At 43.2% G+C, this 1153433-nt stretch overlaps 6 protein-coding genes and 1 long non-coding RNA gene across 14 annotated transcripts; 4 read left to right on the top strand and 3 right to left on the bottom strand.

The window, feature by feature from the left end:
* Positions 1 to 49292: 49292 nt before the first annotated feature.
* On the top strand, positions 49293 to 504982 carry LOC122543063 (netrin receptor UNC5D-like). Of its 2 annotated transcripts, none has more exons than XM_043681271.2 (17): positions 49293 to 49522; positions 281190 to 281402; positions 338009 to 338152; positions 344493 to 344596; positions 391818 to 391998; positions 397268 to 397435; positions 404052 to 404216; positions 408806 to 408838; positions 412325 to 412510; positions 417744 to 418118; positions 442185 to 442269; positions 461285 to 461453; positions 478710 to 478937; positions 486658 to 486807; positions 495048 to 495215; positions 503152 to 503330; positions 504315 to 504982. In XM_043681271.2, exons 1-17 carry the CDS (start codon positions 49450 to 49452, stop codon positions 504505 to 504507), a joined length of 2814 nt encoding a protein of 937 aa, XP_043537206.1. In that variant the 5' UTR covers positions 49293 to 49449; the 3' UTR covers positions 504508 to 504982. The 2 variants fall into 2 exon arrangements, with proteins under 2 accessions (XP_043537206.1, XP_043537207.1); XM_043681272.2 differs by having other exon boundaries at positions 49294 to 49522; positions 495051 to 495215.
* Positions 504983 to 529734: 24752 nt separating this feature from the next.
* On the bottom strand, positions 529735 to 580160 carry LOC122543064 (cytoplasmic polyadenylation element-binding protein 2-like). 2 transcript variants are annotated; one of them, XM_043681274.2, is made up of 9 exons: positions 580044 to 580160; positions 578795 to 579760; positions 562272 to 562362; positions 558305 to 558472; positions 551238 to 551327; positions 545764 to 545882; positions 542467 to 542581; positions 538412 to 538593; positions 529735 to 530167 (listed from the first exon to the last, which is right to left on the bottom strand). In XM_043681274.2, the coding sequence occupies exons 2-9, from the start codon at positions 579518 to 579520 to the stop codon at positions 529940 to 529942; spliced, it is 1719 nt and encodes a 572-aa protein (XP_043537209.1). In that variant the 5' UTR covers positions 579521 to 579760; positions 580044 to 580160; the 3' UTR covers positions 529735 to 529939. The 2 variants fall into 2 exon arrangements, with proteins under 2 accessions (XP_043537209.1, XP_043537208.1); XM_043681273.2 differs by lacking the exon at positions 580044 to 580160 and having other exon boundaries at positions 578795 to 580037.
* Positions 580161 to 594978: 14818 nt separating this feature from the next.
* Positions 594979 to 608377, bottom strand: LOC122543066 (E3 ubiquitin-protein ligase MARCHF5-like). Its single transcript, XM_043681277.2, has 6 exons — positions 608224 to 608377; positions 602559 to 602761; positions 601430 to 601560; positions 599485 to 599668; positions 597991 to 598157; positions 594979 to 596108 (listed from the first exon to the last, which is right to left on the bottom strand). Exons 1-6 carry the CDS (start codon positions 608262 to 608264, stop codon positions 595950 to 595952), a joined length of 885 nt encoding a protein of 294 aa, XP_043537212.1. The 5' UTR covers positions 608265 to 608377; the 3' UTR covers positions 594979 to 595949.
* Positions 608378 to 608716: 339 nt separating this feature from the next.
* LOC122543065 (beta-centractin) lies at positions 608717 to 630077 on the top strand. The gene is made up of 11 exons (XM_043681276.2): positions 608717 to 608910; positions 612266 to 612330; positions 613805 to 613880; positions 615246 to 615371; positions 618414 to 618538; positions 618747 to 618963; positions 620007 to 620099; positions 622258 to 622432; positions 623536 to 623597; positions 623683 to 623723; positions 624870 to 630077. The coding sequence occupies exons 1-11, from the start codon at positions 608863 to 608865 to the stop codon at positions 624970 to 624972; spliced, it is 1131 nt and encodes a 376-aa protein (XP_043537211.1). The 5' UTR covers positions 608717 to 608862; the 3' UTR covers positions 624973 to 630077.
* Positions 630078 to 671088: 41011 nt separating this feature from the next.
* LOC122543068 (uncharacterized) lies at positions 671089 to 713926 on the top strand. The gene is made up of 4 exons (XR_015754823.1): positions 671089 to 671251; positions 672028 to 672134; positions 681493 to 681577; positions 712508 to 713926. It is a non-coding gene; the product is annotated as an uncharacterized LOC122543068 (long non-coding RNA).
* A 12100-nt stretch (positions 713927 to 726026) lies between these two features.
* sema4c (sema domain, immunoglobulin domain (Ig), transmembrane domain (TM) and short cytoplasmic domain, (semaphorin) 4C) lies at positions 726027 to 850310 on the top strand. 3 transcript variants are annotated; one of them, XM_087984256.1, is made up of 16 exons: positions 726027 to 726091; positions 769822 to 769941; positions 792578 to 792748; positions 814138 to 814289; positions 819842 to 819904; positions 820349 to 820447; positions 823609 to 823705; positions 825458 to 825574; positions 832277 to 832428; positions 836532 to 836707; positions 840035 to 840179; positions 842647 to 842869; positions 844516 to 844631; positions 845419 to 845570; positions 846211 to 846272; positions 847187 to 850310. In XM_087984256.1, exons 3-16 carry the CDS (start codon positions 792625 to 792627, stop codon positions 848026 to 848028), a joined length of 2520 nt encoding a protein of 839 aa, XP_087840382.1. In that variant the 5' UTR covers positions 726027 to 726091; positions 769822 to 769941; positions 792578 to 792624; the 3' UTR covers positions 848029 to 850310. The 3 variants fall into 3 exon arrangements, with proteins under 3 accessions (XP_087840382.1, XP_087840381.1, XP_043537218.1); XM_087984255.1 differs by lacking the exon at positions 726027 to 726091 and having other exon boundaries at positions 847187 to 848367; positions 848917 to 850310; XM_043681283.2 differs by lacking the exons at positions 726027 to 726091; positions 769822 to 769941 and adding an exon at positions 788174 to 792243.
* A 10827-nt stretch (positions 850311 to 861137) lies between these two features.
* LOC122543069 (receptor expression-enhancing protein 1-like) lies at positions 861138 to 891976 on the bottom strand. Of its 4 annotated transcripts, none has more exons than XM_087984449.1 (8): positions 891915 to 891976; positions 877396 to 877468; positions 871142 to 871218; positions 870545 to 870665; positions 867666 to 867779; positions 866281 to 866434; positions 864726 to 864913; positions 861138 to 863532 (listed from the first exon to the last, which is right to left on the bottom strand). In XM_087984449.1, exons 3-8 carry the CDS (start codon positions 871207 to 871209, stop codon positions 863464 to 863466), a joined length of 714 nt encoding a protein of 237 aa, XP_087840575.1. In that variant the 5' UTR covers positions 871210 to 871218; positions 877396 to 877468; positions 891915 to 891976; the 3' UTR covers positions 861138 to 863463. The 4 variants fall into 4 exon arrangements, with proteins under 4 accessions (XP_087840575.1, XP_043537226.1, XP_043537225.1 ...); XM_043681291.2 differs by lacking the exon at positions 891915 to 891976 and adding an exon at positions 891438 to 891618 and having other exon boundaries at positions 864726 to 864892; XM_043681290.2 differs by lacking the exon at positions 891915 to 891976 and adding an exon at positions 891438 to 891618.
* Positions 891977 to 1153433: the final 261457 nt, after the last annotated feature.

Genomic DNA, 1153433 nt, shown 5'->3' on the forward strand with positions numbered 1-1153433 from the left:
TTTCAAATGTGGGATTTGGTGAAGCTTTTGTGTATTTTTGGAAGGAGAAAGGAATTTGTAGCCCAATGTGGTCTGATTTGTCAACAAATTTATTGACAAAAATGTATTTTTAAACATTGTTTTCTGATTTTCATGTTGTTGCACAAAAAAATTATTTCAGCGGTAGATTCAAGGGTGGGGGCTATTCTGTCCATAATGCTCGTACAGACCTTTTGGTTGACTTGTCCAGTTGACCTAACATCCCAGCACTGCCTGTACAGCTCCATCAATGTTTCCTTTCAAATAATTTTCCAGTTTACTTTTGAATACCATGAATGAATATACTACATCACACCTTTGGTAAGTGCATTCCAGATTACAAATGCTAAAGCAACACCTGTTTAAGAAGGACGGTAAATAGACCAGTGAGCCTGGCCTCGGTGGTGGGCAAGTTGTTGGAGGGAATCCCGAGGGACAGGATGTACATGTATTTGGAAAGGCAAGGACTGATTAGGGATAGTCAACATGGCTTTGTGCATGGGAAATCATGTCTCACAAACTCGATTGAGTTTTTAGAGAAGTAACAAAGAGGATTGATGAGGGCAGAGCAGTAGATATGATCTATATGGACTTCAGTAAGGTGTTCGACAAGGTTCCCCATGGGAGACTGATTAGCAAAGTTAGATCTCATGGAATACAGGGAGAACTAGCCATTTGGATACAGAACTGGCTCAAAGGTAGAAGACAGAGGGGAGTGGTGGAGGGTTGTTTTTCAGACTGGAGGCCTGTGACCAGTGGAGTGCCACAAGGATCGGTGCTGGGTCCTCTACTTTTGGTCATTTACATAAATGATTTGGATGCAAGCATAAGAGGTACAGTTAGTAAGTTTGCAGATGACACCAAAATTGGAGGTGTAGTGGACAGTGAAGAGGGTTACCTCAGATTACAACGGGATCTTGATCAGATGGGCCAATGGGCCGAGAAGTGGCAGATGGAGTTTAATTCAGATAAATGCAAGGTGCTGCATTTTGGGAAAGCAAATCTTAGCAGGACTTGTACACTTAATGGTAAAGTCTTAGGGAGTGATGCTGTTCAAAGAGACCTTGGAGTGCAGGTTCATAGCTCCTTGAAAGTGGAGTCGCAGGTAGATAGGATAGTGAAGAAGGCATTTGGTATGCTTTCCTTTATTGGTCAGAGTATTGAGTACAGGAGTTGGGAGGTCATGTTGCAGCTGTACAAGACATTGGTTAGGCCACTGTTGGAATATTGCATGCAATTCTGGCCTCCTTCCTATCGGAAAGATGTTGTGAAACTTGAAGGGGTTCAGAAAAGATTTACAAGGATGTTGCCAGGGTTGGAGGATTTGAGCTGTAGGGAGAGGCTGAACAGGCTGGGGCTGTTTTCCCTGGAGTGTCGGAGGCTGAGGGGTGACCTTATGGAGGTTTACAAAATTATGAGGGGCATGGATAGGATAAATAGACAAAGTCTTTTCCCTGGGGTTGGGGAGTCCAGAACTAGAGGGCATAGGTTTAGGGTGAGAGGGGAAAGATATAAAAGAGACCAAAGGGGCAACATTTTCACGCAGAGGGTGGTACGTGTATGGAATGAGCTGCCAGAGGATGTGGTGGAGGCTGGTACAATTGCAACATTTAAGAGGCATTTGGATGGGTATATGAACAGGAAGGGTTTGGAGGGATATGGGCCGGGTTCTGGCAGGTGGGACTAGATTGGGTTGGGATATCTGGTCGGCATGGAAGGTTGGATCGAAGGGTCTGTTTCCATGTTATACGTCTCTATGACTCTTTAACACCTCATGTCACCTTTGACTCTTTTGTCAATCAACAAAATCTCTACTCTGGTTCCTGAACCTTTTTATATACCTTATAAAAACTATTGAAGTGTTTGGACACCTATATTATATCTGTCTTGAACATTCCCTGTTCTAAGTAAAATTCCAGCTTGAGTTTTTGAAGAAGAATCAAAGAGGATTGATGAGGGCAGAGCAGCGAACATGATCTATATGGACTTCAGTTAGCCATTCAACAAGGTTCCTCACGGTAGACTGGTTAGCAAGGTTAAATCACATGGAGTACAGGGAAACCTAGCCATTTCGATAGAGAGCTGTCTTGAAGATAGAAGACAGAGGGTGATGATGGAGGGTTGGTTTTCAGACTGGAGGCCTGTGACCAGCGGTGTGCCAAAAGGATTGGTACTGGGTCCACTGCTTTTCATCATTTACATAAATGATTTGCAAGTGAACATAGGAGGTATAGTTAGTAAGCTTGCAGTTGACACTAAAATTAGAGGTGTAGTGAACAGTGAAGAAGGTTATCTCAGAGTACAACAGGATCTTGATCAAATGGGCTAATGGGCTGAGGAGTGGCAGATGGAGTCTAATTTAGATAAATGTGAAGTGCTGCATTTTGGAAAAGTAAATCAGGGCAGGATTTAAGCACTTAATGGTAAGGTCCTAGGGGTTGTTGCTGAACAAACTGACCTCAGAGTTTATAGTTCCTTGAAAGTGGAGTCTCAGGTAGATAGGATAGTGAAGAAAGCATTTAGTATGCTTTCCTTTATTCGTCAGAGCATAGAGTATAGGAGTTAGGAGGTCATGTTGCAGCTGTACAGGACATTGGTTAGGCCACTTTTGGAATATTGAATGTAATTGTGGTCTCCTTCCTGTAGGAAAGATGTTGTGAAACTTGGAAGGTTCATCAAAGATTTACAAGGATATTGCCCGGGCTTGAGGGTTTGAGCTATAGGGCGAGGCTGAATAGGCTGGGGCTATTTTCCCTGGAACGTCGGAGGCTGAGGTATGACCTTAGAGAAGTTTATAAAATCATAAGGGGCATGGATAGGGTAAATAAACAAGGTCTTTTCCCTTGGTTGGGGGGGGTCCAGAACTGGAGGTCATAGATTTAGGGTGAGAGGTGAATGATTTAAAAGGGACCTAAGGAGCAACATATTCATGCAGAGTGTGGTATGTATATGGAATGAGCTGCCAGAGGAAGTGGTGGAGACGAGTACAGTTACAATATTTAAAAGGCATCTGGTTGGGTACATGAATAGGAAAAGTTTAGAGGGATATAGGCCATGTGCTGGCAAATGGGACAAGATTAATTTGGGATATCTGGTCAACATGGACAAGTTGGACTGAAGGGTCTGTTTCTGCGCTGTACATCTCTATGAATCTACGACTCTATCTGTCCAGTTAACCAAAGTCCCCTTATAGTAGTACCACAACAGTAAACAGTCTCTACTTTTCTCTTGCATAATCAAGCCAAAAAGCCCACATTGTATTTTAAAAATCATCTTCTTGTCTTACCACTGTGAAAACTGGACAAGTTAGAACTCAAAACAAAAGCTTACTCATTCGATTTTTTTTGTTCATTTAATTAAAGTGATGGTTAATCACTGAGCCACAATCTGCAGCCTTGTGTGACTTGCTTTCACAACAGAACCAAAGTTTATTACATCAAAAAGAACAATTTATCTAAATATCAAAGACAGCTATCAAGATCTAAAATGCACAGCCATACAGTTTTTCCAACACCCCACTCTCAACTCTGATCTCCAACATCTGCAGTCCTCACTTTCTCCCATACAAAGGGTCAACCTGCTCTCCACGTTATCCATTTCAGAGGCTCGAGACCAGAGAAATGACACCTGATATCTCAAACTCTTTAGTCTTCTACTGACTCCTGACAGTTTATTGGCCTAAAACTGTCAAGACATGCGTATGATGTAAGGAATACCATTCATCACAATAGATCCTTGTGTTTTCTGTTCCTGCAACTCCTTTAAAATTGTACCACTTAGTTCAAATTCTCCCTTCTCGTGCAGCAATTTGTACAACCTTGCACTAAATTATCGGCCATGTGCTCATTTCAGTCAATCTGCCAATGTTTTGCTGAAGTGTGATATTCTCCTCCTTGTTGCTTAGAGCATTTCAAAGTTTTGTACTATTTGCAGTCTTTTATGCCCTATATCCCTTGGTCCAGGCTATTAAAACTCATCAAAAAAATACTTGCTGTCCCAATACTAACCTCTGAGTTAATGCCAGTGAATACCTCCTGCTATCCGAAAACAACCAATTCTTTGATCAATCCTTCACCATGCCGATCTGCTTTCAGTCAGTAACTATAAATTTTATCCTGTGATGACTGTTCTTTTGATCTCGTGGATTATAATTTTCCTAAGAAGTCAACAATATTTCTCACCGAGAAGAATGCCATTCAGTGTCCATATGCAGTTGGCTGGTAAGGTCATGATAGGCATTGTTCCTGAACAGTTGCAATACCCCTTCCAGCAATTTCATGCAACAGTGTAGTTTGTGGGGTCACTGCGTTGGTGTCGGACTAGTATCATCTTTTGGCCAGATGGAAAAAGGATGGGGCGCAGAGGGGGGGGGGGGGGTGTGCAGTTTCTACTGCTTACTGACATTTGGGAACCAAATTGAGTATTACAAGTGAGAAATTACAATAATTTAAACCTCACTTCTTTGTATTATGCATCTTACTCTTCGAATTACTCATCCAATAATATTATCACAATACAAACATATCCCTAAATTTCTCTCTTCTTCCAAATCCCAGTGTTGCATCAGATATCACTTCTCAGCCATCTGTTAGGACATGACTGCTCCCTTGTAACATAACGACTTAACATTGCAGGAATGTTGTTGCTGGGATAATAGCACAGTCACATTCCAAAATCCCAATGTGCACTCACCCTCTTTATTTTGCCTCGTAATTTCCTCCAGCTCTGCAATTGGCCTTCCCAAGAACTATGAATTCCTCTGACTCCAGCTTGTGTAACGTTTTTGCCCTTTATCCAACCATTTGCTATTGAAGTGTAAACATTTCATGTGAATATGTAAGTAAGATAGGCAGCATCAACATTGGGAAACAATATCACATCACATGGTTATGTAGAGGAGGTAAAGGTGAGGTCATGATCAGTATTAGTATTTGCTGCACTGAAATAAAAGCTGATGTTTGTCATTATCAAAGGAATTTTGCATTCATCACTGACCCCTCTCCTGGGCACAATCAAATCAGAACAGCTGACATTTGCCTCCAGCAGTCAAAAGGTGTGATGCAGGAAAAGTACAGCCCTGGAGATCAGAGCCAAAAAGTGGGGCTGTGCTTTTCCAGCGCCATGCTTTTTGACTCTGATCTCCAGCATCTGTGTTCCTCACTTTCACCTATTTGTCTCTCGCAGCTTCGACTCCATCCTTTGGAATTCCTTCTGCCAACCTCTCTACCAACCCCTGACTTTCTTGAAACCTTTCTCAAGCATTTGCTCACTCCCCTCCTCATATCTCATTTTGGTTGACATCCATTTTTTCAGATTGCATGAGTAAAGCAGAAGATTTTCCCACAGGATACGTGCATGTATCTGTTTGAAGGTTGTGATAGATGGCCTAGAATGTTTCTCAGTTTTATTTCCAAGTTTTCAAAAAATTTAGGAACATCAGAACATGAGCAAACTGAAAGATGACAGCAGCAAGTGCCACATTGTTGGCACTGAGAAGTGTCTCTTCCCATAATTATCTACTTTTGCATTGATACTGCATTTAAACTCCAGTTAAAATCCACAATTACTTTCCATTGTCGGGTACTTTTAGATGCATGCTGATGAAAATCATATTGCAAATTGCAATTAACAATCTGTTCTTCTGAAGACAAGCTTGTAATTATTTACAGCTCATGTCCTGCCTGGAACTGACAATTTGATTGGTTAATGAGCTAATGTGAGAGACAGGGGATCAGTGAATGTATTGGGTCAAGGTCTGGCGTGACAAAGCTGCTCCTTTTACGATGTTATGCGGTTCTTGGCTTTTTTTTTCAGAGAAGTCGTAAACAACACAGACTCCAAAAAGTCTGTGGTTGTCAGCTTTTTGGGCCAATTTGATTCCAGCTCACAGATACTGCCTCAGGCAAAGGTTTTCAAGTTGAAAATAAAAACACTTGTACAATGAAAGGGGATTGACCAGTTCACCATGCTCAGCTTTTCTCTGGTTTGGTTTTGGTTTTAGGACTTGTTTAGGAAAAAAGCTACTGGATCCAAAGAAGCAGGTCCAGGCTGGTACCTTCTCTCTCTGACTTCTCTCCTGTAAGAATGTGCGGTTGATTTTACCTTTCCTGCCAAGGGTTGTTCGGAATTGTTTCAAGTATTTGGAACAGTATCAGTAAGTTGGGATAGTCTGTTGGGTATTTGGTTAGGGTAGATTATTCGGTATTCTGTACTGCTTTGTTTGTGTTTCATTTGTTAATCTTGTAAATAAATTTTGTTTTGTTTAAAACTAAGTGGGCTGACCAGCAGCATCACTCCTGGAATATCTGTGTTACACCTGCTTAAAACAACTAACAAAGGTAGAGTCTGGGCCACTTCCCTGAAATGTTTTGAGAGGGTTTAGCCTTGTCCATAACACTGGCAAGATTATGGAAAATTGTCACATTGCAGTCAGTCATTTTGCCAAAGAAGAATCGAAAATATGTATGAGGTTACACTCCTCTACATGCTAAATGGCTCATTCAGCTCAACAGTCAACTCTTTGGATGGCATTTGTGGCATTGCGCCAGCACCTCTTAAGGACAGAGGGGGAGGAAAACTGATGATAAAATCCTCTGTAGCCCCAAAGCATGAGTCAAGAAATTTGCATATTTGGCTTGCAGTTGTCGGGACAACAAATTCAAAGCTGTCATATGACAAGACCAAAGCAAATTTTGTATTGCATCCAGTTGGAGTGTCTGGCTCGTATCACATGTTTCACTCATGAATCTAATTGCCTTTGTATCAGGAGGGTGATGGATTTGTGACAACCCTGTGCTATTTTTTGTTTGAGCACATTTCACTGATGGATCCTGATCTTGCAGACTTGTTTGCGACCTGCCATACTGTTCAGATTTTGGGCAGTGTTCCCAGTCTTCACTGGCAATTAATTTTGAGCAGCTCAAGCTCAAGTGAGCTCTTTTTAAAATGTACATGGTTGCAGAGTAGGATCTGCTCCAATGGCAGCAGACCATAATTGTGTCAGAGCATTTTGCCTTATCTGACAGTGGTTCCCTCTCTGCCAACAGCTCATCTGTCTGCTGAGTCAAATGGTCCCCTGCAGAAAATCTGTCTTGATATTACTGCAGTACGAACCTGTGTGATTAATGCAGATACCAGAAACTGGGTACCTAATGGTGTGTTGCTGCACAGACATGCATTCATGAACACTGTTTCATAAGACTCAAACTTCAATCATACTACAGTATCTATCGCAGCACAATAAACTAATGAATGACTTTGCAGCCCTGAGAGTTGTGCCTGTTAAACACACAACATAGAGGGCAGCTATGCAGCAAACACTGGAGAACCATTGTCTGTCAAAGAGTCACCAACAGGCAAGAGACAGAAGGGGCTTCCGTCAGACAGAGAACCATTGGTATCATTGCTGTCTGGCTGGAAGCTGGTAAAAGCAGAGGGAGGACCTTCCCTCATTATTGATGTCAACACAAATCAAAGCTTCTTGGTAAAGTATAATTCAATACTTCTTTTCCTTGTTGATAGTGCTTCGATGACTGATTGTTCAATTTCAAAAGCCTGCGCCACGGTCAATGCCACCTGTTCCTCATTTATATTTACCAAGGTACTTGGTTAATCATTTAACCTCGGTCAGCAGCTTAACTCTTGCTCTGCTGATAAGGGAGTGAATGTGAAGCAGAGGAACAAGCCATTCAGCCCAATGGGACCATAGCAGTCTTTATGCTCCACATGAATTTACTCCCATTTTATCTCAACTAACAATATCAACATAATCACCCATTCTTTTTTCCCTCATGTGCTTTTCTAGTTCCCTTTTAAATGCATCTATACTGTTTTGCTTGAGGACTTAGTTTGGCAGTATGGTCCACATTCCAACCAAATACTCAACTTACTGGCTTCCTTCATGAATACCTTAGAGGTTGTGAAACCCCGCTTCATTTCCCTGCTAACACCCTGACCAACTGGAATCTACCTGCCTGGTCTTTTTTTGTTTTTCAGGTGAGGTTGACAGGTTCCTGTTGCACTTACACGTCAACTATGGTTCATCTGATCAGCACCTTCTTTTCATGTTGTGTAAATTGTTGTTCCACTTCCAAGTTTGGTTTTTTGTGCATCAGCGATGATGAGGGCAAAAAATTGATTGTGCTTAAGTGTATGCATATTGCAATGAACCGAGCTGATAGTAATCCTGGACAAGTTGGATCTCAGGTGAAATCTGGCCTGATATATCATCAGTTTTATTTTCGCAGTTTTTTTGTCAACCATCATTGTCAGCTACTAAACATGTTCACACATGATTGTCAATGTTCTTTAAGCAAGTTTACTGCAGAAAACAAGAGTGCAAATATATATTCATCTGCATATTTTGTAATCTACAAAGACCTTAACAACAGCAAAAAAGAAACATTCAACCCTTTTCCCCAGTAATATTCTTTACAGACACTCAACTCCAGTGAAGTAACAATCATCTCTGAACTCTGTAACGTCTGACTCAAATGATTCCTTCTGGCCATTCTCCTTGGACTGCAAAAGCAACTTTAGACTTGGTTTCAGTTCTGATGGCCTGGATGTCTTTTGTCAAATCTGATAGCCTGGATATTTCTGTCAACTCTCACAGACTGGAGACATCTACAAACAGAGGTCCTCTTCTTCTGGGATGAAGTTGCTATTCTCAAGTGGAAACTGATTGTGACCCCTGGTCTGTCTTTCTGCATTTCATGAAACTTCATCGATTAACTCACCAGATCATTTAGTGAACTTTAAGTCACATGGTTTCTTGGAAAGTATGTTTGAACTCACTGTTCAAAAATTATATCCTCAGTTCTTCAGACAAACAAGTCACTATCGCAGAAGTAACACCAAAAACCCATTTACTTCCATGTGACAACAATATATTATAAACTTTCATGACAAAGCAAACTATTTTTGAGCAATGAAATCCCACTGTAACATTTTGTAATATTCAGGTTGAAAGTTTTGCTCTCTGAGCTGGAAGATTTGTTTTCAGACATTTTGTTATCATGCATGGTAACATCATCAGTGAGCCTCCATTGAAGTGCTGGCATTCTGTCCGGCTTTCTATTTATGTGTCTTGGTCTGTTGTGGTGGGTGATATTACTTGCAGTTTTTTTTTCTGAGAGGTTGGTAAATGGAGTCCAAATTGATGTGTTTGTTGATGGAGGTACAGTTTGAATACCACGCCTCTAGGAATTCCTGTGCGTGACCTTTTTTCACCTGTCCCAGGATGGATGTACTGTCTCAGTCAAACTGGTGTCCCTGATCACCCGTGTCAAAGAATACCAGTGATAGTTGGTTGTGTCTTTTGGTGGCTAATTGGTACTCATGTATGCTGGTGGCTAGTTCCCTGCCCATCTGTCCAGTATAATGTTTGTTGCAGTCTTTAGAGGGTATGTTGTATATGACGTTCATTCTGCTGGTTGTTGGTACAGGATCCTTTAGATTCATCAGGAGCTGTTTCAGTGTGTTAGTAGGTTTGTGGGCTACAGTGATGCCCAGGAGCCAGAGTAGTCTGGTCGTCATCTCTGAGATGTCTTTAATGTATGGTAGTGTGGCTCGAGTCTCTCGGCGTGTTGTGTCTACTTGTTTAGATTTGTTGTGTAGGAATCGGCGGACTGTGCTTATCGGGTACCTGTTGTTCTTGAATACGTTGCAGAGGTGTTTTTCTTTGGCATCTCATAGTTCCTGGGTGTTGCAGTGTGTTGTGGCTCATTTAAATAATGTCCTGATGCAGCTCTGTTTGCGGATGTTGGGATGAGTATCTGGTCTGCGGATGTCACTTTCCTGTCGATGCTGGTCTGCAGCTTTCCATTGGCATTTTGTTCTATTGTGACATCTAGGAAGGGAAGTCTGTTGTTCTCTTCTTCCTTGGTGAACTTTATACCAGTAAAGATGTTGTTTATGTGTTTGTGGGCTTCTTCTAATTTGTTCCCTTGTAAATGGGGTCCAAGTCAATGTGTTTGTTGATGGAGTTCTGGTTTAAATGCCAAGTCTCTATGAATTTCCATGCGTGTCTTTGTTTCACCTGTCCCAAGATGGATGTATTGTCCCAGTTGAACTGGTGTCCCGCATCGTCTGTGTGTAAGGATACAAGTGATAGTTGGGGCACCCAATGAGAGGGACACCATAACTCCAATAACAAACATGTTGATTTGAACCCCATTTACCAACTTCTCAGAAAGAGAATAAGAAGTAATGTCACCCACCACAACAGACCAAGAAAGTGGGACAGAACACAAGCACCACAACAGAGGCTCACTGATGATTTTACCTAACATGGTGACAAAACATCTGAGAACAAATCTTCCAGCTCAGTGAGCAAATGTACAACCTGAACCATAGCATGAGCTACAAATCCTCACAAAAATCACAAATGTTGTAATGTTTTAAGAATGAATTTTATGATTTTTGCTGCATCCTCTGGCATTTTTGAACTGAATACTTTTTATAACTGACTAAGAACTCATTTTCTCTTTGCAAAAACAAATTCACATGTATGTCATCAATTCTTACAATGTACTTTGGGAATTTGAATAGTTATCTTGTGTACATATTGAACTCCCTCCAAGAAGAAATATCTTTCAGACGTCTTCCAGGTTACCCCTTTCTAAGGCGAAAGACCCCCGTCATGTAAAGCCTTTCCTGAGTGGTATACCATCCGACCTTCAGTATCATGGGCTTTTTCTCACATGTTTCCTTGTGCATTTGCATATTTTATAATATAGGGACTGGAATTGAACACAGTATTCCAAGTTCAAATCCAACCTAATTCAAATCCAACCTAATTTGCCCGTACTTTTCTATTTACTTTGCGAGAAATGAATCTCATGCTTAGTTTGCCTTTTTTCCCCCGGCCTTATTAATCTGTGTTGCTATTTTTGATGTTTAGCTCATTTGCACCAATTCAGACCTCTTTCCCATTTGGACTCACTCACAAAAAAAATAACTATGCGACCTCTCCACTCTTATATAAAACACAGGCAGAAGGGATTACCAGGTGTCTGTTCAGGTTAGGAACTAGTTTATATTTGTGCTTTGTCCAATTATTTATTGAAAATCAAATAATTGCATAATTTATTTGTGCTTATACCTTCTCAATGTTGCTTTATTTAGCTTTGTGATGTCAGAAAAATATGCTTTGCCAAAAGACATTGCAAGAATTCAGTATGACAGCACGATAAAAGTGTAATGCTAAGATCAACTTTGTGAAAATCATCAATTAAGATGAATCTCATCAACTGTTAGCCTCAGCTATAATACAAAGCAAGTTACTGTATTAAACAATAAATTCTTTGTGGTGTTACAAATAGTAAGAAGTCTGTTCAGTTTAGTCATTTTTCCTTCATATTCAAGGCTTATACTTCTGTATTGAAAATTGATTCATACAAATCATGTGACCACAATATTAAAGAAAGTAGCTTTTAAGCGGTTCGTGTTTCAAGTGCATTGTTGGCTTTACATGTAAAGAAATGGCGAGGATGTGGATTTGAACTGTGGTACTTCTTGCAGTGAAGCACATAAACATGACCTCTACCATTCAGTGAGCGCCACCTTCACCTCTGCATCAGAAAACCCTGGGTATGAGTCTGACTCCAGAGACTGGAACAGAAAAATCTTGGCTGATATTCCAGTATAACACTGAGGGAGTGTTGCACTAGAATAAGAGGCAAGATATGGATGTCATTGAGTGACTTATAAGGTAGATGGAAAAGATTCCAGGGCACTATTTTGATTAAGAAGAGGTGGTTTATTCCCAGTGTCCTGGCCAGCAGTTATCCTTCAGTCAACATCTGTGAAAAGAAAATGAGCTGGTCATTATCATTATGTTGTTCATGGAAGATGGATGTGTACAAATTGTCTGCTGTGTTTCTGCATTACAATGACTGCCCAAAATCATTTTTTAAAAAATGCTTTGGAATAAACACTGAGGATGTGAAAGGTGCTACCTAAATACGCGTCTTTTTCTGTCAGAAATTTAACACTGGTCCTCAGTAGTGAGTTTCAGGCCAGCACTAACTGTTTGGCAATAAATCGTGTCCAATCTTTACATAGTGAGCTGCACATTAGGAAAGAAAATGTTAATCACTGCACTGGTGGCTCAGGAAGATACCTGTGAGTGATGGCAGTGAATCAAGAGATGCTATGAATCTCTCAGTACGCCATCAGCAGCCCCCTCCCCCCCCTACTGTGCCACAGATGGGCAAGACTGAGAAAAAGCTGGGGAAGATCATTTAAACGGAATTTGGAAAACAAGTATCAGGTAATAGCAATGCTAATAGAGATATCATTCAATTGATAATCCGAAGGGGTTCAGCAAACCACCAGCTTATCAATTATTGAAAACACAATAGAATTAAATTGCATGAATTTGTCATATTTTGAATCTGTTTGAATGCATTTAACAGCTTCGCACTTTTATTTCTATTTTCAATAAAATGTGCAGAGCTTAGGAGGATGGGACTGAGCTGATGAAATTCTCCATGGGATGCAAAATTTTGCTGAGCCGTGGGTTGATTTGGAAGGACTGTAGTCTAGAAGTGAACATGCCAGGTCTGAATCATGTAGATATGAGGGGAGTGGAACGTTCTACAGTTTCACACGAGTGCCTTTGTAGACATGGGAGAGTTTATGCAGATTCTCTTTCCTCAGCGGGTTACATATGTACATTTTAATGGCTCCATTAAAGGTTGACTTCTACTGATGTTTTTTCTTCACAGTTTTCCAATTCAAAACCATGTGCAGTGAATATGTCACTCAAGAAAATGCAGTCATCAGACTTCTTCCGAAATGGGGTTCTCATGGAATCAACCATAAACTCTGCTGTCCTTGTTCAACCCTTGCACCAAGACTTTTTTGCCTATCTCAATTGTGCTTCTTGGCATCCAATCAAAAGGCACCTCATTTTATAAAATTCTTTTTCTTGTTCTGAAATCCCTCCACATGGCCTCATCTCTTGCTAACTCAGTAATCTCCTGCAAGATGTCTGCACTGCTCTAATTCGTATCCCTTTTGCATCCCTGATCACAATTACTGTACCATTGATGGCCATTATTTCAGCAGCTATGTCTCCAACCTTTGAGAATTTTCTCCCCACACCTCACTGCTTCATTGCATCCTACCTCTTTGACCACCATTTTGAATATACGCTGTAATCTATCTTGATATGGCTTGGTTTTAAACTGTTTGCTAATGCTCCTTTGAAGTGCTTTGGGCTGTTTTAACACTGCTAAAAGTGCAGGTTGTTTTCTCTTGTTTTAGATCAACCCTTACCCTGCTGAGAAAACTCAGCACTCAGAACATCACTCCAATAAAATTTACAAAGAGCACCTTGAGGGCAAAAAGGACTTTTTTCCTTTGCAGTGGGCTGTTTGGGAAGCCTGCAGGGCTGTTTTTGAAGACATTTACAATTGACTTTTTTTTATCGATTCTGTGTGTGCTAGCAGCGGGCAAAAATCATTGCCCTTGAATCTTTTCTGTGTGAGAACTTCTGTGCAAAATGCTCTTCGGAGGTCTCTAATCTGCAAATATTGGCATGTCTGAAGATGCCACAAGTACTTAGTTTCCTAAAGTTTTAGTTTTGAAGTCAGTAGAAAGTATTCAAGAAGTTCTGTTTGTTTTAAATGATATAAATGGGAATATGATATTTATTTGTCACGCATGTGATGAAAATATTGAAACAAAAACTTGCCAGGCAATCATTGCTAAGGATATTGCACTTTTAAATGATACTGGACATAATAATGATGAGCGATTTGAACACTCATTTTAAAGAGTTCCAATAAGATCTGACTGTCCACCATTGCAAAGTATTTTCATGGATCATAAATAAGTACATCAACATGTCGATAAGATAGCATTACTATTTTGAATACAGTTGGGAAGTGTGCACACAAAATGTTTTGAATGTTGCACTGCTATAGGTTACAATTAATGTTACTGGTAAAATTAGTTTGCGGAATAGCAAATGTAAAATCTTCCATGAACCAGTGCAATCAGTCAGCATCATTAACAGTATTTTTTTAATAACAAAATATTTAGAGGCATAGAGCTGCATGGCACAGAAACAGACTCTTCGGTCCAGTTCGTCCATGCTGGCCAGATATCCTAAGTTAATCTAGTCCGATTTGCCAGCATTTGGCCCATATCCCTCCAAACCCTTCCTATTTATGTACCTATCCAGATGCTACTTAAATGTTGTAATTGTACCAGCCTCCACCACTTCCTCTGGCAGCTCATTCCATACATGCACCACCCTCTGTGTGAAAAAGTTGCTCTTTAGGAGCCTTTTATGTCTTTCTTCTCTCACTTTAAACCAATGCTTTCCAGAATTGCACTCCCCTACCTGGGTAAAAGAGCTTGGCTATTCACCCTATCCATGCCCCTCATAAACGTCTTCTTGGCAATACTGTGCAGCTGTAACAATTCAGCAGAATCTCATAAATAGGCATTTTTAAGAAGAAATCTGTTCTCCAAATTTATGTTATCTGATATAAGTGAAATCTGTCCTGAACTATTTAATAGTTTTATGAGTGTGCACCTCTCAGATCTTTCATAAAATCAACATTTTTGGTGGGAGGGCAAAATGTAGATGTGGTATTGATTAACAGTTGTTTTAAGAAATGCCTCCTCAAAGGTCACATCACAACATATAAAGCATATGCTTCAGCAATGAGTAGCATATGAAAGTTACTGCCATCTTATTAAGATAAAATTGTTAACTGTATTCAGAAGCAATAAAGTAGTTCACAATAAATTACCAAATCACAGACGCCCGTATGGAACCTCTGCCGCAGCAGCTGTTTGTCAGCTGATTGCTCTAGAAATTGTCAGGAACTGTTGATTTCTCAGACGAGAATATTTTCCTATCAGAAAAATGGCACATTGTTCAATTCAGCGCGGCTGTGCAGAGTAGGTTGAGCTTGGGCTTGCTCACAACATTACCTGATGGATTGCTGCTTTTCGAATCCTCCACGGCAACATCACATCCTGTCTCTAGATCCTTCTCTTTCAAATTATAGCAACTTTCACACCTTCAATTTTCATGTCTCTGCCATTGTTAGCCGGGCCCTCAATTGCCCAAGCCCTGAGCTCTGGAATTTCCTTTAATGATAAATCCATCCGAGGACAGGCTAAATAAAGACATGCATGGGAATTCAAACCAGAACTCCATGAACAAACATTTCAATTTAGACCCCATTTACCAACCTTTCTGAAAAAGAACTGGAAATTATATCACCTGCCACAACAGACCAAGACACATAAATAGCAAGCGAGACAGAACACCAGTGCTTCATTAGAGGCTCACTGGTAATGTTACGGAGCATGGTGATGAAACGTCTGAGAACAAATCTTCCAGCTCAGTGAGCAAACTTACAACCTAATTTCCTTCCTAGATCTCTCCACTTTTCTGCCTCAGTCTATTTGAGTCAACCCTCAAAATGGAGCTCTTTAGCCAACCTTTTGGTACAATATGAAACAAACTTTGACACTGAGCCCACATGAGGTGATCTAAAGACTGTTGACTAAAATCAACTTGCTATCTCCTTCATTGGATCTATTGTGCTTGTTATTGTACCTATGAAGAACATGGTCAATGTTACTATCATAACTAGCTATATAGATGCAGGTTGTGTTGTTCATGGACAGATATGAATGAAGACCAAATCACAGGTAGCTCATTATTCTGACTCCCTTGGGCCAGATGCGTCATTCATAAAATAATTGAAAAAAAAAATTCCCCTTGGCTTTTTTTTTGTGAAATTTTTAATAACAAAACAGTCAAAGAGTGTCATGCTGGAAAAGCATAGCTGGTCAGGCAGCATCCAAGGACCAGGAGGATCAACGTTTCGAGCATAAGCCTTTCATCAGGAATGAGGTGGTGGCCCAAGGGGACTGAGAGATAAATGGGACGGGGGTTGGGGTTTAGGGGGAGGTAGCTGGGAGCGCAATAGGTAGATGAAGTTGGGGGTGAAAGTGGTAGATTGAAGAAGAGGGTGGAACGGAGAGGTGGGAAGGAAGATGGACAGGTAGGACAGATCGAGAGGGCAGTGCCATGATACAGGGTTGGATCTGGGATAAGGTGGGGGCAGGGAAAATGAAGAAACTGATGAAATCCCGTGTAGTTGGAGGGTCCCAAGGCAGAAGATGAGGCTTACTTCCTTCAGACGTCAGGTGGCTGGAGTTTGGCGGTCGAGGAGGCCCTGGTCTTGCATGTCCTTGGCGGAGAGGGAAGGGGAGTTAAAGTATTCACCACAGGGCAGTGGCATTGCTTAGTGCATGTGTCCCAGAGATGTTCTTGGAAACGTTCCGTGAGTTGACGTCCTGTCTCCCCAGTGTAGAAGAGACCACATTGAGAGCAATGGACACAGTAGATGACGTGTGTGGAAGTATAGGTGACTGTTTGTCGGATGTGGAAGAATCTTTTGGCCCCTTGGACGGCGGTGAAAGGGGTGGTGTGGGCGCAGGTTTCGCAATTCTTGTGGTGGCAGGGGAAGGTGCCGGGAATGGAGGGTGGTTTGGTGTGGTCGTGGACCGAACACGGGAGTCGCGGAGGGAATGATCTCTCCAGAATGCAGATAGGGGTGGGGAGGGGAGCACATTCCTGGTGGTGGGATCTGTTTGTAGAGGCATAAATGGTGAAGGATGATGCGTTGTATCCGGAAGTTGGTGGGATGGAAAGTGAGGACTGGGGGGGGGGGGGGGGGGCGGGGGGCGGTTCTGTCCTTACTGCGATTGGAGGGGTGGGGTTCAAAGGCAGAGGTGCAGGAAATGGAGGAGATACTCTGGAGGGCATCATCGACCATGTGGCAGGGGAAATTGCGGTCTTTGAAAAACAGGTCATCTGGGATGTTCTCAGATGGAATTGGTCCTCCTGGGAGCAGATGCGGTGGAGGCAGAAGAACTCGGAATAAGGAATAGCATTGTTGCAGGAGGCAGAGTGGGAGGAGGTGTAGTCCAGGTAGCTGAAGGAGTCGATGGGTTTGAAGTAGATGTCTGTGTTGAGTCAGTCACCGGAAATGGAGATGGCGAGGTCCAGGAAGGGGAGAGGGGTGTCCAAGATGGTCCAGGTGAACTTGAGGTGAGGGTGGAAGGTGCTCGTGAAATAATGAATTGTTCAACCTCCTTGTGGGAGCACGAGGTGGCGCCAATACAGTCATCGATGTAGTGGAGGAAAAGGTGGGGAATGGCGCCTCTGTAGCTGCGGAATATGGACTGTTCCATGTACCCAAAGAAGAGGCAGGCATAGCTGGGGTCTATGCCGGTGCCCTTGGCTACCCCTTGGTCTGGAGGAAGTGGGGGGATTTGAAGGAGAAATTGGTTGAGTTTAAAGACCATTTTAGCCAATCGAATGAGTGTATCAGTGGAAGGGTACTGGTTGCATTGGCCGGAGAGGAAGAAACACAGGGCTTGGGGGGCCTTTATCATGGCAGAAGGATGTGTACAGGATTGGAAGTCCATAGTGAAGATGAGGCGTTGAAAGCCTGGGAAACGAAAGTCATGGAGGAGATGGAGGGCATGGGTGGTGTCCCGAAAGTATGTGGGGAGATCCTGGACCAAGGAGGACAGGATGGTGTCAAGGTACGCAGAGTTAAGTTCAGTGGGGCAAGAGCAGGCTGACACGATGGGTTGACCGGGGCACTCAGGTTTGTGAATTTTGGGTAGGAGGTAGAACCAGGTGGTACGGGATTCCCAGACTATGAGGTTGGAGGCAGTTGGAGGAAGATCCCCTGAGGTAATGAGATTGTGGATGGTCTGGGAGATGATAGTTTGGTGATGGGAGGTGAGGAGGCAGTAGGAGGAAGTGTCCGTGAGTTGGCGCCTGTGGAGGTCGGTGCACCAAACCTACCACTTTGGTGCCCTTGTCTGCTGGTTTGATGGTGAGGTTGGGGTTGGAGTGGAGGGAGTGGAGGGCTGCGCATTGTGAGGGTGAGAGGTTGGAGTGGGTGAGAGAGGTGGACAGGTTGAGACGGTCAATGTCACGGCAGGAGTTGAAGATGAAGAGATCGAGGGTGGGTAACAGACCAGCACGGGGTGTCCAGGTGAATGAGGTGTATTGGAGAAGAGGTCCTCAGAGGGTGGGTGGAAGTCCTGATGGAAAAAGTAAGCACGGAGGCGGAGGCTGTGGAAGAAAAGTTCAAGGTTGCAAAGCATGTTGATTTCATTGATCCGAGGTCGTAGGGTAATCAAGGTGATGCCTTTACTGAGGACTGATTGTTCATCCTCGGTGAGTGGGAGGTTTGGGGGGGATGGTTAAAACAGCAGGGTTGGAAGCTAGGATCTGGTGTGGGGCTGGAATTGGAGTGGGGGCAGAGGCTGTCTCTGGAATGGGTGTTGTTATGGGATTGGGGGGTGACGTCATCACCAGAAATGACATTCATCCTGGGGCTCAGGGTGGGGGAGGGTGGTGGGAAGCGGTGCCTTCAGTGGCACCCGTGGGGCGGAAGTGACGTAACATGTCATGTATGCGATGTCATCGGCGATGTCCTGATGAGTGACATTAATGGGGGCGGAACTGGCTGAGGCACCATTTCATAACAGTAAAAGAAATAGTCACGAGTTGACCACAAAGCTTCAAAGCCTTTGCAATTGTTCTCTGAAAAGTAATAAATATTTCAACCAGCCATAACCACAGTTAGTTCACAATCCTCTCAGAGATTTCGCCTCGTCTCAATCCGATTGGATTGACACCTGTGCTGAGGGCTATTTTCCTGTGTTCCAGATTCCCCAGTCAGGGAAAATAAGTGCCTTCAGAATCTTCAAGTGTTCACTTTTCCAAATTTGAAGTTAGCTTCACTCTTAAACTCCTCTGCAGGAATCAATATTCCAACCACAATATTCACAGCTCTTAAAACTCATGTCCTTTTAATGTTTTTTATAGAGTGTTTTCTAAGCTCATATGAGTAACAAATTCTTCAGACTTAAATCAAATGTCATATTTCACAACACGACAAGTGACTCACAGCTATTAATCATTTCCTTTCCTTTGAAAATTAGCACTCTGGATAAGTGTCAAAAACTACTGAAATGTAACTTGAAAGATATGTTTCCTCTGCTGTTTTTCAATATCCCTCTGGTTTGTTTACTAAATGAATACAACCAGCCATATATGTGCCTCAATGTAGTTCTCTTGAAATGATAATGCTGACAAGATTGTGGGTTTTTTTAAACTCAGAGAGGAAAGAAATACTGAAAATACACACCACGCACCTGCCATGTTGCGACACAATCATTTACAGGTGTTGTTCCCTCAGAAAGGACCTGGACTGATGGAATGCCATTCGGTTCCAATACCAGCTACAATGAATTCGTTCCATAAGGATTTATAATAGATGAACAGCAAGTTAAAACTAAGGTCACATTACACATTTGTAATTCAGGTCAATAAAGCAATTGTGGAAATCTTCAGATTAACCAATGGACCTTCATGTGAAGACTCCTTAGTTTGTCAATACATAAATAAATGATACCTATACTGCTTCCCATAAAAAGGATCGGAACACAATACAGAAATAACTATTGGTATTAGCTAAACAAGACTATTCATAAAGGTGTAGAATTTTGTCAATCACGTATGCGATGGGGAAATAAGGGCAAGACAATTAAACAGCCTCTCTCTTTACAAACTCTGGAATGCTTCTTACTGCAGATATTATCAGTAAAACTTCCAGGAAAGCTTTATGTCATTCAGTTTGCATCAAAGGATAACACACTGCTGATTGTGCTGTTCAGCTCAGTGTCCTTTGTAATCACCAGTCTGTGATTCACAAAATGTCAAAGAACTCTATGCCGAAATACATTCAAGTGTTTTAGCTCATGAAGCAAATCAATAAGTTGAAAGCTGGCAAGTTTGTTGAGCGAAATTGGGAACAAGTAACCAATAGTCATGATTCCTATCATGACAATCCACGTGAGACATGAACACATGGCACAATTTATTCTCCTTTTGAGCTGTACGTTAACAAAATAAATTGTTGCCAATCATTGCGAATGCAGAAACCATAAAATATTCTAAGAAGTGAGACAGTCTGTGAACAGAGATCACCACCAAATGATAAAGCACTGATTCAGAATCTGAACCAAATGTTTGTGATTAGGAAAGCAGCTCAGGCTAGAGGTTAAATGTGAGTACAAGACAGAATGCATTTGATCTCTACCAGAGAATCATGTCCATGGAATGCTTTGGGGTTTAATAATGTTGTGATAGCCCCTGGTAGAGATCAGAAGAGTTCAGAAGAGTTGGCACAAGGACATGCTAAAGGGGCTCATTTTAACTGTTAGTAATGCCTCCAAGTTGATTGTATTGAATCTATCATCATTCATTTTACACGAGAGCTGACTATTAAAATCAAGCCTAAAATGAGTTCCTGGTGGAGGATAATCATGACTATTTTTGTCAAAAATGATCGAACAATGAAAATGGTTGCGACATTCAGACAAGGTGAAGGTATTTTGGTGGTAAAACGGCAATCTCATGCAGCAAAGCCAAACAGCAATCTGCATGGAAAATGAAAAATTTCACTTTGACTCAACTACTGCATAGGCACAACAGTGGGGCAAAGTAGACGTGAGTCTGAAATGTGAGTGTACTGCCCCCAATGTTGGACATGGTTCATTTCCCAGTATCACATGGATTTCTTTTGGCTGAATGGTTAGGATTTGGTACTTCCGCCACAACAACCTTGGCTTGATTTTTGATCAGGAATTGAAACATCCAAACTTTCAAAATGATCAGACAGAATAGAGTGACAGGAATTTGTTCCCAATGGTAGCAGGGGACAGGACATTGATTGAAGAGGATGATAGAAGAACCAACACTGATGGGAGGAAATATTTTGTTTTAAATAGACGGTGGTTTGTAGATTAAACAAACTGACTGAGATTTGGGGGGGGGCGGGGGGGGGTCATATTTATTAATCGCTTTTAAAAGGAAATCAGAACAGCTAATTGCCTGAAAAGAATGAAATTGCAATAGGTCTGGGAAAAGATGGTTGAATTGGACTTGCTGAATTGCGGTCAGCTGACACTGACAGAACAGATTGAAAGGTCACTTTCTGTGCCAAAACCGTTGCACTATTTTACGATCCTGCAATGCACACAATCGCATCTTCAAAGGAACAGTATGAAAAGAAACCTCATTTATCATTTCCTTGGCTGTCCCTCAACCAATTAAATCTTTCTGGAGTATTGTTCTATTGCATGCAGTCAGATCCGGTTGACATGTTCCAGAATTCTGACTCAACAACAAGAAAGAGAAAGTGTTGGACTTCAAAGTCAAAATGGATGATAACTTGAAGGCCATGGTATATGCAAGGAACTGTGACTATGTTTCTTCCAGGTGATCATGATTGTGAGTTTGGTCATAAGAGTCGTAGAGTCATACAGGATGGAAGGAGAACCTTCAATCCAACCACTCCATGCCAACCATAAACTTAAACTAGTCCCTCCAAACATTTCTTATTCATGTACTTATAGATAAGTCTTGTAAACGCATCCACCACTTTCTCTGGAAGTTCATTCCACATGTGAACATGTGTTGGAAAAAGTTGCCCCTCATGTCTTATTTAAATCTTTCTCCTCTCAACTTAAAAATATGCTCCCCTCATCTTGAAATCCCCCACCCTCGGGAAAAGACGTGCTATTCACCTTATGCATACCCTTCATGATTTTATAAAGCTTTCTCAGATCATACTCAAACTCCTACGCTCAAATGAAAAATGTTCCAGCCTGTCCCCATAACTCAACCTCTCCATTCTCAGCAACATCCTGGTAAATCTTTTCTGTACACTTTCCAGTTCAATAAAAGCCATCCCTCCAACAGCATGGCTAGAACTGGACACAGTATTCCAGAAGAGGCCTCACCAACATCTGCTGCTGTGCCCGTACCAGTCTTTTTGGTCACTTCCTCAAAAAACTCAGCCAAGTTTGTGAGGCACAATTTCCCCCGCAAAGAAACATGTTGACTATCTCTAATCATTCCTTGCCTCTCCAAATGCATGTAAATCCTATCTTTCATAATCATTTCCAACAACTTACCCACCACCAAAGTCAGGCTCACAGGTATATAGTTCCCAGGCTTCTACTTCCATCCTTTCTTAAACAAAGGCACAACATGATCCACTCTCCAGTGGACCGGTGTCTTACCCATAGTTATAGCTGATACAAATTTTTCTGCAGGTGGCCCTGCAATTTCCTCCATAACGTCCACTTCTATATTTTTTAAGACATCCATCACTTTCTCTTATGTGATGTGAATTGTTTTCAAAACATCAATATTTGTTTCCTGGAGTTCTCCAGCCTCCATTTCTTTCTCCACAGTAAAAACTGATGCAAAATATTCATATAATATCTCTTCCATCTCCTGAAATTCAACACAAAGATGATCTCTTTGACCTTTAAGGGGCCCTACTCTCTCTCTAGTTGCTGTCTTGCTCTTAATGTTCTTGTAGGATCTCTCTGGATTATCCATGACCTTACTTGTCAAAGCCGTCTTATATCCTGTCTGTGCCCTCCTGATCTCTCTTGCTTAAAAGTGTTTCTGCACTCTTTAGGCTGTTCATGAGATTCAGTTGAACCCAGTTGTCTGCATCTGTATATGATTTGTTTTATTCTTGACTAGGACCCAATATCTTTTATTCATCTACTGTACTCTCATTTACCAGCCTTACCTTCCACTCTCACAGGAGCAGAATGACTCTGAACTTTCATTATCACACTTTCGAAAGCCTCCCACTTATCAGACTTCCCTTTACTAGCGATGTCTACTCTAATCAATTTAAGAACGTTCTTTCTCATACTATTAAAATTTGCCTTACTCCAATTAAAAATTTAAATTTTTACGCAAGTCATAACTTTTTCCACAACTTTTGTTGTTATTCATTTGTGAGGTGTGCAAGCTGGCCAGCATTTATTGCCCATCACTAGTTGCCCTTGAGAAGGTGGTGGTGACCTTTCTTCTTGAACTGCTGCAGCCCACATGCTGTGGGTTGACCTACAAAGCACGCAGGGATGGAATTCCAGGATCTTGAACCAGCGACAATGAAGGAGTGGAGATAAAATTTCCAAGTCAGGATGGTGAGTGGCTTGGAGGGGATCTTGAAGGTGGTGTCATTCCCATGTATCTGCTGCTTTTGTCTTTCTAGATAGAAGTGGTTGTGGATATAGAAGATGCTGCCTGAGGATCTCTTGTGAATTTCTGCAATGCATCTTGTAAGAGTTTTGGTGGTGGAGGCAGTGGACGTTTGTGGATATAGTGCCAATCAAGCGTGCTGCTTTGTCCAAGATGGTGTCAAACTGCTTGAGTGTAATTGAAGCTGCACCCATCCAGGCAAGTGAGAAATATTCCATCACACTCCTGACTTGTGCCTTGTGAATGATAGACAGGCTTTGAGGAGTCAAGAGTAGAGATTTTTTTCAAATTATCGCTAGCCTCTGACCTGCTCTTGTTGCTACTGTGTTTATATGGTGAGTCCAGTTGAGTTTCTAGTTAGTGTTAACCCTCAGGATGTTTTTTGTGGGGGATTAAGGGCTACGGGGAGAATGTGGGTAGTGGAGTTGAAATGCCCATCAGCCATGATTGAATGGCGGAGTGGACTCGATGGGCCGAATGGCCTTACTTCCGCTCCTATGTCTTATGGTCTTATGGATTTAGTGATGGTAACACCGTTGAGTGTCAAAGGACAATGGTTACATTGTCACTTATTGGTTTTGATCATCGCCTGGCATTTGTGTGGCACCAACATTACTTGCCACTTGTCAGCCCAAGCCTGGATATTGTACCGATCTCATTGCATTTGAACATGGATTGCTTCAGTATCTGAGGAGTCATGAATGGTGCTGAGTATTCTCCAATCATTGGTGAACATCTCCACTTCTGATCTTATGCTGGAAAGACGTCATTGGTGGAGAACTGAAATTGGTTGCACTTCGGAAACTACCCTGAGGAGATGTCCTGGAGCTGAGATGACTGACCTCCTACAACCTCAGCCATCTTCCTCTGTGCTTGGTATGATTCCAACTGCCAAAGAGTTTTCCCCCGATACTTATTGATTTCAATTTTGCTCGGGCTCCTTGATGCCACGTTGGTTGAATGCAGCCTTGATGCCAAAGTCTGTCACTCTCCTCTCACCTCTGGAATTCAGTTCTTTTTTCCATGTTTGAACCAAGAGCTGAGTTGTCCTGGCAGAACCCAAACTGGGTGTCAGTCACTGAGCAGGGTTATTGCTGAGCAGGTGCTGCTTGATAGCTCTGCTGACGACACCTTCCATCACTTTACTGATGATCAAGAAAGGACTGATGGGGAGGAAATTGGCTGGGTTGGATTTATCATGCTTTTTATGTTCAGGACATGCCTGGGCAATTTTCCACATTGTCGGGTTGATCTCAGTGTTGTAACTGTACTGGAAACGATTGTCTCGGTAAGCACAAACCTTCTGTGCTATTGCTAGAATGTTGTCAGGGCTTGTAGCCTTTGCAGTATCCAGTATCTCCAATTGTTTCTTGTGGAGTGAATCAAAGTGGCTGAAGACTGGCATCTGTAATGCTGGGGACCACTCGAAGAGGCTGATATGGATCATCCACTTGGCATTTCTGGCTGAAGTTTGCTGCAAAAGTTTCAGCCTTACCTTTTGCACTGATGTGCTATTTTAAAACAAATAGAATTATAATCACTGGACCCAAAGTCCCCTGATGAAGGGCTTTTGCCCGAAACGTCAATTTCGAAGCTCCTTGGATGCTGCCTGAACTGCTGTGCTCTTCCAGCACCACTGATCCAGAACCAAAGTCCTCCCCTGCTATCACTTCAGTCACCCGTCCTGTCTTATTACTAAAAGAAGGTCAAGTTTTGCTCTTTTACATATTGACAAAAGAAAATTTTCTTGAACACATGTAACAAATTGTTCACCATCCAAATCTTTAACAGTATGGTAGACCTGGTCAAGGCTTGGAAAATAAAAGTCACCGACAATTACAAAGAACACCAATTCATATTGTTGGCCATAACTAAAATAAGTCTGCATTGTTTTAGCCCCATTTTATGACAAGATTGGTTTGATTTGTTTGTGTCGATTTCAGGTCCTTTCATTATCTATGATCTAATTTAAATTGAGAGGAATCAAAGCAGTAAAGTGGCATTAAGCTCCTTGATAAATCTTGCACCAAATTTTAAAAACTCTTTCAGAAAAATGTTCTTCCACCGGCGCCTTCTCAGCAGGTAAAATGCAAAGCAAAGCAACAAGGAAGATTTCTGGTGTGAGAAAGATTAGCTCTGAGGAATTAATAGGTCAAGTTAGATTAGTCAGCTTCAAAAAGAAATATGATAGATGGAATGGGTTTGTTAATGACACAGATCAGAGTACCAAGGTATTTACAAACATTGTTTGCTTTTAATTCTAAAATCTGATATTTTACTTCTTATACAAGAGGACTGCATTAGGAAAACAAAACTAGATGTAAATTCAGTGACCATAAGACAATGAAATAAATGAGCATAATTAGGCCATTGACCCATCATATCTGTTCCAGTATTCATCATGGCTGATATGTTAATCAAACCATTCTCCTGGGCTGTCTCCATGTAACTTCTGATTCCCTCAATAATCAAGAACCCATCCCTTCTGAAATACACTCAATGACTTGGCCTCCACAGCCTTCTGTGGCGATGAGTTGCACAGATTCACCACTCTCTGCCTGAAGAAATTGCTCCTCGTCTCCATTCTAAAGGGCCGTCCCATCACTCTGAGGCTGTGCCCTCAAGTCCTAGTCTCTCCCATGAGTAGAAACAGCTTCTCCATAACCACTTTATCCAAGCCTCTCAGTGTTCTATTTGTTTCAATGAGATTCCCCCACGTTCTGCGACAGCTCCATCAAGGACAGACCCAGAGATCACTACTGTTCCTTATATGACAGGTCTTTCATCCGCAGGATCATTCTTGTGTTACATGAAAGACTACTTCAACCTTCTCCCAGGTGTTCTTCTCTTGTATGACAGACAAAAGATCATACTTAATTAATTAAAAATTTGTTAACTCTTTAGATATCAATATAAAACATATTTATTGCGACATTTCCTTCTTACGTCATCTGACTTAATTTCAACTTATTTCACTAAATGTCATCACTTTAACTTAGTTCAATAGACAATAGATGCAGGAGTAGGCCATTCTGCCCTTCGAGCCTGCACCACCATTCAACATGATCATGGCTGATCATCCTTAATCAGTATCCTGTTCCTGCCTTATCTCCATAACTCTTGATTCCACTATCCTTGAGAGCTCTATCCAACTCTTTCTTAAATGAATCCAAAGACTGGGCCTCCACTGCCCTCTGGGGCAGAACATTCCACACAGCCACCACTCTTTGGTGAAGAAGTTTCTCCTCATCTCTGTCCTAAATGGACTACCCCGTATTTTTAAGCTGTGTCCTCTGGTTCAGCACTCACTCAGTGGAAACATGTTTCCTGCCTCCAGAGTGTCCAATCCTTTAATAATCTTATATGTCTCAATCAGATCCCCTCTCAGTCTTCTAAACTCAAGGGTATACAAGCCCAGTCGCTCCAGTCTTTCAGTGTAAGGTAGTCCTGCCATCCAGGAATTGACCTCGTGAACCTACGCTGCACTCCCTCAATAGCCAAAATGTCTTTCCTCAAATTTGGAGACCAGAACTGCACACAATACTCCAGGTGTGGTCTCACCAGGGCCCTGTGCAGCTGCAGAAGAACCTCTTTGCTTCTATACTCAATCCCTCTTGTTATGAAGGCCAGCATGTTATTAGCCTTCTTCACTACCTGCTGTACCTGCATGCTTATCTTCATTGACTGGTGTACAAGAACACCCAGATCTCTTTGTACTGCCCCTTTACCCAAATTGATTCCATTTAGGTAGTAATCTGCCTTCCTGTTTTTGCCACCAAAGTGGATAACCATACATTTATCCACATCAAACTGCATCTGCCATGCATCTGACCACTCACCTAACCTGTCCAGGTCACCCTGTAATCTCCGAACATCCTCCTCACATTTCACACTGCCACCCAGCTTAGTATCATCAGCAAATTTGCTAATGTTATGACTAATACCATCTTCTATATCAATAATATATATTGTAAAAAGCTGCGGTCCCAGCACTGATCCCTGCGGTACACCACTGGTCACTGCCTGCCATTCCGAAATGGAGCCGTTTATCACTACTCTTTGTTTCCTGTCAGCCAACCAATTTTCAATCCAAGTTAGTACTTTGCCCCCAATACCATGCACCCTAATTTTGCTCACTAACCTCCTATGTGGGACTTTATCAAAAGCTTTCTAAAAGTCCAGGTACACTACACCTACTGGATCTCCCTCGTCCATCTTCAGAGTTACATCCTCAAAAAATTCCAGAAGATTAGTCAAGCATGATTTCCCCTTCATAAATCCATGCTGACTCTGACCTATCCTGTTACTACTATCCAGATGTGTCGTAATTTCATCCTTCATAATAGACTCCAGCATCTTTCCCACCACTGAGGTCAGACTAATTGGTCTATAATTTCCTGCTTTCTTTGTCCCACCTTTCTTAAAAAGTGGTACAACATTAGCCACCCTCCAATCCGCAGGAACTGATCCCGAATCTATCGAACTCTGGAAAATAATCACCAACGCATCCACAATTCCTTGAGCCACCTCCTTCAGTACCCTGGGATGTAGACCATCAGGCCCTGGGGACTTATCAACCTTCAGGCCTAACAGTCTCTCCAACACCAATTCCTGGCAAATATAAATTCCCTTCAGTTCAGTTCACATTTAACTCCAACTCTGACTTTAGTTCTCTAAGTTTGGCTTAAAACAAGTATCACCCGATTTGAGTGAAACAGCCCAATTTGGCTTTCTGTATTGATTTTACCTCGTGATTCTTTATCTCTCTGAAGATAACTTCAGGGTGCGTCCATCGCAAATGTGGATCTTGAGTACTGGCTCAGGAAAAAAACCTTTGTGCTGTTAACTTTATCCCAAAGCTCAGTCTTCCAGAAACTTCAATCAATTGACCAAAACCTGATCACAATGTTCAGTCCCAGTGAATGGAGTTTACTAATAAACAACTCCTAAATGTTTATATCAAGTTGCAATCAATCGCATATCATGCTCCATATAAGGTAACAGTGGTGCCACTAAGTCGAGCAGACCACAACAACATCTCCCTTATTTGGTCAACACAGGAAACTGCAGGAAAGGTCACAACATACTCTGGATGTAGTTTTAACTGAGGTCAGAGTTTAAACTAGCTTGAACCAGTATGCTCGATTGCAGCTCTTCCATTTCTGCTACTGGCCACCTGACCACACTTGCAAACCTCTTCTGGACTCCCCTCCAAAGCTACCACATCTTTCCTAAAATAAAGAAGGCCCAAACCTGCTTACAGTATTCCAGGTGCAGTCTGACCAGAGCCTTAGGCAGCCTCTCAACATCTCTGCTCTTGTATTCCAGCCCTCTTAAAATGAATACTAACAGTGCATTTGCATTCCTAGCTGCCAACTGATCGTGCATGTTAACCTTAAGTGAACCTTGAAGTGGGACTCGTAAGTCCCTTTGTGCTTCAGGTTTCCGAAGTCTTTCCCCACTTAGAAAACAGTCTACACCTCTACTCTTCCTACCGAAGCACATAACCTCACACTTTCCCATATTGTATTCCAAGTGCCATTTTTTGCCAGTCCCTTAAGCCTGTCCAAGTCCTACAACCTCTCCTGCTAAATACTACCTGTCCCTCCATCTACCTTTATGCAATCTGAAAACTGAGCTCTCTGCATTTTGCCATTCAGCGAATCCTCTATCCATGTTCATACCTTGTCCCTAATACCACGGGCTCTTACGTTATTTCGCAGTCTTCTGTGTAGCAACTTGACAAAGGCCTTCTGGTAATCCAAGTAGATCATGTCCACTTGCTTTACTTTGTCTAACTTGCTCATTACCTTCACAAAGAACTAGAACAGGTTTGTCAGGGATGACCTCCCATTGATGAAGCCATGCTGACTCAACCCTGCTTTACCATGCACTTCCAAGTACTCTGCAATCTCATCCAAAATAATAGATCCTAAAATCTCATCCATGACTGAGGTCAGGCTATCTGGCTTATAGTTTCCTGCCTCTGCCTCTCTCCCTTCTTAAACAGGGGTATTACATTTGTCATTTTCCAGTCCTTTCGGATCCTGCATGACTACAGTGATTCCTGAAAGGTCACCATCAACGCCTAACAATATTCTCAGCTAGCTCTTTCGGAACACTGGACTACAAACCATCTGGTTTGGGTGATTTATCCAGCTTCATACTTCTGGTCTGCCCCACACCTTCTCCTTCGTGATGACCACTCTATTTACCTCTGCCCTCTGACTTGTTTGAAGTTGCGGTATGCTACTGGTGTCTTCCACTATGCAGACTGACACAAAGCACCTATTCTATTGTGGTGTAATGGGGAGCACAGTGGCTTAGTGTTTAGAACTGCTGCCTCATAGCGCCAGGACCCAGGTTCGATTCCACGTTCGAGTGCAAGTTAGGTGGATTGGTCATGGTAAATTGCCCATAATATCCAGGGATATGCAGGCTTGGTGGATTAACCATGACAAATGCAGGGTTATGGCGATGTTCTGGGTGGGATGCTCTTCAGAGGGTCAGTGTGGTCTTGATAGGTCAAACGGCCTGCTTCCACACTGCATGGATTCTATGATTCCTCCATCATTTCTTTATTCCCCATTACGAATACTCCTGTTTCATTTTTCAGCTGTCCAATGTCCACTCTTACCTCTGTATTTGCTTTGAGACATCAAAATAAAAATTCTTAAACTTTTATAAGAAAGCTGCTGTTACACTTGAGAGGGTGCAGAAAAGATTTACAAGCATGTTGCCAGGACTGGAAGGTTTGATCTATAGTGTTTCAATATGGGGTAAACGCCTCTGTTAATTTTAAACCAGCAACACTGAAAAGTTTTATCTGTGCAGTAATCTGAGAAAATTTGAGAGGCCAAGAACTGTTAAAGTAAAAAGTAGCACCTTTATTTCTTAAAGTATAACAGAGAACAATTAGCTAACAACTATTTACAACTCCTTCCTCTAACCTATCTTTTACCTTTCCCTCTACAATAGTAGCCCGATAAACCCCCAATTAAGATTTACTGAAAAATTCAAGTTTCAAAACTAACCAGCTGTTGAATCTTCTCTTGGTGTCTTCCTCTGTAGATTTTCTTCTTCTTCGGGATTTCTGTTTCACAGGTCACTGATCAATAAAGGTACCTTTAAGAGAGCTATTCTGCAGGCAGTCTGTATATGTTGGTGGCTTGGCAGTTATCCTCCAACTGCTCTATTTTTCCTGGTCTTATACCCCAAAGCATCAGATTGTTTCATTGGTGTTAATGTTGCCAAATACCAAATTCAAACTTGATTGGAGTTTGGTATTTTGGGGCATAATTTAAAATGATTGGCTGAATTTGAAATTTTTTTTGTCTCAAGGAAACCCAGCCAATCTCGCTGTTCGACAAAGTGTTACATTGTATCTAGTTCAGAACACTTTGTACGATGTCAGATAGTTTTGCTAGCTTTTAATTCTCTTTAAGTTACAGTACACCTTACACCTTCATAACAATAGTGATGGGCTGAATCGGCTGGGACTTTTTTCCCTGGAGTGTCAGAGACTTGAGGGTTGACCTTTCAGAAGTTTATAAAATCTTGAGGAGCATGCTTAGGGTGAATAGTGTTATGGGGCGAAAGTGAGGTCTGCAGATGCTGGAGTGAAGGGCTTTTGCTCGAAATGTCCATTTTCCTACTCCTCGGATGCTGCCTGACCTGTTGTGCTTTTCCAGCACCACTCTAATCTTGATTCTGAATAGTGTTAAGCCAGACCCATCAAAACATGTCAAAGATGGGCCAGACCCTAACTTTTCTAGCTGTTTTAAGTGGGTGTAGAAGTGGATATTCCAGGAGTAATGCACCTGGTCAAACCACTCAGTTTTAAACAAAATGGAATTTATTTACAGACTACTGAATGTAACATGAACAAAAGAACCAAATTTAGAACAACCTAACCTATCTGAAAACCCAACCGACACAAAATCACAACTTAACAAAGAGCTGTTCCAAATACCTGAAACATCCCATAATACACCCCTTGGCAAAAAGATAAATTTAAACACAGGTTCTTATAGGGGAGAGATTGTCGTGAGAGAGAGTTCTCCCCGTGTCTGCGTGGGTTTCCTCCGGGTGCTCCGGTTTCCTCCCACCATCCAAAGATGTGCAGGGTCAGGTGAATTGGCCATACTAAATTGCCTGTAGTGTTAGCTAAGGGGTAAATGTAGGGGTATGGGTGGGTTTCGCTTCGGCGGGTCGGTGTGGACTTGTTGGGCCGAAGGGCCTGTTTCCACACTGTAATCTAATCTAATCAGGATCAGCATGGAATGCTTCTTTAGGCCCCCAGCTAAAACTTGACCAGCAGCTTCAACTAGACTAGCCTGCTAAAATCCAAGACAAACCAAATCAGAAAAAAAATCCTTGAACTGGGAGAACTGGCCACTCCCCTTTCATTGTACAAGTGTTTATTTGAAAAAAACACTTAAATGCATTTTCAAGTAAATATTTCTAGACATATCGGAACCCCTGCCTTTACGATCCCTCTGAGAAAGAAACAAAGACAACATTACCTTGTTAAAGGAGCATCATCATCGCAATAGTGAAGGTCTTCTTCCAAGATTGGGGATTCCAAAACTAGAGGGCATAGGTTTACAGTGAGAGGGTGAAACACTCTAAGGCAGGAGGTATCACATCACCAAGTCACCTTTTATTTACATGTACACAGTATATTAACACTGACTAACTTGCTTAGAGTCCCGAGACGGAGGAGGCTCTCTGAATTTTCTGTTATATCTGTGATCCAGGTTCTGATAGGCCCAGGTTAACAACCCCAGTCAGGGAACTCGTTGTCCACCATGCCCTCATTCTAAGCACTACAAAGGGAAAAGATTTAAAAGGGACCTAAGAGTCAACTTTTTCACACAGAGGGTAGTGCTTGTATGGAATAAGCTGCCAGAGGCAGTGGTGGAGGCTGTATAATTACAAATTTAAAAGGCATCTAGATGGGTCCATGAATATGAAGGATTCAGAGGGATATGGGCCAAGTGTTGGCAAATGGGTCGAGATCAGATTGGTACATTTGGTCAATGCGGATGATTTGGACTGAAGGGTCTGTTTCCATGCTGTATGACTCTTTGACTCTAAATATTCTTTTATCATACTTACTCACTTATTCTCACATTTCATCTTCTCTCCTGCTTACTGTGTTTTTATTATCTCTTGCTGGTCTTTAAAAGCTTCCTAATCCTCTGGTTTCCCACAAAACCTCACCAGATTGTATACTTTTCATTTTGCTTTGATGCTGTTCTGACTTCCCTTCTCCACCATGGTTGCCTCATCCATCCCTTCATATATTTCTTCTTCTTTGGGATGAATTTTTTCTCTGCTTCTCATATTAGCCCCAGAAACTCCTCCAATTGCTGCTCCACTGTTGATCCTGCTAGCTTGCTCCCCCCCGCCCTCCTCCACCTCTTCCAATCAACTTCCAGTTCCTCCCTCATGTCTCTGTAGTTACCTATGTTCACGGTGATTGACAAGATCTTGTCAAGTCCGTGGAATTTCAGACTTATGAAATGTCAGAGAAATGTGATATATAGAGAGTGTAAACAGAGAAATAAGAAGAAACTGAGAAAAATTTGCTCATCAGAAAGCCACTCCTTGCACACTTCTCTGTGTTACCCTCCAGGAATATCCAAAATAGGGATGAGAAACTGATTGTAACACTAACATGTGTGCTTTCAGCCAAATGTCCTGGAGTATTGATGAGACTGCTATGAGGGCGCAGTTTTGAGAAAAGCAGTTTTAAAAACCCCTGCATTGCAGGTAAAACAAAAGACCATGCATCACCCTGAATCCTATAATTTATGCTTGAAAGGAACCAGAACAACAGAATTCACACCAACCTATGAAATGAAGAATGGTGAAATCAATTGCTCAGCTGCCAACTCTGTTGTTGCCAATAGAGCTACAATGTTTTTGTGTACTTTATGAACAATTCAGTAGCTGATTGATTTGCTTTTTCCCCTTTATGACTTACCACTCATTCCATTTTGTGTATGTGTGTTATGTTGCTATTTACTCTTGTGTTGAGTACTTAATAGATTCTTTTTTGTTGTTAATTTAAGAAAATCTGGTTAATTTGGCTCCTTTTTTTTAATAGATATTTTTATTAGAAATTTAACATTTTTACAAGTTTACAAAAATAAACAAAACTCTCAGATATCAACATTGATATACAATTAGCTCAAATATACAATAGCCAAAATTTGACAAAAAAAAACAAAACAATAAAAAAAAACCGAAAAGAAAAAAAAACAAACAAATAAAACTCAACTATCTACTAATCTAACCTACAACTAACCAGGGTGTATATTTAAGTCTCTTACATGCTCGGGATGTGTTAGCATCAGATATAATAAAACCCGTATTCGTGCAAGATTCCTCCCCCGAGGGGCCGCGGACCAGCCAGGTTTGTAATCTCAATTAAATAAAAGCCCTTGTTAGGATAGCCGAAATATCTGTATTTATGTAATTCAAAAAGGGCTGCCATATTTTATAAAATAATTCGGTCTTTCGGTGCACCATATTTGTAAGGAAGTCAAGGGAAATACATTCCATAATTAGTCTGTGCCAATTTGAAAGCCCAGGGGGGCCCTCCGCTGCCCAGTTCACCAAAATATTTTTCCTTGCACAGAAAGAAAGAATAGAAAATAGTCTCTGCCGAGAGGGGACATCCCTGACGGCAGCCCCTACCCACACTGAAGCTATCCGAGCCTAATCCATTGGTAACCACAACTGCTTTGGGATCACTATACAATGTTGAGACCCATTTGGTAAACACCTGTCCAACACCAAACCTCTCCAATGTGTAAAACAAATATGACCATTCGACCCTATCAAATGCCTTTTCCGCGTCTAATGAAACCACTACTCCTGGTATCTTTCCCTGATGACAAGCTTGAATCATATTCAGAGCCCTTCTAACATTATTGGATGATCTACGGCCCTTAATAAACCCCGTCTGATCCTCCTTTATAATATGTGGCAGTATCCTTTCTAGTCTCAGTGCTAACGTTTTAGAGAGGATTTTAAAATCTACATTTAGCAAGGATATTGGTCTGTATGATGTACAATCTTCTGGGTCCTTTCCTTTTTTAAGGATAAGAGAGATATTTGCCTCTTTCAGCGAAGGCGGGAGACAGCCCTGACTATATGCATAGTTATACATGTCCATAAGTGGACCAGCCAGTATTTCTGTAAATTCTTTGTAGAATTCAGCTTGAAAGCCATCTGGGCCCAGCGCCTTACCATTTTGAAGGTGCCTAATTGCATCAACTATTTCTTGGGGTGTAAGAGGAGCATTTAGGACCGATACTTGTTCCGGAGTTAGGTCTGGAAAAGTCAAATTTTTAAAAAATGACTGCATCCTCTTCGTCCTATCTTCACAATCCTGTGATTTATATAACTCAGAATAGAATTCTCTAAAGGTCGCATTAATCTTTTTATGATCATGAGTCAAAATACCCGTACTTTCCTTGATAGACATAATAGTCTGAGGGGCCTTTTTTTTCTTTGCAAGAAATGCTAAGTATCTACCCGGTTTGTCGCCATATTCATATAACCTTTGCTTTGCAAATAATATTTCCCTCTTAGCCGTTTGAGTAAGAGTAGTGTTTAGAGCTGTCCTAAAAGCTGTAATCCTTTGCAATTTAATAATAGAAGGTCTATCAGTGTATGCTGTTTCAGCCGGTTTTAAGCGGGCTTCAAGCAGACGCTGTTGTTCTCCCTTTAATTTCTTCTGGGTCGCTGAGTAGGAGATGATCAAGCCTCGCGTGTAAGCTTTGATGGTCTCCCACATCATTGACGGGTTGCTAGCTGTACCTGAATTAATTTCTAAAAAAGTTTTAAATTCTTGAGAGAAGTACTTTACAAATTTACTATCTTTCATTAAGAAGGGGTCCATACGCCAATGCCGAGGGGATGTCCCACTGTTCCTCGCCTTAGTTTCCATATATACAGCAGCGTGGTCAGAAATTGCTATATTACCTATTTTACAGGATGATATGGAATTTTAAAAAATCGAGGGGGCAAAAAACATATCAATTCTGGTATGACATTTATGTGGATTAGAGTAGAAAGAAAAATCTCTACCCTGTGGATGAAGACATCTCCATACATCTACTAATCCTAATTCTTTGTTCAGATCCATCAATTGTCTAGATCTGGGAGATACTCCTGCAGTACTCTTGGGAATCCTGTCTATTTCCGGATCCATAATACAATTAAAGTCTCCCCCTATAATTATATGACGGGCATCAAAAGCCATCAATTTTGAAAAGGCTTCCGTTATAAATTTAAAGGGGTGTGCCGGGGGGCAGTACAAATTTAAAATCCCATATTCCTCTCCATTTATGAGGGCTTTAGTCAAGATATATCGTCCAGATTCGTCTTTTATCTGCTTTAGGATTTTGAAAGGGAAATTCTTCCGAACAAGAATAACAAATTCTCTGCTTTTTGAGCTAAAAGAAGAAAAAAAGGCCTGATCAAATCCGCCCTGTCGTAATTTCAAGTGTTCTTTATCTGACAGGTGTGTCTCCTGTAGGAGAGCTATATCAACTCTTTCCTTCTTAAGATTTGATAATATTTTCTTCCTTCTGAGTGGCGAATTACTCCCCTTGACATTCCAGGTGCACCACTTAACCGACTGATCAACCATAATCCTCTGGGCCAATCCGAGACCCCTCGGGAGGGGGAACCCTATCCAGAACATCCCGAGCGTGGAACATGTAAAATTTACAAAAATAAAGCCTCTTTAATACACCCATAACAATACAGTAAAAAACTATTTCTAAATAAAAAAAATATAAAACGTATCTAAGTGGAGACTTTCCCCCTTGTTCCCAGGGGGCGTCACTTCCTCTCCAAAAGTCCCTCATATCCTCTCCCAACCAATGCCCCACCCTTGACCCAGGCACTCCTCAATAAAATGAGGAGAATTCAAATATAATACAAAGCTAGAGTTAACAGTGAGCACCCCACCCCCACCCATACCAACACCTGGGTATATTTGGTAATGTTAATACCATATATAAACATATATCTATAAAATTACCACTTCAACAAATAATAATTAAATATGATAATACAAAATAACGAAGGGAAAACAACCCCGCTCCTAAAGACAGAGGTAAAATCGAATAAGGTAACCACCTCCCCCCACCAACATTAACCAAATCCCCCAGCTTATATATATATACATACACATACACACACATATATATATATATATACATACACATATACATACATCCCTCATATATACATAAAATAATAACAGAAAACAACTCCAAGGTGGGGGGGGGGGGAGAAAATCAAATCCCTCTCCCCACCCCCCATGATAATAGAGAGAAAAAAAAAGGGAGGGGATATAAACCAAAGCGGGGTGGGGGGGGGAAAGGCAGACCAACATCCATTATGTCCTACAGTTTATCTAAGAGAGTCCAAGAATTCCTTAGCCTTTTCTGATGATCCAAAGTTATATACGGATCCTTCATGGTTAAAGCGTAACATCGCTGGGTAGCGTAAGGAGTACTGAACATTTAAGTCCCTTAAACGCTTCTTCACCTCGTCGAATGCCTTCCTCTTTCGAACCAGAGCCGGGGAAAAGTCCTGAAATAGCATGATCTTGGATTCTTTGTAGATCATAGCTTGGGGGTCTTTTCCGAGATTTCTAGAGGCTTCTAGGAGTATCTGCCTCTCCCTGTAGCTCTGCAGCCGGAACAGGACCGGGCGTGGGCGCTGGTTCGAGCCGGGCCCGCGTATTGCTACCCGGTAGGCCCATTCCACCCTTACCTGGCCTGATCCAGCTTGCAGATTTAAAAGTTGTGGCAGCCACTGCTCCAGGAATGCTGTAAGCTGGCCTTCCTCTTCCCGTTCGGGAAGGCCCAGCAAACGAATATTTTTTCGGCGACCTCGATTATCGAGGTCGTCAATATGATTTTCCAAGGTCCGAACTCGCTGCTCGTGAGTCCGGACCTGATCCACGGCCGATTGAGCGGTTGTCTCGGAGGTCGCGGCCTTTAGCTCCGCCCCTCCGACTCGGCGTTGAATTTCTTCAATCTCACGGTCGTGCTTCTGCAGCACGGCCGAGAGCGACTCCCAACGATTTCTGGATTCTGCAATAAAGGCATCGATCTTCGAGTCAAGCTTTGAAATCATTTCTGCAAGGCTTGTTACTGTTGGTAAGTCCCCTGGGGCGGCTGTGGACGCCTCTGCTGCAGCTGGAGAGTGTGGGGGAGGGGTTCCTGCTTGCTGAGAGCTGCGGGCTCCCTTCCCTTTAGTCATTTTAACTTAGGATTAAGTTGTTTAAATGTAATATTACACAACTAATTGAATTACAAAACTATTATAAATGATTTGGTGAGCTTGGTAGGGGGTAGGTGACCCACTGTGCCCAAGTCTTGGGAGGAGCACTATAGACTCAGTCTTACTGGGTCGCCGCCATCTTGGATCCCCCAATTTGGCTCCTTTTAAACTAATAATTAATTTGGGTCTGGGATGCAAGTATTTACAAGGGAGCTCGTTGGTCCGTTCTCAACCAAGATTTTAACGATTTGTGTACCCTCTCTGGAACTGTAACAAATTTAAGAAGCTCGCCAAATGGGTACTGCTCTTGCCTCTGGCTTTGAACACCACTACAAGTTTGGTTATGGACCTTCGGCTGGCAGTACGGTATGTTAGCATTCCTTATACCTACTGGAATATAAACTGAAAATGGAGGCGAGTTTGGATATTGCTATGTTGCAGAGAATGAAATTGATTTTTTTCTCTTCAAAAGTAAAAGTGGAACTGTGTGTTGTTCACTTACTGGTTATGCAAGGTCAATGAACTTTGGAGAAGCTGGATTTTATATACTTGGGAGATAAGCAAGCAGAAAGCGCCTTTGGATTAAGAAACTGCCTTGTGACAGCTTTCAGATGGTTAATTTGCAGTTTGTCACAGGTATGAGAGAAGGCAGTTCTGCTTCAACTTCTGAAAAACCTATAAACCAGATCAAATCACATTCTCCCTCTTACCCTCTGTAATGGAAGAAAATCATTTTGAGTGGAAACACTAAAATACATTGAGCAGAAATATCTCAGTCAAAGACCTATCTCCAACTTTGTTGTTTCTTTTCATGCGATGTGGATGTCATTGGCTAGGCCAGTATTCATTGTCCAGAGAGGAGTTCAAAGCTACGATACGATTTTTATTGTATGACAATGAGCAATGGTTATATATTTGTCATTAGATAATCTATTTCTATTAATTCCTGAAACAACGGCATTTGAACTCAAATCCTGAGACATTACCACCATGCCACCACCTCCCCAACTAACCAACTATTGATTGAGAATCTTCAGTAGTTGACAACAGTGAGATGTCAAAAACCAAAAACAAATGTGAAAAATCATCTCATTCCACCCTTATGGTTTGGACTCATGATTGATGGAATTTGCTCCCTCTTACCTATCTTTTCCACCCATCATATTTCTGCAATCGTATTTGTGAATGAACGTTTATGTCTCTGTACTTGTGTTTCAAAGGGACATTATTGAACTCTGCAAACCAATAATGAAAAATCCATTTTGCCATTTGTCAAAGGACAACTTTATTTCTAACAATTATTTTGTTTTCTAGTTTATCAATTAAACATGCTTTGAAGTTTCTTTTATTTTAGATAGTAGTCAAAGTCAGGTAAATTAACTGTGTTGGTGATTAGTTTGGTCACTTATACAATTGTGCTGGCTCATGGAATTGTCGTGCTTAAGTACCAGCACTTTTTTTTAATGTTCAGGGCTATATCAAGTGCTTTACTGAGTTGCTGTGGCATTGTGTGAGATGTTTTATACATCCATCTGCTTGTCTTGGTGTGTTTCAGAAGCACAATCATAACACGTGAGGAATATTCTCTTCAACCTTGTCTAGATCAGACCATGACATGATTCCTGAAAATATATGAACTTTTAAAAAAATTTACTCTTCGTAAGATTCTGTAGGGATACTACAACATTTCTTTTTCTCTGTTTGTTGGTAAAATACTTAGTTGAAAATAGGAATTTTGAAAGTGTTTCTTGCTCCTATTCTTGTTTCTGAACAGTGGTAGTGCGGGGTTCTGGTTTACATCAGTTATTTCCTGATGTTTAAGTGGTTTGAATTGCTCCCAGACCCCTGTTTCTGGACACTGGACTTCTTTTGGGAATATGAAATGAAGACACAATGAACAGATGTTTCAGGGCAAAAGAATCTCTGCGTTTATTTCAAATGCAAAAAGTAATTATAATATAATGAAATAGATAATGCAATAAATTAAAGAAATTAATACAACATATGTACTGGAGAACAACAGCACTTAAAAATACACTATTAATTAGATCACCATTGTTAGACACTACCTTACTGACACACCGACAACAACAGTGTTTAATTTCAGACTCTTTAATTAGAATTCCTACCCTTGGGGTCACAATGCATTCTCACCACCCACTTTCCCTTCCATGCTAGCGAGATTTGAACTTGAGGATCTCGGGAGTTTAGTTCATTTTGAAACACCATTTTGAAGTGCACCTGGCTGTTCTGACTTGCTGTACCTGGAGCCTGGATAAAGATTTCGGATTGCGTAGGTTTTTCAGTTTTGGTTGAGTCTGCCAATGTGGTAAGGCGCAAATTGGATCTATTGGGTAAGTGTTACGACACGGGGTGGGTGGGGGGGGGATCCCCTCTGTGTTCTGTTCATTATCCCAAATACCCAGAAAAGCTCACCTTGCCTCGTAATCTGTTAAAATTTGAGTGACAGAGAACTCCCAAATTCCATTATTCAAAGAAAATAACATCAATTTATTTTTAACTCCAAAAGTGAATATTATAACAACAACTATTCACAACTCTAGGTGCCCCCCTTTCTCTTAATTGCTTATTACCTGCCTCTAACTCGATAACAATATGCTGTTCCAATAAGACACTTATTGAAATTATATCAACTGAATTTCCAAACCACACAGCTGCTGTTGTCTTCTATAACTTCACTCTTCTGGCTGCTGAATTCCCTGGGTCACCTTCTTTATTTTTACTGTGAGTATATTTCGTATGAAAAGATACCTTTGATTGAGAGCGTTTCCTAATTTTTTGTGTCTCTTTCTGTCTCCAATTTTCAAAATACTGTCATTTTTATATCCCCAACATTGGATTGTCTCATTGGTTCGATGTTAGTAAAAAATAAATTCAAACTTGATTGAGTTTTAGTATCCTGGGTATAATATAAACTGATTGCTTAAATTTGAATTGTTGTCAAAACAGCAACCAAAACTTACGTATCCATTTCACAGCCAAATGTTGTACATTTTCAATGTTCCAGTCCACTCTGGGACTGCCATCTAGTCATATCACAGGTGCTTGTAAGTTCTCAGTTCAGAACAGGATTCACTCTCTCATAAAGATACAGTGCACGCCTTCAACTTGTGAACAGTAAGTACCTGGTTTTCTTTACTTTCTGCTGGATTTGCGGGCCTAGTTTTCACCTCAGGTTGTGTCTGAGGACTTGTGTGTTGGTGGATCAGTTGTTTCTCAGAGTTGTCAGTCTTTAGTTCTGCTGGTCATGGTTGATTGCTGAGGTTCTTGCTATTGGTCCCCTTGGTTCGAACAGGCCAAATCTGGAGGCTGTTGCTCGGACAGCAGCCCCAGGTGAGATCAGGGCCAGCAGTTACACTGCTGGTGGACCCTTCCTCACCTTGCCAAATCTGTGATTTTCATTGTGCTCTGGTGTTTTCTTATAATTGGCTTTCCGACTGTGAGTACACGTGTGAATGGATATCGATTGAAGTTAGATACCTGGTATCTCTGTCAGCCCCATACTATCTGCACTGTGTAGCCCAAGGTGTTGAAGCTGTCTTGGACTAGAGAGAGTTGGTATTGGTTGAATGTTCCGTTTGCGATGAGGTGTAAATTAAGATTCTAAGCTGGACACTGATTCCAGACAGCAGTCTCTGTTCTGCGGGTTGTGTTTGTCTCTTTTCCACAGGGCTCAGTTCAACTGTCCCCTTTTCTTTTAAAAGTTTTGACAAGTCCAGGGTTTTTGTAAAGTCCAGTATTTTAAATATTGGGGATTTTTGCTCCACCTATAACAGATAATTGTTAAGAAAGAAGAACATTGACCTTATTGTATGATTTTATGGTAAGGTGCCCTCGATTATGATCACTGCATATTGCTATCATGTGTTCTGAGCAGACCCTGGATGACAAAAAGTGCCTGCTGTTTGATCAGGAGATCATCAGCTCTGAAAATGTGTTGCTGGAACAGCGCAGCAGGTCAGGCAGCATCCAGGGAACAGGAGAATCGACGTTTTGGGCATAAGCCCTTCTTCAGGGCCTACGGTCATGACACATGATGTCATGATTAGCAATACCAGTGGCTGGTCAATGATCTCTACTGGTCTACATTGGCCCAAAAGGATTGGTGCTTTAAAATCTGTTCCAGAAGAGTTAATGTTTACTGAAGAGACAAGGTAGAAAAGAAGGAAGATGAATGAGAAGAAAAAGATTCATTTTCAAATCTTTGCAAATGCTGAGATTCTCAATATAAAAAGCATTGAAGACTAGTTTTACAAATTGCTTTAAAATCAGTGACTGTAATGCTTAATTTGCCAGTTCTGCTTCTCTTCAATTTCACTGAATGCCAATTTTGTGGTTTAATTTTAACAAGCCTCAGTTGGCCTGTATTAAAAAGCCCCTGAGCTCTGCTGGTTACAGACACGTGCTGGGTTTGTATCAAATTTCACATGTAAGCGTGTCATACACAGCGACATCTAGCTGGATGATTTACGGATAATAGTTTACAATGTCTTTAAATTATTGCTGCAGAGACACTTCAGTGACAAAAGGGAAAACAAATAGCAGCTGCAAAAAAGCACTGAGTGTTCCTTTTGATCGGAAGAGAAGAGTGCTCATCTGTGACATGCTGGCGCCACAATGGCATTGCCAGTTAGTCAAAAGCCTAATTTACATGGTGTCAGGTGGAATGAGTGTGAAAATTCAAAGCACCTATTGTTCTTCAACTCAGAACACAAGCCGAGAGAGAAATGAGGCAGGTTACTCATCAAATTAGAACAGTACGTGATTTCAGCTAGATTTACTTTAGCAAAAGACTGTTCTTTTCTTCTGACTGACAATAAATACACAAATCGCAGCAAGATTATGACAAATTCTACATTTAGAACATTTAGACACATGCGATGTTTTTAACATAAATGACTTACTCTCAAAGTAGCCAACAAGGAAGTACTGAATAAATGTCTAAGCATCAAGTGACTGCTTATTGTCATTTCTATTTGTTGTGTTAAAATGTCTGTCTTTGAGCCTGTATTCATTACAATAGCTGGTCATTTAAAATAAAATCTAATCAATACAATATCATCTTTTGAGATCCGATGTGAGTCAATGATGACTCTACTAAACAGAAAGTCAAAAGAAAGTTGCACTTATTAAAAAAGACAAAATAACATTTTAACATGATCTTATGTAGGAAAACAGAAACTTGTCAAATTAGCAGTTCCTGGACTGATAATACACTCCAACCCCTGTGGCTTCCACTGGTCTCTAAAGGCCTGTATCATGCTAATAAGTACCGAGAAAAACAATGAAATGACAGGGAACTGCTTATTCTCCTGAAACTCAGGAGTGAACCAGGGACCTTCAGATCTTCAATCCAATGCTTTCCCAAGGTTTGGGCTTTGCAAATGACAGTTTTGTTCTTAGGCTCATTGAATTAGGGAGCACCAGTTATGGGGAGAGACGATTGAAGAACTGTTGTCGGGAAAGTGAAGGTTGGTGGTAGTCATGTGTTTCTGGCAGTGAAAGACCCAGAGTGTATGTCACTTCTGATTGTGCAGTCTTGATGAAATTGTCAACTTAATGGGACTGAAAAACAGCCTTGGAAGTAAAATTGCATATGGCTGCCCCCTGAATAGGAAACTTCATTGAACTATGCTTTCTTAGTTAACCGTGCAGCCTGTAAGCCCATTCACTCAGACTGTAAAGATCCGGGATTATTTTGTTCATTTGATTATTGTGAGGTATATTGAACTCTACCATAAATAAGGGACACATTTCTAACTTGGGAGGAAAAGATGACTGAAGATTTCTCGTTCCCAAAACTCTCCGAGGCAGGGGATTTAGGAGATAGTGAAGACTGCAGATGCTGGAGAGTCAGAGTGGATAAAGAATGGAACTGGAAAAAGCACAGCAGGTCAAGCAGCATCAAAGGAGAAGGGGAGTCAATGTTTCAGGTTGGAACCTTTCATCAGGAGTCATTTCTGTCATGGTTGTGGAATTATTGTTCAAGATTTATTATGATTAATCAAGAAAGTAAATGATCACTGTCGATACCCAACTTAGTGTCACAAACATAAATTTATCATGCCCTCCCCTTCATAGACCTCTGCAAAACACCTCTGGGACTGAAATAATCACAATGTATCATTAACACTGATGACCTGAAGTGAGACCTGCATTGTTCCAAAATGCTCACCGCCTTTACGGCTCACTTCCATGGATAAGGGTGAGTGCTAAACCAGAGACTTTTAGTGATGACTTTGTGAAAAGTTTGGCAGGTCTTTTGCACATGGGGATTGATCCTTAAGAGGAACCATTTGAGAAGCTGGAGCTTCACAGTCTAGAAAGACAATGTCCTTAGTGGCATTCATAACATATTAAAAGGTGTAAATAAATTGATTTTTTTTTAAGTAAGCCTGGAAGATTGGATCAGCAGATATGAAAGTATTTGAGTGAAAAGTGAATTTAAAATACGTATGAGGATTCCTTCCTCACTGAGGCATGTTTGGAATTTGATTTTGAATTACAGAAAAGAATATATGGGTTCTTCAAAGTACATTTGAATGGGGGGGAAAAGTAAAATTCAATGAGCTGAATAGTGGCCTTACGTGTCCATTTTCCATATTAAGCACCCTGATTTCCTTCTCGCCATTCAAATGCTAACATTTGGAAGGGGGCTGTTTGCTCTCTTCATCATTGCTTTCAGGATAATTTTGTAGGTAATTGCATGAACACAACACATGATTTTGTGTTTTCATGGAGTGAGTGCTGGTTTGATGTGGCCCATTTCAGATTAGTTTCCCCACTGTGCTGAGCATCATGTCCAACATTATAACATCTTACATTGCCTGGTGTATTTGGCTCTGAAAAGGGTTTTTAATTGAGATGCCACCCCAAACCCCCACCCACCTCCCCCAACCCCGCATCTCTTCTTTATACATTCACGTGGAATATGGGCCACACAGTGCCTGTTCTCGGATATCACTTGCCCTAGAATTGCAAGCGCAGATTAAGCACATTCTTCAGGAAGTAACATCACCTGCAGTATTAGGTATGGATAAACAAAAGGTATTCTGTGCCCATTCTTGAAGCAAATGTTTGGCTTTCTGCAGAATTAGTACAGGGTTGGCTCGAGTTCAGCATAAAGCACCAGCATGGATTGAATGGGTCAAAAGAGCTTTGCCTTCGATCCTATGTAATTGTACACGTACAAAAAAATGGAAAAAAAAAGGCAAAAACTAATCAATGATTGAGTGCTCATGTTTTTCACATGATCGACTTTCACTTCAAAAGAGTGTGAGAGTCGTGGAATAACCTACTCCGTCCACTCTCATTGAATGGAGAATAGGAAGGACAATGGCAGAGTTATATGTACACATTTTTATACAGTTAATTCCTTCTTGTTTTGTCAAATAGCAAATAGCAGAGCAGAGCCTCTCAGCCTAGCAGAGAAGTGTATCTCTGAAAGGATAGCGTCTTTTTGTGTCTGTGTCTTTGTACATAATGAAAATAACAGGAGTAAATCATTATGTGAATATACAACAGCTGGATTTCATGAGCAGCCTGTGTGGCAGTGTACTTGTTTGTTTTGAAGCGGAGAAGACTAGCATGTTTGCAGTATCGATGTAAATGCTTTACATCACAAAAAAAACCCAACAGACTGCTTTTCAACAGGACATGTGGGAGGAAAGGTCTCACTCCATATTACAGTGATCTGGGGAAGTATTCTGAAATAAGGTAGAGCCCAAAACAGGAAAACAATTTAGCTTTGCAGAACAACAGGAGGGGGTGACTGAAGATTGCAAAACATATCTCTGAAACTTCTGACTGCAAGTCTGAGAATACTTGGACAAGATGCATCCAAAGCTAGCACCACTTTATTTACACTGGTTGTCTGTGAAGGTGACTGCTGTCGTCAGGAGAAAGAGATTTACGCACATAATGTACATACTCACAGATTTCTATCCCGGATGGCGGATTTTAAGCATTGTGAGAGTGCGAATGAGAAAGTTCACACCATTGAGTAAGAAGGAAGAAAGGAAGCAGGAAAGATAGTCTTGCCTTTATAAAATGCTTTTCACAAGCTCAGGATGTCCCAACTTGTTTTTTTACCTCCAAGTGTGCTCATTAGTGCTGTGGAGAATACACGGCAGCCTACGTGTGCACAACCAGCTCCTACAAACAGCAATGTCGAAATAATTTGTTTGTTTTCTTGATGCCTAACACTACAGATGGCGTTTCATTTTTACGTCTTATCTGAAACAGAGCACCTTCTGATCGTGTTAGACTGATTCAGCACTGTGCTTCAGTGTCAGACTAAGTCTTGCGTTCAATTCACAAGAGTGAAACGAATTCTGAAAACAGAGACTTCTGAATCAAAGACAAGAGTGCTGAGACAGACAACAACCCACTGAGCCAAGGATGATACACACTCAATGTAAGTTTAGAAAATATGCAAGAAATCCAGTTGATTCTCTCAGAATCTTTTTTGAATTTTTTGCAATATGCACTCCATTTCATATTCAAATTCAAGTAAGGCAAGACCTTGAAGCAATTACAGACAGCGTAATCTGGAGACATGTTGCCACAGTGTCACAAGTGAACAATTTTCAAGGATCTGCCCTTGCCCCCCAACTCCCGTTTCTCATCCATATGTTGTTCCTCAGCAATATTATCTATAGACCAGTCATTTTCTAAATACAGACTGACAGTTGCCAGCTCTGCCACACCACCACTTTTCTCAACACCCTCAGTACCTCCATGTTTTCATGCCTGTCTTTGGTGAAGCAAAATTTCCTCTGCGTTCATAATGGCAAGAATCACAACACAGTGGCAGGAATTGAAGACAAACTGCATTTTTCACCTGTCAATTCCATCTCTCTGCAACATCACCCTGGCCACTCTCAGGATAAACCAGAACGTTTTCAAATGAGACATCCCCAATTAGCACTGTAAAGGTGATGGTGACTTGCATTCTTGAAAATATGATATCCATTTGGTGCTGGTAAACCCACATCACTGTTAGAAATGGAGTTCTAGGATTTTGCAGGTGAAGGAATGCTGATAAAGATCCAAATCAGGATAGTGTGTGACTTGGAGGGGAACTTGTAGGTGGTGATTTTCCCATGTATGTGTTGTCTTTGACCTTAGTAGTGATCATGGCCTTGGAAGATGTGGCCTGAAGAGCCTTGGTGAATTTCTGCACCTCCTCCTGGAGATGGTATGCGCAGTTATTACTGTGTGTTGGTGATGAAAAGAATTAATGTTGTGGATATGATATCAGTCAAGTAGGCTGTTTGTCCTTGATGGTTTCAAGCTTCTTGAATGTTCTCAGAGCTGTACTCAGCCAGACAAGCAAGAGAGGTTTATAAAATCATGAGAGGTGTAGATAAGGTGAATAGCAAACATCTTTATCCTCGGATGGGGGTGTTCAAAACTAGGAGGAGTTTTTTAGCATGAGAGGAGGAAGATTTAAAAATGACATGAGGGGAAACTTTCTTACACAAAGAGTGGTTTGGATGTTGAATAAACAGCCAGAGGAAGTGGTGGATGTAGGTACAGTTATAATGTTTAAAAGACACTGGGATAAGTACATGAATAGGAAACAAGTGTAGAGACTTGGGCCAAATGCAGGCAAGTGTTACTAGTTTGGTTTCAGAACATGGTCAGTGTGGACGGGTTGGATCAAAGGATCTGTTTCCATGCTTTGTGACTCTCTGGCTCCACAAGTACTCCATCACACTCTGATTTGTGCCTTGTTTGAACATGCTTTGGAGAGTCAGGTGAGTTACTTGCTGCATGATTCTGAACCTCTGATCTGCTTGTCACAGTAGTTTTATGTGGCTGGTCCAATTGAGTTTTTGGTCAATTGTAATCCAGAATATTCATATTGGGAGGGTTATAGGAGATATTTGGGAGGAGTGGTGAGATGCAGGGTGGGGAGGGGGGTTCAATGACATTAATGGCATTGCTTGTCAAGTGTCATGGTTCAGTTCTCTTTGCCTCCTGCAGCCTGTTTTCTCAGTTTTTGAAGGGATGGAGATTGAAGGAACTTCAGGCCGTGACACTTAAATAAATATTGTATGACCTTCAAGGGATTTGTATAGTCCCTCAAGTTTTGTGTATCCCACAACCCAGGTTGAGGCCTTTATTTGGACCCCAACTGGTCCTGCTGAATTTGGGTTCTCCACCTGTATGAATCATGCCCATCTCTTTCCTGGTCACCAAAAATGGGATTGACGAGTAATGAGGATAGTATGCCTTTTTGGGATGGAAATAGCCATCCTAGCCTGATCAGATCTGCATGTGACTCTACATCCACAGCAAGGTGGTTGATCCTCAACTACACTGTAGGATAAATGTTGGCACAGCCAGTAATGCTCACATCCTGTGAAGTATTTGTGGTGGCTTGTGATCATGAAAGGCAGTTTAAAAATGCAAGCACTTCCTTCTCGGTGTTGATTGAAGAAGGTGTGTTGGTTAGTTAACTTGGAGCATTTTCCTGTAGCACATGCCACAACATCTATCTGAAGGGCTCAGTTTAACATCTCATTTGTTCGTCAAAGAGACAGCACTTGCAGCAAAGCAGCTTGAGTTATGTGATTGATCCTCCTACCTCCTGACTCAGAGGTGAGAGTGCTACCAACTGAGACAAACTGTCACTATGTAATACACACTGTCTAACATTAATTATCAATTTAAGACTGTGATGTGAGTTGGACTTAACTCATGCAGTACATCATGTTAATTATGAACTAACTGTTTGTACCATGATGGTGACATAATCTGGCTTGTGATCAAGCCGATGCAATAATCTAATTGTGTCTGTTTAATTTGGGGATTCGTCAATATTAAATGACACTTCAAGCAATGCAGCACTTACTATCATCGGTGTCTTATTTCAAATTAGTGTTATAATTTCATCTGGATCAGGTTTATGTCACACTGTGGAGTTTAAAATCTGACACTTGCACATCTGTCAACCTCATGTAAATTCTCTCAGCAATATGCATTTTTAAAATAATTACCGATTTCCGCTTGTCATGAGCGACAATGTCACTTTGTTTCATCTGACATCCTGCGAGGTCTGGAAAGAGTGAGGATCAATTCTCGATGCTGGGGTTATGCAACAGGTTTTTCAGGAGGAAGCATAAATCACGGAGAACAAACTTTGATAAATCTCTGACGCTTGGGCTTCAAGGGTTAACGTGGATACATGTTTTTTGCGGCAGTCCAGGTGCAATGCTCTGAGGTCCCTGGATCAACATATTACCTCGAATTCGCACGGTGCCTGCACACCGGGAGCAAAGCATTGCAGAGGGCAGGCAAACGCGCCGGTTCACTTGGCCGTCTGAGAGCAGCAAAGGCCAGCGAGGAGGGAGGGGAGAGAAGAGTGTTTCGCCTCTGCCCGTTGTTGGCATAAGGTCTGCTTTGCTTGCGGCCGGGGTCGGAGTGGAGGGGGAGGCTAAATCTTGGTCAGCCCTGTCCCTCTCCGAGTGGACGTGTATGTATGCGTGTGCCGGAGAAGAGGAGATCTCAAGCAGCATTTTTTCCCTCCAGCCGCAGACCCCGCTTGTGCTGCAGAACGACACGCGTCTCAGCCCAGGCGGGGAAAGGGGAGCACGCGCTGGCCCCGCGCCCTCCCATTGGCCGCCTGTTGTCTGTAACATTCCATCTTTGGAACGCGGAGACCTGCGGCACGGTGCCGATTGGAGGAGCCTGACTGTCAATCAAAGCGCCCGCGCTCAATCAGGTCCGCCTGAGCGCAGCAGGTTGCAACATACACACACACACACACTAAACAGGGACCCTCATCGCAGAGCCGGAGTTTGGTTAAAGTGAAAGGATCAGCCGCTCGACCGCAGTCCGACTCTCCCGCCTCGAGATGACCCGCCCTCGTTAGAGTTAAAGAAGTCGCAGGGCTTGAGGAGGTTTGCGCGCATCCAGGATCCCTCCCGCCCAGTCAAGGGACCATGAAGAAACTGCTACTGGGATGTTGCTGGCTGCTTCCTTGGGCTCTCCTCGCCGCAGGTGGAGGGGAAAAGGGTAAGGGGGTTGGGGGCGGGGGTAAGGCGCGGAGGGAGTAAAGTGCTGTACGTTGTCATTGCCCATCTTTGTATTGCAGCCGGTCGATGAAAGAAATGAGATGTGAAGGGGCGCTGCTGGGACCTGGGTCCCTTCCAAAGAGAGTGACAGCCAGTTAAGTTCACGACAAGAGCAAAGCGTGGCAGTCTGAACCTGCCACTTGGGCAGGGTTGTTAAAATCGTGCTTGGACCAGTATGCGTGAAATGGTCAAACTCCGGGCATAATTGAATAGGAGGTGGTTTGATTTGAGGAGAGAACGTATGATGGCCAAGGCAACGGTTTCAAATTCCATCTGTCAGGCTGAAAGTGCCTTCTGGAAAATGAATTGCACGTTGAGGCTGTAAACCGTGGAAAGGTGAACAGAGCGTCAATTCTTCACTCCGGTATCTCACTGACTGCAGGACACTGCATCGATTTCTCAATTACAGTATCGGAATGACCGAGAGGATCTGTTAAAAACAGCTCCTCTCACCTTCTTCCCGTGTTCTCGCTTCTGTTTGCGAGCAACAGTCCCGGAGAGAGACTCGACCCGGTGACCCTCTCAAGTCGCCAGCGGTTCAACAACTACCTCCCCACCACCACCTCTCGCCCCTCCACCTCCCCCAACCCCATCATGTAAAATACTCCTAGACTTCAAAGTTGTCCTCCACCGAGAGATTGCAGTACAACAATTTGATACTTCTAAAATGTAACAAACGACAAGGTGAAATCGTTCCGAACTAATGATGAGCAAACGTTGTTGGGGGTGGGGAGCGGGGAGACTTCCGAGAGGTTTCTTTTCCCCCGTTTAGTTTGTTGAGATATTTTGGATCCAGCTCGCTGTAATCACACAAACGCCGGGCAATCATGCAAAACAACAAAATACCGTACGCTTTTCTGTATTTCGAAGTTTATGTCTGAAGCAGGCTTTTAACGAACTGTCTTAGAACTGTTTGTCCAGTAAGTTTCGGAGGGAGAATTTGAGCTGTTAAACTGCAATTTTCCATGTCCTGTATGTATACGGCAGGACCTTGGAGAGCTAATTCTGTGCATGGGCTGCCTGGCATGTCTCGGCAGATGCACCGAAATAAAACAAAAACTCCTCTGCAGATTAGTTGGGTGGACTCAATTGCACACGTGTACTTACTCTACACTTTTCTGAGTGCGAGGAAAAATGCTAGAATTGAATTTCCTGTGAACTTGTTTCGTTCAAAACTTGGGCTTAAATATTTTTTGAACGCAAATTCATTTTTTCCTCATATGTGCAATGGGGCCTGCAGTCTTCCATTTAGAAACCATATAAATCTTGCCTATGTGTTTGAGTTATGGTTGGTCAGGGTCTGTTGGCTGGTCATAGATCAGGTTGGAAAAAAACTTACTGCATTAGAACAGTGGCAGTAAAATGCTGTAAATTTAACGAGCCTGCCGTAGGGACAGGTGCTTAAATGCATTTTTGCTTAGAAACGAAGCTTGAAATCTGCAGCAAACAAGGAAGTCTGGGATGGGGGAGTTTATTGACACACAGGAACAGTCCTCTGAATTATTTTAGCATCTCTGTGGAAAGTAAGTTTGTGTTATGCGTGTGATAGATTCTATGTGCGTCAAAGTTTTTTATTTTAAATTTGTACCAAATTTAAGTCATTATGCCACTCTGCTTGATTGATAGTTTTCAACCTGTACAAGTGTGCCTCCTTCTGGAAGTCCCAGCCACTGCATCTGTCTGGGAAGCCCTCAAGACAAGTGATGCAGTCTGACCTTCTCAAGGACAGTTGGATGTATTTTCAGAAGAGTCAAATGTTCCATCAACAATCTCAGTTCTGTTAATCTGAACGTTAATGGAATAAATTGTATTCTTTTCAGACCAATCTCCTGATGCAAAAAATAATTTCAATTGTATTACAGTCAAAGAGCAAGGCAAATTTCATGTTCATTAAACTCCCTTTCCAGCCATTCCAATTGTTTCAATTCAGAGTTGCTGATCTGTACAGAAGAAGCAGAGGTTGGTTACTATTGAGTGACAAGTGCCTATCATATTCACTGCGGGTTTAACCACAAGTTCTTTTCCCTCCAGTAATACCTTAGTGTGTACACCAGATGAAGACTTCGGACTGATTATCTTTGATAAACCCCAATAGTTCATCATTCTTTGGGAGGGAGAGAAGAAAATAAATTGAAGAGTTTGGTTTAAATGAAAATTTAAAGCATGTACCTTTAGAGATCACCCCAGGGAGCAGCATTCGCATGGCTGAATGTTTGACTATCATTTGCTCCCAACTTCGATTTTTTTTTTAAGGTGCAGGAACTTGATTAGCTGGAATGAAATGTTGAAAAAGCATTTTTACTTTCCCCAACTTGTTGGTTTTGGTTTTGAAGAAAGAGCCTGAAAACATCTGAATTGATATTTGTGTGCATAGTGTAGCTGCAATTGAGCTTTTTGCCAGAATTGGATAACTGTTAGGTGAAAACAAATTGTTGGCAGCATTGTGCACCACCATCTTAACACGGATGATGTGAGAGAATGCAGATACACAGAATTTATCAGACTGATGTGAAATTGGCATAATTCATATCTCGATCGATGTGCCAGAATATCCTCACTCACATCCATATACTTCTTGTCTTCCATGTCTTTCTCCTTTCCTCTTTGTTAAACAAATGTACCGGAAAAGACTTGTCTTTTTCATCTCAAAGAAAGCCGAGACATGAAAGAGATAATTTAGATTTAATGCAAATTTAATGCTATGCTGCTTCAATGACTTTATAATTACAATATTGCAATTATAGTTAGATATATGAGCTGCTAATATACTCCCCAGCCCTAAACTACTGTAAAGGTACAACAAAATTTTTAAACTGAGGAGAAACTCTTTTTCTTCAAGGATCCTGCTGTTCCTCCAGTTATTGTGAATCCAATTGTCATTTGATGTTGATTGAATCATTCATTATGATTTTGGGAACCAGGGGCAGAATAGCAGAGGAGTTAAGCTTCAGAGGTTTATCATCCAGTACTTCATGTAAAATGTATTTCCCGTCATCCTATGAAAGTGGGATGTCTGGCACAGTCGTTATAAGATCAAGTGTGAATTTGGCTCTTGAGATCCAGTTGTTGTTTACCAGTCTTATAATCCATTACTGAACTGCAACCTCCTTTGGGGGATGCTATTTGTCATGTGTAATAAAAGCTTTGTGCAGTGTGTATCACATTTTAATGTGTGCATGTAAGGGGTCTTTCATTCTTCTGACTGGCTCATTTTGTCATTCTATTTACTTCATTGTCATCACAACTCATCATTACCAGTTGACAGGCCCTGCACCCCACCCTGGGCAAGGACCACGAGAAGACACCCTACAAAATTGGTAGAATTGAGAGTGATGATATTTCAACTCAAGGTGTGTTCCTATTGATGAGGAACCAGGTGAAGCAGTTGTATAGAAATCCATAGCCTTAATGTGAGCCTTCTCAATTCCTACATAAAACCTTCTGAATTTGTGAGTATTCTTCCTGATTGAAAACAAAGATGAGAATCATCACTTTACTCCTTTCTTATTGCTCCATTGCTACAGAACTCTGTGCGTCAGGCAGCATCTGTGGAGAGGTAAATAAAGTTCATGTTTCGGTTGAATGATCATTCTCATTTAAGATCATTGACTGAAAACAAAGGGGTTCTTGTTTGCTCTCAACAAATGTTCTGCTGAGCAGTTCCAACATTTTCTCTTTTGTATTCCATAATCTCCTAAACTGCGCAATGTTTTATTCCGTAACCTTTACTTTGTGGGCATTCTTTTTTCTTCTGGGAAATAGTGTAAGTTATACATCTCCAGGGCACAGTTGCAGTCAGTTTAGTCAAACTCACTAAGCTGTTGATAAAGAGTTGTGACTGCCATTGGGAATACCTGTTGGGTATCAGTCTATCCCTAATCAAGTGGTTGGCTTCTCAGGAGAGCATTATTTGTCTTCTACCTATGAAGTGTTTAATATTGTATAAAGTGATTAAGTAGCTACATTAGTGGATGTACAATAATCAACCCATTCTTGCCTTCTGTTTTCTGCCCCACCTCTCTATTCTTAAAATAGTTCCTTCTACAGGGACCATTCACATCCACATTGTACAAACTTCCAAATTAGTCAAGTGGGAACAATGTCCTCTGTTTAATTCCCTGATTGTCAAGAGCTGATCTGTGAAGGACTCTCTAGGGTGTCTCTGTCATACCCTTTAGTCATTGATTGACACAGATCATGTGAAAAATCCTGTCCTTTCCCAGTTAGATTCCAGCTTTGCGAGCTTCTCATTTTAACGTAAATCTTAAATTCTTTGACAGCAGTTTGATTCAGAGGTGACTGTGAGCTGGAATAAATAAAATAGCTGCAGATTCAGCTGATTACATTGTCCCTGATCTTGTGGATGGGAAACAGTGATAAGAGGTTGGGCAGTGGGACAGGATTTTATCGCTGATGAAAGGATATAGACTGGTCTCAAATGTCACTGTCGCCTTAGCATAAAAATGCAGTTTGCATATTTGTCAACTCAGTTAGGTTCAATTTTCTTGAATGCACAGAATAAATTAGGCACATTAAAAATTAATTAATTTACGATTAACCTGACTCATATCCATGAAGGTGGGTAAATCGATATAACTTTTAAAATTGTCATTTTTGATTTTTTAAAAACAAATGCAGGACACTGCTCTGGTTATTTAAACAAGATATTTACAGTATTTATGATTAGTTCATTTTTACGTTGTACAGAAAAATGTGCATCATGTCACCAGTCTTAAACATACAAATGATTTTATTGTGATTTTATGTTTATGTTTATAATGGAAAGTTGGTTTCCAATATTAGACAATTTAAGCCTAATTTCTTGATTGCACCCTCAATGTAAACTGTAATTATGCAAGTGCAGACCAGGTAAAGAAGTGTTGAGTTATTGTGAGTACTACTGAAGAAGTCAGCTGAAATCATTGGATATAATGGGGAAAGAGAGTTTGACCCATTTAGTGTTGTCTCTTTCAATTAGTCATTCCAGTGACTGAGGGGGAAGGTTAATCTTAATTGTCACATCAGTCATTCTCTTCTCTCTCTGAAATTCGCAAGTGAAAAAGAAAACAAAGCATGAGTATAAATTCTCTCTGGACCCTCTTAGCAAAAACAGTAGCCGACGATATTTGACAATTCAGTGAATCAGCCATATCCCAGTAGGGATCATGTTCTGGGCTTCCTTTGGCTCTGCTGGCAATACTTCTGCTTTTCATGCCATTAAACTTTGAGTTGAAAGCATACTCCAGTATTTGATTTCGTCTCACTTAACAGGCTGTGGATGTGCTTCATTGTCAAAAGTTTTGTGTTCTTGGCAGGCTTGAAAACTCCGGACCCATTGTTGATCTGCTTCTGTCTTACATTACAATAAAACAAAGAACTATGGTTGCATCTCAGTGACACCTGTACCCATGATGCCATCTTCTGCGCTGATGCCTTGGAACTGTCCACTTTTTTCCTCAAACGAAGATTCTCCATCACCTTTATTGAAAGGGTGACTGATTGATTTTCCACACTTTGCTCACTCTTCCTGTTTCTCTCCCCCATCATCGATCGAGTACCCCAGTCCTCACTTCAAATCTCACCAGCATCCCCATATCCAGAGGACTGTAAGCCATCATTCCCATCACCTCCAGCAGGATGACATGACCAGACACATCTGCTCCTTCCATCCCTTGTCAACCTTTTACAGGGACCCTCTGGGACAGCCTGGTCCTTTCCTGCTTGCAAAACTTCCCCACACTCCCAGGGCACCTTCCCATGCAACCGGAGAAGGTGCAACAGCTGCCCGTTTACTTCCTCCCTCCTCACTATCCAAGACCCCAGACAGACCTTCCAAGTGAAGCAGCAATTCACTTGCACTTGACTCAATCTATTCTACTGCGCTCACTGCTTATAATCTGGTCTCCTCCACGTGAGGGAAGACAAAACGAAGACTGGATAACTGTTTTTCGAAACATTTACCTTCTGTTCATAAAAATGAACCTCAGCTCCCACTTAAACACACCACTGTGTTCCCCGACCAACATTTCTGTCTTGGGCTTGGTGCAGTGCTGCACTGCAAACTGGAAGAACAGCATCTTTTTCTCTGCATGGGGACTCTGCAGCCTTCAGGATTCATTATTGAATTCAATACTATTAGAATCTATACACCTTCTATGTCCTTTACCCACCCCTACACCACAGACTCTCTCATGACAAGGGCAACCTTCAGCACAGCCAACCCATTTTCACCTATTTACGGTTCTCATTATCAGCTTTTCTTTCTCCCTGACAAATCTAATAAAAACACAAGGTTTAAGTCCTTGGTGGTGTTTACAGAACATGTAACTCATTTCTCTCTAAGTAGAGGTGATGTACGGTTTAGGGGGATGCAGGTGTCAAAACTGTAATAGTACCTCCTTAGGTTAGATTCCCTACAGTGCAGAAATGGGCCTTTCGACCAAACATGTCCACACCGACCCTCTGAAGAGTAACCCACCCAGACCCATTCCCCAACATTTACCCCTGACTAATGCACCTAACACTATGAGGAATTTAGTGTGGCCAATTCACCTAACCTGCACATCTTTGGATTGTGGGAGGAAACCAGAGCACCCGGAAGAAACCCATGCAGATACGGGGAGAATGTGCAAACTCCACACAGACAATTGCCCAAGGCTAGAATCAAATGTGGGTCCCTGGTGCTTTGAGGCCACAGTGCTAACCACTGAGCCACCGTGCCATCCCTATAGTGTGGGATGAGGCCTATCGACTCTGCACCGACACTTCAAACAGCATGCCACCCAACAATAACCCTCTCCTCCCAAACACAAACTGTCTCTCCATAATCCTGCAGTTACCATGACTAATCCACCTGCTCTACAATTCCCTGAACACTACTAGGGCGATTTAGCATGGCCACTGCACCTAACCTGCACAGCTTTGGACTATGGGATGAAACCAGACCACCCAGAGGAATCCCATCCAGACGGGGAGAATGTGCAAACTCTACACAATCAAACTTGGAACCCTGGCACTGTGAGACAGCAGTGCAAACCATTGAGCCCCTCTGCTGCCACAGTGTCCGTCAAGAGTTGTCCCTCAAATGACATCTTGCTTCGTGTTCAGTTGTTGAATACTAGAAGTTAAATGCTTTTCAATGAAGCCGAGGCAGACACTTTCTAGTTTAATTTACATTTCAATCAACAAGCCAAATGGATAACTTTTTAATATGCATTTAATACAATTAACTAACGAGTTTATAACAGCTTGTTACCATTAACTCCTAGATATAATGTATCCTACCAACAGAAATAGTTATTAACATATTGTATGGTATTTTAGTGGGAAGTTTCATATTTTCAGAAAGAGCCTGAGTACAGAAAAACATCATTCAACTAATTTTGTATCTACTAAGTAACTTCAATCCGAAAAGGAAATTGCTTGTATCAAATCATTATAATTGGTAGAAAAGTATTGGATTTTTATTTTATGGATTGTGTTCAGTGGAATTTATTATAATTCTCTTGTGTGAACAAAGACTGTCCTGCCAAGCATCTCATTCTTATTGATCGATTATTGCAATTTGAAAGATACATCCGTGCCAATCCTTGTTCTTTTCCACGAATTTTCTTCAGCACATTGTGTTCTGAAATCCAAATTCTTTGTTGATCTTTCTCTGTTTTAGTTCTCTAACCTACTCACTCTGTGTCCCTTTCCATACTAACAGGTGCTCTTGTGATGAACCACCCCAACTCCCTAATGCTTCCACTCATGGTCATTGCCACACTGGTTACCAACTGGATTTCCCAGTCTAATCCTCTCCAACTTGTTCCATCACTTCCCACTTATAAAAAACACATTAAAGATGCTTATGCCACATTCTCCAGTCATCTGAAACATGTCAAGATTGTGCTCAAATAAGTCCCTTCCCTTCCCACAGTTCCTGAGTTAACTGCTCAGTGTAAATATTCAAATCTCTGTAATATAGTCATAAAGCTCATCACTTCTTTTCTCTGTTATTTTAACAAATGCATCAGTAGTCTGTATTGGTTAATGCATTATTAAATCCTGAGCGATTTGATCAGATTATCCTAAATTTTAACTTGCTTAAACTTGTTCAATTACATTAATTTAAACTCAGGCTCCAGTAGACTTTATACAATAATATCAAAGCACAATTTCCAGGCCGAAGGCAGCTTTTTCCTATCAAGGTAAGTCTTTAATCAAAGCAGTTTTACTGAAGCTTCAAACCATATAAAAGTGATCCAATCCCAAACTATCTCAGCATATGTCTAAACACAAAACACAGAAATACTAATGATTAACGTAAAGATTATAATCAATATAGAGGTGCATGAGCTGCGTACAGCAATGCAATTTTCAAATAGCATTAGTTAGACCAAAAGGCAAACTAAAGATCTTTGAATGACGCGAGAACATAGCACAAGAGACCTACTTTATTGATTTAAAAATCACACAACACCAGATTATAGTCCAACAGGTTTAATTGGAAGCATACTAGCTTTTGGAGCGACACTCCTGACAGTCACCTGATGAAGGAGCGTCGCTCCGAAAGCTAGTGTGCTTCCAATTAAACCTGTTGGACTATAACCTGGTGTTGTGTGATTTTTAACTTTGTACACCCCAGTCCAACACCGGCATCTCCGAATCATTACTCTATTTATGTCTGCTTTACCAGAGAAAGTTTTTGATAATCTTTCTGTCACCTCGAGTGTAATATAGATCACATGTTTTCTGCAATTAGGAGCCATCCCACTTCAATGACCCGAACATGACTTTTACCAGCGATGTGCGACAATTGAGCTTGTTCTTGCTCCATTCACTAGATCCCAACCAATGTATAGCGAGGTGGAGGTTCTGAGACACATATTTGATCTTCTTGCTTTTGAGTAAGAAAAATTCAGAATGACCCTGAGGCCCAATTACCTCAAAGTAGTGATGCGATAATGTGTGGCTAGTCCATCTGAGATTTATACTTGCAACTTTTATTTTCATTTGTGTTCAGAAACGTTGATTCTTTCTCCATTGTGAATATCCCTTACCCCTCTTGACATATTTGTAGTCATTGCCTGTTGTTTTTGTGTTTTTATTCCTTTCACTTTTATTCTGCCTTGCCTTGAAACACAATCTGTAATAAGTGCAAGTTGCTGGTGCAGAGCCATTGAAACATGAAGCACAGGAGGTCATTTGACCAGTTGTTCCTGTCTCTTCAGAAACGGTAGTTACTGTTGGACTCTCAGTCATGCTGTTCATTGTAATCCTTGAAGTTCCTCATCCTCATGTACGAGCTCGAGTCGATGGGAAAAGAGCACAGGCATTTTATTGTGCGTTTCTGGACATTCCAGTTTAAGAACTTTGCTCAAGGCAGCAGGGAATTTAGGTCTGAAGTGACAACTCGGTCGAGTCAGCTCAATTGCATGAATGTCCATGATCAGAATAAACATCAGTGGAAAGGATAATGTCCTTTCATAATCCATACATTGATTATATTCACTCAGTGACTGACAAGACTGTTGGTGACGAACCTGCAATTATAAGATCGTAAAATGAAGTGAACTAGGTTCACAAGTCAGCAGGAATAAATATAGCCAATCATTTTTCTTAAGGTCATCTTAAAATGAAGTCTTTGTAACTGAAGCCTCACCTTGTACCAAGGATTCGCATGGGCCATTTTTTATTTAAACAAGAGTACTACCACGAGTGTTCATTTTCTTCCACAAATCTTCTGCTTTAAGTTGAAGTTGACGAAAATTAGGCTGCTACAAGACCTGTAAGGAGAATGATTCGCAGAATCAGATTACAGGTGATCTCACAACAGGGTTTCCTAATGATGGGTATTCATCCCAAAGTTGCTTTGTCAATCGTCCAGCTTGGCAATCCCAATCAATCATAGCAAGGCTTTATTGGAACATTAGTGAAAACAATCAAGTACAAAGTATTAAAGCAACAATATTAAGGGCCTGTCTTGTGGCACAGTGGTCGTGTCCCTCCCCCTGGACGGAGAGATCCAGTTCAAGACCCACCTGCTCCAGACATCTCTGAACAAGTTGATTGGCAAAAAAGGCAAAACAACAAAGTCCATCTGACCAGTTTTGAGCCTTGAGACAACAGCAGGTAGGTCTCTTTGAGATCTGCGATGTTTTTTCCTGGCTCCTGTTTAGTTCAGAACCCCCTCCAGGCTGTTTAGGCTCATTCTGGATTAGTGGTGCTGGAAGAGCACAGCAGTTCAGGCAGCATCCAAGGAGCTTCGAAATCGACGTTTTGAGCAAAAGCCCTTCATCAGGAATAAAGGCAGTGAGCCTGAAGCATGGAGAGATAAGCTAGAGGAGAGTGGGGGTGGGGAGAAAGTAGCATAGAGTACAATGGGTGAGTGGGGGAGGGGATGAAGGTGATAGGTCAGGGAGGAGAGGGTGGAGTGGATAGGTGGAAAAGGAGATAGGCAGGTAGGACAAGTCCGGACAAGTCATGGGGACAGTGCTGAGCTGGAAGTTTAGAACTAGGGTGAGGTGGGGGAAGGGGAAATGAGGAAACTGTTGAAGTCCAAATTTTTGCCCTGGGGTTGAAGTGTTTCGAGGCAGAAGATGAGGCGTTCTTCCTCCAGGCGTCTGGTGGTGAGGGAGCGGCGGTGAAGGAGGCCCAGGACCTCCATGTCCTCGGCAGAGTGGGAGGGGGAGTTGAAATGTTGGGCCACGGGGCGGTGTGGTTGATTGGTGCTGGTGTCCCAGAGATGTTCCCTAAAGCGCTCTGCTAGGAGGCGCCCAGTCTCCACAATGTAGAGGAGACCGCATCGGGAGCAATGGATACAATAAATGATATTAGTGAATGTGCAAGTAAAACTTTGATGGATGTGGAAGGCTTCTTTAGGGCCTTGGATAGAGATGAGGGAGGAGGTGTGGGCGCAGGTTTTACAGTTCCTGCGGTGGCAGGGGAAAGTGCCAGGATGGGTGAGTGGGTTGTAGGGTGGGCATGGACCTGACCAGGCGGTCACGGAGGGAACGGTCTTTGCGGAAGGTGGAAAGGGGTGGTGAGGGAAATATATCCCTGGTGGCAGGGTCTGTTTGGAGGTGGCGGAAATGTCGGCGGATGATTTGGTTTATGCGAAGGTTGGTTGGGTGGAAGGTGAGCACCAGGGGCGTTCTGTCCTTGTTACGGTTGGAGGGGTGGGGTCTGAGGGCGGAGGTGCGGGATGTAAACGAGATGCGTTGGAGGGCATCTTTAACCACGTGGAAAGGGAAATTGTGGTCTCTAAAGAAGGAGGCCATCTGGTGTGTTCTGTGGTGGAACTGGTCCTCCTGGGAGCAGATCCGGCGGAGGCGGAGGAATTGGGAATACAGGATGGCATTTTTGCAAGAGGTAGGGTGGGAAGAGGTGTAATCCAGGTAGCTGTGGGAGTCGGTGGGTTTGTAAAAAATGTCAGTGTCAAGTTGGTCGTCATTAATGGCAATGGAGAGGTCCAGGAAGGGGAGGGAGGTGTCAGAGATGGTCCAGGTAAATTTAAGGTGAGGGTGGAATGTGTTGGTGAAGTTGAAGAATTGCTCAATCTCCTCGCGGGAGCAGGAGGTGGCGCCAGTGCAGTCATCAGTGTAGCGGAGGAAGAGGTGGGGAGTGGTGCCGGTGTAATTACGGAAGATCGACTGCTCTACGTAGCCAACAAAGAGACAGGCATAGCTGTGGCCCATTCGTGCGCCCATGGCTACCCCTGTGGTCTGGAGGAAGTGGGAGGATTCAAAGGAGAAATAGTTAAGGGTGAGGACCAGTTCGGCCAAATGAATGAGAGTGTCGGTGGAAGGGTACTGTTGGGGATGTCTGGAGAGGAAAAAACGGAGGGCTTGGAGGTCCTGGTCATGGCGGATGGAGGTGTAGAGGGATTGGATATCCATGGTGAAGATGAGGCGTTGGGGGCCGGGGAAACGGAAGTCTTGGAGGAGGTGGAGGGCGTGGGTGGTGTCTCGAACGTATGTGGGGAGTTCCTGGACTAGGATGTTCACCTTTGTGACACCGAACTGTGAGCAGTGGCACTCTGTCTACCTTCAACCAGTCAATGTAATTTATTTGTTTGCTTGGAGTCAATTGTGACTTCTACGCATTAATTGTCAAAAGCATACAGTTGATAATACAAACAGAAAATTGTGGAAATATTCAGCAAGTGTGCAAGCATCTGTGCAGCGAGACACAACAGTGAACATTTATGCCTGTGGCCTATTCTTTCAGCATAATGGGGAAAAGTTGGAAATGTACAGGTGAAAGGGAAGAGATTTGTGAAGAACAACTAAAGGAGACAAGTTCTCTTCAAGGGTCAAGGGCAAGAGAGATTCAGTAATGAAATGTTTTTCATGCTACATGACCAAATGGAATATAACAGGACAAGCAAAGATGTGACTGGAGGAAATGCAAATGATGGGCTAGCTGCTGTCTGACTGAAAAGTGAAGGAAATAAGGAGGGAATTGCAAGGGGAGAAGGAGCCAAACTTGCAAAGGAAGACAAACTGAAATTGGAGAGACGTGTAATCTAACACTGTTCAACTCAGTGTTGAGCCTGTTAGGCTGTGATGAGTCCAGGTGAAAGATGAGACACTTTCCCTGAATCTGTGCGAAAAAGTTTTTTTTAAATTCAACCAATTTTTCTAATCAACCCATTCAGAGATGTTTTGCTCTGGTGCAGGTAGGATTTGAATCCAGGCCACCTTGTCTAGGGTAGGGCCACTACCACTGTGCCACAGAGCTTCTGGAAAAGTTGATATTTTCTAATAAACCTGTTCAGAGATGTTATTACGCACCTTTGGAGCAGGTGGGACTTAAACACAGGTCTCCTGGCGCAGAGGTAGAGACATTCCCACTGCACCACAAGAGGGCCCCCTCAAGGAAAATTGATAACTTGTGCAGTTAATTAAGTTTAGGTGCTCTGACAATTAACAGGGGTGTCATTCTGCCTGACTCCATCCTGTGTCCAACTGTGGAACAGTTAACAAGTTTGTTTAATAATTCATTCATTATTATTAATAGAAATGGTTACTTCATCAACTTCCATACTGCTCTCACACAATTAACTTCTAATGTATCACTATTATCAGTCAGTGAATAGAAGTGCCGTTTGAAGTCTCCCTGCTTTGTTTTATAACAGTTCTCAAATAACAAACTTGAGTACTATAATTTGAACAATTAATGAATCAGTTAAAAAGCTGGTAGTCTGTATATTACCTTGCATTACACCGAGTGTTTTCTGACATGCTAACTTTGTTTTTTAAGCTTGCTTCTTTCTCCTGAAGCACACACTGGCATTCTCAAATTTAGATTACAATGCACTGAAGGTGAAAGCTTTCCTCTTGGCAGTCTGAATTTCAATCATTGTGGCTTTTCTGGGTCAAAAATATCAACAAAATACACAGTACACAAACAATGTCTTTTAAAAACCTGGCATGTTTCTTTTTCACATCATCATTGATTGGACTCAGTGAATTCAGTTGTTAAATGAACAATGCTATCACAGGAGCTGAGAACGTAACCTTATAACCTTGCTTCAGTTTCCCACTGACATGAAGGTAACTGCAGTGGAAAGAGAGTTTTAGCGAACCGTAAATTTGTGCCACACAATGCTGGATGCACACCTCAGAAGAATGCTTCCAGACAAGTCAGCTGCCTCAATTCACTTTGAGAAGTGAGGCTTGGGCAACTGTCAAGTTTACATTCCACAATTCTTTCAAGCTGCTGTCCGGAGAGGAATAAGGACCAATTCTGGAAAGTGGTCTTGTGGCCAGGTCTTATCCGACTGGAGATCAAGTTGTGGGAAATTTGAAACTTGGTTGCCTAAGTGTTGTTCTCCTCCGATCAATAAATGCATAGAAGGGGCAGCAAATGACAATATTTATAACCATATTGCAGCAAGAACCTGTTGTAGGCTGTCTTCTGATAAATCATCTCTGTGTACTACTGAAAGGTTTTTGGAATTCATATCAGTGAGGCTGCAAAAAAATCCTATTATCGAGCTGCCATTCCGTTACTGCTGGAGACTGCACTCGTTTTTTCAGGACAAACCTTCACTGGTGTTATGACACCAGTTTTGCATTCTCTTGACTCCAATATATCATGGCAAAAATGAACAATATTCCAAGGTGGTTGCATCTCGATGTATAGGCATGTCCAATTTCTCAGGTTCATTATAAGTAATGGAAAACTGCATTTTGACTTAGAATTTTAAGGGATCCAACATGATTCACATGATGATACAGTATAAAGGAGGCCGTTTGGCCCATTGAGCCCATGCTCACTCTTTGAAAGAGCAATTCACAGTGTCTCCTTCCACAACCCTTCAAATTCTTACCCTCAAACAATTTCTCCAATGTTCTTTTTAAAATTACTCGATATGCTTTGGAGTACACTCCAGGGTGTAAAACCTCATTGCATAAAATTATATTTATATCCTCATATCACTTGGGTTTCTTTCGTGTATTATCTGATGTGTGTGTGCTCTTGCCCTCTTGCCAATGAGAGCAGTTTCTACTTATTTGCTTCATCAAAATTATTCATGATTATGAACACCTCTTTCAAATACACCATTAACCTTGCCTGCTCCAAGGAGAGCGACTGCAGCTTCTCTCGTCTCTTATCAAAACTGAAGATGCATATCCCTGGTAACGTTCTGGCAAGTCATCTTTGCACTCTGTCTAAGACCTTGAAATTTCAGTTGTTAAATACTGAACATCTGAGATTCTTATGATTTGGCACTAACATGATCATGGTCTTCATTTCCAGAAGAGATTAACTCAAATGGCAAGCTCGAAATGAGCAGTCAGTTTGGAATGTAAACGTGCCCCATCAGTTGCTCTTGAACCTGTCAAACTTATTTTCAGAAAAGCATAGACTACAAGGGTATGCAATTGTGGCAGTCAGGTTGTCATTGAAACTGTGAATGACTTTTTATCCAAAGGGAAGAAATTTAAATTATAGAGTCATTTGCACAAACAACATGGAAACAGACCCTTTGGTCAAACTTGTGCACACCAACTATGTTCCCAAACTAAAATAGTCCCACCTGCCTGTGTTCGGTCCATATTCCTCCAAAACTTTACTGTTTCATGTGCTTATCCAAATATGTTTTAAATGTTTTAAGTGTATCTGCATCCACCACTTCCTCTGGCAGCTCATTATACATGCTAATCACTCTTTGTGTAAGAAAGTTGCCTCTCATGTTCTTTTTAAATCTTTCTCCTCTCACCTTAAAAATATGGCCCCTGGTTTTGAACTCCCCCACCTTAGGGTAAAAGACCTTTGCTATTCACCTTATCTATGCCTCTTGTGATTTTATAAACTTCCATAATGTGTTATTGACTCCTAAGAAGTCACAGTGGTATTACTGAATATGCCATGCAGGCAACTGAAACGTCACCAGCCAGTCTTGGCCAAGATCATGATTAGTGGTAATGCCGAGACTGTGGCTGCTGAAGGAAACACACCCACACACAGCCCAGATCCTTTTTGGATGACTGGACTTGGACGAGTGTTGATGGAAAGGGTTTAATAGAAGCAGAACAATAGGGTGATATAGCTTAGCAGCAAGTGGAGGGAGGGGGCTCTCAACCCCCTTTGATGCCCACAAAAGTAGGAAGGCTAGGAACAGGCCTTCTCACAACAGACTCGAGTGTGGAGGAGGGAAGGTGTTGGGATCTTGATCCATCACAACGCACCTGATCAGATGCCCTCTCCATGGAGGGAGGGCATGGAACACTACCCGGTGTTATAATATAGGTTGGCAGAAACCTCATGAAGTGATGAGCAGGAAATTTGTTTTAGTGGCTCGTTGAGCGCTACGTCTTGGCCAGGATTGGTTTCTCAGGTCTTCTTCAAAATAGTGTGATAGGATCTTTTGTGTTCACCCCAGAAGACAATGGGGCATCACTTGAAGTCACATCTGAAATACAACACTCCCTCATACAGCATTGGAGTGTAAGCACAGATATTTCGTGCACAAATCCTGTCTTTAAGCCCACGACCTTCAGAGACTCAAGTGTTACCAGCTGAGCCGCAGCTGAAGACAAATAGTGGATTTTGCCTGGCCTTTGCAGCAGTCCATATTCTTTTATTCTTTCTGCAAAAAACACACATAATGGAATTTTAAACCTGCCAGAGTTGGATAGCTCTATCTGGAGCTGTGGGAGTCTGAGAATTGGTATCATTGCCTGAAATGCAGGTTTTCCAGATGGCAACATCGACTTCCTGTGTTCACTGGCACCAAATCATCATCTGTGCTGGTTGAAAGTTGCAGCACAGCTGTTGAATGTACAAACTCTCTGGATTATACACTGGGCGGATTCAATCCGTTGACAATATCACTGCACTGCAAAAAAGAGTGACAAAGAGATGACTGGGGTATCCACACTTGCTACAACCATGGTCTGCTACGACAAAAATATCAAATATAATGGAAGAGAGACTTTTCTTCATAAAATGCAGAGCATGTTGAATAACAAAACAGTTGTCATTGTCTTTTTTTCAATCCTTCCATTGTGCTTGAACTTAGTTTCCCATCTACTGCTGAAGCATTCTGGTCTTCCCTCTGGTTCATTCAAAGTTGTGTCTTCCAGCCTCAGGCTGCAACCACAATCATGTCTTGGCTCACAATTAGCAATTTTGACAGTCCTTGAACCTGAGAGTGACAAACAAGGGGATCGAAGGCAAATGTTATGGACCAGGCCAGACCCCCTCAAAATATGTCAAGAAGGTAGCCGAATTCCTAACGCTTTCTTATTTTAAATGCAAATATGAAGTGGATATTCCATGTTTGATGCAGCTGGTCAAATCAATCGGCTTTAAGCAAAACAGAATTTATTTAAACACTACAATTGAAACACAAACTAAAGAAAACAGCATTTAGAACAACTTAACTATTTGAAAATCCATTCGACTCTATATAGCAATTTAACTAAGGAGCTGTTCCAAGTTGCGTAACATCCCATAAATACACCCCTTGGTAACAGATTCTTACGAACAGGAGAGACTTCACGCAGCAAAAACAGTCAAGAATCAACTGCTGCTGGAACCTTTTTCTGGTCATCCACAGTTTCTCACTGTTACAACTAAAAGAAACTGGAAAAATCCTGAACTGGGAGAACTGGCCAGTTGTTAAAGTAGACATTTCAGCACCTCTGCTTTTACGACCTCACTTAAAAAAACTCAAGGACAAAATAACCTTTTTAAAGTGACAGCATCATCACACAAGTGATAGAGAAAGAGACAACTTGTCAACAAGCAAACAACTAAGGGACGAAGAGATAAAGGACAAGCAGGAGCAACATTACTTGTTGTAGTCAGATGAAGAAATCACACCGATTTACCAGTTGCAGAACTCTTTTGGGGAAAGGATGCCATTTGACCCAATGAATCTATGCAACATATTTCAAAGTGCAGTCCTGAAGGCCATATGACGTGGGAGCAGAAATCAGCCATTCAGCCTGCTTAGTCTGCTCATCCATACAATGAGGTCATGGCTGATCTGATCATCCTTCACATTTCTGTCTTATGTCCATAACGTTTGTCTCTTTTAATGATTAGAAATCTGTCTATCTCAGCCTTGAATATACAAAACAATGCAGCTTCAGCAGCCCTGTGACTTGAAGAATTCCACACGTTGATCATTCCCCATGAGAAACGAAGTGTTTCCTCATCTCTGTCGTGCAACTCCTTACTGTGGGATTAAAGGAACCAACTTCTCCATATCAACTCTTCCATGCCCTCCAAGAATCCTAAACGTTTCAATAAGGTCTCATCTCATTTTTAAACTCCAACTAGCTCAACCTACCAAGTCTCTCCTCATAAGAAAATCCCTCCATATTTGCCATCAGCCAAGTGAAACTTCTTTGGACTGCCTCCAATGCCAGGAAATCTTTCATTAGACAGGGGGCCAAAACTCAACCCGAACAGTGGCCTAGATCTGTGCATGCTGGGAATCTTAAATAAACACAGAGAATGCTGGAGAAATATGGCAAGTCTGGCGCCATCTGTGGAGAGAGAAAAACAGAATTAATGTTTGAAGTCTGGTATAGCTCTTCTTCAAGAACTCAAAGGTATTGGATATATCTTTTCTTACATTTTTGACAGAGGCAGAGGCTCAAAACAAAAGCCTAAAAGCTGTTGTTAATGGTGGATAATGAAAAAAATTGTAAAATGGATGTAAATTGATGCCTGAAAGGAAGGGAATGGGTTTGCAACATAATAGCCAGAGCACTCAAGACAGAAACAAGACGAAAGTAAAATGATTTTCTGAAAATTTGAAACATTAACTTGGTTTCTTTCTCCACAGATGGTGCCACACCTGTTTAGTTTCTCCAATATTTTCTGTTTATTCAAAACAAGCCATGCTTCTAATTCATTTCAGATTGTGCCCAATAATTATGACTGAACTGAATGAAATGAATTGAAAGAAGCCATCTTTTCACGTTACTTATGGTTTCAAGTATAGGCTAAATTCAACAGAGAGGATTCGAACATGGTGCACTCAGGACAAGGCAGTGGAGTAATGGGCATATCAATCGACAACTAAACCGGAGCTCAAGCTAATGTCCTGGAGGCATGTGTTTGAATCCCACCATGGCAGCTGGCCGAACTTAAATTCAGTAGAAAATGGTCTATAAATGGAACCTAATGGCAACCAAATGTGAAAACCAATGTGATTTACTCATGTCCTTCAGGGATGAGTATCTGCCTGACCCTCGAGTCTGGGATTTGGGACGTCATGTTGCGGTTGTACAGGACGTTGATGAGACTACTTCCGGAGTACTGTGTACAGTTTCTGGTTGCCCTGTTATAAGGAAGACATTATTAAATTGGAGACGGTGCAGAGAAGATGAATGCGGATGTTACCAGGGCTAGAAAGTTTGAATTATAAGGATAGGCTGGATAAGCTAGGACTTCACTTCCTGGAGCAAAGGATGTTTCGGGGCTGACCTTATATTGGTTTATGAAATCATGAGAAACATTGATAAGGTAAATAGCAAAGGTCTTTTTCTCGAGGGTGGAGGAGTTCAAAACTTGAGGTCATATTTTAAGGTGAGAGGAGAAAGGTTTAAAAAGGACCTGAGGACCAATCTTTTCACACAGAGGGTGGTTTGTATGTGGAATGAACTGCCAGAGGAAATGGGTAGATGCGGGCACAGCTATAACATTTATAGAGTCATAGAAATGTACAGCGTGGAAACAGACCCTTCGGTCCAACCTGTCCATGCCAACCAGATATCCCAACCCAATCTAGTCCCACCTGCCAGCACCCGGACCATATCCCTCCAAACCCTTCCTACTCATATACCCATCCAAATACCTCTGAAATATTTTAATTGTACCAGCCTCCACCACTTCCTCTGACAGCTCATTCCATACATGCACCAACCTCTGCGTGAAAAAGTTGTCCCTTAGGTCTCTTTTATATCTTTCCCCTCTCACCCTATACCTATGCCCTCTAGTTCTGGACTCCCCGACCCCAAGGAAAAGACTGTCTATTTATCCTATCCATGCTCCTCATAATTTTGTAAACCTCTATAAGGTTACCCCTCAGCCTTCAACACTCCAGGGAAAACAGCCCCAGTCTCTCCCTATAGCTCAAATCCTCCAACCCTGGCAACATCCTTGTAAATCTTTTCTGAACCCCTTCAAGTTTCACAACATCTTTCCGATTGGAAGGAGACCAGAATTGCACGCAATATTCCAAAAATGACCTAATCAATGTCCTGTGCAGCCGCAACATGACCTCCCAACTCCTGTACTCAATACTCTGACCAATAAAGGAAAGCATACCAAACGCATTCTTCACTATCCTATCTACCTGCAACTCCACTTTCAAGGAGCTATGAACCTGCACTCCAAGGTCTCTTTGATCAATGGCTCGTGCCTGAAACATCGATTCTCCTGCTCCTTGGATGCTGCCTGACCTGCTGTGCTTTTCCAGCACCACACTTTCTGATTCTGTCGTCTTGTGCAGAGAAGTGGGCAAGACTGACCTCTTTTTTTTGCCTCCGAGAGGCAACAGCATTACCTCAAGTTAGTTAAATTTTCTGAAGAACGAGTCGCTGCCAATCATACTAATTGTAAAATAGAAGGACCATGAATTGAGAAAAGAACTACTTGGATTTATGTACACCGTAGTGCCATTTTGACTTCCCAATATCCCACAATGGTTGACAGTCACCGAAGTACTTTTGAAATGTAGCTGCTCTTAGAATGTAGGAAAGTTGGCAACCAGTATGTGAACAAGATCCCACAAGCAGCAGGGAAACAATGACCATATAATTTGTGAGTGATCTTAGTTGAGTCAATAAACATTCGTCAGGACTCAGCTTGTATTGTAAGTAGCATTTTTCTTTTGTCTGCCTCAGATTCCAAAGAGGTCTTTTAGTTTGAAAGTTTGAGAAAGGAAAGGAGCCGTGCCCAATACTTTAGCATTTTGTGTGTGTGTGTGTGTGTCAGCCTGGATGGTTGATCAAGTCTCAGGAGTGTGACTTCAGCCCTCACCCCATGGGATTTAGTGGTGACAGCACTCCCACTGAGCAACAGCTGATTCATGTCATGTGGCATATTACAGCATCACAAGGTTTTGAAATAATCTTGAGTCACTTGCATAAGTCAACAACACTTCTCCTTTCAGACTAGAAGTTGGAAGTTCACATTTTACTCAAATGCTTCAGTTGGATTGTCTTGTTGAGACTTCAGTACAGGAGGGTGCTGTCATCATATGAAATGCTAAACCCATCTATGGTAAACCTTCAGAAGGACAAAAGGAGAGCTGATATTCCCAGAGGATGATAGGAAAACCAGATGAGTCAAAATCTGACTGAAATCTTGCAAGACCATCACTTTAAGATTGCGTTATGGTTACCATGGTGATCGATCACTGACTGTCAATACACTTTTAACAGAAAATCGCTGAAGTCACTTGCACAAAAGAAGAACAGTTCTAAGACAGTTCTGAAAGGTCTAATTAACAGCAATATCCTTCATAGATGCTCAACCTCAGTGAAGCATCAGTTTGGTGTTTACTTTAAAAGTTGTTTTGAAGTAACAATGTCACAAATGTTTTCTTTTGGCAGCTTTCTGTGCAATAAACTAGCACATCTCTCTCAGATATCCACTATTCAAAGGGTTATCACAGAAGTGAAGGATTTTAACAATTTTCTGAATTCACCCCTCGTTTCAACCCAGATTGAAAGCATGACCCAGGGTTCTGTTGTTAACAGAATTATTATTTTTTCAAGTAAGTTTAAGGGAAACACAACTATGAACTGTCGGCATATAGCTCTACCAGTACAATCTGAAATGCTCTTATAAGCTGCCCCTTACACACACGCATTCAAAATGCAGAGGGTAAGACTGGGAAGACAGCTCAGTGGTTCCTGTTCACGGGGTTACTGAGCTGATTCTCTCTTTCGAGGTTGGGGTTGGTCAAAGCACCTGCTCCTCGGTCTTGCCTCTTCAGAGGCTCTCACTAGTTTGCTGGAGGCACAGGGTTCACACAAACAAAAAAAGTGCTTCCGACTGTTGCAATAAAAGTCACGGCATGCAGCAACTGCTGGAGGAAACAAGTTGTGTTTAGATTTAATGCACGCTTCAAGTTTGCTGCAAAGAACAGAAAGAGCTCCTGAGCTGGTGAAAATTGGCCATGCAGCTGCTCTGAGGTTCCTCCAAACTTCCACGCATTCAAATTGACATACGGATGTGTTAATGTCCAGTTTCAGAAATTAATGTCCCGCTTGGACCTTGCAAGTCCACGCAGTGGAAAAAAAAATGAGCTTGTGTTTTGCTTCTCCCTGTCCTATTCATAGTCCCCACCGAACTCATCTCTGCATACCTCGACACGGTCCTGTCCCCCTTAGTCCAAGAACTCCCCACCTACGTTCGGGACACCACCCACGCCCTCCATCTCCTCCATGATTTTCGCTTCCCCGGTCCCCAACGCCTTATCTTCACCATGGACATCCAGTCCCTGTACACCTCCATCCCCCATCACGAAGGACTCAAAGCACTCCGCTTCTTCCTTTCCCGCCGTACCAACCAGTACCCTTCCACTGACACGCTCCTTCGACTAACTGAACTGGTCCTCACCCTGAACAACTTCTCTTTCCAATCCTCCCACTTCCTCCAAACCAAAGGAGTAGCCATGGGCACCTCATGGGCCCCAGCTATGCCTGCCTCTGCGTAGGATATGTGGAACAATCCATCTTCCGCAACTACACTGGCTCCACCCCCCACCTTTTCCTCCGCTACATCGATGACTGTATCGGCGCAGACTCGTGCTCCCACGAGGAGGTTGAACAGTTCATCCACTTTAGCAACACCTTCCACCCCGACCTCAAATTCACCTGGACCATCTCAGACTCCTCCCTCCCCTTCCTAGACCTTTCCATTTCTATCTCGGGTGACCGAATCGACACGGACATTTACTATAAACTGACCGACTCCCACAGCTACCTAGACTACACCTCCTCCCACCCTGCCCCCTGTAAAAACGCCATCCCATATTCCCAATTCCTTTGTCTCCGCCGCATCTGCTCCCAGGAGGACCAGTTCCAAAACCGTACAACCCAGATGGCCTCCATCTTCAAGGACCGCAATTTCCCGCCAGACATAGTCAACGATGCCCTCCACCGCATCTCTTCCACTTCCCGCTCCTCCGTCCTTGAGCCCCGCCCCTCCAACCGCCACCAGGACATAACTCCACTGGTCCTCACCCACCATCCCACCAACCTCCATGAACATCATATCATCCGCCGTCATTTCCGCCACCTCCAAACGGACCCCACCACCAGGGATATATTTCCCTCCCCTCCCCTATCAGTGTTCCGAAAAGACCACTCCCTCCGTGACTCCCTCGTCAGGTCCACACCCCCCACCAACCCAACCTCCACTCCTGGCACCTTCCCCTGCAACCGCAAGAAATGCAAAACTTGCGCCCACACCTCCCCCCTTACTTCCCTCCAAGGCCCCAAGGGACACTTCCATATCCGCCACAAATTCACCTGCACCTCCACACACATCATCTATTGCATCCACTGCACCTGATGTGGCCTCCTCTATATTGGGGAGACAGGCCGCCTACTTGCGGAACGTTTCAGAGAACACCCGGACCAACCAACCCAACCACCCTGTAGCTCAACACTTTATCTCCCCCTCCCACTCCACCAAGGACATGTAGGTCCTTGGACTCCTCCATCGCCAGACCATGGCAACACGACGGTTGGAGGAAGAGCGCCTCATCTTCTGCCTGGGAACCCTCCAACCACAAGGGATGAACTCAGATTTCTCCAGTTTCCTCATTTCCCGTCCTCCCACCTTGTCTCAGTCAAATCCCTCAAACTCAGCACCGCCTTCCTAACCTGCAATCTTCTTCCTGACCTCTCCGCCCCCACCCCACTCCCCGGCCTATCACCCTCACCTTGACCTCCTTCCACCTATCGCATTTCCAACGCCCCTCCCCCAAGTCCCTTCTCCCTACCTTTTATCTTAGCCTGCTGGACACACTTTCCTCATTCCTGAAGAAGGGCTTGTGCCTGAAACGTCGATTCTTCTGTTCCTTGGATGCTGCTTGACCTGCTGCACTTTTCCAGCAACACATTTTCAGCTCTGTCCTATTCATAGCCCAGTTTCTCCAACTGCCTGAGAATCACAGAGTTGTTGACAGGCAGAAGGCCTTTTTCATCGATAATTGGTCATTGGTCCACAGATCGATCAGCCACTGTTGCCAACAAAAGGTGGTTTTCTCTCCAGCCCTTTGGTTCAAATGCATCTGCAAATGACACTTCAACTGGAACCTGCAACAATGTCAGCAATCCTTCCAATGAATAATGGAAAGCGCTACAAACACTAGATCGCTGAAACAAAAACAAGTTGCTTGAGAAACTCAACAGGTCTGGTAGCATCTGTGGAGAGAAAGCAGAGTTAATGCTTTAGAATCCAGTGACAGTCCTGAAGCAGGGTCACTGGACTGGAAATGTTGGCTCTGCTTTCTCTCCACAGATGCTGCCAAACCTGCAAAGTTTCTCCTGCAATTCCTGTTTTTGTTTACAGTCAGTGTCAGTTTACTTGCTTTTAAAACATACATCCACCCTTGGTTTCAAAACAGTTCTTTTTCTTATTTCAGTCCACAATTAAAAACACAGAAAAAAGTAAAACAACAGTCTTTACACAATAAATTCTCTGTTTCTCCTCAAGATGTGCAAACAGGCTAACTTAACTGATACTTCCTCCATTTAATGCTATGGGTTTTTCCCAGCCCTATTTACTTGGGCTGCTAAAACTGGGTAGGACTACTCTCCATTTCTGTTGTTGTGGAAGCTGCTAAAAACTAAACTAACCTTCTGTTGGTCAGGATTTTCTCAACTCAATCTGTCAAGGTCCCTAGCTATCTATCCTTATGTAGGTCATAAAAGGTTCAGGAATTAGCTCGTCAGCTGACTTGCTAGTCACATGTTTCTTGGAAATCTGTTCACACGTAACATGAGAAAGGAGTTTTTCTGACCCTTGAAGCCAGCCATCTTCAGAAAACCACAACCAAAAACCTATTTAACTCTCAAACAATAGCCGAAATTGCTGGAGAAACTCAGCAATTTCAGAAACCTCTTCCGAAAGAATGTCTCTGCACCTGAAAAACTAACTGCTTCCTCCCCTTAGGTTTCTCGAGCAATTTCTGTGTTTGTTTCAGATTTCCAGGATCCCTCGTTCTTGGTTTTATTTTTCACATGTAACTCCAATCAGAATTAAAACTGCAAAGTATTAACAACAGATTACAAACCCACACCCCCCACAATCTGATCAAATTTACAGAATTGCTTCTTTCATCTGAATCAGAGAGAAAATTACTCTTTAGCCTTGACAAACCATGCAGTGTGGACCTTGTATTAAATCTTGTAAAAATGCAGTAAACTAAAGCAAATCGTCCTTTTGTAAATCACTCCGAGATGGCTAATTAAATCCTTCGTTTCTTGAGCATTATACCTGTATAATCACCTTTTTACAGCCATGGCCCGCAAACAAATAAACTGTGATGAAGCTGGGGGTGTTTGCTTGTTAATTGCAGCTGTTAATCATTGCAATTACATTGATCGTGCTTTCATTTAATAAACCTTCCCCAGTTGCAGGCTCCCTTGGGAAGCCCAGACAGTTGTACACTTTCCTGTTCAATCACATGTCTGACACTTATCAGTTGCTGCTGGTGTGAATTGCAAGAGCAGCAATCCCAGACATTGCCCAGGCTCTTCATTTAGACTAATGCTCTGCGCTGGGATTCGATGAATATCGCAGCTTAATAATTCTGGTGGATAAGCCAAGAAGAAATCCTGATGGCTGAACAGACAAACTTTCTTGGTCATTAGCAGGCATATGCCCTTTGTATGTGTGCATTAGAGATGGGAAATGTGAAGGATGCCATGACTCATTATTGTCTGACAGAGCCATAGCTCTTCCACAGTGCAGAATTCATTGTCACTTCATACTATCGCTATCACTGTGCTATTTTAACAGTTTGAATTTTAGTGCCACTAGGGCTTTTGAAATTGATCACTATCATCACTCCCAGGCCCTGAGCAAGATGTCCTAATTTGGAACGGTTCTGGCTGGGATACTCCAAATTATTGATGTCCCAAGTAAGGAGGGATGAACTGGCTCCCCTGCTTTATTCACACATCCCCTTGGTTGATTGCAACAATGTTAATTCAGAAAGGATTCTTTTGATGTGCGTACAGTTCTCCCAGATCACATGAACTCATGATTAAAAGGAGCCAATTTAAATTGGACTTGAATCGTAGAACCCCTACAATGTGGAAACAGGCCCTTCGGTCCAGCAAGTCCACACCAACCCTCCCAAGAGTATCCGATCCAGACCCATTCCCCCATTACTCAACATTTACCATTGACTCAAGCTTCTAGCCTACACATCCCTGAACACTACGGACAATTTAGATGGCCAAATCCACTAACCTGCACATCTTTGGATTCTGGCAAGAAACCAGAGGACCTGGAAGAAATTCATGCAGACATAGAGACAATGTGCAAACTCCACACAAGACAGTCGGCCAAGGCTGGAATCGAACCCGGGCCTCTGGTGCTGTGAGGCAGCAGTGTGAACCACTGAGCCACCGTGCTGCCCCGAACAAGGAGTTAACAAGGATTGATTTATTAATTTTGAAACAGAAAAAGAATTCGTAAAACAACACACACACAGATTAGAATTAGGAGATGAGTCCAAAAAGTTTAAAATAATCAAAGAAATAGATAGATGAATCAGTCTGTGAGAAACAAAAGCTCACTCACTTTAATAATTTCAGTCCGAGACCAAATTTCTGAACAGCAGCTTCGTTTTATTTGTACACCTGCAGGTGGGTGCTTTGTCTAATTGCCAGGTAAGGCAATGACAAAATGCACAGTATATCCCAAAAAACCCTTGCAATTTATACTGTTTTTTTCCCATATGTTTTCCTTATTCCATTGTCTGTTCCCAGCTTCGCTTACGTCACTCATTTCCTTAAGACTTATCCCACAACTTCTGTTTATCCTGTCTTGTCCGTGACAAACTCTTATCTCTGACTCCCATAAGGGTGTTTGACGTCAGTCTATTGTAGATTATTGATTAGGCATATCTTTTCTTCTATCAGCATCTATTTCCATCCAGAGGCCACTTTAACCTCTTTGATTAGGGTTTGTTCCTGTGCCGAGTAGGGGGAAACAGATGCTTTCCTGTTTGCCCATATATCCACCATTGTTCTGTATTCACGTCTCATGCTAACATATCCTTTCTTTTTGCTGAATATGTATTTTCTCATTCCTGTTCTGTATCAGAATTTATACTTGCAGAAATAACATTAATTCATTTATATCCCACAAGTCTCTGATTTGTGAGAGAAAAGTGGACATTTGAATGTTGCAGCCATTGCAGTGGAGCTTATTCATAGAATTGATATTGGAAGATGAACAGTCAGTTTCGTGTTCCTTGGTTTTGCGGGTAGGTTTACATATCCAGCATTCAACATGAGAGGGAGTCCTTCAGTGTACTGTTTCCTTTGAAAGTGGTTAGCAGTGCTGAGTTAGAATATTTTAGCTGCAACACTGGGGTAAGTGGAGGATAGTTCCACAGCTATGACTGTCACAGCACACTGATGCACAAACCCAGGCTGGTACACACAAGAGCTTCAAGTTCCACTAGTCTACTCCAGTACAGATGAAACTGCCTATATTTGTGTATTTTTCCAAGTGAAAAACAAAATGCTTTTGCAGCTTAGGACCTCACTGTCAGGTGTAGCTTGCTTTTGAGCAGGGGAGCATCAGCCTTCATCATTTCTGTGAACAGAAGTAATCACAGACTGGTCTATTTTTGTCGATTTCAAACCTTTAGCTATTAAGACCCATTGATCCCACACAGAGTTTTTTTTTACACATGCAGTTATTGCCCTGTAACAATCCTCTTAGAATTGCACACATTTTAAAATCGAGGGTTGAAATTGTCTACAATGCTTCAGGGTTCTGATCATTGGTCTTGACTATATGGCTCTGGATTTCTGTTCTGTCTGGAGCAACTCCGCGATTACATTGTAAATTTCACCTTTGGAGTTGTCATACATAATTAATTAATTTCTGCAGCTACCTGATCTCTCATGGCATTTGTTCATGGGAAGTCTGCGGTTTGGAGCATATTTCTGAGTTCGCAATTAATTTTCATTTCTTACTATAATTATTATTTCTTTTTGGGAAAATCATGCACCCTGAGCACGATCAGAGGTGAATTGTTGTCACTGAGAAAAGTTTGCCTCCACCAGAGAAGTAATCAGAAACTTCTACAATTACCAAAATAAGTATGACTGGGAAAACTGTGAATCACAGGAACTGGGCAACAATATTTGAGGCGATCGTAGAAAAGTCTGATGAATGCCTGACTTTGGCATGATTGATGAAAGCTGGATGCAAGTTTTAATGCTTTGGAGTGATCAGGATCTTGCACTTTTTTGGAAGAGGGATATTTGATTTTTGAAATAGAGGCATGGATACATTTACTTTGAGAGAATACAGAAAGAATGTTAGGAGATTTCACGAGAAACCCCAATGCATAGATTTACTGGTCAGTCATTGGAGGATGATTGAAACTTCACTTGTCTAATGCACAGGTACATAAATTCTACAGTTCAGTAAATGAACCACCGGACTCTGTCTTGTGCTTTTGAGTTCTTCTGATCTTCAGATAAATTCAGCCACACTTCCAGATTACTTGTAGAGAACTTTTATGAATGAACTTTAAACAATGGCGGGACTACAGAGTTGCACGCTCTGTGTTGTACGAGTTCCAGCCTTCAGTAGAATATGAACACGTTACTGCTGAGGTCAGATATGTTCACAGATCATTGGTCTTGACCAAATGACTCTGTATTTCTGTTCTGTCTGGAGCAAATCTGCGGCGCCACACTCTCTACTCGATATCGCAGATACCCCAGACACTCATGTACATATTCATGAAGGGTTGGACTTTCAGACACCAAGCAATATGAGCATTGTTTACAATATATCTCATAAATAAACTTAAAAACTTTACCAAAATAATTGATGATACTTTGATAAAACATACTGCTTCATCATTGGTGTCAGCAAACAGATCCATTCATAAAACCTCCATCTCCGGTTCTGATGTTTCATTTATTGTCCCATGTAAAACTTGCATTGATCTTGACACCTTTCACATAGTTGAACATCCCAAGGTGCTTAACAGGAATGTTTCAGAGAAAATGGGACACTCTAACCTTGTAACTTCAAACATTTTCAAAAAACAAGTTGGAGTTTTGTTTTCCTGAGGCTTTGACATTTCAAGTGGAAAACTATGACAGATTTCTGGAATTTTTAATACGGTGGCTATTGGAACAGATTTCAAATGATTGGCAAAACATCAAGAGTAGAGATCAGGATAAACATTTCTTTTCAGTCTGAATCCACAAAGCTGTCCCTGAAAAGGTGGTGGAAGGTGATTCCAAAAGTGTTGTTAAGAAAAAAGACATGAATCCTTGACATTCAATTTGCTTACTCAACTCCAAAGATCATCAGCTTGAAGTGTTAAATCTGTTTCTAATTTTCTCAGGTGTAACCTAACCTTCTGCGTGTTTCCAGCATTTTTATTGGTGGAATTCAATCGATAGTTCACTATAACGTATTGCTCTTGAAAGTGTGAAATCTGTGCAAATATTAATATAATCTGTGCAAGGTACCTGTGCAAAACTGTGGCAGAGTTAATGTTTCAGGGCATTACTATTCATCTCATGAAATGCCATTGACCTAAAAAATTAGTTGGAATTTTCTGCTGGTGTTGTGGAATTGGAGACAGTACAAGTGGCACTCATGTTGGTTAAAACCCGACTTGACACCCACTGGAGAGTTGGAGGACCGGAGAAGTGTCGCTTAATCAAGGGCGCTCAGTCCCTGGGAGTGTGGGGAAGGTGGAAGTGGGTAGGATGTCCTTGCTGCCAACCTCTGCCACCCCTATTTAATGTAAACCCTGTCCCACCTCACATTATTTCCACTAATCTGTGTTCTTACTGTCTTCTACCCAAGTGGAGCGGCTGAACACTCGAGCTGCTAGCCTCTGACCTACGCCCCTCAGGAGACAAGACGTCAGTCCCCATGGTCAAAGAGCCGATTGGCTGTGTCAGGCCTTTCCTTTAAGAAGTGGCATAAAACTCTCACTGGTGCTGACTCCCAGCAGGCAAGATCTCCCATTCTTCAGCAAGACTCAGCCCATAAACTTCAGTGTACTCTGCACTGACGCTGCCTGGCTTGCTGAATATGTTTGACTTTTTCCTGAGGCTGTAAAGTTGTGAAAGGGGCGAAAAATGCAGGTGTTTCTTTCTCACGTGAAAATTTTATTTTAAATCTTTAAGTGATGTTAAGGCTGCATGCTTGGTGAGCTCATTACGGGAATAGGAGATTGATGGGTAAATATAGAAATAAACTTCGGGTCGATCACCTTTTATCAATTAAAGATACTCGAATTATGCAGAGACAGGAAAAGTTTACTGCTGCAGGAGCCTAACCCTTGTATACTTTCAGCTATAATGTACCAATGCAATCATTGATTGGTGTTGTAGTGTGTGATGTTGGAAATGTACCAAGTAGTTGCCAGTAATTCGCAATCAGTAGCTACTGTATATTAAGAATTTTAATTTTTTGGACTATTTTTCGTGACATACAGGGCCTGTATCTTGCAAGTGTTCATTGCTGCAGCTTTCAGCTTTCTCAGTGCACAAGAGCTACACATTTTAATTTTGAAATCTGGCGGTCAAAACTTGAAGTCCAATTTACTGTACGGAGATTAGCTTCCTTGTTTTAATTGCTGTCAAGCGCATGCATATACACATCATGAGCGGACAGAAACGCTGCCATTCTACACACACACACACACACAATCACCAGCCAATTGGGAAAAGTGGAGTTAATTAGGCACAAGGTTCCTGTCCAAGAATTTAATGATACTGCAATGTTCCTGTAGCATAATACGATTATCACAATCTTTGCCACCTTGTATTCATCTCACAGACCTGTAATTCAGGCATTTTAAATTGCTCGAAATGCACTTTTTTGACTGCCTCATTACCCTTAAATTCTTATTTGGAGTACAATCTTATGCAATTACATTTTCTGAACGTCAGAATATCTCTTGCACCAAATTATGAGGGCAACTTAAGTTGTTCTCCATGACAATTTATGCCTGTTTATCAGAGTGAAGAAACTGAGAGACAATAATTATCTCCTAACTAGTAATTTATTTGCATTGCTGACCTTCCTCACCCACCCAGTCAGTCTCCCAGTGAACTCCCACACAAATTTACTTTTGGAAGTCAAAACAGACTGATTTTCTGCCAGTGCTGTTCCTTGCTTTAATGACAAACATCTAACCCAGAACATCTAACCCTAAAAATTAAAAAAGCCATTTTGTTCCTTATTAACATCGGCGCATTTGTTCTGTTATCTTTCACGGGATGTTTGGAACTGCAGCCTAATGCACTGTAGCACAATTTCTGACATGATCGTACAAATCATTGTTAATTTAGGTGACTCACTTTGAATGTTGGGAAGGCATAGCAATTTATGTTTTCACTGTAGAAACTTAATTCCTGAGAAATTGTTTGAGGGAAACACCAACCTTGCTTTGATGAGAGCTTTTTTTTTAAAAAAAGCACGAAATATCAATTAACTTCTTGCTCTTGCGCCAATGTAGCTCCTTAGCTGAAGATCCAACATGTTGTCTTTTATCAATTTTTTTTAAAGTTTTGCATTTAATGCCCTTTTAAACAATGGGTGGAATTTTACAGAGGTCTGAATGATGTGGACAATGTTGAGGTCTGTGTCAGATTTGGGTAGCAAGAGTGTCAAGGCCTATCTTGATGTTGAGATCGTTCCAGCCAACCTTTTATGCTTTTCAAAAGCAGTATCGTGAGATGCCAATTGAGAGGGATTAACGCTTTTTAAATATCTTGTTAACACAACTCATCTCTTTAAGATTCAGTCTCCCTCATGAGCGAACTCACCCAACAAGCTCGATGCTGGAAAACCAGGCAACAATGAGAGAATGACTACCTCGTGGGTTCAACTCACGGCTTGTTCTAAATGACCTGCTTGTTTGGAAAATGGCTCCCAAACATCTCAGGATATGCTCAATGGATATGCAGGACACACTCCCGCAACCACAGACATCAACATCCAACAGTGATAGCCCCTAACAACCTTCATGGTACTTCTCTGATCCACTTACAGGGCACTTCTGCACTTCAGTGATACACTGACTGCTGCTAGAACACTCTGCGCTCTGGATCACACACCCAGGGCATGGACTGGACCAGATTGCAGCAAGCTCTTATCTTGCTTTCATAGTGCTCATTCACTCTGAGCCTACCTCAATGCCCACCATATCTTTGCTTTACCTTGCCTATTTCACTTTCCCACCCTCAGTCAGAGATATCAGTGTCATGTTACTGCTGTCTTGTTTTGTCGTAAGCACAGACACAACGTTAAGAAGTTTGCCATAACTATCAGCAAGTCTCAGTCAAGTTAAGGGGGCTGGCCTTTGCTCAGGGGTTCCCAACATTATCAGTCAAGGGCAACCTCTGATACCAGTCCAAGGTCTTCTCTGGCCTGGTCAGACTCAGGATACTTTCCTCATACGGGCTATGGAACACCTATCTTGAGTCTTTCTGTCCTGCTGTGAACTTTTTTTTTCCTTTGTGGAATGAGAGAGAGGTGTCATGGAATATGAAAGTGAGTGGCACTGCTGAACTTATTGGAGGTGAGAGGTGTCCTGAGTGAGTGATGAGGCAGAGGGCTTGCAGAGTTAGTGGTGGAGAGGTTGGAATGGGTGAGAGCGAGTGGGGAAGATGTTACAGGCATTCATGACAGTGGCTAAGCCTTGGCGGGAGGTGGATACAGTAGCGGAAGCAGAATGTGTGCGACATATTGGCGAGAAGGCAAAGGCACTTATGCTGACAGAGTGGTGAATGTCATCGACTTTCTTCTCACACTGTTGGGTATTTCTCTGGGTAACCTTTAACCAGAGTACAACCTTGGACCAGGCTGACACGGTGTGGGGCCGTGGCCTCCCATGGAACTCAGGACCTGGCCCACAAAGCAGGGCACCAATTTCCCCATGTCTGCCATGGCCAGAACAAAAAGAGCACCATGCAGGGTAGCTCGGGACTCAATGCTTGTTCGTACGTACAATATGCTTTTTTAAAGGTGGCCTGGTCTTTAAAGGGATGCTGGTGAATTCCAGGATCCCTGCTAATAAGCTGTTCTGAGGACAGTGCACTGTAAGAATGGCATGTAAATTGGATGTGAGAGATGCCACAGTGACACTGTGGGTGAATGAGGCAAATGTGGGAAGGTCGAGCAAGAGCATTTGCTGGGCATCACTGCGGCAACTTGACGCAACACTGGCTTAGCCAAAAAGAGGCAAGATTCAGGCCCATTTTGTTCATGTGCCTTTCAACGAACAGTGGGGTAAAGCATTCCACACTGTAATCTTGTGTGGAAGCAGTGTGTTAATGTTGACTTGATGCATGAACTGCGATCTGAGATGAGAGAGGAAAGGGTTCCTCATTTTGGTTTCCTTGGACCCTTTATCTTCTTCCCGATTCTGTTCCAGCTTGAAAGTCTGTGGCTGGTGAATTTACAGGGATGGTCCAATTTTGTTAGTGACTGCAGCACCTCGCGATAGCTACACAGCAGCTGGTAATTCCTGCAAACTGGGAAATCAGAACAAAATTATTTTATGGATAATTTTGAGCATTTGATTTTCAACCGAAAATGTGTTTGTTTTTGCCTCCAACCTTTGAGCAATGATGCTGAAATGAGAGATCAGCTTTCATGATTTTTATAAACCTGTGTTGTCTGTTACCCTCCCCGGGTGAATGCCAGTAAACATAATGATTGCAGCATGTACTGTTACTGCAATCTACTTCTTCATTTCTCACTCGGTTTAACACAACAACATAAAATTGTATCAGGTGGCAAACAACGCTGTATCAGACTGAGGCTTGGTTATTACTCGCATTACTGAGGGCTAGCTGGAACAGGTTTCACTCACTCACCTCTATTTGTTGTTCTCTGAATTCCAAGTCCTGCTTCTGAGTTAGTTGTCCTGAGATCACTCTGCCCATGTCTTTGAAACACTAATTTATACCTTTTCTCTTGAAACTTTGAGAAGGTTTGACTCCCACCCAGGAATTTGTGGCTTTAATATCATGCATCCATGGGTTGTACAGAGAAGTCACACCTGATTCCTTGTCCTCCCTTTGTCTAAAATTTAGTAGACTTGGTAACCAAGAAGGTCAAGCAGTATTTTAGCAGACCTTATCACCAGATTCCTGAACAGGCAGCGCCTGGTGCTGGCTGGCAGAGTGAGCTGTTGTTCTTGAGAAGTTGGCCAATTTTTCCCATCATCATTACTTTCCGTCATTAGTTGTTAACCACTCTGGTAGAGTGTTAGATTTAAGATGCTGTCATTCGAAAGGGATTTGGAAAGGGAACTACGAGGTCCTTGAGCGGGTTTGTTTTAACCTGGGCCAAAATTGCTCTGGCTGTTAAATACAAACAAAGGATTTAGAACGTCCTCAGTTCAAGGGACTGACACCGAGCTGGCTGGCCGCAGCTGGTGTACTAAGTACTAGTAAATAAAGGGTGACTTGGTGAGGGGATACCGGCTTCCCTGCAGTTATTTCAAAACTACAGAGTTTTGCTCACATCTTGTCCAAAATCAAACAATTACAACACTTAATACATTGCAACTTGCTCAAACCAGAAGTTGATGTAAAGGTGGGAGGTACTTTGTTTGATAACATTGATATCATTTTGAAGGGGATTCTTTTTTAAAAACCAGCAGTCTGTGCAGCTGGTGCCTCAAGGAAGCCAAGGTTGCAGTCAAAAGATCAAACTTGACACTGCCTCTAAAAATCTTCAAAACGTTTGAATATTTAAAACCATTAGACAACCTCGAGCCCAGTACTTCAACTTTTTGCAAAACTACATTGGAAGTTGTCTGTTATATCTTCCCGTTCCCACAAGTTATAAATAATTGAAAAAAAACAAAGAACTATGGATGCTGTCAATCAGAAACTGAAACAAAAATTGCTGGGAAAGCTCAGCAGGTCTGGCAGCATCAGTGGAGAAAGAGAGTGAGTTAATGTTTCGGGGAAAGTCCAAAAGGTCTGAACTGACCCCATCTCCCTCCAAGTTCCTCCACCTGGCTGAGTTTGTTCTCGCTTTGAACAACTTCTCCTTTAACTCCCCTCACTTTCTTCAGTTAAAAATCACACAACAGATTATCGTCCAGGTTATAGTGTGCGATTTTTAACTTTTTACACCCAGCCCAACACCGACAGCTCCAAATCGCTTTCTTCATGTCAGACGTATGGCCATCGTTACCTGCGTGGACCCCAGTTCTTTGTGGGGTATGTAGAACGTACCTTATTCCAGTCCCACTTTGGTCCCTACCCACAACTCTTTCTCCAATACATTGATGATGTTGGTCCTGCTTCCCTCTCTCTTCTGGAATTGGAAAGGTTTATCAGTCACGTTTTCTAATATCACCTTGCTCTCACCTTCACCTGGTCCATCTCTCACTCCTCCTTTCCCTTCCTCCACATCTGTTTCCATTTCCAAGAATAGACGAGCCACCAATATCTTCTCCAAATCCATTCAGTCCCACAGTTACCTGTATTATGCATTCTCACACTCTGCTTCCTATAGGGACTCCATCCCATTCTTCCAGTTCCTCTATCTCCATCACATCTGTTTCGATGAACCCAACTTTGAAAAGGGGGCCTCCGAAATATCCATCTTCTTCCTCTACCAAAGATTCCACAGTACCATGATTGACAGGGCCTTCAGCTGTGTCCAAACCCCCCCATCTATTTCACCTCAGCCCTCACCTCTTCCCTTCCGTCTCACAACAGCAATAGGATGCCCCAGTCCTCAATTAACACCCAACTCGCATCCATATCGAAACAATCATTGGTTGCCATTTTGATCACTTTCAACAGGGTGTCACCACTAGACACATATTCCCCTCCCTTGTCAGTCTTCAGCAGGAGCTGTTCCCTCCAGGACAACCTGGTCCACTTCACACCTCTCCACACTGACTTGGGACATCCCTGTGCAATGTAAGAAGGTGCTACATTTGCCTGTTAACCTCATCTCTCCTCACCATCCCAGGTGCCAGACACACTTTCCAGGTGAGGCAGTATTTTATCTGCACGTCACTCAATCAAGCCTATAGTATTAGCTACGCACAATGTGGTCTCCTCTATACTGGGGAGAAGAAACACAGACTGGGCGATTGCTTTGTGGAACACTTACATTTTGTCTGCAAAACTGACCCTGAGATTCCTGTTAACTGCCATTTCAACACACCACCGTGGTCCCTGGCCAACATTTCTGTCTCAGGCTTACTGCAGAGCTTCAGCAGAGCTCAGCGCAAGTTGGAAGAACAGCACCTCATTTTCCGTTTGGGGACCACGCAGCCTGCAGGACTCAATATCAAGGTCATAAATTTGAGAGCCTGAGCACCTTCTGTTATCTGCTTATATCGACACCTATTTCCACACGTGCTACGACCACCACCATTGTGAACTACTAGTAGTCCGAATTAGCCAATGTTGATTCCCCCAGGCTGACCTGAATCCATTCCTTTGCCAAACTGTTGTTTTCTCTCTCCCCCTGGGCTTCATCGTTGATGCTGAGTTCTGAAGGGGGGTCATGGCACCCGAAACATGGATTCTGCTTTCTTTCCATAGATGCTGCCAGATCTGAGTTTCCCCAGCAATTTGTTTTTAGAATCATAGACTCTCAGAGATGTACAGCATGGAAACAGACCCTTCCATCTAACTTGTCCATGCCGACCAGATATCCCAACCCAATCTAGTCCCACCTGCCAGCACCTAGCCCATATCCCTCCAAACTCTTCCTATTCATATACACATTCATATACACATCCTTTTAAATGTTGCAATTGTACTAGCCTCCACCCCTTCGTCTGGCAGCTCATTCCATACACGTACCATCCTCTGCAAGTAAAAAGTTGCCCCTTCGGTCTCTTTTATATCTTTCACCTCTCAACCTAAACCTATGCCCTCTAGTTCTGGACTCCCCCACCCCAGGGAAAAAACTTGGTCTATTTATCCTATCCATGCCTCTCATGATTTTATAAATGTCTATGAGGTCATCCGTCAGCCTCCGACACTCCAGGGAAAACAGCCCTAGCCTATTCAACCTCTCCTTATAGCTCAAGTCTTCCAACTCTGGCAATATCCGAGTAAGTCTTTTCTGAACCCTGTCAAGTTTCACAAGAACTTTCCGATAGGAAGGAGACCAGAATAGCATGCAATATTCCAAAAGTGGCCTTACCAATGTCCTGTACAGCCGCTACATGACCTCCCAACTCCTGTACTCAATACTCTGACCAATAAAGGAAAGCATACCAAATGCCTTCTTCACTATCCTATCTACCTGCGACTCTACTTTCAAGGATCTTTGAACCTGCACTCCAAGGTCTCTTTGTTCAGCAACACTCCCTAGAACCTTTACATTTGCTTTCCCAAAATGCAGCACCTCACATTTATTGAAATTATCTCCGCTGAAAATGTGTTGCTGGAAAAGTGCAGCAGGTCAGGCAGCATCCAGGGAACAGGAGAATCGACGTTTCGGGCATAAGTCCTTCTTCAGGAATGAGGAAAGTGTGTCCAGCAGGCTAAGATAAAAGGTAGGGAGGAGGGACTTGGGGGAGGGGCATCGGAAATGCGATAGGTGGAAAGAGGTCAAGGTGAGGGTGATAGGTCAGACTGGGGTGGGGGCGGAGAGGTCAGGAAGAAGATTGCAGGTTAGGAAGGCAGTGCTGAGTTTGATGGATTTGACTGAGACAATGTGGGGGGAGGGGAAATGAAGAAACTGGTGAAATCAGAGTTCATCCCTTGTGCTCTTCAGCTCTGATCTCCAGCATCTGCAGACCTCACTTTCTCCTCCTTGAAATTATCTCCATCTACCACTTTTCAGCCTTTTGGCCCATCTGATCAAGATCCTGTTGTAATCTGAGGTAACCTTCTTCGCTGTTCACTACACCTGCAATTTTGCTTTTAATTAATCGAAACGCACACTCAAAATGTTGTTGCTTCCTTGAATCAACTTCTTATAAAGCCCCGTGTGGGCTGATGGACTCACACAGTGGGGTAGATTTGCCAAGCAATCACAATCTCTTGGAAATTGCCACTTCGCTCTTTTTGTCAAAATGCCACAAGAGAGCTCTGTATTTCTGACAGGAGATTCCGATCAAGCCATACATTCATTCTGACAGTTCCCTTGTAGTGCAGAACTGTTGGCGAAAATCAAAGCATGCCCCCTTCTCCCCATCAAACATCTGCTGTAATCTGAGATTTAAAGGTCCAGGATTATGTACAGCCACTTTGACAACGATTATCAAAATATAAGTGCATGAAGTAAATATGGAGGTGAGGATGCTCGGAGGTAAGGTGTCAGGTGAATAGAGTATCATGTGGCTTGTGAGGTAGAGTGCCAGTGAAGTGGGGTACCAGGCAAGTGATGGAGTGTCCAGGGTTGGTCAGTGCGGGTGAGAAGTAACGGGTCGGGCAGGATGTTGGTTGGAACATTGGTGCAGGTGGTGAGGTGGCAAGAGCGCTTGATGGGGAGCAGAGAGGGCGCGTACGGTTCGTGTATCAGAGGTTGAGGTGAGTGACAGTGAGTGTGGGAAGGTACTGCCTGCATTTGAGAGGGTGGCCAAGCATGAGCCTTGGTGGGAGGTAGGTGCAATGGCACAGTTAGGATGAGTTTTAGGTCGCAGCAAGAAGATGGTGGCACTTATTCCTTCCTGCGCTGTTAGGTATTTCTCTGAACTATTGACACTACAGTGACTGCATTCGCCACTTTGGACCAAACTGGCAGATTCTGGTGCCAGGGTCTCCTACAGGGGTTCTGAGGAAAGAGGTTGGCTCTCTTCTCCACCAGTCCAGTTCATCAGGCCTCTGACATTCCTATGGGTGATGCAGGGTGATGCAGAGTGCCAACTCCCCTTTGTCAGCCCTGGACTTCAGACTTGTGCAAAACATTGAAAGGCAATTCCTGACTTTCAGGCTTTGACCAAGTGCACGGCTGGCGGAGGTAGCACGAATCCCCAAAGGTCTTGACAGCGGCCATTACCTCCACTGATGCTTTTTAAGCAAAGATAGATAGATTTTTGAACAGGAAGGGCAAGAAGGGTTATGGTGAGCAGGCATCTAAATGGAGCTGAGTCCACAAAAAGATCAGCCATGATCTAATTGAATGGCAGAGCAGGCTCAAAAGGTCAGATGGTCTCCTCGTGCTCCTATCCTTCTGCTGAACACAGGATAACCTGACAGCAGTGTTACAGAGGGGTCTAGCATACAGCATAAAGTCAGCAGTGGAGAATAGCATGAAAGCATTAGCTGGAGAGAAACAGTCCAGAAATCTCACCAAGTTCTGCTGAAGTTCAGTCCTTATGTTTGCCCTTTGCCAGTGAGGTGGTGCAGGAGACTGAACAGCTTTTTTTTTTAACACAAAAGCAATGAGCTGATGATCAGTCAATCTAATATCTGTTGAGGGATTAGGATGAGTCACAACATAGCCTCTCTGCTGTCCTTTTGTTGAGAAAAAACAGGTCAGGCCAAAGTTCTCAACCAAAAGACAGCACATCGACACTGAAACATGCCCTTTTCTATTGTATTGGAAGGCCAATGGGAATTTTATGCTCAAGTCCCTGTTGCAGGTTTCTAACGTTGCAGGCTTCTCACTCAGATAAGAGTGTCCCTCCAGAATTCAGGCTGTACCTCTCCAGAGAGCAGGCAATCTGTTGAATGATGCACTCAGTCTACACGGAGAGGAGTTTAGAGAGTTGAGACTGCCAGTACAGGAGAGCCAGTGGGTTTGCAAAGCTCAGACGATAGTTTAATTGGGCCTTGTCAAGAGTGAGGTGTGGTCTGAGAGATCATAATAACTTTGTCTGTTACTCAAGCCTTTAAGCTTGTTTCTTTCAGCTGAGCTCGCTTTTCAACCATGTATACACAGTAGACAGTTGGTGAAGACGTGAAATGAAGCTCTCTCCAACAAAGTCATACCTATCAGCATGGTGGCACAGTCAGGCAATTAGGAGAGCTGGTTGGATCGCCAGGAATAGATTTTGTTCATCTCTTTCAGATTGGTAAAATACTGTAATTTTTCAAAATCAATGTCCAAATAAATGAGCATTACAGCTACTGTGAGTATCTTACAAATGTTCTGAGTTAAGCTGTTTCTCAAAGTCTAGTTCATGAAATGAATCCTCAGCAGAAATTTTAGATTCCCAGTTCTCCTGTACATGTGCCTGTTCTTTCTGCCGGGAACACAGTAATTGCAATAGCTGCTCCTGGCATGTAATTTCTCATTTTGTTTCATTTCCTGGCTGTTTTGAAAGCTAAAAGAGAGAGAAATTCTGTATGAATTTGATTGCCATGACCTCCTTAACAGCCTGATTACTCTATTGAAGGAGGTGACGTGGAACCCTCTTTCTACTGAGGTGTGATTGGTAGAGAAAATGAGTTTGCTTCACTTTAAGGGGTCTGTGAACAGAATCCAACATTAATAGGATGAAAGACAGGGTCAGTGAGCAATGGTTAAATTTGCCATTTTTCCAAGTTCGTACATACTGTCTGCCCTTCTTGGGAAATGCTCTCTCTCTATAGATTAACAATGCTACAAGATAACTTTAGGGGATTAATAAGATAACCCAGAGGGAAAAACCAGTAAGAGAAACAACAATACTTGGAAATTAATGGATTGGATTTGTTGGAGCTCCTTTTTGAAGTGTACAAGACTGTTGGGACCAGTATGTTGTCAAAGGAACAATTAGACAGCTGATAGTATTCTTGTTACACACACACACGTCACCTTTACTACTTGCAATGCAAGGTACTCAACCTTAAAGGGACAAGATTTGGAGATGCTGGTGTTGAACTGGGGTGTACAAAGCTAACAATCACACAACACCAGGTTATAGTCCAACAGGTTTAATTGGAAGCACACTCACTTCCAATTAAACCTGTTGGACGATAACCTGGTGTTGTGTGATTTTTAACTTAAAGGGACAACAGTTGCCTTTGTCCCGAGAGCCTGTCTTTTGGCAGTTGCAATCACGTTTTTCTATACAAATCACATCAATTACATATTGATTGTCAAGCTTTGGTAACATAATAAACCAATCACATTGCGCTTTGACTACATGGCAAATGAAGTTTAGCATTAGATCAATTACTTCAAACTTCTGCAACACAGGCTTAATGTGGTTTAGTTTCCTGTTGTCTCACTGAATTTGGACAAAATACAATAAGCTAGCATAGCTTGTGTACGTACCAGGCTACATGTTTATTTGCTAAGTGGAATCAGGTCTAATTAACTCTACCTCGTCTATATGTTTAGCTGCACATTTACTGTCTCCCCTCTTGAATAGCTTAGGTGACCAACTTTTAGGTTCTGGCCCCGTGTTTGATACCTTACACATTCCTCCCTTTTTGTCCTGAAGGAAGTTAGAAGTTATCTTCTGGGATGATCACTGCTGGACCACGGCATTGGCCGTAGCCTTTTCACAAAACTGGTACAAAGGGTTGAAATGCACCCCATCAGGACCAAGACCATCATGATCAAGACCAGTACCAGATACACTACTGAGTGACTGAGCTTCCCCAATTCCCCAGGGTGACTTTAAGCCAGCCTATTGGGCTCCTGAAACCAGGGAGCTGCCTTAGCAAGTAGTCAGTGTGGCATGAGTTTTTCCCTCTGGAAAGGGACTTCCTGTTGAACAGGAGATGTACCTTAAGGGCAACAGTGAAGGGTCATTGAATTGAAACTTTACCTCTGTGCTGAATTTTCCCAGCATGGCATGGATATTGGCGTGAAAGTTGAGACGAACACATGAGATCCCTATATCAGCAACAAAGTCTATCCCCCACAGGGATAGAAACAAAGTCAATCTCCCTCTATTCTTTTACATAGAAAATAAAATTACCTCCCCAACAGCATCCACAGTAGAGGTATGGCATGGGGTTAGCCACAGGCTAAAGCTCTCTCTTGACTGGGCGGCTGGGCTGGGTTTAAAAGTTGGTGTGGTGCCTGAATTCTAAGAGCTCATAGCAGTGGCCACGACTTGTGCCTATGGGAAAGAGAGGATACGATGAGCAAGATGTCTTAGGGAAGTGCTGCATAGCAGGCAGTGAAGAAAGCTAATGGCATGCTGGCCTTCATAACAAGAGGAATTGAGTATAGGAGCAAAGAGATCCTTCTGCAGCTGTACAGGGCCCTGGTGAGACTGCACCTGGAGTATTGTGTGCAGTTTTGGTCTCCAAATTTGAGGAAGGACATTTTGGCTATTGAGGGAATGCAGCGTAGGTTCACAAGGTCAATTCCTGGAATGGCAGGACTATCATATGTTGAAAGATTGGAGCAACTGGATATGTATACACTTGAGTTTACAAGGATGAGAGGGGATCTGATTGAGATGTATACAATTATTAATGGATTGGACCCTCTGGAGGCAGGAAGCATGTTTCCGCTGATGGGTGAGTCCAGAACCAGAGGACACAGTTTAAAAATAAGGGGTAGGCCATTTAGAACAGCGTTGAGGAGAAACGTCTTCACCCAGAGAGTGGTGGATATATGGAATGCTCTGCCCAAGAAGGCAGTGGAGGCTAAGTCTCTGGACACTTTCAAGAAAGAGATGGATAGAGCTCTTGGAGATAGTGGAATCAAGGGGTATGGGGATAAGGCAGGAATAGGATACTGATTGTGGATGATCAGCCATGATCATAATGAATGGTGGTGCTGGCTTGAAGGACCGAATGGCCTACTCCTGCACCTATTGTCTGTTGGAACATGTGCTGCATAGGTAACAAGGCTGCATTGGTGACAAGGACAATGCTACGAGAGGTATGGATCAAGTTCATGAAGAAAAGCCCTCCTGTAAACTCATCCTTGGCCTCCTCCATTGCCACAATGAATCAGACTGCACATTAGAAGAACAACTCATCTTCCATCTGGGAAGTCTTCAGCCTGGAGGACTCAACATTGAGTTCTCCAATTTCAAATAACCTCCCTTCCCATCACCCGACTCTCTTCCCAGCCCCTCCCCCTTCCTTTCATTCCTCTCTTCGACCCTTCATTCCAGCCACCAACTGGATTCATTCTTCCCATCGACCAACCAAGTTGTACCCTCTACCGGTGTTAACCTACCCCCACCTCACCACCCTACATTCACCCCCCCCAACCCATTTATCTACAGTTCCCCTTATACCCACCCCCAGTCCTGAAGAAGGGTTACACCCGAAACATTGACTTCTCCACCTCGTAATGCTGCTTGGCTTTTTGGCCTCCTTCCTGTCTAAAAAGAACAAAATGCTGATTTCTAATAAACCTTAGCTCTCTGTTTCTTGCTTCCCAGCCAACTTCTAGCCTGCTGAATGTTTCTAGCATTTGTACTTTAATTTCAGACTTCCAGGATCCATCGTGTTTTGTTCATTTATAAATAGGGAGGGAAGTCTGTGATTCAGGATCTAAAATAGATCTCAGGTTATCCAAAGTGGAAAGATTCAATACAATTCACACATTGATCGTTCAGAAGGTTAGATTCATACAGCATAGAAAAAAAGGCCCTTCAACCCATCAAGCGTGTGCCAGCCAAATAAACCCACCGACCTACTTTAATCCAATTTTCCGGCACTTGGCCCCTTGATATGTATGTCTTCGCATTGCAAGTGACATCTATATCATTCTTAAATGTTATGAGGTTTTCTGCCCCTACCACCCTCACAGGCGATGAGTTCCAGATTCCCACCATGATCTGGGTGGAAAAAAAATTCTCACATCTCCTCAAAACCTCCTGCACTTAGCTTAAATCTATGACCCCTAGTCATTGATCCTTACACCAAGGTTAAAAGTTTCTTCCTGTCTACTCTATCTGTGCCCCTCAATTTTATACATCTCATTCATACCCCCTGAGTGTCTTCTGTTTCAGGGAAAACAATTCAGTCCATATCCAATTTGTTTTCATTACTAAAACTCTCTAGCCCAGGCAAGATCCTGGTAAATCTCATCTGCACTCTTTCCTGTTCAATCACGACAATGTGAATTCCAGAGCTGCATGTGTTACTGTAGTTGTGGCCTAAAACAACATTGAATACCTCTGTGGTGGAAATTAGCCTGCTCTTAAATTCTACGCCTTGGCTAATAAAGCAAGTATCTCATGTGCCTCCTTAACCACTCTGGGGTTTTTGAGAGAAATGGGGATAACTATAACAAGAATTAAACAAGACGTGGATTAGTCACTCTTGGCCAATGAAGGGTTTGATTTTGTTGTCTCCAGTTCACAGCAGAAATCCTCAACTTTTCCCTCAATCAGACAGCTTAGTCAATATGCTCTGTGGGTCTTTTCAGCTACCTCCTCTTCAAGGTATATATCTTTGTTGAGTAGTGTTGAGGAAACCTGTCCTCATTTGTTGACAGGAGAGGAAACTGGAATAAGATTCATTCTCCATTGCTCACAGCCTTTAACTTGACAAAAACAAAAATATTTATCAAGTATGTTTTCTGGTGAGTCAGACCTCAGGCGAAGGCTTATTAGAAACCTTGACGTATGTCTTCGGTCTGGCCATCAGGAACAAATAGGGAATTAGGAATGGGCAATAAATGCTGGCCTCGAACAGTCCATGATCGAATATTCTTTAAAAAAATGCTCAATAAACATTGATTTTCAAATTTATTGCATGTCACCAGATGCTTTTCTTTGGTGATATATGATACATTTATTCCTCATGATTTTCTCTTCCTTTCCACCAGACGATTTAGGTTTCGTCAGCCTTCCCAATTACTCACTCTCTGGGCAGGATCTTGTGCTCCCAGACGGAACGAGGCAAGACATGGGAATTTCATTTAATTAGGGAGAGGTGGGAATATAGCAGATCGTTACCATCCTGAATCCTGGCCTTGCAGCCTTCACTGGAATTAAGTTTGGACAGCATTGCCTATTATCAACCTTTCACCCCGCCATCATTGAAGCCTTGAAGTGGGCAATTATGAGGTTCAACCTGCTGCTTGTGAGATTAACTTAGCTGCAAGTGGGTCTGCCAACATTTGGACTTAGTGCAATTGGAAAGAGCATGGACTGCCGTGGCCTGGTGAAGAGAATGGCTCTCATCCAAGGCACTCACTACCTGATTGAGGGCATGGACATTGGGGCAGGGGGTGTGTCTGAGAGCCACACCTCAGCAACTCACGTTTGACCTGTTATTGACCAGACCAGATCAGACTCCCTCAAATTATTTTAAGAAGGTAGCCCAGACCCTTACGTTTTCTTATTTTTAAGATAAATGTAAAGTGCTGTATTCCAGATATAATGCAACTGGTCAAAGTACTTCGTGTACAGCTAAAACATAATTTATTAAAACACTATAGTTAAAATACAAGCAAAGAAAGAAGAATTGACAAATAGACAAGGGTAGGTGAGGATCTGGAAACAATCATTATCACGAAAGAGGTAGTGTTGGGCAAGCTAATGGAGCTAAGGGTAAACAAGTCTCCTGGCCCTGACAGAATGCATCCCAGGGTACTAAAAGAGGTGGCAGGAGAAATCGCCAATGCACTCAAGGTAAGTTTCCAGAATTCTCTGGACTCTGGAGCCGTTCCAGCAGATTGGAAACAGCAAATGTAATGCTACTGTTTAAAAATGGTAGACAAACGATTATAGACCGGTCAGCTTAACCTCTGTAGTGTGGAAAATCCTTGAGTCTATTATCAAGGAAGAAATAGCAAGGCATCTAATTAGAAATTGCCCTGTAAGGCAGACATAGCATGGGTTCATGAAGGGTAGGTCGTGCTTAACTGATCAAGTGGAATTCTATGAAGACATTACGGGCATGACAAACAATGGGGACCCAGTAGATGTGGTGTATTTCCAAAGGCCTTTAACAAGGAGCCGCACAAAAGGCAGCTGCATAAGGTAAAGATGCATGGTGTTACGGGTAAAGTATTAGTATGGACAGAGGATTGGTTAACTAATAGGAGGCAAAGAGTGGGAATAAATGAGTGCTTTTCTGGTTGACAGTCAGTGCCGAGCAGTGTGCCCCAGGGATCAGTGTTGGGACCGCAATTATTCACAATTTATAGAGATGATTTGGAGTTGTGGACCATGTGTAGTGTGTCAAAGTTTGTAGATGACACTAAGATGAGTGGTAGGGCCAAGTGTGCAGAGGAATGTGAAACTTTGCAAAGGAACATAGATAGAACAAGTGAGCGGGCAAAGGTCTGGCAAACAGAGTACAATATTAATAAATGTTAAGTCATCCATTTGGTAAGAATAACAGTAAAAAGGCCTACAGTTTGAATGGTAAGAAATTAAAGCATGCTACTGTGCAGAGGGACCTGTGTCATTATGCATGAATCAGAGAAGGTTGGTCTGCAGGTGCAACAGGTAATGATAAAGGCAAATGGAATTTTGTCCTTCACTGCACAAGGGATTGAGAGTGTAAAAGCAGGGAGGTTATGTTGCAGCTGTATCGGCTGCTGGTGAGGCCACACCTGGAGTTCTGTGTGTAGTTTTGGTCTCCTTTCTTGAAAAAGGGTGTACTTTCACGAGAGGGGGGAACAGAGAAGGTGCACTAGGTTGATTCCAGAGTTGACGGGGATGGTTTATGAGGAGAGACTGAGTAGATGGGGATTATATTCATTGGAATTCAGAAGAATGACGGGGGGGGGGGGGGGCGGCACTTATAGAAACATATAAAATAATGAAGGGAATAGATAAGATAGAAATAGAGATGATGTTCCCACTGGCAGGTGAAACTAGGACAAGAGGGCATCGCCTCAAAATTAGCGGCAGCAGATTTAGGACTGAATTGAGAAGGAACTTCTTCGCCCAGAGGGTTGTGAATCTGGAATTCCCTGCCCAGTGAAGTGGTTGAGACTTCCTCAGCAAAACTTTTTAAAACTAAGATAGATAAATTTGTTGAACAGTAAAGGAATTAAGGGTTATAGTGAGAGGGCAGATAAGTAGAACTGAGGACATGAAAAGATCAGCCATGATCTTACTGAATGGCAGAGCAGGCTCAAAGGGCCAGGTGGCCTACTCCTGCTCTGAGTTCTTATGTTCTTATGTAATTTAGAATAATTTAACTGCACTGAAAAACTTAACCAATGATTGTCACAGTAACTATTACTAATTAACTGTTGTAGTGTAGTAAGATTCCAGGAACACACCGGTTGGCAGAAAGATAAAATCAGGAAAACAGCTTTTGTTTCAAATACAATCTGGCAGCCTTGGAAGAGAACCCCCAGGTTTTACCTGTAATCGACAGGGGTAAAAATAGCTTCCACTTTTTCAAGTCCACAGCAGCAACTGCTTAAAGTTAAACCTAAAAACTGGAAAAAAAACCCTAGAAATCCTGGTCTGACACAGCTGGGCACATCCATCCAGGCTGCTTCTATTGTTCCAATTTTAAAATATACTCACCAGTTGTTTCCTCCAGTGGTTTTGGTCGGCTGCTCCACGCCTCTGCTTTACAACCTCTCTCAAAAAAGAAAACCAGGGCAAAATAATCCCTTAAAGCCACAGCATTGTCACAGACCTCCTTTCACTCTGTCTCCCAGCTACCCTCAATGCTGGAGACATATTCCATCACATTTCACCTTGCTCCTTGATCTTTGATCTTTGATTTTGACAGCTTTTGTGATAGCTGCCATAGTCTCCTGTTTGGTGCTGCCAAGTGCAATGACTTGCGAGCAGTTCCTGTCAGGCTTTTGTGCATTCTCGAAGCAAAATGCCTGTTGTGGTTCCACAGTCACTGTGGATTTTTCTCTCACTCCAAGCAAAGCAAATGTTCCAGTCTTTTACCTCACAACCTCTAACCTGTAACACGTACAGGGCCAAATCTTCTGTGCAAGACGGGCAGAGACATCAAAGGAACCTTGCAAACCACCTGCCAAACTGCGCACCCGCACTATAGCCACAGACCGGCTCTCAAACGAAAAAGCAATTTAATTACCTTTTTACCTTCAAAACACCATTTGTTTTTATGAACAATTTACATGTTTATTACATATACTTGCCATCTCTTCAGACTTTCTGGGCTCTGTTAAGGAGCCCCCATGTCGATAAACCACTCTTGATTTATTTTTTTAAATCTCCGACTGACACAATTAATTTAAACAATTCCTTGAGATAAATGGAAACCTTTTGGCAATATGTAAAGATCAAAGACAGGTCAGTCATTATTTCAGTTTCCTCCGATCTACTTTGACCTTTATTGAATAAACACAACTTTACATTTTAACTGTAATTAATTCAGGTGATATTGATTTAATTTTACAGTGTTATACTGTTTTTCCAGGCAGGTTTTCCATTTATCTTACATTTAACATTTTTAACTCCAACCTAGAAGTTACATGTTCAACACTTACACCCTAAAACAGATGAATTTTAGATTCAGATATACATAACATAACACAACAGCGTCATAGAATGCCGACAGTGTTGAAGCAGGCCATTCAGCCCGTCAAATCCACACAGATCTTTCAAAAAGCATCCCATCCAGACTCCCTCCGCTACCCTTGAAGCATAACCTTGCATTTATTATAGAAAATTCATCTAACCTGCACATTTTTGGACAGTTGGAGGAAACCCACACAGACATGGAGAGAACGTGCAAACGCCACACAGGCAGTCGCCTAAGGGTGGAATCGAACTTGGATCCCTGGTGCTGTAAGGCAGCAGTGCTAGCCACTCTGCCACCCACAGTCAGTTTTGTTCTTTCTCTCACTATCACTCTCCCTGTCCTTTTTCTCTCTTTCTCACTACCTTTCTCTCTCCCCCTCTCTGAAACTGAAATCAAATAGAGCATTGACAGAATTTCTGAGTGAGTACACCTGAGGATCAGTTGTAGTCATGCCATGGTACGATTTTATTTGTTAATGTGGACTGGTGTTAAGAATGCAATAACCAATTAATCCCAGGATGAAAAGATAATGTAATGTTCAACACTTGCTTTGCAGTGAAGAATGTTAATATTGATGAAAAGAAAGAATGCTGCCTTTCATCTTAACATCAGCAGGACAAATGAAAAAAAATGCCAATTTTGTTTCATTTTTATAGATGAGGGGAGGAAATGAGTCAGCATTAGTCATAAAGACATTCCAGTTCAAATTTCAGAGACCACATGCTGCAGTCAGGTTTCCTCAATACTGCAAAACGCATAATCTAGATGTGCTTCTCAGCTTGGAGACATAGCGATAGAGTTGAAATGGTGTCAGAGACATGAAGCTTCAGGGCAGGAACGGTTTGTTATTGGAGTAATTTTTGACAACTGTAAGGCTGAATTAAGACCATAAGACATAGGAGCGGAAGTAAGGCCATTCGGCCCATCGAGTCCACTCCCCATTCAATCATGGCTGATGGGCATTTCAACTCCACTTACCCGCATTCTCCCCGTAGCCCTTAATTCCTTGTGACATCAAGAATTTATCAATTTCTGCCTTGAAGACATTTAGCGTCCCAGCCTCCACTGCACTCTGTGGCAATGAATTCGACCAGGCCCACCACTCTCTGGCTGAAGAAATGTCTCCGCATTTCTGTTCTGAATTTACCCCCTCTAATTCTAAGGCTGTGTCCACGGGTCCTAGTCTCCTTGCCTAACGGAAACAATTTCCTAGCGTCCACCCTCTCCAAGCCATGTATTATCTTGTAAGTTTCTATTGGATCTCCCCTTAATCTTCTAAACTCCAATGAATATAATCCCAGGATCCTCAGCCGTTCCTCATATGTTAGACCAACCATTCCAGGGATCATCCATGTGAATCTCCGCTGGACACGCTCCAGTGCCAGTATGTCCTTCCTGAGGTGTGGGGACCAAAACTGGAATCAGTACTCCAAATGGGGCCTAACCAGAGCTTTGTAAAGTCTCAGTAGCACATCAGTGCTTTTATATTCCAGTGCTTTTAATTGACGTGCTTCTGAAACGTCCTGATGGATGGTTTCTACTTCGCTATCACTGAATTTAATTCGAGTCTTTTTGTTCTGGAGTGCTCAAAGCCAGTTTGATTCCAGGACAATCACTCTCTGGCACCAAGTTGTCGGTCTATCCTTAGCAACAATGTGGATTCATAAAGCACCTTTAATAAGTAAACATCTCAAGCTGTTTCACTGGAGTGTTATCGGAAAATAAATGACATTGAAGCCCTCCAGGAAATACTGAGGCACATGTCTCTCCGACCACATCTGGACTTAAGTTTTAAGAAGCAGCTGAAATTCAGAGATGTTTATGGAAGAAACTGCATATTTTAGGGCCTACGCAACTGCAGGGAAATTCGCCAGTGTCGGTGCAGTAAAAAGCAGGGAAGTTGAAGATGTCAGAGAATTTGAGGGTCTGGGTGACAGCAAACAGTTACAGGGTTGGAGGTGTACAGTACAGATAGGGGCTAAGTCACGTGCAGGTTGAAAACAAAAAGAAGGATAATTTACACATTGTGTATTGCTCAACATGTCACAATTGGTGAGAGGTTTTTCTACCACATTGAATCTATTCCCATTCAGAACGTTATAAACTTGAAACCAGGTTACTGAAGTACATGGAATTTCAGCACACATTTCTCTTCTTCTATGTTATCAAGATGTGCCAAAAGTTCTCTTCTCTTATTTGGATTGCTGGTATAATATCCTGAATGCATACTCTCTTGAACAGTTAGACTTACAACAGCATTCCATGGCTGTTGTAAATTTGACCAGTCTCTGGATGCAAGATTATTTAATTTGATCTGTTAATTAAAAATAACAGGCAAAATGTTTCACTATTTTCTGGTTTTTTTGCATTTGTTAGATTACTGGTGAAATTGGTCGATTTGTTCAAAAGTAATTTTTGTGCAACCTGTTGAACATTTGTTGGTTCAGTTGGAGGCCATTTGGCTTGCAGTGCAGTGTAAACTCCACAAATCCTAATCCCAGTTTCTTGTGTTTTCTTCTATTCTGTGATAGAAAGTATGTGACTTATGTATATGTCTGAATATCACTTAGAAACCAGAAGTAGTGGTGGATGCAGTTACAGTTAAAACATTTCAAAGACATTTAGACAGGGACATGAATAGGAAAGGCTTAAATGGAAATGCACCAAATGCAGGCAAATGGGAAACTTGGTTGGCATGGGTGGGTTGGACCGAAGGGTCTGTTTCCTTGCTGTATGAGTCTAAATACAATTTATTTAAGATATTGGGTTTTGAATTTGTGGGTTTTGGTCTGTGTATATGGGAGAGTTTAATTATTAACTTGCCAGAAGTTCTGGAGCGACTGTATTTTTTAAACTACTGTGGGAGAGAGAGAACTCCTAGGGTGATAATGGATTTGTTTGCATTAGGCGAGTTTCACAGGTCAACAGACTGAACACAGAAAAGCGCTTGTTTGCTTTCAATATGAAGGGTGAGGAATTGATTTTTATTTTAACTTTGGGATCAGTTTTAACACTGGAAGAAATCAACAGTAAACCAGAATTTCAGAAGAGTCAGGGGGACAGAGATGAGTGTAGTGGCCGTCAGGAAGGAGAAGGTGCTGGGAAAGCTAAAAGACCTGAAGGTGGACAAGTGATCTGACCAGATAGACTACACTCCAGAGTTATGAAGGAGCCAGCTGAGGAGATTGTGCAAACATTGGTGGTGATCCTTCAGAAAACCCTGGAGTCAGAGAGGGTGCAAAAGGAGTGGAAAATGGCTCAAGTTGTGCCTGTGTTAAATTAGGGAGGGACACAGAATTCAGGAAACTGTAGGTTAGCCTGACATCAGTCATTGATAGGATTTTAGACTTTATGGAGTACTTGGAAATACAGCATAATTAGGGTTGAGTAAACATGACTTTGTCAAGGTGAGGTCATGCCTGGCAAATCTGTTAGAAAACTTTGAGGAGGTAACGAGCAAGTTAGGCCAAGTAGAGCCAGTGGACACGATCTATTCGGATTTCCAGAAGGCCTTTGACAAGTTGCTGCACAGGAGACTGCGAGACAAGATTAGAGCCCATGTGATGAGGGCAAGGTGCCAGCATAGGTAGAGTATTGGCTGATTGGCAGAGAGCAGAGAGTAGGGATAAAGAGACCTTTTTCAGGATAGCAGTCAGTGTTTTCCATTTGTGACCCCAACTATTCATGTTATACTTTAAAGATCTGTACAAAGGAACTGAAGGCATTGTATTGAAGTTTTCAAAATAGCTGGAGTATGCTGAGCAACCAGCGAGGCTGCAGAAGAACTTGAACAGGCTAGGAGAGTGTGCAAAGAAGTGGCAGATGGAAAACAATGTGGAAAAGTGAGATTCTGCGTATTGGTGGAAAGAATAGAATAGTTTTCTCGAAGTGAGGAAAAGCTGAGAAATCTGAAACACGAAGGAACTTAAGTTCAGGATTCCACAGTGGCTTCATGGTTAGCACTGCTGCCTCACAGTGCCAGGGACCCAGGTTCAATTCCAGACCTGGCAGACTGTCTGTGTGGTGTTTACATATTCTTCTGCCTGTCTGCGGTTTCTGCCGGGTGCTCCAGTGTCTTTGCACTATCCAGAGATGTGTAGATTTGGAGGATTGGCCATGCTAAATTGCCCCATAATATCCAGTAACGTGTCGGTCAGGTGGATTTGCCATGGTAATTGCAGGGCTACAGAGTAGGGTGTGAAGTCTGGGTCTGGATGGGATAGTCTTCAGAGGGTTGGTGCAGATCTGATGGGTTGAATGTCCTCTTTCCCACTGTCAGGATTCTATGATTCTCATAAGGTTAACATGCAGGTTAAGTTGACAGTTAAGAAGTCAGACACAATGTTAACATTCATTTTGAGAGATCAAGAATACCAGCACGAGGATATCTTATTGAGTCTGTATCAGGCTCTGGTCAGACTGCATTTGGGATTCAGTGAGCAGTTTTGGTTCCCGTATTTAAGGAAAGATGCATTGGCGTTGGAGGGGTCCAGAGGAGATTTGCAAGAATGATCCCTGAGTTGAAGAGACTCTGGGTCTGTACACAATGCAAAATGGAGGTGGTGGTGGTGGGGGTGAGGGTGAGATCTCATTGAAATGTTCAGAATACAGAGAGATCTGGGTTGGGTGGACATGGACAAGATGTTTCCATTAGAAGGACAGACTCTGACCCAAGGGCTCGGTTTCAGAGTGGACGGACAACCCTTTAGAACTCAGGTGAAGAGAAATTTCTTCAGCTTGCAGATAGTAAATCTGTGGAACTCATTGCTGTAGAAGGCTGTGGACGTCAAGCCGTTTCAGATAGAGATAGATGGTTTCTTGATTGTTTAAGGGATGAAGGGTTACAGGGAGAAGGGAGGAGGATGGGGTTGAGGAACAAGTTAGCCACGATTGAGTGGCAGAGCAGACGCAAGAGGCAGGATGGCCTTATTCTACTCCTATATCTTATAGTCTTTTATTGTTAAAATGAAATCTGCAGCATTGCATGCTGGTATTTCAGTGAAATAACAATAGAACAAATCTGACTTGTCCAGGAATATCTCAACGAATATGCTACAAACTCTTTCGTAGTCCTATTTGACCTTTAACAGGTATCCCCTCAGTTTTCTCCTTGACCACAAAGTATTGAATTTTAACCTTTCAGATACGTTAGCCACCATTGCTACCAAGCAGGCAACAGTTTATACTTTATCCATTTTCTTTTCAATCAGCTTCTGTTGATTGGTGATAATGATGATAACATAGTTTGAATCCACCTGGCTTTTTATCCTGCTTGTTGACTGTTAAACTTAAGGCAGTTAGCTCAGTTGCAGACTGAAAAAAAAAGTGTAAATGTTTGCAAAGATGAGTAGCATCAGGGCAGTATGAAGCTGCAGACAAAGTTGGGCACCAGAAGAGAAAATTGCTTGGAATGGCAATATATGAATTGGGAAGGGCAAAAATATAAATGGACAAAATCACAGCAGCTGTTGGTGTCTGGTGGAGCGAAATTGATTTATTTGCATATATTGTCGTGATGTTTTGGCATTTGGGAAATTGCCAGAAAGATTAAGCATTGTTTCAGCTTAAAAAGTGGGTAATGCCTTTTAATTTTTGCTACACAGGATTTGCATTATGTTGTAATAGCTCACCATCTGCTATCGGCAACATTTGTGCTTAAAATGCAATTCGGCATAATTTAGTGCAGAGTGATCAGCAACTTCAATAAAAATGGAAAAAAATGTTTCTGTTCTGCATAAACTTTAAATCCCACAGACAACTATAAAAGATCTCAAAGATGAATATTTTGCAATCGTATTTTTAGCCAGTTAGGCAAGGACATCCTGTTGGAACTTTCCACAATATCTTTTGTCCAATATTATGCATTCAGATGACAAAAGCCTGAAACTATATGATCATTTGTGCCTTACTCTTGTGCACCAGCAATCTCACCCTCCGCAGAGCGACATTGACAGAGGATGCAGAAAAGAACAAACTTGGACTGGGGATAAGATTTGAGAAGATTTTGAAAGCTCCAAGAAACTTCAAAAAATCATGGTTAATGGGAACACAAATAAGTTCTGACTGGTACAGATAATTGGAAACGATTTTTCAAACATCAGTGTCAGCTATAGTACCATTTATTTGGTCTTTAGCTATGGGTGCATTTGCTTAATGAAATAACGTGATCAAACATTCTGATAAACTTGAGTTTGAGGAATTTCAGTTACCGTTCCTGTGCAAAAATATAAATGGTATTGAGGTAGGAGTTGGAAATGGAAGAATGATTTGCATTTCTGTGTCCCAAAGTGTTCCAAAACTATGAAATATATTTTAAATATCGTCACTATTGCAATATAAGAAACATAATGACCAACTTGCATGCACTCGGTTCTGACAGACCACAACATAATATGACCAGATAATCAGTTTCATGTGATATTGATTGAAGATTAAGTAATGACCGAGAGTCCTGGGGTCAAGTCTACACTCTTTTTCATATTCCTGTCATCGATCTTTCATTTCTGTTTGAGAGAAGGAAAGGATCTTGATTCAACTTCTTGACTGAAAGACAGCCTCTCTGATCATGCAATCCACAGATTTCATGTTGTTGGAGTAGGACTTGAATGGACAGCTTCTAATTTGGAGGTGAAAGTGGTACCAATCGAGGCACAGCTGGAAGCAGAGCAGGTGTTGCATTGATAGCTTTCAAGCAGTCGCATGGAAATGGTGTATGTTATGTATGTTATAAATTAGTCATCTTTTATTGGTTCTTACTCCTGCTATTTACAGTTTGCTTAGCATAATTTAAATTAGAATATATTGTTAATAATAGCATGTGAGCTGTTTGAACACTGGTGTATTATTTGACTAAGTTAGCAATAATCTTTTGAAGACTCTTCTTTTATGTTAACCTAGCACCGTTGTGCTTTGGAAAAGCAGAGATTGTATCTGTGAAAGTTAAAGTTGCATTTTTTAAAAAATTAAAAATCAGAGGTGGGCACCACCCTCAATGGCAAGATTAACATTTGTATCCCTATTGGCCCTTGAGAAGGTAGCGGTGATTGCATGTTTCAAACATTTACATTTACACAATGGCATGCAAATCTTCAAATGTTCTAAAACACTTTTAGAACATTTGAAGATTGTCAGGCAGCATCCAAGGAGCAGGAGAATCGACGTTTCGGGCTTGAGCCCTTCTTCAGGAATGAGGAAAGTGTGTCCAGCAGGCTAAGATAAAAGGTAGGTAGGAGGGACTTGGGGGAGGGGCGTTTTTTTGTCCGCAAATTGTCCACAATTTCCCTCCCAGATGTAATCGACGATGCCCTCCACCGCATCTCCTCCACTTTCCACTGGACAGCTGGAGGAAGAGCACCTCATCTTCCGCCTAGGAATCCTCCAACCACAAGGGATGAACTCTGATTTCTCCAGTTTCCTCATTTCCCCTCCCCCCACCTTGCCTCAGTCCCAACCCTCGAACTCAGCACCGCCTTCCTAACCTGCAATCTTCTTCCTGACCTCTCCGCCCCCACCCCCACTCCGGCCTATCACCCTCACCTTGACCTCCTTCCACCTATCGCATTTCCAACGCCCCTCCCCCAAGTCCCTCCTACCTACCTTTTATCTTAGCCTGCTGGACACACTTTCCTCATTCCTGAAGAAGAGCTCATGCCCGAAACGTCGATTCTCCTGCTCCTTGGATGCTGCCTGACCTGTTGCGCTTTTCCAGCAACACGTTTCCAGCTCTGATCTCCAGCATCTGCAGTCCTTACTTTCTTCTAAAACACTTCACAGTCAATTACATGCTTTTGTAGTGTCATCACCATTTCAATATAATGTACAGCAACAAAAGGATATCAAAGAGTCACCATCAGTAACTGAACTCCTGAAAAAAAGATAATGGCACCTATGTTAATGGTAAGGTAGGTTCCAAGCAGAGTACTTGAATTACGTGCAAGTATACTCACTATCAAATCAAATTCTGATTTTAAATTAGACTAACCGATTTACATATTTTCTTCCTGATCCCGAGAATCAAGCAGACGTGATGCACACTGGCAATGATGCAATTTCAAGGTGGATTTGTCAGCGCCAGTGTCAGAATTAAATTTGGAGGAGCTAGGCGGTGTTTTAATGTTGCACAAAGTTTTGGTGATACTTCCTTTGAATTGTGCCTGAGCATACTCAGGAGAAAGAGGGACATGCTGTTGTTCTGAAACAGGAAGCATAAACCTACTATTCCGAGTGCCTTTGGAGGAGGCGCAGGAGAGGACCTGGACTTCCTGGTCTTGGGTACAGTGCAGGAAACAATTCAACAAATAACCAGGTCAGGAGAAGTGAGCACTGAATGATTGACTTGCTGTGAACAAACAACCCACCCCATCTCCATCTTGCCAAGTATATTTCATCACAGCAGTCCTCGTACCCATCTTGTCTTCAGCATTACGCAGACTTCACTTTATGTTACTCCATTCTTCTACATTTATTCATCCTGTATATTGATTGTAGTGTGATAGATGCCGTCACCGAAAGCACTGTTCTTTCTTTCACCTGGGAGAAGAGCATGCAAAGTATGAGAGGAAAGTCTACCATAAATAATCCAGTTCGTCACTGTGGAGACCAGAGTCACGGAGATAAGTATCACATTTGAATCCATCTCAGTGGATGTTGTAGACACTGAGAATTTGCATATATTTTGTGATAGTATTTTTAAGAACAGTCTTGACACACAGGCCAACTTCATTTCATCAATGACTCGATTATGAGAAAGCAGAGTCTGACAATTGTCAAGACAGTTATTTTTTAGGATTATTTGATGTGATTTTCTTCAGTCTTGCAAAGTCTTCATATGCAGAACAAGAGCCTGTGGGCATGCAGGATGACAATTGCTGAGGGGTGTTTATTCATTCTGAGGATGCACCATCCCAGCCCATATAGCCATCTGAGTTCACACACTTTGATGAGCCCAGTTAGACAATTAATTTGGCTTTCACCTGCTGATTCATTATTCACAAGTGAGCACAATAGAAACGGATGAGGTGACACAAAACTCTTTCTGTTAACCACTTGAAGTTTTGAGATTATTTTGTTACCACCCATCTCTGCAGAGGTTAAAGGTTTAACCAAGTGGTCTGAGTTGACTGAGTTTAATTCATTGCCACAGAAAGCTTTGGAGGCCGTGTCGTTGACTCTGTTTAAGATAGTGATAGATTCTTGATTGTCTAAGGGATCAAGGGTTATGGGCAGAAAGCAGGAGAATGGGGTTGAGAAACGTATCAGCCATGATTGAAGGCAGAGTAGACTTGATGGGCTGAATAGCCTACTTTCTGCTCCTGTGTCTTATGGACTTGTTCCTGGATGAATGAAGTGGAATTGTCCAAGGACAGCAGATGTAATGTGTTGCTGAGTCGGCTCTGATGGTATGTATAGTGCAACACAACCTGAAAATGTTTTGTTTTGATCCTGAGTCAAATATCCAGGTTGTGAAGGAAAATACTTATCCATTTCTGACATTTTTTCATGACAGTAGATTAAACAGAGGAGTGGCAGATGTTGAGAAGCCCTTGATTTTCATGCACTAATACTATGATGTTCATGTTGAGCACAAAATTGCTTTCTTATAAGGTGCCCATGAGGCTTTGTACACGTCAATTGGATGCAATTTATTTCCTTGTACCCTTAGTCCTGATCATCCTGTTGATTGTTCAAATGATTACCAACTTGGCCTTTAACATAAAGCATTTCCATTCGGTAGAAGCACTTGACTTGAGGATGATAAGTACCCAAGCAAAACTCAACATCTTTCTGTGAACATGTTGTGCAATGTCGGATCCAGCCTGACATACTCTCACTCACCACTGAAAGATGCAAGACAAGGAGAGGCGGTGATATTTAAAAAAAAACAAATGGCTTCATGAATGGAGTACAGTAGAAGGTCATTGTTCCAAGACAAAATTTGAGTCTTTGTTGGAATATTGTGTTCCTTTCTGGGCACCACTTGGAAAAAGGTCAAGGCCACAGAGAGAGTGTGAAGAATTTATTGGAAAGTACTGGGGATTGAAGGACCTCAGTTACTTGCAGAAACCAGAGAAGCTATGGTTTCTCAACTGGATGGCTAAAAAGAGGTTTAAAAATTATCATAAAGTGACTGAGAAGAAACTGTCTTGTGACATGATAGTAAGCAACTCATGGATACAAATGTAACATGTTTGCCGAAAGCAGATGCTGTGGAGGAATAGAACTCATCAGTTAATTCCTTTCTAGAGGCTGCACAAGCATGATGGGTCAAATGGCTTCCTCCTGTGCAATATAACTTCCAGCATCACTGGGTCTTTCCAACTCATGGCCTCATCAAGCCAGCGGGAATGAATTCAATGGAATTGATAACTGGAAGATATTTAAAAGCAGCGGTTGACAGAACCTGATGCATTTTACACTTTCAAACAATATCAAAACTATCTTTGTCTCATGGGGAATGAATGATCCAGAAAAGCAAAATATTGTACCATCCTCATGCACCATCTTCTCCTTGTGTTTGCTTCATAAACAAGGGCTTGAAAGTTTTGACGTAGCATGTGGGATTCAGTCCCAAACACATTAGCAGCCAACAGTGATGAAGACACCTGAACAATGATTTTGGCTGTTGTTCAGAATAATTAAGATTTTTTGATGATTTCAGCTAAATATTTTAGATAGAAATCTGTGTCCAGATAGTGCTTTGCTATTTTTATGCTCTGAGTGGCCTTTTGAATAAATGAGGGATTTATAAATGTCCCTTTGAATTCCCCAAGTTCTTCAGATTTCAAAGATCATATTTAAGCAGTGCTAGTGCTAAATCCATGTTTTGGGCAAGGGAGAGTAAATGAACAAAAGCAGATCGACACTTTGGAATCTTAGAAGTGCAGAAATCTGTAGTGGTGTTGCAACCCTCCTGTTAATAAGACTGCCATAATCCGATGGATGGGAAAGGTCTTAAAATCTGAGCAGTAAAATGAAATAGGGGTTTACTGCATTCCCAGTGAACAGCTGCAGTGAAATAAGCGTTGTGGAAATTTCAACACAGTCTCCACAAGCCCAGCGCTCAAAAACAACTTTTTTTTGCTTTTGACCACAGTTTATTTTCTCACTTGATGCCCTGCTTCAAAGAACGGTTTCAGTCAGTGTGAATAACTCAACTCGCTGGTGAGCTTCACCATTTCCTCTGATGTAATTGTCACGATCATAGAATCTTTCCGAATATGTCAAAATTTCCAAGTTTACATGTTTGAAGGACACTTAATCAGGAAATGGCAGTAGAATTCTGGGGGAACAGAGAGATTTGTATCTGGTGCATGAGTCACAAAATGTTAGATGCAGATAGAGTGTGTAATCACAAAGACTAATGGAATGGCATTCTTTATTATAAGATAATTGAAAGGCTCATTGTGGCTTTTATATTTCAGTTATACATGGCATGAGTGAGACCACAACTCTAATACTGTCACAGGTTTTGGTTTCCTTATTTAATGAATGGTGTAACTGAATTGGAGATGGTTCAGAGGAGGTTTACCAGAGTGACACCTGGAACGAGTGGATTATCTTCTGAGGCAAAAGTAAGGACTGCAGATGCTGAAGGTCAGAGTCTAGATTAGAGTGGTGCTGGAAAAGCACAGCAGGTCAGGCAGCATCTGAGGAGCAGGAGAATCGACATTTCAGGCAAAAGCCCTTCCTCGGATGCTACCTGACCTGCTGTGCTTTTCCAGCACCACTCTAATCTAGGGTTATCTTCTGAGGCTAGATCGGAGAGACTGGGCTTGTTTCTGGAGTTTAGAATGTGTGAGAGAAGACTTGATTGAAGTATAGAAATTCCTGAATGGCCCTGACAAGATGGATGTGTAAAGGATGTTTCCTGTGGTGTGTCAGTCTAAAACTGGGGGCACTGTTTTAAAATCAGAGGTCACAATGACATTGATGAGATTTCCTTTCTCTCAGGTTTGTGTGACTTTGGAACTCTGCATCAGAAGGCAGTGGGGACAGGGATCAATGAATATTTATAAAACAGAGGTGGATTTGTCATTGTTCGGTAGGGGAATCGAGGGTTATTGGGGGAATATGAATTCAAAATAAACAAATGAGCCATAATTTTCTTGAATTGCAGAATGTGTGTCAAGGGCTGAATGATCTACTTGTCCTTTTGCACATGTTTGTTTGACATGCATGAAAAACAAAGTAAAGATCATTTTTTTCCCTTTGCTTACAATGCCTTCATGTTAATCTCCTGAGTCAATGTTTTATGCAAATACTTGTCATTCTCTAAGCCAAACTCTTGCACTCTAACATTCTGCTTTAACAATAGCATTCTCCATATCAGAAGGATAAATAATTGCTTATAATGAAACACTTGATTATCTTCATATTGTAATTTCTTTTGAACTTCCAGGCTCATATTCCCATCCTCTTTTTGGACCATGGATGCTATTGTTCTGAATCTCTGAGGGCAATACTGGACAGTCAGATTCCAGATTGAAGCATTGACCCTGGAAGAAAATCAATGGAGATGAAAGAATTTGTCTTAAAATCAATCATAAATCCTTTATTGGTGCTGCTTCCTTCCTGTTGGGTATGTTTGGGGAGAATGCCAGAAACTGTGGAACTTGTTGTCTATTGCGAGCTGTGTCAACTTCTCTGGGCAACATACACTTTTGGTTGGTTCAAAGAGCATTCCCTCAACTGGTGTGCAGCGATACCCTGCCAGATGAACTTCAATCCAGAAGGGATGTGTGAACACTAATGAGCAAAGCAGGACACTGCAGCCACTGCAAATCTTGCAAGTTTGGAAACACATCTGTGTGACCTTCTGCCCTTCTGAAATTTCCTTCAGTGTGAACTCTCATCCAAATGTGCTCTTTAACGAGAGAACACAGAGACTAAATCCACTGCTCTCCATTTGTAGCTTTTTTTTTATTGCTGCAAACATGTTTCAGGCAATCTGTGAAATTAAATTTAAATAAGAACATAAAACAAAGGTCGCATTCCTTGATTGGATTAGTTTTTCTTCCTGCTTTGAATATGTCTATTCTCTGTTAATCACAACTTGGAGAGGGAATTGCTGTCCAAAGTGACCACTTTAAATAAAAACATGTGTTCTCTTTGAGGTGATAATTACATTTTTGTAACTTGAAGATGATATTCCCAGCAGGCTGAAGTGTTAGCTCAGTAATTACTACCAGAACCCTGAGAAATCTTGCATTCCTATGCTAGTATTCTGTTGCTGGCACAGTGGTCCTTTCCCTCTCTGCATTTTTCTCGAGTGTGCCAATAATCAGAAAGCTGCATGTTTTTTGGGATTGACCCTGGGTGATTGCAAGAAGTTTCAAATCATCTCATCTGGAAACGTTGGTATCCAAGATATTATTACCTTAGTTGCAGAAGTAATACTGATGAAAAAAATAATCTTTTTGGATGTCTGTTTCTCGTGGCTGGATTTACACAAGCCATTTGCAGCATACTGATGTACAAACAACAGTATTTGGAGCCAAATGTTTGGATCTGCTTTGTGCCAGTGCAGATATGGGAATCGCAGCATGAGAGCATATTGAGGAATTCATTCAAGCAGAGAGCTGGGATATTTTTTGTCTGCTTCATCGAAGCAATATTAGAATTTCAAATTATTTTAGAATTGTCACAGAGTTGGTCAAGGCAGATGTTGCAAAGTTATTGAACCTGTGCATTCATCAGATCAAATGCATGGTGGCATGGAAGGCAGGATGTGGCCAATCTAGTGACTGGATGACAAGTTGACTCAGAATCAATCCCTACAAGGTCTGAGACTTGATAAGCTACTTGTTATGCCAGCTTAGGTTTGTGCGTAATCTTGAGTAGTGATTCTCACTCTTCCATTCCCAAAACCAGTTTGCATCCTCGCAAAGCTCACCTTTTACAAGCTCCTTGAGGATCTGCCTGGCACAAAAAACAAATGGGTATCAATGCCTTCTGTCTCAACACTCAGTTCTAAAGAGCACTTGTATACCTCATCTGTGCATTTTCCATTGAATTAGTCATGGAATACACAGAGACTCTTCAACTCCACTATGGTGAAGGTGCATTGTAAGTCATGAAGAATTTGCCAGGAATGAGAAGCAGAGGTTTAGAAGAGAGACGAGTGACATATCTTTTTTTTTGGAATTGGAATAAATACGGCCACCAAAAGGCATTCAAAGTTTTGAATGACTTTTGTTCTTTCTCTTGGTTTATTCTGTTTCTGTTGCCCCGTGAGTTACAAACCAGAGGTATGATGGACTGAATGACCTCCCTTCTGCTGTATCGTTGCATAATTTTGGTGAGATTGGAAACAAATGGTCTCACCTTTTCACTGACCATCATGTGATGAAGGGACAAGATTGCACAAACGTTGGAGTGATTTATAAACATCGTGCACCAGATACAAATTTCCATCATTAATTTTAATTCACAAGATCTTATGATTCAGAAGTGTCATTTGCCCTGTCAAAGTTCATGCATCCGAAACAATGCTAACTTTGATTCCACAGTGCATTGTTCTTACTTTCTATTCAAGTCCAGAATGTGAGGTTCACTGACTGAACCAGTTTTTTTTCCCATTATTGAGAAGGTGGTGGTGAACCACCTTCTTGTGTAGCTGCAATCTGGCATAGGTGCACCCACAGTGCTGTTACGAAGTAAGTTTCCTGATTCTGAATCAGTTACAGTGAAGAAATGGAGCGATATTTCCAAGTGAGTCTGATGTATTAGTTGGAGGGGAGCATACAGTTGGTATTCCCATGTGCCTGTTTTCCATGTACTTCCAAGATATAGAGGTTGTGGGTGTGGAAGGCTACAGCAGGATCCAATCTCAGTTGCTGCATTGCAACCTATGGATGATTGACACTGTTGTCACTTTGAGTCGATGGTGGAGTGAGTCAACACGTAGGCCAGTGGATAGTGTGCTGATTAAAGGGATTACTTGGTCCTGGAAAGGATGGAGCTGCGCTCATTCAGGCAACTGGAGAGTATTGCCTCACACTCTTGACTTGTGCCTGCTATATGGTAGACAGACTTTGGAGAGTTTGGAGGTGACTGACTCACCTCAGAATCAGCCTCTGATGTGCTGTTTTAACTGCAGCATTTTTATCAATGGTCCACTTGAGGTCCTTGTCAAAAGTAACCTCAGGATGTGATCGAGAGAGACTTTGCAATGGTGATACTCTTGATTTTCATAGGATGACACTTAGATTCCCTGTTTTGGGTTGTTGTCATAACCTCGCACTTGTTTGTCACCATGAGACCACAAGTAATAGAAACGGGAGTGGGCCATTTAGGTCCTTGGATCTGGTGCACTATTCAAAAGGTATACATTCTTCATGTCCACTTTGCTGCCCTTGCCCCACCATCTTTGATTCCCCTATTTTTGATCAAAAATCTCTCTCAGCCTTAAGTATTCTCAAGGACTGTGCCCCATAGCTTTCTGTGGCAAGGAGTTCCAAAGACTGTCAACTCTCTGAGAGATGAAGTTTCAGTCTTAAATTGGCACCTCTTTAGTCTGAGACTATGCTGTCAGGTCTGAGACCCTCCCACGATGAGCAACAACCTCTCAGCATTTGCCCTGTCAAGCATCTTAAGTAATTTCCATGTTTCGATGAGATCACCTCCCATTCCTCTAAACTCGAATGGGTAGAGTCCCAATGTGCACATTATTGGCTCATAAGACAATCCCTCCATACCAGGGATTATCTGAATAAATCTCCAATGAAATCATACTTATCCTTCAATAGTGTGACCGAAGCTATTTGCAGTACTCCAAATGTGGCCTAACTAACATCTTATACAGTTGTTGTAAGACTTCCCTAAAATTATACTCAAATCCCCGTGAAATATGTGCAAACATTCCAATTGCCTTCCTGATTATATGCTGCATCTTTGTGCTAGATTTCTGTTTTGTGCACAAATACTCCCAAGTCCCTTTGTGCTTTCTGCACCTTTTCTCCTTTTAAATAAAGCTCTTTTCTTTCTCCCTTCCAAAATGAACACATTCACATTTCCCGCATTTACTCCTGTTGTCAACGTTTTGCCCACATATGTAACCTATCAACAACTCTGAACAGCATGTATCCCTCTTTCAACATGCCTGTCCCCCTATTTTTCCTCCGGGTGTTCTGGTTTCCTCCCACAGTCCAAAGATGTTAGGTGAATTGGCTATGCTTAATTGCCCACAGTGTTCAGGGATGTGTAAGTTAAGTGCACAAGTCAGGGGAAATGTAAAGTAATAGAGTCGGGGAATGGTTCTGGGTGGGATACTCTTCAGAGGGTCAATGTGGGCTTGTTGGGCCAAATGGCCTGTTTCCACACGTAAGAGATTTATTGATTCTCTGATTTTCGTGTCATCTGCAAATTTAGCTACAGTACATTTCACTTCCTTCCTCCAAGTCATTAATATATTCTGTAAACAATTGTCGTCTCAGCACAGTTTTAGCACACTACTATGTTAAATCCTCCTGAGGGTTTACTTCCATTTTTGGACAGGAATGCTTTATTTTCTTGCCCTCACACATTCAAACTTGATATATCAAAGAAATTCCTGGCTTCGGTCCTACCTGGGTTTGCCTTGTTTTAGTCCCTGCAGTTTAATTTATACCAATGTAATTTCCAACCTCAACAAGATTCAATAATGTTTAGACATGCAGTTTAAATGAATTAAGTTAATTAGGACAATGGATCAATGGACAAGGGCACGAGCCTCGTTGATTATCGACAGATCTAATTACTTTCATTTTCACCAATTATAATTTGCACACTATGATATTTTTTATTGAGATTCACATGAATCCACTTTCCAATTTTCAGATTAATAATTTTGCAAGTACATAGCCTTACAAGACTGTGCAAGCAGCACTTTGAATTTGCGTTTAATTCAGTACCCAGTTGGATGTTGCCTGACTTGTTCAAATAAGATTGAGCATATGTCTTTGCTTTTTCACTCATGGACATTGCTTTGCAGTATCCCACAAGGGAGTACTCCCTACCAATCTTCAGTGGGTTGCGAAGCAAAACTCTAGATTAATGAGGCGGTAATTCTGCTGGTTTCTTGGTTTTTCGCAACCTGTTCATTTTCTCACTTGAGCAAAGAAGTTTCCGTTCAATTCGTCAAGCTCAGAATTAAGAGCCTGTGAACTCTAGATAAACCCAATAACGATTCAGAAAAATAGTTATGTTAAAACCTTGGTTTTTTTCCCATAATTGTTCGTTAAGAAACTTGTGCAGTTATTTGGAACAAATAGCAGGCTTCTAATCAGAGGATTAGACAGTGACATTCGACTGAAGCCTCTTCACCAAACAGCACTAGCAACAACTTGTATTGATGTAGTACTTTTGATACCTTAAAATGTATCATAGGAGCACTACTCAGTAAAATGTGATGGAGCAAAATAAGGTATAAATGCAGATGATGAACCGTATGGCCAATGAAGTAGACTTTAAAGGAGGAGAGATACAGAAGTTCATTTCATAACTTACAGTCTAGATGGTTGAAAGACATGACCACCAGTAAAGCAAGGATTAAAACCGTGATCCCTGAATAGAACCAGAATGAAGAAACGCAGATAATGTTTTTGAGGTTGTGGGCCTGGGGGAGATTGCCGTGAAAGGGAGGGTTTAGGTCATGTGGGGATTTAAATTAGGGGTGAGAATCTGAAAACTTGAGGCATTGTGTGACCTCTGTTCCTTCACAGTCTTGTAACACCATGGAGCCACCTGGCCTGAACTAGAGAGTTCCTATTGCTCTCTTTGGAGGACTACTGGCCATGGAGTCAGTGCTTATTCTTCTTGTGATGACTATTTTCTCTGAATAAATGCATTCTAATAAAGGAATAGGGCACATAGCTGCAACCGAAATTCAGAGTTTATTGACTGGAGGTAGACCAGGTCCTCTTGAACTATATTGCTGGAAAAGCGCAGCAGGTCAGGCAGCATCCAAGGAACAGGAGAATCGACGTTTCGGGCACAAGCCCTTCTTCAGGAATGCTTATGCCCGAAACGTCGATTCTCCTGTTCCTTGAAAGCTGCCTGACCTGCTGCGCTTTTCCAGCAACACATTTTCAGCTCTGACCTCCAGCATCTGCAGTCCTCACTTTCTCCTCTTGAACTACATCACATGATGTTCCAGCATAATTTTGGTTTTTGAGGGATCTCCACAAGCAATCACGACTGCCTGACTAGAAGAAAGCATTACAAGTGAAGAACACAGATGAATTCTCCCATAATAAACATTGTATTTTCATTTTCACTTGAGGCAGTTTTCACTGACTTGTTAATTCAAAATAAACTGAGTTTTCACTTGGAGGTTTGGCAGGGATCTGAAACAGAGCGTGAGATCAGCATGCTTGAGAGGGTTCGGTGCAATTTGCTTTGCTTATGGATGATCTCGTTACAGCTGATCTCAAGCACACTGCAGTTTGAAATGTATTTTTCAGCTGATGTCATGTCTGAGGGGAAAGTAATTCTCACAGTGGCAGTTTTCTTACCACCTTGTGGAGTGAACTGTGTCTGTGTGGGGTAGTAGCCAAATCCCTGGGTGCTGTTTCTATACACAGTACATATACTACAAACCTGAATACCTTGGGAATCATTGCAGTTTTTATAAACCATGAAATGCTTTCAAGCAATGGTGAACACTGCACTGAAGAGGGCCAGCTGCACTTGAGATCCATTTGCACTCGTCATCTGATACAGTAGGGGGCTAATGAAACTCTCAATAGGACATGCATTAGATTGAATTCTTCTGCAGGAAAAGCCCAAGTGGAAAATGGATTTGATTTGTGACTTGCATCACACAGATGTGTTTGAACATTTATGACCTGGTCACTCAGTGCTTGGAGCTTACATAAAATACCTTGCTCAGAAACTGGCCAGTTGGCCTGAGCACTCCACAATGGTGCTTATGATCTGCTTGATTTGCATTTTGGTCCAATGAAGATGGATGTGTGTTTGAACTGAGTTTAATATTCCACACATGGTGCGGGCTTCATGAAAGCTCTGTGACACAAATAGCTAGCTTTCAATGAATATTTTGTCTCAAAGCTTTGAAGATTTCTATCATTACAGAGCTTACATTTTACTTTTGGTGCTAGAAAATTATAGAGGCTATTCATAAAGCCCAAAGTTTGGGAGATAATTGCAACAGGATACCTCCTACTTCTGACATTACATGGGGAGGATTTGGATTTTGAAACCTGAGGTGCCAGTTGGAGGCCGTGTAGTTTCAAGGAATATGCAACAATTTAAGACCTTAAGATATTGGAACAGAAATTAGGCAGTTCAGCCCATCAAGTCTGCTCGGTCATTGTATCTGGCTGATACGTTTCTCCCACTTTCTCCCATAACCCTTGAACCCCTTGATACACAAGAATAAACTATCTCAATCTTAAATTTACCCAATGACCTGGCCTCTACAGCCGTCTGTGCAGTGAATTCCATAGATTCACCACCCTCCGTCTGAAGAAGTTTCTCCTTATCACCGTTCTAAAAGGTCTTCCCTTTACTCTGCCCTCGGGTCCTTGTCTCTCCTACCAATGGAAACATCTTTCGAACATCTGCTCTGTCCAGGCCATTCAGTATGTTTCAGTAAGATCCCTCCACATCCTTCTAAACATCAAGTATAAGCCGAGAGTCCTCAAACGTTCCTCACATGTTAAGCTTTTCACTCCTGGGACTATTCTTGTGACCCTCCTCTGAACTTGTTCCAGGGCCACTACATCCTTGCTGAGATACGGGGCGCAAAACTCCACACAATATTCCAAATATAATCAGACCAGAGCCTTATAGAGCCTCAGAAGTACATCCCTGCTTTTATATGCACGTCCTCTCAAATAAATGCCAGCATTACATTTGCCTTCCTAACGTGCAAGTTTATCTTACGAGAATCCTGGACTAGAACGCCCAAGTCTCTTTGCACTTCAGACTTCTGAATTTTCTCCCCATTTAGAAAATAGTCCATGCCTCTATTCTTCCTACCAAAATGCATGACCTCACACTTTCCCATGTTGTACTCTGTCTTCCACCTCTTTGCCCACTCTCCTCACCTGTCCAAATCATTCTGCAGGCTCCCCACCTTCTCAATACTACCTGTCCCCTTACCTAGCTTTGTTTCGTCTGCAAACTTCGCCACAATGCTCTCAGTTCCTTCATCTATAAAGTGAAAATTTGTGGTTCCAACACTGAGTCCTGTGGAACACCACTTGACACTGGTTGCCATCCTGAGAAGAACCTTTTTATCCTCACTCTCTGCTTTCTGCCAGACAGCCAAGCTTCTACCCATGGTAGCACCTTGCTTCTAACACCATGGCCCCTTAACCTACTCATTAGCCTCCTGTGCAAAGGCCTTGTCAAAGGGGTCTCCTTGGGTCCATTGGGTCCCCTTGGTCTAACCTGCTTGTTACTTCCTCAAAGAATTCTGTTAGATTTGTCAGGCATGACCTCCCCTTGCTGACTTTGCCCTTCCAAACCTTCAGAAATCTCATCCTTTGCAATGGATTCCAGGATCTTACCCATGACCAAGGTTAGGCTAATTGGTCTGTAATTTTCCATCTTTTGCCTTACTCCCTTTTTTAGCAGGGGTGTGCCGTTAGCGATTTTCGATCCTCTGGGACCCTCCCTGATTCTAGCGATTCCTGAAAGATCACCACTAACACATCTTTTATCTCTTCAGCTATCTCCTTTAGAACTCTGGGGTGTAATCCATCTAGTCCAGCTGATTTATCCAGCTTCAGGCCATTCAGATTTCCAGCACCTTCATCTTGGTGATGGCCACCTTACTCAGCTCTGTCCTTTCACTCTCTTGAATTTTGGGGTTATTACTGGTGTCTTCCACCGTGAAGACTTACGCAAAATAATTATTCAGTTCTCAGCCATTTCCTTGTTCCCCACTATGGCCCTCTAGAAAATGTCACTGGAGAGCACATGTCCACTTTTGCCTGTCTTTTGCACTTTATATATTTAAAGAAACTCTTTCTTTATATTACTGGCTAGCTTGCCCTCATATTTAATCTTCTCCCTCCTTTGTTTTGTTTCCCTTCTTTTGATGTTTGTAAGCTTTCCAACCCTCTGACTTCCGACTGCCCTTTTTTCCATATTATGTGCTTTCTCTTTTGCTTTTATGCCATCCAAGACTTCCCTCGTCAGCCATGGTTGCCTCATCCCCCCCTACACCGTGTTGCCGTTCGCTCATAATGAAGCTTCCATTAGATTACTTACAGTGTGGAAACAGGCCCTTCGGCCCAACAATCCACACCGACCCTCCGAAGAGCAACCGACCTAGACCCATTCCCCTACATTTACCCCTTCATCTTACACTACGGGCAATTAGCATGGCCAATTCACCTAACCTACACATTTTTGGACTGTGGGAGGAAACCAGAGCACCGGAGAAAACCCACGCAGAAACAGGGAGAATGTCCAAACTCCTCACAGTCAGTTGCCTGAGGCAGGAATTGAACCCAGGTCTAATCTAGTAAGTAATCTAATCTAATTTTGGTCTGCGCCACAAGCTAATTTACTTTATTTCTTGTACTGCGTACATTCAGATATATCACTTTCTGTCCAGTATTAACCATCCCCCTTCTCATTGTCATTTGTTTGTCCGGTGTGCTTGAAGTTTGATTGCTGACTCTTTCCAAATGCCATGTCCTCTTTGAGTCTGTGCTGGAGATTTTTAGAACTTCTCCTGAATTCTGTACTCTTACTGCCTCCTTTAATTCAGGTTTTCTAATTTCCCCTAAAACTGAACACCCGCAACCATCTATTTTAAAGTTAGAAATCACACAACACCAGGTTATCGTCCAACAGGTTTAATCAGAAGCACACTAGCTTTCGGAGCGCTGCTCCTTCATCAGGCGATTGTGATGAAGGAGTGGTGCTCCGAAAGCTAGCGTGCTTCTGATTAAACCTGTTGGACTATAACCTGATGTTGTGTGACTTTTAACTTTGTACACCCCAGTCCAACACAGGCACCTCCAAATCATTTATTTTAAAGCCCTGTCTACAGACCTAGTTATGCGATTCGTGAGGACTCTGCTCCCAGTACGGTTCAGATGAAGACCATCCCATCAGAACAGGATCCTTCTTCTCTGGAACTGGTGCCAATGTCCATAAATTCAAACCCATTTGCCCACACCAATCTTTGAGCCACGCATTTACCAGCTTAACCTTATTGACCCTATGCCAATTAGTTCGTGGCTCAGGTAATAATTCAGACATTATTAACTTTTTAGTTCTGCTTTCTAATTTAGCTCCGAGCTGTTCATGCTCCCTGAGCAGAACCTCTGCCCTAGTTCTTTCTATGTCGTTAGAACCTACATGGACTATGACCACTAATCTTTACCCTCCCATTCCAAGTTCCTTTGCACTCCAGATGAGATATCCCGATTCTGAGCACCAGGCAGGCAACACAACCTTCAGGACTCTCGATCCTACTCACAGAGAACAGTGTCTATGCCAGTAACTATATGATCCTCAATTACGACAGCATTTCCTTTTCTCTCCCCTCACTTGAATGGCTTCCTACACCATGGTGCTGCATAATAAAGGGGACATTCAGAGAGGGCATTTCAGCAAGTGGGTGCCAGCTTAGTCACTGCAGCTACTTCAGAAGATCCGAAAGCTACCAGCACACGATTGTGTGCAATTATGGGGTTGGGTGTGGAACTCTACCTGGAGTCCTTTGCTTGTATCTCCAGCTTGTAAGACAGACCTTGGTGGCAGTGCCAGGGACCTGGATATTATATTCACCCACTGATGCTGGTGCATGGCAGTTGAAATGCTGCCACACAACCCCGATTCACTGAAAATTGAAAAATCCCAGTTAGTCGTCTTAATCTCTCGATAACAAGGCCATTTGTTAGGATCTCCATGAGAGCATTCAGATAAGAAATTGGACTGTCAGTTAATGGCTAATAGGATGACACAGCAAGATTGCCCATTTCAAGACTTCTGCTATCCCAAACCAAAACTAAAAACATTATTAGCCAAACACTACTTTTCTCGGCAGCTGAGAGCCAAACTCCCCACTTGACTTTGAACAGAGCTGAAAAATAAATAACTTCACCGGTCGACTTGACACTGTTCTTCAAGGAGACAGTGAACTCTTACAAACCTAGTCAGAAGTAACCCTCAGCTCCTAAAGATTTACTTCCATGATTTACCTTTCTCAGCCCAGAACGTTTGAATCCCAGAATTGTCCTTCATGACAGAGGGCTTTCCTGGAGAATTTCTACATCCCCACCCCTGAAGCTTAAGCTCAGCAAATCTTCCAATCTCATCTAAACCCTGATTAATTTTGGCTATTCGACCTGAGTGCAAGCTCTCATCTGTATCCATTTGCAGTTAAAACCAGAGAGACTTTCAGAGTCAAGATGCACGTCCTCCCAGACCCTAGTTGGTTAGACACTCAGTTTCCAGGATATCTGAAAAACCTTGTAGTCTCAAAGTCTTTGCAATATAAATCACTTCAACTGCATGTCCAGATAGAAATGAGGATCCTTTAAAACCTACCTCTTTTACCCTGGAAGTCAAATTCACAGTTTGCAGAAGAAGTGGTGACATCTTGACAGGGTCAACACATTCCTGGGAAGTTGGAGACAAGCATTTCCATCCACTGAAAACGGTTGCTGCTTCTATTATTTTTGCTTCTTTCTTTCACAGGATGCAGACATTGGTCACCGTCCTTAATTGTTCTTGGAAATGCTGGGCCATTTCCAAGATCAGTTAACAGCCATCAGTCTCCAAGGGAGGATTTGAGCCCTTGCCCCTACACATAAGCCTCTGCTACTGGATTATGGCCAGTGGCAGAACTACAGTGCTACCATCTGCTTGTACCTTCTTCACAAATAAACACCTGGGCCTTGAAACTTGCAGAATCATGTCACTCAAAGTTACACCTGCAGAATATCAAAATGGTCCCATTGCTTCCCCCTTCATTTTGCTCCAAATTTTAAAAAGTCCTCAACACACATATATGTATGTGTTACATATTATGTATATAACAACATGCATTTACACTGATACAATTTCAACATGACTTTTGTTTTCCATTTTATTAAATTGTATTCTAATGTTAGATTTTCAAAATGCATTAAGTTCTTGCAGTGTGTTGGCAGGGTCATGACAGGTCTATAGCCGCCCCCCCCCCATGCTGCAGTCATTCTTAAATTCCATTTTGCAGGTTACCAGTAATTCCTGTTAAAGTAAGAATAAATAAAATGAAAGTTGAATCTGCAGTTGTCATTGTTTGACATCGTTTAGTTCTGTTCCTGAAACATGCGATGATGCTGTCACTTTGAAAAAGGTCTTTTGTCCTTGGTTTTGTTTTGAAGAGAGGCCTAAAGATAGAGGTACCAAAAAGGTAAAAACAATGACTGCAGATGCTGGAAACCAGATTCTGGATTAGTGGTGCTGGAAGAGCACAGCAGTTCAGGCAGCATCCGAGGAGCAGTAAAATCGACGTTTCGGGCAAAAGCCCTTCATCAGGAATGAATGCCCGAAATGTCGATTTTACTGCTCCTCGGATGCTGCCTGAACTGCTGTGCTCTTCCAGCACCACTAATCCAGAGGTACCAAAAAGTCTGCTATACCAATGGAAAGGGAGTAGTCACTTCTCCCAGTTCAGATTTTTTTTTTAGTTTGTTTTAGTCGTAGCAGTCACAAGATGTGAGAGTCCAGGGGTGTTGCAAGCTTCAGTAAAGAATTCCTCTGACTTTCTTCTGAGATCTCTCTCTGGATGCTGCACCCTTCTGACCATAAGAATCTGTGTTTGAATTTACCTTTTTGCCAATGGGTGTATTTATGGCAGTTGAAAGTTACTGCATTAGAATGGTTAATTAATAATAGTTACTGTATCAGGTCAGTTAAGATTTCCAATAGTTCAGTTATGCCAAATTTCCCTTTCTTTTGTTTGTGTTTCAACTGTAGTATTTTGCTTAAAGCGGAATGGTTTGACCAGATGTATCACACCTGGAACAGCCACTTCACATCTGTCTTCAAAATAAGAAAAGTTAGGGTCTAGGCTACCTTCTTAAAATATTTTGAGGGTGTCTGGCTTGGTCCATAACAAATGCACTTAGTCCACTTAACACCACAACCCACCGCTGGAGAGGAGTTCAAAAGGAGGAAGAGAAATGTCTCGTCCTACGCCAAACCAGGAAGCAAGTTACAACAGAGACCTGAATTTAATCTGCACCTGGAAGGACAGATCTTCAGGATGCCCACTTGTGACTCAGTTGCCCAGCTGTATATTTGGTGCACTTTGTGGAAAAAGATCAAGGAACAAACTGCTGCTCCCCAGATGACCTGTTCTTGTGTCTTCAGGATTGGAAAGTTCATTGGACTTGGACATTTGAACTTTTCTTACCTTGTCAAAGAGATGCACCTGGTGTGCCACCGACCCGCACTCCAACCTTCTCTTCACCTCTACAGCTTTTAAAATCAGTAATCAGTAATTGCTTGCTGAAATGCCTCCTGTCATGTTGATGGATGTGAATACTGAAAAAAACAGACGCCTGTTGGAGTGCTTATTGTTGAAAACCCCTGGCTCTGCTGAAACTTTATTATCAAGGCAATGAAGTGTTTATCTCCCAGTACCAGTAGCAGAAGTGACACAGAGAAACTGAACTTATTTCATTGTATTTCATGTCATGGGTGGGTGTTAAATTCAATCTGCCAATTGAAGAAGTGTTTATCAGATTTCTATCACAACGCTAAAGTTAAACCAAGAATTACATCAGCATTCAAATCTCATAAACCAAATGATAGAGTTCCAAATACAGTTAGGTTGCTTCCTTATCTCTTGCTTCTCTGTTGTATGCATTTTAAAATCTGCAGTTCCCAGTGCTCCAGAATCAGCGCTGTGTATAGATACAGATCTGCAAAGTGTGCTTGGAATCAAAATGCTTCACATCCTCCACATGCTGTAAACTTTAGTGGAAGCCGGGCATTGTGAAGTGGTTCTGGCTAAAGATTCCAACATTTTGCAGCTAGAAATGTGGAGTAGGGAGTCAGGTGATTGTCAGTTTGCAAACCCGAATGTATAATTAAGTTTGATAGCATTGTGGTTGTGAGAACTGAAGGCTACTTGACATTATGGCCAGTGAAACCATGACACCCCATTACATTACACATAGATCTGAATTTATATATTGTCTTTCACAATCTAAGGATATCCCACAGTACTTGGTAGTCACTTTACAGTTTTGAATTGTCACCCTTTTATCATGGAGGAAGTGTGTAAGCCATGTTTGTGCACAGCAAGCTCTCATAAAAAGCTGTGTGATTGTGACCAGATCATTGATTTTTTTTTTAAGTGTTGTTTACTGTCTAAATATTGGTGAGGGTAACTTGCATATTGTCCTCCAAGATAGTTGCCGTTGGGAGCCTCAGCTTTATCTCTCATCTGATAGATGGCACCTCTGACATGGTGGCGCTTGCTCACCACTGTACAGATTATGCACTCATCTTCACCTTGTGCTCAAGTTCCAGTTTGGAGAAGCGTCAAGGATTCACGGTCATATTATAAGCAACGATTTTTTTCTGGTGTCCTGAGAAGCTTTCATCCAGTGCCAAAACAACAATTGCTGATTAATAAGCTGTTCATCTCAGTGCTCAGATTTTGCTGTGCACAAAATGTGTGTCCAACTTGACCACAGAAGTGAGTGCTGTTCAAAGGAGCTGAATTATACATGAATTGTGTTGAAATGTTTGAGAAACCCATTCAAATAATACGGATGTGCAACAGTTTTCTAAAATGTATGATGTGCAATGTGGAGCCTCATGACCAGGCTGTAATGTGAGGAGATTTCCAGTAATCTGTATGACAGCCATTTGTATTGCTACCATCCAAGGTAATAGTTCCATTATTCATCAAGATTTAAAAACCTTGATAACAGGAGAGCCGAACTGAATGGCTCACAGCTACGAGCCACATAAATAACAAGGATCTTGAGTTCATGTGTTGTTGCTTATTTGTCAATCACTGATGCCTGGTTAAAGTACAATTATATTGTTCTGTTCGACAGAAACATGCCAAACTTTGAACAAAATGTGGAATTCCTCAGTCGACTATCTTAAAACAGAGGTGCTAACCCAGTTCAAATACACGTTAGAACTTCTACTAGAATAAGCAATGATAAAATTCTCCACAGACATGTTGCAAGTATTTTTCAACTTATGCTATGGACAAATTGCAGTGTTGTTGTGGACTTATTTTTCCCCAGGGTGCATTGTGAGAGCAGGAAGAAGTTTAAGTCAATAGATCCCGTGGGATAAATTTATTAAGTTGTTCTTTCAGGCTAATGGATCAAGTGGAATAGTTGGGGCATGTGTCAGAGGTGAGCAGGGAGAGATCGCTATGGCATTGCAGCTTGCAATTAATTGATTGCAATTCAATTGCCTGTTTCACTCCTTTCTTACTTTCTGATTGAAGCCTATTGGGAAAACAATATCAGGTAGACTACAAAATAGATCTTGTATTGTGCCACTAACAAAAAAACAACAGGAGGCCTGGCAGTGTCTGTGGTGAGAACTGAGGGAAATCTGAAGAAGAGTCATTGTGGACTGGATACAAATTCTCCTTTTCATCTCCACAGATACTGCCAGATCTGCGCAGTTCTGAAAGTATTTTCTGTGTTTGTTACAGATTTCCAGCATCTGCAGTATTTTGCTTTTATTTGAGTTGTGTCAGACTGAGACAATTTGACTTTGTTTAAAAAAAAGATGGTTTCCTGTTGCCTTCCTCATGTGTGCTTGAAGGAGACACAAATTGTCTTTGTGATGGATTATCCATCTGTCCCGTGAGACTTGTTTTATAGCATGAGTTTCTCTTCCCATCTGGAGTTGGGAGAAAAACAGTGAATGTGAATCTAAAATGAACATGGCCTCCCTCTTTAGTGGGGGAGCATCATCGATGAAATGGCCTTCTCTGAATGATTTCTAAGGCTGTTTGTAATTTCTCACACACTTCAACCCCCCCCCCCCCCGCCCCCGATCAAAACAGTCATCAGCTTCACTTTCTCTTCTGTTGTTTTTGCTCAAGAATGACAATTGCACTTGACTCTGGGTGTGTCACTGAACTTACTAAGTATCTAGTCCTTCCTGTGCTCTGGTTTCCTCCCAGTCCAAAGATGTACAGGTTAGGTGAATTGGCCATGCTAGATTTACCATAGTGTCCTGCGATGTGCAAGCTAGGTGGGTTAACCATGGGAAATGTAGGGTTGCAGGGTCAGGATGGCAGGGGGTCGAGGTGGGATGCTCATCGAGGGTCGATGCAGACTTGATGGGCTGAATGGCCTGCTTCCTCACTGTATGGATTCTATGATTACTTAGTTACTTCAGGTCGACAAAAGCCTTGTGTGTTTGGCCTTGACATTGGTGTGAAGTTTGATCATTCAGGATTCACAACGATCAGAATCTCTTGATGCCTCAGTAAACTAATCCAATGAATCGGCAATCTCAGAAGACATCGACAGCCATTAGAGACATGGTGACACTTAAAGAGGTCACTTCCCCAATTGTTTCAATGCAAGCCTGTCAGTCAGGCAGTCCAGCCAAGCCACTGAAATTGGCCTCATCGACCTTAACTTTGTAAGAGAGAGACGTCACCCCGATCTGTCCATTCGTACGTGAATCCTGAATAAGGAAATGGTCAGGCTGCTTGGTCTGGTAACTTCCTAAAATACAATATTCAAGTGAGCAGATGATGCCTGGAACCCTGTGCCTCTTTCAGAATAGGGCCACACAGAACTGGGGTGGAGGGCACCGAGGAGCTTGCACTCCACATCATCAACACTCAGTCGAGATGGGAACAAAAATCCTCCACTTGCTGCCATCTAATATAATATCTCATTGTTGAATGTTGACACATTTAACTTCAAGGAACTGAAAATATTGTGCAACTTCCAAGAATCTTTTGAAGCTACTTTTGTGAAGGCAGTTCTTGACATCCATCGGGATGCTGCATAACATTGTAAACCATTTGACTGTAGCAGCAAACATTTGATCTCCAAGATGAATGCAATTATTTGTAGGTATTGTGCAAATAAAAAGACGTTTGGTGTTGGAAAAGCTTTTGACAGCATTTATACATCAGCCAAATATTAAATGGTTATTTTGTATATCTCCCTGAAAGGTAGGAATGAAAATACTCCCACCTTATCTGCTATTTCCCCTGAGACAGTGCAGACCTCAGAAGATGCTAATGTCAGTGCTGAATGTAGTTGAGATTTAACAAATCAAAATTTTCTGAGCCATGCAACTATGTATAGAATTCAGTTATACAGTGAATAACTTCCTTCTGTCGGAGGTTATTGCCCTTCAGTTACAGAGTTACCTGGCTACCAGTGACTGCTGTGGCATTTGCCACCCAGAAACTAAGTGAGCTAATAAAGAAATGACTTTGCTTTCAACACATGTCCAAGTTGGCATTGCACAGTAGAACAAATCGAATAACCAGAATGGAAGTGTCTGTGAGTTAAGTGACCTTGAACAGTTAAGGTTAATGACCTTCCATTTGTGTAAAAATTATCAGTTGCCTCTATTCCTGAATCTTCGTACTCTCCAAGATCTCTGCACTACTCAACTTCTGACATGTTGCCCACTCCCAATTTGCATCGTTCCTTCAACTGCCTTGGCCCTAAGCTTCATAATACCCTTCCTAAACCTCTCCACCTCTTTTGCTGACTCCCTTCCCTCAACATAATCCTGAAATTGCACTTCATGGTCTAAAGCATTTGGTCATTTGACCCATTAGAATCACAATCACAGAGAGGTACAGCACAGAAACAGACCCTTCTGTCCAACTCATCCATACCGACTATATATCCTAAATTAATCTAGTCCCATATCCCTCAAACTCTTCCTGTTCATGTACCCATCCAGATGTCTTTTAAGTGTTGTAATTGTACCAGCCTCCTCCACTTCCTCTGGCAGCTCATTCCAAAGACGCACCACTATCTACATGAAAACATTGCCCCTGAGGTCCCTTTTAAATCATTCCACTCTGACCTTGAACCTATGCCCTCTAGTTTTGTGCTCCCTACCCTAGGAAAAAAACCTTGGCTATTCATACGCATGAGATTAAAAATGTCTATAAGGTCACCCCTCAGCATCCAACATTCCAGTCAAAATAGTCCCCATCTATTTAGCCTCTCAGAAAAGCTCAAATCCTCGAACCCTGAGCAATATGCATGTAATTGTTTTCTGCATCACTTCACATTTAACAACATCTTTCCTACAGCAGGGAGACGAGAACTGAATGCAATACTCCAGAAGTGGCCTAACCAATGTTCTGCACAACCGCACTAATGACATCCCAATTCCTGTACTCAATGCACTGACCAATAAAGGCAAGTATACCAAACACATCCTTCACGATCTTGTCTACCTGTGACTTCACCTTCAAGGAACTATGAATCTGCACTCCGAAGTCTGTTTGTTCAGCAACACATCCCAGGACCTTACCATTAAATGCCTAAGGCCTTCCCCGATTTAGTTTATCAAAATGCAATACCTCACATTTATCTAAATTAAACTCCATCTGCCACTACTTGTCATAAAGGCCCATCTGATCAAGATCCCATTGTACTCTGAGATAACCTTCTTCACTCTCATCACCAATTTTGGTGTTTTAGAGTCATAGAGATGTACAGCATGGAAACAGACCCTTCGGTCCAACCCGTCCATGCCGACCAGATATCCCAACCCAATCTAGTCCCACCTGACAGCACCCGGCCCATATCCCTCCAAACCCTTCCTATTCATATATTCATCATCTGCAAACTTACCAACCATATCTCCTATATTCACGTCCAAATCATTTGTACAAGTGACGTAAAGCAGTGAACCCACCGCCGGTCCTTGCATCACAGACCTCCAGTCTAAAAAAGAATCCTCCACTAACATACTGTCTCCGACTTTTAAGCCAACTTTGGAGCCAAATGGCTAGCTCTCCCTGAATTCCATGTGTTCAAACCTTGCTAACCAGTCCACCAAACAGAATTTCCTCGAACACCTTGCTGGAGTCTAGATAGACAATGTCCACTGCCTTTATCAATCCTTTTTAGCATTTCTTCAAAAAAGCTCAATCAAGTTAGTCAGACATGATTTCCCATGCACAAAGCTATGTTGACCATCCCTAATTAGTCTTTGCCTTTCCAAATGCATGCCAATCCTGGCTCTCAGAATCCCTTCCAACAAATTCTCCACCCCTGACATCAGGCCCACCGGTCTATAATTCCATGGCTTTTCCTTATCATCTTTGTTAAATAGTGGCATCATGTTAGTCACCCTCCATTCTTGCAGCACCTCACTCATGGCTATCGATGATACAAATATCTCATCAAGGGGCCCAGTACCCACTTCCCTTGCTTCCCACAAAGTTCTAGGATACACCTGATCCGGTCCCAGGGGTTTGTCCACATTTGTGTTTTTAGATGTCCAGCAGCTCCACTTCTGTAATAAGGACACTTTTCAAAGAATCACTAATTATTTCTGCAAGTTCTAGAACTTACACATCCTTCCATGACTACATCTAGTGAGGAATGACCCCTTAAAGGTATTCCTGATGAAGGGCTTTTGCCCAAAACGTCGATTTTACTGCTCCTCTGATGCTGCCTGAACTACTGTGCTCTTCCAGCACCACTAATCCAGAATCTGGTTTCCAGCATCTGCAGTCATTGTTTTTACCCCCTTCAACATGTAAGGGAACCCGGCTGATACATGTTGCACTCAGTCGAGCTTTTTTGTTTTGAAACTCTGTTGATAAAGAACACCTGAGTATCATGGTCCAAAATGTGTGAATGATCTTCAAGTCTATGAGTATTCACAACAGGTAATATCTTGGGATCATTCTTTGTCTCTCCACATTTAATGAAGATGAGGACTTCAACAGGCTTGTCAATTTACTTCAGAGATTGAGAATCTAAGCTCCATTGTGATATTCCAGTGCAGAAACCAGATTTGCACTCCTGTCCACTGCTGAACAGAGCCCTCCTTCAGATGGAACATTATACTCCAGTCTGAGTGACCACAGTGCAAACTTCTCCCTCAAATCCCACAGGCAAAGCAACTTAACTGGTCATTGTTCTCAGTCCTTTTTGAGATCTTGGTTTGGACCAAGTGGCTTGTGAATACTCATACACTTGAAGATCATCTACACATTTGGGAAGTTCCTTAAATATGTGATAAGACCTTTGTGTGTTCACTTAACTCCTGGTTCCTTGTTTGCTGTTCACAGTTCAGACCCATGCTGAAAAAGTTCAGAAATGGCAAAATGTGAAAAGCTAACTTCTATTTCTTGACAGGCAAAGAATATTGTTGAAATGGCTTTTCAAGTTGAGAATGACACGTGAGACTGGCTGACTCCTCCTCCCCTTCCCCCATCCCCGAGATGTCACAACCTGTTGGAATATCTATTTCAGACTGCTTAGAATCCTTTTCTGCTTTATTATGCAATTTATTGCTTGGACTTGGAAGTAAATGTTTTTGGCGGTACTTCATTTAGTTAATCATAAACTCAGATTGAGTAATTCACTTGAAACCAAGTCATTCCGTGCAAAAATGATGACCAAGTTAATGTCACAACATAATGCAAAGTTTTCTTCTGCACAGTCGAATTGATTACAAAATTGTAATTAGACAGCAATTATGATGCAGTAATTATAAAATAAACAGACTGGTCTGCATGATGAATACAGTCTGTAATTGAACCACTTCATAAATTATATGGAGACTTGCAAAGTATGCCAAAAATGAGAAAATGTGTTTTAACAGTTTCAATTATGAATCTAAGCATGAAAATAATTGATTATTTCTTGATTGAGGAACACTGCAAAAACTGGTGCGCATGATGTAAAATGAGGCAATAATAAATAGGAGTCATGCAGAGTTTGTTCTTAATGACGGCTACGTCTGTTCTTTGATTGAAATAGTCTCTGGAGTCTTGTTATCAAATGTGTTTTGGATTCTCCCCTCCTGCAGTGCCGTTGGTATCACACCAGCTCTGTGCATCTGTTCCTTTGGGAAGGCAACATCCTCTGATGGTCTAGCAAGTGTCTTGCAACTAATCCAAGAGTGGGGAGCCATTAGGTACCTAACCTTTGATCACTGTTCCATCAGCTGATTTCACTGGAGTACTTTAAATCTGAGAGAAATACTTTCAATTTGCTGATTGGATGTCTAAATGCTGGGACACATCAACCCCCTTTTGTTGAAACTGCTTCATTTTAATTTCCTTTGGTCCTTGCTTTTGATAGTTAACTTGCTTCACAATAATGTGTTTTGAACAAGCATAAGATACTTGGAGTATGAAGCACATGACTTAATTGCAACTAGGTGATCAGCTCACTGTTTTCAGAATGAACACGGAAAGACACAAATCAAAACAATCTCTCCATCAGTCTACTGAAAACCATTTCTGTGTACCCTCATTTTGCCTGAAAATTCTTTACAAATCTGGGTAATTTTTGGGCTCTGCATAAACACCACTAGCCCAGTATCCTCCCCTTGTAATGTTACATTTGGGAGCCTACTTCCTCTCATTCAGAGCGAGTCATCAAACTTAACCATTGAAAACTGTCATGAGGAGAATGGACAGATTGAAACTGATTGTGGAGCAGCCTGAAACTGCAAGTGCCGGGAAGCAATTTACTATGCTGGGGCTGCACAGTGCAAAGTACAAATATGAAATGTTATTTCTTGGAAAAGCTTGCGAATTTCCCCATGTCATGACTTAACAGAGCAGAGTATGCAGATATCATGACACACTGTCTGCAAGTCATCACAAAATGTATGAATGTTTAAAATCCTAGTTAGAACACCAAAATGACCAATTTGCCTTATTAACTGTGACCCAATACAAAAGCAGTAGCAAAAACAATAATTTGTCACACATTTAACTTTATTAAGCAAAGTGAAAAGAAAAAAATCTATGCAATTTAACTTCTATCCCATCAAAACTCAAAACACACGCACATTCATGACTGAGACAATTAGTTTATCACATATGCAATGGTTGGAAAATTAATACAGACATTGTGAACAAAATTCAAAAGCTCAAACTCAAGACCACAAGATGCAGAGGTTTTGTCCTTACAGAGTCCTTTTGATTTTTGCAATGCTGTATGGTAACCGTTCTTCAACTTGTGGGTTGCTCAGTTAAATATCAATCTTTTCTTGTGTAAATTATTTCTTTCTTTCAAGCTGTCTGCTGTTTTGTGTGTTTATGGGGATAGAAAGACAGATGCTGTCAACCAGCAGGCACTGGATCTTCTCCATTCTCTGCTGCTGTTGGCACTTTGGCGGCTATGTCAAACAGTCCCTCTTCAATACCTACTCAGGCACTGTGCCCATAATCTTCCGCTGTTATATTGATGTCTGCATCGGCGCAGCGTCCTGCACTCCGGCTGAACCGGGGCAGTTCAACGATTTCACCCACAACTTCTACCCTGCCCTCAACTTTATTTGGTCCATCTCAGACACTTCCCTCCCCTTTCTTGACCTCTCCATTTCCAATTCCAGCAACAGTCTCTAGATGGATGTTTACTACAAACCCACAGACTCCCCTAACTACCAGGATTATCCCTCCTCCCACCTCCTGCAAGAACTCCATCCTGTTCTCCTGATTGTTCCACCTCCACATCTGCTTGGACAAGGAGACATTACTCTCCCAAGCACCCTAGATGTTCACCTGTTTCGAACAATGTGCTTTTCCTCCCTCTATCATCCACACAGCCCTCCACTGCTCCACCTCCATTCCCCGTTCCACTGTTCTAAACCCCCCACCTCCAAATGTAATGAAGACAGAGTCCCCCTTGTCCTCACCTAACATCCCATCAGTCTCCACATCCAACACATCATTCTTAATCACTTCTGCCAACTCTGACTGGACTCACTGCCAAGAATATCTTCCCCTGCCTACCCTTCTGCAAGGATCGCTTCCTTCTTCAGTCCTTGGTTCACGCCACTCCCCACCAACCTGCCTGAACCCCTTGGAACCTTCCCCTGCAACCAGAAAGGATGCAAAACCTCTCTCCATCCAGGGTTCCAGACAGAGGTTCACTTGCCTCTCTTCCAACCTAGTTTACTGCATCAGTTGCTCCCAATGTGGTCTGCTCTGCATCGGGGAGACCAAACATAAACTTAGGGAACTTCTCAGCTGGGCCCGCAGGGGCTGACCAGATGACCCAGTCACCGCCCATTTTAATTCCCCTTCCCACTCCCTTTCTGACATGACCATCCTTGGCCTCTTCCTTTGCCACAGCAAACCAAACTGCAAATTGGAGGAACAAGACCTCATCTTCTGCCTGGGCAGCCTACAGCCTGGAGGACTCAACATTGAGTCCTCCAATTTCAAAATAATCTCCCTTCCCATCCCCCTGACTCCCTTCCCAGCCTCTCCCCGCCACCTACCAGTCCTCCCATTGACCAACCGGGTCGTACCCTCTGCCTGTCTTCACCTATCCGCACATCACCACCCTGTCCCCCCCCCCCCCTCGTGATCTGCAGCTCCCTTGACATCCACTGCCAGTCCTGAAGAAGTGTTACACCTGAAATGTCGACTTCTTCACCTGCTCATGTTGCCTGGTTTGCTGTGTTCTTTCAGGCTCCTGCTTGTCAACTTGGCAGTAAATAACTGTTGTTGCACTCTGCAACTCAATCAAAGGGCTGTTATCAGGTAGAATTCCCTCAACTCCAAGGATCTATCGTGCTGTGCAGTTTCAAATTATCTGTCTTTTTGCTTCCGAAATGCAAATTTGAATTGCACAGCTCAACAAGGTGCAACACTTGACTTAGAAGTTGTCCAGCTTTTGATATTCCAGCTACCGTACTTCAATTTCCATTTCACTTTATTGTCCCAAAGAACTGACAAATATCTGGTCTCCTTGCACCCTGATATTTTTAACGCATAAAGTGAAAACCATGCCCAAGTTATCTTTGAACAACAAATTTAGAAAATTAGATTGTCCCTTCCTCGTGGAATGCGCCTGATTATTGATTAAATAACATGATTATTTTCTGCACACTAGCAAATTGTTTTGGAATGGGAGGGAAATGAGGTGGACCTGCCAATTGAATTTCACAGCCTTTGATTGGAAGGCACATAAAGTCATCTTTTACAGTGTGAAAATTGAAAAAGTACTTTCTTGGATTTCTGGACACAGCCTAGCAATTGGAAACTGTGTAGGTCTGGTGTACCAATTCAAATTCTGGGCTTGTGTGGAAAATCTTTATTTCTTTGTTTTACAATAATATCACAATGGCTATGAATGGAGCAAGGAAATTATAGATATTGCAAATGTGCAACAGAGCAAAGAAGTTATGGGAGTTCTTTCTAGCATCTGTAAAGGGAAAGCACAGTTTGGTCAGCCATTGTAGAGGTTGTGTGTTGCAAGGAACTTGATGCTTTCATGAAATTAGAACTACAATTTGTGTGCTATCACACCTAGTCAACACAGGTGCCCGTTGTGTGGAAGAGAGCAGCAAAACGCTCACCCTATTATAATGTCTCATTCACCACTGACAGCAGTGGACCTAGGTTTTGGTGTCACTGACACAATCCACTCAATTTTGTGCTTTTCAGAAGAAGATTTTCAACTTGCCGTTAGAAAGCAAAAGTAAATGAACGGCCTGCTGCCGATTCATCAATGTTCCATTGCAAACTAATCCTGCTCCCTACTGCTGCTCAATCTACTTCTCACTTCCCATCATCAGTTCATCAGAATTTGTGAGCTCCTTGCTGTTATTGCTGACAAAGTACCTTATGGAATGAAATCATTTTAACAGTTTAAGCTGCACAAATATTTTGCTGCAGTGAGTGAAGTCTGAGAATTTAATGTCCTGTTCCTGACCTACATTAACAATTTTCTACTTCGATAGCAGCTTCAATGTCCAAAGGCATCCCACAATAACATGTACCTATGACCTTAACCTTTTCAATTGAGAAGCAATTACTTTGCTCTGCCATTTGCTTCCTTGTTGGACAATATTAGAATAGATGCATTTGCATGCTGAAGTATTTCAGATATCATTCTTACATAACAATTTTTCTGCTAATCAATACACACGTCATCAGAAATGCCAAAATGAATCAACAATGGTGCTTGTGCTGTTTTGATGTCTGTTCACCTTGTTTCAAATGAGATTAATGACATATCAATTTATAACTGACCAAGAGCCATAAATTGACCTTGGTTGTCAAGTTTTTAGGTGGAGATTGGCTCACTCGCATTGATCAGTGGTGCCTGAGAAATGGATATTCCGCTATTCATGCCTGCGTCTCGAGTATTCAGTGTCCTTGAAAGGAACAAACCTGACTTGGAAGGGAAGCAAAACCATAGTGTAGCAGACTGTAATACTGTCTAAAACATTGGACAAACTGATAAGGACCCTGAGAAACAGCAAGAAAACTATCCTATAATTCTGTAGTAATAGAGAGTCAGTGCAGAATGGCTCTGTCTGATTTCATTACTGAGAGTTATGGATAAATTCATACCTTTTTTGCTCCATGTCCCATTTCGTCCTAATTAAAAAATAGAGAACTGTTTGCAATTCAGTGACTGCTGGAATAGTGGCTGTGGAATATTCAGAAAACAGAAGATTTCGCCCTGAAACAACAGTCAAGTCCTTGGCAGTTCTGTCAGATAGTGTTTTAATATTGTTGAATATCAACCTAAGTAGTTTTCTATTGTATATGTCTCAATGAACTGCTTTCACTCTTACACACTTATTACAAACCAACTGATAAAGAGGATTGTGCCTCTGTTAAAGTATTTGTCCACTTATTTTTGGAACTGAATCATTCCATGTGCCTCAGTTTATTCTCAAACTGTTCATAGAATGACAGTCCAGAAGAGGCCCTTTGGCCCATTTGTCTGTAATATCAAAATTATGCTGAGTTGACAAGTCCGACTTGGCCCATAGCCTGCAATTTAATGACATTTCGAGTGCTCTTCAAGTACTCATCCATGTTCCTCAATATTATTCCCCCTCAGCCTTTGCTGCTGAAAAGTAAACAACCTCAACTATCCAGCTTCTCTACAGCTGAAGCGTGCCAATCCAGGCAATCTCCACTGCACCCATGCCAGTGCATCTTTCCTGTAGTATGGTGATCAGAACTGCATACAGTACTCCAGCTGTGGCCCAAGCAAAGTCCTGTACAACTCCCTGTGCTTATAACCTACGCGGAGAAAAAGTGAATACTGCAGATGCTGGAGATCAGAATCGAGAGTGTTGTGCTGGAAAAGCACAGCAGGTCATGCAGCATCCAAGGAGCAATAGAAATTGATATTTCAGGCTTAAGCCCTTCATCAGGAATGAGGCTTGTAGGCCAGGGGGGATGAGAAACAAATGTGAGGGAGGTGGGGTTGGGGAGGGCAAGATAGCTAAGAATGCAATAGGGAGATGAAGTGAAGGGAGAATGTGATAGGTAGGAGAGGAGGGTGAAGCGGATAGATGGGAAAGGTGATGGACAGATCAGGAGGGTGGTGCTGAGTTGGAGGCTAGGGACTGGGATAATGTGGAGGGAAGGGGAATTGAGGAAACTGGTGAAATCCACATTGATCCCATGTGGTTGCAGGTTCCGAAGGTAGAATATGAGGCGTTCTTCCTCTAGGTGTCGGGTGCTAAGGGTTTGGTGATGGAGGAGGCCCAGGACCTGCATGTCCTTGGCAGAGTGGGAGGGGGAGTTGAAGTGTTCAGCCACGGGGCAGTGGGATTAGTTGGTGCGGGTGTCCCAGAGATGTTCCCTGAAACTATCCACAAGTTGGCATCCTGTCTCCCCAAAGTACAGGAGACCACATTGGGTGCAATGGCTATAGTAGATGACATTTATGGAGGTACAGGTAAATTTCTGTCATATGTGGAAGGATCGTTTGGGGCCTTGGACGGAGGTGAAGGCAGAGGCTTTACACATCCTGCGGTGGCAGGGGAAGGTGCCAGGAGTGGAGTGTGGGCTGGTTGGGGTCGTGGACCTGACGAGGGAGTCGCGGAGGGAATGGTCTCTCCCAAATGCTGATAGGGGTGGGAGGGAAATATCTCTGTGGTGATGGTGTCCGTTTGTAGGTGGATGAAGTGGCAGAGCATGATGCGATGTATACGGAGGTTAGTGGGGTAGAGGGTGAGGACCAGGGATTGGGACGGGTTGGGGAAGGGGTTCTGCCTAAACTTATAAAGGCAAGAGTCAGATGCTTTCTTAATTAGCCTTGTAATCCACCCTGCCACCTTCATAGCTTGAAGGTAAAGCATCCCAACATTCTCTGTTCCTCAGTTTCCTGATGTCCTGTCATCCATTGAATACGCTTTTGTTTTGCACTTTGGAAGACATATCATCACCTGGCCCTTTTCAGGATCAAATTCCATCTGATCTATCCATTTATATCTTCCTGCAACCAAAGACTTTCTTTCTCACAGTCAAGCACCTAGACAATCATTTTGTCACCTGCAAACTTAGCTAAGATTCCTCCCACATTCTCATCTATCTCCATCATTAATTAAAGTCACAAAAAGTAAGGGACCCAACACTGATCCCTTTGGTATGCCACTGGACACTAGCTTCCAGCCACACAAACAGCTTTCAAACACCACCCTGTGCCTTGCTGTAAATTCAATTTTGGATCCAACTTGCCCTGTTACCCTTGATCCAATGTGCTTTCAGCTTCTTCATCAGTATCCATTGCGGGACCTTGTCAAAGGCCTTGCTGAAATCCATATAGCTGCATTATCGTCACTGTCCTCATCTGCATGCTTGGTCACTTCCTTGAAAAATTTAACTAGGTTTGTTAGCCAGGACCTCCCTCTGGCACATGAACGTAAGTTGTGATCAGACGTTGCCTCTGTAAATGGAGATAAATTCTCTCCTTCACAATTTTCTCCAGTTGTTTCCCTATCACTTGAGACTCACTGGTCTGTAATTTCCCTGGTTTATCTCCAACATCCTTCTTGAAAAGTGGAACTACAGTCACTGTGGAATGTTGCCATTGAGATCTTATTAAACAGCAGTTTATTTAAGTGCTGCCTGCTTGGCATTAATCATTGTTTGGGCATCTTGACAGTTTAGGAACACAGGCTACATTGACTCTACATTCTTCTGGGGAGCCAATGGAATTCACACATCAAGCGTGAGATCAGAGTCCTGGGACTTGGCCTCATTCATGGCTAAAGGAATATTCTCATTAAAAGCTGTTGGTTAAAATTGCTGCTACATAGCAGTAATGCCTGACCAATTAGTTTCCTCTTGCCAACCTACCAGAATCCTTTGCTCATACAATACAAAATTGTTGATATGTTTGAAATTTGGCATTCTTGCATCTGCCCTGCGGAATACAAGATGGAAAGTTGTCACAGCACAATATCTTAGTTCAGCAATAGAAAAGTTCTGCATCACAGAAGAATCCTCTCCAGGTATGGGAAGGAGTGTGTCTTGGCATTTTGCCAACTGGTTTCAGCTGATCAACTGACTTAACACACGAATAATTACTGGCTGCTTTCTGTCTCTGCTTGTTTTGTGCCCCCATCAGAACTTGTCCGTTGCGCTGTTCTGAGTTTGGGCAGGAACATTGAGCTGGTCTCCCAGTGTCTCATTTCTGTGTTTGCTTGAGAACCTCTCTCAAATCAATAGTTCCATCAGAATAAAATGAATTGTGTTTGACAGAGTGGGAGGTGGTTTGGTGCTGGAAGAGCGGGGCAAGATTGGGAGTGGACATCATACCATTGGATGCCATATCCCATCACTTGCACGGCAAACAGCGGCCATCATTTCCAAATTGTGTCGTTGTTTCTGATCGTAAATGCCCCAAATTGTTCGAAAAGATGACAAAACTGACAAACGTGCTGTGATGACTTTGTTTCACAATCATTTTGTTCTATTTGAATTATTTTTACCATCTTCTTGGTTATGATTTTTTAAAAATAGTTATTCTTTCTTTCTGCGTGTGCTTAATGCACCCTACTCTGGCAAATTTCTACTACAAAACCAATTCTGGAGCCTAAGTAGTAACATTTTTATGGGTGCATTGTAAAAGTGCATTGAAATTTTTATGAGCTGAAGGCTTCTGAGCTAAATGGAATTGAACAAAGGTACTTATTCTTTCAGACCTTGAATAGTATGTGTGTGAGAAAATCTTTTAAGCTTATTGGATAATAGCCTTTTGCTTCCTGCTGATTGACTGAGAGAAATGTTCTATCCCAAGTTCCTGAGTCTTTCAGTAATCCATCCAAAGCAGCTTGAGATCGGAGTTTATCCATAGGTCACCACACAAGATTTAATGGCAGGCACCTGCAAACTTAAAATGAAAGCAGATAGTTATAAGACTCCGTTATATTTCAGGAATTTCTATACGGTCTACATTTATTCAAATCTACCTTCATCATCTACGAACAACCTTGGCATTATGCCCAGGAATTAATCATTTGCTTTTGGTTGCATTACCATTGTGTTCTTCACTGCATGTTCTATAGTAAGTAACACATACTAAAGACTAAAGTAATGCTCACGGGAGAAAAGAGCCAACAAATGCACTCGCATACAAATCTCCCAGTGTCTGTCTCCCTCCATTTCCCTACACCCCTTTTTAGCATTTCTTGTTTTCATTTTCAGCTGTTCATAATGTAGTAGCAAATGATCACTTCATTTTGCACTTACCAAACACTGCATCCATTTAACAGTTTGATGGATAATATTGTTTCCATTGAATAAACTGAAAGTGGACCAGCCTCGCACAGATTGTAGTTACTGAAGCCTTCCAGAAGCTATCTTTGGTGGGATGATTCATAACTCACTCCTATTGGTGGAGGAACTCATTTGGAGATCAAGCAGGAGCTTTTACCAAAGCTGACGATGACATCGCAAAAACTTATTTTCAGAATTGAGTGTATGAATTGAGGCAAAGACAAATTGCCATGAAGTGTTCTTGGAAAGGGATTGCATTTACATCTTACTTCTGTGCAGCAGCAGTAACATGCTCATTATTTACATAAACTTACAACACGAGTTAGAATTAGAATTTGTACAGTGTGAAGACAGGCGCTTTAGCCCAACAAGTCCACACCAATCCTCCAAAGAGTAACCCACCCATACCCATTCTCCTATCCTATATTTGCCCCTGACGAATGCACCTAACCCACACGTCCCTATGGGCAATTTAGCATGGCAATTGACCTAACCTGCAAGTCTTTGGACTGTGGGAGGAAACCGGAGCACCCAGAGGAAACCCACGCAGACGTGGGGGGAATGTGCAAACTCCATACAGACATTCGCCAGAGGCTGGAATCGAACCTGGGTCCCTGCTGCTGTGAGGCAGCAGTGCAAATCACTGAGCCACCGTGCCACCCCAAAAGAGTTGTTTTATCATTTGGCTTAAGTCAGGCTATGGGAGCAAAAGATAAAAGATTTTTATTTTCGCATCTAATTTTTGAGTCATAGAGACGTACAGCACGGAAACAGACCCTTTGGTCCAACCTGTCCATGCTGACCAGATATCCCAACCCTATCTAGTCCCATCTGCCAGCACCCGGCCCATATCCCTCCAAAACCTTCCTATTCATATACCCATCCAGAAGACTTTTCATGTTGTTGCAATTGTACGAGCCTCCACCACTTCCTCTGGCAGCTCATTCTACACATGTACCACGCTCTGCGTGAAAAAGGTGCCCCTTAGATCTCTTTCATATCTTTCCTCTCTCACCCTAAATCTATGCCCTCCAGTTCTGGACTCCCCACCTCAGGGAAGAGACTTTGTCTATTTATCCTATCCATGCCCCTCATGATTTTATAAAGCCCTATATTTTGATGGACATAATTTGTTCTCAAAGCCATGGAGCATGTTTGCTTCAGAATGGAAGTCCTGAAGTAAAATGTCAATTGAATGAGATAAATCAGTGAGGACTGACAACATTGAAAATGGCCAGCTGACCCCCAACTAATCTCTTTTGAAATCAAAGGTGAAAGACGTTATGTGCTTTAATAGTCGACCAATAGATATCCCTTTTGAGCCAAATACATGCAGAAGAAACTGATCTTGACACAAATCGTGATTCTTGTAATTTTTATGTTCAAAGCAGATTTGCAAAAGAAATATTGCTGTTCTACAATGACTTAGCTAAAACTGGTTCAAGTTTCACATAAATTCACTGTTCCTTTTCTTGTCAGAAAGCATATCAATCATTTTACATACACCAAGATTCCTCAAACACCAATTAGTACCAGGGAACTTGTTCTTTAAGTGCCATTCAAGGGAAAATGTTAGTCAAGATATCGTGAGAAATGAATAGCATCAAGGGAGGTTTCACTGCAATTTGTTGAAGGTTAATGCAAATGCATGAGGCTTCAGCGTGAGGGTTTAAGCAAGCTTACACTAACCAGGATACTGAAAAATTTAGCATAGACCATAGACAGATTCAGTAAACAGTGATTGCACTTTTTTGTTTAGGATTTTGTTGTCCCTGGAAAATGTGTCACTCATTGTTCACTCTGAGTCTTTAAATAAGTGATGATGAACCACTTCCTTGATTCATTGCACCTGAAATGGTAAAGGTATTCGCACTGTGTTTTTGGGAGACATTTGCAAGATTTTGATCCAGTGAGAATGAGTAGTAGTAATACATTTCCAACTTAGAAAGATGAGTAACTTTGGAGTAGAAAGTGCATTTAAGTGGTGCCTCCTCGCATCTGCATGACTAGTTCTTCTGGGTGGTGTTGGTTGTTAATTTCTAAAGCTGCTTTGGTGAGTATATGCACTGACTGGTGTCGAGGATTCACACTGCTGCACAGTGGGGTGAGTGGATTGTTTAAGGCAATAGAGAGGATACCCTTCAAATTAACTGTTTCTCCTGTATCCTGAGAATTGTTTCATTCAGCCAGGCCTTCCGTGATAGTCCTCACTTTCAGGTGATTATCAGGTAAGCAAAGTTCTGAAGTACACTGTCACTCACCTTGTCTTGGAGGTATCACACTTAGGTGATAATGGCAGTTGAGTATTTGGTCAGCAGTGACCCTTTGGATGAGTGTTTCATTAACAGTAATGCCATTAAATGTGTGAAGGTTGTGATTATGCTTTGTAAGTACTAAACGCTGAAGAATCAGACCAAGTCTAGGTCTTATCCTTGTCTGATTAATGCCTGAATACCTCAGGATTTGCCAAATGAGCTGAGCACTCATCAGTTATTAGTGCACAGCCTCACTTCTGCTGGAAGACAGGTCATTCACAGAGGAGCTGAAGGTAGAGGAACATATGCAGCATAAATTGTTGCCTTTTCTCTCTTTCCATCTGCACATCTACATGTTGGAGGGAAGGGAACGAAAGAGAAAAAAAATTATATTTGAGAAGTGTCTGTATATTTTCCAAAGGAACTTGGAGGGCTGAGGCTAGGAACGAGTTCCAATTTTGAGAGATAATGGGAGAGATTTTTTCCAGCCTGCTTTTTTATTTCTTTGTTATAGCAACACAAGAAATGTATCTTTCCCCGTTTGTGAAAATCGCCTTGATTTCCATAGAAGGAAAAGATGGCAAAAGCAGCTGTTGAGAGGCACCACAGTATGTTTCTGTGTTGCAGAACACGGGTTTAATATGTGCATCTGTTATTTCTTATGCAACTTAATATCTTGTCACAACAAAGGAAATATTGAGATGAACATACACAAGGTTTTAAAAGGTTTAAAGGTGAAGTTCTCTCACTCAGATTTAGGATCAAGAACTGTGATTCAACGTGGAAGAGGGAGAAACTCTTGCAACATTGAAAAAAGAAGTGTTTGGATATGTGTCTGAGGTTCCATAACCTACAAGGTTGGCTATTAAGAGCTGTAACAAGAGGAATGAGACTGGAAGGTTATTTGTTGACTATCATAGACATGATGGACTGATGATCTTCTCATATACTGTAAATATCCGTAGTCTATGAAGTCTGAAGACCAGAAGGATTTCTGAGGGGCAGCTTTGTTCATGCTCTCTTATACCTCCTCCTGCCCTTGCTCCATGACAGACTGGGTCTGCTCTCTGAAAGGTAAGACAGGGGCTGAGTGGTGAACACTCAATAGATGTTTTTAATATTCTGAAAGACTTCAGTACAGTATGTTATGAAGTTGAAGGCGTGTACTGTACCTTTAAGAGAGCACTAATGTGTTCTGACCTGACAGCTTACAAGGTCCTGTGTATGTGACTTGATGGCAGTCCCACATTGTATTGGACAATTGAAAATTTGTAACATTTGGCTGTGAAATGGACACCTGAGTTTTGGTTGCTGTTTTGACAATAATTCAAATTTAACTAGTTTAAATTATGCCCCAGGATATTATAACCCAATTGAGTTTGAATTTTATTGTTTTGCCAACATCAAACTACTGAGACGATCTGATTTTGGGGATATAAAAAGGCAGGGATTTTGAAAATTGCGGATAGAGCAACTGCCATCGAGAGAGACCCAAGAAATTAGGAAACACTCTTTATTCAAAGGTACCTTTCACATGAAACATATTTGCAGTAAAAAGAAAGACTACAACCCAGGAAGATCGTCAGCTGGAAGAAAACAGACACTGTGTGGTTTTGAAATGAAGTTGATGCAATTTTAATAAATGTCTTATGGGAACAGCATATTATTATAAAGTTGAGGCAGATAGTAAGCAGGTAAGAGAAAGGGAGTGGCTTAGAGTTGTGAATAGTTGTTGTTTAATGTTCATTTTTAGAGTTAAAAAATGTTATTTTCTTTAAATAGCGCAATTTGGGATTTCTTTGTCACTCATATTTTAACAGATTATGAGAAAAGGTCAGCTTTTCTGGGTGTTTGGCTTAATTAAGAGGGGTTCACTGCTGTGTCATAACAGGTAGGTGTACAGATGCTTCCATTTGTAAGAGTGATCTCATGGCTGGCAGTGGTAAATACTGGATGGTTTTTACAGCCACAGTAAGGAATTCAGGAAATATTGTTCACGTGGAGAATGCGGAGAACATGAAACTTAGTCCCACAAGGATAGTTGAATAGCATAGATGCAAAACTAGGTAAGCCTGTCAGGACGATAAATGGAAAAAAATGGAATGATATGTTAATAAGGTGAGAGGAAGGCATGTAGGAAGGAGCTGTGAAGAGTAAACACTGTGCTGTTAACATTCTGTAATACCTTAAGAGCCCTGGGGATAGCTCAATCATATTAGTGCTGTAAATGCAATGTGACCCCAGTAAGGATTTAAACAGGTACATAATGTTAATCACGGTGATGTTCATTTCCAGGACAAAATGCCCAGAAATAGAGGCTTGATTGTGGACAAGAGAGATATTTAGAGTTCTACTCTGGTTAACGGAGGCATTGCATGATTAATCAGATCCTATCTCAGAAAAATCTCAATCTCGTAAATTGGAGACTCTCCCTTTTATTATCCCTTGGTAACAGAGGTGAAATGACTATTTGCCTTGAGGACCAAAAGCAAAGTTACATGACTGCTGGTTCCTTCCTTCACATCCCTTGAACACTAATTTGCAGTTTCAAAAGAAACCTGGATGAAGTCAGTCACTGGTTGAGCAAACAGATGCCAATGAAAATGGATTTATAATAGCGCTCAATAGGCTTTTTATATGAATGACGAGGCTTGAGAGATTGGGTTAATGGTAATGGGCCACAGCAAATGGACTGCAATAGTTTCAGTGTTGCTACCAGTAATTTCATATTTTAGTGTTTGAGCTACAACCACATCAGGCTCCAAAGGCACTGAAATGAGGTACTTTTCTATGCTTTCACTATTAGATGGTATATCAAAATGCCGAGAAATTTATTCATTAGTTGAATCTTTCTAACATGTTCCCATCTCAAGCCCTGACAGTACATTTTACAATCCGTTACCCTTTCACTTTACTTCTTCCTTCACCAACCTGTGAAGGAGAAGAGACATTTCTCAGCAAAGACAATAATTTTCTTCTGGGCCCACTCCATTTGACATGCTCTTCATGCCTGGCCGACACTGGCTCATCAGCAGCACATGCCAAACTAAACTAGCGTGTTAGTGTGAACTGGGCACTCTAATTATTGTCATGAATATTCATGATCACAATATGAGCAGGGATAAAACTTGGCCACACTCTCTCATCCTCCCAAAAGTACCCAATGGCATTAACTTTCCAAAGCAATCCGAAAGTGACATAATCAAGCAGTTATATTCTCCCAGCGTCACTCCCCTTCCCTCGAACACGGAATAGCTGATCCTCCCAAAAGTAAATATTTGCTGGGGTCTGGGTGAAGGCTTTCCCCTGCCGTCTTGGTCTGCCGTTGTGATATTGTCTGAAAATATAACTCTTGCTTGCCTTTTTTGTATGCTTTTACCATATGCTTACGTTTTAGGGGTCCTCAGATGTTGTCTTCTGAAGTTCAAGGGCCTCACATGACTCGCTTTGGGAAATTACTCTGCGCACCGAAGATCAACCTTGTCTCCAAACTTTTGCCTCCAAACCAGGCGGGGATGATCAGGCCTACATCCAGAACTCAACATAGAACTCAAGAGCTTCAATTAGCATTTGGAGATTTGAGGAAAATTGATTTGGGAATGTTGCCCAGCTTCCTGTTTGCTTTGTTAATTGTTCCCTTGTCTTGTTTGAACGAGCCATGTGCTGCAGCAAAGCACTACTTTTTAAAACCTATTTATCTAGCCCTTGGGCATTTTCTACTGCGAGCAATACTGGTACCCCTCGTGTTTTTGTTTCCAACATGCAATATTTGTCTAAGATCATTGACTGACCTTAAATAGACTACTGTTCTCATCAGACCTCTTCTGGTGTATAAGTTTTGACTCTTGTCCCATTCTTCTGTTTGCTTCAGAGACTTGTACAGTCCTTCAGTAGCCAACTGGAAAATCCTGTCACTGTTGTTATAACCAGATGAAAAGGCTCTCTTTTAGCCCGCTCAGGTGTTTACTATAAGCATGTTTTGCTTTTTCCCCGCTCAGAAATGTCATGCAGTTCTGGCTTAACAGTTGTCTGATCTCTTGATCATTCTCATCAAACCAGTCTTGGTGTTTCCCAGTTGCATGGCCAACCAGACAGTTTTTACAGACATTGATAATGGCTGTCCTAAGGACTGACTAGGGCTGTTGGGATCAGTATCACCGAGGGTCACTAGGTTTGTGGAGAGCATCGTGGTTTAGAGAGCTCTGGTGGTTCCAGCCCTTGATATGGCTCTGAGATGTGGACTGTCCACACAGCCACTTCAAGGTGCAAGAGCAGTCCCACCGACACTGCCTGCACGACATCTGCAAATCCACAGGAAAGAAAGACACAGTAACACCAGTGTCCATGACAAGGCCAACATTCGCAGCATCGACACACTGACCATCCTTGATTGGCTGCGATGGGGCTGGGCTTGTTGTCTGCATTGACCAACATGAGACTCCCCAAGCAAGTGCTCTATTCCCAGCTCCGAAACGGCAGTTGAGCCCCAGGTGGACAGAGGGAGTACTTCAGGGATACCCTCAAAGCCTCGCTGGTGAAGTGCAGCATTCCCACAGACACCTGGGAATTACTGGCTCAAGACTGTCCAAAGTGGAGGAGGAGCATCCAAGAAGGCATCGAGCAGCTTGAGACATGCCGTCGGGAAAAAGCAGAAGCCAGGCCAAAGGAGTGTGCTGCCATACCAATGTCCCACCAACCCCTCCTGACGCCCACCTTCTGTCCCACATGTATCAGTGCCTGTGGTAGCTGTGTTGGTCTGCAGAGCCATCTACAGACTTACCCAGAGAATGGTGGAGTCATCCTAGTCTATGAGGGACCACCAATGATAAATGTTTGTCATTTTTTGGTCAATAGGCAGCTGCCGCACTTGAATTGGAACTTAGTTAACTGGATCAAAATGAAGGAGTCAGTTCATTTACAAGATTTTCTGGGGCTACAAGAAAATAAAAATACAACATTGAACACACATAGGTAGGCAAACGTGAGGACTGCAGACGCTGGAAGTCAGAATCAAGATTAGAGTGGTGCTGGAAAAGCACAGCAGGTCAGGCAGCATCCGAAGAACAGGAAAATCAACGTTTTGGGCAAAAGCCCTTCATCAGGAATGAAAGCAGAGAGCCTCGAGGGTGGAGAGATAGATGGCGGGGGGAGGGGGGTGGTGAGGCTGGAGAGAGGGTAGCAAAGAGTACAATAGGTGGATGGGGGTGGGGATGAAGGTTATAGGTCAGAGAGAAGGGTGGAATGGATAGGTGGGAAGGAAGATTGGCAAGTAGGACAGGTCATGAGGATGGTGCTGAGCTGGAAGTTTGGAACTGGGGTGAGGTGGGGGAAGGAGAAATTAGGAAACCGGTGAAGTCCACATTGATGCCCTGGGGTTGAAGTGTTCCGAGGCGGAAGATGAGGCGTTCTTACTCCAGGTGTCAGGTGGTGAGGGAGTGGCGGTGGAGGCGGCCCAGGACCTGCATGTCCTCAGCAGAGTGGGAAGGGGAGTTGAAATGTTGAGCCATGGGGTGGTGGGGTTGATTGATGGGGTGTCCTGGAGATGTTCCTTAAAGCGCTGTGCAAGAAGGTGTCCAGCCTCCCCAATGTAGAGGAGACCACATCAGGAGCAACGGATACAATAAATGACATTGGTGGATGTGCAGGTGAAACTTTGATGCATTTGGAAGTCTCCTTTGGGGCCTTGGATAGAAGTGAGGAGGTGGGGGGGGGGGGGGGGGGGCGGAGGTTTGCAATTCCTGCGGTGGCAGGGGAATGTGCCAGGAGGGGAGGATGGGTTGTTGGGGGGGGGGTGTGGACCTGACCAGGTAGTCACGGAGGAAACGGTCCTTGTGGAAAAGGGGTGGGGAGGGAAATATATCCCTGGGGTCTGTTTGGAGGTGGCGGAAATGTCGGCAGATGATGTGGTTTATGCGAAAGTTGGTAGGGTGGAAGGTGAGGACTCGGAGGGTTCTGTCCTTGTTATGGTTGGAGTGATGGGGTTCGAGGGCGAAGGTGTGGGATGTGGATGAGATGCATAGGAGGGCATCTTCAACCACGTGGGACGGGAAATTGCAGGTTTTTTTGTAAATATATTTATGAGCAATTTTTTTTAACTTTACAAACAAAATTATTGAAAAATACAATAACAAATTAGTATAATAAAAACACACAAATTACAATACACTACTGTCCACTAACTACTAACCTACCCTATAATACAAAACAAACCCTAACACTGTGCAAAGCAACACCAATAAATAAGTAACTGATAGATCAAAAGAAAGAAAAGCCAAAAAAGAAACAAAAAAAGAAATAAAACACAGTATGCAGAACAGCTATGCTCAGCACAAAGCTCACAAACAGAGGAACGGGAGCATTGCAGAGATACCCTTATTAACTCTAGAGACCCCCTCCAGGGCCCAGAGCTTGACAAACCTAACCATCCCGGTTAAACAAATGCCCTAGTTAAGGTAACTGACAAATCTATATCCAAATAACTCAAGTAGGGCTGCCATGTCTTATAAAAATAGTCTGTTGTGTGGTGCACCATGTTTGTAAAAAGGTCCAAGGGAATGTGCTCCATAATTAATTTCTGCCATCCCAGCAAGCCTGATGGGTTCTCAGACACCCAGTTCATCTGTGCACAGGATGCAAGAATATCAAATAATTTCTTCACATGCCCGTCTAAAGATGGTAAATTTGGTAGACCTAAGAGGAGAGATATCGGGTCTACTTTGACTTCAGTCCTCAATACCCTATCTCTCCCGCCATGACGCTCCAATAAACCCTGAGCCTGTGGCATGTCCAGAAACAATGGGTAAGAGTACCTACACTTATTTATCATTTGGGGCACGCTGAAGATGCCCCTTTTTTAAACTTCACTGTCGCCAAACAGTCTAGTGCCTGATGAACCCTGTGCAGAACTTGTAACTGCACAGCGCATGTCCTATGAGATCTCTTCACAACCGGCAGTGAGTTTCCTGCACATCCATCCACCCACCTCATCTACTATGTCAGTTGCTCCTAATGTGGTCTTCTCTCCATTGGGGAGTTAGGACACCAACTCTCAACGCTTCAGAGAACATCTCTGGGACACACGCACCAAATGATCCCACCGCCCTGTGGCTGACCACTTCAATTCCCTCTCCCACTCCCCCAAAGACATGCAAGTCCAGAGCCTCCTCCACCGCCAAATCCAAGCCATCAATGCCTGGAAGAAGAACGCCTCATCTTTCTACCTTGGGACACTTCAATCACACGGCATCAACATTGACTTCACCAGTTTCCACATCTCCTCCCTCCTCCCCCCAATGACTCCCCTCCACATTCCTTATGAAGGGCATATGCCCAAAACATCAATTCTCCTGCTTCTTGGATGCTGCCTGAACTGCTGTGCTTTTCCAACACCACACTTTTCAACACAGACCTGGTGAACACATTCGGTCAGGGAAAAGGCCAGGCATTTGCTCCTACAGCTGTTAATGCTGTCGTAAGGACCATAGAGTCGTACAGCACAGAAATAGATCCTTCCATCCAACTCATCCATGCTGCTAGGTATCCCAAATTCAACTAGTCCAATTTGCCTGCATTGGCCCATATCCCTCCAAACCTTTCCTGTTCGTGTACTTGCCCGTATGCCTTTTAGATGTCCTAATTGTACCCGACCAATGCGGAACTAAAAATCACTTTAGCAGCTGGATCACCTGCTCCTAAAAAGAAATAAAAAGCTTTTCCCTCTAACTCATAAAATTGGGGAATTAACTGAGCAAACAGAGTTGCCTCCATCCTCACATCTGAGCCAGTGTGTCTTCATGAAATACAGCAGAGTCAGATTTCAAACTTACCAGAAATTCCCTCTTGGCTTTTTCCCCTGTTTCATTCCTTGCCTGTCTCCTGAAGTTATAATTCTGCTGCTCCAAATTTCATCTCCCTGCCATTGTGCTATTTTATTATCCCCAGTTTCCATCTGTAAACCATGGCCCCTGTTTTTTAAAGTTTGCATTCCCTGGCTTTCCGGTTAAATTCTAATCCCAAAAGGACTTGCTAAGTCTTTTTACTGTTTGAGAGAGAGAATATTTAAATCCTCAAAAGTATCTCCACCTATTTCTGCTAGCAATCTGTTGGCTTTGAATGCAGACATTACTCCACTGTAACAATGCAAATTTAAGAAAGCCTTTTGCAGTTTGTTTCCTTATAATTTAGTTTAAAAGTGACAATGCACTTACTCTCGTTGTTACATATCATCTGTGCTTTCAAATCAAGGCAAGACCCCCCAGTTTGTGATGGCCAGTCACCAGTTTGTCCTGGAGGGTTAAACAGACATGCCTAACATGTGCCAAATTCCATGGGATTCACTGAGGACTTCACCAGACAGGCAAGCAGTCACTGAATTCAAACGCACAAATTTTCTGGTGCTTTTAAAAACAACATGTTTTGGAATTTAAAATAAGAGGTGTCAAAATATTTTGGGATTCTGATCTATGATCATACAAGAACTCACATGCTGAAATTGTGGCATGTGTTCTTTGATGTGCAGTTAACTGTGTAAGTGGTGTCACAATTTGCTCAAGGGTATAACTCCCTTTTCTGAGCATAGAGCATTCTGTGCTTTCAAACCTCAGCCTAAGGGGGAGGGGGATACCAGTCATGCAGGGAAGCAGTGTGAGGAGGAGAATAAATTGTGATAATTATTAGTTAATGCTGAGGCACAAACCCATTGTTGCAGACACAGATATGCTTGTGTAAAAATTGCTCCAAGTCAGAAATCTCTGAACCATCATCAGAAAATGCTGAGCTTGCTGAGAAATGTGAATTGATGTAGAAATAGTGCAGTCAATGAATGCTCTCTGAACTCATGTATGCTAGGTTAAGTCCCAGATAATTTGAAAAATCTGCTTCCTGTCTTCATTCATATTTCAAGTTAAGTGTTTGATTACCTGAACATGAAGTATGCTATAATTTGGTAAAATTTACCTTCCATTTACTGAGTTACTCTCACTTGATGGACTGGCTTAATGGTCTCAAACTGCACATTTATCCTGCTGCTCTTGAAGCCATCAGCAAATTCATAATCGTTGAGAGAAAGTAACAAAAAGGACATTTATCCTGAAGCATGCAGTTGGAAAACTGCCCTCCAAACACTACTTTCAAATCGGACTTAGCAGGAGAATTTAATACATTGTTCCACAAGTGGACCAAGAGCAATTGGCAAGGGATATTTCCTCTAATTTTGCCCTTCTTAACTTGGATCGCTGATGTTTTCAGGAGGCTTCTCAACTGTACAAGCTTCACAGCCTCACCTGATCCACCAAAGGGCAATGTGTAACAAGTACGACAAGAGCTCACTCCCTCACTTTTATCCTCCTTTCTCCATAGACCAAGAGTACTGAGGCCAGGGATATCAGTCCCTCTGCTTCTCAAAATGGAATGGAAATGGAACATTAGGCACCGTATGGGTTACATATTCATAGCTGATTGCAGCCTGGTGATCGCTTTTTCTCATGTTCAGTTGTTCCTTTTATAAACTTTCATATGCAGCTCTTCATTGTCGTATTGACATTGTTCTGATCTTCATGCAGCCTCGTACTTTTCAGACTGGAGGCTTTTCTTCATGTGGATTCACTTTCACTGGGGGAAGGTCGCAGTTCAGATAACAAACATTCGTTTCCAGGAGGAGATTAGCAGCTTTAGAAGGGAAATGGGGTTCTCAACATGTTTTAATTCCTGAACCAGTGCAGTATCTCATCCTCACTACCCTCAATTCTTCCTATTTCTGTAATCCACTGTGTAATGCCCTGGGATATCTCTACTCCTTTAATGTGGAACCTCCCCAGATTTAATTGCTGCATCCTTGGTGATCATTCCTGTCAGTGTCAAGGTCTTTGTTTTAAAATTCTCTACCTAAACTTCTCCATTTTGCTACCTCTTGTTCCGATTCGAAGATATTCATGACAATCTATTGCTTTGTGTGGTGCTGGAAAGGTATAGCGGGTCAGGCAGCATCAAAGGAGCAGGAGAGTCGACGTTTCTGGTATAACCCTTCATCAGGAATGAAGATGCTGCCTGACCAGCTGTGCTTTTCCAGCGCCACACTTTGAGTCTGCTCGCCAGCATCTGCAGTCCTTGCATCCTCATCTATTGCTTTAACCAAGCTTCTGACCGTCTACTTTAATACCACTTAACATCAAGTTTTGTGTGACACTGCCATCATCCAGTGAGGCATTTCATCACATTAAAAGGTGCTACATTGATATATACATTTCTGTTGCCCTTTAGCACACTCAGAGTAATTAAGTAAGAATTGCTCCCCAATGTACAGTGCTCATGCCATTCTTAATTAAGATATTTTCAAATGTTCTCCACTGTTGAAATGGAGGACTGTAAATAATCCTTAAAATTGACAGTTGCAGTTGGCTATGCTACTGAAAAATAAAAGTTGTCTCTCAGAAAACTACAGTCACCCTGTATGCACGCAGAACATACAAATATACCCCGAAGTTGGAAACCACTGTGCAGGATTTCGTTTTGGGGAGAAGTTTGTACTATTCTGCTATTGTGGGGTTCAAGAGAGTTGTGGCTAAATATTGCAGGTGATTTTTATTATTGTGCAACTTTACCTTGCATTTGAGTACAGTAAATATGATCTATTCACAGGCCAAGGCAGCACCTTCATCACAAAACTGCTTTTATGAAACTTCTTGTAGTCAGGTGATTCTACACAACGTCCCGCTGATGATATAAAATCTTACTTGCATGGTCACATCAACACTTTACACTAAGTCTCGCTCTCCTCCACCACACCTCTTACTCCACCAGTCACATCTTGTTATTTACATTTCCTTATCTGACACAAATCACTTTGCTTGCAGTAGCTTTATTTATCAGTAGCTGCTGATGGAAGTGAATGGCATCTCAGAAGGTGCAACCATCCCCAGGCTGGGTAAAACCAATAATTTTTTTTCTGTGGGAGAACATAATACTAGCAGAGGAAATAGCTCTGGTTATTTGATTTTAGAACATTAAGTACATTTACTTGCTGATCGAAATAAGATGTAATATATGTACTTCACAACGATAAAATGAGATTGAAAACTATTTTGTGATTTATTTTTTGAGAAAATGGCAGAAGGAACTTTTTCCTTTCAAATGGCTTTGAATAGGAAGGAGAAAGTGTGTATCTGGTTGAATGATTGGACATGTGGCCTGAATGGACCAAATTATCTTTTCTCACTTTCAGACTTAGAGCTGTGAAATCAGTAACAAACACGACAATGATGTTTATACTGAACCTAATTTGTGGATTGCAGAGTGAACTTCCTCAGTGTTCTATTCAACACAAAACGTGCATTTCGTGCTGATTCAGAAAAACTCATGCCAATTAATAGGAATCTGGTATGTGGAAACATGGTTTTGCAGTAAAGGCAACATTTTCTTGAGCAAGCAAATTAAAAAATTGCAGATGCTGAAAACCTAAAACAAGTCTGGATTGCTGTATGCACTGGAAGTACTCAGCGTGTTAATAACATCTATAAAGAAAAGCACACAATTCATGTTTCCATGTAATGATCTGCTTTTTTTTTTGAGAGTCTGCTGGCTGCCACGTATTTGCATACTATTCAACGAGTTTACAGAACCCGTTTAATCTGAGTAGACTCCAACTTCACGGGTTGGTGGTTGCAGGCTCAGATTCCGCTCACCTTTTCAAAGTTATTGTTGTGGAATCAAAGGTCCACAGCATGGAAATGGGCTCTTCAGCCCAGTTTGATCTTGCTGTTCAGTTTTCATAATGAAACTACTCCCAATTGCCTGCACTTGATCCATACCCCTCCATACCTGTCCCATCCATTAGCCTGTCTCAATGTTTCTTTCATGACAAAATTGCACTTGCTTCCATTGAGTCTGCTTTTGTCACCCCTTGTCATTTTTGAGTCTGATACAAGATAATACAATAGGATGATCTTGGTAGTGAACCAACAGCGTTGAGCAGCAGCTGAAAACCAAAGGTAACACAACATCCAAGTACATGGAAAGCCTGACAATCTTGAGGCAGGGGTTCGTCACTGAACAGAACAGGAAATTAAGGTAAAATGAGCAAAATGAAGAAAGAATCAGAATTCCTACAGAGAGTGGAAACAGGCCCTTTGACCTAAAGTACACACCAAGCCTTCGAAGCATGACCCATCCAGACCCATTCCTCTACCCTATTACTCCACATTTATCCCTGGCTAATGCACCTAATCCACGCATCCTGAACATTATGGGCAGTTTAGCAATACCAGTTCACCTAACCTGCACATGTTTGGATTGTGGGAGGAAACTGGAGCAGCCGGAAGAAACCCATGCAGACACGGCAGGGGGAGGGAAGGGATGTGCAAATTCCACACAGAAACTCGGGTCGCTGGAGCTGTGAAGCAGCAGTGCTAACCACGGAGCCATTGTACTGCCCTGAGATGAGCCACCGTGCTTCATCTCAGTACTTACATGAAATTAAGCCTTCCTTTCACAAGTGGCTGAGGAAAGTTTTTTGTACCTGTCTCATGCGAGTTCTTTCTGACGAGGACACCACAGGAACATCTGAGACACAAAGTACAACTGAGTCACAGATCATCAAGGCACAGTGGGAAATCTGCAAAAGAGGGGTTTAGAGTACAGAGATCACCATCAGGCAGAGAAGACTCAACAAGGGATTGCTGATCCAAGATGGAAATTAATCAAACGAAAGCTGATGTAGGTCAAGAACAAAAAAGTATAGAACAAAAAGGAGTAGTTAATGAGTTGCAGGACACAAGAAAGCCCAGGGGAACAGAGGGATCTTGGGATGCTTGTCCACAGATGTGTGAAGATGGCAGGACAGATTAATAGGGTAGTTAAGGTGACTAACAGGATGCTTACCTTTATCAGTTAAGGCATAGATTTTAACCTTGAGGCTATTTTGGAGCTGTACAGGACTTTGCTTAGGCCCCCAGCTGGGTTGCTGGTCGCCGGTCTATAGGAAAGACGTAGGGGTGGGCACAGAAGAGATTCACCAGGGTGTTCCTTGGGATGGAGCATTTCAGCAATGAAGAGATGCTGGATAAACTCATTGTTTCCTTTGGAGAAGAGAAAGTTGGGGGGGGGCGGGAGCTGATAAGTATGTTAGATTGAGGGGCAGTAATAGGGTGGATACAAAACAGCTGTTTCCCTTAGTCGAGGCGTCAACAAGTGGGCATAAATTTCGAACTGAGGGGCCAAAGATTCAGACGGACTTGAGAAAAACGTTTCCACCTGGTGGATGTTGAACACCTGGAAGTGTATTTTACGCCGGAAATTTCAACCTTCAAAAATTACTTGAATGAGCATTTTAACTATCATAACCTTGAAGTCTGTAGGCCGAGAGCAGGAAAGTAGACCAAGTATATTTTTGACAGGCTGTAGAGGGATAGGTGGCACTGAGGAAGCTGGGTGACGGAGGTGGGGTGGAGACGGGGTGCTGCAGAAGGATTTGGACAGGTTAGGAGTGTGGGCAAAGAAGTGGAAGATGAAGTACAACGTGGGAAAGCGCGAGGTCATGCACTTTGGTTGGAAGAATAGAGGCATGGACTATTTTCTAAATGTGGAGAAAATTCAGAAGTCTGAAGTGTGAAGAGACTTGGGAGTTCTAGTCCAGGATTAGATTAGATTAGATTTTAGATTAGATTAGATTACAGTGTGGAAACAGGCCCTTCGGCCCAACAAGTCCACACCGACCCGCCGAAGCGAAACCCACCCATACCCCTATATTTACCCCTTACCTAACACTACAGGCAATTTAGTATGGCCAATTCACCTGACCCTGCACATCTTTGGACTGTGGGAGGAAACCGGAGCACCCGGAGGAAACCCACGCAGACACGGGGAGAACGTGCAAACTCCACACAGTCAGTCGCCTGAGGCAGGAATTGAACCCAGGTCTCAGGCGCTGTGAGGCAGCAGTGCTAACCACTGTGCCACCGTGCCGCCCACTAATCAACCATGATTCTCTCAAGGTAAACTTGCAGGTTGAGTCAGTCATTAGGAAGGTAAATGTAATGGCGTTTATTTTGAGAGTACTTTGAATATAAAAGCAGGGATTTACTTCTGTGGCTCTGGTCAGGTCACATTTGGATAAGTGTGTGCAGTTTTGGGCCCTATATTTCAGGAAGGATGTACTGACCCTGGAGGGTGTTCAGAGGAGATTCATGAGAATGGTCCCAGGAATGAAAAGCTTAACATGTAAGCAATGTTTGAGAACTCTGGGTTTATACTCAGTGGAGTTTAGAAGGATGAGGAGGATCTAATTGAAACATACAGAATACTGAACAGTGTGGATGTTGGGAAGATGTTTCCATTGGTAGGAGAGGCTATGACCCAAGAGCATAGAACAGATAAAGGAGAAACTTCTTCAGCCAGAGAGTGGTGCATCTGTGGAATTCATTGCTACAGAAGGCTGGGGAGGCCAGGTCATTGAGTATATTTAAGACTAAGATAAGTGGGTTCTTGAGTATCAAGGGTTATGGAGAGAATGAGGTTCAGAAACTTAATCAACCATGATTGAATGGCAGAGCAGACTTGATGGGCTAACTGGCCTAATTTCTGCTTCCATGTCTCATGGTCTTATGGGCTGAAGGGCTTCTTTATAACTGACTGGCTACAGTTCTATGAAAAGACAATAAAAAGCACAGAAGACTGGGGAAAGCCAATGAAGAAGTGCAGGAGAGACAAAGAATACTGAGACAGGTCAAAGGACACATCTGCACAAAAATCAGCAATTCAGAATGATTTCAAGAAACTATACAGAATTGCATAGGAACTGACTGGTGCACATTTCTGAACAAGTGAAATAACCCAGGACAAAGACCGCACCACGCTGCTACTGGGTGACCAGAGGTAGGTGGAATAGTTTTAAGAGATCCTCAAATCAGCCCAGTTGCTGCTTCACATTCGGGGGTTAGTGTTAACACTGCACCTTAGAAAACCCAAAATTTACAGCCTTCAGAACAAAATGCCCTGGGATCAATGCCGTACAATCGTGAGACATGGCGAAAATACCATCAAAGCACAGCTCACACACGCACTTACCAAGATCTGGATTGTGGAAGCCCATCCTGAATTAGTGAAAGCAATTAGTAATCAAGTTGCCAGAGAAAGGAAAGCCTGGTGACTGCAACAACTCCAAGGGTGAAACTGCTGTTTCTCTCCAGCAAGGACTTCAGCACAGTGCTTCTCAATGGACTGAAAGAACAAATATAAAATATCCTCTCTGAAGAATGGGAGAGTTTCCAGGTTGGTATATCTTCGGATTCAAAAACAGCAGAGCAGAGTCTACGATATCAGAAGTCATTTATTAGGCACTTTATTGATTTCAAGAAGACTTATGATCTTATCAGTTAGCAGCATGTTCCCTGGAGAGTAGTGGAGGCAGGCTAAGTTAAATATATTCTCAATTAGTGAAGGAGTCAAAGCTTATAGGGAGGATAGACAGGAAATTAACATGTGGCTACTGTTGGAACAGCTATGATCAAATGGCAGAGCCATCTCAAATGGATTGAGTGGCAGACTTTCTCTCTTTGTTCACCTGTTTCAAAACACAAGGAAATTAGGGAAACTTTATGACAGAACAAAATAAAGCTTCCCTGAAAGCATTGACTTATTTGATATTAATGTGATAGCTGATGAGCAAACTCGTCCTAGGAAGAATTTCCCTGTTTCTCACGGCGTTTGTTTTGCAAAGAAAAGGCTTGATTTCTTTTCTATGATGCTGTATCCGATTAGAAGGCTTAATGGTACCTACATTTTGTTTAATGCAGCAGTTCACGCCTCATTAGCATAATCTTATTTGCATCTGCTGACACTGAAATGAGTGATAACTCCGATCTATTGGTAGTATACATCCGATAAACAAGATGAGCTATTGATGATTCTTTTGTCATTACCGTGTGAATTACTTGTGTTCCTCATGGAGTATTGCTGCATACACAGATCAGCTATCACTGTCGTTTATTAGCTGAGAGTCATATTAATCATTGCTGCTGTACTGTAGACAGCCTGATATGTTAAACTTGCCCAGTGCTATTTGTCACTGGCTATTTTAAAGTCTGATTTTCTGAATCTTACTCGACATGTGTCTTGATTTGTGTATCCAATTTTAGTTCTCAAGGTTTCCCTATGTTTGTGTGTAATCTATCTCTTGCTCTAAATGATTATACATCTTTCCTCCTGGGGATTCCTGCAAGTCCATTTCCTTTAAACCTTTCAAGACATCAGTGCCTTGTTTTTTCTCAGAATCTATTGAAGCACAAATCAGTTAAAGATCAATTAAGTGGTTCTTGTGTGCGCTGCAGATATACTGAAGTCGTGTTCAGGAAAGCTCTCCAGAGAGCAGGATTTGCTATTGCTTTTGTCAACACTGGGGAACTGCACAGAATGAGAATCTGAATGTGAATATGTAACTCGATGAAGTGTGGGTTGAATATGTACCAGCATACCACGTGAACACAGTTCAAGGTCTTCTCTCAGCTGTGAATTTGTATCTGGATGTGTTGATTTTTCTTGGTGGTCTTCGTTGTGTTAAATGATTCATCAGCTTATTTACAGTGGGTGAAAATGCTGATTGAATCAAATATTTTACTCACATACTCCACGAGAACTCGAGTTTGCACCTGCTGTTTACATTATCTAGGTCACAGGAATACACTACAGCCAGTCATGAAGACAGTTTCGGAGCAATCAAGTGTCAGCCATGGTTGAATTTAGCATGTTTACCTCTGAATTGTATGGTACTAGGTTCAAGACCCACTTGGACTGGAGTACAAAAACAGACTCTCACTACAGTGCAATACCAAGGAAAAATTACACTGCTGAAGGCACCTTTCACATCAGGTGTTCAACTGAGGCCTTACTAGTCTGTACTTAAATGGATGTCAAAGGTCCCATGGCACAGCACAATGTTGACAAAGAACCATTAGTGTTCTGGCCAATACTTATTTTTTTCATCAACATGACAAAAATAGAGATTGTCAAAAATACATTATCACAGTACTGCTTGTGGGATTCTGCTGTGTGCACATTGGCTGCTGTATTTTTGACGTTACAACAGTGACAACAATTAAAAATTGCTTCATGCCTGTAAAGTGTGAGAGCTCCAAAGGTGGGGAAAAGTGCTATATGAATACATGTCATTCCTTTTCTCAGAGGCTCCCTCTTCCAAACACCCAGGAATCAAAAACAATGGACATGATACTGCATGACGAAGAAATTGTGTGATTAAAACACATTGACTTATTGCTACAAGTTATATGTTGCCAATTAGATGCTCTAAGGGAGTGCCAAATTCATAATAAATGTAATGTAGACCTATTTCTAACTATATGCGGGGGAAAATTCTCAGTGGGGTTGGCAAATACACCATTTTACATTATGAATGTTTGGGACTGAAGATGCAACATTGGTTAGTTAGCGGAGCATGCCAGGGAAACAATGAATTTGAAGCTTCTCATTTGATAGTGAATTCCTAGCATCATAGAGATATACAGCATGGAAACAGACCCTTCAGTCCAACTCTTCCAACTCAACTGGATATCCTAATTTAGTCACGTCCCGTTTGCCAGCATTTGACCTATAGTCCTCTAAATCCTTCTTATTCATAGATCCAAACAAATGCATTTTAAATGTTGTAATTGCACCAGCCTCCTCCACTTCCTCTGGCAGCTCATTCCATACATGCGCCATCCTCTGCTTGAAAAAGGTATCTGAGGTCCTTTTAAATCTTCCCCCTCTCACCGTAAACTTATGCCCTCTAGTTTTGGACTTGCCTACCCCAGGAAAGACCATGCCTAGTTACTCTATCCATGCCCCTTATAATTTTGTAAACCTCTATAATGTAACCCCTCATCCTCCGACACTCCAGCGAAAATAACCCCAGCCTATTCAAATTCAGATAAGTGAGAGGTGCTGCATTTTGGAAAGGCAAATCATAGCAGGAATTGCACACTTAATGGTAAGATCATAATTTGTGTTGGTGAACAAAGAGACGGAGTGCAGGTTCACAGTTCCTTGAAAGTGGAGTCACAGATAGATAGGATTGTGAAGGTGGTGTTTGGTTTGCTTTCCTTTATTGGTCAGGGTATTGAGTACAGGAGTTGGGAGGTCATGTTACGGCTGCACGGAACATTGGTGAGGCCAGTTTTGGAATATTGCATGCAATCCTGGTCTCCTCCTATCGGAAGGATGCTGTGAAACTTGAAAGATTCGGAAATGATTTACAAGGATGTTTCCAGGGTTGGAGGGTTTTTGAACTACAGGAAGAGGCTGAATAGGCTGAGTCCCTCAGGGGCAACGTTTTCATGGAGATGATGGTGCATGTATGGAATGAGTTGCCAGAGGAAGTGGTGGAGGCAGGTACAATTACAACATTTAAAAAGGCCTCTGGATGGGTATCTGAATAGGAAGCGTTGAGAGAGATAGTGGCCAAGTACTGGCAAATGAGATGAGACTAGGTTGGGATATCTGGCCAGGATGGATGAGTTGGACTGAAGTTTCCAAGCTCTACATCTCTATGACTGACTCTCCCTATAGCTCAAACCCTCTAAAACAGGCAACATCCTTGTCAATCTCTTCTCAACTCTTTCAAGTTCATAACATCCTTCCTAGAGCAGACAGAGACAGTAGTCTCATTTGTCCAAGAGAAACCAAAGTAACAAACAGAAATCAACAGTATTGTCTCACGTATAATTGAAGATTGGCCTGCACCTCGGGAAAAGCTCAAGGAGAGAATGGCTCGATCAGAGCAAGAGAAAATCGCAAAGAAATGGCTGCAAATATTAAGCAGGACAGTTCATTCCAACTGCTGGTCCTGAGAAGAATTCCATTCAACTTGCAATATGGAAGAGGCCTTGCAACCAACCTCAAATGAACTGGCTGTGTGCTCAAGTAACCTAATCAGTGCTGGTTTTTGGATATTTATCTGGTTCATCTTCAAGACAAGCAATGGTCTCTGCCACAGCCACTATGGGAAGACATTCCGTGGATCATCAATAATCTGTATGACGCAAATTTCTCACAATTACTCACATTATTCTTTGCCACTCATTGATTCTTTCCCCGTTCAGCCAATCAAACACAATTTATTTTCAACAACATGCCATTGAATGACCTTTAAGCTTCTTTGCCCCAACGGAGCTTGTCTAAAGAGCTCAAGTTTCTTTTAGAAATATTTTTCCATCCCTGGCATTACTCTGATTAACTTGCATTGTAAATTGTCTGAGGCTGTAGAGCCATTTATACAGGAGGATTCCCCAACCCGCAGACATGTAATGCTGAATCGTGAATTTTTGGGCTAAATGAGAGTTGTATTGAGATTTTTGGAGGGTCTCATGCCATAGGCTTTGAGTTTTTCACTGTATCTTACCCAAGGCGCCTCTTCAACACCTACCCACTGACAGTCTGGAGCTATTGCTCCTTGACCTCTGTCCCAGACATGACAGTTATGGGGAAAACCAGCGTTCCACCTTTTGGGCGGCGTACTAAAGGTCCTGTTGGATGAGGTGGTGCAGATGTCCTCTTCCCCCAGGACTGGCAGTTGAGACCATGACACCTGACTATGTCAGCCTGGTCCAAGGTTGCCATGCAGGTCAATGCAGTCTCAGCCATGTGGAGGAGTGTACTCATACCAGCGTGAGTGTTGCCATCCTCTGAGACTTTATACTTACTCTGCATCTGCTACTGCAGCACTTCCCAGCAAGGCGCATGCTCTACCACTCACATAAGGTATCACACAAGCCAAACAGAGCTGTCGGATATTGTAATGACTGATCTCTCTGAAATCACTGTGCTATTGCCCAAAGCTGTAGGCGCAAGTGCAGTTCAGCTATAGAAACATTGCTCAGTCTCCAATGTTGAAGGCATTCCCTGCTCTTCAGACATTTCACTGACCAGAAGAAGTTCTCGTTGTTATAACAGAATTATGTAGCAGCTTGTTGAAAAACTGACAACTTGAGATGAGGATGTATGTTTGCTGTTGTGCAGGTCCAGATGGATAGAACATCAGAAGATCCAGCTGAGGCCATATAATTAACAAGTATCTCCAAGCGATAAGCAGAATAGTGGCGTATACTCCTGTTAGGGAGTTGCTGTTCACAACTGTTCTCTTGAAATTCCTTAAAACATGATTCCAACAAGAACAATCTATTTATATTGCATTACTTTTGGGTTTTTTTTAAATCCCATTCCATATGCTCACTTCTGGCAGATTAGCTACTTCCTACATGCAGCATAATTTCCACTCTGAAGCTGCGAAAGAATGTCTGAATAATCCTGGTTGTGTCAACATTGCAGGCTTGTACCTATGTGTAACCCACCATTCCTGACAAACTGAAATATGAGTCAATTATTGCTATTTGTGTTGACTTATTTTTTCTCAATTTTTTTCAGGCCCAAAGGTCGGATGATTTGTTCTCAGTATTATGATGGTGCAGATGTTAAATCCAAACAATAAGATTATGTTAGCTAGCTGAGGCATTCCAAAAACTTGAGCATAAAATCCAGGCTGTCTGTGAGGCATTAAAACCAGGTCCTATGTAAAAGATCATGGTGTTGCCATTCATACAGTCATAAAAATGTACAAACAGACCCTTCAATCCAACTCGTCCATGCTGACCAGATACCCTAAACTAATCAAGTCCCATTTTCCAGCACTTGGCCCATATGCCTTCAAAATGCTTCCTATACATATACCCACCCAGAGGCCTTTTCAATATTGTTCTACCAGCCTCCACCACTTCCTCTGGCAGCCAAATCCATGCAAGCACCATCCTCTGCATGAAGAAGTTACCCCTTAGGTCTATTTTAAAATTTTCCCCTCCCACCGTAGATCTACACCCTCTATTTCTGGACTCACCTACCCAAAGGAAAAGGCCTTGTCTATTTACTCTATCCATGTCTCTCATGATTTTATAAACCTCTGTCACATCACCCCTCAGCCTCCGATGCTCCAGGGAAAACAGCTGCAGCCTGTTCAGCCTCTCCCTATAGCTCAAACTCTCCAACCATGGCAACGTCCTTGTAAATCTTTTCTGAACCATTTTAAGTTTCACAATATCTTTCCGATAGGAAGGAGACCAGAATTGCACACAATATTCCAACAGTGGCCTAACCAACATCCTGTACAGCTGCAACATGACCTCCCAACTCCTGTACTCTGACCACAAAAGGAACGCATACAAAACTCCTCCTTCACTATCCTGTCTGCCTACAACTCCACTTTCAAGGAACTATGAACCTGCACCCCAAGGTCTCTTTGTTCAGCAACACTCCCCAGGACCTTGCAAATCAGAGTAGGAATTATACACTTAATGGTATTTTCAAAATGCAGCACCTCACATTTATCAAAGATGATCAGGGGAGTTTTCCTTTGTCCCAGTCAATATTTAAGCTTTAACCTTGAAAATATTATGGAATTAGATCATATCATTTTCAGATTTCTGTTGGTTGGCACTTGCTGTACATGGATGGACTGCACTGCCTATACTGAAAGTAGGTAATTGGTTGTGAATTACTTTGGAGTGTCCTCAAGTTAGGTGAGAGTAATTATGACTCTCTGCAAAGGGTCCCCCTGGAGAGTCTAGTTACTTTTTATGGTAATTTTGATGTGCTTTTAACCTGCCATAGTGATCGCTTGTGCATCTCCACTGGCCCCACTTGTAACAGCAGCATACATTTGGCTTGGCAAGTATTGGCTAAACGAGTTAAGAAAATCACAAGATGATTGTTGATCTGTGCGGATCAGAACATCTAACTCCACAAAAATATGGGCAGAGCAAAAAAGAAATGAAGGATATGTGTGACTCATTACAGTCTGGTTGGGAAGCATCCCTGCAATTGCGTCTGTAATGACAGTCGATGAAACATGTCCATGCTACACGGGTTCACTCCCTCAACCCAACGGTGTTGGTAAATAATTCACCTCCCCAAAGACTGAGGGGGTGGACGAGAGATCCAAAAGACAAATCAACCTTCCTGACGTGGATCCGGGACTCAGATTAGGAGGACCAGGAAACCCAAGTGATGATGACATTTGTTATGAGAGATTTTACAGGTGGCCCACTGACAGAAGAAACGACTTCTTTGGAAACTGTAACCTTCTGCAGCAAAAGATATAAAAGATGCCACCAAGGAGAATGGAAACGTCAGTCAAAAAGGTTGCTGATACACGCTGTAGTGAAGCACCCCCTGCACAGAGGCGGTCATTATTCAGACAACATGAAAGATAGAATATCTGCTTTGCACACTCTGCAGCTCCTGCGTTTCAATGGGTTGGTGCCATGAGAGACCACTTAGCCAATAGGCACCAAGTAAGAGAATATCTGAACCAGATGTTCTCATTGTGGTAAGAGCACGTATTACCATGGCACAGCCTACCACATTGCAAAAAGCAAAGACAGAGGGGTATTGTTGTCCCATTCCCACCCCAGTCAAAGCAAAGCACTCAGAGACAGTGTAGTTTTATCTTCCTTTATTCCACAAGAGAGAGAGAGAGAGAGAGAGAGAGAGAGAGAGAGAGAGAGAGAGAGAGAGAGAGAAAACAATTGCCCACATGCGCAGGGACATGACTCTGTCTTCTCTTGAAGATCAGTTTCTTAATGAACTATGTAGTCATTTTACAGGGAGCATTCTTCCTGAGAAGGCAACATATTAATTGGGTGACCGTTACAATCAGCAAGTGTCAAAGTAGAGGTTAAGCCTTCTGCTGTGAGACCAATGTTCTTAACCTTGTTGGCTTCACATAATGGATACTTTTCCCCTTGTTAACTGACCTTACATACTGAATGCTTCCAATATTGTTAAATAGCTCAACATAATGAATGCTTTTCCACCTTGTTAACCCATTACCCTTGCCTCCAGCACCCCATTGTTAACTGCAAGTTCTTATCTGATCTGAGTCATGCTCAGCTGAATCGCATTTCACAAAACTCAAAACTGAACTCTTTCCCTACCTACTCATACCCTATACAAATTATCAGGGGTACCCCAAACACACAGGTGCCTAAGCATGTTCTAAGTGCAAATGTCAAGTCACATCACTGATTGGACTCAGCCAACTCAGATGCATGAGGCATGCTGAGCTATGCAACAATAAATGCCTCAGTGCCTTGAAAGCCAAATCCATGCCAAAGATTGAAAATGAAACCAATCTTCTTCTAGATTCAGAACGGAGGTTCAGAGATTGTCCAACCATAAAACCAAAACAGCCTAACACATTTCAGACAACCGCAGACCACTGCAGAATGCCTTGGTGGTAGCTTGTCATCAATGCCAGGCCATCCCAAAGACGACAGATGGGAAGCTGTCTCACAAGATGACACCAGCAACCATGATAAGGTCAACCGAAACCCTGAAAATGTTGATCAGAATCTGCAATTGGCCTGCAATCCACAACATTGGGTCAGAGAAGCATCAACTAACATAGGCCAGACAATTCCTCAGTGTGCGACAGCCCCAAAACCAAGACACTCGGAGGGGGGATAGTGGGGAGCATCATGGACCTCTTAATGATTGGGGATGAACCAGTTACTTCATTGAGGCAAGTTGCAAAAATCAAGCAGAGTTAGGTGCGGGAGGAACACCGGGTAGGAGGAGGACTGGGCCTGCGAGAAGGCTCTGTTCGGAGCAATACAGAAAATAGCAGATACTAAGTGGTCCACTCATTTATGAAGCCAGCCACATATTATCTCGAAAGGAGGGCTTGATTTGTCTTGCATGGAGGTTCAGTTCCAAACAACAAAGTGCACCTCAATACATTTGCACAATGTAGTACCAGCTATTGACGTGAGGGACCATTCGCAAGATTAATATAGGATGTCACAAAGCTGGTCTATTTCTTTTCTAAAAGCTGTACCTTTTCTCAAGGATACTGTGTCATGATTTTTTTCAGAGGGGTCATAAGTAGGCCAGGATCTGATTAAACTAGTTTGGTACAGAGACTAAAGAGTATTGAGAGGCCTTTTTGTTTATAGGTAAGCAGATGAGACTTCAGGCCGTAGTGGCCATGTTTTAGAAGTGACCTGTATAATGAAAGGGGCGAGGTCAGCTCTCTAGCTGAGCAGTTCAGTCCTGAACTCGTTGGGAGTTCAGCAGTGGACTGTTTGAACAGGCTCTCTCTCTTTGCCCTTCTGTAAGCATCTGTACCTTTTTTTTTTAAAAACAGGGTGTTTTAAGGGGGTTTGCTTATTGGGACTGTTGTGTATATTCAGAACAGCAAAATTAAGGGTAGTTGGGATAGTCTAGTGTTCTGTAGGCGTTCTTCATTCTGTTCTTTGTGTCTCCTTGTGAAATTTTGTGAATAAACTTTTGTCTGTTTTAAAACCTGGTAGTCAACCTCGCTAATTTACTCTGGGTAATTGTCACTTACCCAGAGTAAGTGGAAACAAGTTGCAAAGTTATGGTCTGGGCTGCCTGCTTAAGAATGTTTTGAGTGGTCTGGCCTAGTCCATAACAAGGAGCAAGTAGGAAATACAGCCATCAAGAGAATAGCCTGCATCTATGTTTACAATTAGGGGTCTTCTAAAGTGTCAGTGAGCGACATGGAGACTCAGACAAAACCTGCCCTGTGTTTCCCAAAGTGCTGTATTCTTCATGCCTTGACTATAGTAGATAGATCTTTGATGAAACCACACCTGGTGATGGGGAGTCCATAGCAGGAGTAACTGTACAGATTTGGCCACATTGAGGATGTATATATTTGCCTCTGAATCAGGTGCATCCAAAATTTAACAGATTTAACTTCCAGCATTAGAGACCTACTCTCTGACAGGAGTGTGAGTAGAGTGAGCCTATATTCTTGTATTTGCAAAGAAGGGAATGTGATTTCATTGAAACATATATAATTCTGACAGAATTTGAGACAGTCGATGCTGGGACCATTTTTTCTCTGAAGAGTCCATAGCGGAGGCTTTGGCATTTAGAACAGAGCTAAGAATAGATTTCTTCATGATGATGGCTGTGAATTTTTGGAATCATGTATCCAAGGAGGTTGTGGGTGCCTTTGAAGTATATTGCCCAAAATTTGCCAGATTCTGGCAAGGTCAGTGGATCAGAGGTTGGACTTCAGAGTGTCAGTGGATTTTAAACGTTCACTGTTTTTCTCTCCGCTTATGCTGTCAGACCTGCTCCAGCATTCTGCATCCGTGTTTGTGACAGCAAACAGGGTCAGGAGTCATTTTCAGGTTCGCAGACTGTAAATAATCTTGCGGCTGAGGGTTCAGTGCTGGGCCTCAACAGTTTATGGTCCATGACAGTGACCTGGGTGAAGAGATAAAGTGTATTGAATTCGTACTTGCTGACGGTACAAAGACACATTAGAAAGCAAGTTGTGAAGAGGACATAAAGGAATGCAGGTACTTTTATTTCCTTGTCTACTCATTAACCTGACAGTATTGTGTGGGGAAAAATTGAGGTTGACCACTTCAGTGTGAAGAGCAGAATAGAGGGATCTGCATGTCCTTAAAAATTAATCATGAACAGTTTGCATGGAATTCACAAGGCAGGTAGAATATTAGCCTTTATTTCAAGGGGATGGGGCATATAAATAAAAGGAAGCCTTGCTATTACTATTCAAGGCATTGGTGAGACTACATCTGGAGTGCTGCATACAAATCTTGTCTCCTGAATTAAGGGGGTATATACTTGCATTGAGGGTAGTTCAGAGATATTTATTTGGTTGATTGAGTTCTGAAGATTGGGGCACTGTTCAAAATGTTTATAGATGTTTCTCATTTTAATTCCGAAATGACTTGTTTTTAAGTTAATAAGTGAGGAGTTGACTATTCCCCTCTTGGCAGAAAGGCACCTCCTGCAGAATTGTCTGTTTTAGTCTCCAGAAATACAGAAGGACAGGATTCAAAAAGCCAGCTTCAACTCTAATGAAGAGGACTATTGAAACTCAAGATAGCTAGTGTGTACCATCCTGGATTCAAATGTTAGTTCTTCAACTACTTCCTAGTTACCCCTGTGTTATGGAAAAAGATGTCTAACTCTGGGTGCTGTCAATTCGTTAAAAGAGAGACAGGACAACCTTGAACAGTCTCTCTCTCTTTCTCTCTGAATGCTGAAATTCAATCACAGCTGAAAGACTGCAGAAACTCTACCCATCTGCCAAGCCTAGGATTGTTAAGCTGAATGTTTATCTCCGAATGTCAGTGCTACTGGTAACCTTCACTGCAAAGTTGAATGTTGGCATCAGTCTGGTGTTGCAAACAATTCAGAGACTAATGAATTGATCTGTATGTTTTGCAACTTTCATCTTCTTCGCTTCACCTCTTCTCCCTAACCTGTGCATTCTATTACGTATTCCTCGAGTTGTTGCAAAGATCAAATTAATTCATAATTAATATTAATTAGTAATTAAACTCACGCTTGACTAATCCAAGGAGATCTGGTTAAATTGGCTTCTTTTAAGGCATTCGTTCACGTGTGCCTGAGGAAAAGGTATCTATAAGGAAAGGGATTCTTTTCAATTTAACCTTTTTGCAACCAAGGGAGTATGTAAACGAAGTGCCCATGTTTCTACAAGTTTTGGGGCCAAATAGCCTTCTCATTGTATTGTGATTGTAGTGAGGTCAGGCAGCTACAACTCAATCTGAGTTCCCTGGTTGGACCAGATTAACATCTCCAATCAAAGAACCCTGGTTGACAGATAAAAGAGAGAGTGTCAAAGATAGTGAGGCAATCCTGTTGTCAAGAACTGTTCAGGTGTGAATAAAGGGTGACTTGGCAATAGGATGCCAGCCTCTGCAGAGTTATTCCACTCTTTGAATGTTACTCCGCATCCGTGACAAGATCATAACAGTCGGTTTAATGTAATCATCAGATTTTCAGGGACTAAGACAGTTGAAGCTTGTGGGGATTGTATAGGAAATTGAACTTGATGGGGAATTTCAGCCATGATCTTGTTTGATTTGGAGTCATTTTGCCAAGTCTGCCTATTTTTGATGTGTCTTCTTTTTCTTCTGATGACATTAATGGAAGAGTTCTGCCTTGACATTAAAATGTTGCCTGCGAGGCTTTGTGGTTCACTGTCACATGGTCTCTAAGCAAAATGTTGCATTCTCTCGGGTTATAATTACTGATGTGACAGTATTGTAACTTAATATGATGTTGGCCGTAGACTCTTGTCACATACTCTCAAGTTAAATATAACTGCAAGGGAAAAGCTAAGACTGTTTGAAGAACCTGATTTGGTTCAGTTACTATGTAAATTTCTTTCCCATCTTAAGTGGCAGTAAAACTTGACTGTTTTCTAATAGATGACTGACGCATCAGTTCCAAGGCAGTAATTCAGTCACTGTCATAAACCACAAGAGCTAGAGTGAATTATTGCATTCAGCTCCATCCAAGCGGCATGCTTTTCTTTAATATTAAAGAAAATGTCTCCTGCTTTTGTTTCTTTGCGGCATTGAGCTTAGAAAGATGCCTTTCAACTCAGTCCAATTGAGCAATACTAGTTTTTATAAAGCTGCTGCCTAGCTTACATTTCATTTGGCACAAATCCCTGATGTGGACACTTTTTCCATGTAGTCTGGAATACAAACTCATCTGGACCAGGTTCCTCCATTTTTAGTCAAGCCTTTCTTTGAGATATTTATCTATAAATGTGGGTCCATGGCTTCATCAGGACCTTCCTTTTGCTTTAGATTTCTCTCAAAAATATAATGCAAAAATCTTCTTCATCTCTCATTTATCTGTCCCTGAAATCATCTCTAAGTGGTCTCACTCATTGGTTGACACACTCTTCTACTTGTACCTTAATAAATGTGATTTCCTTCCATGTCACACATCCTTCTGCACTCTGTTTTTGCATGTCATTCTTTTCTTGATACATGAAGCTATACCACAAAACTAACTAGAAGTTAAGACAGGAAGCAGTTATTTGTTTGCTCGGACACTGGTTAGATCATGTTGTGTGGGCAAACACAGACAGGTTGGAATAAACCATGTTGTGATCTGAAGCCAGTGTGGAGGAGAGACTAGAGTGTACATCTGGAGGGTTCATGCACTGATGATGGGAGAGATAACTGCAAATTAATCTACAAAGGAGGTGTGTTATTCTGTTAATAATGCACTGGATGAGCTTAAGTGCACCATTATATACAGGGCCAGTGCATATTGTGTAGAGGAGAATGCGCAGGGCATGTCAGGAGAAAGTGAGGACTTCAGGTGTTGGAGATCAGTGTTGAGAGAGTGGCGCTGGAAAAGCACAGGTCAGGCAGCATCCAAGGAACAGGAGTGTCAATGTTTCGGGCATAAGCCCTTCATAAGGAAGGTGGGGGGAGGGGGACAAGAGGGGCGAGAGATAAATAGGAGGATGAGTGGGGCTGGGGGTGAAGGTAGCTTGGAAGGTGATAGGTACATGAAGGTGGCGGGGGGGTGATAGTGATAGGTGGGAGCGGAGGGTGGAGTGTATAGGTGGGAAGGAAGATGGACAGGTGGACAGTTCGAGAGGATGGTGCCACATTGGAGGGTTGGATCTGGGATATAAGATGGTGGGAGGGGAGATGAGTAAATTGGTGAAATTGACGTTGATGCAATGTGGTTGGCTTGGACTTAGCAGTATAGACAGCCTAGGACTTGAATGTCCTTGGCGGAGTGGGAGGGAGAGTTGAAGTGTTCAGCCAAAGGGCGATGGGGTTGTTTGGTGCACGTGTCCTGGAGATGTTCTCTGAAATGTTCTGCAAGTTGGCATCTTGTCTCCCCAATGTAGAGGGCACCACATAGAGAGCAACAGACACAGTAGATGAGCTGTTTGGATGTGTTTGTTATTATATTAGCTGATGGTAACACTAGACAAGTCCATCCTCAAGTTACAACTGGCTTAACAGACCCTGCAATTTTTCACCACTATATGTTCATCATGATAGTCAGGTACTGAACAAATTCACAAGAGATGGTTAATATACTTTGTGAAAAAGAACAGAGTTTGTTCCAGGCATTTTTTAGTATGAACTATTTGATACACACACACACACACTATAAATATCAGAAATAGAGATTCCATCCTTTTGCCCTCAAAAAAACCTCAGATACTCAGACCTCAGTGATGGTTCACACTGTCTCCACTTTCAAGTTTCTTATCCATTTGGCGCAGCAGTAATTATTTTATGGTGGTTTCTTCTTCCTGACTTAAATTTTCTTCAGATCTGTCTTCAGAGCCAACACGTGGGTTTTGCATACCTTCAAGCTTTGAGCAGCCTTCTGCTCTGAAATTGTTTTGTCAAAGTCATTCAAAACTTTTTCCCAGACCTCATTTTGGAGACCGCTGAAGAATCAAAATGCCTTTGCTGTGCATTGCCTGACCTTCTAGGTTGTTTTGTCTTTGAGATTTGGATTTCTGTTCCTATGCAACAAGTTTATTTTGTCTTTCTTTCCTTTCCTTGATTCTAATGCACTTAACTATTCACCGGAGGGATTTTCATGACTTTATTTAAATGGATAAAACTCAACTACGACAATCCTGCACTACACACAGCACTCAAAAATTAAACAAAAATTATGATCTTCCCTTCTAATCACATACAATTTAAAAACATAAATCAGACTTAAAGCTATATGTGAGTCTTTCCACTTAAAAGCTTGAGCTTCTGAATAAAAATATAGCATAAATTTTCAGAGTGTAATGTGGAGGGTAATGTGCTGTGAGGGTGGGTTACAAAGAGGATAATATGTCATGAAGAAGATGTGTTTGGATACTAGACACTGAGCATAGGATGAGTTTGTCCTTGAAAATGCTTCAAATTGCATTCATCTTTTTAACATCTTTAAGCAGGATCATTTTCCTCAGCTGAATGCAGTTGTCATTGTGGACTCAGACTGTGGTTGACTGTGTTTGTCTGAGATCTTTTCATTTGGATTAATCAAATTGGTCTTCTATGTTCACTGCATACTGCAGGGAGGGGCTCTCATCAACGTAGTTGGGGTTTCACACCGGCTCAATGCATAACAACAAGCCTTGACCTCACCTTCTCAAAGCCTGGAATTAATGTTTTGCTGCTGTCCCTCCTGGCGAGAGCAAATTCAGCAACAGATGGATTCCAAGCAAGGGATTTGGCTCGGGTAAATGTTTTCATGTTGAGAGTGATAACAATGATACATATGCACTTGACCTTGGCACAGAATTTGCTAGGCTGAAGAGTAAACAGATTATTCATCGATCTTGCAATGGACAAAGTTAGCAGTGCAAGGGTTAAATGCAAGCAAGTATGCAGGCTTGCATAACTTTGAAGAACAAAGCGTTATTTTTTGTCCGAATGCTGTCCTTTTGTTTGGATTATGGATTTAATGCTCAAGCAGATTAGTTTTCCCTTCAGCACACCAAGTGCTTCATCCTTGTTTTCACTGAGTTTGTTAAACTGAATGTTTAATCTGCATTCTACGCCTGCTGGGTCAGTGGGAACAGCTACTATCTCCCCATCATGAGCCATAAAGTGGGGACAGGCCAGGATAGAAACTGGGCAGAGATCCATCTGTCATACGTACATTTTTAGCCTCCTTGCTAGCTTTTCATTTTGCCAGTGACAAATTGGCCAGTGTCATTGATGCTCTTGATTCTATTCTCTGAAAGAAAACCCGATTTGTAAACTGTGCTGATTTCTGGGGAAATGCTGCAGATCCCAAGTACTGCTTTCTCATCAACATGTGCAATGGAGGGCTTCACTGAAGTTTTCAAAATCACAGCGGTGTTTGAATGAAGCAGATAAGGAGAAACTGTTTCCTATGACAAGTCAGTAACCAGTCGGCACATACTGTGTATAGTTGGCAAAGGAGACAGGATAAAATTGAGTCGTCATATTTTACTATGGAGGATTGTTAAGATCTGGATTGTGAGACTTGAAAGCCTGGTGGAATTAGATTCCATTTGAACTTGAAAAAAGTGCTCATTGTACAGATACTTGAACAGATAATTTGCTGTGCTGTGGGGAGGCAGCCGGAGTGTGGTATAATGTCAGGCAGCTCTTTCCAAGAGCTCGCACGTACACGACAGGCTGAATGGCTTCCAGTGTTGCAGCACTGTACAATCCCAATGATTTGGCTTCAGCAATCATGGTGCAACTCTTGAATCAGAGTCAAAAGGCAGGTAATCTTGACTGACACAGAGGGAGATCTGCATCGTTCATAAGTATTAATTTTGACATCAAACATCCAGTTGAACCGAAATGAGTGATTTTAGTTTCCGTTTTAGTTATTCACAAGATGTCGACATTTCTGATGAAGCCAGCATTTATTGTCATTCCCTAATTGCCTTTGAGAACTTAAACTATTGCAGTGCCGGTGGGAGGTGGTGAAAAAGGTTTATCCTCTAGTACTGTTGAGGAGGGCGATTAACAATTTTATTCCCGTGTTTGTGAAGGGATATTGATCTACTTGTACGTCAAGATGGTTTTTGACTTGAAGGGATGGATGGGTGGGGTGGGGGTAATAATGTCAGTTCTGATGCCCCTGTGAACCTTCTGCCATTGTCCTTCGTGGTGGTCAAGTTTGCTAGTTTGAAAGGTGCTGTCAAAGGAGCCGTGGTCAGTTGTTGTGGTGTATGTTGTAAATGGTATAACACTGCTGCCATTGTGCATCGGTGGAGGACAGTTGGAGGTTTTAGACGGGGTGCCCATCAAGCAGACTGCTTTGTCCTGGATAGCATTGAGCTTAAACATTGTTGGAGCTGCTCTCACCCAGATGCATAGATTGAATTCATTAACACCCCTGCCTTGTTCCTTCTTGATAGTGATCCGACTTTGCAATGTCGAGGTCAGTTGGTGAGTTACTTGACACCAAACTCTGAGCTTCTGACATTGCCTTGGAGGTCAGAATATTTGTTTTCAGTTTTTAGTCAGTGGTAACCTTCACTATGTTGACAGTGGGTGATCGAGTGATTCAAGGGGCATGGTTGAATTCTGTCTTTTGAAAATAATATGGCCTGGAATGTGCACCTGAGCCATCAATGAATGTGATTAATACTTTTTCATGAACCCCATTGCACAGCAGCTGAGGTAAGTTTTGAGGGGCACCTCCTCTGTCAAACGAACAGTCATCAAACTGGCTGTCTGAAGTCCACCCGAGTGCTGGCAGTTCACTTGTTCTGGCATAGTCACATGCTGATGCCACGCACTTCACTCACAGAATAACCACTTTGACAAAGCTGTGGCATACAAACTTACATGATGTGGAGGTGCCAGTGTTGGACTGGGATGGACAAAGTTAAAAATCACAATGCCAGATTTTATTCCAACAGGTTTACTTGGAAGTGCAACCTTTCGGAGCGCTGCTGCTTCATCACACAGCTCTTGGGGCAGGATCATAGGACAGGGAATTTATCATAAAAGATCAAAGTGTCACACAACTGATGCGATGCATTGAACAAACCCAGAGACGGCAGACCCCAGATCATGACTTCATAAACATTCATACAGAATAAATTGCTGGGTAAATTGAAGTTGCATGCCTATCACTTTTGAATTTTATTGCTGACTAATCTTTGGGAGGTCCTACCAGGTAACCTTTGGTCTGATGTCAAAATTCTCAGACTGTGGCACAATCACGGAGGCAAATGGTGTTTCTGTGGGATTACTAGTGACTGGTGCATACTCAGCATCTGCCCTGGGTTGGCAAGGTTATTGTGCAATTCTGTAATAGCAGTGGCTGAATCAATATAAGTATTCCTGGCTGACCAGCAGCTCTGGTGAAGTGATAATCACTGTCAATCTGGCAGTAATGTTATTGCACTTTGAAGTAAACATTTTGGAAACATTGCCAAAAGGATTAGATTTTAGAATGTTTTTTTTTAAATCTATTCAACAGTATGTTGCCCTTGCAGTCTGTGATGGTAAGATGGAAATGATAGCTCCAGGCCACTGTTTCAAAAGCAAAACAGCTTCACTTGATCTAGTTAATGGCTACAGACAAAAATGTGACACTTCGGTTGGCTGAGTTTTGAAAGCTTGCAATCTCTTCCCCTGTTCTCTTTCATCATATTAGCAGTGACAACAAGTCAGATACAAGTCAGTGTTTGTAGCAGGAGAATGGTGCAGGGAGACTGGCTGTATTAAAAGCAGTACAACATTCAGCCAGAACAGGGTGACCTTTGTCCTTCATACACATTAAAGTCTCGTTGGATTTATTGTCCCAAATGATTGCAGCAATCCACACGAAGAATCATTGATGAGAATAACTTGGCAATATTAATTATTTGGCACTGAACCAATTGTCAGGCTGAGAGGTTCCAGAGAAGTAGAGGCACCTGGCGATGATTTGCCCAGGTTTGGCCCGAGTGTACAACCTTCAAATGCTTTTTGAAAAATGAGTCATCAGAATAGTTACAATGTACAGTTTGTCAATTTGAGTATTTTCTCCAGTGGCCAAAGGCATGATCGAGGTGCACACAAGCTTTGCAGGGGTGGGAAAGTGCAGGGCAGAGTGACAAAAATGACTTGTGTTCATATAATGCCTTTCAGGATCTCTGTCAGGATAAAACAAAGCAATTTGCAGCCAATGAAGCATTTCTTTTAAGAAACACCAGCTAACTTGCACACAGCTAATCCCCCAAACAAGATAATGGTCATGACATCGGCGATAGTCAACTAATATTATTGTTGGACTATTAACCTCAGGACCCAAGTAACGTTCTGGAGATTTGGGATCGAATCCTGGCATGACAGATGGTAGACTTTGAATTTAATAAAAATCTGAAATTCAAGATCTGATGACGACCATAAAACCATTATTGTTTGGCAGTAATAACTCATCTGGTTGACTCATGTCCTTTAGGTGAAGAAACTGCTATCCTTACCTGGTCTGGCCAACATGTGACTCCAGATCAACAATGTGGTTGACATGTCCTGTTCTCTGGGCAATGAACATTGGCCGAACAAACAACACCCAGATCTTGTAAATGAATAAGAAGAAAAAAGTGTAATGACATGAGCAGGCCATTCAAGTCTCATTTTTTGTCATCTAATTCCACCATCCTAATGGTACTTGCTTCTCATTGGCTTGACTGATACCCTCTCAAATGCATCCTTACGATTCACTTCGACCACTTTCTGTAGTACTGAGTTCCATAGTCTCACCTTTCTTTGAGTGAAACCTTCTCTGGATTCCTTCTAGCTTCTTGGTGACTTCTAATTATACTATGCCCCACAGGTGGAAACACTCCCTCTGCGTCCATTTTGTCCAAACCTTCCAGCATTTAATAAAACCTTCTATTTCACTCATCTTACAAAACCCAAAACGTCAGTTCTCATGATCTTGAAATCTTATGAACACTGCTCCCCAACTTGAAAATCCCTGTGGCGTGACTCTTCAAAGTCCAAATGAGACAGTAGACAAGATCTGTTTAACATCCAGTTTGAAAGATGGCACCGCAAATACTGCAGGACTCCTTTGATATTGCAGCAGAATGTCAGCTAAGATTTTTATGCTCAGCTCCCGTGGTGAAACTCAGATGTGAGCCCAAGAGTCAAGAACCAGAGGACATTGATCTAAAGTGATTGGCAAAAGAACCCAAAGCAACCCAAGGGGGAAGAACATTTGGTGACTGTTTAGGATCTGGAAATGTACATGCTGAGATATTCTCGTTTGTCTTTTGTGGGATATGGCCATTATTGGTAAAGAAAACCCTTAATGGCCATCCCTGTATGCCTTGCCACTGCTGGGGCGTTTGAGAGGCTAATTCAGAGTCACCTGCATGACTGTGGATCTGGAGTCACATGTAGGCTAAACCAAATAAGAATGGCAGATTCTGTACTAAAAAAAAGGCAAATAGATTTTACGATATCAGTATTGATAAAAGATGGAGCTGGAAAGGCACAGCAGGTCGGGCAGCATCAGGGGAGCAGGAGAGTTGACATTGAGTTGGGATCCTTCATTGGGAGTGGGGAGGGTGAAGGGAGCTGAGAAATAAATTGAGGGAGGGGTGAGGCAGGGGAAAGGTAGGTGGTATTGTGATTGGTGGATGTATATATGGAGTTATTGTGATTGGCCAGAGGGAAGGCTGGAGCGGATAGGTGAGGAGCAAGTTGGACAGGTTAGGTCCAGTCATAGGGGACAGGGAAGCGAGGGAAGGCTGGACATGGGATGATGTTGGGAGTGGGGAGATTTTCAAGCTGGTGAACTCAGTTAAGGCCATTGGGCTGTCAGGTCTTGAGGCGCAATGAGGTTTTCTTCCTCCAGTTTGCATGTGGCCTTGTTTTGGCAGTGGAGGCAGCCCAGGATGGACATGATGCCAAGAGAGTGGGAGGAGAAGTTGAAATGGCTGGCAACTGGAAGGTGGTGTTAAGATAGCATGGTAGTTTGCTGGTTACAATTACTGAGACTAACTTAAGGTTAGATTTAATTCCTTACAGTATGGAAACAGGCCCTTTGGCCCAACAAGTCCACTCTGATGCTCTGAAGAGTAACGCACCCTGACCCATTCTCCTAATTAATATACCTAACTGTGGGCAATTTAGCATGGCCAATTCACCTAACCTGCATATGTTTGGATTCCTGATGTATTCATTGAACCAATGTACCATTACCTGGAATGCTAATCCAGTGACATACCTGCCACCCCTCTCAAGATGACTGAACACGTGGGAAGCAAACTTAATTTTGTTTTGAAAAGGATCATCTAATGAGGGAATAATACTGAGCTTTGGTGAAGGGGGTCAAGCATGACTGAGATGGTGGGCTGAATGGCCTCATTCTGTGTTGTAACCGTTGAGTCTGTGACATCCACTTTCAGATTAAAAAGCAGTTGACCTTGCCCTGCAACAAATAACGTATTTTGCTGGGAAAGCTCATCCAAATGCCAGAAACAAATACCAAATATGGCAGGGTTGTGCAAAGCCTGCATTGCTGACCACAATCCCAATCCCAGAATGTTTATCTGCAGGCAGTGTTTGGAAGGAAAAGGAGAAAATTTCAACAATGTAAACAAAGTACAAAGTGTTCATTTCACATTGTCAAAGTCTCCTGCAGGCACAAGCAGCAGACTTGATGAGCCATATCTGATGAATTTCAACAGTTCTCAGATAGCCCTTTGGAAAAGGACAATCAATCTACTTGAGCACCAGCTCACCATACTGTTCTCTCATTGTGTTGTATTGTTCAACTTCGGTTAGCTACACCGTGGGATGCCACAGCAAGATGAAATTCTTCCACTGCTTGGGTTCTCTTCCCTGAATATGACTAGTATTAATACTGAGGAACTATGCACACATGAACAAGACCTGAACTTAGCTACACTGACATTCTTTTTTCTCTCACGCTGTCTCCAGTTTGGGGTACATCTTAAACAGTATCATTTAAAATGACCATGATGTTCTCATGGAGAGCAAGTTCCACTCAAACGTTTCAGCATTCCCTCCATTATGTTTTGACATTGTCAACTTAAAGAACGGGACACATTTCAAAAACATCTAGCACCTTAAGACCAGGCATTCATGAGATGCAATGATTCATCGGCAGAAGAATTGTATTCAACCACAATCTGTAATCTCAATGCCCAGTCTATTACCACCAATAAGGCAGGGATTGAGCGCATGCTCGGCTCAGTGTCAGGAATTACCCAAAAATGGAGGGGTCAATCTGGTGAAGCTACAACACAGGACTACTTGCATGCAAATCAGCGTAAAGTATGTGATCCCACAACCAATAAACAATCTCAGCTCTGTAGTGCTGTCACATCCAGTTGTGAACAGAGGTGAATCGTGACACAATTCAGTGCATCAGGCAGCTGCGTAAACACCTCTGTAGTTATTGATGGGGGAGCCCACCACATTAGGACAAAGACAAGGCTGAAGCATTTACAAGCATCTTCAGCCAGAAGTGCTGAATGGACAATCTATCTTGGATTTCTCCTGAGCTCCTAAGCCTCACTGATCAAAGTCTTGAGCCACTTCACAATTCACTCCACATGATATCAAGAAACAGTATATAAATTTTCCTTTTCAGTTACAAAATGTAAAAGGATATTAGACACTTGTGGTTTGCAACTTCAAAGTCAACTGTGAGGTGCTGCATTTTGGAAAAACAATTCAGAGCAGGACTTATACAATTAATGATGAGGTCCTGGGAAGTGCTGCTGAACGCAGAGACCTTGGAGTGCAGGTTCATAGTTCCTTGAAAGTGGGGTCGCAGCTCGATAGGATAGTGAAGGCGACATTTGGTATGCTTTCCTTTATTGGTCAGAATGTTGAGTATAGGAGTTGGGAGGTCATGTAGCGGTCATTGGTTAGCCAACGTTTGGAATATTGTGTGCAATTCTGGTCTCCCTTTCATCGGAAGGATGTTGTGAAACTTGAAAGGGCTCAGAAACGATTTACAAGGATGTTGCCAGGGTTGGAGGGTTTAACCTGTTGGGAGAAGCTGAATAGACTGGGGCTGTCTTCCCTGGAGCGTCGGAGGCTGAGGGGTGACCTTATTGAGGTTTATAAAATCATGAGGGGCATGGGTAGGATAAAGACAAGTCTCTTCCTTGGTTTGGGAGAGTCCAGAACTAGAGAGCATAGGTTTAGGTTGAGGGGGGAACAATTTCAAAGGGACCTAAGGAGCAACATTTTCACAGAGGGTGGTGTGTGTATGGAATGAGCTGCCAAAGGAAGTGGTGCAATTACAACATTTAAAGGCATCTGGATGCATACAGAGAAACCTTGATTATTTCAATGAGATGAGCAGGCACTATTTCATTCTAATAATTGATTATTCGGACAATCAATTTTAGCTTGAAAAGGAGAAGCTATACTGGTCTAATGCTCTGCTCTACAGGAGAATTTGTTTAATTCTGTAATTTTAACACGTCTGTCATTTAAACAAAATGATCTTTGCAGTCTGCAAATTACAGTTTAACATGAGAAGAACTAAACCTCATTAAACATGGTCCTGAATAGCTTCTACGATCACAAGACAATTTCCAGTATCAGTTTCTGGGAACTCAGTCTTGTGTCGAAAAAGATGGAAGTCCCACCTCACGCATGCATTTACATTCTCTGCTTTTTTTAAAAAAAAAATGAATGGCCCGGTAAAGTGCCAGGAGTACTGTACCTATATGGTAGAACGCTTACTTTTGCAAAGAGCTGTGTAACAACTCTCACCTAAAAACTTTCCAGTCGCTGATGCTTGAGCTGCTTGTGTTTCTTTGTTTGTGCCAGAGTTTTCACATCATCTTCAGTACAGGCAACTCAAATACAGTACACTTACCTCTGATGTGGGACCGTAAAATCTTCTCCAGATAATCAAGATTCCTCTGTATATGAATAGGAAGGTTTAGAGGAATATGAGCCAAGTGCTGGTAAATGGGACTGGATTAATTTCTGATATCTGGTCTGCATGAACGAGTTGGACTGAAGGGTCTGTTTTCATTCTGTATATCCCTATGACACTGACTCTTAAGTGGGATTGTGCAAAATGTACACAACATATTGCTTTTCAGAGGTGGCTACTTTGATTTAAGGAAAACCTGACCAATAACAGGCTTATAATTGATCATGTTGGAGTTTGATCACAGACCAATGAGTGTATTGCAGTCATTAGGCATAGAAACTTGCAAACAAAAGAAATCTCTCCTCATCTCACATTGAAAAAGTTATTAAAAAATTAGACTTTTGAAAAGAAATCCAATTACGGACCATTCCAAGAATTCTAGTATGGCACACGACCCAAGTCCATCTGCTCAGCTGTCAAACGAAAGATTGACCATCACTCTGCAGATTATGTCATGTCATCATTGTTCACAATCAAAAGAGCTGAGAGGAATAATTCACAGGGGAAAACTTGGATTTTGCATAGTAGTACATCAGTAATCTATTTTCGTCATTTAAGGACTCAGTATGTTTAGAAATGCAGAGAGTTTTCCTGTTAGTGATGAAACCTGCTGTGAGTGACTTTATTCCCAAATAACAGCCCATCTGGAAAATCTATCACGTTTATGGTTTGCTTAGATCATTCCACTTTTTGATGGTTTGTCAGAGTGGCGCTTAGTTATTAGTGCCTGCATGACCCACCCATAAGCTTGGACATTGCCTCCCTCCATCACCAAGAATGAGTGACAGTACCATCTACAAGATGCACTGCTACAACTCACAAATGTTCTTTAGACAGCTCTTAATGTAGAAAATAGTGGAAAAGCAAAAAACAAAATCTGTGCCCCAGGTGAATTTTCAGTTGTGCCACCACTTAGCTGATGGATGACTGACTTAACCCTGCTTTTGCCAGGCCTGCCAAGTTTAAAACGACCAAAGGATCATTGTGAGTAAGTCTGACAGAAAGGAAGGAGAAGCAAACAACAGTCAGCAGTTCACTGAGCACCAGCATATTTGACAGCCTGTAGTTTGCTTGCTTCTCCAGGGACCTGAAGTTTTATTAGTGTTTGATGCATCAGAAGTTTTTCAAACATCAATAAATATTGAAATCCCTGGGGGAACAGGCAACATGAAATTCATCAGATTTGTTGCTTCCTGATTATTTTTGACGTGATTAAACTGCAATGTAGAAGCAATTAAGCTAAGAGAAGTGATTATTGTTAATGGTTACCAGGTGTTTTCAGTTCTAATTGTTTCTGTGTGGCCCAGAAGGAGATTGGTTTTGCTCCTGCTTGAATCTCTTGATTGTTCCTTCCATTTCCCACTTTCTGCTTGGAATCCATCCGAAAACATGATTTTATTGTGGTATCAGAGATTTCTGTAGTTTGTGGAGGGACATAAAAGTCAAAGAACTGCATATTTTCAAACCAGGTTCAAGAATTGCCACCCAAATTTGCCAATTCTCAATCTTAACAGCGACATCAGCATTAGCAACATTTATAGACCAGTCCCTCAAGTCTGATCCACCATTCAGGTAAATTAAGGCGCAACTCAATTTTTCATACCGAGCTCCATTTCTTTTAATGCCTTAACTAAGCTGTATAATATTCTTCCAACAAAACATATGGCACTCCTAATGCTGAAGCACAGTGACAGTTGTTGCTCATGCCAGCTTTAGAATTTCCTTGTGCAGCCCATGAGTCAATTGAAATGGCCAGCAAACTATTTCTGCTCGGTGCTGTTGTTTAAGCAAAGAACGCTGCCAGTACACTGGAGACCTTTTTCTTCCTTTGAATAATGTCACAGGTGAACTCCCACCTCATCAGGGTATATGGATAATACAATGGCATCTATACTGAGGTTACATGCTGAGCGCTACGTTGGCACATAGTCTATATTCTGTATTAGAGTGTCGTTAAACTGATGGTTCTTCATCCTGCTGTTTACTCAGCTTTGTCTGCAGCTACCTTTTTGAACTCAAAAATGAGTGAACAAAACACATGGAAATTAGGCTGGAAAATGTCAGGCCCTGCTGTGCACACACCAAACCAACACAGCACAACTTATTGCAGTATTCCCAGCTTCACTGCCTGATCAGTGTTGACTTTGCCAACATCAACTCAGGTGACCTTCATGGCACTCTGACTGACCTTGCTTCTGAATGCTTGCTCCTAATCACAGTCTGTCATACCCTCTCAGAACGAAGGATGCTTGTGGGCATTGGAAGCATTCACATTATTTGATCAAGTCTGACATACGTGATCTGTCCAAAACTGCTCTTCAGAAAAGATGTCCTTGAACTGCTGCACTGTGTAGCAACAATACACAGCCTCTATGATGCGAAGTAAGGATTTTGGCTCAGTGATCATGACTGTCATGTTTTATATAATGCTTGGATGAGAATAGAAAAAGCTTCTGTTGATAATAGAACAAGAGTGTATGATGAGACACCACCTTCAGGAGAGGAAGCAGGAAATTAGGGAGTAATATGAAAAGATAACTGTATTCTTTCATGTTTGTCATCTTACCTGAATTAGGAGACAAGCACTTTAAAGAACATTGCAGACTTGAGCATATGTTTTAGATTGATACTACGGGGCACAATTTTGATTTCTCCGTTCACTTCCTTTCAACAAAAAGATCACTTCAAAACCACGTGGAGACAGTCTCACTGCAGGATGGCACCACTAAACTGCATTACATTGTACTACTGTGACCTAAAAGATACCTTACATCACACCCCAACATCATTCCCTGTGATTGTAGACACTGGTTCATTCAAAGCTGAACTTCCATTGCATGCCAAAACCCAAGAACTGAACCAGGAGATAACCCAAAGAAATTTGGAGTCAGCAGTCTGCAAAGCTCATCTTGCAGAGTTAAGTATCGAGCAACCTTTAGCTTGTAGTCATCCATTGTGAAAAGAAAACTTGAGGAGAACCACTGTGGCTTCAGAACAAAGAGACACTACAGAAAATGGTGCCAAAAATAAAAAGGCCTCAACGTAACATCTGTAGACCTCACTTAGACTTCGGGTGGATGTCCCTGTTTTTCAAGGACTTTCCAGAATCAGTTTCATCAAAATTAACCCAAAGTCTGTCTGATCAATCTCAACTTGGAGTAGCATCCCCCATCCTTTGCAGACCTCCAATGATATGGACCAGGCACTGGGTTCATTCACCACTTAAATTTAGCATGATGTTGCTTTTGGCAACTGTAGACCTTAAAAGGAGGGAATTTATGCACGCGTCCAGACATCGAGGGGTTTACCATCTCAGGTGTCTCAGGCTCACACCATGACAGAAAAAAAACGTCTACAGCATTGAGCGCACCCTCCTAGCCCACAATAAAAATCAGTCAAACCAGCAACATTGAACATGTTTTTTGCTGAAGAAATGGGAAGAGCTGTCCAGAGGGGAAAAATGTTGGAATACTTGGAAATGGACATATTCTGGTCTCTATTTTGAAGTATACAAGACAAGTCTGGACACTGTCTCACATGCCAAGTTTACTACTTTCTGAAGTTGACTATCAGCAATGAACTCGGTACAGGTTTCAGGGACCACATGTCCTACTTCTTCTCCCATTTCTTGTGTTTCAGCACAGTACTAGGGAATTGATGCACCGTTCACGCTGAGATGAAAAAAATCAAGTGAAGCTACGTTTGCCTGCTCCGGTGACTGCACAAGATCCTATGGTACAGTACAAATAAGACTTAAGTTGTGAACTGGACAACATTCTTCCATAAATCAAAAGCTGACATTGCAAGATTGCCTGGTCATTTGGCTGTTATTGTTTGTGACCTTATTTATGTAAACTGGCTATTGTGTTTGCCTTTTTTTTGCAAAGTAGAAGTGGACTTTTACAAAGCAATCATTATGCATTCAGGGACAAGTCTAGGACAATGCTCCTTTCCTTCAGTGCATTGAAGTGTCACCTTAGATTATACTCTGAATACATTGAGGTGTCAATTGAATCCATGGTCCTCTAAAATCTGATACAGATCATTTATGAAAAAAAAGGCTTGAGCATTCAACAACATGCGCAAGCACAAATGCACACTAAAATAATCTGAATAGGTTTCCACCATCTGCAGTGACTTTGAATGTTGCCAAATTAGACATGAATTGATTCTCTGTCGTCAGTGTATGCCTGTCTGTGAGGTGAGAGCTTCATGTTCGACTGCTCATTATCTCAGGACTTACAGGTAAACATAACTAAGAGTTGTAGCGATAGAATAACCCCCAAGGTCTCTTGAACATCTATCAAATGAATGCAGTGTCAATGTGACAGGATGTTAGATCCAAAAGTAACGAAGCATCTCTGACCAAGCCATCAAATTTATAATTAGCGTTGAGCTCATCACTGTATTTTTAAATACGCAGGGACAAATCACTTAGAATTTATTGGAATTTATGGTCTGAGACTGATGGTGCGATATTAGCAGCTGAATGCGTACAATTTAGTATGATGAAAGCCACGTTTCTTCCAGTTATATTCATAACGTTTGTTACTCTGTTTAATTTAAGACCTCAATTAAAAAATAACACAGACCAACACAATACCAGTAATTTTAGTACAATATAGCAATGCTACCAAGACTATCTGCAGATGTAATAAGTTAAACGTTAGCAGATTTTTTTTTTGTTTGGGTAAGTGTCATTTTCAGGAAATTTAGAGAATCGTAGACTACTGGAAGACAGAAGCCTTCTAACACATTGTATCCATTTTTTTCTCCTCACCCTCTGTTAGCCCAGATTGTCCGGACTGAATCATCAACCATATATTTAAGACTATTTCCAGCAAGCTTTCATCGGGCTTTTTTTAATGTAGTCATGGTTCCTGGTTCCACCATCCTTTTTCATAGGGTGTTTCCCTCTTTGAGCTTTCAAGTTTGTGCTCAGGCAATTTTATGCTGTTCACCAAATTATGTACACAGCATGCTTCTGCGGTGCCCAGCTTGAGTTATTGTGTGCTCACCAAAGGCAGAAGTTATTTCTGATGTGGCACCACATTCATACCCTACCTCTTGCAAAAATGCCATCCCGTATTCCCAATTCCTCCGCCTCCGCTGTATCTGCTCCCAGGAGGACCAGTTCCTCCACAGAACACACCAGATGGCCTCTTCCTTTAGAGACCACAATTTCCCTTCCCACGTGGTTAAGGATGCCCTCCAATGCATCTCGTCCACATCCCGCACCTCCGCCCTCAGACCCCACCCCTCCAACCGTAACAAGGACAGAACGCCCCTGGTGCTCACCTTCCACCCAACCAACCTTCGCATAAACCAAATCATCCGCCGACATTTCCGCCACCTCCAAAAAGACCCCGCCACCAGGGATATATTTCCCTCCCCACCCCTTTCCGCCTTCCGCAAAGACCGTTCCCTCCGTGACTACCTGGTCAGGTCCACGCCCCTCTACAACCCACACTCCCATCCTGGCACCTTCCCCTGCCGCCGCAGGAACTGCAAAACCTGCACCCACAGCTCCTCCCTCACCTCCACCCAAGGCCCCAAAGGAGCCTTCCACATCCAAAGTTTTATCTGCACATCCACTAATATCATTTATTGTATCCGTTGCTCCCGATGCGGTCTCCTCTACATTGGGGAGACTGGGCACCTCCTAGCAGAGCGCTTTAGGGTACATCTCTGGGACACCTGCACCAATCAACCACACTGCCCTCTGGCCCAACATTTCAACTTCCCCTCCCACTCTGCGGAGGACATTGAGATCCTGGGCCTCCTTTACCACCAGACGCCTGGAGGAAGAACGCCTCATCTTCCGCTTCGGAACACTTCAACCCTAGGGCATCAATGTGGACTTCAACAGTTTCCTCATTTCCCCTTCCCTCACCTCACCCTAGTTCCAAACTTCCAGCTCAGCACTGTTCCCATGGACTTGTCCTACCTGCCTATCTTATTTTCCACCTATCCACTCCACCCTCTCCTCCCTGACCTATCACCTTCATCCCCTCCCCCACTCACCTATTGTACTCTATGCTACTTTCTCCCCACCCCCACCCTCCGCTAGCTTATCTCTCCATGCTTCAGGCTCTCTGCCTTTATTCCTGATGAAGGGCTTTTGCCCGAAACATCGATTTTACTGCTCCTTGGATGCTGCCTGAACTGCTGTGCTATTCCAGCACCACTCATCCAGAACCACATTCATAGCCCAGCTGCACACCAGCTGAAGCTCTGCCTCAGGAACTGCCATTCACAGTCCTCACAATGGGTGATAAATTACCAGGATCGTTCATGTGACAACTATACCAGGGTGTGTTGGGAACTACACAAAAGCTATTTCGTTCCTGTTCAATTTACCAGGGGTGTGTTGCGATTAGTGGGATAATACTCTTAATGTGAGCTTAAAATCTTGGAATTTGCTTCACGACTACTGAAGAAGGGTCACACCTGAAATGTTGACTTCTCCATCTCCTGATGCTGCCTGGCTTGCTGTGTATTTCCAGCCTCCTGCTTGGCTACTTTTGATTCCAGCATCTGCAGTAAAACTGAATCAAGTGAAATTATGATCTATTAAGCTTGTTACTAACTGGGATCTGACTAATCCAGTTTCATGAACTGCTGGATTTATTGCATTAATAAAAGGGCCACAACTGCTGTAAAAAGATGAGCAGTGACAAGTCGCTCAGAGTGCAAAGGCCATTTTTGAAAGAGCCTGCTTAAAAAGGCAGGAAGGTCAGGGATTACATGAATTGGAGGGATGCCTGCATTGGCAGAGGGGCCCTCTCCAAGGTGTCATTCCATCATTTTTCCCTGCCAATCAAAACCTGCTTCCATCCCCCTCTTTCCCCTCCCAATGCACTCAGAACTTTTGCCTTCATTATAGCCACTGGATTTGTCATCTTCTTCCTGCAACTATTTGTAATCCTACTACAGAGCTCTACATCTTCCTGTTGCCTGGAGCAGTCAGTCATCAACCAGATTGGTCCGATCTCTTGTCCACTTGTAACTGGCAGATTATTTTCATTATAATGAAATGGAGGGTTTGGAATTTTAACAGCAGTGGAGTGCCACTTTTCCTGAGTTTCTGGCAGAAAAGACGACCCTAAACTTCTGTCCAGACATGAATGCTCTCACCCTATAGGTGAGGCGATGGCCTAAATTATTAGTATTATTGCTAGATTATAATCCAGAGACCCAGGTAACGTCCTGCGGACTCTGGTTCAATTCCCACCATGACAGATAGTGGAATTTGAGTTCAAGAAATAAAAATCTTCTATAAAGAGTTCATGATGACCTTGAATCTACCGTCAGTTGTCAAATATCACATCTGATTCACTCATGTCCTTTAGGAAAGTAAAGTGCCATCTCTACCAGATCTGGCTTGCATGTGACCCCAGGCTCACAGCAGTGAAGTTGATTCTTAGCTACCTTGTGGGCAATTAGGTTATCGGCAATAAATGCTGGCCTAGCCAGTTATGCCCTTATCCAATGAAAAAGAAAAGGTTTGCTAAGTACTCGATTGCCCTATTCATATGATCTCCTCCTTATATTCCTGAGCCAGTGAGCCTAACTACATGTCTGGAGATTACTGTGCATTTCCTCTCAGAGGATTGTAAAATTGTGGAATTCTTCACCACAGTACGCTGTCAAGGCTGTTCATTAAGTACATTCAAGGCTGAGACAGATATCTTGAATCAGGGGGGCAATCATGGATGTGGGGATAAGGCAGGAAAGTGGAATTCAGGATCATCAGATCAGCCAAGATCTTAATGAGCAGTGGAGCAGAACAGCCTCAATGGGCTGAAAGGCCTGTATCTGCTTCTCTGGCTTAACACTTATCCTAGATTTAATAAAAAGCTGCAAATTAAAATCAAACAGAAAACGTGTCATAATGAACACCACTGATTCATTGTTACTAGGATTGCAGTGTCAGTTTTAAAAGTCAAGATTTTGGAATTAGTCTATTTTTGCACCCCCGCCCACCTCCCCCTTTAATGCTGTCAAGTAGGTGATGTGCATTTCCAGACCGCTAAGTTCTGTGGTGAGGAAACATGTCAAAGCATTTATTTGGGACAGCATAAATGGTCACACACAAAAATGTTATTTCTTTTCTTGAGAGTCAGCATGGATTTGTTAAGGAGGGAAATCAAATCTCTAACTCAGATTTTTTGAAGATGGAAGAGAGGTTTACTGATGAGAATGCTTTGACTGATGTACATGGACTGCCAAAAGGCTTTTGCTCTCATACCATACAACAAATGAGGGAAAAATCAGATTATGGAATAAAAAGGGACAGTAACAAGATGGGTACAAATTTGGCTGAGGGGTAGGAAATGAATAGTGATCATTGCTACTTTTTAGGCTGGGGAAATGTTAATAGTGGAGTTCCTCACATTGCTTTTCCTGTTATGGAATTGAACAAGATCTTGGTGTGTAGGGGACAGTTTAAAAGTTTATGAATGACAAAAAAGTTGGTGGAATTACAAAAACACTGAGGAGGATAACGCAGAACTTGGAAAAGGATAACGGATATGTTGGAGTAGGCAGATAGATGGAAGATGACTTTCAGTGCAGAGACGTGTGACATGATACACCCTTGTTCAAAGAGCATGAGCAGACATTACAAAATAAAGGATGTGAGAGAGCAGAGACCTGCATGTGTATAAGGCATTAGAAATGTGGCAAGACAGGTAGCTGTTACTAAAACAGGGATTTTAGGCTTAATCAGTATTGCATACAATACAAAAGCTGGGAGATGATGACGACTTTGTATGATAGTGGCTGGATCTCAGCTGAAGTGTTTTGCATAGATTTGGGCACCACAGTTGAGGGATGTAAATGTTTTGGAGTCCAGGAGATGTTTACAACAATGGTTCCCGAGATCTCACACTAGCAAAGAAAGAAAATTGCAAAATTTGGGACCAATTTGCTTGGAGAAGGAAAAGCAGAGACTTGACAGAAGCTTTCAAAATCTGGAAAGGTCTGGGTAGAGCAGATTGGGAGATATTATTGCCAGTAAAGCAGATTGAGATACCAGAGGACACAGTTTCAAAAGGGTTGGATTTTGTAGGAGTTTGAGCCATGTGGGCTATGAGATTTGAGGCCAACATCCACTGAGCCCTATCTTCATATATCTGCATGTTAGCTGAATGGTGAGTCAGTCAGTCTTCCATGAGGCAGCCACGAGTTTCCAATTCAGGAGGTTTTAGAATGTGAAGTGCTGACTGATGTCACCACTCGCCTCAATTATTCAGCTTCCTATCTCACCAAACAAGCCAGACAAAGAAATTACAAGATGGAGATCAGAGTGGGTACTGAGTGACTTGAGCTGGCTGCTTGCTGTGACAGACCTCCATAATTCTGAAGACCAAAGTCTGTGGTCTCCACATGAGGAGGCTGGGTGAAAAATGGGAATAGGTGAGGTGAAAGGGGACATGGATACTCAGGTGGATGAGAGGGGATTGTGGCAACTAGACGGTGTCTACTGGGAATTGTGCTCTGTTGGCACTTTTTGCATTCTAGACATGCAGTGACACTGAAAATAGCTCAGACAGCACAATCAGTTACAGTTTGTTGGGCGATGGAATGGGATCCATGTATATTGAACATAGAATGTGAAAATACATGCAACATGCACTTGTAAATTCCATTTCATTGCTCTGCAAGGGACTGTCAGTCATTTCACCTATGTGCAGCGAGTGTGCCCTTGTCGCTACTGTGCCATCATGTTGATGAGGGATAGAAGAATAGAATAGAATAGAATCCCTATAGTTTGGCCCAACAAGTCCACATCGACCATCAGAAGTGTAACCACCCAGACCACTCCCCTATACGCCAATTGCTAACACTTGCCATGGTGCTTAGCAGCCTCTTAGAGATGGCAAAGGCGCATGGGATGCTGATTTATCTATCAATATTTCCTGATCTGCGAGTTACTCTAGAAATGGCAAGTCTGGTCAGGTGGGGAAACAATTGGATGAGACTCCCATCTTGGGTGGGTGTCAGGAGATCACAAGCCAAGTTTGCTATTTATGGTAAGAAATTGCATTGCAAGAATCCCTCCAAAAAAAAACACTAACAAATCGTACTTAGCCATAAAATGGTATGATTCAGCAAAACTACTTCTGCAAAGTGAGATGAGGCAAATTTTGATTGCACAAGCTACAGCGAGAAGCACCTTAACTCATTTTACAATTGTCATTCAAATTAATGACCTGTCTGCTGAAGGGGGAGATGCAACCGCTATCCAACAAGACCAACCTTGACTTGAGGTAAACCTCTTTAAAAGATTGAGTATCAATATGAGGCACCATGGGAAAGTATTGCCTATTTTAACATAACAATGCATTTGGTAATAATTCTAGACAAAAGTATTGGAGTAGTTTCATCAGTATGTTGGGAACTATTGATGGACAACTTATTGGAACCAAAATGGAGGAGTTGTCTGGAAACCCAATCTGATATTCAAGCAAGTTTTAGAAATAATGGCAGTAGATGTCACAGCTTGACTTGAAAATGATGAAAAGGCATTCAAATGTTAATGTCTCAACCAGGAAATAACCAAATTGACAGGAGGCTGAGAGTCCATTCATTTTGAATTATAATGGGCACTAGAGGCACATGGCTAGGACTAAACAACAGTTTGATGCCTCATTTGCGTATTTAATGCTGGAACTACTTTAAATTTTTACTGACAATTCATTGACTTTTATCTGCCCAGTGAATTATTGGATGTAGCACTAGTTCATGCAGATTAATATTTATATTTAGTTATGTTTGTTTTCCATTAATTTGTGATATTTTGTTCAATTTTCCTTAGTATATCTTAAGCTTTTCTTCCCCAATGTTTCATTAATCTTGTCTGATTAAGTTTGTTTTATTAAGTGGAGTAATGGTAGTGGATAATGAAATATCGCAAAGTGTTGGGTTTTAATAAATAACACATGAAATAACTAGTTATCTAACCTGAAGGGTGTTGCGTAGTTTACCATTCTCCTCATTTTAATTAACTCCACACTTAAATTGGCATCGGCACCATATTGTCCCGAGACCACACACTTTCACATGAATTCCTGTGGTATGGCAATATTGATCTTTCGAACATCAACAAGCAAAGGAAATGTTTGAAAGAGGTACCTTCTGTGTTTGAGTGTATTAAGAGAGTCAAATGCCTTGTCATCTAATTAGTGATGCATATGAATGTATGATTTCCCCACTGTCTCTACATAATATCTAGCAAAGCTATAGACAAGGGAATGGGCTGAGCAAAATAATCGTTAAGTTTGACTCTCGTTAAGAGGCATCAGACTTTTAGAATAAGTGGGAAGCTTCAGCTGGCTCTTTTAAAACCTTATTTATTAAAAGCTTAGCCAAAGAGGCACGTCCCACAGGGCTCTTGCTTCTAGTCAGAATTGCCGGGGTGACAGACCCAGTCTTTTGGGAGCAAAAAGAATTTGTACACACACTGCATTTGTTTAGTTTTAATCTCATCTGCAAGTTGATAGCAACACTGATAAATGGGAATCGAACTATGAGAATAAAGATTGACAGTTAACTGCTCTTGCTTCCGCTTCATGCCAATGGTGGCCCAACCAGTCAGCATTCTCTTCTCATTCTCTACAACTTGGTGTCTTTGCTGTTTCTTCTGATCTCGTCCTGATGCATGCAAGACAAAAAAGCTCACCTCTTTCTAGCAATATAAAAGAGGGAAATTACTCAACAACTTCGCACTGTGGATAATGAGTTAAAAACTTTCAGGTTTGCTGTACCAGGCTCCTAATCTCTGTCATCCCTTTTGATTGGAGTATTTGGAGAATTAAGGGATGTACTGCATTTTTCTGTAATTGAGATGTTTTCTTCTCACTTTCAATTTTTCTTCCTAATGTTTGTGGCAAAGGTCTGCTTCCTGTAATAGTGCCTTACCAATTGATTGGAGGCATTCAGAGTGGAAACAGTGAAGGAAATGGGATTCAGTAGATAGTTCCTGTTGCGACATGTGGGCTAAAGTACTTTCTTCTTAAATGCCAAATAAACAACTAGCAGGTGGATGGATAAGTCGTGATCAAATTGAATAGTAAAACTGGTTGAATGGCCTGTGTTCCTACTCATTGGCAAATCATGACTAGGTCAAATTTTCAAGGAGAAAGTGAGGACTGCAGATGCTGGAGATCAGAGCTGAAAAGTGTGTTGCTGGAAAAGCGCAGCAGGTCAGACAGCATCCAAGGAGCAGGAGAATCGACGTTTTGGGCATAAGCCCTTCTTCCTGATTCTCCTGCTCCTTGGATGCTGCCTGACCTGCTGCGCTTTTCCAGCAACACATTTTTCAGCTCAGTCAAATTTCCACACTCCCTTCAGAGATGTTTGAATGCTAATGCAGCAAAATCACCCAAGACATGAGATAATTGTTCTCAGGTGATGGCTCCTTCATCTGTTATTAATTTTGTAGATAAATTGCCACAATGTTTTTTCATAGTAGGGGTGAGCATGGCTACTTGGTCTTAGAGGAAAGGCATTGTGAAGTTCCCCCCCAAAGAAAAGCTGCTGTTAAAATATTTCCGTAACCATGACCATAAGGATATCCCAGATGTTTGGTCTTAATCTTTCAGAACCCAAAAGATCACCTCCCTCCTCCTCAAATTGACACAGAGGGGATGACAGTTGAGGCATTCATGATCAAGCCATTCAGATCCTTGCACAACTAGAATAGGGTAGTTTCCCAGAAAGGCCAAGGGGAGAAATACTGGGAGGTTTCACAAAAATGGGGAATGCAGTTGCAGATGGGGAAGGAATAACAAAACAATTGGCAGAAGCAGGTATCTGCCAGCTCAAAAGAATACTCAATGTTGAGGGGGTATGGAAGGAGGAGGAACTGTTGGCCATTGGTCAGACTATTGAATGTACTCTCTCGCCTCAAGTAATGCTGATTTTGCTAACGTTGATCTCTCTTGTACGCCCTGTGCAATGTAAACTGTATGCCTCCATCAAAATTTTTTGTTTTATACTTTCTTACGGTGATCTGCTTGTACTGCTTATAAACAAAGCTTTTCACTGTACGTGACTAAGTCAAGTTGAGTAAAACAGATCATAGTCCTCATCCAGGAGACATACGAAAGAGATTCTAAATCACAACTTGATTGAACAAGTGTGTGATGTCATTGAGATGCCGGTCAAAATTTTTCAGGGCCTTTCAACTTGATCATGAGGTCACTTCCATTTGGAATCTTTTAAAGATATGGACTTGGCAGAGCCTGACAGTTTTCTTTCAAAAGGAAATTTGGAACCCTAAATTGTGTTGTGGCCTGCACCTTGAAATAATTATACTGTGTGCATCAACAGGTGCTGAAGTTGTCAAAGTTAATGAAAAATAATTTACACTCAGCCATAATAATGCTTCTTTAAATAATTTTATTTGCAATTAGTATCATCTCTTACAGAAGCATTTGGCACAATTGATAACATTTACCTTCGAGTTAAGGTAACATAACCTTAAAGCCAGAACTGGTCAATTCCAGAGGGGAATGTGGAAACATTTGTCTGCACAAAATGGTGCTCTTTTTAAGAGCTCTTTTCCACAAATGCAGCTGATCATTGCCCAATAAACAAATTTAAATCTGAGCTCCTTAGATTTTTGCTACTTGTGAAGAACTCAGGAACATCAAGCCAGGAGGTAGATAGAGTGAGAATGTAGATCAACCATAGTCTTAACAACTGACAGAACTAATACAATGGGGTATCATTCTGCTAATAATGTCACTGATGATGCTGCTTTGATACCAGTTGAGGACAAGCTGAGAGAATGCAGAGTGAAGCAGGTCATGAGCAAGAGCAGTGCTAACTGACATGTCTGAAGCACAGAAGGATAAGGGATGAGAGTGCTATCGTGCTTAAGAAAGTGAGAGCAGTGTGGACTAAGAGCAGCAGTAGCTGAATAGAAACAGAGCAGCCTAAGTGCAAGTGTAGATCCCCCTTGAATTTCAAAATGCTAAGGGGGCAAGAGAGTGATAATCACAATATGCTCACAAAACATCCAGCCTCAAACTTCTCTGCAAATAGAAATGCACTGAAAATGCTAAATGTGGGCCATGTTGCAATCTTCATATCCTTCAAACAGCTGAAAGTCATTCACACAAATAGTTAACATGCCTGCATTGGATTTCACAACATGACCCTTTCATTTGGTAAAATGATGCAGAATGCAAGAAGATATATGGCTGGTTCATTTGTTGTTAGTATATTTTGGTTGTTGAATAATTCAGAGATGAAAGGCCAGAATACTGGTAGACTCCCATGCTGCTGCACAACTGTTGGATCTAAACATTTATGTTATCATTCATCACCTGCATGGATTTGTTTTAATGTCTCATCTGAACCATGGCCATCTCTGTTAATAAAGCAGAGATTAGTGTAACAGCCTGGTGTGGAGTTTAAATCCACATTCTTCCGTCAGCACTCAAATCAATCAACTACATGAATCAGACAGAGGTAAAATTGGTTGGTTTTCAAATAAAGATATTCAAGAGGAAGAAAGAAAATTGGCCCAAAACATACAGACTGTTAACGTTAAATGATTAAATTAAGCAAGCTGTGTCAAACTTTTCATTTCAAATAAAGCTGATTTGGCATTTTTTTATTCCCCCATTTCCTGGAATGGTTTTGCTCCTACACAATCTTGAACAGATTTTGCAGTTTTTGCTGTCTTCGTAAATTGACATGCCCTGTGCCCACCACATGGGGGAAGTAGGAAATTGTTGTGGAGCATGATGACTTAGGGGCAGTTTTTTTTAAAAAAACAAAAGCTGAAATAGATCAATTACAAGAATCACCAAACGTAATTTGCAGAGAGCATAATTCTGTGAAAAAGCAAGACCCAAGCATTTAAAATGATTATACTGACAAGCCAGGAGTCAAGTCTGAGGCAGTCATCCCTTCCTTCTCAGTAGTACCTCATACTTGCAGCCCAATGACCTTAAGGTTTCAGCAGCTCTGTAGTTTTGCCAATTTATAACAGATGGACATTTTAAGTTCAGTAGGTCTTGCTTTGGCCAAACCCACAGTCTTCTTCCTGCTGTACTATTTTTGGGCATGACTTTAGCCAGGACCCTTTATTTTGACATTGAGGTTCAGTAATTCCTTCGCAGCTAAGAGTCAGTGTACCACAAGTTTCCTCCTCTGTAGATACTGCTTTATGTCAGCTGGTCAGAGCAGAATCTTAGACTGGGGTCAGACCACCAGCAGTTGGCAAGGGATTGGATTTGTTAGTTTAGTGAGAAAGAACAGAAGCTGGACAGAGGAACTGGAGATCAAGGGCGACAGTTGTGGGCAGACTTGTGATTGGAAGCTGGGCAGGTGGAGGTTGCAAGATCATAAGAAGGTGGCAATACTCTATAACGATTAGAGGCTGTGGGGAAGATCACAAGCTGGGGAACTGGCTGCTCGGAAGTGGGACACAAAAAAACTGGGTGGATGATTACAAGCTGCGACAGAGATCTAAGCCTAATTTGGTGATTGGTGAGAGTGTGTTAGCAGCCGTCCATAATCTTGACATTTGATGATGGAGACAGGAAGGATCACTCCTGCATCTCTCCACTCCACAGTGCATTTGATCAAGTTCAGATTTTTTAAAAAAATCTCATTGACTAAAAGCATTGGCATTCAGTGAAACAATCTCATTGTCTCACCACAACGAGCATTTGGCCTTAAACTTGCTTAAGCTGAAACGCATCATCCATTCTTCTAATCTTGGGAATTCAAACATTTCTCTTTCCAATAGTAGATGACATTTCCAGCAGGCAATGTGCACACTTGCTTCCTTATCAGCACCAAAATGACAACTTATATGCTCATTAGCGACTGAATTAAATAGGCTCTAGACAGATCCACTGAAAGTGTCGAGATTTTAAAATCTTCTGGAATGTTGGTTATCCCACAGAAAGTAGATAAATGTGTCGGATAATGCCCTATTTAGTTGTGATTTCAGACGCATTGGTCACATGTATTTGGACATTTTCTTCAGTCACAAGGCCACCTCCATCTTTCAGAATCTGAGCTCCCTTTGTCAATGCACACTTTTTTCATAATGCTATTATCGATTGTTGTGTCCTCCTGTTAAAACACGATTTTGTACCTGCGTACTGAGCAAAACCTCTTCATCTGTTGCAGTGAATTTCTACAGCACTCTTTCTCATACTGTTGTTACCCCTTGCAGGCGAAACATTAGTTTTTTTTATTCCTCTCAGTTCAATTTTAACTGTCCCAATCAAACAAACAATCACTTTAGTTGCTGTTTATTTAGCTTATTTCTCACAGGTCAAATCTCTTGTATCTTGAGTTTTAGCAGTGTTATCGTTTCCATCAGCTTTGATGTGAATTTGGCTGATCATGTGTGTATGTGTACGTGGATCATTTGAACAGTTTCAAATGGGTTGAAAATTTCTCAGATGTACTTTTACCAGGAACACACTATCGTGGGTCAGAGTGGCATGAATTGTATTTCTCAATTCTATTTTAGTTTTGAAATTTATTTGTGTTGATATTTTATCCCCATCAGATATGTTGTTTCGGACAACATTATACTTGTAAGAAATGGACTCGTGCGGACCATGTCATCACATCCTCGTAACGCTTGAAAACACTTCACAGCTAAATCAATCACCTTGTAATGACAGGTGCTACTGTTATGTAAGCCAATTCGAACACAATTCCCCAAATGAAGTGACCAGTTAGTGCGCTAGTCAAAGAGGATACATCGTCCACTGAGTAGTCCCAATGGAATCTTTCTGAACCCCAACCAAAAACATGGCGTCTTGTTCTGACATATCACCCAGAACATTTCTCAGAGCCACTGCAGTGTTGAGCGGGCAAAGAATAAATAGTTTCTGAGAGCAAACTTCACACACCCCTTCCGAGGTCACTGATAAAACTGCTGAGGGGGAAGGCCACTGAGCTGACACTTTTACTGCAGTGTAATAACAATCAGCTTTTGCAGCACTCAAAAAGGGATTTCACAAGATAAGTGTTCAAAGCTGTGAATGAGGAAGCTGATTTATACCTGACAAGCGTGGATGCAGAGTTATGACAATGACAGTGTTCCGTCTGTGCTCTACGCTTAGGCCACATTCAACCTTCATCAATTTGTGGACACCATTACTTCGACAGATTAACTACTCCAGAACCGTTGCTGCTAAATAGAGCAATGGCTGAGGAATTTGAAGATGTTTTGTCAATGTGGCAAGACAACATTTATTGCCCACACCTTTTCCCCTTGAAGTCGTGGTGCAGGAGAGCCACTTTCTTGAATTGCTGTAGTCACATGGTCTAAGAATAATCACAGTGCTTGACGGCAGAGGTTTCATGTCTTGGTCCAGCAAAGAAGAACAAACAGCAATATAGTTCCAAGTCAAGACAGTGCATGACTTATGCAGGAACACCACCACCTGCAACTTCCTCCCTCTCTGCTGCTGTCATCTTTCGAGATGTTCCAAGTTCAGAATGTGCACATGAAGAAACCTGGTTAAGTTGCTTTAATGCATGTTGTAAATGGCACGTATCGCAGCTGGATTGAAGCAGATGGTAATGTGATTCAGTGTTTGTGATGATAGGGTGCTAGTCAAGCTGGTTTCTTTGTCCTTGACTGGGCTAGGCTTCCACAACTTGATTCCAAAAGGCTCCTTTCCAGACAAATTAAGATTATTCCATCATGCTCCTGACTTATGTCTTGTAAATGGTGGAAGGGCTATGGAACTGTTGACATTGGGGCTTTAGTTATTTCCTGTGATAATTTGTATGCATGAACAAACTATTTCTTCACAATTTTGGTCAACGTGTTAATTATTTGGTATAATTCAATCCATTAAAATCAACAGATGAATGGATTGTGTCAGTATTTGGACACCGACTTTCACAGAGCAACCTGAAGCCTTCAGTTATTAACAACAGAAACGCAGATTGCACAATATTGTGTACATTTTCATATTTTTTGAAAAATAGGAGGTGTAAGATTTAGCCCAAGTTTTACAAATCCATGAAGGCATAAGAACAACAACTTGTTTTTTGTGTACTACTTTTCAACATTGCTACTTTCCAGTGCATTTTGCAATGTTAAGGTGGTGTCAAGGCAGCTGACCCAATGCCTAGAAAACGATGGGATGTGAACTAGTGGCTCAGGAGAAGGAGGGTGCGACAAGAGAATGAGTTGGGGGTGGTGAGAGTGACTCCAGAGCTTAGGACCCAGGCAGCTGGGAACAATAGTGGTATGATTAAAAAGGACATTGAGCAAGCTATGCAAGCACAAATGACCTGTGCAGGACTGAGGGAACAAGTGTGTGAAAGGATACTGAAGGGGGTCAGCAAGTCAGAGGGTAGAGTTGCTGATATGGAACGCTTTGTTACAGTTTGAGGCAGAAATAGAATCATGCACAAGAGGAGCAAGTTGTCCAACTCCGTGACTTGTTCCGCTTTCACCCCATACCCTCCAATCCCTTCAGTGTTGAACTCGTTCTTGAAAAGTGTGTTTTGGCTTCAGCCACTTTTCGTGGTGCAGAATTCCACATTCATTGCACTTTTCAGTGGGAAAACAGAGATAAAGTGCTACAGGGAGAGAACAAGGGCAACGGAATTTGCTTTCAGCACTGCTGTTACTGAGAACCAGTCTGTGGCTATGGGACTGAATGCTCTGCTTCTGTGCTGCAAATATTTCAAGTTCCATGATTCCAAGTGCATTAGGTCAATATACACACACAAGACAAACAAGGCTACAGGGATTCCTCCTGCACACGGCCTTCAATGGCCTCTTGATGCAAGCTATACAGACTGGAAGTCAAACCACGTATAGCAAGCGTAAAACAAAGAAAATATTGGTTTCATTTGAGTCAGAGAACCACCTCACTCAGCATCCCATATCAGAATGTAGATAGCATGCCAGTAGATCATTAATCCTCCCTCCCAAAAATAAATCTGTCCAAAGTTACTTGTGCGTGGATTCCATTTCAAATTTTCTCATTAGTTTCTTTTTACAGATTAAATACTGATGTTCACAACTGACTGCACTGAGCCGTGGCTGATGGATGTAATCAGGATGTAATGGAATTTGCTGCTGTTACTTTAGGTCTGTCCAATTTCAGGCACACAATCAAATCCTTCCCCTTTGCCCTGTCCACAAACCAGGAATTGAGGGCAACAAGACAAAATTTATCCTTGTGTAAACTTTATAAAACCAGCACTCACGAATGCTGTGGTAAAGCTCCAGAGAAGTTGTATTTACTATTTTTCCTGAAGTGTTCACTTGTACATTCATATACAATTGCGACTGATAATAAGCTATGATAATTAGCCAGCTCATTAATGGACAGAAGCATACTGTATCAAGAGTCACTACAGTTGTGACAGGGAACAGCAACATCACTGCTCTGAAGCAGTCATCTTATCTGCTGTGATTGCATACTGGTTAATATACAAATGCATTTTGTTGGCTCTTACTGTCCATGTCATAGAATTAGAATTGCTCCAGTGCAGAAGGGGACCATTCGGTCCATTAGTCCACACCAACCTTTCTAAAGCCACCCACCACCCTATCCTTTGCCTATAACTGCATTTTCCTTGGCTAATCCACCTAGCCAGCTCATGCCCTGGACACTAGGAGCAACTTAGCATGGCCAATCAAGCTCACCAGCACATTTTTGGACTGTGGGAGGAAAATGGTGCACCCAGAGGGGACCCATGCAGACACACAATGTCTGTGTGGAGTTTGCACAGTCACCCCATGATGGAATCGCATCCAAGTCCCTGGTGCTGTGGGGACGTTCATCTCAGTTGAGTTTCATTTTCCAAGTTAACTTCATTTGTTTCTTTTGAGGCTCCAGGGAGAATGGCGTTCACAGTGCAGGCAAATGCAAAAAAACTTTTGTAACCTTGCTCATAGCTAGTAAACAGTGTAATTGAAGCACTTGTAAAGGGAGGGTCCCTCAACCAGCCACCAATAAAGCCTGCTTAATATACCATTTTTACCCTTTGTCCCTTAAACCAACATGCAGCAAGAGGCTGCATGATAATTAAGTCCATCAAAGTGGGCTCATTGAGCATCTTGACTGAAAGCATCTCACTTGTGTGCACTACTAACAGCTTAAGCTGCACTGTTAATTTGCCTCAGTCTTCCATTCAACTATCTATCTGCAGACGTTAATCCTCTACTACATAGTTGAGTGTGGAAACTGAGCCAAGGCTGACGGAGAATGAGACAAAATGTTGCAATGTTGTCACTGTTTTAGTTTTCTCAATGCAATTCTATGTGAATATTAACGTTTGTATATACTCAACTCACAACAACCTGGTCATTCATTTCCTTGGTCTTTATAGGAGCTTGCTCACATGAATAATGGCTATGGTTGATGTATTGGCCACTGCAACTGTTCGGTCAGGTGCTTTGGAACACCTTGAGATTTTGAATAATAAATACAAATCTCTCTGATTCATTCAATCAGTCTAGACTAGATTTGAAAACTGGTCCCAAGAGTTGAACGACTTGAGGCATTGGTTTAGACACGTGAAATCAAAAGGTAGGTGTTTAAGCTTAATTAGGACAGCTTAAGCAGGATCTTTGTATTTCTTTTTTCTCCTTTCAGTTTGTCTTGAGCTATTTACTGAATGTTGAGTCAACGCTGTTGAGATGAGAGTTGTTACCTTTCCAAGTAAGGATGTTTGCATTTACACAAGGAAAAATTGGTAGTAGTATTTTAGTTCAGTTTACATTGAGCAACAAAATGAAATTCTCATTCCATATTATCAATATGAAGTGACTATGTTGAACGGTGCCTGTGATCAGTGCATTTTGTGTGTGTGACTGTGCAAAAGCATGATGATGCTGTTGAGATGAACCCCGAAGTCACAAAGCAACGATTTATAACTTGTGTAATATCATTGACAGAATGCAATATCCAAAATTGCTTTACACAGAAGTGTCAGAAAGCTAAATGAAACACCAAACTACAGGACAAGAGGTCAGATCAGGTGACCAAACACTTGGGCAAATAGGTAGGTTTCAAGGAATATCTTGGAGAGGGGGAGAGGGGGAGAGGGGGAGAGGGGGAGAGGGGGAGAGGGGGAGAGGGGGAGAGGGGGAGAGGGGGAGAGGGGGAGAGGGGGAGAGGGGGAGAGGGGGAGAGGGGGAGAGGGGGAGAGGGGGAGAGGGGGAGAGGGGGAGAGGGGGAGAGGGGGAGAGGATGTTCAGGCAAAAAAAGAAGGAATTGCAGACATTCGTACAACAGCTGGAGGCACTGCTCACAGTGGAGGAATATTTAAAATTTGGAATGTTCAACAACTGGAGTTTGCAAAGTGCAAACCTTGGAGGTTTGTGGGGCTGAATGAAGTCATATGGTAAGGCCACAGGCAAGTTCCAAAATGAGGATGAAAATGTTCAAGTCAACTTGTTGTTTGTTGAGGAGTCATTGTAAGTCAACAATCCCTTGGGTGATTGGGCAGCACGAGTTGGTTTCAGTTAAGATGTGGCAGAAGAGTTTTGGGTGGCCTTTTGTTTGGTGAGAAATCAGTCTGGCAGATCAGTGTGGAATGTGCTGGAGCAGTCAAGTCCAGAGGTAATTTATGTTAATTTCACAAAAGCAGGAGACCTTTGCTTTTGCCAATACTTATGTTCTTGCTTGTAACATAAACTAAGACCAGAGTCATGGATTTTAAAGATTAAATAGATGTTCATTACAGCAGATGTCACAAAGCTGTTCCTTTTCTCAAGGATACGGTGCCCTTGTTTTGTTTTCCCCAGAAATGTCGTAAACAGGCCAGGCTCCGATTAAACTAGATTGGTACAGAGATGAAAGGGTGTTGAGAGGCCTTTTTGTTCATATGTAAGAGAATGAGACTTCAGGCCAACGTGGTCATGCTTTAGAAGTAACCTGTATAATGAAAGGGGAGTGGTCAACTCTCCAGCTGAGCAGTTCAGTCCTGAACTAGTTGGGAGTTCAGCAGTGAGCTGCATGGAAACAAACAAACAAAGTCTCTCTCCTTCTGCTCTTCTAACTTCAAACTATAAGCATTTGTTCCATTTTTTTAAAAACTGTTTTTTGAGGAGGTTTGCTTATTAGGACTGTGGTGTGCATTTGGAACAGCATAACGAACTCTAGTTTGGATAGACTGAGTTCTGTCGGGGTTCTTCATTCAGTTTTTGTGTTCCATTAAGTAATTTTGTGAATAAATGTTTTGTCTGTTTTAAAATTGTTGTCAACCTCGCTAACTTACTCCGGGGTAATTTTCACGATAGGAGAAAGTGAGGACTGCAGATGCTGGATATCAGAGCTGAAAGTGTGTTGCTGGAAAAGCGCAGCAGGTCAGGCAGCATCCAAGGAACGGGGAAAATCGACGTTTCGGGCATAAGCTCTTCTTCAGGAATGAGGAAAGTGTGTCCAGCAGGCTAAGATAAAAGGTAGAGAGAAGGGACTTGGGGGAGGGGTGTTGGAAATGCGATAGATGGAGGGAGTTGAAACTTTATTGCTGGAACAGCACAGCAGGTCAGATGGAGGGAGGTCAAGGTGAGGATAATAGGCCGGAGGGGGTTTGGGGGGGGGGGGGGGGGGGGGGGAGGGGGTTGGGGGGGTGGGGGGTGGGCGGGGGAGAGGTCAGGAAGAAGATTGCAGGTTAGGAAGGCGGTGCTGAGTTCGAGGGATTTGACTGAGACAAGGTGGGGGGAGGGGAAATGAGGAAACTGGAGAAATCTGAGTTCATCCCTTGTGGTTGGAGGGTTCCTAGGCGGAAGATGAGGCGCTCTTCCTCCAACCGTCGTGTTGCCATGGTCTGGTGATGGAGGAGTCCAAGGACCTGCATGTCCTTGGTGGAGTGGGAGGGGGAGTTAAAGTGTTGAGCCACGGGATGGTTGGGTTGGTTGGTCCAGGTGTCCTAGAGGTGTTCTCTGAAACGTTCCGCAAGTAGGCGGCCTGTCTCCCCAATATAGAGGAGGTCACATTGGGTGCAGCGGATGCAATAGATGATGTGTGTGGAGGTGCAGGTGAATTTGTGGCAGATATGGAAGGATCCCTTGGGGCCTTGGAGGGAAAGTAAGGGGGGAGGTGTGGGCGCAAGTCTTGCATTTCTTGCAGTTGAAGGGGAAGGTGCCGGGAGTGGAGGTTGGATTAGTGGGGGGTGTGGACCTGACGAGGGAGTCATGGAGGGAGTGGTCTTTTTGGACCGCTGATAGGGGAGGGGAGGGAAATATATCCCTGGTGGTGGGGTCCGTTTGGAGGTGGCAGAAATGATGTGGATGATACGCTGTACATGGGAGTTGGTGGGGTGGTAGGTGAGGACCAGTGGGGTTGTGTCCTGGTGGCAGTTGGAGGGGCGGGGCTCAAGGGCGGAGGAGTGGGAAGTGGAAGAGATGCGGTGAAGGGCATCGTCGACCACGTCTGGGGGGAAATTGCGGTCCTTGAAGAAGGAGTCCCTGTCCCCCTTAGTCCAAGAACTCCCCACCTACTTTCGGGACACCACCCACGCCTTCCACCTCCATGATTTTCGCTTCCCCGGTCCCCAATGCCTTATCTTCACCATGGACATCGAGTCCCTGTACACCTCCATCCCCCATCACGAAGGATTCAAAGCCCTCCGCTTCTTCCTTTCCCGCCGTACCAACCAGTACCCTTCCACTGACACCCTCCTTCGACTGACTGAACTGGTCCTCACCCTGAACAACTTCTCTTTCCAATCCTCCCACTTCCTGCTCAGCTAGAGAGTTGACCACTCCCCTTTTATTATACAGGTCACTTCTAAAACATGGCCACTTCGGCCTGAAGTCTCCATACTCTAATCTCTGGAACAAACTAGTCTAATTGAAACAGAGTGCTTTATTACCCCTCTGAAAAAGAAACAAGGACGCAGTATCCTTGAAAAAAGGAACAGCTTTTTAGAAAAAAAAGGGACCAGCTTTGTGACACCCAGATCATGTGCAGTGTCACAAGGATGATGCTGCCATGAACCTGTCTGTTCAAGGTGCACCGATTTAATAACGGAGATGTAACATTACAGGAATGAATGTCTTAAATATGATTCAGAATCTCATGAGCTGTCAAGGGCAGTCTCCAGTCCTGAGTAGATGGTGACTTGCAACCTTTGTGATAGTGTCTGGTCAGACTGTCAGTGAGCTCAAGTGCAACGTGAGACTGACAAGTCAGACTGACAAAGGGTAGAGCCTGATCCAAGGAAAAGGAATGGAGTTGTACTCCAACTAAAGCTTCAGTCTTACCAATGTTGAATGGGAGGAGGTTTCTGCTCATTCAGTACTGGATGTTAACAGTTAACTGGATGTTCCACAAATGGAAAACTTACAAGAGCAAGCGCTGAGTTCATGTAACAAATGCTGTTGTTTTCCCATCATATCACTGAGGAGCAGGTAAAGGAGAAATAGATCCTTGGGGAAGACAAGAGGGTAATGGTGAGCTAACAGAGGCCATTGCAAGTGGTGCTCTGGATACTGTCAGGTAAATATGACTTGAACTGTTAGAGAGCAGTTGCATGCAGCTGGACAACAAAGAAGAGTACTTTTGAGGAGGATGTTGTGGTCCAATGTATCAAAAGCCACAGACGGGTTGCGAAGTTTCAGTCGAAGAATCTTTGACATGGTTACAAAGGTATATGATTCATGACTTTGACAAGTACCTTTTTAAACTCTGTAGTGGAGGTGAAACCTAAGTTTAGCATTCTCTGTTAGAGCTCTGGGCAAGGTGGGTATCGATGTTGGCGGTATAAATAGTGTCAAGGAGTTGAGGGGAAAACAAAGTCAGGTGGGATGATGGATTTCATGGGGAGGGGGATCAAAGGTTCTTTTTTTCCCCTAAAGAAAAGGTAAAGGATGATAATTTTAATGGAAAGGAGTCAACACAAAGAAAGAAAGGTGAACAATATTGCCTGGTCAGTAGCTGAATTGGGTATGGGTTAGGTGGAGGAAAACAGGATGAGTTTGGAGGGGATATCGAGGCAAAATAGAGAAGGATGACAAGTTGAGGGCTGTGGAATTAGGAGTCAGAGCAATCATTCTGACTTCAGAAACATACATCCTGGTGAAATGGCAGTGCAAGGTTTTTGTTTTAATGAGAAAATAGAAATAGAAGCAAAACACTTAACTTGCAGACAACAATGTTGGAACAATTCTTTCTGACTTTGAAATAACTTAATTGCAACTGAAAGAGACATAATTAGTGCAGCACATTCATTGCAGGGCATCTTGTTCATTTCAAGAAGTTATCCCCTTACAGCCTGGGGATCATGAGGAGTGTCAATACGACTGACAACTTCACAAGGAAAGATTGCAGTGGCATCTGCAGCTATGAAAGAATGTGAATTCGAAATCCTGTCATTACATGGTCACAGCAAACCTACAAAGTTCCACAGAACAGGTGGTATTTCAGGAAACGTCAACCTTGTGGGCCATGGTATTAACAACCCCACCCCTAATTCTCTAACTGGGAAACTGAGGGCAGTCATTTCTCAGTTTCATAAGATCACCAACTTCGTCAATTTATATTATGGATTAATTTGCCAACCACATGTTTTATGAATGAACCAAGGCTCCTATTTACATATTGGCTCCTTGTGTGTGCAGCAGGTGTTTAGAAGGCCTGTGGGAGTCTTGAGCGCCACATCAGCTTAATACACTAATAAGTTTAAACATTTAAATACTCATTTCCATCCCTTATCTTAAACTGTCTATATTTCTTCACCGACAACTGACTACTTTACCTTGTCCTAAATGAATAATGAAATGCACTCTATCTTGCATGTTAAATGACTACGGCAACTTTTTTTTTTTAAGCGAAACCTCCACTCCGCTCAGTTCAGTCCCAGTGGTGATTATGCAGTAACAAATGGAATATTTTAACACTTGACACAATCGTGTTTATCTTGATGTAAAACTGATTTATATTACATCTCTATAAAGCTGTCAAATGCTTGTACAATTTTAATATCAGACCCAGCCTACTTGTTTCAATGAAATTCATGTTATGCAAATGGGGTCTTAATGGTGTGAAAGACAGCATTTCCTTGAGCAGCTCAAATTCTTACATGGGCCAGTTTTCAGAGGGGGCGGGACATATCTAAATGCTAACAGGATCATCTGGAATCAGTGTTCATCTGGGAGGGTGAGACGGCTGGGGGCTGAGTGCAAGGTGCATTGCAAATGTGATCTTGCCAACTACTTGGAAGCAACATGGTACCTCATACAATTAAGCTTACTATTCAGTCTTTCCACTGCCATAATGCTGTGACCATGCTACCCTGCAACAACTCATGAAGGTGACCTTACCAATTCACAACCCCATCATCCACAAGGACAAGGCAAGCAGACACATGGGAACTCCACCAGCTGCAAGCACTCCTCCACCGAACACACCATGGTATATGACTGTTTGTTCACTGTCATTTTGTCAAAGTCCTGAAACTCCTCCCCAACACTAAGGACTGCAACAGATTAAGGGGGCAATTCACAATTATCTTCTCAGACAAGGATGAGCATTCATTGCTGAACTTGTCACAATATCAGGTTTGTCAAACTTGTAATTGAAATTGACAGTCTTCATGGAAAGGGGTGGACTAGAATAGGGAGAGAATGGGGTACTAGGAACCTTTTTTCAGGCCTCTATTGCTCGATGATGTGAATCGAACAGTCAGGGAAGAGGCAGTCCATTGTAAGACAAAATGACATGCAAAAGATCCTATTTGGCATTACACATGCCCCAGAACTTCCATCAAATGAGACTGTCCAGGAACAGTGCTTGCAGATTGGGGGGGGGGGGGGGGGGGGGGGGGGGAATGGATGATAATCTGTTGCCTCCATTTTTGCCCTTATCTCCACTGGACATGCTGTGTTAAAATCCCTTCCACCACCATTATCCTCACTGCATATACTGAGTGTTTCATCCTGATTAACATTCAGTAGGTGAGATCTTCTTTTAATATCTTACTTGAGGGATCATAAATTTATAAAAGCTGCTTCAGTAGGTATCAGCCAACAAATGCTGAGCAGCATCTCCATGGTCTGCAAGGAAATGTCATCAAAGAACCTCCCAAGACCCCAGCAATTAGCAATGACAGAACCTCATCAAGATATTGTCAGTAGCTTCAGCTGAAAATACCAATTAACAAGAGCGATCTCTTGGGCAGGCTGGTATTATTATAAGCTTCAATACCCAGTCAGGTTTTGGCATTCATGTTGTTTCGTGTTTAGCATTTGTGTCAGCTGCATAAATTTCCTACTGCAACAGAGGACGATTTCACTCAAGCAATGGCAAGGATCTGAAGTTGTTTACACCACACTTCACTCCAAGGCTTCTCTGGGGATCAGGTATGTAAAATTCTGTTTTTGGAAACTCAAATTAAATGGCACAGCTGTTGGAGAAGAAGAAAATTACTGAACTTCAAGAACCGTAAAATAAATACTTGGTTCCTAGCAATGACTACAAACCAATCTTAAAAATAAAGCCACATCGGATGGTGCATATAAATGGGGATACACTGAAATGCTTCCTTGACTGTACAGCACGTGTTACCTTCTGAAAAATTATTAGTTAATGGAGGAATTGTGAGCCTCTTGCCAGGACACATTCTGACAGGACATGTTAGGCTGAAGGCAGGATGATGATAGTGTCTCCAGATGTGATTTCAAGAGAGTTCACAGAGTGTTAAGTCTTCAAATATATTTCAAGCAGAATCATTGAGGAGGACTTCTTGTATTTAATTCACTCATGAGATGCAAGTACTGGCAAGGGTAATATTTATTGTCCATTGCTCTTGTGAGCCTAGCTGATGTTCCTGCTGAACAAGTCAGAACACAGGCTGAAAACACCCATATCACTGAATGTCTTGGAGAAGGTGGTGGTGATCCTCTATGAACTATTGCTGCCTTTGTGGTGGACGTGCTCTCAGTATTGCCTGGAGATAGTTTCCGGATTCTGACCCAACATTCCAATTTGCAGGCTGTGCAGTTCCTATGCACCTGCTGTCAACATCCCTCAAGGCAGAAGCATTTGTCGGCTTGGAACATATTGTCAAAAAAAAAAAGCATGGGTGTAGGTTGTGGGGTGTGGTGTGTCTTGTAATTGGTACATATTGCAGCCATGGTATACCACTGATAGAAAGGGAGGGTGAACAAACAGCTATTGTAGTTCATAGATAAGGATGGCTTGGAGCACTTGCAGGATCAGTTTCAGGAGTAGGTTGAAAAGCAGGACCTGCAGCCCAGTAATCTCAAACATATGCCCTCATTTACTGATCCCTCGGTAAAGGGGAAAAGGTTTCCTTGCATCTCCCCTATTCATGGCCCTCAATTTTATGCATTTCATTCTCTGCACCCCAATCCCCCTCTGCCCAAGACTGCTTTGGTCCAAAGGAATTTAACCTGTCTATCCAATCTTCCTGTGATGAAAACTCTCCTATCCAGACAACATTCTGTAATATCTCATGTGACACAAGCTTCACAATTAACGGCAGATCAGGAGCGTGAATGCTTGGTTTGAGTGATGGTGCAGAAGGGAGTTTAGATTTCTGGTACATTGGGATCACTTCTCAGAAAGCAGAGCTGAACCTGAGCAGAAATGAAACTTAGCTCCCAGTAGTGTGAACAGATGTTGTCGTGGGGTGGATTTGAACTTTTAAGGCAGGGAGATGGATTGATTAGTGGGTCCAGTTTTGGAAATATCGAGTGTAAAAAGGGAACATGGAGAACAAGGGAAGGCTCGATTGTTGACAAATGAACAAAGAAATTGTTGCCTGCCAATGGGCAAGAGAGATAAAAGCACAGTTAAGTTACATGTATGTCAGTCAATGCACAGAATACAGTGAACAATATTAGGGAACTGGAAGCACAAATTGTGTTAGGGGGATATGACATAGTTGTATTGACAGAAACATGGCTCAAACCAGTACAGGATTGGATCCTTAACATTCCACATTTTCAAGGTTTCTATTAGAAATAAGGTGGGTAAGAAGAGAGGACATGCAGCAGTCTTGGTCAAAGATAGCATCATAGCTCTTACTATGCAGTCCCTCAATTCGTACGTATATGGTTGGAGGTGACAAACAGGAAGGGAACGGTGTCCTCTTCAGCTATTTATTGTAGACCTCCAAACAGTGGAAAGGAAGTAAAAGATAGCATTTGAAGGTGTATAATGGAAATCTGTCAGACAAATAAGGTTGTAGTAGTTGGTCATATCAATTACCATAGGGTAGACTGGGGAAAAAAAAAAAGTGTTGGGTGCACAAGGGGAGAAATTCCTGGAGTGCGTTCAGGAGAGCTTTCTGTAACAGTGCACTTCTACTCCTCCCAGGGAGGAAGCTGTGCTGGATCTGGACTTGGATCTGACCCTAAGAAAATGAGGCAGACCAAACTGAAGAATGTCAGAGTGCAGGATCATATGGAAAATACTGATCATAATACAATTAAGTTCAACATAAAGTTAGAAAAGGATGAAAGCCAGTCAAGAATTAAGATTCCACGCTAGAAAAAAGAAGGCAGACTTTAGGGGTGTCAGAATTGTACTTGAGCAGTTTGATTAGAAACGTATTTTGGTGGATAAAACAGTGCATGAAAAAAAACAAAGAGACTTTCAAAACAGAAATGAACGGGATGCAAGATAGATACATACGCTTGAGAAATAAACCGTATCCAAAGCTAGAGTATCCTGAATACATAAGGATGTTTGAGATAATAAGGAAGAGAAAAAGGAGGTATACAACGCATTACCTAATTTCTGGTGTGATGATTATTCTGTTGAGTGTCCTAAATTCAAGAGAGAGACTAAGGCTAGAACATGGAAGACTAAGAGGAAACATGATGGAAGGATGGCAAACTGCATTGAGACAAAGAGTACAATATTTTTCAAACATCTTAGTGCTAAAAAATTAGCAAAGGATAGAGTGGGACCTTTGAGGAACAGACATGGTCAGCTGCTTACTGAAACAAGAAAAGGTATGACAGTCACTAAATCAGTACTTCACTTGTGTCGTTACCACATCAAAAAATGATGACAATGGCCCAATTGAAAAATCTGGGTATTGAGCAACAGAGCACGTTATTAAGAGATTGTCAAAGAGGAGGTGCTAAAATGGCTGGTCACATTCCACACAGAGAAGACACCAGACCTGGGATGCATCTCAGATTGCTGAGATAGTTCAGAGAGAAAATCCGGGAGCCCTTGACAGAAATGTTCAAAGCCCCTCTGAACACAGGATTAGTCCCTGCCGACTGCAGAATTGCAAATGTGATACTGTTCTTGAAAGAACGGGCCAGAGGATAACCTGGGAAACTACAGACCTGTCACCTTGACATCAATAGTGCAAAAACCGATGGAGACCATAAAATGAGACAAGATAAAGATGCAGTGAGCCAAGAATAAGCTAATACAAGAGTCAACAAGGCTGTGTCAAGGGTAGGTCATGTCCGACAAATGTTATTCATTTCTTTGAGGATCGTGCTGTGGATGTTGGTGTTTGGACTTTTAGAAAGCACCTTTTAAATGTTTTGGACTGATGGTGCTTAATTCTTAAATTAAAAGTGAGCTAAAAATAGGAAACAGAGGTAGGAGGATGCTGCTCCTTCAACAAGGTTAAGTTGTCCTTGTTTCTTTCAGAGCGGTGAGCTGCAGCTTGTGGGTTATCTGGTTTGGCTCGGTTTTTGGGGCCAATTTGATGACAGTTAACAGCTACTGCCTCAGGCTGTAAGCTTTCAAGTTAAAAAAACGACTTGTACAATGAAAGGGGAGTGACCAGTTCTCAGAGGTCAGCTTTTCTCTGGCTTGGTTTGGTTTTAGCAAGTATCGGTTTTTGATGCTACAGGTCAAAGAAACAGCTACACAGGCGAATGTGTTCCATGCTGAATCCCCCTGCCATTTCTCTCTCCAGTAAGGTCCGGTGTTTGATTTTACCTTTTTTGCCAAGGGGCGTTTTTGGGGGTTGTTGAAGGAATGCAGAACAGCATCATTAAGTTGAGATAGTCTTTTGGGTTTTTGGTTTCATTCAGAAACAAAGCAGAAATGGTGTTAAAACTCAGCAGGTCCTACATGGACAAATTGGACTGAAAAGGTCTGTTTCTGTGCTCTACAACTGTATGCACAATTGTGAAAATAAAATTTCAAACCAATTTCAAGATGATGATGTCTCACTTTCGATTTTACCCTAGGTTGACAAAGTCTGCATAAGGCTTACGATTTAATTTTACCATGACATTTTTGTTGCAAAGTGCATTATTATTAGGTATCATTGAAATTAATTAAACATTTATTAGATTCCATTTCATGTTTACAGAACCTTGAAGATTTATTCAATACATTTTGTGCATTTTCATTATTTAAAGGGTAGATTTATGCAATCATGCTTGCAAGTGTGGACATTTGTAAATGTCAGATTTACATTTATTTTTTAATAAAAAGAACATCTTATTTATTGTGCATTCTTGGGTGCGAGTAGCAAAGGTAGAACATGTGCAAGGCAGCACTTTTCAGGAAATGCTTAATGAACTCGGTTTTTTACAGCCAGCTTTATTTTCGTGATAAAACCACTGCAATCACTGATCTACACATGGAAATCTCAACCAATACAGGTACATTCATGGTTATCTACAGTTGTTGACAAACTCACATTGGAGCCTTTAAAGATATTATGATGCAACCATGGGACCCAACTGGTTTTGACTCAGGGACTATGGCAGATATTGCTAGATGCACTCAAACCCCTGTGAATATTGATTGAAACACGCATCAGCCACAAATTCAGTAAATTATGTCCTTTTTGAGGCTGTCATACTGCGGCCTTTTTTGCCATGAGAAAATTTGTCGTCAAATTGCAACTAAAATTGTCTGAAGCGAAGCAATCAACTAAGTTAATGTATTGGTGATTTAGGGGCTATTCTATCCGACTTCCATTGCATTTCTTTAGTTGACAGAACAATGCCATTCAAGTCAGTGTCTCAAGAATAGCACTGAATTTCCTGTACTCACTTCATGCATTGATTTGTGTTTAGCCAACATAAATTAAATTTGCATTTCACTTTGTTTGTTCACAGAAACCGAATGTTATTTTAGGGCTCAGTGAGAAGTAGAGATTGGAACTTAGGACAGGTGACTTAGCCATTGCTCAAGAATCAAAGACTCGACCCTATATACCTGCCATCGTGATCAATGCACGATAATGTGATGATGGAGATGTTGACGAAGTTTAGATGAATCACAGCAGTTAGTCAATAATAGACAAGATGTAAGACAAGGAAATCTGCAAGTGTCCAGATGTAAAGATCTGACAGCAGAATGACTGCTGAAGAGCTGATGAAGGGCTTATGCCCAAAACATTGATTCTCCTGCTCCTTGGATGCTGCCTGACGTGCTGGGCTTTTCCAGCACCACACTCTTCGACACTGATCTCAAGCATCAGCAGTCCTGTCTTTCTCCTATAGACTGACTGCTGACTAGGGTTCATTAATCCTAAGTTATCGCAAGTCTTGGAGGAAAGTTAAAAGTTGTCTTGTTGCTTTCATTTTAGTGTTCCTTATGAAAATATCAGAACACATTGCTCATTGCAATAACCGTTAATTGTCTGAATCAGTTAAGTATCTAGGAGAAAGTGAGGACTGCAGGAGGTAGAAATGGGCAGTGTGGGATTGTGGGACTGAGGTTGGAGGCGGTGGATGGGAGATCCCCTGAGGTGATGAGGTTATGGATGATCTGGCAGATGATGGTTTGGTGGTGGGAGGTGTAAATCCACGAGCTGGCATTTACATTGCTGAGGCTAAACGCCAGCTCGTGGACACCACCTCCTACTGCCCCCTTGACCATGACCCCACCTCCCACCCGCACCGCCTCCACCGCATCTGCTCCCAGGAGGACCAATTCCAATACCGAACAACCCAGATGGCCTCCTTCAAAGACCGCAAATTCCCCTCAGAAATGCAAAACCTGCGCCCACACGTTCCCCCCTCACTTCCCTCCAAGGCCCCAAGGGATCCTTCCATATCCATCACAAATTCACCTGCACCTCCACACACATTTACTGCATCCGCTGCACCCGATGTGGCCTCCTCTCCATTGGGAGACAGGCCGCCTACTTGCGGAACGTTTCAGAGAACACCTCTAGGACACCCGCACCAACCAATCCAACCGCCTTGTGGCTGAGCACTAACTCTCCCTCCCACTCCAAAGACATGCAGGTCCTTTGCCTCCTCCATTGCCAGACCATGGCAACACGACACCTGGAGGAACAGCGCTTCATCTTCCGCCTAGGAACCCTCCAACCACAAGGAATGAATGCAGATTTCTCCAGCTTCATTTCCCCTCCCCCCACCTTCTCAGTCCCAACCTTCGGACTCAGCACCGCCTTCTTGACCTGCAATCTTGTTCCCGACCACTCCACCCCCACCCCCTCTCCGACCTATTACCCTCACCTTAACCTCCTTCCACCTATTCCATTCCCAACGCCCCTCCCCCAAGTCCCTCCTCCCTACCTTTTATCTTAGCCTGCTTGGCACACTCTCCTCATTCCTGAAGAAGGGCTTATGCCCGAAACGTCGATTCTCCTACTCCTTGGATGCTGCCTGACCTGCTGTGCTTTTCCAGCAACACGTTTTTCAGCTCAGTTAAGTATCTGTTCCTTTCCCGCAGTAATCTGAATGGAGACCAGTAACTTTATTACTATTTTAATTCCTAGTGTGTAACAAAAAATTCCTAGTGTGTATGCCACAAGATTGTAATCTTCCAAAAGTTGTACTGTGCATAGATGTATGAGTATTGAGAATTTAATACTATGTATTGTACAGACAAGAGTTTTAGAACATAAATCTGAGCAGACCACTTCTGTTCTACTATTTCATATCCTCAAGAGTTCCCAAATACTGGTCAGGACATTCAGTTCCTTCTCTTACAACCAAACCATATCATGCCACATAGTTCAGGAATATGCTCTGATTCATCTCCATGTTGTCTTTTTCTGTGGTATGATTTTTCTTGGGATTTTTATTCGCAGCTTCTCTGTGGGCAAAGCCCCAACACTCCTCCATTACCTCATGTTTGTTGACACCCCATGCTTGAAAATGAAGTTAGTTTGTTAGCGAAAGCCTGGGCCGAAGAAGCTGATAAATATCAATATCTCAACGAAGGAATTTTCAATTTAACAAGTGGAACGGAACTTTTTTTTGGATTGGTCACAGATGCTCGACGCAAATGGCCGAGTCGAACAATAAATTTAAGAATCAGTTAGTTTTCAAAAGTACCAGTCCTTTGCCCAAGAAATATCAAAACTCTATCTCTTTCTTTAGAAATGCTGCACATTTTTAGCGATGACTGAGACACTTTCTCTATGCATAAGAACTTGCATGACATTCCAAGGATGGATATTTTATAATTCATACTTTTTAGCTCTTTAGCATTTGAGCACTTTAGTGTTAAGATTAGTGTTAAGATATTTTCACAGTTGTAAGTATATTTTAATAATTTAGAATTTGTTCATTTAAATAATTAAGATTTAATTTTAGATCAGCACAATGCAAGATGGTGGGTAATGTTCGGTGTTCATTGTTAAGTTTCACCAGCTACACAGATGTTAATATCAATGGTCTATAAATTTAGCAAATAGTGCTACCCAGCTCTGTGTTTCTTCAAGCCCATTATGTCCTTAACTGCCTCTGTACCCCCAGCTGTAAGATAGCTACATTGAGGCGACGCATACATTGACGAGTGTTAAAATAGTATAGTAACAGAGTGTATTAAAATAGCCAAATGCCTTATCTAATTAGTGACTTGCATAAATGGATGAATGCGATTCCCACTGTCCATATCTACTATCTTGCAGAACCGTAGCCAAGGGAATGGACTTTGAGACAAAAAAACTGCAGATGCTGAAATCCGAAAGTAGACAAGCAGAGGGCTCGAAGAACACAGCAAGCTGGGCAGCATCATGAAATCAATGTTCAGTAAACAGGTTTGGCAGGATCAGTGAGGAAAGACAACCCTGTTGAGCTTGATTCTAGTCTGGCATTGGGAAGGAGAGACACGAGAGGTGTACAATGAGTGGGAGACCTTGGCTCTACTGAAATACCACTCCTCATATCTTTTATTCATTGAGGTTCAGAGTGAGGGTGGTGATGGAAAAGGCCTTTCATTTCTGGTCAGAAGTGGTCGGGCATGACTTCCTCCGGGGACAGTGGCAAGTGTGAAGTTTGACTGGGGCAGTACATTTGTCACATCCTTTATGCAGGTGTCCTCAGTTAAGCTCAGGGACGACAGAACCCTCCCGTGGAGCAGAAGGGCAAAAGTGTACTTGATGTTGAATTTCATAACACCTACAGACCAAGAAGGCAGTGCCTTGCGATCCTTTTGACCTTGGAGATTTTAAGCAGGAGGTTTCAGAGAAGTTACCACAGGGACAACTGGCTTGTGGCAGACAATAATTCATAGCAACGCCGTTTTTTTGATCCTTTGATGTCAGCTTTTCCTACCATTGTGAAGCAGAATTCACCAAGCGTTGGATTGTTCACCCACTATTAGGGAATGTGTGCTGGGTTCAGACCATTGTGCTACAGATTAGATGTACCCTACTAACAATGTGTTGTTGCAATAGTAATCCTGTTCAGTATGAGAGGAACCTCAGGTTCAGACATTTATTGTATGTGTTTGCCAAAGGAGTCAATGGTGCGAGGCCTCCAGGTCAGATTCCCACCTAAACATAATGGGGGGAGGCGGGGAGACTGCGAGTGTCAGAAATGCATGGAGGTTGGATGTCTTCCAATGCTATGACTTAGCTTGCTACCTTGACACGCTGGTGTTTGTCCAGTGGAGTGCGCGTCATGCCACCCAATGGTCAGGGTGCATGACATGCAGGAAGCTGAGTGCGGATCTCTGCCCAGTCACCCTTTTTGTCCTCCCTCTCTGCCACCAAGCTTCAACATTCCTGAGTTTGCACGGAGTTTCCCACCTTCATTCTGGGAAATTATCACATTCTGTTTTTGTCAAGCTGCTTTTCAGCTCCAACCAAATATTTAAAAAAAAACATCATACAGATCCAAATCCAAAACAAAAAAAGGATACTTCCTCCTTAAAATCTACCCCAACAGCAACCTGGGACACCTGGGATGTTCCATGTGGAGATTTAAACAATTTGGTGTTTTACACCTCAGGCATCCCTCGGATCTGGGACCCATTCCAAAAGGCCAAGTTTATCTAGCTGGAGGGGATAACTGATCTCCCACACACACTAAGAGAGAATAACCAGACCACCTATTGTTGACTTTTCCCACTGCCTGTTTTTAACTCTAACCTTATTAAATAAACAGACTACCCTTGTGATTCAGCTGTTTTCTCAGCTTCTTTACTCATCTTCCATTGTAAGTGCGTCTGAGATCTTACAATTAAAAACATCAATCCCCGTGAAAAGTTATGCTCCCACAATATAAATGTCAACAATGCAAAAAAGTGGGCACATTGGACAATTGAATGTAGATTTGGCAAAGATAGCTGGGGCAGGAGATGCCATGCAATCTCCAGAAGTCTAGATGTTCATATTTGGCAACGTTATAACTGACCTATTTCAGTCAGAATGGAGACAGAAGAGTTTTTTTTAAATAAACCTGACTAGGAGAGAACCAGAACCAGGATATTGATGGCCAAGCAACGGACCCATAACTGATTTACCTACTGTAAATGATCAGCAACCAGGTGTCAGAGATAATGGGGAAGCTACTATGTGGAGGTAAAGCAAAGATTTTACCAGTGGTAAGAATGAACCTGGATGATTGTCTCAGGAGGTTGGTTTTTAAGCATGCAGGCATGAATTGATTGAGCAACAGTGGGATAACAAGATGTAAATATCAGCTGCAATGGCTTTGATCATACAATTGTTCATAATCCTTCCTTCCCACGTCTTGGCTGTGTTGGAATAAAACCTAATCACACACAGTCACAGGTGGATATCAAATATCCCTTGGCACGACTTCAAACATGAACAAGGGAACTCCCCCTGGTTTCTGAACCAATCTTCATCCCTCAGCCAACAGCATGAGAAAACAGATTATCTGGTCATTATCACATTACCATTTTATGCTACCTTGCTGTGCTCAAATTGGCTGCTGTGCAGCCAACATCACAAAATTTCAATGAAATTGCTACATTGACCTGTAAATCATTGAGTTGTCCAGAGGGCATTTAGGATGATGCGTAAATGCAAAATTTCTCTTTATTGTTTGTTCTGAACTGTATTTTTTTTAGGAATCCATCGCTGTGTAATATTGATGTAATTCAGTGTCTTGGCTCTTACAGCATAATATTGCAAAGAAACAGCAAGTTTACCCAGCCTCCTGAAGGGAAGTTCCAGACCTGACCATCTGGAGTACAAAGGGAATACCATTATTATTTTACAACTAAAGCAAGGTTAATTTGTAATTGCCATGTGAATATCTTGCCTTTATATTTGTGTCAAAGAACTGGCAAATTGTGTGGTATAAGTTTTGTTCTAGATTGTCTGGACCTTCAGCTGCTGTGCTCATTACAAATCTTTTAAGAGTCAGTTGTAGCCTGTTCCTCAAAAGGTATCAATAATTGTTCTCATTCTCAGAATGAGGTTCCTTGGTTGTATTGCAGTCTCCTGTTTGGTCTCAATGTTGCTGGACATTATTTCCATCTGATCAGACGAACCAAACATATCTTTGTTCAGAATGGTCAGAAACCTGGATGTATATCAATTCTATCCCTTGCAGAATTTGTCTGTATTGTTGATGTCTAAAATGTTGCGGAGGAAACCATTTCATTAGTAAGTCTCTGCTTCCCTTCCATTCAGTCTGCCGAATGAATGATTTGTCAATTGAGGAGAAAGATTTGTAAAGCTAACTTGAGGGAAATACTTGACAAGTGTGTCCATCTCACCTACCTTCCCCCCAACTCCACCCTCATCCTCTATTTATCTCAGCTCCCTTTCCCTTCCACATTCCTGAAGGGCTTATGCCTCAAATGTACTGCACCTTGGATGCTGCCTGACCTGCAGTGCTTTATCCAGCACCACACGTTTTGACTGACTCTGCAGCATCTGCAGTCCTCACTTTCTCCTAGTGTTAAACTTGGCAATGACCATCACTGCAAGCAGACAGAGTTGAGTTTTCTATGAATGCAACAGAGTGCGTACACATGCTCAGTATTAGTAATAGATTTATTTTTCTAGTACCAGCTATTTTCTCAGGTCCTAATCGTGTGGGAATGATCTCCAGGTTTGCTCAATTGAGACTCACTGTTGCTATAACTTTATTAGATCATCTATTCCTTTGTAAAATATATCTTTGTGGCTTCGGGATAACATGCATTCCAATTATGAATTTTCTCAAAGCATTTAATCTTAAATTATTATTTGGTACTCATCTCCACAAACAAATTAGTTGATTAGTTTTAAATAATGGTTTAGGGAGTGACAAAGGTCCATTAATGTTGACATTGTGGGAGATAGAAATGGACAATATGTCCCTAAAATCCCCCTGTAATTCCCAACTGCCACCATGTGTTTCCAAACTTCAAGAGCATCCTCCCAGTTCTCGCATGATTCCCAATCTGCAAGTCCGACTTTTCCTCCAAAACCAAAATTTCCTTGTTCACTGATCCAAATCCTAAGAGCTAGGTACAAACCATTCTAAAACAGCTGAAACCACAACCACCTACTTTCCAGTTATCAGAATTTCTGTTCCTGCAGCTAACTGACATCTGTCACATTATCTTTTCCACCTTCCTTTTGTCAAGCAGGACTTTATGAATTATTCAAGCCATTTTGTTTTAAGTAGTGATTAATTTGAATCCAAAGTTCATTTGGTGGTGCTTTGAAGAGTTTTTGCCCCTAACTCAGTTACATGAGATGTGTGATCCTGTAACAGAGAGAAAGTTGATTGCTTGCTTTGAGTCAGCATGTGTGATTCTGCATAGGGTAGTCATTCATGTGTTCAATTCCAAAACACAAACAAAGTTTGAGGTATACATGTAGGCCAAAGCACCATGAAAAGCACCCCTACACTTGTTCAAAATGTGGCTGTGTAACTTGTCCATCCTTGTAGGAATGGCCTCTAATGTCCAATTGACAGGATTCCCTCAATGCTGCAGTTGTAGTGTGAGGCTAGCTTGTTGTTCTGGAGCATGCTTTCATCCAGCAACCTTCTAATTCATAGCTCTGAATCTAACCAAGTGACAATGGTAAAGAGTTGAGGTACAGATCGAGGATCTAATAGAATGGCTGAGCAAACTCTAAAGGAGACAATTAGTCTACCAATGCCATAGGAAAGCAGCAAGTTTCTGATGGTACTGATTATCGTCCATGATAATGATAATGTATACATTAAAAATCAAAATGATTTAAATACTAAGAGAGCAAAATACCAAGTTCGTGCACCAATTATTTGACTAAGCAACCACAAATTAAGCACACACTGTTCATGTTTATTGTCTGAAATTATCCTGTACTTCAGAAGTAGCTCTGGCCTTCCAGTCTGCAAATGCTTGAGGAAAAGTGGATCAGTGTTTTCCTAACACTTCTCTCCCTATCTTTCTCATCGCACATTTTCCTTCCACTTGGCAATAAAAATTGCTTCCATCTTGAGTCAAATAAACCCAGTGCAAATATAGCCACCATCCTCCCTCTACCATCCCAAAATGTGTATTGTCATACCTAGAAGGCAGGTAGAGAAATTCCAAAGACCAAAACAGTGTTTGCCAGCTTGTGTTTTAAATCTGTTTCTTCGACAAAATGGACAACTTCCCTGGACTCAAAAATGTCTCTGAATAGTAACATGATTTCCAGAAGCTTCTGAAACCCATACATTGTATGAGCATTCCAGCTGAAGTGGGCACAGAGGACTTGGAGATGACCCATCTGCTTCAAGGCAGATCTGGATGAAGGAAAACATCAAGACCCATGATGTAGAATTGAGCAAAGCTTTGATGGTTACCTCAACACTTCACAATGCAATGTGTAACAAGGGCCAACCAACCTTCCATTTAGCACACAGACGGGGCATCAACACATGAAATGTCTCCATCACATGACAGATCAGAACAGGTTGATGTCAATGTACAGCTCTGAGATTCTAAGTCTGTGCTCTCCAGAGAGAGGGGGAGAGGGACAGACTCCACACCAATTCAGCAGTCTAACTCAGATCCTTAGTTTCTGTCTCCATATTTCTGGTTGCAAAAACCTCATTTGACTTGCAAGGAGAAAGAAAAACCAGATTTCCCCCCCCCCCCCCCAGGCTCAAAGAAGAAATGACTCTTGGACACTGGACTTCCAGGAAGTTTATAACCCTGATGAACTGACCTGAAAATTGCACTCTTTGGATTTATCCAAAACTCCAAAGTTACGCCTCCTTTCCTTTGGTACTTAATTTGCAGAGTGTTTCGATGCACAAAATGCATCATGCAACAGTTCCTTTGCTTTGTTTAATGTTCTGTCAATAATCCAAATCCATAATTTCTCATTTGTTTCCACTATAGACTTATTTCACAAGTTTAAATCTAAACCTTCTGTCACATCTGACAATTAATCTGCAATCTACCTTGGAGACACACAATATCGTCACCGTATCATAGCACATGACTTATGGGATAGAGGCCTCAGTCTCCACCTGCTGATACTTGCAACAGAACCTTTAATTTCTAATCAAATTGATCAGTGCAATTCCAGATAGAGTGGCACAACTGAGTTGTCACATTGGTTGATTATGGGAAAAGTTTGTTGCAACTTTCAGGAGGCGACTCATGTCGAGTGTTTACATTTGGTAGCGAACATAAGTATTACCTAATCGGGCATAAATATCTTGCTGAGGATTAAAAACCCACCACTATTTCCATAACAGATCAAGAGGACAAGTGAGAAAGCCAAAAAAAACAGCATTTCGGGAACACACTTTGGCCCACATTCATAAGATACGAGAACAAAGAGCTCAAGATTCAAATCCAACAAGACTTAGCTGTTTCAGGCTTCAAGAGGTAAAAGCAGTCAATTTAAATTCACACTCAACTCCCCCCTGTGTCGGTCTCACATTTAAATTTGCAGCATTGGTGTGCCAGTGATTGAAAGCAAGCACCTACTTTGCAGTTGCAATAAATAAACTATTTGATAATAAAGAAACTGGAGATAGAGAGCAAATTAATCTACATCTCCAAAGCAAAGTGGACCTTGAGCCACAATCTCAGGAACCAAGCAAAGTGTGTCAGTATTGTACGGGACCTCAACATGTTTTACAATTTGCTGGGAATCACTGGAGGGAGGTGGGTGTGGATCTTTGGTGTTATGACCTTGTGGCATCCTGTTGAGTAATTGGAGGCTAGGATGAGATGTTCTGTCTTGGGGAAATCCAGAATTGAAGTTATTTTTCTGACCTGAGCTTGGCTGCTGACAACATAGCATGTAAATTTGAAAGCTGTCTGCCAGATTTGGCATACCATGTTTTGCAAGGGCAAGGAGTACAAAACCAAGTTTCAAAACTTTGCTGCTTTGTTTTGAGTGAACTGAGAAGTTGGCCTTGATCGGCAGTTCCAGAAAAGTAACAAAGGAATACACAATATCACTAAAACAAGGCACCATGGAAACTTCAGGAAGTCTGGCCAGTTGTTATTAACTTCATTTATCCCTTAGCTGTCTTTCATATGAAATGGGGGCCAAAAACAAATATTTTAGGGTTAAAGCAGACATGAATTAGAGGACTATTTTGTTTCAGTTTCTCTGCTAAAGTCATGGTCTATTTCATAAGTAGTCAAGTGTGTTGTTTAAGATACAAAACTGTCTGGAAATTAATTATTTGCAAAGCCTGGAATTGGTTATTGAGCAAGGTCTGGCGAGAAGTCATGAGGGGAACCATTTAGAATTTTGCGATTTAATTCTACCATTTTGTGAATGCAGAGGTAGAAATGCTCAGGAGTATCTCAGCTGTCTGCCTCGATGGCATGCAAAGATGCCTTTCTGAATAACTTTGCCATGTCACTCATTCCCAACTTTACCTGTTGTGCATTCTTTTGCCTTCCAAAGGCTGTCTTTTCCAAGTATTTGAGACAATCTTGTCCCTGAAGTTGTAATTTCTTTTCCTTCACTTAATACTAAAGATTGAACTGATTGTAATCTGAAGTCATGAGTTTACAGTAAACTTCAGTGTGATCCATTCAGAAAAATGACATTTTGACTGACTGAGATCCCATTTCTTTGACTAAGTGTAACGCTTGGCTGAACATCATGGATACAGCTGAGTTGTCACAGCTGCTACCAATTTCAGTTGCAGACAGAAGCAAGAACAGATGAACTCTGTGCCTTAACTGAAATCTCATTCAGAACTTGTCATTTTGATTTTTTATGTTGCGTATAAGTCCACTAAACGTCTTGCAGCCTCTGTTTATCAACTCAGCCAAGCTGTTAAGTGGAATGTGTTGGTCTAGGTTGTATTGACTTGCACAAGTCTGACCTTTTGCTGTTGGGGGCAAATGCTTTACAGGTGGGCAGTTGTGTACCGCCTGGTCCATGCTGCATCCAGAGATGCACCTCTGCTAGCATGTGTCCAATCAACGTGGAGTAGTAGCACAAAAAGAGAAGTTCACATGCAACAGTGAACAGTGTCATGAAATAGAGATTGTAACTGACATGTTTAGCATGAACAGTAGGCTGAACTGTGGGAAGACCAGGCCACTCCTTGATCACTGTGTCCACTTTTGGCCACAAAGTCAGAAGTCAAGCCCCTGAGAGTGCACAAAGAGTTTGATCTAAAGTGTTGACGAGAAAGGAAGTACTGAATACAATGGGATCCATTCACTTTGAAAGAGTGTTTTCACAGAGACAGATCAGTTAAAAATAAGTGAACCAGACAGGTTTATGTGAAGACAGCTAAAGCACAATGAGGTAGCAGAGGTTTAAACTTTGGCCATTTGTGCTAATTGTGGCCAGTATTTGGAATGCTCTTCAGGACAAGGCAAAGATGAAACCTTATTTGTATTGTAGAGACACAATTTGCCAGGACCTCATTTCTAAAGTGAGCCTGTAAAGCACTCCACAGACTACATTGGCTTATTATTTCTTTAATTTTTCTAAATTTTGTTCCCTTTAAGAGCTGAATTTGAATCTGAACCTAGGTACCTTTTTCAGGATCTTATGTTGGCTCAAGCTGTGATCTTAAACATAACTGAAGGGTTCAAAAACATAATCCACAATCCCTTGACCCAAATTTAATCCAATGACATTTGAAATTTGGATCTTTAGGTTTTTGAGACAAAAGATTCCAGTGACACCTTGTTACTTAGCAGTTCACCTTATTTTTAAAAGGCACGATGTGTATTCATGGGAGATGTGCATTACTGTTTTGGCCTGCATTTTTATTGCCTATCCCAAATTGAATTTTCTTGCAGATTTTTGGCAATTATAATGACAAATGATTAGCTCATATCATATAGTGCTTGGAAACTGGGATAAATTGGGTAAATAAACAATTTAGATCAAGAGAACTTCGTTTCCCTCAAAATTCACCATTACCAATCCAAGATCTGAGTAAGGACAGTCTTTTTAAACACTGATGTGTGAGCCCAGTTCAAGACTGCAGTGTCAGCCTAAACGTAAATATACAATTTGCTGATAGTCAGCCAGGAGTGCTGCCAAGGTGACAAATAGCACATGAACAAATGAGGAATACGCTACAGAAAGCCAGCAATATTTCAATGAGAAAGTGGCTTAAAAGAAAAGCTACACTTGTTCCAGCTCTTTTCTTATGTTGAAGTCGTTCTTGTATCCTCTCACCAGGAGGAAATAGATTCAGGTACACACTTATCGAAATAAATAACTGAAGCTTATTGTAAATGCTGATCTTGAATAATCACCCCATTACGGGAAGGATGTGGAAGCATTGGAAAAGGTGCAGAGGAGATTTACCAGGATATTGCCTGGTCTGGAGGAAATGTCTTATGAGGAAATGCTGAGATACTTGGGTCTGTTGTCATTGGAAAGGCGGTGGCTAAGGAGGGGATTTGATAGAGACATACAAGATGATCAGAGGATTAGATAGGGTAGATAGTGAAAGTCTTTTTCGTAGGATGATGACATCAGCTTGTATGAGGGGGCATAACTACAAATTGAGGGGTGATAGATTTAAGACAGATGTCAGAGGCAGGTTCTTTACTCAGAGTGGTAAGGGCATGGAATGCCCTGTCTGCTAATATAGTTAACTCAGCCACATTAGGGAGATTTAAAAAATCCTTGGAAAAGCACATGGATGGTGGGATAGTGTAGGAGAATGTGCTTAGTTTAGTTCACAGGTAGGTGCAACAGAGGGTCTGTTCTGCACAGTATTGTTCTATGTTTTAAGGAGCCGTGCTCAAAAAGCTAGTGCTTCCAAACAAACCAGTTGGACCATAACCTGGTGTTGAGATTTTAAAACTTTGTCCACCCTCGTCCAACATGGACACCTGGGCCAATGCATTAACTGGGCTGAACAGTGTAAATGATGTTAAAATTACTTTTACATTCACCTTTTAGGAATATGACTGATGCAAACACCTCTGTACTAAACAGTGATAAAAAGTCAGGAAATTGACTTTGAATCCTTCTGTTTATTTTCAGTGAACTCTTAGGAACTGATGAAGTCCAAGATTCACTTTTTTTTACCTAAACAGAGGAGAATCGTGTAATCGAAATTCTGTGAACTAAAATAATTCACAACTGTCTGTGAAAGTTGCTAAGACCTTAATTGATCAGGAAATACCCAGTTACATAATCTTATTGTACAGATTTGTGAATTTGCAATCTCAGTTTGCAAATTATGCAGTAATAGTCTTGGAGTGGTGGTGTCACAGAGCTGGTTAATTCTCTCGAATTGTGTGTTTTGTTTTAAAAAGCACTGGCTACAGACAGATTCTCACAGGAGAAGCAAATTGCCAAGTATGTGCCTAAATCCACTCTTCATGAGACAACACCGATCTTGATAGTCAACCACTGTTCTTTGTACTGAACATTCATCCATCAAAGCAATGCAAACTCCCTTGTGCATTCGTGGTCATTGGACAGCCATCATGTTTTAATTAAAAACAGACGAATCATGGACTCGTATGTAAATTCTGCCTTCTTCCTGCTCATGCTGCCTTCCTCCAGCTATCCCTGGTTTTATTTCAGATTCAAACATCTGCAGTTCCTAGTTTTGCTTCATCTTGTTTAATTGACCTACCACTCAGCTCATTGCCAATATGCCTTGAAAGAACTCTCAATGGGGAGGACATTGCATTCTGCCCAGGGAATAGCAGTGTCTTGAAAAACACATTAACCAGTTTCATGGAAACTTGTAGACGCAAGGGAACTTTTGAACACTTAAGCTTGGTTTGACCTACATTAGTTGCATGCCTCATGTCAGATCACTTCACATGGCACTGCACCCTTTGTAATGGCTTTCCTTTGGGCTCTTACTCTGGTTCCTGCACCATCCAGTCAGGATGTGACTGAATCACCCAGTGAAACAAAAGCTAATTACATGAAGACGGCGAGTTTTCTACAAAAAGAGACAAACCACATGTTGGAAATACTCAACATACCTGGCAGCACTAGAGGAGAAAAAAAAAATGCAACATTTTGAGTATAGGACTTCACTATGCCCTACATTTCTCCCTCCTCAGAGTTGCTGACTCACAAGGACTCAGACCCACAGTCAGTAGCAGTCTTCACCTGCATACTCGGATGTCGTATCTGAGCTTCTCCCCCATGATCACCACATGAAGAACTCAACTAACCGGAAGCCTCCCAAGTTTCACACTTGGAAATGCTTTCATGACCTAGGATCGTGTCTGATGTTTTCACTGTACCATATCTCAAGTACAGAGATCAACTGTAGAAGCCCTTACACAGATCAATGATCTTGCTGTCCTGCATGGTTCTTCATCGTGTGACATACCACTATTGCACAAAAACATTCTGGACTTGCACAAAGAACTTCCTGTTCAACTGCAGGTGGAAACTTTGCAAGAATCTAACATAAAAGGGCTACACTTTACTTGGATGTGGCAACTCAAGGTATTCCTCACAGGTTTGACTGGCACTAGTGTGTTCAAATTGACTGTCTACAAATTTGTTACACATGCAAGGGTGATAACAGCACAACAAGGATGAGAGAATATTTCAGACTCTGGTGAATAACATGGCAAACAGCACGTATCCTTGACAAGTTTTAAGGATTGAGAATTAAGCAGAGGAAGAACCGAGAATGGATGGTAGGGGGATGAATTGAGAGTTCAAAAGATAAGACAAAACAATTAAATTTGATAAAAAGATTGAATTTTAGTATTTAACACCATGTCTTCTGAAACAATTTACAATCTCAAGCAATGAGACACCATAATTGTAATTGTTCATCTTCTGGTGGCAATAATCTGAAGTTTGATAAAGACAGAGCATTGACATCCAGAGTTCGGCTGACGAATGACATTTGCGTACACAAGTTCCAAGGAATGGTCATCTCTGACAAGAGAATCTAACCATGTCCCCTTGTTATCCAGTGACATAACTGTTGTTAAATTTCCCGACTGTCAATCTGGGAGCTCCTGTGGCTTACTATTTACCAGAAAGTGAAGTCGACGAGCAATAATCAATACATTGGCGACAAAACAAATTAAGATCAAGATCATTGCAATTTTGTGGTAAGGAATTAATCTGACTCCCAGAAGCCTGTCCACCATCTTTCAGGCACAACTTAGGACTATGGTGAAAGCATCCCCACTTAGCAGCTCCAACAGCACTCACCAAGTTTGTGGGAAGCAGCACACTCGATTAGTCCACCACCCACCATCTTAGTTGTGCTCACTCCACCAAACGCTGTGGCAGCGTACGCTCTACAAGATATGCTACAACAGTTCACCAAAACTCCTTTGACAACAAATTCAAAACCTGCTAACTCCTCTACTAACTTGAAGGACAAGCGCAGCACATACACAAGAACAGCAAGGACTTAAAAGTTACCCACCAGGCTATGCATCATTGCAGACTTGGAATGAAACCTCCAGCACTATTTCCTTTGCTGTCACTGGATCCAAATATTGGAACCGCTTTCCGAAATGGTGGGCGAATCTACCCCATTTGGACAATAGCTGTTCAAGGTGGCAACTCATCACCACCTTCTCTAGGACAGCCAAGGATCAGCAATAAATGCTAGCCTAGACAAAAATGCCACATTCCATGAAGTAAGAGAACCATGTTATTTCTGTTTGCAGTGAATTCCAGTGCTCTTCCCATTGTTGATACTGAGTGAGCTTGGAAGATGTAAAGGCAGATAATGGTGAGTGGAGAGTATATTGATTGACAAAATTAGTGTTGAGCTTATAAAGTGAGAAGTGGATTGCATACAGGGAAAAGCTGGTGCATGAGTTAGTGAAGCAATATGGGGTGGTGGAGCAGTGGCATTGTTGTGGCCCGAGAAAACATGTGGGTTGAGTCGATGGGCAATATCAATGTTGCTGTCAAATACATAACAGCGCACCTCTTTGCCCCCCCAAGCCCACTTTCTCTTACAGCCAACTATACAACATTTCCAGGGTGAGCTGTTAGGACTCAGGAACACTCTCTTGGGTACCTCACGATTGAGCTGAGAGTTCCCCCAACTCGTGAAGCAATTTCTTCCCAAGGTCAGGTTTGCAGAGCTGGGCACTGGCACAACTACACACTGCTGACCCAGGAACAAATTTCCAGGCCAGATTTTGAGTTCAACTTAAATGAGGAGACTTCAACCTTCTGTGGTGGGAACTTAATTAATAATTTCTGTTCCCGTTATCACAAATCTCAAGGTGGTTCAGGGCAAAGTGCGGTGCGCTCAAAGTGGAGTTCAAAATAAGCACCAACAAAATGACAGTTTTACAATTGGCTGGCCAGTTACTACATTAGTCGTGGTGTTACTAATGGTTAAGAAAATGTCTCATTTATATGGCACCTTTTTCAATCCCTCAGTGTGTCAACACACTTGCCAGTTTCTCAGGTATTTCTGCAGAGTTTGTCTGCTCTTTTTGTGACAGCCAGTTTGCACTCAGCAGGCTCCGCAAACAAGCTTATAGCCAGACGATCAAGTAACCTGCTTTTGTCATGCTGGTCGATTGGCTCAGATACTACTCAGAACTCTGCTGCTTTTCTTCAAATAATGTAATGTGATTTTACGTCTCTTCCAAAGAATAGCCTGCAGTTTTGTTTTTAGCAAAATCTGGCCCTTCAGGTTAGAGGCAATGTTTAATCTGTGTGGGAGGTCTGGCTTCTAAACATTTTTTGACCATATGACTGTTGCAATATACTTTATTGGCACCATGTCATTAATCCTAATGATGTTCTCATGTGGTGATTCTGTTCATGCATCTCTCTGCTCTCGTCCATACCAGCTTCAAACTAATTATCATTGCTCAAACACAGTTTGACTACAGCAAATGCCATGTCCCATTATTGCATTTGTGTTTCTTGTTTTTGAAATGTGCTAAAATTCTTATCACCGACATCATTGTGTAGCATTAACCTGCCAGGGTTCTCAAACATGCGATCTCTGTTGCCTACAAGGCCAAGAGCACTGAGTGCATTGAGAAAGCACCATCTTCACATCGTATGCTGCTTCTTCATTGTAGTGATGTCAAATTTCAGGAGCCCCCAGCCTAACTATACTGTTGGTGTCCCTTCACCGCTTTGACTGCAGCGGTTCAAGAAAACAGCTCATCACCACTTTTTCTCAGGGAAATTGAGGTTAGGCAGAAGCTGGCTGAGCCAGCAATGCCTATGTGCCACAAAAGAAAAAGCAAGTGCATTGATAGTCTTGCTGTGTTGGGTTCACTGTCAAAACATAGTATGGGTTAAGGAACAGTCTGAGCTGGTTTGTCCTAACCAGTCATATGCATGTTGTTAAAGGCAACAGCTCACAGGAACTGGTCAAAAAGAACCGGATTTGCCTCTTGTGGTCTCAGATGCCCCAGTGAATCAAATTACTTTGAGATGCACTCACTGTGACAACATCGCATCCCATTTTTAGACCAAGCTCCCACCTACAGCAAATACAAGGTAACCTGCATTAGTGACGTTGGTTGATTGATCAACAGTGTGCACACTGGGTGAACTCAACTTCTCTTCCACAGATTGTCGTGTTACTCCTAATGGCTCATTTGGAACGCAGAATTTCAATATAGTACACTGAGGTGCCAGTCTAGATTACATGCTATGTTTTCTGTAGGGGATTTTGAATTTGTTCGTTCAGAGATAAATACAAGCCAGGATGTTGAGGAAAACTCCATTGTAATTTTGAGCAGAGCAATCATGAAAATGTTTCACATCTATATGGGTTCCTGGTTTAATATCCTCTGTGAAAGGCAGTATCTCTGCAATGCAGCATTGCCTCAGTAATGTGGTATCGAGTACTGGGCTGGAATATGCCGTCAAGTAGTTTTAAAAGGGACTTGAACTCCCTTCTGAATGGAGGAATTCATGCCCATTTCTTCAGTAGATTAAGACTTCATTTTGAGTTGCACAAAAGACTCAAACAGACAGTCAGAGATTAAATCAAATAATCAGTTTCATGTACATAGCTTGCATTTCAAACAGGGACAGTGGAAATTGTTCCATTGTATACCTGATGGAACTTTTTTTTCCTATTCATTTAGAGTATACCAGGTTCAAAGTGGTTTGAAATTGCAGCAGACCTGCCCCATGTGTCAAATTTTTCCTTGTGCAGAATTTTTCCAGCAATTAAAATGTCTGCTACAATCATGTAGACACAAGTTGCCTCAGTTAGTCATTGACACTTTAACAATTATTGTCTGTGCACTGTGATTAAAGTAGCATTTTCAGTAAACATTGCTAAAACTTTGGGAAAGGGTGACACATGACAACCAGTTCTTGTATTTGCTGTATTTTCTTATTTGTTTTTGAGTTGGATAAGAGGGAGATGGAAAACGACTACATAAAAATGGAAGTAGTCCCATTTGGCACCGCGCCAACGTAAAGTGTTTGAAAACTTACTTCATTCAGAAAAACATGTTGTCCAACTGTCTTGTAACAACTTAACATGTAGAATTACATCTACTTCCTGCAGAAAAAAAAGACCATTAGACCTATGCTGGTGCTTGTGCTCCTCACGAGCATCCTGTCATCAGGCTTCATGCCATCCCATTATTTTTGCCTTATGTTTTGATTAGATTTTTTGTTTTAAGAAACAGAGACACTTCTGTACGACTAGACTTGTTAGCTTCAGTTGCAGACAGTTGTCCGATGTCATCAAGAAAATCTGCAATGCTGTGCCACTGATGGAAGTAATCCTGAAATCCCAAATGGGTCACTGAGGAAAAACGTACAACACCAAATCCAACATGTTCCAATTTGAGAAGCATATCAGCCCCAATACTGAATTCATACAAATCAGGCAGCACTTATGCTCAAGGTCTTGAATGTTGGATGATCGGAGATGCCGAGGCATATCTTGAATTACATCCTCTTATATAGTCTGAAAAGGATCGTGTGAATCAAGTGGGAAGATGAGAGTCCTGCAAAACACACCAAGTACTGAGTCCAGGAATAGCACACATCAGCTACAGATTCTAGGGCATGTCATCAGAATGCTTGCTAAAAACTGCCAAACAGGATCTTTAGTCAGCGGTCCATCCAGAGGGCCATTCACATGGAAGCCGAAGCAAATGTTTTACATGTATGTCAGCTTCCACAGAAGTCTATTCTATTAACACCATCACATGGGAAGCAGATGCCCAATCTCAAACAAATCGATGATCAAAAATATTAAAGAAATGGTGTTGAGAGCTCTCAAACAAGAGCTGCGATGGAGATAGAGCAAGACAGATGGAAAAGAGTGCAGCTGCTCAAACTAATATTCTGTCTGTACCTGTCCCAGTCCCAGTCAAAAACCATTGTCCTCTACATGAGGGCCCATAAGACTAAACAAGTTGCGAAGTGAACAGTTCGATCAGACTTACAACTCTGCCATCTCCAAGGATGGATCATCCTGGTCATGAGGGACTGTCAATATTTAAAGAGAGAAACAGCACAAAATTTCCATTGGTGCATCTTTGGAGGATTATCAAACAAACTTTGGACACCCAAGAAGATCTGGAACAAAGGTTTCAAGGTAGAGCTTGAAATACCATGATTTAGCAAGAGAATATCAGAGCCCAAGGCAGAGACAGCCAAGTGCACAGTTGTTATTGCAGAATAATTTAAAACAGCACGGATGTGCTCAAAGCCAACCTTGGAAGAGTAGAAAATCTAAGTTTGAAAACTTGGAGAGTTTACAAAAAAACAAACAAGGTAAAAATCACTGAAAGATTTGCCAACTCTCAAGACACTTCTGCGTAATAGTTGAGACTCAAGAGTGCTTGGGACATTGCAATCAGGCCCTTTCACAGGGCTTTGTTTTTCCCATCTCCAGTTCCATTTCCTTGACAGAACAGTGGGTGCTAAACAGCCAAAAAAATGGAGTTCATGTAGCAGATCAGTCCTGATTTTATTGAATGGCAATAGTAGAGAGGCTGTTTCATAGGACCAACAAAATTTAGCAGTGAGCTATAGAATGAGATATTCGAGCAGTTGAGTAAAAGCTTGGTCAAATGGACAGGTTTTTCTTTAGATAAGATTAGATTACTTACAGTGTGAAAACAGGCCCTTTGGCCCAACAAGTCCACACCGACTCGCTGAAGCGCAACCCACCCAGACCCATTCCCTTACATTTACCCTTTCACCTAACACTACGGGCAATTTAACGTAGCCAATCCACCTAACCTGCACATTTTTGGATTGTGGGAGAAAACCCACGCAGTTTTAAGGAGCATCTTCAAGGAGGAGAGCAAATTAGGAGGTGCAGAGAGCCAAGGGGAAGGAATTCCAATGCTTTGGGCTTTGGCAGTTGCAGCTACAGTTGAGTGTTGGAGCAAGGAACATCAGGGATGCTCAAGTTGCCAGAATTAAATTTCTGTTTTGGGGCTGGAGAATAAATGACAGAGATAAAGAGATGGCAAGAGCACAATGACAAGTGACGTCATCTTTTGGTGAAATTTCAAATTTACCTGAAAGTTCACTTTCCACTGCTTGCATTGATGGAGTGGAACACAACAGCCAGTGGGCTAATAGTTGCGTTTGCACAGGTGCAAGCTGTACCATCTGTGAAGCAATAAACCTAAAATTAGAAATGTGAATTGCAGCTCCTCGACAGTCTCATGTTCTTTGTACCTTGGTATCCTTTCCACCAGCCACTGATCATTTACATTCAAGCCATATGTACAGAAATGTCATCTACATTTACTTTAATGGACAGTTGCTGAGTTCTATAAACAGTTCTGGATGGATAGGTTTGCCTTCTAGGCATGATCCTCAACCACTGTCACTTCTGTTCCATTATCACGCAATATAAATACTTCTAATAAAAATGTTGCCTGAGGTTGTCTTTCGAAATAGCCATGGTAAAGTTAGTCAGTACATATATATTGTATCGTTTAACAAGAAATTGATCTTGTCCAAATTGGATGAACTTTTCTCGAGTTTGATTTGGTCATATAGCTCAAGCCAATTTCACATCCATTGTTGGAGTTGTGCAGATTCTGAAAAAGAACAACAAATCTACAACAAATAGCTGAGTAGATTCAATAGATTCTGACACTTGACTGATAGACATAGCCACTCACCTTCTCTGCTACAGTGACATGTGTGGACATGACTCTTGTACCAAAAGTTGCCAGTAGACTAAAAAAGTACACAGATCCACATGATGACAGAGTTTTCACTTTGGGTAGAGATAGATTTTTCCTAAATGAAGAGAGGGAGCACATTGCAGACACAAGTAAAGTAAATGGAGGTAGACTTGTGCTAAGGCAGCTCAAGCGATGGTCTCTGGTGGTGGAAGGGTCAAGGCCATGCAAAGTGTTTGAGAGCGAGGCTGAGCACTTACTAATTGGGCTGTCAGTAGAACTGACAGCCCACTGCAACCTATTGAGTACAGGAGTTTGGGATGCAATCGGATTTACAATGCAGTAATACATTGGTTGAACTGAAACTGCTACCAAAAGGAAGAGGAATCACGTTAAGGCTGGAGACCAGAATTTTTGGCAGGAATGAAAGGCAATTGTGGCTGTCTTCCCAGTAATTAGCTGGAGGAAATCTCTATTTATCAATTTATGGATGTTTGTACAACACACAGGAAGGTCCCAGCAAAAAGGTTATGGTGAGCTTTAACTGGTGGCCACTGGCCTGTATGTGGAAGCGGATGTGAAAGATAGCCTCTTCCTTGTATTGGTGTGCTGTTACTCTGTTAACCCACTTATGCATTTCCTCGTGTTCCTGAACTTGTTCTGCACATTCATCCGTGCAACATATTGCAAATATCCCTCCCTGCCTTCCCTTCTTAAACCAAAACCGAGTCAATAGAGTGGAATTTTACATACCATCACCCATCCATTGACACTTACGAGCATGGCGAAATTGAATGGATGGGATGCATTGGCCAACTTGCCTCTGCTGATATTTTAACCAGCATTGGAAGAGTTGTTGGCCAGACTCCATTGAGCTAATTGACACCCTCAAATCAATGACTAATGGCTACTTATGGTCATCTCTCTGCCACTGCTTTCATTTTACCAGCAGCTTAACGTATATAATGCAACTTCCACATTAACCTTTGCAAGTTGGTTGGGAACTAGCAATGAGGAGGTTTCCCCAGAGGTTAGGCACTCTGTGGGCAATGGAACACCATCCCCTCTCCCACGACACTGTTCTTGCATCCCAATCACGCTTCCAAATCCCTTGACTGGGGCTTGCCCAGTTGTGCCCAATTCTCATTGAAACAAAAGTAAATGCTGAGAGGATGTTTCCCCTTCATGGAGAGTCTAGGACCAGAGGGACACGGTCTTAGAATAAAAGGGGTGCCAATTCAAGACTGGGATCAGGAGGAATTTCTTCTCTCAGGAGTGAGTGTTGTTGCAACTCCTCGCCACAGAGAATGCCTGGGTGGTGGTGGTGCGGGGGGATGGCGGGGGTGCAGAGTCTGTTATTTCAGGCTGAGATTCATTCTTATTCAGTAGGACAATCAAGGGTTGCAGGGAAAGGGTCGGAATGGGAATGTGAGCAACATCAGATCAGCATGATCCTTATTGCATGGAAGAGCAGGCTTGAGGGGCTGAACAGCAGCTCCTGATCTTAATACTTAGTATGGTGGTCGTCTGACCTGGCTCCAATATGGATGATTGATGGGACCAGCTACATTCCCAACTGTGGCAATGAATTGTGGTAGCATTACCGGGCCTAGCTGCTGGCTCTAGCAAGAGCACTAGTTGGCAGGTGTTTTGCACTGAATCAGTTAACAGCCTCATAGCAATAAAATCACATCCTCGTTTTCCAGTTACTGCCTTTGCATAATGTTCCAGCCTATGTTAATTAGTCTTGTATGATGATTTTTGAAGGAAGACTAAGCACCAGATAGCACCTGAAATGTATTGTCGCTTTCTACAGAGTTCATCTCGAGACAGATTCCAAATAGAACAGTCTGCTCCAAAATCTGCCTGCAATTATCACTATTTTCAGCAATTGGCAACTAATTAAAGTTGGCAAACTTTTCATTGTTTTTTTTTTATTCCCCATGATAAAACAGTATGGCACAGAAGCCAAACATTTCGTTCAAGTGTTATTGGCTCTTGCAAAAATCAGTTCATGTTGTCCTATTTCCCCATTTCTTGACAACCCTGCAATTGTTTTTCTTCTTCACATATTTGCACAATTCCCTTTTCAAAAACTGCTCCTGAATCTATTTGTATCACCCTTTCAGGCAGCACTTGGCAAGTCTTAATGACTACTTGAAAACAAATGCCTCATGTGACCCCAAACAAAGAAAAAGTCTGTGCCCTTGAGTTGCTGATCTTGCAGCCATTGGAAAGCATCCTTTGTTGACCCTGACTAAACCCTGCATAGTTTCAAACAGCTTGTGTGCCAAGGTTAATGATCTTGCATGGTTTGTAATTCAGCCAGCCAGAGTCAGAATCAAACTGTTCCAAGGTCTAAATAACAGCTTAAAACCATTTGAAGGAAGCAAACTGTCAGAAAAACAGTGTAGAACATAAGGACATTGCCACACTGGTGGGGTGGACAGATAGGTGACAAGTGAAGTTGGTTACGATGTGGGTGTCGAACGCCTCTACTAATTAAAACTAACACTCCAGAAAAACTCGCCTCACCATGTGCTACGAGTGAAAGAAAGCCCTTGATTTCCACAAAGAAAAACACAATTTATTTTCCTCATTAACAGTGAGCAATAAACAAAATTATGAACAAACTCCAGCTTAATTTTTGTTAACTAATCACTGTCTGACCTCAACTCGATCAAAATGCTGCTCTAGTAACAAGTATCAAGCATTACATTGACAGATTAAGTTAAAGTCCAAGCAGTCTCTTATACTGTCTTCCTTCTGGTCATCTGAACCTGTTGCTTTTCTCCATCCTTCAATTCTGCCACCTTCTCCCTGGTTCATTACTTTTTTTTTTACTGGAAAAGGTACCTTTGATAGATAATGCCTTCTGACAGATTCTTTTTGAGAGCCCCTTTCAGATGATGTGTGCTCTCATGATCAATGGCAGTTGTTCTGACCCATTCTCAAAATGCCATCATTTTTATACCCCTGATTACACCTGAAATTCTTAATCTGACTGGTTTCAGGCTGTCAACATCATGAGATTTTAAATTCGATTGGTATTGAAGGGTTGAGTGTTTTGTTTAAAATCAACTGTTCTGATTTAAATAGTGGTCAAAACAGCAACCAAAACTCAGGTGTCCATTGAGCAACTAATTGTTACATGTACCCATTTTGGAACATCCTGTCTCCAAGCTGCAGTAGATACTGGCAGTATATGCTGTCCCTTAAACTCAAACACACTGTCTTAAAGTGACCTACACGGTTTCAAATTTGGAACAAGTTCAATGCAGAGAAGTGAGAAGGGATACATTTTGCTATGGCAAACATTGGAGAGAGAGCGAGAGAGAGCGAGAGAGAGAGAGCGCGCGTGCGAGAGAGTGCAAATTAATAAGGTGTGACAGAACAGAGATACCTGGATATTTTTGAACACAAGTCATTTAAAAAAAAGATTCCAGGACAGGGAGAGAGCACTACAAATAAAGCATGCAGTATTGTAGCCTTCATTATCAAGAGCAGGGAGGTTATGATGGACTTATGTATGATGACATGTCAACTGCAGTCACGTGTACTGTTCTGGGCAGCACACTTGAAGAACATGCATGCATTGGAGTGCAGAAGAAATTTACAAGAGGAAAAGCCTCAGCTATGAGGAAAGATTAGAGAACTTGCAACTATTTTCCTTGACGAGGGGAAAGGGAAAGCAGCAATTTGATACAAAATTCCAAATAAATTTGTAAAATCAAGAATAGGGTGCAGTCATTACGTGTTCTGCACAAGAATGAAATAGGAGATAATGAACTGTTTCACACTGGAGTAGTTGGGAATTGAATGCACTGTTGGGAATTATAGTGGAAGCAACTACAATTGTAAGAATTCAAGAGGGCATTAAATTATTATTTAAACAAATGACATGCAGGTTTATGGGGAAGACGCAGGAGTCTGGCACTAAGCTAACATTGAGCCACTGCAGACAATGTCTGAATTGCATCCCAATAAACCAAAACAATTCTTGAATTCGGTGGAGCCCAGCACAATTTCAATACTGCACCTGGTTTCTCACATCCATTGTGTCCTGAGGAAAATAGGTGCTCGTTTTGTGACCATGCTCATTTGCTATATTTAATGTCCTGAAATCAAATTTAATTTTCTTCAACAGGGACCAGACCAACATACTCTCATTTTCCTGATCCAAATACAAAACAGCATTCAGGTGGAAGGGGGTGGGGGGGGGGGGGGGGGGGGGTGTGGGGAGATAAGGCCGTTCACTCACACCCCCAACGAAATGGTATTCAATTCTTTTTGGTCTGAGTATTAAATATAAAGGTTTGCACAGTATTTGTCTAAAGACACTCTTGCATTGTATACAGTTTTTCACAGATAGCAAATGTCTTGACCAGCACTGGAGCACTTTTGAACTGCAGTTATCATTGCATTACAGAACATGCAGCAGGTAACCAGTGATCAAACTTGCAGAAACAGTGATGTGATAAGAATTGTAACTGTATTTGTGATATTGATAGAAGGATAATTATTACCCAGGACAGCAAGGATAAATAAGATGTTGTTTTTCTGTTGTTGGGACTAGATGGCTTTGTGGAGATGAGGCCATGAACAGATAAGCCATGATTAAAATTAGAATCCCTGCAGTGTGGAAACAGGCCAGTTGGCCCATCAAGTCTATGTCGACCCTCCACAGAGTAACCCACCCAGACCTATTCTTCTACATTTCCCCTGACTAATGCACTTAACCTACACATCCCTAAAGACTATGGGCAATTTAGGCTGGCCAATTCACCTAACCTGCACACCTTTGGACTGTGGGAGGAAACTGGAGCACCCGGAGGAAATCCACCCAGACATGGGGAGAATGTGCAAACTCCCCACAGTTACCCAAGGCTGGAATTGAACCCGGCCCCATGGCGCTGAGGCAGCAGTGCGAACCACTGAGCCACCATGATCTTGTTGAATGGCAAGCCAAGCTTGAGGGACTGAATAGCATGCTCCTTCTATTTTCCTAAAATAGTGCCATAATATCTTAGATTGGCTCTGAATAGGCAGATGGAGCTTACATTGAATGTAGAAAGCACCTTTTGTAACATAGCAAGAATTCACCACTGATTTGCTTCAACCTCTTAAATGCAGAATTTTGTAGCGCACTTCTGTCAATGACAAACAGACACAGCTGAACCCAATGGAGTTGCTCTGCACGCACAATGCACAAAAAGTAGATTAAGCTTGTTTCAGAACCATGTCAACAAAGTTCTGATTTGAAAAGGATAGGCATGATATATCTGCAATGACACTGGATGAACATTTCATGACTCCAGCCTAATATTCTGGGTATGACTGTTCGAATCCCGCCCTGACAGATGGTGAGACTTAAATTCCATAGAAACCCGCAGTATCAAGTTGACCTCATGGCAACCACGTAGCTAAGGATGGTGATCATGAAGTCTACTTTAGGGAAGGAAAGCTACTGTTATGACCTGGTCTGGCTGACAAGTGACTCCAGATCCACAGTAATGTGGGTGACTCCTAACTGTGCTCCTGGTCAGTGAGGGGTGGGCAATGAAATCAATGTCCACGTCCAATGAACAAAAATTAAAAAAGGAAACACAACAAGGGATATAATGGGTCAGTGTGCACAGATGAAATTGGATTGAGAGACAAAAAAAAAAATTCCCAATTTGTATTCAGAAAGACTAAGATGCACAGGTGGCAAAGTACAGCTTGCTGGGAATAAACTAAATGGAAAGTTGAGGACTTTGAAGAAGTCCACAATGATCTGTTTAATGCATACACTATACCCTGTATCTGGAAACTAGCCATTTTATTCCAAATTAAGCAGGAAACAGATGCTGTTTAAGACTATGCAGGTAGCAGCATAACTGTCAGTGTTATGCACATGCTGAGAGAGAGCATCTGTCCCTCAATTTTTGGTGCCAGATTGGAGTTAAATACACGCCAGAAATTAACACTGGGTATAAGATGACTCAGGGGAAACGTTATCCAAGTTTTCAGGATTTCAAGGGGTAACAAATGATTGTATGCAACCACTGACTCGAACAGTGGTCACAGTTAAAGCTCGAGAAGAGGCATAAACATTGGTTCGGCGCAACTACTACACAGTGGAATGGGAAAGCGCATGTAACGCACTTCCTGAGAGACAGTGAGTGAGTGCAATTGCATTTTAAAGTGAAAATTTCAATGAATGAAATGACCGAGGAGTACTTGAGCTCATTACAGCAGCATTTGTGTTTCACGACAGTGTTACAAATCTCGAAGAATTGATTCCTGAATATGCTGGACCTCAAGATTCTCTCGTATGAAATCTTCACTCTGCTGAACAATATGAATAAATTATGCATGATTCAAATTCCCAGATGAAGTGAAGTGAACGAATCACAAGAAAGCCCCTTCACCTTAAACCATGACACTAATGATCCATATGTAACAAAGGAAAGAAGATAAACTACACACTTGTGATGAAGAGTCTTCTGTGCATAGTTGGCTGTTCTTTAAATAAATTTTCAGACACAGTTGAGTGAATGATCCATTGCAACCTTATTCCCAAGTTCCACATTCTTCGTGAAGCTTAATGCAATACATCAAGATTGCATTGGATATAGAAAAAGCTATGGGCCTCTCTCCAACAATCGCAACAATTGTGGAGAACGAGTTTAGCAAAGTGAAATGCCATGAGCCAGTGCAGCTGCAATATTGGAATCTATCCACAGTGACAAATTTTCTCTATGATCCATCCACGTAAGGCAGGATATATCTAATCTGGCCAATTAATACCTCCCCAATCTACTCAATGATCCAAAACATTGAAGACAGTGTTAGCATCGCTACCAAGTCCATTCCCAGGTTTGCCACCTTGTGGTGAAGAGGATTGTACATACTTAAGAACCCAAGAACTAAACCATCTTGGGCACAGCTCCTGGTAGAGTGACCCATGACACTAAGAGTCAAGGGAGAGGTTCCAGATAAAGCACCATCTATGAAGACGTCAGTGGCGGAGCAGGTGGAGGATGACAGCTGAACTTGATTAAGGCATCACAAATGGTTGTGAAGGCAAAAGAAAGCTGCAGAAAAGGGCAGCCAGTCATCTGTCTCCATGCCACTGGGCTTCGACCTCTATCTACCAACGGCTGTGTGGTGGCTGTCTACCAGCCTCCCCATGTTAAAAGATGTCACACACAAAGAAGTCCTCCCAAGATGTACCTGCCCTACTGATATAGCCTTGCCAAAAGTCCAATGAAACTCAGTGGCAAAGGAGGCAGGCAATTGATATCTGGAGGCCCAAGTCACAAACTGACACATAAGGTAGTGGGAGTCAGACTCACTTGTCTTGCTTTTTGGGAGAGGCAGATAGAGCATTTTGGTAGCTGCACCCATGACTGAACAGGCCTGTTTAGGTTTTCTTTCTGCTCAAGCCAGTAGCAGAGGGGACTGGAAAAGATTACCTCAACGAAAAAATAGCCTGCCTCGAAACCCCTGACTGAACATGGTTGCAGGATTGAGGACAGTAAAAGTAAAAGTCTGGCATCAGGCATGGAGATCCATTCTCAGCTCATTCATCTTTAATCTCCTTGGCAGCATCAGGTCAGAACTGGAAATGTCAGCTGCATTTGCATATTATTTCAGCTTCACTGGAAACTCCTAAGATAATAAAGTGGTCTATGGTGGCTTGCTATAACTCCTGGACAATGTTTGAAACTTGGGTTGATAACAAGATAAATATTGAGAAGCCAACTTTGCATGGCACTTCAATTTACACAATGATCATCTTCAGCAACAAACATTGCTGTGAATTTCAATTGCATTACTATTGTTAAATCCTCTGCCATAATATCCTGGCACCACCATAGGCTGGAAAGCTGTGGCAGAACTACTTCTGACAAGTTGCTGCTTCTGTTCAGTTTTCCTCATCCTCAGTTGTCTTTTAATTAATTCGCTTCCCTTCTGAGGCCTCTACACTGTGCAGTGCCGTCAGTTCCATTTTAAAGTTTGTTTGTTTTGGCTGTCACCATCTGCTACAGCCCCAGTGCCATGACTACTATAGTACATGTTTCTTAAAAACTGCCAATCATGTCAATGACAAACTTGCTGAAAAGCCCTTGCAAAGAACTACATAGTTTTGCACATTGTTCCCATCTTGTGTTTCCTTGCATGTTTGAGAGCTGTATCGTCTCTGAAAGTGCAACTGATGGGGTCCATGGAATTTTCTGCAAGCACTCTATTCACAACTTGGAGACACATGCAGGCTCTTGACAATGTTAGAGCAGAAATAGAAGTTCTATCTAATTGGTTATTAACACCAATATCTTTTCCATATTGTGGTGCTGTTGTGAGTATTATGGTATATGATCCTGGTTCAGGAACAGTCCATTAACTGGTGGAGGTGGTTTTCATGCAGGAGATCCTGATTTTGGTAGATCAATCTTCTCAAAGACTAAAATATGGTTGACAACATATGTAGGTAGTTTTGATGGGGAAAGATTCTAGTGGTGGGTTTTGCTCTAATCAAGAAATTATCTTGAATTATTATTTCAAAGCAATGTATGGCCACATTCACACGCACAGATTTCAGATCTGTCGGTTTGCATGGATGTGTCAAAATTGCCATGTCTAAAAACATTAGTTGGCTCGGAACCAGTATATTGAGAACAAGAACTCATGTAAGTGTGTCTGGGTCAGTTTTTCAAGGTCCCCAAGAAATCGGGAAACTGAAGTGTGGCTAAGTTTTGGATGTTGTTCATCAACAAGAGCCTTTTCATTAACTCTTAAATGTTGCCTTCTGTTAACTTGTGGTTCAAGGTGATTTCTTACCACCACTTTCTGAAAGGCAATTATGGATGGGCACCAAATGCTGACTTCCCAGTGACATCCAGAATCTGCGAATGCATGAAAATATAAGCATTACCCATTGGATTCCAGGGTTATCTTTCAAGGAACTAACCAACTGTGTGACCGTCTCCTATAAAAAGGTTGTACAATTTAGAGGAAAGGTAATTTGATAAAATCAGTAGAGCTTGAGAATTGATTGAGTTGATAGGTGAAAAGGCAAATGGATTAGATGATGTTTCATGGTGTGAACGGCACTCCATGTGGAAGATTTTGAAACATGACAAGCTAACTTAGCAAATTGTGTTTCATAGTCAAGATTGGAGAAATGGTCCTGTTCTCCAAAGACTCAACTCAGGGCCCAGTTCTTCAACTGAAACCCGATCAACCTGAAAACCAAAGGTTTTCTAATATTACTGAGCAGTTTTTAAAAAAGAAAAATGTTGACTCCTTGCTACTGATGGCACAAGTCAGAAGATTACCACACAGTGGACTTTGATCACATTGATAGAATGTCAAAGCTGGGGTTGTTCTCCTGAGAATATTACATTCAAAGGAATTTGGACAAGGGTGTTCAAAGTCATGAATGTCAAAAAGAAAAACAGTTTCCAATGGAGCAAGAAGTCAGTAATCAGAAGCTGCAGATTGAAAGCGGTTTAGCAGAAGAACTAGAGATGCAGTTGGAAATTCATTGCCTTATGGAGTGGCAACAACACATTGAAAAGAGTTGAATAACTAGTTCAAGATAAATTTTACAGGCTGCAGAAGAGGAGAATCAATTGGGACCTCTGTGTCAACAAGTTAACAGAGCACAATACATTGAACATTTTCATTCTGACCAATGAAATTTCCAGAAATGAAGACTCTATGCATGATGTTTGGCTGGGAGATCGAAAGAATTAATGCGTTGGATACTGTGGAACAACATTCATGCTTCTGGCTTTGTAAAAGCCATTCCAGGATTTCAGCACATACTCTAAATTAAGTCTCCCATGCAGGAATAAAGGAAAGGACGTTCTGTCAGAGGTATTACACACTAAAATATTTTATAACATTTCTTGAATCAGGTTTCCCAATGCCCCAATGAAGCAATTCACTCAACCAACATGAGCTTTGAATGATGACCTAGTCATGCAGCTCATTGCAGAGAGATTTTCCTTAAATGCTGCTTCTGACGTAACAGCAGTAACTGTACTGCCAAGTAGCTCATTTGTATGGAAAACGACTTGAAATGTAATGAGACAATAACCATCCTTTCCATCTATGCAGTGAGATAATACTACAAGCAAGCAATGAAAAGATGTCAGAATCCCCATATCTCTGTCACCATAAAACCAGATTGGAAGAGACTTCGCAATTAATAGGAGTACGTTGAAGTAAATTCTAACAGCTGGCACTCAGTTTTATGCTGACAGTTTGAGTGATAATTGTCTTTATTCCACCTAATGAAGTAGTCATGGAATCAAGTAAGCACCCTTGCCTCCCAATTAACCCCTTCCCGTTTGTGGCCATACTCTGGCTTTCAGAGGTGTATTTTGTCCTGATTTTTGAAATGAACAAAGGTTGTTAAAGAGATGGAGAGACATCCGTTCCAAAGCCAATAAACAGCTTGAGAGAGGCCTATTTTCCTTTTTGCCAAGTTAGAACAACAGAAACAGCCCGAACAGGTGGCGTACAGCTCTTGCAGAACCAGGATTGTTTTTAATTTTAGCCTTCAGTAGTAATTGCTGGGGTCTCGAAGCAAGTTGTGCAAGCTCTTATTTCTCTGTAACAGCGAAATGCTGGGCTTCACCTCCTGCTGCTAGAATTGCATGGGAGACAATTTTATGAATTTGCCTTTGCCACACGTTTGATGATTTGATCAACTTTTGTTTGTCCTGTGAGGAGAATGGGTTTGCTACTATTTTGAGGTGATATGTACAACGTACTCAACTAGTCATGCATGCAATATACACAACTGAACTTACATTCCCATGGAAAAAAAAGGGCAACTAGTTTCATCTTTTTAGAACTTGAAAGGAATTGAAAACTTGGATTTTTTTTTTCCCTCTTCACTGAGCCAGCGGTCAGACCATGTGGAGGCCACCTGCACTGGTCTACTGCTGAGCGCCTTTGAAGAGTGATGGTGATGTTTGTCTTTTTAACTTTGCTCCCGGTTTTTCTGATCTGTGGTTATACAGTGTATAGCTGTCAAGTTCATTTTTTTCCCTTCACTTCTCTATTCTGTAACCAAGGATTGTGCCTCAGTATCCTTAGACCTAAGGTGGTGCTGTCAGTGGCAATTGAGATACTTTTCACTGTACATGTCAATAAAGCTAATACAATTCAACTGAATTGATAAGCCACCTTTTTTTGAAGCTGCAATCCATGTGATGGAAGTACATATACTGTTGCTTCAAAACAGCACTGTGTGAGAGATCATTTCTCCTTCACTAAGGTATGGCTTGGAGGGGTACTTGCAGGTGGTGGTGTTTGCCTGCACATACGGTCCCTTGTTGGTCCAAAACACCGGTTTTGGCTTCTGCTTATTTTGTGTCTTTTTGTAAGGTGTGATTAAAAGTATGTAAGATGGGACATTTTTATTCAGTGTCATGATCATGTTCAAGATGGGTCAGAAAACATTGTACACTAGAGAGAAATCCCAATGTGTGTTTCAAAAAATTTGGTCTGCGAATTCAGAAGGGAGAATACTTTAGGGAGGGATTTCAGCAAGATAAATAAAGAACTGCATTATATTATGAATTAAAAGTAAACTTCAGAACATAGATAATTAAGTCAAATTGCAGATCATGATTTAATATGAGTGCAACATAAATCCAATCAAGGTATATGAAGTGCAACTTCACTCAAGGAACTATAAATGATTGCAGTAATCTCCCAGGGCAGGGGAGCGGAGATTTATTTGTCGAGTTGTGGTTTTTTTTCATGTTGGAGAGGGAGCAGCATGAGTGAGCCTAATAGTTTATTCCGATCCTTGACTTTTCTTATGTTCTTAGAAATGAAAAAGTGCTACAGACTGTGTGCTACTCAGATCTAATTTTCATGCCACATTGAACACTGTTATAGGATGGTGAAACAGTGATGTACAGGTAGTCTGATTCATTGTCTCCACTGCAGCATAACTGTACATGGAATCTAGATCCATCTTGGAAATTGGCTTCATCCTTTATTTAATTCTACTCCACCCGACAAGGCTGATGTTGCTTTTGGTTCTTGAGAAATTTGAAACATCTTGTCCTGACTTTTGAAATCCAAGATCTATTGACCAGATTTTTTTTCTTGATCTTGCATAATGACATCCAGTGGAAACATGAAATTGATAACATTGATATCTTCTCACCCGCTGTTTGCATTTTACCTGCTTTTAAAAATCTGCCCGATGGGAGCTTGAAGATAGATTTGCAGAATTTGATGGACTCCAATCTGGTCCTTTGTCTACTTGGGAACTGTTGTATCACTATACTGTAAACCTTAATTCGTCAAAAATTTACAATCTTTCACAGGGGTGAATGGTACAAGGGGCAAAGCCTGACTATTGACTGTTTTCTTATGGGACTTGGTACCTACCCTTCCTGAGAAAGGGCAACAATTCTGTTCCATGCACTTCATTTTCAAACACGAACAGCAATAAAATCATCTAATGCTCAGGTGTTAGATGTGAGCAGAGATCGTGGGAAGCGTAAATTGTTCAGAATGGCCTAACATGAAAACAAAGGTGAGTGGGATGCTGGAAAAGAACAGTAGGTTGGATAGCATCCGAGGAGAAGGATAATCAACATTTCAGGCATAAGACCTTCATCAGGAACGAGGCCGACTTGTTGTGCTTTTCCAGCACCCCACTCAAATCTGATCTCCAGCATTTGCAGTCCTCACTTTCTCCTGAAAAAGGAGAATCAGTCCAACCTGACAGGCTTAAATGCTTTGAGATTTGATGAGTTACTTTGCTAAACAGCACTGACGTGCTTGGTTGCAGGTTCAATCATCTCATGTGTTTGTAGTCAGCCATTCATGGGATGTGGGCCAGCACATTTTGGCCATCCCCAACTGCCCATAACTGTCTTTCCTGACTTGTTCAGAGGAAAGTTTTGGAGTCATGTGCAAACCAACTGGGAACAGCAACTACATTTCCGTACTGAAAAGCTGCTGGCACACCAATAGAATGTGGATGATAATCTGGAAACCTGAAGGGCACTATGACCAGTATCAACTTTTCCTTCCAAATTATGGAAGCAAGTGACCAGAATCATTTTCTCTAACAGCCATCTTCATATTTTACCGTTTCTTTGGACCATGTCTGAATTATTAGTCAAGTCAGGAGAATGTGAGGACTGCAGATACTGGAGAGTGAGAATTAAAAAGTGTGGGGCCAGAAAAGCGCAGGTCAGGCAGCATCTGAGGAGCAGGAGAGTCAAAATTTCAGGCATTGGCCCAACATCAGGAATTGGGGGGTGGGGTGGGGGAAGGAAGTTGGGCGGGAGCGCAGTGATAGTCATAGGCCAGTGGGGAGGGTGGAGTGGACAGGTGGGAAGGAAGGTGGACAGGTCAAGATGGCAGTGCTGAGTTGGAAGATTGGATCTGGGATTAGGTCGGAGGAGGGGAGATATGGAAACTGGCCAAGTCCATGTTGATGCTGTGTGGTTGAAGGATCCCAAGGAAGGTGTAGATTGTGGGTTGGTAGGGGAGGGGGGCATGGAGCTAGCAAGGAAGTCTCAGAAGGAATGATCTATGTGGAATGCAGAAAGGGGTGGGGAGCTACTTTGACTATATGTCCTCTCACACCCCCTCCAATAAAAACATGATCCCTTATTCCCAATTCCTCTGCCTCTGCTGTATTTGCTCCCAGCAGGAGCAATTCCACTCCGAGACATACCAGATGGCCTCCTATTCTAAGGACCGCAATTTACCCTCCCATATAATTAACAATACCCTCCAGCACATCATCTCAACTTCGCACACCTCTGCCTTTGAACCACACCAGTCCAACCGCAACAAGGATAGAATCCCCTGGTCCTCACCTTCTACCGAACTAATCTCCGGAGACAGCCCATTATGTTCTGCCAGTTCCACCACCTACAATCAGATCCCACCACCATAAATATTTCCCTCCCCACCCCTATCAGCATTCCACAGAGACCACACCTCCCCACTCACCACCATCCAAGGCCCCAAAGGAGCCTTACACATTCGGCAAAGACTATCCTGCACGTCCACTCACCTCATCTGTGTCCGTTGCTCTCAATGTGGTCTCTTCTACCCACATGTGGGAGACATGATGCCAATTCATGGACTGTTTCAGGGAATGTCTGAGACACACGCGCCAAGCAACCCCACTGCCCTGTGGCCGACAACTTCAATTCCCCCTCCCAAAGACATGCAAGTCCTGGGCCTCCTCCACTGCCAAATCCAGGGCACCTGATTCCTGGAGGACGAAAGCCTCATTTTCTGCCTTGGGACCCTTCAACCACACGGTATCAATATTGACTTCACATCTCCCCTCCCCCCCCCCACCTCATCCCAGATCGAACCCTTCAACTCTGCTCTCTTGAACTGTCCTACACCTGTTCATCTTCCTTCCCACTTATCCTCTCCACCCTATCACTATTATCCCCCACCTGCATCCACTTAGCACCTTCGCAGCTACTTTTTCCCCTCAGCCTCACCCCATATTTATCTCTCAGCCCCCTTTAAATCGCCCACATTCCTGATTAAAGGAATATGTCCCAAATGTTGACTTTGCTGCTCCTTGGATGCTGCCTGAACTGCTGTGCTCCTCCCAGTGCCACACTTTGGCTTAATGGTCGTCACCCAACCATGTGATATTTGTTATTTTTCAAGGCTTAAGGGAAGACTCCAGGAGAAGTCCCGTCACTACCATGTTATGACAACTAACACTAACCAGGAAGACATGTACAAACTATTGTCTAACTCATTCATGGATCATTGTTTTAATGTTGGGTAATGGTAAAGATTTTCCCATTATGGTATTACACACCTCAGTAGCTCTAGTTTCAGGCAGATGGCAGTCTTGAGTTAGATAAACTCTGGCATGGTCTTCTGCTGAAGACACTTTGCAAGGTGTCTTACCTTCCTCACGTCAGTACTGGTTCATATGCTTAAGGGTTGATGCAACATGTATGTGGTCCCTTGTCTAACAAACCACCTCTTTTTGCTTAGATTTCTTACAATGTGGAAAGCAGCTATTTGGCCCAACAAGTCCACACCAACCCTCAGTTAACCCACCCAGACCCATTCCCCTATATTTCCCTGATTTAATGCACCTAACCTACACATTCCTGAAAACTATGGACAATTTAGCGTGGCCAATTCACCTCACCTGCACATCTTTGGACTGTGGGAGGAAACCGGAGCACCCAGAAAAATAAAGGCATACAGACACGGGAAAATGGGCAAACTCCACAGTCTTCTGGCACTCTGAGGCAGCAGTACTAACCAGTGAGCCACCGTGCCACCCGTTGCTGAGATTTCGCAGTGATGCGCCCGAGACCACACGACTGGAGAGACCCTTGAATGACCCCAGGAAGGATGTTTTGTGGAAGCATTCTGCCCCAGAAAAAAGTCTATAGGTAGTATCCAGACATCACTTAAGGGTGGTATGGTGGCTCAGCAGTTAGCACTACCTCACCATGCCAGGGACCCAGGTTTGATTCCAGCCTTGGGAAACTGTGAAGTTTGCACATTCTCAGTGTCTGCATGGGTTTCCTCCAGATGTTTTGGATTTCCTCCCACAATCTAAAGATGTTTAGGTTAGGTGGATTGGCCATACTAAATTGTCCATAGTGTTCAGGGATGTGAAGGTTAGGTGCATTAATCGGCGAGATATAGGGGAAAGGGTCTGGGTGGGTTAACTCAGTCGGTGCAGACTTGTTGGGCCAGTGGAGTGTTTCCACACTTTAGAATTTCTATGATTCTAAAAACAAATATACATGGATGGATTTTTTTTTTTTAAAAAAGTCATTGAGGGAAAAGCGGTCTGAAGACATGTTCCTCGGCAGGTGCACCGACTCGTTATGCAAGTCAGTTCCAACCCAGAAGTTGGAACAAGAGTCAGCAGTTTCATGGTTGCAGCAACAGAACTTGGACCTCATTTGTGTGCACAAGATACACAAGAAAAGAACATTTTCTTTGTTCATATTACATATTTGACTTCTGAGTTACTTCCAAGAAAGGCAAAGCATGAGGTTTCACTGCCCTTTGAATAATGCACATGTTTCATCTCTTGGGTGAAACTGATATCTTTGATCAACAATGTCTTCTTCCAGCCATAAAAAAATCCCCACTCAAGTGAGTAGGTACTAATTTTTTTGCGTTCCCCCCTCCTGCAAATGTCTGTCACATTCTGCTCAAGTAGCTCGGGTTTAATGACCCATAATGAATAATAATTATTGGACTCCCAAAACTCCGTTTGGCCAACTTATATTCGTTTTCTGTTTTAAAGCAAAAAGAATGATGCTTAACTGAATTAAAAACTTGGTGAAATGCACGCTCAGATTCTCATCATAAGGATTTCATTTTCTATATCTTCAATGCCACGATGATTGGCTGATCTCTGGCTCAGTGCGGGGGAACTCATTAAATGTATCCCTACAGATAACGTGAGCAAAGAAGCGCTCTTGTACGATCGTGCAGATGGACTCAGAAGAAGCTGTGCCTCTGTGGGACGTGGCATCAAAAACAATATAAAAGGCAGGAAATTGAAACAGTAAGCTGTACAAGCGCGTGGCAGCGCTAGAACAAAATGGGTTGATCTGTCAGAGATAATGTCCTGAAGCTCTAATCCCCAAAGGTGTTTAAAGCATTGTTCAATTATAAATGGGATGTTTATTGCATCATAAATTAATGCTTAACAGGCAACATTCATGTAAATTAGATTTTACAGTCTGAAAATACGGAGAACTGCTGCTCCGAGCAAAAACAAGGAGGCGTGCAAGGCCACACTGTCCGGCTTGTTTCACTATCAGCAAATTTAATCTCTCCTTCCTTGCGGCACAAGGATTTGCGTATGAAATACACCAAATGGCGTGGAGTTTTGCAGGGCTTTGAGCGCACTCAAGTTGTTTCGATGAGAAGCCTGGAGCACGTTGTAAACTTCAGCAGACTCTTGTGTGAGCCACGAAGTCCAACACCAGAGTTCGTGGACTGGCTCTGTTGTTATCACTGTTTCGGCTCCCAGTAAGGAATTTTTTTTAAAAAGTCAGTTGGTGGGGTTGGAGAGAGGCTGCGATATCACAGTGGCACTTCATCTGCTCACAGTAGTTGGAAGGGTGCCTTCACCTAATTAGAAATGAATTGATCCACTTTCAAAACTAATAATTTGCCTATATAGTTCTGAAGGCATCCCAAGTTTCTTCATGGGAGCATTGTCAAACATTAAGGTCAAGTAGCCACTGTCTTTATCAGCCTAACCAGAGGGCCACCCACTTGGTTGAGGGGACAGGTTGAGAAAGACAGTTCTTCATGATAACCTCAGCTGGTGGCAAATTTTAACCCACACTGCTAGCTTCGCAAACCAACCGAGCACCAACTGATGCACCAATGAGCGACAGAAATAGGAAAGGGACGTAGGTTTTTAAAAAAAAAGTCTTAGAAGGTGGAGAGGTTGAGAGGGGTGGGGAGAGAATGCTGGTATCATGCAAAATGAACCAGTGAGGGAGTAACGAAAGACAACCAGAGAGAGCAGGACGAAGATGGTGCAGAATGTCTTGACTGCTTCAGATCTCTTTTATTGGTAGAGGAATGGCTTTTATTGGTAGAGGAATGAGTTCCGGAGTCCTGAGGTCATGATGCAGTTGTATAAGACTCTGGTGCGGCCGCATCTGGAATATTGTGTGCAGTTTTGGTCGCCATACTATAGGAAGGATGTGGAGGCACTGGAACGGGTGCAGAGGAGGTTTACCAGGATGTTGCCTGGTATGGAAGGAAGATCGTATGAGGAAAGACTGAGACACTTGGGGCTGTTTTCATTAGAGAAAAGAAGGTTTAGGGGTGACTTGATTGAGGTGTACAAGATGATTAGGGGGTTAGATAGGGTTGACAGTGTGAACCTTTTCCCGCGTATGGAGTCGGGTATTACAAGGGGGCATAGCTTTAAATTAAGGGGGGGTAGATATAGGACTGAAGTTAGGGGTAGGTTCTTCACTCAGCGAGTCGTAAGTTCATGGAATGCCATGCCAGTAGCAGTGGTGGACTCTCCCTCTTTATGGGCATTTAAGCGGGCATTGGATAGGTATATGGAGGATAGTGGGTTAGTATAGGTTAGGTGGGCTTGGATCGGCGCAACATCGAGGGCCAAAGGGCCTGTACTGCGCTGTATTCTTCTATGTTCTATCTCGTAACCCCACCTGGGGTCCCAACTCTCTGACCTAGGGAATTAAAAATAATCTGATCCTACTCCCAGCCCAATGTCCAGAAGGATGCATGGCTGCATTACTTGAGGAACTGAATTCTTAGCTCATCCTCCCCTGTGGCGGTGCTCAGGTTTCTCAGAATGACCAAAAAATTTCTGCAGCAAATCAGCAATGTTACACAGACTGGACATGGCCCCACACCGGTCTCCTGTGCATGAAGCTCTGGTGATATGCTTTTACTCATGAGCTGTTAGGCCTCAAAGTGCAACTTAAGCAAATGGATCTTGCATTGAGGCTGAACAGGCTGGGGCTGTTTTCCTTGGAGCGTCAGAGGCTGAGGGGTGACCTTAGAGGTTTACAAAATTGAGGGGCATGGATAGGATAAATAGGCAAAGTCTTTTCCCTGGGGTCAGACATAGGTATAGGGTGAGAGGGGAAAGATAAGAGAGACCTAAGGGGCAACTTTTTCATGCAGAGGGTGGTATGTGTATGGAATGAGCTGCCAGAGGATGTGGTGGAGGCTGGTACGATTGCACCATTTAAGAGGCATTTGGATGGGCATATGAATAGGAAGGGTTTGGAGGGATATGGGCTGGGTGCTGGCAGGTGGGACTAGATTGGGTTGGGATATCTGGTTGGCATGGATGGGTTGGACCGAAGGGTCTGTTTCCATGCTGTACATCTCTATGACTCATTACATTGAGTCAACAGCACAGGTTGATGTTTACACTGGATTTGTGTTGCTTGTAGAATAATCAAAAAAGGTGAGCAACAGTAATGTTAGTTACTCAATGTAATGCACAAGAATAATGAGCACTGAGTGAACATTTGGTGAAAACCATTTAGAATTTCATTATTGCAGTTCCCTAGGACAGTATTCATTGTCTCCATTTCACTTTTGCCTCTAATAATTCATTGTCATTTCTGCATTAATGAATCTCGATAGTTACCTCCCGTCATAATTTCCGTTCACATAGACCAAATGTGTTTGTAGTCCAGGGGAAGTCAACAATCATCTAATACCTTGTATCTAAGTGTATTTAAAAACAAATGTGGGAACGACATTCAGCTTGTATGAACAAACTAAGTCCATCAAACACAAATAGTACAGAAATGCTTTGCCGAAGGGAATCAGTTCTGAAATTAATTGAGAATACTTTCCAAAAGCTTGTGATATTAAATTTGGTTCTCAATGAATAAACTCAGCAGGAAGAGCATTCTGAACTTCAGTCGGGAGCAGAGTGGATCTTCATTAGCCAGATGAAGGAGACAATGATTAAAAACACTTATTCCTGTTCACATTGAACTGTAGTTAATTGCAACAGAAGCTCCTATTATTTTGCAACATTACCTTGTTCATGTGAAATAAACCTGTTACTAAGCACAAGTCTTGGTATTATCCAAAATAATAATGAATGCATGCTTGCAATTTATGTTGCGAAAGATGATCAGTTGCCTGCTTTGTACAATTAAAATTTAGTTCTTGTTCCTTTTAAATGGGGGATAAACATCTGAGTGCAAGTGTTGCGCAGCACAGCTTCAAAAGCTATTATGAAGAAACTCTGCCATTTCTTGAGTAGAAGTACTTCATTGATGAAGCACTTTGGGGAACATGGACAGAGTACAGTATCACTGAGTATTGTTGACATGCTGACAAGGAAGACTACTGCAGTTCATTATCCACAAAGAAAAACAAACTGTTTCTCAGCACACATCATCAGGCTGAATGGTAATTACAATGTCTCAATTTATGTGCTGTAGAAATTTGTCAAGTACAACAAAGACAATTTTCAGTCTTGAACATCGTTGCAGTATACATCCAAGGATTAGGACATCTGGCCCTTTGAGCTTGCCACACCATTCAACAAAGATTATGACTCAGCTGCCTCCAGCATCTGAGGAACAGAGAGAGCTACCAAGACTCCAACTCCCCAATTTCTCATCTAGCTTAACTCAATTACCCTCGATTTTTGAACTGTGTCCCCTGGTTCTCAATTCTCCCACAGGAGGAAACATCCTATTGATATGCACCCTGTCAAAATTGTCCATGTTTTAAAAGACCTCAATCTTCTAAACTCCAGTGGACACAAGCCCAACTTTAAAATCTTTCCTCAAAGGCAAGTACCATTTCAAGTCTAACTGCTTCCAGTTTCAGTTTAGCCATGAATGATGATTCCACCCTTGCAATTTCTCTTGGGAATCTGCCTGCTCTGTGTTCTGAAATATCCCCTTCAAATATCTGCCACAACATCTCTTGACCTATCCTGTGCCTTAATTTGACAATTCACTTCAGCTAGCTCTCCATCCACACTCTTATAAATGGCCCTCATTTAAATTTAACACACTAGGCTTGGGCCCACTTCACACAGAAGCTAAAGTTTGATCATGTTAATGATTACTGCTACCTCACAACACTTTCACGAGTTGATCCAATGTTGTTGCACAATACCAGGCCTAACCCTAGCCTGCTCACTGGCTGGCTCCAAATTATCCTGTTCTTGTAACAGACTGTCTTGAAAATATTCCCAGACTCCTCATCTTGGCTATCTTTCCCCATTTGAATTTTTCAGTCCATGTTGAGTGTATGTCTCATGCTGTCTGTTTCTGACAAGCTCAATTAATTTCTTGATTTATACTCCAGCCTAACAGGGGGCCTCTACACCATTCCCAGAAGTAACTTTTTGCCGTAGGTCATTTCTCACATCTTCCAAAACCAGTTAAACACCCTAGTTTTTGTCAACTTGAGTCATCCCTTTCTGTTGCACTCATGATGTAATTTATTAGCAAAGCCATTTCTCCAGCTTTCCATTCTGGTCTTTCCTACATGACCTGTATCCTTAAATTTTTTGGTTCCAATCAAAGCGATTGAGCCAGATTTTTTTTTTGTAATTCCTATCAGATAGTGCTTTTGATTTCTTCGTGCAGTTGTTTCAAGTTTTACTTCAGATGTGAATAGCTTTAGTTCCAGGCATTACGGGATGATCTCGGTGTTTTACAAAATGACGTCCAAGATTTCTGCCTTCTTTGCCCTCCCTGTAAGGCTTCTTCCACACAATGGTATGCTCAGAATGACCATCGCCGTGGCTTGGGCTGGGGTATTCGTGTGCTGCTATAATTCGGCACCATCACAGAAGTAGGGAGGTGGTGAGCAGAGGAAAAGACTAAGTCGAAGGATACAACACACCATTTGACGGAAAGACTCATAACAGTTTAAGATTTGTCTTGCTTATCCCTCATTTCTCCTCTTTGACAAACATGCCTTCTTCATATTGGGAAAGGTTATGTTGCAGGCCTCTGACTGCTCCATTGCTGCCTGATGTTATAAGTCTATTTCTCATTTAATATCAGTTAGTGCGCTTTGGTGAGTAATTTTGATCATGACAAAGTGTGGTGCTGGAAAAGCACAGCCGATCAGGCAGCATCCAAGGAGCAGGAACGCTTTGGGCAGAAGCATTTCTGATGAAATGGCTGTGGAGGCCAGGTCATTGAGTATGTTTGAGACTGAGATACACTGATCCCTTGATACTCAAGAACCTAAGGTTACAGGAAGAAAGTAGGAGAATTGGATGAGAAACTCAGCCATGATTGAATGGCAGAGCAGACTCAATTGGCTGAATGGCCTAATTTCTGCTCTTATGGTTTTAGGTAAAGTTAAGAGATGAATTGCCAAAACCTCTGAACTGATCCACCCCGCCCCCCCCAACTGATGGCAGCAATGTTGCCTGGAAGTTCTGGGCTGCCAAGAGGAGCACACTCTCCTGTCCATCCATTACCTACATGGGGTTTTCAACAATGCAGAGAACCTCAGTGGGACCCCTCTAACAGCCTGTCGTGACTTTGAAACTGTTGACAATGTCCGTACCATCTGCAACCAGAGTGTGCTTTTCCTTCAATATGTAATCTGCGCTAGCTGGTCCTCAGAAGTGAGAATTCCAGTTTCCTACCAATAAGTAACATGACTAACATTGGCTGTCCATAAAATGCAAAATCACGTTAACCCAGCACCAGCTACATGTGGTCTCTGCCCTGAGTTGAGGTGAGCGCAACACATCCAATATGGGCAGTGTTCCAGGTCAGCATTCCTCTGGCCTGACACAATGGCAAGCCAGTTTGGCCTGTCCCATCTTAACATGCTGAACAACTTGCCACTGCCAGAATGGACTAGCCTCCCTGGTAATAGTGCCACATTGGCATAGCCATCATATACCTGAACAAGTATAGTCACTCCAGAACTCTCCTGCACGATTCTTGACATTTGTCCCTGGAAAAGGCAGTGAAGGGAAGTTCTGTCTAATAAGGAGCTCCAGGATAAAGACCTTAAATTCAATTCAGTAATAATGAACAAAATGACAACTGATTATTGCCAAAAATAAATAAAAACACCATTGCTTAATGCATTCTGCAAAAGCTATCCAACAATTCAGTGAGGCGAGCAAAACAAAAAGGAGGAAAGCTATGAGCATGCAGTTAGGCGGAGATTCAGAATACTGTGGCAGCAAGCCAATAGGCTTGAGATGCAATGCAGTTGAGTCCATTAACTGGGGACATGTTCATGAGTGCAGAGCATGTCTGTTGCAGCAGCAAAATAACAGTTGCTGATGCAGCCTGAGCAGCAGCATTCAAGTGTTGAAGCATGTTTTCAATGGACCAGACAAGTGTCAGAGCGTTCTTAGAGGATGGCACTTGGGATGCCCATGTCTGTGGATTGTATGTGATCCATGCCCATGGACTGTGACCAGAAATGAGTCCAACATGGGAGGTCCTTAAGACCATGCACAAACTGAGGTCCCAGGATCCCTGCCAATTGCCCACTTTACTTCCAGGATGACAGAGCTTGTTTGGCGTGTTTGCTAAGACTGGAAGTTGATATCAATGCCACAACTTGCTTCATGACTTAACATGTTCAGCAAGCTGCAAACCTTCTGAATAGGCAACCTGCTGCTGCCTCGTGAAAAACTCTCCTTGCCACACAGAGTGGAGGGTTGCAGCAAGTTGTTCCTGATATTGCTGAAGGAAACCCCCAAACCACGAAAGATGAGCGGAGCACATGCATGGGGACACCTGCCAGTTGCCTACAAGCCGCATCCCCCATCCTGGACTTCAAAATATGCCCTGTTCCTTGACTGTCGCTGGGTCAAATTTGTCGAATTCCTGAACACCAGCATGGTTGCGCATCTGCGGCAAATGGATGCCAGCAATTCCAAAAACACATCACCACATTCTCAATAGCAATTTGAAAGATTGAACAAAAATGAAAGATCTGACTTCACCAGTGATGTCCCCATTCCAAGAATGAGTTAAAGTTCCTCTATTTTCTTGGTCACCGCCAAGTTTGTCTTCATTTTTTTTTAGAAAAAGTATTAACCAGCATTTGTGGTAATTGTGTAATACAGAACAACCTCAACAAAGCAAAATTAAATTTACTTCTTTTCACAGCCATTCCTGGAGAAGCTAGGGCAAATCACATTGAGTAAATGACCCATTCACAGGCTGAGGGCATCGCTGGCAAAGGCAGCATTTATTGCCAATCCTATTGCCCAGGGATAGAGGCAAGTTAAAAGTCAACCTCATTGCTGTGGGTCTGGAATCACAGCTCGACCAGACCAGATAAGGGTGGGTGACCTCCACCCCCAGCATTTCCTTGCATTTCATGAAGTCGGAGTCTATTAGTTTACTTGGACGTGATTACTACTGGCTCTGACATGTTCCCCTTTTTTTCCCCATGTGTAGTTATTATGAAGACTCTCTAATTTAACCTGTCAATCACTATCAGTGCCAGGCCAGCAACATTACAAAATCCACCTGCCCACCTACAAACCAGAAACAGTGGGTAACATTGTGCCACCCTCACCTATTCATGAAGATCACCCCTATCCCAGCTTCTGGTTCCTTCCAAGTGCCTTGGGTCCCCAAAGCTTGGGCACAGGACATTCATCCTCATTTGACCATTCTCTGAATGGCGATGGCTTAATTTCAACCAAAGCAGTCATTGATGAAAACACCCTGCACTGCCTTCAATGTGCTAGCATTTGTGTTCAGCCACCTGAGGAAAACAAAGAGTTCAAGGACATCAGATGCAACATCAGTAACTCTGTATAAAGAGTTGTGGTGGTTCCCATCCTCCTAAATGGCTCCGAGACATGTTCTGTGTGCAGACATCTCAAGGTGCTGGAGCAGGACCACCAAACTCCCCTGTGCAAGATCCTGTGAGTCCCCTGCATCAAGGGCACTGACCACCCTTGATTGGTGATGGTGGGCTTGGTGTATTGTCTCCATATCTGACAAGACTCCCCATTGCACCCTCCACTCCCAGCTTTAAAACAGCACTTCAGTGATACCCTCAAGGCTTCAGCAGTATTCCCACCAACACCTGGGAATCACTGGCCCAAGACTGTCCAAAAAGTGGAGCTGGATGATCCGGGAAGGTGTCGTGCACTGATATCACTGTGGGGAAAATGCAGAAGCCAGTCGAAAACAGCTGCCTTACCAACGCCCAATCCACCCCTTCCACCCCCCAAGGCTGGAAGAGTGTGCAGAATCAACATCGAGCTGTACAGCCACCTACAGATGTGCCCGAGTGGAAGAGAGTCATCCTCTGGGATGGACCGCCAATGAATAGAAGTTTCATTTATTCAATGGTATCCTGCAGCATTGCTCAGCAAACAGATGCACTTTAACAAGGTTCAACAACTACTGGTTATAGCAAAGCACACCTTCAACTCTGTGACATGATATGCTGCAAACGAGACTGGGCAATGGATGCTGCTTTCCACTTCCTGGCAGTTTCCTTAATCAGCATATTCCAATCATCACTTGATACATTGAAGCATGTCACAGCTTAAGAAAGTGATATCTTATTCACCACTAAATTCATACCACACGTCAAACTGTAATTGGTCTCAACAGGAACTAGGGAAAGTAAAAAAAAAACCTGGCCTTGCCCAAACTGGGCATTGATACAATAAGAACTGCTCCTCCAACTCTCAAATCAGTGGATGATCTCGCACTAATGGACTTGTAATTCCTTTTGCCTCGCCTAAACCCATATCAATATTTCACAGGCACTGACAGAAAATATGCCAAAAATGAATGATTTTTTTTTCTTGCAACCTAAGAAAGCTCTGAGCACAGCATGATATGGAAAGAGTCAAGCATCAAGCATGGAGCCTCAGCTAAGCCACCAGAATCAATATCTGCCACAGGGAAATCAATAGCAAAAGAAAACAAACAATGGAATGATATATACATGTTCTCTTTCTGTATTTGGTGGATACATCACTTTTCACTTCAAAAGGACATCATTTGCTGTCTGCTGTTCTTTTTCCAGTTATTGAATCTAATTTGCTAATGCCTTGCAGTTAGTTTCATTGGTCTTCTGACAGCCAAGAACAAGTCTTCAAATGGAAAGAGGAAATTGTGTTGTCCAGCTGTGCTGCTTACATATTAAATTGAGAAAATGTGTCGTTATGTCTTTGAATACACACCCCTTTCATGGTCCAGGAATGAACTAGGAAGTCTCTTAAAACTAATGTTAAACTCCTAGGAATACAAAGTGTTAACTTTGGCAGAGAACCTGATGGACTTGTTTGGGCAATGTTTACAAGACAGAAGGAAACTTATGGTTTTATTAGATTGAATAAGGACATGACACATTCTGACCAGAGTTAGATAACTTCATCCATTTTGGAGACTTTAAAGGCAAAAAAATAGTAGTATTAGAAATATGATGCCCAGTCTTTCTGGGCTGAGGGAAGCAATCTGAAAAGGTCACGTTGTTCTCATCTCTCCATTTTCAGCACAAGGTAGCAGTTGCTTGCGAGAAGTAACATGGAAATGTTTCCAGCAAAAGCAGCTGAGGTGATGTATGCTGAGTGAGTTACAAATTAGACCATTTGGTTTAGGGTGACTCACATTGGAGTCACATTAATTCTGGTTTGCTCCAGTTGCCAAAGCTGCTGAGTTCATCTGGCATTTTGATTTTGCTTCACTAGCCCTTTTGATTATTTTCTGCCTTTGTTGGTGACATTTTAATCATGTGCTTGTAGACACCCCAGCAGTGATTCCTCTCACATTCTTCCAAAAAATATACACAAATTAAGCTTGCATTTTGCAATACAAAAGTGCAAGTTTCCATGTGACAAAGCTTAAATTAATTCTATTTTCCTCAAATTAAAGCTATTAGAAATTCCAAGTTCCCAGAAATGGAAAGCTTGACACTTTATGTTGACTGGTTTTTAAAATTGGCCTGTTTTAAGTGATGATTATTATGAACTTTACAAAGGCCAACTTCTTTTCTTGAAATTACAGCCTTGATTCTTGAAAAGCAGCAGGTACCCTGTTCAAAAAGATGCCCTGTGGATACAGTTGAAGGGGAAAGCCTGGAGATTCAGATTTTTACTTAGATTGCACTTGTCATTACTGGTTTTCTTCATTAACAATTATGGCATTATATAACAATGGTTGTCAAATCCTTTGAGTTTGAGGCAAGTTATGATATAGAAGGCAAACAAGTTGCCAGTGGTGATTCAAAACGCTAGTGACCATCAAGCTACTTTCACCTGAATCATGACAAACTTCTTCTCTCCACCTGGAATGCACAGTTCAGACAACTTTTTTCATTACATTTTTGTACTGTAACAATTATTGTACCTATACAATAATTCAATTACTATCTGGAATTAGGAGTCTAATTGTGACTATGAAATAATCGATTGTTGGGGGAAGAAACCCTATCTGGTTCACCAATGTGTTTTACAGAAGCAAGCTGCAATCCTTAACTGCTCTGGCTTACACATCATTCCAGATCCACAGCTATGTGGCTGATTCTGAACTGCCAGGTGGGCAATAAATGCTGGTCTGACCAGTGATACTCTTCAGGAAAAATAAATTCCATCTTTTCAGAAAACCAAGTTCTCTTTGAAAGACTACTAGAACTAAGTTGGATATTGCAGGAGCACCTTTAATGACATGACTTGCCAGGTGGACAGGGTCAGATTTGCCCCTCATATTGTTTGGATTGACGGACTTAATGACAGATTCTTTAAAGCCATGAATCAGACTCCAAGTGGAATAAAAGCAAAAGATTGCTGTCTCTCTCTCCCAAGGACCTCATTAGTGCTGAAATGAGATTATTTTACAGAAACCTTTACAAGTGATTACTTATCAGCTTGATGGATGAGAGTTAGTTCCTGCAGAGGCATATAAAAACTGATTGTGGTCAACCTGAGTTGTTTAAAATTGCATTCCTCAGTGACTACATATGTAGCTTTTACCTGTCATGTTCAAGTATCCGGGAATGTAACCAAGTCCAGACTCCTGTCAATGTTATCAAACACCACAAAAGGTTTTAACTTGACAAAGACTTGAACTCGCACCTCAAGTAAAAGCCACCAACAACTTTAACAAGGAAAGTTAAAACCATAATGCTTGCCAAACACAAGGCATGTATACCAGAGTTGTAGGCCAAAAGTTCTGTTTCAGCTCTTAGTTTGTACAGTTAGCTCTCAGACAAAGCTAGTTCCTCCAAATGATAAGATCATCTTGTTCATGTGCAATCAGTTTCAGTCATTTACTTGTAACAAAATCCATGTTCTTTTAATTATTGCACCACGTTTGTACTCTCAATAAAAAGCAGATATATATATCGCAACTGCAACTGTGCAGCCAGCAATAACTGTGCTATGTGATTTGTGGCTTGAAACCTCTGGCTACTAAAGGTCACTGAGTGGGTGCCAGGGCATCCTCCTAGGCCTTGACTACTGGAGGCAATGGAAGCAAATTCGAGAGGAGTCACTCACCCGAGTATGTCCCATTGGGGCAGCTGAAATACTTCTCTCCATTTCTGTGTACAATGGCACCTTCTGGTCTCTGAGGAGAAGGGACACAGATGTACAAGTGTCCCATTTCCTCTTTCCACTGTTGTGTGGATCCTTTAGCTAGAGTGGCGAAGTGAAGTCAAAGCATATGTATGTCTTCTGATAGAATGCCATTACACCTTTCCAGGGCGAAAGCCACTGCATACACCTGAGACGTGGTAGAATTCATGGCTTGCATAGTTGTGAGATCTGTTGAACTCAAGAGGACAGTTGCCCATTAGGCTCTCGAGTCGTAGGAAGGTGAGAGCAAGAGCGCCAAAGGCAGTAAAATGTAAAAAGAAATGCAAAAACAAGAGTGGAAGGCCAAGGTCGGATGACCTTCATGGAAGGAAATTGCCATCCTTGTCTGGTCTGGACTACACGACTCCAGAGCCACAGCAATATTGTTGTCTCAACTCCCCTCTGGGCAATTAGGGATAGGCAATAAATGCTGCCTTTGCCAGCAACATCCTCATCCCATGAATGAAACAAAAGATCAAAGGCTAAGGGAGAATCCATGCCAAATAGCAGCTAGTCTTTTGACTTGGTCACACAGCATGGAAGCAGAATTTTGGTCCAACTGTTCCATGCTGATCTAGTTTTCCAAACTAAAAGAGTTTTATTTCCCATGTTTCTCCCATACTCCTCTGCACCTTTTAAAAATGTTGTAACTGTACCTGAATTAGGAGAAAGATTTTCAGAGACAAAGCAAATCTTAATGATGTGCTCAGAATCCAAAAGGTGTATGGATGAAATACATGTTTCATCCTGTGACACCAATTCTACAATGGACTTAAACTTACAGGATGAACTACGAATTAAAGTTGATTATGCTCTTTCATATCTGGGATTGACAAAAATGGAGAGTGTTGAATAATCTTCTGGTCAAGATGAGCATGAATACAATTCGGGTGACTGTATTCAGGAGATGGCCATGTGAGTATTTCTTGAAACATGGAAGCATGATGTAAGGGTCGAATCGATTCAAGTTGCATTGTTGCTGGACTCTTATGTTCATTTCCAGGTCTGTCTTGACTATGCCACTTTGTAACTCATGACAATGTTATCGCAATTGAACCATTATGCAGACAGTACCACAGCAAGTTCTGGAGTTCTCAGGAAATAAAGCTTGTCACAATCACAATTGTTGTTAGTGAGATGCTGTGATGTATTGTTTTCCCAATTACTTGAAAACATTCCGCAATTAGTACTGGCTCACAATTTCTAACAATAGCCCAAGGTTTTATGATGAATGACATTTTTATTTCTTGTAAGCAGTCACTTTACAAAGTACAGCATTGATCTCCAAAGACATGACCAGCTGTAATGAGGCAGTGACAAACGTACTGCTATTGCTCACCTCTGCTCTTTCTGCAGACCTACTTCAAGAGATGCTTCAAGCTGAGCTTCAAGCATGGCTTTCATCAAAATTAGCAGCACAATTTGTTTTGCCAGTCTGTCTTTTGACAAGGGGATCAAAAGGTTCTAGTAGTAAGAACAGGAAAAGCTGAGAAGATTTCCATCGTTGCAATGTCAAATAAAGATCAGAAATCCATTGAAAGAGAATTACAAATCATCATTTTCAGCTGTACAACCTCTGATGTCTTTTGTGCTCTGTCGGTTCTGGACCCTTTAGAGTTTGAGATTTTAACCAATTGGTGTTCGTCTTTCAGGAGCCTGGAACCTCATCTGTGGAATGCCCTCTCTACATTTCAATTCTTTACTTCTTTAAAAGAACTCTTCAAAACCTGTAACCACATTTTTGGTCATCTGGCTAGGTATATGAGGTGGTTCAATCTCTTAACTTTTGTGAAATGTCTTGATATATTTTGACATGAGAAATGTACGTTTGGGATGATTAACTTAGTGACACATGCTGCACCTTGGAATTCTCGGTGAATCTCGAAGAGATCAAAGAACTAAGTCAGTAGTAGACTTGCCAACTTCAAGGGCATTTAATAAGTCATTGGATAGTCATGTGGATGAAAATGGAATTGTGGAGATTTGATAGGCTTCAGATTGGTTTCACAGGTCAGCACAACAGAGGGCTGCAGGGCATTTACTGCATTGGAATGTTCTGTGTTGTAACTCTCAGGACAAGTAGTAATCAAATGGGAGTAATCAAATGGGCATAATGGGGTGAACACAGTCTTTCCTTAAAATTTGTTTTGAATTTTGTGCCTTACATGATGAACATGGTGGATGTTTCTTATGAAAACGTTTGCAGCTGAACACTTCACATGAAGACAATTTTCTCCAAACATTTTTCCCCCTCCAGAGCCCAGAGTCATTCTCTGATACACACATTGTGATCACCCTGTGATGATGTTTCTTTTTGCATTACATCCATGGCAGCCTGGACCGTGGTGGTTCAGTCTAGCTTATCTGATCAGCCCACTTACCTTGTGATGAAACACAAGTATTCAAAATGCTGAAAATACGTTTCAACTCTCCACATTCAGGCCACAAAACAACTTGCCTCTCTTTTGGTTTTTATACTGCTCTGACAAGCTGGAGGCTAAATATTTTCCCTTCAGTACATAAAGCGTTTTGGAAATCAAGGCATGCATTGGTGGTGCAGCAACATTTAATGCGATCATTTAAAGTTCCACCGTCACAGACTTGAACCCGTCCAAACAGCAGTTTCTTTTAAATTGTTGCAAAGAGAGGAGGGGAATTTGGTGGCAATGCTTCAAGAATCTATATTTTAATGCTTTGTACCAGCTCTGATCAATTATACTTCACAACCTCTGAAAAGCATGTGATCATTCAATTCACTGATAAGGCAGCTGGTTAGGCTGTTTTGGTAAACAATTGCAGATTAAGAAACTTCCTGAAGTTTCGATTGGGAAACAGATTTGTGGAAGCCTTCACTATCTCCTCAGCCTTGTCCTCTTCTTTGGCTGCACAACACAGCTCCAATTCTGGTGAATTCAGCATCCCCTGTTTCACTGTCATTAGCGGTGTTGTTAGTTTCCGGGTCTTAAGCTTTGGAATTTCCAGTCCAAACATCTTGACCTCTCTTTCTGTCCACTTTTATAAAACCGACCTTTTTAACCGTGTTTATGTTGAGCTGTCTCGTTAGATCACTGTATGGCTGTGTGTCATTTTTTTTTGATAATGCTCACGAGAATCACCCTATTACTCAGTTGATATAAGAGTTATTGTTGCTTAATTGCCTGTTGGTTAGCCATGATCTTCTCAATGCTATTTGACAAGTTAATGCTCTGAATTCAAGAATTACTGATGTGCAGAAAGATAAGCGCATATTTCAGGAACTAGGTGAGAATGTTTCAGTGTATGACTTGAGATTTCACCGCTTCACTGGGTGCAAAATTCAATTAGTGCAACGATCATTTTTGTCATTTGCCAGCTCAGCTATCAGTTGGGCAACGTCAGATTGTACAGAAAGTGACACCACTTCAAGTCTTCCCTCTCCAAATGAGATGTGGTGTTGAAATTTTTCCCCTGACTAATTTGCCTACAGTCCTGAGCATCTGATGGATGCAACCAGTAAGTTTTTGTGATTGTTGAAAGTCTTTATACCCAGGGGGATTTTACTTCATTGTTCCTGTGAATCCCACTTCAATTATGATTAAATAGGTTATCTTAGAAGTGGGTTTTGTTACCTTGGTAATAAAGCAGATATGCATTGTGTCACATCCCTCAGCCAACTCTTAAAACATCAGCAAAGTATGGTCGAGGGGGCACGATGGCTTGATAGGACAGGAACCAGGAAATATAAATAATGGCAGGACCCAGTTATAATTTTGTGTTTGTTTTGTTTCCCATGAGAGCTGATGGAAACAGAAACTGCAAAGTGTTGGGTCAGACTTTCACCAACTAGAGAATGGGGAATCTGCAGCTGACTTATCAGCTGAAAGATTCGAGGGCAAGAGATTGGATGAGTGGGTGGAGGGGCAAACGCGCCATCTTTAGAGCCTACAGCCATGCTAAACAAATCTCTGCAGTCACATTCCAGTCTTCCCTTTTGGCTGTCAAGTTCAAACCCTTAAGAAATCCAGGTGGCAGCCATGACATCAGGTCCAACCAACCTCACAGTCAGCTGTTGATTTTAACTATTTTCATGTGTACTTACCTTTTCAATTTAGAACACATGCATGGACCACAAGATACTTGTGCTGTATCTTCAGTAATTTATAGCTAAACATCAGTGTCACGCAATTGAAACAATATATTGAACAAAGCTAGATTGCTGTTAAGTCTTTCATCTTTTAGAATGGATTGTTTACTTGACAGGAGATGGTTGCATGTCTCAGGTTCATGCTTATGATTGGGTTTTTCCAGGGTTCTTCACATCCCCCAACCTCCTCCTCCTCCTCCTCCCCCCCCTCCCTAGCATCAAGGCAACAGAGTCACTTGTAATTTTACCGATTGCTAGATTGGACAATACTGATTGCCTGCACCAACCAGTAATGAGGCAAATGAGCACTTGCTGTCATCTTGGCAACATTGGTGGAGGGAAGAATGTTGGCCTGTAACCTAAGAACCTTTTGCACAGTGTCACAGAATCATTTCAGTTACTGGGTTTCATATTACAACTAAAACATTGCACAGAGTGTATTCTTGTTTGAGATGCCATGTCCAGTGAATGAATGCACATCCTGGTAGAAAAACAAGATATCATTTAACACGTCCTACCTTTCTTTTCAGCCTTACACACTGGCAATTTAACAGTTGAAAAAGACTTGGAATGAAATTACCATGATTGTTCAAAATTGTTGGTTGGGATTCACTGACAAAATTTAGTTGGCTGTAATGTGATAATTGAAGTGTGGCGAGACAGCTAAATGACTGAGTCCATCAAGTGATTGCTGTGTGTCAGTCAAGCAGTTGTCTTGTTTCCCTTCGAATAAGCCCACCTTGTAAAGTACCAATCTGAAATGCAAAGTGTCAGAACAAAACGCAGAAGGCTCTGAAATTTAGGATTAGACATCGTACAAAAACCTTTTAGTTGCAGGGGCTTGTAATGTTTCAATGGATGTTATTTATAATTGCATGAAAGTGCATAGAATTGATAGAAATTATCCCTTGAGCTAAGCACATCCATTAATGAATGAATTAGTTTTATTGTCACATGTACTCATTTCAGTGCAATGAAGGATTTACAAATTGTAGCATCTTGGGTACCATCTTGGTACAAAGCAGAAAAAAACTGTTCAAAGTTAGAATTTCCTATCCATTTTTACTAAAAAAAAGTAGAAAAACAACAAATTGCAATTAACAGTTCAGTCCAAGAACGCCTCACCATGCTGGGCTCCCACTCCTCAAGGGCTTGACATCACCCCTGCCAGATCCCCCGAGTTGGCCTGCTTCCACTCTCATCGCTGGTCACCTGGGCTACATGGTCCTGGTCAAGATGACTGCCAGCAACCCCAGGGACACCTCGCTACCTCGTGGGGAGGCTGACCCCAAAGTGCCAGCTCTAATTTTCTGTGCTGCACAAACTTACCTCACACAAAAATAGATTAAACTAAGATTTTAAAAAAAAAGGGTAGTGAAAGAAGAAAAACAGGGCATTGGTGATTCTGTATCAGGAGTGTACAAATTTTCATGTTTAAATTCTGAATGATTCTCCTATCCATTTCTGCTCATTTTGTCTTAATCCAATATTCCCTTAAAATTCATTAGCACTATTTGTTTCAACTGCTGTTCATGTTAGTGAGTGCAACATTTGAAACATCTTGGGTTACAAAGTTCCCTCCTGGATTAGTCAGTAACTATCTTTTCCTTGTGCCATATCTTCAGTAACTTATAGCAAAAGATCACTGTCATGCAACTGAAATAATATTTAGGACAAATCTAGATTGCTGTTTAGTCTTTCATCTTTTAGAATGGGTTGCAGGTTTTGGTTCATTATTATGTAAATCCCAGAACTTCTAAGTCACATTCGAGATAACTTCAGGTTTTATAAAAAAGGTGACATCTCAACTCAGAAAATGCATTAAACTTATGAGGTTAGATTCTGCCTGTATCCCAATCTTGAGCCAGACTGGTTTTGTTTTCAAAGTGCAAATTTATGAAATGTTATATGGACTGACTGCCTGCAGATTGTGCTCTTTTTGAAAAAGATAGCATGTATCTGCAATTAGAGCAACAGCACACACATATATGCGCACATGTGTACACAGGTGAGAGAGTGCATGTGAGTCTAATGGAGTAGAAACCTGTGAGAGGGTGTGTATGAGAGAGGGTCTGCCTGAGAGTGTGTATATAAAAAAAAAGAGGGTGTGGGGGAATGTGGGTGTGTCTGGGCACAGTGTAGTAGGGTCGCCTGTAGTGTGACAATGAACCAGAAGTCCCAGTTGAGGCCATCCTCACCAGGTACCGAACTTGGCATTCAGTCTCTGCTCGGCCACTCTGCATATCCCGAAGTCAGCCTTTGAGGATGGTCACCGAAAGATCTGAGGCCAAATGTCCCTGAGCGCTGAAGTGTTTGGCAAGAGAAGGTGCGAAACCAACTCAGTCTAATAAGAACAGGCAGGCCCAGGCTGGTGAATATCGTGGTAAGAGTGGTCTGAAGTGTGATTTTTTTCATGTAAGGGGTATAACAGATAAGGCAGGTAAGCCAAGACCCTGGTTTGGTATGTGGACTGTGATAGATATGACAGTAACTTGGGTGAAAAAGGAAAAAAAAAAAAAGGAGGACTGGCAGCTTAACATTCCAAGGTTTGCTGTTTCAGCCATGTTGGAGGGCAATGTCAGTGGTTGGAGTGTTTTATTACTGATTAAGGAGAATGTCACCAAGCTGTATAAACATTAGACATCAAGGCTGTGTGTCGAGGTTCAGAATGAGCAAGGTGCAATCACAATAACAGGGTTTTACTAAAGGGCTTCCAATAACTGGCAGGAAATAGCAAGATCTTACCGCATATCGGTCTAAGTTTAACCACTGGCTTGTTCTGGGTAATTTTACTTTCCTGAACGTTCACTGGGAGTGCCTTAGGTCAGGGGCTTAGATGGGGTCAGAAGTTAGGTGGCATCTAGGAGATTTGAGGAAAATAAAAAGGTCTCGACCAATCATGGAAGGAACCATCTTGGACCTTGGCCTGGGCAATGGGTCTGGCCAGGAGATTAAAAGTTTCGGGTGTGGGGGGAAGCATTTTAGAAACAGTGATCACAAATTTCTAACTTTTAAAAGATAGTTACAGAAAAAGGATAAAGACAGGTCCTTGGGTGAAAGTGCTAAATTGGAGCAAACGTGGTCCTGGGAAAATTACAGGTCAGGCAGCATCTGTGTAGACATTCCTGATGAAGAGCTCGTGCCTGAAACATCAACTCTCCTGCTCCTCTGATGCTGCCTGACTTGCTGTGCTTTTTCAGTGCAAAGTTTTCAACTCTGACTCTCCAGCATCTGCAATCCTAACTTGCTCCTGAATTGGACTGAGGCTAATTACTGGAAAAATTGGATCAGGGCAGCAGCTTGAAGGTAAATTCACATCTGACTTGTGTGAGTCTTTTAAGAGCCAGTTGACCAGTGTTCTGAACGAGCATAGTCCTGAGGGAATGAAAGAGAAGGATACCACGATTCAGGATGGTTGGATCACAAGAGATGTTTGAAGTTTAGTTAAAATGCAAAACAAAAAAGGAGACCAATCTAAGGTTCAAGAAACAAGTCAAACCCTTTAGGAGTATTAAAAGGAGACAGGAAAAAAGTTAACAAAATCAGCAGAGATTAAATGGGAGGCAAAGACAGTGATATTATTGTTAGACTTTAAATCCAGACAGTGAAAGTGAGGACTGCAGATGCTGGAGATCAGAGTCTGGGTTAGCGTGGTGCTGGAAAAGCACAGGTGGTCAGGCAGTGTACAAGGAGCAGGAAAATACATGTTTCGGGCAAAAGCCCTTTATCAGGAATGAGATGACCAAGATGATTTTAACCTTACTATGAATCCTCTTGCAAGGATGCCTACCTTGAAGTTCTCCTCCTCTCTCTACAAGAATCTCAGTGAATCTCTTTCTTTCACTGCAACCCTCCTGAAGGGCTTTTGCCCAAAATGTCGATTTTCCTGCTCGTCAAATGCTGCCCGACCTGCTGTGCTTTTCCAGTACCACTCTAATCTAGGCCTCAGTTTTAATACAGACACCCAGGTAATGTTCTCGGGACCTCGGTTCAAATCCTGCCATTGCAGGTGATCATTGAAAAGGTGGAATTAAGACTAAGACGATGCCCATGAATCCATTGCCACTTATCTGGTTCACTAATGTCCTTTGGGGTAGGAAACTGTCATCCTTAACTGGTCTGACCAACATGTGACTCCAGACCTACAGTAATGTGGTTGACTCAACTGCTCTTTGGACAATAAATAATGATCTAGCCAGCGACACCCCCTACGATTAAAAATAAAAGTCATGAAATATCTTTGCCGAGTAGGATTACAGAGAATCCCAAGGCATTGTGTGTATATTAGGAGCATTGGGTATGTGGTAAAAGGATAGGTACACAAGGACAAAATGGGTGTGTGCATGTGAAACCAGAGGAAGTGGGAGAGATCTTCAGCGTCAGTATTCACTGTGAAGAAAGTGATATAAGGAGGTGTACTTATTTGCAAGTTGTTTTGCCACAAAAAACAGCATAAACACTTATTGCTTTGCATCTGAAATGACAGCATGAATGGCAATGTCAATTCTGAGGAGGTAGTGTTGAGTATCTTGAAAAACATGAAAGTTGGCAAGTCCACAGGGGCTCGGGATCTATCCCAGGATAGTGAAGGAGGAAAGGACAAAGATTGCTGGGGCCTTGACACAGATCTTGGTCTCCTCATCAACAGGCTTGGTCTCAGAAGACTGGAGAATAGATAATGTTGCTTCTTTTTTCAAGAAAGGGAAACAGGGATAATCCAGGACATTATAGCCAATGAGCTTTGCATTAGTGACAGGGAAATTTGTAAAGATTGTTAGATACAGGATTTACTCACATTGAAGGAGGATTTTATTTAGGGATATTCAACGTGACTTAATGCATGGGGAGGTCTGGCCTCAAATTTGTTTGAGTTTTTTTTGCAGGAGGTGATGACAATGTCTCAAGATGTTCAGGCACTGGATTTTGCCACCATGGACTTAAAAGCATTTGCAAGGGCCCTCATGATAGTCTGGCCAAGATGATCAAATTGCATGGGATCCAAGGGGTGTTGACAAACTGTCAACAAAAATTGGCTTGGCCATAGAAAACAGAGGGTATTTGTGAGGCATGTTTTTCTGTCTCAAGGTCAGCGACCAATGGTGTTCCACAAGGAACAGTGCTCAGACATCTGTTGTTTATAATATGCATAACAATGATTTGTATAAAAATGCCGGTTTCTAAGTTTGCAGATGACTAATATTGGTGCAGTTGTGGATATTGATGAAGGATATCAAACAAACAATGAAGCAACATCGAGATCAGCTGTTAAGTTGGGCACAGAATCAGCAAATGAAGTTTAATCTGGACAAGTGTGAAGTGATCCTTTTGGGAGGTCACATGCAAGAGTACTCTAAATGGCTGGACACAGATTGATCTGTGAAGGGATTTTGTGAGCCAAGTGCACAACTCCCTGAAAAGTAGCAACACAAATGGCTAAGATGGTAAAAGCAGCATCTCTTGCGCTTGCCTTCATTGGTTGGGGCCTTGAATGAAGATGACAAGTCACGTTGCAAGAACATGGTCAACCTCTCCCTATGTCTGCAAATTCAATGGGAATATTAAATGAGGAGACTGAGTGTTGACCTGCCAACTTTCGACTGTATCTCCCTTAGGATCCAGGCTCGTTTGAAATATTCCACCTTTATCTGGCCTATAACTAAGCAAGTGTTTCATTTCACTGGAAAAGTTCAAAGCAAATCACAACACTTCTATTACATTTCTGATTTGAAAATGTACGTAACTGATGTCAGCCTGCCACTATCTTAAAGTGATTCATCATTTTGCAATTGCAATTGTTGCACGGACAAAATTGCAACAGTTTTTGAATAAAAAAAAACTCCCATTTAAGGATATGTTTTCACGAATGCCCCTCTTCCCAGACTACTCAATTTTCACTCAAAAGCCAGCATCTTTTATCCAGTAACACATTCTGTTTATTTACGTGGAGTGAAACAGACCTTGTCTGCAGCTCCAAAGTGGACAAATTGGCTAAACTTGTCAGTATAGATGCTGCACAAAATATTTTCCTGTCTGACTGACTTTCACACTGTTGATGCATCACTGATGATTTTAAAATGGAGTTATGTCATCTGAAATGTGTGTTTGTGGACTGAAATGCAGAAAGGATGTACAAAAACAAGGATTAAGAAAAGATTTGCTCTGCTCTAACCATTTGGTAACATTCAATTCTGTCAGATTTACACTGCTGCTTGGTTCAGGTCATGATAGAAGTGGTTCCTGGATGGGCCAGCACCAGGGAGCTTTGGCTTGCAACAGGTTGCTGACTATTTAGAGTTGTGACCAGATGTGGATGCAGACGACAGTGATTGGAATGGCTGGTGGTTTTGCTGACCAGTTCATGCATGTGAACAGTATTGGCAGAAGCCTTCAGGACCTCTGGAAAGGGAGATTGTCCATCTTATGTCCAAGAAAATACCTAAAGCCTAAAAAGACAGCCAGTTTATTTTCCCTCAACACTAGCTATAAGCTGTTGCTAGAACCAGTAACTGAGACTGGTCAGTTTAAATGGACCAAAAAAACTTGGAGAAGAAATTGAAGAGTAGAGTAAAAAAGACTGTCAAGCAAAGAGATTCTGTAAACCTTGTGGACTGAGGCAATTTAACTGCTTCCACAGAATCTGTGTGGGGGAGACGGTGTAATTTGAACATTAACAAGTTATGGTGACAGATTGTAGATTCTGTCTGCAGGTTAGCAGTTATTACAAAAACATCTATGCATTGTTAACATGTCATGTTGACATGGAAAAATCATGAACTGGTGTACTTGGACATCTGAGACATGTGTAATAGCTGACAATAATGGACTTGACTTCTGACCCACGGCCCTGTGAGGCATGACAATTTTATGTACTCTGGTGAAGTGTTCCACACTCCAGGAACTCTCAGGGTGACCAAGGTTTTGTTTTTAAGAAGTTTCTGTAGATTGAACTGCTGGGATTTGTTAGTGACTACATTATATCTGTGACCTTGGACTTTAGACTTAGCTCGAGGTGGCAACATCTGTTGGCCAATCAGCCCATTCAGGAGCTGAAGTTCTATCAGCTTGCCCTTCAGGTCTTCCTTCAAGAGAAAAAAAGAGCAGCCACCTGTCCAATTTAAATACCACTACAACAGTAACATTACTGGAGGAGATTAGTTTGCTTACAATCAGAATTAGGGCAGGGGACTTTGCTAAAACTCCAAAGCAAAGGATGTGTGGGCAAACTTGTTTTTTTTTTGCAGGTACTCCAACACAGGCTGTTAGACTTGCCTTGTCATATTTACTCCTCCACAGCCAAGTTACAGTGACAACTTGGTTTGATGAAGTCTCAGTGTGCATTCAAATTCAGACAGTGTGCAAACATACAAGATTGAAACTCGGGAAAATTAAAGCAGCACAAATTGGAAGAGGCATGCTGTTTTGATTAATGATTCCAGAAGGGAATGGCAGCACATTTAAAAGGCATCCACAGATCAGATTTGTCCTTCGGCTAAATTTCTGGTGCCTCAAAATTTCTGCTGCAGTTTAGCTGCCTGGCAATCAACCAGTTGATATTCAGCACTGAACGTGGCTTAGTTTAAACTCACCAAAAAGCTAGTCCTTTGCAAAAAAAGGATACAAGACATGAATTAAGTGCAGGCAGAGGCTATTTAGCCAAACTCCAGTTTACTCTGCTGTTCCATCTGGTTATGCCTGATATGTTTGTGTTTTGAATCCCATACACAAAATTTCTGCTGAACCATGTAATCCCCTAACAATCATCTACCTCAAATATTTCATGGACTTGGCCTCTATTTGCTTGACGTGGAGTGTTCCAAAAGTTGCACTAGTAAACGAAAAATTCCCTCATCTGTCCTAAAAACAGTGACTTAATTTTTTTTTTTACAAAAAACTAGTGCCTTCTAAATGTGGACTTGTCTACAAGAACCAAACAGACTTTCCTCATTCACCATTTGATACATATTTCCTCAACTGTTGGAGATTGTTGTGAAAAAAATCAAATCATTACACCCAAGGTCAAAAAAAAAAAGTGTGGCGCGAGAAAAGCATACCCGGTCAGGCAGCAGAGGAGCAGGAGAGTCAATGTTTTGAGCATAGGCTCTTCATTAAGCGTCAACTCTCCTGCTCCTCTGATGCTGCCTGGGCTGCACTTTCCCAGCACCATGCTTTTTGACTCTGACCTCCGGCATCTAAGTCCTCACTTTCTGCTAATTGTTACACCCATTCCTTGGGAATGTGGAGATAAGCCTGGTATTCTAAATTCCATATTATTGATGGCTCTTATTGCAGAAGAGCCTTCCTGCTCTTGGGATAAAAGGAGGATTACACCCAAAACACCAATTTCTGCACCTCCTGACGCTGCCTGGCTTGTTGTGTTCCCGCCAGCCTCCTGCCTGTCTACTTTGGATTCCATCTGCAGTTTTTTGTCTCCTTTACTACGAACAGATGCATGTTTACAGTCAGCATCCAAGTAGTGGCACTTTATATTACTTGGCGGTGGGCGGAGAAAGCAATGGTGCTATCTCTGACCATATTGATTTAGCCAACTGCTGAGTGTTGGAGAAACAAACAAAGTCGGTCAGAATTGAAGTATTGGATGCTGAAATGTGAAAATAGCATATTGTGGTCAGTGCGCTATGGTCTCACTTGTCCATCATTTGCATGGCCTGGGAACTTCTCGGAGTGGTGAGCTATCCATTGACATCCAATCTGTAGCCAGCAAATCAAACCACAAATCAACCATATTCAGACCCACCATAGATTTTGTGGGTGCTCATTAAAAAGATACCAGTGATGTCGTTAGAGTGGTATGTTTTTGGAATGAGCTGTCAACTGAAGTGATTGAGGCGGGTACATGAATAATATTTAAAAAGACATTTGGACAAATACATGGAGGGGAAAGGATTAGAAGGATATGGGCCAAGTGCAAGGAAATGGGGTTATTGTGGAAGGACATTTTGGTCGGCATGGACCATTTTGGACCAAAGGGCCTGTCTCCGTGCTTTAGGACTTTGACATAAAAGTGAGCAAAATCCATACTGGAAATCCTAAAATATGCAAAGCTGCTGCAAGAATAACTCCATATATCAAGCAACACCTGCACAGAACTAGCATTTCAAATTAGGACCATATAAGCTATGTTTTAAGCCAATAGACACAGACGTGGTGGTAGGCAAGCACTCAAGCAACGGTCTGGATAGGCTGATATTTTGTCATTGAGTAATTTTGAAGACTCCTAGTTGTGAAATACACCAGATGTATTTTAATATTTTCTACAGCTGAAAGAACACTTTACATCAGATTCTTACTCGGCAATGTAATGATTCTGATCACAGGCACGTATGCCACTTCCTTCTATGAAGCGATTATATTTTATCCTTTATGGATCTTAGTTCAACACCATCTTTGATACTACAGGTAAAAGACAAGAGCATAAAAGGCTGCCGTTGCCAGACAAAAGCAGTGGTAAATGGTCCAAATCAAGAAATAACAGAGGTCTACAGGATCATTAAATGGTAGCAACAGAATCAATAACAGCATTCACTGGTTGTGAAAATAGAGCAGAGGTTATAATCTGAAATTATTGAATTCAGTGTTGAGTCTGGAAGACTTCAAGTGCTGAATCAAAAATGAAATGCCATTTGTCAAGCTTTTCATGAATTGACTGCCTAGTACAAGAGTGGGAGAGAATGTAAAATGCCCACAGTTATGAGACCTGGGGTTCCACGTGTTCTGCAGACCAGCATCTAATTTGGTGTGTTTGATCTCCCCACTGCAGAGGACGCTGCATCTTGCGCTGTAAATGCAGTGTACTAAATTGAAAGCATTACAATAATCCAACCGAACAGCTGCTTCACCTGGAAGGAATGTTTGGGGTCTTGAAGAAAATGCAAGAACTTCACTTTCAGTCCTCTTATGCTGGCATGGATAAGTGCTTTGCAATCGATGGGTAATGCAGGACTCAACATCAACTTAAGCTTTCCCATTGTGTTTGGGTCAACTTGCCTTTGTTGATTTCGCTGGATGAGAACTGTGCAGCCTTGCAGGAGTGAATTTGTGCTGGAAGCAGATTCACAGTAATGTTTAAGGCAAAGAGGAGAGGGATACAGATCACATGCTGGCAATTGCCATTAGTTTATAACAATATTGTGGGTCACCAGATTTGATGAGCCAAAGGGCCTTTTCGTTGTGCATATGGTGCTATGTAATCATTTGTTAACTTGTTCCTTGTCATCATGTGCTCAAATTTACGTAAAGGTAATTAGATATCCACAGAAAGATGCTCAGTATATACACTTCATCCACTGACAGACTCCTGAAATCCCCACAACCTAATTATATTACTAAGTGACAGATCCTGGTTGTGTTTTTCTTCTGAACGGTTAAGCCTTGTATTCTTCATAACATCTTATCAAGTCAACCAGACGTGTCTCACGGCAATACATACACAACATTACTTTGAAGTTCACTGGTAAAACATGACGCAAATAAGCTGAGGGCCAGTGACTCCGTTTGCAAGTTGTACGAATGAGTACCAGCCAGGACACATAGGAAAGGAATATACTTTGTGTGGCGTCTCAAAATTTTCTGAAAGCTCTAATTACGAGGGTGGGAGAGAACAAGGAGGTAAGGAAATACATTCAGAAAATAGTTTGACAAATACATTTCACATGTTAGCAATTCTGTGAAAAAGGTTTGGCAATTAAAGATCTGTGCAATATTTAAAGCCTGATTATTAGCACATGATTTTGCATTTGGAAGGACAGACATTTGCTGATTTTGTTGTTTATGAAGTTTTCATATCATGACATTAAAAATGGGCTACATTTTACAGCAGCTGAGTGGTGACCTCAGCATTATGAAGTGCCAGAAGGACAAATTATACTAAGACGGAGTGCACCAATATTTGTTTGGGTCCTCAGAATTCTAAGTATTGCGTGCTCTTTGCTCGGGCATAGGTGTTTGCAAGACTTCACTTGGTAAACTCTCAGTCCTTGTAAGATACAAGGAGAGGGTGCACCACTGTTTTCAGGGGAGGTATCTGACAGCCATTGTTTGCACACTGTCCCCAGGAGCGCATCAACTTTTGTGGAATGGTCCTGTAAGATTCAAGTTTTGCAGAGGACTCATGGGAGTTCTTGACATTTACAGAGCAGTGCCTAGATTGCAATTATTATGTGCAATATATTTGCATGTCTTGCAACAGTCTGAACCCCAGCACTCGTCAAAATAGAGCGCAACAGCATTATTCCTTTATCTAGGCTAAACTTTCTCTTAAAGTGCTCAATGCAGGAGCGATGTCTGAGCGACATGTCTGATCAGCTAACTTGTTTGTTTCCACTCCATTCCTTTTAGAAAACTGCAATTAAAACTGCACCTTTGCCCGTCTGTCCAGTGGATGCCTCCCAGGCAGTAAAACAGGCTCCTGAACATGATTTAAGAGTCACATCTCAATGGAATTGAAATACAGCTGTTGCTACTTCTGAATAAATAACTTCACTATCCATCTTACCACAGGCATTTACAAGTTCTAATGAGGTCATCTGTTTTCGGTGGTGTCGAAAAGCAAATCAAAATAGTCACAAATGCAGTAATGATTTGAATGTTGCAAGAAACACTCAGTGGTGCTTGGTAGAAAGCTTCAGATTAAGCCACTTAAGGAGATAATAGGATAGTTGACAGAGGTTCATTTTAAGTTGGTGGCTTCAACAAGAGGAATTGAGAGATGACAGGAATATGCATATTTACCATTTTCACGACCAGAGGGCAAGAGGAAAAATCTTGTGAAAGCCCCTCTCCACTTTCACAATGCTGACTGAGAAATTTAGGACCACAAGGCATTGGCCAACATTCAATAAGGATCATTCGCTGTCATTTCAGACAACTCCAGCAGAACGCCATCACCCAACAAGTCTTCCCCTCCCCCTCACTGTCTGCATTTTATAGGGATTGTTCCCTCTGGGACACTAGTTCATTTCACAGCCACCAACACCCCGGCCTGTGTCACATTTCCATGTAACCACAAAAGGTGAGATACCAGCCCCTTCAACTCTTCACTCACCATCCAAGGGCCTAATCAGTGTTTCCAGGTGAAGCAGCATTTCACCTGTACCCCCTCCAATCTTGTGGCTAAAAGGTCTAAATAGGACTGCTCAAAGGGTTCACAACAAAACCTCAAGTACACTGGACAATTGAATGACAGTGAGAAGAGGGATGGTTAATACAGGACTCAAGGTGTTATATCCGAATGCATGCAGTGTAAGCAATAACATAGATGACCTTGTGTCTCAGAACGAAATTGGCAGGTATGAAGCGGTGGGAATCATGCAGTTGTGGCTGCAAGGGGATCAGGATTTGGAGCTGAATATTCAATATACATCCTATTGAAAATACAGGCAGGTGGGCAGAGGGAGTGGGGCTGCCTTTTGAGCAAGGAGTGTAATTAAATCAATAGTAAGAGATTGGGTCGTATGGTGTAGAATTTATGTAGGTAGAATTGAGGAACGCCAAAAAAAGGTGAAAAATCCATAATTGGAGTTACGTACAGGCCTCCAAACAAACAGTCATCAGGAGCAAGGGTGCAAGATACACCAGGAGATGGACAAAGTTGTAGCAAAGGGAAAGTTAGTGATCATGATAGATTTCAACATGAAAGTAGGCTGCAAAGGTCAGGTTGATAGTGGATCAGAGGAAAAGGAATTTGAGCAATGTCAACAAATTACACAAGATGGTTTTTTGGAGCAGCTTGAGATGGAACCCACGAGGGAACAGGCAATACTGGTTTTAGTGTCATGCAATGACGCAGAGACTTGATAAGGGAGCTTTCGGCTATCACCTGATGAAGGAGTGTCGCTCCGAAAGCTAGTGTGCTTCCAATTAAACCTGTTGGACTATAACCTGGTGTTGAGAGATTTTTAAACTTTGTACACCCCAGTCCAACACCGGCATCTCCAAATCAGAACTCTTAAGAGGCAGTGATCACAGTATGATTGAATACTGGTTTTAGTGTCATGCAATGATGCAGAGATTTTGCCGTATTTTACCATACATTTTAAAGACTTAGGGGGTGGAAAAGAGTTGAGGTGTGAGACAATTATGGCTGACGAGGGAAGTCAGGGATAGTGTAAAAGTCAAAGAGTAAGCATATAATGTGGCGAAGGGCAGTGAGAAACCAGAGGATTGGGAAGCTTACAAAATACGGAGGGCAAGAAGGAGAAATAAGGAGGGAGAAGATTAAGTAGGTAAGTAAAACCCACCAGTAATATAAAAGAAGACTGAGTTTCTTCAGATGTATGAAAGGGTAAAAAGGAGAGAGAGACAAAAATGGATATTGGACCAGTGGAAAATGATGCTGGAGAAACAGAAGTCAGAAACAAGGAAGTGGCTGAGGAACTGAATAATTACTTGGCGTCAGTCTGCACTGTGGAAGGCAGAAGTAATAACCCAAAAATTCAAGAGAGTCAGGGAGCAGAGCTGAGTATGGTGACCATCACCAAGGCTGATGGTGCTAGAAAAACTGAATGGCCTGAAGCTGGATAAATCACCTGGACCAGATGGATTATGCCCAGGCGTTCTAAGGGAGATAGCTCAACAGATAGTGGAGACATGAGTAGTAATCTTCTAGGAATAGCTAAATCAGGAAGGTCCCAGAGGACTGGGAAATAGTTAACATGACACCCCTGTTTAAAAGTAGTAAGGCAGAAGACGGAAAATTACAAACAGATTAGCCTAATCTCAGTTGTGGCCAAGATCCTGGAATCCATTATAAAGGATGAGATTTATGAATACTTGAAAGCGTAAGGTAAATTAGGGCAAAGTCAGCATAGTTTTATCAACCAGAGGTCATGCCTGACAAATCTTCAAGAATTCTTTCATGAGCAGGCTAGACCAAGGAGACCCAATGGATGTTATCTATCTGTACTTCCAGAAGGCTTTTGACAAGGTGGAGCACAGGAGGCTACTTGAGTAAGATTAGAGTGTTAGAGGCAAGGTACGAGCATGGATAGAAGTTTGGCTGTTTGGCAGAAAGCAGAGAGTAGGGATCAAAACAGTCTCAGGATAGCAGCTTTTGACAAGTGGTGTTCCGCAAGGCTCAGTATTGGGACATAACTTTTCACTTAAGACGTTAATGATCTCTATGGAGGAACTGAGGGCATTCTGGCTAAGCTTGCAGATGAAACAAAGATAGATAGATGAGGTGCCAGGGAAGCTGCAGAAGGATTTGGACAGGTTAGGACAGTGGGCAAAGAAGTAGCAATGGCACATGGAAAAGTGTGAGGTCATTCACTTAAGTAGGAAGAGGCATCCAATTGGGGAGAAAAATCAGAAGTCTGAAGTACTAAGAGACCTGGGAGTTCTAGTCCATGATTTTCTCAAGGTAAACTTGCAGGTTGAGTTAGTTAGGAAGACAAATGCAATGTTGGTGTTCTGGCCTTGGAGCGAGTTCAGAGGAGGTTCATGAGAATGGTCCCAGGAATGAAAAGCTTAATATACAAGCCATGTTGGAGGACTCTGGGTCTATACACAATGCAGTCTAGAAGGAGAGGGAACTAATTGAGAACATAGAGTACTGAATTGCCTGGAGAGTGTGAATGTTGGGGAAGATGTTTCTATTAGGACTAGAGACTGGGATCAGAGGGCACAGCCTTAGAGTAAAGGGAAGACCTTCGAGAATGAACAGAGCGAAGGAAAAAATCTTCAGCCAGAGAATGGTGAATCTAAAGAATTCATTGCCCAGAAGGCTGTGGAGGCCAGGTCATTGAGTAAATCCAAGAGTGAATTGGATCAGTTCTTGAATGTCAAGGGGTTAAGGTTATTGGGAGATTGGGGTTGACAAGCTTCAGCCATGATTGAGTCTGCTCCGCCAATCAATGGGCTGAATGACCTAATTTCTGCTCCGAGGTCTTATGGTCTTATTCCTGTACCACTGCACTCAATGTGGCCTACTCTACATTGGAGAAACCCCACACAGATTGGGTGGCCACTTTGTGCACAAACAAGACCCTACCTTCCGTAGTTGGTCATTGTAACAGCATCCTGCTCGCATTCCATCATGTGTGACCTCCACACGCTGCAGTGTTCCAATCACATCACAAACCAGAAGAACAATGTTTTCTCCTCAAACTGGGCACTTTGCAGCCTTCTGGATTTAATGTTGGAGTACTAAGCCTTCAAATTGTAAACCATTTCCTCCCTTTCAGCTTGTAACATTGCTCTGTCCTCGCTCCAGTCTCCCCCATCGCAGTGGGACTGTCCTTTCACATGTGGCAGGAGACGGTCCAGTGTTCTGCCATTCTCACATTCTGATCACAATCTTAACTGTCAAGATCTTTTCTCCACCAGCATCCTACACACACACACACACACACACAAACACGATTTAAGGGAGGGCTTGGACAAGCAAATAAGCTGGGCTTGTAGACTGCAATTGTCCTTAAATGGGAGGTTACTCACTTTGATCCGCAACTCAAATGCGCAATTTTTCTTGAAATGGTGCGAGGTTTACAAGTGCAGGATCCCAAAAGGATTTGAGTCCTTGTTCATAAGTCACAAGTGAGTAAATGAATTCAACTATAAAAGATTGAAAAAAGGTACCTTGACCGTCAGTGGAGTATTTGAATAAGAGTGTAATGGCAGCTTGCTCCACTTGAGAGCCATGGTGAGAGCTTACCTAGTCTCTTTATTAAAAAAAAAAGACTCGGCAGAGAGGAAGTACCAGTAAAGAGGGTCAACAGTGAATCTCTGAAATTGCATGATGGTCTTCATGAGGAGATATTCCACAGACTGCCCCTGTATTCCTGAAGGTTCAAACAATGAGGGGTGCTGATCTCAGGTTAGATTAAATGCTTTCCCCGTGTTTGGCAAGTCTAAAGCGAGAGCATAAAATTACTTCCCCATTGGAGATCAAGGCTGTGAAGAATTTCTACAAAAGGGGAATTCTCTAACCGAAAAAAGGGCTATGGAAACTCCATTATTGAGCATGTTCTCACAAAATCAATAAAATTCAGTCAATAAAAAAGGAATATTAAAAAAGGGATATGAAAATAGTGTGAGGCAATGGTATTTAAGGTAGTTCGTCAGCCATGACTAACTCACAGATGTAGTCTCAGTGTTGAATGCCGACTTCTGCTCCTGTGTTGTATTCTGCCCAACCTTGCCATCATAGCAAGTCAATGAGATCCACTCCCTGCTGTTACTTCATCGTTTTAGTTAGAAAGTCATTAACCATTTTCCTTCTGAAAAATGATGATTGAATCTACACCCCTGTTGACTGATGCAGTGCTTTCCACATCCAAATCATTCATTAGGAGAAAGAATTTGTCCTCAGCTGAGACCATCTTCCCAAAGCTGTCAGCCCAGCTAGGCCTTCAAAGAATTCAGCAAATCTGTGCAAATTGCATGGGTTGGCAGCTAGTTCACATGTTCAAAAGCTTGTATTGTGATCATACAATGTGCAGGAATATATAGGAACAAGAAAAAACAAAAAAAAAGTTTTTATTGAAGTGTCTTTGTTTTCAACAAAATTTCACCATCTTCTTCTTCAACAGGGTCAGGTAAAGGTGATAGTCAAGCTGAATCCATGCCATTGGGGACACTGCCACGCTTCCTAATTGAACCAGAGGATTCATACATAGTGAAGAGCAATCCCATTAAGCTGCGCTGCAAAGCGATACCGGCCATGCAGATCTTCTTCAAGTGCAATGGAGACTGGGTCCATCAGAAAGAACACATGCTGGAGGAACATGTGGACGAGCACACAGGTAATACAGCTTCCTAAAGTCTCTCCTGATTTTAAACAGACAGTCCATCTTCAATCATCCAAATCCCTCCCATCAAAACATTCATGTGTGCACACTAAATGTTAAATGCATGAATTATTTGTCCTCAGCCCTTATGGGTGGGGCATAGATGAATTCAATCATTTTCAACCATAGATAATTCCTGTCAACATTAAATGTGGAGTGAATGTCTTTTCTTTAAAGACAGATGATATCTATGAACATACCCAAAGCACTGGGTATTTGTGGAGATCAGTCTGAACTGGAACATTGTCCAACAAGTCTCCTGAAGCAATTTGGACTTCATGGTGACTCGTTTTGGTCTCATAACAAGACAGATTGTAATTTGTAATTAATCTCTCTCCTTGGCTTTCTCTCCACTTCTCTCTAACGTGCGTGCTCCTCAGATTTTTTCCCTGGCGCTCTGTTCCTTACTCTTGCCAGTCTCTCCATTTTGCTTGGCGAAGGTCAGGATTGGAGATGCTGGAAATCAGAGTGGTGCTGGAAAAGCACAGCAGGTCAAGCAGCATCCAAAGAGCAGGAAAATAGACGTTTCAGGCAAAAGCCCTTCATCAGGAAGGGTTGGTGATTCCTGATGAATGGCTTTTGCCCAAAACATCAAAATTTTCCTGCTCCTCTCTATTTTGCTCAACTAATTTGTGCACTTGTTTTTTCCTTGCTGTCCTTCTCAGCTTTTTTGACTTTAATCTTGGGAGGAATATTTCTTCATTTCTCATTCTCTGCTTGATTTTTTTCCTCTGCATTATTCATACCTGTTGTCGTTTAGTGCTTTTGTGGTGCAATTACCCAATCAAAAACAAATTTCCAACCCCATCTCTCAACGCTCTGTCTGCTCATGAAACCCTTCTCCATCTTTCTCACCCATCTTCATCTTGCACGTTGATCATATCACAGCACCATACTATCCAGCCCTAATCCTCTTCCACCACTGAGGTGAAGAGAGTCATTTGGCTGTTGCCTACCAGCACCCATTTTGACAACCATTCATACCATTGACCACTGTGCAGAAAAAGACCAGCAGCAGCCTCACATTTTCCTCCCCTACCCCACCACTCAAATCAAACTGAAAGATCTCTCTACCAATGTCAAAAAAAAAGTTAAAAAGGTAAAGCTCCCCTCAACACTACTCAAAACACTCCCAGGTCAAGTGCAGCATAGGATTAGATAGAGTAAAGCTGCCTTTACTGTTCCGGTCAGAAGGGTGTTTGATCAAGACAGTAAAACTTCCTACTCTTAAACAGCAAGTAAACGTTCCTCTTTTGCAGTCTCCAATCACGGCAAAAGGACAGTGATAGCATGGAGCCAGATACAGAGCAAAGCTGTCTCTTCCCTGTCCACAAACACCCACCGAATAGAGACAGAACAAGGCCCTCTTGCCATGGACTGAGGCACTCAGAGCCCAAGAATCCAAACAAACTTGCTTTCTGTCTCACCAGTCAGCTCATTATTTTGCACACTGATATAACAATGCAATTTTCTGACCATTAAGTGTTTGACACATGTCAAGGTGTTCATTATCTCTTGTCTTTTGGTTGTGACCTCATTGAAATGCATGGGAACAAGAGGTTGCATCTTCACCTGGGTCAGGGAGAGAGTCACAGTTTGGAGATACTTCAGGTCACAGTGTCTTCGAATTCGTCTGGACCCTGTCACCCAATGTGCCATGGCGATTTCTTCTGGCAGTGTTCATTTTAGATCTTTGAATTCCATCCCACGTCTCAACTTTAGACCTTTAAAACTACTGTCTCAGTAATTTGAGCAGAGAGAGAGAGAGAGAGAGGCAATGTCAAGAACTTGTCATTAATCCAGCTCACGCTGGAGGTTTGCTTAGAATGGTTGATTCTTTGAAAGACAGGTCCTCAGTTATGGAGGTTTCTTGTGAATTCTGCAAAAAAAGGAATCACATCACCATTGCAAAAAGTAAACCTAAAATTTAAGGAAGTTTCACTTCACTTGTCTAAGGGGTAGGTTGGTGGGAGGTGGGGGTGGTATTCAAAGCAACATTATTTGAATGTAAATATTTAAAGTTATGAATATCTCTGTTGGATTTGCACCAGTACTTTCAGGACTGGCCTCCTGTGCTTCGAGCAGAGGAACCTGCAAAGCAGAAGAAGAAATCAACTGGATTGGTGCTGACATGAGTTTAGAGCATTAAGCAGCAGTGTGACGTGCTTAGCCTAATAAATATCCAAAAATTAAAAAGGGAACAAGAGGCACAAGTTTAAACATTTATACTGTGATCATACAGCGATTGTGTCACTGGGCTGGATATGTATTCTGAAGGCATCCTGAGAGCCTACCCCAACAGCTAGAGAAATATTTTCTAAATAATGAAATTTTTTGAAAAAGTGGTCAAGTGATCATTGTGGCCAGGAGTTGGGCAGTGGGGCCAGCTGGATGCAGACTGGATGGCAAAATGCAGAGGTGCTGTTTCTAGAGACCTTACTAAACACTGGAACAAAAAAAAGACAAATGAGTATGAATGTAATGGGTGACAATATGAATTGAGAGAGTCACAGTTTTGGATGGTCCAAAGTTGGTGGAGGAGAGAAAATGGAAAGCCAGGTGGAGGAGCATGAGCAGTCAAGTCTGAAGTGAAATGAATTAGCATTTCAAAAAGTAGATACATGAAGACAGGGCAGGGCTGTGTGTTATGACAGATCTGGAAATAGGTTGTCTTTGTAATTTGAGTCTAAGATGAGCTTCCATTGCACACCAAATGTTTCTTAAGAGTCTAGATGGAGTCAGGGACTAGGGGCACAATGATAATTACTTCAGTGGGAGAAACTACCTGCTCACCTACTGCTGGATGTCAACCAAAAAAAAGGAGGTGGAGGCCCAAAGATGAACAAGTAAAATGCTGTGTCATGTCACACTGTTCTTGCATCTAGTATTTTAGATATGGTAAGGCAAAAAAGTGTTCATTCAGGAAGGTGAAATGCATTTAAAAAATCAGAGTAAATTTGATCTTGATCTTATCCTTGTTAGTGCAAAGCAGAGATGCATTTGCCTGAAATAAGGTATCTTTATCAAGGTGCTTGCATAACCAACCAGTGCAAGATTAACACAAAGCAGACATTTGGAGTTCTAAGGCTTGACAGAATTGCCAGTGTATTAGTCATGGCTTTTGATGTGACTTCTAGAATACTTTGCAGAGCTCTGCCAAAAAACGAGCACAGTACCTGCTGATGCATATTTTGAATAATGGATACCTGGGGAGTGGTAAGACTGGCATTTCAAGTGTAAATGTCCAAACCATAAAATGTTTGAATCTAAGAGTAGAACTTTAGATCACAATTGGTATCTGCATTTCCCCAATGCTGTGTATATATGCACATGTGAATACAAACCATCTGCATGCATGGCTGCCTATACTTAGTGTTAGTTTTAAATGAATGAAGTTGTGTGCCTTTAGATTAGAAATGAAGACTGATTTTTCTTTCACCCCCCCCCCCCCCCCTCATTTTCAGCAGTGTTACAAATGATTTCATAAACAGTGAACCAGCTGGCAACATAACACTGACTGCACTGCCAGTTGCAGGAAATCAGCTCTTATCCAGCAATACCTATCTCACAAAAGGGGACTTAGGTCCTTCAGTTTAAGTGTTTACGTTGGTGGTTATTGAGAGATGATAGTTGGGGTCAATGCTGTTACTCTTCAAATAATGGCATGGCATCCCATATACCCAATTGACTGTAGATTGATCTCTCTACTTTCCATTCCATTGCAAAGACAGTTAAACAATATAGAATGCCTTCAGTACATCATGCGAGTGTCAAGCCTTATAATTAGCTCATTGGCCTCCTTCTTTACTGCACAATCAGCCCATCACTGATGCAATGTTATACATTTGTTTCATTGATTTGCAGTGGTTTCTGATGTTAAAATGCATTTCACCCAAATGCATCTTGAGTGGACATCTTTAACTACATGATGCTTGACTACCAGCTATGTATTTTTGGCCTCTTCCTGTTAATTTCCAATCCTGCACTTCAACAAGACCAGCTGAAGGTGCATTTTAGTTTTTACATATATTTAAACAGCCAGTTCATGTTCTCACCATCACCAGTGGTGATTCTACTGTTTAGATTATCAAAGTGCCTGATTAACGTTTGGTACTAAAAGGAGAAAATTTTCCTTCAATTAAGTACTGGATAAAGGTTGCACAGTGGGAGCACTCTAAAGAAATCCATTTGGTTGCTACTCCTTCAAGCACTAAACTATTGGTTAAGGCTGAAGGGAGCTCACTGAAGTTTACTTGTTTGAAATGGCCTTCGACATCACACAGGGTGGTGGTCAATTGATTTACTGACACATTTACAGCATCGCCTCCTCTGCTGCACTGGGCTACAACTGTTGAATGAAACTACTCCACTGACCTTGTCCAGAGACAAATAATTATGTAGCCTGCAGTGAAGTTCTTTTCACTTGCATTTTAAAGGATTATCAATGTCTGAAATTTTCAGTCTTGCGTTTAATGATCTAATTTGAAACTTTATTGCCTTTTAAGCACTCCAGGGTAAGGAATGATTTAACAGCATTATCGTGTCTGCAGTAGTTTACAGGAAGCTTCTTTGTTTGAATGATGGCTTGTAAATATTTACTTTTTGCCCTGAAAAAAAAGGGTAAAAAAAAATGAATAGATCCGACAGCTGATGAGCAGAACTGGTCTCATGATTGAGCATTAAAAGTGCTATCTGTCCAGGATGCAGGTTAAAAGGGCTTGAGAAATTCGATGGCAATACTCAACCAACACCAGAGATCAGCCGATCACTAACATTAATGCTGAAGAAAACTCGCTCATTGGGCTGCTTGGTATTAAAATCCACAAACTGACAAATGGACGGAATTGCTTCGTGCTGTCTGAACCTATCAATCATTTGTCTAAATTTGCTTGGAGCCTGTGTGCAAATTAGCTGATGCACTTGCTTACCAGTCAATTGTGAAATATGACGTTCAAACACTTCAGGACATACCAAGACCACAAAGTCACTGCATTAATGCAAAATCTCACTTCTTGTAAAAAGACTTGCAATTAATCTTGATTTGGAGGCATCAACTTGTCAGAAGCTTACAGAAGCTGTTGATACTTTTGCCCAGAGAACTGTTCATTACCAGAGGCAGTAAATGGAGAGACATCAGAGCAAATGTGTGCCAGTTTTTCCACATGACATCAGTAGCCTTTTGCTTTCCTGAATGGCTAAATATTACTCTTCACTTTTGTTTGTGTCCCTTTAGGTAATTTAATGAAATATTCAGAACAAATTACAAAAGCTTTCTTCCACTCAGGATTTCATTGACTGTCAGTCAGTCTGCGGAAAAATGCAACCCCCACACCCTTAATTTAATGCAAATTGCAACCTGTGACAATTTGTTAAAAATTCTTTTTTAAGCAGCAAAATGTAAGCCAAAATGCTGGAATTGGAAACAAAACTTTAAGGGGGAGGCAGAAAGAGATGGAGGTACAGTGGAAGCTGAATTATTAATAAAGTCAGGAAGGCTATTCAAAGAGTAGGTAGCATCCTTTGATTTATTAGACGCAATGAGCATAATGAAGAGGTTGAAATTAACATGAATCTTGAGAAAAATGTCAGTGAGGTTATAGAGTCATACAGCATATAAATAGACCCTTCAGTTTAACTCATCTGCACCAGACTTCCCTCTCTGAAAGGGCCACTTGGCCCATATCCATCTCAACCCTTCTTTATTCACCCATCCTTTTAAAATGTTGTACTTGTACCAGCCTCCACCACTTCCTCTGGCAACCTGTTGCCCACACACTCCCTATGAAAAAAAATTACCCCTTAGGTCCCTTTTAAATCTTTTCCCTCACTCTAACCCTATGCCCTCTAGTTCTGGACTCTTCCCTTCCACCCTGGGGAAAAAGACTTTGACTATTCACCTTATCCATGCCCCTTATAATTTTATAAACCTCTAAAAAAAAGTCACCAGGGACAATAGCCACAGCTTATTTCAGCTTCTCCCTCCAACCAAATCCTCTAGTCCACAGCAGGATCCTCATTCAACTTGAAAGGGCACGGAAAAAATTTACAAGATCCTTCTTCTGCAAGACAAACGAGAATGATGAAGAACATCTTATCCAATTGAGGGCACGGCCCTTTAGGAAGGTCGTTAGTGCAGGAACAAGAAGGTCGGCCTCATATAGGCACATCTGTCAAAGGCTCAAAAGGAACGTTCTGGCAATCTGGTCTTGGATGGCAGTCCACTGTGCAACACTTAGCATAGAATGGAGCTTGGGTGGGAGGAGGAGCAAATAACTGATCTCTGCAACAGAGAGCCATTTCTAAGCAAATTCAGCCCAGCTGCTCTGTTGAAGAAGGAGGTGGAACTTCAGTTGCTGGAGACATGGTACAAGGATTCAAGAAGCTCTGATGGATGGGAGGGAAGGGGGTTTGTTGTGGACACCTTGCCCTGGTGCTATGGTCCCTGGGTGCAGCACCTGGGAGGTGGAGGCAGCTGATTACCTACAGCTGGGCCAAATGAGAACAGGTGTGGGAGGGGAACAGGTGTGTGAGGACTGTCCTTCTCGTGGGGAGACACCTGGCTCAGACAGATCCAGCTGCAGCTGAGGAGAATGCTGTCCGGAAAAAGGGTGAGTGCTTTCCCTTTGAAAAAGAAAGATACATTTTCTTCTCAGTCAAGCTCCCCTCCACAACCAAAAGTCTCTTCCCTCCCCCCCCCCTCCCTCCTTCAGCAATGGCCCTCGGGTTGACACCATCACCTTGATACACCTGATGTTCCCGTCCTTCCCATCCCCGCCTGAAGGACATGCATTGTACACCACCCTCTTGCCTTTTTCAAAAAGAGTGGCACATTTTCAGTGAGCTCCGAAATCGGGTAATTAAAAACAGCGCTTCACGAAAGTGCAGAGCGAAATGCTTGTGTTTTCACATGTTCTCGGGAGTCCTGTCGGCGAATGTTTCAGCATATCATTCATTCGCAAGTGTCGAGCGTCGACGCTCGGGCGTGCACGGGAGACATCACGGTTCCAGGGTCAACCAGAGAAGCAAACGTATTCGCTTGCACAGTTGTGAATGTGGGGTTCTCAATCCAGGCTAATTGATTAGCTCCTTAGTTAAAATTTAAGACTACGCAAGATTCAGACGGTGGGGGAAGAGAAGAATAAAGAGGGCAGGAAGGAAAAAAAAGTATTACAGAATGTCTATAGTGCTGGGCCATTTGTCCCATTACAAGGCTATAGTAGTCTTCCCAAGAGCTCTATCCCTATTATCCCACATTTACCCGCCCAGCCTGCACATTCTGGGGCAATTTAGCATAGCCAATCCACCTAACCTGCACATCTGTGGATTGTGGGTGGGGAACCAGAGAACCCAAAACCCACTCAGTTACTGGGAGTGTGCAAACGCCACACAGACAGCGAGGGGAGAATCGAACCCAGGTCACTGGTGCAGCAGTGTTAAACACGAAACAATTCTGCTCCCATCATCCACGATGGCTGAATTGCTCTTATTGTCCGGGCTCTGAAATGGATGCATTGACTCAGAAGCCAGTTTTTCATCAGAGTTTAATTTTTATTTTAGAAAATCATTAGTTCGTTGTTGACGGAAATTCAACTGCCTTGGGTAGTGCAGTGAGAAAGAAATTCAGGGCACTCAGCTCTTGAAGCAGGAACCAAAACAGCACCTGTTCTTGTTATCTTGTTTTTGGATACATATTAAATCAGGACACAGGCAATTCATCCCAGGTTATCCTTTTTAAAAAAAAATAATCAGAAATGGTGTGCGTGTCTCTTAGGGAGGTGCTCTCTCTCCAATGAGATGTAACAATCATATAACATACTGTAGGTCATTAGGTTAGGTATCCCAAAACCTGATTGTGCTATCCACTATGCCACAGATGACAATGGATAGCCAATTTCACAGCAGTAGCTGAGATGGTCCTTCCCAACAGACACTGCCACGTGTGTTGCCGTCAGTCCTTTGGTATTCATCATCAAGATTGAAATAACCCATCCCAGTTAACATGCATTATAGGAAACTGAAGGTTGTTTTATCGTGATCCTTCGGTTCATTACAGGATTTCATCTCCATTTGCTAGCCTGATGCTTCTTTATCTACCTTGGTAACAAAAGAAAGTCAAGTTCATGTTCAGGTGGGGCTTTTGAAATTTTATTCTCATTTCTATCTTGGTCTCATTTGTTTTAAAAACAATTGACTATTATAAACATGCACACAGTCACTAAGGGAGATAGAGAACATTTAAGTTTCAATAAAGGAGCTAATGTACCTCATTTCTTCATTCGGTACTTAGTGTTAGCTGCTCTTGGCCTTCCAACCCTTTATTTGACATGCCCTTTAAAATGCTATCAACTGTAAAGTAAATTTTCCACTCTTGATTAACATTACCATTTTCCTTTGTTCCTGAATTTCTTTCGAGGACTAAATATTGCTTCCATGACTCTTGCACACATTACCTTGGCTACATTTTAAAATCACGTGCTGGCAATCATTTGATGATCAAAGGTCTGTTTGTGGATTTTAGACAGAGTGCACTGTTGTCTAATCAGGGTCTCCATTTTCGCAGTGTGGCTTTGATGCACCCAACTTCAACAATGAAGCTTATACAAGGAGGACTTGAATCATTTTGCTATCTTCAAGCAAAAAGCTACCATCTTAAAAGTTCTTGGATAGAAGTCCAACATATGCCAAATCCAAGTATTTGTCATAATGTCTTAACAGGCACATAGGAAAAAAGGGGCTCATTTGATGGCTCAATTTCAAAGCTGAATTCCAGTGCAAGATGGAGCCTATTACATACATAAGAAATTCTTACAAGCAGTTGCAGATTCAAATATAGCGGACAGTTAGGATAAATCAGATATGGTCAGGTTAGCAAGTCATGTTGTGTTACAGACATCTCATTGAACCCAACCAATATTTTAGAAGATGCTGGTCCAGAAGGGACCTCATGGCAAGATGAGTCAGTACTGTGGTGATTTGGTGAGGTAGACTGGGCTCAGTGTATGTATCATTCAGTTCATCAGTTCAGTTAACTCATTTGGGCTTCAGGTGCCACTAACAGTTTCATGCTGAGACTATACACATACCACAAAGCAGTGTTTGCCATCAATAGCAAAGTGAAAAAGACATTTCAAATTAGTCTGGTGATACAGAAATTTCAACACCTCTATCATGCTAGGTATGACAGCCATCTGCCCCAATAACTGGTGCATCAGATCAATCCACGTGTGCTTTCAGCTGTTAGCAACAGGCAAATACTGACATGACCCAAATCACTGCGCTTGCAAAACCCTAAACAGTCTTTTTTGTGGGATCTCACACTTAGCTATTTGTTTACATGCTTTGTGTTGTGAAGCACATCTTGTCAATGACAAATCAATATTGAAGATTTGAGTTAGTTATACGACAGCACACAAATGCAAAAAAATCATCTTGAATAGACTCTATTCTTTGCAGACAGAGGACAAACATTGCAGCAGTTTCAATTTGAACTGGATATCAAACATTCTATGGTCTGTTACTCAGGTCATTGTCTTGTTCAGTCAGTCAATTTACTTATTTTAAATATTTGAAAACAGCCCAGCCATGAACTTCAGTTTGCTGATCTTTTAGTAATCAATAACTACTTAACATTTGTTTATCCTACCTATGTGGAGTGGAGAAGAGACACAGGGATGGGTCTGGTGGTAGTGGTCACCATTGTTCTGCATCAGCAGTTAACTGCTCATGGCATGGATTTCATACATTGTTTTGGAAGTTGTGCAGTAACCACAAAGTCCACAAACAAAGAAAATCTAGGATAGCAAGATGCCAAAAAAGTTGGTGCTAGATCAATCTCATTTGAAAACAGATGCAAATGGTAAAGAGAGGGGGCAAGGAGGTGGTCCATTAAAAAAAAAAGGGCACTTGAACCAGTTGGGTCAAATTAAGTTTTTGGTGAGCTTAAAATCCTCAAGCCACCTTTACACTTCTTCAGGATATTGATAAATACAACTTCTAGCAAGCAATGTAGTTCCTCCTGCACAAGTGTTCATACTTTGGTTGGACAAACTGCACTTTCCTCAGCATTTCAGAAGGCAATCAAGAGTCAACCACATTTCCATTGTTCAGCAGTCGCATCTGTCAAATAGCAAAAACAGTTTCCCTTCTTTAAAAAAGGAGATAATGTCGACCTGTGATTACTTGGTAGCTCGTGGCTTGTTCATTCTACTTCCTGTTACTGAACTGGAAGTGAAGTCCAGTTGCTTTGGTAGAATTGATCATCAAGTCTCTCCATTGTTTGCTTCAGAATTTGGTTTCCTGATCCAGCACCATTGAGATAAATGCTACTGGCTTATTATAAAACACCACTGGATGCAACATTCTGTCTATGTAGGCTTTGTCTGGGCAGTTGTACCAGGTCTAAATATAACTTGTACAAAAAGAAAAAAGATACAACTGTTACCACAACATTGTTGTGACATGCATAACTGTGGGTTTAATGTCACAAAGTGGGACTCATGTACTTAGTACTAGGTTACCACAGTCCAATTCCAGCTATTACTTGATAGATTAAAAAGGAATTGCTCAGCAATTGGGCATTCCAAAGCACCATCCACTCAGTGTAACTTCAACCCATACCAATTCAATATTTTTCTTAGAAACTAGAAAAGTATCCAGCCCATTAGCTAAACAACTTGAATAGAAGCAGGTGCTCAAATTTCACATCTGACACTTCAGAGCCCCACAACAGCCATCTCCACTTTTATAAAAGCCTGAGTTACTTGTTCACCCACTAACACTACACATACATCCTATTACCAAACAACTGCTCACTGCAGTTGATATTTTCATACTCTCCACTACACCCCCCCAAAAAAATCTCCCAGCAAGTTACATTTGACTGGAAAAAAAATCTTTCACCACCTTGAAATTATGTTTTTAAACACCTATACTTCTGGCATTTGGTATATTATCAATACTTATACCACAGCAAGCTTTTCCAACTATTCTAAGTCTCTTCCTTAAGTGAAAACGTACTGCTCCATATCTCAACCCAGGTTTCAGAATACAGCTGGGTTTTTGTATTAAATTCTTAGCTTCTTCCTTCTCCTGATGTTTGATTTTCCATACTAATCTGCCTTATCAAGAGGTTTATCCTTCCATAAAGGAAATTGATCACATCAAATGCACAGCATGAGAAAGGCTATTCAGGCCAACTCATTTGTGCCAACATGTTACATAAGTTTCCATTCAGTCCATCTGAGCTCAGGAGAATTTTTATTGCTCTGTCTGCTGTATTTTATGTAGCTAGCACTCCTCACATCACAAGCCTGTTAGTAAATGGCATAACTTGTCTCATCCAAAAACCACACTTTCAAACTGTGTCTATTTATAAGGACTCAATTGGCTTACTAGTTAATGTGCATCACCTGCATCCAATTAATATACAATTAAGTGTTCTTGTCTTGTTCCTTTGGGAAACATGAAAGCTATTTGCTTCAATCGTGTACTGATTGCAAGTTTCACATTATGACAAATCGCCAAGAAAAGAAATTCCTTCCCACTTCCTGATTCAATTCAGCAGGCATGATGAAGGGATCAGTTGGAGGAGGAGGTGAGATTGGAATTTGGGATGAGAGTGTAAGGTTCTTGGTGGATCAGGGTCTTTCAGATGAGATGCTAAATCCAGGTCACACCAAATGGATGACAGATGGCCTTTCATGACCATTGTCATTGTGTTGTTTGGAGGGAATCATGACATGTGAACCACTTGAATATTTTTCTGGGAGACATGATCAGGCACAAGTCTTCATTACACAATGTCTGCACTGAACAAGACAGAGCAAAGGGCTGACCTTATCCGGTCTCAGTTCGTTCTCATCCTGTTCCATGGTTTGTGCACCAGCAAAACGGAGGCTAATAAATTCAGATCAATTCAGAGATATTACTGGATTGAACAAAACAGCCCATTAATTTTAATTGTCTGCTCTATTGGAGCAGTTAATTATTCTGTGCATCATGAAATGAGGTAAAAACAGTTAAGGCAATTCAGTTTCAAAGAAACTTGCAAAGAATCTGCAAAACCTAACCTAATTTAAAGAAGAAATCCATGAACGAAGCGTTTTTGGTGTGAAGATCACCTCCTTGGAATACTTAAAAATCAAGATTCTTTTGTGACTCTTCTTCTGTCCTACCTCTTTCTTATAACAAAAGATGTTTTTAACCAACCTGTTAGGTCACACTTCTGGAGCAGATTTGAACAGAGGCTACATAGCCCAGAGAAAATGGAATTTGAACAGAGGCTGTAATGCCCAGAGAAAGCAACATTGCCACTGCACCACAAGACTTCTCCCTTTCCCTGCTACGCTGAACTGAATTCAAGATGCTTTGCGGGTCAGGTCACTTTGTCATTGCGGATGAAATGTGATGAGAAATAACTATTTTCATCCCTTGGCTTGAGCATGTCGTACAATTATTGACAATGCATATTTTTTTATTGGAACTGTAGTAAATGTGAGTTCAGTTTGAGACATGAAGGCCTTGAAGTGATTTTGTGGAACACTGACTTGTGTGATCTGAAAGGTGATTAGTAAACAAGAGAACTCAGATTCTGCGACAGTCAAGGAGGGGAAAGGTTGACAAATACTATATAGAAGCTGAAGTTACATTCTATGATTTTGAAAAGAAATTCCTCGGTCTTCTTTTCACTAAAGGTGTTGAAATTTAAAATCTTTGTGACAAAACTTGGGAAGTGTTTGCAGATTTGAAGCAATTAATTTGGACTAAGTGTTTACGTTCCACTCAAACTCCTTCCCACCCTCCCTCATTTAATTCCAGAAATGTATCCTTCTGTTCCTTTCTGCAAGTGTGTTTTTCCTTAGCTTCTGAGTGAACAGAGCAGCAAAAGAACTGACGACCTATGTTTATAGATGTTTTTAATCAAATGTTCAGATATGGTATGACACACCTCTGGAGCAGATGGGGCTTGACCCTAGGACCTGAACCTACTCCCTAGAAACCCACCAGTGCGCATTTATCTACGGCCTTTGAAATAGTAAAACATTCCACTGATGCGTTAAGCAAAATTTGACACCGAGTCACATAAGATGGAAGTGCAAATGTTCACTAATTTAGTAGTTCTGTAAAGAGGTAGGTATTAGGGGGCGTCTGAAAGAAGGAAAGAGAAAGGTTTTTGAAGGGGATTTAAACGTCCAGTGTTCAGCAGCTGAAAACATGGCCACCAGCAGTGAAGTGATTAATTTTGGGGATATTTGGTAATCTTGAATTTGAAAACAGAGGTGAAACTTTAAAAATTGGTGCGCAACTGGACTGGTGCTAACTGTGGGTGACCGAGTACCAATTTGATGGGGGAACAGGAATTGGTGCGAGTTAGATATAACAGCAGAGATTTGGGTCACCTCATGTTTTGAGTTGGAGTGAACCCAAGAACATAAGGAATGGAAGCAGGGTGACACCATTTAGCTGATCACGATTGCTCACTACTGTTCAGTGCAATCATGGATGATCTTTGGCATCAGTTCCATTTCCCACTGATTGGCAGATCCCTCAATTTGCTAAAAAGCTGTCTGCCTCAACCCTCGCTACATTCAGCGATGTCGCATCCACAACACTCTATGTTAAAGTATTCCAAAGATTGAGGGAAGAAATGTTTCCATATCTCAATGCTAAACGATCAGCCCCTTATCCTGAGATTATTCTGGATTCCTCATCCATGGGAAATGGGTCCCCTCTGTTGCCCTTGGTGCAGTGCAATAGTTAATTCTAGCGATATCAAGGCATGGAAGAATAATTCAGGAACAATGCACTGAGGCAGGGGCAGATTTGATGGAGGTGGAAAGATTGTCATACTGGACATGCAGATCCCAGTGTGAAACCTGACTTGACAGAGTCTAAATTTTAATTTAATTTCTGTTTACAGCTGAGTTAGCAACTGAACATACTCACAAGACGCTAGCAATGAAATTTGAAACAAAAATACAAAAGCTTATTGCACAAAAGAAAATAAATGAACTGTATAACACCATATAAGAACCATTGTGAAATCTCATTACAAACATCAAAAACAATGATTCATCACTTTTATCCCATTAGTGCCCTTACAGATACCCAAACCTTGATGAAAAGTCTTCGAGCACTACACTGAAGTTTCCTACTCAGCTAGCAGAGCTGTAATCAGTTTCCATTCAGTGCATTTATGTTCACTGGACGCAATTTTTTTCAGATAATGTGTCTCCCTGACACCTTTAAAATAAGTTAGCCTTTTTAAAATAAGTTCAGCTCGAGACTGTTTAATGTGGATTCTTTCAATGTATACCTTCAAAACTTGTGTTGGATGTTTCCAAGTCTGAGATCTCCACTGTCTTCTGCTTCCAGTGCTTTTTTTCCCACTGACTTCTGAACATTCCAGGACTTCTCCCATCCCTGATGGCTTGCAGACTGCTAAGGTTGTTACAGGCCTCTTTCCCCTGAATGATCCTGCTTCCGACCCCCCTTTCTCTGGTGGTCAGAAGATTCAAGACAGCAAACAACTTAGCAATTCTCACCCCAGCTGACTTGCTAGTAATCTGGCCGAAGTCAAATGACTTCTTTGAAGCGCTCTTTGGAAATCAATGTTCAAAATTCTGTTCTGACCTGAAAGATTGTCGTAACTTCTCAGAAAAGATTTTTCCTTTAATTCTGGACCCATCTCCTCAAGGAACAATGAATTCACTTTGAACCTTCATAACAGACGAGCAGGGGTATACAACTGTGACTATACAAGGCCCTGATCAGAATTCATTCCAAATTTCCCTTGAATTGAACAGCACGCTCGGACTATTTCAGTGGGCAGTTAAGAGTTAGAAGCATTGCTGTTGGTCCGGAGTCACATGTTGGCCAGATTGGGTAAAGACAGCAGATTTCCTTCTCTAAACAACATCTTTGAAATAAATGGGTTTTTGCAACAAACACTAGCAGTTTCATGGGCAGTACGACTTAGACTAATTTCCAACTCCAGGTTGAATTTAATTTAAATTCCAGCAGCTTGCTGGCTTATTAGCCTCTGTCTTATTAATCCAGTGACATTACTGCTACACCACCAAGTCAGGAGGTAAAATAAACAGTTTGAGACCTCTTAAAATGAAAAATAAAGCACATACTTATTCAAAGATTTTAAGGTTTTCTGAATGGAATAATATCATTCAAAAAATTTACCTCTAGTGATATAAACAATGAGAGGAAAGTTGTGACAATTTATAGGAGGTAAAAGATGGAAATATCAGATAAGAACTGTGAGGGGGTCTCTTCAGGTTTCTGTGTATCCATGATATTGCAGAGTGGGCAGATTTCCAAGTTTGTTTTTTTCTGCTTGAATAGTAACAGCATCTCATTTCTTCCCCTGTCTCTCGCTGAGTGATTGAAGCGAATAAGGTAGATGTGCTCAGGTTCAAGCAAGAACGAAATTAGGAAGACAGTGAAGAAACATTTAAAACCTCCTGAGTAATGCAGTAGCATCATGCGTTAACACAGGATAACTGGCTAGAACAGTTTAATTCAATTCGATGGGAGTGAATCATAGGCTCTGTGCTTACCAGGGTTGAAGGTCAGTTACATCGTAAAAGCAAGACTGCATGATGAAGGGAGTCAGAAAAAGCCTCACTCAGTGTTGTCTGTGCTACTGTAAATTATGAGTGGGAAGCATCAGGAGGTACTAAAAAAGATATAAACCACCAATTTTTATGAAGCTTCAGGACAAAAGAATGTGGTTAGTACTCCTTGAGGTACATCCAACACTGTCTGATCATCATATAGAAATTCAGAAGAGAATTGATTTTCAATCTGTGGGAGAGACAGTGAAAAGAAGAAATGGAGTCTGCTGAAAACTGAGATTGTGCTCAGTGAAACTGTTAATAATTAACCATTAACTGTTAATGTTGCATGAGCATCAGAACATTGGAATTGCAATGCATGCCTAACTTGGTGCAAAGCTGAGACTTAAACAAAGAGGTTGGAGGAGAAAAGTATTTAGTGAGAGCAACTAATATGAGAGCTCTGAAATTACACAGTGCTTTACTGAATTCATATGTGAGTGAAGTGTCCATCCATTTACTTGCTCTCTTCACTGAACAAGTTGAAGAATTTCATGTCAAGTTATCAAACGCTCCTACAAAGCACTTTAAGAGCTAAAGTGTTTGTGTGCAAGAAGCTCAAGGATCTTAAATCACCTGAGCTTCATTGAAACCGCACAGGTTCTTGTGTTTTCCTCAACTTCTCTCTCCTCTTGCTTCTTGCATAGATGCACCAAAAGATGAATCATTTTCCTAAAGAGTGCAACCAGCAATTTTTGGCGAATTACCACGCAATGAAAACTTACATTTGCGGGTGTGTAGTGATTGGAAGGAGGGCCAGGTGCATCTCGTCGAGTATGAGTTCCCTAATTGGGAAGCCAGTCAGGGAGGCCTGGCTGACAAATATAACAAGAGATTCAGAGACTGGCTCTGAGCAAGTGAGTCAGAACCCATGTACTGTGCACAGGTAAGTAAAGGGTGACTTAGTGACGGGATACCAGCCTCTGTGCAGTTTTTTTGAGGATGATAGAATTACTGTGATACTATGACTAAGCTTGTATTCGGAGGACCAGGCTCATTCTCTGGGGACATGGATTCTCAACATGATGAGCGAGCTCAGAGCCAGTCCCTAGAATGAGGAGACTTTCTGAATTTCCTGTCCATATCTGTCAGCTGGTACGATACAAACTCAATTTTTTGAAAAATCTGGAACTGCAAGGTGTCCTCCATAATGGTTGCCAAGAAATACCATCACAAAAGAATTCATCTTATTTGCAAATGTTCTTTTGGAGAGAATATTTGTTTTAGCATGTTTGTGACTCCGGACCCACAACAACATGGTTGATTCTCCAACCTGTGAAGTGGTCTCCTGATGAAGGGCTCCAGCCTGAAACATCGATTTTCTTGCTCCTCGGATGCTACCTGACCTGCTGTGCTTTTCCAGCAACACACTTTCAACTCTGATCTCCAGCACCTGCAGACCTCACTGTCTCCAAGTGGTCTCACAAGCCTCTTGTTCAAAGGCAATGAGGGACAGGCAACAAATGCAAAGGCACATTTATCTGAAAAATCTTGAATTTGTCCCTGTTGAGACTAACTGTAAGCTTAATGTGCTATTTTGAAAATGTTGTTCTTGATTGGACATGGCTGCCAAGCATAGCAATTATTTCCATTTGTTCTTGCACTTGAGCATGTGGTCACTTTTCAGAACTGCTACAGTCAGTATGCTGAAGTTTGTTGTCATAATGCTTCTCCGTAGAGAGTTCTAGAATTTAGGCCACATAGCACTGCAAGAACAACAATATATTTTCAAGTTAGAATGATATGCAGCACAAATGGGAACTTAGAAGCGTTGTTGTTCTCAAGTGCTTGCTGCCCTAGTTTTTCTAGCCAGTGGCTGTCTTTGATTTGGCTGGTGCTGTTGAACCTACTGAGTTACTGCAGTTCATCTTGTAGACAGTACACACTGAAGCCACTGTGCGCTGGTATTTCTGAGATTAATTGTTCTAAGTTGGTGGATGGACTGCTCATGCAGTGAACTTGGGAATTAGAAATGAGAATGTCTATTCAACCAATCTTAATGCATCTAGCCGGTTATCTCCATGGTAACATCCCAAGTGTTCTATCCACGATTCCAGGACAGATTTGTTTTCTGAGAAAACAAGTTTTTCAGGTTTGTTGTGTGAATAAATTGCTGCAGTAACTTCTGAGGGACAGAACATGATACCATGTAATATTTCATGTGGGCCTGAAATGGGACATAACTCAATAATATATTTCGTACCTTTCAGAGTCATAGAATCAAACAGCACAGAAACAGACCCATCAGTCCAACCAGTCTATGCCGAACACAATCTCAAACCAAACTAGTCCCACCTGCCTCTCTGTGCCCCACATCCCTCCAAACCTTTCCTATGCGTGCACTTGTTCAGATTTCTTCCAAACATTGTCATTGTGCCCACATCCACTGCTTTCTCAGGAGGTTAATTCCAAAAGCAAACTGCCATCTTGTGTGAAATATTTGCCCCTCGTGTCTTTTTTAAAACTTTCTCCTGAAAAATGTGTTCCCTAATCTTGAAATCCCCATTCTAGGGAAAAGACACTTACCATGAACTCTAGCTATACCCCTCATGATCTTACATAAGGTCACCTCTCAACCTCCTAGCTCCAGTGAAAAAAAATCCCAGTCTATCAGGTCATTCCTTATAAACCTTCTATACCAGGCAGCATCCTGGTAAATCTCTTTTGAGCCCTGTCCAGCTTAATATCCTTCCTATTACTAGGTGACCAGAACTGGACACAGTATTCCAGAAGAGGCCCCACCAATGTCCTGTACAACCTAACTCCTCACCTTCCCAACTCCTACACTCAAGGACTGAGCAAGAAACACCTTTTTAACCATCCTGTCTATATGTGTCGCAAACTTCAAAGAATGATGCACCTGAACCCCTTGGTCCCTCTATTCTACAACACTACTCAAGGCCCTGCTATTAATTGTTTAAGTCCTACTCTTGTTTGTTGTATCAAAATGCAATACCTAGTGTGCCAAGTATATAACGCAGAAAGAATGTCCATCAAAGAAATGAGGTTAGAGGATAAAATGACAATTTTGATGTTCTCAATGGGCTCCTGAAAGCAATGTGATGGGCTGTTCATGGCTTAAGAAGTTTCCAAGACATCAAGCATTTGCACTGTTTTTTGCTGATATGAGGAGGGGAAAGCAGAATGTTTTCGATAACAGATGGTTCCAAGTTGTGTCGGGCAACAGAGGAATATGTAAACACTTGGTAAGTCATTGAACTCATGGTTTCTTCAGCTGTTTAGAGGGGAAGCTGTTGTGTCCAAGGTGAGAGAGCAGATGAAAACAAGGAATGAAACAACCCAAGAGTGAAGAATGCCAAGTAGACCAAATATGATTGCAACCAGACCGAATTGGATGTGGGTATGGATTAATAGTGTGTGGAAAATCTTTCAAAATTACTGAAGGACAGGACTGGAAATTAAGTATATATATTGTTCGAGATGGATTGGAATCCTGATAATTATGGGCTCTTAGCATAATAAATTTCGATAAATAGCACTTGGAGACTAGATTAGGCCATTCAATCCTTTGATTCTGTGCCATAATTCAATCAAATCATGGTTGATGTTGTTGTGCTCTCAGCCCCAATTTCCTGTCCAACCTCTGTATCCCTTGATTCCCTTTTCTTTCAAAAAATCTATATTATGCTGCCTTAAATAAATTCAATCAAGGAGTTTCCATTCTCTCAGCAGAGAATTCTACAGACTAATGACCTTCAACGTCACTATCGTCCTGATGGAGAAAGTTTTATCTGTCATTATAACAGATGCATGTCTGACTCCACCCTGGAAGAATCTCTGTTTTTCTGAGAAACCTCAATCTCCCTCCTGTTTAATACATCCAAATAAATTGCACGCACGGACAGCCTGCAGCAGAATTACTTGTCTCTTTCCACCCTTGTTCACATCACTAATTGTGAAGCAGTAACAAGGAGAAAGGCACAAATTGAACAGCAGCACGAACCAAACTGAACTGAGGAGGTGTTACAAAGTGGATAGTTAAGCAGCATTTGATGAGGTGTCACAAGAGACATCTGCAGCTGCAGTGAAAGGTCTCAGAATAAAGAAAGATGTTCCTCATTGGAAGAAAAATAATCTTGTAAAGTAAGAAAGGAAAGATTATAATTTGTGATGAGTTTTAATTAAATGTGCATTACCTGTCAAGTTGCAAAAGGCCCAAGTCTCCTTGGCTTCAGCTAATCATGCGTGAATTATATCGTGAAAGTGTTTTGGATTGCAGATGATTTCAACCAACATGAGGCAGAAGCAAGTTCAGGGAAAAGGGTAAACAATTTATAAATGCAAAGGAACTTGGGAACTGAGTGGAATATTCAGAAGTATTGAACTGGATGGGGAGCTTATCTTAGATGAAGGAGTGTTAGCAAAATGGTAGTCTTTAAAATTGTGAAGCAAGTTCACTGGGAAGATTTCATCATTTGTCAAGGAATACAAAACATCAGGCCGTTATGACAGTGTAGTTACGAACACATCTAATGTTTGTCATGGTTACTGCATGTGGGAGCTCCTAGATGCCAGTGTGCACCAGGGCATAGACATCTGCACAAAGTGTTTGTGGTTTGATGAACTTAGCCTCCAGCTCAATGAGTCTAAGCCAAAGCTACAGACAATGCGACTCTTCCCAGAAAATTTACCTGGAATTGCAGTACTGGGATGTGGTCCCACCATTTTGGATAGGGTCCTCTGATTTGGTGAATGGTCATGGACAGGGGAGTGTGACTGCAGCTGGGTTCAGGGAAGGAGACTCCGAGAGCAGGAAAGGTGTCTAGACATGGTCCAGTGAGGTCTGAGGTTCCTTCAGCTTTTTTGGTGGAGAGAAAGGAATGCAGGGTGGCCTTTTACAGGAAATCATCCAAACGACAGGTGTCATAAGAGATGCGGTGGTACGATGGAAGCAGTATATTGAAGGAATTGGCACTGTTCCGTGCAGCAATGACCAAGAATCCAGAAAGTTGTGTTGCCTGGTGGGGACAAAGGTTCAAGACAGAACTGGAGAGAAACTAGGATTGGGAGGGGCAGGATCCACGTGGTTCATTTCAGTACCAAAGACATCGACAGGTCAAAGAAAGAGGTTTTACTCATTGCAGTTAGGCACCAAGTGATGATGCAGAGTCTCAAAAGGAATAATCTCTATTGTTATCCAAGCCACGTCCAAATTAGCACAGGGCTAGGAGGATCATCGAAATGAATAAGTGGCAGAAACACTAGTGAGCTTGAAGAGGATTCCAATTTAAGGGGCATGAGTACCTGGATTGGAGCAAGTGTGGGATAGACCTTTGGGGTGATCCAAACCTGAATTATGCACAGACCAGAGTTTTATTATGCATCAGCTTTTTAAAGCATTGGTGACACTATATTTGGAGCCCTTTATGTAGTACTGGTCTCCTTTTCCAACCAGCGATATTATGCATTGAGATATTCATGGAACAAATGGCTGGAATGGGGAAAGGTTGGACAAGCCTGGCTTTTTATCAGCTGAAGTTCAGTGATGCATCTTGAATGAAATGTATCCCGTCAGAAATTGTCGAGGTGAATGTGGAACAGTGATTCCCTTTTGTGGGAAATTCTAGGCCATAGGTCCATTGTTCTACTTAATGACAGAAATAAGGATGAATTATATTCTTGCAGAGTGGTATGAGTCTTAGCAACTCTCGAATTGGAAAGTTAGCAGAAGCTGAGCTTGTCCATATTTTTAAGGCAGAGGTCGTGAGGTTCCTGATGAGCATGAGCTGAAGGTGGAGTAATTAGATTGGCCATGATCTGGTGGAGTGGTAGAACATGTCTCAGGAACTTACTCCTGGTCTGTGTTCATATGATCATTACAGACAACTCAGCAGATGCCTGTCTTTCCGAGACTGATTATTATACAGAGAAACCTCGATTATCCAAACCAGATGGGCGGGCAGTATTTTGTTCGGATAATTGATTATTTGGATGACTGATCCAATGCCTCTCCTCTGGGACTCGGAGTTCCCTCTTTCCTCTCTCTGCCTGCCTTGCTCCTGCTCTCTGTCTCAGTGTCTGTTTCTGAGCAGACACACATTTGTGTTTAAGGGACCTGCAGCCTTTGCTGAAGCCTCTCCCTGCTTCTGCTTTACTTCAATAGGATTGACAGAGGGAGCACCCTGAGTCCTCTCCCTGTTCAGGAGACGAGGCAGTAGCACAGTGGGTCAGTAAACTCCTCCCTTCCCCCAAAGCTATATGCCTTCAACTCTCCACATTTCCAGCCAGTGGATGAGGAGTGAAGCTGCCAGATACCTCTTACCTCTTCATCCCAATGTGACTCTGGAACAAAATGAACTAACGGAATGGAGTCGGTAGCCGGACTGGACACCAACAGCAAGACTGCTGCTGCCTTTGAGTCTCAAAGTAGTCTACACACACAAAACTTACTACTTATCTGCAGCTTGTAGATAAGTTCCCACTCTGTACAGGACAATGCTGGAGGGATTATCTGGGGTCTTTACAGGTATTTGAGAATATTCAGCACTCTGAATTTGCCCAGATTGTCATTCTGCCCGTCCTCGTTGGAAGGGGAGAGAGAGAGAGAGTGAGATAGAGAGAGAGGCCAGTCTTTTGGAGACGGTGCTTGGGCTCTTATCGATGTCCAGAACTGTTCTTGGCAGCATTTCAATCAGCCGATTTCACTTTTAATCAATGTGAACAAAAGACACGATCATGTTGGTAACACCTCTTTGATGTAATGTTTGCACAGGACCTTGAGATCTTCTTCGGATAATCCGAAATTTGGATAATCAAGGTTCCTCTGTATACAAATTGCATGGTGCAGTTGAAATGAAGAGCAGAGCTCTGGTGGATACTTGTAAGGCGGAAGTAAGTCAAATAACTGAGAAAGGAGAGAGGACCACTGTCTCTTCTCAACTGAGATGTCACAGAATGACAAGTTCTGCTTGGAGCATGAGTACCAGTACATCTGGGCTGAATGGCCTCCTTCTATGCTGGAAATTATGTCCACACAGTTAAATTTTAGCACTAGTATACTGTCAATACAATTGCCAAATCAGCAAAGAAAGCATGACACTTACACAAGCCTCTTCCACAGTGTCAAAGTGTCTCAAATTTCTTCATGGCCAGTGAAATGCTTTTCGAATTGCAGTCAACGTTGTTGTGTTGGAAACATAACAGCCTGTTTGTGCACAGCAAACTCCTGATCATATTCAGTAGGTTCTGTTCATACATATTAAACATCTTGTTGATGAAGACAACATGGGAAACAGATTGTCAACATTGAGTTGGAAATGATACCTCGATTATGGATTTGCTGTTGTGGCTCAGTGGTAGCGTCCCTGGTTCTGATCCAGGAGGCCTGGGTATTTTCCAGAGGCATATAATATCATCGTGGAATAGGTTGATGAGAAAATAGGTTAAGACTGTTGCGCACAGTAGTAATGTCTCTGTCTCTTGCCCAGAACACCCAGGTTTAAGTCCCATCTGCTCCAGATGTGTGTTAAAATATCTCGAAACAGGTTGATTAGAAAATATTGACATGCTGTCTGAACTCTCAATCCTTGTTCCCTATTTAATCTGAACAAAGCTAAATCCTGAAAAATTACAGAAGTTTCAGGGCTCTTGTGACATAGTGGCAGTGTCCCTGACTCTGGACTAGTGTGTCTGCTTTTAGGTCCCATCCTCTCCAGAGTTGTGTCATGCCATGACTGAGTATATTGATTAAAAATATCTGCCTAGATGCAAGTATATATATAAAGAAAAATCACCCAACACTACAAGAAGTGTTTGGCGGAGGAGATGTAAGCTCTGGGGAGAGCAACAAACAGTCGCTACAAAAGTATTCTCTTTGTCTTTCTCTTCTCAAATAAGTCTTGAGGTCCTCCGAACAACTAACTCTCTTCTGTCCGACTAACTACCATTACACTCAGTTATTTGGGCCTGAGTGTGCATCAATGAGTCAACAACCACTTCCAATTCCAACCCTTCAGGTTGACACTGCAGCTCTCAGGCCAGGGCTGCTGTCCCTTAATGGGGGAAACAGCCCTACTGAGAGCCAATTAATTGTCTGCTGCTCGCAAGTTGCATTCCCAGGTTCTGCTGAGCACTGTACAGTTTTGGCCTTGCAACAGGAGAGTTGGCAGTACCACAGACTGCAGCCCAGGCATTTGCTACAGTTATTTTATACAAATCAATCTTCCACAAATTTGTTAAAACCTTTCTCATCTATATTTTCTTTTTGCTTCTTTGAAGTATGTTTTGTCTTTCTTGCTTTTATCCCATGTATTCAGCACCTCCAGATTCTAAACTCTAGAGCTGGTAAGATTGCTTAGTTTGCGTCAATTTAAGATTGACTTTCAGCCTCTCTCTGTTAGTCTCCTGGCTCTGTCCAAGCATGAAGTCATCCATACTAGCTGACCAGCTGTCTCTGATCTTGACTCTTTGATGAACAACGCAATTCCACTCAAACCATTTCACTCATTCTTTTCTGACTGCTTTTCGTTTCTTCAGCTCTGAGGTTCAAACAATAATTGATAAATTACGTTGAGAGGTTCAGAAAGGAATTGTGTTGTTATCAAGGGAAAAACTGGATAATAGAACAGTAGCACTTATAGACAGTGAAAGTGACTTCAGAAGAGCAAAATCAGCTCACTTTTTGTCTGTTAATTACATGGTTTCAGTTTGACAATGGCACAAAAGTGAGGGCCTGACTTGTCAATATGGAGTTCAGTATCCAAAGCGCAGCATCGTGAAATTAACATGAGAATGTTGTCCCCAGTAACTCCAGTGCATTTCACATATTTAGTTAAACCATACAGATGATGCTTAATTTCTCTTAATGTGGCATATGTTAAGATGTTTATCTCTTGGCACCAGTGCTACCCACTGCTGACCTTACCTGGTCTGGCTAACGTGTGATGACAAATCCATAGTAAGTGGGTTGATTCTTAACTGCTTTCTGGGCAATAAGGATGGGAAATAAATGTTGGTCTAGCAAGTGACAGACGCATCCTCTTCAAGAATAAAATAAAGGGACTAGTCCTCACTGCTATTCCATATGAACTTGCAAATGAGGGACAGAATTAGGCCATTCAGCCCCATGACCTTGTACTTACATTGAATATAATCAAGGCTGATCTGTGTATGTTTTGAATTCCTCATTCTCATGTATCCATGGTAACCTTTGATTTTCCTTGCCAACCAACAATCTACGTACCTCATCCTTCAAAGTGTTTAATAGTCCCACGTCCACCGCCTTGGAAAGCAGAGGATGCCAAAGTGGAAAGGAAGATTTCCATTCACACGAGCGAATGTGTGACCATTAAATCTAAATATAAACTGGTAGTGCAGAGAAATGGACAGACTAGTGAGCTGATTGAAATCAGAGGCTGAATAATGTTATATAGGATTTACTGTGAACATTGAAGCTCCAATAATGATGAGAAAATAAGTTACACAAAGATAGCAAAGTGGCCAGTTCGCTGCAAGTGATCTGGTTAATTAGCTGACCTGACAGGAGAGGCTTCTTTTTCAGGGCAGACAGTTCCACTTTTGGTTGCAACGATAAAATCATCATTGTCTCATTCGAGAGAGATGATGTGGAGATGCCTAAGTAATAGGACTGGGGTGGACAAGGTCAAAAATCAAACAACACCAGGTTATAGCCCAGCAGGCTTATTTGGCACCAGGTTATAGTCCAACAGGTTTAATTGGAAGCATTAGTTTTTGGATTCTCCACAGCCACCTGATGAAGGAGCAGTGTTCCGAAAGCTAGTGCTTCCAGTTAAACCTGTTGGACTATAAGCTGGTATTGTGTGATTTTTAACTTCGTACACCCCAGTCCAACACCAGCATCTCCAAATAAGGTTTATTTGAAATTGCAAGCTTTTGGAGCTCCATTGCTTCCGCAGACGTGGTATCCCCTATCACTGGAACTCTGAAAGCTTGGAATTTCAAATAAACCTGTTGGACTATAACATGATGTCATTTGATTTTTGACATTAGAGAGAAAGAGGGAACTGGTGGTGAGTTTAACCTGAGGGTCAACAGACCTCAGGTGAGGGTGAGAACGTAGGATCTTCAGCATAACCTCAGGCATTTCAGGAACTGAAGCCAAGCTGTTGCTGTCACTGTGCATAGCAAGATCAGCCGGCAAGCTGACTGAGCAAACTAACCCTGAATAAAATAAATCATGATCCCAGAAAAACCAAAGGATTGTTCTCTCATTAGAAAGAGACAAGTAATGTGTTCAACTTGAGGCAAATGGTGAGGGCGATAAGGCAGGATCTTCCTGGTGTTCTCATCCAGCTTGGGAATTGGTTCCCTTTTATTTGGGGTTGTTTAATCAAGGACCTTATGTCATTCCCACCCTTTCTTGAGTTAGTGTACTTTTGAGTGTGCAATTATTTCTGATCAGGCGAAAGTGGCTATTGCAGATGCTGGAGATTAGAGTCAAGATTAGAATAGTGCTGGAAAAGTATAGCGGGTCAGGCAGCATCCGAGGAGCAGGAAAATCAACGTTTCGGGCAAAAGCCCTTCATCCAGCTGTATTCTTTGAAACATCCCACTGCAAAAACCGCGTCACCACATTGACTGTTGTTCAGTGGATAACCTCACTGTGTTGATTGTAACGATGCCAGCCAACGAGACCTCAGAATCTGAAACAGAAACAGACATTGCTGAAAAAGCTTAGCTGGTGGGCCAGCCCTGAGTTCTAAGGGAGGATCAATGGACCCGAAACATTAACTCTGATTTCTTTCCTCAAATGCTGCTCGACCTGCTGAGCTTATCAAGAGATTTCTGACATTGAAAGACTGCGTATGTGTAGCACTGTGCACACGATGTGGGCGGCACGGTGGCACAGTGGTTAGCACTGCTGCCTCACAGCACCAGAGACCCGGGTTCAATTCCCGCCTCCGGCGACTGACTGTGTGGAGTTTGCACGTTCTCCCCGTGTCTGCGTGCGTTTACTCCGGGTGCTCCGGTTTCCTCCCACAGTCCAAAGATGTGCAGGTCAGGTGAATTGGCTATGCTAAATTGCCCATAGTGTTAGGTAAGGGGTAAATGTAGGGGTATGGGTGGGTTGCGCTTTGGCAGGGCAGTGTGGACTTGTTGTGCCGAAGGGCCTGTTTCCACACTGTAAGTAATCTAATCTAATCTAATCTAACACATCCCAGCCACTGAGGTACAATAAGGGTCATCACAGTTGTAACATAGGAAAAATAGCAGCCAGTTTCTGCGCAAAGAATAATGTGTTAATGCCAAAATAATGTCAGAGGGTCATTAATCTGGAGTTCTCTCCCCTGGAGAGGGGTGCTGACAGGATGTTTGAAATTATTTTAAAAAATTAATATCAATAAATTCAGTTCTGAGGAAGGGTCACTGAACCTGAAACATTAACTCTGATTTCACTTCGCAGACGCTGCCAGACCTGCTGAGCTTTGCCAGCCATTTTCATGTCCGTATCTGATTTCCAGCATCCACAGCTCTTCCAATTTTTATTTCTCAGAATCTGAATTTCCTCATTGGGGCAGTTGCTTTGTCAGCCCCAGCTGACATTTAAAATGGGTGACTGTCAGAGATATGTCACTCTGTTGCCTGACTCTGAATGAGGCAGTACTAAAGTCAATGACCGTTCATGTGTCAAGACTTTTCAATCTTTCAGTCAGATCATGTATGACCTGTATCTTAACTCTATCTTGGTCTTCTAATTCTTACCATGTAAACGAACAATACAGAAGAAGACTGTCAACCCATCTTGCTATTTACCTGGCAGAGCTATCTAGTTAATCTCTCTGTCTTTTCACATCACTCTGTATTTTCTTCCTATCAACCAATTGCTTAACTCCCCTTTGAATGCAGTCATTGAATCTGTTTCCACCCCTCTTTCCAACAAAGCGTTCTTGATTGTAACCATTCAACGTCTAAAATTGGTTTCACAGTTTTGCCTCTGATTCATTTAAAAGAGCATCTGAAATTTATATCTTCTTGTTACCAATCCAATATCCATTCAGAATAGTATTATCTTATTTACTCTCCTCAGAATGATCCATTATAATGATCCATCCCAAATCCACTGTTAATCTCTGTTTTGAGAACAACCTGGGATTCATAAATCTCTCTACAATACTAAAGCCATTCACCTGCAGCACCATATCAGTCAATTTTCTCTGGACCCCATCCTAGATGTTGATGTCCTTCCTGAAATGAAGGACTTAGAATTGAACACAGTCCTGCAGCTGAGATCCAACTAGGGTGTTCAGCACAACTCCCTTAGCTTTGAATTCTATTCTGCTGGCTCATAGGTCTGATGATCCCAAAAGGATTTGTTTTGGAATATTCAATTGCCTGATGGTCAACAGCTTTTAGCAGAGAAGAGAGTTTGAGGTGACCACTGCTTTTTGTCTGAAGAGATACTTCCTTCTGGTGACCATCGATGGAAAATAATCATGAATGAGAATGTGGACTTCGCTTCCTTGGATGAAAAATGCTCAGGTTGTCCACAGTATCCCTTGCTGCTTCAGAGACCTCTCCATATTCTGGGATTGAGGATCAGGCTTTGCTGATTTCAGCAGCTCAATAATACAAGCTTTACCGAGTGACCAACTCTGCATGCCTGAGTGATGAGATGAAAATAAGGCTCACCGTTGTATGAGTCGCTTCCTACAATCTCTTTGAACAAAAATTGAAAGATCTTGGATCTAATTCACTAAAGTACTGACACGACTTTCAATTCAGGCAAAATTTTTGTCTCATTTATTTAATTTTCACGATTGCTAGGCAACACCATGTCTTAGCATGAATTTAAATGTCCTTAATATCTCAGAAAAGAAACTTAATCGAGAAGAAGCTACAAATGACATGCTTTGAAAAATGAGCGTTTCTCCAGCTTGAACACCTAATTGATTTTTTTTTAAATCTAATTTTAGCAACATGATGATTCAGAGGTTATCAGATGGATTATTAAAATTTCACATTATTGAAGCAAAGTCCCAGCTCCTAACTTGTCTGATAAACACACCCACCCACTCCACCTGGCACAGTGCCAGTTTCAGGTGAGTTATGGTGATAGTGTTGCTTTTGCACTTCACCACAGAAAGAAAATTTTTTTTTGGGTTGTGACCATCTCTGACAAGGCTGTGCTTTTTTCACCTTTCTCCACTGACCACTGGTTCACAGTTTGGTAAAACCGAGTGGCTTGTCAGTCCATATCAGAGGGCAGTAAATGGCCACCTCTGTTGATGTTGACTGCTAGTTTGAGGATAGGCAAAAATGAGGACTGCAGAGGATGACTAAATACTGTAAATTGTCTGTATTACTTTTCCCTTACTTGGTCTGGCCTACGTTATTAATCCAAACCTACAGCAATGACCCAGCATGATTTCCAGCTCAAGGGGCATTAAGGATTGGCAACAAATATTGGCCAAATGTGATGACCATATCCCATGTCAGAATTATTAGAAAAGATATTGTCCAAAACCAGGTAAAGATAGCCTATTTCTGTTTCTGAAGGACATGAAAAATGTGTACCTTATGAAAGGTGCTTTTAACAACAGGGTTGAAACACATCAGCTTCATCTGACTTCACTCATTCTTAGTTTCCACTCTTTCCATTCATCAAGTCACATTATTGACTTTATTTTATTCTGCGCTCATTATTTCCTTGTGGTTTTACTTCCAGAAAATCTAAAGGTGCATTATCAGGAAATATAAAATTCTCATCCATGTTTTCAGATTTCTCTACGAACTCCGCCCCACCTTATTGCTATCTATAATGTCCCTTTAGAGGTCTTTACAATGCTGTTCTAATTCTGACCTCTTGACCAACCGTTCTTGACTTGCTTCATCGTTGGTGGCCATAGCGTCACCTGATGAAGGTGCAACACTCCAAAAGCTTGTGATTTCAAATAAACCTGTTGGACAATAACCTGTTGTTATGTAACTTCTGACCTTGTCCACCCGAATCGAACATTGGCATCTCCACCTCAAACCTTCAGCTGTTTAGGCCCTGAGCTTTGGACTTCCAGTGTTCAATTCCTCCACCTCTTTGTCTCCTGTCTCTTCTATTTGGATGCACCTAAGGTCCCACTTTTGTTTTTGCTCAGCTGTCTCAAGATCACTTTTAATATGGCTAGTTAGAATGCTTCATGAGAAACTTTACAGTATTACAGGTTTTATACAAAGGTAGGTATATCGTGTTGATGGTGGAGTTGTAAGTGTGTCACATACATCAATTGCTTTGCTTCTGAGGTGGATTTGCTTCTCAAGGTAGTTAGCTTTATTGCAACTTGGCATACTTGCATGTCAAGTCAAGATCAGTGGCTCGAGGTGAGGCAGGTTAACCTGTTAATCATGAAGTTCCCAGCTGCAGGTCAGATGAAAACAACTTGTAAGTCTGCCGCTATGTGTGTTGAATGTCTATTATGGACAGGGTGTAAAAAGTTTTATTTTCCCCATGATACAATGAAATCAAATAAAGAATTAGAGATGACCAATATAATGCGTTTAGCATCAATGCATTTGTGTGAGCTGCTCAAATTAAATAAAGGAAGGCAGCTTAATTTTCTTTTGAACTAACAATCACACAGGATGATGACTTCTGTCACACATTCAGTTGACTGATTACACAGGAAACAAGTCAATGAGTTGAATCTGCAAAACCTCTCGGGGTTGGCCTGAGGCTTACAGAATATATTAACAAGGCTGTGGTGTTCCCAGCATGAATGTGAAATGGGAGAATGCTGAGCAGCTGGTCTGCACAGTTTGGAGACTTCAAGATTTTGAACTTTGCCACACAAGCAAGATGATGAAAGGAAGGTGGACAGTGTGAATTATAGATTAAGGGATGCAGTAAAGTAATAGAGTGTTACTCTGAAGCTCACTCAGAAACTTCAGCAACATTGATAACAGTAGTTAGTCAGTGTAGAATATAAGTGCTTGTTCGTTTTTAATGGCAGAAATAGGTTACTGGTGTAGACTGACAGAAAATTATTTGAGTAATCCAAATACAATGGCTACCCTGCCTTTTCTTGCAAATTGCTTTGAAAGCATAATTCACTGCTGGCAAATTTACAACCACCAACTCACTTTCTTCAATTTTTAACATAATGTATATTTCCCATTAATTAGCATAACCTTTCATAGGGCAAAAAAATTCTCAGCACATCCCAAAGGGCAAATGTTCCCTGTCACTTCAAAGTGCATTTAAACTTACTTTAAATGGGTTTGAACATTAATCAAACAACAGAGAGGAACTTAATCCAAATGCAGATACATTTGTACTTCACATCCACACTCCTTGAAGTGACCCCATCTAGCTCGCTTCTAATCCGTCAGCAAATTTGACAAGTGATCAGAAAGAGGTGTAGCTAGCTGATTCATTTCTACACCGGTAAGGGTGAGGTCTTGTATTTTGGTGAGAAAAATAAGGAAATTGTTTATTTTGAGGAAAAAAGGGGTGAAACTTCATAGGGCTCTCTGCCACATGGGCTTACGGTGACATTGGTGATGAAGTCAGAGGAGAAGTTAATCAAAACTCATCTTGATGTCTTCTGTGGTTTTGACAAGAGGTACATTGAGTTCCTCACGAGGCAGCAGCAACTTCCCAATTAAGGGGGATTATAGCTTGCTGAACACCTTGTTAACAGCAAGGCTTGCTTCATTAATATTCAGATTTCTATTTTACTAAAGCTGCCAAGCAAGAAAATAAAGAACTGCGGATGCTGGATACCTGAAACAAACAGAATCCAAAATTGCTGGAGAAACTCGGCAGCATCTGTGGAGAGAAAACAGGATGAACGTTTCAACTTCTGTGACCCTTTTTCGGAACTTCAAAGAAGTTGTTGTTGAATGGTGTCTGCCTTCCACATGTCATGTTACTCTTGTTCTAGGTGATGCAGCAAGCTCTCAACACAGACTTACATCCATGTACATCATGTGAAACCATGAACTTATGCCTGATGTTGGAACAATGGAATTCAGGGCTGCACAGTGTGACAAACAAGTTGAAAGTAGTGTCTCTGACATAAAAGCAAAGGCGCAAAATGACATACAGTAGTTTGTCACCAAAGTGCCCTTAATATATTTCCACTTCCCCTCCCTCCCACTACGTCTTCCTCTCCTCCCACTTGCTGGTTCCTCAGCTGGGATGGAGTGAGCCGGAGGTTTAATTGGGCAACCCTGGGGGTGTTTGTGTTTGAATGGGCCAAACATGCCAAGGATCTTCTTGCCACGTACCCATTGACTCTCTTCGGCCTGAACTGCCAAAGATCAAAGTGGGGCAGGCAGGGGGTAAGGGAGGTCTTGGCCATCTCTCCTGAGTGTCCTGAATGGAGAGTTCTGAGGCCGCTGTGTTTGATTTCTCCTGCTCATGACTGCGCTGTCTCCTTGTTTCTGCCCTGTGTGTGTAAGGGGCATCTGGAGTTTATGCCAGGTTCCCCATCCTTTGGCCCTGAAGACCGCTGGCTGGGGTGATGGAGTGCGTATGTGTGCAACTCTGTGGCAGATCCTGAGAGAGTGTTGAACCGGGCTGTCCACGGCAGCCAGCACACTGTCCATGGGGGCAATGGGTTGTCTCATGATTTGCGACATAACCTTTGGATAATAAAGGCCACTACTTTCTACATACCCTTCTGATGTTTCTGTTCTTCTCTGTGCCTGTGGATAAAGTACCTGACTGCTGACACCACAGACTCCTGACCTGCCTGGGGCTGAGTAAGCAGATGCCTGATTTCTGGTCGTTGTCTTGAGTACTTGTGACCCAGGACGCTTCTTCGTTGGCCAGCTGCAGAGGTGTTGCAGTGCTGTGCTCGTCCAGGTTGTGGACTTGCATTGTTTAAGCTTCACGTTCCCTCTGCGGGTAGCCCAGCTTCTTGTATTTCAGCGGGTCTTTCTGAGAATTTCATATGGTAAGGTTGGGCTGGAGTCGGACAGGGACGGATCATCAGATCATTTGGCCGTAAGAATTAGGCCATTTAGCCAATTGAGTCTGCTCCATCTTTTGACCATGGCTGATATGTTTCTCAACTCCATTCTCCTCCCTTCTCCCTGTAACCCTTATCGTTTTAGCAATCAATAACCTATCTATCTCCGTCTTAAATACGATGTGATGGGTGAGGTAATTAATGAGGTAAGTTTGATATGATTTGGCAAGGAAACCCCCTTTGCCTTGCAGCAGGAATCTCTACAAAACAAAAAATTGACCACTCTGACTTAGGCAAAGAAAACCCATGATCCAGTCCTAAGAATCTAAATTAGTGATGGTGAAGATATCTGTGAGGATAGTATGCAAATTATGAAAGGAGTGCGACAGATTCATTCAAAAGCAAACTGAGCATCAATGTTCAGAAGTGTTGAATTAAAATGCAGAAAAGTTATCTGAAAAACTTGTTGGATTTTGGTTCAGCAAATTCTGGAATACTGTGTGTAGTTCCAGCCAATGCTGTTGAAAGTAGTACCTGAAAGGGTTTCATGGAGAAACTAACCAGTTTCTAACTGCCAAACTATCAATTTCTATGTTGTGCGTTGAATGTTTAGTTCTGTTGACAGTAAGGAACAGGAATTCTGAAGTTTCAACTGAGACCTCACTCGAGTCTCTCAACTGAGACCTCACTAACTATTTCATACTATGTTGCACACATTCTGTTCAACAAGACTGAACTATTCTGAGCCATTAACTTCTTCTGGGCATCCTCTACTTGGTATCAGTAAATGCAGCCGAGATCAATAAGAAGGATTGGTTGTAATTGATCTACCACCAGACCGGATCACAACATTTACCATTCACCGAGCCATTCATCTACGGCTCAGCTGGTAGTGGCTTTGCCTGTAAATCTCAACGTTCTGGGTTCCAGTCCTTTTGTAGATCTTCAGCTCAAAAGTTAAGGTTGACACTCCAGTGCAGGATTCAAGGAGCATTGTCTTGTCTGAGGTGCTGGTTTTCACATCAGGTTAAAACTGAGACTCCTTCTGCTCACTTTGAGTAACAGTGGGGCAGCTATCCATGGAGTCTCAATTGGTATTTATCTCTTAATCAATGTTGCTAATAAAACACACTGTTATGACAGGGGGTAAACCCCTCTTCTAATGTAAACCAGCAGCACAGAAAATATTCAACCTGCACTGTAATCTGTTAAAATCTGAGAGGCAAAGAACTACCCCAAAAGTCGCTATTTAAAATAAAAATTAATAACGTTTTTAAGTCTAACAGAGAATAAGTAACTAACAACTATTTACAACTCCTTCCTTGAAACCTATCTTTTACCTTCCACTCTACAATACTGGTCCGATTTTTTAAAAAAAGTATCCCGATTATGATTCACAAAGAAAAACAATCAAGTTTCAAAACCAGTCAGCTTAGCCGAGGGTCCTCTGAAGATTTTTCTGTTTTTTTTTCTTCTTCTTAGGGATTCTGCTTCACAGGTCTTTGACAGATAAAGGTACCTTTAGAAGAGCAGTTCTGCAGACAATCTGTTTTGTTCTGTTTTTATTGATGCTCTTTGCCGCTCTGGGTAACTGTTCAAAATGTTGGATATTTATACCCCAAAGCAGCAGTTCGTTTAATTGGTTTTAACATTGTCACAATACTAAATTCAAACTTGATTGGAGTTTGATATCTTGGGGCATAATTTAAACAGATTGGCTGAGTTTGAATATGTTTTTGTATCCAGGCAGCACGCCTCTTAGCTAGTTGTTTGACCAAATGTTACATCGTTACCTTGTTCAGAACACTGTGCTAGCTAGAAATTTCAACTCCTTAAAGGTACAGTACACCCACATTTTCAAAACAACAGCTTAACTGTATTGCTGTTTAGGAGGGTTTGCAGTGTGCATTTCAGCTGTTGCACATGAGAACGGTGACTAAACTTGAAAAATATGTATTATAATTGAGAAGTTTGCTAATTTCAGACTCCTAGTGGTCAACTGAAGTGCTATGTAAATGCAAATCTTCCTTTTCACATAATGGAAAGAATATCGAGCTCGTCAAGAGGTTGCAGAAAGAATTGGCAAAGGTGATAGCAGATGTGCAGCATGATACGTATCAGGAAAGTATTGAACAGCGAGGATTTTTTTTTGTTTTCAAATTCAGAAGCAGGAACCTTCCTAAATAGAACTGTGGTGAAAATGTGGAGCAGGTGAACAGAAGAAATAGATGAAATGAATAACATGGATCATTCAAGGGAATTCTAGATATTCAGTTAAAGCAGAAAGTGACAGAGGATTATACTGATAAAGTTACTTGTGTAATGAGGAAGGCTAAGAGGAGGCTATGGTGGAGCAAATATGTTGGCATGGATTGGATGGATCAAATGGCCTTTTTCTGTGCTGTAGCTCTGTCAACCTTGCAAAATTATTTTTAAGAAAGAAATCTTTGTTGTTTGAATTTCTCACCTGGTCTCTCTGCATGGAAATGCCACAATCTGAGCTGCCAACAGACAACATTGGGCCCTTTGGCAGTGGGGACTCTGAGAATTGCTTCCAAACTGTATATTTCATTGGATTTGTGCTATTTTACTCAGAGTCAACATTTCAGCATTGCATGATCCATCATTTACTTGTCTTGCCACATTTTTGAAGTGCAGGTTATTAATGAGCTCTTTATCCTGGAGCTCACTCATTTCAGAAGATTACAAGATGGACATGCATGAGAAAATACCGTTAGCTATTCTGCCTCATCCATTTGGAAACAGGCTGCAGTTCATCCATCATAGCACCTGCTACTTGTTAAAATATTTTAGGATTTTCTTTGATCACCTTAAATGCTGCTTAAACTTGTCTCTGTTTTCTTCCCGAGTCAATTTGTCGAGTTTTGCTTAGGTCATGCTGCTCAAATAAAATTGAGAGCCAAAGTCAAAACTATTAAAAAAAAGCTCATCATCATATCTTAATTGTGCCATCAATCCACGTGCATCCGATTATGAAATCCCTGACTTAGATTAGATTACTTACGGTGTGAAAACAGGCCCTTCGGCCCAATAAGTCCACACTGACCCGCCGAAGAGCAACCCACCCAGACCCATTCCCTTACATTTACACCTTCACCTAACACTACGGGCAATTTAGCATGGCCAATTCACCTAACCGGCACATCTTTGGATTGTGGGAGGAAACCGGAGCACCCGGAGGAAACCCATGCAGACATGGGGAGAACGTGCAAACTCCACACAGTCGCCTGAGGTGGGAATTGAACTCGGGTCTCTGGCGCTGTGAGGCAGCAGTGCTAACCACTGAGCTACCGTCCCGCCCAACTTCAACAAAAAGGTTTCTCAATGAGATGCAATGACCAGGAGTGCACACCTTGTAGCCTCTGGAGTCCAGTGCCAAATGGAGTCAGAGTAAATCATCACTCATGACTTTCACATCCACTGAATTCCATCAACATGGAAGTGGGAGAAAGATGAGAAAAGGGAATGCTGACTCATTCATGCCCAGCATAAAGTATGGTCCACAGTCAAAATTAACCATTTGGTGCAAACATTTTTCACTCGTATTCGAATACTTCTCTGTTGAAAATGGTCCAAAATTTGGCTTTTCCCAAGCCAGAAGCAAAGGATTTTTTTCCCTCATTGACACGGTTTAATTCAGGGCATCTCAAACTGTGGACCATGACCATGGTGGAATCAGCAGCCAAGATTTTGGAGTCATTCGCTTTGATACACAATGGCTGCCCTGTGGAGCTCCAATCAAGTTCCAAAAACTACACGGACCCCTTTCACTCGGGCCATTTATCAAATATGGGTGACATGGCCTAACTGCCCAATCTTGTTGGCCTGAATGCTGTCCTCAAATTCCAGGTGGGTGCTTTTAACTCAAAATCCCTATGGATGAAATAATTTTACCTCTTGCTGCCCTCACAGCCTTCTCCCCCTCCCTCACCTGTCTGGGGTCTCGTTAACTCTCAAACAGCATGTGGACGTGATGGGAAAAGGTTTGGGAAGCACTGATTTAATTGGAGTAGCAGTTCATAGAAACCCTTTATTATCTGATGGTGTAGTGCCCTCTCATTTCATTGCTTACTCCTCAGCAGAATCAAGTTATAAGTATAAAACATTTTCTGGACTGTAGTAGTCACAGCTGCAATGACAAACTAAGCAGCCATTGAAAGAAATTGCATCACTATTGGGTCTAAACTACCCAACAGGCAAATCATCATTCAAAATAATCTTTCAGGATATCTTTCAGATGCTACCTAGAATCAAGCTAAAGTGACAATATTTTCTATGTGGGTCTTATTATTGGTTCCAGAGAAACTTGCAGTGGGTGCAAGGTTTAATCCCCAGCTGTAGGTGGATTGGCTTTGGATGGTTGAAGACAAAAAGTTTAATTTTTAGAGTAGTGCTGCAACTTGGCTCCAACATGCCCAGTTCTGGGTTAATGGAGATGAATTTGGGTACCAACCTACATATTACAGTCAGATACTTGGAGGCACAAGTTGTGACGAGGTGTTTTGAAGTCGTTCCACGTTGATATTTTTACTCCAGCAGCATGTCTTGGGAAACTGGCCAGGGAAATGAAAGTGACTCTGAGCAGCATGTCAGGTCGGTACTTAAACTTGTCAGTGCCCCTTCTGAATAAGACCTCCGTTGTTGCAGCTGCTGCCTCACTTCCCTTGGTAAATGTTTGGCAGAAGATGCCTGCACAGCTGGCGTTTTGATTTCCACCTTTGAGGATTGCACATTGACATGCTGAGGTCAAGAGGTACCTTGGTTGTGTTTGACAACACAATAGAAGTGAAAGGTATTTGTCATTCAAGACAGTGACAAAGTTCACAACCTGAGGGCATCCCAAAGTGCTTTACCGCCAATATAATACTTTCCAAAGTGCAGACATTGTTTTAACGTTGGGTGTGTGTTAGGAGTGCGAACAATATTAGGAGCCACCAGGAACTCGAAACTGAACGAAAGGCTAACACAAACATTTAATACTTGTGCCTGTCAAGTATGTTTCTGAGTATGGTTAAGCCAGACTTTGCTTGTGCCTTCATCTGTCAGGTTTTTGTCCCATAGTTTCTGACACACATGCTGTGTAGAAGTCTCAGAGTAACAGTTTGTTAACCCTTTATGCTATAATGCGATCATCAATTTACAAATGGCAGGCTCCCAAGACAGCAATGACTAAATAGTCTGTTCCTCATTGATGATTGCTGATTAAATATTGGCCAGGACAACCAGAGAAAAAGTACTCTGCTCTTTTTCGAGCCATACTTGTTTAAATCCACCTCTTGTGAGAAATGGTTTCTCCAACCTTGCAGTGTCCCCTCATACTGAAGTATCAAACTGTACTCTGTTCTCAAATCTCTGGGCTACACGTGTTCCGCAATTCAATTAACTCCTGGCTGATCTGCATATCAACTCATATCCCTAAATTTATTAGACTAATAAAAATGAACCAGTCTCAGCCTTGAAAATTTCAATTAACCCAGCATCTACAGCATTTTGAAGATCTGAGTTCCAGCTGCATGAGCCTTTGCATGAAGAACAATTTCCTGATGATGTTTCCAAATTGCTTTGTTCTAATTTTAAAGTAATGCCTTCTTATTCTGCCTTTACACCATCAGGAGAAATAGGTTGTTCATCCATTGAATGCAATCTGTTAATCATTTAAAGTGCCTTGATTAGATTGTCCCTGCACCTCCTCATTGGCAGGAATCTTCTTTCCAAGCTATGTGATGCAGGGCTGTGCCAGCAGAGTTGGTCTTGTGGCAATGGACAATACAAGACCTTATCTTGAGTGGTTTCCCCTGTCGATCCACTTATGGCATTTATGAACGTATGAATTAGGAGCAGAAATAGATCCTTCAAGCCTGCTCCACCATTCACTGAGATCATGGCTGATCTGTTTGCATTTTGAACTTAATCAAACATCCGCAGTTTAGTGTTTTGTCTGAAATGCTTCAATTGATAGATCAGCAGGATTCAGTTGCATTTTATTATGGCCATGAACTGGCCTCATCAGTTTGGCCTAGTTTGTGGCAGCAACACTTCAGAGTGAACACGAGGTCATCAATAATGTTGAATTAGATGGGCACAGAGGGAATAAATTGGAGGACACCACTATCGGATATCATTTGGATCGACCGCTTTCAAGTTTTATGTATTGCACACTGCCAGAAACAAATTGTCAAAACATAACGAAAGAGATGAAGCAGAATGTGTTTGCCACTGAGCACTTGCTCCCACTCACAACACAACAAACATTTTGAGATTACAAATGGACCTTGCCATCTAAGAAAATGTTTGGAAACTGATTATTGTGTGGGTTGGGAGGAGAACTGTATCAGGTTCACAAATAACTTCTGCAGCGATGCGTTTTGACATGTTTGCTTTTACTGTGCTGTGCAGTTCACCAACCATTCCTCCAATACTTGACTCACTGCCTTCCCAGCTGAATCTCCCGTAGCCTTCATTTCATTCGCATTCTGTTACCTCAATCTTTTCTCAAGGAATGTTTTGTTCACTTTTGATATTGTTGTGTCAACTTCCACTGGGCTCCCTGGCCTCTAATGTTATGGTTTCCGAGTTCTTATTCTCGCTCAAAAACCATAACATGGCATTTTGTTGTTGCATTTTGACAGTTTCCATCCATAGCTCTGCAAATTAGTTTCTGGCCCAACTTCAAACAGTGACCTGGATCTTCTCGATAGGATAGCAACGCCTTACCTCTCCACATGTAGTATCTGAACGATCTTCTTAGACACCTGGCAGGGATGTGCCTGTGAAGAGGACAGCTGTCGTATCTGCACTGATGACACCCAGTTTTCCTGCAACTTGGGAATGTTAACAAGATTACCAGGTCACTTATGAGATGTCACAGAGTCCTGGATGACCCTCAAGCTATCCACAACTCTGTGTCACCAAAGTCAAGTTGCTCCATCTCTGACTTGTGTCATTGGTGGCCTTGTTTCGAGAGTGTGCACTGGTAAAGCACAGCTGGTCAGGCAACATCTGAGGAGCAGATGAATTGATATTTCGAGCATAAGCTTTTCATCAAGAATGAGCTTAAGCTCGAAACGTCGATTCTCCTGCTCCTCGGATGCTGTCTGACTGGTTATGCTTATCCAGCACCACAATCTCGACTCTGATCTCCAGGATCTGCAGCCCTCACTTTTTCCATTAGCCTTGTTGACTAGTTATAATGTTCAATGTGTTGCATTTGACCCTCATCAATTTATTCATTCGAATGAAACCCACAAAAATATGTGCTGAATGCAGCTACAGGATGCAGAAATATCAAAATGAAACCTGAGGAGGTTTGGCAAACAAGCCACAATCTAAATGTCGGTGGAATGATAAGAGGCAGCTCCAGACAATTGCACGTTTATTTTAGAAAACAAAACAACATCTATTTGTGAAATGCTAATGAATATATTTTCTGAATGTTCCAAGTACAATGCAACTTGAGACAGTGCCTGCATGAGTAATGAGCATTAATGAACACACAGGTGTCGAGAATGATGATGTCAGGTTTTCACTGTGAAAATAAGTCATCTCTTCTGGGAGTTGCACAGAACATTGGTTATCTGCACGAACAAACTTTTTAAAAGGCCCACTGACTTTCAGATAAGTTCTCCCAGGAATCTTCTCCAGCTCCGTCATGCAGTGGTAGCAGTGTGGGCCATTTGTAAGATGGCTCAGCAGCAACTCATGAACACCAGTTCTCCAAGCCTCCTTCACAAGCACCCACAGCAGTGGACTATACCAATACAGTGGTGATGTTGCTGGACAAGTAATCCAGAGGCCCAGGTTAATGTTGTAGGGATTCAGGTTCAATCCCACTGGAGCAGTTGGTGGCATTTAAACTCAGTTGGCAAATTTGGAAAACAAATCCAATGTCATCACCGAATGTTGTAAAAACTTTGGATTGACTAACATCCTTTCGGGAAGGAAGTACATTACCTTTATGTGGTTTGGCCTGTGTATGGCTGATCCATTGTGCTGTGGGATGCCTACCTTACTTAAAAGAAAAGAAGCTCTATCACATCCAAGGACAAGAGTAGAACAAGGGCAAGAGAACAGTACCAGGTCAATTTCATTCCAAGCCACACATCATCCAGGCTTGGAGCTATACAGGTTGTTCTGCTATCACTTGACAATTGTGTTCCTCTGCAACTTCGTGCTATAGAAAATCACACTGTGGAAAACTGCATTAAAATGTCGCACTTTAGAAGATCATTAATAGAAAATCACTATACCTGTTTAGTGAAATTTCGTGTAATCCAAACAGTGTCCAGATCAGGCAGCATCCAAGGAGCAGGAGAATCAAAGTTTCGGGCAGAAGCCCTTCATCGAGAATGTCGGGGCAGCAAAGGAGGCTGAGAGGTAAATGGGCGGGTGGGGGTGAGGGTGAGGTAGCTGCGAAGGTGATGGGTAGATGCAGGTGGGAGGTGATGGTGATAGGTCAGAGGGAAGGGTGGAGGGAATAGGTGGGAAGGAGGATGGACAGATAGGACAGTTCAAGAGTTTGGTGCTGAGTTGGAGGGTTGGATCTGAGATGAGGTGGGAGGGAGAGGAGATGAGCAAACCGGTAAGGTCAATGTTAATGCCGTGTGAATGGAGTGTTCAGGCATCAGGTGGGTTGGATTTGGTGGTGGAGGAGGCCCAGGACTTGCATGTCCCGGACAGAGTGGGAGGGGGAGTTGAAGTGTTTGTTCACAGGGCGGTGGGGTTTGTTTGATGCGTGTGTCTCAAAGATGTTCTGCAAATTGGCATCCTGTCTCCCCAGTGTAGAGGAGACCACATCAAGAGCAATAGACACAGTAGATGAGATGTTTGGGTGTGCAGGAAATCCTTTGCCGGGTGTGGAAGGGTTCTTTGGAGCTTTGGACGCAGGTGTCGGCACAGGTTTTGCACCACTTGCAGTGACAAGGGAAGGTGCTAGGAGTGGAAGGTGGGTTGGTGGGGGGACATGGACCTAACGAGGGCGTCATAGAGGGAATGGTCTCTGTGGAATGCTGAAAGGGGTGGGGAGGAAAATATATCTCTGGTGGTGGGATCTGATTGTAGGTGGTGGAATAGTGGAGAATAATGCGCTATATCCAGAGATTAGTAGGGTGGGAAGGTGAGGACCGGGTGGGGTTTCTAGCCTTGTTGCAGTTGGAGGGGTGGGGATCGAGAGGGAAGGTGTGTAAGTGGAGGAGATGTGCTGGAGGGTGTTGTCAATCGTTTTATATCCAATTCGTGCTGATAATACACACGTTATAGCAGAATGACCTGTATGGCACTTGCCTCAGCATCACTGGATCAAAATCTTGGAACTCCATCTCTCGCAGAGTCTTGTACTGACATGAGATGGACTGCAGTTGTTCAAGAGATTAAGCTCACCACCACCTTTAACATTTCAGAGAAGGTTCGTCAGGCTGATTTCTGGGATGAAACAGCTATCTTAACAAGGAAATGTTAAACAGTTTGGGCCTGAACCTACTGAAATTTTGAAGATGGTGGGGGACTTTATTGAAACAGATAAAATTCTGAGGGTTCTTGGCAGGGTCGATGCTGAGAAGTTGTTGCCATTTGTGGGACAATGCAGAATTCAAAGAATATAAGGATCTCCCGTTTCAGACAGAACTTAGCAGAAATTTCTTCCTGCACAGGACCGTTCACCTTTGGAATTCTCTTCCCCAGCAGGCAGTGGGAGCTGTGTCTTTCAATATATCCCAAGACTGAACTGCAAAGATTTTTGAACGAGAGTGGGTGCAGGGTTTCTGGAGACCAGAGAAGAATCAGCCATGAACATCAGCAAATCAGAATTTGCTGGAAAAATATCAGCAGGTCTGGCAGCATCTGTGGAGATAAAGCAAAGTTCATGTTTCGGGTCCCTTCTTCAGGACTGATTGCAGCTAGGAAATGGTTGGTATATGTGCTGGAGAAGGGTTAGGGAGTGGGCAAGGAGTAAATGATGGAGCCAAGGGAGATAAAAACAGTTGGGCAGACAAAGGGATAAGTAAAGGTCAGCCTGGGAGAATGAATAGCTGCGACTGGGCTCTGTTAGTGGTTGATAATGGATTGTTTGTGGGAGCAGCTCCTGTGATGACAAGGGCTGATGTGTGGGGATTGGGGAAGGACATGGGATATGGTGCCCAGGACCTGAAATAATTTAAATCGACATTGAGTTGATAAGATTGCGGGGTTCCCAAGTGGAAAATGAGGTGTTGTTCTTCAAATCAGCCAAGACCTTACAGAATGGCAAAGCAGACTCGAGGGCTCAAATGACGGACTGCTATCCTGTTTTGAATGGTTAATGTTATCAGGCTCAATTCAGGATAGACAATAAATGCTCATCTTGCCAAAGGCAGTCACATTCTATGATTGATTGAAATCGTTGGATTGCATTAAAGGTATTGCACTCTGAACCCGAACACAAGTTCTTTCTCAGGTGCTGATGAACTTCTTCTGTTTGGATGAGCTAGGCTGGAATTGATCAAACTCAGAGCAGATGTCTTGGGGTGGGATTGACTTTGCTGGCAGCAGCAGTGGATCCTTCGAGGAGTTGACACAACTCTAAAGAGATACACAGTCACTTTATGCACTACCCCTTTGATGGGTAAATATTCCATACCAGCACAATGCTTTCAATTTGCTTCCCGGCCTTGACCACCATCTCTTCATTCACTCACCAGGTTGAGCAGCAGAAGATCTCCTTCGATATTGCTTAAAATACTGCCTCCAGTCTTCTATCCTCGTGGGCTTGAGGGTGAGGTTAGGACGCTTGGAATAATAATGTGAGTGACAGTCAAAGTGACGTGTGGATAGTGCACACATTATACATTTCCAGTTTGCACATAATCCCGGTTTGCAAAGGTACATCATATATCTGCCTGCTTTGATCAGGCGCATTGTTTGCCTTCATGGAGACTTGCTTAAAATGACATTGTGTGGATTGCAAATGGAAGCGAACAGGAGGTTTTTAAAACATTATTTTGATAGCATTCTGCTTATGCATAGCTGGGAAACAGGTCGTCATCAGGTGAAAATCCTTTCCACCCATGCTAAAACCATAATTGAGGCGTGTGTTTTCAGTCCTATCATTAACCATCCCTGCTGCCAATCATATGGATTTTACCATTTATTATCAAGCTCCCATTGCTGCCATTTGTCCCAAAATGTCCTACTTTTCAGCAGTGACCAGTACCTGCGATCTATTTACCCAACTCCACTTTAACAATTCTAGTCTACGGAAGAAAGTTCATTTTTGTTCGTGTAGCTTGCTCCAAAGCATCATGTTTGAGTTGGATTTTGAAAAGCAAGCCGAGGAGTCCCACACTTCTTCCCTTCTGCAATTTTTTACTTTTGGGTACATATCAGTTTTTTGAATGTAATGATTCAAAGTCTTTGTACCCCATTTTAATAAATTGCTTCTCGTAGCTTGCTATGTACAAAAAAAACCTCAACTTTTCCCATTTCTTCTGTCAATTATCTTAAATTTGTGCCGTCTGCCTTTTGACCTTGCTTCCAATGGATATACTTTCTTCTGACATACTCTATTAAAGTCTTCGATGTCTGACTTTTCCTCTAATTTTGCAGAAACCTTGGAACCATTCTTACCATTGGAAGTATGCAATGCATCATCCCCTATTAAATGCTTCATACTCATCCAGAAACAGCTGACGTTCACTAAGTTAAAACATAGAATGGGAAAGAACAAGCACCAGAACTGGTGATGTCAGTGTGAACATCTGTTCCTTTCACAGAAATCCGACCAGCATTCTGTTGCCAATGAGTTACTGGGGAAGGGTTGTGTTCCAATGCATTTTTAAAGTGGACAGCACTGTCTCTGCACAGGTGGCATACACAGAAAGGACAGAATCTCTTGTCGTGCCATGGCAGATTTTCAATTGTTAGTCATGGGCAAGATCTATTCTCAATTTAAAAGGAGGAAAACATGTCCCTAATGTGGGCACCGTAGAAAATGTAGCAGAGCAGGTATTTTGACAACTCTTCCCTCCTCCCACCTGCAGTCAGAGCGAGGCATGTGAAAATTTAGTATTTTCTAAGGTAAAGTCTTAGCATGAAGATCTGTGAATAGGGAGTACACACTATCTCCCACTCAACTCATATTAACAGCATGAATGCATAAGTAATTTAAACAAGGACATTGGTCTCTTAATAATGCAGCAGATTCAAATTCAAAAGATGTAGAGATTTTTGTCAAGGTTTGTGCAAAAAGATAATTCTCCAAGGACAGGAAGATGAGGCACTCTGTGCTCCAGCCTTAGGTAATGTATTAATTAACAACTAACGATATTCATCGATCTCAGTGGAATCTTCAGGATATATTTGTTATTGCAAAATGAAAGAATTATTTCTGTGTACTTCCTGGCATATGAACTTCACACTTCTCAGCATCAGTTTTGACTCATGTGGAGAGAAAATGAGGCATAATTGATGGGCAGAATGCTGACAAATGTAGGGGCAGAGCCAAACGCAGGCAAGTGAAACTAGTTCAGAATTGAACTAGTGTGGCATTGTCAATTTGTGTCAAAGGGCCTGTTTCTATGCTGTAGACCTCTGACTATATGCTGAGGTAGCATGTCATTTAAATGGACAGAGAAGTTGGCATTGTTACTCATTTACTTTCAGCTCACCAGCTTGAGTTCAGCCCAAAACTAGCTAACCTGGAGATCAAGATTGCAATATTGAGAGAGGTGGACCAGTGAATCAGAGGTAATCTGATATTAGGTCATCAGGAGATTCTGCAGTGTCCTGTGGCTTGGAGACCGAAGAGTTTGTCCATTATTGGGCTGTCGAAAGATTGGAGATTGTTCACTGTTCACCGCACCAACACATTATTTCAGAGTATGAATGGACTAGGAGATCATCCAGCATGAAGTTCAGGAGATCTTGCTACTGAAGATAGTACAGGTAGTTCTGCTATAATGCAACAGTTGTGTTCTTCTGCAACCTCGTGCTCTAGAAAATCACACTGTAGAAGATCGCTAATAGAAAGTCACTATACCCGTTCAGTAGAAAATTCACATTATCCAAACAGTGTCTACAATTGGTTAATCCGTTATAGCCAATTCATGCTGATGAAATGCGCGTTATAGCAGAATGACCTGTACAATAATAAGCAGTCTGGTTACCGTCTCAGGTGATCCAGAAGATAGATAAAGCCCAGCTGCTTATGCACCAAAGCAGGAACAGCCCGAAAGGCCCTTCCAGCCTGTTCTGCCAGTCATTCAGATCTTGTCTGATCCTCTACTTCAACTCCACTTCCGTACCCTGTCTCCATACCAGCATCTCCAATTAGCCTTGTCTCAGTATAACATTTTACCAAATTTTGTTGATTCATGGAGAATTTGCTCTCTGCTAAAAGTTGGCACATCACAGATAGAATTATTTGTCCAGTTCTTGGGTTTTGTACACGAGGCTGTCAGAATGTTCAAAGCCATATTGTGCGATCTGAAATCCTGCGAGTTATTATGAGGATTCCTGGCAGCCACATTTTTATTTTCAGTTCGTATCGTACTGTGTTTTTATCTGCTGAATGAAGTTTGCAGGAAAAGAAACACCGATTCCATTCATTTTGCACAGACATTAATACCACAGACCAGGATTTTTATCTTGGCAGAAGCTGATTCGGTATTTATTCTGAAATGATTCCTTCAGTTGCTTAAGATCTCTGTGCCAACGAGCTTGACACAGTTTGCAGCCGCTCAGTAAGCCTCCAGAATGGAATTCAAAAACATTTGAGGTGCAGAGTAATGATTTCAGATTTGCAGACATTTTTCATGATGGGTGATGGGGAGAGGGGCCGCATAATGTGACTGTGGGAGAGGGTTCAAATAATTCTGAAGAAGTGAGACTGCAGGAAAAGCTGTCTTAAATCTTGGTTACACTGTGTTCTAATTTCCAAACAGCAATTTAAACAGTTGGGAAAATCATACAAAGGGTGCGCTGTTCCAACTTTCTGATTCATTGCCTGGAATAGGAATGAAATAGGAATAAAAGGTTAAGTAACTGATTGGAAAAAACCTGTCAATTCTTGTTTAGCACACATGGAAATACAGGAGGTTTTATTGCCTCTTGGTAGCAATAAGCCAGGCCTCACAATTCATTTGGAATCCCTTGAAGAGTGGACTGCTCAGGTTTCCAGTTAAAACATGTCTGTGTTATGAATGGATTAGAAAGGAATCCTGATGTACATTGTTGTGCAGGATGTGCAGACCCTTAATGCTCCCAGCATTCCAGACCCCATTCCAGTTTGTTTTCACAATCCTTTTTTAGTCTTGCACCTCTGAAGGCATGTCTTTTCCATTAAGAGAAGCTGATAATTGGGTCATTATTGTGTGCCCTCCACATTTGTGCACCACATGGTCATTCTTCCTGACGAAGATGAAGTTTTTTGGAACCTTTCCATTTTAGCATTTTTCATTGATCTCCTCCCTCTGCAATTCCTTGCCTCAGATGATTAGCTTTTGCACAGCTCTTTATGAGGCGTATATGTTAGAAGAGCTGTTCACAAATTCAGACTTATGTGATTGTAATTGCAATGAACAATGGTCACACAGTGCGAGTCATGTTTATTGAGCTCACAGTGAGTGTGGTAAAGGCTCAGATTCTGCAGAAGGTAAGTTAGAATTCTGTGGCTTATGTGGTAGCATCCTCCAGTGTTTGTGTCCCCACTTTAGAGACTGCAATCAAAACTCAAGACGAGTGCTCCATTCCAGTTGCTGGGCATTGTTTTTAAACCTCTCCACAGTTTCACCCCTCTCTGAAATTAGCACCAGCCCCACACAAGATTGAGATCTCAGTCTTCCTCTAATCCTGGTTTCATTTGCATTTTAAATGCGCCACCATTGAAGACTGTTTGTTTCGTTTCTCTGGTGTAAACTCTGGAATTCTTTCCCTTTGTCTTTTTTTAACCTCTTTGCCTCACTTTCTGCTTTGTCGATTGTTATGGACCAGACCAGACTCGCTCAAAATATTTTAAAGGCAGGTGTTGAGTGGATATTTCAGGAGTGATGCAGCTGGTCAAACCATGTGGTTATGGTAGGGGATTTTAACTTTCCAAATGTAGACTGGTACTGCCATAGTATTAAGGGTTTAGGTGGAGAGGAATTTGTTAAGTGTGTATAATAAAGTTTTCTGATTCAGTATATGAATGTACCTACTAGACAAGGTCCAAAGATGTGCAGGTCAGGTGAATTGGTCATGCTAAATTGCCCACAGCATTAGGTACATTAGTCAGAGGGAAATGGGTCTCGGTGGGTTACTCTTAGAGGGTCGGTGTGGACTTGTTGGGCTGAAGGGTCAGTTTCCACACTGTAGGGAATCTAATCTAAAAAAAAACTTGACCTACTCTTGGGAAATAGGGCAGGGCAGATGACTGAGGAGTCAGTGGCGGAGCACTTTGGGGCCAGTGACCATAATTTTATTAGTTTTAAAATAGTGATGGAAAAGAATAGACCAGATCTAAAAGTTGAAGTTCTAAATTGGAGAAAGGCCAATTTTGATGGTATTAGGCAAGAACTTTCAAAAGCTGATTGGGGGTAAATGTTCACAGGTAAAGGGACAGCTGGAAAATAGGAATCTTTCAGAAATGAGGTAATGAGAGTCCAGAGAATTATATTCCTGTTTGGGTGAAAGGAAAGGCTAGTAAGTATAGGGAATGCTGGATGACTAAAGAAATTGAGGGTTTGGTTAAGAAAACAAAGGAAGCATATGTCAGGTATAGACAGGATAGATTGAGCGAATCCTTCAAAGAGTACAAAGGCAGTAGGAGTATACTTAAAAGGGAAATCAGGAGGGCAAAAAAGAAGATATGAGATAGCTTTGGCAAATAGAGTTAAGGAGAATCCAAAGGGTTTTTACAAATACATTAATGACAAAAGGGTAATTAGAGAGAGAATAGAGCCCCTCAAAGATCAGCAAGGCAGCCTTTGTGTGGAGCCGCAAGAAATGGGGGAGATACTAAACGAGTATTTTGCATCAGTATTTACTGTGGAAAAGGACATGAAAGATACAGAATGTAGGGAAATAGATGATGACATCTTGAAAAATGTCCATATTACAGAGGAGCAAGTGCTGGATGTCTTGAAGCGCATGAAAGTGAATAAATCCCCCAGACCTGATCAGGTGTACCTTAGAACACCGTGGGAAGCTAGAGAAGTGATTGCTGGGCCTCTTACTGAAATATTTGTGTCATCAATAGTCACAGGTGAGGTGCCAGAAGACTGGAAGTTGGCTAACGTGGTTCCACTGTTTAAGAAAGGTGGTAAGGTCAAGCCAGGAAACTGTAGACCAGTGAGCCTGACATCAGTGGTGGGCAAGTTGTTGGAGGGAATTCTGAGGGACAGGATGTACATGTATTTGGAAAAGCAAGGACTGATTAGAGATCGTCACCATGGCTTTGTGTGGGGGAAATCATGTCTCACGAACGTGATTGTGTTTTTTGAAGAAGTAAAAGAGGGCAGAATGGTTGATGTGATCTATATGGACTTCAGTGAGGCATTCAACAAGGTTCCCCATGGGAGACTGGTTAGCAAGGTTAGATCTCATGGAATACAGGGAGAACCAGCAATTTGGTTACATAACTGGCTCAAAGCTAGAAAACAGAGGGTGGTGCTGGAGGGTTGTTTTTCAGACTGGAGGCCTGTGACCAGTGGAGTGCCTTAATGATCAGTGGTGGGTCGTCTACTTTTCATCATCTATATAAATGATTTGGATGTGAACATAAGAGGTATAATTAGTAAGTTTCCAGATGACACCAACATTGGAGGTATCGTGGATAGTGAGTCATAGATGTGGCCTGGTCATTGTGTGTCAAGGTTCAAAGTATTCAGCTACATAGCAATTCCAGACACACAATTTGTGAGGTTCCACAATTAATCTCTGTGTGGATGTGAAGCTGGGTGAGGGTGGAATCCCACATAGGACTCGATTTGCTTCCAGTGACACTTCCGTCTCAAAGGTACTATCATATAAGGGATGAAATCAGTCCACGGTAAACAGTAGACTAACTGATTCATTCTGGACGTAGGTTTGCTCGCTGAGCTGGAAGGGTCATTTTCAGACGTTTCGTCACCATACTAGGTAACATCTTCAGTGAGCCTCCCGACAAAACCTCCGTCCAGAGGCTCACTGAAGATGTTACCTAGTATGGTGATGAAACATCTGAAAATGAACCTTCCAGCTCAGCGAGCAAACCTACATCCAGAACCTCAACCTGAGCTACAAATCTTCTCAAAACTCATTGACTGATTCATTGTTACAAAACACAAAAGATAGTATTCACCTTCAATTTGCAAAGATGGACCCCAAACGGAAATCAGGGCAAGCAGGACAGAGAGAATAAGTTCATTGCACTCCTTAGACAGTGAACAACCTTCAATAGGTTAATATTTGGACAAAATTATTTTAAGCATGCAATCCTTTCACTGAAGAGAGTGGAATTATAATAAGAGAATTATATTTTTCTAACAAAGATGCACATTGTGCAATTTTATACAGAATTCATGACATTGTTCAAATTCTTCCCTGCATAATTAATGATTATGTTTTGACAAATTGTAGTTTTGCACTAATTATGTGGCAGATGTTTCTTCACTGCTACATCTAGAGGAAGATGTGGAGGCCACTGACAGTAACACTAATTGTAATTTTATGCTAAAACATTGAAACACAATTTAACTTTCATGTTAAATTACCTCTGTTACTATGAATAACTGGACAGTGAAGTGAGTTGTGTGTACCACACTAAATAGGAGTGCCAATTAGAATTGTATGATGAAATGCCGTATTTCTTTTCAAGATGATAAATTATTGCCATCAGTTACTTTATCCCAGGCTTCAGCATGTAGGAGAAAAGAATAGAAATTCTCTGCATTTCTTTGTTACTCTGCATACCTCTGATTCACTTTTATTCAGGTTTTGCAATATGAGACTTTGACTCACTTTGGATAGAATTTCGGTTTCTTGACCTGGTGTTGGTAATGTTGACCAAAACAGGTTCAGAGTTGAAAAATGTGGTGCTGGAAAAACACAGCAGGCTAGGCGGCATCCAAGGAACAGGAGAATCGACGTTTCGGGCATAAGCCCTTCTTCAGGAATGAGGCTGGTGTGCCAAGCGGGCTGAGATAAAAGGTGGACGGGGAGGGAATTTAGGGTAGGGGCACTGGGAATACGATAGGTGGAAAGAGGTGAGGGTGAGGGTGATAGGCCGGAGAGGGGGTGGGGGTGGAGAGGTCAGGAAGAAGATTGCAGGTCAAGAGGGCGGTGCTGAATCCAAGGGTTGGGACTGAGATAAAGGAGGGGAAACGAGGAAGCTGGAGAAATCTACATTCATCCCGTGTGGTTGGAGGGTTCCTAGGCGGAAGATGAGGCACTCTTCCTCCAGGCGTTGTGTGGCCAAGGACCTGCATGTCATTGGCGGAGGGGGAGTTAAGGTGTTCAGCCACGGGGCGGTTGGGTTGGTTGGTGCGGGTGTCCCAGAGGTGTTTGCTGAAACGTTCCGCAAGTAGGCTGCCTGTCTCCCCAATGTAGAGGAGACCACATCGGGTGCGGCGGATATAGTAAATGGTGTGTGTGGAAGTGCAGTTGAATTTGTGACGGACATAGAAAGATTCATTGGGGCCTTGGAGGGAGGTGAGGGGAGAGGTGTGGGCGCAAGTTTTGCATTTCTTGTGGTTGCAGGGGAAGGTGCCGGGAGTGGAGGTTGGTTGGTGGGGGGGTGTGGACCTGACGAGGAAGTCGCGGAGGGAGTGGTCTCTCCTGGATGTTGATAGGGATGGAGAGGGAAATATATCCCTGGTGGTGGGGTCTGTCTGGAGGTGGCAGAAATGACGGACGATGATACGATGTATCTGGAGGTTGGTGGGGTGGTAGGTGAGGACCAGTGTGGTTCTGTCCTGGTGGCCATTGGAGGGGTGGGGTTCAAGGGCGGAGGTGCAGGAAGTGGAGGAGATGCGGTGGAGAGCGTCGTCGACCACGTCGGAGGGGAAATTGCGGTCTTTGAAGAAGGAGGTCATTTGAGTTGTTCGGTCGTGGAATTGGTCCTCCTGGGAGCAGTGCGGCGGAGGCGGAGGAATTGGGAATATGGGATGGCGCTTTTACAGAGGGCAGGGTGGGAGGAGATGTAATCTAGGTAGCTGTGGGAGTCGCTCGGTTTGTAGTAAATGTCCGTGTTGAGTCAGTCGCCCGAGATAGAAATGGAGAGGTCTAGGAAGGGGACGGAGGAGTCTGAGACGGTCCAGGTAAATTTGAGGTCGGGGTGGAAGGTGTTAGTAAAGTGGAGGAACTGTTCAACCTCCTCTTGGGAGCACGAGGTAGCGCCAATACAATCATCGGTGTAGCGGAAGAAAAGGTGCAGTGTTCACAAAACAGGTTCACTCCTGTCAACGAGGTGATAAGCCAATGAAAGTAACTGAGAACCTGGTTCAGAGTACTGAAAACCTTCTGCCTGATGCAGGTACAGTCAAAAGCTGCGCTGGAGAGGGATGTCCCCCATGTTTTTGTATAGTGGCGGTCTGACTGCTTTTTGGATTGTTAATTTATTCCTTCACATTTTGAGAAAACTGTTGAGAGGGCACCTCGATGTTTTTAGTAACCTTTCAGTAGTTTACAAAAACAGAAACTGCTGGAAAAATCAGCAGGTTCAACAGTAGAGGGAAAGAAAGCAGATTTGGGTTTGATAATGCTTCTTAATAAGACAGAGCCTAGCTGGGAAAAGGTTGGTCTACATGCTGAAGACGGGGAGGAGTTAATGATAGCAGGTGATGGAGATCTGCAGAGAGAAAGAGAAGATTAGTTGGGCAATGGAATGGGTAGAAGTAGAATCAGTGGAGAATCAATAGCTGTCAATGAGGGTCATTAGTGGCTGACTGAAATGATTGAAAACAAAAATCTCAGCAGGTCAGGTTGCATCCGTGGAGAGAGAGCAAGCTAAACTTTTGAGTCTAGATGACTCTTCATCAGAGCTGGTTAGTTTGTTCTCCATGGGTGTTGCCTGATCCACTGTGATTTCCAGCATTTTTCGTTTTCAGTACATATTCCAGCATCTGCAGTAATTTGCTCCTGAACTTATAAAACTCGATATTAAGTCTGAAAGGCTGTAAGGTCTCCAAGCATAAAATGACATGCTGATCTTAAGCTCTGAGCAATTTACGTTTGTTGCTGTTCCCCTCCAGTTGGATGACCTCTGACCCAGCTTTGAGGACCTAATTTGTACACACCGCCCGTCGCTACGACCGATTGGATGGTTTAGTGAGGTCCTCGGTTCGGCCCCGCCAGTGTCGGACAAGACCCTGGTGGAGCAAAAAAAAACAGTGGGTGGCACGGTGGCTCAGTGGTTAGCACTGCTGCCTCACAGCGCCAGAGACCCGGGTTCAATTCCCGCCTCAGGCGACTGACTGTGTGGAGTTTGCACATTCTCCCCGTGTCTGCGTGGGTTTCCTCCGGGTGCTCCGGTTTCCTCCCACAGTCCAAAGATGTGCAGGTCAGGTGAATTGTCCATGCTAAATTGCCTGTAGTGTGAGGTGAAGGGGTAAATGTAGGGGTATGGGTGGGTTGCTCTTCGGCGGGTCGGTGTGGACTTATTGGGCCGAAGGGCCTGTTTCCACACTGTAAGTAATCTAATCTACTTGCCACCCTTAGTTGCTCATGGAAACCTGTCCCCGTGCCATTAAGGGAATTGTCTCTGTGAAAACCTGAAGGCAGTAACTGAGGGCTAGGTTCGGACATGAAAACAATTTTGACACCGCATTCTGCTGCAAAGTGTAAATTTAGCCATCATTCTCTGTTGCTCAGGATATAATTCATGGACTCACATTGTCAGTTTAATATCCCTGTGATGAATATCATTACTCTATCTTTATCTTTATATATTTTGTTACCAGTTTCTTTATTGAAACATTTCAGATCCTGAGGCGACATGGTAAGAATATTTCCCCTTGTAGTGGATTCCAGAACTGGGGGTCACAACATATAAATGAGAGAGCCACCACTTACGACTGAGACAAATGGAATTTTTTTTGTCTTATGATAGTTAGTCCAGGAAATTGTCTTTCCTGAAGAGCAGCGGAGGACGGATCTTTGAGTATATTTGATGCTGAGTTAGAGAGATATTTGATTCATGGATAGTCAGGGCTATAGTGGCCAGTCAGAGGAGTGGTGTTGAGACCATCATCAGATCAGCCGTGATCTTAATGGATGGTGGAGCAGGCACATGGGGCTGAATGCCTTATTTCTGACCCTAATTCTTGTGTTCATGTGTTCCTGCTCCCTCTCTCTAAATCTGTGGGTAGCCAGCATAGGTTTAACCTGTCTCTCTTTGTGTTTCCATAAGTGTGTCTTTCTATCATTGATTTCTATCTTCCTCACATCATCTTCTGTATTTTCCACTTATTTCCCCACTTACGCTTTTGTGAAAATTTGAAAGTCAGCATTTACATCTCCCAGAGTAGAAAGACAGTTTCATCCCTCAGAAATACAGAAGTGCTGGAGTTCTGGTCAATATTGCACAGTGCGAAGGCAAAGTGCAGTGTATTTTGGAGGAATGAACAGTCCTTTGGAAATGAACTAAAAGCAGGAACAGGGCAAGTTGCCCTCCCATATCTAAGCTTGGAGTTTGAAATCTATTGCACTGTACAGTTCTCCTCCACAATGAAACCCAGAAATGCTGTTAATATGTTGCTATGCTGTCAATGAGATAACAGGTACTCATGTCTTTAACATGTAAGCCACGAACTGGTAACATTCCATGATTAGAGGTTTCGTCAACACAACGTTACATTTGCTCAAAAATTGGAACCGTGTCCAAATTGTCACACTTTGGAAATGGATAGCTTGCTGATTGAGAACTAAACAATAAAACACATTCTGGAGGCCCACACAGATCCACAGCTGAGATAAAATAGCTGGGTGCCAAGATCATAATTTGGTCAGGGACTCACATTGGAATGTTTGCAATCTGAAAGGTTCCAGAATTTACTCACACTGAATAAAATATAATTGGTCTAACAAAACCCTGTTGAAGTTTTGCACAAGAAGGGATGGGGGATAGTGATGTAAACAGAGGGAAGCGCTGCATCACAGTTCCTGCCTTTTAAATGCGCAGCATGGAAGCTGCCTAGTTCAGAGTGCTTTCAAGGTGAAGTCATGTCAAAACAGTGTTATGGATTAGGCCAGACCGCCTCAAAATATTTTAAGAAAGTCGCCCAGCCCCTGAGTTTTTCTTATTTTAAAGGTAGATGTGAAGTGTATATTCCAGATGTGATGCAGTTGGTCAAACTATTTGGCTTTAAGCAAAACAGATTTTATTTAAACACTACAGTTGAAGGACGAACAAAAGAACACGGAATTTAGGATAACTTAACTATTGGAAAACTCAACTGACCCACTACAGCAACTTAAGGAGCTGTTCCAATTCAGTAACATCCCATAAACACACCCTTTGGCAAAAAGGTAAATTGAAACACAGATTCTTACCGGCAGGAGGGAACAAGTTCCAAAGAGATTTCAGAGAGAAAGACCATCAGGAATCATTTGCTGAAGATTTGTGATCTTTTCTGGACATCTTGTGACGGCCACAGCTCAACCAGACTAGAAAAAGCCTGAACTGAGGGAACTGGCCAATCTGCAATTTTTAAACAAGACACATCAGGCCCTCTGCCTTTACGACCTCTCTTGAAAAGAAAAGGATAAAATAACCTCTTTAAAGTGACAGCATCGTCACAACAGAATGTGGGAATAATGGCCTGTTGTCCCGAACGAAGAGCTTTTTGAACCTTGAAATCATCTCTGTTTTCTCAATATTTCTGGGCACCTCTTTTGCTAAGGTACCTTTGCATTTGGTTGAAATCCTAATGGTGACAAAGGAGCTAATCAGTAACACCCCGTGCATACATTAGCAATTCTGAGGTCAAAAATACCAAGTATTTCAAGGAATTGTCTAATTCACTGGCAGAGACTGAGCTCAACTTCTTGGACTGCTAGAAGGACATGAGACACGAGATTTGGTCACTGAATTGCAGGAAGGAGATGATTTCACCAGAAAGGGTATAGAGGACACTTATGAGGGATATTGCCAGAACTGAGAATTTTAGCACTGGGGAGAAATTGGACAGGCTGGTGTTGTTTACTTTGTAGCAGTCGAGGCGAAAGGGAGATTTAATTGAGACGTGTAAAATTATGAGGGGCCTAGACAGAATACTTAGGAAGGAATTATTTTGATAAGCGTAGAGTAATATACACTGAAAGATAATTGAGATACACAGTGCAAGATAACACTTTTAGTCAGGGCATTATTTTCGTTCACCACATTGCATAAAACTCATCCCCACTGATTGCAAACCTCCATATGTTTGACACCAATTCTGACCCAGTTAACCCCAAAATAATATATCAATTACCTGTTGGCTTATTCCGTTTGGCATCCCTTAAGACTACATGAGATGCTAACTGAGAAGTCGGTAATCAGATGACAGAGATTTAAAACTGTTGGGAAGAGGATTGGAGGGGAATTGAACAGTAATTTCCTGGCTCACCAGCTGGAAGGCTGGTCGAGTCCGAAATCTCACATTTCCACAAACATTTGGACATGTGTTTGAAGCCCCACAATTGACAGTTTGATTGACCAACAGCAGAAAACCGGTGGTTGGTTGGATGGCTTTCTTCCTGCTGGTAATGACATATTGGGTCAACTTGCCTCCCTCTGTGCCTTGCATTTTCAATGTTTGTCTGTTGCAAAACTATGCAGATGCTGTAAATCTGAAATAAAAAGAGAAAATACTCGAAATATTGTGCGGTTCAGGTGGTATCCATAGAGATAGAATCACAATTAATGTTACAGTTTGACAAATGTGAAACCAATGACCTGAACGATTTAATACACTTTCAGTCTGCACAAATATTGCCTGACCTGCTGTGTACTTGCAGCATTGTCTGATTTTATTTTGCACAAATGGATTGGTCAGTTCACTTTCAATGACACTGTACTTGTTTTCTTCTTCTTTTGGAGGCCTGAGTGTTCGGGAGGTCCTGATCAATGTTTCTCGGCAGCAAGTGGAAGATTTTCACGGTCCAGAGGATTACTGGTGTCTTTGCGTAGCTTGGAGTCAACAGGGAACAACGAAAAGCAGAAAAGCTACGGTCCGAATTGCATGTAAGCAAAATAAAAATAGTAATTACTGATGACCAAATGTTTCACTTCAGCAACACATGCACAGAAACAGAAAGATTGAACTTCACAGCTAACCCATTGTTATGCAGGCCATCTAGGTCTGCCTGCTGTAGGGTAGGTAGTCCATCAAACTGTGATTCTCCCTGAATAATTCCACACTGTGGATGTGTGAATTACAGAGTATGAGTAACCACCATCTGCAGCATTAGACTACAGGCGCTGAATAATGCATAGGCCAGTTTTTTGCACTTTGACAGACTTGTAATGACTTGCACTCCAGAATAAGTATTTGAAGAGATAAATGCCAGCCTGAAATGAGATGGAAGATTTCCCTCCTGTGCTTGGTTCAGTGCAATAAAGAGCGTGCTTTGTATAATATCGATATTTCAAACTAGATTCCTGGTAGTGGGTGAAATTCATCTTTGTGGGTAGACGATTCAAGTCAGTAGGCAACCATTTGTGAGCCAGTTTTACCTCTGTTTTAATTCTCTTTTCCATTGACTTGATGTCACGAATAATTGGGCGGCTATTTTTAAAAAAAAAAGTTGTGCTGACTCCTTTCCTTTGCCCCATTTTCAAAATAAAATGACCGCAGGAGTGAACTACTTTCATCGCCCATACCCCAGATAGGCTGAAAGTCAGGGTTCAGTAGTGGTCCACTCAGCAAGCATTTATTTCCTTCATCACTCCAGTGATTGTTGACTTGAACACATCTTAGTTCTGCAGACAAATATTGCAAATTTTTCTTCACAATGGTGGAACAGTTTATCTCGATGTCCCTGACACAGTAATTAGGAAGTTGGAGCATTTTGGAATTTATAAGGGTTCTCCAGAAGTGTTGTTAGGATTTGCAGTTGGCCCATGGAAATAGCTAGTATTTGCCCGGAGTCCTCAGATGGTGATGGTCTCTGTTGGGATTGCCTTAGATTGTGCGAGTACTCACAGGGGTTTTGGAAATGTGCCAGTTTTTTGTCAAGTACTCTGTGTTAATGTTGCAGGGAGAAATAGCGAAGAGGAGTCTTGATCACTATGTTTAGCAGTACAAGTAACCTTTATTCAGAGCTCTTCAACCACACATGTGGGAGAGGCCAGGGACCGCTTCCTGGCTTTCACGTGGGGTCCAGCTGCCCTCTTGATTATGGTTCAGATTGGAGGAGAGGTCAGTGACACTGTGGCTTCCCCAGCTGAAGGCAGTATTTTTATACACTTCACATTACCATAATTGCTTGCAACTTTGCTGCCATTGTTCCATCCCACTAATCTATACATCCAATCCTGTAAAATGCCCAATAACTGATGGACACTCCTATGGATAGCCCTAGTTTCACCATGATCTCATGATGTTTCCCAGACATGATTCTTGGGATCATATATCTCATTAATTTACATTCCCATGTTAATGGTTCTACTCTTTATCAGACCTTTGCCAGACTAGCTGATCTCTAAGGACTGTGGGAATTCTGTCATTCATTGTATTCCTTGCTATCCCTATCAAAATCTGTTAATCATCTTATACATCCTACTATCTTAATCGTGGGAGAAACAGAAAGATGCTAATCATGACTAATTGCTGTAAAATTCATAATATCATTTCTAATATAAAGTTAGTTTTTTAAAAAGTTTTTTGGTTACACCTCATGTTGGAATTCTTTACCCAATGAATTGTGAGCAGTTTCTGTCTCACCTGACCTTGAAACGTCAGGTAAACACTGCCCCTTGAATGATAACTCCTTCTATTCACATGCTGTCTGTAAGTCTGTTTTAAACATGGAATTGCTTCTCGGATGAAATTTACAAAATCTCTTTATAAGAATGAAACTCAATCACTTTCACTGCTCAATAAGCTTGTCTGAACACCTAAGGTTTTACAAGATGTAATCTTGTTTCCCTTTGACCTTATCAGTTGTCTCTGTTATTGTGAGATCATGCCTTTCTTTCAATTCTTGCTAAACTATGAACTTTGTTTCCAGACGTCTCTTAACAGACTGCCACTTACAGACATCTGCAGCTGAAGGTTTGCACAGAGCTCCCTGTATATTAATTTGTCAGATTCTTTGTTCCTTACTGGATTTACCTTGTTCTCAAAGCTACCATTATCCTAACGGATGATTTCACTTTAATTCTGAACTCAGCAAGCTAATTCTGTTACTGCAGTTACAAATCTTCTCCGCCATATTTATGCCACCTAAAAATTGACAGGCAGCCATCTTGTGTCACCTCTGGCCATGGGCTACCCCAACAGTTGCCATCAATTCCTGGATGCTGAGGAAGTGGATTCCTGAAGTTGATCCTGATCACTTTCAGTTGGAGCTCCTTGCAGTTTGTTACAGGGCTCAAGTGATCCAACAAAAGATTTCAGTTGACAAAGAGCAAGGACCTCGAAATGAAAATGGTCAGGATCCGTTAATTGAATATCCGCTTGTCGTAGCCACACTTATAGCTGGTCCTTGCAAATACTCTCACATTTCCAACGACCAGCAGCAAATACTGCACATGACAGAAAGCTAAAGAAACACAGCTGTGATTATACACTAAGTCAGGCAATCTCTTTGGTGAGAACAGGATGTGTGAACATTTTAAAATTCAAAGACTCTGCTCCAAATAGAGCGATCAATCTCAGCGTATTCCAGAAGGTTTGTAGCTCAGGTTGTGGATGAGCCTGTTGAGTTGCTCACTGAGTTGGTAACTTTGTTGGCAGATGTTTTGTCATCATGCTGGGTAACATCACCAGTGCGCCTCCAGTGAAGCATTGGTGTTCTGTCCCACTTGCTATTTATGTGTCTGGGTCTGCTGGGGTTGGTGGTGTCATTTCTGATTTCGTTGCTGGTTCTGTTTCTTCGTGGTTGGTATATGGGGTACAACTCCACATGTTTGTTGATGGAGTTCTGGGTTGAGTGCCAGGCTTCCAGGAATTCCCGTGCATGTCTCTGTTTAGCTTATCCTAGGATGGAAACGTCCCATTCGAATTGGTGTCCTTCCCAAAGTACTGCATAGGGCAAGCAGGAAGGAAATTAGCCACCAGGGTACATCTAGCCATCAGGAGAATGGGTACCCAACGAACACAGTTCACCGATTTCTCAGCAACAAATCCAAACAAGCAGACATAACACGTCAAGAAACCCTAGCCACTCTCCCCTACGTCAAAGACATCTCGGAAATGACTGCCAGATTACTCAGAACCATTGGCATCATGGTAGCCCGCAAACCCACCAACACACTAAAACAGCAGCTAATGAACTTGAAACACCCTATATAGACAAGAAGCAAAATTAATATCATTTACAAAATACCGTGCAAGAACTGTAACAAACATGACATTGGACAAACAGGCAGAAAACTAGCCACCAGGATACATGAACATCAACTAGCCACAAAAAGACATGATTATCTCTCACTAGTATCCTTGCATGCAGATAAGGAAGGACACCACTTCGACTGGAACAACACATCCATCCGAGGACAAGCCAAACAGAGACACGCACGAGAATTCCTCAAAGCATGGCATTCCAAACGGAACTCTATCAACAAACACATTGAGTTAGACCCCATCTACCACCACCTGAGAAAAAGAACAGGAAATGACATCACCAACCCAAAGAAATGCAAGCATATAAATAGAAAGCAGGAATCATGAACAGTGCTTCGCCTGGAGGCCCACTGAAGATGTTACCGAGTAGAGTGATGCAACGTCTGGAAATGAACCTTCCAGCTCAGCAAGCAAACCTACATCCATGACATCACCAACCCCAGCAGACCCAAACACCTAAATAGTAAGTGGGACAGAACACCAACGCTTCAGCGGGGGTGCACTGATGATGTTACCTTTTATGATGATGAAACAGCTGTGAACACACTTACCAGCTCAGCGAGCAAGTCAACAACCTCAGAATAGTCAAGCCTTCTTTGTGTGTTTTTTTTTCTTTCTTCTGTTGTGTTGTGCACCTGTTGTGTAGTGCATTGCCGAGCCACATTGTGAGTGAGATGGATGGCTGCATGGCATAATCAAGAAGGATGTTGCTGATAATTCAGAACAGAACATGATGAAGATTCACTGAGGTCAGCATTTACACATTGAGCAACAGAACTGAAACCCCAGCAATCATTCTTTTCCCCAAAATATCCTTCATTTTTAAGTTTGTGAAAGCACATTACAAAACATGAAAATTTCATAATTTACAATAACGTGCAACTTGTCTCCATGCTGCAAATTCTGGCATGTTCTGTGGTGCCTCAATACAATTGTCACTCTCATAATATTTACAAATACATTCTATGTCAAGCATACAAAAACTTTTCAAATTGACCTTTCAGAAAGGAGAATTGAAGTGGCGTCTATGCACCATAAGTGACTCAATACCATTTACAGTGAAGTCCCGAACAATTGATCTCGCTCTAATTCCCATGTCAGACTTATTGCTATTTGTATTAACCTTCTCACATTGGGACATCAATGTCAGTTGAAGTACTCACTCCTATAAGACTCAACATGCAAATGATTCAGTCCAGAAGTTTTATTTACAGTCACACTTTGGAAAGGGACAAGATCCCCGTGAACTTATCGAGGAAGTGTGGTTATTGATACATTTTCTTGGTTCGAAGTGTCATAAAGTCATTGTGAATCTTCTCCTTGAAGATTCACGTCAATGTCGATCTACCTGTTCATTGAACCATGATAATCATAAACTGAAGTTCTTGATCTAAGTCTATTTTGGACTAAATGCTCATTCACTCAATTTACCTGTGGTTGTTTTCCTTCTTGGAGTGGGGGAGTGGAGGGTGATGATTTTAAACAAGTTTATGGGATTATGAGCAATTTAGATATAATTGAAAAGAAGAGTTATTCCTACTACTCGGTGGCAGCATGGATTTGACACTGCTGGGAGTGTTTTTGGGATCTTGTGATAAAACACAGGTGGTGGTGATGGTAAACAAATTGCCTTTGAGGTTAGTGGAAGGGGAGACAATGAATAGTTTCAAAAGAAGTTGGATGAGGGCTTGCGGAAGGTGTGCAGATAACCAGCAAAAACCTGTAAAGAAATATGTTGTCTGCAATACTGACCAATGGATGTGACTTGGACAGCACACCAGATTTCATTACTTTCAGTCACAAGCGAAATAAATTGAGACTTTTAAATCCCTTTTTTGAGATTGGATGAGTACAAAATGTGAGCATTTTGTCTGTTTCCCCTTCGTGAAGCACCACAATGTGATATTTTTATTTAATTCTTGGAATATGACATTTTGGCATGGCTAACATTTGATTGCCCATCCTTTGTAACCCTGAGAAGGTAGTAATGGGTCATTTTTCTTTACGTCAAATGTCTGAGTACTGCGGTTAAAAAAAAAATCAACAGGGCTTTCTCGCCTCTTTAAAAAGTTATCACCTCATTTTTTTATGATCATGTTCTCAGAAACTGTATTCATCAATTGCAATCAGTGCAATTGCAATTCAATTGCATTCAATTCGTGAAATGATTAGAATCATAGAGCAGGAGGAGGCTGATGGGCCCATTGCATCTGTGGCAATTTTTTGTGAAAGCTTTGCAATTTGTCCCAATCCCTGATATATCTGCATGGCCCTGCAATTTTCTTCTTCTTGTTCAATTCCTGATGGAACTTTACCTCTGAATCTTCTCAAGCAGGGTATTCAAGATCGTAAGTCTCTGTGGCACAATCGGTTAGCACGCTCGGCTGTTAACTGAAAGTTGGTGGTTCAAGCCCACCCAGGGACGCTCCTGTCTGTCTAGGGTGGCACAGTGGCTCAGTGGTTAGCGCTGCTGCCTCACAGCACCAGGGTCCCAGGTTCTATTCCAGCTTTGGGCAACTCTGTGTGGAGTTTGCACATTCTCCCCATGTCTGCATGGGTTTCCTCTGGGTGTTCCGGTTTCCTCCCACAATCCAAAGATGTGCAGGTCAGGTGAATTGACCATGCTAAATTGCCCATAGTGCTAGGTGCATTAGTCAGAAGGAAATGGGTCTGGGTGGGTTACTCTTCGGAGGGTCGGTGTGGACTGTTTGGGCCGAAGGGCTTGTTTCTGCACTGTAGGGAATCTAATCTAACAATGAGCAGGTGAAGTGAAATGATTGAACAGAGGAATCATGGGTTATGAAGATGAGGTTTTAATTAAAAGTGAGCTGCGATGTTAGTTGTCAAGAGTTTACAAATGAACTGCCTGTACTTCTTAAGTTCCTCTGTTTGAAAGTACAATGAGTCCATAAGGTAGTCATGATGGGATTAGAGACTCAGTCTGCAATCAGGAGTGAAAATAGACACAGTGTTCCAAAACAAACTAGTCTGATACTACGTATTTTTGCCTTACAGATTTGAGGAAAAATTTTGAACAAGACCCCCAGGCAAAAGAGGTTCCCCTAGAAGGGAAGATCATTTTACACTGTCGTCCCCCGGAGGGAGTGCCTTCTGCCAAGGTAAGAAGCCTTTGACATTTCACAAACAAACATAATTTAAGAAACTCAGTGACCATTTCTCTCGCTTTCCTGACAAAGTGTTTACAATGCCCTCTCGATTATCCATGCGCACCATTACCTGAAAGCTGTTTTCTTTTCTGCAACTTAGGCTCCGATCATTCAATTGAGTATTTTTATTTGATTTTCACTTGCACAGCAGGATTGTTTAACTGGATTTCCAGTACCTGGTAGAATTCGGTATCATATGGTGTTGATATTTAGCTTCAGATCCCAGAGAGCAGCGGGAGTCAGGCTGCCAGCATCTTCTCGAAAAATAACTCATTTTTAAAATGGATAAAAAGTGGACCTTGTCAATACCTGCTGGGAACTTGATTGGATAAAAGAAAGAAGCATTCTCGTTTATATACAATGTTTTATCTCAGATATGTCAAGGCACTTCATTCAAAGTGGTCGATTTATTTTTTTGCCTGTTATAGTCAGAAGCATCCCCCCCAAATAGAGAGACCGGCTCATCTAGTTTTAATAATGAAGATACAAACCAGGAGCAGAATTAGACCACTCAACCAATCCAGCCTTCTCTGCCATTCAGTAAGACCATGGTTCATCTGTTTTTGTTTGCAAATCCCCATGCACTTTGGCTAACCTAGGAGTCTGTGGCCTATCAAAAATCAGTCTATCTCTGACTTCAAAATACCAGGGTCCCCACCTCCATATCTTTCTGTGCCAGAGAATTCCCAGGTCCATAAGATGTTCGAGACGAATAAGGCCATTCAGCCCATAAGTCTGCTCCACCACTTGGTCAGGCCTGATGAGTTGCACATCATCTCTAATCCTATAAGGGCAACCCCTAAATTTAAAACAGTGTCACCCGTTTCCAGACTGACCCACAAGAGGAACCATCCTTGACACGTCTGCCTTGTCAACACCATTCAGGATTAGATCATTGAAAAAAAGTAGGAGCAAAACTAGGCCATTCAGCCATCGAGTTAACTCTGCTACTCAAATGAAGTCAAGGCTGATTTGATACCCCACTTTCCTCCTTTCTCCCCATAACCGTTGATTCTCTTTCAGATTCAAAATCGGTCGGTCACAGCCTTGAATATACTTAATGATCCATCCTCTATGGTCGTCTGTGCTGAAGAATTCCACAGATTCACCCCCTGAGAGAAGGAATTCATCCTCATCTCTGTCTTAACTGGGTGATCCCACACTTTGCAATTATGCCCTCTGGGTCTAAATTCTCCCACAAGGAGAAACAATGTCTCAGCATCTACCCTGTCAAGTTTCCCAAAAAATGCAAAATATATTTCACTGAGATTTCATCTTATCTTCCTGATCTCCAGTGAATACAAACCCAAACTGTAGACACTTTCTATCATCCTCAATGCTTGCCTTTCCACCAGTTTTATGACATCGCAAACGTGATGATTGTATATTCACTTTCCTCATCCAAGCCTTAATATGTATTGTACATTGTGGCACGACTTGCGACCCCTGTGACACTCCACTGATTGAAATGATTCCATTCGGAAATTGATCCGTTATTCCAACTTTGTCTACTATTAGGAAGTCAATCCTCAATCTTGACTAATATACTTCTACCATCAGCCCTTGTTTTCCGAGCTAGCTGAATTTGCGGATTCTTATCAAATGCCTTTTGGATCCCAAATACATGTTGTACACTTCAATCATGTCACCCCTCTTTTAAACTCCATAGGAAACAATTCCAGCCTGTCCAAACTATTAATCTTAAGACAACACACTCATTCCAGGTATTAATCAAGTAAACTTCCCCTGAACAATATCCAATGCATTTACATTTTTCCTTAAAAAATGAGACCAAAACTGTACACAGTATTCATGATGTGGTCTCACCGATGCCTGGTATAATTAAGATTGAGAACAGAGTCAAAGGGCATCTTGTGGCAGAAAGAATGATGGAATTTATTTCCAGGATTAGTAATTGTGGCGTGAACTGTGTCAACATTCAAGATTAGATTCTAAAAAGGGAAAGAATTTGAACAACTTGAAGAAATATAATTTAAACTGTTTTGTCATGTGGAGAGTAAACAGCGACATGCCCTGTTTGGGCCAAATGAGTTGTTTCCGTGCTGCAACCTCTACACATCTATCTTGCAGTTTCTAGGAATGTGATTCTGATGGAGCTAAACTCGTGCTAAAAATTCACACGACTTCTTGTCTACTTCAATCCTTATGCTGCATTTAGCTTTTAATAGAATCCAAGGAATATTCCATTAAGCGTCTAATTACTCCACTTCATTTGTTGTCAACAACAATGTCTTTGTGTTCCAACTCATTGAAATGCACCGTCCAATTCACAAAAGGGTTTTGTTCTATTTGCATCTCTGTGCTCGTCCGTCACAATTTCAGACAAGGGAAAGCTGCATAATTATGGGATGTCTTCTGTTTGTCCAGGGGGAATGAGGCAGTAAACATTCTTTCCATAATTTAATTAAAGTGTATATTCTGTCAACTTCCATTTGGCAACTTTCCCAGGTAATTACATTTTAGGTTCCAACAACAATGCTTTACACATACCTCCATGTAATATATTCAAAACCTTCCTGCTGGATAGATGTGAAAAATTCAACTGCATCTCTCATGCCCTTCTGGAAATGGAACATTGCCTTTATCTTCGTATTGCCACATCACAATTATACTTACACTTCTGGAGAAAGGTGTGACAGTTGTGCACCCTCATTCAAGTATTGCTGACCTTTGAAGCTTGCTTCACATGAAGACTGCAAATTCATTGAAGGTTGTTGTTTTTTTTTTAAATAGCTGTTTATTTTTTCATTCGTTCAAGAGCACTGGGTATCGCTACTCAGCCCCATCGAACTGACAGACCCTGCTCGGCCATTTTAGACAGCACATGAGAATCGACCACATAGCTGTGGGTCGGGAGTCATAAATATACCAGACTGGCTAAGGACAGCAAAGTTTTTTATTTCAAGGTCATCAGATTTATTTGCCTCAGTTCTGTATTTTCATGATCATCATTGCCAAGATGGTCTTCTTATTCCAAATTCATTTGATTTACTGAATTTAAATTCCCATGATGCTGTGATGGGATTCAAATTCGTGTCAGCAGAATTCGTGTTACTCGTTCACTGACATAGCCACTATCCTATTTTATTCCCATTTAGAAATTATAAAACTATCAATAGATGGTTGCTTTTCATTTGAATCAAAGTATTACTCATTTTATGTGATCTTTTACTTAGTTCTCAGCCCTCTGATTCCATATCCAACCAGTCCATATTGTTTTCTCTTTCATTATCTATCCATTTGCTTTCTACTTTAAAGCTGCTTAAATTCCAGTCTGCTGGCAAGTTGCAGACTATACATTTTGACAACCCCAATCCTGTGCTTCTTGTTTAGATTTGCTGCTTTGTCCTATTTGTCCAGCTCAATATCAACCATGATCTAAGGCAATGGCACACCAGACTCAAGGGATTGAATGGCTTACTGTTATCAACCTGGCCAGGTCCCCTCAAAGCACTTCAAGAAGGTAGCCTGGACCTGAACTTTGCTAGTTGTTTTAAGCAGGATATTCTAAAAGGGATGCAGCTGGCCCAACCACTTCGTGCTAAACAAAACAGAATTGATTTGCAAGATTACCAAATGAAATGCAAACAAAAGAGAACAAAATTCAGAATAACTTAACCTGTCCGAAAACCCAACAGATTATCCCAGTTTAATGATGCTGTTCCAAATTCCTGCAACAATCCCCATAAATACTCCTTGGCACAAAAGGTAAAGTCAAACACAGAGGGAGAGAGAGATGGCAGAGAGATTCAGCATGGAACAACTGCTTCCATTGAGCTGTTTCTTGGACCAGTGGCCTCAAAACTGCTTGCTAAAGCCAAAACAAACCAGAGAAAATCTGAGCTGGAAGAACTGGCCATTCCCCCTTCATTGGACAAATCTTTTATTTTAATTTGAAAGCCTTCTGCCTGAGGCAGTATCTGTTAGCTACCAACAAATTGGCCCATAAATCCATCCAAGCCAGACCTCTCAGCAACTTGGTGTTTGTGACCCTTCTGAGAAAAAATACAAGAACAACGTAACCTTGTTGAAGGAGCAGCAGCATCACACCTTCCCCCTTTAGAAAAAAGTGTACTATAAATATCCAAAGATGGCTTCATTTTAAAATCCATTAATCTTAAATTGTTACAACACCCATATATCTTACATTGACAATAATCATGCTAACATTTTGTTCCAGTCTGTTTTGCTCCGGCCACCAAACGCCACCGTTTCTCATTCAAGTCTCGACATTGCATCAGCAATCACGCCCTTCCACATGCCCAGTTTTCAAATTGAATGGTTGTAACAACAAGCTCCATTTAAACAGTCTGGAATTTTTGTCCCTAAATTTCTCCACAAAGTTCAGTGGGTTAAGATCAGTGTCTATGACTGTCTCAGATACATTACTGGTAACACAAACATTGAAATGTTGTAACGCCAACACCAAGCTCAAAGTCTCCTTCTCAACTGTCCAATATTTCTCTGGGAGAAAGTAAGGACTGCAGATGCTGGAGATTGGAGTCAAAATGTGTGGCTCTGGAAAAGCACAGCTGATTAGGCAGCATCTAAGGAGCAGGAGAACTGATGTTTCAAGCATAGTAACGTTGACTCTCCTTCTGCTCAGGTGCTGCCTGATGGGCTGTGCTTTTCCAGAGCCCACACTTTTTGACTGACAAATATTTCAGCAGATGAATGTTCAATTTCCTCGAAAAATACCCAATAGGTCTTTCTATCTTCTCATCGTCTTCCTGTAAGAACACAGCACCAACCCCCACATCACTCGCATTGATAGCCACCTCAATGGTTAACACCACTTTCAGGCTGTCAAATGCCTTCTCACAGTCTACTGTCCACTGATACTTCTTGCCTTTCTTGAGCAATTCAGTGAGTGGAGCAGTCACACTACCAAAACCTGGTACGAATTTTCGATAAAATCCACTTAATCATGCATAGTACTGCTCTTTTTGTCGATGGTATGGGAAATTCCCCAATTATCTTTGTTTTCGCATTCCATTGGGCTATTTGTCCATGTCCAATAACATGACCCAGGAAGGTGACTTGGGCTTTGACAGGTTTAGCCAGGTTTATCACTAAGCCAGGTTTATCACTAAGCCTGCCTCCTGAAGTTGGTCAAACAATTTGGATAAATGTTACAAACATTCCTTCCATGTGTGACTAAACATCACCAGGTCATCAATATAAGCTACACAATTGGGTATTCCGGAAATGCCTTTATTGGTTAGTCTCTGCAATGTGGTTGGCGCATTTTTCATACCAAACGGCCAGACTTAGCTGATACAGTCCATTCAGCATGACAAAAGCTGCAATTGTCTCAGCTTTTTCAGACAAAGGGACCTGCCAGTATCCTCTGAGCAAGTCAAACTTAGAAATATAAGTTGTTTGTCCCACCTGTTCAACACAGTCTTCCAAACATGGAATCGGACATGTGTCAGTCTTCGTAACTGCATTGACGTTGTAGTGGTTCACACGTAGCCTTTGGGTACCATCTGGTGTTGACACCATTACTCTGGGTGTCACCGTAACTTGCTTTGATTATGTCATCTTGGAGCATGCATTCAATCTCCTTTTGAACCTGTGACAACTTTAGGCGGTGATGCATACAAAGATGTTACTTAATCGGAACAGCATCTCCTGTATCTACGTCATGCATAATTAGGTTAGTACTTCCCAGTTGATTTCCACATTCCTCCCTCTGTGATACTAATAACTCTTCCAGGTCATTTCGATTTTCCTCTGGAAGGTAACTCAATAACTTATCCCAACTTTTGACAACTTCCTCATTGTTCAGTTTAATTTGAGCTACGTCCAATTCAGAATCCTCTGTACGTGGTTCTTCTTTCTGTGTTGTAACCAATAACACAGTCTCCTTTGGCTTTCCTTCCCTGTCAAAATACCTTTTGAGCATATTCACATGACACACGGTGAGATTTCTTTCTGTGTGGAGTCCTTATCAAATAGTTCACCTCACTCAATTTCCTTTCAACTTGATAAGGTCCACTAAACTTTGCTTTTAAAGGTTCACCTATCATTGGAAGTAACACTAACACCTTATCTCCGATAGCAAAATTGCAAGATTTTGATTTTTTTGTTTGCTTCTTGTTTCATTGTCTGCCATGATACTTTTAAATGCTGTCTAGTCAACTCCCCACTCTATTTAATCGTACCCTGTATTTTGACACATAGTCCAAATATGTAGTCTCTGAATTATGACTTAACAATTTCTCCTTCATTCATTTTAGCTGTCCTCTCACTTCACACCCAAAAACTAATTCAAATGGACTGAATTTGGTCGATGCATTAGGTGCATCTCTGATCACTAAAAGTATAAATGTAATACCTTATCCCAATCATCTGGATAGTCTTGATTATAAGCCCTCAACATAGTGTTTAATATCTGATGCCACGTTTCTAGTCCTCCCTGCAACTCTGGATGGTACACAGTAGATTATTTTATTCCTCAACTGCCTATAACCTCCTTGAATAATTTTGATGTGAAGCTTGACCCTTGATCTGATTGTATCTCTATGGGTAGTCCATATCTAGTGAAAAATTTGAGTAACTTCTCTACAATCCTTTAAGCTGTGATTTTGCGTAATGGAATGGCCTCTGGAAATCTAGTGATCGCATCCATTATTGTTATCAAATACTGCTTCCCATTTTTTTGTTTTAAGTATGGGCCCTATGCAACCAATTAAGATTTTTAAAAGGTTCCTCAAATGCAGGAATAGATATTAAAGGTGCGTGTTTTATCACTGCCTGTCGTTTTCCAATTACCTGACATGTCTGGCAATACTCACGTATGTCCTCGTGCAGTCCAGGCCAGTAAAAATGTTTCTGTATTTTAGCTTGAGTTTTTCTCATCCCCAAATGACTCCGTTGTAGTAGTTCATGCACCACTCGTAACACCTCCTTTCCATAGCCCACTGGTAATATGACTTGATGAACTTCTGCCCATTTCTCATCTGCCTGAATATGTGATGGTCTCCATTTCCTCAATAAGATATCATTTTTAAGATAGCACCTTTCAGGGATACAGTCAGATTCTTTTTCCGTGTATGCCTTTTGATACAATTCTTTAAATTTTAATCTTTCTGTTGTACTTCAGTTAATTTATCTGAGCTGAAGATATCTGCTTTTTCATCTACTTGCTCCTGGTTTGTGTTAACAGTTTGATCAAACAGGGTTTCTGCAAATTACACTTCAACTTTCTTATCTGTACTCTTTGATGTCTCCTGTTTCAGCTGGTGACTTTGTGACCTCATTACCACACAGTCAGGAAAATTCCCAGGATATGTGTCTGAAATTGTTCAGTTGCCTGAGTTCCCACTAGCTTTTCAACGATAGTAGGCAGCTCTCCTCCCTGTGAACCAGCTATATCGTGAGCAAAGTCGAATTGTATTCTTGGAGCTGAAAGTTTGTCCGGTACTCCTACCACGATTTCTCCACTCTTCACTTGACACTCTAACCTCACTAGACATAATTAAGCACTTCTTGTGAATTCCTCCAACTAGTACCTTTCCTGGCAATAATCCTTCAGAGGTAAGTATCTCCTCATCTTTCAACATGAAAAATTGAGAGGGCCCTGTATCTCTTAATACTCTAACTTGTTTACCTACTGCTCCTGGTGTTTGCAAGTAAACTTTACCTTCGCAGGTATATGATTTAAGGAGATCTGGCACTTCCTCCTTAACCAACCTCCGACCAGGTTGCATATTCTGGTGCAGCTTTCTAGCCTTCACTGTGCCTTCCGTTACCTCTCCAACAAAATGCACTGGCTTATCCTGTTTTCCTACATCTGGCTTCCCAGTGCTTTTCCTAACCCTCCAAAACTGTGATTTCATATGGCCCACTTTATTGCAGTGAAAACACCAGAGCTTTTTAACTTCTCTTTCCTCTTCAAGGGTTTCGTTTTTATCCTGTGGTAAGATAATGATCTTGACCGATATCTACATTTCCTTTTCTGCATGAGGATTTCTCTTCCCCAACTTCTTTCCTTCACTGATTGAAATTGATTTTGGAAGCCAAACTTTGATTTATAGACCAACTTAAACCAAGTGTCTTGGGTTTGCTTTATCTTTAATTCCCCTATCCAACTATCAAAATTAATTTGTTTGTTCCTTTCAAAATCAAGTATGTTTGACCAGGGTCCCTCATTAGCTTGCTGAAACATTGTCTGCAGGCTTCAAGCATAAGCTCATATGCACTTAAGTTGACTTTCTTCACTTCCTCATACGCCCTGGATACCTCCTCTGATAGTGATGCAAATACCTCACTAGCACTACTGACAAGTTTTGTTTGGATCAACAAAACCCACGTCGTCACTCGCCTCTTCATTTGTTTAGCTACCTTTTCAAATGAAATGAAAAGGCTTCCACATCCTTCTCATCAAATTTAGGCAACACTGGAATATATTTCAACAGCAAATTTAAATGTTGAGCTATTGCTGTAATTATGTCTCTTTTCCTAAAGGAAGGAGACAGCTCCAACTCCAGCTTGTCTGCTAATTCCAGCAGCTTGGCCTTAATCACCTTTTGCAAAACCCCCAAAGTCACTTCTTCCAACCTCAGAAAACTCTTAGTGACTGAAAGAGCCATTACACTGTTTAAACCAACCAAAATCAACACCCAGAACAAAAGACAGTAACACCTACCACTCGCTGCCTTCAAGTCCAGCAATCCTCATCCCAATCGGAACTAGACAACAAGTTCCGAACAAGCCCCCAGTCTGTTATGGACCAGGCCAGACTCCCTCAAAACATTTCAACAAAGTAGCACAGACCTTAACCTTTCTCGATGTTTTAAGCATATGTAATGTGGATATTCCAGGAAGGTTGCAGCTGGCCCACCACTTAGTTTTAAACAAAACAGAATTTATTTGCAAGACTGCCAATTGAAACACGAATGAAAGAGAACAGAAAAGCAGAATAATTTAATCTATCTGAAAACCCAACAGATTATCCCATATTAATGATCCTGTTCCAAATTCCTGCAACAATCCCCATAAACACCCCTTGGCAAGCAAGGTAAAATCAAACACAAGGAACACCACCTTCCATGCAACTGTTTCTTGGACCAACAGCCTCAAAACTGCTTGCTAAAATCAAACCAACCCAGCGGAAAACGAGCTGGAAGAACTGGCCATTCCCCCTTCATTGTACAAAATCTTTTAGACTTGAAAGCCTTTTGCCTAAGGCAGTATCTGTTAGCTTTAATCAAATTGGCACTAATACCCAGCCAAGCCAAACCTCTCAGCAACTCTGTAGTAATGAGCCTTCTGAAAATAAAAACCATGGACAACATAACCTTGTTAAAGGAGCATCATCGTCACATTACCCCTACTCCTGTTTCTCATGTTCAAAGTGTTGGTCATATTTGAATTTGGATTTGGTGGTCAATAAAACCATGATCGTAACAGCATGAGCTGTTAGCTCTCGTGAAACTAGGGATTGAAAATGAATCAGAGCATTCAATATGGACCAGCATTGGCTGCAAAGCTAAGACACTTCTGCTCTTCAGAAAAATTGCAATGACTTCACAACCACTTCGGCTGCAAAATAGAACTTGCATGGACAAATTCCCATGTTTTAAATTCTTTAAGTTACCCTCTCCTACACACAACAGTTGACGGAGTTTTAGATCTCAACATGTGTATGGAGAAATAGTCATGGATTTGTTTAAAATACAATGTAAAAGATGGATATGGGCTTGTGGAGATCATAAGGAAAATGTGCTAAGTGCCACATCAATTAGAAATTTTGTGACGTATCTGTTGTGTTCAATGAACATGTCCAACTCAACTTACTACGCATAAATGCTCAAATAGTGTCTGAATTGCCAAAGTGGAATGCAGATGGGTACGTGTGCTAATCGATGATAATGTCCCATCTGGTGTCTTCACAGGGCTTAGGGAACCCTGTGGAGCGCCAGCCGCATTGAAGGAGCAGCACACAGGCATCAGCACCTGCACTCTCTGCAGAAACACAGGCATCTACAATAAAATGCAAGAGTTGGTGCTTCTGAGGAAGTGCAGGATTAGGAAGGGTTAGCAGTTCTGAAGAGCCAGCTGATACAGAACAAAGACTCAGTATGCTCACTGCCAGCTTTACAGGGGTACAGATCTGCATTGGTCTGCTTGCAAAATGTGCTTGTTGGAGAAATAGGCCAATAAAAGGAATAAAAAACCTTGCGTTTTAAGACTGCCTTTCACATTCAAGCTTCACAAAGCCCTGAAATTTCGTCCTTTGAAATCCTGTCACTTTCGCCATGGGAACAGTCTCTTAAGCCTTCTTCCACCATTCAATTAGGTTATTGCTGAACTGTATCTGAAGTCAATTTTTCTATCCTGTGGTTGCTAAGGTGACTAAAATAATACAGTGTCTGATTACAGTAATTTGTGGCGAGGAGTGAAGGACATTAGACGATAGACATTAAACATGAGACTCAAACACAAAGAAGACCTGTGTCTCTTTCTTGCTGCAATGAACCATGAGCTTATACTTTCATTGGTGTCATCTTCTTCCCAGAATCTTGACTGAACAGTGATTGGGGTCCTGATTCTAAATGTCATATGGAAACGTGAGCCCTTTCATGGATTTGTCTTACACCTTTCAGGACTTCAGGATCCCATGAATGATTGAAATACTTGTGAAGTGTCATCTCTCTTGCAATCTAAGAAACATGGCAGTCAATCTTTGCATACCAAGTTCTCTCAAACAGCAGATTAACAATGACAAGTTAATCTACTCTTATAATGTTGATTGACTGACAAATATTTGCCATGACCTTGGGAGAATGCTGCTGCTCTTCTTTGAATAATGGCATGGGAGCTTTTTTTAGTCTTTTTTTAATTTCAATTTCAAAAATATACTTTATTCATAAAAGATTTCTTTCACCTTGTCACAACTGCAGTTCAGTTCTGCACAGTAGCATATCAAGGAATTTGACTCTGATTTTGACTCTGACCAAACAAACTTCCATAGAACAAGACTATATTTATGTGTATTTGAGACACCAAGAGAATCCGATAACTGACTGGACCACAATTTAACTTAGGCAGAAGGACTTCAGATCTTTCCCCACTGTGCTTTGGCGGCTATTGCCCCGAGATATAGCGTGTCGCACAACGCAGAGTCCTGTACCTAGGAATGTGCCAGTTTACAAGGTTCGGTCAGGGTTAACTCCTTGTTCTGGAAGACCACCAACTTTCGGACAGATCAAAGAGCATCTTGTCACCGAGTTGATGGTCCTTCAGGTGCAGTCCACGTTTCTCTCGGTGTACGTTCTAGGGAACAGACCACAGACGACAGAGTCCTGCATCATGGAGCTGCTCGGGACGAAACTCAACAAAAAAAACACTCCATCTTTTTGTGCAAAGGCACATTCCAGAAGGAGGGCAGTGAGCCATTGTGCAGGTAGACAGAATGTCGCTGGTAGTGCAGCAGAGTTTTGGTGTAATAAGTCATCCAAAAGGAGACATTTCAGTCCAAGCAGCACTCTGTCATTACCACTACAGTTGGAATATCAGCATCAACAGTGTGGTCAGGCTTCTGAAGTGGTACTTGAACCTGTTGATTCAGAGATGAGAGTACGACTCTTTGGGTCATCTATCAGTAAGATGACACCCCTTCCTTAACATCAGGGCTCACTTAGTTTTTTTAAAAATTATTTATTCATGGGATGTGAGCACACTGGCTAGGCATGAATTGCCCAGAGCGCAGTTAAAAGTCAACCACACTACTGTGGGTCTAGAGTCACTTGTTGACCAGACCAGGTAAGCACAGCAGATCATCTCCACGAAAAGACATATTTAGTGGTTCTTTCCAGCAATCGACAGTGATTACATGGTCACCATTAGATTCACTTTTTTTTAAATTGAATTCAAATTTCACCATCTTCTGATCCACAAATCAGTGTTGCATGGAAAAGTCAGCACAGCATTTACTTTCTGCAAAAGGATTTGAAGCCACAACCTTCTCAATCAGAATCACAGCACCTGCCACTTGAAAGGCAAGATAATTCTTTTAGCAAACACCAATGTTTAAAGCTTTGTTGCTTGTTCACGTTATGAACCCAGAATCACTTTCAATAAAATCTCTTTCGGAGAATGAGCAGTAACTAACTAATTTTCACCATAAGTTTGTTCACCTTTAAAGAGGATTCAAGCTGCAGTCACACCAGCTAAAATACAGTCAAGATGATAACAGAATCAGTTTCCGACAACTATGGTTGCCGAAGCCTCCCATGTGTACTGTTGCAAATGGCAGGATGTTACAGTGTCATCGAGTCATAAAGTGGTACAACATGGAAAAAAGACTCTCGGTCCAACTCCTCCAAGCCGACGAGCTATCCTAAATTAATCTCATCCCATTTGCCAGCACTCGGCCCATATCCTCTAAATCCATCCTATTCATGCACCCATCAGGAGTCTTTGAAATGTTGTAATTGTACCAGCCTCCACCAATTCCACTGACAGCTCATTTCATACAAGCACCACCCTCTGTGTGAAAAGGTTGCCCCTTAAAAAGTTTTCCCCCCTCACCCTAAACCTATGCCCTCTACTTATGGACACCCCCAATCCAGAGAAAAGACCTTGTCTATTTACCCTATCCATGCCCCCCCCCCATGATATTCTAAACCTCTATCAGGTCACCCCTCAGTTTCCAACACTCCAGGGAAAACAGCCTCAGCCTATTCAGCCTCATCCTATAGCTCAAACTCTCCAACTCTGGCAACGTTCTTGTAAATCTTTTCTAAATCTTTTCAAGTTTCACAGTACCCTTCTGTTAGGAGGGGGACTAGAAGTGGCCTAACCAATGTCTTGTGCAGCCACAACATGGCCTCCCAACTCCTATTATCAGTGGTCTGACCAATAAAGGAAAGCGTACCAAACGCCTTAATCACTATCCGACCTACCTGCAACTCCATTTTGAAGGAACTATGGACCTGCACTCCAAGGTCTCTTTGTTCAGCAATACTCCCCAGAACCTTGCCATTAAATGTATAACTCCTGCCCTGATTTGCCTTTCCAAAATGGAGCACCTCCCATTTATCTAAATTAAACTTCATCTGCCACTCCTCGACCCATTGGCCCAGCTGATCGCGATTCAGTTTTCATCTGAGATAACCTTCAGTGTCCACTACACCTCCAATTTTGGCATCATCTGCAAACTTACTAACTATATCTCCTATGTTCACATCCAAATCATTTGTACAAATGACAAAAAGCAGTGCACCCAGCACTGATCCTTGTGGCACACCACTAGTCATAAGCCTCCAGTCTGAAAGGCAATCCTCTACCACCATGCTCTGTCTTCTACCTTCGAGTCAGTTCTATATCCAAATGGCAAGTTCTCCCTGTATTTCATGTGATCTAACCTTGCGAGCCAGTCTACCATAAGGAACACTGAAGTCTATATAGATCATGTCCACAGCTCTGCCTCCTCAATCCTCTTTACTTCTTCCAACAACTCAATCAAGTACGTAAGACATGATTTCCCATGTACAAAACTATGTTGAATATCCATAATCAGTCTATGGCTATCCAAATACATGTAAGTCTTGACCTTCAAGAGTCTCTCTAAGAACCTCTGCACTACTAATGTCAGTCTTACCGGTCTGTAGTTCCCTGGCTTGTCCTTACTACCTTTCTTAAACAGTGGCACCACGTTAGCCAACCTCCAGTCTTCCAGCACCTCAACTGTGATTATTGATGATCCAAATATCTCAATAAGAGGCCCAGCAATCACTTCCCTAGCTTCCCACAGAGTTCTAGGGTACACCTGATCAGGTCTTGGGGATTTATCCACCTTTATGTGTTTTAAGACATACAGCACCTCCTCCTCTGTCATGTAGACATTTTTCATGATGTCACCATCTGTTTCCCCACATTCTATGTGTTCTCCATGTCCTTCTCCACAATAAACACTGATGCAAAATACTTCCCTGACTCCTGTGGTTCCACACATTGGCTGCCTTTCTGACCTTTGAGGAGCTGTATTCTCTCCATCATTTCCTTTTTGTCCCTCCTGTAATTATAGAATCCCATTGGATTCTTTTTACCCCTATTTGCCAAAGCTATCTCATGTCCCCTTTTTGCCCTTCTGATTTCCCCTTAAGTATACTCCTACTGCCTTTATAATCCTCTAAGGATTCACTCGATCTCTGCTGTCTGTAACTGGCATGTGCTTCCTTCGTTTTCTTAACGAAAACCTCAATTTCTCAAGTCATCCAACATTTCCAAACCTTGGAGAAAGTGAGGACCGCAGATGCTGGAGATCAAAGTCGAAGTGGTGCTGGAAAAGCATAGCCGGTCAGGCAGCATCCGAGGAGCAGGAGAATCGATGTTTCGAGCATAAGCCCTTCATCAGAAATGATTCCCTACACCTTACCAGTCTTGCCTTTCACCTGAACAGGAATATACTGGCTCTGGACTCTCATTATCTCACTTTTGAAGGCTTCCCCATTTTCCAGCCATTCCTTTATCTGTAACTTCTGCCCCCAATCACCTTTTGAAAGTTCTTGCCGAATACCATCAAAATTGGCCTTCCTCCATTTTATAACTTCAACGTTTAGATCCGGTCTATCATTTTCCATCACTATTTTAATACTAATAGAATCATGGTTGTTGGCCCCAAAATGCTCCCCCACTGACACTTCAGTCACCTGCCCTGCCTTATTTCCCAAGAGCAAGTCAAGTTTTGTACCTTCTCTCGGAGGGACATCCACATACTGATCAGAAAATTTTCTTGTCTACACTTAACAAATACCTTTCCATCAAAACCGTAAACACTGTGGCAGTTCCAGTCTGTGTTTGGAAAGTTAAACTACCCTCCAGAATCTCCTTTTTAAATTCCTGCCAAACTTCCTGTATTCTTTCTTCAGAATCTGATCCTTTTCCCTTCCTATGTTATTAGTTCCAATGTGTCCAACGACCTCCTGCTGGTCCCTCTCCCCTTTGAGAATATTCTGCACCCTCCCCAAGATACCCTTGATCCTGGCACCAGGGAGGCAACACACCATTCTGATTTTTCACCGTTGACTGCAGAAATATCTGTCTGTGCCTCTGTCTGTCCCCTATCACAGTCAATTGCTTGGAACCTTAGGTACCCCTTATTACATTAGAACCAATCTCATTACCAGAAACTTGGCTGTTCATGCTACCTTCCCCTGAGAATCCATCACTCCCTACATTTTCCAAAACAGCAAACTTGTTTGTGAGGATAGCCACAGAAGACTCCTACACTACCTGCCTCCCACTCCTACCTTTCCTGGAGGCAACCCAACTACCTGACTGTATCTGCATTTTTTCTCCCTTCCTATAACTGCCATCCATCACACCCCTAGCTCCTGTAAATTCCTCATTGCCTCTAACTGCCACTCCAACCGATCCATGCAGTCTGATAGGATTTGCAACCAAAGATACTTACTACAAACATAATCATCAGCAACATGGAAACGCTCCCTCCCACATCTGGCAGGAAGAGCACATCACTCTACTAAATGCCATCTTTACTCCTTAACAATCTACAAACCCGAAAAATACTACTTTAAAAATAAAACTGCTCTAGGCTAACTTAGTACCTATCTTTTATATTTTTAAAATTTAATCAAGAGACAGATCTCAATAAAACACATAATCAAAAAAGAACCCACTGCACCCACTATTGTAAATTTACGGCAAGATTACGCGTTAAAAACTATGCACTTGTCTGTTCCTGTGCTGTGAGCTCTCCCATACAGGTTCCTCCAAGGTCAGCTATGAATTTTACTGTTTGTTCATCTTTCCTAGAACACTCCGATATCCAGACATACTTGAACTCAATTAGCAAATACCATAGCTGTGCAGATTCACTGCTGTGTCAGACAGCAATGTAGGTTTCTTTCTCGAAACATGTGGTCTCTGCCTATTTCTGTCTTCTTCCTATTTAAAGTGCCATTGTTTTGATCATTTTTCCCCCAAAGTTCCAAAACAATGCAACAGCTTATAAAACAGTAATTGCTGCTCCTGGAATTTGAGGAAATCACCTCCAGCACCGAAAAGACCTCAAGAAAGGAGCAGCTCTTCCAGCCACAGGTTTTCCTGTCCTCCATCTTGGATTAGCCAGAATCCTAAAAGGCAAGATCATTTTTTGCAAACACCAATGCATGTAACTTTGAAAATCTGGTTGCATGTTCAAGTTGAGAAACCAGAATTACTTTAAATGAAATCTCTTGCGGAGAATGAGCAGTAACTGACTAACTTTCACCTTATTCAGTTAGCTCAGCTTTGTGATGGGGTTCAGTCTGTCAGCACAGTTGCTGAAATTCAGTCAAGACACTAACAGAATCAATTTCAGACAACTACAGTTGCTGATCCCTTCTTTGTGTACCATTGCAACTGGCAGGATCTTATGTGACAATATTTATTTGTTTTGAGCTAGAGAGAAGCCAGGCTTTTGTTTTGGCTTCATTGTTTGTCAGTTGATGCCTCTTAACTCTATACTGCTGCCATTGCATCACATGTTCTCTGCTGAAATGAAATACAAATCACTCTGTGACATGTAGATCTATCATACAATTTCAGCAGCTCCAACTGGTACAGCTTGAAGTCTGGATTGTTGGATTAAGTCCAAAGATAATAAGAAAACTTCCACATTAGCGAGGTACTGATATGAATGCTAAGAAGGAGATCCAAAATGCTCCCTGTTGCCTTCTGACCTGATGCCACAAGTCTGCTGCAGCTTCAATCAGTGTATTTGAGCAGACTTGTTATCTTTTTCCAACCAGGCAGTAAGTATTGCTGCAGAAGGTTCTGTTAGAATAGACTGACAACTAAGATGCAAACAACTACCCTGCCTTGTCACAACATGCAAAGCACCAGTGAGGCTGAGAGTCTGAAGATATTCTTTTTTATTATTCACAGGAAGAGAATGTCATTGACTGGACTAGCAGCTCAGAGGGTAGTTAAGTGTAAACCACATAGTTATTGGTCTGGAGTCACATGTAGACCAGATCAAGTAAGTAAGCCTGGCAGTTTCCTTCTGAAAAGACAACAGCGAATTTTCCGACATTTTCCTAATTAGACATTTTCCAACAATTGACAATGGTATCATGGTCATCATTAGACTCTTAGTTTCAGGACTTTTAAAATTAAATTCAAATTCTGGCAGAGCAAAATTTGAACACAGGTCCCCGAAACACTGCATGGTCATCATTAGACTCTTAATTTCAGGATTTTTAAAATTAAATTCAAATTCTGGCAGAGCAAAATTTGAACACAGGTCCCCGAAACACTGCATGGGTCACTGGATTAACAGTGTAGTGATAATACCATAATATCACCCTCTCCCCTGCCGCCGAAGATCAAAAGAGAAGGTCTGGAAACCCTCAGCTTATTTACCCCTCACTCATGAGATGTGCTCATTGCTTGCTGGCCAGCATTTATTGTTTGTCTAGTTACAAAGTCGTAGAGCTGCACAGGATGGAAACAGACATTTCGGTCCAACTCGTCCATACCGATCAGACATCCTAAATTAATCAAGTCCCATTTGCCAGAATTTGGCCCATTTCCCTCTAAACCCTTCCTATTCATGTACCCATCCAGATACCTTTTAAGTGTTGTAATTGTACCAGCCTCCACCACTTCTGGGAGCACAAATCATACACGCACCACTCTCTGCATGAAAAAGTTTCCCATTAGATCCTTTAAAATCTTCTCCCTCTCACTTTTAATCTTGAACAGGTATGTGCACCACTCTCTGCATGAATAAGTTGCCCCTTAGATCCCTTTTAAATCTTCCCCTTTCATCTTAAACCTTTAACAAGTGCATCAGGGTAACAAAACAGATTGCAGGACACAGTGTTAGAGCTAAAAACAATGACTGCAGATGCTGGAAACCAGATTCTGGATCAGTGGTGCTGGAAGAGCACAGCAATTCAGGCAGCATCCGAGGACAGGCAAAATCGACGTTTCGGGCAAAAGCCCTTCATCAGTGTTAGAGCTGCCGAGAAGGTGCAGAAAGGGATCAACATTACCATTTAAGAGGTCCATTCAAAAGTCTGATAACAGCAGGGATGAGGCTGTTCTTGAATCTCTTTGTATGTGTATTCAAACTTCTACATTTTCTGCCCCAACAGAAGAGGGTGGAAGAGAGTATAAACGGGGTGGGAGGGGTCTTTGATTATGTTGGTCGCTTTCCCAATGCAACAGGAAGTTTTGACTAAGTCAATGGACACTGCTGCCACAGAACTCACGCCACTGAGTCTTGTCTCGCAACATCACTGGAGATCTTGACCAACAGTTTGAGAAGTCCCGCTGTCAGAGCCAGACTTTCCTGCCTGTCTGTTGCCCAGTGTTTTTTTTTAAGGTGATCCACACAATCTACTGCTGAGATTAAATTCAGCCATCTTCTGAATACCTCTTTCTCTGACTCAATATCCTTTTTGAGGACTCCTTTAGGAAACAGAGTGTGTGTAAAATGCCACAATGGCAGCAAAAGTGAAGCTGGTGATGCCACATTGCTGCAACAGAGCCCTTATTTGCCATGCACTCGAGCTATTGTTCACCATGCTGAATAGTTGTGCATAGGAGCAGTGCCCAGCAGTAATTGGTGCTTGAAAAGCACAGCAGGTCATGGAAGTATCCTTGGAACAGGAGAGCTGACACTTCAGGCATAAGCTTATGCCCGAAACGTTGACTATCCTGCTCCTCAGATGCTGCCTGACCTGTTGTGCTTTTCCAGCGCCACACTTTTTGACCCTGACTCTCCAGCATCTGCAGTCCTCACTTTCTCCTCGTATTTGGTGCTTGTGCAGTTGAGTGTTGGCAATGGGCAGTTACTTGGCCATACAATCTACAATCAGTGAGTCTTTGACTGGGTGGAGGAAATGACGAGATGCAATAGCCCATTAAATGTGTGTAAGCATCAAATCCCAGAAAAAAACACTCACCACCCCCACCAGTTTGCGCACAGTCTGACTTATGTCACTGTGAATTCCAGATGGATTGGACTTGATGGTGAACTGGAGACAAAGCTCATGTACAGAGTTCAGCTTCTGTCCTCCTCTGACAGCTCATTCTGTGAGTGCTCAGACTGGCAAAAGGTGGAATGCAGTGTTTCACAGAGAACCATGCTGGGACAGTGGTCATTCACCATTTTACACGCAAGGCCACTCCATTGCTGCACATCTGTGTTTCTGAGCATGGGCAGTCTCTGCACCACTCAGCAGGGGCATTGCCAATAAATGCAGCAATTTTTAAATATCTGGGATGTTCTTAACAGTGAAGACACTGTTACTTTAAAAGCATCTTTTTTAAGATTAGATTACTTACAGTGTGGAAACAGGCCCTTTGGCCCAACAAGTCCACACCGACCCTCCAAAGAGCAACCCACCCAGACCCATTCCCCTACACCTAACACTACGAGCAATTTAGTATGGCCAATTCACCTAACCTGCACATTTTTGGATGGTGGGAGGAAACCGGAGCACCCCCACGCAGACACGGGGAGAACGTGCAAACTCCACACAGACAGTCGCCTGAGGCGGGAATTGAACCTGGTTTTCTGGCGCTGTGAGGCAGCAGTGCTAACCACTGTGCCACCGTGCCGCCCTCTTAGGGCAAGGGAAACATCTCGGTTTCTGTGGCTCTTGACCTACAAATAAGTCTTTGAATTGCAAGCTAGACTGGAAAATTTGCAATTTTCACAGTCGTCCAGACAGTGCTTCAGAAGTGTCGACATTTTCTTAAAATTATTGTTTGTGGACATCAGTGTCCAAAAATGGAACACAATTGTGCAAAATTCTTGTTTTAACGGAGGTGTTAAACATTTAATTATAAATGAGTTATTACCCTAAATAGAATAGCTGATGAAGGAATAATGTTCAGTCTTTTTGATAAGTTGAGCGATGTGGGAAGGTGGCTGTCATCTGTGGAGATTTAATTCAACATTCAGTTTATAACTTTGCTCATTATATGGCTGACAGCAACAAATAAGAATCAAAAATGACAATGATGGAAACACTGAATAGGTCAGTGAATATCTGTGCAGAGAAATAATGAACCTAACATTTCTGTACTCTTTAGTAGGTCCAGTATAAATACTGCTGGATAATGGTTTAAAATGCAACACGGGGCTCAGTGGTTAGCCCCACACAGTGGCCCAGGGGAAGAGTAGGTAAATGAGGTGAGACCCGGGTTTGAATCCATCCTTGGGTGACTGACTGTGTGGAGTTTGCATGTTTTCCTCATGTCTGTGCGGGTTTCCTTTGGGTGCTCTGGTTCCTCCCCACATTCCAAAGATGTGCTGGTTAGGTGGATAGTTTGTGCTAAATTGCCCATAGTGTCCAGGGATATGCAGGCTCGGTGGGTTAGCCGTGGCAACTGCAGGGTTACGGGGATAGGGTAGGGGTTTGGATCTGAGTGGGATGCTCTTTGGAGAGTTGGTGCAGACTAGAAGGATCGAGTGGCCTGCTTCCACACTGTGGGGTTTTATGATTTACGAACAACATGAAGGAAAAGGAAATGGAGACACATGCACATACAAACAGAAACTCAGACACTCATACTAACACACACAAATGCACAGGGATAGGCTCGCACACAGAACATACTGACATGCAGGACTGCATTTTACCAAAGAACCTCGGCCTGCATCAGTTTTGAGTACTTTCCTGGACCATTTCTGTTTGTGAGTACCAGTGAGTTTTCTCATGCAATTCTTTGCCATTTGCCTCGATATGTATGCAACACATCTCCCTGGCTGCAATCTCGTATCATTTTGTACTCGACAGTGGCCGAAGTACTTGCCACTGAAGGACCTTCAAGGATTCTCACCTCTCGCAGTCTAAAACCCATTTGTGCACTGGATCAATTGCGACCAGCTTCAACAAGTCCTTCACGGTGTAAGTCATGAGAGGGAAATGAGAAATAACAGCTTCTGATAGCACATAGGTGGCACAGGTAATACCCAATTGCAAACACAGTTTAACATTCGTAAATGCATTGGTGCTTGGCATCATTGCCTGTCTGATTGATTGTCATATTTACTGACGCTCAAAAATCAAGCTGTCATCCAGAGTGCTACTCTTTCTCTTATGCACAGCACTACATAACCTTGCATCAGTAATCATTATGGGAGCACGTATGTTGAACAGTCTTCAAACAGCTGAAAATGTTATTTCTTCATCGGACCGCAAGGAAAGTGAAAAGATAATTGCTTCACGCCCCCCAGATCAGATCCACTGGAAGAGGGGTGTCAATTAAGTCCTGTCTGGGTTGTTGCATCTGACATGGCACTACTCCATCATGTGTAAGGAAATGTTCCTCCTGCTCATTGTCCTCATCTTCCTGCTCAGAAGACTGTTGCAAGTCTCCCTGCTCTTCAGCATCCATCACATCCCCTCTTTGCCTGCTCCAGATGTGCACAACACAGCACGCAAGGATTCTGTGGTGCTCTGTACTGATCTAAGCAGCAAAGTCTCATCTTCCAGTGGCCTATTGTATCTTCCATGATGACACATAATGGTTAAACAATGGGCTGCATTGTATCCACCCTCACCATTAGTCGGGGGGTTCCACATCAAGTCATTAGCCATGGTTGCAGAGGGTAGCCCTTTTTTCCCAGTACAATTCATGCAACGCGTTCAACCGTTGAGATGAAGCAGGAACCTGAGAGTTTTCAAGGATTTAGGTATAGTGGCAGGCTTAGGATACTTGTTGCATGCGCCTAAGATGCAGGACCAATGATCACAGATGATTTCCATATTGGTATCATGGTTTCCTTTCTATTGATGAAGTCAGTTGCAATATGATATGGCACTCTCAATTTAATGTTCATGCAGTCTGTAGCACCCGCACCAGAGGAAGCCAGTTATTTTGGCACAGCTTACTGCAATACTGACCTTATCATGGTGAAACAAGATGAAGCCGTGTGATCTGTCACTAATTGATTTGAGAACAATCTTAACACATTTCTGGGTTAAGGATTAAGAGTTCTCATTGGCTCCTGAGAAGCAACCAGGTCATGAAACTTCAGTGCATCTGTCATTTTGATAGCCAACAGGACTGGATGGCAACTCATACCTTCAGGTCACATGTCCCAATCAACCAGGGAACTCGGTTCTGTGGCAATTCATAGAGTCATAGAATCATAGAGATGTACGGCATGGAAACAGACCCTTTTGTCCAACTCATCCATGCCGACCCAATCCAGTCCTATCTGCCAGCACCCGGCCCATATCCCTCCAAACCCTTCCTATTCATTTTCCCATTTAGATGCCTTTTAAATGTTGCAGTTGTACTAGCCTCCACCACTTCCTCTGGCAGCTCATTCCATACATGTACCACCCTCTGCGTGAAAAAGTTGTCCCTTAGGTCTCTTTTATATCTTTCCCCTCTCATCCTAAACCTATGCCCTCTAGATCTGGACTCCCCTACCCCAGGGAAAAGACTTTGTCTATTTATCCTATCCGTGCCCCTCATGATTTTATAAACCTCTATAAGGTCACCCCCTTATCCTCTGACGCTCCAGGGAAAACAGCCTTAGCCTATCCAACCTCTCCCTGTAGCTCAAATCCTCCAAACCTGGCAACATCCTTGTAAATATTTTCTGAACCCTTTTAAGTTCCTGAGGATATGTTCAGTCTGTGGCAATAATGCATCTAGCTCACCTGGAGGAAGTGGCATTGAGGACGATCGACTCTGGGCCTCTACAACATCCTCCGCATTTTGAAGGGATTTTCAGCTGCAACGTCTTCACGTGAAAGCTTTTCAGCATTTGTTGGAGGTTGCTGCTGGTCCTGGGCTTGCTGACGTTTGTATCTCCTCTATTTCTGAGCCTTTCATTGCACCAGGGCCACAGTGACAGTACGCTGGATCCATTTAGTCACCAATTCCAATGAACCTGTGTGGAGAACATCACAAACCGAACAGGTCATTCGTAACGTAGGCAGTCAGCATTCTCATTACACACAATTCAACAGTTTAGCATGGTCCTGCACACTGTCAGACATGGAGAATTCGATGAAGGAGGGCAATGGAATGCCTGATGTGGACCTTTGATACTATGGACCTTATTCTGACACATGCAACATAAGCCATGCCATGAAAATGCAGTTGAACATTTTAAATGGAGATCAGCTACATACCCTTCTGCAGCCTTTGATACCTTGGCTGGTCTTTGTAACTTGTGGCCAGCAGGTGATGCTTTTAAGGTCAACGTGTCTTACCCCCCCCCCCCCTCCCCTCACCGACCGATCACTGCTGATGGCCATGACAATCTGCCTGGCTTTTTGTCTGTGCTAACAAGGCAAGGCAAGTATAGAACTGTGACTCTGCGGATTCTTAAGATGGCAAAGTGCAAAAAGACAAAGCAAGGCAGAGATGCTGTGAGTATCCATGTTGGTGTGAACTGAGTGAGTGTGAAAGAAGCAAGTGAAGAGCCCTGAGGTGCATTATGGACCAATGATGAGAAGAGTGTCTATTCCAGCAAGCAAAGCAACAGTACGGTGGAAGGTGTTGGTGCACCTCAAGGTGCAACATTCAGGTGAAAAACTCTAAGTGTTCTAACTGAGTTGAAGATGTGCTGTTATAATGCGCTGAGTCTGGTGCCAGTCTCTGTGAATAGGGGCTGCAGACAGTTTCTACCCACGGAGAGTGTCCTGGATGTTGCAGAGTACTGACTCAGGTGGAGGCCCGGAGTGGCAAGTAACGAGCCACCTGGTTCCTGCTCTCACCTTGATGTCAGGATTTGGCGTAGTCAAGTTTCCTTCAGTGGCTCAGGGGAAAAGTACGTAAATGAGGTGAGGTTAGGTAATAATGGGATGTTGACGTATGCAAGAATGTCCCTTGCAGCTCACAAACAAGGTTCTTGCCTTGCCGACCAAACCTTGTGTACAAAATCGGACTTGTCTCAATGCCCAAGAATTACATTCTTCTGACCTTTTCCCATATTTTCCCAACTTGGTTTTCCAGTTCCAATATCATTCAGGAGCACACACAGTCAGATACACTGAAATGCACATCTACTGATACACATATTGAAAGGGACATACCCCAGCCACTCGGAGTTCCATAGTGCGACTATCTGAGTGTCCGTTGCAGAGAGCCACATACACAATGAGCTGTATGGCCCTAACCTGTGCTGAAACCAGCTTATTATTTATAAAGTTCCCACCACTCCCCCTCTTCCAGGCTCCACCAGAATTGACAGCACATTAAATTTTATCCGGTATCGTGTCTAGTTTTCCACCTGGGGTTCTCAAGAAGAATTTGGTCCCCAAGTAACAAGATCCAGTAATATCCACTGTCAAAAGATTTGAGCATTTATTTGATGTTCTTTGTTGTGCGTATTACTCAATTGAGAACAGAAGAGTTCTTAATCATGTGACTCAAAGTACAAAAGTAATATGCACCACTCATTGCTTTCAAAAATTCCCATACACGATCTTTATGGATCATCTTAACATTTAGAGGTGGTATTATTAGTAACTCAGGATAGTGATGGGCAGAGAGAAATGGCCAACTTATTTCAGACAGATCTTTGCCTTAAACCATCAGCAGAATAGGCACAGACACTGGGGATTGACTTGAAATGTAGACAGCTGAGTAAATACACATTATTAATTTGGCTGCCGGTTAAAATCCTCTTCCAAAGACAAAACACTGTTGGTGCCAGAAGGCTGAAGTAAATGCAGAACAATACTGCAAGTACTCGGCAGGCGAGTTGTGTTTATGGAGAGGGGCAGAGTACAAACAGAGAATCACCTTTCAGGTTGCTCTCAAATCATTGTTTTGCAGAGTGCACCCTGTGAGCAGAACAAAGCAACATTCTCTATTCAACCCACTGCCCCAAAATGAAACATGTAGTGTCTTAAAACTTTATTTTCCCTCCATAAATAATCAAACTGTAAGAGTGAAATGAGTGTGTGGTGGTTTAACACGTTTTGATTTCGACACAAGCTGTCTCAAAATTTGATCCCAATAGCTGATGCTGGATCTGTGTTATTATTCGCAATTGTTCCGTGATTTGGCTGTGGTTACGTGATACTTCATTTGATTTGGTTTGATTTCTCATTGTCACATGTACTGAGATGCAGGGATAAGTATTATTTTTGCAAGCTAACCAGACAAATCACACCTTACATAACTGCATCAGGGTAAAAGAAAGAATGTAGAATATTGTGTTACAGCTACACAGAAGGTGCAGAGAAAGATCAACTCTAATATATGAGAGGTCTGTTGAAAGGTCTCATAACAGTGGGGAAGAAGCTGTTCTTAAATCTGTTGGTACGTGTTTTCAAACTTGTGTATCTTCTGTCCGATGGAAGAGGGTAGAAGAGAGGATAATTGGGGTGGGAGCGGTCTTTAATTATGTTGGCTGCTTTCCAGAGGCAGTGGAAAGTCTGAACAAAGTCAATGGAAGGAAGGCTGGTTTTCATGATGGACTGGGCTGCGTTCACAATTCTCTAAGTTCTTGCAGTCTTGGGCAGAGCAGTTGCCATACCAAGCTGCGATGTATCCAGACAGGATACTTTGGATGGTGTATCTATAAAAACTGGTAAGAGTCATTGTGGACAAGCCAAATTTCCTTAGCCTTCTGAGGAAGTAGAGGCGTTGGTGTGCTTCCTTGGCTGCAGCGCCAATGTGGATGGATGAGGATAGATCGTTGATGATACTTACTCCAAGGAACTTGAAGCTCTCAACTACCTCCACCTCACACCATTGGCTGCTCACTGATCATCGTGGGATTTGAGCTCATCGAGATGTTCTTGTACAGTGAGGCTGCCTCACTTCAACATCAACAAGAGGATGGTAACTATTTATCGAAGTTACCTATTGTTTTCATACTTATTAACATGTTTCCAACTTGACTTGGCATTTCCCATGTCATTCAGGGTTTGAGAGATTCTGTGTGCACAGGCTGTTGGAACTGACAAGACTCACGTGACAGTCATACCACCCAGGCAATGACCATTGAAGAGAAAATCTAACCATCTAACTCTTGATACTCAGTGGTATCACCATCACTGAAACCCCTGGTAATTGGCCAAGGTCAAATTTGCCCTGTTTATTTTTGTGTATGGAATATATCTGGGCAATTTTCCATGTTGTTAGGTAGATGCCAGTATTGTAGCTGTATTCGAATAGCTTGCTTAGGGGTGCAGTTAGTTCTGGAGTACATAGCTGGATTGGTCGTGCTAAATTGCCCAGAGCATCCAGGGATGTGCAGGCCAGGTGTATTAGCCTTGGGAAGTGCCAGATTAGAGGGTTACGGTTGGAGGGGGTGGGATGTTCTTCACAGCGACATTGGGGCCGGTGGGCTGAATGGCCTCTTTCCGCACTGTCGGGATTCTGTGTGTTCAGTCCAGTTGCCAGAATGTTGTCAGGGCTCAGAGCCTTTGCAATATCCATTGCCTCCTTCTGTTTCTTGATATCACGTGAAGTGAAGTGAATTGATTGACTGGGTATCTGTGATGCTGAAAACCTCTGGATCAGACCAGATCTAACCTTGATCAGATGAACCAATGGGCCAAGAAGTAGCAGATGTTGTTTAATTCAGATAAATGTGAAATGCAGCATTTTGGAAAAGCAAATCAGGGTAGACTTATAGAGTCATAGAGTCATAGAGATGTACAGCATGGAAACAGACCCTTCAGTCCAACCCGTCCATGCCGACCAGATATCCCAACCCAATCTAGTCCCACCTGCCAGCACCCGGCCCATATCCCTCCAAACCCTTCCTATTCATATACCCATCCAAATGCCTCTTAAATATTGCAATTGTACCAGCTTCCACCACATCCTCTGGTAGCTCATTCCATACATGTACCACCCTCTGCATGAAAAAGTTGCCCCTGAGGTCTCTTTTATATCTTTCCCCTCTCACCCTAAACCTATGCCCTCTAGTTCTGGACTCCCCTACCCCAGGGAAAAGACTTTGTCTATTTATCCTATCCATGCCCCTCATAATTTTGTAAACCTCTATAAGGTCACCCCTCAGCCTCCGACGCTCCAAGGAAAACAGTCCCAGCCTGTTCAGCCTCTCCCTGTAGCTCAGATCCTCCAACCCTGGCAACATCCTTGTAAATCTTTTCTGACCCCTTTCAAGTTTCACAACATATTTCCGATACTCTTAATGGTAACATCCTGGGGAGTGTTGCCGAACAAAGAGACCTTTGTACATAGTTCCTTGAAAGCGGAGTCGTAGGTAGTTAGGATAATGAAGGTTATTACTGGTGCTGGAAGAGCACAGCAGTTCAGGCAGCATCCGAGGAGCAGCAAAATCGACATTTCAGGCAAAAGCCATTCATCAGGAATAAAGGCAGAGAGCCTGAAGCGTGGAAAGATAAGCTAGAGGAGGATAGGGGTGGGGAGAAAGTAGCATAGAGTACAATAGGTGAGTGGTGGAGGGGATGAAGGTGATAGGTTGGGGGCGGGGGGGAGGGTGGAGTGGATAGGTGGAAAAGAAAATAGATAGGTAGGACAAGTCATGGGGACAGTGCTGAGCTGGAAGTTTGGAACTAGGGTGAGGTGGGGGAAGGGGAATTGAGGAAACTGTTGAAGTCCACATAGATGCCCTAGGGTTGAAGTGTTCCAAGGCGGAAGATGAGGCGTTCTTCCTCCAGGCGTCTGGTGGTGAGGGAGCGGCGGTGAAGGAGGCCCAGGATCTCCATGTCCTCGGCAGACTGGGAGGGGGAGTTGAAATGTTGGGCCACAGGGCGGTGTGGTTGATTGGTGCGGGTGTCCCGGAGATGTTTCCTAAAGCGCTCTGATAGGAGGCGTCCAATCTCCCCAATGTAGAGGAGACCGCATCAGGAGCAACGGATACAATAAATGATATTAGTGGATGTGCAGGTAAAACTTTGATGGATGTGGAAGGCTCCTTTAGGGCCTTGGATGGAGGTGAGGGAGGTGGTGTGGGCACAGGTTTTGCAGTTTCTGCGGTGGCAGGGGAAGGTGCCAGGATGGGAGGTGGGTTGTAGGGGGGCGTGGACCTGACCAGGTAGTCACGGGGGGAACGGTCTTTGCGGAAGGCGGAAAGGGGTGGGGAGGGAAATATATCCCTGGTGGCGGGGTCTGTTTGGAGGTGGCGGAAATGTCGGCGGATGATTTGGTTTATGCGAAGGTTGGTAGGGTGGAAGGTGAGCACCGGGGGGGGTTCTGTCCTTGTTACAGTTGGAGGGGTGGGGTCTGAGGGCGGAAGTGCGGGATGTCGACGAGATGCATTGGAGGGCATCTTTAACCACGTGGGAAGGGAAATTGCGGTCTCTAAAGAAGGAGGCCATCTGGTGTGTTCTGTGGTGGAACTGGTCCTCCTGGGAGCAGATACGGCGGAGGCGGAGGAATTGGGAATAAGGGATGGCATTTTTGCAAGAGGTAGGGTGGGAAGAGGTGTAATCCAGGTAGCTGTGGGAGTCGGTGGGTTTGTAAAAAATGTCAGTGTCACGTCGGTCGTCATTAATGGAGATGGAGAGGTCCAGGAAGGGGAGGGAGGTGTCAGAGATGGTCCAGGTAAATTTAAGGTGAGGGTGGAATGTGTTGGTGAAGTTGATAAATTGCTCAACCTCCTCGCACGAGCACGAAGTGGCGCCAATGCAGTCATCAATGTAACGGAGGAAGAGGTGGGGAGTGGTGCCGGTGTAATTACGGAAGATCGACTGTTCTACGTAGCCAACAAAGAGACAGGCATAGCTGGGGCCCATACGTGTGCCCATGGCTACCCCTTTGGTCTGGAGGAAGTGGGAGGATTCGAAGGGGAAATCGTTAAGGGTGAGGACCAGTTCGGCCAAATGAATGAGTGTGTCGGTGGAAGGGTACTGTTGGGGACGTTGGGAGAGGAAAAAACGGAGGGCTTGGAGGCCCTGGACATGGCGGATGGAAGTGTAGAGGGATTGGATATCCATGGTGAAGATGAAGCGTTGGGGACCGGGGAAACGGAAGTCTTGGAGGAGGTGGGTGGTGTCTCGAACATATGTGGGGAGTTCCTGGACTAGGGGGGATAGGACAGTGTCGAGGTAGGTAGATATGAGTTCAGTGGGGCAGGAGCATGCTGAGACAATGGGTCGGCCAGGGTGGTCAGGCTTGTGGATCTTAGGAAGGAGATAGAACCAGGCAGTGCGGGTTTCCCGGACTATGAGGTTGGAAGCTGTGGGTGGGAGATCTCCTGAAGCGATGAGGTTCTGTATGGTCTGGGAGATGATGGTTTGGTGATGGGGGGTGGGGTCATGGTTGAGGGGGCGGTAGGAAGAGGTGTCCTCGAGTTGGCGTTTGACTTCAGCGGTGTGGAGGTTAGTGCGCCAGACTACCACTGCGCCCCCTTTATCTGTTGGCTTGATGGTGAGGTTGGGATTGGAGCAGAGGGATTGGAGGGCTGTGCGCTGTGAGGGTGAGAGGTTGGAGTGGGGGAGGAGGGTAGACAGGTTGAGGTGGTTAATGTCCCGGCGGCGTTGGAAATGAAGAGGTTGAGGGTAGGTAATAGGCCAGCGTGGGGTGTCCAGGTGGATGCAGTGTGTTGGAGGTGGGCGAAGGGGTCCTCAAAAGGTGGGCGGGAGTCCTGATTGTGAAAGTAAGCTCGGAGGCGGAGGTGGCGGAAGAAGTGTTCGATGTCATGGCGTGTGTTAAATTCATTGATGTGTGGACGGAGGGGGATGAAGGTGAGTCCTTTGCTGAGGACTGATCGTTCGTCCTCAGTGAGGGGAAGGTCTGGAGGGATGGTGAAAACTCAGTAGGGCTGGGAGCTGGGATCTGGTGTGGGTGTGGAGCTGGGTGTGGGGGGCGGAGCCAGTAACTGGAGTATTTCAACTCCAGTGTGATGGTGGGGGGAATGGGGGTGGAGTCATGAGCAGGGGTAGTGTTCCCCTCGGGGTTCTGGGGGGTGGGGATAGTGACAGTCGGGTCTGTGGGGGGCATGTCAGCAGAAAGCAGGTGAGTGGCGCTGGTGGGGGTGGCGGAAGTCACTGAGTGTGTAACATCAGTGATGATGTGAGGGGCAGAAGTGATGTCACGTGTGATGCATGAGGAACTGTGAGGGGCAGAAGTGGTTGTGGGCCATGATGGGGGCGGAAGTGACATCATCAATCAGCGTGGGGGTGGCAGCTGCACCAGCCACATGGCTAATGGCGTCCGAGCAGTTCCAGAGGCTGGGGAATCTTCTGAAATGTTTGAGGAGCGCTGGTTATGGAGGTGGGTAGATAAAAATTTGTTGTACTTACAGTTTTTGATGTTTGAGTTGGAGTTGAAATACTATTTGTTGAGAGTATGAATTCTCCTGAGGATGTAGCACAGAGTGGGTCCTTTGCAATTCTGAGAGAGTGTGGCCCTCAGCTGAGGCAGGGCTGACTGTGGAGAGGTTAGGTGAAGGTTGCAATTCCTTTATGCTTTCCTTTATTGGTTAGAGCATTGAGTGTAGGGGTTGGGATGTCATGTTGCAGCTGTACCAGATATTAATTAGGCCATTATTGGATTACAGTGTTCACTTCTGGTCTCCCTGCTTTAGGAAAGATGTTGTGAAACTTGAAAGAGTTCAGAAAAGACTGACAAGGATGTTGCCAGGCTTGGAGGATTTGAGCTATAGGGAGAGGCTGAATAGGATGGGGCTGTGCTCCCTGGAGCCTCGGAGGCTAAAGGGTGACCGTGTAGAGGTTTATAAAATCATGAGGAGCATAGATACAATAAGTAGAAAAGGTCCTTTATTCCGTGGTAGGGAGACCAAAACGAGAGGGTGCAGGTTTAAGATGAGAGGGGAAAGATTTAAAAGGGATTCAAGGGGCACCTTTTTCACACAGGAGTAAGTGTATGGAGTGAGCTGCCAGATATAGTATTTGAGGCTGGTATAATTACAACATTTAAAAGGCATCTGGATGGGTATATGAATAGGAAGGGTTCAGAGGGATAGGGCCAAGTGTTGGCAAATGGGGCTAGATTCGTTTAGGATATCTGCTCGGCATGGATGAGTTGGACCGAAGGGTCTGTTTCTGTGCTGTACATCTCTAAGACTCTAAGATTCTAAGACCAAGATAGATCATCCCAGAGGGGTGGCAATCAGAATCACATATCTGAGAGGGGGGCAGTTGCAGATGGGTCAGTGACAGGATGTAATGAAACTATCAGGAAGGTTTCTCACGCGATGAAACAAAGGGATTGGTTAAAGTGTGTTTGCTTTAACGCAAGGAATGTTAGAAGTAAGAGTGACAAACTTAGAACATGGATCAGTACTTTGAGCTATGATGTTGTGGCCATAATGGAGACGTGGGTTTCACAGGGGCAGGAATGGTTGCTTGATGTTCCAGGGTTTAGGACGTTTAGAAAGAGCAGGGAGGGTGGAAAATAGGAGGGGGTGTAGCATTGCTAATCAGAGAGTGCATCACAGCTACAGAAATGAAGATTGTTGAGGAAGGCTTGTCTTCTGAGTCAGTATGGGTGGAAGTTAGGAATAGCAAAGGAGCAGCCACCTCTTCGGGGGTTTTCTACAGACCCCTTAATAGCAGTAGAAAGATTGAAGAACTCATAAGCCGGCAGATTTTGGAAAAATGCAGATGTAGCAGGGTTGTTGTTATGGATGATTTCAACTTTCCCAATATCGACTGGAACCTCCTTCGTGCAGATGGTTTGGATGGAAATGTTTTTGTCAGGTGTGTTCAGGAGGGTTTCCTTACTCAGTATGTAGACAGGCCATCAAGGGGTGGGGCTCGGCAATGAGCCAGGACAAGTGTCAGATCTCACGGTGGGAGAACACTTTGGTGACAGTGATCACACCTGCCTCACATTTACCATAGCCTTGGAGAGGGAAAGGGACAATTACCGTGCAAAGGTATTTAATTGGGGAAAAGGAAATTATGACGCTATCAGACAGGAGTTGGGAAGTACAGACTGGGAGCAATTGTTCCACAGAAAGGGCACAGCAGACATGTGGAGACTATTTAAGGTGTAGTTGTTGCAAGTGATGCACAAATTTGTTCCACTGAGACATGGAAGAAGGGGTAAGATTAAGGAACCTTGGATGACAAGAACGGAGGAGTTTCTCATCAAAAAGAAGAAGGCAGCTTACGTAAGGTGGAGGAACCGAGGATCTACCACAGCTTTAGAGGATTACAGGCTTGCTAGAAAGGAGCTCAGAAATAGACTGAGGAGATCCAGGAGGGGCACGAAAAAGGCTTGCCAAGAAGGATTCGGGAGAACCCAAAGGCATTTTACTCGTACATGAGGAATAAGAGAATGATCAGTGAGAAGCTAGGGGCGATCAGGGATGGAGGAGGGAACTTGTGCGTGGAGTCTGAGCAGATAGGGGAAGCCCTAAATGAGTTTTTGCTTCACTTTTCACTTAGGAAAGGAACCTTGTTGTGAATGAGAACTTTGAGGGGCTGGGATACAGGCTTGACCAGATCAAGATTAATGAAGTTGATGTGCTGGAAATTTTGGCAAACAATAAGATTGATAAGTCCCCAGGGCCAGACGAGATGTATCCTAGGCTGCTCCGGGAAATGAGAAAGGAGATTGCTAAGCCACTGGCAAAGTTCTTTGCCTTTTCACTCTCCACGGGAGTCGGAGGTGACAAAACAGGTTGACGAAGGTCGAGCAGTAGATGTGATCTATATGGACTTCAGCAAGGCATTTGATAAGGTTCCCCATGGTAGGCTCATTCATAAAGTCAAGAAGTATTGGATACCGGGAGATTTGGCTATCTGTATTCAGAATTGGTTGGCTGACAGAAGGCAGAGACTGCTTGTAGATGGAAAATATTCTGCCTGGAGGTCAGTGTTGAGTGGTATCCTGCAGGGCTCGGTTGTTGGGCCTCTGTTCTTTGTAGTTTTTATAAATGACTTGGATGAAGAGATTAAGGGAATGGGTTAGTAAAATTGCAGATGACTCAAAGGTTGGAGGTGCCATTGCTAATATCGAGGGCTATTGCTGGCTGCAGCGCGACATAGACAGGATGCAGGGGAGGGAGGAGCTTTTTGTGGCTTTGTTTAGTGGGACATCACGAAGCACACCTGGTTGTGACAGGATTGCACAGCTCACATCTGATTTGTTGGTTGTGGAATCACTTAGCTCAGTCGGTCACTTGCTGTTAATGTTGTTTGCTATGCACTCAAAGTTAATTGGCTGTGAATTGGTATATATATGGGGAGCTCGTAATCAGAGCAGTGTGAGCTTTATGGATATTTTTGACTAAACTAAAGCTCTCACTAAAGGTGTGGACTTGGACTCTGTTGAAAATATTTATCTTCCAGCATATAATGCATCACACCATAATCACGTCATGTGATGACAGTTCAGGACATCCATTGACTATACTCAGCCTGGTCTCTTACCAGCAGAGCCTTTCTACCACTTACTCTCTGCCCTTTGTTCAACAATGATTTACCAGATTGCACCGATTCTTACTGAACATGTTGAACATGCTGCAGGGCTGATGCTTAGTTCAAGTTGAGAAGATGAAGAAAACGTGCTTCAGTGTTAAGTACATGGCTGCAACGTGTGGCTTTATGGGAGATATTCATCCAAATATGACATCTCTTTTACTGCATTCTGTCTTCACGTTGAGAGAGCAGATGGCATGTGGCCAGGATTGTGGCTAGCTCATGTGAATTACTCTAGTAGGCCCTGCCAAGGTGGTGACATGCTTTGTGACTGCAATATGATTACATGTCTCCAGATGACGACAAGCAGTTTGAGCATCAGCCTCCAACTTGGCTTTGTGTCACTTCCAAGAAGAGTGCAGCCAAGAGAAGGGCAATAACAACCATAGTGCGCTCTCTAAATTGAGGGGTGGCCAAGAAACTGCCCTTCAGTGATCTCTGTTTGCAGACTTCCTATTTTCAGCATTCTTCACGTTCACATTCTTCAGATTGGGCAGGTAGAGGGAAAGCCATATGGAGAATTTTATGCTGCCTCCAAGCCCCACATCACCAACTCTCTGGGGCTTTGTTATATTGTGGCCATGAGGGAGAAATGATATATTCCTGGGGTGAGGTGATAGGGTGCACAGGGAGTGATGAAATAGCACAGACCTGGGGGTCTGATTGACCTGTTTCTTGTGCTGTAAATATTATGTACAGTTCAAGTGGTGAGCAATTTTCATTGTTTTCCCCCAAATGTCAATACACAGAGGAACCTTGATTATCCGGCATTCAATTAACCAAATTGGATCATCCAAACAAGATCGCAAAGTTCCAATGCGTGGCTAACTATGTTATCTGGCAACGATTATCCGGCATTCAATTAACTGAACGAAATACTCTCCTCTATGTCCTTTGGATAATCGAGTTTCCTCTGTGCTTTGTTGTGTAAAGTCACGCAAAGTGGGAGATCATTTAACACCGCGCAAATGTGGGCATGATCGATGTTATTATATTTGCCTTAATGTACAGATTGTTTTTTTTTGTACTAATTAAACCCCATGGGAGTAATCTGAGCATGTCTTGCCCATCAAAAAATACTCAAGATTGGGTCAAATACTGACTTTGACACTTGCTCATTTTGACTCTCCAGTGAGGTCAATAGCTAAAAATAGCTCATAGCAATACTAAGCGCTGGGGAAATGTAGCAGTCTGGCAGAGGGAAACAGAGTTAACATTTGGAATTGCAAGAGGACTTAATGGTTCTAAACAAGAAGAGTATTTGTCTCTAAGTGTTAATTCTGTCTGTCTGTGCCTAACCTGCTGCATTTTTCCAGCACTTGGCATTTTAGTTTCATATTTGCAGTATTTGGCTTTTTGTTTACTGATAAAAATAAATTCCTCACTTTAATTTCTCCAGATGGAGTGTTGAGGGAAGAATTTTGCTTCTTCACGGTATCTGTTAGCAATCATCGTGGCCCATAGTAAAAGATTATTCATCTTAAATTAAAAATACTCATTCCTGTCCATGTACTGGTTGTGTGAATATAAACTTGATTGATTGATATCAATGCTTAGACAGAACTCCAGCTTTGCCAAGTGCCCACCATTCTATCTGCTCTTCAGTAAGATTCTGCCAAAGCAGGACGAGAGTACAAATTGATTTATGAAAAGCAGCTTTCATCTGCGTGGCTGCAGTGTATAATGAGAAATGTATTAAATCTAATGAAGGTAAAATGTGCTTACTGGGGTTGCATGACTGCACCGCGATTAAGTGATTCAATATTCCCCCCTGGATTAATTTAGACAATGTGCTGGGTAATATAATGGCCTTTCTACCGAGAACGTGGCTGACAAATACCATTCGATGAAGATTAATGCATTTAATTGTGTTGATGAAATCACAGCATAATCACAGAAGTGCAAGTGAACAAGATAAATGTGTCGATGAGGGTCTTTGATTAATCAGTGTTACTTAGATTCATTGCTCCGGATACTCTTTTTTTACTTTGAGACATCCCTATGCTGGCAACATTCAAAGTATGATGCCAATGCAATTTGATGGTTTGAAGACAGAAAATGTCGTTGTTCACGAATGGTGTCTGTCCTGAGAGGAAGAATGGTGCAGCAGCTGTTGTTGACCACACTCGGTGTGAATGGGCGCGACGATTCACTTTAACAGAGCTCATTTCAAGACTGTCGTGTCAGTCAGCATGTGGCAATTATTTTCTGTAATTGGAACAAATGTACCAATTAGGCAAAGTTATCCCTTGACGCCCAATACAGGGTTATTGAACAAATCCATATACGTCTTTGCATTTCCATTATAGATCTTTTCATTATTAGCCAGGCGCTTGGGTTTACACTGGAATTTCAATTGGGCTGATGTTTCCAACGAACAAGAACGATCAGAATTTCAGAGCATGTTCAGTTTACAATATTGAAATTTTGATTCCAGCCATGCTTTCACCTGTCTGGAAACAGTTCATTCTTTCTAAGCATTATTGTGACAGACCAATTTAAGAACCCCCATTGCTGATTAGAATTAAATCATTGGTTTCCCTGGAGCAAAATAACAGTTTTTGCCCTCTTCTATTTTAAGCGACCAGGACAAAACATGACAGCAGGTGAGAAACCATCAGTGAGAAACAGCATGTTGTTTTCCTTTGTCAGATTTGAAAGAAGTAATAAAAGAGAGCAGAGAAAAATATTTTTCAACCTAGTTTTGGGTAAATTTCCTTTCTGGAAAGGAATGGATTTTCTCATGCCACCTGCCAAAGTTACATTTGGTCATAAAAAGGAATTATTTTGAGACTTGTGTTTGTTTGCAGGAGCAGCAGCAGAAAACAAAATCATCACGATGCACTTGGTTATCACACAGGGACTCTCATGCAAACTCCTGCTAATTTGTTTTCATGAATTGCACAAATTTGGAAGGGGTTAGAAGACTTGACAAAGTGGCTGTGGCGAGATTATTTCCCCTTGTGGGAGAATCTCAGACCAGAGGGCATAATCTCAGAACAAGGGGTCACCCATTTAAGACTGAGGTAATAAGAAATTTCTTCTCTTGGAGGATAGTGCATCTATAGAATTCTATATGTATGTTTGCTCGCTGAACTGGAAGGTTCGTTTTCAGACGTTTCGTCACCGTACTAGGCTCATCTTCAGTGAGCCTCCGGATGAAGCACTGGTGGTGTAGCCCGCTTTCTATTTTTATGTTTGAGTTTCACTGGGATGGTGATGTCATTTCCTGTGATGATGCAGTTTCCTGTGATAATGTCATTTTCTGTTCTTTTTCTCAGGAGGCGGTAAATGGGATCCAAGTCAATGTGTTTGTAGATAGAGTTCCAGTTGGAATGCCATACTTCTAGGAATTCTTGTGCATGCCTTTGTTTGGCTTGTCCTAGGATGGATGTGTTGTCCCAGTTGAAGTGGTGTCCTTACTCATCCGCATGTAAAGATACGAGTGAGAGTGGGTCATGTCTTTTTGTGGCTAGTTGATGTTCAAGTATTCTGGTGGCTAGTTTTCTGTCTGTTTGTCCAATGTAGCATTTGTTACAGTTCTTGCATGATATTTTGTAAATGACATTACTTTTGCTTGTTGTCTGTATCGGGTCTTTCAAGTTTATTAGCTGCTGTTTTAGTTCTGTTGGTGGGTTTATGGCTTTCATGAAGCCAAGCGGTCTGAGTAGTCTGGCAGTCATTTCCAAGATGTCTTTGATGTAGGCTAGAATTTCTGAACGCATTTATCTGCTTGTTTGTTGCTGAGAAATTGGCGGGCTGTGTTCATTGGGTACCCATTCTTTCTGAATACATTGTATAGGTGACTTTCCTCTACTCTGCGTAGTTCCTCCATGCTGCAGTGTGTGTTGGCTCATTGTAATAATGTTCTGATGCAGCTTCGTTTGTGGATGTTAGGACGATTGCTTCTGTAGCTCAATATTTGGTCCGTCTGTCTTGTTTTCCTGTAGATGCTGGTTTGAAGTTCCCCATTGGCTGTTCACTCTACTGCGACATCTAGGAATGGCAATTTGTTGTTTTCCTCCTCTTTAATGAATTTTATGCCAGTAAGGGTATTATTGATAGTCTTGAAGGTTTCCTCTAATGTATTTCGTTTAGTGATGACAAAAGTGTCATCCACGTAGCAGACCCCAAGTTTGGGTTGGATGTTGCCACAGTTGTTTGTTCGAGTCTCTGCATTACTGCCTCTGCTAAGAACCCTGATATCGGAGGTCTATGGGTATTCTGTTGGTTTGTCTGTAGATTTTGTTGTTGAAGGTGAAGTGGGTGATAAGGCATAGGTCCACTAGCTTGACGATACTGTCCTTGATGATGAAATTGGTGGTGTTTGGTTTATGTGTCTTTGGTTCTTCTAATAACGTAGTCATGATTCCTTGGCCAGGTTGATGTTGTCATTACCTTTGTCATTACGTATAATCATGGCTGTTACAGACTTCTAATGAGTAAGGGAATCAATGGTTATGGGGAAAAGGTAGGAAAGTGGAGTTGAGGATTACCAGATCAGCCATGATCTCATTGAATGGAAGAATAGACTCAATGAGCGAAAAGACTCATTTTACTCCTCCATCTTATGGGCTTACAGGAGTTCACAACTTTTCAAATTTGCTGTTTATGGCATATTCTGGGCATCTCAGCACAAAATCAAGAATGCAACAGCCCTCCAAAAGTCAGAGTTCCCAAGTTTGTTATCACTCATCAAGCAGAGGTTACCTGGGCTCGCCGTGGAAAGATGGGGGCAACACAAAAAACTTTAGAACGGGGAGTTATTTGAGGCCGGCTGTCCTGAAAGGATGCCGTAGCTTAATTTGAAGTTGCTTGCCAATATGACATCAATGCATTATAGATCCGTTATGAATATGGGAGATATGAGTTGATGAGAGACAAAGTTGGTTACAGTGGATGTGTGTCGGTCTACATCACCACAATGGTAAGTTGCTACTGGCGCCGACTCCTATCACAACTACTCAGAGCTACATCAGAACACCATTTGTGCCACTTACGGCAAACAGTTCAAGTGCACCATGTGAAACTACTTTGTTCCCAGCGGATTTATTTTCTCATTATCTCCTGCACATGGAAGATAACTGATAGTGTGGAACCCATTTGGAAATGCAAAGACAGCATGTTCGGAAGGCTTAGCTAACTTCCCAGACCTTAGAGGTCGAGTCTCATGGAAATACTTAAGAACATAAAAACTACGAGCTGAAGTAGGCCACCTGGCTCTTTGAGCCTGCTCCACCGTTCAATAAGATCATTCTGTGGCCTCAGCTCCATTTACCCACCCTCTCACCATATCCCTTAATTCTTTTACAGCTCAAAAAATTATCTTAGCTTTAAAAACATTTCCTGAGGAAGCCTCATCCACTTCACTGACAGGAAACTCCAGAGATTCATAACCCTCTGGATGGAGAAGTTCCTTCTCAATTCAGTTCGAAATCTGCTCCCCCTAATTTTGAGGCTAAGCCCTCTTGTCCTAGTTTCACTTGCCAGTGGGCACATCCTCTCTACTTCTATCTTATCTATTCCCTTCATAATTTTATATGTTTCTCATATGTTCTTCTAAATTTCACTGAATGTAATCCCCAGTTTACTCAATCTCTCCTCATAAGCCAACCCACTCAACTCTGGAATCAACCTCGTGCACCTTCTCTGCACCCCCTCTAATGCCACTACATCTTTTCTCAAGTCAGGAGACCAAAACTGAACGCAGAACTCCAGATGTGGCCTCACCAACACCCGATACAGCTGCAACATAGTGTCTCTGCTTTTGAACTCAATCCCTTTAGCAACGAAGGACAAAATTCCATTTGCCTTTTTAATTACCTGTTGCACCTGCAGACCAACCTTCTGTGATTCATGCACAAGGACACCCAGTTCCCTCTGCACAGCAGTGTGCTGTAACTTTTTTACCATTCAAGTAATAGTCCTTTTTACTGCTGTTTCTATCAAAATGGATAACTTCACATTTATTCATATTGTACTCCATCTGCCAGACCTTTGCCCACTCACTTAAACTATCAATGTCCATTTGCAAAGTTCCACAGTCCTCTGCACACTTTGCTCTACCACTCATTTCAGTGTCATCTGCAAACTTTGATACACTACACGTGGTCCACAACTCCAAATTATCTATATAAACTGTGAATAGTTGTGGTTCCAACACTGATCCCTGAGGCCTCACGAGTCACTGATTGCCAACCAGAATACCACTTATTTATTCCCACTCCTTGCTTTCTGTTAGTTAACCAATCCTCTGTCCACACTGATACATTGTCCATAATGCTTTGCATCTTTACCTTATGCAGCAGTCTTCTGTATGGCACCTTGTCGAATGCCTTTTGGAAATCTAAATACACCATCTACTGGGTCACCGTTGTCCATCATGATCATAATGTCTTCATAGAATTCCAAAAGGTTAGTTCAGCATGACCTGCCCTTCCGAAACCCATGTGGCGTCTGCCCAACGGGGCAATTTCTATCTAGATGCCTTGCTATTCCTGATGAAGGGTTTGTGCCTGAAACGCCGATTCTCCTGCTCCTCAGATGCTGCCTGACCTGCTTTGCTTTTCCAGCACTACACTCTCGAGTCTGATCTCCAGCATCTGCAGTCCTCACTTTCTCACTTTGCTATTTCTTCCTTGATGATAATATTTTCCCCACCCCAGAAGTTAAGGTAACTGGTCTATAATTCCTCATGTTTTGTCTACCTCCCTTTTTAAACAGTGGTGTCACACTTGCTGTTTTCCAATCTGCTGGAACTGCCCAGAGTCCAGCGAATTTTGGAAGATTACCATAATTTGCTATTTCTCCCGCTATCTCTTTTAACACCATGAGATGCATTCCATCAGGGCCAGGACACTTGTCTACCCTTAGCTTCATCATATTGCCCAATGCTACCTCTTTCGTGATATTGATTGTTTCTAAGTTCTCACCTACGGTGTTGATGTCTGGTTAATCATGTTACGATTGGTTGATTATTTTTGACTCAACCAGTTCAGAGATCTTGTAATATACCCCAGAACAGGTTGGATTTGAAACTGGGCTCCTGACTTTGAGGTTTTGACATAATCTCTGGGCCATAAGAGCTCCTTTTTTTTGTTTATTTTCCCCCCTCACTACTTCCATGCAGCAATAGTGCTTCTCTTCCAACACCCATGTTAAGGTGCAAGATACAGTGAAAACACCAAGTGAAAATAACTTTATTAACACTCCACCACCAGGAAGGACATCCGTCTGGCCAATGAACCAGTGACAAGCAAAGTCCAGAGCGAGTAATGCTTACATGAAAAAAAGTGAAGGGGAGAATAGGTCCTAATTCAAAATAGAATTGGAGGGGGAAATAAAGCACTCCACTCCCCATGGTGACCACTTCTCCCTCCATCTCCAGGGACACCTGGGCCCGAACATAACATGGAAAAGGTGAAGACAGTCAGCCATAATGATCTCCTCTATGGCTCGCTGCTGGGAACTGTTTATGGCCAACCTAGCCAGGCACAGGAGTAGACCTATGAGGAGATCGTGTGACCTGCCCACCCCCCACCACACTGGGTGCCCAAAGATCAGGAGCATGGGATTGAAGTGCAACCAAAAACATCAAAGAAGATCTTTAAGAAAACTAAAAAGGAAGTGCAGATGCGAATATCCCATGCATACATGGTCCATAGACTCCACAACACCACAGAACAAACAGTTGGGCTGAGCTCCTCTTAAGTTTGATATTGACTTCAAGTTGATATGAAACAGGTTATTCAGTTATATATGAGCAACCACAAATGAAACACTGTACCTGTAAGACTGGGTGGAATGAGAAAGAGTAAGATTGCAGAAGTGAGGATCTCTCTCTGTGAGTGATGAGATAGATGTTGTCATGAAGATGTGCCATATGTAATATTACTTAAAAGACATGGGTGGCACGGTGGCACATTGGTTAGCACTTCGGTCTCACAGCACCAGAGACCCAGGTTCAATTCCCGCCTCAGGCGACTGACTGTGTGGAGTTTGCACATTCTCCCCGTGTCTGCGTGGGTTTCCTCCGGGTGCTCCGGTCTCCTCCTACAACCCAAAAATGTGCAGGTTAGGTGAATTGGCCATGATAAATTGCCCGAAGTGTTAGGTGAAGGGGTAAATGTAGGGGAATGGGTCTGGGCGGGTTGCGCTTCGGCCGGTCGGTGTGGACTTGTTGAGCCGAAGGGTCTGTTTCCACACTAAGTAATCTAAAATCTAATCGAACCTACGTTTCAAAGGATTATGCAAAAAATGATTTATTTCTAGTTTTATGGACAAACATAGCATGATCTCTCTAAAAGAGGTTATTTAAGTTTATTGTGCACATTGGAAACTACTTCTTAACATGGCTTCCCAAAAGTCACCTGACTGGTGATATTCCTACAGTCCAGGCTGGGGCTGTTTTTGAATAATGATTGGCTCAGAGAGGTTATTGTTCTATGTCGTTCACTAGAGGAAAGCCTTCCAGAAACAAGCTGCTCATTTGGTCTCTCCCACTTCTGAAAAGAAAATTCTGTTATTGAGTTTCAGGAGGAAGCCCACTGCTTTTTTTTATGAAAGACTGATCAGTGACTGGGCCACACATGCTAAAATAGCAAACGACCAGACTCCAGACCATCGTACACTTTATCCTTTTGTCTTTAAGAATAAACCCTTGGCAAATTTTGTTTTCCAGAATAACAAACTCTGCACTTTTTAAAATCCTCTTTTCCTGAAGTGCATGTGCGTTTTGGGGATGTGTAAGAGAGATTAGCATTTATGCTTGTATTCTGGTTGAATATGTTAACCCATTGTCCATCTAAATTGAATAAGTGGTTTGATCATAAACCAGTATTTGTGTTTATTCACTCGTGGGACATGGGTGTCGCAGGCTGGCCAGCATTTATTGTCCTTCCTAGTTTCCCTTGAGAAGTTGGTGGTGAGCTGCCTTCTTGAACCACTGCAGTCCACATGCTGGAGGCTGATCCACATGCCTTAGGGGGGGAAATTCAGGACTTAGACCCAGCAATGGTGAAGAAGTGGCAATATATTTCCAAGTCAGGATGGTGAGTGACTTGGAGGGGATCTTGCAGGGGGTGATCTTCCCATTGTCCGCTGCCCTTATCCTTTGTCGATGCAAGTCGACTTGGGTTTGGAAGATCCTGCCTCAGGATCTTTGGTGAATTTCTGCAGTACATTTTGGAGATTGGGGGTACACAGTGCCACTCCTCAGCATCAGTGATGTATTGAGATACAGTGATTAATTGGTCATTTGGGAACTGGAAAATCATTATTATTTGAGGTTGTGACCTATGGAGACTTGGAGCTGAAACAAAAATACCCTGCTCGAGTTTTGGTCAAAAATTTACTTAGATTTCAATCTCTTCAACTGGCTTGAAATCTGTTGATAAGCTTTGATCCTTCAGGGCAAAAAATGAATGAATTTACTTGAGACTGAATAGAACACCTGCCTTCATGTGGAGATGAATAATATTACACAAAAGCTTATAACTTCACAGATATTGGCTCTTGTTGCCCTTCTGGGCTAAAAACAGGCAAAATTACTCATTGTTTCTGGTACATGTCTCATGTCCCATTGATGTCTGAAATAATTCAACATCTACATGATGTTTGATTTTATGGTGACCATGTCAAATAAACATTTGGGCCTCTTGTATGTTTTCATGAGGGACTGAATATCTATCATAAACCAAATTGGGGCACAGTGCCACTCCCTAATTTCCTGTTACAAAAGCAAATTGGCCTTGCTGCCCGATCATCTCATCCATGGCACTCCTAAAAGTCACTTCCACCTTGTAATTCTACCCCCCCCCCCAATCACCTGTCTCGCCAAGTCCCATTTGCAGTGGATACTGTCTGTGCACCTTTATTTCCGGTCATCAGCGATCTCTACATTGGGAGACATCTCTGAAAACTTTGCAGAGCAATCAGTTGTGCGTCTTCATGGAGCTGGGGCAGAGAATTGAATGCGTCGGCCAGAGTTTCCTCGATACTAGGAAATGCATGAGCAACAAACAATTGTCTTATCGCGGTCAGGACATGACCAATACACATTGTAGAGACTGAAGAGATTGTTTCAGAACGGTTCCATCTGGCATTACTTTCACCTTTACACAAATATATGAGCTAAAATATTGGTACAATGAACAGCCAGGGATATGAAGCATTCCATGTTGGAATAATCACAAGAGTGTAGCTTTTGTGTGGCAATTAAGACTGGCATGCAATTCCGTATGAAAATTTCTGAAGTCAGATAATTAAGACTGATTGCTATCTGTGAAAGCTGTATTGCAAAATCATTAAGTGTAACGTCTTACTTATCGAGTACCAGACAAAAGACAGACACTGTTGCCATGGTGACTGCTGTGACATTTTTTTGCAAACAGGAGATAATTTTGAAGAACTATCAGTTTGTACATGCGCGAAGAAAGAATCACAAGAAGAGCTGTGTTGGCCATTCATCATTGATGCGTGCTTACATGAAAAACATCCATCCAATATTCTAAGTCGCTGAATAATATCAACATTGATGTAATCTATTGAGTCAGTGAAAATACCCCAGGGTATCACAGTTTTCATTATAAATGTGGTGAAAAATGAATAACATAATTTGTGTTACAGCTGGGATTTATCACTCACTTACGGGCATAAAGTATTTCGTTTCTTGATGTGTCATTCAGTGAATGGAGGGGTACTCACCTGTGTAAAATACTAACTTCCCCTGCAGCCTATCCACCAAGTGACTGTCTGTGCTGCAAAATCGTCACAGAAATCTTGCCAGAGAGGGTATGAGCACCTGCCGGTCAGTTTTGGCAGTGCATTTGCGACAGGATATGTTGCAAGGATTGAGTTGCAAGTCCTGGAGAAAGACCTGCACGTCGAGGGTTTGCCCCAAATGCTGGTGTTTTTGTGCAGAGTTTCTGGGTGGGTGTGCGGATTCTGGAGTTGCGGACATGTGCCTCAATTTATGATGAAACACTCTCGTTACATCCTCCGCTTCTCTCCTGAACAAGCTGGCCATCTGTGACTGGTGAGGTTCATGGAAGTGGCAATTAAAAAAGTTGCTCAGCAGCAATATTTGGGGATCTCTGAACAGGAGTACAAAGGGATCAGAGTGATCAAGTCAGACTTATGTGAAGGAAATACAGGTGACTGTTAGAAGTGCTGGTTTTTGGTTATTTTGCAAAGAAAACAACTGAACTGCATGGATTCTGTTTCTGGGACAAGGTGCATTTGGCATTCTCTGTTGTGTTACAACTCAAACCAAGTTCTAAGATTTATTCGGCAGCTAGGTGTTGCAGTCAGGGCTTGGAAAAGGTTCTTGAGATTGTATTGCTCACAAGAAGCAAAGTGCCACCAAGTGTTTAGGACATCTCAGAGTGGAACTTGGTTGTACTTACTTGATTTAACTGAGCAAAATTAGAGCTGTGAGAAAAATAACAGAAATATTAAAGAAAAACAGATATTGCTGGAGAAACGTTACAGGTCCAGCAGCATCTGTGGAGATTTAAGAGCTAATGTTTTGAGTACAGTGAAACTTGTTCAGAACTTATAGTTGCTGAGTAAAGCTGAAGCCAAAAGGTGTTATTGCGGGGAGAAAAGGAATGAAGGACAGTAAGGCAGAAACAATAGCGGGGCAGACAAAGGGACAGATGATAATACCACCAGGGAGAAAGAAAAGCTGACAATGGGGACCACAGGTAGGTGCAAATGGATTGTCTGTGCTGAGAGCAGCCTCGTGTCATGTCAAGTGTGAGGACGGGGAAAGGACATGGAAGAAGGTGCTCCGGCCCTGAAATTATTGGACCAGATATTGAGTCCTGAAGGCTGCACGGTCCCCAGTTGGAAAATGAGATGCTGTTTTTCCAGCTTGTGCTGAACCTCACTGGAACACTGCAGCGGCTCCAAAAGAGAAATGTTGGCCAAGGAACATGGTGGTGTGTAGAAGTGGCTGTCAACTGAAACTCAAGGTCATTTTTGCGGACCGTATGTAGGTGTTCCGCAAAGTGGTCACCCAATCTGTCATTTGTCTCCCCAGTGTGGAGTAGGTCAGATTGTGGACTATTTTGCATGGGGAAGTGAAAAACTGTACCAGTAAATAAATACTGGATTGCAGTGGAACATAGGAAAAGGAAACTGTTGGGACCAGAACAGTTTTGTTGCAGTCCTTGATAGTCTGGCTATTCAGAAAGAGTTTCAAGGCCAGATCAGCAACATGAAGAATTGTAACCTCATCTGAAGTTTAATTAAATTCAATTAATTGATGGAGGGGGCTACTGCTGAAAAATTGAGAAATCACATTTGATCGCATTTGATACTTTCATGCATACACTGGGATGTTTGATCACAATATGTTTCCTGTGTTTGCAAAGTGTTGATTCTGTGTTAAAAATAAGTTAAGCATGGATTGTAGATTGTAGATCTGACTTGTATCATATACAGTCATATCTGTCCGTGTGGACCAAGCTAAGCTAGTTGCACTTGGCTGCATTTGGCCCATATCCTTCGAAACCTTTCATATTCATGTACCTGTCGAGATGTCTTTTAAATGTTGTAACTAAACCTGCATCTGCCACTTCCTTTGGCAGTTCATTCCACATATGAACCAACCACCCTCTGTGTGATACTATTGTCACGCAGGTCTCTTTTAAACCTTTCTCTTCTCACCTTAAAAATATGCCTCCCTAGTTTTGAACTCCTCCAAACTAGGGAAAAGACCTTAAATATTCAACTTATCTACAGGTGACATGATTTTATAAACCTCTATAAGATCACCCCTCAACTTCCTACACCCCAGTGAGAAAAGTCCCAGCCTATTCAGCCTCTCCTTATAACTCAAACCTTCCAGTCCTGTCAACATCTGGTAATTCTTTACTGAATTGTCTCCAATTTAATAATATGCTTCCAATAGTAGAGTGACCAGAACTGTATATGATACTCCAAAAGTGGCCTCACCAACATCCTGTACAACCTCAACATGACGTCCCAACTCCAACACTCAATGGTCTTAGCAATGAAAGCAAACATGCCAAATGCTATCTTAACCACTTTACCTCCCTGTGATGCAACTTTCAAAGAACTATGTACCTGAACCGCAAGGTCTCTCTGCTCGACAGCACTACCCCAGGGCTCTTCCATTAATTGTATAAGTTCTGTGCTTCTTCGTTTTACCAAAATGCAAAACCTCACATTTATCCAAATTAAACTGTATCTGCCACACCTCAGCCTATTGGCTCAATTGATCAAGATCCTTTTGTAATCTTAAATAATCTTCTTCACTGTTAACTGTACCATCAGTTTTGGTGTCTGTGGAACCTTTTGGCTTTATTCTCTTAGTTCGCCCACTGGTTATCAGCTGTTTGTCTCCTTTAAAAATAAAGATTATTTGATTCTCAGCAGAGCATGAGGCGGTTTGGTGCTCTCACTGTAAAGTTTAGTCTGGGCACTGTAAAATGTTTCGTTAACACCTCGGGAGTGAGGGCATCATCATCTCTCTGGATAAAGGAACAGTCCTCGGAGAGATGAAGAGAAAGTTTTTTCGCTTGGCCCTTTTGCTCTTCAGAACACTCAAGCCCAGAGAAATAATTTGTTGTGAAGATCGTTCAAAGCAGAGCTTGGATCAGCTCTGGGGCACTGAAGAATTTGAGTGATATGGTTATTCGGTAGGAAAGTGGAATAGACTTTGAAGTTTATTGACTGGTGTGGTTGACTCCAGGGGCTCTGGATGATCTAATCTTGAATTATTACATTCTCAAGCAATGTTTCTTTGAAAACTTGCATCTCAACAGTTTCTTTGTCTTGCTTTTCAGGTTGAATGGCTGAAGAATGAGGAGCCGATTGATCCAAAGCGTGATCCGAACATTTACAGCACCGCAGAGCATGATCTCATCATTGAGCAAGCGCATCTCTCTGACTCAGGCAACTACACCTGTGTCGCTACAAATGTGGTTGCCAAACGACGCAGCACAGCTGCCACGCTGACCGTGTTTGGTAAGAAGTGAGACCCTGTGGCAATACAGAGGAACCTCAATTATCCGAACGAGATGGCCAGGCACTATTTCATTCGGATAATTGATTATTTAGTTAATTGATTTACTCTGGGGCTCGGAGTTTTCCGTGAAGTCTGTTCCCATTCAGGATTCTAGGCAGCAGCACAATGCACGCCACCCCTCCCCTCAACCCCATCTGCCCCCAGCCAGCCCCCAACCCCCTCTGACCCCCCTGCCTGCCCCCAACCCTGTCCGCTCCCAATCCAGTCCGCCCTCACTCTGCCCCCCTCAGTGACCCCCCCCCGCCCCCAACTCCATCTGCCCCCATCCGCCCACCCCTAACCCCACACCGCCGTTCATCCCCACCCACCGTCCGACCCCCATCCACGGCTCCGCACCCCCCGGGGCAGTCGGTCTGGACACCAACAGTAAGACTGCTGCCTCCTTTGTGGGGTGAGTCTCCAAATAGCGCACACACACAGCCACATGGCCACGTTTTTACTGCAACCTTTTGACAGGTTCCACCTTTGCCCTGTACAGGACAATGTTAGAGAGATTATCTGGGGAATGGGGGTTTAGGGTTCACCCCTGTGTCGAACTCCAGGGGAAGTGTAGAGTGAGAGAGACAGAGGGCAGGAGGTCAGTCATTTGGAGACGGTGCCTGGACTGTCCAGGACTGTTCTCGGTAGTATTTCAGTGAGCCAAGTTTGTTTTTAATCAATGTATCTGTAAACAAAGACACAGTCAGGGTTGAAACAGCTCTTTGATGTAATGTTTCTATTGGGACCTTGGGATCCCCGACTGTTCAGCAGAGTCTCCGACGGAAACAAAAGAACTGAGTAGAAGTTTGAAGCTTTGTTTATCAGGAAATTGGGTGATGTGGTAGGCGAGCGTCTCTTTCCCCTTTATGAAGCAGAACAGGGAAGTTTACAGCCACCTGTGAGGGCCAGCAGAGCCCCATTAACATTTTTGACGGTTTTGACATGGGGAGAATTACGTTGACGCAGGAGGCGTCTTTGGAGCTGTCTATGTACGCTGGAGAGCTCTGGATACTCTGTCATTGAGTTTATTTGCAACAGAGACTGATACATTTCTGAGTACTGAAGAAATTGGAATAGAGGTATTGTGCAGGATCGTGGCATTGATGACAGTGGACAGCCGGTTTCAAAGAGTTTACTCCTTTTCCACATATCAAAGACAACAGACCAGATTATATGGGGACCTGTGTTCTTTGTATCTGTACCACACCTAACAACACCACCTCCCCACCCCACCCCCTTCAAAACTATCGGGTCAGTGGGGACCACATCCATGATAAAAGCGGGCTGGCCAGGGTCATGTTACACTGGAAACAGCAGTCCAGGTGACACTTTTGCCCTCATCCGGCAAAGACATCCCGGCAGATCTGAGAGATAGTCAGAGTTTGGAGGGATCTGTTGAGACTACAGCCACACCTCAAAGGAGTTTAGACTCTAGAGGCCAGACTGTAACCCCGTGCAGAGTTGAAATTGGCTGGTCCTGGCTTCAGAGCCAAGGCCGGTCAAGGGAGGAGAGCTAAAGGCAGGATATGACCTTGTAAAGGTAGTTCCCATGGGCATAGGGCTCCAACCAACCTTTCCTGATACTAACTGGCTATCTGTTTAATTCAGGCCTCCCTTTATTATGGCTTAGATAGACCATAAGAAATAGGAGCAGAAATTAGGCCATTCAGTGTGCTCGAAATGTTGAGTCTCCTCCTCCTTGGATGCTGCCTGACCAGCTGTGCTTTTCCAACACCACACCTTTTGACTCATTCAGCCCATCGAGTCTGCTCTGCCATTCAATTATGGCTGATAAGTTTCTCTAAGACCAAAAGACGTCGAGGCAGGGGAGGATGAGACCCTGTAATGACTATAAGTTTGTCATATAATTGACTATGCGCAAGGGCAGGAGGGATGCCCAAGACCTTCACTGCCCCGCCCACCTTCTCTTCGCAGTCCCCACCCTCCCTGCACCTCCTGCCCCACAAAATGAGGTTGGCTACATTTTGCAAGCTTTTGTTTTTATTAATTCTTGGGATGTGGGTGTCGCTGGCTGGGCTAGTATTTATTAGAGACAAAAAAACTGCAGATGCTGGAATCCAAAATACAGTTGACAAATAGGAGGCTGCAACAGCACAGCAGGCAGTCCTGAAGAAGGGCTAAGACCAAAACGTTGACTTCTCCACCTCCTGATGCTGCCAGATTTGCTGTGCTCTTCCAACCTCCTGTTTGTCTACTTTGGGTCAGCATTTATTGTCCAACCCTGGTTGCCCTTGAGAAGGTGGTGGTGAGCTGCCTTCTTGAACCACTGCACTGCAGATGCTATATGTTGACCCACAAAGCTGTTAGAGACGGAATTCCAGGATTTTGATCCAGTGACAATGATGGAACAGTGATATATTTTCAGATCAGGATGGTGCGTTGACTAAAAAGTGTTGTGATGTTCTCAGGTACTTGGTTTTCAAGCTGGAAGTGGTCGTCATATTGAAAGATGCTGCCTAAGGATCTTTGGTGAATTTCTGCAGTGCATCTTGCAGGCAGCACACACTGCTGCCACTGAGTGTTGGTATGGGAGAGAGTGGATGTTTGTAGATGTGGTGCCAGTCAAGCAGGCAGCTTTGGCCTGGATGAATTTGAACATCTTGAGTGTTGTTGGAGCTGTACGCATCCAGGCAAGTGGGGAGTATTCCACCACACTCCTGATTATGCCTCCAGAGCTGGTGATGGAGGCAGCTACGACATGGACTTTTAAGGGATTTTTAGATAAGCATGTGAATATTCAAGGAATGGAGATATATGGACCAAAGGCAAGCAGAAGGCAATGATCTTTGCGTCCTCACAGTCCTCTGGAGTCGTGCCAGATAATTGCAGGGTGGCAAATGTTATTCCCTTGTTCAAGAAAGGGAAATGGGAAAACCCTGGGAAGGATGTAGGACCATTCGGCGCAGCCACTTTGGCGCAAGCGATTCAGCGCAGCCGGTTTGGCGCAGACCCATTTAGGCGCGGAACTGTTTCGGCTCAGCTCATATTTATTCCTTTTCAGGCTTAGTTACAAGCATTAATGAAAGCAATAAAAAGAAAAATAATGTTTATCCTCTTCAGTAAAAATGTTAAAAAGAAAATAAAAATGAAAGAAATAAGGTAAATACGAAAAATCTGAAATATGACATTTATTCAAAATTATGGGCAATCCCTCGTAAATACTCAGTCATTTCTCTCACTAAATCTTCTTACAAGTGTTTGTATTCTAGCATCTGCTTCCCTGAATTTCTTCAATTTCAATGGAATATCATTTTAATGGGTTATATTTTATTTTAATAATAACTACAAAGCACTGAATAACTACAAACTACTGAATAACTACAAAACAGTTCTGCGCCTAAATGGGTCGCGCCAAACCGGCCGCGCCAAATTGCTCGCACCTAAATGGGTCTGCACCAAAACGGGCTGCGCCAAACCGGCCGCGCTGAATCGCTCGCACCAAAGTGGCTGCGCTGAATAGTCCCACTCCGCCCTGGGAATTGCAGACCAGTCAGTCTTACGTCAGTAGTGGGCAAATTATTGGAGAGGATTCTGAGAGACAAGATTTGTGACTACTTGGAAAACCATAGTTTGATGAGAGATAGTCAGTATGGTTTTGTGAGGGACCAGTCATACCTCACAAACCTTATTGAATTCTTTGAGGATGTAACAAAACACATTGATGAAGGTAGAGCAATGGTGGATGTGGTCTACATGGAATTTAGCAAGGTGTTTGATAAGGTAGGCTCATTCAGAAAGTAAGGAACCTTGGGAAATTTGGTTGTTTGGATATAGAATTGGCTGGCCCACAGAAGACAGAGGGCGGTGGCAGATGGAAAGTATTCAGCCTGGAGCTCAGTGCCCAGTGGTGTTCGGCAGAGATCTGTTCTGGGATCTCTGCTCTTTGTGAATTTTATAAATGAATTGGATGAGGAAGTGAAAGGATGGGTTAGTAAGTTTGCCGATGACTCTAAGGTTGGTGAAGTTTTGGATAGTGTGGAGGTTTTTGTAGGTTGCAACAGAACATTGACAGGATGCATAGCTGGGTTGAGAAGTGGATGGTGGAGTTTTACCTGGAAAAGTGTGAAGTGATTCATTTTGGAAGGTTGAATTTGGAAGGCAGATTGCATGGTTAAAAGCAGGATTCTTGACAGTGTGGAGCTAAAAAGGGATCTTAGGGTCCATGTCCACAGATCCCTCAAAGTTGCCACCCAGGTCGATCGGGTTGTGAAGAAAGCATATGGTGTGTTGGCTTTCATTAGCAGGGGGATTGAGTTTAAGAGCTATGAGGTTATGCTGCAACTCTATTAAGCCCAGATTAGACTACAATTGGAATATTTTGTTCATTTCTGGTCACCTCATTATAGGAAGGATGTGGAAGCTTTAGTTCAGATGAGATTTACTAGGATGCTGCCTGGACTGGAGGGCATGTCTTATTAAGAAAGGTTGAGAAAGCTAGAGCTTTTCTCATTGGAGCAAGAAAGGATGAGAGGTGATGTGATAGAGGTGTACAAGATGATGAGCACAGATAGTGAACAGCCTGTGACTTTTTCCCTGGACTGAATGGCTATTACGTGGGGGTACAATTTTAAGGTGATTGGAGGAAGGTTTAGGGGAGATGTCAGAGTTAAGTCATTTACACAGCGAGTGGAGGGTGCGTGGAATGCACTGCCTGCAGTGGTAGTAGAGTCAGATGCATTAGGGACATTTAAGTGACTCTTGGATAGGCACATGGATGATAGTAAAAGGAAGGGTACGTTGGTTAATTTGATCTGAGAGTAGGAAAAAGGTCGGTACAACATTGAGGTCCAAAAGGCCCATACTGTGCTGCACTGTGCTATGTTCTGTGTTCAATTTGGCGTCATGTTTGGCACAACACCATGGGCCGAAGGGCCCGTTCCTGTGCCATACTGTTCTATGTTCTGTGTTCTATGACTCAGAGTCAAAGGTGCACTACGTCAAAGTGCATCTTTCCCCTCGCCTGCACAGTCCCCAATAATCTGCTCATGTTCACCATTTTTAAGGCCAGTGCAGATGGATTCTTGATCACAGAAGAGTCAAAGGCTACTGAGGATACATGGGAGTGTAGAGCTGAGGCAACCAACAGATGATCCATGATTTTGTAGAATGATTGGGCACACTTGAGGAGCCAAGTGACCTGCTCGTGCTCTTCGTTCATCTGCTCACTGAGCATCTAATGTGTCTGACCCGTGTGCATTTCTTTTGCAGTGAATGGTGCCTGGTCAATGTGGACAGAGTGGTCACCTTGTAGTGTCCGATGTGGCAGAGGATGGCAGAAACGAACACGGACCTGCACCAACCCGGCCCCGCTAAATGGGGGAGCCTTTTGCGAAGGGACTTCAGTTCAGAAAATCGTCTGCTCCTCCCTCTGCCCAGGTGAGAGCCCCAACTGGAAAATGAAAGAACTGGCAAGATTGTAAACATTGAGGTTGCTTGGCAGCCACGGGGTGTACACATTGATTTTTGTCACTCTCATCATCTCAAAGTGTGGATCTGCACAGCAGACCATAAGAGCAATCAGTATTGTCATTACACTGAAATACGTTATGCTTGATAGTCATATTATTGAAACCAATATAAAACAGAGGAATTGAGCAATTTCAGCTGCTTGAAGGTAATAAATTAGAAATTCTTTTGTAACAGTACAACAATCAGAAAGGATTGAAGTGGGTGATGTTCACAGGGTTGACATGAAATCCAACCAGCTTTCTCTCATCATCATTAACATCAGTGGGACACTTACCATTCAGGAGTTGAAGTGGCAATGAAGGAATAAGTGATGAAGATTCTACAAAAAAGTACATTAGTTATGAGAGAAACACAGTTAGCGTGTCAGGCTGGTGAGTCTTCATTTGAACTGGTAAATGTTTGAGCTGTAGCTGACTTGAAGCAAGTACACTGCTGGGAAAGCTGCAAAACGGGATCATGCAGGGCAGGCAACATTAAACATTGAGAGAGTTATGCTTGAAGAGAAAGTGAGGTGATAAGGGCAAATCTGAAAACAAACAATGGGCCTAAAGACAGGAGATGTAATTGGGAATTAGAGAATCAATACTCACACCTGCCTTCAGATAATCAGAAATTGTTGAACTCTGTGCTGAGTCTGGAAGATTTGAAGTTATGATTAAGGCTTTCACAGAATCATGGGAATCCCTACAGTGTGGAAACAGGCCATTTGGCCCAACTGACCCTCCGAAGAGTATCCCACCCAGATCCATTTCCCAAACCCATTACTCTACATTTCCCCCTGACTAATGCACCTTGCGTACACATCCCTGAACACTATGGGCAATTTAGCCTGGCCAATTTGCTGAAAGTTGGGCTACTTGACTTGATGAGAAATACATTCACTCACCGGATTTGAGAGACTTTGGAACTGTGTTCAAAATAAGTTGAACTGAAGGCTCTCATTTACCTGTTCTCTCATTCCTGTCCTGAGACAGACTCCTGGTAAGTCTGCTCACTTCTCTTGGCTCTCATTTCTATTCTGTAACAAGACACCCATTGACCCACTCCCTGGAGGGGAAGATGGTGGGAGGCTACAGCACTCTTTGTCATCACCGTGTCCCTTCATTGGCACTCGGCACCTTCATGCCATCCGAGGAGGTGCCATTGATGACAATGTTCATCCACCACACACATCCTTCTTGAGTGCTCTTCCTTTTCTCTGGATCCTGGGGCATAAACTACCCACTGTTTGCACCAGGAAGGTCCCCTCTCCACCAGCACTCACCACACAAGAGTCTGGCCACAGCCCCAGTTTCACATTTTCATTGGTTGCTGGGCAATTGCAGCTAATCGAGAGATGTTAATGGGAAGTGGAAAACTGCACTTCACTTGCTGCTGGAGAAATGTCAGCCTCATTGAAATCCATTGTACTGAAGGAGGCCACTCTGCCCAGACTGCTCTCAGGAACCTGTCTGTTAAGCTCCACGCCCCTTCTTCTATGTTGTTTGCAATTTATTTTTTCCCACTACAGTAAGACTGAGAGTGATTGCTACGTTTTACTGGAAGTTTATTTCAAATAAAATGATTAGAAGAAAACACGCTATCATTCACTACGCTAAAGGCACCACATGCCACACTTTCTTTCACGAAACACACATTCACTGCAAAGGAGTGTCTTCTCAAAAACACAATGGGAGAACCACAATAATGAATGGAAAACATATAAAAGGGAAATTCCGAAGAGAAATTACAAATGAATGCTGAAGTATGACTTTGTATAATAGGTGTAAATGCATAAGACCAGAAGATATAACTGCAAATGTAGGCCATTTGCCTCATCCAATTTGTCCTGCCATTCGATCTTGGCTGATAGCTTTCACAACCCCATTCGCCTGACTTCTGTCCATAACCCTTGAAGCCCTTACTCATCAAGAACCTATCTGTCTCTGTCTTAATGACTTGGACTCCACTGCCTTCTGAGGCAATGTGTTCCAGAGCATCACCACCCTCTGGCTGAGGAAATTCCTCCTCATCTCAGTTCTAAAGGGTCTTCCCTTCACTCTGACGCTGTGTCCTGAGGTTTGGCCTCTCCCATTTGTGAAAACATCTTCTACACATCCACTTTCGGTCCTCTTAGTATTCTGTCAGTTTCACTGAGATCCCCCCTCATCCTTCTAAACTCCATTGAGTACAGACCCAGAATCCTTAACTGCTTGTCCTATGACAAGCCCTTCGTTACCAGGATCATCCTTGTCAACCTCCTCTGGACCCCTTTCAAGGCTAGCACCTCCTTCCAGAACTGCTCACAATATTCCAAGTCTGGCCTGACCAGAGTCTTATACAGAGTCTAGATGTGAGTGGTGTTGGAAAAGCACAACAGGTCAGGCAGCATGTGAGGAGCAGGAAAAATCGACATTTCGGGCAAAAGCCCTTCATCAGGAATGTCGATTTTCCTGCTCCTCGGATGCTGCCTGACCTGCTGTGCTTTTCCAGCACCACTGTAATCTAGACTCTGATCTCCAGCATCAGCAGTCCTCACTTTCGCCAGAGTCTTATACAGCCTCAGCAGTACATCTCCGCTCTTGTAATCATTGTTTATTGGTTCAAGTGGCAAAGTTTAAAAGAATAATAGGACAGTGAGTGGCCTTGAGGTTATTTTATTGGACAAATAATCAAGAAATAGGAGTTTAAATACAAATTGTGGCTGGAGAGAAATTTAAATTCAATAAATTAAGTGTCCCTGGAGAAATAATCTTGTATCAGCAATATGGGCCATGTAACTCCAGGATTATTTTAAAGACCCAACTCATTCTCTCCTGTCCTTTTACAAAGAAAATTTGCTCTCCTCACCCACTCAAGCACACCTAGTCTTAATCTGCCTTCTGCAATGGCTTCGTCAACTGGAGAAAAACATAAACTGTTGAGAAACTCAGCATGGTCTGGCAGCATCTGAAGAGAGAGAAAAACAGAGTCGCCTCAAGGAGCAAATTACTGCAGATGATGGAATTTGTATTGAAAACAGCATAGGCTGGAGATCACAGCAGACAAGCGGGAGGCTAGAAGAATGCAACAAGCCAGGCAGCATCCATGTAGAAAGAGCAAGCTAACATATCGAGTCTCGATGACTCTTCATCAGAGCTGAAATGAAGTTTGGAGGGGGTGGCTTTTATGCAATAGTGTGGGAGAGTTGAGTGGTGTGCAGGTAGTGGGTGCAGAGTGCTAGCGGAGAAGAGATATTAATAGTTCAGATTTAGTGATTGGAATGTGAGAATGGCAGAGCAATGGTGTGTCTAACCGCCAGACTTGAAAGAGAAGACAGTCCCACTGGGGTGGGGGGAGGGGAGAGAGGACATGGTGACAGGGAATGTAATAAGTAAAGCTAAAAGAAAGAAATGGGAGTTGGTTCACAATCTGAAGGTGTTGAATCCAATATTAAGTCACAGAGTCGTAGAGTGATACAGCAGGTAACAGACCCTTCGGTCCAACCCGTCCATGCCGACCAGATATCCTAAGTTAATATAGTCCCATTTGCTAGCACTTGGCCCATATCGCTCTCTAAACTGTTGCTATTCATGTACCCATCCAGATGCCTTTTAAATGTTGGAATTGAACCAGCCTTCACCACTCCCCCCGGCAGTTCATTCCATACACTCACGATCCTATGCTTGAAAACGTTGCCCCTGAGGTCCCTTTTAAATCTTTCCCTTCTCACCCTAAACCTCTGCCCTCTAGTTCTGGACTCCCCCATCCCAGGGACAAGACCTGTCTATTTACCCAGTCCATGCCCCTCATGATTCCAGAAGGCCATAAGCTGCCTAGTCTGAAGATGAGATGTTGCCCCTTGCGTTTATGCTGTGATTCACTGGAGCACTGCAGCGTGCTGATGACAGAACATGGGCATGCAAGCAGAGTTACCTCTGCTCATTTATGAATCTTCTTCAGAACTGTACAGTACCAAATTCCAAATAAATCATCATCGATTGGAAAGATTAACTGAGTTTATCTTTTCACAGATGCTCCCAGACCTGCTGAGTGTCAGCAGCACTTTTGGTTTTTATTTCAAATTTCCACCATCTGTCGTGCTTTGCTTACATTTCCACAAGACACTGAAGTGTATCAAAAGATACAAGCATGATTTTTTAAAAAAGTGGTTCAGTAATTTTTGAAAGGTTAAGGCAAGAGGGGTAATAAACGCTTCCCTTGCCAGCAACATGCACATTCAATTCATGAATTTTTTAAAAAACGTGTTGATCTCTGATCCTTGCTCCTTCCACTGAGTTCAGTTCTAAAGTCTGTCATTAGCACCCCGACTCGTTAAGACTCAAATCAGACTTTCTCATCTGCATGAGCTCCGTTTCTAATTTTATTAAGATCCCTTAGCAAAAAAAAACAGCTGAGCCCTTTACAAGTTGAATCAAAGCCAACGTTGCCATTTAGAATGTGCCAGATATTTTGTCTTAAATCTCTCTTTGTTAATCATTTGATCATAATCTTTAAAGTGTATTCAGAGAGGAGCTTGCATCTGTTGAGTTATTGAATTAGTGGAACGCTTTTTGCAATCAAGATTTATTGTTGAAACATTGGGGGATAGATCTTCTCTCTCAAGGTGTGCTAATTTTAAGGAATTTTAGCTTTAATTCAAGATATAATTAGGTTGTCTGGATTTATTCTGTGCAGAAGCAAGAATCCAATGCAGTCAGCACTCTGCAAACCCTCCTCGTGGAGCAAGTGCAATGTTCATCCTTATCATAATCAAAGTCGAAAGGAAAAGGAGGAAGCTAAATAGCCAGTTACCTCAAGTCTGTTCTGCCATTCATTGACATCGTAGATAGTCTCTATTGAAACTCTATATTCTTGCCCGAGTCACATATCCATTAAAATCTGTCGATGTCAGCTTGAGATGGTATGTTGTACCTGACTCCCTGATCTATAAAAGCTGCAACAGTGGAAAGCAGCTCTGACTTGGCCACTTGAAAATGTCAATTGGCAACTTAGCAAGGATCAATCTGTCAATATTCATACCACTGCCGGTGGGGCATGGCAGAAGGTAGACTTTGGTCGCTCCCTTCCCACATCATTTTGCCAGCCTTCTTGCCTCACAGCCTGCCCTCAAAGAACCAGGAAAATTCTTATCTCTGCATCTTATACTGAGATATCCTCTGTGATGCATTGGCAGGTTGCTGTTTTTGGACATGCGGCGTAGACCATTCAATCATTCACAAACATTGACATTTGTAGAATCAGTTGCGTGAAAAAGCTTGCTGATTTTTCTTTTGTCCTCTAAATGTTAATGTTTGTAAAAATCTAACAAATTAGATCAATGTCTGCCCCCCAGCATCTGGTATTTATAAATATGGAAAATATTTTCACCAAGTATACATGGTTGTGCCAACATGTGTCAATGAAAGCCCTTCTTACAATTTGTAGAATACATATCATTATTAAGAGAAATCATGTTTGTGGCTAATGATTTGCTGATGCCAATTTATAGCTCAATCAATTCAACTGGCCTTCACATAATTGCATAAATTTGAACAGAATTCACAGGACATTTAGCTGACTGGTCCATGCCAGCGTTTATGCTCCATCTGAGCTTCACTAGCCTTAATTCATCAAATCCCATCTGTACTCGTTGAGCTTCCCACGAAAGTTATTGATGTTATTTGTCTGAATAACAGTGGTTAGCACTGTTGCCTCACAGCGCCAGGGACCCAGGTTCACTTCCAGCCTCAGACAACATGAAGTTTGCGCATTCTCCCCATGTCTGCGTGGGTTTCCTCCGGGTGCTCCGATTTCCTCCCACAATCCAAAGATGAGCAAGTGAGATGGATTGGCCATGCTCAACTGTCCATCATATCCAGGGACGTGACGGCTAGGTAGATTAGCCATGGGAAATGCAGAGTTAGGGTAATGGGGCTGTGTATGGGTGGGATGCTCTTCGGAGGGGTTGGTGTAGTCTCAATGGGTCTAATGGCCTGCTTCCACACTATCAGGATTCTTTAATTCAACATCTTGCCCACCGAAAATTCCACACTTGAGCTATGCCCTGGCTAAATAAAAAGTTCTATAGTTGAATTTACAAGTGATTGTCACAGATATGTGACTCTTTGTTTTGGTCTCCTCCACACCTCAAAACAATTGAACATCTGCCCTCTTGAACTTTTTCATACTCTTAAGCATCTCAGTCAGGTCACTGCTCAGAATCTCTTTCATGGAGAAAACAGCTGGTGCTTTTTCAGTTTTTCCAGACTGGAATAGCCTCTCAGGTTGGTCTCGTCCTTCCAAATGTCTTTTGCACTTCCTCCAGCATCTTTTATTTTTGACCAAGCCCACTACAGTTTTAATTGGCTATTGTGAAAAATAAACAGATGAAATAATTAATGTCGGGTCATGGCAACTTCTCGATAATTGTCACCGGTCATAAATATTGTTGTGTCGACAGCATCACAAAAGAAGGGGGCATGCTGTCTCACCTGACTTTTCTGTCAGTGAGATTCCTTAAAAATGAAACCTGTTTCTGCTTCTTCCTTCCATTCATTCGTAGTGGATGGTGCCTGGGAGCCCTGGAACGTGTGGTCACCCTGCTCCTCCGAGTGTGAACACCAAAGAGTCCGTGCATGCGTGGCTCCTGAACCGAGGTATGGCGGAAAATTCTGCGAGGGGCTGAGCCAGGAGTCTAAGAACTGCACCGAGGGACTCTGCATTCAAAGTATGTAGTGCCATCGCAGTATTTCGTCAAACAACGGGAAACTAAAACCCACTTATGTTTGTTGATTTAAAGGCAGCCTGTTGTGACTGTTTTCAACACAGCGTTGGTTTTTTACAGACATAAGTTATCTCAGGATCAAAGATGACTCTGAGAAAATGAGTTGCCAAGTCTTACAGTTAAAAGAACAGGAAGCTCCAGCATTCAAGTGCAGTGACAAACCTTAATCCAATTCATGTTTCTCACATACTTGATGTGTTGCACTGAGAAATCCAAATAATTTTGTATCCTAATTGTCACTTGGTAAATCAACATTTGCTTTTATTCCAGAAAGCAGTAGCCATTGCACCTAGACATGGGTCTTGATTGGAAATGCTTTACAGAGGGAGGCACATTGGCCTAATGGTTAGCACTGCTGCCTCACGGCGCCAAGGGCACAGGTTTGATTCCACTCTCGGGTCACTGCCAGGAGTTTGCACATGCCTGTGTAGGTTTCCTGTGAGAGTTCTGGTTTTCTCCCAGGTCCAAAGATGTGGAGAATCGGTGGATTGGCCATGCTAAATTGCCAGTAGTGTCCCCAGATGTGCAGTCTAGATGGATTAGCCATGGGAAGTGCAGGCTTGTTGGGTTGGCAGGGGGGTGGTTTCTGGTTGGGATGCACTTCAGAGGTGCGGGGTGGACTCAATGGGCCGAATGGCCTGCTTCCACACTGTGTGGGGATTCTATGATGGGATTGGGCAACATAAAGAAAGAGTATTATTTCCTTCACTTGAATTTTCTGAATTTTGAGTAATCCAGTTCCCCTTCACACCCTTTCTATTTCTCTTCTGCACTGTCACATTCTTCACACCTGCATTAAATTTGGATTTACTTTTAGTTTCAGAAACTGAAATTTTCAACAAAAAATTAATCTCATGAAAAATCTAAGCTTTTCCAATTTTTTCTCAAAGGTTCTTCACTTCTTCAAGGATATAGGGATAACACAGATTGCAGCACACTCTGTGTTACAAACATGTTGGTCATCATCTGTGTGCTGCTCAGGATCTGTTAATTGTTTAAACTCCTTGTACTTTATTATTGTGTCTGCCTCCTCTTCTGTTTTTGCATATGTCAACATCATCCAATCCAATGTAAAAGAAATCCCAAGTTTTTTAAAGGCATCTGAACTGTACAAGGATCATAAAAGGCTCCTAGGGACCAGAAAGAGGACAAAAATGTGGAAGCAGAGGCCATGACTGAGATAGTAAATGAATATTGTATGTCTGCCTTGATCAAGGCTGAAGGTGCTGCCAAAGTCACAGTGAAAGAAGAGAAATCTGAGTCTCTAGCTTGATGGAATATTGACAAATGAAGAAATTAGAAGGGTTGTTTGTACCTAAAGTTGATAATTCATTCAGGCTGGATGAGATGCAGCCATGATAAGAGAGGGAGGTAAGGGTGGAAAAGAATGGAGGCAGTGGTGACATTTTTCAGTCCTCCTTAGATATATGGTGGTGCCAGAGAGCTAGACAACTGCAACTGTTGTTCAAGAAAATTTGTGCAAAGGATAAGTCCAGCAGCTACAGATCAGTCAAATTAATCTCAGTTGTGGGAATGCTTTCAAAAGTGATCATTTGGGGTGGAAAAATTAACACTAACGTGGACAATTTCCACTCCATTAAGGAAAGCAGATAGATTTGTTGAGGACAACTTGTGTTGATCTATTATGATTGAGATTGTTGAGGTCACAGAGGGTTGACTAAAGCTGAGTGTGGTATGTGTAGAGTTCCAAAATGCATTTCATTCATGCCAAGCATGTTGCTGACCGTGGAACAAAAAGGACAGTGAATAACATGGCTATGAAGCCTACTGGGTGACAGGAGACAGAGAGTAGTGGCGACCATTTCTTTTTGGAGGAGAGTATAAAGTTATATCTGCCAAGGGTTGGGTATTCATACTACTGCCTCCCTAGGTCTGTTTTAAGGGTAACAAACTTGCAAGATACACAGTTTTCAACACTTGCAGTTAACACAAAACGTGGAAGTATTGAGAACTGTGAAGAAATACAGTGGACTCAAAGAAACAATCTGATTGAATCGGCAATTGTGGCAATGCAATTTAATGCAGCCAAGTGTGAAGTGATACATTTCAGAGAAAGAACAAGGAGAGGAAATACAGAATCAAGATCTAACACTGTGAAGGTTTTTGAAGCAGAGATACGTGAGGGATGTATGCGCAAGTTGTTGAAGGTAGGAGGTAAAATTGAGAAAGTTGTTAACAAGCCAATGAGATCCTAGGTTTTATAAATAACTTGCTACAGTACAAGAGTACAATACTTCTGTGAAGCACAGGTTCAGCCTCAAGTTGGGTATTGTGTCTAAGTTTGGGTGTTACACACTGAGAAGGATGTGAATCATTAAAGAGGTTGCAGAACAGATGTAATAGAGAGATCCAGGAACACACACCGGTCTGACTGGAAGAAATGTCCAGGATTTTGACCCAGCAACAGTGAAGAAACGGTGATTCTGTCTCAAGTAGGATGCTGTGTGGCTTGGAGGGGACCTTTTACTCGGTGGTGCTCCCATGCATTTGCTGCCCTTGTCCTTCTCAGTGGGAAATGTTGCAGGTTTTAAAGGAAGCTTACCGAATTTTGAGAAGATTTGTAGCTCAGGTTGAGGTTCTGGATGTCGGTTTGCTCGCTGAGCTGGAAGGTTCATTTCCAGACATTTTGCCACCCTACGAGGTAACATCTTCAGTGGGCCTCCGGGCGAAGCACTGCTGATGATTCCTGCTTTCTATTTATATGTTTATAAGTAAAGAAACTCAAACATTTAAAGGAAGCTGTTGAAGGAAGCCTCAGTGCAACCTGTAGATGGTACACACTACTGCCTCTGTGTGTCGGTAGTGGAAGTAGTGAATGTTGAAGGTGGTGGATAGGATGCCAGTCAAGCGAGCTGCTTTGCCCTAGATGTTATTCTTGACTGTTATTCAGACATGTGGAGAATATTTTATCACCCTCCTGACTTGTGCTTTGTTGATGGCAAACAGGGTTTGGGGAGTCACTAAGTGAGTTATTTTCTTCAGAATCCCTGACCTCTGCCTACACTGTTGTGTAGGCTGGCCCAGTTCTGTGTTGGTAGTGGGAGATTCCAAGATGGTAGTGCCATTGAAGGTCAAGGATAGATAATTAAGTACCGTTCTGTTGGAAATGGTGTTGCCTGGTAATGGTCCCCTGCTCAAATAAGTCCAACAGCAAGCTGAGGAGAAGCTTCTTTGATGAGACTGAATGTGACTGGAATGGAGAGCTTATATTTGATCTGTCTGTTGTGGGATCATTTAGCTCCAACACATTCCGATTCTGTCACAAGAGCAGGTCAGAAAGTAGGACTTCTGTGACAAACAACTCACCTCCTGACTTCCCATTGCCTGTCTATCACCTACCAGGCACAAGTCAAGGGTGTGATGAAATACCGTGCACTTGCCTGGATGGGTGCAGCTCCAAGAACACTCTAGAAGTTTAACGCCATCCAGGACAAAGCAGCCCAATGCCACTGTTGCTGGGACAAAGTCTTTGGAACTTTGATAGATATCCCAAGAACTGCAGTGATTAAAGAAGACAGCTCACCCCGACCTACCACAGGACCTTTAGTGATGGGCAAAAAGTACTGCCCTAGCCTGAAACGATCACCTCCCACAAATTAATAAAACAAATCCTAAAAGATGTTCAGACATGGAACTTAGGACCACGGAGAGCAGTTAGACAATGGGCACAAATAACATAAGGGGAAGTAGGTAAGCAAATGAAGGAAGTAGAAAGGAATGGAAGAATAATCTGATCAGGTCAGAAAAAGAATGGGGATGATGTGGTTATGGTGAATGCACACCATTACTATTCTTTTGGGCTTATTTGGCAGAATGGCCTGCTTCTGTGCTGGAAACACTTTGTAATAGCATACACGGGTAGCCAGAAAGCCCTGAGAGAAAGATGTCGGGTTGCTAGCCAGACCTCCCTTATGATAGGACAGACAATTAGACACTGGACTGGATGGGTACAGATGCAGCCAATGGAACAATGGCAAGGAGAGGCAGAAAATAAACTTTTTTTTAAAATCAAAAATTACACCTGCATCCTATTTGCAAAAAAAATAAATTGCTTGTTCTGTCTTTGGTTAGTGTCAGTGATGGAGCTTGCAAGGAGGTATTTTCATTGTCACAGCCAGCAGTCAGAATTGTTTGCCTCAAAACGAATTGGCAGCAGCTTGGTTAAGGCTTGCTCTTTGCCACACAATCGTGGGTTCTAAACCACAGTGTGTCTGACACTTGGCCCGTCCACTTTGTTGAGTTTGCCAGGTTGTCGTTAAGAGTTGCTCGGCAAGACACAGGGGAAATATGAATCCTGTCAATCACACTCCATGGTGATGTGCCCCCTACTAGCCAATCAGACATGCATTGAAAACTACTGAGAGCATCTGCAGTCCACTTGTGACCCAATCCAGCTGGCAAAATGCTGCAACAAAAAAAAAACAGTGTAAACAGAAACTGAAATGAAAAACTACATTTGCACACAAAGATTTTGCACGCATACTGTTTACTTGCTCTGTTCGTTTCAACAGGCCAGACACCTCTGCAGGAAGTACAGCCTCAAAGTAAGTGTTTCTAATTATTCTATTTTCAATTTATTATAAATAATGTTTTCTGATAAGGTAACTGCAGATGAGGGAGGTCATGTAAATCCAATTTTGCTCAGTTCCTAAAAATAATCTTAACAGCCTCACATTGGCCATTTCAGGATAATGTCCTCTTGAATCACCTTTAAGGAATGCTTCGATTGAGTTTATTGTTATCATTTAGCTGAGAGTATGTTTCTATGAATCTTCTCCCAGTCGCCTCCTTTCAAGGTGAGTACGTCCCCGTATCTCTGGTCTTTCCTCAGAAGTTATTCCTTTGATACAATGGATCAGCTCCAACAAGAAACAACGTTTGTCTCTTATATGGAGAGACATCTGCCAGAACTTTACAGTAATGGGATGTGGCATGCAATAAATCATATTCTGTTTTATATTTTAATACATTCTTCTGTACACCACCTTCATAGTTTGGATATTTGCCTTGTGTCTTTCAGGGTCAATCATTCCATTTTTCAGACAACCTGCAGTTTGGTCTGAGCAATCGTGAAGGCATTGTACCCCATTCTGCAATAACATAAATTGTTCTTTTAAATCAATATATGTTCATTTGTTTCAACTTTTTGGATTTTCACATTTTAAGACACACAAGTGAGAAAGGATAGTCTTTGCCAAACTCAAGCTCAAAGGTCAACACACACCATAGGGCATTCTACTCGTTAAAATTAAAATTAACCATACAAGCGCAAGCAGTCACGTGTGCTGCCAGGATGCATAACTTCGCATGAGGAGATTGAATTTGTAAAATGTACGTGCCTGATTGTGTACTGCATGTGAGTTTCAGTTTTAACCACATATTGAAATATTCTGTGACCATGGTCAGTGATAAGGTGCAGCTGCAGAAGTCAATTGCTTTCTGGCAAAAATTTGGAATTAAACCCCAGAAATGTTCTATAATATAATCTTATATTAAATCAGACTTCTGTTTAAGAGAGGAGTGAACCGATTTAAACACAGTTGTTCAAATAGCAAGAAAAAAAGGACTGAGGTGAATACATTAAACATTGAAGCGTGGAAATCATTCAGCTTAAAGTTCATGATTAAGTATGCTAATTGTGCGGCTTAGTCAGAAACCTCTGGACATGCCTGCTACCTCGGAACAGTTGTGTTTATCAATTTTCCTATTCCGTCTGCTGTTCACGTCCCTGTTTCATGTAAGTTTTATTGTAAAGCCTGCTGAGAGTACAATTATTGACTTTCTTAATACGAGTGTGAGGACAAGACAACGGGAACTCGGAGCTTTTATTCTAATTCGCACAATTTGTTTTGCTTCCTTTAAAACCTTAACAACGTGAGAACTAGGAGGAGGAATGAAGAATTTGACCCCTCTTGCCTGGTCTGCTGATCATTGAGATCAGACTGACTTTCTCCCTCTGCTCGATTCTCTTGTGTGGACCCTCTATTCCTTGATTCCCTTGCTGGATATCAATCCACACCATGATCCATTCAAACGTTCAGGCGGAAAAGCATTGGGAACAAGACTGTTCCACTTATTCTGATTTAGTGATTCTCATTGTCTGACATAGATTTTAAGTATGTTTGTCAGATATCTTCAAAACGTAAAATGCTTTGCAGGTGCTTAATGGGAGTAAGTGCATGTCAAGCCCAGTCATGGTTATTACAGTTGTAGAACATGTCACATGGGGATGATCAAAGCCTTGGTTGGAGAGATAGTTTAACAAGATATGCTTAAAGGCAGAGAAATTGTGTTAGGGGGATCCTATCAATGAAACGAAGATAACTGAAAGATCATCAACATCTTAGCCACTGTCCCCTACACAACCTACATGAATAAAAACTGAAAGAACTGCGGATGCTGTGAATCAGAAATAAAAGCAGAAATTGCTGGAAAAACTCAGCTGGTCTGACAGCATTCGTGAAGACAATTCAGAGTTAACGTTTCGGGTCTGGCTCTGGGGAAGGGCCACCAGAACCGAAACATTAACTGATTTCTCTTCACAGATGCTGCTGGACCTGCTGAGCTTTTCCAACAATTTCTGTTTTTCTAACCTACATGAGCTGGATGCTAGCAAAGAAATTAGAATGAATTGTTCTCCAATGCTGCTCTTCTCCCGAGTAATCAAGTTATTTTAAAGAGCACCATTTTTTGTTCTTCATTTTGATTTGGAGACAATTATAGAAGCACTTCCTGAAAATGAAACCAAGAATCTCACGCAGTAGAAGTTGGATTTAACTTGTTTAGACACCCAGCCATTTTTCAAGGCCACTCAACATGTTCAGTGGGCAGCATCTAAACTGATGAGTTTCTGAAACAACTGCCTCCTCATCAGATCCTTTCAGAGGATGGTCGTTTGTGTTTCTGGTATTGCCTTGACAGAGGATAGCCTCTGAGCCAGAGTTTGTTAGTTCAAGTCCCACTCCAGCTCTTGATCATAAAAGTATAGGCAAACACCGACAGAGCAGTGTTCAAGGAAGGCTGAAGTGTTGTAGGTGCTATCTTCTGGATGCAATGTAAAAGAAAGGCATTGTTAGCCCTTTCTATTCTGAGATATTGTTGCGAGTATTTCTAAATGCAACCCTGTGACCTTTGGACACAACAAAGGAATTCACTGAAGAAATTAAACATTTTCAACTTACTGGGTTCCGGAAAAAGAAACCATTTTGTTGCAGAGAGCTGACGTAACCGCATGTATCTTGTTCTTATTAGTTTGCAAAATGGATTGGCGTTGTTTTAAAACAGCTGCAACTGGTTAATTGTCTTCAGGTGGCTTAAGTAATATAATCATTAGGTGTTATGAGCATATTCATTACGACAGAATGTTTGTTAATCGTACCATGACTGAAACCAAACTGTCAGTAAACCAAACAGTGACATGTGCATGGGCAGATAGGAAGTTAAAATGTGTTCTCCTTCACTGAATTCCATTGGGCATTAAATGCCACTGGAGATTCCGTTTTCATGTACAGATGCCAAACTTCCTTTTGCTCATCTTTCACATCATATTGCATCTGATTCGAGTGTTGTCGGTTCGTAAAACAAAGTCTTACAGTTCTTCTGCTCCCACCCCCCCCTCCAAAAATGTATCTGCAGTTCTCGTGCAATCAGTTATGTTGAGGTTCCATGCATGCTTGCTGCCGAATGAGCCAGTGGTGTGTGCACAGCAAGATCCCACCACAAACAGATGGCTGTTTGAAGAACATTGGTCTGGATGGGCCGCACTGCCAAGCCAGAATCTATTGGCCTTTTGATCATTTCTGTGAAAAATGCATCCATTTGGGCAGACATTGCACAGACTTTTAACATTGCTTGGATGTTTTCACTTCCGTGCAGATAATATTTGTCCGTAATACAGAATGGGTAAAACATTGTGGCTTGACGTGCACAGAAATAGTCAGTTCCAGCTGCCACCATTGCAAATATCTGACAGCTTGTCTGAGGAGGAGAAAGATCCGCAGAGTTACATCTCATGTATTTGACTTCTCTAGGTATTGAAACCAACAGCGATGTGGCTCTATACTCTGGCCTTGGCGCAGCAGTGATAGCCGTTGCAGTGCTTGTGGTGGGCATCACATTATATCGAAGAAGTCAAAGTGAATATGGTGTTGATGTTATTGACTCTTCGGCTCTGGCCGGTGGCTTTCAGTCCTTCAACTTCAAGACTGCAAGACAGGGTTAGTATCTGCTTCCTTACATTACTTCAGACTAATGTTGCAGGGTTGTTCTTTTGAGTGGCATGTGTATGAGGTGAGAATGAGCGGCCAGGTCAGTCGATGTTTTCAATGCTCAAATGAGACATAAGGGCCAGGGAATAGTCCACCAAGACTTTCTGGGGAAGGAAGATACTTAAGGCTTGTGTGATTTTCACAAACACTTGTTGCGTCTTGTGAAATGATAAGGTGAATCTTAAAAAAAAGATCAGAAGGGCTTTTGGAGAATGGGTGATGTTAGATGCAGGAAAGTCGATGGTAAGTCTTCAGGTCATTTTTTAAAAAAAATATTCGTTTATAAGATACTGGCAAGTCCATTTGTTTATTGCCTATCTGTAATTGTCCATGAAAGTGTGTTAGTGAGCCGATTTGTTGAAGGGCTGCAATTCGTTTGGATAGGGACACCCAAAGTGAGGAAGGGAGTCCAAGATTTCAATCCACTGATAAAAATTGAATGGGTTCGCACGGGAGATGCCCCTCCAGCTGGCTGATGTTCCTGTCATCATTGAGGACTGTGGCAATCTTGCAGCCTCACGGGAGACCCATTAACCCAGTATCTGGAAATCTATTCATCCCAGCAGGACGAAAAAGAACACTAAATCCCACGTTTGCTATATTATTAGAAATATCAATCATTTAGAATTACGGAATCCCTACAGTGCAGACGCAGGACCTTTGGCCCATCAGGTACCTACTATGCAAAGAGCAACCTACCCAGATCCACCCCATCCCTGTAACCCTGCATTTCCCATGGCTAACCCACTGAGCCTGCACATCCCTGAACACCATGGGCAATTTAGCTTGGCCAATCCGCCAAACCTGCACATCTTTGGACTGTGGGAGGAAACCAGAGCACCCAGAGGAAACCCACTTGTATAATATGCAAACTCCACACAATCACCAGAGCCTGGGATTGAACCCAGGTACCTGGCGCTGTGAGGCAATCGTGTTAACTACTGAGCCACCATGCCACCCTGAGTGTTCTCAGTGATATGTTGCAAATGGAAAAGAAACCAGGGAAAATCTAATTCACAGTGCCGTTCTTAAGGCTTTAAAATCTTTATGCCATAATATTCCTGCTCTAGTTGCATCCTGCTGACACGGTTGTGTGTGAGTCAGTGATTTCTGCATCTCATTTGCGTTGTTGGTGAAAGACATTGACCTTATGCCGCGTGCAGCTCCGAGGGGAAGGAGAACAATCCAAAGGCTAATTCACCTCAGGTCATTTTCACACAGCTCCTCAAGGCCAGCTTGGGAGAGGGAGGCATTGGCACAGTTCCCTGGATAATGTGCAATTGACCCACTTCAGCGACTGCTCTCCAGTTTAGTATTCACAGAGGTAGCAACAGACCCTGTTAATCTGCTGTCTGAGTGTGTGAAACGTGAAATGACTTTAAACTTGAAACAGAAGTAAGTATAATAAAGGTCATTGTCATTTTGTGGACTATTGTTCCATGGAGATTAATGGAATGCCGCTTACTGTGGGAAAAGCAGAGTCTTAAAGGAAGTAGACTAATAAGTTCAGCACAGTAATTTTCTATTTGAATCATTGTAATTGCTATCATAATTGCATACGAGTAGACTTAGACAAAAAGCATTCCCCACTAGAATAAACAGATAAACTGAATCAATTGAAAGCACTTTATTCGACAGTTATTGTCATTGACAAAATGTTCTGTCTGCTGTGTGCACAGCTGATTAATACCCCCGCAAAACCTCTTTGTAATCAGATTGAATTTTCTGAAAACATTGGGTCAGTGTCAGTCACTAGGACCTACTTCGCATTGATTGATTTATTGTAAATTGTTTGTTTGGAAATCCTAATAACTTGCTCTGAAGTTCATTTATGGGAGAATTTCTGACCCAGTGTGCCACCTGTGATGATACTATGGCTTTAAGAGGTGTATTTCGTCCTGGGTTTCTTTTTAGGAAGAAAGGTTGAAACAGGGGTGACAAGCAGTCTCCTCCAAAACAATAAAGTAGACAGCTTATGAGATCTGGGGACTTTTTTTTAAGTTGGAACAATAGAAGCAGCCTGAATGGGTGGGGTTAATCTCCCACAGAACCAAGATCTTTTTTAGTTTTAGCCTTCAGTAGCAGTTAGAGTGATAGGGTCATAGAGTCCTACAGCACACGCCAGTCCATTTGGTCCATGCTGACCAAAATGTCCGTCCACGCTAACCCCATTTCCCTGTATCTGGCCCATATCCTTCTAAACCTTTCCTATCCATGTATTTGTCCAAATTAATCTTAAATGTTGTTATTGTACCATTATGGCTGGCAACTCATTCCATATGTGTACCACCCTCTGTGTAAAAAAGTTACCCCTCAGGTTCCATTTTATTCTTTCCCCTCTGACCTGAAATGGATGCCCTCTGGTCCTCGATTTCCTCACCCTGGGAAAAGAAGACTGAGTACATTCACCCTATCCTTGCCTCTCATGATTTTATACACTTTTATATCTCCTGTGCTCTAAAGAAAAAGTCCGAGCTTGTCCAACCTCTCCCTATAACCCAGCCACGTGAGTCCTGGCAACATGCTTGTAAATTTCTTCTGCACGCTTTCCAGTTTAATAACATCCTCCCTCAAGCAAGGTGACCAAGGTGACCACCCTATTATAAGAAAGATGTGGATGCTTTGGAACAGGTTCAGAGGAGGTTTAAGAGGATGTTGCCTGGACTGGAGGGCTTATCTTATGAGGAGAGGTTGACTGAGCTCGGACTTTTTTCATTGGAGAAAAGGAGGAGAAGAGGGGACCTAATTGAGGTAAACAAGGTAATGAGAGGCATAGATAGAGTCGATAGCCAGAGACTATTTCCCAGGGCAAAAATGACTAACACGAGGGGTCATAGTTTTAAGCTGGTTGGAGGAAAGTATAGAGGGGATGTTAGAGGCAGGTTCTTTACACAGAGAATTGTGAGTGCATGGAATGCGTTGCCAGCAGCAGTTGTGGAGGCAGGGTCATTGGGGACATTTAAGAGACTCCTCGACATACATATGGTCACAGAAATTTGAGGGTGCATACATGAGAATCAGTGGTCGGCACAACATCGTGGATTGAAGGGCCTGTTCTGTGCAGTACTGTTCTATGTTCTATGTTCTCTATGTTCTATGTTCTAAAACTGAACACAATATTACCAAGTGCAGCCTTGCCAACATCCTGTACAACTGCAATGTAACTTCCCAGCTTTTATACTCAATGCCCTGACTGATGAATTGCTACTGGGGTCTTGAAGGTGGATGTGGAAGCTGTCTCTGTTACAGCTGAAGGTTCTCTTTCTGCTGCTAGAATTGCATGTGAGACCATCTATTTTACTGAATTTACCTTTGCCAAGATTGTATTTATGGAATGATACCATATTGAAACAGTTAATGTTTAGTAGTTCAATAATCTATTCTGTTAAATTATTCCAATTCTTCCTTTCACCGTATTTTAACTATAATGTATGGATGGCATGTGTTTTGCTTTTAGACTGGTAGTTGGAGCACTCAAACTACATTTGGAATGTAAGGCCTGATACTGGCCTTTAAAATATGAAAAAGTTACAGTCCAAGCTATCTTCTTCATATATTTTGAGGGGGTTTGGTCTGGTCCATAACACACCTCCTTCAGAGGAAACAGTCAATTTGGACCATTGGGCACTGAGGAAGAGTCATGGGACTCAAAACATGAACTTGATTTCTCTTTCCCGGACACTGTCAAACCTACTGAGTTTCTCCTGCACTTTCTACTTGCATTTGTGTCCCACTGACATTGGACTGCTGAAGACTGTGTGGTGGTTTTCGATGTCTTATTTGCTGTGGCACCTACTGAAAGCAGGAACCAGTCAGGGTTCAGTCGTACAGATCTTATCAACCTTTCAGCTGCCATGGCCGTTAAAAATTATGCCCAGTCACTTTTCTCATCTGGCGTCCAAACCTGCAGTCACCAGGGGGCTAAACCTTGTTGTATTAATTCATCCCCCCGTGATTTTGAGGCCAATTGTGGTGCTTCAATATTCTGTATACACAAACCCAAAATTTAGAATCACTACCATGCAGAAAGGGGCCATTCAGCCCATAGAGTCTGCACCACCCAGCATGAAGAATATCCCACACAGGCCCAACCCCCCCCGCCCAATCCCCTACACCCAGCATTCCACATGGCCAGTCCACCTATCCTGCACATCCCTGGACACTGTAGGACAGTTTAACATGGCCATCCACCTATCCTGCACATCTTGGCATTGTGGGAGGAAACCAGAGCACCTGGCAGAAGCCCATGCAGACATAGGGAGAATGTGTAAACTCTACACAGACAGTCAACCTGACACTGTGAGGCAGCAGTGCTGACCGCTGTGCCAATGTGTGCCGTCCTTAGGAACTAGGAACAGGTATACATCATATGGTGTCTTCACCCCTAATCAACATTGACTCCCTTATTCAAGCTGTGAGTGACTTTAAGTGAAGGACCCCCCTCCCCCCATTACCCTCTCTATTTTCACCCAGCACCTCTGAAATAACTCCACAGAGGCCAGTATACTGTCACTAAGGCACACTTTATTTAAACATGGAGGGTCCTTGACACTGATCCAGCTCCCTCAGAGCCAGCTCTCAGAGTGAACAGAACCTCTGACACTCCTGTTAATATCTGTCAGCCAAGGCTCCCTGATTGGACCAGGTTAAAAGCCTCAGTTGGGGAGCTCAGATTCTATGAGGTCCACCTGGGTGGCTTCATGACAATCGCTACAACCTCTGTAAGCTTTACCATGACAAACTTCATCGAGGAAGAATTGGGTCAGCATTCCACATCCTCTTTCCTGAATAAATGCCCACCAGCCTCCAAACTGACCAGAGGGAAGGGCAAAATCTTCCGACTTGAGTGCAGACAGCCCTCTGACGGTCAAGGATTTCAGAGTTGCACTGTCAAGTATTTTTCTTCATCTCTGTTCTAAATGGCTAACCCATTATCCTGGGACTACTATCTCTCAGCCCTTCAACCAGGGTAAGATGCATTGCACAGTACCTCACCTGTCAAGCTCATGTCATTCAAACTGAGGAAGAAATCTGAGTCCCTCCCATCTTTATAACTGAAGAAACACTTATCCACTCGGTTCTTTCCTAGAATGTACAGTAAACATATGTGTTCATACAGACATTAATGCTTCAGAAATACACCATGTTGAGAGTAATACTGTTTTCTGTTTCCTTTTTCAAGGCAATTCTCTGCTTTTGAACCCATCGATACAGCCTGACCTGACAGTGAGCAGGACGTATAGTGGACCAATCTGCTTCCAGGACCCTGTGAACAAAGAACTCATGACCCAGTCACCACTCTTTGACTCTCTGCCAGGGATCAAAGTTAAAGTACAAAGTTCTTTAATGGTGTCACTTGGAGTTGCCGATGGAGTGGAGTATCATGGGAGGGTACCATCCCGGACTTACCCTCGTAATAGCAGAAGTGTTGACAAAATACACGCAAGAAGCAATGCATCAAGTTCTCAGCATCTCTCTGCCGCAATTACAAAGGCTGAAAACAGAACTTCCGGCATATTTGGGTGTCTGGGTGGATGCCTGGAGGGACCAACGAAAGGTATGATACCAAGAACCTGTAACCTAGTTTCTCAATAGATTTTACTTCAATTCAAACAGTTGAGTGAAACTTCCCTTGACTTGCTGCTCTGTCATAACTTAAAGTTCAATTTCTTATTTGGGATGAAGTAAGTATGGATTTAAGACCGACCCTTGCCCAAAAGTAGTTCACATGTAACCAGCTATTTCATGTTACAACACATGGCAAGGGCCTCACTTGGACCCCTCATTGAAATAACATTACTCTGCATGAAGCTTACATTCCATACTCAATTTCTGGTATGGGGCTTGAAATAATTCAAAGTCAATTTTTCCTGGAGTGTTGGAGGATGAAATTTTTCATGCAGAGGGTGGTGTGTAAGGAATGAGCTGCCAGAGGAAATGGTGGAGGCTGGTACAATTGCATTATTTAAAAGGCATCTGGATGGGTATGTGAATAGGAAGGGTTTAGAGGGATATGAGCCAAGTGCTGGCAAATGGGACTAGATTAGGTTGGGATATCTGGTCGGCATGGACGAGTTTGGACTGAAGGGTCTGTTTCCATGCTGTACATCTCTATGATTCTATGACTCAATGAGGGGTGATGTTCTAGAAGTTTATAAAATCATGAGGGGCATGGATAGGGTGATTAGACAAGGTTTGTTTTTCCCCAGGGTAGAAGAGTCCAAAATGAAAGGGCATAGCTTTAGGGTGAAAGGAGAAAAATATAAAAGGGACCTCAGGGGCAACTTTTTCACGCAGAGGGTGGTGCATGTATGGAATGAGGTGCCAAATGAAGTGGTGGAGGTTGGTACATTTACAACATTTAAAAGGCATTTGGATCGGTATATGTGTTGGCAGAGTTCAGAGGGATATGGGTCAAATGGGACTAGACTAATTTAAGATATCTGGTCAGCTTGGACGAGTTGGACCAAAGGTCTGTTTCTGTGCTGTACATCTCGATGTCTCTATGGCTCAATATTGCCAACTAAAAGCCCATCTGTAAAGCTCTACTCTTGATTGTTTGTTTCATATCTTCACACACATTTCTCCCCCATTGTGGAATATGGGCAAGTGTTGGAAAGATAAGAAAGCTGGTTGTCAATTTGTTTGAATCATGAGATGGTGTTTTTTCCGTGACCTACGTATCCTGGAATGGAACTTGAGCAGGAAACTTGTACCGAGTGGCAGAATATTCCTTGCTGACTCACAGTAACTCCACTGAAGTAGTGTTATTCAGTCAAGATTAGAGTGGTGCTGGAAAAGCACAGCAGGTCAGGCAGCATCCGAGCAGCAGGAGAATTGACGTCTTGGACGCAAGCCCTTCATCAGGAAAGAGGAAGGGCTTTTGCCCGAAACGCTGATTTTCCTGCTCCTCGGATGCTGCCTGATCTGTGCTTTTCCAGCACCACTCTAATCTTGACTCTAATCTCCACCATCTGCAGTATCCACTTCTGCCTAGTGTTATTTCAGTGAAGGAGATTTGGAATCCCAGAATGGGAAGTCAAGTATTTCCTTGTGTGGACCGAAGATAATGGGCATTTTGCACGTTAGGGAACCTTAAATAAAAACGTAGTTGATCATTTTTTTGGCCAGGAGCTTGTTGACAATCCAGTGCACAACTGACTGGGTCAACCAGTGTCAGAGGTGTTGTCATTTCAATGAAACATTAAGTCAAAGCTTCTTCTGATCTGTTAGGTAGAAGTAAAAGATCCCATGCGATTATTTCAAAACAGAACTGAGTTAGCTCCATTCTCCTGATCAACACTTATCCCTCAACAGCTTCAATTTTTTTTATTCATTCGTGGTATGTGCGTGTCACTGGCTGGCCAATATTAAGAAAATAATAGCAAGCTGCCTTCTTGAACCACTGCTCGGCGTTGACACACAAAGCCACGAGGGAGAGAATTTCATGATTTTGACCCAGCGATAGTAAAGGGACTGCAATGTAATTCCAAGTCCGAATGGCTCAGACGGGATTGTAAAGATGGTGGTCAAAATCCTGGAATTCCCTTCGTCATGGCATTTCAGATCAACCCACAACCGAATTATTAAATTAGTATTCAATTATTAAATTAAATGATTTAGCCAGGTGCTCGATTCCAAACATGCATGTTCTTCTAAGAAGTGATTTGTTAATTTGTTTTGTTCCTTTCCTGTCTCCACTGTGTCCGAACACCACTACTTGTTGGTACATACTCGCTGACAGCTAATCCCTCTGCACTGGTGACCGTTACTCATGTTTGAGTATTAATCACCATGTGTCTGCTGCCCTCGTCCTTTTTGATGGAAGTGGTGGTGGTGGGTTTGGAATGTCCTGTCTGAAGATCTTTAGTGAATGCCTACAGTGCATCTGGTAGATAGAACACACTGCTCCTACTGAACGTCGCTGGTGGAGAGTACTAATGTAGTGCCAGTCTGGTGGACTGCTTTGTCCTGGATGGTGTCAAGCTTCAAGCGTGTTGTTGGAATCTCATTAAAGGAGATGACCTGACCACGATCACACTGTTGTTTATGGGAGCTTGCTGTGCACAAATTGGCTGCTGCATTTCTTGCATTACAGAAGTGACTGCATTTAAGACAAGTATTTCATCAGCTGTAAGATGGTCTGGTCAGTTAGGGATGAGCAATAGCATGGTGGCCTTGCCAGTGCCACTGAAATATTGTAAATGCATGAATAAAAGAATGAAGGGGGAAAAAGCCCTGATCGCAAAGATTTGAGGAATCTCATGGGAAGCGGCCACAAACCTATGGGACGGCGCAATGGCTTAGTGGTTGGTACTGATGCCTGACAGCACCAAGGACCCGGGTTCGATTCCTGCTTCTGGCGACTGTCTGTGTGGAGTTTGCACGTCTTCCCCATTTCTGTGTGGGTTTGCTCCGGTTTCTACCCGGTTAGGTGAATTGGCCCTGCTAAATCGCCCCATAGTGTTCAGAGATGTGTAGGTTAGGTGTATTAGTCTCGGGTAAATGTAGGGGAATGGGTCTGGGTGGGTTATTCTTCAGAGGGTTGGTGTGGACTTGTTGGGCAGAAGGGCCTGTTTCTACACTGTAGGGATTCTGTATCTATATCATACCTTTTTAACCACTTCCTCCCATTCCTTCTGGATGGCTGTTGTTAAAATTAACCATGACAGGAGATTGGGTTCAATAAATAATTAGTTGTATCGCTCGAGCAAGAAGCATGTGAGAGACAGGATGAGATGGCAAATATGGGTGTGGGTTAATCTATCAGACACAGATGCGCTTGTTAAGCCGAACACCGTTTTATTGTTCCTAAAGGATTTGTGTTCCTACCACAATAAATCTTGTGAAATCTGCTCCATCAGTTAACAGTCACATTGTTGTGGCTGAATTAGCTTTTATGCCATGGCATATGGTTCTTCATAAGTACAGAGATGGTGAATGATTTGGTTTCTGCAGTTAACAAATAATCTGTAAAGCTATAATTGGAAAAGGAAGAAGTGACTTGCACTCTTAAAGACTGTATTTTAGAATGCTTCTTGCAGAAATCAGCATTGTGTACAATAGCAGAATCTGTGTTTATTTACATCCACAATCTGTTGGCCATGCTGCTCCTCTCAAATTAAAAACAATATAGTGTTCATAACTTGAGGGGTCCACCCACTGATCGACCACACATTGACTCCCCATTGAACAAGATCTCAATATTAAAATTCTCACACATTTTCATATTCCTCCGTTACCTTGACTCTCCCCCTCCCCCCTCTCTTTGTAACCACATCCAGTTCTAACATTCAGAAACCTGCATTGCTCTTCTTGCTTCTCCATAACTTGAATTGATAGATTGTTGGCAATTGTACCTTACTGTGAGGCCAGAAGCTTTACAAATTCCATCCCCAAGCCTCTCCACCTCACTACTTCTCTCTCCTTTTTGGCCAAGCTTTCTGCCACTTGTCCTGCTGGCCTTTTAAGAAGGAGACTGCTGTCCTGACCAGGTGTGCCGCACAAGTGACTCCAGACCCTCAGCAATACGATTGACTCTTAACTGCTATCTGCTATTAGGGATGGGTAATAAATGCTGGTCTGGTCAGTGATGTCCACATCCTGTGAATGAATACAAAAATAATAATGTGGCTCATGTCACATTTAATTTTGTTAATGCTTCTGTAAAGTATCTTTGGATCTTTCACCGTGTCAAAGGCATTATATGAATACATGTTATTTTTGGCCTGATAAACTGTGAAAGTTCACACTTGCAACTGTGTCTACGGCACAGATTTTCATGTTCCAGCCCCAGAGACTCACGAAAGATGCCCGAATAGTTTGATTCAGTCTCCAGGACTCGAACGATCAATGTATTATATAACTCATGTTTGTTCACTTACTTACATGTGCCTTGATGCAATTTGGGGAGCTGAAAATGCCATTCTGGAAGTTCAGGTAGGAAAGTTCAGGTCACAGGTTTTGCTCAGAGTCCTCAGAATTCTGCCTGTATTTGTTCATAGTTCCTCTGTGAGCATATATGGAGATTAAAACAGCACTGATGTGTGGTCTGTTGCTGCCCTGTTAATTATACACTGCACCCTGAACTTTCAGTTGACACTGGGGCTCAAGGTCTGCTTATTTCCATTCAATCTTATCAACCTCCATGATCCTCTTGGCACCTCACCAATCTGCTTGCAGGCGACTGAGAAATCACAGACTCGCATTCACCAGCGCACTGGCAACTGGCATTGAAAGGCGACAGCAAAGATACTTTGTGAGCACAAGCAATCACTCACCTCATGGTTTGGCATCTCATGGGTGCTTACTTGTTCCTGTAACGTTAGCTCACTTATCACCTTCCTGTCTGCTCACTACCAATCCGTGCCTTGCCTCGCCGATTAGCACAGTCACAAAGCTAGGAGCTTTGCCGTCCCCAACAAGATGTACACCCTTTTGACTGAAGACTATTGACCAACAAGGCAATGTACCAAGTCAGTCTCACACTTGGTCCATGCACAAGCAGTTTGCTTGGCAAAAACAAGCAGGCAGTCATGGGTCAAAATCTGACGGAAGTTGTCCTCACTGAAGTCTGCAGAGGCAATCAGCAGTCTAGGGGTCCTACCACAGCAAGTCAACCGCAGCTTCCCATTACCAGTCAAAAGGATTGGCCATCAGGGTAATTTCAATGAGGGAGCCTCTGCAGCTGGAGTCCAGGGAATGGGTGAAGCTCTACGTTACCAATCTACCACATCTGAGGAGACGTACCGGCATCAGATAGGGGTCTTGGAATTTCTCATCCAGGCCCTGTGGTGAGGTGAACCAAGCTCATTCCATTGGGTTCATCAACAGAAACTCAGGAGAACGAGGTTTGGTGTTGGGTTGAGGGTAGTGATGAACAAGAGGGGCCTCTGCTGTGGGAAGGTGAACTGAGGGACCAGGATTTGGAACTGCACCATGGGGATCAGAGGGGGGATGAGAATCATGGAGGGCGCAACTGTGTCTACCGTACAGCGCGGAGGTCAAGAGGTCTGTGCATTGGGAGTTCTGTCCACAATCAGGAACACTCTGGCTTCAAGGAAAGGGCAACATATGAAGATTTGTGACATGATCTTCCACTTCTCCAATATTTTCAGAATCCGTCCAAGACCAAGCAGAACAGCTTTGGAATGCTATTGCTTTTCCTTGTGCCCAGAGGCTTGCTGGTCATTTGACAGATATTCAATGAATGACAGATTTTACTGATGAAGGATTAAGCCTGAAACGTCAACCTTTTCGCTCCCCAGATGCTGCCTGACCTGCTGTCCTTTTTCCAGCACCACACTTTATTGACTCTGACTTCTCCAGCATCTATAGACCTCACTGTCTCCTAGCTTGTCAGGGACACCATGGAGTGAGGTAGATTGTGAATGAGTTGAGTTCAGTAAGGTGTGCTCAAACTTAAGGTGAGAAGCTCCCAAAACAACTTGCACAATTCTCCTTGAAGAAAGTAATGTTTAGCCCACTTTTAAATTATCTTTAATTGGCACCACCTCCACACAGTTCACTAACAATGCTAAGTCACAGTAGTGTGTACTACCTATAAGATGCATTGCAGAAATTCACCTCAGATGAAGGTGGATTAGGCAGCACCTTCCAAATCCATGACCACTTTGATCTCGAGGGACAAGTGCAGCAGAAACATGAGAATGCCACCACCTGAAAGTTCACTTCTGAGCCACTCACACTTGGAAATATATCACCATTCCTTCACTGTTGCTGGGTCAATATCCTGGAATTCCCTTCATAATGGCATTGCTGATCAACCCACAACTAAATTATTCAATTATTAAATTAAATAATTTAGCTCAGTGCTCAGCAACAAGGATGAATGTTCTTCTAAGAAGTGACTTGTTGATTTGTTTTGTTCCTTGTCTGTCTCTGCTGTGTCCTAACAAGACCCATGACTTGTTGGCAGACACTTGCTGACAACAAATCCCTCTGCACTGGTGACGATTACTCGTGTGTGACAATTAATCATCATTTTTCGGAAGACTACTTCAGAAGGCTGATGGAGCTGAGTCCCATTATCTCCACAGTTAACGCTCACCACCATCGGCAGTGATGATCACTCACTAACGACTGTGATTGTCCTTCGCGGAGATTCTGTGTCACGCTGGTCATGGGTTCTCTGGTCCTTGCATAGCTGATGAGCCCAATCTGAGAGCCACATTTCCACCCACACATTTGGCAGGTGTTTCCGGGAGTTGGAATTGGTCTTGTCCTTGAGATTGCTTGCGTTACTTTTTCAGGTTCCTTTTCCGTACTTCTTCTTCCTCCTAATGTGTGTTTCTCACAGAATTATGCCCCTTCACACAGGTGGTACCTCCAAGTCAGTTTCTCCCTAACTAGAGTCTCCCATGCATTCACATCTGTGTTACATTTCCTGAGGGAAGCCTTCAGAGAGTCTTTGAAAGACCTCCTTTGTCCTCCTCTCTGAAGGTTAATTCTGGGTACAGAGGGAATTTTCTGTAATGAAGGTTGAGTGTTTTGGGTCTGTACTCATTCGAGTTTAGACAAATGAGAGGTGACCTTACTGAAACATATGAGATTCTTAGCAGACTTGATGGTGTTCATGTAGAGAGGTTGTTTCTCCTTGTGGGAGAGCCCAGGTCCAGAGGGCATAATCGCTGAGTAAGGGTGAAATTACTGTACAGAGGCTGGATCCCGTCACCATGTCATGCTTTATTTGCATGTGCCCTGTGCATGGCTGTCATCACTCAGCTCAGAGGAACCCTTTTGAATCTCCTGTTTACACGTCAGCTTGGGCTCCCTGATTGGCCCATGTTATCAGCCCCAAACAAGGATCTCATATTCAATGAGACCCACGCTGGCCATGGTACCAGTCACGACAAAGGAGTCACCCATCTAAGATAGCAATGAGGAGGAATTTCTTCTCATAGAGGGTAGTGAATCACTGGAATTCTTTACCACAGAGGGCTTTGGAGGTGGGGTCATTAAGTCTATTCAAGGCTGAGACAAACATCTTTTTAAGCTGTCAGGAAATCAAGGGATTTGGGGAATAGGTCAGAAAGTGGAGTTGAAGATCATCAAATCAGCTATATATCATTGAATGACATAGCAAGCCGTTGGGCTGAATTGCATACCTCTGCACTTACATCCCTTGGTCTTATGACTGAGAGATTCTTTTGGTATGCACTTATATGATTGTAGTATCATCAAATCCAGAAAAAAATTCACAAGTAGGCAAAATTTATATTAGGTCCATTGCAACTTCCCTTTCACAACTGTATCCCAGTTTCCTAATTTTTGTACTCACCCTTTTGTGTCAAGACATTGTGCACATCTGACTTTCTGACTGAAGTGTTCACAGACTTGTAGTCTCTGACAGCATGGACCAAACTGGTCCATGCTGACCAAAATGTCCATCCACACTCACCCTATTTCTCTGCACTTGGCCTATATCCTTCTAAACCTTTCTTATCCGTGTATTTATCCAAATGCTTGTCGTTCATGTGCACGCCTCAACCACTTCCGTTGGCAGCTCATTCCATATGCGTACCATCCTCTGTGTAAAAGCATTGCCACTCAGGTTTCCTTTTATTCTTGCCCCTCTAACCTTAAACTGATGCCCTGTCATCCTCGATTCCCCAACCCTGGGAAACAGACTGAGTGCATTCACCCTGTCCATGCCTCTCATGATCTTATACACTTCTACCAGTTTATGTCAAAAAAACATTTTCAATTTGAAGAAATCCAGCAAGGAAGGTTCACATCGATGCAGTAAAGATCAAAGCTTTTCAGTGATTCTCAATGTGCTTCAGAAGCCACACGTCAGTTTGAATTGCACTATGAGGAAAATTCAGCAGCAAGATCTTCCTGAGGTGATGAAGCTGTCAACCAGGTGGATGTTATATTTGCCAGGAGAGGAATATTCACCAGGGTTGAGGGCGATCTCCCTGCTTCCCCTTGTATAATGTCACTGTATCTTTCACATTCACGTAAATGATATTATCAATTTTCTGACAGAGACTACTCTCTGACGAAGGGCTTATGCCTGAAACATCGATTCTCCTGCTCCTCGGAGGCTGCCTGACCTGCTGTGCTTTTCCAGCACCATGCTTTCAACTCTGATCTCCAGCATTTGCTGTCCTCACTTTCTTCGAGGGACTACCCTCTGTCAATGCAGCAATTTCCCAGTGAGCCAAAGTTTTGCACGCTCAGTACTTTTGTTGTACCTGAACCTGAGCAAACAGGTGATTTCAGATAACAAGCACACAAGCTGTGGGCTGAATGGCTTTGTTTTGTTCTGGAAATCCGATGATTTTTGTAACAACTTATCTGGAGGACATCCAAACTATTTGCTGCAGTGGAAGTGAAAATGCCAAATTTTTATTTTGTTCACAAAAGCGAAAGAGAACAATGAAATGTCAGTTTAAATCCGGCTACAGGACTGAGAGACAATGATGTGCTCTAATTTTCAATTATAACTTTTTAACTTTAATCACTGCATCTGAGAAAAAAAAATGCATTGCTTTTTTTTTTGATACAGAATGGGTATATCAGAGGCAATCTGATAAAGCTTTCTTCATTGAATTTTGTGTAGAATTTGAGGACCATTATCTGCTGGCTAAATCCATCATTCTAAAGCTAGAACTCTGTCTTGTAATTTAAATGCATATTAGCATTTCAGGAACCGTGTCTGATGGGAAAAATAATTCATCGGAAGTGTGCATGCAATTTCTGGTGTAGACACAAAAGCCCGAAATGTATTCAGAAAGGCTGAATATTGCCACAGATAATGAAGCATGTGCTCAAGGACTTGAAATAAATTCCTTGTTAGATCATTTTCTTTTCCAAATCTTATGCTAATCTGAGTGGGTGATGTTTGTGCTGGGGGAATGGAACATTCCCTGTTTGAAGAACTCAACATCACTGCCAGCACAAATAATCACATTTTGCATTTCAGAGTACAGCTCCCTTTCTGTTGTCCTGTCAGTCAGGTTAGATACAGCTCAGCTGTCTTGACACTGCCCCGGGACAGACACAGCATATTTGCAGAGTAAAAACCTTCTATACCTCAGTTTTTCAACATGTGGCCCTCTGGCCAGAATCCAGCCAAGAGTTTCTATCCAATTTTCCAAGCCCCAACAAACCAGTGTCCAAAATTCTCCTTCGCAAAAGTAAACATATTATTAAGCTGCAGAGTTTTCAGGAGAGATTTGCCAGGATGTTGCCATGTATGGCAGGTTTGAGTTTTAAAAATGTCTGGAGAGGCTGGGACATATTTCACTGGAGCATACGAGGTTGAGAGGTGACCTTATAGAAGTTTATAGAAGTACAAAATTCTGAAAGGAGCTGCTCTTCCAATGACAAGCTGTTTCTAACACATTTTTGCTGCTGATGGGCTCACTGCTGAGAGGGAGAGTACAAATCTGTGACTGGATGAGCTGTGAGGAGTGCACATTGGTAAGCAGCATTAGAACTGGTGTGGAAGAGGACAGATTGTTCGGTGTGAATGAAGTTTGCCCTGTGGATTTTTTTTTTTTCAAAGGCTTCGCTTAAAGACACACTTCTACTAGATGGAGGACAATGTACATGGATATACAGGTTGAGAACATTGCACACCTCCATCAGAACAGAGCGACAGAGTGGCAGCTTCCTGTCATCAAGATGGGGTACTGTCCACATATCGGCAAGGTAGAAGCTCTGAAGCTTCCCTGGTGATATTAAATATTCTGGTCATGAAGGCTTTATTCGTCCAGCGCACAAGATTAAGCCCGCCACCCATCCAATTGCAGTAAATATTCTATCATTTGAATGCAAATGTGATTGTTCCAGAAAAATTACATCTTGAAGTCTTATGTGCGCAATTTGTTTTAAAATAGATACTGTATGTGATGTCATCTGTGCATACTCAGAGAAATGCCAGCAGTTAAAAGATCTTGTGCAAGACGGCGACGCATTTGTGTTTGTCCACGCTTCCTTGGCAGCTATCTTCATGGCACCATGCTTTGGGAAGACAAACTCCATTTTTGGTTAAACTAAACCCCGACTAACCTCTTATCCAAAGCAGCCTCTTGCAGCTTAAATCTCTGCCCCTCAGCTCAGTAACCTCCTTCATGGTGGTCACCACTTCATTCCCATCTCATAAAGTACTTGGTGAAAACAAATGGCAGAACATATTCCAAAAGATTAGGAATAGGCCATTTGGCCCTTCCAGCCCGTTTCTACAGTTTATGAAGATCACGACTGACCTGGTTGAGGTCAGAAAAACTACAACTACTTATCTGCACTCCTGTAACCCTTGACTTTTTGTCACTCAAAAATCTATCTCACGCAGCCTTGAATAAAGTTATTGACCCAGTTTAAATAAACAACCCTTCATTGCCTTCAACTGACATATCAATTGGATTAAATCATAAATCATCATAAAATGTTTGAGGCAACATTTCAGAAAAGTATTATCTCTTACTAAATTACAGAGCAGCTCACCAGGAACACAAAGCCATACGAACATTAGATTTTTACATCAATTTCTGGAATCATTGGTGAATTGAAGATTTAAATTCACAACTGGAAGATGACAGGCAGTTGATCCAGCAGGCTGTATTGTTCATTGTGTCTGCAGCTATATTTTTGAAAGGTGAAACTGATTCTTTGCAAGTTTCAATGAAAACATTAACTATTTCTCCTTTGTGGAACGCTTACTTTACAGTGACACAGTTATCTCAGCCGTGAACCATTCCAATCCAACATACGTTAGAAACAGAATAAAGTTTCCACTGTCCCCTTGTTTCCAATTTCTTTTGACCCATCTTTAGCCATTGCTGAAAACCAATTTAGTCTTCTTATCAAGGGAATGTAAGACTGAAACGACAAGTGCACCTTTGCATCAACCAGCCAGTGTTAATCTTCTATTAAACAGGCTTTTTGGACTTTAGCTAACTTGCAAAGTGTTACAGGTATTTGGAGGTTCTACTTTTAAGTCATTCTGAAGTTTGGTTGATGATCCTGCAATAATGTTGACTGTACCATGTGCACAAGTTAACAATTGATGGGAAAGCAAATAACTTTCAAATGCTTGTTTTGATGATTACTTTCAGGGTAGGAACTTGATATTGTTTTTGCAATTGGGAGCTTGTGTAGATGCTGTGCATCTAAGTGATTACAGTTGCTGGTGATATTTAATTCTCACAGACCAGCAAGATCCATGTATGGATTTCCAATCTCCATTTCAGCAGAAAATGTGTTCAATTCTGGATGACTTTGCTGATTGATTGGTAAAGGAAATAACCTAAGTTTCCACACACACGTTTCTTCATCTTGTTCATCCAAATGTAATCTAAGTTTCACTGCATTCTCATGCATTATGCTTCCAATGTTCACTGACATAAAGAAAGATTTACTGTGCTGGAGAAGTGCTGCAACAGCTGAGAGTGAATTGTCTTACTTTTGTAAAAGTACTACCTTTTAATTTGATCCTTTCTACGAATTAGTGGGGTGGAGAGTTTTGGGGGGGGGGGGGGGGCGGGCGGGGGGAGGAATGTAGGGTTACAAAGCAACAGGATATGGCAGCATGACAGGGCAACTATTTGGATAACAATACCCAGAGGAGGACAGGAAGGGTAGAATGCACAAAAAGAGAAAATGGAATATGAGGGGAAAACTAGTAAAAATTGATAATTCTTTATTTAAGAAGTATTCAGAACAAAATAAATGAATTCATAGAATCTATGGAATCCTGCTGAGACTGAGTCATGAAGAAGGATGTTATTGCTCTCGAGGGAAGGAGCAAAGGTTTACCATTTCATTCTGGGGGTGGTGGGACTGACGTATGAGGAGAGATCGACGAGGTTAGGATTGTTTTTGCAAGAGTTCAGACGAGTGAGAGGGGACCTCATAGATACTTATAAAATTCCAACAGGACTAGATGCACGGACGATGTTCCCGTTGGTGGGTGTATCGAGAACCAGCGGTCACTGTGTGAGGATTCGAGGTTGGACGGAGATGAGGAGACATTTCTTCACCCAAAGGGTGGTGAACCTTGGAACTCATCGCCACAGGAAGTAGTTGATGCCAGAACATTGAATGTATTCAAGAGGCGGCGAGATACAGCACTTGGGGCGAATGGGATCAAAGATAACGGGGAGAAAGAAGGGTTAGGCAATTGGGTTGGATGATCAGCTATGATTGTGATGAATGGCAGAGCAGGCTCAAAGGGCCGAATGGTCTCTTTCTGCTCTATGTATATTCAAGGCTGAGGTAGACAGATTTTTATTCAATAAGGGAGTCAAGGCTTGTGGGAAAAAGTGAAAGTGGAGTTGAGGATCAGAACAGCCATGATCTCATTGAATGGCAGACACAATGGGCTGAATGACTGCCTTCACCTCTGCTGTTTTGTGGTCATATAGTCTTATCCCTAAATGGCTGACCTCTAAATTTCAGATTATGGCTTGGTCTGGTTTAAAGAAATTCGTTTTCTGCAGTTACTTTGCATCATATGAAATACTTCAATTAGGTCACTTTCAATTTTCTGAATTCAAGGATCTAGACCATGGAGAGTCTTCATTTAAACATTTACCTCTGAATTTAACCCTTTACATCTCAGTGTCTTTCTGTTCAATCCAGGCTATATACCTTCATGACCCATTTCTTTGCCTGAAGTTTACTTCCAAAATTGAACACAAATCCCCAGCTGTGATCTGACTAAGTCTTTGTACAACTGAAGTTTTCACTTACATCCTTTCACTGATACACTCTAACTCCCATGTGGAAAATTTACCAGGTGAATACATACAACATAGAACGGTACAGCGCAGTTCAGGCCCTTCGGCTCTTGATGTTGTGCTGACCTTTTGTCCTACTCTGAGATCAAACTAACCATCATACCCTTCAAGTTAAAATCCAAGAATCACTTAAGTGTCACAAATGTATCTGACTCTACGACAACTGCTGGCAGTGCATTCCATGCACCCACCACTCTCTGTGCAGAGACCCTACCTCTGATATCTCCCCGAAACGTCCTCCAATCACGTTAAAATTATACCCTCCTGTGATAGCCATTTCTGCCCTGGGAAAAAGTCTCTGACTCTTTACTGTATCTATGCCTCTCATCATGTTGTACACCTCTATCAAGTCACCTGTCACCCTTCTTTGCTCCAATGAGAACAGCCCCAGCTTCCTCAACGTTTCTTCATAAGACATACCCTCCAGTCCAGGCAGCATCCTGGTAAGTCTCCTCTGCACCCTCTCTAAAGCTTCCACATCTTTCCTCTAATGAGGCGACTAGAACTGAACACAATATTCCAAGTGTGGTCTAACCGGTTGGAATACTATGGTTCTCAGAGTTCTCACGCGTGTCGTTGCTTGTCTTGTCCTCGGATGGATGTGTTGTCCCAGTCAAAGTGGTGTCCTTCCTCATCCATATGTAAGGATACTAGTGAGAGAGGGTCATGTCTTTTTGTGGCTAGTTGATGTTCATGTATCCTGGTGGCTAGTTTTCTGCCTGTTTGTCCAATGTCGTGTTTGTTACTTGCACGGTATTTTGTAAATGACATTAGTTTTGCTCGTTGTCTGTCTAGGGCTTTTCAAGTTCATTAGCTGTTGTTTTAGTGTGTTGGTGGGTTTTGTGGGCTACCATGATGCCAAGGGGTCTGAATAGTCTGGCAGTCATTTCCGAGATGTCTTTGATGTAAGGGAGAGTGGCTAGGATTTCTGGTCGTGTTTTGTCTACTTGTTTGGGTTTGTTGCTCAGAAATCGGCGGACTGTGTTCATTGGGTACCCGTTCTTTTTGAATACACGGTATCGGTGATTTTCCTCTGTTCTACGTAGTTGGGTGTTGGGATGGTTGCTTCTGTACAGACCCACCCACAAACGAAGCTGCATCAAACATTATATCAACGAGCCAACACACAATGCAGTACAGAGGAATTACGTCAAAGACATCTTGGAAATGACTGCCAGAGTACTCAGACCCCTTGGTATCATGGTAGCCCACAAACCCACCAACACACTAAAACAGCAGCTAATGAACTTGAAAGGCCCTAGACAGACAACGAGCAAAACTAATGTCATTTACAAAATACTGTGCAAGGACTATAACAAACACTACATTGGACAAACATGCACAAAACTAGCCACCAGGATACATGAACACCAATTAGCCACAAAAAGACATGACCCTCTCTCACTGGTATCTTCACATACGGATGAGGAAGGACACCACTTTGACTGGGACAACACATCCATCCTAGGACAAGCCAAACAAAGACACACATGAGAATTCCTCGAAGCATAACATGCCAACCTGAATTCTATCAACAAACACACTGAGTTAGACCCCATCTACCACCCCCTGAGAAAAGGAACAGGAAGTGACTTCACCACAGGAAATGACATCACCAACCCAAACATATAAATAGAAAGCAGGAATTTTCAGCATTGCTTCACCTGAGGCCTACTGAAAATGTTACCTAGTAGGGTAACGAAAATCTGGAAATGAACCTTCCAGCTCAGCGAGCAAACCTACATCCAAAACCTCAACCTGAGCTACAAATCTTTTCAAAACTCGCTGATAGAATTATGATCACTGGCCCAAAAGTGCTCCCCTGCTAACACCTCATTCACTTACCCTGCCTTATTTCCCATCAGTACGTCATGTTTTGCACCTTCTCTCACAGGTATATCCACATACTAAATCAGAAAATTTTCTTATGCACACTGAATGAGTTTCTCTCTGTCTAAACACAATGGAAGTCCCAGTCTATTTGTGGTAAGTTTAAAACCCCTACCATTACCACCATATTATTCTTACATATAAAATAAAGTGAAATGAACGGAAAATTAAAACAAAGATGCTCAGGAATTTGATGAAGAAGAACCTTTTCATTCAAAGAGTGGAGAGAATGTGGAATTATCTGTTGGAATTCAAAGAAGATGTAACTAGTAAAATGTACAAGGGGGAGCCAGTCGATGTGATATATTTGGACTTTCAGAACACATAAGGAAGATTACTTTGCAAGGTTAAAGCGCATGGGATTGGGGAAAGGATATTGAGATGGATAAAAAACTAGTTGGGCATTGAGGAGACAAAGAGTAGAAATTAATCGGTCCTTTTCAAATTGATAGGCAGGAACTAGTGGTTCCACAAGGATTGGAGTTAGGACCCCAGCTATTCACAATATATATTAATGATTTGGATGAAGGAAGAAAATGTAACATCTCAAAGTTTACAGATGATTGAGTGGGAGGGTGAACTGTGACAAGGATGCAGAGATCCTTCATGATCAGGGCAGGCTGGGTGAGTAGGCAAATCAATGACAGATGCAGAATCATTTGGATAAACATGAGGCTATTCACTTTGGAAGCAAAAACAAGGAGGCAGATTACTACCTGAATGGCTGTGAATGGCAGGGAGTGTGCAGCAGGACCTGGGTGTCCTTGTGCACCAGTCGCTGAAGGTAAGCATGCAGGTGCAGCAGATGGTTAAGAAGGCAAATGGTATGTTGGCCTTCATTGCGAGAGGTTTCGAGTACAGGAGCAGGGATGTGTTGTTGCAGTTATATAGGACCTTAAATACCTTAAGCAGTTTTGGTCTACTTTTCTGAGGGAGGATGCTCCCGCTCTCGAGGGAGCGCAGTGAAGGTCCACCAGACTGATTCTGTGGACAGTGGGACTGACATATGAGGAGAGATTGACTCGATTAGGATTGTTTTTGCTGGAATTCAGATGAATGGGGGGGGGGATCTCATGGAGATGTATAAAATTCTAACTGAAAGAGACAGGGTAGATGCAGCAAGGATGTTCCCTAAGGTGGGTGAATCCAGAACCAGGGGTCACAGTCTGAGGATTCAGGGTAGGCCATTTAAGATGGAGATGAGGAGACATTTGTTCACCCAAAGAGTGGTGAGCAGGTGGAATTCATTACCATAAGAAGTAGTTGATGCCAAAACATTGTATGTATTCAAGAGGTGGCTGGGTATAGCACTTGGGGTGAATGGGATTAGAAGTTATGGGGAGAAAGCAGGATTAGGCTATTGAGTTGGACAATCAGCCATCATCATACTGAATGGCAGAGCAGGCTCAAAGGACCAAGTGGCCTCCTCCTTCTCCTACCTTCAGTGTTTCTATGTTTCTATTAATTCCCCAAAAGGCTTGATTGAGTCTGTTGGAACTTTGACAGATTTTTATTGGTTGAGATACCAAGGAATATTTTTTCAAGATGGGTCAATGAAGTTGAGGTGAAGGCCCTCTTGTGATGCAGTGGTGGTGTCCCTACCCCTGAACTGCGAGGCCTAGTTTCAAGTTCCACTTGGTCCAGAGGTGTGTAGTAACATCTCTGAATAGGTTGATTAGAAAAAACATAGGTTGCATAAAGAAGTAAAGTTGAGCTGCAGATGAGCCAGCAACCTGCAAATGGAGGTGGCTGATTGGTCAATTCCAATTTTCCTCCTTTTAAACCCTCATTAAGATGTGCCTCTTTCATCAAACTATTGACCAGCCCTCCTAGTCTCTATTAGCTTTGCATCCATTTTTCTATTATTCCTGTGTTGTCTGCCAGAATGAGATGAAGTCATTTTTGCCCCTCAAGAAACTTCAACATGCTGTTCATGTGCAGAATAGAATTTACTCCTGAGGTATCACCATACATTATGGTTGCCAGCAGCCAGAAGAACAGATATTGATGAGTTTCTAACATGTGGGAGAAGCCCTTAGGTCTGAGATTCAGGTTGCAAAAAGAACTAATCACTTGTTTACGTTTGAACACTTGTGTTGTCTTGAGGGTTACAAACCAGAACCCCACCAGGAGATTGAGAGATTGCTGAAGTGGAAATTAGCAACATTTCGTTGGTCTGAAATGAGGATAGAAAATATTTTGTGAACTCCCCCTGAGAACACTGACTTGATATTCAGTGAAAGCAGTGAATTCAATGCAGAGACCACAAAACATTCAGAATGCTGTGAATCAGGATTCTGAAAATGGCATTTGATCTTTAGATTAGATTACTTACAGTGTGGAAACAGGCCCTTCGGCCCAACAAGTCCACACCGACCCGCTGAAGCGCAACCCACCCAGACCCACTCCCCTATATTTACCCCTTCACCTAACACTACGGGCAATTTAGCATGGCCAATTCACCTGACCTGCGCATTTTTTGGATTGTGGGAGGAAACTGGAGCACCCGGAGGAAACCCAAGCAGACACGGGGAGAACGTGCAAACTCCACACAGAGAATCGCGTGAGGCGGGAATTGAACCCGGTCTCTGGCGTTGTGAGGCAGCAGTGCTAACCACTTTGCCACCGTGCCGCCCCTGCACCAAGCCCATAAGGTCGCTCACCACCACCTTCTCAGAGGCAACTAGAGTTGGGCTAATAAAAGCTGAATTTGCCAGTCATGAAAAATGAGCAAAAATAACTTTGAAAGCTCGATTCTGCTGTGATGAGCTGCACCTTTGTAAAATTTACTCTTAAATTTGGTAAACAGCAAATCAACTAAACAATCAATTTCGAAGCAAGCTATGTAGCTGTGCAATATTTCTCTGCAATTTAAAGTAATCTGTTCATCAGCTTTCTTCTTGTGTTGTATTGGTCTTGACATAAAAGCACGAAGTTCATGGTTGCAACAGTGAATTTCAATGAGTTGTCCTGATTCCTAATTCTTCAGATTTTCAGCTTTTTCAGTGCAGTAACAGTTTAGATTATTTGTAAAATTGATAATAATTTGTTATCGACAAGAAGCTTTCCTTGGGTTGCTGTATTTTAGTGAGATTGTGAATGCACAGAAACATTTCCCTTGTTATTCTATTCTAAGTGAAATTACAGGTGCATTTGGAAAGACAATGTTATAATAAGTGACCAGAGAAAAGTTTCTGAGTTTTCACTAGCACTGTTTTATGTTTTTCTTCAGGCAATCTCTGATAAAAGAAACAATTATGACCTCGGAAATAACTGTTTCTGCCCAAAGTGATTGCATGACACAATAATACCGTTGTTGATAAGTATTGATTGTTATCATCTGTATACAACACCTGTCACTTGAATGTTTTTAATGTCCTTTTAGGTTTCTCTCTTTGCACTGTGTGACAATTTGACCTCTGAAAGGAGCAGGGCAGGTTTGAAATGTTTTGCAGCAACGCACAGCAGGACAGCTTATTGTGATGTGACATCTTACCAGATTTCTGTCCTTACAAGCAGCTCCTTCACCAAACAATTGCTGTTTCTGCTCCCATTGCTGACCCTGATTCCCTCCTGTTGCTCCATGCTATGGGCATGTAGTGAGGTTGCAAAATCACCCAAAGACAAGTTGACAGTGCTGAATCATGCCCTGTCCCCTCCGTGGACCATGACACTTTGTGTGTTGCTGCTCATTGTTATATCTTGTGAAAGTAGACCTTATATTTCAGGAATTGCAGGAGTATAGCACTATGCTGGGTTGACTCACACAGTTGTGATGAACAGGCTGTCGTGCTATGTTGTTACATGTTAAATCTCCAACTGCACTGAGATGACAATCTACAGCTGATCCTGATTTTTGAACTTTTAGTGGTTCAGGATCAAACTTCCACGATTAGAATTCAGGATGGTAATCCCTCATCTCTCTGGTATTCTGCTGTGGAATGGGATGCATCCCTGTTTCATTTAAGACTGCATGTTTATGGCTATGTTTGCACTGATACACATTGGCTAAGGTAGGCTTCTAGTCAAGAAAATAACATAGACCATTCGTGAGCATGTTGAAGTCCTGAAGCATTGAATTTCCTCCAAGAGGATATTTCTACTGCTTTGTTTTTACTTTGCTCATGGGCATGAACATCATTGACTGTCCAGCATTTATTGCCCGTCTCTAGTTGCCTTTGAGAAGGTGGTGGCGAGCTTCCTTCTTAATCAACAATGTTCTTCGGGATGGAATTCCATGGTTTTGATCGAGTGAGGTTGAAAGAATGCTGATATATTTCCAAAGCAGAATGATTGACTGACATGGAGGAGAACCTTCGGGGGTGGTGTTTCCATCTGTTGTCTTTGTCCTTGATGATAGTGATCATGGGTTTGGAACTTGCTGTCTCAGGAACTTTGGTGAATTTCTGTGGTGCATCTTGTTGAATGTACACACTTCTGCTACTGAGCATCTGTGCTGGGGGTGAGTGGATATTTGTGGTTATGGTGCCAAACAAGCAGGTTACTTAACCTGGGTGGTGTCAAGCTGTTGGAGCTGCACTCATCCGATATGATAGTAATTGAGCTTAAGGATCAATGGGACAAACAGTCACCGGTGGAACATATGATTTTCACCAAAATAGAAAAAGGATGGTCAATGAACAGCCTTCATGACAATTATCTGAAACATTGAGAACCTTTGAGAAATACTTCACTTTGGTCCTTGCACCACAATGACCAGCGAGTTGTTCAAGTTCGTATTTACCTCAGCAGCAGCAAGTCTATCACAATGAAGCTGCGATTCTTCATTTTAGCCTGAAAGAATTTATTTAAACTACAACATGAAACACAAACTTGGACGATGATGGGTCTGCATTGATCTTTTTCTGAGCTGTCAATCCTGAGGCAAAAGAAGGAGTTCAGCTTTTGATATTCGGTGTTTCTTCACAGGCAAGAAACATGTCTGTGCACCACCTTTCAATCATAATATTATATAATGGTCCATGGGACGGATTGCTGCATTAAAGTCGCTTGTTCATGGAGCAATGAAGACAAACAAAAACTGCTTTAATAAATGTAATGAATGCAAACTATGTGTCCTACTGAGCTATTGGTGATAAACATAAGCAATGTCAAAAGCAAAAATATCACAAACAGCAGAATGGAAGGCTTGTTTTCTTATTTACAATGATGTACATGGGTAGCCTAAGTTCATTTCCAGGACCAGCTGACTGCTGCATGTGTAGCCTCTGCTTGAAGTGAGGTTTTCTGAAATTGGAGATAAAATGTCTGTGCCTCTGGCGAGATTAACATTTGTTGCCCATCTCTTAACTCCCCTTGAGAAGATGCTCTGGTGAGCTGCCTTCTTGAACCAATGCTATCCATGAGGTCTAGTTTCACCCATCGTGATGTTCAAAAGGGGGTCTGGGGATTTTGACGTTGATGCAGCGAAGAAGTGTGTTCTATGTCAACACGGTGTGTGAGGCTTGGTGAGGATCTTACAGGTGATGGTGTTCACATGCATTTGCTGCCTTTGTCTTTCTACATGATAGGTGTAGCTGGTTTGGAAGACACTGCTGAAGGAATCACACTGAGTGCAATGTACCCAGTAGATGATATGTAATGCTGCCACTTTCTGTTGCTGGAGGGCTGAAATGTTCAGATGGTGTATTGGGTGCCAGACAGGTCAGCTGGTTAGTCCTGAATGTGTTGAGTTTCTTCAATGTTATTGAAACTATATTAATCTTGGAAAATGGATCATCTTGCATCGCACTCCTGACTTATCTTTGTAAGTGGTGGACAGGCTTGCAGAGTTGGGAGTTGTGTTATTTGCTGCTGGATTCCAAGCCTCTGACCTGCTCGTGTATCCACTGTAACTCCCTCCAGAACCTCCAGCCTTTAAAACGGTCTGATACCCCACAAGAGCTCACTCTGCTCTTTGTGTGACCCCTTTCTCTAATGGTTTTCCAGCTGAGTTCTCAGGGACCACATCAGGGTGGGGGTGAAGAGGGGGTGTGGGGAGTGCAGAAAGACAATGGCTCAGAATATTAAGACGAAGAGCACTCCTCTTCCTGGTTCCAAAGCATTTCTTCAATTACAATTAAATCTACCATTAGTTGCCTTGTCCATCAATGACCCACCTTGCAGCTGGGTCTTTCGACAGGCCTTATGCGTATAGTTAACTTATTCAGGGGATCTACTGCTTATTTTGAGCATATGGCTCTCATAAATTTATTGTTGGGATCTTTGGTTGTAATGATTGGATCAAGGCTGTATCTTGGCTAAAATCGTTCGCCACTTATCTGTTTGTACCCAAGAAACATGAAAAATGCACATCAACACCCTCTGTAGAACTTAATGAGAGTCCAACTGTGCTGTGGAGCATAGTGACCAGAGGGAATTGGCTTGCCCCAGTTTGCAGCTTTCCAATTTTACCAGTGATTAAAGTTATTGACAAAGTCTTGAAATCTACATTCCTTGACTTTAGAAGGGACAATATCATAGTCATGTCTATATTTTCTTTCCTTTCACAAAATATATGAACAGTTAAAAGGGAAATTGCTTTAGAAGTTAACAGGGGAGTTTCTCAGTTTCATATATTTTATTATTTTTCATTGTGGTCCCAAATTACTGTGATTCATGCTATTTTTCTGAGCACATCAGAGGGTTGACCTGCTGTGCTTTTCCAGCACCGCACTCTTGACTCTAATCTCCGGCAACCGCAGTATTCACTTTTGCCTTCAGAAAAGTATCTATTTTGTGCTCGAGGGTCAGTGAAGTTGTGAAACTGTCATTCATAATTCGATTTATCATGTGGCTACAGGGATGAAACGGCTTTGTTCAGTTTACAATCCAAGTGCATAGGATCTATAATGAGTATACAGTGACTGCCAGAGTTCACTGGAGTTCAACAGTCACAGTTTCTGATTGTCTTTGAGCAGATGTGAGGTCAGGTTCACACCGCAAATTTGAAGAGCTATAAGTCATCCGTTCTGGATGAATTCTAACTTCCTGAAGCCTTCGTCCAAACCCTGTCTACATTCAAGTGTGTGCCTGGCCAATGGATCTGTAAATCTGGATGTAATGCTCCTTCTTGAACAGTATGTAAAAAGCAAATGGTTCAAAGTTTGTGCGAAGATTTGTAGCTCGGGTGCTCATTGTTGTGGTTCTGTTCACCGAGCTGGGAATTTGTGTTGAAGACATTTCGTCCCCTGTCTAGGTGACATCCTCAGTGCTTGGGAGCCTCCTGTGAAGCGCTTCTGTGATCTTTTCTCCAGCATTTATAGTGGTTTGAATCTGTCACTTCCGGTTGTCAGTTCCAGCTGTCCGCTGCAGTGGTCGGTATATTGGGTCCAGGTCGATGTGCTTGTTGATTGAATCAATGGATGAGTGCCATGCCTCTAGGAATTCCCTGGCTGTTCTCTGTTTGGCTTGTCCTATAATAGTAGTGTTGTCCCAGTCAAACTCATGTTGCTTGTCATCTGCGTGTGTGGCTACTAAGGATAGCTGGTTGTGTCGTTTCGTGGATAGTTGGTGTTCATGGATGCGGATCGTTAGCTATCTTCCTGTTTGTCCTATGGAGTGTTTTGTGCAGTCCTTGCATGGGATTTTGTATACTACGTTGGTTTTGCTCATGCTAGGTATCAGGTCCTTTGTCCTGGTGAGTTGTTGTCTGAGAGTGGCTGTTGGTTTGTGTGCTGTTATGAGTCCTAGTGGTCGTAGTAGTCTGGCTGTCAGTTCAGAAAAAGCAAATGGTGGCTGTGGGTGGCACAGTGGCTCAGTGGTCAACACTGTTACCTTACAGCACCAGGAACCTGGGTTTGATTCCAGCCTTGGGTGACCGTGTGGAGTTTGCACATTCTCCCCATGTCTGCATGGGGTTACACTGGGTGCTCCAGTTTCTTCCCACAACCCAAAGATGTGCAAGTTGGGTGAAATGGCCGTGCTAAATGTGTAGATTAGGTATATTAGTCAGCAGTAAACGTGGAGTAATAGGGTAGGGGAATGGGTCTGGGTGGGTTACACTTCAGAGGGCGCTGTGGACTTCTTGGGCCGAAGGACCTGTTTCCACACTGTAGGGGTTCTATGAAATCCAGATTTTTCATTGAACCTCAGACTGGAAACAGTGAGGAGCACATATGATTTCTTCTTTTGCCCACAAACTGCAAGGAAGCAGGCAGAATTGCAGGTGAATTTTAGAAAATAACTGTTGGCTTAAAAGCTTGTCAACTTCCCTGTAATGTCTTTGCATTAAACAATGGATAAGTTCCCAACCCAGAACTGACCAAACCGCTGTGTTGGAGGCTGAGGGGTGACCTTATAGATGTTCACAAAATCATGAAGGATTATGGATCGGGTGAATAGTCAAAGCCTTTTCACCAGGGTAGGGAAGTCCAAAGGGAAAGGTTTAAGGTGAGAGGGGAGAGATTACAAAGGGACTGAAGGGGCAGCTTTTTCACGCAGAGGATGGTGCTTGTATGGAATGAACTGCCAGACGAAGTGATGGAGGCTGCTACAATTACAACAGTTAAAAAGCATCTGGATGGGTATATGAATAGGAAGGAGTTAGAGGGATAAGGGCCAAATGCTGACAAATGGGACTAGATTAGGTTAAGATACCTGGTCGGTATGGACACATTGGGCCAAAAGGTCTGTTTCCCATGCTTGAAATCTCTATGACTCCATGAGACTGCATTTTTGAGTTTACTAATGTAGGTTGGAACTATCCTGCCCCCTTACTTGTTATGAAGTTTCACTTGTAATGGACATTGAAGTCCTTTATCAATGTTACTGCCTTCTTCTTTCAACCATTCTTGGTAATGTGTTCCATCTTCTGATAATCCATTGTTTCGAACAAGTAGTCTCATTATTCCATTGATAATCTTCTGACTACAGTCTCATATTTCATAGGCGATAACATTTATAAAAATTTTATCATTTCAGTCATGTATGCTGTGATACTAAAGGTGACTTTTAATTACTAGGAGTCCGTTTATTGGTTCCACTGGGGGCAATTCCAGAGGGAAATTCTTGGGAAATATACATTGCAGTCAATCAAGGCGTAAACAGGTAAGGGATTAGACATATCAAAACTGAATATAATTTTTGTGTTCTGGACAAAAGTGTTTATTGGAATGGGGAAAGGTGCAGGTCTGCCTGCGTTGCATTCCTGTTTTCGGGTGTGTGGAGAGTATTTAAGTGGGTCAGTTGAAGTGACAAAGTGGATTCGTTTTGGATATCTGTCATGGTGTGCTGGCCTACAGACAAGGAAACAACCTGAACTATTAATTGAAGTCGCTGGTTGTTATGAACTATCTTTTGATCTTACATTCAACTTTGTGGGCATGGCATCTGGAAAAAAAACATGAAATTATGCCATTTTGTCTGGAATATTTTTTAATAGTAAATAATTAGAGCTTTGGGATCTAATTGCATGGTTTTTTTTGAAAAATAGTAAAACACAGTAATTATATATTCACAATGCTTCATTTCATTAGCACTTCACTGTTAAATATTCCAACTGAAATATCAGAACTATTAAGAGTATTTATTATAAATAATTTGCTTCACATCAGCTAATTATAGATTATTATTATAACACATGAATGCACTTTTAATTATGTTGAAGTTGGGTGTATCTGTCCTAGCGATTCACCTAGTTCTTAACAAAGCCTTACTGACTGTTGTATTCCACCAACATGTGCTGTGACGGCAATTACATATTTCAGTGCTTCAGTTCTGAAAAAGAGTCTTTGGACCTGAAAAGTTAACTCTGATTTCTCTGCAGAGATGCTGCCAGACCTGCTGAGCTTTTCCAGCAATTTCTGTTTTTGTTTTTTTCGGTCTTTAAAATGCATTTCTTCCGTATTGAAACATGTATCCAGCACCTTTCATAATCTCATGATTTCCCAAGGCACTTTACACACCAGCCAAGTACTTTTGAGGTGTAGTCATTTTTCTCACATCGAAGCACATTTTTGCTGTTATGGACCAAGCCAGACCCCCTTCAAAATATTTCAAGAAAGTAGCCCAGACCCTAACTTTGCCAGTTGTTTTAAGCAGGTGTAACACAGATATTTCAGGAGCGATGCAGCTGGTCAAACCACTTAGTTTTAAACAAAACAGAATTTATTTACAAGATTACCGAATGAAACACAAACAAAAGATAACAGAATTTAGAATAAATTAACCTATCCGAAAACCCAACAGACTATCCCAGTTTAATCATGCTGTTCCAAATACTTGCAATAATCCCCATAAACACCCCTTGGCACAAAGGTAAAATCAAACACAGGGTCTTACTGGAGGGATGTCAGAGAAAGAGAGGAGAATTTTTGGGTCCAGCAGCTTTTACAACTGCCTGACTGCTTTCAATGAATGGCCAGACCAAACAAAACCAGAGAATGGTTGAGCTGGGAGAACTGGCAACTCCTCTTTCATTGTGCAAGTGCTTTTTATTTAACTTGAAAGCCTTTTTGCTGAGGCAGTATCTGTTAGTGATAATTAATTTGGCCCTAAAACCCATCCAGGCCTATACTTTTTGGAACCTGTGCTTTTATGACCGCTCTGGAAAAACACCAAGGATAACATAATGTGGGTGGCACGGTGGCACAGTGATTAGCACTGCTGCCTCGCAGCGCCAGAGACCCGGGTTCAATTCCCGCCTCAGGCGACTGACTGTGTGGAGTTTGCACGTTCTCCCTGTGTCTGCGTGGGTTTCCTCCGGGTGCTCCGGTTTCCTCTCACAATCCAAAGATGTGCAGGTCAGGTGAATTGGCCATGCTAAATTGCCCGTAGTATTAGGTAAGGGGCAAATGTAGGGGTATGGGTGGGTTGCGCTTCGGCGGGTCGGTGTGGACTTGTTGGGCCGAAGGGCCTGTTTCCACACTGTACTGTAATCTAATCTAATCTAATCTAATCTAATCTAATCATAACATTGTTAAAGGAACAGCGCACAGCAAGGTCCCAGACTAACCAGATACAAAAGCAAAATACTCAGGATGTTGAAGATAGGAAATAAACAAACCAGAAAATTCTGGAAATAAGGAGAGAGGTAACATTTAATGTCAGTGAATCTTCCTGAGAATGATTCTGATGGAAGGTCACAGGCCTGAAATGTTAATACTGCTTCTTCGTCCACTGATATTGTCAGCCTTGCTGTTTAATTTCAGCCTTCCTTTCTCTTCGTGCTTTTCCAGAACTCGGTGGGATTGTCACAATTCTGGTTGATCGCTCAAGACTGCCCTCCACTGCACCATCTCCATTCCATTTTCCACTGTTCTAACCCACCCCATCCAAACGCAATAAAGACAGGTGCACATCATCCTTAAACACTTCCACCAACTCCACTTAAACCCCACCACCAAGAACATCTTTGCCTCCCCATCCCTCTCTGCCTTCTGCAAGGACCATTCCCTTCAACACTCCTTGGTTTGTGCCACTCTCCCCACCCACCCTCCCTGAACCCCCCAGGTACCTTCTCCTGCAACTGGAAAAGATTCAAAACCTGCGGATACACCTCCCCCCCTTAACTCCATCCAGGGCACCAAACACTCCTCCCAGGTGAGACAGAGGTTCACCTGTCCCTTCTCCAACCTAGTTTACTGCATCGGGTGCTCCCAATGTAATCTTCTCTACATCGGGGAGACAAAGTGTAAACTTAGGGAATGGTTCGCCGAGTATCTGAGTTGGGCCCACAGGGGCCAACCAGACCTCCCAGTCACCGGCCATTTTTCTTCCCCTTCCCACTCCCTTTCCGACATGACCATCCTTGGCCTCTTCCATTGCCACAACGTACAAACCGTAAATGGGAGGAACAACACCTCATCTTCCGCCTGGGCAGCCTAAAGGTGCCCATCCTGTTGCAAACCATCTCTATTTATTGGGGCTGGTAACCTGAGCCAGTGTACGCTGACCTGCCTGCACCAGTGGGAGAAAGTGAGGATGACAGATGCTGGAGATTGAAGTCGAAATGTGTGGCCCTGGAAAAGCACAGCAGGTCAGGCAGCATCCGAGGAGCAGGAGAATCAATGTTTCGGGCAAAAGCCACTGCCCTCTTAACTGTCCTACCTGTCCATCTTCCTTCCCACCTATTCGTTCCACCCTCCTCTCCGACCTATCTCTGTTACCTCCCACCTTCATCTACCTGTCGCCTTCCCAGCTACCTTCCCCCTACCCCCACCATCATATTTATCTCTTAGCCCCCTTTCCCCACCCTCCCACATTCCTGATGAAAAAGGCTTATGCCCAAAACATCAACTCACCTGCTGCTCGGATGCTGCCTGACTTGCTGTGCTTTTCCAACGCCACACTGTCTGTACCAAAAGCTGGTTTGCCTGAGGACTACGATTTCTGTCATTTTCCCTGGACCTTTTGAATCAGAGGTGTGAGAACGACTGATTAAACCAGTTTAACACCCTCTCTTTTTGTGTGAAATGGATCAAATGTTCCAGTGGTATTGGATGAGGTGCATAATTGTTGGTCAGAGCACCAGGAGAGCTCTACTTACCTTGTTTGGTGCCATGGAATCTTTTGTGTTCACCCATGAGGACAGGAATAAATAGCAGGTTCAAATAAGCAGTTTTCCAGTTTAGTCGAAGGCATAATACTAATCAGGTCACACCAAATTTTCCCATTGCTAGAGACATCAGAACCGTTTACACACTATTAATCACACACTATTACAACACAGCGGTGAACCCTTCCATTAATTAAAGCAAACACCCAGAAAAGCTCACCTCACCTTGTAATCTAAGTATGTGAGACAGAGAACTCCCAAATTCTACTACTTAAAGACAGTAATATCAATTTATTCTTTAACTCCAAAAGTGAACATTAAACAACAACGATTCACTACTCTAAACTTTCTCTGAACTGCTTATTACATGCCTCCAACTCTATAACAATATGCTGTTCCAATCAGACACGTATTAAAATTACATCAACTTAATTTCAAAACCATACAGCTGCTGTTGAGTTTAGTGTCTTTCTTCTTCTGGCTGAAGATCTCCCTGGGTGGTCTTCTTTCTTTTTAATGCAAATAAATTTCATGTGAAAAGGTACCTTTGATAAAAAATGTTTCCTAATTTCTTGGGTCTCTCTTGATGGTAGTTGCTCTGTCTACAGTTTTCAAAAAGTGCGCATTTTTATACCCAACATCAGATTGTCTCATTGGTTTGATGTTGGCAAAACAAGAAATTCAAACACAATTGGGTTTTAGTATCCTGGGGCATAATTTAAACTGATTGGTTACGTTTGAACTATTGTCAAAACAACATCCAACTCAGGTATCCATTTTGCAGCCAAATGTTACAGATTTTCCAGTACACTTTGGGACTGCCACCTAGTTATATCACGGGTGCTTGGTAGCTCTCAGTTCAGAACAGCATTCACTTTGTCTTAAAGGCACAATATACGCCTTCAGCTTCATAACAACACCAACCCTAAAAAGGTGACCATTCACCTTTCTCGATACACAGCATCCTGAAACCAAAGAAGGAATAAATTTCAATGCTTGAGACTTAATTATGGTGACATTCCCTGTGTCCTTGCCTTGGTAAACATATAACTCTAAAATTTCATGCAGTCATCAGTGTGATTAATACAAAACTGGACTTGCGAGAAAGAAAGAGATCAGAAACACGTGTAAGGAAGCAAGATTATGCTGAATGCATATCACATGAGTATGTGTTATAGATAACTTAAGTTGAGTATCCTAAATTCTGGATTAGAGGTGCTGGAAAAGCACAGCAGTTCAGGCAGCATCCGAGGAGCAATAAAATCGACGTTTCGGGCAAAAGCCTTTCATCAGGAATACCTTAAGTATACCCTGAGTATCCTAAAGTCTTATTTAGTTGGACATATGAGTACCCCAAGTAAAAAATGTTGAGCTTGAGCCCCAGAGCTGGGTGTTATGCAATCTTGCTTAAGTGAGTTGCTCTCTTTAACTTGTTGACAATCCTGGCAAAATGCAACTCATAAGTTCATAAGACAAAGAAGCAAAAAGCCCATTGATTCTGCTCTGCCATTCAATCACAGCTGATATGCTCCTCACCCCTATTTTCCTGCCTTCTTCCAATATCCCTTCAACCCATTACCAGTTATAAATCCGTCTAACTCCTCCTTAAAATTACTCACTGTCCCAGCATCCACTGCACTTTGGGGTAGCAAATTCCGCAGATTCATAACCCTCTGGGAGAAGTAGTTTCTCCCCAACTCTGTTTTAAATTTGCTGCCCAGATCCAAAGACTATGACCTCTCTTTCTAGAATGTCCCACAAGAGGAAGCATCCACACCTTTTATCATGTTGAATACCTCAATATGACTTCCCCTCATTCTTCTAAATTCCAGAGAGTGTAGACCTAAACTGTTCAGTCTCTCCTTATATGACAAACTCCTCATCTGGAATCAATCTAGTGAACTACTGCATCTAAATAAGGAGATGTAAACTGTGCACAATACTCCAGGTGTGGTCTCACCAATACCATGTGTAGTTGCAACAATACTTCCTCACCTTTATATTCTATTCTCTTAGCAATAAAATCCAACATTCCATTCACTTTATTACCTGCTGTACCTGCATGCGAGTTTTCTGTGACTCATGAATAATCTTGATCCCTTCAAAACACTTAGATCCCTCTGCACCAGAGCACCCAAAGTCTCTCCTCATTAAGATAATAAATTGCCTTCCCATTTTTTCGATCCAAATGCATGACCTTACACTTATCCACATTAAATTCCATCTCCCACATTTTGGCCCACTCTCCTAACCTATCTATATCCATTTGTAAGGTTCTTATTTCCTCATTGCAATTTACCTTCCCACTTAATTTTGTGACATCTGCAAATTTGGCTATAGAGTCTTGTATTCCTGAATTCAAGTCATTAATGTCAATTGTAAATTGCTGGGGTCCAAGGACCAAACCCTGTGGCACCCCACTAGTTATATCTTGCCATCCAGAAAAACACCCATTTATCCCAACTCTCTGTCTTCTGACCATCAGCCAGTCATCTATCCAGGCTGATAAATTACCCTTAATCCCATATGATCTAACCTTGTGAATTAACCTTTTACACCTTCTCAAACACCTTCTGGAAGTGCAGATAAATTAGGTCTATAGCATCCCCATTATCCACCTTGCTTGTTACTTCTTCGAAGAACTCTCACAAATTAGTTAAGCATGATCTGTCCTTGATAAAACCATGCTGACTCTGATTGTGTTTTGATTTTCCAAATGTCCTGATATTGCTTCTGTGATAAGTAATCCTAATAACGGAACGATTTGATAATTATTTCCCAACAGATAAATATTTTCCAACAACAGATGTTAAACTTACTGGTCTGTATTTTCCCACATTTTACCTCCCTCCGTTTTTGAATAAGGGCATTATATTAGCTGTTTTCCAATCCACTGGAACCTTTCCCGTGTCCAGGGAATTTTGGAATATTTTAAACAATGGATCTATGATCTCCATTGCAACTTTGTTTAATATCCTAGGATGTAAGCCATCAGGCCTAGGGGACCTGCCTATCCTCAATCCTAATAGTTTGCTTAGTACCTTCTCTCTATCTTTGTTGATTGTTCTACGTTCGACCTTATCTATCGTCTCTGACTTGCCTGTTCCAAAAGGAATGGTACTGTTGTCCTCCACTGAGGCAAAGTATTGATTCAGCATCTCTGCCATCTCAGTGTTCCCCACTATTAATTGTGCACTTTCATCTTCCAAGGGACCAACATTCACATTAGCAACTCTGCTCCCTTTTGTATACCTATAGAAGCTTTTGCTATCGTTTTTAATATTTTGTGCAGGTTTTCTTTTGTAATTAATCTTAGCTCTTCTTATTAATTTTTTATTATCCTTCTGTTTATGTTTGAAAGTTTCCCAGTCTTCCATCCTGCCACTGGCCTTTGCAATATGGTATATCTTAGTTTTTGACTTTATGTTGTTCTTGACCTCCTTGTTTAGCATGGATGTTTTTTACCTTCCTAAACATGTTTCTTCCTCACTGGGATATATTTTAGTTGTTAGGAACTGAATTGTTCCTTAAACGTCTGCCGCTGATTATCCGCTGTCTTACCATTTAGCCTTCCTGCCCAATCTACTCAGGCCAAATCTGTCCTCATGCCTACATAGTTTCCTTTGTTTAATTCCAGAACACTACTTTGGGATTCCACTTCCTCACCACCAAACTGAATTTTGAATTCTGTTATACTATGGTCACTAGCCCCCAGAGGATCCTTAACTATCATGTCATCAATTAATCTTTCCTCATTACACAAACCCAAATCCAGAGTAAAGTTGTGCTAGAAAAACATCTGAGGAGCAGGAAAATCGACGTTTCGCGCAAAAGCCCTTCATCATTCCTGATGGAGGACTTTTGACCAAAACGTCGATTTTCCTGCTCCTCGGATGCTGCCTGACCTGCTGTGCTTTTCCAGCACCACTCTAATCTTGACTCTGATCTTCAGAATCTGCAGTCCTCACTTTTGCCAAATCCAGAGTAGCCTGCTCCTTGATTGGTTCCACAACATACTGCTCCAAGAATCAATCTCTAATACATTCAGTGAACTCTGCCTCCAGGCTACCCTTGCCAATCCGATTCTTCCAATCTATGTGCATGTTAAATCATCCAATTATTATTGCCATACCTTTCTTGCAAGCCTTTAATATTTCCTGGTTTTTACTCTGCCCCATTGTAGAACAACTGTTTGGAGACCTATAGATTACCCCGACCAAGTACTTCTTCCCTTCGCTATTTCTTGTTTCTACTCAGACTGATTCCACAACTTGATCTCCTGTGCTTAAATCATTTCTGATTACAGCATAGATCACTTTCTTCACCAGTGAGACCACTCCACCTCCTTTTCCTTTCCGTCCATCTTTCCAAAATGCTGAGTACCCCAGGATATTCAATTCCTACACCTGGTCTCCTTGTAACTATCCCTCAGTAATCGCTACTAAATGTACCCTTTGTTTCTATTTGCGCTATTATCTCACTAATTTTGTTTCAAATGCTTCATGCATTTATATACGTTAAATTTATTCCACTGTTAAATTTCGCTCTTTTTTATAATTCCTTGGTGCATAAAGATATTCATCTGTTCTGTCCCTTGCCTTTATTGTCTGGTAACATCCACCACATCACTAACCTGCACCTTTACCTTCTCCTTTAAGTTGGGTTTTCTAATTTCCCCTATACTGAACCCTCTCCCTCTCTATTTAGATTGAAGTCCTGTCATTAGCCCGAGTTATGTGATTGGCTAGGCCTCTGGTACTAGCACAATTTAGATGAAGACTGTCCCTCGCAACAGGTCCCTTCTCCAGTGCTGGTGCCAATGTCCCATGAATTCAAACCCATTTTTCCCACACCAATCTTTGAGCCACACATTTACCTGCTTAATCTTATTGACCCTGTGCCAATTAACTCATGGCTCAGGTAGTAATCCAGAGATTATTACCTTTTTGGTCTGCCTTTTAATTTAGCTCCTAGCTGTTCATACTCTCCTAACAGAACTTCTGCCCTAGTTGTTTGTATATCGTTGGTACCTACGTGGACCATGACCACTGAATCTTTACCCTCCCACTCCAGGATCCTCTGCAGCCCAGGTGAGATATCCTGAACCCGAGCACAAGGCAAGCTCTTGATCCTGATCACAGAGAGCAGTGTCTGCCCCTAACTCTACTATTCCCAGTGACAATGACATTTCCGTTCACTCCCCCCACTTGAATGTGCTGCAGTTAGCTCATCCTGCCTGCAGTCCCCATTCCTGTCCACTCACGGACCAAGACACTTGAACCTGTTGGGTAAGGCCGAGGTGGTGGTGCATCGAGGAAATGTTAAGCCTTGACAGGTTATGGATTCTCACAGAGCTTTTTCTCTCTTCTTCTGGCCTTCCATGAGAGCAAAGTGAAACCCAACAGAAAGTGAGTAACCACGAACCAAAGTCTTCGCTGAATTATTATTTTTCAAAGCAATGTGTTGATCTGTCATTTTATAGGCAAATTATAATTCACAAAACATCAAATTGGGCTGACACTGCTACAGTGACAGTCACAGCATGACAGTAATTAAAAGCCTGCAGATTTGTCAGTGAAATAATCTGCGAGATAGATAAAAATATAATGGATGATGAAGAGTGGAAATTCTGAGCCCAGTGGTCCATGCTGCAGAAAGACCTTGTCACTTCAGTCCTCTTGACCGCAATCTGAACTGTCTAGGTTGTTATCTCACAAGATGAAAGAAATTCATTAGCATTTGTCAACGAAGAGCTTCATTGATCGAAGTTGGGTAATGTTTCTCTGTCACTGCCTGGCTGAAATAAAATGGGGGCCCGTTGAATGCTCCCAAACTGAGTGCTTCATCCAACTCTGAAGAGGACCACCAGAAATATGGAATTATCATATTAAACCAAGCACGTTGCTCCATTCTTGGGTTTGAAAGGTTGACAATGAATGCCCCTGCCTTGCTGAAGGTTGGTGTCTCACAGCTCCTCTTCTTTTTTTATCATTGCATTACCTGAGGAGGATTAATTCAGATGGTCAGGAACCAAGTTACTGTTGTTCCATGCAGAAGTTTGACAGACTGCATGTCTCATTTGATGCCCACTGCCCTTGGATCCCTGATTAGCATCTTTCCTTGAAATAATATGGTGGCTTTATTTTCTGACCTCAAAAAAATCAAACAAGAATTGCTCTGGGGAGCAGATCACGTTGCCATAACAAACCAGTTCTGTGCTGTGGAGTCCCATTATTGCCCAGACAACTGGCTGAAGACCACTTGACTCCATTTCACACACTGTAATGAACACATCTTAGAAAATCTAGCTAGACTGGCCCATAAACTCGTGAGTTGGGATGCGCTTGTGCATTCTAACACTCATAGTAAATAGAAAATCTTTAGTCAGAACCTAAAAACAATTTATGCAAGATGCAGGCAGCAGAAAAGGAGCAATGATTTATTACACAAAATGCAGGTTTGAGCTGGTTATCTCAGGTCTGTATTACAGACAGGAAGGCAATCAAGTTACTACACATATCAGAGTTGTAAAATAGTTCATAACCAGCCTGATGCAAGCATGTAATCTCAGTCACAACATGATCTCAGTGTTCACTTCATCCTGCCTCATTAAGTTTCAGTTCAGGCTCAGGTTCCCGAGGTCGGTGTCACATGCAATGGCCCCCCCAAAACACTTTGTTTTGTAGTATCTATCCATTCCGTTTCGATGTATTCCTGGGAAAAAAAGACAAACAGTTCTTTATTGTGAGATAAATGCATTTATTTTCTTTATTCTTTCATGGGATATGGGCATCACTAGAAAGGCAAGCATTTGTTGCCCAGCCTGTTATCCCTTGAGAGAGTAAAGAGTCAACCACATTACTGTGGTTCTGACTTCACAGGTCGAGCAGATCAGGTAAGGACAACACTTTTCTGTCCTTAAAAGATGTTCGTGAACCAGATGGAATGTCACACCGATCAATGGTATTTTCATGGTTGACATCACTGTACGTCACAGAGATGTACTTTTACAAATCTGAACATCTTGTTGTATTTACTCATGAGATGTGGGCATTGCAGACTGGCCAACATTTATTGACTATCTCCAGCTGTCCTTGAGAAGATGATGGTGAGCTGCCTTCTTGAACCACTGCAGTCCATAATGAATGAATTTAAATTCCAAGTTAAACTAAATTGTGCCAGTTTCTTAAAGAACCAGCAGTCACCACCTTGATGTTGAATGACCAAGTGTAATTCCTTTGCTTATTAAGTGAAATACCCTTCTCAACAGTCAATATTCTCAGAGTCAACCACGTTGCCGCAGGTTTGGAATCACATATAGGCTAGACTGCGTGATTACAGCAAATTTCCTTCCTGATTGATAGATTATCAGTGGATCTGATGACTTTTACCATGACCCAGCCATTGTACCATCACTACCTTTACTCAGAGCCTCCAGCTTTCTACCATTCCAGAAACATAACCACAGTGTTATTGTATACCCTGTTAACATTTTGAGACATATGATAGAACCAAATATTTTCCTTTTTACTGTCTCCAATTTTTTGCAAATTCTTTGAATCTATTTCCTAAGTTCAACACATGCATCTCCAAGTATTGAGCACAATCGTATGGAATTAGCAATTAGCAAATTGCAAGAATAATGACTTGCATTTCTGTAGCATCTTCTATGTATGTAAAAGGCATTGAATAGCATAAACCAGCATTTGTAGTGTTTCCTGAGGTTCAGTCACGATCATTCAATTGGATGCATTTCCAGAGCATTTACAGATTTTTCATACCATCTGTTCTCCATTCTGCACTGACCTGCTGTGCACCTTTTTTGGTGACTTTGTGAAAAACCAAACCATGCAGATGTGGCTCAGTGGTTAGCACTGCTGCCTCACAGCACCAGGGTCCCAGGTTCGATTTCAGCCTTGGGCGACTGTCTGTGTGGAGTTTGCACATTTTCTCCCCGTGTCTGCGTGGGTTCCCTCTTGGTGTTCCGGTTTCCTCCCACAGTTCAAGGATGTGCAGGTCAGGTGAATTGGCCATGCTAAATTGCCCATAGTGCTCGGTGCATTAATCAGAGGGAAATGGGTCTGGGTGGGTTACACTTTGGAGGGTCAGTGTGGACTGGTTGGGCCAAAGAACCTGTTTCCACATTGTAGGGAATCAAATCTAATCTGATGTTTGATAAGTACAAATCAGAAACTATTGCTGGGAAGAGAACATTAGAATTATGAGGAGAAGCAGGGACGCTATTGGGTATTGGGCTCCTATAACCTGCTGTAGGTAAGATCGTTGAACTGTAAGAAATAGGAGGAGGCCATTTGGCCCCTCAAATCTGGTGCACTATTCCATACACTGATATTCCTCTTGTTCCCCTCAGTTCGTTGCAGGTAAATAGGATAGTGAAGAAGGCGTTTGGTATGCTTTCCTTTATTGGGCAAGGAAGGAACTGAAGAATGGACTTACAAGAGCTAAAAGAAGGCATGAGAAAACTTTAGCGGGTAGGATTCAGGAAAATCCTAAGGCATTTGGTATGCTTTCCTTTGTTGGTCAGAGAATTGAGTATCAGAGTTGGGAAGTCATGTTGCGGCTGTACAGGATGTTGGTTAGGAAACCTTTGGAATATTGCATGCAATCCTGGTCTCCTTCCTATTCTCCTTCCTATAGGAAGGATGTTGTGAAACATGAAAGGGTTAAGAAAAGATTTACAAGGATGTTGCCAGGGTTGGAGGATTTGTGCTATAGGGAGCGGCTGAATAGGTTGGGACTGTTTTCCCTGGAGCGCCGGAGGCTGAGGGGTGACCTTATAGAGGTTTATAAAACCATGAGGGGCATGGTTAGGGTAAATAAATAAGGTATTTTCCCTGGGGTGGGGAGTCCAGAACTAGAGGGCATAGGTTTAGGGTGAGAGGGGAAAGATATAAAAAAAACTTAAGGGGCAACTTTTGCACACAAAGGGTGGTATGTGTATGGAATGAGCTGCCAGAGGAAGTGGTGGAGGCTGGTACAATGGCAACATTTAAAAGGCATCTGCATGGGTATATGAATAGGAAGGGTTGAGAGTGATATGGGCCAAGTGCTGGCAACTGGGACCAGATTAGGTTGGAATATCTGGTCAGCATGGACGAGTTGAACCGAAGGGTCTGTTTTTGTGCTGTACATCTCTGTGATTCTGTGATGCTTTGGTATTATTCCAGATGACCATTACTGGTACATTTTGCAACTTGCATCCTCTCCCAATATGTAGAAACCTGAGTAAGGCTTGTTTGAGGTTGTTGACTAGAACCAACTTTTCCTTTGTCTTGGGCCTATCTCCTGATTAATGGAAAAGGACACACCACCATAGCATCTGTGCAGAAGAGGCACTGTTCTTAGATAGTAATAAGATTTATTGCATGGCAGCAGGAAGTTCAACAACATTCAGCCAGGAGGTGCTGGATGTCTTAAAATGCATAAAGGTGGATAAATCCCCAGGACCTGATCAGGTGTACCCGAGAACTCTGTGGGAAGCTAGAGAAGTGATTGCTGGACCTCTTGCTGAGATATTTGTATCATCGATAGTCACAGGTGAGGTGCTGGAAGACTGGGGGTTGGCAAATGTGGTGCCACTATTTAAGAAAGGTGGTCAGGAAAAGCCAGGAAACTATAGAAACTATAGCTTGACATCGGTGGTAAGCAGGTTGTTGGAGGGAATCCTGAGGGACAGGATTTACATGCATGTGGAAAGGCAGGGACTGATTAGGAATAGTCAACATGGCTTTGTGCGTGGGAAATCATGTCTCATGAATTTGATTGAGTTTTTTGAAGAAGTAACAAAGAGGATTGATGAGGGCACAGCAGTGGACGTGATCTGTATGGACTTCAATAAGGTGTTTGACAAGGTTCCTCGTGGTAGACTGGTTAGCAATGTAAGATCTCATGGAATAGAGGGAGAACTAGCCATTTGGAGACAAAACTGGCTTGAAGATGGAAGACAGTGGGTGGTGGTGGAGGTTTGTTTTTCAGACTGGAGACCTGTGACCATTGGTATGCCACAAGGATCGGTGCTGGGACCACTGTTTTTTATCATTTATACAAATGATTTGGATGTGAACATAGCAGGTAAAGTTAGTACGTTTGCAGATGACACCAAAACTGGAGGTGTAGTGGACAGTGAGGAAGTTTACTTCAGAGTACAATGGGATCCTGATCAGCTGGGCCAATGGGCTGAGGAGTGACTGATAGAGTTTAATTTAGATAAATGTGAGGTGCTGCATTTTGGAAAGGCAAATCAGGGCAGGACTTATATACTTAATGCTAAGGTCCTCGGGAGTGTTGCTAAAAATGAGACCTTGGAGTGCAGGTTCATAGTTCCTTGAAAGTGGAGTCACAGGTAGATAGGATAGTGAAGAAGGCATTTGGCATTTTTCCTATATTGTTCAGAGCATTGAGTACAGGAGTTGGGAGGTCATGTTGCGGATACAGGACATTAGTTTGACCACTTTTGTGCAGTTCTGGACTCTCTCCTATCAGAAGGATGTTGTTAAACTTGAAAGGGTTCAGAAACGATTGACAAGGATGTTGCTAGGGTTGAAGAATTTTACCTATCGGGACAGGCTGAACTGGCTGTGCCTGTTTTCCCTGATGCGTCGGAGGCTGCGGGGTGACCTTATGGAAGTTTATAAAATCATGAGGGGCGTGGATAGGGTAAATAGACAAGGTCTTTTCCCTGGGGTGGAGGAATCCAGAACTAGAGGGCATAAACTTTAGGTGAGAGGGTAAAAATTTAAAAAGGATCTGAGGGGCAACTTTTTCAAACAGGTGGTTGCGTGTATGGAAGGAGCTGCCAGACGAAGCAGTGGAGGCTGGTACAGTTACAACATTTATAAGGCATCTGGATGGGTATTTGCATTGTAAGGGTTTAGTGGGATATGGGCCAAATGTTGGCAAATGGGGACTGTATTAGTTTAGGATATCTGGTTAGCATGGACGAAGGGTCTGTTTCCGTGCTGTACATCTTTATGACTCTATGACCCCATGAGTTGATACAGGTACATTTGCTCCAACTGGAAGCTGGAGTGGAATTTCTTGACTTAACCAACAGATTGTGTGTGACACCAGTGGAATGGGTTAACTTAAACGTTAACCTCTTCAGAGGCTTATCTTCGCCAACAGCATCTGTCCTGTCGAGCACCTTCAGAATCTCAATGTTTTGTTATGGACCCGGCCAGATCTCTCAAAATATTTTGAGAAGGTAGCCTCGACCCTAATGCTTTCTTATTTTAAAGGCAGATGTGAAGTGAATATTAGGGTGTGATGCAGCTGGTCAAAATACATGGCTTTAAGCAAAACAGAATTTATTTAAACGCAACAGTTGAAACATGAACAAAACAGCATTTAGAATATCTGAACCTTTTGAAAACTCAGCCAACTCGATACCACAACTTAACTAAGGAGCTGTTCCAATTCTCACAACATCCCATAAACACACCCCTTGACAAAAGGGAAATTCAAGCACAAGTTCTGACAGGCAAGAGAGATTTCAGAGAGAAAAATCAGTCATAGATCATCTGCTGATGCATGGAACCTTTTTGCACTACTGCAGTTTCTGACTGCCTACTACCAGCAGCTTCTCTGCTACAACTAAACCAAACTAGAAAATTCCTGAACTGGGATAAGTGGCCACCCCTGCAATTTTTAAACTAGGCTCTTTACGAAACATTTTGGCACCTCTGCCTTTACAACCTCTCTTTTAAAAAAAGCCCAAGGATAAACTAACCTTGTGAAAGTGACAGCATGATCACAGTTTCAAGAAGATCACCTCACATTTTTTGGACTCCAGTAGCCAGTGAATTATGAATTGTCACTACTTCACTGGTTAATTTCAATCACTCCTTCATTACTTTCACAAATTCAGCATCGTACATGACTTGCCCAAGAATTTCATGAAGTTGAAACAGAAATTGCTGGAGAAGCTCGGCAGGTCTGGCAGTGGAGACAAAACAGAGTTAATGTTTCGAGTTCTAGCAACCCTTCTTTGAAACATTTCAGACTTGAAACGTTAACTCTTTTTCTCTCTCCACAGTTGCTACCAGATGTGAGCCTCTGCAGGAATTTCTGTTTTCGTTTCAGACTTCCAGCATCCGCAGTTCATCAAATCATAAAATCCCAACAGTTTGGAAGCAGGCAATTCGGTTCATGGAGCCCACACCCCCTGTCCAAAGATTATCCTACCTAGACCCACGCCCCTACCCTATCCCTGCATTTCCTCTGTGTAATCGATCAAGCCGGCACACACCCCTGGACACTATAGGCAATTTAACATGGCTAGTCCACCTAACCTGCATATCTTTGGACTCTGGAATTCTTTGTTTATTTTCATGAAGTTGAGTAAGTTTCACATTAACTTGCCATTGAACTCACCAACGGAAGGTAAGTTTAGCAATTATCCGTTATTTGTATGTTTTTACCAACATGACACTTAACATAGTCAGTGTCTGCTGCTCAGAAAGTAAAGATGTATGGCATTTTATGCCTTTACCTTGCAAATTCATTGAGTTGATTTTAAAATGATCTAATTTTAACTTTTTGTTTACATATTTATTTTTCTTGGTCTTTTTTTTGAAGTCTAAACTTTCTCCTCTCTCTTAAGGTCACTTTTTCCACCAGACCTGACATTTCATTTCCCAACTCTGTTTCAACTTCAGCTGAAACATTTCCTGTTTGTTTCTCAATCTTTAAATTGCGCTATTTATCCTACTGCTCACTGAGGTCACATTTTGAAGGTTACTGAAATGCTGAGGAATGTGGATTGGTGGCACAGAAAGGACCATTGAGGGTTCTGCAGCTGGGGGAATAGGCTTATGCTATGAGGTTTAGAGGGAATTTAAGGGAAGATTATTTTCATAGAAGGAGGTTCTTGCTGCTTAATAGCATAATAGACACAAGAATTCTAATGGCAAAAGATATTTGGTAAAGTGGCATCATCTATGAGGCTGCAAAACAAGAGTGAGAGAGTGGGATTCAATGGGGTGGCTATTCATTTGCCAGCACAAACCACGATGGGCCAATTGGCCCCTTCCATGCTGTAAATTTGTATTGATTTTTGATTTCTAAGCTGCATTGCCCTCAATATGCCTTGATGCCTTAAACCTGTGGGAAGTAGTGGTCATTCTCTTTTAAATAAAAGCATCAAATATATCTGTAAACACAACATTTAAATAAAGGGGCTCCTCTTGGGCATGATGCCATGTTCTTCCACAGACTGACTGACTATCTAATCGGGACTGGGCAAAAGGTGTACGCAATGCCTTCTTTGTCTCTTAGACTTCCATTGTTTGCTCTTGGAGAAACTAGAAGCGCCTTTCAATCAGATTGGTCTCAGTCTATTTGCAAAACAATTGTTTGGAACATTAAACACAAAGTGGAAAATGAAGGTTCAGAACTGGGCTTGAGAGCCTCCGGGCTTGATGGCAGCATTACAGTACCATCAAATGTTTCTGCATCCCAAGTCAACTCCGGTGTCTAAAGATAGATGGTTCTTCTGGCTGTGCTCATTTATATTCCGATTCATGAGAAGTTAGTCAGACGGCCACAGGGGTACATGTTTGCTATTTTTTCCCTTCCTGAGCAGAGAGAAATCTCATGCACTTTGCATGGCAAGAACAGCTCCCTGTCTTGTTATAAATAATAACCTCTCCTGGGTTTTGACCACAGTGTGATGTGTTCAGCTTTGTACAGATGGTCCTGCTCCAGGCCGTATCCTTAGATTTGAGACATTATCAGAAATAAGCTCTTCATTGTATGCCATGAGAGAATTTGATCAATGCATTTTCTATCGTTCAACCAAAATCGGCAATAGTTCCCTCATTGCACTTCCCAATGTCGTTGAAGGGAGGGGAATGTGAGAACTACGGTGCGATGTTTGGTACTGACCTTTGTTTAAGATTACTCTTAATTTAAAAAAAGAACGAAAGAACAGTGGATGCTGGAAATCAGAAACAGTAACAGAAATTACTGAACTGAATTACAGAACTAAAAAATGATCACTGGACCCGAAATGTTAACTCTGATATCTCTCGAGATATGCTGCCAGACCTGCTAAAGTTTTCCGGCAATTTTTGTTTTCGTATTCTTAACTCAAGCCTGTTTATGTATGAAGTTAAAATCCATGTGCTCATATGAAATGACTCTGACTGTTGAGAATTAGGTATTTATCAACATGTGTAGTAACAGTGACGACAACAGTTCAAATCGACCCAGACTCACAAAATTTAAATTGGACAAGCAAGTGATTCAGGGCGAATTGTGTTGACAGGGCTCACAAACACTTAAAAGTCTATGAGTCATCATCTGAGCCTCATGGTTTAGTGGGAGAAAATGCGGACTGCAGATGGCTGGCCATCAGAGTCAAGAGTGTGGTGCTGGAAAAGCACAGTAGGTCAGGCAGCATCCGAAGAGCGGGAGAATCGACTTTTCGGGCATAAGCCCTTTATCAGGATTCTTCTGCTCCTCGGATGCTGCCTGTCCTGCTGTGCTTTTCCAGCACCACACTCTCGACTCATGGTTTAGTGTGCAAACTTTGTTCAGTTCATAGTTTTCTTCATTCCTGAGTCAGAACATAGTTGGTTCAAACTCCATGCTTACTCCACTCAACCTCAATCAGGCTTGTTCAACAGATGTCCTACAAAGATTCCTAACTGGCCTATGGATGGTCTTCCAAATACAGGAATTAAAAGTCTGAGATTCTGCAAGGATATGCTTTTCACATCAGAGGCTGTTTCTCTCCCGTGTTCACAACACAGTCTCTGATTGGAGGAGCGTTGGACAAACATTGGGAGCATCATTTAGCCTGAGGCCCGTGCACCAGAATATTTGGCGGCAGAGGCTAGCTTGCCGTGAGCAACGGTGAAAGTCATGGTTGACAACATTCAGATCACTGTTTTTCATTGGGTTTAATGTTTTACTTACAGAGGAGATCCAGAGTTCAGGTTTCTCACATACACCAATGATATGACACCAGCAGCTCTGCAGAGAGTTCAGTCAAGCTCCGAGAGAGAGCAATGCTTAATTCATAAGTCACAGCTCTTCTTTTGAAACGTCTTCAAATTCAGTCATGAAATGAACTTTTCATACTCCTTCAAGGAGCACTGTTGTTACCAGATAAATAACAACTGGAGGGTTTTACTCAGTGACCTGTTTGCTACTTGCACACAGTAACCTTCATGTCATTGACTGGTTGCAGAAACCTTTCAGTCCACATACTTAAAACATTCACCAATTTCCTTTTATCCATGATATTATCAAGGCACTACCTTAGTGGAACAAATCAGTGAGTGTGTGCGCTAATGTTGAACATGAAACAGTGAAGAGCAGTCCAGACCCTTCGGCCCTTGATGTTGTACCAACCCTTTATCCTATTCTGAAATCAAACTAACTTACATAAAGCAGGGACATATAATTGTCACACTGTTTTCACAGACCTGTTCTTATTGTATGATTCTACTGCTGCTCTCCCGTGGTCCGGTTAACCCTGGGCCAGGCTTTGGTAACTCCATGTTTTGATTGCTGTTCGCTTTGTCTCTTTTCTCTTTCCAGCCTGCAGCCAGAAGGAGCTGAGGTAATCTTGAGTCCCGAGGTCACCTGCGGGCCACCAGGTCTGTCCTTGTCCAGCCCCATTGCTCTGACTGTCCCTCACTGCGCAATGGTATGTTCGGAGCACTGGAGCATAAAGCTGAAGAGACAGACACTGACAGGAAAGTGGGAGGTAAGTTTGGATGAGCTTATTGATTGTGTGCAATGGCCAGATTTGCATATTTGCATTCATTCTGGGTCCCTCCGGCCCAGCTCCAGCAGAGTTACTGAAATAGGTTTTTAAAAAAAATCCCTGCTGCCTCAACTGTGCCTGCGGCATGATAGTGGGGGATCATCAAGCTGCTAACATATCCAGTCATAACCAGCATGGGCCTCCGATGAATCTCTGTGTGATTTGGCGGAAAATAGATTTATTGTTGAACCTCAGGTCAGATACAGTGCATCACTTAAAGAGTGAGAGATTGAAAGGTTTGGTGATATGAAGTGATTTGATGAGGACAGTCTGACACTTACAAGAAAAAGATAAGCAAGAGTTGCATTATTTTGTTAGTATGTTTTGCTGGTGTGCCTATCTGCGCGTGTTGAACGGAGAGCTGTGCTGTAAAATGTATGTGGGATGAAAGCAAGTTTTGGACAGCATGTTTCATAGTTATTTTAATGTTAATGCTGCATTGATGTTCATGAAATTACTCGGCAGCAACTGAAGAATGCTTTCAATGATTTGTAAAATTGGAGTGAATGATGCATCACAAATGTTCAATTAAAGCAGAGAAATTTTACCTATATTCTGTTAAAACATATTGAATTACCCTTTCTTATGCAAAGTTGTTTGGTTCTATCATGTACACATCTAAAATTATTAAAATTTGAAGTTTCTCAAGGATTTAAGCGTCCTGTGCATACATATTCTGATATTAGTGCGATGTTGTGTTACAGGCACATTTGCGGTATAGCTGGCAAATGCTGTGTATCTATCTGTGTGTTTTCATCCATTTCTCTGCAATGAACTCTCTTTGTCTCAGTATCTGTTCATCTATCACTCCCCACAATTCTGTCTCTGCTGAAAGCCAGTCCAATCCTAGTTTGGGGTTGGCAGAATGTTGTTGTACATCTATACTTGACAATGCAGGTAAGCTTCCGTGATTTTATAAAGTCAGCTTCCTCCATACTCTGAGCAAACATGACGCATACAAACACACAAAATGCTGGAGAACCTCAGCAGGTCTTGGAAAATCTGTAGAGAAAGAAATGGAATTAACATTTTGAGTCCGGTACGACTTCTTCAAGTCTGCATACTTGAAGAAGTCGTACTGGACTCAAAATGTTAATTCTGTATGCATCATGTTTGTTCAGCCAGAAGGACATAGAGCAGTAGAGTCATAGAATTGGCACAGAAATAGATTAGAATCCATACTTAGAATTAGAATCCATGCAGTGTGGAAACAGGCCCATCGGTCCAACAAGTCCACACTGACCCTCCAAAGAATAACCCAACCAGACCCGTTCCCTGAACCTATTACTCAACATTTACCCCTTACTAATGGGCCAAACCTATACATCCTTGAACACTGTGGGCAATTTAGCATGATCAATTCACCTAACCTACACACATTTGGATTGTGGGAGGAAACCGGAGCACTCAGAGGAAAACCACACAGACACGGGGAGAATGTGCAAACTCCACACAGACAGATGCCCGAGGCTGCATTCGAACCCGGGTCTCTGGTGCTGTGAGGCAGCAGTGCTAACCACTGAGCCACCATGCTGCTCCCAAAATTAATAGGTCGGTATGATGCCAATACCCACCAACTCATCGTCTCAAAACCGGAACCTGTTTCCATGCAAAAGGGTGTTTTCACCTCAATGTAAATTCAGAAAGATATTGGGAAACTCATCTCTTTGATATGCTTTCCTTCTAACAGATTATTTTGGCAGTGAATAATATGGAGAAATACATTACACAGCAACCTGTCTGCATTGGTAGAATTTTTACCTCTCAGAGATTCAAGCTCCCAGTCCAGGATTTGAGCATCACTGTTTTCTTGCAATCTCTTGACTTTCTTAATCTCCCCAGTTTCTGTCCACATTCCCTGGAGTAATCTTGCCCCAAATAATGTATAGCACATCTGTAAAATCTCAGATTGTTAAACTCCTAGTCTTCCAATCACTCCAATTTTATTTTCTGTTCTTGATTTGCTCAATCACTTCCTCAGCCTTGATGGTTTTATCCCACAGAGAGTCATTCAAGGGACTGAATGGCCTCCTCCTACACTTAATTTATATGTTTGCCTGTTCCTTATACTATAATCCTCATCAGTGAACCTTCAGAACTGAGCAGATTTAGCAACCTTTGAAAGCTGCAGGACAAGTTTAGAAGACTGTAAAATAAAATTTAAAGAAGCGTCCAGATTTATAAAGTGAAGGGTTTGTGGAGAAAAAACAAGGATATTCTGCTAAACTTTCAGAAACTTCGGCCCTCAGCATCCCTGACCCAGCCTGGCCACTGCTCTTGATGTCAGAGTTTTGGAGAGCACGCAGTAGAGACTCATCTTTTGTAGAGAGTCCAGAGAAGCTGGGATTGTTGCCCCTACAACTGAAAAATGGTGAAATGAGATTCAGTTTGCAAAGTTATGAGGGGCTTTGACAGTTTGTGACGAAGCACTGTTTTTATTGGCAAGAAAGCTGTGACCAAAAGAAAAAAGGGGTGTAAAATATCAGGTAAGGAAGTAATAGGAAATTATTTCACATAGAGAGTTAAGACCAAAGGAAATCAAAACAGAGTAGGCCATTTGGCCCCTCAAGCATGTTCCTCCATTCAATCGGATCTTGACTAATCCAATATTCCTCTGATTCACATTCCTGTGTTTTACCCGTAACCCTTGATCCCCAAATGATCAAGAATCTATCTATTACAGTCATAAATATACGCTTGAACTCTGGACCCCACAATTCTCTGTTGCAAGGAGTTCAAAAGAATCACAACCCTCTGAGACTGGAACTTCCTCCTCATCTCAGCCTTAAGTTGGCACATGTTCACTCTGAGACTGTGCCCTGTGGTGCTCGACTCTCCCAGGGTGTTGTCAGGATCTGTAATGCTATGCCTGCCACAAGTGGATTAATTGGGAACTCTTAACAGAGATTCGAGGGGCTTCAAAATGGGTGCCCCGATATGGATTTCAGAGTGATCATTAGAATTTATGCTGGGGTGGGAATTCTGTGTAAAAACAAGTAGAATGAAGCATTGCTCTATCTGAACCTTATGTAATATAACATTTAAAAGCTCCCTCTAATCTAGGCTGCTTTGTTAACTAATGAGGCTCAAAACCTCACAGGGTGACTCTCATGAATAGACTTTTCTCAACCTTTACTTTCGACATCATTAAAACTTCTGCTTCAGAGGCATTATGAAGATGGTTATCAATATGGATACCAGTCTAAAGCTCATTGTGATGTTAAGTTTCATGTATTAATGCATAGATCGCGAGATGGGTTTTCTGTTGGCACTTTCTGTTGAAGTCTTTTGCCCACAAGACACTAAACTACATTCAATGCAATGATTCCTCCAGTCCCTTTATGAATAAATGTCCCTTATTACTGCAGCTTTTTGCTCTCTGCATTAATTGGCTTTTCAAGTGTGTTTGTCTTTGTGTTCCGCAAAGAAATTGCATGCAATCATCAGAGCTTCATTAACAGCAACCGAGACGACTTTTTAACACCTTCAACTTGGGGTGCAAAGTATGCAGTCAAAGTACTGATTTGTCACTGTTTCCTCTTGGAAGTCTCTTTGCCTTGCTGCTATTTTTTTCCTTTAATAATTGCAACAGTCTCTTGGTTAACTATTGAATGATTTGCTCCCTTGGCCACACTTTTTTGCATTCAAAACCACAGTAACGACAACATGTACACAGCACCTTTATCATTCAAAACTGTCCCAAGCTGCTTCACAGGAATCTTATTAAATAAATTTGACAATGAGTGAAAGGACGAGACATTAAAACAAACCATCAATTTGCTTAAAAAGGTTACTTATAAGGACTATCTTCAATGAACAAAGAGAGATGGAGAAGTTCAAGGAGGGTAGTTCAGTATTGAGGTCCCAGACAGCAGAAGACACAACCACCATTGGTGGGGGTGGAGAAAATTGGAGAAGAAGGTGCCAGAAATTAATGAGCACAGAGACCATGGGAAGTTGAAGATTAAAATGTCAAATAACATCATGTTGAATCATGAAACCTAACCTCACAGAAGGATGTCATTCGGCCCACTTTGCCTGTGCTTCCTATTCCTGAGAGCTGTCCAATTAATCTCACTGGCAGCTTCCTATCCACCTGCGCCCGCAGCCCCAACTGTGTCCCGTCGGCCATCCTTCCTGGACATTCAAACTTTAATTTGTTTATGATTATTGCTTTGCTGCTGGTAAGGATTAATTGTAAACCATGAGAACTCCAAAGTATTTACATTATAATGCATTGAGGCAAGAGAAAATTTTGGTATTCATCTATCTCGTTTGAGGGCAGCACCTGTTAATCCTGCTGTCTGTGTGCTAACCTTTACCCGGCTCTCATCTCTGTGTTTGCTAATCTACACCGGCTCTTGATTAATTCTTGATTTTAAGATTTCCACCCTTGCTTTCAAATCTTTTTGCAGTCTCACTCCTCCCCATTTCTGCAACCTCCTTCAGCCCTACATTCCTCCAAGACATCTACACTTCCCTACTCCTGCACCTTAACGCTTTGCCAGTTGTCAAAGATACCACCAATGACCTTCGTGTTTTAAATTGCCAAGACCTTATGAATTTCCTCCCTCCTTCATTATCTCCTTCAAATTCCAAAAATGTACAGGTTAGATGAATTGGCCATGCTAAATTGCCCAAAGTGTCCAGGTATATGCAGGCTAGGTGGATTAGCAATGGGAAATGCAGGGTTACAGGGATGGGATAAGGTAGGGGGTGAGTCTAGTTGTGGTGCTCTTCGGAGGGTCGATGTGGAGTCAGATGGGCCAAATGACCTACTTCCATATTGTTGGATTCTATGATTCTGTGATTCAAGAGATTCCTTGCAACTCCTTGCAGTGCTCTCAAGCACTGATGATGTCGCCTAGCCAGGGGACGAAACGTTTGCAACAAAAACTTCCAGCTCGGCGAACAGAACCACAACAATGACTACACTATTTTGGGCAGCTTTACTTGTGTAAAGTTTGTTTGATAACGTTTCTCTGAAGCACCTTTGGGGATTTCACTTTGTTAAGAGTGCCACAGAAACATAAATTACTGTTGATTGTTATCATTAAACTCAGATACTTTGGACTGGATTCATTGTTCTATGGAGAAAGTGGTAAAACATCTGGGCACGTACAGGGTTCGGAGAGGTTGAGAGGGGTATGGGCCAAATGCAGGCCATTGAGATGAATTCAGTTCAGGAAACCTAATCGGATGGACATGTTGGACTGAAGGGTCAGTATCCATGTGGATGATTCCGTGGCTCTGTGTTCCCTTGCCAGAAGCCACTGCCACACACAGACCGTGGTTGTCAGTACAGCTGGAAAGCAAAAAAGACCTGGAATGCTGACGGTCGGCAACTGACCTTGCAGCTAGGCTTTGTTGAATCTCTTTCTTTTGCCAACAGAAAAAGGCATTGTTTACATCCACTATAGAAACCCTATAGTGTGGAAACAGGCCCTTCGGCCCAACAAGTCCACCTGTCCCTCTGAAGAGTTACCCACCCAGAACCATTCCCCTACCACTCTATATTTACCCAGACTAATGCACCTAACGTGCACATCCCTGAACACTACGCGCAATTTCCCATGTCAATTCACCTATCCTCCACATCTTTGGATTGTGGGAGGAAACTGGAGCACCAGGAGGAAACCCACGCTGACAAGGGGAGAACATGCAAACTCCACAAAGACAGTCACCTGAGGCTGGATTTGAACCTGGGTCCCTTGCATTTTGAGGCACCAGTGCTAACCACTGAGCCATCGTGCCACTCCAACCACTGAGCCATCATGTTGCCCTGGGATCTTGTGGTGCAGTGGTGGAGTTCCTACCTCTGGGCGAGAAGTACTCAGTTTGCGTCCTGTCTGCTCCAGGAGTGTGTTATTACACATCAGAACAGGTTGGTGTAAAAAAAAAATCTACATCCATTAAACTGGCCAACAGTGAGGCATGATTAAAATAAAACTGTGTATCTGCTACCCTTCCAACAACACAGATACAGTTGTCCTGTCAGAACCGATGCCTTTCAGAAGATATGTTAAATTGAAGCACGGCTAACTTGTTTTCCTTGTGAAAAGAAGATTAATGGCTTTATGTGACCACATAAGAGCTGAGGAAATAGTGGTGACTTCAGCAGGCTTGACTTAATTAAGCCCATGGATACAGATCTGAAGGATGCAGGTTTAAACTGAACAAACTCTGGACAGTGCCACCTCTTGCTTAATACCTTAAAAAAGGAACTAAGTTATTGTATCTGAGAGGATTACAAAAATACAGGTGGCCCAAGTTGAACACATGCTCCCTGATTGTGAATCACTATGCTATGATGAGGGAATTGTACTGAAAACATAAAGTGCTGGAGGTCACAGCAGGTCAGGCAGCATCCATGGAGAGAAAGCAAGTTAACGTTTAAAGTCTGGATGACTCTTCATCAGAGCTGAAGTGAAGTGTGGAGGGGGCAGCATCTGTGCAATAGTTTTGGGGGGTGGCTGGGGGTTGGACTGCTGGGGGAGAAAGGTTGTTGGTAGTTCAGGATAAGTAATTGGAGTGTGAGAATGGAAGAACAATGTTGTGTCTAACTGCCAGACTGTTTGTCTTGGTTAGAAGTTCAGACTTTTGCATATGGGGATGGACAAATACAGTACAACCTCAGTTACCCGAACACCGATTATCTGAATTTCGGATTATCCGAACAAGATCTCAAGCTCCCGATGCTTGGGTAAACTGTGTTATGTGAACATTCAAGTATCCAAACATTTGACTATCTGAACAAAATACTGCCCACCCGTGTCATTTGGATAATCGAGGTTGCCCTGTCATTAGAATGACGTTGTAGATATTTGTACTTTTCTCCGGTGGAAATTCAGGGTGAATAGAAAATCTCAATGGGCCCTATGGACATCACTTCTCTCGTTTTTTCTTATGGCCTCTCCAAGAGAAGGAAATGAAAGAAAAAGCAAGACTTATTTATCCAACACTTGTCTTTTTTTATTCATTCATGGGACATGGGCGTCGCCGGCTAGCCAGCATTTATTGCCCATCCCTCGTTGACTTTGTACTGAGTGGCTTGCTAGGCCATTTCAGAGGGCAACTGAGAGTCAATCACATTGCAGTGGACCTGGAGCCACATGTGGGCCAAACCAGGTATGGATGGCAGATTTCCTTCCCTGAAGGACCTCAGTGAACCAGATAGACTTTTCCAGACAATCGACAGAGGTTTCGTGGTCACCAGGAAGGTCCTAAATTCCAGATTATTATTGATTTCAAATTCCACCATTTGCCATTACAGGATTCCAACTCATGTCCCCAGAACGTTAGTTGAGTTTCTGGATTAATAGACTAGCGATAATTGCTTCCCCTTCTTTGTGTCCCAAGGCACTGTATAATTTTTCAAGTGTGGTCACTATTATCCTTTGGGAAATGTGGCAGACAATTTTCACATAGCAAGCTCCCATAAACAAGGTAATGATCACATGACCTCATTTTAGGCATTGGCTGAGACATTGGAAATTCTCCCGTTTCTCAACTGAGTATCATAGGGATCTTTCATACACATGTGAGAGAAGGATTGTTATCTAAGTTCGATAGTTTACCTGAAATTTGTGCCTCTGAAAAAGTGCAGCAGTCCCTGAGGGATTCACTGAAGTGTTAGACTGGAATTTCTACTATAGCTTCTGGGTAGTGTAATTCAGGATCAGCCCAGTTTTGTTCACAGTGAGGAAAAAAGCGTAGAGGGAGAGTACATCAAATACGGCTATTAGAAAACTGGAGTTGTCAAGGAACTGGACAGTTTTGGCATCAGTTTTCATTAAGCATTTTTTTAAAAACCTACCTGGACAGTTTGACGAGGTCTTGCACATTGATGAACTGTTTATGTGCAAAGGAAATGCTGCTAACAATCTTCTTTCTATGATTAGGTGTAAGGACCAAATTGGTTTACACTGTTATAGGATCAATAACTGTTGAGTCACAATGGGATGAGGCTGTTGTCTTAATATGCATTTTATTGCTTGATAGCAATTAATTACAAATGGCAGTAGTTTGTTAGATATCATTGCAAAGAATGTGAGGAGTTCTGTGAATAGGGTGATGCTGGGAAAGAGTGGGAATATTCCTGGATCACGGACCCACGGCTAATGTTCTGGGAATATTGGCCTGAATCTCATCATGATCAGGATGGTGAAATCTGAACTCAGTAAGTATTTGGAAAAGAACCACTGACTTGAAAACCGATTTGGTTCACTCATGCCCTACGGGAAGGAAATTAGCCTTACATGGTCTGGCCTGCACGTGACACCAACCCAAAGCAATGTAGTTGACTCTCAACTGCCCTCTGAAATGACCAAGCAAGCCACTAATTTGTATCAATCACTATCAAGTCGCTACGAAGAAATGAAGTGGATGCATCACCTGGCATTGACCGAGGTACTGGAAAAGACAATGGCAGAAATAGCCCTGTCAACCCTGCCAAGTCGTCCTTCCTAACACCTGGGTGCTAGTGTGAAAATTGGGAGAGAGCTGTCTCACAGACAGGTCAAGCAACAGCCTGACATAACCATTCTCAAGGAATCATACCTGACAGGCAATGCCCCAGAGATGACCATCACCATCCCTGGACATGTCCTGTCCCACTAGCAGCACAGACCCAGCACAGTGGTGTACCGCTGTGAGTCCTTAACACTGACTCCGGACCCCATGAAGTGTGATGGCATCAGGCTAAACATGGGCAACGTAATCTCCTGCTGATTACCACGTACTGTGATGATGCTGCTCCTTTAACAAGGTTGTGATGTCCTTGGTTTGTTTTTCAAAAGCGTTTTACATGACAACAGGTTCTGAAATGTCTGGCTTAATCTATTTGAAGAAACTTTTAAGTTTAAAAAAACACTTGTACTATGAAAGTGGGTAGGGGGAGAATGGGTCGCCAGTTCTCCGAGCTCAGCTTTTTCTCTCGTTTGGTTTGTTTTGGCTTTTCACAGCCAGCAGTCAGTCCGTTCTGAGGCTGATGGTCAAAGAAACAGCTACATGGATGAAGGTGTCCCATGCTGAATCTCTCTGCCATCTCTCTCTCTCTCTCTCTCTCTCTCTCTCTCTCTCTCTCCAGTAAGAAGCTGTGTTTGATTTTGCCTTTTGTGCCAAGGGAATTTGGAACAGTATCATTCAGTTAGGATAATCTGTTGGGGTTGTCGGATCGGTGACGTTATTCCGTATTCTGTTCTCTTTTGTTTGGTTTCATTCGGTAATATTGTAAATAAATTGTTTCATTTAAATCTAAGTGGTTTGACCAGTGGCATCACTCCTGGAATATCCATTATACACCTGCTCAAAACAACTAGCAAAGTTAGGGTCTGGGCTGCTTTCTTGAAATGTTTTGAGCAGGTCTAGCCTGGTCCATAACAGAACTATCGTCCCTGGATTGATGAATTGGTTCTTGGAGGAAGCACTGAGGATGGAAAGGGTGCAAAATGTACTCTGGGTGGGGGATTTCAATGTCCACCACCAACAGTGGCTTGGCAGAGGCACTACTGATCAAGCTGGCCGGGTTCTAAAGGACATAGCTGCCAGTCTGGACCTGCAGTATGCGGTGAGGGAACCCAACATGATGGAAAAACATTCCTCAACTCATCATAACCAATCTGCTTGTTGGAGATGCATCTCTCCTTGACAGTGTCAGTAAGGGTGACTGCACAGTCCTTGTGGAGACGAACTCCTGCCTTCACAATGAGAACAGGTTCTATCGTGTTGTGTGGCACTGTCACCATGCTAAATGGGGTAGACTTGGAACAGATCTCGCAACTCTTGCTGTGGGCCATCAACCGCAGCAGATGTACTCCAACACCATCTGCAACTACATAACCCGACAGATCCTCCACTCAATCATTATCATCCAGTAAGGGAATAAACCCTGGTTTTATGAAGAGTGCAGGAGGACATGCTAGGAACAGTACAGGTATCTATAGCTAAAGATGAGCTAAGTGATCCTAGCACGAATGGATCAACTGCTACATCCAGTTGTGAATGGTGTTGGACAATTCAACAACTCACTGGAGAAGGAGGCTCCACAAATATCTCCATCCTCAATGGTGGAAGATCTCAACACATATGTGTAAGAGATAAGGCTAAAGCAATCACTGCTATCTTCAGCCAGAAGTGCCAAGTAGATGATCTATCTCAGCCCCCTCCAGTGGTCCCCAGTATTACAAATAATAGTCTACAGTCAATTTGATTCACTCCCTGCTACCCTTATCCTAAAACTATAACATCTCCTTCAAGATTGTCCCACAAGAGGAAACATCTGCTCCACTTTATCTTACACATCTCAATTAGATCTCCTCTAATTTTCCTAAACTTGATCTCAAGAATTGGTACTCACAGCACTGAATACTGCAAAAGGCCATGGTCCCTGGTAACGTTCCAGCAATAGTACTGAAGACTTGTGCTCAAGAGCTTGCCCTAGCCAAGCTTTTCCAGTATTGTTACAATACTGGCATCTACCTGAGGATGTGGAAAATTGGACACAAAAAGCAGGACAAATCCAACTTGACCAATTACTGCCTTATCAGCCTACTCTTCATCAGTAAAGTGATGGAAGGTATCAACAACAGTGCTATCAAGCAGTAGCTGCTCAGCAATAACTTGCTCAATGATGTCCAGTTAGGGTTTCGACAGGGGCACTCAGCTCCTGACCTCCTTAAGCTTTGGTTCAAACATGGGCTAAAAAACTGAATTCCAGAGATGAGGTGAGAGTGACAGTCCTTGACATCAAGTGTGGCATCAGTGAGCCCCAGCAAAACCAGAAAAATGGGCATTGGGGCACACTGTCTGCTGGTTGGAGTCATACCTGGCACATAGGAAGATGATTGTGTTATTGGAGGTCTGTCATCTCAGCTTCAGGAAATCATTACAGGAGTTCCTCAGGGTAGAGTCCTAGGCCTGACCATCTTCAGTTGCTTCATTCAATGACCTTTCCCTCCATCAATATGTCAGAAATGGGAACATTCACTAATGATTGCAAAATGTTCAGTGCCATTCACAATTCCTCAGATACTGAAGCAATCCATATTCAACTGCAACAAAATCTGGACGATATTCAGGCTTGGGCTACAAGTGCCAAATAATATTTGTGCTTCATGATGACCATTTCCAATAAGAGAGAATCTAAACACTGCCCCTTGACATTCAGTTATGTTACCATCAGTGAATCCCCAACAATAAACATCCAAGGGGTCACTGTTGACCAGAACCTCAACTGGACACGCCACATAAACATAGTGGCTACAAGAGCAGGACAGAGGCGAGGAACACTGTGATAAGTAACTCACCTCCTGACTCGCCAAAACCTGTCCCTCATCTACAAGGCACAAGTCAAGAGTGTGATGGGGTACACCCCACTTGGCTGGTTGAGTGTAGCTCCAGCAACACTCAAGAATCTTGTCACCATCCAGGACAAAGTAGCCCATTTGATTGGCACGACATCAACAATCACCCACTCCCTCCACCACTGACATTCCATATCAACTGGGTGTGTTGTCCACAAGATGTACTGCACAAATTAACCGTGCATTAACCAAGTATGTTTTTATGAAGGATAAGTTGTGTTTGACTCATTTGCTGAAGATTTTTAATGACACAACTCATGAGTTAGATAATCGGGATCCTGTAAATGTAGCACATCTCGACTTCCAGATGCAGTTGATAAGGTGCTGCAAAAAAAGTTAACACACATTGTAAGATCTCATGGAATTTGGGTTAATATATGAGCTTGGATAGTGGATTGGCTAACCAACATAATTCAAGTCAGAATTAACAAGTCTTTTTGGAGTTGACAAGATTACATACTGGAGTGCACAGGCCTTGGTTCTCAGACCCCAAATATTTACAATCTGCATAAATGACTTGGATGCAGGGAAAGAAAATACTGTGGCCAAATTTGCAGATAACACTAAAACAGATGGGAGAGCCTGAAGAAAGACAAAATTTTTCAATTGATATGAATAGGTTAGGTGAACAGGCCAAACTTTGACAGATGGATAACATGAATAAATGCAAGGTCATCCATTTTGGGTGGAAGAATAGAAAGACCAATTAGTATCTTCAAGGTTTGCATAAAGAATTGTAGCTTGGGTGCTGGTTGCCATGGCGAAAATGAGGACTGCAGATGCTGGAGATCAGAGTCAAGATTAGAGTAGTGCTGGAAAAGCACAGCAGCTCAGGCAGTATCCGAGAGGCAGGAAAGTCGACGTTTCGAGCAAAAGCCTTTCATCCTCATGAAGGGCTTACGCCTGAAACGTCGATTTTCCTGGTCCTCGGATGCTGCCTGACATGCTGTGCATTTCCAGCACCACTCTAATCCTGCTAGTTGCCATGGTTGTGGGTAGTTCGCCGAGCTGAGAAGTTGATTTGCAGATGTTTCGTCCCATGTCTGGGTGACATCTTCAGTGCTTTGGAGCCTCCTGTGGAGCACTGTTCTACTGTGTCAAGTACTGTACAGGAGACTTCAAAGCACTGAAGATGTCATCTTGACAGGGGATGAAATATCTGCAAATCAACTTCCCAGCTCAGCAAACTTACCCACAACCACGGCAACTTAGTATCTAAATGGAGAAAACTTTCAGACTTCTTCAGTGGAGAGAGATCTGGATGTCCTCGTGCATGAGTCACAGGTAACTAATGCAGGTACAACAGGGAGGAAGGAAAGCAAATATAAGTTAAACATTTATTGCTAAAGGAATAGAGTATGAAAGTCTGGAAACGTTTCTGCAACTGCACAAGGCATTAGTGAGACCCCACCTGAAGTACTATGTATCATTTTGGTCCCTTTGCTTCAGGAGGGACATAGTTGTATTGGAGGCAGTTCAGAGTAGGTTCACTAGGTTGTTTCTAGAGATGAGGGGCTTCTCTTTTGAAGAGAGATTGGACAGTTCGGCCTGTACTGTCTCGAGTTTAGGAAAATGAGAGGAGATCTAATTGCGATGTGTGAGATATTGAAGTGGTTGACAAAGTGGAGCAGATATATCCCCTTGTGGGACAACCTTGAAGGAAAGGTTATAGTTTTAGGATAAGGGTCGCAGATTTCAAACAGATGTGGAAAAATTACTTCTCTTCAAGGGTCATGAATCTGTGGAAATTAGTAAATTTAAGGAGGAGATAGATACATTTTTAATCAGTAATGGGTTGAAGGGTTATAGATAGCATAGAGGAAAGCGGAGTTGAGGCCAAGATGAGATAAGACATGATTATATTGAATGTAGGCTCCAGAGGGCTGACATGGCTTGTCCTGCTCCGAGTTCTGCTGTTCTACTATCTTCACAAACACCACTAAGGTCTCAAGTGGGTTAGAAGTAGTGACAAGCTGCCATTCCGTGACCAAAGCTCACTAGCTTGATGACAGCTGATTAAGAGTCTTCACTTCCAGCACGTGGGTGTCATTGGCACAGCTGGCATTTACTGTTTGAGGAGTTTGGTTGTGAGTCGCCTTGTTTAGTCTGTGTAGAGCTTTGTGAGGAAGAGAGTGCGAGGATTTTGACCCAGCAATAATTAGGGAGCAGCCAAGAAATAGAACCCGATGTTTAAGTGCCGCCTCAGCCTTTCAGCTCCTTTCAGGTGGTGGGGTGTTGTTCCAGCAGCCCCTGAGCTTCCCATTTTTTTGGGCGCATTTGAATTTGTGGCCTGTGGTATAAAAAACAGGGAATGAGTTCAGCTCAGCGCAACACACAGTGCAGCTTCCTGAAAAGGCACTGGGTGTTTCATGGTTCAAATGGTTCACATTGGTCACGAACGTTGCAGTCGAATGGGAAGAAATGGAAAAATATTATCTTTCACTTTTAATAAGATTCTGCTCGCCCGCTGTGCATCTGCATGTGCACAGCCTCATCTGTTTGAAGTGGATAAGGCACTTCACATGCGTCAGTGATTAAGTAGGTTCATTATGTCCTCATGTAAACAACCGCCTGGTACTGTGTAAATGAGGGCTCACTGAAGAATAGGTCTTAGTTAATTAAGACAACATTAATGTGAATTGAATCAGACTTCATGTTTAATATTTAAATTAAATCTAATCGTCATTCTTTACAAACCATCTCCAGTTTTTTTCCACATAAGTTACCACCATTTCTATACTCGTTACTGTACACTGTATTGTTCTGCTCGCAATCTTACAATGGCAGTTACAACATGTGTTCATTTTACTCCAGCTTTTTCACATCCGCAACAAGTCTTGCTCTGCTATCTCAATGTTACAAAGACATTTTGATGGTTAAGCACTGGTTAAAATTGGAGGGAAGAATTTCAATAGCTTCTGTTTCTCATCTAAAAAGGTTCTCTGAACCACTTTACGCATTTTTTTCAGGTCTATTGGAGTCTATTATAAAAATGTGATAACTGGACACTTAGAAAATAGAAATAGGATGACACAATGTCATCATGGATTTATGAAAGGGAAATTATCTTTGACAAACTCACTGGAATATTTGAGGACATAACTAGAATAGATGAGGCAGAGCCAATGCATGTTGGTGAACTTGAGTTTTCAGAAAGCTTTTGAAGACTAGATTAATTTCGGATATCTGGTCGGCATGAATGAGTTAGACCAAAGGGTCTGTTTCTGTGCTGTACATCTCTATGATTCTAAGCCCCACTAAAAGGTTAGTGTATAAAACCACAGCACATTAGATTAGTGGTAATATACTGGCATGGACTGAGAATTGGTTAACAGATGGGAAACAAGGAGTAGGAATAAATAGATCTTTTTCAGAGTGGAAAGTGAAATGCTGGGCACCACAAAGACCAGTTCGTAGGACCCCAGCTATTCACAATGTATAGCAAGAGTCTGGATGAGAATATCACATGTCATGTTTCCGATTTTGCTGATGGGTGAGACTGTGAAGGGTGAGAAGGATGGAATGGGGCTTCAACGTAATTTAAGCAAGTCAAGTGAGAAGATGACCTGGGGGGTGCAGTGAGAGAGGGACTCACTGAGATCCTTGTAGAGGGAGGAGGAGCGCTTCTTCAAGGTAGGCATCCTTGCAAGAGGATTCACAGTAGGTTAAGATCAACTAGGAGAAAGTGAGGACTGCAGATGCTGGAGACCAGAGTTGAAAAGTGGGGTGCTGGAAAAGCGCAGCAGGCCAAGCAGCATCCGAGAAGCAGGAGAATTGACGTTTTGGGCATAAGCCTCAAGAAGGGCTTATGCCTGAAACGTCGATTCTCCTGCTCCTCGGATGCTGCAAGGCCTGCTGCGCTTTTCCAGCACCCCACTTTTCAACTCTGGTCTCCGGCATCTGCAGTTCTCACTTTCTCCAAGTCAAGTGAGAAGGCAGTAAGTGAGGAGGCAGTTGCACGGCGAATGTAGTGTAATGTGGATAAGTGTAAAGTAGTCCACTCTGGATGGCAGAGTATTATTAAAATGGTGATTGATTGGGAAATGTTGACATAGAAAAGGATCTAAGAATCTTGGCACGCGGGTTGCCATCAGACTGCAGGTGCAGCAAGCAGATGGGAAGCAAATGGTATGCTGGCCTTCATCACAAAAGCGTTCAATTACAGGAGCAAAGAAGCCATACCACAGCTGTGCAGAGCCTGGGTGAGGCCCATCTTGGAATATTTTATATCGTTTTAGTTTCCTGACCTCAGAAAAGATATGCTTGCTGCAGAGAGAGTGCAGCAAAGGTTCACTGGACTGATTCCTGGGATGGCACATTTGTTATATGAGGAAAGGTTGGGTTAACTGGAATTTAGGAGATCGAAATGGGATCTTATCGAAATAAGTCTTTCTCTGCTATTTCACTACAACAAAGATATTTTGATGGTTACGCACTGGTTTGAAATTGGTGGGAAGAATTTCAATAAAATCCCCACAATATAGAAACAGGCCATTTGGCCCAACAAGTCTACACTAACCCTTCAAAGAGTCACCCAACTGCAGCCATTCCCCAACCGTAATACTGTATATTTCCCCTGACTAATACACCTAACCTAAACATCCCTGAACACTACAGGCAATTTAGCATGGCCAGTTCACCTAACTTGCACATCTTTGAACTGTGGGAGGAAACTGGAGCACCCACAGGAAACCCACGCAGACACTGGAAGAATGTGCAAACGCCGCACACAGTCACCCAAGGCTGGAATTGAACACAGGTCCCTGGCACTGTGAGGCAGCAGTGCTAACCATTGAGTCACTGTGCTGCCCTTAATAGCTTCTGTTTCTCATCTGAAAAGGTTTTCTGAACCATTTAATGAGCTTTATTTCAGGTCTATTGGAGTTTATCATAAAGAAAGTGATATCTGGACACTTAGAAAATAGAAATAGGATGACACACTGTCACCATGGATGTATGGAAGGGAAATTATGTTTGTCAAACTCACTGGAATATTTGATGGCTGAACAAACTGGATGCAGGAATTATATTCTCCGGGCTGGGGGTGTTCCAAGCCAAGGAGTCATGGTTTCAAGGAGTCATTGGTTCAGGAGAAGTGGGAAGCCATTTTGGATTGAGATGAGGATGGTGAACCTGCAAATTTCTCTGCCTCAGAAGACTGAGGAGATGAAGTTGCAAAAGATATTTAAGAATGAAATCGATAGATTTCGACAGGTGAAAGATATTAAGCTGTATTGGGGAGAGCTTGGGAGTAAGGCATTGAGATAGCAGGTCAGCCATGGGTGGGTTGAAGGATCTCCTCCTGCTCTCATTTTATGTGTTTCTGAGGTAGGAACTGTTACTCCACTTTTTATAAGGATAGTGGTTTGAATGTGTCTTGCAAACCTTTAGAATGGAAGCAAAATGAATTTGAGGCAAATTTAAATTTTAGTTGCAGCTTGGTGTTTCTTAGTTTTGAATGAGACAGATATATAGTGAACAATGAAAAATCCTTGGCCCAAAATACAAGGGCTCATTTTAATCTCATGCTCGCCGCAACATCTATGAGGATTGATGGAATGAGCACCTATGTGCTGCTCAGTACGTCTATCTTAATTGCAATGGAAAATCATTTTACTCAGTGTGGGGAGTGGAAGAGTTTCTGCAGAAAACCCAGTTCCATCAGTTTCCCAATAAATGATGCATCTTAAAATTGTGGACATAGTTAATACTTTTCCTCTGGATATTACTTAAACATCTGGGTATTTTCTCTTTCTATTGTGGGTAATTTGATGTATTTGTTGCTGGTTGAGTTTTGAATTTCAGTTGCCAATGTTTCATTAATCCTCCTCAGGAAGTGATGTTGCTTGAAGACGAGACCACATCCTGTTACTGCCTATTGGATTCTCATTCCTGTCACATCCTCTTGGACCACCTTGGCACATATGCACTCGTGGGCGAGGCAGTCACAGAGTGTGCGGAGAAGAGACTGAAGCTTGCTGTCTTTGGGCGTCTGTCCTACAGCTCACTGGAGTACAATTTCAGAGTGTATTGCATGGACGACATTCCAAGTGTTTTGCAGGTATTGTACTGAAGGAAGCATTTACTTGACCTAGTTTCACTTACCGCAAGAGAGCTTGACATCTAACTCCAAGCTTTAATTTTCACTTGCTTCAGCGCAGCTCCTGTGACAAATAGATATTTTTAAACTTTTGAATATTTACGTGATGCAATCCATTTGAATGGATTTTTACAATGCAGTCTAAGTCATCATCAAAATACGTATCAAATCCCATTTTAAAGGTTACTTTGGAGTCAGCTTTGATTGTTCTTTCAGGCAGAGAAGAGGGGAAAACAAGGGTAGTGAAGTGGTTGGAAAAATTAAAACGAGAAATGGAGGGAATGTTCATTGCATCAGTAACTGATTGCAAGTCACTAAATTTGCATTGTAAACTAATAGTAACCCTGATAAAGCACTGCTCCCACTCATAACAAACAGCAAAGCACTTTGTTGATTGTCTTCGTCTAACCAGTAGAAAGTGAGGACTGCAGATGCTGGAGATCAGAGTTGAAAAATGAGGTGCTGGAAAAACACAGCAGGCCAGGCAGCATCCGAGGAGCAGGAGAATCGACGTTTCGGGCATAAGCCCTTCTTCAGGAATGAGGCTGGTGTGCCAAGTGGGCTGAGATAAAGGGTAGGGGGGAGGGAATTTCTGTCGCAAATTCACCTGCACCTCCACACACATCATTTACTGTATCTGTTGCACCCAATGTGGTCTCCTCTTCATTGGGGAGACAGGCCGCCTACTTGCGGAACGTTTCAGCAAACACCTCTGGGACACCCTCACCATCCAACCCAACCGCCCTGTGGCTGAACACTTTAACCCCCCCTCCCACTCCGCCAAGGACATGCAGGCCCTTGGCCTCCTCCATCACCAGATCCTGACCATACGCCGCCTGGAGGAAGAGCGCCTCATCTTCTGCCTAGGAACCCTCCAACCACACGGGATGAATGTAGATTTCTCCAGCTTCCTCATTTCCCCTCCCCCCACCTTATCTCAGTCCCAACCCCCGGATTCAGCACCACTCTCTTGACCTGCAATCTTCTTCCCAACCTCTCCTCCCCCACGCCCTCTCCGGCCTATCACCATCACCCTCACCTCCTTCCACCTATCGTATTCCCAGCGCCCCTCCCCCAAATTCCCTCCCCCTCTACCTTTTATCTCAGCCCACTTGGCACAACAGCCTCGTTCCTGAAGAAGGGCTTATGCCCGAAACATCGATTCTCCTGCTCCTCGGATGCTGCTTGGCCTGCTGTGTTTTTCCAGCACCACATTTTTCATCTAACCAGTACTAAGTAAGTAGCGCGTCCCTCTTATTAATTAAAAGGTGCAAATACCCAACAACATGTACTTCCATTCATATAAGCTCTGCCCAAAGGCAGATCCTTGCTTCATTGTCCATCAATGATTCATCCTTTTTAAGTTGATTCCTCGGTTGTTTTTGTTTGTAAGCTGGTGGTTTTCAATTGCCTTCTGCTGTCAGGGGTAAGAAAGCCTGACCTAAATCTCAGCCAGAATGACAACCAAACCTGCATTGTTGGCATTATGCTGAACCACTCGCTAGTTCACTAGCTAATTGCAAGAACCAGCCCCTTCTGAAATGAGTAGTCATTGCACAAACTGTTATTCAACAGCCAGATTCTCTCCACACTAGTCAACTTGAGGTCGAGCTCCATAGTCCAAGCCATTTTCACTGACCTGATCTTTCTCCTTATCTTGTTGTTTGTGGAGTTATCATTCTGAACCGGGACTCTTATTCAGTGTGTGGTGTTCCTGGGGAGGAAAATGCCACCAACACACTTCTTTGCTTGACGGGGTGTATAGGCCTCTGGTTTCCAAGTGGTAGATGACCAATTACTCTTAACAAGTTAGCTTAGTGTTTGATAGCTGAGTCATAAGTGACATCAGTTTGATAGACATTGTTACGAAGACGACAGGGGGCTTCACTCCATGAGCTCTTAAGTTATTCTGCCTTCTCTTTTGTAAGAGAGTATGACATCAGGGATTGGGTATCTCTAATATTAATGCTTTCAGAATTATTACATGTGCAACAATCTGTTAAAAAAAAAACTCAGTGGTACAACCTGAACTGAACCAAACTGATAGATCACATCATTGACAGTGGACTATATTTTGGGCACATCACAATGGGTACATAATCTTCGACTCAACTTCAACTTTTCTAAATCGTTCTGAAGTCAACCTCAAAAAAAGGAGAGTTAAAAGAACAATAGAAATTTCAGCATAAGAGGAAGCCAATATCTCCAGATGCTGGCACCACACATCAAATTCTCTTCTGTTTCAAATCTGCTATTATCCTCAGAAAAACTCTGTGTATCCCTCACCTCGCAATTACTCCACAGTTTGCAATCGCCTCTTTCTTTCCAAAGTCCTTGTTGCCTCACAAATCTGTGACCTCAGCTTCCCTGCAGCTACATGTTTCAGACTGTATAACAAGGCTTCCAGCCTGCCACATTACTGAGGTAGCCCGAATCAAAACCACGAATAACATCCCTTAGAGGGAGCATGTGATAGTAAACTCTCCACTTTCGATTTGCTGATAAAGCAGACATATCTCTTATTAAAGCATGATGACTCATTTTTTGATTTAATTCTCAAATCATTTCTTCTCTGCTAAGTACTACATATCACAGATTTACTGAGTGCACTTCATCTGTAACATTAAGATATAGCTGACCTGTCAGCGTCCTGTGTTACAACCAGCTGTCTGAAACGTCAACTCTTGCACCTCGAATGCTGCCTGACCTGCTGTATTTTTTCCAGTGTTATGCTTTGTCAACTCTGACTCTCCAGCATCTGCAGTCCTCACTTTCTGCTGGGGCTAAGTTCCCCACTTCATTGCGGTTTCAGACAGGACAACCTGAACTGTCAAGCTTTTCGGTGAGGAGAGATGAACTTTTAGTTCACCACCTCCCTCAGTTGGCTGCAGCAAAGTTAATTAAAAAGGTTCATCTCCTTTGTGGATATCTTTCTCCCAACCTAAGTGAACTTATGCTTTGAAAGAGACCAATTTAACAACATTTCCTTGAATTAACGAAAGGGTCAGTTTGTTAGTTATTCAACCCAGGAGGAAATAATAGTGCAATACATACACACAGAACAGAAATGAGACATGAGTACAATAAAAGATGAATGTTAAAAGCTATTTAGATCAGTCTGACTGGATGTTTCTTGGACAGTAGATAGTGGAACATTTTTATCTCAGTAGACAATTTCAGGATTCCTGGTTTTGTAAGTTTGCCAAAATTGATTTGTCCTGTTTGCCTTTTGACTGCTTGGTTAACGAGTCTCCAGCACTCTGAGAGAGATTCCTTTACCTGCAGTGCTGCCACAATATGAAGATTTTTTGCCTGTCACTTTCACAGCGCACTAGACTTTGATCCCAGGCTAGCTATGCATTCGTACCCCAAGTCACTCACATATACTGACCAAGGATGGAAGTCTAGTTGGACACCTACCTCTGTGTATTCATAGACTTCCCTTACCCATGTCCCTGTTGTCATTTCTCCCAACATGCTCATCGTCTGGCAGACTCACAGGGACATGAAAGTTCAGTTTATAGTGTATTTATCCCCTTCAAGCTTCCTTGACATATTTCAGTCTGACATTCCAGAGTTCCTCTCCAGGCAGCCACTGAATTTACATGTACAGACACCTTTTGGCTGCTTCTCCTCTTTGGAAAAAAATACATGTTGCAGTTAAAAATTCCATATGTCCGTAGGTTTTGATGTGTGGTCATGACACTTGGAAAATCTATATAAACCATACATTTAAAAGATTACACTTCCAGCTTGTTGTTCCCCGTGCTATGCCAAATCTGGCTTTTGGAGCATCTTATTTTTAACTGACCCACCACTGACAGCCATGCCTTCAGCTCTCACATAACTAAGCTCCAGGACTCCCCCCTCTCTGCCACCTTAGTCTCCTTTAAAACCTGCCTCTTTGAGAAAGCTTTTGGTCATCTGTCGTCATCATCACCTTATGAAACCCAGGGTCATGAAGATCCACAGAATGATTTTTTTAAATTTCTCGGTAGAGGGACGAGATGCTTTTCCTTTCTAAATGCTGGTTTTTAAAAGACAGTCTCCACCGACTAAGAATTCCCAGAGGAAAATCTTTTTGCTGACTGGAAATTTCCCTTCCTCCACTCCAGGCTGTCAGTGACGAAGAAATGATCATTCGCCATAGTAATTGGACATAAGTTACGGCAAAATGAACTTGCAAGATTAGTCTCATCAAAGCCAGTTCTCCCGTCACATAAGGAAATGTGAGAAATTTATCACAAACTACTTTGCAATCAGCCCATTCCAATCACATAAATTAGATCAAACTTCATTCTCAGATGAAAAGAATTTTTTTCAAAGATCTCTGGGCGTCTTCATAACCAGAGAATGAATTATGGACAGGGCTGAGCGTTTTTATTAGGAAAGCTGAAACCTGATTTTACAACCTGCTTTGCGCTCTGTCCGTTTTCACCCTCCAGCGATTTAGGGTGGTAAGGTTAAACAAGAGGCTGCAGACTGTGACTGATTTCTCTGATCAAAGTGAGCTTTATATCTTGGGAACAGCGGTTCGTCCTGACTTTGTTTTCCCGGCAACACATGCCTCCCTCAACTTTTGGTTGTACATCGACCCAAAAACAGTTAGAATAACATTAGATAACTGGCATTGCATAGTTTCTGATTATTTTGCATTCCCTCCTTTGTGACAGTGATCGCAGCTGACCACGCGAGAACGGGACACCTGCCACTAATTTCAACCTTAAAATGTCAACCCTCATTGTTTTTTATGGACAGTGTATTTCCCTTTTTGTTGGTGAAAGCTTTCTGAGGTAGATTGGCACTGATGTGCTTGGTGCTGTGTAGTGTGTTGCTGGAACAAAATTTTGTTCTGTCCTGTGTTTCTGTGAGCTGCATTGTACACTAATAACGTAGGGTTGCAGGGGAAAAACTCAGCAGGTCTGGCAGAATCTGTGGAGAGAAAAACTGAGTAAATGTTTCGAGTGCCATAAACTCTTCAGAACTCAACTTCAGCGTTCTGAAGAAGTCGTGGGACTAGAAACATTAAGTCTGTTTCTCGCTCCACTGATGCTGCCAGACCTACAGAGCTTCAGTGGCACTTTCTGTTTTTCGGATCTCCAGCGTCTGCAGAATTTCACTTTTAATTGTGTTTATGTAGCATCTTGTCAATGCATTTTGCAGTTTTTCCAGTTCTTTTCAATTGTTTTCATTGCTGCAATGTTTTCGAAATAAAGTTTCAAATTTGATCAGCCACAAGGTCCCACCAATGGCAGTGTTTTGCATTTTGTTGGTTTAGTACATTTTGATGAGGCAAATCAGAGCAGGACATATACACTTAATGTTAGAGTCCTCAGGAGTGTTGCCAAATACAGAGACATTGGGGTGCGGGTTCATAGATCCTTGAAGGTGGAGTCACAGGTAGACAAGGTAGTGAAGAAGGCATTCAGTATACTTGCCGTTATTGGTCAGTGCATTGAGTATAGGAGCTGGGATGTCATGTTGCACCGTACAGGACATTGGTTCAGCCACTTTTAGGGTACTGCGTTCAGTTCTGATCTCCCTGCTTTCGGAAGGATGTTGTTAAACTTGATAGGGTGCAGAAAAGATTTACAGGGATGTTGCCAGGGTTGGAGCGTTTGAGGTGAATAGACACAGGCTGTTTTCCCTGCAGCTTTGGAGGCTGAGGGTTGACCATGTAGAAGTGTATAAAATCATGAGGGTGAATAGCCAAGGTCTTTTTACCAGGGTTGGGGATTTCAAAACTAGGGGGCATAGGTTTAAGATAAGAGGGGAAAGATATAAAAGGGACTTAACAGGCAACCCTTTCATGCAGAGGGTGTTGAGTGTATGGTTTGAGCTGCCAGAGGAAGTGGTGGAGCTGGTACAATTACAACATTTAAAAGGCATTTGGATCGGTATATGTGTTGGCAGAGTTCAGAGGGATATGGGCCAAGTGCTGGCAAATGGGACTAGACTAATTTAAGATATCTGGTCAGCTTGGATGCCAGTCACACTTCCTGTATTGATTAGTGAATGTAAACTATTTCATGTAAAAGGAGAGGCGAAGGCTTAGTGGTGTGAGAGCTGGACTGTTAACCCAGACACCCACCTCTGATCCCCAGTTTAATTCAATGGCCAAAGAGACCCATACCCGAAAGCTGATTTTTTAACACAGGCTGGAGTGTTATTTTGGACCTGTGCTGCAGCACAGTTTATACATTCAGGAGAGGTGAGATGTAAAGACAAAGCTGAAGGTATGCTAAAAGGGAGGTGATGGTGTAGTGGTATTATTGCTGGGCTGTTAACGCAGAGATCTAGGTTTAAATCCCACCAGGGTAGAATTTGAATCCATTTTGTTTTTAAATCTGGAATTAAGAGTCAAATGGTGATTGTCCAATGGTTGACTGTCACTATCTGGTTCACTCGTGTCCTTTCGGGAAGAAAACTGCCATCCTAACTTGGTCTGGCCTACATGTGACTCCAGATCCACAGAAACGTGGCTGACTCTTAACTGCCCTCTGGGCAATTAATGATGGGTAATAAATGCTTCCCTGGTCAGCGATGCACTCATCCTGTGAATGAATTTTTAAAAACTGTTGTCCTTCCGTCTTCAATCACTGTCACTCTGAAGTTACGGTTTACTGTTTATTTCTTGCCATTGTATTTTCCTTCATATCCAGCAAGTTCGGGTTGCTGAGTCCCAGGAATGCCCTGTAGTTTGCTTGAACAGTAAATTTATCGGCGTGATACTGCTGCGAGAAACCAAGAGATAAATCACAGGGACGAGAAGGAATTAGTCATCGAGTCATAGAGATATACAGCACAGAAACAGACCCTTTGGTCATTGCTGACCAGATATTCTAGCCCCAATGGCCAGCACTTGGCCTATATTCCTCTGAACCCTTCCTATTCAAATACCCATCCTTTTAAATGTTGGAATTGTACCAGCCTTCACCACTTCTTCTGGCAGCTTATTCCATACACACACCACCCTCTGCATGAAAAAGTTGCCCCTTAGATCTCTTTTATATCTTACCCCTCTCACCCTGAAACCTCTGCCCTCTAGTTCTGGACGCCTCAACCCCAGCGAAAAGACCTTATCTATTTATCCTATCTATGCAGCTCATGATTTCATAAACCTCTATGAGGTCACCCCTTAGCCTCCGACGCTGAAAGGAAAACAGCCACAGCCTATTTAGCCTCTCCCTGGAGCTCAAACCCTCCAACCCTGGCAACATCCTTGTAAATCTTTTCTGATTGTGGGGTTTTTTTTTGTTCAGTTTTATGTGCTTACTTTAGTTCATTGGTTGTAAAACATGGGAGACATCAGGGAGGAAAAGACTGTTTGAATTGTTGTCAAGTTACACAATAATGATGAAGAGTCTGTTTGAAGAGTTTGATTTTTTTACAATTCCTTTTGGAATGGAAGCACGGACACATTGGGCACCTAATCTCAGGATTGCAGAAGTAAGGCATTTTGAAACACTTGCAAAGGATCTGTAGGGACTTTGGAGTGTCTCTGGCACATGTGAACAGGCAGTATCGAAATGCAAATCTTCCTAATGTATAAGCCAAACTGATTTCCACTTGAGAAATTTATACTCTTGCACAAGGTTATATGGCTTTAGGTTTACCCTGAGAAGACAAAGAATTTGATCTTCAATGGCAGGCATTAATTGCTGTGCTCTTCCATTACCAGGAAGTGATGTGTGAGGAGAGAAACCAGGGTGGACATCTATTGGACGAGCCCAGAACTTTACACTTCAAAGCAAACTCATACGGCCTTCAAGTTTCCGTGCTTGACGTACCCCAGTTCCTGTGGAGAATCAAACCACTGACTGTTTTTCAGGTAATTATGATTCATTTTGTGCGTGTTGCATTGCGTGTCTTATCCCAGAAGTGGCAGACGGATGAAGGCTTACCCACAAAAAATTAGCTATGACACCAGTTTTGGGGTTCTGCGTTATGAGCGAGTGATAGATGGAGTGTGTACAGCGATCAGTGTCGGCTGAAGGAGCTGGGAAGTGAGTGGCAAGAGATTTTGTTCTTAAGCTCATATCTATTTGTGGGTGCGCAAGCTGCCAAAGCAAAAACACGCATTTTAGTGGCACAGGGATAATGGAAATAATTATCCAAAGAAGACCCTAATCATATGATGTGAGAGAGGAAGTAGAAAATACGGACCATCAAGTCTGTTCCACCATTTAATGACATTGGCCTGATCTGATAGCCCTCAACTGCACCTTCTTGCCTTTTCCCTAACTTGATTCCATTACTGATTAAAAATCTGTCTATCTCAATCTTGAATGAACTGAACAACACAGCCTCTACATCCTTCTGTGGTAAAGAATTCCTCAGATGCACTGCCTTCTGAGGGAAGAAGATCCTCCTTATCTCAATATTAAATGGGTGATCCCTCTTTCTCTGAGGTTAAGCTGTATGGTTCTCCACTCTCCTACAAGGGGAAACAACCTCACAGAGTCATAGTGATATACAGCATGAAAACAGACTCTTCAGTCCAACTCATTCATGCTAACCAGGCATCCGAAACTGACTGAGTGCCATTTGCTAGCATTTAGCCCATACCCCTCCAAACCCTTCCTATTCATGTACCTGCCTTGATGCCTTTTAAGTGTGAAAATTGAACCAGCATCCACCATTTCCTCTGGCAGCTCATTCCAAAGACGCACCATCCTCTGTGTGAAAAGGTTGCCTCTCAGGTCCATTTTAAATCTTTTCCCCCTCACTGTGAACTTATGCCATCCAGTTTGGGCTCCCCAGCACTGGGAAAATGACCTTGGATGTTGACCCTATCCATGCCACTCATAATTTTATAGACTTCTGTAAGGTCACCCTTCAGCCTGCAACACTCCAGGGAAAAAAAGCCCCATTCTGATTAGATTACTTACAGTGTGGAAACAGGCCCTTTGGCGCCCAACAAGTCCACACCGACCCTCTGAAGAGCAACCCACCCAGACCCATTCCCCTACATTTACCCCTTTACCTAACACTAAGGGCAATTTAGCATGGCCAATTCACCTAATCTGCACATTTTCGGACTGTGGGAGGAAACCAGAGCACCGGAAGAAACCCACACAGACAGGGGGAGAATGTGCAAACTCCACACAGGCAGTCCCCTGAGATGGGAATTGAACCCTGGTCTCTGGCACTGTGAGGCAGCATTGCTAACTGCTGTGCTACCGTGCCACCCATTCAGCTGTTCCCTGTAGCTCAAACACTCCAATCCGAGCAACATCCTTGTAAGTCTTTTCTGTATCCTTTCAAGTTCAACAACATCTTTCCCATGGCAGGGAGAACCATAGAAGTGAACGCACTATTCCAAAAGTGGCCTCACGAAAGTCCTGTACGGCTGCAACATGACTTCCCTTCTTTGATACTCAGTGCACTGACCAATTAATAGCAAGCATGCCAAACGCCTTCTTCATGTCTCTGTCAATCGCCTTAAGGTTCTTATATGCTTCTATAGATCATCTCCCATTCTGCTAAACTCCAATGAATGCAGTTCAAGCTAATCCTCAGTGGTTGAGTTCAAGTCACATTGTTAACATTATAAATAAAATCTACCATCAGTTGTGGTGAAGAGGAAGTTGGATTGGTGGTTTAAAACAATAAACAATGGACATCAGGAATGATTTTTCACTTTCAGGACTTGCAAAAGTCTTAACAGTGAAGCAATAATGGTATAACAATGCATGCAGAAAATGTGTTGCTGGAAAAGCGCAGCAGGTCAGGCAGCATCCAAGGAGCAGGAGAATCGACGTTTCGGGCATAAGCCTCTCTTCAGGAATGAGGAAAGTGTGTCCAGCAGGCTAAGATAAAAGGTAGGGAGGAGGGACTTGGGGGAGGGGCATTGGAAATGCGATAGGTGGAAGGAGGTCAAGGTGAGGGTGATAGACCGGAGTGGGGGTGGGGGCGGAGAGGTCAGGAAGAAGATTGCAGGTTCGGAAGGCGGTGCTGAGTTCGAGGGATTTGACTGAGACAAGGTGGGGGGGGAGGGGAAATGAGGAAACTGGAGAAATCAGAGTTCATCCCTTGTGGTTGGAGGGTTCCCAGGCGGAAGATGAGGAGCTCTTCCTCTAACCGTCGTGTTGGTATGGTCTGGCGATGGAGGAGTCCAAGGACCTGCATGTCCTTGGTGGAGTGGGAGGGGGAGTTGAAGTGTTGAGCCACGGGATGGTTGGGTTGGTTGGTCTGGGTATCCCAGAGGTGTTCTCTGAAACGTTCCGCAAGTAGGCGGCCTGTCTCCCCAATATAGAGGAGGCCACATCGGGTGCAGCGGATGCAATAAATGATGTGTGTGGAGGTGCAGGTGAATTTGTGGTGGATATGGAAGTATCCCTTTGGGCCTTAGAGGAAGTAAGGGTGGAGGTGTGGGCACAAGTTTTGCATTTCTTGCTGTCGCAGGGGAAGGTGCCGGGAGTGGAGGTTGGGTTGGTGGGGGGTGTGGACCTGACGAGGGAGTCACGGAGGGAGTGGTCTTTTCGGAATGCTAATGGGGAGGGGAGGGAAATATATCCTTGGTGGTGGGGTCCGTTTGGAGGTGGCGGAAATGACGGCGGATGATACGCTGTATATGGAGGTAGGTGGGGTGGTAGGTGAGGACCAGTGGGGTTCTGTCCTGGTGACGGTTGGAGGGGCGGGGCTCAAGGGCGGAGGAGCGGTAAGTGCAGGAGATGCGGTGGAGGGCATCGTCGACCACGTCTGGGGGGAAATTGCGGTCTTTGAAGAAGGAGGCCATCTGGGTTGTACGGTATTGGAACTGATCCTCCTGGGAGCAGATGCAGTGGAGACGAAGGAATTGGGAATATGGGATGGCGTTTTTACAGAGGGCAGGGTGGGAGGAGCTCTGATCTCCAGCATCTGCAGTCCTCACTTTCTCCTATAACACTGCATGCCAAGCATTCACAGTTGTAGTTGATATGATTTTGGTGGTACCAAAAGTATTGGGTTGAGAGTGGAATTCTATTGACTGCAATGAAACTGAATATCGAATTCTGCAGATATCAAGCAACACTTGAATGCCTCCTGTTCTGAAACACTCAGGATGAATTCTTGCTTTGTTTCATTGCTTCATTGACATTCTGGCAATCTTGCTTCATCCAAACAAATCTGAAACACGTACAAAGCTATCACCTTTTCTGTTTGTAAAGAAGCAATTTGCACCTATTTTCCACCTTTCACGATCCTTACAGTAACTAAGTGTCTTTGAAACTGTTGTAGAAAAACATCACATTTCTCACAATAGAACAGATTTGAACATCAAAAACATTTAATGGTCTGCACACTGCTCTGAGATGTCCTGAGGCTGCGAAAGCGATGACACTGATGCAAGCCAATCTTTCAAACATGCAAATTAATTTGTGCAGAGCATTGGCCCACCAGTGCAATGGAATAAGTGAGTGGAGATGTTACTTCAGTGGTGGTGGTGGTCTGGGAAAACTCCCCTGCTCCTCTTTAGTTCGTGGCAAAGGTAACATTCCCTCTCAGCTGTGCTGCCGCACTGCTTCTCTGAGGGTCTGTGAACTCCAGTTGTCAAGCCAATGTTGTCCCATTCAGAAGTTGCAGTGGAGAAGAATAAAATAAGAGGAAAGATACACACAAGAGGGCAAAATAAGTCTTGGTTTCCTGTCTCACATGAAAGACAGCAACATCTGCAGCATAGCATCCCCTCAGTACTGCACAAAAAGTATCAGCCTTGATTTTGAGCTCGGGTCTTCAGAATGGAGCTTCAACCCACATCTTTCGATGTTCAAATCTGTTGGCTTCCTGAAAGCCAACAGTGCTGTCTGGTGAACCAAGGCTGATATTAATATTCCATGTAAACCCATTAATTTTTATCTCATTTTGAGTGTTGGGAAATGTAATTATACATAAAATTGATTTATTCATTCTGGTGAATGCATGAGCTTTGTAAATTGCTGATGTATTTTTTAAAAATTATGTAAAAATTACCTTATTTGAATATTTCACATCACAAATTTAAATACTACCAATAGACACAATTATTAATTTATGTTGTTAGCTCTGTAATGGTAGTCCGCTTACATCCCAATCGTAACAGTGGCAATTGTCAGTACCTTTCGGCTAAGACTTCTTTGCAAGAGCAGGTGCAATGGCTTTATTAATGAATGACATGTTTTTGCAATTCAGTGTCTATAATTATCCAAATTTTCAATGTACTCAGAATGATGAGAATGTGGGACTTGCTCCTGCAAGGAGGAGTTGAAGCAACTCAGGAGATATCAAACTGTTTTGGAAGGATATTATTAAACTGGAGAGGGTTCAGAATAGATTTGCCAGGTTGTTGTCAGGAATGGAGGGTTTGGGTGCTACGGAGAGGCTGGGTAGGCTCGGACATTTTTCACTGGAGCGTAGGAGGTTGAAGGGGGTAACCTGATAAAGGTTTGTAGAATAATGAGGGGTATAGAAAAGGTGGATTTCAAGACTAGGTATCATATCTTCTAAGGTGAGAGGAGAAAGTTAAAAAAGGCACGAGGGACAATCTATGTGCACCGAGAGTGGTCCGTATGTGTGGAATGAACTTCCAGAGGAAGTCATGGATGCAGGTACAGTTACAATGTTTAAAAGACATTTAGATAGGTACATGTTTAAGAAGCATTTAGAGGGATATGAGCCAAGTGCAGGCAGATGGGATTTAGTTTAGTTTGGAATTATCGTCGATATGGATTGGTTGGACTGAAAGGTCTATTTCTGTGTTGGTATGATTTTATGACTATATAATCAAGATGTCAGGAGTTACTGTATGTGAGAAACAGTTTTAGAAGCAGCTCGGAGAAAGTTCACTTGATGAATTCCTCGGAAAAAAGGCTTGTCTTAGGAGGAAAGGTTGACAGTTTGAGACTGCATCCTTTGGAGTTTTGAATAATGGGAGGTGTTCGTATAAAAGCATATAAGAATCTGAGGGAGTTGACAGGGTGGATGCTGAGAGATTGTTTTCCTGAATGAGAGATGCTAAAATGAGAGGAAACAGGTTACAAATGGAGGGGTTTCCCTTTAAGAGAGTGATAAGGAGATTTTTTTTTTCCCTGGGAGTTCCCAGTCTGTGGAAGTTTCTTCATACGACAGCAGTGGAGGCAGTGTCATTGAATATGTTTGAAGCTGTCTAAGAGAGACTCTTGATTGGTAAAGGTTTCAGATGGTATAGTGAGTGAATATTGGAGTGCAGTTAGGTCCAAAATCATATCAGCTGAGGCACAGCAGTCTGAAGGGGCTTAATATCCCACTCCTGCTCTTGATTCATAGTTTTATATGTATGTTCATTTGGCGGGAAGGGACCGAGGTGCTGCTGTGGAGGTAGGAGTTGGTAATCTTGTGTATATAGTGGATAACGGGCTCAGAAGTACATACTCAAATGGGACATCCAGGCTGCGTGTAGTGTGGTTCAGCAAAGCCACAGAATTACCACTGTACTCAGTAAGCATAAATATTTGATGTTGCATAAAATCCATACAATGTGAAAGCAACGAGTCCACATAACCCCTCTAAAGGACATCCCACCCAGGCTCATCCTCCTACCCTATTCCTGACACCTTGCATTTCCCATTTCAAACACACACATCTCTGAACACTATGGGCAATTTATCATGGCCAGTCTACCTAACGTCGTTGGACTGTGGGAGGAAACCAGAGTACCTGGCAGAGACCCAGGAAGACTCAGGGAGAATGTGCAAACTCCACACAGACGGTTGCCCATGAGTGGAATCGACCCTGGTTCCCTGGCACTGTAAGGCAACACTGCTAACCACTGAGCCACCGTGCCACCCAGCATCCAATTTGTGTGTCACAAAATTTTCAACATTCAGCTGCCTTTTTTGTCCATGCAACCTAATTCTTTTGTAGCTTATCTCCACAAATACTACTGATCTTTAATAAATATTATAGGTTGAGGGTATCGGGATAATTTCTGACTACAAGGAGTCTCAAATAATTGCTCATGTTTATCTAGTGCTCTTAGCATAATGAAATATCTGGAGGAATAACACAAGAGCGTTGTCAGAAAAGTCAATATTAGAGCAGAGAACTAAAAGCTTGATGCGAGAGGTAGGTCCTTCAGAGCATACTAAAGGAAGAGAGTATTAGAGAGAGTTAGATAAGTTTGACAGTTTATATTTCAAGACCGAAGCAGAAGCAGTGAAGGCATGTTCCCCCAATAAAATAAGAGATTCTTCTAAAGCCCAAAGCTAGATAAGTCCAGATATTCTGGAAGGTTGTAAGGCTGGAGGGGAGAATTGAAAATTGGGTTGAGAATTTTACATTGTTTGAGCAACAGCTCATGAAGGACAACGAGCACCGGAGTGGTGGGTGAATGGGATGGAACTGTGACGTGGAGGAAGGGCGAGGTGAATCCATGGCTCTCTCTAAAAAAATTATAAACAACTTTACAGACTAATGTATACAACATTTTGCCGACAGTGAGGACGTTTATGATTCGCACAGTCTTGTCGATCAATTTTGGGGGAACTTATTTTCCTGGAAGGCTTTCGTGGAGCTTCACATGCTTTGGAGCTCCACGACTGGGTTGACATTTCTATCATTAAAGTGGTTTGTTAGCAGCTTGAGGGGAATGCTCATGGAGTAATGGAGAAATATAGGGGGCACAATTTCAAAGTAAGGGCTCTTCAATGTAAGATGAAGACAAGGAGGAACTTCTTCTTTCAAAGGATTGTTCGTGTGCAGAATTCTCTTCCACAGAGAGTTTTGGAAGTTCTGTTATTGGATTGTACTCAAGTCTGACTTAGGCAAAATGTTGCTTGACAAGGCAGTCAGGACTTAAGGAGAGAGATGAAAACTTGAAGTTTGGATCGCCATTTGATCAACTATGTTTTTGCATGGAGAGGGGACTTGACTGGCTAAGTGGTCTACTTCTGATCCTAACTTTTATGTTTTTATGTGTGAGGAGACAGATATTGTCCCCAGCAACTGATTTGTGTATCACAAAATGTTCTGAGTTTAGCTGCCATTTTTTTGTCCATTAACCAAATTCTTTTGAAGATTCTCTCCACAAATAAGGATAAGTCTGGATCTTTATTTAAATGTAATCTTCCAACCGCCAATTGTCAGTTGACTCTTTAAACTCTTGTCTGATAGTTTCCACAGAATTAAACTCGAAGCCACTCTACATTTCCATTTGTTAGTATTTGTTCATGGAATGTGAGCAGTGCTGGTTAGGCCAGCATTTATTGCAAATCCCTAATTGCCCTTAACAGGGTAGTGATGAGCTACCTTCTTGAATTGCTACAGTTTGGGAGGTGTACACGTACCCACAGTGCAAATAGGATGGGAGTTCAGGATTTTGACCCAGCGGCCATGGAGGAACGACGATGAGGATAGTGAATGGCTTGAACAGAAACTTGCAAGCGGGGGTGATCCCATGCATCTACTGCCATTGTCCCTCTCAGTGGTGGAGGTTATGGGTTTGGAATGTGCCGTTGAAGAGTCAATAAAGTGTGGCACTGGAAAAGCACAGCTGTTCAGGCAGCATCCGATGACCAGGACAGTCAACATTTCAGGCAGGGTCCTTCATCAGGACTGATGAAGGGTCCTGCCCTAAACATCGACTCTCCTGCTCCTGGGATGCTGTCTGACCTGCTGTGCTTTTTCCAGTGCCACACCTTATCGACTCTAACTCTTCAGCATCTGCAGTCCTCACTGTCTCCAGAAAGGCTTTTGCCCGAAACGTCGATTTTACTGCTCCTCGGATGCTGCCTGAACTGCTGTGCTCTTCCAGCACCACTAATCCAGAATCTGGTTTCCAGCCTTGCCACAGAAGGAGACTGTGAATTACTCTGTTTTGCTCGGTTGTTACATTTCATGGCAATACAACATCACTTTGCTTTCAGATGTGTTATTCAGGCATTTGATCATCAAAAATATATTCACTATGTGTCCTTGTAGTGTCATCTTCAATGTCATTAAATTCTCTCCCATCCTTCAGGTCCAGGGCTGCAGCAGAAGAAAAATAACTTGGTCTACTCTTGTTAATGTCAATGTATTTGTTTCGTATTACATATTTTCCTCAGGGAGTCTGATTCTGGCTTCTGTCTCCAGCAGGAATTTGCCTTTTCCCATATCTGGTGCAGGAACCAGCAGCCCCTGCCGTGTGCCTTTAGAGTGGAAAGATTCAACTCAGCTACCACACACTTCTCCTGCAAGATCTGCATCCGGCAGCTGAAAGGCGATGAGCAGATCTTTCACCTCAGCACCTCCATCTTTGAGGTAAACTTCATAACAACATTTTTCCAGTGAGCATAGATTTCAGGTTGGACTTGATTCATTGTGGTAGCCAAGTTACAGAAGTAGTCCTGCGAAGGTGCCAGTGATTCAAGGTGTAGCTTACTGTACTTCAGGGCCAAATGTTCCAGATTCGAGTCCGAGGCCCTGAAACCTGACGACGAAGGAAACTGAGTTCATTACAAGGCCACGTGGGCTCAGCATCAACCTGCAAATCCTTTCAACAAAAGCGATTGACTGGCAGTAGAAAGGGGAGCAACTCCTGGTCGACTGCATGAAGGAAAGAAGCTGGCACCTCAACCATCACCACCCATAGCTCCAGGTGACAAAGTACAAACTAAAGTGCATGTTGCCACAACAACTTGGATTCACTAGGTGAATTTTAACACACTCACTATCAGTGCAATGGAGATGGAGGCCTGTTGACCCATCAAATTACTTTCAAAGATAATCGCCAGCCTTACTCCCTGCTACTTTTCTCTCTTAAATACTTATTTGTCACTCCATTGACAGTTACAATCGAATTGGTCTCAACGACTGTGACAAGCAGCAGAATAGAAATCCTAATCCTTTATTGCATCAGCTTTTTTCACCTGTCACCTCTGGTGCTTCTGCCAGTTGTCTAAAATCTGTGTTCTCTCCTAATCAATCCTACAACCACTGGGGTCAATTCTTTCATATTTCCTGGGCCGATGTCTGTCGTGATTTTAAACAAACCTGTCAGGCAGAGAAGATACGTCTCCTTAGGTTGACAGTTTGTCTTGATTTGTTATCTGTCTGATCCATCATGCTCTGACCTTTCTACCAGGTACCTCCTGAGGAGACAACTTCCAGCCTTGAAGCTTTGGCTCTTGAGCCAATTTCAAGCCCAGCTGGCTTCCACTGTTGAGTGTGGCCGCTCCCAATTCAATCTGTAAAGGAAAAAATCTTTCCCGGACTCTGTCCCTACTTTAAGTTAATACCATTCAAAGTTACATGGTACAGGGAAACATCCTAATGAAATTGTGGTATAGGTTTTCAACCATTCAACACAAGATTGGTGTTGCAGGTTTTCTGCTAATTATATGAAAGACACAACTTGATTGTTTTATATCCAGCAGCAAGGTTAAAGTCTACCCTGGTGCAATGCATACAGCTTTAGCTATCAGCATGCTACAACCTTGGAAAGGTCACAGAGAATGTTTGCTATCATTGTACCTGGTGCCAAGGATGAAGGAGTTCAGTTCGCTGGAGAATTCATGTGAACAGATGAGGAGTTGTTCGTATTCTCAAAGGGTTTTTGGAAGGGTAAACAAGGAGAAAATGTTTTCAGCGGCTGAAGCGTCGAAAGCTTGAGGATACAGATGGAAGATAATTGATGCAGGAGCCCAGAGGCATGAGGAGGAGTGTCACTTCACGGTGCAGCCTGGAACACGCTACCTGAAAATGTGGTGGAAACAGACACAACAATAACTTCCAAAATGAGTTTGTATCAGTCCTTGAAAGGAAAGATCTTGCAGGATGATGGTGTGAGGACAGGGAATTGGGGTTCATTGTAAAGGTCTTTTAAACAACCTGCCACAGGCATGATGGGCTGAATGGCCCACTTCCTGTGCTGTACCATTCTATGAAATATGCATTTTTATTTCAGGGCGAGATATACTTTTTCATATTCCTTACAAGAAGTTCTTGCAGGTTTTACTTTGTTTTTTATTACAAAGCATGTTGTGAAGGAGTCCACAATTTCAGATCCTTTGCTCACAAGGTGAAATAGTCCCAGTTGTGATTGTGCATGAGATCAAGTACATGATGACTAATTCTTCTGAATCTCAGCTACACTGATTCTGCATTGTGACCCTTCCCTTCGACCTTGACAGGAGCTGCCTGACAGATTCGATCAGACTTGCATATGGATTAACTCAGGTTCTGCAGTGTCATATATTTCTGCTAACATAGATCCAGATGCTCTGTGAAAATTTTCCATTTGCAGAGGATGATGTGTGTCCAGTGGTTAAATGAAGCTCAGCTCTTTACAATATAGCCTCCTTCAGCCACACACTCACCAATATATAGGCAATCCTCAGCTGTACTTAATGACCATTTTATCAGAATACACATTCCACAATTAGTGTTTTCCAAACTGATGCATTATAAATGATCTTTCATAAACTTTATTAACAGGATGTGGGTATTGCTGGTAAGACCAACCACATATCTACCCAGCAACAAAATTGTCTACTTCCAGTTCCGTAATGTCACTTGTTTCTGCTCTATCTCAGACTATATATCATAGAATCCCTACAATGTGGAAACAGGCTATTTGGCCCAACAAGTCCACACCGACCCTCCGAAGAGTATCCCACCCAGACTACTCCCATTCTTACTCCCACTCCCATATTACTCGACATTTCCCCTGACTAATGCATCTAGCCTATACATCCCTGAACAATATGGGCAATTTAGCATGGCTAATTCACCTAACCTGCATGTCTGGATTGTGGGAGGAAACCGGAGCACCTAGAGGAAACCCACACAGACACAGGACAATGTTCAAACTCCATACAGATAGTCGCCCGAGGCTGGAATCAAACCCGGGTCCTTGGTGCTGTGAGGCAGCAGTGCTAACCACTGAGCCACCCCAACAGATGACCAAAGCCCAGATCTGAAATGCCTTCTAATCTTTTAGTTCTGGAACTCACACACGGATCCTTCAAAGAGCGACCCACCCCACCCCTGTAACTCTGCATTTCTCATGGCTACTCAACCTCACCTGCACAACTTTGGACTGTGGGAGGAAACCAGAGCACCTGGATAGACAAGGGGAGAATGTGCAAACTCCACTCAGACAGCCGCCTGAGGGTGGAATCAAACCCGAGGCAGCTCTGCTAACCACCAACCCACTGTGCCACTCTGCTGATATCCTAATGCATTTTATCTCCAGAAGGATTCCAGAGTTGGATGATCAGCCGTGATCATAATAAACAGGGGAACAGCTCGAAGGGATGAATGGTGTTCTCCTGCACCTATTTTTATGTTTCTATGGTTGAAGTATTTTGATGCTCTCCTGACCGGCATTCCTACTTTTCATAAACTTCAGCTTATCCAAATTTCTGGAGTCAGTCATCGGAACTTGCAGCAATGATGTGGAGATGCCAGTGTTGGATTGGCTTGGACAAAGTCAGAAGTCACACGACACCAGCTTATCGTCCATCAGGCTTACTTGAAATCACAAGCTTTTGGAGCACTGCCGCTTCGCCAGGTGACCACCTGGAGCACTGCTCTGAAAGCTTATGATTTCAAATAAACCTGTTGGACTATAACCTGGTGTCATGTCATTTTGAACTTAGAGCAAGTCCAGATAACCCATCATCTCATGTTCACTGACTTCTCATTGGCTCCTCAGTTTTAAAATCCTCTTCCTCCCTCAATTTCAAATTTCTCCACCCCAACCCATCCCTGTCTCCCTGATTTCTTCCAGCTGCTATTTCTCCGAGATCACTGTGGAACTCCAATTCCGGCCTTGTAGTCATTTCCAATTTTAGGTAATCCATAATAGTGCCATTGCATTCAGCTGTCCAGGCCCAAGGTTCCAGACTGACCTCCCTAAGGCTGTCTGCCTCTCTCTCTCTGTCCCTCCCCTTACGTATATTTTGAAACCTATCATATGGACTAATCTTTCTGTCATCTGTGTCAATGTTTCCAAACCAAATCTAAGATGCTTCTGATAGAGTCATAAAGATGTACAGCACAGAAACAGACTTCAGTTCAACTCGTCCATACTGACTAGATATCCTGGTTACAACACGGGGTAAACCCCTCTGCTAATTTAAATGAGCAACACAGAAAAGATTCACCCTGTGCTGTAATCTGTTAAAATTCGAGAGGCAAAGAACTATCTCAAGAGTCACTATTTAAAGTAAAAATTAACAACTTTTTAAAAAATCTAACAGAGAATAATTAGCTGGCAACTATTTACAACTCCTTTCTCTAAACCTATCTATTACCTTCCCCTCTGTAATACTGGTCCGATAAAAAAATCCTGATTACGATTTACAAAAAATAGAATCACATTTCAAAACCAGCCAGCTTTGCCGAATATCCTCTGTAGGTTTTCCTCTGTCTTCTCTTCTCTGCTTCCCAGCTCTTTGATGGATAAAGGTACCTTTAAGCGAGCAGATCTTTCAGCAAGCAGCCTCTCCAGTTGTTGGTGCTGGCTGCTCTTTGCTGCACTGGGTAACTGTTCAGAATGTCTGATATTTATACCCCAAAACATCAGATCATTTCATTGGTTTTAACATTATCAAAATACTAAATTCAACTTGATTGGATTTTGGTAACTTGGGGCATAATTTGAACTGATTGGCCAAATCAAAATTTGTTATTGTATTCTAGAAACATAGCTCTTAGCTGTTTGACCAAATGTCACATTGTTACCCTGTTCCGGACTCTCTGTGCATCTCTAAGTCCTTGCTAGCTTTTCAACTCTCTTAAAGGTATATTACCCCTACATCTTCATAACATCCCAAATTAATCTAGTCCCATTTGCCAGCATTTAGCCCATATCACTGTAAATCCTTCCAAATCATAAGCCCTTCTGGATCCCTTTTAAATGTTGTAATTGTACCAGTCTCCACCTCCTCCTCTATCAGCTCATTCCATACATGCACCACTTTCTGCATGAAAACGTTACCCCTCAGGTCCCTTTTAAATCTTTTCGCTCTCACTTTTGCCTTCTAGTTTTGGACTCCCCAACACTGGCATAAAGACCTTGTTTATTTAGCTTATTCATGCCCCTCTTGATTTTATAAACTTCTACAAGGGTACCATTCAGCCTCCGACATTCCAGTGGAAATAGCATGATGGAACCCTGAAATAACAACAGAGAATTCTCCAAGTACTTAGTATGTCAGGTAGCACGTTTGGAGAGAAACAGAGTTGATATTCAGCAGGAAAAAAGAAATCCCCTGCTTAACGTGTAAAATACCTGAAAATCTCCCTTTATAGTTATTCTTTAATCTGTACATTAAGTGGACGCTTTGTTCTCCAATGATACTGAGCTCCTTTTGCCTTTCCCAGCCAGGTAATTTATAATTACTGAATGGACTTGCACAATGTGTATTGTGTTGAAATTCCTCCCTCAAGCCAAATGTATGTGAAACTTCCAACTTCCAACCTTGAGGCCTCCCACTTATATTTTGTGTGGTGAATAATGAACTCTTGCTGCTGCTTTCTTTCTCTCATAGAGTCAGAGAGTCACACAGCATGGAAACAGACCCTTCGGTCCAACCAGTCCATGCCAACTATAATCCCAAACTAAACTAATCCCACCTGCCTGTGCATGGTCCATCTCCCAACAAACATGTTTTATTTATGTACTGATCTGAATGTCTTTCAAACAGTGTAACTGCACCCGTATCTACCGCTTCCTTTGGAAGTTCATTCCACACACGAACCACCCTCTGTGCGAATAAATTGCCACCATGTCTTGTTAAAATCTTTCTTCTCTCACCTTGAAAATATGCCCTCTCGACTTGAAATCCTCACCCAAGGGAAAACACACTTGCCATTCACCTTATTTATCTGACCCCCCCTCCCCCCCCCCCCATGCTCCAGTGGAAAATAAAAACTCAAAGTATCCAGCCTATTCTTATAACTCAAAGCCTCCATTCCCAGCAACATCCCAGTGAGTCTCTTCTGAATCCTCTCCAGTTTAATAATAACACTGTGATTACAGGGTGACCAGAACTGAACACAGGACTCAGAAAAAGCTTTCTTTCTCTTGGATTCCTTCACACTAAGCCTGTCTGTGACATTCACTGAATCATAGAATCTCTACAGTGCAGATAGAGGCCATTCAGCCCATTAAGAGTGCACTGATCCTCTTAAAAAACGTCCCACACTATCCTCACATTAATGACTAACCCATCTAGCCTGCACATGCCAATCCATTTAACCTGCATATCTTTGGACTGTGTGAGAAAGCCAGAGCACCCAGAGGAAACCCACATAGAGACATGGAGAGAACATGCAAACTCTACACAGACAGTCACTCAAGGCTGGAATCAAACCTGGGTCCCAGGCACTGTGAGACAGCAGTGCTGGCCACTGTGCCACCCTTATAAAAAGGGAAGTTCACAAGGTTATTTTGCAATGGCTTGCTGTGTACATTTCCCCAGTTTATGCCAACACGAATCTCATAAGTCTTGTATCTGCAGGGATGTGTGAATTAGTTATCCTCCAGAACCCTGTCCCCAACTCCATTTTATTTGGAATTAAATCGACAGTTTAAAGTGTAACCATTCCCAAATTCTGACATTCTTTGCACCTCATTGTCAGCTGGAAAGAGTTAATCCAACATCAGCACAGCCGCTTGGGGCATTATTTGTAGGTATATATTCCATTTTGTTACTTATCAACCATAGATCCCTCCCACCTAACGTTTTAATCAACCACACTACCGAGAGAATTCAAAACAGGTCATGTGATCGCTCGCATTCAACTATTGTCCCCTAATTTAATGACACAGTTCCAAAACATAACAACCTTATAAAATCTTGCATTTGTCACAAAGGATCATTAACTCAAAATGTTAATATCTCCTTAAATGGCTTGGTGTCGCATTACTTTTTCATCACACTGTTGTACATCTTGGGATGTTCTCCTACATAAAAGGTGACATTTAAATGCAAGTTATAACTAATCCCGAGTCTCCCATTGCTGATACAAAAGAGTTACTTCAGAGGATGGTTCCGAATCAACCATACTGGGAGCAGAATGGATCAATTACAGTTTCATGGTAAACAAATGTTGAGCAATCCAATTTTATGTGTGTTGTTATTTCGAGATTTTATTTCCCACTCAACGTGAGTTCTAAAATTGTCATTTAAATTCACATTACTAAATTACTATTCCAAATCTATGGATCTCTGATCCAGTGTCAAATCGACAATGAGACTGTACTCTTCAAGAATCATGATGGGATGGACACGTTTCCCTGGGGAACCATGTCCCGGACAGCCAACATACTGAGAAAAGAACATTTGTCGTCAGGATTGCAGAAAACTCTTGGATTCACCAACATTCCTTTCTCAAGAGAAACTCCACTCGTTTCTGTAACAATGTGCCTTCTTTGTGACCTTCCTTGGGGGGAGTTTATACAGATGTCATTGATTGTTGCCATAATCCGAATTGAAGAAGCGTAAACACTTCCCTCTCACTTGACTGGAGTTCCACAAGGAGACAAGCTTTGATGTTGCCATCTGCACAGTCTCTTCATCATGAAATGTGCTGCCGAAGTCTAATAATCATCAGTAGTTAAAAACAATAGAAAGTCTCTGTGAGACATATCTCCTGGAGCATTTTTAGAAGGGATCAAATTGATTTTTTTCTTCCTTCCTTTGAGGAGCCTTCATAAGCACAATTGGAAATAATTTTTAAAATGCTCGACATTCTCCAATCTCTTTTGCATCAGCTTAATGCTTAAATCTTTCAGTAATTATTAGGACATGGCTTGAGAATTTATTGGAATGAGATATTCTTGTGAGATTTGGAACCAAGAATGCATGAATGAAAGCAGAGTATCCTGTCAACCTCATTGCAACTAGTGTGTATCTATGAGCTGATTGGAAGTGGTTCTGGCTAGAGGGACATGAGACAAATTTGGTACAAGACGGCATTTCCAACATCTCTTTCAGTCACCTGTACTTACTTTATTTGGAAGGATTGTTTGAGGTCTTAATGAACGCTTTATGCATTTCTCAAAGAATACATTACCATGAAGGTGGTCCTGCACCCTATTTCTGGAGTCACATTGAGAGAGGGAATAGCCTCCAGGTTTCCTGTGGGAAAACTTTGCAGTCAGTTTAAAAGTTGTCTTAATCATAATTTGACAGTTCCTTGGACTTGGAGATGAACTTTAAATGTACCCTATCTGCTCTTACAGGATGAGAGAGAAGCTGTTCACTTCTGTGCACAAGCAGCAAGTGATGTGGCCACGTTAGCAGGTCCCAAAGCATTTAAAATCCCATATTCCATCAGACAGAAGATCTGTACCACCTTTGATGTTCCCAGTGCTTCGGGCAAAGACTGGCGGCTCTTAGCACAAAAACTCCACATAGACAGGTGAGTCGAACCAAAGCAAATTAACCAGTGAATTAGTGATTTGTCTCCTTTCCAAAGGTTTTCATTGGTTTTCATTGAGGTCAAGTTTGCTTAATCTTGCCTGTAAAAAGAGCGAAGTATTCAGAGTGTCATGACGAAGTCTGTTTACAGCAGCCATATCACAGCATGCCAGGACCCAGATAAGTCCATCAAAGAAAGGCACTCACAAAGGCCTAGGTTTTACTGCTGTCAGCTACTGGTGTAGAATGACCTTGGGTGGAGCATTTTAAGAACCCGAGTGTGCACTGTCTCTCTGGTCATGTGAATTGACATGCTTTTACCGCCTGGCAACTAAAGAAGGTTGCACCAAACCGTTTGCAGTGTTGCAACAATATCTGGCCACACAGCATCACCTGATCTGTCAAATTCCAGCTCTTTTTCAACCGAGATATTAAACTCTGGCAGGCCTTTCTAGTATGGAGGCATCATTGTCCACCTTGATCATGCCCTAGCCAGCAGCCGAATGTACTTAGTCCCAGCATATACCATGAAATGAGTTCTTCTGTAGTGCAGTGACAATGTCCCTACCTCTGGGCCAAGAGTCCACATTCAAGTTCCAACTGCCCCATTGGTGTATCACAATGTGTCTGGGTAGTCTGATTAAAAATATGTGTGTATGCCATAGAAAGGTAGGATCATTAAGCAAAGGTCATTGCTATCAATTTTTGTGTAATGTGACAGATTGTAGGGATCTCAGTTCCCTCATATGTGAGATTTCTGAAGAGACCTTAAGTATTAATTTTGTTTTGGATAGTACAACAGAATGAGAGAAATTGGAAGCAAGCATCCACTGTCCATTTCTCCTCGTTCTCAACAATAGTTAAAATTGTCCTAGAAATTGCAGGCAAGTGGCCAGTTAGGATGTGTGCAGTGACTGGTGTCATCAGGCTGTGGAAATGCTCAATTCTTCTCAGTGTGGTCTTACTTTTTATTCTTGCTTTGTAGGAACCTGAGTTACTTTGCAGTTAAAAGCAGCCCCGCTGGTACAATCTTGGACATATGGGAGGCACAGCATCAAAATGACAGAGACCTTGACTCTCTGGCCAGTGCTCTCGAGGAAATAGGCAGGATCCAGTGTCCTGCCTCAATGACAGCTGAAGGCGACGGTGATGAATCAGACTACAACTACGGTGGATGAATCAGAACCCCTTGCCATTATTCCAGGAGGACTCTGGGTCCAGCTCACCCCTGAGCGGGTTCAGCTCACCCCTGAGCAAGTTCAGCTCAGTCACAATATCGGAAAGATTTCTCAGGAAATGAAATATGGTTTACTGTCCAGATCTTTGGATGTGTATGTAAATAGAAATTTACTTGTAAATACTTTGAACAAGGGTGCACCAATTATAATTTATCAGACCAATTTAATCAACAGTTTGTTGATTGGCTACAAAAAAAAAGCATTCATAGTTTGACTGGAAAATCCCTGGAATTACACCCCGCTACATCCCGCTGTTACTTCAGAGGTGCATCCGAAATCCTCTAAAGCTCTGAGGAATTTCCCAACTTAAATGATTGCATACTGCTGTTTATCGAAAGCAACCTTTCAGCCTCGCCCTGTGGCAGTGAAGAGAGCAAGCCGTTGTCAATAAGCAGTATTTTGAGTTCTTGGTTACTGTTGACTGCACTGGTACTGAAACATCAATTGTTGCCCTGGTGACTGTGAGTTAAGTGTAGTGACTGTAACAAGGTCAGCCGGGTGGACCTCACAGAATCTGAGTTCCCCAATTGGGGCTATTAACCTGGTCCAATCAGGGAGCCCTGACTGACAGATATAAACAGGAGTGTTAGGGATTCTGTTCACTCTGAGAGCTGGCTCTGTGGGAGCTGGATCGGTGTCAAGGATTCTCCATGTGTAAATAAAGAGTGATCTGTTGATGGGATGTCGGTCTCCATGAAGTTATTTTATTAAGCAAGGGCAGTAATCCATTTATAAGCAAGTGATTCTCTGGTGCTGTAAAGCAGGGAGGTAATCAGTGATATAAGCTTGTTAAATTACCTCAGAAACAAGTGGTTTTCAAACAGGTCGCGTGACCAACACTCTTTGAGTGGACCGCTGAAAAATTCATCACTTGACCACCCACCTCCAAGTTCCTAGTTCAGTCAAACATCCTCTTCATTGAAAGATAAAAAAGAACACACCTCACTGACTCTGTAAGATCTGAAGACCTTATTTAGAAGCACACAACTAGCAGTGCACATTTTGTTGAACAGTCACATTGTGCACATCTGTGCAATTAGTAATGCACCCGGCCCTCCCCCACCAACCTTTCTGGGCTAGGGAATTAGCAGACTGCAGTCCTCTCTATCTGCAACAATCAAACTAATCCAAACAGAGCGAGAAAATTTGTGATGTACCCTTTAATGCTGAAGGAATGAACTCTACACTCTGTCAGCTTTGGGCGTGAATGGCGATGGGGACTGGGGTCTGAGAGATTGGCAGCTACTTCAAAAAAAACAGCCTCTCTCAGCAGTAACCGTACCCCGAACGTGAATCACTTGTCTGTGTGTGATGTCCAGTGCACGTGGATGTGTAAACTTGTGTAGATGCTGATCTGTTGTGCAGACAAAACCAAACCAGGGTCAACCAGTTGTGGCCTCTTGTTTCTGAAGCAGAGCTTCACTGGTACAGCTATGCCATATTTTTACAATGTTGGTGACGGGTTGTTTAAACTGTGAAGCATGATTGTGCAGGAAGTTTTTGCCCTGCAAGTACTGCAGTTTCTTTGTTCTGTTTCCTTTATAAAACCTTACTTTTGTGAAGGATATTGAAAATGTCTAAAAGGGAAGTAAATCTATTTTAAGTGATCTGGTGGCGGAGCAGCAGGAGAGTCTCCTCTTCGACCCTGGTTCAAATTGGTTTAATCAATTGAAATAATCATTGAAATAATTGTTGCACCCTTATACTTAAGCAATTCATCCATTCTCTCTGGTTCCTTGTGTATATTGTCTTGTTCACACACATCTGATGTATGTATACCTGCTGAACTCTTGACAGATTTTGTAAGCTATTTACTGGTGCCTCCATTCTGCTCATCAATCAGCAAAGCCCTATTTCTATTGAAGTCCACATGTAAAGGGTTACTTCACAGACTGGTGGTCCCTTGTGGTTTTATTTGTGTACAAATGATCATAAAGTTTCTGTGGGTCTTGAACTTTCTCCTTGTCTTGATTGATGGACCATTCCATCGTGTGTGGATTGACAAAATGGTTGCAGGAGCAAAACCATAGAACTGGAAGTGTGAACAGTTATTGTTCTGAGAATGCTGAGCTGTGTGTTTGATTTACATGTGCTACAGCCTTATCTCGCAACCCATTGTCAAACCTCCTTATGCCCCCCTCACCCCCCCCCCCCCCCCCCCCCCCCCTCCCCAGCACTTCTTGTCCCACATTGTGTTGATTTCGCATTTCTCAGCATTGCTTACCAACCCTCTTCTGTGTCTGCCTGCATCCCAATTTGGCCCTTCTTTCCAAGTGTATGCATCTCCTGAACGTCTCTTATTCTTTTCCTCTCATTCAGAGGATGAGGGCATCACTAACCAGTATTTGCTTCTGCTCCCCGGTTGCCCTTGAGAAGGGTCAGTGAGCCATCTTCTTGTCAGGCAGGGAGTTTTTTTTTCAGCCGATCCAACTGAATGGCTTGCTCACTCATTGTAGAGTTCAGCAAAGAACTTGATTACATTGATGAGGGTCTGCTGCTCTCCCTAACTCCACTCTTGTAGATGATTCTTCCACCTCTGTCCTTCCTGAAATACCACAATCTTCCCTCCCTCCTCGAAAGTTCTCCTCTTAGTTCCTTGCGAATACTTACACCAGCTGTTTCATCTGAACTGTGCTATTAGCCTCCCCCCACCCCCCACCCCCACCAAGCTGTCATTTTTTTTCCATTTCCTCTTGAGATATTTATCACTGCAAAGCATTGTAGTGATCAAAGATTGGTGGATGGTTTGTCAAGCATTCCACCAGCATCTTTGAGGCAATCTTTTTGGATTGCGTTGCATTAAATTTGTGACATTTAGTTTTGGATTTCACTAAACTCTTATTTAAACCATTTCTTTTTGCCTCTTTTATTTAAGGCTGCTTTAATGTCCAGTTGCAGTTAAAGGGATACATAAACAACCGTCAGCGAGTGATTCATGAGATAAAGATGGAGAGCAGGAGATATGAAAGGAATAGAATGCTGAGGTAGGTGTGAAGGAGAGTTTGAGGGAGAGAAAGAATTAGTTCATCGAAATAGAGTAAGATAAATTTAGTGACAATATAGTTGCTTGTAGTAATCTGCGTGGTGTGCATGTTATTTACTCATGTGCATGTTTTGTATTCCCTGTTGGTCGTCCCCTTCTCATTTATAAGTTATCTCCAGGAGCTGGGGGGTCAGGCATGTGGCTTGTTTGCCAACAGGGGGAAAAGACCAGAAAAAGGTGCACCGCAAGGAAAGATGGAGGACAGCCAATGTAACATCTAGCCACATTTCAATTATCCCAGGTGCCAGAGATCATTGAACCAGGCCCACTGTTGGAAAGGGGATGATCTGTTCATCCACTCTATACCATGCCTGATTTTCACTACTTTATCTGGTTAATTATTTTGATATTCAAATGATCCTTTTAAATGGATTTTCATTCATTCAAATTGTGACTCTTCTGAATTATAGGAAGTAATATTTTGTATAGTCTTATTTATACTGCTTTATTTCTGTCAGTTTGGAGGCTCAATGAAATTACTTTGTGAATGGAAATGCCCTATTCCTATATTAACATCAGTCACTAAAAAAATGAGTTGCATCAAGGCTTTTCATGAACAATGTAGGTGGCAGTCTCGGCTCAAAGAATGGTTCATGTACACTTTACAATTCCAATTAATTATTTTCAGTTTTAGGTCCCTCCACTGTCCTCTGGAGCAGTGAGTGTTGCCAAAAGGCTGCACAAATAAAATATAACCACTTCTCACCCCGCACTGAAACAACAATGGTCATCAGTGGGATTTGCAAAGTGGACTGTGCCCATGATTAATGGACCCCTTTTAGCCTTGAAACATGGAACAGAAATTCAAGTCCTTTGGTTCACACAGGGATGTCCACAACTGTTACAGTGCATCAAAAAACAAGGGCCAGGTCTTGAATGACAATTGAGCCTGCATAAGGCATTTCCTGATTCCAAGATTGCAATTCAACAGATCCCAGGACCTGTGAGGGAGTCTCTGGTGGCTTATTGTGTGTGAGAACATGGCAGTCATGTGGCTGAAAAACTGATTGCAGGTTTTAAAGCAGTGATTATAGGGATCAACAACTGCTATGATGCAGAAAATATTTCTCACTTTCCTCATGGTGCATGCTCTCGGGGGCTAAGACCTTGTAGACAAAGAGGTCAAAATTGAAAGGGAATCAATGGCCTCAATTTCCCATAAGAATTACCACTGCAAATATATTAGTGAAGTGCTGCTCAAACTGATTGCTGAAGACTGCCTCTAAATGGATCAGTAATCAAAGACTCCCTTTTAAATTATAATATGATAAAACCACTTGGAATATCTGAGTGAATTTGCACTTTCATGACCATTTTTGAATTTAATTGCTTAAATATTGATTAAGTTCCCCCCTTTTGAAAAAGTTACACTTGCCTGCCTCCGACCTTAGTAACAGTGGGTAATTTTCCTTGCTTTTCACATTGCTCCTCTGTGTGCCTTCCCCTCTGATCTGAGGCAGCTGGCTCACTCTGCAAGTCATAAATGAGCCTTGACCCTCAACGTCTCCCTCACTTTTGCATACTGCTTGACTGTTTTGCTTGTCCACGCATGCATAAAGTTTAAGGCCCAGCCTATATGCCTTTCCATAGACCTGTGTGTGTATTGACCTCATCCATCTCAAAAACCCTGTGTGTGCACTGGACTCCTCCTCCTCTGCTGTCCCAGGCCCTGCCTAAAGACGAGAATCCTGATCCCACAGAGCCCATCGGCTGTAGCTTTCCAAAGTTGTACTGCATTGACCCTGTTCTCAAGACTTGGAAATGGTCACGACCCCTCAGTCAGACCTGTGATCGCAGAGATGAGGGATGACCTTTTGGTGGATGGGAGCGTGGATTAGATGGATTGGCCATCGTGCCCAGGGATGTGCACGCCGGATGAATTAGCTAGGTGGGAAATGTGGGGTTACGGGTATAGGGTGGGTGTGGGTGGATTGGTGTGGACTCAATGGGCCAAATGACCTGCTTCCACACTGCAGGGAATCTGTGATTCTGTGAATCTTGAAAGAGTCGGGAATGCAGGCAACAGCTGCCATACAATTGCTGGAAAATTGCAAAAGGACACAAGAACATGGGACGAAAGTCACCCGTTAATGAGAACACAGACCTTGAACAGAATAATTGGACATCAGCGCCTGAATTACCTTAACTCTTGCATTCATAGATACATTGAGGTGCTGTTAATGAAATAATAGAACAGAACAGCATAATATCTAGGAGCAGGAATAGGTCATTCAGCTGTTACAGCTGGCTATTCCATTCAGTGAGATCATGGCTGATCTTCCACACCCAACTCCATTCTTGTGCACTATCCCATAACCTTTCATGTTTTTAGTATGTTGATATCTATTGACCTCTGTCCAAACAGATTCAATAACTGAGCTTCCACAGCCCTGTAGGGTGGACAGTTGTAAAGATTCAACCACTGAGTGAGGAAACTCAAGTGCCTAGAAACAGATGAGGAGATTTATTGTTTAAAGAACATCTTTGAATGTTCAACACAGTGGATTATGTTTGCCATGTCAGTGAGCTTGGAGCGAAGGTGGCAGCCTCCCAACATGTTTGATTTGATTTATTATTGTCACATGTACCAAAGTGCAGTGAAAACTTTTGTTTTGCATGCAGTACAGCAGATCATAACATACAAAGACACATCGATCAGAGGGTGATCGAATAGAGTAAGGAATACAAGGCTGCGGCTCCAAAGAAAGCGTACAAAAAGCAAGATCGATATTTCATTTGAAATGTGAGATGTCTATTAACAGCGGGGAAGGAGCTGTTCTTGAATGTATTGATATGTGTATTCAAACTTTTGTATCTTCTGCCTGGTGGAAGAGGTTGAAGAGATTATGACTGGGGTAGGAGGGGCCTTTGATGATGTTGGCTGCCTTTCGGTGGCAACAAGAAATGTACATATAATAAGTATTTTCTGAATCTACAATCACTCTTCCAACACAGTAAGGAAGTATCCTTTTGCACCTACGATATACTTGGTTCGAGATTGATAAAAACTGAATCCCCTTCATCTCTCTCTCTGTTCAAACCCTCCGCTGACCCCACATCAACCCCCCCCCAACCACTGACACTATCCATCTTGTGATCATGAGGGACATATTGATGCAGAAAAAGCTCTTTTCCTCCAGGCTATTCTTTTTGCTCCCACTGGTGAGGGTGATGGGAGGAGCACTCATGAGGAAGCTCAGTGAGGTTTCAGTCCACCATCAAAGTCAAGACAGAACAACAAGGGGACTTACTCATGAAACAAGAATTGAAAATGCTGGAAATACTCAGCAGGTGAGTTGCGCATCTCGAGTTGAAGATGACTTCTTCTGAAGACCGCTCAACGCTAGCTTCACAATTTCTTTCTGGTGCAGTGGAGTAGGGTTGGATGTCAGGTGAAACGGCATGTAGTGTCTGTAAGTGAACAGTTTCATTAAATCCGCCTGCTGAGTGCAGAAGATGTGGTTATCATGCCTCGTTGTGAAATGTACGAGCTCAGCAGTTAGCCTGCTCCTGCAGAGTGGCTGTTGCAGCAGTGAATTCAAATTCACTGTCTATCCAATGCAGACCGGACAACTCAGTGGTTCTTTGGATGTCTCGTTGTGTGAGTGGGTTAATCCATTCAACATAAAAGAGCTTAAAATCTCTCCATTTGACAAGCTGGGAAATAGTTTAATGCACTGAATTTCCACACAGGGGTAAAACACAGCATCAGTTCCAGGCTATTTTGCTTTGTGATTTTATCAAAAAGCTTTTCGGGAATGTATACTGTACACTGCAGCTGATTCTGATGTGAAGTCTAACTTCACAGAAATGCACACGCCAGAGAGGCAGAGTCGAGGAGAGGTAGTTGGTGAAAAATAAAGCAGGTGTCCCCACTCAGTACTTTTCAGGCAATTCCTCTTTTCAGTTTTCACTGAAGGTAAAATCCAACAGCTTCTCATACTCATTAGCAGGATCCTACCTCCCCCTGTTGGCTTGAGATGATAATTGCAGCCATGTACCAGTACAATGCTTGGGCCGACCTTACTTAGCACACGGGAGTTTACCATCTCAATCATAACCTGGTAGTGCAATTTAAGATGTTTTATTGAAACACAATATGTGGTTCCTGATTCAGCAGGAATTAGGCTAGTGCATAGGCATGATAACACAGTGTGCTATTGTTGAGGGTAAAAATCATTTGCTGCAGTAAAGCCAAATTCTTTTAAGGGCTGATGACTGATCGAAATTTAGAGAATTCACACTGCTTCAATAACACAAGATCTTCTCAGCCGTGTGGTGCTCTGTGTAATTTATTCCGTATTTGTCCAAGGGGTGCGCACATCCCTGGCAAGGCCAACATTTCTTGCCATTGCTGACTGCCTTTGTCAAGGTCATACAGTATATACATACAGATGTACAGCACAGAAACAGACCCTTCGGTCCAACTTGTCCATACTGACCAGATATCTTAAACTAATCGAGTCCCGTTTGACAGCACTTGGCCCACATTCCTCTAAACCCTTCCGATTCATATATCTATCCACAGGCCCTTTAAATGTTGTAATTGTACCAGCCTCCACCAGTTCCTCTCGCAGTTTGATTGATACACACAGAATGTGAAGAGATCCTTCAGTCCAACATCTACATGCCGGGCAATTTCCCAAACTAAATTCGTCCTACTTGTCTGCGTTTGCCCCATATCCCTCTGAACCTTTCCTATTCATGCACCTGTTCAAAAGTCTTTTAGATGTTGTAACTGGATCTGCATCTATCACTTCCTCTGGGAGTTCATTTGATATATGAGCCACCATCTGTGTGAATGTTTTGCCCGTCAGGTCCCTTCTAAATCTTTCTCCTCTCACCTTAAAAATATACACCCTAGTTTTGAATTCCCCCACCCTATGGAAAAGACCTTTTGTAAGGTCACCCCTCAACTTCCTCTGCTCCAGCAAAAACACCCCAGCCTCGCCTTATAACTTAAACCTTCCAGTCTCGGCAACATCATGGTAATTTTTTCTGAACCATCTCTAATTTAATAATATCCTTCCTATACTAGGGCAACCAGAATGAGATAAAGTACTTCAAAAGTGGCCTCACCGACATCCTGTACAACCTCACCATGGCGTCCCAACTCCTATATTCACTGGTCTGAGCAATGAAGGCAAGTGTGTTGAATGCCTTCTTAACCACCCTGCCCACCTATGACATAAACTTCAATGAATTATGTACCTGAACCCCAGGTTCTCTCCGTTTAACGCCAATATTACTCAGGGCCCTACCATTAACAGTACAAGTCCTACCCCTGTTCATTTTAACAAAATGCACTATATCTTGCATTTATCCAAATTAAAGACCACCTGCCACTCCTCAGCCCTTTGGCCCAATTGACCAAGGTCCTTTTGTAATCTTAGGTAACATTTTTCATTGTAGAAAATACCATCAATTTTGGCATCATCTGCAAACTTGCTAACCATTCCTCGTAAATTCTGGTTGTGGTCTCAACTCTATTCACTATTTCATTGACTAATGACACTCTGAAAGAAAATATTTCTGCTCATCTCCATCTTATCTGGAACTGTAATTTGTCCCTCCGTTACTCTCAGTATGTATTTGTTGACCATCTTCTGCTATTCATCTTCAATTCACCTTTTACAAGTTTGGAGCTGTACCCATCCAGCAGGTTGTATAAATAGAAAGAAATGTGCTTTCATTCAGTCAAAACTTTTAAATCCATCAGAAAAAGAAGTGTCTCGAATTCTCATTGCCAAAAATCACTGTTTTCAATATTTTCCACAAGCCTGTTTGGCTATATTAAAATGTGGCTGGAAGTGTTCTCTATCCCTCTAGCTCTATTTCATTCCATTCCTCCTCAGACAACTGATCAGTGACTGTAAGAATTGCTGCAAATTAATATGAAAGGAAATATTTTGTTGAGGTGATCCAGTTTGTATCCAGATACTGAAAATTGGTGATCCTTTGCCTGCACCACATCTTTTTCATGTTCATGCTTTGCACCGGTCTTTAGAATGAAATTATAGAATATCTACAGTGTGGAAGCAGGCCATTCAGCCCATCAAGTCCACAATGACACTCTGAAGAGTGTCCCATTCAAGCCAATCACATCCCTGCAGCCCTGCATTTCCTATAGCTTATTCACCTTGCCTGCACATCCTTGGACACTTTGGGCAATTTAGCAAGGCCAATCTACCTGAGCTCCACATCTTTGTACTGTGGGAGAAAACCAGAGCACCTGGAGAAAACCCACGCAGACAGGGGAGAATGTGCAAACTCCATACAGACTGTTGCACGAGGTGGAATTGAACCCGGGTCCCTGGTGCAGTGAGGCAGCAGTGCTAACCACTGAGCCGCCCAGGAAATAACCAGGATTGTTAGGAGGAATAGGAGAGGAGGACACACACAAGGAAAATACTTGGTTTGCAGCTGTTCAGAGTTAGACTGTCAAAAGGTGTTGGTCTCTTCCCCATACATGGGCACACGTTTGCGAGGGATGATAGACCAAGAAGTTCTCAGACAACTTGTGCATCCTCACACCTATAGGAGGATGAAAAAGTTGGAGAGAAAGAGGAATAATTCACCCAGTGACTAGAGCAAGGGAAGATAAAGGAACATGCAGTATATATGAAGGGAAGGGAGTCACTAAATGAGGAAGGGGGTCACACCTGCCTCTTCTCTGGCCTTGTGCCCTCAAAAAGACCTTGCTGTCCAAGGCTTCATTCATAACACAGGACTAAGCCTTTTCACAACTGTTGTGCAACCCCAGATGTTGCAGGTGTGTGTCCTGAAGTGGTGATCTCAGTGTCAGTCTGCAACATTCTGTCTGAGTCAGTTTGTGTTCTAGCTCTCCCAGAGACTTAAGCACTCAAATGTACATGCTGTTTCTCAAGAGAAGTATTAAAACAAGACTCCGAAGGCTTTCTCCACTGATATCCATGGTACAATTTTGAAGAAGAGATGGAGAATCCTTTTCAATATCAAGGCAAATATTTCTCCCTCAGTTGAAAAATAAATTGCTTTGTCATTGTCACCGTGTCAAACGGCAGAACATACTTTGTGTGCACTAGCTACCATACTTCCTACACCGAAGTATGATGTGGAGGTGCCGGTGTTGGACTGGGGTGGACAAAGTTAAAAATCACACGACACCAGGTGATAGTCCAACAGGTTTATTTGGAGGTACAAGCTTTCAGAGCACTGGCTACGTAATGAAGGATTAATACTCCGAAAGCTTGTACTTCCAAATAACCCTCTTGGACCATAACCTGGTGGTGTGTGACTTCCAAAGTATGTCATTGAAGTGCTGACGAACATCTTCAGCACAGTGAAAGATGATTTAGGAATGCAATCTTCTTAAATACAAGCGCTTTTCTGTCTTTCAAATTTGCAGACCACATGAGTGTAAAGTATGCCCTATGAAACCTTATGAGGGGTGCACACTCTCTCCCTTTGGCTGTGCATCCAGATGGTCTAAGCAAGGACAATGTTGAATCCAGTGGGCTTGGAGCATATAAAATGAAATAGCAAAGTGCGTTGGATATTTGCAGCTTTGTCTCTGGGCACTGATTCTTGTGATGCTTGGATTATTCTTCTGTTTTGTAAAGGACAATTAGATGAACTCACAGGAGAAGCTTGTCTCCTGATATTGCCAACAGTTTGGCTAGAAGGAGTGAAAGTATTTTGCTGACAACGCTGTGAAGTAATTATTGCAGTTTGTTCATGGCTGACTCTGATAATGGCAATCCAATCCAAGATCCTTGGATGGTCATGTCAAACAGTACACATTAGGAAGTCTTTGCCTCAATACATGTAAAACATCCCAGTTAGCTTCATGAGTGTTCGTAAGCTGAAGTGCGTCAAGGAATATTTCCCTTTGTCTGCACATGAAGAGTAACTCAAAGCAGATGAGGTGGAGAGAGCTCCTTTCGTTGATTCTAAGGTCAGAAAAAGGAGTCCATACAGCCCCTTGGGTCAGGTCTTCTGTTCAGTCAAAGCATGGCCACTCTGTATCTTGACTCCATGTTTTTCTTCTTTATTCTTTCATGGGATGTGAGTATCAGTGGCATGGCCAGCATGTATGGTCCCAATTGCTCTTGAACTTGAGTGACTTGCAAAGCCATTTCAGAGGATAATTAAGAGTTAACCATGGTGTTGCTCTGCAGTCACGTGTGGGCCAGACTGTGAGAAGTTGACACAGTTTCTTCCCTCAAAGGCATTATTGAACCAGGCTGATTTTTGTGATAGTCAATGATATTGTCTTGGCGCAATAATCGAGGCTCACTTCATTTCTTCTTTTTCCCATTTTATCCAGAAGTCCTCTTACACATAACTGCACTTCTGTTTTCCCCAGCATTAAATCACTTGTGATATTTTCGCGTCTGTTAACAACCACTGTGTTTTGATTAAATTCATTAAATTACATGCAAAATGCATGAAGTGCAATGCAGACAACCAGGGAGGGGAGGTAGAGAGACAATGAGGAAGAGGTAGAGAGACAGGGAGAGGGCAACACCAACCCTTAAGCATTGAGTATCAGGGGCCCTCTATTAACTCTGGAGCACGTCCAGATTCATTCATAACGGGACCGTCATTTGTGATATTGTCACCCTGCCTCAAACAAGGACTGAGTGGGACACCCAAGGTTGATGAAAGGACGGCACTTCAGCGGGGGTGCAAGTAAAATCCTGTGGAGAAAAGACAATCAAGACACAAAAAAAGAAATCCCACTGCAGAAGTGATGCGTGAGGGCTACAACAGACCTACAATCTAACAACATCTTCTAATTCACCCTTTCAGTTTGGTTACATGCCAACTGCTGTTTCATAAGATATCCTGGATTCACAACGCCAACCATCCAGTGTTGCACTTTGGTCTGCTGCATGAAGCCTTCCTTCTGCCAAGCGTCTCACTTCATTGTGCTGCTCAGTCTTGTTTTGTCACATGCTCCTGTAACAAGGAGCAGGCTGAAAAGCTGGGTCCTCTGGGTCTGAAGTTGTATTCCTGGCCAGACTGATGGTAAAATCACCCTCCTCTCTCAGACAGTCATGATTATCGGGCTGTTCTGTCCCCTTCCCACTCTGGCAAACACCCAGTGTTGAACTCACATTATTTATTATTTCAAGGAGACAACCTCAATCCTTCTGTTGGGCCAGCAGATTCTAAGCAGAAATCAGCTTTTAGCTCAACTACTAGCTGAAAGACCAATTTCACAGGTCACTTTGAGGCCTGAATGGTGCTACCTTAACTCACAACATGCCAAAAGGAGTTGAAACACTCCAGTCTCATTTCCTCTCCTCCGTCTTCTGAATCTCGACTGAAGCTTTTCGTTCCAAATTTGTTTGACATTCCAAGCACATCAAAGAAAGTTAATTTTGCAAGAAGTAAAATGCTCTTTATCCCAGCATCAGTAACTGATGTGCAAACTGTGTGCATTATGAAGAAATGTGTTCTGTTTGTCAATAGTCTGTAAATAAAAGATCTATCACAAAAAGTAACTGTTTCAGAGAAGACCGTATAAACCCATTTCTATTAAATTCCTGAAGCAGGCAAATCGTGTTAATCATGCCTGCTTTAAATGGTAGGGATTGCTTTAGAAAGTAACATTTGCAGAGCTTTTTAAAAAAAGGGGAGGGGAAATAAGATGATGAGACTGCTATGTTGGAGAATAGGGCACAATGGAGAGAATGTCTGTCTCCTGTGCTATGTAATCCTATGAGCGGCCAACTATTTAATGGAATTGGTGTTAACATGATCGGTGAACTGTCCTTTCAAAGAACTTTGGTGTACCACACTGCTAAGGTGGCAAACAGTGCCTCATGCAGAACTGAGACCTGAAGACTGGAAAAGGCTTCCTTTTAGGGTGCTTTTCTGGGCACTGCTGAAGTGGTTGGGCATTGATAAGGTGAAAAACAAAAGATCTTCTCCCGAGGGTGAGTGAGTTCAGAACTAGAGGCCTTATTTTTAAGGTGAGAGGAAAAAGATTTAAAAGGGGCAACTTGTCTCCTTGATTCGTTTGTGTAATGAACTTCCCAGGGAGGTTCAGGTACAGTTACAAAATTGAAGAGACATTTAGATAGGTATATATGAACAGGCAAGGTTGAGAGGAATATGGGTCAAACGCAGGCTGGTAGGACTAGTTTAGTTTGGGAAACTTGGACGAGTTTGACCAAAGGGTCTGTTTCCATGTTGTATGACTCTATGACTATACGGAAAAGTTAGTGTCAGGTATACCAAGTCCCAGACTACTCAGGCAGTTTCTTAAAGTGGTTGAGCAAAACCAACCATGACAATCATGACTGAACAAGAAGGACCTCCAAAGGTACTAATTGCCAGGTTACCCCCACTGCTTTGTGGGAGTGAGTACAGAAACAGGAAATGAAGATAGATGAATGCATGGCTGGAAAGACGGTGCATAAGGGAGAGTTTTAGATTCCTGGGGCACTGTGGCTGGTTCTCGGATATATGGGACGTACACAGACTGGATGGGTTGCATCTGAACGGAGCCAGGACTCAGTTCCTTGTCAGGCACTTTGTAAATGTTGTTGGGGAGAGTTTCAAGCAGGGGAGGGTGAACCACGAGAGGATGTCAGAAAGTAATATTCGGGCACACAAAATGCTGGGGGAGGCAGACAGCACCACAATAAAATAGAATGAGTTAACAGGTGGAGTTGGGTAGGTAAAAACAAGACTGCAGATGCTTGAAACCAGATTCTGGAGTAGAGTGGTGCTGGAAAAGCACAGCAGTTCAGGCAGCATCCGAGGAGCAGTAAAATCGATGTTTTGGGCAAAAGCCCTTCATCAGGAATGCAGGGCTTCCTGTACACCTGATGAAGGGCTTTTGCCCGAAACGTCGATTTTACTGCTCCTCGGATGCTGCCTGAACTGCTGTGCTTTTCCAGCACCACTAATCCAGAAGGTGGAGATGGAGTAAGGGAGAAAGTTATTATGTCCTGACGTATGTTTAAATGATCTGTCTTGGTGTGCAGGGGACAATTTCATCATCTGCAGGTGACCCAAAACTTGGGTCAATTGTAATCTGCAAGATGGACGGTGTAAAACTTTAAAGGACAATGAGATATTGGTGGAGTGTAGGTGGGTAGATGAAGTTCATGACAGGGAACTGTGAGGTGATGCACTTTGATACAAAGAACGTGGAGAGACAGTACAAAATAAGGGACGCTTTTCTAAAGGATGTGCAGCAGCAGAGAACTTGAGGGTGTTTGTACATAAATCATAAAAGATGGCAGGACAGACAAAGAGAGCTGTTAATTATGCACACAGTATCCTCGGCTTCATAAAGGATAGGCAGAGAATAGGACAGCAAGGAGGTTATGATGCTTTCCATATGATACATTTGACCTCACCTGAACTGAGTAGTTGCAGGTGCCATGTTTTACGAAGGACATGCATGCAATGGAGAGAGTGCAGATGAGGTCTGCAGCTGTGGAGGAGAGTTAGAGTTAATGTTTCAGGTCAGGTGACCATCCTCACAACTCAGGCCTGCTGAGCTTTTCCAGCAATTTCTGTTTTTGTATCTGACTTATGGGGCATCCGCAGTTCTCTCAATCTTTGCAAGAATGGTTCCAGTGATGAGAATCTTCAGTGATGGGGCCTGGTTGGCAAGACTGGGGATGATTACCTTGGAGAGGAGAAGGCCCAGAGGAGGTTTGATAGAAGTTTGCAAAATCGTAAACCAGGGCGAATCAGAACCATAGAATTCCGACAGTGGGGAATGATTCGGCCCATCGAGCACACACTGACTGTCCAAAGAACAGCCCACCCAGACCCACCCTATCCTTGTAACGCTGCATTTACTGTCCCAAATCCATATATCCTGCACATATCCCTACACCACGGACAATTTAGCACGGCCAATCCGTCTAACCTGTTTGGATTGTGGGAGGAAAGCGGAGCACCTGAAGGAAACCCACACAGACATGGGGAGAATGCGCAAACTCCAGGCAGACTGCCACCCCAGAGTGGAATTGAACCCAGGTCCCTGGCATGATGATGCTGCAGTGCTAACTACTGAGCTTCCATGCTGCTCTCCCTTCTTCCTGGATCAAGAACCAGAGGGGACAGTTGTAAAGTGTTTTGCAAAAGAAGGAAATGCGACCAGAGAAAAATCTTTTTATTACAATTCGTAACTACATTCTGGAATGCAGTACCTGCATGTGTCGTGAACACAGGCTCAGTTGAGGTACTCACGAGGGCATTGAATGATTATTTCAACACTAATAATCTGTAGGATTCGAGGAAAAGACAAAACATTGACATTGTTAAAATGCATCTGCAGTCTTCACTTTCTACTGTTAAATTGCGTAATGGTTCAAATGGCTTCCTTCTGCATCATTGTCATTTTGTTATTAAAAAATGGTGATCGCTTTTCTGATCTCCCAGCACAGTAGTTCTGTTTTACTGATAAACAAACAGGACTTGCAGCGTCTGTTCTTATAATAGCGTTCCTTTATCTGTGATCTCTGGCAAGTTTTCCCAAAGCAGTTGTGCATTGATTGGACAATGTCCAAATGGTTGCTTAGTTTTTCAAAACTGCTAGCCTGTTGAGATTTAGTCTTGGCTGCTGGTGGCGGAAGGGGCTTCACGGAGTACGATTCTCAACAGAAATTCTTGCCGAACTCTGCCCAGGGTGAAGAATGAGCTACTGCACTTGCTTGGTTCTACATAACTGGAGTATTGCTATAAAAAGGCATCTGGTTAAAGCTTCTGGTCTTGTGCTTATTTTGTAAAAAAATACAAATGTAAGGGGAAAATAGCATTGACACTTACGAGAGTCCCGCTTGTTTGGCAATGATAGCCATGCTGTGGAGGTGCCAGTGTTGGACTGGGGTGAACAAAGTCAGAAGTCACAGTACAGGAGACTGTTTAGCAAGGTTAGATCACACAGAATAGAGGGAAAACTAGTTATTTGGATACAGAACTGGCTCAAAGTTAGAAAACAGAGAGCGGTAGCAGAGGATAGCTTTTCAGACTCTCGGCCTGTCACCAGCAGTGTGTCATAAGGATCGGTTGCTGGGTCCACTGCTTTTCGTCATTTATATAAATGATTTGGACTTAAAAACATAGGAGGTACGATTAGTAAGTTTGCAGATGACACCAAAATTGGAAGTGTGGTGGACAGCAAAAAGAAGCTTACCTCAGAATACAACAGGACCTTCCTCAGATGGGTTGAGAAGTGGCCGATGGAGTTTAACTTAGATAAATGTGAGATGCTGTATTTCGGAAAGGCAAATCAAGGCAGGACTTGTGCACGTAATGGTAAGGTCCTGGGGAGTGTTGGTGAACCAAGGGACCTTAGAGTGCAGGTTCATAGTTCCTTGAAAGTGGAGTTGCAGGTGGATTGGATAATGAAGAAAGCATTTGGTATATGCTTGGCTTTATTAATCAGTGCATTGAGTACAGGAGTTGAGGTGTCTTGTTGCAACTGTACTGGACATTGGTTAGGCCACTATTGGAATACCGCAAGCAACTGTAGTCTTTCTCCCATAGGAAGGATGTTGTGAAACTAGGTAATGTTCAGAAAATATTGACAAGGATGTTTGCCAGGGTTGGAGGGATTGACCTATACAGAGGGACTGAATAGGCTGGGGCTGTTTTCCCTCAGAGACTGAGGGGCGACCTTATAGCAGCTTATAACACAATGAGAGCATGGATACGGTGAAGAGGCAAGGTCTTTTGCCTGGGGTGGGGGAGTCCACAACTAGAGGGCATACATTTAAGGTGAGAGGGGAAAGGTTCAAAAGAGGCCTAAGGGGTCCACACAGACAGTGGTGCATGTTTGGAATGAGCTGCCAGAGGAAGTGGTGACGGCTGGTACAATTGCACCATTTAAAAGGCATCTGAATGGGTATATGAATAGGAAGCTCTGGAGGGATATGGACGAAATGCTGGTAAATGGTACTAGATTTCTTTAGGATATCTGGTTAGCTTGGACACGTTAGACCAAAGGATCTGTTTCAGTCCTGTACATCTCTAAGATTCTATGACTGTATGACCAGATTATAGTTCAACAGGTTGAACTCACAAACATTTGGACCGCTGCTCCTTTGTCAGGTGCAGGACTTCTGACTTTGTTTGGCAATGGGCTCCAATGAGGAGAGGTTTAACAAGGGGAATACATTTAGGAACATGTGCACACAGAAATTTTTTTCAAGCAGTCAAGTTGACATTGATCAGTCAAGGCATTGACTGGACACATATCCCAGGATATGACTGTCATCTGCTTTGCTGAGTTGAAACGGGTAAGAGGTGCATTCATTTTAAAAAAAAAACTAAAATCTGAAACAAAAACAGAAACTGCTGACGAAACTCATTGTCAAGTGTCATGGAGGCAGTAACCTCAATTACATTGCATAACAGATACTGGCCAACACAAGAACAGAGTTAGCTCTGGCCACAGTCTACTTTATCTTCACAACCACCCTGTTTGACTGGAGAAAGTTAGTGAATAGGAAGGAGAGCAAAGACAGCCTCAACAGGCCTGGCAGCATCTGCGGAGAAAAAAAAGAGTTCACCTTTCAAGTCCAGTGACTATTCAGAAGGGTCACTGGACTCAAAATGTTATTACTTCTTTCCCTCTACAGAAGATGCCAGACCTACTGAGTTTCTCCAGCAGTTTTTGTTTTTGTTTCAGATTTTTGTTTTTTTATTTAAATGAATGCACCTCTTACCCGTTTCAACTCAGCAAAGCAGATGACAGTCATATCCTGGGATATGTGTCCAGTCAATGCCTTGACTGATCAATGTCAACTTGACTGCTTGAAAAAAAATTTCGAAGCCAGGAAATTAACTGCCAGTCAACATCTGATGTAATGACATTTTAAGCAAAGTGGAAGGAATTGCCCTGACAAATTTTGGGGATCCAACACTCTGTGCGTTCAGGGGAGATTGCACCCAACCGTGAGGGAAGACTATCTTTGCTCCCCTTCCTGTTCCCCACCTTTCTCCACGCAAACATGGTGGTTGCAAAGTTAAGGTAGACTGTGGCCAGAGCCGACTCTGTGCTCCTGTTGCCCTGTATCTGTAATGCAATTTAATTGGGGTTGCTGCCGCAGTGGTATTTGACAAATCAGTTGTTATACCAACCTTGCAAGTTCAAGCAAGGATGGACGTCTGAGCAGGTTGGGAGTCAAAATTGCTTGACTCAGTTAGTGAACTTTTGCTGGTGAATTAGGAGGTGGATGGGGGCTTCAGCCCTACTTCAGGACTGAGATCAGACACCTCCAAGTTGCGGTACTGCTTGGCACGATCTGTTGCAAAAAGTGTCCATTTGCTGTCTCTCCATTACTCAGGACAGGTGAATGGATCACTTGCTACATTAAACCACCTGCCGTTTGTTCACATGAAAGCAGTGTGGGATAAGCTTGGCGACTTACTGGTTATTGTCTTAATTCAAAAACTGCAAGTACTGCAGATGCAGTACATCAAAAACAAAAGCAGAAATGGTTGGAAAATCTCAGTGGTCTGGCAGCATCTGTGAAGTCGGTCCAGTGACCCTTCCTCAGAACGGAGGAACAGATGCCACTAGACCTGCTGAGATTTTCCAGCAATTTCTGTTATTGTCTTCATTTGTCAGCAGAGACATCAAACCCACGACGATGGGGCTGCAAACAAATGACTTTGTTGATCTGTGCTTTTTCACGATCGAGGGCGTGAAACGAAAGCCTAGAGTTAAAGCAGTCAAATTTTGCTTGGTTCCCAAGTTATAGTGTTGATTTAAATGCCAGTCTAACGAGTCAATATGTTTGAGCTACACCTCATTAAAAATATGATGTGGAGGTACCGATGTTGGACTGGGGTGGACAAATTTTAAAATCATAACACCAGGGTTATAGTCCAACAGGTTTATTTGGAATCATTAAACATGTTCAGGGAGCTGGCAGAACATAATCAAGGGATGAACTGTCCAGCTTCAGCTCATCTCTGATCAGTTGGAGAAAAAAAACCAAATGCCTACAATTGTTTATATGTTGCACATATCAGAGATTCAATGTTATTTGCACAAAGCATTCATATTAATGTTTGCAAACCAATTAAGTGATCTAATGGTTCATCGCGTCTTGCGAACTCTGTCCAATGTTGGCCTTGAGTAACATATCTGTCGAGCAACGAGGTGTATTTATTTAGAAAAAATGGTCAACTGCTTCGATCTGCTTCTGCGGCAGGTCATTGTTGTGATGTTAATGTTTTCCTAAGTGACCAAGTCACACAAGACATTCTGTCCCTACAGTAAGCTCGCTGGTGTCACTTTGTAATTATTTTTTAACTGGGCGCCTATTCATGGATTGCAAACATGTCACTTTTGACAAGCACTGTGTGGAGAAGGTAGACCTTTGGACCTGCAGCGTATGGATCAATGTTGAAAAATGAACCAAGTAATTTCTTATGTATTCATAACTAAGGATGCAACTTGACTTCTTCCCCTCCCCCAGAAAGCAGCATCCAAACCAAAGCCACTGTTTTTCCAGTGCATTTGTCTCACCTCTAAGATCATACACTTGTTCAACTTCCTGAAGAACAATGGTGATTTGCATTTATACAGTTCAAAATACCAGTGCAACGTCACGGGAACACGAATTGAGAACTTTGGGCCACGATTTTAGCATTTGAAAGCCAGAGATGTCAGCAGCCGTGATCAGATGAGTGATCAAAGAGGCAGGTATTCAGGAGCATCCTCGGAAGTGGAGAGGTGGAGGTGATGAGGGAGGGAGTTTCAAAACTCAGAGCGGAGGTTGCTGAAGGCGTGGTCATCATTGATGCTGTGGTGATAAATAGGAGGGACGCACAAGAGGAGGAACAGATCTCCAGAGAGTTGGAGGAAGTTAGAGTCTGCAAGGGGTATGAAGGGATTTGAGAACAATGACAAGAATTTGAAATTTGAGGGACTGCCTGCCTGGGACCCAATGCAGGCCAGTGAGCACAGGCCTGATGGGCAAATGGGATGTGGTGGGCCTCGCGACACAGAGTGTGTTTCGGAGGGGCTGGAGTTCATGACACTCAGAATGTCAGAGGCAGACCAGGAGCTTATCAGAATAATAGATTGAAAGAAAGGCGTCTTGTTAACTCTGAATGTTTGGTTACCCACTGCCCAACCCAACCAAAACATGAGCAGCATGGCCACTTCTGATAGGTCTTTGCAGAAATAGACAGGCCCAAATACATATCCAATATAAATGATATGGATAAAACTCAATCAACGCAATGGCATATAATGTCTACAACTTGCCGAGACTTACCTTGCTTTGTATCTTCCTAAAGTCTTCAAGCGAGAATACAAATGTACACACAGCAGGAAGAAAGTGTACTGAAGGACATTTCTCACAGAAATCAAGCGTTTATTTGGCAAATTCTCATTGTCAAACAATATACCTCAGACCTCATACATTTTTAATTTTACAGTGTGCATACTGTTTTATATATATATATATATATATTTATATATATTTATATAGGTTATCTCCCAACTAAACTAAAAGATAAATTATCTGTCAGTCTTTGCAGAACCGAAATATACTTATTTTAGAGAAAAAAAATAAGATTTTAAAATTGAAAAAAAAACTGAGGTATCTACTAGATATCTACAGAGTCACATGTCCATGTTTAACATTACATACAAGCATTAGTAATAGAAAACATCACTGGACATTAAAGTTGCGATACAAAAATACAAAAATCATGTGACTCTTTAGTAGAAAAAGCAGCATCTCATTTTTTTGATTTATATCTTTTCTTTACAAAACTGCTAAAATCTAGTTCAAGTGTCAATTATACCAAACACTGGTAGTTCAGTTAAGGGGCGGGGTGGGGGGAGGAGGGTTTGAATTATTACATTAATGCAAGAGCAGATACACCAGTTGTTGTACAAAAAGAAAATTACACTTTCCCTGTTCCCTTCTAAGCGTCCTCCCCGAAATTTCCCAATGGCTTTTCAATCCTTCTCCTCCAGACCACACCACAATTTATGATACTTCTGCCTCATCACCTCAGAACCACCATCACTTACCTGCTCCTTCAACCAGATTCCCCACAACCGCGAGATCACAGAACATGCCTCACAGAAGCCAGTCAACACATTGCCACAAATGTGTCCACCAGCCCTCTGCAGACTCAACATGACGACCCACTCTTGGCAACTGTCTTCTGTGACAATTTTTCACATCCCTTCAATACGTTGGGTGAGACTGCATCTCGTTCAACCTCATTTTCTGCTCATCCCCTCTGCCACATGTTCAGCCACACCGGCACTCAGGAGGGAAGCTCTGGCTGGCTGACTCATCACCTCCTCCGTGATCTGCAGCTGCCTCATCTGAGACTAGAAATGCTCAACAAATGTACCAAGTCTCAGTGTTTCCACTGCTTAGTCTAATCTGTTGCTTCCTGAAGTTCTTCCATCTCAACAGACCAAGGTGGGGGGGGGGGGAAGGGGAAAAGAAAGTCAGAGGTGAGGAAACTCTCACTGCCCACCTCGAAAAATCTCTCAAACTAAATCTCATTTGGGGCTATCATTTATCTCAGATGGATACATACTGCAGAGCGCTTGGAACCACCTTATCTGAAGGTGTCTCTCAAATCTCTTTTCTAAATAAGAAAACACCTTTTCTAATCAGATGAAACTAAAAAGGAAAATCAATAAACAAATGAACTCTCGGCCTCAGTGGCCATTGCCTGGCATCCCTGTTTCTCTCTCTCTCTGTCAGGAGTTCGATCAGAAACTTCCAACAAGAAACTTTGGTGTCTGTGAATGTCCAAGGGACAAAACTGTACAGTTACCATGGTCTGTTTTTTTTGGGGTGGGGGGGGAAAGAGAGGAGCAGAGAGAGAGACAGAGTGTGTGTGTGTGTGCGCGCGTGTCTGAGAGAGGGAAGGGGAGAGACAAAGAAAATGCACTCACAGTTGCCACAGTGCAGAGGTTAGTGTGCTGCATTGAGCAGAGGCTGACTGTTGAACAGAGGCATTGGTAGTGGCTTGTCAAGGGCTTGTGCAACAGGGAAAGCTAAACAATAGAATGGAGACATAATCAAGTAACTGCTCCCATCACTCTCTCTATATTGGCAGTGCTCAGATAGCCTAAGGGACATAACATGGATTAGTGAAGAACAAAAAACAAATGAACCAAGGAATAAGTTAACAAACAGCATGCATGTCTTTGCACTCAGACAAAGAGTAAGGTGGTTTTCATTGTGTTACTATTTAGTGTTGAGGTGTGGTGTGGTGATGGGAGGTGGTGGTAAAAGGTTGTCTGTGCAAAGTGAAATCAATGTGACATTTGGTTCCTAACAGCTGCAGCCAACTTCTGGACTGATGCTCCTTCTGCTTCCAACAACGTGTCCATGAGGGTGATCTTCTAATGATCCAATGAATAAACAATCTACAACATGCTATTCAACCACACAGCTGTACTGTGGCCACCCTTCCTTCAATCCAGACACAAAGGGCCCGTGGACAGAAGGAATACCCTTGACTTGTCTCTCACCTTCCGATATGCAGGGTGCACTCTGAATACAATCTCAGATCGACAGACTTAAGCCAGGCTTTCGATGATCGACTCATCAATGGTTATGCACTGGGAAACATGACGAGCACTGCTCAAATAAATCCAAGCCCAGGAAGGTTCAGTTCTCCTGGCTGCAGGATGCACACCGGGCATTGAGAATGAGCAATGCATGCGGGACTGAGAGAGAGAGACAGGGTGCACTCATTTGGGTCAAAACCAAAATAAGGAATAGCACAATTCTTACAGATAGCTTGGGCTGGGAGGTGTGATTCAGCAGGTGCTAACATGTGCTGCACTATCTCCCCATGGACACAATGCATTGGACACACCACCAACCAGAGGATGTGGTTCAGGGAATACCCATCTATATCCACACTCCACATGAAGTACAAAGTGAAGTTTCAGTACAAGGACAGGCTACGGCTCATCCCATGTTGAGGCAGCAAAGTGCAGTGTCCGAGATGGGATTGACCAATAACCCAGTGAAAGGCACAAGAAGTAGTACCATCTGGTGAACGGGAGAGATGGGAGAAAGGTTTGTCTGTGCTGCTAAAGACCAGCCCAGGGATTTGTAAGGAATTCTTCAAGTAACATTCAATACTGTCGCAGGAATTGTGCCTGAAGGCTGAGAACTCTTGTCCCCAAGACTTGGAGAAAGCATCAAAAATCCAGCCGGGAAACTCAAACTGTGCACGATGAAGAGGTGATGGACTGGGTAGCAGACACCCGTTTCTCACTGCGAAATTGAGAGTAAGCTAAGAAAACAAAATTGCCCCAATAGGACTAAAAATGGGCAATTGCACAAAAATGTTTCACCTGGATGTCATGCACCAGCTTCCATGGCAATCTCCTTCTCCCATCCTGCACCAGTGTCCTAGCTTCACACTTCCACATGTGACCCAGATCTTGTATGTCTTTTGGTACAGTTTCCCTATCCTATGGGACAATCATGCTATGACAATGACTTGGTTGGAATAGGAGTTGTGACAGAGTGCACAGGTACTAAGCACTCACCAAGTAAGTGGAGACTATTCTGGTAAAACTTCTGTTGCACAGTTTTTATATGTAGATAGATATTGCTCCAATTGCCAGCCCAAGCTGAGGTCAAGAGGTCAACGCTTGTCCCAAGATGACATTACAGGCAAAGACCAGCTGAGTGATTGCATGAAGGCGCCAAATCTCCCAGAACAAGGGAGCACAAAGCTGTGCACTCCCCAAAGAACTAATCTGTGATTGTCACAGAGTCTTGCGTTTGTGTGTGTTCCCAGAGGAGCTTTATTCACACTGACCATCCAAGAATACCTCAGCAAAGGGAAAGATGCTAACTGATGAGGAACAAACAATGCCCATTTCAGATGCTGAGCATCAGCAGCAACCATAGTCTGGTGGCAAATCCCTGGAATGAAATGCCCCCTCTTATGCCCCAGTAGTGTGTTTCAGGCTCCAAACCCATTTCAACTGAGTGCCACAATTGCAGAGATGTGGTCTGTGCTCAAGTCTACTTGGATTTGAACTGAGATCGTCCTCCAACTCAGTCTGTGCAGGAGCCTCATTACCAAATAAAACTGTCAAGATACATTGCACATACGAACATAATACAATCGGACATCCAGTTCCCTTCAAATTAAGATTTGATTTACTTTTCTTACAAGTGCTACTTCCTATCCTGGACACCAGTGCCTTTAGAGAAGAGGATTCGAGATGGTCAACAGACAACACTAGCTCACGGGACAAACTGCTCAAGTAACGTCAATATCTCCCATCAATGCTGAATACATTCAAAATTCTGGATTTTTTTTAAAATCAGGCAAGTGGCCCTCGTAAGACAACCAGAGGTACATAAGTTTCAATCATTAAACCAGAAGTTGCAAACACAAGATGCAGAGACTCCCCATCACGCTACATATCCTGAGTCTTGAACATGTTTTGGCAACCCCACCAAAGCAGACATTTGTCATGCCTGCATCTGGAAACGATGTTGCTCGCAATCCTATTCCCAGACTCTATACGGCAGTTGTCTCCAGCAACTACCAGAAACCTCAACTCGTGACACTGCTTCCGAATTCCTGCGACAGAGCCATCAAAATGAGAGTCGCTCACTCAGCAGAAACCAGCGGAAGGCTAAGTGTGTGAGAGAGGATCAGTGACACACAGGTTGTGCTTGTACAGCCATGGGCTGTCAGATCCGTCACACAGGAGGAAAGGGGTCTCCATCTTTGCCCAGCTCAGCCATCCTGGCTGTCAACAATTACCCAAGCACTGCAGCATCCCGGCACACTCCACTGATGTATTTCCACACCACTTTGATCAATGCATGCACTCTGCCATTGCTGCCCCCTCACTCAACAGCACAATTCATTCCCACCACATTCTCCCCCAGCCCACTACCCCAGCACACTCAATACCTCACACTGTTGCCCACACCATCAATCCCTGTACCCAGAATCACACTGCTTGGTGCATTCAATTAAAGCCCTCCCCACCCCCACTCGCCCCAAAATAAAAAGATGAAAACAATTTGATAGGTGGAGGACTGCAAAAAAAAACACTATTACACCTTCATTTTTATACATCTGCACTAACAAAATGAGTGAACAGGCAAAGCCAGATTTGTTTCTTGTTTTTAAAAAAAAACAAATATATACTGGGTTGGAAATTCTGTGCTCAAACACTTCTAGATAAAGGAACGGCAGGTTAACAAGTAGCCACTAAATATTGATTGGCGGGTCCCACAAATTGGTGCCCTCCTTTCCCAAAAAGGGGTGGGTGGGGTGTGGGTGAGGAGGTTGTGGGGGAGTGGGAGACAGGAGACAGGGCCACGCTCAGCTCCAGTGGAACGGGAGCTGTCGCAGCCTCTCCCCGCCCTCCTTCACCAGTGGCTTGTGGTATTCACGACCAGCCTGGGAATGGATGCTCGTCCAGCAGTAGTCACAGTAGTACTGCAGGCATGTGATGTTGGCGCAGAAGAAAGGGGCAAACTTGCCGTTGCAGTGGGCGCCCTGGCATTCATCGCACAGCTGGTCCACCAAGACGTAGGGCTTCACCTCCACCTGGCCAGTGACAGAAAGCAAAGACAGTCAGCAACATGTCTCCTTGCCCGTTCCCCCAACCTGACCGCCCCTTCGATCCAAAGACACCACCTCTGGTCATTATTGTTTTGAGAGGGGAAAACAAAAAGAATGGCGACAGGACATGATGTCTCCAATTGCACTCTGGAAGGTCGTGCTGAGTTGCCTTCTGGAATGCAATAGAAGCCACCTCAGAGGGCAGTGAAGTGGGGGTCAACCTTATAAATGTGGGTCAGACAGGTTAAGGATGGGACACCCCTCCCCCTCTCTTTCTGGGCAATGTTGAATTAGATGGGGTTATTTTGTTTCCTGACAACCTAGTTTATTTGGTCACCATTTCAATGCTTTGGTTCTTGCTTTCACTTGTGGGATGTGAATATCGCTGGCTTGCCCTGGAGAAGATGGTGGTGAATTCACACCCATAGTGCTGATGGCTAATATACTTCCAAGTTAGCATGGAGGGGGGAGTCGCGGGTGAGGATGTTCTCATGTATTTTCTGCCCTGTCCTTCCAGATGGAAATGATTGCGGGTTTGGAAGATGCTGTTTGAGCAGCCTTGATGAAAAAGAATATCGGTAATGTTGACCATAAAATGAATCCGATTGTCCTAAAATGGTCACGAGATGGCGTTTTAACTTTCAATTCCAAATGTATTTAATTTCAATTCGCAGCTGGTGTGGTGAGACTTAAAGTTTTGACTCATCACCCTCAATCAGGCCTCTGGATTAAGTTTCCAGGTTCAGACACATTCTGAGGTTTGAGTGTCTAAGATCAAGACTGATCAACTTACGAGTGGGCAGGACTGAGAGAGAACTGCACTGTCAGAGATGCTGCCTTTCAGTGGAGACATTAAACTGAGGTCCTGTTGTCCTCATCAGGTGAACGTTAAACTTGGTACAGTACCATTTTGTAGAAAAGCAGTCGAGTTATCCCTGGTCTCCTCACCGATACGTATCCCTTAATCAACATTACAAAAATACTTTATCTTGTCATTGTTTATGATATGTCTGAATGTCACCAGCCTTTGATCTGACCACGACCAAGGTGAAATAACTCTAAGGAGTCAGGTATCGTGTCACGAAGCCACCCTTTTCTTTATATGTGGTTAGCCAGCACAGAGCCGGTCCCTAGAATCAGGAGACTCTTTGAATCCCTGTTTATTTTATTTTATTTTATTTTATTTTCAGGATTTTAAATTTTGTTTATTAAATGAATACACCCACCTTAAGTTTCCTCACAAACTTGAATGGGAAACAGTCTTCTCAAATACAGCAAATTGATGAGACAACTCATATGAGAAAGTAAACTTCAGATAGTATACTCTACGTGATTATTTTTCTGACACGATCTTTAGCAGCTTTTAGTCTGAGAGAATTAACATTTTCCCATAAGATTCTAAAGGGAAAATCTGAGCCTAGCATATTAACTAGCCAGGTCACTTTGCCCTCCAGAAGTAAGATAAGTTTGAAAGGCAAAGATGAATGTTTTCGCTTACACGTGCGAAATCAATAAGTTCCCAACCAGTAACCACTTGAATGATTTTACCACTACCTTTTTTTAAAAATACATTTGGTCAAACAGTATCACCCAATTCAATGAAAAACATCTCACTGCACCTTATTCACATCTTCAAGACGAGCTTTTATTTTAGGAAGTCCTAACTATACACCAATATTCTTTTCTCGCAAATTCAAATGCATGTTTTGAATTCTTGTTTATTTTTTTTTTTTTTTTCTTTTTTTGTGTGTGTGCAGGTGAGAATTCTTGTTTATAGCTATCAGCCAGGGCTCCCTGATAGGACCAGGGTTAATAATCCCAATGAGTGAACTCAGTCAGTCAATGAGATCCACCTGGCCTTGGATCCAATCACTACACAAGGCCCACGCACTAAGTGCATGTCTGACCCTGTGTAATGATCTAGTCTTTGAACCCCAGATAGCACAGGGCTGTTCCAACAGCAATCCATGAATTTTCTGTGCATGGATAATTTGCGTGACTGCTCTCCTTGAACCAGTAAAGAGGTGAAGTCATTGTGTACGCCAGACTCTCCACAAAATGAGCAAGAGTACAGCCGGAAATCATCAGAGCGTGAAGATTTTGCCACATAAATTACTGAATCAGATGGAACTGAACATGGTCAGTATGTGTTGCTGTGCACAAATAACTTGGTTTCTACTGGGAAAATACTTCCCCCACAAATCAGTTTCCTTTCCACTGTTGTCCTTCTGATTTGAGCACATGACTGTACTCCAACACAAACGAGGAGTGCACCGGTTCCTGTGACCAGTCAAAGATTAATACCTCAAGACACAAGAATGTGCAGTTCTGGTCTCCCTCTTATCAGGAGGATGTTGTGAAACTTGGAAGGGTTCAGGAAAGATTTACAAGGATGTTGCCAAGGTTGGACAGGTTAAACTATAGGGAGAGGCTTAATAGACTGGGGCTGTTATCTCTGGAGCGTCAGAGGCTGAGGGGTGACCTTATAGAGATTTATAAAATCATGGATAGGATAAATAGACAAGGTCTAGATTAGAGTGGTGTTGGAAAAGCACAGCAGGTCAGGTGAAGCAGGAAAATCGACGTTTCGGGCAAAGGCCCTTCATCAGGAATAGAGGCAGGGAGCCTGCAGAGTGGAGAGATAAATGAGAGAAGGGTGGGGAGAAAGTAGCATAGAGTACAATGGGTGAATGGGGTTGGGGATGGAGGTGATAGGGTGGAGTGGATAGGTGGAAAGGAAGATAGGCAGGTAGGACAGGTCATGAGGGCAGTGCTGAGCTGGAAGGTTGGAGCTGGGATGAGGTGAGGGAAGGGGAAATGAGGAAACTGGTGAAATCCACATTGATGCAATACGGTTGAAGTGTTCCGAGGCGCAAGATGAGGCGTTCTTCCTCCAGCCGCTGGGTGGTGAGGGAGCAGCGGTGGAGGAGGCCCAGGACCTGCGTGTCCTCGGCTGAGTGGAGGGGGAGTTGAAATGTTGGGCCACAGGGTGGTGGAGTTGATTGGTGTGGGTGTCCCGGAGATGTTCCCGAAAGCGCTCTGCTAGGAGATGTCCAGTCTCCCCAGTGCAGAGGAGACTTCCCTGCGTTGGGGGGAGCCCAAAACTAGAGGACATAGGCATAGGGTGCAAGAGGAGAGATTTGCAAGGAACTTAAGGGACAACTTTTTCACACAAGAAGGTGGTCAGTGTATGGAATGAGCTGCGAGAGGAAGTGGTGGAGACTGGTACAATTACAACATTTTAAAGGCATCTGGATGGGTATATGATAAGGAAGGGTTTAGAGGGATACAGGCCAAATGCTGACAAATGGAACGAGATTAGGTTAGGATATGGATCAAAGGGTTGGTCTATGTGCTATACATCACCAGAACTCTATTAATTCCTCAAAATATAGGAACATAAACAGAGGCTTTACTACAAGTACCCACCAGAGGGCAGCCTGTACCAGCAAAAAACTCCCAAACGTTTGTGCTAATTTTGACTGACAATTCTTTCGCATAACTAGTTCCTTACAGCACCATATCTAGAGTCTCAAAATTTCAGGGTGCTTCAATATTGAGTTTCAGTGAATTGTAAGCAAAGAGCAGCCATCATCATCACAGTCACAGCCCACCATTAAGCAAAAAAATCCCTAATTTTGATCAACGCTCTTTTGAAAAATGAGGCCTGAGGGATTTACATCTCCCATTTGCCAAATTCACACACACTGTCTTTACCAAACACTGTAACCTGTGGATCAGCATCTTGACAAAAGTGCAAGTCACCACAGAAGTGCCTGCACTCTCTGCTGCCCTCTCATGGCAGCCTGCAGTGGACCTGGCCAGAGAATCTCAACCCTTTCAGCTCTGAGGACTCAAGGAGTTGGTCACAGAACCAGGCTGATGGCGAGCGGAGAGCAAGGGCAAAATGAGAGACAGAGGATTCAGGACTCCATACGGTTCAGTTTTTAAGCTATGATGTAATTTACAAGTTTAACAACAGCTGCAACTTGACTGACATTTCCTACCTCACCCGCCCAAAAAAAAAACAAATCGTTTGTTTGGCAAATTGACCGATTTGCGAACGATCATAGAATCTCGCAGGACTTGAAGGAGGTCAATCAACACATCACATCTGTGTCAGCTCTTTGGAAGAGACATCCAGTTAATCTCAGTCACACTGTCTTCGTGCACAATCCTGCCCTTTCTGACTTCTTCAAGTTTAAATCCTGTCCACTTTTGAACCAAGTAATTTCCACTTGCTCAGGCCGTGCACTCAGCCAGTGCCTTCCAGATCGTTATTCAGCAAAGGATTTTAAAAGAAACGCAGTCAAGCTACTGAGCCTACATTCAAGAAGCTAAGTCATAATTGGCTCAGATCACGTACAAACAGAGTCTGGATTTGTCAGGCTGCAGATAGGATATCCAATCTTACCATCCCCCTGTATACAGCTAAGTTCAATAAAGCCTGCTGCTGTTCTCCCACCTAAATGTGGATCTTACCTTACTACTTTCACAATTCTTTATCTGTCACGATACTCTCAGTTGCTCACCACCTATATTTTCAATGGGGCTTTTGTCACTGTTGGTTTCTGCCTTGACTGAATTAAAAATGTACTAATTTAGTACCTCTGCCATAGCCTTTGCAACACAGTAGCTCAGTGGTTAGCTCTGCTGCCTCAGGGACCCACCTTCAATTCCACCCTCTGGCGACTGTCTGTGTGGAATTTGCAAATGCTCCCCATGTCTGCATGGGTTTCCTCTGGGTGCTCCAGATTCCTCCCGCAGTCAAAAGATGCGCAGGTTAGGTGGACTGGCCACGCTAAATTTCCCCATAATGTCCAGGGTTGTGCAGGCTAGGTAGTTTGCCCATTGGAAATGCAGGGCTTCAGGGATGGGGTGGGGGAGGGCGGAGGTGGTGTCTGGATGGGATGGTCTTTGGAGGGTCACTATGGACTTGTTGGGCCAAATGGCCTGCTTCCACACTGCAGGGATTCAATTAATTTATGATTCTACTTGAACAGAAAAATCCTCATTGCCCCATCTGGACTTTTTGTCAATTGCATTAAACGTGCAGTCTGTGGTCAGTGACTCACCACTTGGGTGGAAACTGTTCCCCTAACCCTCTTTCCCCATTATTTTCTCTCTCAGAATCTATGCCATTCAATTGGGTTCCCACCTATCCTCAGGTAGGCATAATTGATCCAGTATTCAAAACTGTAACAGAGGGATTCCATTCCATAAGATTCAATATTAAGTTGATAAAGGATAAAAATCAGTCAAGGATTCAGACCCCAGATTGGAAAAGGGCAGATTTTAGGGGTCTGAAGGTTGAACAGTAGCAGGTTGATTGTAAACGCATTTTGGGAGATAATACAGTGGAAGGAAAATGGGAGATTTCCAAAAGAGAGATGAACTGGATGTAAGCTTGGTACATACCCATGGGAAATAAATAAAGGACATCCATAGCTAGCAAAGGAAGAAAAGAAGAGGTTGGAATACTGGAAAAATAACACCAAAAGTAGTCAAGAGGTGTATCTCAAATCCTGGCTAGAAGCTCAGGTTAAAGTAAGGCAGCTAATCAGAGTACAGGGTTTGGGAAGTCATGTTGATGTTGTATAGGACATTGGTGAGGCCTCTTCTGGAATACCGTGTCCAATTCTGGTTACCAAATTATAGTAAGGATATTATGAAGCTGGATAGAGTTCAGAAGAGATTTATCAGGATTTTGTTGGGTATGGAATGGCTGGAAAGGCGGGGACTTTTTTCACTGGGAGCTGAGGAGGTTGAGAGGTGACCCTATATAAGAGGTTTATGAAATCATGAGGGTTATGGACAGGGTTATAATGGTAGGTGTCATTTTACTAGGATTAGGAATTTCAAGACTAGGTGTACATTTTTAAGGTGAGAGGAGAGAGATTTTAAAAAAGACATGGGCACTTTTTTTCTAATAAAAACTGGTTCACGTGTGCAATGAACTTCCAGAGGAAGTGTTGCATATGGGTACAGTTACAACATTTAAACGACATTTGGATAAGTACATGAATAGGAAATGTTTGGTGCGATATGGGCCAAGAGCAGGCAGGTGGGACTAATTAAGTTTGGGATTACTGTTGGCATGGACTGGTTGGTCTGTTTCCACGCTCTATAACTCCATGAGCAAAGGATAGTAGGCTACTCTAGAACAGATTGTGAAACGTTCTTCAAACATATTGATAGCATAAGATTAGTGAAGGAAAGAGTGCGGCCCAAAAGGAACAAGCAAGGTGAGCTGCTCACTGAAGCAAAGGCTGTGGTAGAGGTACTTAATTAGTACAGTTCTAATTTGGTCAAGACAGAAGCCATCAGTGACACTGGCCAGTTGAAAATGAGAGAGGTGAACAACTGAGAAATGTAGTGACAGATAAAGACCAAGTGCTCAAATGGCTGGCAGCACTCCAAGTGGAGAAGTCACTGGGCTCAAATCGGATGCATTCCAAATCACCGAGAGGGTAAGGTAGCAAATGAAGGAGCTGTTGGCAGAAATTTTCCAGGCCTCCCTGAACACAGGATTAGTCCCAAAGACTGGAGGATTACAAATGTGATGCAGTTGTTTAAAAAAGGGACAAAGGATAAGTGCAGACCTATCAGCTTGACACCAACAGCAGGGAAATGGATGGAGGCCATAACACGGGATATAGAATTACAGCAAAATCAGTTAAGACTAGATAGTTAACATGGCTTTGTCAAGGGCAGGTCTTGTCTCATAAATGTAATTGAGTTCTTTGAAGAGGTGACGCAGGCAGTAGATTTGAGGGTACTGCTGTGGATACACATTTGGACTTCAGAAAGCGTTTGATACAATGCTCCATGGCAGGATGGTTGGAAAATTAGACATGTCTGGTCTTTGACAGCATGGATTCACAGTTGACTCAACCGTAAGAAACAGAGGGTTGGCAGAGACGGCATTTCTCAGACTGGGGACGGGTTCAAAGTTGTGTTCACCAGAGATCGGTTTTGGCACCCTGACTTTTTCTGCTCTGCACGAACAATTTGGAGCTGGGTCTTGCAAGCAAAATCTCATGTCTTAAATTTGCAGGTGATTACTAACCTCGGGAGAGCAGTCAATTATGAGAATGATAGTGAGCAACCTCAGAGGGACATCGACAGGTTGATGAAATGAATGGACATCTGACAGATTAATTTCCATGTAGAAAAATGTGAAGTTATGCATTTTGATAGAAGGAACATGGAGAAATGATACAGTCTCAATGATACAACTTAGAATAAATCAGAGTGACCTCAGGATTCAAGTCCATAATTCTTGGAAGATGGCCAGGCAAGTTGAAATAGTTGTTATGAAGGCTTACACGATCCTTGTATTTATAAATTTGAGGAATAGCGTATAACAAGGAAGCAATGCTACACTTTTACAAATTATTGGGGAGATCATATTTGCAGGATTGTTCTGGGCACTTCATTGAAGGAAGGGTTTCAAAGCCCTGAAGAGACTGCAAATGAAATTTACTACAATGATACAAGGAACGAAGGATCTTAAATAAAAGGAAACATTAGAGAAATTGGGCTTATTCTTCTTGGAGCAGAGAAGATTAAGAGGTGATCTTAATGAGGTGTTCAAAATTATTAACAGGGGAAATAAGGATATTTTGTTTCCACTAGTTGCTATGTCATTAAGTACAGTTTACAAACTGAAGACTGTCAGCAAGGAAGCTAGGAACAAGAGGAGGAGAAACATCTTTACTCAGAGGTGTTAGGATTTGGAACAGACTGCCTGTGAGTGTGGTGGAGTTGGATTATATCAGAGGTTTGTGAAGAGAGCTGGATATATCTTTGAAAGTGATGAATTGAGGGGGCTATGGAGATATGGCTGAACAACACGACAAAGCTGGGTAACTCTTTCAAGAGCTGGCACAAACGTAACGAGTTGAATGGCCTCCCTCTGCACTGTAAAATTCTTTGATTCTGTGGTGTCCTGGGTCAAGATTTACTCAACAAACAAAGCAAAAGGAAAAATGGACAAGTGGTCATAATAACATGGCTATTTGTGGGAGCTTGCTGTGCACAGATTGGCTGCTGCCATTCCTACATTATGACATGGAACAAACTCCACGAGAACCTCGTTAAGACATTCTGAAAAGGTGCAGTGTCGAGGCAAGCTTCCTTCATGCTTTCGAACGCCTACGTTTTAAATTGTCCATTTGCTTTCTCTGTTCTAACCACGCCAAGACTGGTTGCACAAATAGGACTTACCCGTTTGTCGATGTCCCGATGCTGTAGCTGGATGAAGCGAGCACTGATCGCCGCAATGTAGCTCTGTTGATTGGCAAATGCCACCCTGCCTGCTCCTTTTGGGTACTTCAGCTCAGGGTCGGTGTCGATGCCAGCATAGCAAACTCCTCCATACAGTTGGTCCATTATCATGGCCAGCTCCACTGCAACAACAAACTCTCAGCATTACACAGCTAGTTGCAAAGTCTGCTGAGCATCTCCCGACCTCCCAACCAACACCCTCAAACCATGTCCCTTGGCCCAGAATGAAAAATATAATGCACAAAAAGTTAAATTTGTGTTGCAGACAATGTGGAAAAAGATTTCACAGTGTGCACGTCAACATTATTACCTATTGTCAAGACACAATGTTTCCCCATTTACGGAACAGGGATTAGCAAACCAGTTATCCTTGTGTTTGAGCCATGTCAAGACCATTCCTGCCAGTGCCGACAAATCCTGGAGTGGGTCTTGAACACAGAAGCTCCTCGTTCAGGGGCAAGACCTCCTGCTCCAAAACTGGGTGCAAAGGAAGGTTCAGACAGTCCAATTATTGACTTGCTTCTGTGATTGGGAGGGGGAGGGATTATTGACATAAAATATCTGGGATGGCAAAAACTCAACAAGCTTGCTGTTTCACTGACCACCCCCACCACTTCGGTGACCTCTCCCCTCACAAGGACCAACAGCAAGATTCTAACACCATGGTTTGCACAACATCAATAGTTAACCACGCTTTGTCTCTCCTTTGTCTTGACTACAACAGCATCTTTCCTATACCGTTTGCAGGAGTTAGTCCAGAAGCAGTGGTTGGGATGGGATGGTCTTATCCAGTGACTGAGCTTCCAGTTAAAAGGTCAAGGCAGGGATGCTTTAGAGTTTCTGAAAAGGCTTTTCCAAGCTCTAATTATGAAAGCTATTGAAAGACACTACTTTAGACTAAACACATTGCCTGAGGATTTGATTTCATGACATATTCCAGGTTTCCACTTAATTTTGATTGCTCGATTTATATAGTGCTGAGAAATTGTTCAGTGATTCAAGCTATTAATTTTCCAGGGTATTTCAGGGTTTCAGTGGTTAGTTAGCACATACATCGCAGATATAGGCTACTGGGTCCAATTGATATTGCTTATGGTCCACATGGGATATAAACTTAATGAAGACATTCTTTGATTCCTTTCTCTGTCATGCCTTATCTGGCTTTCCCTTAGATGAAGCTTTAATGTTCACTCAGCCATATTCCGTGAAGCACGGAGTTTCATGTTCTCAGAGTCATATAGCATGGAAACACACCCTTTGGTCCAACCAGTCCCCACCAATCATAATACCAAACGAAACTAGTCCCAACTGCCTGCGCTTGGCCCTTCTCCCTCCAAACCCTTCCTATTCATATACTCATCCAAGTGTCTTTTAAACATTCTAACTGTATCTGCATCTTGACTTTTCTCTTGACAGTTCATTCCACACACGAGCCACTCCGTGGAAAAAGTTGCCCCCTCATATCTTTTTTAAATCTTTCTCCTCTCACCATAGAAATATGCCCCCTCGCCTTGAAACCCCCCACTCTAAGGAAAAGATATTGGTATCCCTCATGATTACACTAACTTCTGTAAGGTCACCACTCACCCTAGAGTCAAAAAAATTCATCCTCCGCTTGTAACTCAAACCCTCCATTCCTGGCAACATTCTGGTAAATCTCTTCAGAGCCCTCTCCAGCTTAGTAATATAATTCATAATATCTCTCCTATAACACCAAACTCTGGATGAAGACATTTCACCTGAATTCCCTGATTGGATTTATTGCTAACTACCATATTCATAGCTCCTGATTTTGCTCTCTGTTACAAGTGGAAATGCCTTTGGTATGACTAAGGGAACAAACCATTTTAAAATCGTCAAGACCTTTACCAGGTCACCTCTCAGGTTTCTCCTTTCTGGTGAAAGGAATTTGTTCAGTCTTTCCTGATATGAATAACTTGGCAATTCTAACTTAATGACTGTCACTTTTTTGGCAACCTGTCTAATACCTTCTCGGAATATGGAGATGCTGTGCATGGTACTCCAGGTGTTTTCCAGCAAAGTTTCTGCACAACTTCGATGCACCTTTGCTGCTTATCCATCCTGTAACACGTAAAACAAACTCCCAACAAATCAGAGTGCAATTTTGCTGATGGCACACATGGTCTCTCATTAGAGTTGCAGGATACGCTAATTTATTCTTTTTGAGTGTGTCAATGCATTATAAGTAGTAATAGCAGTTGGTCTTGAAGTAGGAAACAGAATTGGGTTCAAGATAATTTAATTAAAGACTTGGCAGTTAAAAAGTTGACAGAACTACATCATTTATGGTTGATGTGCAGAATGTTCTCATCAACAACAACACTTGCAAAGACCCCATGATTTCGTTTCCTGTATTTTAGACTGAGGACCCCACAAGGAAATGAAAACATTGGGGAATGCTGCACTTTTCAAAACTCAGTGTGACGTTTACACTGTTTTTTTGTTCAGGATGTTGCAGGAGAGACAATTGTAGATTACACAGTGCACGGCCGACGTGTACACAGAGTTAAATCTGGACAGCAACAAGTAGTGGACTGGTTTGGGACGACTCACAGGGGCCACAAGTCATTAGCCCGGCAACATCTCCAATTGATTCTTGCAAAGCTGTGGGTGTGAATAATTCTGTAAAGAATTATTGAGAAGCCTTCACACTGTTGGAAGAACAGGTTTTCTAACACACTCACTCTCTCTCGTGTACTCATGTTGTACCTCCGGCAAAAGAAGTGAACAAACTCAGACAAAGACGACTTAAGAACAAAAAGTCTTCACAAGCAAAACAAACACCTCAATAGACTCTCCACTCAAAAAATCATTGCTTTCTTTCATTTGTCTGTGTCCACATGTGTATTTGGAATTGTAAAACGAAATCTACAGTCTTAACTTAGTGAGCCACGCCTGAGTAGTTCATAGTGATTGCCTTATTATTGCCTGTTACTGATTTGTGATCAACACTTGTTCTTGTTTAATGCAGGAACCTGATCAGTCTTTTGTGTTAAATTAATTCCAACAAACAGATAAAGTTTGTGTGCTCTGATTACATCATGGACTTTTGTGGAGATCCTAAAAGCACTAGGTCTCAAGAATCAGTGCACTTTACCAAATTTTAAAAATTCATTTTTGGGATGACGGTGTCACTGGCTAGGCCAGCGTTTATTGCCTGTTTCTAATTGCCCAAAGGAGGGCAATTCAGAGTCATCCACATGACTGTAGGGCTGGAGTCACATGTACGCCAGACCAGGTAAAGAAAGCAGTTTCCTTCCCTGCAAGGACATCAGCAAACCAGTTGGGGTTTTTTTTCCCAACAATCAATAATGGTGATCATTAGATTCTTAATCCCAGATTTTTGGTGAATTAAAATTCGCCCTATGCCATGGCAGGATTCAAACCCCGGTCCCCAGAATTTTACCTGGGTCTCTGGATTAACAGTCTGGCAACAATACCACTTGACCATTGGCTCTCTGTTGAGGGTGGGCCACAACGTACTAGTCAGACATAATGAATGATCTGGGAGTGTGTGTAACTAGGGACCGAGAAAGGTGGCAGCCTCTCCTCACCAACTGCTTAAAGAGACAAGACACGAATACTGATGTAGGTTTGTCCAGAAAGGGAGATAAAAACAACACGACTGCATTTATTGCTCTGCAACACTGCTTTGAGACACCGGGCAAAAATGTGATCAGATGCAGTTAAATAGCAAGACCAGATTTGGTGTCAGATTCAAATTCACTGTGTTTACCAAACCCTGTTAGCAAATTATGTCCCACATTCCTATCTTTTCCACTTCTTACCTAAGCAGCAAGACTTGAAACCTCTCACTGTATCTGACCAGTTCCTCAGCAAAAGCCCAAAAGACTTCTTGTATCTTCCCTCTGAGCTAACAACAACTTGTCTCTCTCTCTCTCTCTCTCACACACACACACACACACATATACACACACACATACAGCTGAGCTCAACAGTGTCCAGTTACTTACCAGCCTTTAGGGGTCTTGGTACACCTCCCACAAAGACAGTTTTCCTGGGATCTAGAGGCTGCGAGCCATCCAGCACAAAGTCACTATCACTCAGACTCCAGGGTCTGATCTGTACCTGAATCCAGAAGGAAAGCAAATCTGATAAACCACCAGTAAGATGCAGATTAGATTTGCAGATGATGCAGATTCAGGGCTTGAGTCCAGAGTTATCTGTTTCCCATTAACTACAACAGGTCCAGAGTACAAGCAGATACTGCTCAGCCAACAGTTGACAAACTTGCCCCTTTCACTGGAGCAATTAAAATCTATTTACTGGTCCAGTGGAGGCAGGGAATGCTACAAATGATCCCAGTGCACAAGGGTGGGAGTGAAGCAAGTGAGAGAGGCAGAAGAAGGGGAATGGGGAACGAAGGTAAGGTACAAAGTGGAGGGAGTGGTGTGGGAAGGACGTCTGTAAATCAAATCAGCACATGGCTATATTAAATGCCCTCTCTTGGGTCTGGCTTCTTTTCAGTCACTTTCAATGTTCATGGTGTAGGATGAGGACAAGCAGTGCTTAGTGGAGCTCTTCGAAGGTGTGGCTATTCCCAGTATACACTACAAAAAGGCAGTGAAAAACAGCTGAACACTGCAGGTTCCTGACAAAACGCGGTGAACACATTTTGCTTCGAAACAAGCCTGTGAGCATTCAGAGTTTCACATTCCATAACATCCCAATCTATATTCTGCTGCTAGAGTGCCCACATTATGAACACTGTTACCCCCAATCTCAAGACAAAAGACTACTTATCTGTGAAGGGTCAGCTGCCTGATCGCAAATGCATTTTCCAATGCCACATCCAGCTCGTCCTCCAATCTATTTTTCTCAACAACTTGTGTTTACACAACACTTTGAAGAGAGTAGAATGTCCCAGGGTGTTTTTCAAAAGGAACAGCTGCCAAAATGAACTTGACACTCTGCCATATGCAGAAGACAGGTGACCAAAAACTAGTTTGGAACTAACCTTCAAATGCGCAGTTAAAACGTTCAGACAGACACAGAGATGTCAGCTGCTTGGTGAAGATATTTCTGAATTTGGGGTCCAGGTACCTGACGTCACAGCCACCAATGGTCGGGCAATGAAAACCAAAGATAGAAGAAAAAGACAAAATTCGGAGGAGCCCTGCAATCTCGGGGAGGTTTGGAGAAGATGACAGAGGGGCGATCACAGACAAGTTTGAGAACAAGGAAGAGAACATAAAACTCACGCAGCGCTAGTATCAGCGCCAAGCGTAACTAACTTGGCACAAGTTAAGGTTCTTGAAATTGTTGACAATGTGAAGTGTGCAAAGTGCCAAGTGGGCCAGTTAAGCTTTAGAACAGTCAACAGTGGAGGAAACAATGTCATGGATGAGGGATTTTCAACAGCAAATGAGCCAGGTCAAGGGCAGAGACTATGTTTGAGGTGGATGTCAGCATGGTTTCAGGTGTCAAAAACCAGAGTCAAAAAGGTCACCACATCCTGAGCAGTCTGGTTCAATCGCAGTCAGTAATCAAGTACAAGGATGGAGTACCTGGCTGGGGAATAGTTTCACTTTTTAACGGGAACCTAAGTCTGTGCCTTCAGTCTACACAGCATTTAGTTAGGAAAAATTTCTGGTCAACATCACAAGTGCTGATATCCTCATTTGGACGCCAGCTGTCTTTTGGTGGGGAACACTATTTCAAGACTAATTCATGGCCTCAGCACAGAAGTCTATGCTAAGACTACTTTTCAGTACTGAGAGATTGCTACACTTTCAGAAGTGAACATTTTGATGAATAGCAGGGAGCTAGGTAGTATTTCTTAGCTCTCTCTGGGAGCCGACTTTGCGAAAGGTGGCAGATGCGTTTCGATCTTTGCAACAAAAACAGCACTTTTGAAAGTACTTCATCGGCCATGAAACAGACCAGCCTGTGGACCTAAAAAGGTCTACAATTGCAATGTTTACTTGTTTAAAGGGGGGGAGAACAAGAAAAATCAGTGAAATTGCCCTTAATTTCTTCATCTCAATCAGTGTTGCAGGTTAGGAGAAATGGATCCAACACCAACTCCAGGTTCAGCCACAACCTCAGTTCTCCACAGCTCATTCCCTGCTTCCTATCCAAAGGATGAAACAAACCCAACTCTCATCTCAAGCGCTAAGCACTTTCTAACCTCCGAACTCACTCAAATACCAGTCCATTTTCACGTTGATAAGCAACTTCTGTCTCAGATTGTAACCAATTGCTTCCCCTCAGCTCATGGACACAACCAACCCCTGACAAGATTACACATTACTGAGGGCTCAGAGGCCCTGCCACACAGAACATAACCAAATAGTAACAGTCAAACAAAGTGGCAATGGGTATTCCTCAAAGAAAGATTACTCACTCAAAATACAAATGAAAACATAGAGGCTACCCGAAGGAGAGGAGGAGGCTTCCAAATCACATATCCCAAGCTCGTGCACCTCGACAGCCTAAGGAATTGGAACAAGTGCAATGTCAAATATTGCACAGAACAACTCACCCTCCAGAAGATCATCATGTGAAATTGGAGGAGGAGGAGGCTGTTTTGCTCCTCAATGCTGTTCTGGCATTCAAGATCGTAACTGATCTGATTGTGGCCTTGACTTCACTTTGCTGTAAGTGCCCCATAACCCCTCAACTCCCGCATCAACCAAATATCTGTCCGTCTTGATCATAGTCAATGACACAGCCTCCAGTGCTTTGTAGGGAACGGAATTCCAATGACTAACCACCCCCGGGGTAAGAAAGTCCTCCTCACCTTCGTCTCAAATAGGACACTCCTTATTTCCATACTGCGTCTGCTTAAAATCAGGTTAAAAAACTGATCAGAGTCTGAAGAATCCAATGCAAACTAATGAAGACATCAGTATCTTTACAATTCCCACAACCATTAGTCACATTATCAACTTGGCACTGAGTGGACTGGAGCCCAAAACAGCAAGATGCATCTCATTCGACAATCTTACATGATGACAGATGTGGTTAAGAGGGAACACACCTGTCTCTAATAAAAACACCATAAATCTCTACCAGGATGGGGCATTGCAGAAGGGCCTTCAAAATACACTGAACCTGTGCCCTAATGGAACTGGAAGTTGGTACAGAGTATCTGAAATGGAAACTATCCTAATCCCCAGCAGTAACATCTCAGTTTGTGGAGGGTGAAATTCATTTCTATGAAGGTGTTATAATTGGAACAGCTTGCCCAGCTCAGAACTCCACAGGCACAGAGCACATGACGAAGAATTAGCAACTCTCATGCTCACCGGCTTGTCCTTGACTGTGCGGCTAGAGACGCACAAATAGAGTTTACCATCATCCTGAAAGCAGGCATCAATCAGAACCTGAACCGAACACTCCTCCTGAAACAACAGGAAGGCGTAACCTGCAAAAACAAGAGACCCAGTCAACGGCAAATAAAACTCTGACCGAACTCACTCAAACATGTCAACTCTTTAAATATTATGAAGACAGACCGCTAACCCGAACCCCTGCAGTCTTCTCTTTCTACAATGTACAAAAAAAGAAAGATATTGGCAGAAGTATAATGCTTGGATTCCCGTGAGAGTTGCAGCATAAGGCAGTCAAGTTTTGGATGACCTCACATTGACAGAGGGCAGGCTGTAGGAACCTTGGCCAGCAAAGCACTGGAATGTTCAAGTCAATAAAGTTGTTCAAAAATTTAGAAATGGGATTCGGGCATTAATTGCGCAGGGGGCGAACAAGAGTGAACCATACTGCTATGGATCCAGACAGACGAGAGGGCAGACCAGGTAAAGACAGCAGATTTTCTTCCCAAAAGGGCATGAGTTAACCAGATTGAATTTTACAACAATCAACAGTATTTATGGTGGCCACTGGGCTCACTCTTTACCCCCGATATTAGGCAAATTCAAATTTGACTGTGTCACAGAGTCAGAGATATACGCATTGAAACAAACCCTTCGGTCCAACTCATCCAGGCCACCCAGATATCCTCAATTAATCTAAGTCCCAATTGCCAGCATTTGGCCCATATCCCTCTAAACCTTTACTATTCATGTACCTATGTCGATGCCTTTTAAACGTTGGCATTGTACCAGCCTCCATCACTCCCTCTGGCAGCTCATTCCATTAATACACTAGCCTCTGTGTAAAGGAATTGCCTCTTAGGTTCCTTTTAAATCTTTCACCTCTCACCTTCAGCTGATGCCCTCTGGTTTTGGACTCCTCCATCCTGGGGGAAAGACCTTGACTTTTCAACCCATCCATGCCCCTCGTGATTTCATAAGCATCTATAAGGTTACGCCTCAGCCTCCAACACTCCAGGGAAAATAGCCCCAGAATATTCAGCCTGTCCCTGCAGTTCAAATCCTCCAATGCAGGCAACTATCTTTGTAAATCTTTTTTGAATCCTTGCAAGTTTCACAACAACCTTCCTGTAGCACAGAGACCGAAATTCAAACCCACATCCCCAAACATTATCCTAGGGTTCTGATTACTAGCCCAGTGACATTTCCACTGAGCCACCACCTCCCTTTGTAACAAAAAAAGATCAAAGATGAGGGTTTGAGTATGAACAAGTTCTATTTATACAGAGCTTTTTAAATTCAAACAACATGGAGGGGCACGTCATTGGAGTTATTTATAACAAAATCTTATCCTGAGTCATTGGAGATATTTAGCCAGATGACCAAAACCTTGCTGAAGAAATAGATTTTTAGAAGACTCTTAAAAGCACAGAAGAGACACAGGAGAGGTTTTGCACGGAAACCTGAGAGCTCAGAATGTTTTTAGCTGAAGGCATGACCACCAACTGAGCAGCGATCAAATTTCAAATGCTGAAGAGGCAATAATTGGGAGCACAGAGATCTCTGGGAAGTTCTAGTGCTGGAGAAGTTAACTGAGATGTGAAGGAGTGAACCCATGGGGAGATTTGAAAATAAAGACGCTTACTTTCAAAATAGAGCAAGGAATTACTTCAACAGAAGGCAATGCAGTCAGCCAGCACAGGTACGATAGGGGAAGGAGACTTTTTCAAAGTTTGGAAAAGGGCAGTATTTTGGATAAGCCTCACCTTATTGCAGAGTTTTGTACCTAATGTAGTGTTGGAGTGCAGACAGGATATTTACTGGAATAGAAAGTCAGGAGGTCACAATTGCATTGATGAGAGTTTCAGCAGGAGTTAAGAGGAGGAAAGGTCAGGTGATGTTACCAAGCTAGAATATGGTGATTCAGTAATAGTGCTAATGTATGCTTGTAAACTTGGCTCAGGGTAAAACAGGAGTACCCCATGAATGGCAGGACACTAAGAAGCTCAGAGGAACAGAAGGAGCTCGTGGTGTTTGTCCACAAATCCCAAAAGGTGATTAATAAATTAATAAGGCAGGTATGAAATCCAATTGCATTTATCTGTTGTGGCACAGATTACAATAGATGGGAGATTATGTTGGAGTTGGACGGAACTTTCATATGACCGCTGCTGGAGTACTGTGGTCACCGCACTGTCTGATAGATGTCATATGGAGGGGGCGCAGAGGAGTTACCCCAGCATGTTGCTTGGCTTGCAGCATTTTGGCTATCAAGAGAGACTAGATAAGCTTAGGTTACAGAGTCTTACAGGCATACAGCACAGAAACAGACCCTTCGGTCCAACTCATCCATGCCAACCAGATATCCTAAATTAATCTAGTCCCATTTGCCAGCATTTAGCCCATATCCCTCTAAACCTTTCTTACTCATGGACCTATCCAGATTCCTTTTAAATGTCTTAACTGTACCAGCCTCCAACACTTCCTCTGTCAGCTCATTCCATACACGCACCACCCTCTTCATGAAAATGTTGCCCCTTCTGTCCCTCTTAAATTTTTCCCCTTTCACCTGAAATCTATACCCTCTAGTTCTGGACTCTCCCACTTCAGGGAAAAGGTTTTGTCTATTTACCCTATCTTTGCCCCTCATGATTTTATAAACCTCTGTAAGGTCACCCCACAGACTTCGTTGCTCCAGGGAAAACAGGGTTCTTTTCAGCAGAGAAGATTGAGCGAGGACTGAAAGAGGTGTAGAAAGTTGAGGAGGAAATGGATGCATGGAATCAAGTGCGAGCTGGCAAATTAGATACACAATTGGCTTGATGGTAGAAAGCAGTGGGTAATAGTGGAATGATGCTTGTTGGACTGGAAGCCTGTGACTAGAGGAGTACCTCAGGGTCGGTGCTGGGCCCATTGCTGTTTGTTATCAATATCAATAATTTGGATGAGAATGTACAAGACAGGATTACTAAGTTTGTTTATGACACTAAAATAGGCAGTATTTTGGACAGTGAGGAGGGTTCGCAGAAATTGCAGCAGGACCTTGATCAGCTGGGGAAGTGGGCTGAGAAATGACAAATGAAGGGTAATAAGTGTGAGGTCTTGCATTTTGGAAAGTCAAACCAAGGTCAACTTTCATGGTGAATAGTAGGGCCTTAAGGAGTGCAGTGGAACAGAGGGATCTTGGAATTCAGGCTCACAGTTTTCTGAAAGTGGAGTTACAGGTAGACAGTACAGTGAAGGCAGCTTTTGGCACACTGGCCTACATCAGTCAGGGCACTGAGTATAGAAGTTGGGAAGTTACGTTGCAGTTGTACAGGACGTTGGTGAGATTGCACTTGAGAGTATTGTGTGCAGTTTTGGTCACCTTGCTATAGGAAGGGTGTTAATAAACTGGAAAAATTTATAAGGATGTTGCCTGGACTCAATGGTCTGAGTTTTCAGGAGAGGTTGGACAAGCTAGGACTTCTTGCTTTCGAGCACAGGAAACTGAAGGGGGTCCTTACCAAGGTGTATAAGACCATGAGAGGCATGGATAGGGTGAATGCACTCAGTATTTTTCCCAGGGTTAGGGAATCGAGGACTTGAGGGCATCAGTTAAAGGTTAGTGGGGAAAGAACAAAAGGAACCTGCGGGGCAACTTTTTTTTTTAACATGGAGAGTGGTATGCATATGCTGGTGGAATTGGTTGAGGTGAGTACATTAACAACATTTAAAAGGCATTTGGACACATACATGGATAGGAAAGGATTAGAAGGATATGGGTCAACTGTAGGGAAAAGGGGTTAGTGTGGATAGACGTTTTGGTCAGCCTCAACCAGTTTGGGCCAAAGGGCCTACCTCTATGCTATAGGACTTTGTGACTCTATGGATAGGATAGATAGAAACCTGCTGTTCCCCTTAGTCAAAGCGTCAATACCAAGGGGCCATAATTTTAAGGTCAAAGGCAAGATCTGAGGATAAGATCTTTCACCCAGAGCTGGATGGGAGTCTGGAATGCACTGCCTGTGTGGATAGGTTGAGGGGGAGTTATCTCGCAACCTTTAAAAAGCACTTGGACGAGAACATCAAATGTCATAACATTCAAAGCTATGGACCTACCACTGGAAAGTGGGACCTTGTAGACTTGGTGATATAGACTTGATGGGCCGAAGGGCCTCTTCAGTACCGTCCCATTCAATGACTTCAATGGGTTGTGAAGAGTCTGGTAGAACAGTGGACAGGGTTCATGACTGTTACAAAGGGAAGTGCCTTTCATTTTCGTAATACTGAGTTGGAGTAAATTTCCATTTATTCAGGACAAGATGACAGACAAGCAGCATGACAAATCTAAGACTAAGGAGAAGTCAGGACAAGTGGCAGGTAAAGTACATTTGGGATCTGGCATGTGATTTCATGACAGAGCAATATGTAGATTAACAGACAGGAGACAGAAAGATAGATCCTTGGGAAACATCAGAAATACAAGTCGGAAGGGAAGCCATTGCAACTGAGAGTCTATCTATCTAAAATTAGACGGGTCAGAAAGGAGAAATAAAGATGTTTGGAGATGCCAGGTATTCAGCAGTCCAGAGAGAAATTGCTACCTTTTGTGGGGAATTCAGAATCGGAGACATGACCTTTCAACAATAGCCTGACCCTTCAACAGTCAAACTGTGAAGCAATTTCCTCTTTACAAAAAAAGTCTTGCAAGCTGTGACGAGTTGAAGACCAAATGAAATATTCAAGACAGACATAGGTCAGGCATTTGTTGGATGAAGGGGATCAAGGGAGTTGAACTCAGCCGAGCAAACAATGTTGAGGTGCTCATCAGCCATTGTCGAACTCAATTGCACGGCAGATCTCAGACCCACAATGGCTGCTATGAAGACACATATGAGCAAGAGTGAACCGGAGCTGACTTGTGTGCAATCCTGTCCAAGGTGTTCAGGCCAGTGCGACTTTCCAACACACGTACATTATAGAGTCACACAGCACGGAAACAGAGCCATCAGTCCAACTCGTCCATGCCGACCAAGCTTCCCAAACTCAACTTGTCCAATTTGCCTGCATTCCCGTATCCTTCCAAACCTTTCCTATTCGTGTATCTGTCCAATTGTCTTTTAAATACTGTATCTGCATCAACCACTTCCTCTGGTAGTTCATTCCACATACGAACCACCCCGTGTGGGAAACATTTGCCCCTCTGGTCCCTTTTATATCTTTCTCCTCTCAATTTAAAAGTATGCCCCCACGTTTTCAACGAGGGAAATTCTAGGGAAAACTCTATTCACCCTATCTATGCCCAACCGATTCAGCAGTGGCTAGAAAAAGATCCCATCAACGCGTTCTCTAGTCTTCAGGTCACAGTCTCCATGTTCACCAAGTTAGCAGTGTGGTACACTCAAATTCTTTAAAAGGACACTTTGCCAATCATGCTAACACCAATTTCATGAAATAGAACTGCTCACCTTTGGGTGGAAAATAGGATTTACTTCCAGACTTGTGAGGCCAGTCTACCATGAGCTGTCCAAAACAGCAGAAAGTAGCAATTATCTCATCTAAACAAAATAAATATTGAAACAATCAGAAAATCAAACATATTTAACTCTAATTTCCATTACTCAAATGAACACACAGGGTTCTGACTTAGACAACTAACAGCTGATGAAATTTGGAACACTTCACCATATAGCAATTGATGCCAAGACAGTATTAATGTTCAAGTCTCAAACTGACCTAAGTCAGTTCAGCAAGGGTTATGAAGAGGATGTGGGACAACAGCAAATATTTGGAGTTTGGTCGCAGATCAGCCATGAGTTTAGTGAATTGTCAAAAGAGACTGAAGGGCTAAATGCCTCCACTACACCTATGCCACTATTATATCACAAAGGAATCACCAGACATCAATATGCATCCTGTGTGGGCTTCCTGGTAATAAGTTTAAGGGCATACAAGTTTAATTTTAATCATGCATATTATGTAGCAGACAGCATTCAGCCAAATGTACCTTCTGAAATGGCACCTCCACTCAGAAAGCCACTTGCTCAGGTTTTCAACAGCTTGTGACGCATCACGAGTGTGATATGGTCTCCCAAGTATCACACTTGGAAACAGTCATGTGAAAAAGGAGCATGACGTCAACTCAGGACAATTTTCAATTCGCTCATCAGGTTAACTAAAACTATCAGTGACGCAAAAGAAAATGTTGCCGGGGGTAGAGCTCCCAAATGCCTCAAGAGTGGCCATCAGTTGGGAACAGTAGTGGGAAAGCAAGGTCTTAATGTCACCAGTGGGGTGGACTGTTGTTGAGGACATCATGAGGACGGTGGATGACACTATCCTGAGTATTCTATCTCTTTGTTTCCAAGATGCAATTTTGTCCTGGTGCTGTCAGACATTGCAAGCTAAGTTGAAGTCCTGTGGGGTTTCTGAGCAGGAACGTGAAAAAAATCTTTCAGCAGTCCAACAGGCCAGAAGCTCTTTTTAATGGTTGTGATTCTGCATGAGGTTCTGATGAATGGTGGAGTCGCACAGGGACCCATGTTGGGATAATGCTGCTAAAACATTTGAAAATAAAGCATTGGATTACTACTGAGGATGAGGCAAGAAATGAAAATCACACACTGCTGCAGGAACTCAGCAGGACCAGCAGCATCTGTGGAGAGAGAAACGGAATTTACTTTGAGTGCAGAATCACAGTTCTTTGGAACTGCAGAGCAGAGCAAGTGTTCTGCCATCAAAATATTAACAGTGATTGTCCCTCCACACATGCTGCTAGACCTGCAAGTGTTCCAGAACTGCTGTTTTCATTTCATCTTCCAGCACCAGCAGTGTTTTACTTGTACACACATGAGACAAAGTTATCTATGAATGATGAAATACCACATTCCCCATATCCTAATGCTTGTTCAAGCTTCAGTTAGAGAACTTGGTGTGCATTTACTTCCCCTTGCATGGTGGGTGATGGAGAAGGTACTGTAATACTGTCCAGCTTTCATGTCGTTGTGACCAACATGGACTACTACAAAGTGTGTTGACATAAGAGTAGCTTTACTAAAATGTACTAAGCACTTCGGTTCAGAGAGAGTGGGCCACCTGTGGAACATGTGATGATGCTGCTCCTTTAAGACATTTAGCTTGCCCTTGGTTTTTCTTTTCCCCCCAGAGTGGTTGTAAATGCATAGATTCTGAAATATCCGAGTTTATCCAATTAGAGTCATGGAGATGTACAGTATGAAAACGATTCAACTCATCCACGCCGACAAGATATCCTAACCCAATCGAGTCCCATTTTTCCAGCATTTGACCCATATCCCTCTAAACCCTTCCTATTCATATATACCCATCCAGATACCTTTTCAACATTGTCTTTGTACCAGCCCCAGCCACTTCCTCTGGCAGATCATTCCACACATGCATCCTCTGCATGAAAAATTTGCCCCTTAGATGCCTTTTAAACCTTACCCACTCACCCTCAAACCTCTAGTTCTGGACTCCCCCACCCCAGGGAAAAGACTTTGTCTATTTATCCTATCCATGCTCATGATTTTATAAACCTCTAAAAGGTCACCCCACAGCCTGTGATGCTCCAGGGAAAACAGCCCCAACCTATTCAGCCTTTCCCTGTATCTCAAAGTCTCCAACCCTGGCAACATCCAACTCTTTCAAGTTTCACAACATCCTTCCGATAGGAAGGAGACCATAATTGCACGCAATATTCCAAAAGTGGCCTAACCAATGTCCCGTACAGCTGCAACATGACCTTCCAACTCTTATACTCAATGCTTTGGCCAATAAAAGAAAGTACACTGAACGCCTTCTTCACTATCCTATCTACCTGCTACTTCACTTCCAAGGAGCTATGAACCAAGGTCTCCTTGTTCAGTAATACTCCCCAGGACCTTACCATCAAGTCTTGCTCTGATTAGCCTTTCCAAAATGCAGCACCTCACATTTACCTAAGTAAACTCCTCAGGCCATTGGCCCATCTGGTCAAGATCCTGTTGTAATCTGAGGTAACGTTCTTCGTTGTCCAATACACCTCCAATTTTGGTGTCATCTGCAAACTTACTAACCAGACCTCCATGTTCACATGCAAATCATTTATACAAATGACGAAAAGTAGTGGACCGAGCACACCACTGGTCATAGGCCTCCAGTCTGAAAAGCAACCCTCCACCACCATCACTACCATCTGTCTTCTACCTTCAAGCCAGTTGTACATCCAACTGGCAAGTTCTCCCTGTATTCCAGGAGACCTAATCTTGCTAACCAGCCTACTGTGAAGAAACTTGTCAAACTACTTTCTCAAGTCCATATAGATTATGTCCACTGCTCTACCCTCAGTAATCCTCTTTGTTACTTCTTCAACAAACTCAATCAAGTTCATAAGACTTGATTTCCCAAATACAAGGCCATGCTGATTACCCCTAATCAGTCCTTGCCTTTCCAAATACATGTAACTCCTGTCCCTCAGGATTGCCTGCAACAACCCTTCCACCACCAATGTCAGGCTCACCAGTCTTTAGTTCCCTGGCTTTTCTTTACCACCTTTCTTAAATAAGGTTGGCAACACATTAGCCAACCTGTAGTCTTCCAGCACCTCACCCATGACTCTTGATGGTACAAATATCTCAGCAATCACTTCCCTAGCTTCCCACAGAGTTCAAAGGATCCACCTGATCAGATCCTGGGGATTTATCCACTTTTATGCATTTTAAGACATCCAGCATCATCTCCTTTATAATACAGATATTTTTCAGGATGTCACCATCTATTTCTCCACATTCTGTATCTTCCATGTCCTTCTCCACAGTAAACACTGATGCAAAATACTCATTCAGTATCTCCCCCATCTCCTGTGGCTCCACACAAAGGCCACCTTGCTGATCTTTGAGGGACCCTATTCTCTCCCTAGTTACCCTTTTGTCCTTAATGTATTTGTAAAAACCCTTTGGATTCTCCTTAATCCTATTTGCCAAAGCTATCTCATGTCCTCTTTCTGCCCTCCTGATTTCCCTCTTCAGTACACTCCTACTGGCTTTTGCTCTGCTAAGGATTCACTTGCTCTCTTGCTGTCAATACCTGATATATGCTTCCTTCTTTTCCTTAACCAAAACCTCAATTTCTCTACTCATCCAGCATTTCCTAAACTTACCAGCGTTCCCTTTCACCCTATCAGGCCTATATTTTCTCTCGTTATTTAATTTCTGAAGGCTTCCATTTTCCAGCTGCCCCTTTACCTGCGAACATCTGCCCCCAGTCAGCTTTTGAAAGTTCTTGCCTAATACTGTCAAAATTGGCCTTCCCCCAATTTAGAACTTCAACTTTTAGATCTGGTCTATTCTTTTCCATCACTATTTTACAACTAATAGAATTATGGTCGCTGGCCCCGAAGTGCTCCCCCACTGACACCTCGGTCATCTGCCCTGTCTTATTTCCCAGGAGTAGGTCGGGTTTTGCACCTTCCCTAGTAGTATATCCACACAATGAAACAGGAAATTGTCTTGTGGACACAACAAATTCCTCTCCGTCTAAACCCTCAACACTGCGACAGTCCCAGTCTATGTTTGAAATTTTACAATCTCCAACCATAACCACCCTATTATTCTTACAGATAACTGAGATCTCCTTATAAAATTGGTTCTCAATTTCTCTCCGACTCTTAGGGGGGTCGATAATACAATCCCAATAAGGTGATCATCCCTTTCTTCTTTTTCAGTTCCATCCAAATAACTTCCCTGGATGTATCCCAGAAATATCTTCCCTGAGTACAGCAGAAATGCTATCCCTGATCAAAAATACCACTCCCCCTCCTCACCATATATCCTTCCTATAGCATTTATATTTTGGACATTAAACTGCCAGTTCTGTCCATCATTGAGCCACGTTTCTGTAATTGCTGTGATACCCCAGTCCCATGTTACTAACCATGCCCGGAGTTCATCTGCCTTCCCTGTTAGGCCTCGCATTGAAATAAAGGCAGTTTAATTTCATTTATCAGTCCTACCTTGATCTCTGCTTTCCTCCTGCCTGCTTTGACTGTTTGACTCGCTCGCTTTCCCAACTGTACCAGTCCCAGATTGATCTCTTTCCTCACTATGTGTCTGGTCCCACCCACCCCCCCCACCCAAAACGTACTTGTTTAAACCCTCCTAAGCAGCTCTAGCAAATCTCCCTGCCAGTACATAAGTCCCCTTAAAATTCAGATGCAATCGGTCCTTCTTATGCAGGTCACTCCCATTCCAGAAGAGATTCCAATGATCCAAACATGTGTCCTGTTCTCTTTTGTTTGTGTTTCATTCTGTAAATAAATTCTGTTTCGTTTAAAACAGAGGGGTTTTGACCAGCTGCATCACTCCTCGAATATCCACTCTACACCTGCTGAAAACAACTAGAGAAGTTAGGGTCTGGGCTACCTTCTTGAAATGTTTTGAGGGGGTCTGACCTGGTCCATAATAAATAACAGGCAAGAGGAGAAAGGGCAAATGCTCTTTTCTCTCTCTCAATCAGTCAGATGCACCACTGCACACGTCCACTTGAGAACCAGGAATTTCTGAACTTTGGATTCACGGTCAAGCTGTCCCTCTCCAGCTCCAACAAGGCAACTAGATATACACATTCAAGTGTAACCTTGCATGCTCCATCATCCCATGAACTGCCCAAGGCAGAGCACATAATGGGCTTTATTTTTAACCAAATCAGGCATTGGTTCAGCAAAGCCCTGTACTGAAAGAGCAGCTTTGCCACTGCTGGGAAGCTCTGCCATGATGGAAACACAGCTGCAAGTGGGATGGATTTATGTTAAATATTTTACATCTGGGGTTACCCAAAATTTAAGAACCTTCATATTGTCAGTGGACAGCAAGGATTCCTATGCATTCCAAGGCACTCCATCGCTGACAAGTCCAGGATTTCGCTGTCAATCAGTTTTAAAAGCAGCTAAATGCACTGGTTTTGATTACAGGCTCGGAAAACCATGTTTATCCGCACAATTGTGACGTAAAAATTGACTCTCTCTTTTACAGTTGCTTGCAATATTGAACTGCTTGCTGAACAAAGTCTCTTCAAGTGGTCAGATATCGCCAACGGTGAGTAAATTCCTTTCGGGAGCACTGCACAAATAAGATATGGATGCAATCCAATTTGGCAAGTGTTTGGTAATATATTTTTGAGAAAATAAACATGTAATGGGAGTCGACACTCAATGGAGAGACGTGGCTGGTCAGAAAACTGAAGGACCACTGCAACAACGTGGCCATTGACGAGAACTCCCATGACATATTAGGTTTTGCAGAGCAGAGAAAAGAATGTCATAATAATCATCAACAAATGTTCACCACCAATTCAAGCTGTGCCATTTTACAAAGCTAGAAAGTATACATTTAGTGGGTCGGTGTCTGTGATGGGGAAACCAATCATGAGAACAAAAACTGTGGCTAAGAGGAAATTTTGTTTTTGAAATTACGTTGAATTTTGAGAAGAGTATTTCACTTTAAAAATGATTGTTTCTTATGAAATTTGTTGACACAAGCAGAAACTATGTTGATGTTTCCTAGTGAATTTTATAATGAGTTGAAGCAGAAAAGGATAGAGGATTGGACAAAGACAATAGAGTACTTTTAGATTGCTTCAGCAGGGGGGCGGATTCGCTCTCGTCAAGTTGTTCATTCAACACTCTGCATTGTGCTCATGACAGGAGGCATTCTGTTTTTTGAAGGACGTAACTTGCCTCTTAATTACTGAAGCAGTCATTTCACTGATTGCCCTTGAAAAGGTATTGGTGGATCATCTTCTGGAGCTGCTCCATTGCAGTCCATGTGGTGTAGGTACATCCACTGTGCTGTTCAGGACAAAGTCCAGGATTGTAACCAAGGGGCAGTGAATGCACAGTGATTTGGAGGCTATGCCAAATGCAGTTTGGTTTCCCCAAGTCCAGAGACACGTATGGTCCTGTCCAGCTAAGGAGGGCAGGATTCCTCTGCCAAAGGAAATTGACGAACCACTGGGATTGGGAGTTGCAAAAATCATCTGATCTCCAGGTTACATTTTATCGCAGATCTATTTTATTAGCTGTACTTGAATTCATGAACGGCTCGAGAAGGCTTTGAATTTATGACAGAGTGTTATTTGTTCAGGCTGGGGGATTAGTGGTCCAGTCAGGAATCATGGTGCTCCCTTAACACCGTCATTTACAATGTCAGAGGTTGGACATCCTACCCTACACATTCCAACACATTCCCATTATCTGTATGAAGGAACAGTCAACTTCTGGAGACAGTGTTAGTGAGCTATTCTTTCAAATGTAGTAGTGATCAATACAGTGACATTTTGTACGTTTTCACATGGGTGATGCTCATCTCTTGAACTAGTAGCAGAGAAGAGTAAACAAGGAGAGCACAAAACTGATATTCAACAGATCAACAGTGAGCAGTTTCAGCCAGAGAAATATTTACACTTAATTTGCTATCCTTCAGGACATACAAAGAAAATCCAATCACAATAGGTTCCCTCACGCACAAGAATCTTAACTCACCTTCATCAATATCAGGTGGCAAACCGCCAACAAAAACCTTTCGGGAATATCGCTCTCCTGATTTCCCATTCTGGCTGAGAGCCGGGGAGTTCAAGCCTGAAGATAAAGACTGATCACCCTGGCTGTTGTCAAGGAAGCCATCTTCAACAGGGAACAAAGCCGATCGACCTGCACGATGAGAGAGACAGGCATCTATTGAACTTCGCACAGATTATTCAGCACTAAATCCTTGGCTCCCGGTGATATAATGCCTCAACTTACTTAAAAATATTTAGCCATTTTTAAATCCCTCTCTGACCTGGTTTCTCCCCGCCTCTGTAATCTCAAGTCCACAATACTGAGATAAGAAACAAAAGTAGGTGTAGAGCATTCTGCTCTGCCATTCTATCACATCACGACTGATTTGCCCTATGCCTAACTTGCCTTTTGTGCCAACTCCTAGCTCTGAACTCCTTAGAATTTCTAAAATCTGTGCTTCATTCATTCTGGCTTTTCATGCATTCCTTCCACCACTAGCAGAAATGTCTCAACCTGCTGGGGCCTTAAGCTCTGAAATTCCCTCCCTAAACTGTTCTGTTTCATTGCCCTCTGTCTGCAGCTTTCAGACTGCTCCTTAAAACGGATATCTTCAATTGTGCTTTTGGCCACCTTCCCCGAGGGTTTGGGAGAAAAAAAAGTGTGATCATTTTCTTAAAGCAGCTTAAAGAGGGGGAACCAAATAGAGGGAAGAAAAACAAGGGGTTTTTATATAGACTCGGCAAGCAGAAACTGTTTCCTTTCAAAGTGATTGGTCAATGGTCAGTGTCTAAAAGCCACTGGATGTGGTCTCAAAATAAGAGGCCACTTAGTAGTAAGATGAGCAGGATTTCATGAGTATTAGGAATTCTTCACTATGGAGAGTTGTGGAAACTTAGTCATCAATGAGATTCGAGGCAGGGGGTGATAAACTTCTCGACATGTGGCAGCCTACGACTTCACAGGTTCAATGACCTGTTCATGCCTCCTATTTTTTGTAAATTCCAGAGGTCTCAGATTAGAAGCAGAGAGGAAATCAGGACATGATCTTTAACAAATCAAAACCAACACCAGGATGGTACAGTGCAATCAGGTTCCACTGGAACTCTTGGGAGACAACTGAAATGTACACCTGGAAGCAAGACTAATCTTCTGGACTCCAGAAGAAGCTGACGTGCCAGTCTAAATTGAGCAGTGTTTGTTGAAAAAAAAGATTCAGGAGGCTGGATGGACTCTTGTCTCTGAATGTGCACTAACTATGGCTACAATTAATCTGACAACACAGATTTGCCAGGCTACTTCATGATTTTGGCAGAGCCAAGTGCCACCTCAAAGAGATGAGGGAATTGGCAAGAAAAGTGTTCCTTGTAAAGCAGACGTTCAGGTTGACCAACCAGTTGGCAGCGTTCAAAGGAAATGTGGCAAGTTTATAATGTTACAAAACCATATAACTACTTGGAACGTCATTATACTGGCTAGAGGTTTGAAAGGCAGAGGTCACTGTCTGAGGATACGGAGTCAGCTATCCAGGGTTGAAAGGAAGGGAAATTTCCACAGTCGGAGGGTCATAAATCAACAGAGCTCTACCCCGAAGAGCTGCAGAAGTGAATTAAAGCCAGATAATAGATTTTGGATATCAACAGATATGGCACATAAAAGTGTCATGAAATTAGAAAAATGAGCCATGATCTTACTCAATGGTGTAAGAGACTCAGAGGATCAAATGGCCGCCTCTTGGTATTATTTCCTAAAAGAGGAAATACTGCAGAAATAGGGAAAAAAGGGGAAGGTGCACTCATTCATTGAAAAGTCGACAGGACCAGACTGCCCCAAATGTAAAATGGTGATTTCAGCCAAGATTTACATCATTAGGAATTGGGGTCAGACCATTCTTGCTGCTTGGTGTTCAATTTGGTCAATGAGTGACGAAACAGATGCAGATTCCGAAACAAAAGTCACACCTATCCTGCAGACGGAAGCAAATGATTGATCTCTCCCTTGTTTGTGTGCAGTGTGCTGTCAGACAGCTGTTTGTGGCAGGTTGAGAACAGCCATCAGGAACTTGGAACACTGCCTAGTGGCCTCCTGTCCTACTTGTTAACTAAGTGGGCCACAGCTTCTCTGCCGCTCTCCAGACAAAGTCCTCCACAGAGTGGGCAACCTCTCCCCTCCTCAAACCAGGGCACAGCCTTTAAATATGGAGAAACAGGCAGCACAGCAGCCTCTCCGTCCACCTTGTAAACCGTCTAGTAACACTGTCTGACAGAGCACAGCAGCAATCAGGAGACATCAAGTTTCCCACAGATCGGTCAGTGGCCAGCTGATGTTTCTGCAGTTCCCCAATTCCAAACAAACAGACTTTGCATCACAAAAGAAGTGCCATTTGATGAACCGGTCAGTAACAGCTCCCGACCCGATCAAATCAAACCAACCCTGAATCTACTATTCCCAGAAAATTCCGAAGCAATCAGATGGCCGACTTGGATCTTAGACTCTCCTGTCGTTGCAAATTCCTATCAGGCCATCTTAACACCCGACTTGCATTTGAACTCATTTCAGCTGAGGCTGAGGGGTACCACCCTACCCTCTTAAGTTAGAAAGGCTATGGGTTCAAATCTCTCTCCAGAAACTTCAATGTAAGAAAGGGAGATTGGCACTCCACTGTAGCAATCAGGAGTACTGCACTCGCTTTTGGCCTGAGACCTGAAACGAAGGACCCCACCTCAGGTCGAAGTACAGGTTCCTATGGGGTTGAGAGTGTGGTGCTAGAAACGCACAGCAGGTCAGGCAGCATCCGAGGAGCAGGAAAATTGATGATCAAGAGCTAATGCCCGAAACGTCGATTTTCCTGCTCCTCAGATGCTGCCTGAACTGCTGTGCTTTTCCAGCACCACACACGACTGCATCTGCATCCGCCTCCTCACTTTCGCCTAGACTCCTACGGATACTACTGAAAGATAAGTCAGGTCTTGGCAATGTACAGCATGGAAACAGACCCTTTGGTCCAACTTGTCCATGCCGACCAGATATTCTAAATTAATCTAGTCCCATTTGCCAACACTTGGCCCATATCCCTCTGAACCCTTCCTATTCATATTCCCATCCAGATGCCTTTTAAACGTTGTCGTTGTCCCAGCTCCACTATTTCCTCTGGCAGCTCATTCCACACGTGCATCACCCTTTGCATGAAAAAAGTTGCCCCTAAGATTCCTTTTAAATCTTTGGTTCAAAGCAATCGCATGTCACAAATACCATTGGAAATGTAATGATTTGATCGTTGATCATATTTTCTCCAAGACCTGGTCCATAAATTCCTTTGGGACATTGTGCAAGCTACTCTGTAAACTCCAGTTAAAAATCGTTGACCTTGGCGTTGAAAACCTGCCACCTTCTTCACAGTTGTAGCCCGATTGTAAGCTTACAGGCAGACGCATGAACTGCTGATACATATTCTGGATTGTTAGTGCGCACTGCTTTGCTCTACCATGATCTGCCCCATTTCACAAGACCAAGTTCAACACTGCTGAACAAAGGACATAATCACGACCAGTTTATTGGCTGATAGGGGAATCTTGCTGTGCACACTTTGCTGCCATGATCACTTGAAGAGCCATAAATCTTTTGGGAAACGTTGTGAGGACGTGAAAGGCAAGTTGCAACTGCAAGTATTTCTTTGTATGCCTGCACCACTCTTCCTTCATCCACCCTGCACATGGCACTCATCTCCTTACAGTGAGATTAGGCGAAAGTGAGGACTGCAGATGCTGGAGATCAGAGTCAAGATTAGAGGGGCGCTAGAAAAGCACAGCAGGTCAGGCAGTATCCGAGGAGCAGGAAAATAACTCGCGTGAATGCACATCGGTTCAGCAGACCCAGAAAACCACATGAAGGAAGGATTGGCCCAACTATTTAATGGGGGAATAGATAAGCCAAAATAAGCCATGGGACTCACCCTTGAGAGGTTCCTGCTCGTTCTGTAAGATGTCAATCAGGGAGTTCTCCAGTGAGTGCATGTTGAACGTATCGTATGGGTGCGTCCATTCCTGCAAAGGAAAAACATTTTCAGAAAAGAAACTATTAAACCGAGGAAGGAGATGGGAACAGCACAGAGGATGCAAAGAAGTTACAATCACTCATTTTGATGTTACTAATCAGTGCTGATAGCACATTCCTTAAAACAAGTGCGTACAGCAAAATTGTTTTCCGTGGAAACTATCTTTTACTTAGTTATTTCCTCTCCTCCCTGGTCATTGTGAACTTTTGGGGTCAGGGCCCATGGGTACCAGAAGCTCTGCATGGTGTCTGGATGGAGACCAATCCTTGTGGGAGCCTGGAGGATGGGTCCATGCCCCTTAATGCAGCTTTTCTCCTCACCAGAACATAGTTGAGTCCAAGGGTGAAACGTTTATCCCACATGCCATTCTGGATTACTAAGTGCTTGTCCTTCACTTACTGCCCTTAATTCTGGCTTTGTCTCCAAGTGGAAACATTCTATACATCAACTTTCACCTTGACACTGCACATCATTCCCTTATCTCATCAGAATGCCATCTGATCAGTCCACTCTCCAGTTGATCGGTGTTTCAAATAATGAAGGAAGGGTTTGGATAAAACAATTAAAGACAAACTGTTCCCGTTGGCTCAAGGGTGTGGAGCCAGAGGTCATAGACTTGTGACTGACAAAAATGAAAGCATTGACAACTTAGTGGACATCATTTTAAGTGTAGCCAGTAGCTCGTACCTGGGACTGCATTGCTCCAGTGGATGCAAATTGCAAAAAAAAACACACAGGATCTTTACCTGAAGGGGTAAAAAAAGAATCAAAAGCCCACAGGGGAAAGCTAGAGGATGGGGCCTATGAGCTGTTGTTGAGAAAACCAGGAAAGAGACAATGAACCAAATGGTCATGTTTTCTGCTGTACCCATTCTATCATTCTACTTTCTTCCTCCTCCACTTTCCTTTCTGGCCTCAAATGATGTCATTTGTCGAATGAATGAGACCGATGAAAGCAAGTGCAATACAGCACTTTGTGAAAAGCACACAGGAGGCTTGTGATACTGAATGAAGTGGCTGAGTCACTGGTGAATAACAGAACCTGGCAGAGTTGAAGAAGAGGTTACAGAGCAGGAGGAGGAAGAAACTAAACACCAGCCAGCTCCCATCAGCAAGGCCAGTCACACAGCCTGTTCAGCAGCTTCCTCCCCTTTCTTGCTGAAGGTGTATTCTAGTTTATTCACCTTCTTTACCTTGACGGTGCTGGAGAGTACAGTCAATATATTCGATTTCGACGAACAAAATTGGTTAGGTGCAGAGGGGGCATGGATATCATGGCTTTGGGGTGAGGGCCCAAGATTGAGTTGAGCAAAATTCAAGAGAGTTAGGCCAAGTGACCTCATTCTGCACTGTAATCCTATCCCTCTAGTCTGGTTACACAGGCACCTAGCATGACCTGGTACCACACACATTCGTTGCAAGAACACACACAGTATCAAATGATTGTTTTTGCAATGGGGTAGGGGTGGGGGAGGTGTTGCAAGCTATTAAAAACATTTCTCTCAGGGAGGCAGTGATTGACAGGACATGAGTATCCACCGGGGACTGATCAGAAACTTGAACCCTAATTTCCGCCTGCGACGACCCCTCAAGGTCAATTCCCAACAGACAACTGGAAACTCCATGTGAATCACCTCATTGCACACTGATTTGAGATCAAACTTGTGTGGTTCAACTCAACCAATTCCATAAGTTTGCTGGATAAGTTACACTGAAGTCGTTTGGTTGAAAATGCCTCATATAGTTCTGTAAGACAAGGGCAGGCCAACGTGTCTGTCAGTGAAGGCAACACATTCATGGGATGAGGTGTCCGCCCTCATAATGAAACGCTGATTCAACCGCATCTACAATATTGTTCTTCCAAGTAGCTAATGATCTAAAGGCAATACAGCCCTTCTGGTACAGTAGTAATGTCTCTGTGGGCCAGGAGATCTGGTTCAAGGTTTTGGCAAGAGGTGCAGCTCGGACAGGCAGAAAAATTTACTTTGTGCAGAGCAACTCTATGCCTCGAAGAATGGTGGAATTGGAGAAAATTCATTATTTCAAAAGGAAACACGCTGATTTAAAATTGGAGAAGTAGGCCATTTGGCCCCTTGAGCTAGCTCCACCATTCCATGAAATCATGTGTAATAATCTGCTTCCATGCTATTTTCCTGCACTATCCCATATCCTTCAGTGTATTTTGGAACTTTGAACTGACAAAGAATAGGAGTGGAGACAAATGCAGGTGCTGGAATCTAAGGAGACAAGCAGGAGGCTGGAAGAACACAGCAAGCCAAGGCAGCATCAGGTGGTGAAGTCCAAGTTCCACGTATAATCCTTCGTCAGGACTGTCCTGAAGAAGGGTTACACTTCTCCACATTGGCTTCTCCACCTTCTGATGCTGCCTGGCTTGCTGTGTCCTTCCAACCTCCCGCTTGAAGAGCAGGAGGAGACCATTCAGCAAGATAATGGCAGATTTGCTCATGGTCTCAACTCCATTTCCCCAAGTGTGCCACATACCCCTCTCCCGATAACTCGTGACTCACTTGCTTATCAAAAAACTAATGTTCCTTCAGAGGAACCAGCCTCCACTGCTTTCCAAGGAAGAGAATACCAACCACAAACAAACCACAAAGAGAACATTTTTTTTCTCACTGTCATCCTAAGTAAGAAGCCTCTAATTTTAAAACTGTCTCTTATTCTAGTCTCTCTCTGTTTAATGTCAAGAAGTCAATGTCGGGCTGCTTTCAGGCATTAGCATTTTCTCTGTCTCTGAGCCAAAGGTTCAACAAAATCGCTGTCTGGAAGATACAAATTTGATGAGCACCTAAGGGAAAGAAACTTTTAGAACTACAGAGGCTGAGGAACTAAATAGGAATGGATTAGGTTGCTGTACAGAGAGCTAGCTCCATTGCAATGACTCTCATTGAATTCAGGCAGACGTGGGTTTAAGTTCCATTCCTGAGACTTGGGCAAAGACTCCAGACTAAACACTGGCGCAATACTGAGGGAGAGGTGTACTGTTGGAAGTGCATTCTTCAAGTAAGATGTTAACCAGAAACACTCTGATCTCTCCAGTGTGTTTGACAAAGATCTCAGGACACTAAGCAAAGCAAGGTCATACCTTGGTCTACATATATTCCTGCCAACATGAGATAAAATACAGTCGGATTACCTGGTCATTTAACTCTAAGTATTTTGACGGATGCTGTGTGCAAACTGGCTCACGCACTTTTTACATGACAATGGTGCTTGCAGTTTTAAAAACGGTGCTGCATTAATACAAGTTTGCTTGCTTGTTCCCTCACAACCTGTCCCTTTGCATGAACCGGGTGAGCGAAATTGTGGGTGACAGGAGCATATAATGACATCTCTACTTGGATTTTTGGGCCAGCAACAAGACGTGGCTTGGGATAGAGACAATTTTCTGCAACTTAAACGTTTAAGTAGCTATTTGATAAGGATTTTCAAGTTGTAAAATGGCAGATATCATGGAGAGGCACTATTTCCCATACAAAAGAGAATTGTAGAATAATTAAATTACAACTGTTCAATCGTGAAATTACAAAATGGTAACTGGTGGAAGGGTGGTGGAAGCCTGGAACTTTCATTTACAAATGGTAGCTGATGCCCTATCAATTTTAAGTTTCAACTCCTGAACTCTTAGATTTTATTACACGAAGATTGTACAGGATGTGGGGCAATGCCACTACCTAGGTATATTCTTATTCAAAAGCCAAGCAGGTTCAAGGGTCTGGACAGTGTCCTCCTATTTTTGAGGGACTTGCGAATAGGACAGGACTCGCGAACCCTAATCATGGAATTGGTACTTCTTTCTCCCGATGACACCTCACATAACAAACTTCTCATAGTGGTTTGGAAAAACTATGGGCCAGAAATTTCTCCTGTCATATGGTCTCAGGCTTCCCAAAGCATCAGTCCACACAGACCAAACTCTCCTGTCATATGGTCTCAGGCTTGAACAAAGTTGTGCAACGGAGCAGTGCTTCCAGGAAATCTTCTGGAAAAGCCGAGGTTTTAGCCAAATGGTGTGCTTGACTCGTGGTGACACTGAACTGCAGAAATAGTATTTCTGAGTGAGTACGTTTACAGCTCTAGTTGAGTCAGCAATAGACAATGCCAGCTTTATGAGACTGGAGTTATTCCTGTGTTATTGTCATGATGAGTAGGAGCCGGTGTTGGACTGGGGTGGTTATAGTCCAACAGGTTTATTTGGAAACACTAGCTTTCAGAGTGCTGCTCCTTTGTCAGGTTGCTATGGATCCTGTTGAGGATTCGAACCTGGGTCCCCAGAACATTATCTGGGTGTCTGCATGAACAGTCCAATGATAATACCACTGAGCCACTGCATCCCAATTCCATTACATTGCTGCCTAACCACTGCTGCTAAACAGAGGACACACACTCATGGAACAACCCAATATGCCTCTCTTGACTGTCCCTTTGGTGAGAGCCAACACAGAAATGCCAACAGCACGTGGTGCTTTGTTCGGCAGGGGGAAGCTCACAGCCATCAGGAAAATGCATTTGGCCCTCTCATACAGCAGACAGGGAGGCAGTTCTACACATGTTCCTGCACCAATCCTTTGTTTCAACAATGAAATGGAATCAAATTGTTCTTTTTTTGGCCCCCAGTTATGTACTGGAGCATGCAGTGCTTTGTCACAGGGAGAGGCCAAGTCAGAAAACTGTACTTTTTGGAGATTGAACAGGCAAAGGTCTGTTTGAAGAAAGGAAAACACAATGCTTTGAAGTAAGACTATCAGGCCATTCTGGTTGCACAGTCATAGCATGGTATCATCCAACAGTCCATGAAACCTCTGCCAAATGTTTGGTAGCCCTCTCATTCGTGCCTTTAAAATGAGTGTACTCTTACTTTACACACATCAACTGCAGGGAATTCCAACTCTGCTTCCCAAAACCTGGTGCTCATTACAAAAAACCTCCAGTCTTCCATATCTCAAGTCTCTATTCATATCTGACCACCATCCCCAGTAACACACCCAAGGACTGATGGTCTACAGCCTCACTGACTTTGGCCTGAATGCAGGCACCTCCCAGAAGCGATCATTCCAAACTCTTCGCCATGACTTATCCTGGACAACTTTAGCACATTCCTGATCAAGAGCTTATGCTCAAAACATCGACTCTCCTGCTCCTTAATTGCTCTCTGCAAGGTAATGAAATGGGAACATCAACTGAGGAATGGAGAAAAGCAAAGCACCAGAGCAATTTAAATAGCCAATTCCCCATGTTATCTCCATGCTTTATCCAACAGAAAAAACAAATGATGTTGTCATGATCACACTGTTGTTTGACAGCTTACCACGTGTAAACGGATTGTAGTATTTCCTACATTGCAATAATGCTTGTACTTCAACAGGACTTAACTGTGTCACCACATTTGACTTGTTTGTTTCGAAAATTGGTGAGTTATTTATGCAACATCTGTCATCCATGTTAATGTTTCAAAAGAAGTTTTATAAATGGACAATTTAAAAGAGCTCACTTATAATTACAAATTTCGTATAAAATTATGTCCTGGTACATTTGACCCGGTGGCCTTTGACCTGCGCACAGTACTGACAGGAAGGAAATTAAGCAAAATGCTATGTGCCTTTCAGACACAAAGGAGAACTATGACCAGAGGAGCTGGAGAGTTAAGGCAATCAGCACACAGAAGCCAAGTGCAACCAATCAGAAACAGGAGAGGGAACACAGAAAATTTCTTCCAAGCTGCAAAACTGTGCAAGGAAAACTCAAGGCACGAAAGAGCTGGGTGTTTTCGCTTGGTTTCATTGCTCAAACCTTTGAGTACACGAGTTGAGACATCATACTGAGGTTGTACAGGACATGGATAACGCCTCTTCTGGACTACTTTGTGCCCTTTTGATTGCCCCACTTTAGGAAGGATACTATTAAATTGGAGAGGGTTCAGAACAGATTTACCAAGATGTTGCCAGGAATGAAGGGCTTGAGTTATAACACAGGCTGTAAAGGCTGGGATGTTTTTCACTGGAGTGTATGAGATTGAGGAGTGACCATATAGAGGTTTATAAAATCCTGAGGGGCAGAGATAAGGTGAATAGCAAGGGTCTTTTCCCTCGGGTGGGGGAGTTCTGAACCGGGGGCATATCTTTAAAGGGAGAGGAAAAAACGTTTTAGAAAGGATACGAGGGGCACAAAGTGTGATTGGTGTGTGGAAATGAATTACCAAAGGAAGTGGTGAATGCAGAAACAGTCACAACATTTCAACAATATTTGGATCAAAACACAAGTAGGAACGATTTGGAAGGATATGGGCGAAACACAGGCATGTGGGACTAGTTTAGTTTGGGAACATGGTTGACTTGGACTAGTTGAACCGAAGGGTGTATTTACATGATATATGACTCCGTGACTCTAAGTGGTCAAATCCTATTCCGGCATCATGACCAAAGTCAGAGATAAGGGTGCCTTGCTAATGGTAATTGTACCAGTGAAATTTAAATGGTGAAAGCTATTGTCAGTTAAGGCTCATGTATCCTCTTGAATAAAGTGCAGCACTCTGTCAATCTGTATAGTTACATGATGCCATATTTGTGCATGGGGCAATGTGAGGGCTTGTGGTTGCACAAGACCCAGCTTTGTTCTGTGGACAACAGAATTTAAAGTGAAATTTGTCTTCTTGTTGGAAATATCCTTGACCTGCTAGTTCTGCAAATCTGAGTGTTGGTTCGAATTCTGTTTGAATTAATAGCGACACAAAGTGGAACCCTGTTGCCAATGTCTTCATTTGGGGGTGATTCAGTAAATTTGGTTACGTTGATTTCCAATGCAGGGATTGTAACAATTGGCAATAAAATACTCATGAATCATGCAGATTTACCTATTCTAACACGGGAACTCGATTGTCTGTTTAGCCGTCTCTGGCATGCTTTTCATTCCAAATTCTGAGAAAATATTCTGACTTGATTTTTTTTCAACCAATGCATCAATTGTCTGCACTTCTCAATAAGGAGTTGGATTGGCATCTATCCGATTGTTATACTAATAATCCTCTCAGCATTACAAGACAACAGGTCTGCTTTAGCCCTGCATCCCCCTGATTAAATAGCCTGAATTCAAATAATTCATGAGTAGTACTGTATGGATATGTACACCCAGCCATTCCAGCACAAATTTTTGGCAAATACTGTAGTGCAGAACTGGATATGCTTTCTTTTAGATTAGATATAAAACCATCTGGACTCTCAGGTGGACCCATATATTAAAAAACAAGATGTCATGGAACTGTTACAAAGACAAGGGTGCTGGCAGTATATCCTTCATGCAGTCACCAAAGTCAGAAGTCACACAACACCAGGTGATAATCCAACAGCTTTAGCTGAAATCACAATGATGTGTTGGACTATGAGCTGGTATCATGTGAATTTGATTTTGTTCACCCCGGTCCAACACCATACCTCCACATCAGCCAGTGACCAATGCCTGTCCCTCAATCATCACCACCAGAACATAGATTATTTGGCCATTTCCACGTTTTCTTTGTGTGAGCTTGCTGTGTGTGAACAGTGAGTGTACACTTGAAAAAGCACTCGATTGGATGTAAAGCACTCTGGAAAGCACAAAATTGTCAAAGACACCATGCAAATGCAGGCTCTTCCTTGCTTTAAACCATTCCGAGCAATACCTGTTTGCTCCAACTTAGTTTCCTGTCTACCAGCCAACTTTCTTTCCATGCTGTTGCATTTGCCCTCCTGCCGTCTGCCCGAGTTTCTCCAACTGGACTCCTGTGGGACATGTGATCACACACCTTCTGCAAGTTAACATGGCACGGTTTATTACATTCTCCCCCCCGCCCAACTTCACCAACCCAACCAGGCAAATCTCCCAACAGACAATGAAAACACTCTCAAACACAACTTGCCTTCAACTGATTAACTCTTCCATTTCTAAATAAGCAGCAATTCCCTTTTAAATCTCATGTGGCTGCCACATTTGCTATTTAAAAAAAAAGCTTTTGGCTCCAATCAACGTCTCGAGCGGGCTGCTGACAAGTGAAAATATCAAACCAAGAATTTATCCAGTGTTGGCAGCTCTGTATAATGCAGACATTTTCAACAGTTTTAGCACAGGAAGCTCTAAGTTTTATTACAAACACAACCAAATATTCACTTGAGGGCCTAGATTTAGGCTGCATGACCTTGGCTGTGATGTCAAACACTGATTAATTCACTTGCAAGCATTTCCAATTGCTTCATGTGAGATAACTATGTTGTCTGCATCTGAGGAGAGACAATTTAGTCTGCAGTCCATTCTCGGATTTAGGAAGTGAGAAACCCTAGGCACAGTGCCCCAGACTCAGTCTAGGGAATGATTTCTGAAGGGTCATATGTTGCCACACCAGTGGGTAACTGCTCTGAGTGATATTGAACTTCAGCAGAAATAGAGAAGATATGACAATTGCGATTTATCTCGCACAAGGAATTTAAACATCCCATGACACTTCACAGAGAGGTGTGTAGTGAAACAAAAATTAACACCAAGCCACATGAGATATTTTGACAAACGACCAAATGTTTGATTGTCTAAGGAGCACATTTTAAACAGTATTTCCAAGACTGGAGATTGGGGTGGGGGGGGGGGGGGGGGAGGGGGGCAGAAAGGGAGAGAAGTGGGGAAGAAGGGGGAGGGAGGAGGGGTGGAAAAAAAAAGAGGAGATGGGGTGGAAAGAGGAGATGGGGGGGGGGAAGAGGAGATGGGGGAAAAGAGGAGAAGGGGAAAAAAAAGAGGAGAAGGGGGGGGAAAAGAGGAGGAGGAGGGGAAAAGAGGAGGAGATGTTTGGGAGTAGGGCCAGAAGTGATTTGGGGGAGTTCACCAGAGCTTTGGGATCAAAAGTGGATGAAAGCAGAGATACAAACCATGGGTCAGATCAATTAGCTGACCCACAAAGTCAAGAGATGGTAGACTGCTCATTTCTTTAAGCATTATAAAGTGTGAACAAGGTTACAGAAATAGGCAGGATAGAAGCCACAGAGGGATTTAAACACATGGATAAGAACTAATTGGCAAGACAGAGGACAAGGGGAATTGGAAGCAAATGGTGTTAGCAAACATATCTAAGATCTGCACAGTAGCCCAATGGGGCAAACTGACGCTTAAGTTGGACGATAATCATCAGCAACTGGCTATTCATCCAGCAGATGCATCACAGCCAAGCTCAAAGCAGCCCTCAACAGTGCTTATGAAAGCAGTGACAGGATGGAGATCAGAAACAGAGCTGACCTACTCGCTGGCCCAGGGATCCAACATAGTGCATTCTGAACCACCCATTCAGAGTTACTTGGCTGTCACAAGCAACATAATATGTAAGCTTTATGGGCCACATGATTCACTGCAGAAAAACAGTCCTTTCCTCACCTTCAGACACACATCAATGAGCACCTGTGTTTCCCAACTCCCTGGATGCTGGTACATAAGCTATAGAAAATTTTCTCTGACCTTCAGATTTCTGGCGAGACACTGCATCCAATAAATATGCAATCCTCATGTTAATTTTTTCTGAAAGAAAATGTTCCTGCTTCCGTGCAGTTGTCCTTAACACCTTAATCACCAAGTTCATTGGAAAGGCAGGTTTACAGGCAAACTTCCAAGTTCCTCCTGCACCTCTCTGGATTTATTCCCACAAATGTCTGAGGCTGTAGTTGCTTTTATGTTTCTTTTTTGCAGCCCACGAGTGCCATTATGCACAACAGAATGACCATACCACACTAAAAACACTGTGACAATTTTTGTTTTAAAAGCTAGTAACCATCACTATGCATGTAGCTAATGGAATATTTACAAGCAATGCTGAAAAATGTGTTGCTGGAAAAGCGCAGCAGGTCAGCCAGCATCCAAGGACCAGGAGAATCGATGTTTCGGGCATAAGCCCTTCTTCAGGAACGAGGAAGGTGTGCCAAGCGGGCTATGATAAAAGGTAGGGAGGAGGGACTTGGGGGAGGGGCGTTGGGAATGCGATAGGTGGAAGGAGGTTAAGGTGAGGGTGATAGGCCGGAGAGGGGGTGGGGTCAGAGAGGTCGGGAAGAAGATTGAAGGTCAAGAAGGCGGTGCTGAGTCTGAGGGTTGGGACTGAGAAAAGGTGGGGGGAGGGGAAATGAGGAAGCTGGAGAAATCTGCATTCATCCCTTCTGGTTGGAGGTTTCCTAGGCAGAAGATGAGGCGCTCTTCCTCCAGGCATCGTGTTACCATGGTCTGGCGATGGAAGAGGCCAAGGACCACCAACCCAACCTCCACTCCCAGCACTTTCTTTTGCAACCGTAAGAAATGCAAAACTTGCGCCCACACGTCCCCCCTCACTTCCCTCCAATGCCCCAAGGGATCCTTCCATATCCATCACAAATTCACCTGCATCTCCACACACATTTATTGCATCCACTGCATCCGACGTGGCCTCCTCTACATTGGGGAGACAGGCTGCCTACTTGCGGAACGTTTCAGAGAACACCTCTGGGACACCCACACCAACCAACCCAACCGCCCCGTGGCTCAACACTTCAACTCCCCCTCCCACTCTGCCAAGGACATGCAGGCCCTTGCCCTCCTCCATCGCCAGACCATGGCAACACGACGCCTGGAGGAAGAACGCCTCATCTTCCGCCGAGGAACCCTCCAACCACAAGGGTTGAATGCAGATTTCTACAGCTTCCTCATTTCCCCTCCCCCCACCTTATCTCAGTCCCAACCCTCGGACTCAGCACCGCCTTCTTGACCTGCAATCTTCTTCCCGACCTCTCTGCCCCCACCCCCTCTCCGGCCTATCACCCTCACCTTAACCTCCCTCCACCTATCGCATTCCCAACGCCCCTCCCCCAAGTCCCTCCTTCCTACCTTTTATGTTAGCCCGCTTGGCACACCTTCCTCATTCCTGAAGAAGGGCTTATGCCCGAAACATCGATTCTCCTGCTCGTTGGATGTTGCCTGACCTGCTGCGCTTTTCCAGCAACACATTTTTCAACTCTGATCTCCAGCATCTGCAGTCCTCACCTTCTCCTATTTACAAGCAATGCATGCCATCAAAGTTGAGGCAGCAGGGGGAGAATAGGGAGAGCAAAAAGGGATTGAATCAACATGGAGTTGGATGGGGAAATAAAGCACAGTGCCCCCTATAGTGTTCACCGCGTTCCAAAGGCATCAAGAACATAGACAGACACGGTGTGCAATGAACATAACCGTGGAATGGGGGGGGCTGTACTTTATTCATGTAATCTGCCATTTGTTACAGACTGCCCAAATGCTATCAGTGTGTTCAGGAATCGTTATTTCTCCTCCCCCTTCCACAATGCAACAAGCGTCTCAGGTGCTGTCTTTCTGGTCAGATAATATCTGAGGCGCCAGTCTGTCCTCTCAAGTGAGCACCAAAGAACCTGCGACCTGTTCCACAGATGAGCCCTCAAGTCCTGGCCAATATTTATCTCTCAACTCGCATTCTCGAAACTGGCTGTCCAGTCACGGTCACAGTCCTGTTCATGGAAACTTGCCGAGAACACATCGCTTCACACGAGTTGGCCTCAAAACCAAGATATTCAATTGGCTGTAAGGCAGTACTGGACACTCAAAGGTCAGGGGAAAAATAATGCAATTAAAATGCAGCCTTTTTTTTCAAAGGACCAAGTTCAAACAAGGTCCCTCCACCCCTGATTATCAGTCATGCCACTCCAAGTGCAAAGTCACCAGAAATCCAGAGTTAGCAACCCACACATCACATAAGATAATGTGTAATGAAAAAAATATACAATGACTTCAAAGAGCAACAACATCTTGCAATTATGTACTTCATTTAAAACAGTAAAATATCTCTGGATGCTTCAAAGGAGCGGAATCTGACAGTGACACACTTAAGGAGATATATGAGGACAGCTGACCAAAAGCATGGCCAACTTTGTAAATGTTAAGCAAGTCTTAAAGAAGGAGAGACAAAGGGAGGATAAAGGAATGAGAGAGGGAATTCTAAAGCTGAAGGCATCGCCACAGAGAATCACTGACGTAAACTTACTGTCTTGAGAACTCTGTTCCAAGACACATGAAAAAAATCTGCCTTCAAACTGTGGGAGTTGTTTCATCAAATGCATTGTACAGCGCAGTAGGTCATAGGTTCAGTCTTGCCTCCTCCTACGAAGGATTAGTGGTCACTAAAGTTCAGTTGACAAACAATCTCAGTGTCCACCTACTGGAAGCAAGTGGCAGAGTGGGGAATGACAAGACCCCCGTTCGAAATTCTTAACCAATGATCTCGACCATGCCAAGAATTGGGTTCAGTGCCTCGAACCAACGCTCAGCAAATTTGCCTTCTAGCATAAAGCGAGGGATCTTTGGTCAATGCACGGGATATTTAGCTGTCTGCCTCTGTATATCACACAAAGATAGGAGGAAAAGATAACAAAGGCTGCAAGTCAAATTAGGAGCACTGGCAGGTACGAGTCACACACCTCCTGCCCCATTATGAAGCACATTGCCAAAATGTCACTATTTTATTTCCAGCAGATGCTGGAAATCTAAAATAAAAATAAACATTGGAGATACCCAACAGGTCAGGCAGCATCTGTGCAGAGATGAAAAAAGGCATTCCTATTTCAAGACTCAAATACAAGCTGAAAATGACGCTGCCCGTTAAATCCACAAGTTACAATTGAAGCTCTCCTTTTCAAAAGACTTGCAAGGAATTTCAAGTCAAGTGCAAAGAGCAGTTTTATCACTGTAGGAACTTAGGCTTTTCTCAGCGACCTAACTTAAATTTGGAAATGTTGAGTTCTCGCCATTATCCTCCTCTCTGCCTTATTTTCCCTATTAATGAAAGGGTTCCAATGGTGGGGTACAATCCCTTTTGTTAATCATCAATCACCACATCCTCAATTTCATTACATCATCAATGGCATTCGAACTGAAAAAGGACCACACCTCCACTGCTTCTGCAAATGAACTGCAGTTGTACCAGTTCTTTTGCTAATTCAGGCTACTCTTCCACAAGTTGAGCGTGACCTACAATCGAGAAACTGTGTCACCCTCGATTGGTTTCCCGCCATCTCGATTTGACAGATTGATATCTCACTGCAGTTTAATGTCACGGCTTCAGGCCTTCAAAACACCAGATAAATCAATGTCCTGGATTCAGAAATGTGCCAAATGAAATCCTGCAACCCTCTCCTGCAGACAGGAAAATGCAAAGATGCAAATCTGAAAGAAACCCAAAGATACTTGTCAAGCCGTACATGCCTTGCAGAACAAAAATGGTACAGGTTGTGTGTTTTGGAAAGAATTTGGGCTAAATCTGAAGGATAAACATAGCTACCCTCTGCTACTATTGTAAACACCTAGTCAATTGTGTTGATTGATGTGGCCTTGGGTTTTATTTTTGGAAACCATAAAAGCAACAATCTGCATTTGTATGGAAGATATAGAATGTAGGGAAATAGATGGTGACATCTTGAAAGTTTTCCATATTATAGAGGAGGAAGTGTTGAATGTCTTGAAATGCATAAAAATAGCAAAATCCCCAGGACCTGATCAAGTGTACCCTCGAACTCTGTGGGAAGCTAGGGAAATCATTGCTGGGCCCCCGCTGAGATATTTGTATCATCAATAGTCACAGGTGAGGTGCCAGAAAACTGGAGATTGGCGAACATGGTGCCACTATTTAAGAAAGATGGTAAGGACAAGCCAGGGAATTGTGGACAGATAAGCCTGACGTCGGTGGTGGGCAAGTTGTTGGAGGCAATCCTGAGGGACAGGATGTATTTGGAAAAATGAGGACTGATGAGGGATAGTCAACATGGTTTTGTGCGTGGGAAATGATGTCTCACAAATTTGATTTTTTTTTAAGAAGTAACAAAGAGGATTGATGAAGACAGAGCAGTAGACATGATCTGTATGGACTTCAGTGAGGCGTTCGACAAGGTTCCCCATGGGAGTCTGGTTAGCAAGGTTAGATCTCATGGAGAACTAGCCATTTGGATACAGAACTGGCTCAAAAGGTAAATGACAGAGGGTGATGGTGGGGGGTTGTTTTTCAGATTGGAGGCCTGTGGCCAATGGAGTGCCACAAGGATCGGTGCTGAGTCCACTACTTTTCGTCATTTATGTAAATGATTTGAATGTGAGCATTAGAGGTACAGTTAGTAAGTTTGCAGATGACACCAAATTGGAGGTATAGTGGACAGTGAAGAAGGTTGCCTCAGATTACAACGGGATCTTGATCAGATGGGCCAATGGGCTGAGTGGCGGCAGATGGAGTTTAATTTAGATAAATGCGAGGTGATGCATTTTGGGAAAGCAAATCTTAGCAGGACTTATACACTTAATGGTCAGGTCCTAGGGAGTGTTGCTGAACAAAGAGACCTTGGAGTGCAGGTTCATAGCTCCTTGAAAATAGAATCACAGATAGATAGGACAGTGAAGGATGTTGTGAAACTTGAAAGGGCTCAGAAAAATTTGTAAGATGTTGCCAGGGTTGGAGGATTTGAGCTATAGGGAGAGGCTGAATGGGCTGGGGCTGTTTTCCCTGGAGCATTGGAGGCTGAGGGGTGACCTTATGTAGGTTTATAAAATCATGAGGGACATGGATAAGGTAAACAGACAAAGTGTTTTCCCTGGGGTCGGGTAGTCCAGAACTGGAGATCCTAGGTTTAGGGCGAGAGGGGAACGATATAAAAGATACCAAAGGGGCAACTTTTTCACGCAAAGAGTGGTACGTGTAGGAATGAGCTGCCAGAGGAAGTGGTGGAGGCTAGTACAATTGCAACATTTAAAAGGCATCTGGATGGGAATGTGAATAGGAAGTGTTTGGAGGGATATGATTAGATTAGATTCCCTACAATGTGGCAACAGGCGCTTCGGCCCAACAAGTCCACACCGACCCTCCACCCAGACCCATTCCCCTACATTTACCCCTGACAAATGCACCTAACATAATGGGCAATTTAGCATGGCCAAGTCAACTAACTTGCACATCTTTGGACTGTGGGAGGAAACCAGAGCACCCGGAAGAAACCCACACAGGGAGAATGTGCAAACTCCACACAGACAGTTATCTGAGGCGGGAACTGAATCTGGGTTCCTGGCGCTGTGAGGCAGCAGTGCTAACCACTGAGCCACCATGCTGCCATGCTAGCAGGTGGGACTAGATTTGGTTGGCATATCTGGTCGGCATGGACAAGTTGGATCGAAGGGTCCACTTCCGTGCTGTACATCTATGTGGCAGCTTTCAAATAGGAAAACATTCCCAACTGTCTTTGCAGGAACCCTAAATTATAGAATTGTGAGGGCAGAGTCAGAAATGGAGATATGGGACTAAAAGTTAGGTCAACGAGGTGGATTTTAAGCAATGTCGTGAAGGTGAAGAAAGAGAGACAAAGAGAGAGCAGATGAGAGAGGTATTTCCAGAGATGAAGGCCTTGGATGACGGAAACACGCCACTAATGAAAATCAGGGATGCCCGAGAATTGGATGGGTGGAGGATATTATGGAAGATGGTGGAGCAATAGCATATTAAACTCAGGAGAAGCAATAGAACAAAATATGTGTGTGGATAACTGAAGGAAGATTCGTTGAATGTTTACTGCAGTCCATGCGACAGTCACGTTGTTGCCTTTTCATGCTGAACATAGAACTCATGTGACCCCTGCTCATATTTTCTGTTCCCCAGCTATGCTGCAAACGAGAGATCAAGTTGAAACCCCACATCTGCGCATCCCACACCAAGCACTGCATCTACTCCAGGTGACTGGAGATGATCATTTCTCATGAGGCCTTATGTAAAGATGTGCAGACCTTGGAGAGAATTTTTTTTCTTTATTCATTCACTGAGTGAGGGTGCCACTGGCTAAGCAGCGTTTATTGTCCATCCCTAATTGCCAAAAAGGCTGTGGGTCTCGAGTCACCTGTTGGTCAGGCCTGTCGGTGAGGATGGCAGTTTCCTTCCCAAAAGAACACTAGTAAACCAGATGGGTTTTTCCGACAATCGACAATGGACTCTGGTCATCATGAGACTCTTATATCCAGATTACTTTCTTCAAATTCAGAATCCACCCTCGGCTGTGGTGGGATTCAAACTGGGGCTCCCCAAATATGATCTGGCTCTCTGGATTAACAGTCCATCCATACCACTGTGCCATCACCTCCCCAAATCAATCATAGCTCACTGGACTATTGCTAGGATGATGCTTTGTCCTCCCAAAGAAAATAAGCAAAACTAGCCCGACATTCCATAGGGTTACGGATGTGAACACGAAAATATTTCAGTCATCCAAATGAGACAGGTGGAGGAACAGGTTCAAAGGGCCATATGACCCCCTGTTGCCCCTCTTTCTTGTTATGTTGAAAACAAATCACAGGTACTTGCACCATACTGTTAAATTGACAAACTGTAAAACGTGGCTTACCTGATGGTGGGGCAGCCAGTTGCTGTTGCCATCTGTCCTCAACGGGTTCTCTTCCATCCACGGTTTCGAAGCGAATGCCGGGCGGCCCCTGTTCAGTTTTGGAGGCACCATCATGTGACTGGAATAGGACCTCTTGGAGGAGCAGGAAGGAATGGAGTTTGAGATGCCCATTACTCCAGTTGACCTTCTCAGTCCCCTCCCGCAGTTATTGCTGACACTGCCCCAGCCGCCACTCCCTCCTCCGGTCGGCTGTTGGTGGCTGCCCCAGTTCAGAGCCCTGAAGGTCTGCTGCTGCTGCTGCAGGCTGTAGCTGTTCCTTTGGGAGGCGGAAGAGGTGGTGTTGGTGCCTTGGTGAGGGTGGTGTCCTAGAGGCGATCTCCTGTGCTGCTGCGCCAGCCCCATCTGCTGCACCGAGGGGAAAGTCCCTCCAAAGAGGGGCCCCAGGTGCACCATCTTGGGTAGCAACATGGCAGTTGGCAGGACTCCTTGCTGGAGTAGGCTTTCCTCACCGGCCTGGCTCGTGGACCATCCCAGAGCGTTGAGTGTCGAAGTGCTGCCTCCTTGCTCTTGCAGAACCAAGCCGGCCGGGGCAGGCGGGCAGTCGAGCTGGGAGGAGGAGGAGGTGGACCCATCGCCGCAATTGACCTCAGAACTTTTCAAGGACTCCAGGTTTTGCTCCAGATAGGGGCAGCAAACTGGTTGCCTTTTAGTGTCATTCTGGAGCATGTCTGGATTGGCAAAGGAAGGGTGGTGGGGGGAGGAGGAAGGGGGTGGGAGGGGGAGGTTTTTTTTTTTGCCTTTCTCTCAACCCCCCCCTCTCTGTCTCTCTCTTGCTTCAGGAGGGGGTGCAGAGGAAATAACAGTTGGCAGAAAGTCAGTGCAGTTCGTGGCGTGGGACGTCGATCTCAGCTTTGCCCTGCCCAGCGCAGCGATGTTGTTAACAGCTGAGTCGCCCCAGTCTCCCAACTAGAAAATGCACATCAAAGAGGGAAGGGGGTGGAAAAAGGGATGATAGATAAATAAATAAATAAATATATAAATAAATAAATCGAACGCGTCCGTACCAGCCAATGCAACGAAAACGAAAGCACAGACACACCGCCACAGAAAGGCGATCACCACCAGTTTTGTTTTTGTGTGTGTTACGTGAGTGCTTTTTTCTCTCCCCCCTTCCCACTGCCTCCTCCTCAGTTCCTCATCGATCGCGTCAAAATGGAATAAGCAAGATCACAAGATGATGTTTAATGACCTGCTCATCGCCTCTTTACTCCGGAACTGAAGCTCTGACACTCCGAAGCATTCTGGTTGCTCTGGATTTTTTCTGTCTGTGTGTGTGTGTGTGTGTTTTTTCCAGTCCTGCACCTGACCTGCGCAGGGCAATTTTGGCCCCAGTTTCCACTTTGCGGCAATAAGAGACACCCAATTCCGTCTTGTTTCTGACCCCACCTCCGAGCCCAGCCTTTCTCCCTCCCCTTTATAATTTCATTGCAATTTCTCCTTCACCCCAACCCCCCCACCTTTCCTTTCCTAAATGCTTTCCCGATTGGTGCTTTGAACCGAATGTTTTAAGAAACATAAATGGGTCGAGGGCGGATTATTTTTATTTTTTTGGGGGGGGTGGTTTTGTTCCCCTGTCCAAATCCCACAGTCTCTCATGGGCTGGCAGCTGTCATTATTGTGAGTCGGGGGAGGTCTTTTTTTTGCAAGGACGCGTGGAATCTGAAACATCTCGTCTCCCGAGCGTGCAGCGCAGGCCATTCGGCCCACCACACCGATGCTGCCGCGCCTGCCTGACGCCGCCTTCCTCCACTCGCTGGAGTTGCTCCCATTTGCTCAGCAAAAGTGCAACTTTTTTGGCCGGTGTTGCGAACGCCAAGTGTAAGCAGAGGGTGCTGGAAATACTCAGCCCCCCCCCCCCCCCCCCCGCGGTGCAGCCTGACCGGTTGAGCATTCCAAGTGTTTTCTGGCTTGTTCCCTTTCAACGTGACCTTCAGTCGATGAGTTGTTTTTGTTCCCCCCCCCCCGTTCTTGCCTTGCCTCGCCTCTTTGCAAAACTTTCTCCCTCAAATGCGTCATTCATTCACCTTAACCGCTCCCTGTTCCGCATTCTCAGAGCAGTTTGTCTTTATTTTTTGCAAAAAAACGAACAATTTGTGTTTATTTTTAGTTTCCCCCGACCCACTGTGTGACACAAGGCTACGTTCTATCATTTGTTGCAGTCATGCATTCACCTCTGGAAGATGCACAAAGTTGCAGTTTTGTTTTTGACACAAATAGCAACGTAAGGTGCTGGTGAAACGGACCCCCACCACACACACACCCGAACACCCATGCAAATTCTCAAGCAGAGTACAATGCAGGATTGGAGGAAAATGTGCGGAATCGTGCTGTCATGGCCTTCATTATTTCCTATAGATGGATGAATTTGGAAACTTGTAGTTTGCAGGTGGCAGTTGTGGTTAGATTACAATCGAGGTGTGATATGGAGTTGCAAACAATGCGGGTGTTGGGGCGGGGGAGAGGGTAAGAAAGCAAACCAGAGAAGGGAAGAAACGCAAGTGCCCCGATAGAATTTTTTAATGGCATTCACTCAAGGAGTGGCTATTGGGGGGTGGGATGCCAGGGTGATAATGTGCTAAAGGCAGGTCGATGACGTGCTGTCCAAGGTCCAACAGGTTGTCATCAACTAATTTGCGTGACCAGTGCCAGCAGTTTCCTGTCACATTTAAACATTGTCCCTCTGCTGCACCAGTGCAAGATAATGGTTGAATCCTAATGTTCCTGGCCTCGATTTTGATCTCCTCCCACTGTTCCACCTCCTCCTCTGAAACTATCCATGAGCTCCAATTCTTCCTTCGCGTTTGGTCACATTATTTTTACAAAAAAATACCCACAAATGAAGGTGAGCTGCTGAATTTTGAAAAGTGGTTGTCCTGCAGATTCTCTGGAACAAGAACTCCTCACTCCTCCAACAGCTTCTGGGAGTTGTAGTGTTTGTGTGCTGACATAAGGGAAGTGACAGAAGCATTTTGCAAACTACAGCTCCCAGAATCCAGCTCTCCAACACCAGGGTTACCATGCAGTTCCCGAAATTAGTGTACGTAATCATTCCCAGCCTCCGCCTTATTTGGCACTCTGCCTTCTGAAGGACCATTGTGTTTTCTGCCTGCTGTTCAATGTGAAACACTGAGTTGAAAATGACAGCAAAGACAGTCTGCACAGAGTGAGACCATCAATATTTGCAATATATTTGGAATTTTTTCATCCCACATTGGCCATTGTTCCTTGATTGGATGTCTCTCTTGAAGGGACTGACACTTGCTCATTTCTAAAAATCACACAACACCAGGTTATAGTCCAACAGGTTTAATTGGAAGCACAGCTCCGAAAGCTGGTGTGTGATTTTTAACTTTGTACACCCCAGTCCAACACCGGCATCTCCAAATCATTGCTCATTTCTAGTTGCTTAGCCCCTTTTCTTACAATCAGCTGTATCTCTTCATGAAGACATATCCCTGTGTATCTAAGGTTGATAATCAATGTGAAATATTGTAGGAAAATTGCAAGACAAAATTCTACTATTTCATCAATTACAAATGTTGACACCATGCGAATCAAGGGCAAGATGTCTTACAAACCCCCCCCCCCCCCCCCCCAAAGATTCATATCAGTGTGTTTTGGAAGCTATTTCCACGTCGACAAGAAGTCTGGCTGTGACCATCTTTGCAAAAGCCCTGTCTGTGACTCTGCCTTAACTGTTCTGTAGCTGCTGAAACCATCATCTTTGCCCTCGCTCCTCCAAGACTTGATCATTCCAATGCACTCCTGGCCAGGCTGCTATATTCTACACATAAAACCTTGTTGTCATCCAAGTTTCTGAAGGCTAACTCTGACAAAGTCCCATTGATTTTATTGGTCAGAGCATTGAGTATAGCAGTTCGAAAGTCATATTGCAGCTGTACAGGACATTGGTTAGACCCCATTTGGAATACTGCATTCAATTCTGGTCTCCCTGCTATGGGAAGGATGTTATGAAACTTGAAAGGATTCAGTAAATACTTACGAAGATGTTGGAGGGTTTGAGGTATAGGGAGAGCTTGATTAGGCTGGGGTACTTTTCCCTGGAGCGTTGGAGGCCAAGGCTATTGATTTCTATCGATTTATAAAATCATGAGGGACATGGATAAGGTGAATAGCCAAGGTCTTTTTTCCCAGGATAGGGTGTCCAAAACTGGAGGGTATAGGTGAGATGGGAAAGATTTAAAAGAGACCTCAGGGACAACATTTTTGTGCTGAGGCTAGTGTTTGCAGATACATTCTATTTTGTTCTAAAAAGCACACGATCTGCTTGCAGTCAGTCCATGTGGCATTTTATAAATTACTACTTTGGAAATAGAACCAGTTTGACTCAAGTTTGGGATACAGACAGACTGTAACCTCACACCTTTAACACATTGTCTGAGTTGAGATGTCACTTTTTTTAATAGTGATAAAACCTTAAGCTGTCTCAGGAATGTGACTTGAAAGATATTCTGGGATTTACATATTAATCAATCGGAACCTACAAACCCATTCTAAGTGATTAAATACTTAACAGCAATCTAGATTTATTCAATACATTGCATCAGTTGAATGACACTTGGATTTTAAATGATAAATTCTATGTCCTATGATCCTGCCTCATTAGCTACCTGACGAAGAAGCAGTGCTCCAAAAGCTTGTACTTTCAAACAAACCTGTTGTACTGTAAACTGATATGTGATTTTTATCAGGGTATGGAATGAGCTGTCAGAGGAGGTGGTAGAGCTTGGTACAATTACAACATTTAAAAGGTATATGGATGGGCACATGAAGAGGAAGAGTTTAGAGGGGTCTAGATTAGTTTAGGATATCTGGTCGAGTTGGACCGAAGGGTCTTTTCCTGTGCTGTACATCTCTTTGACTCTCAGTGATGTTTGCTGCAAGAAGTAATGTTTACAGAGCAAAAGCGGAGTGGGCAAGTATCAAAGGAGCAGATTAAGAAGCTGACCTGCGCTGAGACCAGCAGCAGAGAGAAATCATGAACTATAATGTGATACAAGTCCAGGAAAGGAACAGTTTCATGAATCAGAATGGTGAATATTTGTTGTCTTTAAATCAAGTAACTCAGTTTGTGTTTAGCTCTCATTTTTTCTTAAAAGCCTTGTCAAATGTCAAGTTGATACAGTTTTTAAGCAGTTATCATAAACTATGAAGTACAGGGAGTATAGCATAATTAATTGAAAAAATATGATAATGCTAATATGTACAGATGTTGTGTTACTGAACATGAAGCGAATGCATCTTTAGGAAGTATTTGTAGCTCGAGCAGTTTCAAATCTAAGTTGAGTGTGAGTTGGACATATCGAACAATATTAGAGAGGAGGAAGGCTACCTGGAACGTTGCAACAGGAGCCAGTCACACCGTTCAGACTTAGTAATTCAAAATTAAATTTCGAGTCTGATCAATGATTGGAGGGTGTGACTGCGGGTGAGGTTGGCATAGGGCCTCCAGGGATCATTTGAGGAGACTTGCCTTGGCAGTGCTACAACAGTTATAATTTTCCTGCATGCTGTGTGAACAAGCGAGAGGACTACAGGGAATATGGATAAACTTACCAGAGCATCATGATACAGGGAGCCATTTGAGCAAGGGGGGAGGGGAAGGAAATAGTAGAGGGATAGTGTAATTAGGGAGATAGATACTGTTCCCTGTTGGGTATGAACTTATGGGATTATGAAATGATCATATAGGATGATGAAGACATGGTTCCAAGATCAACATGGAGTCGCAGAGTCAGAGTCATATGCACAGAAACAGACTCTTTGGTCCAACCAGATTCTGGATCAGTGGTGCTGGAAGAGCACAGCAATTCAGGCAGCATCCAACGAGCAGCAAAATCGACGTTTCGGGCAAAAGCCCTTCATCAGGAATAAAGGCAGAGAGCCTGAAGCGTGGAGAGATAAGCTAGGGGAGGGTGGGGGTGGGGAGAGAGTAGCATAGAGTACAATGGGTGAGTGGGGGAGGAGATGAAGGTGATAGGTCAGGGAGGAGAGGGTGGAGTGGATAGGTGGAAGAGGAGCTAGGCAAGTTGGACAAGTCCGGACAAGTCAAGGGGACAGTGCGGAGCTGGAAGTTTGAAACTAGGATGAGGTGGGGGAAGGGGAAATGAGGAAGCTGTTGAAGTCTACATTGATGCCCTGGGGTTGAAGTGTTCCGAGGCGGAAGATGAGGCGTTCTTCCTCCAGGCGTCTGGTGGTGAGGGAGCGGCGGTGAAGGAGGCCCAGGACCTCCATGTCCTCGGCAGAGTGAGAGGGGGAGTTGAAATGTTGGGCCATGGGGCGGTTTGGTTGATTGGTGCGGGTGTCTCGGAGATGTTCCCTAAAGCGCTCTGCTAGGAGGCGCCCCAACCAGTTCATGCCGAACATAATCTGAAACTAAACTAGTCCCACCTGCCTGCTCTTGGCCCACATCCCTTCAAACCATCTCATTCATGTAATTATCCAATAATCTTTAAAATGTTGTAATTATACCCATATGCATCACTTTCTCAGGAAGTTCATTACACACACGAACCACCCTCTGTGTAAAAACATTGCCTCTCATGTCTTTATAAATCTCTCTCCTTTCACCTAAAAATGAGCCCCCGAGTCTTGAAATTCCCCTCCCAGGGAAAAGACAACTACCATAAATCCTATCTATACTCCTTATGATTTTATAAACCTCGATGAGGTGATCTCTCAACCTTATGCTCCAATGAGACAAATCCCAGCTGATCCAGCCTTTCTTTTTAACTCAAACCTACTATACCCAGCAACACGCTGGTAAATCTAATTAAGAGTATGGAACATTCTGAAAGGAGAGGCAAGAAAGGAACAGTGCTGAGGTAGTTTTGTGAGTATGAAAAGGAATAAGGTCAATCGCAAGAGATGATCTTGGATCCAAAGAGCTTCTAGAAAAGACTGGCCATAACCTGGTGAAATTTAGCATTCAGTTTGAGAGGGAGGAATTTGGATTGGAAACAACAGTGCTAACCTTAAATAAGGGTCATTACCAGAGCAGAATGAGGGCAGAGCTGGCTGGAGTAGATTGAGGCAGGAGTTTAGCTGCGAAGACAGTTGACGAATGTCGGCAGACTTTTAATAGTTTATGATAAATAACAAAAAAACATATCCCAGTGAGAAATAAGGATTCTTGGATGGGGATAAACTCACTCAAGATAGCATTTTAAAAAAAAACAAAAAAAGAGGCAAAGATTACCGAAAAGCCAGAGGATTGTCAACTTTTTTTCTGAAATGACCAACATAAAAAGACAGAGAAAATAAAGTTTGAGGGTAAATTGGCAAGTATTCTCAAAATGGACTGTGTGAGTTTTCTGAAATCTGAAAAAATGGAAGTAAACATAGGCCCCTTCCAGAATGAAGCTGTGAAAAAAATAATGGGGAAGCAAAAAAAATGGCATAATGTCTAAATAACTACTCAGCAATGGTCTTGACAGTAGAAGACACTAAAATGATTCCAAAAATATCAAAACAAAATCAAGGACCAAACGTGGAGAGGAAATAAATATAATAACAATCAAAAAAGAAAAATTACTTGGGAAACTAAACTGATTAAAGGCTGATAAATGCCTTCGACCTGATAGTTTGCATCATGGGATATTAAAGTAATTCCTTATGGATATAGTTGATGCAAAGGCAGTAATCATCCAAGCAACCTTAGATGCTGGAAAAATCCCAGAGAATTGGAAAACTGCCAAGATAGCATCTGTATTCAAATAGGAAAACATGGAAACAATAGGTTATGTTAGTTCAGGTAGCTGAACATGTGTCATTGGTAAAGTATTAGAGTCTATCATAAAGGATGTAATCGCAGAGCATTTTGAAACACGTAATATCATCCAGTCAGGATACCCTTACGAAGGTGAAATCATGACTTACAAATTTACTGTAATTCTTTGAGGAGTTAAAAAGCAGAATAGGTAAAAGGCAACCAGTGCAAATTGAATATAATGTGGGAAAATGCACTTGGGCGTGATAAAAATAGGAGGTGAATAGTAATTAAATTGGGCAAGAATGTAGAAGCCACAGCATAACATTTTGGCCTCCTCATGCATTTCAGAAGGTAATAGACAAAGTCAACGGAATGTTGGCCTTCATTTCAAAGGAAATGGAATATAAAAATATGGATGTCTTGCTTAAAGATATACTAGGCACAACTCAGAGCATACTTAGAGTCATACTTATAATATTATGAACAGATTTGGTTCCTTTTTCTAAAGGAATATATTTGAGGTAATCTAGAGAGGGTTCATAAGACTAATTTTGGGCATGGATGAATTTTCTTTTGAGGCGGTTGACTGTATGCTTTGGCATTTAGAAGATTGCAAATTTTGGAAGAAACCTTACTGAAACATAAAATAGAGAAAGCGAGGACCACAGATGCTGGAGCTTAGAGTCGAGAGTGTGGTGCTCTGCCAGCACCACTACACTCTCGGCTCTGAAACTTGAAGTATTCTTAGGTAACTGAACAGAGTCAATCTGAAGATATTATTGGACCAGAGGGTATAATCTCAGATTATGGGATCATCCAATTATGATGGAAATGAGAAGGAATCACTTCTCTCAGAAGGGAGTGAATTCTCTCAGAAATTCTTGCCTGTCAAAGGCTGCAGAGGATATATTTTTAAATATGTTCAAGGCTGGCACAAACACCCAAACGCTGTGAGCTGCATTGCAAATATCAAGCTTTTGTTCCCTAGGCTTGCGAAGTGATTACTACACAAAGGTTGGCTTTGAGTGAAGACCGGATCCATCTCAGACAGAATGCCCAATGTATTTCAATGGCTTGCTGATAATTGGAAAGCAGGTACTTGGGCAAGATGCCAGCAGCCATCAAACCCTACCGTCATAGCTTGCATTCAGATGACATCTCCTGGTCTGCTGAAAGGAAAAAATTGGTATGTACGTGTGTGTGACATCTTTATCATGCCAAGGATACCATTCTTGAAAAATACTTAGTTCTGTCTTATTGTCTGTAAATGAACAGGCTGACCCTGAAATGCATAAATTTGAGTGACACTGCACTTCTGAACAGATTCCACCTTTGTCAACAATCTGTATTGCACAATGAGTCATTCAAAAGCAGAGAAGGTTCCAAATCTTACAGCTGGGCATGTGTGGGTGTGTGTTTTATAAGTCCTGAGGCGAAGAAAGCTTCTGTATTGTGTGGAGAGTCTGACATACCTACTGCTATGATGGTCTTACCTTGTAGTTTTAAACAACACACAAAAATTGCCCCACAGAGCCCTTAGAAAAGTGGTAGTTATAGAAAATTGGCAGGCTAATAAAGTGTCTTAGCTGGAAATGTGTTGCTGGAAAAGCGCAGCAGGTCAGGCAGCATCCAGGGAACAGGAGAATCGACGTTTCGGGCATAAGCCCTTCTTCAGGAATGGAGAAAGTTTGTCCAGCAGGCTAAGATAAAAGGTAGGGAGGAGGGACTTGGGGGAGGGGCGTCGGAAATGTGATAGGTGGAAAGAGGTCAAGGTGAGGGTGATAGGTCAGACTGGGGTGAAGGCGGAGAGGTCGGGAAGAAGATCTCAGGTTAGGAAGGCGGTGCTGAATTTGATGGATTTGACTGAGACAGGGTGGGAGGAGGGGAAATGAGGAAACTGGTGAAATCCGAGTTCATCCCTTGTGGTTGGAGGGTTTCTAGCCGGAAGATGAGGCGTTCTTCCTCCAACCGTCGTTTTGTTGTGGTCTGACGATGGAGGAGTCCAAAGACCTGCATATCCTTGGTGGAGTGGGAGGGGGAATTGAAATGTTGAGCTACAGGGTGGTTGGATTGGTTGGTCCGGGTGTCCCAGAGGTGTTCTCTGAAACGCTCCGCAAGTAGCCGGCCTGTCTCCCCAATATAGAGGAGGCCACATCGGGTGCAGAGGATGCAATAGATGATATGTGTGGAGGTGCAGGTGAATCTGCAAAGAGGACAGCAAAGAGGATTTGAGGAAGGAATGGGTGATGCCAAACACACTCAAGATGTGAAAAACCAAATGTTGTGTTTCTGCAATTGCGAACAGCTCTCTGCTGAACAAAGCAATGGGGAAATATTTGAAGATGAATCGATAAAGATCCACAAAAACAGCTGAAACTAATTTGAGACTGCCTTATTCAACACTTATTGAAAGATGCCCACGCAGAAATGCTAAACATCAACATCCTGACTCAAATTTGGAATAAGAACAGTACAGAATATCATTATAATAACCTCGAATTTGCATTTCAGCAGATTCTTGAGGCAAAGTCAGAGTATCCTGTATATTTAAGTCAGAAATACAAATTATTGAGAGTATGCATAAAAATAGAGCCACAGTAGAATATTAGTCATAGTCTTTTTGAAGGAGAATCCAAGCCGAGGAGTAAAGGTCAAATGGTACAATTTCTCAAAGCCAAGACCCTGCCACCTCTCAGAATAATCCTTTTAATACCTCTCAAAACCCACGTTCACATTCTAGTCAGTGTCTGGTTCTCTTACGGTGGAGTTAGATATGCACAACTTTGGACAGCAAAAGACAATTGGTTCTCTTTAGCCCGTCGTGCGAAGTTGCCTCCCCATCACACTCCAAGTCGTACACTGTTCCAAGGACATTTTCCAGCCTTTGGGGAGAAGTATAAAGAAATAGCTCCTCCTAAGAAATCGAAATTCATCCAGAAGATGCAATCAACATAACTCTGTTTTCTCAGCGGTTATCTCTGCACTAGCCAGAAATCTATCCAGTTCTTGCGTGAAGGAGTTGAGCCCCTTTGGTGCAGCTGCAGAAACCTGTTTCACAATTCCTGTCATTTCTGCAAAAAGAACCATCTCCTGAGCTCAGATCTCAGAAAGACTTATGAAATTCTAACAGGATGAAACAGGGTAGATGCAAGGAGTATGTTCTGATGGCATGTGCGCCCAGAACCAGGGGTCACAGTCTGAGGATTCTGGGTGGACCATTTAGGAAGGAGATGGTGAGCCTGTGGAATTCATGACGACAGGAAGTAGTTGCTGCCAAAACATTGAATGTATTCAGGAAGTGGCTAGATATAGCACTTGGGGCGAATGGGACCAAAGGTTGTGGGGAGAAAGCAGGATTAGGCAATTGATTTGGACAATCAGCCATGATAGTAATGAATAGTGGAGCAGGCTCAAAGGGTTGAATGGCCTCCTCCTGCTCCTATCTTCTGTGTTTCCATAGGACTTGATCCATCCTTCAATCCCTCACTGAAACAAAACTATTGGTCAGAAATGTAAAAGTTGCCACTACATATTGTGAAGATGCAACACTTAATGCACAGTACAAATTATAATCAATCTTACCTTAATCTCAGTTTGTAAGTATACAATTGTCTGCAAAACAAAACCTTCCAATTATGAGAGCTTAATTTAGGAGCCTGTACCTTCAAACGTGTTCAGGGGAGAAAACTGTCCTCTGGAAGAATCAATAAAATAGCAGCTGCTTTAAAATGTATGTCGCAGGTTAACAGCTAATTTCTTCTGATATCTCCCAATTATCAAGCCATGTTCACACACGACAGAAGAGTTGCCAGAGAGGAAGATATCTAAAGAACTAACCCTTAACAGGACACGAAACAGCAAGAATGAGGAAACACATTTCTAACAAATAAATGATAAATATGTCTGGCCAGACCATCTGTATTTGCGTAAAGAGTAAATGAACAGAAAAAAAAGTTGCTTCACAAGCAATTCAGTACTTCTGAAGTCTTGTCCCTGGTATGTTGTAGGAAAATGGCAGTCAATTTGCACACAACAAAGATTCCTCAAACAGCACTGCACTGCGATTAAAGCCAGACAATCTGATTCTTGTGATTTTGTTTGAGCAATAAATATTGGTCAATGGAATAATTCTCCACCCTTTTTCAAAATAGAACCATGGGACCTTTCATGTTCACCTGACATTGCCTGTTTTAACATGTCATTTGGAAGACAGCACCGAGATTTTTATGCTCAAAACTGTGATAGAAAAAGAGGGGTAGCAGAGAATGACTACTCCTTCGTAACTCTCAATCTTCAGCAAACAGTCTGTGCAAGAGGATAAAGGTGAACAAACAGATTTCTGATCACTTTTTATTGATGATCACGATAAGGCCCATTGATTTGCAATGAGTGAATTAGTTACATTAAATTTTGTTTTGTATGAGATTCCAATCCCTTTTTGTCACAATTATTTCGCATGATTCTTAGTTGAAAAACTGGAAAATTGCATTACAAGTTGCTCCTGAAATGCAGCATAACAACATGCAATTCTGACCAATCACTCTCTGCAGCTGTTTTAGGCTCCACCCAAGCCTTCACGTTCCTGAATTCCTTGAACTCCATCAGCATATCATATTCCTTTCTCTTGTGTTTGTCTAGCTCCTATGCAAATGCATCAGCACTATTCATCTCAACTACTCCCTCTGATAGCCTATTCCAGATTTTCGCACTCGGGCCAAACAACTTGCCCCTAAATTCCTATTCGTGATGACCTTACACTTGTGACCTCCACTTTCAGATTCATGTTAGATTTCTCTCCGCCCATCTGCTTCCTGACGTTTCAAAGTTTCTGCCTGTCAATGCAAAGCAAATTAATCATAGAATTTAAGGTTTGAGAGAGAGAGGGATGAAGGAAGAGAAGGGCAAATAGCACAGTCATATCAGGTGCAGATACAGGAATGGAGATGAAAAGAAAGAATGGATTCAGAGACAGAAAAAAAGGCACAAAAGCTAAGTTAAAAAAATCCATCTCAGCTTACCTTTTACTGTCTATGATTAGTGCATGTGTAACACTTACACACTATTCATTTACTCACAACCTCAGGCCGAAATGTGGAGAGCAAGTTAAACCAGCACACTACATTCGCCATCAGGATGAGAATCCCAAGTTTTTGGAAGTATGTTGAATTTTGGCTGAATGGCTGGATAAACAACACTGAATCATTGTGCAAGGCAGATGACCAAAATTTGGAGGTGCTGAATCTCTGCAGGTGCGGCCAAACACTGTTAGAAAATGTAATTTTCTCTCTGCGACATATATCAGTTTTGAAATGAAGTATAACTAAATGCAAAGAGGGTCTCATACCAGTTCGAGACTCCAGACTCAAGATAGAGTCATAGAGATGTCCAGCATGGAAACAGACCCTTTGGTCCAACCTGTCCATGCCGACCAGATATTCCAACCCCATCTAGTCCCACCTGCCAGCACCAACGTGCTGTTCCACTGTGGTTAAGCACTTAAGACTGGAATGTTTGAACTTTCAGCTTCATTTTCCATTTAAGACTAAGATCTGCAACACGTAGCTTTTAACCTTATTTTGTATGTTTTGCACTATACTATAATTACTGCTATGTTTATCTTTTAATTTTGTTCTTTCTTTCGACTTTGTTCTTAAGAGTCTGTACCTAGATACTTAAGCTGAAGATGGCACCATGTTTAGATTAGATTAGATTACTTACAGTGTGGAAACAGGCCCTTCGGCCCAGCAAGTCCACACCGACCCGCCGAAGCGTAACCCACCCAGACCCATTCTCTTACATTTACCCCTTCACCTATCACTACGGGCAATTTAGCATGGCCAATTCACCTAACCTGCACATTTTTTGGATTGTGGGAGGAAACCGGAGCACCCGGAGGAAACCCACGCAGACACGGGGAGAATGTGCAAACTCCACACAGAGAGTCGCCTGAGGCGGGAATTGAACCCGGGTTTCTGGCGCTGTGAAGCAGCAGTGCTAACCACTGTGCTACCGTGCCGCCCACGGTAATGTGTGGCAATCTTACACCCTTCTCATTGCACTCCTGTACTTTTGTATTACAGCACACATGACAAAAAAAACAAAATCAAATCAAATTACACATAATGTACATGATCTTGAAATCTCACTGCTGAAGTGACTTGTAATATGCTTTGTTTTCAGTCATTTACTTGAAGTATGCATTCTACACCCATTCCTTCCTGCTCTGACCCATTTCCTGTTACTCATGTTCTCATGAATCTCAGTCTGTCCCCTCTTCCTTCAGGTTAAAATCCATTGTGAACAGGAATAAGTCGATCTTTAGAATGGGAAGCAACAAATGATACGCCCAACGTTCACAAAGATATACACACGACTCATCATCAGTGAGAAGGGACACTGAACCAAAGAAGGAGCCATTGAAGATTTGGTTGAATAAGTGATTTCCTTTTTAAAAGAAAATGTGGACTTGAGAGGGTACAGAACCAGAAGGAGTATACAAGAAATTCCAGAGCCTGGAGCAAAGCCTATTTGAGGGCCTGACTGCTCATTTTGCAACGAGAGGGGAGAGAATTAAGAGCAAATTTGGAGGAAGACTATGAATCTCAACTACTGCAGATGCTTGAAAGCTGTCATATACACAGACAATGCTGGAGAAACTCAGCAGAGCTGGAGCATCTCTAGAGAGAAACAGAGTTAATGTTTCAAGTCTGGTATGAACTCTCTTTCAAAACACAAAATAGAGGGCGTCTGGGGAGGAGAACATTTTTCATGAATTACAGAACTGCAAGAGGCAAGGCAAAGTTGGGGCTGAGCATGCAGTATAACAACAGGTATAAACTGAGGATTTTAAGCGCCAGTGAACAAAAGCAGGTCAAAAACGTGTGCAGTGGAATACATGCAGCAGCGGTTTAAAAGGGTTGAAAGGCTTTGGGGTGAATGGAGGTATTAAAGTCAAGGACAGATTTGTAAAGAGAGATTTCCAGTATGATCAGCTATCGTGCCATAAGGCCTTATCACTGATCGTGGGGCAAGGAGGAACAGATGTGGCAAAGATACAAACTGGGTTATGGAATTGAAGGAGGCTGTTCAGGTCTTGTGCGGTAGGCAATTACTTTTGTAAATCAGCTATTTAAATGCGACACTTTCGAGGAAATTCGAAGATGTGAACATCAGCCACAACATAAATAGGAGTCAGTGGACCATATTGAACAATGTGGTGTAAGTTGGGGATGCCTGAATGAGGTGACGACTCTGCTGAAGAACCCAGACTGAGGCTGGAGAAAATGAATGAGTGTTTGGTCTTAATCTTGTTCATTAGATGTCGTCAGCATATTTGGACAAATTCTGCTCAAATGTGCTTACACACCTTGTAGGAGTAAGGTAACTGGTCGCAGGAAACACCATATTCAAGATCAAGTTTTTCATTGATTAGTATGCAGCTGTGGTCACTTTCCATCAAGACCCCACTGAATAATTGACATTCGATCTCTTTTTTAATACAATAACATGGGACTGAAGATCCCACAGGAGATTTAGGTAATTCTTTGCACAGGCAATTTTCAGGATGCAATAGAAAATGGTGGGAACTAACCTCAAATAAACTAATGGAATATTTCAGTTCCACCAGCTTTTGGAAATCAATATTCACAAACCAGTAGCTCACTGTCACACATAATCCAGAGGGCAAGTGGAACAATCCAGTAACAGAATAGCTCTGCTCACTTCAGCTTCTGGACTTTAGGATGAAAATGACAAAGCTACAAGGAAGGGATATTGTTTCACTGACATATCAGCAACAACTTGGTTTCATATATCACCTCTAACACTTGACATGGAGTGACAAAAGAAAAAATTAAGGTCCATGAGCATAAGCTTGGTGCAAGATGTAGGTTTTAACAAAATTCTTGAAGGAGAATAGTGAGGTGGAGATGCAGCGGTGGAAACACTATGAAGCTCAGGCAGTGAATTTCACAGTCTAGACCCTGGGCAGCTGAAAGCCCGGTCGCCACTGATGAGGCAATGAAAATCAAAGGGGTGAGAATTGGGAGGAGCTCAGGCAGGTTCAAGTTGCCAGATCTCACCTCTGTGTTATTTTCTCCATTTGCTTCCCCAGAGCAATTGCAACACACCTTCCATGTGCTGCCAAACTACCTGAATGTAGGGACATAAAGTAGGGGGCAGAACAAATAATATATGATGCTTTGTGATTTGCACTCCAGGCAACAAGTACCCCATTGCTCTTGCTTCACTCATCAACTCAGGGTGGCACAACCTCTGTAATATTTCTGTGTACTTGCACAGAAATAGCAACAGGAGAGAGAAAAAAGAAAAGCCTTGATGTCAAGACTTATTCATGTACATCATCAACACCAGAGGAAGAAACAGGCAACAATTCAGAGCTGGCATTTTTTTTTATTAAATTCAACTTACTGAGAATCCTCATTTTATTCCAAGTAGCTTTGCATAAATAGGCAATTTATTAGGGCTGCCACATCAGGGAAAAAAGCAAATTCCATTAAAAATAAATTATTTCCTGTGGGTTTAAAAAAAAAAGTAATCTACACTATCAACTTTTAAATATATATTTATAAAATTAAGTCACTTAATTTGATACACTTGTTTTAGCCACATGCAACGAGCTTAGAAAATTCTCTCTGTGGGACAGAAGCTTGTGATACTTCACTGAATGCCAAACTTAACTTTTCACTACATTTCTCTTCTTTCTTGTGGCCTGAAATATCACAGGATCTGACAGAAGAATTTTTAGATCACTTTAAAAGATGCCAACAATCTGATTTGCTTACAAGGTCGACAGAAATCACTTGAGATCCCATCCACATCTCTGATACTCTACGTCCATCCCTTTTACAATCTGCACAGTCTGGTGTATCATACAGACTTGAGATGGAGTGCTTTCTCCTGTCCAACAAATGCCATGAGAACATTGTTGAGTTTTCAAGTTCTCCCAGCCTTCAGACAGAAACTGTGCATCCTACAATCAGAGGAATCGTGTCCTGCCAAGCCATGGTGTCATACTTGCACAGGAACTTTCAAGCATGGTACTGCTCGGGACTGTGGCCTCTGGCAGAGATTTGCTGAGAGGAGTTTGAAATATCAAATAGACAAGCAGTGAGATTAAAGAACGTAATGCCAGTTAAAAATGAGCGTAGATATTCAGTCCATGTTTAAAAAGAAACCAGTGGGACCAGCTCTATGGGGGCTGGATTCCAGCTCAGCATTTTGCCATCTCTCAGTGTGGTGATGTCCCCAAAACGGATGATATCGAGTGCCAATTCCATGAGGCCTGAAGTGAAAACAGTCCATCTCAGTGCACACCTGCTCAAATCTCTGCAAATCACCATTTTAGTCACTCCCAGAATCCTCATAACCTGCCTGGAGTTCTTCCTGGTCATCGTCTCGCTCAGGATAGTTCAGAATCCGGCGGTTTGCTTGGATCAGATATTGCTGCTGTCTGAAGTAAACTTTTAGGGCCCCTTTGATGGCAATGAAGGCAATCCCGCCCTGATCAGAGGGGGGGGGAGAGAGAGAGAGAGAGAGACAGAGACAGAAAGTCAATCTTGATGCACAGCAAGATAGTTGCAAAGTGCTATGGATCCACAAAGCTGCTTCTCATAATGTTCAGCCTGACTCTCCTTGTTTCACAAGGCCATTCATCTATACAGCAGCAATTGGAATTTCACAATTCAGCAGAGAGCCATTTGTGCATTGGACGACTCTCTGAATGATCTCTCCGCATCCCATAATGCTGGCTTTCCCCACAGTTTTACTGTTTTCCCTTTTTTGTTGAATATTTTTCCACAGCACCTTAATATTTGGATTCTGCATTCTGTTACTGTCACTGATTCAGCAATTCAAGTCCTGACAATTTTCATCCAATCTCATCTTTCATTGTTGTATCGATAACCTCCCAATTAACAAGCCGCTCTTCAGTGAAAATTGTTCGCGTGCCCCTTTGTGTCCCTCATCAAAAACAACTTCCGGATTCCCTTCACCCCAATTCAAAATTCTTTGGTTGAAACCATCCTTTATCTTTGAGAATGTTTGAGCCCATGCAACATTAGTTTTCTCGCATTTGTTAAGAAAGAAACCCTTGACACAAGGATACAGAAATTCTTGAGAACTATTGATCTGTCTAACAGGTTTCACTTGGAATTATCCTCAAATCAACCTCAGATGAATTTACAGTGGTTCAGACTGAACATAAAATCTTGATTTTTCTGATTTTCTTTTCCCGTCCATGCATTGGCTCTGAATGCAACACAAGCCACTTGACCACAAACCTCTGATCTTGCCCCAAGTAGGCCTTTTGTGAGGAATTAACTATGACCATCAGCAGGATATTTGGCGCTGGGGAAATTACAAGCGATCCTAAGCTATGACATACCTGTTCCCTTTTGAGGAGACAGGAGACTATTGCAATGGGATTACACTCCAAGAGGTATAGAAATCTAACTGCCATTATCCAAAGGCTTAGCTGACAATATACCTGCTGACTTACACAGCCGCCCAAGAGAGATTACAACCAATGCAGAGTAGTTGGAAGGCATAATTTTGAATTGAGAAGAGAAAGATTGAGAAGGGACCCGAGGGGCAACTTTTTCACAAAAAAGGTGTTTCATAAACCAGAGAAAATGGTAGATGCAGGTACAGTTTCAAAATGTAAAAGACATTTGGATAGGGACATGAATGAGGAACATTCAGAAGGATATGGGCCAAATGGGACTAGTTTAGTTTGAGAAACTTGGTCAGCATGTTTCTGTGCTATATGACTCATTAACAGGCTGATATTAAAATCTGAACAGTATGAAACTATATTCTCTCAACTTGAAAGGATATCACTGAAATGTATGAAGATTGTAAAGAGCTTGACAGGACAGGTTGTGAGAGGTTGGTTCATCCAGGTGGAAAAGTTTGTATAGGCCTTTGAGAAGAGCTTTCCACACTGACTGGGCATGAATTCTTCTATTAGACAACAAAGAAGCTGAGAGGTGAATGATGGCTCATCTACTTTTAGTGGTGCTGGATGAGGAAAGAATGGTAGACAGTAAGTGAAGGAACCAGGTATTCCCCTTCCATCAATACCATGAGGTCACTGGAATGGAAAATCCACTGTGCTTCGCATTCAGCATCAGCTTAGGCAACATACTCAAAGTGGGCTTGAATGATGCATTCCTACAATAAAAGATACTACCCAGGTGACTTCTGTTTGCACTGAGAAAATGCAAAGCCTTAAAGTCAACCTCACTCAAGCTGACTAGTTAAAGCACTGGACGTTCCAGAACGACCAAAGACCAATGGTGCAAATGAAATCGAGTCCCGGCACAAGTCAGCGCATTTGGGAGAGCAAGGGAGAAAAATCGAGGGACGTGGTACATATACTCACCAAGATGGTTCGCTGGAGGTTGGAGTGAACACCACTGAATATCAGCTTGCCAACCATGCTGGAGATTGTGGGGAACACAAGGGCACCACACAAGATGCGGGAGACAGACATGTGGTCACTCTGATAGCTAGTCTCAGCTGGTACACGAGGAACGGGGCATCCAAAACCTGCACAATGTTCAAACGTCAACACAACCTGAATAACACATGAAATGAAGGAGCTGCACATACATCCAGTCAAACTGCTACTGCAGGGATGACTTCATTGTTCATTTCTCAAAGCAACTTGAAACAACTAAAAAATGACCTCTATCAGGTCCTGGCAGCATCGGTGGAGATAAAAACTGTGTCAAGGTTTGAACTTCAGTGACGCTTATTTCAGACATTAACTTTGTTTTCTCCTTACAGATGCTGTCAGCCCTGCTGAATTTCTCCAGCAATTTCTCTTTTTGCTTCAGATCTCTGGCATCCACAGTTCTTCATTTTATCTATCTATCAGGTCTTCTCCAGCATTTGGCGATCCATCATTTTGAGCAGTGCTGCTCAAACAAGAGAGAAGATGGACAATTTCAGCAAAAACTGGATATACAATGTGATTAGAAAGTGTCAAATGCAATTAAGAAACAGGGGTGATGGTGAGAGAAATGCAATGAGAACAAGAGACTGAAAGATTGAACAGTGTATGAGATCAATCAAAATACCGCGTGGTAAAAAAAACAGACAGTGAAACGAGACGGAGTTGTCTGAAACATCCCAAGGTTCTTCACAGAAGCACTGGCAAACACAATTTGCCCAAGGCCACTTAAGGAGATCAAAAAACATCTGGAATAAAGAGGTCAATTTTAAGGAGGTTCGCAAAGGAGGAAGGAAAGGTTAGCAAAGCATAAAGAGTACATGAAAGCTGACAGCAGAGGCAGCAGTCAGCACTACCATCAATTGATTAAAATTTGAGGTCAAGCAACCAGGATTAGATCAATGCAGAGATATTGGAGGGGTGCACAACTGAAGGTACAAATATGAACATCTGACATACACAAGCCAAAACATTTTAATGCTAAATACATGATTAGAATGAACATTTTTCCATCCATGAGAAAGGAGTAACTAAAATAACCATGGTTGGAAGTTTGCTCGCTGAGTTGGCAGGTTCGTTTTCAGATGTTTTGTCATCATGCTAGGTAACATCATCAGTGAGCCTCCGGTGAGGTGCTGGTGTTGTGTCCCACTCTCCATTTATGTGTCTTCGTCTCTTAAGGTGGGTGACATCATTTTTGTTTTTTTTGTCAGAGGTTGGTAAATGGGGTCCAATTCGATGTATTTACTGATGATGACAAAACAAACCTGCCAGCTCAGCGAGCAAACTTGCAACCTGAACCTCAACCTGAGCTACAATTCTTCTTAAAAAAAATTAAATAACCATCTCAAATCTCTTGGCTTCCTGTCTATAGTGACAATTCAGTGATTAGTGATTAATGGGACCAGCCTGGAGTCTCACCTGGGAAAATGTTACTTAGAACTTGCAGCTTGCTGGAGTATTTGCGCCACATGCGAAGCACAAAGTCCTCCCACCTGATCATCTTGGCCAGAATAAGCATCACAGGAATGGTAGGAAGCCCCATCAGCAGGAACAGTGGGTCTGCCCGCTCCATTAAGTCCAAACCTTTCTTATGTCCAACAACCTACAGAGAGATCAAGACAGATCAAGTTACAGTGTTCTCCAAAACCCATCTGTTTGCGTCGAATTATATAGGATGTTTGGCGAAGAAACCAGAAATTCAGCCCAGGGACGTCAGTCAAGCCTCCACTCATCTTTGCTCACTGAGATTCACCATCTATTCCCTTAAATGCTTACATAACATGCCCCCCCCCCCCCACCCCAACAAATCTGAACTATTTGCTTAAACTATAATTTTGTGCGAGTTATGTTGTGTGAAAAGCACATATTTCTTTTGAACACTAGTCTCCAAAACCCAAAAAACTCATTGGCAAGATCAGTCCCTGGTTTCATGTGGCTGTCCCATGATGTGAGGTTCAGTAAATTGGGCTGATTTTCTTGGGAAATGACAATAACGAGAGGTGATCTACTGAAACAGAAATGATTCTCAAGGGGTTTGACAGGACAGACATCAAGGTCAGCAAAACTGAAGATAAGGGACAGTCTCTGCACAAGGGTCCAATCACTTAGGACTGACATGAGGAGAAATCATTTCATTAAAAAGAGCTCTGAACTTCTGAAGTTCCTTAATGCAAAAGGGGTGGATGCTCCATTGTTGAAAACCTGTAAGGGCAGGATGGACACATTTTTGGTTATCAGGGAATCAAAGGGTTTGGGGAGTGAGTGGGAAAGTTGAAGCTGAAGAAGCTTCTCAAAGGCCATTTGGTCAATCCTGTACATATTTAGTATGTTCTTGCACAAAGTAAATTGTTATGCTCACTGACATCCACTTAATGAAACCAACAGCCAAAGACAATGGAGGCTGCTGCTCTGCAAGACTCTCAAATACTTTGTTCTGTTTAATGCGATGTAATAACGTGAAAATCCGTAATTCGCTTTTCTCAATCTAGCAAGGAGTGCCAGCACTGATGAAGGGAATTTTCTGACTTCATCACCGAATGTAAGCACTTAAGAGCTCCCAGGCCACAAGCATCAGGGTTTGAGACATGGCCCAGCTCACCTCATATTGCTCCTTCTTCTCATGACAAATTACCCTGTTATTTAATTGAACTAAATTGACAATTTACTGCCATCTATTTTGTTGTGAGGCCTACCTCACAATTTTGAAATTTCCAAGTTTTGCTACACTCAGTTACGTGATAGTGGAATTGTTCTCCCCTAAGGGTGAGGGTCAAGTGAAAGTCCCAGAGAATCTTACTGACTTCATTAATGAGTTCTCTATGAATCCAGCAGAATTGTGACCTGAGCAAGTCAATTCCATCGGTAAAATGGAAGTAACTGGCTGCTTCAGGAGTGTAACCAACCTATACAGGCAGGATGGGATATGCAGCTTTCTTGCTTCCAACTATGCTATGCGGTAAACAGCAAAACACACCTGTGAAGCTTGCCCACTGAAATCTGACCATAAACTGCTTGCACACAGTTGACGATGCAACATTCAAACCTTTTTCAAAATACAAGTAGAGCAGAAAACTGATATGCAATTACAAGACATGCAAACTACAATTGCAAACTGAATAGTTATATGATACTTCAACACCTCCAAGTGACAGAACTATCCAACGATAATTGTCACTGACTGTGTTTTTCCACAACTTAGGGTCACAGACTTGACCTGTTGTCCCTGTTGCAATATGGACCAGCTTGCTCACACAAGGGCTACCTTCAGCAAGTCACGGTCTGACTTAACAATTGATACAAAGTGGCCAGTGAGTTAACAATTCTTGGCTCTGGAGAACAATCCACTTGATATGGGAAGGCCGACCTGCATGACAGTCACTGCTCCGTAAGTCACTGCCGACCAATAGACGGTCCCCACCACAATGCTGGCTGCTGCAAAGGGGCTGGCTTTGGACAGAATGCGGTCAACTTGATGCAAGGAGTAAACGACTGGACCTGAAGAATAAAATTACAAAAAACAACATGAAGACAAGTTATGCATAAAACTGCATCATACTCTGGTTTCTTTTCAGATATTAATCTGGTCATTAGGCTCCCAGTTTGGAAACTTTGCCGAGGCTTGAATAGCTCCTGGTGCTCGGTCAGGATCGAATAACTTTCCCTTCTTGTATTCATCTCTAGCTTATTCATACAACTGTGTTTGTTATCTTGTACTTTCTGGTACCTCCCCAGTCTCATTCTGCAAGCCGAAAGATACTTTCTGCCTTTGCACTTCATCTTGTTAAAGCGAGATTTAAGACTCAGCTTTTTAACCAAGTTTACCCCTATTAACATCTCCTCCTTTGGCTCACTGGCCAATGTCTTTGGACAATTCTTTAGGCATAAAAGGATGAAGTAATGGTTAATTACCAAAATAGGAAGAAGAGTTCCTCCATTTCCTATTTTTGCCCGTCACGGTCAACAAATTCAGTGAGTACCAAGACTGACAGTTTCGATCAAACGTTTATGAACACAGTTTAGAGGTCATAGAGATGTACAGTATGGAGTCTTGAATCATTAAAAGATGAGGGCAGTAGACTGAATCACAATGATCCAGATGGAGACCTAATTGCTATCTTGAATTCTGTATGTATCAATTATGAGTGTTGTAATTCTTGTTCTGCAAAGTCGGTGCTAATACCAATGTAACCCTGTAAATTATAGGTAGTATAATTATAGTCGCTTAATGAACAAACTAAAGGGCTGATTAATGTTTAGTCGAAAGGACTTTTTTAGGAGATTGAATTTAAGGCATGGTATTGGACACATTCCAAGTCTTGGGCTCAGCTGGGAAGAATGGTTTCTTATGAAGTAGCTGAACATACATGACGCACTTCGGAAGGGTGAAAACCAGCTGATTAGTACATCGTGGTTGGAAAGTTTTTTTTAATAAATTTAGCATTTTTCACGGGGGAGCTGAAGACAGAGAGAGGAGGTCAAAGTCTTGTACGCACCTAACTTTGGGAAGACTATCAGATATTCAGTGTTGCACTGTGGACAGGCCACTCGGCCTGTGCTGTTCCCCTTCTGCTTCTCATCCAGCCATCGTTGTAGGCATGCCTGGTGTATCCATTTTGTGGACCCTTTACATCGACATGGGCTTACCCATTCTGCAGAGCGGTCATCAAGGTCAGTGGCAAAGCATACCCAGCAGTTCCTGCCGAAAGCAATCAAGGACATTGCTATCAAACAAGAGGAAACATTGTATCTCTTTGACAGTAGCTCCATCTATCATCATGTCTTAAAGATAGGCATAAGCAAAGAAAAACAACATTTGGAAGACAAAAAGGATAACTTTGCCAACTCTAGGTGGGCATATCCCTGTAGGTTTCATTTTAAAACAATTGCAAACCCCACCCCCATTGAATCTTTCACCGATAACGTCCAAACACACAAGCTCAGGGTTAACCTGAAAGCTCATTGTCTCAAACCCCACCTCTCTCCTGCAGCATGTTGACCCTCAGGCTAAACTCATGAGATAGCACCCTGTGATGCTCTGGGACTTAAGTGTTAACTGCCCAAGAAATTAATCTTTTGTTCCTGGACACTCGCACATGGGCTGACAAAATAAACATGCAGGAGAGGGTTGGAGAGATGGGACTGCAGCAACAAAGAGTAAAGGTATGGGAATTACAGGAAGGAGTGGAGGGAATCTAAGAGTGACCAGAGGTGGTTACAGAAGAGGGGACAGGGTCAAAGGAAGAGAGGGCAAGGAGAGGATGGGGATAAACTGATTAGAGGCGAAATGCTGGTGGAGGTGGTCTGGAAGAGGTGGAGTCATTAGGGTCACATAATGAGTAGTCACATCTGCTGGGGGGGGGGGGGGGGAAGAATGGGTGGTGAGTGCATGAAAATCAGACGGCGTATGGGTCAGGGAGGCAGGAGCATGAAGTTGGAGAGGATATGGAGCTGAACATCAGATGACAAGGTAATGAGGGTCAGTGGGATTCAAGGCCTGAGAATCAGAAGGAAACGAGGGGCATGGGCATGAGGATTAGAATGGTATGTGTGAAGTTCAGAGGGGTGGGGGGGCAGGAGAGAGAGAGAGATAGAGAGGGAGGTTTGTGCTCATTTGCCTGAGTCGACGCTGATTCCCAGCTGATCCCACCGCTGTGCCTTGGGATTTAAAGTTGCGATGATACAAACTGTGACAACATGCTATAATTATTGAACAAGTCACAAAGTGAGACAATTGAAAGTATTTGTCCCTCAAACTGTTCGGCCTGTTTTTACACATGGATACCTTTCTTTTTCCAGAGGGACAACTTTAGGTTTTGCTCTTTGGTGAAAGCATAACTAGAAATCTTGGAGCGAAAAAAAAGCACTGCTGCAATAATAATACGACTTGTTTATAAGTGTCTGATCAACCATTTGTGAAAGATTCAGCCTGCTGTGGCAGCAGTGAGTCTTCGTTGGTTTCACAGGGGAGCAATGTTGAAAAGCACTACCTCTGCTCTGACAATAAGCCTGAAACAAGCAGCATTCCGGGCTGTTATGTTTTGTAAGAGGTGATTGGGCCAATAAGACATGCAGGTCAGTTCCTGTCTCTGTTTCGTAGCCTGGTCTCCAATCTTGTCTGTATCTTGGCCAGTAGACAGAGCCTTGTTGCGCCAGCACTATCTTATTGTCAGTATACATCAGCCATTGCACATTAAAGGAACCCACCCACTGTCACTTTCAACCCACTCAAAATTAAAGTGCGAACCTGGAATACATTGACCCTCACAAATTCCTGTCACACCACAAATCTGAAATTCCAATGCTGGAAAGGCAACGTTGATGGCCTGGCTTATACATGGTGGAAAGGAGAAGACCAGTCAAAGGACAAGGAGGTGGACAAATCTCTTCTGGAAAGGCAAGACTGAAGATGCAAAATGATTCCATGGGATTGGTTTCGTCATCAAAAAACAAATGAGTTGACCATCACAGTGAGGCCCCATTTGGGATAAACAAGACTCAGTCAACCATGACAGCTCATCTGAAGCCAGATCAGTGGTCATTGTGTACGGTCCAATGCTAGAAGCATCAGACATGGCCAAAGAGTATTTCTCAACAGGATCCATTATTGCCCTGTAACCCAAAGAAGATGAGGGACTCAAATCTCTGGAAATGTTTGGGTGGCAAGAATGAATGAGGAAAATGAATCTCAACTGAGTACCCCTCGATAACAAGTACCATTTCTTGTCAGAGAGACAAACAGAAGATTGCATGGTTAAGCTTTCACTTGAAACAAATTGACACCAGGTTGACTCTGTCATTGCCCGAGTGAGGGACCTCAACGATATCTGCATGATTCACGCCATGACAGGAGCTGCACTGACCATTGCCTAATATCTCCATCTGGCCCAAAAACATGATGTGGAGATGCTGGTGTTGGACTGGGGTGGACAAAGTTAAAAATCATACAACACTGGGTAGAGGTTCAACAGGTCTATTTGAAAGTGGAAACTTGGCCTAAAAACAGCAATGGCAGCAAAAACAGTGTTACCAGAACATGAATATCAATGGAGTCAATGACTCTACAAAGGCTCTACAAAGATTCCTGAAGAAGGGCTTATGCCCGAAACGTCGATTCTCCTGTTCCTTGGATGCTGCCTGACCTGCTGCGCTTTCCCAGCAACACATTTTCAGCTCTGATCTCCAGCATCTGCAGTCCTCACACTCTCCTCTACAAAACTGCCTATTCAGTGAGCACCTGTCACATGGAGACACTCAGCAAACAGGAATCACGGAATGTTCATAGGATCTGATCTGCCCTTCAACTCATCATGAACAGCACCTTTGAGGAGACACTTGGTTTCTCTCTGAAGAAAGATGAAGGTCCCTTTGAGTCAAATAACCAGGACATCCAGGAACTCCTAAAACTTAAGTGCAAGGGTTTCCTGCATTTGAGGGAACTAAATTAGGTTTACAGATGAATGACAGTTGAAGTCCAACATAAAACCCTTGGTGTAACAAGAGATCACAACTGGAAAATGTTCAGGAAATCTGACAACCTGCTGATAGCCGTGACATGTGTGGATGCTTCAGAAAACTCAAGATCATGTCAGGCCCAAGCACCAATGAACCTGGCCCGCTGGTCAGAAGGCAGTAAGCTCTTTTGGAAGGAACAGTTCGATCCCCTATTAAGTCTCAGTCCTGACCACAAACCATTGCATGCTTTTGCCATTATCTTGGCACAACCACAGAATGACCAAAGTTTGAAAAGATCCAAGAGCTGAGAATTAACAATGATTTTTATGCATTCAGAAACCATATTAAAGTATCAAACAGAAATGCTCTTTGCTCAAATACACAATCTCATCTCCTTCATCTGGAAAAAGTGGCACATCTCCAGGAAGTCACAATTGTAACCATCTTCAAAAAGGGATCAAGACTGGTTATGCTAACTTAATAGGGTCTTCTGTGCTGTTAGAATGGAAGCCAAGTCCAAGAAAAACACAGACAGCAACAGCAGCCTCAGCATCCTCTTGGAGTACACAAGCCCACAGATTCTTCCTGGTTGGCACAGTCTGTGTCAAATTTGGCTGCCTGCATTATTTCATCATTATATCCTGCCTGGTGAATGCCAACAGGAAGTGATTAGAAACGCATGGTGATCCTCATGAATGGATCCAATATGAGGCTTAGCAAGAGAGCTGCAATGAAGCAAAGCTGTGCCATTATAATAATGTTCCCAACACTCCAGACATGATACATGATGCTCCTTGTTGGAGAATAGAATCTCTAGAGGATTAGCAAAACCAGGTAAAAACAATGACTGCAGATGCTGGAAACCAGATTCTCGATCAGTGGTGCTGGAAGAGCACAGCAATTCAGGCAGCATCAGAGGACAGGCAAAATCGACGTTTCAGGGTCTCCGAGACACCCGCACCAATTAACCAAATCGCCCCGTGGCTCAACATTTCAACTCCCCCTCCCACTCTGCCGAGGATATGGAGGTGCTGGGCCTCCTCCACCGCCGCTCCCTCACCACCAGACGCATGGAGGAAGAACGCCTCATCTTCCGCCTCGGAACACTTCAACCCCAGGGCATCAATGTGGATTTCAACAGTTTCCTCATTTCCCCTTCCCCCACTTCATCCTAGTTTCTAACCTCCAGCAACACGATCCCCTGACTTGTCCAGACTTGTCCGACCTGCCCAGCTCCTTTTCCACCTGTCCACTCCACCCTCACCTATCACCTTCATCTCCTTCCCCACTGACCTATTGTACTCTATGCTACTCTATCCCCACCCTCACCCTCCTCTAGCTTATCTCTCCACGCTTCAGGCTCTCTGCCTTTATTCCTGATGAAGGGCTTTTGCCGGAAACGTCGATTTTGCCTGTCCTCGGTAGCTGCCTGAATTGCTGTGCTCTTCCAGCACCACTGATCCAGATTAGCAAAACCAACCCACTCAAAGGTGGAAATCCAACTGATCATTGTACATTCAGAGAATGAGTCTGACACTAAGTATCCTGAAGACAAAGATTCTCTACAAGTGTGCACGAGCTGACAAACACTATTCCCAAAAATATCAAAATCTTTTATGAGCCAAACAAAAGACTACTCTCAGCGTGGGTAACAAACTGACAATGAAACTGAACATCGTCCCCAGTGTGTCAGTGCAATATCCGACCCTAGGACGGACAGAGGAATTGATAACCCTGCACAAACCCTGCACAAATGTCACATTCAACATGGCTGCACTGTTACCTACCCGCCTATATGTGCAATAGACAACACAAACTCTGGACAGCAAACGTTTCAAATCCCTGGAAAATCATCACTTAGCAATGCCACTGGAAATGAAAACGAAGGCTGGCACTCCAATGTCGATGCTCACTCTCGGGTCAACATACCCAGCTTCGAGTCAATGGTGACTGCCAGCCTGTGCTTTTCAAGGGGCACTTTGTCTGCACGTCTGACACATCACCCCACTGCCCCAAATCAAGCTTTCCCTGCTCTGAGCTTCATCACGGCAAGAGGTTACCGAGTGAAATGAAGGGATGGTGGAGGGAGGAAACCTTTCAAGGACATCCTCAAAGTCTGTTCCAACAAGAAATGCTGTTGGCCGGACAAGTGCCCATCCCCTACCCACAACAAAAGACCCCAGCAGAGTGCGGAGGATGAAAAGCCAGGTGGGAAGAGGGGGAGGAAGCGTGGATGCCCAATGCCTCACAACTACCCCACACGCCACCCCTACATCTGGCCATGAGGATCCTGGCTATCCTGAAAAGCAGCGAATGCTGAGGAAATTCAGGTTGGCGGGGGGGGAGGGGGCAAGGGCATAGGACAGTAGTTGCTATCAGAGGGGAAGTTGACCCTCCTTCTGGTCTGTGTACCTGAGGGAGAGTGGATCAACAACCAAAAAAGTCATCCTGACTCATGAACAAGAGTCACACTGGACTGGAAAAGGTGAACTCTTGTCACTCTCTTCTCTCTCCAAGAAAGGGTGCCAGAGCTTTTCCAGCAATTTTACTTTTTTTCCCCCCCCCCTTCTCCTCCTTAAATCAGAGTCATCCTCTGAGAGAGGAAGGAAGTAGGCGGGTTGGAGAATGGACCTTCAGAAAGGTTCTGGTTGGGGGGAGTGATGGTGTGGGAAGTGCTGAGGAAACCGCCCTCCTTTTTCCACTCACCGCTCCAGCCCACTGAAACCCTGTCCTGCTGCCATCGCCATCCTAGGACACTGTGCCCCAAGGATCCGGGTCCAAATCCAGCCCCAGGCTTCGGGCCTTGGCTCGCTTCTTTCCAGCGCCCCGCCCCTCCAACCTTCCACGCAGCCGCGGCGGCTCGCAATCCGATTGGTCAATCCGACTTACCCCTTCTTTGCCAGCTGTCCAATCGGACGCCCGGCCTCGCACTAGACTCTCTGGTCATTGGTCGAGACGCTCCGACCAATCGGAAACCCACAAGCCGCTTTTTTTTCCCCTTCTCCCATCCCCGAGTGCTCATTGGCTGGGCCCTTCGCCAGTCGCCCCTCCTCCCTCCACCTGCCGAGCTGGCCAGCACCAGCCCTTTCCACTCCCCGCCCCCGCCCGGCGCGCTGGCCAATCGCGACCCGCGGTCGCGAGGCAGGCGCACACTGTGCGGGAAGGCGGAGGCGTGCGTGCCGGCGGGTGTGCGCAGGCGCCGAGATCAGTCATCGGGCGGTTGGCGGCGCCGCAGGAGGGGGAAAAGAGAAAAGAAAAACGGGAGGTTTAAGAAAATATTACGAAAAGGAGGTTTGTTCGTGAGTGAGAGGAGAACCGAATTTAAAAAAAAAACCCGTTCCGACGATGGAGTCCTACGATATCATCACGAACCAACCCGTGGTTATTGACAATGTGAGTGGCCGGGCCGGGTCGGGCGGGCCCCGGCTCCTTGTTTTTGAAAAGGTCGCGCGAGCATCAACCGTCGCCCTTTTTAAAGGGATGGTCCCGACCCGCGCCTCCGTGTATTTACATTTCGCCGACGGGATTAATAATAATAAAAAAACCCCGAGTAACGCCCTGTTCAGCTCTTTGTTTCAAGTGGAACCCCATCATCTCCTGCCACCCCCCCCCCCCCCCAAATATATCCGGGACCCCCTCCCACACCAACCTCCCTCAGAAAGGAGCAGTTTTGGTCTCCTTACTCAAGAGTCCTGCAGCGCGGAATCAGGCCCTTCGGTCCGTCTGCTCTGTGCCGACCACACATCCTGTCCTGATTCGCTCCCATTTTGCCAGCGCTTAGCCCATGTCTCTCTCTTCCCCCCCCCCCCCCAAACCCTTCCTATTCATGTACCCATCCAAATGCCTCTTAAATGTTGTCTTTGTACCAACCTCCACCACATCCTCTGGCAGCTCATTCCATGCACGTACCACCCTCTTCGTGAAAACGTTGCACCTTAGATCTCTTTTTACATATTTCCCCCCTCGCCCTAAACCTGTGCCCTCTAATTGTGGACTCCCCCACCCCATGGAGAAGTCATAGAGTTGGACTGAAGCCGACCCTTCAGTCCAACTCATCCATGCCGACCAGATATCCCAACCCAGTCTCGTCCTTGTCTATTTATTCTATCCATGCCCCTCATAATTTTGTAAACCTCTATAAGGTCACCCGTCAGCCTCCGACGCTCCAGGGAAAACCGCCCCAGTCTGTTCAGCCTCTCCCTCAGATCCTCCAACCCTGGCAACATCCTTGTCAATCTCTTCTGAAACGTTTCACGTTTCACAACGTCCTTCCGACAGGAGGGAGAGCAGAACTGCACAAGGTATTCCAAAAGTGGCCCAACCGATGTCGTGTACCTAAGCAAGGACGTGCTGGCACTGGAAGGGGTGCAGCGGAGGTTCACAAGGTTGACTCCAGAGTTGAGGGGATGAGCGAGGACTGCAGATGCTGGACATCAAGAGTTGGGAGTGTGGTACTGGAAAAGCACAGCAGGTCAGGCAGCATCCGAGGAGCGGGAGAATCAATGTTTGATTCTCCTGCTCCTCTGATGCTGCCTGACCTGCTGTGCTTTTCCAGTACCACACTCTTGACTCCAGATTTTGAGGGGCTTGGCCTAGGAAGAGAGACTAAGTGGACTAGGGTGATATTCATTGGAATTTAGAAGAACAAAGGCAAATCATATGGAAACATAAAATTATGAAGGGAATAAATAAGACAGAAGTAGAAAGGATGTTTTCACTGGTGGGTGAAACTAGGATAAGCGAGACGAGGATAGCCAATTTAGGACCAAATTGAAAAGGAACTTCTTCACTCAAAGGTTTGTGAATCCATGGAATTCGCTGCCCAGTGAAGTGGTTGAGTCTTTCTCAGTTAATGTTTTTAAAGTTAAGGTAATTTTTTGAGCAGTAAAGGAAATAAGGGTTATGGTGAGAGGATGGGTAAGTGGAGTTGAGACTACGAAAAGATCAGTCATGATCTAATTGACTGGCAGAGCAGGTTTTGAAGGGCCAGATGGCCTACTCCTGCTCCCAGTTCTTGTTATCATGTATTACCTCTCCCTCTTGTTTTTTCTCTTTTAAAAGGCACCTCACCCAGATTCCCTGTTGTCATTGATCACTTCAGTTGGCCAGCAGTTTTTCAGAACGTATGAGCATGATGTTCACGTGTGATCGTGATCAAGACAATCACCCAACCTGTGGTGGGTGGGAAGCAGATGTGGCCCCAGGGCTTGGCTCCTGCCAAGCAGGTGTTAAGTCATTTGCACAGATGGGAGGCAGGCGAATAACAACAGGCCTGTGACTAATGCAAGACGAGGTATCGAACAGACAGGAGCAATGGTTCATATGCGCAGAAGCTATTGTTGACATGAATGGTGAGGAGGTCAGAACTTTGGACCTCTCTCCGAGCATCGTTTGCAGATGTTTCATTGACTCGACAGAGAGTCTAGCGGTCCAAAAAGCTAATTCACCAGATATCATCTTGAGGGCATTTTGCGGCCAGCACCAAATGCTGTCCTTGCCAGCATCACTCACAGCCCAAGAAAAAATTCTAAAGCCATTGTGACGATCTACTGATTTCAAGGGAACATTAGTTCCAATTTTGAGAGGTTGCTAAGTGTTAAGTTGAAAGGAGATGCTGGAAATCACAGCTGGTCACGCAACATCTGTGGAGAGAGGGCAAGCTATGACAACGAAAAGTCTGAAAACGAACCTTCCAACTCAACGAGCAAACCTACATCCAGACAGCAAGCTAATGTTTCAAGCCTAGATGGCTGTCTCCCCATTGTGATTTACTGGCTTTTTGTTTTCAGTACAGACTCCAGCATCTGCAGCAATCTGCTCCAACATTCTCTTAAATTATTGGGAACCGAAGAGCAACTGAAGACAAGAGATGAAAGTGCCTCCTGGTATATTTCCATAGCCACATTATGAAATGCAGATTGGAATGAATAAGACATCACAGGATGCTAGTTTAAAGAAAAATAGCAAAAAAATTCATTTGATAGTGAAATATGTTTGAACAGGTACTGTGAAATGACCTACTCTGTTTTCAGTGCAATCATGAATTGGAAATGAATTAATTGTAGCTCCACTTGAAAGCACACACTTGGAAAAAGGTGGTGTGTTGATGTTGAATGCCATTTTGAACCTGTATTTCTGGCCTAATGTTTCAATTTATTTGTCCTGTTGGAATTATCAGACAGACAATGGACCAAGTACCATCATGTTTACTGTCGACCAGACCTGCAGCTTAATGCAACAATAAATTTGTTAGGTAATCTGTGTGTTTTTCTGTGATAGAGAGAAGTAATGTCAAGAGGATGCATTACTCAAAAGGTGCTTCTGTTTCTTCAGATCTGAAAGCAGTATTGAAGCCAAAGGTGGATTGTGGTTTTTTGAAATTCATCCATAAAGTTTCTCCAAAGTTTACCTTGTTTTGGTCTTGGTGGGCACCAACAGTATTTTCAGATTTTGCTGGCTCCTAAGGACATAGTTCCATGTTTTGTCCCTAATCCAATACCTCTGGCCTGGGGAAAAGCCGGGGTTAGCAGAGGGGCAAAAGCAGCTGGAATTCCTGATCGCTGTCTGTTCCTCCAGGGTGGAAAGGACCCATGTGAATTCTGTGCAAGAACCACTCTGTAGTTCGATATGATAATGTATAGTGCGATAGCCTGCTGGTAATTTGTTTGCCACTTTACCAATTGATAAATTTTCAGTTGAATTGTGCATTGAGTAACTTTTCCTGTCTTGTCTATTTTTATGCACCCAGGGTTCAGGAGTTGTCAAAGCTGGATTTGCTGGTGATCAGATCCCTAAATACTGTTTTCCAAATTAGTAAGTATGTTCATAAACTGAGCAAATCCAGTTGGTGAAGATTTCCTACTCTACCTGTACACCTTTGTCTATTTGTCTTCTTGAATGTCTTTTTCTTGAAGACAAATGTCGGTGTTTGTTAATGAGAAATGCAAGGACTATATGCTCCAAGTATTCCTCCATATGATGTAACATTATGTGGATATACTGGAAAACTGCAAATATGCTCCTTTGTCCAGATTGCAAAGAACCCAACAATTACACCAGCTTTTTATATTTCCATTTCACATATATTATTTCATGTTTTGGTTTTTAATGAGGTATTCTCAGTCTAAAACATGAGTATGCAAAGTTACAGGTTTGGTTTTAACAATGAAAGACAAGTTTTTATTATGCTCATAAATGAAGGTAAAACTGTTCCAACCCAGTTTCGTGGAACCCCAATGTAGAGATTTTGTAGCACACTGTGAAACATAATCCCAGTAATCTCCAAAACATCCAAAAAGAACGATTGCATGGAACTCACACAAGAGAAGTGTCACTTTTTCACCTTGATTGGTTTCATTTAATTCTAATTTTAACTCAAATTGGAGGAAATCTGATCACCTCTACTTGGAGTTTTCATGTGCTCAGTTTAAACTTTCTCTTCTTCAAGCAACATCTTAAGGATTTTAATCAATTAATTCTGCTCTATCACTATTCCTTAAACCTTTTCTCTAAAGCAATCTATTGTTCTCCTTGGTCAGAAATACTGCTTTACATGTAAAGCATCATCCAAGAACTTATGTGGAAGTGCCCCAAATTGAAAGTAAAAACAGCCCTTTATATACAAGCTGTGGGTCTTTCCTATAAGCCTAAGATAAAATGAGAAACTTTCATCAGAAAATTGATGCACAATTGTTTATTTTGCTCAGTCAGAAAGTGCTCTGTCATACACCAAAAGCCATTAGTTCTGAAAGAAACCTCTTGATCAAGTTGTTTTAAAATTAATCACTTTGGCTTCAGAAATTGTTCAGAAAGCCTGGTTGTCACTAATTGAAGCATGCAAACTTAAAAATAAATTATTTTCAAATATTTAAAGATCTCTCAGATGCTAGTGAGCTTGTCGTCTGTCAATTAGTTGAGTACCAAGCAATTGAAGCCAACAGGCACAGGCTCAGTCCCTGACTGTGTTTTCGTTCTTCTCCAATATATTATTAGCTTGTGCAGTAATTGCCCTTTTCTACTGAGCAAGTAATTTGGCTGGACTCCCAACACAGGCTTCTGGACGATATGTTTTGGGCACATATCTCTGGAGTACAGTGATATGTGTCTTATGTGGAGTCTGTTGCGAAAAATGCCCATGCAGGGCATTTTAACGCATGTTTTGCTCATGTTATATTACTTGGAAGAAATTGATCATGAAATGATTTGAAATTGAAGTAAATATGCAAACTAAGGCCTCAATTTTTTTTGTCATCAGTGAGCTTAAAAAAATTGTTCTGATTAAACCTAGTGTGGGACGTCCAAAACATGTTCGAGTGATGGCTGGAGCATTGGAAGGTGATTTGTTCATTGGACCTAAGGCTGAGGTATTGTTTCTTTCGCATGTTCACTTGGTTCATTAAAAGGGTCCACCTTGGAGAACAAGCATCTGTGAGGCTACAGGTCATGAGGCTTCAGATTTTGTCAACCTGAATTTTATTTTTGGCAAGCGAAAGCATTCCTGATCAGTATCAGTGGTGCTTGCTGGAATTAAACTTATGTAGTTTTAATCTTGTATTAAAGTATAATAAAGTTAGGTTGATTTTCTTAACCTCTATGTCCTGAATATTGTCTTTGTGACCCGTTTGTTTAATATCAAAGCCACATGAAGCAATAGTTCTGCTTCAGGTTCAAGAACAGGAAGAAGCTACACAGTCTCAAGAGCCCACGTCACCATTAGCTCAAAGTTGCTATGTGTCTATAATGAATCTACCCACTTCAGTTTATTGCCCAGAGTACATGTGCCTAACTAACATCATACCAAACTGAATGTTGAAATTTTTAACTGACCCTATCTTGACTCTGCCTACCATTTTGATAAAAAGTTTTGCGACTTCTTTCGCTCGTACTTGTATGAGTTAGTGTTTGTCCACATCACATGCAAGGGGCCTAGCTTCAGTGTTGAAGGTGGAGTTACTTGTTCTGGACTCCCAAAAATTTCAGCAATAGTTTACTTCATGTCAGCTTGTCAACTCCTTACATTGCATCAATTTGCAAAGGACATCTCGGTGGCCATTTGTGTCTTTACAGTGTTGGTAATTGCACTGCTTTGTTTATGAAGCTTTTAAATTAAATTCTTGCTGATGTCAGTAGTAATGAGAAACAGAAGGGTGCAAGCTAAATCTGTTTAAATCTCCTTTTACTTGGAGTCCTCACTATGTCAGTTTCTTGGCAAAATGGAGAAGATCAATGGCTCACTGTTCACATATTTGCATACACAAATGTTTCTGTGTAAATGTATATTGGTTCCCTACTGTACCATGATTGTGTGCAACTATACTGTTAAGTTATAGTAGTGCTGTTTCTTTCGGCGCTTTGGTCCCAAATGCTCTGCTGAAAGATGCACCGGAATGATCTGTGTGTTTTGCTGCTAAGTTTTGTAATTGACCCGAAACTACGAAGAGCATGTTTTTAAATTTCTGGTTTATTGTGCATTTGTCCAGTGTCTGCTTCAAAAAGGGATGTTGTGTCATGCACCATCTCAAGCTCTGCAGTTGACACCTTGTGTGATACAACAATTAAACGTGAATAACGCTTGAGAAAGTTTACCCAAGATAGCCAGCAACACATAAGATTCAGCTCATTGAAAATCACTGGTGTGCTGCAGCAGTAGGGCACACATTTCAGTATGTTTATTTGTGTATATTAATTTTGTCATCTCTTCCTTTTCATTCTACCCCCTTTCACAACAGGAGCATAGAGGTTTGCTCTCGATCCGTTATCCCATGGAACATGGCATTGTGCAAGATTGGAATGATATGGAAAGAATTTGGCAATATGTTTATGGCAAGGACCAATTGCAGACCTTCTCTGAGGAGGTGAGAATACTCCGATTATTTTGTTTGGGTTGCAACGAATCATGTATTTTAATTTGCCCTCACATATTTCAAATCATCAGAACTTCATTTCTGTCATTGACACATCATTTTCATTTTTCAGGTCTGTGAATGATCTTCACACTTGGCACATTAAATGCATTATTCTAATCTTTGCATTCCTATTTTCCCTTGTGTTCAACTCCTTTCTCTGAAGCTTTCTCTTTTATTGTCTGGCAATACCCATTGCTGGATTACTGAGATAACCTCTCCCTCTCCTCTAATATTTACATTTTTTTTTACATTTACATTACATTACAGTGTGGAAACAAGCCCTTCGGCCCAACAAGTCCACACCGACCCGCCGAAGCGTAACCCACCCATACCCTTACATTTACCCCTTACCTAACACTACGGGCAATATAGCATGGCCAATTCACCTGACCTGCACATCTTTGGACTGTGGGAGGAAACCGGAGCACCCGGAGGAAACCCACGCAGACACGGGGAGAATGTGCAAACTCCACACAGTCAGTCGCCTGAGGTCGGAATTGAACCCGGGTCTCTGGCATTACGAGGCAGCAGTGCTAACCACTGTGCCACCATGCCGCCCAATAAAGACATTGACTAATTTGACAGTAACTAAAGTTTGAACTGGATGTTGTCACACTGATTTCATCTTGCCAAGGTTCTCCATCTGTTCCCTTGTTATTTCAAAACCTGAAAAGCTTCATCTTGAGCTCTCCACTCAGTCGTGTTCTGTCACAACACTCCCCCTCAAGTCAGGTCTGTCACGGTCCCCCACTTTGAGGCACTGCAAAGCTGTTACGATAGTGTGAGCAGATTGCTCCTTTGACTTAGAGGTTTCAGTATGGTCGGTTGCATGGGAATAGGCCTCAGGATTGATTACACTAACTCCATATACCTGCTGTTAGCTCATATCTCACAATATATCTGCTTAACAAATATTTGTCTCAGATTTAAAATTAACGATTGAACAACTGCCATTGGTGCAAGAGCATTACTAACATCTCCCACACTATCTCCCACCCAAGTGTTTCGTAACATCTGTTCTGAATAGTCTGCTCCTGATTCTCAGACAATATTCCCTAGTTCTAGAATCTCTAACCAGTGGAAACAGTTTCGGTTGATCTCCCCAATCTTTTTCTTTGATATCTTGAAGATTTACTCTTGTGAAGTTTGGACAAAACAGGCCTAGTTTGAGTAATCTGTTCTCATAACTCCTGTAGTTTGTAAGTTAGCTTGCTGAGATTGAAAGTTTGTTTCAGATGTTTCGTCACCATACTTGGTAACATCATCATTGAGAGTCTGACTCTATTTATAGGTCTTGGTATATTAAGGTGGGTAATGTCATTTCCAGTTCTCTCTCTCTTTTCAAGGTGGGAAAGATAGGATCGAAATTGATGTGTTTGTTGATGGTGTTCTAGTTAGAATGCCATGCCACGAAGAATTCTCACGCGTGTCTTTGTTTTGCCTGTCTTCAGACATATGTTGTCCCAGTCAACATGATGTCCTTCCGTGTCTGTATGTATAGAAACTAGTGATAGTGGGTCGTGTCTTTTGGTGGCCAGTTGGTGTTCATGTATCCTGGTGGCAAGTTTCCTGGTAGTTTGTCCAATCTCGTGTTTTTTTTAGCAGTTCTTGCATAGGATTTTGCAGATGGCGTTAGTTTTGCTGGTAGTATCTAATGGATTCTCAATGAGTAGACCTGTGCCTCACCACCCACTTCACATTCAATAACAAAACATACAAACAAGTCAATTGAACACTTATGGGATCGTCAATATCAGGGGTCATAGAGGAAGCAGTAATGCAAAGACTTGAACAAGCTGTCCTCCCATCTATCCAATCCAAACTTTGGGTCTGCTATGTCAACACAAAATGGAACAAATTAGAGGAAACACACAACACCATCAACAATCTCCTGACAGGCATAAAATTCACAAAAGAGGAGGAGAATGACAGCAGACTCGCGTTCCTAGACATAACAGTTGAACATACAGTTAACTGAGAGCTTCAGACCAGCGTCTACAGAAAAACAAAAACAGTCCAAATACGTAAGAAGTAATCATCCCAGCACCAGCAAATTGAGCTACATCAAGACATTGTTTCAATGAGCTACATCACGCTGCAGCACCCAAGTACTACAAAAACCAGAAGAAAAATATCAATACAACATTTTCAAGAAAAACTGATACCCAGTAAACACAATCCACTGAATTCTCAGAAACAAACCCAAACAATCAGACACAAGGCAACCAAAAACTGTAGCTACATTATGTTACATCAAAGACAGATCAGAAATGACTTCCAAACTACTCAGACCCCTTGGCATCATGGTAGCCCACAAATCTACCAACACAGTGATTAATGAACCTAAAGGATCCATTAGGTACTACCAGCAAAACTAATGTCATCTACAAGATACTATACAAGAACTGTAGAAAACACTACATTAGACAAACAAGCAGGAAACTTGCAATCAGGATACACTAATAACAACTTGCCAACAAAATACATGATCCACTATCACTCATTTCTATACATACAGACAAAGAAGGACACCACTTTGACTGGAACAACACACATCCTAATACAGGCAAAACAAAGACACGCACGAGAATTCTAAGAGGCATGGCATTCTAACCAGAACTCCATCGATAAATACGTAGATTTAGATCCTATCTAACTTGCTTTGAAAAAAGAACCGCAAAAGGCATCACACACTTTTCAAAACCAAGACCTCTAAATATAGAGGCGGGACATAGCAACAGCGTTTCACTGGAGGTTTGCACTGATGCTGTTACCTAGTATATTGATGAAACATCTGAAAACAAAACTTTCAAGCTCAGTAAGCTAACTTGCATACTTACCATCAACCTGAGCTATAAATCTTCTCAAAACTTGTTAACCAACCGAAGTGCTCTGATCTGGCTTTTTTTTAGTCCAAAACAGTTAATTTCATTGTTGCCTACTCTGATGCTAGGAATAATCCAAGATGAAACTGCTTTATTTTCATTTCAGCATCCAGTGCTCCTCACGGAAGCACCTTTAAATCCAAGCAAAAACAGAGAGAGGGCAGCAGAGGTGTTTTTTGAATCCTTCAATGTTCCTGCACTTTTCATCTCGATGCAAGCTGTTCTGAGTCTGTAAGTTTCTACAAATGAACAACTAATGTCTTTTATGAATTATTTTCATTGTTTTTTTTGACTTATATAGTTTGTGGCTTTGAATTGTGGAACGACAGAAAAAGCAAGGGGGAGGGAATTGTGTTCAAAATATTTTTTTTTCATGACTATTTTTTATTAAGAACAGGATCCTGCACTGTTGATAAATTGTTTCCTGTCTGAATTGCAGGTATGCCACAGGTCGGACCACAGGTGTTGTGCTTGATGCTGGGGATGGTGTTACCCATGCTGTCCCAATCTATGAGGGCTTTGCCATGCCACATTCCATCATGAGAGTGGATGTTGCTGGCAGGGATGTGTCCCGCTACCTGCGCCTGCTCCTCAGGAAAGAAGGGTATGACTTTCATACAACTGCAGAGTTTGAGGTTGTCAAGACAATTAAAGAGGTGGGTGCATCTTTTTATAAAGTTTGTTCATACAGTATGACATGGGCAATGACAATTTTGGACAAGAAATGCTAAGTATACCCAGGAACGTGTTGGTGAGCTGTGACAATTGACTGTGCATCTGAGTACTGGTTGCCCGTATGTTCCAAGATTTGTGACTTAGTCGTGGAGGAATGGGGATGTTTTGCAAATCCAGGGTGATGTGTGCCTTGCGGTAAAATCGGTGTTCCCAATATTAGAGGGTGGGGTTAGTGCCCCAAGCCCTTGTGTAAATAAGTATTTTTATCTCCAATGTTAAACCCAACACAAGACCTTCAAGTCAGGGGTTTGTGATCAAAAGTAGTTTCCCGTAAGTGATCATCTTGTAATAATGCAGTGATGTGTTGGTATTGAGGCCAATTTTATCACCTGACCTTGCACTAGGTTGATGCCCGTGTCATCATTGATTTCGTTGGCTATGTGTGATAGGCTGTGCTCTGTTCTGAGTTTTCTGGCTGTGCTTTCTTTGACCTGCGATTTTCTGGACTCCCCATTTCAGAAGACAAAGAAAATCATTAAATGGTGCATCCATCTGGCATAAAGTCATGACCAGATGCATGTGGCTCAGCTGCAGAGTGTAGCCAAGCTCATTGCTTTGAATCACGTTTACATTATGTAGTGTGAGATGACACCTTCAGATGCACAGCTTGCAACTGTATGCCTCACACCTGGGATTTATATGATGTTTACAGTTGTTTTACAGCATTCCTTCCTCATCAGTTTGTATGTTTCAGCACTGTTTCCACAAACCCTTGTTCTGAAGTACCACATGATTGTAGAGAGAACAACCATTCCAAACCTGACACAGACCCCCCCCCCCCCCCCCCCACCGCAGATTGTGCAAGGCATTTCCAGCTTTAAGTTGAGTTTCACATATAGTTGATTGTCAAATAGCTATGTAAACAAACTGCAGTCTTACACACAAACATCATGTATTTGTATTTTCGGCAGGAATTTTAGGTGTTGTGCTTTATTTTTAGGTTGACCTATTTCTTGCTTTACAGCGGGCCTGTTACCTTTCCATAAACCCACAGAAAGATGAGACACTGGAGACTGAGAAAGCACAGTACACTCTGCCTGATGGGAGCACTTTAGAGGTATTACTGGAAGAAAGGTACCCCATTTAATCACACAAGAGAACCAGTATGATCCCTTGCAGCATTAATCCTCTTCTGTTGTCTCCAGTAATTTTTCTATGTTGCCTAATATTTGGATTCGATTCCATGAAGCCATGTCAGACTGTCCAGCGTCATAGAATCTCTCCAGTGTGGAACCAGGCCATTTGGGACAGTGAGTCCACGCCAACCCCTCCAAAGAGCATTCTACTCCGAGCCTTCACTGCCCCGCACCCACTCCCCAGCCTATCCCTGTAATCTGCATTTCCCATGGCTAATCCACCTAGCTTGCACAGGGAGAATCCACAGCACCCAGAGGAAAGCCCTCAGACATGAGGAGAATGACCAAATCCGACACAGGCAGTCACCCAATGATAGAATCAAACCTGGGTTCCTGGCGCTGTGAGGCAGCAGTGCTAAGCACTGAACCACTGTGCCATCTGTGACTTCTTTGTGCCCACAAGGGGATGGTGACTATCAGCAGGCTGTTGGATACTGGGGAGCCTAATTGTTCATTCCCATCCTTTTCCCTCCCTGACTTGCATGTACTTGAATTAACAAAGACCATAAGGCATAGGAGCAGAAGTTAGCTCTTTGAGCCTTTTGAATCCACTCTGTCAATCATTCATATCTGAATGTTTCTCATTCCCATTTTCCTGCCTTCTCCCTGTAACCTTTGATCCCCTTGACAATCAAGAACCTACCTGTCTCCATCTTAAATACACTCAATGAACTGGCCTCTCAAATCTCTGGGATAGTGAATTCTATAGATTCACCACTCTCTGGCTGAAGAAGTTTCTCCTTATCTCCATTCCCTTTATTCTAAGGCTGTTCTCTCAGGTCCTTGTCTCTCCTAGCAATGGAAACATGTTGCCTACATCCATTCTGTCCAGACCATTCAATATTCTGTATGTTTCAATTCGATCACCCTTTCATCCTTCTGAATTTCTTAAGTATAGACCTAGAGTTCTCAAATGTTCCTCATATGTTAAGCTTTTCATTCCTGAGTCATTTTCATGAATCTCCTCTGAACACGCTTCAGGACCAGTACATCCTTCCTGAGATATGGGGCCCGAAACTGTGCGCAACACTCCAAAAGAGGCCTGACCAAATGCTTAAAGTGCCTCAGACGTACATACCTGCTTTTATATTAATGTCATCTCAAAATGAATGATAACGTTGTGTTTGCCCTCTTAACTACCGATTCAACTTGCAAGTTTAGCTGACGAGAAACCTGGACTTGGACTCCCAAATCTTGTTGCACTTCAGATTTATGTATTTTCTCCCCATTTAGAAAATAGTCTGTGCCTCTATTCTTCCTACCAAAGTGCATGACTTCACACTTTCCCACATTGTGCTCAATCTGGCACTTCTTTGCCTACTTTCCTGACCTGTTTAGGTCTTTCTGCAGCCTCCCTGCCTGCTCAATACTACCTGTCCTTCTACCTATCTTTGTATAATGGGCAAATGTAGACAGAATGCCCTCAGTTCCTTCACCCAGATCATTAATGTATAAAGTGAAAAGTTGTGGCCCCAGTACTGACCCTTGCAAGACAACACTTGTTCTGAGGAAGAGCATTTTATCCCCACTCTGCTTTCTGCCAGACAGCCAAGCTTATATCCATGCTCGCACCTTGCCTCTGACACTGTGGGCCCTTATCTTACTCAGTAGCCTCCTATGCAGCACCTTGTCAAAGGCCTCCTTGAAGTCCAGGTAGATGACATCCATTAGGTCGCCTTGGTCTAACCTCATTACATCCTCAACAAATTCTAACAGATTTGTCAAGCATAGCCTCCAGTAATCAGCAACACTCAAGTATTTAACTACGGCCATTGACTAACCTTGTTGCGTTGATTAAAGCTATGTGACAAGGTAAAGAGTTGATCCAGGAACTTGGTGTGTTGTGAATGCCTTGGCACCACATGTAATGATGTACCCAAAGGTTCAGTTGATAAAAAGCTTTCCCTGTTGATGTTTGAATTCGGATTGAGAGCTGCTGTTAAAGGTTTTCCAATAAATAATTAGCTGCTCAAGAAAATGCAGGTTGAGCTTAAAATCATCCATTTGCAAGTATATCTGTATGAATGCAGCTTTTAATGATTGTCTGTCTGATGACCTGTTGTTTCTGGTTGCCTGTAGGTGGGACCTGCCCGATTCCGAGCTCCCGAGTTGCTTTTCAAACCAGACCTGATCGGAGACGAGAGTGAAGGGATACATGAAGTGCTGGCCTTTGCTATTCAAAAGTCAGACATGGACCTTCGCAGGACTTTATTCTGCAATATTGTCCTCTCTGGAGGTTCTACCCTGTTCAAAGGTGCCTGGAAGGTGTTTTCTGTTCAACAGCAGATGACCCATTAAGACCAGTTTGTGCTTCAAAATGTTTCTGTGAAGTCGTGAAACTAGCACCTTCAGATGCTGATTTCAAGACTAGCTTTGTAAAGGGGAATTGGATAAATATATGAATCGTGAAACGTGGGGATATGGGGAAAGAGAAATGGAATGGGACAAACTGCATTTTTCTTCAAATGTGAATGGCACACACGCAAGGATCAAATTGTCTCTTGTGAACCACAATTCTGTGAAAAATCTAAGGTGTTTGAAGGTTGTAGTTTGATGAGAGAGCTGAAGAATGTTAAAACATGTTAGTCCTAATTGGAAAATCATGAAGTAAGCATTCTTGGTTCAGTTGCAGTAAGGACAATATGCAGTGTAAAGGTGGTTCTTGGACTGTGTGCTTCAGTTCCGACCTTGACCATCTGAATTCATACAGAACTGTGGACAGTTTCCTGCTGTGAGCTCTTGTCCCAGGGAACCGAGCTTCAAGGAGAATTCTGAAGGGAATATTTTAGAACATGTCACAAAGACTTGAATACAAGTCTGTGTTAATGACATACAAGTCACATGTCATCCCATATCAATTTAGAACCTTCGTCATTTAAACCTAGACAAATTAGATACTTGGCTTGACCCAATCAAATACTCTGATCACATGGGCCTGAGCGTTCTTACTTGATAGCTCTTATGATCACTCGCACGCTCTGCATGTGTTGAAAATACTGGCAAATGGCATTTGCTGTTTGTGATCCAAATGACTCCATGCCTCTGAAAATGGAGAAGAACTCCATGAACTGGAGCATTTGTCTCCAGGGTAAATATGTTCCACCATGATGCTATCTAGGTGGGAGGTGATGTCTACTTTCGCCCTTTTTAATTCACTGTCTCCTCATCCCCAATCCAGCATCCCCCCCAATAGGAAAAGCTGGGAGTTGATTATAATAGCAGTAAATTGTACAATCATTGCAATAGCAACAGTCTGCTTGCTGCCCATTCTCATAAAGGACAAGCTGCCATCCAGGAACCACTGAGGAGTCAAAGTAATCTTTGAAGAACTTCAGTCTAAGTTTCCTTGCTTTTCAGGTTTTGGTGATCGGTTACTCAGTGAGGTTAAGAAACTGGCACCAAAAGACGTGAAAATAAAGGTATGAGAAAATGTTTTACATTCTTGTTGAAAAGCCCTGTGCTGGAGTTGCATACCAGTTGTTAACAAATTTTGTTCCTTTGCAGATTTCTGCACCACAAGAGAGGCTGTACTCCACGTGGATAGGGTAAGTACATCCATGAGTTGGGATCTAGGCATTTGAGGAGCTAGTCATTTTAATTTGTGTTTTATGGATAAAGAGATCTTGTGCCCTTGGAATGTAAATTTTCCATCCTATTCAGGCTTGAAATCTGGTTGAGCTCCCTCTTGACTATCCAATTATAGCTTCCCAGGATAGACTTAACCTGGGTTAAATACACTGTGAAGCTCCATCAAATGGTCATTGGTCAGCTTTAGCATAGCTTGTGTGTAGATTTCTCTGTCCCTAAAGAGTACATCAAGCTGAACCTCAGAACTCTGACTGTCAAGTTTTTTGTGTGAGCATTCAACACTGTTAATCCGGTGACCTCGGCAGGAGATTGCTGAATTCGGGGCTGTTTCATGCAGTCAAAACTTTTCTCAAATGACCAGAACACACTCCTTTGTGGAATCCTATCAACATTGAAGGGGTATGAGTGCAGCTGATGGGACAATGTGTCTTATTTGGATACATTGTATATCCGGCTCGGGGCAGTGAATGAATTGATTAACTAGGATCAATTTTTCAATTCAAACAATAATTTCAGTTCTCTTAATTAAAACCTGCCACATGTTTAAAATATAAATTCCTTTAAAGTTCCAATCACTTGCAATTTGTCTCCATTTTTTTTGTTTCTTGAGAAGAAAATGGCACCATCAAAGCCTTATTTGGGAAGAAGCAGACTCCTGTATGGGTGCCAATGCCAGAATAAGATGGGAATAGTAGCCTAGCAGTTTCATTACTGGATTAGGAATCCAGAGGCTACTTGGACATGAGTTTTAATCCCACCATGGAAGATTTGGAGTTTAATTCATAAACAATACTAAAATTGGAAACAGAAGCTCAGATCTGTGTTGCCAAATCAAAAATGACTAGATTGCTGTTCATCTCTAACTGGGAGTTTTTTGTTTCTAGAATTTATTGGAACCTTGGTCCAAACATGGACCTGAAGTGATGAATTCCAGAGTTAGGATGAGAGAGAGATTGCTCTTGGCAGCAAGGTAGCTTTTGACTGAATATGGCTGGGCACCTCTTTAGCAAGTGTTACGAACTGCAGTTCCCTTCATGTTTAAGACAGCTGGAGTCTAAGGTTTGACGTTTTTAAAACAAGGTTTAAATCTTGTCTTCCTGCAGTGGATCTATTCTCGCGTCCTTAGACACATTTAAGAGAATGTGGGTATCAAAGAAAGAGTATGAGGAGGATGGAGCACGTGCAATCCACCGGAAGACCTTTTAACATTACTGGAACTGTGTGAAGTTGGCGTGCTGCTGTGTAAGCTTCGACTCCAGTCTGTACAACATAACCATGCAGAATGAATAATGGACAAGTAATGTGAGAATTTTTGATGTATACAAAGAAAGGGTTTGGACACTACTTAACAAAACAAACTTGCTCTGTCCACCCCCTTCAGGATTTGTGGATATTGAATCGTACATTTTAATTTCAGTAGTTGGGGGAGAATTTTAGGCCAATGTCTGGCTCTGCTTTCAACCCTGCTATTTGCAAAGGATGTTATCTGCACTTGTTCAATGAAGGAAGTTATGGAATTTCATGTGTGTTAAACCCCCCCACCCAGCACCCTCTCCAGCAACACACTCACAGGGGGCATCCATAGTTTACTGTTGGGAAGGTCTTAAGCTGGTCGAGGAGTGTAAGCAGGAAACGGAAAACTACCGAAACGAGACTTCTGTGTCCTTGGGCATTCTTGCCAAGAGTCAAGCCTCTGCTAAATGTTTGCGATTCCTTTCTCTGCTGACTTAACAGCACTGCAAATGTTAATTGCTATGAGCAGGGAATTGTTAACCCATTAAACACAGGAATGAGCACTTTACTTGCAGTGGTTGGGGAGGGAAGAAGATGGCTGTCTGTGGCTATTTGACGATAGTCACCGATTTACTCTCGCACTGAATAAAATTATTGAAGGATTATTTAATAATTGGTAATCATTCTTCCTATCACTGTAAATAACCGTTTGACTTCCTGGCAAAAATAATAATGTTGAATTTTTCCCATCTTCTCACCATCCCCAATTTTTATCCAAGTTGTTGCAGGAAATTATTCCTTATTGTGTCATAACTATTCTTCACAAGGAAGAGCAAACCATTTTGTTTCCAATTGGGAAATTTTAAATTTGAACTAACCTATTCCCCTCAAACCAGGCTGCTTTTGATTATGGTTGGAGGTTAATTCGTCACTGTAAATTCAGTACTTGGTTTCAAAACCTGTGTTTGGTGAAAAGACTAATTGCAGCAAAATGCTTGCTGGAGATGAGTTCTGGAGTTGGAGAGCTTTGGTTTGAGCTGGTTGCTGTGCTGAACGTGTTTGTAAAGCAGTATTGCACTGACATCTCATGGACTTGGACTTAAAACTGCAACATTTGTAATGTGGTCTTATCTCTCCTTCACTGTTGCCCTTGATCAGCTGGTTGCTTCAGGGAACTTCGGATCAAAAGAACAGGAGTAAGCCATTCAACCCCTAAGCCTGTTCCATTGGTGGAGAAGGGATTCAACATATAACAGCACAATGTGGACAAAACAAAGCTCTGTAAGAAAGAGATGCTGGGCTGGGGGCAGTGGGGGAGGAATGTGACAAATATTTTTGCTTCGTCATTGAATCCTTCTGACCAGTAACTCACTGCCTTCAAGTAATGACTGAAGGGTAGAAATGGGGATGATAGAACTATGCCAATAGAAATTCGTTGAGCATGTGAGGGCAAGAAATTGGGAGGGTTACTGCATTGGAACAGGGAAATATGACTGACTGGATTTCTGGTAAGACATGGAACCTTCGGCTGAATGCTCTCCTTTGTGTTGCAGTGACTATGACTCCACGACTTCCATGATGCTGGGAAGGCTGAGTTATCAAACTTTCCATACAAGATGATGGGCCTTGTTTAAAATATTTAGTACAAAGACAAAAGCAAATTACTGCAAATGCTGCAGATAGTTATACAGCACGTAAATAGACCCTTCAGTCCAACCAGTTCATGCCAACCATAATCTGAAACTAAACTAGTCCCACCTGCTTGTGCTTGGCCCGTTCCATCCAAACCTATCCTATTCATGTACTTAGGCTAATGTGTAAAACATTTTAACTGTACCTGCATCCATCACTTTCTCTGACAGTTCATTCCATATACAAACCACTCTTTGGAAGACTTGCCTCTTCTTAAATCTTTCTCCTCTCAACTTAAAAATATGCCCCAATCTTGAAATCCCCCACCCAAGGGAAAAGACATCTGCCATTCACCTTATTTATACCCTTCATGATTTAGTAAACCTCTATAAGGTCACCCCTCCACCTCCTACATTGCATTGAAGAAAGTCTGTGTATCCAGCCTCTCTTTATAACTTAAACTCTTCATTCCCAGCAACATCTTGGTAAATCTCTTCTGAACCCTTTCCAGTTGAATAATAAATAATAAATCTTGATAAAAAGATCTGAAATAGAATAGGCAAGATGAGCTACCATATTGAGAAAGAATCAGTCAACTTTGGGAGTCAGTCTTCTGTGCGAAAAAGCAAATGTTAGATATATGACAGCCTTGAAGCTTATGCAGAGGTAGGATAAACCTGGGGGTGAGGGTGATCGGCAGAGAGCTTAGCAGAAGTTGAGGTTGTAGTAGAAAGCAAGGAGATGAGATAATACAAAGTTCATGAGATGTATGTGAAATATGTCTGGCACTAAGACACAATAAATAAAACGGTATTGAGTAGCAACAATACCATCATTCCCACAAGTTAATGTCATGAAAATTGGGAGCAAGAGTTTAAACCTCAATTGTTCAATATGGCAGTGAAGTCCTAAAGCAGTGAGCTGAAGTTGAACTTGACCTGAACCACATAGATGGGACCAGGCCCATGTTGGGTGACCACTCCACAGCACGCTCGTGTTCAATCTGCAAGCGTGACCCCAAGCTTGTGGTTACGTGTCCATTGATTCTCCAAGCCACTCAGCACTTTTTCCTTGGCCATTGGCACAGTTCTCTGAAGATCAATGTGAGCTTGAGGATAACTTGCCATCTTCTAATTAGGCAGGCCTCTAAACTCATTTAAGTCATCAATTTCAGACCATAACCTCTGTCTCCCAGGTTTCTGGTTTCAGGGTATTCATGACAATTTGATTTCTGTTGATTGTCTTTTATTTCTGCAGTTATCCCAATGCTGTCTCCATTTTATCTTGCCTGTCGACTGTCCTATTCTAGTTCTTCCCCTTTGTTCTTTACTTCTCCATCTACCCTTGTTGCGCTTCTGCCATTGCTTCAAACCAATTACTTCTCCAATGTTTATCATTTCTGATGACAGATCCTTGTGCTGAAATCTCTCACTGTTTGTCTCCAACAGCAATGTTGAGTTTTTCCAGCATTTTCTCCTTTTCACTATAAAGGATGTCATGGTCCAAGTGTTTTCTTGTTCATGTTAAGGCCTCATATTTCATTACTGCGATAGAACATATTGTGGCACTGTCCAAGGATCATATAATAAAGTGTTTGGAATGTGGGTTTTAAACGAGAATATTAATTAGTCCTGCCTGATGCGTGCAATACAGGAAAGAGTCACAAGCTACTTGGCTCATCCATTGAAGTTTGACCCAAAGGCAATATTGACACTATATAGAAGCCCCATGATTCTCTTGCGGCATTTGTATTGCCCTTCTGCTTCCTATGATAAATGGTGGGTGTATTTATTTGAATGAAAGCTTGCCTTTTAAGGAAAACTTGGGTTGTTACTGGGAGTCTCCCATGTCAATTGCCACTGCTCGGTTGACCATTTGTTATCAGAGGCCACCAGTGGCCTCAGCTGCCCTTTGGAAAGTTTGCTTATAACAAGGTCACCATCTCTCCGTCAACCATATACTGCAGTACTGTGGCTGAGCAGCAGGCTGTAATCACAAATTGTTGCAAGATGGGAGCAGCAGACAATGAGATGGTGTAATCGCAGTCATGGTGTCTGTTGACCACGTTTTCCACCAATCTTATTATAAAGCTGAAGATTAGGTATTGAACAAATCTTGGCAGATAGCCACTTGACTTGAGTCAGTGTGATGGTGCTGATTGAGTTCTTAAATTTTTGATTTTGCTCCCACCTCAAAATAATTATATAAAGGGTGATTGCATTTCCTTCCAGCTCTTGATTCAGGGGCGACTGGAAGCAATACGGTGTTGTTCTGAATCATGACCCTCTTTCGTTCAGCTCTCAACTTCAATCTTTGATTTGTTTCCTTGCCTTACACCTCCGTTTATACTGGCTTATGAGAGCCTGCTGGGTTGGGAGAAAAAGTGAGGTGTCCACACAAAAGTGAGGTGTTCATTGTGATGCAGAGAAACGATTGTCAAATCTGCAAAGCTGATCTCGGCTGGTGTTTCAGGGAGGTAACCTGCTAAGACTCCACCAGTCCTTAGGGTTTGATTAGATTAGATTCCCTACAGTGTGGAAACAGGCCCTTCGGCCCAACCAGTCCACACCGACCCTTCAAGACGTAACCCACCCAGACCCATTTCCTCTTGACTAATGCACCTAACACTGTGGGCAATTTAGCATGGCCAATTCACCTGACCTGCACATCTTTGGACAGTGGGAGGAAACCGGAGCACCCGGAGGAAACCCATGCAGACACACGGAGAATGTGCAAACTCCATACAGACAGTCACCCGAGGTTGGGATCAAACCTGGGACCCTGGTGCTGTGAGGCTGCAGTGCTAACCACTGAGCCACCGTGCCGTCCCGGTTGATATGGGAAAATTCAGCAAAGGTTATAGTGGTCTACTCAACATGATCGCTATCATCACAACCTTGTGAGCATTGTTAAAAATCACACAACACCAGGTTATAGTCTATCACCTGATGAAGGAGCGTCGCTCCGAAAGCTAGTGTGCTTCTAATTAAACCTATTGGACTATAACCTGGTGTTGTGTGATTTTTAACTTTGTATACCCCAGTCCAACACCGGCATCTCCAAATTATGAACATTGGGTAGAGAACAGCTTTGGCTTTGTGGTTTCTGAAGAAACTGACGATACTTGTTACCAAAATTTGGTGAAGGAGAATGGGCTGTTTGGTTCGGCAGCGCAGGTGCACATTTGAGCATTAATTGTCTTTTGAGCATGAATTTAACAAAAGTCACACTGATAAACTTTTTTTTTATTTTCAAAAGTAAACTGCTTTAGTGAAGAATTCTGGTTCTTGTCATTTTGCCTCCCTCCAAGCATCTCAAAAATTGTCAGTACTGCAGTGCCTTTAATCTTGTTCAAAGAGTTGTGAAAAATCTGGGAATGAAATTGGCACCAGTAAGACTTACCTCACATGTATTTAAAATAATATAAATAAAAAAATAATAATGTGGCTTTTTGCTTTCCTTCAGTAGTGTTGTTGAAATTTTTCAAAACAGAATTTTCTTACAATTTTTTTTACTGTCCTGATCGAGGGCATTGAACAAGACTTTTTGAGAATGGCCTGAGGGTTTGTGTGTGACTGAACCGCATGATGTTGGATTGGCCCCTGCACATCAGAAGCGCAGAGTTCAATTCCTTGTCTCCAGGCAGCTTGTTCTCCGATGGTTGCTGGTTTGCTCTTAAACTTGGGGAAATTCAGCTATGTGGCTGCAGTCCCAGGTTAATCAGGAAATTAATCATACAATTGTGAATACATTTAGGAATTTTGTCCTTGAGGTAGTGATGTTATGTTCATGTCACTGGGCGTGTAATCCAGGCTTGCAGTCTATGATCAAGGGACAAATTCCACTGCAACAGCTGGTGAAATTTAAAGTCATCTAATCCAAAAGTCTGCTATCTGAGCTCATCTCAATAATTGTGACCATAAAATAATCCTTGCCTGGTTTAAAATTCCACCTAATTGACTCATATCTTTCAGACAAGGAAATATGCAATGCTTATGATTCACATCAGTGTGGTTGCCTCGTAACAGATCTTTAAAATGGCCTAGTGTGCAAGTCTGCTATATTAAGAAAAACAATTGGGTTGGGGGGGGTGACCTTATGGATAGCAAGTAAGGGATGTGCAACAAATGCGGTGCTTACCAGTGACACATGAATGAATATAAAATAGAAGCTGTTGTTTTGCCCTTCAGTGACATCATGACTGATGTGGAACCTAATTCTTGTGTGTTGGGCAGGTAAAGTTAGTCTTCTCTCGGCCTTCTGAAGAATTTGATTTTCTGATAGACTCTGTCATGACTTGAATGAGAGAGATTCATGGGGATGAGTTGTTCCAGTATGTGCCTCCCAGGCCACACACCACTGACAGGACAGTAACTGTGAGAGTTAGCAGTGGGAGAGCTCTGTGCCAAATCAAGTTGACGGATATGCTGAATCAGATGAGTTTGCAAGATTGGCATCGTGTCGGTCATGTTAACCTCATTGCTACTGCTACAATGCCAAAATTCAATATGACGTGTGAGAGAGTCAGAAACCTGGAAATTACTGGCTAGTCAACATCAAAAATCTCATGGGGAAGATAATAGAAGCTCTTGTTAGAAGTTATAACAGACACTTAAATTTTGAGGTCAAACCAGGAGGTCACTTGTTTGGTCCAGCTCACCAACTTTACCATTTAATACAATAACAGCTGATCAACAGTTCAATGCTATTTCCCAGCATTACTGTAAAAACCCTTTAGACCATGATAATTAAAAAATTATCAGTCTCTATTGTCTTATACTCCAAGTCTGAGCCTCTACCCTTTCTGTGGGATGGACAATTGCGGAGATTCACCATCCTCTGACAAAAAAAATTTCCTTGATTTTGATTAAAGGGTGTTTCCCTTATCTTTTTGTGTCCCTTGTTGCCAGACTCTCCAAAAATGGAAACATTTTTCTTGGATCTATACTATCCATCCCTTGAAGTATTTATAGGTTTCGATGAGATAACCTCTTTGAAAATCTAGAGAATACAGGCATACTTTCCCAAATTTCTCTACAGAGGACTGTCTTGCTTCCTCGTGGAAGTCTGGTGTATTTTCCTTGCATCATCTCTGTGGCAATGATATCTTTCCTGAGGTAAAGAAACCAAACCTGCACACCGTCAACCAGGTACAGACCAACCAAACTCCTTTACAATTGAAGCATGATATTGCGATTCCTGTACTGAAATCCTCTTCTGACAAAGTCTAACATTCTATTACCTCGCCGTTAATGGGCAGTTTGATTAAAAATGAATTGACTGGAGACAAAAGAGGCTTGCATGCAAAATTATGGGGATTCTGCTTCAGATTTTCAGGGCATTGATGAGAAGAGGAAAGGATGGACAGATTACATTTGTATCTGCTGGAGTTGACAAGAGTCAGATGTGAATTGACAGAAAAAAACTTGAGATCCTGCACGTCTTAACAAGCTGTATGTGGAAAAGCAGCTTCCCCTTGAGAGAGAATCTAGAACAAGGGGCCATCCATTTGAGACAGCTGAGAAATGATTTTCTTAAAAGGTCTTCATAACTCATTGTGCAGTAACACACTCTTCAACCATTTTTAAGACAAATAGATTGTTAATGATCAAGGGGGTGAAATGTACTCCAGATAGGTGGCAATGTGCGGTTATCAAATCAGCCATGATCTTACAGAATGGGACAAGAGGCTTTCTGAGCTGAGTGGCCTCCTCCTGCTCTGTGTATTTACGTACTTAAGAAATCAATTTAACAAGTCTCAACATGGAATCACAATACCTAATTTACTTTGAACTTTTTGTGAATTTAAATGCTGAAATACTCGACTGTGTACTTGACTCCATCGAGAAATCTAAATAAGTTTTCCACACCGATAATGGGGAAGGTACATTGATAATTTCAGCAGAGCAAACGAGCTGGAATCAAGGCATAATTTTGTCAGCCTGAGCCATTTGTACCAAATTTAACACCTTTTGCTACCTCAGTGCCCTAAAAGACAGGCCATGTGAAGGTTGGCTTTGGCTCAGTTAAGAGATATGCTAATGTGAGAAAATCTGGAGAAAGTCGATGTGAAACTCTTGTTCTGATCTGTTAGAAAATGTTTTTTCTCACATCTGTTGTGTCACCAATTCTTCAGAAGGTGAATTGCACAATGAACGTGACAAGTTCATAATGTGTACTAACCCAGCTGTAGCTCAATTGCACCCTTTTGAGTCAGCAGCTTTTGGGTTCAAGTTGTACTTGAGTGATAGAGTGCTTAACTGCTCATGACGACAGTGTAGTGCTGAGGATATGCAACATTGTTAAAGGAAGTGTCTTATGGTTGGAAGTAAAACATATTATTTCAAAGAGCAAGAATGTTCTCTGCAATGCTTCTTCCACAACTATCATTGTGAAAAGAGATTGTCTGGTCATTCTTAAGTAGCTACTGTGTGGGTTTACAGTAAATCAATCCAATTATAATGATGTCCACTTGCATTTAAGTATGAAATGCTTTAGTAGATCCTCAGGATCTGGGAAGAGTGATCTAAATGTGTGCTCTTCATATATTATTTCAATCACAAATTAATTTGGAGAGAGGCTGGCAAATGCAAACGGTGACAGTCAGAAAGTAGAGTTGATGCAATGTCAAATTCTGGTGTTGTCTTGTAGGAAGGAGGTAGGACATCCAGTAAAGTGAGAGACTTGCCCACAGTTTTGGAATTCTTGGCAAGACCCAATCTGGAAAGGAGGCATTGAGGTGTGTTTGATTGAGGGACAACAAGGCTGTATTTGCAGTTTGCGAGGAACAGCAAAGATTGGAGGAACCAAGAGCAGAATTCAAAGAAGGGTGCTGGTCACTAAGTTGAAGAAATAGATGCATCGACTGACTTCTAAACGAGTCAATGGAATCTCGTTCTCTCAACTGAATGCAGAAATAGCTACAAATTTGGCAAGGTCAATTTCTTCAGCTCCGACAAATGGGGAAAAAATACTGGTAATAATAGTAAGATAGCCTTTACTGTGTTGAGCAGGTGAGTTTCCTTGTCTTTTCGCCTGCATATTAAGGTGCACAGTGTTCGTTACTGCAGTGTGGTAGAAGTGGCTACACAAGTGTGGCTCAGTCCTAATCTCCGTTCACTTAAATCATGGCGTCAGTGTCAATTTAGTTCAGTTTCTAATGTCAAACTTCTTGCTGAATCTGTAAGTTCAGAGATTGAAGATTTTTTTAGTTGTGGCACATTATTAGTTCTCTTGCCTTCATGGTTTGTTTTGGGACTTGAGGGCAAAAAACCACCGTGAAATAAGAAGGGATTCTGCACTTGTGGGAATTTGAGGGCCAACCTACCTTCCAAAATTGATATAACATTCTTTTGGGACTAAAACAACTGGGAAATTACACCCAATTCGCATGCTGATATTTAACCATCTTTCAGCGCCAAAATAAATAACTATTTTTGTTGTGTTGCGGTTTTTGATGGGAGCCAGCTATGTATAATTGGTTCCTATGTTTGCTGCATTGCAACGACGACAGCACTTCAAAAATACATGTGAAATATGTAAATGATTGATCACTACCACCTCCTTGAGGGCAATTAGGAATGATGATGCTGACTGAATTTGAAATAATACATTGTTTATCCAGAATTTTTTTTTGAAGTTCACTCGATTACAACCATCAAACATCAATCTGGGCCAGGTTGAAGTGGGAGCGTAATATTTTTGACATTTCATTCTGTTCCTCTGGAAATGTTTGAAATTCAAGCTGCTGACAATTGATATCATTTCAGTTTTTCTCGTTATAGAGCTGTTTGTTTATTCTGTACCAGTCTTTCCAGTTTTCTTCATCTGGAGTACTGTGCCTAAGGTACCAGATTCACTATATTATCTGACTGGTCAGTCTCCATTTGTTTCATGACATTCTTCGTTTCCTCCTTTCAACAACTCTTGCACTTCTAAATACTGGATGAGTACAGGGATGTGGCAGGACCCTGTCTGTTTGTTCTTGTTGCTCGGCCCAGCTCCCCACTTTACTTTATTTCCAAAGCCACTGTCCCAAAAGCCTGGAAATGCACATGAGCAGTGAAGTCACATTGTGAAATCAATCAACATAAACGATCATACGCCAATATTACCCCTTGAACAGGGTTATGTTGTCCTTGTTTTTTTTTCCAAGAGGGGTCGTAAAGGCAGAGGTGTCGATATATCAGGAAGGGGGTACTTTAAACAATGGCAAGGGAGTGGCCAGTTTTCCCAGTTCAGGTATTATTCTAGTTTGATTTGCTTTAACAGACAGTCATAGCCTGCTGGTTGCAGAGAAGCTACTACCATGAAACAAGGTTCCATGCTTCAACAGAGGTTTCTTGCCTACTCATGTCTCTGAAATCTCTCCTGCCTATAAGAACCTGAATTGGCATTAGCTAAGGGGTGCATTTATGGAACATTCCCGGTATTGGAACAGTTCTTTCGTTAAGTAATGATTTTGAGTCGGTTGGCTTTCCAAATAATTGAGTTATTCTGAATTTTGTTTTCCTTTGTTCATGTTTCAACCGTAGTGTGTAAATAAATTCTGGTTTGCTTAAAGCGGAATAGTTTGACCAGCTGCATTACTTCTGGAATATCCACATTGCATTTGCCTTTAAAATAAGAAAAAGTTAGGGTCTGGGCTACCTCCTTGAAGTGTTTTGAGGGGGTCTAGCCTGATCCATAACAATCCAGAACAACAACATTACAAACAGGAAAAACTATCAGAAGATAATGGCAACAAACGATTGAGTTTTTTGAAGAAGTAACAAAGAAGATTAATGAGGGCAGAGCAGTAGATGTGATCTATATGGACTTCAGTAAGGCATTCGACAAGGTTCCCCATGAGACACTGATTAGCAAGGTTAGATCTCATGGAATATAGGGAGAACTAGCCATTTGGATACAGAACTGGCTCAAAGGGTGGTGGTGGAGGTTGTTTTTCAGACTGGAGGCCTGTGACCAGTGGAGTGCTACAAGGATCGGTGCTGGGTCCTCTACTTTTTGTCATTTACATAAATGATTTGGATGCGAGCATAAGAGGTACAGTTAGTAAGTTTGCAGATGACCCCAAAATTGGAGGTGTCGTGGACTGCCAAGAGGGTTACCTCAGATTACAACAGGATCTTGACCAGATGGGCCAATGGGATGAGAAGTGGCAGATGGAGTTTAATTCAGATAAATGCGAGGTGCTGCATTTTGGGAAAGCAAATCTTAGCAGGGCTTATACACTTAATGATAAGGTCCTAGGGAGTGTTGCTGAACAAAGAGACCTTGGAGTGCAGGTTCATAGCTCCTCGAAAGTGGAGTCGCACGTCAGTAGGATAGTGAAGAAAGCATTTGGTATGCTTTCCTTTATTGGTCAGAGTATTGAGTACAGGAGTTGGGAGGTCATGTTGCGGCTGTACAGGACATCGGTTAGGCCACTGTTGGAATATTGCGTGCAATTCTGGTCTCCTTCCTATCAGAAAGATGTTGTGTAACTTGAAAGGGTTCAGAAAAGAATTACAAGGATGTTGCCAGGGTTGGAGGATCTGAGCTACAGGGAGAGGCTGAACAGGCTGAGGCTGTTTTTCCCTGGAGCATCGGAGGCTGAGGAGTGACCTTCTAGAGGTTTACAAAATTATGAGGGGCATGGATAGGATAAATAGGCAAAGTCTTTTCCCTGGAGTCGGGGAGTCCAGAACTAGAGGTCATGGGTTTAGGGTGAGAGGGAAATGATATAAAAGGGACCTAAGGGGCAACTTTTTCATGCAGAGGGTGGTACGTGTATGAAATGAGCTGCCAGAGGGTGTGGTGGAGGCTGGTACAATTGCAACATTTAAGAGGCATTTGGATGGGTATATGAATAGGAAGGGTTTGGAGGGATATGGGCCGGGTGCTGGCAGGTGGGACTAGATTAGGTTGGGATATGTGCGTGGCATGGGTGGGTTGGACCGAAGGGTCTATTTCCATGCTGTACATCTCTCTGACAGCAAAGTTGAACAAGAACATAGCAGGAGTAAGCGTGTGATAGCCATACAGATTCAGCGATCAAACAAATATGTGAAGATAATGAGAGTGACTCACTCTTTCGGAGCACATGCTGGAAATAGAAGCATAGATCAACAGAAAAGTCATGGGAAGTGAGATACAAAGTGTGTGCGGCACGGTGGCACAGTGGTTAGCACTGCTGCCTCACAGCGCCTGAGACCCAGGTTCAATTCCCGCCTCAGGCGACTGACTGTGGAGTTTGCGCATTCTCCCCGTGTCTGTGTGGTTTTCCTCCGGGTGCTCCAGTTTCCTCCCACAGTCCAAAGATGTGCAGGTCAGGTGAATTGGCCATGCTAAATTGCCTGTAGTGTTAGGTAAGGGGTAAATGTAGGGGTATGGGTGGGTTGCGCTTCGGCGGGTCGGTGTGGACTTATTGGGCCGAAGGACCTGTTTCCACACTGTAATGTAATCTTCTAATCTTCTCATAAAAAATGGGCTCAGATCATGAGAGTGCGAGTCATGGTAACAAGCAGAAGCTGAAAATGTCAACTGCACAAGAAACACATTTTGTTTTCCTCTTTGGTCAGCAAGTGGCTAATTCTTGCTGATCAACCACATTAAAATTCCAGATTACTTTCCAGATCATGTTGATTATTCTTGATGACAGGCATGTGAACACTTTCCTCTTGGCATTCCAGTGTTTTTGAAATCTGTACAGATTCTCGTTCCTCATGACATGTTGGTGATCTCGAGATGCTCTCCAGGTTTAAAAAGGTGCAAGTTCTGAAGCATGCTTCTATCCCTGCGGTCTGGTCATGATGAACAAAAGGTCATATTCAAACTGCCTTTCAATAAACCTCAGCAAGGGATAGAGGCAGATTGGAAAAGGCCTGAAGCAAAGGAGCTACTTACACAAAATCTTTTATCAGCAATGAATAAAAGCCCTATGTGCAGACACAAAAAACACAAATATTCAAGTTTTCATGATATATTTAGTACAATAAGCTTCTACTTGACAGAAACAAAGTATGCTTTTATCTCTCCTATTCCTTTTGAGTTTGGTACAACAGTTTATGATAAGTTTCAAGTGCAGTTCATATTGAATGTAAGTTCATAGTTCCCTGAATTACAAGTAGATGCGATTGTGAAGAAGGCATTTGGTACGCTTGCTTTTATTGGTCACTGCATTAGGTATATAAATTGGGAGGTCATGTTGCGGCTGTACAGGACATTGGTTTGGAATGCTGAGTGTGATTCTGGTCTCCCAGCTTTAGGAAGGATGTTGTGAAACTTGTAAGAGTTCAGAAAAGATTTTCAAGGATGCTGCTAGGGTTCGCAAATTTAAGCCACTGGGCAAGAACTTAACATCAAAACTAGGAGCAGGAGTAGGCCATCTGGCCCTTTTAGCCTGCTCCTCCATGCAATAAGATCATGGCTGATCTTACCTGCTTCACTTACCTGCCCTTTCTCAGTATCCCTTAATTCCTTTATTGTGCCAAAAAAAACTTTCTTAGCTTTAAAAACATTTACTAAGTAGCATCAACTAGTTCAATGGGCAGGGAATTCCATAGATTTCCAACGCTCTGGGTGCAGAAGTTCCTTTTCAATTCAGTCCTAAATCTGCTCCTCTTCATTTTGAGGCAATGTTCTCTTGTCCTAGTTTCACCTGCCAGTGGAAACATCCTCTCCTATATCTCTCTTTCTTATTCCCTTCAAAATTTTATGTTTTGATAAGAACCTCTCTCCTCATTCTTGTAAGTTCTAATGAATATTATCCTAGTCTACTCAGTCTCTCCTCGTAAGTCAACCCCTTCGACTCTGGAGTCAACCTCGTGAACCTCCTCTGCACCCCCTCCAGTGCCAGTACATTCTTTCTCAAGTAAGGAGACCAAACCTGTATGCAGTACTCCAGGTATGGCCTCAGCAGCATCCTGTGCAGCTGCAACATAACCTCCCTGCTTTTAAACTCAATCCCTTGAGCAATGAAGGAAAAAAAATCCATTTGCCTTCCTAATTACTTGTTGTACCTGCAGACCAACCCTCTGAGATTCATGCATAACAACACCCAGGTCCCTCTGCATAGCATGCTGCAACTTTTTACCATTCAAGTAAAATCCTTTTTACCGTTAATCCTACCAAAATGGATGACTTCACATTTATTCATGTTGTATTCCATCTGCTAGACCTTTGCTCACTCACCTAAACTATCTATGCCCCTTTGCAAAGTTTCACAGTCCTTTGCATACTTGACTTTGCCACTCAGCTTGGTGTCACCTGTTAACCTTGACACACTACAAGTGGTCCCTAACTCCCAAATCATCTGCGTAAGTTGTGAATAACGCGGTCCCAACACCGATCCCTGAGGCACACCACTGGTTACTAATCACCAACCAGAATAGCACTCATTTATCCTCATTCTTTGCTTCCTATTAGCTAACTAATTCTCTATCCATGCTAATACTTTACCCATGATGCCATGCATCGTTATCTTGTGCAGCAGTCTCATATGTGGCACTTTTGAAATTTCCAAAAGGAAATTGACATAAACCACATTTACTGGGTCCCCCTTGTCTACCTTGCTCATAATGTCTTCATAGAATTCCAAAAAATTAGTTAAGTGTGACCTGCCCTTCATGAACCCACACTATGTCTGCCCAATCGGACATTTTCGATCTAGAGGTCTTGCTATTTCTTCCTTGATAAGACTCAAGCATCTTCCCCACGACAGAAGTTAAGCTTACCAGTCAATAATTCCCCATCTTCTGTCTACCCCCGCTCTTTTTAAACATTGGAAAACAGCAAGTGTGACGCCAATCTGCTGGAACTGCTCCAGAATCTAGCGAATTTTGGAAAATTACGGCACATGCACTTTTCTATTTCTAATGCCATCTCTTTCATAGCCTGGGAATGCCTTCCAACAGAGCCAAGAGACTTGTCTATCCTTAGCTCCATTTGTTTGCCCAACACAATCTCTTTTGTAATAATTTTTTCCAGGTCCTCACCGACCTTCAAATTCCTGGCATGTTTTTGATGTTCTCCACTGTGAAGACAGATACAAAATACCTGTTCAGTGCCTCAGCCATTTCATCATATCCCAAAACTAAATGCCCCTTTTCATCCTCTGAAGGACCAGCGTTTACTTTAGCCACTCTCTTTCATTTTATGTATTTATACAAACTTTTGCTATCTGTCTTGATATTCTGTGCTAGTTTTTTCTCCTGGTCTATCATTTCTTTATATCTCTATTTGTGGCTTTCTGTTCACTTTTAAAGCTTTCCCACTCTAGTTTCCCACTGATGTTGGCCACTTTGTACGCCTTCTCTTTTAATTTGATAGCCTCCCTTATTTTCTTAGATACCCATAGCATATTATCCCTTTTCTTACAGTCCTTCCTTATCACTGGAATATACTTTTGCTGAGCACTTCAAAAAACTGTTTGTCAACTGTCACACCATTAAAATCTTTGTTTTCAGTCTACTTTAGCCAACTCCTCCCTCATCCTATTGTAGTCTCCCTTGATGAAACACAGGACTTTGGTACTGGATTTTATCTTCACACTCTCCATCTGCATTCTAAATTCAACCATACTGTGATTGCTCCTTCTAAGAGGATCCATCACTATGAGCTCATTAATTATTCCTATCTCATTACACAGGACCAGATGTAGGATAGCTTGCTTTCTCGTTGGTTCCATTACATAGTCCTCAAGAAAACTATCACTGATACACTCAACAAACTCCTCCTGAAGGTTACCTTGACTGAGCTGGTTCAACCAATCGACATGTAGATTAAAATCACCCATGATAATGGCCTTACCATTTTTACAGGCATAAGTTATTTCTTTGTTTATTACCTGCCCCAGTGTGATGCTATTATTTGGTGGCATAGCCTATAGGCCAAAGTGATGTTTTTTTCTTGGAATTTCTAATTTCCACCCAAATGGATTCAACCTTATTTTCCACAGAACCTACGTCATCTCTCTGCACCATCCTGATGTCATCCTTAAATTTCAGAGTTGCACCATCTCCCTTATGGTCCTGTTTATCCTTCTGAAATAGTCTGATACCCCTGGATATTTAACTACCAGTTATGACTATTAGGCGACCATGTCTCTGTAATGGCTACTAAATCATGTTCATTTGTGATGATTTGCGCTGTTAACTTATCGACCTTGTTATGAATGCTATGACCATTCAGGTCAAGTGCCCTTATGCTTGTTTTCATACCCTCATGATTTCCAGCATCTGTAATAAAAAAATCCTGAGTTATCTTTCCTTTTTACTTCTTTCATAGTTTGCCTTGTACTTAAACCCTCTTGCACACACGCTAACCTGCTGATTAGGTTTGTATTAACCACCATACTTCATTTTCCCTTGCCCTTGCCCCATAGCACACTAGTTTAAATTCCTCGTGACCACCCTATGTACCCTTTTCACTAGAACACTGGTTCTGGATTGGTTCGGGTGGAGACAGTCCCATCAGTACAGATATCTCCTGTTCAAAAACTGATGCTAATGCTCCATGAAATGGAACCCCTCTTTGCAACGCCACTTCCTTTGTCAGATGTTTGCTTCCCTAATTTTCTTATCCCTCAGTTGAATTGCATATGGCTTGGGCACTCATCCAGAGATTGTAACACTTGACGCCCTGTTCCTTAATTGATATTCATTGAATCTGTACAGTATGGAAACAGGCCATTAGGCCCAACAAGTCCACACTGACTCTCCAAAGAGTAACCCACCCAGACCCATTCCTCTACCCTATTACTCTACACTTATCCCTGACTAATGCACCTGACCCATACTATGGGCCATTTTGTATCGTCAGTTCACCTGACCTGCACATCTTTGAACTGTGGGAGGAAACTGGACTGCCCAGAGGGAACCCCGCAGGGGAGAATGTGCAAACTCCACAAGGACCGTCACCTGAGGATGGAATTGTAACCGGATCCCTGCCACTGAGGTAGTATTGCTAACCACTGAGCTGCCCTAGTGCTTGTCATTCCTCGTGCTTGGTAATCCTCAGGTCCTCCTTCCGAGCCTTACCTATGTTGTTTGTCCCAATGTGGACCACAACAACTGGACCTCTTCTTCCCATTCCAATGTCCTCAAGCTGGTCAGAGATATCCTGCACCCTGTTTCAGGCAGGCAACACACCATAAGCCACTGCTGGTCTGGCTTACAAAGAATACTATCTATCCTTCCCGAATCATAGAATCCCTTATAATTATCACTTGTTTTTTTGCTCCCCCCTCTTGAATTGCTTTCTGCACCATACTGCCGTGGTCAGCTGGCTGTTCGTCCCCACAGCCCTTTTCCTCATCCACACAGGGAGTAAGCATCTCATACCTGTTGGATAAGTTCAAAAGCTGAGGGTTTTCCATTCCTGAACTCAGGATCCCCCTACTTACTTCACTTGCAATCACACCCTGTTGTCCCTGATCACAAACTGAATTTCTATTATTTAATCCACCAGGTGTGGCTGCCTCCTGAAATAAAGCGTCAAGGTACTTCTTTCCATCCTGGATGTGCAGCAGTGTTTGAAGCTCAGATTTCAGCTCATCAACTCTGAGCTAGAGTTTCTCCAGGAACCAACACTTGCTGCAGATGTGGTCACTGCAGTTCACAATGGATTCATCTTTTTTTTAATGAGAGCTAACTCCTACAATATTGTCAAAGAGCAGATAGCGATCTGTGTTAACCAAAACAAACAGTGAAGGGTATTAGGACTGCTGTGTGGAAGGCCTCAGAGCGTTTCTGCTTTTCCCATATTGTTGCAGGTGATGGAGCATATCAGGGGCTGGTATCTCATCACTAAATCATCCTTTATTTACATATGGAGATTACTTGACACTGATCCAGCTCCCTCAGAGACTGCACATCATCTACCCAGCCATCTCTACTTAATTACTTTATTAAATTATGTAAATTTGAGTTAATTTATAATACTTATCTGCTATGGTCTTTTTCAAACTTACTGCAGCTTCCCTCTTATGTGACACCAGTAGTTGTCAGTGCACTGAGTTTTATACTCACTCTGTGCTGCTGCTGCACAGGCTTGAATAGGCTGGGGCTTTTTTTTCCTCTGGTGTGTCTGAGGCTGAGGTTCATTAAATCATAAGGAGCATGGATAAGGTGTATAGGCAGGGACTTTTCCTGGGGTGGAGAAGTTCAAATCTAGATGGCATAGGTTTAAGATGAAAGCGGAAAGATTTAAAAGGGACTTAAGGGGCAACTGTTTCATGCAGAGGGTGGTGCTTGCACAGAATGAGCTGCCAGAGGAGGTGGTAGAGGCTGGGATAATTACAACATTTAAAAGGGATCTGGATGTGTATATGAATAGGAAGGGTGAAGAGGGATATGGGCCAAGTGCTGGCAAGTAGGACTAGATGAATTTAGGATACCTGGTCGGCTTGGACGAGTTGGACCAAAGGGTCTGTTTCTGTGCTGTACAGCGCTATGAATCTCGGTCACTTTTTTTCCAATTTCAAAATGTCCTGCTCGACCAGAAGATCCCATAATTGATATCTGAACTGTCCTCAATTAAATAGAATTATGCAAGAACAGAAACCGGATTGGCATCATTTAGCTTCTACCACACTGCCTTGGGAAGATGACATGACTCCTGCCTGGTGACCTCATTTGGAAAAAATGTGTGGATTGTGATGCTCTTATTGGTTAAACAGTCATCTACTACAGCATTCTAAGAATTGGCTTGTCCATAGTCCTTCACTGCAGCAAAATGTATGCCAGTGCTTCAGAGGAATGTTTGCAACAAAATTTGACTTGGAGCTGCTGTAGGGGATATTTGGACAGAGGACCAAAAGCTTGGCAAGTTTTTTGACCTTGTCAAGGTTTGAGGTTTTGAAAAGGATTTTGTGAATGTTCAGGAGTTGACATTGTGCTCAGGCAGGTCAAGGTGCACTTGTTCCTAGCTGTACATTTGGCATCAATGACATAAAAAGGGCCTGAATTAGGGTTTTCATGGTGGAGGAGGTTAATGAAATTGGGAAGGAGCAAAACTCTGGAAAGGTTTGAAAGTAAGGATAAGAATTTTTGAAATTTAGACATAGTAAGAGGAGGAGTTAATATTGGTCAGCAAGCACAAAGGCTTGATGGTAGTGCAACTGAGATGAGGCAACAGTTAGTACCATGAAACCAACCCCAGCAAGCTGAGTGCAGAAAAGAAAGCTTAAATATTAAATATTTGCACATATATTTACGACTGAGAAAATTATCACTGATTTTCACAACGCATCAATTCCCTCACTGCAAGGAGAAAGATGCAGTGAAACTGACAACTGATCCAATCTCTACAAAAGTTATTACTGCACTACCCTTGATAAATGACAATCATACTGAAGTTTTTTTTTATTAAAAATCTGAATTGTATCAGCTGATCAAGCTGCTTTATCTGGTGGAACTTGACTGGGCATGTTTGGATCGGTTTACTGCAGGGGAGACGAAGCAGTCTCAATTTATGGTGCCTTTTCCAGGATGTGTATTTATATGATTCGTTACCAAATTAAGCAAAAATCTTCCACTGTTCCTTTTTTGTACTTTACCACCTGCTCATTGCAACCTGAGCAGTATCTTGGATGAGTGAAGAAAGAGATTTTGTAATATTTTCCAAGTTTTTTGTGTCTGAGATCCCTTTATCCCTGTTGACTTGTACTTGTTTCTCTCTTTGTCATCGAATTTTCATTCTGCTCTCAGGAATTTTGCCCATGGTGTTGTCAGGATGTATAAATAACCTTAAATGGAGTTGTGAGAGAGACATCACTTGAAGAGCATAAATGTTACCACAGGCCCTTTAAGTCAAGTGGCCTGTTTCCTTTTTTCACATGCTGTGTAAATATGCAGTATATATGTTCATTTCCAAGACTCAGATCTGGATGGATACACTTTCTAGCAAGGATCCTGATCCAACAGATAGGAACCATGACTAAATTAGATTCCACCCCTGCTCAAGGAACTCAAGCTGATAAAAATGCTCTAATGGGCTGAATCCAGAATCTTGTACTGTGGAGGACGCAGCAGATTTGTGGTCTGTGTCCCTGAAGCGAGACATTTTCTCTTTGTAGATCTTGCATTAATTTCTCTACCTTGAGTTGTCCCGCATCACATTGATCAATGCAGCTTGGTCCCTCTTCTTGCAAGATATGACCTAAATGTAAAGCTATAACAATGTTGCAAAGAACAGTGTGAGGAAAGGTAAGTGGCCTCCATTCGCTTCCAATAACCTGGCGATGATGACTGGTCCAAATCCCTTCCTTGCCCAACTCGAGGTGACGAGTCTCCTCATGCTGCTATATTGCTTGTTTTTCAAGTTTCAATTTTCTTGCAACTGAACGAGTGAAGTTCGTAACAGATCCTTTCTCTTGAAGTAACAATAGAAAATGTCTCCTTGTAAAATCATCATCGTACATGAAGCCATCAATTCAGTAAGGAATGTAAAACCACTACTTCTAATGCTTCATCAGTCCCAGGAATGACATTATCAGTCAGTAATCTGATGTTAGCTTGTATAGAAAAATATGGAGTGCTTTGTGTGATGGGTGTGGTGATTCTGCTCAATGACAAATTCAAGATTATTTCCCCTCGTGGCAGTTTGACAACTTGAATTCAGATCCAAGGAACCTCGAAATGAAAGCTGGTAGTACCAGAAGTGACCTTCTAGCTGTTGTAAAAACACAATTGGTTCACTGACATCTTTACAGAAAGGAAGCCTGACATCCTTGTCTTCGGCTGCAGCCTGACATTAATCCAGAAACTTCTTTCTTAAATGGCCTGGCTTGCTGCCAATCTGCTTTCTTCAGAAGGATGTAAAATAGTAATGCCCGTCTCCTCAAACTGATTACCTTCGGAAAGTATCTACCAACAACCTTTTCTCAAAGACTCAGATTATTGAATGAGTAACTGGCGATCAGGAACCATTTGAGGTTGAACCCTGGTCTCAGTTACCTGATCTCAAACTGGTTAGCAAATAGTGTATGGCAACTGGTCTCGTTGTTTCTGAATTATAGAGTGGTCCGGTTGGGCACAGTCAGAGTGGGATTCTGTTCTTGGTGGAAGATGAATAAAAAATGACTGGACCATGTGAATTTATGATCCACCACCCACTGCAGTCAACACTATCGAGAGTCATCTGTTTGTCACTTGAGTGGTGGACCTCCTTACTGTGAAGAAAGTTTGCCCAATGCGCTTTCAGTTAACAGTGAACATTAAAATAGCTTGTGGTTTTCTTCTCCCTTGCTCTTAGCAATGCACTGATTCTCTTGGTGTGTTCTTTAACCTCACAAGTGGCCAATCAATGTGTTTGAGTACAGTCAGATATAGCTGTTTCATTTGGGGTCACAGCAGGGCAAAATGGGAAGTTTTTTTTCTCTCCTTTGTTTCATGCACCATCAGTGCATTCCTTTATTGCATTTTGATTGGTGAATTGCATTGAACAATTAGGTAACAAACTCTTCAACTTCCAGGTACACAAATGAGATGGCAGTAGTAAAGTCATTGGAGTAGTGAAACAGAACCCCGGAGGTGCAAATTGTGGGGATGTGCGTTTGAATCTCAACATGGCACGTGGTGAAGTTAAATTCAGTGAAAACTTAGATTGAAATCCTAACTGGCTCTGCCAACGTGTGACTCTTGCCAAGAGCAATGTGGTTGATGCTTCTTTAACTGCCGACTTAGCAATTAGGGAGGGGCAATAGATGCTGGCCTAGCCAGAAATGTCCACATCGTATGAACAACTTAGAAAGAAGCTTCCCAGGTGGAAGTTAAAGTGATGTTTGCTCAACATAGCCTCTTGGGGGAGCTAACGGACAAACCTGCATTGACAACTATTTGGACAATGAACATAGTATCATAATGATCTTGAGGTCTGAAGGCAATTACGTTAGTGACCTTTCGGAGGAAATGTGAACACCCTGGGGATGTTTTTTTTAATGGGGATTTGTTTCGAGTTGGAAAAGCGGGTTTTTTTTGAGCAACTCCAAAAACTGGTGTTACCCCAAAAATAATCTTGTAACAAACTCGCATTGCAAAGATAGTGAGGGAACATGTGACCGTTTTTGAAGTGCAGTAGAACGGATGAAAGAAACAGGTCAACAAGATTGCCAATTGTTTCCAATTATATGTTTACACGCATCTAACTCTGCCAGTGCACTCAACAGCAGCATGCATTCAACCAACATCTTTTAAAATGTAAGATGTTACAATAAGTTGTACCAAGATGTAATCAAATAAGCAAGTAGGAAATGTTAAGGGTGGTTTAAAAAAGAGCTTAGTCCAAAAGCTAAGTTATATAGGAAGCTCTTAAAGGGAAGTCTTAAAGATTAAATCCCCAAAGCCTTGGGGCCCAGGTGAGAAGAGAGGCTCAGCAGCTCTAAATGCAGTTATCTCTCAAAATTGTCAGGTTAATATAGATTGCAGTTGGGACAGTGAAAGGTCATGGGAAGATATGAAAATAAGAATGACCCAGCAACTTAATATATCTGTACATTTCTGTCACCAAATTAAAATTGGATAAATTATATCCAATTACAAGCAAATCAAGTAAGAACAGATAACCTGAATCTTTTTTAAGGAGGTGGTCATACATATTTTGAAAATTGGGAGAAAGTAGAGAGTTTGTCGATTTCACAAGCTTGGTGGAGGAAGATAGATTCACTCTCGATATAACTATGCACACTAGCTGTGTCTCTAACGTGAGTGAGGTGTGTTAAAGCAGCAACAATGAAAAATTCTCAGTACCTTTTGAGAAACATTAAGTTATGCAATTATAGCAATTTCAGATTGCTGCAGTACCCTCTGTATTTCACTGTTATCTTCAAGATTACAATTATGAATCATTTTTCAGAGTCAACTGTGTTGCTGAGACATAGATAAGGAAAGCACAGACATGTACAAAACACATTCTGTATAAACGCTGATAAAAAGAAGCAAAAAATATTGAAAGGGTAAAGTCACTGATACAGAAGGAAGGAAGGAATATTAAGTGAAACTAATTACGGCCGAAACAGATGTAAAACTTCTCAAACCTTGATGACCTGCTTTCTTTTTGGTGATTTACTTTGATTCTCATGCTGCTACCTTCTTGGTGCCTCATCCTAAGGGTCGTTTATGTTGTTTATGAGATCTTGTGTGTACTTTTTGCTGCAATTGCATTTGTTACATGTGTCATTGCTCTTAAAAGAGATGAAAATGTCCTGAAGTGCATGTATTTATTCTTCTTTGTGTGCTTTAAAGTGTGAAATTCAACCATTGAAACCTTTACAGTTAGTGGTCCTGCTTATGCAGAAGAGGATGGGAACTGCTCGTACAGGCAGCACGGTGGCACAGTGGTTAGCACTGCTGTCTCACAGCGCCTGAGACCCGGGTTCAATTCCCGCCTCAGGCGACTGACTATGTGGAGTTTGCACGTTCTCCCCGTGTCTGCGTGAGTTTCCTCCGGGTGCTCCGGTTTCCCCCCACAGTCCAAAGATGTGCAGGTTAGGTGAATTGGCCATGCTAAATTGCCCGTAGTGTTAGGTAAGGGGTAAATGTAGGGGTATGAGTGAGTTGCGCTTCGGCGGGTCGGTGTGGACTTGTTGGGCCGAAGGGCCTGTTTTCACACTGTAATGTAATCTAAAAAAAATCTAATCTCCTTATCCCTATTGCAAGTATTTTGTCAATGTAAGTGATAAAACAGAAGCACATCATTTCATGCAGCCAAGCAAATATTCTGATTCCACTTTGTTTGCAAATTTCTTTGTTGCCTTTTGCTTGATTGTACAAATGTTCCTTTCTTAAGTTATTTGCCATGCAGTACATTCCACAACCTCTCAACCCTTTAAGTGGGAAAGGTTCTCCCACTCTCTCTGTCAAATCTCTTAGGGTTAGTTTTTGTCTCCAGATCCCTTTGTTCTCAGGTGCTCTGTGCAGTCTACTTACTTACTTCTCTGCCTGAAGCCTTCAACATTTTAAATGCCTCCTTCAAATCATCTCTTGATGTCCTTCATTCTAATGGATGATCTAGTTCTCTTGGGTGAACTGTTTGGTCTAATTCTTGGTGGAATATTTTCAGACTTTGAGCAATTCTGAAAGCTGGTGAAGTCTACATGACTGAATTGTACAAATCATTTGGAGAGACAGGAATGATTAGGGATAGTCAGAATGGTTTTGTGTGAGGAGATCATGTCTCACAAATTTGATTGGGTGTTTTGAGGAAGTAACCAAAAAGATTGATGAGGTTAGAGTGCAGTTGGGACATTGTTTTTGTGGACTTTAGTAAAGCCATTGACAGGGTTCCGCATGATAGGATAATTAGTAAAGTTAAATCACTTGGGATTCAGAGTGAGCTTGCCAATTGAATTCAAAATTGGTTTTACAATAGGCGACAGAAGACAATGACAGAGGATTGTTTTGCGCAGTGGAGGCCTGTGACCAGCGATGTACCACAGGGTTTGGTTCTGGGTCCACTTTTGTTTGTCATTTATATAAATCAATTCGATAAAGATATTCAAGGCATGATTAGTAATTTTGTAGATGACACAAAGATTGTTGGCACAGTGGACAGTGAAAAAGGTTACCTTAGATTACAAAGAGATCTTAATCAATTGAACTGGCTTGAAGGTGGAAGACTCAGAGTTGTGGTGGAGGGTTGCCTTTCAGACTGGAGGCCTGTGACCAGAGGTGTGCCACAAGGATCGGTGCTGGGGCCACTGCTTTTCATCGTTTGTTGGCTCAGTGGTTAGCACTACTGCCTAACAGTGCCAGGGACCGAGGTTCGATCCCAACCTCTGGTGACTGTCTGTGTGAAGTTTGCACATTCGCCCCTGTGACTGCGTGGGTTTCCTCCAGGTGCTCTGGTTTTCTCCCACAATCCAAAGATGTGCCAGGTTAGGTGAATTAGCCAAGCTAAATTGCCTATAATGTTCAGGGATGTGTAGGTTAGGTACATTAGTCAGAGGTAGATATAGAATAATAGGGTAGGGGAATAGGGTTACTCATCGGAGGGTCGGTGTGGACTTGTTGGGCCGAAGGGCCTGTTTCCACACAATAGGGATTCTATGGTTAATATAAATTGTTGGTGCAATCTTATGGATAGTACACTGGTCTGTCCATTTGCTTAGCTGAACAGGCTTCATCGTAGACAGTTATGGGCAGACCCTTTAATGAGTCGTTCATGAAGATCCAATTGATTTGGGGTTGAGATTGTCCACAATGTGGAAAATGGTAGAATAATTGTAATGCCACTGGACTAGAAATCCAGTTGCTGATACAATTTAAATTAAATTAATTAACAGAATGTGAAATTGACAGCTCGTGAAGCCAGGAATAGTGACAATGAACCTCTGGCCATGGATGTAAAAATATATCTGGTTCAGGAATGTTCTTCAGGGAAAGAAATCTGTCATTTGACCTGGTCATGTCTACATGTGACTTCAGGTGCACAGTACAGGCAGTCGCTGAGTTACAAATTCCATTCCTGAGTATGCTTGTAAATTGATTTGTTTGCAAATTGGAATGTAATGCCATTTAATATAAAATAGTCATTTCTATGGATGAGAGAATGTTCCCACGTTAGATTCCGAGAATTGCATCTTGTTCATTCGTATGTTCGTAAATCGAGGACTGCCTGTGATGTAACAGACTATTCACTGACCTCTTAAATGTAAACCAGTTAGCTCAAGAGCCGTGGGATGGGAACTTATGATCCCTTGCCAGAGCCACCCACATCCCTTGAAACAATCAAAAATCTGTGCTGTCATCATTTCCATGACTGTTCAGGGAAAAGTTTTGCTTTAACCACATACATGTGGGTCGTAATACAATAATGTCAGAATGTTAGCTTTTCTTCTCAAAAGGTCATCAGCAAACATGGGGGTTTTTATGATCATCTAATAATTTCATTGTCACCATTACTGAAAAGCTTTTTATATCAGATATGCTTCAATCATTTGAATGTACATTCTCCATTTGCTGTTGTGGGATTTGTTCTTAATCTCTGAATTATTTGTATGTCTATTTGATTGCAATATTACTGGATACTGGCATTCATTCAGGTGTTACTTGCGGGACAAACATTTTCTGATATAACAAGAAGATCTGCACCAAAGTGATTTGTTTGCTGTAATATTGTTTGTGGAATTCTGAAGCTATCATCATGTTATTTAAATGGAAGTTCCTTCATTTGCTGCATCCTGCACCAGAGAGATTGAGGATACATGAAAATATGGGTAAATACTGTTGGATTCAGCTACTTGACTGCGGGAGCTGCTCTCGTGATTTTTATACTCTATCATTGCATAATACAGGAGATCTGAGCTTAACTGCAGAGACCAGCTCCCAGCAGATTGCGGTAAGGTTTGGACTGTAACATGGTTGTTCGACCAAATAAAGCCCGATAAGTAAAAGGAGCCCAAACAGTATTACTAATTAATCACTGCTTTAACTTTCACACAGTATACATGCCAAGTGAGAGATCTGGAATGCGAGGAAAAACTGCATGAAAGAATCATTCAAGCCTGACTGATGATCCCTTCAGAAACCAGATTAAGATGTAGCAAGAAGAATCACTTGCCACACAAATCAGGTCAGAGATGCAGATAATGACCAGCTCTGGTATACTGCTCGAGCAAGTTAATTTTTTACTTCATTTTTGAACAGGGTTACTATCTCAGAGTTCTCATAGTTTTGAAAGCACTGTCTTATTGCCTTGAGGTTGTCTTGAGTTGAAAGTTAGGGAAACAAGAATTGATCAATTGGCTCAATGGGCTGAAGAGTGGCAAATGGAATTTAATTTAGTTAAATGTGAGTTATTGCATTTTGGTAAAATGAGAAAGGGCAGGACTTATACAAATAAAAATAGGGCCTTGGGTATAGAACAGAGGGACCTTGGGGTTCAGTACATAATCCTTTGAGGTTTGTGGTGGTGAAGGAGGCATTTAGCATGCTTAGCTTTCTTGTTCAGACCATTGAATTTAGGAGTTGCAACGTCATGTTGGGTTTGTACAGGACGTTGATGAAACCTCTTCTGGAGTACTGTGTCTGGTTCTGTTCCTGCTTTAAGAAGTATATTATTGCACTGGAGAGGGTTCAGAACAGATTTACCTGGATATTGCAGGAGTGGAGAAGTTAGATAGACTGGGACTTTGTTCACTGGAGTGTAAAAGGTTGAGGGCTGACTTATAGGGGTTTATAAAACCATGAGAGGTATAGAGAAGTTAAGTGGCAGGTGTCCTTTTCCTCGGGTTGGGGAAGTTCAAGACTGGGGCACGTATTTTTAAGGTGAGAGGAGAAAGATCAGTAGTTCGTGTGTGGAATGAACTTCCAGAGGATGTAGTGGATGTGGGTACAGTTAGAACATTCAAAAGATATTTAGATAAAGACATGAATAGTAAATTTAGGAGGGATATGGGCCAAGTGCAGACAGGGGCTATTTTAGTTTGGGATTATGGTTGACATGGATTGGTTGGACTGAAGGGTCTGTTTCTGTGCTGTATAACTCTTTTACACATAGCAAGGACAGGTGATGTTGGAGACATGCTTCATTTTCCAGGTTCCAGGGATGAGCAATAGCTGGGTGGACTGAGATGTTAGGCTTATGATGCTAAAAGTACAAGAAGGCTCAGAGAATTGATAGAATGACTTGAAATGATGAAACATTTGGATAAGAGTAAATAAAAGTCAACATGAAAATCATAAAAATAAGTTGTTTCCATTAGCTGAAGTGTTGACAGCCCAAGGAAAATATTTTTGTCTGCAATGATTGGTTAGCACTTGAAATGCACAACCTGACAGGGTGCTGGAAACAGAATCAATTACTTTCAGAAGGGCATGGATAGATGCTTGAAGCAGAAAATATTTCAAGGATATGGGTGAAGATCAAAGAGTAGAGTAACTGCATTCGTCTTCAAAAGAATTGGTACACATTTGATAGGCCAAATAGCTTGTTTCTGCGTTTTTTCAATCAGTCACTCTCGGATAGGGACATTTCAAGCAGAACATATCTGCCAAAACACTCAGCTGAGCACATGCAGATCAAAGCAAGGAAAGATATCTTATTTGACCTCAAGTGGTCTCCATCCCAGACTGGATTATCTTCCTTTTGCTTATAACATTGCACACCTTCCCCACCTTGCATTTCATGCAGACAGCCCCTTCAGAGATAAATATCAATTTATCCAATGTCTTGTTCACCTCACCACACCAAGTCCCACCCACCTGTTAGTCATGTCCTTCCTGACCAAGATTGGCTCTGAACACATTCAGTTTAATAGTGTCATCTTCACATTTGAATGTCTTCATAGTCCAAGCCTTTTTTAGAACTGTTCACCAACCACAACCACCCACTTGTCTGACTCCATCCTTTTATTAACTTTCCCATGCTTAACTGAAGGGCATGTTGTCAATGTGGTTTACCAGGGTACTGCATTTCCTTACCATTGCACTGTCCTCTGCATGTTAATTAGCCTATCTTAAATCTATTTCTGTGATACTCATACCTTTTCATGTCAGCAAGATTGCGGATTCAAGTTCCACTCAAGGACATGCAGCACAGTAGTTAAGGCTGATCCTCTATGGAGAGTGCTGCACTATAAAAGATACTAAGTTTCAGGTCAAACCAAAAATCTAAGGCCTCACCTGCCCTCTCAAGCAGATATTAAAGGATGTGTAGCATTCTTTCAAAAAGAACAGGTGAGTTAATTCCTGAGGGTATGTTATGCCTGAGTCAACATTTTTTAAATCTTGATTATTTCACTATTCTCACATCACTGTCTGTGGGACCTTGACGTGTGCAGAAGAATTGCCATATTTCCTAAGTTTTAACAGTGACTATACTTCAAAGAATATGGGCGGCACGGTGGCACAGTGGTTAGCACTGCTCACAGCAGCAGAGACCCGGGTTCAATTCCCACCTCAGGCGACTGACTGTGTGGAGTTTACACATTCTCCCCATGTCTGCGTGAGTTTCCTCCGGGTGCTCCGGTTTTCTCCCACAGTCCGAAAATGTGCAGGTTAGGTGAACTGGCCATGCTAACTTGCCCGCAGTGTTAGGTGACGGGGTAAATGTAGGGGAATAGGTCTGGGTGGGTTGCGCTTTGGTGGGCCGGTGTGGACTTGTTGGGCCGAAGGGCCTGTTTCCATACTGTAAGTAATCTAATCTAAGTAATGTAAGTGCTTCTGATTGTAACATGTTTTGGAGCATCCAGTAGCCATGAAAGGCGCTACAAAAATACAACTTTTTTTTCTTTATCCCTTTGTGTCCCAGCATTCATTTGTTTGAAGATAACTCTGCAAAGTTCCTTGGGACTGTTCTTGTTACGAAATCTCCTCAAAACGTTGAGTGTGGATGAGTGCATGATATTGCAGCAGTGGTCATAGATCAGCTTTAAGATTGTGTAGACATGGACAGTATAAACATGGAATTATTTGTAAAAGTGCTCTCATTGATAAAATGTCAGCACTGCATCCACAACAGGATATTTTTGCTTTTCAACTCTTTGAACACGCTGTCAGATTAGATTCCAAGGACATTGGACCCAACAACTAATCTACAAATTTGGCTCCAGGAAATTCATTTCCATGCAAAGGGTTGTCTTATATTTAGATCTCTGATGTAACAAAACTGTCACTGACCCTGTCTTCAGTCTGAGCCAGGAATGAAACCTCTTGTTATTATCCTTTCATGCAAACTGAAATACACATTTGTGAATAGCCAGTGGTCACGATAAGAAAAAGGCTAGGTCCATAAAGTCAGGATACACTTATGAACAAACTGATGCACCAGAATGCAAAGACTTTGGGAAATAATGAGTTGGAGTACAAGATTGTTTGCAAAGTTTTGAGAGTGTACAAGATGGCGGACTTAGAAGAGAAGAAAATCCACTGAAGCATTGGTCATAAAAACTAAAATATTGATCAGAGAATGGCAAGCTAATCAAGAGACTTGCTTGAGACAGAGACTATCTTACATCTCATGCAACCTTTTTGTGAATGAAGATATCCCCAGTTGAAAGATGCGTTTCCCTGTGATTGGACTGTCCTCCAGCTCTACACCCTGTGGGATCTTTGTGCTCCTCCAGATTTGTCTCACGTGTCCCATTGCACTGTACAGCCATCCACTCCCTCCACTCCAACCCCATTTTCCCCATCAAATCACTGGACAAGGTCGGGTATTGGGGGTGCAGTGTTAGCATGGGGTACCAACCTCTACCTCGCTGAAGTCAGATGCCAACTCACTGGCACTACCTACTACCCCCTCGACCATGACCCCATCTCTCGTCACCAAAAGATCATCTCCCAAACCATCCACCTTTATCACCTCAGGGGATCTCCCATCCACAGCTTCCAACTTCATTGTTCCCCAACCCCACGCCACCCAGTTCTACCTCTTATGGAAAATCTGCAAACCTGACTGCCCTGGGCGACCTATTGTCTCCATCTGCTCCTGCTCCTCTGAACTCATCTCATGTCTCAACTCCGTCTTGTTCCCCTTTGGTCCAGGAACTCGCCACATACATTCGGAGCACCACTCACGCCCTCCACCACCTCCATGACTTTTGATTCCCTGGCACCCAACATCTCATCGTCAGCATAGACATCCAGTCCCTGTGCCCATCCCTCCTCCGTGGTGAAGGCCTCCAAGGCTTTTGTTTCTTCTCCCACCGACCTAACCAGTGCCCCTCCACTGACACACTCACTCAAATGGTGGAACTTGTCCTCACCCTCAACAACTTCTCCTTCGAATCCTCCCACTTCATTAAGACCCGAGAGGTAGCCATGAGCACCCGTCTAGGCCCCAGCCATGCCTGCCTCTTCACAGGGTACACTGAACAGTCTATCTTCCATAGTTACACTGGCACCATCCTCTACCTTTTTCTCTGCTACATTGATGACAATATTGGCACCGCCTTGTGCTTTCACGAGGAGGTTGAACAGTTCATCAACTGCACTAACACCTTCCACTCTGACCTTAAGTTCACATGGACCATCTCTGACACCACCCCTTCCTGGATCTCTCCGTTTGACGAGAATTGATTAGATTCCCAACAGCGTGGAAACAGGCCCTTTAGCCCAACAAGTCCGTCTCCATCTCCAGCAACGAACTCAACAAGGACATCTATTTCAAACCCACTGACTCCCAAACCTACCATGACTACATTTTCTCCGACCCCATATCCTGAAAAAATGCGATTCCCTTACTCCCAATTCCTTTATTGCTGCTCTCTATGCTTCCAGGAGGCGCAATTCCATCCCAATGTCTTCCTATTTCAGGGACCGCAGTTTATCCTCCCATGTGATCAACATTGCCCTCCGTCACATCTCCTCTATTTCCTGTACCCCCACCCTCAAACCCCACCCCTTCAACCTGTGGTCCTCCCCTTCCACCCACTAATTCCGGATGCAGCGCATTATCCTCCACCATTTCTGCCACATACAGTCAGCTCCCAAAAATATATTTCCCTCTCCACCATTATCTGCGTTCCACAGAGACCATTCGCACCGCGACTCCCTTGTGAGGTCCACTCCCTCCTCCAATCCACCCTCCACATCTGACACGTTCACTTCTGCCGCACAAAATGTAAAACCTGCACCCATATGCCCCCTCACCTCTGTCCAAGGCCTCAAAGGATCTTTTCACATCCAGCAGAGATTTTCCTGAACATCCACCCATCTCATTTACAGCGTCCATTGTTCTCAATGTGGTCTCCCCTACATCAGGTGGACAGGACACCAACTCGCAGAACTTTTCAGGGAACATCTCTGGAAAACATGCACCAAACAATCCCACCACCCTATGGCCGACCACTTGAACTCCCTCGCCCACTCTCCCAAGACACCTGCCAACTACAGGAAGAACTCCTCAGCTTGCGCCTTGGGTCCCTTCAACCACACAGCATCAACATTACTTCATCAGTTTTCAAATCCCCCTTCTTCCGACCTCATCCCAGATCCAACCCTCCAACTCGGCACCGCCTTCTTGACCTGCCCTACCTATCTATCAACCTTCCCATCTATCCGCACCACCTTCCCCACTGACATATCACTATTACTCCCCACCTGCATCCTCCTATCACCTTCCCACCTATCTTCCCCCCCCCCCCCCCCCCCCCAGTCCCATCCACATCCCTTAGTTTTCTCTCATGCCCCTTCCACCTCCACATTTGTGATGTTGACTCCTGCTCCTCAAATGCTGCCTGACCTGTGCTTTTCCAGCGTCACCCTTTTCGACCCTGTCCCCATTTGTCAACTTTCCAACATCTCCCTGTGCAGCTAGCTGCCAGGTTTGGTTTGTTACAGAAAAACTGCTGGAATCTAAGGGAGACAAGCAGGAAGCTGGGAGAACACAGCAAGCCAGACACTACCAGAAGGTGGACATGTCTGTGTTTTGGGTGTAACCCTTCTTCAGGACTGGGGGTGAATGTGAGGGGAGTTGCAGATAAAGGGGATGGAAGGGTGGCATTTTGGTTTGCTCCTCGGAAGTATCATGGAATGTTTTCATATTTTAAAGGTAGTGTAGAAATGTAATTTGTTTCTGTATTTTGTGGACTTGGACTTCATTGAAGTGCAATAAAGCAGACAGCACATTTGGAGTCAAATATCTGAGGCATCCTAAGAAGGAGAATGATATCGGGTGAGGGCAGGAGGTCTAATGTCTAAAGCCTCTGTGTCTAATCTCACAGCTAGATGCTTTTACAAACTTGTCAGCGCTCCTTGTATGCAGCAGTAACATAATATTCCAATGGAGGGAGCATGCTAGCTGTGTATAATTTTTTTCTTTCTGAAGTCTGAAGCCAGCAATTTAACTGGGTTAAAGTTCAGTTTTTCTTTAAGCTGTTCTTGCTTTCATTCTCTAATTAAGGTTTAATGAAGCTGAGAAACGTGCTTTTTTAAAAAAAAATCATTTGGAATGTATTTTGGACCTCCTAAATCTCTTCACTATGTCTCATATTGCACAACACATCAAGCAGTCATTTTAAAGTAAAAAACCGAAAAAAACTGTGGATGTTGTAAATTAGAAACTAAAACAGAAGTTGTTGGAAAGGCTCAGCAGGTCTGGCAGCGTCTGTGAAGAGAAATCAGAGTTGACGTTTCAGATCTGGTCACTTTCCCTCAGAACTGAGGAAAGGACATTGGAACCAAAACTTTAACTCTGATTTCTCTTCACAGATGCTGCCAGACCTGCTGAGCTTTTCCAGCAACTTCTGTTTTTGTTTTCTGTCATTTTAGAATATACTGTCAATACCAGAATGTTAAAGCATAGGTCTTATCACAGTTTTCCTTCCAGCTAACACCACTATTTCTTAACAGAACATAAATGCATCAACCAAATGCAACACAGCATACAAGTTGAGTAAATTTCTCTTGGTTTTCTGCTTCCAATCCACCCAGGTGAAGCAACACACACTAGCTACACAGGAAAATTGCTCAACCGACCTTCAGACATTGACCGGGTAAGGACAGCTGTCTCCACACTGCCCCATCAAACATTCCCAGGACAGGTACAGCTCTATATTCTTTTTAACTCAAAGTAAAGCTGCCTCAACACTGTCCTCATTAAACACCCACAGACTGGAGTTAGATACGGTGTAAAATGCCTTCTTTGCCTTTTAAACTGAAAGTAAAGTTCCTTGTACTGTTTTCAGCCACAAGTAAAGCTCACAGCTTCCATCAAACTGTCCCTAGACAAAGACAGCACAGGGCCCAATACGGAGTCTCGTGCTGTCTATTCTTTTAAATTGAAATTAAAATTTCTTTTATGCTTTTGGACTGAAATTAAAGCTCCCTTAACACTGCTCTTAAAAAAAACAATTCCAGAACAGGGACAGCCCAAGGCTAGATATTGTTTTAAATTGAAAATAAAACTCTCTCTACTCTTTTAAAACTGAAAGTTGAGCTTCCTCGATATTGTCCCAATAAAACACTCCAAGGATGGGTGGAGTATAGGGTTAGATAGTGTGTAAAGCTCCCTTTCCTTTTATTTAAATTACAAGTAACAGATAGTTCTGTTATGACATGCATTTTGTCAATGCAATTTTGCTGTAATGTGATTGATAAATTCAGGACGCTGTTTCTACAGCGCAAACTTTTAAAACGTGTGTTGGCTGTAACGAGATTGTTGTGCCAACACTTTAAGCACATTTTCTAAAGCACGAATTTTCTATAGCGCCGGCTTGCACCAGAACACAACCATCATATTATAGAAAAACTGATTGTAAATCTTCCCTCTTCATTAAACACTGAGGACAGGGCCAGCAAAGGTTAGATACAGAGTAATGCTGTCTCAACTCTTGTAAACAGAAAGTAAAGCACTCTCTAATGCTTAAAACTGAAAGTAAAGCTTTCCTTGCACTGTCCTCTCCTTGCACAGGCAGAGCATGGGGTCAGAAACAGAGTAAATCTCCCTCTTGTGCTAACTCAGGAAAGCTGACTGGACAGGAACATTATTTGGTGCCACACTCTAAAATGGAGCCACTATTCATGCCATACATCGGCTATTCTCAGCCGGGGACAGAGCGTTCTCCAGACCCATCCAAGGATCGTTTTTTCATAAAGGGGTGATGTGATGAGTTTCACTGGGCAGGCCATTGCGTGTTGTCAAGGGAACTCTTACTCAACAAATTCCATGAGGAAATAGTGATGTCTCATGGGTCTTGTAGGGTTATCACACTCTATTGTTTTAAGCAGAAAGTTGAGCTGCCTCAACACTATCCCTCAGAATCTTGCAGGACCGATTCAGCGTGGCGTTGGATAGAGTAAAGCTCCTCTACACTTTGTGCATCAAACACTCCTTGGATGGGACAACACAAGGCGAGATTAAGCTCGTTCTACTTATTTAAACAAAACATAAATGTAGTGATTGAGACTAGGTTAGTCAGGTGAACCTTTCAGAATCTGAGTTCCCTGATTGAGGTTGTTCACCTGTTCAAATCAGGGAGCCCTGGCTGACAGATATAAACAGGAGTGTCACGGTGGCACAGTGGTTAGCACTGCTGCCTCGCAGCGCCAGAGACCCGGGTTCAATTCCCGACTCAGGCGACTGACTGTGTGGAGTTTGCACGTTCTCCCCGTGTCTGCGTGGGTTTCCTCCGGGTGCTCCGGTTTCCTCCCACAGTCCAAAGATGTGCAGGTTAGGTGAATTGGCCATACTAAATTGCCAGTAGTGTTAGGTAAGGGGTAAATGTAGGGGTATGGGTGGGTTTCGCTTCGGCGGGTCGGTGTGGACTTGTTGGGCCGAAGGGCCTGTTTCCACACTGTAATCTAATCTAATCTAATCTAATGTATCTGCTCACTCTGAGAATTGGCTCTGAGGAAACTCACTCAGTGACAAGAACTCTCTGCATGTAGGTAAAGGGTGACCTGGTGACAGGATAAACGGCCTGTGTGGAGTTATTTCAATAAACCTCCCTCCATCAAACACTCCCGGGGAGGTACAGTATGTGGTTAGATGCAGAAATTGACATAGAGATGCAAAGAAAGCTTCCTGTATACTGTCCCAATCAAACAATCCTCAGAACATGGGGTTTTCAATGAGTGAAAGTTTGTCACACTGTTTGTTGACAGACGTCTTTTCAAATCAATTTGTACAAATGAAGCTGTTGTCTAATTTGATTTCTTAAAACTCTTGTGCGGAATTTAGCATTCCATTTGTTGTCCATACTTAATAGCCCTTCAGAAATTGGTAGTGAGCCACTGCAATCCACTTGTTCTCAGTACGCAGGCAATGCAATGAGGAAGTTCCAGTATTTTGATTGACGGCAATACAATGTCAAATCAGGACAATATGTGGCTTGGAGGGGAACTATGGTGGATTTTTGATCTGTCTGCTGCCCAAGTCCTACTCGATATTGTGGACCTTCTTGAGTTGCTGCAGTATGTCTCGAAGATGCTGCAGATTGCTGTGATTGTTCCATCAGTGGTGACAAGATTGTTTGTTCAAGGTCATGGATGGAATGCTCAACAAGTTCTGCCCAAGATGATAGATTTCTTGAGCATTGTTCGAGCCATAGTTATCCAGGCAAGTGAGTATTCTATTCCACCTCTGACTTCTGCATTGCAGATGCATTGGTGTTAATTTTCCAAAATTCCCAGATTCTGGAAAGGTTTCATTGGATTAGAAAATAGAAAACAAAATCCTTCTATTCAAGAAGGGACGAAGGCAGAAAACAGGAAACTACCCCGGGGAAGCTGTTATAATTTAATATTAAACAGATATCATTGCACACTGAGAAAAACACAAGGTAGTTGGGGTGGCAGTATGGTTTCATCAAAGGCAAATGATATGTGACCAATTTATTGGTATTCTTCAAAGGAATAGCTTGTCATATGGATCAAGTGGAGCTTACAGATGTATGACATGGATTTCTGGGGGGCAGTTGATAAATTGTCATGTCAAAGGTTATCACATAAAATGAGAGCTCGTGGTGTAGGGGTTTCGTTTATTAAATTGGCTTGAAGATTGGCTAAATGGCAGAAAACAGAGTGTACATAAATTGGTCTTTGTCTGATTGATAAGACTTGGTGAGTTATGCCCATACGGCGCCTGTGCTTGTGCAATGTATCAGTGAATTCCATAAGGGTTGCAACGGCAAAGTAGCAAAATTCATAGACAACACCAAGATAAGTACTTTGTGAAAAAGACATAAGGAAGTTGCAGATGGATAAAGTTAGATTGACTGGGCAATGTGACCGATATGGCATTTATGGGAAAATGTGAAAATGTTCACTTTCGTTGGAAGAATGCGAAAGCAAACTGTTATTTTAATGGAAAACAGAGTCTGCATTCTGACATGCAGAGGGATTTAGGTGTTCTCGTGTGTGAATCCACAAGACAATAAGGTATGGGCACAGAATTAGGCCATTTGGCCCATCTAGTCTGCTCCACCGTTCAATTATGTTTAATTATGTTTCTTAACACCATTCTCCTGCTTTCTCCTGGTATCCCTTAGCAAGCAAGAACCTATCTAGCTCTGTCTTTAAGACACAATGACTTTGCCTCATCAGCCCTCTGCAGCAAAGATTTCTTAGATTCACGACTGAATGGCTGAAGAAATTCCTCTTCACGTTAGTTCTGAAGGGTTCTCCATTCACTCTGAGGCTGTGTTCGTTCATCCTAGTCTCTCCTTCTAGTGGAAACATCATCTGCACATCCATGCTATCCAGGCCTCTCAGTATTTGGTAAGTTTCAGTGAGATCCTCCCTCATCCTTCTAAACACTGTCAAGTACATAAAGTCGTATAGATGTACAGCTTGGAAATAGACCCTTCGTTCCAACTCGTCCATGCCGACCAGATATCCCAACCCAATCTAGTCCCACCTGCCTGCACCCAGCCCATATCCATCTAAACTCTTAGTATTTGTATACCCATTCAGATGCCTTTTAAATGTTGGGATTGTGTTAGCTTTGACAACTTCCTCTGGCAGCTCATTACATACATGTATCATCCTCTGCGTGAAAAAGTTAGCCCTTAGGTCTCTCTCATATCTTTCCCCTCTCACACTAAACCTATGCCCTCTCGTTCTGGGCTCCCCCACCCCAGGGAAGAGACTTTGTCTATTTATCCTACCCATGTCCCTCATGATTTGATAAAACTCCTCAACTGCTCCTCATATGATAAGCCCTTGATCCTCAGGATCATTCTTGTGAACCTCCTCTAGATGGAACTCCTCCTCCAACACCAGCATATCCTTACTGAGATGCCAAGCACAAAACTGATCACAATATTCCAAATGCAATCTGACCAAAGCTTTTTATGGCCTCGACATTACATCTCTGCTCTTGTATTCTGGCTCTCTTGAAATGAATGCTAACATTGCATTTGCGTTCCTCATTGCCAGCTGAACCTGCATTTTATTTATAAGGGAATCCTGAATTAGGACTCCCAAAATGCTTTGAGCTTCAGATTTCCAAAGCCTTTCCCTGTTAAGAAAATAGTTTATGCCTCTTCATAATAAGTTGCATAACCTCATGCTTTTTCACATTGTATTCCATCTGCCACTCTCCTCACCTTTCCAAGTCCTCTGCAGCCTCCCCATTTTCTCAATATTCCCTGCTTCTCCACCTGTCTTGGGTCATTTGTGAACTTAGTAAAATGTCCTCCATTCCTTTGGCTCGACCATGAATGTGTAATGTTGTCGTACCAACACTGACCCCTGTGGAACTCCACTGGTCATTGCTGCCATTCTGAAAAAGACCCCTTTATCCCCCCACTGTACTTTCTGCTGGTCAGCCAATCCTGTCTCCCTGCCAGTACGTTGCTTTGAATGCCACGTGTTCTTATTTATAGCCTGTTGTATCAGAGGCCTTCTGGAAATCTAAATAGATCGAATCCACTGGCTGTCTTTTGTCTAACTTGCTTGTTCTCTCCTCAAAGAATTCTGACACATTTATCAAGTATGCCCTCCCCTTGACGATGCTGGGCTGACTCATCCATATTTTAGGTTAGTGGTACTGGAAGAGCACAGCAGTTCAGGCAGTATCCAAGGAGCTTCGAAATCGACGTTTCGGGCAAAAGCCCTTCATCAGGAATAAAGGCAGTGAGCCTGAAGCGTGGAGAGATAAGCTCGAGGAGGGTGGGGGTGGGGAGAAAGTAGCATAGAGTACAATGGGTGAGTGGGGGAGGGGATGAAGGTGATAGGTCAGGGAGGAGAGGGTGGAGTGGATAGGTGGAAAAGGAGATAGACAGGTAGGACAAGTCCGGACAAGTCATGGGGACAGTGCTGAGCTGGAAGTTTGGAACTAGGGTGAGGTGGGGGAAGGGGAAATGAGGAAACTGTTGAAGTCCACATTGATGCCCTGGGGTTGAAGTGTTCCGAGGCGGAAGATGAGGCGTTCTTCCTCCAGGCATCTGGTGGTGAGGGAGCAGTGGTGAAGGAGGCCCAGGACCTCCATGTCCTCGGCAGAGTGGGAGGGGGAGTTGAAATGTTGGGCCACGGGGCGGTGTGGTTGATTGGTGCGGGTGTCCCAGAGATGTTCCCTAAAGCGCTCTGCTAGGAGGCGCCCAGTCTCCCCAATGTAGAGGAGACCGCATCGGGAGCAACAGATACAATAAATGATATTAGTGGATGTGCAAGTAAAACTTTGATGGATGTGGAAGGCTCCTTTAGGGCCTTGGATAACTGCTGTGCTCTTCCAGCACCACTAATCCAGAATCTGGTTTCCAGCATCTGCAGTCATTGTTTTTACCTCATCCATATTTTACTAAGCACTTCCAAGTCCACCGTAATCCCATCCGAAATAAGAGACTAAAAGCTTACCAACAACCAAGGACAGGCCTGCCAGTCTATAGTTTACTGTCTTCTGCCTCCCTACCTTCTTAAACAGGGGTCTTAAATTAGCCATTTTCCTGTCCTCTGGGACCACCTCTGACTCCTTTGATTCCTGGATGATCACCAATGCCTCTACCGTCTCCTCAGCTAACTTCTTTAGAACTCTAGCGTCAAGTCCATTTATCCATCTTTTCCTCAGTGATAGCCACTTTGCTCACCTTTGGAAACCGAGGTGTTGAAGTTCTGATATGCTTCTGATGTCTTCTATCCTGAAAATTGATGCAAAGGTACCGACCTAGTTCCTCTACCATTTTTTTTTTGCTTTCCCCCTTAATGTTTCTCCAGCCTCATTTTCCCATGGTCCAGTGTCCACACATGCCTCTCTCTTAGCTTTTAAAAATGTTGAAAAAACTCTTGCAAGCTTCTTTTAAATTGCCAGTTAGCTTATTCTTAGATTTCAACTTCTTACCATCTTATTGCTTTTTTAGTTAACCTCTGCTGGTTTTCAAAGCACCAATCCTTTCTAGAGCTCTTCACACGAATTCTCACCACATTCTGTGCTTTTACATTTGCTTTTATGCTGTTCCTGACTTCCCTTGTCAGCCATGGTTGCCTTGTTCTTCCCTGAGTCGAAGAGTGTGGTGTTGGAAACGTCAGCCAGTCAGGCCGCATCTAAGGAGCAGAAGAATTGACGTTTTGAGCATAATCTGTTCATCAGGAATGAGGAGCTGGCCCAAGGGGGCTGAGAGATAAATGGGAGGGGTGTGTGTCTGGGGGCAAGATAGATGAGCATGCGATAGGAAGATGATATTGGGGGTGAGGGTGATCGGTTGGAGAGGAGGATGGGTGGGAAGGCCATCCTTTATTCCTAATTCCTCTGCCTCTGCCGCACCTGCTCCCAGGAGGCCCAATTCCACCACAGGACGTACCAGATGGCATTCTTCAAAGACGACAATTTCCCCTTCCACATGGTCGACAGTGCCCTCTACCGCATCTCCTCTGCTTCTTGTACCTACACCCTCGAACCCCTCCTCTCCAACCACAACAAGGACAGAACCCTCTCAGACCTCCCACCCCACCAACCACCGGATATATCACATTAACCTCCACCATTTCAGCCACCTACAAACACTCTCCACCACCAGAGATATATTTCCATCCCACCCCTATCTGTGTGCCATAAAGACGATTCCCTCCGTGACTAATTTGTTAGGTCCATGCGCACCACCAATCCACCTTCCCCTGCCACCTGCAAAACCTGTGCCCACAGCTCCCCCCTTACCACCTCCCAAGGCTCCAAAGGAGCTTTCCACATCTGTCAGAGGTATATCTGCACTTCCACACACGTCCTCTACTGTATCCGTTGCTCCCGATATTGTCTCCTGTACACTGGGGAGACAGGGCGCCTACTTGCGGAATGCTTTAGAGAACATTGCTGGTGTACACACAAAAACCACCCGACCGCCCTGTGGCCAAACACTTTAACTCCCCCTCCCACTCCGTGAAGAACATGCAGGTCCTGGGCCGCTTCCACAGCCAAACCCTTATCACCCGACACCTGGAGGAAGAACGCTTCATCGCTTCATCTTCCGCCTTGGGACCCTCCAACTAAATGGGCTTAAGGCGGATTTCATCAGTTTCCTCATTTCTTCCCCCCCCCCCCACCCTAAGCCAGATGCAACCTTCCAACTTGGCACTGTCCTACATGTCCATTTTCCTTCCCACCTATCTGCTCCACCCTCTTCGACTTAACACCTCCACTCCCAACTTCATCTACCTATTGCATTCTCAGCTACCTTCCCATTTATCTCTCAGCCTCCTTGGGCCACCTCCTCATTCCTGACAAAGAGCTTGTGCTAGAAACATCAATTCTCCTGCTCCTCAGATGTTGTCTGACTGGCTGTGCTTTTCAAACACCAAACTCTTTGCCAATGCTGGAGATCAGAGTCAATGCTCACTTTCTCCCAGTTGATTGTCCTTCCCTTTGCATGTTTCTTCATTTTTGGGATGAACTTCTGCTCGGTTTCCCAAATTGCCCTCAGAAATTCCTGCCATTGCTGCTACCCTGTCTTCCCAACGAGGCTCTCCTTCCAAACAGCTCTGGCCAACATTTCCATCATGTTTTTGTAATTACCTTCACTTAATTGTAATACTGTTCCATCTAATTCCAGCTTCTATCTCTCAAACTGCAGGGTGAATTCTATCACATTATGGTCACTACTCCCTCGGGGTTTCTTCACCTTATACTTATTGCTTTAATATGCTTACTTAACCATCACCAAATCCACGAGCTTATGGACTCTACCACAAGCTACTCCAAAAAAGCATTTCATCAACATTGCACAAATTCCTTTTCTTCATATCTGCTACCATCCTAATGTTCCCAGTCCACCTGCATTTTTAAGTACTCCATGATTATTGTATTAATGCCTTTTCTATGTCTGATGTGTTTTCTTCCCCCCACATCCTGACTCCTGCTAGGAAGCATGTAAACAACTCCTGAAGGGAGGCCCCCCCCACCATCTCCTGCCCTTTAGATAGGATGCGTATCCTTGGATATTTAGTTCCCGTCTCAGCTACATCTCTATGATACCCACAACATTTTGCCTCCAATCTGTGCTCCACGCCCATTTACCTTCTTTCATATACTGCATACATTGAAGTAGAATGCCATCAGTGCTGTGTTGACTGTCCTCCTTCTCATAGTTCCCCCCTCTTCTGCTGTGCCTGAAGTAAGATTGTCAACCTTTTCCATACCGTCTGTCCTATTACTTATTTTGGAAACTTTAATGATCTGTGCTGGGCTCCACACCCGACCCCCTTTAACGTTTTCCCTACTTTACCTTGTAACTCAACCACCCACCCACCCACCCACCCCACTCCCTACTACTTAGTTTAAAGCCCGATCCAACAATCCTAGCTAGTTATGTGATTCACCAGGACTCTAGACCCAGCATGAATTCAGGTAGAGCCTATTTCTCCCACGCCAGTCTTTCGGTCACATGTTTCCTTCTTGAATCTTGTTTACTCTGTATCAGTTTGCTTGTAGCTCAGACAGCAATCCAGAGATTATTTCCTTTTTGGTTCTGCTTTTTAATTTAACCCCAACTTGCTCATATTTCCTCAGTGGAACTTCTTTCCTCTTACTATCTATTTTGTTGGCACCAATGTGAACCACGACAACTGGATCTTCCCCATCCCACTCTAGGTTCCTCTGCAGCCCAGATGAGAGATACTGAACCAAGACATCAGGCAGGCAACACATCCGTCCATAATCTCGATTCTGTCCACAGAGAGCAGTGTCTGTTCCCCTGACTATACGCTTCACCATTATAACTGCACTTATCCTTTCTCCCCCATTTTGAATGACTCTTTTCCCATGGTGCAATGGTCTGTTTGCTCATCCTCCTGACAGCTCCTGCTTTCACGTAAACAGCGAGCAAGAATCTCAAACATGTTAGAAAAGCTCAAAGGCTGAGGCCCCTTCAGGACTACCTTTTGAATCGCTCTACCTGCCTTGCAAGTTGTCTCATTCTCTTGTCCCTGACCACTGACCAAACTCGAGGTAGTTCATCGAAACACACCATCTATATAACTCTCCCCATCCTGAATGTGTTGCAGTGTGCACAGCTCTGACTTGAGCTCATCAACTCTGAGCCGGAGTTCCTCAAGCTACCAACACTTCCTACAGATGTGGTCGTGATGAACCACAGTGAGGTCCAACAGCTCCCACATCACACTCTTACAATACACCTCCTGGCACTGCTTCTCTATTTTATTTACTTAGTTCTTAATTTGATTTTTAAAAATTTTCTATTGGTCTTCTAGTTTGTAACCTGTAAATATTTCCCCTGCTTAGTTTCAATCTGAAAGTAACCTACGATAGTCCAATTAGTAGCTATCACCAAACAATGGTGCAGTTTACTTATGATGTCATTCTTCTGTCAGGCTCCTGACCCTGGGCTTTAATCTGTCTTGTTTTAAAGAAACTTCGAAATTATGAGCCAAAAAACAAAAAAAAATGGTCACTTCCCCTCTGCACTCACTCAGGCTATGTCTCACTCAGGATGTGATGTCTCCTTCCTGAACGCATGAAGCTTTCTGATCCACTGGGTCACAACAGATTTGTATGCAGGTAAAGCAAACAATTAAGAAGGTTCAAGGGTTGCTCCTCTTTGTTGCATGAATCGAACATAAAAGTATGTGTCTTGTGCTTCAGTTATACAGGGCATTGGTGAGATCAGAACACAAATACTGTGTGCAGCTTTTGTCTCTTGAACCAAGGAAGGACGTAAATTAATTGCAAGCTGAAAAAAGGAGGTTTACTGGATTGGTAGCTTAGGGGATGAGCAAATTGCTTTGAGAATAGATTGGGCAGGATGTGGTTGCTTCCACTGCAAATTAAAAGAGTGAAGTGTGACATGGTTGAAATGTATATGACACTGAATGGGCTAGACAAAGTGGGTGTGGAAAGGATGTTTCCTCTTGTGAGTCAGTCCAGAACTTGAAGACACTTCAAAAATAAACGATTGTCCTTTTAGAATAGAAAGAGGTTCTTTTTTCCTTTTTGGAACGTATGTGCGACTTCAGAAATCTCCATCAAAAGATGGTGTCATTGAATATTTTTAAGACAGAATTAGATAGATTCTCCTCGACACTGGGGAGACAGGACGTCAACTCACAGAATGTTTCAGGGAACATCTCAGGGATACACGCATCAAACAACCCTACCGCCCTGTGGCCGACCACTACAACTCCCCCTCCCACTCACCCAGGGACATGCAAGTCCTGGGCTGCCTCCACCGCCAAATCCAGGCCACCCAACAACTAGACGAAGAATGCCTCATCTTTTGCCTTGGGACCCTTCAACCACAAGCATAAACTTCACTAGTTTCCTAATCTCCTCTCCCCCCACCTCATCCCAGATCCAACCCTCCAACTCAGCACTGCCCGCTTGAACTGTCCTACCTTTTCACCTTCCTTCCCACCTATCCGCTCCACCCTCCCCATCGACCTGTCACTATCACCCCAACGACCTTCCTCCATCCCCACTTTCCTATTTATCTCTCAGCCCCCTTTATCCTGACACCCCAAATTCCTGATGATGGGTCCTGCCCAATATGTCGGCGTTCCTGCTCCTCGGAAGCTGCTTGAACTTCTGTCCTTTTCCAGTGCCATACTTTTTGACTTGGAATCTTGTTAGGCAGGCGAATTAAAGGTTGTCTGGAGTAGTTGAGAACGTGAATACATTTGAAACTAAACAGACAGGATCTTATTGAAAGGCGAAGTAAGCATGGTGTGGGGGTGGGGTTGTGTTGCCGGCGAGGCGAATGCTCTGCTTTTCTGACTTCTATGTTCGTAATACAGGCTTTGGGGAGTCAGGAGTTGTTTGCCATGTATACTTGATTTACTCTCGCAATCAAAGTACATAGTTTAGTTCAATTTCTGGTGTTACAACCGGTCCGTGGGTGAGGTTGCCCAACTTATTGATTTTCTTGTCAGGTTACACCCCCAAAACATGAAGTGAGGAAAAATGGACTGGCTCCACTCCACTCTTCACCTGCCCCCTCACTTGGTTGCATCAAGGATAAATTTCAGAGGATCCCTTGGTTTGTGGAAAGTTTTCTTCTGGACCAAATTAATTTGTTTTAAAAGGCGCCAACTGAACTGGGCTTTCTTGAGTTAATAAGAGTGGCATTTTTAGTTAATACAGATGAGAAGAAATAATAAATTTTATAAATAAGAGCGCAGATATGTATGGATTAGAAATGAAAAGTAATTACGAATAAATAAAATAGGTTATCAAACATAGAGATCACTCTTTGGGATGTTTGTCATGAGTAGATAGTGAAACCTTCATAATTGAGCAGTTATCAGGTTGAAAATGGAACATTCACAGTTAAGCACTTGATATGACATTCTTCGCTTTGCCGAAATTCACCTGTCCTTTTTAGTTTCAAACTGGTTTCCTAACCAGCTCCCAGCGCTCAGACTGAGGACAACATGCAATGATGATTGGACTGTTCTTCACCTTTGACTTTTATAGCACACCAGCGTTTGAACGAAGGCTCGTCCCCATGAGGACCTCCATTACACCAGCGCACTTAAGCACCTCAGCCCACGATCTCTCACAGACAGTGCTGAAACTTGCTTTTAACTCTCATCCCTGTGCCTTGTTGAAAGGAGAAAACACAAGCATATATGTCATGCAGATTCCTGTCTTTTCTCTCATCGTGTTCACAGGCTGAGATGCATAAAGAACATAGTCCCATTTGTAATACGATTCTCTCTTTGAAACTTTCTTGATACCTTCAGGTATGACATTCTAGAATTCCTATTTAGATAGCCATTGGATGTACATTCAGCATAAACGTTTGGCTGTATCAATCCTCTTTTAAAAATAAACCAAATGTTTTAATTAAAGGTTAAGCCCTCAGCTGATTCAGGGTTCTGATCTGTGATCATAACATTGTACAATGGTAATCCTGCCTCCTTGTCCCTGCCCTAATGTGCAGGGTGTTGGTGGTGGGGGATTCGGTGATGCTTATGCCAATGAGTGTGATGGGAAGACATTGTGTTTGAGATGGTCAGTGCCTGGCTCTTACATAGTGCACATCAGCCCAAGTTTGGATAGTGTCCAGGCAGGAGAAAGTGAGGTCTGCAGATGCTGGAGATCAAAGTTGAAACTTTATTGCTGGAACAGCACAGCAGGTCAGGCAGCATCCAGGGAACAGGAGATTCGACGTTTCGGGCACAGGCCCTTCTTCAGGAATGAGGAAGAAGGGCCTGTGCCCGAAACGTCGAATCTCCTGTTCCCTGGATGCTGCCTGACCTGCTGTGCTGTTCCAGCAATAAAGTTTCAACTAGTGTCCAGGCATTAATGCATACATATGTGGGATACAGATGTCACGAATGGTGCAATCATCAGCAAACTTTGTGACTTCTGATGTAATGACCTGAGACTAAGTTGATTTTTGTGTAATAATGTCAACCAAGTTCTTTTAGCTTTTAGTAATACTAACCAATAAAGAATTTTCCCATTGATTCCCATTGCCTGTAGCTCCTTGGTCAAATGCCGGATTGATATAATGTCATTATTCTACGATAAATAAGCATTGTAAAGATGCTTTTAAGAGAATAAGTATCTCAAATATCAGCAAGATAGATGTGCTTGATTCTTGTTGTAAAATGTATCGGTCCTTGTGATTTCCCCTCCTAGGTGTAATAGCCAGTTGACACTGCCACTCACAGCGGCTGCATGTGCTTCCTCTTGAATTGGAGTTGACATTAATTTGCGGCTCCATGGAAAGCCCCTGTGGAGTCCAGTTTGTGGACCAGTATTCGACACTGAGCCAAACGCTTTCACACCTTCCACTCTTCCATCACAGGTGAGATGCAGCACAGTGGCTTTCTTCAAGTACATTGCCGTGCGGTCAATCTTGATCTGCAATTCTGCACATTTAATGCTGACAGATATTCTGAGCTGTCAGTCGCTCACTTCTCATATTCAGTGGATCAGGGGTCTCTGTTGAATTAATTCTACGCCCAACCCAGAGCCGGTGAAGCTGTTTCCAATTCCCTCACTGACAGCCAGCTGAAGCCAGCAAATTTTGCATGATCCGATAATTGGGTCTAATGCCTTCAGCTCTGTGTGCCTTTGTCTTTTGCCAGAATGCACGTGTAAATGTATGATCAAAAGAACAGTTAAAAGTTTGATTTCATTTTACTGTAAGTAAACTTAGTCTTTTTGAGATACAGAAACCAAAAAAATACCTTGCTGGAAACTTTTGACCAAAACCACCAGGCATATTATGGCTGATCATTTGGTGGTTTCATTGCCAGTATTCTGAATAATAAAGGAAAGCTTTGTTCTAAATTGGGTATTTTTTAAATGTGCGGTTAATGCTGTTCCTGTACAGAAACATAAAGGAATCTTTCACAGTCAACTTGAGCTGAATGTCAGCTCATGCTCTGCTGACTGTGCTGGCACAGTCACACTTTTATTCCTCAGATCTATCCCTTGCTGTTTTCTATGTGTCAATCAGGCAGACTTTCACGAAACTCTTTACATTAGCGTTCTGGCTGCAGTAAATAAGGTTATGGACATTGGATAAGATAGCAAACTGACTTGCATTTGCATTTATGACATTATTTCACTCCAAAGTATTTTACAGCCAATTAAGTATTTTTGAAGTGAACTAAGTTACTTTTGGAGGAAACACACAGCAGACAATTGGTGTACAATGGGCTTCAGCAAGTGGCAATGAAATTGTGAGTACTTGTTTTTTTCGGTGTTGTACTTTGGTTTAGCATTGGCTCGGACATCAAGTGAACTGCTGAATTCTTCTTTTTATAGTGCCTTGCGATCATGTAATATGCCTTGAGAGTACAAGTGTGACATTGGTATGGCAACACATCTGAAAGTCATTTTCTCTGACAATGCATCTTTGCTTCAGGGCTGCACTTGTGTAACAACCTAGCTTTTATGTGCAAGTCATTGGATTTAGGCTTGAGCCTCCAATCTTCAGAATCTTCATAGAGTCACAGAGATGTACAGCATGGAAACAGACCCTTCAGTCTAACTCGTCCATGCCGACCAGATATCCTAAATAAATCTAGTCCCATTTGCCAGAAGTTGGCTCATATCACTCTAAACTCTTCTTATTCATATACCCATCCAGATGCTTTTTAAATGTTGTAATTGTACCAGCCTCCACTGCTTTCTCTGGCAGCTCATTCCATACACATACCACACTTTGCGTAAAAAAAGTTTCCCCTCAGGTCCCTTTTAAATCTTTTCCTCTCACCATAAATCAATGCCCTCTCATATTGGACTCCCCCACGCCGTCAAAAAGATCCATGTTCATGTCCCTCATGATTTCACAAATCTCTAAAAGGTCACCCCTCAGCCTCTGACGCTCCAGGGAAAATAGCCCCAGCCTATTCAGCCTCTCACTATTGCTCAAATCCTGCAACCCTGGCAACATCTTTGTAAATCTTTTCTGAAACCTTTCAAGTTTCACAACATCGTTCCAATAGCAGGGAGACCAGAATTGCACACAGTATCCCATGAGTCAACTTTGATACTTAACTCTAAGCAAATTTGGCACCCCAAAATAAAATTCTGCTCTTTCCCTACTTCCACTTCAGCAACTGCTGATTAGCTTGACTAGTTCCATGTGGATCGTCTCACCATCCATATCTCGCCTGACTATCCATTATTCTTTTTGAGTCTTAGTATTATGCATTGTTGTGTCTCTTTGAGCCTGGCCAGGTTTGCAGTTGATCACATTCATCTTCCAAGAGTAACAAGAGGCTTAGCTGTCCATCACAGGAGCTGAATCACAGAAAGGTTGAAAACAGGAACAGGAGTAGGCAATTCAGCCTTTTGAGCCTGCTCTGCCATTAACTATGATCATGGTCGATCATCAAACTTGAGTACCTTGTTCCTGCTTTCTCCCCATATCCTTGCATTCCTTTTACCTAAAAACTATACCTGTCACCTTCTTGAAAACATTCAATGTTCGGGCTCAACTGCTTTCTGTAGTAGAGAATTTCACAGGCTCATCCCTTGCTATTTGAAGATATTTCTCCTCATTTCAGTCCAAAATGACCTATTCTGGATCCTTAACCAATGACCCCTGGTCTGGACTCCCCATTCATTGGGAAACTCCTTCATGCATTCATTCTGTCTAGTCCTGTTTGATTTTTATTAGGTTTCTATGAGATCATCTCCTTATTCTTCTCAGCGCGAGTGAATGTCGTACTGACCAATCCAGTTCCAGTCTCTCTTCATACGCAAGTCCTGCAATCCCAAGAATCAGTCTAGCGAACCTCTGTTGTACTGTCTTCGTAGCCAGAACATCCTTACGCAGATGGGGAGACCAAATCTGCAAATGATACCCGAGGTATGGTCTCACCAAGGCCCTGTACGGTTGCAGCAAGACATCCCTGCTACTGTATCCATTCCCTGTCAGTATAAGGCCAACACATTATTTGCCGCCTTCACTGTCTGCTGTACCTGCATGTTTACTTTTAACGGCTGGTGTACAAGAACCCGTTTTAAAATAGTGATGGAAAAGGATCGACCAGATCTAAAAGTTGAAGTCCTAAATTGGAGAAAGGCCAATTTTGACGGTATTAGGCAAGAACTTTCGAAAGCTGATTGGAGGCAGATGTTCACAGGTAAAGGGACGGCTGGAAAATGGGGAGCCTTCAGAAATCCAGAGAAAGTATATTCCTGTCAGGGTGAAAGGAAAGGCTGGTAGGTAAAGGAAATGCTGGATGACTAAAGAAATTGAGGGTTTGGTTAAGAAAAAGAAGGAAGCATATGTCAGATATAGACAGGATAGATCGAGTGAATCCTTAGAAGAGTATAAAGAAAGTAGGAGTATACTTAAGAGGGAAATTAGGAGGGCAAAAAGGGAAATGAGATAGCTTTGGCAAATAGAGTTAAGGAGAATCCAAAGGGTTTTTACAAATATATTAAGGACAAAAGGGTAACTAGGGAGAGAATAGGGCCCCTCAAAGATCAGCAAGGCGGCCTTTGTGTGGAGCCACAGGAGATGGGGGAGAAACTAAATGAATATTTTGCATCTGTATTTACTGTGGAAAAGGATATGGAAGATATAGACTGTAAGGAAATAGATGGTGATATCTTGCAAAATGTCCAAATTACAGAGGAGGAAGTGCTGGATGTCTTGAAACGGTTAAAAGTGGATAAATCCCCAGGACCTGATCAGGTGTACCCGAGAACTCTGTGGGAAGCTGGAGAAGTGATTGCTGGGCCTCTTGCTGAGATATTTGTATCATCGATAGTCACAGGTGAAGTGTCGGAAGATTGGAGGATGGCAAACATGGTGCCACTGTTTAAGAAGGGCGGTAAATACAAGCCAGGGAACTGTAGACCGGTGAGCCTGACCGGTGGGCAAGTTGTTGGAGGGAATCCTGAGGGACAGATGTACATGTATTTGGAAAGGCAAGGACTGATTCAGGATAGTCAACATGGCTTTGTGTGTGGGAAATCATGTCTCACAAACTTGATTGAGTTTTTTGAAGAAGTAACAAAGATTGATGAGGGCAGAGCAGTAGGTGTGATCTATATGGACTTCAGTAAAGGCGTTCGACAAGGTTCCCCATGGGAGACTGGTTAGCAAGCTTAGATCTCATGGAATACAGGGAGAACTAGCCATTTGGATACAGAACTGGCTCAAAGGTAGAAGACAGAGGGTGGTGGTGGAGGTTGTTTTTCAGACTGGAGGCCTGTGAGCAGTGGAGTGCCACAAGGATCGGTGCTGGGCCCTCTACTTTTTGTGCTGAAAATGTGTTGCTGGAAAAGCGCAGCAGGTCAGGCAGCATCCAGGGAACAGGAGAATTGACGTTTCGGGCATAAGCCCTTCTTCAGGAATGAGGAAAGTTTGTCCAGCAGGCTAAGATAAAAGGTAGGGAGGAGGTACTTGGGGGAGGGGCGCGGAAATGTGATAGGTGCAAAGAGGTCAAGGTGAGGGTGATTGGTCAGACTGGGGTGGGGGCGGAGAGGTCAGGAAGAAGATTGCAGGTTAGGAAGGCGGTGCTGAATTCGATGGATTTGACTGAGACAAGGTGGGGGGAGGGGAAATGAGGAAACTGGTGAAATCCGAGTTCATCCCTTGTGGTTGGAGGGTTCCTAGGCGGAAGATGAGGCGCTCTTCCTCCAACCGTCGTGTTGTTGTGGTCTGGCGATGGAGGAGTCCAAAGACCTGCATATCCTTGGTGGAGTGGGAGGGGGAGTTGAAGTGTTGAGCCACAGGGTGGTTGGGTTGGTTGGTCCGGGTGTCCCAGAGGTGTTCTCTGAAACGCTCCGCAAGTAGGCGGCCTGTCTCCCCAATATAGAGGAGGCCACATCGGGTGCAAAGGATGCAATAGATGATATGTGTGGAGGTACAGGTGAATCTGTGGCGGATATGGAAGTTTCCTTTGGGGCCTTGGAGGGAGGTGAGGGGGGAGGTGTGGGCGCAAGTCTTGCACCTCCCGCGGTTGCAGGGGAAGGTGCCGGGAGTGGAGGTTGGGTTGGTGGGGGGTGTGGATCTGACAAGGGAGTCACGGAGGGAGTGGTCTTTACGGAATGCTGATAGGGGAGGGGAGGGAACTATATCCTTGGTGGTGGGGTCCGTTTGGAGGTGGCGGAAATGACGGCGGATGATGCGCTGTACATGGAGATTGGTGGGGTGGTAGGTGAGGACCAGTGGGGTTGTGTCCTGGTGGCGGTTGGAGGGGCGGGGCTCAAGGGCGGAGGAGCGGGAAGTGGAAGAGATGTGGTGGAGGGCATCGTCGACCACGTCGGGGGGGGGAAATTGCGGTCCTTGAAGAAGGAGGCCATCTGGGTTGTACGTTTTTGGAACTGGTCCTCCTGGGAGCAGATGCGGCGGAGATGAAGGAATTGGGAGAATGGGATGGCGTTTTTACAGGGGGCAGGGTGGGAGGAGGTGTAGTCCAGGTAGCTGTGGGAGTCGGTCGGTTTGTAGTAGATGTCCGTGTTGATTCGGTCGCCTGAGATAGAAATAGAAAGGTCGAGGAAGGGGAGGGAGGAATCTGAGACTGTCCAGGTGAACTTGAGGTCGGGGTGGAAGGTGTTGGTGAAGTGGATGAACTGGTCAACCTCCTCGTGGGAGCACGAGGCGGCGCCGATACAGTCATTGATGTAGCGGAGGAAAAGGTGGGGGGTGGGGCCAGTGTGGTTGCGGAAGATGGACTGTTCCACATATCCTACGAAGAGGCAGACATAGCTGGGGCCCATGCGGGTGCCCATGGCTACTCCTTTCGTTTGGAGGGAGTGGGAGGATTGGAAAGAGAAGTTGTTCAGGGTGAGGACCAGTTCAATCAGTCGAAGGAGGGTGTCAGTGGATGGGTACTGGTCGGTACAGCGGGAAAGGAAGAAGCGGAGGGCTTTGAGTCCTTCGTGATGGGGGATGGAGGTGTACAGGGACTGGATGTCCATGGTGAAGATAAGGCGTTGGGGACCGGGGAAGCGAAAATCATGGAGCAGGTGGAGGGCATGGGTGGTGTCCCGAACGTAGGTGGGGAGTTCTTGGACTAAGGGGGACAGGACGGTGTCAAGGTATGCGGAGATGAGTTCGGTGGGGCAGGAGCAGGCGGAGACAATGGGTCGGCCGGGGCAGTCAGGTTTGTGGATTTTGGGCAGGAGGTAGAAGCGGGCGGTGCGGGGTTGTGGGACTATGAGGTTGGAGGCGGTGGATGGGAGATCCCCCTCCCCCAAGTCCCTCCTCCCTACCTTTTATCTTAGCCTGCTGGACAAACTTTCCTCATTCCTGAAGAAGGGCTTATGCCCGAAACGTCGATTCTCCTGTTCATTTGATGCTGCCTGACCTGCTGCGCTTTTCCAGCAACACATTTTCAGCTCTGATCTCCAGCATCTGCAGACCTCACTTTCTCCTCTACCTTTTGTCATTTACATAAATGATTTGGATGCGAGCCTAAGAGGTACAGTTAGTAAGTTTGCAGATGACCTCAAAATTGGAGGTGTCGTGGACAGCCAAGAGGGTTACCTCAGATTACAACAGGATCTGGACCAGATGGGCCAATGGGCTGAGAAGTGCCAGATGGAGTTGAATTCAGATAAATGCAAGGTGCTGCATTTTGGGAAAGCAAATCTTAGCAGGAATTATACACTTAATGATACGGTCCTAGGGAGTGTTGCTGAACAAAGCGACTTTGGAGTGCAGGTTCATAGCTCCTTGAAAGTGGAATCGCAGGTAGATAGGATAGTGAAGAAGGTGTTTGGTATGCTTTCCTTTATTGGTCAGAGTATTGAGTAGAGGAGTTAGGAGGTCAAGTTGCGGCTGTACAGGACACTGGTTAGGCCACTGTTGGAATATTGCGTGCAATTCTGGTCTCCTTCCTATCAGAAAGATGTTGTGAAACTTGAAAGGGTTCAGAAAAGATTTACAAGGATATTGCCAGGGTTGCAGCATCTGAGCTACAGGGAGAGGCTGAACAGGCTGGGGCTGTTTTCCCTGGAGCGTCGGAGGCTGAGGGGTGACCTTCTGCAGGTTTACAAAATTATGAGGGGCATGGATAGGATAAATAGGCAAAGTCTTTTCCCTGGGGTTGGGGAGTCCAGAACTAGAGGGCATAGGTTTAGGGTGAGAGGGGAAAGATATGAAAGAGACCTAAGGGGCAACCTTTTCACGCAGAGGGTGGTATGTGTATGGAATAAGCTGCCAGAGGATGTGATGGAGGCTGGTACAATTGCAACATTTAAGAGGCATTTGGATGGGTATATGAATAGGAAGGGTTTGGAGGGATATGGGCCGGGTGCTGGCAGGTGGGACTAGATTGGTTTGGGATATCTGGTCGGCATGGATGGATTGGACCAAAGGGTCTGTTTCCATGCTGAACATCTCTATGACGCACAGGTCTCATTCCACCTTGTCTTTTCCCAATCTATCACCATTCACATAATAGTCTTCCTTCCTGTATTTGCTGCCAGAGTGGATAGCCCTACATTTATCCAAATAATATTTGATGTGTCATACCTGTCACTGAACTTGTCCAAATCATATGAAGCATCTCTGCATCCTTCTCACAGCTCAACTTTTCACCCGACTTTGGAGATATTACATTTCGTTCCCTCACCTGGACTCATTAAATATATATCGTGAATAGTTGATCCAGTCCTTGCCGTACCCCATGAGACATTGCCTACCAGTCAGAAAAAGGCCTGTTTACTCCTGCTCTTTGTTGTCTATCTGCCAACAAGTTTTCTGTGCCTGTCAGTACACTACCTCTAAATCCAAATATTTTAATTGTCCACACTAATCTCTTTTGTGGGACTTCCGCTAAAGCCTTTTGAAAGTCCAAATAAATACTGGTTTCCCCCTCAACATGTCTACAAGTTACATTGTCAAAAAAATTCCATAAAATTTGTTAAAGCTGATTTCGCTTTCGTAGATTCATGCTGGCTCTGTCAATTCTGACACTGTTTTTTGAGTGTAAATCTTTAATGATGGACTTCAGCATTTTCCCCATTACTGGTGTCAGGCTGACCAAACTGTAATTCCCTATATATCATTTTTTAAATAGTGGGGTTACTTTAGTTAACCTGTGGTTTATAGAATCTTGAAAGCTGACCACCAGTAACTCGGGGCAGCTAATTCAACACAGCCCATGGATCTGGTATTTTGAGCTCTCACCTGACTAAATATAATATTAAATGGTGTAATCGCTCACTGAACTGTACTAAATGCCTCCTCCATCCAGTTGGTTCAATAGTGGTTCAGTTGGTTGACTAGTTCTGAGCATGCCTTCACTTGCTAACTCACATTGATTTTTAAACTGTTGTTCTTTATCGTTTGAGCTGAAGAAATAAGAACAGAGGAAGGATATTCAGCTCTGCAGACCCGCTATACCATTCACTCACATGTTTCACTTTAGCTAAACATCTCATTTTTCCCATATCCTTTCGACTTCTCTTTCATATCCAAAATTCTAAAATCACCATCTAAAAGACCCTCAATGACTAAGCATGCATAGCCCCTGGAAGAGAGAATTCCAAAGTGAAGAAATTTTTCCTTTTCTCTGTGCTGGATGGTCGGTCCATTGTTTTGAGAATATTTTCTGTGAACGGTACTCCCAATCAGGTGAAACATGCTTTCAGCATCCCAAGACTTGAAAGCATTATTTTTGTTTTACTGAAACCATCTCTTAATCTTGGAAACTTTCAGGAGCATCGGCCTAATCTACTTAATCTCTCCTTCATCAGCATCCTCTGTCATCAAGCTAATATCATTTCATTTGGTAGTTTTATAAAGCTCACCTTTCTCTAGCATTACCAAGTCTGCTGTCATTGTTAAAATGGCTGTTCTAGGGGAGCTTTGTCTGATTCTTGCAGATTGTTGTACTCAAAGAAAACAGTCACCTCACAATTTATAGCACAATAAAAATCCTTTGCATCCAACCCAATGCAAATTCGCTGAAGGCTCGTAAAATCACATCTTTGATATGTATGTAATAGCTAGCTTTCCTAACACACACTCATGATGTTTCACCATCTGTTACTTATTTTTTGCTCTTTCTGTTCAGTGTCTTAGAATGATTTCAGCATTAAAGACATCATGTAAATGCAGATGGTTATTTTAGAAGAAATCTGGTCAGGTTACTTTCGTACTAACATTGGTCGAATTCTTTGATTAGATTATAGCGTGTAACTCTCTCCCTGTCTCCCTGAAGTATTCTCTAATCTATATAAAGAACACTCAGAACTTGTCTATTAGATTCAAGCCACTGAAAGGTGATCTTGCTGTCTTGGAAAAAGTGAATCGGGGTAATTGCTTTCAATTGTACAATGAGATTAGGCAGTTCGACTCGTCTTTATGTACCAGTAAAAGACAACATAGAACTGGTTAGGATGTTGTCACACAAAGAATTACCATCAGAAGGAATGGTATCGTGGTTCGTAGAATCATAGAATCCCTATAGTGTGAAAGCAGGCCGTTTGGCCCATTGAATCCACACTGACTTTCCAAAGAGCATCACACTCAGATCCACCCCTCTCTCCTGTCCCTGCAATCCTCCATTCCCCTTGGACATTTTTGCATGGCCAATCTACCTAACCTGCATATCTTTGGACGGTGGGAGGAAACTGGAGCACCTGGAGGAAACTCCCACAGACACAGGGAGAATGTGCAAACTCCATACGGACATGGTAGAATCCAATCTGGGTCTCTGGCACTGTGAGGCAGCAATGCTAACCACTGAGATACTATGCCACCTCAGTTGAGTAGTTCTGAGCAAAAGAGAATCGAAGAAGTAATTGCATGCTGATTTTAAATCATGGAAGGGTACAGAGGTCATTGTGACTGGCTTATCATTCATTTTTCTGTCAAGTATTTAATCAAGTCTCCCTTGACCATGCAGTTGAACTTGCTTCCTCCAGCCTTTCAAGCAATGTATTTCAGATCACAACTTGCTGTGTAAAAAAACAAAAACTTTCTCATGATGTCTTGGATTCTCACATCGATCATGTGAAATCCATGTTCTCTCATTACTGATTCTTCTAAAAACAGTTTCCCTTATTTACTCTTAACAAAACTGGAACAATTTTGAATGCCTCTTTCAAATCTCCTGTTAATCCCTGCTCAAAGAAGAATAGCCCCAGTTATTCGTCATAATGAGACGGCCATTCTGGATGAATGAATTAAAATTATAAGAATGTTCTTGTTTCTCTAATTACCTTGTAAACATTTGCAGTAAATGATGCCAACCATTTAAATTCTTTGATTGCTTTCCAGCCTGTCACTCAATCCTAGTTATCTCATATTCTTTCCATTCACCATTCCAGTCTGTAACTCACACCTACATATTCATTATTCCATATATAAACCATTCATTTCCAAAACTAGGTTGGAAGAATGTCCCTCCAAATTCACTGAACAAACCAGAATCACTTCAGATATCGTTCATGAAATCTATAAACAGCAGTAGCAAACTGCAGCAGAGAAAGGAACAGCGAACTAGTCCGTGGGTTGGCAAGTGTGTTTAGTATGTTGAATTAGCTTTATATTATTTGTTACCTGTTATGTAAGATATTTTGAATACTGCTCAATAGTTGTTTTCTCTTTTATTTTCACAGTTGATCTCTTTCCACACCAATTATTTTGTCCCATGACCAGCTTGCAAACCTTTGAGAATTTGAATGGAGCCTGTCATCTAAGCCGGTCAGTAATTTTACTTTATCCACTTGATACTGATGCTGTACTGTGGCTTGTTAGAACCAAACAAAAATGATTTTAGGAAAACATAAAAATGCTGGAAGTCACAGCAGGTTAGACACCATCCATGGAGAGACAGCGAGTTAACGTTTCAAGTCTTGATGATTCCAAGATTAAGCTTGCTGTCTTTCTGTGGGTGCTGCCTGACCTGCTGTGATTTCCAAAACTTTTTTGTTTTGAGTGCATATTCCACTATCTGCAGGAATTTGCTTTGAAAAATGATTTTTGGGATTTTGTTCAGGTTCTGTGCAGCTAAAACCACTAAAATGCTGTCAGTGGGGCAGGGAATGGATACAGCAACTATCTTCTGATCCCTCCCATGGGAAGGTCCTGTTCACAACAGAATGGAGTGAGTACAGTTTCACCTAGGCAAAAGTGAGGACTGCAGATGCTGGAGATCGGAGTCAAGATTAGAGTGGTGCTGGAAAAGCAGAGCAGGTCAAGCAGCATCCAAGGAGCTGGAAAATCAACGTTTCGGGCAAAAGCCCTTCAGGAAAGCCTGATGAAGCCTGCTTCTCGGATGCTGCCTGACCTGCTGTGCTTTTCCAGCACCACTCTAATCTGAGTACAGTTTCAGCTTTGGCTGTCTCCCTTCCATACCATTATATCAAAATGTTCAAGAGAGTGATGGTGTATGGTCTGCAAAGTAAACCTTCAAAATTTGCCAGTGGCAGCAAAGTTTAAAAATATGCCAATGAGGTTGACTCCTGTTGGCTGCAAGAGGACAGAAGGTTGCAGAAAACTAATGGATGGATTTATTGCAACAGTGAGGTGATACCTTTTGGCAGATGGGATAGGGAGTTCCCAGACTGAAATCTGGCTTGATATATTTTTCTTTTTGGTTTTAATGAAGCTATCTCTTGCTGCAACATAAGCTTGGTGGTCTTGCAGATTTGGTTTAATTGGCCTATGGATTCAACTCCCAGTGTTGAGATTACGATAGTCCCTTCATGGAGCCTTTATACAATTGAGCTTAAATTTATCAACTTCAGGGATTGAACACAACATGAATGAACTTTTGACTGAATTCCTTAAACTGAGCTTATCTATTTCTTAACAATTCCAATTAACTCCCTTTCTCAGAAGGAAATGTTTTCCACATCCAACTTCAGCCAAGACCCCATAGAGCTGTGTGGAACTGATGTTTTTCTCAAGAAATGTGTATTTCCCCAAAAATCAACTCCTGACTTTTGAAACAGAAGTGTAATGCACAACTGTTTATTTTGTTTCACCCATAAAATTATTGCAATGTAAACAAAAACCCATTACACTCCAGGAAGCTTTCTCTCACTTTGTATTTTAAAAGAATCACCATGGCTGCAATAATATTAAGAAGTTAATGACTAAACCCTTTTAGGCAGACAGAAAACTCATATTTCACTGGTTAAAAATCCAAAATCCAAACTCAAAGTAAATGACATGAACATGTATGTTGATATATTTAAAGCACACACCTTACAGCACACGCTTCAATTCCTACCTTGAAGGACTTTTGTAAAATTTGGTGCAGCCAATCTTTCAAACTCAGATGTATCGAGCAATTGTCAACATCAAAAAAGCTTTTGAAACAAGGTTTTGGGAGGTTTGATGTTTCATGGTTTTGAGGAGCCAGGAAATAAGAACATCGAGTTCATGAGGCTAGAAAATGACATGAATACAGCCAATACGTAAGGAACAAAAGGGAGAAAGACAGTTTATGTGGAGAACAAGAGATAAAGTACATACATTACACAAAACAAGGTATCAGTGAGAGTGAAAGAGTAAGAAACCAACTCATAACAGAGATGAATATTGGAAGGGTAAAAAAAGAAATAGCATCCAGATCCTTAATTTATGTACACTAATATGGAAAGGCTTATACTGTGCTATAAACACCAAGACCTGTCAGTCCAATTAGTCTATGCTGACCAGATATCCCACCTGCCAGCTTTTGGCCTGTATCCCTCTAAACTCTTCCTGTTTGTGGACCCATGCAGATTCCTTTTAAATGTTGTAATTGTTCCAGCCTCCAACACTTCCTCTGGCAGCTCATTCCATGCACTCGCCACCCTCTATGTGAAAATATTGCCCTGTAGGTCCTTTTTAAATTTTTTACCTCTCACCTTAAACCTATGCCATCTTGATTTGAACTCCCTTCACCCTGTGAAAAGACTTTATCTATTTATTCTATCAGTGCCTGTCATGATATTATAAACCACAGAGGTATACAATATAGAAACGGGCCTTTTGGCCCAACTTGACCATGCCAACCAGGTTTCCTAAACTGAACTAATCCCCTAAGTGTGCATTTGGCCTATATCCCTCTAAACCTTTCCTATCCATGCGCCTGTCCAAATGTTGTTATTGTATCCACTTCTACCATTTTCTGTGGCAGCTTGTTCGATATACACACCACGCTGTGTGAAAAAGTCACCTCTCACCTTAAACCAATACCATCTAGTTTTGGACTCCCCTATCCTGGGAAAGTGATCTTGCCTAATCACTTTAGCTATGAACCCCATGATTTTATAAACATCTATAAGGTCATTCTCAGCCTCTCGCGCAGCAGTCAAAGAAGTCCCATCCTATCCAATCTCTCCTTATATCCTTCCATTCTCAGTAATGTCCTTGTAAATCTTTTTTGCACTCTTTTCAGTTGAATAACATCCTTCCTACTGCAGGGAGACCAGAATTGTATGCAGTGCTCCAAATGTGGCCTTACCAATATCTTTTACAGAGGTAACATGACATCCTGACTCCCGTACTCAGTGCTCAGACCGACAAAGGCACGCGTGCCAATTGCCGCTTTCATCCTGTCTTCCTATGACGACACTCTCAAGAAACGATGTACCTGTACCCCTCAGTTTCTCAGCACTCTACCATTAACTGTATGTCCTGTTCTGCTTTGTCGTACCAAAATGCAACAGCGAGGATGGTTGAGAAGGAAATGAGCAAAATCTATCAATTATATTGGCAAACTCTTTTTCTGCACAGTCGTGACAGGGACAAGCTTATGTCCAGCTGTACATCTGAAAAGGTTTTTTATTTCCAGTACTTGCCCTATTCATGTTGTTCACTAAGTTGAGCAATGTTATTTTGGATTTCTTTCTTTATCTCTCTGGCTGATGGATCACTCTTATAATTGACTCGTGGTTGCTCGGAGAGTTGCTTGGACAGCCAGTGTCCAATCTATGTTGAGTTCATTTGATTGAACTCATTTGCTTCCATACGTTAAATGCCAGCTGCATTGATGTCATGCACTGCCACTTTCAGAGGGCTGAGGGAAAATGATCAAAATAAACTGAAATAACTCCACGGGGCTGGTATCCTGTCACCCAGTCACCCTTTATTTACACGTAGAGAGTCCTTGACACTGATCGAGTTCCATCAGAGCCAGCTCTCAGAGTGAACAGAACCCCTGACACTCCTGTTTCTATCTGTCAGCCAGGGCTCCCTGATTGAATCAGCCTGAATCAGGGAGCTTAGATTCTGTGAGGTTCACCTTGCTGACTTTGTTACACTCATTACACAAACAAGTGTTTTCACAGAGATTGGCATCAGAAAGACGACTTCTTGACTCTGTCTCAATTAGTAGACAAGACTTAGAAAACCCACACACCTGATGGGCCTGCCTTTTGAATGTGGTGTGTGTGTGCGTACGTACGTGTACACACACACACACATTTACGGCTTCACGCTGAAGGCAGTTTCAAAAAGCATCTGATCAATTCTTAGCTCAAGAGATGTCCTGAGCTGTCATTTTTTGCAATCAGCTAAAGGCTTTATTCAGTGCAGCAGTTCTCTGGAGGGAAGGAAACACAATGAAATTCAAAACATCAGGCAGAATCTTTTAAATTTCCCCCTCCCCCACCGACCACCTAATTGGAAGCACTTCCATTTTCAGAAGCTCCTTGTTTCACTGAGTGTTCGGAAAATCATCTTGTCCAGATTTGGACTCCTGCCATCGGAAAATCTCAGGAGGGAAGCAAAGTTAAATCTAAATGAGTTCCACTTCCTCATCCTCCCTTCACAACATAAATGTTTGACCTCTATTCAGCAGCCTACTCTGTGTTATGAAGTAAAATCCATAAAGTGAAATAATCAAATTGATATTTATTACCATGTATAAACTACCTCCTACATAAACCATTTTCTCCATGACAGATTGTTGAATTCATTTCTCCTTCTTTGGGGAGCGAGAAAATTCCAGCCTCATTTTTGCCTAAATAGTGTTCTATCCTTCCCCAGTGAACCTTCAAACACTACTCAATTAATCCACTGCTCCTTTAACTGAAAATCTGAAGTGGTTAAACTGATGCCCTCCTGCAAACATGCACTGTACATTGCAATATTTGGAAATAAAAGCTAATTGTTCACCATAATATAACCTGAAATAGAAAGTTTGGTACATCAGAACAGGGGGACAACCCCAGAGTTTATCACACCATGCAGTTTGAACAGGACTGAACCGTAACCTAATTCCAAATGTTAGGACACAGCAGTGATCCCTTCTGTTAATTAAACCAAACACCCAGAAAAGCTCACCTCATCTCGTATTCTGTTAAAATATGAGTGGCAGAGAACTCCCAAATTTCACTATTTAAAGACAATAATATCAATTTATTCTTTAACTCTAAAAGTGAACATTAAACAACAACTATTCACAAGCCTCAGCCCCTCCTTTCTCAAAACTGCTTATTACCTGCCTCCAACTCTATAACAAATTACTGTTCCAATAATTCACTTATTAAAATTACATGACCTTAATTTTGAAACTACCCAGCCTTTGGTGTCTTTCTTCAGGCTGAGGATCTCCCTGGGTCGTTGTCTTTTTTTTCATTGCCAACGTTTCATGTGAAAAGGTAGCTTTGATAAAGAGTGTTTTCTAATTTCTTCTGTCTCCAATTTTCAAAATGCCTGCATTTTTTCCCCAACATGGGATCATCTGTGATTTTTGTGATGATTTGTAGCTCAGGTTGTGATTCAGATTGTAAGTCTACTCGCTGAGCTGGAAGATTTGTTCTCAGACATTTCATCAGTGAGCTTCCGTTAAAGTGCTGGTGTCTGTCCCACTTTCTATTTGTGTCTTGGTCTGTTGTGTTGGGTGATACTGCTTCTGATTCTTTTGCTGGGAGGTTGGTAAATGAGGGCCAAATCAATGTGTTTGTTGATGGAGTTCTGGTTTAAACGCCAGGCCTCTAGGAATTCCTGTGTGTGTCTTTGTTTCACAGGATGCATGTATTGTCCTAGTTGAATTTGTGTCTTCCTTCATCTATGTAAGGATATTAGTGATAGTTGGTTGTGTCCTTTGGTGGCTAGTTGGTGCTGGTTTATCCTGGTGGCTAGTTTCCTGCCAGTTTGTCCAATGTAATGTTTGATGCAGTCCTTACAGAGTCTTGCATATGACGTTCGTTCTGGTGGTCCTTTAAATTCATCAGAACTGTTTAAGTAGATTGGTAGGTTTGCGTGCAACCATGATGTCTCAGGGCTGGAGTAGTCTGGTTGTCATCTCTGAGATGCCTTTAATGTATGGTAGTGTGGGTAGAGTCTCTGGGTGTTGTGTCGTCTTGTTTAGATTTGTTGTGTAAGAATCAGCAGACTGTACACATCGGGTACCTGTTGTTCTTGAATACATTGTATAGAGGTGTTTTCTTCCGCATCTCATAGTTCGTGGGTGCTGCAGTATGTTGTGGCTCGTTTAAATAATGTCCTGATACAGTTCCATTTGTGGGTGTTAGGATGATTGCTGCTGTGGTTGAGTAACTGGTCTGTGTGTCACTCTCCTATAGATGCTGGTCTGCAACTCTCCATTGGCTTTTCATTCTACTGTGACATCTAAGAAAGGGAGTCTATTGTTTCTGTTTGTCTTTGGTGAACTTTATAACAGTAAGCATGTTGTTTATGTGTTTGTAGATTTCTTCTCATTTGTTTGACATTTGTAATGACAAAGGTGTCATCCACAGAGCGGATCCAAACTAGGGCTGGATCCTGGGGAGGGCTGCTTGTTCCAACATCTGCATTACTGCTTCTGCCAAGAATCCTGATATTGATGATCCCATGGGTGTACCGTCGGTTTGTTTGTCAGTCGTGTCGTTGAAGGTGAAGTGGGTTGTGAGGCACAGCTCTAGTTGCTTGAGGGTGCTCGCCTTGCTGAAGTAGTTGATGCTGTCTGGTGTTTGTGTCCTTGGTCCGTCTCGTAGTGCAGCCAGTGTTTCTTGAGCTAGGGTGTTGTTTATTGATGCGAATAGGGCCGTCACATGGAAGGAAACGATAGCCTTATTGTCCTCTACCTTGGTGTCTTTGATGTTCAGGAATTCATGGGTGGAGTGGATAGACTGGCGTGAGTCTTCGGATAGGTATTTCAGTTTGCATTGAGGCTGCTTTGCTAGTCTGTGTGTTGGTATGCCGGGAAGTGAGACTATGAGTCTGAGGGATGCCCCTGGTTTGTGTACCATTGGTAATCCTTCGAAACGGGGTGTGTTGGATTCTTACACAGCAATCCGAAACAAGAAGACACAAGACACCCAGAGACTCTAGCCACACTACCATACATTAAAGACATCTCGGAGACTATGACCAGACTACTCCGACCCATGAGACATCATGGTAGCCCACACATCTACCAACACGTTGAAACAGCTCTTGATCAGGACCCTGTACAACAACCAGCAGAACGAACGTCATGTACCACAGACCCTGTAAGGACTGCAACAGACATTATATTGGACAGACTGGCAGGAAATTAGCCACCAGATATATGAGCACCAACTAGACACCAACAAGGACACAGGCGATGAGAGACAGCAGTTCGACTGGGACAACATATCCATCCTGCGACAGGCTAAACAAAGACACACACTAGAATTCCTCAAGGCCTGGCATTCAAACTGTAACTCCATCAACAAACACATCGACTCGGACCCCATTCACCAATCTCTTAGAAAATGATCCAGAAGTAATGTCACCCACCACAAGGCACAGAAATAGAAAGTGGGACAGAACTTCAGTGGAAGCTCACTGATGATGCTACCGAGCACGGTGATGAAACATCTGAGAACAAATCTTCCAGCTCAGTGAGCAAACTTACAACTTGATTGGGTTGTCTCATTGGTTTGATGTTGGCAAAAATATAAATGCAAATTCAGTTGGGTTTTAGTATCCTCGGGCATGGTTCAATTCGAATTGTTGTCAAACAGCAACCAACTCAGGTATCCATTTCACAGCCAAATGTTACATATTTTCAAATTTCCACTACACTCTGATAATGAAATCTAGTCATATCACACAGGTGCTTGTGAGCTCTCAGTTCAGAACAGCATTCACACTTTCTTAAAGGTACAGTACATGCCTTCAATTTTGTAACACAGATCTTTACCTCCATATTGTCTACTCTTGTTGTTCAGAAGAAGTCCATCAGTTTCATGTTTAAAATTATCAGCAGTTCCACTGTCTAGCACCATTTGCAGATGTTTACAAGTTGGTTGATTTGGTTACCCTTTGTAATCTGAGGCTGAATATGGAATACCAGAAAAAAGGAACAGGAGGAAACCATTCAACCCCTTGAGTCCTGTTCTGCCACCCAATGAGATGCTATCTGGTCTGTGCCTTAGCAATAGCCATCTGCCTTGGTGACTGATCTTCGCTGGTGAAAATCTGGCAATCTCAGCTTTGAAATTTTCAAGTGGTTTCATATCTTGTGGTTCTAATGGAAGAATTTCACATTTTGACCAACCTATGATATGTGGCAAGTTTTATCCCTATTGCATGTGTTTCCGCAGAAACAGTTAGTGATCAAAAATCAGCTCGAGTTCCTTTATTCTGCAATTTGTGCTTGTGGGCGAGGTTGCAACCAACTGGATTACCCACCTATCCACATGCCATTCAGCCCAGCACTGAATAAATAGCCAGCAGTCACTCTGGATTCACACATGTGGATTGATTGCTTGACTAAGTTGCTGAATCACATCTGATGCTCTGATCTGTACTTGCAGGTCAGAACCTTTGGTACAAATGTGAAGTAAATCATAACATGTTCTCCATGTGGGAATTGTGGACTTATTGGGCTGAAGAACCTGTTGCCACACTGCAGGGATTCAATTAAAAAAAGTGAATCAGAGCTGATGAAAAACAAAAGCAAGAGTAGGTAATTTGAGGGAGCACATCCTTCTCAATTACATTTGAAAAATTTAATTACACTGTAAATTCTCAAACAACGCCTGCCAAATAAATTATTTTTTTACTGGAGAAACATAATATTAAGTGCAGAATCCTGATACTGTTCTGACTAAATGATTGAAATGACAAGAAAGACAGATGCTCAAGGTTTTGCTATTGAAACAATCCACTATGCACACTGACAAAGAACTCCTTCTTCCAGTCCTGTGATTGGAAATGTTTACACTGGCTTTCTCATGGTCCACATGATGCACTGTAGAATCTCAGAACAACAAGAGCTTGCAGTCATATCACTCCTGTAACATCACACAATGTCCTAGATGCTTAGCAGCATGCAATGAAACAAAATTCGCCTCAGAATGAAAAGTGTTCCAATCCAGTTCCTTTCATTCCACGATCAAGCACAATAAAGCTGCAGGAACAAGTCCACATTGATTTCTCTTTAGTGGAAGGGAAGTACCTGGTCTTGTTTGATAACTATAGCAAGTGGATAAATGCTGACTCCATGCCCAAAACCACAAGTGCCAAAACAATTGTGGTTTTGAGAGAATTTTTTTGCAATTCAGGGGCTGCCAGGGGTGTTGGTCTCTGATAAGGATCCAGTTTATGTCAGAAGAGTATGTGAAATACTTCTAAGTAGGAATGGAATCAAACAGATGAAGACCACCACATCACCCAGCACTGAATATTAAATCACAGCTCAGTTCACCCTTTCAACTAGATGTACTACACTGGCCTGTAAGTGGCAGTACTTTGAAGAATAGCATATTTATTCCCAGAACCAAGATCCCTGAAAGACATTAAATGCTCATTGTCATACGGCTGTTTGTATGATCTTATTATACTTGAGCTGTATATTTCTGTCATTCAAAGTGCATTTCCCTTCAATTTAATTAATTGGCTTAAAGCATTCTTGGACATCTTGAGATCATGAAAGGGCTCTATCAATGATTTGTTGACATGCACTTCTTTGAGTTTAGGAAGTTGAGGGGTGATCTAAATGAGGGATTTAAGGGGTTTCTATTTACTGTGGTGGATGGAATCCAGTTCAAAAAGGTATAATCCTCATTAGATCTCAGCCATTTTGGAGTGAAATCAGAAAGCACTTTTACCAGGAGACAGTAGTTGACATTTGGAACTCTGCCTGAAAATGCTGTTGTGCAGGAAAAAAAAGTTATTTTTAATGTTAATAAATTATCTGATAAAGTTATCAAGGAAGAGTGAGATAATTGCACAGACGCTGGTATCCCATCACCAAGTCGCTCTTTATTTATGTATGCACAGTACATGGGTTCTCACTAGCCAGCTCAGAGCCAGTCTGTAGAGCGAGGAGCCCTTCTGAATCTCCTGTTTGTATGTCCACCAGGGCTGCATGATTGGCCCAGGATAACAGCCCCAATTGAGGAACTCATACTCAACATGATCCACCTGGATCTCATTCCACCGGATGCAGATCGGGCATATTGACATGTACCGAATTGTAAATACGTCATAGAGGTGTACAGTACAGCACAGAAATAGACCCTTCGATCCAACCCATCCATGCCTACCAGATATCCCAACCCAATCTAGTCCCACCAGCCAGCACCCGGCCCATATCCCTCCAAACCCTTCCTAATCATGCATCCGTCCAAATGCCTTTTAAAAGTTGCGATTGTACCAGCCTCCACCACTTCCTCTGGCAGCTCATTCCATACACATACCACCCTCTGCGTGAAAAAGTTGCCCCTTAGATCTGTTTTATATCTTTCCCCTTTCACCCTAATCCTATGCCCTCTAGTTCTGGACTCCCCGACCCCAGGGAAAAGGATTTGCCTGTTTACCCTATCCATGCGCTTCATGATTTTAAACCTCTATTAGGTCACCCCTCAGCCTCCGACGCTCCAGGAAAAACGGCCCCAGCCTGTTCAGCCTCTCCCGATAGCTGAAATCCTTCAACCCTGGCAACATACTTGTAAACCTTTTCTGAACACTTTCAAGTTTCACGACATCTTTCCGAGAGGAAGGAGACCAGAATTTCACCCAATATTCCTACACTGGCCTAACCAACGTCCTGTACAGCCGTAACATGACCTCCCAACTCCTGTACTCAATGCTCTGGCCAATAAAGGAAAGCATACCAAACGCCATCTTCACTATCCTATCTACCTGCGACTCCACTTTCAAGGAGCTATGAACCTGCACTCCAAGGTCTCTGTTCAGCAATACTCCCTATGAACTTACCATTATGAGTCCTGCTAAGATTTGCTTTCCCAAAATGCAGCATCTCGCATTTATCTGAATTAAACTCCATCTGCCACTTCTCAGCCCATTGGCCCATCTGATCAAGATCCTGCTGTAATCTGAGGTAACCTTTTTCGCTGTCCACTACACCTCCAATTTTGGGGTCACCTGCAAACTTACTAAGTATATCTCTTATCCTCGCATCCAAATCATTTATATAAATGATGAAAAGAAGTGGACCCAGCACCGATCCTTGTGGCACTCCACTGGTCATAGGCCTCCAGTCTGAAAAACAACCCTCCACCATCACCCTCTGTCTTCTGCTTTTGAGCCAGTTCTGTACTCAAATGGCTAGTTCTCTCTGTATTCTGTGAGATCTAACCTTGCTACCCAGTGTCCCATGGGGAACCTTGTCAAACGCCTTACTAAGTCCATATAGATCACACCTACCGCTTTGCCCTCATCAATCCTCTTTGAAGTTTGTGAGACATGATTTCCCACGCACAAATCCATGTTGACTATCCCTAATCAGTCCTTGCCTATCCAAATACATGTACATCCTGTCCCTCAGGATTCCCTCCAACAACTTGCCCACCACCGACGCCAGGCTCACTGGTTTATAGTTCCCTGGCTTGTCCTTAGTACCTTTCCTAAACAGTGGCACTATGTTTGCCAACCTCCAGTCTTCTGGCACCTCACCTGTGACTACCGATAATAGAAATATTTCAGTAAGAGGTCCAGCAATCACTTCCCAAGCCTCCCACAGAGTTCTAGGTTATACCTGATCAGGATTTGGGGCTTTATCCATCTTTATGCATTTCAAGACATTCAGCACTTCCTCTTTTGTAATATGGACATTTTTCAAGATGTAACCATCTATTTCCCTACATCCTATATCTTCCATATCTTTTTTCACAGTAAATACTGATGCAAAATACTCGTTTAGTATTTCCCCTGTTTTCTGCAGCTTCACACAGGGCTGCCTTATTGATCTTTGAGGGGCCCTATCCTCTTCTGGGTTACTCCTTTGTCCTTAATGTATTTGTAAAAACCCTTTGGATTTTTCTTAACTCTTTTTGCCAAAACTATCTCATGTCCCCTTTTTGCCCTCCTGATCTCTGTCTTAAGTATACTCCTTCTGTCTTTATACTCTTCTAAGGATTCACTTGATCTATCCTGTCTATACCTTATATATGCTTCCTTCTTTTTCTTAACCAAACCCTCAATTTCTTTAGTCATCCAGCATTCCCTATACCTACCAGCCTTTCCTTTCACCCTGACAGGAATATATTTTCTCTGGATTCTCGTTATCTCATTTCTGAAGGCTTCCCATTTTCCAGCTGTCCCTTTACCTCCGAACGTCTACCTCCAATCAGCTTTCGAAAGTTCTTGCCTAATACCATCAAAATTGGCCTTTCTCCAATTTAGAACTTTTAGATCTTGTCATGTCCTTTTCTATCACTATTTTAAATCTAAAAGAATTGTGGTCGCTGGCCCCACTGACACCTCAGTCACCTGCCCTGCCTTATTTCCCAAGAGTAGGTCAAGTTTTACACTTTCTCCAGTAGGTACACCCACATACTGAATCAGAAATTTTCTTGTACACGCTTAACAGATCCCTCTCCATCTAAACCCTTAACACTACGGCAGTCCCAGTCTATGTTTGGAAAGTTAAAATCCCCTCCCGTAACCACTCTATTATTCTTACAGATAGCTGAAATCTCCTTACAAGTTTATTTCTCAATTTCCCTCTGACTACTAGGGTGTCTGTCCCAGTAAGGTGATCATCCCTTTCTTGTTTCTCAGTTCCACCCAAATAACTTCCCTGGATGTATTTCCAGGAATATCCTCCCTAAACACAGCTGTAATGCTATCCCTTATCAAAAACGCCACTCCCCCTCCTCTCTTGCCTCCCTTTGTATCCTTCCTGTAGCATTTGTATCCTGGAACATTAAGCTGCCAGTCCAGTCCATCTCCTGTAATTGCTATGATATCCCAGTCCCATGTTCCTAACCATGCCCTGAGTTCATCTGCCTTCCCTGTTAGGCCCCTTGCATTGTAATAAATGCAGTTAATTTATTAGTCCTACCTTGTCCCTGCCTGCCCTGACCATTTGACTTGCTTCTGTTCTCAACTGTACCAGTCTCAGATTGATCTCTTTCCTCACTATCTCCTGATTAAGGGCTTTTGCCCGAAACGTCGATTTTACGGCTCGGATGCTGCCTGAACTGCTGTGCTTTTCCAACACCACTCTAATCTAGAATCTGGATCTGACCAAGAACATGTGGGATGCAAAGAGGAAATCTATCCTTAAGCAGTAGACCCATCTGGCTGCAATCTGGTGTATCGACAGTATGCTTTGTCTGTCGAGTACTGAAGATGTCAAGCAGCTTGGCAATTTTAACCACTTCCATCAGGACTTTAGATGTGACATCTGGTTTGCTGTCAGCCCCTCTCGATCATCCATCCTCATTGACGATGCGGTTGAAGTCTCCAGCCAGAATGACCAGCCTGGACATCGTCTGCAGCAGTGGCAGCTCTGCAAGTCGGCCAGCTGCTCTCTTATTAGCACCAGGGCATACACATGAATGAGACTCAGGGGAGCATTTCTGTATATAATGTCTCTACAAGGAGGCACCCGCCCACCACCACCTTAAGTTCAGAACTGTTGAAGTTGCCTCCTCGCAGCAGAATACCGAAGCCGGAGGATTGACAATTTGTTCCCTCCAACCAAATTGAAGGTCCGTGGGCCTATAAGCTTGACCGTTTCCAGTAGCTGCTGAGGTCTGGTATCCTCCACTCCTGCAGAAACAGTAGGTCTGCTTTGGTGTTGGCCACGTAAGTTAGCGTGAAAAGACATTGCATGGTAGATTTAATGCCATACACATGAATGTTGGGAATTTTAAAACTTAGTTGCGAGTTTATAAAATTATACATAGACCCAATGTGCGTTTGCCTGTAATCTTGTCACTGGGGGGACTCCCTACCTACCTGTGGGGTGGGCGAACTCCGCACTGATGTAGCCGTTCTGTTCCTTGCTGGGAGGATTGCCCTGGTCCAGTGTCGTTGGGGTGAGAACAAAGGAAGGAAGGTCCAATTTGGAGTCTGACGGATGAACTGTCATGCTCGGCTCCTGATTCAGAGCATCGCTGCTCCCAGTTGCCCGGACCTGTGGTGTGGTGGGTACCCCTTGGTTCTCGATAGCTGGAGGTTGGCCTGACCTGTCCCTTTGCCACGTCCGATGTTTCCAGGTTGGGATGTTGTTCCCATCCTTCTCTCCCATGGTGCTGTGCCCCTTTATTTTGTTGGTGGCCATCTGTTTGCATATCTTCATCATCAGAAGAACTGCTGGTGTGTTTATTATGTAGCCAGATGTCTTTTCCTTTTGCGGTTCTTGTTCAGTGATATCCATTCCCCGCCTTCTTCATTTGCTCCTCCTCTGTTGATTCCTTTTGTTCAGGTGATGGTTAGGTCGGTTGATGTGCCTCCATACTGGCTACCTTTTCCTCACCTCCAGACTGTACCACCTCCTAGGTGCTCCTGGAGGGTGACACCTTACTATCCTTTGGGGTGCATGGCTCACATGGCTGTTTGCAGCCATCTGAGTTTATGTGGCACCCCTCCACCCCATTCTTGGGCAGGCTTTGTACAAGTGGCCTGCTTTCCCACACAAGGTTGTGGTTCTTTGACTCGTTGCAGTCTTTAGTCAGGTGGCTCTCCTGTTTGGACTTCCTGCAGAGGGTCACTTTTCAGTCAGCTGCCATGTGCCCTGACATCCTGCAGATTCGATGCACTCCAGGCTGCTCTGTGTTTATCAGGTAACTTCGGCTCCCTCCAATCGTGAAGCTGGAAGGCGAATGCAGGATGTTCCTACTAGCATCCACCTTCAGGGTCACCTTGATCTACTGCTTGCTGGTCCAGATCCAGATTCCAAAGGGGTTCACATGTTAGCGCTGCCCCCTTCAAGTTGCCAGGTTGTATATGTGAATTGTAACAACCTGGTTCCTCTGTGCAGGTAGAATGAACAGTGGTACCATTGACAGGATGGAGAGGGGACCTTCTCCTCAACTTCCTTCATGAGATGCTCACGTTGCTCCTGAAGGTGACATTGAAATAGCCCCTCTTGGGGAAATCCTGTGGACAGAAAATATCTGCTGCTTGGACCTGCAGCAATCAGGAGGACTCTATTCAGGAAGAGGTTATAGTCAACCGGCGATCCTTCGTCTACCACTTTGACAGCCACCCTGACTATATTTCAGACTCCCTGATCTGGGCTGTGGGCACTACCAGAAGCCAATGCACTGTTTAGCTGGTCACTGGTTTGGCATTAGACAGAAGCCAGTATAAAGATCCACCAGTTACAGCTCAGCTCAACCAATGATCCTCCAAGTTCTGCTCTCAGTCACAATCCAGCGATGATCTCATTCTGATGTTGAAGATTCTCAGCTCAAACTCATCCTGGGGCAAACACCTTCCCGAGAGAAAACAGGGCTTGGAAATATACCAACTATAATTTTTTTTTAATGGTATAGCCTCATCCTGGGAGAACCCTTTTTTATTTCGAAATTTTATCTTATTCATAAAACTATGTCTATATATGTACATAATCATTGAAACAGTTCAGTTCTGTACAGTGGCATATGAAGAAACAAAGAAACATTGGAGTTTGACTGTCCACTGTAATTGTATGATCTCTTTTCCCTTCCTGTATTGCACTGTATCACCTACGAGCTAATGCAATGTACAATCCTCAGCACCTCTACTAATCAGTATTCCTTTGTTGTCTTCTCACAACAGATAATGACCAATGTACAGGCAGTAATAAATTAAACTACCAACAGCAGGCACAAACTGAGCTCTTTTATAAAGTCCTAGCCTGTGCCTATTCATTTCCTGACATCTCATTTAAATTACTGCAGGTCACTCCGGCCTCTTGACAAGATTAATGAAACAGGAAATGAGAGTCTTGAAACAGCAGAGCTGAACTTTGAATTTTCCAACCCACCTTTTCTGAATATGTTCAAGTTGTGATTGACCTTATACGAGACTCATCACCAAATGCAAACATCATTTGTCCACTGTCAGTTTAATTTTTTAATTTTCCAATTTTCTCTCTATCTTTTCCAATCGGGCTGTGGTCCACCAGGTATGGTTGCCCATTTGATACTTTACTGATGAAATGGTAGTGTCACTGGATGAAAAGTCCAGAGGCCTGTACCACTACTATGCGCATGTGGATTCAAATCCCATCACAGGAGTCATGATGGTGAGCATGACAGTTGTTCCTGAAAATCAGTGATTTACACATGTCCTTTCGGGAAGTAAATCTGCTGTCCTTACTTGGTCTGGCCTGCATGTGACTTCAGGCCTTTAGCTTATGTTATTGAGTCTGAAATGCAAGAACCAGCAAGATTTTGAGTTCAAGGGCCTTAGAGATGGGCTACAAAATGTGCCCTTGCCATCAACACTCGTGTCACCGGAAAGAATTTTTAAAATTCATTTTGTCCTTTCGATGGGAGGCTTGTGGGCTTGTTGCCAATGGAATTATTACAGTTGAGCATACATACTGCCCATATTTAACCTCTGTGTTCTTCAGCAGGATCACGATGAGAACATTGATTGTGTTGATTATTTTACCTCATGCTTTCTTCTCACAATGTAGTTAATGCAGCAGAATAGATTTTAAAGCATCATGAGGGCTTGGAGCAAAGATGAACAAATGCTAGAAATAACGATTTGACTTGCATACCGTTCTCTTGCTCCAGCCTGCACCCAAACCACAAGACATCAGGGATATCTAATAACACTACGTAAAATGGTTGTCAATCACTTCAGGCCAACACAGGCTGAGTGTGGGGTAGGGTGGGATGACGTGACAGTGCTCCAGGTAAGCTGAGAGGGCCTTTGGCTCCACCTACCTACTAGGTACAGCAGAAGATAGTGTAAATTCCCATGATGAGATACTTCCCACAACAAAACACCCACTCTCCTCACAGCCAAGTATGCACTGAGAGCAGCCCAGTTGTGAAGGCCACTTTTATTGCAGATTTTAAATCCTGAGGAACAATTTGCTCAAAAGGGAGTTGGGTACAGAGGAGTCCAGAGGCAGAATCGTTTGAATCTCTCGGCATTTGAATCAAATTGGAATATCTTGGCCCATTTCCATTCTGGAAGCAGACATCACCACCTTACAAGACACACTGCAGGTACTTACGTGGCCTCATGAGATTTGTCACTTGAAAGGACTACAGTGACTTTTCCAGGTGCATGTCAACCCTTGAAGTGATGTATGGAATAAAATATATTAAAAACTTGGGTGTCAGTTACAGGTTGGAAATTGACCTCAGATGAGATCAGATATCAGTCTTGAAATCACTCAAGGGGAGTTATGGCATCTTTTTTGGCAGGGCTTGATTTCATTAATTTTGAACCCATAATTAGCTGCGATTTGCAGATTGCCACAGCCAGCACATTCAGTTGTCTTGTATTTTGAAATGTTAGCTGTGACAATACCTGAATTGTAAAATCCTCCTCATTGTCTTTCAATTGCACCATGATCATGTATTTTCATGATGCCCCTTTCAGCACATGTTTAGAAGTATTTGTTTTCCTCTGAATCTGGCCTCTTGGGCATGCCCTATTTTCCTTGCCCCATCTTTGGCTGCCATGCTTTCGGCCGTCTTGGCTCAAACCTCTGAATTACTTGCCTTGCCACTCCCAATTCTCTGCTTCCCTCTGCACTTTTAAAATTGTTTTTGACCAAGCTTTTAGTCATTTACCTGATTTCTGATTCTTCAGGGCAGTACTAGCAAAAGTCAGACATGTCTTGCTTGTAATGCTTTAGTTAAGGACCATGAAACATTTTAATAATTAAATGTGGGCTCCAGGTATTTAGGCTGTTCACCACTGATATAGGTTTTCCGAAACAAAACCTTAAAGAACCCCGTCTGGAAAGTAAATTCAACAATGAGTGATGAAACGACATGAACTTACCATGGTTCAGACGCTTCTTTCAACTCAAGGCCTTGTACACTTCGGATCACTGGTCACCGAGCATCACATAAACATATGTTGTCTCTTTTATGAATGCAATTAGATTATAAGGTTGTGCTTCTGCTGTTTGTTAACAGTTAATCCCTTCCAAATCTCTGCGTCTGTGATCTCTCAACCTGACAGCAGCAGCCCTTCGATGCGAATTAATGAAAGGTTTCTGAGTCAAAACTGCTCTAAATTTGTTTGAACCTTCCTTAGTGGATGGCTGCAGTTGAAAAGCCATTTTGAGGGTTTTTGCTGTGTCAATATTGTGTTAGTTCATGTTGTGTGTGAGCATTGAAGGCACAGAGCAATTCAACATGCATGAAGGGCTCAATGCCGCAACTCACATTTGAGATATTTGGGCTATTTCTGTCTGGTACTTCAGCCTACAGTGATGTTCATTCACAGCACAACAGTCTGTGAAGCCCCCCTACTTCCTCAGGTTGGAAATTTGCTGGGAACTGCCCAGCCCAGCAATTAACACCCAGCTTTGTTCGCAGTGATTGTTCGGTGAACATTTCATTGCCCCTTTATTGGCGCATTGCCCAAGGCAACTTGGATTAATGGTTGCTTTATTCTGCTGACAGTCAGGGTTTCTTCAGTCCAATCAGTGTCTATAAAGAGGATGTGTTCACTTTGAAACCTTATCTGAGATGAATATTTCTGACAGGTTGCAAATCAGCATGATTTTTGCCAATGCAAGTAGGCTAATTAGATTAATTTATTCAGCACAGGAAATTTACATAAATGCTTCAAGCATTACTTGTCAGTGGTTGCATAATGGCATAATTGAATTCTGCTTGATATTAATGGTGACATTTCCAAGAAGATATTTTGTTCCCTGCTCCTTCTCTCCCATTGCAGATATATCTTGTTGACAAAAAAAGAGCAATATATCTCTGCCTTTTTGAGGAAAAACTGGTTATGTTACTGGACGAGTAATCCAAAACCGAAGACTAACAGTCAAGAGTTTACATTGTTTGAGAATTTGAATTTGGTTTACAAATAAATCTGAAAGTAACAGTAAATCTGAAATTATTCCTAAAAATCAACATGAAGCTATGAGACCATTGTAAAAATCCAGCTGGTTTCACTCATGTCCATCAGGGAAGAAAATCTAATGTAAAAGCACAATAACATGAATGCTGCAAATTTGAAATAAAGATCAAAAAGAAATGCTGTAGATACTCATGTAGTCAAGAACACAGTTCATGTTTCAGGCCTGTGACCTTTTGTGAGAAGTAAACCTGGTGTCTCGGCCCCAGTGAAGTGAGTTGAAGTGAAGTGAAGTAAAGCAAGATATTCCCTTGTTGCAAGGCCCTTCTTCAACCAAGGATGAGCATTGAACACCGGCTTTGCCAATACTTGTGTGACAGGAATTCCTTATAAAAAGGGAACTGGTTTCCCAGTTGGGATTGCTGCCATTGTCTTGTTCATAAAAAGACAGAGGATTTGAATTCATTTTCTTTTTGAAGGGTCATTGCAATGAGAATTAGGGAATGAAATAACTGCACAGAGGTCAGTATCCCATCACCCATTCACCCTTTATTTACTTGGACACAGTACATAGGCTGCAGCAGCTCGGAGTCAGTCCCCTGAACTGAGGATATTTAAAATCCCCTGTCAATATTGGTCAGCCAGTGTCTCCTGATTGGCCCAGGTTAATGAGGTCCACTTTGTTCCAATCACGACAGGAAACTGCCATTAGAAGGAATATATCTTAGTGGACAGTTGACAGAAGCCCACCCTAACCTGAAGTGAGTATAGTGCTGGAGCAAAGTGCTTGGTAACGGGGGCAGATTAGGAAGTGTACATAATGGGCTTGATGGGAAGCAGTGCGAGAGAGTAAAGTGTGAGTAATTTCATATCACAAAATCATCTGTAGGGTTAGTCATGTCTCAGTTCACTCCAAGTGTCGGCAATGGGACTAGTTTAAACTGGGGGGCATGGGCAAGTTGGATTGAAGGGCCTATTTCCATGCTGCTGACCTCTATGACTCTAAACATAAATATCTTAGTGAAACAAAAACTTTTTCTCAGCCATGAAGAATTGGCATTTGCTTGATGTAGCTGAAGGTTGTCTGCATATCTTAGGTAACGGTCCATTATGGATAAGTACATTCAGATGATTTGGATGGAATTGAAGGTTGTTCAGAGGATGGAAATGTGGGGATATATTGGTGGCATGAAATAATGACCCCCAGTGCTTCAAAACATGATTGTCTAAATAGAGAAGAAAAAGCCAGGCACTACTTTGAGTTTAAAACAATGTCTTGGTCCAGTTTTATCAAGTGACTCTGTAGATATTGAAAGATAAGCTTATTATTCAAACATATCTTGTAGCTCCGCCAATTGAGCGTCCCAAATCGTCAAAGTGAAAGATTTTCCGTGTGTAGACAAAAAAAAACGTAAATCCTCTTTGCACGAAACTTTGGCAGAGGAATCACAAGGCTGTACAGGAAAGCTGAGCAAAGGGATATAATTTAACAGATTACTGTGTACTGTCATGAGGCTGAAGTCAGATTTATTCACTTCCTGTTTTTTGTTTTTGTTGAACATGGCATTTTACTTTGAAAATAACACTCTGCATGACATGCATGAAAAGGAAAAGCCCAAAATCAGATTTAAAAACTGAAAATGTACAGTAGAGTCATCAGCAATGGAAGAAACAGATAAATTAAGGCAGTGAGTTGTTTCAATTGTAATGCAGTGCCTGAAAAAGATTGTGGGTGCTTTACCAAAAGTAACTTTCAAAAGGGAATTAAATATAAAAGGTAAACAGTCCAGTTAAAAGAAGAAAGAACAAGGGAATGGAATGAAAAACACCGTTCTCTCAAAAAGCCGTCACAGACACAATGAGCTGACTGGCCTCCTTCTTTGCTGTTTAATTCTCTGACAACTTAATATCTGCAAGACAGGGAGGAAAATGTTCTCCAAGTTTCCCTTTTCCAGTATCCTCAATATATGATCACTGGATTAAGGCAATTAACTCCCCATCACCCACATTCATGGCCTTGAAACAGTGAATATATTATGTTCAGTTGGGGTGCCTCTGCCTTTCACTCCTTGTGGTCACCAGACGCAGTGTTGGAGTCAGCTATTGATGTTCACAGTTTTCATTGGGAAACTGGAAGTGGCAGTGGGATTGTATTCCATGAGTCAGTATCTGCATTTCCCTATTTGGTGGTCCACGAGAATGAAGGATGCCTTGCTTTCATCTCGCTTTTATGGGTTCTGATATGGATGTTAAAGTCAATGTGAGATCTTTGGACTCTGCCAGATGTGGGACATATAATGCTTGAAGAATGGGTAAATGGGTTATTTTGAGGTTTGTGCACTTCCTTGAACAGCTTGACGTGGCCTCTGCATGTTCCCGGTAAAGTTTCTTGATACGTCTTTCTCCATTTTAGCCAGGCTCTTCCACAAGTCCATCGGTATTTTTGAACTTGTTAGGCACGCATTAAGGCAATGTCCAAAACTTTTCCTCCATTACCTTGACAATATCCTGCCAGACTGACCTCCAGGTAGAGCAGTTCCTTCAGGAATCTGGTGTGAAACAGTGAAGGAAAGAAAAGAATGAAAGTTTCAATGCACTGAGAAGGACAACTAAAAAATAGATTTCTTTTGTCTCTCCAATTCCTGACATGTTCAACTTATCATTACTAAGGTGTGAGACGTGTCAATAATGTGGAGTGAGATGTCTCCAGCAAAAGTAATTATTGCCAGTTCACGTTTGCTTCAGATTCCTGCTCAGTTTAAACACTACCAATCATTTGGAAAAAGGATCTATATCTCACACCAGAGATGTCTCACACCTACCCTACTTGGTTGGAATCAGCACAACTGCAGTACATGTGAGCGATGACTGTAATGTCCAAATTAACTGTCATGTCTGTTATCTGCCCACCTTCTCAAACCTGAAGCACACAAACTGGCTGTTGGGTGCAGATAGAGTCATTGAGCTGGTCCATCCCAACCAGATACCTTATAATAATCTTGACCCATTTGCCAGCATTTGGTCCGTGTTCCTCCAAATCCTTCCTGTTCATGTACTTATCCAGCTGCCTTTTCAATGTTGTAATTTTACCAGCCTCCTCCATTCTGTACGCAGGCCATCCTCCATGTGAAAAAGTTGCTCCTTGGGTCCCTTTTAAATCTTTCCTCTCTCATCTTAAACCCAAGCCCACTCATTTTGGACTTTCCAATGGTGGGGAAAAGACCTTGGCAATTCAGCTTTTCCATACCCCTCAGGATTTCAGAAACTTCGACTCTCAAGGGAAAATAGCTCAAACTTCTCCTGAAACCTCAAACCCTCTAATCCTCGCAAAATCTTTGTACATCTTTTCTGAACCCTTTCAAGTTTCGCAACATCCTTCCAGTAGCAGGGAGACCAGAATTGAACACACTGTTCCAAAAATGGCCGAACCAATGTCCTGTACAGCCACAACATGACTTCCAACTCCTACACTCAATGCTATGACTAATAAAAGGAAGCGTACCAATGCTCCTCATGAGCATTTGACAGCCTGAGCAACTCTTCAAGCCAGCAACCACCACTCCTGCAGTTTCCCCAGCACCCCACATCCCATCCCCAGAATCTGCATTTTAAAAAAATACATTGTTTCACCAGGGCCTGCGCTGAATTTGGGAAGGTGGTGAATGAGCTGCTTGGCTGCATTGCTGCAATCCGTATGGTGTAGGTATACTCACGTTGCTGTTTGGCAGGGAGTCACAGGATTTTGACCTCATATGACAGTGAAGGACCTTGCTCTGATTCTGGATTCTAAAATGCATGAGTTAAATTTATTTTGTTGAACATTTGTTGATGGAAATGGTTCCGTTTCCACAATTGCTCTGCCTCAGATGTTTGCTTTTTTAAAAGAATTTTTAAAGATGTGATCAAAGAAATTCATTGGATTTCCCATTCAAGTCATCTTTTGAGAAATTATTTGCATGTTTCTCTTCTAACATTTCCATTCTCTCTTTTCTAATGCACCTGCTGTATTTTTCCTTGCTCTCTCAAATGTTTTGTCTCCCTCTTGTTATCTCTTTTTCTTCTCCCCTTTCTTTCATGCTTTGCACTCTACTTTTCCTGTACCTTTGTTCCTTTTTTCTCTTTTCTGTATCTCTTGTCCTCTCCCCTTTCTCTGCCTCTTTATTTCTTGTCTCTCTGAGTTAATCCCTGTGCAGTTTCTCTTTCTTCTCCTTTTCTCTATCTCAACCCTCCTGAGCACTTGACCTGTTGATATCTAACTTTTGTTTTTCTGTGTTTCATTTAATAGTTTTGTAGGTCAGGATAAAGGTTGCCCCAACAACTTCCATATGTTCTCAAAGATTCAAAAAGCCCAATCCAATAAGGTGCCTTGATGTTCTACGGAAATCAACTTCAATCAATAGACATTGCAGTGCAAAAAGACACGGAAACACTTGATGAACAAATCAGGCGAGTTTGGAGGTCAGAGTTGGCAACTTTTCTAAAGATTTAGCTTGGACGTGAGAAGGAGACTCTATCAAGAGGTGTACCTCAGAACTTGACTGAATTTTTGTTACCCACAGCTAGATACAGATAAACCCCAAATGGTTTTCTTTCTTACCACAATTACAATCATTTGGTCTTGAACAGTGGCTGAATTCCCTGCACGTATTTTGTATAATTACAAGCAATTACACGTTTCAAACAAAAAAAAAATCATGCCTTATGTAAGTAGGTTAGCCAGCGATGCTGTTCATTTCATGTAACTGCATCAATTCTTTTAAACTGTCCGTTTTATCTAAATTCAATGAGTGGGTGGGTGACTCAATCAGAGATCATTTTTACAGAAACACTGCTGTCATTTTCATCATGCAAGTTTGCATTTGTATATCATCTTGTTGCATCTTGCTGCATGAAGTGTGATTGTTGTGTAAATGCATTTGGCAACCATTAGGGCAGAGCAAGAAGGAGAAAGTGAGGACTGCAGATGCTGGAGATCAGAGATCAGAGTCAAGAGTGTGTTGCTGGGAAAGCACAGAAGGTCAGGCAGCAACGTCGATTCTCCTCCTCCTCGGATGCTGCCTGACTTGCTGTGCTTTCCCAGCAAGACACACTCAACTGTGTCTTGAGTTAACAAAAGGCCTTAATCAGTACGAGTGGTTTACTACCCTGTGTTTGTTGGTATTGGTCGAAGGATGCATTATAGCCTTGAATGTGACACAAGTTCCTTGCTCTTTCCCTGCAGAGTTAGCACTGGGCTGGGGAGGACAACATCTTTATATACCTTTTGGCAGAGTCCGCCTCAGTGAAGTGCCCGTTCCTTTTTAGAGAGAGGATGTGTTGCCATTGAGATGGTAATGGTCTGGGTGCCTGCAGTAGATTTTAAACAGAAGCAAGAGGACTGTGGAAGATTTGTCTCAGGATGGCAATTGCTGCACACTGATGACACAGACCTCTTTGAGGCTCTTGTGCTCATGATACTTATGCTTGTCTGATATCCATGAAATGCAGTCATTTCAAAGCCCTTCAAATTAAGGTTTCATTATTTATAGGCATTTCGCTGTCAAATACGTTGGTAATTACTTGTGCTTTATAACGTATCTAAAGATAGACTAAAATAAAAATTAGAAAAATCAACAGGGTCTTCTCACAATGTAAACAATTACCTTTTTCTAAATTTCTACAGTTCCATGAGCACTGGCCACTCAGTTGGTACCTCACCTCATGAGCTGTTATTCATATGCGAGGCCAGACACTGGGCAAAATCACGTTAGTAAGTAACAGTAAGCAGCACGGCTCTGTTCAGTTCACAAACCTCTGGCTGTTTTGTTCTGTCCTCATGGGCATCTGTCAAACTGACTGTGAGCAGCCAAGTACAGATTGAGGTTTTAATTGACAATTGGTCCAGGCCCAAGTACCTGTGTGAATTAGAGTCTGTGGGAACACCCTAAAGTAGGTTTGATAGCAGGAATGGGACATGTTGTTAGTTAAGAGAGAGATGGGTGGGACCCTCCAAACTTCCTGCCTCCACAGCAATTAAATCCCCAAATGATGTCCTTCAGGATGCAAGTAATGCCCACTTAAGGGCCTCATCCCCACTGCCACTTGTGTTCACCCACATGTCACACAAACAATCAAACTTTGCTGTGTCTGCTTGCGGGCTCCCAAGAGAGTTCCCTTATTCAAAAGTACTTGGTGCTATGATCAAGGGATCTGAAATCATGAAGGAGTGTGGTGAAAGCCAGGTCCTGCTATTGCTGCCAACCTCCCTTCCCATCCACTGCCCTGCAACCCCATGTCTGTCATTACATTGCCTCTATCTGGTTCCTCTACAATATGAAGTGCAATATCCCATGTGATTTGCCAGCTACACACTCAACTGATCCTACAACCTTGATCACTAATGTATCTTGTAAACTGGAAAATGTTTTTCATGAGCTGCAACTTTTATACTGACAGATAAATACAATGTTTAGAAACAGATAGGTGGTGCTGAGAGGATCCAGAGTTCAGACAGTGTTCCCAGTGCCTGCTATCTGTGTTATGAAATGGATTAATTGCCTGCATTTGGGTTTCCATGCAAAGCATGTGTTGCACATGATGAGTCAGGAGTCCTGCTGGGGTTCTTGATAAATCTCAGTCAGAAATCACTTTGAAAGCTTTCTCCTGTTGCCTGCACCCGCAACCACATCTCTATTCAATCTGGAAACATTATACTGTGACTTTTTAATCAGATTTGTCTTAGATCCCCTGTTTAATGAGACCTATCTGTTTTTGTTAACTGGTGTAATGCATTGGTCTACACAGGTATGAGAGTCTAGATGCCTCAGTAAATGTGCTGCTGTCTGCCTGACTGACCATTTCAGGCTTGAAAGGTCTCATGCCTGGACGCATTCACTGATTTGAATTGGGGCAACAGCTGAGTGCTTCACATTGTTTCTTCAGAGAAGTGGGGAGTATTTCCTGGTGGCCTGGCCTTTATTATCCCACAACCATTATCTCTAAAACAGATGCCATCATTTCAGGGCTATTGCAGGAGTTGTTGTGCACAAATCTTGTTACCACATTGGACGCACAGATGCCACATTTCAGAAGAGCTCCTGTGCCTGGAGTATACTTCAGATCTCCTTGACATTGTGGCACTTTCAAAAGGCAGTTATTTTCCTTTAATTTATTGCTCGCTTTCTCTCTCTGAACTCCCTCCTTTCCTCCCACATCACTTGCTTGTTTCCTCCCATCTTCCTGCCTCCAATGCCCCCACGAGGTTTGGGGAAGTCATCCAACTGTGAAGCACAGTCCACAAAACCCACAGTCAATGCATCTGTTCACACAGGACATGGTTTTGCTGCAATTCTCCAGTGACCCTTTCTGTTGAGATTCACACACAAGCAATCACATCGAAGGATTTTGGCACCACTATAACTGTAGCACAGCAAGAACCAGCACTTTAAGAAATGTGAGAATATTTAGTAGTGTTCTGTGTTTTTAAAACCTATTGCTGGAACTGTGCTTCTGTGAATGCCTGTGCGTGGCTGAGATGTAATCTTATAAATAGTTGATAGTCTGTTTCCTTGATGTTTAAGCAGAAGCTATCACCAGGGAATAGCACGGAGTTCATTATTGAATTTCCTTTTAAGGTTTGTTTCTGAAGGCAGCTCTAATCAGGCCAGGATTTTCATGTACAGTTTGTACAGAGCTCCATTGTTTTCTGAATCTGACTGAGAAGTTTGAGGCGACATTGACCCTGAAACAAAAGTATAGAAACACAACATCCAGAATGCATGGGATCAACCAACATATATAAAAGTTAATTTTCATCCCGTGTTTCTCGATGGTTAACTGAAGGAATGTGAGCTCTTGCCAAAAGATATATTGATGTGCACAGATGGCTTCAAGGGATATCAGCTGCGTGCATGGACAGGGAAGGATTGAGAGATATGGTCTGAAAGGCGGATAGTTGGGGTTGATGTATCCAAGCTGAACAGAGTTGTTGACTTAATGGCCTCTTTGCTGAACTGTAAATATTATTGCTTTCTGATGAGTAACCCAAGGGAGACGGAAGATCACTTTGGACAGAGTTCTGACAGAAGCTGCAGCTTGTGTTGAATGGGACTCTTGTTTCTTTGATGACTGACTCTAATGCTCAGGTCATGTCTGCTTGTCATAGAGTCACAGAGATTTACAGCATGGAAACAGACCCTTCGATCAAACTCATGCATGCCGACCAGATATCCCAATCCAGTCGAGTCCCACCGGCCAGCATCCGGCCCATAGCCCTCCAAACCCTTTCTATTCATATACCTCTCCTGATGCCTTTTAAATGTTGCAATTATACCAGCCTCCACCACTTCTTCTGGCAGCTCATTCCATACATGTACAACCCTCTGTGTGAAAATGTTGCCCCTTAGGTCTCTTTTATATCTTTCCCCTCTCACCCTAAACCTATGCCCTCTAGTCCTGGACTCCCTGACCCTTGGCTCCTTCACCGGTGCAAAAAGTTTATCTCGATTTATTCCATCAGTTCCTTTCAGGATCCTGAAATAGTTCGAACATAACCATCAACTTGAAGATTGTTTAAGGATTGATCAGTTGAGTGGATTCTGGATGTTTGCATCAACCCCTTGAATGATGCTTCAGCACATCACTATTCAGTTCAAAACAGCCCACTGAATTGATAACCACAGGCAAACATGTGCCATTCACTAGATATCTCACAGCCACCGAGTTAAGCTCCTTCAACAGCACCTCACAATCATACAAGCTCTTGTTCTGCAGCAGACATGCAGAACATTCAGTGAGATCATGGCTGATCTCTTAATCCTCAACTCCATTTTCCTGCCTTTTTTGCCAGAACCCTTAATTCCTTTACTGATTAAAAATCTGTCTATCTCAGCCTTGACTATATCTAATGACCCAGCCTCAATAGCCCTCTGTGGTTTTGACTACCACAGATTTGCTACCCTGTAGGAGACGCTAGGAAGCTGGCCATAGTTGACAGCAGGCCTCAGTCTAGTCAAGGAGGATAGTGCTTGTTTGGGTATTCCCACCACAATAAGTCAATGACTGTTTCTGGTAACAGAGACTGAGACTGACAAATATTATGGAAGATGAAAGTGGGTGGCACAGCTCGTATTGTTCAAGCAGAAGGACAGCTTTTCTGAACACGTGAGATGGATATGCTGAGGGTTGCAGGTTATTGGTGTTGTAGTTAGGGGTGAGTTAGGGTGACGAGGCATCATGTCACATGCATTCATGAAAGTGGCTGTGCATGAGCCTTGTTGCGAGTTGTATCAGGCAGTAGGGAGAGACTCAGTCTGAGGTCGGACAGAAGATATTGCACTTGTGCTGGCGAAATGGAGAAGGTCATTGACCTTTTTCCCACCATGCTGTGCATTTCTCCAGATGGCTGAGACTTCTCCAACCTGCTTTCAAGATCCCCTTGTTGCACTCAGTCCTATCATTCTACCATTGTTGCTGAGTCAAAATTTGAAATTCTAATTTACTGCCCAACCCTCATTGCCCTAAAGAAGATGGTAGTGAGTTAACTGTTTGAACCATTGCAGTTTGTTCAAAGAAGCTACACATCCCCTGCATTATTCAGTCAAGGAGTTTGCAAAAAGCTGGAAAGAAATGTCTGAATTACTATGATGTAGTCATCCATCAGTCCAATCGATAATTCAGTGGAGACCTCTTTCCCAAAAGCATGGTAAAAATGTGAACCTATGTACGACAAAGAATGGCTGAGGCAAATAGAAGGATACATTTTAGGGAAACTGGATACATATGAGAGAAAAGGAAATAGAAAGGTTCTCCTCATGGAATGAGTTGAAAAAGGGTTGGAGGATGTCCCTGTAAAGTATCAGCGTTGGCCAGGACATGTTAGGCTGAATTTCCTGTTTCAGCTCTGGAAGTTGAAGCTCAGTTGAATTGGGTTGTTTTACTGGCAGAGGACGAAGAGCAGCTGACCTGTTTGCTGCTTCACCTGACATGGATGTTAGAAAAATCCCATGATCAATGTTGTCACACCAACAATTAGGCCACCCTCAAAGTAAACACCATTGCTAACCATAGATAACAAAGTGCCATTTGTTCTTGTCAGAAATTGAATTGTGCTCATGACTGAGAGTGCATTGACCCAACTTAATGCTGAATATTTCATACTACCATAGCACAGACATGTCCTATTTAACAGCAGTTCCGCTAGTTTGTGATGTGTAGTTTCAGTACCTCGTGCTTGATAATTTCTATAACTCACCCATGATATGCACCAAATTCTGCACATCATCCAAGTGAAACTTTCAGGCAGGTTTTCCCTGCGAAGTCTGAATTAGCCTCCCTTCTATCAGCTTTAAGAAGGAACTAAGAGTGTCTTAGTATCAGCTACCCTCTTGTTTTATCTGTCTGCATAGCTCAGACCAAAACCAGGCGCTGTACTTATCATGTGAGCCTTTGATGTACTCCACAGAGTGTCTCTATCAATTCTTGAGTTGTCATGAAGAGTGACCTTGCCTGAAAAAAATTACTTCCAATTTTAGGTCCATAGAATTGGTTGTTTAATTACTTGTTGGAAGTGAATGAACAAGCAAATAATTACACGACAACTGCAAATTAATGAAGTGTGACAGTGAAAAATGCAGAGACTGAGATAAACATTGCAATTGTGAAAAGAAGGTGCCAAGAAAAACAGGGGTTGATTCTTATAGATTTTTGGCTAAGTGCAAATCACATCAAATTTGGTGGAGTGCTTTTGCTGCTTGTTATCAAATTGGCTACATTTGTTGACATTTGAGTCGTTACAGTGAGTATCATGCCCATTTTCTGCTGTACCTCATGACGTGCCATTCTCCGAACAAGTCTCATTTCGTCAGAGGTCCTGATCGGCATTCCTGAATCTGCGTCCTGAAAAGTACTGTCAGTCTTGAGTTACATGACACAGTATTTGACATTTTCCCCAGATATGGGAAACTGCTTCCTTGCATGGCACTGAACATCCTGCTGGGCAGGGTGGTGAATGGGCAGATTATACTCTTCCCTCAGAGCAGCAGGTGAAGGCACCACAGCAGACTATGTCAGCATGGTCTGGGGGATGCTGCCCAGATTTGTGAAGTCTCAGCCATCTGGAGAAATACATAGCATGACAGGAAGAAGGTCAGTGACCTTCTCCATTTCACCAATGCAAGTACAATATCTTTTCTCGGATTCCTCAGACCGAGTTTATTTCTGCTGCTGGATGCACCTCCCAAGAAGTCTCATGCTCAGCCACTTTCATGAATGCCAGTAACATCATGTCCACGTGACCTAACCCAACCCAAACTCTAACACCACTAACCTCCATGCCCTCAGCATATCCATCTCCATGTTCAGAAAACCTCACGTTCTGCTTGAACAGTACTGGCTGTGCCACCTACTTTCATTTTCCATAATACTTGCATGTCTCCTCTTCTGGTATCTAATTTTGTGGCTGACTTCTTGTGGCAGGAAGATTTGGACAAAAATGATTTTCCTTGACTAGACTGAGACCTGCTGTCAACTGTGGCCAGCTTCCTGAAGTCTCCCAGAGGGTAGTGAATCTGTGGTATTCATTACCACAGAGGGCTGTTGAAGCAGAATCATTAGGTGCAGTCAAGGCCGAGATGGACAGAATTTTAATCAATAAGGGAATTAAGAGTTTTGGTGAAAAGGCAGGAAAATGTAGTTGAGGATTATCGGATCAGCCATGACCTCACCGAATGACAGAGCAGACTTGATGGGCTAAATTGCCAGCTCCTGCTCTGCCACCTTAAAGTCTTGTTGCATGAGGAAAAGAGCCCAGAATAGTGCCGAGAGAGTCAAGACCACGGTATGCTGTCATCACTTGGCTCTTCAACCTGAATGACAGGATCATCACTGACCATGCCAAGCAGAGTCTGAATTGGTGTCAGAAGCTGCCATTGACTTATTGTGCTGGGAATGCCTGAACAAATGCTACCCTTTTAGAGTCATAGGGTCATACAGCATGGAAGTAGACCCTTCAATCTAGCTCGTCCACACCGACCATGTTCCCAAACTAAATTAGTCCCACCTGCCTGCGCTTGGCCCATACCCCTCCAAACATTTCCTATTCATGTCCTTAGCCAAATATCTTTTAAATGTTGTAACTGTACTTGCATCCACAACTTCCTCTGGCAGTTCATTCCACACATGAACCACTCTCTGTGTAAACAAAGTTGGCCATCATGACCTTTTTAAATCTTTCTCCTGCCAACCTGAAAAATGTGCCTCCTAGGTTCAAACTCCACCACCTTAGGGAAAAGACATTTGCTATTCACCTTATCTGTGCCCCTCATGATTTTATAACACTTGACAAGTTCACCTCTCAACCTCCTACACACCAATGCAAAAGGTCCCAGTCTATCCAACTTATTTCTCCAAATCAAACCCTCCATTCCTGACAAGTTCTTGGTAAGTCTTTTTTGAACCCCCTCAAGTTTAATAATATGCTTCCTATAACAGGGCAACCAAAACTGTACACTGTACTCCAGAAGAGGCATCACCAACATCTTGAACAACCTCAACATGACGTTCCAACTTCAATACTCAAAGGCTTGAACAATAAAGGCAAGTGTTCTAAATGCTTTCTTAACCACCCTGTCTATCTGTAATGTAAGTTTCAAAGAATTATGTAACTGAACCCTTAATTCTGCTCTACAACACTGCCCAGGGCCCTGGGTATACCACCAATGTTGGTGCCATCTGCAAACAGATTCAACATGCCCCCTATACTGTCATCCAAATCATTGATATAAATGACAGACAAAAGTGGACTCAGTACTGATCCCAGTGAAACACTGCTAGTCACAGACCTCCAATGTGAAAACAAGCCTCCATCACTCCCCTGTCTCCTACCGTCAACCCAATTTTGTATCTAATTGGCAAGCTCACTCTGAATCTCATGTGATCAAACTTTACTAATAATTTACCATGTGGAACCTTGTCAAAGGCTTTACTGAAGTCCAGGTAAACCATGTCTACCACTCTGTCCCCATCAGTCTTTTTGGTTACTTCCTCAAAAAACTCAATCAAGTTTGTGAGACATGATTTCCCTCACACAAAACCTGCTGACTATCCCTGATCATTCCTTGTCTATCCAAATGAATGTAAATCCTATCTTTCAGAATCACCTCCAACACATAGTCACCACCGATTTCAGACTCACAGGTCAATTGTTCCGAGGCTTCTCCTGACATCTTCTCTTAAATAATGGCACAACTCTTGATGAGACTGAGGCCTGCTGACAGCTACGGCAAGCTTCCTGTCTTTACGTCTGTGATAAATGACATAGCAAGACAGCAGTAAAAGGAGCCTGGCATCTCTGACTGAGGGAGGGCAATGCAAGCGAAGAGTGCTGCTGGGACCTAAGGAGGCTCAGAGTGAATGAACGTATGATAGCAAACAGGCTGGATCTGTACCATGGCCCTGTACGTGAGCTTGGTGTGTGTGTCCCTGAGTGCATGGAGGCCTAATCGCAGCATTACAATGTTGTTTACTGGTGCCGTAGCATCCTGTATATGGTTTGGAGAAATGTCATGATAGTTCATTGAGTTTGGCTCATGTTGGGCGCCGCTGTCTGTGGATATGGGTACGTGTGGCCGATTTTGACTGCGAGCAAGGTGTTTAACAAGCAATAATAAGCTTCAGGTGGGAACTTGCCGCTGCCTTGTCAAATCTTGCCATGTTACTTGAGTAAAGCAGACACAATGCAATGAGTTGATCTCACTCATTGGATGAGGCTCGCTAAACTTCTTGCCCAATTCTGCCACTTATCTTGCAATCGCCCACATTGCTCACAGCATGATAAGATTTTGCATAGTGATGCAAATTTCCAAGAAACAATTTCAAAAAGAGCGTGAAACTCTCTAAAATATTTATGTACTTTTATATTAAAACCAAACATTGTCAGGCAAGGTCAGTAACCCACACGCTCATATGCCAAAGAATTAACTTTCAGTTGTATCACAGTTTATTACCAGTACATCGTATAACAGTGGCATTTCTGTTCCAACTTTACTGTTGCATTTGAGGCTGTTATAAATGGAGACAACATAAATGCAAAGGTTAATGGCCACAGTCGACAGCATTGTCGGTCCCAACTTGTGTGTTGTGTTTCCCAATTTGCTGTGTTCTCAGCCGATACACCCATGCTTAATAGACTTTTATCGACAATGGGGCTATTCTGTAAAAATTGAGCGTGTTTTCTTTCTCAGACATCTGCTGTGTGTCGTTTTCATCAGACAGTTTTGATCAGACTCTCAGCACACCACCACAATATGTTGAATGTTGTCAAGTCACTGCCAGGTAACACAACCAAGTCGCTATCAGCATCAAAGAAATGTATGTCAAGGTTTGCTGTTCAGATCCTTTCAAGAAATAGTCCAAAGTTTGGGTTGAGAGATAACCTAGTTGCTCAAAGGCATTCAGTAGGAATAATCTATCCCTTCCTATGTCATCAGCATCACAGACATTGGCCTCCCAGCTGGATATTGCATTCGAAATGTTTGAGGTTCAGTCCTAAATTGTGATCTTTTTTGATTTTCTATCTTTATACCATGCCACCTGGTTTGCATTAGTTGCAGTTGGGAGAAGAAGATTGTGGCCTAAGGATAAGAAGTGACACAGCAAAATATCAGCTTTGCCTCAGTGAGATTTTCAACCAGCATCTGGTGAGGATTTGTTTTTAACTTTGATTTGATAAATTAGATACAGGTGATTTTATTTTCTGTTGACTAATTCAGGATTGGGCTCTGAACAAGTCCTTCTATAAAATTTGTTCAAATTTCTAATCAATTTAGCAAGCTGTGCTGAAGGCAATTAAAAAAATTCAAATTTACTGTTGCTTTTACAGTTTCTACCGTGGCTGCATTGGATTGAGGTTTACAAAGCCCAGGGTTTCAGGCATAATCCCTGGTTGAGGTTGGGGCAGTTAAACTTAATTGAGGGAGTGGAAGCTGCAACTGGTTTAAGTATTCTCATCTCTGTCTTTCGTTTCCTGTCAACCTGACAAATGTAAGACTCTCTTTGTTGATCTTCCACCTGATGCCTGACATGGGGTCTGCTGCTGCTATCCCAGCTTGCACCGAGTACCATTCACTTGACTCCGTTTTGTTCACTATCCTACCTCGGCCCAACAAGAAATTCACATTAAACTTTCTTTCCTTGCTTTCAAATCCCATTATTGTCTGACCCCCTCCCAACCTGAACAACCTTCTAAGATCACTATTGTTCATTAGTCCTTGTTTTTGCCATCTCCAATTTTATTCAACTCATCATTGGCTCGGTTATAGCATTCGCTCCTTGAAACTCTCTGCTTCTCTTTCCTGTTCTTGAAGATGCATCTTAAGATCTCACTGTTCAACCAAATCATTGGTCATCTGGTTCGCTTTCTGCTTATTGCAGTCAGTGGTAGCTTTTATTTGATATGCTCTTCTGAAACATAGGACACAGAACAATATAACACAGAACAGGCCCTTCAGCCCTTGATGTTGCGCCAGCCTGTGAACTATTCTCAGCTTGTCCCCCCTACACTATCCCAAAATCATCCATGTGCTTATCTAAGGATTGTTTAAATCTCCCTAATGCGGCTGAGTTGACGACCTTAGCAGGAGAAAGTGAGGTCTGCAGATGCTGGAGATCAAAGTTGAAACTTTATTGCTGGAACAGCACAGCAGGTCAGGCAGCATCCAGGGAACAGGAGATTCGACGTTTCGGGCACAGGCCCTTCTTCAGGAATCCTTCAGGACCTTAGCAGGCAGGGCATTCCACGCCCTGACCACTCTCTGCATAAAGAACTTGCCTCTGACATCTGTCTTAAATCTATCAACCCTCAGTTTGTAGTTATGCCCTCTCACGCAAGCTGACGTCATCATCCTAGGAAAAAGTCTTTCTCTGTCTACTCTATCTAATCCTCTGATCATCTTGTATGTCTCTATCAAATCCCCCCTTAGCCTTCTTCTTTCCAATGAGAACAGACCCTTTCCTCATAAGACCTTCCCTCCAGACCAGGCAACATCCTGGTAAATCTCCTCTGCTTTTCCAATGCTTCCACATCCTTTCTGTAATGGGGCGACCAGAACTGTACACACTATTCCAAGTGTGGCTGCACCAGCGTTTGTATAGTTGCAGCATGATATTGCAGTTCCGGAACTCAGTCCCTTTACCAATGAAACGTAATATACCGTATGCCTTCTTAACAGCACTATCCACCTGGGTGGCAACTTTCAGGGACATGGACTCCAAGATCTCTCTGCACATCCACACTACCAAGAATCTTTCCATTGACCAAGTACTCTGCCTTCCTGTTATTCTTCCCAAAGTGCATCACCTCACATTTATCTGCATTGAACTCCATTTGCCACCTCTCAGCCCAATTCTCTAGTTTATCCAAGTCCCCCTGCAATCTGTAACATTCTTCCAAACTGTCACTACTCTACCGACTTTAGTGTTGTCTGCAAATTTACTAATCCATCCACCTATGCCTGCGTCTAAGTAATTTATAAAAATGACAAATAGCAGTGGTCCCAAAACAGATCCTTGTGACACACCACTAGTAACTGGACTCCAGTCTGAATATTTTCCATCAACCACTACTCGCTACCTTCTTTCAGAAAGTCTGTTTCTAATCCAAACTGCTAAATCACCCTCAATTCCATACTTCTGCATTTTCTCCATCAGCCTACCATGTGGAACCTTATCAAAGGCTTTACTGAAGTCTAAGCATACCACGTCAACTGCCCTGCCCTCATCTACATGCCTTGGACACCTTCTCAAAAAAACTCAGAGGTTTGTGAGACACGACCTGCCCTTGACGAAACCGTGTTGACTATCTGAAATCAAATTGTTGCTTGCTAGATGATTATAAATCTTATCTCTCATAATCTTTCCAAAACCTTTCCTACATCAGAAGTAAGGCTCACTGGTCTATAATTACCTGGGTCATCTCTGCTGCCCTTCTTGAACAAGGGCACAACATTTGCAATCCTCCTGTCCTCAGGTACTAAACCTGTAGAAAATTACGACTCACATATCAAAGCCAAATGCTCTGATATCTCCTCCCTAACTTCCCAGAGAATCCTTGGATAAATCCCATCCCACGCTGGGGACTTGTCTACATTCAGTCTTCTAGAAATGATAACATCTGTGCGTAACTAACCTCGATCCTTTCTAGTCTAATATCTCATACCTCATTCTTCTCCTCTACAATATTCTCCTTTTCCTGAGCGAACACTGATGAGAAATGTTCATTTAGCACCTCTCTGATCTCGACTGGGTCCACACTCAACTTCCCACTTCTGTCTTTGACTGGCCCTATTCCTACCCTAATCATCCTTTTATTCCTCACATACCTGTAGAAAATTTTAGGGTTCTCCTTTATTCTATTTGCTAAAGACTGTTCATGTCCTCTCTTTGCTCTTCTTAACTCTCTCTTTAAATCCTTCCCAGCTGATCTGTAACTCTCCGTTGCCTCATCTGAACCATCTTGCCTCATCAACACATAAGCCTCTTCCTTCTTAACAAGAGATGCAATTTCTGTAGTAAACCACGGTTCCCTTACCTTATCACTTCCTCCCTGCCTGACAGGGACATACCTATCAAGGACATGCAATATCTGTTCCTTAAACCAACTCCACATTTGGATTGTCTGCATCCCCTGCATTTTGCTACCCCATTCTATGCATCCTAATTCTTGCCTAATCGCATTATAATTGCCCTTGCCTCATTGGTAACTCGTGACCTGTGGCATGGACCTATCCCTTTCCATCGCTAAACTAAATGTAACTGAATTGTGGTCACTCTCTCCAAAGTGCTCACCTACAACTAAATCAAACACCTGGCCTGGTTCATTACCAAGCACCAGATCCAGTGTGGCCTCCTCTCTTATCGGCCCTTCGACATATTGTGTCAGGAAACCCTCCTGTACACAGTGGACAAAGACTGATCCATCCGACGTACTCGAGCTATAACATTTCCAATCAATGTTGGGGAAGTTAAAGTCCCCATAATGACCACCCTGTTCCTTTCACTCCTACCCAGAATAATGTTGCTAATCCTCTCTGCCACCTCCCTGGAATTCAGCGGAGGCCTATAAAAAACTCCAAGAAGTGTGACCTCTCCTCCTGTTTCTAACCTCAGCCCACACTACCTCACTAGACGAGTCCTCACCAAAAGTTCTCTCAGCTACCGTTATACTATCTTTGACTAACAAAGCCATACCTCCCCCTCTTTTACTGCCTTGCCTGTTTTTAATGAAAGATCTAAACCCTGGAACCTGCAACATCCATTCCTCACCCTGCTCTATCCATGTCTCCGAAATGGCCACAACGTTGAAGTCCCAGGTGCCTATCCATGCTGCAAGCTCACCTACCTTATTTCTGGCGTTGAAGTAGACATGCTTCAAACCACTTGGCTGTCTGCCAGCACATTCCTGTGACCCTGAAATCCTGTCCCTATTCTTCCTACTGTCATCCTCCTGTGCACTGCAGCTACACCTCCGGTTCCCATCCCCCTGCTGAGCTAGTTTAAACCCACCCAAATAGCACCAGCAAATTTCCCAACCAGGATATTAGTACCCCTCTGGTTCAAGTGAAGACCGTCCTGTTTGTACAAGTCCCACCTTCCCCAGAATGAGCTCCAATTATCCAAAAACCTGAAACCCTCCCTCCGCACCATCCTTGCAGCCACATGTTTAGCTGATGTCACTCCCTATTCCTTGCCTCACTATCATGTGGCATGGGTAACAATCCAGAGATAACAACTCTTGTTTGTTCCAGGTCTCAGCTTCCATCCTAGCTCCCTGAACTCCTGCCTTACATCCCTATCCCTCTTTCTCCCTATGTCGTTGGTACCTACATGGACAACGACTTGAGGCTGGTCACCCTCTCCCTTCAGGACCCCAAAGATATGATCCGAGACATCACGGACCCTGGCACCTGGGAGGCTACACACCAACTGCGGGTCTTGTTCATTCCCTACAAACCTTCTATCTGAGCCTCTAACTATTGAGTCCCCAACGACTAACACTCTCCTCCTTTCCCTCCTTCCCTTCTGTGCAACAGGGACAGGCTCTGTGCCAGACACCTGGGTCCCACTGCTTGCCCCTGGTAAGTTGTCCCCCTCAACAGTATCCAAAACGGTATACATGTTTTTCAGGGGAACGACCACAGGGGATCCCTCCACTGACTTTTTTTCCCCCTTTCGAACAGTCACCCAGCTTTCTTCTTGCCTCGGAGTAACTACTTCCCTGTAATTCCTATCTATCACAGCCTCTGCCTCCCGAATGATCCGAAGTTCATCTAGCTCCCACTCCAGTTCCCTAACACGGTCTTGGAGGAGTGAGAGTTGGGTGCACTTCCTGCAGATGTACTTGGATGGGACACTATTGGCGTCCCTGACCTCAAACATCATGCAGGAGGAGCATTGCTCTCCCTGCACTGCCATCCCTGCTAGTCCCCTAGTCACAAAGTAAAAAAGAGATGTTTTACCCGATATGTCCCTGGTCTTTAAGTTTAGAGGAGGTGATTAGGTGAGAGGCCCTACAAAGGTAGGGTCTCGGGTTGAGAAGACACTGACTTATATAGCAAGACAGAAATAAAAATAAGAAGTCCCTCCTTTCCCAGAAACCACTGCACTTTGACTTCAAATTTAAAAGCACAAATCAGTGACTCACTGCTCCCGGCAGGCCCCTGGTGCAAGTTCCCACCCTTTAAGTTGCATCTGCCACTGAAAAACAGAAACACCTCAACATATTTTGCGACATGAAAGGTACAACCTGCGAAAAGTTGCAGCCTAATGTATGGAGTCAGAAATCTGACTTCTGGCTCCCACTTGTAATTTAGTGACTGCTGCTGGAAACTGCACGTCAATGTCTGATCATGGCCTGGCTGAGAAGCTACCTGTCGTCATGGTTCATTGCATGAAGCTCATTCGTGAAGAGTGACTATCTGGCAGAATGGAGCAATGGAAGGATTATCAAAACCTTAAAATTGTACATCAGTTAAAATGGAGCAAGCTCAGATAGCTGCTTTTACAGAGAAAGGACCTCTGAATTCTGTGCGATGTTTGCTCTCTCTTATTGGTGGTAGAAGAATATGTTTTCTAGAAAGCGCTCCCTAAAGTTCTTTTTATCCTCCATGCCAAGGCATAACGATGAAACCAAACTTTGCATCCTAGTTCCAACTTTCTTTTGTCATTCAAGTGATTGGAGCAAGATTGACCTAGTAAAATCCATTGACTGTGCGATACTTGTTTGGGGTTGTTAACCTGGGCCAATCAGGGAGCCGTGGCTGACTGATAGAACAGTAGTTTCCCCCTCCAACTCTATTTTGATTTAGTCCCTACCCTCCCCTTCACTGTTTTTGATCACACAGCACTGCCCTTTGATGTGAAGGGCAGTGTTTGTCACTGGCCACCCGGGTGTTTTCCTATCTTCCTGGTGGTGGAATTTGAATAAAGATTCGTGCACTTTGTGTCTTTCACTGTGTCTCACACCTGCACACACACACCATGGGTGCTGGGGAAAAAAAAAGAAAGAATATAAAAAAAAGAACAGTAGTTTCAGAACAGCTCTTCAGTCTAGGGACTGGCTTTGAGCTGGCTGGTCAGAACCCATGTACCTCGCACATGTAAATGAAGGGTGAATTGATCAAGGGATACCACCATCTATGCAGTTATTTCAGGGTCCCAATACTTTTCCTTGTGGTATGCTGCTGAATAGCAGTCTCCAATCACTTAAAAATAGTAAATAAACAGGCGATTCAGGGAGCCGCCTCAATCTCGAGACTAGCTCTGAGCAAGCTAGTCAAAGTCTGCATAATGTGCATGTGTAAATCAAAGGTGACTTGCTGATGGGTGCCTGCCTCCTTGGAGTTGTTTCAGTTATCACCTGTGAAGTGTTTTTATTTCACTTCTGAGGTTGTAAATATGAAGTAAATGTCGGTCGTTGAAAGCCCGCTTCCAAACGAAGCACTGTGCTTGGGTCTGTTAGTGGGATGGTTGGATAAAGAGTGAGAGGAAAAGTCACCTTTTCCTTCCAAACTACCATCACATTCTGCAAATTTGTGAATATTGTGAAAGACAGAGAATAGCAGCTTCATTTCAAACCTTGCTTCGTAACTTTCCTAATTATCTGATTAATTTTATTGGCAGAAGGCAGAGAGTGGGGATAAAAGGCTCCTTCTCAGGATGGAAACCAATGATGAGTGGTGTTCTACAAGGGTCAGGATATCAACTTTTTCACTTTATACATTAATGATCAGGATGAAGGACCTGAGGGCATTCTGGCGATGTTTGCAGATGATACAAAGAAGATAGAGGGGCAAGTAGGACAGAGGATGCAAGGAAGCTGCAGAAAGACTTAGACAGGTTAGGAGAGTGGGAAAAGAGGTGGCAGATGAAATACAATGTGGGAAAGAATGAGGTCTTGCACTTTGATAGGAAGGATATGGACTATTTCCTAAATGGGAAGAAAATTCATAAATCTGAAATGCAAAGGGATTTGGGAGTCCTCGTCCAGGTTTCTCTTCAGGTAAACTTGCAAGTTGGGTTGTCAGTTAGGAAGGCAAATACATTGTTGTCATTCATCTCAAGAGGACTTGAATATAAAAGCAGGGATGTACTTCTGAGGCTTTATAAGGCTCTGGTCAGATCGCATTTGGAGTATTGAGAGCAATTTTGGGCCCGACACCTCAGAAAGGATGATTTGGCCCTGGACTGGGTCCAGAGGAGGGTCACCAGAATGATCCCAGGAATGAAAAGCCTCAAATAGGAGAAACATTTGAGGACTCCGGGACTATATTCAGTGGAGTTTAGAAGGATTGGGGGTGGGGGTGGTGATCTGATTGAGACTTAGGGAATACTGAATGGCCAGGACACAGTGGATGTTGGGAAGATGTTTCCATTGGCAGGAGAGATGAGGACACGAGGGTAAAGCCTTAGATTAAAGGGAACTTTTAGAATAGAGATAAAGAGCAACTTCTTGAGCTAGAGAGTGGCGAAACTGTGGAATCCATTGCCACAGAAGGCTGTGGAGGCCAGGTCATTGAGTATATTTAAAATAAAGATAGATAAGTTCTTGATTGCCAAGGGGGTCAAAGGTTACGGGGAGAAAGCGGGAAAATGGGTATGAAAAAACTATCAGCCATGATTGAATGGTGCGGCCAGATGGCCTAATTTCTGCTCCTATGTCTTATAGTCTTACGATACCACAAATGAAACACAAGCAGTAAGAAACAAGGCTGATATTTTGTGACTTTTTTTTATACATTGTCAAATGTTAAGATGCATCTCCTAAACGTAGGTACAAGTATTAGTTGTAAAACAACTTTAACAAGGCTTTGTAAGAGGGCAATCAAAGAAACTGTGCAAAAGGATTAAATTCAAAGATGTTCTTAGTTACTCAGTAGAGCGCTGTCACTCTCATGTTTGTAGAATAGAATTAACACAGGGATTGCCACTTGAAATGTCAAAAAATTGTGAGAAGCAATCAATAACAAAGCAAACCCATTTTCAGATTATTTGGCCAGAGCATTGATGTCCAAGACCACAGGGATTACACTAAACATCAAAATGTACATATCCAACCAAATTGGGAGTCATTTATTCTGCCCTTACCTTTACGTTTCACTATTCCAGTGAATTATTGGTTGATCTCATACATTCTTTACTCCATAAAATATCATCTGAAACTCTGCCGCCTGTGGCTTAACTCAAAACCAACCCTGGTTACCACTCACCCCTGTGCTCACTGACTTATATTGACTCATAGACAAGTTATGACCTTGCTTTTAAGACTCTCATTGTATTTAAATCCGTCTGTCGCCTTGATCCCCCATGTCAGTGAATCTTTCTCACCATCTTCTGAGATGTCTGTGCTTTTGAAGTTTTGGCCTCTTGTGTATCCTCAATTTTAACTGCTCTGTCATTGGTGCTGCATCTTCATTTACCTTGGCCTGAATCTCTGGAACTCTCTGCCTAAACCTCCAGATGTATCTACCTCATTTTCCGGCGATAAGACAAGTCTTAAGATCCTGTACTTTTGGCCAAGCTTTTCTCCATCGTTATCCTTCTTAATGTGGTTCAGTATTATATTCTGTTTTCATGCTCCCACACAGTGCTTGGGTATGTTGTATTACTCAAATGCACAGTTGATAGGTTGTTATTGTACGATGTTCTGTTTTATATTTAGGGCACTGTCGTAATTTGAATCAATTGCATAACAGTTATTGTGAACCAGACCACAACTTAAACTTAAGTCTGGCAGCAAGACTAGAGGATATAAATCGTGAATTAATGGAAATATTTCGTGTAGATGGAAGGAAGAACTTGTTGACTCATTGTCGAAGAGCAGTTGAAGGGCATTGGAACTGTTCAAAATGCAGCTGGATATTCAGCTTAGTTTATTTTTGAGAAATGAATTTCCATGGGTTGAACAGTTTCTTTTTCTTGCTTTGCTGCTTTTCTGTATGTAAATTTGTTCTCCAATGGAAGAGGAAGGTTCAGAAGTGAACAGTTTAGGCAAGGCCTCATCCCTGGGCCATGAGTGTCACAACCATTGCTGGTTATGAATCAATACAGTGACAACTGATTTAAAATGTGGGTGCGGTGTTCTACCAAACACTGCATGCTGTTGCTCAGATAACAAGCACAGTAAATGCAAAAAGCAAGAAGGCCATTCCCATTATATTTAATTAGCTTCTTGTTTGCCTGAGGCAGAGGGGTTATTAGGAGAGCACAGACAGCCAGCCACATTCTTTCACTTAGGAGAAAAAAAAGGCACCACTGGAGTTTTGCAATGAACAGAAATCTTCTTGTCACAGGATTTCAGTCAGGCGCCTGTTTAGGATGCTGGATCCACTCCTAACTCTTGGGAAATATTTACAGAAGAAATAACGCATAAACAGGGAGACTGAGCATTTTATTTTTCAGTCATTACTGGAAACAGTAAACATATCAGATTGGTGATCGTGATGTTTTTACTGTGAGCCTTTTTCAGAAACGTTCTTGTGAAAATATCAATTGGCCAGATTTGCACACATTCTTTTCTTTGGCTGAATCAAGCTTTCAATTCAAAGCCTGAAAATTAAATCTTGTTTTTAAATATCAATTTCTCTCCACCACCGTCACCACGAAATGTTTTCCATTCTCTCTGCAATGTGCTGACTTGAGGACTGTGTTGGATTTCATTCGCTACTTAATACTCTGCCCAACTGGCCTTGTTTATGTGTGAGCCAAACAGATTATTTGACTGCAGTGTCAATCACAGCTGACCCCAGTTTTGCAGTTGAGATCCAAATGATGACTTTGATTGTTTTTCCCTTCAAATTTTAATACTTTTGAATAAAGATTTTATGAATGTATATATTTATTTCACAGGGTAAAAACAATGACTGCAGATGCTGGAAGGGCTTTTGTCTGAAACGTCGATTTTACTGCTCTTCGGATGCTGCCTGAACTACTGTGCTCTTCCAGTACCACTAATCCAGAATATTTATTTCACAGGCATTTTTAATAACTCAGAATATTAAACATCAAGGCTGAATGTATGTTGGACAGCTTACTTCAGGTTGGGATTTTGGGTTAAGCACCCCAAATTATCTTTCCCACTGGTCTAATTGACAGATTAGCTGAGTGCCTCATGTCACCCTCTATAGCTGAAGGGTTGCTGGAGTTGATCACAGGATTGGCCTGAGATGGTGAGTGGAGAGAAGGGAAGGGGAAGGGAGGATGTGAGATGACATGGGAACTGTTGATGAGAAATTCTTGCACACTCACTCCTGCTGCTTCATTCCAACTTCAGATTGTGTAGTGACTTTTTTATGGGTGACTCTGATGTGGTGATAGTAATTTCATGGGCCAAAAAAATCCAGAGGGCCTTAGCTAATGTTCTGGGGGTGTGGATTCCCATCCCAAAACAGCAGCTGTGGAATCCAAATAAGTCAGGTGACTGATCATCATTGATTGTTGGAAAAACCCACCTGGTTCAGAAAATAAAATTTGCCTTTCTTGCACCTCAGATCCACATGTGCCTCCAGACCCACAGCGAAATGGTTCACTCTTTGAACTGCCCTCTGATGTGGCCATCAAGCCATTCATTTCAAGGGCAATTTGGGATGGAGAGCAAATGCTGTTCTTGACAGCAACATTCATGTCTCATGAATGATCTATTAACTCTGATAGCTGTGCTGCTGACTGGCTTGTTGTCTTGGCCCAACAGCAGCATGTGAAAGGGAACTAGGTAAATATCCTAGCTGGGAAAAAAGAAGAAAGTGGATTTAATTGACTTAGTCTATCATACAACCTGCATCAGAACAAAGGGTTTTTTTTAGATTAGATTACTTACAGTGTGGAAACAGGCCCTTCGGCCCAACAAGTCCACACCGACCCGCCGAAGCGTAACCCACCCAGACCCATTCTCCTACATTTACCCCTTCACCTAACACTACGGGCAATTTAGCATAGCCAATTCACCTAACCCCTGTACATTTTTGGATTGTGGGAGGAAACCGGAGCACCCGGAGGAAACCCACGCAGACACGGGGAGAATGTGCAAACTCCACACAGAGAGTCGCCTGAGGTGGGAATTGAACCCGGGTCTCTGGCGCTGTGAAGCAGCAGTGCTAACCACTGTGCTACCGTGCCGCCCATAAATTTGAATGGCCTTTTTCTAAACTATGATATTCTATGACTCAAAATGAGGTGGTTAATTGAGCCAGGGACATCCATGTAATTGAATCCCAGCTTAAGTCAACAGCTTTGGAAAAGAAGGAGAGATAATTACAAGTTGACAAGAACAATACAGTGGAGAAACAGGAGCTGATTTTTTCACCTTTAGTTTACTTTGATAAAAGCCTGTTGGTTCAGTCTTTACCAGTGTCAGTGTTTCCTTTTATTAAAAGAAAAGTCTTAAAATGTCAAATTTCTTTATTTTTAAACTTTACTTTGAAATTAACTCCTTTCATCATCTGACAGGCAGCTGCGGAGTCATCTGAGCCTGGCGTCACGATTTGAAGGAAAGATGAATACACACCAATGCGAAATGATGTGCAGGTGAGTGGCAGGGATCAAAGGGGATTGGGCTTGTCTCCTGCTGGCACCGTGGTAACACCTACTATCCTCTTTAACAGGCACATATGGTGGTGTTAGTTTCTCTTTTAATTTTTTCCCATCGCTGTGGCAGAGATGGGAGGAACACACAGTCCAATGAATGCACAGGTCACAACACAAGAGTAATTATTTTACCCTATTTCTCAGAACAGCCAATGATGTGTTGTCTCTATATCAGTCCATCAACCAAATTTCTTTAACAAACGCAAAATTATTGATTGACAAGAAAACAAAAGTTTGCTCTTGAGATGCAGAATTGAAGACAGGAAGCTTGTCATGTGAAAATATGAATGGGTACTCCACTAAATAATCCAAAACACCCACACACCCAGATACATGCACCAAGAAAAGCTAAACTCTCACTGCAGATAAGCTTGGAAAAGAAATACTTTTGATCAGTACAGATAGTTCTCCTATGACACTGTTGTTGTGTTCCAGTGTAACCTTGCTTAATAGAAAATCGCTTAATAGAAATAATAGGTCCTCCAGAGAAAAGTGGGATTCGGGGCAGACACTCAAACAATATCACTCATGGTCGCTCTAAAATCACCCAAAAGTCTAACGCAAAAAATAGCACAGCCTGAATGAAGGTTGAAATCATATTTATTAACGAAACAAAAGCAAATTTAACACAGTACATTTAAAAAATGTAAGAAAGCTGCTTTCTGTATATACCTCTCACAGAAAGCTGCTCTATTTGCAGCTGACATTGCGCATGCACAGGAGGAAACACGCAAACGGATTCCTGCTGGAATCGTCCTGTTGCGAACAGAGATAAGCATTCTCGAAAATTCCGTTCCCTAATTCTTCAGCGACGTTATAGCCAAATCGTGCTGATGAAACACGCATTATCTCAGAACTACCTGCAATGATGCATTCTTGAAAGAAAGTTAAGGATGTGGTGTGGAATATTGAAATGGCTATTGATCTGGCATTCTGGCACAAGTAGACAGTTCATTTGAGGTGGCAGTTGTCTCTGAGATCTTGGTAGGTGCACCTTGTTCAGGAAACACTAATTGAGAAGTCTTCCAGTTGCCCTTCAAGAGGATAATCAGGTTGCTCACTAATTTAACAATCAGGATGCTTCAGAAACAAGCGAGGTGAGCTAAGCAATCTATTCGTCTGCAGGCTTCCCCCAAGTGAAAATCAACACAAACACCAACTGCCTGAAAAACATTGCCGAAATAAGAAGGGTACAAAATCTAATCAAGTAACTTTCAGCCAACAAGTCCAGCAACTTGAACCACATGGATTCCAAGAAATGCCTTGCTTTAAAAAAATTTGTGATGTGTCTTTTCACTGATGTTTATTAATTAAAACTCGATCTCCACAATACTTGAAACAAATCAATTTTTTAACATTCTACAGAACTCTGGTTCTGAAAAAATACTTATCATCATAGCAGATCATTATCTCAGATCACTCATGGACATCAGAAATTTTAATTATAATCCGTATTTTTAATAAGAGGACTGATATGGCCAAAAAGACTGGGGATGGAAATTCAGTGGTGATCCGGAGAGAGAGTGAATTTCAGACCTGCAGGCAACATAGAAGTTTCAAAGGAAGAAATGCTCTCCGAATTGAACTATAATCCTCTGTGAGGATCTCAAACTGTGAGCATCGTGGTGAAAAATGACAGCAACCTGAAGAGGAGGTACATTTTCCCATTTCAAGAATACATAAAAACAGGAGTTAGAAGCTAGTTTGACGCTGGTCTGTGTGTACGACTGGAAGGAGAAGGGGAATGGGTTATACATACATTTGGAAAGGAAAGGACTGATTAGGGATAGTCAGCATGGCTTTGTGTGTGGGAGGTCATGTCTCACTCATTTTTTTGAATTTTTTGAAGAGGTGACAAAGACAACTGATGAAGGCAGAGCAGTAGACGTTGTCTGTGTGGACTTTAGTAAAGCATTTGATAATGTTCCGCATCGTAGACTGGTTAGTAAGGTTAGATCACATGGGATGAAGGGTGAAATAGCCAATTGGATACAAAATTAGCTTGCAGGTAGGAGACAGAGAGTGGTGGTGAAGGAGGATTGTTTTTCAGATGGGAGGCCTGTGACCAGTGGTTTGCTACGAGGATTGGTGCTGGGTCGACTGCTTTTTGTTATTTTTATAAATGATTTGTATGTGAACATAGGACATATGCTTCGTAGGTTTGCAGATGATACCAAAATAGGTGGTGCAGTGGACAGTGAAAAAGATGATCTCAAAACAACGGGACATTGATCAGATGCGCCAAGGAGTAGCAGTTGGCATTTAATTTAGATAACTGCAAAGTGTTGCAGTTTTGGTAAGGCAAGCCGGGACAGGACTTAGAGAGTAAACTATAGGTCCCTGATGAATGTTACCAAGCTAAGAGACCTAGGTTCCTTGATAGGGGAGTCGCAAGTAGACAGGTGGTGAAGGAGGTGTTTGGCATATTTGCCTTTATTGGTCAAAACATTGAGTGTAGGAGTTGGGATCTCATTTCAGAGTCTTCGAGATGTACAGCATGGAAACAGACCCTTCAGTCCAATTCATGCTATATACGTACCACCCTTTACGGCTGTACAGAACATTGGTAAATGCTACTTCTGGAATACTATGCACACTTCTGGTCACCCTTCTGTACGAAGGATGTTGTTAAATTTGACAGAGTACAGCAATGGTTTAGAAGGATGTTGTTGGGACTTAGGGAGAGGTTGAAAAAGCTGGGGTCTTTTTTTCTTTCGAGCGTCAGAGGTTGAGGTGGGATCATATAGAGGTTTATAAATTCATGAGGGGCATGGATAGGGTGAATAGCCAAGGTCTTTTTCCCCAGGGGAGGAGAATCTAAGACTAGATGGCATAGGTTTAAGGTAAAAGGGGAAAGATTTAAAAGGGACCTCACTCTTCCTTCAGAGATTGGTGTGTGTTTGGAATCACCTGCCAGAGGGAAGTGGTGGAGGCTGGTACAATTACAATACTTAAAAGGCTGGATGGGTTGAAGAATCAGAAGTGTTTTGAGGGATCTGGGCTAAATGTTGGAAAATGGAACGATGTCAGATTGGAATGTCTGGTTGGCATGAGTGAGTTGGACCAAAGGGTCTGTTTCCATGCTTGTGACTCAATGAGTCTAAAGTGTGCTCTTGGAGGAAGGGGGAGTGCGCGCGTGTGTGTGTGTGTAAGAGCTGAGGTGCTCATGTGGACGAAATACAGTTCAAGCACTGGTCTGCTGTGAAGGTCATAGCTGAAGAAGCACATACATGACACTCCTTGCTTGCAAGTAAAGGGCCCTGTTCATGGAGTGCACTTGGAACCAGGGAGCCTGCAATCCAGTCAAAAGGAAAGAGGACCAGAGGAAGAATTCTCGTTCTGTGTTACCAGCTAACCATCAATGAAAGGAACCTGGACAAAGGATATTTGCTGAAAAAAGATCAGTAGGGACATCACCAGGGGATGATATCAAGTTCAGAAGTGATGGGTAAAGAGCCTACCAAAGGTGTCCAGCTAGGTTTCCATTATTCACTGCAGGAAATACTGGAACTGCACTTCAGAGGGAAAAAGGCCACCACTTATTACAGCTTAAAGATATGTTAAATCAAATTAGTGTTCAACTGTTTAACCCTTTGAGCTTAATCTGCCATCTAATAAGATGATGGCTGATCTTCTACCTCGACACCACTTTGCTGCCTAACATGAATTGTCTGGATTCTCTTAATGTCCAGAAACATGCTGCTTACAGTCTTGAATAGACTCAACATTTGAATATCCACAGCTCTTTCAAGTAAAGAATTCCAAAAATTCACAACTCTCTCATTGAAGAAGCGTTTTCTCAACTCAGTTCTAAATGGCTGAATTGTTGCTGTGACCTTCGACTTTGTGACCTTCAATCCGGGGAAAAAGAGCCTCTCATCATGTACCCTTATGATCTGTTTCATTTTGCCAAATATACTTCCTCATTGTAGAATCTCACATTGTTCACCCGCAGCATCGTTCGCAAAGAGTGAAGTGAAGACAGGCCTGGACTTGTGGAGCAAATTATAAATAAGAGTGTAGGAAAACAGCGAGATCTAGTGCAAGGTAATAGGGATTGCCTCTGAAGAATAATAAGAGCAAGGTAGGGACTTACTTGAGTGAACAGGAAGCTGAAAGAGGCTGAGAAGTTTGATTTCAACATCCAAGGAGTGAGCACATTGTGTCCATTGTTAGCCCAAGAATAGAGAAAAGGGTTTGACTGTTAATCCAAGGAAAGTACAAGCATGGTGTTCTCTTTGTTGTAATCTTTTGGCCCAAATGCAAAATGTGATATTTTTCATGGTTTGAACAAAACAAACAGTTTACTCAAAGTAACAGTCACTTTTTGTTGAATGCAATTGTTGCTACACCATTCAAAACATAAAGACAGCTAACTTTTTAACAATGGAGGCAAGAAATGTAAATCCAGTGTAAGGACCTGTTACTTTAACAAGTTCTGGCAATAGACAGTGTAAATTACGTTGCCATTGAAGTGATGAAACATGAATGAACTGCTGGCTTTTACTGTGTGTGATACACCTTCCAGCTCCTTTTGTTTATCTGGACAGGTGCCAGGTTCCGTGTGCTTTGGACACTGTTTCCATAAAGTGCTGAGATAAGAAAACAGGAATGGTAATTGACAAGTTGCCAATATCTTCCACGGTCGGATAGGTCACACCAACATGCCTACGGTCATCCTCGACGCAAGGGTTTTATGCGTTCAGAGGATATGAGCTTTGGTGGCATGAGTGGCATTTATTGCATATCCTTAACTTTCCTGAGAAATTAATGGAGTTTCTTTTTTAACTGTTACACTCCATATGGTAGAGGTACACCACATTGCTGTGTTGGAGAGAATTTTCAAATTTCGACCCAGTGGTTGTGAAGTAGCAGCAATGGTCTGTGACTTGCAGGGAAATTTGGAGTGGTACTATTTCCCTGCACCAATGCTGTAGTCTAAATGTCATGGGTTTGGAAGAAACTTTGCAGTGGATTATGCGGTGCATTTTGGAGATTTTAAACTCTCCTGCCAGTGTGTGTGGATTCTGAAAGAAGTGAGATTTCCAGATGATGGATTTTGTGATAGTGAAGCTTTATTCTGGATGGTTTCAAGCCTCTAAAGTCTTATTGGACTTTCAACTCAGCAAGTAACTGCAGAAAATTCCATCACACTGCGAAGTTTTACTTTGAAGATAGTGGGCAACCTTTGGGGAGTCAGATGGTGAGTTACACAAGGCAGAATTTGGAGTCCCTGACCTACTTGGAGCCGAAAATGAATTGAGCAGGCCAGTCTTACTTCACAGAATGGAAGATCAAGAGAAAGTCGGAAAGCAAATAAAACAATTTTTAAAAAAAAAGCTTGTTATAGAAGGAAATCCATTTCTAATTTTTGTTTTTCTGGCACTGATCCATTTTTGGAGTTCTGCAATCAGAGTAGTGTAATTTGATTCCCTGGTGAATGGATATTCAAGTTGTCTACCTTTCAAGGTCTTGCCTGGAGCATGTACAGGTGTTTCAGCCAAGGCTTCCAATTGTTAGTGGGAAAAAAAAGAAAATGAATAATTCTATTCACTGCTTCCAAACACACAAGCATTAAAAAAAACTATTTGAACATTGCTATATCCCATAAGCAACAACGAGATGTCTAAGCAAGTGGGTAGTTTTGGAAATGCTGGCAGGCCGTTTTGTGTTTGACTGGATACTGGGAGTATTCAACAGCGTTTTTTTGTCAGAAAAGTGCCAGTGAATCTCTCCAGCCGTTAGAGAAGGCAGGTGGAATCTTGGTTTAACATGTATCGAAAAGGCAGTACCTCTGATCATACAGTGCCCCATCAGTACTGCACTGGAAAAACAACATTTGTTTTTGCTCAAGCTTCCAGGCTGGGACTTGCATTCATAACTATCTAGGCCTGAGATTAGAGTGATCTCCACTGGGAAAGAGCTGGTACTTTGCTGAAAAGTTTAAATTCAGGACAGATATGGTTGTCCAAAAATGGCATCAGTGAAGTGCCGTGAGATTTACAGACCACTGTCGAAGGATCATGGAATCCCCGGTGGAGATTGCATCTGTCGAGTCTGCATTGACCCTCTAAACAGCATCCCACCTAGACCCAGTCCCAGATCCTATCCATGTAACCCTGTGTTTCCCATGGCTAACCCACCTAATTTGCACAACCCTGGATACTATGGGACAATTTAGCACAACTAGGCCACCTAACCTGCACAGCTTTGGACTGTGGGAGGAAACATGAGCACCCAGAGGCCCCATGCAGACATGGAGAGAATATGCAAATTACACACGCACAGTCACCCAAGGCTGGCATTGAACCCAGTTTCCTGGTGCAATGCGGAAGCAGTGTCACCACTGTCCTGCCACCTCAACCAAAACATGAGCATAGCAAAATTATGGATGGTTTGTGGGCAGTACTATCTGGCAACACAGGTGGTAATAACCTGCTTGTTATGCTCAATTTAGATTCCACTGGGGTTGCTTGGCTCCACATCTCAGTACACCCTTGGTCCAAACATGGACGAAAAAGCTGGAGTCCAGAGAGGAGGTGGGAGTGATGGCATTTGAGCTCTCAACAAGGTAGTATATGACCAAGGTGGCGTGAAGGAGTCCTGACAAAATTGAAGTCAGTGTCAATCATGGGGGAATACTCTTCATTTGTTCAAGCTACACTTTACTCAAAGAAAGGTTGGCTTGCAGTAACCACAGCAATCAGTAAACCCCAGGATATCTTTATCTGACTTCTTCGGGATAGTGTCCTGCACTGAAGCACTTTTAACAGTTTCATTAAAAACCTTACCTTCATTATATAATTCAAACAGGGCTGGAAAGACGAGATGCAAGTTCGATGTTTCCCATGGTTGGTGAGTCCAGAACCAGGGGAAATAGTTTCAGGATATTGGGTAGACCATTTGGAACTGAGTTGAGGAAACATTTATTCAGTCAAGTTGCAGTGAAATTGTGGAATTCCCCACCACAGAATGTTTCGAAGGTCAAGCCACAAAATATATAAGAAAGAGATTGGTAATATTTTACATTTTAAAGGCATTGAGGTTTTATTAGAAAGCAGAAATGTGGTGCTGAGACAAAGGGACAGCTATGATTATATTGAATGGCAGAGCAGACTTGAAGGGTTGAATGGCTGACTTCTGCTCCTGGTTTCTCTGCAACCCCATAAAATTGATAAACTATTTGCTGCAGGAACAATAAGAGTACCACTGAGGAACCAGTCCCTTTGCAAATGTGAGAGGCAAAGATGAAATATTGAGCTGTCACTCAGTGTCCAAAGCTCACATTTGAAAAATTATAACTTAGTTGAAACATTGGGAGACCTGTACACAAGTAAAGGTCAGGCCCTTTTAGAGAGGCATTAATACACAGACTAATCCTTGCCTTTTTGTGGAATTGTCCTTCACATATACTCCTCCAAGTGGAATCATTGATCTAGACATTGACGCACAATCTAGCATCAATAAGCCTTGTCACTGTTAATGCAATGAACTGATCCACTGCATATGATTGAATTACACCCAAGTCAGTTTCTGCACGTTTGATGTTTCTGAAGGTGATTTTATCGTCCTTTTTCCTCACTTGTTCCCACCCAGTAATATGAGACTGTTCTTTGTCATGTGCATTGGTGCAAATCTCCATCAACGTAAGTTAATTATCAGCACTTATCATTGTTAAATCAGACTGCACTCCAATAGGGCTTTTCTTCTGTATATACATAGGAGCTTTCAATGCAGAAGGTAATTGGATCTTCAAGTCATCATATTCGGACTGGGTTACATTTAATCAGAATGAGATCTTCATATTACTTGTTTACAAAAAAAAATTGGTCTTTGAAGTATGTGTGTTTTTAAAGTTGCATTCGCCTTTCAAGGTGAAGTTTCTAAAATAGAAGCAAACTTGATGGTCCAGTGAGTATGTTCCAGGTTTGATCCTGTGTGTCGTGAGCTGTCTGATCTCAACTCAGCTGTGAGTAAAGAAAAACAGTTCAATTCTTCATTGTTAAGCCGAGGGGATAGAGAAAACGAGCTCAGCTTCGTGTTCCTCAGTGCCATCCAGTGACTAACCCATCTCTCACCAAGTGGAAAGACAGGGTGTCTGTCCCATTTGATCACAGATTTGAATGCCATGTGTTTCTATTCACAGGGCTGGTCAGTGCAAGAATAATGAGAACTGAGGTGGGGATTGGGCAGAGAACGACTGCCAAAGAAATTGTATTCAAGAAACAAAGGGAAGAGAGAAGTGTACAATAATACATTGCATTTTACAACCTCAGGATATCCAAAACCACTTTACAGCCACTGAAGGATGTTTCTTGATCATTCATAGGGTATAAACATTGCAAAGAAGGCCAACATTTGTTGTCCATTCCTAATTACCCTTCAGAAGGTGGTGAAGGCCAACATTTTGAACTACTGCAAGTGAGTCCAAAGGCTGTGAGGAAGGGAGTTCCAGGATTTTGATCCAGCGATAAAAGGGAATTCTGATATCATTCCAAGTCAGATTGGTATGTGATTGGCTGGGAATTTTCATGTGTTTTTTCCATGCATCTGCCAGCCTTGTCCTTCCAGGTGGTAGACATTGTTGCTTGCATTGGTGGTGGTGGGAATGAATGTTTAAATTGGTGAATGGAGTGACCAATTAACTGAGCTACTTTATCTGAGGTAGTATTAAGTTTTTGGGTGTTTTTGAAGTTACTTTCATCCATACAATTAGATATGGAGGTGCCGATGTTGGACTGGGGTGTACAAAGTTAAAAATGTCTGGGTCACTGGGACACTACAACTATCTTACTTCGTGTTCAGAATGATTCTAACCCCTGGGAAAGTTTTCCTGATTTGTTTTGACATAATTAACTTTAACTCAGCCTTCATTGACTCACATTTGGTCAATTGCTGCCTTGATATTCAGGGCAGACACTCTGACTTGCCTTCTTGAGTTCAGCTGTTTTGTCCATGCTTGAATCAAAGCTGTAATGAGATCAGGAGTTGAATGTGAGCAGGTTATTGCTGTGCTTCTTTCACTTCGATGATGGTTAAGAGTAGGTTGGTGGTGTGTTTGTTATCTGGATTTGAATTATACTGTTTTTTGTGGTGTGAATGGAAAATAGCTAGCAACTTTCCACATGATCAGGTACATGCCAGTATGGAACAGCTTGGCTTGGAGCTGTTGTCATTGCTATCATATCAGAATTGTGATGGGAGTATAATTAGGGAACAAAGTGGAAGCTTAGTAATGGCCACATATTGTCTCCTTCTGTGATCTATTTCATTTTGCAGCAACAACAAGTTGCATTGATATGTCACCAAATTGCATACTGACCTCGAGGAACTAACAGGAAGGATCTCCAGGACTCTTGTTAAAGTAGGCATCTTGTTAGCAGTGGCATAACAGATGGTGAGTTGCATTGAGAGACGAAAATATAAACTACTGAGCCTAGATTGTGAAAACACAACTGTCGATGCTGGAACAAAGGGAAGCAGGTCTGCTGAAGATGACTTTTTCAGAGAACTGGGATGTTGCAGAACTGAGAAAGGTAACAGAGAAGGAAAGCTCCGAGATGCCTTGACAGAGCTTTCAATATGAGGTTGAGAATGGCATATTTGAAAGGTTTGCGGGACTGGGAGCCAGTGGGTCAGTGCACAATTGAATGCAGACAGCCTTATTTGTCTTGAGCTGGTGTATGAGGAGAGGAAACTTTATCAGCAAAGCGGTGGATTAGATGAGATTAATGAAGATGTCAGCGATATGTATTGATATAGCAGCAAGCGGATAATGTAGCGACAGTCGGTGCTTTTTGTGACAGAGAATGCTGAGTGCCATATCTGACTTTCACAATGATGAACAACATGGAAGTTGAAAACAATCAGAGATAATGAAGTCAGGTTGCTATCTGTGAAGGATAGTCACCAACCTCTTATCCATGAAGGAGTAGTGAGAAGATACGAGGCTGCCGAGTTCTGAGATGGAGATTGAAATCACTGATTATGGGAAAGAGAGAAAGTGGGTGAGTTTCTTAATCAGTACTTTGCATCAGTCTTCACCAAGGAGAGGGACATGACGGATGTTGAGATTATGGATAGAAGTTTGAATACTCGAGGTCACGTCAGCATAAGGAGGGAGAAAGTGTAGGTATTCTAAAAGACATTAAGGTGGACAAGTCCCCTGGTCCAGATGGGATCTATCCCAGATTACTGAAGGAAGCGAGAGAGGAAATAGCTGGAGCCTTAACAGATATCTTTGCAGCATCCTTGAACACGGATGAGGTCTTGGAGGACTGGAAAATTGCTAATGTCACCTTGTTTAAGAAAGGTAGCAGGTAATTATAGATAAGTGAGCTGGATGTCAGTGGTAGAGAAGCAGCCGAAGAAGATACTGACGGATAGGATCTATTCACATTTGGAAGTAAATGGGCTTATCAGTGATAGGCAACATGGTTTTGTGCAGGGAAGGTCATGTCTTACCAGCTTAATAGAATTCTTTGAGGAAGTGACAAAGTTGATTGATGAGGGAAGGGCTGTAGATGTCAAATACATGGACTTCAGTAAGGTGTTTGATAAGGTTCCCCAAGGTAGGCTGATGGAGAAAGTGAAGTCGCACGGGGTCCAGGGTGTACTAACTAGATGGATAAAGAACTGACTGGGCAACAAGAGACAGAGTAGTAGTGGAAGCGAGTTTCTCAAAATGGACAATGTGACCAGTGGTGTTCCACAGGGATCCATGCTGGGACTACTGTTGTTTGTGATATACATAAACAATCTGGAGGAAGATATAGGTGGTCTGATTAGCAAGTTTGCAGATGAGTACTAAGATTGGTGGGGTAACAGATAGTGAAGGGGAGTGTCAGAGAATACAGCAGAGTATAGGTAAATTGGAAAGTTGGGCGGAGAAATGGCAGATGGAGTTCAATGGGGCAAATGCGAGATGATGCATTTTGGAAGATCTAATTCAAGAGTGAATTAAGTGGAAAAGTCTTGGGAAACGATATACAGAGAGCTCTGGATGTCACAGGTCCATTATTCCTTGAAGGTGGCAATACAGGTCAATAGAGTGGTCAAGAAGACACACAGCATGCTTTCCTTCATTGGATGGGGTATTGAGTACAAGAGTTGGCAGGTCATGTTACAGTTATATAAGACTTCAGTTTGGCCACATTTGGAATACTGCGTACAGGTTGCCACATTACCTAAAGGATGTGGATGCTTTGGAGAGGGTGTAGAGGACGTTCACCAGGATGTTGCCTCCTCTGGAGGGCACCAGCTATGCAGAGAGGTTGAGTATATTCGGATTATTTTCATTAGAAAGATGGAGATTGAGAGGGGACCTGATTGAGGTCTACAAAATCATGTGAGGTCGAGTAAGGATGGATAGCAAAAAGCTTTTTCCCGGAATGGGGGGCTCAATTACTTGGCGTCATGAGTTCCAGGTCAGAGAAAAAAAGTATAAGGGAAATATACATAGAAAATTCTTTATGCAGAGGGTAGTGGGTATCTGAAATTCGTTGCCAGCGGAGATGGTAGAGGCAGGCAAATAACATCATTTAAGATGTATTTAGACAGATACATGATTGTGTAGGGATCAGAGGATAAATGGAGAATAGGCGACAGGTTTAAACAGAGGATCTGGATCCATGCAAGCTTGGAGGGCTGAAGGGCCTGTTCCTGTGCTGTAATTTTCTTTGTTAATAAGGAGCCACTCTATGCAGAGAATAACCAAGGAAAGGAGGGAGGTTAATCCCATAATTTGATCATTTATTTGATTGAGTTGGACCAACCTTTGTGTGGTGCAACTGCATTTGCCTACCTTGTTACAGTTCAGGACATGTATGACCACTATTCTGCATTTTAACTTCGCTCATTGACCTTGACACCCAGTTATTCCAAATTTTTTTTCTGGAAAAATAATTTCTCAGATCCTGTCTCATCTCCCACCTTTTACTCTCCATACATTTGGAAATTAGTTCAACATCTTCCTCCCCTGTCTTAACTCACTGATTTTAAAATTTTTGTCCTAGTTTTTTAATCCCTACATTGCCTTGCCCTTCTGATTATTGTAATCTCCTCCAGCCTCACAACCCTCCAGAACATTTCTGGTTCTGTCGACTCCTCGAGATGTACTGCAAAGAAACAGACCCTTCTGTCCAACACATCAATACCAATCAGATGTCCTAAGTTAATCTAGTTGCTTTTGCCAGCATTGGGCCCATATCCTTTAAACCCTCCTATTCACATACCCATTCAGATGCTTTTGGAATGTTTTATTTGTGCCCGCCTCCACCATTTGTCTGATTAGATTAGATTACTTACAGTGTGGAAACAGGTCCTTCGGCCCAACAAGTCCACACCGACCCGCCGAAGCGCAACCCGCCCATACCCCTACATGTACCCCTTTTTACCTAACACTACGGGCAATTTAGTATGGCCAATTCACCTGACCTGCACATCTTTGTGACTGTGGGAGGAAACCGGAGCACCCGGAGGAAACCCACGCAGACACGGGGAGAATGTGCAAACTCCACACAGTCAGTCGCCTGAGTCGGGAATTGAACCCGGGTCTCAGGCGCTGTGAGGCAGCAGTGCGAACCATTGTGTCAAGGGCGGCAGCAGTGCTAACCACTGTGCCACCGTGCCGCCCGTCTGGTATCTCATTCCATACATACGCCATCCTCTGCGTGAAAAAGTTGCCCCTTCAGTCTTTTTTCTCTCTTCCCCCTCTCATTTTAAACCAATGCCATCCAGTTTTGAATTCCCCTGTCCTGGGGAACAGACCTTGGCTATTCACCCTATTCATGCCCATCATGATTTTATGAAGCTCTGTGGGGCCACCCATCGGCTTCCAACGCTCCAGGGAAAATAGCTCCCACCTATTTGGCCTCTCCCCATAGCTCAAACCCTTCAACCCCAGCAAAAGCCTTGTAAATCTTTTTCTGCAATCTGTCAAGTTTAACATATTTCCTATAATTCTAGCCTCCATTTCACTCCCAATTTTAATTGTTCCACATTGATGGTTGTGCTTTCTCACTGATTAATATCTCTGCTTCTCTACCTTACTTTCATCCTTACAGCTTGATGCCCATGAATCCTCATGTGGCTTGTTGCCATACTTTGAAAAACTTTCTTGTCAAGTGCCTTGCAATGTTTGATAATATGAATGGTCTGTAAATACAAGAATTTGTTTTGCATGGGGGAGTGTTCTATATAAGGTTTTTAATTTATGAATGGCTTTGCTGAATTGCCTGGCTCTGATTTTCAGAACATGTCCCCTTGTCCTATACTCTCTGAGGGGGAGAAAACGTTTTCTGTAGTTACTCTATCAATTCCTTTTGAAGTCCATAACTGCACCTTTAATGTGGTTGCTGTTAACCACAGGAAGTTGTGCCTTTCAAATGCAGGATGACACATTCACAACAAAGCTGTTAGTGCAGAAGAGGTATGCTGATCCTGTTGTGAAAGTGAAAGAGATTTGAAGCCACAAACATTTTCAAGAGCCTGTTTCCTGACACCACAGCCAATGGAGATGACATTGTGATTTGAGACAAAAGGTTGTTATTCATTGCAAAGAATGTCTCCCTGCAACTGGTTTTGCTAGGTTGCTGAATTATGAAATGAATCCCTGAAACACTATGCCTCTTTCATACATGCACCCAAAAAGCTCCCATTGTGTGCATTTCATGCATCAGGAGGAAATCATGCGAAATCTTTTCTGGGGAATTGGGTAAGCTAATGAAATGGAAAAAGGACAAATTGATAAGACACTTGATAAATTACTTGAGGGACATGGCTTTATGAATTGAGTTTGTTGAATAGAAAACAAGGTAGTCATGCTAATTTATTTGGTAAAACCAATGACTGCAGATGCTGGAAACCAGATTCTGGATCAATGGTGCTGGAAGAGCACAGCAGTTCAGGCAGCATCCGAGGAGCTTCAGCAAAATCGACGTTTCAGGCAAAAGCCCTTCATCAGGAATAAAGGCAGAGAGCCTGAAGCATGGAGAGATAAACTAGGGGAGGGTGGGGGTGGGGAGAGAGTAGCATAGAGTACAATGGGTGAGTGGGGGAGGAGATGAAGGTGATAGGTCAGGGAGGAGAGGGTGGAGTGGATGGGTGGAAAAGGAGCTAGGCAGGTCAGACAAGTCCGGACAAGTCAAGGGGACTGGAAGTTTGAAACTAGGATGAGGTGGGGGAAGGGGAAATGAGGAAGCTGTTGAAGTCCACATTGATGTCCTGGGGTTGAAGTGTTCTGAGGCGGAGGATGAAGCGTTCTTCCTCCAGGCGTCTGGCGGTGAGGGAGCAGCGGTGAAGGAGGCCCAGGACCTCCATGTCCTCCACAGAGTGGGAGGGGGAGTTGAAATGTTGGGCCACGGGGCGGTTTGGTTGATTGGTGTGGATGTCTCGGAGATGTTCCCTAAAGCGCTCTGCTAGGAGGCGCCCAGTCTCCCCACATTCCACCCTGACCTTAAATTTACCTGGACCATCTCTGACACCTCCCTCCCCTTCCTGGACCTCTCCATCTCCATTAGTGACGACCGACTTGACACTGACATTTTTTACAAACCCACCGACTCCCACAGCTACCTGGATTACACCTCTTCCCACCCTATCTCTTGCAAAAATGCCATCCCGTATTCCCAATTCCTCCGCCTCCACTGTATCTGCTCCCAGGAGGACCAGTTCCACCACAGAACACACCAGATGGCCTCCTCCTTTAGAGACCGCAATTTCCCTTCCCACGTGGTTAAAGATGCCCTCCAACGCATCTCGTCCACATCCCGCACCTCCGCCCTCAGACCCCATCCCTCCAACCGTAACAAGGACAGAACGCCCCTGGTGCTCACCTTCCACCCTACAAACCTCTGCATAAACCAAATCATCCGCCAACATTTCCGCCACCTCCAAAAAGACCCCACCACCAGGGATATATTTCCCTCCCCACCCCTTTCCGCCTTCCTCAAAGACCGTTCTCTCTGTGACTACCTGGTCAGGTCCACGCCCCCCTACGACCCACCCTCCCATCCTGGCACTTTCCCCTGCCACCGCAGGAACTGTAAAACCTGTGCCCACACCACCTCCCTCACCTCTATCCAAGGCCCTAAAGGAGCCTTCCACATCCATCAAAGTTTTACTTGCACATCCACTAATATCATTTATTGTATCCGTTGCTCCCGATGCGGTCTCCTCTACATTGGGGAGACTGGGCGCCTCCTAGCAGAGCGCTTTAGGGAACATCTCCGAGACACCTGCACCAATCAACCAAACCGCCCCGTGGCCCAACATTTCAACTCCCCCTCCCACTCTGCCGAGGACATGGAGGTCCTGGGCCTCCTTCACCGCTGCTCCCTCACCACCAGACGCCTGGAGGAAGAACGCCTCATCTTCCGCCTCGGAACACTTCAACACCAGGGCATCAATGTGGACTTCAACAGCTTCCTCATTTCCCCTTCCCCCACCTCATCCTAGTTTCAAACTTCCAGCTCAGCACTGTCCCCATGACTTGTCCGGACTTGTCCGACCTGCCTAGCTCCTTTTCCACCCATCCACTCCACCCTCTCCTCCCTGACCTATCACCTTCATCTCCTCCCCCACTCACCCATTGTACTCTATGCTACTCTCTCCCCACCCCCACCCTCCCCTAGCTTATCTTTCCACGCTTCAGGCTCTCTGCCTTTATTCCTGATGAAGGGCCTTTGCCCGAAACGTCAATTTTGCTGAAGCTCCTTGGATGCTGCCTGAACTGCTGTGCTCTTCCAGCACCATTGATCCAGAACCATGCTAATTTATTTACCAAGGACTGATCTGGCCTCAGTATGAGTCCAGTATACTGTTCTGGGCACCACACCATGGTAACAGAAAGAAATACAGGAAATGGAACCACAGTTGAATATCTTTAGTCTTACCTGCCCTTTAGTAAGATCTTGACTGATCTGCCAAGTAACCAATTCTGACTGAAACAATATTAAACAGACATTTTGATTTGATTTAGTATTGGCACATTTAGTCAGATCCAGTGAAAAGTATTGTTTTGCATGCTCTTTAGGCAAATCATGTCTTTCCTCGGAACATCAGGGTAACAGGACAGAATACAGAAGATAGTATTACAACTGTAGAGAAGGCACAGGGAAAGATCAACTACAATATATAAGAGGTCCATTCCTAAGTCTGACAACAGCAGGGAAGAAGCTGTTCTTAGACTTGTTCGTTAGTGTTTTCATTTATATCTTCTGCACGACAGAAGAGGGTGGAAGAGATATAACCAGGTTGGGAAGTGTCTTTGATCATGTTGGCTGGTTTCCTGAGGCAACAAGAAGTGCAGACCGAGTCAGTGGAAGGAAGGCTGGTTTTTGTGACGGACTGGGCTATGTTCACAACTCTCTAATTTTTCGCGGTCTCGGTCAGCAGTTGCCATACCAAGCTGTGATGCATCTGGATAGGATGCTTTCTATGGTAAGTCTCTAAAATTGGTAAGAATCATTGAGGACATGTTGACTTACCTTAACCTTCTGAGTAAGTACTCATGTTGGTGTGCTTTCTTAACTGTAGCATTGACGTGGGTGCACCAGGATCAATCGTTCATGAGATGTACTCATAGGAGCTTGAAGCTCTCAACCACCTCCAGCTCAGCACTGTTGATACACACTGGGGTATATTCTACACTCTGCTTCCTGAAACTGCTGCGTTCTACTGACATTGAGGAGAGAATGTTATCCACGCCACGAAACTGTTTATCTCCTTCCTGTATTCTGTCTGTTTGTTGTTTGAGATCTGACCCAATACAGTGGTGTCATCAGCAAATTTCCAAATAGAGTTAGAGTTCAATTTGACCACAGTGTTGTGAGTGTATAAGGAATATAGTAAGGAGCTGAGTATGCATCCTTGCAGGGCACTGTTGTTGAGGATGATTGAGGAGGAGGTGTTGTCGCCTATCCTTACTGTGGGTGATCTGCAGGTCAGGAAGTCAAAGATCCAGCTGCAGAGTAGGGGAGCAGAATCTTTGGTTGTGCAGTTTAGAGGTGAGTTTTGTTGGGATTGTGGTGTCGAAGGCGGAGCTAAGTCAACAAATACGACTTTGATATCAGTGTCATTGTTGTCCAGATGCTCCAGGGATGAGCATATAGGGCCAGGGGAGTGACTTCTGTCGTGGACCTATTGTGATGGAAGGCGAATTGTAGCACATTAAAGCAATTTAGTAGGCTGGAGTTGATGTTTGCCATTACTAACCTGTCGAAGCACTTCATAATGATGACTTTTGCCATGGGTAATTGTAACGAGAGTGGAGATAGATGGGGATGAGAATTGGTCCTTGAATGTGCATCAGATACACAGACGACGAGGACCAACATTGACTGGAAGCCTGATGGACAGCCCCAAACTAAAACCTCCACCCTGTCAAGGCATGCACAGACCCTAAACAGAGACAAGAAATCTGGAAATCACAACATGCAGTGACCCAGGTCAAAAAGGTAAATTTGCAGATCAATCCCAGAAAACCTGGAAATGTTCATTACACTGCTGAGCTGAGATGTAACTCCAGATACGAGTACAAAAGAGATTTGTTTGGAATATACTCATGATGAGAGAGTTGAATCATGTGGTGATAACGGTGAAGCTGGGATGTTTTTGCTTTGAGCAGAGAATGTCAAGGGGTGACGTTGCAGAAGTTTGCAAATGTCAAATGTGTTTTCATAGCATATGTAGAGAAAAACTCTTTTCTGATGCAAGTGGGTTGGAAACCAAGGGTGACAGATTTTAAATATCTGACAGAGAACATAGGGAAATGCGGAAACATTGATTCACACAACACAATGTTAAGATGTGGCATGTGGGACCTGAAAATCAGTTTGCAGACCTATTTTCGAAGGACAGACGGGCATGTCCTTGTGCAGGAATACGTAGAGAAGCTCAGGAGTGAAACTCAGGATGACACACCAACTCATGTTGTAAATGCTTGTCAATCAAGTGTGTGTTTTCTTTGTAGTGAGTGAAGGGAACAGAAACTAACAACTTAATTCACTCATTCAGTCAAATTGACTTGTGATGGCTCATGATGGGGAATATGTTCATTATTTCATGATCAAGAGTAGTTAATACTGGTTGGAGAAAGCTTGGGGCACATGGTCGATGAACCAATTTGAACCTGGTTGGAGGTGTGCTATGTTTGTGCTGTGCAGGGTATTGTGGAGAAACCACATGAAGACAGCCATCCTGGATGTCATGGATTGGAGGCAGTTGTGCCATATCCCAGGTTGTTTGCTGTGGAAATGCCGTTTGTCCTGTACTTTTCCGTATTTCACCTGTGCGGAATGCACCTGTTTACTGCGATTTCTGCTATCTTCTACTGCCGAGTTCCCAAATTGGACTCAAAAGTTTAACCTTGTTTGTTTACCCACATAATCTGCCAGACGTGCTGAGTTTCTCCAGTGCTTCAGCTTTCCTTTGTCATGGTTTGTGTTTTGAAGTTGTTCCTGTCGGGTGCAGTACGATGAGATAGAACAGATGTGTTGACCCACATTGCTGTGCTCCTGGTCACAGGTACAGCTCAGTTGTGGGGTACTGGTGCATTGTGTGCCTTCCACGTTCTTATTTCAGAAAGTGAGGCCCATCATATTGTTACATTCAACTTTTTAGAAGGTATACATACCCAGTTAAAACAGGGTTTGTATTGAGGGAACACTTTTCATCGTTAACAACATTCCAAAACATTTGACGGTAATGAGCACTTTTGAAGTGTGGTCTCTGTTGTACCAAAGGAAATGAAGCAGCCAATTTGCACAGAGTGAATTCATGCAAACAGCAATGTAGTCACGATCAAGTTGTTCTATTTTTAGTGATATTGGATGAGTGATAACTAGTGGCTATGACATCGGAGAATATGTCCTTGCTGTTTTCAGAATAGTGTGACATCCTTGAAGTCACCGAAGAGAGTAGGTAGTGTCTTGGTTCTGTGCTTCATTCAAGCAATTGTCCCTTGAGCATTGCTGTCCTCAGTGCTGCAATGTCGAGTCTGTCGAGATTTATGTGCTATTGTGTCTGGAGCTGAAATGTAACTTGCAAACCTCAGAAGCGAGACAGTACAAGTAACTGAACAATGGCTTACAGTTCCAGGACTATCATCATTGACTGCATGTGTTGCAGTTCCACTGAACATGACTGTGATATAAGTGGAGAATTATTTGTTTTGTGATCACATGTCAGCTTTGAAACTGGCTGTGGGAGACATTCTGCCAGCAGATGTTGTAAACCATGATCCAATCATGAAAAGAGTAGGAGGACACTGGCAGCAAATGCTCAGACATCTGCCTTCTGAAAGCATCATTCTGGTGATTGCAGTCTCCTTTTAAGATCATACAGTGTGGCTCCTCATATGGTGAGAGCAGACAGGGTAGCATCTTTGAAGCATTAACAGCAGAATTCAGTCTAATTTGCCAATGAATGGGTCTCTGTTACACAACATCTCAGATCAAGGTCAGGGCAGTCCGCAGTGCACACTGTACAGGATGTTCTGCCCTATCATTAGTAATTATGATGTGTATGCTACAACTCCCTGGGGGTTTTGGGAAATGGGAGATGATGCTGTTTTCAACAGGACTTTTATGCAGTCGTCAGAAGTGCTTGATCAACACAAACTAACTTCTCATTTGTTGTTTAAAAAAAAAGCTCTTCACAGGTTTCTCTTACTTGGTGCTCCAGTTTCTGACTGCCTCATGCATGCCTCATTCTTCATTGGAGTCCAGAGGTAGATTGCAATAGCAAGCTGCCTACCCACAGCCGTGCCTGATGGTATCATCTGAATGCACACATGCTAATATTCCAGGAAGCAATTGCTAACTAATGCTCAGAAGGATTTTTCCTCTCCATAGTGTCAATCTTTCATTCCTTCTCTTTGACATTGAGCCAGAAGGTTCTGGGATCAAGTTCCACTCAGAAGATTTGAGCACAAACCTTTCACCTGATATTCAAGTGCATGACTGAGTGCTAAACTGTCAGAGATGCTTGTTTTGGATGAGACTTTAACCTGAGGATGCATCTGCCCTCTCCAAAGTACTAATGGATATGTCAGACTTTTAATTCCAACATGCTGCAGCTAAAACATAACTGAAGATACAAAATCATCCGATGAAGTGTTACACTTGTACGGAGTTAGAGAAACATCATACGGAAAAACGAAAACAGAAAAGATCATCGGTGGTCCCTTGTAGACAAGGATGACTCTCTTACACTCTCAGGTTGAGTCTGTAGGTGGCTGTACAGACCTACACGGCAACCGCAAACTCTGTTATACTCTGGGCAGGTGATGGTCACGGAAAGGGATGGGTCAGGCATTGATGTGGGAGCACGCTCCTTTTGCTGTTTTCACCAGGCTTCAGCTTTTTCCCAACGGCAAATCTCGTGGTGCTCAACGCTTAAATGGATGCTCCTCCTCCACTTTGGACGGTCGTGAGCCAGTGATTCCCAGAAGTCTATGGGAAGGCCTTGAAGGTACCACTGAAGCATTTCCTCTGTCCACCTGGGGCTTGCCTGCCGTTTCAAAGCTGGGAATGGAGCACCTGCTTGGGGAGTCTCCAGTCAGTCAATTGGACAAAATGCCCAGCTCATCGTGGCAATCAAAGGTGGTCACTGCCTCGATGCAGGGGATTTTGGTTTGGTTGAGGTTGGCATGTTTTTCTTCCCAGCAGATCTGCAGGATCTTATGCAGGCAAAAAAGGAAGAGTTAATGAGACGTTGACTACCCATTATCCCTCTCAGCAGGAAGCCATCTTGTGCAGACCTGTTGAGTTTTATGCTTCCAAGGATACACAAAAAGAGCATTAAAAACTGACCGCTGGTCTTTGTGTTGGTGGCCTGACCTCATAGTTGTTGAGTATTGCTCGTCACAGCTGTACAATAGCCATTTAACTCCCCTGCACTGCAGGGAAAAGACAACTTAATGCTGTCCACCACCTACAGTCAAAATGAAGCAATACAAAAGAATTTCAATGAACTCGGAAAAGCAAGAATTTCAGAATTAACTGCTCAATACCAATGTCAGGTCAGGTACTGTCCCACGTAATGGTCGCCACCTTCACAAACAACTCCAAGAGGGACCCTTTTTAGGATAGCTTGTATCCTTTCTTCGAGTTATCTCTTAGTCCTGATATGTGTGCTTGTGTGTTGTATTCTTATTTCTTCTGACATTTAACAAATAGCAATGTTATGCTTTTGTTAACTGAAGAAAGCCGGGTTAAATTGGCTTCTCCTTTAATTTACTGTCAGAGATTGGTAATCACAAGTGAAGGGACCCATCCTGAAATGAACCATGTTGTGACCATCCAAGGGTTTGTGTGACTAAAGCATGGGGTTGTTCAATCCTCCTGACCTGGGATTTTAACCATTTGGTGTATAACGTCTAGAACCTGAACAAACTTGGGACCTTGCCTCGCGGCTGGTTATAAACAATATACATGCAGTCTTTTTTTTAACTAGCTCACAGAGAGACTGGCTGAGTGAAGCATTTGTTCAGCCACCCCAACTAAAATCAGCCAATTTCACTTGGGCTCAGATTGGAGCACCAGTTCTTGGTGGTCAGTATGGCTGGGCAGTGCATTTACCAGAAACAGACTTTGAAATTCAACTGTCAGTCACTGGGTTATATTTTTCTTGTATTGTCATGAGGCCATCTTGAAATGACAAGCTTTGTGATTATGGTCAGTAGGCTGTGAGCATAATGTGATTTGAGAGTGCAAAGCCTGTGCCTGATTGCAGGGCTGTTATCTCCCTGCACCCATCAGGCCTTCAACTTTATTCACATGAGACCCATGTCTGACTTCACATGAAAAAGCCTGGCCTCACAGAAAGCATTTAGCACACGTGGACATTGAGAGTTTGCAATCACCAGAACAGTTCTGCCTGTGCAGCATCTAGCTAATCAGTTTTAGCAGCCACTGAAACATCTGTCTGAGACTGGTCACTTCATTCTTGTTTAAAACGAAAATAATCCTCATTAGAATCCATTAAGTTCAATTTGACTCTCAATCATGGTGTAAAGGAACTGTGAATAGAGTGAGGAGAAAAAGCACAGGGCTCTGCCAAACATCTGTGAATCCAATTTTAAAAACTTGGACTGCTAGTCCTTGTGTCATTTCCACCTGCAAATTCAATGATCTGTAAATGGGTTTGATCTGAGCCTTTCAACTTTGCATTCTGGATTCAAATGACTGTACAAAATGGGAGAGCGTTTACGTCACCTGTAACTGCTGCTGTATTATAGAGAAATTTGCATTTATGTAAAATCTTTAATAATGTCGAGATGTTTACAACAAACAAAGTACTCCTGAACTAAACTATGTGTTGCCAGACAGGAAGTATAATAGCCTTCACACACAGCAAGCTGCCACACGTAGCAATATAATACCCAAACAATCTCTTTGAGTAATGCTGGTAGAGGGATTATTATTAGTGAACTCATGGGGCAGAGAACTCTCCTGCTGTTCCTTAACTAGTTTCATGCATGTTTCTTGTCTATTTGAGAAGACTGTTAGAGTTTTGTTTTAAGGTCTTATTCAAAAGATGACGTATTTGTTGGAGCAACTTGATCTGCATTTCACTGAGAGCTTCAGTCAGAATACTGTTTGGAACGGGAGTGAAACCTACAACCTTCACATTAGGTGTGACCAACTCAGCCATCACTGATTGAGAGATTATGTCTGACAGGAAACTAGTTCAGAAAGTCTCAGTACAGTTAATGGTCTCCACCAAACTGTCTGCATTGTTCAATATTGAGCATTAAATATTAAAAGCCAATCTGATGTTTATGAAGGGAACTAGAAGTGTTAAATGTTCTCAGTTAGGAGGACTTGTCCTCTGCAGGTACGTTGGCATTCCGGATGGAGCATTGTCATCTTTCATCTTGGTAAGTGCTGATGTCAGAGCGAGGTTAACTCTGTATCTAACTGCTGATTGGCAAGTTTTAAAGGAAGTATAAATGGCTCTGATAGCTGTATACGGTATTTGGGAAGTTCCAAACAGCTATCCAGTATTTTCCGAGATGTAAATGTTGTTGATATTCACCACCTTGCATCTTTCAGGACTCTGTCCCCTCTAGACAAACTGCAGATTGAGGAGAAAATTACAAGAGGCAGGCAGAGTCAGGGACAGCATGAAATGGAATGCTTCCATGTTGGTCTAAATGTATCTCTGTTCCTTAACCATTTGAACCATCTATGACGCAACCTCCCAAAACTGGTCAGTGAAATTGTTGGAACAGAAACTACCTTCTTGTTGGCAGGTATGTAATGCCCTTGAACAACCACAAAATGTTTATTTTTCCCTGACAGAACCTCTGCTGAAAGTCAGCCTTTTGCCGTGAATTAAATGGGATACAGCCGTCTCCCTGGAGCAGCTCTTTCAGGGGCCAAATAGGTTGAAATTGCAGTGTAACTGATGATTCAAAATGACTCCAGAGAAGCAAGGAAGAGACACTCAGCTAAAAGGATTGGAAATTCTTGGAAGGCAGGAGCTATATAATTGTTCAATGCTCTGCACCAATGTCCATTAGAATTTGACCAAAAAAAAGTATTTTCTTAATAATGCCTGAACGTACATCCCAAAAACACATAAACAAACATGTTGGTTTCTCTCCTCTCTCCCACAGTCATTGTGCTTGGCAATCTTACCTTTCCCAAATAACACCCTCCAGAGCACCACAGTTGTTGGCATTAACAAGGAGAACTATGTGCTTCTTGGAATACATGACTTCATCTTTATTTTGACTTGCAGTCATAGAGTCATACAGCACACGAACAACACTTCGGTCCAACCAGTCCAAACTAAACTAGTCCCATCTACCTGCATTTGGCCCATATCCTTCCGAACAGTTCTTATTCATGTACTTATCTAAATGTCTTTTTAACATTGTAACTTTACCCACATCCACTACTTCTTCTGGCAGTTCATTCCACACATGAATCACTTTGTGTAAGAACGTTGCCCCTCATATTCTTTACAAATCTTTCTCCTTTCGCCTTCAAAATATGCCTCCTAGCCTTGGGGGACAAAAAACCTGCCATTCACCTTATCTTTCGCCCTCATTATTTTATAAACTTCCATAAGGTCACCCCTCAATCTCCTAAACGCCAGTGAAAGACGTCCCAGCCTGTCCAGCCTTTCCTTATAACTGAAACCCACCATTTCAGCAACAGCCTGGTAAATCTTGTGTGACCCCTCTCCAGCTTATTATGCGAGCTAACAAGGAGCACTGCCCAGGGCATGATAATCTTGAGCATCTGAAGGTTAAATGAGTTTCCAGTATCAGGCAGCTTTCCAGCACCTTCATCTCCTTTTTACCTTTTTGGTACTCAGATTTCTACCCCATGGCAATTGATGGTGCCATTTCAGCAGACTTGTCAGCAGGTCTGGTCTGGTCTGATGTACACACCATGTGCTTGTTTTTAATTGGGAGTGAAAAATCTGATTTTTGCTTGGTGACATTTGGAGTGAAGTTGCACTGGCATCTCCCTTTAATGCAAACTGGAGAAGACTTGGAAGTTTACTTTGCCTTAAAAAATATTTGAGTGTTTGTTAGAACACTTCAGCATCTCCTGAATGTCCTGTCTTTCTGTCTCAGTTTGCAGATGAAGAATTTAGCAGCCAGGAGCTATGTTAAATGGTAGCAATTGTTAAACCGGAACAGAGTCTGGAAGGTAATTGTATTCAGCTGCCACCTTACCAGGGAATGTTCGCAGCTCATAATGAGGGAGCGGTGATTCAGTCTGCCATCATCCTTCAGAAAAGGATGCAGATGACCTTTCACACTAAACCAAGCAAGGAAAAAATAATCTTAGGGTCAAATGTGATTTTGCAAATTAGTGTCTCAAATGGGGGAGTGTATTTTACCATATTATTTTGTCAGGGTTAATTCACCAGTTCCATGACCTCAAAAAGAGCAGTTGTCAGAAAGAATTCAGTAAATAAATGTAAAATTTATTGCACTATTGTGAAGGTGTCAGTGAAGCCAGTGCACACGTGTTAGACACCCCTTGTTGTTTCTGGGCATGTCAACCTGAACCTCCCAATCCTGATCGCTGTCTCGTGTCTTCTGTTAAAACGTGCATGTATCCTGATGTGTATCAGAAAAAGGGGAGCTGTGTACTTTCACATGATGTTGAGGTGCTAAATTTTGATTGAGATGGACAGGGTCAGAAGTCAGATGACACCAGATTTCTTGCCTAACAGGTTTATGTGACATCACAAGCTTTCAGAGCATTATCCCTTTGTTCGGTGAAGAAGGTGAACGGGCAACGGCTTCATCTGACAATGACGCAACCCTCCAAAAGCTCATGATTTCACGTAAACCTGTTGAACTATAACCTGATGTTGTCTGACTTCTGACTTTCACATAGAGTCAAAGATATATACAGCACAACATAGACCCTTTGGTCCAACTCATCCATGCTGACCAGCTATCAGAAATGAATCTAGTCCCATTTGCCAGCATTTCGCCCATATCCCATTTAAACCCTTCCAATTCATATTCCCATCCAGATGTCTTTTAAATGAGGTAATTGTACCAGCCTCCACCACTTCATCTGGCAGCTCATTCCATATGCTCACCACTCTCAGCATGAAAAGGTTACTTCTTCGATCCCTTTAAAATTTTTCCCCCTCACCTTAAATCTATTCCACCTAGTTTTGGACTCCCCCACCCCAGGGAAAGGATCGTGTTTATTTACCCTATTCATGCCCCTCACAATTTTATAAACTTCAATCAGGCCACCCCTCAGCCTGCGATGATCCTCGGAAAACAGCCTCAGCCTGTTCAGCCTCTCCCTATAGCTCAAGTTCTCCAACCCTTGCAACATTCTTGTAAATCTTCTCTGCACCATTTCAAGTTTCACAACATCCTTCCCATAGCGGGGAGTCCAGAATTGAACAGAGTATTGCAAAAGTGGCCGAACCTATGTCATGTACAGCCGGGACGTGACCTCCCAGCTCCTATACTCAATAATGTTGACCACTAAGGGCAAGCATGACAAATGCCTCCTTCACTTATCCTATCTACCTGTGACTCCACTTTCAAGGAGCCAAAAAAATACATTCCAAGCTCTCTTGGTTCAGCAACACCTGCCAGGACCTTTCCATTAGGTCTAATGATGCAGTTGAACCGACAGGAGCTACCCCTGAACTGTCTGTGATAAACAGGAGAGGAGATGTGGCTAAAACATGGGTTTCAGTCCTCTGTAGGAATAAAGACAGGAATGAGGCACAGTGGGAGTATCCCTGGACTACTAATCCAGAGACCTCGACGAATGGTCTGTGTAAGTATGTAAGTTAGCTCGCTGAGCGTGAAGATTTGTTTCAGACATTTTGTCACCATACTAGGTAACAACAGCAGTGAGACCCTTGTGATATGTCCTTCCTCTCTATTTATAGGTCTTGGTTTCTTAAGGTCGGTGATGTCATTTGTGTTTTTTTTTCAAGGGAAGATAGATAGGGTCTAAGTCGATATATTTATTGATGGAGTTCTGGTTAGAATGCTGTGCCTCTAATAGTTCTCATGCATGTCTCTGTTTCACCTGGGATGTGTGTGTTGTCCCAGTCAAAGTGGTGTCCTTCTTTGTCTGTATGTATAAAAACTAGTGATAGTGGGTCGTGTCTTTTGGTGGCCAGTTGGTGCTCATATAACCTGGTGGCAAGTTTCCTGCCAGTTTGTCTGATGTAGTGTTATTTTACAGTTCTTGCATGGCATCTTGTAAGTGATGTTAGTTTTGTTGGTGATGTCAAATGGATCCTTTAGGTTCATTAATCACTGTTTAAGTGTGTTGGTAGGTTTGCGGGCTACCATGATGCCAAAGGGTCTGAGTAGTCTGGAAGCCATTTCTGAAATGTCTTTGATGTAAGGTTTTTGGATGTGTTGTGTATGCTTGTTTAGGTTTGTTTCTGAGGAATCGGCAGATTGTGTTTATTTGGTACCTGTTTTTCTTGAAGTAGATATTTTTCTTCTGCTTTTTGTAGTTCTTGGGTGCTGCAGTGTGATGGAGCTCATTGAAATAATGTCACAATGCAGCTCTGATTGTGGGTGTCGGGATGATTGCTTCTGAAGTTAAGTATTTGGTCCATGTAGACGCTGGTTTGAAGTTCTCTGTGACTGTAGGTTCAACTGTCACGTCTTGAGTTCACCTGTGATCATAGCAGCTGAGGAATGCGACATCAGTTGATTAAATAATACTGCAATAAAAAAGCTAGGATCAGAAATAGGGATTGGGAACGTCTTGGTTGTTGTAAAAATATGCCTTGCTCACTTTTGTCATCGAAGACGAAATGTTCCAACCTCTCCCACTCTGGCTTGCATGTGACTTCAGATCCCCAGTGATGTAGTTGACTGTCAATTGCCCTGTGAAATGGCCGAGCAAAACACAATTTTCAGCAAGTGGGTCACCCCCAACTTCTCAAGGGCAATTTGGGCTGGGCAATAAATGCTCAGCTTATTGGTGATGCCCACAAGCTGTGAATGACTGAGAGAAAAATAATTGGCTTGGGATCACAAAACTGTAGGACATAGGAGCAGAAATAGGCCATTCAGCCTCTCGAGTCTGCTCTGCCTTTCAATGAGATTGCAGTTGATGTGATCATCATCAGCCCCATAACCCTTCACTATCCTATCTACCTGTGACTCCACTTTCAAGGAGCCAAGAATGTACATTCCAAGGTCTCTAGGTTCAGCAACACCTGCCAGGACCTTTCCATTAGGTGTAATGGTCTTTTCCCCATAACCCTCAGTCCTCTGACTGAAGAAGAACCTGTCTTTGTCCACATTGAATATACTTACTGATCTTGCCTCTACCACTCACTGCAGGAAACAATTCTTCAGATTCATTATTACCCTCTGACAAAAGAAATGCGCAAACTCTTAATCTGAGATGATGCGTGAGCAGTCCACTTTAAAGTAGCCTGCAAGGATAGATATGGTTCAAGAAAGCTGGCATGGCCCTGTCTCATCAGTGTTAAATTGGTGATTGATTGCATGTTGGTTTCTGGATTTAGATGTTAAATCATACAGCAGTGGACTATTTACATACATTTGCACAGAGCAGAGACTTTGTGAAACATTAAATGGCCGTTATCAGACTAGATGAGAACTGGAAAATTACTAAAGCAGTCTTTTCAATGCAGCTGGCCAACTGGCCCAATAAACAGCAAGGACAACATTCCATGCTTCCATGCAGATTTCTTAATTTTAAAATGGAGATTTTAACATACAGAGAGCTCTCCATTTCCTCGGGGAGTGGATTTTTTTTTTAAGAAGTGCAATTTTTTTTAAAAAATGTAATTTTTAGAAACAAATTTTGTCTTGCTTCGTTTATTTGGAAAATGAGTCTGATAAAGCACATACATCAGAATTTATTTTTGCTTGATTTTTGCTGTAAGTAATGCATACTTACAATGTTGTATGCTCAACCACCCAATCTAAGACTGAGTGGAGATGAAGATGTTGTCTTTCTTGAACCACAGTTACCATATGCAGGTTACTTGGCATTTCAGATTCACACAAACAGCAGCTTAGTACTGTTCAAGCGGATGCTTTGGCTATATTAGCTTGTCGCAGCTAATCTGGCACTAAGTTACATCCAAGTTCAGCTAATTCAAAACTCTCCTGGCTGGTTCACCATGTTCCACTCTCCATAAATTTGAAGTGATCCAAAACTCTACCACCCATTTCTTAATTTGGATCAAGCACCATTTACTGGTTATAGTCATCGAGACGTACAGCATGGAAACAGATCCGTTGGTCCAACCTGTCCACGCTGACCAGATAGCCCAACCCAATCTAGTCCCACTGCCAGCACCTGATCCATGTTCCTCCAAACCCTTTCTATTCATTAATTCATCCAGTTGCCTTTTAAATGTTGCAATTGTACCAGCCTCCACCACTTCCTCTGGCAGCTCATTCCATACACGTACCACCCTCTGTGTGAAAAAGTTGCCCCTTAGGTCCCTTTTATATTAGATTACTTACAGTGTGGAAACAGGCCCTTCGGCCCAACAAGTCCACACACTGACCCGCCGAAGCGCAACCCACCTGGGCCCATTCCCCTACATTTACCCCTTCACCTAACACTACAGGCAATTTAGCGTGGCCAGTTCACCTAACCTGCACATTTTTTGGATTGTGGGAAGAAACCGGAGCATCCGGAGGAAACCCACGCAGACACGGGGAGAATGTGCAAACTCCGCACAGAGAGTCGCCTGAGGTGGGAATTGAACCCGGGTCTCCGGCGCTGTGAGGCAGCAGTGCTAACCACTGTGCCACTGCATATCTTTCCCTTCTCACCCTAAACCTATGCCCTCTAGTTCTGGACTCCCCGACCCTAGGGAAAATACTTTGTCTATTTATCCTATCCATGCCCCTCATAATTTTGTAAACCTCTAGAAGGTCACCCCTCAGCTTCCGACGCTCCAGGGAAAACAGCCCCAGCTTGTTCAGCCTCTCCCTGTAGCTCAGACACTTCAACCCTGGCAACATCCTTGTAAATCTTTTCTGAACCCTTTCAAGTTTCTCAACATATTTCAGATAGGAAGGAGACCAGAATTGCACCCAATATTCCAACAGTGGCCGAACCAATGGCCCGTACAGCTACAACATGACCTCCCAACTCCTGTACTCAATACTCTGACCAATAAAAGAAAGCATACCAAAGCCTCCTTCACTATCCTATCTACCTGCGACTCCACTTTCAAGGAGCTATGAACTTGCACTGCAAGGTCTCTTTGTTCAGTAACACTCTCTAGGACCTTACCATTAAGTGTATAAGTCCTGCTAAGATTTGCTTTCCCAAAATGCAGCACCTCGCATTTATCTGAATTAAACTCCATCTGCCACTTCTCAGCCCGTTGGCCCACCTGGTGAAGTCCTGTTGTGATCTGAGGTACCCTTTTTTGCTGTCCACTACACCTCCAATTTTGGTGTCATTTGCAAACTTATTAAATATATCTCTTATGCTCACATCCAAATCATTTATGTAAATGATGAAAAGTAATGGACCCAACATCAATCCTTGTGGCACTCCACTGGACTGGCCATCAATCAACATTGTCACTTGCTTCTCAGATGCCTTTTTTTAACCAAAAGAGAAAATGCTGGAAAATCTCAGCAGGTCTGGCAGCATCTGTAAGGAGAGAAAAGAGCTGATGTTTTGAGTCTAACTGATCCTTTGATAAAGGGTCAATTGGACTCGAAACATCAGCTCTTTTCTCTCCTTGCAGATGCTGCCAGACTTGCTGAGATTTTCCAGCATTTTCTCTTTTGATTTCAGATTCCAGCATCTGCAGTAATTTGCTTTTTTTTTAACCCTGTTTTACCTTGGTTTGGTTCCCATCCTGCCCCAGCTCTATCATCAGTCCTCTTGCTATTGTGGATTTTGGCATTCATCAAACTCTGTACGTACATGTATCTCCAAGTATCATTGCTCAGTTCTTGTCTGCAATATCTTCAGGATCTCTGGCATTCTCTCCTTTAGCTTTTCCATCAGGCTAACACACTCTCAGTATAGACACTCCTTTATGCTTCAGTTTCTTTGGCCAAGTGTTTGGTACCATATCTCATTATCATCTTCTGTCACAATCCAGCATATGTATCAAAGGTAATGCATATTTTGATTATAAATCAATGGACCAGTGGAACATGTTGAGATATTTGATTATGTTAAAGGCATTGTTGCTGCTCTGATAGTTGAGCATTGCCAGAGTAAGTTCAGGAAAAATCAGTGCCTTTTATTTGGCTGTCAGCACCACCAGCTGTACCACTGTTTGTTAACCTGGCACACAGAACTCAGATCAAATCATAGTCTTTGAAGGTGATGAGCACAGATAGCACCTCAGATGGGTACACCCATGAGACTCAGCAAAACTTGGCCCAGATGTAAAAAAAAAACATTTTTGAAGACGACTCCCACAAGTAAAACAGGCCACTGAGTTGTCTCAAACTGCTTCCTGTTGGTGAAGAGTGCATACCACAACAACATTTTAAGGGTCATGAGGGATGGGCAGTAAATGTTGGCCTTATCCAATGACTCATCCCCAAGCGAAAAAAAAACTTGCTTTTCGACCAGCTGGCACCGATCTTGGGAAATTCTGTTACTTTAAGACTACGTGCTGTTTGCTTATTTTCTTTTTCATAATGAGCAGGCCGTAACACTATGTGAGGCCTTTGTGATGTGAGTGGGGGTTGTCATGGTACATGAATGGAGCAGCCCACAGCACAAAAGTCAGTAAATCTCAGCAGGGGTGTACTTCAGCTGAACACAAAAAGCTTTCCTCTTATCTGGACTTCAAGGTCACAGAGCTGAAAGGGCGGCAGGCGAACATGTTAAGTGTCTTTTGCTTTACAATTGTGACTCCAGAAAATGAGACTTCTCAATGTCACTCTGTTCCGTTGACATTCCAAACCGTATGAAGGAGACAGGCAGTGAAGTTTTAAGTTGCGCACAAGCCTCAATGTCCTCCTGACAATGCACTGTCACTGAACCTAGAATAGTGAACACTTTGTTCTTCTTTTCAGGCACCTGATTATTGGAGATACATCTGGTTGCGTGAGCACTATTCTTGTACTACTGTAGCCCTCTGTAATAATATGACATTATCATTTTGGCACAGAGGAAGATTATTCAGTCTATTGTGTCTCAACAGGTTCAGCAGAGAGCGATTCAGTCAGCGTTCTGATGAAGGGTCACTGGACTTGAAATGGTAACAGTGTTTCTCTCTCCAACGATGCTGTTAAACCTGCTGAGTTTCTCCAGGACTTATTATTTGTGTTTCAGTCAATCAGTTGGCGAAACTTTGTCCCTCAATCTGTAAGTTTATTTGTCCGAAGCGCTTATCCAATTTCCTTTTGAAATAATTGATCATGTCCACTTTCACCAGCCCTGTTGGTGGCAAGTACTAGGTCATTTCACTCACCGCATCAAAAGCTTCTCCCGTGCTTCCTCTGTACACCTCTTGAAGAAACCTTTAAACCTTAGTCCCTCACCATCAGCTATTGGACACAGCATTTATCTGTTAACCTTAGTTTAAAAACTCAGAATTGTGTGCATTTTTATCAAATCTCCCCTCAATTTCATTTGCTCCAAGAACCCCAGTTTCTCCCACCTAACCATGTCGCTGAAATCCATCAGCCATTGTGGCTGATATTGTTTCCATTGTCTGGAGAGGCCTCACTTCCTTCTCAAAGTCTGGTAATCCAAACTAAATGCACTGCTCAGTTGAGGCATGAGTGCATTAGAAAAGCAGGGATGCCTCCTCTGCAAGTAGATGAAAATCTTTCCACTGAGTTTCAAAATAAAATGAATGAGCCTTATACTGCACTGAGCCTGGAGGCTCCCAAGTTCAGTATCATATATTATTCTAAGTTTTCTGATCAAAGCTGAGACAGTGTCTCTGGAGTTACGATATAATCAGCTGTTTTGCGAAAAAGGTCAGCCAATAAACTCTAAAATAAAATACTATGGATGCTGGAAGTCTGAAATAAAATAAACTAAGTGCTGGAGAAATTCAGTCGGTGTGGTAGTATCTGTCGAGAGAGAGAAACAGTCTTCTTCTGTAGGAGAGTTATAATGGGCTTGAAATGTTAACTCTCTTTGTCTCTCCACAGACCTGTTGATTTTCTCCAGCACTTTATTTTATTTTAGTCATTAAATCGGATGATTAGGGAGGCATGAGATCAACTGCAGTTTTCTGCTTTTGCTACTAGGGTGGCATGGTGGCTCAGTGGCTAGCACTGCTACCTCACAGCGCCAGGGACTGGGTTTGATTCCAGCCTCGGGTGACTGTCTGTGTGGAATTTGCACATTCTCCCCATGTCTGTGTGGGTGCTCTCTGGGTACTCCGGTTTCCTCCCACAGTCCAAAGATGCGTAGCTTGGGTCGATTGGCAATGTTAAACTGCCCATCGTGTCCAGGGATGTGTTGGTTAGGTGCATTTGTCAGGGTAAATATAGGGTAGTGGGAATGAGTCTGGATGGGTTACTCTTCAGAGGATTGGTATGGACTTGTTGGGCCGAAAGGCCTGTTTCCACACTGTGGGGATTCTGCGATTCAGGGAAGGTCTGGAGTTCCTGCCTAAATCTCTCTACATCTCAAACTCTTCCACATTTGGCAAGAATGTCGAAAACCTAACTTCAGAGCAAGCTGTTTGTTGCTTGACCTCATGTTTCCTTTTGTGGCTTAATGCCAAACTTTATTTCATAATGCTCCAATAAAGCATCTTGGGAGCTTTAATTATATGAAGGAAGCTGATATTCCTTCATATTCAAGGATGGAAGAATTCAAGAATGTCACTGTGACAGACGGCACATGAATTTATGAGCAAAGACTGAGACACTATAAACTTGTCAGCTGGAAATGGAGACATTTGAGAGATGATCTTATAGAGTCAGACAAGATTGCTAAGTCGGTCAAGTCCAGAATATTTCTTCATTCTTGTGAGCAACTGGGCTGTTGTGAAATTAAAAAAACCTAAATATTGATGGATATTAAGAAATTCCCATTTACAGAAAGAGTGATTCATCTATGATTTTGTACTTTTGAAGGTCTGTGTTGCTGGACTTTTTATTTCTTTATTTTTCCATTTTTTTTCCTTTGAATTTGTATTGAAGAATCTGTACCTAAAGTGGTGCCGTAAGAGGCGACTTGTAAACTTTTGAGTATGTGTGACAATAAAGCTAATTCAAGTCAGTATGTGCAACAGACTTCCAGACAGATTAAGTGAGAGCAAACATGTCAGACTTCTTGTTGAAACCATTGAATGATGGGAACAGGGGTAAGTGTTCTTTTGTGTAGATAAATTAGGATGAGTAAATTGCTTTCCTCAAATCTTTGTTGACACAACCAGTGCATTGAATGTGCTTTTTTTTGCCCCTTCTTATCACGTTTTTATTGTCATACAGTGTCACAAGGAAGCATTCAAACTCAGTGACTCATTCAAGGGATCATTGTAATCATGCTGTTGAATGCCATCATGAAACACGAAGGAATGACAATCAACAGCGAGTTTCCTTTGCCCTCCACCCAAGTTTGATGAAATCATTTATTCTACTATCCTTAGATGATGTTCAACTCAGCATTCAGCAAAGATTAACCATGGGAAGAGCAAGTGGAGGACAGGTGCAGAATAATGCAAGCCATTTGTTAATCCAACCCAGGGCAATGACTTTCCCTTTCGTATCAATTAGTTGCAAGACCATAATCACTTGGGCAAACCTGCAGGTTATTTCCTTAGTAAAGGACAACATAGAAGACAGCAAGCATAGAATCAATAGAATATATTTTGTTAAGCAATATTTGACAAAGTCATTCAGCCCCAGTGGAAGTAAAACTTTGCATTGACGCATATTGCGTGAAAATCGGATTGTATCTCACTCAGGAGCATTTTTATTCTCAAGTGTTCTTCCTTCCTGCAATAAGGTCACTGACCTGTGCTCAGACACAGTTACACAGGCTTTGCTGTTTGGTAATACCTCAGTCAATTAACGACTCGGCTTTGAATTTGCACACCGAATGTCAGAGAAAAGACAAATAAGTAGTTTCAAAGAATAGTCACTGTGCAATACAGGATACATGGAATCAATTTGCATTCAGCGAGCTCCCACAAGGACTAGGACTGTTAACTCAAAGGTCCAGATAGTTTTCTGGGGTTCAAATCCTGCCACGGCAGATTTTGAATTCATTTAAAAATATCTGGAATTAAGAGGCTACTGATGACCATGAAATCGTTGTCGATCGTTGAAAAACCCCATCTGTTTCACAAATGTCCTTTAGGGAAGGAAACTGCTATCCTTCCCTGGTCTGGCCTGCATGTGATTGCAGACAATACAGTAATGTGGTTGACTCTTTACTGCCCAAAGGGCAGTTAGGGATGGGTAATAAATGCTGATCCAGCCAGCGACTCACTCATCCTGTGAAAGATTTTAAAAAACAGTTAATCTGCAATCTTGGTTCAGAAATAAATATCAGTCAGAGCAAAAGGGAGAGTTTATCTTGTCCTTTGTTTAAATTATGTCATGGGATTGTTTTTATGCCTATGCAGAAGGGTACTTCTGCACTTCGTTAACAGTCTCATTCAAAACCCAGCATTAATGACAAGAAAGTGATCTTAGATTTTTTTTGTGTTCAATGCTATGAAGTGGAACTTGAACCACATTCTTCTGACTCTGTAGCAAAGGTGCAACTCACTGATGTGTGGCTGACAACTGAGTGAATCAGTCTATTTTGAAGCCCACTATTGTGTACTCACAGGCCATTTCCAGCAGATACTCTTGCCCTAGAACCAGCACCAGAAATGCAGCTCAATTTTTCTCCGTGAACCAGAGACTTTGAGTTGAAGAAAATCACCTACACCTCTTTGCAGGTTAAGACATAACTGGATGGATGGACCTGCAAACTTTAGTAATGTGGTTAACTGATTAATTGGAGAGGATTTCTAGTCTGTGCAACCAGAGTGTACAAGAGGTAAATAGCAAACATGTTTTCCAGCTGAAGTTCATCAATGATCAGAAAGCAGGGAGCAATGTGGCGCAGCGGGAGCGTGCTGAGCCCATAACCCAGAGGTTGATGGATCAAAACCATCCTCTGCTATCGCTCAATGTCTCCTTGAGCAGCTTTCCTTTGAAAAAAAGGGCAGCATGGTGGCTCAGTGGTTAGCACTGCTGCCTCAGCATCAGGGACCCAGGTTCGATTCCGGCCTCGGGCAACTGTTTGTGTGGAGTTTGCACATTCTCCCCGTGTCTGCATGGGTTTCCTCCCACAATCCAAAGATGTACAGGTTCGATGAATTGGCCATTCTAAATTGCCCATTAGTCAGAGGGAAATGAGTCTGGGTGAGTTACTCTTTGAAGGGTCGGTGTGGACTTGTTGGGCCGAAGGGCCTGTTTCCAGACTGTAGGGAATCGAATCTAATCGCCAATCATACTTCAAAAATATATATATTCAATAAATTATCTATAAGTATTCAACTGTTTGAAATCAGTTCAGTACAGTCTTTGCCAAAAAAAACACACAAAACATTGGAGTTCCAACATTTCTCAGAGTTTCTGTACAGTTGCAAAAAACAAAGGCATTTTATATTTCGGCAGAAAATTATTTATGTTCATTTGGAGGCACCAAAAGCTGACAACTAAATGAACCCTTGTTATATTTTGCCAGAAATACCCCAGATGGCAATTTTGCCCTCCTGCACCTTGGCAGCAGCTGCCCCAAGTTTTAGTGTGTCCCACAGCACGTAGTGCTGGACCTTACAACATGCCCATCTGCAACAATTGATCACGGTGAACTCTTTACACCTTCCTGAAGAAGGGCTTGTGCCCGAAATGTCAATTCTCCTGTTCCCTGGATGCTGCCTGACCTGCTGCGCTTTTCCAGCAACACATTTCCAGCTCTTTACACTGAACAACCAACAGGTTTCAGGCAGATGAAAGAGGGTCTTTCCCCCAGTTTATGGTCTTCCAGACTCAGTCAGTGTTTGTCTTGGTATGCATTCTGGGGAATGGACCATGGAACATAAAGTCTGGGACAGACCTTGATGAGAACCAAAGTTTGGGTAGGAGAGGTATCTCTCTCCAGACCTTCTTTGCAAAGGCACATTTCAGAAGCACATGTGCGACAGTCTCTTCCCCATCCACAACCACTTTGAGGGCAGCACACGGAGACAGCGTGTGCATGAAAGATCTGACGGGCAGTGCCCTTTTCTTCACCAGCCAAGTTATGTAGAAAGTTGTGGCAAAATTTGCCCTCTCCCTCTTCCTGCTCGGTCTGAAGTATGCTGCATGGTAACGACTTTGTGGTGGACTTGTATTCAATGGTGTATCTCTTTGCAAAATTTTCTATTCAGGATAGGTGATGCAGAAAGCTCCAACTATTTGCTGTGTTCTGTGGCATTGAGGCCAGAACCATCCTTGGCAACACCGGGGCAGGTAGAACCTCAGTATGTCATGACATCTGGTGGAGCTCAAGCTGTTTTTTTTTCTCTCTCCTGTTATTTTAGGTGGGATGGTGTTTGATGGGTGTGCCATCACAATCTATGAATGTACTAGACATTGTTCACATGATTGAATTCAAAGCAAACAATCCAATAAAGAGCAATTCACTCTATATGTGAGTTGCTTGTCCTTGGAGTGTTTGGAAAAATAATATAGGGGGAGCTTTACTTTGAATTTACTTCCTGTTATACTTGGTGTAGCAGGGTTTGATGGGACAGGGTAGAAGCAGTTTTACTCATGTTCTCCTTTCCCTTGAAATGTTTCCCAAAGACCCTCTAAAAGGTTTTTTTACTTAGTTCCAGCACCAGCTGAATACCATCTGGCAACATCTGATGGGACAGTGTTGAGGCAGCTTTATTCTCGCCAGTTCCGTGCTGTACTTGCCTTCAGCGTTGTGTTGGGATAGTGTAGAGGACTTGACTCTGTCGTTAGTCTGAGCTGAATATGACCTGAGAGTAGTTAATATTGATTCCAGACTGAAATATTTTTCCTTAACAATTCTGACTGAGGAGCACAGTGGAATATCAAAAGTACAAACAGAAGATGAGTCAAACCAATGATTTTTAATGGATCTAATGAGCAGTTTCATGATGGCGACCTTTCACAGGCAGTGTCTCTTCATAATCCAAAGAAGCCGTCAAATATGTAAAAATATGGTGTTGCCGTGGAGACTTTCTTCAAAGGGTGCCAGCAGCCTACTGCTGCTGCTGTTGCTTCTGTTAACTTGAATATATTCAGCTGGAGGAGAGAAGCCCAGCGCAGTTTATAACAAAAAGACCTCGTATGATCAGGCAGACATAGGTCTTCTAATATAAATGAGAAACAGCTATAAGCAAGTCACAATCAGCACTACATTTCTCTGATATTGCCTGGGTAACGTTCATATGTTTTGCACCAACAGTAATATCAGTAAAGTTGCATAATGTGGTCATTACCAGATTGTTGTTTGTTGGAACTTGCTGTGCACAGCTTACCTCCATTCGCTCTTTGACCACAGTGACGACTTTTGAAAAACAAGCACTTTTTTGGCTGTGTTTTGTTTTGTATATCCTACGGTTGTGAAAAGGATAAGATAAAATCTTATTAAATTCTTTTGACTTTGCAAGGTATTTGCATTTTTGACCCTATTTGAAAGGTGAACAGTGATCAATGGTCTCCACAATCAGGTAATGAGATACGATGACCTCAAACCAGCAGTCTCCCCGAATAGCCAATGTTCCCAGCTGCTCTGTGTTGGATGGAAGCATTCTGACCAGGAATGCCACCGATATATCTTCATTTAGAGTGCACTGAGTTTTCTCTTTTTGCCTCAGGGTTGCATCTGTTTCTCACCATTCCATAAGTGGACTGGAGAATAATTAACCATGATCCATGCTCTGTTCCTGTTTGCCAGAAACTTCTGTGGAAATTGAGTTCCCTTTGGCCTCAGTGTTCAATTCAAGGCAGCTTGTAGCTTCATGTTGAAGTTTATTATGGGTATCAGAAGGAAACTGATTCCTGTAGGACGTGACAAAGCATTCAGTGCAAGGGCACATTTAGTGTCATATAACTTCAGTGTATTCCAAAATATACCTGGCATGCAGAAATCCATGTAGTGTACAGACTTTACTCAGAAGTTTGAATTCTAGTACATTCAATACATGGTGTGTCCAGTGTAATGTATATTTTGTTTGGAGAACATTCAGGATCATACATATGCAATACAGAGTGATTAGTTGAATGCTGAGTACTTGCATGTGCGATTAATTTCATGTTTTGTACCTCTGTACATTGTGTTTGGTGACAATATATTTAAACTCTTTGTAGCATTGACTGTATTCAATATACCAGAGAGAATCAGAATCAGTATTTTCTGTGCAATGTGTATTCCATGTATTGTTGTTGAAAGGACACTATTTGTAGTGTATTGTACACTTGAAAGATGTGTCCAGAATGGCTTTCTTTACATACCATTATCCTTTCTTCGAAAAGGTACTCTTGCTACATTCTTTCTTTCCAGCTATGCGCATGTAATATCTTCCTTCTGCTCCAAAGCCTCAATACATTGTCCTCTCCCAACTCTATAATCACCTTTCCTAAGATTTCCTTTAAAAATCTTTTCAGTATCATTGCTCATCGAGATCATCCTATTTCAGATCACACGTTGCATTTTCTGCAACTGTAGTGTGATAAATCCAAATTCTTAATAAGATGGTTATGTTTGAAATTTTAATTATTTCAATTGTTCTTTCATGCAAAGTGGAGTAGAGAGGATCATATGTGCTCTGACCTTTCTCCCTAGCCAAAAAGCCCATGTGACTTGTGTTGCCATGTTGATACGGCTTAATTGAATGTCTGTTGAAAGTATAAACTTTTAATACTTGGAGACAAAGGAACCAGCAGTTGAACCTCTTGTTGTGACATTTATTCTTTTCCAAACCCTGAATACAGAAAGACGAAGGAAAGCAGTTGTTGTGAATGCTTTCGAGAAAGGTTGCTTTCTCTTTACAACGAGGTCGGATGCATGTGGAAACTGTTTGTTTGAATTGAGGGGTGGCACATGTGGACATATGAGAATATTGAAGGACTTGCTCTTGTGAGCTTGAAGTTGTCATCGGAGTGGGCCATGTAACCAGAAACTGTTTTGGGACTTTGTTGGAGCCATAAAGCGAGAACTTCAATTGTTTTTGAACTTGAACAAAGTGAGACTGGAAGATGAGTGTTCTGGAATAATTCTGGACTGATTTTCTCTGGAAGTAGAATTTTGTGATGGTGCAGTATAATGCATTTGTACAATCCAAGTTCACTGTACTGGTTTACAAACAATGAGTTTAATACTGATTTGGTTTAACAAGAGTTTGACATGTTAAGTATCACCATGTGAATATTTTGAGTGAGTATGTGGTATTTGTATATTGTCAAAAGTTGTGTGTCCTAGATAAGTATGTACCTGTCAGGCAGGGAGGAAGATATAGAATGCGTGAGCTGTGGTTTACTAAGAAGTGGAATCCTGATCAAGAAGAAGAAGACTTATGTTAGGACAAAATGTGAAAACTCAGGGCGCTTGAGGGTTACAAGGAAGTCAGGAAAGACCTAAAAAGAGAGCTCAGAAGAGCCAGGAGGAGACATGAGACGTTGTTGGCGGATAGGATCAGGGTTAACCCTAAGGCTTTCCATAGGTATGTCAGGAATAAAAGAATGATGAGAGTTAAATTAGGGCCAATCAAGGATAATAGTGGGAAGTTGTGTGTGGAGTCAGAGGAGATGGGGAAGCACTAAATAAATATTTTTCGACAGTGTTCACTATAGAAAATGAGGTATTAGAAATACTGCAGAGTGTGAAAATAGACAAGTCCCCTGGGTTGGATGGGATCTATCCTAGGATCCTCTGGGAAGCAAGGGAAGAGATTGCCGAGCCTTTGGCATTGATCTTCAAATCATCATTATCTACAAGAATAGTGCCTGAGGACTGGAGGATAGCAAATGTGCTTCCCTTGTTCAAAAAGGGTAGTAGAGACAACCCTGGTAATTACAGACCAATGAGTCTCACTTCAGTTGTTGGTAAAGTGTTGGAAAAGGCTATAAGAGATAGGATTTATAACTATCTAGAAAAGAATAATCTGATCAGGGACAGTCAGCACGGTTTTGTGAAGGGTCGGTCGTGCCTAATGAATCTTATTGAGTTTTTTGACAAAGTGACCAAACAGATAGATGAGAGTAAATCGATTGATGTGGTGTACATGGATTTCAGTAAGGCGTTCGATAAGGTTCCCCACAGTAGGCTATTAGACAAAATGTGGAGGAATGGGATTGTGGGAGACATAACAGTTTGGATCAGTAATTGGCTTGCTGAAAGAAAACAGAGGATTGTAGTTGATGGAACATGTTTGTCTTGGTGTCCAGTTACTAGCAGCGTACCGCAAGGGTCGGTGTTGGGTTCACTGCTGTTCGTCATTTTTATAAATGACCTGGATGAGGGCTTAGAAGGGTGGGTTAGTAAATTTGCAGATGACACTAAGGTTGGTGGAGTTGTAGTTAGTGCCGAAGGATGTAGTAGGTTGCAGAGAGACATAGATGCAGAGCTGGGCTGAAAGGTGGCAAATGGAGTTTAATGTGGACAAGTGTGAGGTGATACACTTTGGACGGAGTAATCGGAATGCAAAGTACTGGGCTAATAGTAAGATTCTTGGGAGTGCAGATGAGCAGAGAGATCTCGGTGTCCATGTACACAGATCCCTGAAAGTTGCCACCCAGATTGACAGGGTTGTTAAGAAGGCATATAATGTTTCGGCCTTTATTAATAGAGGGATTGAGTTCCGGAACCAGGAGGTTATGCTGCAGCTGTACAAAGCTCTGGTATGGCCACACTTGGAGTATTGTGTACAGTTCTGGTCACCGCATTATAAGAAGGATGTGGAAGCTTTGGAAAGGGTGCAGAGGAGATTTACAAGGATGTTGCCTGGTACAGAAAGAGTGTCTTAGGAGGAAAGGCTGAGGGCCTTGAGGCTGTTCTCGTTAGAGAGAAGAAGGTTGAGAGGTGATTTAGTAGAGACATACAAAATAATCAGAGGGTTAGATAGGGTGGACAGGGAGAGCCTTTTTCCAAGTATGGGGACGGCAAACACGAGGGGACACAACTTTAAAGTGAGGGGAGATAGGTATAAGACAGATGTCAGAGGTAGTTTCTTTACTCAGAGTAGTAAGGTTATGGAATGCTTTGCCTGCAACGGAAGCAGATTCGCCAAGTTTAAGTGCATTTCAGTTGTCATTGGACAGGCATATGGACGTACATGGAATAGTGTAAGTGGGTGGGCTTCAGATTAGTATGACAGGGCGGCACAACTTCGAGAGCCAAAGGGCCTGTACTGCACTGTAATATTTTATGTTCTATGTAACAGATGCCATGTTGTAGTTTATCTACCTGTGTGACATGGTCACCCTCTCTGTGTCTGTGTGTCTCTGTCTCATTAGTTTTGTTTTCAATACATGCAGAACATCCTTAGGTTTTATTCTGTTGTTTCCAAAATTGTAAAGAGTCTGATTTGTTGCCCCAACTCTTTGTTTCCTGTGAAAATGAAGATTTCAAACTGCAGTCAGCTTGATCTTATGTGGTTGTGAATGCGTACCTTGAATTCGAGTCTGTAGCATGGAAACAAGTCATTCAGCCCCACTACCCTGTGTTTTCCATTTTGTCCCATTGCATTTAGCAGTATGTTTCCGGACAGGAGGTTTATATTTCGGTTGTTTTTGTGCTTTGTTGCATGGCAGAACAATGGGTTGTAATTTTGCGGGGGACCAGAAGAGAGAGATTTGAAAACCAAACTGTTGACGTAACTTCTTAACGGTTGATGTCTGGTTCAACTGAACACAACTCGACCACTTCACTGTACACTGCTGTGTGACAGTACGCATGACCGAATGTCGAAAATCCTTTGTCACTTATCCCGTTCATGACTGTCTCCCGGTAAACCGGTGTTTACCTAAAATTGTCCTCATTCAGTGAGCTTACATTTAACCTTTGTCATTCTCAAACGTTTGCACCAGACTAGTTAATTTTCAAACCATCCCTCTTCAAGTTTGCGACTGTCAAATGACTAACCTTTTCTCAGTTTTTCTGGTCTATGCTTTTGTTGCAGTTGAATCTTGGATTGGAGGGGGTGGGGGGGTCAAATGGCTGGTGAAAATAATAGTTTCTTTGGGAGTATTCTTTTTTGCTGAGCTAAGTGAGGTCATCGTTGCATTGAAGAAAGAACTCGCCATTCTGATCGGCAGGAGTATATTCCCTCCAAATGTGGACAAAGTTTAAAAAAAATCACAAAACCAGGTTGTAGTCCAGCAGGTTTCGTTGGAAGCAGTAGCTTTGGGAGCGCTGCTTCATCAGGTGGCTGTCCTAATGATAAAGCAGCGCTCCAAAAGCTACTGCTTCCAACTAAACCTGCTGGACTATTATCTGGTGTTGTGATTTTTAACTTTTGTGCAGTTTTAATGTGCAGTCGAGCTGTCTGGAATCAGGAGTGTCACTTGAGGCAGGATTTAGGATAGTGGGACTTTGCATTTTTTACAAAGGGAATAGCTTAAATAATCAAAAAGAGTGCAGGAAGAGCTTTCAAGTGGCCGTTGAGTGGATTGAAATTTAGAGCCTGTACAATCTGGACGGGCTGAAGGGCCATACTGTGCGTTGTAGTGTTCCATTGTTGTCGTCCTGCCGAGATGGGCGTGGTGGTTCGTGTTTATTGAGATGCTGTGATTGTACACAGTAGTGACTCTGAGCCTATGTTTATTCAGTGTATGGGATTCTGTTTTGCCGCTCACGGAGGTGGATGTTTGTATGAATTTCTCTCTCTATCTCTGTCTGTGTGCATATCGGTTGCACTGCCTCTTTAAATGGGCGCGTCAGTCTGTGGGCTGGATTAGAGGCTGCGCGGGGTTGAATCAGAACAAGTTTCGGGGGGTAAAAAGCAAATTGTATTATGTTCGGAAGAAAAAAAATTGAGGCTGAGCCTTGTAAAAATATACATGTTTTCCGCGAGAAGGATGTGTAGAAAGAGAGATGCAGAGCGAAGCAATCGCTTCTTGCAAGGTTTTAGCGAATAAACAATAGAGCTTTAAACATCTGGTCATTTTCAGCGTCGAACTGACGGGCTGTACATCATTTCTCTCTCTGGTTTTACTCCTCCCTCTCCACTCCCGCTTCCAGTTTTCCAGCCGGACCTTCACCTAAGATCTCGACTTGACGCTGCTCCTTCAGATGGAAGTTTGCTGAAAAAGAGGGCACTGGCCGCTGGGTTTCGGGAAGGAGCGACACTTGTGAACCGAGGTAAGGAGAGTCTCCAATGGCATTGCAATGAAATCCGTGCTTATACGTCAGACATACCAATCTCGGATCATTGTGTTCTCACATTGTGTAACTCGTTAAATATTTTGTAGCAAACTCCGGGTTAGTGGCAGTCTCAATCAAGATTAGTATGTCTTGTGTATTTTGAGAAACGTGCAGTCCAGTTTCCATTCGACCCCTGTTTTCTTCCTCTCCCCAGTTTAATGCAATATAAATGTGTCGCGAAGCTGAAGCCCAAGTCGACCCATTGCCTTTCATTGGTCCAGGACAATGAAAACGAGCAATGGGCGAGACCGCTTCATTCACAAAGCTGGGCTCGAAGGGGAAAAGCACTGCATACCTCGGGGCTATTGCCACATAGCTGTAGTTTGTTAAATACGTATTTGCCTTCAATTTTGTTGAAATTGATCTGGTGTAAAAGTAGATTTAGTTCGGTTTTTGACGATGGTCTCATGCGTTTGGTGCTGTATAGTGCATAAAATACCTCGAAGAGAAGGTCCAGATGCCCGGACCTCCGAGTTCTGCTTTGTTCTTCGCGCCTTGGGCAAATCTGGTGCATTTTTTTTTAAAAAAAAAAAGAGGGAACACCGACCGATCGCATTTCAAAGCGAGAAGAGTGTAGATTTGGAGGGAGCGGGGAAATGGAGTCTGTCGAATGATAACGCGGTGACCAGGGAGTCGATACTTATTTTTCCGAATATCGATTCAGTCTACTTCACGGGAGGCTGGAAACGTATGCTGGGCAAGAGCTTCTGCAAAAGAAGCGCCCAATCTCGTTCAGGAGGAGTGCTGGACGTTGGTCTGAGTGCAGTGTGCCTTGTTACTGATGAGCAAAATGTTTCTGAATTCTAATATATAGCAACACAGTATGCATTTCCTGGAACCCATACTGAAACGGCTGGAAAATGTCAGCTGGACTGCCAGCTTCTGTGGCGAGATAAGAGTTAACGAGCGAGCCTCCTTCAGAATTGTTCCTCCAGCAATTTCTGATTTTTGTTTGTTTCAGATATATCCTGTGTTCGCACTTGGGTTTTTATTATCAATTTCCTGGCCTCCCACTGAGTTTTGTTTGACCAAAGTGATCTTTACAAGATTGAAGGTTGTTTTGTGGAGGTTATTGATGTGGCAGGCGGAGTGGCGCGATGTGCTGAAGGAGGATCTTTGTAACTTCAGTCGGGCTATTTTTTTTCAAATGGAGTGACGCAACTCAATTTAAAAGGGCAGTGTGTGAAACCAGCTGCAAGTCCGAGCAGCTGGGTCAGGATGTGTAGATTTCGGGCTGTTGTTATTTCTTCGAGGAGAAAGTGAGGACTGCAGATGCTGGAGATCAGAGCTGAAAATGTGTTGACCCAGTATATGACAGGAAAAGCGCAGCAGGTCAAGCAGCATCCAAGGAGCAGGAGAATCGACGTTTCGGGCATGAGCTCTTCAGGATGCTGCCTGATCTGCTGCGCTTTCCCTGTCATATACTGGGTCAAGTATACAGGGAGAACTAGCCATTTGGATACAGAACTGGCTCAAAGGTCGAAGACAGAGGGTGGTGGTGGAGGGTTGTTTTTCAGACTGGAGGCCTGTGACCAGTGGAGAGTCACAAGCATCGGTGCTGGGTCCTCTACGTTTTGTCATTTACATAAATAATTTGGATGTGAGCATAAGAGGTACAGTTAGTAAGTTTGCAGATGACCCCAAAATTGAAGGTTGTGTGAACAACCAAGAGGGATACCTCAGATTACAACAGGATCTTGACCAGTTGGGCCAATGGGCTGAGAAGTGGCAGATGGACTTTAATTCGGATAAATGCAAGGTGCTGCATTTTGGGAAAGCAATTCTTATCAGGACTTATACACTTAATGGTAAGGTCCTAGGGAGAGTTGCTGAACAAAGAGACCTTGGAGTGCAGGTTCATACCTCCTTGAAAGTGGAGTCGCAGGTAGATAGGATAGTGAAGAAGGTGTTTGGTTTGTTTTCCTTTATTGGTCAGGGTATTGAGTAGAGGAGTTGGGAGGTCATGTTGCAGCTGTACAGGACATTGGTTAGGCCACTGTTGGAATATTGCATGCAATTCTGGTCTCCTTCCCATTGGAAAGATGTTGTGAAACTTGAAAGGGTTCAGAAAAGATTTACAAGTATGTTGGCAGGAGAAGCTGAACAGGCTGGGGCTGTTTTCCTTGGAGCGTTGGAGGTCAAGAGGTGACCTTTTCATAGAGGTTTATAAAATCATGAGGGCATGGATAAGGTAAATAGACAAAGTCTTTTCCCTGGGATGGGGGAGTCCAGAACTAGAGGGCATAGGTATAGGGTGAGAGGGAAATGATATAAAAGGGACCTAAGGGGCAATGTTTTCACATAGAAGGTGGAGCATGTGTTGAATGGGTTGCCAGAGGAAGTGACAGAGGCTTGTACAATTGCAATATTTTAAAAGGCATTTGGATGGGTATATGATTAGGAAGTGTTTGAAGGGATATGGACCAGATGCTGGCAGGTGATTGGGATGGGATATCTGGTCGGCATGGACGAGTTGGACCGAAGGGTCTGTTTGCTGTACATCTCTGACTCTATGTGCTTGAGCCTTAAAGCTTTGTAGGACTGCTTCACAAACCATAACAGAAGAATGCGAGCAGGCTGTTTCGCCCCTTAAGCCTATGCTACCATTGACAATGATGGCTAACCTGATACTGTTTATTGTCTAGTTTGGTTACATTTTACCTATTGCCCATGATTCCCTTGCTGATCAATCTGTCTGTCTCTGCTTTAAATATATGCAAGGAATGTATTTAAAGAACTCAATAAGGTTTGTGAGGCACAATCTACCTTTCATACAACTGTGTTGAGTATCCCTAATCAACTTCTTCCTCCCTAGATAATTATAAATCCTATCTCTTGTAACCTTTTCCAACACTTTACACACAACCGAAGTAAGGCTCAGTGGTCTTTAATTACCAGGGTTGTCTCTCCTCCCCTTCTTGAACAAAAGGACAACATTTGCTATCCTCCAGTCTGTTGTCATTGTCCATAGGAATAGTACCAATGTAAAGATCAAAGCCAAAGACTCTGCAATCTCCACCCTGGCTTCCCAGGGAATCCTAGGATAATTCCCATCTGGCCAGGGTACTTACCTATTTTCAGAATTTCCAGCGCCACCTCTTTGTGAACCTCGATCCCGTCTAGTCTAGTCACATGTATCTCAGTATGCTCCTCCTCAATATTATCTTTTTCGAGTGTGAATACTGACAAAAAATATTCATTTAGCGCTTCCCCTATCTCCTCGGACTCTGCACAACTTCCCATTACTGTCCATGATTGGCCGTAATCTTTTTCTCGCCATTGTTTATTTCTGATATGCTTATAGAAAGTTTTAGGGGTTTCCTTGATCCTACCTGCCAACGACTTCTCATGTCTTTTCCTGGCTCCTCTTAGCTCTCTCTTTAGGTCTTTCCTGGTTCACCTGTAACTCTGAAGCACCCGCGATGAGCCTTCACGTCTCATCCTAATATAGGCCGTCACCGCCGCTGCCTTGACAAGATATTCAACTTCTTTAGTAAACCATGACTCCCTCGCTTAACCACTTCCTCCCAACCTGACAGGTTCATACAAATTAAGGACACGTAAGATTAGATTACATTACATTACATTACAGTGTGGAAACAGGCCCTTCGGCCCAACAAGTCCACACCGACTCGCCGAAGCGTAATCCACCCATACCCCTACATTTACCCCTTACCTAACACTACGGGCAATTTAGCATGGCCAATTCACCTGACCTGCACATCTTTGGACTGTGGGAGGAAACCGGAGCACCCGGAGGAAACCCACGCAGACTCGGGGAGAAGGTGCAAACTCCACACAGTCAGTCGCCTGAGGCGGGAATTGAACCCGGGTCTCTGGCGCTGTGAGGCAGCAGTGCTAACCACTGTGCCGCCCACATTTCACATTTCACACTTCAATTGTGCCCATCCCCTGCAGTTTCCTTCCCCATCCAGTGCATCTTAAATCTTGCCTAATCGCATCATAATTGCCTTTAGCCCACCTGTAACTCTTGCCCTGTGGTATATATCTATCCCTTTCCATCACTAAACGAAACAGAAGCGAATTGTAGTCACTATCACCAAAGTGCTCACCTCTCTCCAAGCCTAACACCTGGCCAGGTTCACTACTCCAGTACCAAATTCAGTGTGGCCTCGCCCCTTGGCTTGTCTACATACTGTGTTGGGAAAACATCCTGTAAGCATTGTACAAAACTGACACATCTAAAGTACTCGATCTATAGTATTTCCTGTCAGTATTTGGAAAGTTGAAGTCCCCCATGACAACTACCCTGTTCCTCTTTCTCCTATCTAGAATTATCTTTGCTGTCCTTAAATCTACATCTCTGGAACTACTAAGAGGCCTATAGAAAACTCCCAACAGGGTGACCTCTCCTTTCCTGTTTCTAACTTCAGTCCATACTGCCTCCATAGAAGAGTCCTCAAACATCCTTCCTGCTACTGTAATCCTGTCCTTGACTAACAATGCCACACCTCCCCCTCTTTTACCATTTCCTCTCTTCTTATGGAAACTTCTAAATCCCAGAGCCGGAAACAACCATTCCTGTCCTTGCTCTATCTGTGTCTCTGAAATGGCCACAACATTGAAGTCTCAGGTACCGACCCATGTTGCAAGTTCACCCACCTTATTCTGGATACTCCTAACCTCTTCAGCCTTTACTCAAAAGACAACCCTCCATTCTAGGGATCATCCCAGTGAAGTTTCTCTGAACTGACACCAATGAAATCACTCCTTTTTCCCTTAAATAAGGGCATCAAAACTGTTGACAGTTCTCCACATGTCATCTCATCATCTTGTCCAGTTGCAGTAAGACTTCCTGACTCTTGGATGCCGATCCCCTTCAAGTAAAGGCCAACATTCCATTAACCTTCCTGATTACTTGCTGCTTCTGTCTCCTAACTTGGTTTCATGCACAAGGGCTCCCAAGTCCTTTTGTGTTGCAGGATTCTGCAGTTTTTCTCTACTTAAATAACCTGTTCTATGATTTGCCATTCCAAAATAAAGACAATTTTTACCTCTTGCACACTATTCCAATTGACCAACCTTGTGCTTGTTCAACCAGTTTATATTGCTTTGTAAACTGTTGATATCCCCCTCTCAACTTGGCTTCACACCTAGTTGTCATCTGCAAGTTAGGCCAGAGTACATTGGCTTCCTTTATCTGAGTCATTAAGATATATTGTAAAGAATTTGAGGTCCCAGCGCTGATCCTGTGGAATGCTACTGTTTATAGGTTACTAACCTGACGAAGAACCCCTTACTCCCAACTGCTGTGTGCTGCCCATGAGCTATATCTTTGCACAGCAACATATTCCTTCCTGTAATGTGGCCTTGACTTCCTCATGGGATCAGATCCCACTGCAGCATAGGGAAGAGACATTGTATGCACCCAAGGTGGTGCCAAGTGAGTATGAAGGAAGCAAGCTGCGTTGAGATATACACTGTTCAGATGTGTGATGGTTACGTGGTTGTCCCTGCTTGCCAAGTGACATGACAGTATCATTGCATTCTGCTGTGTTGGTGAGTTCCAATGCAGCATTTGAAGTGATAAACAGTAATGAGTGAATACAATGTGCTCTGTGGTAAGGTTGTGACTTTGCCAATGCTAACCTTCATGGATAAAGGCATGTGAGCAATAGCAAACCTTTTTCACTGAACCACTGCTGATATTAACTAATTTCAAATTGATAGCACCACTCCAATCCCTTCTCATTGCGAGAAGCACAGGAGGTGATTGAAAATTGGAAAGAGCTACAGCTTACTCAGCCATCTGTTTGGAGAAACTGGTCCCTGATTTTACTTGGCCTGAGGTGGTTATGGTATCTTCTGTTCCAACTCACTGCCACTGTTTGTTGTAATAATAGAACTGGCTTCCAAATCTGTGTCAGAACACCAAATTTTGGCTTGATGGTTGATGTCTGACTGACTGAATCTTCTACAGTCTGAAAGCGCAATTGTGCCAAATGAGTCTTTCAAGATTCCTTAATGGCCACTGGCAATTATAAATCTCTCTGACCCTATGAAATGTTGGTGGTGGGGGCGGTTTTGAACAATCCTGGGGTGGGTGCGTGTCATGGGTGAGAGTAAGCAAAAGAGACAAAATGTACAGGTCAGAGGAGGGAGAAAGGAAAGTTCATGTGAGGGGTGGGGCAGAGTTAAGTTGGGGACCCGTACGAAATCTATATTGGAAGATTGTCCCTGGAAGTACCCTGCTGATTTTTCTAATGGCACTGATGAAAATTGTGCTCTCAATGCAGGCACACATCAGTTCCTGATTGTGCTCAGAAGCTATTCAGTAACATGACGCAGATTCGCTGTTCATATAATTTGCACAGCCAGGGCTACACAGGATCATGCGGAGGGGCTATGTTCCAAAATACTCAGGATATAAGCGTCATTAATTCAACCCTATTATTGCTTATTTGTATGAGAAAAGAAAACTCGGCAGGTATTTTCTGCCATTCGTCTTGTACTTGAACAAACTCTTTTGTCTGACTTCCAAACTCCCCCTTGTCTTAGTATATTGCTAGCTCAATGTTTGTCTGCTGATAGTGGTAGAATACACAAAATTGGCCTCTTTCTGTCAATCTGTAATACTTGCGACATATTTTGAATGTACCAGGGTTCACAACTGGAATTCATTCTTGACCTTCGTCTCATCCTGTTTAATTTCTTAATGTTAATGAAGTTTGTGGCCTCCTGCTGCACTTGATTTTTCACCCATCTTGACGGTAAATCGTGCACTTTGCATTTAACATCTCCAAATGCAAATGATCATGTTCGTCCCACACAAGTTCTGTTAACAGGCTCTCATAATAGAAGCAGTTTTTGCACCACTCGGCTTTGTCAGTGCAGCGTTCCTCCTCTGGTCCCATTTGCTTAATGTAGAAGCAGTTGTATTTCTGAGCCAAGTATGCTTGTGATCAGACAGTACAGTGCAGCCTTTGTCCGGACTGTATGGGCAATAACCTGGTCTGGCACGCTTTGAGCCCATCTGACCCATGGGGCAAATGCTAGCTTTCTAAGCATCACTTCTGTCACTCCCAGTCCAATTCTCTTCATGCAACTGTACATTCTTCATTTACTGAATTGAGTCGTTGCTACCTGGATGACTGCCTTGGTAACTGCTTCCCAGTCATGGTCACAGAATGCACATCAATTCATAAAATTGTTATCCCATAGCTCGTGCATCTTGTAATTGAAAACACAAGTTTATCCTGAAGTCCTTTGAACCACGTAAAGGGGACTTTGTTTTATTCCAAGTCTGCCATACAAAAATCAGTCAGCTGTACAGCTTTAACAAATGTTCTCATTTTGAGTGAATGCAGCCACGGGCACACAATGCTGCCCCCCCCCACCACCACCACCTGAAAATGCTCACCTGCAGCAAAGTTTCTTCATCCCAAGAACAATTACAGTACATCTTGTCTGAGCTAAGAACCCTGCGGCTTAGTTGTGTGGTGAGAAGAACTAGCCTGGGTTGCAGTTTTTCAGTGCCATTGTGGCAGTGTAACGGCTTGCTTGCTGCTGTTTTTTCCTTAGTTTTTGCAGCCAGCCTGAACCTGTAACAACAGTAATCGGTCTACTACATGCATGTTTGATTCAGTTGACAGTTTTTTTTTCTTAATAAAACTGCTGCCGTCTCTCGAGCATTGCCTTAAGAGACGTGTTCTGTTTAATCAGTCTATGGTAGTGCTTGTTGTCCAGTGCTTAATGTTGAATGTAGTACGTGACAAAAACATATGTCCAAAATTTGCAGTTTTGCTTTTACTGTTTGAACCACAAATTGTGAGGTCAGCCCAAGTGTCTGCCTGTCAGTGCCGAAGTTGTCGACTGCCTCATTAAAGCACCATTTCAAGTTTGTGAGGCAGTTCGATGGTTGATGCTTGCAGTAACTGTGTCTAAGCTTTTTGTTTTTGTAAATGCTTCTCTAGGTTCACTAAAGTTCCCCTCTGGCTGACGCATACTCCCTCCACCTGTGTTTGGAGCTAGAGCGCAACTCTGTACGTATCAGTCTCTTGGACAATGTTTAGGTGTTTTGTGAAAGTTGATGAGGGGAATGACAGGTTGGCTTTGGAGAGTCCATTTGAGCTTGTACAGTATGGAAGTATTTCTGGGGTTTAACATGTTTGCACTTTGATGTAATAGGTTTGGTAAACCTGCCTTGTGTTTTCTTGAGATTTTAAGATTGTCGGATGATTGCAATCCTATTGCACGTGGTCAAGGCATTGAGTGGGCTCATGAGGTCATGCGTTTGCAAGTCCATCTGCAAGTTCCTATCCATATTTGTACAGTCCAAGTCGAATGAAGCTTTTTGAAGACTGAGCAGTGAATGCTTACTTGGTAAGGTATGTTAAGGAGCAGCACACTTGAATTTGAAGAACAGTTGATTAAACAAACGTGGTTGCAGGAGCTGAAAGGCTCACTATTGTCACAGCTGAGGCCTATCCCACATGTATACACAAGTGAATTCCGAACAGAAAACACAAACATGATCAGGATTGGAAATCTTGGCATAGTGCTGCTTTTTTTGGATGTAGTAACACTTCTGAAGGTATTAATAGAAGCTGAAATGGTTCCACCTGTAATTACTGATCTCTCAGCCTGGGTGGAGAGCAAGAGTTTGTTTCTGCTTTTGTGAGCAGGTGCATCAGCTCCCTGACTCTGAACAGTAATCTCTGAAATATAGTTCTAGTTATTGCTGTCACATAACAGTTGTTATTGAGTAGTGCATCTCCTGTCGGTCGTCCACAGTTGGATGTGGTCAAGCAGTCATCATTCGCTCGAGTGACATGAGGCTTGAGGGCAGCAAACCCCTTTAGGTCTAAGTCTGCATTGATGGCAGGAACTGGGAAATGACTAGTGTATATCGGGGAAACAGCACAAGTTTCACTGGTTTGCTTCATCGAGGAATATTGATGTTGCAATTTCCAGTTGGACTCTTTGTGAAACAGAGAGCCTCAACTTGGGGATTTATTCCGTACTGGTAAGAGATGGGTGGGATGCTGTGCTGAGATGCACCTCAGTGGGACCTTCCATCTCCTGATTTTTGGTACCTGATAGATAGTTGCTGATATTTAACTTAAGATAAAGAAATGGTAATGCACTGAAAAAAAGCTTGACCTTCAGTGGTGCCTTGTGTAGGAGGGAAGTGGATGGTTTCGAAGATTTCGGACTTGAGAGTCTAAACTCCTCAAGATATTGGCGGATCCATGGACACCTTTCGACTAAGTTGTGACAGTCAGTGCCTGGAATGCAAACAGGAGTCTGGGCAGAACCCACCCTCCACCATAGGTCACTTGTTGCTCCTTCAACTTTTCATAAAGATAACTGGCATAAAGTTGGTTCTTTTTTGTATTAGTGAATTAATTTATATAATCCACCAACCATTACATGGGGAATGCTTAATGTGCTGATGAAAATGAAACAAGAGCCACCTTGTTAAAGATGTCAGTATTCCGAAAGGAGTGGTTTGCTCTGGTGAACCGGAATTAATGTGTGGGATCACTTCAAGACTTTTGCTTTTCTGACAGATTTTGCTTCGGGCATTGCTTCATGTTGCTTTTCATCAGAACATTGCATTTACTTCTTGAAGTTTGGACCGATGCGTGCAACAGAAGCAATAATCAATGTGAACAGCTGAATATCAAATTGCTTTCCTCTCTCCTTGTTACTGTCATGTGAACTCTGGTACTTCCTGCCTGTTCCTAAAGCAGTTGATCTGGGTGCGTGGCTGAGTACGAATACAATTGGACATAGAAGAAATTAATATCAATCTTTGTCTTTTGTTAATATATCAGGGCATCTACAAAACCATGGTTCTGCCATTGGAAAGGAACAATTTTTGTCTCCAGAAATAATTACACAGAAGTACAAAATCCCAAGCTGTGAGTCATGTTAAAAACAGAATCACCTTTCAGGCTTGTATCTAATGAAAGGGTTTTGTTTATGTGAAGAGTAATACAAGTGCATTGCAGGCTGAGAGCTTGCTTCAGATTGTGTTGATAGACAAGAATCGCATGTACAGGAGTGAATGAAGAGTTGAGGTTGGAGGAAGGACACAAAGAGCAAAAACATGCTAGGCGTAGTAAGCAGGTTAGACAGCATTCGTGTCAAATTTGGGAACGATCATGAATTTGAGAAGTGAAGTCAGTCCTGTCTTCAGCAATAGATTGACTAAAAAACTATATTCAAGCTGTTTTCTTGCTGATTCGTGATTGCCTAAGGATGTCTCTCTCTCTTCCTTTCTTCTCATCCGTTTTTCAAGTCACGACCGGTAGTGTGGCTGTTAGCCATGTTGATATCTGTTTCATATTTTCAATCCAGGGAACACCATACTATTTGCATACCTGCACCACTTGTTTTATGAGAAATACCGGTTTGGCTAGCGCCATGAATATTGAAGCAATGAAGCCTTATTTTGCATTGCCTTAATGTCACTTTTCTTTTGTTCTAAGTCATACTGACGTGAGTGAGTTGGTCTCGTGGTAAGATGGATTTGCATTATTTCTATGCACGCACCAACATTTCTCAGAAGAACCAAAATTGCTGGGTCATGGATTTTAATGAGCAGCTGCAGAAATGAGGTTTCGATGGTGGGAGCAGTTGCAGTTTAGTTCCTGATTTTACCCTGTTTGCCAGTTTGGTGTTCCACCTGGGGAAGTGGACTGAGTGATGGCAGGTTGTTGCTGCTGCTGTTGAAGTCCACCCTGGAAGTCCACATGTTCTCATCCTGCACACAGCCATTTAATAAGAGACCCAGATGCAAAACTGAACAAATGCATCACTGAGGCACCAGTTCACTCTGTTTAGCTGTGTATCATGACCATCCCTTCCGCCAGCACCCAGTTAGATAAACTTGTGACGTTCAAGTTTGGACTTGGTAATCCTCGCAACGTAAAAGGTGGATGTGAACACTGCCCATCGATTATTTCTTTGTTCTGCTGTTTGCCGCTTAGCTAATACCATTAATGGCTTCCTTAATGGCCATGAATTAGGCTTGCAAGAGTGCATGTAACATTACATTATAAAAATCTTGGTGCAGCTGATCCACTTGGGCCTACTTGAGTGCACATGAGGCACAGTAAAGCTGTTCTGTGTTTAAACTCTCCCAGGATATGTGCAATGAAACTAGTCGAGAGTCAATTTTCTAAGTGTACTATTTAACTGTGTGTTTTGTCTGAGAGCAAAGCTCCTTGAATATAGCTGTGACATAAAATACCTTCACATTTTTCTGTAGCGCTCAGTCAGTTCTCAGCTTTGGGTTATTATTATTGGGCATTTGGATAAGTTTTAGGTTTCTGCCGATAATCTGTGTTGAAGATGTTTGAGCTCATTTTATTGTAACTTGGTAAGTGGGACTGTTTGTAACTCATGATCTGGTCTAAAGTTTGATGTGAACTATAACTGAGCTTCTTTGTTGTTCCATTCAAGGGCTATTGACCACACAGGAGTCAAGTTAGTGTAATCTGAGACTTGGAAATGACAGAGTGCAATCCCATGGTCTCGATTACAACTAAGTGAATACCTGATTGCTCATAGTTGTAACCTATCTTTGCTTTTTGCCGAATCCTTGTCCTTGTTTAATTGCTGCTGCAATTGGATTTTGGGTGGTGTCATCGGATCCTACTTAGGGCTATTCATTAATTTAGCCTCTGACAGCAGCCAGAGTTTATAGGAAGGGAACAGGGGAAAGGAGTACAATGAGGTCAAAGCAGGAAGCAGAGAGCTGACTGTGTGTGGGTGTTTATTTCCAACTAGGAACATTTGCAGATGTAAAGGGGTGGAACCGTTGGAAAACACTGCCTACTTTATGTCCTGTCCCTATCCCTTGAGACAGGCTGAGCAATGGTTTAATCACCAGCAGCAAGAGGTAATTATATAGCACATGTCAAGATGCTTCATAGGTAAAGGAATAAATGAAATGTGACTTAATCAGAATGCTGATGGGGGTAGTGGAGGGGGGAGAATTTTCATGAAAGTGAGGTGGGGGGAGGCAACAGAAGAACATGAGAGGGAGATGTTGAGGAAAAATGCAAGCTGTGATCTCTTTGAAGGCCCGGCTGTCACAGATGCAAAGAAGATGCCTGAGGGATTAGAATCGGTGGTGTAACCTTGTGTCCGTAGTTTAACTGGACAAAGGTCAGGTTCCATTGTGACCCCTGACCCTGTTGGTACGTTTTTATGTTGATGCTGGATTGTAATGGTCTGGATTGTAATTGTTATTTAATACTTCACTGCCTCCCAGCTGTCAGAGGTAATGAGGATAGGTGATACTTACGGATATCTGGAACACTGCAAGATTGTCAGTAGCTTCAAGAATCTGGCAAAAATTGTTCAAGAAATGTTCAATACTAGTGCTTTTGTCTTTTTGAACTTGAATCATTGCACACTCTAAACACAGAACAAAAGATGCATCGTGAGAGACAGCTGAAACGAGATGTTTCTGAAGTCGTAAAATGCTATCTTGTGTTTTTTCAGTGATTAAATCTAGTGTCATAATCTTTGGCTAAGGCCTCCCCCCGCCCCCAATGCTCTTGGCTGTAGATGCTGCAGTCCCTGATATGATGGTGACGCAAGTTGAGTCCGTTGGGACACTTGGTATTGAGGGATTACCGTAGCCAGCTGCTGACGATACTTGGAGCTGAGACTGATTTAGATAATCAGAAGATGCAACTGAGAAGCTAGCCAGTGAATCCACTGAGTCTGCCAACACTCAGGATACTCATTTTAACCCACTCCTCCATCCTTCAACTGCTAACTGCAGGTTTAACAGGCTGTTCACTCTTGTTATGTGATTAGCCCACTGTTTGAAATCAGTTTGAGTTTTTTTTGTTGAAACTACTCCGAGTATTTGGGCCACTGATTGTGGCAGTATACGTTACTTCTGAAAAGCACTTAATTGCTTTTGTCTTGCCAAGATTTGTCTGGCTTTTCCCACAAGTGGGAAGATGCTTTAGAACCCAGCTGTCTCAGAAGCCATACAATTCTTGGCATTGGCACTTTAATGGCCAACACCTTGGCACTCATGGCATTGCATCTTCCTGATTTCCATTCAAGATTTCCACTCAACCAACACTCCTCCTCCTGTCAAGTAGTCAGTTATCTCAATTATGTAGACATCAAAAAGTTACTGAATGTTCATATCCTGTCGGACCATGCTTCTGTCCAAAGTCCACATGCCCACTTTTTTTGGGGCTGCAAGCAGTGTATTTTAATATGTTTAATGGGGTGCTCGTCATGTGACTCCATGTTACTTGGGTGTTCCTGGATACACCGTTCTGGGTTTGCAATTGAGTGACTTGTTCCTTTCCTCCTCCCAAGTTTTGGCATATTTCCCAAAGAAATATGTAAAGGGATGAAGGAGGGTTGCAGGCATTTGGGTGCAAACATGTTTAGCTGAGATGCAACATTTACATATGGTGGTGATTTGAAGTGGACATCAGAGCAGATGACCAAAAAACTTAGCCAAAAGTAATATATTTAGTGGAGAGCCTTAAAAGAGGGAGAGGTGGAAAGGTCCAGTGAGGAAGATCTAGAGCTGAGGACTGATAAGTTAAGGGCACTGCCTCTAAAAGCTATGATGAAAATGCAGAAATAGAAAATAACTTCAATATTCGAGGTTTGCAGAATTTTTGACGGGCATTGGTGAGAATGTAGGGGATTGGAGTGAAACCACAGACAGATTTCAGCAGGCCGAATCCTTAAAATGAGCTGTTAATCCAATCTGGAGTTAATGGCTCGCAGAATCTGATCGTGCTGACATACTATTTGCCAATCTGAGCTCCAAATTCCTTTAAATAGGGCATTATATCATCTGCATTCAATTGCATTAAATATAAGAGGAGTCAAGTTTTGCCATGAAAGTTGTCTCAAACCACCGGTTAACATGTGAACAGCACTGTTTACACTAGTTATGATAACAAATAATCCTGAGAAGTGTTGTCATATTGTGACTGCTCCCCATCCTCATATCCTTGGTGAGGAGTGTATATTAGCTAGTCTTGGAGTTGCTGATTCCTCCTGGCAAATGCCTTTCTTGAATGCTCCCTGACACATTGGGCCATGCTTTCTTCTCCCTGACAGGAGATATCCATAAACACTGCCTGTAAACTGGTGAATGTTGTAATTTGGGTGAGAATCCAGAGAGTGGGCAGCTGCTGATCAAGAGTTTTGCTATTTGGTTTGGAAAAAAAGACCTGAAGGTTGGCAATCACTCCAGTTAACAATAAACAGGAGAGAGAATTTTGAATGTAGCAGTTCGAACGACACTTCCTGTCATACAAACATTTCGCATAACATCCTCAAAAAAACGACTACTTGGATCTCAGCTGGAGTATTGTGTTCAAATTTGTGAACTGCACTTGAGGAAGGATGTCAAGGGTGTGCAAGTGATCTACAGGAAGGGTACCAGTGATTAAGGATGCAACAAACATGAAGCGAAGCTGGGAAACTTCTCCTTCTAAACAAAAGACACCAACAGCCTTGAGGAAAGGTCTTTCTTTGTCACCTAACAAAATCTTGCCACACAGCAAGGTTGGCAATGAGTGGACACAGCATTGATGACAAAGAAAAGATGAGATTAATTCTTTTCCTGCTAAATGATTACTACTTGAAAGCTGGTGGTAGATTGACTGACTGTAATAAATATAATTTTTGAGCAAATTGTCATTGTACTCGGTCAGGTGTGAATCACTTGGGGGTGAATGGTCACAATCTGTGCAATATGATTTGAGCAGATTAATCATCCATGTGAAAACATTTTGCAGAACCAGTGCCACTTTTGAGACATGGTCTCATTGTTTTGTAGTAGTTTCAGCTGTTCGTGTACACAAAGTAGGAGTCGGCTCAGTTCCAATTCATTCTGTTAAACATTTTAGAGTGCCGGTGTAAACAGGAAGGGAAGGGTAACAATATAAGGCTAGGGGTTTCAGAATTAGTGTGAATGTTATTTTCTGATTTCATAGCTAACACACCTAAGTTTGGTCTGCAGTCTGAGTCCATCTCTGGAATGCATGTGCCCTTCATGTGCAGTTTCACTGCAGCTTTGATGTGGCAAAATGGGACATGACCCTCAGACATGATCCATTGTTAGATTCTTGTCCTTGTGTGTAGTATCAGCTTTCATAAGACCATGTATGAACATGATGCCGGTGAGGTTTGCAGAGACCCAAACCAATGCTTGTTGAACACTGGGTTCAAATTCCTGCCACGGCACTGAGTGGATTTGGAATTGAAGTGGTATGGAATTGAGAGGCATGAAGCAATGGTGACTGAAACTGCTCATTTTGATGTTGGAAAGTCTGATGAGGTTCATGAATGCCCTTCACTGAGTGCTTCAAGTTAACTATGGGCAAGTAAATTTTCTGATTTCTACCACGTAGCATTCTCCCTCAGCTGATGAATCGGTACTACATGTTGAACAAGACTTAAGCAGGGAGAGTGCTAAGGGCACAAAGTAGTTTGGATAGGGGGGTTCCGTGTCCAGCAGCAGCACTATGGATTGAGCCAGTCAGGTCCGAAAGGTCATACCTACTTAGTTGGGTCTGCTACAAGTGATGAGGGAACCACTGAGAAATAGGCTGATCCTCTGTCTGTCTCATAGCAATCTGCTTGGTAAAGTTGCACCTGTCCATGACAGTATTGGTAAGAGTGATGACTGCACAGTCATTGCAGAGAGCAAGCCTTGCCTTCACAATAAGAATACTTAACATTGCATGGCACTAACACTGTGCTAAATGGGACAGACTTTGAGCAGATCTCGCAACTCTAGATTGGGCATTCAAGAGATGCTGTAAGCCATCAACAGAAGAATTGCACTCCAACACAATCTGCAACCTCATGGCACGTGCATGCACACACACACCCCCCACCCCAATCCAGTTAGGTGACGGGAATCAACTCTTGTTTGCAAGCAGCATGCAAGGAGCAGCTGGAGGTGTAATTTTTAAAAAATGTGTGAATCTCGTGTTGCTACCAAACAGGACTAATTCAAGGTCAAAAAGCATAAGTAGCAAGTGATAGAACTTAGTGAACCTACAGCAAACAGATCAGATTTAAGCTCTGGACTTGTCCCATGTATAGTTATGAATGTTGAACAACTGAACAAGCCATTTGGTGGCTTCAAACGTAGACCCATCATTAATGGAAGCATCCAACACATGATGTTGACGAAATCCACGCTATCTTCAGCCAGAAGTGCCAAGTGGATGACCCATCTTGCTTCCTCTGCCCAGCATCATGGATACAGGGATAGACCATGTGATAAAGAACACATGGTAGCGAGAAGCTCTGGATACTGCCAAGGCTACGGACACTGACAAGCTTGTGATAATAGTACTGAAGACTTGTAGTTCACAAGGTAATGCCCACCTAGGCAAGTTAAGCTAATAGCTAGAACGCTGGCATCTACCTGACTGTATGAAGAATTTCCCTTGATGTTCTGCACACTAATGGCAGTACACAACCAAATGGGCAAATTACTTCTCCATCAGTCGATTCTCCAATCATACGTCAAGTGGTGGGAAGTGGCATGAACAGTGCTATGAAACAATAGTTGCTTAGCAATAAACTGCTCATGGTCCAATTTGTGTTCTGCCAGGATGACTCAGCTACTGATCTGATGACAGCCTGGCTTCAAATATGGACAAAAGAGCTGAATTCCAGAAGTGAGGGAAGAGTAAGAGCCTTGACATGAAGGGCTGTGTTTCACCATAGATTGCAGCAAGGTATCCCAGCAGAAATGAACAGGGAGGAGTTGAGTAAAAACTTCAGCTGGTTTGAATCATTGACACAGGCAAAGATGGTTGTGCTCTTTGGAAGTCTAGCATCTCACCTCCAGGACTTTACTTGACTTTAGGAGTTCCTTAGGATAGTGTCTGAAGCCCAACCATCTTAAGTTTCATCAGTGACTGACATTCTACCATTTAAGGTCTGAAGTGGGTACGTTCAACAATAATTGCATGATTTCCCTGGAGCGTTGGAGGTTGAGGGGTGACCTTAGAGGTTTATAAAATCATGAGGGGCATGGATAGGATTAATAAACAAAATCTTTTCCCTGGGCTCGGGGAGTCCAGAGCACGCAGGCATAGGTTAAGGATGAGAGGGGAAAGATATAAAAGGGACCTAAGGGGCAACGTTTTCACACAGAGGTTGGTGCATGTATGGAGTGAGCTGCCAGAGGAAGTGGTGGAGGCGAGTACAATTGCAACATTTAAAAGGCATCTGGATGGGTACATGAATAGGAAGGGTTTGGAGGGATATGGGCCAGGCTCTGGCAAGTGGGACGAGATCGGGTTGGGATATCTAGTTAGCATGGATGAGTTGGACCGAAGGGTCTGTTTCCGCACTGTACATCTCAATGACACTCAAACTCGGATACTGAAGCAGTTGTGTTGAAATGCAGCAACAATTATGTAATATTCAGGCTTGAGCTGACCAGTGGCAAGTAACATGTCTGCTGCACAAATGCCATGCTGTGACCATCACCAATTAGAGAAGTGAACTATCACCTCGTGACACTGAATGGTATCACCACCACTGAATTCTCTACACACGTCTTAAGAGTTACCATTGACCAGAAAGTCAACTGGACTCGAGACAGTGGCTGAAAGAATAAGTTAGGCTATGAATCGTGCAGCAGGTAACTTGGCTCCTGACTGCCATAGCCTATCCTTGATTTACAATGCTTAAATCGAAGGGTGATGAGATACTGCCCACTTGTCCAGATGGGTCAGGCTTGACACCATCTGGGGCAAGGCAGCCTCTTGCTCCTCTGCCACTCATTACCTATTAGTACTATCTACAAGATGCACTGCAGAACATTGTTTTTACCTAGATCTTTGGCAATGACTGCAGATGCTGGAAACCAGATTCTGGATTAGTGGTGCGAGAAGAGCACAGCAGTTCAGGCAGCTTCCGAGGAGCAGTAAAATCGACATTTCGGGCAAAAGCCCTTCATCAGGAATAAAGGCAGAGAGCCTGAAGCGTGGAGAGATAAGCTAGAGGAGGGTGGGGGTGGGGGGAAAGTAGCATAGAGTACAATAGGTGAGTGGGGGAGGGGATGAAGGTGATAGGTCAGGGAGGAGAGGTTGAGTGGATATGTGGAAAAGAAAATAGGTAGGCAGGACAAGTCATGGGGTCAGTGCTGCACATTGATGCCCTGGGGTTGAGTCCGTGTGGGCACATTGATGCCCTGGGGTTGAGTCCGTTTGTAGAGAGCCCCTTCCAAACCGACGGCCACTTCTATCCACAAGGAGTAGGGCAGTAGATAAATTGCTATGTCCCTAACCTGCAATTTACTCTTCCATGCTAATTGCAATCCTGACTTGAAACTTGTGGGTAAGTCACTCAGTTGCATTAAATTTTGCCTATTAAAACATTTCAGACAAAGTAGTGAAATGATAATTAACACTTGAGTTGCTACATGCAATAACTAACAGACCCTTTCAAGTGAGCAAGTATAAGCCTGCAACCCAACTTGGCTATTACCAGATTTGGTGAAATCTGGCCAGATCTTAAACCATCCAAGTTTTGTCTCAAGATGTTTACAGGGTTTGGGCCTTCTCCAGTGTTTGTTCTTGTGAAGTTCTGCTGTTGAGTTGCTCTGGTGTTTAATTCTGAGTTGTTAATTCTTGGATTTGAAGTCATTTTATATTGTTTCTTCGCTTGAGAGTCCTTTAGTTGGAGATGATGAAGGTCTGCAGTTGGCTTCCTGATCAAAAACTATCTGTTTTCAGTTAGATTTGGCCTTGAGAGAGAGAGAGAGAGTTAGAAGACACAACATTACAGTGATAACTCCTTAAATTGTTCTGCACAGTCATCAGTTGTCCTTGTGGCAATAGAGCATTCAACAGATCAGGCCCAAGTGTCAAAGTTGCTTTCTTCATGTAGTCTCAGCAAGACGTGGCTAACTGCTAGAGTTTGTGTAACAGGCTGTCTCAATTTCTTGTTTATTTGAGCTGGACTTAGTGCTGTGTGTAATGATGTTTTTGATTTTAGTCCATGAAGAGTCAGTACATTTCTGAAGTCTGTAATATGACAAAATAATTAATCGTTGCTTCTGTGTCACACGTCTAAACTTTGTCATTTCCTTTCTGAGGGCACGATGGATTTAGTTGTGAAAGGCTGCTGCGGATGGGCAATAAATCCTGGCCAGAGTGACAGCATGTTAGGGGAATCTACCATCTTGACCTTGTCTGTCCTTTTATCTGAATCCACACCCACTGCAAGATGATTTAATCAAATGTATATGCACGCCTGTTACAGTGACTTGAATTTGAGGGTGCTTAACAATGGCTGTACTTGAATACCTTGCAAGTGACACAAGATTGCGTTAGAGACTGGAGGCAAGCATGAGCTATAAACCCTGCCTGGCACTATTGTTGGACAGCTGACATTCTGATTTTGAAATTGTTTTCTTGTTGTATCACAATACACGTGTTTAGAAGTGTCATTGAAATGAAGATGCTCCTGTTGTATCTTAAGCTCATGTGCTGCCTCTCTGATCTACTGGTTATGATCTAATCACTTTGCACAGTGCTGTACGATGTGATATCCTTCTGCCTTATCCAGAAGATATCGAATCCTGCTGCAATCTGAGTTTGGCGTATATGCCAATGACTTGAAGACACAAGGTCATTGTGTACCTGCTTGAGTGGTGTATCCGCTGAGCCGGATGGTCTTCCCTAGACATGCATGGGATCAAATGGGGCTAGCAGCCTGGTGGGGGCAAGTCTATTTTCTGCACTCCTCATGCACAGTTCTGCACCTATTGCCACACAAACTTGTAAAAAGCTTATTTCATGGGCTTTGGGAAATCGCATACATGGTACAGGATACAGCAGCATAGTTATCTCCACAAAAAGTGTTTTCAGCCGAGAGAATCCAATCCCTACAGTGCAGCAAGAGGCCGTTCAGCCCTTAGGGTCTGCTTCAGTGCACCAAAGGGCATCCTATCTAGACCTATCCTGATAACCCTGCCTGATATTAGGGCATATCTACCTAACATTCACCTATTTGGATTGTTGGGCAAAATTGGAGCACCTGAAGGAAACCCACGCAGACACTGGGAGACTGTATAAACTCCACACAGACAGTGGCTCAAGACCAAAATCAAACCTGGTGCTGAGGCAGCACTGCTAACTAATGGGCCAGTGTGCTGTCCAGAGGTCTACAAGTGTAGAAACGTACTTTGCGATTGTGACGTATATGAAGCTAGTTGAAATCCTGTATTTTACCACAAACAAACACTCTGACATGTTTCCGGAAGGATGGAATTTTTAAGACATTGGATCTAGAGCCTCTGAAGCAAGAGCTAAAATTAACAAGGCTGACAAAAAGTCTGGACAAGGTTAAGCTTGAGAGCGTGAATGAGGTTACCAAGTTAGGTGGAGGGAAGTATGTCTGTACTTGGTGGAACAAAAAATCTGTTTTATTGTGCTAAATCGATTAATCCATTTTCCACTCCTTGAGGGTGGTTCAAATTTGGAACTTGCAAATGCAACAAATGAACCCTTCTGCATTTCAGATGTATAGAAAAGAGGAAGGTACCCAATGAAAAGCAAACAGGAAAGGTGGCAGTTGTAATTGGTCGCAAGAAACTCTGCTAATGTAACAAGTGCTGGCAGAGACTATTTGGGCTGAGTATCCTGCCTCTGGGCTGTACAGTATAGTGCATGTACCATGAGTTTTGCTGAAATGTTGTTTTTTGCAGTTTGTACTTGAAATTTGCCCACTGTCCTTTTTTTTTAAAAAAAAGTCTCGCAGAGAAATTTCATGCTCCCCATCACAGGGTTGACATCATGTAAGTGGGAACAGACAATGAGCTAACCTGCTCACATTACGACATGGCAGCAAGGGATTAGCCCATGATCTAATTTGCCTGCATGATGTGTTTGCACTGCGGGAGATGATTCTCCTCTGAGAATTTGCTATTGTAACGTAAATGACATGCGATTTAATGATTGCACTGATCTCACTGCTCAATATTCATTTGCTTATATACAAGGGTTCAGCTGGGACTTCTGATGTCTGAAGTTGCGATTGGACCTTTATGATGACTATGTCTGCATGTTAACTGATTTAATCATCTGAATAATTGAAACATGAGGGTTTTACTGAGCTGTGTACCAACTGCATCAGTTTTGAACTGTGCACAGGACAACTGGTTTAAGTTTTTGTGCTGAGCCCATTTTGGAAAAATTGAAGTAGTGGTAAGTGTCCATATTTGAATGAGAGCGTAGTCTTGGTTGCATGACTCATGAGCCCAGTGGTTGAGTCATTTTGCATTAGTCATGCCCACGGTTTGCATTAGAAAGCTGGCCACATAGTGAGGCTGCTGAAAACTTAAACAAGACTTATCGTCACTAAGTCATGTCTTTCTCATGAATTCTGGCAGCTTTTATGGAGAGCAACACCGCTGTCGAGTATTTACAGAAATTTGCTCTGCAATTAACTTTGGGTCAATGACATATTGAGATTGTTTTTGGATCTCTAATCTTACATGGAATGCATTCTAGCTAATTGTTTCTGACTTTTGACTGCAACATGAGAATTTGGGTATGTTTATAGCTTTGACCAGCTTGCATTACTAATGTTAGATTTTTGTGTGATTACTACCTAACCTGAACTATTTCAGTTGGTCTTGGTGAGTTGATGAACTTAATGATAAGCACTCTGTCCAGAAGTTCCTAGACCAAGTTGATTGTCTCCACTGTTGGTCAGAAGCTGATTCTATGCTTAGTCACATTTGTTTTTAAGAGGCAGAATTGATTTGTAAGCATCTCACTAGGACTGAGGGGCCTCCCATGAAAGAGTGTCAAAAAGTTTCGGTTATTCTAAGCTTTTCTCTATGACTGAATGGAGGTAAATAACTGGAAAATTGTAAGGTTTGCCCCATTTATCCTTTAAAAACCAAATAAGTTCTGATTTATCAAGCTTGAGTGGTTCAGTGCATTGTTCCCTTGCCTCTGAACCAGAAGATGGCATGAAATCCAACTCTAAAATGTGCTGGCTGTGAAAGATCTCTCCCCCCGCCCCCCAATGCAGCTTATGTCTGTCCCTAGCCTGGAAAGGTTGGGAGCAAGTGGAAGGCCTTTCAGTTGTCTGAAGTGCCAACTGAATTTGGTGTTGCATAATGGCCCCACGCAAGGTGGGTAAAGCGAAGGCACTGTTTGCATTTGAAAGACTGATGGAAACAGGATCACAAAATTGACAAGGCAATTACAATATCTAACTTTGGTAAGCAAGATGGCACCCACTTTCAATTGGCTAGCTCTAAAGTAATGGCGCAGACAAGTTGGGCCATATAACTGCCTCTGCTCTTTTGGTATTGTTTGAAATCTTTGTGTTGACAAGGACAGAAAATGTCTGATGCTCTGCAAAGTGATGCTTGTCTGCAAGGTTATCTTGTATTACTCCATGCTGTTGTGCCATTGTGGAATGGTATGGAGTCTGTCAGCTCCTGGCAGGCATTGCGCAGCTTACATAGCCTTCAGGGTCTGCTTGTTGTCTGAAACTCATATGCTGTTCAAAACTTTGTTGCAGTACTGACCAAGTTAACACTTGTTTGCAGCTTGCCCCACCTCCCAAGACCAAGACGTCACAACACAGTGTGGAAGGATGGAAGATATGGCTAGTCATGGCTGTTATTTGCTCATCCTGAGCATCGTGATTGGGACATTGCTTCAGTCAACACAGTCAGTTGGCTGGAATACAGTGCCACGCAAAACTGTGCGACACAGTGGTAAGTAGTCAAATCATTTGTCCTGCATCTTTTTCCTTTCAGCCCTGCGTGATGTGAGTGGTTCTGGTAGTTTTGAAGTGGAGTTCCCCATCTTGAGTTTGACTCCACTGAATTTGGATCGTGCCAGGGAACCACATAACCTGAAGTCCTGAATGATGTAACACATGACCATGGTTACAAGGTACAAGGGAGATGATCAAAATTGAGAAGTATGAAAGTATTATGCTGAAAACCTGCTTTTACATGTGTGTCACCTTGGATACACCACCTTGTTTTCAAGATCAATCAGTTCCACAGGGGTATGTTTTCGCAGCTCATTGATTGGAGGAGGGCTGACTTGGTTTGAGTGTTTATTCGGCATAGTCGCTTATACATGCGAGTAAAAGACAGGACACAAATCTTAAAAACATGAGACACTGATCCTGCAGAGGTTCAGTTCTCTGCCTTGCTGACAGAATTTGGTGCTTTGATTTAAGTTTTCTCTGCATGTAGGGCACAAAATAACCTTTGGCACAAAAGCCATTATTGGAGTTTATCAAATCTTGCTGGGAGGAATAGAGGTATGAGTTTGCTGTTGGAGAAAATTCTAAGCTTGGTGTTCTTAATCATCCTTATCCATGCGACAACTGTGAACTTGGTGCATTTTGTCATTAGAAACATTTTCTGTCATGTTTGGCTGCTGCAGGACTGATGCTACTCCAGCCTCTGTGAGTGAGTTGTTGGCTAACAATGTGAAAAGACACCAATTTATAGAGTGTAATTCTAAGGCAATCACCAGATCCCCAGTGGACCATACTTGGTAGCCATAAACTTGCTTCTCTAACTATATCTAAATCAGGAACTGTGGCAATCACTGCTTTTGAGAAACAAAAGTGCTTTTCCCAAACAGCAGACTGAATATTAACAGTGCTGTGAATCCGTGAAAGATGATGTGTTTGCACACTATTTTGCTTTGGGTTTGTTTTTTCCCTGCTTGTGGAGTGCTTTGCTTCTCTTTGGACGAAAGCTCACCCAATTGTGTTACACATGAAATGTTTTGATTCTCCCACTCAAAAATGCAAATGTAAAATTGACACCAAGCTATTTCTGAATGGAGTTTTGTTTCCTTTTAAGCTTTTGGGCTCACTGCCCGTGTGGGGGGGGGGGAAAAACACAAGCTACTGTAATGTGTGGATTATGTTAACCAGCTGATTTGAGTCAGTGCTTTTGAATTTTGCAACAGGTAATGGAGGGTACCATGAAATTCAGGTGAATCATCAGCATGGTCTCTCTTCACTATCAGCTGACTTGCTGTCAGTTCAGCAAGCATTGCCGCTGAACTGATTGGATATGACTCATCGTCCCATTGTACTAGATATGAGCATCTCCACTTCATTCTAACCCAGCCCAAGTTGCTCCCATTATGCCTTGAAAATCTTCAACCTTGAAGATGTTCTGTGACTTCGCATCCACGACTTTGTGTGGTACAGGTTCAGGGTCAGACATTTCATCTTGTCCCTAAAGTAGCACAAGTGGAAATTGTGTACACCCAAATGAGTTAATGGAGGTTGGAAGAAAGAACACCAGAACACGGATTGAGATGAATGGCTCAGAATTTGGTTTGGGTCAGGATATAGTTTATAAGCTTACGTGACATGTAACAGTAGGAACAAGGGAAAAGAATGTGCGTTTGCACTCCAGATATAGCGAGAAGGTCTTTATTTTTAAAGTGAAGATCACACCCTGGCCACCAGCAACCAGCCCATCCTCGGTGACCATAATGTTTTGTAGTTGAGTGCAGATGCCTATTTGTGATTTACAAATTATAGGGAATCTCTGCCCATATTGGCTGAAACATCTACAATTATGAGTAAAGAATATAATTTCCTGTAAACTGAAATAGTATCATGATTTACACTATGGTTGTCTTAGAGGGGCAAGCATTTGGCCTTAATTCATTTTGGCCAACTCAAGTTGGGATTTGTCTATTTTAGTTTTTAGATTTGGTGAGTAACCTTTTAAGTTGGGTTTCGTGATGCTTAGTCTTTCATACAGGATAAGTTGATGTTTTCTGTAATCTATAATTTCAAAGCCCTGTTGGAGTGCTTGGAGTTTGGTTGCACTGTAGAAGTTGGAAAATCTTTGCTAAGAAACATTGCCTTCTTTTAATCCTTTCAGCAAAGGATACAGCACAGAAAGTAGTTGTTCTATTGGAGCCATTTGGGGGAGCACAAGCCTACTTTTAATGTTGTATTGTCTGGAAACCCCACTCATTGCCAGTCAATTTCTTGTTAAATCTTAAGCATCAGTCCTCAAGTTCAGTACATGAGCCATGATCTTAGCATTGGATGGGGCTTGAGGTTGTTGAAGAGTTTCCTGTTGATGTGACTGGAAAGTTGTTGTTTAAAATGCAGAAGAGGACAAGATTATCCACTTAAAAAGACTTCTCCCCAGTAACATTGAAATGTGTTGCTATTATGAAGTCAACTGGGAATGCACATTTGAATGAACTGATGTGTACTGTTAAGCATTGAACTGAAGCAACATCTGTGAGGGCGAATGTGGGGTTGAGGAGGAGAGGATAGATAGGCATTTGGGCCATTAAAAAAGATTTAGTCACAGTTTTGATAGCAACCGTTACACAAAATGAGATTTGAGTTTTCCTTGGAGTGAAAGTTACCAACACGATTTGTGCTGATTGTCTGGCAGAGGTATAATATCTGTTTCAGGAAAACCTGGGTCCTGTTGGAATTCACAGGATCCAAGTATTGAAGGAATCTTGAATAGGAGCCTTTGATTAGTTACTGTTGTCTCTGCCTTGAATTAAATGCTGGGCTTCAGGAGGGGAGGATCAGCTGGCTGTTTTAGTAATGGCTTATGTTGGTAGTGAGCAACTACTATGGAATAATATAATGGGATGCTCTCAGACAACCTGGTGAACAGTCCAGAGAAACCTGAGTGACAGCATCCAAAGATGTGACAATTCAGCAGCACCCCTAAATGTACAGATGGCGCCAAATATTTGCTGTTTTAAAGTTTATGATCACCTGATCTGTTTTTTTAAGAATAGATTAGATTCCCTACTGTATGGAAACAGGCCCTTCGGCCCAACAAGCCCACACCGACCTCCGAAGAGTAACCCACCCTGACGCATTCCCCTGCCCTTTTATACCCCTGACTTATGCACCAAACACTGGGCAATTTAGCATGGCCAGTTCACCTGACCTGCACATCTTTGGATTGTGGGAGGAAACCGGAGCACCTGGAGGAAACCAACGCAGACACTGGGAGAATGTGCAAACTCCACACAGACAGTCGCCCGAGGCGGGAATCAAACCCGGGTCTCTGCCGCTGTGAGGCAGCAGTGCTAACCACTGAGCCATTATGCTGCCCCAAGTGAGCACAGCAATGCTGACCATTTTGTTTCACAAACACTGCTACCTTCACACTCCTGTTCAATGCTATCTGATTTCTTCGACATTAGTCCAAGAGTTACCACCAAGACATTAGAGTCCTGAAACCAGCAGCTAAAACTTGTGCTGACATCCGGTATTGGACTGGAAGCGCTCAGCTCAGCAGTTCCATCCAATGCAGGTGGTTGGCAAGCTTATCCTTGTCCTTCCTGCAACAGCATGGACTGGCCCAGGGTCTTGCATCCCCCTCAATTACCCTCACATCTGTTTCCTGTTAGAGCAGACTGACATTCCCAGAAGTGGGAAGTGAATGAAATAAAATGGCACTCTGCCTCTCACAGATGTCGGAGAAAGTGAGGACTGCAAATGCTGGAGATCAGAGCTTAAAAATGTGTTGCTGGAAAAGCGCAGCAGGTCAGGCAGCATCAAAGGAACAGGAGAATCGACGTTTAGGGCATGAGCCCTTCTTCAGGGATGAGGAGGGTGTGCCAAGCAGGCTAAGATAAAAGGTAGGGAGGAGGGACTTGGGGAGGGGTGTTGGGAATACGATAGGTGGAAGGAGGTTAAGGTGAGGGTGATAGGCTGGAGAGGGGGTGGGGGCAGAGAGGTCGGGAAGAAGATTGCAGGTCAAGAAGGCGGTGCAGAGTCCGAGGGTTGGGACTGAGATAAGGTGGGGGGAGGGGAAATAAGGAAGCTGGAGAAATCTGCATTCATCCCTTGTGGTTGGAGGGTTCATAGGCAGAAGATGAGGTGCTCTTCCTCCAGGCGTCGTGCTACCATGGTCTGGCGATGGAGGAGGGCAAGGACCTGCATGTCCTTGGCTGAGTGGGGGGGTGGGGGGGGAGTTAAAGTGTTCAGCCACGGGGCAGTTGGGTTGGTTGGTGCAGGTGTCCCAGAGGTGTTCTCTGAAACGTTCTGCAAGTAGGCGGCCTGTCTCCCCAATGTAGAGGCGGCCACATCGGGTGCAGTGGATGCAGTAAATGATGTGTGTGGAGGTACAGGTGAATTTCTGACGTATATGGAAGGATCCCTTGGGGCCTTGGAGGTAAATGAGGGGGGACGTGTGAGTGTAAGTTTTTCATTTCTTGCGGTTGCAGGGGAAGGTGCTGGGAGTGGAGGTTGGGTTGGTGGGGGTTGTGGATCTGACCAGGGAGTCGCGGAGGGAGTGGTCTTTCCGGAAAGCTGATAGGGCTGGGGAGGGAAATATATCCTTGGTGGTGGAGTCTGTTTGGAGGTGGAGGAAATGACGAAGGATGATACCTGGTATCTGGAGGTTGGTGGGGTGGTAGGTGAGGACCAGTGGGGTTCTGTCCTGCTGGCAATTGGAGTGGCAGGGTTCAAGGGCAGAGGAGCAGGAAGTGGAGGAGATGCGATGGAGAGCATCGTCAAGCACGTCTGAGGGGAAATTGCGGTCTTTGAAGGAGGCCATCTGGGTTGTTCGGTATTGGAATTGGTCCTCCTGGGAGCAGATGTGGCAAAGGCGAAGGAATTGGGAATATGGGATGGCGTTTTTACAGGGGGCAGGGTGGGAGGAGGTGTAATCTAGTTAGCTGTGGGAGTCAGTCGGTTTATAGTAAATGTCCGTGTTGAGTCAGTCGTCCGAGATAGAAATGGAGAGGTCTAGGAAGGGGAGGGAGGAGTCTGAGACGGTCCAGGTAAATTTGAGGTCGGAGCGGAAGGTATTAGTAAAGTGGACGAACTGTTCAACCTCCTCGTGGGAGCACAAGGTAGCGCCGATGCAGTCATCGATGTAGCGGAAGAAAAGGTGGGGTGTGGTGCCAGTGTAGCTGTGGAAGATGGACTGTTCCACATATCCGACGAAGAGGCAAGCATAGCTGGGGCCTATGCGGGTGCCCATGGCTATTCCTTTGGTTTGGAGGAAGTGGGAGGATTGGAAAGAGAAGTTGTTCAGAGTGAGGACCAGTTCAGTCAGTCGAAGGAGGGTGTCAATGCAAGGGTACTGGTTGGTTCAGCGGGAAAGGAAGAAGCGGAGGGCTTTGAAGCTTTCGTGATGGGGGATGGAGATGTATAGGGACTGGATGTCCATGCTGAAGATAAGGTGTTGGGGGCCGGGGAAGCGAAAATCATGGAGGAGGTGGAGGGCGTGGGTGCTGTCCCAAACGTAGGTGGGGAGTTTGTGGACTAATGGGGACAGGACCGTGTCAAGGTATGCAGAAATGAGTTCGGTGGGGCAGGAGCAGGCTGAGACAGTGGGTCGGCCGGGGCAGTCAGGTTTGTGGATTTTGGGCAGGAGGTAGAAACGGGCATGCGGGGTTGGAGGCGGTGGATAAGAGATCCCCTGAGGTGATGAGGTTATGGATGGTCTGGGAGATTATGGTTTGGTCGGGTCATGGTCAAGGGGGCAATAGGAGGAGATGTCTGCGAGCTGGTGTTTAGCCTCAGCAATATAAAGATCGGTGCGCCAAACTACCACTGCGCCTCCCTTGTCTGCTGGTTTGATGGTGAGGTTGGGGTTGGAGTGGAGGGCTGCATGTTGCAAGGGTGAGAGGTTGGAGTCGGTGCATCCACTGCACCCGATGTGGCCTCCTATACATTGGGGAGACAGGCCGCCTACTTGCGGAACGTTTCAGAGGACACCTCTGGGACACCCGCACCAACCAACCCAAACGCCCCGTGGCTGAACACTTTAAGTCCTCCTCTCACTCCGCCAAGGACATACAGGCCCTTGGCCGCCTCCATTGCCAGACCATGGCAACACGACGCCTGGAGGAAGAGCGCCTCATCTTCTGCCTAGGAACCCTCCAACCACAAGGGATGAATGCAGATTTCTCCAGTTTCCTCATTTCCCCTCCCCCCACCTTATCTCAGTCCCAACCCTCGGACTCTGCACCGCCTTCTTGACCTGCAATCTTCTTCCCGACCTCTCCGCCCCCATCCCCACTCCGGCCTATCACCCTCACCTTAACCTCCTCCCACCTATTGTATTTCCAAATGCCCCTCCTCCCTACCTTTTATCTTAGTCTGCTTGGCACACCCTCCTCATTCCTGAAGTAGGCCTTATGCCCGAAACGTCGATTCTCCTCTTCCTTTGATGCTGGCTGACCTGCTGCGCTTTTCCACCAACACATTTTTAAGCTCTGATCTCATAGATGTAGGCAGTTTTTTTGGCTTGACTGAAAATCTTAGAGACATATGTCGGCGACTTGCTGCTTGTGTCTGGTTCCCCGAGGAAATCACTTAAATGTAGTAGCTACACTGATGCAGTACTAAAACCTGAATTGTTAGGCTTTCGTTCTTGTATGACCTGTTTTGACAGAGCGATAACTTTGTTATTCACTTGTTCTCAAAATTACCTGTACATATTCTATTAGCTTGTTTTTGAATTCCATTCCCTCCTGTCATGTACTGCAAAAAGTCCTTATCGTCCCCCTTTGCAATGCCGTTCCACACCAGAACCATGAACGAGCAAAATGCATGTCTTTCCATGTCTTCTTTGATACTTCTGCAAAGAAACTAGGAGCTCGTCAGTAACTATCGAGCATGCTTACAGCTGATGTTTAAAGCGTTGGTCATTGGACTCACCTCTTAGCCTGAAAAATGCCCTACTATTATTGTGGCAGCAGCAACCTTCATTCCTCAGTGGTTCCTGTCAATGGTACTTCTGTGGTTTCGATTTGTGTTTAAGCATATATTAACCTTTGCTCGTCAAAGCTATTGAATGAAGAGTCAAAATCTGGCATGCAAAATTGTGGAAACTGTTTGGGCAGATAAAACACAAGTCACATGGTAGGAACTGGTATGGACCATAATGCCAAGAGGGAGAGAAGGTCAGCAAGGTTGAACGTTCAAAAGGTATGAACAACAGTTCCTCGATGTGTTTGGAAAGCATAAGACTAAAAACAGCATGGCTTTTTGGTGTACCTGTTGCAAACAAATGCAAGTGAGTTCATCTCCGAATGAAGAGCAGACAGACTAGTTGCCCTGTTAACTTGAGGGTATCTGGGCAATGGTAATTGAGTTGTTTGTGTTAAGAGTACAAGCAGTATGCAGTCTAAAGCCAGCTGAACAAATGGCAGATGGAAATCATCAATAAAACTCATGATATGAAGACTGTAGGTGGTAGTTAGTGATATGAGGAAGGAACAGTGTGTGGGAGAGAGTTTTTAGGAATGGAAATCATCAGCAGATCCCCTATCAATTCCAACATACAAGGAGCATTTGGAGGAGAAATCTCAGGAAGAATGTTGAGTGGTGGTGTTCACAACTGATTGAAGCCAGATGAACAGTTCAAATTGTCTGAAACATTTTGCAGAATGTGGAAGGTAAGGGTCACTACCAGTGTCACCATTGACTTCATTTGCAGGAAGTGCACCCAACGCCAGCTCCTCAAAAAAACCCATGTAATGGAGCTGGATGAACTTCGGATCATTCAGGAGGTGGAAGGGGTTATTGAGAGGAGTCGCACCTCAGGTACAAGAAAAAGGCAGATGGGTTTCAGTTAGGGGATGGAAAGGGAACCGGCAGACAGTGCAGGGATTCCCTGTGGCCATTCCCTCAATGACAAGTAAAACAATTTAGATACTGTTGTGGGGGGAACGATTTACCAGGGATAAGCCATGTGGTACAGGTCTCTGACACAGTCAATCCTTGTTGCTCAGAAGGGAAGCAGGGAGAAGAGCAGAGCATTAGTCATTGGGGACTCCATAATTAGGGGGACAGATAGGTGGTTTTGTGGGAGCGAGTGTGTCATGGTTGATGTATGGCATTTCTAGTCAAGGACAGTATTACAGTAGCAGTAAGGATATTTTGAGAACTCTTCTACATAGGTAGTGTGAGCTGAGGTTTGAAACGAGCAAGGAGAAGGTCACCTTGTTGGGAGTTTTCTACACACCTCCAAATAGCTTCAGAGATGTACAGGATAGGATGGCAAAGATGATTCTGGATAGAAGCGAGAGTAACAGGGTGGTTGTCATGGAGTCTTAAACTTTCCAAATATTGACTGGAAATACTATAGTTCAAGTACTATAGATGAGTCAGTTTTTGTAAAATACGTGCAGGATGTTGACAGGCCAACAAGGGGCAAGGCCACATTGGATTTGGTACATGGTAATGAACCTGGCCAAGTGCTAGATTTGGAGGGAGGTAAGCATTTTGGTGATAGTGACCACAATTTAGTATGTTTACCTTTGCAATGGAAAGGGATAGATCTATAATGCAGGGCAAGAGTTACATCTAAGGGAGAGGCAATTATGATGTAATTAGGCAAGATTTAAGATGGACAGGATGGGGAAGGAAACTGCAGGGGATGGGCACAATTGAAATGTTGAGCTTACTCAAGGAACCGCAACTGAGGTCCTTGATAAGTATGTACCTGTCAGGCAGGGAGGATGTGGTCGAGCACAGGAGCTGTGGTTTACTCTTGTCAAGAGGAAGAAGAAGGCTTATGTGAGGATGAGAGGTGAAGGCTCAGTTAGGGTTGCAAGTTAGAGAGTTACAAGTTAGCCAGGGAAAACTTAGAGCTAAGAAAAGCCAGGAGGGGTCGTGAGAAGTCTTTGTCAGATAGGGTCACGGAAAACCATAAAGCTTTCTTTCGGTATACCAGGAATAAAAGAATGGCGTAATCTTTCTCTAGTCAATCGTGAACAGTGGGAAGTTGTGCGTGGAGTCCAAGGAGATCGGGGTAGCAGTAAATGAAGTCTTTTGCCAGTGTGAATACTGATGAAAAATAAAGTCGAGGAGAATACTGAGATACAGGCGACTAGACTAGGTGGGGTGATGTTTGCAAGGAGGAAGTGTTCGCAATTCTGGAAAGTGTGAAAATGGATAAGTCCCCTGGGAGGGATTTATCCTAAGATTCTCTGGGAAGCCAGGGAGGAGATTGCAGAGCCTTTGGTTTTGATCTTTACATTGTCATTGTCTACAGGAATAGTACCAGCAGATTGAAGGGTAACAAATGTCGCCTTATTCAAGAAGGGGAGTAGAGACAACCATGGTAATTATAGACAAGTGTGCCTTACTTCGTTTGTGGCAAAGTGTTGGAAAAGGTTATAAGAGATCACATTTCGAACCATTTGGAGAGGAATAAGTTGATGAGGGATAGTCTTCACAGTTTGTGAAGTGTAGCTCACAAACCTTTGAGATGGTGATCAAACAGGTGGATGAGGGTAAAGCTGTTGATGTGGTGTACATGGATTTCAGTAAGATGTTTGATAACATTTCCCACGGTAGGCTATTGCACAAAATATTGAACAAGGCATGGGATTGAGGGCAATTTTAGCGGTTTGGATCAGAAATTGGCTCACTGAAAGTAGACAGAAGGGTGGTGGTTGATGGGAGATGCTCATCCTGAAGTTCAGTTACTGGTGGTGTGCCTCAAGGATCTGTTTTGGGGCCACTGCTGTTTGTCATTTTTATAAACGACCTGGATGAGGGCGAATAAGGCTGGATTAGTAAACTTGTGGATTACACTAAGGTCAGTGGAGTTGTGGATAGTGCTGAAGCATGTTGCACAGAGGGTCATAGATAAGCTGCAGAGCTGTGCTGAGAGGTGGCAAATGGAGTTTAATGCAGAAAAGTGTGAGGTGATTCTCTTTGGAAGGAGTAACAGGATTGCAAAGTCCTGGGCTAGTGGGAAGATTTTTGGTAGTGTCAATGAGCAGGGAGATCTCTGTGTCTATGTGCATTGATCCCTGAACATTGCCATCTAGGTTGATGGGGTTGTTAAGAAGGCATATGGTGTGTTAGCTTTTATTGGTCGAGGGATTGAGTTTCAGAGCCATGAAGTCATGTTGCAGCTGTACAAAACTCTGGTATGGCTGCACTTTGGGTATTACATACCATTCTGGTCACCGCATTAAAGGAAGGATGTGGAAGCGTTAGAAAGGGTTCAGAGGAGATGTACAAGGATGTTGCCTGGAATGGAGGGAAAGGCTGGGAGACTTGAGGCTGTTTTCATGAGAGAAAAGATTGAGAGGTGACTTAGTTGAGACAAAGATGATGATCAGAGGGTTAAATAGGGTGGGCAATGAGAGCCTTTTTCCTCAGATGGTGATGGTTAGCATGAGAGAAGGTTGCTTGAAATTGAGGGGTGAAAGATCTAGGACCGATGTCAAAGGCAGTTTCTTGACTCAGTGGTAAGGGTCAAGAACACGTTGCCTGCAACAGTCGTAGACTCACCAACCTTAAGGGCATTTAAATAGTCATTGAATAAACATCCGGATGAAAATGGATTAGGGTAGGTTAGATGGGCTTCAGATTGGTTTCACAGGTCGGCGCAACATTGAGTGCTCAAGGGCTTGTACTGTGCTGTAATGTTCTGTGTTTTATAAAACTGACAAAGCAAGCAGTTCTGGAGGCGTCATGTGCAACTAATGCTTTCGTTTAGAATGACCAGAGTGGAAAACAAACCAGTCTACGTCCGTCATTGTGTTCATGTTACTGGGGTTGAGGGCCAAATTTGCTGTAAGCACTTGAGCATGTCTTGCTCCTTTCACAACATCTCATTGTTGAATTAACTCATGTTCTGATGCAACGTGTAATAGGATTTGTGCACTTAGTGAATCTAACATATGACAGCAGAAGATCGTTGAGAGGATTGCCAGTGGTCTGCTGGCTTGAGGGTAAAGTGAACATTTATGACCTAACGAAGGAGTTAGTTTGGTGGACTGAGTAGAGCTAAGACTTGGACGTGATGGCAAGCCCAAACCTCAGTCCTGAGGATGACGAGGGGATAGCAAAGCTTTCCAAGCACTTGTTTGTACAGCAGTCTGAGCATTTGTAAAATGGCAGGGGCCATGCTGTTTGTTTCTCTTGGTCAAAGGTTGCCACCTTGGATTTTCCAGGTAAGTATCTGAAAAGGTGATAAGGATGTGAAACCCTTAAGGATCCAACAGATATATGGCAAAACTCCATTGACTATCATGTCCACTGTGGCATGCCTTAGCCTTCAGGTGCAGTATGCTGAATATGGTCCAGCCAAAAGGATAGTTGCTCAAATAGCCAGTTCAGCATCTGGCCACTGGAGAACCAGTTTTAGATTGGAGTACAATCGAGTCTGAGCAAATTTGTGAGCATAATAAACAGTCAGATTGAAATTTTAAAAAGATGCACAGTATGTGCAGTTGTTTGAGGGAATTTAATATTTCCTTTTTCCATTATTGGAGTTTGGAGATTAATAATAAGGTGTAGAAATCTTCAATTTATTAAAACATACATCAATTCATGTTTTGTCTGTCATTTGGTTTTGTTCTGGTTTATGTGCAGTGAGCTGCTTTCCATTTAAGTCAGCACTGGGTCAGTTACAGCTTGTGTTTTGTGAGATATTAAAGGGTTAATTTGCTCTGCTGACTGCAGGACATTGGATCTTCCCGGGGTAGGGTGGTATGCCTCTGACCACCAGGTGGAATGTAAGGAATTCACTTTACCATCTCTCTCCATTCAGAGCCATTTGCATCATCATCCCCGAGTCAGAATAAGAAGACTGCAGTTACCAAAGAATAAGAAGACTGCAGTTTACACCAGGTCTTGCCATTAAGCAATGATTTAATCACATTGTCTCAGGAAATGGTGTGATCACCACATTGTGTCTTGAGTGGCATGTGACTGTGGGAGAAATGGCTGGGGGTTGTCTTGTGGGCGTTACTGTAATATGAAACTTTTGTACTGTAGAAGGGAAGGATGTTTCTTTTGTTCAGGCATCTCTTGACATGGCTCTGCAAGCCCTGCGAAGTGTTAAGAGTTCCTTCAGAAAGCTTGAACTTAATAAAATTTTGGTGGTACACAGAAGTTGCCGTATTGCAGTTGCATCAAGTGTGTAAGAGTCTTGAAAAAGAACTTCACATGTGCAGTGTGCATTGGACACTGTTTCCATCAAACATTGCTGCAAATAAAATTTGGGATTATCTGGAAAGCTGAATTTGTTTCTGTCTCAAATACTACCAGGCACATATTAAGCAGGCTAAATGGAGTAAAATTCCCTTCGCAGGGAAGAGGGCTCTGCCTTGTCCCAAGGGTGAAATTTTCAGGGTCCTTTGTGTACAGTATAGTAGCATGCAGGCAAGATCAGTACCTGCGGTTTTGATCTGAAGCCATGAAGGTTTCCAATGTAGTCATGTTGGCTGCTCCTGATAACCTTATGGTCTGCATCCCAGGATACTTAAGGAGGTGGCTCTAGAAATCCTGGATGCATTGGTAATCATTTTCCAATGTTCAATAGATTAAGGATCAGTTCCAGCGGATGAAAGGATGACTAATGTTGTCCCAATTGTCAAGAAAGGAGGGAGAGAGAACAGGGAATTATAGACCAGTTAGGCTGATGTCAGTGGTGGGAAAGATGCTTGAGTCAATTATAAAAGATGAAGTTATGACTCACTTGGATAGTAGTAACAGGATATGTCAGATTTACGAAGGGGAAATCGTGCTTGACTGATCTTACGGAATCTTTTGAGGATGTAACTACGAAGATGGACAAGGGAGAGTCAGTGGATGTCGTGGACCTGGACTTTCAGAAAGACTTTGAAGTCCCACATGGGAGGTTAGTGAGCAAAATTAGGGCACATAGTATTTGGGGCAAAATACTGACTTGGACTGAAAATTGGCTGGCTGACAGGAATGGAAATGTGTTGCTGGAAAAGCGCAGCAGGTCAGGCAGCATCTAGGGAACAGGAGAATCGACGTTTCGGGCATTAGCCCTTCTTCAGGAATGAAGAAGGTCTAATGCCCGAAACGTCGATTCTCCTGTTCCCTAGATGCTGCCTGACCTGCTGCGCTTTTCCAGCAACACATTTCCATCTCTGATCTCCAGCATCTGCAGACCTCACTTTCTCCTAGCTGACAGGAAGCAAAGAGTAGTGATAAATGGGTTCCTTTTAGAACCCCAGTGGGGTACCTCAAGATTCGGTGGTGGGACAGCAGCTGTTGACAATATACATTAATGATATAGATGAAAGTATTAAATGCAATATCAGCAAATTTGCTGATGACACAAAGTTCGGTGGCAGGATGAAATGTGAGGAGGATGTTCTGAGAATACAGGGTGACTTGGACAGGTTCAGGTGAGTGGAAGGATGCATGGCAGATGCATTTCAATGTGGATAAATGTGTGGTTATCCACTTTTAATGGCAAGAATAAGATTACTATCTAAATGGAGTCAAGTTAGGTAAGATCTACAAAGAGATCTAGGTGTTCTTGTATATCAGTCAATGAAAACAAACATGCAGCTACAGCAGGCAGTGAAGAAAGCAAATGGCATGCTAGCCTTCATAACAAGACGAATATCGGAGCAAATATAACCATCTGCAGCTGTACAGGACCCTGGTGAGACCGCACCTGGACTAATGTGTGCACTTTTGGTCTCCATTTTGGAAGGACATTTTGGCTATTGAGGGAGTGCAGTGTAGGTTCAGAAGGTCAGTTCCCGGAATGGCGAGACGATCTTACGCTGAAAGATTGGAGTGACTGGGTTTGTATACACTTGAATTTACAGGGATGAGAGGGGATCTGATTGAGACGTATAAGATTATTAAAAGGTTGGACACTCTCTGGAGGCAGGAAATATGTTTCCGCTGATGGGTGTGTCAGAACCAGAGGACACAGTTTAAAAGTGAAGCGTAGGCCATTTAGAACAGAGTTGAGGAGAAACTTCTTCACCCAGAGAGTGGTGGATATATGGAATGCTCTGCCCCAGAAGACAGTGGAGGCCGAGTCTCTGGATACTTTCAAGAAAGAGATGGATAGACCTCTTAGAGATAATGGAATCAAGGGTTATGGGCATAAGGCAGGAACAGGATGCTGATTGTGTATGATCAGCCGTATCATAATGAATGGTGGTGGAGGCCCGAAGGGCCGACTCCTGCACCTATTGTATACATTGAACAGACAGCAGGTGTTAAACAGAAGATTGCTGTTGACCAGTATGTGGATTGGACTGGAGCAGCAGGGGCCCCTGACAAACCCACTGAAATAACCACTGTGAATTTGGTTTGCAACTATCATTCTATGAGTCAGTTGACATAAATCTATGTAATGACCAAAAGCTTGCTAAGCTTTGATTTCTGCATTGCTGGCTGTTATTTTATGCATGAAGCATTAACAGCTGGAACATGCATGAACAAACTATGGTGTCATGAGTATATGCCAGCATATTGCCAAGTCGACAGAAATTTGTGTTTCTAATGCAGTTCCTCGTCTGAATCTTCATTTTAGACCCAGCCAGATGGCTTCCTACGGTGCTGTTATATCTGCACAGGTTGTCTTAAAAGTTACAGCTTAATTGCTTTCACGAAAAGGAGATAGGAGCCACTGATGGTGAAATCACCTGCAGTTCATCAGTTTGGTGATGAGTGGTGACTGGAGTGAATCGTATCTATGATCTTCCGTATCCTTGACTTGAGCGTTGTCATCTGTGTTTAGATGGTATGTAATAATTCGCGTGTGAAATCATGGCACTGCATGTGGGAACTTCAGCTCAACCGTTTGCACTGCAACTTGGCTTTGTCGTTACAGCATTGGCTGACCAAATTCATTGAAGCATCTCCACAGCTTGCATGGTTAACGACAAGATGACTTGGATGCTAGTTACTCATTGTTATGCTTTGCTTGACAGTGAAGTTGTGGGCTTTTCTAATTTTAGGAGTTCCAAGTTCCTTGGAAGTGGAGTTACAGGTCATGACAATAATTAAGGCCTTTGGAATGCTTGCCTTTATTGCTCAATGCATTGAGTATAGGAGCTGAGAGATCATGTTGCAGCTGTATAGGACATTGGTGAGGCCACTTTGGGAATACTGCATTCAGTTCTGGTCTCCTAGTTTGAAATGGTTCTGAAAAGTTTTACAAGTGAGCGGGGGAAGATGCACAAGGGACCCAACAGGCAACCTTTTCACACAGAGGTTGGTGCCTGTATGGAATGTGCTGCCAGAGGAAATGGTCAAGGCAGGTACAAGTACAACATTGAAAAGGCATCTGGATGGGTATATGAATAGGAAGGGGTTCAGAGGGGTGTGGGCTACGTACTGTCAAATGGGACTAGATGAATTCAGGATATCTGGTCAGCATGGATCGAAAGGTCTGTTTCTGTGCTGCACATCTCTTTGACTCTAAAACCGAACTTAGAATAACATAACCATTTGAAAATGCAACTTAAGAAAGAGCTGTTCCGATTTCCTGTAACATTAGATAAACACACCCCTTGGCAAAAAGGTAAATTGAAACACACGTTTTTACAGGAGAGAGATCTAAGAGATCAGCATGGAGCTGTTTCTTTGGGTTAGTTTTAGCTGGAAACCAAAACTAGGGAATAAGTCCTGATCCCAGAGAACTAGCCACTCCACCTGCATTCGACGAGTGCTTTAAATACAAACCTGAAAGACTTCGCTGATTAACAGATGCTGCCTAAGCCAGCCATTAATAAAGTAGCCAGTTGAGACATTGAGGCACCTCTGCCTTTACAACCCCCCTCAAAAACAGAGGGCAGAGTAACCTTGTTAAAGGAGCAGCGTTGTCACACGTGATTTGTCCAGAAGAACAAAAAGGTAACCGGTTTATTGGACTTTGCCTGAGTCGTTCGTGAAAAACACTTGGACTGAATGCAGTACTGGTAGTTGCTTTCCAGCTGCTAAAATGGAGTGAGACACTGAGCTGACCTGCGATGCTGGTGACAAAGGGCTAATTTCTAGACAATGACTTTGTTGCAGACTTAGACTTGAGTGTGAGAGTTTACATGGATACTATATCTTGCTATTGGACACAGAGTCCCACAACCACAGTCAAGTAGTGTTGAAGCTGAGTTTGGAATACCGTAATCTTTCTTGCTTTGAAGAAGACACCAATAAATCAGCAGTAGTTTGAGATCAAATGAGCAGGGGTTATCAGGCCGTTATTCCCCCCTTTTGTCATCAGATAATTGGGCAGTTGGTTTGCACCATGCATCTGTCCCCTTTTTGCACATTGGCTGTTTGAAGTTTCATCTGAATCTTAGAGTCTCACTTCAGATAGCTACTATTTATGAAGGTAGCCATATTGGAAATGCAATTAATTGTGTATTCAAGGTCCGTGATTGTTGGAGTTGGTTGTTGTGACTAGTGATCATAGGTTGAAAGAGAATGGTAAACTCGTGGGTAACAATAAGGCTGGACAGGGAGCTTGAGGCAGGTGGTGAGAAAAACTGCAGCTGTGAAAGTTTCTTTTCAAAAGGCGCTGATGGGAATATTGGGGAAAATCTATGTGCGCTGAGGAGCTCCGTGGTTTGTAACACTGCTGTAAATAGCATACAGAAAGGTTTTTCATTAGCCTAATGCAGGAGGTTTTGAGCAACATTGGCCATGAGTGCTGCCTTTACCCTGATGGAGATCTGAAACAATTAGGCCCATTGTTGGAATAGCCTCCTTCAACCAAAGTTGAGATACTGAGCAGCCAAGACTGTTGAAACTGAAATGGTTAGAATGAAAGACTTAAGACTACAGGAATGTAGTTCAGTTGTTTGAATCGTGATCTATATTAAAGGCAGTTGGCCTGGGTTTTATGATGAAGTTGCTTTGTCATGACTGAACTAAAAGCATTTTAATTTTGAAAAACTTGCATCTTGTCCATCAATCAGAAGTTAAATTTTGCCACTGGTTTTCAACAAATGTTCACAATATAATAGACTAAATGGAGGTCTCTTGTACTTGTTCTGCTGGAATGAGATCCAGGCTCACCTTGAGACTTAATGGTTTGACAGATTATGCCTTGGAAACCCAGTGCACCTTGGCAGATGTTTCTCTGGTCTAATCGCATAGATGTTTGTTGCAGATTTGTGTTTGACGTGGGATAAAGCAATCAAGCTAAGTCAGATTTTTGTCATGACAGACATTAGACAATGGCTATGTGGTGATGGAAATGAAAGAGTTTAAGCAAAGTGTTGATAGTTTTGAGCCTGGAATTTTCTGTGTAGCCCCTCTTGTTGGCATTGTGGATTGAACAGGCATAAAAATGTTGTTATTGCTGGTCACACTAAAAGATGAAGGGTTCATGCCCAAAATGCCAATTATCCTGCTCCTCGGACGCTGCCTGACCTGTTGTGCTTTTCCAGCACCCCTCTCTCGACTGATCTCTACCATCTGCAGTCCTCACTTTCTTGACACTAAAAGATGTGCAAAGAATCGTTTGAAGATGGTAATAAAAGATTTAGACACCCTGGGAGTGAGATAAAAAACAGATTTAATGCTGAGTGTAATACATTGTGGCATTTCTGGAATGACATAAAACATTGACTGGAGTCAATGGTAAGTTGAAACCAATTGAGCAAAGTAGCACAAATGCTTTATTGTTGTGGACACTCAACTGCTATCAAGTGAGTGCTAATGGATTCTGCTGGTCTTCGAGTGTTCATGTGTTCAAAGTTGGAATCGGCAGTGAGGTATTCTTGCTTGTAAATCAATGGTTTTACACACATTTGTATTCACAGCAGGTTTAAGGGAGCTACTGTACCTGAGCAAGTGGGTGTTTTGCCAAAACTCAATAGTGGGAAATGTCTGAGCTATGGAACCTGTGCAGTAACATGTAGCCAAAGAGGAAGTAGCTCTTTTTGCACGTTAAAATGTTGAGTGGCCATAGAGAGTTGAATATTTCCACGTAGTACACGTAATTCAAAGGAAAGAAGGAAAGCTGGGATATGATAGAAGCTCAAAGATAATTTGGTGCATTGGACAGGTAGTACCAGAATACAACACAATCACTTAAGGCTATCTGAAATGTCCCTATAAAAATGTAAGAACTGGAAGATGTCATATAAGCAAATGGAAGAGTGTTTAAGCTAGTTAATGTGGAGGCAGTGCATTCTATGTGCAAAGAACTGCATGCTATTTTGGAACAAGTTTTTTTATTCTCTGACTTCATCCCTGGCTTGCTTATTAGTCTTCAAATCTGTCCTGACAGAGGACTGCTTCTGTAAACTGTCAGGAATACTTCCTTAAGGTTTTGAAGCTTAAGACAAAATAACAATTTAGTGGGCGGCACGGTGGCACAGTGGTTAGCACTGCTGCCTCACAGCGCCAGAGACCCGGGTTCAATTCCCGCCTCAGGCGACTGACTGTGTGGAGTTTGCACGTTCTCCCCGTGTCTGCGTGGGTTTCCTCCGGGTGCTCCGGTTTCCTCCCACCATCCAAAGATGTGCAGGGTCAGGTGAATTGGCCATACTAAATTGCCTGCAGTGTTAAGTAAGGGGTAAATGTCGGGGTATGGGTGGGTTTCGCTTCGGCGGGTCGGTGTGGACTTGTTGGGCCGAAGGGCCTGTTCCCACACTGTAATCTAATCTAATCTAAAAAAAACAATTTTAATTGATCTCTGCTATAATGCTGGCTGTTGTTGGTTGGTGGCCAGCCTTGTTCAGCTCTCGCAAGGAATTACTGGAGGGAACTAAGGGAAGCATTGATAACTCAGCAGTATTCTCCACAAAATGGTGTGGCTCGCATGTGGAAATGCTGATGTTGGACGAGGTCAGAGGTCAGGACTCCAAGTTACAGTCCAAAAGGCTTTTTGGAAATCCCAAGCTTTCGGAGTACTACTGTTGCTGATGACTTCGCCTGACTAAGGGGCATTGCTCCGAAGACTTGATGTGCTGGACTCTCACCTGGTGTTCGGTGACTTCTGACGTTATTCACAAAAGATTCGAAGAGGAGAAACTATCCAAAGGTCCAAAGGCTTTCGGTCATTAGGAACTAGCACAAGTTGAATTGTTAAATTGCCAATCTCAATTTGCAGAGAACTGACATTTCACCCAGAACTGTGTTCACACAGTGAAGATGCTGTTTTAGCAGGTGAACTACTGTGAACTTTGCCTGAACAGCGTAATGCTTTTGAGTATAGTGCACAATCAGTATCTACTTGGTTAAAAAAAGGCACACATTTAGTGAAACTACAAACACAAAATGCTGGAAGTACCTGTGCAATGACGTGGAGATGAGGAAACCTGTTCATGGTTTCAGAGCAAGAATGTTCCCTGTTCTTCACGTGAAACTACTCTGACCCAATTTGAAGATACAAAGTTAGGCACTTTGTGCCTAATTATGTAATGTAGTGATATTTCATATTAAACAGTGCACTATTTCAGTGTTGTTCATGCGTCCCAGCCCCTTCTTTCAAGGCAGGAAAATAAGCTCCCTACTGCCACTTACTGGCTGAAATGTGAAAATTTGGAGGGAAATCTGAAGTCAGGCGCAAATCTGCCTGCACTCTTGTATCCTCATATGCATATGAAACATTGTACTGCTGATTAAGTGTTGGACTTGAAATTGCAGTGTTTTTTAAAATGTAGCTTTTCAAAATGTGTTTGCCTCTGGAACAGGTGAGACTTAAACTTGGGCCTCTCAGGCCAGAGTTAGGGACATCACTACTGTGCCACAAGAGACCCCTTAACTTGGGATAATATCAGAAGTGCAAGATTGTGCACCTGTTAACCAAGTGATACCAGGCTGCCTTGTGTTTTTCAAAGGAGTAAGTGACCAGCTTTGTCCCCTGCCTGCATGTGTTAAACATTCTGCTCAGGAGTGATCAGGAACAACAACTCCACCATGTTGTTTTGTCTTGTCTTCTGATGCCAGTCTTACCAAGGATATTCCTGACACACAAGCTTGCATCCTTATTGATACTGAAGATGTGATCCATGCTTTTGAATGGCTTTGTGCCACAATAGTTGGGTTCTTTGGGTGATGGGGGGGGGGGGTGGGGGTGGGGAGGGAGGGTGCACTGCTAATGCTTTTGGATCGTGGGAGTAGACTAGTTTATGGCTGAAGCTTGGAAGTAATTGACCTGACAAAGCAGGCATAACTGTGGGTTCATGTTGGGGAAACCAGCTTTAGCCAGATTTGCAGGTGTATGTTCCACTATGTGCTTGTGGCTTATGTTGGAAACTGTTGTAATTTGTTCTGAGACTTGAATCTCTGGTATTGTGCTTTGGGGCGTCTTGGGAAGCAGAATCAGAGCGCCAACTCCCATTGAGCTCCTGGGTTTTCTGTTAGTCCATTGATCTGAATTGGTTCCGTTGTCTGCCCCAGTATGTTGAGGTTCTGAATCATAGTTTGCTGAAAATTGCCAGGAGAAATCAAGCTGCAGCACAAGTTGACACACCAGTGTTTAAGCGGTTTTCCATCCCATCTTGAATTATGTTCAAGACTGTATTAGGTTAGTAATATTAGTGTTCATGCTCCTTGTTCTTGAAGTGCTTGTCAGTTGCACAGTTATAGGTTCCTGGTCCTATTGGATTCCTCTGTGAATGTGGAAAAGGCCAATCACAGCTGCCTTCCTTGGCAAAGGAGAGCACAGCAAAGCAACTGCAGGATTGTGTCACATGACAAGCAGCAGCCCTCTGACAGTAATCAAAGCATGGTGCAGAAAAATGTGATTTTGTTCTATCACCTGCTACTGAGGGCAGGATTTCTCCAGGGAGCTATGTACAATGGTGATGGTTTTAGATGTTTGTCTACTGCTAAGTTACCGTTGGAGAAGCCCTTGGCTATAATAGTGCATTGTCGTCATCATCCATTGCATCTACAGCATTTGGTTTAAGCACTCGCCCCGGTAGAGATATCACTAGTTGACAAGCACAAAAGAATCATTGAATGCAGCTGCATAGGATTTGCAATGTCATGTGATTTAGCTCAGTCTCTCTCCATGCTGAAATTTATACTGTAAATAGGATTTCTTGCTTTGCTGACAGTAAAACTATGAAGTCAGCGTCTTTTTCCTTCGGATGATTAGGTGAGCAGCTGCTTGCAAGCAGCTTGTCTTGCTGAACAGTCATGCATCTATGTGGGTCAGCAAGGAGTCAGCACATGACATGGTTGGAGGTGGGGCTGGGTGATAAATGTCTCGTGTTCATGTGGTGGTTCAGTGTACACAGTGGGTATGTTGTGGTTTGAGGGCAGATTTGTGGTTCTGATATGCCAAAGGAAGAAGTAGGGCATTGGTGATGTTTCAGAGTGATACTATGTAGGCTTCTTGTCAGCTGCATCTTGCCTTGACATATTGGTGTGACCGAGAGCTAATATTCTTTTCTCTTGTAGCACTAAAGGGAGTGAAACACTTCTCCAAACCCAATGTCTACAATTACACAACCCTGCGACTAGATGAAGATGAACAGATTCTGTATGTCGGTGCTCGAGAGGCAGTCTTTGCACTCTTCGTGCATGATGTTACCAAGGAGGTGAAAGAAGCGGTAAGGAAATTTTTAACTTTGCACGTCCTCTCTCAAAAATAATTAAACGAGTCGGAGTGTTTTTTTCATAGCTCCTCACCAAAATGACCCATTTTTTACACAAAAGCCTTGGTGTTGTTGCCGTGATCTTGGGCAAGTAACAAGTAGTCCATGAGCTTGATAGTTTCAAGGCAATTTATATTATACCTTGTTTGTGCAACATGATTTCTGGCAGAGGAAAAACTAAAAATCAAATGAGGTATCTTGTTTGTTCATCCTGGCGGGACACTGGAAGATGTGGTGCATCTCATAACCGAGCCCCTCATTGGTTCATATTCAAGGACAGTGATCTCAAGTGGGCAGGATCTCAGATCAAGTTTGAGTTCATGTTCACTGTAGCATTCTGATGATGGTTTGTTTCATTTGCTTAGTGAAAATATTAGTGAGATCAAGTAACATTTGTCACAGTTGGCCAACAATGATTTGCTGAAGTGAACAGAAATTTTGATCTTAATGCAGACCAGAATGTATGAAACTCTATTACTTTTAGTTGCTTTGCCATCCAATATTGGGCCTGGTAGTCTTAATCTTGTCCTGTCTTGTGTTGTCACGTTATGACCCTGTGGGTCCATTGGTCTGGTTAACGGTAGCAAATGAATGCAAACTGTCTGTGGTAATATCCTGTTACTTTGCCACGTAACAACACTGGGCAAATTCAGTTTCAAGATCATCATCAGTTTGTTTTGAGATTAACAAGACAGATGTGCTAAACCAGCATTTTAATTGGAGGTAATTAATTCATATATTTAATGACAGCAATTAATTCAAGTAAATGACAGTACAATTTGCCAAGTTAAGGATATCCAGTTGTGCTCAGTCCAGTGTCACAGACATTGTTGTGTCCCTGTCCTTCATAAAGGCAACTTGGGGGAGTCCAGAATTAGAGGGCATAGGTTTAGGGTGAGAGGGGAAAAATTCAGAAGGGACCCAAGGGGCAACTTTTTTGTGCAGTGGGTGGTGCGTGTATGGAATGAGCTGCCAGAGGAAGTGGTGGAGGCTGGTACAATTGCAGCACTTAAAAGGTACCTGTATGGGTTTATGAATGGGAAGGGATTAGAGGGATGTGAGCCAAATGGGACTAGATTAGGTTAGGATATCTGGTCGACATGGATGAGTTGGACCGAAGGGTCTATTTCTGAGCAGTACATCTCTTTGACTGTAAGTGTGCAAACAGAGACATTTTAATATTGATTATGGGGCAAGGTCAAGGAAGTGAAACAAGCGGTATCAAAAGGTTGTCTCAGTGTTAGGCATGTGCGTGAAAGTTCGTGATGCAGTATTGATTGCCCAGCAGGTGTTCTTCAGTTTATTGCTAGCAGTGCAACAATGCAACAGAATAAATTTCAGGATTTTTCAATGTTTTTACATGAGAGAGATATGGGTTGTGGTTGCAGTAGTTTGTCGTCTTGGATGATATGTGAGTGTGCAAGTGATTGGTGAGAAGTGGTTGGAGTTGGTGGGGAGGATGTTGCTGCATTTCATTTGTTCAGATGCACCTGACAACACAATGACCTGAGCTGTGTTGCGGCTTCCCGAGGAGGTTTTGAGCATTTAGCTCAGGTTTATTCTGACTTCCCCAGCCCCTTCCACGTGACTTGACTTGGGAGTTTGGATCAAGTCACGTCCACATCGTGAACTAGGGAGAGAATCGGGCTGTTTAAAGATTAGGAGAAAGTGAGTACTGCAGATGATGGCGATTAGAGTCATGATTGTGGTGCTGGAAAAGCACAGCAGGTCAGGCAGCATCTGGGGAGCAGGAAAATCGACGTTTCTGGCAAGAGCCCTTCATTGGGAATGTCTGATGAAGGGCTTTCGCCCGAAATGTCGCTTTTCCTGCTCCTAGTTGCTGCCTGACTTATGCTTTTCCAGAACCACACTCTTGACCTGTTTAAAGATTAGCATGGACATGTGTGTGCTGGAGATATCTGTGCAAGTCCACTTTTTTTTGTCATTTACTTAAATGATTTGGATGAGAATCTTGCAGACAGGGTTCATGTGTTTGTGGCTGACACCGAAATACATAGTGCAGTGGACACTCAAGAAAATTGCCTGAGTATTTAATGGGACCTGGGGGACTGTTGTGAAATAGTCAGCTCGGGGTGCAGTTGCATTTTGCATAAAACAGACATGAGCAGTAGGTAGGGTGGTGAAGATATTTGACACTAATGCCTTCATAGGTCAGAGTATTGACTTCAGGAGTTCAGACATGATGTTTGTGAGGCTGCTTTTGGAGGACACTGTCTAATTCTGGTTACTGTACAACAGGAAGCATCTTAAATTGCAAGGCATGCCGAAAAGACTTTGAAGATTGTTACCGAGACTAGGAGAGGCCAGATTGTTTGGGACTGCTTATCCCCTGAAGTGTAAGAGATTGAGGAGTCATCTTAAACATGTCAAAAAGGATGATGCGTATTGTGGCGATACTGCTCCTTCAAGGTTATTCTGTCCTTGTTCTCTTTTTCAGAGGGCTTGTAAAGGCTGAGGTTTTGATATGTCTGGAAAGGTCTACTTGAGAATGCTTTTAAGTGTTTTTTTTTAAACAAGAGACTTGTACAGTGACGGGAATGGCGAGTTCTTCCAGTTGAGGGTTGCGTTTGATTTGGTTTGAGCAAGCTGTTTGGTTTGCAGCTGCTAGTTATGTTTTACCATGGGAACCCAAAGAAGCAGTTCCTTGCTGATGCTCTCACTTTCTTGCTGACATCTCTCCTGTCAGAACCTGTGTTTGATTTTACCTTTTAATGCCAAGGAGATGTTTATGGGAATATTGCAAATATTTGGAAGAGCACCATTAAGTTGCGATAGAGTTCAACTGGGTTTTCAGATAGATTGTTATTGTAAATTTGGTTCTTTGTTTTTTCTTTGGTGTTTTCTTCAGTAGCCTGTAAGTAAACAGTGTTTTAAGACTGGTTGGGCCAGCTGCATCACTCCTGGAATATTCACCATTCACCTGCCTAAAACAATGAGAAAAGTTGGAGTCTAGGCTCCCTTCTTGAAATGTTTTCAGGGGGTCTGGCCTGGTCCATAGCTGTAGACGTTACATAATGAATGTTGCCTTTCCCAGGGTAGGGGAGTCAAAAACGGGAAGGTATAATTTTAACGTGGGAGGGGAACTAGTTCACAGGGACCTGAGGAGCAACTTGTCCACAGAGGAACTTAAATGAAATGAATGCTGAAGGAAGTAGTAGATGCAGGTACAGTTTTGAACAGGTAAGTGAATAGTGAAGGTTTAGAGGGACAAGATCCAAACACATCGGCAAATGAACCGATTTTTATTTGGGATATGTGGTTTGGCATGGACAAGTTGGACCGAAGGGTGTGTTTGTATTGTGTTACTGAGACTCTTCAACATTCTGACAGTGTTCTGAGTGCACCCTGCAAACATTAGGTAACCTGTTACATTTACCTGTCGTGCTTAATAGGATGTGTTTGGCAAGACGAGATTAGTGTTAAATTACAGCTATAATCAGCTCTTGCGTCCCTGCTGTTTGCTCATTTTCTCTTGTCTTATAAATAAATGCTTAATTACTGTGTATAATTTTAGTGACTTTGGCTAGAATTCAAGGACACATTTGGATGAGTGTTATTGTTCTGCTTATTGACAAATGGGGTTCTAGCTCTGCGCCAGTTTGTATAGCTCCCCTGAGTTTGAGGGGGTCGTATCTTTGTTACAGTTTTTGGTCTCCTGAGACGTTTCAGCAATTGTATTAGTGCCTTGTTTGGAATGAAAGACATGCTGCGCTTCAGTCTCAATGGAATGAGCATTTATGATGAGTCCGAGAAGATGATAGCATGTTGTGAGCGTTTGTTTTGTTCCTGCACAGGCTAACGAAGCCATGTGAAAGACAAACGAGAGCAAAACTCTATCACTTTAAAGGAATAATGCCATATTCACATATGGTATGATTTTGTGTGAAATTGCATATAGCAGGATTTCACAGACACACGCACCCCCCCCCCCCCCCCCCACACACACACACACACACACACCAACAACCTGGAGGAGATATCGTGTTGCACATGGCCCGCTGACTCCATCTGGTCCTGGGCCATGCTCAAATTCCTTTTTGGATGCTGACATGCAACCACATTATGTACTCTCCAGCCTTGCTACTGAGGAGCGCAATTGGGGTTCTTGTCACTGCATTTTGTCAAACGCTGAGTCCCAGTGATTCGTGTTCAATGTTGAATCATGCAGCCATCAGTACCTTGCCGCACAGATATCAGCTTTACTACATTCCTCTATGTCGCATCATTGCATTCCTTTATGTTGCATCATTGCACTTTGAAACACCTTTGACTACTGGAGCACTGGGCTTTTTGAGTCTTTTTCATCTTAGCATTGGTTGTCCCATTTCAAATTTGGATCTTGAGCGTAAGGGTGTGGTTTGAATTACGTTGAAGGAGGAGAACCCTTACGGCAGACGTCTTTCACAATTGATATTGCAAGTGGTACTTCAGTTTTAACGCTATGTGGAGGTGGGAGACGCTGAATTCTGAAGTGGACATGTCTGAGCTGTTAAATGCTCTACATGGCATAACACCAAGCCAAAGTTGAGCCTGGCTCAGAGTTTCCAACAAGCCTATTTGTCTTTCACGTCAGCTGTCCATTGGCGCATGATTCTTTGTCTGGCCATTTTTCTTAGCTGCATAACACTTCATACTGAGCTGCCCAAAAATGAGAGTCAAATTTCATGTGTTTTGGGCAATCTGTCTGAATGTTTTGTAGCATTCTGTCTTAATGGCTTAACTGATTTTTTTTTGGTCTATGTCTCAGCTCCACACTGCACAAACCTTTTGAAATAGCAACAATTTTTATTCAAAGCCACAATATTGAAGGAAATCCTCATTGGCAGACAGCATCGAAACAGACCCCCTCAGTCCAACTCCTACATGCTGACCAGGTTTCCTAATATGAATCGGTCCCATTTGGCCCAAATCCCTGTATACCTTGCCGATTCATGTGCCTATGCAAATGTTTTGTAAATGAAGGTTGTAATTGTACTCACCTTGTCCACTTCATCTGGCAACTTGTTCCAGAAAGCAACCCCTCAGCGTGAAAAAGTTGCCCCTCTGGTTCTTGTTTATCTTTCCCCTGTCACCTTAAACCTCTGCCCTCTAGTTTTGGACCCCCCAACCCTTCGGAAAGGACCTTGGTTATTCACCATATCTATACCCCTCATGATTTTCTAAAAGGAGACCCTTCAACCTCTTGCCTTCCAGAGTAGCAAGTACTAGCAGCTGTTAGCCCCTCTGTGTGAGAAGATTATAAGATTGATTGTGTTGCAATTTTGTGTCATTACATGACTAAATTCAATTTTGTACTCTCTCTCGGGACGAATAAGGGATGGAGCTGACGTGAGATCACATCAGCGGTAATGCATGCCAGTGGACCTGTGGCTCAGATTTTGACCGTTTTGCGAGAGAAAATTGAGGGTGTGGAAAACAGACTGCATAAAGAAAAGGCCATTTACCTAACTGCATTTTTAATTGTTTTTTGTTTCTATCTGAGGCAGATTGTTTGGGATGCCCCTGTTGAGAAGAAAATGGAGTGTGTTCAGAAGGGGAAGAACAATCAGGTATGTTGAGAAGTTTTAATGTGATATGATTGGCTAATAGTTGCAGAAGCATTGTGCATAAGCACGTTAGAATAATGCATGCAACTTGAGCCAAATTGCAGGCTGTCAGCACACTGACATAAAATAATAGCCTTGATTTTGATCAGTTAAGCTGTTGTGTTTTTAAAGCCACTGAGGTTGAGCTGGTTGTGAGCAATTTAAGGAACATGAGTGTCATTGTACATTTTGGAGATGAAGCATTGACATTAGTGAGGAAAGCTCCACCTGCCAGTCTGATGCATGGAAGTAAAGAGCAATAAACGTGTCTGTCATTGCATGTAAGGCAACTGCTACAGTAATGCATTGGGACCAAACCCGGGGAGGTTTGAGAGTCAGTGTGTGCTGCTGAGCTGTGGTTGTGTTGTCATGATGCAGAACTGAAGTGTTGATTTGTTCTCCTTTCAGACTGACTGCTTCAATTACATTCGCTTCCTGCAGAACTTCAACAGTACTCACCTATATATCTGCGGGACCTATGCCTTTCAGCCCAGGTGCACGTATATTGTAAGTACTGTTTTATGTCCAAGGATACTGCCTCCTATGATCTTCCTTCAGAGCACTGTTGCATGAGACATAAAGGAAGGAGCAATGCTGAACTGTTATAGGTGCTAAGTCAAGGCAGGTGTAGCTTTTTTTAACCAGGTGGATCGAGGGAAATTTTATTCTGTTGCGTTATGCTTCCATCCCATTGCAATGAGGAACTATGCATTAAAGGAATATTGATCATTTTGTCTCTGAAGTAAAGCAGCATTCCATTACAAGGGCTGAACCCCTAATAAATATAATTTTGACCCAATGTTATTACGTGTGTTTTCTTTCAAATGAAGAGAGTATGCTGGCATGTCAAGGATAATTAAGGCTGCTGTCTGGTGCACCAAGTCAAACTGGCGTGATGACTACTCGATGGTCAACTTGAGGGGAGATTATGCTCATGGCTAAAATAAGCTGCTGGGTGCAGAGTGCAGGATTGAAGGTCATTTAGCAGTTTGGATCAGCAATTGGCTCGCTGAAAGAAGAGAGAGTGGTGGGGTTGATGGGGTATGTTCATCCTGGAGCTCCGTTACCAGTGGTGTGCCGCAAGGAACTGTTTTGGAGTCACTGCTGTTTGTTATTTTTATAAATAACCTGGACGTGGGCATAGAAAGATGGGTCAGTAAATTTAAGGCAAAGTTGGGGATAGTGTTGAGGAATGTTTTGGGTTACAGAGGGACATCAGTAAGATGCAGAGTTGGGCTGAGAAGTAGCAAATGGAGTTTAATGCGGAAATGTGTGAGGTAGTTCCCTTCAGAAGAAGGAATAGGAATGCAGAGTATTCGGTTAATAGTAAAATTCTTGGCAGTGTCGATGAACCGAGAGATCTGTGTTCAGGTACGTAGATCCCTGAAAGGTTCCACCCAAGTTGATAGGGTTATTCAGAAGGCATATGGTGTATTGGCGTTTATTGTTAGGGGTATTGAGTTTTGGAGCCATGATATCATGCTTCAGCTGTACAAGACACTGGTAAGGCCGCACCTGAAGTATTGCATGTAGTTATGGTCTCTGCATTGTAGGAAGGATTAGATTAGATTAGGTTTCCACATTACAGTGGCCTTGGGCCTAACAAGTCTACACCGACCCTCCGAAGAGCAACCCACCCAGACCCATTCCCCTACATTTACCCCTTCACCTAACACTACAGGCAATTTAGCATGGCCAATTCACCTAACCTGCACATTTTTGGATTGTGGGAGGAAACCGGAGCACCCGCAAGAAACCCTCGCAGAATGTGCAAGCTCCACATATAGTTGCCCGAGGCGGGAATTGAACCCAGGTCTCTGGCGCTGTGAGGCAATAGTGCTACCCACTGTGCCACCGTGCTGCCCATGGAAGTTTTGGAAAGGGTTCAGAGGAGATTCACTCTGATGTTGCCTGGTATGGAGGGAAGGTCTTAGGAGGAGAGGCTGAGGGAACTGATGCTGTTTTCATTGGAGAGAAGAAGGTTGAGAGGTGACTTAATCGAGACATATAAGATTGGGTGTGAGAGCCTTTTTCCTCAGATGGTGAAGGCTAACATGAGGGGACATAGCTTTAAATTGAGGGGTGACAGATTCAGGACAGATATCGGGGTAGTTTATTTATTTAGAGAGTCGTAGGGGCCTGGAACGGCCTGCCTGCAACAGTAGCAGACTTGCTGACGTCAAGGGCATTTAAATGGGCATTGGACATACATATGTAATGGTGTAGGTTAGATGAGCATCAGATTAATTTCACACGTTGGTGCAACATGGAGCGCTGAAGGGCCTGTATGGCGCTGTAATGTTCTGTATTCGATGATACTGTTCCTTTGTTTTGCCCAAGTAGCCCAGCATTTGTTGTGCTTCAGTACACATCCAGTATTGAGAAAGCTTTCAAAGAATCTGTTTCTGTCAGCCTTTTGCCATTTGCACCCCTTGGATATAAATTGATCCTCACCAAGAGGAAAATCAGCCTTTTCCTCCTAGTTGCCCTGCTCTGCTGATGGGCTGGAGTGAGCAGACTACAATTTCAAGCCATCGTATTGTCAGCTATGCTACTGACTCTGGGCATCAGTCACGTCTCGCTACAGGGCAGTAGAATTCAACTGGTTATCTCCCACCAGGCTGACAACTGACCCCCCACCCATGGCTGTTTGTGTCTTGTTTGCCCAAGTTGTAAATTAATAGACATCGCAGCTCTCGTGGGGCTGGGCAGATGCACATTAGGTGGTCACCCAGTGGTTCCATCCTCTGCAAAGTCGCAAAAAGCTAGAGTTGAAGAATAACGGCTTGGAGAGTGGAAGACAGTTGAAATTCTGCCGAGAGTCTACTTTTTCCATCAAATGAATGGTTGGTTGTGACAGCATTGTTAAGGAAGCTCTGAATAAAGCCATCATTTCACTAGTGCCAGAGTTTAGGGGACGATCAGGAACCACAGAAATTGTGACGTGAATGTCAGTGAAGGCTATGATGGTGTATTTTGGTTATAAGTCAGAGATGTGAGAAGCTTCAGCGATGGGTGAGATGGCAGCATTTAATGAAATTTCATATCTGAATGGGGTGTATTAACAACCAGCTGGTTATTTGCAAGTGTCAGATGGAGTGACACCAGCAAGGGGCATTGCTGGTTGAACACAGGAAAGATTTGGAATGGAGTTACCATGGGAGGAAGTGATGAAGTATCGTTTCTCCTGCCCATAATCCTGCAATGGGCTTCACCCAGTTCTCCCTGTTGATTGCTTTGCTTTGGAAATCTTTTATCAGCTCTACTTTGCCAGTGTTCTGGGGTGGGAAGGCTTTAATGCCTTTAATACATGGCAATTATCTACTGTACAGTACCGTTCCTCGTTGACTCTGTACTTCTCAACCTGTATGCTCTCTCAGGAGTATACTTAAGTTGTCATGTACACCGTTACTTGAGTTCCTAAATCATTTTCATTAACCCCTTGTTATTAGGTGACAGCAACTTTTGTTGATGTCTGTCGTCAAATGTTTTGATGTCACTAACCCTTGGATAAATGTTTTGATGTCTGGTCCAGAACCTGTTGTGTCTTGTGTTTTTTTCTGAATGAGTGTTTCCTATTACTGTATCTACACAAAGTGTTCAAATGAGTGAACAGTTGCTGCTTTATAAAAAGGAATAAAAATGTGTTTTAAAAAATAATTTCACAGGAGGTGCAAAATTTCACTTTAAACCAAATGGCCATGGAAGATGGGAAAGGCAAGTGCCCTTATGACCCTGCAAAAAGTCACACTGGTCTGATTGTGGGTGAGTACATGAGGATATAACTGAAGAATCCTTCAAAGCAAGCATTTGTAGTTTTTGGAGCTGCATTGTTTGGTCATTGTGGAGAAAACGTTTCAGATAGTTTCAGCTGTTTCTCTCTGGTCCATATATAGAAAAACCATTCTGTACGTGTGAAACAGAGACATTTGAATGCACAGTCTGTGTCTGATGCTGCTGTGGGTCTTGGGTTTAGAGTGGAGCTCGAGCCTCTGTTGCATGTCAATTCATGGGTTTGTTCACAAAAACAAAGTGGTGCATGTCATCACTCCACTCAGGGAGCCATGGAACAGATTTTTCCTACAAGATCAGATGGTGCTCAGGCATCACAGAAAAGGAAGCAACATTTCGACATTTGGTAGCTGACTGGAAGTGCTCTGCTGCAGTCTTAGTTAACATGATTGAGCTTTGAAAGACATCCTTTCTCCTCATGAATTCGGTTTAAGAACAAGAGAAAATGCTATCTGCTTTTTATTCTGCTGTACTAAATGACTTCATGTATTAGTTAAGGAGACGACCAATGAGGAGTTGAGTTGAGTTATTAGGATATGTTGGAGTTGAGAGTTAGGTGCTGGCTCAATCGCAGAAAGTAACAGTTGCATGCTTTCTGAAAGTAGCGGAATATGACCGAAGCGAGTGATGGCAATTTTGGAGAAGATTGCAGCAGATTGACCAAAAGTAAGTGGTGTGCAGGTTTGTCTTAGATTGCACCTTCACCCATTTGCTGCATACTTTGTACTGGGAGTTAGCTTATTCAGCTTGGCTGCACTTGTTCAAGGTAGGAAGCATGCAGGGGGAAAAAGTAAGTCAGGATTGCTGATCATACTGTGTTCAAGTAGCTCTGGTCAAAAAGCATATGTGAATGAAATGAGTCTGGTTGCAAAACAAATCATGCCAACTAAGTCCTGTATGGGATGTTGAAATTAAAGCAACCACAATGACAGTGATATTCTAGCATGTTAAGAAGATTCTGGTCATGGACAAAAATGACTTTGACTGTGATCAATCTGAGAGAAAATCAAAATGGGTCTCACATGAGGCAGCAGGAACAGGGGGTGCAGTTCATGCTTCACAAATGGTCATAAATGAGTATAGCCGTACTATGTAATGTGCAAAATCCAATCTGTCACTCATTTGGAGCAAGCTGCAAGTTTGAGGTGCTTGACAATGATAACAGCAGTTGGAGAGAACGTGCATGACTGTGTACATGGTAAGGATGTGGCACAGGTTTTAACTAGTGGTCAGTGAAATGAGCACCTGGAAACAAACTGAAAGACGCTCAAGGTCTAAGTGATTCATTTGGAAGTCAGCAGCTTGGGTGATTGCCCAATGATTTTACTTTGTTTTTTCTTCTAAACGATTTATGAATTCACTGCTGTGTCCAGGAAAATTAAGGACTCTGCGTTGTTTTAAGTCTGACTGAGCAAAGAGTCTACTACAAATGGTTTCTGGGTCCAAGTTGTTAATTGTTTACTGATTAAAATTGTACAGAGAGAAGTTTGGCAATTGTGCACAAGGAAACAAATTGTGCAAGTCTACAATGTTGTGAGTCTGGACTTGTACAGGGTTGGATAGGACGTTTGAGCCTGATAGTGATAGCCCACCAATCCAAACAGCAGAGCAATAGTTGCTCATCTGGGTTTGCTCGGATTCCCTTTTGCATCACATCATGAGTTGTTCTGCAACACAAGTGACATTTGGCTTGTAATGCTGCTTTTTATTCCTCTCTCACTGCAGATGGGGAGTTATATTCTGCTACGCTGAACAACTTCCTTGGCACAGAACCAGTTATTCTGCGCAACTTGGGGCCTCACTACTCTATGAAGACGGAATATCTAGCGTCCTGGCTCAATGGTAAAGTCTTTGTTATGGTTTATTTTCTTATCAATGATCAGTGAGTGCATGGAGAATGAAATACTGCCCATGGTAGATATGAAATGCTGGAATGAAGTCAGGTAAAACCCAGGTTAGTTGTGGAATGCAAGTCTCTCTTCATTGGGTCATGAAATGCTTCCAAGGCATTTGAGCCTAGGTCACATGCAGGGTCAAAATCAAGAGCCAGATGCTGGTGCACTGTACCAGCAAAACAGAAAGCTTTGATCATGAAGATACATTGGAAACTGGATAATACGTAGATGCAACGCATTGTCGTCGAGGATAAAAATCACACAACACCAGGTTATAGTCCAGCAGATTTATTTGGAAGCACTAGCTTTCGGAGCACTGCTCCTTCATAAGGCGATTCTCCACAACCACCTGATGAAGGAGCAGCGCTCCAAAAGCTAGTGCTTCCAAACAAACCTGTTGGACTGTAATCTGGTGTTGTGTGATTTTTTTACTTTGTACACCCCAGTCCAACATCAGCATTTCCAAATCATGACTCTTCAAGGATGACGTTTGTTCAGTCATTCAAGGTGCCTGGTTCAGCTATGATTGTAAGTTGAGTGGAGATGCTTGGTTGTAAAACAAGGTCCCTGGGGATTGTGGTTTACAGTACCCCCAATGTAGGACAAAGTATATCAGATGACAAACGCATGGCAATGTGCATCATTGACTTCAATCCAAGCAGTAAGACTAAAAATTAAAAAGGCAGTTATCAAATGGATCATGGGTTGATGGAATCATTTTGAGATATTTTGTGTCCACAGTACATTTTGAGACTCAGCAGTGAGCAGGTAATATTTGACTTGGCATTACACTACGATCGCATTATGTCATGACCTGTTTCTTGATGCACACTGAGGTACTGCAACCACGTGAATTTCAATATATCCAGTTAAGCAAAGAGAAGATTGGGTCTCTGATGTTTAAATGATCTTCAGGACATATGTGGGAATGAAAGCGGAGCTGTCTGAAGTGAATTGGGCACATGTGGCTATGAGACAAAAAAATGTATACAGACAAGTCATAATCAACAGTTAAAGAAGGCATGAGACAAGTCTCAGGAGAAAGATGTTCAAGTGTAGGAGGAAGCTAGCAAGCAATGTGCATGGATAGCAAGACTCAGCATAGGAATTGGAGAAGGAAGATTGTCAGTCCAGTGAGTGGTGGCCCTTTGAGATTTGGATAGAATCACAAGATTACAACATGTTATTGACAGAGAGGAGGATACCAAATATTCCACTAATGGGCTGACAAGGCTCAACTGGAGACGGATGTCATACTATGATCTGAGGTGTTTCTAAAGGCTGTATGAAAGAAAAGTCTGTAAAATGTGGCAAGGTTACTTCAAACAAGCATGAATCAAAGATAAGCATTAAAGTCATGAAGCCAGGAAGGTAGAAAACAAAACTGATAGGTTAGTTAGCCTCCTTTCTGCAGAGATGATCAAATGTTCATGATATTCTAACTGGTTTGCAGTGTGGGGGGTTATCTTGAGATTCCCAGGAAGATTCAGCATGCCTTCCTCAACATTTAGGCTATCCATGGTACTCTTTGGTTTCATAGCCAAGTGCTAACTCAATTCAAACAGCTCAGCTTTCAATCCTGTGTATGTCCTGAAATTAATTTAAAAATCAGAGACCGAACTTCTCTTTGCCTAACTGGATGTAATGAAATTCACATGTGGTTGCAGTACCTCAGTGTGCCTCAGGAAAGAGGTCATGTTCATTCTGTATTCAATAGTGTCTCCTGGAAGTTGGATTGCAGAAGGCTTTTCATCTCACTGAACAAAGTCAAAGGTGACAGTGTAGGGGTTGGATAGTATCCTGAATAGAAGACTGATGAAAACAGAATGCATACATGGTACTTGGCTGCAATGACCTAGATAAGCTAAGTGAATAAGTATAAATTAAAATTGGACATGAGACCACCATACGTTATTAACTATATTCTGAAGAAGATATGAAAAATGTGGTGCTGGAAAAACACAGCAGACCAGGTGAATTGGCCATGCTAAATTGCCTGTAGTGTTCGGTAAGGGGTAAATGTAGGGGTATGGGTGGGTTGCACTTCGGCGGGACGGTGTGGACTTGTTGGGCCGAAGGTCCTGTTTCCACACTGTAAGTAATCTAATCTAATCTAATCTAATCGAAAACCAGGCAGCATCTGAGGAGCAGGAAAGGGCTTATGCCTGAAACGTCGATTCTCCTGCTCCTCGGATGCTGCCTGGCCTGCTGTGTTTTTCCAGCACCACATTTTTCAACTCTGGTCGCCAGCATCTGCAGTCCTCACTTTCTCCTGAAGAAGGTATCTCCTGAAGATGGTTGTTAATCAGTGACCAAATGGACAAGAATCTGGCACATGGAGTATCAACATGGGACAATGACAAGTTCAAATTTGGTGTGAAGAATAAGCATTTAGCTATTGCAACAGTGATTAAGTGGAAGTTTGTAAGTGCAGGGAGATTTGGGTTTTGTGATGCATGATTTGCACCAACGTTGTGTGTCGGAGAGACACACAGAACAAGCACATAGGCTGAGAGCACATTTCCAATACTGCTTTTGAACTCTTTCCCTTAAGATCTAAAAGGGAGGTCACGGGTGGTTTTATTTTCAAATTCAGCTGATAAACTGAAGCAGGCCATTTAGCCCTTAACCTTGACAGTGACTGGTCTGCTGTTGACATTGACTCTTTAATGCCCTTAACTCCACATTGTTTCAAACATACATGCAAGTTCTTCAGTGACTTCTGGTGATCTTGGAGAAAGTGAGGACTGCACATGCTGGAGGTCAGAGTGAAGAATGTGGTGCTGGAAAAGCACAGCTGGTCAGGCAACACCCAAGGCGAGGAGAATCAGTATTTTGGGCGTAAGCCCTTCACCAGGAATGAGACTTGTGGGCAGGACGGCTGAGAGATAAATGGAAGGGGGAATGTAGGTAGATGAAGATGGGGGAAAAGGTGATAGGTCGGAGAGGAGGGTGGAGCGGACACGTGAAGAGGGTGGTACTGAGTTGGAAGATTGGATCTGGGATTAGGTGGGGGTGGGGGGAGGGAAGTGAGGAAACTGGTGAAATCCATATTGATCCCGTGTGGTTGGAGGATTCCAAGGTGGAACATGAGGCGTTCTGCCTCCTGGTGTCAGGTGGTTAGGGTTTGGCTATGGACGAGGCCCAGGACCTGCATGTTCTTCATGGAGTCGGAGGGGGAGTTGAAGTGTTCACCCACGGGGCAGTGGGATTGATTGGCATGAGTGTCCCAGAGTTGTTCTCTGAAACCATGTCTCCATCAGGGAGACAGGATGCCAACTCGCCTCTACATCGGGGAGACAGGGCGACAACTTGTGACCCTATCTGTGTTTCAGAGAGCCCATTTGATCCACGCTACCCAACACCCCCCGGCACCTTCTGCCACCGCAAGTAGTGCGAAAACCTGCACATGAACCTCCTCCCTCACCTCCGTCCAAGGCCCCAAAGGATCCTTCAACATCTGATAGAAATTTACCTGTCCTTCCGCACAAGTTATCAACTATATCTGCTGCACCCGATATGCTCTCCCCTACATTGGGGAGAGAGGTTGCCCACTTGCGGAACGCTTCAGAGAAGATCTCCGGGACACCCGCATCGACCAACCCCACCATCCTGTGGCCGAACAGTTCAACTCCCCCTCCCACTCCATCAAGGACATGGAGTTCCTGGGCTGCCTCCATCACCACACCCTATCCATCCAACGCCTGGAGGAAGAACGCCTCATCTTTTGCTTTGGTCCTGCGTGGTTGGAGGGTCCTAATGTGGATTTCACCAGTTTCCTCATTTCCCTTCCCCCGGTCCTCAGCCTCCAACTTGGCACTGCCTTCTTGACCTATCCATCTTCCTTCCCACCAGTCCACTCCACCCTCCTCTTCAAGCTATCACCTTTTCCCCCACCTTCATGTACCTATAGCATTCCCAGATACCTCCCCAGCCCCTCCCTGGTCCACAAGCCTCATTTCTGATTAAGGGCTTATGCCCGAAATGTCAATTATTGTGTTCCTCTTGTGACCTTGATTGCAGAAGTAGATGGGGCAGATAATATGAAGCTTTCATGACACTCTGGGAGAGGATCAATACTTGGAACAAGAGGGTTGTATTCTGTGGATAGGTTGAGGCTACCAATCATTTAGTGATTGGTGCCTAGACTGAAGATGTTGATTGGGTTTGATAAGATGTGGAAAGGTTGCTGCATCTTGTCTCAGGGCCTAAGTGTGGGAGTTTAAAGATAAAAATTCTGTTTCAAAGTGATCAAGGGAGTCAAAAATATAAATTGGATTTGACAGGGGTGGATCAAGTGAATCACAGCACAGCACATCAGGTTATCTTCGAGACTAATGTGAAAATCGAAATCTGAACAGATCAGTACTGAGGGGCTGAATGTTGGAAATTGTCTCTTCCTTTGCAGTCTGCTTTGGTTCCACTGTTGTAATGGCACCCTGATTTCTTGGGTGGCCATTAGGAAATTGGAACCACAGAGCACAGCTTAAGGTCATCTCATTTCATCATTCACTCCCCCCCCCCCCCGCTCAATCTAGTTATATTTATTTGTGTACTACCAATCCACCAATAATGCAGTAACTCCGGTTCGGGCAGCCAGATGTAATGTGAGCCTTTTGGGATGCAAGTGTCAACCTCTGTTATACAGCAGTTTAGGACCCTTGCTGCATTGCAGAATGCATTGTCTGATAACAGCCCATTTCAGTAGGCTGTTGTGCTATCTTGTCCAGTATTGCCCAAGTCAGTTGGTCAGTGAGAATGGGATTAGGGCATTTTCCTGTTTGGATGCAGACTTTGCAGATCTGAATTTGAGAGCATTCCAAGAGCAGTCAGTGATCTGAATTATAAGCAACTAAATATTGTGTGGTAGTTTTGGCTTGTTCCAGTGGTTGAAGATGGCTTGGTCTATGATATGCCATTCTGTGACATGCCAAAATGGGATCTCTTGCTGAAGTCTGCCGGGGGGTTGCGATCTCTCAGAAACAAGCCCTGTGCCAACATCTAACCAGATTTGCAACTATTCACTTGGAGATGGTCAAATGCATTCTTCTCCATCGCGGAGGGAGGGAGTGGAGGGGTGCTTTGTGACTTTTTGATCTGATCTATGAAAAGGCATGCTTGTAAGTCATAGATGCTAGTTTGTAAGGAGTACACATCATTGTGAGACTGGAGACTGTGGTGCTGCAAAAGCACAGCAGGTCAGGCAACATCTGAGAAGCAGGAAAATTGACATTTCGGGCCCGAGCCCTTCATCAGGAGGGTAACTTGGAAACCTTTGGTGGTCTTTGTTCCTGAGATCAAAACAATTGTTGGAAAATGTCAGCAGGTCTGGCAGCAGCTGAAGAGAGAAATTGGAGTTAGCGTTTTGGGTCCTGTAACCTCCCCTCCCCTTGGCACATCTGTTCTTTTGGTTTTTGCTCACAGTTCCCAGTTTATGTCATAGAACATAGAACATAGAACAATACAGCGCAGTACAGGCCCTTTGTCCCTCGATGTTGCGCCGATCCAAGCCCACCTAACCTATACTAACCCACTATCCTCCATATACCTATCCAATGCCCGCTTAAATGCCCATAAAGAGGGAGAGTCCACCACTGCTACTGGCAGGGCATTCCATGAACTTACAACTCGCTGAGTGAAGAACCTACCCCTCACTTCAGTCCTATATCTACCCCCCCTTAATTTAAAGCTATGCCCCCTTGTAATACCCGACTCCATACGCGGGAAAAGGTTCACACTGTCAACCCTATCTAACCCCCTAATCATCTTGTACACCTCAATCAAGTCACCCCTAAACCTTCTTTTCTCTAATGAAAACAGCCCTAAGTGTCTCAGTCTTTCCTCATACGATCTTCCTTCCATACCAGACAACATCCTGGTAAACCTCCTCTGCACCCGTTCCAGTGCCTCCACATCCTTCCTATAGTATGGCGACCAAAACTGCACACAATATTCCAGATGCGGCCGCACCAGAGTCTTATACAACTGCATCATGACCTCAGGACTCCGGAACTCAATTCCTCTACCAATAAAAGCCAGTACGCCATATGCCTTCCTCACCGCACTATTTACCTGGGTGGCAACTTTCAGAGATCTGTGTACATGGACACCAAGATCCCTCTGCTCATCCACACTACCAAGTATCCGACCATTAGCCCAGTACCCCATCTTTTTGTTATTCTTCCCAAAGTGAATCACCTCACACTTAGCTACATTGAATTCCATTTGCCACCTTTCTGCCCAGCTCTGCAGCTTCTCTATATCCTGCTGTAACCTGCCACATCCTTCCTCACTGTCAACAACTCCTCCGACTTTCGTATCATCCGCAAACTTGCTCACCCAACCTTCTAACCCCTCTTCCAGGTCATTTATAAAAATGACAAACAGCAATGGTCCCAAAACAGATCCTTGCGGAACACCGCTAGTGACGGCACTCCATGAAGAAACTTTGTCATCAACTACTACCCTCTGTCTTCTTCCATCCAGCCAATTCCTAATCCAAACCTCCAACTCACCCTCAATGTCCCTGAAACAAACATCACATTATTGGAATAGCCAAACTTGGGATTGAAATCACATAGGGGAGTGCCACCAGCTAGTCAGTTGGGTTGTTCCTTGATGCAGTTTGACTGTTGTCTATTTATTTCAGAACCAAACTTTGTTGGCTCCGCATATGTCCAAGAAAGTGCCGACAGTGCGATGGGGGATGATGATAAGATCTACTTTTTCTTCAGTGAGAGAGCTGTTGAGTACGACTGTTACAAAGAGCAGGTGGTGGCCAGGGTTGCTCGTGTGTGCAAGGTAAGATGAGCTTTGACATTTTGGCTTGCCTCCTGACTCCTGCATGAGCCTGGTTCAGCGCCACTGTGACCATAGTGGCTTTTCTGAAAAGGGTGTTGCCAACATAGTCCGTATCAGGAGTCTCCGTTAATGTTAGTTGTGTGATTTTAGATTTAGATTAGATTACTTTACAGTGTGGAAACAGGCCCTTCGGCCCAACAAGTCCACACCGACCCGCCGAAGCGCAAACCACCCACACCCCTACATTTACCCCCTACCTAACACTACGGACAATTTAGCATGGCCAATTCACCTGACCTGCACATCTTTGGAACTGTGGGAGGAAACCGGAGCACCCGGAGGAAACCCACGCAGACACGGGGAGAATGTGCAAACTCCACACAGTCAGTCGCCCGAGGCGGGAACTGAACCCGGGTCTCTGGCGCTGCGAGACAGCAGTGCTAACCACTGTGCCACCGTGCCGCCCACACGGTGATGTGAGGAGATGGGAAGCAGTGGTGATGTGACTGGTAATAACTGTTTCCATCAGTAAGGCAGAAATTGTCAGTTATCAATGTGTTAAATCAAACATTTTGGCCAGTAAACAAGACAGAGTCCATCACATTAGGACATAAATGCATGTTATGGTATAGTGTGGACCCCCACAACCTTAGTCTGCAGCAGTACTGCAACGTGCAAGTTGAAGTTTTGACTTGTGACACTAATTTTAACACCGAATTGCATGTCTGTGACCAAGATAGAGGAGATAAAACAAGAAAGAAGCCCTGCCCTGCTCCACATGCAACTCCAACAGTGAAGAGCTTCCCACCACTCATGCTGATAACTTGTGTAAGATTTCTAATTTTCAGCCACGAACAGTGGGCTATCCAAGTAGTTCTGAGTTCAATAAAGCACGTATGTCCATATTTTCCCCTGGAAATTGCATGATGGATGAGTTTCCTGATTGGTGCCGGTGTGCTTTGTTACATGTTAGGTTTTTTATCATGAGTCTTGCAAGTAATCCGCATTGGTTATGTTGTTACAGTCAGGACAGCGAAGAAGGTTACCTCAGATTAGAATGGGCTGAGAAGTGGCAGATGGAGTTTAATGTAGATAAATGTGAGGTGCTGCATTTTTGAAAAAGCAATTTGGAGCAGGACTTATACACTTAATGGTAAGGTCCTGGGGATTGTGGCTGAACAGAGAAACCTTGGAGTGCAAGTTCATAGCTCCTTCACAGAAGCGTTGCAGGTAGATACGATCATAGAGAAGGCATTTGGTCCGCTTTCCTTTATTGATTTGGAGTGTTGAGTACTGGAGTTGGGAGGTCATGTTGCAGCTGTACAGGACGTTGGTTAGGCCACTTTTGGAATATTGTATGTAATTCTGGTCTCCTTCCTGTCGGAAAGATGTTGTGAAACATGCAAGGATTCCGAAAGGATTTACAAGGATGTTGGCAGGGTTCGAGGGTTTGAGCAATAGGGAGAGGCTGATTTAGACTGGGCCTGTTTTCCTTGAAGCATCGGAAGTTGAAGGGTGACCTTTTACAGGTTTATAAAATCATGACTGGCGTGGATAGGATAAACGGACAAGGTATTTTCCCAGGGGTGGGGGAGTCCATAATGTAAGGGCATAAGTTAAGGGTGAGAGGCAAAAGATACCAAAGGGACCTGAGAGACAATGTTTTCACGCAGAGGGTGGTGTGTGTATGGAATGAGCTGCCATATGAAGTGATGGACATTAGTACAATTGCAACATTTAAAAGGTATCTGGATGGGTATATGAATTGGAAGAGTTTGGAGGGATGTGGGCCAAATCCTGGCAAATGAGACTAGAGTAATGTAGAATATCTGGTCGGCAAGGGCGAATTACACCAAACGGTCTGTTTCTGTGCTCTACATCTCTGACTTTAATTGTTTAATCCATTTCTCCCATTACTTTACTTTGGCGGCATTACACTTTAGCCATCATATACTGAGCATTTTAAACACGAGCTGAACTGTTCATGTGAAAGACTTTTTCTGGCTCCAAGGTCACAGGTGATGATTTCACCAGCATTTTGCTGTTCACTCATGTGAAAGTTGAAACCTCCAAGATGAGTAAATGTTACTCACCAGGAAATGGCCAAAGGTTTTATGGCATTATATGTGATGTGGCAGATAGACTCACTTTGATGAAGTTCTGAAAATCCCAACACTGCAAAAGCAAGATGACAAAAGAAGTCAGGACCTGGTAATGGTATTGAAGGCAGTGTACATGTCCTTTCTCCATCATCTCCTTCTGTCCTTGATTCTGATAACTGGAAGGCAGAAATATAATTTACTGTGTAAGTACCTGTTGATGTACTTGTCCACTGCCAGCATTCTGTGACTCTTGGCAAACTATTGCCTGAAGGTTATGCTTCAATTGAATGAGATTGTGTCAAGCAGACTCTCAAAGATTCCTGGTAGATGAGCCTTAGCTCAAACAGTTACCTGATGGTTATGAAGCATGTTTATGCTACCAATGTTTGTTGGACCAATATGACTGACTCAAACCATCACTTCAACTTTTTAGCCTTGAGGGATAATGTGCACAACGGGTAAATCAGCTTCTTGATTTGACCTGTAAGTCTTAAATTCATTTGTACAGATGTGCATTCTGACTGCTTTCTCCCCATCACTACAGACACTGGCAAGAATTAGTAGTCCTTTATTTAACATAATCTGTTATATCCTTCTGTCTTCATTCTGGACTGGTTCTCCTTTTATTGTATTATGCTTGTGAGCTTCCCCTCTCCAAATGACCATTGCAAATGTCACCTCCCATCCTCTGCGCTTGAACATCAGGTGCCTTTTGTAACCTTTTCTTTGTTCCTAGCCCACCACTTAATTCCTGCAGTAAATTGTTACTAAGAAATTTCCTCCTTCATTGCATCAGCTTTCAAAATCCATTGTAAGGCAGGGTCCATGTTGTTCCCTGTTCTCTCATGTATTCCCCAACCTTGCTCTGCTTCCATTCAGTGCTTCATTGCTGTGTGGCTGATGATTTCTTTTTTACTTTGAATTCTGTTTGTAATCTCTCCACCCCACCACCTCCAAAAAACATTGTGATGCAAAGCTATGATGGTGGACAAGCACCACTTCGTGAACCATTCAGCATCTCCACTTGGGTCTCCATAGAACTACTGAGGGCATCAAGTAAGACAGAACAGATGCCAACCTCTTACCCTAAACCTATGCCCTGTAGTTTTGGACTCTTTTCCCTCCCACCTGAGGGAAAAGGCTTTGTCTATTCATTCTCTCTATGCACCTCATGATTTTATAAACCTCAATAAAGCCATGTCTCAGCCTCTGATGCTCCAGGGAAAACAGTCCCAGCCTATTCAACGTCTTCCTCAATTGCTCATTTGCTAGTTTTGAAAGATGGGAATTCCCGAGGTAGGGAAATGGGAATTAGTGATCAAGTTAAATGTTTAATGCCACGCTGCCAGCAATAACCCTGTTGCTCAGGTACTCATGTGCTGCTTCATTCAGCAAACTGAGTCCCAACTTGAGCTCTGTTCCATTTTAGACAAGCCAAGCTTTGCGTTTATTGCTAAATTTCTCCTCCAAGGACCCAGAATCATACGATCCCCACAGTGTACAAACAGGCCATTCGGGCCAACACGTCCACACCGACCCTCTGAAGAGCTTCCCCCCCCACCCCATCTCTATTGTCCAGGCTAATGCACCTGACCTGCACTATATCAGACTGCAGGAAGAAATTCACGCAGACACTGGGAGAATATGCCAAGTCCACACAGTTGCACGTGGCTGCTATGGAACCCGCATCCCTGGTGCTATGAGGTAGAAGTGCTAACCGCTGTGCTGCCTCTGTTTTATGTTGCACCAGTATGTAAATACAGGGAACTAATGGCTGGGGATAATCATTTCTTAATCTTGGTCAGATTGGGTTTTGGTTACATGGCCAAAATTCTTCTGCCATAGCCATCAGTGAACTAAATAAAAAAACCTCATTGTTTTTTCTTAGACAGTGAATAACAGGGTTGGGGAGAGGACAAATATAAATGTGTGTTTGTTACTGTCGATAATGACTGCACTTGCTGTTCGATAAAAGCAAATTAAGGTTTTTCTCAATGGCAGGGTGACATGGGTGGGGCTCGAACTCTTCAGAAAAAATGGACAACTTTCTTGAAGGCCCGCTTATTGTGCTCAGTCCCCGAGCTACAGCTTCACTTCAACAAGATCCAGACTACTTACACACTGAATGATGTCACTTGGCAGAAGACTGTGTTCTTTGGTATCTTCCAGGCACAATGGTAAGTTGAATTGGGATTCCATTCTGATTTTTCCTGCCATCAAGACTTCACTTGCACTCCCAGTACTGTTCTGGTCATGAGTTTTTCAAAAGCACTTGGCTGAGACAGTCGTGTACATATGTGGTTGATTCAAATGCCAGGTGGTGTCTCAAGTCCATAAGGCAGTATCATGGACTGACTCACTGGCTATCTGTCCAGGGTTAATAATCCCTCACCTCTGTTGGGAAAGAATTGATCTAGGGACAGAGCCTCATCACTCCTATTGAGTGTAGCCTTCATATGTCATGTGGTCCCACATGTGACCACTATAAGCCATAGAATGGCTCATTTGCTACTTGATATTGCTTGAGTCATCCTGTGCATTGCGTGAAGTTGGCGAAATTTGCTGCGTCTTGGGGCTCAGTATGTAGTTTCTACGTTGATAGAGGATGGGTTAAAATAGGAGGAGATCTGAGGAAACTGGGATTTTAGCACTGTTTGGATGTCTGATGGACCTGGCGCCAGGGCAGGGATGGTTGGTTCAACACTGAAATCATTCCCACTGTTCGTGCAAGGGGAAGGGAGGTTGTTGGCTCAACTGGAACCTTGTTGTCGATGATTTAGTCTGTCAGAATGCAATACACCCACTCTAAGTTGATCTAGCCTTCGAGAGGAAGAAAGAGATTGCATGCAGCAAAGTGAAAAGTTCAGCTTGAGCTGTAAAAAAAATGTCATGGTTGCAAATGAAATTGGAGTGAATGGCTTCCTGTCAGACTTTTTTTACACTGGCAAGTGCGGTCACAATGTTATTGCGAAGATGTGCTACAAAATTCAAGATATTGGTTCACTGCATCTGGCTCCCTGTGTTATACCCAGAGCTGGTGATTGGAGCATCCATTCCTCTTCACTCCAGCAGATTAGCCATTGGATCATGAAGGTTTGGACAAGGTGAAGTGAGTAATTAGTCCAGTCAGGGTCATTTTGCTGCCAAGTTAAGTCTGGCAAAAGTCACACCAAGTGTTGTCCTCATCCAAGATGGCTGTCCACTGATTCCCAATGAAGACAGTTTGCTTGTGCCCATAATGGATAAGCTCTGCTTTGATGCAATGTCTTAATGGCCACAGCCTACTAGCATTGTAAGCTGCAGTTCCTCGCATTTGAAGGCAGATGCTCCTGGGGCACCTGCCCATGCATGTAGAATTGAGCCAGAGTACACCTTTCTTGGGGATTGACTGAAGTGTTTGGTATGATGAGAGATGTTGGTAGGGGAAGAAACATTGTGTGTTGTGTTTTTGTTGGCAAGTAAAATGGTGCAATTGGGAGGAAGTCAGTCTCCCCATTTCAGCTGGTGTGTGAAGAACACATGGGAATAAAAGCTGCAAATGTGTGCTGTGCAGGCTGCATGAGTGAGACTTTGTGTTGATTAGTCCCTGGAGAATTAGACAAATGTGACAGGCTGGAGAATTTTTGCCTTATCAGGAAGAAGTTAGACTGCAAACTGTGTGAGACAGGTGATCAAGTTGGTGTGGGTGACGGGGGGAGGGGTGAGAGGGTGATTGCTAAGACAATATGGGAGATGCAGGTACTGCTGCTCTGCTCTGCACAGAAGGCAACACACAATCCCAGCAGGAAGGAATTAGATTTCCGAACATGCTGACGTTTCTGTCTGTTACCCTCAACTTGAGCTCGTTACCTATAAAAAGGCTGAAATGTGGCTTTTATTGTGAGTTCAGGGACGCACTTCCACTTGGGGTGAATATTTACCCAGGAGACCTTGTTTTGTGGCTCAGTTGAACTGATTCTGTGATGAAAAGCTTGTCCCAAGTTTTTGCTGAAGACACGTCCAAAAAATGTATCCACTAATTGCAATTATGAAAGGGTAAACGTGCAAATGCTGTGTGAAAAGAGAACTGTGAAAAGAGTTGAGGCAGGCAAGCTGTGATTAGTATATCTATTGAGAAGAAAAAATAATGCAGCCAACGTGGATGAGCAAAACGAAATTGGCATGGTATTGATGAACTTGTGCACTTGATCAAGAATGCAAAACGTTAGATTTGGATGTGTTTGAGCAGTTGTCAAATATATTGGAAACATGTCTGTATCTGAGCTGTGGTTCAGACCAGGCTTCTATAATTGTAGCATTACATTGACTGCTTGCAAATTTGTAAATCAGTTGTGCTTTGATCCATGGTAATTTTTTGCTTTGGTAGACGTAGTCGTTTGCAACTTAATGAATGATGTACAGTCGGTTCTGCAATGATGTGTGTTTCCTCCACATGAATTGGTTTCAACGCATTTACAGAATTTCAACCATTATATGTAGAACAGGAACCTTTGATACCAATACTGGCAAAATCTGGCCCCATTAGTTTAAATGGCGCAGCTGTTGTGGAAGTTGTGGATATAATACAAGATTGCAGCTATTGTGTTACATCAGAGTTGACTGTCCTGTCTTGGGCTGAAAAGCTGCAGTTAGGGCTAACAGAGCACTTTTACTAAGACCTCCAGCTTTCCAGAGTTACTGCTGTCAGATTTTTGAAATGAGGACATTCCCTCAGCACTTAGTTATTTCTGCAGCAATCTTTTATTTCCAAGCATGAACATCATTCTCTAATGGAGCATGCTGAAAATATGGCAGAGATAGAAAGATTTGGTCAACGGCTAAAGTTTGAGGTCAAGCTCCAGGACTTGGCAGTAAAAGCTTGGCTTTTTCGTGTACTACATACACTGTACCATCAGATGTGAAGACATTGCAAGATGGGTTTAATAGCATTGTAGAACCTCTGCAGTCAAGAAGCAGGTCACTTGGCCTGTGCAGTACACACCAAGCCTCTGAAGAATGTCCACCCACATGTAGCTCCCCGAGCCTGTGTTTCCCATGGCTAACGCACCTAACCTTGACATTCGTGGACCATGGTGGGCAACTTAATATGACCAATCTGCCTAAGGTCCACATGTTTTGACTGTGGCAAGAGACACAGGCACAGAAAATATGCAAACCCCAAACAGTCGGCTGAGGCTGGAACTGAATTCCCGGTGCTGTGAAGCAGGAGTGTTATCCACGGCACCAGACAGTATGACGTTGCTGTACCTCTCTGTGTGAGGCAGTAGAGCTGGAACGTAACTGAGATTTAGGCAAAGGAGTGATGGAACAGCTTGAAGCACTTCTGATAAATGCAATAACCATCTGTTGGTGCTGGATGCCAAGTGCCGACTGAACAATGGTGATACTGCATTTCATTTGATGTCAGTCTGTTCATCTCTGCTGTGATGGCAAATGAGAGCTTTAATGTGAAATTTTTGTTAGCAGCCTGTTGGGTGTCATGACCTCTTACTGCTTGCTTACAGGGCTGATGTGGACATGTCTGCTGTCTGCCAGTACCGGATTGAAGACATTCAACGTGCCTTTGATGGACCTTTCAAAGAATACCGGGACCAGGCACAGAAATGGGGCCGATACTCTGACAAAGTGCCAAGTCCCCGGCCTGGAGCAGTAAGTTTTTGGCGCAAGTTTATCTTGATCCTTCCATAACTAACAAACTGTTTGGATGAATTCCAGCAGAGAACGTGGAGAAGATAGTTTAAATTCCCCTTCTTTATGTTAATTCCCTTAGCACTTCATTGGTAAGGTTGAGTTTACCTGGAGATAAGTTCACGTGATATATATCACCATGCTGGGCTATTATGTGTAACCTGTCCATGTTAAGATGTCTGCTGTACTCAAGCTGCCTCCTGTCTCTGTTCATGTTCATCTTCTTAAGCTAAGTTCATGTCCTTTATTTGATTGTTTTCTGTCTTGGCTTCAAATCCTTCAATATTTGGTAATACACCTTCAATGCTGATTGGATAAATACATGGGTTTGTTTTTCGTGATGGTAACAAATAGCTATGTTTGTTTGCATTGGAAGCAAAATTCACATTTGTGGGTACTCTTGAGTTTTGATTTAAAACATAATTTTGCTGGACATTGAAATGTTATTGTCATTGGACAAGAACACACAGAAGCAGTGTTCTGAGCATGGACTATCCCTGACTGAATACCAGTTTGAGCAGCATGTGTCTATGGTCTGGACTGACAGCAAGCATGAAGCCATGAGGGAGGTACATTGCTGTTGGCTAATTTGGCATTGCACTGAATCAATGCTGATGAGGTTCAGTCTGCAGGAGTTGAGCAGCACTTGTGAAGCTATAAGTCAGTACAAGTCTCCACTTTGTGGAAGGTGGAGGCCTGCGGTCAAGGTGCAGGTTGGGTTTCCATTCAGGTTATTCCTTTGGGGGAGTAGCAGTGTGTCCCTGAAAGGCATTTCTGCTCCCTTGCAGTCCATCAGGCCTGCTTAAAACCAGATTGTGTTTCTGGGAAAAGTTATGGTCCTTTGGTTAATTTAGCTTCCTTTATTCACTTTTATTCAATATCAACTACCGTTTGTGGGCATGAGTTTACCATGAGTCTGCTTATGAAGAATTCTGGTCTGCCTGCAATGAGACAAATGTTGTGTAACTTGAAAGGGTTTAGAAAAGATTTACAAGGGATGTTGACTGGGTTGGAGGGTTTGAATTACAGGGAGAGGCTGAATTGGCTGGGGCTGTTTTCCCAGGAGCATTGGAGGCTGAGGGGTGACCTTACAGAAGTTTAGAAATCATGAGGGGCATGGATAGGATAAATATACAAGGTCTTTTCCCTGGGTTGGGGCAGTCCAGAAATACTGGGTATCGCTTTTGGGTGAGAGGGAAAGAAGTGAGACCTAATGGGCAACTTGGTCATGTAAAGGGTGGAGAGTGTATGGAACGAGCTGCCAGAGGACTTGGAGTAGGCTGGTACAATAACGACATCTGAGAGGCATCTGGATGGGAATATGATGGAAGGGTGTAGAGGGATATGGGACCAATTGTTGACAAGAGTCTAGATTTTATAGGATATCATGTCAGCATGAACGAGTTGGACTGAAGGGTCAGTTTCCATGCTGTACATCTTTTGATTCTTTGTATCTTAAGTGTGTGACAGTTGAATTACTTGATGCTGATTTAATGTCAGAAGCGCCCAGCAACAAATTTTTCCCAAACAAAGTGATTATTATAAGAAGCTAAACTCAATTGTCCCTTCAGCAGTATGGTTCAAGTTTGCAGCATCCCAGGAAACCCAGTAGCAGATCTTAAAAATGTGTTGCTGGAAAAGCGCAGCAGGTCAGGCAGCATCAAAGGAACAGGAGAATCGATGTTTCGGGCATAAGCCCTTCTTCAGGAATGTTCTTCCTTGAAGAAGCTCTCCTCCTCCCTCTACAAACTAGCTCTGATCTCCAGCATCTGCAGTCCTCACTTTCTCCTCGTTGATTTTAACCCAGTATCACATGTCTGGGTATCTAATTGCAATTTGGAAGTAGTTGGGACAGAGCATTGATCAGTATTGAATTTAGTGTGCATTCAGGCTGTTGTTGTCAGGATTACTCCCTCGACATGATTTAAATTTGTATATTTTGGATCTTGGTTCTATCAGAGTGGTATTTGATAAAATAGGGTATCTGTTTATTGTAGTGATCTGTTGCAGGAAAGGCCACAGTGACACTTAAAAAAACATCTTTTGACTCCACTATTGAGTTGGGCCATTGGAACCATCGGTAATCTGATTGGCAGATCCTGGATAAAGAGTGTCAAATGCACTGTCAGCTTGACTTGAGACCTTTTTTGTTGTTGTTGTTACAACAATGTATAACATATCCCAGGAACTTGCCTTGTGTCAATGTTGTTTGGCCAGTTACAATCATCTTGATTGAGATGGAGTTACTAGATCTTGGGTTGTAGTATCAAGTGCAGCAGTAAATGTAAATTGTTATGCCAGTAAATCTGTCAGCAGAACAAATACCTAAGTTATGCTTGTAACACTAAGGGGTAATCTCCAAATATTGCATGTAAGAATTTGAATGTAAACTGCTAACATTTTCTCATGATCTTGTCCTGGTTTCCAGTGCATCACAAACAACCATAGGGAGCTTGGTTATAACACTTCACTCGAGTTGCCTGACAACACCCTTAACTTCGCGAAGAAGCATCCACTGATGGACGATCTCGTTCAACCTGTCGGACATCAACCTCTACTCATCCAGAAAAACATTAACTACACACAGATTGTGGTGGACTGGGCATTGGCTGTGAATGGGAATCAGTACATAGTCCTCTTCATTGGGACAGGTTAGTCCTCTTTTTGGTTTTGAAGATTTACAGTAGTCTGTCAGAGAGTAGGTCTTTAGTGTTGCAATCTGGGTTCAATAAAGTGTCACAGTTTTTTCTGTAAGTTGTTACCAAGTTCCTTGTGCGTAGTGTCTGGCACATGTGGTCCAAAAGAAAATATCCACTTAATTCTGGCTGAAAGAAGAGCTATGTTATCCAATCTCATGTTTAACTGGTCAGCCCAGTGGAAGACCATGAAGGTTTGAAAGGCTGGGGAAATGGCAGTGATGGGTTGGTAATTCAAGATAACGGTTTTAAGAGAGTTGCTGTGGAAAAGAAGGTCATGTGCCTTCTACCTGTAGCTTTGTGGATGTGTGTACGACATGCTTTGGCCTATGCATCTGAAGTGACAGTTTTCAACAGATTTTTGAAGAAGGGGAGGGGGCAGTGCTAAAGAAATATGGTGGTAAATCTGAGAGTAAAGCTAATACTTTAGAGATGTGGGTGCAAATGTCACAGTAGCAGGAACTGAAATTTGAACTGAAGGGATACCAGGAATATTATGACTGCTGTAAGGTATGGCTGAACTGCAAACTGTATAATTAATTACTGTTAATGGTTTTGTAAAAACTTAAGTGCCTCAGAATGGTCCTTCAGGGAAAAAGCTTGGTTAAATTGCCTGTGTGAAGAGTAACTTTGTATGTATTGTGAACTCCCTGAAATGGCACAATCCATTCTGTCAGATCAATTGGCATGTGCAACAAGTGCTTGCTCAATTAATGATGTGCACATAATTTACATTATGAATTAAAAACAAAGCAGGGGAATATAAATGCCTTTTTTTTGGAAGAGGAGCTTTGCATGGTTGTGACAGTGCCAGCTGGTGCCTGCCTTTTTTCTGGGGTGACAGCAGTTTGCAAAGTGCAGATAGACTATGCATTAACAAAAAATGGCTTTGGGCATCTTTTGGTTGTGATGTGAACGTTAAAACTGATAGTGCCCAGGAAATTTTGGAGTTAAACATTAGCTGGATGGCTAGTGTGTTAAATGAATGTAAATTGGTAAACCTTGAACTGGTTCACCAACGTCATGTTCAGGTGAAGAAATCTGATAGAGTTAGACTGTTTAAGGGGCAGGTTACTGCAGAGAGAGTAGATCCTAATTGCCCTTTCCAAAGTGCAATGAGCAGTGAATGGTGGCCCAGCACTGTGCATAAAGTGACAGAGAAAAAGCTCACTGAAGCAAATGGACAGCAAACTACGTGCAATTGGAGTCATGTGATACTGGAGTGAACTTTGGATTTTGTTTCTGTGTGAATTTACAGAAAGAACATGATTAATAACATAGGGAAAATTTATGATTTCTCTTGGAATGCCTTTGTCCCACTGTTGACCGTGAGTTTGCTTGTAAGATGTGCTATCTTCAATCTGGGAAAGTGCCCCATGGTGTTAAACATGAACATTTGCAAGGGTCAGGAAACATCCAGCGTTCAGCTATAGGGTTGTACATTTGTTGGGACAGGACAAATTGTAAACTTAGATGACCATCATGTGCTGCTGAAACAGCTTGATTTCTGTTCTAGTTCCCTGGTTGGAGTCAGCAATGTCATATGTATGGAGTTTCCATGTCAAACAGTTCCTGGCATGTGTTTGCTTCTGAATCCTTAGGTAGAGGATGGCTGCACAAGGCTGTAATGATTGGTTCCCAGATACACATTATTGAAGAGCTCCAGCTATTTGAGGACCCTCAGCCAGTTGAAAACTTAGCCATCTCCAAGAAGAAAGTAAGTGTGTCCTCTATGTTTATTCAGCATGACCGTCAACAGCTCTGTTTAGCTCCATCCAATAAGTCAATGATTTAATCTATGTTCTGTGTAGCTCCCCAGTTTGTTTTAATGTTATTACTCTGCTTTGTCAAGATCACAGTATTAACAGTCGATCATACCACAGATGAGCGATGGAGAATAGTCCAATGTGATGGGCTTAAAGGGCACCACTTAGTAAACCGGGCAATGTTATCTACCTTTGAGAATGGTAGAAGGTACTGCTGTTGTGCAGAGTTTGAAGAAAACTTAGTAGGTTGTATTCCTTGCCTTGTTGGCCAAAATAATTGTTCTAAAGATGCTTGGATGATGAAACTTAGTGTTAGATAACACTGAACTTGACCAAGAGGACCTGTGGATTCTGAAGCTCTGTAACTCCAAACCTACATCCTGCCATGAATTAACTCTGTGGTGTCCTGCTATACCAATATATCAATGTTTAATTTCTTGACTGCAGTTTGAAATTGTTTTAAGTGATTGCCATTTTTCCACAGTTCCTGTTGAGCATCCCCTAAGATCATTATGCTGTTCATGTGTGGAGTGCTAGTACTCTTCGTTTTTTATGTGCGTTGCTTAATGTTTCTCCCAAGTCCTTGAATCTGCATTGTTACATTCTTCAACAGCCACTTTTGTTGGAAATACTGTGAAAGACCTTGAAATGTCTGCCCTATTGTAAAGGTCCTATGTGAATGCAAGTTGGTATTCAGAGTGGGCATGAAGTTCATTCTTCTCCCCTTCCTTGCTACAGAAACTCCTGTTTGCTGGATCTCGCAGTCAGGTTGTTCAGGTGCCGTTTGCAGACTGTGAGAAGTACAGAAGCTGTGTGGATTGCATCTTGGCAAGGGACCCATACTGTGCCTGGACAAAGTGGGGATGCATGAGCGTTGATGAATCATCTGGGTAAGGATCGAGTCTTGTGTTGTGATAGACTTGTTTGTTTTTTTTAGTGTGAGCACAACTGGTACCTTTTAACTCAAATAGTGGCATTCCTAATGTGCCCAGGTCTAAAATGTAATCCATCTGGGGCATTTGATATGGGTTTGGGCTGATGATGGAAAATGCCAACGAATTGGGATAAATGGGAGCTCATGTTGCACTCCTGAGTGTCCAAGGATGGTATGCTCCACATACCAGGAAGCTGTATTTTATGTGAAAATCTTTTGAGTTGTACTGTGCAGTTTCAATGTGGCCTCCACCCCTCAGACCATAGTATATTTCAAGGAATGGAGTAGATTTCATAAATGTTTTGTGTCAAGTTGGAGGCTTGGAGCTGCATTGGTGATTACTCAACTTCTCAGTTGTTGAACTCTAAGAAGGATATGAAATGCAGAGTGGCGATGACAAATCAAGTCAAACTGCCCATAAATGAATTGAGGTTAAAAGTATGTCTGCTGTGGAGGTTCAGCATGCTGAGATTTCAACGTTCCACTGGATGTGCTTCAACTCATGTCAAATCTGTGGAACAGAATCGTTCTGGACTACTGTGTTTTATGTATTTTGGTCAAGGTTAATTCCAGACAATTTATTTTGTTTCTTACAGATTTCTTGATATGGTACAGGATGTTGGCTTTGCTGATGTCACGCTGTGTCGTCACCCTCCAGGTAACACAACTGAGAGACATGGACAGTTTTCAATGGTTTTTCACGATAATGATGACATTAGGCAGATGGACAGGGAAGTTGCATTCAGTGCGCTCAGAAACAGCCTGAGGAAATGATGCTTTATAAACCTCCATGCAGATGGATGGGGTGGATTTGATGTGCCCTTGTTTCCTCTGCCTGCACTGGCAGCTCTTTTGGTGTCACTGATTCAGGGAAGCGTGCATGTTTTTGTCTGAAGTTTTGTTCTGATGAGACTTGTGCAGCTACTCTGGCTTAACATCAAGAGCTTTATTTCTACTTCTGGTCTAGAGCAATTGCATGCTGAGAATCTCAATTGTTGCTCATGTGCACTGCCAAGCTTGTATAATTTGGTTAACTGTATATGTAACTAATCTAGTTGACGCTACATTTTTGTCCATTGTAAATACCTGAAATTCAAAGGACCTTTCACACTGGTTGAAGAGTCCTTTGCACTCTGTCTGCTCTTGTTGCCCTTTTACCTATCTGAATGTTAGGTGTTCAAATACAAGTGGACATGAGGATCAAGTTGTTGATATAATTGTTGACACATGAAATGAGAACTTCATGTGCTCTCATACGGACATGAAGTGCACCACTGTATCATGATGAAGAGGAGCTTGGGACTTTGCCCTGGTTTTTGTCATGTGCATGTATTGGCTGTCTAAAAATCTGTGGGGGATGTGCTCATTAGCAGTTTGTATTTTTAGAATTCGAATTTTTAGAAGTAGCTAATTATCTATTTAAAATGTTTATTTTTAGGGTGCACAGATAGCACTGAAATGTAAAGCATTTCAGTAAATCCATGTGTACTCATGGAATGACTATCTGAGCCCTGTTGCTGTGACTAAGGTGAGGTTGACTGCTCTGATTTTATTCTGATCATGCCCTTGTAGGTGTTGTGAAAATCAAGAACCTGACTGTTGTAGCTGGCACTACCATCCTCTTGCCATGCCAACTCATCTCCAACCTGGCTGTACCCAAGTGGAAATTTGAAGAGCGAGATCTTGCTGAAGTATCTTACGACAACTATGAAGTTCAGTCCAAATCTCTGTTAATATCAGACATACAGATCCAACAAGGTGGCATTTATTTGTGTTTCTCTGTTGAGAAACATGAGCCAGATTTGGTGGGAAAGTACTTGCTCAATGTTGTATCCAATCCTGCCATGACCCTGGAAAGCAGAGCGGCAGTGAGCAATTTTGGATTGGTTTGGCTTAGTGTGTTTGTCCTGGGAGTGGTTTGCCTCTGCTTGCTGTGCGCAGTTATCTACCTGAACCGCAAGCTTAGGGAGCGGCTGGAGAAACCAGAGGTGACCAAGGAAGTAGAGTGTGTTCATGCTTACCCCACAGAGCGTATCCTGCCAAAAGAGGTTCCCAAGGGTACCAAGTTCATACCTAGTCAGACATCGAACTCTGATGAAAAGCTGTGGGAGTCACCTTCGTATTATTACTCTGATGGCTCCCTGAAAATTGTACCTGGCCATGCCCTGTGCCAGAATGGGAGCTCACCATCTCACAATGGCACTGCTAATGGAATTCCTGGGCAGCCCCTACCCACGGCTGTCCAGTCACCCACCCGTCTCAATCTGGCAAACATTCGTGGTGCAAATACAAATGGTTATATCCGGCTGCAGCTAGGAGAGGATGGTGTGGACCCATTCTCTGAAGAGTTAAGGAAGAAGTTGAAGCAGCGTCAGATGTTGCCTGATGCGAATCCAGAGGAGTCCTCGGTGTGAGCAATGGCTGGATTTCCACTTGGCAGAAGGCTACCTCATCTTTTGTGTAAATAGGACAAATGATAAACAAACACTGAATTATGGAGTCAATGAAGACTATGTATATACTCTGCAAGATACACACCTGCTTTGAAAAGATTAACAAATCAGATTGCGTACTGCAGAAGTGCCCAAAACATAATGCATTAACTTAACGCAATGTCTATATACACTGTACTGATCATCTTTGTCACCAAACTTGGTGTTAAACCGTGAACAGGATGAGTGACTCCCCAAATGAGGGTCTGTTTGCTGCTTTGTGGTGATTGGTGTGATTCACAGTGGCTGCTGCAGTATCACGTAAGTTAAATGTAACAACTTGTTGAGGGTTTTGCTGAATTGGCCCCAAATTTAATAGTTTTCACAAAGTGAAAGCATGAAGCTGAAGTTGTGGTCAAGTCTTCAGCTAGTTTTGCTGTTAATTGGGTCTGGACTGGCTGAGAATTTTTTGAAATGAACTGCCAACAATGGTGAGCTTTTGAGGTTCATAGCAGTGGTTGTCTGCTTTGTGTCACTGTTGGTGTGAGTACAAGTGAGCTCACCTGGTGTGTGTTCAACTCCCATCCATGGGTTATTTGGGGGGTGGTATTTCGAATATGTTGTTCTAGTTGCAGTCTTTTTCTCTAATCTGATCACATTGAACTGATGAAGCAGAGTAGGTTAGAAACAGAACTGGAAGTTCTGTTTCCAATTATGTGCTTTCTCTGAATCATGAAACAATGTGTTTTGTTGCTTGTGATAACTGTCTGCATTGGTTATGTCTACCCATGTTATGTCGTGTATCCCTGGATTCTGTTGCATCTTCTTATGGTATGTTCCTCATCTAATTCTGCTCCATTTTTTTCTTAGTTGAATTTAAGAGTGGACCAGAAGCGGCTGCAGTGAAGCTAACAGATTATTCTTGGTGTTAAAGTTCAAAGATGGGCATTGCGCTGAGTCAAAATCGTCGCAGTGTCAAGACCACAGCATGTGATGCTGAAACAAATGCTTATTTTCACACCACAAGGTTATTGGTTCTCTTGATTTGGGAATGAAGTGAGTGGTCTGTTAGTGATGTCTTCTGATTATGACCTGCTCAGGGTGCCTTGCTGGGTGATCTTGTTAAAATGCCCACCAGTTGCTGCTCATTGGTGTCAAGGACAAGTGCAACTTTGATACATGGTTCCAGAATAGAGACAACCTTTTGGCTTTTGCATCAGTTTCATGAAGAGTTGGCTTGGTTTTTGTCTAAGTGCACACAGAATTTTGGGAACAAATCAACCGCTAAGATTTTAGGTGGTCTCTGTACAAACATAGTACAGGATTTGGTTTGAGATGTGTTTGTAACCAAATCAAATGTGGTTTTCAAAGTGCATGTTTGACAGACAGTGAATCATTGGTGTTGAGGTTTCAGTCAGTGATTAGCAGTTGTCAAATGGTAACGAGTCATGGAGACCTTCATGGGAATTGGATATGTATAGAATGAGGAGCATGCTTCTTTGTTAGATATTGTTTGCTTATTGTCAGTGGCCAATGCTGAAGTTTGGTGAAGATGTTAGACAAGTGATGCTCTTGAAGAGAATCCTTGATTTCTGGACAAACATCGTGTTTAGAGGGTGCTCATGGTGGCAGTGTGATCAGAGGTTTAGGATGGTAATGTTAGGATGGATAGCAAGTTCATTGGAGAACCATTGCAGCTGTGTTTTGAGTGCAGTGTACATACTGTAAATCTGCATATTGTTGTGAAGACACTACGAAGTTTCTGGTCTATGGTTTGAGGTAGTGTTTGGTATACTGATTGGAATGAGGGAAAAGCATGTGTTCAAGCTTGGTAAGGGAAGAATGCAGTGTGTAGTTCAGAGGGCAGATGTGGGGAGAGTGTGCAACAGTTAATGGCTCCTGGACTTGAAATGTTATTGGAATAGGTGTATGTTTTACAAATGCAAAGTTAGTTGGTGGAAGAGGAATTCGGTCAGAACCTCTGTGCATTAGGTTCACCCAACTGTTTAATTGGTGTGTCCAAGAGGGAGGTAAAAAACGGAAGTGCTTCTTCTGCCCTTGTTGGGGGGAGGGAAGCATGAGCAAAGAGTTGTGAATTTTTGTTAGCACATTATGCAGGATGTGCTGGCATCTGAAGTTCCTCACTTGTACTTTAAAATGTAAGTTATTGAGCTCAGCATGTAATTTAAGTCTTGTACAGTCTAAAATATTTAAAATATTTTTATAACAATTTTAAAAGGATTAAAAATAAATGATACACTGTATCCAATAATTGTTTTGTGTTGATTTTTACTGTGAAATGGTTGCTTTTTGATATAATTTGGCTGGATTGTATTTCACTTTCCATTTGACACAATGGTGAGGCCATCAAGGACATCTACCCTACTCCTCCCAGGTAGTGTTGAATAGAAATAGCCCTCAAATGAGAGCATAATTTGTTGTCGTGGGTGGGCAGAGAAGATCCTCTTGTCATGTTTTGTGGAAATCATGAGTTTTCCCAGCACCTTCATTCACATTGCATCCTGAAGAAGGCATGTTAAGTTTCAAATCACTATTTCAGAAATGCGACTTGTAATGCAGATTAGAATCAAGGATTATTGCAGTCCTGTCTGTTCAGTTCTTAAGACAAGGTGTCAGTTTCACTGTGATACTGCTGAAATGATGTTCATGTCAGCTCAAACTTTTGACTTGAGCAATGAGTACAGCTTATTGGGGATGTTAGCTTGTGATCTTGGAGCGGTGGATCTGACTGGTTTGAGATGGGGCCAAGAGTAAACTGAATTGTGATCACAGTGAGAGAATGACAGTTTGTCATATTGTTGAAGTCTCAGGTGTAGACTGGGTCAGTGGAATTTGCCTCTCTGTGTTTGGACTTACATATGCACTATGTCTGGTCCTCTTGGGTGGTAAAAGTGAGCCAATAAATATTGACGGTTTATAAATTACACTTCAGCCTTCATTTCAGACAGACTGCAATGTCCTCACAGGATTTGAAATCACTATCTGGGATGAGTCAACATGGAGAGGGATTGTGAACTCATATTTAGATTTGAGCATTGTCTTGTCTGTTTCCCCTAATAATTGTTGTGTTGTTGCCCATGCTGCCACAAATAAATTTTGACTATCACTGGATTTGTCGGGTAATACAAATGAGGAAGGGGTGTCTAAATGTGGACCCTGAGGTCTTCAGGATTAATGCTGTGCTGTTGTAACTGTGCTAGAATGTGAGTTACAGACTGGAGAGTGTATCTGGTAAATGTTGACAATGATTTGAAGATGCTGATGTTGGACTGGGGTGTACAAAGTGAAAAAGTATACCATCCCAGGTTGAATTGGAAGCACAATTGCAAGATAGATATAGTATGGATAGCAAACATTCAATGAAATTACTTTGGAATGATTCTTTTCCAGGATATCATACTTTATGTATGTTGTCCACATGTAAATCAAAAGTTGCATTCTCAGATCAGTTGCAACAATGTGTTCTGTAATGTAGAAAGTGAATTAGTCTTTCCTTCAGTTTGTACAAAAGGACCACCAAATGGGTGCATAACACTGTTGACTCCCTCTCCCTTTTCATGATAAAAGGGACCTTACAGTACACATGGAACAAGTTTGAAAACTTTAGCAGGGAGCCTGCAATCATATCAGGCATATCATTGTGCAACATACTATGCCAGGAGACAGAACTTCATGGTCTTTTGATATGATATTTAAGACAAGAAACAGCATACATTGGAGGTGGCCAAGTATGATAATCTCACGAAATAAGAGTCAAGCACCTGATTTGGTTGATGTCATAAGTCGGATTGAGCATCTTCACTGGTTCTGCTAGCAGAGGGTTCTTTAAACAACACTCTGGTATTCATTGCTACTTCTGCAAGGGACTTGAATCAATGTAGAGTGATTCACAAACCCTCATTGTCATCATCTGATTTCAAATATCCACTAGGAGGTTGTTATCAAGACAAAGCTGAAAAACACAGTGAAACAATTGACATTCAAGAACAGTCACATATGTTACATTCCTCCACATCAGGATGGCACAAAATCATACTGTGTTTGCTCCATAGCAATAGCCATTTTGTAATTCCATTGTGATCATGAAAGAAAATGATATGGTAACTTGAGACAAGAACAAAACATAATTTTTCCCAAAGACATATGGGGCTTACAGTTCCTCAGTTTAACGTCTTCATCATTCACAACAGTGCCACCCAGAAGTATCAATGAACTCTTAATGCACAGTGTGAAGGTCCAGATATACAAACCAACAGGCTTTGGAATAAAACGTGGACACCAGTGATTAATTTACTTTTTAAAATTTTGTTTATTCACTAAGGGATGTTTGCAACATTCTGAATCACTTGAACCATTTCTAACAATCCTTTAAGTTACAACACTTGATAATCGTATCCATCAAGCTTTTCAATTTGCTGATTAGATTAGATTACTTACAGTGTGGATACCGACCCACCGAAGTGCAACTCACCCAGACCCCTTTTTACCTAACACTACGGGCAATTTAGCATGGCCAATTCACCTGCACATCTTTGGAATGTGGGAGGAAACCCACGCCGACACAGGGAGAATGTGCAAACTCCACACAGTCAGTCACCTGAGTTGGGAATTGAACCCGGGTCTCTGGCGCTGTGAGGCAGCAGTGCTAACCCCTGTGCCACCCCACGATATTAACTAATATTCTGAAATTAAGAAATGAAACATGATGAACAATTGCATCAAGGTTGGCCTCCATAAGAACTGAGGAGCAACCGATAAATTGCTCAAGCCTATTCTACAACTGATGACCATTCACAGTCAGTGACTTACCTGCACTATCCACAAATCCCTTCATGTCATGATTATCATCAACATGTCACATGAAGACCTTCTGGCAAAGTCAATAATTCACTACCCTCTGCGCATATTGAAGTCTGATTGATTTTTTTCTGCCTATTCTAAGATGACCACAAAACCCAGTGTGCAAATAAAATATTGGGATGGAACAAACTGCAGGGTAAAATCAAGTACATACAACTCACTCCCACTTTCTTCTGAGTCACAATGTAGCATCTTCCACACCGACCTCAGTGGACAGACACAGATCGACTTTGCACTCTTTCAATAAAACAGCACATAATTTGGTTAAAGCATGTCACACCAATGAGACAAGGCTGATACTTAAATCAACACCTGCATATACGCACCAACTGAACCTCTGATACAAGGTCATTTCACTCACAGTTAACCTGATGTTACCCACACATGCTCACCTTGGCAATTATTGTTTTTTTAAACAAGATTTCAAGCATCAGCACATTTGGCTCTGCTAACATTGAAATCCATTTGTAAAGTACCTTGAAAATGTGATTACAAACAGTACACAAAGCAAAAAATAAACTGTTCCATGAATCTAAACTCAGACATATCCATGATCTTTTGTTCAGAACCCACTCAATCAGTAACAACATTAATAAATTTTACTCACATCAAACCCCAGAAGGGTGTTGCTCAGTTAAACCCTGTAAAAAAAAGAACACTCTTGGCTGGTTTGCTCATTGAACAACTATTCCAAGTACAGGATACAACAAATGCAGTATCCAGTATTACACGAATATTTGAAGCATGCTTTAACTCCAACTAGGAGAAAGTGAGGAAAGCAGTTGCTGGAAAAGCGCAACAGGTCAGGCAGCATCCAAGGGGCAGGAGAATCAACGTTTCGGGCATGAGCCCGATATGGTTTCCTGAAGAAGGGCTCATTCCCAAAACGTCGATTCTCCTGCTCCTTGCATACTGCCTGACCTGCTGCACTGTTTCAGCTTTAACTCCAACTAGACAATGACAAAGTGCAGCCCAGGCCACAAACACCACCAAGTCAAAAACAGTATTGACAAATAAATGGCACAAAGTTGCTGTGAGTTTCATCATGAAACCTGCAATTTAAACAAGAGCACAAGTACAAAATCAAAAGTACAAAAGCAAATGTTGAGGTGTTTTTAAGTACACATTCACAATACATTCAAGGTAAATCAGTTATTTGGTTTATATGCCAAATATCTGACACTGACCAGTTCCTTGTCCAGAATAAGCTTAAGTAACAAATACAGACATACAAAAAAAGAGGGAAGAAATGTCAAGCAAGCTGAGCACCAGTTCAACATTTAAATACACATTGACAACACAGTCCAGACTTATAAACTATTTGACTTCCCTGTCAAACCTCATTTGGAATGTTTCAACATGCAATGCACAACAGCTCATCTCGGCCAAACAGTAATAAGCAGCTGCAAACATCTCAACCAGTTCACAAAAAGAAATGTTATGGACACTCCCAATGGTCTGAGGAGTCCAAATAAGGAGTTTGGCAGGACTGGAGCCACTTCAGCATTCATCACTGAAAAAGGAGATATACCTCTGTCCTAAGTGCCTGATGGCAAATTTATTCTTTAATAATCTTCAGTGGCACAGATAAGGTGCTTTGCATCCAGTATGCAATGTCAAAACTTAAGAGCTCAACTGTCAAGTAGTACCAAAGATTTACAAAGGACCTGACAGGCAACCTTCCCTTCTGTGCAATGACTTGCCAAATGAAGTGGTACATGTAGTTTACATGAACAATTGAAACATATGGTGGGCAGGTACATGCAGAGGCAAAATTTACAGCTATGTGGGCCAAGCACAAATGCTATCACCTCACTTTGGGAAACCTGGTCAACATGGACAACTTGAACCAAAGGATCTCTGCCTGCACTGCATGACTATGATTATGTCAAATACAAGCAGTTTCTAAAACACAAAGATACAACAATGTGAAAACCTTAGCTCTGGCTTTCCAAAGAACCACTGCAATCTATCTTCAGTCTCTGTTGGATCAAGGTTGTCAACTCCAATAAAACTGCATACATTCAATACAGCAACACTCCATAGTGTTGAGCCATATAATTTTCACAGCAATGAGGAAAATGACAATGCTATGAGCACACCTAATGTGAAGTTTCAGCACAGGCTATGTGTAGTTGGCAAGTTAGTGCAACACATTATTTTCCACGATCTCAAACCTTTGGGATTTAAGTATTGGCATTCCCAAGTTCTCTCTTCCCATTAGAACTGCTAAGTTTTGAACACTGGGAATTGATCTTGCACAATTACATGACTCAATTTTACTTACCCCTAAGAATGGAATCAAAGTTACTATAGTGATTTGCTCAGCTTTGACCAACAAACTCTTAACTTTCATCACTATGTGCACACATCAACAATTGGGTAATGGTGCCTGATTAGCAAAGCACAAATTTAACTTGTTACATTTGGTGCTGTAAGAAATAACTTGACTTTTTCATCCAAAGTGAAACAGTGAGTTGTTCAGTAATCACTTAAATAAATTGATTTCACACTATTCTGAGGCTACATTTGATACTTCAGGAAAAGTAAATGACAGCAAGTGCCAACCAAGATGCACATCTACAGCTTTGGCACTTGCTTTAATTGACAGTTTTGTCACTGAATTTAGAAAACAAAGCCTGCTGGAGAACTCTCAGTTCTAAAATCCTGCAAGCAAGCCAGATCCCCCTCACTACTTCAGGGGAACAAACAAACATGAAGACCTTGTAAAACAAAAGCTAATACAAGTCACAACTAGGCCTAATTGCATTAGATAAGGATCACCCCAGTCAACTCCATGACCGAACCAGATAAAACAAGTCATCACATTTCATTTTGAGGACTGAATTTCTTAATTGACTGATGCTGGTCTTGGCTGCTTAAATTTTCCATGTACCATATTCCTTCAAAGCTGCCTGTCTGATCTATCATTTTCACCCCATTTGTGATTGAACACATATTTGAGGTTCAACAGTGTTTCACTGAAGGCTCAGTACAAGTATCTTGGATTCCTTGTCCATTGACAAAAGCTTATGTGAACTTCTTTTATTGTATAAGTTAAAGGTTGGCAGCAGCCAACTGCCATTTTCAGATTTGTCACGAATTGTCATTAGAGCTCAATGGCCAAGGCACTCCGTATATGCATTGTTACAAACTGGAAGCAGCCATCATTACACTGTAGTTTGGTTCATTTCCATGACCTGACAAAGGCTCAAAACATCGAATTAGCAAAGGAATTGAAGATGATTATTTGGTCCAAAACTTCAACATACTAATTATCACAAGATGTGCATTTGGGAGAGATAAGACAAAGACCAGGTCTCCATAGTCATCAGAAGGAGTTCCAATTGAATAAGAGTTCAAGCAGCTTGAGCAAGTTAAAGAATTGAGGAAGCTTGACATAAGAGTTGGAAAGACAAATGAAATTTAAAACAGGTGAGTGGAATGATGAATGATAAGACAACTATATACTGTAAAGGCTGCAGTTTAAATAACAGGTCTCATATTGAAGGTGGTTCTGATGAAAAAATACCAATTATAATTTCATGTCTTATAAGAAAACATTCACAGACAATTTCACATTTTGTTTACCTGTTAGAAGGTAGCAAAACAAATGAAACAACAAAAGGAATAATTGAGCAGAGTAGCCTCATAGACACAACACTTGAAATTTATGCCCTGAAGAAGAGGAAGTTTCTACAGATTAGGATATGAAAAAAATAACAGAGGAACGTTGATTATGCAAAGGACACAGGCAGCGAGTAGTTCATTCACGTAATCAAATGCCAGATAACAGTTAGCAAAGCAATAGGACATTGCAATGCTGTTCAGATGATCCAAAAATCAGTTAACTGATAGCCAGTTAATCAAGGTTCCTCTATATATGGTGCAGGAGCGAGATCCTGAAAAATGATGCCAATAAGTTTAAGATTTGAAGTAATTGAAATGGAATGATTAAATCCATGTTATTTTGACTGGTGGATATGAGAACTGAGCACAAGTGCTACTCGGAGATCATCCTCCAAGAACAAATTAATTTCATCCCTTCAGTCTTCACACAATGCTGAACATCAGACAGCTTCAACTATCTAACAGGAAATCACAGTAACAGATGATGATTACTTGATGGATAAAAGTGAATTTTTCTCCAATAACCTTCCTAAAGCTGTAAACAATAGAATGTAGCCAGGTGAAAGTTAATCAAGTTCCGACAGTAAAGAGGGGACCACTGGAAAGTCCACAACGTCTCCTTCCAAGAACACAAATGCAGGTGTTAAGTCAGGTCAACTATTTCCAATTTGACAAATTATTCAGACTGCTTGAAGTTTGCTTGGAAGCCCATGGGACTTTCAGACAGTCATATAAAATAGAAGGAAAACAAAAGAGACTCAGAATGATTATATGACAGATCAAGTCAGACCTTCAACCACAACACAACAGCCAAATATCACTAAGATAGCAGAATGGGTGTGAATGAGGAGCATGAAACTTAAAAAAGGCTGTCGGTCAAAAGGCAAAGCTTTCTTTAAATGATAAAACTCAATTAAAACAAATAATAAAAGATATAGGCATTCCTACAAGTCTGTCTGTAGCTAGACACAGTTTTCTTTTTCTCCAGACTGCCATCAAAACCCAACTGCAAACAATACATTAGCTGGAAAGTATATCTCAACCCCTGTTACAGGGAGCAGAGTGTGGCATGTTATCCAAAACTGCGGTAATAGGATTTGTTAAGAAATTGCCACATAAAGAATGCAAGTATTTTTGTGATATTTGGCACTCAGGCCAATGACTAAACAAACTCATGTCACAACCCACAAGATGTTCAAGTGGCCAAAACTTCCCTCAAGGATACAGATGATTAAAGACAAGAGTTTCACATTTTTTCTTTAACTCAGGCTGAGGAACTAGATCAAGATTTACCCAACATAAAATGAGAAGTACAAAACTTCAGATGCAAGACTGCTTCAGCTGACTGTCAATTCCAGTTTGAAACAGAGATACACAATATTGAGTCGAACCAAAATAAAAGTCTTATCATACCCAATTGTGAATTAATTTAGATTTAAGGGGGGTATACCTTAAAATTACAAATTCATATTTACTAATTTATTTTATCACTTGTCAAAAGGTAAGTTGGGTCCAACAGGGGCAGCATGGTGGCTCAATCATGAGCACAGCTGCCTCACTGTGCCAGGGACGCAGGTTCAATTCCAATCTTGGGCACCTGTCTGCATGGAGTTGGCACATTATCCCAGTGACAGTGGGTTTTTTCCCCACAGTCCAAACATAGGCAGGTTAGGGGATTTGGTCATGATTAATTGCCCATTGTGCTCAGGGCACTGTATGTTAGATACATTAGTCAGGGGGAATGTAGCATAATAGGGGAATGGGTCTGGATGGGTTACTCCTTTGACAGCCCGACTTGCTGGGCCAAAGGGCCTGTTTGCATACTGTTGGACGTCTAATTCAATTTTTCATTTTCTTGCTCAGTGATGAAAGCAGTTTTTTTGATCTTAGATAGTGGTCAATACAGCTTTAACCATCCCAGTGATTAACTTGGTCAGACTTGAAAGTTGTGCCTACTCACGGAATTGTAGATTCCATTTCTTGGCATCTCATCACTGTTGTAACAAAGCCAAATGGCAACTTCCCAAATTGAGGCTTCATTCTAAACAACCACAATTTGGGGGCAAGCAAATGGTCTAACACATCAACCTGTTCAGCTGAAACCATCTCAGCATTCACCATTCCTGTCTCTGCCTTCTGTGAAGGCAACCATATTTCTTCAATGTTTACAATGTTGGCATCTCTGTCAGAATGACCATTTCCCGACTAGCCCTCATTACTGTAAATCTAATAGTGACCTGTCATCTTGAAGCATGGCACTGCAGACAGCTCAAGTATTAGAAACTTACAGATGGTGGTCTTACCATGCATTTGCATGCTATACCCTCCAAGGAGGGAGAGATTGTAGATTGGGAAGGTACAATCAAAGAAGGGGTTTATGAGCTACTGCACCCCATCGGATATGTGACAGACACTGGTATCACTATGTTTCAGCATCACAGACAGTGAATACAAGTGTGGATAGACTTTAAAATCAAGCCCACTACATTGCTTTCAACCATACAGATTTGACCTTGTCCAGCTGAACTACTTGCAAGATGTGCATATATATCTATGAAATTGTTAATGTCATCTTTCATAACCATCCTGTTTATGAATCCTTGTAAGTTTAAACAAGTATACATGCACAACAAATATATTTGTAAAAGAGCAAATAAGAACTTGTTTTGCCAATTGATTAAGGTTTGTTGTGACAAACTGTTCCAATTTTTTCATCCTATTCCAAAAGTGTGAGATCACGTGCCTGACAGGCATTTTTCTCTCCTCCTAAACATCCATGGTAGTTTTCATCCATTATTTACCAGCAATGATTCCCCAGTGTTTCCAAGTATTTACTTTATATGCAGAGTCTTTGACTAGATAACACCATAGCTAAAATCAAAGTCAGGAGAGGATAATTTCAAAATGGGTGCAACTTCAAACAGGACCCAACCAGTTCATCAACAGTAAAGAGTATCTATAAGCACATGCTCCCTCACCAATGACACTACAGCATACATGCAGCCTCAGCAGAGGGACATGCAATCAGCATTTGGGACCTGATCAACTAGCCAAAATATTCCACCATTCCCTTATAAATTGATAAAATGGAGTGAGATTTCTTGGATGATATTAAACAATAGCATTCAAGATTCTCTTCATTAAATTGCTTATGCTTCATTTTTATGGCCACTCATGGAATTGTGTTAGAGCTGCACTGAAACAGCAAAGCAGAATCTATTCCCTCAAATCCTGCCTTGATAGTTACCAAACACAAAACATCATTTACACAACAGATGAGCTGGTCAGCTCAAAAGGCCTAGCCTGACTATGTACCACAGTATGTACCAGAGAATTTACAGGACTGGTCCACTTCAATTTGGTTAGTGGTAATGCACAGATATTGCATGTTTTCCTTTCAAGGTCAAAAGAAACTGTGGCATTTATATTACAGTTCAGTCATTCATTTCCACCCTCAGGACCATTTTGATTTTACACTCCTCAGTTATGCAAGGAGTCACGATTGTTCCTGTACTGTGTGGCATCACAAGCCATTATTTATGATTCTAAGTTGCTCAATGAATAAAAACAAAAGGTGCTTTAAGTAGCTGATGATCATGGCACAAGACTGCTACACAACAACTAAAACTGGTCAAGTCAAAGACATATTGCATTGCAAAATGAAGGACATGAAATTGCTACTGCCTTGAGCTTCAGGTATATAGCTTGGACTCCCTCATCCTTCATCACAACATTCATGCTAATTTCTGTTAAAAATTTCAATTATGTTTGATGCTGTTTTGATCGTTTTTGTCACAAAATACCACTTGTTTGCATTCAAGACCACATTGCAACCTCATTCTTGGTTTGTCACATTTTATCTGCCAAGTACAGGGCAATGGCTGCATGCTAAAACAAAATCTAACCAACATATGGGTTTACAAGGAAAGGACATAAATACCCTTTTCTCAAGGACACTAAGTCCATTCTCAACATATATCACTGTGCTAACAGTATAGTAGATCTGTCTTACCCAGAGAAAAAAAAGACTCCAACTATATCAGACGGATGCTTAACTAAGGTTGTGGGACTAGTCTCCCAAGTGTGCCACAGCTATCGCCAGACAGGAGGAAGAAAAACTTTACACATTTGACAGGACTGAGCACAGCCAGTTTACTTTCCCATGCTGAGGTCAATGCTACCAACACTTGAATTTTAGATTACATTCCCTACAGTGTAGATACAGGCCCTTCTGCCCAATAAGTCCACACCGACCCATTTCCCTCTGACTAATGCACTAAACATGATAGGCAATTTGGTATGGCTAATTCACCTGACCTGCACATCTTTGCACTGTGGGAGGAAACCTATGCAGACACAGGGATCTTTTTATACTTCTATATCATTTTGCTGGAAATGCATACTGTGCTTGGCCACTACAGAAAAGAGAAAACAGTACACCACATTCAAGTGCTTGCAGTCACACCAAGGCCAGACATGTTAACAATGGCAGATTTCCAAGCCTCATTACAGATGGAAGGTGACACCTGTGCAAAGATCATCAATTGCATGATTGACCAAGGAAATACTAGAAAATAATGTAACTGTTTGACAAAATATTTATTGCGAAGAAGAACCTCAATACAGACTTTCTTGTAAAAACATAACAAACAAGATACAAAAAAAACTAAGATGTTGATAACAGGCTGATTCAAACTGACATTCAAATCCTTGCATTTCATCAAGCATAATTTAAATGAGAAGTGCTGGACACCACTTGTACTCCAAATTGTACTTAAATGTCCACTTAAATGACTCCTGTTTTGATAACCTTATGAAAGTTTGGGCCACTTTAAAACAGGTACATTTATTCCAATTATCTTTCAGAGAACAGATCAAATCCAAGCCAAAAATGGCATCATGTAAACAGCTATAGTCCTCTCGTCAACTTTTTAAATACAGAAGAAGGAACCATGGGACCGTGTGCTGATCAGAGTAAATGTATCCAACTGCACAGAGTTACCTGCTGCAATGTGCTCACTTCACATTGTGTCAAAGTGGTACCACCCGGCAGCTGAAGTGGTTGCATGGGGCCAGATATTGCAGAACGTTGGCCAGGTGCCAAATGATCCAAGGCAATGATTTCAATGTCAGGTTTGTTCAATATTAGTTGCAAACTTCTAATTTGTCAAAATGACTTTTACATTGTATGTGCACGCATGAACGGCTTCTTTCTCAGTAGTAATTATTTTGCACAGTGCACATTTCCATTCACACAAATGAGAAATATAAAAGTGTTAAACATCAAGGCATTAGAACTGAAATGACACTTGAAAATTTGTTCACAGACATGGTACAATGGACAATAAAAACCTGGCAATGACACTTAAGAATGGTAACTTGAAAGAATTTAAGTCCATCACACAATGTTGGAAAAAGAAGCATATCGTCCTTGTACACAGGATCACAATGAGACTTGCAGCTTTTCCAGTGTATGGGACTTTTTTTCCCCGAGCTCCAAGGAGTATTTCTGTATGAACAAATGCTTTTGTTTTAGGCAGAAATTAAGAAAACTCAATGACCGAGTGGAATGCAAGTCACAGCAAACATCCAAACAACCCAAAGTAGATGACAACCAAAGTCCTTCAACCACTGGAAGCAGCCAGAGATTCTCAACAAATAGGTACAAACCATTCATGGACAAGGTAGACGCACAGTTCTCCTTACTTAAATATTTTTGGAATTGGGGAAGGTCCAGTGAAGCAGAGGAAAACACTAATCATGGGAACTTGGCCAACTTGAGTCCACATATGTTCAGCTTGAACTGAAACCACACAGCCACTTCAACATTAAAGCACCAAAGTGCTCAACCCAAGTTATGCAGCTGATGTTGGATCAATCCTTCTTAATAGTGCTGTTACTCCAAATCAGTTCTTCAGTGTATTGTTAACAGCAAGACTGCAACTTCATGTAGCTTGTCGACAACACCCTATGGTCACTGAATACAATGACCAGTGGTTATTTGCAAGAATTGATGGTGACATTCAATCATTAAACTAAACATGTATTCTTTCAAAATTTATGTCACACACATGGGAGGAAGACAAGGACTGTTAAGTTTTTATGCTAGATTTACTTGCAGTAAAAGCCTGACTGTGAGCTTCTGCTGTTCAGTCCATGAACTCCCAAATGCTGGACTGGTGACATTAATACATTTCATCACAAGCACATAACACATTCCATTCTCTGAGTCAAACGTACAGACTCAAATTCACACTCTTGACTGAGATACAGCACAGCATTTCCACCAAATTACCATTTTCCACATTCATACTTAAACTACCTGAAGGAGATTTGTCCCACAAGGCTGTGATATTATGCATTACTATTTTAACTCTTCAACAAATCAATTCATCACAATACATGGTCATTAGATGCCAATAAATTAGGAGCCACAGAACAGACCTTGACATTAGTAAAAACACAAGTCCGTGCAAGCTCCTTACTGTCACATTTTATATTTCATTTGCCACGAACAACAATGCATGGAGCACTTTTTTAAAAAGAACCTGGAATATGAAAAAAAAGGAGTCCCAGACTCAGTCATGTGGCAAGAAACAGTTTTAAAAATACACAGCATCTCCCTTTACACTAATTTGTTGACACAATTACAGTCTATGCCTCTACACTCTTTGGTTGGACAAGTATTTTTTGGACATTAATTCTGATCCAGTGTTTGGCACTGATCTTTACAGAACACATTTTAAAAACAGGGCACACAACAAGATTACAAAGATGTCACCCTGTTTCAGAAGATTAGAACATTTGGCCATTTGAAAATTGCCAGTGAATAAAAATAGCAGTCACCTTCACCCACGACCTCTACGTTTCTGATGAATTGAAAAAAAAAATGTGGTTTTCTGGAATTCATAAAGTGTCAAAATTCGATTGCACAGCCTTCTTCTTTGGTCTAACCTTCACTGGTTTTACCACACCCTAGAAACAGAAATAAGTTTTAGACAACATATAAACTGATGTCATAACTGATTGAAAGTATTCAACATTCCAATGTCCACTTATTACCTTCAACTACGATGCTCGTAGGACACAATTTTACCACACACTGTTACATGACAAAGAAACAACATTTGGACTCATCTTCAATTGAAACTCACAGGATCCAAACCTGATCTGGCTCTCAGGATTTGGTAAAAGGATAAGACAGGGAACACTAACCAACAAGAAACCAGCATTTGCCAACATCATACCTCCTTCTCATTTTCAAGTTCAATCTGCTGCAGACTTATGGAGGTACACAATTGACAAATATTACACTTTGTTACAATGCCCTACAGTTAAACGCGAGTTCTCGAGACACTGCATACTGATTAACAATAGTGATTGCAACAATGATAAACAAATAAAAAAGAGGGTGTTCACAAACAGGTCTGAACTAAAGTGATTCTCTGCTTAACAAAACATGTATTTTGCAGCAAGGAGTCAGAGCCTCTATCCACATTTGCCTCCAAGAATATGAAATTAAACTCAATGCAGTTTGCCCTATCAGCCACCAGGGGCCCTCAAAACATTACCAAAAGCAACCAGCTGCATTGCCATGTCAAAAGGCTTACACCTCAGTTTTGGAGGTATTCAATCAAGTGTTGCAGTCAAATTAACATATTACAATGTTACCAAACTATGATTATACAGGTTGACAATTTCACTATTAATTACAGCTTTTCCAGCTTGATATTCAGACTATTTCAACTCAGAAACCCCTATGGCATGACATCAACTAGATGGCAAGATGGAGTTATCTCAGGAAATAAATAATACCAAGATCAACTTGGGTGAAAAAATTGCCAAGCCAATAACCAATAAATTATTTCCAAAGTTCATTACATGTCATCGTAACCATTTAGCCTACAGAAGTCTTACACCATCACAAACGATTCAATATAGTATATGCCCAGGCACAAGAATGGTTCCATCATGTCAACATGTCTACAAGCTTACACGAGGTCAACATGCCCCTCAGATGCATCTTCTCTCCATTACTCATAATTACAACTGGACATCACCAGCTTTTCTATGCAATAGACCCATTAGGCCCATACAGAACAGAGCACAAATTTCTAGTCACTGACAAAAACCTCTAGTTCCTTAAGAGTGACAGCAGGGACTCATACCTCTTTTCCCAGCACTTTCTTTCGGGACATTTGTTGACCCTGCACTCGTCTACTTCGTTTGATCTTTGGTACTTCAAGGCGACGCAAAGAACTTTTCTGGTTTTCTGCTTCCCCATCAGACTTGTAGTCATCATGAGAATCGCTGTCAATATATTGATCATTGCATGCTGATACAGGTTGTGTTGAAGCTGAAAAAAATGACAAGTCAAATCCTAACATAAACATTTGTTTCAGCTCCTAAATAACACTTCAATACCAATAGTTGCCTGCATTTCTTCGGATCCTCTCTAAGACACAACAACATTTGCTGAATTATGCATGCTGACCCCTTTGGAGTTTGACAATGCAACATCAAAGGAAATCAGTCATCGACCTAATGCCTCAACTGAAGGCCACAACATTCTGCCCAGAAAAAGGATTTTCAGGAAAGCAGTGGCTAGTTGACCTCTGTTCAAAAGACAAACTCTGCTTAAAATTGCAAGCTCGGAATCAATACAGTTCATGTCAGATGTTCACTAGCATGACTAAGCACCAATACCTGTCTGAAACCTGTGTATTCATGAATAGTCATGGTAACTCCAAACTTGTTCTGCAGCCCCTTTTACCTTCTCATCCCAACATATGCACCTCGTCATGGGTGAGCAGTATCAACTCTTCAACACTTTATCGTGAGTTGTTACACTACTTGGAAGCTGGTGTAATACTTAGAATTGTGACATGAGTATACAACACAGCATAGGTGGTCAGCAACACTCAAAATATACTCAAAACTCTAACACATTCGAAGACAAATCCACTTGGATTGCATGGGCCAGCATTTGGCCTGATGGGGTAAGCCAACTGCAGATCACCCCAGAAAGGACCCTTTTTCTGTTCCTGGTAATTTTCCATATAACTGATGGACTCTGTCACAGACTCACAGACCTTCACAATAAGGAGAGTGAAAGATATTGCAATCTGATAGAGTAAGGCTGACATAATGCAGTTGATGTGAAACTGCAAATCTGACGACAAAGCTATAAGTAATGGTGGTCCAAAGACAACCTGAGATTTTCAGTGAAAAACCTTTATGATCTAAACTTAATTGAACGTTGAAAGTGATCTTCTCTAGTTTGAATGTGGAGGGAACACTGGAGTGGTCAACTCAAATTGCAATACTGTTTGCAACTTGCTCAGTCTTCCTCAATTCCCCAACAAATGGTATAGTGCTCAATTCAGTTTGAGCTTACAGGGAGTGATTAAATTGACAAAACTTGAAGGAATGAACACAGCATATTCAGCAGTCAAACTTCCCAATCTACCCCATCCATGTTTTAGTGCCATTTATATTTCTGGTCTTTGCAACTTCCACAGTGCAGGCCATGGCATGAATACCAAACTGATAGTCATCGCAATTTGTTATCTTCAAAATGATTGCCAGAAGTTTAACAACTGATTTAATATCCCAAATTTGACACAGGAAAATTCTCTGTCTTCTAGAACTCAGGTCTCAGGCTGTGATGTGCCATGTCCAGATATGTCTTTTTTTTAACCTTAGCAAAATAAATAGACTCACCACATTCTAGCTGTGTAGCAGAGAATGGTTTCCTTCCCATCAGCTCATCCTCAGGATAAAGAGGGTCTCTGTCATGTACTGGCTCATCACCCTGAATGCTTGTTAAATCTTGCATGCTAAAACTACGCAAGCGGCCAGCGATAGCTCCCTGACTCTACAGCAGCAGAAAGACAAGGATGAGATATCACAGCAACACCATGCAATGCAAAGTTCCTTCAAACATGAAATGAAAACTTCCCTTGACTGAAAAGGTATACATGGTCAACATTCCACTGAAAAAGGACAACCTCAGTTCCAAACATGATCCAACAAAAATAATTTAATTAAAATGTTGTGAACAAGTCAATCACCAAAAATGTGACGCATAAATATTCCGAAAGGTCTCCAATACTGCTTTTTCCTTAGGTGAGAGCTCGTCAAGACAACATAGTTTGTTAAACAAACCATGTCAAAGGGTACAGTTTTCAAATCAGGCAAAGACAGATGCTTGAAAGGGTCCAAAACTGGAACCATTTCTCTGTAAATCCTCATTTACAAGGATGCAACAATAGCCTTCAGGGTGGATATTATGAGTTTGTGCTGAACACAGTTCAAAGTTAAAAATCACACAACGCCAGGTTATAGTCCAATAGGTTTAATTGGAAGCACACTAGCTTTCGGAGCGACGCTCCTACATCAGGTGATTGCCCTGATGATGATCAGGGCAATCACCTGATGTAGAAGCGTCGCTCCGAAAGCTAGTGTGCTTCCAATTAAACCTATTGGACTATAACCTGGTGTTGTGTGATTTTTAACTTTGTACACCCCAGTCCAACACCGGCATCTCCAAATCATAACATATTTCAGGTCACTGAATGAGGCAACAAACTGGTTCCACTCAACAGATAATGCAGATTCTAATTCTATGACAAGTTCAGAAACCACAGTCTTGAACTTGTACTTATGAACATGAAAATCTTTTTTTTAAAACAACAGAAGATCTATTCCTTTCACTTTACCTACATGACATTCAAGTCCCATTGCAGGTATTCAAACTTTAAGCACTTGCTCATTGTCCTGTTTGACCAATCAACACATAAGGTGACATTCTTTCACACCACTAAGGACCATTAATTCAATTTAACCATGCCACGTGTCCAAGATCCAGCACATGTAGGTTCAAGTCCCAACTGTTTGCAAGATTTGTCACAATGTACATGGACAGGTTGTTCAAAAAACTCTACAGGATGATCTAGTCCATTAGAACATTATTTCCTTGATGCTCTGTTAAATACTCCTGCACAAGTCAACTATTTGTTACCTTCGAACAATCTGAACATAATTCAAAAACTACAATATTGTGCCTTCAATAATTAAAATATTATCCATGTGCCCTTAATACTTGCCTTCACAGCAGCATTTGCAGCGGCATTGGCTGCCATGTTAAGTCCTTGCCTGCCAAAATTGACCATTGTTTCATAACCACGCTCCTTGGCTTGACTGATGTAGCAATCGATTTCCTAAAAAAGTTGTCATAAGATCAGATATAAAGCAATGGCTTCCCCATACACGCAAATAAAAAACTCATTTTTATCCATACAAACCAAACATCTCACACTTGCCACACATTCTGTTTCTCTCAAATGCACACCAGTAAAACTGCCATTAATGAATTCATACTAAAATGTTTCACCTTTTCAGCAGACTGAAAAGATGAACAATCCTTTCTGAAATTCTTTTATCTGTCCATTGCAATGGAAAGATGACAGCCTCCATTAACACATCCATTTAACAGTAAAGCTGACAGGAATATACGGAGAAAGCCTTTGCTCACTAATCTACTTCAGTATTCCTTTCGTTTACAGGGTAACTGTGTGTTGTGGGCTCAGTGTACAGTAGCTTTAGGAAGGTTTCAACAGACTGCGTTAATTTGACATTGCCCACTTTGGTAGGACAACCAGATGGCCACAGTTTTTTTTTAAATGCAAAGATGTGGAAGGCACATATACAAAAGTACCCTGATGCCCTTATCAAAAAATCACCCAACTGCAATATGCAGGTGCAGTCAACTCTTAACAAAACTTGTGCAATGTTAACCTCTGTTGCCAAAGGACTTCACCTCATGACGACTGAACTTTTGTTTCTGCACTGCAGTGATTTGAAAACTGATTCATATAATTTATACTTAGCTCATACCTAAGTGCCACACCCTTATTTTTCAGTGTCACCTCCTGGTTTTCATCTCTCTTTGCTTCACTGCTCAGTTTTGGTAACGTGCAGCTGCACCAGTGTGCGTACTTTTGGTCTCATCTCAAAAAACATCTCACTGCTATTGAAGAAATGCAACTAAGGTTTCCCAGACTTAATCCTGGTACGGCTGTCCAAGGAAGAAACTTGAACAAACTGCATCAGTAGTCTAGAAAAATTCAAATGATTGTACGTGATTTCAGCGAAACTTAACCAATATTTAAAAAGGGACAGACAGGCTAGTGGAAGGTAAAATGGTTCCCTTTGTTGGCGAGTTGAAAACCAGGCTGTACAACTGAAAAATAAGGGCATGCCACTGAGGTTTGAAATGACCATATAAATCATTTGACTCAGTTTTCACATCGCAACAGTGCAGAAGCAAGCCCATCAAATCTCCAAGGATCTCATCCAAAGAACCACCCCCACCATATCCCCATAGCCATGTATTTCCCATGGCTAATTTACATAGCCAACATCTTTGGACTGTAAGAAACTTGAGCAAAGGAAACCCACCCAGACATGAGCAGAATGTTCTAACTCCAGACAGATAGCTCACCCAAGGTTGGAATTGAACCAGATCTTTGGCACTGTCAGGCAGTAGTGCTGACCAAGCCTTCAAGACCACACCTTCTAATTCTCACATTTCAGTCTCAGTATATGTAACACAGATGGACAGATTTAAGCTAAACAGGGACTTACAAGATTAAAGACATGAGGTGAGAGAAAGCCATTTGAAGAGTTTGATCTGCAATGGTTGCGTTGGTTAGAGGGGCAGGCTTCAAAGGCTATTCCACTAACTTCTGTTCGAGTGGTGCCATGAATTTTTTTCCACTGGCTTGCTTATGTCATTGTCTCCTCGAAGTTGATGTTATCAGTCAAGATATCACTAACTTGTCATTTTCCTTCAAGCAAACTAAATTCACTCAACCTTGACATGTGATTCAGACAGTAATGAAACCGGGGTTGGAGGCTAAGTTTAGTTCTGAGGGAAGCCTGAACAAGTAAAGGAAGTTTCCTATGCACAGCACACTGATCAGATTACTCAGTCCAAAAATATATAAACACACGCGAAGAAAAAGGACATATTCTGGCATCAAGTCCAGTATTCTCCCCGAGTGGTCACCAAAACCCATCTGGTCAGCAGTTCACCAGATGATGTTGCCAATCGGTTGGTGTAACCTGCATAACAGTAGTTCCTAAATAATTTCAATTTCTGAAGTGGACATTTGCAAACCAGGAAGGTGCAACAGAAATCCAACAAAATCTGCTGACCAATTTTGGTACACTATCTACTGTTAAGTGTCCCTGAACGAATCCAACATGTTGAGAAAGAACACCATTGCTTGTTTATATCAATTTTGTTTGCCTTTCCATGGACCCAGCTGATGCACCAATGAATGACTAGGACTGCTGCAATTTAAGTACATGGTGTACCATTGGCAGGCAGTATTGTATGATCATCCTAACCCTTCACAGCTCCAGCTTTGTAGCTCCACATATATTTGTGGCAACGAAACTGAAGAACCTTGGTTTTGGCTGAGGTCAAGGAGATGTCAATAAATATGGACAAAAAGTGGAGCTAGAAATTTTTGACAAGGCCTCACAAAGCGTGTCATCTTTCAACTCTCAGAGGCCAAAGACAAAAAAGAGTAATGTGACATTCAAAAGCATGATAACAAAAAACTTGGTTATGTACCAGATTGATTTTGTGAAAATAGCATACTCGAATGTTTCGCAAACCGAGCAATTGCCATGACAGTGACACTGCTTGCTGCAGAAATCACAAGATTTTATCAGCAACACACTCTCTGCTTTAATGAGTCTAACAATTCCATGTGAAACCTTCTAATTTTCAAGTCACAAAAGTTCACATCACAAATGACACACTACTGCAAATACCAACGGTTGATTGATTCCCTTGCTTTCAACTTTTGAACAGCAGTGACCTCAAATTCTTAAGAACATTAAAGTAGGTTCTCAAAAGCTACAGTCCAAAATGACTCTGACAAGGTTTTCAAAGAAACTTCCTTTGGTTTACCTTCTCCTTCGAAGACAGTGTGGGATGAATAAACTTCCTGTACATCATGCTGGCACCCCTGGTGTATGGGGACAAAAGCCAAACAACAAAGGCAATTTTCATTTCATAATAGAAGGGGAACCTGCAGGAGACAGAACTTCACTTCAGTAACAATACAAAAGATAACATACTTGTATGAACAAACTCTTATATCCCACCGACGTTATAAAATCAGGTCGGCACAGTAGCTCGGTGGTTAGCATTGCGGCCTCACAGCATAAGGGACCCAGCTTCGATTTCTGCCTCAGGCAACTGTCTGTGTGCAGTTTGCACATTCTCCCAGTGTCTGCGTTGGTTTCCTCCCACAGTCCAAAGATGTACAGCTTAGGTGAATTGGCCATGCTAAATTGCCCAGGGTTCATGGTTAGGTTAGGTGCATTAGTCAAGGGTACATGTAGAGTAATCGAGAGGCAAATGGGTCTGGTTGGGATACTCTTCAGAGGGTCGGTGTGGACTTGTGGCTCCACTTTCTCTGGTATCCTACACTCTCCCAATAATGACACAAAAGAAGAACAAATCAATCTCACAATTTTAACATACAAGAACATTTCAACTTACCAGGAAATGAAAATGTCCGTGAAAGTTTCTATGGTCGTGAAGATAGCAAACACAATCCAATACATCATCCATCGGACCTAAGGATAGATCAGACACCCACTGATTGAGATGCCTCACCAACAGAAGACATTAGCACTACTTACCATCAGAGGCCAAGTCCCTAGTTTTTGAAATACATAGTAAAGACTGAACTATAAAGCAGAAGAAATTCTTTTTATTCAATGCTCAGGGAACAAAGATGTCCACAAAGCTCAGTTTCCAAATCAAGTTATAAAATTCAGTTTTGGCTTAATGTGCATGCCACACCTCCTCCCCTCACAAATTGAGCATTAACTAAATCGAAGCAAGTTGCAATTTCAACAACAGCTGTTACTTGAGGGTTTGGCGACATGGAAAATGATAAGATCCAAGTTAAAAGACAAAGTAGCAGTACAGATTACTGGTGATGCTGATGATTACCAGACAATTCAAAAAGATAGACTGTGAAGCAGATAATGTAGCTTTGTTACCAAACAAGAGAACTACTACTGTAGCGAGAACTGACATTAGCACTGGAAACCAAGACATGGAAATAAACAAAGCCAAGGCAAAGTCATCCTCAGTTCGCCATCCACAGGTCCATGACAGCATCAGGGCAAAGTATGAAACAGAAAATACTGGGGACTGCTAAGAAAACTACAGCAATAACCATGGGTTATTCTCAAGACCAAACAGACTGATTTTATCAAATTGCCAATGGTAGGTTTGAGGAAAGGTTCAGTGAAAACATTACAGCTTGACTCTTGGAGCCAGGTATTTGGAAACCAACCAGCAAACAGACTCTTGTGAATTTGACATGATGAAATTTCTTGTAAAAGAAGGTCTTAGGGACAGTGGTCATCACGTGCCTGAAGTTCAAATTCCATTTGAGGGCAAAAAAATGGCAGTCCCACATATGTTACAGAATTTGACCAAAGTAACTACATCACCATGGAGACATATTTGGCAAAGAAAACTGTAAAAGGAATAAAACTATAAAAGCTGATGAGCAGTAGCAAAACCTTGAACAATATATGTCATGTCATCCAAATAAACTCTATTCAAGAGAGAAACAAAGATTGTAACAGTGTGATAACATCAATGGCTGAACAAAGAATCAGACCATGAAGACACTAAGTTCAGCATACCATACAATAGATGCCCATGGCATGCAAACCATATATGGCAGGTATAGACAATACAAAAGTCCAGTGATTCCCTCAAAGAGTATAAAAGTTGTCATAGTACACTTAGCAGGAAAATCAGGAGGGCAAAAAGGGACAGGACATAGCTTTGTCAAATAGAGTTAAATAGAATCCAAATGGGATTCTACAAATACATTATGCACCAAAGGGAAACTAGACAGAGAATAAAGCCGTTAAAATTCAGTAAGGCCACCTCAGTGTGGAACTGCAGGAGGTCATGAGATACGAAATAAGTATTTTGCATTATCGCTTACTGTGGAGAGGGATATGGAAGAGAGAGGACATGGGAAATAATCAGCAATATCTTAAAAGTTCTGTTGGAAGCTAGGCAAGATGCCAGAAGACAGTCTCTCAAACTTAATTGAGGTTTCTGAAGAAATGGCAAAGATGATTGAATAAGTCAGAGTGGTGGACTTTGTCCATATGGACTTCAGATGATTGAGGACAGCAGAGCAGTGGACGTAATCGATCAGGACTTCACTAAAGTGTTTGACAAGGTTCCTCGTGGTAGATTGGTTAGCAAGGTTAGATCACACAGAATACAGGGAGAACAAGCCATTTAGACACAGAACTGGCTCAAAGGTGGTAGGGGAGGGTTGATTTTCAGACTAGAGGCCTGTGACCAGCAGTGTACCACAAGGAGCCATGCTGGATCCACTGCTTTCTCTCATTTACATAAATGATTTAATGAATGAATGAATATAGGAGGTAAGGTTAATAAGTTTGCAGATGACACCAAAATTAGACGCACGGTCGACAGTGAGGGCGGCGCTCGGAGTGCAGCAGTATCTTGATCAATTAGGCTGATGGGCTGAGGATTGACAGACGGAGTTTAATTTAGGTAAATGTGAGATGTTGCATTTTGGAAAGGCACATCATGGCAAGACTTACAAACTTAATGCTAAGATCCTGGGGAATATCACGGAACAAAATGACCTTGGAGTGTAGGTTGTTAGTTCCAGTGGAGCTACGAAGACAGGAGAGTGAAGGCCACATTTGGTATGCTTGCCTTTATTGGTCAGAGCATTAAGTTGGGAGGTCAGTTTGCAGCTGTACAAGACATTGGTTAGGCCACTTTTGCAATATTCTGCACAATTCTGGGTTCCTTCCTTTCGGAAGCATGTTGTAAAACCTGAACGGGTCCAGAAAATATGTACAAGGATGTTGTCAGGGTTCGACGGTTTGAGGCATAGGGAGAGGTTGAACAGAGTGGGGCTGTTTTCCCTGGAGCAGAGGCGGAGGGGTGATCTTCCAGAGGTTTATACAATCATGAAGGACATGGATAGGGTAAATAAACAAACTGGGGGAATCCAAAACTAGGGAAACAACAGCAGGAAATCCAAAAGCAGAATTTCTGTCCATCTCAGCATGGCTTCAGCAAGGATAAATCACTTGATGAATTTGCTCGAGTTCTTGCAAGATCTAACACACAAAGTGGATGACAGCAATCCTGTATCAGTTGTCAGATCTGAACTTCCAGAGGATTAACATACAAGCTAACATTACATGAGGTCACAGTTCATTTGTTGGCTCCGAGGGAGGACTGGCTGACCAACAGACAATATGAATTGGGATAAACAACTCTTTTTCATATTCGCAACGTAACTGAGTGAAGTGTCACAGGATTCAGTCTGAAGGCCTTGACTATTTACCATGTATATTAGTGACTGAGAATGATAAAAAGGAATTATTATGTTGTCAGGGTTTGAGGTTTTGAGCTATACAAAGAGATTCAGTAGGCTGGAGCTGTTTTCCCTGGAGCTTCGAAGCTCAGAGGTGACCTTATTGAGACCTATAAAGTCATGCAGGGCATGGATAGGATAATAGAAATCTTTTGCCTGTGGTGGGGGAGGCCAGAACGAAGAGCATAGGTTGAGAGAGATTGGGAATGCAAACTAAGGAGCAACTTCTTCACACAGAGTATGGTACATGCATGGAATGAGCTGCCAGACTAAGTGGTGGAGGCTCGTACAATTGCGACATTTAAGAGGGATATGGGCTGGGTGCTGGCAAGTGGGACCAGATTAGGTTGGAATATCTGGTCGGCAGGGACAAGTGGACCAAAGGATCTGTTTCCATGCTGTATGACATTCTGACTCTTATAGAAAATTCTACCTTCAACACTTGAGTAGATGCTAAATTAGGTGGTGAAGGGGACAATGAAGAAATAAGACATTTACAAACAGGTGCCATAATTTCACAGATAGAGTCTTTAAAACAATCAACAGACAATCCATTTTGCAGTACACAAGTACTGATGAAAAACGACTGGAGTGACCAAATCAAACGATTGCCAAACAGTCTTTAACACTTAATCTGCTGCCTGCTTACTGGGCATCAGATGGATTGGATCAACAATTACATGACAGAGAATGATTTGTGGACCATTCAGCAAGATGCAGTTTTTGTCAAGGTGTGGTAGATGGCACATGACCAGTTCTGAATGTGTTTTCTGCAGCATTAACTCCAATCTGAAGTTTCTATGCCATTTTCATCTAGACAGACATTGACAACAATTTGGCTTTTGTTTCTTGGATCCAAATGTCTTGGTGGTAATAACTGATTTAGATTTAGCCAAGATTATCACTTTTTATTTCCTTGGTAATAATAACCTGAACAAATGAACACCTGATTGTTAAACTATGCAAACACCTGTTAGCTTCAAAACTCCATTGACCAAATGATTTATTGACCCAAATGATCTTTGTGATAACAACGCCAACATATCCTTTTGCATATGTACAAACCTTCACCCAATAGCTGTAAACCTTTTCAGACGTCAGGTGACCAGGGATGACAATGAAAGCAAGTCAAGTTCAGATCTGACAAATGATACAGTCAGCCTTTATTGCTTTGCATATAATCCAAATACTACTTCAAATAATGCAAAACATCTTATTTCTTCAGATACTGTCTCTTCCTGGGATGAATGGCCACCTTAAACAACAGACAACCAAAACACAACAAAAATATGCTTATTCCTGCACAACTGAAGCTTCAGTCAAGTGAGGATCAACCACTTGGACTTGAAAACCTGGAATATTCATGGATCTTCTCAGATTTCTGGATGTTACAACAAATCACCTGCAAGCCACAAAATCAGAAGATGCCTGTGAAGGGACACGGATCCATCCAACTCAAACTTAAGAGCACAGAAAATAGGAACAGGATGACATCATTCATGTTTCACAATCTCATCATCCAAATCAGTACCATGTTGCTCCATTCATTCAATATCCTTGGATCCATTTAGCCCAAAAAAAGTATCTCACTCCTTGTTGAAAACAGGCTGCACTTTGGCCTCAAGTCTATATCCAAGCTCACTGCCTGGGTGAAGACATATCACATGCCAGTCCAACATGGCCGACCCCATACACAGACTGCGATCCCTAACGCACGACTCCTGGTCTCGAGCATACTTTCCACATTTACCCTGTCTCGTCCTTTTAGAATTTTACAAGTTTCAATCAGATTCTCCCGATGCTTACAAACTCCAGTAAATATCATGCAAAATCTGTTCCGTCTTCATACATTAGACCCCCCATCCCAAAAATGTGTGTATTAAGACTTTGTTACACTTCCACCATAGCCAGATACTGTTCCTCAGATTTGCTGAGTTAAACTGCACACAATATCCTAGGTGTGGTCTCAGCAAAAGCCCACACAGCTGCAGCAACACATAATGCTCACATCTCCCAGCTCAAGGCCACCATAGAATTTGCATCAACTGCCTGCTGCATCTGAATGCTAACTCTTGATCATTGGAACACAAGGACAGGTCTTTCCTGTTGCATCTCCCCTTTCCCATAAAATTGCCATTGAAATAAAATTCTTCCAGGATAACCTCACATTTATTCACAATAGGCTTTCTCTATCAAGTATCTTACACTTAGTCTCCTCATGTAAATCATTAACTTGTAACTACCTGGGGTCCAAGCATAAATTCATGCCCCATTGGTCTCTGACTGCCACTCCAAGTGATCTACAAACTCCAACTAGTTGTTTCTTGTCACACAGCCATATAGCTACCAACAGGCCCTTTGGCCCACTCACCCATACTAATCAGATAACCTCAAGTGAACTCATCCAATTTTGACTGTGTTTGGCTGACATCCCTCTAAACTTTACCAGTGGTTCTCCCTGTCCAAATGTCTTTGCAATGCTCTAATTCTACTAGCCTCACCACTTCCCTTTAGCATCTTTCCATTAAGACACCATCCTCTGCATGACAATGTTACCCCTCAGTTCCCTTTTGAAATGTTTCCCCTCTCACCTGAAACCTATGTCCTCAACTTTTAGACTCTTATCTTGGGGAAAAAGCTTTGACAATTCACCATACTAGTGCCCTTCATGATTTTATATATCAGTAGGTTATCCCTCAGCCTCCTATGGTCTAGAATAAAATGTATCATCTATGGAGGCTCTTGTTAGAACTCAAACCTTCCAGTCTCTAATGTTTGTGCAAATCATGTTCACACACTTTCCAATTTAACTGCACCTTTTTTGTAGCAGGATGTCAGCCACTTCTCCATTCAAATGATCCCATCATCTTGAATTTTGCATTCCAATATTTTCTTTAACACCTACTCAAAGTCTAAGTAAAACACAACCACTATTTCTCCCTTATAAACTCTTCTGGTCACATTCACAGAAAGTTCCAAGACATTTGTTAAGCGTTATTTTCCTTCCAGAAACACATGCTGACTTTGTCCAATGCCAACACGGTTTATCAAGTAACTGTTTGAAAACAGTCTGTGATGGACTCCACCAATATTGCAACAACCAAGTCTCTTCAACACTCAAAATAGAAAAATACAGTGCAATGGAAATTCAGGTCCAAACCCATGTGAAAAGAACAGCATTCATTTTTCAAGTGCAGTAATCCTTACTCAAATCTCTTCTTCAATCCTTCTTCTAAACTCAGTTGTCTTAGTAACAGTTTCAAGTACAAGATGACCTTAAATGGTTGGAGAACAACTACAATTCAGAGGTATTATACATGCTACAGAACATTAAAAACACAGTACTCACATATTCCTTCACATTTTTTGTCTTCACAGCTTTATAAGATGTATAGGCAGGATACAAAGTACCAAATGTAAGCCTGTTTTGTAAACAAAAAGTAGCAGTTAATTAACACATGGAAGATACCAAATTCACATCAAATTCAGTGCAAGACAACAGTTAACACTTGTACATGACCAGGTGGGTCACTTAACACACACACACGCACACACAATGAAAAGCAGGCTACAGCTCACATGGGTGTCATTCAGAGTTGCAATGATAAAACCAAATTATATCTTGGCTTCAGAAACGTGTTTTTAAAAAAAACACATCTGTAAGGACCACCTCTTTTTTGGACCACGGACTTCAAGTGGGTCAACATTCTGCTCTGAACAAGCGACCGGTCATAAGATTTCTGCAGTTGTAAAAATAAAATCCTGGAGCACATTCAGAGTTTTACTCATGCCTTAATCAAACTATGAGTAAGATTTCCAGACAAATCGGCAACACCCATGCCTGCTCAAGACAATTCTGTCCACAAATAAAACATGACTGGCTTTTCAACTGGCAACACGTGCTCTGTTCAGGAAAGCTCAGCATAAATGGAATACAGGGAGAACTGGCCATTTGGATACAGAAAGTAGAAGACAGAGAGTGGTGGTGGAGGGTTATTTTCCAGATTGGAGGCTTGTGACCATTGGAGTGCCTCAAGGATCAGTGCTGGGTCCACTACTTTTCAACATGTGTATAAATAACTTGGATGTGAACAGAGGAGGTATAGTTCGTAAGTTTGCAGATTTGTGGGCGGCACAGTAGCAAGCACTGCTGCCTCACTGCACCAGAGACCCGGGTTGAAATCCTGCCTCAGGCGACTGACTGTGTGGAGTTTGCACATTCTCCCCGTGTCTACGTGGGTTTCCTCCGGGTGTTCCAGTTTCTTCCCACAGTCCAAAAATGTGCAGGTTAGGTAATTGGCCATGCTAAATTGCCCGTAGTGTTAGGTGAAGGAGTAAATGTAGGGGAATGGGTCTGTGTGGTTGCGCTTCGACGGGTCAGTGTGGACTGATTGAGCCGAAGGGCCTGTTTCCACACTGTAAGTAAGTAAGTAAGTAATGACACCAAAATTGGAGGGTTAGTGAAGAGCGAAGGAGGTTACCTCAGATTACAAGATGATCTTGATCAAATGAGCCAAGGTCTGGGAGTGGCAGATGGAGTCTAATTCAGATAAATGCAAGATGCTGCATTCTGGGAAAGCAAATGTTAGCAGGACTTATACACTTAATGGTAAGATCGTGGCACAGTGGTTAGCACTGCTGCCTCACAGCGCCTGAGACCCGGGTTCAATTCCCGCCTCAGGCGACTGACTGTGTGGAGTTTGCACGTTCTCCCAGTGTCTGCGTGGGTTTCCTCCGGGTGCTCCGGTTTCCTCCCACAGTCCAAAAGATGTGCAGGTCAGGTGAATTGGCCATGCTAAATTGCCCGTAGTGTTAGGTAAGGGGTAAATGTAGGGGTATGGGTGGGTTTCTCTTCGGCGGGTCGGTGTGGACTTGTTGGGCCGAAGGGCCTGTTTCCACACTGTAATGTAATCTAATCTAATCTAGGGAGTGTTGCTGAACGAAGAGACCTTGGCATGCAGGTTCATTGTGCCTTGAAAGTAGAGTTGCATGTAGATAGGGTATTGAAGGCTGCATTTGGTATGCTTTCCTTTATTGGTCAAAGTATTGAGTAGAGGACTTGGGAGGTCATGTTATAGCTGTACAGGACATTTGTTCAGCCATTGTTGGAATATTGCATGCAATTCTGGTCTCCTTCCTATCAGAAAGATGTTTTGAAACTTGAAAGGGTTCAGAAAAGATTGACAAGGATGTTGCCAGGGTTGGAAGATTTGATCTGTAGGGAGAGGTTGAATAGGCTGGGGCTGTTTTTCCTGGAGCAGAGGAGGCTGAGACGTGACCTTATTGAAGTTTATAAAATCATGAGGGGCTTGTATAGGGTAAATAGACAAGGTCTGTGCCCTGCAATGGGGGAAGCCCAGAACTACAGGATGTAGTGGGTGGCACAGTGGCTAGCACTGCTGCCTCACAGCGCCAGAGACCGGGTTCAATTCCCGCCTCAGGCGACTCTCTGTGTGGAGTTTGCACATTCTCCCCGTGTCTGCGTGGGTTTCCTCCGGGTGCTCCGGTTTCCTCCCACAATCCAAAAAAAAAAAGTGCAGGTCAGGTGAATTGACCATGCTAAATTGCCCGTAGCGTTAGGTGAAGGGGTAAATATAGGAGAACGGGTCTGGGTGGGTTACGCTTCGGCGGGTCGGTGTGGACTTGTTGGGCCGAAGGGCCTGTTTCCACTCTAAGTAATCTAATCTAATCTAATCTAGGTTTAAGGTGAGAAGGGAAAGATATAAAAAAGAGACCTAAGGGGCAACATTATTACGCAGAGTGTGGTGCATGTCGAGAATGGGCTGCCAGAGGAAGTGGTGGAGGCTAGTACAATGCAACATTTAAAAGGCATTAGGATGGGTATATTAATAAGAAGGGTTTGGAGGAATATAGGCTGGGTGCTGGCAGGTGGGACTAGATTGTGTTGGGATATCTACTCTGCATGGATGAATTGGACTGAAGGGTCTGTTTCCATGTTGTACATCTCTATGACTCTATACTAATCCAAATTTGACCAGTTATGGGACAGGTTACTGCAGCCTTGTGTTTGGACAACACAGTAAGAGATTCAGCCTACTTCTCTCACTCCTGTGAGAAGAACAGAACATTGCCTGTCATTACTTATTTGTCTTCACCTTTTTTGAGCAGCTCTCCCACTTATTGCGCATCCCCACTAAAAGGGAAAACCACCTTCAGAGACACAGAGAGAATGCCCACCAATTCGTGAAAGGTTACATATACCCCCAATCGTGTCATCAGCAAAAAGGTCTGAAGTCTAAGAAAACTCATTGACCGTCAACTGGTGCTTTCAAAAGGTGCTCCCTTCTTGAGCTTGTTTGTGTTTTTATCTTTCTCCATCTGTCATCATATTTGATATATCAAAGACAAATCATATGTGTCTATATCTTTCTCCATCTGTTGGCATGCATCAAATGAGGATTTTTACCTAGTTTCATGATAGATTCACAAAAAATTTTTTTTGGACTTTTGACACTGTCAGCATGATTACAATAAATAGTTGCTTTCTTGTTCATGAAAAAGTAGTGTGCCTAGTTTCTTTCAAACTTGAAATGGATATCTGGATAGAAATGGGCAAAGGCTTGTTTTCATTCAAATATTGACACTTGAGACTACTCTGGGAACATAAGAATTTCTTTGTTGGGTTAATGTGTGAGAACACATATTTACCATTTTCACTGATGGCTGCATACAGGTTCAGCAACGAACCTATTCTTGCATCCTCAATTACAGGTCTCAAATTTCTCTGAATGAATATGAAAAATGATGACTGAATTGACAACGCAGAGCAAGGCATCAGATTTGCAGATCTTATATCACTCAAAGTATAATTAAATATTGAGCAGCTACTTGAGCAGGTATGTGACGTTTCCTGCAGTCTGGTCAAGTTTTGGAGGTTTATCACTCCTGACTGTTGCAACAAATCCAAAAGATTTTTTCAACAGGAAATAAAAGAGCTCAAAAGTGAACCAACATTTTGTTGTTGCACTGAAATTATGACTGTTCAAAACAAGCAGCATTTGAAATATGCCTTCAGTTGCAGGTGAAGCAGCATTCCTCCAGTTACTTCCCAACCAAGGTCAAACCAAAAAAAACTAGGAGAACTGGCCACTCGCCTTGGACTGTACAAGTGTTTTATTAAAGAAAAAACTTAAAAACCTTTTACAAGTCGATATTTTTAGACACATCAGAACCTCTGCCTTTATGACCCCTCCAAGAAAAAAGGACAGAATAACCATGCTGAAGGAAGAGAATCATCACAAGGTCAGACTTTTTCCAATAGGAAGTGAAGTATAAGAGCACAGCAGCATTCCACAGAATTCCTACAGTGTGGAAACAGGCCATTCGGCCCAACGAGTCCACACAGACTCTCCAGGAAGCATTCCACACAGACTCACCCCCGACTTTCTATAACTCTGCATTCCCCATGGCTAATCCACCTGGTCTACACATCTCTGGACAATATGGGCAATTTAGGATGGTTAATCCAACGAAGCTGCACATCTTTGGATTGTGCAAGAAAACCGGAGCATCTGGACTAAACGCAAACAAACATGGAAAGATTGGTGCCAATCTGTGTGGAGTTTGCACAGACACGGAAATTGAACCCGGATCCCTGGCGGCAAGGCAGCAGTGCTTATCACTAAGCCACCTGTATTCGTATATTTTAAAAATGGACCTCTGCCTGCAAGATGATAGTATGCACAGTTGCCTCTGCTCCTTCCCATTGCCTGCCAAATCCTACTTCTCAGCCCACTTATCTTGCGATCTGAAAGTTACTTGCACTGAATCAGCCATGCAGCAGCCCTAATATTCTGGACTGTTGCAGCTCCTTCAGAATTCCTTTTGGCGTATCAGTCAGCCACCTATTTCTGTAGAAACAGAAGGCATGACAATCATTTCCTTACAAATCAATGCTGTGACCTTAGTGCTTTCTGCAGTCTCCCAAACTCAACCACACCCAAAACTTTATGTTTGCACTCAGACTTGTTTTTCTGACTTAACACACCAGACAACTGTCCTAACACGTAGAACACGAGACATTACACATGATCTTATGTGCTGTTTTTATAACTATGATGAACAGGAGTGCTCAGCTCTCAGAGTCTGTTCCACAATTCAAAGCTGACCGCCATATTACCTCCACTTGAGGATATGAAATCCAAATACAGGTTGAAGCAATTAGTTGCTGTCAAGAACTACCACTTAATACATACTCTTACAAACTTAGGTGGCAGTAAAATGGCTTCTTAACGCAAGTATGACGACAAAATGGCTTCCAGGCTGCAAATTGACAATTCTACTTAAAGCTGCATAAAATGGCTTTTCAGCCTGCTAAAGGTGCATAATTGACTAACCACAGTCTGCTTCTACAGAGATTAGCAGACAATGCTTCCTTTCCAGCATAGAAATAATGAGACTAGATAAGACATTACTGGCCATCCGAACTGACCTTCAAGTGCAAATGCAAAGACTACATTTGTGAGATAAGAATAGCGTCAATGTTGGAAAACAAAGTTGGCTCCCAGGAAATTTCATTGGCTGAGTGGCTGTCAATAAAATCATTGTTAATTAATTGGTAATTATGTACGATTATGGCCTGTACCTCTCTGTAAAAGGGTAAAAATGTTTTGGTTTTAAGCCATGTGCGCAGCTCCCCTGAGAAACACTGAAGTGTTTAACCTCTGTTTCTGGATGATCTGTGCCCGGTTGTGTGTGAAATAAAGTGTGGCATCTTAAAGAACCAGACTGATTGTGAGTGTTTAATGGCTGATTGCATATCAGACACACCCCGGCAGGGGTTGAGACCTTCAGACTCATTTTTGGGTTCGAATCTTGGATATATCCCTGGTGTGCAAAATATAACAAATTTCAAACTCTGCTTTGAGGAATGCAGCTAGTTAACTGTGCTCCAAATTGAATCCTGGCTTCATTCACAATTGATAGAATTTGGACAGCTCACCAACTGCACATATTTGAGATATAACTCCGGTTCTGATTCTTACTCAGAGGTAGCTTTGATTCATCTTGATGAAACTGAAAATGCTCCCAGTGACTGAAATGGAAGCTCATTTGCAATGTGTTTCCCTCCTGTCTACCGAGGTCCTCGGAGGTTATCAGGAGGCCCAAGTCACTTCTCTCAAACTGACTTCCATTCATTTGACAACCACACAACTTATCCTCAATGTTGTCCGATATCGTTACATATCCTGCACTCAGCTCACTTCCTCTCCTTATCAAACTGCCCTTAATGAAAGCACTTCCATTTGGGGAAGTTTCCTGTCCTGTTCCTGCATCTTTACCTCTGGTAACCCATAACAATCTAACCTTAACCTCCACACTCTGACGGGCGTGCTGACCCTGACCGGAAATACCCATAAGCGCAGCATTTGTTTTCATATGACACGAAATTCACCTCTATGTTATCACCACCTGTCTCAAACCTTCATATCGGACAGGCAGTCTGATAATTCAGTACACTTATTAAACACAAATTTCCCCCAATAACTGGCAACACTTAAGCTGTCATCTTTGATTTCTGCTCCAAACTCCATTCTTCAAAGATCTTAGTCCATTCTCCTCCCTGCCAAAGCAAACTAAGCCATCCCTTTGACTAACTCAGTATGTGACAATGCGACTCTTTAACAAGGTTACATTGTCCTTGGTTCTTTTCAGACCTGTCTGAAAGATACAGGTGCCTAGTTTTGATGGGTTTTAGGGCCAATTTGATTATGGCAAACAGATACTGCCTCAAGGAAAAGGCTTTCAGGTTTAAAAAAAAACACTCGCACAACCAAAGAAGAGTGGCTAGTTCTCCTAGCTCAGCTTTTCCTCTAGTTTGGTTTAGGAGAAAGTGAGGAATGCAGATGCTGAAGATCAGAGTCGAGAGTGTGTTACTGGGAAAGCACAGCAGGCCAGACAACATCTGAAGAGCAAGAGATCAACGTTTCGGGCATAAGCCTTCATCAGGAAAGAGGCTTGTGGGCCGGGGCTGAGAGATGAATGGGAGGGGGTGGTTACCGAAGAAAGTGATAGGTGGATGAGGGTGAGAGAGAATGTGGCAGGTCAGAGGGGGGAGTGATGGACAGGTCTGGAAGGCAGTGCTGAGTTAGAGGCTTGGGAACTGGGATAACGTGGGGGAGGGGGGAGTGGAACGAGACAGCTGTAGAAACCCATATTTATCCAGTGTGGTTGCAGGGTCCCAAGGGGGAATATGAAGCGTTCTTCCTCCAGGGCGTCCACCACCTCCAAACAAACCCCAAAGGTATATTTCCCTCCCTACCCCTATCAGTATTCCAGAGAGACTATTCCCACCGTGAGTCCCTCATCACGTCCACGACCACACATCCCCCCCTCAACAGCCCACACCAGACTCCTGGCACCATTCCTTGCCAACGCAGTAAGTGTAAAACCTGCGCCCACACACTCCCCTCATCTCTGTCCAAGGCCCCATGGGAGCCTTGCACATTTGACATAAGTTTACCTATACATCTACCAATGTCATCTACTGCATCGATTGCACCTGGGGAGACAGGATGGCTTCTTGCAGACCGTTTCAGAAAACATCTCTGGGACACTTGCACCAACCAAGCCCATGGCTGAACACATCAACTCCCCCTCCCACTCAGTCAAGGACATGAAGATCCTGCACCTCCTCCATCGCCAAACTGTTAGCATCCAAGGCCTGGATGAAGGATGCCTCATGTTCCGCCTTGGGACCCTACAACCACATGAGATAAAAGTGAATTTCAACAGCTTCCTACTTTTCCCTCCCATCATATATATCCAGTCCCAAGCCTCAGACTCGGCACCGCCCTCTGGATATGTCCAACACTCCCCCCTCTGACCTACCACCTTCTCCTTCACCTTCATCCACCTACCGCTTTCTCAGGTACCCACCCCACACCACCTCCCTTTTATCTCTCAGCCCCGGCCTACAAGCCTCATTCGTGATGAAGGCCTTATGCCCAAAAAGTCGATTCTCCTGCTTCTCGGACATTGCCTGACCTGCTGTGCTTTCCCAGCATCACACTCTTGACTCTTCTTTAGTTGGTTTTGGCCTTATCAGTCTGGATGCTCACAGCAAGCAGTTTTTTTTCAGGCCGCTGGTCAAAGAAACAGTGACACGGAAGAAGGTGTTCTATGCTGAATCTCTCTGCCATCTCTCTCTCTCCAGTAAGACAGTGTTTGATTTTACCTTTTTTGCCAAGGGTTGTTCACGGGGATTGTTGCAAGAATTTGGAACAGGAGCATTAAGTTGGTATAATGTGTCGGGTTTTCGGATAAATTCTTCTATATTCTGTTCCCTTGTGTTTCATTCAGTACTCTAAATAAATACTGTTTTGTTTAAAACAGAGGGATTTTGACCAACTGCATGACTCTTGGAATCTGCACTTTTCATGTGCTCAAATCAACTAGAAATGTTAGGGTCTGGGCTACCTTCTTGAAATGTTTTGATGCCAGTATTTGACCCTAACCTCATTTGTACGACAACTTAGCTGGGTTTTTGTCTGATGCTGTGGGACAGTAGTACTAACCACTGAGCCATGCAACGATCTCCCCCCACGCCACATGTCCTTATCCCCAGCAGGGATACAAATCTTTGTACATTCTTGCACTGCAGAGTTTCCTGTCAAATTAGCTTTTAGGAGGAAAAGTTGAGAGCATACAGGAATTCCAACAGCATCTTTTAGGGAACAAATGATTATATTCACTTTGCTATTAATGCTTTACAATATCTATTGCTTGCAACTTGTAGGTCCGTAATAGAAGTGATGGACATTACATTGTATTGATGATTATCCTGACTTCTGGATGCAGCAAAACAAGGATAGTTGATCATCGCATGGAAGTACTTTTGCAAACACTACGCTGGGAGAAAATGACCAGCTGTTTGAGCACACGTGACTGTTAGAAAGAAAAGCCAGCACGATTGTTCAATCCAATTGCATTTGATGAACTTATTTGGGTCGATGAAGAGATAGCTAGTGATCTGAAGCATACACATTTCTTTTCCATGTCAACAAAGGACAATGTGTGATAAGGAGAGCAGGCGACTTTCGTGAAACACACAAGATTCTGAAATCAAGGCATTACCTGACTAAATGTTTGCCCAGTTATGATAAAGATGAGCAGGAATTTCTTCCAAAGGCAGTGAATCTGTAAATTAGTTGACTTCAGAGAGCCACAGAGCTGTGCAGCAAAGTGTATTCAAGGCAGCTGCAGACAGGTTTTTAAAAATCTCGAAAAAAAACCAAGGATTATTGGGAACACAGCAGAATGGAATAGAGGACGATCAGGTCAACCTGGTCTCACTCAACAGCAATGAAGACACAAGGGGCAAATTCCAGGCTTCTACATCTAAAGTTTTCAGTGTCTGATGAATAGGATTTTTTAAAAATCAACTCCAACAGTGCCTTCAACTGTCCAAAAGTAAACCAGGTTTGCATTCAATCTCTCCATTCAAGATAGAAGCTTCATTGATCATATCAAAATTGAAATTTAACTGTTGTTAACAGCCACTTGATTCATTCATTTGTTAGAATTTAAGAGAATTTAGTTTTATGATTAGAATTCATTGGTATTCAAAAACCTTAAACTATTTTCAAGGCTGTACACAAGTCAGCCCCGCATTCAGGGCATTTTATTTACTTTGCATATTCTGGACTTCGAATTAAGGGTACTTCAAATCTTGGAGATTTCTAAGACTATATTATAAATTTTACTTTGGCATCATTGTCACTCGATCACAATCCTGAAATTCCCTCTGTAAGGGCCTATCGGTCAACTTCCAGTGCACGGCCTGCAGCTTTCAACACCAACTTCTCAAGGAGAATGAGGGGGGCAATAAAGGCTAGCCAACCAATGCCTCCCATGTGTGCACAAAACAGATTTTTTTTTGTTTTTTTTATTACAGTCTATTCAGTAACCAACACTGCCAGTCAGTCAGCTAAGATTTTTTTTTAAACAGTTCTCACTGGTCAGAGCAGTGAAGGATTTGAAAATATCATTCAGTGATCTCCTCATGCTCTCAAAGCCTTGGTGCCATTCAGCCTTCTAACTTTGGCTAATTTTCTTCTGACCAAGCCTTCATTCACCATATTAATATGTCTGCCTGTCCTTTATGGCAGTTCTTCAGTGATTGTTTTGTACAGTGCTCTGGAATGTTTATGTGGTTAAGACAGCTATATAAATAAGCCTTGTTTTAATGTTATTTCTGTTTAAAAGTCGATTGACTTCAAATGCACCAAAGTCAGTCAATTCATTTCAGCTACTCAAGAGAGTGGAAGTTTGTGCCACAGCTCGGAAGATGCAAAGCATGCGGTTGTGAAAAAAAACAAGAATTATACTAGCGTGGGTTATTGTTGAGATCAACTTTTAAGTTACCTTTCCAATTGGATCAATTTGGCTCTTGAACAAGGAAACCAACAGTTGGACCATGAATCATCTTCAAATATCACTAATAGTCTTCCAAACATGCTGAACTTAAAAGTCTCCATCTTCTTGTAGTTGACAGACAGTGTGCAAACTTTGAACAATCCAAAGGCCAATGAGGAAGTGAAGGAAGGAGATGGGATGGGGGAGCAAAGTGCTCAAATACCAGTGGATGTCCCTCTGCCTGTGCATGGGTCTACCTCTTTTGTTTGGTATATTGGGAGCAGAAAATGAGGCAGGCAGGTATCAATGAAATACCTGCATTGCCAAATGTAGTCTGAGACTCGGAGACAGAAGCCCATCAGTTCGTTGTAATTGTTAGAATTGACAGGAAGACTAAGAGGCAGTTGTTGCCACAGAAAAGCCACTTCACAGCAGACACTGTTGCTGAATGTGATTTGAATCTTGTCCAATCATTTAGGACCAGATTTACAGGATAAATCTTACAAATGTATGTCACTTGGACTTCATGAAGCAAGGCTGACATTCAGACTGAGAAACAGGGTTGGATGAGAAACAAAAACAATTTGCTGGACAGTTCAGCAGCAAAATCAAAATTAATATTTTGTGTCGAGTGACCCATCCTCAGAACACACTGCATTGAATGATAGGGTGTTTTACTAAAGACATGCCAAATGTGATAGTGGTGATTTATTTGCCAATGTTGGTACTGGCAAATGGTATTATCATGAGAAATAAAGGGTGGAATGTAGGTTATGCATATTTTAATAGTGAGCAAGAGCACTTCAGAGCAGTGTTTAGATAGCTCATGATCACATCGTCAGAGTTAAAATAGCTTAAATGCCAAATGTGAAGCTCAGCTTGAGCCAGTGCAAGGGAGCAGAACAAAAAAAAAGGTATGCAACTGCATCACTATTGGATGCAAAACACAGTAGCTTGGGTCTGATAAGTATTTGCTTTGAGAAACTTAAAAACTGAGTGTTGAACAAAGCAGAGTTACAAATCAGATGGTGTGAGGGCCAACAGAAATGGTGACGCTGAATTCACGGTGCGTAAACTGAGTGTAGAATTTGATGTACTTTTTAATTTAATTGCAAAGATGAGATTAAGGGAGTTCAGGATATATCATTTGAAGGATGCCATGTTTCTTGCTACAATGGTCATACAATTGAGGACAGTTGAACAAATAAGGCTGAGATTATATGTTGCCTTTCACAAATATTCAGGAATGCTTTCCAATCTTTTGAAATAAACATTAATAATAACAGTTGCTGTTCATTGGCTTGGCCATTTGAACTGTACTTATCCCATCACCCTCCAGAAGTCATGGTGTTTCAAAGCTGGTGTTTGCAACCTGGATGTGGTAGGTTATGTCATGTAATTGATCATACAGTCAACTGGAGAAGCAAATTTATCTTCTCCCATATTTCCACTGACTTCTTACAATGCAAACATTTCAAGCTTGGCATGTGCACACACCAAGTTAAGCATATAATTAGCTTGCTAGGTGGAGTTCTATATTTGGAATGAGCAAACTATTTAAACTGGGCTTCACAAACTTTTAACTAAGCACTATCTGCAGTATGTTTGGGGTGTAAAGTCTGGTCTCATGGCAGTGTTGCGGGAATATTATTAACTAAGTGACCAGGCTGACATGTTTTGGAGTTCATCAAGTTTGTTGACTGTAGGATTGCTTATCTTGCATTCGTGCTTAGGGATCCATATTCTGACATGTTAAGAATAATAGCTCCAAGTTTTGTTCCATCTGCTGTCAAACCAACAGAACATCATGCAGGAAAGGAGAGAGACACAACAGTCAATTCACTGTTATTTAGTCCCTTCATTTGTCTCAGTTAAAAATGGACTGAGTCCAATGTTGTTGACAATTTTATTACACAGAAAAAGGAGTTAAAATTGCAGTTTAAGGTGAGCAAGACACTTATTAATGGTGGAGATTCTTAGTTTGCAAATGTGCACTTAAGACATTTTGGAGAATACGGTGGTATGTTTATCCAGCTGACAGTTCTGAAGGTTATTGTATCATGTTCAAACCATTTGCATCGTGCATCAAACTCTAACAATGACTTGGTGATCAACAGTAAACCACACAAGGTACTTCACAGGAGCTTTGTAAATCCATGTCAGAAAATATTTGGTCAGATGGTGAAATGTTTTATCTAAGAGAACTTAGAGGATTTCTTCAAGACATGGGGGTATTCTTGAGTTTAGTGTTTCCACCAATCGTAGGCAATGCTTGTTCAAATGACCGAACTCTGATTTAGAAGACAGTTGACATTCTGCAGGGTTGCCATACTGGACAAGGACAGCTGTTTGAAACACAGTCTGAAGCAATATTCAAGCGAGGTTTTTTTAAAAATAAAGAAAAGAGATTTACGACTGGCAGCCACTGTGCATACAGGTGATAAGATAACCTAACTTAAGACAAGTGAAGATAACGTTGTCTGGTCTCACTACACCTCAAATGCTCTTCTCTCAATGGCACGGGGAGGGTGGGGGGCACATGCGCTAGAGGGACGCACAGACAGACACTGGTGATGTTTTCATATGTGAATCACCACATCTCATACAAAAGGTGAAGAGGTTGAGGAGGAAATTCCTTCATGATAAACTAAACCAATTCAATAATTTAACCTATACTGTCGATGTTACTCGGCATTACAACCTGCTTCCACAGTGTAGGGAATTCTAAGACTCAATTTGTTAAATTCAAAAAATCTCCATGGAGATGGTGGCCATGAAAATCTGCGATCCGTGCTGGCTAAATTAACAATTCTACCACAGATTTGTCAAGTTCTTCTGAAAATGGCACAACAGAACCAGGTGTGGCTGCATGCACATTTCACCTCAGACAACAACCTTGAGGAGCTAAATGATCGATTTTTAACACGTGGTCACAACTTATAACAAAAGCCTGTCATTTTCACCCTTGCAAACATTGTTTCAACATGGCTGTAATGGGACTCACACCACAGGATCTCAGGTCTGGCGCTGTGAACATTTCAAAAACGTTTTGAAATCACCAATGAATCAAATCAGACTTTAAGGTGCCTGACAGTTCAGGATCCAGCAACAGGACATAGAAGCCACTTGATCAGTAACCCGAAAGACTGGATTTTGGATCCAAATATTTGGTGTGCCTCCACTGCAACTGTCGCGTGGTGGTGGTTTCAAATACAGTTCTTTAAAAACAAAAAATAATGGTTCACAAAAGGGCCAGGAAACCCCAAAGGTGAAGGGAAAAGGTTGGGTTTTTAAAAAGCTCATCTGTGCACTCATGTAATTGAGAGCAAAGTGAAAACTTGAAGGAGACATCTCTTAACCACAGGGAAACAACAGGGGTTGCAAAGAGTTCAGCCCCACAAGAGAAACTGGGTGTCAAAAAGCAGCAACTTTACAAAGACTTGATCCCAAGTTCTTAGAGACACTCCAAGAGGCTTGCAACTCGATTCCAGGTTTGGCCATCTACACCTCGTGATCCCAAACAGCTTAACTTGTAACCCCTGTGTGTCTTGCAAAGCTGAGATAAATGACAGTTAAAACTCACAACACCAGGTTCAAGTCCAACAGGTTTATTTGGAAGCACTTCCAATCCAACATAGACATCTCCAAGTCATAAATGACACAAATTGGTCAGCTGCTCTAAAACGATTGAATAAAAAAAAGACACTCAAGGATGAGGACAACCAAAGCCAGGCAAGCTTTCTGAGAAGTATCAAAGAATCCAGTAGGCAACGAAAGGGAACGATTTCGACAAAAAAAAAAGGAAAGCAAACGTTACTTCATCTGTGCAACGACTACAAACACGCCCCAGCCCCGGCTGCAAACCCAGACTTCCAAGGAACAAAATTTAAAAAAAGTTGCGGAAGAAACGCAGAGGAGACGGGCGGCGGGGGGGGGGGGGGGGGTACGCCAGTGGAGGCCGTGAAGGAGAAAAAGAAACCACAGCAACACCAAAGCAACAGAGCAGACACTCACACGACCAGCCTGGAGATGAGCCACGACACCATGTTGGCAAGAAGCTCGCCCTCCGAACGTTCAGGAATTCAAACCGCCGCCGCCGACCGTTGGCGGGCCGCACGCGCAGTTGCGCCGGGGCTTCCGGAAGAGTCTAAATGCTTCCCCACCACCACCACCTCCCCACCGCGTGCGCTGTCCCTCGCCGCTCCGCTTCGAGCGTGACCGGGGACAGAGGATGATCCCGACCGGTCTGCTGCTCCTCTCTTCTCTTCTCTTCTCAGCCGGTTGGTCCGCTCGCTATTACCCGTCTCCGCGCTCGGTTCGCCTTCTCTTGAGAGTTGAACTGCCCTCGGCGGATGTTTCACTGTTTCGCCCCGCCCCCCGCGCTGTCGTTTGGTGGATTGGAGGACGTAGCAACGAAGGTAAACGTCTCTTCCTCCGTTTTCCCGACTCTTTTAAATTGCAGAGGGAGGGGAGGAGGTGTGGGGGCTGTACCTCCGTGCGACTTTCTACCTCTCCTCACCGAGGTAACAAGGGGCCCTCTATCCAGTCCGCTTTCTCCAACCGAGGGTTGGGCGGGGGGGCGGGGGGGCGGCCTCTAACCGGTCCGCTTTCGTCGCACGGATGCCTCGGTCTACGCGTGCGCCCACCTCCGGCCAGGTCTCCTCCGAGGCTTTCTGGCTTTGGTCGGGATGCCACTGCGCCTGCGCTTGTGACCTGCAGCCAGGTTTGTTGCGTCTGCGCAGGTGAACACTGAGGTGGCTGCAACGCTGTTCAGTAATGGTCATGGCCATTTTACTTTTGCATGAGTGTGGACCTACAAAGATGCACCTGATCTCCTCCACTATTTGAGCTGTTCAGGGACAGGTGGGCACTGCAGGGAGTGGAGTGCATTATTTTCCCCTCTAACTCTATTTTGATTTAATCCCTGACCTCCCCTTCAGTGTTTGATCATGCAGCATTGCCCTTTGATGTAAAGGGCACTTCTTGTCACTGGTCACTTGGGTGTTTCTTTTCTTCCTGGTGGTGGAAACTGAATAAAGATTTGTGCACTCGAAACGTCAGCTCTTTTCTCTCCTTACAGATGCTGTCAGACCTGCTGAGATTTTCCAGCATTTTCTTTTTTGGTTTGTGCACCTTGTGTCTTACACTTGCACACACACATTGGTGCTGGGGAATATATAAGCACTACTGCAGTAAGGCGGCAGTGTGGGAGAAAAAAGAACAGGAGTTAAAAAAATGAAAAACAAAATTGAAGTATTCAACATCCTGACAAATAAAAGAGAGAACTGGGGAAGTATTTGGCACTTTACTGAATCAGAGAAAGAGTCAGAAAACAGGAGGAGGCCCTTCAGCCCCTCTTCTCTGCATTGGCCTTTCCAATAGATCCCTTACTGAGCTACCCACCTGGTACCATTTGTAAGCCTGCTCCTTATAGCCGAAAAAGGCAGAATGGGAAGGTATAATAATCCAATTCCTGCCAGCCGATTCACTGCCACATTGTGTTTAGCGACAAAAAAAAACTGCAGATGCTGGAATCCAAACTGGACAAATTCTGAAGGGTTAACACCCAAATGTCACCTTCACCTCCTGATGCTGCCTGGCTTGCTGTGTTCTTCCAGCCTCCTGCCTGTCCACATTGTGTTTAAGTAGCTTTTTTAAGTGCTGGTGATGTGCTAACGGGCATGATGTGAAGATGCTGGTGTGGGAATGGGGGTGGACAAAGTCAGACCACAAGGTTATGCTCCGGCAGGTTTATGTAAAATCACAAGCTCTCAGAGCATAGCTCCATGGTCAGGTGAAGTGTCATTGTTCACTTCACCTGACGAAGGAGCGGTGCTTCAAAAGCTTATGATTTTAAATAAACCTGTTGGACTAGAATCTAGTGTCATGTGACTCATGACTTTATACTCATATTTTACTCAGTATTCAGAATCCAAGCATTCAAAGTCAAACACTAGCTTGTGGAATTTAAAGTCAATCAAAAATATGGGATTTAAATCTATTCTCAAATGATGGTGACCGTGACTGTGAAAAGTTCTCACAGCACTACAAGAGGCCCTTTGTATCCATGCCAGTCATGAAAATAATCATTAGGAGAAAGTGAGGACTGCAGATGCTGGAGATCAGAGTCGAGCGAGTGGTGCTGGAAAAGCACTGCCAGTCAGGCAGCATCTGAGGAGCAGGAGAATTGATGTTTCGGGCATAGACCCTTCATCCTCATTCCTGATGAAGGACTTATGCCCAAAACGTCGATTCTCCTGCTCCTCGGATGCTGCCTAATTGGCTGTGCTTTTCTAGCACCACACTCTTGGCACATGAAATAATCATTGATGCTTAATACATTTTCTGGCACTTTGGCTCACAGCCATTTACAAGGACATTTCAAGTACTCATCTCAATACTTCTTAAATGTCTGTAGGATTCCAGTACACCCGCACCCTCTGGGTGAAAATTTGATTCCTCAAATGCCCTCTAAACCTTCTGCTCTTTCCGTTAAGACTGTGCCCCCTGGTTATTTACCTCACGACTAAAGGGAAAGCTATCTCTCTACTGACCCTCTCTGTGCCTCTCAGAGCTTTATACACCTCTTCTACACTCTGTCGTGGGATCACATCCCTCCTGCAGTCTGGTAGTCAGAACTGTACCCAGTACTCCAGTTGTGGCCTAATTAAGCAGCATTATCATAACTTCTTTGCTCTGATATCGATTGCTTTGACTAATAAAAGCAAGTGTCCATTACAGCTTCTTTATCACTTTATTCACCTGACTTGCTGCCTACAAGGACCCATGGACATGCACACCAAGGTCTTTCTGATCCTCTCTACTTCCATTTCATGTCCTTCCATTTAATGTATATAGTACTCCCTTGCCTTGTTAGTCTTTCCAGAATCACACTTTTCAGGATTGAAGTCCATTTAGTGTTCATCTTTATAGTCCTGTCTTCTGATACTTTCCTCCTTGTGATTTATCATACAACTGATTTTCATGTCATCTGTGAACTGACTGAAAATAACTCCTACATTGTGGGTAGATATGACTGCACACAAGAAACAGCAAGGGACCCAGCAGTGAGCCCTGTGGTGTGCTCCTGGATACAGGCTTCCAGTTACAGAAGCACCATTCAAGCATCATCCTCTGCTTTCTGTAATTATGCCAATTTTGGATCCAATTTGCCAAATTACCTGAGATCCTGTGGGCTGTGTGAGAACTTATCAAAAGCCTTATTGTAGTTTGTGTAGACTACAGCAACTGCTTGATCCTCATCAACAAGCTTAAACATCATCTCCCCAAAAACTTATATCAAATTTGTTAAACGTGATCTCCCTTTCCCAAAGCCATGCTGACTCTTGATTAATTTTTGCGTCTCCAAATAGAGTTTAATTCTGTCTGTCTGAGTTTCCTCCAGTTGTTTCTGTACTCAGATATTAGACTCACTATCCTCTACTTTATCTCTACCATCCTTCTTGAATAATCTGAACTGTCCTCCATCATGTGGCCAGAGGTTTTGAACATTAATGTCGGTCTCTTCCCTTCTTCCCACCATAGCCTTGGATACATTTCATTTGGCAATGAAAATGCGCCAATTTCAATCCTGCTAACATTTGTTTTATGGTGTCACAATCCCTCTCTCACCTCTTGACCACTATCATTATTTTTGATTCTGAATGCAGTTGCAAGTGTACTCTTGGAAAAGCTCAGCTGTGTTTTCTGTCTCCACATACACATGACCACTTTAGTCTTTCCCTGTTTATCCTCTTGCCTATAATAGACTTGTCAAGTGCACATTCATTTTTCATAGTATGAGCTATTAGTGTTTTTTTTCACATCTCTTCATTCTCCTCATCCATCACTTTCTATACTCAAGGAAAGTATCTGGTGTTCTGAACCTTTGGAATCTACCCGAAGTTACTTCCCTTTCCTCGTCCAGTCTTGTACATTTATTGTCATCCAGAGTTCTCTGGACATATTGGACTCAACCTTCATCTTTACAGGAAGTTGTTGGCCCTGTATTCTCACTGTTACCCTTTAGAATGTGATCCATAGCTCTGATATGGACTTTTCTGCAAGTAGCTGTTTCCAGTCCACTTTGGCCAGACCCTTCTCTTCATCTGATTAAAATCAGCCTTCCTCAATTCAGAACCTTGACTTCCAGTCCAGTTTTCTCCTTATCCATAATTACACTCAATCTTGCTGTCACTGAAATGCTCCTACATGACCAAATCTCCTACTTGGCTGGCCTCGTTTTCTAAAATTAGATTCAGCATCTTCCCCTCTTTTGTATGTCCAACGTGCTAACTGAAAAAGTTCTTGTGGATGCATTTCAAGAATTCCACGCTATTATCACCACTTTCATTTTTAGACCTCCCCATGATTTGCCCTCATACTTGTCTTTGCATCTCTCCCTGATTGCTTAGTGGTCTACCTAACACCCCAGCAAAGTGATATGTCTCCAGTTTGTTCTTATGTTCTGCCGACATGGCCTCATTTGAAGAATCTTGTAAGATATCATTCTTCCATCCTGCTGTTGCCTGTCTTGCCTGTTCCCCAACCTGCTTTCATACAGCATTGATACCATTTCCCCATGCGCTAATCAACACCCTCACTCACCCTAATCTGCCTTACTTGCAACATGCATTGAATTAAAATAAATACCATGCAGCCTTGCCATGCTCCCTGTACCTTAATGTGACTATACTTAAACTGCCTTCCAGACTAACTTGGTTATTCTTCTATATTTGTCCATACATCACCCATTTTGTACCTCCACTTTGCATCCCATGCCTTGGCCAAATTAGTTGAAACCTCCAACAACTGCACGAGCAACCTCCCCGCAAGAATGTTGGCTCCATTCTGATTCTGACTTGGACAGGTTCCACATTGCCCAAAAATAAAGCTGGTTATTCAACCTTTCAGTCATAAATGTGTCCATTTTGTCCACCTATTCCTCTCCTCAAGCGCATGTGGTCCGGGTACTATGCAGACATTAAAATCTGCAACTGTCTCACTCCCTCAAACATTCTTCTAGGACTTCATCCTTCTTTTTGTCCATGTTGTTGGTCTCAATGTCAACCTTGATCTCCAAATGGTCACTTTCCCTCTTCAGAATGTCCTGCAGGTATTCAGTAATATCTTTCACCTTTGCCCCAGGGAGGCAACAACTGGAGTGACATCTGCAGCCACCAAAACACCTGACTATACACTTCACTATTGAATCTCCGACCACTTGTTCTCCCTTTCCTGATTCCACCATGTACAGCTGAAGTCTCTCTGCAGCCCCCAGAGAAACCAATGCAATCTGGGCTTTACTTACTACCTGACTGTCACCCTTCTTCCGACTGACGGTCACACGTTCCCTCGCTGACTGCATTTCTTTAAGCTGCACCATCATTATGTCAGGAAATCTACTATCAGCGTTATTGTTGATGCACTGGTCTGCCTCTAGCCAATGCTCAAGTTCCAAAACCCAGTGCTCAATCTGACCAGACACGTAACACTTCTTGCAGATGTGGTCATTTAGCCTCCCAGGAGCACTAAGATTTCCCGCCAACTGTAGGTTGTGCAAAACACAGGATTGAGCTCGGCTGCCATGCTTCATCTTGAGTCTGAAGCTTAATTCCCAGACCTTAACTTGACTCTACTTTTGCTTACTTACACTTCTTTCTTATTATTGCTCCTGACAGTCACTTATTTATGGTGCGTAATAATACACTTTTCTGACTTACAACAAACAATAGATTGCCAGTGACAACAGATTCTTCCAAACCAGTGAACTCAGAGCAAAAACCTTGCTGATTCACTGATGTCCCCAGGACAGGAAGCAAGATCTATCATCCTGAAGTGGACTTGAACTGAGTAGCTAACTTTGGTCATTTCAATGAGTCAATAAGTCAGCCACACTGCTGCATATCTCACATCACATTTGGGCCAGACCAGGTCAGCAGCCTTAGTTTCTGGATTACCAGTCTCATGCATTTATCAGTAACACTACTTATTGTCTTTCAGTTGCCTTGTGTGAGGATTCTTTCTTAAGAACCTGACTTGTTGAAGAAGTCTACGTGTACACTCATGGCCTCATATGTTCCAATGAGCCAGGAGGCATCACTCCATTTTGAAGCTTCACCTATTTAATTGGAACATAACTGGAGTACAGCAGAGATACAAATTAACCATGGTCAACCAGAATGTTGTCACAAGATTGAGAATTTAAATTACTATTTTCTATTTCCTTTCTAACTTCAGGCCGAATTTCTGTCCACATTTTCCTCAGATTGTCTTCCATGATCCCAGCCATTTTCAACTTCTTTGTTGCTGATATATTAGAAACGGGAAGTGTTGGAAATCCTAAGCGGGACAGGCAGCATGTGAAGAAATACAAAAGCAACAAAAGAAAGATTACTGACCTGAAACTCCACTTTCCCTTTGCAGATGCTCGTAGACCTCCAGAGAGTGTCCAGCTTGGCCTCTTGGTATTTCAAGATGACCAGCACCTGCAGTAATTTTGCGTTGGTTTCTCTTACAGATTTACACTTTGTTACATGAGCACAGAAAAAAATAGCAGCAGCAATAGACCATTCAAACCATCATACCTGCTCCCTGAGTCAACACCATCATGGCAGAAATGACGTGGCTTTAACTTTCCTGCCTGCTTTCGACAATCATGGTTGATGAAAAATGAGTTGAACTCACTGTTGGATACATTCAATTATCCAGCCTCCAACACCGTCTGGGCAAACAATTGCCCTACCCATCCCCCAGTTCTAGATCTCACACAACAAGGAAACATTCTTCCAGTATCTGCCCTGTGGATCTTGTATGCTTCAATAAGATTAACTTTCATTCTTCCAAAATCCAATGAGTGCCGGCCAAACTTGCTTAACCATTCCTCGCAGAGCAATCCCTGAATACCAGGAATCTTACGGCCTTGTGACTTTTCTTCAAACTGACTCCAATTTAAGTATATCTCTCCTTGACCAAGGAGTGGTAAATTATGCTTTGTTGGATGCTTAAATCCTTTGCTTCAGTTAAGGATGTTCCAAGGAAACTCACTCTTATCTTTTTGCAGTAGATGACAGATCGTTACATTTCTCGACTGAAACCTGTTGTCTCTTTTGTTCTCCATTTGTTTTGATTCCAGCAAGATTCTTGTTAAATGTTTCATGCATTTTCACTACAGTGCTGATGATAGTGTGACGATGCTGCTCCTTTAGCAAGGTTATGCTATCCTCGGCTTCTTTTTTCAGAGAGGTTGTAAAAGACTCAGAAACCTTCTGCCTGAGGCAGTATCTGTCAGCTATAAACAAATTGGCCCTAAAATCCTTCAACCTCAAACTTTTCAGAGTCTAAGTTAACAAAATGTTGTACAATGAAAGGGGAGTAGCCAGTTCTCCCAGCTCAGATTTTCTTTGGTTTGGTTTGGTTTTAACAGTGGAGAGAAAAAAAACTGCTGGACCCAAAGAAGCAAGTCCAGACTGGTATTGTCTGTCTGACTTTTCTCCTGTAAGACCCTGTGTTTGATTTTACCATTTATGCCAAGGATTGTTTATGGGGATTATTGCAGGAGTTTGGAACAGCATCATTAAATTGAGATAATCTGTTGGTTTTTCAGATCAGTTAAGCTATTCTGTTCTCTTTTGTTTTGTTTCATTCAGTAATCTTGTACATAAATTCTGTTTTGCTTGAAACTAACTGGGTTGGCCAGCAGCATCACTCCTGGAATATCCACTTACACCTGCTTAAAACAACTAGCAAAGTTAGGATCCAGGCTCTCTTCTTGAAACGTTTTCAGGGGCTATGGCCTGATCCATAACAGTAGGATAACATCTACAAGCAGGGCACTGAAAGAACACAGCAAGCCAGGCAGCATCAGGGGGTGGAGAAGTCAATGTTTCGGGTCTAACCTTTCTTTGTTGACCTGCCTTTATTCCCTCCAAATATTTTAGAAGACCTGCTGAATGGTTCCAGCTTTCTGGTTTGAAGTTTCCTTGTCGTATTTTCAGATCTGATTTCAGCTACTTCCCTTGGCAACTAAACTGGGCTTGTCTCTTCCATTTCTCAGATATGATCATATAAATGAGGAACAAGTCAGCAAAAGGACACTTGGATCTTCACATAGTGCCTCTCACAATGCCAGGATATTCCAAAGCCCTTTACGTCTGATAGAGTGCTATTGCTGTCACTATTGCCATGTTAGAAAAGTACCAACTCATTTGTACACAGGAAAATGTAACAAACAGCATTGTATTCATGAACAGGCCAATAGTTTGTATAATTTTTAAAATAAATATATTTATTAGCAAATTTTTTTTAACTTTACCAACATATAAAATTATTGAAAAATACAATCAATAACAACTATCAGTTTAATAAAAAGAAAAAACCCACAAATTACAATACAACTACTGTCTCCTAACTATTAACCTACCCTTTAATACAAAACAAACCCTAACACTGTGCAAAGCAACACCAAAAAAAAAGAAAACCCCAAAAAAATCAAAAAAACACACAAAATACAGAACAGCTATGCTCAGCGCAAAGCTCCCAAACAAAGGAACGGAAGCATTGTATAGCCCAAGGCTTGACAAAACCATCCTGGTTAAACAAATGCCCTAGTTAAGACAACTGACAAATCTATATCCAAATAACTCAAGGAGGGCTGCCATGTCTTATAAAAATGGTCTGTTGTGTGGTTTGGATTAGATTACTTACAGTGTGGAAACAGGCCCTTCGGCCCAACAAGTCCACACCAACCTGCTGAAGCGCAACCCCCAGACCCATTCCCCTACATTTAACCCTTCACCCATCACTATGGGCAATTTAGCATGGCCAATTCACCTAACCTGCACATTTTTGGATTGTGGGAGGAAACCGGAGCACCCGGAGGAAACCCACACAGACACGGGGAGAATGTGCAAACTCCACACAGAGAGTCACCTGAGGCGGGAATTGAACCCGGGTCTCTGGCGCTGCGAGGCAGCAGTGCTAACCACTGTGCCACCGTGCTGCCCACACATGGTGCACCATGTTTGTTAAAAAGCCCAAGGGAATGTGCTCCATAATTAATTTCTGCCATCCCAGCAAGCACAGCGGGTTCTCACACACCCAATTCATCAGAATATTCTTCCTTGCACAATATGCAAGAATATTAAATAGTTTCTTCCCATGCCCGTCTAAAGATGGTAAATTCAGTAGACCTAAGAAGAGAGATATCAGGTCTACTTTGACTTCAGTCCTCAATACCCTCCCTATCTCTCCTTCCACAGCGCTCCAATAAACACGGAGCCTGTGGCATGTCCAGAAGCAATGGGCAAGAGTACTTACATTTATTTTACATTTGGGGCACACTGAGGATGCCACTTCTTTAAACTTCATCAGAATGTCTGGTGCCAGATGAGCCTTGTGCAGCGTAGCGCATGTCCTATTATAGATTGAGATCTTTTGAGTATTCTCCCATATGTTCTCCCATGTTTCAGAAGAGATCTCCACTCCTAGCTCTTGCTTCCAGACCTCATAACCAGTTAATATCCTGCCAGGCCCTGCCACCCAGCAGGTGATAGAGGGCACTAACCGAAAGGGTGCTTGTGGACCGGAGCAACAACCTCTCTGGATTAGGCTTATAGGGCTTAGTGAGAAGCGTAGTCTTCTTCTGGATGAAATCCCTAACCTGAAAAAAATGGGAAAGATCTCTGCTGGGTAACCTGTATTTGCAGCTCAGTTGCTCAAAAGACATCATAACCTCCCCCTCAAACAAGTCTCCCAAACTAGAAACTTCTCTCGTTGCCCATAGTTTGAACCCTGAGTCCATCTTCCCTGGTCGGAACCTGGCAATGCCAACTATAGGAGTAAGAAGCGAAGTCTTGGATAAACAACCCTCACTCTGATGCATCGCCCTCCAATCCTTGAGTGTACTAATGACAATGGGGTTCCGGCAGTGGTCCATAATTGCCCTCATCTTATCCATGAACAACAAGTTAATAAGAGGGCACAGTTTGTAATTTTCACCGATGAACAGATGTTGCGCAGTAGGCCAGTAGCCTGCTCTTCTTAGAAATAGGAGAATGGGCTCTTTCAGATCCACCTCAGAGAGTAAACAGGAGCTCAAACTAATACCTCAACTGAGAAATTTGGTATTTTTGACAGTGTGGCATTCTTGGCATTTACCTTGGGTGAGGACTGCAAACCATGACTATTTGATGCTTGTGTGCATTTCCCTTTTTTCATTAACAGCCACCCTGGGTCACTGTCAACAATGCCTCATCTTCAGACAGGTTCAGACCAAGCTGAAGGATGCCATTTGGCTCCAGATAAAGTCACCCAAACCTGGCAGACTCGGCTAAACTTGCAGTGAGGAATTTGAGATGAGAAGTAACTCCAATCAAATCTTCACAACACATTCAGACTTGCAGCTTGGCCAGAGTGGAAATAAGAAGTGCTATGCACTAAGAAATCAGTAGGTGTAGCTGCAGTGCAAAGCATCTACAGAAGTCTTCAATTTTGTGAAGAAACTGCACAATGTTCAGTGGATGGCAAAGTGTTCTCTTGCTGCCATCTACTGATAAAACAAGAAATATCCCGTACTTTTTCAATTGGACTTTACTGTTAAATTTGTAGCACAAAAACAGGCAATTTGGCTCAAATGGCCCATGCTATGCTCCTCCACCATGTACTTCACTTATGCGATCAGCAAATGCTCGTAACATCTTTCTTCTACATGTTCTTATCCCAGTCCCTGGCAATGTTCTGAGTTATCTGCTCAGCTACTCCTTTTTAACAGATTTCACATTCTATCTATTCAGTGGGTCAAGAAGGGTGCCCTGAATTCTCAACCAGAGTCACGAGTGAACATCTTATATTGACGACTGATAATCTAATTTCTTCACAACCAGAGATGTTCTCAATTATTACTGATGCCAAAGATTCTCATTGTATTTAATAAAGATTTATGTTCCAGCAGGTAATATCAATTGCAAATGGAATGTTGGCATTTATTGCTGAAGGAATATAAAATTATGCACATTATCCTGCAACAATGAGGACTTCATGAACCCACATTTGGAGTATTGCATCCAGTTTTGGTCCCCTGCCTTGAGGGAGAAAGGGATGTGGTTTTGAAGGCAGTTCATGAGATTCATTCCAGAAATGAGGCATTTGTTTTATGAAGACCATGTCAGCAGTTTCAGCCAATACGCGCAAGAGTTGAGAAGAATGAAAGGAGATTTAACTGAGATATTTAACACGATAAAAGGGATTGGTACAGTGGATGTTGAGAGGATGTTTCCCCTTGTGGGGTATTCTCAAATGTTACAGTTTAAGCATAAAGCATCGCAGTTTTAAAAGAGAGATGATGAGAACGGATCACATATCTATGCAATAATGGAATTTACAACCCTAGATAGCAGGAGATGCTGGGACATTGAGTAAATTTTAAGGAGGAGGTAGATTTTTCATTAGTAATGGCTTGAAGGATTGTACAGAGTAGGGAGGAAAGCAGAGTTGAGACCAACTTGTGATTAGCCATGACAATATTAAATGGTGAACCAAGCTCAAGGGGCTGAACTGTGTATTTCTGCTCCCAGGTCTTCGGTTCTTGTCCCAGGAGATTTTGTAGATGAACAGTCACGTCATAAAACAAGCGTTGAGCAAAACGATCAAAAGTCGTCAGATCAGCAAAAACTTGGTGAAAGATTTAGGATTTCAGAGTGGAGTTTCAGTGTTAAAGGAATGGCAGTGAATGAAGAATGCAAGTGTGGAAGTCAGAAAAGTGAGAGTGAGCCAAACCTCTTTCTAAAAGAAATTATAAGTCCTGCTTTATTCTTTCTTCCAGCCAATGTGTTGATAAAAAATTGGGAGAGCGAGGTGGTTTCTAGTCAGGTACCTCGACCAGGTGGTGAAGGCAGCACGGCACCCATGTTTTTGTTTGACATCAAATCTCCTGCCTCCCCCCCCCGCCTGCCCTGTTCAGATTCAAAGATGGAAAATCAAGGGGTGACCATCCCAGCACTACAGACGGACAGATGCCAAATGAAGATGAACCTTTAGTAAACACCTTTTCACAGAAGCAGCGCAATTCCTTTCAAGCCCTAAGATTGGCTTGGACTCAAATTTAGCTGCAACCTGAGCTCATGAAAGTATCGTTTTTAGATTTAACAGGGAATTGACACAACAAGAAATCAATTGGCCCAGGGTTTAAATGCAAAATCACAATCAGACTCGAAATATTTGCATTCTCTGCCACACAATAAATATTTGTTCAGATACGAATGCTCCGCTGAAGAGAAACACAATGGGACATTTCCAACCTAATAGGTTTACAAATGTAGTGTAATAAATCTCCATAATTCATTGAAAATAACTCAGAGGGAAGTCCCTTGTGCCTCAGCAAATTAATGTATCACCCAGAGTCTGATAAAAAAAAGGCAAGCAGATCACAATGACAATTACAGCAGAGGTAGGCAGTCATCTCACCATTTTATATTTACCCATTAGACTCTGCCACAACAGTTAACAACATCCCCAGTGTATCCAAAAGGCACAACTGCAGTCGCACAGCTAGTCCTTCACTTTAAACATTTGTCTCTCATATGCTATCTTGGTTTCACTCTGATTCAGTGAGTCGATGTGACCCTGTGAAGACGTGTCACAAAGAGAGCTCCTCAGTTTCCAAAGTTGCAGGTCCACAGTCAGCATGAACCATGAATTATGGCAGATGGGTCCAGTGGACTGACCATAACAGACCACGACATTTATTAGGTTTGGGTCCGTCTCTGTGAAGCACCATTTTGCCAAAAAGTTGTTTAATGTTCTTTGTCTTGGTTGTCCTTCTGTCAATGAGAAGAGTTCAGAAGGGTGACAGACAAGAGGGAGCAGGAGAAACGAAGAGAGAGAGAGAAAGAAAGAGGGTAGCTTTTATTTGTCTTGTCTACCATATACAACTGATACAGTAGAAACGAGACAAAGTTCCTTCTAGACTAAGGGCGCTACATGGACAGCACAAACTACACAATTGTACATGGCATAAAGTGCAGAAGAAGTGCAAAACATGCAAGTTGCACTGCCATAGAAGATTGGTAAATAGTAGACCTTTTTCTAGCAGCAATTCGAAGTTGTGCGAAGAATTTCAGATGGGAAAGAGTCCGATAGCAGTTGCATATTATCATTGAGGGAGATGATTAAAATCTGGCAGGTTTTAATGTGACTCTTAAAGAAAGATGAGAGGAAGGTTTTGGGAACGGAGTCCACATGGTAGGCCCAACCTAAATTCCATATTCCTCTCCAGGAGGAAATCTACCCCTTCACAAAATAAAAATTAATTTCCAACTGTAGCTGAGGTGAGAGTCTCAATGAGGAAGTGAGATTAAGGAAAAAGGTCGATGCGTAATATTGACTGACAGTTGAAGCAAGATCCTTATTGCCACCATAGCTTCAGGAATAATTGTGAAGCTTTGAACTGTGCAACTCATCTCACTTCACTGTTTTGAAGTTGAAAGGATCATCACATTTTTAGTAGTGTTTCAGTTACCTTTCCCTGGTACAGGAGGTGTGCAAAGGGAATAAAATTGTGGATATTAACCTCAAAGAGGAGATCAAGAGAAGCAAAGTCAGTTCCACAAATCATGAATATGACTTCAAGGCAACTTAGAAGATTTGCCTTTATTGAAAAAATTCAGAAAAGTGCTTTATAGCCATCTCAGTACTTGTCATCATTGGAATGCGGATAAAATGACATACGATGTACGCAGGAAGTTCCCACAAACAGATTCAAGAATAAACACTGGCCTGGATCATGGAGAGGACTGTTTATCTTCAAAGTAATGCTCTGGCACCTTTCATATTCAACTAAGCTCCAGCTATGCATTTCTTTGTCTGCCCAACATTGAAACTGTTTCAGTACAGCTGGAAGGATGAATTATCAGACCAGCCAGCAAGAGTTGCATCAAACAGCCTTTACTTTCACTCTTCACTGAAGGAGACAACATTCTCGCCTGTCGAACCATAACACACAACTTTGTTGCAGTGAGCCAAACTCACAACTGCTAACTATATGGATTCTGCCCAACAGATCTGATATCCCAGCATGCAATCAGGGAAGCTCTTGGAATGTTGCTGGTGAAATGTTTCCACAGAGAGAGGCATCAGTCTTTCAAACTCTGTCCTTGAAAATGCAGTTGAAACTTTGTTCTGGAATACTTTTAAGGAAGAGATAGAGAATCTATCCATCAGCAAGTGGGTGAAACATGATCAGTAGTATGTGGGAATGGGGAACTAAGGCTACAATCTGTCATTATCTTTTTGAATGGCAGAGCAGGCTCAAAGGGGCTGATTGGCATACTCTATATACTTGTCTCCAAGGGGAGGCCATGGCCCAGTCCTATTATCACTGGACTGTTAATCCAGAGACCCAGTTGTTGTTTTGGGGACCAGGTTCAAATCCCACCACAGCAGATGGTGGAATTTGAATTCAGTACAAAAGTCTGGAACTGAGAGTCTAAAGATGGCCATGAACCCATTGTCAATTGTTGTAAAAATCCATCTGGTTCACTCATGTCCTTCAGGGAAGAAAAACTGCCATCGTTACCTGCTCTGATCTACATGTGACTGCAGACCCACAGCAATGTGTTGACTCTTGACTGTTCCATGGGCAATTAGGGATGGACAATAAACGCTGGTCCAGCTGGCAAGGCCCTCATGAATGAATAAACAAAGAAGAGGCCTCCCAGCTAGCAGTTCATGGCAGCCATTGGAGCTATGAGGCCCAAATGTTCATGTGGTTTCTTGCGTCAGACACCACTGTCAGTAAGATGCACTGTGATTGCTTTCCTTTATGTTAGATCCATCCAACATATATCATGGAGACTAAGTTCTTATTTAGATTGGTGCCTGGAAATTTATGAATGACATTATCACAGGGTTTTAGACTTACACATTACATAATATGACTATAATGTAGAATCTCTGACTATTTTTCTTGTATTTTTCTCTCTTCTTTTCAGTTCGGACCTGAGAGTTGAACTTTGAACAGCAGCTTGTTTTGAAAGAGAATAGAACCAAGACAGATGTTTGCTTTTGGGAAAAGGCCTGGAACATCATGGAACATAATTGTTTTTCTAAGGATGAATCAGTACTGAGCTTTTGTTATGCTCAGGGCTGACAACTAGTCAGATGTTAAATTGGGCAAACAAATGTTCATGCTTTGGACACTCTGACCAGTTTATATATTCAAAACGCTTTACCCAAGTTCTCTTGTCGGTGAGGTGGAAAAAGGGTGACAGAACTCATTCATTTCTTCACAAAATATTGCTTATTATCACACTATGTCAACATTTGCCAAATTCCAACAATATGTATTCTCTATCTAGTTCTATCCATCAGAGAAAATATATTACCCACAATGATTCATGTGTTTGAGCTGGACTGCTGGGATCTCCTTAATCACTGACGAAGATGGGTTTCACAGATCAGAGCATACTTTCACTTTCTCTCGGTCTCTCTCCCCAGATGGTTAGAGCTCTTGTTCTGGGCCTGGTTGAGTCTTTGCAGATTCTTCACTGACAGGATGAAATCCAGGTGTGTGTTCTTGTCTGTCTGCCCTCCCTCCCCCCACCCCTGGCTTCTCCCGATCTTCCTGTTCTGTTGCCTTTGAACAGTGGAGTAATGAGCCGGGTTCAAAGCATTCAAAGGGTTCGCCCCAACACCCTTCACAGTTGCTATGTTGTGAGGTGTACAGCACACATCCTCAGGCAGTCTGTCCAATGCATATTTCTCCAATGCACTACGCTCGATCTGGTTGTAACTAATTTGATCTTGGTTTCCACTCTACTCTGCAGCTGACAGCAACTGGCTGCTGTTTAATTTGACCAATTTTCTGTCAGGCGCAATATCTTCAGCTAGGCATCAATTTAGAATGTGAAATTTTAGGCCCATGGTCATTTGACTATATAAAGGAGCACTGGTGCTAACCAGAGAGAATGTTGACTGAGGAGAAGACAGTTCTGACTGGATTTTACCAAGACGCAGACTGATTTTTGACAACATCCACAGAGCATTGCTTTTTTTCCCCCCCTCTCTCTCGAATTTTAGAGTCATAGATTTACTGTGCAGAAAAAAACCCTTTCACACCAGCTTTCTGAGAAATGTGCAACAAGACATCAGTCATGACCCACATTTTGGGCAGTCTTTTGCAATGATTAAAACTGTACATTCAATTTGCAACACTTGGCTCACAATCCCATTTGCCTTCACATTGAAGAAGTCTTTTGCTGTGCAATTGCAATGTTATGAAGGTTTCTACCTCTATCACCATTACAGACATTCCAGTGTTCTATCTAGTTAGTCAATGATCAAATGTTCTCAGAAAATAATCCCAGTCTGTAAGGAATAACTAAACATTTGTCAGAGTCGACTGAAACTGTTTGTGTTAACAGGTGACTTCAGAAGACAAACAAAATAGACAAATCGACACGAACATTGTCCAAGGATTTCATGACAGCCTGGTATCCATCATCGTAAACTGTTTATTGAACTGGCAAATTACAATTCTTTTATCTCTTTTTAAATTTTCCCCTTAACTGTATTTGTCTGTCTGTCAGAGAGTGAGGGTTATGAGAGAAAAATAGGCTTTAAATTGTTTGATTAGATTACTTTGATACTTATCTCAGTTCTGCTAAAGTTACATAATTAAAATAAATCATTAATTTTTCTTTAAGTTACAAACCTGGTGTCCAAGATCTGTTATTCATGAAATCTAGTTAGGAACATTGGGCAATTTTGAGGGTCACTACATGTTTTAATTTCACAGTGTTGCAAATCCAATGGTAGTGAGACTGATTTGATTTGACTTGTTTCCCTGTATTGTAACAATACCACACATCGCTGACTGCAATGTATATACAATGCACTGACTCCACTGCAATGTGACTGCTGAAAGGGACATGAGGACTTTCAAACTGGAAGTCAGATGCCAGTGAAACATCTTCAAGATACGCTGCCTTTCTAGGAATTATGCAACAATACAGTAGTCATGACCTACATTTTGGGTGGTCCTGCTCGAGAGAGTAGAAGCCCAGTATCCTCAATCTCTCCTCAAAGGACAATCCTGCCATCCTAGCAATCAGTCCAATGAACCTTGGTCCCTCTTCCTCTTCAGCAAATATGGTGGCTGCTTGTATATCTTGGAAAAGGCAAAACCTTGGTTGTGGTAATTGCCTTGTTTTTTTCAAACTTTTGAAATGATTGTTTCCTGAAGAGGAGGCAGAAAGTCTGTATTCACATTTGCCAGAGTATTATGACGCTGTGAGATGTTGTAATGTGACCCATGTATCATGGCAGCAGTTTAGACAATGTGCACAGCTGAGAATGGCTTGACAAACACACACAAAATTGGTTTGCCTTTAAATATAATAACAAGCAGAATATTTTATGATTGGGTTTTTAATATTTGATGACTCGGCGATGATTTATACAAGGTAATGCGTTGAACTACTGACGTTACTTTAATATTTAAAGACTCTTCTTAGAGTTTACTAAATTAATTTTTGAATCTTATTGCCTCTTGCTCACGTCCACACCAAACTGCAGGCAGCGTGAGAGGGGCCAAGTTCAAACAGATGTCTCATTTGGGCAGTAGGTGTCAAAATCACAGCAAAGGTTTTCCTACCCCATTCACGTCAACCACTAATGCCGAACAATAAGCCATGGGATGCGATCATTGGGCTCTGTATCATTCTCCTCCAGAGGAAGAGATAGGCAGCTACATAGTGGCAATGTCAATTCATCTTAATCCCGATTCCCAGGCTAATCACCTGGGGGGCATGGATGCAAATCCTGCCATGGCAGCTGGTGGAATGTGAATACAATGACCTGAAATCTGGAATTTTAAAGCCAGTGTCAGTTTAAGTTGACACAGAACTGTTGTTAAAAACAAAGAGACCCATCTGATCAATCCACTTTTTTTTCAGGGAAGGAAAGCTTGTGCTTCTCTGGCCTGGCCCAGATACACAGATCAACTTCAAACCCATAGCAACACGGCTGACTTTTAAGTGCCCTGGAAAATGGCCAAGCTTGCCACTGAATTGACCTTTGCAATGGGCAACACATTTTATTTGAGTTATTATGTCACGTACTAAAGTACAGTGACAATTTTTGATTTGCGTACAGTACAGACAGATCATCCCATTCAAAGTGCATAAGGAGGGTATTAAGGTAAGTAAGAGTAAGATCTGCTGTAGAGAGCTTGCAAAGAATTGCCATTCATCAGCACCACCTTGTCCAGTTCTGGCCTTGCTAGCGATGCCCAACATTCCACCAAGTGAGAAATCATGGAAAAGCAGACTCCTGAATGATTCATCTGCCCTCTCGTTTGACCGAAGGCACAAGCTTTAAAACTGCTGTTGTGTTAATTATATTATGCTGGTTACAGCTGAACAGGAGAGTGTTCGCACTGATCAAGTCTCTTGAGCACAAATAAAAAGGGGCTGAAGAAGTGACACTTCTACCAAAGAAGCTCTGGGTTCAAGGTCCACTTAAGGACTCGATGGCCACGGAAAGTATGTCAATGCTTATTGATTATTAATCTGTAAATCCTCTCTATGTCCATGTCCTGGTCAGATAGAACTATAGCCCAGCTGCAGCGGAACACCCTACCCATATTAGGAGAGTTCACCTGTGGGGCGACCACACACAAAAATCAGAACCAATCATTGGGGATCATTCATTTGCACAGAGAGTTCATTGATCATTGGGTGTAGAAAAGAGAAATATGCAATTAGAGGAAATTCAGAAAAATCAAGAGATAAAAAAAGACTTGGACAGTTCTTTTATCATGTGTTTGCATTCGTGACAGACTGGTGAGGAGAATGCAAAATTCAACATCGTCTTCATGCCTAGACTTCAAGGTAACACTATTTATTGTATGTTAATAAGACCTACGGCTATGCATGTTCATACACTCTGATACATTGTTACATGAGCTTTGGATCAATATCTTCTTGGTGTGCTCATGTCCATGTGCTATGTGTTTCTTTCTGTGATTCGCACTCTTGTGTATCTCCCAATGTGTTCCATCATTCCACAAGGCGCATCCAAATTACACCCACAAGTTGCAATATCGATCCAGTGATGCGTCTTCTGTGACATCACTGCAAGGTTGATCCAGGGTCTCAATTCCCCGACAGAGTCATAGAGATATTTGGCATGGAAATAGGCACTTTGGTCCAATTCATCCGTGCCGACCAGACATCCCATTTGCTCGCATTTGCCCCAAATCCCTCTCTGCCCTTCCTATTCATGTATTCATCCAGATGCCTTTTAAATATTGTAATTGTACCACCCTCACCACTTCCTCTGGCAGCTCATTCCATATGCACACCACCCTCTGTGTGACAAAGTGATCCCTTAGGTCCGGTTAAATCTTTCCCCCTCACACTAAACCTATTTCCTCTAGTTTTGGATTCCCTCACCCCAGCCAACCCCAACACCTTGGCTATTCACTCTATCCATGCCCCTCATGATTTTAAAAAACCTCTAAAAGGTCATCCTTCAGTCTCCAATGTTCCGGAGAAATAAACCCCAGCCTGTTCAGCCTCTCCCCAGAGCTCAAACCTTTCAGTCCCAGCCACATCCTCGTAAATCTTTTTAGCACCTTGAGGTTTTACAGCATGCTTCTGATAGAAGGCCACCAGAATTGTATGCAGTATTCCCAAAATTGCTTCACTAGAGTCCTGTACAGCCGCCACATGACATCCCAACTCCTTTCCTCAATGTTATGACCAATGAAGACAAACGTGGCAAGTGCCCTCTTTACCACCCTGTCTAGCTGTGACTCCATTTTCAAGGTACCAAGCACCTGCACCCATAGGTCTCTTTGCTTGGTCCAACAGTTAAGTCAAAAAGACCTGCCTTGGTTTGCCTTACCAAAATACAACACCTTGCATTTGTTTAAATGAAATTCCATCTGCCATTTCTCAGCCTCTTAGCCCATCCAGTAAGGTCCCATTGTACACTGAGATAATCTTCTTAATGTCCACTGCACTACCTACTTTGGTGTCATCTCCAAACTTACCCACCATGCCTCCTACATTCACATCCACATCCACATCCAAATCATTGATATAACTGACAAAAATCAGTGGACCCAGCACTGATCCTTGTGGTGCACCATTGGCCACAGGCCTCCAGTCCAAAAAACAACTCTCCACCATGTAACAATTCTTTGGTAAATTCACTTGCGTTAAATTGCTTTTCAAAGTACTGTAAGGATGCGGGGGAGGGTGTATGGGTTGAGGTGATATTTAGGAAACAAGAGACATGGGATGCCACATTATATGAACAAACCAATTGCAAAGTTGGCCTTTACCTACTGTGATGGGGAGACAATGGGTTTGTGAGAGCAGGGTCCCATTGTAACAGGAACACAACTGATCTCAGTCAGTCACAGTTCCATGGAGTGATCACTAATGCTGCCCAATGGCATGTGGCCACAGCCTCCAGTGTGGGAAGCCTTGAACTACAACATTAAAAAGTGGATATGTGTCTCGTTCCCTACTTCCACCATCTGGCTTGGGAGTCAATTGGCATCATGTTCCTGCACAACTTGCAATGAAGATCTCAGTGTCTAGATTATTATGACAACAATAACTTGCCTTCACACAGTATTTCAAATACAGTGTAACATCCACAGTTACTTCACAGGACCTTTATCAAAGACACCAGGAGACATTCCACACACAAAGACACCAGGAACAAAATGCTCAGTCCAAGATGTTGTGTTCGGTTGCAGATTGGGGCAATTCACCTTCTGGTGCAAATACAAGAGGTCTTGATGATTGGCTGAAGTAAACTGCAAGATGTTTCTTCTCAGAAGAACAGAAATTGCTGGAGAAACTCAGCAGGTCTGTCAGCAATTGTTGGAGAGAGAGAAACTGAATTCTTCATTTCTTCTGTGATGCTACAACCTGCACACAGTGATATGAGTGGTTCCATCATGCTGCTCTTCATATAAGCAAGTGAATCAGGAGCAAGCGTGGGCCATTTGGACCTCCACTCTGCGCCACCGTTCAATAAGATCATGATTGAATTGTTTGAATTCTTAATTTCACAACCCTAACTATGCCTTCCAGCACTCTCCACTGACTGTTTCAGATTGACTCTGTGATATGAACACCAAGCTATTAACCATTTCAGACTCACATGTAACACAAGATTGCCTTTAAGGAGCACCATAAAGAGTGAAACAGAATTGGAGAGGGAGGGAGTTTCTGAGATTGGGGCCTTGGCAGCTGCAAGTGTATCAGTGCAACTCCCCCAAGATGCTTTGCAGTAACTCACCAAACACTCTGTGACAGCATCTTCCAATCCCTCAACCTCTATGTCGCAGAACAAGGGGGCAGGGGACACATAGAAGATTGCCATGTGCAATTTCCCCACCAAGTCATATGACATCTTAACTTAGAATTTTGTCACCGTTCCCTCTCTATCATGGGATCAAAACCCTGGAACTTTGTTGATTATCACACCATGGGTGTCCCTCCATGAAATGGACTCTAGCTGTCAAGACAATAGCATCCCAGCACCATCTCAAGTATAATTAGGGTTGGACAACAATTGGTGGCTTCATCAGCAGCACCCAAAAGCTGAAAATAAAATTGGGGATGCACAAGAGGTTCAAGTTGGAGAAACACCTTGCAGAGTTGAACAGAATTACAGAGGTAGGGAGGGGCAAGGATTGGAGGAACACTAAGCTAACCAGGAGTCCAAATAGGTTGGTGAACATGTAGTTGCTTGCCATCCATGGATTTGCCAGAGAATCAAACTTGGATGACATCAAGCTTATGGAAGGTGCAAGGTGAGAGTCCAAAACAGAAACGTGACTTATTTCTGACGCAGTATCATCTGATAGCATGGATGGTATTGATGCTTTTGTGGGGTCCCTAGGAATATGCCAATATTTTCTGAATGCGGGAAAAAGTGTTTCAGTGGGTGGGGGTTCTCCACACATACGCGCCCCTTCCCCTACACAAACCATCGACGTGGCAACCTTTTGAAGATCATCAGTAGAGATCTCCAAAAACAATGCAGATCTAGGTTGTGCAGGTTTCAAGATTTGGACTTGGTGCCAGCCACATTCAGCCACTGCACTTAAGATAGGAGGAGAGAGAAGTGGGCCTCATCAAGGTGACATGTTTTGTCTTTCAATGCAATGCAAAGCAGGCACTTTCACTGGCATCGCCCTATCCTCTCTTCATCAACCATGGCCAATTGCTTTCCACAGGGATGCACACACAGTTTGCTCAGCAGCAGGCCACTATTTCATCAGGCAATGGGCTGCTGCTGGTGACTCAGATGTTGGTGACTCAGATGATGTATAAAGAAACTGACGTGTTGCAGTAACGAAAATCAGGTCAGCTCCAATGGGAGACAAGACAATCGAAAAGCATTTTGTCGAGGACGATGGATGAAGAGAGATTCTTTACTCCTAACAGAGAGACATTCAAAGATCAGTTCTCTAATGATGCATACAATTGCAAAGCACAGACATCAGTCACAAGTACCTCGCTGACAAATGAAGACATCAGCTTGTTTTTAGTTCTCAATTCTATCTCCCAACTCCCCAGAGCATTTCTGGAACCAAGTTTCACAAACTACCTTGCCTCATCTTCATTTTCATGCCCAGACTGAGGGTGAAGAGGCTATTTGACTGCACAATGCAGCGTGATCAAGACAGATCCTGTTATTCCCTTCTTAACATGTGTGGGTTGGTCAGTGCTGTGGGTGAAAAGCCGTCAACTCCCCTGTGGAAATACATTCAACTTCAGTCCAAATCAGTGACCTGGTAAGAATCAAATGCAAAATAACTCCAAGCCTGTAGCCCAGATCTGACTGAAGTCTGGCCACACCGCACTTAAATCCATATTTTCCCCACTTTCAGAAATTATTTGTTGTGAATTGGCAGGCTGACTCAGCTGAGGATTGTTAATGCAGGGAAATGGTATACTTTCCAGTTTGGACACCAGCCACTTCAGGTCCAAGACCGCAATTCCAATCAGTGTCTCTAAAAATGCAATGCAATAAAATGTTGGGAAAAAAAAAATTGTACAATGCCTTTCCTGAGCTCGGGCCGCACCAAAGTGCATTCAATCAGCAAAATATGTTTGAAATGGAGTTTGAAATCGAAGAAGTATTGCAACCAAAAAGCACATAACAATCTCCCCCAAACAGAATGACAATAATTATCAGAGTATCAATTCCAGTCTTGGTGCAGGATCAATATTGGACAGGACATGATGAAGAACATTGTGCTCCTCTTCAAAATGTATCTTGGTTCTTGTATGTGTTGCTGGAAAAGCGCAGCAGGTCAGGCAGCATCCAAGGAGCAGGAGAATCCACGTTTCGGGCATGAGCCCTTCTTCAGGAAACTCGAAACGTCGATTCTCCTGCTCCTTGGATGCTGCCTGACCTGCTGCGCTTTTCCAGCAACACATTTTCGGCTCTGATCTCCAGTCCTCACTTTCTCCTTGGTTCTTGTATATCTACAAGAGAGGCCAGATGGAGCTTCACCAGAATGTCTGACCTGAAAATGACACCTTTACCAGAGTCTCTTCACAGAATTGTTACAGACAGGAGACGATTGACCTTATAATCTCTATACTTGCGCTCCAAATGAGCACCTCACCCAGTGCTGTTCTCCTGCCTTCTCCTCTTAGCTCTGCACATCTTTCTTTTTCAAATGTCAAATCAATTTGCTTTTTGAATGCCTCGTTCGAACCTTCCTCCACAATATTCTCATGCTGTGTATTCGAGAACCTTGCCACGTGCTGTGTGAAAAATACTTTCCTCATCTCAAGTGGGCTTGTTGTATCAATGATTTTTACTTGTGTCCTCTTGTTCTTGAGACTTTCATGCATGGGAACATTTTCTTCCTATTTACTCTGACACCATGACTTGTGGCTTTTCATAATCAGATCTCCTCTCCATGAAGTACATTTCTCCAATTTATCTTCACAACTCTTCTGCAGTTTCTCCAATTTATTCACTCTGCCTGCAACCACGGTGAAAAGACAGGATGCAAGACTTCCGTGGAGGCCAAATCAGGTGTGTTTTATACAATGTCCAACATAACATCCTTGCTCTTGTACTCCATGTCACTGTTAATGGAGCCAAGAACACTGCATGCTTCATTAACAATGCTATGTCAAACTTCCCTGCCACCTTTAATAATTTACACTCAAATGGATCTCTCAGCTCTTGCACTCCCTTTATGTTATAACTGCACTTGCTGACAACCAGAACCACCATTCAACAGAGTGGCAAATACGAAAAGAATATTAACAATAATGAACAACAAAATAATGAAAAACAAAATAATGAAAATGTATACTGGCTAAGAGAAATAAAGTGCTAAACAACTTCAATTTTCAGAAAAATGGCTACATATTACATATGTGTGTGGTCATGTGTAGTTGGCAATCATCACTGGATCACTGGGGTCAATCAATTTTTCAGTATTTGACATTGTCTCTCCATGTGCTTCCTCCCCGAGTCTGTCGACTCACACTTCACCAGATTGAATTTCATCTGCTACCTTTCCTTACTCCCATTAATCCGCGAATAATCTTCTGAATTTCTGTTTGTTGTCAATCACTCATGAATGCGTCTGCCTCACTAAGCCCATCTCACTGGTTCAGTGGCAGCAAGAATTTAGGTGATGATCTTCAAGGCAATGGAGAGTAGGAAGATTACGCAAAAGTTCTCACACTTCTTTTTGTCTCCTTTCTTGAAGACGGTCTTGATGCGCCGCATCTCAGAGGTCGGCAGGGATATCTTCATGGTCTCAGATTTTCAGCAACAGCTGACGGAGATAACAGGTCAACTCTGCTCTTCCAAATTTGGAAATCATGGCTGAATCCCATCTACTCTCACCACTTTTCCATTCTTCATGGAGCTAATGGAGGTGTCAATTTCTGCCTCACTCGATAGGAGTCAAGATCAGCTTTGATGGAGAGTTGGGGGAATTCCTCAAATAAGTTTGTACTGTGGTTTAGGAGTTTTTATGCTGTCCTCCTGATAATTTATAAGCTGCCACCTTTTCCAGTCATCCACAAATTCTGATATTATACCCTGTACATCAAGGTAGACCATTTCTCCATCAGATCACACTAAGGTCCCAATGCTGGCCACAATGGATTTCTAGATAAGGGGAGAACCCTACACACCTTTCTCCAGCCTGAAAACATCCAACCACCATCACATGCTGTTTCCTGTCACTCAGCCAATTTTGTCTCGCTGATGCTATTTTCCATTTTATTCCATGATCTCTAACATTTCTCAAAGATGTGCGGTGCAACATAGTATCAGATGCCTTCTGCGAGTCCAAGGCTATGCCATCAATGGCAATGCCCTGATCACATATCCTCTCTGTTGCTTCATCCAAAAAAAATCCAGTAAGCTCAGCAAACATGGTTTCCTCTTGAGAAGTCAATGCAACATGTTTTCCCAGTTCAATTCAGTGCCACACTAAGGAATAAGGGCCTGTGATCGACAAAGATGTTTGTGTCCTGTTCCTGCATGTACGTCCATGCAAAGCTCCAAGCTGAGCACTTTGGAAGTTGAATGTCAAGAGTGTTGCGATTGGGTGTCTAATGGAGGGCCATGTGTCTGCTGTTTGTATTCAGTCAGGTGATCATTCCGAATCAAAACTTCTTAGATCTGTGTTCTAAAAACATTTGTGATTGCACAGGGAGCTCTGATGCCTGCCTGTGACTGGGTCACATTACATTGTCCAGACAAACTTCTGAGGGAAGCTTTCAGAAATCTGTTTCAAACGTGTTATGGCTCCAATAAGCATATCCAAAGATGTAGATGAATGCCTAGTGATAACCTAGATTTAAATGGCTGAAGAGAAAAGTTAATCCTTCATAGTTTCCCTGCAGCGGGGAAAGAGGCCATTCGGCCCATCGAATCTGCACCATCCCTCAGAAGAGCATCCCATCTACACCCAATCCTCATAACCCAACATTTATCAGAGCTGACACATCCAGTCACCCTGGACACTACGTGCAACTTCACATGGCCAATTCACCTAACCTGCGTATCTTTGGACTGTGAGAGAAAACCCACGCAGACACAGAGAGAATGTGCAAACTTCACACAGACAGTCGTCCATGGCTGGAATCGAACACGAGTCCCCGGCGTTTTGAGACCGCAGTGCTAACCATTGAGCCACTGCGCTGCTATTCCCATGGGTTATGGCTTGGAAATGTACTCAGTCACCTAGTTTGTATGAGAAGCAATATATCATGTCTGATTCATCACTTTGTGCATCAAACAGTGAATGTGATTTCCAGCACGTCCTGTCAACACACCAAGTCAAGCTGCAAATGGAGGTGGTACCATTCATTTATCACCTCAGTATATTCCCTGTCATCCCACCATTATGTAGTGAAATATAACCCATATTCTCTGCTGTGAAGTGGAAAACTGAAGGGACTCAAGGTCTGACATGAAGATGTCTTGCTGTCAATTCTTGCAGCCTCAGCATTTGAAAGTGACAATGAGCGAGAGAGCAAGAGGGAGGCAGAGACTGAAGGAAAGGAACCATTGCGCGAGAGAGACAAAGAAATGAGGTAGAAAGAGAGGCAAGCAAGGAAGCAGAAAGAGAGTTACAGAAAATTTAGCAGACACAAAGATAGAAAACTAGGAAGAGTGCTGACAGGAAAATCAGCAAAGAAATGAGCAGCAAACATGGAAATGGGTCTTGAACTCAACAAAGGGGCAGCTCGGTGGCTCAGTGGTTAGCACTGCTGCCTCATAGCATGAGGGATTTGGGTTCGATTAGTCTGCATGGAGTTTGCACATCTCCTCATGTCTGTGTGGGTTTCCTCTGTTTTCCTCCCACAGTCCAAAGATGTGCAGGTTGGGTGGTTTGGTCTTGTTAAGATGTCCATAATGTTCAGGGATGTATAGGTTAATTGCATTAAGTTAGGGGTAAATGTGGAGTAATAGGACAGGCGAATGGGTCTGGGTGTGTTACTCTTCAGAGGGTCAGTGTGGACTTGTTGGGCTAAATGGCCTGTTTCCACACTGTAGGGAATCGAAGCTCTAATTGCCATGCACACGTATTTAACCAGTGTGTCCCTTTCAGGAATCACACCATAGGTGCAGTATGTGATTGAAAATATACATATTGTGAATGCTGGAGATCTGAAGTGAAATATGAACAAGCTGAGATGTGGTGGTGGATGGGGACTGTTCAGGCTGACTTTCAAGGAAGAAGAAGAGACCTTCAGATTATCACCGTGGGGGATGGATGTGGGGAGGGACTGCGCATTGGTGGTGAAGAGATGGCAGACTGGGACCATTCAAGTGGAATTTGTAGAACCAACATCAAGGGTCAGCAAAATCATGAATCGAAGTCGGAAGACACTGAAGAAAGAGTCAAGGTAGGAAGAAACAAGTTCACTGGGGCAGGAACAGGCTGAAATGATGAGCCTGTGAGCCAGTCCTCTTTGTGCATTTTGGGATTTTGTATCAGGAGAACAGATCTATTTTGGACCATTCACCCTGATTTTACATCCCAATCTCTTCCCTACCATCATTTGCACTCACCATCTGTTCCACTCGCTCCTCCATCCCCTTTGTGAACAGCATAAAAACCTTTGTTTTCTCGCCCCCTTCAATTTTGAAGAACAGCCACAGGGTTTGAAACATCAAGTCTGTTTTTCTCCCCTCTCAGCAGTTTATTTTTATTGCGTGTGTTAAGTGTTGGTAATGCAAAATGGTACGTTGAACAGGACTTCACAAACAAGGCAGAGAAGGTGAGGACTGCAGATGCTGGAGATCAGAGTCGAAGAGTGTGGTGCTGGAAAAGCACAGACGGTCAGGCAGCAACCAAGGAGCAGGAGAATCGACGTTTCAGGCATAAGCCCTTCTTCAGGAATGGTCCCCTCCAAGCCCACAAACCACATTGACTTAGAACTATGTCCCCACAAATCCTTCACTATTACTGAGTCCTGACATTGGAATTGCCTTGCAGATAGCACCAAATGGACTGCTGTGGTTTAAGAAAGACAGTTCACCACCACTTTGTCAAAGACCCGTGAGGTTTGGACAAGAAATGTCACCCAAATCAGCATCACACAAATCTGTCAAAAGAATTTTATTACACGATGCTGACAGATGGCAAGACTGAAGAATGGGACAATTTCTGAAGGCACAGACAGAGAGAACTAAGTGAAGTGAAGGCATGGATGGACTAACATAAAACACTCTCTCAGCAGAAGGTAATTGCCCAAACTTGTGTGGTATGACCGGAGAATCTTTCTCCCATTCTGGGAAAATAAGTTTTTATCACAAAGGAACAGGCTGCAGGGCTCTTCTGGACAGCCGCAACTAAGATAATCACAAAACTAAGTACATTCTCAGGGAAATTATGATCAAAATGACTCAGTACAATGACTTCTCACTCCTCACACTCACCACCTTGGTGTAATCACAAAATATCACGGACAGCAACGGTTCAAGAAGGTAGCTCATCACCACTTCTCGAGGGCAACTTGGGATAGGCAATGAATGCTGGGCCAGCCAGCCACACCCACATCCCATGAGAGAATTTTTTTAAAAATTACTGCTTGCCCCAGGGAAGCAGATAGGAGATAAAAGAGCAGGAGTTGGAGTTTTAAGGAAGAAAAGGGAGAAAGTAAAGAGAAGCGGGTAAATAAATAATTGCATGACAATGTCAGTCCACTCTGTTGAACAATTTTTATGTATTTTTATAATACTCATTCAAGGCCACGTCAGCATTTATTACCCAACCCAAAGGGCAGTTGAGAGTCAACTACATTACTGTGGGTTTGGGGTCTCTGTAGGCCAGACTACGTAAGGATGGCAGCTTCCTTCCCCAAGGACGTCAGTGAATCAGATGGATTTTTCCAACAATCGTAAATTATTTCATACTCACCAACAGACCCTTATTTCCAAATATCTGTTGAATTCAAATTACACCGTCTGCCACAGCTGGAATCAAACCCGGGTCCCCAGAACATTGCCAAGACCTCTGGAGTAACAATCTAGCAGTAACATTGCTAGGCCTTCACCTCTCCTGAATTTTAAAAATTCTCACATGGGATGTGAGCATCAACGGGCAGGCCAGCAGTTATTGCCCACAGCGAAGTTAAGAGTCGACCACATTGCTATGGGTTTGGAGTCACATGTAGCTCATACTAGATAAAGGACATTTGTGAACCAGGTGGGTTTTTATGACATTTGGCAATTGTTGCCATCAGGCTAGCTTTTCATTCCAGATTGTACTTCAGAGAGTTCAAGTTTAACCATTGGCACCATCATGGCATTCGAACCTTTACCCCCAAGGTATTAAGCTCGGATTCTGGATTACTCCCATGAAGCCACTGCTTCGTTGCACATGAGTCCACTTCAGAGGTCAGCTAAGAGTCAGCTACAACATTGCTGTGCATCTGAAGTCAAGTGGAGGCCAGATCAGGTAGAGGGAAGATTTCCAACTCTGAGGGCCCCCAGTGAACCAGATTGGTTTGCACAATGACTGACAACCACTTGACCAGCTTTTAATCAAGTTCACATGTCACCATTTGCTATGGTGAAATTCAAACCCATGTCTCTCACACATTAGTCTTGGACCCTGAATTACCATTCCACTGACACAACCACTCTCCACTGCCTCCCCATCACCAATTAAGTCTTCACCTTGGGTCATCATTGTTGTGCAGCAGGGACTGCGGCAGAGGGGTCAATCTGCACACAGCAAGGTTCCACAAATACCCATGGCATCTTCCAAAGGGAAACACAGAGTGCCCAGCTTCCACGAAAATAGAAAGGATACACTTCTGATTGCTAGCATGGTGAAGACATGCATTTCCATAATTCAGGTCTTACATTTCAAACAAAGGCAAGAAACTTGTTCAATTTACCAAAACTCAACTGCAGGAAATGCATTCAACGTGATGAGCACTCACGACTGAAGAGTCTGTGAGTCAGTGCAGACAAGGTCTGGGATTTGCATGAAATTCCCTGGCGAAGGGTTTCACCGATTTCTGGACAGTGACCAGTCTCATGGCCTGGTACTGGGTCACATTATGGGAGGCTAACTTTGCAAAGCAGCCATGGGGAAAATATGTTCCAGTTTTGGGAGCAAACGTATTCTGGTTGAATTGGCCCCTTCTGACAGCACCATTGCGTTGTGCAAAAGCCTGTGGCACTGTGTCAAATAAGAGCAGATGAGTTATCCTGGTCTCTCGGAACAAATTCATCCTCGAACAACATGACAAAAACTCGATTACCTGACCACTATCATATCGCTGTTAGCAGGCTTTGGGCAAGACTAGTTTCATTTACAACAGTGACTACACATCAAAAGTACTTCATCGACTGTGAATAAACATCTGAATGTCACAATAGGGATCGTACAAATGCACGCCTTTCTTCATTATCATGTTTCAATTGTCGAACATCTCACAATGCTAAAATACATGTCTTGTCAATCCTTCTTATTCTGTACATAAGAATCATCCAACTGCAATGCCAAGACAAGAAATTTGTCCCCAGATTTGAACTTCTTAATGGGTTTGCCCTGAAGTGTCGTTCATTGGCAATGTCTGTTTGTGGAAATGGTTGACGATTTATCCCTTGACCACTAGCATGTATCCTCAGACGCCTCACACAGGGTTTGTTCTCTGTGTGATGCTCCCAGACAATGAGAAAAAGTAAACTCCATTACTTGCAATGGTTGTGGAACCAGGGCAGTGCAGACCCTTCAGCCCCACTATGTCTGTACCAACCATGATGCCATTCTAAATTGATCCCATTGGCCTTCACCTTTGTATCGTTTGACTCCCTGCCTTTTCACCTGACTATCTGAATACATCTTAAGCATTGTTGTCATCTCTGCTTCGAGCAGCAGCCCCCGCCCTAACCCCCCACCCCCCTGACAGCACGTTCCATGCACCTACCACCCTTGATGCAGAAAACTTTGCCTCATGCATTTCCTTTAAATGTCCCTCTTTCATCTTTAGACCCATGCCCTGAGTATTTGATTTCCACCCTGAGAAAGAGACTCCCACTATCCACCCTATCCATGATTCTCATAATAATACATATTTCTATCAGGTCACCCCTCAGCGTCCAATGCTGTGGTGAAAACAATCCAAGTTTGTCCTCACTTTCTGGGGCCAATTTCTATTCAAGACCTGCCAAGGGGGAAACTGAGTCACATAACAGCACTAACGGTTTTCTGTGATGTTGATTAAGGAACAATTATTGGGCCAACAGACAGGGAAAACTCTCTTGTTTTTCCTCAGAATAGTGCCGTGGGTTTTCCCACGTTGAATTAATTCAGGCAGAGGATGCCTCGTTCTGATGTACTTTTTGAAAGATGGCTCCTCCAGAAGAACAGCACTCGCTCAGTGCTGCACCAAAGTGAAAGCCTTGGCTTTACATTCAGGTCCCTGGAGTGGGATCTTAACCTGCTGGTTCAGAGGGGAGAATGTGACCAAGGCTGAGACTTGGAACATTTTAATAGGGTCACAGATACCCCAACAATGAATGCATGAGTGTAAGGCAATTGGGCAAGGATTGGCTCCTATTTGGAACCATGGACCATCAAGGCATGGAAAGAGAGGGTAATTGGACCGGGGATTGTGAGGGAGTCAGAGTCAAGCAAAGAGATCATTTCAGACACACAGAGCAGGGTGTAGCCCTGGGTGACATGCAGCAAACAACAGTTTGTGCTGCTGGTGAACAATGTAAGAGATGACAGGAGTCCCTGGAAGCTGCTGCTGCAGCAACAGAGACGCAAATCATTCCAGGAGGAAAATGAATCTGTCAAGCTTAGTACAGTACAATCTGGCCAGGAGCTGGATTGATCAGCTCCCCTCCAATTCCATTCCTCTCACGACACTATGAAACACTTGATTCCAATTTACGGGCTGGTGCAGTTATCACAGCATCCAAAGCTGTGATTACTGAATACAAGTTCCACAGAGATGCCACAGAGTTGTGCAACAATCACTGCTTAGTTAGAAACATGTGATTTCCGGGTTTATGTCAAGTTGTAGATAAGAGATGTGAACAGTAGGGCAATAGACCATTATCTCCTTAAGGCTCTATCTGTCAGCACTTATCTAAGCTGACTGCAGTACCTTAAGTTAAATAAATGTGTACTGCTCCAACAATGCCTCTCTGCCTCTAAGAACACAGGAACTGGACTGAGGCTCCAAATTCATTTGACAAGCTCCCCACAGCTTTCGTACCTTTGGTTTGGGCGGGACTGGAACCGAGAATCCATAAATGAGAAACATGGTCCCTGGACTTTCTGCAGGTCTGGTCTGTCATGCCCCAGCACAATGGGTCCTCTGTTCTTCTTAATATTTTCTGATGTCAGTTTTTCCAGGAAATAGTTCAGGGTCTTTTGTAGAGATGGCTTGATTACTAAGAACAGGCGTCAAGATGAGTCAACACTTTGAACAGATAAAATGGAATGGATGGAGTCACAGTCAGGTCACTGGAATAATAATTCTGAGACTCAGGGTCTGGGATATTTCTGGAAAGATGGGCTGAGGCCCTTCCACAGTAGCTCATGAAACCTCAACACAATGAATAAAACACAATATTGAAAGCTAGGCTCAGTCACAACGACCACAAAAATATCATCCACTGTTGTAAAACGTCCACTCGGGGAGGACATTTGCCATCCTAACCTGCTCTGGCCTACATGTGGCTCCAGACCCATAGCAATTTCACTGCATCTGATTTGGGCCACTGAAATGGCACCATTCAGTCCAAGTATAGGGATCAAATGCTGAGCTTGTCAGTGACACTCACTTCCCATGACAGAGTTAAGAAGAACAAGGTGTTGCATCAGACTTGCAAGGCACAGTTCTTCTCAAGTATCAGCTGAAATGAATCAGCTGAGTGCCTGAAGTGCCGTCTGTATAGCAAAGGGCAGTGAGACTGAACAACATATAGGGTCGCAGTGGCCCACTGATTCAAATCCCACCTTGGCAACTGGTGAAATTTGAAGCCAATTATTAAATTCCAAATAAAACAATGAACTACAGATGCTGTAAATGTCATGACTACAGATGCAGGACTGTCAACATCTCGGGAGAGAGTTCATAAAGAAGAGTGAAGGTTGTGAGTCTAGTGAACATGTGTCAAAACTGCAAGCAGCTGGGAAAGGGTGCGATTTATGCTGATGTGTGTGCTAGCATCAGGGTGAACAGAAAGGAGTGAATAGAGAGTAGACGGAGATAGTGCTGAGAGAGAGAGAGGAAGGAAAGGAGGCAAACAAAGGAATTGTTAATGATGCAGTGAGAAGTTGAATACTCCCAGCATAACCAACCCATTTTCCACCATTCACATTTCTTAAAAGCACTCAACTCAACAATTATCTCTCTCAGCTTACCATCAGCAATCATTCATTTATTCTATCTGATACTGAGAATACTCATACTGGGAACTGGGTAAAACAATTACACTTAGACTGTGAGCGTTCTGAGGAAGGGTCACTTGACCTGAAGCGTTAATCTGATTTCTCTTCACAGATGTGTGATCACGCTGCTCCTTTAACAAGGTTATGCTGTCCTTAGCTTTTTTTTCCCCCAGAAAGGTCAGAAAAGCAGCAATTCCAAAAAGTCTAGGTTTAAAGGGTTTTAGGGCCAATTTGATTTTAGCTAACATATACTGCCTCAGGTAAAAGGTTTTCGAGTTTAAAAAAGACACTCGGACAATGAAAGGGGAGTGGCCAGTTCTCCCAGCTCAGCTTTTCTCTGGTTTGGCTTGGTTTTTAGCAGTCTGTTCACTGAAAGAGTGCAATCAATGAGTGAGGCTGCTGGTCCAAGAAATGGCTACATGGAAGAAGGTGTTCCATGCTAAATTTCTCTGTCATCTCTCTCTCTCTCCTATAAGAGCCTGTGTTTGATTTTACCTTTTGTGCCAAGGCATGTTTCTGGGGCCTCAATGTTGTACCAACCTGCGAAACCAATCTGAAGCCCATCTGTCCTACACTATTCCATTCTCATCCATGCCCTTTAAATGCCCTTCTACACTATTCCATTCTCATTTAAATGCCCTTAAAGTTGCCGAGTCTACTACTGGTTCAGGCAGTGCGTTCCATGCCCCTACTACTTTCTGAGTTAAGAAACTACCTATGACATCTGTCCTATATCAATCACCCCTCAATTTAAAGCTATGTTCCCTTGTACTAGCCATTGCCATCTGAGGAAAAAGGCTCTCACTGTCCAACCTACCTAACCCTCTGATTATCTTATATGTCTCAATTAAGTCACCTCTCAACCTTCTTCTCTCCAAAGAAAATAGCCTCAAGTTCCTCAGCCTTTCCTTGGGAGACCTTCCCTCCATACCAGGCAACATTCCAGTAAATCACCTCTGAACCGTCTCCAAAGCTTCCACATCCTTCCTACAATGCGGTGACCAGAACTATATGCAATAATCCAAGGGTGACCGCACCAGAGTTTTGTACAGCTGCAATATGACCTCATGGCTCTGAATCTCTGTCCCTCTACCAATAAAAGCTCAAACACCATATGCCTTCTTATCAAGCCTATCAATCTGGGTGGCAAATTTCAGGGATCGATTTACATGGACAGCAAGATCTCTTGCTCATCTACACTACATTAGCCCAGTACTCTTTATTCCTGTTACTCCTTCCAAACTGAATCACCTCACACTTTTCTGCATTAAACTCCAATTGCCACCTCCTGGCCGAGCTCTGCAGCTTATCGATGTCCCTCTGTAACCTACAACATCCTTCGGCACTATCCACAACTCTACCGACCTTCGTGTCATCTGCAAATTTACTAACCCATTCTTCTACGCCCTCACCCAGGTCATTTATAAAAATAACAAACAGCAGTGACCCCAAAACAGATCCTTGAAGTACACCACTAGTAACTAAACTACAGGATGAACATTTCCCATCTGTCTTCTTTCAGCAAGCCAATTTCTGATCCAAACCACTAAATCACCCTCAATCCCATGCCTATGTATTTTGTGCAGTAGCCTCCCATGGGAACCCTTATCAAACGCCTTACTGAAATCCCTATGCACCACATCAACTGCTTTACCCTCATCCATCTGTTTGGTCACATTATTAAAGAACTCAATTATGTTTGTGAGGCACGACCTACCCTTCACAAAACCGTGTTGACTATCCCTAATCAACTTTCTAGATGATTATAAATCCTATCTCTTATATCCTTTTCCAACACTTTACCCACAACCAAAGTAAGGCTCACAGGTCTATAATTTCCAGGGTTGTCTCTACTCCCCTTCTTGAACAAGGGAACAACATTTGCTATCCTCCAGTCTTCTAGCACTATTCCAGTAGACAATGATGACATAAAGATCAAAGCTAAAGATTCTGCAACCTCCTCCCTGGCTTCCCAGAGAATCCTAGGATAAATCCCATCCAGCCCAGGGGACTTATCTATTTTCACACTTTCCAGAATTGCTAACACCTCCTCCTTGGAAACCTCAATCCTATCCCTAGTAGCAAGTATCTCAGCATTCTCCTCAACAACATTGTCTTTTTCCTATGTGAAAACTGATGCAAAATATTCATTTAGCACTTCCCCTATCTCTTCTGATTCCACGCACAATTTCCCACTACTCCAGTTATTCTTTTATTCCTGATATACCTATAGAAAGCCTTGGGGTTTTCCTTGATCCTATCCACCAATGACTTCTCATGTCCCCTCCTGGCTCTTCTTATCTCTCTCTTTAGGTCTTTCCTGGCTAACTTGTAACTCTCAAGGGCCCTAACTGAGCCTTCACATCTCATCCGAACATAAGCCTTTTTCTTCCTCTTGACAAGAGCTTGAACTTCTTCAGTAAACCATGGCTCCCCCGCTCAACAACTGCCTCACTGCCTGACAGGTACATAATTATCAAGGACACACAGTAGCTGTTCCTTGAATAAGCTACACATTTCTATTGTGCCCATGCCCTGCAGTTTCCTTCCCCATCCTATGCATCTTAAATCTTGCCTAATCGCATCATAATTGCCTTTCCCCCAGCTATAACTCTTGCCCTGTGATATATACCTATCCCTTTCCATCACTAAAGTAAACCTAACCGAATTGTGGTCACTATCACCAAAGTGCTCACCTACCTCCAATTCTAAAACTTGGCCAGTTTCCTTACCCAATACCAAATCTAATGTGGTCTTGCCCCTTGTTGGTCTGTCTACAAACTGTGTCATAAAACCCTCCTAAACACATTGGTCAAAAACTGACCCATCTAAAGTAATCGAACTAAAGTATTTCCATTCAATAGTTGGAAAGTTAAAGACCCCGTAACAACTACCCTGTTACTCTCACTCCTATCCAGAATATTCTTTGCTATCCTTTCCTCTACATCTCTGGAACTATTCAGAGGCCTATAGAAAACCCCCGATAGATTAGATTAGATTACATTACATTACAGTGTGGAAACAGGCCCTTCGGCCCAACAAGTCCACACGGACTCGCCGAAGCGCAACCCACCCATACCCCTACATTTACCCCTTACCTAACACTACGGGCAATTTAGCATGGCCAATTCACCTGACCTGCACATCTTTGGACTGTGGAGGAAACCGGAGCACCCAGAGGAAACCCACGCAGACACGGGGAGAAGTGCAAACTCCACACAGTCAGTCGCCTGAGGTGGGAATTGAACCCGGGTCTCTGGCGCTGTGAGGCAACAGTCCTTTCCTATTTCTAACCTCAGCCCTTACGACCTCAGTAGATGAGTCCTCAAACGTCCTTCCTACCACCGTAATACTGCCCTTGACTAACAATGCCACACTTTCCCTCTTTTGCCATCTTTTCTGTTCATACTGAAACATCTAAATCCCGTAACCTGCAACAACCATTCCTGTCCCTGCTCTATGCATGTTTCCAAAATAACCACAACATCAAAATCCCAGGTACCAACCCAATGCTGCAAGTTCACCCACAATTGTTACAGGAATTTGGAACAGTGTCATTAAGTTGGGATGATCTGTTTTTAGATCTGTTTTAAATCTTATTCAAGATTTCCTATAGTGTGGAAACAGGCCTTTCGGCCCAACTAGTCCACACTGACCCTCCGAAGAGTAACCCACCCAGACCCATTTCCCTCTGACTAACACAATGGGCAATTTAACATGGCCAATTTACCTTAATTGCACATCTTTGGACTGTGGGAGGAAATCGGAGCACCCAGAGGAAACCGGAGAATGTGCAAACTCTACATAGACAGTCACCCAAGGATGGAATCGAACCTGGGACCCTGGTGCTGTGAGGCAGCAGTGCTAACCACTGTGCCACCGTGCCACCCCTTAAGTTACTTTGTATTCTGTTTTGTTTGTTACGTTCAATAGTATTGCAAATAAATTCTGTTCCATTTAAAACCAAGTTGTTGGGTCAGCTGCATCATTCCTGGAATATCCACTCTATACCTGCTTAAAACAACTAGCAAAGTTTGGGTCTGGGCTACTTTTTTGAAATGTTTTGAGGGGGTCTAGCCTGGTCCATAATAGGTACTACCAGACCAGCTGAGCTTTTCCAGCAATTTCTGTTTTGTTTTTTTTTTGGCATCTGCATCTTTCAGTTTTCATTAAATTTATGTTGTGGTCCATGGAGTAGCAGGACCCGAGAGAAACAGTGACATTTTCCCATTTTGGTTGGAACACAGGTGGCAATGATAGCTATAAGAACAATCTTCATGGAACACGGAAACACTCCCAATGTCACATTCCTTTTGGTATTCTTCTGTGATTGGTCAGTGGGCTGTTAGGAATTTCAGACAGGTCTGACTTCCTGGTCATCATCATTTCTACCTTCAGACAAAGCTCATATGATTTACAGTGCTGTGGAAATGGGATTTGAGTGGAGAATGGTCTGAAATATCCTGATATTTCAGATAATTGAGAGACAAGCTAAGTTGACAGAATGTGTTTGCGTGTGTGTGTGAGAGAGAGAGAGATAGAAGTTGCTGTAGAGTCAGAGAGTCATACAGCGAGGAAAGAGACCCTTCAGTCCAACCAGTCCATGCCAACCATAATACCAAACTAAACTCATCCCACTTGCCTGTGCTTGGCCCAGTTCTCTCCCAAAATTTCTTATTCATGTACTTATCCCAATGTCTATTCAAAGTTGTAACTGTACCCACATCCACCACTTTCTCTGGAAGTTTATTCCATAGATGAACCACTCTCTGTGTAAAAAAATTGCCCCTCATGTCTTTTTAAATATTTCTCCTCTCACCTGCAAAGTATGCCCCTTAATCTTGAAATCCTCACCCAAGGAAAGAGATGCCTGCCATTCACCTTGCTGTACACCTCATGATTTTGTAAACCTTTATAAATCACCTCTCAACCTGCTATGCTCTGATGAAAAAAGTCCCAGCCTAGCCAACCTCTCCTTCGACCTCAAACCCTCCCTTTCCAGATACATCCTGGTAAATCTTTTTTGAGCCCTTTCAAGTTTCACAACTTTTCTCTTAGAGGGCGGCCAGAACTGTGTGCGGTACTCCACAAGAGACCTCACCAATGTCCTGCACAACCTTAACATAACGTCCCAACTCTTTTACTCAAAGGTCTGAGCAATGAAGGCAAGCTTACGAACTGCCTTCTTCACCACCCTTCTGTGTGTGGTGCAAACTTCAAAGAACCCCTCGGTCTCTTCATTCTACAACACTCCCCATTTTGATAGCAACATGCTGTGGTTCACTATACAGGATGGTGGGTGGGAGTTCACAATCAACCAGGAGGTTGATTAAAACGGGGCTGGAAGATTCGCGTAGCTTGTGTCAGGGGAACAATCTCCGGGGGAGAAAACTCAACGTGAAAGATCAATGAGATTACATTTTCCAACGCTTGAGAAGAAGAACAACAACAAAAACATAAACCCTCAGGCTCTAAGGTGGTTCATGGTGAATCGGATGTCCAATTAAAAGAGTGTGAGAGTTTTGATGTTCTGAATGAGAATGTTCTGTGGTTTGAGTCTAAGTCGCCTTACAGAATTGGTCTTTGGACAACAATGCATTCAGCCTTTTGCTGCAACACAAGTTTTACAAAAACAAATCTCATCATGTCACGCTTTCAGCTGTTAACCGGAAGTTCACATTACTTTCAAAAGGTTATTGGTCTCTGTGGAGTTTGTAAACATTTATTTGAACTTGAATATCAGATCTTCAAGCCCTGCGATAGATATTTTCAGACACCTGCAACAGTGCAGATATCCAATAAATGATTGGGAATTTGTGCTTTTGGCTCTGTGGTTGATAGAAGTGTTTGAAGAGTGTGTTATTGGCCAAGATTAGATATAGAACCAGTTGGAACCATGAAAGTGAATAACCTTCAGTGCTCCCTTAGCAACCTGCTCCAAACCCGCTGGGCTTCTCAAGCACTGTGTGTTCTTAGTTCAGGCATTAAAAACTTGAATTCCATGAGTGACCCGAGAAACTAAAGTGTTCTTCAGAGAGTGGAGGAGGATAATCTTCATCAAGCACCAGATATATTCTGCCATGTGACCAGAAAAGGCAAAAAGAGTATCGGATGAAGATTCAATAATAACTTGCAGAAACGAATAATTTAGACCTTTACGAGTAAAGGTTTGCAGAGCTATGGGTAAGGAGTGAGGGGACGAATGGGATAGTGCTTTCCAAGATCCTATGCAGGCACACAGGGCTGAACAGTCTCCATCTCTGCTGTATCATTCACTGCAGAGAGACAGAACCCATGCTCACATCCAGAGGCCTCACTTGGATGTGCGTCATCACACATGTCAATGTAAGTGAAGGCTCATTTGCCAAAAGGATTTGCAAAGTGGTGGTTGACGTGCAATCAATCGCAATAAGGCCGAGCGATAACATACTGCGCCCTCTGACCCGCCTTACCACCAGTTGGGCCAGGGACAGGTGCACAACATCAAAAGAGATTAAGTCTGATTCTTCTCTCCATTCTGTCTGCGAACACGCACTAAGCAATGTTCAGTCGCTCTCAGTGTCAGATCACTTGCCTTTAGCAGACAAGGCAAACCCAGTGAAAATGCATTCTGAATTTCACCGACTTTCCCACTGCTGCTTAATTATTAATGGACAGTATAAATTCCATCTCCTCCTTAAACATACACACGATAGAGGGTGGGTATTAGACTAAATTATTATTAAATCCATGATTCCTTCAATACATTAATTTTTTATCAGGAATTCAAAACTAGAAAAATTAGCCATGGGGGAAGAGAGCAAGTAAAAGCTCTAATCTATAACCACAGGCTTATGAATATTTTATGGTGATCTGGGTCTGACTGTAGCCCCAGGATATGGTTGACATATAACTCACGGTGGCTTTATTCAAAGCAAATGTATTTCCAAACAACCAGAATCAATAGAGTTGCCTTAATGTTAGCAATCACGTTAGCTCTGATTGTTATTTAACGTAACTGGCAAAGGTTCTGTTAACACACAAGAATGCGTTTACTTCTGGTAGTAAATGCAATGAAAACATAGCTGTGTGTGTGTCCCTTTCTGCACTTTCCCCTGCTCACACTCGGGCGTTCCTCCTATTCTTCACTGCACCATTGCTGCCTGCTTTGCCGCCTTTTGTAATCCTCAGAAGTCCTTTTTTTTGATACGCTTTTCTGCTGATTTTATGTGCATTGCCCACTCTGTCTATTGCTCACAAAGATCTCCTTGAACACCAGGAACACGAGAGATATTTGTTGCTGTGTTGACTCAGGTCATAAGTATCTGACCAACACCCCAATCTGATTGATTCTGCTTACAAAATGGAAAAACAATAATATACTCATAAAGAATAAGAAACATACAAACAATACTAAGATTGCAATTAAAAAAAGCCCGTCAGCTCTGTGGTCCACACACACCTCCTTCCACTCTTCCTGGTCCAATCCTTTCAGCATATCCTTCAGTTCATTTCTTCCTTGTGTGTATTTAGTTTCCCATTCACTGTGCCTATATTGTGTGAGTGAGTTCCATATTCTGACAACTATCTATTATTAGGGCAGCGTGGTGGCTCAGTGGTTAGCACTGCTGCCTCTGAAGGAACCGGGTTTGATTCCAGCCTCAGGCCAGTGTGTGGAGTTTGCACATTCTCCCCGTGTTTGCGTCTGGGTGCTCCAGTTTCCTCACAGTCCAAAGATGTACATGTGAGATGGATTGGCCCTGCTAAATTGCCCACCGTGTCCAGGGATGTGTGGGCCAGATGGATTAGCCATGGGAACCGTGAGGTTACATTGATAGGGTGGGGAGTGGGACTAGGTGGGATGCTGTTCAGAGGGTCTGTGCAAACTCGATGGGTTGAATAGCCTCCATAGGGATTCTATAATACTAGGAGAAAATCTAGAACTAGGGGTGTCTGTTTAATAATCACGATTCATCCATTTAAGACTGTGATGAATTGAAATCTATTCTCCTGGAGTTTTGAGAGTCTTTGAAACTTTCTTCCTGAAAATTATTGAGGGGGTGGGGAATGGTGGTGTTGGTCAGCAAAGCTCTGGTGTCTTTAAAGCAGAGGTGAATTGATTTTTCAGAAGCATGGAGGTGAGAGCTTATCAGGGATGGATAGAAATGCAGATTTCAATTAGATCTTCTAAAATGACAGAGCAGGTTCAAAAGGCTGAAAGGCTTCACGTCTCTATGTTTGTGTGTACCACAGTATTTCAGTTAAAATAAACAGCTGCAGATGCAGAAGGTCTGAAGCATAACCAGAAATTGCTAGCAAAACTCAGTAGACCTGTTGGCATCTGTGGGAAGAAAGTCACTGGACACAAAATATTAATTCTGCTCTCTTCCCACAGATGCTGCCAGATCTGCTGAGTGTCACTGGCAATTTTTTTTTGTTAGAGTGTTTATTTCACCTATCCTTGTGGATTTTAACCCCACTGGTGAGAACTGGTCAATTCAGTTTGACCGGTAACCTGTCAAGTCCAGCAAACTGAGGCTGATAGTCTGAAGCCAGTCAACCTAATCAAGTTAACAGTGGAACACTTCCAGGTTTCAATAACTTTTTATTCTGTCTCACCAACATTTGGCTTCACCACTTGCTCTGTGACTGGTAAATTCAGTTTATTATCCACATTACGGAAGCCTCATTAAATAAAACCCAGCTTCTGACATTTTTCATTCATAACTTCAGGACAATTTGCACTGAGTCCAATGGCAATACATTTCTTTTTATGTTATGAAGTGCAGACCAGTGCCCAGCACTCAGAGATCTGACTGAAGTTGAATGTAACTTGGCAGCTTTTCAATTTCACCCTCCTGGAAGTGAAACCCCATTCTCTTGTTTACTCTTGTTCTTCACCTGATTTCCTTGATTCCTCTGGAAAAACTGGCAAAACAAATTTTCCATACTTCCTGAGTCATGACGACAATGATGAAGACAATCTTCCCAAAATACAGTGTGAATCAGGGTTGAATAAACACATCCTTTCAAATTAGCTACAAAGGGCGCTCCACATTATTCAAGATGATCCAATTGGAAGGTGAAGAGACTCTGCAGAGCTCTTGTTCTCCGAGCTGAAAAATCCCAGGTTCGAATCCCACCCCAGGACACCATGGCCAATGAAGGTGTGTTTATAATGTAGGTGAACAAATTGGCAAAACCTTCAAACACACCATGATGTTAGGCACCTAGAGTGGATGATATTCCAGGTTAGCCAAGTGATGGCAGAATGGTGAATTCACGACCATCACTATCCTTAGCAGCAAATGACAATATGCACAGAGTCATAGAGGTGTACACCACGGAAGCAAACCCTTCGATCCAACTTGTCCATGCTGATCAGATATCCAAACCCAATCTAGTCCCACCTGCCAGCACCTGGCCCATATCCCTCCAAACTTTTCCTATTCATCTACCCATCCAGATGCCTTTTACATGTTGCAATTGTACCAGCCTCCACCACTTCCTCTGGCAGCTCATTCCATACACATACAACCCTCTGCATGAAAACGTTGCCCCTTAGATCTCTTTTATATCTTTCCCGTCTCACCCTAAACCTATGCCCTCTAGTTCTGGACTCTCCCACCTTAGGGAAAAGACTTTGTCTATTTACCCTATCCATGCCCCTCATAATTTTGTAAACCTCTATAAGGTCACCCCTCAGCTTCCGACGCTCCAGGGAAAACAGCCCCAACCTGTTCAGCCTCTCCCTGTAGCTCAGATCCTCCAACCCTGGCAACATCCTTGTAAATCTTCTCTGAACCCTTTCAAGTTTCACAACATCTTTCCGACAGGAAGGAGACCAGAATTGCATGTGTTCATGTTCTTAAAACAGATTAGAGGTCCTGAGTGATCTGTGACTCAGTACCACGACCTTGTACAGTACAATGAACAGAGGAATTGCAATACAGCACTTTAACCTGTTCCACCATCCAAATAGATCACAGTTGATGTGCAACCTTGTTCTGACCACCCACATTGGCTTTGAAGAATTACTGTGTTTTTCTTTGAGAAGTGCCATAGCATCTTCTGCATCCACCTGGGAGGCTAGACACATCTCACCCAAAGACTTTGAGCAGGTACAACAGAAGTTAAATTAAAAACAAAGCTTCCTTTCCACTAACCCCTTCAGACACTTCCAAAGTATGGAACCCACAGGGTTGAATACAGAGTGATGGTTCCTTCGACACTGTTTGCATCAAACATGCCTGGACAGGTACAGCATGGGATTAGACACAGAGGAAAGCTCGGTTTACATTGTGCCCACCAGAAACTCTCAGGACAGGTATAGCACAGGGTTAAGTACAAAAGTTGGGGTGGCACGGTGGCTCAGTGGTTAGCACTGCTGCCTCACAGTGCTCGGGACTTGGGTTCGGTTCCAGCTTCGGGTGACTGTCTGTGTGGAGTTTGTACGTTCTTCCCATATCTGTGTGGCTTTCTGCCATGTGCTCTGGTTTCCTCCCACAGTCTAAAGATATGCGTTAGGTGGATTGGACATACTAAATTACCCATAGTGCTCAGGGATGAGTAGGTTAGGTGCATTAGCCACGGGGAATGCTCAGTTGCAGGGATAGGGTGGGCAATGGGTCTGAGTAGGATGCACTTCAGAGGGTTGAAGTGAATTATTGGGCTGATCATTCTGTTTCCATACTGTCGGGCTTCTATATAACAAGAAATAAAGCTTCTCTCAATACCATCCCCATCAAATACTCCAAGGCTAGTTACAGCACAGAGCTAGATACAGAGTAAAGCTCTCTCTCCACTGTCCCCAACTAACATTCCTAGGACTGGTGCAGCACAGGGTTAGATACAAATTGACGCTTCCATCTCCAGTGTTTGCATCAAGCATTCCCGGGAGATGTCCATCCCGGGCTAGATAAAGAGTAAATCTGCCGCTACACTGTCCCTAACAAACACTCACAGGATATGTATAGCATGGGGTTAAATAGAGAGCAAAGCTCACTCTATATTGCCAGAACTCATGTTGATATCAAGTACTTCCTGAGTAATGAAGACAATGATGAAGATAATCTACCCAACAGACAATGTTAATCAGGATGTCATAAACCTCCCTTCCCACTGCCCTCAACACACGCTTGAATGTTAGCTTCAACAAACGAGCTCCAATACATCACATTTCAACTTCTGCAGCCGTTTTCATTGTGGTTGGTACCTAAACAGATTATTAATAATTGTAAAATACATTGTGAACCTTGAAAACTCTATTCTAATGAGATCAATTATTGGATGCAGAGAATATTGAAGTTGAACAGAAATTCATCATTCAATGATTTCGGCGGCGAGAGATTCGGGGTTGTTATCTTTTCAGTGCAGCTTGTAATAGCAGACAATAATCTTTTATGTGTTTAATCTAAAATTAATACTAAAAAAATTAATTAACAACAATCTTGCAAGTCGGACATTTCGTGAAGCAGCGCTACCACACACTGTGATGGTCAGATGTTATCAGAGGAGAGCACAGCTGGGTTCCCACAATAGGCACAGCAATCTGTGAGGTTTTCAAACACAAGCCGAGTCACTGTTTCCTGATTTGCCTTATGGTGTATTCTGCTGCTGTACTGAACCTTGGCAGAGTTCTGCCCTGGAAGATTCTTGGCCCAGATTTTCCTGCAGACCTTTGTGATGCCAATCATCACCCATGACCCATCAACCAAGGTAAGGTGAGAATGAGGTAAAAATTACTCAGGGAGTGACTCACACCTCACTCGTGAAGCAGTGTAGTTTCACTACATCTCTACCTCTGACAATTTGTTCCACGTATTCCTCCTTTTGCCCTGTCCACTGCATGAAAAGCACCATTTTTCAGCCCGTCAGTAGCTAAGAAGAGGCACACTGGACTTGGAATGTTAACTCTGTTTCACTCTCCACAGAAGCTGCCAGACCTGCTGGGTTTCTTCAGGATTTTCTGTTTTTATGTGTAATTTCTCCCTCAAGGTTGAAATGGCTTCAAGATTGATGAGGTCAGAGCAGCAGATGTTGTTTACTTGGACTTCAGTAAAGCCTTAGACAAGGTTCCACATGGTAGACTAATTAGTAAAGTTAGATCACATGGGATTCAGGATGACCTTGCCAATTGTATACAAAATTGGCTTAATGGCAGGAGACAGAGTGATTGTGGAAGCTTTTCTTTTGAATTGGAGGCCTGTGACCAGTGGTGTTCCACAGGGATCGGAGCTGGGTCCACTGTTGTTTGTCACTTATATAAATCATTTAAATGAGAATATAGAAGGCACGGTTGGTAGATGACACCAAAATTGGTGGCATAGTAGAAAGTAAAGATTTTCTAAGGTTACAAAGGGATCTTGTTCAAATGGATCCATGGGCTGAAAAATAGCAGATAGAGTGGAATCTGGATAAATGAAAGGTATTGTATTTGGTACAACAAACAAGAGTAGTACTTTCCAGTCAATGGTAGGGCCTTGGGTAGTGTTGGAGAATAGAGGGACCGAGAGGTTCAGGTGCATAATTCTTTGTAGTTTGCAGAATGATTAAAAAGGCATTCAGCATGCTTGCCTTCATTGCTCAGACCTTTGAGTGTGATGGGGCATAATGTTGAGGTTGTAAAGGATTTTGGTGAGGCCCCTTCTGGAGTATTGTGTCCAGTCCTGGTCATCCAGTTAAACGGAAGGATATTATTAAGCTGGAGATGGTTCGGAAAAGATTTACCAGGATGTTGCCAGGTGTGAAGGGTTTGAGTTATAAGGAGAGACTGGACTGGCTGAAATGTTTTGTGTTGGAGCTTAGGAGGTCGATGGGTGACCGAATAAAAGTTTATAAAATCATGAGGCTATCGGTAAGGTGAATGGCATGTTTTTTTTCCCTATGGTGGGAGATTTCAGGACTAGGGACGTATTTTTAAGGTGAGAGGAGAAAGTTTTAAAAAGGACACGATGGGCAACTTTCATACACAGAGTGTATCATGTGCAGAATGAACTTCCAGAGGACGTTGTGGATGTGGATAAAGTGACAACATTTAAAAGACATTTGGATAAGCACATGAATAAGAAAGGTTGGGAGGGATATGGGCTGAACTATGGGTGGGACTAATTTAATGTAGGATTATGGTTGGCATGGACTGTTGAACTGCAGGGTCTCTTTCTGTGCTGTGTGACTCTATGACTATGACTCTGTCATTTATAATTGGTCACTTGCAGACAAACCAATCAGCATCACTTGTAAACAATTTATAGGAACCATTGCTAAAGAAAAAAAAATAGGAACCATTGCTGGTATCAATAGCCTCACATGCAGAGTTCACAATCGGCATCAATTTTTTTTCTTTCTAAACTTGGGCCCATCCTTGTAAATACCTGGCTTAAAACAGAAATTTATAACTTCAGCTTTTGGAATCCACAACATTAGACACTGTCTTTACACCCCAAACAGTGACTCTCAGCAAGATCACTCTGTCCACCTTCCTTAATATTGGATGCTTTATTGCTGGTTGCAGCTAAATGGGGAAAATTCCTGCACAGTTACAGGTGAACCCATCCAGCTCCACTGCTTAAAGTCCAGGCACCCCCAATTTGAATCGCTGTCACTTTCAGCTGCCCATTCCCTGAATTTCCTCCCACACCCTCTCCACCCATCTTCCTTGAATTTGCCCCTGACCTCACCTCTTTTTAATCACTTGTTCTGCTTTCTCCTCCTCCAACTCCATGTTGAATTCTGTCAGTCATGTTCTTGTGAAGAAGCTCCATCAGTGTCTGTCTTCCAACATAGGCGCCACACAAACGCAAATTAGTCTTGCTGACAAACCTCTCGCACTTATGAAACAAACACCAACTGGTCAATCTCGTTAATAGACTGAGTGCTCCTCCTAACCAGGCACAGTGAACTGCAGAGTAGACTGTAAGTATTAATTGGCCCCTGCCTCTTTTTCCTTCAGTTCTGAGTTTACATTTCTCACTAGAATTTGTCATAGGAGCGCAGTGAGCACAAAGTGCTTCCTTTGGAGAGTCTGTGGTGCTAAGCATTGTAACCCTTCATCATGGAATCCCTACCGTGTGGAAGGAGGCCATTCGGCCCATTAATTCCACAATGACTCTCTGAAAAGCTTCTCACTCAAACCCCTTCACTATATAACGCTGCATTCCCCATGACTAATCGACCTAGCCTGCACATCCCTGGATACAATGGGCAATTTAACATGGCCAATCCACCCTAACCTGCACACCTTTGGATTGTGGGATGAAACCACAGCACCTGGAGAAAACCCACACAGACACAGGGAGAACTTGCAAACTCCGCACAGACAGTCACCCGAGGCTGGAATTGAATCCAGGTCCCTGGAGCTGTGAGGCAGCAGTGCTAACCACAGTGCCACCGTACTGCTCCCACTTCATGGAAGTGCCCAGATGAAGGTTCAGAGTCCATCACAATCCAGACGCACTAATTCAAGGTACTGCATGTTATAGTCCAAAGATGTGCACGTTCGGTGGATTGGCCATGCGAAGTGTGGGGTAAAAGAGATTGGGTGGAGGGGTTGGGTCTCAGTGGAAAACTCTTTGGAGGTCAATGCATTTTTGATGGGCCAAATGGCCTCTTTCCACCCTGGAGGGTTTCTATGATTATGGGTGTGAAGGTACATTCCCCAAGATGAAAGATGAAGAAATGCAGCTCATTTGTACGACTGCAGATTTTTTTTTGTGTGTGTGTGGTTCCGATTGCCAGACGTTGCATGGCAACCACATCAAAAGCGCTGTGATTGACAAGTGTGCCACGGTGACACCTTGCAATGTGCACTCTAAATTCGACTCCTGTTTTGCATCCTGGAATCGACCACTGCCAAAAACAAAATACACTCTTCCTGTGTTTGCAACAAGCAAAAGTGTTGCCACTGTTGATTTACCAAAAAGAGAAAACACTCAGCACCTCTTCTGTGAAGCAGAACAACTGTTCTGAAAAACAGAGGTGCCTTAGTTTCACTCAAACACCACAACCGACTGTTAATGATCTGCTGTAACCCTTTTTTACCCTGGGATTTTCAGCCTTGCAGCCATGTATCTTAACAGAAAATATTGTGAGCTTCAAGTAATTTCATTTCGCTGGCGACAAGTTAGTTTCTTCTTCAGAGAACAGTTCTTGCTCATTATACATTGACACAATATCATCCAGTGATGCTCACTGTTCTGAGAATGTGTCAGCATTTGAAAGCTTAACGTCAACGCTTGATTGGCACCACATCCACACCTTCCACCACCGAAACTCAGTGGCAGCAGTGAGTACTGTCGACAAGGTGCACTGCAAAAAAAATTCACGAAAGATCCTTAGATAGCACCTTCCAAACCCACAACCACTTCCAACAACAGTGGCAGCAGACAGATGGGAACACTATCACCTGCAAGCTCCCCCACCGAGCCACTTGCCATCATGACTTGGAAATATATCGATGCTCCTTCACTGCCGCTGAGTCAAAATCCTCATCAGGGTCATTGAGGGTCAACCCACAGCAGGTGGACTGCAGTGGTTCAAAAAGGCTGCTCACCACTCAAGGGCAACAATGGACGGGTAATTAACGCTGGCCTAGCCAGCAACACGCATGTCCCACAAGTGAACAAAAACAAAAATTCACAAGTACCTTAAGGACCAGACACAATGATGTGGTCATCTCACTTGTGTCAAAGAGCTTAAGGTCTCAAAGGAGGAACAGTGAACATCCAGGTACCCCTCCAAGTCTGTGTAATTATATCGAACATAATCTATGCAATCGACAACAGTCTGTAAATAATTACTCTTATTCCTGTAATACAGAAGCCTCTTCCACTTAATCCACAAAGTACGTCTTCTCTCCCCAACTGAATCCAGTTGGTCCCTGTAGGCCTAAACAGGATGATCGGAGAAAACCTTCCGGATGATAAGGTGCAGCTTTGATTCAGTTTTACACATATCTACAGCAGTTCAAGAAGGCAGCTCACCACCACCTTCTCAACAGCATCCAAGGGATGGGCAAAAAGTGATGGCCCAGCCAACAAGAGTCATGTGCTATCAATGAATAATAAAAAAATAACGTAGTAGACAGTGGGACAGGTTTGATCGGACTGTCCACGCAACACTCACAACGCTTTCCTGCAGCTCTATGCAGTAACACTACCTTCTAGGACAACGCGTAGCAAAACATCTGAGAGTCACTGCACATCAAAACCGATTTGACAACACAAGGGATATTGAGAGACAAGTGCCCTGAAGCCGGGCTCTCCAAAGTATGGTTTGCAAGTTGAAATTTTGGGGTCATGAGCTCTGAGGCATCAATGGCAGAGTTACATCAACAGCTGTCCCCTCATTCTAACAGGCCTTCCCTGCATTGTAGGAGCAAATTACTGCAGATGCTGGAATCTGTACTGAAAACAGAAAATGCAGGAAGTCAGAGTGGGTCAGGCAGCATCTGAGAGAGAGAAAGAGAGAAAGCAAACTAACTAGCTCTGATGAAGAGTCATCTAGACTCAAAAGGTGAATTTGTTCTCTCTCCACGGATGCTGCCTGACACACTGTGATTTCCAGCATTTTTCTTTTTTTTCCACGCTGCCCCCCAAAACCCACTCTGTCGGTTTTCAATGAGGGGAGTCTCAACAATTTTCAAGCCTTCAGTTGTGGTCACACTGGGGAGGAAGGCACCAGAGAAAACTACCCAATCTGGTATCTTGACTGTCGACCCACGAGGGAAATGTAGAGAGGGGAGACCTCAGTTTTACGTCCTCTTCCAAAAGATGATACCTCCAATATTGGAATACTCCCTCGGTATTGAATTGGAAACCCTGTGTGGTTTGTGTGTTCAAGGCTCTGGAACGTGACTTGAAGCCACAAGCTGAACAACATGGTGGTGACTGTGCTACACACAGAGGCAGAGCTGTAAGCTTGCAGAACACGTTTCAGCTGGGAGGGAAATATGAAGGAAGTTAATGCGCACAGCAGGTGAAGGAAAGCAAGTACCTCTGGCACAGTGTTAGCACTGCTGCCTCACAGCGCCAGAGACCCGGGTTCAATTCCCGCCTCAGGCGACCGACTGTGTGGAGTTTGCACGTTCTCCCCGTGTCTGCGTGGGTTTCCTCCGGGTGCTCCGGTTTCCTCCCACAGTCCAAAGATGTGCAGGTTAGGTGAATTGGCCATGCTAAAAAATTGTCCGTAGTGTTAGGTAAGGGGTAAATGTAGGGGTATGGGTGGGTTGCGCTTCGGCGGGGCGGTGTGGACTTGTTGGGCCGAAGGGCCTGTTTCCACACTGTAAAGTAATCTAATCTAATCTAACCTAAATCACAGCTCCGATAACCAGAGGAAGAACTGAGAAGATCAGAGAACGGTTCTTGACGAATTGTGACAACTGGCTGCTGATGAGTCAAGTTACAAATAGCAGGATTCCCTGCTCTGATAGGGATGTTAATCATTTTCAGAGGAAAATGAATGTCAAGTTTAATGCAGCACGTGCAAGTGACAGACTTAGCTCCTCCACTTTGTTCAAGTGATCATTCATCCACTGACATTCTCAAAGTCCCTCTTTCAATGCTTTTGGCTGACGAATCAAGTTTATTCGATGTTGCCTGTTGAGCAGGATAAGAAGAGAAATTTAGAAGAATGAGAGGGGGTATGATAGAGACACACGAAATTATGAAGGGAATAGATAAGATAGATGCAGGGAGGTTATTTCCACTGGCAGGTGAAAGTAGAACGAGAGGGGAATCGCCTCAAAATGAGGGGGAGCAGATTTAGGGCTGAGTTGAGGAGGAAATTCATCACCCAAAGAGTTGTGAGTCTGTGGCATTCCCAGCCCAACGAAGAAGTTGAGGCTTCCTCGTGATCCCCATCCACAGTTATCACTGTTATCACAGCAGTCAGATACAAGCTTATAACTGTGATGAAAACTGTGCTATTTATACCTAGTTTCCTAACGAGTGGCTTATGGATGTTGGTTACATTTTGTGAAGGTGGCTAAGAAAGGTCAAAGAGTCCTTTATGAGATCCAAGACATCTCAGACAGCAGATGAATGCAGGTTTTTTAAGTGGTCATGGAAACTTGTTTGTTTATACTCGCGTTTATGACAGGCAGTAAATGTTTCAAGACATGACCTTGCTTTTGGTTTAGAATAATTAAGGATTGGGTTTTAGCTTAGTAAACCCAAAGATTCAGGGCAGCTTGGAGAGACCCAAGTGGGGTCAAAAGGAAATGTAGTTTCTCTTCTGGGAAGGAGTACTGGAAATGTCAGGAAAGGCTTGGTGGAAAAGTTTAGCTTGTGAAACTTCCAGGACAGGAGTATCTGGTTATAAATTGGTGGATTATTAAAAGACCGGGAAAATCTACGCTTTCAGTTCCATGGAAGCAGACTTGAATGTTCCCCGGACACAGCAGTGGAGATACAATTCAATCAAACCTAAAGATGGAGAAGGGTAATTTCTCTGGATTAATAATTATCACTGCACAATGATAAAGTTCAAGAACAGATGAGGCTTTGTTTTGCTTGTGTGTTTTTAAATGTTCTAAACTGCGTTCTACATTTAGATAGCTTGTTTTGTTTATTTTTCCTTTCATGTAATAAACTTGTTCTTTGACTGGACAAAATCCACAGTGTTGTGGTTCTGTTCGCCGAGCTGGAAGTTTTTGTTGCAAACGTTTCGTCCCCTGGCTAGGCGACATCATCAGTGCTTGGGAGCCTCCTGCGAAGCGCTTCTTTGATGTTTCCTCCGGTGTTTATAGTGGTCTGTCCCTGCCGCTTCCGGAGGCTCCCAAGCACTGATGATGTCGCCTAGCCAGGGGAAGAAACGTTTGCAACAAAAACTTCCAGCTCGGCGAACAGAACCACAACAGCGAGCACCCGAGCTACAAATCTTCGCCCAAACTTTGAAAATGCACAGTCTTGTGCAGCAATGTTTCAGTGAACAACCGCCTCTTTCAAGAAAACAAACATGATTTCCCAGGTCACCAAGCATCAAATAACTAGAGCTGTAGAAATAACTTTAAACAATTTGATGAAAGGCAATGTTCCACAGAATCGTTACAGTGTGGAAACAGGCCTTTCAAGCCCAAAAAGTCCACACCGACCCTCTGAGGAGCATCCCACCCAGACCATTCTCCCACCCTATCCCTTAACCCTGTCTTACCCATGGCTAAGCTACCCAGGGATTCCTGAAGAAGGGCTTATGCCCGAAACGTCGATTCTCCTGTTCCCTGGATGCTGCCTGACCTTCTGCGCTGTTCCAGCAACACATTTTCAGCCATAGCTAATCTACCCAATCTGCACAACCTTATACACTATGGGCAGTTTAGCACGGCCAATCCAGCAAACCTGCACATCTTTGGACTGTGGAAGGAAACTGGAACATCCAGAGGTAACCCACACAGACTCGGGGAGAACATGCAAACCCCACACAGATGGTTGCCCGAGGCTGGAATTGAACCTGGGTCCCTGGCGCTGTGAGGCAGCAGGGCTCACCACTGACCCACCATGCTAACAAAGCAAAACGATATAGCAGCAGAACAATAAAAAATCAGTCTATCCCTGAGAGGAAAGACTCGTAAAAGGGGATAAACTGACTACAATTAACCAAGAGGTTAAGGATAGCATCAAACAGAAAGAAAGAAAATGCAACCTGGAGAAGATTAGTCGTAAGACAGAAAACTGGGAAAATGCCATATACAAAAAAAAACACAGGTTCAAGGCATCTGTAATTATAGTCCCTGTTACGGGAGGCAATGGTCTAGTGGTATTGTCACTGCACTGTTAATTCAGAGAGCCAGATAAGGATTTGGAATCCAGGTTTGAATCCTGCCATGGCAAATGGTGGAACTTGAATTCAGTAAATATCTGGAATTGAAAGTTTACCGATGACTGTGAATCTATTGCTGATTGCTGGGAAAACCCAACTGGTTCACTAATGCCCTTGAGGGAAAGAAACTGGAGTAGTTATCTAATCTGGACTACATGTGACTCCAGACCCACAGCAATGTGGTTAATTCTTAACTGCCCTCTGGGTAATTAGGAGTGGGCACTAAATGCCAGCGACTCCCTCATCCCGTGAATGAAGTTTTAAAAATCAGGGAGAAACGTGGCTCTGAGGGGAAACCAGGAAGTGACATCAAAATGCTCAGCAAGTGCTTCTTTGGACAAACATGATTTACCAAGTCATCAAGAATCAAATAACTCAATTAAACGGAAGAGAGAGGTCAAAGTAAGCACCGGGGTACCCCAAGAACAAGGCAAGGCAAGTAACAATAGGGAACCAGGAAATGGCAGAGACGTTGAACAAATGTGGCTCATTTCTGATGAAGAGCTTATGCCGGAAATGTCGATTCTCCTGCTCCTTGGATGCTGCCTAACCTGCTGTGTTTTTCCATCGACTCTGATCTCCAGCATCTGCAGTCCGTCCTCACTTTCTCCAAATATGCTTCATTAGCCTTCTAAGTGGAAGCATTGCAAATACACGAGAAAACCAAGGGTTGAAAGCAGGGTGGGGGAGGGATTAAATAAAATGAGTATCATTCGAGAAAATTTATGATGGAAACCCATGGTACGAAAGGTCGAAAAGTTCCTGAATCCTGATGGATTGCACCCTGGAATATGAAACAAAGTAGCAACAGAGATAATTGATATACTGGCTGCAATCTTCCAAAATTCCTGAGACTATGGAAAAGTCTGAGAGCACTGGAAAACTGCCAATGTAAGGGAAGAAAACATAAAAAGAAAAGCTAACTGTAGGCCAGTGAGGGTAACATCTGTCAAAGGGAAAATGAAGATGTAACAGCACAATATTTGGAAATGCAAAATGCGATCAACCAAAGTCACCAGGGCTTCACAAAAGGAAATCATGTCTGATAAATTAATTATAACACTTTGCAGAGGTAAACAGGATCGATACCGCGGAACACACAGGTATAATATAGTTGGTTTTCTATATATTTGGTAATATATACCACACAGTTATCTACTTAATAAGTCAACAGCCTAATGAATTGAGAAGGTACAGAAGCCTGAACACACGCACCAGCTGGTTTTGAAACAGTTTCTACCCTGTTGTTATAATATTGAATAGACTCACAAACTCTTAACATTCGCCTGTACCTGTCTTTGTTTTTGCCGCTGTTTACTTATAGATGCTACTTAACTGTGTGATCTGCATGTATTGCTTGCAAGACAAAGCTTTTCACAGTGCCTATGACAATAAATTCAATGCAATTCAATATGTTAACATTCACAGAGGATCAGCTAACTGGTAGAAAACAGAGATATAGGGTAAAGGGAGCACTTTCAGGACGCCAGTATCTGATCGACAGAGTGCCCATCGTGTCAGTGCTGGGGCCACAATTGCTTACAATGTGTATTAATAACTTGGATGAGGAAAGTGTAAGTACTATGAACAAGTTTGCTGGTGACACAAAAGTAGTGGGGAGAAGGCATGTGATAATGATGACACAGAGTCCTCAGAGGATACAGTCAGGGTTAAGAGAGTGGGAAAACATCTTGGAAGATTCAACATACTGTTTCACCTAAAAGGCACAGATTTGGAGCATGGCAGAATACTCTCCACTTGCCTGGAAGGGTGCAACTCTGACAAAACTCAAGAACCTCAATACCATTCACTTGACTGACACCCTATTGATGATGTTAAACATCCACTCCCTCCATCACACCTACCGCAGCAGCAATGTGTATCATCAGCAGGACGCACTGCAGAGATTTAGCAAGATTTCATCGACAGCACCTTGCAAAGTTCTGACTTTTACAACTGAGAAGGACAAGGGCAGCAGAAGCAAGAGAACATCAGAGCCTGCCAAATCCCCTCTGAGATGCACACCATCCCTATTCTGAACCAATTCGCCGTCCCTTCACTGATGCTGGGTCAAAACCCTGGAACTTCCTTCCTGACTGCACTATGTGCATACCTACACGAGAAGAACTGCAGCAGATAATGAAGGCAGCTCACCACCACCTTCTCCAGGTCAAATGGAGATGGGCACCATCCCTTTCATAAAGAAAATAAATAAATAAATACACGTAAACCAAAGCATGTGGACCGAATGAACTTTTCGTGCTCTGAGGTGTCCTTTCTTTGCTTGCTGTGAAAAAAGACCTGCAATGACTTTGGCTCATCTCCAGAATGCTCACCTTTCTCTGACAGAGACACACGCTGTTCCTGCTTAATACTCAGCAACACTCAATGACATAAGCATGGCATGGAACTCATGTGAAGACTGAGACAAGCTCAGCAGTGATGACTCTTAATTCTCAACAGCTTGCCAGGACGGAAAGGATGAAGTACTTGGGACAAGGTCGCAAAAGATCGTTGAGAATTCACAGCTAAGTCACCATAGATTGGAGCAGTGAGACGAGATTCAGCGAAAGGTGAGCCAGGTAAATCTCGCAAAGTACTGAGCACAATGGCTTGACGACAATCAGGACTCCAGAAGAATATAAAAACCAGGGCTTCAATGTAATACAGCAAACAAACTGGAAAGCTCTATTCATGTCACTCTTGAGAGCAAGTGCAAAGAAACTGGAACATATCACATTGTAATCTCCATGGAAAAGCAGGTCCGTGGTCTGTGAAGGGGACACATAGCCTACCTTCAAAGACTTCTTTGATACTGCATTTTGTTAGCCCTGCTGGCACATTAAGATTCATAACAGGGAATCAAACTTAATTATACATGAATCACGAATCTAAAAATGAATTGAAATATTACTTTGTCAATTTACTTTTCTCTCTTGCTGGTTTCTCAGCAGTTTGAGATTTTATGATTTCATACTTCAACAAGGCTGTTTTAGCGAAATAAATTTCAGGGAATGACACCCTCTTTCAGTGCTTTTGGCTGACGAATCAAGTTTATTCGGCATTGCCTGTTGAGCTGGATAAGTGGAGAAATTTAGAAGAATGAGGGGGGTATAATGGAGACATATAAAATTATGAAGGGAACAGATAAGATAGAAGCAGGGAGGTTGTTTCCACTAGCGGGTGAAACGAGAACGAGAGGGTCATAGCCTCAAAATGAGGGGCAGCAGATTTAGGGCTGAGTTGAAGAGGAAATTCATCAACCAAAGAATCTGTGAATCTGTGGCATTCCCAGCCCAGCAAAGCAGTTGAGGCTTCCTTGTTGAATGTTTTTAAGGCGAAGATAGACAGATTTTTGAACAGCGAAGGAATTAAGGGTTATGGTGAGTGGATGTGTAAGTGGAGCTGAGACCACACACACATCAGCCATGATCTTATTGAATGGCGGAGCAGGCTGAAAGGGCCAGACGGCCTACTCCTGTTCCTGTTTGTCATGCTCTTATGTTCTCCTCCAAGGACACGTGCAAGCGAGCCATGATATCGATGGACATCGACGCAACAAAGGTAGCCACCAAAGGTTGTGGTCTGTGCAGACTGACTGTTGGGAGGAGAAACATAAAACTCAGCTGGCTGAGCAGAGGGCCCCAGAGTAACAGGGTCTGGAGAATCCTTAAGATTCCCAGTCCACGGCCTTCCTCCACTGCTAGTCACCTTTGACAGCACCTTCCAAACCCAGAACCACAACCATGTAGAAGTATAAGGACAGCAAATGTGTGCAAAGATCAGCATCTGCAAGCCCCACCCACTCCAAGTCAATCACCATCCTGAATCTGAAATATCTCACCTCCCCTATTGTTGGGCCAAAATCCTGTAAGTTCCTTTCGCACAGCACTGTGACACATGGTAGGTTAAGATGCCAGGTGGATGAGGGGTATGGATGGGCAAGGGGTAGGGTTCCAGACGGATGAGGGGTAAAGTGACAATTAGACGGGTGAGGCTACAGAGGATGAGTCTGCAGAGGGAGTCAGGAGTTGGGAGAAGGGCCAGAACCAGTCAGTGGGGGTTGTGGCGATGGGGCTGGTTGAAAGTTGGAGGTCAGGTTGGATTGGACCATGTCTGCTGATGTCGGGTGTCTTTGGGGTTTAGGGCTGGGGACTGGCTCGGGTCTGGGGGAAGAGACATTTCAGTCACCCATGCACAGTCAGAGTTGGGGAAGGATGGGGGCATGGTGTTGCATGCTTGAGGGAAATGTGTGGGAATCCGGCGAGTACAGTCAGCTCCAAGGACTGTAGCAATCATAACATCAGCTTCCGCTGCCCTTTCAGGGATTGCGATGGAGAACACAAGAACTCACTGGGCTCAAAAAGAACGCTTCTCTCCTGACGAAGTCAGATAACATGGAATCAGACCCTTTGGTCCAACCAGTCCATACTGACCATGTTCCTACACTAAACTAGTCCCACCTGCCTGTGCTTGGCCCATATGCCTGTAAATCTTTACAATTAATGTACTGATTCAAATGTCTTTTAAATGTCATAATGTATCTACATTTACCACTTGCTCTGGCAGTTCATTCCACACGTGAACCAATCTGCATAAAAAGTTGCCCCTTGTGTCCTCGCACCCTAAAAAATATGTCCCCTAGTTTTGAACTCCCCCACCCTAGGGAAAAGATCCTTGTCATTCACTTTATCTATGTCCCCACATGATTTAATAAGCCTTAATAAGGTCACCCCTCAACCTCTAAAACTTCAGTGAGAAAAGAACCAATCTGTCCAGTCTATTTTTATATCTCAAACCCTCCAAACCCGGCAATATCCTGATAAATCTTTTGTGAACCTTCTCCAGTTAATTAATACCCTCCCAACAACTACACAAAGTACTCCAGAAACGGCCTCACTGACGTTCTGTACAACTTCAACACGACGACCTAACTCCAATACTCAAAAGGTCTCAGGAACGACAGCACGCGTGCTGAATGTCTTCTTGACCACCCTGTCCGCCTGTGATGCAAACTTTAAAGAATTATGTACCTGCACCCCTAGGTCTCTCCCTTTTACAACACTCTCCAGGACCCCATCATTAATTGTATAAAGTTAAAAATCACACAACACCGGGGCTGTTGTCCAACAGGTTTATTTGAAAGTACAAGCTTTCGGAGCATTGCTACATTGCATCAACTGTTTATCTTTTACTATAAATTCTGTGTTCAATGATCCTGCCCTACAAGCCACCTGACAAACAAGCAGAGCTCCAAAAGCTTGTACTTTCAAATAAACCTTTTGGACTATAACCTGGTGTTGTGATTTTTAATTGTTAACTCCAAAGTGCAAGTGAGCAATTACTGGTTGTGCATCAAGTTGTGTCTTGGTGAGTCCCAAAACAAACTGCCTGGTTTTAGATAGTGCCATGCACATTTCCTCCTGATATCTAAGCTACAGCTGGCTTGTGCTAATTAAGTTGGCGCGAGCAGGAAAAAAACTGAACAAGACTTCCCAGATTCACATGTAAAAGACAAGTTGAAGACAATGTTATTCTTGCACAGTCTGGAGAGAAGGGAGGGAGGGAGAAGGGAAACAAGAAGAAGATGAAATAAGATTCCTTAAAAGATAGCTTGCCGGTGGTTCACAAGACAAAAACAGTTTCCACTTTTCTCCAATGCTTTGTTGTCAGAACATCTGCACAGTGCAGTTTCCCAACCCACGCTTGTGTTTCTCTTTGTTTGAAGGAATAGTCTCCCAGAGGGGGAGGTGCATAGAATTCTTGACAAAACTTCCAAAACTCTTCACACGTGACAGCGGAGAGCGTCAGCAGTGCAGTTCCTCGTGGAGAAGTCACCGTCCCTCATTAACACTCTATCGGATTGCAAGTGAGAGTGAACACAACTGGAGAATAGGGGACAGCTGTCAACCTGTCAGAGTTTTAATTGCTTCCTTGACCGCCCACTGAGATTTCCACAATAGCTCCAGCGAACGAACAGAAGGACTTGATCTGTCTCTTCATCTTCAGAGAAACATGCTCCTTTTGTCATTCTGCAGTTTAATCTGGCTTACTTTCTTCACTCCGAACTTGATATTTTCTAATCAACCTGTTCAGAGATGTTATCGCACAACTCGGGAGAAGGTGGGACTTGGATTCAGGCAGCTGGGCTGAGAGGTAGGGGCAGCACGGTGGCTCAATGGTTAGCACTGCTGCCTCACAGCACCAGGGTCCCAGGTTCGATTCCAGCTTCGGGCGACCGTCTGTTTGGAGTTTGCACATTCTCCCTGTGCCTACGAGGGTTTCCTCCAGGTGCTCTGGTTTCCTCCCACAGTCCAAACATGTGCAGGTTAGGTGAATTGGCCATGCTAAATTGCCCATGGTGTTAGGTGCATTTGTCAGAAGCAATTGGGTCTGGGTGGGTTACTCTTCAGAGGGTCGGTGTGTACTTGTTGGGCTGAAGGGCCTGTTTTCACAATGGAGGGAATCTAATCTTACCATGAAACCACAAGATTCATTCTCACCCAATTCACCATTCCTTTCTCAACCCGTGTCAGCCGTGGCTCAGTGCTTAGCAGGCTCATCCCTTAAGACAGAAGGTTATGGGTTCAGGTTACACTCCAGAAAATGGAGTACAGGTTATTCTGTCATAATATCTTTTTGTTCATGCAAATTCACTCTCTGTAGAGATTCACTTTCAGACAATAGGGATCATTTCCCAAAGTCAATAAAGAAACAGTGTATGGTGTAGGAAGTTCATGTGGCTGCCAGTCTCACATTCTGGTGGACCAAGGTGGATGCCACCAAATACAAGCACATAATTCCAGCATCTGTGGTTACACACTTGCTCAGGAAACACAGTCATGAGGGGACACGGACACACACAGACACACAAACTTCAAGAGTGTGGTCAGGAGGTGGACTGGTCCCAAGGTGCACCCTCAACAAGAGGTTTTCTCAGGGACGGGAGAGCTGGGCTGTGAAGCTCATTTCCCACCAACCCCCACTGTCCCCAGCACGAACTGGAACGCCCTACCAACGTCCAAAGCAGAAGATGCACCCTAGGAATAGTAAACCCAGGCAAGAGGTTTGCAGTGAACAACCTCTGCAATAACAACTCTGAACAGTTTGATTCAAAAAAAGAGGTTAAATTTTACTCTGTACATTACCAAGACTATAGAAAGACAGTGCACTTCTTCCATCTCGTTTGCAGCAAAAGAAATGGAACATAGTAAAAGAAAAGGACAGCACAGAACAGGTCCTTCGGCCCACAATGTTGTGCTGCGGATGATTCCTAATCTAAATTAAAATAACCTAACCTACGCACCCCTCAATTCACTGCTGTCCATGTGCACGCCCCTAATGACTCTGCTTCCACCACCACCACTGGCAACGCATTCCATGCATTCACAACTCTCTGCATAAAGAACCTACCTCTGACGTCTCCTCTATACCTTCCTCCTAATACCTTAAAGCTGTGACTCCTCGTACCACTCAATCCTGCCCTGGGGAAACATCCCTGGCTATTGACTCTATCCATGCCTCTTATTACCTTGTATACCTCAATCAGGTCATCTCTCTTCCTCCTTCTCTCCAGAGAGAAAAGTCCAAGCTTAGTCAACCTCTCTTCATAAGACAAGCCCTGGAGTCCAGGCAGCATCCTGTTAAACCTTCTTTGGACCCTCTCCATAGCCTCTGTATCTTTCCTATAATTGGGCGACCAGAACTGGACACAATATTCCAAGTGTGGTCTCACCCGGGACTTGCAGAGCTGCAGCAAAACCTCACGGCTCTGAAACTTGATCCCTCTGTTATTGAAAGCCAAAACACTATATGCTTTCTGAACAACCCTATCCACATAGGTGGCAACTTTGAGGGATCTATGTATTTGCACACCCAGATCCCTCTGTTCCTCCACACTGCCAAGAATCCTGTCTTTAATCCTATATTCAGAATTCAAGTTTGACCTTCCAAAATGCATCACTTCACATTTATCCAGGTTGAACTCTATCTGCCATTTCTCAGTCCAGCTCTGCATCCTGTCTATGTCGCATTGCAGCCTGCAGTAGCCCTCAATGCTATCAACGGCACCTCCAACCTTTGTGTCATCGGCATATTTACTAACCCACCCGTCAACCTCCTCATCCAAGTCATTTATAAAAACTACAAAGAGCAGAGGACCAAGATAAGAGCCCTGCGGGACACCATTCACCACTCACCTCCAGGCAGAATACTTTCCATCTACAACCACTCTTTGCCCTCTGTCAGCTAACCAATTCTGAATCTAGATAGCCAAATTTCCCTGTATCCCATACTTCCTGACTTAATGAATGACCCTAACCTGGGGAACCTTCTCAAATGCCTTGCTGAAGTCCAGATACACCACATCCACTGCTTGACCTTGGTCGACCTGTCTCGTCACCTCGTCAAAGAACTTACTGTGACTGTCAAAGAAGGACTGCCCTATTGAAAACAAGTGCATTCATGAGTTTGCTGTCTTTCTGAAATGTATCTCTCAGGATGACACCAGTCCTAAATCTGCAATAGGTTTTTGTTTTACAGCACTTTAAAACATTTGAGAACTGACAGGAATTTCTACACAGCCCCAATCCTGGAGTTTCCTTGCACCTTCCACGTGGTATTAATTACCTCAGGATTGAGCTGCAACCACAGTTGAGCAATTCATACAGTGAATGTAGATTGCTCACAGATCAAACATAAATGAATTAAACCATGAAACAGAACAGGAACTGCACTTTCGGAAGGCGGGAATGGTAACAGGAAACGAGGGACTCAAGCCATGTAATGTTTGACATTGTAACTTCATTTCTCTACTTTCCTAGTATTAGGTGCATTAGTCAGGGGTAAATGTCGGGTCTGGGTGGGTTACTCTTCGGAGGGTCAATGTGGACTTGTTGGGCCAAGTGGCCTGTTTCCACACTGGGAGAAAGTGAGGACTGCAGACGGTGGAGATCAGAGTTGAAGAGTGTGACACTGGAAAAGCACAGCCGGTCAGGCAGCACCCAAGGAGCAGGAAAGTCGAAGCTTCGAGTATAAGTTCTTCATGAGGAATACTGCCTGATGCTCAGATGCTGCCTGACCAACTGTGCTTTTCCAGCACCACACTCTTCAATACTGTTTCCTCATTGTCGGAAATCTAATCTAATCTAAAGACTGTCGTGCTAAACTTTGAAACGTACTTCTTCATTTCCCTATCTCTGTAACTAAGATTTTGGACCTAGTTACTTTGGAACTAAGATGGTGCCTTGTGTGGTTCAGTACACGCTACAACAAAATCCAAATCTAAATGTGCAGAGATTTAGGTTAGTATCCCTACAGTGTGGAAACAGGTCCTTCAGCCCAATAAGTCCACATTAACCCTCCGAAGAGTAACCCACCCAGACCCATTCCCCTACCCTGTATTTACCCCTGACTAATACACCTAACGTACACATCCCTGAACACTATGGGCGATTTAGCATTACCAGTTCACCTAACCTGCACATATTTGGATTGTGGGAAGGAACTGGAACACCCGAAAGAAACCCACACAGACACAACGAGAACGTGCAAACTCCACACAGACAGTTGCCTGAGGTGGGAATTGAACCTGGGTCCCTTGCGCTGTGAGGCAGCAATGTTAGCTACTGAGCCAGCATGCCGCCCCAGAGACTGGAGAATATGCTGTTATTTCCATTATAGCAGAATAGATCATAAGATCCTGCAGTTGAGCGTTCCACTCAGTTCTCTGAATCTTCCCCTCCACCAACTCACGAAGATTGTGGGCTGATCCATTCGTAACCTTCACTTCACTTTCCTGCCTGTCTCTCAAAACCTTAGCTTCCTTTGTTCATGAGGAGGGAAAGAAGATTCAACAATTCTCTTTAAAATCAGTAAGGTTCTGATTGGGTAAATAAAAATAAACCATTTTCAGTAGTTAAAAAAGTCAGTGACCAGATGACAGAGATTTAAGATGAGTTGCAAAAGGGGCGACAGAAGGTAACTTATTTTTCAATCTCGCAAGCTGCAGTGACCTCACTGAAAGGATATTTGCAGGTCAGTAATAAACTTAAATGAGCGAAGTAAGCAGAAAGCATTTCTAGGATCGGGAGAAAAGAACAGGGCAGCCTGAACAATGATCGAGAACAGCTAATGTAGAATACTGGTGTCATAGAGATGTACAACATGGAAACAGACCCTTCAGTCCAATTCATTCATGCTAACCAATTATCCTAAATTAATCTAGTCCCATTTGCCAGCTTTTGACCCATATCCCTCTAAACCCTTCCTATTCATGGACCCATCCAGATGCATTCTCAATGTTGCAATTGTACCACACTCCACCGCTTCCTCTGACAGCTCATTCTATACACGCACCACCCTCTGCATGAAAAAAGTTGCCACTCGGGTCCCTTTTTAAATCTTTCTCCTCTCACCCAAATCTATGCCCTCTCGTCGTTGACTCTCATACCAAGGGGATAAAGATCTTGGCTATTCACCCTTTGCATGCCGTTCAAGATTTTATAAACCTCCATGAGGTCACCCCTCAGCCTCTGACATTCCAGGGAAAGATCACCCCAGTTTTTTGGCCTCTCCCTATAGCTCAAACTCTGCAAGTCCGGAACATCCTTATAAATCTTTTCTGCACCCTTTCAAGTTTAACAACATCTTCGTTTGAACCAGGTTGGTCAGGATAACCTTGAGGAGGAGTTCACCAAATGTATCCGCAATAGTTTTCTTGAACAGTATATAATGGAACTGATGAGGGAGCAAGCTATCTTAAATCTGGTCCTGTGTAATGAGACAAGAATAACTGATGATCTCATAGTTAGGGATCCTCTTGGAAGGAGCGATCACAATGTGGCTGAATGTAGAATACAATGGAAACGCAAAGCTAAATTGAGGTGAATTGGCCATGCTAAATTGCCCGTAGTGTTAGGTGAAGGGGTAAATTTAGGGGAATGGGTCTGGGTGGGTTGCGCTTCGGCGGGTCGGTGTGGACTGGTTGGGCCGAAGAGCCTGTTTCCACACTGTAAGTAATCTAATCCAATACCAGGCTCCTGTGCTTAAACAAAGGAGACAACAATAAGATGAGAGAGGAGTTGGCTGAAGAAGACTGGAGTTGGCTGAAGTAGACTGGAAGCAACAACTTTATGGTGGGACAGTTGATGAACAGTGGAGGACTTTCAAGGCAATTTTTCAAAGTGCTCAGCAAAAGTATATTCCAGTGAAAAGGAAGGGCTGTAGGAAAAGCAGTAATCTGTCATGGATTCCTAAGGAAATATGGGAAGCTGTCAAATTAAAAGCGAAGGCACACAAAATGGCAAAGACTAACAGCAAACTAGAAGATTGGGAAAACTTTAAAAGTCAACAGAAAGCCACAAAAACACCTATAAAGAAAAGTAAGATTATGAGAGTAAACTAGAATATAAAGATAGGTAGCAAAACAGTGGCTAAGTTAAACATTGGTCCTTTACAGGATGAGAAGGGGTATTTCGTAATGGGATATGAGGAAATGGCCAAGATACTGAACAGGTAATTTGTGTTGGTCTTCACAGTGGAGAACACAAATAACATGCCAAATACTGTTAAAAATCACCCAATATCAGGCTATAGTCCAATAGGTTTATTTGGAAGTACAAGTTTTCATAGTGCTGCTCCTTTGTCAGGTAGCAACGCTCTGAAAGCTTGTATTTCCAAATAAACCTGTTGGATGATAACCTGGTGTTATGCGATTTTTAACTTTGTCCACCCCAGTCCAACACCAGCACCTCCACATCATAGATGGCAGATACTGACAAGCAGACAAAGATTGGTGAGGACCTGGAGACAATCAATATCACAAAGGAGGTAATGTTGGGCAAACTAATGGAGCTAAAGGTAGACAAGTCTCCTGGCCCTGATGAAATGCATCCCAGAGTACTAAAAGAGATGGCGGAGGAAATACCAAATGCACTTGTGGAAATTTTCCAAAATTCGCTGTACTCTGGGGCAGTTCCAACGGATTAGAAAACAGCAAATGTGAAGCCACTGTTTTAAAAGAGAGGTAGACAAAAGATGGGGAGTTATCGGCAGGTAGTGGGGAAAAAGCTTGAATCTACTATGAAGGAAGAAATAGCAAGCTATCTAGATTGAAATTGTCCTATTGGGCAGAAGCAGCATGGTTAATGAAGGGCATGTCATGCTTAGCTAATCTACTGGAATTCTATTAAGACATTACAAGCATGGTGGACAATGGGGTCCCAGTGGATGTGGTGTACCTAGATTTCCAAAAGACATTCCAAAAGTTCTGCACAAAAGGCTGCTGCATTAGATAAAGATGCATGACGTTACAGGGTCATGTAGTAGCATGGATAGAGGAATTGGTTAACTGACTGGAAGCAAAGAGTGAGAATAAATGAATGTTTTTCTGGTTGGTGATCGGTGACTAGGGGCATGCCTCAAAGGGATCAGTGTTGGGATCACAATTATTCACAACTTATACAGATGATTTGGAGTGTAGTGTGTAGTGTAGTGTGTTAAAGTTTGCGGATGACACTAGGATGAGTAGTAGGGCAAAGTGTACAGAGGACTGTGAAACTTTTCTGAGGGTCATAGATAATGTAAGTGAGTGGGCAAAGATCTGGCAGAAGCAGTACAACATGAATAAATGTGAAGTCATCCATTTTGGTAGGAATAATACTAAAAAGGACGATTATTTGAATGGTAACACATTGCAGCATGGGAACTGGGTGTCCTTGTGCATGAATCACAGAAGTTTGGTCTGCATATGCAACAGGTAATTCAGAAGGCAAATGGAATTTTGTCCTTCACTGCTAAAGAGATTGAGGTTAAAATCAAGGAGGTTATGTTGTAGCTCTATATGGTGCTGGTGAGGCCACACCCCTGGAATACTGTGTGCAGTTTTGGTCTCCTTACTTGAGAAAGGATGTACTGGCACTAGAGGGGGTGCAGAGGAGGTTGATTCCAGAGTTGAGAGGGTTGGCTTATGAGGACAGACACTGAGTAGACTGGGATTACATTCATTGGAATTTAGAAGAATGAGGGCGAATCGCATATAAATACATAAAATAATGAATGGAATATATAAGATAGAGGTAGAGAGGATGTTTCCACTGGCAAGTGAAACTAGGACAAGAGGGCATAGCCTCAAAACTAGGGAAGTAGAGTTAGGACTGAACTGAGAAGGAAATTCTTCATCCAAAGGGTTTTAGACAATAGACAATAGGTGCAGGAGTAGGCCATTCGGCCCTTTGAGCAAGTACCACCATTCATTATGATCATGGCTGATCATCCACAATCAGTATCCTGTTCCTGCCTTATCCCCACAACCCTTGATTCCATTATCTCTCAAAGCTCTATCCATCTTTTTTTTTTAAAACATCCAAAAACTTGGCCTCCACTGCCTTCTGGGGCAGAACATTCCGTATATCCACTACTCTCTGGGTGAAGAAATCTCTCCTCAACTCTGTTCTAAACGACTTACCTCTTATTTTTAAACTGTATCCTCTGGTTCTGGACTCACCTGTCAGCGGAAACATGTTTCCTGCCTCCAGAGTGTCCAATCCATTAATAATTTTATGCATCTCAATCAGATCCCTCTAAATTCAAGTGTATACAAGCCCAGTCGCTCCAATCTTTCAACATATGATAGTCCCGCCATTCTGGGAACTGAATTCCAGATTGTGAATCTATGGAATTCCCTGCCCAGTGAAGTAGTTGAGGCTTCCTCAGTAAATGTTGTTAAATCTAAGATTGATAATTTTTTGAACATGAGAGGAATTAAGGGTAATGGAGATAAAGTGAGTAAGTGGAGTTGAGGCCACAAAAAGATCAGCCCATGATCTTGTTGAATGGTATAGCAGACTTGAAGGGCCAGATGGCCTACTCCTGCTCCTTGTTCCAACATATAACCAAAAAAAGAAGAACTTGGAATAATTTAACTCCCATTGGAAAACTTAACAGAATGATAGATACAATAACTTTACTAATGAACTGTTCCAATTTAGTAACATCTCATAAAAACACCCTTGGCAAAAAGGCAAATTCCGAAAATAGATTGTCTCACATGTAGTTCTCCAATCCAAGAGGAAAGAAAATCAGAAAACAATTCTGAGAGCGAGAGAGAGAGAGAAGCAGCCAGGAGACATTCACGATCTTCCAACCCTGCTGAGACCTCAGCAACAACCACCAAAAGCTAACTAAAATTCTTGAATCTGTGAGAGCTTGATCACACCCATTCAGTCTGCATCTATTGTTCCAATTTTAAAAAAACCCAAGATCTCACATGTTGTTTATCTTCTCCCAGACAGCTCATTCTCCAATCACTCGAAAAGAAACTGGAACAAGACACATCTCTTAAAGCCAGAGCATCATTACACTTTCTTCAGGCATTGATGAAAGCAGCAACATGCATTTCCACTCAATCAGTTAAGGATGTGCCCGACTAGAAAAACATGCCAATTTAGAGCAGGATTAGGCAACTCGGTCTCTTGAGTCCATTCTGCCAATCATTCAGATCATGACTGATCTGATTGCTTCACATTGCTGCAAACGGTTCATACCCTAACCCTCTTACTGAGCAAGACTTCAAATCTCCTTTGCCCAAAAGGATTGAGGACAACGCTAAGAACTTCAAATGCATCCTGGTAAATAGTAATCCCTCAACACAGACAGGGGTGTCAAAGTAGGAACCCTCTGGTCTGCATGGTTTCTGGCTCCCTTTCTGAACAGAGGTACTCAGAACAGTGGATGAGTGGATGGTGTCCACTTTCAAGTCCATTCCCCTCTCGCATCTCTCCTTTGTGGTAACAAACAGTTGCACTACACCTGGTGATTTACACATGAAAGAAGTGAAACTATCACCGTATTCTAACACATGAAAGGCTTAACAGACAATCAATTTTTCAATGTATAATTTCAGTTACATCACACTGTAAATTTTTGCTATAAATTCTGTACCGCACTCTACACCTGGAGGTGCTGTGGTCCACTGAAGACACATTAACCGAGGCCTCATCTGCCCTCACAGGCAGAGGTAACAGACCCTGCAGTCCCTATTGTGACAAAGGGGAAAGGGAATTCTTGCTATGTCCATGGACATAAGTGTTAACACCAGTGAGTACACATGAACCGGTCATTGTCACTTGGCACTTATAGGAGCTTGCTGTGTGCAAATTGGCTGCTATGTCTCCAGCATGACAACAGTGACTAACTTCAACCTGAACTCCAGCGCCGGTGCGCTGCTGTGCCAAGTCCTCAAGTTGGATAATTGCATCAGTCTACCACGTCTTGGTTGTATGTGAATGGAAAACAAAAATGACAGAATTTGGCACTTCTGCTGTAAAGCCTATTTTCTGAAAGTTATGACAGCAATCATTTGAAGGAAAAAGCAAGATCTATTTTGCCTGTCTCAACACTGAGTTTGAGAAATCGGTGTCCTTTCACGGGAGTGGAAGTAGTGTAATTCAACCACAAGTGACTTATGACAGCCTTTAAACCGAGTCATAGGGACTGCGTAACTCATTGTCACTGGCAAGATATTCTGTTTTTTCTGACGTTGTGAATGTTCCCAGGAACCTGAGCTCAGCATTCCAATAAATTCTGACAACAGCCTGGTGATAACTTAGAGAAGGGGATCATCAGCGTTGGGTGAATGATCACTTCATCAGGGAGGTGAATATATTTTGCGATCTCCGGCCGGCACATAAGAAGTGACATTTCTTCCAGTCTGCCTGGATGTCTCAGTTACTGTGAATCAGAGCTGCATCACACCTTGTAATCAAACACAGCACCAAGACATTGCGTGGCTGGTGGTGAAAACGGCACTACCTACAACACCTTCATGTAAGCCCGCTCTCTCTGTGCCATCACATGCTGCCCTCTAAGCTGCTGTTGGGGGTGGGAGGGTAGAGACTGTTACAAATCTCCTGCTAGAATTTGCCTTTGCAAAGGAAGTCTGGAAAAAGATGCGGTGGTTAGTGTTGAGGTTCATCCCGAGCAGCTCCATGATGCAGGAATCTGTGCTGTACGGTCTGTTCCCCGGGACACACACCGAGACAAACATCGACTGCGCCTCGATGAAAAATGCTCTTTGATCTGCCTAAAACTTGTTGGCCTTACAGAGCAAGGAGTTGACCTTGACCGAATGTTGCAGACTGGCACATTCCAAGGTCCGGGACCATGTGCTGAGGGACGCATTAAGCCTGGGGCAGCTGTTGCCAAGTTACGGTGGGGAAAGACCACTGTCTGAGATCTTTTTGCCAAAGTTAAACGTGGGTCCCCTCAGTTATCAGACCTCCCATTGCTTCAAATGCATGCAGACGTAGTTTTGTGCGAGTCAGAGATGCCTTTGATTTGTTTGTTGGATACAGTCAAACTCCAAAGTTTGCTCGTTTCCTCATGTTACTGTCCAGAACCAAACTTATATGTATCTATTATATATATATATATATATATATATATACATATATTATTTTTGTGAATAAACTATATTTTTGAAATACAACACAATCTATCTTGATGTTGTCACCACTTAACTTTCACCTCTTCATGCATGTATTTCTATATAGCCCACACTGACAGAACAAGAGACCAAAGATGCCTCTGATGAGAAATGATTTGGCAGCCTTCCTGTTGTCAGTTGTTATAGTCGTAACTGTCCCCTATGCTGGTCCTCAGTGCGACTTTGACGTCACTTTTTGTCAAGACCAGGTGCTTTCAATATGCTCAAAGTCAGGGCTGGAGCACTTTGTCGAGTCAAATCAACGACAGCAACTCTCAACATGAAGTCCATCTGCCCAACGAACATTTGATGGGGACTATGTGGTGGGAGCTTCACTCTGCATCTAACCCAGTGCTGTGGCCTTCTCTGGGAGCGTTTGATGGGGACTGTGCAAAGAAAGCTTTGCACAGTACCCACCCCTGTGCTGTACCTGTTGTAGGAGTGTTTGATGTGGAAAATGTCTCGGAAACGTGACTGTGTATCCAACCTGACATGGAGTTGCTCTCAGGGCCATTGATAGGACAGCATCCAGGGAGCTACAGTCTGACTAACCCACATCCTGCCTCAGCTGGGGGAGTCTCGAATGCAGACAGTGTAGACTATGGATTATTTTGTCCCTTACCAAGGCTAGGTTTGCCCTGCAAGCCTCTAATAGAATTGTATCCAGGAATTCTTACTCCTGTTTCTAACCCGTGCTGTAGCTACCCCTGGGAATGTCTGACGGGAAGGAATCGAGGGTGCACTCTATACATCAGGAGTGTGATGAAATGTTGTCCACTCGCTTAGATGAACCTGGTGCCAATACTCAAATACCTTGGTATGAATCAAAGATAAACGACTAGGTAAAAAAAACATGCCCTCCAGCACCACCATAATGATGCAGCAGTGTGTTTCGCCTACATGATGCACTGTCGTCAAAGCTCCTTCAACAGCACCTTCCAAATCTGCAAGCTGTACCACCTAGAGAGACAGGGACAGCCACTTGCCATCCTGCCTTGCAACTATATTGCCATTCCTACGTCATTGCTTACTCCCTTCCTCGCAGAACCAGATGAACTGCAGCAGTTCAAGAGGACTGCTCTACGCCGTTTTCCTCAGGGCTTTTAAGGTTTGGGAACAAATGCTGGGTCTTCCAAGTACATCCACACCCCGTGAATGAAAGCATGGATAATAAACTGATATAAGGCAATATACCTCTGATAATTGTACTTTGAGCCAAGGAAATTTCTTAAGACATTGAAGGAAATTGAGTGGAGTTCATTCATGCCAGTCAGAAGGAGAAGCACTGGTCCTGGGGTTGAATCAAGTGCCATTAGCTGAGGGTTACATTTTCACCTTTACTGTCAGTAACATCAAAGCAAGTGGGAACTGCGGATGTACAAGGGCAGACTGGGAGTACAGGAGCGACACTATCAGTAGGGCGGTGCCAGTCTTGGGTAAAATACAGACAATAAACTGTGGGGAAACAGGAGATCATGCAAAACACCTGGATTTAAATGTGAAAATTGGGTATGAAGGGGTTAAATCATGTGCAAGAGTGACACGATCAGCAGGTTTGGTGCCAACCTTCGGTATAATACAGGCAATGTTTGTGTGGGGAAACAGGAGACCATGTAAAAGACCTGGATTAAAGTGTGAAAACTGAAACATGTAACGTTGAATAGTTTATATAAAGTTTAGGGGTTGTCTGTTAATGCTGCAGAGTTGGTTTCTCATTTCAGAGTGATATTGAGGTTTATAAAATCATGAGGGACACAGTTAAGGTGAATGACAAAGGACTTTTCCGTAGGGTGGGGGTGTTCAAAACTAAGGGTCAGATTTTAACAGGTGAGAGGAGAAAGATTTAAAAAGGACATGAGGGGCAATTTGTTTATCCAGAGATTGGTTCATGTGTGGAATGAATGGCCAGGGAAAGTGGTGGATGTGGGTACGATCACAACATTTAAAAGACATTTGGCTAAGTACATGAATAAGAAATGTTTGGGGGGAAATGGGCCAAGCACAGGCAGGTGGCTCTAGTTCAGTTTGGAACACGTTTGGTGTGTATTGTTTGGACTGAAGGGGATGTTTCCATGCTGTATGACTCTCTGACCCAACAAGAAGACAACCTCGCTTTGTAAACAAAATATATCATGGTCTGTCCCAGATCCGAGTCTCCTGATAACACGTTGATTGAAGGTAAAAGATCAGGGTGAGGAAGGGGACTGTTCCTCGAATGAGTCACACCTAAAATAGCAATCACCAGCCTGAGGGTCAACCCAAAAATCCCTGGACTTGGTGTATTGACTCTCGACCTTCATTCATCGAGAATGGAGGTCAGACATGGAGGGGCGAAGAGCCCCTTCCTGAATTCCCACTGACTACACTCGGAGAAATGCAAATCAGATAAAGCCGATTTTGTCTCTGGCCAATGCATGTTCAATTTGTAGCTTCCAATGCTGCCACTGTAACAAGCAATTCACGGAACATCTTTCCATTTGTTTACAGATTTTATGCCAAATAAATCAATTATCGCTTCCTAGTTTGTCTTGTTTCAAGCCATCTGGCCATTATCACAATGCTCTTTGCTGCATTCGATTCCACATCCACATTTCCTATTATGCCATCGTGACTACACTTTAAAAGTACTTCCAGGGCGATAAAGCCCTTCAGGGGTTTCTGCAAGATGGTGAAAGGCGGAAAATACATGCATGGTGTTTTTCTTTTATTGTCATGTCCCACCGTTTCTCTTTTTTTTGTCCTTGCAACGCTCTGTTAGTGTTGACAGCCCACATGTGGCTGAGGAAGTTGGAAGGAATGCATTTTTATCCACAGTGTTAGGGTTTGCACTTTCAATAGAGGACCTGTTCTGCCACTGTGCATGCTGGTCTGGAACTCCCTTCACTGTCAGTGAGACCATGGGCCAGTCCATGAACATCTGCGATTATAGGGCCAAAGGGAGTCAATAGTCACCTCAGATCCTTGGGATCCCTGTGCTCCATCAGGGTTGGTGCAGCTGACCGGGAGTGCTTCCAAGTAACAGTGGCAGCATTAACTTCTATCATCACATCGAGAATATACAACTCTCCCCTTCCACTCCACCCAGCAGGAAATGATACATTTCCCAAGAAGTGGACTCCAACCGTTAACCTGGAGGAGAGAATTCCAGACATTCACTCCCCTCTGGGTCAAGAAATTCCTTCACGTCTCAGTTTGAAACGAATGCCCCCTTATTCTGTAACTATGTCCCCTAGATCGAGACTCCCCCAGAAGTGGAACAATCTTCTCAACACCTACCCTGTCAAGCCTCCTCAGAATCTTGTATATTTCAATGAGGTCGCCTTCATTCTCCTGAACTCGAATAAATAAAAACCAAACCCGTTTAGCTGTTCTCAATATTTCAAGATGGCACAGTGGACTTGGGTTGTGGGGCCCGGAGCTCGTCCACCTCTGTCTGCTTTCGTCTTCTTTTTTTTTGTTTTCTTTTCTTTCTTTTTACTTTTGAGTTTTGCTTTCCTTTTTTTTTTAAAAAAGAGTCTTTTACCTTTTAGCCTCGGTAGCAGCAGTAGTGGCGAGAGCAGGTCCTGCGGGGAGTGGGGATTAAGACAGCGGCACGTGGCCTGGGAGTGGCAAGGCCAAGTAAATGATCAATGGTGGCAGTGGTGATTCTTTGTTCCAGAGGCAGTGGTGTAGCAAAGCACAGTTGCAGCAATGTTATTAGTTTAGCAGCAGGGACTTGAGGATCGGGGTGGAGGAACCTGGATCCAGACCCATAGCTGATCCAAAAGCATGAGCGGTTCCAAAGACCACCTAACTTTATTGAGATTCAACTGCAAGATCAACTTCATGGCTTTGTTTCTCTGGTTTCATATCCTGTGCTCAGGTTTTGTTTTGTGTTTTAAGATGACACTGGAGAGTGGCAGTACTAAACAATACTTTTCACTGTATTTGTCATCAGTACACATGACAATAAGTCAAATCAAGAAGGAAGGATGTCGTTAAACTGGAAAGAGTACACAAGAAATTTACAAGGAGGTTGCCAGGACTCAATGGTCAGAGTTATCGGGAGGGGTTGGACAAGCTGGGAATGTTTTCGTTAGAGAATGAGCGGGGAGCTGAGAGAAGTGTTTAAGATCATGAGAGGCACGGACAGGGTGAATGCACTCAGTCTTTTTCCCAGGGTTGGGGAATCGAGGACTCGGGGTGGGGGGGGGGGGGGGGGGGTGATCCAGTTAAGGTGAGAGGGGAAAGGATAAAAGGGAACCTGAGGGGCATCTGTTTTACACAGAGAGGGCTACGCATGTGGAATGAGCTGCCAGCAGAAGTGGTTGAGGTGGGTACATGTACAACACTGAAAAGGCATTTGGATAAATCCATGGATAGGAAAGGTTTAGAAGGATATGGGCCAAGTGCCGGGAAATGAGGTTAGCGAGGATGGACATAATGGTGGATGTGGACCAGATTGGGCTAAGGGGCCTGTCTCCATGCTGTAATACTTTATGATCCCATCCTAGGATTCAGCCAACTGAATCTGTTTTGAATTGCCACCAAAGCCAGAATATCCTGACTTAAATACAAGGACTAAAACTGAACACGTTACTCTGGGTGCACCTTCACCAACAACCTGCACCGTTGTAATGAGACATCCCTATTTTTAAACTGCAAATCCCTTGGCTTGACAGCCAAAATGGTGCATGCCTTTGAAATTCCTTGTTGCTCCTGTACGTTGACTTCTCTGACTTCAGGACACTCACATTCTTCTATGCTGAATTTATTTTTCTTTAAAAAGACAGAATCTCTCTCCATTTCAGGAGGAGTCTGTCTACTGAGCCAAGGGGTCAACCTCGCACTTTCCTTCACTGAACTCAATCTGCTAGGATTCTGTCCACTCCCCCAACTCACTCACTCACTCAATCTATCTCTGTCTACTTGTGGATTCTGAAGACATTGTGTATTGTCTGGATTGTGTTCATTCTCAAAGATGTAATTGCGTGGTCCTGTGATGGTATCCTGGGCAATTATTAGCTGTTCAGTGCTTCATTATTTATTCATGTGAATCTTTATTTTGCATTATTAATGCTAATTACTCTGACTAGTTAAACACTGCTGTAGGAAGCTGGGAAAAGCTGTTCATGTGGCATCACAGCCTATGTTTGATGCCACTTCATCCGCCAAGGTAAATTCATATTCTTTTCTTTATTGTCTTTTTACAGACTGAGCATGAAGGGACAGAATATGATTGTGCCTTGAGGCTGGTCCCTGGGCTGAACACACTGAGCAAGGAGGCAAACGCACAATATGTTTGAGGTGTGCACCCGGAGCAAAGTGTGCAGCTTAGGGGCAGCATGGTGGCTCAGTGGTTAGCACTGCTGCCTCACAGCTCCTCAGACCCGGGTTCGATTCCAGTCTCAAGCTACTGTCTTTGTGGAGTTTACACGTTCTCCCCATATCTGCGTGGGTTTCCTCCCAGAGTCCGAAGATGTGCTGGTTAGGTAGATTGGCTATGCTGAATTACCTATCGTGTGCAGGCTAGGTGGGTTAGCCATGAGATGTTACAGGGATAGGGTCGGGCAAGGTCTGGGTAGGATGCTCTTTGGAGGGTTGGTGTGAACTATATGGGCCGAATGGCCTGCATCGGCACTGTGGAGATTCTCGCCTGCACTTTTGAGGAAGGAAAGAAGCAAGAGGGGACACCAAAGAGAATCAAAAGATGAAGTGGAGATGTCACCCAGGGCACTCATTTTAAGTTAGTCTCCGAATGGGGCACAGGTAAAGTGCATCCCATGCCAAGGCCAACTTTGAATTCTGCTGCTAGGAAGCAACAACAATCTCGTGCAGAGTGGTTAAAACCCTGGACAGTCTCGGGGAGTGAAGGGAGAAATTCCTCAGGTGAACGGCCTTGCCTGAATTTGAAGAGGGAGGTTTTGAGGAGCGTCTCCAAGGGGGGAGGGCGTGACACGGAAGCAGGGAGGTTTGGGCAAGGAACCCGAAAGAGAGGGCTCTGGGCCAGGGCAGCTGCAGGGCACGGCTGTCAACGGTGGAGCAATTAAAATGAAGGATGGGCAAGAGGCCAACACTGGCGATGTGTTGTGTGAAGTGGTTGTTGGTAAGAGGCTGTGGGCTCACAGTTGGATGTGCCACGTGTGCAGTGGTTCGGTTTCCATCCAAGGGGCAGCCAGAATGGGAAAATAGTCTTCTCTGGTTATGGCTCTCTGTACTGACATGAAGGACAAACTACAGCATCTAGCATCCAAGCTCCAGCTTCCTTTTCGGCAACAGGCTAATGATGTCACTGCTTGAAGGGATCTTCTACCCATTCCTGTTAACTCCCCATTGCCTCCTCTCCTGGGTCATGGGATAATTAATCTCCCGAGCCCATTTCCCGCCCACATTCACATCCATGTGAATCCCACCATCCAGTGACCAAGGCACCAGGCCACCGTATCGAAGGATGACCCAGGAGAAACTGATGGTGCTCTGACCAGGTACCTGCAAGTGGGGAAGGTTTTCCAAGGGAGTGGGCAGCTGCTTAGAGGTCTGCGGAGAAGGTTCAGACATTGCCCCCACTCCAAGAATCCAGATATCTCGACTTCCACTCAGCGCCTGGAGTAGGGAATGGAGTTCCTGAACAATCCAGGCTCACAACAGGCTGGTGGGCAGCCCAGAATCCTGACAGTCATTAAGTAGCCTGAATGGAGATGGATTTGATCATGGACACGTCGAGAATGGTTTTCTCATTGCCTGGAGAGACCATAACTCAGAGCTTCCAACATTAGATCATTGCTATTGAAATCCAGCAGGAGATTCAAGAGGAATTTCTAAACCCAGAGAGAATTTAGAACATGGAACTCACTCCCAAAGGCAGGAGCTGAGGGGAATGGATTCAATCATTTCAGGGGAATCATATCGATTATGAGGGAGATAAGAATAGAGGGTTATACTGGATGGTGGGAGTGGAAAAAGACTCAGCTAAGAGTAGGTCCCAGCACAGATTAGTTGGGTCATTTTATGTAAAGGTGCTCACGTCTGACTGAGATAAGCTAATGAGACACAGAACACATTGTCACAACAAGTAATGGAATGTCACACGATCATTGCTCTCTCTCGCAGCCTTGTGGCAAGATGAAGCCACAGGAAGATGCTCATTAAGTAAAACAAATGTTTTCCTTCACTCAGCAGGCTCCGTTGGTGTTCTGTGGCAGTGTGACAAGACCAAGAAGGTGAGGGACAGTGACCTGTTGCTGTTCCCTAATGCAATGTCACAGATTCTACGTATTTCACTTTCTCCTGAAAGGCAACATCTCAAGGACTGAACACGGTCAAGATAAAAAGGTGATTGTATGTTTCTCTTCTGGTGGACTGGCACTCTCCTCCCTCCACTTGACTCGCTCCCTACTTCCTTCCACTGTCCCTCCTCAGGACTCCTCAATGAGCGCCCTCACCACCACTCCTCAGCAACCCGATCCCTCCTGCTCACTTTCCTCCCTTCTGTGATGAACCTACCCATATGCCTTTCCCCCCTTCCATGAAGGTGGGGTGCTGCAGCAATAGGGAGTGGGGTCCCCTGTGGAATGTGTGAACAGGAGCCTCCACACGCCACCAAAAATCAACAGATCTCGCATTGCGCAATGCTCACAGGATGAGCCTGTTAAAAATAAAGCAGAGAGCGGAAATTTCATTTCTAAAGGAAACAAAAATACAACGAGCTCAGGATAATGTCTTTCTGTCACCAGAGTCAATACCTGCTCAATCAACAGAAGAAAACTGAAATATCTCTGAACCGTCAATAAAATATCTTCCAACAAACAACGGGATGACACAGTTGAATGAATTTGTAATCTCCTGCATCACTGACTAGTTATCAATAGGTTATTGTACCACACATGCTAGGCAGACAGAGGTTAAATTGTAATAGAGTCAGGCCTTCCCCAGAGGCTCTGCTTGAAGTACACATGTCTGACTGCAATTATGTTCTTGTGCTTTCCAGCCTCAGCAAGAACATGGCATGTTGAATCTAAACACGTCGACTGCTCCTTTTTCCAGACGTTGACAGCCACAAAGTGGCTGCTGGGACAGATTAAGTCCCGCTCAGCTTCTGAATGGCAAAGCTGACCGTTTTTCACTCGTGCCATGATTCCAGCTGCTGGTGATGTCACGTTCTGGTGTGAGCAATGGCTCGGCCGACCATCCATTTCGTCGCGTCCATCTGCCAGTCAGATAGTCCCTGAGACGGAGAAAGTGAGGTCTGCAGATGCTGGAGATCAAAGTTGAAACTTTATTGCTGGAACAGCACAGCAGGTCAGGCAGCATCCAGGGAACAGGAGATTCGACGTTTCGGGCACAGGCCCTTCTTCAGGAAATTCATTTCCTGAAGAAGGGCCTGTGCCCGAAACGTCGAATCTCCTGTTCCCTGGATGCTGCCTGACCTGCTGTGCTGTTCCAGCAATAAAGTCCCTGAGACGGGCCACAAGGGGCTGCCAATGTACATCTAAAAGGTAATCCAGGTTTATAAAGTGCGGCGGGAAAAAATGTCCACTCCTGTCGATTCCGGAAGTAATGGAGCAAAATGGTCTCACTACAAGTATCAGGAATAAAGACTGAACTCTTTTAGAACAGAAAGTTATCATCACATGGGCTTTCATGTGAAAAATACCTGACAGGTTTTCTAAGTCGCCCCACACAGCACCTACATTAATGACAGAAGTCAGACAGAATAATTTAAAAAAAGCAAAATAAAGATAAAGTTCATCACATTTCAGTTGATGGCTTCTGGACTTGGGGAACGCCAATAAAGGAACGATGGAATAACCTGAAGACGCAGCCAGGATGAGACCACCTCCTTCTGTTTCCGCAGCATTTGTCTGTTTGACTTTATCCTCAGAATCCCTTCAGTGTGGAAACAGGCCATTCGGCCCAATGAGTCCCAATCCCCGACCCTATCACCCTGCATTTCCAATGGCTAACACACCTAACCTAGACATCTCTGAACATTAGTGGGTAAGTTAGCATGGCTAATCCACCTAATATTCATATCTTTGGACTTCAAGTCATTCAGACCTTCTTTTCTCCTGCCCTGATTGTTCTGGAGGTTGCTAAGCAGCGTTATGATTTTCTCACAGTAGGACCTGCTTTTCTCTCTGTATGAAACCTGTCTACTCCCGATCCTTTGGTTCTGCCCTTGTTAGAATATGTATTTCCAAATATAAGTGATAATAAGTCATCAATGTTGTTATGGACCAAGCCAGAACCCCCTCAAAACATTTTCAGAAGGTAGCCCAGACCCTAACCTTAAGCAGATGTAAGGTGAATATTCTAGGAGTAATGCAGCTGATCAAACCGCTCAGTTTCAGACAAAACAGAATTTATTTACACATGAACAAAAGCAAACCAAATTTAGAATAACATAAAAATTTGAAAACCCAATCGACACGAAAATGCAACTTCACAAAGAACTGTTCTGATTTCCTGCAACATCCCGTGAATACAACCCTTGGCTGAAAGGTAAATTCAAACACAGGTTCTTACAGGAGGGAGATGTCAGAGAGGGAGAGGATCAGCATGGAGCTGTTTCCATATGTCCCGATCTAAAACTAATCCAAAACTAATGTTCATGGAATGCCCTGCCAGTAGCGGTGGTGGACTCTCCCTCTTTATGGGCATTTAAGCGGGCATTGGATAGGCATATGGAGGATAGTGGGCTAGTGTAGGTTAGGTGGGCTTGGATCGGCGCAACATCGAGGGCCAACGGGCCTGTACTGCGTTGTATTCTTCTATGTTCTATGTTCTAACTAAGAAAGCCCTGAACTGGGAGAACTGGCCGCTCCCCTTTCATTGTACACGTGTTTTAAACCAAAGCCTAAAAGCCTTTTCTGATTGTTGACTAAGGGGAAAAGTGGCCAGCAAGTTTTACCCCTCGGAATTCACTCTGTCTAGATCTACCCAATTAACTTCGCTGCAAATCTATTCATCAATTTTCACTGAGTCAAACAGGTGAAATGGGTGAGATTTATTGCTTTCCTGTCAAGACAGTAGAACATGGATGGATACGATACCCCAGTAACATGCGATGAGATACCACATCAACATTTACTGTGGGAAATAAAAAACTCATGATGGGCAGGTTAACACGTTGCCACAGAGAGAAGAATGGCCAGCAAGCGGGGAACAAATGAGATTTTTGCTAGTCAGCAAGATGTAACCAGTGGTAATGCTGGAATAACAAAGTTTGAAATAAGTGACATGGATGACAAGATTGAAGGTATAGTTGGTGAAACTTGTGACCAACACAAAGACTGGTCAGAAACTAAATTGGGAAGAGATCATCAGGATACTAGTTAACATCTGGTAACTGCGTTATTATGTGGGAAAACATGAAACTGTCCGCTTCGACAGAAGAATAAGCTGAGGGGTGACCTTCTAGAAGTTTATAAAGCCATGAGGGATATGGCTAGGGCGATAGCCAATGCCTTTTTCCCAGGGTAGGGGAGTCCAAAACTAGAAGACATGGGTTTAAGGTGAGAGGGGATAGAATTAAAAGGGACCTGAGGGGCAACTTTTTCAGAGGGTGATGTGTGTATGGAATGAGCTGCCAGAGGAAGTGGTGGAGGCTGGAACAATTACAACATTTAAAAAGCATCTGGATGGGTAAATGAATAGGAAGGGTTTCGAGGGATATGGGCCAAGTGCTGGCAAATGGGACGAGATTAGGTTCAGATATCTGATCGGCATGGATATGTTGGACTGAAGGGTCTGTTTCCATGCTGTACACCTCTATGACTCCAGTAAAAAACACCTATTAACTAAACGGTGACAGACTGAAGAGCTCTGCTATTCAGAGGGGAACTGGGTACCTTCATGTATCAACTGTAAAAGTTTAGTATGCAGGGATGGCAAGTAATGAGGAAAGCTCATAGAAGATCAATGTCTATTGTAAGGGAAACTGCATACAAAAGTCGGGAAGATTAGGCTTTAATTATACAGGGTGTTTGGAACATGGCAGCTGGAATACAGTGAACAGTATTTGCCTCCTTATTGAAGGAAGGACGTAAATGGATTGGAAGCAGATCAGAGAAGGTTTACTGGAGGAATACCTGGCATGTTGTCTTAAGAGGAAAAGTAGAACAGGCAAAGTTTGGGTTCACTGCAGTTTAGAAAAGGTGACTTGACTGAAACATATAAGCTCCTGAGGGGTCTTGGCAGTGTGGAGGAGAAAATAATGCTATTTGTTGTGGGATGTTCTAGGCGGTATTGTTTAATAATAAGTGGTCACCTACTTGAGGTGAGTTATTTTCTCACAAAGGGTGCTGAGCTTTTGGAACTCTCTTCTTCAAAAGATGTTAGGAATCAGAGGTTTTGATTATTTTGAAGTTCAGATAGATTTCTAGATTTATACAACGGTAGAACTAGTCCAAAGACAAAATCATGTTTTCCTTTCTGAAGTGTGTCACACTCCACATTAACCTGGAGGCCTGGGACACATCAGCCCCCACCCAGCTTCGATAAAGACACACCTTTCAAATTCAGATATGACATGGTCTTGCTTCTGTAGGCTGTCCATCTCTTGAGGGCACAAGCATTGAGAGTTCAATAAAGGAATAGGTTCTGCCATGATACATTACAGAAGTTTTGCAACTTACCACTGGCAAAATTTTTAACTATCAAAACACCAGCTTTGAATTCTGATCTACTCCTCATCAAATGTCTGGAAAGCCGTGTCAACCGTCCAATAGGAAACAGGGCAATCCCACAAAGGAAGAGGATCAGATCATTCAGCCTATCGAGATTGCTACATCATTTGTTGGTGTGTTCTGCACCTTCACTCACCAGTGTGCTTTGGCTAAGCATATTTCGTCTAACAAGAGTCTATCGATGTCAGTTCTGAATTCTAACCCTCACATCCAGCCCCATCACTTTCTTTTTGTAGGATTTTTGGAAGGTGTGAGACTTTCAGTTTTCCACCAGCCTGAATTGGGCTTCCTGAGTGGACTCCTGACATCCCCCCCAGTTGGCAGAGCTCAAAATTCAAGGTCATGTCCCATTCGTGTGGATTTCCCTCATCACAATTTCAGACTGTTTGCAACACAGTGACGCACACATCAGCTTGTGCATTCCAATTTAATTAAGGGAAGTTTACAACTTCATTGATAGAAGAACCATCTTGACTGTAATCATTGAATCATGAGAGATAAAATTCTTCAATGCTTTTGTTTATTATTGAGATGACTGTATTGCTGTCAACTCTACTAAAGCAATTAATCTTTCCATCAGCAACTGTAATTGTTAACCAAAGGTTTTCCAATAATGCAAACCACTTAAATGGCAAGGGAATAGCAATTGTCAGAACTTTGACTCCAACTTTCTGCTTTTATTCTGACTGATCAGCTAAACTGTCAGTTTTCCTGATCAGGTCTGAGTAGTTGCTGCAATGGTGCAAGGTTTTAGCGAGATCACATCTGAAGGGCAGTAGACAATTTTGGTCTTTGCATCAAAGAAATGCATGACTTGCTTGAGAAGTGGGGAGGGGAAAGAAAGGTTCACCCACATTGATTCCTGGGACAAGACAGTTGTACCCCGAAAAGAGATTGAACAAAACTTGTCTCTTCTCCCTGGAGATCAGAAGAATAAGGCAAAGCTGTTAACTGATTAATTATTCAATAACATCGATTGATGTCAGTATGTTTAAAGGGGGAGCAGCTCAGTTAGGGGAAAGGGAACAGTTGGACTTGTGTAGTCAATAAACTCTGCACAAAACATCTCTGTCTTGCAATTTCTTTTTGACCAGACTGGTTACATTATACAAAAAAAAAGTAATACAGCATTGAAATGAATAAGGTTGCAAGAGGGATTGTCCAAGTGGATGCGAGGAGCCTGTTTCTTCCAGTTGGAGATTCTAGAACATGGAGGCACAGATCTGCATAAGAGAGTTGTCACTTAGGGTTTAGGTGAGAAAAACCTTCAAAATCGTCTCCTGGAGTGTTTTAAATGCTCATTTGTTGAATGTGATCTAGACTGAGGTCAATAGACTTGAAGTGTAAGTGATTCAGCCAGAGATCAGGTGAGGATTCAAGGTGAGGTCAATGATCAACTGCAACTCCATTGAATGGTACCGACATACAGCCCAATTCTACGGAGAGTTAGAGTCATAGCACGGAAAGAGGTCCTTCGGGCTATCCTGTCTGTGCTGGTCATCAAGCGCCTATTGACTCTAGTCCCATTTCCCAGCACATGGTCTGTAGCCTTGTATGTTATGATGCTTGAAGTGATCACCAAAGTACTTTGTAAATGACATCATGTTTCTTGTCTCTATCAGCTTTTCAGATGGTGAGTTCCGGATACCCACTGAGTGAAAACATTCTTCCTTAAATACCCTTCAAACCTCCAACCCTTTACCTTAACCTGGTCTTGATCCCTGCACTGACAGGAAGTGTCCCGACCCCTCAGGGAAACAACCATAGTCCATCTAGTCTCTCTCCACAGCTGACACACTCCAGCCCAGGCCACACCCTGGTGAATTTCCTCTCCAACCTCTCTGGTGTAATCACATCCCCCCTGTGGTGTGCCGTCTGAACTGCACAGGACACTCCAGCTTTTCTTGGGTTCCCCTGCACTTGACGCTTTCCAAACCCTACCTCTCGCTTGGGAGAAGATGGACGCCTGCTTTGTTTGAGATCATGCACCATGCAGTGCCCGATCATTCCCACGTCAGGAGAGTTTTCAGGGGAGCCTGGCACTCCCACTGTTGTCCAAAGATGAGAAGGCTTTGCTGGCGCTCCATCACCACAATTTGGAAAAAAAAACCCAACAGGATTGCAGAAAGAACAAAAAAAAAACAGCAAGAGTAGCAAAAATGGTAACATGGTGACAAAAAATCATAAGAATCAAAAGCTGTGATTGTGGACCTCGTGGGGTTGGATTCAACCACAGACACATAGAAATGTAAAACTTTGAACACAAATTGGTGGGAAAGGTAACATGAGGTCAATTTGCTGATGCAAGAGATTAAAAAAAAAACCTAATATAGACAATCAAATGCTCTAGGGTCCTAAAGAGGTGACAGAGCCCCGGTCCATCTGACATATTACGTGTACCATTTCAGTGAACAAAAACAAATGGGATCACAGTATATTTGTGCACGTGAAGAGGGAAGGTGATTGAGACTACTGCCATTCTCATTCACTAATGCGATGTCAGTGTTCACACACTGCTCTTACGCACCAAAGTGTATCATGTCAGGAATCACACAGAACAAGTACAGTCTGTAACTAGTCTTGAAAAAGCCACCACAAATGCTCAGAGGGTTTATTTCACAAATCCCCAATGATTCTGGTCCTTGTGAGCACCAAGGTCCCAATCTCATCAGTACTCAAACATTGAATTTGTTTTGATTTCACAATGTTATCGATTAGACAACTGTCTCCCTCTTATCCCGAGTCCACTAGCGTGCAATGAATTAAAAGGAAATGGATTACTTGAAAACTGCATTCCTATCCTGTGCTGCTGTCCATGCCAATAAATCATTATACCCTCTTCATTCAAGATCGCTGGTTCCAGTTCAGACTGGCTGAAAAGTAGCATCCCATCAGATCAATTTGCAATGTTCCCTGATGTGATGTTTGAATACGTCGTGCAAGCTAAAAAACAGAATGTCACAGACCCAGAGTTTCCTCGCTCAGGGTATGATATCATTATTGCTAAGAATGAAGATTTGTTCATTGATTGAAACACAGGTGACACCTCAGAAGAAAGAAATGAAAAGCTTTAACAATGTCGTAAGAAATGAGCGGAGTGTGCAATGATGCCCCTCAAGCGTGCTTTGTAATTGCCCTCAATCCCTGTTGATATTCTATCTCACTAATGCTTTCACAAAGTCTCCGTTACCCTGAACAGAATTTCCCTGCACTGCCTCACATATCTCAATGTCATTGATGTCTAGAAGTATCTTGCACATTCTTAATGGGTGAATGTGCAGAGGGGGAGCATAGAAGGTTGAACCGTGACCTTATCAAGGGTATAGACAAAGTGAATGGTAGATGTCTTTTCCCTGAGATGGGGGATTTCAAGACCAGGGGGCAATTTTTAAGGTGAAAGGAGAGGGATTTAAAAATGACATGGGGGTTGGGGGGGGGTGGGGAAGGGGATCCAAGATGGCAGCAATCTAGAAAGATTGTGTTGCAGAGCTCCGCGCCACATCGCAAAGCAGGACCAAATCTGAACGCACCCTACCCAGATCACTGTGGCATCCTGGGACTCTGGAAAAGTCATGGAGTCCCAGGAAATTGTTAAAAACAACTTACCTTGGTTTTTGCCATCGAGGGATGCCGAAGAAGGGAGCAGGTATGTCCAAGGCTGGCTCGCAGCCCATCCTGTAGGATCCTCAGGCTCGATTTCCAACCAGGTCCTGGTAATGGAGTTTGCAAAATCTTGCAAGATGTTCGGTGAGCAGATAGAGGAGAAGAAGTTGGCCCCGATCTCTATGATGCTGCAGAAGCATGAACAGCAGCTGGGAGACCTGGACAAAAGGACGGATGAGAGAGAATGCAGAGCTATAATGGTGGAAACTGATACCGGTTCCTCCAAGGATGGGATCCAGGCCCTGGAGACACAGGTCCATAATTTGCTTGACCAGCTTGATGACCTCGAGAACAGGAGCAGGAGAAAATATATTCGGATCGTCAGTCTGCCAGAGGGTAAGGAAGGTGAGCGGCCGGGTGTAATTCATTGAGGACTTGTTGCCGGAATTCCTTAACTTGGAGGCTGGAATGGGAAGCTTAAAGATTGACAGGTCATGGCGTGGAGGTCAGATCTGGACCAACGTCCTCGCCCTCTCTTGGTGCCATTTTATCACTACAGAGATAAGGAGAGAATCATACAAGCTTCCAGAATCCAGGGGAAGGATCTGAAGGCCCTAGTTTATGAGGGCTCTAAGATCATGTTCTTCCAGGACTTCTCAGCGGCGGTGATCCAGAAAAGAAAACCAGATGATGGCATTAAGAAAAGACTGAGGGAGTTCAGGATCCAGTACTCTCTGAGGTATCCAGCAGTGCTTCAGATCACCTTAAATGGACATGTACATCTCTTTGACATGTTGGAGAAGGCAAGAGACGTTGTGGACAAATTAACTTAATCTGAGCAACTTATTATGAACAAATAGTGGTGTCGTTTGGGTATGTTTCTACTTTTCTTTAAAATGAAAAAGGAAGTCCATTTGGGGACCTCCTTTTCCTATTTATTATTGGTAATAATCTGGTCTAAACCAGGATCGGGGCGGTTGGGATGTTTACTTTCAATTTCTAAGTTAAGTTATACCAAAGGATGGGTGGAATACTTACTGTATTTTTCAAAATTTCTTTGTTCATGTTGTCATTCAACATGTTGTCATTGTTCATGTTGTCATTTTCTTTCTTTGTTGCTTGTGTTTGTGGTGCGGCTGTAGCTAGGAGGAGAGAAAATGGCTGGAATGGCTAGATGCCTACTTACGGGCAGTTTATGCCGATTCAGGTATTTAAATGCCCTAGCTGCTGTATTAGCAGTGGGATAGAAAGTTGGGTTTGAGATGTGTGGATGTCCCCTTTCGGCAGGGGGTGAGTTCCCCTATTCAGCGCCATTGGTGTTTTATATGTTGGTTTGTTTTTTTTTGGTTTTTGTTACATATAGTCTTTGATAGCTTTGTAGGTTTGTTAACTGTAGTGGTTTTAGTTTATGTAGTTTTTATGTTTATCTTGTGACAATAAGACTCGGCGATTTGTAATTCGAGTTCCTCCTCTCTGGAATCTAAATGTTATTGCAGAAGGTTATGGCAAATGACTTGCTTAAATGGTGTACCTGGAACATCAAGGGCAGTGACTCACCAATTAAGAGAAAAAAGGTTCTCTCGAGTCTTAGAAGTTACTAGAGTGTGTTAAGTTTCTACAGTGTGTTAAAGACACACACAGGAGGTTTGCAATCCTCAAAGCCCTGATAAATGGGGAGGAATACGGTGTTTTAAATGTTTATTGCCCTCTGGTCCATCCCCTCAAGTTTCAGTTAGATGTGTTCTCTAAACTGATCAGCTTCTAGTCTCGGCATATCATCATAGAGAACCCATGGTAGACAGGTTTCCCAAAGACCCCTGATACCCTCTAAACAATTAGTGGAGCTGTATATGGAGTTAGGGTTAGTGGACGTCTGGAGGTGTCTCCATCATGCAGGCAGGGATTTTACATTTTGTTTTCTAATGCACACAGATGTCACACCAGGATTGATTATTTTTCTGACCACCGTGGCAACCCTGGATTTGGTGGCATCTTGTACGATTGGCAATATTACCATCTCCGATCACGCTCCAGTGTACCTGTTGGTTAAGATTAAGGATGCTTGGTGGGCGGCATGGTGGCACAGTGGTTAGCACTGCTGCCTCACAGCATCAGAGACCCGGGTTCAATTCCCGCCTCAGGCGACTGACTGTGTGGAGTTTGCACGTTCTCCCCGTGTCTGCGTGGGTTTCCTCCGGGTGCTCCGGTTTCCTCCCACCATCCAAAGATGTGCAGGGTCAGGTGAATTGGCCATACTAAATTGCCTGTAGTGTTAGGTAAGGGGTAAATGTAGGGGTATGGGTGGGTAGCGCTTTGGCGGGTCGGTGTGGACTTGTTGGGCCGAAGGGCCTGTTTCCGCACTGTAATCTAATCTAATCTAATCTAATCTAAATACAGTGGGCCTGAGGCACTGGCGAATGGGTCCCTTCATCCTCAATGATAATAAGCTTGTGGAGTACTTCTCTAGGGAATTTTGGGCATTCCTAGACATTAACGAGTTAGTAGTCAATCAATCCATCCTTTAGGAAACTGCCAAAACCTCTGCCAGGGTGTTAATTATTTCCTAATCTGCCAGTAGGAAGCGGCGGAAGGGTGAGCAGCAATGTCTCCTCGAAGCACGGTTGAAGGCAGCCGAGAAGGCTTACTTTGACAGGCCCTCATTGGCCAAGCTACAGAGGATTACAGTGCTCTGGTCTGTATTGAATACTGTGTTCGCAGACAGCAAAGAAGGAGCTTACTTTTGCAAAACAAAGGTTGTATGAGCCAGGCAAGTACCTAGCACATCTCGCCAGGAGAAAGAGTGCCCCTCAAGCCATAACGTTGACCAGGGAAGGGACTGGGAACCTAACACGTGATTCCAAAAAGAATTAATGCAGCATTTTGGTGAGATTTTACTCTGAATTATACCAATCTGAGGCTTGTGAGGAGGGCGGGCCAAGATGGAGTCCTTTTTCAAGGATCTAGATCTCCCAGGTGTGACCCCTGAATAACAATCTTTTCTCAATGTCCCTTATCAGAGCAAGAGGTGCAGGAGGCTGTGAAGAGTGGAAAGGTGCCCGGTCCTGATGGACTTCCCAGCGAATTCTATAAGGAATTTATAAGCATATTGTCAGGCCCAATGCTCAACATGCTCAATGACTTGTACAGTCATGATCGTCCTCTGTCATCTCTAAGAGAGGCCAATATTTCACTTATTCTTAAAACAGGAAGGTCCTGGAGGACTGTGCTTCTTTCAGGCCCATTTCACTCTTAAATGCTGACTTTGAAATCCTCTCTAAGACTCTTGCATTAATGCTGGAAACTGTCTTACCTTCTATTGTTAAAGAGGACCAGATGGGCTTCATAAAGGGCTGCAGATCCTCCAATAATGCTTAACGTAATTTAAGAGTGTCAACAACAGTCAATACAGGGATTGGTGACTTCTCTAGATGTAGAGAAGGCACTTGACTGAGTTGAGTGGCGGTACCGTTTTTATATTCTCGAGTAGTTTGGCTTGGGCGAAGCCTTTGTAAGATGGGTGAAGGTTTTCTACAGTGACCCTCTTGCTGCGGTCATCACCAATATGGTACGATCAAGCAATTTTAGTATTTTTAGGGGCAGCTGACAGGGCTGTCCCTTTTCACGATTACCTTTTACATTGGTGGTTGAACCATTGGCATAGGCCATTTGTAGGGATCCCAATAAATTGGCTCCAGAAGTGGGGTCAAAATTACATAAGATTTCATTGCATGCGGACCATGTCCTCATTTTTTTTTGTCAAATCCAGCAGCCTTGCCTAATACAATGCATCAACTCTTTTGGCACCTCTTTGGGGTACAATATTAGTTTTGCAAAATCAGAGGCTATGCCTATGGGTGGTCTTTCAAAGGTGCTAGGTTTTGAGGGTGAATCTCGATTCCCATTTGAGTGGTCACAGGGGGGTTTTATGTATTTGGGCATATTCATCACTAGTTTTTGATTGGTTGCTTAAAGTTAATTTTGTTCAATTATTCAACAACGTCAAGCAAGATCTTCAAAGATGGCAGGCACTTCCAGTCTCATGGTTATGTCGGATAGCTCTTATTAAGATGAATATTCTCCCGAGTTTGTTGTACCCTATACGAATGCTCCCCCTGATTTTCGATAAGCAAAAGTTCAGGAGACTGAATGGCTGGCTCGGTTCTTTTATTTGGTATTGTCAGCAGCCCCTTAAGAAATTAGCTAAACTGAAATTGCCTCACAGACTGGAAGGAGTGGATCTCATGGACATTAAAATTATCAACTCAGCTCGCTTTTATCTTACATGAGTGATTGGGCTGGTGGGGACCCTCTTTCAATATGGTGAGATAGCGAAACCTCTCAGGTAAAGTGTCCCCTTGCTACTTTTGGACAAAATGAGGACAATTAAGGAATATTGCCATAACTCAATAGTTACTGATACTGTTAAAACATGGAGGGCAATTCGGCAGAGGGAAGGCAATACTGGCAAAACATGTTTTCTTACACCTATAGTGGGTTTGCCGGGTTTTCACCCGGGGATGATGGATTCAGGATTAAAATATTGGGCAGCTAGGGGTGTGTCTGTTTATTTGAGGGAGATACAATGATGTATTTTGATCAGTTAGCATGGAAATACAAGCTTTCTAGCAGGGACCTCTTTCGTTTTTTTTTAAGTTAAGGATTTTATTCAAAAGAAGACTACACTTTTGACTGATTCTTATAATCTGACATAGAGAGGAAGGTGCTCAGAGCTAAGAGTACACTTTCTGTCAGCACTAGGACCCATTAAAGATCAAATCGCTCTTTGAATGGATCAAACTGACCAGAGATACAAAAGGACCGCCAAGACTTGAAATGATTATCCGAAGGGAGTGCTGCAAATTCTCAGCACAGCGAGGCCTGGTCTGTTGGATGAAGACCCTGTTTTGTGGGGAGTGGTCTCATCCAGCAGCTGGGAACACCGGTAAGGGGGATGGGGAGAGGTGACCCAGTGATCCATTTGAAGGTGTGGGAGGCGAGGGACTCTCCCCCATGCCCCCCTCCAGCTGGAAAGGACGGAAGAGGCCGCACAGTTTCGGCTGCTTTGCACTCCCGCTCCCCCCCAACTCAGAAGCCGTTGGTCTGGCAGAGGAGATGGTGTCATTCACAACACAGCCTGTACATCTTTATGGTGAGCTATGGTGTGAGACAAGATTTAAAACATCAGCTCAGAGGACAATAGATGAGACTGTTTAGCACGAGAAAGCAAGTATGTTATTCCAAAGATGTGCCATTTAGCTCACCACGTTGGACATCCCACTGATTTACACCCAGTTAAACTACTAAACAGGATCTACCTTTCCTTTCCTTTCCACTTTCAATGTAAGCAATTTGTCCTGGCACTGGGTTGTACTGCCACAAATACATTCAGTTGACGTCTCATCTGCTTCAGGGCAGGGAGTGCACACTGGCTGTTTGACTGGATGCCGACTGTTGGCATGCACTTCTGAGCCAGGCTCATACTGTCCCCCAGGTCTCTGGAATGTGCAGTCTGTCAAACCAAGTTGGAGGGTTTGAACTACAGGGAGAAGCTGAATAGGCTGGAGCTATTTTCTCTGGAGCGTTGGAGGCTGAGGGTGGTGCGTGTATGGAATGAGCTGCCAGAGGAAGTGGTGGGGGCTGGTACAATTACAACTGGATGGGTACTAGATAGGAAGTGTTGAGAGGGTTAAGGGCAAAATGGTGGCAAATGGGACTAGAGTCATTTAGGATATCTGGTCAGCATGGACGGGTTGGACCAAAGAGTCTGTTTCCGTGTTGTACAACTCTATGATTCTACAACTCTAAGTTAATCTTCGCAATATCCCCAAGTCTTCCTTCACAATGAATCCCACTCTGCCTGTTTGTGCTTCAAAAGTGATACTGTCTGAGTGCCACACGATGGTGAAGTGCAAGCAGTGGGTGAAACACATGGCTCTGTGTCAGATAGCTGTAGTTCCAAATGCCCCTCTGGAGACTGATCACCAGAAACCAGTTGGACGCAACATTAAAAGGGTGCTGCTGTTTCGGATAGAAATGCCATCTTTGCAATGAGGCATTTAACTGCTGTTCCGTTTGCTCTCCAGATGGTTTACATAACATCCCTTGGATCAGGAGCAGGAACAAGTCAATTGGCCCTTCAGAAAGGTCACGGTTGATCTGGTTGCTCAAGGTACTGCCTATCCTGGATAACCTCACTCCCGTTACTCATCAAGAGTAGAGTGCCTTCTGCCTTCAAAAGTATTTCAAGGCTCTGCTTTCACTGCCCTTTTGGGGAAAGAGACAGACAGCATTTGATATCATCTGCATTGTATGAGCCAGTATCAAATATCGCAAGATCAGAACAAATTGTCTTCTCATTTGTTTCACGGCTGGTTGTGGGATCTTTCTGTGCGTGAATTAAGAACAAAGAACAATACAGCACAGGAACAGGCTCTGAGACCTTCTAAGCCTGCACTGACACATTTTGCCCTTCCATTCTAAAACTGTCTTCACTCATGGGATCCATTTCCCTATATCCCCTACCTATTCATGTACTGGTCTAGATGCTTCTTGAATGCTGCTATAGTGTGTGTTTCCACCATCTCCTCTGGCAGCCTGGTCCAGGCACTCACCCACCTTTGTGTGAAAAACATACCTCACACATCTGCTTTAAACTTATGCCCTCGCACACCTTGAACTCGTGTCCCCTAGTAATTGACCCTTCGACCTTGAGAAAAAGCCTCATACTTTCCACTCTATCCATGCCATTCACAATCTTATAAAGTTTGACCAGGTCGCCCATCGGCTTCCTGCATTCCAGTGAAAACAAATCAACTCTATTCAACCTTTCCTCACAGCTAAAATCCCCCATATCAGGCAACATCCTGGTAAACCTTTTCTGTTCCCTCCCCAAAGATTCACCCTTCTTCTGATAATGTGGTGACCAGAACTGTACGCAATATTCCCAGTGTGGCCTAATGAAAGTTCTGTAAAGCTGCAGCATAACCTGCCTATCCTTATACTCAATGAATAAAAACAAATCACTTTAGAACCATTCTGGTAAATACAGTACATAGTTTGAAACAAATTGACATTTATAGCCTTTGATATGACAATTGTTGTGAGATTTGAAAATTCATTAATTGGCTATGGAGTATTTTGAGACGTCCTGAATTTACTGCTACACTTCCCAACACTACAATGTGACCGCACTTCTGAAGGACTGAATTGGCTGTCCAGAGCTCTGTATTGGTGAAACTTGGGGCAAAAATAGGCCATTCAGTCCTTCCAGCCTGTTCTTCCGTTTCACATAGTCATTGTGTGATAACTATGTGATCTGCTTGTATTGCTCACAAGACAAAGCTTTCCACTGTGTCCCGGTACATGTGACAATAAATTCAATTCAATTCATTGTCTCTTAAACATAAAAATCCATCTCTTTCTTGAATATAATCAGCAACTTGGAATCCACAGCTTCTTGTGGTCACACACTTCACAGACTGACCAGCCTCTGCATGAAGAAATATTTCCTCATCTTAATCCTCAATGGCCTAACAACCTGTCCTCAGACTGTGTCCTCTGGTTTTAAACTCCCCAACCTGGGAAAATATCCTCCCTACAATCTAAACCCCAGAACAGTGAGCTATCAGTCCTGTTCATGTTTCAGCCAAGTTTCTGTAAAAGCTCTGAAATCCCAATCCCATGTACTTAAACACACTCTGAGTTTATCAGCCTTATCTGGAAGACCCCTTGCACTGAAATAAATGCAATTTCGTTCTTCAGAGTTACAATGTACCCTGATTCTCTCTTTTCTTTCTTTTCTAATTGATGTGCTCTCTTCACATTCAGAACCTTCCCCACCAACCTTTCTATTTACGCCATGACTTGTAATTCCTCCACTCTCCTCTCTATCTGTATAAAGTCTCTTTGGGTGGAACGAGGAAAGCTCCCTGCTAAGATATGGGTCCCTTTCCAGCTTGGGTAAGACCTATCCTCTTTGAACAGGTCTTTTCTGTCCCAGAGGAGACTCCAATGTGTGCAACTGGACTTGAAGTCATACAGACCTGAGATTCCAGACAACATCTATGTTGATTTTAGCTGGGCAGTTGTAGGGGTGGCACAAGTTGAAGGAAAAATTGAGGACTGCAGATGCTGGAGATCAGAGTCAAAAAGTGTGGTGCTGGAAAGGTGTGGTACTGTGGTCAGGCAGCATCCGAGGAGCAGGAGAGTCGACGTTTCAAGCATAAGCCTTTCATCACATTCACGGTGAAGAGCTTATGCTCAAAACATCGACTCTCCTGCTCCTCGGCTGCTGCCTGACTGGCTGTGCTTTTCCAGCACCACACTACGTGGCACAGTTGAAGTCAACCTTCCTGAGGTAGAACAGGTAAGTGTTTGCACTTGATGCGGATAACTGGTCCCGTCTTGGAAACTGGTTTCTGCTGAGCACAGACGAGAGCATGATTTGAGGTGGGAACTTGACTGTCAGAAAAAGCTCCCAAGAAGCAGCTCCAAAGGAATTTTGAAGTCTGGCAGCGCTGAGGGACTTGCATCTCAGCAAGTGCCTTCAGCTTTGAGCCAAGGGGGAAGTGGGTGGAAGTGTGGACAAGCCCCTGATCTCTCCTCGTGATGCTCTCTTGGGTGCAAAGCTCACCACCTCTTCTTGAAAGTGGTCCCTTTGAAGACAGGTGCAGGCAGCAGCCGCTTGAGTTCCTCCTCTTCACCCACCCCTCCATTACCCCTCCCCACCATCACCAACGACATCTGCCAACACGGATGAGGTTGGAGACGATGTGGTTTTGCCAAGAGGCTCCTTCACCTCATCCCAACAACAGTCTACCCACTCTCACTGGATGTCATTTCTCTGCTTTGCAGAGAAGATTTACCAGGATGTTGCCTGGAATGGAGAGGAAGTCGTACGAGGATAGGTTGAGAGTTCTCGGCCTTTTCTCGTTGGAACGGCGAAGGATGAGGGGTGACTTGATAGAGGTTTATAAGATGATCAGAGGAATAGATAGAGTAGACAGTCAGAAACTTTTTCCCCGGGTACAACAGAGTGTTACAAGGGGACATAAATTTAAGGTGAAGGGTGGAAGGTATAGGGGAGATGTCAGGGGTGGGTTCTTTACCCAGAGAGTGGTGGGGGCATGGAATGCGCTGCCCGTGGGAGTGGTAGAGTCGGAATCATTGGCGACCTTTAAGCGGCATTTGGATAGGTACATAGATGGGTACTTCATCTAGGTTAGAAGTTCGGCACAACATCGTTAGAAGTTCTGTGCTGTATTGTTCTATGTTCTATGTTCTATGCTTATTGTTCCAATCCCTGCCCCAGGTTTGTGTGAGTGAGTACGCTGCAGTCAGGGAAGGAGGAGGGAGTGGGCTGCGACTGACACTGGCCAAGCTCATTATTATACCAAGGAGAAATTCATCAGCCTGCACCGGTAGTGAACGTGGCTCCCTGAGGTTGTCTAATTGCTTCTGCAATTGCAGTACCCGAACTTAATTATTTTGAACACAAGGATCAGCATACATAATTAGGACAGGGGAAAAAAAATTAAGAGGCTATCCCATGAACATTCATAAAGCAAATTAACTCCCTGCTTTTTGTGAAAAAAAATCTCTTGTGAAATATCTACATTTGTCCTGAGAATCACTTCCTTAAATACATCAAGTATAATCAACTCTAATTAAAAGGGTAAGCCTTCCATTTTACAAACATGTCACTCAACAATTAATTTGCTAGCGCCCACAGTGCCTCTCAAGGGCTCTGATAAAATGATGAGTTTGCAACACGAGAACGCAGTTCTGTATTTTATTGGTCCAGTGAACCGCGATTCATAAAGCTTCTGACCAATCATTAACTCTGTTTCTCTCTCCAGCTGCTGTCTGGCCTGCTGAGATTGGCAGCATTTTCAGTTCTGGTGCCCGCTAAGACTGGCCACTGAACCTATATTTCCTCTCAAGCTACATCAACTCCATCTCTCGTTTCCTATCGTGAACAGGCTCCAGGTGCCCTATCCCACACAACATTCATCTTGACCCTGACCCGATCAACAATGCATTGCATTTATCTAGCACCTCTGGCACAGCAGACCTTTGTCACAGGAGTGTCACCAAGCAAAACACTCTTGGCACACTTGGAGCTATCAGGGAGGATGAACAGAATCTTGACAGAAAAGAGACTTATTTTTAGGGACAGGTCTAAAGGGGAAAGAGAGGTAAAGGGGTTCTTGGAAGGAACCTATGGCACCTCAGAGCTCAGAAGATGAAGGAACTGCCAGCCATGGTGGTACAATTAAAACTGGTGATGTGCAAAAACCAGGAGTCAGAAGGGTGTAGAGGTTCTGGAAGGAGGAGTCGCTGGAAGACGATGCAGAGAAAGGGAAGGGGACAATGTGGATTCTGAGTGAGCTTCTCGCTGGTGTATGACAAAGCCAATCCATGAGGCAGACTCCTCCCCTTGACTGCATGCATACACACTTCCACACACACACACACATGAACACACAAAAACAAACACATACACGCACACACACATGTACATCCCCCCAACACAACATATACACACACAACTTCTCATGTCATGCACTCCTCAGTCATGTGAATAATGCCTCCATTCTAACCCCATTCAGGACGGCGAAATGCAGTTCAATCTGACCTGTGGGGTCTCATAAGGGAAGGATATGGTAGGTCTCGAGGGAGAACTGAACAAGAAAAGGCACCTTGGTGTAGAAGTCCATAGATCCCTGAAGACATCAGTACAGATCGACAGGTTGCTGAAGAAGTTATATGGGATGCTTACCTTCATTAGCTGAGGCATGGAATATAGGAGGAAGGTAGTCTTGTTGCAACATTACAGAATATTGGTTCAGCCAGGATGAAATACTGTACATTTGTGGTCGTCTCAGTGTCTGAGGGATTGCATTAGTGAGGGTGCGGAGGAGATTCACCGCAACAGAAAGTCTCAGCTATGAGGAGAGAGAATCATCTGGGTTTGTTTATCTTGGAGCAGAGGAGGTTCAAGGGCATGTGACTGAGGTCTCCAAAATTATGAGAGGCGCAGACAGGGTAGATGTGAGAACAGAAAGAGATGACCTTACAGAGGTTTATAAAGTCATGAGGGGTATAGATAAGGTTAATCGTAGGTGCCTTTTCCTGAGAATGGGAAATTTCAAGCTCGGGGGCAAATTTTGAAGATGAGACGAGACAGATTTAAGAAAGAGAAAGAGCAGAGATTTTACACAGAAGGTAGCATGCATATAGAACAAACTCTCAGAGGAAGTGCTGGATATGGGCATAATTACAATCCTTAAAAGACAGTTTAAATAATGCTTAAAAGCTCATGAATAGGAGAGGTTTGGAAGGATATGGGCCAGGAAAAGCCTTAATTTGGGATTATGTTCGACATGGATTGGTTGGACCAAAGGGTCTGTTTCAGTGCTGTAATACTCCATCTACCTAAAAACAAAACTTGTCGAGAAAGCTCAGCAGGTCTGGCAGCATCTGCAGAGAGAAAGCAGGGTTAAGGTTTCAGTTCCATTGACCCTCCTTCAGATCATGAGAATCTTCTCCTCATGGTAGATGCGTCTAAGACCAGAGGACATATGTTTAAGGTGAGTATTAAGTGGCTCAGAGGAAATCTGAGGGTGGCAGAAACATGCAACATGCTGCCTCAGAGGGTGGAGGAGGCAGAACCTCTCGTAACATCCATGAAGTATCTGAATGAGAATAGATAAGCCAGGGCATAGTCTGCTATGGACCAAATGCAGGTAAACGGGAATAGTATAGTTTGGTGTTTGCTGGTTGGCTCAGACCTATTTCTATGCTGCACGACTCTCTACGACTTTAGGCTTTGTGTTAACATTGGAAGGGACTTTTGGTGGGAGTTTACAGAACTATAAAAGCACACATAAAAGGAACACCTTGATTGAACATCAGAGGAGGGGACACTTTATGAAGGAGGCATGTCATTTTGTTACATTATCATTCCCTGAAGAGAGAATTACTGTTGAGTCGACCTGAAAATGGATTTTACATTGCCAACTAAAGAATAAATGAAAAAGGTGAATAAAAAGGCTGATCAAGAAGATAACACAGACACCATTTCATCAGTCTTTTCGGCAGCCTCTTAACAGCTGAAAGAACATGCATTTACAAAGCATCTTATCACATTTCTCACCGCTTCCTGAAATGCGTTGGCAACAATGGACTCTGAAATGTATTCAGTGTTGACATCTAGGTGAATGTAGCACTGATCAAATGACTTTGAGATTGTCTTAAAAAATGTTTATTCTGCTCTTCCTTGAGGCACTGGGAGAATGTCCTGAAACTCACTCCCTCACAGTACTGTGGACACACTGAAACTATACAAACTGCAGTGCTTCAAGGAGTGAGCTCAATGTCAGTGTCTCAGTTAGGAAAGGGCAGCATGAACAAACAAAGATAAGAACAAAACTTCATCATCACTGGCAAGGTTGGAATTTATTGTCTGTTGGTATGGAGCAGACGAGAACCCCTCAAAATATATTAAGAAGGTAGCCCAGACCCTAACTTATTCTGATTTTAAAGGTAAATGTCAGATGCTGTGTTCCTGGTGCAATCAAACTACTCCAGGTTAAGCCAAACACATTTGATTCAAACATGATAGTTAATAAACAACCAAAGAAGAACTTGGAATAACTTCACTCTAGTGGAAAACTTAACAGAATCATAGATACAGCAACAATTACTAATTAACTGTTCCAACACAGTGACATCTCATAAACAAAAAGGCAAATTCAGCAAACAGATTTTGTCTCACATGTGATCCAGGAGCTCTGGCGCAGAAGCCCAAGCTTTTGGCTGGAACTGAGAGAGGGGAAAATAGCTTCCACTCCTTCAAGATCCCAGCAACAAGTGCCAAAAGCTAACTAAAAATCCTGGATCTGTGACACCCACTCAAGCTGCTTCTATTGTTCCAACTTAAAAAAAAACCAAGGCCTCACAAGTTTTTATCTTCCCACAGACTGTTCAGCACCTATTCCCTACTCTCTCTCTCTCTAAAGGAAACATACCTCATAGCATAGTCAAAGCGGCTCTTGCTGTTATGTGCAGGTGGTGGGAAGTTTACATTTAACATTTTTCCATATTCCCAAAATATGAGACAATTGGAATCTTGAGCTGTGGTCAAATGAGGCCTTGGGTTAACATCTAAGCTGAGAGATGAAATTTTGAACATTGTTGCTTTCCTTTGGCCATGTACCTATGTGTCAGCCTAGAATTTCTACATAAGGGACTGAAGTGAGACTTGTACACACGACTTCCAAAGTGAGGGGCTGACCACAAACCCCTCATGGCAGGCAGGCTCTCTGCCTCTATTCCTGATGAAGGGCTTTTGCCCGAAACGCCGATTTTCCTGCTCCTTGGATGCTGCCTGACCTGCTGTGCTTTTCCAGCACCACTCTACTCCAGACTCGGGTTTCCAGCATCTGCAGTCCTCGTTTTTACCACAAATCCCTCATGTTTTCAAATTAAGCTTGAAGAAAATTTTTATGGACAAATTTCAAAGCCAGTGTGATGCCAAATGTATAGAGCATATGTTTCAGCAATCGATTGAGTAGAACAAACAGTATATTCCCTTCATTGCTTTTAATAGGTGGACTACAGATGCTACTAAATAAGGGCGCAAAGGCAAAACCCAAGCAAGCAGCTTGATATGATTCCATGAGTGGACAGCACTTATTGAAAGGTAGCTAAACGAACAACTGATTTGGGATGATCAGTGGAGGCCACAACATGGCTGATGAATGCTTGCCAGAAATTACATCCATTCACATGCATGGACCTCCTCCTCAATGCAAACAAAAGGAATATGTTCAAGCTTTCTGCTTCTTTCAATTATCCAGGAGCTAGGCAAGCCAAGAGTTCCCTAGTGCTTGCTCCATGGCAACACCTCAACCACAGCCCAAGTGCCAAATGATCAGCATCCCTTTCTCCTTTGGTATAAGCTGTGGTGATATTCTGAAATCTGGCATGCTTACATTTATCCTCAAGCGTGCAAAATGTAAAGTTCAGAGCCATGTTTCTTTTTTTCAACAATACCAGTCTCTCCCAGTTTCACACAAACCATTAACAAAGGTGGTCAAACGTTGGACCAGTCCCCAATGTGTTCTGCACTGACTCAATGATATCCCTCCCGCACACAAACATCAGCAAAGCTCTAGTGCACTCACGAAAAACAACATTCACTTCCTGAATCAACACATCAGTCACAAGAGCCGATTCCAGCTCAGACCTGTGACCTCGTCAAGAGCACTGCACAAGAAATGTACAAGTTCTAGGTTGTTCGGGTTGAGATTATAACTGCAAAAGCATGAAAAAAAGACAACTTAGCAATTGAAAAGTTCAAATTGCAAGAGGTAACTCTCCCCTTTGCTATAATGTGGCATTCCGCAGGTGACAAGTGACATTTAAATATATATATTTAAAATAATTGGTGTGACCCAGAAATCACACTGCAGTCGGACTGTTCAAATCAGTACCATAAATCAAACTGGTTTTCTCCTAAGATGGATGTGCAAGGTGCTAATCAACATTCTTTCAGCCAAAACACTGTGACCTTCAGAACAACATCGATCTGATTGTTTTCTTGTCTCAAAGGTGCTTGAAAATAGTTTTGTTCTCACCCACTCATGGTGACAGCAAGTAATGGGCTTGTATACAGCATTTCATTGTGAAGGTTCGGGTGTGTCAAAGACTCATTGAGATGTACAGCACGCAAGCAGATCCTTCAGTCCAACTCGTCCATGTCGACTGTATATCCTCGATTAATCTAATTCGCATTTTCCAGCATTTGGGCCATATCCCTCTAAATCCGTCCGATTCATGGACCCATCCAGATGCCTTTTAAATGTTGTAATTGTACCAGCCTCCACCACTTCCTCTGGCAGCTCATTGCATACACGCACCACCCTCTGTGTGAATAAGTTGTCCCTCAGGTCCCTGTTAAATCTTTCCCCTCTCACCTTAAACCCATTTCCCCTGTCCTGGGGAAAAGACCTTGACTATTCACCCTAGCCATGCCCCTCATGATTTTATTAACCTCTATAAGGTCACCCCTCAGCTTCTAGTGCTCCAGGGAAAACAGCCCCAGCCTGTTCAGCCTCTCTTGTAGCTCAAACTCTCCAACCCTGGCAACATCCTTGCAAGTCTTTTCTGACCGGTTTCAATTTTCACAAAATCTTTCCTATACCAGGGAGAACAGAACTGAACACAGTATGCCGAAAGTTGCCGACCCAATGTCCTGTACAGCTGCAACATGACCTCCCAACTCCTATACTCGATGCACTGACCAGTAAAGGAAAGCATACCACCAAATGCCTTCTTCGCTACCCTGTCTACCTGTGACTCCACTTGCAAGGAACTATGAACCTGCACCACAAGGTCTCCTGGTTCGGCAATAGTCCTCAGGATCTTAGCATTAAGTGTATACGGCCTGCCTTGATTTGCCTTTCCAAAATGCAGCACCTCAGATGTGATGGTTTCAAGAAGACAAATTGTTTTTGTTTATTTGACTGATGAGTGCCTGTCGTTGGCTTTTCCTGTTCATACGATACTCTGCCTGTTCATATCGGTCCTGAGGAGTGCAGGATGGAAAACTCTGACAACATATCTCTTTTCTCAGTGAGAGAGAAACAAAATACCTACAAAACCTTTTTTTCCAAGATTGGGGTCAACAAAATTCAGAGCAGGACAAAAGCAAACCATCAGGCTCCTTCATGTTCATGCCAGATAAATAGAAGTGACCAAAGGGGAGAAAGGGGGAAAGAGAAAGCCATGTGAGAGAGAGAGAGAGAGAGAGAGAGAGAGGATGGAGGGACAGAGAGGAGGCACGGAGAGGACGGAGGGACAAAGATGGATGCAGGGAGGGATGGACAGAGGAGGTGGGGGAGGGGGGGATAGAGAAAGTGCAAGGAGAAAGAATCATGGAATCATACAGCAGAAAAGAGGCCCTTTGGCCCATCGGCCCATCAAGTCTGTACTGCCAAAGCTTCATTCAATCTCACTTGCCCCACCTTCCAACACTAGCCTTGAATGTTATGTCATTTCAAGTGCACACCCAAGTACTTTTTAAAGAGACAGTCGCAGGCAGAAAGAGAGAGGGAAGAGAGGGAGAGAGACCAATTGATCATTAATCACGTCTGGATCTGAACAGCATCTGCAAGATATTCAACCAGCTGCAGCTTCACAAACAAGACTCCTCCTGGCCTCATCCAAAGCCCAGATGATGCTTTTCTGCCATGGGTCACAGGAAGGCAGACAGGAGCAGGAACCTGACTCTAAGACTTCAAACACATGGAGCATAGTTTTAACAGCACTACACATTGACTTGAACATTCAAGCAGGGACTGCAAAACTGGATTCGTCTTTGCATCACTGACTGATTCATTCTCACTCAGAAACTGGCTGTAGGTTTGCTGTAATGTCATCGGGTCCACACTCCTGGACATGCACAGAATTCCCACGTACCACATTACCTCCCATTCAATCCCAATGTACAGAATTGCTAATCCAGGCATGATAATGCAATGTATATTCCAGGCATGAAATTATCTCCAAGTTACTGACGTTTTCAACAATCAACAGGGCCCAAACCTTACATGATCAGAGAATCAACTTTCTGCTTCCTGCGAAAGACGATTAATCAGGTCCTGCCTTCTGTGATTTGGCAATTCCAAGTGACTGGCCCAAAATGAAAGTGATCTTACAACAACTTGATGCACATACCTCACGAGGTAAGTGGTCCTTTAAGGTACAACTATTAACAAGAATCTTTGGTTGAGATAATGTCCTATGCACCTCAGACAAATCAGCAAGCACTTCACCTTCAGTTACACAGAACTGCATTTGCGAAAAAACTGAGGCTATTTTGTGCACAGCAGGAGTCTACGAAACAGCAGTGCTCTTTCAATACAAGAATGGAATTTCAACTCAGGCAGAATTCAACCATCACCACAACATCTCCCCAGCCTCACCAAAAGATAATAAACCTGTGACCCTTGCAGCCGAGAGGAACAAGAAGTGAGATGAGGAGGAATTTCTTGAACAGGAAGGTGGTGAATCTGTGGAACTCAGTGCTGCAAAGGGCTGTGGAGATCGATTCACAGAATGGATTTTTGACAGAGACACACTCGACAGGCTCTTGAGTAGTAAGGGGGGGGTCAATGGTTATGGGGAGAAAGCAGCAGAATGGGGTTGAGAATGGCCATGATCGAATGGTGGAGCAGGCTCAATGGGCTGAAAAATCTAATGTTGCTCCCACAGCCTGCGGTCTTAAAAGGTAATGGAAAAGTGAAGGATTTCCAGACCACAATTCAACTTGCCCACACGCCGTCCAGAAAACTAAGTAGTTTGCGGCCACGTCTTGTGGCTGAACTCTTCCACAACTATTGTTTGAGGATGTATGTTAGGTGAAAGAGTTCAGGAAAAAAATATTATCCAGTCCCTCTCATCCCATTGGGAATCTGAAGAGTTTTAATCAGAGGACTTATCTGGTAAATCTCTTTCAAGACATCCAGCGTCAGAGAGTCATACAGACCCTTCGGTCCAACCACTCCATACCGACCATAATTCCAAACTAAATTAATCCCATCTGCCTGCAATTGGCCCAAGTCCCTCCAAACATTTCTTATTCATGTACTTATCCAAACGTCTTTTAAATTTGGTAACTGTACCCGCATCTGCCACTTCCTCTGTAAGTTTGTTTCACACACGAAACACTATCTGTGTAAAAAAAAGCCTATCGTGTCTTTATTAAATCATTCTCCTCACAACTTAAAAGTATGCTGCCTCGTCTTTAAATAACCTCACCCTGCCATTCACCTTATTTATGTCCCTCATGAGTCCATAAACCTCTCACCAAGTCACCCCTCAGCCTCTCTTGTAAACTCAAACTGCCTGTTCCTGGCAACGTCCTGGTAAATGTTTTCTGAACCCTCCCCAGTTGAATAATAACCTCCTTCCAATTACAACTCAAAATTGCTCCTGAATGTGTTTCCCAGAATTGGATAAGCTCTGTCCACTGTTTAAACACAGCTGCAGTGAATGAAGCTGGAAATTCTAGTTCTGCATAGCTTAGCAGCTCGCCTTGTGGGTTCTTATTACAGTGACGAGTACATTCAGAAAAATTGCAATAATATACCACTCGTTGCTTGTGTCTGCATTTCACAACAAGCTTCTTTTACAGCTCATACACTGTGCTATCATTTCACACAAATCTGCTTCATGAATTACCATTGCCTGATAATAGCTGATCTCCTTTCTGCAGTGATGACCCATATTCAACTACGCTTTCAGACAAATAAAAATGAGAATACATTACACATGAAGCTCTCCTCTGCATGAGATAGTTTTCTGCCCAGCCAGAACCCCATCACTCAGCAGACAAATGAGGATTGAAAATTGGTTCTTTGGTGAAATTGGGAATCCACCATTGGAATCTGAATGATGGTTCGCACGGTTCAATGGTCATGACGTTCCTGACCTGCCAGATGTCTGGGATGGGCGAGGGTGTACTGAGGAGAGGTGCAGACATGGATGGGTTTAACCAGCACAGAATACCCCACATTTGGTGGTCACCTGTCCACGTTGTGAGGTTTTTTGCTGTCTCACGAACTGGCTTCCAGATTTAGAAGCTGCATGGTGAGTTTTTCAGTGAAGGCTGAAGGGACTTCTTACACGGGGTGACGGGAATAATGTGGGGGGAGGTTGGGTTGGGGGGTGGGGTCTGGGTCTGGATGGGATGCTCTTCGGAGAATCAATGCAGACAAAATGCACTGCAGGGATTCTTTGATTCTGTGGGTCAACTGAGACCACTCTCGGAGAAGGACGGTTTTGATTCAGGTCATGTGTGCTTGGAAGGTGGGGGAGTTCCAAAGTCAGAAACACTCAATCCCACATGTTTACTTGGTTTCTTGAGAGCTGATGAGTTTTTTTCCAGTGGTTCCGTATCTTCCTTCATGCATCAAGTATCGGTGGCATTCCGACTTCATATCACCACCTCACGCACTGCTCGATCACCACTCCAACCAAAGTTTCAAGTTGGCCAACCCAAGTGGGCCGTTGAGACCCACCTCAAAACACCCCATGACCAGACTTACACTGTGTCACGGACATGATAATGCTCTGGCCATCAAATGATCATCACAGACCAATCAACTCCATGGGTTGGTTTGCTTGGGACAGTAAAACGCATTCTAAATTACGAAGCAGACATGACAGGGAGTCAACTCATTTCCGTGTGCGCAACTTACAAATGACCAGGTAGAGTCACAACAAAGTATACAGATGGCACACAGGGTCCTTGAAATCAAACTCCTTTGAAGGCTAAGTATATATGCAACACCCTACACCTCCTCCGAAGAGTCGTATCGTTTGCAACTTCAACCTGCAGATGGTGCCATACCTGCTGAGCTTTTCCAGCACTTTCTGGTTTTATAATAACCTCCAGAAAGTTTTGGATCGAGAACTATGATTTTTCAGACACTAACCCCGTTCTTAAACCAAACCAGCTGACCCAAACCAGTCCACCTTTTCAGACTCAAATTCATCCCAATGCACACAAATGGAAGTGAACCGAAAAGTATCTGATGTTGAGGAATTTTCAATCTCTCCCTAAACGAGTGTGGATCCACTGTATAAACTGCAGTGTGAAGGGATAGTGTTTGTTTATGAAAATGACCATTACACTGCTCTCCTGCAGTTTCATGGCAAGACGAATCTCAGTTCAAGGTGATGTAATTGTTTCTTACATTCTCAAACAAAAGTTTATCGTTTTAACCTTGCCTGAGCTGACTCTGTTGATCTTCTTCAAGGAGACCGAAAACATTTTGAGATGGCAAAAAACTGACGATATTATGTAAACTGTTGTTGATTTGACAATTTTAGAGAATGGTTTTCAACTTCAAAACCATTATCCAACACACTTCAATTTCAGCCTGCATTCATTCATCTGCACATTACTTGCTGACACCTGCATAGTAACACACTTCTCAAAGCTACCTGAAACCACCCAATTTTATGCACACTCCTGAGCACCTATTCATCCATTAATAATGTGTCTGATGTGACAATGGTCCTACCTGGAAGACTCTTTCCAAGGTGCAAAAGATGGTCGTTATAAGCTCATCAAAAGGTCATCAGTGTCCACTGCTTCCACGAGCATTGCATCTGTTGCTTCCCAGGTTAAACATCTGCTGTCAACACATCAAAACAGAACATATCTATGACTGGCAATGGAAGCAAAATTTGAAACAAAAACAGAAATTGCTGGAAAATCTCTGCAAGTCTGGCAGCATCTGTGGAAAGAAATCAGAGTTAACTTTTCCGGTCCAATGACCGCTCCTCAGAATCGTACTTGAGTTGAATACTTTGTGTACCACAGAGTTCTCCTGATGCAATGGGACAGTGTTGCGAGGACAAGAGAGACATATCCCCTCATCACACTCCCTCAGCATTTTTTGACACAGCGAAGTATGACTTTCTGCCATGCAGGACGCCCTCAAAACTTGAAGATACTGTCAAGGGAGGAAGACATGGGCTTGGATCTGGGAGAATAATGATGGTCAAGCTGTCAACATTTGCCATCATTTCTCCTCAACAACAGACAGTGACTTTTAAGCTGTACAAATGGACAGGGATCCAGATGTGAATGATTCAATGCTCCTCAGGTTATCATATGCCTGTTGAATGCCAGACTGTAAATCATCAGAAATTACTCAGCTAACAAGGAAGAGCACATTTCATTCCTCACTCTTGAAGGAACAATGATGCATTCTCACCATGAGTGGGGTCTGCATGTCTTTAGCAGAAAGGCTGTATGAGAAGGGGAGTGAAGCTTTATATACGCAGAGGGAGGAGTGACAAGTGTACAGCACTTGGAATTAAGGTTCACAAGGGAGCTAAGTTCAATGGAACACTGACTTCATCAGTATCCTTACAAGGTACAAGGCAATGGATCGAAAGGGCAGAGGAGAGATGTGAAAGGATTGTCTATCAGGAAGCATCACTTCCTCTATGATCAAATCGAATGCTGAGTTCTCCAGCCTGTTTACTCCCAGCAGGACAGAAACAATTCTGTTTAGTTACATGTTTAATGATGCATTTGTCAGAAGTGCAGGCATGCAGACAAAACACTATGAAGTATCTGAGGACGCATACAGTCTTCACTGCTTCACACCAAAATGATTGCTTCAAAAAACCCAGTGACTATTTTTAATTAGATCTACAAAACAATTCTTTGCAGTGATTAGGGAATTGACTGTGAACTACAAAGGCATCTTTTTACAGCCAAGATTTCAGGCTTTTTTACTCGCAATTCTCTATCTGGAAAGTGTTCAGTTTTTTTTTTCTAAATTCCATTCTGCACCATATGATGAATGTTAGTACTAGATAAGAGGATGCTTTGTATTTCAGTGAAACCAGCTTAGGAATGATGTAGCTCACACACGCTCTCTCCAAACAATCTTGCAAAGCACCCTCACTCAGCGACAAAATTAGTTTAGGTGGGACACAACATTCTCCTGATAATGCCTCATCAATCATGCCAATGGCAGTCACAAAACAGGTTAGAAGCTGAGCAAAGATGCCACTATACCATCCCCAGCAAACATTCGCAGCAGGTTTTGCATAGGATCGATGCAAAGGTAAACTCCTTCAGTATTACCACATCAAACACTTGCAAGGCCAACACAGTGCAATGCATGTTACAAATTAATTAATGGGGTGATGTGATTGTCCTCGAAGGAATGATTGAGAAGAGTGGACCTCTGCTCTCTACTGCATTGAGTGTAGAGTTGGGAGGGTACCTTGCACATGTACAGGACATTGGTTAGGCCACTGTTGGAAAGTGTTCAGTTCTGGTCTCCCTTTCTATAGGAAAGGTGTTATGAAACTTCAACGTGTTCAGAAAAGATTTCAAAGTCATTGCCAGAGTTGGAGGGTTTGAGGCTGAATAGACTGGGGCTGTTTTCCTTGGAGTGTTGGAGGCCAAGAGGTGACGTTATAGAGATTTGTAAAATCATGAGGGGCATGGATAGAGTGCCCAGGGCAGGGGTGCCCAAAACTGGAGGGCATAGGTTCAGGGTGAGAGGGGAAAGATTTAGAGGTAATCTTAAGGACTTTTTCACCCACAGGCGGTGGTGCGTGTGTGGAATGAGCTGCCAGAGGAAGTGGTGGAGGTTGGTACAATTACAACATTTAAAAGGCATCTGGATGGATATATGAACAGGAAGGGATTATAGGGATATGGGCCAAGTGCTGGCAAATGGAACTAGATTAGGTTGGGATATCTGGTCAGCATGGACAAGTTGGACTGAAGGGTCTGCATCCATGCTGAACATCACAATGACTCTATGAAAGCGGGGTCTCTTCAGGACTGAGGAAATAGGAGCAGAATTCACCTCATTGAGCCTGCTCCATCATGGGCTGACCCACGTAATTCTTCTGCTCCATCCCTTTATCTCTGTCTGTCAGGGAACCTCTCAGTATCGACCAAAATTCACAACAGAGATCACTCTTCTTTGCACCAACATCCCCCACCCCCCACCCCCCAAACCCCATCAGCGTCTCATAAAGGCAACTGTTGTTACAATCGGTCTTGATCCCTTCGATACTCTCAATGCCAAACCCAGCTCTCTTATCATCTCCATGCTCATGAAACAAACAAATCATTCTTCACAATATGGTTTCATAATTGGCGTCACTCAGTTGAGCTGAGACTCATGATCCCCTTATTTGCTTTCACTCGGATCAGCGTGGGGCCTCTAAACCTCCTTCCAGCTTCCCCAAACGACGCGGTGAAATCCCACAGTTTTGTTTCCTGAGAAAGGAGGTAGTTTTGAAGTCAGGTGGTGATGCAGGTCATTCAGGGTCTTGAGCTTGCTCTGCCAACATGCACAACATTCCACATACACAACACCAGAACTACAGACTGCAATGGTCAGGACTCCAACCTTGACAAACACAGGAATATGCTGGAGAAATATTGGCAACATCTGCGGGGCAAGAAACAGAGTCCATGTTTTCAGTACGGTTCGAGCCTCTTTCAGAACCCAGAGGGGTTGGGAAATAGGGTTTTTTTCTGAACATCTTTTGAGAGAGGCAGAGAGGAGAAAGTGGGGACGTTGGAGATCAGTGTTGAAAAATGTGATGCTGGAAAAGCACAGCAGGTTCCGGGGAGCAGGATAGTTGACATTTTTGGCATAAGCCCTTCATCATGAATGTGGGGAGGGGGGGAAGGGGGCTGAGGAGGGCAATAGGTAGATGGTGATAGGTCAGTGGGGAGAGTGGAGCAGATAGGTGGGAAGGAAGATGGACAGGTAGGACAGTACCACGTTGGAGAGTTAGATCTGGGATGAGGTGGGGGGAGGGGAGATGAGGAAACCGGTGGAGGAAGATCGAATCCAATGCGCATCCCTGGTGCTGTGAGGTAGCAGTGCTAACCACTGAGCCACCGGGAATCTTCGGCATTTATTGCATCTCATGGTGTTTTGTACTGTGGGACTTAGGGTTTCAGTGTTGATCCTGTGTGGTTGGAGGGATCCAAGGCAGAAGATGAGGTGTTCTTCGTCCAGGCATTGGGTGGCTTGGACTTGGTGGTGGAGGAGGCTCAGGACTTGCATGTCCTTCATGGAGTGGGAGGGGAAGTTGAAGTGGTCGGCCACAGGTCGGTGGGGCAGTTTGGTGCATGTGTCCCAGACATGATGCGAGCTGGCAATCTGTCTTCCCAATGTAGAGGATTCCACATCGAGAGCAACGGGCACAGTAGATGAAGCATATGGATGTACAGGAAAACCTCTGCTGGATGAGGCAGAGGTAAATGACTGAAGAAGGAGAAAAGAAAGATGTTAAATGTGCATAAACAATGGTGTGAAAGTGGGACGAATGGGTCCTCTATACTCAAAATAAAGTCAACAAGATGCAGAAACAAGGGAGTGGGGATGTGAATTTGGCCACATTATCAATGTACCTTCTCTGGGGCATTGTCAAATCCTGCAGTAAGCATTGAATGGAGGGTTTCTGACAGGGGGACAGACACCCACTCCATTACATGTCTTCCATATTGATAGAGTATGAGTTTTAAGCTGCCATCATCATATTGAACCAAAGAATTCATACAGTGTGGAAACAAGCCATTTGGCCTATTAGTCCACAGCAAACCTTCCAAAGAGCATCCCACCTAGACTCCCCTTCCCTATTCTTGTAACCCTGCATTCCCCATGACTAACCCACTTAGCCTGCACATCCCTGCACACAATAGCATGGCCAATCCACCTAACCTGCACATTTTTGAACTGTGGGAGGAAACCAGACCACCCAGAGGAATCCCAAGCAGACACGGGAAGAACATGCAAACTCCACGCAGACAGTCATCCGAGTGTCAAATCCAACGTGGATTCCTGGTGCTGTGAGGCAGCAGCGCTAACCACTGAGCCACCGGGAATCTTTGGCATTTATTGCATCTCATGGTGTTTTGTGCTGTGGGATTTGGAGTTTCAGTTATCATGGAATTAAAATGCAAGGGCACACAAAGATTTGCATCAACTCCAGATTCAGATTTCATGCGCATTGTTCTGTATTCCAGACCAGACTCACTACCTGAAAAATATGCAAAAGGATCAATCACAAGTTCACATTCATTAAAAATAATAAAGAAAGTTCACCACAACTCTCAAACTGAAGACGAGTAGTCATAGCAACAGAACACAGTGACTATGCATGCATCTTCCAGGTCCTGCTACAGATGGTCCTTTGAATGCAAGATGCAGCATTTCTGACTGGGGAGAGAGATTGGGCACCTACATTTGGTTCCTTAAATATCAGAATATGATACAGACAGGAGTTGGTTGTTGTCCAATGTCAACTCTGCCTCAGTCTAACTCAAATGATAATTTCTGTAGCACAATCTGACAAAGAAGGACAATGTTGTGATGGTTTTCTCAGATTTTCATGTCCGATCACTCATATTTTCTCTCCCATACTCCTGCAGGGTTCAACTCTTCAGGATTTACAAGAAAGCTCCCTTTCTGCTCTGCAATCCCAGGACAGGTACAGCATGAGGTTAGATACAGAGCAAAGCTTCCTCCATGCTATCTCCATCAAACACTCCCTGGACAGATACAGCTCAGGATTAGATGGAAAATAAAGCTCCCTGCACACTGTCCCAGAACAGATACTGTATGTGGTTAGATACAGAGTAACCCTCCCTCTACACTATTCCCCCATCAAATATTCCCAGGACAGGGAGGAGAAAGTGAGGACTGCAAATGTTGGAGATCAGAATCAAGAGTGTGATGCTGGAAAAGCATAGCCGGTCAGGCAGCGTCTGATGTCATCTACTGCATCTGTTGCACTCGGTGTAGTCTCCTCTACATCAAGGAGACACGACACCTTCTTGCAGACCGTTTCAGAGAACATCTCTGGGACACCCGCACCCACCAACCCCATTGCCATGGCTGAACACCACAACTCCCTCTTCCACTCTGTCAAGGACATGCACTGCCAAACCATTATCACCCGACGCCTGGAGGAGGAACACCGACCCTTGGGACCCTGCAACCACACAGGATAAATGTGGATTTCAACAGCTTCCTTACTTCCCTCCGTCCACATTACCCCAGTCCCAAGCCTCCAACTCAACACCGCCCTCTGGACCTGTCCATCACTCCCCCCTCTGACCTATCACCTTCTCCTTCACCTTCATCCACCTATCGCTTTCCCAGCTACCTTTCCCCAACCCCACCCCTCTCCCATTTATCTCTTAGCCCCGACCCATAAGCCTCATTCCTGATGAAGGGCTTCTGCCCAAAACATCGATTCTCCTGCTCCTCAGATGCTGTCTGATCGGCTGTGATTTTCCAGCACCACACTCTCGACTTATTCCCAGGACAGGTAGAGCACAGGGTCAGATACAGAGTAAAGCTCCTTTTACAGTGTCCCTTCAAATACTCTAATGGAAAATTCAGCAAGAGTTAGACTCGGAGTGAAGTTCGAAACACTATGAAGCTGTCCCAGATGAGGAAGGAAAAAAGGCGTTAGGAAAAAAAAGTAATGTTTCACCGGCACAATCCCATCAGATACACCCAGCAGAGTGAAGTTCCTTGTGAAAAAAGAAGAGAGAATGAAAGAATGGGAGGAGAAAAGCTTGCACGGCTGTGAACAATAAACAGGAGCACTGAGTCTCATTGGATAGCTCCTGCAAAGAGCTAGGCAAGGCAGAATGGGGTGAATGGTCTTCTTTTGCACTGGTAACATCCCAGGATTCATTGAACCTGGGACAAATAAATAGGAACGAATTAGAATCCTGACAGCGAGGAAGCAGGCCATTCGAGACCACATCAAATCCCATCCCACCCCGCCGAAAGGCAACTCACCTCAACCCACCCCTCCTTTCCTATCCCTGTAACTCTACATTTCCCATGGGCGATCCATCCTAACCTACACATCTTTGGACTGTCGGAGGAAACCGGAGCACTCGCATGAAACACACACACACACACACACACACACACACACACACACACACAATGTGCAAACTCCACACTGTCCACAGATCGAAACCAGATCCCTGGCGCTGTGAGGCAGCAGTGCTAACCACTGAGCAACCAGGCCACCCTGACTATTCCTGGCTGTATATTACAAGGAATGTTTAACACAAATTTTCTCACCTTATTTAGATGACAGAGGAAATAGTATTGAGTCCAGATAAAGGAAATGATACTTGTTAGCCAGGCAGGAGGACAGATGGTGCCCTTCCAGCTATTCATAAAAAAAAGCAATATTCTTTCTTTTATCCAGATGCCCACAACAAGCAAAAAGACAATTTTTTTCTAATGATCTCTGCGGGAAATCCTCTTAAACTTAAGTTAGTAATTAAAAATGGCTTGGCCATTGAATTGGGGCCAATTGTGCATGACGCACTTTTAATTAAATTCTCTGCTTACCTTCAGAATTGCTGCTTCAGTCTGACAAGGGAGAAAAAAAAAATAAGTGGAGAAGGAAAGCTGTTTTTTTTTTCGGTCTGCAGCGTGGGCCGGTGTGGGAGGTGAGAAGATGGCATGAATCAAGCCTGTAACTCAGGGTGCAAATCGAAAAGAGGTCTGAAATTAAGCCAATGCTTCACCATATGTGTCCAGTGGATTCCAACTGGTGTAGCTTGAAATGTTACTTTGGCAATTCTTGACCATAAAAAAGGGCCGTGTGACCTTGGACTGACCTGACAACCAGGAGCTAGATTTGTTCACTGCCTGCCCTCTTGGTGTCCAATTCCAGTCAACGGATCCGTGCTGGGTGCATCGCCTCCTCAAAGGTTGGTTTCCGCATTTGGGAGTATCAGACTGAAGCTCACGATCTTGGCGTAAGGGGTTGCATGTCTAATTCAGAGATTTGGAGGAGCTCCCCCTGTCTGGGGAGGAGGAGGGGGCACTGAGTCAGTGGAATTCTTCACTGCAGAGGGATGTTGAGGCTGGGTCATGAAATGCATTCAAGTGTGAGATCGACAGATCTCTAATCAGTCGCAGAATCAGAGGTGACGGGGGATGGAGGCGGGGGGGGGGGAAGTCAGGAAGGTGGAGCTGAGGGTTATCAGATTGGCATGATCTCATTGAACGGTGGAGCAGACTCGATGGGCTGAATGGTCAACTTCTGCTCCGACAACCTACGGAGGTTGGGATGATCTGGATTAAGAGGAGACGTGACTTGGTGTGATAATTTTCTGAACAGGTCAGAGAAAACGCACAGTGGTCAAGTTAGGCCCATAAGCCTCTTTCTCCTTTGAGTCAAAGTGCTGCACACCTGAATTCGGCGACTCGTCCCATGACTTGGAAAGCTGCTCACAGCCCCGGGGCTTTCCACTTCAGTTCTGGAACAACCCATCCTGCCTCAATACTGGGCTGACTGTGCGACCCCATCACTGATCAATCAATTCACGGAGAGGCACTGGCACTGGACAAGAAACCCAGAACCCCAGCCAAATACTGTGGAGTCATGGGTTCAAGACCCACCATGTCAGATGGTGAAACTGAATTCAACAGACAGAAATAATGGTGATCATGTAACTATTGTCCACTGTCTTAAAACTTTGGTTCACTGATGTCCTTCAGGGAAGGGAATCTGCCATCCTTACCTTGTCTGGCCAACTTGTCACTCCAAACCCACCACAATATGGTTGCATCATTTTTTTTTCCCTTTAATCATTAATTGGATGATGGCTAGGCAGTATTTATTGCCCATCCCTAATTACCCAGAAAGCAGTTAAGGGTCTGGAGTCACATGTGACCCAGGCCAGGTAAAAGGATGGCAGTCACCTTCCTTTAAGGACATTCGGTACCCAGATGGGTTTTGCCAAGAACCAACAATGGATCCATGGTCATCATTAGATTCTTAATTCTGGATATTTATTGAATTCAATTTCCACCATCTACCATGATGGAATTCGAGCCCAGATAAGGAGGGCATCTGGGTCTCTGGATTAACAGTCCAGCGATAATGCCACTAGGCCATCATCTCCCTCATACAATCCCTACAGTGCAGAGGCAGGCCATTCAGCCCATCCATTCCACATCAAAGGGCACTCCACCCAGACCCAACAACCCCCAACCCTATCCCTGCAGCCCTGCATTTCCCATGGCCAATCCACCTGACCTGGACATCTTTGGGCTGTCAAATATTGGCTTGAGCTGAATAAGATGCCCATCTTCCGGGAGGCACAGGAGACCTGTCACGTCTTGACCCGCTCCCAGTTGCAGTTCACGTGTCCACTTGCCAATACACCCCCTCAGATGCGCTTGAATGATCAGACCATCACTGAGTAATCGAACAGGAGCGGGAGACCATTCAGCCCCCTGTACCTGTACCGGTGAAGAGGAACAGCTCCATAAGACATAGGAGCAGAAAACAGGCCATTCAGCCCATCGAGTCTGCTCTGTCATTCAATCATCAGGAGGTGGAGGAGTCGGCTTCTCCACCTCCTGCTGCTGCCTGGCTTGCTGTGTTCTTCCAGCCTCCTGCCTGTCTACTTTGGATTCCTGCAGTTGTTTGGTCGACTGCCATTCAATCATGTCTGATAAGTTTCTCAACCCCATTCTCCCACTTTCTCCCCTTAACCCTTGATATGCGAGATCCTATCTATCTCCATCTTACATATACTCAATGACCTGCCTTCCACAGCCTTCCATAGATTCACTGCTCTCTGGCTGAAGACATTTCTCCTTATCGCCGTTCTAAAAAGGTCTTCCCTTTTCTCTAACAGGGTCCCAGGACGTGCACATTTTTAAAAAATGCAAGTTTTTTTTTACAGACAGAGTGGTAGGTGCCTGGAACGCGCTAACAGGGGTAATGGTGGAAGCAGATATGATAGGGCAGTTTAAGGGGCTTCTAGATAAATACATGAATGTCCAAAGAATGGAGAGACATGGACCATGGGCTGGCGGAAAAGATTAGTTTAACTTGGCATCATGCTTGGCACAACATCGTGGGCTGTAGGGCCTGTTCCTGTGCTGTGCTTTCCTATGTTCTACATAGATGCATGGCCAATTTATTCTCAATGAATGCCACTTTGAAAAACTCAATGCACTTTTAACGCTTGGAGATCAAGATTCACTTGGTCCAAATAGAGAGAGAGCTGGAGGAACGCAGCAAGTCTGGCAGCAGCTGCAGAAAGGCAACAGGCTGAACATTTCGAATCCAGCATCGTAACAGGGTAATTTCCATTTTCCAGTGTCCACAGTTCTTTGCACTTATTTTAAGCTTTACATGGCTCCGTCCAGAGTCCGACTTGGATGTACTCATGCCCAACTTAATGGGAGCATGGGGGAAAGAGGTGAGTGCCTGTAGTTACAGTGCAGATCAACCTTGATCTAAGTAAATGGTGAAATGATTTTTAGGGGCTTAAGCAGCAGCAGTACCACAGCCCCCCACCCCCCACCTCACCCTACCAATAGTTACACTCCACCGCCTAGTACCCACCCTGACATGAACAGCAAGAAATTAGTGAATTTCCCACCCTTCAGACTTTTATTTCGTATTTATTTCTTCATTTTGTTATTTATTTCCTGAACCTATGAAGTTTAATCAAGTCTTTCATGCGGAACTTCATCAACAGTTTTTGCAAAAAAATTGCAAAAGTCAAGCAGGGGCATCACATGACTTGTCCAGTGGGAAAAGTGACATTGGGAATAGATAGATTTAAATGGGGTATCAAGGATTTTTAAAATCAATTTATTCAATAAGTAGAAGTAGGAAGGAGAAAGGGTGATGGGAAGTGAAGTGCAAATAATTGGGAAAAATTAAGAATTCATTGGACAACATAGACGTCAAGTCTTGAATCTCAGATAGACACAAAAATCTGAAGGTCAGCTCTCTGGAGACCCATGTCTCAAACCGTTGAAAGAATCCAGCAGCCTGCAGTTGAAGTGTAAATGTGTGTATGCATCTCAGAAAGCTTTTTAAGCCAAGATGCCATTTGCAACACACTGTCAATACATCCTGAATCTGCATAAAGCCTCAGTCTGTGCAGGGCTCTGATGTTGTTTCCATATCTCGGAGACTCTTAACCTTTCTCTCACTTTCCCAAATAGATAGCCTGCCAAATGACAAAAACCTGCGTCTCCATTCCTCACTTTCTCGTTGTCTCATTTATCTCAACTGCAGTCAGTACTGGTCAAATTTTGTTACCTTACTGGGGGACATGATGGCTGAGTGTTATTATTAGCGGACTGTTCATCCAGGCACTCTGGGGACCCCGGTTCAAATCCTGCCAGGGTAGATGGTGGAACTGGAATTCAATAAAAATCCAGAATTAGGAGTTTACTGATGTTCGTGAATCCATTGTAGATTCTTGGGGGAAAAACCCATCCAGTTCACTGATGCCCTTTAGGGAAGGAAACTGCTATCCTTACCTGGTCTGGCCTACCTACTGAAGGGCTTATGCCCGAAATGTCGATTCTCCTGCTCCTCGGATACTGCCTGACCTGCTGTGCTTTCCCAGCAATGCATTCTTGACTCTGATCTCCAGCATCTGCAGTCCTCACTTTCTCCTGGTCTGGCCTACGTGTGACTCCAGACCCACAGCAATGTAATTGACTCTTGACTACTCTCTGTGCAATTAGGGATGGGTAATAAATGCTGGCCAAGCCAGAGATGCTCACATCCCGTGAATGAATTTTTAAAAACCTTGATTTCATTAAACTACAAATGTCCTCCAATAGTCACCCTTCTCCTTGTCACATACTGACATGAAAGCTCATTTCTGCTCCACGTCCTCCTCATCATTTCCTTGGGTAAAGCCAGGGCTCCTCAGGTCCCAAGTTTGTTACAGACGCTTGGAATTCTGCAGCACATGAACTGCTTTAATCCTGGAGTGCAGTTCTGACAACACTCAAGAAACGTAACACCATCCAGCAGCCCTCTGGATTGGCACCCCATCTCCCATCTTCACCAGTTGTGCATGGTGGCAGGAATGCCTACCATCTGCTTGATGCACTGCAGTGATTCATGCAGGCTATTGCAAAAGCACCTTCCAAATCCATTAGCTCTACCTTTGGGAAAGGCAGAGGAAGCAGATATATGGAAACCTCAATACCTTCAAGTTCTCCTACAGATCCAAACTTGGAACAACGTTGGGATTGCTTTGCTATCTTTGAATCATTTCCTTATTGAACCTACATTGTGAGGGCTTATTCCCGGAGTATTAGAGATGGGAAATAAATGCTGCCCTGGTGAGTGAATGAATTAATGAATAAGAAAGAAGAGGTCTTCCTCAAACTGCACGTTCGTCAAACAAAGGCCTTAACTCCCCTGAATCACAACTTCCTGAATTATTTTAGCACAATTCCAGATCATTTTTTTTTTTAGTTGCTGATCTGCATTCTCACCGTGTCACCATATTGAGACTTTCGACACTGTACAGTGTTCGTGGACCAGGCCCTGAACTATGACCCTCAGATCTGACAGTGGAACATCATAATGGAACATCCAGAATAAGGTGGGTCAACTTGCAGCTTGGGTTGGTACATAGGATTTTGATGTTGTGGTCATTTCGGAGACATGGGTAGAGCAGGGACCGGAATGGTTGTTGCAAGTTCAGGGATTTAGATGTTTCAATAAGAATAGAGAAGAGGGTAAAAGAGGGGTTGGCATGGCACTGTTAGTCAAGGACAGTATTACGGTTGCAGAAAGGACATTTGAGGATTCATCTACTGAAGTAGTATGGGCTGAGATTAGAAACAGGAAAGGAGAGGTCACACTGTTGGGGGTCTTCTATAGGCCTTCAAATAGTTCCAGAGATGTAGAGGAAAGGATAGCAAAGATGATTCTCGATAGGAGTGAGAGTGACAGAGCACTTGTCATCGGGGACTTTAACTTTCCAAATATTGACTGGGAATACTATAGTTCGAGTCAGTTTAGATGGGTCAGTTTTTGTCCAATGTGTGCAGGAGGGTTCACCAGTTTCCTCATTTCCCCTCCCCACACCTTACCCCAGTTCCAACCTTCCAGCTCTGCACTGTCCCCCTGACCTGTCCTACTTGCCAATCTCCTGTCCCACCGATCTGCTCCACCCTCCCCTCTGACCTATCACCTCCATCCCCACCCCCATTCACCTATTGTACTCTTTGCTACCTTCTCCCCAGCGCCCAACCCACCCCCCACCCCATATTTATGGGGATTGTTGCAAGAATTTGGAACTGCATCATTAAGCTGGGATCGTCTGTTGGGTTTTTGGTTAGGTTGAGTTATTCTATATTCTGTTCTTTTTTATTTATGTTTCATTTGGTACTCTGTTAATAAATTCGGTTTTGACCAGCTGCATCACTCCTGGAATATCCTCTCTACACCTGCTCAAAGAAAGCGGGCAAAGTTAGGGTCTGGAAATGTTTTGAGGGGTTGTGACCTGGTCCATAACAAAAGAAAGAATTCACAGCACATTCCAAAACCTCAGGACACTGCAAATCACCTCATACCCAAATCAAATACTTCATTCACTCAAGTTGACTATTGTGAAGTCAGCGATGCCATCTCACTTTGCACACAGCAAGCTCCCACCGAACACTAACATGATCGTGATCACACAATATCTTTTTTGCAATGTTGGTTGAGGGTCAGCAGAGGACAGCAGCGAGGAGAGAACCAAACTCAAGACGCCACAGCCCACCCGAATTGGAAATAATCTCATTGTGAATTTCTGTATCCACCTGAGAGGGTGGAGGCGGACTGGTTCAGTCCCCCCCATCCGAAAGGCTGCATCTCAGAGAACATAGCACTTTCTCCATCCTGTGCAAGGGTGATCAGTCACTCGCGGAGCGGGATGCACTGCCAAAACTTGAAACCTGAGAAGGACAAGTCAGCCATCTCCTGGAGGGCTCCTGGTGGGCTGTGTCACACAAGTCAGTGCCTCCAGGAGAAGAGGCACTGACTGCAGAACAATTGGAGTATCTGCAAATGGCTAATGCATATTGGAATTTAAATGATTAAGATAACAACGATGTTAAGTGCAGACATTATTCATGTATCACCTTCTTAACTGTACAAACCATGCATGTCAATAAGGTTAATCTGATTTCCAAGGATCAATGAAATCAGCCATCATTCACTCGAAATCCCGTTGCCAATTAACAGCAAATGAAATTAAAATTTTCACTGACGCAGCATGTCCAAAGCTCTGTGATTTTCGCTGGACGCAAGAAATGAACAGAGTCAAGTCTGCTGTGTAACCTCCCTGGGCACAGACACTTCTGAGCGATGGACAAAACATTCTGCAAAGTACACCAATTATACTTAATGGAAGCATTAAAAAAAATCAATAGGTTGCACATACTGCATCTCAGGCTTTGGTGCCGCTGTGGGATAGGATACATTTTCCAACACATCCGGGTAGAGGTTCCGGTGACTCCTGGGGGTATGTGCAAATCCAAGGCAGCAGGATCTGAGCGTCACAGGGACCTGAGCACATCTCACGGATCAGGTTCAGGAAGTGGTACTTGGTTGGATGGAGCAACCTCAGCTCCACAGAGGGTGCACTTACCGAATGAGATAAGGGGCAAACTCTGGGCAACGGTGAAACAATCTGACCTCAGTGTGTTGCTTCCTTCTGACTATCAACAAGACCATCATCTTGATTACAACCTCAGAATCACGTGTACGCACAGAGGCAAATGTTGGTGGCGTTTTATAAAGACTCACTCTGCAAACAACCCGTACGTCCTGGACTTCACTGAATGGTGCGAAGGATCTCTTGATTGTTAAAGACAGGAAAATGCTGCTGAATTAACAATTTAATCTCTTTTCAACACCCACTCACCTTCAATACATACACACTCCTCATATCCTCAGGAAGAGTAGGGAAATTCATAGAATCCAGACATTGTGGAACCAGGTCATTCAGCCCACAAAGACCCTTCGAAGACCATCCTTTCCATGACCCACCTTCCCCTCCCTGCCCGCCAAACCCTGTATCTCCCATAGCTAATCCACCTGGACACTACGGGCAAATTCCCATGGCCAGTTCACCTAACCTGCACACCTTTGGAAAGTGGGAGGAAACCAGAGCAAACCCACGCAGACACGGGGAGAACCCGCAAACTCCACACAGACAGTCGGCTGAGTGTGGAATTGAACCCAGGTCCCTGGCGCTGTGAGGCAGCAGTGCCAACCACTGTGCCACCCCTGGAACTGTATGAAATGCTGATTAGGACGCAACTGGAATGCTGCATACAGTTTTGATCACCACACTATGGCAGGGATGTGATTGCACTGGAGAGGAGAGAGAGGAGATTTCCCAGAAAAGCTTGAAATATGAAGCATGAATTGGCTGAGGTCCTTTTCATGGAAACAACAAAGATTTAGTGGGGACCTGATGGAGGTGTATGAGCAGCATAGATAGTGTGGATAAGAAGCCATTTTTCCCATTCCTAAAGCATCAATAGCTCAGGGGCCTAGACTTAAGCTAAGGGGTAGAAGGGACCGAAGGGTCTGTTTCCGTGCTGTACAACTCTGTGACTCCATGACTCAGAGGTCAGATGAGGGAAACAGTTCACTCAGAGGGAGATGGGAGTCTGTTACTTGATGCCTGAAAGGATGGTTGAGTCAGTGTCTTCTTAACATAGAACATAGAACAATACAGCACAGAACAGGCCCTTCAGCCCACGATGTTGTGCCGACCACTGATCCTCATGTATGCACCCTCAAATTTCTGTGACCATATGCATGTCCAGTAGTCTCTTAAATGTCCCCAATGACCCTGCTTCCACAATTGCTGCTGGCAACGCATTCCATGCTCTCACAACTCTATGTGTAACGAACCCGGCTCTGACATCCCCTCTATACTTTCCTCTAACCAGCTTAAAACTATGACCCCTCGTGTTAGTCATTTCTGCCCTGGGAAATAGTCTCTGGCTATGACTCTATCTTTGCCTCTCATTATCTTGTATACCTCAATTAGGCCCCCTCTCCTCCTCCTTTTCTCCAATGATAAAAGTCCGAGCTCAGTCAACCTCTCTTCATAAGATAAGCTCTGCAGTCCAGGCAGCATCCTGGTAAGCCTCCTCTGAACCCTCTCCAAAGCATCCACATCCTTCTTATAATAGGGCGACCAGAACTGGACGCAGTATTCCAAGTGTGGTCTAACCAAAGTTTTATAGAGCTGCAACAAGATCTCACGACTCTTAAACTCAATCCCCCTGTTAATGAAAGCCAAAACACCATATGCTTTCTTAACAACCTTGTCCACTTGGGGTGGCCATTTTAAGGGATCTATGTACCTGCACACCAAGATCCCTCTGTTCCTCCACACTACCAAGAATCCTATCCTTAATCCTGTACTCAGCTTTCAAATTCGACCTTCCAAAATGCATCACCTCGCATTTATCCAGGTTGAACTCCACCTGCCACCTCTCAGCCCATCTCTGCATCCTGTCAATGTCCCGCTGCAGCCTACAACAGCCCTCTATACTGTCAACGAAACCTCCAACCTTTGTGTCGTCTGCAAACCTGCTGACCCATCCTTCAATCCCCTCATCCAAGTCATTAATAAAAATTACAAACAGTAGAGGCCCAAGGACAGAGCCCTGACTTCCAGGCAGAATGTTTTCCTTCTACTACCACTCGCTGTCTTCTGTTGGCCAGCCAATTCTGTATCCAGACAGCTAAGTTTCCCTGTGTCCCATTCCTCCTGACCTTCTGATTGAGCCTACCATGGGGGACCTTATTAAATGCCTTGCTGAAGTCCATATACACCACATCCACAGCTCGACCCTCATCAACTTTTCTAGTCACATCCTCAAAGAACTCGATAAGGTTTGTCCTGCCCCTCACAAAGCCGTGTTGACTGCATTTAATCAAGCCATGCTCTTCCAGATGGTCATAAATCCTATCCCTCAGAATCCTTTCTAACACCTTGCAGATGACAGACGTGAGACTTACTGGTCTGTAATTGCCGGGGATTTCCCTATTTCCTTTCTTGAAGAGAGGAATTACATTTGCTTCTCTCCAGTCCTCAGGTACGACTCCAGTGGAGAGCGAGGATGCAAAGATCTTTGCAAGTGGCGAAGCAATTGCATTTCTCGTTTCCCAAAGCAGCCGAGGACAAATCTGGTCCGGGCCTGGCGACTTGTCAATCTTAATGTTTGACAAAATTTTCAGCACATCAGCTTCCTCTATCTCTATCCATTCCAGCATGCACACCTGCTCTTCAAAGGTTTCATTCACTACAAAGTTCATTTCTTTCCTAAACACAGAAGCAAAAAACTCATTTAGGGCTTCCCCTACGTCCTCAGACTCCACACAGAATTTCCCTATGCTATCCCTGATCGGCCATACTCTTTCTTTGACCATTCTCTTATTCCTCACATAAGTGTAAAATGTCTTTGTGTTCTCCCTAATCCGTTCTGCCAAGCCTTCTCGTGCCCCCTCCTGGCTCTCCTCAGACCATTTTTGAGCTCCTTCCTTGCCTGCCTGCAATCCTCTAGAGCTGAGCTTGATCCTAGCTTCCTCCACCTTATATAAGCTACCTTTTTCCTTTTGACGAGAAGCTCCACCGCTCTCGTCATCCAAGGTTCCTTTATCTTACCACTTCTTGCCTGTCTCAGAGGGACATATTTGTTCATCACTTACAACAATTGTTCCTTAAACAGTCTCCACATGTCTATAGTGCCTTTACCATGGAACAATTGCTCCCAATCCATGCTTCCTAACTCATGTCTAATCGCATCATAGTTTCCTCTTCCCCAATTAAATATCCTCCCATTTTGCCTAATCCTCTCCTTCTCCATAGCTTTGTAGAATGTGAGACAGTTGTGGTCACTGTCTCCAAAATGCTCTCCCACCACAAGATCTGATACCTGCTTCACAGGTAGTGTTAAGCAGTGTTGAGATATTTGTTTGCTTCACCGTAGCCTTCAGGGCTATGAGCCAACAACTTGGAAATGGGAACAGCCTTGTCAGATCATTGCTGAATGACATGGTTATGATGGGATGAAATGCCTCCTGCACATATCCATGAGTCTAAGGCAGGAATTGTGAGACTTCAGATGTAGGAGCAGCGAGTAGACCATATAACCCATTGAGTCCATTCCACCAATCAATGAGATCATGGGTGATCTGCTCATCCTCAACTCCATTTTCCTGCCTTTTCCACAAAACAACACAATTTTGTCACTTACTTAAAATCTCTCTCTTTCACACTCAGCCTCAACAGCCGTACTGGGTGAAGAATTCCAAAGAATCACTAACACCTCAGAGGAGAAATTTTTCGTCATCTCTATGTTGAATGTGCAACCCCTTGCTCTGAAATTACGCCCTCTAGTGCTTGGCTCCCACACAAAGGGAAACAACCTTTTCACATCCACCCTGTCAGGTTCCAGAAGTTTCCAGAAGGTCACCTCTCATTCTTCTAAATTCCAGTGAGTACAGGCCCAGAGCCTTTACCTCATAAGACAGTCACTCCATCCCAAGTATCAATCTCATGAATCTTCTCTGCACTGCCTCTGATTCTGGTGCATCCTTGCTGAGGTTCGGGAACCAAAAGTATTTGTACTATCCCAGATATGCTCATAGGAGATAATGACATGCACACATGCAAAGGGACATATGTAATGGCACAGTGTTTAAAAACATTGGTCAGTGGGTACAATGCTCTCAGTGGCCAGAGATCCTGCCTGATCTCAAAGAACTTGCATAGCACAGTAGGAGTGTCCTTATGTCTGAGTGAGAAGGCCAGGGTTCAAGTCCTACCTGCTCCAGAGGTGTGTCATATCATCCCTGACCAGGTTGAAGAGTGAAATATCTCTGAAGAAACAGGGTGGGCAAAGAGCTCATTTGACGATCAGATTGGGTAGGAGGGTGACTGTTCAATTCAAATTAACGTCAACAGCATTGGACTCGATCCCTGCTCTGGGTGAGATAGAGTCAGAGCCTGTTCACCACGTGAACCACAGTGGGGAAATAAAATCACAGCATCCTACTGTGGTTCAATCAAGAATCACCAAGGACCTGCCTCTGGATAGAGAACTCAAGTAGAAACAGCATCAATGTACCAGAAAATGACTTTGCTTTATAATTAATACCACTCAGTTTAAAGAGACAAGTATTGACGCAATTGATGGGTAGTAAGGTTGAGCGCGTCTCACTTGGTGAATAGATTCTCAACTGAGCAAGGATTGATTCCTGGTCTCCACTTTCACCAATCAGGGTATCAGAAGTTGAACAATTGACTGACCACCTGTCTCCAGAAACAGTTGTAATGGTTATGAACCCTTTGGCAAAGGTACCCTCATATTTTGTTCCTGGCAATTTATCCCAGACTTTAAAAGGGGGAGATGATGATCATATCATAGATAGAACATAAAAAAATTACAGCACACAACAGGCCCTTTGGCCCACGATGTTGTGCTAAGGTTTAATCCTAATGTAAAATATAATAACTTAACCGACACACCCCTCAACTCACTACTATCCATGTGCATGTCCAGCAGTCGCTTAAATGTCCCCAATGACTCTGCTTCCACCACCACGGCTGGCAACGCATTCCATGCATTCACAACACTCTGCATAAGGAACCTACTTCCAACATCTCCTTTATACCTTCCTCCTAATATCTTCCAAACTATGACTCCTCATACCAGTTAATCCTGCCCTGGGGAAAAGTCTCTGGCTATTGACTCTATCTATTCCACTCATTATCTTGTATACTTCGATCAGGTGTCCTCTCTTCTTCCTTCTCTCCAGAGAGAAAAGCCCGAGCTTATTCAACCTTTCTTCATAAGGCAAGCCCTCCAGTCCAGGCAGCATCCTGATAAACCTTCTTTGCACCCTCTCCAAAGCCTCTGTATCTTTCCTATAGTAGGGTGACCAGAACTGGACACAATATTCCAAATGTGGTCTCACCAGGGACTTGTAGAGCTGCAGCAAAACCTCGCGGCTCTTAACCTTAATCGCCCTGTTTATGAAAGCCAAAACATCATATGCTTTCTTCACAACCCGATCTACTTGGGTGGCAACTTTGAGGGATCTATGTACTTGCACACTCAGAGCCCTCTGTTCCTCCACACTGCCAAGAATCCTGTCTTTAATCCTATATTCAGCATTCGAGTTCGACATTCCAAAATGCATCACTTCGCATTTATCCAGGTTGAACTCCATCTGCCACTTCTCAGCTCAGCTCTGTATCCTGTCTATGTCACGCTACAGCCTGCAGTAGTCCTCTGTACTATCGATGACACCTCCAACCTTAGTGTCATCTGCAAATTTACTAACCCACCCTTCAACCTCCTCATCCAAGTCATTTATAAAAGAGCAGAGGCCCAAGAACAGAGCCCTGTGGGACCCCACTCAACACTGACCTCCAGGCAGAATACTTTCCATCTACAACCACTCTCAGCCTTCTGTCAGCCAACCAATTTGAATCCAGATAGCCAAATCTCCCTGTATCCCATACTTCCTGACTTTATGAATGAGCCTACTATGAGGAACCTTATCAAATGCCTTGCTGAAGTCCAAATACACCACATCCACTGCTTGACCTGTGTTGACCTGTCTTGACACCTCCTCAAAGAGCTCAATAAAATTTGTGAGACATGATCTGCTCCTCACAAAGCAATGCTGACTGCCTTTAATCACACTATGCTTTACCAAATAGTCATAAATCCTATCCCTCAGAATTCTTTCCAAAACTTTGCTGACGACAGACGTAAGACTGACTGGTCTGTAATTACCAGGGATTTCCCTATTACCCTTCTTGAAAAGAGGAACAGCATTCGCCTCCTTCCAATCCTCCGGTACGACTCCCGTGGAGAGTGAGGAAGGAAATTTCCTTGTCAGCGGCTCAGCAACCTCCATTCTCACTTCCCGGAACAGCCTAGGATACATCTCGTCTGGCCCTGGGAACTTATCAACCTTAATGTTTTTCAAAATTTCCAGCACACCAACTTCATCAATCATGATCTGGTCAAGATTGTATCTCAGCTCCTCAAAGTTTACATTCACAACAAGTTCCCTTTCCTTGGTGAAAACCACAGCAAAGAAACTCATTTAGGGGCTTCCCCTATCTGCTCAGACACCATGCACAATTTCCCTCCACTATCCCTGATCGGCCCTACCTTCTCCCTGATCATTCTCTTATTCCTCACGTAGGAGTAAAATGCCTTTGGGTTCTCCCTAATCCTTCTTGCCAAGCCTTTTTCGTGTCCCCTCCTGGATCTCCTCAGTCCATTTCTGAGCTCCTTTCTAGCAAGCCTGTAATCCTTTAAAACTGTGCTAGATCCTTGCTTCCTCCACCTTACATAAGCTGCCTTCTTCCCTTTGATGAGAAGCTCCTCTGTTCTTGTCAACCAAGGTTCCTTCATCTTACACCTTCTTACCTGTCTCAGAGGAACAAATTAGTGCATCACTCACAACATCTTAAATAGTCTCCACGTCTGCTGTGCCCTTTCTGTGGAACAATTGCTCCCAGTCTGTACTTCCCAACTCCTGTCTGATAGTGTCATAATTTCTTTTTCCCCAATTAAATATTTTCCCTTGGTAACTGCTCCTTTCCCTCTCCAAGGCTATGGTAAATGTGAGGCAGTTGTGATCACTGTCACCAAAGTGCTCTCCCACCGCGAGATCTGACACCTGTCCTGGCTCGTTGCCAAGCACCAAATCCAAAATGGCCTCTCCCCTCGTCGGTCAGTCTATCACTAGCCACATAAATCCAAAAGCCTGGGTTCTGAGTTCAAATCTCACCACAGTCACCCCAGTGGCGGAATTTATGTGATCGGGACAGGAAGATTTGAGCTGTGGGTTGGGGCTGTTTTCCCTGGAGTGTCGGAGGCTGAGGCATGACCTCATAGAGGTTTATAAAATCATGAAGGGCATGGATAGAGTAAATAGACAAGGTCTTTTCCCTGGGGTGAGGGAGTCAGAACTAGAGGGCACAGATTTGGGTGAGAGGGGAGAAATTTAAAAGGGACCTAAGTGACATCTTTTTCATGCAGACGGTGGTGCTTGTATGGAATGAGCTGCCAGAGGAAGTGGTGAAGGCTGGTACAATTGCAACATTTCAAAAGCATCTGGATGGGTATGTGAAAAGGAAGGGTTTACAGAGATATGGGCCAGGTACTGGCAAATGGGACAGGCTCAATTTAGGAAATATGGTCAGCATGGGTGAGTCCGTTTCTGTGCCGCATGACGTAATGAATCCAATTTAAGTTCAATTAAAGAGTCTGTATGATAAAGTCCAGTGACTGTTGTTAGAAGTCCATCTGACTCAGTCATGCCCTTCTAAGAGGGATATCTGACTTTTGTGTCCCTCCAGACCCATAACAACGTGGCTAACTCTGTACTGCCCTGTTAGATGGCCCCAGCAAGCCATTCAGCTTGGGAGCAACCCAAGATGGGCAGGAATCTCTGGTCATGTGCCCTGCCATGAAAGAATGAATTTAAGAGTAGAACTCCTTTCCTCCTCAGGGATGTGCATGCCCTACATCCACAATTCTCTTCTCCTGTGCAGAGAGGCAGCACGGACACAACGGGATGAATGGCCTCCTACTGCATTGTAATTTTTCCACGCTTCCTGTGACTGGACTGCAGGGAACTTCTTTGTGTGATCATTTGCTATTTAAGGACAAAGTGGGATGCTTTAAAACTAGCCATCTTGACCCCAGTACAACAGGAGCTCCTTCAACACAAGATTGCTCAGGTCCACTGAGCAATGAAGAGTGACACAAGCATGGAAGCAAAAGCAGATTCATTGAGAGAGGCGATGGTGCAGTGGTATTATTGCTGGACTATTCATCTAGAGAACCAAACAATGCCCTGGGGACATGTGTTCAAATCCTGCCCCAGCAGATGGTGAAATTTGAAATCAATTTAAAAAAGTAATTTGGAATTAAGAGTCTAATGATGGCTGCGAATCCATTGTCAGGAAAAAAAAAACACTTATGGAGAAAATTTGCAATCCTTACCTGTTCTGGCCGACATGTGACTCCAGACTTACAGTAATGTGGTTGACTCTTAACTATTGTATGGGTAATTAGGATTGGGCAATGAATGCTGGCCGAGCCAGCGATGTCCTCATACCATGCATGAATGATGGAATAAAGATTTGCAGTTGGAGACTCTGTGGGTCTGCCTTCAGTGCTCTCCTGCAGATATGCAAACCAAGGTGCAACTTGACAGCTCACCTCTGAATTCTACAAGCTTTGCGTTTCCTCTTCTCTCCAACGTTATGTACATGGTGAAGTACCCTGCTCTGATATCTCCCGCTGTGGCTCGTTGTCACGCTTTTGTGAAGCCCCTCGGTGCCTTTTATTATTTCGAAAGGTGCAACGCGAACAACGTTTGTTGCTGCATTCATCTCCTGAGTTGTCCAGCAGAACCCATGGGATCAGCTGCGGCAGCTCCTAATAGCTCAGGTAAAACTTGCCACTTGATTATCCACGTTCCAGGAGGAACATGTGCCTGTCCTCTTGGCACCTGTTTGACTTATGTTATGATTAAGGCTTGCCTTTAGCAGCATCAGTCCACACAGAAAGGACAAATAGCTCAGCCACGACTCCTGCCTGAAGCCTTTCTTATTTCCACTGCAGAACCTTGCAGTACAAAAGTAGGCCATTCAGCCCATCAAACCTGTGAAAGACTTTCAACCCCCACTTGCAAATTTGTTCTCTTCAAATACAAACCTTTACAAATATCCTTAGGAAACTGTTTTAGGCAGCTCTTGACCTTGTGCATTCCAGTTCTTCCACAGTCCTCCAAGTGAATAGTTACCTCTTCCATCAGGCTTGAGGTGAGACCCACATACAGGTGTGACGCACATACAGATACTATGCAAATCTGACATTCAGAACGCTGTCCTCAGCAAAGCGAAAGAACATTTCCACCTGATTTTCAACTGAACAGAGCCTAACTGGACAGCCCTGCCCTGACGCACTTCCCTTGCAAATGCTTTGACTGATCAGCATCTGCCTGTCCGCCAGTCAGCCCCCACATCACCTCACGCAATATCATATGTTCCCTTTCAGATTTGGAATTCTTGTGATTCTGTCCTGATGACTCCTGGACAAAAAGCTTCAACGTTGCAGATGAAATGGGACGTCATGGTCAAGTTTCCCTCCAGTACCTCTCTCAGTTTCTCTCACCAACAGCACCATCCAGTTGCCCAGTGTTTAATTGTGTTTGGTATCCAGAGTGTCAGTGTGTGATCATACAAGCCTGAACAAGATCACCTCCAAAGAAAAACTGAATGGGGACAAGCTGCTGTAAGCAGCAGACAGCAATAATTTTAAAACAACAATCTTATGCCACACGTAGAGAATCTGGAATGCATAGCCTCCACATACCCCGAAGGAATACAAAACAACCATTATTTTATTGGCTTGAATTCTGTTTCCTCTGCTTGGTAACCAAAGCTTGTCCAGTTAAGACTCTGATTTTTAGGGTTACATCTCTGTCTGACATCACTATGTCTCCATGAACCAACTCCACTCTAAGGAGACCAATGGAATCTGAAAAGAGCCACAGAGCACGATGGCTGCAGTCACCACAGACACCATAGCTCACAGCCTTGCCACAGCCCAGGAGGAGATCACTCAGCCCATCAGTGGACTGCCATCACAAACCTCTGTTTCATATCCTAGGATGCATTTTCCCTCCTCCAGTCCGACTTCAAACATCCCACTCAGCCAACACACCCCTTTACTCAATTGCAAACTTCCTTGCTATCATTTGTAGGAAGAGGTGGATCAACAACAAAGACTTGTCCAGAACCAGGGGTCACAATCTGAGGATTTGGTGTTGACCATTTAGGTTGGGAATGAGGAGACTTTTTTTCATTTAGAATCACTACAGTGTGGAAACAGGCTCTTCGGCCCAACAAGTCCACACCGACCTTCCGAAGAGTAAGCCGCCAAGACCCTATTGCTCTACATTTATCCCAGACGAATGCACCCAACCTACACATCCCTGAACATCTGACCTGCACATCTTTGGACTGTGGGAGGAAACCAGAGCATCTGGAGGAAACCCACGCAGGCACGGGGAGAATGTGCAAACTCCACACAGACAGTCACTCAAGGCTGGAATCGAACCTGGGACCCTGGCACTGCGAGGCAGCAGTGCCGCTGCAGAGTTCTTCACCCAAAGCATGGTGAATCTTTGGATGTTAGCTATGCCAAAGAATGTATGCATTCAAAAGGCAGCGACATCTCGCACTTGGGCGAATGGGATCAAAGGTTATGGGGAGAAAGCAGGATTCAGCGATTGAGTTGGACAATTAGCCATGATCGTGATGAATGGTGGAGCAGCCTTGAAGGGCTGAATGGCTTCCTCCTGCTCCTATCTTCTATGTTGCTATGCACTTATGAAGCATTATTGATGTGGTGGAAACAGCTGAATGTTCTCCACAGGAGCGACTACTGTCATGATCCCAGATGGTGTGAGTACTGGACATGGAGAAAGTGAGGACTGCAGATGCTGGAGATCAGAGCTGAAAATGTGTTGCTGGAAAAGCGCAGCGGGTCAGGCAGCATCCAAGGAACAGGAGAATCGACGTTTCCCCCAAGTCCCTCCTCCCTACCTTTTATCTTCGCCTGCTGGGCACACTTTCCTCATTCCTGAAGAAGGGCTTATGCCCGAAACGTCGATTCTCCTGCTCCTTGGATGCTGCCTGACCTGCTGCACTTTTCCAGCAACACATTTTCAGCTGAGTACTGGACATGTCAGATCCCAATCTGAAAATGAGCATGTTGTTTTTCAAATGAAACACAGATCTGTCATGCTGCGGATTTGGTTTCAACCAGAAAACAGAAGTGTATTATTTAAAAGAAGTTAAGTTAAAATTGAAAAAAAAGACATGCTGCTGAAACAAAATATAACTGGAAAGACTTGAAAATAAATGGCACAACAAAATCCTATCCATCCCCAAAACCATCACCTGACAGTACTCAAACATCTTATAGTTGCCATCTCAATCAAATTGATAGGTTTTTGACTTAACTATTCCTTTCAATTCACAATCTTGAGAGCTTGTGTGCCTCTTTCTTGATTATTCACATAACTGAGCTTATACTTACTCAGCTTCAAATTGCCCATTCAAGGTTCCAACCTTACATTTCTGACCTGGAGTTGTCTAGCTAAAACCCTTACACCGAGGTAACCTATGTCCCATCTGTTCTGAACTAAATGCTTTCTTCAGGATAACCTGCTCTTATATCTAACCCCAGTCAGGTCTTCTGTGAAATAAAATCAAAAGCTTTCTAATCTTTCATGCTTCTTCTCAGCCAAATAAAATCAAATCCCAACTCTTTAAAACTCAAAACAAGTTAATGCCTTTGAACATTGACTCTCCCTAATCGTCAAATTGCTACAATGCAAATAAATTTTGCTCATCACTCTAGGAGCTCTCTTTCATACTCAGGGGTCATTTAAATTCTTCTGTTTTTACCTCTTCTGTTTTTTAACCCCTCTCCCAATCCCATTGTCTTGCTCTGACAGAGAATTTCCCTTAGGCTCGCTGGGTGATTTGACCTCAAACACCTTTGGGCGGCACAGTAGCTCAGTGGCGAGCATTGTTGCCTCAGAGTGCAGGGACACGGGTTCAATTCCACCCTGGGACAACTGTCCATGTAGAGTTTGCACATTCTCCCCGTGTCTATGTGCATTTCCTCTGGGTGCTCTGGTTTCCTCCCACAGCCCAAAGATGTACAGGTTAGGTGGATTGGCCACGCTGAATTGCCCATTTCACCCAGGGATGTGCAGGCTCGGTGGATTAGCCATGGGGTTACAGAGATGGGGCCAGTCTGGGTGGTATGCTCTTTGCAGCATTGGTGTGGACTCAATGGGCCGAATGGCCTGCTTCTATGCTGTAGAAATTCTATGATTTAACCATTGAGTCCACAAAGAAGGCTGAGTGCAATTAAATTATAGGATCTGAGGGCAAAAGCATAGGTTCAAGGGACTTTGAAAGAATATCTTCATGCAAGCACTTCTCCAGCAGACACCTTTGATCAGAAACTTCAGAGAGATTAAAATCTGTCAAATTTTTACAAGGAGTGAGACTTCAGTGAGCCACACTCTTGAAAAGGGTTGCAAGATCTGAGCGCATCGGTGCATGCGCGTGTGGGAAGGCAGGGAAATAAAAGAGGACATGAACATTGCTTGGGGAAAGGCACAGCTTCAAAAGAAAAAGTTGCTTTTCTGACCTGTCTGCTCAGGTGTTTGAAACATGAGCCCAGAAAGAGCTGCACCGTGAATGTTGCAGATTTCAGATCCTTTGCTGATTGCACAATTGTTTTACCGTCTGCTGCTCACACCCCTGAAGAGAAATGTTAGTCAATTAGAGAACTTTCAGATGACTGAGGTAGAATGTCTGCAGTCTCCAGTGCCTTGTGGTGTGTGATGTCATGAGTCACTGGTCGACTCTGTACATTGATAAGGGGCAGCTAACCTTGACTCCTCTGATAGTTTGCATCTGTAATGGAACCCGCTCGTCCACGAGCTACTGCTGCCTGACTCTCACAGGTTTCTACAAATGAATTCATTTGCTCCAACACGATCTCTCTCACTGCTGCTGACTTGGCCATTTTTCTGTCATTTCCTGACTGCCCATGTTGTTGTGTCTTGGTGTGGCAATGGTTGTGTTGACAGCAAGGCTATGTTGTCCTTGGTTTTTTTCCCAAGAGGGGTTGTAAAGGCAAAGGTACCGAAATGTCTGGAAAAGTCTACTTGAAAACAATGGCAGCAGAGAGTGGCCAGTCCCCCAAGTTCGGGTTTTCTTTTAGTTTTGTTTAGTTTTAGCAAGCAGTCAAAAAACTTGCTGGGGACCTAGAGAAGCAGCTACATTAAAAAAAAAGGTTCCATGTTTCAATATGGGTCTTTCCTGAACTTTCTCTCTGAAATCTCTCCTGCCTGTAAGAACGTGTGTTTGAATTTAGCTTCTGCCAAGGGGTGTGTTAATGGGATGTCGCAGGGATTGGAACAGTTTTGTTAAGTTGCAGTATCATGTCGGCTGGGTTATCAAATAAGTTGTTCTAAATTCAGTTTGCTTTCGTTCGTATTTCATCCGTAATGTTTAAATAAATTCTGTTTTGTTTGAAGCTGAGTGGTTTGACCAGCTGCATCACCCCTGGAATATCCAACTTATGTCTGCCTGAAAGAAAATAAAACTTAGGGTCTGGGCTACTTTATTAAAATGCTTTGGGGGATGGGGGTCTGGCCTGGTCCCTAACACTTGGCATCTTACCAGCCAGTACCTTGCATTCTCTGCTGTCTGCCTGCGGTGTGTTTGCATGAATCAAATGCTCAGACAACAGACTAAATCTGTGTGAAACTCCCTCACCATCATACTAATGCCACTCCGCACCACAGCATGCACATGGGGAGCATGCTCAATTGTGTCCGACCCGGGGGGACAAGTCATGGCCACAGGACTACAGCAGCGGTCACAGTCAGTGCCTTCAGGAGAAAATGCTTGAGATAAATAAAATAGCGCACATTGAAATAAGAATCCAGCAGAGCTACAAAACTCTATTTAACTGAGGTTCCCCTGCCCCCCCCCCCTCACCCCACGCTCTCTGCAGGAGATTAGTTATGGTTTTTGTGTGTTCTACTGCACACGTCAGAGCACTTGTAGAAGACACAAAGCACGGAATGTGAAGATGAACAAAATCGATCTGCACAATTGCCAGCATGATTGTAGAAAGTATACAGAATCCGAAAACAACCAAACAAAAATGCATAAGCTAGCCTCTGGCTCCTGGACACAGCGACAGCTGCATGTTAATCTCACACTGGGCTTAACTTTGAGGAAAAATGTCTGGGGATAGCACACCCTGACTGAAGTACACAGTCACTGGGCACACGCTGCAGAATTGAAAAAAATTATCAACAATTCAAGGGGACAGAGCGACACGTCCAATCGTCCGAACGTGTCAGCCATTTCTGAATCAAAATCGACATTACACATGGGGAGAGCACTGCACTGCAGATCCACTGATCATACTTGATCAGTGATCTCTGACCTGAGAGCCAGTCAAGACGATAAGAAGGCAGGTAGTTTTGCACTTTTGTATATTTCATGTATTGCATCATCGAGTCCTTCAATGTCCGAGGGGAAAATGTTAATTGCAGCACAGTGACACTAGAACATTTAAAAGACATCTGGACGGAGATATGAATAGGAAGGGTTTAGAAAGATATGGGCCAATTGATGGTAAGATTAGGTTAGTTTATCTGGTCAGCATGGATGAGTCGGACTGAAGGGTCTGTTTCCATGCTGTATATCTCTTTGACTCTATAACCTGCAATTCTTCAGCAGCAGAGGACTGACAAGGACATCGAGGCACAGGTTTGATTTTCATGTGGGGCCTAGAGTTGATGAATGCAATGGGATTTCCACTTCCTCCCATGAACTGTAAATCCCGTGGGAGCATGAACCAACACCCACCACAATGGTGGGATAAAGTTTGACTCATGTGGGTCAGTCAGCACATTGCGCTGGCACTTCACAGAGTCTCAGGGCCAGCCCAAAGCGTTTGGCACCCGGTCAGGTGTCTGTGAAGTGTCACGGTTGAGGCACGTTGAGCTTTGCTTTCCCTGCTTCAGCTGCGACCTGCCAGCCATGATGTGGCTCACACTCCAGAAGACTACCTGTCGCATCAATCTACCCAAGCTTTAACCCTCTGAAGGCATCGTCAGGAAAGTGTGGATATCCTGCACATCTTCTGAGAGAACTGGCAATGTTACTGACCATCATTCCCTCAAAGACATGGCACTTCCGGTGGTGGGAGAGCAGAAGTGAAAAAGTACAGTAGAAAATGTTATATGGTCGTGGATCAATGTTAATGACAAAAAGGGACAGTGATGATGATTTTGTTAAAAATTACACAACACCAGGTTATAGTCCAACAGCCTTATTTGGAAACTCTAGCTTTCGGAGCGCTGCTCCTTCATCAGGGTGTTGTGGGATGTAAGATCATAAGGCACAGAATTTATAGCAAAGGTTTATAGTGTGATGAAACTTTTGCTATCAATTCTGTGTCTGATGACTTATACTCCACAACCACCTGATGAAGGAGCAGCATTCCGAAAGCTAGGGTTTCCAAATAAACCTGTTGGACTATAACCTGGTGTTGTGTGACTTTTAACTTTGTACATCACAATCCAACACCGGCATCTCCAAATCTTGATGATTTTGGGGAGACTTGGAGAGTGAAGGGGATTAACCCTTCACTGACAGGGCAGATACTGAGCATGTGCGGAAGGACCGATATTCCTAAATGACATGAGTTGAGAGCCTGGATCCTTACAGCTCCAAGTCAGATGTTTTCTCTTCTCATCCTCTGGGTTCAATGATGTGGAAGTGCCGGTGTTGGATTGGAGTGGACAAGGTCGGAGGTCACACAACATCAGGTTATCGTCCAACAGGTTTATTTGGAATCACAAGCTTTCAAAGCGCTGCTCCTTTGTCAGGTGAAGTGACTTCAGATAAACCTGTTGGACGAGAACATGGTGTCGTGTCACTTCTGACCAGATTCACTGAAGGTTGTTCATGATTACCCAGATGAACATCAGTCTCAGCTGACCGGTAATTATCATACAATTATGTCATTATGACCAACACTAATTATGCTCATTTTATCATGATCAACTACATTATATTTATGTTAGAAGATTAATGAGTAATTATTAGTGCCATATGGAGAATCACTCAATTCACGTAGAAGAGACTACCGCAAAAATAACTGGCTAACCTGCTTCAGCACTGGGAGGTCAAAAGGTACATGTCACTAAGGATGGGTAGGGATTAAATCATCTGCTCCTGCACCGGGGTGCAGGAGGGATCACTGAATCATCTACACTCAGCCCAGAGGACAGAGGACCTCAGTCAAATGCCCTCAGTACTGCACTGGACCATCCACAAGAGACACTCGCTTCCCCGACCCCATAAGGCTTTTATGCTCTAGGATTGGAACATCAAGCCACAACCTGCTCAGAAGCAGCAAGAGGGCTGCCCTTTGAAAAGACAACATGGGATCAGCCAACCTTACCAGCCACACCAAGGTCCAATCCAGCAAAGAAAGAAACAAATCCGCAATACACACGTCTACACCACTTCCAATCCATGTGGGTGACATGGGGAATGCGCACCCTCAGGACGCAGGTGGCCATTTTGTTTGAGGTTCAGTTCATGCAGCAAAAGGTCAAAAAGTGAACGCCCGAAGCAGGAGAGCAAAGCGAGGAACGAAAGGAAACAAAGCAACAATATCATTAATCAAAGAGGGAAGCAAGGAGATTGTCCGGATAGGTAACACTGAGATGAGGAGGAATTTCTTCGGCCAGACGGTGGTGAATCTGTGGAACTCATTTCCACAGGGCTGTGGAGGTCAAGCTATTGAGTGTGTTTAGGTCATAGACAGAGAGGATCTTGATTGGTAAGGGCATCAAGGATTACAAGGAGAATTCATGAGAATGGGATTGAGAAACATATCAGCAATGATTGAATGGTGAAACAGACCCTCAATGGGCTGAATGGCCTAATCCTGCTCCGCTTGCCTATGGTCTTAGCCATTGGCCAAAATGCCAAGTGGTTACTGTTCTGTCCAACCAGCTGACCCCAAACCTCAGGGGAGGGGCGCTCTTCAGGTTAAGAGTGCTATAAACTGAGCTCAGCTCACCTGGAAGACGCAAAGTCAACCAAGTACAAATTTCTCAATGAGAAAACCCACATGACCATCTCTTAAAACAAGCCAGTCGTCACTTCAACCAAACGCACGCTTTCTTCAGTACGCAACAGATAGAGTCATAGAGGCTAAGAGCATGGAAACAGGCCCTTCAGCCCAACTTGTCCGTGCTGTCCAGTTTTCAAAATTAAGCTAGTCCCCTTTCCCTGCGTTTGGTCTGTATCGCCCTGTACCTCTCCCATCTACGTCTCTGCGCAACCGATTGTTAGGGGATGAAGTTGTACTCGCCTCCCCCAATACTTACCTGACAATAGCTGTCGAGGTGGCACCAGTGCATTTTTTTTTTGCCTCCTGTGTCAAGATACTGACCCAGTGAAACTGTGTCAGTGCCTCCAATACATAATTGTAAAAGCCAAGCAGGAATAAACCTTCTGTACACACGCAGAGCGGTGAAAAAGTCTGCTGAAGACAGCCTGCGCACGTCTGCTGCTCCCGTGTCTCCCTCCACTGTGTCGGTGGTCATTTTCTCCCAGGTGGTGTTCACCCTCACAGAATCGTACAGTACAGCACCGGCCCTTCGGCCCCTCGCACCTATACAGTCAAAGTTACACGACTCCTTACACTCCTCCCACTTTCCCGTAATGGGCCCACAGCCCTGAGTGTCATGACACTTCAAGTGCTCACCCAAGTACTTTTCAAAGGTTGTGAGGTTTCCTGCCTCACCCAGACACCCCCCAGGCAGTACATTCCAGGTCCCCATCACTCTCTGGATGAGAAGGTTTTTTCTTAAATCCCTGCCTTTTACTTGGTTGCTACTCTTCAATGTTTGGGAACAGCTGCTTTCCCTTCACCCTGCCCATGCCTCTCGTAATCTACCACGATTCTATCAAATGTCCCCTCCACCACGTCCTGCAACCCTCTCTTCTCCAAAGAAAACATCCCTGGCGTATCCAGCCACCCCTTGTTGCTGACACGAAATAGTTCGACAATGGGGTGGGGAAGATCCTGGTGCTTGGCAACACAGAGGTTGTACTGCTGCCTGCTCCTCCTGTTCAGCAGCTTCACCCCAGCCAGGTGTCGGAGGGTCATGGTGAGGGCAAAGATGGGGAACCGTGTTGGCTCACTGATGCTGCCTGGCTCGGTCCCAGTTAGCACACAGGTCATCACCGTGGGTGTCCATCCCCCCGCCCCCCCCACCCCCACGGGTTAGGATCATGACGTGCAAAGCCCCCTGCAGCAGGTGGAGGATGGTGACGAATTTCGGCGGACATCCAAATGTAAGGAGGCACACAGACACGATTGGTCTTGGCTCCCACTCCCTGGCATTCCCCACCCAAACCGGTTTTGAGCCAATCCCCATTGTTTCAACCACATATCACCGATTAAAACCAGTTTTACAGCTCAGTCCTTTCTTTTCTACGAATCAAATCAAGATTCAAATTAGATTAGATTCCTTACAGTGTGGAAATAGGCCCTTCGGCCCAACAAGTCCACACCGACCCATTTCCCTACACTTACCCCTTCACCTAACACTACGAGCAATTTAGCATGGCCCATTCACCTGACCTGCACTTTCTTGGACTGTGGGAGGAAACCGGAGCACCCAGAGGAAACCCACGCTGACACGGGGAGAATGTGTAAACTCCACACAGTCAGTTGCCTGAGGCGGGAATTGTACCTGGGACCCTGAGAGCTGTGAGGCAGCAGTGCTAACCACTGAGCCACTGTGCCACCCCCAATTATCGCAGAAATTAGGACTGAATGCAGTGACTTTCATGTGGGGTGAAGCCTGTAATTCTTTGCAGTGCATTTTCATATAGAATCCCTACTGTGTGGAAGCAAGCCTTTCGGCCCATTAAGTCCACACTCACCCTCCAAACAGCATTTCACCCAGACCCACCCTTCTCGTCCGTCCCTGTAACCCTGCATTTCCCATGGCTAACTCACCTGGCGTGCACATCCCTGGACAGTATAGCATGGCCAATTCACCTGACCTACACAACTTCGAAGTGTGGGAGGAAACCCACGCAGATACGGGGAGAACGTGCAAACTCCACACAGGGAGTCAACCAAAGTTGGAATTGTACCCTGATCCCTAGCACTGTGAAGCAGCGTAGCCAACCACTGAGCTACCTTGCCACCCATCACCTTTGCTAACCCACTAATATATGTTGCTAGGTGTTTAGCTCAGTGAGGACTGAGTGCCCTCAGGCTCTGCACCCATTTCCAAGTTGCAAGTTCCAAAACTGCTTTGCGATCTGCAACAGGGGCATGGTTAGTTTTGCCCTCCCAGACCAAGACTGACAGTGCCGTCAATTTCAGGGAAACAGCACCAGGTCGTAAGAGACTGGGGTTTGAAATTGGGTCGCTTTGGCCTGAACAGCTTAATTGCTACACTTAGAGAGGGCTTGTGCTCAATAATTGAGTGTGTTTCCACCAATCTGGGCTCACATATATATTTTCTGAAGGTTCAGTGGAAACATAGACAGTGAGTGGAAGTGTATTCCTTCCGTATCTCTGCTTGAAGTTGTTCCTAACTCCCAGGGGGGGCCTGCCTGGGATTTCCGAAACCAATGCCACAACAGGCACTCTTTATGCACACTGACCTCCCCAGTTGGAACTGTGCCAGCCTTAAGATGAAAGCACCAAGACTGCTGGGAGCTGACTCCCAGGGGGCAGTCACACTCACTCACAAGTAACCATTGGCTGTTTGCACTCCAATTAGACTGCACTTGAAGGGAGTCCCGAACAGACTGCCGGTCAACAAGAATGAAGCCAAAGGCTACAGCGCCGAGGCAATGATATCAGCTGCGCACACAGTTATATTTCATAAACACAACAAGTACAGGAGATGTGCACAATCACCAGGCAGCACTGGGATGAAGCCTGATAATTGGACACTCTCAGTGAAATGGCTACTCATTTCAGACTGCGAAATCTAAAGCAGTGACCTTTGATTCGCAGAAGATACATTTGGGAAATACACTGCCTGAACCTGAATAAGTCAGGCAAGATGCACTGTGATCGTTTCATATCAAGTTTTTATCTGGAGGGAATAGCTGCAGAAATCTTCAACCCAAAAGCGCGAGGGGTGAGAAAAAAGCCCCAGAAATTGAGAGAGTTGTGAAAGCTTGCAGTGGATTGCTTGAGTGCTTTTCCTGAGATTGCCACAACACGGGGTAAACCCTCCTGCTTAATTTAAAACAGCAACACAGAAAAAAATTGTGTAACTTATCAGTACAATGTTATAAATATATATTTATCAGTATATTATATATATATCTATATCTATACTGATAAAGAAATTTATCAGTAACCTGTGAAAATTTGAGAGGCCAAGAACTATTTAAATTAAAACGTAACAACTTTGTTTCTTGAAGTAATATGGAGAATAATTAACTAACAACTGTTTACAACTCCTTCCTCTAACCGACCTTTTACCTCCCCCTCTGGGTGCTCCGGTTTCCTCCCACAGTCCAAAGAGGTGCAGGTGCGCTGGACGAGCCATGGGAAATGCAGGGTTACAGGGATGGGGTGAGTCGATCTTCGGAGGGTCGGTGTAGGCTCAAAAGGCCGAATTGCCTGCTTCCACACTGTAGGGATTCGATGAAAAGTCTGATGAGTTCTCAAATTACGTTACGAAATGCTTCCAAGAGGATCTTGAAATTACAGGTCATGCAATGCTTCGGCTGTCGACTGGAGACAATTACGAAAGTTTGCACTCTCAGCAACTTTGCAACCAATGCTCAATCACCTGTCAAGTAACGTCCTTCAAGAGATCACCCATGCAAATAAACCAAGGACCCGGATATTGTCCCATGGCCAGGGGCTCTCTGCACTGTTGTAATCGAGGCAAAGGCTGTGTCTGGAGATTACTCTGCATTGTACATGTTCGTTAAGCTGTAAATAAATCACCAGAAATCTCCAAGTAAACAGAATCCTAACTTATGTTAAATTTTGATAATAAAAAATGTTGTGACCCACATGGGGACCATGCCGAAAGATCTATCACTCAGTGGTTGAGGTTAAGCTTTATCTTGTCATACCGTAAGGCCCTTTCCAATGCAGTTCCTCAATTTCAAATGTCTTCAGTGCTGAGCAAACACGGTTGGGATTTCTTTGTTGTGAGTGAATACCAATGCTCTTGAAATACACATTCACAGCTAAAATCAGTGCACATCCCAACAAAGATAGTCATATTCTGTCTTCCAATTCAATGAAACATGAACAATATGGATAGGGTGCACTGCACTGTCCTGCAAGGTTTCGCTTTTCAAACATTGTCCTGTGAGGGACCACCTTGTTGCAGTGCTGTTGATATCATACTGTGCTACTTTAGAATTTATCGAAATGACTTTGGCGTCGCTTCCTGTCTCACCACCTGTCGGTGACAAGAGCAGCAATTCCCATGTGAAAGCCATCCTCTCCAATTCTGACATCAACCTCACTTGGGCAGACTTTACCGTCTTCTTCATTGTCATGAGGTCAGGATACCAGCAGTTCTGACCCGACATTGTTCATCAGAGAACCATCCCCACAATAAGGAGGACAGCTGCCCATGAAGGTGGCTGGTCAATAATGAGATGAGTTGAGGGGATGAAGTGTCAGCTCTTGCCCTTATGTCCTATCCCCCAGGAACATTGCTGCTGATTGATTCCCCGCCCACCCCACCTCAAATCCCCACACCTTTATCCTATCCGCCACTGAATCGTCGTCCATACATCTCAGTGCCTGGAGACAACTTCATCCTCTGGCTCATCCTTAAAGTTTGTACTCTGTGTCCTGCCCCAAAATAGGCTCGGTTCATCCATCGTTCCTGTCCATGTTGATCATTAGTGACCACCAATCCTCAGATGTCTTCAATTTAAATTTCTCAAACTCAGCTGTCCAAAGGTCCAACTTTCATTTTTACCATGAATATTCTTCGCCCACCAGTCCTCAATCATGCTCTCTGTTCCTTTCACTTCACTGTACAAGCGCATCTGTCTCTTCCCTTGCTTTTTTTCAGCCTGACTGTTTTGACTTGACTGGGCCTGATGTTCTTGAATTCCTGGCCAAAGGCTCTCCAATTCTGCATTTGACTGCTCATGCTTCCAGGTCCTTGTTAATTCCATCTCTTTGACCAAACTTTCGGTCACCCTGTTTCTTCAAGTGTTCACAGTTTCACTCACTTCTCATTGTTCAATCTAAGGTGATGATTAGATTAGGTTCCCTACATTGTGGAAACAGGCCCTTCGGCCCAACAAGTCCACACCGACCCTCCGAAGAGTAACCCACCCAGACCCGTTTCCCTCTGACTAACTGACCTAACACTATGGGGAAATTCAGTACGGCCAATTCACCCGACCTGCACATCTTTGGACTGTGGGAGGAAACCGGAGCACCCGCGGGATCTTTGTGTGCTGTATGAATGAAAATTGTAGCTGCAGCGATAATCGTCAATATCAATTTCATTGCTGAAAAAGAGACGCAAGACAATCTGCAGGGATGTGGACATCTGATTTATGATACAGTGATACCAATAGGGTTGGATCAATTCCTACACTGGCTGAGGTGACCACAAAGGACTCTCCTTCTCAACCTCCCTTCTCGCCTGAGGTGCGGTGTTCCTCAGGTTAATCCATCACCACCCACCTGTCTCCGATGAGAGAGCAGACCTCTGATCTAGTAAGACAATGGCGATTTCTTGCCAAGTGCTCAAAGGAGTCTCCATGGGGGGTCAAAAACAAGACTCCAACCGACTGCAAAAGTCATCATTAAATACACTACTCTCTCCAAAACTAAAGGCAATCCAGGAGAAGCATCTGGGAAGGTACTGAGCACCTTGGGACATCCCATCAGGAAAGAATGGGATCCAGATGAAAACAGCGAAAAGGGGCGCACTGCCACATCAATGCCCATCTACTCATTCCCTGTATAACAGAGACTGCGGTAGCTGCATCGGTCCGTACAGAGCCACCCTGAGAGAGGAAGAGAGTCATCTTCATCTGTGAGAGACCGCCAATAATGATACTTTCCCCCATTTCTGCTCCCTCCCAGCCTCCCTGGGTAAAAGGTTCTGGTCATATCTTGGCGACTGTCCAGATCACAGTAGAGGAGGTGTTGGATGTATTAGAATGCATGAAGGTGGATAAATCTCCTGGTCCTGACCAGATATATCCAAAAACACTGCAAGAGGTTAGAGAAGAAATTGCAGGGGCCCTGGCTGATATGTTTTGCATCACCATTAGCCACGGGTGAGGTCCCAGAAGATGGAGGGTAGCGAATGTTGTACCCTCATTCAAGAAGGACTGCAAAGAAACGTCCAGGAACCACAGACTGGGAAGCCTAACATCTGTGATAGGTAAGTTATTAGAAAAGATTCTGAGATAAGATAAACATGCATTTGGAAAGATAGCATCTGATTCGGAATGGTCAGCATGGCATTGTGCATGGGGGTGGGTGGGGGGGGGGGGGGGGGGGGGGGGGTCATGCCTCACAAATTTGTTAGAGTTCGTTGATGAAATGAACAGGAAGGTTGTCGAGGGCAGGGTGGTAAGCATAGTCCACACAGATTTCAGTAAGGCCTTTGTTAAGGATCCACATAGTATGCCTCTCTCGAAGGTTAGATCCCATATAATCCAGTGCGAGTTGGCAAATTGGATACACAATTGTCTTGATGGTACAAAGCAGAGGGTAATAGTGAAAGGATGCTTGTCGGACTGGAGGTGGTGCTGGGCCCATTGCTGTTTGTTATCGGTATCAATGATTTGGATGAGAATGTACAAGGCAATGATTAGTAAGTTGGCAGGTAATATTAAAATAGGTGGTATCGTGGACAGTGAGGAAGGTTATCAGAAATTGAAACAGGACCTTGATCAGCTGGGGAAGTGTGCCGGGAAATGGCAAATGGAGTTTAATATAGATAAGTGTGAGGTCTTGCATTTGGGAAACTCAAATCAAGGTAGCAGTTTCATGGTGAATGGTAGGGCTTGAGGAGTGGAGTGGAACAGAGGGATCTTGCAGTCCAGGTGCATGGTTCTCTGAAAGTGGAGTTCACAGGTAGACAGGGCAGTGAAGAAGGCTTTTGACACACTGGCCTTCATCACTCAGGGCATCGAGTATAGAAGTTGGGAAGTTATGTTGCAGTTGTACAGGACACTGGTGAGGCCAGTACTTGGAGTATTGTGTTCAATTTTGGTCACCTTGTTATAGGAAGAAAGTTATTTATCTGGAAGGAGTGGAGAGGAAATTTACAAGCATACTGCCAGGACTCAATGGTCTGAATTATAGACAAAGGTTGGACAAGCTAAGACTTTTTTCTTTCGAGAACGAAGGGGGAGCTTATAGAAGTGTATAAGATCATGAGAGGCAGGAATAGGATGAATGCACTTGGTCTTTTTCCCAGGGTTGGGGAACCGAGGGCTAGAGGGCATCAGTTTAAGGTTAGAGGGGAAAGAATAAAAGGGAAGCTGAGGTGCAACTTTTTTACACAGAGAGTGGTATGTATATGGAATGAGCTGCCAGCAGAAGTGGTTGAGGTGGGTACATTAACAGTATTCAAAAGGCATTTGGACAAATACATGGATAGGAAAGGTTTGGAAGGATATGGGCCAAGTGCAGGGAAATGGGGTTAGTGTTGATGGACATTTTGGTTGGCATGGACCAAATTGGGCCAAATGGCCTGTCTCAGTGCTGTAGGACTCTATGACTCCAGGAATGGAACTCTCAATGGAGACGGCCTTTTTCAATGATATGCTTAGCGAGCCCGGGCTATGAAACTGAGTGATACAAATCAAGGTGATCCCAGGTTTTATGGCCATTGGGTCCTGACTGAATGGAAGACAGCTTAGCAGTTGCCTCATTTCCTCTCTGACCAAGGTACATTTCTTGATGTGTTGGAAGCTACATGAGCAGGACAAGATTGGAGGTGGTTGCGTTGCCAAACACAGCCAATCAGCCTGATGCTGCTTCCTGCTTATACCCACATGCATTGACTGAAGTAACAGGGGGTGGGGGAATGGGTGGGCTTCTGCTGGATGCTGAGGAGCTGCAATTAATGGAACATGGGACCACCCCAGTTCGTATAACTTCACTCTATTATACTGTTGTTATTGATTGAATTGCATTCGGTGGACTCTGAAATGCGTCTGCTATGGGTCACGTATAATTCACAAATAGTGAGCTTGCAGTTTGAAGTAACGCCATCTCCAAGGGATTTATTATGGCGGACTTGTCTGAATTGCTCTTTGCCGGTTTCTCCAACTGATCTGCACCTCTGGGAGTTGGGCATAAAATTATCCTTCTAAGGTCACTCTCTCATCTCGTCTGACAGATGTTAAGGGCCACAGGCTTGAAGAGAGCTTGGCCAGAATAAATTCAAAGCCTTGGGGATCCAGGAACACAATAGTTGAGTGTTGAGAATTCACTTGGCATTAAGAATTGGAGCTCCATTCCTGGGAGACAGAACAGAAACCTTGAGAAACACAACGACAATAGATCGAATTCACAGAATGGACTTAGGAACGATGCCTAGACAATGTAGACAGGGGAGATTGGGGATAAAAAAAACAACATTATCTATTCATTTGCTGCTAAGGCCAGGCTCGATTGTATCCAATTCAGAGCCATCACAAATAATGCAAAAAAAATATTTTGCTTCATTTCCCTGCGGCTTCCAGCTTAAGCTCAAAAGCAATCAAACAATAGAGCAATTTCGACTCAATCCCTTCACGACGCGCTTCAGTCCAAAGCTGAGCAGAGGATTTTGACATTTTTCTTCCATTTCTTAAGACTGGCTGACTTGCGTTCTGTCTCACTGACACCAGCAATTTCCCGCTGAACAAATGCTGGATTTGGGATGCTCTGTGAGTGAGAACACGGACTTCCAAAAAGCAGGCTGAGACAGTCCAAATTCATTTCATTCTCGACAGCCCTCGGGCAAACAACATGAGGATCTCAGGCGGTGGGGTTTTGGCTGGATTTGAGTGCAGCTCCTGAATCCTGGAGGGCCACCATGGAGAGGCCACCCAGTCACCCCTGCAATGCTCACTGACGTTTGGGAAGGCAGCACAAGACATTGTGAGACGGGGCGGGGGAGGGGGAGGGGGCACGAAGAGGTGAAGTCAAGGAGTTAGACAAAGTTCATCAACCTCCAGACAACTCATGTTGGTAGCTCAAGTGCCACTTGCCACACACGTGGCAGAACCTACAGAACACTTTAGGAAAGGAACTTCACAGCTGTCTCAGAATGGACCTGAACTGTGGCCAAGGCACAGGACTGCCTTAAAAGTTCACTGACAGACACGGTTATCTGCCTTCACAGCCCCAGTATGGCCTGGTCAATGGTTCACAAACAATTGTTAAATGCTTAATGCGAAGCACGTGGACACCAAAACTGAGCGCAAGCCTCCTGGTGACATGGTGGCTCAGTGGTTAGCACCACTGCCTCACAGTGCTGGGGGGCCTTGTGTGTGTAGTCTGCACGTTCTTCCCATATCTGCGCAGGTTTCCTCCCACAGTCTGAAGATGTGCCAGTCAGGCTTGACTGGCTGTGCTGAATCAACTGGCAGAAGTGGGTACTGCAGATGCTGGCAATTAGAGTGGTGCTGGAAAAGCACAGCAGGTCAGGCAACATCCGAGCAGCAGGAAAATCAGCGTTTCGGGGCAAAAGCCCTTCATCAGGAAGGGCTTTTGCCCAAAGCACCGATTTTCTTACTCCTCGGATGCCACCTGACCTGCTGTGCTTTTCCAGCATCACTCTAATCTTGGCTGTGCTGAATCGCCCATAGTATCCAGGGATGTGCAGGCTGGGTGGATTAGCCATGGGAAATCCAGGTTTACAGGGATAGTGGGTCTGGATGAGATGCTCTTTGGAGGGTTGGTCTGGACTCGATGGGATGAATGGCCTCCTTCCACACTGCGGGGTTTCTCTGATTCTCACTGTTTTGAATCCAACACAAGCAGCCTAATAAATAAGCAGCTTACATCTCCTGGCAAGAGAAGATGAAACCAGGTCCTTGATGGAGACTGTCTCTGGTTGCCAGTCCCTGGAGATCAATGGACATGGCTGATAGACAAACCTTGAACTTCAGTTACGGTTGGACATCAGGATCTGCTCCCACAGCATCACTATGGAGAAGTGAGTGGGGGTCCTCCCCTTGGCACCCAGGTTGGTTAAAGCAAATCCGAATGAGTGACACATGGATAAAGGAAGGCAAGCCAGAAACAGGGTGATGTCTCAAGAAAAACCAGCTCAGTGTGCTTTTTGCGTGACTCTTGGGCTGCGCGAATATTTTAAAAAGGCACATCGTCATGAATCCTCTGAGCTTTTCCAAAGTGAGGAATGCGCTTTCCATCTCAGGATGAGACAAGTTTATCTGCTCCTTCCCCAATTTCCATGGTCACACGAACCGAAATTACTCTGGGGCGGTGGGGTGTGGGGCTAGTTTTTGTTCCAAAACCTAAAGCTGTAAGCTACACACAAATGCCACTGCAGAGAGTTGAAGAATAATGGGTTGCCTTAACCCCGTCAGTGCAGAAGCTGACATCAGATACCATGACAGTTTAAGTTGAGCGAGAAGTGAAGATGACACAGGGCACCTTTCATCTGAAATTCAGCTGGTTCTTGTTCACACACTAGGAGCAGGAGAAGGTAATTTGTGGCTGCTCTCCCATTCAATCTGACCAAAACTTATCCTCTGTCTCAATGTTATATTCCCATTTATCTTCCCGATAATTTTGAAACCTTTGAAAGCTTTACATCATTCTGTCCCTTTCTTGAATATATTCAATAGCTTGGCCTCCACGGCCTTCTGTGGAAGAGAATTCCTGCTGGTCACCCTTTGAAGTAGCGTTTCCTCATCTCAGTCCTGAATGGTCTAACCTGCACCCAGAGGCTGTGACCTCTATTTCTAGATTCCTCAACAAGGAGGCAACAAACATCCACCTGTGTCCAGCTGTGTGAGAATTTTCTCATTTTCAATCAGAGCTCCTCTCATCTTTCCAACTTGAAGTTAATACTGGCCCAGTCAAACCAATTTCTCCCCACATAATAGATGGTCTTGCTATCCTTGGTATCCGTAAATTGAACCTCCACAGTACTCCTTCCATGGTCAGTGTATCCTTTCTGACGTGCCCACACCAATAAAATACACATCAAATGTTCCAGGTATGATCTCATCAAGACTGTCCTTAACTACAGGAAGACGTCATGGGCAGCACGGTGGCTCCGTGGTTAGCACTTCCGCCTCACAGCACCAGGGTCCCAGGTTCAATTCCAGCCTCGGGGGACTGCCTGTGTGAAGTTTGCACAATCTCCCCCATGTCTGTGCGGGTTTTTTTCTGCTGCGCTGGTTTCCTCCCACAGTCCAAAGATGTGCAGGTTAGGAGGATTAGCAGTGGGAAGTCCAGGGTAGGGGGCTAGGTCTGGGTGGGATACTCTTCGGAAAATCAGTGTGGACTTGAGGGCCAATGGCACATTTGCACACTGCAGGGATTCTTCGTTGATTGCAGTTCTCAACTCAAAGCTGCTGGCAGTGATAACAACAGAGGAAACTTCATGGTTCCAGCCAGGGCTCAGGTTGTGGCTGGATTCTTGTCCCAATCCAAAGGCTTCATCACAAGTTGACAATCCAGCACATTGTGTTATCTTCATCTTCATAATCTGAGGCCCAGCTGAATTCTTGGGTAATCACAGAAGATTCCACAAAGCTATTTTGAAGAAGAGCAGACACTTTCACCCTGGGGTCACTGCCAACATTAATCCCTCAATTAATATCTACAAAGCAGATAGGATGATCATTTGCCGTATTCCTGTACCCGGAAGCGTGCTATGAAAAAATGTCATTCTGACATGACAAAAGTTATCTCCAACGGACAAGTGCAGATCGACTCCACAGCAGATTACAACGTCCTGCGGCTGTCACAAGTGCATTGTGAATGCAAGCACTTTATTAAGTGTTTTGGACCAGACCAAACCCCCCTCAAAATATATTAAGAAAATAGCCTAGACCCTAACTTCTTGTTTTTAAAGGCAAGTGCTAGGAGATGCATTCTGATGCAATTTGATTGGTTAAACAAAAGAACATGAGAAACAGGAGCAGGAGTAGATCATCTGGCTCCTTAAGCCTGTTCCACCATTCAACAAGATCATGGCTGATGATTTTGTGGACTCAGCTCCACTTACTCACCCGCTCACTATACACCTAAATTCCTTTACTGTTTAAAAATCTATCTTTGCTTTAAAAACATTCAGCTGCTTCACTGGGCTGGGTATGCCACAGATTCAAAACACTCTGGGTGAATAAGTTCCTCCTTAACTCAGTCCTAAATCTATTCCACCTTATTTTGAGGCTAAATCCCCTAGTTCTCGTGTCACCCACCAGTGGAGACAATCTCCCTGTTTCTAGGTAAAAGCAATGACTGCAGATGCTGGAAACCAGATTCTGGATTAGTGGTGCTGGAAGAGCACAGCAGTCCAGGCAGCATCCAAGGAGCTTCGAAATCGATGAAGGGCTTTTGCCCGAAACGTCGATTTCGAAGCTCCTTGGATGCTGCCTGAACTCCTGTGCTCTTCCAGCACCACTAATCCAGAATCCCCCTGTTTCTGTCTAATCTACTCCGTTCATAATTTTATAAGTTTCTCGATCTCTCCTCATAAACCAATCCTCTCAACTCCAGAATCAACCCATTGAACCTCCTCTGCACTCCCTCCTGTACCAGTACATTCTTTCTCAAGTAACGAGACCATAACTATGCACAGTATTCCAGGTGTGGCCTCACCAGCATCCTAGACAGCTGCAGCATAACCTCCCTATTTTTAAACTTCAACCCTCAGCAATGGATGACAATTTTCCATTTGCCTTCTTAATGGCCTCCTGCACCTGCAAACAAATTTTTGTGATTCCAACTTCCATATTTGAAGCAAAACACATGTTTTTCCATACGCTATAGTTAACATACAACAAAACGAAGACGAATTTGCGATAACTTAACTCTTTTGGAAAACTTAACAGAACAATAGATAATTTAACTAGTGAACAGAAGCTGCTCCAATACAGTAACGTCCCATAAACACACACTCGGCAAAAAGGAAATTCAATAGAATAGATCATGTCACGTGCAATTATCCAGTCCAGGATGCAAAAAACATCAAGAGATAACTCTAAGAAACAGAGTAGCAAGGAGTGATGTACTGCAGCTTCCAAACACAGCTTCAAGACCCCACCAGCTGCTCCTGAAAATCTAAAACTAAGAAACCTGGTTCTGTGGGAGTATTATGCACTAGGTCGGACCCTCTCAAAGTATTTTAAGAAGGTAGCCCAGACCCTAACTTTTCCTTATTTTAAAGGGAGATGCAAACTGGATATTCCAGGAGTGATACAGTTGGTCAAACCACTGAGCTTTGAACAAAATGATTTATTTACACATTATGGGTCAAACACAAACAAAAGAAAACACAACTGAGAATAACTCAACTTATTTGAAAACCCAACCAACACAATATCGCAACTTAGCGAAGGGGTTGTTCCAATTGCTGCAACACCCCATAAACACACCCCTTGGCAAAAGGTAAGTTCAAACACACATTCTTCCAGGCAGGAGAAATTTCAGAGAGAAATTTCAGGCAAGAAACATCTGTTGAAGCATGGAACTTTGTTTCACTGTCGCAGCTTCTCTAGGTCACTAGCAGTTTTCCAACTGCCTGCTAAAACAAAACAATCTAAAAAAAAACCCTGAACTCTGAGAACCGGCCCCAGCCCTGCCACTGTCTAAATTAGCCACTTCCAGATATATCAGCACCTCTGTCTTTACAATCCCTTTTAAAAAAGACCAAAGAGAAAATAACCTTGTTAAAGCGGCAGGATCGTCACAGGAAGCTTGACCCCACCCATTCAGTCTGCCTCTTTTATTCCAACTTAGAAAAATCCCAATGCTTCACAAACTGTTTACATGGTGCTCTGCCTAGACTACTCGCCACCTCTCTCTCAACCTGAAAAAAACCCAGGACAAAATACATTGCTTAAACCTATAGTATTGCCACATCAGTCTGCATCCAATTCATATCATATCAGAATGAGAAAGGCTCAACGGGATTTGTGAAAGGAACTCTGTTCTTCATCTCATCCTCACCAGAATGATATTGCTTTCCTTAACCCCAATATCAACATCCCTCATCATAAGACAACTCCTGCGAGATTGACTGGTGTTGGGTGGGGGGCTCACATTTATGGATGGATATTTACTGGCTGGAAGTGCAAAAGAAGCTAATTACACATGAGTTTTCACAGTGTAAATTAGACCAAATTTCATTACATGAAAATTAATACTGTCAATCCATTTTGTATCAACAGAGTTAAAAGGTTCAATTTCAATTTGTTTTTAAGGACCGCAGGTTCATTTTGAACCATATCCAAGAAGTTAAATTTTGCAGTTGCATGGAGAATGAATGAACAGCAGAAAAAGTAGGTCACCACATAGTTGTCTATCTGGAAAATACAGGGTTCAGGTTATGGGCTCTAAAATGAGGCACAACATAGATTCGATCTGTCGCAAATATCATCCCCAATTTGTCCAATTAAGTCCTTTCAGATCAGGCCCATGGTGGCTTTCATTCAGAATAAGTCTCCTTCTACCTGGGCCCAGCAAAAACTCCCAAGAGTGGCGCAGCTTGGGTTATAAATGGAATAATACTCCCTCTGAATTGTCGCACCAAGCACTCACAGACAGGTAAAGAGCAGCGCTAGTTACAAAGTAAAGCTCACGCTCTACTGTCTTGATAAGCACTTGCAACTCATGCACGTAACAGGCCAGATTAGGGGAAGGTTGGCTGGATATCTAACTGCCCTAAAAATAGTCAGTGCATTTTGCGTTGTGTCAGAACTTCAAAAATTCGACTGTGGAAAGTTTCACATTACAGCGACAAATTCAGTCACCAGTCACCACGGGTCATACTGAAAACAGGCACCTCGAAAACAGATGTCGAAAAGCCCAATAAATTAATGCCTCTAAATGAATGTCATCAGCTCCTGCTGTCACTGTGTCTACGAGCAATGCAAAACCACATGGGACAAGCAACGCAATCATCAATCATTCAGGATACAATTTCCCAACTCCAGATAATGATCTTTAAGCAGCTTACACATGCCGGAATGATTTGATTTTTTTTCTTTGTTAACGCTTTGCCTGTGGAATTTATCCTCCTCACTGCTGGGCTGTAGGAGTGAAAATGCTTCAAGCAACACAATAGCTTTCGTGCAACATATTTCTTATCCACATAATCCATCCCAATAAGGTGTCAAATTAGTATGTTAATGCCCAAATCCTGTTAACTCATGCAAAGCTGAGCACTGGGCAGCTAATTTATTTATTGGAATAAAGAAATTAGGAGCATTCTCCTGCAATTTCCAGGGGCCAACCTCACTTTGAAATTGCCGATTAATTTAAAAGCTTGACTTTACTTCAAGACAAGAGGAAAGCAATCACATTTTTCTTCTCCCTAGAATTAAATTAATCATGCCTGATCACAGGGGTTTCTCCTCCAATTTAACAACTCTTGCTCTGTTGCAACATAAGAGGGAGTTGTTGTACAAGACAGCTGCCCTCTAAGGGGTTAACTAGGAAGCTGTTCCTCCTACAGATATATAAATGACTGCCTCTGGAAGGAGGGAGTCACCTTGTTTTTCATTACTCATCAATTCAGCAGTCATGGAGCACAGAGACCTAGTTACATCGCCTGGGAAGTAACAATGACGCTGACCGAGTGTCCTAAACAGGGTCACCCACAAACTGGAGGGAGAACTCCTCACCTCCCACTTCGGGAGCTGACAACCATACAGCTCAAAATTGAATTCACCAGTTTCCAAATCTCCCCATGCCCCACCTCATCCCAGATCGATCCTTCTGACTCGGCACCTCCCTCTTGACTTGACCTATCTGTCCATCTTCCTTCCAATCCATCCACCCCTCCCACCAACCTATCACAATCACGTCCTACCTACATCCGCTTATTACCATCTACCTTACCCCTGGTCCCACTCCTGCATCCTCCTCCCAATTTGTTTCTCAGCCACTTCCCCCACCCCAGTCCTGATGAAGGGTCCTGCTCGAAATGTCCACTCTCCTGCTCCTCAGATGCTGCCTGACCTGCTGTGCTTTTTCCAGCGCCAAACTTTATTAACTCTGACTCTCCAGCATCTGCAGTCCTCACTACCTCCTGACCTAATGTTAATGTAGTTAACCAGTTACGCTTCCATAACCTGTGAGTGTACTACTGAGGGGGAAGTATTGGTGTGGCATGAGTTAACACGGATTAAACCTGCACCAATCTCACGCTAGGTTTGAATGAAGTAGTGCCTATTAATTAGCTTCAGAGGAAACAATCATTGAAACACTTTATTGTTCATTTTCCATTTATTCTTCAAGAAAATTTTACAGTTTGAGAAGAAGAGTGAACTCACTCAAGCAGGGTCAGGACGCTATGCAGCAGACAGACAGAACTTTGTGAAGGTGCCATGTGACTGAGTCAGCACTGTCTAATTTGAAGATGGAACATGGAGGGGTTGTGTCAAGGATGTGAAGGATGTACAGACTTTGCACAGGAGACAATATGGCGGCTGGGAAGATAGGGAATGGCGAGACCAGAGCTAACAGGCACCATGCCACATTCATAATGTGACAATAAAAGTTCATTCCCTTAACAATTCACGTACTGTCCACTGGCATGTGATGTATAAATATTTGATGATTCCTTATTGAATTAGAGCACTACCTCAGGATCCTCCAATGCTGACTCAAACATCACTGCTCACAATATGGTCTCTACTACACAGGGGCAACAAAGTGTAGACTGGCTTACTGTTTCACAGGGCACCTATATTCTTGTCTTTCTTTGGGTTCTATCTCCCTCTATTGTTTAATCCTTCCCACCCTCCCCACACCCTATGTTCTACATAAAAAGTACAACTTTTTCCATCAATTCTGAGGAAGGGTGACTGGACCCAAAAAGGGTTAACTCTGATTTCTCTCCACAGATGCTGCTAGACCTGCTGAGGTTTTCCAGCAAAGTCTGTTTGTGTTCCTGGCTCAATAACAGATTGTTAACCACTACCTAAAATAACTTTGTGAAACAACCTACCCCATAAATACTGTTACGTAATAAACACCTTTTTGCTCCAAAGGTCCATGTCTACTTCTGCCAATCTGGCCAATCCTTTGAACTTAATAATAGATTCAACCTGGTTATGTTAGGACTACATTGATTGGAGTTTCGAAGAATGAGAGGCAGATCTCACAGAAACCTAAAAGGTTCTATACTAGTTGAGACAGAATAAACACAGGAACGAAGTTCCTGATAATCAGGGAGTCCAGAAACAGAGGTCACAGCTCAAGGAGATGGGTACGCCATTGGAGATTAAGATAAAGAGAAATTTCTTCACATAGGGAGTGGTGAGCCTGTGGAATTCTCTGCCGCAGAAAGCGATCATAGAGTCCTAGAGCTGTACAGCATAGAAACAGACCCTTTGGTCCAACTAGTCCATGCCCAACTAATCCCAAACTAAACTAGTTCCACCTGCCTGCTCCTGGCCCATATCCCTGCAAACCTTTCCTAGTCATGTCGTCAGCCAAATGTCTTTCAAATGTTGCAATTGTACCCACATCCACCACTTCTCCAGGAAGTTCATTCTAAACGCAAACCACACTTAGTGTAAAAAGAATTCCCTTTCCTGTCTTTTTAAAAGCTCTATCCTGTCACCGTAAAAATGTACCTCATCGTCTTGAAAACCCCATCCTTGGGAAAAGACAACCATCATTAACCCTGTCAACCAGCTTGCCTGGCAACTTCCTACGCTCCAGTGAAAGAAGTCCCAGTCGACCCAGCCTTGCTGGTCAAGGCCAAAACATTGAATGTTTCAAGATGGAGTTCAATACAGTTGGTTTGGCTAAAGGGATCAAAAGGTATGGAGAGAAGGCAGGGACAGGGGACTGAGTTGGATGACTATCTATGATCATATTGAATAGCAGAGCAGGTTTGAAGGGCCAAATGGCCCACTATTATTTACTATATTTCTATGCCAACCCAAAGAAGTCCCATGGGGTAGTATTGGAAGGACTGGTTGGAGGTAATGAACTCAAACCAGAAGCCGGCTTGAACATCCCTTACAACAGCAATAGTCCAGGTTCCAAACTGTGATGTGCTCACAATCTAACATCGGTGACTGCACTCAGCTGAGTGTCCTGGGTGAGGGGAAAAGAGAAGTCCCATGTGTTCCTGGCTCTTTCTCACTCTCCAGAGAAATGGGTTTGTTCTTCTTGTGAAAGACAGCAAATTTCAAGGACCCATCACCTCTTGGGTGATTTGGTCCTTGAGCCCTACGCACCTTCAAGCGGGGAAACTGCACTAGTTCTTTTGTCCCCATTACTGCTGAGCACGACTACCAATACTGGGAAACTGTAGCAACCTGATTCAGCAAGCAGCAATTGACACCTTTTCAAAGTGACCTGCAGGCTCAGTGACATTGTCTTTCAATCATATTATCAATCCTTTTCCAAAAAAAAGGTCTGAACAGATCTCCTGGGGGGCAGTGGTGATCAGGGCTGGCAAGCTATATGTCAAACCACCAATAACTGGATTCGCTTGGGTAATTTGCTGCATTCACAATATGCAAATGAAAAAAACCCAGGATCAGCAACTCCAGGTAAATCACTGATCATTACCCACAGGAAGAGTCAGATTAGAGGTCGGTTTAAGCACAGCGATGCTGTGATATATTCAGTCTCATCAGCCGAAGTTTTGCACTGACAAGACTGGGTTCTGCTGACACAGTTTAGAAGGAAGCAGTTTCTAAACTAAACCATAACTAGAAAAAAAACTCTGAACTGGGAGAACTGGCTACTCCCCTTCCATTGTGCTTTCAGAAAAACCTGAAAACCTTTGCTGAATGTTGACTTAGGTAGCATCAGTTCGCCATTATTAAAGTGGGCGGCGTGGTGGCACAGTGGTTAGCACTGCTGCCTCGCAGCGCCAGAGACCCGGGTTCAATTCCCGCCTCAGGTGACTCTCTGTGTGGAGTTTGCACATTCTCCCTGTGTCTGCGTGGGTTTCCTCCGGGTGCTCCGGTTTCCTCCCACAATCCAAAAATGTGCAGTTCAGGTGAATTGGCCATGCTAAATTGCCCGTAGTGTTAGGGGAAGGAGTAAATGTAGGGGAATGGGTCTGGGTGGGTTGCGCTTCAGCGGGTCGATGTGGACTTGTTGGGCTGAAGGGCCTGTTTCCAAAGTGTAAGTAATCTAATCTAATCTAACGTAGCCAGTTCAGACATTTGGGCACCTCTACCTTTACATCCCCTCTTGAAAAAAAATCAAGGCGTGAACAACCTTGATGAAGGAACAGCATTGTTACAAAAGCTAACCACAGAAAATGATCTGGACAAGCACTTTTACTGGCTCATACATAACTAAAAGTATATGAGTCTTAAAATAATCCAATTTATTTTTTGATGCATGCAGCTTCAACAACTTTGAACATAAATAACATGGCCTGAAAAATGCTCATTAACACGGGAAGAGGCTGCGACAGACCAGTGATCTTCAGAGTGAAAACAAATTCCTCACCTCCATCTTAAATGGGAAACCTGTTGTGTCTTACCATGCCTCCTCATTCCAGCCTCTCAAATAAGATGAAACATTTCCTTAGCATCCACTCTGTCAAGTTCCCTCACGGTCATATGCGTTTCAGTAAGTTCATTTCTCAGTCTTGTTCACACTACTCGACACAGGTTACATTCATACCTAACCATTCCACATGAGACAAGCTCTTCATCGCAGGGAACAGCTGAGTAAGCTTTCTGTGGATTGGCTATGGATCTTTCACATCCTTTCTCAAATAAGGCAGGCAAAACTGGACACAGTTTTTCCAATAAGGTCTCACCAATGTTCTACACAACCACAGCAAACCCTTACTCCCTTTTACGTTACACTCCCCTTGACGTTTGTCTTCCTAACCATTTACTGAATCTTCATGCAAACCTTACGTGATTCCTGTACCAGTCCACGCAGCTCATGTTGCAGCACTGCACTTTCAAATCTTTCTGCATTCAAGCCATCTGTTGCTTTTCCATTTTTCAGGCCAGAAAGGACAAATTCAAATTTTCCCGCATTGTACCCCATCGGCCATTTTTTTTGTCCTCTTCTCATCCTTTTCCCCTGAAGGGGCAAAGGACAACCCAGGAAACTGTGTTTGATATCAATAAGGGAAAAACCGATGGGGGCCATAATGGGAGACAGGGTGAATACACACTGACAGAAAAATAAGTTCAGACCAGACAGTCAACATGGTTTGATTTATTTCAGTTCTTTAACAAGGTAACAGAGGCAGTGAATGAGGCCAGTGCTGTGCACATGGTATATTTGGACTTTGAGAAGGCATTACATACAGTGCCACATGGCAGATTGGTTCACAAAGTAGAAATGTTTGGGATTGATGGGTTCTTGGCAGCATGGACTGGAAGTTGGCTAAAAGATGGCAAACTGAGAGTAAATAAAGATGGGTTATTTAGGAGAAAGTGAGGACTGTAGATGCTGAACATCAGTGTCAAGAGTTTGGTGCTGGAATTTCACAGCCAGTCTCCGAGGAGCAGGAGAATCCACGTTTTGAGCATAAGCTCTTCATCAGGAATTTCTCAGACAGGGGGCAAGTTGAAAGTAATGTTCCCCAGGGATCGGTGTCGGGACCCTTGACTTTTCTGATTTATCTAAATGATTTAGAGATGGGTGTTGAGGGAAAAATCTCTAAATTTGCAGATGATACAAAGCTAGAATCATGAATCGCGAGAATGACACTGAGTGACTTCAGAGAGACAAAGACAAGTTGTCCAAATGGACAGAGCCCTGGCAGATGAATCTCAATGCAGAAAATTCAAAGCTAACACATTTTGGTGTAAGGAACATGGACAGACAATACAGGCTCAATGTCATATTTTTGATGGGAGGACAGGAGCAGGGGGATTTTGGGGTTCAAGTGCATTATTGTCTGAAGGAGGCCTGGCAAGTTGAAACAATTGCTAAGGTAGCTCATGGGATCCTTGGGTTTATAAATAGAGGCGAGAGTGTGGGGTGCTGGAAAAGCACAGCCAGTCAGGCAGCATCTGAGGAGCAGGAGAATTGGACATTTTGTGCATAGGCCCTTCATCAGGATATGTCGATTCTCCTGCTCCTCGGATGCTGCCTGACTGGCTGTGCTTTTCCAGCACCACACTCTCTCCAGCATCTGCAGTCCTCACTTTCTTCTTTATAAATAGAGGCAGTGAGTATAAAAGCAGGGAAGATTGTAAAAGCAACGAGGTGATGCTACACCTCCACAAATCAGTGGTCAAACCACATGTGGAGTTTTGTGTTCAATTCTGGTGACCTATTTTAAGGAAGGGTGTTAAAACCCTGGAGAAAGTACAAAGAAAATTTCCTGTAATGACACCTGTATTGTGGGATTTTAGATGGAAGCAAAGATTGGAGAAAATAGATTTAATCCCCTTGGTTGAGACAAAGTGCCAACTGCAGATGCTGGAGATTCAAAGCCGACAAGTGTGGCACTGGAAAAGCACAGCCGGTCTGGCAGCATCCAGGCAGCAGGAAAGTCAATATTTTGGGCACATTCCTGATGAAGGGCTTATGCCCGAAACGTCGACTCTCCTGCTGCTCAGATGCTGCTTGACCTGCTGTGGCTTTTCCAGCGCCACACTTTTTGACTCCTAATCTTTCTTGGTGCAGAGAAGTTCAAGGTGTTCAAAATTATGAACCATTTTGACAGGGTAAAAAAGGATATCATGTTTCCATTAGTTGGTACGGTTGGCACGCCAGAAAATTGGGGTCAAAATTTCAAGATTGTGAGCAAGAGAGCCAAGAGTGAGATGAGGAGAATCTTCTTTGCTCAGAGGGTTGTTGGGATTTGGAATGCGCTGCCTGAGAGTGGTGGAGAAAGATTCCATCGCAGTTTCAAAAGACAACTGGATATATACTTGCAAGTCATGAATTTAGAGAGTTACAGAGATAGGGCTGGAGAACAGGACTGGCTGGGTAGCTGTTTCAGGAGACTAGTGCTGCCACAGTGGGCCAAGTGGCCTCCTTCTGTCCTGTAAGATTCTGTGATTCTGTTCATATCCCTTGTCGGGCACTAAATAACTTGCTCACAATTTACTTTCCCACATACCTTGGTGTCACCTAAAAGTCTACCAAACATACATTCAGTCACTTCATCCAATTCAGAAAATACAGATGTTAAACACGGTTTAGGCCCCAGCACTGATCCTTGCGGCAATTACTGCTTACAGCCTGCCAATCTGCCAATGACACATTAATTTTCATTCTTTGCTTTCTGTTCATCCACCGATCCTCGACTCATGTCTATATGTTACCTGCTACACCATGAACTCTGATTTTGCACAGAAACTTTTAATCTGGTACAGGTCGTTCCGCTCTAACGCGCATTTCTTCAGCACGAATTGGCTATAACGCAATCAACAAATTGTGGACACTGTCTGGATAATGTGAACTTCCTACTGAACAGGTTCAGTGATTTTCTATTAGCGATCTTCTACAGCGAGATTTTCGATGTGGTTTTCCATAGCGTGATTTTCTACAGCGCGACGTTATAACAGAATGACGTGTACCTCACCAAACACCAAATTTTGAAAATGCAAGTCCAGCACATTTATATTACTCTTGATCCTCGTTACTTGCTATTTCCTCAAACAGCCTTAAACACCTAAGGTCAAGTATGACTTCCCTTTCTCAAAATCATGTTGATTCCTCCTCACTGTGTAAAGATTTTGAGAATGCCCTGCTATGACCCCCTTCGGAATAGATTCCATACTTCTCCCTCTCATAGCTCAGTGGCCTCAAGTTACATCCTTTCTATCTGTCTTGAATAGATCGAGTTAGATTTTGTTATTTTGTGATCTGATGGGAGCATTCCAGCATCAAGGATATTTTACGAAACTAAATCCAATGCATTGATCAACTGCATAGAGTTCAGGGAGAGCAGGAGAAATTGGTTTTGCCTTTTCCTATTTTTTCAGGTATAGTTCCTTCAGCAGAACACACTGAATGGTGAACTACAAGTTTAAGCTGGATCATAAATCACTCAGATAAATTGAAAGGTTTCTTTTACTCTTTCGATTCAACATTATATATTCCAGAGCGAACAGCTAAAACTACTTCAGCAACGTAACTTGAGACATTAAACACAGAAGTCTTATGGGTGGGATAAATATTATTTGAGATTTCTTCTGCACTTTAATTGGAACTAGAGAAATACTTCCATAAATATTCATGGACTCCTTATGTCAATAGTTGCATTGAAAACCCATTACTCCTTCACAAACAATCAAGAGAAACAAAAACTTAATTTGCGATGTCATTCCATTTAAAGGATGTGATAGTTCTTAGGTTTACAATTAGACAGGATGACAGAGAGGGCTATTCTGATCCTTATACAAAACCAAACTGGATATCATCATTATTCTGATCTGATTAGCTCCGGGCTGAGGAAGACTTCAAATTGATTTTAAAGACTGTGCTCAGAGGCCAAGAGACACAATGACTGATGATTCTTTTTCCATTCTCAAGGTCTGTTCAAGGTTGGTGGAGACACCAGCAGTAGCCCCCCTGCCACCTACACCCAGACAAACATTATGGAGTAGGGCCCCACAGATACCATGAGCCATCCTCAACCCTAGCCAGCCGTGCCCTTTGGCTGACGCTCACACTGTAAGAGAGAATTCAAAAGCTCTTAACAGTATCCTGAGGCAGGTCCAGATGCAGGCATGAGCAATAAAGGGGAGTGTACTAAACACCTTCTTATTCACCCTGTTTACATGTGACGCAAACTTCAAAGAAATTTGGACCTGAACCCCTCGGTCTTTCTATTGAATGATGCCACCAGAGGCCTGATTTTAATTGGAACATTGGCCCATGTTTGTCCAAATTCTCTTACGGGACAGTTCCGTGGACCAGGCAACAAATCTGGAGAGCTTTTGTTGCCTCACTCTGTAGTCATGATCCAGACAAGTGAGAGTTGATTCACTGCAGGCACACGAATGAGACAAAAGAGGACATGATGAACAGTGGGACCCTGAGGAGCACCGAGTATCAGGGAACCTTGGTGTGCCTAGAGAACGGTTGCCTGAGGGATTGGGACAAGTTGATCAAGCGGTTGTCAGGGTTTCTGGGATACTTGCTTTTATTAGCCGAGGCAGAGAGTTTCAGATCAGGGAGTTGATGCTGGAACTGCATGAAATGTCAGTCACGGCAGTGCTGGAGCGTTGTGAGCAGTTTTGGAATGCATGTTGCAGGAGTCACATGACAACACTGGGAGAGGATAGGGAGGAGATTTACCAGGACGTTGGCTGGTGCTGGAGTGTTGAAGTGACTGAAGCTGTTTTCCTTAGAGCACAAGATACTGAGGGTGGACATGATTGGGATGTATAAAATTATGAAAGGCACAGATAGGGTAGATATGAAGACGCTGTTTCCCTGATGGAAAGATCAATGACTCAGGCTGAGGGGTGACCATATAGAGGGTTATAAAATCATGAGGGGCATTGATAGGGTAAACAGACACTGTCTTTTCCATGGGTTGGGGGAGTCCAGAACGAGAGGGTTATGGTTTCGGGTGAGAGGAGAACATTCAAAAGGGACCTAAGGGGTAACTTTTACACGTAAAGGGTGTTGCGTGTATGGAATGAGCTGCCAAAGGAAGTGGTGGAGGCTGGTTCAATTACAATATTCAAAATATATCTGGATGGATACATGAACAGGACGTGTTTAGAGGGACATGGGCCAAGTGCCGGCAAATGGGACTAGATTAGTTTCGGACATCTGGTCGCCATGGACAAGTTGGAACTAAGTGTCTGTCTCTATACAGTTCTGTGACTCTGTAAATGGCTTTGGGACATTTAAAGATTGCTGAAGGCACAACACCACATTATATTTCTTCTTTGCCTTGGATAAACGCTGAGATTTCAAACTGAGTTTGAATTGCACAACCCAAGCCAAAGACATGTCTTTCACCTGCTGTATGCCACTGCTGTGTTTTTAGATCAGGAATGATAGACATTCCATTGAAATTACCTCAAGAGAAATAAATGGCTGCCTTGCCATCTGTTTATTTTGTCTCTGTCTTTGGACTGACTTCTCCTCTGATCCGCAGCCTTAATTTCTTGTGCTCGTTCCGAAGTTAGCCCTCTGACTGAAGACTCCGTGCCCCAGCCTTAGGGTGGATTGCCGAGGGAGAAAAGAATTTTGACACTTCATTTATCTGGTCTTCCAGTGTGTCCAGGTCCTGCCAACACAGGCTGCTATGTGAACGCGTTTGATGGATGCTGTGCCTGCGATGAATTATCTCCCATCTGAAACAAGAATCTGAAAAGCAAGCTGGAGTTGTGTGAAGGGACGGGGCATGTGAAAGGGCAACATCAATTTGTCTGCAAAAACCCTCAGACTTGTCCGGCGATATCAACACTTCTGAAACTAATTGCCTTTGCCCCTGTGAAGCTTGTCTCTCAGCATCCCTTGAAGAGAAGGTTGGAGCTTAATTGTAATGCCTTGTTGTTCTGCTCACAAAATTACCCCCTTTGATGTGATCCCTCCCTGCAATACAATGTTGAGGCTTGGTGAATTCCTATAACACAGTCCAAACAAATGCCATTCACTTTTTCCCTCCCTTCAATATGAAATAAAAAGGACCCAGAGACTTGGAGGAAAGAGCAAATAGACATTCATGAGGATGACACCACAAGTCAAAGCGTGCACTTGCCAGGGAAGGTTCCGCACCCAAGAGGATGGGGCTGATGGGCTGATAGAGGCGTTTAAGATAATCAAAGGGTCCTGTGCTAATAGGCATGGATAGACTGTTTCCACTTGTCACAAAGATGAGACTGAGAGGGGATCGGTAAAAAAAGATGTTCCTCAGAAATCCCGTCGGGAATTCAGCCTCTCCTTATAGTTCAAACCCTCTAACCTTGGCAACATCCTTACAAATCTTTCCTGAACCCTTTCAAGTTTCACAACATCCTTCCTATAGGAGATGATCAAACAGGAGCGATCTTTCACGGAAATTAGGGTGGATGATTGGGAAAAGGAACTTGTAGACATTCAAACCTTACAGTTTATCAAAACTATTGAGTATGAAAAGTGCTTCTGTCCTCTGAGATTCCAGCCAATCTTTATATCTCCAAATGAAGATATCAGTCCTCTGACTGATAGTGTTCACTCATCCTTTATTCCTGTATTTTGAGTAGCTTTCTGCCTGCAGTGATTTCATTAGGTTCCACTCCATTGACATCAAGACTTGGGAGCAATGCTCTTGGCTTAAGAATGTCACAATATTGATCCACCTCACTTAATGCAACTTGAATCACTGACAGTGAGGAAACTATGTAGAAAGTCTCCTCCTCGGATCCTGCAGGTCTCCAGTTAACCAACTAAACGCACAAAGACTCAACAGACACCGGTTGATGGAGTCACTTCCTTCTGGTTTCCTTGTTTCCTCTCCTTGACTCACAGCAGGCAACTGCCTTCTACTGTCACTGGACGGGTTATCGCATCTGACTCAAATGACCACTCGCTTCTCATTTTGAGGAAGAGAGAGATGCAAAGGGCAACATATCGTAATGGTACCAGAGACTGGAGGAGCTGCAGTTGTTACCCAGAGTGCAGAGAAGATTAAGAGGATATTAGTTGACAGGGGTGCTTGGAACGGTTTGAATGATTAGCTCTAACGCGGTAAAAAGGGAGAAGTTGGATCATCCTTTACAGATCCTGCAAAAGCACAATGGGCCGAATGGTCTCCAGCTGCAGTGAGAGATTCTATCCTTGTAACTTTCACCCCCTGCAGACAGGTAAGATGATCTAACAGAAGCAATACAAGTCATCTTTCATGGAAATTAGAGTGGATGGTTAGGAGCATTCGTATTGAGACGAAACTGGCAAAAGAACCAGGGGTGAAGTCCCGGAATACTGGAAGCAAATGTCGTGCCATTATTCAAGAAGGGCTGCAAAGAAAAGCCTGGGAACTGTAGACCAGCAAGTTTAATGTCTGTGTGGTGGCTACATTAATTGAGAAGATTCTCAGAGATGAGATATGCATACATTTGGAAAGACAGGGTTTGATTAGGAATAGTCAGCATGGCTTTGTGAGTGGGAGATCATGCCTCACAAATTTGTTTGAGTTCTTTGGTGAAGTGACCAGAAAGGTTGACGAGGGCATGGTGGTAGTCTATATGGATTTCGCTAAGGCCTTTGATAAGTTTCTACATGGTAGGCTGCTCTGGAAGGTTCAATCGCATGGAATCCAGTGCGAGCTGGCAAATTGGATACAAAATTGGATTGATGGGAGGAAGCAGAGGGTAATAGTGGAAGGATGCTTTTTGGACTGGAGGCCTGTGACTCGTGGAGTGCCTCAGGGGCTGGTGGTGGGCCCATTGCTGTTTGTTATCAATTTCAATGTTTTGGATAAGAATATACAAGGCATGATTAGTAAGCTTGCTGATGATCCTGAAATAGGCGGTATTAAGGACAGAGAGGAAGGATATCAGAAATTGCAACAGGACCTTGATCAGCTGGGGAAGTGGGCCAAGAAATGGCAAATGGAGTTTAATATAGATAATTGTGAGGTTTTGCATTTTGGAGAGTCAAATCAAGATTGGAATACATGGTAAATGGTAGAGCCTTAAGGCAGTGGAACAGAGGGAGCTTGGAGTTCAGGTTCACAATTCTCTGAAAGTTGAGTCACAGATAGACAGGGCAGTGAAGAAGGCTTTTGACACACTGGCCTTCATCACTCAGGGCACTGAGCATAGAAGTTGGGAAGTTATGTTGCAGTTATACAGGACATTGTGGGGCCGCACTTGGAGTATTATGTTCAGTTATGATCACCTTGCTACAGGAAGGATATTATTAAACTGGAAAGAGTGCAGAAGAAATTTGCAAGGACATTGCCAGGACTCAATGATTTTAGTTATAAGGAGAGGTTGGACAAACTAAGGCTTTTTTCTTTAGAGCGTCAGAGACTGAGGACAGACCTTCTGGAGATGTATAACGCCATGAGAGACATGGTTAGGGTGAATGCCCGCAGTTTTTTTTCTCCAGGGTTGGGAAATTGAGGACTAGAGGGCATCATTTAAAGTTAGATGGGAAAGAATACAAGGGAAAGAATACAAGAATACAAGGGCAACTTGATTTACACAGAGGGTGGTCCGCTTATGGAATGAGCTACCGGCGGAAGTGGGTGATGTGGTTACATTAACAACATTTAAAAGGCATTGGACAAATACGTGGATAGGAAAGGATTAGAAGGATATGAGCCAAGTGCAGGGGAATGGGGTTAACATGGCCGGACATTTTGGTTGATGTGGACCAGTTTTGGTCAAAGGGCCTGTTTCCATGCTGTACAATTCTATGACCCTATAAACTTTGATCCCCTTCCAAATCAACCACTTATCAATCTCTGTCATAAATACACTCAATGACTCGGCCTCCACACCCCTCTGTGGCAATACGTTCCACAGATTCACCACCATCTGGCTGGTGACAAGAAGAGTTCTATAGTGAGGTGAGATTTGGAATGACGAACTTGAAAGTATGGTGGAAGCCAATTTAAGTGGAATATTCAAAAGAAGTATGGATTTACAGATGCAGGGGAAAATTGATCATGATATGGGAAGGAACTGGGATTTGGGCAAAGGGGGTGTGAATAATTAGATGGCTTGAACAAAGAGCTGACAGACAGCAAGTAACTAATGATCTCCTTCTACGCGGCTTCATTCTTGGACTCTTTTGGAATGGCAAGATCTATTGGACAATTAAGGACTTTGGGACTTCACCCAACCTTGTTAATGATCAAGAATGAAAATATGGGCTGACATTTCTTTAAAATCTTGTTTCTGTTCTCCCAAGTCACAGGCATTTCTATCAACTGCAGTCTCCCACACAGAGACAAGTCATGAACACTGGATCTCCTGAATCTGCACGGCTCAGTACCATATCAGTTGATGCTCCAATTTGTTCCCTCTGTACTCGACTAACCCCATATTATTCTGACCCGTCTTCTGTCTTGCACCTTGTCTAAACTTCAGCTTATCCAATACCCTGCAGCCTCAACTTACATCACGTCCCCGTCGCACATTACCATTTTGCTCATTGTCCAACAGTGAACAGTTTTTAAAAATTCTCACCCTTGCTTTCAAACCCTTCCCCTCTCCATGAGACCATAAGACAACGGAGCAGAGTTAGGTCATTTGGCTTGGTGAGCCTGCTCCTCCCCATTCAATCATGACTGATACGTTTCTCAACCCCACTCTCCTTCCTTCTCCCTGTAAACTTTGAGCCCCTTCCAAATCAAGCACATTTCAATCTCTGTCTTAAATATACTCAATGACTCGGCCTCCACACCCCTCTGCGGCAATACGTTCCACAGATTCACCACCATCTGGCTGAACAAATTCCTCCTCATCTCAGTTCCCTCTGGTCCTAGTCTCTCTCACTGGTGGAAACATCTTCGCCACCTCCACTCTATCAAGGCTTCTCAGTATCTTGTCAGTTTCACTGAGAGATCCTTCCTCCCCTCCGCCCTCCGCCCCCCCCCCCCCCCCCGCCCACTTCATCCTTCTAAACTCCATCAAGTATAGACCCAGAGACCTCAAGTGCACCTCATATGGCAAGACCTTCATCCCCGGCATCATTCTTGCAAATCTCATCCGGAACCCCTGAACTGTCAGCACGTCCTTCCTTTCACATTGGCCCCAAAACTGTCCCAATACAACCCATTCCTCATCCGACCCTGTAACTCTCTGGAATCATCTCATTCCTCCAATTCTGCTTCCTCCTGCATCCCCAAATTTATTCACTCCATGATTGGGTGACCGCACTTTCAGGTGACCAAGCCTCAAGGTCTGGAAATCCCTCCCTCCCTTGCCTTGGGCTCTTTCGTATTCTCTTTCCGTACCCTCCCTTGAGGAGTTCCTCTGGCCTGCTGTGGATCTGTTTGATGTGTCTTGGTGTTAAATTTTGTTTCATGAAGTTCCCTAAGTTTGTAGATCAGTGCATCCATTGAAATGCTGGTTGTTGCTTTTCAATAAGGGCAACTGTCAAGCTACATCATATTAATGTACCTGGAACTTTGGGGACTCCTTGTGACTCACAACAAAGTACCTATGTGTGTGCTGAAACCTTTCTTTCAGTTGGTGTCTATGGTCGATGGTCCATAATGGGAGCACGGTTCCTCCGTGACTAAGTGAGTAACCACTAAACACTTGCCCAATGGGATGAAGACATGTGCTGAAGATGGAGTGTTTTTGAGCACTGATTGGGATGCTACACGTGAAGTGGTTATAGAAGCACTCAAAGATGGGGTGTGAAAAGACACCAGTGAAACACAGTTCAACATTTCACAATTTCTGCAAGTACGTTGCTATCATGATCTCCACAGACAGCGAGAACCAATGCAGGTGCAGGTGCAAAGGATAGGATACCAAAGAAAACCAAGATTATTGCCCGAATTCCAAATGTTCCAGGAGCAAGACACACCTCATTGAGACAAAAAAATTCCTCAATACACCCACCGCTCTCAGGTGAATTGATTGCTCAGACACATAACCTTTAGATGCATTTATTGGCTCTGGTGACAGCCTGTTATGGACTAGACCAAATCCCCTCAATATATTCAGAAGATAGTTTATACTCTAACTTTCTCTTATTTTCAAGGTGAGTATCAAGCGTCGTATTCCAGATGCAATTTGTTTGGTTAAACTGCCACATTTAAAGCAAAACACACTTTATTCACCCACTATAGTCAAAATACAACAAAAGAAAGCAGGAATTGGAATAACGTAATTCTATTGGAAAACTTAACAGAATAACAAATACAGTAAGTATTACTAGTTAACTGTTCCAATATAGTAACAGAACATAAACATACCCTTGGAAAAGGGCAAGTTCAGACACAGATTGTCTCGCATGCAATGCCAGTAGCAGGCAGAGAACCTCCAGCTTTTGGCTGTAACCAAGGGAGGAAAATAATAGCTTTCACTTCTTCAAGACTTTAAAGCAATTGCTGAAAGCTAAACTAAAGATCCTGGCTCTGTGGGGTTTGACAACACCCAACCAGGATGCTTCTATAGTACCAACTTTTAAAAGAAAACGTTTCATAAGTTGGTTAGCTTCTCACAGACTGCTGGACACCTCTCCCCCAACCTCTATCTAAAAGAAACCAGGACAAAATACACCTGTTAAAGCCATAGTGTTGCCATAGGCCTTCTGAGAGAGGTTTGCAACACAGCGCGTACAACAAATTAAAGGTGGGTCTAAAGCACTCATGCTTCAAATCCAGTGGCAAGAGTACACTGGCACTGACTGTGAGCACAGGCACCGTTTCAAAATCTGCCCGACTCAACTATTTCTAATAACTCATCAGAGCAAATTGTTAGGTAAAGTGCAAATTACTGGGTTCACGGGAAATCTGGTTCTGCTCCCATGCACTAGCACCTGTTGACTTCTTTGGGTGAGAAAATGATTCACTTCTTCTTCTCCAGATTTAGATCAGTGGCATAACTGGGGAAAAAAAAATCCAAAAACATTGGCTATAAAATCCGCAGACACATGTTCAAGCAGGCCGGCCAGCTCAAGAGATGTTTCAGCGGCATGCCTCATTACTGTGCATTCTTACTTCACGAAGGGTACACTATAATTGCATCCGTTCATGCCAGAGGTTTGCTCCCGTGTATGCCCCAAGGCCGGTCTCAGCAGGTACCATCTTCAATAATAGAGGTAGTAAGCTCTGGAGGAGATCGCAAGCACAGATGAGGCCTGGAGGTAAATTGGCGTGGCATCCCCAAAGGTTTGTGGCACAAGTCTCACCTTGACACATACTGCACACCAGTTCAAAACCACTGGTCTCACTTAAACACAGACAGAGGCGCAAACACATACTCTGGAATTAATAACCATGCACGGACCTTGATTGTTTGACCCGGCACTGTTGAGGTCACTGTGCTCTGTCCTTGGTTCAACACTTGGAGAATTGGGAACAAAGAGGAAACTGACTCGGGGTATCAATACCCGTGCCCAGCTGAGGAGGGCGTCGTGCTCCTTGTTTTTGCCCGAGCCGGGCACTGGGATCATCGGGCAGCAGGGTACCATATTGGGAGTGGAGTACTGGGGCCCATGTCACAGGAAAAGGAGTGGTCTGAGAAGACGGGTTTTCTGAGTCATCCAGAGTCACATCTGTTGCACCCTGGAGCTTTGAACAATCCGGAGGTGTCAGCATTCATTTTATTGAGCAAATGCCACCTGTTTATTTCTGAACACAGTTCCTTTTTGTTTTCTCTCCAAATCGATCGCAGGAAAGGACACAAAGAATATCAGCAACCAAATCCAGGTGCCAGATCTTCAGGCACTGCATAAGCAGCTGCGGTTAAATTAAAACCCTAGCCGTAACCTTTAGAGCACAGCGAAGTATATTTCAATGGAGTCTCGAGAGACTGATGTTGGAAGACACAGAATCACAGCTGACAATTTTGCGGCTGTTTGGAAGGGGTGGGGAACACTCTTCCAACCTGCTTTGCAGGCCATGTGAAGTCGCAGTTCTTTGTCTTCGCCTCTTCATGGTCTCCGTGGACATCCAAGTTAATCCTGAAGTCAAGTGCTTTTCACTGAACACCCCCCCCACCCCCCGCCCTCTAGTTTGAAGAGGACGGTATATAATGGGGCAGGCTAGAAGACTACAAGGTGGGCTGATGGGTTGACCCATGCGCGATTGCCCATGCGCAAAGAACGGCCCGCTTTTGAGGTGCTCTCGCAGCACAGTGGTTGGAGTGCCCCGACATTTGAGGCGGGCGCCCAGAGTTCAAGTCCCACCTCTTCCAGACGTGTGTGCTGTAAAACATCTGAACGATGCCCAAATAGTGGACCGACTGCAGTGTTCCTGAGCCACACTACAGGAAGGACATGACTGCGTTAGAAAACATGCAAAGGACATTCGCCAAGAAGCTCTCTGGGCTGGGGTGATTTCGCAGAGTTGAAACATCTAAAACTAGGGGGCATGCATTTAAGGTGGGCGGGGGGGGGGCAAGTTCAAAGGAGAGGTGAGGGGGTAGGTTTTTTGTAGCAGAGGGTAGCAGGAGTCTGTAATGCACTGCCAGGGGTGATGGTGGAGGCAGGTATGATAAGGGCATTTAAGGGACTTCTGCAAGGAATGCATGGACTGGTGGGATATGGACCAAAGGCAGGCAGAAGGGATAAGTGTTTAACTTGGTATCATGTTCAGCACAACACCGTGGGTTGAAGAGCCCGTTCCTCTGCTGCACAGTTCTATGTTCTAAAATATTAGATAGATGGAGATTCTTTCCATTATAGAATCATCATCATCAGTGGTTTCTTAAAGATGACGATGACTCTCTTCCACAGTCAGAGTGAGTCTGTAGGTGGCTGTAAAGTTCGAGGTGGCTTCCGCAGACCCTGTCATGATTGGGGCAGTAGAAGGTCGCAGGAAGGGGTGCAGGCTAAACCTAGGGCAAACGTGAGCGATTTGGACCAACTGAGTTGCCTTGGCAGAGAGCCAGTGATGCACTGAATGGACTGAATGGCCTCAAGTTGCGCCATGATTTGTCAACATCGACATGAGTCATCCCTTTTACAAGTTGGAGAGGACTCAAAATCATAGAAGAAGTTATCATTGAGTCACGGCAGTGCGGAAAGAGGCCATTCAGCCCATCACTTTTGCAACGACCCTCCGAAGTGCCACCCACCCAAACCCAGCATTCTACCCTAACCCCGCATTTCCCTGGCAAAGCACCTAACCTGTACATCCTCCTGATTCTATGGGACAATTTAGCATGGCTAATTCAACTAACCTGCACTTCTTTGGATTGTGGGGGGGAAACCAGAGACCCCAACGAAAAACCACACAGACACAGAGAGAGAACACGCAAACTCCATACAGTCGGTTACTGAAGCCTGGAATCGAACCAGGTCCTTGGCACTCTGAGGCAGCAGCGCTTATCACTGAGCCACTGTGCCGCCCAAGGGGACTCAGCGGGAGTTTGGACCAGGCAACGAACATTAGTTTGATCCTGATTATCTCAACTCTACATCCGAAACTACAAATTCACAGGTTAAGCTCAACAGAGATTTCCTCACCCCAAAGCACACTCAGTTGGCTTTGGCAGGTACGTTAATTATTCAGGCTGAAATTCTCAGCTTCTTTTTTTTTCAAATTACTTAAGCATTCTGACAGCACATCAAGAAGTCATACTGACTGCAGTTCTTTTGTGCTTAAACCTTTTGCTGTCTTGTTCCGTTATTGTCAAAGGACTTAAACTTTTAGAGAACAATACTACACAGAACACTTAAAATAAATGTCTGCAGCAATGAAAGATCTGCAGCCATTTCTTTGAAAACGACATATACTGAGATTTCAACAAGGGTTCATCAAAAGGAAAGTTTGGCCTCACTTTCTTGGGTCAAGGTTAGCTTCAAAGAATGTCTGGGGTATTTAGGGATGAACTTCCATTTCAAATATTTCAGAAACTGACCGTCAGTTCTGGAACTCCCAAGCTGTTAAAAGATTCAGGTAATCCCTCTGGTCTTGATGCTTTCTCCAGCCCTTTCGCGGCTCCCGTACCACTTTCATATTACTTCTGAGCTGCTCCTCTCACCCAAGCCAATTGTCTTCAAGCTACTGCTCAGATAGCATTATCTTCTCAATGCCTTGCCTGGAATGCAAAGAGAAGGGATGTTAACGCCAAAAATACAATTGTAACCTAATTAATTTAAATGGGCAAATTTTCAGGAAACAACAATCTGCATTGAAGCAATACTCTTTCAACGTGACAAAACATCACAAGGCGCAGTCGAAGAGAATTTAACCCCAGCCACGTGGAGGGAAGTGGCTTCTCATTTGGGTGGCACGGTGGCTCAGTGGTTGCGCCATTGCCTCACAGCACTGGAGACCCAGGTTCTATTCCTCGGATGACTGTCTGTGTGGAGTTTGCATGTTCTCCCCGTGTCTGTGTGGGTTTTCTCTGGACGCACTAGTTCCCTCCACCCAGTCCAAAGATGTGCAGGCTCGGTGGATTGGCCATGCTAAATTGCCTGCAGTGTCCAGGAATGTGCAGGTTAGGCGGATTAGCCATGGGAAATGCAGCATTGCAGAGATAGGGTTGGGACGGGGCAGGTTCAATCTGAGTGGGATGCTCTCTGGAAGGGCAATGTGGACTGGATGGGCTGAATGGCCTCCTTCCACAACGTAGGACTTCGATGATTGCCAAACTCTTGAACAAAGAGATCGGTTTGGAGAAGGAGAGTAGGGTGGAGAAGGACCGAACAGTTAAGGAAAGGGATGCTAGAGTCACGCATTGAGCTGAAGGGGTAACTGTAACTGGACAAGTGCAAGAAGAGGGATATTGTAGGTTGGTTGGGCTGGAGGAGGTTGCAGAGATACAGAAGGCTGTTGCCTTGGCAGTGTGGAAAAACAATGATTAACGTATGTAAAACCTAGGCCATTGCCAGGCAGTGAGAGCCAATGTGGCTCAAATGAGTTCAAAGGTCAATCAGACTTAGCTTCAGTCAGGAGACAGACCTTTGGACAGTCTCCAAAATGAGGGTTCAGCAACTCAAGATGATAAGCACTCGGGTGCTGAGGGATCACTCGCTGTCAGCCCCGTGTCTTAAGAATTCTGCTTTCTGTTGGTTTCTGTCTGTGTTCTCTCACCAGTGCTTTATTCTCAGCTCATCACAGAAAGATGAACTGGACCGATGATGCTGTTTTCCTCTGTTGTTCTTTTAAGTGCATCAATTTCCAAATTGCTTCAGCTCGAAGCAGCTTCCAAAGTGTGCACGTATTTTAGAACACAAAGAAAGACCACTGGGCCCAATTAATCTGTACTGGTATCTATGCACCAGAGACTGTCCTCTGAATTCATCTGCCTCCAACCTTTCAAATGGACTTTGTATTCCCTTTTCTCTAATGTATCCTTTTGCAAACCACTCTAAGTTAAATGCCTTGCCCATGCCCTGCAAAAAGCTTTGCATTCAAACCACTCTTTGAGCAAAGCAACTTCTTCTTTGCCCCTGGATTTCTGAGTCCATGGTTCCCAGTTTCAGAGAAAGTTTAAGTGAAAACAGTCTCTCTCCAGATTTCCTCTAAGCAAAGAGACAGAGCACGTGTGAAAGAAGCGACGTCTTAATGACATCTGGTCACATGAAACAGCAGCCTAGATCTGTCTGGCTCCAGTTCAGATCAGCCTCTCTCAAAATTCTTCAATGAAGCCTGTTTCCGTTCACCCACAAAAATGTGGATGTTGGAATTCTCTCCCCAAGGGTACTGTGGGTCAGTGTGTGGACTGCAGCGTTTCGAGAAGTCAGCTCACTACCACCTTCTCAGGGGGCAACGAAGAATGGGCAATAAAATACTGGCCCCAGCCCAGCAACACCCATGTCCCATGAATGAACTGGGAAAAAATGCTCTAGGACAACAATCTGGTCGATTAACGGTTTTACACAAATGGGAGTTGAAACAAAAATGCCAACCGCTTGCCCTGCTTTTGTAAGGTCTAATCAATTAATCTCAGCCTGACTTGTTTTCTGTGGGAGCTGGACAGATATTTCCTTTGAAGGTTTTGTCTTATATCTCTTGCAGAACTTACTCCTGACGTGGTTCCACCAGTCTTTCAGGTAACCTGTGACACCATCGAAAGTAACTTTTCCTCACTGCCCTGCTAGATACCTTAACTCTGTCTCTTCTCGGTTCCCAGCAATTCTGCCAGTGGAAATACTTTCTGCTCCTCTGCCTGAACAACAGCTTGGAGACATGAACGCAATCAAAAGGCAAGCTCTTGTTGTGCAGATAATCAATCACAGCCATGTCTTATCAATAAACAATACGTGATTGAAGACTCCTTGAGAGAGAGAGAGAGAGAGAGAGAGATAGAGAGAGAACACTGCTGAATTAGCAGGAGCAATGCCGCAAAGGGACATCACGAAAGCCAAGTTAAATACTAACGATAGTACTTGGAGGATGAACAGTTTGAAGATGCTCTTCCTGACCCAAGGCACATGCCTGAACCTGTTGCATTAAAAAAGTGGTTTGGATGTAAACTATCACTGGCAAGCTGTCCTCACTGATCATCAGTCACTGCCGGAAAAAAACCTAGCAGATAGCAGAGAAGGGGCTACAGACAGATCACATCACTGCAACAATTCCCGTCTCGATGTCAGGAGCATTGTGTCGAGGCAGATCTGCCAATGAGAATGAACAAGTAATTTGCGTTGCACAGCCCAGCAGCGAGTGGCAATCCTGGGGCTGGTTTAAAAGGACTAGCAGCTCAACAACCAGATGTGCTAAACACTGGTCAAAGTGCCCACCCACTTAAAGAAGGTTCATGCCTTTGATGATGGCAGAGCATTGCAGATGCTGGGAATCTGTGAAAGATGATACTGCAAAGACTCAACCTCTCAGCAAGGTTCAGGACATAATTTCTGGACTCCAACTTGTCGATTTCAGATTGCAAATTCTAGCCCATTCAGAGCAGCTCTTAATAATGAGTCTGCCCTTCCCATTTAAACTTCCTCCGGACATATACTCATCTTAAGTTGACCCACTTACTGTCTCCTTCCTTGTGCCCTCATCACTGTTCAAACATCACCTCCTCTGCCAAACACCAGACTGCAGTGTTTACGTTTTCTTCTTTCCTCCCACTTCCTTCCCTTCCTCCCACTCAGCTTTCGCCTTCTGCACTTGCTTGACACCAGTTGCGTCCCTTCCTTTCCACATTTCCGACGCAAGATTATTGTCCAGAGGTGTTAGCTCTGCTTTGTGCTCCACAGATACTACCTGATCAGCTGGGTATTTTGCAGTTACTCCTGTTGATGTTAAAAGGGCTGCCATTGCTCACCAGGCGTGGTGTAAGAAAACGCTCCCATATTTGGGACGATAAACTGAAATGGTGCTGAGGTGGAGATGGTTGAGAGTGTCAGTTCCAAGGCGTGGTGATTACCAATAATCTGTTCCGGTCCACCCATGTTGATGCGACAGTCGGGAAGGCAGTACAACACCTCCGCTTCCTCAGGAGGCTAAGGAAATTAGGCATTTCTGTAAAGACTCTTCCCAAATTATATAGGTGCACGACAGAAAGCATTGTATCCGGATGCATCACAGCTTGGGATGGCGACTGCTCTGTCCAGGATCGTAAGAGAGTTGTAAATGCAACCCAGCCCATCACAAAATCCAACCTTCATCTACACTTTTCCCTGCCACTGGAAAGCTGCCTACACAACCAAAGGCATCTCCCAGTCCAGTTATAATCTAGTCCAACCTCGTCCATCAGGCAGCAGATACAAAAGCTTAAACACGACATAATCAAGATCAGTTTCCTCCCCCTCTGTCATTCAACCTCTGAATGGCGCTCTCAAGTTTAAAATTTCATGTTGATCTTGCTTTTTGTGCACCTGATCTGCAGCCGTAATGCTGCATTCCTCAGTCTGTTCTATGACCCTAATGCACTTTGTATGGCATGATCTGCCTGTACTGCACAAAACCTTTCACTGTACCTAGGTACATGTGACAATAATAAATCAAACTAAATCAAAAAGATGGAATTTGGACTATTACGTTAAAAACACCAGGAGAGTTTTGCAATTTGAAAATCAAGTGTTGCAGAGATTTTTTGAGCTGTGCTTCCAACATCGTTCTTGGAAGTGCTGAAGGGGAGAATCCGAGACTGAGCGGCAGCAAGAGTCTTTTGATTTTAGGAAGTTCTGTCTGATGATCGCCCTTTGATTAGTTAAGCTGTAGAATTCTAGCAGTTTTAAGTAGGGTACCAGAGAGAGAGAGAAAAACATCCAGAGCCTGCATCAGGAAGGATTCGTCTCTCTCCCTCTCTCTCCCCAGGTGAGAAAAAGACAGAAAATCCAAGAAAGTAGAGAAAAAAAAAAGATCTAATAAGGAATGACCTGACCAATTATTGGATCAAAGAACAACCAGTACCCTACAGACACCAGGGTGAGCAATCAAACAGACTGACGCATTGCAAGCAGTCCTTAAAATGTGGGACATTTGACCTTCAGAATTTTGTTTACCTTGTCTACTGACAGTAGATATGTTAAACTGTCAGTCTTTTATCTGTCTTAATTGTGAATGATTTAGCTGTGCATGAAGTGTAAAGCAGTATAATTTAAATTACATAGCAATAGTTGGGAAACCCTTTCCTTTCTCTTCCCTTTGTTGAAGTTAAGTGTGTTACAATAAATACAATTAGTCTCTGTTAATGATGAAACCTGGTGTGAAGTGCTTTTGCCCTGAATTGCAGTCCCTGATGAAAACTGGTCCCTGTGGTGGTCTTATTTGGTATTTGTACATTTTGGGATGGCTTGGGGAACAGAGGGATTCAGCTATCCGAACACTCTTCCAAGTACAGCCGTAACACTGGGTAGAGTCAGAAGGAAAGAGCACTTGATAGAAGTTACAACAATGACTGAGATGGAGATTTAACACCAATGTTTTCTGAGTTTGGGACGAGGCACCTCTGACTCTTTGAATATTCAGATTTGACAATTCAAATGATCCTTACTAGCTTCCCATTCTCTTTCCTTCGTGAATGAGACCACGATCATGACACAAGTGGTTCCATTCACTCATTTTCTTGTTGACATGCATCGGCTACCAATCCTTCAGCATGTCCAACTTGGAAATGCGTACTGGGACTTGGGGGAGCATGTCATCTTACAAGCAGTAGTTACATAACCTGGGCCTGTATCCGATGGAGTTTAAGAGAATAAACAGGGGTTAGTTAGCTCAGTTGACTCGTTTGCAATGCAGAGTGACACCAACAGCACAGGTTCAATACCTGCACCGACTGAGGTTACCATGAAGGACCCAGCTTTTCAAACTCTTCCCTCATTTGAGACATGATAAGCCTTGGATCATACCACCATGATGCATGTTATGGACCAGACCAGACCCCCTCAAAATATATGAAGAATGTTTCTCTTATTTACCAATGATGCTGCATTCGATACATTCCTGATCTGTGATACAGATTACGGAATTTCTACCCTCAAAACATTCTATTGAGAACTTAGACAAAAATTAATTCATTTTCTAACATTATTCAGACAGCAACTTTCTCTACCTAACATCATGAATATATACTGAAAGTTAGCTGATTAAGAAATAAGCGCCACTTAACCCCCAAACTGGGCAAAAATTCAGAATCTTCAGTGATGAAGACAACCTGCAATTTTCTCTGGCCCAGTTCTAGTCCTCACAACTGAACCAGCTTCACAGCTTATATACAGCTACACTGGGACAAGGGAGCCAGCAAGGGGATGGAATGTCCTTCTGTACTGTATGATTCTATGATTAGGGAGTGGAAACCCTCAAATGAAAATGTAAGAGCACAATGTTTAATGGCAGAGGGTTGAAATCTCTCCATGACTGGAATACCGATCCGCACTTCAAAGAGGTTCTCCAAGGATGTGTCTTAGATCATGTCTGTGGGATCAAGCCATTTCACTGAGGCTAAATCCTCTGTAAACTCCAATCTCTCCATCAGTCCCAATCTGTGACACAATTTCAAGTCCTTTCTCTTATTCTTCATAAACTTCTGTTTTACCAATCCCGCACGCTCCTTCACTCTGCGTTTCACTCTGCAATAGAGCAGATGGACAACCCGTTGAAAGAGCAGAATGACAAATTGTGGTAGATCCCTCAGACGTGACTTAAAGGCTCTGGACAAGTTGTCACATGAAGGAACCATCACAGCTGAGGGTAAGAAGTGACAGTGTGTGGAAAGCAAGTCATGCACAGATCCTTGTACAGTGCTCGACTGCTTAAGCTTACGAACATGGAGCTCGAGAATCAAAGGGCTAACTCACACAGAAGATGCCTGAGCATCTCGGTGGCAGTCGCAGCAGGAAGAGTGACAGTGAGGACCAGAGGCCCGATGGGAAGGTAAGAGTAAAGATTAAAAACTTACCGGGGGAGTTGGCAGAATGCACACTGAGCAGGAACATACACAGAACTGCTGGGTAAGTGAGGCTTTGTATTTGGGTGGTTGCTTTATCTGAAACACTACTCGGGTAGTGTCTCCCACCTATCCTCCTCCTCTAACCAAAAAAAAAGGTTCTGTGCACCGGATCGATAAGGTGACTAGCCTTTTTATTTCCTCTCTTCTGTGTTTTCAGTAAGTTTGTTGGGAATTTGGAATAGTGGGAATGGAGGTTAGGGCAGTTGAACGTTCCTTCTGCAGAATGTGGGAGGTAAGGTTCACCACAGGAGTCCCTACTGACTCCATCTGCAGGATGTGCACCCAACTTCAGCTCCTTGAAAACCACGTTAGATAACTGGAACTGGAGTTAGATGACCTTCGGATCATTTGGGAGACGGAGGGGGTTATTGAGCTACAGGGAGGTAAAAGAAGGTAGATGGGTGACCGTCAGGGGACGGAAAGGGGACCAGCAGGCAGTGCAGGGATCCCATGTGGCTGTTCCCCATAACAACAGGTATACCGTTTTGGATACTATTGGGGGGGTGATTTACCAGAGGTAAGTAATGGGGCACAGGGCTCTGACACAGAGTCTGCCCCTGTTGCTCAGAAGGGAAGGAGGAAGAGGAGCAGTGCATTAGTCACTAGGGACTCCATAGTTAGGGGGACAGATAGGAGGTTCTGTGGGAACGAGAGAGAGTTGGTGTGTAGCCTCCCAGGTGCCAGGGTTCGTGATGTCTCAGACTGTTTTTGGGATCCTTGCGAGGTAGGGGGAGCAGCCACAAGTCTTGGTCCACATACGACATAGGTGGGAAGTGAGATGGGGATTTAAGGCAGAAATTCAGGGAGAGAGGATAGTAACTAAGAGTTAGGGCAGAGTGGTTACCTCTGGTTCATGATCCATTCCACGTGCTAGTGAGGTGAGGAATAGGGAAAGAGAGGAGTTGAACACGTGGCTACAGGGATAGTGCAGAAGGGAGGGTTTTGGATTCCTGGATAATTGGGACTCATTCTAGGATAGGTGGGACCTCTACAAACAAGATGTTCTTCACCTGAACCAGAGGGGTACCAATTTCCTGGGGGAGAAGATTTGCCAATGCTCCTCGAGTGGGTTTAAACTAATTCAGCAGGGGGATGGGAAAACTAAATTGTAGTTCGAGGATAGAGGAGGTTGAGAGTAGGGATGTCTGAAGTAAGGTTTCAGGGTCACAAGAGGACACCGGCACGTAAAAAGGTTGGTTTGTAGTGTGTCTACTTCAACGCCAGGAGCATCCGGAATAAGATGGGTGAACTTGCAGCATGGATTGGTACTTGGGATTTTGATGTTGTGGCTATTTCAGAGACAGGGGTAGAGCAGGGACAGGAATAGTTGTTGCAGGTTCTGGGATTTAGATGTTTCAGTAAGAACAGAGAAGAGGGTAAAAGAAGTGGGGATGCGCCATTGTCAGTTAAGGACAAGAGTATGGCTGCACAAAGGACGTTTGAGGACTCGTCAGCTGAGGTGGTGTGGGCTGAAATTAGAAACAGGAAAGGAGAGGTCACCGTGTTGGGAGTTTTCTACAGGCCTCCAAACAGTTCTAGAGATGTAGAGGAAAGGATAGCAAAGATGATTCCCGATAGGAGCGAGAGTGACAGGGTACTTCAACTTCCCAAATATTGACTGGGAATACTATAGTTCAAGTACTTTAGATTAGTCAGTTTTTGTCCATTGTGTAGAGGAGGGTTTTCTGACACAGTACATAGACAGGCTATCAAGGGATGAGGCCACATTAGTTTTGGTACTGGGTAATGAACCTGGCCAGGTGTTAGATTTGGAGGTGGGTGAGCGCTTTGGTGATAGTGACCATAATTCAGTTATGTTTACTTTCATGACGGAAAGGGACAGGTACACACTGGAGGGCAAGGGCTACAGCTGGGGGAAAAGAAATTACGATGCGATTAGACAAGATTTAGGATGTATAGGATGGGGAAGGAAACTGCAGGGCATGGGCACAATAGAAATGTGGAGCTTATTCAAGGAACAGCTACTATGTGTCCTTGGTAAATATGTACTGTCAGGCAGGGAGGAAGTTGTCGAGTGCGGGAGCCGTGGTTTACTGAGGAAGTTGAATCTCTTGTCAAGAGGAAGATGATGACTTACATTAGAATGACATGTGAAGGCTCAGTTAGGGCAATTGAGAGTTACAAGTAGCCAGGAAAGACCTAAAGAAAAAGCTAAGACAAGCGAGGAGGAGACATGAGAAGGTGTTGGCAGATAGGATCAGGGTAAACCCGAAAACTTTCTACAGATATACAAGGTATAAAAGAATGACTGAAGTAAGATTAGGGCCAATCATGGACAGAGGTGGGACGTTGTGTGGAGTCCGAGGAGATAGGGGAAGCACTAAATGAATATTTTTCGACAGTATTCACACTGGTAAAAGACAATGTTGCCGAGGAACCTGAGAAACAGGTTACGAGATGAGATGGGATTGAGGTTCACAAGGAGGTGTTAGAAATTCTGGAAAGTGTGAAAATTGATAAAACCCCTGGGTTGAATAGGATTTATCCTAGGATTCTCTGGGAAGCCAGGGAAGAGATTGTTGAACGTTTGGTTTTGATCTTTATGTCGTCATTGTCTACAGGAATGGTACCAGAAGACTGGAGGAGAGCAAATGTTGTTCCCTTATTCAAGAAGGGGAATAGAGACAATCCTGGTAATTACAGACCAGTGAGTCTTACTTCGTTGTCAGTAAACTGTTGGAAAAGGTTATAATCACCTTGATAGGAATAAGTTGATTAGGGAAAGCCAACATGGTTTTGAGAGGGGTAGGTCATGCCTCACAAACCTTATTGAGTTCTTTAAGAAGGTGACGAAACAGATGGATGAGGCTAAAGCAATTGATGTGGTGTATATGGATTTTAGTAAGGTGTTTGATAAGGTACCCCACGGCAGGCTACTGCACAAAATACATAGACATGGGATTGAGGGCGATTTAGCGGTTTGGATCAGAAACTGGCTGGCTGAAAGAAGACAGAGAGGGTGATGGTTGATGGGAAATGTTCATCCTGGAGCTCAGTTACCAGTGGTGTGCCACAGTGTTTTGGGGCCACTGCTGTTTGTCATTTTTACAAATGATGTGGAAGAGGGCATAGAAGGATGGGTTAGTAAATTTACGGACAACACTAAGGTCGGTACAGTTGTAGATAGTGCCGAAGGATGTTGTAGGTTACAGAGGAACATTGCTAAACTGCAGAGCTGGGCTGAGAGGTGGCAAATCGAATTTAATGTGGGAAATTGTGAGGTGATTCACTTTGGAAGAAGTAACAGGAATGCAGAGTACTGGGCGAATGGTAAGATCCTTGGTAGTGTAGATGAGCAGGGACATCTTGGTGTCCAAGTACATAGACTGTCAAAGTTGCTACCCAGGATGATAGGGTTGTTAAGAAGGCATGTGGTGTATTAGATTTTATTGGTAGAGGGATCATGTTTCGGAACCATGAGGTGATGCTGCAGCTGAACAAAACTCTGATGCAGCCGCACTTGGAGTATTGCGTGCAGTTCTGGTCACCGCATTTTCGAAAGGATGTGAAAGCTTTGGAAAGGGTTCAGAGGAGATTTACTCGAATGTTGCTTGGTATGGAAGGTAGGTCTTATGAGGAAAGGCAGAGGGACGTGAGGCTGTTCTCATTAGAGAGAAGAAGGTTGAGAGGTGACTTAATTGAGACATACAAGATAATCAGAGGGTGAGATAGGGTGGACAGGGATACCCTTTTTCCTCGGATGGTGATGGCGAGCATGACGGGGCATAGCTTTAAATTGAGGGATGATAGATATAGGACAGATGTCAGAGGAAGTTTCTTTATTCAGAGAGTATTAGACGCGTGGAATGCACTGCCTGCAATATTTGTAGATTCGCCAACGTTACTGGCATTTAAATGGTCATTGGATAGGCATATGGACGAGAATGGAATAGTTTAAGTTGGATGGGCTTCAGATTGGTTCCACAGGGCGGTGTAACATTGAGGGCTGAAGGGCCTGTACTGTGCTGTAATGTTCTCTGTTCTATGTTCAAAGAGCTGGACCACTCAAGTCAGGAATCACAAGTGGGGTGAAATTTGCGTGAAGTTCCAAGGTATTTTCAAGTTGTTTGCAACTCAATACAATGTAAACCTGGGAACAGGATTCTTTCTTGACTCCTTCCCTATTTCCCAGCACTTGGGAGAATAATTTATTCCCCATATTCCACCCTTGACCAAACTTGCAGATGATAGGCTTTTTAAAGATAAGAGGGCATCCTGTGTCACCAACATCCTTGATCAATTTGGCAGGGCGGGGGACTATGAGTCTTGTTTGTCCAAGTGGAGAACGTGTTACCTCAATAACTGGCATCAATCAGAAGCTAAGGCAAAAATGGTTTCCTCCCTTTTTCTCCGCCCAGCAATGTGAAGAATAATGAGATACGTCAAAGACATTTGAAAATATCTGTTTCATCCAGAGGTCCCATATTCACCAAGAATAATCAACTGGTTACAAAGACAGGTCACGCCACAAGTTCTCAGCAGCCGGGCAGTATCCCCAGACCAGTGGAAATTCTACTTCTGATCAGAGGTCAGAAAGCAAAACCATCTCATTCCGTCCCCTCTCCCTCTCCAGAGAGGGTGCCTGATCTGCTCAGTCCTGCCAACAAATTATGACTCCATCTCAGATATCCAATATCTGCAGTGTCACTGCATTTGCACTGACCGGCGTTTGAACAGTGCCCTTGCGTTAAAAGCAACTTAATGTCCATGTGTGAAACTTTTTACTCAGTGCCTTGAATCAAATTATTTTAATGCCCTCATTACGCACAGGGGAACCAGACTTAATTCATGTGCCTTTTACCGAGCCCGACAATCTTTCACCTCAGGAGTATTTTTCTTGATGAAATCAATAGCTTTCTGTGACAGTAAGTAGATCCAGCAAATATGTTATTAGAACCCATTTATTTTTCTGACTATAAAATGGGCCATTGCTTGTTAAACTCAACATAAAGGACCAAAAGATTTTTTCTTTTACAATTCTATGCAGTCCAAAAGGACTGTCAGCACTGAGCAGTATGACAGTTTTCCCTCTGTGGCTCTCAGCTTCAAACACCCTTTCCTGTACCAAATAAAGTGTCCACTACATTGCCTCTGGCAAATGCTCCCAGGATAGTGATAGCACGGGGCTCAATACAGAATAAAACTTCATCTGCACTGTCCCTCATCAAATTCTCCCGGGACATGGACCGCACAGGATTAGGTGCAGAGCAAAGCTGCCTCTGAGCTGTTCCCCATCAAACACTTCCAGGATAGAGACTGCACAGCATCAGGTACAAAGTAAAGTTCCTTTTACACAATGCAAAAGTGAGGACTGCAGATGCTGGAAACCAGAGTTTAGATAACAGTGGAGCTGGAAAAGCACAGCAGGTCAGGTAGCATCCGAGGAGCAGGAAAATCAATGTTTCGGGCAAAATCCCTTCATCAGGAGTGGAGGCAGGGAGCCTCCAGGGAGGAGAGATAAATGAGGGGTGGGGGGGGGGGGGGGGAGCTGAGGAGAAGGTAGCAAAGATAAGAGCTTCAGGGCAGAGGAGATGACCTGGGGGTTGCAGTGAGAGAGAGAGACTCACTGAGATACGTGTGGAGAGAGGAGGAAAACTTCTTCAAGGTAGGCATCCTTGCAAGAGGATTCGCAGTAAGGTTAAAATCAACTCGGCAAAAGTGAGGACTGCAGATGCTAGAAACCAGAGTCTAGATCAGAGTGGTGCTGGAAAAGCACAGCAGGTCAGGCAGCATCCAAGGAGCAGGAAAATCGACTTTCCAGGCAAAAGCCCTTCATCAGGGAGCCTCCAGGGTCCAGAGATAAATTGGGGGGGGAGGGGGAATGTGTGCTGGGGAGAAGGTAGCAAAGAGAAGAGCTTAATCCAGACTCCTTCTACACTATGCCCATCAAACAACCCAAAACAGGGACAGCACAGGGTTAAGATAAAGTTTCCTCTGCACTGACCGCATCAAACAGTCAAGATACAGGAACGAACGAACGAACGAAGAGCATGTGGAACTGGTGATGTGGCGATAAGAACCTCATGAGGGGATCAATGCCCTCTGGAAATGAGGAAGAACCAACCTTCAAGAACATATCAGCTATATTTCAAGCACTTACAGATGGTCTTCCATCTTCCAAACTTTAAATTCAGCCAAAGATCCGCAACCAAACATGCACCAAGTCCTTCCCTCCCATCTCCGCTGTGCTCATTTGCACACCGATTGATATGAAAATTCTCATTGTTAAATCCCTACAGTGCCTTGCTCTCCACCAGTCCCCACAACCCCAATGAGAACACAGTGCCCATCTTGTTCTGACATCTCGCACATTCTCTCAGCTTTATCTCTCCATCATGAGCCAGTGACTTCAACAACTTGGCTCCATATCTCCAGTGATCCTTTATTGTGCCTCTTTTTTCTACAAGGCACTCCTTTGGGGTGAGCTTTTGGTCTTACATGTACACTGGTATGATGTGGCTGGGAACTGTGTTTTGTAGGATGCGTCCCCCCATGACACACCTTGCTTTGTTTCAAAAGCAGGGGGGGGGGGGGGGGGGGGGAATTTGCAACATTTTGTTGGAATGAAATGGAGTTATCAAAGGTCAAAGGCTTGTATTTAACCACCCCTCAACTGGGTTTAAAGAAGTGGCATCAATCTCACACACAATTGATGCCTTCAGCGCATGCTGCTTCCTGCAACTTAAAAACATTTTATACTTCTTTTCTGTGCTTAGGATTCTGTTGTTCTGTAGACTTCACACAACTCTCTGCAAGACCTCTCTCAAGAGGTGGAACAGAAAATCCATCCAGTGCCCTGAGGATGACTAAATGCAGTCACCTCAATGAGACAAAAAAAACTTGACTCCACTCAAACACAGCAAATAAAATTATACGAATTGTCACAGCCTGTGTGGACCACACTCTCTTAATGTTACAGAAAGGTCGGCAGTTACCACATGCCCACAGCTGTTCTCAAAAGACCTCTTGCTTGGCAACTGAGATGCTTGTTTGTTTGAGGTCTTCAGGGGACAATAAGGAGAGTATTTTATCAATGACACACATGCACAGTAAAGATGGGAAGTTCCCAACGGGTTTTTGTGACTGTGACTGTTACCAGCTTTTTAAATTCCAAAAATTTAATTGCTGTTCAGACACCATGATGGTATTTAAGAACTGTGAAAACATCTTTCCCTGCTGTTTATGAAACTGTTCAGCTCAAAAAAGTCAAAACTGGTTGGAAACAGCGTTTTTATTTTATCCCAACGGTTCTCCCGAACTTCTGAATTGCTGTGTAGGATCATTGGTCATGGAGGCAAAGCAGGAGATTTGGGAATTGCAATGTTAAGTAACTACATGTGGTCATTAACCCCGCCACTAACCAAGGGATCGGAAGTTATTCAGATCCATCTGATGGTGATGGAGATTACAAATAGCCCTGCAAATGACTCTATGACAATGACTAATTAAAAAAATCTTATTTTTGCAACGTAGATCACAAAGAAACAAAAATACAACTGAATCCCTACTCAACTCAACAATCAACCAGATCATGTCATTCAAATGGGCCACAGGATGACTGATGTGGGAAACAGAGATGCCATGGTTAGAAATGGAGTGGGGTGGCTGTTGGAGGAGCATCTCTGTCAGCTCTGGGTTGAGATCTATTCTGAATGGCAAGTCATGGTTGAGGTGACGGCCCAGTGGTATTATCGCTGGACTGTTAATCCGGAGACCCAGATAATGTTCTAGGGACCAAGGGTCAAATCCTGCCACGGCAGATGGGGGAATTTGGATTCAATTAAAATCTGGAATTTGGAGTCTTATGATAACCATAAAATCCATTGTTGATTGTCAGTGAAAAACACCCGTCTGGTTCACTAATGCCCTTTAGGGAAGTAAACTGCTGTCCTTAACTGGGCTGGCCTATGTGTGACTCCAGACCCAATACAATGTGCTTGACTTTTAATGCCCTTTGGGCAATTAGGGATTGGTAATAAATGCTGGTCTAGCTGGGGATGCCCTCATCTTGTGAATGAATAAAAAAACAAGCTAAAGTTAGCATTCGTCTTCATCTAACCCATGTTCTGTTCCAGAAAAACAAAATGCTCAGAGCTTACTCTGCAGACAATAGAAAAAATAATTCATTGATTCAGAACAGGCAATGATATCTATTATGAAAGAACATCACATTTACCTGCTTTATCTCAGGAGCAATGTAATCTATTTGGAAAAGATGTATTGCCTCTTCAATTTATGGAAAGCAATTTCTTTATTATTGGAACACAAATGAATTTGGCCCAGGAATGCCAGCTACATTGATGTAATTTCTCCACTGAAGTGTTTTACTCTCAAACTGTGCAGAAACCTGAAGCTTGCACTGGCTGACTTCTGTTTGGTTGATTTTAGCATCGGCAAACTCCATCTCTGAAGCACCATTGCAATTTAAAACCAAAGGTGTCACATACTCCCCCCTGATCAGCAGGGTCTTCATAGTTGAGCTCCCAGATTTGGAAGTGTCTGTCTCAGAAACATCAGCAACCTGCTGCTACAGTCGGCTCTGCGATAATTTGGTAGTTCCGTTCTCATGCATCCCATGTTAAAGAAAATCGCGTAACAGCAGCACCATTTAAACTAATGGGATTGGAATCACCTGTAAACCAATACACGCTTTAAGACTTTGCGCTTCAGAAACAGTGTCCCCAAATCGTCAATTGTGTTATAGTGAATTTGTGTTAATAACACACGTGTTATAGCATAATGACTTGGGTTTGCATTGCTGGTAGTATCCACAGGACGAGCACTGAATGCTAATGTTTGAGGGACTGAATGCTTCAAGGGGTGGACAGGGTATTGAACCAGCAGGCAGCTTTATCCTGCATGATGTTGGGATGATCAAGTGCCACTGAAATATCGGTGGCAATGTTTGGAAGCTGTTCCGAGGCGTTCAATATGTTTGTAGAAACGCATTCCTCATGCAATGCAGAGTCAAGTTTCTGGGTCAATGCTTGATTCAGTAAAACTTTGCCTGAGAGGTCACTCCACATTTTTTAACTCTCTGGATGCACTGATGCAAAGAAATGTGTGGAGGGAAAGAGAACAGAGTGAGCTTCCAAATGCTTAGCAACTGCTTCCAAACAGTGATGAGAACAAAATCAGAATTTAAACAGATTGCAATGAAACAAGCTGTTTCTCTGATAGCTTGTTGGATCTAATAAATGAGACCACACCTCTCTGATGAGCCCCTTTTATTTTTCTGAACAAGTTTGTTTCTTTGAGTTCACTCTCACCTTCCCGACACGGGGTTAAGACCATGTCCTGGGGTACAGTTCTTTTTGTGAACTCACAAACATCCATTTGGTGCAGTGAGAGCCCCACTCCATTCCTTGAGCTCATCATAAGAATGGAAGAAATTGGAGCAAGAGGAGGCCACATTCAGCCCTTCAATGCCTATCCCACCCTTCCACGGGATCATGGCTCATGTTCCTCGTCAACACTATTTTTCTACACAATCACCATTTTTAATGTGCAGACACCTTTCCACTCAGTCTTGAACTATAAGTAAATGTGAATTGTTCTTTCTGATATTCCATTGCGTGAATGTTCTATTGTCAGAAGAATCATGAATGTGCACAACCCATTTACAACTCTCGGACAATTATTTACAATGTATTCGATACCCTCAATGCAGAGATGGAAACCGACCCTCTGGTCCAACTCGTCCATGCCAACCAATTGTCTGTAATTAATCTAGTCCACTTTGCCAGCATTTGGCCCAAACCTATGCTTTCAGACACCATCTGATATCGCACCAGTCTGGGAAACGGCAGGAGAGGTTAAAGGCATGGTGTAGAAGGAACAGACAGTTGCGAATTCCGCAAGTGAGGGCACACCCACCCAGGACGAGGCAAACCAAATCGGGCACAGGAGAGAGCCAATGGGTGTTTCACCGGGTCCCTGGCAATTCACAACCTCACCTCTCAATGTTCTTCAGATCATATCTCCAGAGGAGAGAACAAGAGTCACCGGCTGTGCACACCTATTTTCATCAGAAACATCTTTAATGGTGTCAATCTTTTTACCATTACTCCAAGAGGCTGTGGATTGGACAACAACCCAGCAACATCACAATGGTTAAAAACTCAGACACTCGAGAAAATGAGACATAATGTTTGCAATGTCTTTCATCGGCATGGAGCGATCAGGAGGTGGAAAGTCTTCGGGGTGGAATTTAAAAGCTTAGTGCTTTAGCAAGTGGAGGGAGGAAAGATGCAGGGTGACACTGAGGCTCAGTGGTTTGCACTGCTGCCTCACAGTGACAGGGACCTGGGTGACTGTCTGTGCGGAGTCCACACATTCTTCATGTGTCTGCATGGGTTTCCTCCGGGTGCTCTGGTTTCCTCCCAAGGTCCAAAGACATGCAGGGTCAGTGGCTTGGCCCATGGAAAAATGAAGGGTTACGGGGATAGGTTGAAGGTCTGTCTGAGCCTGGGTGGGATGCTCTTCAGAGGGTTGGTATGGAATTGATGGGCCGAATGCACTCTTTCCTGGTTGTCAGGATTCTAAGATCTTGGAGGGCTGGAGGTGACAGAATTAGGGAGATGAATGCTATAGAGGAATTTGAAAATAAGGATGAGAATTTGGAGATGGAAGCATTGCCAGACCAGAATCAGACGGTCAGCAACAATGTCTTTATGGTGGAGCACGTTTGAAGGCCCATTCCTTCTTCTAAGTCTTGTGTTTCATATTAGTCCATAATAGGACTTGGTAAGAGTCAGGATGAGTTACGCTGAGTTTTCTGTTCAAAATTACAAAAAACATCTCAGGCACACAGGACTCGAGGGATCATGTTTTACACAGGAATGCTTTGGTACAGGACGTGTACTGAGGACTTAGAATTTCAATTCCTTGGGTTATTTTATTAAGGTAGCTCTTTTCCTCTCTCACAATTTTCTTCCCCCAAAACAGTTCCAAGCAACCCCTCTTTTTGCCTGTCAGCCTCATCAACATAATCAGCAGCTTAATTCAAGCCGACTGGGGTCACAGAAATTGTGGCGACTTAGCAGTGTCTAATGGGTTAGCAGTGTCTAATGACAGCAGTGCAAATGCAGTACATTACAAATTAACATGCATAAACTCAATCTCAACCAGCTTTAGCATGATGGATTGCCTGGAGGGTAGGGATGTGTTTGGTTATAAACCTGAAAGGGTTTGTCCAACTGACGAAGTTTAAGCTCTGTTGTGTGATGACTAAAGTAAAAGACTAATGAAATCCCAAGACCAGGAATTGAAAGAGAGAGTCAACTCAAACTACAGATGCAACCAAGGAATTCTGTCTGACATTTGAGTGACTGTAAATGGGAATATATGGGAGATTTGTTTTGCTTGTGCTTTGAAATGTGTTTTTACATCTTTCAGATTGCACAATGTTTAAATGGCTTGACTCATTCTGTTTATTTCTTCAAGTTTCCTTTGTGTAATAAACTTCTCTTTAATTGTTAAAACCAAAGCTGCAGCATTGCACGTTTGTTTCACAGGAAAGAACACCACGTTTCATTCGAAGAACGTATGATCCATCAAGCCAGATTTTAATCTGGGATCTGACTTGCTCAGCAGTAACATCGGCTGGGATCATAACATAATTGCTTTCAGCCTGGGGTCACACATCCACAATTTTGGGTAAGGATGGCAGGTTTCAATTCCAAAAGGATATGAGTAATCAATTTAAATTTCCACCATTGCCAGCATGAGGCATGATTCCAAATTGAATAAGTGATCAAATTTAACCTCCTGTTCTCACTGTGGGGTTTGAACTCTTGTCTCCAGATCTCCACTGCAGGTCTCTTCCCATATAATCTAGCCCCATAATCATTGTGTCACCATAACTTCCACCTAACATCGCTTGCTAAAGTGCTCCGCAACATCACCTTCTCAAGAACAACTCGGAATGGACAATAAATACTGGCCTGCCAGCACTGCCCACATCCCATGAGGAAAGAGAAAAGGAATCCTGCAGGCTGTCTCCCCAAAAGCCTGTCCACCATCTGCAAGGCATAAGTCAGGAGTATGATGAGACACTTCCTACAGTGCCTGGATAAGTGCAGCTCCAGCAACACTCAAGGAGCTTGACACCATCTAGGACAAAGAAGACACTTTGAAAACCATGTCCAAAAATGTCCAGTTCCTCCACCACCTTTAATGAACTCTTTAAACTTCATATTTTAGATCTTCCTTTTTTTGGATAAGACATGCTCTGGCCTTTCCAAAATAAAAACTTTGTACCTGCATTTATTCACGTGTTTCATGTCACATTTCACAACTCCTATCACTTGCATTCAATAAGAGTGTGCAATCAGTTCCTTAGTTTTTGCGAGTGCTTTGCTTTAAATGAAGCATGTAATTTTTATGTGCAGACAAGAATTAAACTCATTGTTACAGGTAACCAATAGGTGGGTGCAGAGAGGGGGAGTTGGGGTGACATTAAGAAGGGAAGATTTGGTTCACCCTTGCTGGAAAATCTCAGCAAAGCCTCCCAAATTCCCATGAGGTGATTCCGCAGAAACCATCATTTTGCTGAATGACTCACGTATGATAATCACCCAACATGTAATGAACTCCATTGTCCAGTGATCTGCACCTCAATAAAGGGGCAGCACCTTTGGGACAGGTGCAGATTACAATGTGAACCACTCATACCATGGAAATGTGGTATATGAGCACTGGTTAACTCATGCGCGCTCACCAACAAACTGCTCCGTTCTGTGGTTAAACATCTTGGACTGCAGCCCATGCATTCAATCAGGGTGGGAGTCATTCACCGCCTCATACACTCTGGACAAATGGAAGGTGACGCTTAATTATCTCAAAGATTCAGAGTTGTCAGTTTCAGGAGGACATGCTCTCCGAAACACACAACAGTTCTTGGTTCCTTCTGTTTTGTTTACATCAATACCATCAGAGCTCTGCTGAGCTTCCCTCCCTCCTGACACAATGCAAGTACTTCATGCTGCACAGTCCTTTGCCACTCTGCGTTCAATGTGGTCAAATTGAGATTCATGAACCTGTCTTCTCCTCCAACCCTTGCTTGCTTGGGGCTCTGAAGCTGTGAAGCCCCTCATTTATCTGTCAATACCATCTGTCCACAGCCCACAGTCTTTCAAAAACAAAACTGCATGGCTTGTCTCATCATCCCTCGTCAGGAAAGATGAGCAGAAAATTCTGCTCACTGCTAATAAGGCAGTACTGAGGGGTGTGCTGCACTGACAGACAATGGGACTCTCAATTGAATCCAGGGCTCTCTGTCTAATTGTGAGCCAAATAACCCAGAGGCCTGGAGTAATGACAGTGACATACAACATCAAATTCCTAGAGAAATTCCTGAGAAAGTTAAATTCAGTTCATTAAATAAACCTGGAGTAAAATTAACACCTGCAACGACCAGATTGCTCCAAACCTATTTTATAGTTGACCGCAGGTCAAAGTCTTTCAGTTGCACAAAGCCCCACCCCAGTTGGTCTGATTTGGCTGGGAATGAATAAATACTGATTATTCTCATGGATAATTATCAGTGATCACTTGCAATGTAGGCAATGCATTGAGACATAAAGGGGATCCCAAATGCGTATCTTTTAGACTACGCCTGATCTCCAACAATGTGCAAGGTCAGACCAGAAAGTCTCTATTCATCAAGAATACAATCAGGCAGGTACCATGGCACCAACTTCAAGTTTCACAGTGACTGGGTCAAAGCCACACAGTCAGAGACACGTATGGCATGGAAAGAGACCCTTCGGTCCAACTCGTCCATGCTGACCAGGTATCCTAAATTCATGTAATCCCATTTGCCAGCATTTGGCCCATATCCCTCTAAACCCTTGCTATTCATATACCCATCCAAATGACTTTTAAATATTGTAATTGTACCAGCCTCCACCACTTCCTCTGGCAGCTCATTCCGTACACAATAGACAATAGATGCAGGAGTAGGCCATTCTACCCTTCGAGCCTGCACCACCATTCATTATGATCATGGCTGATCATCCCCAATCAGTATCCTGTTCCTGCCTTAGCTCCATAACCCTTGATTCCACTATCCTTGAGAGCTCTATCCAACTCTTTCTTAAATGAATCCAGAAACTGGGCCTCCGCTCCCTTCTGGGGCAGAGCATTCCACACACCCACCACTCTCTGGGTGAAGAAGTTAATCCTCATCTCTGTCCTAAATGGCCTACCCCTTATTTTTAAGCTGTGTCCTTTGGTTCGGGACTCAGCCATCAGCGGAAACATGTTTCCTGTCTCCAGAGTGTCCAATCCTTTAATAATCTTATACATCTCAATCAGATCCCCTCTCAGTCTTCTAAACTCAAGGGTATACAAGCCCAGTTGCTACAATCTTTCAACATAAGATAGCTCCGCCATTCCAGGAATTGACCTCTTGAACCTACCCTGCACTCCTCCAATAGCCAGAATGTCTTTCCTCAAATTTGGAGACCAGAACTGCACACAATAGTCCAGATGCGGTCTCATCAGGGCCCTGTACAGCTGCAGAAGAACCTCTTCGCTTCTATACTCAATCCCTCTTGTTATGAAGGCCAGCATGCTATTAGCTTTCTTGCCCTCTGCATGAACAAGTTGCCCCTTAGGTCCCTTTTAAATCTTTCCCCTCTCATCTCAAACCTAGTTTTGGACCCCCCTATCCTGGGGAAAAAAGACCTTGACTATTCATCTTTTCCATGCCCCTCATGATTTTATAAACCTCAACAAAGTCACCCTTTAGCCTCTGCACTCCAGGGAAAACAGCCCCAACCTATTCAGCCTCTTCCTATAGCTCAAAACCTCCAACCCTGGCAACATTCTTGTAAATCTTTTCTGAACCCTTTCAGGTTTCACAACATCCTTCCGATAGGAAGGAGACCAGAATTGAATGCAGCATGCCAAAAATGGCCTAACAAATGTTTTGTACAGCCGCAATATGACCTCCCAACTCCTGTACTCGCTGCTCTGACCAATAAACGCAAGTGTCCAAATGTCTTCTTCACTGTCCTGTCTACCTGTGAATGAACCTGCATTCCAAGCTCTCTTTGTTCAGCAACACTCCCCAGGAAGTCTACCATTAAGTGTATAAGTCCTGCCCAGATACGCCTTCCAAAAAGAGAGCACTGCAAACCATTTCCTAACAGCACTGGGATAGATTGATGAGACCACAAGGATTGTAGTGTTTCAACAAGACACCCAAACTGGGTCTTCAAGGACATTCTAGGAGGGACAACCAATGCTGGATTTGCCCATATCCCATCAATGAATACAAAAAAAAATGAACTTGCCACTTCTCAAGAATCCAACTTCCACAATACCCAACACCTGGCATGCAAGGCCACAATATTGCTCCTGGCCCCTCAGAGAGGTAAATCACGAGTAATTCTTCCAGCTGAGCTTGAATAAATTTCTCTGAGGACAATGACTTTTTCTGGTTTGATTTCTGCACCAAGTAAATGAGCATTGCATGTGTCACGACCTATTTTGGTGAAATATTTTGCATCAGGTCGAAATCTACAGTGAGTGGAGTAGGATGGGAACCAATTTAAGAATGACCTCATAACGTTGGACTCCAAAGGGCAGGAATTATTCCTTACAGCGCATTTGAGGCAAAAACATTTCTATCTGCTGGTCTCTTACACAAGTCAAAATCCTTCAAATGTATTCATTGAAGGAGTTACGTCTCAGCTTTATATTGGCAAGTTAAGATATAGTTTACTGTCTTGCACCAGTACTAATTTTCACACAACAAGCCTGTCTGTCAGATCAAGACGATACAATAGCTCTATAAAGGATTTTACAGTGCAGTCAATCAAACAGCAAGCTGGTTCTGTGTTCTAATAATATATTGCAATTTTGCACGACACAACTTTCATTACCAGAGCTCATCTCAGTGTTCCATGTAAATAGAGAATGTACCAACAGTGTCATCTAAATGATAACCAGGACTCAAAGTAGATTCATCACAATAACGTGGTGTGCAGGATGCAGGAACATCCCCCGAGGATTTGAGTTAAGAAATTGACAGTTTCCATTCCACTTGAAAGGTTGATGAGAAAAGGAGAAATGGTCTCTAGTGTGTTGAAATAAATATAAGCTGAATGTCCCACATAAATCAGGGTCAGATAGAACAAGAAGGGATGAGAGACACAGTGAGACAGAGGCCAATATAGAAAGGGAACAGGTAGATGGAAAAGCTGTAAGTTATAGAGTGAGAGTGGGAGAGAGCTAGAGAGAGAAAGAGAAAGAGAGAGAGAGAGCAAGTGACAGAGGGAGACAGCGAGATAGAGAGTACGAGAGAGAGATAGATAGGTAGATAATTCGATAGATAGATAGAAACTAAAAGACAAACACACACAAACAGACAGAGGTAGAGAGAAAATGGAGAGATTTCAAAATAGAGAGAGAGAGAGCTTGGAATACACAAAGGCAGAGTCAGTCGAGTGTGATGAACACAGATAGGGACGGTCAGAAAGATTCAGAGAAAGGCAGATTTTGAGAAAACAAGAATGGGCAGAGACTGGTGGAGTGTAACAGAGACAGAGAATTATTGGAGACAATAGGAGGAGACAGACAAAATAAGAGAAAAAAGACAGCTGGAGACAGACAGAGAAAGAGACAGAGAGACAGAGACAGAGAGAGAGACAGAGAGAGAGATGGGAGGAAAAATATGACAAGAGAAAAGCAAGATAGAGATCGAGAAAAGCAAGATAGAAAGAAAGAGGCACTTCAGGCGGATCAGCTTGGAAAGTAATTATGCCTCTGTGGTTCTGAGGGCATTAAATAAAGCAGAGAATCCAGCTGTCAATCAACACAAGAGAAAGCAGCTTCTCCATGATACAAGCACATTGGAATTATTGAATAGTGTTGGCAAGAGCTAGAGCAATATAAAGAGAAATGACACCAAATGCAAGTGGTTACTTCTATTCTCTGAGAGGTAAAAAAGAATCATTTAAAGTATCTGTCAATAGACAGCATGATCTTGGTTTGTGCACTGACATTAAACTCAAGGCTGCTTCCTGGGCAACGGTCAGAAAACAATGTAAAATTATGGGTTACATTAATTCTCAGTAAGCTTTGAGTGTGGGAGGAGGGGTAAACAACCTCCTCAGCTGTGGAATTTGATACTCATTCACACAAAGAATAAAGGCCAAGGAATTTCTTTCGCACATTAAAATGGGCGCAGACATTGATTTCAGCTCCTCAGTGCAGAATTTTCAATAACATGAAAATCAGTTTCTGTGCATCAGGTAAATGACAACAGCAAGGTGAAAAATGAATAGTCCGAGGAGAGACACAACAGACCAAGTAAAGCTCCCTCCACACTGTCCCCATCAAACATTCCCAAGGACAGCTGCAGCAAGGGGTTTGTTACAGAATAAAGCAGCCTCTACACCAGTTTCCCCTCCCCCCCACTTTATCCAAGTCCCAAGCCTCCAACTCGACACCGCCCTCTTGAACTGTCCATCATCTTTCCCATCTAACCCCTCCACCCTCCCCTCCGACCTATCATCTTCACCCCCATCTTCATCTACCTATCACTTTCCCAGCCACCTTCCCCCACCCCAGCCCCACCTCCCTCCCATTTTCCTCTCAGTCCCCTTGGCCCACAAGCCTCATTCCTGAGTGAGGGGCTGATGCCCGAAACGTCGATTCTCCTGCTCCTCGGATGCTGCCTGACTGGCTGTGCTTTTCCAGCACCACATTCTTTGACTCTGATCCCCAGCGTCTGCAGTCCTCACTTTCTCCTATCTCTCTACACTGTCTCCGACAAACATTCACAGGGCAGGTGCAGTTCTGATGAAGGGTCACTGGACCTGAGACATTAACTCTGCTTACTCTCCACAGATGATGCCAGACCCGTTGCTTTTTCCAACAATTTCTGATTCAGTTGCTGATTTTCAGCATCCATGGTTTTTTTTGGTTTCTGTTCAGGTACAGCAGGGGGTGAGATAAAGAGTAAAGCTGTCTCTACATTGTCACCAACAAACACTCTCAGGACAGGGCCAGCACTTGGTTAGATACGTGTAAAGCTGCCTCTGCACTATCCACAACAAACACTCCCTTGGACAGCTCTAGCAAGGGGTTAGATGCAGAGTAAAGCTGCCTCTACGCTGTCCCCAATAAACACTCCCAAGACAAGGACAGCACATCCTGGAACACCCTCTCTCTCATTTCAGTCTTGAATAGGCTGCTTCTTTGTAGATTGTTAAAAATCACGCAACACCAGGTCACAGTCCAACAGATTCATTTGGAAGTACTAGCTTTCACAGCACTGCTCCTTCATCAGGTAATTAGTGGGTCAAGGTCATAAGACACAGAAATTATAGCAAAAGATCATAGTGCCATGCAATTAAAATGATATATTTAACAAACTTCTGTTTAACCTCTTTGTATGGTAACAGGGTTTCAACTGGCCTCCAGAAGAGCCAGTAAGGAAAATGATCAATGAATGAATGAATTACAGGCAAGGTTTGGAACTTAATTTCATTTGCTACAGTCTGCAGGCTCACGGAGCTGACATACAGTTTGTACTCCCAATATTAGAAAGTGTTTGCAAATAAACCTCCACTGTATGTAAGACAGTTCTCCGTGCTATTGATCAGCTGAACAAAGTTCAGTGATGGCTTTGAAATCAGCTTGAAGGAATTTACAAAGAGGGACAAGAACAAAAAGGTAACAACTTAAAAGACTAGAACCTGACAGGGAATCTTGATTGTAATGACAGATTGCACAGGGTAGATATAAAAAGATGCAATCCCCTGCTTGGTGGGAGGAGGCAAATTAAGAAATAAGATAAATGTGGAGACAATTCTTCACTCGAAGAAGTGTGGAATGTAAAACTCAAGAGCATAGAGATCAGTAGTGTGGAAGTAACGTGACACTGAACCAACATAGACACGCATGTCGGTCCAATAGCCTGATTTATTGTTCAGAGACAATCTGAAAATGATTTGAAGTGAAATTCTGCAAGACCTGTCATTTTTACACTGCCAAGGATGAATACATTACAGTTGAACACAGGATCAGATCAATAAAGTCTGTCTGGGAAGAGAAAGACGAACCTCGCACAGTAGAGCAGAATGTTTACAAGTTGATGCAATGTGTGTGTTACTGGCTGGGCCAGTATTTGTAGTCATACCAAACTGCCCTTGAGAGGGTGTTGGTGAGTTGTTTTCTTGAACTGCTGCAGTCCACCTTATGCACGGACACCTGCAATGTTGCTCCGAAAGGATTTCCAAGATTTTAGCCTCCAAGCAGTGAAGGGATGGCAACGTACTCTGGGGAACTCCAAGAGATGGTGGTGTTCTTTTCATTTGTTTCCTCTGTCTTCCTGACAGGGAGGTTTGAAGGGTGCTACTGAATGACTCTTGATAAGGTTGCCACAGATCATCTTATCGGCAGCATATGCTGGGGGTGGGAGTGAATACTCACACTTTTGGATGGAGTGCCAATCAAGCAGATTGCTTAATGGTCCTGAATCATGTTGAACTGTTTGACTGTTGCCAAAGCTACACTCACCCAGGCAAGTGGAGAGAGTTACCTCATGCTTCCTCCTTGTGCCTTCTGAATGGTGAACAAACTTTAGATTGTCTCAAGGTGAATTAATTGGCATAGGATTCCCAGTCTCTGACCTGCTCCTGTGATCACAATTTATATGGCTGGTGGAGTTCAGTTTCTACTCAGTGGTAGCCTCAGTGTGTTGATTGGAGAGGATTCAGCGATGGCAATGCTATTGAACATCAAGGTGTGAGACTTGGATGCTCCTTGTTGCAGATGATCACTGCCTGGCACTTGTGTGGCGTGCATGTCTCTTGATGCTGATCTGGACACTATCCTCGTCTTGATGAATATGGGCATAAATGTTTCAGAATCAGGCAAGTTGCAAGTGACACTGAACAATGAGCAATTACCAGCCAATATCACCACTTGTGATCTGATGAGTGTGGGAGGGTCGTCGGTGAAAACAGCTGAACATGGTTGTGCTGAAGACACTAAGAGACATACAGCACGGAGACAGGCTCTTTGGCCCAAGTCATCCATGCTGACCAGGTTTCCTAAACTAAACTGGTCTCACTTGACAGCATTTGGCTCATATCCCTCTATATCTTTCCGATACAAGGACCCGTCCAATTGTCTTATAGATCTTGCAAGTGCACCTGCTGCTTCTAGTTCCTTTGGCTTCTACATACACACATCAAAGTTGAAACTTTATTGCTGGAACAGCACAGCAAGTCAGGCAGCATCCAGGGAACAGGAGATTCGACGTTTCTGGCACAGGCCCTTCTTCAGGAATGAGCAGAGAGTGTTCAGCAGGAGAAGATAAAAGGTAGGGAGGAGGGACTTGGAGGAGGGGCGTTGGAAATGTGATAGGTGGAAAGAGGTCAAGGTGAGGGTGATAGGTCAGAGTAGGATGGAGGCGGAGAGGTCAAGAAGAAGACTGCAGGTCAGGAAGGCGGTGCCGGGCTGGAGGGATTCGGCTGAGACAAGGTGGGGGGAGGAGGGATGAAGAAACTGGTGAAGTCCAAGTTCATCCCCTGTGGTTGGAGGGTTCCCAGGGGATGAACTTGGACTTCACCAGTTTCTTCATCCCCCCTCCTCCCACCTTGTCTCAGCCGAATCCCTCCAGCCCGGCACCGCCTTCCTGACCTGCAGTCTTCTTCTTGACCTCTCCGCCTCCATCCTACTCCGACCTATCACCTTCACCTTGACCTCTTTCCACCTATCACATTTCCAACGCCCCTCCTCCAAGTCCCTCCTCGCTACCTTTTATCTTCTCCTGCTGAACACACTCTGCTCATTCCTGAAGAAGGGCCTGTGCCCGAAACGTCGAATCTCCTGTTCCCTGGATGCTGCCTGACCTGCTGTGCTGTTCCAGCAATAAAATTTCAACTTTGATCTCCAGCATCTGCAGACCTCACTTTCTCCACATACACACATCACCCTCTGTGTGAAAAAGTTGCCCCTCAGGTCCCTTTTAAATATTTGCTCCGCACCTTAAACCAATGCCCTCTACTTTTGGGCTCGCCCTATCCTGAGGGAAAGAATATGGCAATGCACCTTAGCTGTGACCCTCTGTAAGATCATCGCTCAGCTTCCTACTCTCCAGGGGAAAAGAATCCCAGCCTATCTAGCTTCTTCTTATAGCTTTACCCTTCCAGTCTCGGTAACATCTTTGTAAATCATTTCTGCACCTTTACAGTTTAATACCATCCTTCCTGTAGCAAGGAGATCACAATTGCATGCAGTTCTCTAACTGTGGCCTCACCAATGTCTCGTACAGCTGTAACATGAAGTCTCAACTCCTGTACTCAAATGCTCTGACTGATGAAGGCAAGCATGCCAAATGCCTTCTTCTTTACTCTGTCTTCCTGTGACGTTAAAAATCACACAACACCAGGTTATAGTCCAACAGGTTTAATTGGAAGCACGCTAGCTTTCGGAGCGATGCTCCTTCATCAGGTGATAGTGGAGGGCTCGATCGTAACACAGAATTTATAGCAAAAATTTACAGTGTGATGTAACTGAAATTATACATTGAAAAATTGATTGTCTGTTAAGCCTTTCATCTGTTAGAATACAGTGATAGTTTCACTTCTTTCATGTGTAAATCACAAAACCTTTTTTTAAAAGTTGCATTCTCGGGTTAGCTGTTAACAATGGTGATAGCTAGGCAATATGTTGAAGGTGTTGGCCCCCTGTGTTCTCTGTCTATGCCATGATGTTTAGATTGATTCTAATCTAAAAAGTGAGATAACAGAGTGTTGCATAAATTCATGCAGTTTTTGAGCTGTACCATGCCTCCGGGCATCCGGGAAACCGAGCAAAGGCTACGACAAAGGATGAATGGGCACCACACAACAATCAACAGACAGGAGGCTTCCTTCCCAATTGGGGAACACTTCAGTGGTTCAGGACATTCAGCCTCGGACCTTCGGGTGACCATCCTCCAAGGTGGACTTCAGGACAGGCAGCAGGGAAAAGTGGCCGAGCAGAGGCTGATAGCTAAGTTCGGTATCAATAGGGAGGGCCTCAACCGGGACCTTGGGTTCATGTCACATTACAGGTGACCACCATTGCACTACACACACACACAGATAATCCTACACACACACACTCTTACATACACACAGACACCCACACACACCCTTATAGACACACACACACTCCCACACTCACACATGCACCCCCTCTCAGACTTAAGACACTGCACTCACTACACACACACACACTTTCTCACACTCACAATCCCCACCCCAGACAGACACACACAGACAGAAGACAGACAAAGACAGACAAAGACCCACATGCACACATATATTTTGTGGGGTGAATTTGTACTTGCAGAGTTACATTGTACTTTGCTCAAAAACTGCATGCATTCATGTAGAACTCTGAGATCAAAAACTGCATGAATTTATGTAAACCTCTGTTATCTCACTTTTTAGATTAGAATCAATCTAAACACCATGGCATAGACAGAGAACACAGGGGGCCAACACCTTCAACATATGGTAAAAACAATGACTGCAGATGCTGGAAACCAGATTCTGAATTAGTGGTGCTGGAAGAGCACAGCAGTTCAGGCAGCACGAGGAGCAGTAAAATCGACGTTTCGGGCAAAAACCCTTCATCAGGAATAAAGGCAGAGAGCCTGAAGCGTGGAGAGATAAGCTAGGGGAGGGTGGGGGTGGGGAGAAAGTAGCATAGAGTACAATAGGTGATTGGGGAGGGGATGAAGGTGATAGGTCAGGGAGGAGGGTGGAGTGGATAGGTGGAAAAGAAGATAGGCAGGTAGGACAAGTCATGGGGACAGTGCTGAGCTGGAAGTTTGGAACTAGGGTGAGGTCGGGGAAGGGGAAATGAGGAAACTGTTGAAGTCCACATTGATGCCCTGGGGTTGAAGTGTTCCGAAGTGGAAGATGAGGCGTTCTTCCTCCAGGTATCTAGTGCTGAGGAAGCGGCGGTGAAGGAGGCCCAGGACATCCATGTGCTCGGCAGAGTGGGAGGAGGAGTTGAAATGTTGGGCCACAGGGCAGTGTGGTTGATTGGTGCGGGTGTCCTGGAGCTGTTCCCTGACGCGCTCTGGTAGGAGGTGTCCAGTCTCCCCAATATAGAGGAGACCGCATCAGGAGCAACGGACACAATAAATGATATTGGTGGATGTGCAGGTAAAACTTTGATGGATGTGGAAGGCGCCTTTAGGGCCTTGGATGGAGGTGAGGGAGGAGGTGTGGGTGCAGGTTTTGCAGTTTCTGCGGTGGCAGGGGAAGGTGCCAGGATGGGAGGGTGGGTTGTAGGGGGGGCGTGGACCTGTCCAGGGAGTCACGGAGGGAATGGTCTTTGCGGAAGGCGGAAAGGGGTGGGGAGGGAAATATATCTCTGGTGGTGGGGTCTTTTTGGAGGTGGCGGAAATGTCGGCGGATGATTTGGTTTATGTGAAGGTTGGTAGGGTGGAAGGTGAGCACCAGGGGCGTTCTGTCCTTGTTACGGTTGGAGGGGTGGGGTCTGAGGGTGGAGGTGCGGGATGTGGATGGGATGCGTTGGAGGGTATCTTTAACAACGTGGGAAGGGAAATTGCGGTCTCTAAAGAAGGAGGCCATCTGGTGTGTTCTGTGGTGGAACTGGTCCTCCTGGGATCATATACGGCAGAGGTGAAGGAATTGGAAATACCGTTTTCCCAATTCCTCCGCCTCCGCCGTATCTGATCCCAGGAGGACTAGTTCCACCACAGAACACACCAGATGGCCTCCTTCTTTAGAGACCGCAATTTCCCTTCCCACATGGTTAAAGATGCCCTCCAACGCATCTCGTCCACATCCCGCACCTCCACCCTCAGACCCCACCCATCCAACCGTAACAAGGAGAGAACGCCCCTGGTGCTCACCTTCCACCCTACCAACCTTCGCATAAACCAAATCATCCGCCGACATTTCAGCCCCCTCCAAAAAGACCCCACCACCAGGGATATATTTCCCTCCCCACCCCTTTCCGCCTTCCGCAAAGACCGTTCCCTCCGTGACTACCTGGTCAGGTCCACACCCCCCTACAACCCACCCTCCCATCCTGGCACCTTCCCTGCCTCTGCAGGAACTGCAAAACCTGCGCCCACACCTCCTCCCTCACCTCCATGCAAGGCCCTAAAGGCGCCTTCCACATCCATCAAAGTTTTACCTGCACATCCACCAATATCATTTATTGTATCCGTTGCTCCCGCTGCGGTCTCCTCTTCATTGGGGAGACTGGACACCTCCTAGCAGAGTGCTTTAGGGAACATCTCCGGGACACCCGCACCAATCAACCACACTGCCCTGTGGCCCAACATTTCAACTCCCCTTCCCACTCTGCCGAGGACATGGAGGTCCTGGGCCTCCTTCACTGCCGCTCCCTCACCACCAGATGCCTGGAGGAAGAATGCCTCATCTTCCGCCTCGGAACACTTCAACTCCAGGGTATCAATGTGGACTTCAACAGTTTCAACCCCAGGGCATCAATGTGGACTTCAACAGTTTCCTCATTTCCCCTTCCCCGACCTCACCCTAGTTCCAAACCTCCAGCTCAGCATTGTCCCCATGACTTGTCCTACCTGCCTATCTTCTTTTCCACCTATCCACTCCACCCTCCTCCCTGACCTATCACCTTCATCCCCTCCCCCACTCACCTATTGTATTCTATGCTACTTTCCCCCCACCCCCACCCTCCTCTAGCTTATCTCTCCACGCTTCAGGCTCTCTGCCTTTATTCCTGATGAAGGGCTTTTGCCCGAAACGTCGATTTTGCTGCTCGTCGGATGCTGCCTGAACTGCTGTGGTCTTCCAGCACCACTAATCCAGAACCTTCAACACGTTGTCGAGCTATCACCATTGTTAAATGCTAACCCGAGAATGCAACTTTTAAAAAAAGGTTTTGTGATTTACACATGAAAGAAGTGAAACTATCACTCTATTCTAACAGATGAAAGGCTTAACAGACAATCAATTTTTCAATGTATAATTTCAATTACATCACACAGTAAATTTTTGTATAAATTCTGTGTTACGATCGAGCCCTCCACTATCACCTGATGAAGGCGCGTCGCTCCGAAAGCTAGCGTGCTTCCAATTAAACCTGTTGGACTATAACCTGGTGTTGTGTGATTTTTAACTTTGTACACCCCAGTCCAACACCGGCATCTCAAATCCTGTGATGTCACCTTCAAGGAACTATGTACCTACAGCTCTCTTTGTTCGACAACACACCCCAAGGCTCTACAATTAATTGTCCAAGTCCTGTCCTGGTTTGTCTTACCAACAAGCAACACCTCGCATTTATCTGAATGAAACTCCATCTGCCATTCCTCAGCTCACTGGGCCCAAATGATCAAGATCTTGCTGTACTCTGAGATACCTTTCTCGCTGTCCACTACACTACCAATTGTATTGTTACCCTCAAACTTACAAATCATGCTTCTTATATTCTTATCCAAATCAGTTATATAAATGACAAACAACAGTGGACCCAGCACTGATCCTTGCGGCACACTTCTGGTCACAGGCCTCCAATCTGAACAACCCTCGAACTCGGTGGGAAGCTAGAGAAGTGATTGCTGGGCCTCTTGCTGAGATATTTGTATCATCGATAGTCACAGGTAAGGTGCTGGAAGACTGGAGGTTGGCTAACGTGGTGCCACTGTTTAAGGAAGGTGGTAAGGACAAGCCAGGGAACTACAGACCAGTGAGCCTGACGTTGGTAGCGGGCAAATTGTTGGAGGGAATTCTGAGGGACAGGATGTACATGTATTTGGAAAGCCAAGGACTGATTAGGGATAGTCATATGGACTATATAGTCTTCAATAAGGCGCTCGACAAAGTTCCCCATGGGAGACTGGTGAGCAAGGTTAGATCTCACAGAATAAAGGGAGAACTAGCCATTTGGATACAGAACTGGCTCAAAGGTAGAGGACAGAGGGTGTGGTGGAGGTTGTTTTTCTGACTGGAGGCCTGTGACCAGTGGAGTGCCACAAGGATCGGTGCTGGGTCCCCTACTTTTTGTCATTTACATAAATGATTTGGATGCAAGCATAAGAGGTACAGTTAGTAAGTTTGCAGATGACACCAAAATTGGAGGTGTAGTGGACAGCCAAGAGGGTTACACCAGGATCTGGACCAGATGGGCCAATGGGCTGAGAAGTGGCAGATGGAGTTTAATTCAGATAAATGCGAGGTGCTGCATTTTGGGAAAGCAAATATTAACAGGATTTATACACTTAATGGTAAGTTTCAAGAAAGTGTGGCTCAACAAAGAGACCTTGGAGTGCAGGTTTATAGTGCCTTGAAAGTGGAGTCACAAGTAGATAGGATAGTGAAGGAGGCGTTTGGTATGCTTTCTTTTATTGGTCAGAGTATTGAGTACAGGAGTTGCAGCTATACAGGACATTGGTAAGGCCACTATTGGAATATTACGTGCAATTCTGGTCTCCTTCCTGTTGGAAAGATGCTGTGAAACCTGAAAGGGTTCAGAAAAGATTTACAAGGATGTTGCCAGGGTTGGAGGATTTGAGCTATAGGGAGAGGCTGAACAAGCTTGGGCTGTTTTGCCTGGAGCGTCGGAGGCTGAGGGGCAACCTTATAGAGGTTTACAAAATTATGAGGGGCATGGATAGAATAACTAGACAAAGTCTTTTCCCTGGGTTGGGGGAGTCCAAAACTAGAGGGCATAGGTTTAGGGTGAGAGGGGAAAGATATAAAAGGGACCAAAGGGGCAACCTTTTCACGCAGAGGGTGGTATGTGTATGGAATGAGCTGCCAGAGGGTGTGGTGGAGGCTGGTACAATTGCAACATTTAAAAGGTGTTTGGATGGGTATATGAATAGGAAGGGTTTGGAGGGATATGGGCTGGGTGCTGGCAAGGGGGACTAGATTAGGTTGGGATATCTGGTTGGCATGGGTGGGTTGGACCGAAGGGTTTGTTTTCATGCTGTACATCTGTATGACTCTGAGATTCTGACAACCTCTACCACCACCCTCTGACTCCAACCATGAAGCCAATTTGAATACAATTGGCTAGCTCTCCCTGGATCCTTTGTAATCCAACTTTACTAACTAGGGGAAAGTGAGGACTGCAGATGCTGGAGATCAGGGTTGAGAGTGTGGTGCTAGAAAAGCACAGCCGGTCAGGCAGCATCCAAGGAGCAGGAGAATCGAGGTTTTGGGACTATGCCCTTCATCAGGAATGAAGCTTGTGGGCCAGGTGTCTGAGAGATAAATGGGAGGGAGGTGGCACTGGGGGGAAGGTAGCTGGGAAAGTGATAGGTGGATGAAGGTGGAGGTGGAAGTGATAGGTTGGGGGGGGGGGGGAGAGAGTGGAGCAGATGGGCGGGAAGGAATAAAGATGGACAATTAGGACCGGTCGGGGGTGGGGGGGGGCAGGGGCAGTGCCGGTTTGGAGGTTTGGGACTGGGATAAGGTGGGGGGAGTTGGGGTCTGGGCTGCTTGCTTAACAATGCTTTGAGTGGTCTGGCCTGGTACATAACACGTGAGATTGTTGTTCTGCTTATGGACTCTAGAGGCAACTGCGAGAATCAGTGCACCCATTTCATTTTTTTTGACATAAGAAACCTTTTTGATGTTAAAACAAATAAAATCCAATTCTCCATTTGGTTGGCATCACAAATGCCGCTCAGCTGTGCTGCACAGCCTGGTGTGAGTGAAGTAATCAGCTGGGGTGAGAACGCTGAGTCACTTGTCCGTGAACAAACCAAGATGAAAGGTCCATTAATCTGTTAGTTGAAATGTCACAAGCAATGCATGAATGTATCAATATCCTCAGAGCACAAGTTTCTGGTTTTAACTTGCATCCATTCTTTGCTTTCTGAGTTATTTCCAATCCTGTCTTCTTACAGGGTATGCAGCCATTTCACATCCACAGCACCCCTTACCCTGTCGGTGGCTTGGCTGCAGAGGCAATGTTTGGACAAAGCAATGTGAGATTGAGTAGAAAGTCACAGGCTTGCCAAGCTGCCTGGGAGGGACCAGCTGGAGCATTGGTTTCAGTTGGTGTCAGTGTGCCAGGACGCTGAGACTGAGAGGGGGATATCAACTTGCCCCACTGTATGTCACAAGTCTACAGGGAAACACTTCAAAATGGAAGAGGAGGCACCAGATGAGATGTTTGACAATCAATGTCTTCAGTATTTTTTGCGCAATAAAGAGCAGGCGAATTCTTTCATTGAACTGCTCCAAACCTTGCACCTCCCATGATGTCAACTTGTCATGGTGATGGAGATTTCCCTCAAAAAGACCTCTGTGCTGAGGATCCAATTAAATCTATGAATGCTCAGACCTGGACACATGTCTGCCCGATGGACTCAAGGTGATCCAAGAACAAAGACAGACCGAGGCTCTGAGTGAGTTTCAAGTTTGAGAGTGACTTAGCTGCCTGGATACGGGACTCTTAGCACTTTTTTGCAGAAGCCCAACAACTTGTCACAAAGAGAGATCACAATGAATGGTCAAGCAGTGAAGAGCCAAGCAGGAGTGAAACAGTCTCTGCAGAATTCATCGACTTTGAACTCCAGTCACTGGAGAGCAACATCCCCACTCTGTTCAATATGCATGAAACAAATAAATACATTTTTTGGATTCTGAAGGCATCGAGGGGAGAAACCTGGAACGTGGCATTGAGACAGATGATTAACCACCATCATAATACATGTCAGAGCAGGCTCCAAGGGCTGAGGGGCCTACTCCGGTTTTCACAGTTCATTCCAAGTGCTGAGGCCACCAAATGGTTCGTCGGTTCAGTCAATGACTTCAGGATTTTCTTTGTCCTGAAGACGACACCTGGTCACTAGTGGCCCCCAGGATGAAGATACAAGATGCACCGACCCTGCCTGATTTGAAAATGGACGAGAGACACCAAAGCACTGATTTCAGTCTCCACCTCCCCCCTGCTAAGGGACAGAGGAAGTGCACAGGCTGTGGAATATTATGTTACAAACATAAATTCATTGTGGATCCTCTCAAACATACACGGCTGGATTTGAGAATTCATGACAGGCATTTGTCTGTCAGGATCGCCTACAGTGGCAGAGAAGTTGAGATGAAATTGCAACCCTGAGCTATCTCTCTTGACAAGGCTCAAAGCTAATAAATAGCTGGCAAATCAGAATCGAAGAGAAAAGCAGCCTGGAGCAGTAAAAGACAGAAGAGATGTTGTTTTCATTCTCTCCCTTTCTCTTGAAAGCACCACCAGGAGGGGAGAAATGGGGAAAGAAGGTCTTGTTTTGTTTCAGATGGAGCACTAAACTGCCTCAAACAGTGTCTCCTGAATTCCTTTGTACAGGATAAATAGATTGCCACCATAAAATGCTAACCAATTCAATTGTGACTCAATGGATCTCTGACAAAAAGCCCGTACCTTTATATTCCATTTATAAAGATTTATGAGATTGAATCAATTGTACAGAAAGAGATAGTAGATGACTGGGCAAATGTCCAGGAAACCACTCTGGGGCATAGGACAGTGACAAAACCTGACTTTTGATCTCGGAATTCAGAAGCGAACTGAAGCCTACAAATATTAATTGTGTTATTAAGATTCTTCATTGACACCAAGATGGGGAACTGATGAGCTCAATGAGTCATCGCTGTCTCCAGTTATGAGGCGGGTGTGAATGGAAAGAAAATAAAAATCTCATTTTTATCCACCATTATTCTCTCGCTCTTGGTCAGCAGACAGAGTTTTGCTTGCCTCTTGCTGGCAACTTTGCTCTCCCTCTCTAATTTGTCAACATATCCCCTGGTTATTTTACCACACCAGATGGTCTTCCTTAACAGATATCTTTGCAGCATCCTTGAACAAAGGTGAGATCCCGGAGGACTGGAGAATTGTTAATGTTGTTTCAGAAGGATAGCAGGGATACTCTAGGTAATTATAGACTGGTGAGCCTGAAGTCAGTAGTAATGAAGCTCCTGGAGAAGATACTGAGGTATAGGATCTATTCACATTTGGAAGAAAATGGATTTATCAGTGATGTGCAGGGAAGATCATGTCTTACCAACTTAACAGAATTCTTTGAGGAAGTGACAAATTTGATTGATGAGGGAAGGGCTGCAGCTGTCATACACATAGACTTCAGTAAGGTGTTTGATGGAAGGCTGATGAAAAAAGTGAAGTTGCATCAGGTCCAGGGTGTACTAGCTCGATGGATAGAGAACTGGCTGAGCAACAGGAGGCAGAGAGTAGTCGTGGAAGGGAATTTCCCAAACTGGGGAACTGTGACCAATGGTGTTCCACAGGGATCTGTGCTGAGACCACTGTTGTTTGAGATATACATAAATGATCTGGAGGAAGGTATGGATGGTCTGATTAACAAGTTTGGTGGAGATTGGTGGAAAGCAGATAGTGAAGGGGGCTGTCAAAGAATGCAGCAGAATATAGGTAGAATGCAGAATTGGGTGACGAAATGGCAGATAGAGTTCAATCTGGGCAAATGCAAGGTGATGTATTTTGGAAGATCCAATTCTAGAGCAAGCTAAATGGAAAAGCCTTGGGGAAAATTGAGAGATCTGGGTGTTCAGGTCCATTGTACTCTGAAGGTGGCCACACAGGTCAATAGAGTGGTCAAGGCGGCATAAAGCATGCTTTCCTTCATCAGACAGGGTATTGAGTACAAGAGTTAGTCGGTCATGTTACAGTTGTATAAGACTTCAGTTCGGCTATATTTGGAATACTGCGTCCAGTTCTGGTCACCACATTACCTACAGGATGTGGATGCTTTGGAAAGGCTGCAGAGGAGGTTCACCAGGATGTTGCCTGGTATGGAGGGCGCTAGCTATGAAGAGAGGTTCAGTAGATTAGGATTATTTTCATTAGAAAGACGGAGTTTGAGGAGGACCTGATTGAGGTCTACAAAATCATGAGAGGTATAGACAGGGTGGATAGCAAGAAGCTTTTTCCCAGAGTCAGGTACTCAAGTACGAGGGGTCAAAAGTTCAAGATGAGAGGGGAAAAGTTCAAGATGAGAGGGGAAAAGTTTAAGGGAGATATGCATGGACACGCAGAGGGTGATGGGTACCTGGAACGCATTGCCAGTGGAGGTGGTAGAGGTGGGTACGATCACATCAGTTAAGATGTATCTAGACAGGTACATAAATGGGCAGGGAGCAGAGGGATACAGATCTTTGGAAAATAAGTGACAAGTTTAGACAGAGGGTCTGAATCGGTGCAGGCTTGGAGGACCGAAGGGCATGTTCCTGTGCTATAATTTTCTTTGTCTTCTGCTATTTGTTCTTGCTCCCTTCTCAAAACCTAAAATCTGCAATCCTTTATGTTACCTTCATTTTATGGATCATCGTTGTGTCAAAATCTCAAGGTTCACTGCAAGTCTTCAGCTCACTTACCCAGACCTTCAGAGGTGTGGAATTCCCGTGGGGGGGGGGTTTGACTTAAAAGGAGAGGCTGTGATTTTTTTTAATCACTGGAGTGGAGGACGTTGAGAGGTGACTTTATAGAGCTTTATAAAATAATGAGGGGGTTCAGATAAGGTGTATCGCAGGTGTCTTTTGCCTAGATGGAGGATTTCAAGACAAGGGGGCTTTTTTTTTTAAGGTGAGAGGAGAGTGGTTTGTGTGTAGAATGAACTTTCAGAGAGAGTGGTGAATGCAGGTATAATCACAACGTTTAAAAGACATTTGGATAAATTGCTGAATAGGAAGGGTTTGGAGGGATATGGGCCAAGTGCAGGCAGGTGGGACTGGTTCAGTTTGGGATTATGGTCAGCATGGACAGGTTGGACCGAAGGGTCTGTTTCCATGCTGTACGAGTCAATGGCTGTCAAACTCTCTCCTTGGCCATTCAACTTTGAGGTTTTTACAAAACAAAAAGAAAACTTGTCTTGTTCAGGACTGAGGATTGTGCTACCCCAAAGGCAGTCAGCCAATCAGGGGCTGAGCAGAATCTGTGCTCACCTTATCGCCAATCTCGCTTGCACTAGATTTTTAGCTCGCAGTTTGCAGTCAAACAGATGGGATAATCTTTGCACGGCCATTCAGATACATGCATTTATTGATGCTCACACAGCAATTTTTATCATATCTGACATAAAACTAAATATTTTTTATTTGCTTCCTTGTACAGAATTGACAACACTGTCCAAGAAAATATTCTAGCCTGCTGTGATCATTTAAACTCCTGCACTCTGGTGTCAGGACACTATAACAATAGTTGTGTGTTGGTGATCTTCCATGCCAGTGATAGTCAATGTTATGGCAAGGTAGATTCACTGAATATTTCTAGCCCTCACAGGTAAATACATTCCTCAGGGGTTAGGTGTTATGAAGATGTGGGCGCACTGCACCTTTAAGAAAGTTAAAAGCTGGTAGAACTAACTGACAGAACCAAGTGTCCTCAACAAGACACAATGTTGCATGTGGCCCAGCAGTTAGGGGAGCTGGTTACCTGGAGACAAAAATGGAATTGAATTAGGCCAAATCAGTTTAAATTATACTCCCCCAAAATACCAAATTCTAATCCAGTTTGAATTTAGTATATTGACAATCTTAAAAGCCAATGACACAATCCGATGCTTTGGGGGATATAAGACTGGGGAATATTGAATAGTTGGGAGGAGAAGTGCCAAGCCACCAGCATGTAAAGACTGCCTGAAAAATCACTCTCTGAAAGGTACCTTTATCGATCAGTAACTTATGAAGCAGAATCCCCAAGAAGAAGAAAAGAAGACAGGAATACAGAAAAGAACGGAAAGCTGCCTGGTTTTGAGATAAGCTTTGTTTTGTAAATCTTCTTGGGGCTTTTATCAGACCAGTATTGTTGAGAGGAAAGTAGAAGATAGGTGAGAGGAAGGAGTTGTAAATAGTTGTTAGTTAATTATTCTCTGTTATATTTTAAGAAATAAAGTTATTAATTTTTACTTTCAATAGTCTCGGCCTCTTGAATTTTCACAGATTACTACACGGGATAAATCTTTTCCTTGTTGCTGGTTTAAATTAAGCAGGAGAGTTTACCCCATGTCATAACGAAGGAGAGCAGAGGAAATATCATGGAGTTAGAACATGGGCTGCAGAGTTATGGATGAGCTTAAGCTTACAGGCAGGGCCATGGAAGGTAGAAGGAACGTGCATTGTAAATGTCAGGAAATGTTGGAGGTAGCAAAATCATAGGTGATCAGATGATGCAGGGACGAGTGCAAAGACCATGTCCTCGCTGTACTTTTGATTGTAGGCTGAAGTAAGGGCTGGGGAGAACTGTTTCAAAACCAAGGATGTTCAAGGGATCATTGCACTTCTTTGAAAGCAAGTAAACTGGCACCCATTGGAAGCAGTGTTTACACAGCCCCTGGTTCAATGCTAAGATGAGCTGGAACCAACGGTTATGGAGAGATGGAGGTTCAGCCAACAACAAATATCTGATTGGTCTGTGGATCAAAGTTTATCAGCGACAAAGGCCTTCTGCTTACCAGCATCTGTTTGATCAACTCTGAGCGAGCTGAACAGCTTGGTGTTGAGAATAAGTGAGGGAGAAGCCATTAGATCTCTATCAGCTGGGGAGCTCATTCTGGAATACGATTTAGAATTAGAAAGAATAAATGTCAAAGACTTCATAAAATCAGTCCCTCTGTGTCCCCTGGAAACCATGGAGAGCATCTAGAGAAGAAAGACAGAGAAACAGTATTCCGATCAGCATAAAGACCATTTCTGTGAACAAGGACAACTGAGCTGCCTCCCAGTTTCTCCCTCTGTCCGTAAGAACCACGTATTTTCCCTCTGTGTTTATATACACGTACATGACAGTACAGAAGACCTTATCAGAGGATGTGAGAGTTTTTACAAGCAGAGTTGTACAGTGACAGTTCACAATATTTTACCTGAAATGAGAATCGTAAAGTCTTAGAGATGTCCAGCATGGAAACAGACCCTTCGGCCCAACTCGTCCATGTCAATCAGATATCCTAATTCTAGTACCATTTGCCATCACTTGACTCATCCTCCCGAAACTCTAAACCCTTCCTATTCATGTACCCATCCAGATGCCTTTTAAATGTTGTAATTGTACCAGCCTCCACCACTTCATGTGGCAGCTCATTCCATACACACACCACCCTCTGCGTGAAAAGGTTGCCCATTAGGTCCCTTTTAAATCTTTCCCCTCACTCCTTAATCCTTTGCCATCTAGTTTGTGGACTCCTTTTCCCTGGGGAAAAGGGCTGATGAAGGGCTTATGCCCGAAACGTCAATTTTCCTGCTCTTTGGATGCTGACGGACCAGCTTTCCTAGCATTACACTCTTCAATCCTGGGGAATAGACCTTGACTCTTCACCCCATCCAGTCCCCTCATAATTTTATTAACCTCTATAAGGTCAGCCCTCAGACTCCGAAATTCCAGGGAAAACAGCCCCAGCCTATTCAGCCTCTCCCTATAGCTCAAACCCCCCAACCTTGGCAACATCCTTGTAAATCTTTTCTGAACCCTTTCAAGTTTCATAAAATCATTCCTTTAGCAAGGAGAGCAGAACTGAATGCAGTATTCCAAAAATGGCCTAAGCAATGTCCTGCACAACCACACCATGATCTTCCCAACTCCTGTACTCAATGGAGTGACCATTAAAGTCCAGCTTACCAAATGCCTTCTTCACTACCTTGCCTACCTGTGACTCCGCTTTCAAGTAAAGTGAATTTTACCAGTAATGAGCTGTGATTTTTGGAAGTACAGTCACTTATTCTGTGCTTTGTGTCAACCTAGGTTCAAGGGTCAGGCGAATTGGAGGAATTGTGAGTGCTTTTTAAAAAACCTTCAAATCTCGTGGCGCATCCGGGATTTGTGTGGCTCAACTTCCAGCACGTTATCGCGGTGAGGTGTTGCAGTGGCTGCAAACCAGACTGTTTTGATTCACTCAGCTTCGGAGTTTGGAAGCAATGCCTGAATGTGGCCAGTTTGTGATGAAGGAAATAACCGAGGTTGAAAAATCAATACAGTTGTGACCTGCAAGAGAAGATGTCTTGTTGGGAATAACTCACTGACACGAAAGCAGATTTCCCAGCTGAAAGTTCCTGCAAAAACACTTTGCAAGGCGTTCAACATAAACGAGTAATTATAACCAATATCGTACAGTCAAAAGATACCACTGGAGTGGTGGCAATCCCCTAACTAGCAAGCGCATTAGCAACAACAAAAAGCTGCTAAGAGCTGGGATTTCAGAGAACACATAATCTGCACTTGGGAAGCATTTCAGTCTGATGAGTAAATCACATACAACAACCACAGGGAAATGAAGACTGAAAGACAAAACTGTGGGTTTCAGGGATGATAAGTGTTCCTGTTATTCAGCTTCATGGAACACTGCAAAATCATGGCTTGAGACGAACACATTGTGCAAAGACTTTGTGAGGAAAAAAAAACAACTTTATATTGTAATCATCTTGACCGAAAGATGGACTGCACTGTTTTAAAAACTGGAATCATTGTGGTAAAGCATGTAAAAATGTCAGCTCACCTGTACGTAGCAATGATCAATAACCAGATTTCTAATAAAATTCTGTTGGTTTCAGTGATAAATGAAAGACAGATGGTCCTAAGTAGGCGAAAAGACTGACGTGTATCAGTGTCTGGAGTGGGACATGAATCAAACCTCTGGCTCAGAGGGGAAGCTGCAGTTCATTGGAGCGCTGGGGCCAATAGGCAGCCTATTTTCTAGCACTTGGTCTCATTTAAGACTCGCACATTTGGGATCGAGTGCAACTCTCTCTCCCTTTCTCTGTCTCCAGCAGGAATAGGTTGGGAACGTTATCAGGAGGCTGGAGATGTCACACTGGGAAGGGGGCTACATACAAGAGGATAAGTTCCTGCCCTTCTTTCGCAAATCTTTGCCAATCTTGCGCTGACTTCCAGTTCACAACCGCGTCCAGCTGGGTGACCAAAATCAGGAGCTCGATCTGAGGGAATACTACACAACCCGAAAGCTGCAGTATTCCTGGGAGAGGTCCTCGATGGGCTTTTCATCATCCTTAAAGATCATACCAAGGGCAAAACCCTTGGAATTTGGAGATAAGACTCTTGCATAGATAAAGCACAGGCACAAATGGCTGGGCTGGGTGGGGTAATTCCTCTAGAAAGCTGAGGGCGGTCCGATTTGCTGTCCAAGTGTTTGAGGACCTTGGAGCAACCGTGTAATAATGTCACGGAGACGCTCCTCACTGAGTATAAATAGAACAGTGTGGGGAGAGTTAAGGAAAGGAGAGAGAAACACGAGAAGAGTGAGGCAGAAGTCAGTTCAGACGGCTGTTTGAAGCAGGCATGGAGACGCATGTGGGGTGAAGCAACTAGCATTACGCCATGGAGTTCATAAAAGAGTAATTCCAAAATGGTACAGTGAGATTGCAGCTTGGCATTGCTCTGAGCAGCATACAGGTCGTTCTGCTGTAATGCCACAGCATAATTGACGAATTGGGGGGACACTGTTTCTGAAGCACGTCTTGGCTATAACATGATTCCAACCCCATTAGGTTAAATGGTGTTGCTATTACATGATTTTCTGATAACACAGGGTTGCATATAAACAGAACTAACACGTTATAGTGGAACCAATTGTATGTTGAAGGATTTAGACATAATGTGATGAACAATGTCGTGATGAAGCCCAAGTCTGAAGGTAGTCCTTCACAAAGCTTTCTCCTTGAACAGTCTGTCTTTAATCTAGACTCAGGGATGCAGGCATAAAACCATCTAATAAAGGACACTTTGAGACATGGAGGCCATCAGAGGATTAGCAATCAGGAATGGTCATGAAATTTCTCCATTTTCCTGAATTCTTGCACAGACAATGAGTGAAGGTCCACTGCCAAACAGAGAATGGGAGCCCTTGACTTCCTTTTCCTTGCCACATTACCCCCACAGATCAAGTGAGAGGTCTGGACCCACAGGCCCCTCCTGAGTTCCCAGAACATTGGCTCCTCCAATTTTGGAATAATTAACCTCTGGTTTAAAAAAAAACAGTTTGAGATGCAGTGAAGAGGAACATTGTAGGAGGACATGGCTTCTCAAAACAAGCATGCTCCTCAGTCACAAAGCAAAACAAAACATCAGAACCCAAGAAATCCTGCTTCCTGCATTGCCTATTTTCCTGAAACTGATCCACATTCCTGACTGTGAACACCGAACAAAAAATGCACTCACTTAATCCTTAATGAACAGCACTTAATGTGTAATTGAATAAAGCAGCACTGATTAGCCTGGCTGTGAAGGTAAATTAGCCTTGATGAGTGAAATCCAACACTGCTGAATGATTTGCTGACACTGGTGTTCTGAAGACACAAATCTTTCGTCAGAATTCATGCCTTTGCTCCTCAACATGCCCAATGTCCAACCAGATGCTTACCTCAAAGTGTTGCCTTCAGGCATGTCAATATGGACAAGGAATCCTGGCAATGATGGCAAATCGATTGACCGTGCTCGAGCCAATCGCTGGACGGATTGCGATCCAAGGAGATCACCTCACCTTTCCCTCTTTGCCAGGGTCAGCCAAATGGCTTAGTACGGCACCAAGCCAAGGGCAGGTAATGGCCTAGTGGTATTATCGCTGGTTATTAAGCCAGAGACCCAAATAACATGCTGGGGATCTGGGTGCAAAAATCATTACAGCAGATGGTGGAATCTGAATTCAATAATCCAGAATGAAGGATCTAATGATGACCATGAATCCATGGCTGTGTTTTGGAAATCCCATCTGGTTCATCAATGTCCTTTGGGGAAAAAAAACTACCATCCTGACCTGGTCTGACCAACATGTGACTCCAGATCCACAGGGATGTGGCTGACTCTTAACCACCACCAACCCCCCGCCCCCCCCCCCCCCCCCCCCCCCACGAGCAATTAGGGATGAGCAATAAATGCTGCATAGCCAGCTACACCCTCATCCCATGAATGAATAAATCAGCTCTTTCTCTTAGTTGGCCTCACTCGAGTCCATTTCCCTCAAACTCCTCCACTAACTGACACCAATTGCGGGGTGAGGCCAATGCCTCAATTCTCCATTTCTCAGCCTCGTTTCCAAATTCCTTCCTTCCGCTCAGCCCTCCCCCCTCCGCTAGCCTCTCTGATGTCTCTTCCATCCTTCCAATTCCAGCCTCTTGCCCTTCCCCTCAAATGATATGTCTCTGCCACTGCTGCCTGTACAAGAAGCTGCATGGATTCTACAATCCTCCCCAAAGCCCTCTGCCTGTCACAATGATGGTACTCAAAGACTACCTCTTGAACCAACCAACATTTGTGCTTTGGTGTCAAATTTTGCAGAGAGCCATAGAAAACAGGTTCATGAGTTGGCCATTCGGTGCTTTGAGCCTGCACCCCCCCCATTCAATATGATCATGGTTGATCATGCAAACTCAGTATCCCACTCTCACTTGCTCTCCAAACCCCTTGATCCCTTTAGCCACAAGGGCAATGTCCAGCTCCCTCTTGAATATATCTAACGAACTGGGCCTGACAGCTTCCTGTGGGAGAGAATTCCACAGGTTCACACTTTCCGAGTGAAGAACTTCTTCCTCACCACTGGAAATGGGGGAGGTACTAAATGAGTGTTTTGCATCAGTGTTTCCTGTGGAGCACATGGAAGATACAGAATGTGGGGAAATAGATGGTGACATCTTGAAAAATGTCCGTATTACAGAGGAGCAGGTACTGGATGTCTTGAAATGCATAAAAGTAGTTAAATCCCCATGACCTGATCAGGTGTACCCTAGAACTCTGTGGGAAGATAGGGAAGTGATTGCAGGGCCTCTTGCTGAGATACTTGTATCATCGATAGTCACAGGTGAGGTGCCGGAAGACTGGAGATTGGCTAACATGGTACCAGTATTTAAGAAAGGTGATAAAGATAAGCCAGGGAACTATAGACCAGTGAGCCTGACGTCGGTGGTAGACAAGATGTTGGAGGGAATTCTGAGGGACAGGATTTACATGCACTTGGAAAGGCAAGGACTGTTTCAGAGATTCAACATGGCTTTGTGTGATGGCTGTGTGTGTGAGAAATCATGTCTCACTAAATTGATTTTTTTTGAAGAGGATTGACGAGGGCAGAAAGGTGAATGTGATCTATATGGACTTCAGTAAGGTATTCGACAAGGTTCCTCGTGGTAGATTGGTTAGAAGGATTAGATCTAATGGAATACAGGGAGAGCTAGCATTAGGATACAGAACTGGCTCAAAGGTAGAAGACAGAGGGTGGCGGTGGAAAGTTGCTTTTCAGACTGGAGGTCTGTGACTGGAGGTCTGTGGATGCGAACATAGGAGGTACGGTTAGTAAGTTTGTAGATGACACCAAAATTGGAAGTGTAGTGGACAGCGAAGAAGGTTACTTCAGGTTACAACAGGATCTTGATCAGATGGGCCAATGGCCTGATGAGTGACAGATGGAGTTTAATTTAGACAGATGTGAGGTACTGCTTCTTGGAAAGGCAAATCAAGGCAGGACTTATACACTTTACGGTAAGGTCCTGTGGAGTGTGGCTGAACAAAGAGACCTTGGAGTGCAGATTCACAGCTCCTTGAAAGTGGAGTCGCAGATAGATAGGATAGTGAAGAAGGCGTTTGGTATGCTTTCCTTTATTGGTCAGAGTATTGAGTACAGGAGTTAGTAGGTCATGTTGTGGCTGTACAGGACATTCGTTAGGACACTTTTGGAATAGTGTGTGCAATTCTGGTCTCCTTCCTATTTGGAAGGATGTTGTGAAACCTGAAAGGATTCAGAGAAGATTTACAAGGATATTGCCAGTGTTGGAGGATTTGAGCTACAGGGAGATGCTGAATAGGCTGGGGCTGTTTTCCCTGGAGCGTCAGAGGCTGTGGGGTGACCTTAGAGAGGTTTATAAAATTATGAGGGGCGTGGATAGGATAAATAGACAAGATCTTTTCCTTGTGGTGGGGGAGTCCAGAACGAGAGGGTATAGGTTGAGCCTAAGAAGGGAAAGACCAAAAAAGAACCTAAATGGCAACTTTTTCATGCAGAGATTGGTGCATGTATGGAATGACTTGCCAGAGGAAGTGGTGGCAGCTGGTACAATTACAACATTTAAAAGACATCTGGATGGATACATGAATAGAAAGAGGGCAGAGGGAGTTGGGCCAAGTGCTGGCAAATGAGACTAGATTAATTTAGGATTCCTGATTGGTATGAATGAGTTGGACTGAAGAGTCTGTTTCTGTGCTATTCATCTCTGTGACAGTATGACTCAGTCCCGAATGGCTCACTCCTTATTCTCAGATTGTGACCCCCTAGTTCTGGGTTTCCCTAACATTAGGAACATTCTTCCCATATCTAGCCTGTCTAGTCCCATCAGGATTTGATGTGTCTCTGAGATCTCCCCGTATTCTTCTGAATTCCAGTGAGTACAAGCCCAGTCGTCCCTCCTATGTCAGTCCTGCCATCCCAGGAATCAGTCTTGGTGAACCTTTACTGGACTTGCTCAATAGCAAGAATGTTCTTCCTCAGATAAAGAGACCAAAAGTGCACACAACACTCAAGGTGTGGCCTCACCAAAACCTGCAGCAAGACATCCCTACTCCTATCCTAAATTTTGATTGGCGGTGCTCATTTTCAGAAGTACCTTGGAACATCTGATGGCCTTCAACATTCCAGGCAAATGTAGCTGCTGCTGTGCCCCTTTCTTTGACTACTCCACTCTTGAACGTGGCCTGTTTCGTGCCACCAGGGGTGCCGACTGTAACTGGCCATGAGGAGGTGGAAGAGAGCTCCAAGTACAACTTTTCCCTGAGGTCCAATTAATTAAGCTAGGTGAGAGCGGAAGGGAGAGATGGATGTCCCCATTAACATTTGTAATCTGCATCGCTATCATGTTGTGAAGAACCCACCAGTCGCAGTTAATTAAAGCAGCTCCACTGCCAATTAACAAGCTCAATTAAAAAGAGATTTGCACATGGCACTCTCGTGCGCTTGCTTTATAAATCACCCAAAACTCTAATTACGTGACTGGGAAAAGATACACGCCTTGCATCTGAGATGCAGTCTATTTTCTCTCCTCCTCGTGAAGGAAGCAGTTCCATTACTGTCACTGCATTCCAACCCAAGAACAGCCAATTCAAATTCCTGCCCATGCTTCCACCACTTGGCTTGCATGATGAAGCCCCGGTCCATCTTGGCCAGCCACAGATCAATGCTTTAAGCAGATCTGCCCATCACTTTACGACTGCACGTCGCTCTCATCATAGTGGATGGAAAGAACTTCAAGAGAAAGAAACCTACAACTGTCATGCCTTTCCTAACTTACATGTGGTTTTTATGATTTTCCAATAAAAATGGGGATAGGCTCAGCACAGAACCAAGGTTTCTGTCTATTCTGTCTGGAATCACCTCCAGTCCAGACTTTCTGGTTTCCCTCATTGTAGCGGGACCCTGCAAATGTTCATGAGGTTCTTTAAGCACCAAATCCTGGGGAACACAAGCAGACCAAAGACATCGCGTGCCACAGTTGAAAGTTCCTGCCAATAACAGATTGAGTGTTCAGATTTTTGATCATGAATCAAAGGCTCAGGTCACAAGTTCTCCATTTTGCATCAGTCAAGCTCCAAGAAATACAAGCCATTCACGGCAGACAAAACAGGGCATTGGGTTACAGAAGTTCAACACATCACCCTGCACACATGCCACTCCTTCTCACCTCTCAAGTCCTTCTCATTCTAGAAATTCACCTCTGTGTTGCCAGCTGTTATCTGTGTCAATGGACTTACTTGGAAAACAAATTCCCAACTCTCTCCGCTTGTGAGAAGTGTTTTAGGGATTGAGAGGGGAAAGATTTAAAAGGGACCCAAGGGGCAACTTTTTCATGCAGAGGGTAGTGCGTGTATGGAATGAGCTGCCACAGGAATTGGTGGAGGCTGGCACAATTACAATATTTAAAAGGCACCTGAATGAGTTTGGAGAAGATTCGTAGCTTAGGTTGAGGTTCTGGATTTAAGTTTGCTCGTTGAGCTGGAAGGTTAATTTTCAGACGTTTCATCACTGTACTAGGCATGGAGACGAAATGTCTGAAAATGTCATTCAGATGCTGGATTAAGTTCGCTCACTGAGCTGGAAGGTTCATTTTCAGACATTTCGTCTCCATGCCTAGTACAGTGATGAAACGTCTGAAAATGAACCTTCCAGCTCAGTGAGCGAACTTAATCCAGCATCTGAATGAATAAGAAGGGTTTAGAGGGATATGGACCAAATGCTGGCAAATGGGACTTGATTAATTTGAGGTATCTGGTCGGCATGACGAATTGGACCAAAGGGTCTGTTTCCACGCAGTACGTTTTTCTGACTCTAAATATATAAGAGCCCAGAAAAACACAGTTTTGTTTCAATGGGTCCAAGCTTGGGATTGGTGTTTTGCTGAGCCTCGCTCTTACTTCTTCTTCTTTATCTCAGTCCATGAAGACGTCCCTCTATTCCTTTCTCTCCCATGTATTTATCCGGCTTCCTTTCAAATATTCATTTTGTGAGAGAGGCCTGAAATTGCACCTGGATCTGCTCGCATCTCCTTTGGGGTTAGACAGGCTGTTATCAACCATTCTTCTGACATGAATTGGCAGCGCTTAAAAGTATAAAACATGGAAGGATTAAGCCGAAGAAGTACATACCTAATGAGTAAGAGGCAACCTATTGTGAAATCGTAAGTTAACAGGTTGCATTAGGTTAAGACTGAGTAACCCTATTACATTGGGTAACAGACAAGGGAAGACTGGACCAACACAAGTATCATGGTTTTTCACAGTAGAATAAAGACTAAAAGATGACAACAAACAAAACAGACAACTAAAGTGAATAAACTCCTACCAGAGGCAGTCATCCAGTAGCTTGGACCTATAAGAAGTGACGGGTTTTGAAGTACGAAAGGTTTTTTTTTAAAACAAGAAAGACTCTGCGGCGATTCGACAGGTTAGTTGCAGAAAGGTTGTGTCACCATGTGAGAGAGTCTTGGACCAGAGGGTATGATCCTAGAATAAGGTGTTGCATGTTTAAGGCAAAGATGAGAATGAGTTTCCTCTCTTGGAGGGTCGTGAATCTGTGGAATTTTTTACCGCGCTGTATGGGCTGTGTGATGAAGTACATTCAAAGCTGAAATCGGCAGACTTTTAATCAGCAAAGTCACGGGGAAAAGGCAGGAAAGTAGGGTTGAGGATTACGGGCGGCACGGTGCCTCACAGCGCCAGAGACCCGGGTTCAATTCCCGCCTCCGGCGACTGACTGTGTGGAGTTTGCACGTTCTCCCCGTGTCTGCGTGGGTTTCCTCCGGGTGCTCCGGTTTCCTCCCACAGTCCAAAGATGTGCAGGGTCAGGTGAATTGGCCATACTAAATTGCCTGTAGTGTTAGGTAAGGGGTAAATGTAGGGAATGGGGTGGGTTTCGCTTCGGTGGGTCGGTGTGGACTTGTTGGGCCGAAGGGCCTGTTTCCACACTGTAATCTAATCTAAAAAAAAAATTATCACATCAGCCATGATCTCATTGAATAACAGAGAAGGCTTGATAGTTCAAATGATGGCGCTTCACATTATGGTCTGATCTCAGTGGGCAGACCTATATAATTTCTCAATGTTAACACCTGCCGGCCATTTGTCTAGTACAGCATTATCACTTATTCACTCAGAAGGTGTTGGTGTTGCAGGCTAGGACAATATTTACTGCCCATCCCCGATTGCCCTTGAAAAAGTGTTGGCAAGCCTTCTTGAACTGCTGGAGTTCATTAGGTGTATTTAGAGGCACAACATCATGAGGGAGGGAATTCCAGGACTTGGACCCACTGACACGGGAGGAACAGCGATACATTTCAAAGTCAGGACGGTGAGCGGTGGGTGGCGGTTTCAAGATGGCTGTGGTTGAGGTTTTGGAAGGTGGTGTTGAAAGAACCGTGAACTTCTACAGGACCGCTTGTAGACGGCACACAGTAGTGCTGCCAAGCTTTAGAGGTGGAGGGAGTGGAAGTTTGTGCATGGACTGCAGAGCTTAAATCTTAACTTTTCCCTGTTTATTACTTGCTGCTCATGCTGTTTGGAATGTGAGTGGTCCTGTGTTGTTTTCTCATCTCTCATTCAGCAAGTTCCAAACTCTCACCGATTGAAGAGGTTTCTCCTGAATTCCGAATAGGGTTCATTTGTAACTGTCCTACACTTGTGGCCCCTGGGTCTGTCCTTTCCAGCAATGACACCCACATTGGTGGTATCACGGTTAGTAAAGTTCTAAGATCAACTAGGCCAATGAGCTGACAGATGTAGTTTGATTTGGATGAATGCATTTTCGTAATACAAATAAGAGCAGAACTTGTACAATTAATGGTTGGACCCTTGGAGTCTTGTCGAACAGAGAGACCTCAGGATTCAGGTACATAATTCTTTGCAATGTGCATCACAGATAGAAAGGGTGGTTAAGAAGGCATTTAGCACGCTTACCTTAATTCCTTAGACCTTTGAGTATCAGAGTTTGGACATCTTGTTGAGGTTATACAGGATATTTGTAAGGTCTCTTCTGGAGTACTGTGTGCAGTTCTGGTCACCTTGTTACAGGAAGGATATTATTAGACTAGAGAAGGTTCAGAAAAGATTTACCAGGATGTTGCCAGGAATGGAAGGTTTGAGATATAAAAATAGACTGGAAAGACTGTGACTTTTCTCATTGGAGCACAGGAGGTTGAGGGCTGACCTTACTGAGGTTTAGAAAATCAACAGGGGTGTACATAATATGAGTGACAAGGGTCTTAGCATGGGCGAGTTCAAAACCAGGGGGCATATTTTTAAGATGAGAGAAGAAAGATTTAAATAGGACATTTAGTTTAGGGACAACTTTTTTCACACAGATAGCGTCTTGTGTGTGGAATGAACTTCCAGAGGAAGTGGTGGATGTGGGCACAGTTATGATGTTTAGAAGACATTTAGTTGAGTACATGAACAGGAAAGGTTTGGAGGGACATGGGCCAAGTGTAGGCTGGTAAGACTAGTTTAGTTTGGGATGATGGTCGTCACGGACTGGTTGGACCGAGGGTCTGTTTCTGTGCTGTATGACTCAATAAATGGAAAGTTAAAAATCACACAACACCAGGTTATAGTCCAACAGGTTTACTTGGAAGCACTTGCTTTCAGCAGCGCTCCAAAAGGTAGTGCTTCCAAATAAACCTGGTGGACTATAACCTGGTGTTGTGTTATTTTTAACTTTGTACACCCCAGTCCAACGCCGACGTCTCCAAATCATCAATAAATGGAAGCTTCAATTTGATGACCCTTCCATTCCTGCTGATTACATTCTTAAAGTGTGCTATGAGCTCACTCCTTACTTCTTGGACAAAAGTACACCATTTGCCTGATATACCCTCTATTTTCCCATTTCAATTTCTATTGGCATTCCCTCTTTGCCTGTGCAAACAACTCACATAGTTAATCGATTTATTTCAGGATTTTGAATACTTCATTTGGTAGAATAAAAAAAAGTCCTCCTTTTCTAAGGGGGGAATCAAATTCTTCAACCTCTCATGAAAATCTAAGATTCCCAGGATCTGGTGGTGCATATCTTTTCAATTTTTGTTGCATCCAAAGTTATTGCTTCCTATCATGAATCTGCCAGAATCCCACCAGTGAATTAAACACTCACGTTTGCAACAGGGTCTTCAAAGCTGGTGGCAGTGAATTCTCTCGCTTTTCGTTATAAGAACAGGAGTAAGCCATTTAGCCCCTCGAGCATGGTTGATCAGTGGCCTCATCCCGTAGGTCTGTCTTTGGACCATGTCCCTTAACAGCTTTGCTCAACCATAAATTATCAACCTCAGATTGAAAATTAACAACTGAGATACTGTTTGGCGTGCAGGAAATTATGGTAAATAATGAACACACATGACCTCACTCATGGCACTGAGGTTGCAAGGAGACCATTTCATTCCAAGTCATGTAGTTTGAGGAATAGCTATTGATCAGGATTCCTAATGGGATTGCCAAGACCTGACATGAAACAATGCCAAGAGACATTTCCCATAGACCTCAGAGGGCACAGGAATAGCATCTTATGCCAACTCCAGTTGGTAATATAACCAATGTAAATGCAATGTATTTTTGTGTTCTCTACACTCCCTGGATACTCGTTTTGTGAAAATCTCAAGACCCATTGCTGGTCTTCAGCTCGATTACCCATACCTTCAGAGGTGTGGAACTCTGAAACTCCTTCCTTGGTCGTTCAACTTTGAAGGCTTTTACAAAATCAGAAGAGAATCCAGACTTGCTCTTGTTCAGAGCCTTGGGATATTGTTACTCTAAAGGCACTTGATTAATCAAGTTGGCAGAATCTGTGCCCACCTTATCTCCAAGCTTGTCTGCAATGCATTTTTAGCTCACACTTTGAAGTCAAACAGATGGGATATTCTTTGTGCAGCCATTCAGATGCATGTACTGGTTGATAATCACGCTGCAATTTTCATTAGATCTGACACCAAAAAAATAAATCTTTTATATTTGTGACATACTCCAGAAAATACAACACTGTCCAAGAAAAGATTCTAACCTGTTTTGCATCCATGCATTGCCAATTTCCCTCCTGCATTCTGGTAGTGGGACAACATAACAATGGTTCAGTGTGGGTGGACTTCTTTGTCAATGATGTCAATGTTACGCAAAAGCTCAGCAGGTCTGGCAGTATCTGTGGAGAGAAAACAGAGTTAATGTTGAGGGCCCAGTGACCATTCTAAATAAGATTGAGCTGTTTTCCAGCAACTTCTCATGTTATATCAAGTCTTTAATTGGTATTAAATTCACTCTGCACCAAGGGCAACCATCAGAGATATAAATCCTGATCGATTTTCCAACAGCTAACTTATAGATACAATTCCACAAAACCGTGAGTAACTAACTTAGCACAATGTGGGCAAAGTACACAAGATTTTTCATGTCAGTCTGGCTGATGTCTACACTGGTCAGATCATTTATCATCTGGAATCTTCTGATTTTCATAACTCATTGCTTCAGATGTGGAGGAGCCAGTGTTGGACTAGGCTCGATGAAGTTAAAAATCACATAACACCAGGTTATAGTCCAACAGGTTTATTTGGAAGCACGAGCTTTTGGAGCGCTGCTCTTTTATCAGATATCTGTGAAGCAAGATCATAAGACACAGAATTTATAGCAAAAGGTTACAGTGACATGCAACTGAAATGATATATTGAACAGCAGGTTTGTTCAATATATCGTTTCAGAAACATGACACTGTTGTGTCACACATGAGACTGTCAGTGCAGAGTTTGCACACTCTTACCCCTTCCTACATGCGTCCCTCTCCGGGTGCTCGTGTCCACCCACAGTCCAAAGATGTGCGGTTTAGTTGGATTGGCCATATTAAATTGCTTGCAGTGTTAGGAATGTGCAGGCGAAGTGGATTAGCCATGGGAAATGCAGGGATAGGGTAGTGGGCTGAGTCTGAGTGGGATGCTCTTCGGAAGGTCAGTGTTGGCCCGATGGGCTGAATGGCCTGTTTCCACACTGTCGGGATTCTAACAGGCATTAGGCAGAGAGAATTCTGAAGATTCACCAGCCTCTGAGTGAGAAGAGTCTTCCCTATCTCAGTCCTAAGTGGGCCCATACCTTTTTCTGCATTCAGCTCCCTTGGAGCTACACATACTCCCTTGTCCCATTACCCCGTTTCTTCCCCAACCCCCTTGCCTCTGGTCAGGGTAAGCATATTCCCCACCTCTATGTCCACCATTCATCTGACCTTTGAACATGGCAGGCCGTTCGGCCCACTGTGCCCATGCAAGGTGCTTTGAGGGATCTGTCCAAATTAGTGCTGTACCTTCCATCCACGAACTCAAGGTTCTGCATGTGATTGCTTCCCACAAGTTATTTCCAAGGTTTCACATCTGAGGAGCCTAGGGGATGAATCGGTTGCGCTCAGTAAGGTTTGACACTAGCCGTGGAGGTTTTTGTGATGTGGAAAAGGAATTGGCAAACACTTTTCTCTTTGGCACCACAAGTGTGAAAGCAAGAATGCTCAAAGAATAATGAAAACTTGTGATATTGAGCCCTGACAATAAATAGCAGTGATGCTGTGTGAACTCTAATTGCTGTAGGTGATACCACCAGCAACCTTGAACTCAGCAGTCACTGAGTCTGGTTTGGCACTGCTCCCATGACAGCTCTTATTTCGAAGGACTTGAGACTCTGCAATTCGACAGAGGATGTGAGGAAATACTAAATCACAGTTTGGATGGTGACAACAAAACAACTTGTGTTTACATAGCTCCTATAAACCTAGTAAAAGGTCCCAAGGGCCTCCCTTCACAGGACAGCGAGATGCAAACTAAATCTGATACTCCAATAGATAAGGAAATATGACAGCATCAGTACTGAGAAGCTCAGTGTGATGATTCTTCTCCTTTAACAAGGTTACAATGTCCTTGGCTTTTCTCAAAAGGGGTCGTAAAGGTAAAGGTCCTGATACGCCTGGAAATATCTACTTGAAAAAGCTTTAAGTTTTTTTTAAACACTTGGACAATGAAGGGAGAGTGGCCAGTTCTCCCAGCTCAGGGTTTGTTTTTAGCGAACTGTCTGTTTGAAGCTGCTGGTCAAGTTTTTTCGCTGGGGACCCAGAGAAACAGGTCCACGCTGATTCTCTCTCTCCCTCTCCCTTTCTCTGAGATCTCTCTCCTATAAAAACCTCTGTTTATTTACATTTTTGCCAAGGGGCGCGTTCACGGGATGTTGCAGAAATCAGAACAGCAGTTTGTTAAGTTGTGTTTTTTATGTCGGTTGCGTTTTCAAATTGTTATATTATTCTAAATTTGTTTTTTTTTGTTCAAGTGTATATAAATTCTGTTTTCTTTGAAATTGAGTGGCTGGGCCAATGGCATCGCTCCTGGAATATCCACTTTACACCTGCTTGAAACAACTAGAAAGGTTAGGATCTGGGCTACCTTCTGAAAATGTTTTGAGGGGGATCTGGCCTGGTCCGTTACGTCAGTCAAAGAGGTAGATTATAATGAGCATCTTAAAGAAAAGGGGGAGGAGATAGAGAAGGAATTCTCAAGTTCCATGCTAAGACAGCTGAAGGCAAGTCTGCCAATAGTGAGGCCACAGGTGACAGAACAGGAGGAATTCAGGGCCTCAGAGACAGAAAGAGTACTGAGATTGGGACGGGGGTCACTGCAATGTAATGTTGCATTTCAGTGGAAAATAGGTAAGCACATGGTACGGAAAGCACCACTGCTCAGAGAAGAGGTGGAGGCAGGTTCAATTAGAGTCATAGAGATGAACAGCGTGGTCCAACCTGTCTGTGCTGACCAGATATCCTAAATTAATCAAGTTCCATTTGCCAGCAGTTGGTCTATTACCCTCTGAACCCTTCCTGTTTACATTCCCATCCAGATGCCTTTTAAATATTGCAAGTGTACCAGCTTCCACCACTCGGACAGCACGGTGGCTCAGTGGTTAGCCCTACTGTCTCACAGTGCCAGGGACTCAGGTTTGTTTCCCTTCTCGGGCAACAATTTGTGTGGAGTTTACACATTATCCCTGTGTCTGTGTAGGTTTGCTCTGGTTTCCTCCCATAATCCAAAGATGTGCAAGTCAGGTGAATTGGCCATGCTAAACTGCCCAAAGTGTTGGGTGCATTAGTCAGTGGTAAATGTAGGGAAATGGGTCTGATTGGGTTACTCTTTGGAGGGTTGGCGTGGACTTGTTGGGCCGAAAGGCCTGTTTCCGTAATGTAGGGAATCTAATCTAAACTTCCTCTGGCAGCTCATTCCATACATGCACCACCCTCTGCATGAAATAATTGCCCCTTGGATCCCTTTTATATCTTTCCCCTCTCTCCTCAAATCTATACTCTCGAGTTGTAAACTCCCCACTCCACGGAAAAGACCTTGTCTATTTATGGTATCCATGCCCTTCATGGTTGTATAAACCTCTATAAAGTCACTCCTCAGCCTCCAATGCTCCAGGGAAAACAGCCTCAGCCTATTCGGCCTCCCCCTACAGCTCAAACCCTCCAACCCTGGCAACATCCTTGTAAATCTTTTCTGAACCTTTCCAAGTTTCACAACACTGAAGCATTCAGGAGAGGCACTCAGTGGTTGGAGATTGACACTCAGCATTGGAACCAGAGCAGGCACAATGCACTGGGTGGCCCCTTCCTGTTCTGTAGCAATTCTGTCGTTGCATGAAATAATTTGGGAGCAAGGGTCTGAGCTGAACAAGCAAGCAGCAGTGTCATCATTTCGCCTTGCAAATCCCACAGCATGGAGGGACTTGAGATATTGATTGCGAGATAGAAAGAGAGAGAGAGTAACAAGGAGGGAGTGAGACAGACTGTGGAGAGGAAGAGAGTGTGAGAGGAGAGGGACAGAGATAAGAAGGGCTAGACAATGGGAGAAAATGAAAGAAACTGATTGAGTGTGACAAAGGGAGGGAGAGAGACATTTTTAGCCATCGAGTGGTGAGTCTATGGAATTCATTGCTGTGAAGGCCAGGAGATTGAGTATATTCAAGACTGAGATAGATAGGTTCTTGAGTATTAAGGGGATTAAGGGTTACGGGGAGAAAGCGGGAAAATGGGGTTGAGAAACTTATCAGCCATGATTGAATGACAGAGCATTCTGATTGGCCAAATGGCCTAATTTCTACTCCTATGTCTCATGGAACCCAAGGACACAGGGCTGACAACCAATTCGTCAAGTTCCTTGTCTTTCGGTGTCAAGTTGACACAAACATGGGGCAATGAAGTGGTCGAGTTTCGTGACTTTGTGCTATTGGTGCCCAGAGCAACCAGAATGCTCCTGGGCTGCAGTATGGTCATGAATGTGGCTGTCATTCGCAAACAGGGAAAGGTAACTGAGTTGCAGAATGGCGATGGCTCAGCAGGCGGCCTTGTGTACATGCAATGATCAATCCACAAGGTCCACTTGGACGACGACTTTGCCTGGCCACCCCTCGCACGACCCATCTCATGGACCAGAAAATGAGCACTGGCTGGCATCCTGCCTGGCGGCAAAGACAGGACAGCTTATTCCCTTTCTTGCACAGTTGATGCAGCGCACATGCCAATCCCCACTTTGCCCCAACTGTCTCCCCATACAGGGTCTCTGAATCTTACTTTGAGAGTCTGCCCACTGGAAAGCTGGCTGCTCATGGCTGAGTGAAGAGTGGCCCTTCAGTTTTAGAATTGAATCCCTACAGTATGGAAACAGGCCATTCGGTCCAAGCCTACACCGACCCTCCGAAGCGTAACCCACCCAGACCCATTCACTTACTCTATTAATCTACATTAGCCTGACTAATGCACCTAACCTTACACATCCCTGAACACAACTGGCAATTTAGCTTGGCCCGTTCACCTCCCCTGCACATCTCTGGATTGTGGGATGAAGACGGAGCATCCCCATACACAGACACGGGGAGAATGTGCAAACTCCACACAGACAGTGGCCCAAGGCTGGAATTGAAATCGAGTCCCTGGCGCTGTGAGGCAGCAGTGCTAACTACTGAGCCACTGTGTTCTACCCCCAACTCCATACGTTTTAACATGGCTGGGCCTGGGTCTCCAATCCCCACACTGAGCCGGGTCTCAAGCTGGTTTATCTCCAGGCAGAAACTCGAGGTGGGACGGCACTGCTCTCTCACAGCACCAGGGAACCTGGGTTCGATTCCAGCCTCGGACAACTATCTGTGTAGAGTTTGCACATTCTCCCCGTCTCTGCGCAAGTTTCCTCCGGGTGCTCTGGTTTTCTTCCACAATCCAAGGATGTGCAGGCGAGGTGCATTGGCCAAGCTAAAATGCCCGTAATGTTCGGGGACAGGCAGGCGTGGTGGATTAGCCAGGGTAAATGCCAGGTTATGGGGATAGGATGAGGAAGGTCAAATGCTCTTCAGAGGGCCGGTGAGGACTTGATGGGCCGGATGGTCTGCTTCCACGCTGTATTGATTCTATGAAAGGACATGCCAAGACTCCATTTTCATCTTCAATTAGGATAGACAGTTTAAAATATAGCTGTCTCATCACATCAAGCAGCAATGCAGGCTGAACTCAGTCAGGTTCAGACACAGAATCTTGTGTTTACAATTCACATTACACATTACTATCCACTTTGGTCCATTAGTCTTGATGATATGGCTTTATTGCATCTCGGGACATACCAGCTCATGTGAGACAAGACATTTTTACAAGACATGCAGACAGAGTTTCTGTTCGGGGAACACTATCAGGTACATATCAGTGGTCATGATAAACCGTGATGGCTGCGGTGTACTTTCCGTCGTCGCTTTATAGCAATTACACCAAGGATTTCAATCAGCACTAGACCAATAAATCCATCTGCTATTTCTGCATGAGACCTTTCTCTTTATTTTCTGTGACTGATGTCAGCGTCAGGAACAACACATCCCTGCGCAGTGACACTTTGCAAATCTGCCATTGCACTTATTGGGCGTGCTAAGTGAGATGTGGCACCAAAATAGATCCCCTGCATTTGCTGGGGTGGGAGCACAATTTTTCAGCAGATTTGCCCCGTGTCTCCTCCTGAAAGCAGGGTTACAGAATAGTAGAATGTCACAGAGCAGGTTGAGGCTGTTCAGCCTAGCAACTCATTGCTGGCTCTTCCAAAGAGCTGTCTGGTATATTTCCATGGCTGATCTCTATCGTCCCCACTTCCACAACACAGCGAATTAAGCCTCGTCTTTCTAAGGTTCCACTTGAAGCTGCTAACATGGCACTTGTGGGTTGCACGGTCCAGGCTTTCACGAGGCTGTGTAAAAACCACCTTCTCACATCATCTCCAATTAATTTGACACGGGATTCATGGCACAAAGCAAGGTCAATTCTGGTCATCCTCCTCCCATTCTCTCTTCGTTGAATCCCATCAACAACTCCTTCTCCTCTTCTAGCCATGTGCTTACCTATTTTCCACTGAAATGCAACGTTACATTGCAGTGACGCCTGGAGATTTCCCATAGACCCTGTATGGTTCATGCTTCAGAATCAGTCCTTTGCTCCCACCTGAGTAATTCAGACTCAGCCCCTCATTCACTAACCCAGTCATCTACCCTGAAAGTCACGTCCACTAACCTGAGACCCACGTACAACAATGCTGTCCTCTCCACTGACCCAGCCCTCACCAGCACTGAATCATCCCTCCCCTCCAGCCCACCAACCTGGATTCCACCTCTACTGACTCAGCCCGTTCCCACTTACTCAGTCTCCCCTCAACCCTGTTGACCCAAATGTCCCTTGCCACATCACAGACCCTGCACCCCCACTGTCCCCCTCCAAACCGACTCCTGATGCACCCACCGCCATTCCAGCAACCCCTGATGACCCAGCCTTGGCCCGTCAGCCCCAGCTCCCAGACAGTCCAGTGACTCTCGACTCCCCCTACACCGGTGACCAGACTACGCCCAAACCATCTCACTACACCTGTCCAAATTATCAGGTCTGTCGTGAAAAAATAAATGACTTCCCTTCTTATCAGAATGTCAACTACGTGAGCAGGTGAGAGGCCAGTGATATTATGGCTAGGTTAATAATCCTGAGACCCAGATAGTGTTCTGGGGACCTGGGCTTTAATCGCGCCATGGCAGATGGTGGGATCCAAATTGAATAATAATCTGGAAATAAGTGTTTAATGCTGACCATGAAGCCATTGCCAAATGTCAGGAAAAAAAAACCATGTGGTTCATCCATGTAGTTTCAGGAAGGGAATATGTCATTCTTCCAAAGTATGACCTGTACGCAACAACAGACGCATAGCAATGTGTGAACTGCCTACTGGGCAATTAAGGTTGGGCAATAAGTGCTGGTCCAGTCAGCGATGCCCAAATTCTGTGAATGAATTCAGAGAAAAATTCCTGTCCATCCATCACTCTGGATGCTAAATGGTCAAAGGAAGTAGTCCCTTCTGACGTGCCTCATGAAGAATAGTCTCAAAAAGAGGAAGGAGGAAACTAACTTACATCTCCGCCTGTGCCTAGTTAGCAGCAATCGGAGGACTACAGCCTGTGGGCAGGAACAGAAGAGAAAAACCATTTGGCTATTCTTACTGCTTCCCCGTACACCCATGAGTGACTCCTGCTCAGAGGTTTGCATGTCCCTGGGGAGGGGTGGGAGGACCCCGCTGGCCTCAGGGGTGATGCCTCACTCAGGTGGGGGGTGAGGGAGCTACAGGACTCCGTCAAGAATCATTACCCTCAAGAAGGAAGGGGCTTCAAGGAGGTGCTGAGTTGCAGCTGGAAGCAGAGCAGTGAGCGAGAAAATTCTCAAATTGTGGTAACTTGCATCTCAGGGTGAATGAACACACTCAAAGCCAAAGGTTAAAACTTGACCAAAGATGAACAAACTTTAAGGGAGGCCACCTCTAACTGCTTTTCAACCTTCCTCTGGGCGGAAAGTAGGATTGAGTGTGTTATAAAGACGTGGGTGTGCTGTACCTTTCAGAGAGTAAAGGCTAGCAGTGTCAGCACCAAGTGTTCTTGATAAAATACAATGTAACATGTGCTCCAGCTACTGGGGTAGCTAGTTACCTGGAAATGGCATAAGAGATTTGAATTAGGCCAACCAGTTTAAATTATACCCCGAAAAATACCAAACTCCAAACAAGTTTGAATTGAGTATACTGACAATCTTGAAAGCCTCATTCCAATGCTTTGGGGTATGAGACCAGGGAAAATTGAACAGTTGGGAGGAGAACTGTCACCAGACCAACAGATGTAGACTGCTAGTCAGAACTCTATGAGAGATACCTGTCTAGAGAAGGTGTTTGCACAGAGACAAACCTCAACACTGACCTAGAGAGCCAATCTACTGATGAAGATAAAGAGAAGATTCGACCACTGGCTGGTTTCAAAATTTGGATTTTTCTGTAAATCTTAATTGGGAGTTTTATCTGACTAGTATTATAGAAGGGAAGGTAAAAGATAAGTTAGAGGAAGGAATTGTAAACAGTTGTTTCATTAATTATTTTCTGTTATATTTTAAGAAATAAAGTTGTTAATTTTTACTTTAAATATTTTGGGCCACCTGAATTTTTATAGATTACTGCACGGGATAGATCTTTTCTGTGTTTCTGGTTTTAAATTAAACAGGAGGGTTTACCCTGTGTTGTAAAAAGTGAATATGCAGATGAGCCTCTGACATACGCTACAACTTCAGGACTCAGAGACTGCCAGGAGGTTAAAGTCAAGGCAATTGAAAGCAAGGAGTTCTGCTGCCTCATCATTATTGATATAATAAGCATGGTCCTCCAGGCACCCTGAGGTCAGAATAACGCACACTAAAACACACAGTACCCAGTGTTCTTTCAGTTTCTCATTCAAGCACTGTGTGTTATCTATTACTCAAACCATCATCCTGACAGTGACCTTAATTCTTCTTTCATTCTTCAGAGTCGTGTATTTCCCTTAAACATCAATTGCACCTTACACTAAGTCTCTCTCTTAGCCTGACCTGTGCGGGAAAGGACAGAGGAAACTACACTACAATTTTGTACAGAATTGACCAGGAATTAGCGGTGCCAGCATCACACTGTAATCAGAACAAGCTCCGTACGCACCTTGGGGTTAGAATGAACAGAACTAAGAACAGTAAAACAGGCAGAGAAAAATATGCTCACGTGTTTCTTTCAGAAGACAGTCTGAAAGGACAATTGGTCTCTGTGAAACTGTAGGAATAGCCACCAGACTTGCTGTGTGTCAATAATCCATTTCTTCCATAGTCTCCCCTGCTTGCATTTATGAGATGAAATTATACTTTCTGTGCAGTGCACAGTGTGCCTGCATTGGAAAACGAACAGCTGCCTTCGTTTTTAAAATTTTTTCATTGAATCACAGAATCCCTACAGTGCAGTAAGAGGCCATTCAGCCCATCGAGTCTGCACTGACACCCCTGCAAAGAGCATCCTACCCAGGTCAATCAGTGCATTAGTGTTTGTTCATATTATTCAACGGGCAAGAGATACACACGAACTTTCTTCGAGCACACATAAGTGAGTGCCATCTGGAAAATTGCAGCAGTCGTTGCAGGAGAGCTGGAGGACTGAGTAAGTCAACAAACTCTCTCGGCAACGGTTTGGAGGGATATGGGCTGGGTGCTGGCAGGTGGGACTAGACTGGGTTGGGATATCTGGTCGGCATGGATGAGTTGGACCACAGGATCTGTTTCCATGCTATACATCTCCATGACTCTATGGTAAAGAAAAGCCTCAGTTTCTGTCTCTCTCGCTAAATGGCTTGGGAAGTTTTGACGTGAATTCAATTTGCACACAACACAATCTAATTAAGCAAAGCGAAGAATTTAACTGATTAACACAGGGTTTGTAAATAACAGATTGGAATGAGGCGACTGGTTGAGAAGCACAAACTATTCTGCGTCACTGGACCACATAGTCCATTATGTTCCCATATGGAGTATTTACCCACTGAGACAGCAGGGAATCTGTGAGTGCGTCCAGTGCTGACGCCTGTGATACAGTTAATATTGTGCAGGCAATGCTTATTGCCACAAAAAGATCTATTTCTCTAGTCATTCTCATTGCTCCATTAGTGCTATAAAGCTGCGGATCTCAACATAAGCCCAGAGGCCTCAGAACAAAATCATTGAGACCACAAAAGTCACTTCTATTAATTTTGACTCTGATCAGCTTCAGCTAAATGCAGAGTTCCATTTGAGTTGCTTCGCTCAGGAGCTTTCCAAAAGCACCGAACTGTGACCCAGAGTTCATTTGGATCGCGACTGTGGCAGCCGCAGGTCACTGCAACCGAATCCAGGAGAAAGATTACATTCCAGTGAGATTTGTGCAGCCTTTCTGTGTACACAGTCAAGAAAACGCCTTTTTTTTCCCCATTTCATCTGTATGCTGCAACAATACATACTTTATACGGTCACATATCAGACGTCAAGTGGTGCAACACTTCAGCTGAATAATCTGCATTCCGTGCCCAATGTGCCCTCACACCCAACAACGGGTCTTGGAATGTCCCTTGGCCATTCCAAATGCCTCTGTTGCGACATGGATTGGACTCCCTGAAATGATGGTGGGAGCAGATCCTAACGAATATTCCACAGATGCGTGAAGGGAAATCCAAAGGATTGCAAGGGGAATGCAATGCAGATGACACAACGCTGGATGGAAAGGTGAGCTGTGAGGCGGTTGCAGAGATGTTGCAATGTGATTTGGACAGGTCGAGTGGGTGGGCAAATGCAAGGCAGATGCAGTACCGCATATATAAACATGAGTGTCATCCACTTGGGTGGCGGGTTGTTACTTGAATGGCTGCAAATTGTGAGGGGGGAATTTTCTATGTCTCCCCATCCTTCATTTGCTGAAAAATGTGCAGGTGCAAGAGGCAGTAAAGAAGGAACACTGTACGTTGGTTGACGTAGCAAGAGGACTCAACAACAGGAGCAATGATGTCTTGCTGCAACTGTGCGCAGTTTTGATCTCCTTATCCAAGGAAGGATGTTCTTGCCCTTGAGTGCAGTGTAGGTTCACCAGACTGATTCCAGGGATGGTAGGACTGATGTATGAGGAGAGATTGAGTCAGTTAGGGGTCTATTCATTGAAGTTCAGAAGAATGAGGAGGGGTTTCATAAAACCATCTAACATTCTAACAGGACTAGACAGGTTAGACGCAGTTGAGATGTCCCTGATGGTGTGGCAGTCCAGAACTCCCACCAGGGTAATGGTTAAACGATTTAGTGTAGAGATGAGGAGAAATTTCTTCAACCAGAGAGTGGTGAGCCTGGGGAATTCACTACCGCAAAACGTCGTTCAGGCCAAAATATTGTGTGTTTTCAAGCAGGAAGTAGATATCCCTCTTTTGACTGAAGGGATGAAAGGACATTGGTGGAGGTGGGGGAGGCGAGGGGGAGGGGCAGTGTGAAGAGGGCAAATCAGAACATTGAGCTCAATGATCAACCATGATCAGAATGTCTGGCCGGACATGCTCGAGGGTTTGAATAGTCTACTCCCGCTCCTATCTTCTACGTTTCTCCAACAGAAGCTAGAAGGATGGTGGAAAAATTGGGAAGTGGACTTCGTGGGAAAGCTGTGATGAAGAGCTGACGCAGCAACATCGGGCCAAATGGCCTCCTGGCTGTGTCACACTATGCTACTTGCGTCTGCATTGGCAGGAAGAGTAGGAGGATTTTGTGGGGGTGAGGGTGGATGGTGTGGGAGTAGAGTAAGAGCCACAGTCCTGGAGATGAGGAAGGGTGGGGGGGAGCTGGGAGGCTGAGAGTCATTGAGTCGCACAGCACAGAAACAGGCCCTTCAGCCCAACCTGTCCATAATGATCATAATCACAAACTAAACTAGTCCCACCAGCCTGCACTTGGCCAACATCCCTTCAAATATTTCCTATTGATGTATCAATCCAAACGTCTTTTTAAACATTGTAACTGTACCTGCATCCTCCACTTCTTCTGGAAGTTCATTCCACACGTGAACCATTGTCTGTGTAAACAAATTTCCCCTCATGCCTTTTCTGAATCTTTCGCCTCTGACCTTAGTCCTGAAAGGTAGGAGAGTGAATTACAGTGAGGCATAAAGCAACACGCCAGCTGGTCCCAAAATGAACCACGACAGAACCCAGGGCCATGCAAGGGAAGGAGATGCATTCGTCACTTGTACAAGAGGACTTGACAAACAAGGAGAGTCTTGGGGAAACAGCAGGGTGACCATCACACAGCTTTTTCAGAAGGGCGCCCAATGGGCTCGGTGATCTCCTGACACAAACAAGAACAGAAGTTGCTGGAAAAGGTCTGCAGCGTGTGTGAAGAGAAATCAGAGTTAACATTTCAGGTCTCCTCGGAACTGAAGGTAGCTCGGAAAATGTTGGTTTATATGCAGAAGGAAGGGTGGGGGAAGGTGGGGGGAAGGAGAAAATGATAAATGGGGATAGAACCCAAAGAGAGAGAAGAACAGTTGGAGAGACAAAAGAGTGTGAATAGCTGTAAAGGAGATCATTAGTGGCGAGCAATAGGTAAAGTTAAAATCACACAACACCAGATTATAGACCAACAGGTTTAGTTGGAAGCACTAGCTTTCAAAGCATCACTCCCTCATCAGGTGGTTGTCATCTGATGAAGGAGCAGCGCTCTGAAAGCTAGTACTTCCAAATAAACATGTTGAACTATAACCTGGTGTTGTCTGATTTTTAACTTTGTACACTCCAGTCCAACCCCGGCACTTCCAAGTCATAATGATAGGTAGTGTGTAATGGCAGATGATGTGATAACAAGGCCTGAGGTGTGGGGTAGGGGGCTAGGACATGGGAGAATTCAGGCCCGAAAATTATTGAACTTGATATTGATTCCAGGGGGGCTACGGGCTCCCGAAGCAAAGAATAACACCTCATTTTCCGTTTGGGGTAAAGAGAAAAGGGAACTAATGTTTCACACTCCAGGTAAATCAGGGTCGATTCCAGATAAAGGACATTGAAAATCTGAATCATGTCACCTTATAAAAACTTTTGAGAGTGTGGGGGTGTGGTCTAGTGGACAATCTCAAATTAAAAGATTGGTATAGGTTTTTGTTTGGCGAGGTTATTCAAAGTTACGAAGCCAAGGTGGGTTGACGATGATGTGGGACAGATCGTCTGCAATCTGAATAATCGAAGAAGTTTGGTGGGACTCAACCGCTTCTTTCTGCACCTGTCCACAGGTATGGGTGGGTTCCGCCTCGCCTGACTGATCTGCTAGCCTGAGGTGATCAATGTCGGAAAGTATGGCACTGGGAAAGCACAGTAGGTCAGGCAGCATCCGAGGAGCAGGAGAGTCCATGTTTCAGGCATAAGCCATCAATACCACTGCAGGAAATTCCAGAACAGCCACCTCAAAAACACCAGCAACGGTTCTCCTTCAAGATCCTCAGCTCCACACTCGCAGCAATGCGCCGGCACCTAACCTCTCTACAGTCAGCCCGGCCTCAGCTGAGGGCCACACTCTCTCAGAATTGCAAAGGACCCCTTCTGTACTACATCCTCAGGAGAATTCATACTCTCAACAAACAATATTTCAACTCCATCTCAAACATCAAAAACTGTAGGTACAACAAACTTTTATCTATCCACCTCCATAACCAGCGCTCCTCAAACATTCCAGTAGATTCCCCGGCCTCTGGAACTGCTCGGACACCATTAGCCATGCGGCTGGTGCAGCTGCCACCCTCACGCTGATTGATGATGTCACTTCCACCCCCATCATGGCCGCTCCAATAGCCACGTCCACCCCTCACAATTCCTCATGCACCACACGTGACATCACTTCCACCCCCACATCATCGCTGATGTCACATGCTCAGTGACTTCCGCGCCCCCCACTGCAGTGTTTGCCACCATTTCCACCCCCACCAACGCCACTCACCTGCATTCTGCTGACACGCCCCCCCACAGATCCCACTGTCACCATCCCCGCCCCCCAGAACCCTGAGGGGAACACCACCCCTGCTCATGACTCCCCCAGCTCCCAGCTCCACACCCACAACTGATCCCAGCTCCCAACCCTGCCGAGTTTTCACCATCCCTTCAGACCTTCCCCTAACTGAGGACAAATGATCAGTCCTCAGCAAAGGACTCACCTTCATCCCCCTCCGTCCACGCATCAATGAATTTAATAAACGCTGTGACGTCGAACACTTCTCCCGCCGCCTCCGCTTCCGAGCTTACTTTCACAATCAGGACTCCCGCCCACCTCCAACACACTGCATCCACCTGGACACCCCGCGCTGGCCTATTACCCGCCCTCGACCTCTTCATTTCCAACTGCCGCCGGGACATTAACTGCCTCAACCTGTCTACCCCCCTCCCCCACTTCAACCTCTCACCCTCACAACGCACAGCCCTCCAATCCCTCTGCTCCAATCCCAACCGCACCATCAAGCCAACAGATAAAGGGGGCGCAGTGGTAGTCTGGCGCAATGACCTCTACACCGCTGAAGCCAAACGCCAACTCGAGGACACCTCTTCCTACCGCCCCTTCGACCATGACCCCACCCCCCATCACCAAACCATCATCTCCCAGACCATACAGAACCTCATCACCTCAGGAGATCTCCCACCCACAGCTTCCAACCTCATAGTCTGGGAACCCCGCACTGCCTGGTTCTACCTCCTTCCCAAGATCCACAAGCCTGACCACCCTGGCCGACCCATTGTCTCAGCATGCTCCTGCCCCACTGAACTCATATCTACCTACCTCGACACTGTCCTATCCCTCCTAGTCCAGGAACTCCCCACATACGTTCGAGACACCACCCATGCCCTCCACCTCCTCCAAGACCTCCGTTTCCCCGGCCCCCAACGTTTCATCTTCACTATGGATATCCCATCCCTCTACACCTCCATCCGCCATGAACAGGGCCTCCAAGCCCTCCATTTCTGCCTTTCCCAACATCCCCAACAGTACCCTTCCACCGACACTCTCATTCGTTTGGCTGAACTGGTCCTCACCCTTTACAATTTCTCCTTCAAATCCTCCCACTTCCTCCAGACCAAAGGGGTAGCCATGGGCACCTGTATGGGCCCCAGCTATGCCTGTCTCTTTGTTGGCTACGTAGAACAGTCGATCTTCCGTAATTACACCAGCACCACTCCCCACCTTTTCCTCCGCTACATCGATGACTGCATTGGTACCACCTCGTGCTCTCACGAGGAGGTTGAGCAATTCATCAACTTCACCAACACATTCCAGCCTGACCTCAAATTTACCTGGACCATCTCTGACACCTCCCTCCCCTTCCTGGACCTCTCCACCTCCATTAATGACGACTGACTTGATACCGACATTTTTTACAAACCCACCGACTCCCACAGCTACCTGGATTACACCTCTTCCCACCCTACCTCTTGCAAAAATGCCATCCCGTATTCCCAATTCCTCCGCCGGATCTGCTCCCAGGAGGACCAGTTCCACCACAGAACACACCAGATGGCCTCCTTCTTTAGAGACCACAATTTCCCTTCCCTCATGGTTAAAGATGCCCTCCAACGCATCTCATCTACATCCCGCACCTCTACCCTCAGACTCCACCCCTCCAACCATAACAAGGACAGAACGCCCATGGTGCTCACCTTCCACCCTACCAACCTTCGCATAAACCAAATCAGCCGCCGACATTTCCGTCACATCCAAACAGACCCCACCACCAGGGATATATTTCCCTCCCCACCCCTTTCCGCCTTCCGCAAAGACTGTTCCCTCCGTGACTACCTGGTCAGGTCCACGCCCCCCCTACAACCCACCCTCCCATCCTGGCACCTTCTCCTGCCACCGCAGGAACTGCAAAACCTGTGCCCACACCTCCTCCCTCACGTCCTTGCAAGGCCCTAAAGGAGCCTTCCACATCCATCAAAGTTTTACCTGCACATCCATCAATATCATTTATTGTATCCGTTGCTCCCGCTGCGGTCTCCTCTACATTGGGGAGACTGGACGCCTCCTAGCAGAGCGCTTTAGGGAACATCTCCGGGACACCCACACCAATCAACCACACCGCTCTGTGGCTCAACATGTCAACTCCCCCTCCCACTCTGCTGAGGACATGGAGGTCCTGGGCCTCCTTCACCGCCGCTCCCTCACAACCAGATACCTGGAGGAAGAACGCCTCATCTTCCGCCTCGGAACACTGCAACCCCAGGCCATCAATGTGGACTTCAACAGTTTCCTCATTTCCCCTTCCCCCACCTCACCCGAGTTCCAAACTTCCAGCTCAGCACTGTCCCCATGACTTGTCCTACCTGCCTATCTTCTTTTCCACCTATCCACTCCACCCTCCTCCCTGACCTATCACCTTCATCCCCTCCCCCACTCACCTATTGTACTCTATGCTACTTTCTCCCCACCCCCACCCTCCTCTAGCTTATCTCTCCACACTTCAGGCTCTCTTCCTGTATTCCTGATGAAGGGCTTTTGCCCGAAACATCGATTTTACTGCTCGTCGGATGCTGCCTGAACTGTTGTGCTCTTCCAGCACCACTAATCCAGAACCCCTTTTTACATTGACGAACCTACCTTCCCTGTGTCTTTGCGACTGAAAAAGGGCAGCTGCAAGGCAGGGATTACACAGCAGATCCCACGATAACTGAGCTCATCTAACTTGGCAGCGGTGACGGGAAAGTCAAAGTTAACAACCCAAAGCATTGTCAACATGAGAGATGGAATTCGTCAGACAGTCTTTGCAACACAATGTGCAAATTAACCATAAACTTCGAGCTTTTCAGCATTCCGCACTACTGCGCAAAGTGAAGCTTTCACCTTCAATCCCCAAGGAGCATTATTTGAGGAACAGAAAAGAGGGACAGCTGTTACTCGAGATCAAACCCTGCACAAAGGAAGGGTGTGCAAACAAGCAACCGTCCACATAAAGACACACACACAAACCCGCAGAAAATACTCGAACACACACACACATGCAAGCACATGGACAGAAATGCAGTGACTTAGCCATGAAACAGACTCCATGCAGGGTACAAGAGACGCATATATCCAATCCCATGCTTTTGGGGGTATGCACAAAAACATGATGCGCACACAACACATGCAGAATCAAAGACACACACCCACACACACACAGATGTATAAACTGACTGAGAACACATTTGGGGGAGAGAATTTGCACTGTATATTGATAGCTGCTAATGAATTGCTTCTCCATTAGATTTGCATGTAAGTTGCATCCAAGTGCAACATGGTAAAGTGGCTTTGTTGGGGGCTGGGAGGATGGCGTCATGGAGGTGGGGGTGGAGAGAGACTGCTCACACAGTCTTCTGTTTCTGAGCAAACCTTCCTGCTCACAGAAACAGCATCCTCAGATAGACAAGGCTCAGGACAACCAAAACGATTGTGCCCCAAACTCCGAACATGTGCATTTTCGGCAGATTAAATGACTCAATCTGGAGGCTAAAAGGAGACATCACCAAACGCAAGCAAAACAGGAAAGAAGGACTGTCTTGATGGAATGACACATCCATCGTTGACAGGAGATGCTGTGAGCATGATATTGCTGTGGTGTGCAGGCACACACACTGATCGGAATTCAAACAGGGTCAGGCAAACTAACCTGGCTCTCAGATACCCCCTTTGAAAGCAACTGCGTTATGCAGAGTACCCTGTTTCATCTCCTCTTTTCCCATCATCACAGGGAGATGAATGGCGATGGAGTTAATTTTCCTCTGGTGTTGATTACTCTGTCAGACTTCACACTGCTCCACAGGGCATGACAACTTGCATTCGCATAGCAACCTCGACTGACACACAGAGATATCCCAAGATTCATCCGGAGGGTGATGAATCAGACAAGATCGAACAACGAGGCATAACAAGAGGTAGTGGGACTCCATTTAGACTTCTCGCTGCCAACATTACGGAAGACCCTGTCTGACCCTGGTAGTTCTCTCTTGCAACTTCTTCCGTCAGGTAGAAGATACTGAAGCTTGAATACACGAACCAACAGTTTCAGGAACAGCTTGTTCCCTGCTGTTATGAGAGCGATCAATGGACTCCCTGGCTTCAAATAATGTTGATTGTGCTTCATGCATCTTCTGTGTAACCCATGTGCCTTGCTCTGTCTAAGCACCGTATGTTCTGGATGTCCTTGCTTACTACGATCTGCCTGTACCGCTCACAAAAACAAAGCCTTTCACCGTCCTTAGGCACATGTGACCACAATAAATCAAAACAATTCATCAGGATAGGCTCTTCTCGTTGTCGCGGAGGGTTGTGGAAGCGAAGTCATTGAGTGTATGTAAGACAGAGATCGATAGGTTCTTGATTAGGTTCTTGTTGTTGGCAGAAGACACAAAATCGGGGGTTGAGAAACATATCAGCCATGAACGAACGGTGATGCAGAACTGATGGGCCGAATGGCGAAATTCTACCCCATATCTTCTGGTCTTTTGCTATTTATCTTGAGATGCGTCTGTCAACAGCAGGGTCTGCATTCCCCCCCTCCCCATCCCCAACAATTGCCCTTGAACCAAATGGCTCACCAGACAGGTTCAGGTGGCAGTGAACAATCAACTGCAGCGCTGTTGATCTAGAATCGGGTGTGGGCCAGATGAGAGGGAGCACGGCAACGGCAGATTTCTGCCCTGCAAAAGGCAGGGGCGCGGACGCGCCTGGAGGAGGCGTTGAGGCTCAGAACTTTCTGACTCAGAGAGTTCTGGCGCGTGAGGTCACAGCTGACATCAGAACAAGCTGGAGGAGGATGGTCAAGGGTTGGACGCGAGCCCAGCGCACACCGTGGTGTTTCCCCCCAACTCTCCCCACCCCCCCACCCACCCCCTCCCCCCAACCAAACACCTCTTCCTCCACCACCCCCGGCCCAAACATGCCTCAGACGCCTCTGCCGCTCCATCCTTCTGAGGGAAAAGATAAGGCCGTTGGAAAGCAAGCAAACATTGCAAGACACTTGCTGCTGCTCTCAACTGCTGCTTGCAGTGATTTGAGTTAAGTGCTTTTTTTTCAAACCGCTCATCAGTCAGCTAACAGCTGTCATTGGTAATATGCCAGTGAAATTACTCCTGCCGTTTGCAAGCTGAGGGTCCATCTGTCACTAACAAGCCTTGCTGCTGCACCAGAAACATTTGCAAAGATCTGGAGGTTTTAACAGGGGTTCCTTTCTCCCCTCCACCCTCCACGGTTTTACTACGTTCTGAGGGAAACTGGAACATTTCAGCAAACATGGCTCACACCAGGCATCCTTTGACGGCCTGACATGGTTGCATCTGAAGTCTTTCCTTGTTTAACAAGGATGCCTCAGGGACCAAGTATTGCTGTACAACACAATATCACTTCAGGGCTCTGACACAACCAGTGCCGAGCGTCAGCCGAGAGAACTTCAAAAGCAAACACTCGAAAGAACAAATAAGGGCACAGCTCAGTCACCGAAGACACTTGATATTCTGAGGGAATCACCAAGTAAAACAAAGACAAATTGCACAGCAAACCTCAAATACAGAGGCCAACAGCTGAAGCGGTTTCTCTGCAATCAATCTCTGCACGCTCACGAAGAAAGTGTTGATGGAAATAGGTGCATGTGTCATTTGGTTTATTCAGGCAATCAGGCCCAATGCTGTCCAACCTGGGAGATGTGAGAATACATACAGCGGAGGATCAGGCCAGTTGAGCCAATGCAACATCATTGCTGTTCATTCTCCACAACAGCCTCCACTCCATTCCACCTGCCCCCAGTCAGTCTGCCCCTTCTCTCAAGCATTCATCTCATCGTGTTCGGACAGCATCAATAACTACCTGTAAAGAAATGCTTCTGTGATTCCCTTTTGGGCTATTATCACCATTGTACTCTAGTTTCTCTTTTACAAGCATGAGTTTCGGACTGCCCATCGGTTCACCTCCCTCAACACCTTTGGATGTGATCAATCCTATAATCAAAGAATCAGATAGTCTTTCAACTATGCACCAACAAGTAAAAGCTATTCCAAATCCACACCAGTCCCACTTCCCAGCACTTGCCTCATAGCCTTGAAAGTTATGACATTCTTAAGTGTTCATCTTCGTTGTTATTGAGGTTTCCCACCTCAAGTGCCTTCCCAGGCAGTACTTTCCAGATTTCCATATAGGTCAAAAATGTTTTCAAATCCCTTCCCAGACTTCTGTCTGTTATGTTTGAATTATGGCCCCTTTATACTGGACCTTCAACTGAGGGGAACAGCTGCTTTCTATCCACCTTGTCCATGCCCCTCATACATCTCAACTCATCCTTCGTCGCTCCAAAGTAAACTACTCATGCTTATCCAACCTCTCTCGAGGTAAGATGTCCCATCCCAGGCAACATTCTGATCAATCTCTCCAGTACAATCACATCTTTCCTACAGTGAGGCGACCAAAACTGCACGCAATACTCTAGTTGTTGTCTAACCTGTACAGCTCCAACACGACCACCCTGCTCTTACAATGTTTGCCATGTCTGATAAAGGCAAGTGTGCCAAAAGTCTCCTTGACTACCCTGTTAACCTGCCCTGCTGCCTTCAGGGATCTTACTGAGACACACAAGATTGTGAATGGAATTGACAAGGTGCATTCTTCACAGATGCTCCCCCTTGTGGAAGAAACTAGAACCAGGGAACAGTGTCATCTTGACAAAGGTTGGAGTCAATGATTTTCAGGGTCGTTGGGAATGTGAAGTTGGACATGCTAGCGGTCTTGAGGGGCTGAATGGCCTGCTTCTGATGGCTATCCTTGACCGGACGTACTTAGTGAAATTAAAAAAATAAAGCCTCAATACTTCAAATCCTTGGTCTGAAGAAATGAGACCTTACTGGTCCTTCGACTGATCACTCATTGAGATTTCGTCCAATATTCTGTTTGGACTCCGCTTCCCCATCTCATGTGCATTCACCTCTTGTTGCTTGGAGGCCAAAGTTAACTCTTGAATAAAATCAATGACAGAGGATTTACAAACCCACTGGGGCAGAGAGTTCCAAAGATTCACAACCCTCTGAGTGAAGAGGTTCCTCTCTTGCCTGTACCTCCTGCCAGTCATGATTCCATATGTAGCTTGTGTGCAGACACCAATTGGCTGTGGCCACTCAAGTACAGAGTATCATTGCCTACCAGTAACCAGAGCAAACCAGCATTCAAATTACACCTGGACTGTTCCTTTGCCGTCACATCCCATTGGAGCCATCCTGCCGATGGCCACAGTTATCTCAGGACATCCTGACACTGTGCAAATTGAGAGGCAGTGGCACGCAGAAATCGTCCAGTTGACCACAGGCTAAGATGAAGTGGCCCCCATGGAAGTTAAAACAGAGCTGGGCTCCATTCCATGTCATGGGAGGGCTCATGACGATGATATGGCCATCAAACAGCCAACATCGACAGCCACATGGCATCGAGACTCCGAGAGATGAAGGGAAGAAAACGTGCCAAGACAGCTGAATCACGTTCTGCATGTAAGAACATAAGGACCTAAGAAAGAGGAGAAGGAGTAGGCCGCCTGGCCCTTCGAGCCTGCTCCGCCATTCAATAAGATCAGGCTGATCTTTTCGTGGACTCAGCTCCTCTTACCTGCCCACTTGCCGTAACCCTCAATTCCTTCACTGTTCAAAAATCTATCTATCTTCGCCCTTAACAAGGTAGCCTCAACTGCTTCAGTGGGCAGGGACTTCGATAAATTTACAGCCCTTTGAGAGCAGAAGATCCTCCTCAACTCTCAGCCTGTATCATCATTTCAGATTCAAGCAATGGTCACTCTCCGATAAGGCAGGGACAGAAATGCATCAGGCTAAGGGAAGGGATCGTCTCCTTGCTGGGAGTAGCCTCAACAGATCAAACACCAATGTCCAGACCTCATGGGACTTCACAACAATCATGGGTTTGATTCTTGGTTCACAATACGACTGACGGAGGTTTAAATCGAAGCCCTATTTCTGTTTAATTGCCTTGCACCAGACTTCAGCTTACGGTACACTCTCCCTTTTGGCTAGAATACACAATCAGCACTTGTATGCTGAACAAAATGCTTGTGAGTTATCTGACTGAGGATGCCACAAGATTGATTAATCTTAGCCTCTCTGATCTGACAGCTGATTTATGGAATGCAAGGCCAAGATAAATTGAACATGGTTGCACAGCAGAGCTGGTGTGAGGTCAAAGAGGGGTCTCCGCATATCACAAGTCTATTCTGCCTGCAGAGTTTCAATGAACATTAACAGCTTCTTACTGCCAAACAGAAATTAACTCGAAGGCTTTATGAATTTGAGGCCAGAATAAGAAGGATATTCGTTGATCTTCCAACTGAATTTTTTAATGACAGCTTTGAGCCACACTGACTCAAATCACTGAGTTACATTCTGCAGCACCACAGAAAAGGTGACCAAGTTTTGGCAATCATATAAATCTGTCAAATTAAAATCTCTCTCTGATTACACACAGAATAAAGTCCCCTCCACACTGTCTCCAGCAAACAGTCCCAGGAGAGGGAGAGCATATGGTTAGAAACAGAGTAAACCTGCCTTTCCACTCCAGGACAGCTACAACATGAGTTAAGCTCCCTCTACACCATTCCCATCAAATACTTCCAGGAAATGACCAGCATGGGGTGTGATACAGAGTAAAGCTCCCTCTACACCAGTCCCAACAAATACTCCAGATCAGGTACAGCACGGGGTTACATAGAGAGTAAACTCCCTTAATACTGTCCCCATCAAACACTCCCAGACAAGTACAGCACAGGTTAGATACTGAGTAATGCTCCCTCTCTGCACTGTCCCCATCAAACACACACAGGAAAAATACAGCACGGGGTTTGAGAGAGAGAGTAAAGCTCTTTTTACAGGTGGTGTTCAGATTTAGCGAGGACTGCACTGAAGTTTCACAGTGAGGCCTGAACCTACAACTTGCTGACTCGGAGCTAAAACAAATCCCCAACGGCTCAAAAGCAAGTCCGATGCAGAATGTGCAGAACTGACTGGAACAGTGGCCCAGATTGTAAGGCAGCGGGGTCATCCCATTAACTGCAGGATAAGTCAATTACAATCATGACACCTGTAATGTACCATCTTGGCTGACTGGAAATTACTTGAGCGTCTCAACCACCCGCAGTTTGTGCATTTCAAAACTTAGAACATAAGAATCAGGAGCAGGAGTAGGCCAGCCGGCCCTTCGAACCTGCTCCACCACTCAATAAGGTCATGGCTAATCTTTTCGTGGACTCAGCTCCACTTACCCGAGTTTTCACCATTTCCCTTAATTCCTTTATTTTTCAAAAAGTATCTACCTTAGCTTTAAAATTGATTACTGACGTAGTGTCAACTACTTCCCTGGGCAAGGAATTCCATAGATTAACAACCCTCTGGGCGAAGAAGTTCCTTCTCAGTTAAGTTCTTAACCTGCTCCCTCTAATCTTGAGGCCATGCCCTCTTGCCCTGGTCTCGCCTACCAGTGGAAATATCTTATCTGTTTCTATTTTATCTATTCCCTTCATAATTTTATATGTTTCTATAAGATCCCCCCTCATTCTTTTGAATTCCAATGAATATAGAACATAGAACATTCAACAGTTCAGCACAGAACAGGCCCTTCAGCCCACGATGTTGTGCCGACCACTGATCCTCATGTATGCACCCTCAAATTTCTGTAACAAATCCCAATCTACTCAGTCTCCCCTCATAAGCCAACCCCCTCAACTCCAGAACCAACCTAGTGAACCTCCTACGCACCCGCTCCAGTGCTATAGATCCTTTTTCCCTCTAAATTCATTAAAGTCAAAGTAACAGAGAATAGTTGTGATGTTCCCATGACAGTACTTTTTCATAGTATTACATAGGATGGACTTCAGAATAACCAAGCACAGTTTATTACACCACTTAGCTCAAAGCAAATAAAGCTCTCCTGTACTAATCCCTCTGAAGAATATATCTTGCTTCATTGATATTGATGCTGAGAAACAAATGTTTTATGAATCCCTTCAACGTAAATTCAATTAGCCTGCACTGACTCCCAGGGGACTTAAGAGGCTGGCCAGACAGCAAGTAAAATTCACTGCAGAAATATGTTCCCCACCAGATAGAAAACAGTCACTATTGTAGAGTTTTACAACTTGCCAATTTGACTTGGGATCTAACACTCCAAGAAACCGATGCCATTAGGCTGTAGGCATTGTTAAATGGGTCCCAAGCCAGATGACAAAACATGAATCTCAACACAAATCCTTTAGTTGCAGACTGCAGGGCTGCATATCTTTGCCTCCTATCTACAAACTAAACTACAATTTTAGCAATCCCGATGCACATCTGCTCGATATACGTAATGAATAAAAACCCCTGCAGGTTTATCAACCAGTCCAACAGCATCATTAATACAGCATTCCCTAAGATCTCAATCACTCCAAATGTTTCTGCTCGTTGCTTTCTTCATGGTGACTCAAGACAAACCGGGAGTCCAAAGTGATAAACAGCAGGAGCTTTATTTTAGAGACTTAAGACCTTTCTCTTGGTCCTACACTCACCTCCCCAACCTCGGACCTGTCATAATAAGGGTTCCCTTCAGCAAATGAACCCATTTACCCCTCACATTGTCTGCACTGTGGCTGAAATAACACCAGAGGGGCTGGTATCCTGTCACCAAGTCAACTTTTATATACACATGGACTCTGACCAGTTAGCTCAGAGCCAGCTCTTAGAGTGAGCACAACCTCTGACACTCCTGCTTATTTCTTTTCTTATTTTATTAAACAGTGAAAAATACAGTTGACAATGAACAGAAAGCAACAGTTCACAAAAAATCCCACTGTATACAGGGGAAAGGGCAGCAAAGCCGAACCCCAAACCCCAGCATTCAACCAGTTTTCAGGGAGAGGAGGACAAACCTCAAGTCCCACTTTCAGCCAAAGGTAACAGTAACAAACACAGACAAGACAGTGTAATCAAATGAGAAACAGTGCATAGAACAGACCCTCTTGTTTCTATCTGTCAGCCAGGGTTTCCTGATTGTACCAGCTTAACAGTATTGACTTACTCTCAACGTTCCCTGTGTCTGCCGAACTCTTCCCCTTGCCCTATCTGGGCTCTGTCTCCATCTGTCTGCTCACTCCTTTACACCCCTCCACCTATCTCTGTCATCAAGATAGGTTCTACCTTTTCTCAAAGATGCTATCGCATCTGAAGAAGCATCACTGGACTCAAAACATTAACTCTGTTCCTCCACAGGTGCCACCCGATCTGCTGAGTTTCTCCAGCAATTTCTGTTTTTCCTTCGAATTTCCAGCATCCGCAGTTCTTTGTTTCATTCATTCTGGAGGTGTTCACTGTGCAGGAAGCAAGGTCAGAGAGAGCTGTTTCCCAACCAGAACCACCAATGACATTACTATAACTCCTTGCGGGTGCCAGAGTGAGCTCAGATAGCTTAGTTGGCAGACCATCACACTTTTAAGCTGAGGGTCCAAGGTTCAAGTCCCTGTTCAGGCATAGCTTTAAAGGTTGGCGCACAAGCTCAGTTGTTAGCACTGCTGCCTCACAGCGCGAGGGACCTGGGTTCGATTCCAATCTCGAGTGATTCTCTGTGTGGCGTTTGCACATTCTCCCCGTGTCTGTGTGGATTTCCTCCGGGTTCCGGTTTCCTCCCACAGTCCAAATGTGTGCAGGGTAGGTAGATTGGCCGTGAGAAATTGCTCGTACTCAACAGGGTAGATGGATTAGCATTGGGAAATGCAGGGTTACATGGATAGGGTAGGGGTGGGTGTGGGTAGGATGCTCTTTGGAGCATTCGGTGTGAACTCGATGGGTCAAATGGTTTGCTTCCACACTGTAGGGATTCTAACTTTCCTTGTATCCTGCAATTGGACTCTTAAAGTGACAGTCCACCATAATTCCTAAATCCAAAACAACTGGACTAAGAGTCTACTGGCAATATCAGCATCTGATGCACATCCTGATTGATCCTTTAAAGGGCAGTTAAGAAGTCATCACATTGTTGTGGCTCTTGCCTCAAACAGAGGACAGGCTAGGTAGGTGTCCTCAACTAGATTACATTCGTGAACCAGGCAGGCTTTTATGACAATCTACAAGAGATTTGTGATCACCATGAGGGAGGTGGCACAGTGGCTCAGTGGTAAGCACTGCTGCCTCACAGCACCAGGGACCAGGTCCAATCCCACCTTCGGGCGATTCCCGGTGTGCAGTTTGCACACTCTCCACGTGGGTGCGAGGGTTTCCGCTAGGTGCTCCAGTTTCCTCTCTCAGTCCAGAGATGTGCAGCTTAGGTGCAGTGGCCATGGGAAATTGCAACGTAATGTCCAGGGATGTGCAGGCAAGGTGGGTTAGCCGTGGGGAATGCAGGGCTACAGGTGAAGAGTAGGGGAGTGCGTCTGAGTTGGGAGGCTCCTGGTCACGTTGTTGTGGACTCCATGGGCCAATTGGATTGCTTCCACACTGGAGAGATTCTATGATCATTGGAGTTGGGCTTTCATATTCCAGATTTGTTGGTTGAGTTGAAATCCCACCAGTACCAATGTCCCCAAGAGTGCGAGCTTGAGTCTTTGGATTATGAGTCCAGCGGCAAGACCAAGAGTCCCTGCTCTCTCCATCGAAGGTGAAACTCCAAGGTTTGAGCTTGTGAGGAGAAGTTCACCTTGCACTCAGTCACATGTGAAACCCTCCCACAGGCAGGTCTGCATTCTCAAAGGATGTAACAAGCTGACAGCACCTCACCCAGTGAGGAACCCCTTTCCCTGTATGCTTGCAGTAGCAGCTCTCGAGATACAACTGCATGCTGACTTAATAGAAAACACGAGGAGTAGGCCAGTCGGCCCGTTGAGCTTGTTCCACCATTCAATATGATCATGGCTGATCATCCAGTCAGTGTCTAAGATCTGCTTTCTCTCCATATTCTTTGATCCCTTTAGCCCCAGGAACCATATCTGTCTCCTTCATGAAAATATTCAATGTTTTACATAAAAACATAGAAGATAGGAGCAGGAAGAGGCCCTTTGGCCCTTCAAGCCTGCTGTGCCATTTGTCACAATCATCCAACTCAATACCTTAATCCTGCATTCTCCCCATAACCTTGGATCCCATTTGCCCCAAGTGCTATAACTAGCTGCCTCTTGAATATATTCAAAGGTTTGGTATTGACTACGTCCTCTGGTAATGAATTCCACAGGCTCACCGCTTTTGGGTGAAAAAATGATTCCTCACCTCCGTCCTAAATGGTCCACCCAGAATCCTCAGACTGCGACCCCTGGATCTGGACGCACTCACCAATGGGAACATCCTCCCTGCATCGACCCTGTCTAGTCCTGTAAGAATTTTGTAAGTTTCTATGAGATCCCCCTCATCCATCTGAACTCTAGCGAAAACAATCCTAACATGGTCAATCTCTCTTCATATGTCAATCCCGCCGTTCCTCCTGTGACAGAGAACTCCACAGGCTTATGTTAAGATTCTTGCTTGTGCGGATGAGCAGTGTCCATGTACATAGATCCCTGGAAGTTGCTGCACAGGTTGATAGGACTGTTAAGAAGGCATGTTAGCTTGCATTGACAGGGGATTAAATTTTGGAGTCACGAGGTCATGTTGCAGCTGTACAAAACTCTGGTGCGGCCGCACTTGGAGTATTGAGTACAGTTCTCGTCGCCGCATTATAGGAAGGATGTGGAAGCGTTGGAAAGGGTTCGGAGGAGATTTACTCGGATGTTGCCTGATATGGAGGGCAGTCTTATGAGGAAAGGCTGAGGGATTTGAGCCTGTTTTCGTTACAGAGAAGGTGGTTACGAAGCGACTTAATAGAGGAATACAAGATGATCAGGGGATTAGATAGGGTGGACAGTGAAAGCCTTTTTCCTCAGATGGTGATGGATAGCATGAGGGGACATAGCTTTAAACTGAGGGGTGACAGATATAAGACAGTTGTCAGAGGTAGTTTCTTTACTCAGAGAGTAGGTGGGGTGTAGAACTGCCTGCAACAGTAGTGGACTCATCAATTTTAAGGGCATTTAAATGGTCATTGGATAAACATATGGATGAAAATGTAGGTTAGGTAGGCTTCAGATTGGTTTCACAGGTCAGCGCAAGATCGAGAGATATTGGGGCTGTTTTGCACTGTCATGTTCCATGATCTATGATCTATATTATTCTCCGCCCCCCCCCAACACCATGCAGGGATCTGAACTCACACCTCATGACTATTAGCTGAATAACAAGTGCCCCATGAGGAGATAACTCTCAGGATTGGCAACAAAATTTGCTCAACTCAAACAACGACAGAAAAAGTTGTAATTTCCTTTTTACTGCCTCTGTGCAACAAACCCATAAACCCTCGTGTGGTAATCAACACTGGGGAGAAAACAGTTTAAACCCATTAACAGACCTTTCAGAATGGAAAGATTAAGAGCATTCACAAACTTGGACATCAGAATGGAGAGAGTGTGGTGCTGGAAAAGCACAGCTGGTCAGGCAGCATCCGAGGAGCAGGAGAATCAAAATTTTGGGCATAAACCCTTCATCAGGAATGAGGATGCCCAAAACGTCACTTTCCCTGCTCCTCGGATGCTGCATGACCTGCTGTGCTTTTCCAGCACCACACTCTCGACTCTGATGTCCAGCATTTGCAGTCCTCACTTTCTCCCAAATACAGACATCAGCCAAGTGACATATCAAATGATAAACCTGGAACATGACTTTTTTTTTCCTGCTTTGAATTATGAATGCTCCAAGGTGCAGATAAAACACAACAAACTAATTTCAATCAGCGAATGATTTCAAGCAATTACTTTGAGGGGTATAATTAGATAGAAATGTTAATTCTGCTAATTGAGACAAGTTACAGGCCTGGAGATAAACCAGTGCAAAAGGAATGTGCACATTATTATGGCTCCAGGAACATCACAGAAAATCTACTTACTCACCCTGAAGAATAAGATCCAGAAATAACTTAGCTCCTTACCACCTGCAAGGGTGCTGTTGGATTTCAGCTGGAGCTTGCAGTGTTGAGACAGAAGATGTTTCATTTGGCACATTGTTAATGGTTGACAGAGGATATTTTGATTTCACTAGACAACGTGACAGTGAATTCAAGATTTAGAATGACAACCCGCCTTCAAACAGAGCTTTGCAAACATAGTGAAAAGCAACAAGGCAAAGCACTGCAGCTGGCGGAAATCTGAAACAAATGCAGAGAACTCTGGGGGAACCCAACTGGTCCCACAGCAACCATTATTAGCCACCCTTTTATTCTCAGGAACATGCTCTCTGGTCTGAGACTCAACATTCCATTAACCTTCCTGAGTACGTGCTCCATCTGTTTGTTCACTGTGTTTTGTATGTGCAGGAATACCTCCCAAGTCCCTTTACTCCATGTGCCAACATTTTGGCCACTTACTTAACACATAAACATCTCTCTGTAAACTTAATTTGGAGATGCTGGTGTTGGACTGGGGCAGACAAAGCTGAAAATCATACAATACCAGGTTATAATCCAACAGGTTTATTTGGAAACACTAGCTTTCGGAGCGCTGCTCCTTCATCAGGTGGTTGTGCAGCAGAACCATACGATGTTGGTAGTGGTGGTATCCATGTCAACACGCGAGTCTGTCTCCTGAGGAGGTCATTCGCTCACAGCGAGAAACTGTAATGATGTCCTCAGGGAGAAAGACATGAGCTGCAACCGATAGGGTACTCTTCAATGTCCAGTACTTGCTGGGAGCTGAAAAACTATGCCATGTTTGTCGCAGCCTTCAGCACATTATCAATAAGGATGAGCACCTCGCCAAGACCTTCACCACGCCTGCACTTCTTGCCTTTAAACAGCCACCAAACCTCAAACAGATCATTGTTCACAGCAAACCGCCTGACACAACCCTGTCACGGCAGATTGTTGACACGGACGCCACCATTACACGTGGGGATACCACCCACCATGCACGCAACAGGTACTCATGTGACTCGGCAAACATGGTCTCTCTCATACGCTGCAGGCAAGGATGCCCTGAGGCCCTGGTACATTGGCAAGACCAAAAAGAGACTATGGCAACGGATGAATGGACAACGCACAACAATCAATAGCCAGGAGTGTTCCCTCCCAATTGGAGAACACTTCAGTGGTCTGGGACATTCGGCCTTGGACCTTCGGGTGACCATCCTCCAAGGCGGACTCTGGGACAAGCAACAAAGCAAAATGGCTGAGCAGAAGCTGATAGCCAAGTTCCATACCCATGGGGATGGTATCAACTGGAACCTTGGGTTCATGTCACAATACAGGTGACTCCACTGCACTATATGCTCCTTCACATACTCGTGCACACAATATACATACATACACACGCACACACACCCAGACCCACACGGTGACGCAGATCATCTCTCATACACAAGGTCTCTCTGATAGGCTCACACATACTCCCTCCACACTCACACCCTCTCACAGATTTATTCCCCATTACACTCACTCACATACACAGACACACACACTCACAATCACATCCGCACACCCACTCAGTCTCCCCTGCACTGACACACATCTAAGTTTATGGGGTGAATTTGTACTTGCAGAATTACATTTATTTTGCTCAAAAACTGCAGAAACTCATGTAAGATTTTGCAAAACCCACTTTTTAGAAATAGAATCAGTCTGACCTAACATTGGGACCCAGACAGACTTTAACCTCACACCTTTAATGCATTATCTGAGCTGAGATGTTCAAGCTATCTTGAGAATGTAACTTTACAAATGTTCTGGATTTACTTATGAAGGAACATAAACTAACATGATCATTCTAAAAGATGAAAGACTTAAGCTAAATTTGTTTAACATTACATCCCACGACACTGCAATCCTGTTGCTATAAATTCTGTGTCTTATGATCATGCTTCACAGATATCTGATGAAAGAGCAGCGCTCCAAAAGCTAGTGCTTCCAAATAAACCTGCTGGACTATAACCTGGTGTTGTGCAATTTTTAACTTGATCTCAGTAAACTATTTGCATCCCTCTCGCAACCTGCCTTGCTTTTAGTGCTGTCTACAAATTTAGCGACAAGAAACTCTTTCCTTTATACCAGTCATCAATCCATATTGTAAATGGTCGCAGTTCCAGCACTGATCCCCAAGCAAACTCACAGGTCATGGGTTACCAAACTGAAAATGAAACCCTTATCCTCTCTTACTGTTTCCTGCCCAAAAACCAATTCTTTATCCATGCCAATACACTACCTCCAACAGCATGGGCTTTTGTTGTAGAATCCCTACAGTGTGAAAGCAGGCCATTCGGCCCATCAAGTTCATTTGAACCCACCAAAGAGCAATCCAACCAGACCCACCCCCACCAACCTTATCCCTTTAACTCTGCATTTCCCATGGTTAACCCACTTCACCTGCACATCCCTGAATGCTGTGGGCAATTTAGGATGGCCAAACCACCCAAGCTGCACATCTTTGGACTGTGGGCGGAAACTGCCAGCACCTGGAGGAAATCTAAGCAGACAGGCGCAGAATGTGCAAACTGCAACAGACAATCGCCTGAAGGTGGAATCGAACCCAGGTCCCTGGTGCTGTGAGGCAGCAGTGCTAACCACTGAGCCACTGTGCCCCCCATCCTATAACTTAAAGCATCTATCGTTACCCCTCTGTCCATTGTGGTTGAGACTTCCTGGAAAAACTCACAACTTAGTCAGATGTGATGTCCCTTTCATGAATCCTTGCTGATTCTACTCATTTAGATGATGATTATCTAGGACTGTCCTGTACAAGCAAGAGGAGATATGATCCTGGTCAGATCAGGATCCTGCAAACGGCAATCATCTTGGATGAATCATTTGTGGCATAGTTGTCTCAACCATTATCACAGAAGTAATTGATGCCAAAACATTGAATGTACTCAGGAGGCGGCAAGATACAGCACTTGGGGTGAATGGGATCAAAGGTTACGGGGAGAAAACAGGATGAGGCTATTGAGTTGGAAGATCAACCATGATCATGATTAATGGTGGAGCAGGCTCAAAGGGCCGAATGGCCTTCTCCTTCTCCTATGTGTTTCTGAACACAACACTGGAAAACGTTCGATTGTATGGCTGCAGTTTGAGGTCTTCAAAATCGCTCAGTGATGAACAATTCAACCCATGCTCTTGTAATTTCTGTGCCGGTCTTGCGTGCCAAACTGAACCGAAGACCTCAAGCCTCTCAGACTCAGGGTCTCAGATCACGAACTTGTCCATGAGGGTTTCAGGAGCGGAAGGTGTTGGCGATGGGCAGACGAGGAGGGAGTAGGGAGGGAGGAGGAGGGCACCGAGAAGGCGTTGGGTCAAACTTCCAGCACTGTGTTTTACAGGGTTTGATACCCATTGATGCTAAGCAATCTTCCCAAACTGCCATCACTGGAAAAAGAAACACCAATCTAACAACGCCTGACAAGGAACAGTGATCCAGCTAATCCATTTTGCCAAGGTGTCGGCTGAGACTTAAACTTTGCAGAGGACTTCAAGAGCAGCATGGAGAGCTCCTCTTGCAGTTGTGTCACTGGATCACTGTAGGCTGTTTGAGTACACTCCATCAGTTTGTCATCCAAGGCGCTGGATAATGCAGCACTCCTTCAGAACTTCTTTTGTTTTTTAGATTACTTACAGTGTAGAAACAGGCCCTTCAGTCCAACAAGTCCACACTGACCTGCTGAAGCGCAACCCACCCAGAGCCATTCCCCTACATTTACCCCTTCACCTAACACTGCGGGCAATTTAGCAAGGCCAATTCACCTAACCTGCACATTTTTGGACTGTGGGAGGAAACCGGAGCACCCGGAGGAAACCCACGCAGACACGGGGAGAATGTGCAAACTCCACACAGTCAGTCGCCTCAGGTGGGAATTGAATCCAGGTCTCTGGCGCAGTGAGGCAGCAGTGCTAACCACTGTGCCACCGTGCTGCCCATATATCCAGTTCTCTCGTGCAGGGGTCTCAATCTGCGAGAACGGGTCTCAGGGGTTACAGTGTTTTCAATGAAGCGACACTTAGAGCTAAAAGCAACTCACAGCATTAAGGAGACAGGACTTGCAGTTACATTTTCACACTACAGATGGCTCATTATGCCGAAAATACCATCCCTCTCGTGGTTACTCGATTTTAATTGTGCAAACTGAACGAATAACTCAAGAAAAGCTGGCTCACAAATCATGCCAGTCAGGAGTGACAAGACGCGGAGACGGAGGGGGGGGGGGAAGAATCGAATCAGAGCAGACAAAGTCGAGAGAGGTCAGGTCATCGAAGGAGGAGACAAGAGCCTGCATATTCCTTGTGAACTCCGAAAACATTCTGCAGCAGCACTTGCCCAGCCCGCACCCTCAAACACAGACAAGGACAAAAAGGAGCACCAGTTGGATCAACTCTTGGCCATACAACGTCTTGACTTGGAAATATTTTGGCCATTCCATCAACATGACTGGGTCAAATCCCCGGCACCCTCTTTCAGCCACAACACTGGAGAAGGAGCATCTATGCCTCATGTGCAGAGGCATCCTCTCAAGGCATTGTCCCATCACTACTCTCTCAAGCAATGGGCAAGCAGTGACAGCCTTCCCAATGACATTATCGTTTATGAATGATTCAAACAGGAACTGTGCCCTGTCTGTGAATGATCCTAAGAAAAGAGGCATTTATATCCCATCTTATCATATTAACTTCACAGCCACTGCGTTGACTTTTGGGAGTCAGTGAGGAGCGAGCACTTGACATTTGACGTAGCAAGACTCCACCCAACAGGGAATGTGATCAAGGAACAGGCAAACAATGTCCAAGTGAAGGAGCATCAATCCAGTGAGATAGCCAACTGAAAGTTTCATCCTTCAGGCAAAGTAGTCTGTGCTACTTGATCAGCACCACAAGATCAACAGGGGTCAGCTCAGAGACAAATGACTGAGGAGTAACACTAGACGACACAGAGTCATTTATAAGATGCACTGCAGCAACTCCTGGAGTCTCCTTCAACAGCACCTTCCAAACACGTCATGTCCAACACCTTGAAAGAGAAAGGAGGTACATGGGAGCACCACCGTCCCTATCTATGAGAGTTTCCCTTGAAGGCACACACACACACGCACACACACACACTCAAACCCTCCTCCATTTGGAACGATACCACCTCTTCCTTCATAAAATCCTAGTATGCCCTTCTGAACAGCACCGGGGAGTGCACTTGCATGACCTGGACCACAGCAGTTCAACAAGATCGCTCAATGGCAGTTAGGGTTGGACAATAAATTCTGGCTTGACCACATTCCCTGCCCAAACTGTAATAAGTTACACAATCTCAGAACGCAAGGCTGAGGAGAAGAAACTATCAAGTGAGCTGACGTCTCACATTGAAGATGGAAAACAGTAAAGAGAGACAGCAGAATATTGCTTCTTCTCTGCAAGGGAAAATGAATAGAAAAGTCGGGAGTTTATACAGGGTACGGCTGAGACTAGCTCTGCATTTTTGGCATATAGTATTGGTTTCCTCATTGAAAGAAGGAAGTAAGCAGTAGAAGTTCAGGGAATGTCAATGAGACTCATTCATGGAGTGGTTGCTTGTCTTATGAGAATCGACTGGACAAGATAGGCTTTTCTCCACTGCATGACATCAACAGGACAGAGGTGACCCGACTGAAATGCACGGGATCCTGAGGGGTCTTGACAGGGGAGATGTAGAGAGGATGTCTCCACTGCTGGGACAATTTAGAATGAGGGGTCACTGTTTCAGAAACAATGGGTCATCCATTTCAAACCCCGAGATGGGGAGAAGTATCATTCTGACAGAGGGTTGCAAGTCTCGGAAACTCTTTTCGCCAAATCGTGGGAGAAGTAGTGCTGTTCAGTACTTGTTTTTAAGGCAGACGTAAGAGAGATTCTTGAAATTCTAGGGGGTGAAAGGTTACTAGGGATCAAAGGTTATTGGGGTTAGGCAGCAATGTGGAGTTAGCAGATCAGCTGTGCTCTGACTGAGTGGCCAAGCTGATTCGAGGGGTCAATTTGCCTCTTCTTGACCATAATTCATATGTCTGTCAGCACAAACATCTGGTTGATATTTGGGATATTACAACACATGTAAGACATGCAGCAAGCATTTGCTGCTCTCTCGTTGCATTCTCCTGAAAGACGCTGCAACTTACATGCCCCTCTCTTCCAGTGCCTTCAGTTCTGATTTAACCTTGCTCCACGAAGCTGCTCCAATACCCATTATTTCACATAAACACACCCCTTGGCAAAAGGTAAATTCAAACAGAGGTTCTTACAGGCAGGACAGATTTCAGAGAGAAACGGTCAGCCAGGAATCATCTGCTGAAGCTTGGTACTTTTTCTCTCTGCAGCAGCTTCTCACTGTCACAATTAAAGGAAACGAGATAAAACCCAAGCTCAGGGAACTGGCCACTCCCCTGACATTATGAAAGTAGACATTTTGGCACCTCTGCCTTTACAAACTCTCTTCAAAAAAACAACCAAAGACAAAACAACCTTATTAAAGTCACAACATTGTACCACACTGAGGGAATATCAGGGTGGTGTTGGTGCTGTGAATTGTTCATATCGAGGGACTTTGAGTGTGCCATCACTCAATCATTTCTCCTGTAACAGTAGACCATATCATACAGGAGTAGAGGTAGACTGTTCAACTCATCGAGCCTGCTCTACCACTCAATCATGGCTGATACGTTTCTCAACCCCATAACTATGCTGACTCATCTTAACCCTTGGTCCCCTTCATCAGCAATAACCTTGCTCTGTTTTGAAGACACTCAATAACTTGGCATCCACAGACTTCTGCAGCAATGGGTTCCACAGATTAATCAACCTCTGGCTGAAAAAATATCCTCATTTCAGTCCTGAAGGAACATCACTTCATACTAAGGCTTGCTAACTCCGCCCAATCTGGGGATGGAACAGACGGGGTCAAGACCATAATTTGATTTCGCCCATCACTGGTTTAAGGGACTGTGTTGTTAGGGTCACCCACTTCTAATCAGGTCACCACAACAGGTTGAACAATTATAACTTGAGCACGACACATTTTTGATAACCACTGCTCAAAACGTGCACCTCGCTGCTCGAGAAATGTCAACTTCTGCAATGCAGCCTTATGTCAGTTGACGGCACCAGGGGTGAGGAGCTGGACCTGGTGATTGGTTTCAGGAGGTGGGAACACAACTTTGCACGAAGCATTTCTGAACTGGGGTTGTCTGTGATTTGGAGCCTCGTCATTCAGGTTATATCCTGAGTGATACAAATGATTGGCACCGGCCTATGTGCACATACACCTCTCAGGAACAGGTCCTTGTGCAAAGCACCGACATCGGGTGACATGGTGGCTCAGTTGGGCAGCACAGTGGCTCAGTTGTTAGCACTGCTGCCTCACAGCGCCAGGGACCCGGGTTCGATTCCAGCGTTGGGCGACTGTCCGTGTGGAGTTTACACATTCTCCCCGTGTCTGCGTGGGTTTCCTCCCACAGTCCAAAGATGTGCAGGTTAGGTGAATTGGGCATGCCAAATTGCTCAGGGATGTGTAGGTTAGGCATATTAGTCAGGGGTAAATGTTGGCTAATAAGGTAGGGGAACGGGTCTGGTGGAGTCACTCTTTGGAGGTTTAGTGTTGACTTGTTGGGGCAAAAATGGCTTGTTTCCACACTGTAGGGTTTGTACGATTGTGTTGTGATTGCATTGGAATTGCGACATTGGCCTTAGGGGGAAAGTCAGGGATAGTTTTGACGTCTGACATCTGGTCAGAGTGGGGGTTGAAGTAAGGTGAAGTAGTTTCCATCAGGGTTAAACTGCGATATCTTCTGGAGACCAATAGACTTCACCTTCACTCAAAAGTATCGCACCTGCCGTTCACTGAACATGTCTAATAAGGGCCAGCGCTTTTAGGAAGAAACGTGTATGTGGAAAATAAGCATTCACTTTGAACACCAAACATACTGTGACTGTCGTAATATGGTAAACGTTCTGCCCTGTCCCAGATTTGGCACTTGCTTGATTTTAAGAGGAAGCAGTGAAAAGGAATATGATAACATCAGGGTTTGCAATAAACAACTGAAAGCCAAATGACCCTTTCATTTTGCATCATCACTGACCCTTTTCCCTCAGGACTCTCGTTGATGCTTTTGGCTCTGCTGCTTAAACTGGATTTGCATTCATTTCAAATGTAGTCTTTTATGGCTTGTTTCAGCTGCTCAACAATTTAAGGTTCTGACTCCTGGGCCTGCTCATTGAGAGGCTGTGATTATGCCAAAAAAAAACTTGTTTCTTATACTTGACTGGTCAGTGCATTAGAGCAAGGTTCTGCATCATATATATTCCAGTCAATAACAAAGACATTACATCCAACCCAATGATTTTAACTTACGTCCTCTGAAAAAGAACACATGATCATGTTATGTCTTTGAATTCGGGTAGCATCATGGGTGATATCCCTGCCTTCCACAGAGACGAGAATAAGCCATTCTGCCCCCTCAAACCTGTTCCACCATTCCATGAGATCATTCCACTTTTGGGAATCCTGATGGGGACAGCATTGAGGGAGCTTCACTCTGTACTTCACCCACACTGTACCTGTCCTGGGAACGTTTGGTAGGCAGAGTTTCGAGGGAGCTTCACTCTGTATCTAACCCCATGCTGCACCTGTCCTGGGAATGCTTGGTAGGGAGATTGTGAAGGGAGCTTCACTCTGTATCAAACCCCTCACTGTACCTGTCCTGGGAATGTTTGGGAGGAAGATTGTGGAAGGAGTTTCACTCTCTAACTAACACCATGCAGTAAATGCTCTGGGTTGGTTTAATGGGAGCAGGGTAGTGGAGCTTTGCTCTGTATCTGACTGCATGCTGTCCCTGTCCTGGGAGTCTTTGATGGGGACAGCGTGGAGGGAGCTTTACTCAGTATTTAACACTGTGCTGCATCTGTCCTGGGAGTGTTTGATGGGGAGAGTGCAGACAAAGCTTATCACTGTATCAACCCTGTTCCGTCTCTGTCCTGGGAGTCTTTATGGAGGAGAGTGTAGAACGAGCTTTGTTCTGTGTCCAACTCCCTGAAGATCCCTCCAGGGACTACCTGATGGGGAAGTAGTGTAGAGGGAACTTCACCCTGTGTGAAACCACATGTTATAACTGTCCTTGGAATATTTGATGGGGACAGTGTGGAGGGTGCTTAATCATTTATCTTGGTTGTATAGTGCCTCCCTGGGAAGGTTCAAGAAAGTAGTTATCTACAAGAAAAAGTGTATTCTGTTCCTTCAGACTGCTAAGTAAAAAACTGTAGAGCTAAAATATTTCTGAGTCATTATCATTAAGAATTAAA

The sequence above is a fragment of the Chiloscyllium plagiosum genome, unplaced genomic scaffold (genome assembly GCF_037043375.1).
Source record: "Chiloscyllium plagiosum isolate Xiang-an unplaced genomic scaffold, Cpla_swu_hap1 HiC_scaffold_48, whole genome shotgun sequence".
NCBI lineage: Eukaryota > Metazoa > Chordata > Chondrichthyes > Orectolobiformes > Hemiscylliidae > Chiloscyllium > Chiloscyllium plagiosum.

Excerpts from the sequence above, each read along its gene's own strand:
- LOC122543063 (XM_043681271.2), top strand. The coding sequence starts at position 49,450 with ATGAAGAAACTGCTACTGGGATGTTGCTGGCTGCTTCCTTGGGCTCTC. Across the intron at positions 391,999-397,267 it reads TGCCACGCTGACCGTGTTTG|TGAATGGTGCCTGGTCAATG; the intron begins GTAAGAAGTGAG and ends TTTCTTTTGCAG. Across the intron at positions 486,808-495,047 it reads AACCACTGACTGTTTTTCAG|CAGGAATTTGCCTTTTCCCA; the intron begins GTAATTATGATT and ends TTCTGTCTCCAG.
- LOC122543064 (XM_043681274.2), bottom strand. The coding sequence starts at position 579,520 with ATGCTCCAGAATGACACTAAAAGGCAACCAGTTTGCTGCCCCTATCTG. Across the intron at positions 562,363-578,794 it reads ACTGGCTGCCCCACCATCAG|GAATGGACGCACCCATACGA; the intron begins GTAAGCCACGTT and ends TTTCCTTTGCAG. Across the intron at positions 542,582-545,763 it reads GCACAGTCAAGGACAAGCCG|GTACAGATCAGACCCTGGAG; the intron begins GTGAGCATGAGA and ends TTCTGGATTCAG.
- LOC122543066 (XM_043681277.2), bottom strand. The coding sequence starts at position 608,264 with ATGGCGATGGCAGCAGGACAGGGTTTCAGTGGGCTGGAGCG. Across the intron at positions 602,762-608,223 it reads GGTTTCAGTGGGCTGGAGCG|GAACTGCTGGGTATGCTTTG; the intron begins GTGAGTGGAAAA and ends TGCTTTCGGCAG. Across the intron at positions 601,561-602,558 it reads GATAGTCTTCCCAAAGTTAG|GTCCAGTCGTTTACTCCTTG; the intron begins GTGCGTACAAGA and ends TTTATTCTTCAG.
- LOC122543065 (XM_043681276.2), top strand. The coding sequence starts at position 608,863 with ATGGAGTCCTACGATATCATCACGAACCAACCCGTGGTTATTGACAAT. Across the intron at positions 618,539-618,746 it reads ATGCAAGCTGTTCTGAGTCT|GTATGCCACAGGTCGGACCA; the intron begins GTAAGTTTCTAC and ends TCTGAATTGCAG. Across the intron at positions 618,964-620,006 it reads TTGTCAAGACAATTAAAGAG|CGGGCCTGTTACCTTTCCAT; the intron begins GTGGGTGCATCT and ends CTTGCTTTACAG.
- sema4c (XM_087984256.1), top strand. The coding sequence starts at position 792,625 with ATGGAAGATATGGCTAGTCATGGCTGTTATTTGCTCATCCTGAGCATC. Across the intron at positions 814,290-819,841 it reads CCAAGGAGGTGAAAGAAGCG|ATTGTTTGGGATGCCCCTGT; the intron begins GTAAGGAAATTT and ends TATCTGAGGCAG. Across the intron at positions 820,448-823,608 it reads AGCCCAGGTGCACGTATATT|GAGGTGCAAAATTTCACTTT; the intron begins GTAAGTACTGTT and ends ATAATTTCACAG.
- LOC122543069 (XM_043681290.2), bottom strand. The coding sequence starts at position 891,469 with ATGGTGTCGTGGCTCATCTCCAGGCTGGTCGT. Across the intron at positions 870,666-871,141 it reads ACGGACATTTTCATTTCCTG|GTTCCCCTTCTATTATGAAA; the intron begins GTAAGTTGAAAT and ends TGTCTCCTGCAG. Across the intron at positions 864,914-866,280 it reads TGCTACACAGCTAGAATGTG|CTTCAACACAACCTGTATCA; the intron begins GTGAGTCTATTT and ends CATTTTTTTCAG.